This window comes from Hippopotamus amphibius, chromosome 4 (genome assembly GCF_030028045.1).
Source record: "Hippopotamus amphibius kiboko isolate mHipAmp2 chromosome 4, mHipAmp2.hap2, whole genome shotgun sequence".
In the NCBI taxonomy this organism is placed as follows: Eukaryota; Metazoa; Chordata; class Mammalia; order Artiodactyla; family Hippopotamidae; genus Hippopotamus; species Hippopotamus amphibius.
This window is the reverse complement of record NC_080189.1, coordinates 172977318-174130750: the sequence shown is the minus strand read 5'-3', so window position 1 is coordinate 174130750 and position 1153433 is coordinate 172977318. Positions and strand designations below refer to the sequence as shown.

At 43.1% G+C, this 1153433-nt stretch overlaps 9 protein-coding genes, 2 long non-coding RNA genes and 1 pseudogene across 37 annotated transcripts; 5 read left to right on the top strand and 7 right to left on the bottom strand.

The window, feature by feature from the left end:
* Window positions 1-27937: 27937 nt before the first annotated feature.
* NRDE2 (NRDE-2, necessary for RNA interference, domain containing) lies at window positions 27938-80798 on the top strand. 2 transcript variants are annotated; one of them, XM_057730934.1, is made up of 15 exons: window positions 27938-28047; window positions 45246-45354; window positions 46364-46597; window positions 49797-49946; window positions 55690-56140; window positions 56914-57319; window positions 58660-58793; window positions 63442-63562; window positions 69580-69755; window positions 71957-72343; window positions 73098-74026; window positions 75127-75265; window positions 78436-78507; window positions 79021-79947; window positions 80661-80798. In XM_057730934.1, the coding sequence occupies exons 1-14, from the start codon at window positions 27984-27986 to the stop codon at window positions 79144-79146; spliced, it is 3498 nt and encodes a 1165-aa protein (XP_057586917.1). In that variant the 5' UTR covers window positions 27938-27983; the 3' UTR covers window positions 79147-79947; window positions 80661-80798. The 2 variants fall into 2 exon arrangements, with proteins under 2 accessions (XP_057586917.1, XP_057586916.1); XM_057730933.1 differs by having other exon boundaries at window positions 46361-46597.
* A 26-nt stretch (window positions 80799-80824) lies between these two features.
* Window positions 80825-93214, bottom strand: PSMC1 (proteasome 26S subunit, ATPase 1). The gene is made up of 11 exons (XM_057730936.1): window positions 93142-93214; window positions 89760-89813; window positions 89067-89163; window positions 87406-87530; window positions 87028-87213; window positions 86711-86839; window positions 85718-85814; window positions 83388-83577; window positions 82752-82903; window positions 81983-82137; window positions 80825-81178 (listed from the first exon to the last, which is right to left on the bottom strand). The coding sequence occupies exons 1-11, from the start codon at window positions 93142-93144 to the stop codon at window positions 81044-81046; spliced, it is 1323 nt and encodes a 440-aa protein (XP_057586919.1). The 5' UTR covers window positions 93145-93214; the 3' UTR covers window positions 80825-81043.
* A 50841-nt stretch (window positions 93215-144055) lies between these two features.
* Window positions 144056-253691, bottom strand: KCNK13 (potassium two pore domain channel subfamily K member 13). Its single transcript, XM_057730237.1, has 2 exons — window positions 253352-253691; window positions 144056-145215 (listed from the first exon to the last, which is right to left on the bottom strand). The coding sequence occupies exons 1-2, from the start codon at window positions 253689-253691 to the stop codon at window positions 144335-144337; spliced, it is 1221 nt and encodes a 406-aa protein (XP_057586220.1). The 3' UTR covers window positions 144056-144334.
* On the top strand, window positions 145803-147177 carry LOC130850841 (zinc finger CCCH domain-containing protein 15-like). The gene is given in 2 exon segments (XM_057730236.1): window positions 145803-146204; window positions 146207-147177. Coding segments are annotated over 2 exon segments (1272 nt in total). The 5' UTR covers window positions 145803-145903.
* LOC130850843 (guanine nucleotide-binding protein G(I)/G(S)/G(O) subunit gamma-5-like) lies at window positions 191417-191759 on the bottom strand. Its single transcript, XM_057730238.1, has one exon. It carries the CDS (start codon window positions 191714-191716, stop codon window positions 191510-191512), a length of 207 nt encoding a protein of 68 aa, XP_057586221.1. The 5' UTR covers window positions 191717-191759; the 3' UTR covers window positions 191417-191509.
* A 14228-nt stretch (window positions 253692-267919) lies between the features above and the next one.
* On the bottom strand, window positions 267920-342698 carry TDP1 (tyrosyl-DNA phosphodiesterase 1). Of its 5 annotated transcripts, none has more exons than XM_057732428.1 (17): window positions 342587-342688; window positions 339350-339511; window positions 338649-339226; window positions 335273-335316; window positions 333974-334029; window positions 331058-331154; window positions 326855-326889; window positions 322360-322452; window positions 318014-318181; window positions 317483-317561; window positions 315223-315405; window positions 314562-314610; window positions 312509-312575; window positions 310359-310466; window positions 286610-286712; window positions 274777-274885; window positions 267920-268271 (listed from the first exon to the last, which is right to left on the bottom strand). In XM_057732428.1, exons 3-17 carry the CDS (start codon window positions 339214-339216, stop codon window positions 268198-268200), a joined length of 1833 nt encoding a protein of 610 aa, XP_057588411.1. In that variant the 5' UTR covers window positions 339217-339226; window positions 339350-339511; window positions 342587-342688; the 3' UTR covers window positions 267920-268197. The 5 variants fall into 5 exon arrangements, with proteins under 5 accessions (XP_057588411.1, XP_057588409.1, XP_057588412.1 ...); XM_057732426.1 differs by having other exon boundaries at window positions 339350-339425; window positions 342587-342653; XM_057732429.1 differs by lacking the exon at window positions 339350-339511 and having other exon boundaries at window positions 338649-339223.
* On the bottom strand, window positions 300232-304858 carry LOC130851740 (uncharacterized). The gene is made up of 3 exons (XR_009053264.1): window positions 301499-304858; window positions 300768-300831; window positions 300232-300260 (listed from the first exon to the last, which is right to left on the bottom strand). It is a non-coding gene; the product is annotated as an uncharacterized LOC130851740 (long non-coding RNA).
* Window positions 342699-343895: 1197 nt separating the features above from the next.
* Window positions 343896-633395, top strand: EFCAB11 (EF-hand calcium binding domain 11). 10 transcript variants are annotated; one of them, XM_057733115.1, is made up of 8 exons: window positions 343898-344090; window positions 344806-344901; window positions 348739-348784; window positions 362580-362681; window positions 363548-363638; window positions 490564-490635; window positions 495993-496032; window positions 499042-499478. In XM_057733115.1, the coding sequence occupies exons 1-8, from the start codon at window positions 344016-344018 to the stop codon at window positions 499183-499185; spliced, it is 666 nt and encodes a 221-aa protein (XP_057589098.1). In that variant the 5' UTR covers window positions 343898-344015; the 3' UTR covers window positions 499186-499478. The 10 variants fall into 10 exon arrangements, with proteins under 10 accessions (XP_057589101.1, XP_057589100.1, XP_057589098.1 ...); XM_057733118.1 differs by lacking the exon at window positions 362580-362681 and having other exon boundaries at window positions 343896-344090; XM_057733111.1 differs by lacking the exons at window positions 495993-496032; window positions 499042-499478 and adding an exon at window positions 632321-633395 and having other exon boundaries at window positions 343912-344090.
* A 4610-nt stretch (window positions 633396-638005) lies between these two features.
* Window positions 638006-1033938, top strand: FOXN3 (forkhead box N3). 11 transcript variants are annotated; one of them, XM_057733103.1, is made up of 9 exons: window positions 638006-638307; window positions 639336-639496; window positions 746309-746424; window positions 804464-805020; window positions 857403-857539; window positions 914057-914121; window positions 999637-999702; window positions 1009095-1009200; window positions 1027097-1033938. In XM_057733103.1, the coding sequence occupies exons 4-9, from the start codon at window positions 804478-804480 to the stop codon at window positions 1027635-1027637; spliced, it is 1458 nt and encodes a 485-aa protein (XP_057589086.1). In that variant the 5' UTR covers window positions 638006-638307; window positions 639336-639496; window positions 746309-746424; window positions 804464-804477; the 3' UTR covers window positions 1027638-1033938. The 11 variants fall into 11 exon arrangements, with proteins under 11 accessions (XP_057589086.1, XP_057589083.1, XP_057589087.1 ...); XM_057733100.1 differs by lacking the exon at window positions 639336-639496; XM_057733104.1 differs by lacking the exons at window positions 638006-638307; window positions 639336-639496 and adding an exon at window positions 669119-669297.
* LOC130852245 (60S ribosomal protein L35-like) lies at window positions 725338-725812 on the top strand. Its single transcript, XM_057733122.1, has one exon. The coding sequence runs from the start codon at window positions 725378-725380 to the stop codon at window positions 725747-725749; it is 372 nt and encodes a 123-aa protein (XP_057589105.1). The 5' UTR covers window positions 725338-725377; the 3' UTR covers window positions 725750-725812.
* LOC130852246 (uncharacterized) lies at window positions 790167-800261 on the bottom strand. Of its 3 annotated transcripts, none has more exons than XR_009053317.1 (6): window positions 799731-800261; window positions 799366-799550; window positions 798452-798592; window positions 798276-798353; window positions 796288-796334; window positions 790167-792588 (listed from the first exon to the last, which is right to left on the bottom strand). It is a non-coding gene; the product is annotated as an uncharacterized LOC130852246 (long non-coding RNA). The 3 variants fall into 3 exon arrangements; XR_009053318.1 differs by having other exon boundaries at window positions 799404-799550; XR_009053319.1 differs by lacking the exons at window positions 799366-799550; window positions 799731-800261 and adding an exon at window positions 798801-798949.
* Window positions 953785-954366, bottom strand: LOC130851125 (60S ribosomal protein L9-like; annotated as a pseudogene).
* Window positions 1033939-1153433: the final 119495 nt, after the last annotated feature.

Here is a 1153433-nt window from a genome sequence, read left to right as displayed (position 1 = left end):
TCCCCTGCCTTGGCAGGTGGATTCTTAACCACAGCCACCAGCGAAGTCCTCTTCTAAGGCTTCTAAGGCTTCGCTTCTTCTAAGCTGAGATAACTGGCTAACTTGTATTTAGGAGAAAAATAAAGTTTGATTTCTACCCTATACCATACATCATAAGAAATTTCAGATAAGTCAAAAAATTTAGTAATTATCTGCTTTGGAGGGAATTATGACCCATTTTCATTTTATTATTTTTGATTGTGGTTTCCAAATATTTCATGTATTATTAAAATTTATTTTTAAAGAATTTCATATTGGTACTTCCCTGGAGGTCCAGTGCTTAAGGCTTCGACTTCCAATGCGGGGGGTGCGGGTTCAACCCCTGGTCAGGGAGGTAAGATCCCACATGCCTCAGGGCCAAAAAAGACAAAACATAAAACAAAAGCAATATTGTAACAAATTCAATAAAGACTTTAAAAATGGTCCACATCAAAAAAAAAAATCTTAAAAAAAATTTTAAAAAATAGAATTTCATATTTTCCATGTACTGTTTCTAATTCATTAATCTCTCTTCATCTCTTTATGTCTACATATTAGAACATTAGCCTCTTTTGTAGGGTCTCCTATTTGAGGGTCATCTTTGGAAATCTTTAGTGCATAGAGGTGCTAAGTCTTGCCTTAAAAATATAAAAGAACAGACCTAGAGATAAGAAAATTTTTGTCATAAAATTGTATTATGATTTAAGACATGAGACACATTGTATAATATATAAATGGCTCACAAACATGCTCCTAGCAATACATTCTGAGTATATTTCTGGCTCATTTTTTATTACGTGTGGATGAATACTGTTGTGGTGCTCAGGGATATAACAAGTATTAACACCACTATTTTAACTTCCCCAAATATTTATGGATTAGTCTTTGGATTAAAGAAAATAATATCACTTTTAGTTGTTACCCCTTCTTGAACTGGGAATTAGTTCACTCATGCAATTTATTTTTAATTCACTTGGTTTTACTCAAAATTGTTTTTCTGCAAATTAAAATGCAGCACTGCTTGCAAAACGATATTCCTGAGACACCCTGAACGTAATTCACTCCACCTCTTATTCTCCTCTTTGATCATAGCTGCAGGACATGGTTTCCAGTGAAGATGGTTTTGCTCATCAAGTCTTCTAAAGAAAAAGTGCCATTTCTGTATAGATGAATAGTCAGTTTTAATTAGTTTATTATTCTGGGTCTGATGAAACTCTTTAATGGATATTTGAGATAACTAAGCAGAGGAGGATTGTTGGATACTCACTTACTCTTTTATTCAACAGATTTTACGTAGCGCCTACCAGGTGCCAGGCACCATGCGGCTCCCCACCCTCATTCCTCTCTGCCTTCAGTGCCTACTGTGTGCTGAGTGTGGTGTCAGACCATGAGGACCCAATCCTGAGAGAGGCAAGCTTGTGCTGTCTGCCCTCATGGGGCTTGCAGGGTCGCAGATTCACATGAGTGCAAACTGGAGCTATGTGAGAGAAGTAGGTTGGGGAAACGTGGAAAGGGACAAGAGTAAGCTCAGAAAAGGCTGAGGAGAGGAGAGGAGACTTGCCGAGTCATAAAAAATGAAATGCTTATCGTGAAGGGGAGTTCATCACTCTGGCCCCAATATGGGAGAAAGAGGAGAGAGAAAGGCTGGACCGGGGGCAGGGAGATGATGTGAGTGATGATGGGACCCTGGGCTAAGGGAACAGCAGTGGAGGAGGAGCGATGGGAACAAATGCAATATGTGGTAAAGAGACAGAAACATGGTCTTGATGCCTGGCTTTGAGAGGTTAAAAAGAAAGAGGAAAAGCCCAGGAAGATTCCCAAGTCATAAAGCCTCGGAAGTTGCCCGGGAGGGTGGGTATGGGTACTGTCCCAGGACATGGGGACAGGTTTGGTAGAGATGAGCAAACAATTTGAGGTTTGCGAGACCCTGGCTGAGTATATATCAGTCTGAAGGCAGGGGAGAGTCTGGGCCAGAAATAGATTTGAAAGGCATCTGTACCTAAGAGCTACACTTACACAACAGCTAGAAGAGAGCCTAATGTTTTAGACTCTTAGGCTCTCATTTTAATTATTGTATTGACAGGGCCACTCTCTCATTTCCATTATTTCAAATTATTTAATCCCATAAAGGAACATTGTCAGCAGTAGATAATCATAGCCCTGTAATGGCTAACTTTGAATTGCGTCATCTGGGGAGTTTGAAAAAGTAGAGTCCTAGATCCTAACCCCAGAGAATGATTCAGTGAGTGAGGCAGAGAGAGACATTTCATCTTTACCAGGTGTCCACCCTCCTCACCCTTTTTCTCAGCTCCTGGCAGTGGATGGGATCCTGTGACAGATTCTGGCCCACAGACTGTGCGTAGATGTGCCAGGAGTCACTCTGACGGTCTTCTTCACCTGCCACATTGACAGCAAGAGGCTTCATCTCCATGACGGAGCCACCAGAGAGAAACAGCCTGCGTCCCTGAGCCCCTGCTGACCATGAGATGCCCCGGGGGACACTCAGAGCCACAGTGGACTTTGCGTGAGTGAGAAATAAACCTTTCAAGGTGAAATGCTGAGCTTCTAGTGTGTGTCTCTTACTGCAGCATAGCCTGGCCAGTCCTGACCAACTCAGCCTGCCTTCTATGGGGCCCAGAAACCAGTTCTATATAAACATGCACTGTTGGTGATTCCGGGGCAGTGGCCCACTGACCACACTTTGTGACGAGTGACCACACTGACCTTTTGTGATATCATAGGTCTCATGGGTACCTTAGAATCTTCCTCAACACCCAGAATATTAGTTCTTCCATAAAGAAGGGTTGGCTAGCAAAGAGTGTGGCCTTTGAAATGTTAATGGTGTTTGTGTTTTAAAAGAAGCATGATTCATCAGCATAATTAATGCATCGATCACAGTTTGTTGAGCATTTACTACGTGCCAGGCACAGCGCTCAGTGCTTCACATACATTACCTCATCACTGCCACCCTCGCAAGGTAGATAGGATTGTAAACGGGTAGGAAGTGGTAGAATAGGGTTTGAGCCCAGTTCTGTCTGATTCCAAACTTTTGCTTTGACTCATGCTCTCAATTTGCAAACTCTACTCCCCTGATGTTTTAGAGCTGGGGTCCTGCAATTGAGAGTGACTTTAGTGCCCCCATCAGAATGACTTGCAAAGGGTCTGGTAATACTAAATATTGTGTAGCATTAAATAGTGAACAATCTCATAAACCTACTTTATGATTTTCAGCTAAGCATTTTTCAGGCTTTGAGGACAGCTATCTAGCACACTTGCAACTTTCCTAACAATGAATGAAGGATTTTGATTTCTAAGGGCTGCAAAGGAAGTGTGCTGTGGGGTTATAGTTCCTTCTCTGGGGATCCCAGACTCTGATGAATTTGCATAGCAATAAACCAAACTGAGAGCACAAATTGCCTAAAATGAATTCCCTTAACAGGTCTCTAAGCATTGACCATGTGTCAAAAAGTCTAAAAAATAGTCTCCACAGAGAAAGGCAAATAACTATATGAGCTCACTTATACAAGGAATCTAGAAAAGCCAACCCATAGAAAGAGAGAGTAGATTGGTGGCTGCCAGGAACTGGGGTGTTGGGTGGTGATGAGATATCAGTCAAAGGGTACAAACTTCTAGTCATAATATGAATGAGTTCTAGGGGTCTGAGTGCAGCGCGGTGATTATAGTTTACAACACCATATTGTGTATTTGAAAGTTACTAAGAGGGTAGGTCATAAATCTTCTCACCATATACACACACACACACACACACACACACACACACACAAATGGTAATTACATGAGGTGATTAACTAACCTTATTGTGGTAAATATTTTGCAATATAAATGTGTATCAAATTATCCTATTGTACACCTTAAACTTGTATATGTTGTATGTCAATTATCTTTCAATAAAGCTGGAAAATAGTTTCCAGATCAATAGTTTATATAGTTCATCCTCTCTTGATTCTCAGCACCTCAGTGTTCTCATCTCCTTCAAAGCAGACCTGTCTCTTCTGGTGATACTAGACTTAAATTAGGCCCAGTCTTCTCCCAAGTCGTGTAGCTTTGCATTTGCTCCTTCTTCTGGACAGGTACCAGGACAAGCCAACTCATGGACACAAAGAGAACAGCTTATGGCCCACTCAAAACCAGAGCTCAGCTAAGCAGTGGGTGGCAAAGCAGGAGGTGGAAATGTTTAAGTAATCATAACAACAGCAAAAAATACCTCGAACGACTTCTCAGTGAAAGAAAGTGTTGTCCCAACAGACCATGGATGTGCTTTTTAAAAAACTCTGTTAAATATCAAATCAGCTGATAGGGTCCAATGTTGACCAGCATTCAAAGGGGCTTTTTCTTATCAAATACAGAACCTTGTTACAAAATCATTATCTACAGTCTACAAGAGTTGGTAATCTTGTTAGAAACCTTGACTAAAAGGCCCTCTGGATTTATTTTTCCCTGAACTTCCCTTCAGAAATGGTAGCACGGAGGGATAAGTTACCATGGGATACCATGACTGGGAAAGTGCTGTTGCTACACGGGTGGGTTAGTTAGTTAATATAATTTAATGCCAACTCCCAAAGTAATTAAAATTAAAAGAATGATTGATGAAAGTTCATGAAATATCTCCAAGCATGATTTGTTCAAGTCCCATTTTCAAACAAAGGGTCCTGGAAGAAAAATGCCCCTGCAGTTCCAAAGGGCCCCATCCAAGAACCGTGGAGCCACAGAGGCAGGAATTTATCCTGGGTGGAAAGTTCACTGAACATGCTGCGCTGACTATTTGAAAATTACTTGTTCCAAAAGCCCTTCAGAAACCAGTAATTCTATTAGTTTGGCTTCTGGAACAGTTGCCTACCTGCAGTAAAAAGTAATTACACCTGTCAGCCAGCAAATAATAGCTCCAGTGTCTAAATGGATGGCGAATCTCCTCTGGAAGGAATTACTGTTCCTCAATGAGTCAGCTCAGCCCTTGTCTCTGCTTCGGTTGCTAACGGACTGGGCCACCTGCCTAAACCAATGAGGGAAGGGGAAAGGGCTGAAGGAGCTTTAATTGGTGGGAACAAGGCAGGACAGGGACCACCCAAAGCTTATCAGGTGCAAGGCTTTTCTGAACCAGGCAAAAGCCCATCATGAAGACACGGGCACCCAAGGCAGCTTTCAGGTCAAGGACCTGGCCACTGACTGTGAAACCGAGTCCCCCTAAAATGGAATTCCCTTACAGAATTTATGATTAATCTCTCTATTCAAAACCTCAGTCCCATTCTTGTCCCCCCTGACCTCTATCCTGTGCTAACTGAACACTAATCGAACAGAGTCAGATGATGAAGATTGCTGTTACCGATAACATTGTTAATACAGTAAAATTGCTATTATAGAGATCATCATTAACGTAAAGACTCAGAGCAAGATGAGCTCACAGATCCCTGAGCCATGGATCATCTGGCCAGAGAATCGTAAACCAGAGACATCCTGACTCCAGAAACAACAATTAAGAAATGTCACAGAAATGTCACAAGAAGATGATGAATCCCAGTTTCTTTGTTCTTCCCCTTTAAAACAGCCCTACTCAGAGACCAAGATGGAGCAGATCTGAGTCTAGTCTCCCATTCCCTTACTTGGCGCCCTGCAAATAAACCCTGATTTTGCTGCAAACACCTGCTGTCCAAGTTCGGTTTTCTGCACCGTGAGACTTGCTCAAGAACAACTGCATCAAAAAACTTCTGATGCTCCGGCCTCTTCCTCCCATTCTTTGCCAGTGCTCACTATATGTACAAAGGAGTCTAGTAGACAGGAATCCCTGTGCCCACAGCTGGGTAACAGTGGCAAGTGGTGTCCAGGTAGACGGTTTCCAGAGGAAAAGAATGGGAACAGTTTGGCAAGGGCAGGAGGTCAATTTGTAAAAGGAAAATTTCTGGTAAACTGGAACAATGCTTTTCCAACAATACTCAAAGGTCCAGGTACTCAGGATTCCCGAAGCATCACACTATCACTTTCCAAAAGGCCAGCTCTACTTCAGTTGGCATCCCCCATGTCACTAACAGCTGGCAGAACTGGGATACAGTGGAACCTCCTCTGGACTGGGAGTAGATGCTCTTGGATCTCTCAGGCCTCTGTTTTGTCACGTGTGTGACGAGAGGAACAGTTATTACTAAGGGCTCCTACTTGGAAATTCTCTAGATTCTGGGCGCAGTTGGGCTATGTGGTCTGAACACTGGTGGGATGCTACAGGCAGCCAGCTTTGGGGATGAAAGTTTTTAAAGGGCTCCTGTGCGTGGAGGTCCAAAGGGCATGGTTAAGCCCTGGAGGGAATTCATAAACTGCTGTCTAGTTGGTAGAGAGTAGATGGTCAGGTAGAAGCCAGGCTCCATGGTGGTATCTCTGTGCCTAGAGACTGGGACTTTGTGCAACTGACCAGACTTGCCCAGCCCTGATACTATCCATTATCCTCTGCAAATCAAGATGCACTGCGGGAACGTTATATTGGTGAACACGTTATGAGCCATGGGCCCCGCCTGCCAAGCCGCCAGCTTCCTGCTTGGTCTTCCATTTCAGTAACACCTAATTTGGCAACTCACAGTTGCCTGCATTAAAAACAGACTGTAGCATGGTTCTGTGGCTGTGCACCAGCCCCTGTTTTTTGTTCTCTCTTCTGCTCTGGTTTAATATTAATATTGACTCATGATATTAAACACCTAACTTAACTGCAGACACATTTTCTCCTTAGTGACCAACAGTATTGGTTTAGAATGTGTCGCTAGGAGGACATGAATTCTTTCCTAAATAATTATGCCTGGGGTTAGTTGCATAGGTAACAGTAATTAAGCAAATGCCTGAGATAGTGATTTACTAATTATGAATGCAAAGTGTATTTTCCTTCTTTCCACTGTAGATTTACTTTATTATCACATCCATGAAAAATGTTAATAGAAAGATGTATACTTAATAGGGAACTATTAAGGATGTCATTTGACTTTTCATTCGCCGCTTTAAACCACTTTCAACTCCACTGCTTTTATAAATTACAATTTTTGAAGTAAAGACTAGGGAAATAATTCACCTATTTTTTTCAAAGTACTTTGTTCGAAATATTTTGCAGGCAAATTATAACCTTATGACACTCCCATTCCCCCATCAGATGTGTTTTGTTTTGAATGTAACATTCCACATTTGTTCCGTAAGTGCTCAAGTGGGCTCTTTGTGGAGCGCTGGGCCGGGCACCAAAGTGCTATAGAAATTGAGAATAAACACTTGACTGTTTTTGCTTTTATTTACCTTGGAGAGCTCTTTTATTCTCAAGGTTGAAACCTTGGAGAGCTTGTCCTTTTTCAAGATTTTCAGCTCCCTGCAGACCTTTCCAGCCCTGTAGACCTCCAGGCCCACATCTCCACAAGGGTATCCTGTCATCTGAAACCAAACTCCACCTCTGGGCTGGTCTTAGGCTGGGACGGGTCTTTGGCTGGGCCTTGAAGTGTGGGGTGTGGGTGAGTGTGGGGAGAGAGGCAGGGGAGGTGTTCTAGGTAGGAAAGCAGCTAATTAGGAATAAAAGGAGTGTGGTGGCACCACTGACAGGCTCCTGTGGACTGGGGGGATGGAGGAGAATTAAAGCAGGTAGACCTCGTGTTCCAGTGATGATCGGTCAGGTGGTATCAGTGCACAGAATGGCCTGGAAGGACGCTGGAGCCAGAGGATCCGCCAGCAGGCTGTTTCACTGTTGCAAGTATAACATAAGGACAATCTCGATTAAAATGGCAGACCATTTCCATCCTTTTGGATGAGAGGGTCACGGGCCCTTTGAGAACATAATGAAAGCTATGGGTCTGATCCCCAGAAAAATATGCACACAGGTACCACGTATTATGTGTGATTTTGGAGGGTTGGTTCATGAGTTCCAGTAGGTGACTTGGGATCCCCCCAAAATACAGGAATGTTTGCACAGTGTAACTGGTGGGAGTCAGTAGGGAGACTCTGGGAAAGAGGGGAACACGTTTAGTTTCATACAACACGACAGGTGAGTGGGGATGTGCTTAGGACCACTGGACACCTGTCTGGAGCTGTGAGGAAAGAGCAGACAGCATAGCTGGAGGGGGAGAGCTGAGTCATTTGATTCGATTACAAGAGTTTATGTTTTGAGAATGAGCGGATTCCCTGAATTAACCATAAGCAGAAAGCAATCAAGTATCTCCCAGTATAAATTCTGGAGGCAATATTTATGCAGATAATCTTCCTAGAAGGGTTTGAGATGGCTGTGATGTAAGTCACACATAAAGAAATAGACTCTAGGTGAATCCCTAAGTGAATTAGTTCATTAATATTCATTATGAAGCTTAAAAATTAAATGTAAGATATACGACGATATCAGGATAAAAGCTGGCAATCTAAAATTATAGTTATTAGGGACTTCCCTGGTAGCCCAGTGGCTAAGCCTCTGCACTCCCAATGCGGGGGGCTTGGGTTCAATCCTTGGTCAGGGAACTAGATCCCACATATTTCAACTAAGTGTTTGCATGCCTCAACGAAGATCCTGCATGTGGCAACAAAGATCCCATGTGCCACAACTAAGACCCAGTGCAGCCAAATAAATAAATTAAATAAATGAATATTTTTAAAAGGGTTTAAATGCTTTAAAAAAATAAAATTATAGTTATTAAAATAAGCTCAAGATGAACAGACATATCAAGATGTCTCAGATTTTCGAAATTGCTTTCACAGTGTCTACATGCTGCAAGGGACGCGGTTGCAGGTCAGAAGAACAAGCCTCTAGCAGCCCAGCTTCTCTGCCTACATCACGCCAGCTGGCAGCTGAAGCAGCAGCATCTTTTGACCCTGTAACCTGCACTCCAGGTGGGGCTTTTTGGAGACTGATCTCCTAGGAGCAGATGTGTGCAAGTAGGTTGCTCTCCCAGAAGAGATGAGGGAAAATGATACGGTTAGTTCCCAAAACATCCAGGGCTGCTGTCCACTCTCTACAAGAAATCAGCACTCTGACATTTGGATTTGGGGAATTCACCAGTTCTCCTAACTGGGGCCAAAGTGACACACCTATTTCACAGACTAAGGGTGGGACATATCCCTGAATCTTCCCTCAGTCACCCTCCCAGGCTGTTGCCACCTTCCCAAAGGGTCTGGAGGTCACTGGGCAGGCCATGCAGGGCCCTGAGTGAGTCTAGGCTGGCACTGACCACACTGTTGCCACAAGTCACCCCGGCCAGAACTTAGCACAAGTCATGACTTTCTCGGAACTTATACCCTCTGTTCACTACAACCTATGCTAGGTCTCTCCATATAGGCTCTTCAGATAATCTGAAAGCAGAGACTTTAAAATGTATTTTCTGGGTACTTCCGTGCAGAGTGATTTACTTACCAAGATAATTGTTTGTGACACTTTCCAAGGGCTACACAGCTTTTGGGACCCTTTTGGATGGTTTTGTCATAGGAAGTCTAAAAGCCCTCTGCTCTCCAGAACTTGCAACAACTGGAATCCTGTTGCTTATTTATTTTTATAGCACTCGTCTCTCATCAGAAGATATCAAAAGACAAGAGATGTGACTCAAGCCAGGGATTCCAGTGTCTGGTCCTATTTTGTATGAACTGTAACACTGTGCAACCTTCACTGATGTTTGGAATGAGGACCCTGAGATACGCACCATGCGCATCATTGAGGAAGGATCAGACGAGAAATCCACCAGGTCTTTCCAAGTGTTATTTACAATAGGAGTTGATGCAAGATAAGATTCCCTCCTTGACTCCCAAAAGCAAAATTTCCAGAACTATCTTGGTCTGCTTAGCTTGAGGAACCAGGGCTGGCTTGGTGGGGACCTGTCCTGGGTAAGGGGCTCCTGGAGGGGCTTACGCAGGCCTCATCAAAGGGCTGAGTCTAGGGACTTCCCTGGTGGCGCAGTGTTTAAGAATCTGCCTGCCAATGCAGGGGACACTGGTTCATTCCCTGGTCTGGGAAGATCCCACATGCCACAGAGCAACTAAGCCCATGCGCCACAACTACTGAGCCTATGCTCTAGAGCCTGCGTGCCACAACTACTGAAGCCCGTGTGCCTAGAGCCTGTGCTCTGCAACAAGAGAAGCCACCTCAATGAGAAGCCCATGCATCTCAATGAAGAGCAGTCCCCGCTTGCCACAACTAGAGAAAGCCCATGTGCAGCAACGAAGACCCAATGCAGCCAAAAAGTAAAATAAGGAATAAATAAATCTAAAAAAAAAAAAGAATCCTTTCTCACCTTCTGAGATGGCCCACACTCTGTCTGCAGAGTGTGTTTCTCTCTAAATAAATCTCTAAATAAACTTCTTACCTAGCTCCCCCGTGCCAAAAAAAAGAAAGAAAAAGTAAAAAAAAAAAAAAAAAAAAAAGTACTGGGTTTAAATCAAGGAGGAGGCAGCAGACCGTGTTAAGGGCTAGAGATGACATTCTGAGCATCAGGTGCAAGGGTCAGGAACGACTGCACGGAGTGAAGGGGGACAAGAAGTGAGGGGTCAGGCCAGATGGATGCTTGTATGACAGACAGTGACTTGGGACCAACGCTATGGCTGAGGAGGCAATGGCCCGGCGTGGGGGGACCTGTTCTAATTGGAGGTAACCAAAGGAATGAGGGCAGATTGACCAACTAAGATGCCAGAACAGAATAATGAGGAAAGTTCCAGAAAAAAGAGGTTACATTTTTGAGAGAGAAATAAGATTCCTAAAATTGGAGTTTGACGTCTCCTGGTGTGATGGGTAGTTTGCATAACGATGCAAAGGACTGAGGAATGGTTATTAGTTACACGGCTACCCCTTTCCTCAAGCACAGGCTTCCTTCTGGTGTTTTGTGTGGTCTGGTCCCAAATTGCCTGAGTAAGCAAGGGGCTGCCCTGGCCTCTAGGGTATTCGTGGTACAGCGTCTTGTCATCAGGCCCATTTTCCTGAGGCGATAACAGGTCTTTCCTTCCTGCCTTTGTCCTTCCTTTTGGATAGAAAATCCCTCATGCCAGGTGAAAAGCCTCCCTTTCTATTGGCACATCTGAAGTTCCTGTAGGCTCAGGGTCACTGGGAAGAGCGGGTAAAGCTGGCGGGAAGGAGCATGGGCCCCTTGTGGCTGTGGGTTTATCACAGACAGCAGCTTGCTGGTGCTGAGTCTGGACTCCCACTGAGCCCATTTGCTGCTTCTGTTGCCTTGCCAACGGCTTCTCCTGGCTCGTCACTGCGCTTCTCACTGTTCTGTGATTGTGGGAGCAGTTCAGTGAGGTCCCCTCTAGCTTTTCCTCGCCTTGACCTCACCTCCCTGTGAGTTTTCCAGCCGGGGCCATGTTCTACATGGGGTGCTCTTCCTGGGAATGACACAGAGTTTTCAAGAGATTTAAAAAAACAAACAAACACAACAACCCTGGGGGAATGTCATCTCTGTGTTATGTTCCCTCAGCCCTTAGAGCCCAGGGCAGGGCTAGGAATCTTTTCAGTGATGACTAAAAGAAATATGCAAAGAAGTCAAATGCATGGGACACATTTAGGAGTTGGTGCAAAACATCACCATCACTTCTGGCAGTTCTAAAAATTGATAGGATGATATGATGTGTCAGTACTTTCAAAATCCCAGCTGCCTCTTGCTAATACATTAGATCCTAGAGATTCTTGCTTTTTAGTTCTGCGGACTATGAAAGTTTGCCATGAATATTTGCAGTTACTCAAAGGTGGGAGATCAGGTTTTCCTGAACATTCTGATTCTGAAAGGTTCACTTCTGGAAGGTCATTCATAAGCTCACCAACAGGGAGCCCAGTGTCACTGGCTGGCATATTAGAGTTGCTAATTCAGTCTTCTGTCTTTATTACATGATCCCATTTAAAAGAAAAACTCCCCCAGTACAGTTCCTCTGATTGCTCAGGGTCTCACGCCGTGATGTATAAAGTTTTACTCTAATTGAAAAAGCAGTGAATAACACCCCAGGCAGTAAATAAACCACAAAGTTCATTAATTCAAACCACTGAACGTCAATTTGTAGAACACTATAGGGCAGTGTAAAATAACATTACCGACAGTGTAAGAATGGGAAGGTGGGAGTTAGTTTTATTTTAATTTCTAATGTACTGTTGACTGCTCAGAAAGGATATTGTACATTAACATAATTTAATATATATGCTGGCATTTATTAAACCACTGATTCATGAACAAATTGAGCAACATGTATTTTTTAAATATTAAAGATTCAATAGTGATAATTAACTTGAATGTCAAAGAGGAAACCATTATCAGCACATTCTGCAGAATCCCCCAAAGATTATGCAACCCATATGCTGAAGGATTGTGAAAGGTTGCAATCAATCAGCTACTTGATAATCCCAAGAGGTTGAAAGACATTATTCACTTGTTCTGATGAATCAGTTAGCTAAACATTTGAGAATGGTGAAAAATCAGGAGATGAATTTCTGTCCTTGATGCCAACTTCTACTTGAACAGAGAAAGATCTATTTCTTCTATTTAGGCAAATCAAGCTGCATTATGGAGGTTCGGTCTACAACATAACCATCACTAATGATGCAAAAAGGAGAGCTACACTTGGAATGTTGTGTAATCTGAACAACCATCACCACTAGGTGACAGCTCACTGCTGAGGTCTTCAAATTTGAGGGAGTTGCCTTGAAGTTTGACTCTTTTTTTTTTCTTAATAAATTTATTTATTTGTTTATTTTATTGGCTGTATTGGGTCTTATTTTGCTGTGTACGGGCTTTCTTCAGTTGTGATGCGCGGTCTTCTCATTGCCGTGGCTCCCCTTGTTGTGGAGCACAGGATCTAGGCATGTGGGCTTCAGTAGTTGCAGCACATGGGCTCAATAGTTGTGGCTCATGGGCTCTAAAGCGCAGGCTTGCTGGTTGTGGCGCACAGGCTTAGTTGTTACGCGGCATGTGGGATCTTCCCAGACCAGGGCTCAAACCCGTGTCCCCTGCATTGGCAGGTGGATTCTTAACCACTGCGCTACCTACGAAGCCCTGAAGTTTGATTCTTTAAATACAAAAACTAACTCAAAAGAAGTAGCAAGGGACTTCTCTGGTGGCTCAGTGGTTAAGAATCCACCTGCCACTGCGGGGGACACAGGTTCAAGGCACTTGCCTCAGAGCAACTAAGCCCATCTGCCACAACTACTGAAGCCTGTGCACTTAGAGCCTGTGCTCAGGAACAAGAGAAGCCATGTAAATGAGAACCCCATGCACCTCAATGAAGAGTAGCCCCCCGCTTGCCACTACTAGAGAAAGCCCTTACGCAATGAAGACCCAGCACAGTCAATAAATAAAAAATAAATAAATTTAAAACCAAAACAAAACAAAAAACAAAGGAAGTAGCAAATTGGTATGATTCGTCACTAAAAGGAAAGAGTTGTCACTCTGGGGACTGAATTAGTGGTTAAACCAATCAGGGACTAAACCAACAAATACTGTTGTGTTGTTTTCTTCCTGGTTGTGAAAGTGTATTTATTTGTGAAATTCCACTTGGTTGGTGTTGAAATTGTGCATAGGATTCCAAGCTGCTAAAAAAAATCTATTGTTTGAAATTTGTCAGTGTATTTGTCTATTCTAACAGGACCTCTTGGCTTACGTTATTTTGGTTTGACAGGCAAAAATTAATCAAATGAATGACAGTGCCCACTAAACACACCCATACATTCTATTGGTCAATTAACACTTTTTTTATGTTCATAATTTTTCTGCAAATGTGTTGCTTCCACTCAAGATTGTAATCTGCTTCACATCAGTGGCCTCTGCTGGTACATCCTGTGAAGTCACTTTCGCTCATAGTTTGCAGTTATTTATGCAAAAGATTAGCAATCAGAATTTGAAATTTAAATAATCCTGGAACAAATAAATTTGGGACTGAACTGTACCTTTGAAAATAACTTTTTTCTCCTTTATTACAAAGGTTAAAGTATTCATTATATATTATTCATAAAAATATAACATTGAATATGTATCTTTCTCAGAGCTCCACCATCCAGGTGTCACTTTGTTTACATTGGGAGGCATAAACTTTATTTTTCAAATATACATCTATATTTTTCCAAAAGTGTGGTCATACTAAGCCTATTGTTTTAAAACCTGTTAAGAAACATGTCATAGGGAATTCCCTGGAGGTCCAGCAGTTAGGACTCCATGCTTTCACTGCGAAGGGATGGCGTTCAGTCCCTGGTTGGGGAACTAAGATCCCACAAGCTGCGGGGTGCAGCTAAAATAAAAAAGGTCATATTTCATGGCAGCTTTCCATGTTAATAAATATAAATCAGCTTCATCGCTTGTGAGGCTGCACAGTATTTTACTTTGTGGACCTTTAGGTTGTTTCCACTTTTCACTATTTGTTATAGACTCAATTGTACCCCTCACCCCACAAAATCCATATGTTGAAGCCCTAACCCTCAATGTGATTGTATTTGGAAATAGGACTTTAAAGAGGTAATTAACGTTAAATAAGGGTGGAGCCTTAATCCAATATGACAGGTATCCTTATATGAAGAGGAAACAAAGCCAGATCAAAGCCACATGAGGACACAGTGAGAAGGTGGCCATCAGCAAGCCAAGGAGATCTCAGGAGAAACCAACCCTGATGACAACTTGACCTGGAAGCATATCAAACACAAATTTTAAGATAAATTTCATGAAAAGGCTAGTCCAAAAGTATTTCCTTCAGCTTCTCTTCTTCCCCTCAGCCTGCCCCTACTTTCTTTTCTCCTTTTACCTTTTTACACATATTACCAAGTTCCCATCTAGAAGATTTCTACCGAGGTATCTAGCTACCATTAGCACATAATAATATCTGCTTTCTGCACATACTGGTATTTTCAGTCTTAAAATCTTCACCATCATTTATTGTGGTGAAATTTGCATTTTTTAACTATTAATAAGAACACTATCTTTCCACATGATTATTTGCAAATCTTCTTTTGTGAGTTGCATTTTCATTTCATTTTCCCATTTTATCAAGGGAGAGTCACATTTTTCTTATTCATTTATAAGAGCTCTTTACATGTCTTAAGGCTATTAGTCCAGATGACCTAGTTTTTTTTTTTAAATTGCTGCTTCACCTTTCACATTAGTTTTTGACAGTTTTCTGTAGTTCAGAAGCTTAAAATTTTAATGTAGCAAAAATCTATTAGCATTTTCTTTTTGGATTTTCTAACTTTAGTCCCATGTTTAGAAAGATCACATTTGACTCAAGATTTTAAAAATACCTATATTTCCTTCTAGTTTTTCATGTGTTTTAAAAATAGTTCATCTTTGATTCAACTAGAATTTGTTTGGTATTAAGAAGAACTAGGGATGTGATATAATTTTTCCTCCAAACTAAAATTTATTTCAAGATCATTTATTGAATAGTCCATAATCTTTTTACTGATTTGCAATACCATACTTATGATAGATGAAATTCTGTTTCTATACTCTCTATTCTGTCTACCTGGTTTTAAACCAGTGTCATACCATTTAAATTACATTGGATGATTATAGCGATGTATTTTAAATCTGGTAGGGCAAGTTTATTCAACTGTTTTAATTTAAATGGCATTCTCAGCTCATTACAAGGTTATAAACAATAGTTTGGGAGGAAGAAGTGTGTTGCTATTACCAATTGAGTCTTTAATTTCATCTCTGCTGCAGTTACACTGAAAAAAATCTCTCTTTCATTGTCCCACCATGTCATCTTATGAACATTATCTGCTAATGTTTGTGTTTCCTCTACTGGATTATGAGATCCTTGAAGGCATTTTGAGTGCTATTTCCCTCACTTGGAGTGATAGTTTATCACTAGTATAAAGCATAGTACTTAGCACATAGTTGAAAGATATTCTTGCTTTTTACTTTTTAAAATAAAAAGCAATGAGCTATTTTTTGTTCTCCATCTTTTTGGTAACTTTTTCATTTCTTTTAGTTGATTTTTTTTTTTTTTTTTTTGCATTGAAGCATCATTTCAGTATTAACCCAAAATTCTTATTGGTTGTTTGTAACACAAACATCTGTTTGTAAGTTTTTTGTAAAACTTTGACTTGAATTAGATAATCTTTGCTTATAATAAGCCTACTTTTAGTGACCCCATCCCAACAGATGTTATTAAACTCATACTATATTCTGTAAAAGGGTCAACCATATGATCTTGTAGGATGGAATGCTAGTAGCAGTGTCAAAGGAGACTGAATGAAGGAGAGTTGTTTGCTATATTATGTTTTGGTCAGGGCTGAAGCATGTCTAAACTTATTTCTGGCAATGGTTTTTCATGGTCTTGTTTTTTTACCACAGTAAATAAAGGAGGGTACAATCTCCTCTTCCACTCTTAGGTGGGCAACCCAGCCTAGGCTAAGAAAGAGGGCAGCACAGATGAATGGTGGTAAGGGGATGGATCTGGGTGTGTGTGTGTGTGTGTATGTGCATGTGTGTGTGTAAAGGCAGCACCTTTACAATTGTACTTTTTTGATGGCACAGTGGTGTCTGTGTTGGGTACTTAGGAGACTTTGAGAATTAACTAAAAATTTTCAAAGCGCTAAGCCCTAAGAATTTAGCCAAAAAGTTGGAAAAGAACACCAAAAAACCCTCTGTCCTTATATCTAATTCATGATAGTGGTTGCCTTTGGGGAGAGGGTGGTTTGGGGGTGGGTTTGGAGGGATACACAGGGACTTCAATTTTATCTATTGTATTTTATTTCTTTTATTTAAATCAGGACTTTTCAGCCTTGGCATTGACATTTTGGGCTAGCTATTTGTTTGCTGTGGGGGTTGTCCTGTGCCTTTTAGGATGTTTAGCAGCATCCTTGGGCTCTATTCACTTGATGCCAGTAGCATCCCCAATTGTGACAACCAAAAAATACCTCCAGACATTGTCCAACATCCCCTGGGAGGTCCCTGCCTGCCTCCCCACCCCCCGCCGCTGCCCAAAACCATTGATTTATAATAAAAAACAAATAAGCACAGATAGAACTAATTAATAAAAAAGAAGAGAATATTAACATGTGCTAATTGGGGGTAAGCACATAATCATTCGTTGTATTGTTCTGTATCTTTAAACTCTTCCCAGAGACTCAAAAGAAAAATGTATTTTTTAATTCTTTTTTAAAATATCTTTTAGCTTGCGGTAATCAAAAGCAATGTTTCCAATAAACAGCTGTCTTCATTCCAGGACAGGCTGGGCACATTCTTGCAGAGCCAACCCGGGGGGATGCTGCTCTTTGATCTGCTCATTTCAGAGATCTTTGGTAATTCATCTTCGTTCCTGATTGCTGTATGTTGGCCTAGTTTATTATTCTTGCCTGATTCGCAGCAATCCATAAAGCGTCCCCTTCATATGTTTCCCTGTCTAATCCATTCTTCATACTGCACAGAGTGATTGTCCTAAGACACACATACGTGATATCCGTTTACTTAAAATCCTTCAAAATCAGATCCAAATTTCTTCACAGGGGGCAACCTTGCAGTGCAATTCCTATGCAAATCACCTGGAGTTTGCACAGACTTACAGGTTGAGGGCACTGTCCCTGATCAGACTGCTCTCCTTCAGATGCCAGCCACAAGCTCAGGGGCCCCCAGCCTACCTGCACTTCTGACCAATCAGCTACAAATTCAGGGGTTCCCTCAACCACCTAGAGCAACTCACAAAACTCTCTGGAATGTGCTATACTTACAACTATAGTTTTATTATAAAGGATACAAATCAGGACCAGCCAAATGAAGAGACACATAGGGCGAGGTTGGGGACCATCCTGAATGTAGAGCTTCTGTGCACTTTCCTGGTAGAATCAGGATGCACTACCCTCACTGCACATTTGATGTATTTTTCAACTGGGAAACTCGCTAGAGTCTTGGGGTCTTGAGTTTTATTCAGGTTTCATTATGTAGATATGATTGCTTGAATTATCGGCCATGTGATGGAACCCAGTTTCCAGCCACCTTCCACTCCCTAGAGGTTGGCTGGCTCAAAGCCCCAGCCATCTAATCACATGGTTGATCTTTCCAGCATGACTGGTCCACAGTCCAAGTCATCTCCTTAGCATAAACTCAGGTGTGGTCAGGGGTTACCATGAATAACAAAGGATAAATTCCAAGCATTTACTGTTTACCACTGAGATAGGACCAGACACAAGGATCAGACAAAATCTTTATTGTACAACACAGGGCATCAGGGTTCTCCAGGACCTGACCCCAGCCTCTCTCGCTTCACTGCAGCCACACAGCCCTGGCTGAGGATCCTTGAACACACCTTGCTGTTTTAGAACTTGGACTTCTGCACATGCTATTTCCTCTGTCTACACTGTTTTCTCCATTGTCAAGCAGTGAACTCCTCCTTATTTGTCAAGACCTAGGTGAGCAGCTCCACCTCTGTGGCGAGTGAATCCCCACCTTCCCAGTGCTGCTAGTACTCCTGGTTTATTTCTAGATTATCTCTGCACTTTGTTTGTTGAGATGTCTGTATGTACTGTCAGCACATAATGTAGTGACTGCCGAATGCGTGTTTCATGGAGTTTTACCTACATTATTTGAAGTTTTATTTGTCTTTATAGAAAGTGTCCTCTTGCCCTTTTCGCCACCTCACCCTTCAGGCTCCAGCATGTTGCCGAAAGCTCAGCTTCTCTGAGCACCAGTGCCAAATCGAATCTCTGAGACAGAGTTTTGGGTGAAGTAGAAAAGGGTAGCTTTATTGCTTTGCCAGGCAAAGGGGGACACAGAGGGCTCATGCCTCAAAATCTATGTGTCGCAACCTGGGAGGATTTGATGACAGTTTTATCACAATGGTTGGAGGGTGGGGTCTCTGACAAGATGAGGGTGTGAGCTGGGCTCGCACTCCCTTAATCTTGTCTCAGGTGCTTGTCTCCTAATCTCGGTGAGCTTCTCTGGTTCCTTTAATGTTGCCTCAGGTAGTTTCTAGGCTACTGCCCCTTGATTAGCAACTATTCTAATCTGCCCTTAGGACTCAGGGAAGGTTGTGGAGGCTGGAGTGGAGGCTGGAGTCTTGCCTCCAAGAAACGGGGACTAAAAAAGGCCTCTGTGTCCGGGAGCTCCACGAGGCCCGGGGGCCCCGCTCGGTTTCAAGCACTGTGGCAGTTCCTCATGACAAACATCCTTTCTCGGCTACTGGTAGATGAGCTACTGCTTTACATCCTGTGGCTGACAACCCGGCCTGGCCATTCGTGTTTTGGAAAACGCGTGTAAAACATTGATGAGATGACACAAGAAGTGAGGTTTGCTAAATATTTAGAAGCAGGACGTGATTAAGTAGACTGTTTCATTGGATGGCATATTGTGCATATTTATGAGGTCTGTAGTAAAACAGAGAAATGCTTATGTAGACTATCAGGAGGAAAAGTAATCACAACCACGATGAAAATATATGCCCGTAAACTAAGACCCCAGAAAAAACGTAAAAGAAAGAAAGAAAAGGCCTCTGTAGAAATACTCCAAAATGGTATCTGTCTTTGGGGAATGAAAATATGGGCAATTATTCCCCGTATTCTTTATGCTCTCCTGTGTTTAAAACTTTTTTTTTTTTTTTTGTATCAAGCATGTATTGCATGGTTAAAATGGTAGGAGGGGATAGTGTCTCTCTGCCCTCCTAAATAAGTAGGCACAAGGTGAAACCAATTTAACTTAGATACTTTCATTTGCAACTGGAAATTTACAGGTGAAAAAAATGCACATTTTTTGTGTTCTTTTTGGCAATGAGAGGAGGCCGTGAAAAGAGAGCTGAAGATGGAATAAGAAGGAGAGGAGATAACCAGCCACTCTTGCCCCATACTTAAAAGACATGCCACCGCAAGCTAGGAGGATCACCAGGGAGAGAAAAGGCAATAGGATAAAGGAGTTTTTGAATGGAAACTGGGACCAACCAGTTCTTAAAAAGGTCACTTTCCTAGTCAAAGAAAGGCAGCCTGAAAAGTGGGGATTTAACTATTTGCTTGTTAAAAATTATTTAAAAAAAAAAAAAAAAAGGCTTATTTTTTTCACTGATCCCTTTTATTACCAGCATAACTTATAAAACATATCACTGTCTGGAAGAACTCTAATCATAACAGAGACTGAAAATTCTTTCAGGGCATCTGGGGAAGAAATCCTAGTTTAAGAGGAAACTACCCAAGAAAATTCATTTAACCTTTAAAAACTCTGGTTATAATCCCTTTTATTCAAGGTTCTTAGGTAATGCCCTCAGCCTGACTATGTAACCCTCCTCAGAGGAGAGTAAACCCGAGTTGCCTCCTAAAGACTCTTCTAAATGCTAACATCATTTCCAAGCGTTGTTTTGCTGACACTCTTCTCTAATTTCTGCACGACTTCTCAAAACTTTACCTATTTCAGACAGATTCTTAAGTATGTGAACTGTGATTACATAAAAATAGGCCAGTTTAGCCATGACTGAAGAAGACATGCCACCCCTTCTTCCACAGGGAAAAAAAAAAAAAAGGAAAGCAGATCACAGCAATGAAGTGGTTCTGGCTCCTTCATTTCCTTGCTGATATCTCTGGCTTCCAAAGGCACATTTTCTTCATAGGGACTACCAGAAAATTCCTTAAGATTGAGAGAGTTGATAGACCTGTTTCTCCAGTTTGCCTGAGTTAGTGGGTGAAGATTCCTTTTTTCTTAAGATGAAAAGAGTTTGCTTTTACATGTTCTGCATAGACCAATATTGACCTTAAAAATAAAAGTCAGTTATCTAACCAGCAAAAAAAGGTTTATTCGGGAATAAGGGAGGAATTGCAATTCGGAACAAATAAGCTATAGAAGAAGCCATAGGCAAGTCCAATCAACAAAGGGAAGGAACATTATTTTATAGGGAAAAAGGAGGGCCTTGGGATGAGCTGTTTTGAATGAAAGTCCATTAGAGAAAGTGAGAGTTTGGGGTAACGATGGTTTCTCATTGGCTGTGTTGCTAGGGTATTGGATTTCTTGCAGGAGATGCAATGTATGTCTTTTCCTGTTGGGCCTGTAATTGATGGTTCTTTCTTGTTGGTGATGCTTCTGTTGGGGTCTGTAACTGACAGTTCATCCTGTAATTGAGACTGAGTGGTATGTGCATGAGAGCGCTCACCCTCTGGCCTCCTAACTCCATTTTTTAGTAAGTTTCCCTTTATTAATGTTTATACCAGTTTAAAAGTCTCATAATCACTGAAACTAATTGGAACACCTCTAGGCTCTGGGATTATGACCTTGAGTATGGAAATGTTGTCATTTATTCATTTACTCACTTATTCATTCTGTATCATTTAGGACTCTTGGTTGTAAGTGACAGAAAGTCAACTGGAATCTGTTTAACTGAAATGAGGGACACATGAAAGGGATGTTGGGCTATTGGGATAAAGGGATATTGTTTTCCAGAATCCAAGCATAGAACTGAGGCTCCAGGGACAACTAGAATTAGACTTCTAAAATCTCCATACCCCTCTTCTCCAACTCACATCTGCTTTCATCCTTCTTTCTCCACAGGCAGGTTTCCTCTGCTTGTCCACTAGCTCCTGGGCTATTATATCTTTCAGTCCAGACACACAAAGAGAGACTAGATTCTCTTTCTCAGTTCTAGCTCCAAAATTCCTCAAAAAGAACTTTGCTTGGCCTGACTTGGGTCAGAGCTGGGTTGAGCACTGACTGACTAAAGACGTGGCCTAGTTGGGTCACATCATTACCAATTAGATGGGACCAAGACAGCAAGGCCACATTGTACTAACATGACCACCCTCTGGATTCAGAAAAGAGGGTGCTAATTAAGCAAAACAAATGGTGTCCACTACCTATTCTTTTTTCTATAATATCCTTCTCCAAAAGTAAATAGCAATTATGTAGGTGCTATTTTGCAAACAAACAAGTACTGTATACCTACACCTACCTACTTGGTGTCTAACTACCTCCTGGCAATACTTTTGTTCATGTTGTGTCTCCTATAACATTGCTTAAAGGCTCTTTTCTACAGCTTTCAGCCCTTACCTCATACCCACCTGTTTTTCATTCTTCATGGCCAGTCTGACTGCCTATTTTACTGAGATCAAGATTGCATAACCTCTCTCATCTAACTCCTCTGCAAGTAAAACACAGCCCCTTTTCATACATCTCTCCTGCACAATCTTCCCCTCCCCCACATCTTTTCCTCCCAGCTTTAGAGAAAAGATTCACTCTTGTTTGGTGTCACGGGGTGATCAAGGTCTGAGAGACACATGCAGGCTAAATGAGAGCACATTAGAAAGTGTGACAGATGCTAGAACAACGACTTATCAATTTAGAGTGAGTAATCTCTGCTACAAAGAATAGATACACAAGTGTTTGAGTAGTTGCATTCTCTTCCTTCAATCAAGCTCCATAAAACCAGATCATAATTTGAAACCATTTTTGATTTATTCCAAGAAATCCCTGCCAAAAACACTGGAAATATCCAGTCTATAGGGTGAAATAATAGTAATAGTAACAATAATAAAGTGAGTTATTTTCATGCTCTCTGTGGTGGTTTTTCCTGTGCAGGAAAGACTATTCAAAAGTTTACTTTTATTTTTGTCTAACAGTAAAAAAAAGTTTGCAAGGGTTCAGTGAACTATAGCCATGGGTCAAATCAGCCCGTGTTGATTTGCATGGCCCATGAGTTACGAATGGTTTGGTTTTTTTTTTGGAATATATTTGCTTTACACTCTTGTACCAACTTATGAGGTACACCAAAGTCAATCAGCTGTATTTATACACATATCCCCATATCTCCTCCCTCCCGCGGCTCCCTCCCATCCTCTCCGTCCCTGCCCTCTAAGGCATCACCCATCATCAAGTTGATCTCCCTTTGTTATACAGCAAATTCCCACTGGCTATCTATTTTACAGTTGGTAGTATATGTATGTCTATGCTACTCTCTCACTTCGTCCCAGCTTCCCCTTCGCCCCCCACCCCCCTAACCCCGTGTCCTCGAATGGTTTCTACATTTATAAACATTGGAAAAAATAGAAAGGAGAATAATATTTTGTGACATGGGAAAATTGTTTGAAATTCAAATTTCAGCACAGTTTCCTCAGAGACCATATGTCCTTCTATGTCTAAAATATTTACTATGTGGCTCTTTTCAGAAAGGTTGCTGACCCCTGGTTTAAAAGATTAGTGTTCAGTTTATTGAAACAACAAATTGAAAACCTTAGTGTGTTCCTAAGCTTTTAAAAAAACAGATGGTTACACATTCATGAAACCACCATCACCGTAGTCAAGATACAGAACATTTTTATCACCTCCAAGAGAATCTCCATGCCCTCCATAGAATGTCCCTCCCTCTGCTTCCAGAGCCGGGAAACCACTGATCCTCTTTCTGTTACTATATATTAATTTGTCTTGTCTAGAATTTTAAATCAACAGCATCATACAGTAAGTACTCTTCTGTGTCTGGCTTTTCTTTTGTTTTTATTTTTTATTTTTCTTTTTTTCTGGCTGCGTTGGGTCTTTGTTGCTGCACGTGGGTTCTCTCTAGTTGTGGCGAGCGGGGTCTACTCTTTATTGTGGTGCACAAGCTTCTCAGTGCGGTGGCTTCTCTTGCGGAGTGCGGGCTCTAGGTGCACAGGCTTCAGTAGTTGCAGCACGTGGGCTCAATAGTTGTGGCACACGGGCTTAGTTGCTCCGCAGCATGTGGGATCTTCCCAGACCAGGAATTGAAACCATGCCCCATACACTGGCAGGTGGATTCTTAACCACTGCGCCACCAGGGAAGTCCCTCTCTGGATTTTTTTAGCCAGCATAGACTTTGAGATTCATTCATGCTGCTGTGTATATCAGTAGTTTGTTCCTTTTCACTGCTATGCTTTTTAAAAAATAAGATTTTAAATTTCCAGTTAAAAAATTTTGTATTTTGAAACATTTCAATATACTTAACAAAAAAGGCCAAAACAGTGAATGAACCCCCATGTTCACATTACCCAACTTTAATAATTATCAACTCAGGGCCAATGTTGTTTCAGCCATACCTTCACGCATTAACTCCCTCTCACATTTGAAGCAAATCCTAGGCATCATACCATTTTACCTGTGAATAGTTCAGCGTGTATTTCTAAAAGATATGGACTCTTTAAAACTGGTTGTTGGATAAAAAAAGGAATAAATATTTTAGTTGAAGAACAATGTTCTTAAATGTTCAAGTTCAGATTACATATTTTATTTATTATTTTAGCAGTAATTTTTAGGAATCTTGAATGTTTGCTTCAGTCTATAAAGGTAGCGAATGAAACACTTCCTATTGTAATACAGGACCCTTTGGGGTTGGCAAATGACAGCCTGTGGGCTCACCACTTGTTTCATAAATAAAGTTTATTAGAACACAGCCATGCATATATACATCTTATATAAATTTATAAATGTAATATATTTTATTTCCGTTTTGGGTATTTCAGTTACCTGACAATACACCAATCTTCTTAAAGTATTAATTTTTTCAAAGTTACTTTTAGGTAATTATAAAAGTATGGCAAACTTTAAATTATTAGATGTTCTGAAACTCTGCCTAAACTTCATAAGATTTCAACTTAAAATCAGGAATCTAAAGGAGTTACTCAACTGTACACTTTTATTTTTTATTTTTATTTTATTTTTTCAAGTTAACTAATTAATTAATTAATTGGCTGCCTTGGGTCTTTGTTGCTGCACACGAGCTTTCTCTAGTTGTGGTGAGCGGGGGCTACTCTTCACTGTGGTGCGCGGGCTCCTCACTGCGGCAGCTTCTCTTATTGCAGAGCACAGGCTCTAGGCACATGGGCTTCTGTGGTTGTGGCACACAGGCTCAATAGTTGTGGCACATGGGCTTAGTTGCTCTGCGGCACATGGGATCTTCCCGCACCAGGGATCAAACCCGTGTCCCCTGCATTGGCAGGAGGATTCTTAACCACTGCGCCACCTAGAAAGTCCCAATTATACACTTTTAAATTGTTCTTTTTTTAAAAATATGCATTTATTTAGGCTGTGCTGGGTCTTATTTGCAGCATGAATGCAGGATCTAGTTCCCCGACCAGGGATCGAACCTGGGCCCCCTGCATTGGGAGTGTGGAGTCTGGCCCACTGGACCACCAGGGAAGCCCCTTAAATTACTCTTATAAGGAGTCTCTTAAGCCAAATTCTCTTACACATCAGTAGTACAGAAAACATCTAATATGCCCAGATTCCTTCTTATGACAGAAACATTACTATTATGGTCCTGATTCTCCTAAACCTTCCACATTAATTGTTTTTCTGGAGTGGAAGAATACAAAGCAGTGGGGAAGACAATGACCTAAGGGGATCTGCTAAGGGAAGCAGAAGCTGCCCCGATTAATTGAGGTAACTTAGAGCCAGAGATTTCGGTGGGATCTGAACGTTGCAGATATTTACCGCTTGTACTGTCATATTAAGCTCTTTTTTGCAAGTACTACATAGAGACCTTTAAAACTTGAAGGGTGCTCATTTTGGATGCAAACAACCTAATTCTCACACAAGTCTGCAGCTTTCACAAGAGTCCATCCATCCTTTGATTTGCATCTCTCGCTCCCAATGTATCTCCTAACTAAAGATTTTTGAACTTCCTGGAATTCCCTCTGCCCCCAAATATATTTTCATTTATCTATTTTCATCCACAAAGACTTCACTATATATCTCTAATATATAAGAACTTTAAAAAAGTAGCCTCGGTACCATTAGGTACATTAGTACATCTAACAGAATTAATAAGGGTTATTTGATGTCATCTAATACTCTGTCCACTTCTAATTTCTCCATCTGTCTCAAAAAAAGAATTTTTACAGTTCTTCCAGCCAGAATTATAATGAGGCCATATATTGCATTTGGTTGATACATCCCTAAAATATTTTAATCTATTGCTCCCTTAAAGATGTTGATTCATTGAAGAAACTGGGTTGTTTTCTATAATTTCCCACACTCTGAATTTGGCTGCTTGCTTCTAGGTGATATGAGCTCTTTAAATTTTTCCTTTATCCCATATATTTCTGGTAGCAGTTTTCATGAGATTCAGGTTCAATTTTTTTAAAGTCAAGGATATTTCATAAGTGGGTAAATATATTTTCTAACCAGCAAAGACCTTTGAACTTGAGAGGACCTTGGATTCTTTTGTATTTCTAAAACATTTAAAATGACAAACTGATTGAAGTTTGGATATTTCACAAGGCTTAAGTCAGATAGCAGTCACAACTCACATACTAGCTGACTTGTATTAAGTGCTTTCCATGAGCCAGGCACAAGGTTAAGTACTTTACCTCTATGTTCATTTAACCATCTAAACATTTTGCAGAAGTTGTCCACACAAAAAATTAATCAATAATCAATCCAAGAAAGAAATGGAAAATTTTGTTTGAGCCAACCTGAAGATTATAATCCAGGAGACACTCTCCCAGAGAGCGCTGAGAGCTGTTCTGAAGAAGTAAAGGAGGAGGCCAGAATGTACGTGATTTTGGAGAAGGGTTACATGCAAACTCTTGTCTTGTTAGAAGGTTACTATTTGGGAGGAACAGATATCTTAATTATACTTGGGAGGAACAGATATCTTAGTTAACGGTTTTAGTGCTTTTCTAAGTATTGGAAGATGTAAGAAACTGGGTTCATAAAATTTTCACCTGAAAATATCTAACTATCTGAGGGCCAGTTCTGTCAGTTCTCCCAGAATACAAAGTGCTGCACCCTGATACTTGCTCTGAATTCCCTTTAGAATTCCCCTCAGTGATGGCAGTGGCTAGTGACCTGATTCTTGTTGAACTGGATGGTGGGTGACATTCTTTATTTTACAATCCCCTCCCTTTGGGTCTTAATTTGGACCAAGTTTTGGGAGGCATTTCATGACCACTTTGTTCCAATGTGCTAGGAATGCTCATTCCCAGGTCAAGCGAAGATTTCCTTGATAGGCCACTCAATGTACTGTTACTGGACTAGGCCCCTTTAACAGTAACCAAAAGCCTCTGGCTGCCTGTTTTACTCATCTGCTATGGTCCCGGATATGGTTCCCTCTTGTTGCTTCTTCCCATATCTAGAGTTACACTATTACAATCATTGATCTTATAGAACTGTGTATTTGATCAATCACTTCAAGTCATCTAATCATCATTAATTTTATCTGAGACTCAATCAGATTTCCAAATTACCACACATTTGGTAATGCAAGGAACAATAATCTTATAGAATAGGCAGAATACAAGTCATATAGCTAGTAACATTAATAAGGTCATAAGTATGTATTTAAGCCAAGAACTTCCATAAGGTGTTGTCCAGTATCTCCCCAGGTCGTCTGACAAGTCTGTTCTGCACCAATCACTATCTTTAAGGGAAATGGCATATTGGTATCATGCATAAAGTTCACCAAAGATGCGTGCACGGCCAAGGTGAGTGGTGGCTCATGGCTGACCCCTTGCAGGACTGAGAAAGGAATGTTATCTTCTAAGGAATTACCCAGTTGGCACCAGAAAAAGAAAAATTGACCTTTACGGTCGAGCAGGTACTTCTGCCATTGGGGAGGTCTGGTTAATGCCTAATGCAGGTGCACAATGCACACTAGAGGGGAAGGAGGAGGTACAAATGGGCAGAGAAAAGTTTTGTTTAAATTTTTATCTCGCTTTAAAATACGAATTTTCATCAAAACTGAAGCTTAGGGAGTTTGATTAATTTGACTCAGGAAGCCATGGCGTGAATTCAGGGTTGGGATCGGAATCCCAACTTCCCAGAACCTTCTGCTCTGAACAATTGCCCCTCCAGTCTCAGCATCTTTCGCTTCTCAGAGAAGCCTACGGGTACTAATTACTAGGAAGAGCTCCCTCCCGCCCCGCCCCAACCACGTCCCGCCCCGCCCCCCCCACAACCCGCCCCTTTCGTCCCGCCCTGCCCCGCCCTGCCCCGCCCAGCCCCGCGGCTGGGGATCGAGGCCGGGAGAGCGACAGGAAAACCACACTTCCCAGAGCGCACCGCGATGGCAACGGCCTCACTACCGGCCTCGGTTTCCTAGCGCCATCTTTGTGGAGTGAAAAGGCGGTGCGGCCTGTGATCATGGCGCTCTTCCCCGCCTTTGCGGGCGTTAATGAGGCTGCGGAGAGCGGGAGCTCCAGGAAAGGTAAGCCTACAAAAGGGATGAAGAAGGCACTCGGCGAGCTTAGGGCGGAGTTTCCCGGGTAGGTCTCGGCCCTTGCCTTGGATTTGTTTACCCATTTGTATCCCAGAGTTCTCCTCGGCGCTGCAAAGCCTTCTGGGAGGAGCGGCTGCCCTCGTCCAGGTCTCTGGGCTGCAGACGTGGAGTCCAGAAGGAGAAAGACTTGTGAGGCCCCGGAGCTGGCACTTCCGTGTGCTCGTAGTGCTGAGCCCCGTTCCCTCCGAGTCTGTCACTTCACCTGTAAAATGGAAACAGTGCTACCCCACAGCTCGGGGAGACTCCTGATGCAGATGCTAGGTGTTCTTACTGCAACTTTTTTTTCCCCCTCCCCTGTTTTACTTATTTGTGAATTGCTTATTGGGTTAATATCTTTTGGCAGACCAAGACTACCGTGCTCTAAAGGTAGAGAATTAGAATTCAAAGCCTAACCAAACACAGTTTCTCTCCAGATGAGCACAGCTGCTGGGAATAAGAACTAACATTGATTTATAGAGGATCGACTCCATATAGGCCAGGTAGTGGCATTACGTATTTTATTTAAGCCTTAAACATCTCCAGGAGATCTGCATTGTTAAAAATTTGTGGCACATAGTGAATTGTAATTTTAAGTAATTAATCCGAAATCACGCACCTACATGGCAGAGTCCAGTTGTGCCTGACACCTCTGCTGTGTCCTCTCATAGTCACTACATTTCTTTTTCTGGTAACACTTCTCATACTTGTGAGCAATTGCTTATATAATGAATGTAATTTTGGGCATCCGTTACTAGACCGTAACATCCATGTAGTCAGAAACAGTGTTTGTCTATTCACTGCAGCATCGTTAGGCCCTAGCACAGGCCCAAACTGTAGTAGCTGTTTAATAAATATTTGCTGAATGTACAGACCTATACTAGGTACTTACCTAATTAACAGTACATGCAAGGTGGGAAGTTATGGAAGACACAGGTGAACTACAGGAATAATAACTTCTATTGGGAAGTTCAAAGAAAGCTTCATACAGGAGCTGACTTTGGAGATGGGTCTTCAAGAGGCTAGGATTTGGACAAATAGAGATAATGGAAGGGCATTCTAGGGCCTTCAGAGGCATGCAGGAAGGAAAACAGGAGACGTGTGCAAAAAGCAGCAAATAATTCAATCTGTCTGGAAATAAAGAGGTGTAAAGAGTCGCCTTGGGAAATATGGTTGGAACTGGTGTTGAGGGGAGGTACTGACTTGAATAACAGGCCAAGGGTTAATCCTTTTATTTTGGAAGGATGATGTGGCAGGTTTATAGGTAAATGCATTATAGATAAATGCACTTGTCATTTATCTTAACAAGTATTTATGGATGTCTTCTGTGTGTCCAGCATCAGGGTAATGTTTGTAAAAGAGCTTTTTTATTATTTTTTAAATTTATTTATTTTTGGGTTTTTTGTTTCGTTTTTTTTTTAATTTTTATTTTATATTGGAGTATAGCTGATTTGCAATGTTGTGTTAATTTCAGGTGTACAGCAAAGTGATTTAGTTAAACATATTCATATACCTATTCTTTTTCAGATTCTTTTCCTATATATGTTATTACAGAGTATTGAGTAGTTCCCTGTGCTGTACAGTAGGTCCTTGTTGATTATTTATGTTATGTATAGTAGTGTGTATATGTTAATCCCAAACTCCTAATTTATATCCCCCCAACCATAAATTTGTTTTCTAAGATTGTGAGTCTGTTTCTGTTCTGTAAATAAGTTCATTTGTATCATTTTTTTTAGATTCCACATGTAAGCAATACCATTTATTTGTCTTTCTCTGTCTACTTCACTTAGTATAATCATTTCTAGGTATATCCATGTTGCTGCAAATGGCATTATTTCATTCTTTTTGATGGCTGAATGGTATTCCATTATTTATATGGACCACATCTTCTTTATCTGTTCCTCTGTTGATGGACATTTGGGTTGCTTTCATGTCTTGGCTATTGTAAATAGTGCTGCAGTGAACATCGGGGTGTACGTATCATTTCGAATTACGGTTATCTCTGGATGTATGCCTATGAGTGGGGTTGTTGGATCATATGGTAGCTCTATTTTTATTTTTTTAAGGAACCTTCATACTGTTTTCCATAGTGGCTGTACCGATTTACATTCCCACAAGCAGTGTAGGAGGGTTCCCTTTTCTCCACACCCTCTCCAGCATTTATTGTTTGTAGACTTTCTGATGAGGACCATTCTGACCAGTGTGAGATGATACCTCGTAGTTTTGATTTGCATTTCTCTGATAGTTAGTGACGTTGAGCATCTTTTCATATGCTTTTTGGCCATCTGTATGTCTTCTTTGGAGAAATGTCTATTTAGATCTTCTGTCCATCTTTTGATTGGGTTATTTGTTTTTTGTTTTTGTTTTTTGATATTGAGCTGCATGAGCTGTGTGTATATTTTGGAGATTAATCCCTTGTCGGGGGAATTGCCTGGCAGTCCAGTGGTTAGGAGTCTGAGCTTTCACTGCTGAGGGCACAGGTTCAATTCCTGGTAGGGGAACTAATATCCACAAGCCATGTCCCATGGACTGAAAAAAAATCCCATGTTAGTCACATCATTTGCAAATATTTTCTCCCATTCTGTGGGTTGTCTTTTCATCTTGTTTATGGTTTCCTTTGCTGTGCAAAAGCTTTTAAATTTAATTAGGTCCTATTTATTGATTTTTGTTTTTATTTTCGTTACTCTAGGAGGTAGATCCAAAAAGATATTGCTGTGACTTGTGTCAAAGTGTTCTGCTTATGTTTTTCTCTAGTATCTGGTCTTACATTTAGGTCTTTAATCCATTTTGAATTTATTAGGTCTTTAATCCATTTTGAGTTATTTTTGTGTATGGTGTTAGAGAATGTTAAGAGCTTTTTTATAAAGTACTATATTTTAAAAAATTTAAACAATGTTATCAGTTATAGTGAAGTTAACTATGATTCTTCAGTATCATCTAATTGTTAGTCAATGTTCAGATTTCCCAAGTTGTTTCAAAAATGGCCTTTTACCGTTGGTTTGTTCAAGTCAGTATCCAAAGAAATCCAACACTGCATTTTTGGATATGTCTCTTAGGGTTTTTTTTTCTTTTAATATAGAACAATTTCTCTCTGCCTTCTATTTTCCCTTGTGATTTATTTGTTGCGGAGATTGGGTCATTTGTCTTACAGACGTTCCCCACCAAATCCTTATGGTGTCATTTAGCATGCGTCTCTACCCTAGTATTTCCTGTAAACTGGTCATTAGAGCTAGAGAGTTCATTAGATTCAGGTGTAATTTTTTTAGTTGAAAATACCTCATTGGGGACTTCCTAGATGGTGCAGTGGTTAAGAATCTGCCTGCCAATGCAGGGGACATGGATTCGATCCCTGCTCCAGGAAGATCCCACACGCTGCGGAGCAACTAAGCCCGTGCGCCACAACTACTGAGCCTGTGCTCTAGAGCCCATGAGCCACAACTGTTGAGCCTGTGTGCTGCAACTGCTGAAGCATGTGCACCTAGAGCCCATGCTCTGCAGCAAGAGAAGCCACCAAAATGAGGAGCCCACGCACCACAATGAAGAGTAGCCCCTGCTCACCCATGTGCAGTGAGACCCAACACAGCCAATAAATTAATTCATTAAAAAAAAGAAAAGAAAATACCTCATCGGGTGTGCTCTACACTTGCTCTTGAGCCAGATCAGGAGGATGCGCCATCTAGTTTTCTCTGTTTTAGTGGTAAGATTGATGGGTGGGTTCCTGGACGGCCTGATTCATCCATTATGAAGCTGCCCATCAGTCTTTCACCTCGTGTTTTTTGTAGCCATTTATGATTATTGCTTAGATCCCCCACTTTGTTGGGGTTACAAAATGGTTATTGTTTATGTGTAACATTTCTCCTATATTTAATAGTATCAGTTGTCCTGTAAAGAACTTTTCCTCAACACTGCTGGGATACTCTGTAACAAGTTCAGGCAGGAAAGACAGGGTGAATACTTGATTTGTTCCTTGTGTCAGTGAATAGAATAGTGAGTTTGGGTCTTGGCAGGCTTTAGAGGTGACCAGTGAGGTGTCTCTCCCCCACCGCCTTTAATTAGAACTCATGAATTTTTTTTTAAGAACTTTTATTGAGATACAGTTAACAGACAATAAACAGCATATATTTAGAGTGTACAATTTGGTATCCCAGTCTCCCAATTCATTCCCCCACAACCCTCCCCGCTTTCCCCACTTGGTGTCCATATGTTTGTTCTCCACATCTGTGTCTCTATTTCTGCCTTGCATTTCCTCTTTCATAGTTGTTAGCATTTGCCTTATGTATTGAGCTACTCCTATACTGGATAACAATTATATATTTATAATTGTTATCTCCTCTTCTTGGATTGATACCTTGATCTTTATATAATGTCCTTTCTTGTCTCTTGTAACATTTTTTATTTTAAAGTCTATTTTATCTGATATGAGTATTGCTACTCCAGCTTTCTTTAGATTTTCATTTGCATGCAATATCTTTTTCCATCCCCTCACTTTCAGTCTGTATGTGTCCCTAGGTCTGAAGTGGGTCTCTTGTAGACAGCATATATATGGGTCTTGTTTTTGTATCCATTCAGCCAGTCTGTGTCTTTTGGTTGGTGCATTTAGTCCATTTACATTCAAGGTAATTATCGATATGTATGTTCCTATTACCATTTTCTTAATTGTTTTGTTTTTGTTTTTGTAGGTCCTTTTCTTCTCTTATGTTTCCCACTTAGAGAAGTTCCTTTAGCATTTGTTGTAGGGCTGGTTTGGTGGTGCTGAATTCTCTTAGCTGTTGCTTGTCTGTAAAGCTTTTGATTTCTCCCTCGAATCTGAATGAGATCCTTGCTGGGTAGAGTATTCTTGGTTGTAGGTTCTTCCCTTTAATCACTTTAAATATATCATGCCACTCCCTCCTGGCTTGCAGAGTTTCTGCTGAGAAATCAGCTGTTAACCTTATGGGAGTTCCCTTGTATGTTATTTGTCATTTTTCCCTTGTTGCTTTTAATAACTTTTCTCTGTCTTTAATTTTTGTCAGTTTGACTACTATATGTTGTGGCCTGTTTCTCCTTGGATTTATCCTGCCTGGGACTCTCTGCGCTTCCTGGACTTGGGTAGCTGTTTCCTCTCCCATGTTAGGAAAGTTTTCAACTAGAATCTCTTCCAGTATTTTCTCAGGTCCTTTCTCTCTCTCTTCTCCTTCTGGGACCCGTATGATGCGAATGTTGGTGCATTTAACATTGTCCCAGAGGTCTCTTAGGCTGTCTTCAGTTCTTTTCATTCTTTTTTCTTTATTCTTTTCTACATCAGTGATTATCACCATTCTGTCTTCCAGGTCACTTATTCGTCCTTCTGCCTCAGTTAATCTATTATTGGTTCCTTCTAGTGTATTTTTCATTTCCGTTATTGTGTTGCATATCTCTGTTTGTTTGCTCTTTACTTCTTCTAGGTTTTTGGTAAACTTTTCGATCTTTGCATCCAGTCTTTTTTCACAGTCCTGGATCATCTTCACCATCATTGTTCTGAATTCTTTTTCTGGAATGATGCCTGTCTCCTCTTCATTTAGTTGTTTTTCTGAGGTTTTATCCTGTCCCTTCATCTGGTACAAAGTCCTCTGCTTTTTCATTTTCTCTTATCTTTCTGTGGCTGTGGTTTTCAGTTCCACAGAATGAAATACTGCTGATACTGCTTGATACTCTGTTTACCCTCTTGTGGAGGAAACTATCTAGGAGGGTGGTGGGTGCTTCCTGACAAGAGGAACTGATGGTGGGTAGGGCTGGGTGGGCAGAGCTCAGTATGACTTTAATCCAATTTGGTGGGCAGAGCTCAGTAAAACTTTAATCTGCCTGTCTGCCAATGTGTGGGGCTGTGTTCACACCTTGTTGGTTGTTTGGCCTGAGGCTACCCAGCACTGGAACTTACAGGCTCTTTGGTGGGGCTAATGGCAGACTCTGGGAGGGCTCATGCCAATGAGCACTTCCCAGAACCCCTGCTGACAGTGCCCCCGTCTCCTCCATGAGCCACAGCTGCCCGCCACCTCTGCAGGCAACCCTCCAACACCAGCAGGTAGGTCTGGTTCAGTCTCCTATGGGGTCACTGCTCCTTCCCCCTGGGTCCTGGTGAGCACACTTTTTTGTGTGCAAGAGTAGAGTCTCTCTTTCCTCCAGTCCTGTGGAGGTCCTGCAATCAAATCCCACTGGCTTTCAAAGTCTGATTCTCTAGGGATTCCTTCTCCCATTGCTGAACCCCCAGGTTAGGAACCCTGATGTGGAGCTCAGAACCCTCACTTTAGTGGGTGGACTTCTGCAGTATAACTGTTCTCCAGTTTGTGAGTCACCCACCCAGCATTTATGGGATTTGATTTTAACGCGATTGCGGCCCTTCTGCCATCTCATTGCGGCTTCTCCTTTGTCTCTGGATGTGGGGTGTCTTTTTTGGTGAGTTCCAGTGTCTTTCTGTCAATGATTGTTCAGCAGTTAGTTGTAATTCCAGTGCTCTTGCAAGAGGGAGTGAGTGCACGTCCTCCTACTCCGCCATCTTGATCCTATCTCTCAAACTCATGAATTTTTAACATATTCATATTTCAGTCCATTGCAAATACTCTTTTCTGATGCTCAAATCGTCCCATTTTTTGCTAATGGGACTGTGATCAAGTTGCGCCTGTGTCTTTTTGACATAAACCTGTTGTCTGTAATCACTTCCTTGCTTTCTGCCCTAAAAGCTGCCCGGAGCTCATCACTTACATGTTTTACTATGACCTGGAATTGATCATTTCTCAAACCAGCGTTCCTTTTAGTGGAAAATGGTATAGGTATGTTAAAGCCACAAAGTGGGTGTTGGGAATACTCATGGCACTGGCTTGTCATTACTTCTAAACATTTTCAGTGGCCAGAACCAGGAAGAGAAAAATACATCATGATTGCATACTGATATTTCTAGTCCAAATTTAAGATTGTGAGATTTTTAATTGATTTATTTGACTTACTATTTGTATTTATTTCCTCTTAAGCTGAAAATATTAGTTCTTGGTGTCAGTCCAATTATGTATATGTCCAAAATAACAATAGTAATATGACCGATACTAGATAGCTCAGTATTTCTTTATGGTTCTGTTTGTCCTTAGGCTATATCCCACAACCTGTGTGCTGTCAGATTACTTTGTTTTAAATTCACTCAGAGTAATTCTATGTGTGGTTTTGTTACCAGTCTGATATATAATTAGGTACATTTGTTTTCAGTTTTGGGGGATTGTGTTTTTCTTCTTTTTGATTTGGTCCTGTTTTATAATGTTGTAAAACATTTACATGTTCCTAAGTTGAAAATACATCTAAACCAGTTATTTCCAGAGAAAAAACTTCCATCTCTGTTCTCCAGCTTTCCGCACGGGTTAGAGTTTTTATCCGTTTTTTCCCTCCTTAATATGAGCAACTACATTTCCCTGTTTCCTTTTTTTTTAATTTTAATTTTTTGTTTTTTAATTAAAGTGTGGTTAATTTACCATGTTTCAGATGTACAGCAAAGTACATATATATACACATATATATATCTTTTTTATAGATTCTTTTCCATTATAGGTTATTACAAGATATTGCATATAGTTCCCTGTGCTATACAGTAGGTCCTTGTTGTTTCTCTATTTTATATATAGTACTGTGTATCTGTTAATCCCAAGTCCCAAATTTTTTCCTGCCCCCAACTTCTGTTCCTTAAATGCATGCTATTCTTAAATGCATACTATTTTACCTTAAATCCTGGAGATCACTCTACAGTGGAGTATATAAACCTTCCTCACTTCTTTTGACTGGTACACAGAGCTCTGTCGTGTGGATGTCACATGCTTTATTCGCTCAGTCCCTATTAAGGACATTTGGACTGTTTTCGGTCTTTTGCTGTTAACAATAGAAGCACTGTACTTTTGGCCTTATGCTATAAAATATTATAAAAATGTAAGATGGTGTTAGTACTGGTGTGTGCAGAGGAAAAAAAACAACACTCCTGTACAGGAAAGACAAGCAACACCAAAGCAAGTGAGGGGCTCTGTTCTCCACTGTCTTGGTGCTATTAAGAGTTAGACCAGGATTTAAGCAGGCGTCACACTCCGTAAGCATATTTTGGGGGAGGCTAAATCCAGGAACATCCATTCTCTTAACAAACAGGTATCCGGCGTTTCTCTTGTGTTGGGAGCGTCTTGTGTTGTGCGATCCCTCCAATTATTGAGCTTTTCTTTCTACACCATCAGATTTGTGAGACTTCTCTACCCTAAAACGTTGTTGCCTGGGAGTTGAATATTTAGACAGAGTTGGGGTAGACGATATGAGGCATATGACGCAGGTGTATTATTCATATTCGGGAAAGAAACTACACGCATGATCCTTTCCCCCCAAACTTGTTCTTTTTCTTGTGTTCACATGTCAGAAAATGTCACCACCATTCCCCTAAGCCAACACGTAGACACACACCTCAACTTCCTGTTTCCCCTCATTCAGTTCTTCATCCAGCCCTTCCAAATAATGCTTACATTCAGTAGTATTCCCTCTATTCTCGCTGCCACTGCATAGTTTTCACCACTGTCATCCCCTGGGTTATTACAGCGGCCTCCTAAATAGTCAACCCCTGAACCACTCTCCACACTGTAGCCAGAATTTTTTTAAAATTTTTATTTATTTATTTTTAATACATCTTTATTGGAGTATAATTGCTTTACAATGTTGTGTTAGTTTCTGCTATACAACAAAGTGAGTCAGCTATATTTGTACATATATTCTCATATCCCCTTCCTCTTGAGCCTCCCTCCCACCCTCCCTATCCCACACCTCTAGGTCATCACAAAGCCCCAAGTTGATCTCCGTGTGCTCTGCAGCAGCTTCCCACTAGCTATGTATTTTACATTTGGTAGCGTGTATATGTCAATGCTACTGTCTAACTACATCCCAGCCTCCCTTCCCCACCGCCCCTGTGTCTTCAAGTCCATTCCCTACATCTGCATCTTTTTTCCTGCCCTGTCACTAGGTGCATCAGTACTGTGTTTTTTTAGACTCCGTGTATGTACGTTAGCATACGGTATTTACAGCATACGGTATTTGTTTTTCTCTTTCTGACTTACTTCACTCTGTATGACGGACTCTAGGTCCATCTACCTCACTACAAATAACTCAATTTAGTGTAGCCAGCATTTTTAAACTACTTATTTAAAAACACTGTGTGTCTCTGACATAAATTGTAACAATATTTTCTTAGGTCAGTCTCCCAAGGCAATAAAAATAAAAATGAAACTAAACAAATGGGACCTAATCAGACTTACAAGTTTTTGCCCAGCAAAGGAAACCATATACAAAATGAAAAGACAACCCACAGAATAGGGGAAAATATTTGCAAATGATGCGACCGACAAAGGCTTAATTTCCAAAGTATACTAATACTTCATACAAATCAACAACAAAAAACCCAGACAATCCAATCAAAAAATGGGCCCAAGACCTCAATAGGCATTTCTCCAAAGAAGACATACAGATGGCCAATAAGCACATGGAAAGATGCTCAACATCTCTAATTATTAGAGAAATGTAAATCAAAACTACAATGAGGTTCCACCTCACACTGGTCAGAATGACCATCATTAAAAAGTCTATAAATAATAAATTCTGGAGAGGGTGTGGAGGAAAGGGAACCCTCTTATACTGTTGGTGGGAATGTAAATTGGTGCAGCCACTGTGGAAAACAGTATGGAGGTTCCTCAGAAAACTAAGAATTACCATATGAGCCAGCAATCCCACTCCTGGGCATATATTTGGACAAAACTCTAATTCAAAAAGATACATGCACCCCTGTGCTCATCACAGCACTGTTCACAGTAGCCAAGACATGGAAGCCACCTAAATGTCCATCGACAGTTGAATGAATAAAGAAGATGTAGTACATATGTACAATACTCAGCCATAAAAAAGAACAAAATGATACCATTTGCAGCAACATGGATAGACCTAGAGATTATTGTACTAAGTGAAGTAAGTCAGAAAGAGAAAGACAAATACCATATGATATCACTTATATGTGGAAACTAAAATATGGAACAGATAAACTCTATATGTGAAATAGAAAGAGACTCACAGTGGTAGAGAACAGACTTGTGGTTGCCGAGGGAAGGGGGTGTGGGGGGGGGGATGGAGTGGGAGTTTGGGGTTAGTAGATACAAACTATTATATGTAAAATGGATAAAAAACAAGGTCCTACTGTATAGCACAGGGAACTATATTCAATATCCTAGGGTAAACCGTAATGGAAAAGAGTATAAAAAAGAATGTACATATGTGTATAACTGAGTCACTTTGCTGTACAGCAGAAATTAACACAACATTGTAAATCAACTATACTTCAATACAAAAATAAATTTCAAAAACCTCTATGTGCCATTCACTGGTCTAAATGCTTTACAAATACTCATTAAGTCATCGAATTCTCATAACAATCCTATGAAGTAGCTACTATTGTCAGCATTTTTAGGGAGGAGGAAACAGAGGCACAGAGCCAGGATTTGGGCTCAAGCAATCTAGCTTCTAAACGTGTCCTCTTAAACACTGCTCTTTGCTGCTGATCTTTTGAACCCTAGGCCTGATTTTGTCACCCTTGCTCAAAACTCAAGCGTTTGCCCATTGCTCTTAGGGTAAACACAAACTCTAATACGGTTTTTTAAGGCCCCTGAACCTCTCCGGCTTCATTCTGCTCCTCTTCCCCCTCAACTGCCAGCGGTCCAGCCATAGCAGCTTCCTCCTGTTTCCCAGAGAGTCTTGCTTTCTCATTTTCAGGCCTTCGTATAAGCCATTTCCCCTGCCTAGATGCTTCCCTGGAGTGTTTTTGCCTAGCTTTTTCTCATCCTTTAGGTTTTATGGAGCTGTTCTCCCAGGCAGCTTTCTCTGATCCATACTTAGTTTGGATTAGGGAACCTAATTGTGTGCTCTCATCATACCCTGTATATTTTCTCTGTCTTGGCATTCGTCTCATTGCATGTAAGTGACTGCCAGTGTGTCAGCTTCCTGAGGGCTGTCCTGGGTTTATCCTGCTCGCTGTGTATTCCCAGCAACTAGAACAATACCTGACTCTCAGTAAAAAACTGCTGGATGAAAGTAGGAGACTCGGAGCGGTTAGGTTCTTTGTTCAGAGTTGCACAACTAATAAACGATAAAGTCAGTATTTGAACGCAGGTCCTTCTGACACCGAAAAATGTATTGTAAACCACACTGTGATAGTGGAATGTTGGGGTTTGGTTGTTTAAACTTTACCTTTGGGATCTCTGGGTCTCTTCAAATTGTAGGTTAACTCTGTGAAAAGGCTGATTTTGCTTAGGTTCTCTGTACTCACCATCTTAAATGCAGTTCTTAGCCATGTTTGCCAGTGTTTTCTGTACAAATGCTTGTGCTCTCAGATTCTTTGTCAGGAATCAAGGGTTTCCATCAAAACTAAGGGTTTGGCTCATTCTTTTTAAAAGAATAACCCCCTTCCCTAATATATATGCTGTGGAGCCCTAGAAATGTCTTTTGAATTATCATCCCTGGAGGGGTGGTGCTTGCCTCTGAGTTCGTGTAAACTCACAACCAGTACTGTTTTGTTATACAGGTTTCCCCCACTGTCTGAAGGTAGAGCTTTCCTATGAAACCTTTCCTAAGCTGAAATGGCGTACAGAGAAGGAACAGTTACTTTAGGACACATCTTGCTAACAGGTGCACAAAGGAAATCAGGATAAACCACAGACACCACAGACACAGTTCAAAGCTATGGCGGCTTGATGCTGAGATGCTGGTGTGGTTCCCAGGAAGAGAGCTTGGCGGTGCCACTGTCACTGCTTGAGGTGCTCACTGCCTCTGAAGGCTCGCTGCAAAACAAACGCTGAAGGCTCCTCTTGCTTTTCGTCTCTCTCTCTCTCTTTTTTTTTTTTTTTTTGGTAAAAGCGAAAATCCTCTTTGGATTTCTCTTGGCTAGTGAAAATAGGTACTAATTGTAGGTCTTTCGTAAAAGCAAAGTGGCATAAAGTGAACTTTGGAAAAGCGGGGGAAAGCCATAATACAGTGGGGAGTGGGTGTAGAACAAGGATATTTTATCCACTTGTGGTTCAAAATTTGTTTTTAAAATTTAAGTCTATTCATGATAATTCCTTCTTCCCTCCATCTATAGTGGAATTGAATTAAAACATTTTCACTAGTGACAGAGAAATAGAATTATATAATAAACTTATATAATCACAAAAAGCATTTCAGCCTAGAGTATTTAGTGATGATTCATTATATTATTATCTGTAAAATTACACATGATGTGGTTCTTACAGATGCCTGCCGGGTTTTGTTAGGCAGTAGTTCTAAAATGGTTTTTCTGCCTCGATGCTTCTCCCCTTCTTCCTTTCTTAGATGTGTGTATGTGTATAGCAGAGTGGTGGTTTCCAGGTAAGTTTCAACCTGTGAGGTACTTACTAACCTACAGGGACAAAAGGTTTGTCAGCCAGTCAGCTTCTCTGTCTTAGGCTAGGCATGTGGTATCCTGCTGGTCTTCTCTGTAACGTGTTATATCAAGCTTGGTGTTAGCACAGTTATCTAAATACATAATAGGCATTTGTAAGTTATTTGAGGATGTAAGTAAATATAGAAAAGGACTTTGCGATCTGATTAGTAAAGCATCTTTTGATCTCAGGTAACTTTCCAGGATTCTGTGTAATTAAAATTTAACAATGCAAAGGTATCATGTGAACAGGTAATGTTATGATTAAATATAAGCACCACATGAGCAGGGACTTCCTCACCACTGCGCCTGCAAAGCCTGGAACTGCCTGGACACATAGTAGATATTCCATTTCTTTAATGATTAAACCTGCATGAAGGCTGGAAGAATTATAAAGTTGTACTTTATACCTAGGTAATGGCATGCTGTTAACGATCTCAAATTCTTGTAGTTCTGTAAATTAGGTGCTAGGGGTACAAAGATGCAAAGATAGGATTCAGATCCGCATTCACTTTATTTACTCAACAAATATTTTTTGATTCCAGTGACTTTGTACCAAGGCACTGTGCTAGGAGTTGGGAATACAGGAGTGAGTAGTCATGGCTCCTGCCCTCATGTTGCTTTTGGTTTGGGAAGAAGGGAGTGGGAGGAGTGGCGGCAAGCTGGAAACTTGGATGCAAGAGCTGTCAGCCAGTTGGTGTATTTGTTTGGCTGGCAAAATATTTTTGTTTATCATTTTTTTTTCTGTTGCCACTCTCAATAGTGCCATAGAAATCATTACTCATCTGGTCCCTGTAGGATTTGAGTTGTTGACCTTTGGCTTAGAATATGATGGGAAGACGTGACATGCAGATAATGAGATTACAATATGAAAATTGCCATAGTAGCCCCCGTACCAATTGCAAGGAGACTTAGGAAAAGCAGCTCCTGAGTTGAAGAGGTGAAGAGTTAGCAGCATGGCATGGTTAGAGAGGGCTGGATGGAGGGTCCCAGATCCAGGTTCAGATGTGTGTGTGTGACTTAACCTCTCTGGGCCTCTGGCTATTGATCTGTAAATGAGGGAGGGGTCTCCACGCTGTTTTCCAGTGAAACTTTGCAGACCTGCTCCCTCCCTGTGAGCTCCCAACAAGAGCATCCTGCTTTTTCTGTTCAGCATGTTGGACTTCTCTGGAAGATTGTGTTTGAACAGTGAGTTCCTTGGCTAGAAGAGTTTGAAATCTCTGGACTAGGTGATCGCCCCAATGTTTCTAGTCCTGGCACCCAGTGATTATTGCTTTGACATTCCACACAAGTTCACTGCTGATATGCCAGCCCCTCCCCCCCATAAAAAAAGCAGCAGCAACTTCTTATCAGGGAAAAATACCTTTTGTTCCTACAAAACATCATTTGATTGAGGTGAAGGTCACTCAGAGAGTCAGTGATGATTTGAGTTCAAAACCCAAGAGTTTTAGTTTTTTATAAACTACTTTTTTTTTCTCCCTACTGTGGTTCCATATGGCAAAGCCTTAAATGCATCCTTTAAAATAAAGCTTTCTTTGTACCTTCTGCAGGACTTCACAAAGCCACACACTTTGTTATTTTAACGTCTTTACAGTTCCTCTAAGCTGTCCTTGCTATCTGAATATTTACGTAAAAACATAGTGGACCTCATTAAGCACATCTCCCCATGCGTATTGTTTATTCCATTTTCCCCACTTTTCCTTTGCTCATGACAGAATCCAATTATTGTGAAAATAATTGTCATCTCAGTGAGCAACAGGAACTGTTTTCACATACCTCTTGCCAGGAATCAGGCCCAAGGGAAGGGAAGCACCACAGAAGAAAAAAGGAGACAGTAGAAGAAAGACTGCATGAACAATTCTTTTAACTCTTATTAAGAGTTAAAAGAATTACTCTAATTTGTAATGCCCTTACGAATTACTTGACCCCTTTGAGCCTTAGTTTCCTCTTCTGTACAGTGAAGATTGTAGTACCTCCTGTAGAGGATTGTTGTGAGGATTAAAAGATGTAAATAAAGTGCTTGACCCGTTGCTTGGCCTACAGTAAAGCCCTTCACAGGCTAGGTTCCCCCTCTTCTTTCCCTTTTTCCTGTGGTTTTTAATGTACCTTTTCTCTTTAGGAACTTTCTTTCCTTCCTCCGTCCCCTCTTTTCCACAAATATTTATTAAACTCCTACTGATGTATGCCAGGCATTGCTCTCAGTGCTGGGGATACCTAAGTGAATAAAACAAGGTACTATATCATGGAGCAAACATCCCGATATCCCCCCTCACTGAGATGCAGTTACCATCAGGGACTAGAATACAGAATACATAAAGAACTCTTACAGCTCAAAAATAAAAAGACAACCCAATTAAAAAATGAGCAAAAGATTTGAATGACTATCTCTATTGAAATATGAAGGGCCAACAAACACATGAAAAGATTCTCAACATCGTTAGTCACCAGGGAAATGGAAATCAAAACCACAGTGAGAAAACACAGCACACCCAGTAGGATGACTATAATCTAAAAGAGAGTAACAAGTTGGCAGGGATGTGGAGACATTGGAATCCTCATACCTTGTTAATGGGAGTATAAAATGGTGCAGCCAGTTTGGAAAACAATCTGACAGTTCCTCAAAATGCTCCTAGATATCTGCCCAAGATAAGTGAAAAGATATGTACATGTAAAAACTTGTACCTGAATGTTCATAGCAACATTATTTATAGTAGCCAAAACATGGAAGCAACCCAAGTGCTGCTCAACTGATAACGGGCAAAATGTGGTCTACCCATAAAATGGAATTATTACTCAGCAATAAAAAGGAATGAAGAGTAGAAGTGAGCAGCATGGCATCTATCATTGCCAGGTTGTTGGTGAATGAATTGTTCAGATTTGCTCTTCTTTGAAACACATAATATTACTAATTTTCCTAATTGTATCTCAATATTAGGAGTATTGTGTGTGCGTGCGACCACCAAGCTTTGGTCATACTGTAAAGCTGTTACCTCTTTACAAAATCTAAGTCTAAAGATAGGAAGAGAGAATGGGCCTGGTGTAACAGAGGATTCTCTTTTTATGCTTCTTACTGTGATCACAGAAAAAAAAAAAAAAAAAAACCCAAATGCTCTCTAGATGTGTTGGTAAACACTTTATGCTTGGATTTAAACTTGAAATGATGAACAGAATGAGAAAATGAGTTCAAATCAGAAATGAGAAGTGTTAAAATTTAATGGCCTTGTTTTGCTGTAGCAATAAAATGACCAAGTGCAGACTTGATTTAATAAAATCATCTTTTGAAAGTTAAAAAAAAAGGAATGAAGTACTGATACATGCTACAGCGTGGATGAACCTTGAAAACATTATGTCAAGTGAAAGAAGCCAGTTACAAAAGACCATATATTTTATGATCTCATTTATATTAAATGTCCAAAATAGGCAAATCTATGCAGATAGAAAGTAGACTAGTGTTGCCTAGGGTTGGCTGTGGGGGTGGGAGGGCAGGAGGTGGGTGATGGAGAGTGACTGCTGATAGGTGTGGGGTTTCTTTTAGGGATGATGAAAACGTTCTAAAGTTATCTTATGGTGATAGTTGCACAATTCTAAATACACTGAAAACCATTGACTTGTACACTTTAAATGGGTGAACCTTGTATATAATTTATATCCCAGTACAGCTATTAAAAAATGTAATTAAACCCTTCTCTCTTCTCACTTCAACCATTTCGTTGGTTCTTCCTCCTGAGCATGTGATTATGCTCTGGCCTCCCATCCTAAAACAAAACAGGACAAAATACACACCCCTCCCGGGGCCCCCTTGCTGCCACCATCACATGTTTCTTTTTCTTTCCTTCATAGCCAAGGCTCCTAAAAGTTAGAAAATGAGTGATTTAGAAATAGTTCATTATAGAAGAGCTGGAAATGAATGGATAAGCAGAAAGAAGAAAAATTTTGGACATTTTCCCTCACTGCCCAGAGATAATCATTATTAATATCTTAGATAATTTTAGCATTAATTTAAAAAGTTGACACCTTCTATTTTTATTTTCACAGAGTACTGTTACAAGGAAAAGCTTATGTTAAGTTACTATACAAAGGTAGAACATCGGGATATTTTTTTAAAGAAAAATACCTGAAGCTTCTGTAATGTTAAGCCTGGTGGGGTTTTATGCGTGATTTGATTTTTTTTTAACTTTTCAGAATAGTCTAAATCAAATTTGGGGTCATTAAAACCTAATGTTTGGGGAGCATTCATGCTTATTAGAGTGTGGCTGGAATACATAAAGCCTTGCTGCGTTTTAGGCCATACTTGTTACATGGCTTTTGCTTAAGCTACAGCCTGATATCACAAGAGGGTTTCAGTGTTAAATATTTTAGAGTGTGTTAAAGCCCCATGCCCAGGGCTTCCTAGGTGGCGCAGTGGTTAAGAATCCGCCTGCCAATGCAGAGGTCACGGGTTCGATCCCAGCTCCAGGAAGACCCCACATGCTGCGGAGTAACTAAGCCCGTGTGCCCAAAAAAAAAAAAAAAAAAAGCCCCATGCCCTATAAAATAACAGTTTCATAGATTGCTTTCAGCTTCTGTGGACTGTTCGAAATGTCTGGCTGACGTTGGCTGTGCATTAGGTTGTCAGCTGGTAAGATGGATTTCCTGCTTCGAAAATCCTATTGAGTTAATTTCATTGATCTTTTCTCCTTTTTGCCATGTACAGAATTAGACTGGCTGAGCAACCCAAGCTTTTGTGTTGGAACCATAACATCTCTGAGCCGACCCACTGAAGAGGCCACAGCCCTTGTTTCTGAAGAGTCACCACTGACAAGGTAGTGATTTTGATAGGTGGATTTTTAATCTTGGTCAGTGTACCATCTATAGCTTAGTTTCAGTGATGCTGCTTAGAAAACCCTGTGATGAAAGAGTTAAGTAAAACTCTTCCTTTTACCTCATGTAATGAGGTGATCTTTGACTGTTTTCCCTTACCTCACTCTTACAGATTATCCCCTTTTTTCCCCTTTCCATTGCAGTGGCAAGTACAGGACACAGATACTGCCACTAATTAGGCCACAAGGGAAATGGCATCATTGTGATTCTTAAGTAACTTTATTAACCTCATTAGTAACCTTTAGAATCTTGTAATTCAGATATTTCTTTAGTTGCATAAAGATGGACGTTGCATGCAAAAATAGAAGGAGCTTTTGTAATAACATAGGATAAAACTTCCTGAAAACTTTGGGGAAAGCAAAATGGCACACGTCTGTATCCAGCTTTGAAAGAATTTTGTTATAGATCACTGGATTGAGAAATGAGCTCTCTCACAAATATAGACCAAATGGTCTCATTAATGTGATGTACTCTATAAGCGTAGGAAGCCTTTAGAAATGGAGAGTAGTTGATGCATGAGAGGGAGCGATGAGGAAGATCTCATTATAACTTAAAAACAAGGACCAGAGTTAAACCTTCCCCCCCCCCCCCCCCGCATTAAGGACATGCTGGCATAATATGTAGGACTGAAAATAAACCTTTTATAGTATTAAAAAATACTAAATTTGATAAAATGGTAGATTAATTTTAAAATTTATAGCTATGACGGTATAAGTTTAGAACCTATAAAGATTAGAATTTCTTCAGCTGATGTTATTTTAGGGTCAACTCTTAAATCTTTAAGGTGAGTTGTAATCCAGGAAGGCACTGTATAATGTATGGGCAAATAGTAAGTCTGCGTGGGCATTTATAGAATTCCCTTTCGTATATTTGCTTATTTGCATACTTACTTACATATTATTTCCCTAATTCTCTTTCAAAAATAATTCTAATGTTGATTTTCCCAAGCAGGAGTCCTCTGAAATCAGAGCCTTCAGATGAAAGTGACACGAACAGAAAGCCCAAACAAACAAGCAGAAAAAAGAAGAAAGAGAAAAAGAAGAAAAGGAAGCATCAGCACCACAAGAAAACCAAGAGAAAACATGGGCAGTCAAGTAGCAGTGGATCTGAGTCAGATACTGATTCTGCAAAGGACAAATCTTCCAGAAGCATCAGAGACAGTAAAAAGGAATCAGAGAAACCGAAGTAGGTTTTCTATTCTCAAATACCTACGATTTTTCAACCCGTGAATTTTTCTCCCTTGATTTTGGCCACAAGTGAGACATTTGAATGACTGTTTAGCCACTCAGTCAAAATGGAGTCAATTAATATCTCAGTAAAGTGGGAAAAAAAACAAAAAGATCTCTATCATTAGGTCAACATAAGAAAAGAAAGCATCCATTAAAAAAAAAATAGGGCCATGATTTTATTTGAGAAATAGTATTCAGACACAGTAATAATTGTGTCAAAATCTGATTCAGACAGAAAGTCTACGGGATTTCTGAAAGATGGCGAATGTGCCTTACAGCCAGCATATGGGCCAGGTCACTGTTTAGTTTTACACGCTTTTGTGAAGAGTAAGGAAAATGTTTTCTTTCTCTTTCTCAGTGTATCTTCCTTTCAGTCACTCACATCAGAACCCCTGTGCGCATACCACCCTCACCCCTCCCCCAGCCCCCACTGCTTAAGGCTAATATAGGACTTAAAATAGTCATCGCTTTTGTGCTTATTTCACGTTTGTTTAGAACCACTGTGCTGAAGGTACAGAATGGCTCGTGACCACAGTATTTCCTTTCCTTGGAGGCCTTTTTTCTCCCCACATTTCGCTCTGCCGTCTACCCGGAGCGTTGGGTTCAAGGCATCCTGCAGATAGACCCCAGAGCAGGTGCTTTTTCTCTCTGCTCAGTCTAACTTCCTCCTACATAGGGAGGCACTCTTCCCACGCGTGGGACAGGTGGTATGTGGTGAAAATGCTTGAGTTATTCCTCATTTAATTTTTTTCTTTTCTTTATTCATGTGGTCTAGAAGAGAGAAAATTTAAGTCCTGTCCAAGGCATACTTTTAAAAAATTTAGTACTGTTAAGATTTTTGCAACTCTTCAGGGATTATCTGCTCTCGTTGTGTGCTTAGAAGTCCCATTGATGTCAGTGTTGAGAGCTCTGGTCGGAGTGAGTCTGGAATCTGGCCCGTAGTTTCCATCAGAGGCAAACACCGCAGCCTTTCGGGATCCTTCTGTCATCAGATCAGGGCTGGAGGACGCCACAGGCCTGTGTGGCTCAGAGACCCCAGATTTGTTTAGCCTTCTCTGTGTCTCAGATGCTATAGCTGTAACCCTAAAGGAGGAAGAAATAAAGGAGTCTAGCAGCAAGGTTCCGAGTTTGGCTGAAGTTTTGTGGGCAGGAACCACTCCGGCCTTCCTTGCCTTCAGGTCCCCCCAGCGGTTGGCAGGGGGCCTGATGCCGAGTAAACACTCAAGTACGTTTTTGTTACGTGAATGAATGGATGAGTATACCATTGATATCCTTGCTTTTTCAGTATGCCTTCAAAGCAAAATATGTTAACTGCTGTGTGTTCTGAAGATCCATCTTTAGCTATTTATCTTTTCTTACAGCCGAGGAAAATGAGTTTTAAAGGATTTCCTGAAGCTGTACAGGAACGACCATAAGAACTTGAAAGCTAGTTCTTTTCAGCCTGTGCTTAACCACATCAGAAGTGACCTTTATAGCCTCTTGATAATTGTGTGATCCCGACAGCATTTTTAAGTCCGTTGATATTTTGTAGACACCCCTACTAAGATCAAAGTGGGTCGTTCTTGTCTTTGTCTCTTACTTTCTTACGGCTCACTTCCGCAGTCTCTTCCTGGGACGGTGACCTGCAAGAATTGTTTCTGTATCGACAGCGACTAAGATATTAACGAGTTGTGAGAATCTTTCCGTGATGTCGGGAAAGCAGTTTGGGGGAGGGGGGGTTGTACACCATACGGGATCTGTTTCAGGGTGATCGAGGGACAGCTTCCCCAGAGGTCACAGCCTCTACTGGACCTTTGTTTCCTAGGATGAGGTCTTCTTCACCTTCAGGTGGAGGCACATCCTTCCTTGCACACAGTCAGACCACAACCTCTGCCTCCTAACCACAGTACCCAGCAGTGGAGAGATGAGGGCTTGTTACTCCCCAGGGGTGGTCTGCAGCCGGCCCTTCTGGCCCCCTCCCCCCACTAGCTTTCCATTTCTTTCTGGAATGCATCCATCTCTTTCTCTCCGTTTGTTGCCCCTTTCAGTTTTTGTCATCAGAAAACCCTCCACCGTTGTTCTGGAGGGGAATGTGTTAAAAATCACCATGTGTTTTAACCCGAGATGCATCATTTGACAAATATTTATTGAGTAGCTACTTTGCATCCCTGAAATACCATTCCCTTGTGTTGCCAGCCAAGAATGATTTAGAAGCCTTCAGAATCTTTACTTCTGTCTGGGCAGAGCCAAAAAGCAAAGCTGAAACAACACGTAATGGCTCTTTTGACTGCTGTTGTGTCAGCCCCCTTATGAACTGATTGTCTTCAGAGGAGGAAAGATGTCAGATGCCAGAAAAACCTTTCCCTCGCTCTTCTTTGACGCCTAGGGTACTGGTTCCATCTGTATATGAGCTGAACGTCTGCCAAGTCATAAATTGGTTCCAAAGGATACATAAGTGTCTTGTCTTACTGGGGCCTCTCTGCCCTTTAGGTGGAGGTCTGGACATATAGGCAGAACACCCTACACAGAGCCCAGACTGTAAAAACCAGACTTAGGCCATGTTTATGTAACATGCAAGACTGAAGCATTCAGAATTGTGCCTTTGTTGTTATTGTTAGATTTTGAGTTGGAATAAGTTATCTGAGCACTTTCAAATAAGTTAGGTAAAATAAGGGCAGCCTTATCTATCTATCTATCTTTCTTTCTTTCTTTCTTTCTTTCTTTCTTTCTCTCTCTCTCTCTCTCTCTCTCTCTCTTTCTCTCTCTCTCTCTTTCTTTCTTTCTTCCTTTCTTTCTTTCTCTCTCACTCTCTCTTTTTAAGAAAAAAACCTTTATAAATATATTTGAAAATCAGGTTATCATTTAAGTGAATTATTATTATTATTATTATTTTTAAACCCATATCCTTCACATGTATTTCTGGGATAGGTTGACTTCTTTTCTTGGTAAAGTGTCACTTAGTGATGACAGTTTTTGCTTCATATTTTAAGACTCTTTCCAGAGTAGGAGTCCTCTCCCCATCTCTTGGTGTGTGCGCACTTCATATACTTAAGTGTGCTTGATGCTGCATGGATTTTGAAATGTTTAACCTTCATATTTCTCAAACGTGAAATGTGTAACCGGGAGATTTCTAAGTGCCTCTCCCTTTTTCTTCTTCACCTTCCTTTGTCCCACAGTCAAGAAAATAATGCCACTGCTGATATTGGACGGCACTCTGTTTGGCTTGAGGACATTCAGGCTCTGACGGGAGAAACCTTCAGAACAGATAAGAAACCGGATCCTGCAAACTGGGAGTATAAGTCCCTGTACCGAGGAGATATAGCAAGGTATCCATCATTCTCCTTCCCTGGTTTTCATGCTCCTTCCATGGTGGGAGGGAACTTCCTTCTCCTCTGAGCTCTCTCAGCACTGCCTCGGTCTGTCTGCCTCCCCACCCCCCACTGACTGTTGAGTTTTATCCATTGCCAAGTTATTTAGGCATAAACAATAGAAAGGGAGTCATCTCCCATTTTAAGATAAAAGTTTAAACCTCGAGATTAGGATCCAGGCCAGATTAATCTTATTCAGCCCTGGTGCTTGGCGTAGTGTGTGGCCTAGTAGGTGTTCAGGGGATATTTGTAGAATGAATGACTCTAAAAATACCTTGAAATAATTGTGACTGTCCGCAAACCATTTGGTCTAATCTGTATGTCATTCTTAGAAGTTGCAAAAGCCTTTTATTTATCCACCTCCCCCCCACCCCACGCATGCCATAAAAAATGACATTAAATGGAAATGACTTTTTCAAAATGTTTCCAACATACGTCACCAGATAATCACAAAAATAGATGATGGTATTTGCTTCAGTAATGAGTTTAAATTTTTCTCCTCCAATCTGTCAATCAAAAATATTTGAATCCTCAATAAACCCTTTAGACACTTAGTGTTTGTAAGACGTTGTTGGGAACATAATAGACAACAACACACAGTCTCTGTTCCCCTACAACTTAGAGGTCATGAAAACTGAAGGCAGAGAATCATGCATATACGGCCACGAGGAGGTCTTGAAGATCATCGTCATTCTTCATGGGCTAATTACTTCTTAAAGTAAATGTTAGTTCCCTTTACTTTGCTGCACCTCCACGTTCTAATCACGTTGTCACTCATTGTGACATTATAACTCGCCACATAAGCAACTCCAACTGTGATTTCCTTTGTGATGAGTTTATATCAGTTATTTTTGGGTGCATATTTGTATCTCCATACTGTCTACTAAAAACCTCATGGCAGGGAGTAAATGACTATCGTAAAGTGTATTTGTGTATTTTGGAATGATTTTAATGCTCCCAGCAGTCCTGTGTGGTTCTTCACTCCACGGATGTGGGGATACCCAGCAAACGCTGGCTGGGTGGCAGGAGCCTGTGCTTGTTCTCGCTGATGCTAGCCTGTCTGACCCTCACAGCAGCTCCATGAGGAGGGGGCACTCTGATTTTACCCACAAGGAAAGGAATCTCAGAGATGAAGTACCTTCTCAAGGTCATACAACCAGGAAGCAGGAGAGTTGGGGTTGAAATCTGTATTTCTCTGACTTCAAATGTTCTTCCAGTGTCCACAAACAAAGAGGAGACTGGTTGTGTGGTAGGGCGTATTCTCGGTTGGGAAACAGGAGACCCTGGTTCTCATTCTGACTTTGCCATGGATTAGTAATATCCCAGGCAAGTCACTCAACCTCTCTGAGCCCCCATGTCTTGATTTGTGAACTGGCAATTGTAACTCCTGCTGTGCCTTACACTCAAATATCAAATATTTGATATGGAATTAGAAATTCGTGTTATTGTTTAGTAACAGATGAAAAGAGGAAAAAATATTAACAGAGAATGGCTCTTGAGCGTCTGCTAATGAGTGGCCAGAGCTCAGGAAGAGAGTAATTAGAGACAACTTTATTAATCTAAACTGCAAAGAGTCTACTACAAAGGGCTTAGGGCATTGGTGTGATTTCCTAGTGATTTGCTAAAGCTTAAGTGAGGTAAGTTTTGCCCCGGCTAACAGCTGTACAACTGTCAGTGTCCAGGTCTGGGAAGGTGCTGGCCCCATGGCGCTCTGAGCTGCTCAGAGGACGCTGGGAATACTGTGTCAGGTACTGAGTTTTCACACTTTTTAAGAGGGATACTGACAGACCAAGAGCAATGAGAGGGAGGGGAGCCTGGCCTTGGCCGTCCTGCAGGGACAAGGTGAGGGCTTGTGGGTATTTGGCCGATATCAGGAATATGGGCGTTGTCTTGTGGGCTTTGTTGGACCGTCTTTTGGAAGGTGGGTTGGCAATGTTCTGTGTAACTTGGGAAGCAGAACCAGGACCAGTGAGTGGAAGTTTGGCTCAGCATAAAAGCGGATCTGAGAGCGTGGGCATCCCAGCAATGACGTGGTGTGTGTTGGAGCATTGTGGTAAACAGGGGTCAGGTTCTAAAGTTAGTGTTTAACAAGTCAAAATTACCTTTGGAAAATTCCTTAGGACGAATGTACTACCTGTCAGTGAAGTTCAGCTGGTTTTTTTCTCCCTTTTTGGAAGAGATGATTGTTTCTTTGGCTCTGTACCAAATGAAATAGTTGGTTTGTGTTTAGAAGCCAAGTTGTATGAAATAATAATAATTTAAACTTGTCCAGTCCTTAGTGTATGGCTAAGGACTTTACCTGTATAAACTTCTGTGATCATCCTAGCAATTCTGTGACATAAGGTACTGTTAGTATCCCTGTTTTACAGACAAGGAAACTGAGGCACAGTTTGTTTTTTAGAACTTGATCACGGTCACCCAGCTAGTAAATGGTGGAGTTGGAATTTGGACCTAGGCAGCCAGACACTGAGAAGGCAGGTGTGAGTTGAATTCGCCAAAGGAAAGGCAAATTCATGTTGCCCAGCCCAGCTCACTCTGGGGCTCAGACCCACTGAGTGGATTCAGAGCAGAATTGGGTGCTTGATTTAAACATATTCTCTTCCCAAACCCTTTCCCTCTTTCTTTTCTTTTCTCTTTTCATTTCTTTCTCTCTCTCTTTTATTTTTATTTTTTTATTTTTTATTTTTTTGGTGACTAAGCCTGTATTGAATTTATTTAAGTTAGATACAGGTGATATCATTCACTGAACTTCCAAACAAAGTGGGGGTCCCTACCTCTGGAATTATTCAAGTGAAGACCAACTGATTATTTGATAAGATTTTATAGGAAAAGTGCCTTTATTTGGGGGACTATTGCATTAAATTATATCCTAAGTCCTGTCCAATTATTAAGATTCTATAAGTGATAAATTGAATAGAACCTAAATATCCAACCGTAGGGAAATGGGTAAATAAATTATGGCATACTCTTCCAGTGAACCAGTTTGAAGCCAATAAAAATTATATTTTCCAAAACTAGTGGTTTGGGGAAATGCTGAAAAGTAGGGAGGAAAGCCTGAAGCTATCTATCAGCTATTTTAAAAAAGGATGTGTGAATGTATATATACGAATATATACATATGCACATTATCTGCAAGTTGATACTTAATAATGTAGACCAGTAGCATTCTTTTTTCTCCTTTATCATTTTCATCTAATTTGTTACAAAAGGAAACTATTAAAATCAGTTTTACAAAATGCAGTTTTTTTTTTTTTTTAAAGTATACTTTTTTTTTAATTTTTTTTTATTTTATAGTTGTGGCACACGGGCTTAGTTGCTCCATGGCATGTGGAATCTTCCCAGGGCAGGGCTCGAACCCGTGTCCCCTGCATTGGCAGGCGGATTCTTTACCACTACGCCACCTAGGAAGTCCCAAAATGCAGTTTTAAAGTCAGAAAACTCAGTAAACGTTTTTCAGAGATTGTTCGGATATCTAAAATACAGTTCATTTTTAGTGAAAATAAAATAGTAATTAGGAGAACAAAACTAGTTTTTAACTTAAAATTTGTTTCTTAGGGAATGAGAGGCTTGTATAGAACTGTTTCAGCCTATTTTATCTCATCACCCCTTTGCTAAAGTTGTTTGACTCATAAATGGAAAGGAGAGAGATTATCCTGTGGTAACCCAGGAGGCACTGGGAGGGAGGATAAAGAGAAAGAGTTTGAGAGAAACTGTTTCCCCAAAGTGGAATTCACGGCCCTGGAGCAGTGAGGGAGGCCCAGGCTAGCCGAGAGTTTTGGTGGGGGTGTGTCTCTGTAGACAGTGAGGAAGGAAAGGAGGGATGGAGCTGGACCGGGATGGAGCTGGACCGGAGGAGCTGGAGGCAGAGCTCTCTGGGAGTTCACAGCAGGCGGCAGCTCCTCTCCCTTGCTTTCTTCTCTCCACAGTGTTTCATTATGGAAAAATTTAAAAATACAGCAAAAAATCCAAAAAATTTTACAGTGAACACTCATATAGCCATGTCCTACATTCTACCATTAATGTTGCTGTCCTTGCCACGTCACATATGTGTCCGTTCGGCCATCTACGCATCTTAATTTTTGGATGCATTTCAGAGTAATTTGCAGAAATCAATACACTGCCCTCTAAGTACTTCAGTGTGCATATCATTAACTAGAGTTCAAGATTTGTTTTTCTTTTGATTTAAAATTTATATACAGTGTAATAATCCACATCTTTATTTGCTGAGTTTTGACAGATGCATATACCTCCATAACCCAGGCACCCATGAAAACAGAGGACGTTACTATGAACCCAAAAAGTTTCCCCAGGCTCCTTTCCACTCAGCCCACACCCCACCTCCCCAGGGAAGATTACCGTTCTCATTTTTTTCCACCATCAGTTAGTTTTGTCTATTCCAGAATTTCATGTAAATGGAATCACATAGTATGTACTCCTTTGTGTCTGGCTCCTTTCACTCGGCATAATGGTTTTGAGTTTCATCCACACTGTGGCATTTATCAGTAGTTTGTTCCTCTTTCCTGGTGGGAGTATTCCGTCCGTGGCCATACCACCATTTGTTTATCCATTCTTCTCTTGGTGGACACCTGGACTGTTTCCAGTATTTGGCTGTTATGAAGAAAGCTGCTGAGAACATTTGTGCACAGCTCTTTGTGTAGACATGTGGTTTCCTTTTTCTTGGGTAATACCTAGGAATAGAATTGCTAGGTCATGGGGTAAGGTCTGTGTGTAGTTTTCTTAAGACACTGCCAGACCTTTTCCAAAAGCGACCGTGCCAGTTTACATTCCCACCAGCAGCACAGGAGAGTCCCAGTTACTCCACAGGTCATTTGCCAACATTTGCTATTGTCAGTCCTTTTCATTTCAGCTGTGCTGGTGGGTCTGCGTGGTATCTCATTGTGGTTTTAATTGCTTTTCCCTGATGGCTAATGGCGTTGGCCACTTTTTTATGTGCTTATTGGCCATTCATGTCTTCTGTGACATTTCTGTTCAGATCTTTTGCCCATTTTTTAAGTGGGTTGTTTGTATAACACACATACAGAAAAGTGCACCGTTTTCCTTAGCTTTTGTGCACATACTCAGCAGTCATGTGTTTGTAACTCTGGGGACGCCTACACGACCCGTAAGAGCACAGTAGAACCCAGCCTCCCTTCCTGCAGAGTCGGAAATAGCCACATGTAATTTTATTTGACATACTTTATTTCAGGATTAAAAAAAGAATCTTATACCTCTCTGTTATCTGAAGTAGGGACACAGGGCAGTATTGAGGAAAAGGGACCGTCCTAGGAGACAGGTGACCCAGTGTCACCTGAGGTCTCAGCGTCCTTATTTAGGAATAGTGTAAAAGAGATGATGGTTTCCACCTTGCCTGTCACACGTGACTGTGATGATCAAATGACATAACGTACAGGACGGTGCCGTACAAAGCTGCTGGAGAATGTAAGTTACTAAGATCTGGAAGACAGGCATGATCTTAAATTCATGAGACGTAAATGAAGAGTCCCGTTAGAGGAATAAGTCAAACAGACAGAAGAAGTTAATTGCTAATCCTCGTATTTCTCTAAATAGAAGCAATTTGAAGGGAAGGTGAATTTGAATATATGCAGTTAACTTACGAAACGAGTGTGTCTGCTGGGCCTTCAGTCATTTGGAGCCAGTGCACATATTCTCTCAGTAACTTGTTTTCTTTTTCAAATATAAGGTACAAGAGGAAAGGAGACTCCTGCCTTGGCATTAACCCGAAGAAGCAGTGTATATCTTGGGAGGGGACTTCCACAGAAAAGAAGCGTTCACACAAGCATGTCGAGCGCTATTTTACAAAGAAGAGCGTGGGATTAATGAACACTGATGGAGTTGCCATTAGCAGTAAAACTGAACCTCCCTCATCGGAGCCCATCTCGTTTATCCCAGTGAAGGGTACAGAGGATGTGGTTGCCCCTGTTACAACCTGGTTGAACCCTCTGGGGATTTATGATCAAGCCACCGTGCAGTGGTTACAAGGCCAGGGTCCTTCAGAGCAAGAATCCCAGCAGCCAGACTCACAGCCCGACAGAGAGAACGCACTTCTCAAGGCCAAGGTGGAGGAGTTTAACAGGAGGGTTCGGGAGAATCCTTGGGATGTTCAGTTGTGGATGGCATTTGTTGCTTTTCAGGTAAGTATCACTGTCCCAGTTCTCTTACCATAGAATGACAGTCTTAATTTTGGGCACTGGTTTACTCTGCAGTGATTTTTGAGCTCCTATGAGGAATCCTGGTACCAGGCCTCTAAAGATTAGATTAGAATACAGCCCTTGCCCCGAGTTTACTCCAAGCTCGGTGAGGAGGGATAGATGCAGTCTGGGGTGATAAATGCTGTAACGTCTAATTTGGGGATGGAATGAGGGGGTGACTGGCCACTCGGGAGTAAGATGGCTCCCAAGAGATGGTGAAACTGGAACTGAATCATGAAAGAACAGCAGATGCTAACCAGCAGGGCGAGGCGTTCCTGAATCACAGACAGAACATGCGACGTGCACAGAGCCGCAGAGAGGAGCTGCCCGCGGGATGACGTAGCTAGAGCTCTGTGCTCGCTTTCTGAAGCACGTGGGTTTGTCTTCGTCCCACTTATTTTTTTGAACCACTTATATAATTATCGTATTTGTCCCACATTTGGCTGTGTTATTGGTAAAACTGGCTCTTCAGAAAAGGTTTTTAAGACATTACATGCTAGACATTGATACATAAATCTAAGTTTGAAATAACAGAGAGTGGCTAGGTCAATAAGGTGAACTAAACACACGATCAGACCTACCGGTCTGAATAACAGTTCATTTTGAGAGGTGAGAAACCCTTTGGGGCTTGTAAGTCACTCTGCAAGCAGTGCGTTGAGATCCTGAGGGTCCCCCAGTTCCACTTGTGTTTGTGAATTGGTGTTTCTGTTGTTGAGGACGAGGTCATGAGAAGCCCGGGCCTGTATGCCATCGAGGAGGGGGAGCAGGAGAAGCAGAAGCGATCCCTGAGGCTGATTCTGGAGAAGAAGCTGGCCATCCTGGAGCGGGCCATTGACAGCAACCCGAGCAGCGTGGACCTGAAACTTGCCAAGCTGAAGCTCTGCACCGAGTTCTGGGAGCCCTCCACGCTGGTCAAAGAGTGGCAGAAACTGATATTTTTACATCCCAACAATACAGCCCTTTGGCAGAAATACCTTTTATTTTGCCAGAGCCAGTTCAGCACCTTTTCCATATCAAAAATTCAGAGTCTTTACGGGAAATGCTTGAGCACTTTGTCTGCAGTGATGGATGGCAGCATCTCGTCCCACCCTGAGCTGCCTGGCACCGAGGAGGCCGTGTTTGGTAAGGAGTTGTTGCCTAGAGCCGTTTACGCAGGAGGAGCTGTCCTCTCTTTCGGCTAAGTTGAAAATGAAGATTTATTTTCAGTTTATTTCAGGAAAGTGTAACTGGATAAAACTGATTTTTTTAAAAAGGTATTATGACTCCTTTTGATAACAGGTTCTCCCCCTCTCCAACTTCTTGGTGGTGGGGGGCATTAGGGCCAGTACAGTTCAGAAAATATCACCAGACTAGAAGTTCCAACTTTTCTACTTATCAACCTGGTAAACGTAGTCAGCTCTTGTAACCGCGTTGGCTGTTGGTGGCCTTGTCTACTGAGTTGCCTGTGCTGTGCATCTCACCCAGCTACAAGGTCCCAGGCGATGCTGATGCCCTGACTGGCTGGAAATCACCGATAGGTATAATTAGTGGTATTATTATACTGTTAACATTTCTGGCAGGTCCCGAAGGAGACTAGAATGTAAATTTTGTGCAGTAATGAGACACGGGAGACCACGTGTTATGCAGGAGCCGGAGAGTATCACTCTCAACTTGAATCCTGCGTTTGCCCTTCACAGGGGCTGGTGTGACCTTGGAGAGGTTCCTTAACCTGCTTGAGCTCTAGTTTCTCCCTCAGCAGCAATACTGCAATACGCGCTGTACCTGATTGTTGTGCATGTCAGCCGAGATAACATAGGGTGAGTCTAGCTCAGTGTCTGGCATGTAGCAGGCATTTATTTGATCCAGTCCCTGCTGTTGAATATTGTTACTAATTTCTAAAGATAGAAGTATATTGTTCTGGAAATAATAAGCATTGATGTCACTGACTTAAAGAGTCTCGTGTTTGATATCATTTGTGATGTGCTCAAATATCTAAATGGTATTTAGTAGATGGAATTGTACCAGTTAAAGTGAACTGAAATTTTCAAACATGGAACCCCGATTTGTTTACTGAGTACACGATGAGAATTGCTGGTGAGTAATGCCATCTAGTGATCTGAGTACAGATCTTTGCTTTCTGATAAAAACATCTACCACGCCATCCTCTTCCTAGAATTTTTCTCACATTAATGGGCTTTTGAGTATTTGATAACCAATATTCAGACCATCCTCTTTCCTTATTTTATTGTTACTATTTATATTCTGTGATAGTTTCATATAAAATGAGAATAAATATACCTCAGTTGCAGTACTGTTTGAGTCCTTTAAAATCAAGACATGTATGTCTTACAGCTTTGAAAATATAAGTCACTAATTTTAGGGAAAAGATGTTTTGGGTGTTGAACTGTGTGTTTGTAGGAGTTTTGTTCTCTCCCTTTTAAGGTGTTAACCAGGTTCTTCCCCTCTGCTCTCCCTGCCTGCAGCCCTCTTTCTTCAGCAGTGCCACTTTCTGCGGCAGGCTGGTCACTGCGAGAAGGCCATCTCTCTGTTCCAGGCCATGGTTGACTTCACCTTCTTCAAACCCGACAGCGTGAAAGACCTGCCGACCAAGAGACAGGTGCGAGTCCCGCCTGTCCCCTCTCCACCTCCCCCCGCCCCCTCTCCCTCCTTCCTCTTTTGTGGGGGCGGGGGGGGGGATAATAGGAGGCAGTGGTCTTATGTTTAAAATGTTTATATCCTCCTTTACATCAATCCTGTTGAGGATTGTTTTTCAGAAATATTCTGGCAATGCAAGGAAAATTCCGTAACGAAGGTAGTGAAACGTGGAGGGAGGAAAGACGATCCCTCCACCTCCCCAAACATGAAGACTCACTTATGTTGCTTTTTCTCGCCCCTTACTTACAAGCCCCTGTTTAAATGCTACTTGCCCCTGCCCTCCAGGGACGCAGCTGCCATGCCTTTTAAACCGCGGTGCTCTCTCGTGCCTCTGTGCCTTCTCATCTGGGCCTCGTGTCTCTCCCCCGGTTCACCTTTCCACCACCTGGAATCTCTGCTGGAGCTGCAAGTGAAATTACATATTGGCGCTTTGTCAACACCGATCCTAGCTGGGGAGGGGTGTTAGTCAGGTTAGTCATTTAGACGATGAGTGACAGTGCCAGTATTTGTGATGTGAAGGGATGAAAAAAACCTACCGTACAACTATCCAGATAAGAAAACCTTCTTTCCCCCTTTTCCACTCAAGAAAACTCAGTTTTCTCCTTGGCAGAGAGGGTCTGGTGGGAGATGGATAGGACATCTGGATTTATGGTGAACTTTCAAAGGTCTTTCGAGACAGGCCAAGGTCTCCATCTTGTGGAGCTTTCATGAACTGCCTGTAAAGACTATTTTTGTCATTGTTATTTCTAACCTTTTTCACCCAGACAAAATTGGAGTAAAGACTATTGGTTAGTATTGGTATAACTGATTGCTAGTGTAACAAGCCAGATAACACAGCTATTTTAAGACATTTTGCTGTTGTTAAGAACGTGCTGTGGTACAGAAGTGACTCAGCCTCTCTGTGCAGCCTGGGCTGTGTGCTGGGGGTCAGGGTCAGGACTGCCCGCACCCCCACCCCTTGGCTGACAGTCTCTGTCTGTGACGAGAGCAGTTGCTGATGGGGGGGCCCACTGCCCGGGACTGAAGCATCACCCAGGACTGGAGGGCATGACCACATCTCAGGACATGTTCCCGACTCACGGCAGGGACCCACTGCTTGTGGGCACAGAGCTGAACGTGGTGGGCAGGCAGCGGGTAAGAGGTCTGTAATCTCCGAGCATAGACATGACAGCTTGGAAGGCATCCCATACTTTTACAACTGAGAGACACTGTTACCATAAACAGAGCAATGCAGCAGAAAACAGGCAGAGTCTGGGATTACTGGTCTTGTTTCTGCGGAATAAATGAACTGGTTATAACCACTTATCACACTTAAAAAAAAAAACCTTCTTTTTCTTGACTGTGCTTCCTCCATCCCTTTTATAAGAGCAAATCCTATAAAGAGGGAGGGTAGTCCTCCCAGTTCCCCTCGTCGAAGTGGCTGCCTGCCCTCGGAGCCCAGGGCCCAGCCCTCCCAGGGCCCTCCTGGACGCAGCCCGGGGCCTTCCTAGACGCAGCCTGGGGGGTGCGGAGTCATCCTGCCGCCCCTGCCCTTTGCAGCCCGTTCGTCCTCTCCAAGACATTTCTTACAGAAGCTTTCATTGAGCAGGTTACTGGCTCACTTTTAAAGTCCTGATTGCCAGGTGCTGACACGTTCACTTTCCTGTTTGTGGCAGTGTTCTCGTTTGCTCCATAGGGAACTACGGCCCCACACGTGGCAGGCCTGGTGGCCAGATGAATTGGAGGGGGGGCGGGGGCAGGGGCCAGGCTTTAACTGTAGACCTTTTTGTTCACTGGGTGCCATCCATGTTCAGCTCTGTGCCAGCAAACATTCATTGAGTCCCTCTTGTGTGCTGGGCACGGTGCCAGGTGTTGGGAATGGACCGTAATTGAGATATGGTCCTGCCCTCAAGAGCTCACAGTCTGTCCTGTTGAGACTTTGCTGATATAATATTGTAAATCAACTATACTTCAATGAAAAAAAAAGACTATGAATCTCCTTCCCCTCAAAAGGTCTTGAAAGCAACATGACTTCAGGTATTAGGTAGGGGGCCCAGTGGCATTCGGGGGACTGGCTTACCAGGGTCAGACCTGGGCCGTCCCTCTTCCCCCAGCTGCAGGTCGTTCACGGTGGGCTTGGCCAGTGTTTTTGTAACCTAATCTCAGGGGTGTGTCCCGTCACCTTGTGTCATATACAGTTTTGTTTGTTTTATGTATTCTTTTTATTTTTTTTATTTTTTTTATTTTTCTGGGGGTACACCAAGTTCAATCAACTGTTTTTATACACTTATCCCCGTATTCCCTCCCTTCCTTGACTCCCCCCGCCTCGAGTCCCCCCCACCCTCCCCGCCCCAGTCCTCTAAGGCATCTTCCATCCTCGAGTTGGACTCCCTTTGTTATACAACAACTTCCCACTGACTATCTATTTTACAGTTGGTAGTATATATATGTCTGTGCTACTTTCTCGCTGCGTCTCAGCTTCCCCTTCACCCCCCGCCCCCTCCCAAACCTCGAGTTCTCCAGTCCATTCTCTGTATCTGCTTCCTTGTTCTTGTCACTGAGTTCATCAGTACCATTTTACCATTCCATATATGTGAGTTAGCATACAATATTTGTCTTTCTCTTTCTGACTTACTTCACTCTGTATGACAGACTGTAGTTCTATCCACCTCATTACATATAGCTCCATCTCATCCCTTTTTATAGCTGAGTAATATTCCATTGTATATATATGCCACATCTTCTTTATCCATTCATTTGTTGATGGGCATTTAGGTTGCTTCCATGTCCTGGCTATTGTAAATAGTGCTGCAATAAACATTATGGTACAAGTTTCTTTTGGGATTATGGTTAGCCACAGCAATCAGAGAAGAAAAAGAAATAAAAGGAATCCAAATTGGAAAAGAAGAAGTAAAATTGTCACTCTTTGCAGATGACATGATATTATATATAGAAAACCCTAAAGACTCTACCAGAAGACTGCTAGCACTAATTGATGAGTTTAGTAAAGTAGCAGGATACAAAATTAATGCACAGAAATCTCTTGCATTCCTATATACTAACAACGGAAGAGCAGAAAGAGAAGTTAAGGAAACTCTCCCATTCACCATTGCAACAAAAAGAATAAAATACCTAGGAATAAACCTGCCTAAGGAGGCAAAAGATCTGTATGCAGAAAACTTTGAGACATTGATGAAAGAAATCAAAGACGACACAAACAGATGGAGGGACATACCATGTTCCTGGATTGGAAGAATCAACATTGTGAAAATGACTGTACTACCCAAAGCAATTTACAGATTCAATGCAATCCCGATCAAATTACCAATGGCATTTTTCACAGAACTAGAGCAAGAAATCTTACGATTTGTATGGAAACGCAAAAGACCCCGAATAGCCAAAGCAATCTTGAGAAGGAAAAATGGAGTTGGTGGAATCAGGCTTCCTGACTTCAAACTATACTACAAGGCCATAGTGATCAAGACAGTATGGTACTGGCACAAAAATAGAAAGGACGATCAATGGAATAGAATAGAGAACTCAGAAGTAAGCCCAAACACATATGGGCACCTTTTCTTTGACAAAGAAGGCACGAATATACAATGGAAAAAAGACAGCCTCTTCAATAAGTGGTGCTGGAAAAATTGGACAGCAACATGTAAAAGAATGAAATTAGAACACTTCCTAACACCATACACAAAAATAAACTCCAAATGGATTAAAGACCTACATGTAAGGCCAGACACTATAAAACTCCTCGAGGAAAACATAGGAAGAACACTCTATGACATACATCAAAGCAACATCCTTTTGGACCCACCTCCTAGAATCATGGAAATCAAATCAAGAATAAACAAATGGGACCTCATGAAACTTAAAAGCTTTTGCACAGCGAAAGAAACCATAAACAAGACTAAAAGGCAACCCTCAGAATAGGAAAAAATAATTGCCTATGAAACAACGGACAAAGGATTAATCTCCAAAATATACAAGCAGCTCATGCAGCTTCATACCAAAAAAGCAAATAACCCAATCCACAAATGGGCAGAAGACCTAAATAGACATTTCTCCAAAGAAGACATACAGATGGCCAACACACACATGAAAAGATGCTCCACATCACTAATCATCAGAGAAATGCAAGTCAAAGCCACAATGAAGTATCACCTCACACCAATCAGAATGGCCATCATCACAAAATCTGGAAACAACAAATGTTGGAGAGGGTGTGGAGAAAAGGGAACTCTCCTGCACTGTTGGTGGGACTGTAAGTTGGTACAGCCACTATGGAAACAATTTGGAGGTTCCTTAAAAAACTAAAAATAGAACTACCATATGATCCAGTAATCCCACTCCTGGGCATATACCCAAAGAAAATCATATACAGTTTGTTAGAAGAAGCCTGCACTCAAGGGTGTGAACACCTCAAGGCAGGGGGAGGGTCACAGGGACTCTTGGCCCCTGCCTGTCACTGTTTTATCTGTTTTGGCATGTGGTCTACTCCCAAGACTGATGACAGGCAAGATTTCGGGAATCCTAAGCCCCTCTTATGCCACTCAGCAGTGATTTTGCCCAGTGACTTAGCGGTTTTGTACAAGGTAGGCTAACCTCTGTATTTTAAACCTCAACAGGTGGAATTCTTTGAGCCCTTTTGGGACAGTGGAGAGCCCCGGGCTGGGGAGAAGGGCGCCCGAGGCTGGAGGGCGTGGATGCACCAGCAGGAGCGGGGCGGCTGGGTGGTCATCAGCCCAGGTAAGGTACCTCTCAGCTGAGAGGCAGATGCCTTTTCCTTCCAGAATTTGTTTTTACGTCCTCACGGGTTATTTGTTTATATGTGTGAGCTGTTTATCAGTAGGTTAAGGACATTATACAAACATCAAAATGTCAAAAATACATGCAGTAAATGACTTGGGAGATTAGACTGTTTCTTCCCCTTAAAGACTTTAAAGCAGGTGACACCCCACCCCACCCCTTTCCTTTAATACATACACTCTGAGGGTTTGAATTTCTTTCCAAAGGAAGTAATTTTCATTGTTCCTTTTGCGGGTTGCTTCTGATTGGTAATTTTGTTACTAATCCCCTACTCCCCCTCCTCCCACTTTTGTGTGTCTAAGGCAGTGGTTTTGTTTTCCTGGCCAGGTATAGCCCCACAGATTATTTGAAAACGACTTGCCTTTTTAGGAATACTATAAAATAATTATTAACTAACATTTTTAAAACTATCATTCTAAGTGACTGTGAAGTATTTTCCAGGTTTACACTTCTTAAGACTGCACTGGCCAACAGAAACATAATCAAGTCACATATGTAACTTCACATTTTCTAGTAGCCACGGTAAAAAGTAAAAGAACAGGTGAGGCTAATTTTGATAATGCGTTTTGTTTAACCTTGTATATCAGAACATTAACACTTCAGCATGTAATCAATTTTGAAAAATTAATGAGATATTTTGCTTTCTTTTTTTCCCACATGACGTCTTTGACGTCTCGTGTGTGTTTTCCGTTTAGAGCACATCTCCATCCAGACCAGCCATTTCCAGGTGCTGGAGAGCCTCACGCTGTGCCTGCTGAGCTGGGCAGTGCAGCTCTCAGCTCTTCAGGAAGTGCATCACTTTCTGGTTTTGTTGAAAGTGTGTGGGCAAGGGAGGGAGCCTGGGCTTGGCCAGCCTCTTCTCACAGGTGTGACCTCTCTGGGCCCAGGTTTCTTCATCTGAGGCACGGAAGCTTTGGAGTAGCTAAGGTCTGCGTGGCAGTGCAGAGCTCCAGGCCAGGTGGCATCGCCACCTCCACTAAGGCAGGTGGGGGTGGGGGGGACCTTCAGGTATTTGGAGTGACTCTGCTCTGGGCAGCGCTGTCCAGTGATGGTCATGCCTCACCTGGCTTCTCAAAGGCTCAGCTCTTTTGACTTCCCTTGAGTGTGCTTTCCTAAAAGAGCTGGAACTGTTATTCTTCAGGCTGAGCTCAGTGGTTTCATATATGAAAACAGTAGCCTGCAGAGCAAAATGAAGTAGGTGTTGCCCTTTGAGCCACTGAGTCTGCAAGACCACATGAAGAATTACTAAAATAGAAGTCTTTGGGTAATAACTCTTCTTTCTTTGAGTGACCGACGCAGCATGGTTCTGTTTTTAACTTGTTTTTGTTTGTTTCTGTGTTTTGTGAATAGCAAGACTTTTTCAGTGCAGGGTATTTATGTTCTAAAGCTTACCATACCCTGTATTGCTATGTGGATAGAGTTCTCAGCAGTGTCCAGAGACCAAGTTAACATCACTTCTCTGATAAATATCCAGATGTTTAATCATCACTCAATCAGATGTAATGTTAATTTTCTTAACAAGGTAACCCCAGTGTTAAAACCTTGATTTTTAATAGCAAGTTAAAAATGTGTATTGATGCCAATATTCCTGCAGAGTTTCCATTATAGAGAATTTTCTGCTGAATTCAATGAATTTCTTTCTAATGAATGTAATGGGAGTACTCAGCAAACCCAGAAGGGTCAGGAGAAAGGTTGAAAGATTCTTATTTTCAGAAAACTGGTGGGTAACTATTTTTGGTTTTGTTTGATTTTTAAGTTTTTTGGTTCATCATGACAGCATTGGGATTTAGAGAGTGGCTGGTGTTTCTCATTGATTCTGGAGTACTTCTGCATACATCACAGCGTATTCCTTCTTGCTTACCCTCACTTCCTGTTACTCTGCGGTTGTTACATATGTGTGTCTGTCCAAAACCATGTACTCTTTTGAATTCCTAATGTAATAAATTCCGATATCTAAATCTGATGTGTAACTCATAGGAGTAATCTCTTATAGTAAGTTTCTCAGCGTGATTAAAGGATTACTTCAAATGTAGACCTTTAGAAGGTTGATAAATAGTTAAATGTTAGTTTTCTTCTTTGAGAAATTCAGAAGAGCATTTAGGTAGGATATTGGGTTTAAAATGCTGATACATGTATCATGCGTTTAGATTCTTTGAGATTTTTGCTTGTTTGTTATTTAATTGTTGATTTTGAGATACTTATAGACTCATAAGAAGTTGGGAAAAAAAATATACAGGGAGGTTTTGTGCACCCTTCACGCAGCTCCCCCCAGGGGTTAGAGCTGTAGACATAGCACAGCCAGGAAATCGATGCTGGCACAATCCACAGAGTTTATTCAGATTTCACCGCTTTTACAGGCACTCGTTTTCACCTGTGTTTGTTTAGTACGGTACAGTTTTATCACACGTGCAGCTTTGTGTAACCACCACCATAATCAAGATCCAGAACAGCTGCATCACCACAGGCCCCCTCACGCTGGACCTTTCTAGCCACATCCCCCTCCCCCTCTACCCCCGCCCCACCGCTAATCCATTCTCCATTTCTATTATATTACTCTGTTATTTCACATAGGTTTATATAAATGGAGGCATATGGCATGTAACTCTTTTCAACATTTTTTATTGTAAAATACACACAAAATTTACCATCTTAACCATTTTTAAGTGTACAGTTCAGTGACATCAGTTACAGACACTTGTGCAACCATCATCACCTCTCTCCATCTCCTCAACCTTTTCATCTTCCCCAGCTGCAACTCTATACCCATTCAATATTAACTCTCCCTTCCTCCTCCTCTCTCCCTGGCCCCTGACAGCCACCACTCTAGTTTCTGTCTCTGTGAATCTTACCACTTTAAGAAAGTCACATAAGTGGACTCTTTCAGTATTTGTTGTCTTGTGGTTGCTTATTTCACTTAGTATAACGTCTTTGGCATCCACACACCATGAAGCATGTGCCAGTGTTTCCTTTTTAAGGCTGCGTGATTTTCATTGCACACATGCAGCGCATTTTATTTCTCTCTCCCGCTGTGGATGGACACGTGGATTGCTTCACCCTTTGGCCGTTGTGAGTAATACTGCAGAGAATGTGGATTTACAAATATCTGTTTGAGTCTCTGCTTTCAGTCCTGTGGGGTATATACCCAAAAGTGGAATTGCCAGATCATTTGGTGGTTCTATGTTTAATCTTGTGAGAATCCATCATACTGTTTTCCACATCAGCTGCACCATTTTACATCCCCACCACCAATGCACGAGGGTTCCAGTTTCTTCACATCCTCACGAGCAGTGTTCTCTGTGTGACCTTCTAAAATTGGCTTTTTCTCACTTAGGAGAATTCCTGAGATCCGTCCACGTCTTTGCATGTATCAGCGGTTTGTCCACATGTGTTGCTTAGCGGTGCCCATGGCGTGGATATACCACAGTCGTTTCTCTCTTCACCTTCTGTAGGACATTTGGGTTGTTGCCAGTTTTTGACTCTTATGAATAAAACTTCTGTGGGCATTAGTATATAGGGGTTTTGTTTTTTTGTTTTTTGTTTTCATCTTCGTTGGAGTATAATCGCTTTACAGAATTGTGTTAATTTCTGCTGTACAACAAAGTGAATCAGCTATATGTATGCATATATCCCCATATCCCTCCCTCTTGAGCCTTCCTCCCACCCTCCCCATCCCACCCCTTTAGGTCGTCACAAATCCTCAAGCTGATCTCCCTGTGCTCTGTGACTGCTTCCCGCTAGCTTGCTATTTTACATTTGGTAGTGTGTACAGGTTTTTCTGTGAACATAGGTTTTCCTTTTTCTGGGATCAGCACCCAAGAATGCACTTTCTGGGTCTTACAGTAAGTGTGTTTTAGTTTTATAATAAACTGCCAAACTGTTTTCTGGGTGGCTGTACCATTTTACATACTCTGTTTATTTTTAAAAATTGAACTTTATGGAAGACTCAGACTTTTTTTTTTTTTTTGGAGGTATAAAATGTCTTTTAATTAATTAATTTTTAAGCTCTTTATTGGAATATAATTGCTTTACACTCTTGTACCAGCTTATGAGGTACACCAAAGTGAATCAGCTGTATTTATACACATATCCCCATATCCCCTCCTTCCCATGTCTCCCCCCCACCCTCCCCATCCCTGTCCTCTAAGGCATCACCCATCATCGAGCTGATCTCCCTTTGTTATGCAGCAGCTTCCCACCAGCTATCTGTTTTGCAGTTGGTAGTATATATATCTGTGCTACTCTCTCACTTCATCCCAGCTTCCCATTTGCCCCCCGCCCCCCCAACCCCGTGTCCTCCAGTCCATTCTCTGCATCTGCATCCTTATTCTTGTCCTGTCACTGGGTTCATCAGTACCATTTTTTTTTTAGATTCCATATATATGAGTTAGCATACAATATTTGTTTTTCTCTTTCTGGCTTACTTCGCTCTGTATGACAGACTCTGGGTCTGTCCACCTCATTATATATAGCTCCATTTCATTCCTTTTTATAGCTGAGTAATATTCCATTGTATATATGTGCCACATCTTCTTTATCCATTCATCTGTTGATGGACATTTAGGTTGCTTCCATGTCCTAGCTATTGTAAATAGTGCTGCAATAAACATTACGGTACATGTTTCTTTTTGGATTATGGTTTTCTCTGGGTATATGCCCAGTAGTGGGATTACTGGATCATATGGTAGTTCCATTTTTAATTTTTTAAGGAACCTCCAAACTGTTTTCCATAGTGGCTATACCAACTTACATTCCCACCAACAGTGCAGGAGAGTTCCCTTTTCTCCACACCCTCTCCAACATTTGTTGTTTCTAGATGTTTTGATGATGGCCATTCTGACTGGTGTGAGGTGATACCTCACTGTGGCTTTGACTTGCATTTCTCTGATGATTAGTGATGTTGAGCATCTTTTCATGTGTGTGTTGGCCATCTGTATGTCTTCTTTGGAGAAATGTCTATTTAGGTCTTCCGCCCATTTGTGGATTGGGTTATTTGCTTTTTTGGTATTAAGCTGCATGAGCTGCTTGTATACTTTGGAGATTAATCCTTCATCCTTTGCTTTGTTGGCAAGTATTTTCTCCCATTGTGAGGGTTGCCTTCTTGTCTTGTTTATGGTTTCTTTCACTGTGCAAAAGCTTTTAAGTTTTATTAGGTCCCATTTGTTTATTCTTGATTTTATTTCCATGATTCTAGGAGGTGGGTCCAAAAGGATCTTGCTTTGATGTATGTCATAGAGTGTTCTTCCTATGTTTTCCTCTAGGAGTTTTATAGTGAAGACTCAGACGTTTTTCCTTTTCTATTCTGCATGTTCAGAGTTAGGAAACAAAGTGAAATATGGTAGAGAATATCTTGAATTGCCTCTTTTAAAAAAAAAAAGTGAGTGTGTGTCATAATCATAGGGCCACCGGCTAAAAATTCTCATGACTTAGAATATCTAAAGCAATGCTGTCATTAAATGTCATTTAGCATTCTAGAACTGTGTTGTGCAATATTGTAGCCATTCGCGACAGTAGCTATTTTAATTAAAATTAGTTAAAATGAAGTAAAATTTAAAATTCGGTTATTCTACCAGCTACATGTCAAGTTCCTGGTAAGTCACATGTGGCTGGCAGCCACCACATCACACAGCACAGAATGAGAACATTTTCATCATCACAGAAAGTTCTACTGGACAGTGCTCTTCTGCAGTGTGTGTCACTCCCACTTTAACTGCTGTGATAGCATTAAAAATCATCTGATTCCATTGGCTAACCTGCCCTTTTTTTCTGGGAACCTGACTGATGATGGGAGTCTGTAAATGCCTCTGAGTGTCCCAGAAGGCTGGGCTGCATCTTACTCATCTTGGCATTCCAGGCTCCCCACCCCCACCCCCCCGTAGCCGGCACAAGCAGGTAGATTTAAGTGTTGACGGTGGCTTCATTCGCTGGTGAGATGTGCTCTAAGCTTTGTTCTTGCCTAGATGATGACGATGATGAACCAGAAGACGACGACCAGGAAATTAAAGACAAGACTCTGCCCCGGTGGCAGGTCTGGCTTGCTGCGGAGCGGTCCCGAGACCACAGGCACTGGAGGCCGTGGCGCCCTGATAAGACCAAGAAGCAGACAGAGGAAGACTGTGAGGATCCAGAGAGACAGGCAAGTGTGTCTCCCACCACAGGGTCTTTGCTCTCCCCTCCATTCCCGTTGGGTTTTGGTTCCCTGGAAGGAGGCTGCTGGGCTCTCTGAGCACCTGCCTGGCTTGGGAGAGGCTAGCCTGCTCCTGTCCACAGAAACATCCCTCTTCCCGGAAACTGGCTGCTGGTGGTGGGGGAGCATCGAAGCACTCGACCTGATCGTTCTTGTCCCCGAGGAGGAGGGTTGGCTCTGATGGTCACCCTTCTAGAGATTGTCTTCTGCGTTATTCAGTTAATTTTTCACATGGAAGCCTGAGAGCTCAGGGTTCAAAAACTCAGAGTCACTGTCCTAGATTCTTTAACCGTGTCCGCTTTCCCACCCCACTCTCGGATCCTTAAAGATGTGCGGGTGGATATGACTCCGGAAGACAAGAGGGACAGGATGTGTAGGGGCCGTGTTAGGAAGGTGGGTGTCCAGCTCCTCGTGCTGGGGAGGAAGTAGCATTTATTGAGCATCTCTGGGCACCAGGCAGTTGTGTTAGCTCCCTCACGGCCATTGTGTGGCTTGGTGGCCAGCAGCTGTGGAAGTTTCACATTAAAATAAAGGAAGAGACTCTATTTTGATACCTGGAATTGAGCCGCTTTGACAAGATACCAACCACAGTCGACCCTTAAACAACGAGGGGGTTAACGAGCAGCTGGAAACCCGAGTATAACTTTGCAGTCAGCCCTTCACACCCGAGGTTCCACAGCCTCGGACTCAGCCAGCTGCGGGTCGCGTGGTCCTGTGGGCCATGTCTAGTGAAAAAACCTGTGTGTAAGTGGACCGTGCTGTTCAGGGGTCCACTGTGTGCTGCTTGGCATGGACGGGTCATAGGCACAGACGGAGGGGTTTCACAGCAGCAGGGCTCCTGAGCTTTGACACGCCTGCCATCTGTCACCCTCCCTGCACATCCCATGCCTGGAGGGTGGGGACTTCTCGAAGCGCCTGGACAAAGCCTGCCCTGTGATGAGCGCTCGGTTCGTTGTGCTGGGTGTTGAGTGAGTGTCTGTTCGATGCCAGAGTTCTGGCCCCGGGCAGGGGGATCAGCGTGAGTGAAGGAACCAGAGGGCCTGGGATGTTCGAGGAGTGGCGAGTGGGGCAGCCACACTGGAATTAGACAACAGAACTGGGAAGAAGGAAAGAGGTGCTCTTTAGGCAGGAGGGAGGGGCCGGCTTCCAGGGGATGCACAGTGCCCGCGGTGACTGTCCTGAGGCGAGTCTGCACGAGGCCCGGCCCGGCTGAGCTGACGCTTTCAGGCAGAGCGGGTGGGGCCTGTCTTTGGTGTTTGAGGGCTTTACAGGGTTCATGGTCGCCCTTCTGAAGTTAGCTCTCACAGCTCAGCATTTCGGCAGTTTCCCGGAAGCTCGTTTCTGGAGCATTCTACTGCTGTGAGCAATTTCTGAGATTTTTTTTTCCAGTCAAAGCCTAGAGGGGACGAGCTTTCTGATTAATTGATGGTTTTGGTGAGCTGAGTCCCAGGTAGTCCAGTTTCATTGTGCTGGTGTTTTGATGTCCTCTTTGCTGGGGGCTACAGAGACCAGTCAGGGAAGCAGGAGCTGAGACAGAGGGTAGCCCTGTGGCCTTCCATCTTAAAGTTATTACGTGAAGTCAGCGACGAACTTTTACAGTTAGTATTAGGCTCTTATAATTGCTCTCAGCATGGCCCATTGCTTCTGCAGCTTCCTTTTTACTTTGCGGCTGTTTATGTATTTTTGAGCACATTTTTCATTTCCTGCAGCAGTTTTGTACAAAGAAACCACAAAATAGTAAAGTTCTTCTATCTGAAAATAAAAATTTTTCACAATTGTAACTTATCAAAGTAACTACAAAAGCAGTTATATGTGTTCTCAGAAGTGCATGTGATTCTAGATTTCCTATGACTCTATTAGGAGCCTGTGAAAGTTTCCGCTGTGGCGTCCCCTCCCGCCGAGGAATCGCAGGAGCACTGTGAGATGCTGCCGGCGCCGCAGGGCCCCCGGCACTCACCCTCCCGCCCTCAGCTTGCCTTGGGAGGCCTCTAGCTTTTTTGCATCTTCCCGAAAACCTAGCTCCTGTATATTTTAAATTTAGTTTGAATAATGTTGACTCATAAGTGTATCCATATACAAAAAATTGTGGCGAAAATTGTGAAGGCTTTTCTGTGTGCTCATTTGGTCACTTGGTTTTGTCCTTGTTGCAGGTGTTGTTTGATGATATCGGGCAGTCTCTGATCCGACTCTGCAGCCCGGACCTTCAGTTTCAGCTGATTGCGGCCTTTCTGCAGTTCTTGGGTGTGCCTTCCGGCTTCAGCCCTCCGGCCGCCTGCCTCTATCTGGCCATGGATGAGAACAGCATCTTCGACAATGAACTTTATGAGGAAAAGCCCTTGACTTTTCTCAACCTTTCATTTTCCGGTGTCAGCTGTGTCGGCCACACGGACCAGCTGGGTTGCCGGCGCCAGACCAGGGGTCACAGTCGAGAGGGCGAGGAGTTCATCCGCAATGTCTTCCACCTCGTGATGCCTTTGTTTTCAGGCAGGGAGAGGGCTCAGCTCTGCTTCTCCTGGTTACGGTACGAGATCGCAAAGGTAACTCCAGCCTCCTCCGCCCCTGTGTGGGGACTCATGTCCTGTCGCTGTTTGTAAACGGGAGGGCCAGGCTCTTGGTGTTCCTCAGGGCGCTGGGCCACAGCACCTCCTCCTTCAGGGACCCAGAGGCACCCGGTGTGTAGCTGCCCCTTCTGAGGGGCCTCGGGGAGGAGCAGGAAGCGGGAGTAAGTCTGCTCATCGGGGATGGGAGCTGTTTGTTGTGTTGACTCTGTATTACCAGATGTCTTGATTATGTGAGCAGTTAGTGTTAAGAACCAAGCTTAAGCTTAAGCCGGGTCAGAGGATTTACGGGCTTATTAAAATAGATAAAATAAGCCACTTACTTACCCCGCTGTTTATATCTGTTATCTGCCAGAAATTCATCTAGGGTTGACTCCTCTGCCCTCTGCTGGCCACCAGCTAGTATTGAATTTTAACACCCAAAGTTCTGATGTTTTACTGCACGTTCCACACACTAGGGCTAAAATTTGGTGGTCACCTATCTTTGGAGAAGAACATTTGGAGTATATAAGCCTTGTTTATAGGGGTTTCAGATGGAAACCTGGGTGTGTTCATTTTGGGGCTCCTGTGGCCTTGGTTAGAATCCTCATTTCTCAGAGAGCCTATGTTTACCAAACATGTGATAAAGGAAGGCAGAGTAGACGCCTTGTGTGGCTTTCTGCAGTTGACAGTACAGAAGGATGTCTTTACTATCACAGAGCACTTGGAGTCATTCTTTTCTTTTTACCTTCAGGTCGTTTGGTGTCTGCACACTAAAAACAAGAAGAGATTAAAGTCACAAGGAAAGAACTGCAAAAAACTAGCTAAGAATCTCCTTAAGGAGCCAGACAACCGCAACAATTTTTGTCTCTGGAAGCAGTATGCGCATGTGGAGTGGTTGCTTGGCAACACAGAGGATGCCAGAAAGGTTTTCGATACAGCACTCAGCATGGCAGGGAGCAGAGAACTGAAGAACCATGAGCTGTGTGAGCTTGGTCTCCTCTATGCTGAGCTCGAGGTAGAGCTGTTGCCAGACGTGAGAGGGGCTGCCCCAGCCCGAGCCGTTCACGTATTGACCAGCCTGACTGAGAACGGGCCCTACGGGTCCTACACCGGGCAGGTCTTGGCCGTTCACATTTTGAAAGCTCGGAAGGCTTATGAACACGCGCTGCACGACTGTTTGGGGGAGAGCGGTGTCTCCAGTCCAGCTCCCTGCGATTCCTTTAGCCGCCTGATTAGCCTGGTTAAATGCTTTATGCTCTTCCAGTATTTGACCACAGGGATCGACGCTGCTGTGCGGATATTCGAGCAGGTGTTTGCGAAACTCAAGGGCTCTGTTTCCGCAGAGGGCCCTGGCCTGGAGGGCAGTGCCAGCCCCCCGAGCCTGAGCAGTGTCCTCGAGGCCGTCACCCTCATGTACACGAGCCTGCTCAGATTCCACGTGAAAGTCGCCGTCTACCCTCTGGCTCCTCTGCGAGAGGCTCTCTCGGAGGCTTTAAAGTTGTACCCGGGCAACCAGGTTCTTTGGAGGTCGTATGTACAGATTCAGAATAAGACCCACAGTGCCAGTAAGACCAGAAGATTCTTCGATGCGATCACCAGGTCTGCCAAACCCTTGGAGCCGTGGTTGTTTGCAATTGAAGCTGAGAAAATGAGGAAGAGACTGGTGGAAACTGTGCAGAGGTAATTACAGAACACCTTGTTCGTGTACCCACACACCTTTACGCAGTGCTTGCCGTGTTCCCACCACCCACTGGGCCTCTGGGATACAGACATGATTGCGGCCCCGGGCTTGGGACATCTGTCGGGGGTTCTCCGTGTTGTTGTAAAAGATGTTGAAAAAGGAATGAGAGACTTGCAAGAAGCAGCACCCCTTCGTCAGAGGCTCTTGTGGCTGTCTTCCTAGGCCACGATTTTTGGGGTCCTGAGCGCTGCTTACGGTGCATGCGTGTTGACTGCCAGGCCTTCAGGTGTCTGAGAAGCTGTAGTGAAAGCGTGGGGGTGAGAGCACAGGCTTTGCAGTTGGAATCTGGAGTCAGATCCCCGCGCTTCCACTTTCCAGCTGAGTGATCCTGGGCGAGTCAGTTCACGTCTCCAGTAGGTTCCCTTTCTGTAAAATGGGAGCCGTTAAGGAACCTACCTCAGAGGGTTGCTGGCAAGGGCGAGTGCTGAGCACAAAGGGGGTGCAAACTAATTGCTAGCCTCTTATTACTGATGATAACAGTGTCATGTTTTAAATGTCTTTTTTTTTTTTTGGCTACAGTATTTTTTATCTGAAGATTAAACGATAGGCTTGGGAACGTAGTGGCTCAGGCCTCATTGTTCCTTTCAGAATCTTTGTTGTTGCTTCACTCTGACCCTAAATATCGAGTCTTCAGAATTGTCTCTGAAGAGTAGTTCAGTTTACTTGTTTTTTACCTCTCCCATTAGGATTTTATTCACTCTACTTTTCACTGAAAGGTCTTTCCTTCCCACACGGTAAAATTTGCACTCTACTGATTGAAAGGGTAGGTTTTCCTTAGAAAGCAGAGAGGCAAGGAGCTTGTGTGCCTTGTAGGCAGACTCAGCGTGGCGGAGACACCACAGAACCTGGGCTCTGCCTTCCTCTGACCCTGGGGGAGCCACACCCTACCTGTACCCCCCACTCCCCCACCCCCACCCCTGTGCCCCCAGACCTGGGGGACAGCGTTGTCACTGACCTCTGCTGTCAGTGACTTATCTCTTCGCACTGCAATGCAGGTGTGAGAAATTGCCTCGGAGTCACATGAGCCTTTGTCTTGCAGGGTAGATGGTAGGGAGGTCTACGCCACCATTCCCGAGACCGGCCTGACGCATCGGATCAGAGCCCTGTTTGAGAACGCGATGCGGAGCGACTACGGCAGCCAGTGCCCCTTACTGTGGAGGGTGTACTTGAATTTTTTGGTAAGAAAAGATGTGGAGGTTTTGTGTTTGTGCAGAGCTCTGCTTCCTCCTTCGTGAGTGAGCAGTGCAGGTGTCCAGCCGCCCCTGCACAGGGAGGCGGGGAGGGCTGGGCTCCCCACACGCCTCTCGGCCTCGGCTCCTCCTGTGAGCACCCTGGTGGGGTGACGTCACGTCTCTCAGGACGTGGGAGGGGTCACAGGTTGCCTTTTCTCCTGGGGGCTTTGGTAGAATGTCAGCCAGGAGCGATGCCTGGGCTGTTTGGTGCAGCATAATGTCAGGTGCGTCTCTCCGAGTTCCTTGTTGAGTCAGCAGCTTGGAAATGGTTTAAGAGCTTTCATTTGAAAGAGACCCAAATTTGTTGCCATTCTGCTTCTAAGAATTTCCAGGTGCTGGTTCTGTTTTGTTACTAAAAGATAACATTCTGTCTGGAATGTAGTTTTTAAAATAGACATTTCCAAAGCAGCATTGTTTTTACTTAAAAGTACCACAGCGGTGGAATATGGTGAGATGCCATTCAGTTGTGTTAATGTGTATGCAGCTGAAAGGCGGTTCCTGGGCTTCATTCACGGACTCTGAATTGGCTTTGCCTTTGGTTAAAAGCCTGGCATTGGGCTGGGCCTCCTTTACTATAGTACGTCTGCTGCCAAGTTGCATGCTTTTATAGAAACACCGTCTTCTAGGCCACTTGAGTATTGTTTAGCTCAAGGCTATTAAATCATATCAAAGTGACCTCCATTGCATATTGTACCTTTCAGAAGCCAGGCATCACCTTCCTTATACATAAATATTGTTATATTTCTGATTATTTCCATAGGAAAATTTCTCAGAATTTGATCAAAGTATTTGAACATTTCCCATTGACATTTGACAGAGTCAGGTGTAAAGAGATACAGAGAAAGTTAGGGGTTAGGAGAGGTTTGGGCCTCCCCCATCCTCTCAGAGTCTGGAACTCATCTGGGAGCACATCCCCTGACCTTTGAGAGGCCTGAGGAGCAGGGGAGGATGTATTTCGGGACAGCAGCTCATAGGCATACCCAGGACAAACGGCCACAACTTTGTGGGCGGAAGTCAGCATCAAGATGAATTACCACAGAAGTTTCTGTGTTTTTAATGTTTATTCTTCAGACTCAAAAGCTCAGATTTTGTGTCTTGACTCCCTTGTGTGAAATGGAAACCTTCAGAAGTCCAGATGCCAGTGTGGTGTCTGTCCGTGGGCACATGTGCCCTGGACACAGGCCCTGCCCGTTAACCAGAGGAGGCCGCTGGGGTGGCAGCAGGAGAGCTGGGCTCCCATCTAGCTCCACTCCTGTCGCCACGCCCCTCAGCCAAAGGAGCACATCAGATGCTTCCTAATAGTTCCAGCGCTAATACTCTGTGAATCTAAGCCGATGAAAGACTTAAAATGAAAGTTTAAAGAGAGGGAGAGCTTGCACATTTGCCGGTTTAACTTCTCCAGTCTTTTTTAGGTAGAGACAAGTAGGGTGAAGTGCAAGCTTGTCCTAGTTTTCCTGAGGATCTGTCATGAGCCAAGTCTGGGTGGACTGTAGACACAAGAATTCTTGTTGACTTGGAAAAAAATGTCGGGGGATGTTAAGGAATTTGTATCTTTTTGGAGAGATTAGCATCAGACCAGGAATCAGTTAGAGCAGTGATTTCCCCTGGCAGTTCCTGAGGCATCTGGGTGGGCTCCTAACACTTTGATAAACACAGTGAAAAAATCAAATTAGGGCCAGGAGAGGCAGGAAGCCGTGGGGCCACTGTGGAAAGGTGTGCGTCTGGCTCCGTGGAGGAGAAACAGTCACCACCGTGCTTTTGCCGGGCGTTTAACCCTTTCGTGCCTGATACAGCAAAGGCATTTTCCACTGGCGGGTTGGTGAAGGCAGTAGCAGAAGGCAGTTCGCATTTCAGGCTAGCCAACTTCTGTACCGGGATTTGCTGGATTCCAGGGTTATCTGTGAGTCTCACAAATGCAGTGGTTGAGCTAGTAATATAATTTTTCTTCGAAGAACAAACAAAGCCTTAAGTGTAGTTACTGTTTTAGCAGGACACTTAAGTATTTTGGTGTGTGAAGGAAGGACAGCTCACGCTGGCTTCTTGGGTATAAATTCAGAGGTCCAGGCTCAGAATGGCCGAGGCTCATGCCAGGGAGGGAGGCAGGAGTCCCCCAGGCCACACGGCTGCCTGTGGGTGGCATTTGGAGGGGCTGAGGAAGGCCTGAGCCTTGCCTGGAGGTTATTATAGATGTTGGTTCCAACCCAAAGTGACAGTCTCTCTGACTGTGGGTGTTACCCTCAAAGACCTGAAAGGAGGCGAGGCCGTCCTTGGTAGACAGAGGTCCTGAGCTGTACACGGGAGTCTCTTGATGCTGTCCCCCGCGTTTCTGGGAGGTTGGTCAACAGTCCTCACCGGTCCCATCCGACACCATGCACCAGCCGCCTGGTGGGAAAGCGCTCCTGTGGGAGTGGGAAGTCTGGGGGAGGCGGGCGGGCAGGGAGCCCTGGAACAGACTGCAGCTGCACAAGCTCGGCCTGTGCCCACTCACAGCGGCAGGCGCCCGCCCGGGGAGCTGCCCGGTGGGCTGGGACTCCCTGGAGGGTGGACAGATCCCTTCCTGGGTCTTGGGAGAGGCCCGGGGGGATGGGGATGGGGGGGCACACACTGCTCCAGCTTCCACAGCTGGTGTGGGAAACGCGCCTGTGAGTCGAGGTAAGATATAAGGATTTTATATCTTAGTATAAGAATGTGGTTAAAAACGTGCTGGATATCTGCACTCTCAGACTGAAATTCCTCACTGGCAATTTGCTTTTGATAAGGTTACTGATTCAGTGATTGCGGTTATCTCGTTTCTCTAAGATAGTTTTCAGAAAATAGCAACTGTTCAAGCAAATATTTTCTGTGTAAAGAGATCACCCTCACCTCACACAGGAGGCCTCTTTCTCGGCGCCCTTCGTCGCGCCAGGCATGATGGCCCACAGTGAAGGAGGAGATGAAAACTAGTCAAGGGTTGAAGGTCGATTCCAGGCCTGTTGAGACACAGCAGTGGCCCCTGAGGGCGTCCGTGGTACCTGGACCCACACCACCCAGCAGCCACGGTGGCGGTGACGGGTGGATCAGCACCGGGACGGCCTTGGCTTCTTTCATCAGTTCTGTGCTTTTTCCCCTTGCCTCAGGTTTCCTTAGGAAATAAAGAAAGAAGCAAAGGCGTGTTCTACAAAGCGCTTCAGAATTGTCCTTGGGCAAAGGTAAGTTCTAAAGGCCATGTCTCTTCAGGTTCCCACGGACCTTCCTGCAAAGCCTTGTCTCTCACTGTCATGGGGACAGGGCGCCTCCCAGGCCTTTCCAGAGTCAAAGTATCCCCTTTGGAGACTGAGGGGCATTGTTTCTGTTCTCTGCACTGGAGCTGGTGTTTCGTGGGAGCGTTGCTGCGGGCAGCTGGTTCGCAGCATTTGTCCAAAGCTCAGCCCCACTGCTCAGAGCGTTGGGACCTGTGTCCCAGCTTTGCCCTACTGAGCCCCCATCAGGAGGCATTCAGGAACCAGACTGATGGCGACCACAGTGTCTGCCAACTCCTGGCCCCGCTTTGGAAAGAGAGGGCCATACTTTGAGTTTACTCACTTGCCTTCTGCTTTTGAGTTCAGTGTCCTTCCTGAAGCACGTGGAGGCGCTGCCGGGTTAGGACAGCGAAGGGGAGCAGGGGCTGTGGGGGGGCAGCGGGCGGGGCAGCCGGCTGACAAGGGTGTTGCTCTCCGCCCCAGGTGCTGTACATGGACGCCGTGGAGTACTTCCCCGATGAGATGCAGGAGATTCTGGACCTGATGACGGAGAAGGAGCTCCGGGTGCGCCTGCCGCTGGAGGAGCTGGAGCTGCTGCTTGAGGACTAGAGACCAGGAGGGGAGGGTGCCTGCCCTGTGGGAGCCAGGAGGAGCCAGGAGAGATGGGGACACATGTGCAGACGTGTGTTAAGACCTCTGCCTGATAGTTTGTGTCTGGATTCTCAGTCTCTCACCTCTTGCACATTTTTGTATGTGCAAATGACACAAAAGCTATTCTGCATATTATATATGTGAATATGTATATGTATGTACATAGACAAGAATCACGCCAGTGATAACTGCACCTGTCATGGTTGGTGTGAGTTCTCGTTAGGTCCGCTCTTCCCCTTCCCAGCCAGGGCCTGCCCTGCCAGGGTGAATGTACCTTCTCAGTTGGCATCCTTGGTGGTCCTGCCAAGTCTCCTGAGTCTTGCAGTTGAAAGAAAGGTCTTCTTGCTCAATACTAGGACCCCCTCCCTGGGGCTGGTTAGAGATTTTGCCCTTATCTTCAGACCAAAGCAGTGGGGAGTCGCTTAAAACATGGTGTTCTCACCCTATCAAATGTGTTCAGAGCTCTTATTCCCTGAGCCCTACCCGGTGACATCTCTATGGACCCAGCAGCCAGCATCACCTGGGAGCTTGTGAGCCATGCAGACCCTCAGGCCCCACCGAAGCCCGGCTGTCAGCACCTGGGCTCTAACAGGACCCCTGTTAGGGGACTGTGTGTGCACAGCACAGCGTGGACAGCACTGCCAGAACAAATAAGGCCCCTGTTGCAGGGGAGCTCACAGGGACCACGGTTGCAGAGAGTGGAAAGCGGAGCCAGCTCCTTCCTATCAGAGCCAGCCCCGCCTGTGACACGTGCTGAAGGTACGCTTTCAGCCATGTTGGCCACACTCTCATTCTGATTTCTAAGAGCTGTAACATCTGAGAGGAAGTTGCTTTACCTTCTCTGAGGTCTTGCTTTTAAAAAAGTGGACCACTTCTCTCCGGCTCTTTTTTTTTTTTTTTTTAAATCACGCTCTCTAGAATTGCTGGAAGCATGCTTCCATGGCAGCTCAGCCAGAAGAGCCAGTGTTGTGGACTAGAATTCTGGCTAGAAATCAACGGACACGGGTTGGGAAAAAGAAGGGGAGGGCAGCACAGCTAGAACATGTTCTAAAGAGTGTCTCCGAGCACCCAAGGAAGTTGGCCAGCCACCCAAGTGGAGGCTTTCTTTGATCTGCCCCACTTATGGGCTCTGAGACTGTTCAGAAAGGAAAGACAAGAGTAGGAAATAGATGAAGAAAGGGAAGCTCTGACACATATTTGAACACTCTTGGGAGGGATGAGGTTCTGAGCCCGAGAACACGGAATGTTAGGGCTGGTATGAGATTCTTTAGCCCTGCCCTTTTGAGATTTCTTTTAGGAACCCTCAGTCTCTTAGCAACACCAACACTTCTTTCCTGCCTCCAGAATGCTGAGAACTCACGTGCTCCACAGATCTTCCAAAAGGGAAGCCACAGCCATATGAACTCAGCCTTTGAGGCTTAAACAACAAAAGATGGCTGGCTATTTACTTACGATCATTTCTTTCCCATTAGCCGCTGTTGAACAGCTGCCACCAGCTCTGGGGATGTGACATGAGGGCAGCAGGTGTTGAAGTCTGCAGTCCTCTTGGTCACCCAGAAGCTTCCGCAACACCTGGATCCACCCACTTGCTGCTGCTGAGTGGCAGGTGAGGAGGGTCCAGAAACAGGATTCAGTGTTTGAGAAAGAGCACGCTTTATTGGGAAGAGAGCACTGCACGTGACCAACAGACGAAGGCAGCCCCACGGGCATCCTACACATCATGCTCGAAAGGTACTCGGGATGCTCTGCTAACGAAGATCAACCGGCACGCAGACTCCTGGGCAGCCTCCCTGCCCTCACACCTCGGAGGGGTCAGGACACTCCCAACCTTTCCCTGGAAGGCAACTGTGGTCTGCTAGAGATAGAGCCCCTCGGGGGTGCCTTCTTGTTTTTTATAAAGAACATTTTCTTTAGACTTTTTGAAGTCTTCATTTGTTACTTTCATTCTACGTTCTCTCAAGGCCATCAGACCAGCTTCTGTACAGATTGCCTGTAAGAAAGAATAGTACGTTCAGAAAGTGAAATACTTTTTATTCTAACAATTCAGAGAGCACTATTTTGAAAGCTGGTGTAGGCAGCCAGACTAACCACAGATTTCTCAAACCATTTGGGAACGATTTGATTTTTTTTAATGTTTTAAGCATTCTAATTATTTTCTCAAAGGACCTGAGATGGTATAAACTGGGAGTATTTCCCTAAGGAAGAAGACTGGCTCAGGTTCTAACCAGCTGTGTGGCCTGGCAGGTCAGTAAATTCTCACAGCTCTCCTTTTGTTAAAGGGAGTAATCTTCCTGAGAAATAGATAAAATTATATCCAGAAATTTAGAGGCCACATAGAGTGTACATCTATTTCATTTATCTACAGTTGTAGAGAACATGCATTCTGGTTAAATATTTACACGTTTCAGTACAGTATTTATTCTAATGTATTTATTTCCTCAATAATTACTTGCCAAAAGTAAAATAAGAACCCAAGCAACATGATGTGATTAAAAACAAAATCCTGGCATTGAAGATTCTATCTGGTTATGGCCTTTAGGATACTTTTTTCAAATGGCTCAGGAAAAAAAAGTGTGTTTCTCCATACAGAGAGAAAAGAAACAGGTAAAAGGGTAACATCTGGTAAATGGAGGTGATGAATATATGGGTGTTTACTATTTTTGGAACTTCTCTGAAAGCTTGAAATTTTTCTAAATGCCAGGCCTTGCTTTAAACTCTGGTCACCTGCAAAGAAATGTCCAAACTCACAGACACGTGACAAAACAAAGAGGTACAATCCAGCCCAGGTTCTCACCTTGATGTCGGCACCAGAGAGGTCATCTTTAGCCATAATCAAGTCATCCAGGGTTACGTCGTCGGCCAGCGTCATCCTGCTCGTGTGGATCTGAAAGATGCGCTTCTTCGTCTTTTCATCGGGCAGGGGGAACTCGATCTTCCTGTCGATGCGGCCTGTGGGTATAGAAGGTTTTCAGTCACACCCCTGGGCACCCCAGCCCTGGCTCAGGGAGTGGCCTTTGTCTCCTCACACATGTGGTCTCAGACACACAGTGACGTGTGGGAAGGAGGTCCAAATCTTAAAGAGCAAACACTCATCTCTGTAGTCTGTAAAGTCAACATCTGAATTCATCTCGTTTAAAAAATCCTTTCTGCTCTGGTACTTTCAGAAACAAATGAAATGAGTGATTCCTATATGGCATAGTTAGTGGAAAAAGATCAACCATGTTAAAAACATTACAGAAGAGAGTAAACAAATTAGCTACTGCTTCTTTTGGTACTACCTGAATGTAAAAAATGGACCTATGCTATCAGATGAATTATTTCTTAAAAAAAAAAAAAAAAGACATCTTGACGCTGAAAGGGACCAAGCTACACAGACCACAATCACGATCTTACTTAACTATTACCTCAAGAGGACATAGTTTTAGTAAGTTATTCTAAGTTTCAAGGCGTATTTGCCTTTATACATATTATTTATATTCTCCCCAAGTGCTCTTAAGAAATACAAATCCACATAAGCACACGATGAAACAAAAAATCCACGATGAAACAAAAGCAAACCTGACCTGGTCTGATAAGTGCTGGGTCCAATGTCTCTATTCGGTTTGTGGCCATGATGACTTTCACGTCTCCCCTTGAATCAAACCCGTCCAACTGGTTCAACAGCTCCAACATTGTTCGCTGAATTTCTCTCTCACCCCCGGAATTGGAGTCATACCTTTGAAAAAGAAGCAAGGGAGGAGTGAAGACCCAACTGATCTCCTGTTAAAGGAGAATGACAAAATACAGCTCTGTCCAAACCTGTATGTCACACCCTCCCAAAGCCCAACTTAAGCAACACGTTATTTTCCCTATAGCAGTTTTCACGCCTGAAATTATATCATTTATTTAGCCTCCACATTTAAGCTCCTCAAGGGCAAGACTCATCTTCACGGCTGTGTCTCCAGAGTCTGGATGGTGCCAGGCTCAAAGTGGGTGCTCAAGGCACAGCTACGACTGACCAGTCAACTGCCAGGTAGTTGTTACCTGGCACATGGGAGAGCAGAGCCTAGAGCACCCACGGAGAGCTAGCTGCACAGTAGGGACCATGGCAAACCAACATGCAAGCTATGTAGGGAGTGCCCAACGGTCGTTCATTCTCAGAGAAGAGCTACATGGGTTTTTACCTCTAAACAATGCAGAGGAGGTAAGAAAAAGTCTACCTTTTTGTCCCAATAGCATCAATTTCATCAATAAACACGATGGATGGTGCGTGTTCTTCAGCAACTCGAAACAGTTCCCGAACGAGTTTGGGCCCATCGCCTAGGTACTTCTGAATAAGTTCAGAGCCAACCACTCTCAAGAAAGTGGCCGAGGTTTGGTTTGCTACTGCTTTGGCTAGTAAGGTTTTACCTATTTTAGATTGAAAAAGAAAAAGGGAAAAAAACCTCAAGTGCTGTTCTAACTTTAAAACTCTCATCACCACCTTAAAAAGACATCAAGAATGGGTGGAACCCTCTATGAAAGGCATTATGTTTTCCAAAGCAGATGAGGAAATTTAGAAGAACTTAAAAAACGTATTTTCATTATTTTTAATTGTCTTCCTAAATTCATCATGATAATGTCAAAAAATACTTATTACTGCAAGTTATTCAAATTTGCATATAACATTAAGCTGACTCATGCAACCAGGGTAAGAGAACCAAACTCAACTCCTACAAAACTATCAGTGATGAGAAAAAGACCTGGGAGTCCTAGGTTTTGACCAAAGGACACCGTTCCTTCCGGGGCTACCTGAAGATGCTGCTGTGGGCTTGCCCCAGGGCTCAGTCAGCTTAGCCAAGACCAGCTCCTGATGAAGCCCATAGTGGAGAGCTGCTGAAAACTCAAGAGACTTTTCTGTTTGCAGTGTGCCCCTATGGGAAGTTCCTCACTAATCTCAGGAAGACCTACATTTCCAAGCCTGCTCTGTTCCCTGATACTCCTCTTTCAGGTCAAGAACAAGAGTCAGTGAAGAGTACCAGTTTGAGAACTTTAGAGCTCAAGACCATGGCCCCTTTGATGGTGAGGGCTGGGAAGTGACCTCAGGACATAGAGGCTGTTAGAGCCAGAGCTGGTAGAGGACCACCATTAGCCCTATAGGGGAAGGGGAGCAGGCTGGCAGGTGAGTGAGTGAGTGAGTGAGTGACTGAGTGAGTGAGTGAGTGAGTGAGTGACAGAAAAGAGTTTGTGCAAGTGGGAAGGAGGACAAGGAGCTAAGCTTTGTAACAAGATGGTGCAGTGATGTTCCCTCAGTTGGGTGGCCAGGAGTGGCTGGACTGCTCCCTGAGAGCAACAATTAAGGATGGCAGACAGAAGACCAGAAGGACCTTCTAAATGGATGGGATGTTACAGTCTAGAAGCAGCCGAGTTCAGCTGCTGGGATGTTCAATGGCCAGGGGGATCCCTGAACCAGTCTCTTCCTCCTCCTGACAGGCCTGCCACCCAGTGCTTCACTCTAGCCCTTTGCAGTACATATGCCCCAAAGAAGGCTCATGGCTGCAGGTCAGAAGGCCTGTGTTCCAGCTCCAGCCCCAGTACCAGTTCAACCCCCAGAGCTACAGGGCCTTGGGCCAGTCGCTGGCCTCTCCGAAGCTCACTTTCCTGGGCTATAAAATGACAGGCTGCAGTAGCTCCCTGCCTCAGAGTACAGCTGGCTCCCCGTCCCTCCAGTGTGGGCAATCCTCAGTACAGCTCCTCTTGGGAACCATGGCTTCAGTTCACTCAATCAAATGACCTCTCTTCCTTTGGAATTTACGTAACGATGAATTTACGAAGCCCTGGGCTATACAACTTACTCAGGTCAACTTACTGTATAATGAACCAAATATGTATATACATTTTTATCTTCATCCGTTCATTCATCCAGTGTTATACTCACTCAGCACCAATGGACCAGAAGAATGAACCTAATCTGAACAGCACAGGGTAGCTTTTAAATCAGTGGTCCTGCACCAAGGTGCTGATGCGTGGCCACACTCCAGATGAACAGACCAGAATCTTCAGGGAGGGGAGCAGGCATCAGTATTTTTTAAAGCTACCAAGGTGATTCCAATGTACAGCCAAAGTTGAGCAGCCTGTTTATTTTTATTTCTTCTTACAAACTATTTTCAACATACAATACTCTTAAAAATATTTAAAAGTATTATGTTTTACAACATATAAATCTAGCACATTTAAGAAATGCACTCACACTGAGCAGGCATTTTTGGGGGGTGCCGGTTGTAATCCCTACTACTGTTTGTAACACATTAACTCTGTTAAGTCTACAGTTACAAGCCTAAGATAGTTCAGTTTCTTAGTACATCTATTACACAGAAAAACATACTTTCATGTAATAGGTATGTTTCCAGAGGAGGTGCTTATTCAAAAACGTCCAAAATGTTGCTTAGAGCACATTTTTAAACTAAGGAAGTGGCATCCTCACTCAACAGCTAAGTCATTATAAGCAGCTAATGCCACTGCTCAAGAGATGAGCTCAGTGCCTGGAAAGCAACCAGTGCAGCATACGTACCTGTGCCGGGTGGACCATAGAGAATGACCCCCTTAGGGGGCTTTATGCCCATCTCTTCATAATATTCAGGATGAGTGAGAGGAAGCTCCACAGATTCCTAAAGAAAACAAACACCTGGTAAAAATGAAAGGCTTTCTTACTGAAATGTATCAGATTCATTAACTGGCATCATAGGCATATCTCACTTTCAACAAAAATAAACTAAAATTTCAATTATTCCTGTTAGAGACAATCTTTGACTTGCACCAGCAGCAAGGACATACTGAAGATGACCTCTGTCCTACCTGAGCTCCCAGCAACCACCCCGTCCTCCTAATAGCACCCAATTTCCCTTTCACTTCCCAGTAAAAGTCAGCCTTGAGCAACATTTAAGTCCCTCCTGAGCAAAAGGAACTTAAAGCTAAAATGCACCCTTTTCAATGAAACTGCAGGCAGGAACTGGCAACATTTTCTGTTGTTGTCACCACCCAGGGACATAATGGCTATTTCCCAGCTGTCTGAGAGTCACCAGTGGAGATCTGTGATCACTCCGAATGACCTCCCTTCAGATGAAAGAACTGCAGAGGGCTGGCCCACAGCCATCCTGAATGACCATGTGCCCCCAACCCCAGGACCATGGCAGGAGCTGGGATTATGTTCTAGATCCCAGCACTGTGTAAGTGTGTGCCACTCACCCTACCCCCAAACATCACTGGAGGTTTCTGGGTAGCCACAGCTGAAGTCAACACAATTGCAAACATATTCACACACATAATTATTAAACATTACATGTAACAAGTATTAAGCTGCATCTGCCGCCACAACTATCATAATTTATACTTCTATTACCTAACTCAGTATTAACACAAAACACCACCACTGGCAAGCTCCAAGTCAGTTACTGGTCTGATCAACAAAGAAAAAATAAAACATGCAAAACAATCCAAACACCCTAAATAAGATAGTAGTGAAAAACCAAAGGTTTAAAAGCCCAGAGCTGGTTCCCAGACATACCTTAATTTCCTGGATTTGGTTGTCCAACCCCCCAATATCAGCATAGGTCTCCTGGGGGGCCTTTTCCACCTTCATCACCGTGACCAAGGGATCCGTGTCATCCATCAGCACCCCTATCACAGCATGCACCTAACAGGGAACACGACACTTCAACACAGGAACATGAAGTTCACGCAACCTGTTTACAACAAAATGGCAATCACAGAATTTTCTCAACCCTTAGGAGTGCTCTGGTGATCTACTTCCATGGGATGGGCGGACACATCTATGAGGAAGGAGAAAGCACTCCGACGGGCTTTCTTAGACTATCAACTTACCTTGTGGTTGAGCAGGACCGAGCAGCCCGGTTCCAACAGATCCTTGTCTACAAATGAAAGAATGCTGACGTAGTGTTCTGAGCCCACAGACGTAGACACAATGGCATGATTGTCATCAATGATCTCTTCCAAGGTTCCTACCGACATTGGGGTCCCCCTCAGATCATCCACCTTTGATCTTTCCTCCTACATAAGAGTAGGCCGAGAAGAAAAAATAGATTAGACCTAAGAAGTAGAGGATGCTGACAGTTCACTAGATTTACAAAGCAGCTGGTGTTTTTAAAGGGCAGCTACATAATGATTCATTAAAGCCTGAAAGGTTCAACTACTTGAATTTCATTTTGTAAAAAAATAAATTTTAGTAATTTCTCAATTTACCTCTTGCTTTTCTTCCAAAGGCTTCATTTGTTCCTGATTTCTAATGAATTCTTCCTCCATGAGAAGATAGTCTTTAATTCTCTCTAACTTCAATAATTTTAACCGGCACTGAGTGTGAGGTGTCACTGTAATTAAAAATTGTTTTATTATACGTGGAGCTTGAAGTTTGCAATTAATTCAGTTCATCCTTAAGAAAAAGTTAACACTTAAAATAAGCTTATTTTAGTTGGATAGACTCTGAAAAATTCAGTTTGGTGACCCTAAGTAGGCAGGTGCCTAAATGAAAAGGGGAAAGGGACTTTGGCAAATATGTAAAAATGGGGATGAGGTCTATGACCAAAGAGATAATACAAATGACATATGCTAACTGTCTATAAAGAAGAAAATACTCATTAACCAAAAAAGATAGTTTGCTTTGGTTTATTATTCCTCACAGGTACTAATGAAAATAGCTGCAGGTGCTGTTCAGTCGATATAGGTTGTGGCGCCCTGGCCCTAACACATGCATCCATTTACAGCAGGACTGTGGAACACTGGGGATATTAACATAAGTGCAAAGATTTTTTTCCACACTCATGTGTTGTTTCTTTTGGCTTAAAGTCTCATGCTACATAGGAATTTTAACATTTACACAGACAAATCTGTCAGTCTTTTCTTTTGTGGTTTCTGGATGTCTTGGCTTCTTCAAAAGGTCTTCTTCCCCTAAAGTTAAATATATTCCTGAATTTCCTTTTATTTACTTATTTGCATGTGTATATCTAATTCATCTAAAGCAAGAGGTCTAAATTCATTTTCTATGAGTAACAAATAAAAGATGCCAGCCATTTATATTAAATAACCCCATCCTCTTCCACAGAACAGAAATGCCACCTTTACCATATACTTGTAACTTGACTCTGTTTTTGAACTGTATATGCTCTTCTGGTGATGTGATGATCTACTCTTTATCAATACCGTATTGATTCGTTATGGTAGGTTAATGGCACATTTTTTTTTTACTGACTCTATTATTAACCAAGCAATATTTTAAAAATTAGTTTACTGCATCTAAGCAAGAAGGGACTTTGTTTAGATGGCAGATGAGGATGGCAGAGGTATTTGAGCTGAAGCAAGCAGCCATGGAAGGACTGGGGGAAGGACATTTTCAAGCAGAGAGAAGCAAAGGCCCTGATGCCCAGGAGATTCAAAGGACACAAGGCAAGGCATTGTGAAGGACAGGCAAGGGCCGAGGATGGAGAGGTGGGCTGGGTCAGGTCACCTGGTTTGAGTTTCATTCCTTCTTTAGTAGGAAGCCACTGAAAAATTTTATGTTCAAGCATCGCATGCTGTGAGTTCCAATATAGTGAATTCCATTTCTTCATGAAATAAGTGTATGTCTAAGGTACTCTAGCTCAACCTGAGTTTTCTAATCTAACCCTGTACTCTAATACACTAGAGGAGCTGGTTATTTAAAGGAAATTAATGGAGTTTCTTAAAATGAGACATAGTCGTATCCTGTCTGTACTGTTAAAACCAAAATGCAGCTTTTATCCCAACCTAGAGAAGACTGTACGAAGTCACAGACCTAGAGCTTCAACCACACCCTATTTCCTGTCTCCACATTCAGACCTCTAAGCTACACACAGAGACAGTTCCCCTAAGAATTGGAACCATGTCGTTACCCAGGGGCAGTTTGCTGGCAGCATCTGGTCCCTTTGTTTTCTTCTTCTTTTTCCCCACTCTAGTTGGTACAGGAGGTTCATATTTCTTTTTCTTGTCCTTGAGTTTTTAGAATAGCAAGGAAAAAAAATTACACAAAAATCATATTAAAATACAAACTCATTTATGCAGGACCATCATCTATTTCCAAGGGATATAATTTTCCACATTTTTTAGGATGCTATTAAAAACTGTCCTAAAAAACCCCCCAAATCTGTTTTTACATTCCTGAAGTTTTAATATGTGAATGGAACTGATCTTTCTTTTTTACAATACACATTGATATTCAATAAGGAACAGAGGTCAGAATTCAGAGTTATATGCCAAAAGTCTGAGTTGAAGTAATTTGACACAATTTTTCACACCTAAGGATATTAAACACTAAAATTACAGGCAATTTATTTTAACACTTCTGTAATGTTATTACTTTTACACCTTTAAAAATCATTAATTCATAAATACCTAATTGACGATCAATAATCTTTTGTAAAACATGAAAAGAGTATTGTATCTGTAGGCCAGGCTGGTTAAATGAATACAGATCATTTATTTTGCATTTTAAAATTCATGAATCCCCAAAGAACTTCTCAGCTGAGATCTGACATTTTCCACAATTCACTCACATGACAGACATATCTGGCTTCTTATTTATTTACCTTGTCATCCTTCTTTCCACCTCCAGGACCATGACCACCACTCTGACTTTGACCCTGAAAAAAAAAAAAATTAAGACATAGGTATAAATTCAGAATATGATCACTTCAAAAAACCCTTCTTATTCTCCTGTGATTCTGACACCAACACCTCCCCCTCACTTTAACATTTCTGAACTCAAAATACCTTGCAGTCAATGTGTACATTTAATGTGGCAGAATTTTTTTTCCTGAAAAGCTGTTAGTAGCTCACCTAAGATGGTGTACCTTACCACAGACTGCATCTTTTTTTTTTTTCAGGCTGCATCTTAAATCAAGGACAACTCTACTAAGAAACAGATATAACTAGTGTGTCATGATGAGACTAAGATCTTAAGACCACACCTTCTTGAGGGGAAGGTATAGGGCTTGACATTCTCTAATACAAAACTACCTGGCTGAGGCCACCAAGAACCTATTTCATGAAATTGGGCCATGTAAGCTAAATCATTTAACCTATTCAACAATCATTTAGGGACTTCCCTGGTGGTCCAGTGGTTAAGACTCCGTCCTCCCAATGCAGGGGGCACAGGTTTAATTCCTGATTGGGGAACTAAGATCTCCTACGCCATATGGTGGGAAAAAAAAAAAAAACCAACCATTTATCAATCACTTACTCCTTACTAGGTTCACACCAAGATCCAGGAGACTTTCGTTTCAATGACAGCTTAAATACCTCCCATCCCTATAGCCTGGGGCGCTCGGGCAGGACCTTCTTCCCAATCTAAAAGTTGAATCACCTTAACCTATCAAGAAATTAGTGTATTAATAAGCTCAGTGGGATTTCTGACTTTAAAATAGACCCTTCAGTTACAGGACAATGTTCTACACAGAGCAATGTCTCAGAAATGATGTCTCAGTCTCCTCAAATCACTTCCTCTAAATTAGTACACCACCAGCTTCATCATCAAGACAAAACAACCCTCTCATGGTTACCTAAAAGAGCAAAGTCAAATCTATTTCCCCACTTTCAGGACTCTTAAAATTTTGCACTTTATTTTGAAGAAGGTAATTAAGGGCTCTGAGAAATTTGGGGAAATAGAATTAGTTTTACTGAAATAAGCTGTCCAAATTATAGGCCTTTAACAATTATTTATACCCCTAAGAAAATGTGCTGAGGCAGCTAATGTTTGTGGTGTGTTTACTATGTGCCTAAGTCTGTACTAGACATTTTCCTTCACCACTGCATTAATACCAGACAATCCTTCAAGATAGGGTTCATTATTACTACTTTCTAGATAAGGAACTGCAACAAGCCTAGGAACATTGGCTATGGAAATAAATGCATTCAGGTTTGGATTCTGACTTCATTCCTAATAGGCTATGTGATCTCAGGTAAGTTAAGTCACCTCTCTGAGCCTTGATGTCCTTAACTGGAAAGAGGGGATGATAATAGCTCATATCTGCAGCTGAAAATGAGATAACGCGCGTAAAACACTTCACGCTTGCATGACTCATAGTACCTACTCACCAATACAATATTATCGGTGAATAAGAAATGTTAGGGTCACGACTTTCTCAGTCTGGTTATAAAGTCTGGGCTCTGCAACAAATCCATTCTGGTTCAGTTCTTCACTCTCTCTTTTGTCCATTCCGTCTCTGTTTTTGTTCAGGCCATCGTTACCTTATCTGGGCTCTAGTCTTCCAACTGAAAATTCCAGGTCTAGTTTCTTCCCTCACCAATCCAACTATTAAACCTTCCACAACGAACAGCCAATCCTCTAAATCTCCTCAAAAACCTTGAACTGCTTCCTAGCATTTGTGGTGTAATGTCCAAACTCTTTAGCTTGGCACGCCTGGCCCTCGCCAAATTGGCTGCAACTAACCTTTCCCAAGTTCATCCGCCTTTTCCATGATCCTGCAAGTCTGGCCCCACCGGAGGATGTTTTCCTGAGTTGGACCCGAACTCCTTCATGCCTGGGGCATTTACGTGATGTTTCTCAGTCTTGAATGATAACAACTCTATGTTATACTATATGCCAAGCAGTGTGCTCAACATTCTCAGGGTATCACCTTGTTTTATTCTTACAGACTCTATGAGGTTGGCACTATCATAAGGAAACGAAGGCTCAGAGAGGTTAAGGGACTTGCCTGTTGTCACAAAGCTCATCAGAGAGGTAGCCGGATATCACACTCAGGTCCTCTGGACACCCATACCTGTGTTTCTCTACTGCATGGATAACTAGTACATCATAGCTAAGACCCACAGAATCTGTGTTCTAGCACAGCAGCTTACCCTGTCTCACTTTCCTTCTTGGTAAAATGAGGATAATAATTCCCTCACGGGACTAATGAGAATAACGACCAATGCTGGAAAAGCACCTGCCACAAACCTATCATTCCTAGGATACTGCTACCCCACAGTCCTTCTAAGACCTAGAAGACTGCGGTCGCAACTTCCTGCTATTCAGATACAGGCCAAACACATTCCCATCTCAGGCCCTTTGCACTTGCTGTTCCTCCCGCCTGCACCACTTTCCCTCAAATATCTGCACAAGCTACTCTCTCATTTTATTTAGATCCCTCCTCAAATCTCACCTTCTCATTGGGACTCGCGGACACCCTAGGTAAAACAGCCACCCCTCCCCATCCTATCCCTTTCTACAGAACAACCTTAAGCAACGGCCACCCGCCCATCTCTATCCCGCCCCAACACCATATCACATATTCCTTCGTCTACTTTTTGTCTGCCTTCTCCAGAATGTAAGCTCCAAGAGGCAGAGCCTATGTCAGTCACGCTCACCCCCTGTATGCCGTGCCCAGAGCAGTGCAGCATCAATCCCTGAACTAACAAATAAATACCAGCTGCTTTTACTGTTCCTAACACACCACAGGACCTTTCCCTCCGAGCTCCGCCTGACAGGAGACGTCTTAAGGCCTCGGCCAAATGCCCCCACTCGGGGCGGTCCCCCAAGACTCTCTCCTCCTCAGCTGGAGCGAATCCCTCGCTCCGCTCTAGCCGCGCATCCCTCCACCCGCGCGGCTGCGAAGGCCCTCGTCCCAGTCATTCAAGGAGGCTCTCCTGAAACTCCCCGCGCCGGTCAGCAGAGCCCCGGCCGGCGGAGGAGTGAGGCCGGGCCACCTGACCCTCTCCGCCGCCCCCTGCCCGCCTGGGGGCCCCTCCGTGCCGAGCCCCGGCCCCAGGGCCCCGGGGTCCCGGGGAAAGGCCCGCCGGTCGGCCCCGGCCCGAGATGGACCTCAACATGGGCCCCGGGACCCTTCGTACCGCCAGGAGACCGGGCCAGCGGGCGGACTAAGCGCCTCGGGCAGTCGCCCGTTTCTCTCGCCTCTGGCCACCTCGATCCCGCCGCACCGTCACTATCAGCCGAAACCCTTAGTCACTCACCATCTTGCTTCGGCCGCTCGAGCCGCCGCTGCCGGAAGTGCACCGCCACGGCGGTCCATCAGAGGCGGAAGTTGACGAGGGACGCCACGGAAGCCGACAGGAACCAAATTCCGCACGGACCAAATTACGCTCTCAGGGCTCCTGCTCGCGGGGGGGCAGTGGTGCACTAATTTACAAGCGAGATGTAAGCCTTATAAATATTTCACTTGAAAAAAGTTTTAAGTCGCAGTTGTTAGGTTATTGTCAGCAACTTAAGACCATGACCTCGACTGTCAAAGAACTAAGACACTGAGAAAATATAAAATTTTTTAAACATGCAAAAATCAAGCTGAGAAAAACTTAACTTCTCCAAGAACTGAAATGGCATTTGGAACTGAGAAGTTAACATATACTTTTGCACCAACATTTAGGCTCTCATTTGGTCTCTGGAATTAATCTGCTCACCTGAGAGTTTGTCTTATGCATCATCTTAATTTTTTTTTTCTGATGACTTGCGGTTTGTGATGATGCAAAATGTTGTCTTACAAGTCCTCATCTTGCACCCAGTTTGTAAAGTTCGTCATTTATTATGTCCATCAAGACATCCGAAAGGTGACAAGCATCCTTTTGGCCTTGGGAAATTCCCATAACAGGTGCTCAAAATGCTGCATCTCGCTGAACTGGAGAGATGGATTTGTCCGATTCCTGCCCGCCACCCCCATCCCATCCAGATTAGTTTAGGCATTTTATTTTTGAAACATTAAAAATATTTCCCTAACACACAACAGGAAATTACTCTTTCCGTATCATCATCACTAAGATACTGTAATAGAAAGTCTTGACACTGTCGACCTCCACTAACAAATCTAGCATCTACATGATACGTGAAGTGATGTGATAGGTTAGGGGCAAGACAACTCTCCCTTTATGAATGCTAAAAGCAACTCCAGATTTGTACAGGGTGTCCAGGGAATCTGTGTGTTATCTGAAGAAGTGTAGTGCTCCTGAGATGGTGTCACATTCAAAGAATATAGGCTAATAGTCAAAACTTAAGAAGTTATTCTGGAGGTTATTCATGAAGAAGGAGTTCTTAATGCAGAGCAAATATGGTCCTTTCTTTTCTCCCCATCAGGGACCCTCGCGATATCCTCCAGCCAGCTGACAGCCATCAGCGTAGGGGAAGAAACCAGCAGGCTGGAATATCTCTTCACAGATACTAAATCTTTTATTTAAAAAAGAAGAGCAATTAAACAGGCAGTCAGCACAGGGGTTAAGGGCATGGGCCCCCACTTCAGGTCTCCTTTCTGGCTTTCTCACTAAGGCGCTGTGTGGTCTTGATAAGTTATTTAAGCCCTTTGTGCCTCAGTTTTGCCATCTATGAAATAGGGGCCTTAAGAGTTCTTCCCTCGATAAATTAGGAGTTTGGGATTAACATACACACACTACTATATGTAGAATACATAACCAACAAGGACCTACTGTATAGCACAGGGAACTCTACTCAATTTTCTGTAATAACCTATATGGGAAAAGAATCTGAAAAAGAATGAATATTTGTATATGCATAACTGAAACACTATGCTGTACACCTGAAACTAATGCAACATTGTAAATCAACTATACTCCAATAAAATTAAAAAAAAAAAAAAAAGAGTTCCTCCCTCACAGAGTCCTTGTTTGAGAAATGAAGTGCCCAGAACTCTAAGCATCGGCTACAATTATTATCAGTAGTATTTTTAATATACAAATTTCTCCTGGTTTCCTCATCCTGTGCTATCTCAAATGGTCACATATCCCTCACAGAATTTATAACCTACTGGTGCATGGATCTTCAAACAGGTTTCCTTACCTGTGTCCTCAAAAATACTTTGCAAAACCATGTATTCTGTGACACATTTCTAAGTTGGCATCTAAATTTCATCATAAGTTTAAATAGCTACAAAGAATCCATGCATCAGCACATTTGAAGTCTTGATATTTTACTGTCTGTCCAGTGGAATCTAGCTTGATAGCTTGATATCTAACAGCATCCATCTGAAAGTTATGTACACAGGTTCTTTAGCATTGAAAATTTTTCTCCCCATGATATATCCAAAGGAGATTAATATCCAAAATAAAGAACTCATACAACTCAACAAAAAAATAAACAATCGATTAAACCTGAGATATCACATCACACCTGTTAGGATGGCTATTATCAGAAAGACAGCAAATACTAAGTGTTCAAGAGGATGGAGAGAAAAGGGAACCCTCATGCACTGCTGGAGGGAATGTAAATTGATGTCGCCACCAGGGAAGACAGGATGGAGATGTTCTCAAAAAATTAAGACTAGAACTACTACGTGATCCAGTTATCCCATTTCTGGGTATTTATCCAAAAAATACAAAAACACTAATCCAAAAAGATACCCGCACCCCCATGTTCACTGCAGAGTTATTTACAATAGTCAAGATATGGAAACAACCTAAGTGCGTGTCAACACATGAATGGATAAAGAAGATGTGATTGGTATATATGTATATATATATAATGGAATTCTACCCAGCCATAAAAAGAGATGAAATCACACCATTTGTGACAACATGGATAGACCTTGAGGGTATTATGCTAAGTGAAATAAGTCAGATGGAGAAAGACAAATATCTTAAGACTTCATTCATGCATGGAATATAAAAAGCTAGTAAACAAGCAAAAACAAAAGAAATGAACAAACCAAACAAACACAAACATGAATACAGAGTGGTGGTTATGAAAGGGGAAGCGACAGCGGGGTGGGAGTGAAATGGGTAAAGGGGATCGCTGTATGGTGACAGATGGAAAATAAATTTCTGGTGGTGAGTGTGTTGTAGAGATAAAAAATTTTTTTTCTCCTTGAATTCACATTTCCATCCCATATACTTTTATCTTAATGTCATGTATTTTTGTGCTTGAAAATATTTTATTGATCAACCTTCCAAACATCTCTGCAAACATTTTATATAAATTGGGATTTTTCACTGTATTTTATTTTCTGTCTTTAAGGTGCTATGCGTTAAAAATGTTTCTCTAGATTATTACCAACTATTACCAGTACACACTTCATCAAAAGTACATATTGATATTATATTACAGTTTGTGATAAATCAATGTTTAGAAATTCAAAAGCAAACTTTTACTGGAAATGCATTTTGTAATGAGCTGACAGATATGTCTCCCCCCATTTCATCTATTCATGGATGAATATGACATAGTTAGAATGAGGCAGGGTTTGGCTTCAATTCTGTTCTTATTAGTTATTTTTATAGATGTTTGGGCTGAGAATTCTTGTCCATGTAAATGGAAAAGGAAAGAATTGAGTAATTAAAATGTCACCCAATTTTTTAAATCCTTCTGTGTCATATACCCCAAATCACATCGTGAGCCATCGGCAAAATCTATTATTAATAACTTGAATTAAGTCTTTTTTCCACGTGATTGCAAAGAACTAGAAAACATTGTATGTACAAAAGGATTTGGCTACCCAGACATGAAAGGCATTTACTTTCTCAGTTTCTAGGAAATGCACCCAAAAGGTTTTACCATGACATATCAAAAGATTATCTACTATCCTGGTTACCCCTTCACTCAGAAGCCCCTTGTTTAAACAAATAGCCTCAAAAATTTTGGGAAAATTTTAATGTCATTAATTACATTACACCTTTAGAAATATTGTAATATTTTTCATGAGATTTTTTTAAATCATATAACTTCTTTAAATAGATTTTGTCAAAACTGTGCAGCAGCAGTGTTTTGGAATATTCTATTTATGAGAATTGTCTAATTGGCAAATAATGTTCAACTTCAAGCCATTCAGCTACATCAGATCTATTTCTTGTCAGAAAAAAACCAAAAGTGACTTCATTTTTCAATTACATGAACCTCTTAATATGTAATCCAAGGAATATTATTTTTAAAACTTCTGAGGAATAAATTACAGTATGCATCTCATAAGACAAGATTAAGATAAAATTGCAATAATGTGTCCATTTTATGTTATAAAACAAGAGAAATTAATCTTTGTTTCTTTTTAATTGATTCTCAATAATGCAATGTGACATAGCTAAAAATATAAGTTATCTGTTAAGCAAGGACTATAGTAAAATATATGGCATTCCTTTGATAAATGTGTGTATATGTGAATTTTTGAATTTTACTGGCACATATCATTTAAAAAATGGGAAGTATAAAATATAGAACTACAAAAGACAAGATGAGGATTGACTATCGTTGGAATAAATCTTTCATATGACTAGATGAATAGGTTTTTAACAACCTCCTAGAATAACACATGCCGAATCTGAAAGAAACTATGTTAAAGTTTGATCTGCAGGTTTTTTGTTTCATATTAAGCATCTTGAAATATAGAGGAGCCCCCAGAAAACATTTTAATTACACTGAAAGGAGTGTCACAAACCAATATTCCTTCAGCTGTTCTGAGTTTTGTTTCATCCTCCAAGCAAGTACTATGATTAGCTTTAAAATTTGCTGATCTCTAGACGCGTTTTAAAGAGCTATTTTCAGCTTCATGATCTCTTACCAAAGCTTGTTTGCTTTGCCCTCCAGAGACACCCCATCAGGAATGACGCATTTCATGAAGAAGGACAGGTCATCAGACGAGACTTCTCATCACTCCCACTCTGCCACTTTCCCCTGCATGTGAATTCAGAGCACCCCACCATGGCTGCGGGACTTCCTTCCCGACGCGGAATAAACCTCACCTTCCGCAGAAATTCGTATAAGATGGGAAAACAGGAAGCCCCCTACGTTTATGGTGCCTCGATTTCAGTTGTTAAAGGACCTTTCCCAAACCCATAATTTGAATTACTTGTGTGTGAGATCCCCGTGCCCAAGGTTTACCTTAGTGACATCTAGGTGGGTGAGAGAAGAACCTTGGGGAATGCAGGTTCCATCTCAGACAGAGCAAACTGGAGTACACAGAACCCATGGCAACTGAGGAACAAGATGTAGATTCCCAAGCCCTGACAGCTTGCAGACCCCCAACTGAAGACCTCTTTTGTAGTCATGTGTGTATATGAGAAATACATTTATGCAAAATGTGTGTTCACAAAAATAAACAAATACACAAAGGGGACTTGGCGCTCTCTCAACTTTTTAAAATTATATTTTTTACTGATGGGTGAGCTATCAAAGACTTCTGGGGCCACGGAGGCCTGCAGAAGAGAGGACAGAGAAAAGTTATGGCAGTGACACCACCAGCATGCATATTTGTTTCTCTGCCTACTTCCTCTCCTCTTCCCTCTGGGCCCCTTGACCTTCCTCTCCTACCCTCTCCCTTCTCACTTCCTCCATCCCGCATTTGTGGAGCTCCTCAGGCACTGTACTAGGCGCCAGGGCCTCAAGGATGTGAAGGGCACCATCCCTTCAGGGGTGAAATGGGCTGCTTGTTGGTTCCCTGAGAACACCCGTCTCAATCAATACTGGCTGCCTTTGTTTTTGCCGGCGTTGTTCCCCTTTAGGTGCTGTGGTGAAAGAATAGTCTGAAAATACTGACCACTGGCTGTTCTGTGTCCCATTTTCCAACATCACCTTTTACCAATTGCCCTCCCCCATTCTGCCGGCCTGTCCTGGACACGTTGTTCCAGGTGAGGGATGGAGAGGTCGGTGCAAAGCACAGAAAAAGGAGCCTCTGCTTCCTAAGCCAGTGTCTGAAGCCAGCTTCAGGGTGGCTGGAAAGATCTCAGGACCCAGAACATGGATTCAATAGAGTCCATATAGATTAAGAAGGAAGTTTCTCCCCAGGCTGGTGGGGGTGGGAGTAGGTGAAGAAGGTGGAAAGGGAATCTGAGGGGAGGAGTGGGTGTTCAGAGCTGGGTTCTCAGGGATGCTGCTGCCTGATGGGGCACTTAGGAAAGTTCTGGGGCGCTTTTGGTCTTTGTGATGAGGAGGGATGGGACTGGTACTTGGGGGAGGGTGGACAAGGACACCCCACACAGTGAAACATCCCACATTCACCATGACTCTCAATAGTTTCCCACCAGGCATCTTTGTAGTTGAAAAACCTATTTCTGAGACTCAGAGCCTAGAACCGGACTCTTTTTGCATCAGTCATGAACTTCATTAAAGTGACTATTTTTGCCTCTCAAGGCTTGATTCCTGCTGTAAAACAGGAGCCCTTGGAAAGGGTTTAAACATCATCTAGACCTTGGTGTGGAAGGAAGTTCTGCTACAGGGGAAAGAGGAGTCAGTCATAGAAGGTGGAGGGAAGCAGGCAGAGGAAGGGGTGAACATGGCACATGTTGGCTGCTCAGCTGACCCAACGGATGAGGCCACCTGCCCAAGGGACAGTGTGGTGTAGTGGGAGGGGCACTGGTCAGGAGTCAGAGACTTGGGGTCAGGTTCCGGCCTGTTCTTTACCTTGTGTGTGACCTGTGGGGAGTCCTTTCCCTCCCTGGGCCTTACCTTAAAAACACACACACACTTTAAAAAAAAAACAAGTCTGGAAGCTCCTCAAAAGGTTAAACAGAGTTACCCTGCGACCCAGCAACTGCACTCCTGAGTAGGTACCCAAGAGAGATGAAAACATAATACATCTGCACAAAGCCTGTACCTCCACATTCACAGTGGCATCACTTGCATGAAAGAAAATTATTTTTAAAGCAGGACAAGAAACTTTTTCAACATAAAATTCTCTCTCTCCCCGTTTGGGCCACTACCCCTCTGTGGTATGCCCTGTGCACCTACATTATACATTAACCAGATCCCCTTAGAAGACATAGGAATGCCTGCTCGACTGAAAAGAGCAATTTCCTCCTGGTGCCAGCAAGGTAACTCCTTAGGAGATAACATTCCTTTCCCAATCCTGTAAGGGGGCACGATGACCCACTGCTGGCCTTGTACCTGCAGATCTGGACCATGTAAACTGTCAATATGTTACTTTGATGTATAGCCCTTTGTCTCGAAATCAAGACTGTGCTTTGACCTATAGTGGGCGGAACAGTCCTCAGAGCTTTCTGAAAGACTACCTCAAGCTGGCTATAGTAAAACTTTCTATTTCTTTCTTTGATTGACTATTAATTAATTTCTTATCAACATTCATAATTATCAAAAAAGTATAAACAACCCAAATGCACACCCATGAATGGATAAACATGAGGTAGTATACATCCACACAATGGGATATTTCTCAGACCTAAAAGAAATGAAGTCCTGATACACACAACAGGAATGAACCTTGAAAAAATTATAAGTGAAAGAAACGAGTCACAAAAGACCACATATGCTTCCATTCATATGCAATGTCCATAATAGGTGAATCAATGGAGACAGAAAGTAGATTGGTGGCTTCCTGGGAATGAGAGGGGGATGGGACGTGACTGCTAATGGGTAGGAGGTTTCTTTTTGGGGTGATGAAAGTGTTCTAAAATGTATCATGGTGATGGTTGTACATATCTGTGAAGATATATAAAAACCATTGAATTGTACACTTTAAGTGGATAAGTTGTATGGTTGTGAATTATATCTCGATAAAGCTGTTATATCAAAAATAAATAAATAAATAAAAGAGTGGTTGGTGTAGAGCAGAGACTCCGAAGCCAGGCAGCCTGGGTCTGTCCCCCAGCGGAGCCACTCGCAGGGCATGTCAGTGCGTGGCCCCAGGCATCAGTTTCCCTATCTGTATAGCGGGTGCACTAATCGACCCTACTCACAGAGGTACTTGGAATAACAAAGCAGGTGGCATTTGTGGTACTTAAAACAGTGCCTGGCATGTAATAAGCACCATATATGTTTGCTAAATTATTTTTTTAATAAAGGGTCTGGGTAAAATGACTTGAAGTTTGATAACCTTCTAACAAACACAAACCCCAGCGTTAGGGCGCAGGTTGCTCGTTTCTGTCGGTGTGTCTCCTGATCTCGGGGACTGAAGGAGGCATGAATGGTGGCCAGCTTTCAGGGTGGCTGATAGGTGCATGCGGTTCAGAAACTTACCAGCAGAGGGCGCCGCACAATCAACTACTGCTGAGTGGTCGGATTAGAAATTCCTCGCGGAAGGGGACTCCGCTCCTCCAAGGCGCCCAAAGGGCCCTGGGGCACTCTCCCTTGCTCACCCACTCCTCGGCATTTCTGCTTCCCTTGGGCACTTGATCCCAAGGTATGAACTAAAGCTAAAGCCTCAGGATTCCACTTAACTCTTACCCAGGGTCCGCTGGCTACCTTCTTAGAGCTGGGCTCAGAGGCCCCGACAAACAATGCTCTGAGTTTAATCTATTACCACCCCCCATCCCCGCCCCCGTCCCCCATTTGCAGATGAGAAATTGGGGCTCAGAGTCATTAAACGACATGTTCTAGACCATATAGCTGATGGGCAGTCAGGTCTAACTTAGACTCTATGGCTCCCAACCTTTATTTTCATCACCCTTTTGTCTCGAGAAAATCCGGAGGGTTTTAGGACTTAGGCGGCACTCTCAATTCACATTCTGCGCTTCCCGCACAGCCGTTCAGGGCCTTAGGCAGACCCCGCGGGGCCCCGCAACCTCTGCTTGGGGACATCTCTGCCTGGCTTCGTCCTTCTTAACGTTCAGGTCTCAGCTTAGATACTTTGGGGACCCACTCGGAACCCCAGAGTTGGCACAAAGATAATTATTGCTGAAAACATTCGAGATTCAGCAGATGCAGAAAGAAACTTTGGAGCTTTCCTTATCTGACTGAAAGCAGAAACTTCTGGGAATTGAGGCTGCCATGAATCTCCTCTCGGGGGAGTTTACTTCCAGGAGAGAGACCAAGAGAAAAACTGCCATAAATCCTCCCTCTGGGGGAGTTTTAGGGCCCTGAAGGAGATGGAAATCCTACTCAAACCTGCATAGACAAATATCATCACAAACTTTCTTATCTCCCATTTGTTCTCCTAAAATACCTTGGTCTTTCCTAAAGAGACCAATTTGTTCTTCCACAGAAGCCTTTTCTACCCCCTCCCTCTCTGCTACTAAATTAGGTATATAAGCCTCTAACCTTAACCATTTATTGAGCTACCTACTTCTTTTGTTACCTCCCATATGCATATGAATAAACCTTTTTCTCCTGTTAATATGTCTCTTGTCAGTTTAATTCGCATGTGGCCAGACACGAACCTAAGAGGGTAGAGGAAAAGTTCTTCCTCTCCCATAACACCAGCCACCTCAGAACATCTCCCTGGCCCTCAGATCTGACCCCTGCCCCAGCCATCTCTCCTCATCCTTCTCTTCTCTGAGCACGAATCCCACAAGAATTAGATGCTTGTTACTGGAAACAAAGGTTTACAATTGTCAGACACTGTCTTCCAGGTGCCACATCTACTGCATCCCTGTATCACTGTATCCTGCCCCAGGCACTTGGTGGGGCCTCCTTAACCGTTTACTGGCTGAAGGGAGGCTGTTCAGCTTGTAGCAGTTCTGCTGCTCTGCACTGGGTCTGGCTAAATACAGAGGCATTTAAACTAAAACCATTTCTACTTTCCTCCAGGTTTTCAAACCTGCTCCTCAGGCTTCTTTCCCTCTTGCCTTCAGATGGGTTCGGGATCCTCACCACCTAGAAAAAGCCTCAGCTGACCCGGCTGCCCTTCCTGTTCCTGTCTGATTTCTCTCCTTTTTACAGCAGGACTGCTGGGACCACGGCTCCCTGCCCCTGCAGTTGATTTCTCCTGAACCTTCGATCCTGCCGTGTGGTTTCCGTGAACTTCATTCTCCTGACTCTACTCATGACATTTGTTTTCTAACTCTGGAAGTGACGTATGTTCATTACAGAAAATTAAAAGATAGAGAAAAAAGTTGAGAAAAATTGAGAGAATACAAGCCAGTTGCTATTCTAGCACTCAGATGTAACCCCGTTAACAATTTGGTGTGTTTCCTTAAGCTGTTTTTTTCTATGTAATAAATAAGTAAGCAAAATCAGGACCATTCGTTTTACATTTTTCCTTTTTATTAAAAATATTATCACAATTGCTTATCATAAATATTTCCCTCATGTCATAACTACTCTTTGAAAAGTGATTTTTAATGATCTTTACTATTCCATTATATGGGCTTATTCCTTCACTCATTTTATGAATTTACCTGATTAACAAATATGAAACAAACTCATTTATTGAACATCTGCTATGTGCCAGGCACTGTTTTAGGCATCGAGGAACAAGTCAGATGAAGACTCCACTCAGATGGAGCTGACCCTCTCGAGGGAAAGAGATTTACGATAGAGTGATACTTCACTTGCTGGAGATACCATCATTTATACCAACCCAGTATTTTTCAACATTTATGCTGCTTTCACGTTCGAAAATAGGGGTTCTGTACCAGAAAGACCAGAGCTTTCCCATGTATTATGTGCCTTTGTTAAGTTACCCAACCTCTTTACACCTCAGTTTCCTCATCTGTAAAATGGGTATAAAAATAGCATTTGCCTCATTGAGGTAAATAAGATATTGCATGCAAAGCACTCAGCACCTGGTAATCACTGAACACAAGTCAGCTGTCATTATTGTTGCAACGAATGTGCAGAAATCTGTGTGCCCACACTTAGTCATTTCTGTAGGATAAATTCCTAGAAATAGAGTGAGTGGGTCAAAATTAGCATTTTAAAATACTTGGCATTTTGCCATACTGCAAGTCTGCGCCAGCTGCCGTCCCAGAAGTAGAGGATGAGGGTGTTGGCAGAATGTGCTCTGCAGATGTAAGGACCATACCCAGTGGCCTTTGGGTCCCTTGTCCTTAATTCTATGCTGCTCTGTGCACTTGACACCACTGTCCTCCTTGAGAATTCCTCTCCTTCGCTTCCCTGACACATACACATCCTGGTTGGCCTCTTGCCCTGTGACTGTCCCTCCTTGAGCCCCTCTGATTACAGCCATTCACCAGCGTCGCCCTGGCCCACTGGCTGCACCCCCACATCCTCCCCGAGGAGAGTTCAGGACTTCAGCCAGCACCTCTGTGAAGACAGCCCCCACCTCCTTCCACCTTCTCTCCTGTGCTGTTTATTTTACCTGGAGTTCACGAAAATTCTTGGATTTGTAAATTGATCTTTTCCACCAACTTTGAGGTTTATCGGAAAATTATTTTTCAAATTTTTTTCTGCCTCATTTTTTTCCTTTCCTTCTAGGACTGCAGTTACTTCTGTGTTGTTACACTTGATAATTGTCCTGGATCTCAGAGGTTCTGTTCATTTTTCTTCCCCTTTTTTCCTGTTTTCTGGATGGTTAATTTCTTTTGTGTGTGTTGAGGGGGAATATATATTTATTTTTGACATACAATAAACTGCATATATTTAAAGTGTACAATTTGGTATTTTTTTTCTTATTAGTAATGTATATATGGCAATCCCAGTCTCCCAATTCATCCCACCCCAGCCTGGATAGTTAATTTCTATTCAACTTTCTTTAAAGTTACTGACTCTTTCTTCTGCCCATTGAACCCACCTGGTCAGTTTTTTGTTCAGACATTATACTTTTAAGTTCTAGAAGTTCTTTTTATTTACAGTTTGCATTTATCTGTTGATATTCTCTGTTGTTCACTCATTATCGACACATTTTCCTTTAATTATTTGACTAAATTTTCATGAGTGCTCTGAAATCACGTTCCCTCTCAAAACTGACTACTTTTCTCCTGAGTGTAGGTCACACTGTCCTGTTTCTTTGCAGGTCTAATAATTTTTTTACTGAAACTGAACACTGTGAATAATATGTGATATCACCGTAACATTTCTGGGTTCTGTTTTGTTCTTCTGAGGGTTTTGGTGTTTTGTTTTTGGTTTTTGTTTTTTAGGGAATTAACTCAAACTGCAAAATCTGTAGCTCTTTGGATACACAGCTGCTGATGTGTCTACTCAAGGTTTTGGGTTTTTGTTTTTAGAGCCTGGCTCCCGAGGGGTCTGCCTTGCAGCTGCATATTTTAAATGGTCCGCAGAGGGTTTGTTCAGACACTTCAAGCCCATGAGGCTTCTGCCCTCTGCAGCCCAAGCTGTGTGGGGATTGGGAAATGCGGGCAAAAGTGCAGAATTTCACAAGTCTCTTCAGGCTTTGAACTTTCTCTGGGTTCTCCGGGGTCCCCCACTCGCATGTGTAGTTGGGCAGTCAGCCAGGGACTGTGGAGTTTGATATTCAGCCTTTCCATGACCCTCTCACTTCATTATCGTTGTGTTAGGTTTACAGCTGCTCTGCCACTTGCCTGGTCCAGACACCACCTCTGGCCCAGAAAGCGGCAGGTTTTGCCACCTGAGCTGGGGAGGGGGGGATGCCCCCTCAAGAATGCCTCAAACATGGAGAAAAGGGAACCCTCCTTCACTGTTGGCGGGAATGTAATTTGGTGCAGTCGCCATGGAAAACAGTATAGAGGTTCCTTAAAAAAATAAAAATAGAACTACCATATGACCCAGCAATCCCACTCCTGGATATTTATCCAAAAAAAAAAAAAACCCAAAAACACTAATTGGAAAAGATATATGCACCCCTAGGTTCTTAGCAACACTATTTACAATAGCCAAGACATGGAAGCAGCCGAAGTGTCCATCAACAGGTGAATGGATAAAGAAGATGCCGTGTATGTATATACAGTGGAATATTACTCAGGCACCAAAAGGAATGAAATATTGCCATTTGCAGCAGCATGGATGTACTTAGAGGGTATGATGCTGAGTGAAATAAGTCAGACAGAGAAAGACAAATAGTGTACAATATCACTTATGTGAGGAATCTAAAAAATAAACTAGTGAATATAAAAAAAAGAAGCAGACTCACAGATATAGAGAACAAGCTAGTGGTTCCCAGAGGGGAGAGGGAAGGGAGGAGGGGGGATACAGGGGGAGGGGACTAAGAGGTACAAACTACTATGTATAAAATGAGCTACAAGGATACATTGTACTACATGGGGAATGTAGCCAATATTTTATAGTAACTATGAATGGAGTATAATCTTTAAAAACTGTGAATCACTATATTGCACACCTGTAACTTATATATTATTGTACCGCAACTACATTTCAATTCTTTTTAAAAAAAGAGTGCTTCGAACTGGCCTTCCTGCTCTGAAGGAGCTGTGCTTCCATGAATAGGCACTTCACAAGCTGTCTGCATCTGATCATTTTCCAGGGCCCTGCGATGGTCATTTCGGTAACTTGGCCCAGTTCTATATGCATTTCCTGAAGACGTTAATCACCTCACACCACCACTTGCAGAAGGAGAGTCTCTTTTGGGTTTTTTTCAGTCCTGAAATTTGGTCTTAAATCCCCAGCTGCCTCCTGGACCTTCTGGTTTCTTCTGGACCTTCTGTCCCCACTTCGTGCAGCATGTGCTCCTCAGTGCCTGGGCTTCTGAGCAATTCAGGCTTGGGTTCAAAGCCCAACCCGCACCCCCTCCTAGCCACGTCCTTCTTAACCTCTCTGAACCCCTATTTCCTCGTAACATAGGGATGATAATACCACTTCCTCAGATCTTAGTGAGAATTTGAGATCAAACGTGCCACGTGCTTTCACTTAGTAATTGTTTAATCGATGGTCGCGACACTTTTTAAAAAATTAAACTTCGAATTTTTAGATAGTTATGGATTCACATGGAATTGTTAGAAATAATACAGAGAGACCCTGCATACTCTTTACCCAGGTTTCCCCAGTGCTAACACCTTGCACAACTGTAGTGCAAGATCACAACCTGGATCTCGGGAAGGACACAGGATGCAGAACATTCCCGTAGGGATTCCTTTACAGCCACGCCCATTTTGCTCTCACCCCCCCACCTTAACCTCTAGCAACCACTCATCTGTTCTCATTTCTGTAATGTTGCCATTTCAAGCATGTTAAATAGGTGGAGTTTTATAGAGTGTAACCTTTGGGGATTTTTTACTCAGCATACGTGTTCGTTTTCTAAGACTGCTGTGGTGACAAGGTACCACAAAGTGGGTGGCTTAAAATAACAGAAATGTACTGTCTGTCAGTGCTGGAGGCTGGAAGTCCAAAATCCAGGTGTCAGAAGGGCCATGCCTTCCGGAAGGCTCCAGGGGAGAACCTGTCCTAAGTCTCTCAGCATCTGGCACTGTCGCCAATCCTTGGTTCCCCTCGGCTTTCAGCTGCGTGGCTTCTGCCTCCATCATCCCATAGCACTCGTCCTCTGTGTCTGTGTCTTCACATGGCCATCTTTTTATAAGGACAACAGTCCTAGTGGACTAGGTGCCCCCCTTCCTCCAGTGTGACCTCAACTTAATTACATCTGCAACGATTCCATTTCCAAATAAGGCCTCATTCTGTGGTCGTGGGAGTTAGGACTCAAACATCTTTTTGGGAGGTGGACACAATTCACCTATAGCAATGGAATTTCCTAGAGGTTCACTATTAGCATTTCTGAAAATCCCACTACATAGTAATTGTCTGCTCATGTATCTCTTTCTCCTAATATATTGTGAGCTGTCAGGGCTTTTCCATCACTGTGTCCCCAGCAGCACTTCTGGCATGCAGTAGGCACTCAGGGAACATGTGTGGATCAAGGCATGGCGGAGGCCTCCCCAGACCCACCCTGTCTGTGCTGCACCCACCACGCTTGGCACCGCCCTCACCAGCTGCCATTCCCAATGTCACGGCATCCGGCTCCTTTGTCTCTCTTCCAAGCCATCTCCTAAACTCTTTCCATTACCCTCTTTGACTTCTCCCTAGCCTCAGGCTTTCTCTCCTTCCCCATCCTATCAGGCTCTTAAAGCAAGAATTGAAATGGAATAGAAAGTAGAGAGAGAGGGAAAAAATATGGCTGAGACTCAGTTATGAAAACTAGAACTCATAATTAGGAAAATAATATATAAGGACATGTAGGGTGTAATGGCATCCCGCATAAGTTCTAAAAGTGAGCAAAGAATGAATCAGGCATTGATTGTTTGGAGGTGGCTTCTTAGAGTGATTTCTGTGACAAATTTACATGACAGTGTGATACTAAATCTTTCATGTCCCAACTGATTTTCATGGCACAATCAGAAAGGTCATTCTAGCAAAAATGTTTGATGGCCTCCCTAGACTCTTGAAGTTCAATCACTGTCTTTCTACGTGTCACCACCCGCTTGTCAAAGCTCTTGTCCTGGGTGTTAACTGGTCTGTCCTCACCACATCATCCCTGGACCAGACTTTTGCTTGAGACATGAGTGGCTCTCCAGCATCACTGTCCCAAAGTCCAGCATCATTGTCAAGATTCAAGGTTTTACTCTTGCATCTGGATGGCAACATCTGACAATCAGACGTGGGCAAGAGACTGAGGACAAGCTATGGAACCGATGTGCTGGGAAGGGCGTGGTGATTGAGTGGGACTGGTTTTACAAGGGCCGAACTCATTAGCAAAATGGCAGCGTTGCTGCCCGCAGCCTGGGACTGGTGGTTGCTGGGATAACAAACACCTGCATGATGAAGACCCCTCTGATCCCCTCCAGAGGGTTTTGTGGTCCAAGCTGCTGGCAGGATGGATCTGCCTGGAGCCTCACCTTAATCAGAGCAGGAGTTCAGAGGATGGCTTTCCCCAGTCCATCTTGGTTCACAGCTCAGCTCCTCAACCTCTACCCAGTTGGGTGACCTTGGGCAAGTCACCAGACCTCTTTGCCCCTCAGTTTCCTTCTCTGTAAAATTAGGTTTTAAATGAGATAATGCACAGGAAGCCCATAGTGTGGAGATTAGCACATAATAAACACTTACCGTACATATTCTGGGATTCCAGCTGGTTCATTTACTTTCATCTGCTGTATATACAACCTGGCTTCCAGGCTCAGACACCTAATTACAGTTCCCCAAAGAACCATGCTTATTCATTCATTTGTAAGGGGAGGTGGAAAGAGACAGAAGTTAGGAGAAATCCTAAAACTGACAGCAGCAGACAATGAGTTTTTTTACCTGCTAAGAGAGGTGTCAGACACACCCCTACAGGGCCTGGTTCCATCATGGGTCGCATGGCTCCCACCAGCCACCCTGATGGCCCCTATGAAGGAATTGGAGAGGGAAGAGTACACATGGAAGCAGAAAGTGCTTTGGATTTTTCCATCCCCCTCCTAAGCCAAGTGAGCAAAAGCCAAGCAGAATCACCCCTGGAGACATGGGGCTCCTGGTCAGAAAGGGGACTGGTGCAGGTTCCCTGGCTGCAGGTTTGCTAAGTTGCAGACATGTATGGGCACCAGGTTCCAGCACGTGAGAATAATTTTGGTGGGAACTTGACATGTATGTTTGCAGTCGGGGAGGCCCCATGTGGGAAGGTGACTGGACCAGCTTGCTGCGGCCTTAGAAAGAGGGGGCAGCCTGATGGTTGCTCATCATGTGGCAAGTGGATGCCACAGAAAGTAGCTGGCTCAAGCCTGCAGTGAATCCCAACCAAGAGGCGTCTGCCAGCATGCAGGAACCCCAGCAGGGAGAGCCAGTGTGGCAGGAGTCAGTGTCTCAGAGGCAGGAGCTGGGGGGTCATGAGAGGTCAGCTGGAGAATGTGAAGCCAAAGTCAGGGAACAGGGCAGTGTGGAGGTCCCCATGGGGAGCCTCGACAGAACCCCAATGTGCTTCGTGAAAGAGATGGCATTTTGACCAGTGGGTGTCAGCCAAAAGAGCACAGCAAATAGCCCTGGCTAAGATTCAGTTCTTAAAGTAAGATACTATCACTCCTTTGGGGAGCATTTGTAAGCATGAGGAGGTGTTTTTTGCTGTCATAATATTGGGGGGGAGGGGTTGCTCTGGCATGTAGTGGGCAAGGAAGCTGGATATCTTGTGATGCATGACACAGTCCAGTGCAACGAAATGGCCCTTCAAAAATGCAACACACTATGGAATCACAAGTAGCCAAAGCAATCTTGAGAAATAAGAACAAAACTGGAACTATCATACTTCTTGATTTCAAACCATATTACAAAGCCATAGTATTCAAAACAGCATGGTACTGGCATAAAAACAGACACATGTATCAACGGAACAGAATAGAGAGCCCAGAAATAAACCTATACATATATGGTCGAATAATTTATGGCAAAGGAGCCAAGAATATACAATGGAGACAGAATAGTTTCTTCAATAAATATGTTGGGAAAACTGTACAGCTACATGCAAATGAATGAACTTGACCACTGTCTTTCACCATACACAAAAATTAACTCAACATGGATTAAAGATTTGAATGTAAGACCTGAGACCTAAAACTCCTAGAAGAAATCATAGGCAATATGCTGCTTGACCGTAGTCTTGGCAATGATTTTTTGGATTTGATACCAAAAGCAAAGGCAACAAAAGAAAAACAAACAAGTGAAAGGACTACATCAACCCAAAAAGCTTCTGCACAGTAAAGGAGACCATCAACAAAATGAAAAGGTAATTATGGAATGGAAGAAGATATTTGCAAACTGTCTATCTGATAAAGGTTAATATTCAAAATATATAAAGAATTCATACAACTTAATAGCAAAAAAACAAACAATCCAATTAAAGATGGGCAGAGGATCTGAATAGATATTTTTCCAAATAAAACATACAAATGGTCAACAGACACATGAAAAGATGTGCAATATCACTAACCATCAGGGAAATGCAAATCAAAGCCACAATGAGACATTACCTCACACCTGTCAGAATCAGTATTATCAAAAAGACAAGAAATAACAAGTATTGGTGAGGATGTGGAGAAAAGGGAATACTTGTGCTCTGTTGGTGGGATGTGAATTTGTGCAGTCACTGTGGAAAATAGTATGGTGGTCTCTCAAAAAAATTAATAATAGAACTACCACATGATCCAGCAATTCCACTTGTGTGTATTTATCCAAAGAAAATGAAAACACTAACTCAGAAAGATATCTGCACCCCCATGTTCATTGCAGCATTGTTTACAACTGCCAAGACATGGAAGGAAACTAAGTGTCCATTGAAGGATGAACAGATAAAGAAAATGTGGCATCTATATACAATGGAATATTATTCAGCCATTAAAAAAAAAGAAATCTTGCCATTTGCGACAACATGAATGGACCTTGAGGGCATTATGCTAAATGAAATAAGTCAGACAGGGAAAGACAAATACCAGATAATGTCACTTTCATGTGGAATCTTAAAACGACAACCACCCCTGTCCCCATCCTGAATTCATAAATACAGAGAACAGATTGGTTTGCAGAGCGAGGGGTGAGGGTGTGTGTGAAATGGGTGGGTGGGGTCAAAAGGTACGAACCTCCAGTTATAAAATAAGCCCTGGGAATGTAATGTACAGCATGCTGACCATACAGAAGTTAACATAAGGTATCGTATAGTTGAAAGTTGCTAAAAGAGTAGATCTTAAAAGTTCTCATCATAAGAAAAAAATCTGTAACTATGTGTGGTGATGGATGTTCACTAGATTTATTGTGGTGATCATTTTGCAATATATACAAATATAGAATCATTATGTTGTACACCTGAAACTAATATTTGTCAATTATACCTTAAGTTAAAAAATAACAAAACGTAACACACTCCATTGAGGAACCAGAGTCAATATAAAACTTCTGTAGCGGGCTTCCCTGGTGGCACAGTAGTTAAGAATCCGCCTGCCAATGCAGGAGACAGGGGTTCAAGCCCTGATCTGGGAAGATCCCACATGCCGTGGAGCAACTAAGCCTGTGTGTCACAACTACTGAGCCTGCGCTCTGGAGCCTGCGAGTCACAACTATTGAGCCCATGTGCCACAACTACTGAAGCCCATGTGCCTAGGGCCATGCTCTGAAGCAAGAGAAGCCACCACAATGAGAAGCCCATGCACCACAACGAAGAGTAGTCCCCACTCTCCACAACTAGAATAAAGCCCATGTGTAGTAAAGAAGACCCAACGCAGCCAATAAATAAATAAATAAATTTATTTAAAAAAAAAAAAAAGACTTTTGTAGTATCTCTCTCCTCCCCCAAGCCCTGACCCTGGGGGTGTCAGAGCTGCAGAGTGAGTGGGGGAGGGGGACCTGAGAGGAAAGGCTGCACCCCTTCCCCACTGTGGGATCTTGAGCCATGAATTGAGTCTGAGTTGGGGGGATGGGGGATGTATTCGACTGAACTGGACTTTTTATTTTATTTTATTATTTTTTATTATTTTTTTGGGGGTACACCAAGTTCAATCATCTGTTTTTATACACATATCCCCGTATTCCCTCCCTTCCTTGACTCCCCCTGCCCTCGAGTCCCCCCCACCCTTCCCGCCCCAGTCCTCTAAGGCATCTTCCATCCTCGAGTTGGACTCCCATTGTTATACAACAACTTCCCACTGACTATCTATTTTAGAGTTGGTAGTATATATATGTCTGTGCTACTCTCTCGCTTCGTCTCAGCTTCCCCTTCACCCCCCCGCCCCCTCCCAAACCTCGAGTTCTCCAGTCCATTCTCTGTATCTGCGTGAACTGGACTTTTTAATCAAAGCAAATCTTCCTAAAATGTGACTGTTATCCCCAGCACTTCAATGGAAACATGCATTGAATTATTAATGAAAACCTTGAAATCACTGCAAGATAACTGGAAAAAAATCTGCCTCCTTTCATTCCCCATTTTTTCAGCACTTCACACTGTGTGAGCCTAAGCACATTGTTCTCTACCTCGAAACCCTGGGCCTCACTTTTCCCATCTGTGAAGTGGGCTTATAATCCTTACATTCTCAGGTGCTGTGAGGATGGATTGGAATGAGATAGATGGAAAGCCTGTTCTGGGGACTGGGTTGCTGGGCGCTTCTCCCCTGTGGGTGTTCTAGCCACAGTGTTGGTGGGACCATCGTGAAGCCATTGCTATGCCTTCTGGGGCATCCATCTCATTGCAAAATCAGGATTCTGATGAGCTTGCAGGCACTTGCTAGTGCCTGTAGATTTATGGATTGACTCAGAGGGGATGATGTTGATGCTAATGATTTAATATCACCTCTTTTGTTTCTTCTCCCATAATTTCCTGCTTTTCAGCCAAGTTGTACCAGTTCTTGTTTCTCAAATATACCCTGAGATTCCCACATCCCTGCCTTTACTCATACTTCTAACTCTGTCACTAGTTGTTGAACTCCTACTCAACCTTCAAGACCCACTCAAATGCCATCTGTCAATAAAGATTTTCCTGATCCCCACCCCAACCCCCCACCCCTGCCAAAGTTTGTGCTCCTGCCTCCTTCTTAGGGCCTTTTTGTTCACTGACTGACTTAGGGAGGTGATGCATGTCTCATCCCCTTTCTGAGCCTGGAAGTTCCTTTAGTAGGGACCATTTCTGTTTTGGATCTGTGTCCTGGGGCCTGTGCCTGACTCAGTGGCCTGGGGCAGGGCGGGGTGGGGGTTGGAGGTGGAAATGCAAAGGACTTCCCAGAAAATGGGACTGAGCTCACGGGGGGCATGGGCGCATCCTGGCACAGGAGCCCAGCAGCCCAACACCTGAGCTGAGCCCTGCCTCCGTCACAGTCCGCCGGGCCCAGCTCTGCCCACATCCTGCCAGCAGAGCCACCCACCAACAAATGCCCATTCATTCCATCGTCCGGCTTCCCCCAGCTCCCAAGAGAAATCACCTGTGCCCCAGGGAAGCCCTCGTGGAGGTAAGATTAGGTGCAATTTGTTAACAAGTGTGTTCACCAAATGTCAAAACTTGGCTTTCTCTGTCTCAGCACAGCCCTCCTGACAGAGCAAAGTGCCTGGGGAAACACAGCAAGCAAGTCCCTGTGGTATTTGAACAGCTGAAAGCCGGCTGTCAGAAGGATTCCAGCCAAGTGCTGCCAGCAGGGGATGGACTAATTTATGGAATCCAGTTTGCAGTATTAACAGTAAACATCATTACCCGGGTGTGTCAGCCCTACCTGCTAGGCAGAGAACGGTGGAATTAAGAGTTGATTTTAAAGAGAGCTGATGGGACTTGCCTGGCGGTCCAGTAGTTAGGACTCCATGCTTCCACTGCAGCGGTCATGGGTTGGATCCCTGGTTGGGGAACTAAGATCCTATAGGCTATATGGCCAAAAAAAAAAAAAAAGACAGCCGAGACCTGGGAGCCAGGTTGAGGGGTGGAGGAGAAGAACGCCCCGACAGTCAGAGAGCTCGGGTTCCAGGCCCTCCAGGGTCCTCTCTTTCCAGCCTGGAGTGATCTCCGGGCTCCATGGCTGGGAATATACCCACAGGATTTCAGGTGGTTGTCATGGAGAATGTATTGAGCATCTCCTGTATGCATGGCATACAGGATCAGGAATTAGAGAACCCGGCTCTGGCACTTATAGGATGAAACCACTTTTACCTGTTTGGACCTTGTTTCCTCAACTGTAAAGTGGGGACAACGATGGTGAGAGGGATGGTGACAGCTTCTATTTGATGAGCACTTTCAACGTGCCAGGCTCTGTGCTAAGAGCTTTCCAGCCATGTCTTACCCAATCCTCATAGCAATCCTATAACGTGGGACCTACTAAGTGCACTGCTTTATGGATGGAAAAGGAAAGACAAGGTTTAGAGGGTGTGCTGGGTTGGACAGTGTCCCCTCCCAAATTTATGTCCTTCCGGGAACCTCAGAATATGACCTTATTTGGTTATTTGGAGATAGGGGCATTGCAGATGTAATTAGTTACATCGGGTGGATTAGTGCTGGAGTTAACACTGGGGTAGCATGGGCCCTTACTCCATATGACTGGTGTCCTTATAAAAAGAGGACTTCCAGCTTCCAGAACTGTGAGAGAATACATTTCTTTTGTTTTAAACCACCCAGTTTGTGATAATTTGTTACAGCAGCTTTAGGAAACTTACACAGAAAAGTTAAGTAAGTTGCCCAAGGCTGCACAGTTGGGAAGTAGAACCCGTGGGATTCCGAAGCAGATTCTGATTCCAGAGCCCCAGTGATGAGCAACCACTCTTTATTAAATGAGTCTGTTGTATAAATCAGTGCCTGGAACACAGCAAGAGCTGAAGAAGTGCTAATTGCTATTATTGTTGTCGTGTTGTTCATTACACATTATCGTGGGCTCTCCCCTCCTCCACACACTTCTCTGGCTGATGTGAGGATCAGGAAGGTAATGAGGGCCTTGTAATCTTTCCAGACCCAGACGACTGTAAATTATATTATCACTAATATGATCAGGGACAACGAGATAAGAAATAGCTACTATTTTTCACAACCCATGGAAGTGTGTTTAGTCGAAGTAAGGCCAGTTCGTTCTAATGAAAGGGGGGAAGTCAGTAACTCTGTTGTCTTCTGCTTTGAGTATTAAGTGAAACAAAATATACGCAGAATATTAGGCTTAGTGAAATAGGTCAGAGAAAAACAAATACTGTATGATATCATTTGTGGAATCTAGAAAAATAATACAAATGAATGTATACGCAAAACAGAAACAGATTCACAGATATAGAAAACAAACTTGTGGTTACCAAAGGGGAGAAGGAAGGGTGGAGGGGCAAATTAGGGGTATGGGATTAACAGATACACATTATTGTGTATAAAATAAAGTAACAAGGATATACTGTAGCACAGGGCATTATAGCCATTATCTTATAATAACTATAGTGGCGTATAACCTGCAAAAATACTGAATCCCTATGCTGTACACCTGAAACTAACATAACATTGTAAATCAAATATATTTCAATAAAAATTATGTAAGGCTCTAGCATAGTGCCTGGCACATAGCAGGTCTTGGTAAGGGTTAATTCCTTAGCAAATCAAGGATTCAGAGGCCTGGCACCGATTAGACTTCAGTTTCTGGGTGTAGAGGCATGTCTTTCTGTCCATCTGCAAGCTGCTTCCCACACTAAGGCTCAGGGCCCCTAGGAAGGGTGTTTGCCTATGAACCCGGATGACCTTCACGCAAGCCCTTGAAGACTCTGGGGCCCTTCACCTTGCCCACTCCTCAGGCGGCAAGTGTGTTCTGTGTGACACGAAGAGGTTAAAGAACAGTTATACCCCCGCGGCAGGGGCTGGCTTTGCAACGCTGCTGCACCACTGGGGGTGAACGTGACCTTCGGCAAGGTAATTGAGCTCTCTGGGCCTCTGTGTCCTCACCTGCAGGCGCTGATCCCTGCCTCCTAGGGCAGGTGTGGGGGAGGGTTAGACGTCGTGAAGGGTTTAGGACAGTGCCTCCTGTCATGAACATCTGCGGACCAGGTTAGGCCAGGATCTCTTCATCCTGGGGACTTACCCCGTGCCACGCACCTGGACTTACCCGCTGCTCCCACCCGTGGAAGCCCGTCTCCCTCAGGAGAAGGGGGTGTGCCAGGGGGTGTGAACCATGTTTTATTTCACACACCCACGCCCGTCAGCAGGGTGTTCCCTCTGAAAGGTTTCTATGAGCAGGGCCCGCTCATCACCCCCTCCGCTCTTCCCCTCTTGTGTCTTCCTCACCCCTCACTGCTCCCCAGACCACTCCGTGATACATGCTGGGAGTTATCTAGGGATGACACAGAGCGCGACGCCTGACGCAAGGACTCAACAATGAGGGGAAGGGAATGAGGTGCGAAGGTAGAAATAAGAAAACAAGTGCATGGCTGCCCTGTGACGGAGCGCTTCCCAGAGCCAGGCATTAGGCTTAGCAATTTGTCTGCTTCATCTCACTGAATCCTTCCGCGGCCCTGACAGACGGCTGCGGTCATACCTGCCTTTACAGGCAAGGAAACGAGGGCTCCGTGCAAAGCTGCACAGAAGAATGAGGGGGGGGGGGGCAGGGAGAGGCTAGGGGTCACTTCCGGTTGAGGGGGGTGGGGGGGTGCTGGGAGGATCTCAGGCGAGAGAACATTGAGGAGGAGAGAGTTAGGAGGAGCTAGAGGGTGGGGGGAGGAGAGAGAGAAATAGAGACAGAGACAGACAGACAGCGATAGAGAGAGACCATGCCGGTGCCCCAGGAGCTCCGGACAGCCGGGAAAAGCAGTGACACACATGATTCTCCGAGGCCACAGCCCCCAGCTAGCGTTTCACCTAGAGGGGGATTTTGTAGCTGAGACAGGGAAAAACTGTCTTGATGCTCTTCAGCAAAAAAGAGATTCCTTCAGCCTGCAGTGATCATTATAACTGTTGACGAAGTGCCTTTATTATCAATAATAATTATAACCGTAATATCAGTAGCTGCTACCCCTCTCCAGGGCTTCCTCTGTATTGGGTCTAATGCTCATAACAATTTAGAAGGTAGGGCTTCTCCCCACTATTTGCAAATGAGGAAACTGAAGTGCAGATGGTTGTGTAACTGGCCTAAGAGACACAGCAGTGAGTGGCAGAGCCGGGACTTGAATTCGGGTCTCCTGATACTCAGAAAAGGGTAACACAGGAAGGTCGGCGTTTGAGCAGGTGGAGGAGCCCCCCGTCCACTCCCCCCACCATCCTCCTTGGGGACCCAGCCAGGCTCCCATCACTGCTGTCTGGGTGGGGTTCCAGGTTCCCTGGAGCCAGTGGCTAGGCGCTGACGAGGATCCCCTTGAAGGTCCAGCTGACCCTGCACTTGTGTGCAGGAGCTGGGGTGCACTCCACCTATGCCCACTTCTCCCACCCACCTGCAAGGGCACTCATCTGCCTCCTTCCGGCTTCATTCTCCCAGGGCGACTGCTGGAAACATTTCTGGAGCTTTAACTGCAGGTGGAACTGAGCCGCAGTCACTGTCCTGCTCTGAGTCCTCCCTGTAATGGCCTTTGTGCTAATCCCAGACCAAGCAACCAACTATCCCTCCATCCACTCACCCATCCATGACCCAACTACCCATCCATCCATCCACCCAGCCACCCACCCAGCCATCCATCCATCCATGACCCAACTACCCATCCATCTGTCCGTCCGCCCATCGGTCCTTCCATCCGTCCACCCATCCACCCACCCACCCACCCATTTTACATATGTTTATGGAGCACATACTACATGCCAGGCGTGATTCTGGATACTGGGCTCTCAGCAGCGAACAAGACCGCAAGCCCACCCTCATGGGAGCGCACGTTCTAGTGGGGATATACAACAAAGAGGTAAACCTATCAATAAATACTGTCAAGGTATGTGGAGGGCTAGGTAAAGGCTGTTGGTTCTTAGCTCCATTCTCTCCCTTCCTTTTCCCCCAAAGATGACAAAAAGAACGATGATGACAACACAAATAATAGCTGCCATTTGCTGATTGGTCACTCCACACGGGGCATTTCACCTGCGTTAACTCACCGCATCATCACAACAGCCCGATGAGGTTGTGCTGTTATTATCCTCATCTTATAGTTGCAGAGAAACTAACTAATTAGCCCAGGGTCACACAGCTTGTAAGTCAAGGACTGGAAGAAATGAACACCCAGGCTCCCCGGGCTCCAACAGCCATCCAACATACCCTCTCCCCTACCTTTGTGTGGCTCATCCCTCTGACACACCTTTATACACACCCTCAGCTTCTAATGCACCTTCTCCTTTTGGTGGCCCCTATTTACAAAAAGTGTACTAAGTGCCCGGCAGCACCTAGTTACTATGTGTACGTTATTGTTCTTAATCCTCCCAAGAACTCCTCATGGTAGGTAAACTATGGACAGGGGAACTGAGTCTCAGAGAGGCTAAATAACTTGTCTCTGGTCGTATGAACAGTAGAGCATGTAGCTGGGATTGAAACCTTGGTCTGCTTGATTCCAACATCCATGCTTTTTTACCATCTCACATTAATTGTTCATCTGGTGAACTCCTACACATCCGTCAAGACCCAGTCTAAATTAATCTCTTCATAAAATCATCCTTGACTCTGAGGCATAGTTTTTCCTCTTCTGCACTCCCATTGTCCTTTAATGTGCTATTAGTTTGCGATTATGTGTTTACTTCTGCATCTTTCTCCCTAGATAGTAAGCTCCCTGAAGGCAGGGCATGTCTGGCTTCATGATAATCTTGCCTCTTCCTCCAGAGACTTGGGCTCTGTGCATCTGATTTCATTTCTGGCTGTAAACTTACTTAACCTGTTAGACTATTTGTCCATTTATTTCTGCCATTTACCACTAATCAATTAGTGTGGAGTTAGGATTCAGTCCCAGTGGAGATAATGGAACAAGTGTTCTCAAGGTCAAGTCCAGCCCTTAGCAATATTGTGAACTCTGCTTCAACCACTTCTTGCCCTTCCCCTGTGGGCACAGAGGGCTCTCTGGCTGTATCTTTCCCCTTTTATTGGGAACATTGGTTGATAAACATTCACCCCAAGTTGTCACTGGAACCCTGTTCCTCACAGACCTGCATTCAACCCAGAAATAACTGAGAGGAATTTCACTCACCAGCACTTGAAGCAAGCCTGTGGTGTAACTTTTGCGGTCCCTTTCCTCTTTAAAAAAAAAAAACCCATTAAAATTACATTTGATCACTGCATTGGTTCAAAGGCCAATGCAATCCAGGGTGAATTATATTCAGGTTCTTTCTTTCTCTTACTTTTTCCTCCCTCCCTTCCTTCCCTCCCTCCCTTCCTCCCTCTCTCCTTCCCTCCCTCCCCCTTCCCTCCTTCATTCTCTCTTTTCCTTTCTTTCTTCCTGTCTTCCTTTCTCTCTCTCTCTCTCTAGCCCTCTCTCCCTCCCTTCCTTCCTCCATCCCTCCCTTCCATCCTTCCTTCCTTCTTTCTTTCCTTCCTTTTTCTTTTTTTGGTAGGAAACACAGTTTCACTGTGGAAAAGCAGACTTGACCGAAGTGTGAAACAGCAGTAGGATGTTTTGCCCACCTATTTACAACACACAGTACATGCACAGCTGTTCCATCCTCCCTTCTTCTGCCTCGGATGTGTTTATCCCCTTCATCAACAATCACTGCCTTTCTCTGGCTCTGGACCTTCCAATGGCCACAAAATCAACACAACTCTTCAGGGTGACGTCCCACCATGGGATTCCGAGGCACTATCTACGAATCCCTTAGGCTCCCTCCCCAGCCTAGGGCTCCTACAGAGAGCGCTCCGGGGGCCCCTGCTCAGTGGAGGGGGCTTCAGTGGGTGTTGTGGGGGGCACCTTGGGCATCGACTGTCCCCCCCAATCCACAGCCTCACCAAACAAACCCAAACTGGGGGACATTCTGCAAAATACCTGACCAGTACTCTTCAAAACAGTCAGGGTCATGACAAGCAAAGCAAGGAAAGGCTGAGAAGCTGTCCCAGACCAGAGAAGACTGAGAAGACACGACGACTACTTGCAATGTGGGACCCTGGCTGGGATTCTGGGACAGAAAGAAAGCATCCGTGGGAAGACTAGTGAAATCCAAGGAGAACAGCTGAGTTAATAGTAAGGTATCAGCGTTCATTCCCTAGCTCTGACAGTTGTACCATGGTTACGAGATGTTAACACTCAGGGGAGCTGGGGGAGGGAGAAATGGGAACTTTGTACTATCTGTAAATGTACAATTATTCCAGAATAGAAAATGTATTTTAAAAATATCAAAAACATTGACATATATACACTACTGATACTGTGTATAAAATAGATAACTAATGAGAACCTACTGTATAGCACAGGGAACTCTACTTAATGCTCTGTGGTGGCCTAAATGGGAAGGAAATCCAAAAGAGAGTGGACATATGTATATGTATAGCTGACTCTCTTTGCTGTACAGCAGAAACTAACACAACATTGTAAAGCAACTATACTCCAATAAAAATTGATTAAAAATTTAAAAATATATCAAAAACATGCATTAGCAGGACATTTCTTGTAACCTTAGATTCTATCCTTTCCCAAAGAAATGCTGTGAACCAAAAGCTCATCTTGTAATCCGCTGAACATCAGGTTCTTTTGATGGCTTCTAGTGTTTGGAGGCAGAAAGGAGCTCTGCGTTCGCACCCCCACGACCACCACCAGATGGTGTGATGATGAAAGCAAGTCCCACTCCGGATTCTGTCAAACACAGAGAATTATTAGCAAATTGCCTGGATAGTCTCACGAGTGGCTGGAATTTTAGAAAAGGTGTCTCTCTGCATCTCAGGGACTCACATCTACCCCATGCATGAAAGCTTAGAGTGACGGCTTGGCTCACAGGGAAGGGTTGTGGTCAAACCAGACCTCCAGAGGCTTCCTCATCGTAAGAGTTCACCAGTGTTCATACTTAATCACGCGGTGAGTCCTGATACTTCACCTGTAATTCTACCAACCAAAAGCTGCTCTGTCATTCCTTATGCTAATTAGGCAACCCTGCAGGGATAGTTCAGGTTCGGATTATCTCGTGGGTGCAGGCTTCCCCGCTATACTTCTCATCCTGCAGTACTGACACGTATAACAGGGAGAGAAATGTCTGCAAAGAAAGCATACCTACACAAGCTGAAAACTGCTTTGCCTTTTTCTCTACCACCAGCAGGACAAGTGAGTGACATCAATGGAGCTCTAATCAGTGTTCCACAGGGAGGGAATAAAAGCCACGCGGATGGGTGAGCGCAAACCCTGGAGGATGTTTACGGGGAAAGGAGCCCTGGAGGAGGGGTGCCCAGAGAAGTAGGACAAAACTGTCAGCCACGCTAGTGAGGACAGAATTTCAGGGAGGCCATGGACCACAGAGACAAATACGCCAGGAGACAGTGTAAGTTCTGTGCCGAAGCATCCATTGCACCTGGCAATATGGACGCTGTTGGGGACCATATCTCCTGGGTGGTGCCGCAGCGGGACGGAGGTGGGTAGAGAAGAGGAAATGGCAGCTTCAGCTCTTCTTTGGGGAAGCATGGCTCTGAAGGGAAGGAGACAGACCTGGTGGCAAATCAAAGGAATTTTTTTGTTTTTTTGTTTTTTTATTTATTTCCCTGGGAGCTGTGCGAGCACAGTGCAGGGGTTAAATGAAGTACGTGGTTAAATGGTTAAAGCTTTGGCACCAGCCAGACCTACCTCTTCCTTCCCCTAACTTCAGGCACCTTTCATTCCTGTAACCTTGGACAAGTCACTTCTCCGAGCTCCACTTTCTTAGTTGTAAAACAGGGATTCTAATTCTTCCTAGGTCATATGGTCCTTATAGGGACTACATAAAATAACACCTGCGAGGGGCTTAGCACAGTGCCTGGCGCACAGTGAGAACTCGGTGTTAGCTGCTCTCGTGGAGGGAGCCAATAGAAGAGATCAAGTGTGTAGAAGGGGAAGGGGTGATGACTGAGCCCAGTCCCTTGGCCAAGTCTCCAAGTGTCCCATGTTCAGCGCAGAACCTAGAGATCTGGTTCTGATGCTGGTTATTGGTTCCTCTGCCCTGATGAATGTTCTATTCAGAATGTGGTAAGAGGATGTAGAAGGACAGGGACTGGGACTTCATCAAGCTCATGGGACAGGCTGTAGGATCTGGTTTGGGACTGGCATACTGCTAAGTGGTCATTTAAGAAATGTCTATATGTAGAGTGGGATTTGGTCTAAGACTTGCTCTCATTATTTCCTGGCAGCAAGGTTTGGGGGTGGGGTGGGTAGTTAACTCTCTTTCCTCTCAGAGTTTTAGGTGGTCTCCATCATCTAGCACAAAGAACATAAGAATTGTAAGTGACCAACATGGCTCAGGTCAGGTCACAAGAGGCACCAGAAATGGGCCTTTGAAGTGAGGACCAGGAAATTAAGAGAATGGGAGAAGTGGGGGATCACAGGGGCTAAGTCCAGTAGGACAATGGAGAGTCCAGGGGTGGAAAGATTGTAACACCTGCAAGTCACTCTCTTCATCCACTTAGAAGTAGCAGCCAAAGATGGCTCAGTGGCTGAAGTGCAACCAAGTGTCTGGACTAAAAGTAACCATTGGAACTGCCCTGCAATGAGATTGTCACTACGAAGTAGACTCAGAAACTTATCAAGTAACTTAATTACAGCTGTCTGGTGAGTGGCATGCACTCCCCTAGGCTGATCCGTTATATTGTCTATTCATGAAACAACTGAGGGTTCTAATTAAGGGTCCCTTTAAGTAAGACTTTGAAAATGGAACTAATTGGAGGAATGTTTCTTGAATTTTTCTTTGAGAGCCTCTGAGTAAGAGGCCATTTTTGTAGATGAAGAACAATTGTACCCACACCCTCAGCACAGAGAATAGATCCTTGAAACATTCAACAAGAAGCTGTCTGTCTGCCTCGCACACAGGGTCTCAAACCATGTTATGATTCCATCCTTCAACACCCATCACTAATCTGAGAAAAAAGTAAAACAAATGAAACAGGAAATGTTTTGGATCAAAAACAAATAGACAATTGTAACTGGTTATTCCCGCCCCCAACCACTTCATAATAGAGAAAGATCTTTGACTACACTATGTAATGGCATCCTTCTCAGCAGTAATTTAAAATAATTCTTCTTCTTTGTGACGCTAATTAGAGATATTTATTAGATTCAACAATAGGCTCTTTTCACATTGAAGGGGCATAATTCAAAAGAGGAGGACAGTGAAGAGAAGCAAATATTATAATTCTTCATAAATGGTGAGAAGAACTGGTAGTTCCCCAGAATAATCCAGGAAAGCATGAGAAGTTGAGGCAGGAAGGTGTATGAATTGGGGTGCTCCAGAGAAACAGAACCAATAGGAGACAGATGACAGATAGATAGGTAGACAGCTAGGTAGGTAGGTAAGTAGATAGATAGATAATAGGATAGATGATAGATTGATAGATAGATAGGTAGATAGATAGATGACAGATGATAGATTATAGATGGTAGATTAGATTGATAGATGATAGATGATAGATGATAGATAGATAGATGATAGATAGATAGATAGATAGATAGATGATAGATAGATAGATAGAGGATAGATAGATAGAGATATGAAGATACAGAGATATAGATCCCGACATAGACATAAAGAGATGTATTATGAGGGATTGGCTCATGGGATTGTGGAGGCTGAGAAGTTCCATAATCTGCTGTCTGCAAACTGGACACCCAGGAAAGCTGGTGCTGTGGTTCAAAGGCCTGATAACCGGGAGCTCCAAGAGCAGGAGAAGATCAACTCCCCTGCTCAAGCAATTAGGCAGAGAACAAATCCAACCTTCCTCAACCTTTTTGTGCTATCGGGGCCCTTGACACATGGGATGGTGCCCCCCACATTGGGGAGGGTCATCTGCTTTCTCAGTCTATGAATTCAGATGCTAATCTCTTCCAGAAACACCCTCACAGACACACACAAAAATAGCATTTGACCAGATATCTGGGCATCTGGCGGTCTTGTCAAGCTGTTACATGAAACTAACTATCAGAGAGAAGAGGGAGAGAGAAGCCAGAAGAATGGTGCCTGTGTGCTTGTGGGGGACACGCACAACAGGAACCACATGTGTTCACACAGGAAGGCATTTAAGGATCTGTTTTTTAAAAATCAGTCCACTAAGAATCTCAGAACCAGAGATGACCACAAAAGCAATGGCTCCCCTAGAATTCACAGCAGTCCTGGGAGTAGGGAGGGAAGGGCTTGAACTGATCTCATCTAGCTCTTCAGGGGCAGGGAAATCCACCTTAACACCCACGTAAGCATCAGACCCCAATCTTCTGACAAGTTCCATACTGTGGGATAAAGTCTGAAGTCTGCGAATCTCATAAGTCTGGACTGTGCCTTGTTCATCTTTCTATCTCTAATGCCAGTGCATCACCTGGCAGGTGGTAGATGCTCAATCTATGTTTGCTAAATGAATGGATGATTGAATGAACATAGTAGCACACAGATTTGGCCCTAAAATGCCATAAAACCTACAGTAAAGCCAGTCATTCTTGCTTAGACTCTCTTTCAGCATTTGTTTCCTTTTATTTTTTTTATTTTTTATTTTTCCTTTTAAATGTATTTATTTATTGGCTGAGTTGTGTCTTCATTGCTGCATGCAGGCTTTCTCTGGTTGCTGAGAGTGGGGGCTACTCTTCGCTGCGGTGCGCAGGCTTCTCGTTGTGGCACCTTCTCTTGTTGCAGAGCATGGGCTCCAGGTGCACGGGCTTCAGTAGTTGTGGCACTCAGGCTCAGTAGTTGTGGCTCACGGGCTTTGTTGCTCTGAAGCATGTGAGATCTTCCCGGACCAGGGATCGAACCCGTGTGCCCTGCATTAGCAGGTGGATTCTTAACCACTGCACTACCAGGGAAGTCCCTCTCTTTCAGCTTTAGTAACTCATGTAATCAATAATTTAAAACTCATTTAGGGGTCTGTTTTAGGAGCACTAACTAGGAGAGGCAGTGCAGAGTGGCTAGTCCAATAGGCACAGCAGTAGCTGAAAAAGAGACAGCTGCCAGGATGACTCTAAAAGAGGAGGGAGACAGTAAATGTCAAGAACAAAATTAGTTCCTTTAAGAGCTCACTCTGAACGAGGAACTTCTGGTCATTTTACAGACATCACATCTTTTTAGCTGTGTAACTCAGCTGTAAGGTTAGCATAATAATTCTGTTTCACTGATGGGGAAGCTGAAAGAGAAATTAATAAACTTGCCAGTATGCAAATAGAAATCTGTCTGATTTGCCCACTACATATTACTGAACTCATTTTATTTTATATTTTTGTTTTAATTCTGGAATATTTAAAAACAGTATGTAACTACCAAGAAGCAATTGAGTCAGCCATATTAAAACTCAGAATTAATTATTGTTAGCATCTTAAGTATATCTGTTTCCAGGTTTATGTCCGAACAACATTTCAGACATCTTTTTAGGCATCAGAAAATGGTTAAATACTTGCAAAACTGGACAGCTACATGTACAAGAATGAAATTAGAATACTACCTAACACCATACACAAAAGTAAACTCAAAATGGATTAAACACCTAAATGTAAGACCGGACACTATAAAACTCTTAGAGGAAAACTTAGGCAGAACACTCTATGACATAAACCATAGCAAGATCCTTTTTGACCCACCTCTCAGAATAATGGAAACAAAAACAAAAATAAACAAATGGGACCTAATGAAACTTAAAAGCTTTTGCATAGCAAAGGAAACCGTAAAGAAGACAAGAAGACAACCCTCAGAATGAGAGAAGATATTTGTAAATGAAGCAACTGATGAAGGATTAATCTCCAAAATACACAAGCAGCTGATGCAGCTCAATATCCAAAAAACAAACAACCCAACCCAAAAATGGGCAGAAGATCTAAACAGACATTTCTCCAAGGAAGACATACAGACTGCCAGCAAATACAAGAAAAGATGCTCAACATCACGCATCATTAGAGAAATGCAAATCAAAACCACGGTTGAGGACTTCCCTGGTGGCATAGTTGTTGGGAGTCTGCCTGCCAACACAGGGGGTGCGGGTTTGAGCCCTGGTCTGGGAGGAAGCCACATGCCGCGGAGTGGATGGGCCCATGCACCACAACTGGTGAGCCTGTGCTCTACAGCCTGAGAACCACAAAAACAAACGAACAAAGACACAAAAAAACAAAGCCCACCACAACTGAGGTATCACCTCACAGTGGTCAGAATGGCCATCATCAAAAAAATCTAGAAATAATAAATGCTGGAGAGGGTGTGGAGAAAAGGGAACCCTCTTGCACTGTTGGTGGGAATGTAAATTGATACAGCCACTATGGAGAACAGTATGGAGGGTCCTTAAAAAACTAAAAATAGAACTACCATATAACCCAGCAATCCCACTACTGGGCATAGACCCGGAGAAAACCATAATTCAAAAAGATACATGTACCACAATGTTCATTGCAGCACTATTTACAATAGCCAAGACATGGAAGCAACCTAAATATCCATTGACAGATGAATGGATAAAGAAGATGTGGCACATATATATAATGGAATATTACTCAGCCATAAAAAGGAATGAAATTGGGTTATTTGTAGTGAGGTGGATGGACTTAGAGTCTGTCATGCAGAGTGAAGTAAATCAGAAAGAGAAAAACAAATACCATATGCTAATGCATATATATGGAATCTAGAAAAATGGTACTGATGAACCTAGAGACAGGGCAGGAAGAGAGACACAGACATAGAGAACAGACTTGAGGACATGGTGGGGGGGCGGTGGTGGGGAGGGGAGGGGAAGCTGGGACATAGTGAGAGAGTAGCACTGACATAAATACACTACCAAATGTAAAATAGATAGCTAGTGGGAAGCTGCTGCAGAGCACACAGAGATCAACTTGGTGCTTTGTGACGACCTAGAGGGTGGGATAGGGAGGGTGGGAGGGAGGCTCAACAGGGAGGGGATATGGGGATATATGTATACATATAGCTGATTCACTTTGTTGTACAGCAGAAACTAACACAATCCTGTAAAGCAATTATATGCCAATAAAGATAAACAAAAAAGAAAATGGATAAATAAATAGATGGGTAAATAGGTGAATAGAAAGCTGTAGAAAGAAGAGTTATTGCAAAAATGGGATGAATCTATATGACATTTATTTTTTAAGGACTTTTATTGAGATATAATTGACATACAATAAACTGCATATATTTAAAGTGTACAATTTGATATTTTTTCTTGTTAGCAATTTACATATTATGTATGACATTTAGAAAACTACATTTAATTTTACTTGAGTTTTATAGGAGAAATAACTGACAAGAAATAGAAGAAATCATTAAACTTCAAATAAGTGTTGCTTCTTTTCAAGAGATATTTCTCAAAAGATCCATGTAAAGTTAAGCAATGAAAAATGCTGACATTGAAATAATTACCTCTTTCCCTCCCTCCCTCCTCCTTCCTTCCTTCCTTCTTCCATTCTTCTTTCCTTTCCCTCACCTCTACCTTTCCTCTTTCTGTTTTAACTAGATGTTTCTCTCATAGATTCTTCATCTTGTCTGACTCTTGCAGCTACAACTTCCAATACTATGTTGAATAGAAGTGGCTGAAGTGGGCATTCTTGTCTTGTTCTTGATTTTAGAGGAAAAGCATTTAGGCTTTCATCATCGAGTATGATATTAGCTGTGGGCTTTTCATATTTGGTCTTTTTTATGTTGAGGTAGTTTCCTTCCATTCCTAGTTTATTGAATGTTTTTCTTTTATTATGAAAGAGAGTTGAATTTTGTCAAATGCTTTTTCTGCCTCAGATGATCATGTGTTTTTCGCCCCTTCATTCTGTGGATGTGGTGTATTACGCGGATTGATTTTCATGTGTTGAATAATCATCCTTGCATTCCAGGAATAAATTCCACTTGGTCACGGTGTATAACCCTTTCAATATGCTGTTGAATTCAGTTCGCTAGTATTTTTTTTGAGGATTTTCGCATTAATGTTCATAAGGGATACCATTCTGTAGTTTTCTTGTTGTGTTCTTGTCTGGCTTTGGTATGAGGGTAATGCAGTCTCATAGAATGAGTTAGAAAGTGTTACCTCCCTTTCAACTTTTTGGAATAGTTTGAGAAGAATTGGCATTATTTTTAAATGTTTAGTAGATTCTACCAGTGGAGGCAACTGGTCCAGGGCTTTTCTTTGTTAGGAGTTTTCTTTCTTTCTTTTTTTAAAAAATTAATTTAATTAATTTTTGGCTGCGTTGGGTCCTCTTTGCTGTGCACGGGCTTTCTTTAGCTGTGGTGTGCAGGTTTCTCATTGTGGCAGCTTCTCTTGTTGCAGAGCACATGCTCTAGGTGCATGGGCTTCAGTAGTTGTGGCACGTGGGCTCAGTAGTTGTGGCTCACAGGCTCCAGTGCGCAGGCTCAGTAGTTGTGGCACATGGGCTTAGTTGCTCTGCAGCATGTGGGATCTTCCCAGACCAGGGCTTGAACCCGTGTCCCCTGCATTGGCAGGCAGATTCTTAACCACTGTACCATCAGGGAAGCCCCTGCTTGGAGGTTTTTGATTATGGATTCAATCACTATTCACGTTTGTTATTTCTTTGTGATCCAGTTTTGGTAGATTGTATGTTTCTAGACACTTCTACATTTCATCTAGGTTACCCAATTTGTTGTTATACAAGTGCTCATAGTATTCTCTTATAATTTTTCTTTTCCATATGTCATTGTTTTTAATCAGGTTTACTGAGGCATAATTTACAAGCAATGAAACATATTTTAAACACAGAGTTCAGGAAATTTTGATGAAACAAAAGTCACAATCAAGATATACAATGCCACCATTACCCCCAAAGTTTCTCTGTGTTCTTCCTATTCCATTCTTAACCCTGCAGCCAAGATACCACTGATCTGCTTACTAGTAATACAAATTAGATTTGTCTTTCCTAGATTGTGTACAAATGGAATCATATAGTATTCTCTCTTTTGTCTGGCTTCTATTGTTCAGTGTAATATTTCTGAGATGTAGTCATATTCACATAACAGTGTTTAATTTCTTGTTGTTGTCAATACCTTTCCATTGTACATGTATGCTGTGTCTCGTTTACCCATTCACATGATGATGGACACTTGGGTTGTTTCCAATTCCAGGCTATAATGAGTAAAGCTGTGATGCACATTTGTGTGCATACGGATGTATCTTTTGTGGATTGTGTATTTGTGGATGTGTATATTTTGAGGCTATGTATTTTTATTTCTCTTGAGTAAATACCCGGAAGTAGAATGGTTGGGTCATGCAGCAAGTTACTCTTACAATTTTTTATCTCTGTAAATTTGGTAGTAATGTTCCCAATTTCATTTTTTAATTTTAGTCATTTGAGTCTTCTCTCATTTTTTCTTAGTCAGTCTAGCTAAACATTTGTCAGTTTTGTTGATCTTTTTGAAGAACCAATTCTTGGTTTTGTTAATTTTTTCTATTGTATTATTTATTTACTTCTATTATTTCCTTCCTCTGCTAGCTTTAGGTTTACTTTGTTCATTTTTTAATTCCTTAAGTTGTAAAGTTAGGTCATGGATTTGAGATCTTGCTTCTTTTTAAAGTAATCATTTATAGCTATAAACTTTCCTCTTAACTCTGCTTCTGCTGCATTCCATGAGTTTTGGTATGTTGTGTTTTCATTTTCATTTGTCTCAAGATATTTTCTAATTTCCCTTGTGATTTCTTCTCTGACTTATTCATTGTATAAGAGAAATTTACACCTATTTGTGAATTTTCCAGTTTTCCTTCTGTTACTGATTTCTAGTTTCATTCTGCTGTGATTGGAAAAGATACTCAGTGTGATTTCAGTCTTTTATTAAGACTTGTTTTGTGGCCTAACATATGGTGTATCCTGGAGACTGTTCCCTGTGCACTTGAAAAAAAATGTGTGTTATGCTGTTGTTTGGTGGAGTGTTCTGTATAAATTTGTTAGCTTAACGTGTTTTGTATCTAATTTAGCAATCTTATTCCAGCATCCTTTCTTTCACTGTGTGTGTGCGTGTGTGTATACACACATGCGAATTACATATCTCCTATCATCCTTTGAATGACTTGTTATCTCTCATTTTTTTCTTTCCTTTTTGTTCCCTCATTGAGTTAAAGATATATTCTATTAAAAAAAAGAAATCTATTTTTGCTCACTGTATATTTGCATGAGAATTATGATTTTAATTTTTTGAAAATTATGTTTTGACACATGGATCCAACAAAGAAGAGCATGTTTTTGTGGCCTCCTTGCAGGAGACAAGGCGTGGATGTCTAATCTGACTCTCCTACTCATGCTCTTCTCTTGAGGCTGAGTGAGGACAAAAACCACCTCTCTCCTGAGCCAGGCTAAAAAATTCAAAACAAATCTTACAAAATATATCTCAGGGAAAATAAAAAAATACATAGAAACACAGAATTTATATAGCAATTTATACAGCATAAATTTAGTACTTCATGCAAGTCTCTCTCATAACAACTTTGGAAGCTACTAAATAATACTCATAACCGAGCATCATCCCAGACCAATTGAGCCAGAATCCCTGGAGACAGGAATGAGGCATCATATATTTTTTAAAGCTCTCAAATGATTCAAGTGTACAATGAGATAAGAACATGCCCTGTTGAAGGAAAAAGACTAGAGGAGGGACTGTAGACAGCAGATTCCACTTTCAGTGGAGGATAGAATTTTGTTTTTTCTCCCTTCTTTGGTCACCCAGCTGAAGTAGGGAAGGGAAGGGTCGAAGGTGCTCTGCTCAGGGCTCTCCCTCTGATTTAATGAGTCCATTTGGAGATAAAAACCACACTGACAATTTGTACAGGGAAAATTTAACAGGAAGAATGGCTACCTGGTGAAGTGTGTTAACCACTCAAAGAGGGAAGGAGGATCCTGGGTTATGGATGCAGCAACTGCAAAAGCAGATACCACCTGCCCCTAGAGGGGAGGGAGAGTGGCTGAGGGGGGTCTTGGGCACTTAGAGAAGAAATAGGCCCTCCCTCAGGGCTGAGATCCAGGCCCCTGAGGTGAGAGTGTGCCATTTTGTGCATCCTCTCTGAAGCTCAACTGGAGGGGATTTCAGGGCTTAGGATAGTTTTCGATTTTGTTCTGCTTTAGGCTCTGAGGGGTTTAATGGCTGTGATGATGGTTAATTTTATGTCAACGTGGCTTGGGCAAGGTATCCAAATATTTGGTCAAACACCAGTCTGGATGTTGCTATGGAGGTGTTTTAAGATGAGATGAACATTTAAATTGGTAGACTTTAAGCAGATGACCCTCCAAAATGTGGGTGGGCCTCATCCAATCAGTTGAAGACCTCAAGTAAAAAAGACTGAGGTCCCTGGAGGAAGAGGGAATTTTGCCTCTGGACTGTCTTTGAACTTGAGGTGCAACATCAGCTCTTCCTTGGGTCTCCAGCCTGCTGACCTGCCCTACAGATTTTGGACTTGCCAGTCCCCACATTTGCATGAGCCAATTTCTTAAAAGAAAGCTCTGTGTATCTGCATAACCTATGGGTTCTGTTTCTCCGCAGAACCCTGGCTAACACAACGGGCCATTACCTGCCTGTCTTCCCTGGGTGGTGCCTCTCAGCATAGCACTCTCCTCTGTCCCATGTCCCTTCCCTAGGAGCACGAGGTGCTGATGCTGGTCACTACCTTCCATTCCCACTAAATCGAGCTTACGCACCTCACGGAGAGTTGAAAGTGTCCTTGCAGTTAGTGTAAAATCCCAGAGGACCCAGGGTGACCAAGAAGAAGAGACATTCTGGTAAAGGAAAGAGAAGAGTCCTGGCAGACTCTCCTTAGAGGAGGGAGAAAAGGAATTCTAGAAAAAGATGAGCAAGTAGTTTCCTCCAGCTCTAGACTTGCTTCTCACCCCTGAGTTCCCCTACATGTGGGAAGTGCTCCTAAATACTCAGTGTTTGATGGGAGACACAGTCTGCGTCCTTGCAATCATGATCTTCCCTTCTCCCTTTCTCACCTACTTATGCTTTCAGCAGAGAGCTTTTCACTGCTCGTATCCATTCTCTCAGTCCTAGCTCCCAGCCAACCTCTTCCATGCAGACCTCCCTGACTCTCTCAGTCCACATGGACTCTCACCCCTTCCTGGTCACCCTGGAAATTTTTCAGATACTTTGTTTTTAATCCTTAGCTATATAAAGTGCATTGAGTGTATCCCTAAAGTCAGGGACTGACTGCCTCAGATTCGCTCTATACCTTCAAAGTAGCTCACACAGGGCAGATCCTGATACTTACTAAATGTTGAACTGACTTACAAGAGCCCATGAGAAAGCAGAGATGAACATTTCTATTGCACATGGAGAAGTGGATGGGTTGGTGCCCAAGATCACATGCGGGTCAGAGAAAGTCAGGAATAAATCATGGGGACAGGTCCACCATGCAGGTTTTTGATCGTCTCAATGGCCATCAGCCCAACCAAGCTCAATGCACAAAGCTCTGCTGCAATTTACAATCTCAGGTGTCCATGAATCCTTCTCATCATATCTAAGGCAGGTCCTGCATCATCTTTGAGGCTATGTCCTTTCTTCCTCCCACTTCACCCCACAAAGCAGTGGTTCTCGAATGTTAATATGCTGAAGGACTGATTTTTACGGGAAGGTTGCATGTATATTAAAATAAAAAATGAAGGTTCCTTGGTCCCACCCATAGGGTCCTGATTGAGAAGGTCTGAGGAAAGTCCTGAAAATCTGCATTAAAAGCAATCTCCCTAGGGGATTATGGCAGTTTTGAGGAAGGTGGCACATACTGGACGCATGGCTCCCACTGGCAGGGAATCCTGTACTGATTTATTTTATTTTATTTTTTTTAATTTATTTTTATTTATTGGCTGCATTGGATCTTCGTTGCTGTGTGTGGGCTTTCTCTAGTTACGGAGAGTGGGGCTGCTCTTTGTTGTGGTGCACAGGCTTCTCATTGCAGTGGCTTCTCTTGTTGCAGAGCACAGGCTCTAGGCATGCAGGCTTCAGTAGTTGTGACACTCAGGCTCAGTAGTTGTGGCTCGTGGGCTGTAGAGTGCAGGCTCAGTAGTTGTGGCACATGGGCTTAGTTGCTCTGTGGCATGTGGGATCTTCCCGGCCCAGGGATCAAACCCGTGTCCCCTGCACTGGCAGGCGAATTCTTAACCCCTGTACTGCCAAGGAAGCCCTGTAATGATTTAAATTCCAAGGCCAGCTGCTGAGAAGACTAAACAAAATTCAATCAGCAAATGTCCTAGGAATACACGGAAATCTTCTACCCATGGACAACTATGGGATAATTTATTTTTAAAATCCCTTGAAAACAAAAAACACCACCTTCTGCCTAAATCCAGAACATTAAATCATTACCTTCATCTAATAACTTGCACGGAGCAGTTTCCAGAGTAGTTATTCTGGTGTCTCAGAAGTTCAAGATGATCAGAAATGGCTCTGAGATGTAGAAGAAATTCATTTCTGGGAGGCATTGGGATCTGGCAACAGCAGCATAGCCTGATGGGGATGCAGGCTGGGCCCCGGGGGAGGGTCTCTTTCCTGTCCTTTATAGCTCATGCTCAGGACAGCACTCTTCATTGGAAAAAAAAATTGCCTGGAAAACTTATTAAAATATAGATTGCTGGGCCTTACCCTCAGAGTTTCTGATTCTTTTCAACAGGTTTGGGGCCTGAGAATTTGCATTTCCAACAAGTTTCCAGGTTGTGCTGCTGCTGCCGATGTGGGGACCACACGCTCAGAACTACAGCTTTAGAGCAATGGCCAAGACCTGTTTCAGATGTGAGAACTGAACTGGAATCATAGGTGGACTCCGCTCAAGTCACAGCCCACGCCAAGGTGTGAGTGGCTGTGTGCAAACTCGAGAAAGTCTTGGGGGGTTTTTCCTTTGTAACTTTTTCCTTTGAGATAATTTTAGACTTATAGTCAAGTTGTAAAAATAGTGCAGAGAGTTTCCATATATCTTTTATCCAGCTTCTTATTTAACATCTTACATAACAGAACAATCATCAAAACTAAGACTGTAACCTTGGTGTAATACTATTAAGTAGACTATAATTTATTGAATGTCACTCCGATTTTTCCACTAACATCTGTTTTACATTCCAGGACCCAGTGCAGGATTCCACACAGTATTTAGTTGTCATGCCTCTTTAGTCTTGTCTTTTGTTGACTTGAGACTTTTGAAAAATACTTGTCAGTTATTTTATAGAATGTCCCTAAATCTGGGTCTAATATTTTCTCATGGTTAGATTGATGTAATTGGGAAGGATGACTCAGATGCTGTGCTCGTCTCAAGGCATCATTTCAGGTGGCTCATGATGTTGGTGACATCATTGTGTCACTGGTGACATTAACTCTGCTCACTTGATTAAAGTGTTAGTCTGCCAGAATTCTCCATTGTAAAGTTATTATTTTTCTTTTTGTAATGACTAAATATTTTGGTGATTGGTGGAGATCCTTTGAGACTGCAAATATCCTGTTTCTGCTTAAATTTTTACATTACTAATTTTAGCATCCATCCATGGGTCTCGCCTGCAGCAATTATTATTTTGGTGTTTTGATGGTAACTCGCTATTTCCCCAATTTTTTCTATATTTACTAATTAGAATTCTTCTGATAAGAAGAGTTATTCCATCTCTCCCCTTGTTTTAAAACATTAAAGAACTTGAAAAAACATTTCTTGAAGAGTAGGTTTGCTGGCAATTCTCTAAGTTTTTGTTTGAGAAAATATCTGTTTCTCTTTCCCCTTTTTAAAAAAAATTATTTATGTATTTATTTATTGGCTGAGTTGGGTCTTTGCTGCTGCGCGGGCTTTCTCTAGTTGGGGTGAGTGGGGGCTACTCTTCGTTGTGGTGCATGGGCTTCTCATTTTGATGGCTTCTCTTGTGGAGCACAGGCTCCAGGTGCGGGCTTCAGTGGTTGCAGCACGTTTGCTCAGTAGTTGTGGCGCATGGGCTTAGTTGCTCCATAGCATGTGGGATCTTCCTGGACCAAGGCTCGACCCGCTTAATCCCCTGCATTAGCAGGTGGATTCTCAACCACTGAGCCACCAGGGAAGTCCTCTCTTCCCCTTTAGAAAGATTTTTGATGGATATAGAACTCTAGACAGGGGTTCTTTCTAAAATTTTAGCATTTTAAAGATGTCATACTTATTATATGCATGGTTTCTGATGAGATCTGTTATAATTCTTATCTCACGCCTGTGAATGTACTTTTTTTTCTAGCTGTCTTTAAGATTTTTTGTCTTTTGTTTCCTGCAATTTGAATATATGCCTAGGTGTATGTGGTGTGTTTGTGTATTGTGTGTATGCTTGTGTGTGTGTGTGTGTGCGTTTATATATAAAACTTGCTAGGTGTTCTATGACCTTCTCGGATCTTGGTTTCTGTCATTCATTTTGGAAAATTCTCAGCTATTGTTTCTTTTTTTAATTAATTAAATAATTTATGTATGTATTTCATTTGGCTGCATTGGGTTTTCATTGCTGCACTCAGGCTTTCTCTAGTTGCTGTGAGCGGGGCCTACTCTTCCTTGTGGTACATGGGCTTCTCATTGCGGTGGCTTCTCTTGTTGCAGAGACGGGCTCTAGGCACACACGTGCTTCAGTAGTTGTGGCACTCATGCTCAGTAGTTGTGGCACACAGGCTTAGTTGCTCTGTGGCATGTGGAATCTTCCCAGACCAGGGCTTGAACCCGTGTCCTCTGCATTGGCAGGTGGATTCGTAACCACTGCGCCACCAAGGAAGTCTTATTATTTCTTCCAATATATCTTCTGCTTTGTTCTCATTGTTTTCTCCTGGGATTCCAATTACTCATGTAGTCCATCTGATATTGTCCCGAAGCTCTTGGATGTCATAGTGTTCTTTTCACTCTTTCAACTCTTTGTGTTTTCGTTTGAGCAATTTCTATTGGTCTATCTTCAGGTTCATGGATTCTCTCCTTGGCTGTGTCAGTCGACTGAGAAGCCCACTGAGGGCACTATTCATCTCTGTTGCTGTGTTTTTTATTTCTAGCATTTCTACTTAATTCTGTCTTCTACTTTCCATCTCCCTACTGAAATTATCCATCTGATGTTGCATGATGTCCACTTTTCCCTCTTGAACCTTTAACATACTAATGAGAGTTATTTTAAATTCCCTGCCAGATATTTCTAACATCTGTTTCAACGCTGAGTCTGGTTCTGATGATTGCTTTGTCTCTGGGGGATGTTTTCTCTTCTGATTTTTATGCCTGCCTCCTAATGTTTTTCTTGAAAGCTGGGCATCTTGTGTGTGACAGCAGAGACTGAAGCAGAGTTTTTATGCCTAGACACGAGCATGCCTTTCCTACTGATAAACGCTTAGTGTGGATGTTTGAATTAATCCAGTTAGGAGTGGAGCTGCATTTGAGGTTGGTTGTTGCTATGGTTACTCTCCGTGTTCCTCAGGCCTCCCATTCCTGTAGCAATGCCTTGTGTTTAGGATGAAACTTGATTTGCCAGAGTGAGGGCTGTTTGATCTTGAAACTTTAGGTCTTCTCCCTGCACCCTTCTGCGAGAGGGTCTCTTTGCACTTTCTCATCCTCTTAGCAGTGTGCCTCTGAGCTGTCATCTGAAGCTCGTGAGCTTGGTGGGGAGGATGTTTGGAGTGTTTCTGTCATTCGGATTCGGCCTTAGTTTCAGAGAGGTGTTGCATCCTTGGGTATCAGGGGCATGTTCGTCCCAGTCCTCCTGCCTGTCCCCTGCCTGTGCCTTTTGGTACAGCACATATTCCTGTGTCTCTCCCCGAAGTAGAGTTTTGTTTGTTTGTTTTTTGCTGTCCCCTTCCCTCTTCTCTCCCCAGGTGGCTACCATTCCCCTCCCCCAGGTCTGTGCCAAGATAGACACTTTCTTGGAGCTCTTTCTGGTCTTTTCTGTGGGTGCTCAGTGGGGTTCATGGAGAAAAGATGTGCAAGAGGGTGTGTACTCCCCCAGGTTCCGTGGCCCTCAGAGCCTTCACATATTCCACGAAACGAACCTCGTCATTCACCAATTCATCAATTATTCTGGCTAAGTGCTTCTACCCCAGCTAAGTGAGCACTTGTGATTCCTCTTCTTCTGCAGATTATCTGCTTTTCTTCTTACTTCGGGCTAGTTGGTTGCTCTGTAACCTCAGGTCTCCATTTGGCTGGAGTGACGCTCCTTCCAGCTTTTCACATCTAGGCGTACAGGTCAGAAGTTTTATCCAGTCCTTAGATTCTTCTGAGCCTGTTTCTTCATCCGCAATGTGGGAATGGTGATACCTTCACAGGATTGTCATCGGGATTAAGTGGCACATGGAACACATGGAAGTTCTTTGAAAAGTATGAAGATTATGCCAGTTAAGGTATTGTTCTTATTAGATCTTTCTTACTAATTATATACAGTAATTTCTGGAACACAAGATAACAAGCTTCTCCCCAATAGGGGCTCTCAACCTGGCTGCACATCAAAAGCACCAATGAAAATTGTGCAAAATATATTTCTGAGGTTCCAGCATCAGGGAATATTTTTCAGTAGGTGAGGGATGGGACCTGGGACTCTGTCATGTTAACAAAGGTCCTTCAATGATGCTGATGCACGACCAAGGATGAGAATTCCCATCTCATCTTGTACCTTCATCCCACATCAGTAACACACTACTGTATATCCAGGAAGCAGTAGCTAAATTTTTAAAGGAAATGACAAGACAATCAAACCACTATGCTACCTTTTTTCCATACCAGAAGATTGAATCTTCCAGTACACTTTTCTGTTTAAACAAGGGATGGGCGTTTCTTCATTGCTCCCCATGTGGTATGTGGCTACGGATAACCCCATTCCTCTGGAGTCACAGAGAGTATGACATTGAGAATCTTTTCATGTACCTGTTGGCCATTTGTTTGTCTTCTTTGGAAAAATGTTTATTCAGGCTCCTTGCCCATTTTTAAATCAGATTGATTTTTTTTTTTTTTTTTGCTGTTGAGTTGCATGAATTCCTTATACATTTTAGATATTAACCTCTCATCATATAGATCATTTGCAAATATTTTCTCCCATTCTGTAGGTTGCCTTTTCATTTGCTGATTGTTTCTTCTGCTATGCAGAACTTTTTAGTTTGATGTAGTCCCTCGTTTTTTTTTTTTTTTGTTTTGTTTTGTATTTTAATATTTGTTTATTTATTTAATTTATTGGCTGCATCGGGTCTTCATTGCTGTGCACAGGCTTTCTGTAGTTCTGGAGGGTGGAGGCTACTCTTCATTGCAGTGTACAGGCTTCTCATTGTGGTGGCTTCCCTTGTTGCAGAGCACAGGCTGTAGGCACTCGGGCTTCAGCAGTTGTGGCTCACAGGCTCTAGAGCGCAGGCTCAGTAGTTGTGGTGCACAGGCTTAGTTGCTCTGCAGCATGTGGGATCTTCCTGGATCAGGGCTTGAACCTTTGTCCCCTGCATTGGCAGGCAGATTCTTAACCACTGTGCCACCAGGGCAGCCCGTCCCTCTTGTTTATCTGTGCCTTAATTGCTTGTCCTTTTGGTGTCATTTCCAAAAACCTCATTGCCAAGATTAATGTCAAGGATCTTTCCCCCTATGTTTTCTTCTAGGAGTCTTATGATTTCAGTATTTAAGTGTTTAACCCATTTTGAGTTAATTTTTGTGAGTGGTGTAAGATAAGGGTCTAGTTTCATTCTTTTGCTTGCAAATGTCCAATTTTCCCAGCACCATTTACTGAAAAGACTGTCTTTTCTCTATTGAGTATTCTTGGTCCCCTTATCAAATATTAGTTGGCTGCATAAGCATGGGCTTTTTTCTGGGCTTTTGATTCTTTCCATTGGTCTATGTGTTTGGTTCTATGCCAGCACCATACTGTTTTGATTACTATTACTTTGTAATATAGTTTGAAATCAGAAAGTGTGATGCCTCCAGCTTTGTTCTTTCTAAGGATTATTTTGGCTATTTGTGGTCTTTTGCAGTTCCATACTAATTGTAGGGTTTCTTCTATTTCTGTGAAAAATGCCATTGGAATTTTGTTAGAGATTGCATTGAATTTGTAGATAGGTTTGGGTAGTATGGACATTTTACCTATATTAATTTTTCTGACTCATGAGATATCTTTTGTGTCTTTCTTTCATCAAAGTCGTATACTTGTCAGTATACAGATCTTTCAACTTCTTGGTTAAATTTATTCCTAATATTCCTAATAATATTCCTAAATATTCATATTTTATTGTTTTTGATGCTAATATAAATGGGATTGTTTTCTTTATTTCTCTTTCAGATATTTCATTGTTAGTGTGTAGAAACACAACTGATTTTTGTATGCTGATTTTGTATCCTGGAACTCCACCGAGTCCGTTGAGTAATTCTAACAACATTTTTTGTGGAGTCTTGGATTTTCCATATATAAGATCATATCATCTGCAGAGACATTTCTTATTCCTTCATTTCTGATTTAGATGTCTCTTATTTATTTTTCTTGCCTATTTTCTCTGGCTAGGACTTCCAGTACTATGTTGAATGGGAACGATGAGAATGGTCATCCTTGTCTTGTTCCTGATCTTAAAGGAAAAGCTTTCAGCCTTTCACTGTTGAGTATGTTAGCTGTGGGTTTGTTATCTATGGCCTTTTTAAATGTTGTGGTACGTTCCTTCTATACCCAATTTGTTGAGAGTTTTTATCATGAATGCATGCTGTATTTTATAAAAAAATTCTTTTTCTACATCTATTGCGATGGCTGTATGATTTTTATCTTCAGCCTACTGGTGGTGTATCACATTTATTGATTTGCATATGTTAAACCATCCTTGCACCCCAGGGATGAATCCCACTTGGTCATAAAAGAATGTATTACATTATGTCAAACAGGGAGGAGGAAACTTCCTTTCTTTCCAAATCTTGGAATAAAATGGGCTCTTCTAGAAACTGATCTTGTTTTTCTTTTGGCTTCTGAAATGCTGTAACATATCATCCTTCATCTCTAAGGGCCAAGGGACCACAGTCTTGATGATAAAAGCCTAGACCCAGATCATTTCATTTACCTGGTGCAGTGATGTTGCAATGCAGGTACAATTCCTACATTACCAATGAGGAAACTAGGCTTTAAAACATTAAGTAACTTTCCCATGTTCATATAGCCAGAATGTGACAAAGCCAAAATTCAGACCCAATCTGTGTAATTTTAAAGCTTATTCTCTAACCTACTTCAATCTGAAGCCCAGTTAATTTTTATGTAAAATGTGATTATCTCTCTTACTTCAGAAAAGATTGAAGGCAGTTTGAAGATAAGTGCCTTGTCTACTTCACAATGTGGTTATGAAGGTCAAAATATTACAACTGTGAATGGATAAACCTTAAAAGCTATACAATTCTAGCAATATACAAGATATTACTACAGCTTTTCCAAAACATTTTACTATGTCAAATCATTCAATTGGCTCAGCTAATACTAAAATGAAAGGACTCAGTGGGACAGAAATAAAGGCATTGGGGTCTTTTGGTTTAGTATAAAACCATCACCAAGAGGGACACCGTTTAATAAATGAGAATAATTAATGAAGCACAGTGTGGGAAGTGCTGGGTGTCAGGTGCAAGAACAGAACAAAATCATTCACTGTCGGATGTAATGTCTCCCCACGCCCACCCCTACAGCCCATGGACCACAAGTGTCCACTACTTCTCCAGCTCCTCAGAGTCCACAAAGCCCTGCGCTGAGCACCTCATTTGATCTGATGTTGCTACCATTTCCACATCACAGGTGCAGAAGGCCTGGGACACAGTGAAATTGAGACTTACTCACTTTCTCTCACATTAGAACTACTGGGGCTTGTGTTCAAATCCAAGAACCATTCTCTACCACATGGTGGGCACAACCTCAGAAACTGTGCTGTACTTTGTTACTTTTTTATGTAGCCCCCAATGTGGGATGTGCACCAATGATTTGGGTGGAACATGAGATGGTTTCAGAGGCCCTCAGGCTTGGAATGAATTAACATTGAGTCACACAGTGAAGAAGTTACTCTCTTTCCAATTCTCTTCCAGTCCTTTCATCACATCATGAAGAAAGTCTCTGTTTGGTGCTAATGAGTCCTTTCAACACCTCCCCCACATTTGCCAATCTCTGTTTTTAACTAAGTGAGAAGAGGTCTCAGGATTAAAGCCTTTACTAGGATACAGGATCTTGCTAGAAGTTAATAACATAGTTTTATCTTCATTTTATTGATTTTTGCAATGACTTTTCTTTTTATGGCAAGTGATAGGAGTCTTCTATTTAGGTAGTGAGACAAAGTTACTTTTTCAAACAAAACTAATGCAAATTGAGTTGATTAAAATATTAAGAAGATACTGTTTCAGGTAGTATGGAGATAACAAAACTTGTGCAAGTGTGTGGGATGATGGTCACTTGAGAAACTTGATGGTCACTAACGTCTTGGCTTTGAGGTCCCTGCATTCAAGGCCAGCTCACGTTTACAGCATCACAGAGAACTCAAGATGGCCAGCTGTGAGCTCAGCCATGGATGAAGCCTGACCACCTTGTGATGAGTCAATAGGTCCTTTATCACTCCGGGGAGTCTCTGGGTTCCTAAACAGAAGAACCTGGCCCAACCTAAAGGTCACACAGTGACGGTTCGGAGAGAATGGAATAGAGAGACTGGTCAGGAGGGCTAGAGACATGCTCAGTGGGGACAAAGGTAACAAGAGAAAACAGCAGTAAACATTCTTACTCTAGTGAAGCTGTAAGGACCCCTTTGGAAACATGATGAAAACCATGAAGTTCATTACCCAGGAAACTGCACACAGGTGCACGTGTGTTTCCTCTCACGTTTGTGCATACATACAATATTGTGGGATTTGTTGGCTCCAGGTTTTGAACTCCAGCTTTGATATTACTACCTAGAAATTCTCTTATTGACCAACTCATGCCTAAGGGTAAGTATAAAGAGGCGTATCTAAATAAAGATTCCTGATTTTGACATTTTTTTTTAGCATGTTACTCCCATCCACCCATCCATCCATCCATCCATCCATCCATCCATCCATCCTAAACGCATTGCACTTTTCTCTCCTTACACTGGTTCTCAAGTGTTTCCCATAGAACCCCCAACCTAGAGGAGAACAAACTTATTCTCTGAGACTCTGAGAAGACTCAGAAAGCTCATCATAAGATCAAAAATGCTTTTCACGTTTAACTTAAAAGTTTATGCCAATTTGGGGACCTAGTTAAATAGATGTGTTTTGACATAACACCTCTCTGCAAAAATCATTTAGTAAAACTTGACCCTCCAGGAAGACGAGCCTTGCTTATACTGATGCTTCTTGGCCTCCTGGTACACCTCCAAGATCTCTAGGGACCCAGGTAGCAAGGACTTGCTCTGTGCCAGTCCCTGTACCAGGAATGTGACAATCAAGAAAGCCCCCAGGGGTAGAGACCCAGCTCCTCTCCTCATCTCCACAGTGCATGTTGCAGGGCAGAGCCCTCAAGAGCTCGGTTTATGATCAGAGGTTCCTAACATGGGTTTTGCAGAAACTCCAGGATGCTGCCCTTTAAGAGCAATACAAGGTAATGGTTGAAGGTCTCTGACTTTGGAGCCAAACAGCCCTAAGTTCAAAGCTCAGCACTGCTGCTTATCCCACTTTGGCTCTAGGGCACTCCTGGTATGGCAAAAAAAAAAAAAATATTTGGGTTTGCCAGCTGGAAGAAAAGTCAACTCAGCCTGGAGAGGGAGCTGTTGGGGGTTGGGGTCTGAGGCTGGGTGGAGTATGGGTGAAGAGTGCAGACTTCATCAGAGACCTGAGTGCTTCTCCTAGCTGTACCCCATCAGCCCTGAGCACTCAGACAAGGAGCAATCCCTTCGTGCCTCTGTTTCCCTGTGTCAAAAACAAGGGGGTTAGATGGAACGGTTCCCAAGGGTCTTCTCAGGCTGGTGCTTTCTGCTTAACAGTTCGGTTTCACCAGGCAGAGCTTTTCTGCTTTATCTTCTTTATGGCGCCCGTCTTTCCTCCTCATTTCTGAAAGTGCTTTGTGGACACCATTCTTATAGAAACAACAGCTATTCTCTTATAAACTCTGCTCTCATCCCCCCCCCCCCCAAATCTTCTCTCCTGTGTAGAGGAAGAAAATCAATAGCCCTTGTTCCTACATGGACCACTTTAACAACATGGGAGATTATGTAATTAGACTTGTTACAATCACAGTAGGCAGAACTGAAACAGATTTGAAACAGATTCGACAACAGAAGCCAAGTTTCATTATCTGGTCTAGAATGCTTCTCCAGCCAAGAATCCAAAATGATGTTCATATCCCTAAAGGTTAATTTCCTATTTCCTTTTTCTCTGAGTGCAATAAATGCCTGTTTAATTAGGCACCCTTCCCCGACATTCTTAATGAGCACCCATGTCATCTTCATTAATAAAATGAGGATTTATTAAATTTTCAATTCTAATAAATAGTCAGTCATTATTATGTTTGCAATGGGCCCCAAGCCCTGGCGAAAATGAAGTGGCCTCTGGGACCATTCAAAGGGAACATATTAAGCTCTATTCTTCAGGGACAAGAGTGAGTCCTATCACCGCATTGCCACAGTTTAAAGGCCTGAAGCTGAATTTTGTTTTCTTATCACGCTGAGGTCCCACAGACACCTTAGTCAAGCATTAAGAGCTTAAAAATAAAAGAAAGGAAAAACAAAAACAGAGAAGCAGGTATAAAGAGGAAGAGATGCTTTCCCTAGCCATGGCACCACAGACAAATCTGCTCTGAAGGAAGCCCAGCAAAAAGAAAGCCCAGTCACATTCTCAAACAGTTCCCACCCTCTCTTTGTTGAAGGGACTAAGAGAAGCAGTGAATTCAGAGTTCAGAGTTCCAGGGGAAAATTTAGGATCTTCAAGATTTTTATTTCCAAATGAAGAATAGAGTAGCAGGAAATCAAGGCTTCGGTAAGCCCTCCCTCTCTTAGGCAGTTAAAACCCTGGAGCAAGGTGAGTAAAGAGAGAATGTGATGTCTTAGGCTGCTTTAGTGGTTCATTTTTAAAAGACTGAATTTAGACTTGAAGAATGAAGATACGGAGAAAGGCATGGAGGCTGCAGGTTCCCGCAGCCCTGGAAAGTGGCTGTTTGCTGGAGACAGGATGATGAGGTTTCTCAAGCTGGCCTCCAGGCTAGAAGGAACAGAATGAACCCAGCCAGGGCGCAGAGCTGAGCTGGGTCACAGTCCCCTCACTGTCCACTGTCTCCTTGCTCCTACCTGTCCCCACTGGTCTCTGCCAGCCTGTTGTTCATTATCGCAAAGGCTCCTACACCCCCTGAGAATTCATTGTCCAGCGACAGAGTGCTGGTCTGATGGGGGCAGCCGTTGGCCGTCTCAGACAGCTGCTTCTGGAGGATGGCTAGTGAGACCTTGTTGGCTGCCAAGAAGTCCTTCATGGAGATCATCTCGCCCGAGAGGCGCCGCCCATCCGTGTCACTCTCTATGACTCCATCTGTTTCTATGGAGATGTTGCACCGGTTCTGGACATTGCCCGGCATCACCATGTTTCTCCGGGACTGCAAGAGTCTTCTCTGGCATTGTTGGCAGCACCCGCCATCCATCTTCCTCAGGATCCAGTTCATGGACTGTTTGATGAGGATGGAGATGACGTTGAACAAGGAGTAGATGCAGCAGACGCCCATGAGGATGAAGACGAAGTTGGCGAAGCGGTAGAGGCCCTGGCCAGCATACTGGGTGTTCTGGCTGCTGACGAGGTCCCCAAAGCCAATGGTGCTGAAAGCCACGAAGCAGAAGTAGAGCGCGTCAAAGTAGCTCCATCCTTCCATGGAGGTGTACATGGCGGATGCGCAGCAGGAGATAAGGAGGGAGGCTATGCACAGGATCAGCATGACATAGTACACAGAGGGCTTCCAGCCAGCCAAGCTGTCTGCCTCACCCTTGCCCGGGTTCTTCAGGCTCTGCTGGGGCAGGGCCCCCCGCTGGAGGAGGCACGATTTCATGATGCAGGCGATGATGGTGATCAGGCGCTCCAGGAAGAGGTTGAAGAACAAGATGGTGCTGGAGCACCCGAGGAGGCCATAAAAGATCAGAAAGAGTTTTCCTCCTACTGTCGCTGGAGTTGTCATCCCAAACCCTGCAAGAGACAAAAATCAGAGGAGAGTGAGGGAGATCTTTGCCGTGAATGGGTCAGTCTTGGCTTTGATGGCTGGCAAAGGACCTGAAGAAATTATTTCATAAAGGCACTCTGTCCTAGCCTTCCTAGGAATGTGAGGGAGAATCCTGACTTCTTTTTTTTTTTTTTTTTGTGATCCTTAACTTTTTTTTTTTTATTTTTTTTATTTATTTTTTATTTTTTTTTGGGGGGGGGGTACACCAGGTTCAATCATCTGTTTTTATACACATATCCCCGTATTCCCTCCCTTCCTTGACTACCCCCCTCAAGTCCCCCCCACCCTCCCCGCCCCAGTCCTCTAAGGCATATTCCATCCTTGAGTCGGACTCCCTTTGTTATACAACAACTTCCCACTGACTATCTATTTTAGAGTTGGTAGTATATATATGTCTGTGCTACTCTCTCGCTTTGCCTCAGCTTCCCCTTCACCCGCCGCCCTGTCTTTACTTTTAATAATGAAAATCTTTTGCAACTTAAGTGTCAGATAACAGGGCAATGACTGAATAAAAATAGCCATTAAAATGAAGCCATTACCATGCAGTGCGGCGGTGACAGTGGTGCGCATCTTCCTCCTCCTCTTACCGTGGGGCCAGAGTCCCTGAGGGAGTCCAGCTGCGCTTAAGTCTGGCCAGTGCCACCCATCTCCGCAATGCCCCCCAAGAAACAGGCTCAGGCCGGGGGCAGCAAAAAGGCGGAGCAGAAAAAGAAGGAGAAGATTATCGAAGACAAAACTTTTGGTCTAAAGAATAAGAAAGGGGCAAAGCAACAGAAGTTTATCAAGGCTGTCACTCATCCAGCTAAATTTGGTCAACAAAATCCACGTCAGGTAGCACAAAGTGAAGCTGAAAAGAAGTTGAAGAAAGATGACAAGAAGAAAGAATTGCAAGAGCTAAATGGGCTGTTCAAACCTGTAGTTGCTGCTCAAAAAATAAGTAAAGGTGCAGATCGCAAATGGTATGTGCATTCCTCAAGCAAGGACAGTGTACTAAGGGAGATAAGTGTAAGTTCTCTCATGACTTAACTCTGGAAAGAAAACGTGAAAAGCAAAGTGTTTACATTGATGCAAGAGATGAAGAGCTTGAAAAAGATACTATGGATAGTTGGGATGAGAAAAAACTAGAAGAAGTAGTGAACAAGAAGCACGCTGAGGTGGAAAAGAATAAACCAAAAACTCAAATAGTGTGCAAGCATTTCCTTGAAGCCTCTGAAAACAACAAATATGGCTGGTTTTGGGTATGCCCTGGAGGGGGTGATATTTGCATATATCATCATGGACTTCCTCCTGGGTTTGTCTTGAAAAAACATAAAAAGAAAGAAGAGAAAGAAGATGAAATTTCATTAGAAGATCTAATTGAAAGAGAGTGTTCTGCCCTAGGTCCAAATGTTACCAAAATCACTCTAGAATCTTTTCTTGCATGGGAGAAAAGAAAAAGACAAGGAAAGATGGATAAACTTGAACAAGATATAGAAAGAAGGAAAGCAGACTTCAAAGCAGGGAAAGCATTAGTGATCAGTGGTCGTGAGGTGTTTGAATTTCGTCCTGAACTTGATGAGGAGGAGGAGGAAGCAGATGGTACCCGCTACACCCAGGGGATAGGTGGTGATGAGGCTGATGATTCAGTGAGCGTAAATGACATAGATTTAAGCGTGCACGTCCCACGAGATGCAGATGAGACAGGTATTACTGTAGCCAGTCTTGAAAGATTCAACACATATACTTCAGAAAAGGATGAAAACAAATTAAGTGAAGCTTCCCGAGGTAGGGCTGAAAATGGTGAAAGAAGTGATTTGGAAGAGGACAACGAAGGGGAGGGACAGGAAAATGGAGCCATCGATGCTGTTCCTGTTGATGAAAATCTTTTTACTGGGGAAGATTTGGATGAACTAGAAGACGAATTAAACACACTTGATTTAGAAGAATGACACCAAACAAGTCAATGAAAAAATTAAGGCAGCTCAGCATGAGTTGAAAATTGACTACATTAACTTTTTTCCACCTAGAATTCTTCAACAGGATGTTTGTTTCCCACACTGATTCTGGAGAGCTTACTCTCCTCCAAAAAAGGAATATTCTCCCTACGTCTTGTCTTCTGACTTTGGCTGCATCTCATAGTAAGTTCATAGTAGTTCATGATAAATTAAAAATATAATGGTCATTGCAGAAAATGATTGTTGTAACTGTCCACTCAAATAGGAAATGTAACTGCTTTTCCAGCTTTTGATTTTCATTGGGCATGTGTTATTACAAGGACAACATAAATTTAATCTACCCTTCATTTAATGCAGTTTTTAATGAGTGATTTTATTTCCTTTGTATTTATATGTTTAAAAGACTGCCTAAGATATGAGCCTGTACTTCATAAAAGAAACTGCATATGCAGATTCAGTATTGTATATCTTGGGATAATTAGATGGACTTTTTTAAATTTATTTTTTGTTGTTGGAAAGCTTTTTCAATTAATGGGGATAATGCATAAGCCCAGTTACAATCAGCATTTGTGCCTTTCAGCAGAGTTTTTTCTTTTTTTTTTAATTTATTTTTTTTGAGGTACACCAAGTTCAATCTTCTGTATTTATACACATATCCCCGTATTCCCTCCCTCCCTCGACTCCCCCCCCACCCTCCCCGTCCCAGTCCTCTAGGGCATCATCCATCCTCGAGTTGATCTCCCTTTGTTATACGGCAACTTCCCACTGGCTATCTATTTTACAGTTGGTAGTATATATGTGTCTATGCTACTCTCTCACTTCGTCTCAGCTTCCCCTTCACCCCCCGCCCCCCCCAAACCTCGAGTTCTCCAGTCCATTCTCTGCATCTGCGTCCTTGTTCTTGTCTTGTCACTGAGTTCATCAGTACCATTTTTAGATTCCATATATATGAGTTAGCATACAATATTTGTCTTTCTCTTTCTGACTTACTTCACTCTGTATGACAGACTCTAGGTCTATCTACCTCATTACATATAGTTCCATCTCATTCCTTTTTATAGCTGAGTAATATTCCATTGTATATATATGCCACATCTTCTTTATCCATTTATTTGCTGATGGGCACCTAGGTTTAGATGGACATTTAAAATGAAACTTCGTTAATCTGACAGGATCAGCTGCAGTGTCCTCTGTTAAATTGTTTTGAACTATTCCCTTTTCTTTTTTGCCAATAAAGTTGTAAATAAAGACCATGATAAATTTAAAAAAAATGAAGCCATTAAAATTACAATACATAACAGAACTAGAACAAATAATCCTAAAATCCATTTGGAACCACAAAAGACCCAGAATCACCAAAGCAATCCTGAGGAAAAAGAACAAAGCAGGAGACAAAACCCTCCTAGACTTCAGAAAATACTGCAAAGTTACTGTAATCAAACAGCATGGTACTGGCACAAAAACAGACAGATGGATCAATGGAACAGAACAGAGAGCTCAGAAATAAACCCGCACACCTATGGTCAATTAATCTTCAATAAAGGAGGCAAGAATATACAACGGGGAAAAGACAGTCTCTTCAACAAATGGTACTGGAAAAATTGGACAGCCACATGTAAATCAATGAAGTTAGAACACACTCTTGAACCATAAACAAAAAGAAACTCAAAATGGCTGAAAGATTTAAATCTAAGACATGACACCGTAAAACTCCTCAAAGAGAATATAGGCAAAACGTTCTCTAATGTAAATAGTACCAATGTTTTCTTAGGTCAGTCTCCCAAAGCAATAAAAATAAAAGCAAAAATAAACAAATGGGACCTAATCAAACTTATAAGCTTTTGCACAGCAAAGGAAACCATAAACAAAATGAAGAGACAACCTATGGACAGGGAGAAAATATTGCAAATGATGCGACCAACAAGGGCTTAATTTCCCAAATACACAAACAGCTCATACAACTCAATAATAAAAAAAACAAACAACCCAGTCGAAAAACGGGCAGAAGGCCTAAATAGATATTTCTCCAAAGAAGACATACAGATGGCCAATAGGCACATGAAAAGATGCTCAACATTGCTAATTATTAGAGAAATGCAAATCAAAACTACAATGAGGTACCACGTCACACCAGTCAGAATGGCCATCATTAAAAATCTACAAATAATAAATGCTGGAGAGGGTGTGGAGAAAAAGGAACCCTCCTACCTTGTTGGTGGGAATTTAAATTGGTGCAGCCACTATGGAAAACAGTATGAAGTTTCCTCAGAAAACTAAAAATAGAGTTGCCATATGACCTAGCAATCCCACTCCTGGGTATATATTTGGACAAAACTGTAGTTTGAAAAGATACCTGCACCCCCACGTTTGTAGCAACACTATTTACAATAGCTAAGACATGGAAACAACCTAAATGTCCATCAACAGATGAATGGATAAAGAAGATGTGGTCCATATAAATAATGGAATACTACTCAGCCATCAAAAAGAATGAAATAATGCCATTTGCAGCAACATGAATGGACCTAGAGATGATCATACTAAGTGAAGTAAGTCAGAGAAAGACAAATATCGTATGATATCACTTATATATGAAACCTAAAATATGAATTTATCTATGAAACAGAAACAGACTCACAGATATAGAGAACAGACTTGTGGGTGCCAAGGGGGAGGGGGATGCAGGAGGGATGGAGTGGGAGTTTGGGATTAGCAGATGCAAACTAGTATATAGAATGGATAAACAACAAGGTCCTACTGTATAGCACAGGGGGAACTATATTCAATACCCTGTAATAAACCATAATGGAAAAGAATATGAAAAAGAATATATACATGTACATATATATGTATAACTGAATCACTTTGCTGTACAGCAGAAATTAATACGTTATACATCAACTATATTTCAATAAAATAAATTTTTAAAATTCCATATACATAAGATATACATACATATTATGCACAAAATAAACTACATGGATATATACACAGGGAATATAACCAGTATTCTATAACAACTATAAATGGAGCATAATAACCTTTAAAAATTATGGATCACTATATTGTAAACTGTAGCTTACATAATATTGTACATCTACTATATGCTTCAATAAAATAATTACATGTGCAAAGAATGTTTAATGACTAAAGAAAATGTTAAGTGGAAAAAAGCAGAACCAAAGTGTGTCTGCAGAATGACTCAAGCCTGGGACATCCTCATTAAATATTTGTTGGATGAAAGAATAAACTTCACAAAATACATTTATACAGCTATGTATATTGTAGCAGTTAGGGTGCTTTTGGATGCCAGTAACAGCAAATCATAAATAGGGGTGGCTTAAACACAAAAGGGACATATTATCTCATAGAACATGGAATTTGGAGATAGCACAGCTCCAGGTGGTCAGTTAGGGGGCTTTGGAACATGATCTATGAACCAAGATCACTTCACCTTTCTGGCTCTGCCTCCGTCAACGTGTAGGCTAGTCCCCCCAACGCTAGCAACTTCAGGAATCACCTCCTCACACATCAGTGTCCAGAGTCAGAACATGTTGTGTTCCTGCCTTGTTTATGTCTTTATCAGAGGAGAGAATCCTTTCCAGAAATCACCCGGCAAAATTCCCATTGTATACCATTAAGCAGCATTAAGTCATGTGGCCACTTCTCAAACCAGTTATCCACAAGAGGAATGTTTTTCCTCTTAGACTAGTCAGGGTTTACCAGTGCCCCTGAGGAAGAGACGGACGCCAGAACAGGTAATGTCTGCCACAAACATACACAGAAAAAAATAATAATAAAGGCAACGAGACAGAAGTCTTAACCAGGTTACTTCAGGGTGGTGATAACATGGGTGATGTAATTCTTTCCTAACGTTTTATACCTTTCATTACTTTTTTTAAAAATTTATTTATTTATTTTTGGCTGTGTTGGGTCTTCTTTGCTGTGCGCGGGCTTTCTTTTTAGTTGCGGGGAGTGGGGGCTACTCTTCGTTGTGGTGCACGGGCTCCTCATTGCCATGGCTTCTCTTGCTGCGGAGCACAGGCTCTAGGCACATGAGCTTCAGTAGTTGCAGCACATGGGCTCAATAGTTGTGGCTCACGGGCTCTAAAGCACAGGGTCAATAGTTGTGGCACACGGGCCTAGTGCTCCGTGGCACGTGGGATCCCCCCGGAGCAGGGCTCGAACCCATGTCCCCTGCATTAGCAGGCGGATTCTCAACCACTGCGCCACCCAGGGAGCCCCCTTTCATTACTTTTAAACTGAGAAAAATATGTTAAAATATTCTGGAACGTTTCCTCAGATTACAGGTAAACACCTGCCCAGAAGAAGCACTCCTCTTGATTCATCTCCTTAATAAACCGAGAAGTCAAACTCTGACTTGAATAAATGTTTTCATAACCTTGTTTTTTAAATTTTTATTGGAGTATAGTTGATTTACAAAGTTGTGTTAGTTTCAGGTGTACAGCAAAGTGAATCAGTTATGCATATTCATATACCCACTTTGTTTTGTTTTGTTTTTGATTCAGACATGTTAAGCCTCTTTGTGTGGGATAAAAGGGGCTTCACGGGGGTTTGTGGGTGTTTTTTCCAAGACTCTCCAATTTTAATTGGGATGGAAAAAGGAGGCAAGAGCAGACTGCATGGATCATTCAAATGTGGTATCCGAACCACTGGTACCAGAACTACCTGAGAAGCCTGATAGATGCAGACCCCTGAGCCTTACCCACTGTATCAGCATCTCTGGGGCTGGGCCCAGTTCTCTGCTTGGATGTCAATAACTACTCTCAAGCAGGAGAATCACTGTTCTGGAGTTTTCCATTCAAGAAAGGATTGCTCAGTGATAACTTCCTGCTTTTAGGAAGTTGATAACTGCATTATTTGCAATGATGTAGTTGATAACTGTATTATCCAGAGCTGAGGGAAACAATGGAAATAGACCGATTTCAGGAACTTCCCTCTTTGCTGTACAACCTACTGGTTTATGAGTCCTGTCTGAGTGTTAAGCCTCTTTGGGTCCTTAAGCACAAGGCCACTTGACTGTCTATTCCAGCTCCTCGCGGCAGGCAGGACAGTGTCACACGAGGAGGCTATGGGTGCTGGTAGTTTACAAGTAGGAAGTGCTGACTGTGAGCCAGTTACTGTGCTGAGCGCTGTACACGAAATCACTTCTTCAGTCTTCCTTGTGAAGTAAGAATATCATTTCCCCCCTTACATATGAGAAATCAGAAGCATAAGAGGTTAAGAAACTTGCTCAAAGCCACTGAGCACACTACTTAGGGGTCTGAGTTCTGGTCCAGACAATTAACAGCCTAAGTGTATGATGGCCACACCTTATTCTGGTTGTCTCTTTGGTAAAATGAGGGTAGGGTGGCCCAGATGAACTCTAAGGACCTTCAAATTCGAACATCCTGTGATTCGAGAGGGCAGGGAATGAATCTGAGTTCATTCTGTGTATTCCATCATCCTAGGATCCTGGGGAGAGCTCTTCTTGGGTATCCACGGCTCTTCTTCTACAAGGCTAGGTAATAAAGCTATAGTCTACCTAAAGAAAACTTCTATTGGAAACATTTCTCAACTACAAAGACATCACAACTGATTTAAAGCATTTCCTAAGGTACCAAGGAGGCCAAAGGTATTTTCACTGTACACCCGTAACAGGTACTCTTGTGGACTCTGAAGTTAGGAGTCCTTCCTAAAGTTAAGGGCATTTTTATTTTTTTATTTCTTATTTTTTTAAGCTCTTTATTGGAATATAATTGCTTTACACTCTTGTACCAGCTTATGAGGTACACCAAAGTGAATCAGCTGTATTTATACACATATCCCCATATCCCATCCCTCCCATGACTCCCTCCCACCCTCCCCATCCCGGCCCTCCAAGGCATCACCCATCATTGAGTTGATCTCCCTTTGTTACACAGCAACTTCCCACTAGCTATCTATTTTATAGTTGGTAGTATATATATGTCTACGCTATTCTCTCACTTCGCCCCAGCTTCCCCTTCACCCCCCCGCCCCCCCAACCCCGTGTCTTCCAGTCCATTCTCTGCATCTGCATCCTTATTCTTGTCCTAGGTTCATCAGTACCTTTTTTTTTTAGATTCCATATATATGAGTTAGCATACTATATTTGTTTTTCTCTTTCTGGCTTACTTCACTCTGTATGACAGACTCTAGGTCTATCCACATCATCACATATAGCTCCATTTCATTCCTTTCTATGGCTGAGTAATATTCCATTGTATATATATGCCACATCTTCTTTATCCATTCATTTGTTGATGGGCATCTAGGTTGCTTCCATGTCCTGGCTATTGTAAACAGTGCTGCAATGAACATTACAGTACATGTTTCTTTTTGGATTATGGTTTTCTCTGGGTATATGCCCAGTAGTGGGATTACTGGATCATATGGTAGTTCTATTTTTAGTTTTTTAAGGAACCTCCAAACTGTTTTCCATAGTGGCTGTATCAACTTACATTCCCACCAACAGTGCAGGAGAGTTCCCTTTTCTCCACACCCTCTCCAACATTTGTTGTTTCTAGATGTTTTGACGATAGCCACTCTGACCTGTGTAAGGTGATACCTCATTGTGGCTTTGACTTGCATTTCTCTAATGATTAGTGATGTTGAGCATCTTCTCATGTGTGTGTTGGCCATCTGTATGTCTTCTTTGGAGAAATGTCTATTTAGGTCTTCCGCCCATTTGTGGATTGGGTTATTTGCTTTTTTGGCATTAAGCTGCATGAGCTGCTTATATATTTTAGAGATTAATCCTTTGTCCGTTGCTTTGTTGGCAAGTATTTTCTCCCATTGTGAGGGTTGCCTTCTTGTCTTGTGTATGGTTTCTTTCACTGTGCAAAAGCTTTTAAGTTTCATTAGGTTCCATTTGTTTATTCTTGATTTTATTTCCATGATTCTAGGAGGTGGGTCAAAAAGGATCTTGCTTTGATGTATATCATAGAGTGTTCTGCCTATGTTTTCCTCTAGGAGTTTTATAGTGTCTGGCCTTATATTTAGGTCTTTAATCCATTTCGAGTTTATTTTTGTGTATGGTGTTAAAGAGTGTTCTAATTTCATTCTTTTACATGTAGCTGACCAGTTTTCCCAGCACCACTTATTGAAGAGGCTGCCTTTTCTCCATTGTATATCCTTGCCTCCTTTGTCATAGATTAGTTGACTATAGTTCATCTCTGGGCTTTCTATCCTGTTCCATTGATCTAAATTTCTGTTTTTGTGCCAGTACCATACTGTCTTGATCACTGTGGCCCTGTAGTATAGTTTGAACTCAGGAAGCCTAATTCCACCAACTCCATCTTTTCTTCTCAAGATCGCTTTGGCTATTCGGGGTGTTTTGCATTTCCATACAAATTGTAAGATTTCTTATTCTAGTTCTGTGAAAAATGCCATTGGTAATTTGATAGGGGTTGCGTTGAATCTGTAAATTGTTTTGGGTAATACAGTCATTTTCACAATGTTGATTCTTTCAATCCAAGAATATGGTATGTCTCTCCATCTGTTTTCACGTTGATTCTTCCAATCTAAGAACATGGTACATCCCTCCATCTGTTTGTGTTGTCTTTGATTTCTTTCATCAGTGTCTTACAGTTTTCTGCATACAGGTCTTTTGCCTCCTTAGGCAGGTTTATTCCTAGGTATTTTATTCTTTTTGTTGCAATGGTAAATGGGAGAGTTTCCTTAATTTCTCTTTCTGCTCTTTCGTTGTTAGTGTATAGGAATGCAAGAGATTTCTGTGCATTAATTTTGTATCCTGCTACTTTCCTAAATTCATCAATTAGTGCGAGCAGTTTTCTGATAGAATCTTTAGGGTTTTCTATGTATAATATCATGTCATCTGCAAAGAGCGACAATTTCACTTCTTCTTTTCCAATTTGGATTCATTTCATTTTCTTCTCTGACTGTTGTGGCTAAAACTTCCAAAACTATGTTGATTAATAATGGTGAGAGTGGACACCCGTGTCTTGCTCCTATTCTTAGAGGGAATGCTTTCAGTTTTTCACCATTTAGAACGATGTTGGCTTTTGGTTTCTCATATAAGGCTTTTATTATGTTGAGGTAATTTCCTTCTATGAAGGGCATTTTTAGTATGTGCTATTTTTAGGATTGTGATGCCTCTCGCATTTTGTTAACAGTAGGGCATCCTTGACAAAAGATTATGATGTCATATGTAATAAAGATTAAACTATTTTCCAGGTAACTCTGAACTAAGGGATGTTCTAAACTCTTTATTTTTTAATTAATTAATTGGCTGTGTTGGGTCTTCATTGCTGTACACGGGCTTTGTCTAGTTGCAGCAAGCAGGGGCCACTCTTCGTTGCGTTGCGCGGGCTCCTCATTGCCATGGCTTCTCTTGTTGCAGAGCACGGGCTCTAGGCGCATGACCTTCAGTAGCTGTGGCACATAGGCTCAATAGCTGTGGCTCATGGGTCTAGAGTGCAGGCTCAACAGTTATGGCACACAGGCCTAGTTGCTCCGCGGCACGTGGGATCTTCCCAGAGCAGGGATCAAACCCATGTCCCTTGCAATGGCAGGCAGACTCGTAAGCACTGCACCACCTAGGAAGTTCCTCTAAACTCTTTAGCAATAAATAGTTTATAAGTCAAAAATAAATGACTGATGTCCTAAGTATAAAAGCAGAAAACGGGGGCATCACCAAAAAAGGATCCTTTAAATCATTTGCATTACTTGAAGACACAGTAAGTTTTATACTCAGAAGGTAACAAAATTGGCCTCGTGGGAATGAGACTACGTCAGCTCCCAAAGAGGAATTTTACAAATTTCATTTCCCTGAGAGAGCCACGGAGTCACAGGGGCATCAACTCGGTGTTTAATGCTTCCTCAAGCTCTCTTCCTCCTCACAAACAATTAGCTAGTGTGACAGCTGGAATAAATGCTATCATTATTTCTGACTTCACCCTCGTTTTCAAGGGGGAAAGTCATTTGATTTACTTATCTCAAGTAGGTGTCCCAATTCCAGGGCTTCTTAACTTTTAAATCATGAAACTACTCCTTAAAAGCAAGCATCTATAATTATGTTCTCTCTGGAACAAAATTGCCCTCCCCCAGACTACGAAGAAATGGTTCAATTAAGTAGAATGTTAGCACAACACAGGTGGTGGCTGATGAAAGGTGCCTTTTCTTCAACATGAGTGAGAGGATCTGGCTGTAAGATGTTTCGAGGCATTAGGAGAATGTATCTTTATTTTAATGGATATCCAGAAAAAGCACAAGCAAATCCACCTGCCTTTTGAATTTCTTGCTGCTGATGAGAAGGATGTAAGGTTCCCCTGGAGCGGTGGTAGCTGGTGTCCACAGCAGGGCTGCCCACCTGTTCTGCTTGACCTGGGATGGCTCCCAGCCCATCTTCTCAACACCTCCCTCTTCCCACAGCAGCCGCCTCTTAGTTCCTTTGTGGGATCCTAGTGCTTCCAGAAATCTAGGGTGAAAGTCAAAGACCCAGAGAATACTGATGTTTCTCTCGCTTTTAGAGTTTTACTTAGATGTATGATGTAATGATGATGAAGGATGCATGGTCCAGGCAAGCTACATGACAGAATCATATAAGACTGAAGAAATCGCTGTGTTATTTATAATTTCATAATATGTGCTGCTTCGCTAGAAACTCATGACATGTCCTACATGTTACAGACTGAATGTTTATGTCCTCCCCAAATTTATATGTTGAAACCCTGCCCCCTCAACGTGATGCATTAGGAGGTGGGACCTTTGGGAAGTAAATGGGATTAGATGAGATCATGAGGGTGGAGCCCTCAAGATGGGATTTGTGCCCTTATAAGATTCACTAGAGAGAGCTAGATTCTCTTCTGCTCTCTCCCATGTGAGGATACAAGAACACAGCAGTCTGAAACTCCTAAGAACATGTCACCCAGAACCCAATCAAGCTGGCATCTGATCTTGGAATTCCAGCCTCCAGAACTGAGAAAGAAATTTCTGTGGTTTATGAGTCACCCAGTCTATGGTACTAGTTACAGCAGCCTGAGCTAAGGCAGTGTGTTACTACTGTACCAATACCTACACTGCATTACCTAGAATTTCCCAGAAATACTTGGCAAACATCTTCATGTTTGCTAAGAAAAGTAGCTCTAGGGAATCAAAGCTCCCTACAGAAAATCAAGATTTTCTTTCCTTTTCTCTCTTCCTTCCTTTGCTTCTAGTCTCCTTCCTTCCATTTCTTTGAAAGAGTCTTTAGAGACTCAAACCTCATTCTTTGTAGTGGCACCTTCCGGGCTGTATCTAAATGAATCACTGCTCTGTAATAAAGTGTTCTTTGAGGGGGCTCTGTTGGGGACTTTTCTTAAAAACATTTAATTTTGATATTATTAGTTCAAGAAAGTAATTATAACTTTCTTTCGCCCAGAGCCAGTAGAGAACCCATTTCAGAAAGCACCATGACGCTTGTGGCACAAATGGAATTGGTATAATAACTTAACTGCCAGAGGAGCTGTTTGAAAATAGTGTAACAAAATGGTATTTTAGCTAGTCATGGGGAAAGAAAGGGCTGGTTCATTAAGATTGATTTTTCCACTGAGGGAAAAAATACTGAAGACAAACACTTGCCGTGAACTCAGGCTATTAACCCAAATGTGAGGGTCTTTGGTAAGTTACTTCAAAAAATGGAAATGTAAATTTAAAAGTTGGAGAACAAGTCTGAGGTGCCCAGTGCAAACCAGGATTCAGGTGCACCCTTGTCTTGTGTATCTTGTCAATCACACTGTTTATGCTGAGCGGCATCAGATTTGATGGCAAAATCATGGGGCTGGAAAAGGGCAAAGCCACTGGTTACCCACCAGGGAATGGAAGAGCAGTGAGCAGCTGCACATTCAGACAATAGGCCTTGAAGAGAATGGTTTAAACCCTAAGCTTTATCTCAGGGACTCTCCTATCTGAATGTACTGTCACTGGAGGCTTTCCGAAGTTGACACAAAGGGATTTTCTTCTGATGAGATCATTTCTGGTTTTATTGGCAAAACAGCCTCTGTGATCAAAGTCCACCTGATTTGCCCATTTCTCCCTTAAAATTATGCTGCACTTCTACCTTTCTCTTCTCTCCCACGTGCATCTGAAGTACTCCTTCTCCTTGACAGGTCACCTGTGTTCTCTTCACTTACTCATCCATTCAACACATATTTATTGAGCGTCTACTATGTGCCAGACTGAGCTGACTGTTATCAGTAAATAAGATGTTACCTCTCAGCATCCTTCAACTATACTTCTTACAGAATTCATACTTTCTTTCTCTACCAATTTCTGCTCCATTGCCTACATTTTTCATATTTATTGGCCTTCTGTTTTTCTTCTTTTGTGAATTCCTATTCACGTCTAGTCTATTTTCCAATTAAGGTATCTGTTGTTATTCTTATTGATTTGTGAGAGCTCTTCATAGATTTTTTTTTAAGAATTTTATTGAGATATAATTGACATACAGTAAACTGCATATATTTAAAGTGTACAATGTGATTTTTTCTTATTAGTAATCTATATATGGCAATCCCAGTCTCCCTTCATAGATTTTTAAGAAAGTAACTTGTCATTTTTTACATATGTTGAAATTGTTTTCCCAGTTTATGTCTGTCTTTTGTTTTTATGTTTTGTTGCTATACCGAACTTTAACTTTTATGTAGGAAAATCCATCCGTTTCCATCAATCTTCTTTTGTGGCTTTTGGCTTTAGGAGTCATGGAGAGAAAAGTCCTTCCTTCCCCAAGAATATACTGGTATTCACTTACTGCTTGAATTTTAAAACTTGATAGTCATTCCTCTTTAATTGTAGGGATCTAACATTTTAAAAGTACTAGTTTGCTTCTTCTCAGCACTATTTTTAGTTAAAATTTATATTGAGATAATTGCAAACTGAGAAGCAAGCATAAGAAATAATGCAGAGTATGTTTACACTTTACCCAGGTTTTGCTAATACGTCGCAAAACTACAGTATAATATCATGACCAAGATATTAACATTGATATAATCTATCATCTTAATTTATGTCGCCTTATTTACTTTTACTCGTGTGTGTGTGTGTGTGTGTGTGTGGTGTGTGTGTCCTGTTTTGTTCTACTCAACTTTGTCACACGTGTAGGCTCTTCAGCATCATTCTGAAATAGTCCATTCTTTTTCTACTCTCTTGAAATGTCACTTTTATCAGAGGTAACTTTCTTAAATTTGTTTCTGGATTTTGTGTTTATGCATTTTGTTCCATCAGTCTGTCTATGCTGGGACTGGTACCCCAAACCCAAATGTTCTCCTTTTTTAATATCCGTGAAGACTCTTTCCTCCTCCTCCTCACCTCCTCTCTTCCTCCTTTCTTCTTTTTCTTTGCAAAAATGCCCAGCTTATTTCATGTTTAACTTCCCTAATGAGCTTTAGAATTATTTCGTTAAGTTCCAGAAAAGATATTTGGATTTTGATTAGAGTTGCCTTATGTTTAGAGATTCATTTGTAGAGAAATGACATCCTTACTAAATTGAGTTTTTCTCACCAGGAACACACTGTATCTATAACCAGTTATAGAAATCTTTAAAAAGTAAGCCTTAGTAGAATTCTGTAATTTCCTCATATGAATCCATCACAGATATTGTTGCACTGAATTCTGTTTCTCAGCTTTTGTAGATGATATGAATGGAGTCTTTCCCTCTACCATTTGTATTTTTTTGGTTGTCTGTTTTCTTGTTGATTGTTTTTATTATCACATAGTGGACTTACAATATTATACTAGTTTCAGGTATACCACTTAGTAATTCAGTACTTATTATATAAATTATACTCCATTTAAAGTTATATAAAATATTGGCTCTGTTCCCTGTGTTGTTCAATATATCCTTGTAGCTTATTTATTTTACACCTATTAGTTTGTACCTCTTAATCCCCTACGCCTATCTTGCCCCTCCCCCGCCTCTTCCCACTAGTCTGTTCTCTGTAACTGTGAGTCTTTCTTTTTTGTTATATTCATTAGTTTGCTTTATTTTTTAATTCCACATATACGTGATATCATATAGTATTTGTCTTTCTCTGTCGACTTATTTCACTAACCAGAATACCCTCCAAGTCCATCCATGTTGCTGCATATGGCAAAATTTCATTCTTTCTTAAGGTTGAGTAATATTCTATTGTGTATATATATATATATATATATATATATACACACTATATCTTCTTTATCCATTCATCTGTTGATGGACACTTAGCTTGCTTCCATATGTTGGCTATTGTAAATAGTGCCACTATGAACAGGGGCATGCATGCATCTTTTCAAATTAGCATTTTCATTTTCTTTGGATATGTACCCAGGAGTGGAATTGCTGGATCATATGATAGTCTATTTCTAGTTTTTTATGAGTCTCTCTCACCCCTCCACAAGAAAACCCCCCAAACAGAAACAAAACATACGTCCTCACCCTTTAAGGCCCTTGCCAAATGCCTTTCCTGCCTCTCTCAGGCCCTGACCTCACTGTGTTAGTTATTGATGAACCCTAGCCCATTCCGAGACTGTGAGCTCAGCACATACCAGATACTCAAAGCTTTAAAGTTTAACTGTTAATAAAAAAAAAATCAGCTCTCTCTTTGTGCTTTCGAATCTTCTGGATGAGCTTCTTCATGAAGGCAAAAGAGAGTGGTTGGAGTAGGTACAACTGAGAGATTCCTTCAACCTGGCCGAAGTCACTTGAGGCCCAAAAGACAGCAGAATTTATCTGAGGGGGCAAATTGTCCCATCAATGTCCAGATATATGTGGCTGCCTGACAGCTCCCTTGGAATATACTTCTGCTCTCCTCACAAAACAATCTCTCTCTCTCTCTCTCTGCTGTACCATGCAGCTTGCGAGATCTTAGTGCCCTGACCAGGCCCTGGCAATGAAAGCCCTAACCACTGGACAACCAGGGAATTCCCACAATTTCTCTTTCTAATCTGGGTGTTCTTATATTGCTGTGACCTGAAGGCCCGGATTGAGGTCCTGATCAGCATTCCTTTGTATTCTGTTAGGCTTTAAGCTCCTTAAAAGCAGAGTCTTGTCTTTCAGCCTCCCCCTCCTGGACACCCCCCCCCCAACCCGTCCCCGCAATGGTTAAGAACACTGAGCCTGGAGTCAGTCTGTCTGGGTTCAGATCTGAGCCCCATCACTTTCTCAAGGACACTCAGCTAGAAAGGGATGCAGGGAGGGTTTGATCATCATCTTAACCTTGGGCAAATTATTTAAACTACGCCTTGGTTCCTTTATCTGCAAAACCAGGTAATAACAACCCCTTCCCCACAGGGTTTTTGTGAGGACTAAATGATCTAATACAGGGAAAATGCTAGAATTGTGCCTTCGAGTTCGAAGAGTTAGCCCTTTAAAGGCGCCGCTGTTACTGACAGGTGGTGCCAAGTATCTTGCCTTGCAGCGTTTGCTAAGTGATGCTTTCTGTGAACTTGAATTTTCATTATGCACCTTGGGAAAATTCCTTACCTAATCACAATGGCCCAATCACATGGCGCATTTGACACTCGCCATCCTGCCCTCACCAGGGCACCTGGATAGCATTTCCATTAGTATTTGATGGGAGCCAGTCGTCCGTAACAGACAGCACACAGTCACCACACTGTCCACTGACTGGCCGTGTACATGGCTCTGAGAGCTGCAAGTGCCTGGAAGGAGAGGAGGGCCAGATGCTGAGTCTGTGGGCCCCGTTTCTGATGTCTAATCTGAGCAGAAAGGCCGTGGCTGTGCTGGTGGAGGGATCCAGGACTTCTTACAGGTGCACTCCCCCAACCAGGGCCCCACAGACTTCCTCAAGCCCAGCTGGAACAGCTCCAATGTCAAGGGCTCAGAGAGGCCTTCCTTGGACGGCCTGTCCCTCAGCACCAAGTGGGCATGAGGCAGATGTTTGCTGAACACATGGAAAGAATGCAGGAAGATCACAGTCTGCCTCTTCCCCTCCGACCCATTCACCTACTCCTGCCTTAAACACTGCGCTCCAAGAAGCCTTCCCTAAACTACTGCATGTAAGATGGATAAACAACAAGGTCCTACTGTGTAGCACAGGGAACTCTATTCAGTATCCTGTGGTAAACCATAATGGAAAAGAATGTCTATATGTGTATAACTGAGTCACTTTGCTGTACAGCAGAGAGTGGCACAACACTGTAAATCAACTATACATCAATAAAACGAAACAAAACAAAAACAACAACAACAAAAGAAGCCTTCCATGATTCCCCAGCCCCTAGAGCGGTGCTGCCACTCTGGCTCTGGTCTGCTGCTATATCCCTACAGAGCAGGGAGCCTGAGTTTCCCCATGCATGGAGCCTTTCCTTATCTGTGGTTGGTCTTATTTATTTTTCTCTAGTTGTTGGGAGCCAAGAGAAACAGACGTGAAAGCAAAAGTGTGAACTGCTCAAAATTGGGACTGTGCCCATCTTTGTGTTATACCCTTGCCCCTCTGGCCCCCAGTGGCTGGCCCAGCACTGGCCACATTCACGGGTCAAGGTATGGGTCAAATCACGAATGCTTTCTTTCAGGCACTTGGACTTAGCCCACCTTCCCTCTTCTATCAGGGACAGAAAATAGACAATCTTTGCTCTCCCTCCTCTTTGCCTGATGGTCACAGGCTGGGAGGGCACGTTAGTGGGGACAGACAGAACACGGCCAGCCTCACTCTGGTATCGTCCCGCAGCTTCTCGCTGGAGGTCCCTGGCGCTCTGGGCACCCTTCTTGCTGGGCCAATGACAGGTCTGCTCTGGCTGTGGTCACCTCCCTTTTGACCTTAAGGCTTGTTCAGCTCAGTCAAGGGCATGGGACTCACCCTCATCAAAAGGATTTCCTGGGGGCGGGGGGGTGGGGGGTGGTCTATAACCATTGCCATCTGATCCCACAGCAAAATAAATATTTTTTCTTGGTTACAGTGTGCCTGACTACTGAGACAGGACAATTTTAATGGGATAGAAGAGACCAGCACAAGTAAAGCAGACTGTTTACCCAGAACGAGTGTTGGTTCAATCAATATTTGGTTAACTGAGAATTACAATATATAGTAGACACATGTGTGCAATTATCAAAGTTCATCAAAATGTGTTTATCACACAAATTCTGCCAGATTATATTTAAAACTATCTTTGATGGCTCAGATGGCATTTCACATCCTTGCAGTACATCAGAATCATCAAAACGATCATAAATTCTTTTGAAACACCACTGATGGGAGTGTCTGATTATATGAGATTTCTTGCTGGTCGATATCCAGTAAATGCATTTTCTACATTTATTTGTAGACAGAATAACATCTAGTTTACCTAGAATCCAAACATACACATTTATGGAACCTAAAAAGGCGCAACCACGGGACTGGGGCCAAATACATTCAACTGGAAAGAGCCCTGGGGATATAGTCAGGACTGAAAGGATCCCAGATGGGAAGAGGAGAGGGGAAACCTCCCGCACTGGGAGGCAGTGGAGTGCTGCGGTGAATAACACGGACTCGCCTTCCACCTCTGCCATTCATGCTCGGGGTGACCTTGGACACAGCATTTAACCTCTCTGTGCCTCAGTCTCTTCATCTGTAAGATGGGATGATACTATTAATACCTATCCCACAGGACTGTTGGTCAGAGTAAACGAAATGAATATGTAACGCACCCACCCCTCCCCTCGTTGCAGACCCTCATGTGCCTCCCCCATATTCCTTGAAGATTTTAGTCCCTGGCTTATAGTCGTCAATCTTTTCAGTACTACTCCTGTCACAATTCTGGGTGCTGTCGGTATTCCTATGGAAGAGATGAATACCCTGGCATGGCCTCTCAATTCTAGAACCTCCTTCTTTGGTGTACTGAGTCACTTCCTTCATTTACCTCCCATGACACAAGGCTCTTCTGGTTGTCTTTCTAACGCATTGGCTTCTCCTTTTCAATCTCCTTTGCTAGCTCTCCTTCATCTGTCTGTCTTTTAAGTGTCAGAGAGCCCCAGCCCTTGGTCCTTGAGCTTCTTTTCCACTCTATATTCATTCCCTCAATGATTTCATCCGGTGTCATGATTTTAAATGCCATCTAAATGCTGATGTTTTCTAGATTTCGCCTCTAGTTTGAACCTGTTCCCTGAACTCCGGACTCATACATCCAGCTACCTATTTTACTTTTCTACTTGGCTGTGTAATAGTGATCCCCCCAGTTAGGTCCAAAATCGAATTCCTGACCTTCCTCTCCAGCCAGATCCACTCATAGTCCTTCCTATTTCAATAAATAGTAACTCTATCCTTCTTGTTACTCAGGCCCAAAACAGTCATCCTGGACCTCCCTTCTTTCTCTGACACTTCACATGCAATCTGTCAAGAAATCCTGTTGACTCTGCTTCCAAAATACAGTCAGAAGGCAATCATTTCCCATCACTTTCCCGGCCACCACCCTGGCCCAAGATTATGTCTTCTCTGGGTTCTTACAGTAGCCTCTTGACTGGTTTCCCTTCTGCTGCCCTTGAACATCCTACAACAGCCACAGGCTGCTCTGAAATATGTCAGATCACACACTCCTTGACTCCAAACCCTTCAATGGCCCCCATTCACCAGAGTACCTACAAGAATGTGCAAAATGGACCCATCTGCCCCCTCCCTAATTCCACCTCTGACTTCTCCAGCCCCTCCACTGTTCACTCCTTTAGCTCCAGCCCCAATGGCCTGCTTGCTTCTTCTAAATCAAAGGCCCACCCATGTACCTTTTACTCTCTCCGCTTTTCCCCTGGATAGCTGCAAGGCTCACTCCACCTCTTTTCAGGTCTTTGTTCAAATAGGTAGGGAAGTAGGCACTGTGGATAGGGGAGCACGCTTTGTAGGTAGGAGAGCACAGCATTGTGGGTAGGAGAAAACAGCATTGTGGGTAAGGGAGCAAGCATTGTAGGTAGGAGAGCACAGCATTTGGGGTAGGGGAGTGGGCATTGTGGGTAGGAGAGCACAGCATTGTGGGTAGGAGAATTCAGCATTGTGGGTAGGGCAGCAGGCATTGTGGGTAGGAGAGCACAGCATTGTGGTAGGAAAGCCCATTGCAGGGTTGGTAGAGATCACTCAGGATTGTTCGCAACAGCAGAAAATTCCAGTGGTTTCAGGCCAAGCAAAAGAGAACACGAGCTACCTAATTATAGCCAGGTAGAAGCAAAATACAACAATCCTGACAGATGTCAAGGCATAGGGACATAGCAGAGATGAGGGACCAGGTAGAGGCCAGAATCCACATGGAACTAACCACATGAGGTGGCAGGTCCATGCCAGGACCCCCTCACCGTCCCCTGGAGCTCCCAGGACAGAGGCTGTTTGCCCTGGCTCGAAGCACCTTTCCTGGTGGGCAGATGAAGCCTGCCAGCTGTCACTACTGTTGGGAGAAAGGCTGGGAGCACAGGGCATTGTGGCTGCAGTTGCCACACCTGAAGAGGGCTTGCTGCCTCTGAAATCTTCACAGCTCAGAGCCCTGCACGCTGCAGCCCACATCCCCCCCGCCCCCAATTCCCCTTCAAGTTCTGATGACATCAGAAGGAGGACCTTAAGCAAACAGGAAATTTATTCATACCACAATACTCATTGAATACCCACTGCATGCCAGGCTATATGCTGTGCACTGAGACCATGAAGATGCAGTAAATCCCGTTCCCGCCTGCAAGTGCAGCCGTGAAGATAGAAACATAGCAAGTATAAGTGACTGATAATAATAATAATAGCAGCAATGGTTTACTGGGTGCCAGGCTCTGTGCTCTGAGCTTTACATGGATTATGTTACTTTAGGAGCCCATGAGGTAGGGACTACTGGTATTATTATGCCCATTTCACATATGAGACTTAGGGGGGGGTAAGATAAATTGCCCAGAGTCACACAGCTGATAAGAGGCAGAGCCAGTAAAAGAAATACAGTCTTTTTGACTCCAACGCCGTTTCCTAATCAGTAAACCCTGCTGACTTTTGGGGTGCTAGGTGGTACTGTGGGGAGACCCCTAACTCTGACTCTTTTGGGGAAAGGCCAAGGGGCGGAGAGTCAGGGACATCAGAGATGGCTTCCGCTGGGAGGTGGATGGAGGATGCCTGAGCTGAGCAGGTAAAGAGTGATGGGAGCAATGTTCCAGGCCAGGTAGCTTCCGGTGCATAGGAAGGGGCTCAAAGGAGCATGGTGTGCCCAGGAAAGTGCCAGCAGGCTGGGGATGGAGACAGAATGTCAGGGTCCAGATCACGCCCTTACTGTGATGTAATCCAGCATGGCCATGTGCTACAGATCTCTCAAGCCTCAGAAACCTCCAGAATGAAGCCCCCATGAACAGCAGTCTCTGTGCCAATTAAAATGGGTTACTTATGAGGCTCTGTTAGCCATAGGCTTCCTTAAAGAAGTTTCCTTAGCGTGTATACTTGAAAGTGAAAATCTGCTTCCTTGTACATGAGACAGACCTTCCCTGATATAGTTAGCTCCAAATATTTTTCTGGACTTTGTAGGTTGGAGTGTCTCGTTCATGAAAGCTTTTGAGGGCTGGATTGGGGAATCTCACCTTTAGCAGGAGAACAGAGTGATTAAATACATGGACTCTAGGGCCAGACTCCCTGGGTTCAAAACCTGGTTCTGCTACGTGTTAGCCGTGCAAACTTGGGCAAGCTACTTCACCTCTGTTCCCGTGTTCCCATGGAAGAGCCACAAAAGCTCCATCTACCAACCTGCCTATTGAACCCAGGACATAAGGGGAGTAGGGCAGACTCGCCCCTGTCAAGCCTCTACCCCTACAAGCCTCACCCCTGACAAGCCCCGCCCCCGACAAGCCTCACCCTGACAAGCCCCTCCCCTGACAAGTCCCACCTGCAGCACCGGCTCCAAATCACACTAGATGAACATCTGCTGCAGGACACCACCCGCAGGGAAAGAATGGCAGGGCTACAGGAAAAACAAAACCTTACCCTGCACTGCCCTTGGATGAATTTCTTTTACTTCCTTCCATTTACCACTCAACGCTTTTAAAGTTAAGTAGTTGTCTACACTTGCTGTCTCCTATTACTTCCTGTCAATTTGCCTTCTGCCTCATTGTTCTTGGATTTGCCTAATCCAGCAGTTCATTTTACTCCTCACTTGTTCTGCAGTAGCTGCTCTGTTGACTCGCTTCCTCCTTATTGGAACTCTCCCCTTGGCTTTTAGGAACCGCTGGATTCTTCCTGTTTCCCTGGTCATCCCTTCTTTGGTTCCTCCTTCTCCATCCACCCCATAGAATTGGTGCTCTCCAAGGAATGCCTACACTTTGCTCTGTTCTTTGTCTTTTGCTCTTCCTGGATTATTTCTCCTCTTTGTGTGAATTCAGCTACCCAGCCACCTCCCAGAGAAAATAGAAGCCATTAGCACAGAACTTTTCAAGAAACCTACACACGGCCCTGCTTCCACATCCTTCCAGCTTTCTCTTCTGCACCACGGATGAGGTGGCCCTCCCCCTATCTAAGGATAATCCTGCCACGTGTGCCAGTCTCCACCTGTCTCCCAAAGGGTCCTGCTCGATTAACTATCTCCTCCCTCTCCTAAATCTTTCATTCTCCTTCTCTAGACCCATCTTATCAGCATTTACACTTTTCAGGTCTCTCACATTCCCTCCTGTGATCACTACCTCTCTTCGTTCTCCTCTACTCCCCAGCCAAATGTCTTCAAAGAGCTGAGAGAACCAGGTGTTTCCATTTCGTATCTCCAGTTCAGTCCTCTGGAACCTTTGGAATATGGGCTTAGTTTCCCATCTCCAGAAAACTGTTCTCAGACAAGTCACCAAAACTTCTTGTCAGGAAGGCCAGTGGATACGGTTTAGCCCTCATCGTCCACGGTCTCTGCAGCATTTGACACAAGTGACCGCTCTTTTGTTGAAACTCTCTGTAGCCTTAGTTTCCATGATACCACACTCTTCTGCTTTTCCACAGGCCTCTGGCAGGTCCTTCTTGTTGTCCTGAATGGTCTCTTCTTGTACTCCCCTTCAATGTTGGATTTCCTCATGACTCTCTGAGTTCTGTCCTTTTCCCATTTTCCACACACTCTGACAGAGCTAATACATTCTCTGAGCTTTCACTACTCTCTATATCCTGATGTCGTTAAAGTTTTATCTCAACCCAGATTTCTCCAGTAAGCCAGACATCTGCATTTAGATGTCCCATAGACACTTCAAACTCAACCTGCTCCAAACTGAAGCCATCATCCTTAAGACCCAAATCTTTCCCTCCCTTTTGGGTGAAGAGCATCACATTTACCCCAACAAAGAACCCTGGGGTTAGCTTGACTGCCCCACATCCCTTATCTGGTCAAACTTCATGTCCCACTGCTTCCAGGACTGGAATATTTCTCTGACCCATCACTTCCATATCCCTGGCCCAGGCCACCATCTCCCTTGTCTGGGTACCACCAGTCTTGCCCCATTCCTACCCATTCTTTATACTGTACCCAGAACCTCTATGAGTTTTCTATAATGCAAAATTGACCATCTATTCCTGCTTCAAACCCTACAGTAGTTCCCCAGTGCCCTTAGAATGATGTCCAATTTCCTCAGCTGATCTGGCCTCCCTCTGCCTCTCCAATCTCATCTCTTGCTACACCCCTTTCATACTACACCTCTGCCACATTCTCCCCAACTTCTGGACCTAAGCCTAGAACTCTCTTTTATTATCTACCCACCTCTTTGGCTGGATAATTTCTACAGCGTATTTCAAGTTTTGCTTTAGACATCATGAATCCACCAAATCTCTGAGGACTGACTGGGTTGTGTGTCCCTTCTGTGAACTCCTATGTACATTCCTGTGAGCAACATTACATGTCCCTATGGTAGCCCTAACTTAGTGTTGTAATTCCTGGTTTGCATGTCTGTTTCACCTCCTAGATTCCAAGCAGCTGGAGGGCTGGGAATTACTTGATTGCTAATACGTCACCAAAGCCTAGCACAAAGCCTGGCACACGGTAGCTGCTCCGTATGCATTTGTGAATACAGTTAGAAACCTCAGTCATCCTTGGTCCTTTCCCATCTCCCTGAATCCAACGTGTACCTAAGTTCTTTCTCAAAAATGCCTCCTGAATTCTTTCTATCACCACAGCCCTAATGGCCTTCGTTTAGGCCTTCCTCTAGTCTCACCAGGCCTGCTCTGATCTCCTTATTGCTTTTCTTCCTGCTGAGCAATAGATAAGCCCTGAAAAGCCTTTCCTGACCTCGTCTCTCAGTGGAGCACAGCTGTGACACATCACCATTACAGTTTTTACAGTGTATTCGCAATTAAATGCAAAGCGTGGTCTTCTCCCAGAGAGCAAGGACTGTGTGTTGTTAATTGTTCATCTCCAGCATCTTTCGTTGAGTGACGGCTACTACAGCAAGCATGATTTATGGATGGCTCCCTTTTGTAAAAACCTCTATAAGCTTCCTGTTGCTCATAGGAGAAAATATAAATTCCTTAGCAAGACCCCAGAATCTGGCCTCCTCAGACTTTTCCTGCCATGTCCTGCTCCTCCCCGTCACGCGGCAGAGCTTGGGTGCTCTCCAAAGGCACCATGCCACGCTGCTCTTCTGGAATGCTACCTATGTGTGTCCTTGGCCTGCTCTGCCCCTCTTCTTGCCATTCAAGACCTAGTTCAAAGGCCACCTTCTCAGTGAAGATTTGCTCAGCTTCCCTGACAGTTTTTTCTCCTTTCTGGTCTCTGGCAGCATTTGTTATCCATGTGAAATGGTCTGTTTCCAGGTTATTCCTCTCACCCTGGACACGATAGGTCTTAAGGCCCTGGGATGAAGGGAGAGGATCTCATTCATGGCCTTATGGCTTGGGTAGCCCCCAGGATAGATCAGGTGACCTAGGAAGGTGCCCTAAAATGGTTTGTGTTTTATGTATTAGTAGCATGGGACGAGGGCAGGAAAGGGCAGGCACATTAAACAGCCAATAGATGATGAACTAGGAGACAGCCAATAACATGATGTTGGTGAAGAGTTTTTAATTATTTAAGAAAACGTACCTTCCCCCTTAAACTGTAAGACTATATATAGGCTCAATTGTGTGAAAATGTAAAAAAAAAAAAAGTAAGGGAAATATGGTAGAATATTAATATGGGTTATTTCTAGGCGATAATCTTTCTTTTTAGTACTGTCTGACATTTTCTAAAATTTCTGTAATGAACAGAGATGAAAAACTTTTACTTAAAAATTAAAAAGATGAAAAAAAATGTAAAAGATGTGGCTAAAAATCTCTTAGGACTTCTCTTCTGAATGATGGAATAACAAGAGCTAAATCTACCCAGTTGCCTTACATGACTAAAAATATATGAAAATACCTGAAATAACAGTTTTCCGACACTGAACAGCAGGCAGCATGTATGTTGAAGTAAAATGTATGACAACAATAGAACAAAGGCCAGAAGGGAGGAGATGGAAATACACTATTTTACTTCACTATATGTGAAGAGGCATAATAATGCTTGAAGACTGGATTACATATGGATATTATAAACCTTTAGCAACCATTAAAATAACACATCAGAGAGTTTTAGCTAATAAGCCAGCAGGGAAGATAAAATGGAATAATTAAAAACACTCAGTTACTCCAAAAGAAGGCAGAAAATGAAAAAAAAAAAAAAAGAGAGAGAGAACAAAAATAGATGGAACAGAAAAAATAGTAGACTTAAACCCAATCATACTAATAATCACATTAACTGTAACTGTTTAGACACCTAATTAACCAGCAGTGATTTTCAGACTGGGGGGAAGAAAAAGCAAGATTCAACTACATGCTGTCTACAAGAGACCCACTTTAAATATAAAGGCACAGAGAGGTTAGATGTAAAAGGATGGAAAAGATATTCCATATTAACATTAAGCAAAAGAAAGGTGGAGTGGTTAATTCATTAAAGACAAAGCATAGATCAGAGCAAGGAATACTACCAGAGGAAAGAAGATCATTTCTAAGGGGACCTTCTACCATGGATAAAGGGACCAATTCATCAAGAGGACATAAAACCCCTAAATGTTTAAGCAATTATAACAGAGCTTCAAAATACATAAAGCAAAAACTGCTAGAACAGTAAGTAGAAATAAACAAATTCATGATTACCACTGAAGATTTCAACACGTCTCACAATAAATGACAGCAAGTAGACAGAAAATCAGTAAGGATATGGAAGACTTGAACAACACTGTTGACCAACTAGGCCTAATTAACACTTGTAGAAAACTCCATCCAACAAGAGCAGAATACACATTCTTTTCCAGTGCAATGGAAGCTTTTCCAAGATACGTAATATTCTGGGACATAAAACAAAATTCGATAAATCTAAAAGCATTCACATCACAAAAACTATGTTGAGGACCACAATGGGCTTAAGTTAGAAAATAATAAGAGAAAGATAGGCACAGAACCCCCAATTACTTGAAAATTAAACAACATACTTTAAAATAACCCATGGTCAAAGAAGAAATGAATAGAAATTGGAAAGTATTTTGAGTAGAATGAAAATCAAAATATTAAAAATTAAAGGTTTATGGATGCATTTAAAACAGTTCTCAGAAGGGAAGAAAGAAGTTTTCATTCACAGGAGACATGATTGTCTATATAAAAAAATCCAACTGAATCTTACAAAAAAATTAAGAACTAACATGTTTAGCAGAATTGCAGGATACAAATACAACAATTGTATTTCTGTATACCAGCAATATATACAATAATTAAAAATGGAACTCAAATACCATTTCCAATAGCATCAAAAATATAAAATATTAAAATACTTAAGGAAAATTTGACAGAAGACATGCAAGACCTGTACACTGAAAACTATACAACATTACTGAGAAAAATTAAAAAGACCTAAATAAATGGAAAGAGATGCCATGCTTATGGATCAGAAGACTTCATATTGGTTTTCTTTTTGTTTGTTTTTAATTAATTTTTATTGGAGTATAGTTGCTTTACAATGTTGTGTTAGTTTCTACTGTACAGCAAAATGAATAGAAGACTTCATATTGTTAAGATGTCAATTCTCCCCAAATTGGTCTATAGATTCAAGGCAAACCTAATCAAAATCCCAGCAGCACTTTTTTTTTTGGTAGCAACTGACGCGTTCATTTTAAAATTTATACAAAAATGCAAAAGGCCTGAAATAGCCAAAGGAACTTAAAAAAGAGCAATGCTAAAGATTTATACTACCCGATTTCAAGACTATTATATAGTTAAAACACTCTAGACAATGAGGTATTAGTGTAAAGATAGACATACAGATCAATGAAACAGAGTCTAGAAATAGACCCCCATCACACACACGATCAATTGATTTTTTACAAAGGTGCCTAGGCAATTCAACTGAAAATTGAAAATGTTTTTAACATCAAAAGAAATGATGCTAGAAATAATGGACAGCCAATAACAAGGAAAAAATTGATACATGCAATAATATAGATAAATCTCAAAATGATTATTATAAGTGAAAGAAGCCAGTTTAAAAAAGAGCACATATTGTATAATCCCAATTATGTACAAATTCTAGAAAACGCAAACTACCATAGTGACAGAGAGTAGCAGTGGTTACCTGGGGATGGGGAAGGGAGGGATGGATTATAAAGCAGCACAAGGGAACTTTTGGAAATGATGGGGTATGTTCATTATCTTAACTGTTTAGCTGGTTTCCTAGATGCATATATATGTCAAAACTCATCAAACTGTACACCTTAAATATGTGCAGATTACTGTATGTCAATTATATTTCAATAAATTTGCAAAGGACAAAAATCTATGGTTGAAAGCACATAGCTCTCTGGTTATGCTATGAAGCCTTGAAGTGATGTCACATCCTTGTTTGTGTTTGCATTGGGGGAAATGGTGCTGGCAATGCGGTCTATTTCAGAGTCTCTTCCTGGGGAAGAGGCAAGAACTGAGAGGGAGGGTCCTGGGTGGGCTGCTAGCAGGGGCTGGCTCTTTTGGGTTTGACCTGGAGGAGCAAAGATGTGCAGGAGGACCCGCATCTCCAGGGGAGGGGATGGTGGGTGGTGGAGAGAAGTCTTTCCTCTCATTCACTCGTGGTAGGAGTGTAAACTGGTCTGGTGAGAAAAATATGTCTTCCCCTAACGTAAGAGGTAGGTGGCTGAGAGCTGCGGGAGGCTCAAGCCCCCTCCCCCACGTGCCGCTTTTAAGTTGCCATTATTTACCTACTTATTCCCCAGGATACGTCAGAGCTCTGCCAGAAGTGGCTGGAGGAATTAGCCTGATAAATTCTCTGCCCGGGGAGAGAATGAACCTTTGCTGATTTATTTCTCACCATGGAATCTAAAATCTACAGAAGTCACTGGCACTTTTATCTTCAGCTCCTTTCCAATACCCACAGCCCTCCAACTCTACTGGACATAATTTATCTTCCTCAGATAATTCAGAGGGTACATGGGGATCTTACAGGGGGTCCTGTGGGATTTTCAAAGCAGCAACGTTAGCATGAAATGGGTTTCAATTTATTTCTGTGCTTGTCCAGCTTTAGTACCAGATTTCTCTCTTTGGAAAGAGGGGACCGGGATGGCAGGGACGATGACGCATGATCTCAGCCCTGCATCAATGTTTAACAATTAAGAGCTCCATTCCTTGGCTCCACTTCCCCAGATCTAAATGACTCCCTTGTCATGTGGTATGTTTAAAATGTTTAAGTTCACTGCTTCTTAATGGGTCTTCAAGAACCAGAATGTTCTTAATGAGGGATAGGTCTTTGAGAACCAGAAGAAATGAACACATTTCTCAAGTCTTTTATCCTGTAGTTGAGACCAGGCACTGGGAGAATCTAACCCTAATTTAGGAGCCTACATGATGGCTCAGAGGCTCTGGGGTGTGGTTTCCTGCTGGTCATTATAACCACCCTCTAACCTCACACCCCAAAGTCAGGGGGCCTGTCTCAACCTTTACTGGCCTAGTGGCTCTCATGATAGTCTCCCTCGCTCCCCTGAGACCATGCGTCCTGCATCCCTGACACTGCGAATCTGACGACTCCCCATCTGCACGGCTACCCACAGTCAAAGACCTCACGGCTCACCTGGACCACTGCAGATGCTCCTAAAGGACGTTTCTGCTTCTGTTCCTGCTCACCTACAATACCGATTCCTCCCAGCACCCAGAGTTAATCATTAAGTTTTCATTCCGAGAGTGATCATTTGAAAATATAACTCTGATCTTGTCACTCCCTTGCTTAAAATCCTTCAGTGGCCTCCCACTGCAGGAAAGGAGACAGTGCCAGCTCCTCACCATGGCGTCCAGGGCCCTGCATGCTCTAAATCTCACCTCATCTCCAACCTCTTTTTTTTTTTTTTTTTTAATTGGAGTATAGTTGATTTACAATGTTGTGTTATCCAAACTCATTTTGTTATTCTGTCCCCCTAGCTCACCATGCTTTGGCCATGGTGGCCTGCCACAGGGCTTTGGTACCTGCTATGCTCTCGGCCTGGAATGCTCTTCCTCAGCTCTTCATTCACACTGCTATCGTCAGATCTCAGCTTCAGTTTCGCCTCCCCAGGCCCTTGGCCACCTACAGAACGTTCAGCCTGGCCCTCTGCCCAGCTGTACACTATCATCTCAGTCTGCTTTATTTTTTTGCAGCACTTGCCCCTATCTCAAATCACCTCCTTATGTACTTGTTATAACAGAATGAAAGCTCCACGAGACAGTGGACCTCATCATCTTACTCTGCTGTCTCTCCAGTGTGCCTGGACCATACCGGCTCCCATGTGGTTTTCTCCATCCAGAGTTCTCTGAGCCACTCTCTGTGTGATTAATGCAACCCATCCTTTATGTCTTGTTGGACCTTCTCTGGAGCCCCACTATTGCCTTCTAAGCATCGCCTGCCTGGACGTGCAGAGTGGTCCCTCGCAACCTCCTTCCCCTGCTTCCGGGGCATGTCTGGAATCCAGGAGCCCTTGTCCTCCAAGCATAACGCTGGCTGCCTGTGCAAGGCCATCCTGCAGATTCTGCCTGGTGCATTCCAGGAGGCCTGCTGGAGTTGGCAGTACCCCATTTAGGGAAGCTCAATATTTCAAACCAACTTCTTCAGGGTGGTGCTGTGCTGTCTTAACAGAAAATTACCCCCTAAGAAGCAAATTCTTACTAGTAGCCAAAGGGATGCCACTTAGCTGGTGTGGGAATTTGCATGAAAATCAGAAAGAGGCTCCCCTCTGGGCAGATACAGCCCCCTGGATGCAGGGCATGGAGTGCATGCAGGCTGGGTTTCAGCTCTCCACTTGATTCCTCTTGTGCAGTGCACACTTCACCCGGCTGTACATAGCATCTTTGAGTGATCATCTCAGAGATAACAGGTCAGGTTTTTAGCTTCCTCCCTGTAAGCCATGGTTCTCTGGTATTTTATATGAACTCCCAATTATCCACAGAAAGCCAAAGGCAACTCCCAAATCTTACTTCAGTAAATCTCACTACTTACCAGGTCCTAATGTGCCAGGGGCTGGGCTAGACACTTGAAGCACATTGTTACATTTTATCAACCATATGACATTAGCACTTTGTGAAAAGAAAAAATAAGTTACAGAATTCAATAGATACATGATCCTATTAGAAAATCAAAATGAATCATGTAAGTATGGATAGACAGGATAGTAGACAGTAGTAGTTATTTGGGGGAGTAGCATTTACAATGGGACTTTATAGTTGTTGTATTTCTGAACTGTCTAATTTTAAAAAATGAGCTTATCATTATTTTATAAACAGAAAATAATAACAATGTTTCTGTTTTGGAAAAAATATCATGGACTAAAAAACTGTAGATAAAAACTAAAATTAATTGCTTTGAATTTGCTTCTTTTGTAAATAAAAAAGCAAATATAAATAAAATAAAAATTTTTTTCAAAAAGATACATGCACCCCATTGTTCACAGCAGCACTATTTACAATTGCCAAGACATGCAAACAACCCAAGTGAATATCAACAGATGACTGGCTTAAGATGTGGTATATATATACAATGGAATATTACTCAGTCATAAAAAAGAATGCAATATGGCCATTTGCAGGAACATGGATGGACCTAGAGATTATCACACTTAGTGAAGTAAGTCAGAGAAAGACAAATAGTATATATCACTTATATGTGGAATCTAAAAAATAATAATCTATACACAAAACAAAAACAGACTCACAGACATAGAAAACAAACTTATGGTTACCAAAGGGGAGAGGGAGGGCAGGAAGGATAAGTTAGGAGTGTGGGATTAACAGATACAAACTACTGTACATAAAGTAGATAAGCAATATGGATTTACTGTATAGCACAGGGAACTATATTCAGTATCTTCTAATAACCTATAATGGAAAAAATGTGAAAAAGTATATAACTATCGCTTTACTGTATACCTGAAACTAACACAATATTGTAAATCAACTTCAATTAAAATATTTTTTTTTACTTTCTGTTATGGGTGCTGGGAAGCAGGGAAACAACCCCAGATGACTTGGGTCAGAAGAGGAGATTCTGCCAAGGGCTGAATAATCAGGCCGGGAACATCCACTCCACAGGATGACAGCAACTCTTCAGAGACAGAACGATCCTGGCTTCACACTAACAGTTAAACCGCTTGCCAGGCAAACAATGAAATCAATCTCTAATTATATGAAACTACAGCCTTTTTAAACACACAATCGTGTGTGTAAGCAGCTCATTATCACTGTGTCAGCCACTGGGTGGGAAAATGAATTCTGGCACTCGCAGTTCTAATGCGGTAAACATGCAGCTGAGAGTCAATTTACGTGGTTCACACTTTTACAGCTCATTTATTTCCTTCATTTTTAGGAATAACTTCACAATTAATAGTTTCCTTTCATGTGTTCTTTATGTGTCATTTTAAAACAAGAATAGGATCACTGGCCACAATGCAGCAAAGTAGGGGGAAAAAAGTCACACCGTTGAGTGGATACCTTGTTACCGGCAGGAAAATGCAAGTGGACTTAAGTAGCCAGTGACCCCAGAGCAGCAAGGAGAAAGGAAACCAAAGGCCAAGAAGGCAGAAGAAGGTTGGCCATGTTTTTGTGTGTTTACTTTGGCTCTTTTTAAATGACACAAACATAAAAGGATAAATGTGAATCAGAAAAACTCACTGAGCTGCCCCGTGGGTAATTAATTGGTCCCAGAAAGTATTTTCCATGCCTGGTTTGCTATTTTGTGACTCTTGCTTTGTTCTTTTCACTTCTCTTTCACTGTCTGTCTTAGCCAGAGAAATACACACGGAGCTACTCCTGAAAGTAGCCTTGTGATTTTTTTCTTTCTTTTTTTGGGGGGACTGTGCCATGCAGCCTGTGGGATCTTAGTTCCCCAACCAGGGATCGAACCCATGCCGCCTGCAGTGGAAGCGCAGAGTCTTCATCACTGGATTGCCGGGGAAGTCCCAGCCTTGTTATTTTAAAAATCTACCTGGTGGTAACCTTTCACCATCCCAAGTAGTATGTAAAAGCCGACTGGGTCTGTAGTCACCCTCAGTTCAGCCTGGAATGAGGGGAAGGGAGACTGGAGGACCTTCCTTCTCCCCCCAGTCCATTCTGGATCCTCCATTCAACACCTATTCTGGGTAGACTCTGAGGATGGAGGTGAAAGACTCCCACCCTCAAATAGCTCAAAAAACTTAACTAGAGAGGAGAATAAGGGGTCATTTCATTACAGGATGCTATGTGCTGCTTTTATTATAATGATGACCATTAGTATAGACTATTTTATTTTCAGTAAAACCTTAGATGATTCAGGTTTTACTAAAATTAAGAAAAAACCCTATAATCAGTTAGTAAGCTTGTGTCCATGCACTAAGGGAGAGGCTTATGTTATACTTTCCGTGGGGTCCTTGTTAAAGGATACTCCCTTCTGGGTTCAGGACGTACTTGGGAAGTCTCCAGATTCCCTGTCCCCAGGTGCCCCACTTCAATCAGCAGCCACCTATTCCCAGCTTCCTGTTCTCACTGAGAAGTGACCCGTTGCATGGGAACCTTAAGAACAGAAGCAAAGCTCTCTGATGGGCAAACGGGAGACCTGCAAAATAGATCAGGGACCATCTGCTCCATCTACTCTGTTTTGCAGGAAAGGAGGAGCCATTCGGGCCAGAGATATGGAGAGTACACACCCAGCGGGCACCGACTTCCTTGACCTTCAGCTGTCTGCCCGGCCCCATCCCATCAGCTCTCACCCACGTTCTGGTCACTGTTCATGACCCTCAGACCAGCCTCGCTCTTCAGTAACATGTTTCAATTTCCTGATACCACTTGGCTTGTCTGTCCGTACCACTGCTGCTCTGGCTTACTTGGGCCAGGTGTGCGTGTCCTGCGGGTGGCATGGGTGGCAGCAGTGGTCCTGCGGCACCTGGGGAATGGCTGTGACTTAGGCCAGGTGAGTGATGACCACTGGAGGCCTGTCCTTATTTCTCCTGGGGGAAGAAAGCCATTTATCTGCTCTACTCTGTGTCAGTTAACGTGGACTCTTCCTTCCGATAAGTCCTTTCAGGTACTTTAGGAAACTTCTTTTACACTCTGTGAGCAACGCCATGCCCCTAAACTCAATTAGAAGTAAAAACCTCAACACTTGGCTGTGTGGCTTGCGGGATATTAACTCCCCGACCAGGGATCGAACCCTGTGCCCTCTGCAGTGGAAGCATGGAGTCTTACCCACTGGACCGCCAAAGCTTCTTTTTCTTGAAGAGGCCATCTGCACAATCCTGAGCTGACAGGCAAGCCAAGTGCCCTCCAACCTTCCCCACCAGGCCAGACGCTTCTCACGCCCACCTGTGACACGGGAGCCACATCCTACCAACAACACTACAGGCCTTCTTCTCACCAATGCCCGGCTGTGAGTCGCGTACTGCCATGAAGGCAGGAAAGGTCTTCTCAGACCTGACACCAGGCAGTCGTCATCAAAGAGAAAACAATGGAACCTCAACATCTTTATGTTTTGAAAATCTGAAAAATCACGTACGTAGCACCCTTTATCAGCCTGGAAACAGCGCGAGCTGTCGGTGGACCTCAGCACCTCCCTTCCCCTGGTTCTCGGTGAGATAAACGTTGACCACACGCTGGGGCAGGCGAGACGGGCCCAGGGCGGCCAAGAAGACGCTGGCCAGCAATCACACTTCCCGTGTGTCTTTGCCAAGTAGTCATCAAGCACATGGAGGGTTTTCTTTCATGAAACCCACTTTATCCTTATCTTTGTTTTCCTTTTGAATGAGTCCCAGCTGAAGGATTACGCACAGATGTGTGTGTTTTTCTTAGAAGACCTGGGTCAGAGGCATGGAGGTGAAAGTCCCTCAGATGAGCCACTGGGCCCAATTCCGCTGCAATTTCCCCATGTGAAATGTCAGGCATTCACAGATGACTTTCAAAGTGAGCTGCAATGAAGATCACTGTACATTTTAAAAATAAAAATAATTTTATGATGCAAAAAAAGAAGTAAGCTGGCGTGCTTTCGCAAACCTGGCAGCCACGGCAGAAACTCTCGAGTCAGTCCTGTGCAGGAGTAACAGGCCATCTAGAGCCCCGCAGCCCATCATCTGGGAAAGCGGTTGCTGCATTCTTTGGTTTGTTTTTAATAACATTTGTTTATAATAACATTTCATGTGTGTTATTTCTAATGACACACGTTCGTTGTAGAACATTCAGAACATGCAGACAAGCAGAGAAGAGCAGTTAAAAACCTCTCACAATCCTGCTGTCCAGAAAAAGCGGGTGAAACCCAGCTCTCCGCAGTTCAGATTTCCCAGTGGCCAAATGAGGGATAGTACAAGAGTGGGAGGACTGAGTGAGTTTATGGTGTAAAGAACTCAGCGCCACACAAGAGATAATTAATCTGAGCTGCTTTACTGATAACATCTTGATGTACTTCTGTGTGTGTGTGTGTGTGTGTACATAAACATCAACATTTTATAGACCTTGGATCTTATGGAGAAATTTAGTTTTTCTTAAAATCCCTTCCCACTTCAGCTAGGTTCTGACTAATCTTCCAAGGCTATGTTCTAAAAACCATCATGGGAAGAAAGATGGTGGGTCTAAAACTAAGACGTGTCCACTCCGTGTATAAGGAATAGTGTCCATTCCCACCACTTGGACTTTGGAAAATATTCCGAAGCATCGAGCTGATCTCCCTGTGCTCCGCAGTAGCTTCCCACTAGCTGTATAAAACAAAACAGGCCCAGAGCAGTTAGGGAACGTGACCAAGATTACAAGTGCTAGCGAGTAGCAGGCAGGTTGAGTTCAGCGTTCACACTTGAGGCTTCTGGGCTCCTCTCTCCCCATTAAGTCTGCCCCATTTGTCCAGCTGCTCCTTCAACACTCAGCTCAACTCTTCCTCTTCTGAAAGGTTTCCTGCATTTCCAGGCAGCCTCTGTGCTCCCTCTCCTGGGCCCTCACTGTCCCGAAAAAACCTCCTCTAGAGCGCTTTCCACAGTGTCCTGTGAGGTGGGCTGCTTGTTTGCCTCCTTAGTATAACCATGTATGCATACAAATCCAGGGCCCAGCTTGTTACTGGCACCGAATTACATGTGTCCAGTCCTGGCACTATGGCTGAAATCATGGGGCAAGGGCCGGTCCCTTCCACAAAAGCATCCTTCAGCACCATCATCAAAGAAGACTCTGGAGTGAAATGACCCCATGTGAGATAGCTTTATGGACCCAGTTGGGTATGATGAGCTTGACTGATGCCTTCTTCACACTGATGAGTCCCAGGTGGCCAGTCTAATCTCTGGGCAGGTCACAGAGCATGGCTTTCTTTTCCGTGATTGCAAATTGAACCCTCACCCAGACAGCCTTCTTGTAAAGCCCATGCCATTGATAAGATAGGAAACTAGATATGACTACGTATGATTGGGGAACAGCACACCATTGCCTCTGGGAAATATCTGCAAAATATTTTTTTTTTTGCTTTGTGAAGACCTAAAGGGGTGGAATGGGGAGGTGGGAGGGAGGCTCAAGAGGGAGGGGATACGGGGATATAGGTATACATATAGCTGATTCACTTTGTTGTACAGCAGAAACTAAGACAATACTGTAATTATATTCCAATACAGATGAAAAAATTTTTTTTAAAAAAGAACAATAGCAGCCCAAAAGAAAGCACAGCATGCTTTACCAAGAAAAAAAAAGACTTTAAAAAAATCAGTTTTATTGAGCTATAATTCACACGCCAAAAAACTCCCCCATTTCAAGAGTGCAATTCATTTACAACGTAGGATATTCACAGAGTTGTGCAACTACCTGCACATCAATTTCAGAACACTTTCATCATCCTATAAAGAAACACCACACCCACTAGCAGTCATTCCCCATTCCCTCCAATCCCCTCAGCTCCTGGCAACCACGAACCTACTCTCTGCCGTCACAGATGCCTTTTCTGGATATTTCAGAGAAATTAAATCTCATAATATGTGGTCTTCTGTGACTGGCTTCTTTCACTCAGCATAATGTTTTTGAGGTCTGCGGCTATTTCATCACGTATCAAATGACAGTAACAACTGAATCTACCTGAGACTTCGATGTTTTAGGAGGTTTAGGAGAGAAGCAGCCTGTCAAGTGTCTGGCGCAGAGGAATTACTTAATGTTACGCCTCCTCATGCTGATATTTCTTTGCAGAGCCAAGGAGGGGATCAGGTTAAACACCTGTCCAGTCTCTAATGATCTCGTCATCCACACGCTCGGATGAGAGTGGAGAACCAAGAGGCATGTGCACTGCTGTTCAAAGTTCAAAATGTGAGCGGAGAGCAAGGCATGACACAATTATAGAGGTGACTGCCTCAGAGGTGAGGCAGGTGAGGTGGACCAGCACAGAATGAGGATGATGGCAATAGCATCCTCTTGGGTGCTGTGAGAACTGGATATGGGAAAAGGCTTTGTAAACAGTGAACTAACGTAAAAATGGCAATAGTTACTGCTTTTATAAACCTGTTCCAAAGGAAAAGAGGACATGGAATGCTTACTGAGTGCCCCAGCATGTGCCAGGCACTTTGTGTGTATTTCAGGTAAACCTCCACAGCCCTGTAAGGCACACGGGACTGATTCCAATTCGTAGAGGAGTAAACTGAAGCTCAGGACAGAGCAAGCAATTTGGACCAGTTCTCACACCAGAGCTTGGCTAGAAGAGCTAAAATTCAGGCTCAAGTCTGGCGGATGAAAGCTGATAGGTACTCTTTCTACCATGTTCTGTTTTGCCACCTTGTGAGCAAGTTAATCCTTCAGTGTCCTACACAGGGCAATCTCCTCTCTCCTCTTATTTTAAGTATCCTTCTCTCCTTCCAGTTCTGGCATGTGATACCTCAATCCAAGTTCATCTTATCTGTCACAGTATCGCAAAATTTCAACCACATCCCTCCTAAGTCTTCATCTTCTCAAAATGAAGCACCTTTTGATTAATAATAACATTGTACTGTGTTGGGAGAATAGACAAAAATGACTGATCATTTCAGCTAGTGTGTGAGGACCTCCAGTTTTGTTATGTCTACTTGAAAAGAATGCAAATGACTAAACCATCCATCTCCCCCTGACTCTGGTAAAAGATGCTCTATTAAAGTTATATGAATTGTTCACTGTTTACTTCCCTTGGCAAATCTCTTAGAGTCCATTCTTTTGCCTGTTAAGCCCCGTGAAACACACTCAAACAGTGTAAAAACCTCTGTCTTCTTTTTAAAAAGTGTAAAACACAATAGCCAAGATATGAAAGCAACCTAAGTGTCCATCAAAAAAATGAATGGATAGGGACTTCCCTGGTGGTCCAGTGGATAAGACTCTGAGCTCCCAAGGCAGGGGGCCAGGTTCTATCCCTGGTTGTGGAACTAGATCCCACATGCATGCTGCAACTAAGAGTCTGCATTCCGCAACTAAGAAGCCTGCATGCTGCAACTGAGTTGCATGCTGCAACTGAAAGATCCCATGTGCTGTAACTAAGACATGGTGCAGCCAAAATAAACAATATAAATAAATAATTTTTAAAAAAGATGAATGGAGAAGATGTGGTATGTGTGTATATATATATACATATATATGTATATATACAATGGAATACTACTTAGCCATAAAAAAGAATAAAATAATGCCATTTGCAGCAACATGGATGGACTTAGAGAACATTAGACTTAGTGAAGTAAATCTGACAGAGGAAGACAAATATTATAATGATATCACTCATATATGGAATCTAAAAAATAATACAAATGAATCTGTCTACAAAACAAAAACAGACTCACAGATATAGAAAACAAACTTATGGTTACCAAAAAAGAAGGGGGGGGAGGAATAAACTAGGAGTATGGGATTAATAGATACACACTACAATATATAAAATAAACAAGCAACAAGGAACAACACAGGGAGCAATATTTGATATCTTATAATAACCTATCATGGAAAATAATCTGAAAAAAATATATGTATAACTGAATCACTTTGCTGTACACCTGAAACTAACACAATATTGTATATCAAGTATACTTCAGTTTTAAAAAGTGTAAATCGTACTTTTCTCAGTGTATAAATCCTTTCCCTTGCTATAGAGTCAGTCACATTGAATGCAGAGAAAGGACAAGAATAAAACCAAGGATTGGTGAAAACATGGCTCAGTGGAACTTTTCTACACTGTCATGAGAAAATAAAATGATCCAACCACACAGGAATACAACTGGTCATTATCTTGTAACAGGTACATCCCCTGCAACCCAGACATCCCACCCCTAGGTGTTTTCCCTAAGGCGGCGGTTCCCAAAGTGTGGCTCCAGACCAGCAGTGGCAGCGTCACCGGCAAACTTATTAGAAATGCAAAATCTCTGGCGCCACCCGGGACACACTGAATCAGAAACTCTGGGCATGGGGCCCAGCAATCTGTGTTTCGACAAGTCCTCCGGAGAATTCTCATGCACGCTCATGTCTGAGAACTACACACTAGTGAATGCTCACATTAAAATGCACCAAGAGTGTTCCCTGGGCCATTGATCATAATGGCACAAAACCTGGAAAAAACTGAAATGCCCCAAGTAAGGAGAATGGAGAACTAAACTGGAATATTCATACGACAGCATTCTATATAGACCCCAAAATTAATGAACTACAGTTAAATGTTCCATGTGACATTCATGAATCTTAGGAACACGATATTGAGGCTAAGGAGAACGCTGCAGTTGACCACATTCAGTATGAAGCATCTTTTGTCAACTTCAAAGCCAAAGATGAAACAATAGATTGCTTAGGGCTATATACATAAGTGATGAAGGTATAAATTTTTAAAAACTGGGGGAATGATGACCACACCGTTTGGGGGAATGGTCACTTCTTGGGGAGGGGACGTGGGAACACGTGGGGAGATGCAATGGTGTAGGTAACACTCCCAGTTCTTAGAGCAGGTGGTGGGGTCACAGGTGTCCATCACATTAGGAGGATTTGTAAGTTACATTTGTGTTACACACGTTCCTCTGTGGGTACCAAATATTAAGTTTAAAAGGGGGAGGGGATAAATTCTGCCAAGTACCACACTGTTCTTACTTGATGAGGAGAAGAATGCTAAGGAAAAGTACTCTGTAAGAGAAAGGACGAGAACAGTGTCCAGAGGGGAACCAGATTGGAAGGGCTGCTGCCCTCAGAGGAGCCTGCAGAGGATGAAGGAAGTGGACACACAGAGAATCCCTCTCCCTCCTCCTCATCAACCTCCAGCTCTAGGATGGTAACATGCTGTATGTTGGCTCTTCTTCTGCCATCAGCCTTACCTGGGTTATTCATTCACTGAACACTTGAGCCCCCAATGTGCCAGGCAGTGAGAAGTCAGTGACAAGGGATGAGCAGTGAGGAGAGGGATCGTGAGGAGGTGCCCTGGGGAGGAGGCCGAGGCTCCCCTAAAACATCAACAACTAAATACATACAGACACTCTTACTCACTACACTTTAACTTTTTTTTTTTTTTTTTTAACCACCAGTCGAATATTCCCTAGGACTAGAAATAAATTGCTGCTTGGAAAAATTGTCAGTCTTTCCCTGAATGAATAAATTAGTTTCATTCAAAGATAAAGAACTTGACTACATCTCAAAGTACTTAAATATTTGCGCCATCAAGTCCATTGCTAAGATGAGATACATGATTCCTGTTCTCCCTCTGATGGACCAGAGGGTAATGCACCCATTTTTATTTCCATGTGCAGATGGATTTACAATTGTCTCCCTATCCTAATGTGGAAAGTGCTTCTAAATGGCAAGGGCTAGAGCTGGGATCCCAGAGGCCCAGGGTCAAACCAGGTTTGCCTTCAACTCAGGCAAGTACCAAAGCTCCATCTGTTTTCTATGATACATATTTTTTTTCTTATTTCCCAAAAGTATACTCAAAATGGTCACAGAATGTACTTTGTTAAATGAAACATACTGTTAGAACACCAAATAGCTTTAATGTGAGGCAGAGAAAATGGTGTACAAAAAGATAAAAGTATGGTGAGTGCTTTTACTTTTAAATTACCTGAAGAATAAATGCGCCTTCCTTTTAACTGCTCTGGGGGCCGTGCCCAAATCCACACACACAGTGCTCCTTTTCCCATTCAGAAAATGTAGAAAGATTCTTCTTACTCTATGGAACATATGTGGTAACATGGAAAAACCATTTGTAAGGTGCATATGATTATTTTTTACTTAAAAAAAATTGTTTTATTTTAGAATAGAGTGACAGAAAAACTGTCAAGATAGCACAGAAAGTTCCCATATATCCTACACCCAGTTTCCCCTATTATTAACAGCTTTTATGAGTATGGTATATTTGTTACCATGAATGAACCAATATTGATGTATTATTATTATTAAAGTCCATTCTTTACTCAGATTTCCTTTGTTTTTATTTAATGTCTTTTTACTGCTGCAGGATTCCACCCAGGACACTGTGTTACACTTAGTCATCATGTCTCTGTAGATGCCACTGGTCTATGACACTTTCTCAGACTTTCCATGTTTTGGGTGACGTTGAGAGTTTTGAGGATTACTGGTTAGGTATTTTGTAGACCGTCCCTCAGTTGGTGTTTGTCTGATGCTTTCTCATGGTTAGAGTGGGGTGACATGTCTAATATCACATCCTTGGGGAGGAAGACCAGAGTGGAAGTGCTCTTCTTAGCACATCCTGTTGAAGAAACTTACCATCCACATGCCTTATCACAGATGATGCTAAAACCTTGATCACCTGACTGAGGGAGAGTGTGACAGGTTTCTCCAGTATAAAGTTACCCTCATCCTCACCCAGCCTTCTCCACCATCTTTTGGAGGAGGTCACTGTGCACACACACATAAGGGGTGGAAAGCTGTGCTCCATTCATGCCTTGAGGGTAGAGCATCTACCTATTATTCAACATTCTTCATGGGAGGTTTGTTTCTGCTCCCCCACTTATTTATTGAATCATTTACTTATATTAGTATGGACTTATGGATTTTTTTTAATATTTGGATTATTATCCAATACTACTTTATTTTATTCCTCAAATTGTTCCAGCTTTGGCCACTTGGAGCTCCTTCTGTTGGCTCCTGTGTCCCTTTAACGTGCCCCCATCATTGTCATAATTTCTTCTTTTTTTCAATTTTGAGCACTTCCTTACTTGGTGCACATGATTTTATCAGGAGCTTTCGTCCTACAATTAAGAAGATTTGGGGGCTGAGGGTGGAAGAGGATAGGTATTCCTTTGAAGTCTGAGGAGCTATTATTACATTCTTTTCTTTATATAAAGTCTACCCTTTCTAAATAATCAGTCCTTCCTATATTTTACCTACAAAAATTTCCCTTTTCCATCAACCTGTAGTAACAGGGTCCTCATTCTCCTTTTACCAGAAACTTCCATCAGAAAGTGCAGAATGTGGGGAGTGCCCAAGATGCCAGAATAGGAAGAACTTGAGCTTACCTCTTCCCATGGGCATACCAAAATTACAACTATTTACACAGCAACTGTCAATGAGAATGATGTGAAGACTAGAAGAAAAGATCTTCTAAAACTAAAGATACAAGGACTTCCCTGGTGGTCCAGTGGTAAAGAATCTGCCTTCCAATGCAGAGGACACTGATCCCTGGTCGGGGAACTAAGATCCTACATGCTGCAGGGCAACTAAGCCCATGTGCCACGACTGCTGAGCCTGTGCACCACAACTACAGAGCCCACATACTTCAGAACCTATGCACTACAACTAGAGAGAAGCCTGCATGTCACAACTAGAGAGAAGCCTGTGCGCCACAACTAGAGAGAAGCCCGAGTGCCACAATGAAAGATCCCATGTGCCGCAACTAAGACCCAACACAGCCAAAAATAAATAAATAAATGGATAAATAAGTAAATAAATAAAAAACCACATTAGACCTAATGGACTAATTCCATCCAAAAGCAGTAGAATACACATTCTTTTCAGGTGCATATGAAACATTCTCCAGAATAGATCTCATGCTAGGTCACAAAACAAGTCTCAGTAAATTTAAGACTGAAATCATATCAAGGCATATTTTCCTACCACAATGCTAGGAGGCTAGAAATCAACTACAAGGGAAAAAAATCTGCAAAAAACATGAACACATGGAAGCTAAACAATATGCTACTATACAACTAATGGGTCACTGAAGGAATCAAAGAGGAAATTAAAAAATACCTGGAGACAAATGTAAACAAAAACACAATGATCAAAAATGTATGAGAGGCAGCAAAAGCAGTTCTAAGAAGGAAGTTTATAGTGATGGAAGCCTATCTGAGGACACAAGAAAAAAATCTCAGATAAACAGCCTAACTTTACACCTAAAGGAACTAGTCAAAGAAGAACAGACAAAACCTAAAGCTAGTGGAAGGAAAGAAATCATAAAGATCAGAAATTAAAAAAATACAGGCCAAAGAAGCAACAGAAAAATCAATGAAACTAAGAGCTGGTTCTTTGAAAAGATAAACAAAATCAATAAACCTTCAGCCAGACTCACTGAGAAAAAACGAGAGGGCCCAAGTCAATAAAATCAGAAATGAAAAAGAAGTTATGACTGACATCACAGAAATATAGAGGATTGTAGGAGATTACTATGAAAAATTATATGCCAATAAAATGAAAAAACCTAGGAGAAATGGACAAATTCCTAGAAATGTACAGTCTCCCAAGACTGAACAAAGAAGAAATAAAAAATATAAACTGACCATTCCCATTAATGAAATTGATTCAGTAATTAAAAAAAAAAATCTCCCAACCAACAAAAGTCCAGGACCAGACAGTTTCACAGGTCAATTCTACCAAACATTTAAATAAGAGTTAAAATCTATCCTTTCCAAACTATTCCAAAAAAATCAGAGTAAGGAACATGATCAAACTCATTCTACAAGGCAAGCATTACCCTGATCCCCCAAACAGACAAATATAGCACACACAAAAATAAAACCACAGCCCTATATCACTGATGAACATCCATGCAGAAACCTTCAACAAAATATTAGAATACCAAATTCAACAATACATAAAAAGGATCATACAACATGATCAAGTGGGACTTACCTCAGGGATGCAAGAATGGTTTAATACATACAAATCAATGTGATATGCCACATCAACAAATTGAATAAAAATCATATTATCATCTCAATAGATACAAAAAACGCTTTTGACAAAATTCAACATCCATTTACAATAAAAACTTGCCACAAAGTGGATATGAAGGGAGCATACCTCAACATAATAAAAGCCATATATGACAAGCCCACAGTTAACATCATACTCAATGGTGAAAAGCTGAAAGCATTTCCTCTAAGATCAGGAACAAGACAAGGATGTCTGCTCTTGCCACTTTTATTCAAAACAGTATTGGAAGTCCTAGCCATGACAATCGGATGAGAAAAAGAAATAAAAGGAATCCTAATTGGAAGGGAAGAAATAAAACTGTCACTGTTTGCAGATGACAATACTATATATAGAAGAACCTAGAGTCTCCACCAAAAAACTATTAGAACTAATGAACAAATTCAGTAAAATTGCAAGATACGAGATTAATATACAGAACTCTGTTGCTTTTCTAAACACTAATAAGCACTATCAGAAAGAGAAAGCAAGAAAACAATCCCATTTATATATAATCAATAATAATCAATTGCATGAAAAAGAAAAAAATACCCAGGAATAACCTTAACCAAGGAGGTGAAAGAAAACTATACTCAGAAAACTACAAAATACTGATGAAGGAAACTGAAGATGATACAAAGAAATGGAAAGACATACTGTGCTCATGAACTGGAAGAATTAGTATTGTTAAAATGACCATACTATTTACAAGTACCTAAGGCAATCTACATATTCAATGCAATTCCTATTAAATATCAATGGCATTTTTCACAGAACTAGAACAAATAATTCTAAAATTTGTATGGAAGCAAAAAATACTCTGAATAACCAAAACAATCCTGAAAAAGAACAAAATTGGCAGTATCACATTCCCTGATTTGACACTATAGTACAAAGCTACAGTAATCAAAACTGTATGGTACTTGTACCAAAAACAGACACATGATCAATGGAACAGAATAGAGAGCCCAGAAATGAACCCACACTTATATGGTCAATTAATCCATGGCAAAAGAGGTAAGAATATACGATATTCTGAAAAGACAGCCTCGTCAATAAATGGTGCTGGGAAAGTCAGACAGCTAGATTCAAAAGAATCAAACTAGACTACTTTCTCACACCATCTACCAAAATCAACTCAAAATGGATTAAAGACTTAAATGTAAGACCTGAACCCATAAAACTTCTAGAAGAAAACATATGCCTATGTTTGTACACTCTTTGACATCAGTCTTAGCAATGTTTTTTTGGTATGTGTCTTCAGGCAAGGGAAACAAAAGCAAAAATAAACTAATGGAACTACATCAAACTAAAAAGATTTTGCAGGACTTCCCTGGTGGTGCAGTGGTTAAGAATCCACCAGGAGACACAGGTTCGATCCCTGGCCCGGGACAATCCCACATGCCTTGGAACAACTAAGCCTGTGCACCACAAATACTGAGCCCATGTGCCACAACTACTGAAACTTGTGCTATGAAACAAGAGAAGCCACCTCGATAAGAAGCCTATGCACCACAAAGAAGAGTAGCCCCCACTCACCGCAGCTAGCGAAAGCCCGTGCACAGCAACAAAGACCCAACACAGCCAATAAATAAATAAATAAATTTATTTTAAAAATGGCAGAGGACCTAAATAGACATTTTTCCAAGGAAGATATAAAGATGGCACATGAAAAGATGCTCAACGTTACTAATCATCAGGGAAATGCAAATCAAAACCATAATGAGATATCACCTCACACCTGTAAGAATGGCTATTATCAAAAAGATAAGAGATACAAGTGTTGGTGAGGATGTGGAGAAAATGGAACCCTTGTGCACTGTTGATGGGAATGTAAATTGGTGCAGCCACTATGGAAAACAGCATGGAGGGTCCACAAAAATCTGAAAGTAGAACAACCATATGATCCAGCAATTCCTCTCCTGGATATATATCTGAAGAAAATGAAACACTAATTTGAAAAGATATATGCACCCCTATGTTCACTGCAGCATTGTTTAGAATGGCCAAGATGTGGAAGCAATTTAAGTGTCCATCAATGGATGAATGGATAAATAAGATGTATATGTCTGTATATATATATATGGTTTCCCAGTGCATATAAAAGTTATGTTTACACTTAAAAGTACATAATTTGGGCCTCACATACCACCTAACACCCAGGGCCCTCAAATTAAAAAACTTAAGCCTAAGACTTTAGTTATTCCAAACTTGATTTGTTACTCCTTTTATGAATTTTGCAAGCTTAAGTTGCTAAACTCCATGGCAATGGGGAGAATGTTATTAATTACTTTATTTTTCACCTTTAAACTATATTAGTTCTCTATTGCTGCTACAGCAAGTTTACCACAAATGTAGTGGCTTAGAACAACACAAATTTATAATCTCACAGTTTTAGAGGTCAGAAGTCTGACTTGGGTCTCACTAAGCTAAAACCAAGGGTCTGCAGGGCCGTGCTCCTTACATCCCTTTCTGGAGCTGCTAGGGGAGAATGCTCCCCTTGCTCATTCAGGTTGTAGACAAAATTCAATGACTTGAAGTTATAGAACTGAGGGCCCACTTTTTTTTTTTATACTAAGTATTTTATTGCATGCTTCCGCCAGTGTATATAAAATAATTACCCTTGTGAAACAGAAATTCATGAATATTCAGAGAGGTAGACATTAAGGACTGACAAGTAGAATTGTATAGTATGGCACATGTTACAGAGACAGGCTTTTGTACAGGCTTCAAATTTAGCTTTCCTGTGAATATTCACCGGTTTATGAAAAGTGATTTAGAAAACCTTGCAAAGATTCGTTTTACTACAAAAAGGAACAGACTTTCTGAGGTCTGAAGGGATTTGTACTTGAAGATACTCCAGTCAGCAGGGGATCATGTTGAGCATTCTGCAGACAGAATTGTTTCAAATCTGCAGCTGCCTGGGAAACCTTCACGCGGTTGAGCCCGGCCTCCAGCCGGAACTGTTGAACCACTTTCTTCATAGCAGCGACGCTGGAGGAACCAGACATGGCGCACGCGAGAGCTGGGCAGGTCGGCAGACCGTCGGTGGGCCGCTGGCGGGTCCCGAGGGCCCACTTTTGAAGTGGGTTGAGAGCTGAACTTTCCCAGCTGCCCAGTTTCCCAGGTTACTGAGGCTGCTCGCATTCCTTAGCTAGTGGCCCCCTTGTTCCATCTTCAAAGGCAGCAGTGGTGGATGGAGTCCCTCTTATGCTTTGAATCTCTTTTGCTCTTCTTATGTCAGATTTCTCTGATGATTGCTAGGAAAGGCTCTCTGCTTTTAAGAGCTCTGTCATTAAATTTTGCTCATGCAGATAATCCAGAATAATCTCCCTCTTCGAGTCTCCAGGGATTAGGGCGTGAACATCGTTGGGGGCCATTATTCAGCTTCTCATATCAGCATAGTGTCTGGTGTACCACAGGCCTTCAATGAACAACTGTCTCCTTTAATGACTGAAAGAGAAAGCTGAGTGTGCACGAAGTGGAGACTCAAAACTGAGCCGCTGCTCTGATATTTTGCTGATTCGAAGGTATTCTATGTATAAAGCTAGGTGTTGGCTGGACAGAGAGCAGGACAGTTGCAGATAATAAAACCAGCTCAGGCATCTCTTTGGTATTTCAGCTCAAGGAGGCTCCTGGTCCTGGATGAGCATTTGAATCACCAAGGAGCTTTTAAAAAACACCTTTGTCAGGTGCTTCACAGACCAGTCAAGTGAGACTCTTGGGGGCCATTGCTATTTGTTAAAAGAACTCCCTAGGTGATTCTAAAGTGCAGCTGAGGGCTTCCCAGGTGGCACAGTGGTTAAGAATCCACCTGCCAATGTAGGGGATACGGGTTCCATCCCTAGTCCAGGAAGATCCCACATGCCTCGGAGCAACTAAGCCCGTGCACCACAACTACTGAGCCTGCGCTCTAGAGCCTGCAAGCCACAACTATTGAGCCCATGTGCCACAACTACTGAAGCCTGTGTGCCTAAAGCCTGTGCTCCGCAACAAAAGAAGCCACCGCAATGAGAAGCCCACACAAAGCAACAAAGAGTAGCCCCCGCTTGCCGCAACTAGAGAAAGCCCACACAGCAAAAAGACCCAACACAGCCAATAAATAAATTTAAAAATTTTTATAAATAAAGCGCAGCTGAGGTTGAGAGGCACTGGCTTAGAATTAGCCACATTTCATAACTGAGGACTTACAAACTTTCTGAGTCTATGGCCTTTTGCTCTGGGCTGAATCGTGTCCCCCAAAGCCATATGTTGAAGCCCTAAACCCCAGGATCTCAGAAGGTGATTATATTTGAAGACAGGGTCTTTAATAAGTTACCTTATTAACTACTTAATTACTTAAGCTAAAGGGAAGTCATTAGGATGGAGCCCTAATCTAGTATGACTGGTGTCCTTCTAAGAAAAGGAGATTAGGACACAGACACGCACAGAGGGATGACCACGTAAGGACACAGGGAGAACACAGCCATCTACAAGCCATGCAAAGAGGTCCCAGAAGAAACCAACCCTGCCAATACCTTGATCCTGGCCTTTAAGCCTCCAGAACTGTAAGAAAATAAATTTCTGTTGTTTAAGCCACCAAGTCTGTGGTGCTTTGTTCTGGCAGCCTGAGCAGAAGAACAGATCCTTTTAAGCATCAGATGCCTCTGATCTCCTTTAATTAAGTGCAAGCTCTTAGGGGGAGCCTGGCTTTCTCACCTGTCTCTCATGATGCTTATCACGCTGTTTTGAATATAGCAGTAGCTTAATAAGTCCAATCAAAGCAGCCACAAGCCTGGGTTTATGTCCCATCTCCACCATTAGTTGGCTATGTATTCTTGGCTAAGTCATTAAGCTTCACATCTTCACATGTAAAATGCCATTACCTCAAGTGACTGCTGAGATAACATGTGATGGAAAAATCCATATGACAGGAAATCTACTAGGATTATTCCTCAGCCTGTGTGATTTTGAGTTTGATGGGAGGGCTTATTGGGTATGTATTGAAAGAATGAACAGGGTGTCATAAAGCAAATGCATGCAAACTTTTTCTTCTATCAGCTCAACTGCAATTTTAAAAATTAGTTCTAATGTTGGTCTCACCCAGTTACAGCTTCTCCTTTATTTCGCTGTATACTGGATGCCTTGGGCCACTTGGTGAACATCACATTCTAAATAAGACCCAACATTTTCACATAGGATCCTTAAAATATAAATAGATACAGCCCTTTGGGAAAGTAATGTCAAATTATGGGTGAAAAGCCGTTAAAATATTCATATCCTATTATCCAAAAAGTTCACTTCTGTTAGTTCTGAGGAACAGATGCTAAATACAGAAATAACTTCATTAGTCCTCACAGCTCTATAGGTAACAGTGAAAAATCAGCAACAATCTAAATGCCCAGTAAGAGAGGGTAAGTAAAAAATAAAATAGTACATGCTCAACACAGACTACTGTAAAGCTATCAAAATTGTGAAAAATAATTATATTATGGTGTTTACTTAAGAAAAAGATGCAGAATACGTAAGTTAAAAATGCATAGAGATAAGTTTGAAAGGAATCCAACACGGTGCTGATAAAGGGGGGAACCTTAGCTGGTGGGATTACGTGTCACCTTCCTCCTTCCTTCTATTTCTCTGAAGTTTCTGACTTCTCTTTCTTTCTTTTTCTTTCTTTCTTTTTTTTTTTTTTTGGTATGGCTATATGCTTCACTTTCTATTGTGGAAATATCTAGACGTGGAATACTAGATCATATGGTAGGTGTATATTTCACTATTTTTTGTTTAATGCCAAACTATTTCAGTGGCTGTATTATTTGAAATTTCCACCAAAAGTGTGTGAGAATGCCAGCTCCTCTACATCCTCACCAATGCTTGCAATCATCAGTCCTGCTTAACTTTAGCTACTCTAATAAAAGTGTACTATTATTTTATTATGATTTTTAAATTAATTTTTATTGGCATATAGTTGCTTCACAATGTTGTGCTAGCTTCTACTACACAGCAAAATGAATCAGCCATACATACACATATATCCTCTCCCTTTTGGATTTCCCTCCCATTTTAAGACACCACAGTGCATTAAGTAGAGTTCCCTGTGCTAAACAGTATGTTCCCCTCAGTTGTCTATTTTATACATAGTATCAATAGTGTATATGTGTTATTTGCAATCTCCTAATTCCTCCCACATCACTCCTTTCTCCCTCGGTATCCATACATTTGTTCTCTACCCCTGACTTCTTTCTATAAGGAGAATAGACTACATTTATCGTGAGGGAAAATAAAAATAGAGTTAATATAAAGCAGCCAACAACAATCAACAGAAACAGGACCCAGGAGATCCATTTCGTTGGGGATTCAGCTGTCTCACTACAATGCATACAAATGATCGAATGCCATTTAGCTAATGACCCAGCTCTGGCATGAGGACATCCCCGCTGAAACGTTTTCCTGGAGTGAGTGTAAAGCGTATCCTAAGGAAGTCATGGTGGCTAAAGAGAAGTGAGGGCAGGAAATTGCCAAGTGCGGCTTCAGCAACTTCTCTTCTATCCCTTTAACAAAACATTCCCCTTAATGAATTTAACAGAAACCTGTCAATGAGAGTCAATATTTACATAAACCTACAGTTCTGATAAGGCACGTATATTATTCCTACACTTTGCAGCATGCTCTACGCAGTGGTTCCTACTTCTGCGGAGAGCAGGACAGCCTCCCGCTCAGTTAAACCAGAAATCCAGGCGCTGACTCACTGCCTCCCGCCCCTCGCCACACCCAACCCTTCAGGTCCTGTTGCTGAACGACTCCAAATCCCTCTCCATCTTCCACTTTTCCGTATGGGTAATGATGCCACCACCATCTCTCCCTTAACAACTCTAAGCCAGACACACTTTCCTTCTAAAGTCATCCTCCCCTTCTTCTATAGTAATAGAAGCTCCTAAAAGAGCTGGCACATGGCCACTTAGGAAAAAACGACATTTCTCCGTTTCCTTTAACTAGATGAGATCATGTGACGGATGTGGCAACTCCTGGATTCTATGCATCCTCCTCTTCCCCTGCCACTCCCCATGGGCTGAAATAAAGATATGGTGGTCATGCTTGCCAATTCTTAACTTACTAGTGGGATGTAACTGAACTGCCAGCTGATAACGTATTAGATTCCTTTAGCTGCTACTGTTGCAGAAATCGGTCTGTGGAGAAACCAAGCACCACACTCAGAGGGCTGGAGAACTCAGGTTTATTAAGCTGACGGCCCCAGATGAGCTAACGCCTCAAAGTTCTGGGCCCCAAGCTCAGGGTGAGCTTTACTTTTATAGGGGTCAGTGCACGTGTTTACAGATGGGTAGATTGGTTACTTGGTTTTGCAGAGCAGGGAAGTTTCCAAACAGGAACTTACAAGAGCAGGTGCAGAACACTGCATTTTTAGCAAAACATTTTACCTTTACATTGGATTGCTAGGTCATCCTGTTTTTTTGTTTTTCTCTGCGCAGCAAGCATATTCTACAAAAGCAGAGCAAGCATGGAGTTATTTTTAGCTGAGTGCAAGTTTCTAATTTTCCTCTTCACTATAACAACACGGCACAAACTTAGTGACTTAACACAAATGCATTCTCTTATGGTTCTGGAGGTCAGAAGTCTGAAAGCGGTTTCACTGAGCTAACATGAAGGTATGGGCAGGGCTGGTTCCTTCTAGAGGATCCGAGGGGAGAAAATTTTCCTTGTCTTTTTCGAGCTCTAGTGATGCATTCCTTACATTCTCTGGCTCATGGCCGCTTCCTTCCTTCAGCTTCAGAGCCAGCAGCACAGCATCTTTGAAACTCTTTCTCCTTCTGTCCTCATATCACCTTCTGCTCACGGGACTCTGCCTGTGTCCCTCTTTTATGGCTGCTCTGTTATGCTGATTACGTCAGCTCCACATGGATAATTCAGGCTTAACCCCCTCTTTCAAGATCTTTAACTTGATCACATCTGCACAGTCTCATTTGCCATGCAAAGTAATATTCCCAGGTTCCAGGAATTAGGATGTGAAGATATTGGTGGTTGGGAGTTGGGGGGGGGGGGGGCTTATTTAGCTTACTACAGTCATTAAATATAATTTTTTTTCACACAATACAAAGATGTATTTTTTTTAGCTCTTTATTGGAATATAATTTCTTTACACTTTTGTACCATCTTATGAGGTACACCAAAGTGAATCAGCTGTATTTACACACATATCCCCATATCCCCTCCCTCCTGCGATTCCCCCCCACCCTCCCCGTCCCGGCCCTCTAAGGCATCACCCATCATCGAGTTGATCTCCCTTTGTTATACAGCAACTTCCCACTAGCTATCTATTTTACAGGTGGTAGTGTATATATGTCTATGCTACTCTCTCACTTTGTCCCAGCTTCCCCTTCGCCCCCCCACCCCCCCAACCTCCAACCACACATGATGAAACTGCACTGTGATTTGGGGCATGTAACTTGGAAGACATTCAGCAAATTGAGTGGCAATGCTAAACAAAATTTCCTCCCATTCTCATTTGCCTGTTTATAGAAACAAGGCTGCTTGCGTGCTTACATTCAAATGAAAAATAGGAACAGAATTCCTAATTCTAAGCCGAATTCTTTCTAGCAATAAGTAACATTCATTCAATGATAAATTAATTAGAAAAAGTTATAAAGCTCCATTCATCTCATTTAGGAATGTATTTTCAAAAAAATTTCACTTTTTAGGTGTTTCCTGTTTATCCAAATTTGTTACATATTCATGTGGTTTTGATCAATAATATACTTCTAATAATTGAAGGATAACTCAATCAGAAAGAAATTTTTAAAAAATTTTAAGCCTTATGATCACAAATTCAAAAAATTAAATTTAAATTTATAAATATATACATTTATATATATTTATTTTGTTGTAGGAGAAACGTGATCAAAGAAAGACATGTATAAAATGTATTAGTATAAATTTCTGTGGGGGAAGTGGAATGGATACACACTTTCCAAAAGAAAATGAAACAATATGAAATTTCTGACAGGTAAAGAAAATCTTGTTTACATGTTTTTTAAATGGGTGATGGTTCGTGGGTATCAAATTGCTATGGTATTTAGATTCCATTGGGTACATTTAGAAGATAGATATGATCATTTTGTTTTAAATATCAACACTTACAGTATCTAAAAATCCATCTTTATCATCTGCATTTACGATGAAATTCTAGATGTTGACTTAAAATTTATGTTTTCCAAAATTCTTTTAGGAGGTATATGAACAAAAAGTTTGAAGACAACTACTAATGGGCCTGTTTGTCAGGACAGCAGCACCCCCTCCAGCCCACCCCTGGCAAGGGGATTTTGCTTGAACCACAGTGGTGAGAAGTTTCCTTGGGCTCTTGGACTAAGAAAGTATCTCAATGGCTATTCCCAGCGCCATCAAAATAAAAACAAGAAAAAATACCCACCCTTCTATTCACCATCTCACTCATTCCCTTCCTACACTGCCCAGCCAGAGATACTGCAGTTACTCAGGCCCAAGAACCTCACACTCTGGTTGCCAACATAGAGTGCTTGGTGGTAAGAAGAGGCTTCTTCACAGATCCAGGAGTTGCCACAGGGCTAGATACAGATATTGCCAACTCCACCCGCAGAAAAACAAAGCAAGACTCCAGGACCAATATTCATAGCTCGTCATGGGACTACTTTTAAGAGTGCATGTACACATCCGGTGATTATTTTGGGGAAACAGGAAGTAGATAAAATTCGAAGTGAACTCTTGGAGGGGATTCGTTGCCTATCTTCATTGGAATGGCTTAAACCCACACACAGCACAACACAACACACATCCATTTGAAGAATGAGCAGAATGGAAGCCAAGGATCAGGGTCCCTACAAGGGGCTCTGAGCACAGAGTGGGAACACAATGCATACTTGGTTGACTCAGAAAACATATACCAACACTTAATTAAAGAAAATCAGCAGGTATACAATGGACTAAAGAAAGAAGATGGGACGTTGCCAAGTAAAGGTAGACTTTATCACCCGTTCGGGCAGCTGTAAAAAGGGCGTGAGCACTACACCATCCTGTTTAGGCCTGTATCTCAGCTCTATCATTTACAACCTCTGTGACCATGGACGTGAAAGCTCATAGCCTCATGCCTCAGTTTCTCCAAATGTAAATTAGGAATGCCATCACATAAGGCTACTCTGAGGATTGAATGAACTAGCACTTAAGTCAATGCTAATGATTATTATCAGCTGTTCTTTTTAAAAATGAACATTTATTGAACTCTGTATTCTCATCAATGTCTAGGCCTTGGGATATAGAAACAAAGGACGGTGCCACCTCCTAGCTCAAGGTTGACCACCCAGCCCCGATGGGCACATTCCAAAGGGCTTTCCTGGGGAATCCTCAGATATCCCAGCAATGGAAGCACAGCCAGGGGCAGGGCCCCACTGCAGAGGAACACAGAGAACGCGCATCAAGGGGTGTCTTGGCGTGACCAAACCCACTGGGCCAGGTAAGAAGGGCATCTGAGGTAGGCAGTTCAGGTGTCCTGTAAAGCATCTTACCATAAGACGGGAGTTCAAGTCTGGCACTGAGCTGGTGAGGGGCATTTGTTGGGGGGTTATTTTGCTGCCTGACATCAGTTATGAGCCAGCTGCTGTCAGCGATTTTATGAAAACTTAGGAGAGCAGAGGACCACCACTGTACATCACCACATTGCTCAGGACTCAATCACTTGCAGGAAATGAACTTCCAGTTCAAGCCAGTTTAAGCTGAAAAGGAAGACTGGCTCATATGACCAGATCAAGAGAAAGCAGTCTTTCACTCTGGGACAGCTGGACGCAGCCCCTGACGGGTACAAAGACTCTTTTTTCAGCTCTCTCATATCAGCCTTTGCATGCTGGCCTATTGGGAGATAATTCCAGTGTTTCTGCATATCTTCTGAGCAAAGCTGAGTATCAGCAGCTATGTTCATGGATGTTTCCAAAACTGCTCTGAGGCATGGAGCAGCTTTGCTTACATTCTAGGATTTGGCAATAGTGTCTTTGGTATGATACAAAAGTCATAAGAAAAAAATAGGTATATTGAACTCCATCAGAATTTAAAACTTTGGTTCATCTGATAATGTTATCAAAGAACAATCTGCAAAGTGAGAGAAAATATTTGCAAACCATATATCTGATAAGGGTCTAGTGATTAGGGTCTTGTATCCAGAATACATAAAGAACTCTCACAAGTCAACAACAAAAAGACACACAATTTTAAAAATGAATAAAAGACTTGATGGACTTCCTAGGTGGCGCAGTGGTTAAGAATCCGCCTGCCAATGCAGGGGACATGGGTTCGAGCCCTGCTCTGGGAGGATTCCACATGCCACGGAGCAACTAAGCCTGTGTGCCGCAACTATTGAGCCTGTACTCTAGAGCCCGTGAGCCACAACTATTGAGCCCATGTGCTGCAACTATTGAAGCCCACGAGCCTGGAGCCCGTGCTCCACAGCGAGAGAAGCCACTACAATGAGGAGCCCATGCACCATATTGAAGAGTAGCCCCTGCTCTCAGCAACTAGAGAAAGCCCGTGTGCAGCAATGAAGACCAAACACTGCCAATAAACAAACAAACAAACAAACAAAACGAATAAAAGGCTTGGATATTTCTACGAAGAAGATAATCACGTGGCCAATAAGCACATGAAAAGACATTCAATATCATTTGTTATTAGGGAAATGCAAATTAAAACTGGAGTGAGATACCCATTAGGATGGCAATAACAAAATGGAAAATAACAAGTGTTGCTGAGTATATGGAGAAACTGGAACCCTTGTACTTTTCTGGTGGGATATAAAATATTGCAGCTGCTGTGGAGAAAAGCATGGAGGTCCTTCAAAAAGTTAAACAGAATTATCATACAATCCAGCAATTCCACTCCTCAAGTTATACCTAAAAAATTGAAAACAAGTACTCAAATACTTACATATGAATGTTTATAGCAGCACTATGTATAATAGCCAAAAGGTGGAAACAACCCAAATATGCCTCAATTATGAAGCACTGACATGCCACAATGTGGATGAACCTCTAAAACGTTATGTTAAATGAAAGAAGCCAGATCCCAAAGGTCACAATATTGTATGATTGCCTTTCTATGAACTATCCTGAATAGATTAATCCATAGAGGCAGCAAGTGGATTGGTAGTTGCCAGGCACTGAGGGGAGGGGCAGATTGGGGGTGACTCTTACTGGGATGGAGTTGTTTTTTAGGGAGATGAAAATGCTTCAGGACTAGATACAGGTGGTGGTGGCACAACACTGTGAATGTATTAAGGCCACTGAACTGTATGTTTTAAAAAGGTGAATTTTATGCCACGTGAATTTCATCACAATTAAAAAAATAAAGCTAATGTCTCCCTGTGGGGAAAACGTTGAGCACATTTGTTTGCAGCCCCTCATAAGACTAGGGATTTCCTGTGCTCAGGTTCCTCAGTTATGACACAGGCCCACGGGGGAGCAGCATTCACCTGGGCCTGCTGTGCATGGCTTCCCTGGGACGTGAGGAGCAAGGGGACCATGAGAAGATGATGCTCGAGCTGTCTGCAGTGCTGAAATGAGTATCTACTCAGGCATGTTGTTACCTTCCCAGCAGAATCGATGGAAGTGTGGTGCGCTCACCTAGCCCAGGTCTGCTTGACTACCCTCCCTGTTCCCTGATGACCATGGGCCAGTGAAGCCTGTGGAGCTTGCCTTCCAAGGGTGCAGTGTACCATAGCAACGAAGTGTGCAGTGGAAAATGCCAGGCACACCCTATGCTTGCTTTCACCCCTATAATGCCAAGAAGATCTGCAGGCAAAGCAAGCGCCAAATACTTGGTGACTTAGTGACACCTATGCCAAGAGAACATAGATTTCAAAGCAGGCTTCAAAAAAAACATCAGAAGGCTATTGACTGGGAAGGGGAACAGGGCTTCTCTGAGTGTCTTATACTTTGATCTGAGTGGTGGTTATATGGCTATAATATATGTGAAGGAGAACACAATCAATAAATGTAAAAATTCATCAAGCCATACACTTAAGATTTGTACATCTGACTGTATATAGGTCATCTCATTAAAAAACTGTGGTCCAGGGAGAGGTAGGCATAGAACAATATGCTTGGAATCCTTCCATTTAAATAAATTTAAAAAATCAAGCAAACAGGGGACTTCCTAGGTGGCACACTGATTGGGAATCTGCCTACCAATGAAGGGGACATGGGTTCAATTCCTGCTCCAGGAGGATCCCACATGCCATGGAGCAACTAAGCCCGTGTGCCACAACTTCTGAGCCTGTGCTCTAATGCCCACGAGCTACAACTACTGAGCCCATGTGCTGCAACTACTGAAGACCACGCACCTAGAGCCTGTGCTCCGCAACAGGAGAAGCCACAGCAATGAGGAGCCCACACGCCAGAACGAGGAGTAGCCCCTACTTGCTGCAACTAGAGAAAGCCCACATGCAGCAACAAAGACCCAATGCAGCCAATAAATAAATAAATTTATATTAAAAAAAGCAAACAAACATACAAAGAAAGAAAAAACCTGCAGCAGGGGAAGAAAGATGGCAGCGAAGCAGAAGGACGTGGAATGCGTCCCTCTCCACAGATGCATCAGGAATACACCAAAAGATGCAATAATTCCCACACAGAACCAGCTGAACACCAGCAAACGACCTCAGACACCAGAAGGGACTGCAAAGATCACGACATAACTGGGTAGGGCAGAGGGAAAAAAAAAAAAAGGAGAAAAAGGAGGAGAAGAAAGGAAAGGGATAAGCCCCACACCCTGGGGCGGGGGGATCTGAAAGAGGGGGGAGATTGCCGAATTCGGGGAAACGTCCCTTATCTGATGGGGAAGGCCCTTCTCCAATGGGAAATTTCCCTGAGTCAGAAGGGATGCATTTGGGACTGTTCAAAGAGGGTGAAGTGGCTGAGCTGTGGCAGACGGGAAAGAGTGGGAAACACACAGAGGGTCCGCACCACAGCTCAGCGTGTCCAGACTGAGACTTTGGTTCACAGCTGACGAGGGGGTCTGGGAGCTGAAATGTGGGAACTGGAGAACTGGTTTAGGGTGAGAAACATTGTTGGCAGTGGGGGATGGACTGAGAGGACAGGAGGGAAGAAGTCCGCAGTGGAGAGTGCCTACTGTAGAAAGCTGGGCGGCCATGGGTACGGCTGGATACTGCTGACTCACAAGCAGTGGGGAGGAGCTGCAGGTGTAGCCTCTCTCTCGGACAAAGGAAAGACCTCTCTGGGCCTGGCTAATGCACTCAGGGATAACAAAGGCCCCTGGGTGGGGCTGGCCTAGAGTGCCTGCAGCCAAGAGCCAAAAGCCCGCAGAGTGGCCCAGCTCTGGAGACATTCTGTTTACACCTGAGCCACCAGCATCCCTCTGCAACAGGCACTGCCACAGCCAACTGAGTTGCTGTGACCAACGCAGGGCACCACGGCGGAGTCGTAGCAGGGGGGAGGAGCCGCGGTTGGAGTTGCTCTCTCAGCCTGAGCCGCCCAAGCTGCCGTGACCAGCTAGGGTGCCACTGCTCACTCACTCCCAGGGGAAGGAGCCACTATTGTACCCTCTCTTTCCCCACACACCTGCGCTTACAGACGAACAATAAAGGAAGCTCTGATGGTCTCAGAGCAATACAAAAAGCCCAAGGCAGGTAGAAGGACACTTATAGCTGAGACCCCAAGGAAACAGAAATATTAGTAGTAATTCTATTGATCTGGTCCATTCTGGGGTCAGTTCTAGTTTTTTTGTTTTTTTGTTTTTATTAATTATGATCTTAGTCCTAAGGGATCTACACATTTTATAACATTTTTTTAATTCCATTTTTATTCTATTTTTATTTTTAGCCTTTTTATATATTTCTGTTTCTAGCTGTTTTTTGTAGTGCTGATTGTATCTCTCCTACCTTCTTTTCATCTCTTTTATATATTTCTACTTCTTTCTTTTTCTTTTCATATTTCCAGTCACACTATGCTCTTCTGTTGCCCTGTCTTCTATTCTTTTTTAGTTCATCATATCTTAATATACTTATAAGCAATATTATCAGTCTGCTCTGTTTCCTTGCTTTATTCTCCAGATAATACACTGCTTTGGTTTTTATTATTAGGTTTTGTCTTTATCTTACTTCTAAGTATAATTGTCTGATTTCATTCTGAGAATCTTCAGTTTGTCTGGTGGTACTCTTGCTCTTTATTATATTTGATCCTAGCTTTCAAAATCTCCCTGGATTCCCATTTGTGTGTGTGTGTTGGGGAGGGGGGTTGATTTTGAATTTCTGTTAGTTTTCTCTTTGATTGTCTGATGGCATAGTGGGGTACTTCTGTCAGGTCTTTTTAGTGCTTTATGTTCTATTGGATTCAGTACTTGTGTGTTTTATACATGTATGTGTTTCCGTGACTTAGTATTTATTTGACTCAATACTCTGCCATTAGTCTGGGGCTTGGACAGTCTTCTTTAAACCCCTTTATTGCCGGGGGAGGCAACCTCTGAAGTCTGCACTACTCCATCAAAAGTCAAGTAGGAGGCTCTGGGGAAGGAGCTCTGAATCCAGGACACTAGGCTACTAGGGAGTCTTCAGACACAGGGAAGATTAACTGCAGAGAATTCTCACAGAGCCCTGTATCAGAGTCTAAGACTCAGCTTCATTAGACTGTTTGCAACTGCCAGTGCTGGACACCTCACACCAAACTACAAACAAGACAGGAACACAAACCCACCCATCAGCACACAGACTACCTAAAGCCATATTAACCTCACAGATACCCTAAAACACGCCTCCTGACATGGCCCTGCTCACCAGAGAGAAATGACACAGAGCCACACACCAGAAAGCAGACAGCAGACCACCCCACCAGGAAGCCTACTCAAGACACTGGACAAACCACACCACAGGGGGCAGAGGGCAGAAACAAGGGGAATTACTACTAGACAGCATAGGGAAAGGAGACAGCAAATCCTATAAATTAGAAAAAATGAGGAAACAAAGAAACATCATGCAGGCAAAGGAGCAGGAAAAAAACCCACAAGACCAAATAAATGAAGAGGAAATAGGAAAACTGTCTGAAAAAGAATTCAGAGTAATGATAGTAAAGATCCAAATTCTTGATAACAAAATAGAGAAAATACAAGAAACAGTTAATAAGGACTCAGAAGAACTAAAGAGCAAACAAACAGCAATGGACAACAAAATAACCATAATTAAAAATACTCTAAATGGTATAAACAGCAGAATAGCTGAGGCAGAAGAATGAATAAGTGAGTTGGAAGATAGAATGGGGGAAATAACTGCCACAGAGCAGGAAAGAGAAAAAAGAATAAAAAGAATGGAAGACAGTCTCAGAGACCTTGGTGACAACATTAAGCACACCAACATTCAAATCATAGGCATCCCAGAAGAAGAAGAAAAAAAGAAAGGGTCTGAGAAAATATTTGAAGAGGTTATAGTGGAAAACTTCCACAACATGGGAAAGGAAATAATTCATCAAGTCCAAGAAGCACAGAGAGTGCCATACAGAATAAACCCAAGGAGAAAAACACTGAGGCACATGTTAATCAAGCTAAAGAAAATTAAACATAAAGAAAAAATATTAAAAGCAGCAAGAGAAAAGCAACAAATAACATATAAGGGAAAACCCATAAGGATAACAGCTGATCTTTCTGCAGAAACTCTGCAGGCCAGAAGGGAATGGCAGGATACACTGAAAGTCCTGAAAGAGAAAAACCTACAGCCAAGAATACTCCACCCAGCAAGAATCTCAAGAGAATTCAGCACCACCAAGTCAGCCTTACAACAATTGCTAAAGGAACTTTTCTAAGTAGGAAACAAAAGAGGAGGAAAAGACCTATAGAAAGAAACCCAAAACAATTAAGCAAGTGGTAATCAGAACACACATGTCAATAATCACCTTAATTGTAAATGGGTTAAATGCTCCAACCAAAAGACACAGACTGGCTGAATGGATACAAAAACAAGACCCTTCTACATGCTGCCTATATGAAACCCACTTCAGACCAAGGGATACATATAGACTGAAAGTAAAGGGATGGAAAAAGATATTCCATGCAAATGGAAGTCAAAAGAAAGCTGGAGTAGCAATACTCATATCAGACAAATTAGACCTTAAAGACTATTACAAGAAACAAGGAAGGACACTACATAATGATCAAGCAATCCATCCAAGAAGAACATATAACAATTGTAAATATCTATGCACCCAACACAGGAGCACCTCAATACATAAGGCAAATGCTAACAGCCATAAAAGGGGAAATCGACAGTAACACAATAATAGTGGGAGACTTGAACACCCCACTTACATCAATGGGCAGATCATCCAAACAGAAAATAAATAAGGACACACAAGCTTTAAATGACACATTAGACCATCTTGACTTAATTGATATTTATAGGACATTCCCCAAAAATGACAGAATACACTTTCTTCTCAAGTGCACATGGAACATTTTCCAGGATAGATCACATCTTGGGTCACAAATCAAACCTCAGCAAATTCAAGAAAATTGAAATCATATCAAGCATCTTTTCTGACCACAATGCCATGAGACTAGATATCAATCACAGGAAAAAAACTGTAAAAAATACAAACATATGGAGGCTAAACAATATGCTATTAAACAACCAAGAAATCATTAAAGAAATCAAAGAGGAAATCAAAAAATATCTAGAAACAAATGACAATGAAAACACAACAACCCAAAACCTATGGGACACAGCAAAAGCAGTTAGGGAAGTTTACAGCAATACAGTCCTACCTCAAGAAACAAGAAAAAATATCGAATAAACAACCTAACCTTACACCTAAAACAATTAGAGAAAGAACAAAGAAACCCCAAAGTGAGCAGAAGGAAAGAAATCATAAAGATCAGGGCAGAAATAAATGAAAAGCAAATGAAGGAAACAATAGCAAAGATCAATGAAACTAAAAGCTGGTTCTTTGAGAAGATAAACAAAATTGATAAACCATTAGCCAGACTCATCAGGAAAAAAAGGGAGAAGACACAAATCAACAGAATTAGAAATGAAAAAGGAGAAGTAACAACGGACACCACAGAAATACAAAACATCAAGAGAGAACACTACAAGCAACTATATGCCAATAAATTGGATAACCTGGAAGAAATGGACAAATTCTTAGAAAAATACAATCTTCCAAGACTGAACCAGGAAGAAATAGAAAATATGAACAGACCAGTTACAAGTACGGAAATTGAGACTGTGATTAAAAACCTCCCAACAAACAAAAACCCAGGGCCAGATGGCTTCACAGGTGAATTCTATGAAATATTTAGAGAAGAGGTAACACCTATCCTTCTCAAACTCTTCCAAAATATAGCAGCAGGAGGAATACTCCCAAACTCATTCTGTGAGGCCAGCATCACCCTGATACCAAAACCAGGCAAAGATGTCACAAAAAAAGAAAATTACAGGACAATATCACTGATGAATATAGATGCAAAAATCCTCAACAAAATACTAGCTAACAGAATCCAACAGCATGTGAAAAAGATCATACACCATGATCAAGTGGGGTTTATCCCTGGGATGCAAGGATTCTTCAATATATGCAAATCAATCAATGTGATACATATTAACAAATTGAAAGATAAAAACCATATGATAATCTCAATAGATGTGGAAAAAGCTTTTGACAAAATTCAACATCGATTTATGATAAAAACTCTCCAGAAAATGGGCATAGAAGGAAATTACCTCAACATAATAAAAGCCATATATGAGAAACCAAAAGCCAACATCATTCTAAATGGTGAAAAACTGAAAGAATTCTCTCTAAGAACAGGAACAAGACAAGGGTGTCCACTCTCACCATTATTATTCAACATAGTTTTGGAAGTTTTAGCCACAGCAACCAGAGAAGAAAATGAAATAAAAGGAATCCAAATTGGAAAAGAAGTAAAACTGTCGCTCTTTGCAGATGACATGATACTATACTTAGAAAACCCTAAAGACTACCAGAAAACTGCTAGCACTAATCAATGAATTTGGTAAAGCAGCAGGATACAAAATTAATGCACAGAAATCTCTGCATTCCTATACACTAACAACAAAAGAGCAGAAAGAGAAATTAAGGAAACTCTCCCATTTACCATTGCAACAAAAAGAATAAAATAGAATAAACCTGCCTAAGGAGGCAAAAGATCTGTATGCAGAAAACTATAAGACACTGATAAAAGAAATCAAAGATGATACAAACAGATGGAGAGACATACCATGTTCTTGGGTTGTAAGAATCAACATTGTGAAAATGACTGTACTACCCAAAGCAATTTACAGATTCAATGCAATCCCTATCAAATTACCAATGGCATTTTTCACAGAACTAGAACAAGAAATCTTACCATCTGTATGGAAACACAAAAGACCCTGAACAGCCAAAGCAATCTTGAGAAGGAAAGGTGGAGTTGGTGGAATCAGGCTTCCTGACTTCAGGCTATACTACAAGGCTACAGTGATCAAGACAGTATGGTACTGGCACAAAAATAGAAAGGAAGATCAATGGAACAGAATAGAGAACTCAGAAGTAAGCCCAAGCACATATGGGCACCTTATCTTTGACAAAGGAGGCAAGAATATACAATGGAAAAAAGACAGCCTCTTCAATAAGTGGTGCTGGGAAAATTGGACAGCAACATGTAAAAGAATGAAATTAGAACACTTCCTAACACCACACACAAAAATAAACTCAAAATGGATTAAAGACCTAAATGTAAGGCCAGACACTATAAAACTCCTAGAGGAAAGCATAGGAAGAACACTCTATGACATACATCAAAGCAAGATCCTTTTGGACCTACCTCCTAGAATGGAAATAAAATCAAGAATAAACAAATGGGACCTAATGAAACAAAAGCTTTTGCACAGTGAAAGAAACCATACACAAGACAAGAAGGCAACCTTCACAATGGGAGAAAATACTTGCCAACAAAGCAACGGACAAAGGATTAATCTCTAAAATATATAAGCAGCTCATGCAGCTTAATACCAAAAAAGCAAATAACCCAATCCACAAATGGGCAGAAGACCTAAATAGACATTTCTCCAAAGAAGACATACAGATGGCCAACACACACATGAAAAGATGCTCTACATCACTAATCATTAGGAAATGCAAGTCAAAGCCACAGTGAGGTATCACCTCACTCTGGTCAGAATGGCCATCATCACAAAATCTAGAAACAACAAATGTTGGAGAGGGTGTGGAGAAAAGGGAACTCTCCTGCACTGTTGGTGGGAATGTAAGTTGGTTCAGCCACTATGGAAAACAGTTTGGAGGTTCCTTAAAAAACTAAAAATGGAACTACCCTATGATCCAGTAATCCCACTACTGGGCATATATCCAGAGAAAACCATAATCCAAAAAGAAACATGTACCATAATGTTTATTGCAGCACTATTTACAATAGCCAGGACATGGAAGCAACCTAAATGCCCATCAACAAATGAATGGATAAAGAAGATGTGGCATATATATACAATGGGATATTACTCAGCTATAAAAAGGAATGAAATGGAGCTATATTTAATGAGATGGATAGACCTAGAGTCTGTCATACAGAGTGAAGTAAGCCAGAAAGAGAAAAACAAATATAGTATGCTAACTCATATATACGGAATCTGAAAAAAAAAATGGTACTGATGAACCCAGTGACAAGATAAGAACAAGGATGCAGATGCAGAGAATGGACTGGAGGACACAGGGTTGGGGGGGCGGGGGGGCAAAGGGGAAGCTGGGAAGAAGTGAGAGAGTAGCATAGACATATTTACTACCAACTGTAAAATAGCTATTTAGTGCGAAGTTGCTGTATAACAAAGGGAGATCAACTCGTTGATGGGTGATGCCTTAGAGGGCCAGGACAGTGAGAGCGGGAGGGAGTCGCAGGAGGGAGGGGATATGGGGATATGTGTATAAATACAGCTGCTTCACTTTGGTGTACCTCAAAAGCTGGTACAAGAGTGTAAAGCAATTATACTCTAATAAAGAGCTTAAAAAATAAAAATCTGCAGCAGACTGAAAATCGTCAGAGCAAGACATTTAGAATGATGTGTACAATCACAGTATGTTACAGCTGTGGTTCTTAATCCCGGCTGATTGAAAACTCACCTGAAGAGTAAATACCAATGTCTGGGCACCCCCCATAAAGAATCTGACTCAATTGGCCCTGGGGCACAAGATGATTTTGTAGCTCCCCAGGTGGTTCTATCAAGGGTGGACAAACTATGAACTGAGAGCTACATCAGCCTGCTGAGTGTTTTTACAAATAAAGTGTTACTAGAACACAGCCATGCATGTGCTCATTTGTTCACATAATGTCCCTGGCTGTTTTCACACCACAATGGGCAGCTAGTACAAAGAAGTTGAGCAGTTGTACCAGAGACCATATAGACTAAAATATTTATCCACTGACCCTTTACAGAAAAAGTCTGCCGATCCCAGCATCAGATCAGGACTGCACATTTGAATTGACTGGGGAGTTTACAAACCACTCAGATGTTTACAAAACACCTGCAACCTTCTGCAGCCAATTCTTCAGGGATAGGGCTTGGGCCTGATGTCTTTGTAAATTCCAGGAGATTTTCACAAGGAACCCTGAGTTCCAAATCAGTCCCTTGATACTTTGGAGTGATGCAATTCCCAGTGGAGCCCAAAACCCAGCAGCAGTGGGCTGGCTCCCCCAGCATCATGAGGAACCTAGGAAGACTCAGACTCCCAGCTGTCACCCTTCAGAGATTCTGAGTCTGTGGGTCTGGGGTACAGTCCGTCAACTGCTGCTATTAAAAAAATTAAGAAGCAAACAAAAAATCCCCAACTCCTCCCTGTGTTTGGGAATAACGACATTCGGTGGCTAAAACGAGACCAGATCCCCACCCAGATCCAGTATTTCAAAGGCACAATTCCACCTGGACACCAGAACTGATACTCACCAAGGTTCTTGGCCTTTCCCAAGCAACAGAAATTGCCTAAAGGCCAGACAAGAAATTCAGGCAAGGCTTTACTGGGGCCCCTGTGGCCACAGGAGCGAGTGAAAACAAGTAACAGGTTCCCTTGCTAGCTCCCTGAGAAGGGGCAAGCTGGCTCCTCATAGGGGGTGAGGATGGGGGTGTGTCCAGGGGCAGGGCAGGACGGGTGTTTAAGGTGTTTTGCCCACCCCTCTGGTGGTGTTGAGCGCAGGGGGCACGCTCAGAGCTCTGCTTTTGCTCCTGACACTCTGTTTTTGCTCCCAGCTCTTCAGAAGAGGCAGTTGGATTTTTTCGGTCTTCTTGTGTCTTTTGTCCAGAATTTGCCCCAACTGCAGCATGCATGCAGTTGTTTTCAGTCCCTTATAGTGTCTTTGTAATTTGTAGCTCCAGGAGATGTTTGTCCAGGTGCAAGCACTGCAGCAAAGGGTCCCAGGTCCCAGCCTGTCTCAGAATGTGCAATGAATTAGTGGGAGTCAAGTGACTTTGATCTGACTTTGGCTTTAAATGCAAACAATAGGTTCTGCCCAGGCCACTCTCAGAGAGTACCCAAGAGTTTCTGCTCTGCACAGGAAATGATCAGAGGAGGACCAGCAACTACATCTGAGATAAGGGCTACCCAGCAGAAGAGGAAACTAGCACTGTGGGGCTGCTACAGGGTGAGGCCGGTGCTCACCTAACAATGAATTCCCTTAGGACGGTCAAGGCCAGCTGTTTCCAGAAGAGAAAACAGCCATTTATTCCTCAGTCTCAGGATGACTCAGAAGAATATCCTGAGAATCAGGAGCATGTGTCTCCTGGAGGTAGAGATGCAAAGAAATATGCAACAAAACTGCCCACAGGGTGCTAATTAACATATATGAAAACAGGGTGGGTGCAATGTACATATGCAGGCATCTATGGTGGAAGGAGCGTGTGTGACCTCCATGGCCCTGAGGACAGGGTAGGGCCGCTGTAATTAAGTCAGGGCTTCACTAGGCTTTTCAAGGACTAATAGGATTTGGTGAGGTGACACCAAGGGTTCTCAAACGTGGCTGCAATTAGAGTTGCCTGGGGAGGTTTTTAAAATCCAAAAGCCCAGGCCATGCCCCAGACCACTTAAATCAGAATCTCTGGGGGTGGCAACCAGGCACCAGGAATTATTAAAGGTGATTCTAATATGTGGCCAAGTTGGAGCACCCAGGTCTATACACTAGGAGGTCCAAGGGAGCTGGTCCAGGATGAGCAGGAGAAGGCTGTTTGGAACTGGAGGAGAGAGTTGTGGGGAAAGGTCAGAGGCCACCTGTGCACTCACGGGTGCTGAGGGCAGGCATGGCATTAGGTACAAGTCCCTAGAAAGAAATCAATGTAGCACAACCACAGGTTGTCACTGGGCAGTGAGCGGCAGTGCTCACCGGAGAGCTGCAGTGGGAAGTTTGGGTTGTTTTTCCCTCTGGTCCAGGCCATTTTGACCCCACCGTATCTGGGGAGTAATTTTAGACTCACAGAAAAGTTGCAAAGATAATACAGAAAGTTCCTGTATGCTCCTCACCTAGGTATTCCTAAGAGAAAAATCTTAATATTACTATGATACGTTTGCCAAACTTAAAAAACCAGCATTGATACATTACTATTCACTGAACTCCAGACTTCATTTGCGTTTCACCAATTTTTCCATCTCCATCATTTTTTTTTTCTGTCCCAGGATCCAGTCTAAAATGGCATCTAGTCACCATGTCTCATTTGCTCCTCTCCCTGCCCATTTCTGAAGACTCGATTTGACTCGATGCTTTGCCCTTAAACACATTTTTCGTTTTGTCATTAGGAATATGTAGATTTTAATCTGAATTTTACCAACACTGAAGAAATTTCATTGAGAAAGTATTTTCCTTGGTGAATTCCATCATAAACCACTTTAATCCCTCAACAATTTTCCATTCTGTACAATTAAACTATTACCAGCTTTTTCCCACTTCAAATTTTCTTTTAACAGGAGTTTTTTCCTGTAAAAATATTACCAAAAATATATAGTTCTTCAATTACTTTTCTCTGTGTGAATGCAGTCTATCATGGCTTCTGACAAGCTGAGATTTCTTTGATGACCACATTTTGCCTAACAGCAATTTCCTGGGTCAAAATTTGCATATCCAGATTGTGCCAAGATTATTCGATTCCTCTGATTTAAAGAAATTAATTTTTATTTTTTAAATTGAGCCACAATTGACATACACTGTATTCCTTTCAGGTGTACAACATAATGGTTCAGTATTTGTATAACATTATATGTAAAAATCTTTCTCAAGATTGCTTTGGCTATCTGGAGGCTTTTGTAGTTCCATATACATTTTAGGATTGTCTGCTCTATTTCTGTGAAAAATGCCATTGAGGAAAAAAAATCAGTTTTAAATGTGCATGTTTCCTTCTGCTGGTTTTATTTTGTGTGGGTTTTTCCTATTATACCTAATTTTTCCCAGTTCAATTGTTGTACTTTTCAAACTTACTGACCAGTTTACATTTGTGAGTTTCTCATTTGTGACATTTTATTATGTTCAGTGTTAACTGTTGCCAGTTTCATTTTGCATTGGATATTTCTACTAATAACATTTCCTGATAGATTAAAACAGATAATTTGTATTCTTTTGGGTAAGCCATGGGAGAACTGAGCAGTTCTGCTCAGATATTCCAGGAATGCCCTACTCTCCAGAAGTAATCTATTGTGTTGTCCATCCAGTTCTTCTGGAGGCTTGAGCACTTCACATGCATGGCCCGGCAGACAAGAACAAGTGGGGTGGAGTCAAATGACCTGATTCATTTTAAAAAAAGGAGGGGGGGCTTTGATTTTTTGGTGCAAGAGCACTCACTGCCTTGCCCACAGGGCACAGTGTACATGACACCCTTGGAGTTGTATGGGATGGCAGCCTGCTGTGCTGTCAGCCATAGAAGATCAGCAAAAGTCAAGGCACCAGAGCAAAACAAAAGAAGTAGAGTAGGATTTGGGGCAGAGACATGGGCACCAGAAATGGGTCGAGGCAGAGGCATGGCCAAAGGGAAGAAGTCCTAACTCTTGGAACCAAGGTACAAAGTCAGGGTGGGGCCAGCCCCAAGCTGCTGAACTTCTGGCCTCCCCTCTTTAGACTCCCACAGGAGGAGTGGAGTCTATTTCAGCATCTGGAACATGGCACAGCGACCCACCTGCGAGGGCTGCATGGACTGGGGTGGAGCCAGGAAATCAGCAGAGAAGGTAATTCCTCTGAGGCGATCAGAGCCCTTATTTAGGTAAAAGTGTTCTCAGGAGGTTTAGCTGTAATACTCTCATGGTCACCACCTGCCAGTACAGAGGGAACGTGGCTTTATCGTGGCTGAGCCACCCGGGGCAGAGATGCTGCGTGGAGGGAGAGGAGGGACGTTCTGTATCCAGAGAGAGAAAGACTCCACACTTTCTCCAGATGCCCCCGGATGGCCTTTTCCCAAGTAGAGCAGGTCAACGGCTCTCTGGTTTCAGGGCAACAAAAGGAAACATTTCACGGTGTCTCCCACTGCTGCCCTCTCCCACCAGCTGATTAGAATAAGTGAAACCAACAGAAAAAGGGCACAGCTGGGAAATAAAGGATAATTGGGCTTGAGTAGTAAATAACAATTCCCCTTCTGCCTTCCCTGGGCTAACCGACCACATCTATTAAAGCCACTAAAGAAAGGTCTTATCAGTATGTGAAATGTGGCATGCATTCAGAAAAAGAGTGAATAAATTCATAAAAGGCTTGCGCATCTATGTAACCACCACCCAGCCAAGAAATGAAAGATTCCCAGAACCTCAGACAAGTGGTTGACTTTCCAACTGCCATCTGATGAACCAGGGCAATTTTTTTTTAATTTTTATTTTATTTTGGAGTACTGTTGATTTACAATGTTGTGTCACTTTCAGGTGTACAGCAAAGTGATTTAGTTATACATATACATTTATGTATTCTTTTTCAGATTCTCTTCCCATATAGGTTATTACAGAGTATTGAGGAGAGTTCCCTGTGCTGTACAGTAGGTCCTTGTTGATTATCTATTTTATACATAGTAGTGTATATATGTTAATCCCTCCCCCACTCCCCGTCCCACCTTTCCCCTTTGGTAACCATAAGTCTGCTTTCTAAGTCTGTGAATCTGTTTCTGTTTTGTAAATAAGTTCATTTGTATCATTGTTTAGATTCCACATATAAGCGATATCATGCTATTTCAGGGCAGCTTTTTGACTTGCGCCACATCTGAGATTTGGATGGAGAAACAGGGCTTTGTTCCACAAAGATCCTCAAGGTCCACAGATGTCAAGATATGAACTTGGGGGTTTTCAATGTCACTGGTTTTAAGGCCACACTCAGGGAATTAATTATTAAGATGCTATGCAGGGAGTTCCTGATTCAAGATGTCCAGGTGAGGCTCTGGGACACACATTTTTGACAAGCACCCCAAGAGACTTGATAGCAGGTGGTTCTCAAAAACATGCCACTTTGGAGAGCCACGTCCTGAATCCAAAGACGCTTAAGTGCAAGAAGGTGCCATGTGAGTCCTGTAGGTCCTTGTTACTCAAAGTGTGGTCCCAACCCAGCAGCAGTGGTGGCACCTGGAAGCCGAATGGGAATGCAGGATTCTGGGCCCAACCCAGAACAGCTGAATCAGCTGCATTAAATGAGATCCTCCAGGTAACGTGTGCACATCCAAGTTTTAGCAGCACATCCTGCGTTCATGGAAGACAGAGTTCTCAACAGGGCAGTGCTGCCCCCACAGTGCATTTAGGAAATAGGTGGTTTGGCTGTGGACAGAAATGCTAGATGCCCTGCAATGTACAGGACAGCCAACACATTAAAGAACCATCCTGCATCTTGCAGACTTTCAAACATCCCACTGGATATTCATGGGTACAGAAAACTTGTCTGGATTTATCTGAACTTAGAACCTAATTCTTGTTTAAACTTTTGGCGGGGGCGGGGGGGGGTTGTGGGGTGGGAGGCGCCCATTTTATATACACAGAAATTTCCAGGAATGTAACCACTGCATAAATTGAGGGAAGAGTCAACATTTATTTTAAATATTACTAGGTGTTGTTCACCATAAGTGATGGTTCATTTTATGTGCCAACCTGATGGGTTAAGGGATGCCAAGAGAGCTGGTAAAACATTATTTTTCAGTGTGTTTATGAACATGTCCCTGGAAGAGATTAGCACTTGAATCAGTAGACTGAGTAAAGATCACCCTCACCAAGGCAGGTGGGCATCATCTCATCTATTTAGGGCCTGAACAGAACAAAAAGGCCGACAAAGGAGAATCTGTTCCCTCTGCTGGAGCTGAGATACCCATCTTCTCCTGCCCTTGGACATCAGGGCTCCTGGTTCTCAGGCTTTGGACCAAGATTGAGACTTACCCCATTGGTCCCCCAATTCTCAAGTCTTTGGACTCCAACTGAGTTGTACCACCAGCATTCCTGATTCTCCAGCTTGCAGACAGCAGAATATGGGACTTCTTGGTCTCATAATCACATGAGCCAATTCCTATCATAAATCTCTTCTTATTTCTGTCTCTCTCCCTTCATTTCCCTGGAGAACTCTAACACACCATCTCAGATAATCCCATCGCAGACAGTAGAGCAGCGTGTGTTGTACAGCATACCCGTCAGCCTACTGGTAGGTGTAGCACCAGACTACTTCATCAGAGTCAGACCCTAGAATGTGCTATTAATATACATTTTACTATATTTTCCTTTGCTTTTTCTTCATGTTAAAATTGTCAGTATAATGTCTTTTTTGAAATTTTGTGTACCAACAGCTTATTTTATTCATACAATTTCATTCCAGGATAGAAAGGGAATATTGTATTTATTAAAGTTTCATTTAGTATCGTAAGAAATTTTTTGACATAAAAAGGAAGTTGTTTTGTATAACAGAGCTAAGAAGAAATGCCTTGATCGAATTGCCTCATTTTTTAGATAAAGGATGGAAACTCAGGGAGGCAGAATGGCCAAGGTCATGGAGTAACTTGCATCGGTAGAACCAGATACCCAAGAATCCAGCCCCTACCAGGACTGGCCTTCTGCTCCCCAGCACCGCCCCCTCGGCCTGCCCAGCCATCTGGAGATCTCGTCTCCACTGAAAACCTCCTTCTCTGCCCCTGCTCTTCTCGAGGCCCTGGGTAATGATGTGTAACATCATGCAGCTTCCCAAGGAAGCACAAAACCTTTGCTGGACTCTCAATTATGATTTTTTTTTTCTTTTTCTTTTTTTTACCCAGGATCTTTTCCTTGGAGACAAAGAAATTACAAATTACAAAATAAACGGAGCCCTTGTTCCTGGCGCTCTCAGGACACAAATTGCTTGTCCTTGTCCTTGTCTGTTTGAAATTAGACTCAAGGGACTTCAAGAAAAATGACAGAAAGAAAAAAAAAATAACTGCCTTGATTACGGAAGGCAATGGATTTTGTACCTAAAGACTCAAAGCCTGAGGTGCTCAGCCCATTAATTCACTATCACCCTCCGCGACAACAATCCAGGAGGGGAGGGGTCTAATCTGTCCCCACAGGGTGTCCCCACAAATGTCACGGGACTCGTGTGGCTCAGACCTTGGTTGTTCTGCCACTTGCTTTGTCCCGTTTGTGAAAATCAAGTGACAGCTTCTGCCTCTAACGTCCATCGTGTCAGGTAAGGGATGGAGAGAAGATAGATGAGGGGAGGGTTACTTCGCCAGGGAGGGTAACAGAAGGTAGCATGTCCTCAGGTGAGGCTGGAGGATGCGGACCCAGTTTCATATAGAGCCGAGAGAAGGAAAGGTAAGTCCAAAGGGGCCTGAAGCAGGAAGGAGCTTAGAGGTTTGGAAAACAGCAAGGAGACTAGTGGGTGACACACGATATCACTGAATGTCTCAAGAGTACGGCTGGACCCAACCCCACCACCTTGCTAACTGTTAATAGCAAAATGGAGTTGGGAAGTAGTCAGTCCCCAAGTTTAAGATGACAACACTTCACAAGGGAAGGGATCTCCCGGGACTCTCCCACCTTCCTTGCCAAACCTGAGTAGGGCAGAGTCTTCTCTTGGGTTTCACCTGGTCGTCCCATGAGGACACGCTGCCTGAGAGAGAACCAGACAGTGGACATCATCACGCTCAGGAGACAATCCGGCAGAACTCTTCAGACTATCACACAAAGGCTTCAAAGAAATTCGTACAAGATAAAATTATCAAGCAAGTCCCCAAACACGGGAACACATGTTGTAACACGGGCCATGTGACTTGTTGCCAGCGGGGTGCTTGCTGCGCCGACAGAGAAAACAGGCTTCTGACAATATGTGTTTTCAGAAACTCATCAAAGAAAGGCCTGTAGATTAATGGACTTGAAATAGGCTCCATAGAAAGTAAATGTTACTGCTTTAGGCGGTTATGTGTTACGGAAACATTTCTCACACTGCCTCAATTTAAAATTTTAAACTTAATTACAATCAAACAGAATTAAAAAAAAAGAAAAACAATGTTACTGCTTTAAGGGAGCAAAGGGTCCAGAGAGAAAGCCCCCAAATGACTCAGTTTCTGACACCCAAAAAAAAACATAGGGAGGGGGCCAAACCGCATAAAGAGGAGAAGAGGTGTGGGTTTGAGCGAGGCTTTCACTCCTCCGTGTCCTCGAGGAGGAGCAAGATTAGGAGGTCTGCTATGAAGAGGAAAATTGATGTGGAAGGAAAATTGGGCAAAGGAGCAAAGTAAGTGAGTTGTCAGAAAGGGGAAAGATCAGGAGAGAAAGAACTGAGGATGACAAGGGGACAAAAGGGCTGAGCCCTGGCTGCCAGAAATGTGCGAAGATGAACACAGGGTAGCTCTGAAGGAAACCGAGAGGCTGATCTCAAACATCTGGATAAGATCCATGTTTCACTTAAGCTAGGGAGAACGGAAGGAAAAAAGAAGTCTTCAGAGGCACAAGGTGCACTTGTAGGTCTCTCTGGCCCAAGGGAGGGAAAAAGACACCTGTTTCTCTTTGGGGTGGAGAAGATGCTCCAGCTTCCCATGTATTTTTCAGTCTCCAAAAATACCTGCATTATTTTTCATGGGAAAAGCTCCTGGATAAAATAACTCAAGTTGCCATTAAAAATTCCCAAAGTGTTAACAGACACAAAATTCCTCAAACTCTAATGTTCTAACACTGTAGATTAAAGCTTTCCGATTCAACTAGAAATCTGGAAAACAGAAACCAGCAGAGAGATGGAAACTTTTATGTGAACATCTGAGACACGCTGTACTGATGTAGACACTCCGAGAAAGGCTCGAGGTCCCAAGGGCTATGTATAGATAAGGGGAGGAATTTCACGGGGGTGCAGGGCGGGGCAGGACCCAGGAGAGAATATACTCTTTACATAATTGATTCCAATAACCAGGACCGGGGCAGGAGAGAAGACGACATTCTGAACGTGGCTGCGTAAGGTCAGAGTTGAGATTATAGCTTTTGTCGTCCAATCAACCAGGATTGAGTCCTGCCTTTGCCACCAGGCCTTTGAGCACATGCGGGAGTTTTACTTACCCCCTCTAAGCCTCAGTTGACTCTCACTCATAAGTGAAGATACTCCAGTAAATGGAAGAGCTACGTGCTGAGTCTGACATCCAATGAGCTTTCTCTGCAATGGCGGTTACAGTCACCTGTCCCACACCACGGGTGTACATCTCCCCCTTCAACCATGATTAATGGAGCACCCCCATATTTACAGAGGAGTCCAGTTCAATGGGCCATTCCCCAAGATGAATGAGACCCCGCCCCCCTGGTCTCAGTTCTGGGTTTGCCATATGAAGGACAAGACACCCTCACTGGGATCACGGACCCAGGACAAGCTATCAGAGTGGAGACACACTGGGACTTACAATGAAGATTTCAGAAAAGGAGTCCCCTGCCCATTTCTTCTTTTTTTTTTAAAAGATAGATTTATTTACTCATTCATTCATTCATTATTTATTCACTTATTTTTGGCCGCGTTGGGTCTTCACTGTTTTTCTCTAGTCGTGGCAAGTGGGGGCTACTCTTCATTGAGGTGCTCAGGCTTCTCACTGCAGTGGCTTCTCTTGCTGCGGAGCCCGGGCTCTAGGCACGTGGGCTTCAGTAGTTGTAGCGCATGGGCTTAGTTGCTCCGAGGCATGTGGGATCTTCCCGGACCTGGGATCGAATCTGTGTCCTCTGCATTGGCAGGCGGATTCTTATCCACTGCACCACCAGGGAAGTCTCCCCCTGCCCATTTCTTACTGGGAGTGACTTCAGTGGAAAAGCATCATTGGAACTAAGATGGCTGAGTGCCCACCGTACAGTGGGCATGGTTCTAAACACCTTGCCTATGTCATTCCTTTATTCCTCAGCACAACTCCATGAGCTGTGATTATTATCACACCCCCCTCCCTGTTACAGATGGAGAAACTAAGGTACAGAGGAGTGAAGCACCTTGCAAGGGGTAACTCCATCGATGAGCTGCAGCCCACTTAGTTGTAAAGGATGCAGAGGCATCTGCGGGAGTCAGATAGCTACCCTAAGACGCACATACAATTTATAAGCGGCAGACCTTCAGAATATTTTTCAAAATCACTCTACTGTTTCACGTGTAAAAATCAAAGCTACAAAAATAACCACCATTAATTGGATAAAATCAAAACAATTTCCTTTGTTCCATCCACAGCTTCACACTTACAGGCCTGCCTAATAACCCTGGGGCTGATTAGACCTTGGCTTCTATGAGGTACACAATTTTCTCTCCAGGAAACAGAACAGCCTCACGTCCTGGAGGTCACCGGTACCAGCTAGAAAGCAGTTTATTAAGTGTAATTTCATTTTGCAGAATCTACTTCCAGTTCAGACTCCATTAAGGTCAAACAAACATCACTGAACTTTGAGAATGAGTCAATGACAAAAAAATTAAGCCATAGAGATGCACCCATGGCACCTATTCTGGAGTTTTGAGCATGGAAAGTGAACTCACGTCCTTGCATCAGGGTTCCTACACAAAACTCTTTTTTTCCCAAGCCCTTAGGTACTTCCTAACATAGAAAAAGCAAATAAATTTTAATATGGAGCTGCAAAGGGAAAGGCAGGAGAAAACCAAGCCTTAGGTAATGTGCTAATAGAACAGCAGCTGAAGAAAATTCCAGAGCTGCACAATTAGTCAGGTGTATGTATCTAGCAGAGAAGGAAATTTGCAGGGGGAAGAAACCATTCTGTATGTCAAAGCCAAATGCACAGAATTTGGGGGGACTTTTGCACTGCCTGCCTCCCCTGGAAAGAAGAATTATGTTTGTGTGGTAGCAGAAAGGATGTGGTTCAGGGACTCTCCCCGTTAAGCAGATGTCCCAAACGCTTCTGAAGAATATCTGCAAACGTCACACCCACCCCGATTTCCACTTTTCTGCTGTATGGTCAGGTTCTCGTGAATGTTGACTTACTGCTCTGATCACACAGGGCTTTACTTTGCTCTGTGATAGCAATGCCTTTCATCCAGAGCCCTTAAGACTTACATGAACAATCAGCACTTTTTCCCCGGGTGCCTCAAAAGGAAAACTTGATGATACATTCAAAGCCAACTGCTGAGTCAGAAACAATCTTTCTAATAACTCACATAGATAAATCAAGGTTCAATTTCTTGAAACCCAACTAATGGATATTCTATTTTTCTTGGGATTTTTCATGTACACAACTTTCAGGAAAAGGAGGTCATTAACAAGAAACAAGGTGTATCAGAGATTTATTGAGGACATTTACAAAGTCATGGAGCGGGTAACCTGAATAAGGGTGGAGAGAGGTCCATTTTTGATACTTTCTATACTTGCAGTTGTTCATATCAGTGCTAGAAACCACGAAGAATCCCAAACAAAAACTCTACCTACTGAAACAGCAGAGTTGGCTAACATTTTAGAAATATTTCATTTCAACTATGTGAAAACCCTACACACAGTGTTTGGAAAGAAACACAAAAATGGAAGTCCTAACTCTGGTTAGTGAGAGAACAGGTGATTTTTATTCTTTAACTTCAAAGATGTATATAAAATTATTTTTTAGAGATTCACAGTAGGATCCTAGTATTTCTTGATGACAAGAGGAGCCAATTAATGGGACCAATTCCATTCCCAAGGAAACCTGGGTGAGGCTTTTAGGGTCTCCAGAAAGGCTCTCTCCATGATGTGGCCATATCGACCTTTAGCCTGAGTGGTCATGGACCGAATTATGTTATATAAATTGCAGCACTTTTTTTTTATACTCACAGCTTTATTTTATCTTTTTTAAGCTCTTTATTGGAATATAATTGATTTACACTGTTGCACCAGTTTTTGAGGTACACCAAAGTGCATCAGCTGTGTTTATACACATATCTCCATATCCCCTCCCTCCCGCAACTCCCTCCCACCCTCCTTACCCCAGCCCTCTACCTAAACAAAGACAGCAGGAAGTACAGAGAGTTTTCTTTTGTGTGTGTGTGTGTGCACCATTTACATAAATAAAAATTGGAATAAATAAATGTTCATTAAATACCCACTTAAAAGTGTTTTCCATGTACCACCTAAAATTATATGTAGCCCCAGTGATACTTGAAGAACCCTGCAGTAGGAATGTCTAGTTCCTCTGAATTCATATTTTAGAGCCTATGAAGTCTCCCCAGGTTAGGGCCTGGCATAGAGAGAAGTAGAGAAAGAAACGTGAAGCAGATGCCGGAGGCCCAGAGACAGAATGAGGGTCATCCCCGGAAAAGAATCGACCCAAGTCTGCCCTGGGATGTGGCGAGCAAGCTGGAGCCGTGTGATGGGATTCTCTCTGTTTGCTTAAGTTAGTGTGTGTGTGGGTTTTGATACTTGTGTTCTAAAGAGCCCGGGTTCACTTTTCTCTGTCTGGCCCTCAGGATGCTGTATACATTCTACACCAATGGGTGATAACTGGACATGATATCATGGTGCTTCCTATCCTCCATTCCTTTTTCTAAAGGGGAATTTGTGTTGTAGGTGGCATACCCTGATTGCTTAGTCCACAAATGGCAGCTGACAGGCGGTCATACCTGGGACCAGGAGCCTCTGTCAGCTGCAGCTCACAGGACTGAATATTCTCCCATCAGGGATGTGGAACACGACCTGTGGCTCGTTATGCTGGGCCATGGCTTTAGGTGTACAGGAAGAGGAGTTTATGCTAAGAGGTAAAATAAAATAAAATAAAATAAAGATTTGGGGTTTCAATCCTGCTATTTCCTTCCTGGGGACCTTGCCTTGGCAGTCATTTTTACCCTGCCTGATTCAACCCCCCCAAGATTCAATTGATTGGACAATGGATAGACAGCTGACCTATATGTGGCCTATCAGATTCTCTAAGGAATGCAGAGGCGGGACTAAGAAACAGCAGCCAGTCATTGCTGCTTGTTTCAACTCAGGAGATACAAACTCAGGGGCTGAGGGGAGGCCATAGTCTCCAAGAGCGGGGAGAAGCAGAAAGCAGAAGTCGCACACAAGAGATTGAGAAAATGACTGCCGTTTCCTGCTGGTTTTCTACCTCCTGGTTTGTGGCTCTTATGAGGCTGCGCTGTGCTTCCTGTCCCACAGTTCCAGAAACTACCCCTCTATCCTCATAATACCTTCTGCATTTTGCCTTGAGCTAATCCAAGTGAGTGCTAACACTTGTAAGAAAATGAGGCAGTACAGAAAACATGCTCCTACTTACTGCTAATAAAAGTGTCCCTAGTTTTTATCAGAATTAAATGTCACAATGTTTCATTGTGGTCTGCAAGGAGAACTGAGATGACGAGGTATCTCATCCACTGAACAAGTTTGAGAATGACTGCTCTAACGCGTTGGCAGAAGGAAGAAGCCTTTCTTGGGTCCCCGCACAAATAACCTGAGAAAAATAAGGCAGCTGATAACAGCAGCGGAAGACATGGTGACTGTAACACGGGCTCTCAAGGAAGGTAAAGAGGAAGCTTTGGAGTTTGTTTCAAGTGGCGCTTCCAAGGCCCCGCCTAAGACCTACTGAATCAAAAACTCCAGTCAAGTGGTCAAGGCAGTTATACATTTAAAAAAAAAAAGTTTCCCAGGAGATTTTGATGGTACACTCCTGTTGGGAAGGGCCACTTGATCCCAGGACAAAGGGACATCTGAGAAAAGGAAGGACTCAAATTCACGGATTAATGTAAAGATAAATAATGCTAACTGCAGTGGTTCTTTGATGGCACCGGTAGAATTCCTTCCTAGCTCAGAGACATGGTAATTTTCCTGCCCATGATAAGCTTCAAGCATCCAAAATGGCTTAAATTATGTTCAGCATATACTTCTTGAGGAGGCAGGATAACATGTAATCCACTTTTTTAAAAACAGGGGTTGAGTATGCAATGTGCATAAAATGGTAAAGTAACTTCTTTGTTGTGGAAATTGGAAAATAAAGATAAGCATTAAGAAAACAAATTACATCCTAGAATCACATCACCCACTGTTTTGTGATTTATATCACACCGTTGGGTTTCTATCTTTCTCTCTTTATCTTATCAGGTTATGTATATATTTTCTCCTTATAAAAATAGGATATTGCTTTATAACATATATTCTATTTTATATATTATGAACATGTTCTGTGTAAAAAATATACTTCTTACGGCTTCACTGCATTCCAGTTATGAATGTGAGGCATTTGTGAGGGCTGAATGAGACAAACGTGAGGCACATGGTAGGTACTCAATAAATGGTAGTAGCTACTACTGCTACTATAATGTATGTAATCATTTCCCTATTGACGGAATATTTGGTTGTTCCCAGGGGTGGGGGTATTCATGTTTTAGTTTCTTATATACATAATAGACATTAACTCTCTTCGCTAGCTAGAAACATTTTTTGTAGTTAATTGTTTTATCTTTTAAGTGTTAAATACACAGAAGTTTTCTGTGTTCACCAGTCAAACCTCTCAGTCTTATCCTTTGTGATTTCTAGGCTTAGAAAGCTAAATTCTCACTATGATATTGGGTTGGCCAAAAAGTTCGTTTGTAAAAGGTCTGTAAGATGTTACGGAAAAACCCGAATGAATTTTGGACAACCCAATACTATAATAAATCTTGGTACATGATAAATATCAGTATACAAACATTTAATTCACTAAAATGCTTCTGCCAAAAGGATTAACTTAGAAACAAGTTTAAGACAAATGCATTTCTAGAGAAAACTTCAGTTCTAGAGAAGAATCCTTGATAAAGTAGCACGTCATCCCCTAGGTGCCAGATAAACCCGATGATGCCTGGTGCACGTGCAGTGGGGACTGAGCCCTCCTCCTTCTGGGTGACCTGGGATAGAACTTGGCCTCATTAAGATAGAGGAAAAGGAAGCAAGTAAAGCAAGAACTCTACACTCTGGTGGTTCCTCTCACAGACAGCAAGAAATAGAATCCATATTTTTTATTGTGTTAACTTTTTTTTTTAAGGCATTTTATTTTAAATATAGCAGTGTGTACATGTCAATCAGAAACTCCCAATCTATCCCCCCCACCCACACTTTCCCCCTGGTAACCATAAGTTCGTTCTCTAAGTCTGCGAGTCTGTTTCTGTTTTGCCTTATTAAACATTAAGATAATGTTTTATTAAACATTAAGATAAGTCACTTCACACTTGTCTCACCTCTGATGATTCACTTGCAGGGCTATGAGCTGCATTACTGTCCTCTCTGGCTATCAGAAGAAACAGTCATTTTGGGAGAGCATATGAATGCTGGGTTCTCATCCAGTGGCGACAAAGGAAGGGCACAAGGACACCAGCGTCAAAATGCATGGAAAGTAGTTTCCATTTAGTCATCCACTCAACATTTACTGAGGGCGGGCGGTGTGCCAGGCACCGTGCTAGGTGCAGACACATAGAAGTAAATGAGATAGACAGGGGACATATGGCTCTATGCGGACAGCAAGACCTAAGAAGTACCTGGGAGACTCCTCACCCTTCCACATGGAGTGAATGCTGAAGCAGAAGTGACAAGATCCGATGTAATGAGAGAAAGAAGCCAGGGGGGAAAGTGGCACCCACCAAACCCCATTAAAACAAATCCCAATACAGCCAAGCCAATTATGTGATAAATCAGCATTTTTAAATGCCGGGCACTGATTCAGCTACACAATAAGACCATTTAAGATATCAAGAAAGATTTAGGACTGTATTCCAGAGTTTCATTTATGAGGATTTGATACAAATCTCTCCACCCATGCATGGTCAAGGAAACCTTCAAGTCTTCTGGGAGGACAGATGGAAGGGACTCACCCTGGAGAACTGAGATGGCTCATAATGTTCTCTGCAAGTGAATGGGAGACAGGAATCCTCGAACAACCCCAGTCCTGTCTGCTCTCCGTGGGTCCTTCAGCCCTTTAGCAATATTCACACCACATCTAATTTAGGCTGGGCACACCAGTGGAATTAGGGATTCCTTGGAATACAGCATCGAAAGCACCCACCATTCTCCCTGACTCACTCTGGATTTGTTGAAAATGCAGAGGTGGCAAAGAGGAATCAGGGCCGTGGTAATAGCTTTTATTAAAAAAAATTATCAAGGAAGAATAAAATCGAGTGGAAGTGGAGCTGACTCCATCTTCGCTGATATTATTTTGAATTAATTTTTTTCATCGGTGCTGGGAGAACAACAGCAACTCTACATCATGTTTTTGGGGGGCACTGTGCTCAACTAATTAATTAGTTCACGATACAATCTGATGCTTGTGAAGGCGACACAGCAGTCTAGAAAAAGTGTGGGCTTTGAAGCCAGATGGACCTACTCCTTCTTCTGCTGGCTGTGGGATGAGGAGCAAGTTTCCTAAGTCTTGGTTTGCTCATCTGTGAAATGGGGACGTCATCACCTACCTCGAAGTGTTGTTCTGAGTATCAAACAGGATGATTATTACATAAGCCATCGCTTAGTACAGTGCCTGGTGCACTAAAGGGCTCAACAAATTTAATTACTATAATCTGGGCACCTACTGGGAGTAGCATCTGGTGCAAAGCGGGTACCAGTGGTAGCTGTTTGGTCTCCCTGCCCTTTCAAAGCATCATGATGCCTTTTTAAAGGCCAAGAAATGAAGATGCTGGAGTCTGAAAAGCTTGTTTTCCGTATCTTGCATCCTACCCATTTTCTTTCCTCACTGATGGGTTTTCCTTCTACCTCAAAATGCTCCCGTTCACATCTATCTATCTTCTGCCTGCAGACCTCAGTATTTTTCTCCCTTTTTAACTGTGGCTTTACTGCATCTGTGTTTAATAAACTCAGTTCATTAGTTAAGAACCCTTTCCTCTCTTCATTTTATATAAATTGTTGGAAAAAAGAACCTGAAGGGACGGATGTTAGTTAGCACTGGGTCCTATCTCCTCCCAAACAAACACTAAATTATGAGAACGCAGAGGGTTTTTACAGAGGAGTCATGAAAAACGTCTCACTGAGTTAATGTTCCCAAAAAGCGTCTTTAAAAATGGAGCTCCTCCTCCCACAATGAAATTGATTTTATTCTTAAACAACTCTCTTGCCAATGTTTAAGTAAGTACATACATAATGTAATTCCTAACACCACTGCTTTTCTCACTGACTTCCCCTCATCCCCCAGCACTGGAAACTCCAAGACTCTCCCTTAGATCTTTTCTAAACCTCATACTCCTAAATCATCTGCAGAAGCACTCCACCCCACCCAAGAACAGGGTATTAAAGTGTCTAATACTCTTTATGGGTCCCTTAACACCCATAAATAATGAGGTATTTACGGTACAATCACTCTGGCAGGGTTGGTGTCCCAGGTTTAAGAATGATCTTTCCCCCAGACATTTGGGCATTATCCAAAATCAACATGGCCGGTATCCAACGAGACCTCAGAGACGCTCTTTTCCTTTTACTGTGCTGTGTCAACTGCGTACTGTACAGGGCTTAATACATTTTTAATTACTCTACTGAGTTGCCTTTGAACTTGTCACTTTTCACCATTTCCAGTTAGTGGGTCTTAATTTCCCATAGGAAAACCTTTAGCCTATCACAAAGTTCATGCGTCTCTGGTTCAACCTCATTTATTACTTAGCTTAAGAAGAAAAGCTTTTTTGCCTGCTGATGTTGGACGACCAGAGAAAAATCAACAAGGGTGGAATAAAACCTCCATGCAACCCACCAGGAGAAACTTGGCTGCCCCATGATCAAACCGGAAGCACTTTCTAAAAAGTAATATCATATAGGACCCAACTCTGCAACTCTTTCTTGATTTTTTGATATAAAGAGTCAGGTGACGCGATCACTTGGTTCTTGTATCTCAAAGAGACAGGACGAACCTCAGTGCTTAAGCCAGCAGACAGGAAAGAAGGCAAACTCAGCCATGAATGGCAGGTGACACTCAGCCTAGATGGGGTGGGACCAGGGGACCAATGGGCTCCCCAAAGGGAGCACGCATAGCTCTTCTTCATCCAGTGGCTGGCATGTAGGAATGTGGGCCCAGCATAGTCAGGTTTCCGACTTTTCAAGAGAAATCAGAAGTCTAGACTGACTGAAAATCTCATTTTTTAAAACTTGACAGCTGGGCTTCCCTGGTGGCGCAGTGGTTAAGAATCCACCTGCCAATGCAGGGGACACTGGTTTGATCCCTGCTCCAGGAAGATCCCACATGCCGCAGATCCCACATGCCGCAGAGCAGCTAGGCCTGTGAGCCACAACTATTCAGCCGAAGAGTAGCCCCCACTCTCTGCAACCAGAGGAAGTCGGTGTGCAGCAACAAAGACCCAACACAGCCAATAAATTATTTATTTTTTTTAAAAAAAGAAAATACACAGAATCATGAGAGATAATAATAAATTACTAAAAAAAAAAAAAAAGAATCTGCCTGCCACTGCAGGTGACACAGGTTCGCAGGTGACGTGGGTTTGACCCCTGGGCCGGGAAGATCCCACATGCTGTGGCACAGCTAAGCCCATGTGCCACAACTACTGAGCCCACACGCTGCAACTACTGAAGCCTGAGTGCCTAAAGCTGGTGCTCCACAACAAGGAAAGCCACTGCAATGAGAAACCCTCGCACTGCAACAAAGAGTGCCCCCGAAGAATGGCCTCCGCTTGCCACAAATAGAGAAAGCCCACGTGCAGCCATGAAGACCCAATGCAGCCAAAAATAAAAATAAATAAATCTTTTTTTAAAATTAATTAATTAATTAAATAAAAGTTGACAGCTGATTTGAATTTTCTCAATTGCCTGCAGCCCACGGTACTGTCCTGGAGCAGCTGCTATAGGTTCACAAGAGGATATTATCTCTACTCCTGCTTTCAGTGATTTCATGTTCACAGACTGAAATCAGCCATTTGGGGAAGATTTAACATCACAGCAACAGGCAAATGCTACAAACTGAGTTATTTGTGTTTTAAGCTGGTTGTCAAACATTTACCAGCATCCGTGGGTCAAATAAAACATGTCACCTTTGGTCAAAGTTGCAACTTCTAATTTAAACACTAAACTAGAAGTAGTGTTAAATAACCATGAAGAAGAAGTATATATTCCCAAACCAGTATTTACAGCAAAGAGTACATGTGACACTGTAACCACAGGAGAGGCAGTGGGCTAAGAGTCAGAGGGACATCATCATTAGCTGAAAACACAGAGGTCAGGACACAGGGAGGCAGCTCTGAATGAGCCTGTGACCCTATAACAAGCGCGCTCTATAAATATGACATTTCTAAACACTTACTGCTTCCCCACTGCTCTGAGGGAGTGTGGCATTTTATGCTCCAATGATGACCCTCGAGACACTGCAACATCCTGAAATGTCTTCTGAATCATGAGGAAAAGATGAGATTATGCACAGTGATTGAGCAATAAGAGTGTTCAAGTTAGTTTTCAAACAACTGCAAGTGGATTAAAGCTCTTTGCCAGCCACACAAAGAGCAGCAATAACAACAGTTAAAATTTCCCCTTTTCTCTTCATTCAAAATCAGCCTAACCTCCGTCTGGTTCTCAGTTCCTGTTTTCTGTGACATGGAGCCTTTGACAGTCTGGGGAAGCCTGTGGGTCCCAGTTCCCATCTCAGAATATTTTTTTAAATGAATGAAATAAAATGCATTGGGTTACAAAAGCAACCATATTAAATCCAAGTTACTAAACTAGGAAACAAATGTATGATACAGTATATGTGCAACTTTATTATATTATTAAATAACAAGCTGTGCAACTTTATTATATCATTAAATAACAAGAACAGATCTAACTACCATAATTTTGAAGTATGTTGAGGGGGGATGACCATGGTAGCATCTGCCACATTCTTAAATGAGAGGAACACACCTGTGATTGCTACTGGTGACAAAGCTACAGGTGCCACTTGTTCTGCCTCTGAGTTGTCGCCTACACTTAATACTGAAGGAAATGCTAGAGGTTGCTTAAAGGTTAGTAAACATAAAGATGGAATTCTTTTCCCATCCAAATGGATAGCCCTTCCAAATGCTATGCATGCACCCAGGTGATCAGGTTGGACACACAGTAGGCATTCAATACATTCTGACTGAATCAAACTAAATTTTATGCTTGATATAAGATGGGTGCTGAGGGTGGTTCTAAGATGATAAGAAGTGAGAAAAGACTGTTCAAACCCAGTGAGGGACATCTAGATGTCTTTCTTATACAGCCTGGGAGCCCAGGTTCTTCAAAACAATAACTTGCAAATAATAGTCAGCACTAACATCACCTATACATCCATTGATGGTAAAAATAAATATAGAACTAGAGCCATAGGTTTTATTTCAGTTTTCACTAGAATTCTGACTTAGAGGTTTAACTTCCTCTCCAAAATATAGATCATGGCTAAACAAAGTTTGAACCAAAGTTTCAACACTTACTATTTGTGTGACTGGGAAAGCTATTTATTCAGTTCTCTCACCAACAGAATAAGGAAAACAATAGTCTTACATGATAGGATGAAAAATTTTGTCTAGTATATTTAGCATAATACCAAGGAAGAAGAAGAATACAATATATGTTCTCTGTGAGAATAACAAACTTCTTGCACATTGGTTAAGAAAACTTTAAATTTAAAAATTCTCAAAATTTGGCAGTAGCTACAAATATTTACAATTTAAAGTTTAAATATTAAAATTTAAAATATGCTTTATTGACGATGTGGCACATATATACAATGGAATATTACTCAGCCATAAAAAGGAATGAAATTGAGTTATTTGTAGTGAGGCAGATGGACTTAGAGTCTGTCACACAGAGTGAAGTAAGCCAGAAAGAGAAAAATAAATACCATATGCTAATGCATATATATGGAATCTAAAAAAATGGTGCTGATGAATCCAGTGACAGGGCAAGAATAAAGATGCAGAGAAGGCACTTGAGGATATGGTGGCGGGAGCGGGGAGGCCAGGACAAAGTGAGAGAGTGGCTTCGACAGATACACACTACCAACTGTAAAATAGACAGCTAGTGGGAAGCTGCTGCATAACAAAGGGAGATCAACTTGATGATGGGTGATGCCTTAGAGGGCCAGGACAGGGAGGGTGGGAAGGAGTCGTGGGAGGGAGGGGATATGGGGATATATGTATAAATACAGCTGATTCACTTTAGTGTACAACAAAAACTGGCACAACAGTGTAAAGCAATTACATTCTAATAAAGAGTTTAAAAAATAAAAAATAAAATATGCTTTATAGATCTGTTGTACTAGCAAATAATGAGGAACAACCTACATGTCCCACAATAGAAGGAACAAATTATTGAACATTCATACCATGGTTGTATACCCTGGGCAACCTCAGAAAGTTATACAAGAATCATAGGTGAATACTTTCTAACTTATTCTATAGGCCAATATTATCCTGATACCAAAGCAAGACAGAGATATCAGGAAAGGAAAAAAATAGGAAATAAATAGACAAATATCTCCTTTGAATATAGATGCAAAAATCCGCAACAAAAAACTAGCAAACCAAATGCAGCAACATATGAAAAAGATGATCTAACACAACCAAGTGGAATTTATCCCAAGAATCCATGGTTGGTTTAATATCTAAAATTAATTAATGCAGCAGAAAGGATTAATAGCATCAACAGAAAGGATGAAACCATATAATCATTTCAGATGCAGAAAAATAATCTGACAAAACTCCAACACCTCTTTGTGATAAAAACACTCAACAAAGTAGGAATAGAAGGGAATTTGCTCAACCCAATAAAGGCCACCTACCAAAACAAACCAGAACTGATATCACACTTCATGATGAAGGACTGAAACCTCCCCACCAAGAACAGGAATAAGGCAAGGATGTCCACTCTCATCACTTCTATGCAACATTGTACTAGGGCATGAAATAAAAGAAACAAAAGGCATCCAGATTGGAAGGAAAGAATGAAAACTATCTCTATTCATAGATGATATAATCACATAATTTTGTATAGAGAAAATCCTAAGGAATCCACTAAAAAACTATTAAAACTAATACATGAGTGCGGCAAAATCACAGGATACAAGATCAATATACAGGAATCAATTGTAGTACTTCCTAGGTGGCGCAGTGGTTAAGAATCTGCCTGCCAATGCAGGGGACACCGGTTTGATCCCTGCTCCAGGAAGATCCCACATACTGTGTAGCAAGTAAGCCCATGGGCCACAACTATTGAGCCTGTGCTCTAGAGCCCGTGAGCCACAATTATGGAGCCTGTGTGCCGTAACCACCGAAGCCCATGCTCCTAGAGCCCATGCTCTGCAACAAGAGCTTACAGAAATGAGAAGCCAGTGCACCATAACTAAGAGTAGCCTCCACTTGCCACAACTAGGGAAAGCCCATGTGCAGCAACAAAGACCCAATGCAGCCAATAAATAAATAAAATAAATTTATAAAAAAAAAGAATCAATTGTACTCTATACACTTGCAATAAACAATTCAGAATAAAATTAAGAAAATTTCATTTACAATAACACTAAAAAGCATAACATACTTAGGAACAAATTTAACAAAAGAAGTGCCAAACATATTCAATACTTTGAAAACTACAAAACATTATTAAGAAAGAAATTAAAGGATCCAAATAAATGAGAAGACATTCCATGTTCATGGATTATAACATTTAATATTTTTAAGATCATAATATTCCCCAAGTTGATCTACAGATTCAACGGAAGTCTTCTTTGCAGAAACTGATAAGCTGATCTTAAAATTCACATGGACGTTCAAGGGACCCATAATAGAAAAAACAATCTTGAAAAAGAAGAACAATGTTGGAGGATTCACACTTCCTGATTTCACAATTTATTACAAAGCTACAGTAAGCAAGGCAGTGACATATAGATCAATGGAATAGAATTGAGAGTTCAGAATACAACCCTCATATTTATGGTCAATTGATATTTTTGTTTGTTTTGGCTGCATTGGGTCTTCATTGCTGCACGTGGGCTTTCTCCAGTTGTGGCTAGCAGGGGCTACTCTTCCTTGCAGTGAGCAGGCTTCTCATTGTGGTGGCTTCTCTTGTTGTGGAGCACGGGCTCTAGGCACACAGCCTTCAGTAGTTGTGGCACATGGCCTCAGTAGTTGTGGCACACAGGCTTAGTTGCTCCGTGGCAAGTGGGATCTTTCTGGACCAGGACTGAACCCATGTACCCTGCATTGGCAGGCAGATTCTTAATCACTGCACCACAAGGGAACTCCCTATGGTCAACTGATTTTTGAGAAAGGTGTCAAAACCATTCAGTGGGTGAAAGAATAGTTTTTTCAACAAATGGTGCTGGAACTGGACACCACCTGCAAAAAAATTAAGCTGGAGCCATGTCTCATACCGTACACAAAAACTGGCTTAAAATGGATCAATAGCCTAAATGTAAGAGCAAAACTATAAAACTCTTGGAAGAAAACAGAGGTACAAATCTTTGTGACTTTGGATCAGGGAACGGTTTCTTAGATATGGCACTGAAAACATAAACAACAGCAACGACAAAATAAGCAAATTAGACTTCTCAAAATTTAAAATGTTTGTGCTTCAAAGGACACCATGAAGAAAGTGAAACGACATCCCACAAAAGGGGAGAAAATATTTTCAAATTATATGTCTGATAAGGGACTTGAATCTAAAATATATAAAGAACACATAACAATAATTTAAAAAAACAATTTAAAAATAGGCAAAGGATTTGAATAGACATTTCTTTTAAGACGGTATATAGGGACTTCCCTGGTGGCACAGTGGTTAAGAATTGCCTGCCAATGCAGGGGACACAGGTTCGATCCCTGCTCCAGGAAGATCCCACATGCCGTGGAGCAACTAAGCCTTTGTGCCACAACTACTGAGCCTGCGCTCTAGAACCCATGAGCCACAACTACTGAGCCCCTGTGCCACAACTACTGAAGCCCATGTGCCTAGAGCCTTTGGTCTGCAACAAGGGAAGCCACCGCAATGAAAAGCCTGAGCACTGTAACGAAGGGTAGCCCCTGCTCACCGCAACTAGCAAAGCCCGTGTACAGCAACGAAGACCCCATGCAGCCAATCAATAAATAAATAAATAAATACATTTATATATTAAAAAAAGAAGGTATGTAAATGACTAAAAAAAAAACCATGAAAATATGCTCAACATCATTTGTCATTAGAGAAGTGCAAATCAAAATCACAATAAGACACCACTTCACATCCACAGGATGGATATAACCAAAGAGACAGGTTATTGAAAGTCTTGGCAAGGATGTGAAGAAATAGAAACCTCATACACTGCTGAGGGGAATGTAAAATGGTACAACTACTTGGAAAGAGTCTGACAGTTCTTCCAAATGTTGAGAACAGAGTTTCTATATGACCCAGCAATTCCAAATCTACCCTAAATAAAAACATATGCCCACACAAAAACTTGTACACTTATTTATCATTGCACATCATTATTCATAATAGCTAAAAAGTGAAAACAACCCAAATGTCCATCAACTGATTAACTGATAGATAAAATGTGGTACACCCATATAACAATAGTATTCGGTAATAAAAAGGAGTGAAGTATTGATATGTATTATAAGATAGATTACTTGAAAACATTATGCTAAGTCAAAGAAGCCAGGCACAAAAGGCCAAGTACTGTATGATTCCATTTATATGAAATGTCCAGAATAAGCATATCTACAGAAATGGAAAGTAAATTGGTGGTTACCTAGGACTGGAGGCGATGGGGGGGGGGTGACAGCTAAAGGGTATGGGGTTTCTTTGGGGGATGGTAAAATGTAAAATTGATTGTGCTGATGGTTGTAAAACTTTGTGAATACACTAAAAACCACAGAATTATATACTTTAAATATGTGAAATTTATGATATGAATTACAGCTCAATAAAGCTATCACTAAAAAAAAAAAAAAGAACCCCAGTATGTATAAAACAACAATGGTTACCTCCGGGGAGTAGGACGGGGAAGTAAAGGGAGACTTTGATTTTTCACTTTACACACTGTGGAATGATTGGAAAATCTATTCAAATGTGCATATACTACTTCAGGAATTTTTTTTAATGGAAAAATATTTGTAAAAAGAAAAGAACAGAGCCACTTTACCGTTAACAATTCAAGTTAAAGGTGAGGTGTGGGGGTGTGGGTGAGGCATGGAAAGAGGCAAACGCTCCAACACTGTGTTTCAAAACTTTGTCTGTGGTCCAGGGATGCTGCTAAGCATCCTACAATTCACAGGACAACCCCACAACAAAGGATTATCTTGCCCTTTTTAATGTGATTTTTCCCCATAGACAGCAAACTGACTGCATCCCTCCCACCCCAACTACAGCCAGTGAGTGACTTGTGTGAGCATCTAAAGGCCCAGTTCCTTTGCCTCAAGGTGGGACAAACCCCAAAGTGTAATCTATGCTCCAGGGCTTCATAAGATAACCTCCTACTTGACTTCTTCCCTTTTCCTATCCTCACATCCCTCAGTCTCCTACTAGTCTCTTCTGGGAGCACTTCCTTGATAAATCACTTCCACCCAAACCTTTAGCCCAGATTCTGCTTCTTAGAGAAAATGATCTAAGACATCTCCTTGAAAGGGAAAGGACGTACCCTTACTCTCCCTCTTCTACTACTACTACTTATGGCACAGATGTGATGGCCAGAGCTCCACCAACCATATTGAGCCCTGAGGACGAGGGCAACACCCTATGAGTAACAATGCTAAAGAGGCCTGACTCCCTGTTGACATCATGCAGTCACCACACCAGCCCTGAACTGTCTACATGCAGTGCAGACCTCTTTTCGGGGCTAGAGTAGAACCTTATGTGCTTTAACCACTGCTTTTTTGGGTCTTGTGACTTGAAGCTGACATACTCCCTTACTTACCAGTTGTGTGTACTTGGGAAATTTACTCACTCCTTCTGAGCTTTACTTTTCCTAATTCAAAGGACTGTTGAAAGAATAAGAGGGTCATCAACTCCTCCCAAGACTTATATCGTCCAGGAAATTTGTCTTAATTAACTGAAGAGGGAGTGGTAGTTGTTGTTTTAAGTTATCAGCTCCCAGGTGGATGGTCTTCACCCAACATTCCATTAAATGGAACACCAGTAAATCCCTGTGTGGTCAAAGCGTGCCTTCGACACATTTCTTTTCACAGATGTTGGTATGAAGTCATAGGCTGTTAAATAAAAGAAACTAAGTCTAAAAATACGGTAGGTCAAGAAACCGTATATACAGCATGCCTCCACACCAAATACCAAAAATATAACATCTGGAGCAGGAAATATCAACAGCCAAAGTTAATTTAAAAAAATACCTTAGTGGGGAAAATGCTAACTGTAGCATAAGTACTGTTTTCAAATTTTAAGTCCTAAAGATAGCTCTCAAGATTCTGCTGGGAATGGAAGTGGCTTATGGGAAACAGCAGGGAAACTAAGAAAGGAGGAACCCTACAAATGAGCAAGATTGAGTGAACATCTATTTTAAGAGAGAAAAGAGAGATAGAAACTATAAGTCACCAAAAGCAAAGGCAACAAAAGCAAAAATAAACGAGTGGAACTACATCAAACTAAAAAGTTTCTGCACAGTAAAGGAAATCATCAACGAAATGAAAAGGCAACCTACTGAAAGGGAGAAAATATTCGCAAATTCTCTATCTGATAAGGGGTTAATATCTAAAATATATAAAGAACTCAGACAACTCAGTAGCAAAAAAAACCCCAAACAATCCAATTTAAAAATGGACAGAGGATTTAAATAGACATTTTTCCAAAGAAGACATACAGATGCTCAACATCACTAATCAGGGAAATGCAAATCAAAACCACAATGAGCTATCACCTCACACCTGTTAGAATGGCTATTATCAAAAAGACAAGAGATAACAAGTGTTGAGGATGTGGAGGAAAGGGAACCCTTATGTACTGTTAGTGGGAATGTAAATTGGTGCAGTCACTATGGAAAACTATGAAGTTTCCTCGAAAAATTAACAATAGAACTACCATATGATCCAGCAATTTCACTTCTGGGTATTTATCCAAAGGAAATGAAAACACTAACTTGAAAAGACAGCTGCAATTCCATGTTCACTGCAGCATTATTTACAATAGCCAAGACTTGGAAACAATCTAACGATTGTCCATCAATTGACAAATGGATAAAGAAGTCATGGTATATATAACAGAATATTTTTTACCCATAAAAAAGAAGGAAATCCTGCCATTGTGACAACATGGATGGATCTTGAGGGCATTATGCTAAATGAAATAAGTCAGAAAGTGAAAAAACAAATACTGTATGATGTCACTTACACGTAGAATCTTAAAAAAAAAAAAATCCCACTGAACTCATCATACAGAGAAGAGACTGGTGGTTCCCAAAGGCAGGAGCTAGGGGGTGGGGTGAAATGGTGAAGGGGATCAAAAGTACAAACTTCCAGTTATAAAATAAAGTCCTGAGGATGCAAAAAAAAAAAAAAGAATTATAAATCAAGAACTATTCAGTGATAATAAAGACAGCATGAGAATAGTAAAGAGGAACTTCCAATATTTAGACCAGTGCTTGACAAACTGCAGGCCCTTAATAAATATCTTCTGAGAACATTCTTAAAGTTAGCAGACTGTGGAGAAAAGAATCAGTGAGCTGGAAGATAGATGGAGAATCAAATCCAAAATATGGAATTAAGCAAATAGGTGAAAACAAAGCAAAATTAGCTGGTAGACTTTAAAAAAAAAAAAAAAGGAATATCCAACTAGAGAATAACAAGGATGCCAAGATAAACAAACAAACAAACAAAACCCCCAAGGATTGTCTAAACAAATATTAAGAAAACACTTGAAGCAGAATTCCCAGGATTGAACAAATTTTGATCACGATATTAACTGCTCATAGGCTGCCTACCAAAATAATCTCAGAAGGAAAGCATCCCAGACAATATTTTTTCCAAGGACATACCATTAGTTTCCTACGCAATACTACTGCCGCACAACATTGTCCTTCTCTTCTGTCTCAGTAAAGGAACCTTAATTGTGTCCATGTTAGCCATCAGCTTTCCACGCAGATGGCGGGCAGGGCAATCTCACAAGGTTCTGGCCAATGAAACGTAAATGGAAGCTGAGGCTTCCGAGAAAGTTCTCTTTCAGGGACTGACTCAGCTGGCACACACTTTTTGCCTTTTCTCTTCCCTCTTTCTTCCTGCCTTGGTGGCAGTCACAATGCCTGGAACCACAGGAGCTATTCTGTGAGCACAATGGAGAGAGACACCATCTCAGCCTGCCCTAGCAGAAGGACAGACAGACAGCGCTGGGATACCAGGGGCCTCATGGGACTATTATACCATCTCTGAACCGCAGACCTCTGAAACTTCTCACTATGTGAGAAAAGTAAACTTCTATGTGATGAAGACATTGTTACTCGGGTTTTCTGCTACCACCACCCAATGCAATCTGTAGCTGATACTATTTTTGTCATTTTCTTTTCCTTTTTAATATCTGAGACAGAAACAGTACTGAAGTGCTAATAAAAGTGGTTGCAAAATTAGAAATAAGAGAAGTACGCAGCACAAAGCACAGAAGAAGCAGGTGATGAAAGCTATTGTTTCCTTTCTTTTCTCTCCACTCAGTGTTAAATACAGCAGTATTTTCAGACCTTACAGGAAAGTCGTTCTCTTGAAGGTTCATTATCTGGCCTTTACTTTCTGTTTGAAAGCAGAAGCAAGGTTTAAGAAAATGCAATGGTGTTAAGTAAATTATCAGTCAAAGCCCAAAGGTCCAGAGGCATGAGAAGAAAGAACAGAACTGAAATGAAGAGGAAAGTACAAATAAAGGAAAATGCTAAATATCACTAGAGAGAGAAGGATTATGGAGGTGATGGGATGTTATCAGTTATCAGATGTGATGATACAAGGTAGTTCCTAAGGTGCAGAAATGTAATTTTAAAAAGTGTTTCAGAGAAAAAGATACAATAGCGAGGAATCTGGGAGACAATGGGGTTGGAGACAATGGGGCTGAACCCAAAGACGTGAGACTCTGTATTATCCAGAGGAAGGAATCTCAAGTTTCTTTATAAACATGAAAAATAATGGTAGAAATAGTTTTATATTCTCAGGTAATTTAGGTAAGATTTTATTTTGACTGCACTTAAAATGACAGAAAGGATACCTAACACACTGTAATAAAAGGTACAGAATTGAAAAGTGAATGGAAAAGTAAGAGAGATACAGAAAAAAGATAATACAAATGAGACCAAATACTGAATGTGCCAATTCCCCTAGAGAAACATTTAAAAATGGTTAAAAATAAAAATATAAAAATGTATTAAACAACAAGGTCCTACTGTATAACACAGGGAACTATATTCAAACCCTGTAATAAATCATAATGGAAAAGGATATGTATATATGCGTATAACCGAGTAACTTTTCTGTACCAGAAACTACAACACTGTAAATCAACTATACTTCAATTAAAAAAATGGGAAATTGGATATGTGTATAAAAACAGATGATTGAACCTGGTGTACCCCCCCCCAAAAAAAAAAAAAAGGGAAATTAAAAAAATGAAGTTGTTTACTTTAAAAATTAAAACTAGAGAGATGATCCAAAAGTCAGCAAGTCTCTGCTAATATAATGCAGGAATTTAATCAAATGTAAGTTTAAAAATAGATGTTAGCATATAAAGCATTAAGAAGTAAACGAAAGTATCATTAATAAAATTTAAAGTTACACAAGTGAATTATGTTCCCTCCTGCTCCAAAATTCTGTAACATAAGAAAAAACCCAACTGAAATATACTCAGATACCAGCATATAAAGAAATACTCAAATAAAAAAAGAGAACTCTGGAAAATGCATGTTCTCAAATCATTATATGATAATTTTAGAAATAAATCAAAGCATAATTATATAGCCAGCCATACAAAAGCATTTAAAAAACAGTCTCTTTGAATAACATTGAGATGAGCTCGAACTAAACAGAGAATGGATGAAGAGTGCTTATCTCAACCATGGAGAGGACCTAAATTTATGAAAAAATACAGAAAAAAATGCCAGTCAAAATGAGTGTATTTGGGTATACAAAAATCTCTTCTACATTCCAAACAATAGTTAATAAAAAGATAGCAGAACAGGATAAATATTTTGGACACATATAAATAAATATATACAACAAAGATAAGAACTTAATGTGTCCCCCTAGGCTCTCAAGACAGCCCTTAGATAGCACAAAGAATCCCAGGGGTCCTTGGAGCATAGTTTGAAAACCACTTGCCTGGTTGGTCTCTAAGATCAATCTGCTCTTCATCTGATGCTTAATACTAGAGAAGACCAAAGACACAGACAGCTTTGGTGCCAATATTCCAAGAGTTCATGGGCAGAGTCAGGAAGTGAATTCTGGGATAAATACATCCAAACTGGAGAGTAAAATTCTGGGGGCAGGCACATTCCAGGCACATTAGTTGTCACGGTGATGGGAGAAAGGTTGCAACTTTGAGAGGACATCAAATACTCCAATGGGAGGTACAGGCTCTGATTACATGGATCCCTGGGGGTAGGCAGAACACCACCCAAACCTTTTACCATCCCGAGATTCTGCTAACCAGGCCATCTCTGTCTTCTATTATCCTAGGTCACCATTGAAAAAAAGGGGTTGTGATCTCTTTAACTGGCAATTCTTCCCACAAGGACCCCCAAAAGAAGAAATGGCAAAGAAGTGGCGGTTCAAAGTGTAAGCTCTAAAGGGACACCCCACACTGCTTCCACTGGGTAACTTCAGACACTGCCTAGAAGCTCTCTAGGCCTTGATCGTCTGTAACGTGAGATTATTAACAGCACCTACCCTTATGGGGTTGTTGTAAGAATTAAACATACGTAAAGATTGTACTAGGTTTAACCTATGGTAGGCACTCAATAAATTTCATAATTTTTATTAAACACAAGACTAAAAAAATCACATATAACCCCCAAACCCAATAATTTAAGGATGGTTAAATAAACTATTCTACATTAATAAAACACATGAAATTCTTGACAAAGTGTATAGGAAATAATAAAAAAGGAAAGGAAAAAACCAGACTAGTACGTACTTACAGACTACAATACAATATGTTTAGTCATGAGTATCAGAAGAGTTAAGAGAATATATTGATAACTAACCCCAGCTCCTTTTAGAGATTAGTGAGTACACAATGCAATCGAGAGTCAGTTAGATTCACCCTCTGTGGTGGTCAAGTGTCCTGCACAAACAGGTACTTAAGTGAACTGCAAAAATTAAGATGCCGCTACCGATCAAGATGTGTTCACAGCTTCGTGTCCTTCTCCCTCCCAAAGGGAAAGCAGCCTGGAGTTCACAGATGATCAAAGTTTTAACTGGGGGACTCACACTCTGGAGTCAAGCTGTCCTCAGGCCTGTCTGGCCAGGACAATGTTGTGTTGCAATTAGAAACTGAGTGCCTGTGGGGGGAGCTGCTCTTTCCAGGCCACACACCTCACTGCTCCCTAATGGCCCATACCTCCAAGTCACACTCATTTGCATTCCTGATCTGACTCCTGGGCTCACTGACCACAGGATTTCCCGTCCAAGAAGACGTGATCAATAGCAGAGATGCTGGGTGGGGGCGGGGGGGCGGCAGTGATCAGAGAATGGGAACAATAAATCCTGAACACTTCATGACGCTTCTATGATGGCTCTCTGGCCAAAGGAAGATGCGGTGGGTGTGCTAGAGGTGCAGCATTTCAGAAAAGTGGTATAATGTCCAGCAACTCGGATAAACTGAAGAGAAGAAAGCAGAAGGTTGGAGGGTGAAGGGAGAGCAGCGTAATGATGGAGATGTTTCTTGATGAGGTGTGTTTCCCCACTGTCCTCAGCAGGACCGTGTGCTTCTGGGTCCAACCACAGGAATGTCTTCCTCTACAAGCTGAGAGTGTTCCCGCATATGAAGTCACTAACGGACTGGGGATCATAATCGTACCCCGCCCTTCTCTCTTTCCTCCTCAGGGAACAGGATTGGCGCTTGCTGGGTCAGCTCCTGGGGCTATCTTTTACTATGATGACTAGGCTGAATGAGGGGAAGCTGAAAGAAGTTGGAGAGGTTATCAGTCATGATAACACAGAGCAGAGATGGGGAGAAAAGAGACCAGGAGGGACAGAAAGACTGAGAAAGTTGGGGAGGATTTCAGGCGAGGTCTGGGGATAAAAGGCTCCAGAACTCCTTTGAGATATGAGAGGCTGGGAGAGGGGGAGACAGGAAGCCTTCCTTTGTGTTATAAATTGGAGACTCTTTAAAATTCTTTAGAGATACAGAAGCAAAAATTGAATTTATTTTTCCCTTACTTTGGGCTAATGGACTAGGCTGTTTTGAATGGAACACTATATGCTGAGGACAGCAAGGAGCCCAAGAATTATTTGGGTTACATTCATACCAACCGCATCCCTTTTTCATAGAGGAAGGTATGGAGGGGAGGAAAGAACAGGATGGAAGTTAGGATAAAAGAAAAGGAAAGCACTATGTTTTGTAACATAAACAAGAATTCCTAATGAAAGAAGCTGCAATTAACATGTATGTGTACGCGCATACTGGGCAATGGCGTGTAAGAGCTATGACCTGAAATATCACTAATTTCAAACTAAGTACTGAAATTTCCTAAGTAGGAAACAAATAATTGACCAAATCCAGGGTTCTCAGAATGGAGACTCTAGGAGCATCCCCATGAAAATTTGCTAGTAGATCCCAAAAGAGATGACCCTACCTTGAGTGAATGCATGCAAATTCCTACCTGCCACTCTTTCTGTTCCCTCGTTCCCCATGACCAGCATTGCTCCTTGGCTACAATCTTTTTTTTTTATTATTTTTTTAATTTTTTGGGGGTACACCAAGTTCAATCAACTGTTTTTATACACATATCCCCGTATTCCCTCCCTTCCTTGACTCCCCCCGCCTCGAGTCCCCCCCACACTCCCCGCCCCAGTCCTCTAAGGCATCTTCCATCCTCGAGTTGGACTCCCTTTGTTATACAACAACTTCCCACTGACTATCTATTTTACAGTTGATAGTATATATATGTCTGTGCTACTCTCTCGCTGCGTCTCAGCTTTCCCTTCACCCCCTGCCCCCTCCCAAACCTCAAGTTCTCCAGTCCATTCTCTGTATCTGCTTCCTTGCTCTTGTCACTGAGTTCATCAGTACCATTTTTAGATTCCGTATATGTGAGTTAGCATACAATATTTGTCTTTCTCTTTCTGACTTACTTCACACTGTATGACAGACTGTAGTTCTATCCACCTCATTACATATAGCTCCATCTCATTCCTTTTTATAGCTGAGTAATATTCCATTGTATATATATGCCACATCTTCTTTATCCATTCATTTGTTGATGGGCATCTAGGTTGCTTCCATGTCCTGGCTATTGTAAACAGTGCTGCAATAAACATTATGGTACAAGTTTCTTTTGGGATTATGGTTTTCTTTGGGTATATGCCCAGTAGTGGGATGACTGGATCATATGGTAGTTCTATTTGTAGTTTTTTAAGGAACCTCCAAATTGTTTTCCATAGTGGCTGAACCAACTTACATTCCCACCAACAGTGCAGGAGAGTTCCCTTTTCTCCACACCCTCTTCAACATTTGTTGTTTCCAGATTTTGTGATGATGGCCATTCTGATCGGTGTGAGGTGATACCTCATTGTGGCTTTGACTTGCATTTCGGTCCTTGGCTACAATCTTAAAATGCATCCATCATTGTTCACATGAAACAGTAGGTTCAAGTGATTTAACAACTACTCCTGTGACTAAAAGTGCAGAGTAGCAGAAAAAATACTGAACAAAAACTGGCATTCTGGCTATAATCAAAAAGGCAAGAAATAACAAGTGTTGGCAAGGATGAAGAGAAAAGAGAACCCTCATACGCTGTTGGTGGGAACATAAATTGGTGCAACCACTATGGAAAACGGTATGGAGTGTCCTCAAAATGTTAAGACTAGAACTACCATATGATTCACTTCTGGGGATTTATCCAAAGGATACGAGAACATTAATTTGAAAAGATATATGTACCCCTAGGTTCACTGCAGTATTATTTACAATAGCCAAGATATGGAAACAACCTAAGTGCCCATCAACAGATGAATGAAGAAAATGTGATACACACACATATACACGCAATGGAATACTACTCAGCCATAAAAAGATGAAATCTTACCATCTGTGACAATATGGGTGGACCTTGAGGGTATTATGCTAAGTGAGATCACTCAGACAAAGACAACTACTGTATGATTTCACTCATGTGGAATACAAAAAACAAACAATAAATGAACAAACTAAATCAAACAAAACAAACATGAAAATACAGAGAACAGAGTAGCGGTTATCAGAAGGGAAGAGGCAGGGTGGGGGCAAAATGGGTAAAAGTGATCAACTGTATGGTTACAGGTGGAAACTAAATTTTTGGTGGCCAGCACAGTGTAGTGTATACAGAAGTAGAAATATAACGCTGTATACATGAAACGCACATAATGTTAGAAACCAACGTTACCTCAACTAAAAAGCAAACCAAATAGCATTCTTATAGATGGGAAAAGAGTTTCTAAGCACAAAGACAACGGAAGGAATCAGAAGAAAATACTAAAATATGAAATGGTACAAATTAAAAATGTTTCTATATCTAAATAAACATTAAACAGAAAACAACAATGGATGGAAAGTAAGAGACAAACATGGCAAATGGCTAAAATTCTCAAAATATAAAGCAGAACTATACAATGATTAACAGAAAAAAAACGGGGCAACAACCACCTAGTTGATTCAGAGATGAACTGTTTTTAATATTTAAAATTAATCAACTTTAATAAAAATCAAAGAAATTCTAACTATAATGAGGTTCATTTTTACCTAATTACAACAGTTTGCTCACGTTATAATGGTTATATGGAAAACAATCAGATACAAAATATATTTCAATGGTTTTTAAGATGTATGTTTTCCCAATATTTTAACACCTCTGAAAGCAGGATCATTTCACAATTGCTAGCATGTCAAAATTTAATTGGAAGCATTATTTTCTTTCTTAATGGTACATAAAATAATGATGCATATTAGAGGCAGTAAAATCTTCAGCACTTTAGGTTCAATATAACATGATATACCAAAATATTAACAGTGGTTCTTGTTGAATGGCAGAATTATGGGTGATTTTTAGTTTCTTTTTTATACTGTCCCATATATTTTCAGTCTTCTAAAATGAACATGCATTTCTTTTATCAACAGACAATAAACAAAATAAAATCTGGTTCTAATCCTGACTTTTGCCACTTTATAGCTGCGTGGTCATAAGATATTTAGGCTTTCTGTACCTCAGTTTTCTTACCTACAAAATGGAATTGATAGTAACTTCTGTGCCTATCTCCTAAGGTTTGTGTGCAAATGCTTTGTAAAATGTAAAGTGCCAATTCAATGTGTGAGTTAAATACTGACACACGTATGACATCCGCTAACATGTGACATTTCATTAATGTATTCATGGGATGTTTTTATTCTTTGGGAATGCCTGTTCATCACTGATGCCGGGTTATAGCTTTAGACTATAAGATGGTGATTTCCAGTATTTTATTTTTTGGATCTAATATAATTTGATTCAAAAGCTCTTTTCCTCAGCCTATTCCCATGTAGGAAAAATAATGATTCTGAAAACAACGTCCAGTTGAGGACCCCAGTACACTGGCCAGGCCAAATCACATACCTGTCTGCCCAGCTCCTGAACCCCACGAGAGCCCTGTAGACACCACTACACAGATACTAATCACAAACCACACCCAGGGCCACAAAGGCACACCAGTATAATTATCTCTGTTTAGTTAAAATGAATAAAACTCTTGTTGAAAATCTGGTCATCTACTCTAAATGGTCCACCACCAACGTGGGGCTGGGCATCTCTGAGTCTGAGCTTCCCAGACCCACACAAGCCAGAGTCACTGTCTCAGCCCAGACCCAGCACATCCCTGCATCTGCTAGTGTTATAAATTTTTTCTTCCAAGTTTTTTTCCTTATCTCATTTGTTTTCATTTGCACCTTTTTTCTCTTTTTTGTTTTTATTTTTTATTTTTGGCCTTGCCACGTGGCACGTGGGATCTTACTTCCCTGACCAGGGATTGAACCCATGCCCCCTGCAGTGGAAGCATGGAATCCTGACCACTGGACCACCAGGGAAGTCCCAGGGTTGTTCTAGATTAACGGGCTCCTTGTCTCCTTAACCACCTGCTGGTGAGGAGGTCCATCAAGGCAACAGACGAGCACATCTCCCTTTCTCTCCATTTCAGCCCTGCCACTGACCTAAGTTCTAAAGCTCAGGGAGGGGCCTGCCCTAGTCAACAACATCACAAAACAACAGCCCCCTAGATTCCAGAGTTCTCAAACTTTAACATGGCTACGACTCACCAGGTGGTTTGTTAAAGAGCAGATTCTAATTCGGCTGGTCTGTGGCTGGCCTGAGACTCTGCATTTCTAACAAGGTCAAGGTGATGCCAATCCTGCTGATTCACGGACCACTGTTTGAAGAGTGAGAATCCTCTGGGGGTGGTCTCAATTTTCAACCCTAGGCCAACTCCTATCACACATGCCTCAAGTGTGCTCCCTGTTCTGACGATATCAGAGCCATCTGGGGAAGTTTCTTTTTTTTTTTTTTTTTAAGATTTATTTATTTATTTATTTTATTGTTGGCCGCCTTGGGTCTTCATTGCTGTGTGCATGCTTTCTCTAGTTGCGGCGAGCAGGGCCTGTTCTTCATTGTGACACGCAGGCTCCTCATTGCCGTGGCTTCTCTTGTTGCAGAGCATGGGCTCTAGGCGCGTGGGCTTCAGCAGCTGTGGCACATGGGTTTAGTTGCTCCGTGGCATGTGGGATCTTCCTGGCCCAGGGATCAAACCCATGTCCCCTGCATTGGCAGGTGGATTCTTAACCACTGTGCTGCCTAGGAAGTCCCTGGGGAAGTTTCCTAAAATGCATCAGGAGCTCTGAAAGGGGGACCTAAACCTGCATTTTAACAAGAACCACACTCCCCTCAGGTGAGTTCTTATGGACAGTGAACCTTGGGAACTGCCAGTAGAGAATTCTAGACGTTCTCACTGGACTGTACCTTTGGAAGCTGGACATCGCCCTGCATGACCTTGGACTTAGGCAGAGGGGCTTTTACTGAACTGCACCTTGCATTGAGGGATGCTACACCATGTAGGAGCGCAGGGTTTTCTTTCACAGCTGAGATGCAGTGCAGAAGATTACTCATCACATTATCTTGTCCCTTTCATGACAATCTATAGGAGAAACTTTTATTCACATCTGAAAAAGCTGCATGTCTTCCAAAGAGCCAGCATGGATAAAAGGAACCATTTAATCGTTGTCCCTGCCTCTTTCTTTCAACAACTGGAAAACTGACAGCCAAATCTAGGGCTCATTTTTGGCAATTACACAGGTGCTATATCTCTGTATATTAACAATTTGTGGCTTGTCTATCCTACTCATGTTTTCTCATCTCCCCAGTGTCTTAAAGCCATTAGTATCCATTTCTAGTGCACTGTATATATACGTGCAGTAGACATCCGTGCTGTTCACCAAGATCAAGTCTTATCCACTTCTGGACTCATGGGAGGAGTGTGGTTCTCTGCATTCTTGAAGTTGGCTGTGGCCACTCGACTTGACTTAGCCAATGAAACATGTGTGGAGGTGACTTGTCGTCACCTCCAGGTGGTGGCCATTTAACTGCTGGTGCTGCACTCTTCAGCCCTTTCTGTCCCTTCCTGGGCAGTCCTAGAGGCACGAGCTGCTGAAGAGCAGCCACAAGATAAAAGAAGCCTGGAACACTGGGCCAACCCAGGAGACAACTGTCCTCAGGAGGCACCTCGCCCGCAATGGGCTCTGGGCAAGTAAGAAGTATTAAGATTTAAGCTGCTAAGAGTTAAGCTACTGAGATTATGGGGTAGCCCAAGACTTAAGCCTACCCTGACCATATCAATATGCAAATGATCTCACATCCTTTGTGGACAGAAGTTGAGTTATAAATACACAGGCAAACACAGAACCAAGCGCCTAACAAATCCTACTTGAAAGAAAAAGATATTTACAGAAGATCACTTCAGGATATACTGTCAATCTACTTCTCTGAGTACTTCAAATTCATTCTTGTTTCAACTCTGATCACCAGCCTCTTTCAAAATCAACATCCCTGAGTTATGTTTTATTATTCTGCTCTGACTTTCTACATTGTGGTAAAATACACATAATATTTGTCATTTTAACCATTCATAAGTGTACAATTCAATGGCATTTAAATACATTCTCATTGTTGTATAAACATCACCGCTATCTACACCCAAAGCTTTTTTATCATCCCCAACAAAAATGCTATTAAATAAGCCTTCCCTTCTTCCCTCAGTCCCTGGTACCCTCTATTCTATTTTCCATCCCTATGAAATCTGCCTATACTAGATACCTCATATAAGCGGAATTATATTTGTCTTTCTGTGTCTGGCTTATTTCACTAAGTATAGCACTTTCAAGGTCCATCTGCATTGGAGCACACATCACACTTTCACTCCTTTTTATGGCTGAATAGTATTCCATTGTATGTATGCCATTTTGTTTATCCATGCATCTGCTTATAGACACTTTGGTTGTTTGCACCTTTTGGCTCCTGCGAACAATGCGGCAATGAACATTGGTGTACAAATACAGGCATACGTCTTTTTATTGCGCTTTGCTTTGTTGTGTTTTATGGCTATTGCGTTTTTTACAAATTGAAGGTTTGTGGCAACCCTGCGGCAAGTAAGTCTATTGATGCCATTTTTCCAACAGGATTTGCTCACTTCGTGTCTCTGTGTTACATTTTGGTAATTCTTGCAATATTTCAAACTTTTACACTAGTGGTATATTTGTTATGGTGGGCAGTGGTCAGTGATTCTTGATGTTACTGCTGCAAAAAGATTGACTCACTGAAGGTTCAGATGATGGTTAGCATTTTTTAGCAATAAAGTATTTTTAAATTAAGGCATATACACTTTTTTAGACATAAGGCCATCGCACACTTAAGAGACTAGAGTACAGTGTAAACATAACTTTCACATGCACTGGGAAACCAAAAAATTCGTGTGACTTGCTTTATTGTAATATTTGCTTTAGTGCCGTGGTCTGGAACCGGATTCGCAACATCTCTGAGGTGTTCCTATATCTGAGTCTCTGCTTTCAATTCTTTTGGACATATATTCCCTAGGAGTGGAACTTGATATGTAGTTCTGTGTTTAAACTTTTGAGAAACTGTCAAATTGTTTTTCACTCTGCTCTGACGTTTAAATCAAGAAGGTCTCAAACAACAGTTGCATGAAATCCTCAGTTGCATTCTCCAGGAAAATGTTGCGAGCATCATCCACTGTCCTATGCAATGTTTCCCACATAAAATCCCAAGGGGGAAATATTTTTGAGGACTGCATACTAGGGAAAGGTTTATGCTTCCTTTTTTCTAATAAGAATTCCAGCATGGGTCATGACTCTGCCATGGAGCATACAGCCAAATTTGAAGCTTGAGTAGTCACTGGGGATACTCAGTCCACACCCCCGGGATCTCCTTTACCATTTCTGGGCACACCGGCCTGACTTCAAATGGCCAGTGCCTGTATCTTATCAGAAGGCTATTCTTGGGCTGTCCATGAAAAATCAGGCCAGGAGTACCTGTGAATTATATTTTTGTGCTTCCTCCACCCTTCAAGCAGCTTTTAACCAATTTCTGGTGGGTGTGGGTGTATAAATACCCCAGCTCCCTTGCCTGGGATAAGCCTGGTCCATGAGCTTTGTGCTGTTCTCAAGCTTCCACTGCACATTAAGGATCAGTTGCCCACTACGTTTTCTGCCTAATACCATACCCTGTATTGACTGACTTCCCTTTCTTGTATCAGTTCCTCCTTCACCTCCCTGTATCCCTTGAATCTGCCAATAAATTGCTTGCACTCAAATTCTTGGCTCAGAGGCTGCTTCTGAGGGAACTTAAGCTAAGACCAAGTTCCTCTCTAGCAATTTCCTAGATCCATTTGCTTTCCAAATTTCTGTTCTTCTTTTTTTCCTAGTTCTGAGGCTTTATTTACATTTTATGATTATTCTACTGTATGCTTTCATGTTATCTGTTACCTCAACATCTCTGCAGAATAAAGCATAGTGGAACTAATTTTTAGAAGAAAAAAATCATGTAATACTATGATTAAAATACAAGATGTAAACGGTTTATAGGATATGATCCAAATGTAGAAAAATACATATCTACATATGTGTGTCTGTAGGGAAAAAAGAATAGAAAGAAATGCACCAACCAACAAGGACCTATTGTATAGCACAGGGAACTATACTCAATATCTTGTAATAAGGGAGATGAATCTGAAAAAAATATATATGTATATATAACTGAATCACTTTGCTGTACACCTGAAGCTAACACAACATTGCAAATCAACTATACTTCAATTTAAAAAAATGTAATTAACAAAATGTCAACTTTAGGTGATGTCATTACAGATTTTTTTTCTTCATTTTACAAAGAACATGAAGCTTCAGTTTCCTCATCTGTAGAACAGGGATAATCACACTTTTCATGTGAATTGTGTTGACTGGAACTGTGATTAATCTACACAATTAGCTGCATCGCATATTCATATAAAAATCACAGTATGTGCCTAATTATGTAGCCCCAATAAAAGGTTGCAAGTGCCGTTATTACATCAGTGATTAATGAAACAATGTAAGGACACATGAGAAACGTGAAAGTAAAAATAAGCCCAAATTTACATAGTGCTTTGTTTTTTTTTAAAGAACATTCACTTATATGAGCTCATTATCCCTCACAAGAACCCTGCGAGAGGGGCAGGCTTAGGGCAGGGTGTGGGAAGGAGACAGGACTAATATTTACTCAACAACTACAATGTGCCAGATACCAAAGTGGGCACTTGTAGGTATCTCAGAAGAGAAGGATGAAGCTCAGAATGTTAAGGAACTGGCTCAAGTTCCAGGCAGGGTCCACAACTCCAACTCTAGACTCTCGGTCCAGGTTTCCTTCTATTCCATCAGGCTACATTATTCTACTTGTGCCCCCAGGTACCTGTGTGCTGACATGTCCATCCATCCACGACATCCACGTTTCCTCTGGCATTGGTGTTCACCAGTCTATACACACGCTCTGCTCCTTCCTACCTCCACGTCCATGGGAAGTACAAAGGGATGGCTTGTGGAGGGGGTGGGGCGGACTTAGCTCCCCAATCTCCCACCAAAACCACGCCCAAATGAATAATCTAAATCACAACCCTCGGGACTTCCCTGGTGGCACAGTAGTTAAGACCCCACACTCCCAATGCAGGGGGTCTAGGTTCAACCCCTCATCAGGGAACTAGATCCCACATGCATGCCGCAACCAAGAGTTTGCATACCACAACTAAGGAGGCTGCCAGCCGTAACTAAGACCTGGTGCAACCAAAATAAATAAATAAATATTTTTTAAGAAATCAAAACTCTGTACCAGCTATGCAGACATGGCAGATTCAAGGGAAGTTCTACAGCAACCCTTCCCAATCAGTTTGTTCACCCCAAGTCCTACCTAATAGAAATTCTGCAGCTGTCTTCTGAGACATGGGAGGACTTAGGCAATTCTGCTAAGAGAGTCCAAGCGGAGAACGTGGGCTGGAGGAGGGAACCGTGGAGGTTATCACTCCATCTCCATCCCCATCAGGGCCTGTGTTCCGGTCATCATGGAGAATGCTACAAGTCTTTGTCACCAGATACCCAGTTACCATGGTGTCATAATGGCCCACTGATGGGCAGGGACCCCTGGGATAAGAGAAGGTGGGGGTAGCGAGCTGGGCAGTTTAGCACAAAGCACTTCAGATGTAGCCCGTGTGTCCATAATCATACCAGTCCTCTCCGCCTTGCCTCCTACTCGCCAGCTGAAGCCCTGGACTTCTATACCCCTAGCAAGTCTTTCTTGACTAATCAGGCCTGAGGCCAATCTCTGTTATACTTTGTGCGCCTTCTCCTGGCAGAATGTCTACCTAAGACAACCTTGCGTGGGAGCTTCAAAGAAGTTCGCCTTGACAGCCGCCTCACTGACGAGCTCTCCTGGCAGCGCAGGGGCCGCAGCAGTGGCCGGACACCTGCGCGGCCCTCTGCTAGCCTCGCTGCTGCTTCTGCAGCCGGAAGCCACTCCCTTTCTGCCTAGCCTTTCAAAGCCCCCTCCTCCACTCCAGCTCTCTGCTTTCTTCAGAATTTCTACAGCATCTTTTTCAATACCCTTATCACTCAATTATGCTTCAAGGGTGAACAATCCTTAGGAGTGTGGTGCAAAGACTCAGAATCTTTTTCCTTCTGCTGGTTATAAAAGCATAACATGGTAGCCATGTGACACTTGCTCAAAAACTCTCAACAGCTCCCAATTCCCTCTAATAAGCTCTGACTCTGTCAGTAAAGGTCCCCCCTCCGTCCCATTAGCCAGGAGACCCTCCTAGCTTTCCTTCCACTACTCCATACAGATCAGGTAATTCACTGGGCCCTGAATGCAATTCTCTCCTTTTCCAGAGTGTAAAGCACTTTTAGTCTCCAGACCCCAATCAGGCCAACACTATTTGGTTTAGCCCATAGGTCCCTTCTCCCCACCAGTTTCTTCTCCTCACCTGGTAGAAAAGAGCTTCCATCCTCGTTAGCACTTCCGCCTCCTTACTTCCAATCTCCTATTCAATCTATTTTCTCTCTGTTAGATTTGAAGTCATAGACAGTCTTTTTAAAATCTGTGTCTCCCTCTCAAACCAGTACCTTAAGCATAGTACTAACTCAATAAACGTTTAGAGGTTCCTATCCCGATCTGTAAGCTTTCTCCCTAATGTTCCATGAACTCAAGCTCAGGCTCCTTAACTAGATTGAACGATTCCCAGAGTAGAGCGTTTCCAGTTTAAGGATCATTCAAATCCCCTGGGGATTTTAACACGCAGATTCCGACTCAAGTGGTCTGGGGAGGGGCTGAGGCTGCATTTATAACAAGATCCCAAGTGATGCTGATGCAGCTGGTCCGTGGACCTCACTTCAAGAAGCAGGGAGGCAATACCACCTGTTGATCAGGCAACAGCTCACATCTGTGCCACCTGGCCGAGCGCGGAGGCGGATGCACGCAGGGCTGGGAAGCGCGGTCCTGCCCTTCGAAGCGCCGGGCCAGGAAAAACACCACCGAGTCCGGCCTCCCCTCCGCCCTCCCGCAGGGCCCACTTACCTATGGTGGACACGACGGTGCCCACGAAGTAGAAGGCGCCGGTGAAGTCCCAGCGCTGGCGGACACTGTCCACGCGGATGCCGGCCTCGGTGGCCTCCTCGTAGTGGCGAAGGAAGCCGCGCAGCTCCTCGCGGCTCAGGTTGTGGCGGCGGCTGAAGTTGGCCAGGCGCTCCTCCCAGCGCTGCTTGGCCTGGCGCTCGTGCGCCAGCTCCAGAGCCGAGAAGACGGCGGCGCCTCCCAGCAGGTAGAGCACGATGAGCGCGGCCAGCAGCAGGAAGCGCGCGTTGTCCTCGTTCAGGTGGCCCGGGCCGCAGCTGCAGCCGCAACCCCGGCCGGCCATGGCCGGGTCCCCGGGGGCAGCCCCGCGCTGACTGCCGCCCGGCCCCCGCCCCCGGGAGGTGGGGGCTCGGCTCGGTGCTCAGCCCTCCCCCAGCCGCCCGACGGCCGGCTCGCCCATGACCGCTGGGAGCTCCTCCAGGCCACGCGGCTCCCGGGGCCGCCGCGTCGACCGCTCCTGCAGCGCCAGCTCCCCACGTCCGCCTAGACTCCTGGTTTCAAATCCGCTTCTTCGCTGCCGTCCCCGCCCCCCTAGGGGTTCTCCTGAAAGCTGAAGGGCTGAGTGACCCCGCTCAGAGTCTGCTTCTGCTTGGCACGAGGATGGGGCCGCTGTTTCCCCCGAGCGTCCTGCCCCGCTCAGATTGGGGAGGGGGCGTGGCGCATCTTCAGGGCGAACTCGGGTGGACTTGACCTTCGCCTAAAGCGAAGGTCTGCGGGCCTCGGAGGCGGACGGGGTAGCGGAGCCCCGCGGGCTCCGTCTCCTTGACCACCGCTGCTCAAGCCGCAGACGGCCGGGACGCGGGGTCTCAGTCCGCAGGCGTTGGAAGTGGATGGATCAGCGGTGCTGCGTCCCAGTCTCGGCGTCGCGCGGAGCCTCGGGCCTCTCGGGTCACCGGCCCCGCTGCGGGGGCTTAAGAGGCTGGAGCAGGTCCCGGGCGGGCGCACGGACAGAAGGACTGTGCGGCGTGCGGTTCACGGGTTCCGACCTCCCGCCCGGCCCCCACGCTGCGCGGCATCCGACCGGCCGACTGGCTGGAGGAGGAGACCAGAAAGGAAGGTTGGAGTGAGGGAGCGAAGGAAGTTAGGGGCCTCTTCCCCAGGCAGCCTCCCTAGCCTTGGCCTCTGCATCCTGCGCGGGGGCGTCTTCCACCCCCACCTGTCGGATCCGCCCGCTCGAAGCGCGCGCCGCGAGCCAGCCCCAGCTCCCCGAGAGGCTGCCAAGGCCCGGGGGCTAGAGGGACCCGCGGCCAGGAGACAGGGACCCCGCAGGGTTCCATCTCCCGTACCCGGGCTTGGCTGCCTTGGCGGGCTCCCCAGATCCCGCGCCGACAGGGCTCGGTTCAGAGTGCTTTACCCCCACCCAATGCAGACCAGCCACAGGCTCGCCTGCAAACCGCCGGGGCCCCTCCCCGAGACCCCGCCTCTCGGGGGGCGCTGGCGCCGCGCCTGAGTCTCACCTCCCGGGGAGTGCCCCCTCCGCGCCGCCCCTTCATACCTGGCCTCCCGGGCCTCGCCGCGCGGCCGCCCTACAGAGCGGCGCAGGGAGCAGAGGTCCACGCCGGGCTCTGCCCGGCCCTGCCCGCGCGCTCCGACCCTGCAACAGGTGGGGCCGCTCGGCCGGCAGCAGCTGTGGCGACTCCACCCCGTCCTCAGCCTCCCAGCCGCGCGGAGCCGCCCCCGGCACTAGTCTCCGCCTCGCGCTGATGCCCGGCTCTCGGCGGGGCCACCCGGGGGCTGCGGCGCTCGCCTCCCCGACGCGCAGATCCGGGCAGTGGGTGCTGAAGGGGAGGGTCAGGTGCTTCGCGGGTCGTGTGGGCCCTCCCGGGGCCGGAAGAGGGCGCTCCGTCCCCTTCAGACACATCTCGCCCACACCTGCGCACCCAGCCCCGCGCTGCCCCTTCGGAATCACCAGCCTCTGGCATGTGGGAGTGAACATGGGTACAAGAGGAGAAGATGCGTGGGCATCTTCGAACTAAGCAGAATTTCCTCGCCTTCTGAGAGAGTGGCCCAGGCTCGGAGCCCACCCACCTGTACTCCCCAGGAACAGAGAATAAAAAACCACACACTTCCGCGTTCCAATACATCTGCCATCAGAAGCCCTGATGCTGCTACGATCCCTCTCCCATTCCTCACCTGTTATCCACCCCGGGCCCCCCCTCCCTTTTTTTTTTTCCGGGGGCCCTCTTTTATCTAGCCTATTGAGGGCAAGAGTTTTAGGGGGCAGCTCTTGCAGGAGGAGCATGTGTATACACCCAGGGTGAGTCCTGCAATCTCTCCGCCACCCCATTTAATTATGAAAAATTTCAAACATAAAGCTGAAAGAATTTTACCGTGAATAAATAGCCTTATACCCAACGAACATTTTACTGTACTTGCTTTATTGCGTATCTATCTGTCCCTCTTTCCATCCATTAACCCATCTTGTCTGGATTCATTTCAAAGTCGTAGCCACCGCTACACTCGCCCTCCTCACCCCACTCCCAACTTCTCCCTGCATATTACTACCTAGAGTTCAATACAACCCTATCTACTTCCAGTTTTTTTTCTTCGGGGGTAAAATTTACGCACTATGAAATGCACACATCTTCCACGTACCATTAAATGAGTTGTGGCAAATGCATACACTCTTGCAAATTAGACACCTACCCATCCAACCTATCAACCAAGTATCATATGTCCCTTCCCAGCAAATCCCTACCCACCATCCTACAGAGGAAATCACTGTTGTGAATTTTTCTGCCTTCAACCTGTTTTCCCTTTGTAGAACTTAGTTTCGCTTGTTCTAGATCTTCGTATAAATGGAATCATACAGTTATGTATTCTTTTGTGTAAAGCAGTGTTTCTGAGATCTACCCATGTTATGTCTTAGTAATCTGTTCCTTTTTATTGCTAGTATTTTATGATGTGAATATTCATTCTCTTCTTATTGATAGAAACCAGGGCTATTAAAAATGTTTGGCCTCATAAATAAAACTGTTAGGAACATTCTTGCACAAGTGTTTGTGGATATATGTTTTCGTACCTACCTAGGAGTGGAATTGCTGGGTCATAGGGATGGTGTGTATTTAGTTTTATAAGACACTTCCTAACATTTTTCCAAAGTAGCTGTACCAACCAACAAGTTACAAGTTTTCGATGTCCCACATCCTTGTGAACAGTTGGCAGTATCAGTCATTTAAATTTTAAACATACTGGTGGATGTGTAGTGATATCTCAGTGTAGTTTAATTTGCATTTCCCTGATGACTAATGTGCTTGTTGGCCATTCATATATCTGCTTTTTAAAATTATCTTTTGAAATATTGTAAAATCTCTGTGGAATATCCATTAAAAAATTGGTTTCTCTTTTCTTACTACTGAGTTGCAGGGATTCTTTATATAGATCGAGGACACTAGTCCTTTCTCAGATATGTATCTTGCAAATATTTTCAACAAGTCTCTGGCTTGCCTAATTTTCTTAAAGATGTTTTCTGTTGGTTATGTTTTTAATTTTGGTGAAGGCCAATTTATCAATCATTTCGTTTATGTTTGGATCTCTTCATGCAATAAGAAATCATTACCTCCCTTAAGGTTGCATATGTTTCATGATTTTTTTTTTTCCATAGAAATTTTATAGTTTTAGCTTTTGTATGTAGGTCTATGATTTATCTTAAGTCTGTTTCTGTACGGTGTGAGGTAAGAGTCGAGGTATATTTTGTCCCTGTGGATATCCAGTTATTTGAGTGTCATTTGCTGAAAAGACAAAAGTGAATTTATTATAGGAATCTGTATGTGTGCATCCTTATAATACCATGGTATTGAGATTACTTGCAGCTTTATAATAGGTCTTGAAGTCAGGAAGTGTGTGTCCTCCAACTTTGCTCTTCTTTACCAAGATTTTCTTTGGACATTACAGGATCTTAACATTTCCATACAAATTGTAGAATCAGCTTGTTAATTTCATCAGAAAAAAACCTTGTGGGATCCTGATTAGGATTGGTGTTGGATCTATTTTAGGGAGAACTGACATCTTAATTCATGAATGAGGTATAGCCCTCGATTTATTTCAGACTTGGCAAATTTTCATGTACAGATCTTGCACATCTTTTGTAAATTCATTCTAAAGCATTTTGGTGTTTTGATGCAATTGCAAATGAAATATCAAGATCCTATTTTCCAACCGTTTGCTGTAGAATGTAAAAATACAAATGATTTTTACAAATTAACTTGGCTCCTGAAACCTTGCTAAATTCACTCATTAGTTGTAGTAGTTGATTCCTTTAGGATTTTCTACATAAATAACCAAGTTATCTGAAAGTGTTTTGGTGCTTTTCTGATATTATCTTTTTTTTTTTCTTGTCATTCTGCAAGGGCTAGGACCTCAGTATAATATTGAATAGAAGAGGTGGAAGCAGACATGCTTGTTTTGTTCATGATCTTAGGGGAGAGCGTTTACTTTTTCCATCATTAACTACAGTATAGGTTTTTCAAAGATACCCTTCATCGGGCTGAGAAAGTTTCCTTTTATTTCTGTTTCCGAGAGTTTTTTTTTTTTAAATAAAACATGAATGAGTGCTGAATTTTATCAAATGCTTTTTCTGCATTTAGTGTAATGATCATATAATTTTCTCCTTTATTCTGTTAATATCTTGAATTTTGTTTATTGCTTTTCTAATGTCAAGCCAACCTTGCATTTCTGGGATAAATTCCAGTTGGAATTTCTCCTCTTATTTTCATTCTTCTTTTGGGTTTACTTTACTTCTCTTTCCAACTTCTTACAGTGGGTGATTAGGTCATGAATTTTAGACCTTTCTTCTTTTTTTTAAAAGATGTAGAGCTCACTTTTTTTTAAAATAAATTTATTTAATTTGTTTATTGGCTGCACTGGGTCTTCATTGCTGCACACGGGCTTTCTCTAGTTGCAGTGAGTGGGGGCTACTCTTCATTGTGGTGCGTGGGCTCTTCATTGCAGTGGCTTCTCTTGTTGCAGAGCATGGGCTCTAGGTGCGTGGGCTTCAGTAGTTGAGGCACATAGGCTCAATAGTTGTGGCTCATGGGCTTAGTTGCTCCACAGCATGTGGGATCTTCCCAGAGCAGGGCTCGAATCCATGTCCCCTGCATTGGCAGGTGGATTCTTAACCACTGCGCTACCTAGGAAGTCCCTCTTCTTTTCTAATGTTAGCATTTTTCAGCTATAATTCTTCCTGTTAGCCCTCGGCTGGCTAGCTGCATCCTAAACATTTTGGTATGTTGTATTTCCACATCATTTTGTTGACTATATTTTCCAATTTTTTCTTTGACCCACAAATTATTTAGCTGTGTGTTGCTAATTTTTTAAAAATCTGTTTTTTAAGACAAATTATTTCTAACATTTTCAAAGTGGTGTGTCAACTGAAAAAAAATGCACATCCTAAAAGCTGAGAATTATTTTCTATTTGGCAGACTTTCTGAGGACTTCAAGCTCAGGGGACAGCTTCTCAGATAGTTCTGAGGGACTGATCTGAAGAGGGAGGGGAGAGGCCTGGATATATAGGATTTTTGCAACAAAAACCAGGTAGTTGGAACATCAAAAGATTACTGTTTATTAAAGAAAACCAGTTATCTCAAGGTAATGAATTTAGCACTTTCCAGTGTATGGAAAGATGCAAGCACCTGGGCTCACTGAAATCATTCCTTTGATATGCACCTGAACTATCTAGGGCCAATGTCCTGTTCCTTCCCATTCTGAGTCCCCTCAGGGTGCACCATTGGGGGTGGCTGTGGTGGCTTGATGGATGCCACATCTTTTGTTTACTGATAAGGCAGGCAACGTTTTTTCATTCACAGGTCAGAGGATGGTCTTAGTGAATATATCATGTACATTTGAAAAGAAAATGTATTCTGCAATTGTTGGATGTAGTGTTCCATAAATGTCAATTATGGCAAGGTTGTTGATAGTTTTTTTCACATCTTCTGTCTTTAGTGACATTTGTTCTAGTTACTCTAATAATGATTGAGAGTATTTAAAATCACCAACTATGATTGTGGAATTGTCTATATCTCCCTTTAACTGTGTCAATTTTTGTTTCACATACTTCGAAGCTGTTATTTAATATAAGCATTTATGATTATTATATCTTCCTGATGTAGTGACACTTTAATTTTTATGAAACGTCTCTCTTTCTGGTAATACCCTTTGCCTTGAAGGTCATTTTGTTTGATATTAATCTAGTTACCACAGGCTTCATTTACTTAATGTTTCCATGGTATCTTTCCATTTCCTTTTAACCTATCTGTGTCTTTATATATTTAAGGTGGATTTCTTATGAACAGCATACAGCAGTTCAGTCTTTTTTTTTTCCTTTTCCTGGTTAGCTCTGACAATCTCCATGTTTTCATTGATCAGATAAACACTGTCCATCACTTCTGTGACGATGGAAATATCGTATATCTGTGCTGTTGTATAAAGTACTCCATTGTGGTGCTGATGAGCCTCGTGACGAGTGCAAATGTGACTAGTGCAAGTGAGAATCTGAATTTTTAACTTTAATGTTAACAAATTTAAATATCACATGTGGCTAGTGACTGCTATATATAATTTATGACGTAGAAATTCTGGATTCTGTTCCTCTAAAAATAATAATTTTTAAACAGGTAGTTAACTTGGCTGAACTCAACTGCAAAATTATCTCCCCTACAGTGGGAAGCAGCTCACATTATAGTTCAGTTCTTTTAGCCTTAGCCATGCGTGCACGGTTCAGCGGTCAGCCAGAGATTTGAGCAGAGTTTACAAACAGAAAGTGGGAATCCCCTCTCTGGCTCTTTCTTCTGTTATTTCCCTCTTCACTCTCAGAGGCTATGGTTGCTCCAAACCCTGTACTCTGGATCTCCAAGCCAAGAAGACTGTAGATTTTCCACTGGAGGTTTACCTGCCGTGCGTGGTACAGACTAAGACCTGACCTCAGGCCAAAAGTAGTGAAAAAACAGGAAACTCACACAGTGGAGTGCCTTTCTTTCAGTTGTTGACTCTCCTCTTTTCTGCCTGCTTTTGGTCACTTTCAGTAGTTGGTATAAGCTCTGCCCCAGAGCTTATACTTTTTATTTGTTTAAGAATTGGTTCAGTAGGGGGCTTCTTTGGTAGTCCAGTGGCAAGAATCCACGCTCCCAATGCAGGGGGCCTGGGTTCGATCCCTGCATGCTACAACTAAGACCCAGAACCAAATAAATTAATTAATTTTTAAAAATTGGTTCAATAGTAGCTATTTGGCCCTGCCAGAAACCTGAAGTTATTTTGTTTCCCCCGCAACATTTGATAATGAAGTTTTTAAACATACACCAAAGTTGAAAGAATTTTAGTCACAATCTAGACTGTACAATTAAATTTTCCTATACTTTCACATATCTACTCATCCTTTAATACACCTTATTTTAAAGTATTTCAAAATAAACTGCAGACATCAACACACTTGCCCCTAAATACTTCAGTATGTATATACTAGAGTTCAACAATTGCTTTTTTCTTCTGATGTAGAATTTACATACAATGCACATATCTGAGCTTGTGCATTCTTTGAGTTTTTAAAAAGCAGCTTTATTGAGCTATAATTTACAGACAATAAAAATGACCAATTTGTTGTATAATTCAAGGGGTTTTGTAAAGTGTAACCAATGCCACAATCACGATAGGAAGATTTTCATCACCCCTAAAATTTCCCTCATGCATTCAATCCCCTCTCCCCACAGCTGCACTTATTTTTAAGGCCACCCAGTTCTGCTTTGGGCAGGAGCCAGGGGCCACATCAAGACCAGGAACTAGAGATCCAGGGGAAAGGCCATCCACTGCTAAGTGTGTCCCGGAATGCCAGCGAAGAGTGGAGCCAGGGCTTGGGTTGGGCTTTTCCTGAGTGCTTCCAGGTTGTTTCTGGAGAGGTGTGAAGTGGCTCACTGAGATCACATGGTTCATTCCTCTCTCTTAAGGAAGATTCTGCCAATCCAAGCACAATTAAAGATGCCCACTTCTTGAGCCTGTTGTGGTATCAGAGGAGTTTAGGAAGCAGGAGCTCCCTCTATCTTCAAGAAGACAACCTTAGTTCACAGATCTCTTTGAGCCTCAGTTTCCTCATTTGTAAAATGGACTTCCTCCCAGGGCGGAAGTGTCAACTCACACATGGGGTTCACATGGACGTGGACTCCCCAACCCTACCCTCAGTCCCTACTCAGCCTTCACGAGGACCCCTCTTTCCCGGAGGCAGCAGGCAACGTGGATCTGCACTCTCAGGGCAGGAAGTACGTGGGTCAGCTCTGCAGAGTTGTTCAGGGCGTGTTTGAGAGCCTGGGCCCCAGGACAAAGACTCCCCTGTAAACAGAGCCTCCTTCTTCTGGAATTCAGAGGCCTCCTAGCCACTCTGCTGCAGCCAGGACTCTTCAATCTACCCCTATCTTTCAGAAAAACGTGCCTTTAGTACTGTAGGAAGGAGCAGTATTTGTGGGAAGTAGCTAATTTTTCAGAAGGCATGGGTTTTATTTTTTACACTTGAGTTACCATTCTCTAAATGCCCCAGGGAGAGGCTGCCGGTTTGGTACTTACCAGGAATCCTTTCAATTGACAATGAGGGAGTTCTTGCCAGTGCTTAGGAGCACCGTTTCATTTGATTCCCATGAGGCCGGAAGGATAGCTAGTAACCCCACTTAACAGATGAGAAAATGAAGACTCAGAGGCATCACATGACTTGCCTAAGGTCTCACAAGGTAGAGGGAGCAGAGCTGGGGCTAGACAATTCTAATGAAGAGTGAGTCACCTCTCAGGCTTTGGTCAAATATCAAGCCAACACTCAGATGACCATCTGTCTTCATTAAGAGAGGATGAACTAGCAAACCTGGGAAAGAATATGTTCTAGATTGTAACCCTGAACCCACTCACAGAACAGATATTTTCTACTCTATTTCATTTAAAAGTGCTGGTCATGACACCATAAATTGATGATTCACTGAAGGGTTGTGACTTGAAGTTTGAAAAATCACTGCTAGAACACCCAAGTTTACAAGGGTTCACTTATATGTGCAGCTTTCTTGAGAAACTTGGATTTTAAAATTTCCTTCTTGGTTTCCTTCTGCTTTTATTTTTTATGGAAGTATAGTTGATTTACAATGTGTTAATCACTGCTGTACAGCAAAGTGATTGTTATACATATGTATACATTCTTTTTAAAAAAGATTGTAACAGGGAAGAGCTGGGCTCCATGTGAGATCTGTTTCCTTGACTTTAACCTTTGCTTTTTGCTGCTTTTGTTATTATAATCATACATGATGGCCTGCCTCAGGGAACACTGCCCCTCTGCCTGAATGTTAAACTAAAGTGCCTCTGTTCAGCTCACAGGCAGACAATCTGCCCACCTGTGTGAATGGCTGCAGAAAAGAAGAAATTCACATTTCCCCTCACCAAGGCTGGTCATTCCTGAGATGTTTTGCAAGACTGCTGGCCCTTTCACTTTACTTCCTCACAGCCTCTCCCTCTCTTATTCTATAAAACAAACTGGCATTCAGACCCCGTAGGATAGTTTTTTGGAGACACTAGTCTGCCATCTTCTCCGTCTGCTGGCTTTCCCAATAAAGTATTCCTTGCCTCAGCACCTCATCTCTGATTCATTGGCCTGTCGTGCGGTGAGCAGAGCGAGCTTGTGCTCGGTAACATTATTTTCCATTATGGGTTATCATAGGATATTGAACATAGTTCTCTGTGCTTTACAGTAGGACCTTGTTTATCCATTCTATATATAAAAGCTTACATCTGCTAACTCCAAACTCCCACTCCGTCCCTCCCCCAACCCCCTCCCCCTTGGCAACCACTAGTCTGTTCTCTATGTCTGTGATTCTGTTTCTGTTTCATAGATAGGTTCATTTGTGTCATATTTTAGATTCCACATATGTGACATCATATGGTATTTGTGTTTCTCTTTCTGACTTACGTCACTTAGTACGATAATCTCTAGTTGCATCCTTTTACTTTTAAATAAAATCTGCATGCTTGTACACATCATCTAAGAACGAGGCATAAAAATGTTCTTCTGGCACAATATTAATACTTCACCTAGAGATACTTCTTGTTCTGGATTGGACCTTGGGCATTTCCCACTTGTCTCTGGAGAACTCTGCAGCTGCCCCCTCCTTGGCAGGGGCAGTCTCTGATCTGGAGTGGTTGCATCATGGATGGACACATAACTCAACCTGGCCAATCAGATGCATCAGAGGACTTTGGCCAGTGCTATTGGGAAAGAAGTATTTTCTTTTCTCTGAAATCACTAGCCGGATGTTATATGGGATACTGGAGAGTGGGGGGGTGGTGAGGGAGTGGGAATTTCAGCGTCCAGGTGGAGAGAGTTTGCTTGAGAATGATGTCCAGATTCTGGAAAGCAGAGCTGAGACTGGAGGTAGACTTGGTTACGTTATGATCCCCTGGCATTTGCCAGACTCGTGTTAAAGTCTCTTTCATTGCTTAAGCCTAATTAATCTGGTTTCTGTAGTGACAAAAGCATCCCGACTAATGTAGTCTTTCATAAAAAATGTTAATAAAGTATTATTAAATATTTACAGAGGCTTTTATATTTTAGTAATGTCAGTTGTCTGAAGAAAACAAAATCAGCATTCAGCTGTCATAATGTTAATTTCTAAAGAACCTATGAACACAGAGCTACCCAGATCTTGCATAGTGGCATCATCTGTGTCCTGAGGGCCACATAGGGACACAGACTAGTTCTGCGACCTTGAACATTTTCTCTCTTATAAGATGAGGTATAACCCACCCCATGGTGTGATGATGTATATAAAGTTACCTATGATCATAACCTGTAATAAATTCCCTACGGACGGCAATTTCTCCTTTGCCTTTCCCTTCTGAGCGTTTCTTTATTTTTGTGTGTTAAGAAAACTGGCCATTGCAACAGCGCTCTCCAAAAACTGTGCTGCAAAGGGAACAGGAGAAACTGAGCCAAGTGCCTTGGACTAACATAAATCAGACAGCGGTTTCAGTAGAGCTTCTGGTAGACCTAAAGAGAACAAAGTGTAATTGATACCCAGCAATCGGATTCTGCATTGAGACAGACCTGCTTGGAACTCTGTTGTAAAAACTGGGATACTAATCGTACCCAGTCTTGCAATGCTTTGGCCCCGTGACTGCTTGTCATCCTTCTTTAAATATATAAGGCACCCTCACTTCAGCACATCCCTGCTCCCCACTTCCTGGGCTGCCTCTCACCCTCCCCTTTCCAGCATCCTCTATGCCGCCAATTCTCTGTGCTTTAAATCTAGTGAGCCAATAGAGAATTGAACACAGTAAACAAGGCAAAGTTCTCAGTCCTCGATGTTTTCACTTGAAAGGAACCGGCTCCACGGTCAGGTTTGGGCTTTAATGCTGCAGTGGCTCAGCCCCACGTGCTAAGGCGGCATTTAGTGGTTGCTTTTGTGTCCTGCCAGCTGCTTGTCCCGCCAACCACGCGCTGTTACAATGGATGGAAGTGCACCCGGGTTTGCAGCTACAGCTACAAATCACGAACACAAGCCCTGCTCCCTGGCTGGAGCAAAGGCCACCCCTGCTGCCTGGTTCCTCACAGCAGTCCTGCATGGGTTCACATCCCAGCTCTGCCCCTTGCCACCTGTGAGACTCTCTCTGAACAAATAATCTTAGTTTACAAGTGGGGACAATAATAATAATGCCTCCTTGATCGGATTCTTATGAAGATTCAGGTGGTTAATACGCATAAATGACAGAACAGTACCTGGGACACAGCAAGTACTCAGTACTTGCAGGTCAACGTTACTCCTCAGGGACCGGTGGATAGAGACCGGGCTCAGAGGTGGTCTCTGCCTCCATGTTGCACTGCTGGCATCTCCCAGGAGCCCTTTTTCTGTTGTTTTGTTTTGGCCGTGCCACGTGGCATGCGGGATTAGCTCCCTGACCAGGGATCGAACCTGTGCCCCCTGCAGTGGAAGCACAGAGTCTTAACCACTGGACCGCCAGGGAAGTTCCTGGAGCCCCTTTTCTGGTCTCATCTTTTGTTTTTGCATTTGAATCCTACTATGTAAGCAACGGCCACTTAAGACATGTAACTTATGGGTTGACAGAAATACAGTAAGAAATTGTACAGTTTTGTTTGTAGTAGTTTTGTCCCGGATATTGCTTCAAATATGTGGGCTACTAAACTTGAAAAACTTGGCAAAGATTTTATCATAATGGGATGTGACCTATGCAAAACAAGTGTTAGCACATCATCAAAAGAATTTTAGATTCAATCCTATACAATAGTTAGGCTAATTTATTTCTGCCGGTCACTGAGTTCCTGCAGACTTCTGTCATTGTACTTTGTCATTACAATTAATATCATTCATGCATCAAGCCAATTCCTACATTTTATGAGTGTAAATAAAGAATGCCTACCTAACCTTTTGCTTTGAGGTATTCAATCAAAAGCAAGTATTCTCAAAGAATTTTCGAGGATGGGGTTAGTTACAGCTCTAACTCTATAGTACGGAGGGAGAAAGCCAAATGTCTTAAAAATGAATGAAACATTTAGATCACCGAGAAATGGTTTCACAATGGATCAAATAATATTAGATGTTTCTTAGAAAGTAATTTTTTACCTTCATTTGGGGGGATAAAAGTTGTGACGAATCAAATCTAAGATCCTTATTTTAAGCGTACTGAATCTGATGCAGAAACCACATTCATGTGAAATATCATGTGATATTAAGGACAATGTATAATTTCTACACAAGAACTAAGGAAAATGAACTTGGTGTGGTTGCTCGCTGTGGGATCTCACGGATGTTATTCAAGGGAAGGCTGATGTAAAGATTAAACAAGCACTGAAGTAGAGGAGTTGAAACATAGGAAGAGCTCACGTCCTCACTCGCCGGACACTCTCAATCAATGACCCTCTGCGATGGGGATGATTACTACTCCGTCCCTGTCTTACAGGTGAGGGACCAAGGTACAGAGAAGTGGTGGCAGGGCTGGGCTGCAAAGCCGGTTAGCCTGACTCCAACTCTGGGCTCCGACCCACTTTGCAGTCGCGTGGATCAGAAGAGCAACACACCCCTGCCCGCTAGCCTTCAGTCTGCTGTGGTCGTCCTGATTGGCTGGGGCCTGAGCAGCCAAGGCTTCCTGGCTCCTGCCCTGGAGCCGGCCAACTACTTGCAGCAGTTGTGATGCTTCCCTGCTGATTGGGTGGCTTGCCTGGTGCTGCCTGGAGGCTCGCACTGACCCCACCCCCACCCAGATGGGCCACTGTGCGGGTGAGAATCACAGGCCCTTGACCACAGTCCTCTGGACACCCAGCTCAGACCGCTGGGCTCCCACTCTGGGCTGGTCCCACTGCTACATTGGCCTCTACTGCCAGTCCACCCTTCCTGTTGTCTTCCAAGGCAGCTGGGGTCATCTGATATAGGGTTTGAATGTCCTTGTAGTAGAAGACAGGGTGCGAAAAGGTTTAAACCTTACTTTTCTTACCAGTAGAATGAACTGGTTAAACTAATTCAGTGAATTTTTAACTTTTTTTTTTTTAACTTCATGTTTTTAAGCAGAACGCGAAACAAAAAGCCCCCAAAATGAACAAAAAAACCACCCAGGTAATATCCTTTACAGAACCTAATACATAAAAGAGGTGAGGGAGGGCTTCTCTGATGGGGGAAGGAGAAGGGAGGAGGCCCCCAGTTCTGCCTTGCCAGCCTCCTCCCCGTCACAGCATCCCCACCCCAGCCCACCCACCCACTCACCCCAGCAGTTTCCTGATGTGAACATCCTCAGCCTCTGAGGAACAGTCTGAAAAACTAGTATCTGAAAAAAATCTTTCAAAATTAACATTCAACTCTATTGTAAATTATAGGATGAAGCAGCTGATGACACCCTGGAAACGAGCCTCACGCAGAGGAAAATGAGGAGACTCTAAGTCTTCTGAGGAGAGGGCGATTCCTGCGCGTGAAGGTCACAGGGACCAAAGCAGGAAGATGCTCACCACGCTGACCCGGGCAGCTGGGGCCTGGGGGACGTCCTGAACCTTTATGGGCTTTGGTTCCCTCACTTGTGAATTGAAGGCATCCAATCAGTTCACCTTCAGGGTCTCTTCCGAGTGAAATACTGGTGTGCTTCTGTAGGACTCTGCGAGCTGTCTTTTCTGGACATTTGTGGAGATGGAGGAGACACCCAGCCCTGCAGGGAATGGGTGAGGGCAAGGCAGGTGGTCCGTGAGCGGGGAGGCAGCCAGCACGGCCGGGAGGGATGAAATGTCGTGTGAAGCTGTGGGGTGACAACGGCTGGTACGGCTCGTGGCGTCTGGGTTGCCGCTCCAGCCTCTGTGACACACGCCAGACTCCTTCCAGCAATCCCGAGACACACTCGGAAAGCTGAGAGGGGGCTGGGTGACAGGTCACATTCCTGCTCGGCAAAGTTTCAGCTGAATCCAGAGCGCCTTCCCCGACAGAGTACAACCCACACAAGCCAACCGTCTACTCACAAGCGCTGACGCCACTGTGAGCGTCCACGTCCCCAGGAGGGTCACTGTACATCCATATATTCTCTTACCATGGTGAAGTTTAATAGCTTTCATTCCAGAGCATAGAAAAGGGAGTTAAGAAAATATATAATTTTTTGTAAGTGAGAAAGTTAACAATGACCGTTAAAAGGATAACCAACACCTGTGTTTGAAAGACACCTTTTTTTGCAAAGAGTTTTGGAGGGAGGCAGATAAAACATTAACAGGAGTGAACACCCAGTACAAACAAGAGCATCCAATGTTTGGGGCTCAATGCCCTACACGTCAACTTCACAGTGCTTTACTGTCCTCAGGAGGGAACCCACATGTTCCCGTGTGTATCCGGTGCTTTGACATAAGGAATGTTCCAAATCCATGGCCGATCTGGGGGGAAAAATTACATGTAAGTGTAATACTTATTTGAAGAGGACTACAGAAAATCCACTCACCTGATAGGATAAAACTATTCCTGGGCCGGAGTCCACAAATCATGAAGAGCCTGTTCTGAACCAAGCCCCGATGAGAGCCCTGTTAGGTCAGAGCTTGTAGTAAAGGTTCGTGCAAGGACATGGGTGAGTGAACCTGGGAACAGGTGGAACCCGGGGTGAATGCTGGCTTGTCACTCACGTTGACAAGTCACTTCACCTCTCTGAGCCTCAGTTTCCTTATCTGTACCTAAGTCATGGAGCTGTCAGGGCGATTAGATGAGATAAAGCCATGTAACGCGTGAGACGCAGTGCTCCGCACAGAGAGAACATAACAAATGAGGGCAGCTCATTTCCTTCTTTTAAGAACCTGGAGAAACCAACAGTGACGACGGGTACAGTCAAGGGCCATTTTTCTGCTCTCAGCTGGTCCTGGTCGCACAGAACCAAGAGGCCTGCATCACATCCCTGAGATGGTTTTGTCCTGCAACTTTTAGGCTAGTGATCGATGAGGCATGAAGGTTTCTGTCTAATGACTGTAGACCAATGTCGAGAAAAGCAACATGCCTGGGAAAGGTACAACAGAAAGAAGACGTAAGTTCAAATCCTGCCTTTATCCCGTCTGCAGCCTGGGGAAGGCATTTGGATTTTGGCCTCAGGTTCCCCATCTGTGAAATGGGAACTAATTACATTGGCAACCTCTCAGGATTATTGTGAAGCATGAATGAGAGAACGTCTGTGCAAGTTCCTGGCATGTTGTAGGTGCTCAATAAATGAGAATTTTTCTTCCTTTTAACTGATGTTTTAGAAACTGAAAAAATCAGAACAAATCACTTTTATCACTCATGGCTACTGCCAGAGTCACACCATTTCAAAAGAACCATAAGAATATGGGTAGGGTGTAAATACATTGCAAAGATTAAGAATAAACCTCCAAAATATTGTCCTGAGAAATGAGAGATGGAGGGGCTTCCCTGGTGGCACAGTGGTTAAGAATCCGCCTGCCAATGCAGGGGACACGGGTTCGATCCCTGGGCTGGAAAGATCCCACATGCTGAGGAGCAACTAAGCCCGCGCGCCACAACTACTGAGCCTGTGCTCTAGAGCCCATGAGCCACAACTACTGAAGCCCGAGTGCCTAGAGCCCACGCTCCACAAGAGAAGCCACTGCAATGAGAAGCCCGTGTCCTGCAATGACGAGTAGCCCCCGCTCGCTGCAACTAGAGAAAGTCCTCGAGTAGCAACAAATAACCAACGCAGCCAAAAATAAAATAAATAATAAAATAAATCTAAAAAAAAAAAAAAAAGAAATGAGAGATGGAGCAACTCTGAAGGGTCGAGTGCTTAAACTGGCCACTTGGCAGGTGGGCTGAGATGGACCATCTCCGTACAGCAGCTGCGCAGCAATGCCAGCTGCCCAGCAATGCCAGCTGCCCTTGGGGGAGGCCTTCCTTTCCTGAACAGAGAGGCAGATGGCAGCTAGGAGGCTGGCCTGGCAAACAATGATATCTGCAGCTCCTTCCGCCGGGCCTTGCTGTTTGTGTTGAGTAATCACACAGAGCAAAAGTATGCAAAAGGCAGCTCCCAGCAGGATGTGCAGGAAAAGAATGCCAATGATGGCAACAAGCTATCAAAACCCTGTTCTCTCGCCTTTGGCCTTGAGACGGTTTGAAAGCATGAAACCACACTTGCTGTGAATTAAGATGCTTAAGAGGCAAGGGACCAGCAGGGCTGGAGACTTGACTCCCTGGCTACTTACCGGCCTTAAGAAAGCACCCACTCTTCCATCGGAAACACCATCTTCTGCGGCTGGACTTTCCCGTATTTACCCCTCTTTCCCTGCAAATTGCTCTGTTGGGTAATATCAGCTCTGCTTCATCTGCCAGGGGACACCCTGATCCTTGCTATATGAACAGCTATTAAAGAGATTCTTCACCAGTGCAGGATCTGTGATACAGACATTTGCCAGAGAGCCTGTAACTTAAAGACCACCACTGCATTTACAATGGACCCCAGAACAACTTGAGTTTGAACTGTGAGGGTCCACTCGTATGTGGATTTCTTTCAATAAATACGTACTACACCATCAGCGGTTGGTTGAATCTGGGGATGCGGAACCGCGGATACGGAGGGCTCACTATGGGACCTGAGCATCTGCGGATGATGGAACTAATCCCCTGCGGATACCGAGGGATGACTGTACTCTTTTTCCCTCAAAATTAGCCAACAATGACCAAGGCAGAACCTGGAAACCACACCCTGGCAAATCCCCCTGATGTTCTGCTTTAAAAATGAGCAAATGTCTGCACCTCCCGGGCGGATCCTTTCCCATGCCGGCTAGAAGGCCTGCCACTACCTTGGCCTCCACAAAAAGGGCCAACAGGCAGGTGAAAAGAGGGGGCTTGTGATTCTTTGGTGTCTTTTTACCCATTACTATCGGAAAGTGGCATTACCACTCACCGGCTGAGATGAAGGCCTGTTTTAGGCAATCCTCCTAAGCTGTCCCATGAGAGAACCACCTGCCTCACGACAGTCACCCGCGTATGTGAAATACTTGGTAGTGTTGGTTAGACACCAGGTACTCTGCTAGACAAAGATGAGGGACTCTCAAGTTCATGGACCAGGGGGCAGGCAGACAAGTGGGCACGCCATGCCGCTGGGATGCTGAATCCCACTGTGTCTGCGCAGCAGTTCCCTGACCAGGCTGATGTGGGAAATGCTGGCACATTCTTCTGGGACCCACCCCTGGAGAGCTCGTTTCGGTTGGTCTGGGCTGAGGCCTGGCAATGTGCACCTTTGTCATGTTCTTTTAGATCACGTTTAGTGATCTTCATGCAGTCTGTTTCGGATCTGAGGTTAAAGGGTATGAGAAAAAAAAAGAGGAAAAAAATAAAAAAATAAAAAAATAAAGGGGATGAGAAAAAGTCTTTTTTTTTTTTTTTCCTGGAGTACGATGGAAGGATTTAAAACAGGAGAGGGAATGGTCAGATGAGCCTGGCAGCAGCGTGGAGGATGGCGTCCGGGGGAGGAACGCGGAACCAGGGAGACGAAAGAGCAGCACAGTCCAGGCGAAAGTCCAGGTGAGGCCTGTGTCAGGGCCACAGCAGGAGACCAGGGAGGGGGGCAGGGAATGGAGAGGGAGAGGGGACAACCTGGGGGGCGTGGTTCCCTCTGCATGTCCCTGTGATCAGGGACTGCGTGCATCTCACATCTCTTTGTAACTCCAGAACTTAGCCCTCCATGGCTATAGCATACTGTGTAAGGGTACAGTGCGTGATTTACAATGTTGGTGATTTTGCTTTATAAAAGTTTTCTTTTAAAAACACAGTTCCAAAAAAAAAAAAAAGTGTAAACTTTGGTAGTCATCAAAAAAAATAAAAAAACAAAACAAAAAAAACACAGTTCCTACTAGTAAAATGGGTTTACTTAAGTGTAACTTTTCATGGGAGGAGTAACATAAACTCAAGGAGGGCAAGGATTTGTGTCTGTCTTGTTCACTGATCTATTCCAAGCACCTAGCTGGTGTCTGCGCACAGTAGGTCCTCAATGATAAACCTGCGGGAGAGAGTATGTAGCAAGCACTGCACGAGCAGGTGCCCCTGGAGCTGAGTCTCTGTTTTTGCTTTGTGTGTGGTCTCTTGTATTGAACAGTGATTTGTTCACAGCAGTGTTATTATTTTTTTTTTTTTAATTTTTTTGGGGGGGTCTGCATTGGGTCTTTGTTGTTGCACACGGGCTTTCTCTAGCTGTGGCGAGCGGGGGCTACTCTTCAACTGCAGTGTGCAGGCTTCTCATTGCAGTGGCTTCTCTTGTTGCGAAGCACAGTCTCTAGGTGCATGGGCTTCAGTCACTGCAGCATGCAGGCTCAGCAGTTGTGGTGCACGGGCTTAGTTGTTCTGCGGCATGTGGGATCTTCCCGGACCAGGGATGGAACCCACGTTCCCTGAATTGGCAGGCGGATTCTTAACCGCTGCGCCACCTGGGAAGCCCCACAGCAGTATATTTCTTTGCTCAGTTTTTTGGATAGTCTCCTGACTTAAAAAATACTAAACAAGATCTTACATGTGTGAGAGTGGCTTGAAAATCACTTATTCAAATGAAGCACTTTTGAAACGTTCTTAACCACTCAACTTTTCCAAATCCTCATAAGATGCCTTTTTATGGTGCACGTGACTTCCCCCATATGGCGGCTTTATAGGAAATGGTGATACTGGAATCCCTGGCATTATTCTAAACACATGCTACCGAAGCAGTGTGGAAGGTAAAATAGTAATGATAAAAATGCTCCAGTCTCTCTTGAGTATGTCTTTCAAAGGAGATGTGTAAAAAATAAAAAACTCAGTTAAACTATAGAAAACTTCTGCTTGCTGGTCACATAAAAGGTTTACCATTTTCATTACATGGTCTAAGCCACTACCTAGTTGTAAACTTTTAAGTTCCTGGGAATGCTTTTTCTACTGGAATGAAGGAACCTCAGGATATTTTTAAGGCTCCTCTATCTCTTCAGTCCTTGCTTTTAAAGTCCTTTGGGGATTAGGATTAAAGGGAGGGAGTGGAATTCCAGCCAAGGTTCCAGGCTGGGGGTGGGAGGTATAGTGCCCAAGGCCAGACCTCACGAGACTAAGCCTGAGGCTGTCACAGTTAGTCCTCCCCACCTCCAATCTGTTTATTCAGGAGAACTCAGGTTGGGGGAGGGAAGAAAAAAAAAAAAAGGAAAATGAAGAAAGGAGAAAAGACAAAGGTGCAGCAAAAAGCTGGAAGGGGGGAGAAAGGTCATCAGGTCACGTCCTGGGTTAGGGACTGTCCTGCAGATGCACCATCAACCCACTGTTACACCTGTGCTGGACACTTTAGCCCATATCTCAGTCACTTCAACGGTGAGCTATGCCCACTCAGTTTCTCATTTTGCAAACAGGGACACTAAGGCCTAGAGAATGCAAACCACCACCCAAGGTTACTTGATAAATTACCAGGCTGGCCCGTAAACACGGCAGGGATCTAAGGCCGTGTTTTCCATCTGTGGGTTAGGGGGTGGGGGAGAGCGGCCGTGGATTCCTTGAGATTCTGATAAAACCTCTTGCTAGAAAAATGAATATGTGTGAATTTACGACACATTTAGAGGACCTGACACATTCAGAGGACTCAGAAAAATGTACACGGCTTGGAAGGGAACAGGAATGCCTTCAGAAACAGTATCCACACGACTGATGGGAGCGAGATGAAGTCGCCTGTGCGAGGCCGAATAAACTGTTAGATGTGCCAATACAATCTGAGAAACTGGGGCCATCAGAAGGGCAGGTTTGGTGCACCACAAAAGCCAAAAGGGCGAGTGAGGGCAGGGAGGTAGCCAGAACCCAGCCAGCATCGTTCAGGGAAAGAAGGGACCAGCTGGGGCAAGGCTGATTCCGTGAGGGAATCCGAGATTTTGGAATATTAATGGGGTGATGTCACTAAAACTTCCAAATCAAAACCCAAATTTTCCCTGTTCACATTCAGCATTTCCTCAAAAGCCGCAGATTATAAAATTTGGCTACCTGAGCAGGCCTCTACCCTCCAGGGGAAAATACACCGGCTGGCCGTGGTGATATGAGAACCTGCCATTCTAAATTAATAAACTCCTCCCGACTACATATCTCCTCCAGGGTGAGCTTGGTGAAGTGTGAACTCGCCTCAGAGACAGATTTTCTGAGGCTGAGAAGAGCCGCCCTGTGGCCGGTGGGGCTGGGATGGAGACGATGCCACCTATCCCAGCCAGCCTTCCTCCAAAAATACTGGGAACCTGGACCAACACTCCACTGACTTTCTCTTGTGGAAAATACCTGGTCACTGCCCTTAAAGTCCTCATCTAGTGCAGCAGTTTTCAGAGTGTGGCCTGGGGACCTACCTTTTAAGGGAGTCAGGGAGGGGGAAAATACCTGCAAAGTCAAAATTACGGTCATCATAACATGAAGCCATTATCTGCCACTTTCACATGAGGGTACAGAGGCTACACGGCATGTGTGATATCACAAGGGAGCAGCTGTGAGAATCCAGCTACTAATCTAGACAGTAAAGGGGTCTGCAAAAAGGTAAACAATGCCATCTTCCAGACTAACTTCTCTTGGGCAAGTCATTTTACATATTTTAAAATATATAAATGGGCTTATTATTACTTCAAAATAAGTTAATAAACATTTCAAAATGCACTGGTTTTAATTTCTGACATGATAAATATCAACAGCTGTAAAAACCCATGTAAATAAAAGCTCTTTGTGGTCCTCAACTCATAAAAGTGCAGAGGGGTTCGGAGACCAGCCAGCGTGAGAACTGCGGCTCTGGTGGCCCCACGCAGGGCAGCGAACCTGCGCTTCAGAGCATCCCACGAGCCAGGCTCCCACTGACAGCCCAACCCGACGGCTTTCCTTGGGCGCTGCTCATTTCTGTCTGGTACACACACCCACGGTTTTCCTTCAACCCTGTCTCACCTTTACTTCCATATAGTTCTGGAGGCAGGTCGTACGGCACAGGGAAGGAGGCTGTTGGCTCCTGGCTCCCTGAGAAGAATTTCTGTTTCACTCTGAAACTGTCCAGGCCCTGTAGACATACAGAATCTATAAGGGCATCTCATTTTCTGGAAAAAGATCTCAAGATGCAATTATATTTTTATGGTACTCACAACAAAATTCAGAACTGTTTTTGTTATTATTTCAGTGCTATTTTCTGATATTCACTTGGTCAAATATATTTACAATACCCCCAAAATTATCCTTTCCTAAAAACAAGAGAGGTCCAAATGTCAGGAAATAAATTATAGCAAAGTCTGTAAACATTTAATAAAGGATATAAAGACATAAAAGAAAAACAATTTTGGATGTTATAGCCCATTTCTACTAACCTTTGCATGCAGAAGCAGGAAGGGTGTAGAAGACACTGTATAAAAATACCTCGGAATACTTTCAATATTGCTATAGTAACAGGCTGCTCACTCTGGTGAAGAATAAAAGTTGCTTTCATGTATAATGAAAGTGTCCAGTATAACAGGATAGGAATGCAGTGAGAACTCCTTAAGACCCACCTGACCGAAGGTTCATCCCAAGAACTCCAGAACAGGCTCGTATTAACCCTGGATCTCAATCAGGGTGCAAGTTTAGGTGCCACACCCAGGCCGAGGTACACTGCACTGCCTTCTCACACAGGGCCTGCCCGGTAGTGCGGGTGCCTGATGTGTCGGCTTTGCCCTCCCCAGGCCTCCAGCATCCATCGTCTCCTGGCTCCTTCCCGGATGATCCTGGCACTCTGTTTCTGCCTCATTCCTCTGGCCACCCATCCCCACACGTATCCATCCTTCTCATCCTAAATACCTACGTGTCAAACAGTGCTAACGTCTTAGGAACCCACACAAAGAGCTAGGACTACAGTTCTTCGGAGGACGCGGTAAGCGTCCGGGCTGTGTGGACCTGGCCTTTGGGCAACCTGAGTCGAGTCTCTGAGGTGGTGTTTTCGGGCTGTGTGAACGGCTCACACGTGCATTCATTCATCCCATGCATTCTCTCTCGAGCCCCTCTTTTGTGTCAGGCGTGGGTGCTGGGCACTGAGTGCACTGGCGTCAGAGCAGTCATCACGATCCCTGTGCTCGTGGGACGCACAGTCTCCTGGAGAGACACCGACAAGTGCACTTACAGAAGTAACGTAACGACAACGTGTGATAAGCTCTATGAAGAAAAACAGAGGAGTCCTAGAAGAGAGACCCGCAGGCCTGTCTTAGATTTGGGAGGCAGCGGTGCTCAGCGGAAGCCTCCCTAAAATAGTGACATTTTAATTAAACTCTGACAGATGACTAGTGTCTGGTCAGGTGAGAGTGGAAATGATGATGATTCAGGAGGAGGGAACGGCATCTGCAGTGGCCCAGAGGCAGCAAAGAGCTTGTGTGTGCCGCGAACTAAAAAAGATGGTCACAGCGGGACCCCGGCCACTTTATTCACGAGGCCTCAATTTCCTCATTTGTAAAACAGGAATAATAAGTTTCTGGATGCTATCATATTAACGTTTCTCACTTCAACACCTAGCACAAGTCTTGATGCATAGTTGGTGGTCAAGCAATGTTGAGCTGCAAAAATGGGATTAAAGTACCTTCCCTGCTTACTTTATAAGCGTCTGTATAGAAGCAAATGCAACAAGCTACACGAAAGTGCTTTGTGTGGGTGAAGACCTACAGGAATGTAGAGTGTGACAGCACCGACTGAGATGGTGGTTAGTAACGTGATAGATGCCGGGCACAAACTCTAGGCAGAAGAGGAAGAATGACTTCTTGGGACTTCCTAGGTGGCACAGCGGTTAAGAATCTGCCTGCCAGTGCAGGGGACATGGGTTCGATCCCTGCTCCAGGAAGATCCCACATGCCGCGGGAAAAACTAAGCCCGTGCGCCACAACTACTGAGCCTGCGGCTCTACAGCCCGTGAGCCACAACTATTGAGCCCGCATGGCACAACTACTAAAGCCTGTGTGCCTAGAGCCTGTGCTCTGCAACAAGAGAAGCCACCAAAATGAGGAGCCCATGCACCACAATGAAGAGTAGCCCCCGCTCGCCGCAACTAGAGGAGGCCTGTGTTCAGCAATGAAGACCCAACACAGCCAATAAGTCAAGAAAGAAATAAATGAATACATTTATTTAAAAAAAAAAAGAAATGACTTCTTGCCAGGGGCAGGTTAAGGCTCTTGTAGAAAATATTTTTGCTGGGCTTTGAAAAATTGATATAATTTTGATAAACGGAGAGCTGGCAGGGCACAGCATCAGGGTGAGACCGACACAACCGAAGGCAGAGCTGGAAAAGCACAGAGCTGGCATTGCAGGGGGACGGTGAGGGAAGAATGCCGAGGAGGAGGGCTGGGAACACTGGACAGGAAACGCAGAGCCAGACTGGGGAGGGCTTTGAATGGACGTGGAGGGGGCATCTGTGGCTTCTACCTGTTTAATCGGGCCCATCTCCTGGCCACAGGGACGCGGAGGGGTCTCATGTCCTTCAAACAGAAGTGGGCGTTAGAAGACCTGAACCCTGATGATGCGGCCCACATCCCAGGATTCAGCCCTGCCTGAAGCAAGTTTGAGCTGTTTATCCTTCACTTACAACCCAGGCTGTCACAGGACCATGGTTAGACTGTGGCCTTTCCTTTGATATACAGTGAGGAGTGGCAGGTTTCTGAACAGCGAAGTTCCACCGTAAAGGCAGACAGGCACAGACGGGAGCATGGATGGGACTGGGAGTTGCTAGAGCCCGAAGACCAGGAGCTACTGCAACAGGAATGCGAGGTGGATTAGAGAGGGTAACGGGGACCCGAGTGTAAGTATCTTCACAGCAAAAGATGAGATAAAAGTGAGGTGAATTTGGATGAGAGAGAAAGACAGAAGTGGATCTGAAAGAGGCTGAGGGAAAATGTAATAAAAATCAGGACCAAAAAAAAAAAAAAAAGAAAAGAGGGGGCACTTCCCTGGCGGTCCAGTGGTTAAGACTCCGCGCTTCCACTGCAGGGGGTGCGGGTTCATCCCTGGCTGGGGAACTAAGATTCCTGCACGCTGTGAAAGCCAAAAACAAACAAACAAACAAACAAACAAACTAGGGCCACTTCAGGGCAGGACAGAGGAGGAAGGGAGCAGGGAGACCCAGGACACAAAGACAAGGACTCTGCGGCCCATCCCTCCCCAGACGCCCCCCCACCGCCATCCTAGCTGGGCCCCCCCCCACAGGCAGCGCGGGTGTTGCTCCATAACGTCTTACATTCAACACACCCTGGATCTGAGGACAATCTTGATACTCTTTAAACGTGCATATCACTTAATCACTGTGTGACTCTAGGCAAGTTACTTAACCTTTCTGGGCCCGGGTTTCCTTACCTATTAAATAAATGGCTATAGTGAGGTTAAGTTATTTTGAACCATGACTGGCAAGGGGATGTAAATTCATATAATATCAGCATATCCAGGATGGTCTCTGTGATGTAATTACTCTTACTGAACAGAGGAGGAAAGAAATCTGGATAGTTGCCCAAGGGCCATACAGCTGTGATGCGCTAAGGCCAGAAACGGAATCCCACCTTTCTGATTTTTGGTCCTATGTTCCTTCCACTAAGCAGAAAAATGGTCTCACATTCACCCACCAGGAGCCAAGATGAAGGAAGAATTTCTTGATAATTTAGGAGGCAATATTAAGACAGGCCAAGACAGGATGAACCAAATTCTGGAAACCCTGACTCTTGACTTTTTTAAAAAGAAAGAGGCCAGAGGTTGCGAACTGACACCAATTTAATGATGATCAAATATTGATACTTTATGGAGCTTCAGGCAAAAATGACTTCCTTCTTATTAAGCTCCTGGCTCACTTGTGTTCTTTCTCAAACACACATGGCGAGGGGTAAGAGTCTTTATGGCCTGGACCCAGATCTGATGCCCCACAGTGCCATTCTGTGGTGGCTGATTTCACACACAAGAAGCTTTGAGCCAGCCACGTCTGACAGGAAGCAAATTCTTTTTTTTTGAATGCCACTTCTGATCCAAATTCTAGGGTATTATATATATAAAAAAAACAGTACCACTTTCCCCTTCAATCTGGATGTCAAATAATTTGAGGCTGTCTTCTAATTATCATTATTTATATATCACAGTGGTACCACGTGGCATTTTACAAAACAGAGGAAGGCACCCTCCCAGGCATGGACACTTAAAAGACAGTTAAGACAATACATTTATAAAACACCAGGTGAGAGGGTGGACACGAATCACCATGAGAAATCACTGACTTTTCCCTTCATCAGTTTTGGGAGGGAAAGAGCTGGTTCTCACTGTGACAGATCAGGTTTAGCAGCTTAGCTCAATCACAGAGGCTCAAATTTCAGTCAGAGATGTAACTTATTTGTTAGTTGCATCTAACCACTGTAGCATCCTCAAGCAGTAAAACCCTAGGCAAGGCATCAAATTTTCCTGCGTAAACAGTAATGACAGATGAACCTTCTAGAAGGAGCACATTTAATCAAAGATGCGCTGATTGACAAGGAAGTGAGTTACAGGAAGGTGGCTCTCTTGCTCTTCCTGGAGTATACGATCAACTGCAAGTGTCTTCAAGTAGGGGCTTCCGAAGAGCTTCGTGGAGGAGCGTAAACCTAGCAGGGCCGAGAGGGATGGGTTTTTGAAAAGCAAGGAGCTGACTGTGCGAGTGTGGAGAAGGGCATTCCGGAAGGGGAAAAAGTAACAGCGTGACATCACGGGTGTGACTTCGAGATTCAGGTTCATCTGAAACTCAGTCTCTGCCTTCACCTTCTGCTGAATGGCTTGGTCTACGGGCTGGTTTATGTTCACTGTGACCTGGGCTCGGCACTTGCTAAGTACCAGGCGCTGCTGTAAACACTTTACAGGTAACCTCTCTTCATTTTCCAGTGATCCTCTCCTGTCCCCATGTCACAGCTGAGAAAAGGAAGTCCGCAGAAGTAAAGGACAGGCTGAGTCTAAGCGCTTGCAAGCAGGACCACAATCAACTCCATCCTCTTTCCTTCATTTTGGTTCCTATAGATCTGAGGTCCCTAAACCTTCAAACTCCCTGCTCCAGGAGAGTTCCCTTTCTTGGCCCTTAGGATCTCTCCAATGTATTCTTCTACATTCTGTCTCTTTCTGAATTACTTTTGCGTTTCTAACTGAGCAAAGAGCAGGAGTGGAGGGTCACACAATTAGAAAACGGTCGTTGCTCCCACACCCCACCTCACCCATAAGCCGACAAGCACCTGCGGGGGACGGGGCCCTGGGGCAGGTGTGGAAAGTGGGGGAGAGGAGCTGGGGGGCATGCTGTTCCGGTTCACCGCGGACCTTGCTGTCACACAAAGGATACTGGATGTCACCTCCCAGACCAAAGGTTTAAAGGCAGAGAAATACAGACCCCGACAGGTGGGCAGAAACACAGCTTCAGAAGGAGGGTGGCAGCCGAGAAGGGGGTAGATGGGATCAGTCAGCACAGGAAAGGGAGAGACAATGACCTGCAGCAGCGGCAGCAAAATTTATGCCCCGGGGACTGGCCTGGCGGCCCAGTGGTTAAGACTCGCGCTTCCACTGCAGGGGGCGCGAATTCCATCCCTGGTCGGGGAACTAAGATACTGTATGCCGCGCAGCGCGGCTAGAGAAAAGAAAAGGGAAAAAGAAATCTGTGCCTGGGCAGATGGGATAGGATGTGACAGCAGAATGTGGACGGGTCAGTGGCAGCAGTGGAATGTCAGGATGTGGCTCTATTAGCTGAGTGGGAGAACATGAGAGGTTACAAAGAAACGCCACCTGCCACAGTGTTGCCCAGCTGTGGCCTCCTGGGAAACCCTGAGAGCCCGCGGCCCGTGGGCTGGGTCCAAGGCAGGTTGTCAGAGGGGGTGTGGGGAGGATGAGGGGAGGGTTAGGGTGGTGGCTTCACCAGAAGAGACAAAAGAGATGGGATTTGGTTGAAGCATTGTTGACTCCGATCGCAGGAAAGAGAATTGGCTGATTCAGGAGCAAGTGCACCGGGGCTGAGCAGGGCCTGAGGTGGATCTCAGCCCCGGGACATGGGCAGGGATGCTCAGGGTACCTTCCTCTCGAGGAAGGAGTTTAGGACATTGATCCATGGTTCTGAGATGGTTTGTGCATTATTCCCAGAGGTAGGAGGAGTTCTAGACACAAAGTGTTGGGCAGCCTAGTCAGCACCTGACAAATGTACGTGTTCAATAAACACCAAAATACACCAAGTTCACAGAGAGAAAACTTCTATCTCCCTGAAATACTCACAGATGCCTGAGGGTTTGGAACACAGCTGCTGGTCTTTGAAATCATTAGGTGATCTTTCCTATATTGAGAAATTTCTGAACCTAAGTGAATTAGCCTAATCTAAAAGTTAAATACTCCTAAATTAAAGGGACAACTCAAAAAACAGTATAAAACTGATAAGTTGAATGTTAGACCCTAAAAGAACAGTCTTCAATTAACAAACATTTATTAAGCACCTACTGTGTAGCCACAACAGCCAAGTGTTGGGGACACAGTCAAATGTACCTTGACATTAATCCCCGAAGCTCTTGAAAGTGTTCCCCGTGCAAGGGAAAGCTACCGACTCCATGCTCTATGGCCAGTTAGATCCATCTTAAAATGATGTGTTTACTGACATTTAAAAGCAGTGGGAAAAATGGGAAGAAATCAATATTTGGTTACTGAAGACTTATCAGCTTCCAGATCAATCCCAGAAGTTTCAAATGACATTGTTATTATGAATGGGAAGTACTGACCCTCCAGCCCTGCACACGGCCATTGCTTCCTGAGTGACAGGTGCCTGTGATGGCCGTGCGAAAGGAGAGCTGCCAGGTTCCTTCTGGGTGACCACCTCTGCAGCACTCGAGACTGACGTTCTGGGCACAAAGCCTGACAGTCTGCATTGCTGGCCTCGAGTCAGCGCTGGGGAACACAAAGATCGGGATGACCCACTCATGAAGGACAAAAGTGGCAATTCTGGCTGCTGATAAAGTCAGAAACGTGGGCATTCTGGACACGGAGTTCTGCCTAAGGGCCACGAAGGTGGGGTGATCTCAAAAAACTGGACTCTGGATGACGTCCAGTCAGAACAATGACTGCAAAACTGGGTGCTGAGAAAGTCTTTGGCAAACGTGTTGCTAAACGTATTAAAAGGCCTATCCTGATACCAAAGAAAAAAATCACAAAGAAACCCAAAGAAAGCAATCACACTGGGCCTCATTTCACAACAAACTGCCTTATTGTAACTATTTTAAGATTAGGGCCAATACAGAAAATTTTAAGACATTAAATGAATACACAGGGATTGGCATTTGTAAGTGAGGCAACAGACTCCTGTGAGTGAGAGCAAGTTTGAGTGTTTGTGCACAGGCTTTAGTTTCTACAGAACAGCCACAGGAAAGGCCCCGGGTCTTGAAGGCTGTGGGATGCAGAGGAGGGGCACCTGGAGAGATGTTAGAGGCAGGTGGGGTTGGAGACTTTGGGGAAGGAGGTGTCATTCCTAATACAGAGTAAGGCTGTTGAGAAGGGTGGTGTGATGCTTCACTTTACGTGTCAACTTGACGGGGCCACAGGATACCCAGATAACCGGTTAAACAACGCTCTGGGAGTCTCTGAGGATGTTTCTACGAGAGATTAACACGTGAACCAGCGGCCTGAGGAAAGATGACCCCTGCTCCTCAACAACGTGGGCAGGTATCACCCAGCCAGCAGGGGGACTGAGTGCAACAAAAAGGCTGAGGACGAGCTGCTTGGCTGGGACATCTGTCTTCTCCTACACTTGCGACTGGGACGGGTAGCACGGGCTCCTGGTTCTCAAGCCTTCAGACTCGGGCTGGCCCACACCACCGGCCCTCCTGGTCTCCCGCTCGCAGAGGGCAGAGCTTGGGACTTCTTGGGCTCCAGACTTGTGTGAGCCAACTCCTCACAGGAAGTCTCTTTCTGTGCGTATTTACGTATACCCTACTGGTTCTGTTTCTCCGGAGAACCCTAACAGGGCGGGCCCAGCTCAGAAGGAGAGGCCGTCGCTCTGCGTGGCTGGAACACGAAAGGCCAGGAGGGAGAGGGAAGAGGTCAGACCCGAGCAGCCAGGAGTCAGGCCACAAGGCGGAAAGCAGGCCATGCTACGTAAGACGTCACAGGATTTGTGGTGGGTGCGCCACACGGTCCGATTCGCGGTCTACAGAGGTTCTGGCAGCCGGGGGCTATGGGCGGCGGCCCGGGAAGGGGGCCGGGAGGCAGGCCTGGATGTGGTGGCAGCAGGGATGGCTGGAAGGGACAGATTACCAAGCAGTATTAGGAGTTAGAGATGATAGGGCTTGGTGATTAAACAGGCAGGGAGAATGAGGAGGAGTCGGGATGACTTCCTACGCCCTGAGCCCGGACGGTGGGGTGAAGGCTAAGAGAAACTCATCCAGAATCAGAATTTTATAACACTATGGATTAAGGTAATGATTTTGATGCTATCTGCAAGGCCCTTCTCCTCAAGTACCTTTGAATCATATATATTACACTATAATCCTAATGGGAGATAAGTTTTATACATCCAAATTCTCTGAAAATTGGCCTGATGAGACCACTAACCCTGCTTAAGAAACGGGCGGTTTCCCACGACGCGCGTGGGACACGGTCCACTCCGGTGCCTCCTGCTTGCCGACCCCCTCAGAACAGCACTCCAGCCTCACGGCCCAGGCCCACCCGCAGCCCTGTCTAGGCACATGGAGCCGGCTGCTGTTTCTCAAACATAACACGCACTGTTCCCTCTGGCTGGGAGCCTCATCTCCCGAGGGTGGGCTGAGGCCACATTCATTTTTCAAGACCCAGGCCAAGTGCCATCTCAACGAAGCCTTCTCCCAAGTCCCGCAGGCAGACTGCTCGCCCCCTCTTCTCAGTCCTTATATTTTGGACGCCCCACAGCTCTTATCACCTACTGTGATAACTCGTGTCTGTTTCCTTAATTTATCCATGAGCTTCCCAAGAACAAAGACTCTATTTCTTCTTCCTTGTGTTCCCAGGAGGAACCAAAGAGGAGGCGGGAGGTGCTCGTGGAGCTGACTGTACAAGACCTCATCCCAGGCAGCCAGAATGTCCGGGGATGAGACTGGGATGCACTCTTGAGGAGGGACAGCTGCTCCTTCACAAGCTAAGTCTCATCCTGCGCTCCTACAGCCTCAGCAAGATGGCTAAGGACCTCCCGGCATAGATCTTTGGGTTGCCCTCAAGGTCAAAACCATAAATGTTAATTCTGTGGGGACCAAACAAAGGTCTACTGCTTCTCCAGAAGCTCCACATAACAGTCAATGACACAGATGAGACACAGTAGCTTAAGGACAAAGTCTCCTGTGTTGTAAATTCCCCTTTCATTGCTTCCTGCAGATAAAACACACATCAACCCACTTACGGGTGAAACCCTCTGGCAGTAAGTTCCTACCTCTTGGGTGGCTTCCTAGCTCACAACAACCCCCCTTTCCTGGAAACAGGACCCTCCTGGTGGACGGGGGTTGGGAAGGAGAGAGGCATGGAGGGCGCACCCAAGCTTGCGCAGTGACTGTAAACGCAGAACCCCCAGCAACAGGGCCGGGAAGCCGCGTGGGGGAGTCAGAGCAGGGGCGGCAGCGTGGAGAGCCCCCCTGCCGCCCGGGTCCCAGAGCTGGCCAGCCCATCCCCAGCCCATCCCTCTCACATCTCGGCTGTTCCTCCCTTCCTTCGATTCCATGACAACGCCCCCTTCTGTGGGCCTCTGTCCGCTCAAGCTGGTGTCTGTAAAACGCACCTAAAAGAACTCGGATATCCACTTTGAGCCCTCTGGGTTCTGCTCACTCGGGCCAGGTGCCCTCTTTGCGCGGCTGAGCACCCAGCTCGCACCTGCGACATCTCTCAAATAAGGCATCTGCTTCACCTCTATGATCTCACCCAACGCGACCGTTAGCTCCTCGGGAGGCAAGGTCAAATACTTGTGTACTGTCCACACGCCTCATCTGAGCACCGTGCCCAAGCCATTCACGACTCCCTCACGCGCGTGACAACCCGCCCAGATGGGAAGAAGTCTGATGATGGCAAGACAGCGGCAGCGTGTGGGTCCCCGTCGGGGCCGTGGAGGAAGCCCGCTGTGAAGCACTGCTCCCACGTGAGCCGCGTGCGGAGAGGCTCCAAGGATCCGCCTGCGGAAGCATCCCCTGCCTCCGTCTGTCGGTTACGCGGTGCCCCTGCTGAGGGCCTTGTGAACGTGCTGGCACAGCACAGGATGGGGGGGGGGGGGTCCATTTTTTAATATTCGTGCCTGATGGTCTTTATAAATAACGAAATCTCTACTTTACCTAGAATGCGCTGTAGGGGGGCTCGCTCTTATTCCAAAAGTATAGGAATACTAGCCCAGTCTAGGGTCATCTGGGGATTCTAAATGATTACGCCCATTCTTCCTCTAACGTACAGACGGAAGGACATCAGAGGTAAAAATTAGCAGCTCAGAAGCGTTGCCAGGTCCTGGAAGTGCGGCATACTTCTTTCCTATTATTCATGATGAGGGATCAGGTCAGAACAGTTAGAAATGACTAGAATTTTGCAAATGCTGACACCCAAAGCCAAACAAGAGGGACACGGAATTTATTCCATTACTTAAGTTATTATGGGGCGATAATTCTAGCCGGAGGTCAACGCTACAACCACTATAATCGCACCATGTGGCTATTATCACCCGAGTGCTGAGCGTTTACTGTCTCCCATGATGCAGCTGGAAGGTCACAGGAGGGTCAGTTAGAGGCGGCGGCTTGAGGGCCGGATCCACTCAGCGGTGGACCCTCAGGGAAGTCACCTCCTTGTCTATGGAAACCATCTACTGATGGGGCTGGGGAGGTGGCGGTTTTTAGCTACAGGCAGCATTAGGATCTGCTGCGTGACTCTGCAGGAAAGAACAGGAAGTGCTAGAATCTTAGGTCCTGCCCTCAGGAGAGGCCTATGAGAGCTCTCTAGTGAAACTCTCCGAGACAGAGAAAACGTGCGCTCAGCTCGCCTCGAGACGGTGCCCACGTGTCACAGGGCCCGGATGTCAGTCTCAGGACAAGCACACAGCACTCCCCTGGCTAAGTCTTCTGGTCCAGTCCAAGGGGTTTGCCATGGGGCTGCATCACGTGTGCGTTTACCACAGACTCAACTATAGCAAGTGGCAAAAAAGAAAAAGGGCACCGAGAGAGACGGCTTCCAACGTGGTGCCCTCCCAGGGGGCTTCCCAGTGAGTCTGATAACACGTCCTTTGCGACCCCTGAACTCTGTCTCTAGCAGATGCTGTGAGTTTCCCTGCCTCCCTGTCTCAGGCCATTTGCCCCCACAAGGCTGCTCTTCCTGCTCCTCTCCGCTGACCGAGAATCCTCAACATCCTTCCTCGCCTCCCCCCAGGCCCTCCGGCTTCTGAAGGCGGCCTCCAGTCACCCCACCCTAGGGCAAGTCTCCCACTTGGCGGACTCATCCCTTTGGTGACTTGTCACTTACCACCTGGTAGTAAATCTTCAAGTCCTGGTTCACAAGATTTATGTAAAGATTGTTATTAACTTTACCCAAAGCAATACGTTTGGTCACTAATCAGGTACAATCCTTGAGAGCAGTGATCCCACCGCACTCAGAACAGTGATCGGTGAATAAATTCATCGGCTCAAGCATGCGGTTGGGAGCACGGGCTCCGGGTCAGTGCACGAGCTCTGCGACCTCCTGACCTTGGGCAGGTCATCGAGACTAAAGAAGAGAACACAAACCCCCAAGTCCTTTCACTCATGACCAATCAGGTGGTCAAGTGTGCACTTACAAATGCTGATGGGAGGAAAAGGACACCGAGCTCGTAGGAGCGGACCATCAGCTGGGTGCCGTTCTTCTCTAGCGCTCCCCAGGCGGCCTTGGACAGGTTGGCGCTGCAGGGACAAGGACAGGGAGAGGGTTGACTCAGTGAGGCGTTTCTGCGTGTGGCAAACTCCCACAGCTGCGAGAGCCGTGATGACGTCCATTCAGCTTCTGGCAGAGTCGCGCATTTGGGGAAATGGAATGTAAATCCTGCTGTGCTGTAATCCTCAAGATTTATCCAGCTACTAATTAGAGATGGCTTCACCCTCATTTGCGTTTTCCCCTGAGGGCAGCTATTAAAATAATTATCCTTCCTTACAAAGATGTTTCTCCCCCTTGTCCGAACTCCCTTTCCTTTTCACCACCCTGCTGTAGCCCTAGCCAGAATGTCTGGTTTTGCTTTTTCTTAGGTGTTACTTTTATATTCAACAATGTCAACAAAGTGCAAATCAAAACCACAGTGAGATATCACCTCACACCTGTCAATGGCTATCATCAAAAAGACCACAAATAACAAATGTTGGTGAGGATATGGAGAAAAGGGAACCTTGGTGCAGTGTTGGTGGGAACGTAAACTGATGCAGTCACTATGGAAACAGTATGGTGGTTCCTCAAAAACCAAGAAATTGACCTACCATATGATCCAGCAATCCCACTCCTGGGTATATATTCTAAGAAAATAAAAACACTAATTTGAAAAGAGACATGCACCCCCAAGTACACAGCAGCGTTATTTATAATAGCCAAGATATGGAAGTAACCTAAGTGCCCATCACAGATGAATGGATAAAGAAGACATAGGGTGTATATGTGTACACAGACACACACACACACACCCACCATACAATGGAATTTTTTTTTTTTTTTGGCTGCACCACATGGCTTGTGGGATCTTAGTTCCCCAACCAGGGATCGAACTAGGTCCTCAGTAATGAAAGTGCAGAGTCCTAACCATTGGACCACCAGGGAATTCCCTATACAATGGACTCTTACTCATGAAAAATGAAAACTTGCCATTTGCAACAACGTGGATGGACGTGGAGGGTATTATGCTTATGAAGTCATACAAAGAAAAATACTGTATATTACCACATATACATGGAGTCTAAAAAATAAAACAAATGACTAAATATAACAAAACAGAAACAGACTCACAGATATAGAGAACAAACTAGCGGTTACAGTGGGGAGAAAAAAGGAGGCAAGACAGAAGTAGGGGATTAAGAGGTACCAGCTACTAGGTATAAAATAGGCTACAAGGATATATTTTATGGCACAGAGAATAGAGCCAATTTTTTTATAGTAACTATAAATGGAGTATAATCTATAAAAATATTGAATCACTATTACATTATACACCCGAAATTAATATTACAAATCAACTATACGGTAATTAAAAAAAAAAAAGCTATGTCAACAGAATCTTAGAATAGTATCTTAAGCGTCACATTCCCTTTTTCTGCCTTTGTTTTTGGCCAGGGAGTGATAATTTCTACTTTCAATCAAAAGAAAGCTCCAAGGGCACTAGATTGGTATTTGTATCTAAAAAGAAACAATGCCTTTAGAATCATGTTTCATGTGGACAAAGTTGTGGATACAGCTGAAAATCACAGCATGCAGCAGGAGGAAGGCGCCTTGGACCTGACCGGAGGGGAGGTGCCAGGACGCAAGCAAGGCGCTCAGGAGAGGAGATGAATAAGCTGTGAGGTGTCTTCAGAAACTCTACCTGCAGCAAATCAGGCTGAAAGCTCTCACCCATCCATTCATTAGTGCAAACCCACTGGAAACATTTTTTTCAATTAGGATCATCCAAATTCTATTTCCCTTTTAGAATGGAGCATGAGACCTCAGCTATTCAGACCCTTAAAGCCTGACTCTGTGGATAATAGAATGTTTAAAGATTCATTCACTGGGGCATCAAGCACTCTCCTGAGCCAGGGGCTGGGACTGCTGTCGTGAGAACTGGAGTCAAGGAGAAACAGGCATCAGTACGGGGAAAAGAACCATCTCTGTTCAGGGTCCTGTGGGAACAGGTAAGGAGGAATACAGAAATCAGCTAAGGAAGCTTTTTTGTTTTTTTAAAGCCTCATTTTCTTCTTTTTTTAAATAAATTTATTTTACTAGTTTATTGGCTGTGTTGGGTCTTCGTTGCTGCACACAGGCTTTCTCTAGTTGTGGCAAGCAGGGGCTAGTCTTCATTGTGCTGCATGGGCTCCTCATTGCAGTGGCTTCTGTTGTTGCAGAGCACCAGCTCTAGCATGTGGGCTTCAGTAGTTGCGGCACATGGGCTCAGTAGTTGTGGCTCACGGGCCCTAGAGGCTCAATAGTTGTGGCACATGGGCTTAGTTGCTCTGCAGCATGTGGGATCTTCCCGGACCAGGGCTTGAACGCGTGTCCCCTGCATTGGCAGGCAGATTCTTAACCACTGCGCCACCTAGGAAGCCCCCAGCTAAGGAAGCCCTTAAAGCAATGAAGGTATAACTTCAAAAACTAAAGTGTATTCGCAGACCTCCCTGCCTTCTTAAGTGGACCACACTGAGGACAGGGGACCTTTCTTTGATGCCCAAGAACCACCATCGTGAACATCACCACCTGTGATGTGTCACAAAGACATAAAACTCAGAGGAAGTGGGAAGTTGACGATAGTGATATTATGACTCTAGGAAAAAAAAATGTTTTCTTAAAAGCCCAAGATGACAGCTTGCTTTTATTTCTCTTGCCTCTTAGTAACATAAAGTGACCACCTGGGCAGAGACACAGGTTTAATGGCTAAAGCAACCAGTGAGCGTGAGCTGGAAGCCGTCTGCCTATGAATACTTTTCCAGCTTTCTAGATTATCGCCTCCTGGCAACTCCCTCAGCCCATCGGCAGAGCATCACAGGCAAAAGGCATTTTCTGGAAGGCTTATTCTCACTCTTCCCTCACTAGTCACATTTTCCTCAACATCCCAAGCTCTGAGGGCTTATTCCAAGGTAAAGATCAATGGAGACCATGAGGACGTCTCTTTAGATGGTTTCCTCCAAGGCTCCTTTGTATTTGGCTTCTAACAGAATTCTAAGCATCTGGAACCTTAAAGTCTATCTTAAATAATGAGAGCCTAAAAAGTCTCTTCCAGGCTGTCTAGGTGATAAGTTTATACTCCTTGAAATAGCATCTCTGCTACTTCTTTACACTCCGAATATACTTGGGATCACTGGTACCCAAGGCAGCCAGGACATGGGGTATATATTTGTAGACCCTGACCCCCCTGCTGCAGGTGTGGATGGTGTGGATGGGAACCTGCCAGTGTCCGGCAGAGGCGCGGGTGTCTTTCTCAGGCACAGGGGCAACACAGGGCTGCTTACGATAAGCTCTTTTGCCCCCAAAATGCCAAAAGAGTTCTAGCTTCTTGTCTTCTCCGTTCAGGACCCATGTCCACTGCCTGTCCTGGCTTCTTGCTGTGGCCACTGCTGCCCCTCAGGCTGGGTTCTCCACATCTCTTCTGTCTCCAGCTGGCCTGAGCTACTTCTCCCTCCAGTGCTGCACTTTAATTCTGGGTACTGGATGTGCTTCTTCACTGAAGAGGGTTGGGGTCTGAATTGACTTTGCATCCTTGGGGTATTGAACTCTGTAACTTGGAGAACTTTGGAGGCTAGAATTCTGGATGTCCCATGTTGTACTCTCCATCAGAAACTCTGCCCAAGCCACTAAGAAAGTTGGCACCAGGGGGATGGAGGTGTGTGTTGGTCACAGATTAACTAGAGAAGCAGAACCACTTTGGAGGGTGTGTGTGTATGTGTGTGAAATATACAACATATATAATTTACAGGAATTTGACATCAGGTAAGTAGCAATCGGAGCCAGTAACATGGTCTCTGTAATGTTGTTATCTTTGCCCTGATGCTGCTGCTTGAAGTCTGCAGGGCGGGCAGAAGCCAAGGAGGATGAATACACAATGGAGAACAAGCTGGAACCACAAGCAACAAGCTGAAGCCACACATACAGACTCAAACCATGTCCTTTCGTGCTGCCTCTGGCATTGAGGATGGGGTGTCCTGCGGAAGCTGGGCCCTTCACCGCAGAGCTAAACGCACACACCTGGCGAGGCCCAGGGTTACAGGAGCTGCAGCAGGACCCAGGGGAGGACAGGCAGACGCAGAAGGTGAGCCAGCCCAAGGTGACAACAGTGGGGGTTATCGCAGTGAGCTGTAGCTTCACACCTGCTCTCTAAATCCTCAAAAGAATCGCGTCTGAGGCCCATCCTCACTGGAAACAGACAAGAAAAGGGACTGCAAAACGTGGTTCAGCCCAGGCAAACTGACACACTACAAAGCCTCCACGGGGTGGGATATTTTCCCCCCGAGACCCAGCTAAGCTGACCAATGGAGTTATCCAACTGGGCAGTTTACGGGCCTCTTAATGACCAGGAACTCAGCTGCGGTCAATTCTCTGCCACAGCCCGCAAAGCATGGCTGTAATCAGAGATCTGCTCTCAGCCCACAATATTGGAATTTCGTCCCACAGTTTAAAGCTTTAAGAGTAAATTTAAACTAATAATGTATAACAGAGACTTCCTAAAAGAAAGCTCAGCAAAGCACAGGAGTGTCATGTAAGGGACTCAGAGAAGAAAGGAAGGCCAGTGTTGAGAACAGCACCCTGGACCCCAAATCAGGAGGGAGGGTATTGCCCCAAAAGACCCGAAGGCACTCCTCTCCCTCTCAGGCCTTAGCTTCTTGTCTCTAGAATGAGGGGTTTCAGCCAATGAGGCCCAAAATCCCTTTCTAGACAACAATCGACAGTGACTAGAGACGTCCACGCTCACCTCTAACTACATCAATCAGTCCACCTATTTACTCCAACCATGAAGATAAAATCCAAGATAATGTATTGGGAAAACAGCCACATGAGAAAGGAGAAGGGAGCAAAGAAGGTCATTTCTGGGTCGACCCTGCCACGTGCATCTAAAAGCCTAACATCTGGTAACAGCAGCAGCAATGTCCGCCACCTCCAACCCCAGCCTGAGCACCAAAGCAGCTGATGGAGTACTTTTAAGATTCCGCTGGAAGGCGTCCGAGTCCCTGAGGATGGCTGCTGCTTTGGGAAACGTGCCTGCTGATATAACATTTCTTTCATTGTTGGTACTTAATCTTGGCAGCAGCTGCCCGGAGCGCAGAGATGCCTGACATCTCTGCTTTTAGCCACACATCCCAGGGATGGGGGTTGGGGAGCAGATGCTTTCACAGACAGATGCAATAGCAGAATGGTGACAGAGGATGTGAGAAAGGATGGAAGACTGAGCAGCTGGGGTGACGAGGAGGGAAAATGACTAACTCTGGCTCGTGCTGCTGTCACCCCATCCTCAAACCCCACAGCCGTGTGCCTGTCTCACACACACACAAACACACACTGACACCGAGAGTCACCTTCCGCTTTGCATTTGCTGTAGGTTTTCCTGTACTGGGCTTGGGCTCTGTTTCTTTTTATGTACTGGAAAACATTTTCGGTAGGAACATGGAAAGATATTCTCACTGTGAAGGATGTGAGTTGTATCTAGGTATACGCAAGGATAGAATCTTTCATTTTGATGGATTCTCTCAAATTTCTCTCTAAAACTATGTCTTAATTCTGTGAATTATCCACTTTTAAATTGTCATTTTTCTTTTTAAATTTTTAAAAAAATTTTAAAAAGATTATTTATTTGGCTGTGCTAGGTCTTGGTTGTGGCATGTGGGATCTAGCTCCCTGACCAGGGATCAAACCTGGGACCCCTGCATTGGGAGTGCAGAGTTTTACCCAAGGGACCACCAGGGAAATCCCTGTCCTTTTTTATTGATTTACAGTGTGCATTAGTTTCTTGCTGCTGCTCTAACAAACTGCCACAAATTCAGTGACTTAAAACAACACAGACCTTTGGTCTTACACTTCTGGAGGTCGGAGTCTGGGTGGGTCTTGCTGCACTAAAACAAGGTGTTGGCAGCTTCCCCTGCTTCCTCTCAAACCCTCTGTTTGTCTGCCTTCCATGCAAATAATATTCTTAACTGCCAAACCCCATGGGTTTTTTTTTAATTAATTAATTTATTGGCTGCACTGGGTCTTCATTGTTGCACGGGCTTTCTCTAGTTACGGTGAGCGGGGGGCTACTCTTCATTGTGGTGCACGGGCTCCCTGTTGCGGTGGCTTCTCTTGTGGAGCACAGGCTCTAGGTGTGCAGGTTTCAGTAGTTGCGGCATATGGGCTCACCAGTTGTGGCTCATGGGCTCTAGAGCGCAGACTCAATAGTTGTGGCTCATGGGCTCAGTTGCTCCACGGCATGTGGGATCTTCCTGGAGCAGGGATCGAACCTGTGTCCCCTGCACTGACATGCGGATTCTTAACCACTGCACCACCTAGGAAGTCCCCCACATGGGCCTTTTATACTCCTTACTCTTCTAGACCAGACCCCCGTCGTTCTCAACCTGGGGGAGGGGGGTGACTGTGCCCCTAGGGGACAGCAATGTCTGGGAACATTTTCTAGAGGCCAGGGACGCTGCTAGACACCCAGTGATGCACAGGACGGCTCCGGAACAACGAACAACCTGGCCCCAGACGTCAGGAGTGCTTCTGCGGCTGAGCATCTGCTCTGGACATCTCGCTGCGCTGATGTGGTTTTCTCCTCTGCCTCTGACTTCCCTGGCTTTCTCTCCGCTTGACTGTTCTGGTTCTCTCCCAGCTCTCTGATTCTGCTTCTCTCATATCTTCTGCTCTTTCCACCCCGAACGGTACCCTCTAAATTTATGCTCTACCCTGGGCTCACCTACTCTCTTCTCTTCCTCGGGGACGTCTCCCCTCACCAGCTGCAACTGTTACTTTAACGGATCGACTCTCAGACCTGTCCAGCTTTGACTGCTCACCAAATTCCCAAACGGGCCACTCCAACCGCAAGCTGGATTTTTTCCAGTGGGATATCACATGGTCACCCCACACCCAACACTCCAAAAACCGAAAACTATGAGCGCGCCTTCCCCTCTGAAAACCAGCTTTCTTTTGAATTCGCGTCTGTCCACAATCTCAGTCAGGCTCAGAAATCTCAGGCACTTTGGACTTGTTGGCTCCACAGACAACTATGTACAGCCAGATATCAAGCTTTTTTTTTTAAACCCCTTGTAACATTCTCTATTTCCAAGAAGACCTCCCTCGTTCAGTCCTTCCCATCCCTGACTTTAGATGCAAACGGACTGCCCTGTCTCTGGTTCCTCACTCTCTGTCTTCCTCCAGTGGCTCTCTAAGTATCAATGCATCCTTTCTCAAGCATATACAATGCAAGTGTACTGGATAGCCTGGTGTTCAGGAACCTCCACAGTCTGACCAAGTTTATGCTCTGCAATCTCATTTCGCATCACGCCTTTTCATGATTCCTCTACCCTTAACTGAATTGATTTACGGACCGCCTCCACATCTTTGCAAACATCATTTCCTTGTCCATGATGCCTTCTACCCTACCCACTCCTGTGGATAACTGAGCCCTTTCCTCCTCCACAAACTCCAGCTCTTTCAAGAAGCTGTTGATGGCTATTCCAGCCCACAGACGTCTCCCAGCACCAAATCCTAGAGATGTTAGGCAGGCGAGAAACATCTAATTACTTCAAGAAAAGAGACTAATACACAAAGGCTTAGAAGACAATTTATCAAGACTATTTTGTTCACTGTGGCTAGAGAATTAAAAACTTTTAAACCACAAAATCTAGAGAAAAAGTCTAATTGTTGACAATTAAGCTTTGGATAAGTGGGTATGAGCAGAATCTGAGCTTGCACGTATTTCAATCACAATTAGAGCCAACACTGCTCATCTTCAAGTTCCATACCTGTAAAGTATGGTTATGCACCTGCCTCATAAAGGTGACGTGCAGATTCTATCAGATAAGGTGTGTAAAGTCCCAGGAATGTACATGATGCTTAATAGATGCTACCTATTACCATCATCAATACTTGGCTAAATTTATGGGAGGGTGTCTCTGGTCAATCTCTCTGCTGTGACTCACCAAGCAATGGAATTCTCCAGAAGGCAGGTCCACTCAGGCCTCCTAATCCTAGAAGGTTATAGTGGTAGATGGGTCCAAAAATTATTCATCAGATTGCTTCACTGATTTAATAATCCTACCACAAGTCCCTGAGGCAGAGATACAGTGAGCTTCTATTTCATTTTGTAAAGGCTGTCCAGAGGATTTTGGTCTCCTTGATACGGATATATGTCCCCCCATTTTCAATATGGATATGAGTGATAAAGTGCCAGGAACTTAAAAGCATGGTTAAAATTAAACTAATCCTGCAGATGTCCATCAATCTTGTCAGATTAAGTACCAAAAAAAGGACACATCACATCAGCTGCATTTTGGGGACGCGTATCTGATTTATAGATGCAATGTGTTAACAAAGAAATGCCAGCAGGAAAAGAAAAATGAAAATGATTATGACCCACGTTTTTCCGCAGATAAGCAAGAGCACTGCACCGGAAGAAATAAGATACTTGTGTAAGGGCTTTTGCAAGTTATGATCCTGACAGACCAAAGAGACTGAGAAATCTACTGGCAACCTCACTTTGTTTCTCAGTCACAGGCATATTATGACCCCCTTTCTAATCTGGATTCGGAAGGCTAGCTTTCATTTCACAGCACAGTCCAGCCGAGCGGTCAACTTCGTCTGTAAAAGGATCCATCTCTCTTTGATCCCACAAATCGAATTACATGGGCTTTAGAAGCCTTCACATCAGCATCCGGAATCCAAAATGACAGAAAAATACCATCAAGCGGGATCAAAAGTTGCTTTTCAAATTTCAGGTCAAAATTGGTGTTTAGAACATCATACCAAAGAATTTCAGTGTGTATTTAATAGTAACCAATGTGATAACCCAAAACTGTTTGCTATTTCATTTTCTACTGAAAAGTTCCATTATTTTGGTCCATCTCCTACGGTGGAAAGGCAAAACAAGGACTTGAAAAGAGCAACAGATTCATAAGGTTTGAGTTTGGGTTTTAGTCAGCTGTTACCTTGCGGTTACATCCTTTGGGCACCAATTTCTTTGTCTATAATATGGGTTTAACACCATCTGTTCACTTCACTGAACATTATAATAAGGAATGAATAAAATAATCTAGGTGAGCGTGCTTAGGAAATTGTAAAGCATGGCACAAAGGTAACATGTGGAAAGTATATAATACTTTGAACAGATCCATGAAATTTTGTTAGAATAGGCTCTGGGAGGTTATCTGTTGTAATATTTTTTTAAGTTTTTTTTTTTCCTAAACCTGGAGAGTCCTTTGTTCAAAGGAAACATTTAAAGCAGGACAGCAGGCCCTTAAAGTGGTTTCCAGAACCCTTAGGGCTCCAAGGAACATAGCACAAAACCACCGATGTAGCCCAGCCCCTGGTTTCCAATGTGGGAAAATAGTTCAGAGAATAGAAGGAGCTGGCGAGAAGCAAGGGCGTGGCTGCAGGCAGCGGACTGTTTATACATCCAGGGAGCACTGAAAGGTCCAATGACTAGCCAGTATCTGGTCAATTTATCTCAGAGACCTTGAAAGGCTTTCTGAAGAAGATCCCACCCCTGGTTCCCCCAACAAAGTCTATGAAGGCAGGCACCTTGCCTTTGCTTCCCTGGGTCCCAAAGTGGCGCAGCCCCTGGGAGCTGTCTTTTGGGACCCTCACAGCCAATAGCACCAAGCACTGATGCTGCAGAGCCAAAGTGTGGTTTCCACTAAGACCTTCCGAGACAGCGTGGGGGGCAGCCTCCTCGGGCAAGTGACCAGCTCCATGAGCTTTGCCAGCGTCTGTTAACTCCCCCAGAGAGTTCACAGCTCTGCAGGTAACCCAGTTCCTCCAGCTGCCTCCCGCCCTGCTCTTATCAGCCTGTTCCTCCAGATTCTTCAGTAAGAAGGTCTCTATGTGAACACCCCCTGCTTTTCCCTTCTGTGGCCACCTTTATAGTCCTGTGTCTGGAACTTTGCAGCGGTCTCTCAGTAGTTTTTTGTGCCCCCATGCTTTTTTTCCTCTGTTCTATCCCATAAACCAATTTCAGAAAGAGTACATGATTTGGAAGAAAGAGCTCTTCAAATCCCGCTTCAACCATTTCCTTGAAGAGCAGCCTCAGCTCTGCACCCGTTTCTACATTCATAAAATACCTGCTCCATTTAGATCTCACAGGGCATGGGCTGCCATTATCATGAAAACGTACATCCATTATAAAGCCTCCAACATGACAGGCATTACCAGTAACATTAGCAAAAAAAACCACTGTTGGTCATCCTACTCCCTTGTTCAAAGGCATTCAGGGCTCCTCACCTGAAAAGCCTCCAGTCCTCTGCCCGTCATTCCAGAGCCGCAAGCCCGGCCCCACCACTGTTCGGGCTGCTCCCCCCACCCTCTGCACAGCTCTCTGTGCCAGCCCAGGCCATGTCCCCCTCCCGCAGCCCACCCTGCCTCAGGACTTCAAGTACATGATTTCTTTTACCTAATGTATCCACTTTGGCCTATCAAACACAAGATGTACCACGTCCCAAAGCTTCGCCTAGTTACTTTTTGCAGAAGTGATCTCTCTCTTCTGTGAACCACTTCCTCCCCCTTTTTGCCACCCTGGATGCCCTTAACTTAAGTATAAATTGTGAACTCCCCTGAACACACACACACACACACGCATGTGTGCACACACCTACCTACATCCTGATCAAGCTCCCGGTAGATGGGCAGACCTAGCGATCACTAACCCAAGCTCGGGGACGTCTGCAGGCCCACAGGCCCAGCATGATATGAGGAACAGGTACTGAATGTGCATCTGCGAAGGCAGAGTAGATGAGTAAGAGAATGAATGATAAGGGACTTCACAGCAATGTGGGACAAAAGGAACACCCAGAAGATCCTGGCTCTGGGCGGCATGAACCACAATGCAATGTGGCTGAGTTTGGTATGAACAGAGTGGATGGGCAGAAGCCACAGGAATCAGGCACTCGAGAAGCCTATCAGGTGCCCGGATGTGGACTAGTAAGTGGGAACTGACGACCAAGATGAAGAGGTGTTTTAAGAGAGCCTTGGGGACTTTCCTGGTGGCGCAGTGGTCAAGAATCTGCCTGCCAATGTAGGGGACACGGGTTCGAGTCCTGGTCCAGGAAGATCCCACGTGCTGTGGAGCAACTAAGCCTGTGTGCCACAACGACTGAGCCTGTGCTCTAGAGCCTGCGAGCCACAACTACTGAGTCTGTGTGCCACAACTACTGAAGCCTACACAGCTAGAGCCTGTGTTCTGCAACAAGAGAAGCCACCACAGTGAGAAGTCCGCACACCACAACTAAGGGTAGCACCTGCTCGCCACAACTAAAGCCCGTGCGCAGCAATAAAAACCCAAAGCAGCCCTAAATAAATAAATAAATAAATAAATAAATAAAATAATTTAAGATAGCCTTGAAGCTTTAAGCACTGGACCCTACCAAAGCCTGGCACAGACAAGATGCTCAATGGACTAACAGAGGCAGGACACACAAAGGCCAGGAAAATGCAGCATCAGGCCACTCACAGCCAGCCACACTGCCACCTGAGCTTGTGCAGCAGGGGCCACAAATGACAGCTATGCCAGAAACCAAAACCTTCACGGGGGGAGGGAGGCAAAGCTATGGCAAAGCAACAGGTAGGAAGTCAGGGTATTTTTGGCAAAGGGCAGGGAGAGAAGAGTCAGGGAAAGGCCTGGTGCTGCAGGGTGTTAGTGGAGAGGAGGCAAGATCTGACAAGCTGCTCTTTAGGAAAGGGCTGAGGTGAGTTTTTGAGCTGTGTGTCCCCTCCAGAGCCTTAGCCCGAAGTGCTGACCCCAAAGCAGATGGCAACAGGGCTATAGGAACTATCATACAAGCCCCTCATGGGCACGGACCATGCCTGTCTTGTTCATCACCCATCACCAAAGCCTAGAGTGTTGGGCACACAGGCATGAAACATTCACACTAGACTCTTTTTTGAATCCTAGCTCTACCACTTGGCCGACGGGGCCTCCTGGGGCGCCTTATTTAAGGTCTCTGTGCTTTAGTTTCCATATCTCTAAAATGCAGATGATAGTACCAGCTCTCAGCTGGGAGCAGGAAATGGGTCAGCACGTAGCGAGCACCACACAAGAATGTGTTATTATTGGTGAGGCGTCTCCTTTGGAGGCCGATTCCTGGCGAGGGACTCCCAGACAGCACCTCATCATCTGTAGCCACAGGTACAGCTTGTCACGAGCAACGCCAACATACGAAGGGTCCAGAGGCCCTGTGTTGGGGGTCTCAAGCTTTCTCCCATCAGGGATAACGCTTCAAGAGACTTGCTTCCCACGACCATGAAAAGGGGCATGTGCTGACCTTGACCTACTTCCACCAGAGTGCAAGAAAGTGAGGGACCTTGAATCATCTCTAAGCTATAAAGGAAGCTATCTGCACACTTTCGTACTCATAACCATTATCTGTAACAAAGTACTTGAGGGATACCAACTAATCCCAGTACCTTGAAGCCCTACTGCCAGGCAACCAAGTCTACTCCAATGACATTTACGAATATTTTTCTGTGTGATCCAATTTGATTTTTACCAAAAAGCTCAGATAAAGGAAGAAAGAGACTATTTGTTTCAGAATCAAAGGAACAGACATAAGAGAGGCATTGCACAGCTATGTGGAAAAGCAGAGGAGGGTAGAGTGTCCTTTATGTTTCCTCAAAAAGCCACAGTGGTTTTGTAGTCAAGCACTTGTCTTGTTTTCCCCTAAAGTGGCAGCACCAACATTTCTACTCATCCTGACCATCCTGCAATGCCTGTTGGTTGCTAGGCAACTGTAACAGGGATCGTTTTCTGCCCACCCACAATGAACAGCTTTCGTAATTGTTCTCACTGGCTTTGCCAATTACTCCTGGCACTATCTTCTCAGCCAAGGCTGCTTCTTCAAGCTCATCTTCTTGCCTGCTTGGTCCCGTGGTAAAATTTAAACACTGTATTTGTCATTATGTTCCAGTAATTTCCATAACACGCTGCCCATCAAACACAGGATGATTTCACAGTAGGATCAAGAACTATAAACAGCTTTCCATAAAAGTAACCAGACAAAAAGCCAGACAATATAACATTCTAATAAGTTCAAGCTTAAAGTGTTAGTTTTAAGTTTCTTTGAACATATTCTTCTGGCTGAATATACTTGTCTTGATTATACAGAATAATTTTGACCAGTTTTTAACTTAACCACACTGAGTTGAGAAAAGGCTACACCTATGGAAAGTCTTTAGGTTGCATATTACACATCCATATGTCACATAAACAAAACAGATAAAGTCTTGATAAGCTTTCTTGACTCTCTAGGGGCCTAATGAATATGACCTTAATAATAATATGTGGTTGTCAGTAGCTGGTAAAAATCAAGCAGTTAACTAACACTTAATACATCATACAGTTTAATGGGTAACCTCCACATTTATTTCTTATTATCCTCCCCTGAGCATTCCGTAAGTGAGAAAAAGGCCCAGATTAGCAATGACTTTCCCAAAATTTGAGTGGCAAGGCTAGCACGTGGCAACCCTGAATTAGGACACGGATCTTTGGACTTTACCTCAGAGCCATCTCCTCCATAGTATGGTGGCTGATTGGATGACGTCATCATCTGAGGTACCTGAGTTTGAAAGGGCTGATGGGGTTAAAGCTAAGAAACTAGCAGTAGTGGTCTGAGGTTGAGCAGGATGGCTGGGGTACAGGAGTGGGAAGACATACCCTTGGCCTATGATGTGTGGATATGATCTATTTGAACAAAAGAGTTCTGAAAAGGGCTCTGATTCAAACATGCATAGGTCCCTAACCATATGCTGGGCACAGTGTTAGATGCTGAGGGTAAAGATGAGTATGGCCTGGCACCAGCTCTCAAGCAGCTCATGATAAACTGAAGCCAAGGTACACCCAAAGAACCAACAAGGAAGATGTAAAAGGACCAGGCAAAAACACAAAGGAAAAACAATGAATCATGTCTGCTGAGCTAGAAGAAGTTGCAAAGGGGGAGATTTGAGACCACACTTAAGGATAAGCTTAAGTGTCCTGGACAGTACAGAAAGGAAAACATACTTAAAACCTGAGAAGCAGTCAGAAAATGAACAGTACTGTAGTTAGATTAAGAGGGATACCATACACTCATTCAAAATTTCCTGAGCCACTGCAGACCAGGTACTGTACTAGGCGCTATATTTAGTGGTCTGAAAGAAAACACAGAGGTTACACAAAATTACCAAGTGTCAGGAAGAGCATTTTCATAGGGAAAAAAATATGGGAATTACGATCTCATTTTCTCTTAGAGTAGACCAAAAACTTCTAACGTAGACAAGTCCAATCACACGGAAACTTCATTAAAGACAGTTTTACTGCAGATTTAGGTCATGTGGGAGCTCTATACTAAAACATAACCCAGGATCTATAAAAAATGTTTTCAGTCAGAACCCCCTTCGCAACATATCATGAAAAAGAGGAAATGAAAACCTTGTGATTTTTGTGTATTTAAAAGGATAAATAAAACAAAAGATGCAAACTATATTAAGGCTAGCATTTTTACAAGATTCCAGTCCCTGATCTTCAAGTCAGTTTCCACATTTGAGAAATGTCAACTGGGTAAAACCAAGTCCCTGTGACCAGGAAGCCAACGTCCTCTACTTGTGATCGGCAGGGAAACGACCAGTGGTCATTACGCACACGCTATAGGAATGTGTGAAGCACACTTCTAAAATGATGAGGGTTTTTGTTTTTGGAAATTAGATCTTTTAGGATCCTACTTATCTTTTATAAGACAGACATTATCATTATTTTCAACAACTCTACACACCCTAGTGAATGTGGTTCTCCAAAACAATTGTGCTGCAGGGTTATTACCTCATTCCAACAAAGCTGCCTTCTTTGGCTCCAAGTAATGCTAGAACTTCACTTTTCAAACAGTCTCTGGAGCCTGAGGTTCAGTCTTCTGAGTGTGTTCAAGGGGCGTTTCCCTTAACCATGGAAAATAAACCTCAGTTTTAAAAATAGGAAGAAATTATTTCAAGTCAAGACTAGAGAATAAGATGGATGAATCAAGCTGGGTAATGAATACCAATGAGGCCAGTGGAGGGCAGAACTGGAAGACGGCCCCCAAGACCCTGTCCCCGGTGTATAGGTGTACATATTTAGTATACTCACCCCCCCACCCCCGGAGTGTCAGCAAAAATTGTAAATATGATGGGATTTCATTCCCATGATTAGGTCACTAATCCCTTGACTTTGAAGTTAATCAAAAGGTTTTGGATAGTGCTGGTGGGCCTGACCTAATCAGGTGACGTCTAACAGGAGGAACTGGGTCCTTCCTGAGGAGAGAGAGTCACTTGTTGATTCTGAAGAAGCAAACAGCTATGCCGTGAACTATCCATGGAGAAGACCACTTGGATGGTACCAGAGGCAGCACTTTGAGCTGAGAATGGCCCACAGCTCACAGCCACCAAGAAAGCAGAAACCTCAGTCTTACAGCCACAGGCAACTGAATTCTGCCAACAACCAGGGAGTCTGGAAGAAGACCCTGAGCCTTAGGGCAGGTCGTAGCCCTGGTCAACACTTTGATCCAGTGCGTGGACCAGCCAAACCATGTCCAGACTCCTGATCCACAGAAACTGCACAATAATAAATCTGCATTGTTTTCAGCCACTTAGTTTATAGTAACTTATTACAAAGCAACAAAAACCTTACACAAGGCCCAGAACAGAAGCATGTCTGTTAAGAAACAATACTTGTTATTGTGCCATGTAAACTCATTTTGAAGGAACTGAGTGGCAAAAGGATGTGAGCAGTGGCAGTATTCTTCGTAAAATACTGTGTTTCAAAAGGTGACCACCCTGAAGGGCAACACTGCTTTGGATGTGCAAATCCGGCTTATTAAAAAAAAAAAAAAAGCCTCATTTTTAGGTTAGAGTCAAAATTCACATTGCTTAACACCCATCTTGCTTATTACTATTATAATTCTTTTCTGGGAAATTTGTAAAAAGTACTTATTCTTTCCAAACATGAACATTAACTTGGTGTGGTAATAACAGATCAAAGTAGTAAGGTGTCAAAAGAAAAAAAAAGGGGGGGGGAGTTAAATGTATGCAGCTTTTGATATATTTATCTTTTGCTAAAATCTATTCTTAAAACATAATACACCTGCCACTTTGTGGATGGATTTGCTGGCATGATCATTTCATTTGGGCTAGAATCCACGGTTCTCTCTACAACCCCACCTCATCACTCTAAAGTAGGAAAATGCATTAAAGAACAGTTAACACTATAAAGAGTGCTGAATTTATTCTCAAAGATGACAGTACCACCCACCAGGAGAGAAAATCTAGGGGGCGTTTAGAAAGGCATGGGCATCTGGGTGGCTTTCACGGTGAAGTAGCGGTTAGTATGTGAGGGCCAGGTCACTAAACACCCTAGAATGCACAGGACAATCCAGCACAACAAAGGATTATCTTGACCAAAACGCCAGCCACTGCTCTGACCTCCCTGGCCCTCCCACCCCACTCACTCCAGCAGCACCCACTTTGCTTCTCCAATGCAAACCAGCATATTCCCAACTATGCTTTGTTGCCCAGAATGCTTTCCCCCAGCTCTCCATCCACATGGCTCCCTTGCTTCTTTCAGGTCTCTGCTTACATGCCACGTGTCTGTGAGGCCTTCTCTGACCATCCTATTTATTTAATCAGCAGCCTCCCCTCCTGACCCAGGGACAGCACCGTGCCTGAGGATGTGCTTGGGTTCCCGGGCGCTTATTGACCCTCTCTGAGCTTCAGTTCTCCCATCTGTAAAGGGCACTAGCAGCACTGCTGTAGGACTGTTATGAGGATTACATGAGAGTATGTGTGGGTATGGACTGTGCTTTTAGAAGAATGCCTGAAACTTGGCGTAAGCACTACATGTTACCTCTGAAAATCTAAAAGAAACCTAAACCAACTTGGAAATTAAGCTATTAGCTAACTCATTATAGTTAATGGCAAAACTTAATTTTGTTAATTCATTAGGTCACAAAAGTTGACCTAAGCTAACATGAGGCTACTTGTAACATCCCTAAGGATGTTAATATGAGGGTGAGTCAAAAATTATCCGCACTCTGGCTGTACAACTTACAGAAGTGTTACTATAACCAGAGCGTGGATAAATTTTGACTCACCCTTGTAGATGGTACATGTATCATATTTTCTAAGCTCCAAATACTGAACTACATCTTGTCTCAAGGATTTTGAGGAAAGGACTGTACACCTAAATTATTCTTCTCCTTTATTTTTCTCTATAGCAATTATCACCATTTGATACATATAAATAAACTTGGTTTCTGTGTGATTCTCACCAGCTGAAGTCAAGGATTACGTTTTATTATTGTACCCCCTGCACCTACAAAAGTGCCTGCTACACAGCTGGTGCTCAATAAATACATGTCGAAATGAATGGTTAAATTTCATGATGTCCAAAATACAACGTACAACATTTCTTAGGTAGAAGGAAGATTAGTTCACGGAGGATGGTGACCAGTTACTTGTCCTTTAACTCGGAGGGAAGGCTTGGATGCAATTCATCTGTGTGGCAGCGGAACACCTGGCAAGTGTGCTGTTGAGTCCCTATACGTTCCTCCCCTCCCAGCCACCAACCTTCTGCCCCACTCTTCCCTGACCACCCACAGAGGCTGCGGGTGTCAACGATCAGGTCTAAAGAGAACTACAAAATATACTATGTGCACATCGACCTCCTGAGTGCAACGCCACCAACAAACAATTTCATTTGACCTTCCCATGGTAATACATAACCTAATCAAACTGACTATTCTCCCACCAAAACCAGTTTCATTTCCTGACTTCTCCATTGATGACACTGGCCACCCCATCTCCCTACCAGCCACATCCCAGGGCTCGCCTTTGAAGCATCTCCCTCAGTCAATTACGCACCAAGTCTAGGCAGTGCGTTCACGGGTGCAGCCTCCATCCTGGCTTTCGTTTGCCTTCTTGTTACAAATCTGTGCTGAGCGCCCCTCCACGCCAGGCACCGGGGGCTGCTGAACAAGACACACATGGACTTGGCTCGGAGGTGAGAGCGGAAGCCAGTAATCACACAAGCAACCACACTGAAAGGGAAACAACACTGACTGTGCAAGAAGCCCAGGGCGTATGGACACCCTGCCTGGAACAGGGCCGTGTCTGGGCAGGGCAATGGCTAAAATAAGTAATATGTGTACCATGAGTTGTTGGATCGATGGACAACAGGCGGCGGAGGAAGCACGGAGAGTCTCAGTGACGTTTAAGTGAGAACTGAAAATCAGTGAAGGCCTTGCTGGGTGAAAATCTACTTATTGCAGAATGGTCAGAAAAGCGTTACACTGCAATTACATATCACATGTACAACCAGCTGTTTGATAAAACCTCTTCGGTCCTAATGTAAATTCCACCAGAGTAGGAACCTCTCATTCTAATAGGTGGAGTGGGTGACATGGAGTGGCCCCACTACACTATTACTAGTAACCCTTGTATTAAGATTTTGCTGGGAGCGCCCTAGTGGCCTAGTGGTTAGGATTCTGGGCTTTCACTGCCATGGCCTTGGTTCAGTCCCTGGCTGGGGAACTGAGATCCCACAAGCTGTGTGGTGTGGCCAGGAAAAAAAAAAAAGATTGTACTCTTCCACTTCTAGTTTTCTCATTATACTTTACCAGTGAATTTATCGCTTTGAACTTAAAGATTAACTCCTCTGCCTGTGGATCAAGTCACCAAGCGTGGCACCTCACACCCTCGTGGCTGCTGTCCGGATGAGGCGTCTGAGGTCCAGAGCGGTCAAGAAACTTGTTCACGGCGAGACTTGTCCTGGAGGAGACATCATCTCATCCAGTACCATCAGACAGTGTAAAGTTCATGCTCTCTCCTCTCCACAAGATGAGACAGAACAGTGAGCTCCCAAGGTGGCTCATGCAGAAGTGCTCACAAGATCTGCACAAAGGAGAGACCAGTGGAGGCTGGCAAAGCCTCCCTGAGGAGAGGAGGCCAGACCTGAGCACAAATCTGATGAGATGAGCAGCAATCGGAGAGGCGGAGGGAAGGGACAAAGGCATCAGGAGAGGGGACTCCACAGGCTGCTGCAGGATGACTTCAGGGGCAGTGGAGGCCAGCCCGGCTGCTGCTGGCAGTTCCTGCCATGAAGCACAGGAGGAGCAAGGTGGAAACAGGGTGGCCAGGGTCTGAATGCCAACCGAGGACCCTGGACTTCAGTTTACAGGAAGTGGGCAAGGATTCTGAACATGGGATGATGAGGAAGACCTGTGTCTCTGAAAGACGAATAGTCATGGACCATGAGGACAGGTGGCCTGGGAAGGGGATGACCCATGAGATGGGACAGCAGACAGTCATTTCACAAGTCTGGAGCTTAGAAAAGGAAAGTTTAAGACATCTGAAGGACGAATAGGCTCTGATAGATATCTCAAAAGGATCCACATGCCCACCTCAAGATACAGTTGATCTCTTCCTATTGAAACGATTTCTGCGCCTGGCTTCTGACATCTCCGAGATTGTGAGCATCTCAAAGGCACTACGTAAATCTTCTCATTGTTTTATCCTGAGTGCCCAGCACACAGAGGAGGAAGGACCTCGGTAAATGTTCCCAGGAAGGAAGAGCACATGAGGACAGCCAGGCTTCAAGTCTGATGAGAGGGGGTCAGGTGCCACTTGGGCAAAGAGGGATGATGGGAAAGGAATCTCCTTCTAGACAGATGAGCTCGGTTTGGGATGTTCTGACTTTGAGATAAGGTGGCAAACAAAAGAGAAAGAGTTACTAACAGATGTCACTTATACTTGGGATCTACACCTTCCCTGGTGAGAAAAGGGCTGGAGGGCAGGCTCTAAGTATGTCCTAAATCATTATAGAAGTTACGTCTCTCAGGTATCCTTTCATAATACTGGAGTGCTATGTGGGCTTTTTCTCTTTTTACATAACAATCCAAGTAAAACATGATGCAGTTTTTTTGGACCTAACTAGTCTTCACAGAAAATAGGTGTATTAAAAATGTATCTTACTTAAGAGGCATTAGAAGGTAGAGGTGAAGAGTGCCAGCCGTGGAGCCAAATGCCTGGGTTCAAATCCCGCTTACTACCGTGTGACCACGGGCAGCCTATTCAACCACTCATTTCTCCAAGTCCTCGTGGAGCTGTTGTGAGAATTAAGTGAATAACCACATGTAAAGCACTTCGTGTCTGGCATATCGAAATCCCCGAAGGAGTGCCACTTGTTATGCTTTAAACATCTTGGCAGGTATAGTTTCTGGTCTAGGTATTCCAGAATAAAATTAGAAGTCACTGATTCACAAAGACAAACTTCAAATTCTTAAATTAACTTCCAAGTTGTAATTAATTTATTTAGCCACAGCCAGTCAGTATTAAAGCAGGCGTTCACAGCACAAAACCACCAGCAAACCAAATATTAAATGAATCAACCGACAGTGGATGCTCCCTGGACTTACGTGCAAGAACACAGGTGCCCTTGTTTGAGAAGAATCCATTCTGAAGGTATCCGAACCTGTGTTTTTATTCACTTAGCTGTCTGGACTCACTCGGGTCTTCCCTGGAAGCCCCGCGTGCTTTCCCAGCTCCTCGGCTCAGATCCCCCTCCCAGTGCACCTGGTTCACTCTCAGACCTACCTCCACACCCACAGGAAATACCCCTTTCTCAGCTTTAGCTGGTCTCTTACCTACCCAGACCCTGCTCGTTAGGGTCCTTACACAGGAAAACGCCGAGGGGCCCGCATCATCTCTGCCCGCAGCCCCTGCACGGCGGGATCACGCCTCGCTCTTGTTCCCAGGCGTACTCCCAGGGCTGAGCACACGCTGCCGTGAAACCACGAAGCTCAGCCTGCAGAAAAGGACTGCTCACAGGGTTTACTGAATCTCAGCCTCCCTGAATGCCCTTAAATCAGGATCAATAAATCTCATGCAACTTTTGTGAAGCGCATCTACCTTTTCACTCCACTTTAAGGGAAAACCAGTCCCCAAATAGACAGTAAATTCCAATCAAAGTAAAGAGGGACTCAAGACTGCAACACAAGACTGGAGACTCAAGACTCTGGGCTGCAGGCTGGCCCTATGGATTCTCTGAAGTTTCGACAATCGCAAGTCAATTCCTTAAAATAAAAATACCTCTCTGTGTATCTCATGTATTGGTCCTGTTTCTCTGGAGAACCCTGACTAACACAGCGGCGCGAGAGGAATCGTCCCTCCTTTCCCAGGACCCATCTTTTCCATTTCCATCCTACAGGCCAGCCCTCCAAACAGCCTCTCCTCTCCTTTATCCCTGGGTCCCCAGCACCAGGATTTTCATCTCTAGGAACCTTCCAAGACCCACAGCAAGCACTCTTACACAAAAGACTTCAACATTTACATGTTGGAGAAAAGTCTACCCAGTAGCAGGAGGGGAATAAGAGAGATCACTTCTGGTCTCTCCATGTGGATAAAAAGTGAGCTGCACACTTTTGAACGCTTCTCTTAATTTCTCTGGGCACTCGTTTTTCCCAGCCAAAAAAACCCCAAGACGCAAGACAAGACCACTTTTACCCAATAACTGATATGTTTCTCTAAACTGCTCTGAACCTATTTTGAGAAAAAGCATTCTGCTAAGTTAATAGTTAAGAGGATTTTAACCAAAGTTGGAAGAATAGCCTTCAAATTCAATTCAACATTCCTGTAAAGTGGCATGACTTCAGTAAAAGCCTTGATAAGTATGAAAACATAATATAATGGGTAGAATCCTACGACCCAAACTGGTAGAGAATCTGTCAGATCTGACTGACGGAAATGTCACATCATTTCAGGTACTCAACACAGCAAAATAACAAGCTCTGTAATAAAGCAGCCCTTGGGATGTATGATGGCCTACCACGCCGCAGTGCTTCCAATGGTGGTGTTATAGACCTGGAAGCAGGCAGATGATTTCATCTAGCCCTACTGACTCATCATCAGAGGATATAGGAAGCGAAGGTCACACACAGCATCAGAATGTGACAGAACCAGTAGTAAAAGCCAGATTTTTCTCCTTGCAACTTAATAACCTGGTTTAACAGGCAGTTACTGAGCACGCAGGTAAGCTGAAACGGAAATGTGGTCTCTGAATATCCAGGTCCCTTTGGAGACTGTTCAAGGATCCGTGTTATACCCAAATTCATGTTCTTGTTGGTTAACTTTGTAGAAGACTGGGTAGCGGGATAACAATTTCTCATCACTTTAATTCAGGAATACTGGTAATAATCTAGTTTTCTCAAGTGTGTTTTATTTAAAATAAAATTGGGGGAGGAATTAACAATCTCATACTTACCAAGGCCCAACCTCCTCGCCCACCGAGGGCCCACACGCCCTCCACGTGTCCACTCTCCCTGGCACTTCCTTATCTGTCTCGGGCAATGACTTCTCCACCCAGGCAATCTACAGTTCAGGTCTCATACCCAGGCAACCTAGTCTTCAGAGGCAGAAGTTTCTCTTTTTAAAGGCACCAAGCAAAGGGAAGGGCACCAATACCCTGGCCATCTTTCCCAGCCTGGAGGGCAGAGCTTGAATGTGTGTAATGACAGTCCTCATGTCCTGGGCTGTTATGTCCCCAGCATGGGCTCTGTCATTTAACTCTCACAATAACCCCCAAAGGCAGCCATCACTTTCTCCATTTTATGGAATAAGAAACAGCTTCAGATTATGTGAATTTCCCCAATTCACAGAGCCAGTAAATGATGGAATAGTCTTATCTTCAGGACTCAAGAGCATGTTCTCCCTTTGTGCTATGGCTCCTCAGAAACCTCTGGGAAGCCCTAACATCTGATCTCCAGCACTAACACCGTTTGGGTCTCTGATCCTTATTCTGAGCCGGGGGAAAAGTCTAGCAATTTCTGTAACTAGCAAAGTAACCTGGTTGTTTCTAAGTGGCTCTTTGGTTGAAAGCGTGTTCGTGAATGCTTTTAAACTTTGGTTCAAAAGTTTGTTCACTGTTACAGAAATAATTTTACTCTGTGATACCTTAACTAGTTGCTATTGACATTAACCACGTTATTCAATCATGAAGAAATGCCTAAAGGTCTTTGTTTACACTAGAGAATTAAACTTCCAGTCCAGTTCCATTTTTCCAAAGCGCACAGCAATCTACCTTGCTATAAAAATAGACACAAAAATGCTAATAGGTAGGGACTTTCTTATAGGGAGTGACAAAAATAATCTAAAATTGGATTATTGTGATGGTTTCATAATTCAGTGAATATACAAAATCATTAAATTGTAACTTCAAATTGGTGAATTTTATAGTATGTTAATTATATCTTAATAAAGACATTTACAAAAAAACCCAAAGAGATTTGACTGCTCACGTTTCACTCACCTAAGAAGAAAATAACTCAGGAATATTAATTTTACCATGTTCTTCTTCTTCTGTACTTCAAATGTCAATTTGGATAACTCCTATTACTGAAGTATTAAATACAAAAAGTAAACACAAACTTTATGCAAACCTTGTAAACATCTACACTTATGAGTAAAATCAGGCAATGATCCCTCTACAAAGGGATCCGTCATGGGCTTCCTTTAAATAAGGCTCATGTAAGACACACACACACAGAGAAAACTAATGACAATTCACAAAGTCACTTTTTGGAACCCCATTTAGTACTCTTAGCAGGAGTTATAAACGCATTTTAACAATTCCTCCCATCAGGAATGGAAGAACTACATACCTTGTGACAAGGAACCAAGCAATTTCACTGAAGTCTGGAGAGGGTCTCATATATGTCTTAATATGTGGCATGGCATTACTGCGGCCTGATGTGTCAGCTGACCATTTGCTAGTGACGGGAAAGACACGCATCACTGTTTAATACAATCCGGTCATAGTCTTAGCATGAGGAAACTGTATGAAAAGCAAAATCCTATCATCTAAAAAACAGTGAGTACATCATTCTCTGTGATATGACCTGTGATATCTTTTTAAACTCTGTTCCGCTAACAGAATAACACAAGTTCATTTTAGAAAGTAGGTATGTAAGAGAAACATTTACCACCACCTACAAAAAGCACTGTAACCTTTGAACTGGCCTTCCCATCTTGTCACTAACACACACACATATGCATACATATTATTTCTACTGTGCTTTTAACTGCATGTACGCAGGTCTTGTCTCCTTAAAAGCAGGAACTGTGCTCTCAGAGCACATTACTGAGTAGAAGAGGCTTACCGAATGCTTGTTAAATGAAACAATTACAAAATGGAAAAAACAGCAAACAATATGAATATCAAAATGGAATGCTGAAAAGCAGGGGGATAATTCAGAAATACTCCAGTCAAATGCAGATGTTCATATACCCGAGTTTCGTTTCTAAGTTTCCAACATTTTCAGGACTAAGGTTCCATGGGAAAAAATGACCTATATTGTGAGGCAACAATCCTTACTCATGAATATAAGAGTATGGTTCCTCAAGAGAACAGACTGTCTTGCAAGAGTAAAATCAGGGTTAGGTAGATTCATTATTAGATTATCAAATTCACTTGTATGAAGTCAAAACTGAAGGGAGCTCAGTTTAAAGAAATGTCCTCTGCAAAACAAAACAACTTTTTTTGCAGCTTTATTTACAATAGCCAGGTCAAGAAAGCAAACTAAATGTCCACCAACAGAAGAATGGTTAAAGAAGATGTGGTACATATATACAATGGACTATTACTCAGCCACAGAAAGGAATGAAATTGGGTCATTTGTAGAGACATGGATGGACCTAGAGATTATCATACAGAGTGAAGTAACTCAGAAAGAGAAAAACAAATATCGTTTAGTAACACATATATGAGGAATATAGAAAAATGGTACAGATACCAGTTTTCAAGGCAGAAATAGAGACAAAGACGTAGAGAACAAACATATGGACACCAAGGGTGGAACGTGGGGGGAGGGGGGGTTGGGGTGGGAATGAGCTGGGAGATTGAGATTGCCATACATTACTAATAAGAAAAAAAAAAATCAAATTGTATACTTTAAATATGCAGTTTATTGCATGTCAATTATATCTCAATAAAAGTTCTTAAAAAACAACAACAACAACAAAACACCTCCAAAGAGAGCATTAAAGAAAGCCTCCAGGATGACATACTCAAAGCCTTTTTTTGGGGGTGGGGGGTGGGCTGAGCTGCATAGCTTGTGGGATTCTAGTTCCCCGAGCAGGGACTCAACCCAGACCCTTGGCAGTGAAAGCGTGGAGTCCCAACCACTGGACTGCCAGAGATTTCCCAGACTGAATGCTACTGAAACGTAATCTGTCTTCACTTCTGCTGTCCAACATAATAAATGCTTGTTGAAGCGAGTATGAAACTAGAACTGGACTAGAACACACAGGATGTGCAGCCACTGCAGCCAGAGGACGCAGGACACCCCTTTCACCTGAACATTTGGCCATTTACTGACTCTTACAACAAGCCAAAGACCACCCTGCACCCTGGAGAAAGCAGTGTGGATTCTTCCCTCTGTAAGCCTGCGGTTTCACAGCATATGAATACGTAGACAGGAGGATGCCGTATTTTGGAAATATGGACTGAAATGCTGCTTTATGTAAATTTGAAACGTCCCAACATGTTCTTTTATTTATCTTTTTCTCTGTATGCCAATATTTAAACAGAAACCTCACAGAGATAAATTTGACTCCTTGGTATTAAAAACTATTTCCAAGAAATGTTCAGAACCTTGTTTTAAATGATTTCTATCACTAACATATGTCGATAAAAAATATAGCTATATTATGTAAAGTCCTTTTTTTTTTTTAATCAGACCAACAAATAACATTCTTATTTTACCCTAAAGAAGCAATGGCTTCTAAACAGCATTCTAAACTGATTACTTACTGAAAATAGGAATGGAGCCAATTCTGTTTCTCTGCTGTCTGGATGCTATAGGGAAGAGAGCCACCAGCTTTTAAAATAAGAAAAATAAAATAAACAAAAAAAATTACTGACAATAATTTGAGGATCCTTCATTAAAAAGAAAATCTATAGTAAACAGTTGGAAAGTAAAAGAAAACCATTACTTATGTCATCTTATGGAATAGTTCTTCGAAAGAAAATGACTATACCTGCATCAGGTTTGTTCTTTCAATAGGGTTTCCTTTCTTAAGGATGCATATCAAATAGTAAATGTTTACTATCCGAACAGAAAAATCTCTGGGGTGGTGGTGGTAATTTAACATCTACAATAGCATGGATTTGCAATGTTAGGAAAGACCAGAGAATGGATCCCAGTTCATTCTGCTGTCCTCATGCAGGTGGGACACCCTTAGCCACATTCTGCAAGATGAAATCTGGTGTGCCTGTTTTTTGCCTAAGACCAGGACACTCGGGGGAGGGTAGACTAGGATGAAAACTTGGCTCTCCTGCCTCCTTCACCTTTTACACTGATATTTCAAATCAGACTTTATCCTAGCCACACAGATTCTTACCAATGAAATAAAAGGATCACTGAAATAAAATGTTCAGGAAACAGTTAACATTTTAAAAAAGGAATTCTGAAAGCCACAGTCCTACAAAGAGAATGAAGATACAGTCCCAAGTGGAAACACAATTAGAAGCCAATTTCTGTTCGTCTTTGAAAGTCACTGTAGATTGATCAGTGACTTTTCAAACACATGGTGGAACGTCTCCATAGTAATCTACATCCAAAGAGGGCTTTACATTTCTCTGACACATCAAATAAGGCAGGTTATATCTCCCACTACAAATTAACTAAGAACACAGGCAAGATTTCAGGGTCAGTTACACAACAGCTTTACTGACAATACTAAGTTCTCCCCTTCTAAAAAGCATGCTTTGAATGGATCTAGCCTATTAGAAGTAAGAAAGGAGGAGGGGGGAAAAAAAAAGCCAAACAAACCAAAAAAAATCACCGTGTCCCTGAGTCCCAGTGAAATAATTTTAGCTTGTCATTAAAAAGCAACAAAGAGGCTAATACACTCCAAATCCTACTGAGATGTTTCTGGCAGGGTCACATGTAGTTTGATAAGCAACAAATGGACTAAGTTAGTCTAATTCAGAGCACTCTGCTTCCAGCCATAGTAAATGCCAATCAGACGTCCCCTTTTTTCCAAGGCATTACCCTGTTTGGGTTTTTGGTTAATACTTCCTGAACGCACTATGGGGGGCGGGGGGGGGTACGCTCTTGAATTCCAAATAAGTTTAGTGCCCAGCACTGACATAAGGGAAATAGAGGACAAGACTGGATGATGTCTACAAACAGCCCTAGGATTTACAGATGAAGCCCTTGTGAGATGAGACATATCCACTAGGTTATATCAAAGCTTTCATCTCAATATTAAGCACAAGTTCCCGACCTTCGATATTATCTGTATCTCGGATTCAAATTTGGAAGAACCACACAGTACTTCAGGCAGGAGGGATGTGGGGAGAGAGAAAGGTCAGAGAAAGGTATGGTACAGAGCTGTCGGGGAAGCTGGTTTTATCCAGCAGTCTTATCTGGACAACCAACCTGCCGGTGGCAGAGGTGAGAACAATCTCATCAGTAAAAACATCCATCACCCAGAGGGTTATTGTGAGGATTGGACTAACACCCAAACTGCCCAACTGCATGGCAGCATCTTTGGAACACGGCACTGCTCCATATTACCTACTTTCATGATCCTTATCTAGTTAACAGGGAATAATCTCCAAATTTCTAACCCACACTTTTCTGGTCTCAAGGAGGAAGGCATTTTTACTACTTGTTTTAAAAAGTTTACCAGGGCCATGTATAAGTGAATCACTTTGCTTTACACCTGAAACTAACACAATATTGTAAATCAACTATACCCCAATGTAATTAAAATTAAAAAAAAGAAAAGTTTCCCAGGGGGCATTTATGAAATATACACACAAAAAATACAATTGGGACAGTCTCCCCAACAATTACCTGGATATCCTTCTAAGCTGGTCCGCACATTTTCCACCGAAGGATAGATCTAAAAATAAAAAACCCAACACTTGGAATGCACCACGTTGAAGAAACTATTTGTGAAAAGGAATGAAGATTAGTTTTTAGGAAAATAAAAATCTCAATTATAAGTGCTTAGAAAACATGCTTTAAATTTTAAAAAGTTCCCATCTTACTGAAAAAAATTAAACTTCTGGTAATTAAACTACAGAAAGCATTTATAGTCAATGAAAGAAAATTACATTTCGATTTGGGTATTTTTTTCCCCTCTGAAATGACAAATGAACACTGAATTGAATGCAAAATTATTAATACAAAGGTCTCTAAATTAATAATGCTTATCATTCTACTGGGAATGCTTTATCAAGTATTGTGTCCTTGCCTTGACAACCTGGAGGAAGGAGTGGAGAAAGAGAAGCCACAGGCCAGTCTGTGGCCGGGATGCAGCTCTGAACAAACCAGCACGCTCGCAGCACCAGGTGCTGTCAGGGCCAGTGGATTACAAACGACGATGCTAAGGTACCGCTGCTTCCATCCCCAGACCACTGAATGAGACCTCTCGCTATACGGGAGGACTGATGCGCATCTTCTCCTGGACTAGAGAATAAGAACGGTGACCTCGAGGAGAAGGGGCACTCACCAGATGAAGAGGAACAGCACTTCCTGGGGTCCTGCTCTCCTTGCCCAGTGTCACCAAGCTCTCCTTAAACTCAGAACACAACCATTTGGACTTGTCGGCCCCCATGGAGCCGATGCTTGAGAACTGACCTACAATCGGCCAAGACTCTGCCTTAGGTATGGATGGGGTGTGCTCTTTCAGAAGCTGTGAGAGAATAAAAATGAATGCTACAGTCACTCCCACCATGTGAGCAGAGATGCTGTGAAAACTCAGAACACGGTTTTCTGCCCTTGGAATGCCTCGTTCACAAGAAAATGCTGAAAACATGAGCAATCAATTTCATACCCATGTACAGTTTTTTTTCCTTCTTTGGGAAACATTTTTAAATACTGAAAATACTTTATTTTAATGGAGTAAGTCGACGAAGTATTCCTCTTCCAAAATTTTTTTGATTTGTACTAAAAGCAAACAGATTAAAAAAAAAAAAAAAAGACCCATTTTAGTAGAATGTCAGATAAACCAGCAACCTGCCATATGAAATTAGATTTCTGCCTTGAAATGGTTTAACACACCAAAATATTATCTAAAAGGTCAAACTATATTTTGACTCCTGTCATCTGAAAGAGGTTTAACACTTGGGCTCTAGGCAGCTGTGATGCTCTATAAATAAGACAGAATATATTTACATATAGATACATACTATCTTAAGCACTGCAGAAGACTGACCTGCGTTCCCTGCTTTGTTCGATACTTATGCAAAGCTGCAATAACAGTTCAGAAAATACTCAGGAATTTTATCCATTTAAACACATACTGAGTGTCTTCCGAGGGGCTGAAGATAGAAACAAAAATAAGCCACAGTTCCGGCCCCAGTGGAGCTCCTATTCTGACAGATGTGTTGTTTAGTTTGTAAGTATTATTCTCCTTACCACAGAGTTGGCACTGATATTTATAAACACACTTCCCCAAAGAACCCAAATAGCTCTCAACTTCCACCCAGGGTGCAGCATGGTGTAGGAAACGGGACTGAGCGGACAACCACAAGGCTCAGCTGCTATTCTGGGCTATTCTGGGCTCAGCCCTTGACCAGCTGCATGACCCTGGCCAAGTCCTTGGGTTTCTCTTTACACATCAGTGGAACAGACGTCTGATCACCCATCTTCCCTGGAAGGCGGCTGTGATGCAACACAAGCTCCTGACTGTGGAAAGTGGTCGCAAACTCTAAGATGCTACTCAGCTTTCAGGAAGACTGGGTTCCTGCACGATATGTGTGGTCACCTGGCCTTTCTGAACCACTGGTCCACAAGCTAATACCCGCCAGTGCTTAGAGAACACGCAACACGTGCCTTGCATTCATTTCCTCATTTAATCCTTATGCAGTTCTATGAGGGAAGTACTGTTATTATGCCCACTTTACGGATGTCAAGAGGGGTTAAGGAGCAAGTCAAGGTCCCATGGCTTGTAACTGGGTCAGGATTTGGCCCCAGCTGTGGGTATCTGCCCTCAAAGCTGTGCACTTAGCCAACGTGTGGGACCCCCTCCTCCCTAGGTCAGGACAGAAAGATGGTGGCTTAGAGATCTTGCCTGCTTTCAGCTGTGGTCTCGCTTCAAAACGGAAATTAAAGTGAAAAACTGTCACTGGCCGAGGGGAATTCTTACACAGCGTAAATAATTTATGGAAAAAGAGGGCCTTTTAAGAAAGCCCCTCCAGGGAATTTACTAAGGTTGGTAAACTAACTCCTAGAGAGAGGTGGAGAAAATTTTAAGCTTTAACTTGCTGGTTATTTCATTTTGTTAAAGTTCTTTCTTGGCTTATTTTCATACCAACAGCAAATGTCATTCTCGTAATTACAATTCTCAGGGCACTGGTTTAGCAAACAAAACATATCACAGCTCAGGTACAGTCTTCACTCAGCACTATCTTCGGTTCTCTGTTGAATTTGTGTTAAGAATCCTGACGTGTTGATCAAAAGCTACAATACTTTTTATGAAAAAAGGTCTCTTATCTTTATTACAAGAAATAAAAAAAACTAAAAATCGTCCGTACACTTTTGCCATTTAGAACCATTCACTCTACACCTATAAATGAGGCAAAACGTTAAAATGCAAGTAATTCCTGGAAACTATAATTAGACAATCAATTATCAAGTGCCTACTATTTGCCCAGAACTGTGCTAGAGATATTATGAAGCTGCCTTCAGAATATACCAATTATAAACGAAAATGGAGAGAACATACATTAAATTTTTAAAAAATGGTAAAACAGTAAAAATTCTGTTACCTTCCTAAGCCTAAAGTGTCCCCAGTTATCTTTTTGATTTCCTTGAAAGCGTCCTGGGGTTGAGCCAATAAGGTAAACGCTGAAAAGATACAAAACACAAGTTAGAGAACATCGCGATTTATGGACCACCCCAAATCACAAAATACACATGAAAACTAACATAAGCATGAAATATTCTAAGAGCCAACCCACTTTCTTGAGATGCCTCTTCAGAGGAGTAACGGACACTTACAAATCGTTTTCGAGCACGTAAAGTAACGGCGGGGCACCCACGAGGCGTAAGGTACCAGGCAAAGAACTCAGCAGTTTTGAAAGAAAGCGCTCCAGCGGGGTTGGGGTGTGGGGTGTGCTCAGGAGAGGGGGAAGATCTCCCGGCCTCCGCGTCAGGGCCTGAGGACCAGGCAGTGCAGACGGCGACAGGCCCCATTCTCCTCATGCCCCGGAGGACAGCCACCTCCTGCCGGGCCCCTGCCTTCCAGACCTCAAACGGCTCTCGAGGTAAGCACCCCAAGGTGCTCAGAGGCCACGTACTTTGTCTCCGAGAGGTCGTGCTCCTGGATGGAATCTATCCACTCCTTGAGGGGAGCGGCGTTATAAGCCGTCAAGTAACTGATGAGGTCAGCTTTAAAGTGTGTGGCTGATTCTCCAGATCTGTGGGTCCCGTGGACGATTCGTGGGTACAAGGGGCTCAACCATACTCTGGAATGGAAAAAAATATAACCTTGAACGGTCAGGAGCACAGCTGATGACAGCAATATCTCCGTACTGATTAGGTATTCACCCTAAGGAAGAGGTGAATTCTCACTACCTCGCTCCACATGGTAGGGAAGGTCATCCTTATAAAACATGAAACAAATCCGATTGCCCCACTCCAATGGTTCCCATCACATCCAGAATTATCTTCGAAAACCTCACTGTGAATGTAAGACCCAGTAAGACCTGGTCTCTGCCTGCCTCTCCCATCTCAGTCTCTCCATGCTCCTTCCTTCATTCAGCCACCTTCCTTATTCCCCTTATAACCTCCTCACCGCGACATAGCTTTATTTATTTATTGGCTGTGTTTGGTCTTAGTTGCACGTGGGATCTTTTGTTGTGGTGCATGGGCTTCTCTCTAGTTGTGGTGTGTGGGCTCCAGAGCTCGTGGGCTCTGTAGTTGTGACACACAGTCTCTCTAGTTGTGGCAAGCAGGTTCAGTAGTCGTGGTGCATGGGCTTAGTTACCCTACGGCATGTGGGATATTAGTTCTCCAACCAGGGATCAAACTGGCGTCCACTGCACTGCAAGATGGATTCTAAAACAACCACTGGACCGAGACTTCCCTGCTGGCACAATGGTTAAGAATCCGCCTGCCAATGCAGGGGACGTGGGTTTGAGCCCTGATCTGGGAAGATCCTACATGCCGCAGAGCAACTAAGCCCGTGAGCCAAAACTACTGAGCCCGCATGCCACAACTACTAAACTCCATGCACCTAGAGCCCCATGCTCCACAACAAGAGAAGCCACTGTAATAAGAAGCCTGCGCACTGCAAGGAAAAGTAGCCCCCACTGGCCACAACTAGAGAAAGCCCGTGCACAGCAACAAAGACCCAATGCAGCCAATAAAATAAATAAATATATTTATTAAAAAAACAAAACAAAAAAACCCCACTGGACCACCAGGGATGTCCCTCTACATCTCTTTTAAAGACTTGCTGACAACAGTTAAGAGTTCTACTCCTTACTGCTATAGCAACTCCACATCACCACTAGTGACCCCAGCAAGGTTCTGCCCGTGCCTACGTCAATATAGCTCTTTAGCCAAGTGGAAAATAAAAGTTACCTACACTAAGAAAAAAATGTATGTGCAAATGTTTTCAATGAACAAACTAATTTTCATATATATATCCCACATCTGGTGTCTGGAATGAATATAGACCACATTTAGTCATATTACTTTAACCTCAGACTTTCAAATGATTCAGTAAAAACACTTCAAAGACATCTTTCATTTCATCAATTCTTTGTCAGTGTACTTTGCTACAACTTCTATATCATAACCACAAATGGCAAACAACCACATCTAAACCCAGTCCTTCTGTGAACTAGCAAAGAAGTTCAAAGAATTACAAAGAAGTATGGCTTCAAACTTCTAGTGCTGTTTCTTCAACTGCAAAACCAGGTTAACAGTCCTGGCTCACAAAAGCACCCACGAGGGAATGAACAGGGTCCAACTTAAAGCAGCCTCAGCAAGTACGAGCTGTGTCTGCCTTTTCCCCTTCCGTGGTTACCTCCACCACAGTTCTACCCAACAAGCCAAAACAGAAACTGCCCCATTCCTCTTTCACCCAGCAGCTCTCAAAGGAGACTGGTGAGAGGCAGGCCGTCAGGGCAGGAAGCCTCCAGAACCGCGAGGATCCTGGCTATGGGTCTTGTGAACTCTGCATATGTTTTTGGCAGGGTGGAAAGTCACACCTCCCCTTCCCACCTCCAGGAGACCCCTCGCATGAGGGGTAACACGTGCAACCAGGATGGGAGTTCAGGGTCTGGACCTGCATCTGCTTCTACCTGGCTGTGTCATTCTGGGCAAGCTCGGTGAGCCCCCCTGCATGTAATGTGACCATGTCGGGCGGGCTGTCTGGGGAACGCCTCTCCTCCTAGTAGCAACTCGGAGCCCACAGGGTGAGTGGGGCTCCTCCTGGATAAGAGGCTCACTCAGGAGAGTAGTTCTGGATGAGGAACATGACAGATGATGACTTTCTAAACCAGGATACCAAGATGTGAGGCATTTTTAACATTTCACAAAATAAGAAGAGAATTTATCCTGGGCCAAGTAATTTTAAAAGCGAGAAATTAACAGGTGGGCCAAGAAGCGGGTGAAAAGGATGGCTGGAACACCTGAGAAGGGAAGAACCAGCAGAGCCATGACAGGCTGACTATGAAATAAGATGACACAAAAGAACTGCTTTTAAATACTGGGTTGGCCAAAAAGTTTGTTCAGGTTTTTCTACATGGAAAAACTTTTTGGCCAACCCAGTATTTTAAAAAAAATTACAATGCACAACATGATCAGAGAGAGTAGAATCTAGACTAACCATGAGATAACAGTACTCCATACCCTGGGGCAGCCGGCAGAGGGAAGTTGGAGGGAGATTTCATACCCTTGGTACTCTGCATTTTGAACCACGTGAAGTTACCTAAGTCAATCCATTTTTCAAAAAGTTTAAATTAAAAGCTTTTTTAAATAAAGGAGAAAAATGAACATTGAAGCCCCTTACTCTTAATCCTGTCCCCATGGCAGCCAACTCAGAGATGTATAAGGAAGCAGGGCTGCCTATAAACTCTAGCTCCAGAAGGAGCTGGAGACCACGGGTGGGAGTCTCTGAGCCACGTGAGAGCCAACTCGCTAAATCCCTTTAGTTAACCTTACTTACTGTTCCCCTGAGAACTAGCAATGTCAATCTCATTTCCTTTTTAGATGGGGCTACATATGAGTCATGAGTCCCAAAACCCAAGCTGGCAGCTTAGAAGCTCAAGGGGCAGCAAAGACCTTGCTAACTGGAAACTCAGTGGATCAAGGGCCCTGCAGCGGAGGCTCTTGGGGACAGAATGCATCCCTGTGACCCTGAACCCACTGGAACGCTGCTGTGTTTTGAGAAGCATAGGTTAAGTGGGACACGTGGAAACTAGAACATGTTTGCAGGAAAACCACCAGGCAGTGGGGACAGGGTGCTCAAGCCACCAGCTACAGTGGGCAAGGGGAGTGAGGAGGGGACCAGAGCTAGCTGGCTCAGGGAAAGGACTGTCTTTCACACTCAGAAGGGCTGTGTGAAGGAAGAGGCAGCCCTGGTGCTGCACGGCCCACTCAGGTCCAGCAGGCCCAGGGGCTGGGGGCTGGGAGGCTCTCTGTCTCAGCTCAACCGGAGGTGCAACTTGGGCTCTAGCCCAGGTTGGGCAATGATGTGAGCAAGGGAACGAGGAGGAGGATGCAGGGGAAAATACCCCAACCCTGGAAGGTGAGTTTCTGCTAACACAGGAAGGCGGAGACGTGCAGAATGGTTCAAGTGAAAGAAAACGAAGTTAAAGCTGGTCCTAAATGAACGGCTTTCTGGAAGAGATGACAAAGGGTGAGACGATTTGAACAAGTCCCTAAAATCCCTAAAAATGACCCAAAATTCTCTTAAGAGATCAAAAACTAGATCCAGCACATACACACCCAGGACAAAGTGTTAGTAACAGTAATAATTAAAAAAAAAGGCACGGAAGACCTTCACGGTCAATTCTTTCGGAGATTCACGACCATATTACAGGCTCTAAAAAGACAGCAGCTCAGATTTGTTTTACGGGAAACTAAAGTGATTGGCGGTGAGGGGATAATTTTAGTATATAACCAACCCCAACTTTTCCTTTGATACCTGTCAGGAAGGGGCAGGCCCTAGTGGGTGCAGGCGTAAGTGAGGACCAAGAAGGTTATCAGGAGGGTCTAAATGGAAAAATAAAAGGTTCAGACTTTTCATTTTTTATCCTCTTTCCTGTCTCAGATTCTTGGGTCTACTTGGCTGTAGAGTGCATGTATGATGCCATTTGGTGAAACTGGAAAAAACTATGGTGTATAAATATTTATGTATGTTTACAGGTATAATATAGGCATTTGTGGATGATTACGTGCTACATGGTTAACACTAGTTACCTCAAGAGAGGAACTGGGGCGGGGAATGAAAGAATACTATCACTTGTTTTTGCATGTATCTCTCTTCTATGCCATAATTCTGTTTTTTTTGTTTGTTTGTTTGTTTTTTACAATTAAAAAACAGGAAAAAAAGTATAAAGCGAATGTTCTCGCTTTTGACCTTTCTCAGCACACAGAGCGACCACCGTGAAATGAGCAGAACCCTACAAACCCTTGCGTTTTCTGGTGCCAGTCAGCGTGGATGAGGTTGGAGGTGTGGATGACAACCCGGAGGCCTTCCTCGTACAGCAGAAGCATCATTTTCCTTCAGAAACACAAGAAGGATCAAGCAGCATTAACAGTACTCTCAAAATACATAATACCTTTCTAATGCAAATGCAACAGCTAAAGGAATTCTTTAAACTCTTATATTACCCACACTTTGAACACTTATAGTCTTTTCTTCTATACATCATTATTACGGAAGTCTGCTTAAGTGACAAGTGGAAAACCACCTTCCAAAATGCTCTGAGTATTTGCTGGTAAATCAACTTTTGTTCCATCCCGTCCATGTGGCCAGTCCTGGCACTTTACAGATGCCTGACAAGCATGTACCTGGGCTTGAGGCAAGTCTTCCCTTTTCTTCTCCCTTTACTCAAGTCGGCCCTAGAGATTCCTTTCTTTCCCATGGGGCATCCCTAGTCATCAGCCTATTTCTCTTAGTTTAATTCCAGTGAGAGGGAGGGAACAGGATACAGATAAAAGTTTTCCATCCGAAGCTGGAAGACAGTGCTCACCAGTTAGAAGCTGTGTGACCCTATATAAGTCATTTAATGTCCCTGAGTTGTTCCGTGTCCCCTTAGCCTCAGTTTCCACTTGTAACAAGAAGGATCAACCCCATGTTCACTTCATAGGGCTGTTGTGAGAATGAAATGCGATATGCATTTTGTTAAACGTAAAACACTCCATGTGTACACCCCCTCAACTGCTTCAATGCCTTGCTTTACTTTCTCATCTACCATTGGACAATTCCTGGCCTCCTGATAGTTTTCTAATTATTTTAGGAAACTAAATTCTCTCCCTGCCAACTACAGATTCACTCAAGGCAGTAACGCTGCCTTATTTCCGCCGAGGCCAAAATGCTACTTAATATTTACTGACAGAAGTCAGTTTACATGTGGGGAAAAAAAATGAACCACTGGTTCTCTCAAATAACAACCACCTGAATACTATTCGGACCGAATGGGGTTAGCATTAAAAAACACAGAGAAGAATATAAAAACAGAGAATGAGATTTAGCTCATGCCAGACCAAGAATTTAACACAAGCTGGCAAATAGTAAGTTAATGCAAAGCTGGAGAAATGACAGCTGTTGAGCCAATCTTCTTTCCATTTATGAGAAGTGCTCCCTAAAATCTGGGCAAATTTACATCCACAGTTGCCAAATTAGTAGCTGACTGTAATTAACAATAAGCCAGTTATGAATTAATGATACACGTTTTACAAATATTCCCATTAGTCAAGGCATCAATTACCAGGAAGATCATGCACTGATGTCAGTGAAGCCTATCAAACAGCACTGAGAACTAATCTCAGGGGAGTCATATTCATCTTTGCATAGACAAAATGGCATGTTCCAATAAGGTTAGGGTTAAAAATGGATAAAAACACACTAAAGAAATGAGATCTTCCTTGAAGAATCCTGACCTGCATATCATCTTTTAAGCTGTGGAGGCGGCAGAAGGGACATTTCCCATGTTTGAAGCTGTTCCCGCACAGGGGGGAAAGCAAGCTAATGTCTGTGGAGCATTTATGTGCCAGACACCGTTCTAGAAGCCGCGCAGAATGCTAGCACAGCCCACTCGATCCAGAGGAGGCGCTACCACTCCCATTTTACAACCGCAGGATCCATGGCTGGGAGAGGTCCCGGGGACTGTCCAGCTCCCCACGTTGTGTTATTTCCATCACACATGCCGGATCCTCCTCTCACTGTGCGTGGCTTCCCCAGGCTGGACGGGGCTGCAGCTACTTCATGCTACTGGGGCAGGAGTGGGCGAGGCTGGGTACTGTGCGGTCCAGGGGAGAGAGAGGACCGCATCACGCGGTGGGGGAGGCCCTGCCACAGCCGCGAGCAGAGAGAGGCCCACCCTGCAGCTGGACAGCCACATCTGACACTTCTGCCCCCTCTGGATTCTCAGGGCCATGGGAGGTGCCTTTGCTCCCAGCTCTGGGGACCACCAAAAAGCTTCAGCATTCTAAAACATCATGAGATAAGCCCCAGGACTGCACAGCATCCTGGAAGCACGGCGGGAGCACATTCACTGTCTCTAAGAGGCTCATGAGCACCTGGAGGATGGAGCTGCATCTGGTCACTCCCAGATGCTCCGCACAGAGTACGTGGTCACCACGTGCCAGCTGATGCAAGTGTGACCCCAGAGACTCCTTCAGAGTTACTGTGGCAGTTCCACTGTCGGGGGACGAGGGTGCTCACACCCATCACCAGGAGCTGGAAGGCTTTCCTCCTTTCCTGGCTCATGTGTCTGTCTTGCCTCTCTCACCCAAAGACTAAAATACGAGGACAAAAACCATTACGTCTCAAAACACTTTACATCCCCTTGAGCTGTGCTTCAAGAATGTAATAGATATTTAATGAATGAGCCTTAAAACATTTTAAAATGAGCAACTGAAAGTAACTTCAAGACAGGAGCTCAATCTCCTACAAGATACTGGCATTTTAACAAAATGTAAATTACATACTACACAGCAGGAAAGGTTCCCTGGTATTACTTCTCCAGGCACTTTCAAGTCTGAATGAGGAACTTTGCTGGGTTTAACCTGCAAAATGCATGTGTTGGAGGCGAAAGGAAGAATGGACTTGGAAAGTGTGTGTGGGGCGGGGGGGGGGGGGGGGGGGGGGGGGGGGGGACCAAAGGAAACAGAGTTAATTTTAGCAGTGAGGAAACAACAAAAATAAGTTAAGAACTGAAGTGAAAATAAACCGCTGAATGATTCTAGTCCGATCTCCAACACTGGGTGGAGGAAAACTGCCTATCTACTTGGAGCCTCTAATCTATAAAAGGAAGACAAAGGACCAAGTAATTTTTTGAATAGCACTAAAAAGAAAAGATAGCCCCGCCCTCCTCAAATGTTACTGTGTCAGATCTGGGCCAGCTCAGCAGGCAGTCCCTCTCCAGACCCAGGCTCTCCTACAACTCGCTAGCACATTAAGTGCAGTGTGAATATGCCCAAGAAACACTGACTGCAGGCACACAAGGTGTGCCCTGCACAGGAATCCCGCACTGCAGGTCTAGCAAATGGTGCCTAGGATCCAAATGAATGACAGGGCTTGCTGAATGTATTTTAGAATCAGGAAGGCATTTTGGCTAGGGTTCCAGCTAAGGACGGGGGACAAGGGTCCACCTGGTGTGACCCTTTAGTGGCAGAACCTCTACCCAGGACAGGCTGACTACTGCGCCCATCAGTGTCTCTGAAGGTGGAGCCTAATATGCCAACTCAGCCTATTCAGTGCTATTTTGTATCCTTCGCTGAAATTAGCATTCTGTGAGCTCCCTGCCATGTAAAGAACAATTGATACCTGAGCTAAGTAGGTGCTTGAAGTCACCACTCAACAACCCTCAAACCCTCTATTACACTAAAGCTACCAATTGGGGCCATTGGTAAATGCGGCAACATTTACACAAGAGCATCAAAAACCAGATAATGTATGCTTGATAGGTATCCTTTCACAAAGTGGCTCAATGCTTTCTGCTCTGGCTTCTTTCTGAAAACAGACTGGCAAAATATAGCTTTAAGCTTACAGAGAGAATAATGAACATATGCCCTCATTTTTGGCATAATATCAGGAAAACAGTGGCTACTGTAAGACTTGGGGCAAACACTTCCTCCTTTGAGATTTCTTATCTTAGGGACAGATACCCAAAGGGACATGCCTGAAGCAGTGGGCTACCTCTTTCCACTGCTCTAGAAGAAGGATGAGGCTCTGTCACACTCTTTTGAGTGTAACATATTTCTAGCGAAATATGATTTACAGAAATATTGAAATCGAGGCAACCATGTCTTATTCTTTTCTCAGCTAGAGAACCAATTATGTAAAAGGACTCTATAAAACAGCTGTAAGACTCAAATAAAACGGGAGTCAAGCTGATAGGTGTCAAGTAGGAAGTAAGAGAAAAGTTTCTCCCATTTGTGGTTTGCAATGTTTCAGAAACTATCCTCAGAGAATTTTCTGAGATGTCTTGAAGCAGGGACAGGTATCAGCCTCCCAAGGTGACAACTTCCTATAAAATAGTTTTTCTTTCAATCACAGCATGGAGCTGACCTAAGAATACTCTATTTGATGCAACTCAGAATCTTATAAGAATCACAAGACCTTCTTTAAAGTAGTGGAATCTGTAGGCATGTGACTACCGCACGAACAGTCACCCACGACCACAATCTATACACACCCCCCCACCCCAGTCAGCTGTAACTAATGTCCTCAACAGAAACCACATCACTGATTCAGACTTTCATGTCCAGAGCCAGAATCCTGGTACTTGGTCTCATGGTTGTTAAGAAACAACTCCATTTCCTCTACTTCCTAGCTGATAGCTTTTCCCCATCATCAGCAAAATTATCACATGTGAGTCCCTCTAAGGGCAACTTCTGAAGTGTATCCTTTGATTTGTTAAACTCATATCCTCCCCCATTTCATAAAAATTGCTTACGTGTGGTGTGTTCCAAATGCAATATCCAACTTTGCCTAGGATAAAAAAGAGGTCAAGTTACTTGTTTTTTAAAAACTCAATAATATCCCTATCTATTGAAAATTAAATTAGAAAAGACTCAGGGCAACTTTTTTTTGTTTCTAAAGTTTTTACCGCCCTCTAGTGGACAAGCCCTTGATGGCCAAGACAGCTTTTAGAATAGCATCATACAGAGATCCAGTTTTTAAAAAACAACTGTTTTTTAAAGTTACCCAGAATGATTCAATACACACTGCATTTTTAATTACAATAATTATAAGTGAGAGGCCTAATTTCTTTAGATGCCAGAAAATGAGTAAAAACAAATGAGACTCTATGCAGAGTTTTAAAATTAGATATTTGGCTTGTACAGAAATATATATAAGTTTTCAAAGCATATTTAAAAGAAATATTAAAAGTTTTGGCAGTATTGAGACATTAGGATGTTAAAACAAAAGTTTTCTTATATTTATAACAGAAAATGATGAAAATAAATGTATTAAATCCATTTTTTTATGTTTTAAAATGATACCTTTACAAACAGAAGAGGGAGGTGGGTGGGGAAGTAAAACATTTTATCTAATATATGGTATAGCAAGACCTTGTTTAAGCAGAATATGCTCAAGATGACAAAGTTAAAATAAATACAGATGTCAAAAATAGCTCAGTAGCTAGGAATTCTGTGTATGGACATAACTCCCATCTTCGCAACTTTGTATGACTTTGGAAAATACTTGAATCTCTCTGTCTTGTCTTTCTCCTCTTTGAAATGAGGGTACTGTTACGAAATTCAGGGAGTTGTTAGGAATAAATGAGAAAAGTACACTTAAAGTGCTTAGGAAAAGGAGCTGCATGGGGTAAGCATGCTACGAATGGAAGCAAGTGCTATTAAAATCAAAGTGCCCCCAGCCCACTCTCTACAGGTGGGCCTGTCTGCTGGGGACAGCAAAGGACAACTGGATTACACAGGTGAGGATGACACTGCCCCTGTCTTGGGGATGCTCATGGACAGGTGGCTGAGTTCACTACCTTCGTAAACTCAGTGTTTGGGCTGCTCACAGACTGGCACATTTGTGTGGTCTGGCCACAAAAGAGTGAGCCGGAAAGTATATTTCATGTCTTTTTTTTTTAAAAATTAAAGTATAGTTGATTTACAATGTTGCGTTAGTTTCAGGTGTACAGCAAAGTGATTCAGTTATCTGAAAGTGATTCAGTTACCTTTCTTCTTTTTCCGATTTCTTTTCCCTTATAGGTTATTACAAAATATTGAGAATAGTTCCCTATGCTATATAGTAGGTCCTTGGTGGTTATCTATTTTATATATAGTAGTGTGTATATGTTAATTCCAGTATTCCACATCTTTGAATTACAAAATTAGAATGAAGACTGCCACTCTGTAAACTGATACTTAGCTCAGAAAAAGCAACGGTCAAAAGACTTGGCTTTTGAGTTTAGTTTTGCAATTCGTTGTGTGCTTTTGGGCAAGTATAAGCACAAAAACAAGGATGATAAGAACATCAACAGATAATATTTAATGGGTGCTTCTTTTTGGCAAATGCGCTGAATTCTCTGCCCAATAACCCTATGAGATACTGTGTTAGTAATTCATTTTAAAGATGAAGAAATGAGGCTTTAAGCAGGTAAGGGATGGGCCCAGAATGACACAGCTAGCAGGTGGAGTGCTGGGACAGAATCCTGGATGTCTGAACCTGGACCACCAGGTGTGCAAAATGGGAGAGGCGTCGGCACCCACTTAATCTTTGACTTACGTGACCCAGCTTAGTCAAATGACTAAGTAGGTTGCTAAAAAAAAATTCAAAAATGCATTTTATAGACAAGATATAGAGGTATTTCAGTAGGTCAGGACGGGGCAGTCACCCTGTCCCTCAGACTAGAGCTGGGAGCTTACGGAGGCTCTTCACAGGAGGTTTGGCAGACAGGGCTCGTTGCGCCCTCTAGTGGCTGGCCTGAAGCACGCCACCCGGCAACCCACCATCTCTCCTAAACTTTTCAGTACGTTTGAAAAAACACTTTGTATTTCCATTGATTTTATCGCTGGTTTTCAGGATTCCTGCGTTATTTTATTTTCTGCCCACTATTAGTCTGATAAGTGTCATCCTACTGCCGTTTAACCACTTCTGTATTTGGAAACAAATGCAAAACAAGGGGATTTCAGGCAACTGCTAAGCAAAGACATATCTTGCGTAGAAGGTGAGCCACAAACAGGATGGTTAAAGAGATGGAATGATTTAAAACTCCAACTACAATAAAGTACAGTGAGTTACATCACAGGAAAAATGTTGTGAGACAGGTTTAAAATTGATCAGATTGAGACTTCCCACTGTCTCACTCTTTAAAAAAAATACACATACACCCATAGATAATACTCTATCGCTGGAAGAAGAGTGATAAAACATGAGTTGGAAAACTACCTTGTATGGATGGAGGAGAAACGATATTAGAAGGAAAATGGAAAAAAAAAATTAGATTCTAGGTAATTCACTCTTGTCACTGTACTCCAAGAGCAGAAATCCCAAGCCAATTTCACTAAGATACTGGCCAGGAGAGAAAAGGGCCATGAAAGCTGCCCATGAACAGACCGAACAACTTGCTCAAATAGGAAAAGGTGAACGTTACAGCAGCCGCTTAAGAACTAGCACAGGAAGGGAATCGTAAACATTCTCTGAATTCCTTGCTACCCCTCGCCCCCCCCCGCGCCCCCCCCCCCCCCCGTTTGCCTGCTTCTTACACAAAATGCCACACAGAAAAAGATCCCTTCAGACGTGCCATCTAAAACAAAGAGTCCTAAGGAAACTCCAAGACTCATTGGTCACACTGTATTTCCAGGTACTGACAGGAAAGTAGCAGGATGAAATTATGGGAATCTATAAAGAAACTGGGCAACAGCCTTCACTCTGCCTCTTCTCTGCTTTGGTCCCAGCAAACCAAGGCTGTTATGAGACCACTTAACACCCCTCATCCGACCTGGATCACATGCAGTGCACAGCTCGCCAGGTACAAAGGTGAGTCAAAAATTATCTGCACTCTGGCTATAGCATTTACACTTTTACTATAACCAGAGTGCGAATAACTTTTGACTCACACTTGTAGTTTTCTAACAGGTCTGCTTCTGATCTATGGGTCTCTCCAGTATTGAGTGATTCTTGTGAAAAAGAACTAAGGGCTACGGGTGAAATGTCAGTGGCAGCTAACACAAGTTGGAGAAGTTGTCACAATAAAAACTAGCAGTTTTAAGCTGCCTTCAGAGAAAGAAACTGCCACTGAATTGAATCCAGAGAAACTGCTCAATGCTGAAACCTGTTTCCAGAGGGACATGAACAAAATGGATGCAACCAGAGGGCTGGCAGGTTGGGAAAAAACAGGGAACCTTTGATACACCAGGACAACTGAAGAAAGTGAACACTTGAACCTGAACGAGAAAACTAGGGAGACAAAATAGATGACTTCAAATACAAGAATCACTGACACGTGCAAGGAGGAGATTTAGTCTATGTGGCTCCAGAGGGGGAAAATTAGGACCACCGTAGCAGGCAGAGGAAGAAGGTTGTGTGTCAACCTGGCTAGGCCACAGCACCCAGATATTTGGTCAGATGTTGCCATGAAGGTATTTTTTTGAGGAGATTAACGTTTAAATCTGTGGACTTTGAGTAAAGGAGATTACCCTCCAGGATGTTTGTGAGCCTCAATCAGTCAGCTGAAGGCCTTAAGTGGAAAAGAAAAAAAAAAGAAAAAAGACCGACTCCCTCCAGGAAGAGGGAATCAGACTCTATTTGGTCTTTGGCCTCAAACTGCAACATCAACGCTTCTCGGGGGCCCCAGCTTACCTTGCAGATTTTGGACTTGCCAGCCCCCAGAATCATGTGAGCCAGTTCTTAGAAAATAGATCTCTCTCTCTCTCTCTCTACACACACACACACCCTTACTGGTTCTGTGTCTCTGGAGAACCGTGACTACTTACAGAGATACCAGGTCAAAATAAAGGAAAATCTTTCAAACCACAAGGGTTCCCCACAAATAGGAAGCATTTAAGCCAAGGCTGCACAGATGCCTGTAGGTGAAGCTGGAGAGAGGACTTCTGCGCCAGACGGGTGGACAGACCCAAGGTCTCAGTTTCCCTCCATCTCTCAGACTAAGCATGGTCTCGAATGGCGATGAGCAGCTCACCTGGCAGAGGGCAATGTTCTCATAAGGCTTTGCCTGGGCGTGCAGGTGAGCCTTTGCTTCGCGTTTGTCGCCATGCACAAGCAGGATTGGTTTCTTCCTGAAAAGAGATCAGAAGTGTTTAAAATCCGTCATTCATGAAGCTGGACTGGTGCCCAGTTAAGGGGTGCTAGCTTCCTGGCCACTGATATGTGTTTTTGGCCTGTGTGGTGACTGAGAACAGGGCCAGCACAGGGCAGTGATTGGTTAAGCTTTGCTAACTGGTTACCTTTGTAATGGAGCCCTGTGGCCTAAGCCTGAAGCTCTGCAGTGACCAGAGGGGTTGGGATCTTAAGATCAGATCTTAAGTCCTTGAGTAATTATCTTCTTTGGTCCAAAAGGGCACAAGGTCAGCTCTGCATTAATATGTTTAAATTCAGATAAATTAAAAGATATACAATTACTGGGACTTCCCTGGTGGCGCAGTGATTAAGAATCCACCTGCCAAAGCAGGGGACGCGGGTTTGGTTCGACCCCTGGTCCGGGAAGATCCCACATGCCCGGGAGCAACTAAGCCCGTGCGCCACAACTACTGAGCCTGTGTGCCACAACTATTGAAGCCTGCGTGCCTAGAGCCCGTGCTCTGCAATGAAGAGTAGCCCCCACTCGCCACAACTAGAGAAAGCCCGTGTGCAGCAGTGAAGACCCAAAGCAGCCAAAAATAAATAAATAAATTTAAAAATTAAAAAAAAAGATATACAATTACTGTTGTCTAGTATGATGCTCTTTTCCTTCCCTTCTTTGGGCCCAAACAACAGATCACTTCCTTACCAGCCACACATTCATTAAACCCCTGCTGTGAGTGAGGTCCTGCGCCAGATCCCCAGGATATGAGAGTGACTGGCCCAGGCCCCCAGCGTGCAGATTCACTAACAGGTGGTTGTATTTCAATGAAACAGAGCCTGATGCACATTGAAAATGCCCTATTTTTCAACTCGAAAGGACAATAGAAAAACGTTCTTCAGGAATAGGTTAAAAAGGCTTTTAAGGGAACCATGATCTACTCTGGTTAATTCAAAGCGAGATAATCCTTAGAAATCAATATATCTTTACAAGCTCTCCCAACGAAACAAACATTGGATTTTTCTCCAACAAGCAATCGAGCAAGATGAACAACTTCCACGATTATCAATCATGTGCAGGACGATTCTCTGCCACACATGAAGGGACAACACTCAACTGAAAAGGAACAGGACAGAAAACACACGTCTGGGACTGACGCCTAACCCCTAACACCTGACGGCTTTATTCTCACATATTAGGTAAGATAAGACTAAGAAACACGCCTTCCCAGTTTGTTCCTAGTTGGAAAACATTTTCCTATTTTACAACTGGAAACACAGTACAGAGAATAATGTAAGAGACAATCATGCACCTGTCACCTAGGAACGATTTGTGCTACCAGATCATGGGGTCTTTTTAAAAGTAAAAGATCAAACATTATTGACAGAAGTGGAAGTCCTCGTTAATTACTTCAAATTTAGTGTTCTAAAAACTTTCACAAAAAGGTAGCAAGATGGTTAATTTTGTGTCAATGTCACTTGGCCAAGGGTATCCAAATAGAACACTATTGCTGGGTGTGTCTGTGAGGGTGCTTTCGGATGAGGTGACCACTTGAATCTGCAGCTCAGCAAAGCAGATCACTCTCCCTGACGTGCGTGGGTATCAATCAATCCTCTGAAGAGGCTGGAGAAATGTTCTCTCAGGTGTAAGCCACTGTTATTTTTGCTTTTCTGTTATATGCAGCTAAAACTAATCCTATGTGTTACAGGCGAAATATGAGCCCTTGAGTGTCAAAGTCGCTTGGGAAATTTCAACAGCATTCTATCTATCATTAATAATGAAGCGTCCCACGATCCGATGTGCTAAATGCACCACAGACTTTGAGGACCCTGACAACCATTTTCCTGCATGTGTATGCCTGCCCCTTACTTGCTGTTACGGGATTCTGCCACGTAAATGGGTAAGAAACGGGACGGGGGCATGTCACCGTGCGATGCCATCTTTATTTGGTCTGCACTGCCTAATATGAGGCAGACAGACTAAAAGCCCATCACCTCCGTAATCTGGGTAAGGGAAGGCCCTATGACCCCTGCATTAACTGCATTCCTCCTAAGCTACAGGAAGAATCACTTGTGAAATGAGAGACTCAAAAAAGGACAGCATCGACAGGCTGACTGAAGTGTGGCATGGTTACAGGTCGCAAACGCAGGTGGCAATGACTTTTTCCTTCATGTTAACAATGGACCTAAAATTCTTTTATTTGGGTTGAAATTTGTCCTAATCTATTTCTGGACAGAACAACAGAGAGTCATGCTAAAATCCGTATTAGGAAGGCTTGTGATTAGTTAGAACAGATTAAAAAAAGCTGTTTTTCCATTATAACTTAATGTTTGTATGATTTCAATAGTTTCAAAAGAAATACTCAAACAAGGGGCTTCCTAGGTGGCGCAGTGGTTAAGAATCCGCCTGCCAGTGCAGGGGACACAGATTCGATCCCTGCTCCAGGAAGATCACACATGCCGTGCGCCACAGCTATTGAGCCTGCGCTTTAGAGCCCGTGCACCACAACTACTGAGCCCATGTCCTGCAACTACTGAAGCCCACGTACGTAGAGCCCGTGCTCCGCAACAAGAGAAGCCAAGCAATGAGGAGTCTGCGCACCACAATGAAGAGTAGCCCCCACTCACCGCAACTAAAGAAAGCACGCGCACAGCAAAAAAGACCCAACACAGCCAATAAAATAAATAAATAAATAAATTAATTTTAAAAAAAAGAAATACTCAAACAAGATGGATGGCAGCTGCCTGAGAAACACAAATCTTGTGTTTTAAAGCTGCCTTACAGTTATGATGTCATCCATCATTCTGTGGAACTCACCTGAACTCGGGTGGATACTGTTTTACAAGCCAGTCCACGTCAAAGCAGTAGTTAAACTGGACAGGAGGAAAGAAAAGAAGTCACAGGCAATTCAGAGAAGCAGTTCATAAGGAGAAATGTTTGGTTATTCAAGTCAAAGAAACTCAGATGATGAACTACATATACTGTAATTTATAAACCTGGACAGTTATGCTGCAATACACATAAGCAAACCTAAAACACATCTTGAAGGGAACACAGGGTTCAAAGGTTCTGAATCAGTGGGGAAGTGCCTAAGAGAACAGAAAATTATCTCTGCATGCTTTGGCAGCATTTGTATTTGTAGATTGAGTCTTTTTACATTATTTTGTATATTATAAAAATAGTCTTTTTATATTATAGTATATTTATATTATAAAAAGTCTTTTTATATTATTATTTACATTAATGTAAATAAAAGGGCTTGATTAATGTAAATAAAAGGGCTTACAAACTTATCCCTCTCCTCCTAGGTGATGATAAGAAGGATTTTTAGGAAAGAACATTTCCTTTCAGCCGAACTTACGAGCTAGCTTTGTAAACAGGCATCTGGGACGGGACATTCACGAGGCTTGTAACAATGACATCTTGATTCCAAGTTCTGGACTGGACCTTACCCACGGGGTCCTCCCCGTGCCTGGATAACCCCCGGCCCTTCTCCTGCACGTAATGACTCAATCTAGCCAGGCGAACACACACAAATCCACCCCACGTTCCATCTGGAGACCAGGATTCCCGCCGCCAAGCAGAACACGAAGCACACAGAAAGCTTGGCCTTCTTTAGGGACACCACCCTGTTCTACCTGCTCGAGAGCCTGGCACGGTACGGTGATTTAACACCACAAAGGGACCAGCTCTGTCGGGCAGGAGCAACAGCACATGCGGACGTACCCACATCCATCACTTCTACTCACTTCTCTTTGGAGGGTGTAGGGAATTTCTCAATTATTTTTCTAAATCAGATCAAACTTGACGTGGCCTTCACCTCTCTACCCACACCTCCCAGGGGCCGCGCCAGAGTCCTGGGAGATGATTGGTGTCCCAAAGGGAAGTCCCTCAGGTTGGAATTTCCAGAGTGACTTCCTGGCCAGTCCTCATGAGTCAGAAGCCCCGGGGATCAGGCCTCCCCGTCCCGGCGGATGGATCTCAGAACCGTGCCCGCCTCCAGGTGAGCGCCGTCCCGGGGACCCTGCGCAGGACCAGCCCACGTGTCCCACCATGCACTTTCTTACAGAGTTGGTATTTGTCCCCTTCTGTCCAAAGACAAAACTGTAAACTCACCTGAGCCGAAGAAACAAGCGTCCCAAATAGAGGTGATAAAATATCTGAGGAGACAAAGCATTTAACATCTAATTCATATTTTTGATAAAAATTATCTAGTAACAATCACAGTTGACTTATTAACTAGTCAGTGACAAGCAGAATTCGACTTAGAAAACGGTGAACTGAAAAGTTACTATGAGGCTAGACTTTAACATTCCATAAAATTCAAGAGAAAAATTCCCTGGGCTATTTAATAATGTTCATTATATATTATTTCACCAAACATAATGTAAAATCAGAATTTACAAGTTCAGTACTGGATGACTGGGCAATTTTAGAAACTGCTAACAAGGACAATAAGAATACACGTCCTTCCTCTTTCCAGATCTCTTAGTTTTTTACCTCCTTCAAGTCTCTCTCCAGGAGACCTCCCCAGCCTGGGACCAGCAAGACGGCTCTCTGGAGCCTGAGGGCTCTTGCTTCCATGGAGAGAGGGCAGAGGTCCCTGCAGCTCCAACCTCACATTTCTAGCACACAGGTCATCTCTAGGGAGGGCCCACCCGCGAGGGCCCACCCTGCCTCCACGCAGCCTTTACTTCAGAGGAAACAGAAAGCTCACGTCTCACCGACCACGCGGAGGGGAAGCACACGACCCTCCTCGCCACCACCGATCACAACAGCCTCGCTCGGACAGGACCCACTGGGTGGCCAGGCCCTGTTCCTGGTACTTTCCATGTGTTAACTCTCACTCCTCACAGCCATTTTCTGTCTGTGGGGGTCTGCTGTTCCCACGCTGTAGATGGGGAGTCTCTCCTTAAGGGGCTGCCCAGGGCCACACGGCTGGGAACGCGCAGGGTCAGGCCTTGAACCCAGATGGTCTGGCTCCTGCACTTCTGCTCTTAACCACCAAAGCGCCTCCGAGGGTCCAGACTGGGCTCATTCATTTATTTGACCTCTATTTACCGAGTGCCTCCTGTGTTTCAGACATGGAGACAGGTACCTGGGTTCAAAGATTTTAAAAGAACAAAAAAGCCCTCTTAAGGACGTTCCTACCATAAAGGGAGAGGTGCACAGTCAAGAGAGAAATCGCAACTCCTCTTTCTACCTTTCTACATTTTACCCATCTTGCAAGGCCCATCTGAAGTCCCTCTTCCTTTACGAGACCTTCTAAACAACCTAGTTATGGCATTTTTTGGTATATCAAACAGTTAAGAGGATGCACTCTGCTGCTGGAATGCCTGGATTCAAATCCACTTCTATCATCTATCAGCTCTGTGACCTTGAGCAGGTTATTTAACTTCTCTGCAGATCGGTCACCTATCCAAAGAGGACAACTGTAACATCTACTCATAAGGCTGTTACAAGGATTAAAGGAGACAGTCTATGTAAAAGCTCCTATCATGTTACCTCCCCTTCCTCCACATCTTGGTGCTAATAGCCAGTCTTTATCGCTTTATTATACACAGCAAAATCTTGCATAGTTCTCTATTTCCTGTTTCATCTCTCTCAAATAAAACGAAACAACACTGAGATCTATCTTATATTTCTTCAAAGCACCTAGACAAGACATTTGCAAAAAGGAAAAATAAACATCTTGTAGAATCAAATTCTTTACAGTATGGAATTAAATACACCGACATTTATACATCACATAAGATGTAATTACACATTTGATGTATAACTATAACACTATGAACAGTGAACACAATCTATTCTTGAATGTGGGCAAGAAAGGTACTGTGAAATAAGGGTGACGGTGTTTATTCTGTACACCTGCCATGTGAATATACTGTGTGCTGGGCACGTCACGTGTATTCTCCCTTTTTTCTGAATCCCCAGTTTGAAGGTGAGTAAACTGAAATTCTGAAGAATATTAGGTCCTTTGTTAATCACCCACACAGCATGCAAGTGGTGAGGCTGGGATTCGGGTCCTGTACCTGGGATTCCAGGCTCCTGCTGTTCCCCCAAGGGAAACCCTTGGTTCCTCTCTACCCTCAACACTTCTGACACCCAGTGTGGTGGAGGAGGCTGGAATTCCCATGCAGACCAATTCTCTGGGGACATCAGCTGCGTGTCCTACCACTGAGCCCAATTCTGCCACCGTCCACCTAGAGCGGGCATCAGACCCCACAGGTTAAGGGCTCAGTCCCACAAGGCTGCCCCCACCTCAGACACCAGTCACAAGCCCAGACCCCCTGTGCTTCTAACCAACCGGCTCTAACCCGGGGGTCACTACAATCCCCTCCTTGGGTTTGATAATTTGCTGCAATGCCTCACAGAACTCAGGAAAGCACTTTCCTCGCTAGATCGCCAGTTTACTATAAAAGGATACAACTCAGGAACAGCCAGGTGAAGAGATGCACAGGGTGAGGTATGGGGAGGGGCGCAGCCATGCCCTCTCCAGGTGGGCCCCTGCCCCGCACCTCCACGTACACACCAACCTGGAAGCTCTGCCAACCGTTTTTTAAGGAGGCTTCATTACACAGGCAAGCCTGATTAGTGGTTAACTCGACCTCCAGGCCCTCTGCTCTGCCTGGAAGTGGGGGTTGGGGCTGAAAGTTTCAACTTGAATCAGAAGGTTGGTTCCCCAGACAACCAGCCCCCCATTCCTAGGGGCTTTCCAAAAGTCATTGTATTAACACAAACTCCCCTGTGGTTGAAAGGGGCTTGTTATGAATTACAAAAGATGCTCCTTTTACCTTTTATTACTTTGGAGCTATTTCAGGAATCTGGGCCAAAAAACGAAACAAAAACCCAACTATAACCAGAGCGAAGACCAGATATCTACATACATCACAATATCACACAGATGCTTCCTGAGGACGAACCACAGCAACCCAAGATCAGGGCACTCTTGTGTTCCTTCTGCACCAGGAACCAAAAACAGGCTTTCAAACAACGGTTCTCAGCCTTGACTGGGCAACAGAATCCCCTGAAAGGCTTGTTAAAACAGACTGCAGGGCCCCACTCCCAGAGTCTGATGCCAGGAATCTGGAGAGAAGCCTGAGAATTTGCATTTTTAACAAGTTCCAGGTGATGCTGAGGCTGCTGGTCCAGGGACCAAAGAGAACTCCTACTGTCAAATATCCACCTCGTTAATCAAGTGTAACCCACCACGTTTAACCCTTAAGTTAAAAGTAAAGTCATTCTAGGCACTGTGCAAGGGGTTCCAACAGGGTGATCTACAGGGCTCTGGGAGACACCCCTGGTTTCCTGACCTAAGTAAACAGTTTGCTGTCAACCGAATGCATCTGAATGTCAAAATGGTTATTTTTTTTTCCCAAGAGACGTTCAGAAGGGTCCTTGGAGATCTTTCCTAGGCGGCCGTCCTGTTTTACCGAGGGGGCCCCTACAAGTGCGATGTGACGGCTCCCCGACCCCCAGCTTCACTCACCCTTGATGTGGAGGGCTCCCAAGTTATACTTTGGCTTAATTCCCGAGACTCTAGTGAGGTAAAATTGGAAGGGGTTCCCTTTCTCCAGCATGTCCCAGATGTCCTGGCCTTCTCCTGACGTTTCGTGCTCATCTTCCTCTTCCCTGAGACCGTGACCAGCAAGGGGGCAGGGATGCCCAGCTCGGCGGGCAGCACCATCTCTGGGAGGAGGGGGGCCTTTCTCCTCTTTGACCCCTGCGTCCTGAGCCCGCTTCTGCTGCATCTCTGGTGGCAGCTCGTCCTCACTGCTGGAGAGACACCAGCCCAGGTCTTCCTGGGAACCGCTCTTCTGTTTTTTGGGAGCTGATGCTTCTGAAACCGAGTCTGTGTGGCTGAATTTCACGGGTGCAGTCTTCCTCCTGTGGGCGGCTTTCCGAGCCTCGGAGCAGGTGTACTTTGGCTCACTGGCTGCTTCCTGCTTAGCGTGAGGGAGAAAAGAGGTGGATGGCTTGTCCGGTTTTGGCTTTTCCTCCTCACTTTCATCACTACTGGATATCGTCCACCTTCCATAATTGCCTTCCAGAGACATTATAATTCTTCTGGAAAAGAAAGGCGGAAATCTTGTTATTTCCCATTCACCAGGCCACGGGCAAACTCATTCTCCTGCTCTCAAATTCTGCGTCCTGAGCGTCTAGGACACACACAGCACACCTGACACTTACCAGATGCTGGGCTGTGTCACGAACACCAGCTGCTCTGTAGGTGTTCAGGGCACACGTGCAGAATCTGCCACGAGAACTTGGCAAATAAAGTGACAGTGAAAATCCTGCTCTCCTTCTCCTTCTCTTCCTTTCTCTTTCCACCTAGACCTTGCCCTGAGATGCCTAAGGAAATGGAGTTGAGCCAAAGGTCAAGCAAAAAGATCCATATTTGACCCTGAAGCTTCCAACAGGTGCTTGGGGTTAAGGCCGGATAAAGAATGTCGAGACTAATTCTGACTATGGTCATATTTTTAAGGTCAACTTGGAATTTACAGCCTCTCCCTCACCTAGGCATAGGAGCCCAAAGAACTTCAGGGACTATTTCTCACTTTCCCATGATAAACTACTTACCATAAAGCTCAGTAAAGTCCTCAAGACACTGTCAAATGATCAACTCTATACACGCATTATCTAGAGATGCTTCCATGAGGACCCAACTATCTAATCCTAAAGCAAACTACTAAAACCTGCAGAGAAAGAACTTGTACGGAAGTAAAACACTCTTTTGTTTTCTAAACCAGACAGTCTTATTTCCACTTTATTGCTCTCAAAAGAGGAAAACAGATGAAACTTTTAGTTTTGTTACCTACAAAATGTCACCAGTTTAAGGGTAAAGGACTACCTAAGTAGATTTTCCAGGTAACTGAAGAACAGTTAGTGTGATTAAAAAAAATTTTTTTTTTAGTACAAGACCCAGAGGAAAATGACAGGACTCAAGAGTCTGTGCTCAGGTTGTGGATAGAGTGTCTACATTTTTGCTTTCCTAAAGAGAGTGAGCAGGACGGATATATGACAGACTGCGGCACTCTGTTCCAGGACCCCACTCCTTAAAAGAGGCTTAATTCTACATTGAAAGATTTGCAAATGAATATACTTTCAAGTGTTTCAAGCTAAAAAAATTTTTGCTTAAGGTACCCATCATCACTTTTCACTTACCTTTTAAAGTTAACAACCAAGTCAGATAAGGTTTCTCCTGTAAATCACACATTTCAAGGAGCTTTTAAGCAGAGTGTATCTAGACAATAATTTGACTCGTTCTTCATGGGCCAGAGTTACTATTAACCCCCCACCTGGCATGACCACTGTTTTACAGCCACAGCCTTCGGGACCACAAGTGGATGGGGCCACTTGCTCCTGTAATAATGGCCCTAGACTCTGTCTAGGTCTTGTTTTCTAAAAGTTCTCTGTCCTTTTCCCCTCTGTCCAGTCCACTTCTAGGGATATTATGAAAGTACAGTACCTCCCTTTTCCATTCCAATCGTTCTGTTTAATCAAGGAGAAAGCCGTTTCTAGAAATGCCTCTAATCCTGCTTTTGAACAAATAACGGACTCTGGGTTCTTCTGCAGGCACAGTAACACTTTGGCTTAACATAACTGAAGGTATTTTATGGCTCCATTACATTTACAATCCTAAAGTTTACTTCTTAAAGACAGGGTTTATGTAAAAGGGGGTTCCAACAAAAATATTAAGCAAATAGTAATACAGATGTTGAGAGTAAGACAAAACCGGGAGGAGGGAACCAACCACAGTACTGAAATCTGGTAAACACTGCATTAATCAATAATGCCAAGGAGGGTAAAAATCTAAAGAAATTCTACCACCAAATGCCAACTTATAACATTGAAGCTTGTATTAGAGACTAAAAAAAATTTGTGGATGCCAACGGATATGCCTCTTAAAGATGCTAGCTCCTCTACTTCCCCTACCATCCCAGACCCAGCTGAGGCATTTCTTTCATACTTCTAGCTGCTCCTTCTTATAGAGCTTGAAGACCATGGACTCCCATGCCAATGGGAATCAATCTCAAATGAAGCCAGGTGTGGCCAGCAGTGGACAAATACAGACTTCAATTTCAAATCCAGTCATTACTAGGTGGTAAATATGCACTTGGGCAGGTTACTTAACTGCTGAGCCTCAATTTCCTCCTCTGTAAAATGGGTATCCCAGAGTTTGTTCATTTGAAAAAATATTTATTGAGCAGCTACTATGTGCAAAGCCGTAGGAATAAGAAATTAACAACACAGAAACATTTTCTGTCCTGGCAAAGCTTATATTTCAGGGAGAAAGAAACAGACCAACACAAACAAAAATAACCAAAAAAGCCAAGATATCCTTACAAATATTCATTATATGTTACAGGTATGAGAGAGTACAGGGATGCCCTTACCTTAGAATATCCTGAATTTAACATTTAAGTGAGCTCTGAAGAATGAAAAGGAACCAGCCAAATAAAAGTGGGGGAGGGAAAGAAGAGTATTCCAAGTGAGGGAACCCAACCTGCAAAGGTCAGAACAAGGTTGTAGTAACTCCAAAAACAGACAGAAGGACTTGGGTAAGGAAAACAGGTAGGGGTTCCTGGATACAGGGAGTGAGCAGGAGTAGGAAGTTAAAGATCCTGGAGTTTGTTGTAAGAACAGCAGGGCCCCACTGAAAGGCTTTAATAAGCCGGGGAGTACCTTGGTCCGATTTACTTTTTAAAAACATTATGTTCTCCTCTACAACTCTGTACGGAGAATGGTTTGGAGGGAGACAAGAGTCGAAGAGAGACGGCTCCTGCAAGGACTCTGGTAGCTGATGAAGGCCGTGGGGATGGAGTGAGGTGGGTTGATTCCGGGGTACGTGGGAGAAGGAAGGACAGCTGCTACCTTTTCCGTGCGCCTACCTCGGGCCAGGCACAATTCGAAGCGCTGTACTGAGTATACACTCAGTTGATGGTCACGAGTCTATCATCCTGAGGACTACGACTCTTTCCAGTTACGGGGAAACTGAATACAGAGGTTAAGTGCCTGGCACGGAGTAAGCACCTCCACCCCACCATGCTTCCTATCACTAAGTGCCGAGACCATCTCCCTATTTCGTGGAGAAGCCAACATAAGAATCCGCGGAGGGGGACCCCGCCAGCAGGACTCTGGTCTCCGCAGCAGCAGCTGATCGCCCAAAGCGGTGCTATTACTAGAGGACGCCAAGGCCCAGGAGGGGACCCTACCTAGGGTCTTTACAAGAGGCTCCGCTTCCCCCCGGATCCGCCCCCAGCCCCGCCGAGCACTCAAGGATTCGCGGGACCTGAGCGGCCCGCGCACCTTGCGGGAAGGAGCAGCATGGGTGGCCCGGCTCCCGCAGCTGCGGAGAGCGCACCGTCCGCGAAGCCCGGGAGCCCGCAGCCCCCAAACACGCACCTGACGCCCCCAAACACGTACCTGAGGCCCCCCGAGCGCGCAGCCGCCTGGGATCCCTCCCCTCCGCCGCCGCTCGTTCAAACCCTCCGGGCCGCGGCGCGCGCCGCGTGGCCCCGCCCCCCGGCCCTGCTCCTTCCCCTTCCGGGACGCCCGCCGCTGGGTCCTAAAGCCCTCCGGATGATGGGGGGGCTGAGGCGGGGCGCTTGCGCGAAGGGGCGGAGGGGAGACGGGGCAGCTTCCAGCTCTCGGCTCGCCTGCTAGCCGCGTCTCCTAATAGGGGGAGAGAGGGAAAGAAGTTTCCTTCACTTCTCCCGTGGTTCATTAGCAAAACGCCTCCCCTTTGCAGGGATTCTCATAGCTTCAGGCTCCCGGAGCTCGAGGCAGGGGGGTTTATTTTAAAGGCAGAGACAGGATCAGCTTAGAGGTTTGAGGAGGCTGGGGGCTGAGACCAGTGTCCCAGGAGGAGCGGGTTCTCCTGGGGAGCAGATTGTAAAACGTGCTGTGAAATAAAAGGTTAAATGAGCTCCCTCACACTCAACCTCGAATGCCCGTTTCTTCATTGAAACAGATGTGTGTGTGTGTGTGTGTGTGTGTGTGTGTGTGTGTGTGTGTGTGTGTTGCTTTTTTAATCTTACTGATTTGCCAGAAGAGAGAGGGGTCTGAGATAAACTTCTTTGCAAAACGGAACCCTCGCCACATGCCTCGCCTCTAATAAGGATGTCTGCTGCGGCATTTGAGCTCAATGCCATTGATATTATTCTCGGAGTTTCCTTCAAACCAGGCGCCCCTTCCAGAGGACTGAATGCAGTAACTTGGAGTAAATGCCCTAAGGGCTCACTTGGTTCGTTTATGGAAGTTCTCTTTCGGGCCAGGCACCGCGCTCAGTGCCAGGCTTATCGGGAGGAAGGAACAGACATAGTAAGCTACCATGGAGGGCTCGACCCCAATGATCTGCACGCGAGTCTTGGTCTTGACTTGTTTTGATTGGTTCTTTAAGCTTTGTTCACACTCGTTTTGTGTCTCCTGTAATGTTTAGCGTAGTGCCATTGATCAAAATTATTAAAAGTAATTTACTGCAAGGTGTGGGGGGCAGAAAATGGAAAGAAGCACGCAGGACACACGGAAACAAAACCTGGACGAGCGAGATCCGCAGCAGCGCGCCAGGAGTTAAAGGGAAGAGAGGGGGAGGAGCCAAGGCTGGGGGCGGTCCTGGAAGCCTCTCCGCCATAGGCTGGTCCAAGGAAACGTCATTAAACAAAGCCTCTGGCCAATAGAAGTGCGGGATCAACGCCAGTGGCTCGCAAACCGCCCAATGGGAGAAGGTGTTGGAGGTGCCCGGCCAAGTTCAGCTTCCTGAACTGCGGGGAGCTTGTCGGGCGGTAGCTGCAAGCCGGGCACTGGCCGCAGGGGTCGCGAGTTCAGACGTCCCGACTCTTGTGTGGCGGTCGCGATGTTTTTCTCCCAGGCCGGGAGCCGGCCGCGGATGTGGGAAGCCAGCCCCTCAGAACACAAGAAGTGGGTGGAAGTAGGTGTCCGGAGGACTGAGTCTCGGACTTTAACTTGACCCGGGGCTCTCACCTCCGTCACCCAGCCTGGACTCTCACTCAGCTTCGTGGCACAGATAAGGACGGGACTGTCCTTAAGAAGTGTCCTGGTTAATGACCGAGCCTAGGGCTATAAGGCTTCTGGACCCCCCCTGTCCACTGTTCTGGCTCCTTGCAATTCCTTCTTTACTCCGCGACATAGTCTCTTTATAACAACCTGCAATCTGCGTCTCCCGCCTTTCAAAGCCAGCCCCTTTGCCTCACCTTCCTAATTCTAGGACTGAATTTTGGGTAGAATTTATCCGAATGGTTTTAAGGAATTAACCCAGCGATTAAGTCGTTTGCACTTTTGAGGGGGTAAATTTTAGCACATGAAGTTTTCTTTTTCTTTGTTTTTCCTCTTTTTTTTTTTTTTTGGCCGTGCACGCAGCATTGAGGATCTTACTTCTCCTGACCAGGGATAGAACCCAGTGCTCCCTGCAGTGGAACTTCGGAGTCTTAACCACTGGACCTCCAGGGAAGTCCCAGCACGTTAAGATTTCTTGAGAATTAAAATTAGGATAATGAAACTCCATTTCCGAGCCCTACTTTCCGCTGAGTTTTAAATTTGGGAGGTCTAAACTTAATCTAAGTTAGTAATAACAATAGGACAAACAGTTTCTGTCTTATTAACTAAATATATTTGATGTTCTTTAGGTATTTAAAGCATGCGATGAAGATAACAAAGGCTATCTAAGCAGAGAGGACTTTAAAGTTGCTGTTGTCATGCTGTTTGGGTACAAGCCCTCCAAGGTAGAGCTTTCTTTTGTATTTGGGGATGGGGTGGACAGTACAAGAGTGGATGGATTCTAAGTAAAGTGCAGAGGGCTAGCTTAGAATGTTTATAAAGCAAACCTCTGCCTTTTGAGCAATTTCAGAGATGTGTCCAGTGCTGATTTTTACTTTCGTCTCAAGAACCCAATTCAGGGATAAATTAGAATCCATCAAGACTAAGTTACCACCAGTCTGCTAATAATTATATTAAGTATGAGATGCTAGCGAGGTTTCAAGAGGGAAGCCTGGGAGGGGGCTGTTGGGATCAGGAGGAATTCACAGAGGAAGTGACATGCAGGGTTTTGTTTTTCTCTTAAAAAACTTTTCGCTCCATTTAAATTATGAAAATAATGCATTTACATAGTCAAGAAATTAAAACAGTCAAGAAAAGTATACAATTGGATGTAAAAGCCCCTCCCTCCCTACCGAAGGGTCCCACTCCTCACTTACCATTATTAACAGTTTCTCGTGTCATCCCCAAATTCCTTGTGTATGACAGACACGCCGAGCATCCTGTTGAAAAGTGAGTGCATAGTATGCCTGTCTTATTTTAACCTGCTTTTTTTCACTTAACAATAGAAGAACATAAAAGCACACACCCCCACATTTAAAAAAAATAGTTGCTTAGTATCCTCTTTGACTAGTTTCCTTGTTTTGGTCATTTTGATTGCTTTCATTATTTTTATTCCTACAAATACTGCTGCAATGAGCATTATTTTATAACTATTGATATATTTCTGCTTATAGATGTGTATCTGGGAATAAATTCCTAGAAGTATAAGTGCTAGGTACATTTGAAATTTTATTGGGCGTTGCTCTCCAGGAAGGTTTGCACTAATTAAGGAGAGTTGAACTGAACCTCAGTGAACTTCCCACTTCAGTAGGACAGGTTTCCTGTAACCCCCTGTCCTTGTACTGCTCACCTTGTCTGTTACATCCCTTCTAGTGATGGATTCCTCTTTAAGCTGCTGAACTGAAATTAATCGGAGGCAAGATCTTGGCCAGGTTTAAGAAATTCAACTGCTGGCATCAAACAGAGGGAGAACTCTGGGCTGTGCCTGGAATGTCCTCCTTCCTGCCATTGTTAGACCAAGTGGCTGGGCAACCACTTTGCCCCAGCTGTTCCTTATGAGTGGGTTCTGCCTATCTGTTAGATTGGAAGCCCCATGAAGCCAGGGACTACATGACGTCCCACTTCTCCATTATGCTTAAATGTATCACAACTTCACTGTTAGTATGTTCTGTTGTTATCAGTATGTCCCATGAACAGCCCAGGTAGGTTCAGAGCGGTTCAGCTGCTAGGGGATGCTTAGTTGCTAAGAGGTTGATTATGGAGCTCAGAGAAGTAGTCAGGGCTGGCTCCCAGAAATTGCAGCTCTCCTGTTAACCTGCAGTCATTTCAGCTGGAATTCCAGAGCGGTTCAGCTAAGCGCACTCAGCTTTTGAAGCATTGAATTTAACCTGGGTTCAGCTGGAAAGATATCTGGTCTCATTCTGCCTATTTATCACTTTTGGATCTACTTACTTGGTTTTAATTTTAGAACTTATAAGTAAGGAATTTAATGACAAGTACAGTGATATGGTAACATACATACATACACGCCATCAGCTTTAACAGAGCTTTACTTTTGGTCGAGGTTTTGGATTTTATTTTTTTAATCAAAGAAAATGCTTATTGACTGCAGATCGCTTAACAGTAAAATGCTAATATAGCAAATCACCTATACAGTAAACAGTCATTTGTAACAACCATGAACTTTTATTAAGTGACAGTGTATTCCCTCTGCAAAATTTAACAGATTTTTACTCTTATAGTAGATTGAGGTTTGGGGTTTTATTTATTTAAATATTGCTTTTCAGCAGATGAAATATTTACTGAATGCAGGTCATGAAGCAGTAAGGCACTTATATAATAAATCACTTCGGCATTCATGAAAATGTTTACAGAATGAAATTTATTGTGTTCCCATTTAATAAGAGGAGCACTTGCTAGTTGCTAGAAACATAAGAATGAATAAACATAGACCCTACTTTGAAGCATTTCACAGTTTAGTGTAGAGAGACTTATAAAACTCTGATAAATACTAAGGTAGAGAAGAGATTAAGAACAGAAAGGGAAGAGGGCAATGAGAAGAGTTTAATTCTGTAGTAACTTTAATAGGAATCTGAGCATCATTTAGAGCAGCAGAGATAGACTCCTCTGATATGAAGTGTCTGGGAGCACTTTGTGGTGATGGGATGAGTTATGCCTTGGTGATTGATGGGATGTGGTGGCTGTATCAGTGGTGTGACCACAGGACTGAAGGGATAAGAAAATTCAGAAGGAGTAGGTTCAGGGGAAAGGCAGTGAGTTCAGATTGGGGCATATAAAGTTCGAGGAGGCTACAGGCACCCCAAGTGCATTCACTTTTTAAGTACTGTGCTGGGTGTTGAGGTGATGGTGGTAAAGACCTGCTCTCAGGTTATGCTGCCTCCCTTAGATGTAGGAATCTGGAATTGGGCGGAGAGATGAGGGCTGGAGATAGATTTGGCATTCCTCACAGGCGGCAGCTCAAAGCGTGAGACTGAGTGGCTTTGTCCAAGAAGAGTGTGTAGAGTGTGAAGGGCAGCGTCCTGAGCAGAGAACATGGCGGGGGTGGGGAGGGGGTGGGACGACCCACGTTTAAGGGTCAGCAGAGACTCCATGAAGAAGATGCACTGGGAACTGGTTACCTAGGAGGGATAGGGGGAGCCAGGAGAGTGCAGGGCATGGAATCCAGGGTGGAGAAACTACATCAGATGTTGCCAAGGTTCTGATTCCATGATGTTTATAAAAGTCTTGTAACAATGTGGGAAAATGCTTATGTTTTAATATTTAGTGAAGGCAGGTCCCTAAACTTAACATACAGTGTGTGCTCAGATGTGTTTAACAACGCATGCGGAAAAAAAAACAAAAAAACCTATACTAGGCCTAAATGTTTTTTTGGTTTTTTTAAATTAATTAATTAATTAATTAATTTTGTTGGCTATGTTGGGTCTTTTTTTTTTTTTTTTTGCTGTGCACGGGCTTTCTTTTTTAGTTGCGGTGAGTGGGGGCCATTCTTCGTTGTGTTGCTCAGGCTCCTCATTGCTGTGGCTTTTCTTGTTGCGGAGCACGGGCTCTAGGCGCGTGGGCTTCAGTAGTTGTAGCACATGAGCTCAATAGTTGTGGCTTATGGGCTCTAAAGCCCAGGCTCAATAGTTGTGGCGCATGGGCTTAGTTGCTCACGGCATGTGGGATCTTCCTGGAGCAGGGATCGAACCCTTGTCCCCTGCATTGGCAAGTGGATTCTTACCCACTGAGCCACCTAGGAAGCCCTAGGCCTAAATGTTAGCAATGGTTTTCGCTGGGTGGCTGATTTTTAAATGTTTTTCTTCATAATTTAAAAAGATTTTTAATGTTTTCAGCATCACGTTACTACTAAAGTCAGGGAAAAAAACATTTAAAGCCGTAGAGCCTATTGTAACAATTGCTCATATTTGTCTAAAACAGAAAGGTTACCTTTTAGGTTATGCTATATTTGTGACAGATAAGTTGATTTTATATGATGAAATTGTTTTGGTCAATATAATAAAGTTTTAGGGGCCATCAGAGTCTGTAGCAGATTAGCCTTTGGTATCTTCTTGATGGAAGATTAAAATGGCTATTATAGCTGTCCTGTAACATTGCTTGTCTGCTGGATTTGACAAAGTTAGTTTCTCATAAAATACATCCCTTCCCCGCACCCCAGGAATTCCGAACTTGTACTGTGAAAACACTTGATGAAATTGTATATCCTATTCTTTTCTCTTTTCTAGATAGAAGCTGATTCTGTGATGTCTTCAGTAGATCCCAACACTTCCGGTAATATGAAAGTTAATTTCTAGTACCCTTATTTAGATATTCATGAAACTAAAACTGAGAACAAATATAGAGACTGGAAAGTATTACATTTAAGCAAATCTTTGTTTTGTTTCCCATTACCCAGAAGAACACGGTTTGGTTCTTTTAATTTTGGTTAATTAATGTATTCTTAAGTATATTTCTATTGTAGGAAAATTTTAAACCATTGAAAAGCATAAAGATGAAATGTTGATTATCATTTTCAACATTCCACGGATAATCTGGGTTTTCTGACTCAGGCAGCTGAGTGAACAGAAGTGGCACTTACTGAAATGGAAAGACTGGGGGAGAAGATTTAGGGTTTGGGGAGATCAGGAGTTCAATTTTGAATATGTTGAGTTTGAGAGGTTTCGGTCAATGATGTCAAGGTGGTTGGGCTGTATGAATATGGAATTCAGAACAAAGCTCTGGGCAGCAGAAATAAGTTTGGGAGTCATCAGTGTGTGGATGGTTTTAAAGCCATGAGAATGGATGAGACCCTCTGAGGGAGAGTGTAGACTGAGAGCCGTGGGAACTATAACCATTAGAGTCAGGTAGGGGATGAAGAGATGTCAAAGGAGACTTAGAAGAGGCAGAAGGCCTGGAGGAAAATCAAGTGCTTGATCAAAAGCCTTTAGAAGTGGATATTTCAAGGAAGAGGTGTGGTCAGCACTGTCCATTGCTGTTGAAAGGTCAAGTAGCAAAAGAATTGAAGAGGATCCATGGAGCTGACAGCCTGGGGGTGTTGGGAGCTTTTAGCAAGAGCATCTTGGGCACGTGATGGGGGCAGAGGCCAGGCTGCAGTGGTTTGAAGATAAAGGGAAAGTGAGAAAGTGACTGCATGAGTAGATAAGTCTTTCAGTGGGTCCAGTAGCTGTGGATCAAGAGCTGTTTGCTTTGCTTTATTTGCTTTTTTTTTTTGGAACATGAAGTTGTTTCCAAGCTTAGCAGAATGATCTAGTGAAGAGGGAAAAGGCAGATGAGAAAGAGGGATGACTACCTATTGTTTGCAGAGATAGGGGTCCAGAAGATGCTGAATTGGCTTTTCAGAAATTACTTTCTGAGGAAAATAATTTAAGGCTTACGAAAAGTTGCAAAATAAAAATAGTACAGAGAATAGCCGTATACCCTTTAGCCAGATTCACTTACTGTTCATATTTTACCCCATCTACCTCCTCCTCTGCACTTTCTGCCTCTTCCCCATCCTCTCGCTGAGCTGTCCATAACCACAACACTCCTATCATAAATTTATATTGATGCTTGTCTGTACCTGCTTTACTGTCTGTATTCCAGTGTTGTCACTTTATCTAATTATGTCTTTTAAAAAATTATTTATTTTTATTTATTGGCTGCATTGAGTCTTTTTTTTTTTTTTTGCATTGAGTCTTTGTTGCTGCCTGCAGGCTTTCTGCAGTTGCAGACAGGCTTTCTGCAGTTGCAGAGAGTAGGGGCTACTCTTCGTTGCAGCGCATGGGCTTCTCATTGTGGTGGCTTCTCTTGTTGCAGAGCACGGGCTCTAGGCACATGGGGTTCAGTAGTTGCAGCATGTGGGCTCAGTAGTTGTGGCTTATAGGCTCTAGAGCTCGGGCTCAGTAGTTGTGGCACACGGGCTTAGTTGCTCTGCAGCATATGGGATCTTCCCAGCCCAGAGATCGAACCCATGTCCCCTGCATTGGCAGGTGGATTCCTAAGCACTGCTCCACCAGGGAAGCCCTAATTATGTCCTTAATAGCACCTTTCCTCATTTAATACAGGAATTAGCCCTTGGTATCTTGTCTTTTTAGCCTCCTTTAATCTGGGACATTTCTGTAGATTTTTTTTTTGCCTTTTTACAACACTGATATTTTTGAGGAAATAGCCCACCCCTCACAGTTTTGTTTTGTTTTGTTTTGTTTTGTTTTAAGAACAGCCCTCAACTTGTGTTTTCCTGGCATTTCTCTGTAATTAGGTTGAGGTTAAGCATTCTCAGCCAGAATCCTGTTTGGGTGATTTGTCCCTCTCAGGGCGCCACATCTGGAGGCACACGATGTCTGTCTGTCTCTTGTAGATGATGTTAATTTTAATCACTGGTCAAGATGTTGTCCAGTTTCTCGTTGTATTATTTCTCTTTGTATTTTCTTCTTTGCAACTAATCCGCAGCCCATGGAGAGACGTGTTCAACATTGCAAATATTCTGCTTCTCATCAAAATATCCCCCTGGATTTGGTATCCATTTATGATTCTTTTCTGGTCCAGTTTTTGCCATATGGTTGCAAAATAATGGTTTTATAATCCCAGTGCTTCTTTTCAGTTAGCCCTTGGCATTTTTACTATAAGCAAGAGACTTCCCATCTTCTTGATTGATCAAACTCTCTCTCTTTTATCAGTATGGACTCATGAATTTGTATGTTTTTAATGATTTATAATTCGTTACTGTACTTAATTATTTTAGTGCTCAACTTACCATGGATTTGGCCATTGAGTGCCTCCTCGAGCTGACTCCTGTGTCCCTTTGACTGGCTTGACCTTTTCTTTCTTTTTAAAAATCTTTTTATTTATAAATTTTGGATTTATGGGAGAGTTTACTGGATACAGGTTTGGTATCACATATTAAACATGACTTTGTGAACAATATTATTGCTAGGAGAAGATGTGTTTGACATACTCCCTAACTTGATGGAATTTCCCCAGGTTTTAAATTTCATGTTAAAAATTTTCACACTTTCAAAACATTCAAATATTGTTTCTTTGCTATTCAATTTAGGTTGTACATTCTTGGTGAAGCCTTCCCTACATATTTTCTCTGGGTTTCTATGTGAATATTCCAGTCTATAAAGATTTCTGTCTTCTGGCAGAAGGATTTCCCTCATTTTTTGCGTTGCTAGGTTTTCTCTCCTTTAGGAGTCCCTTGAGAGTCAGTGAGTGATTCTGTCTGGTTGTAGGTCTTCCGCTGCTCTTATTTATGTGGTGTTTCTACATAAATACATGTACTTTGCCAAAGGCACTCTCACATTCATTATTCCTGTAGATTTTCTCCCTTATGTGTGTTCTTTGATTCTGAATTAGTGATTTGACTTCACATGGAAGGTTTTCTTTCCTTAACCAGTTCTTCGATGTACAGACAGGTGTTATTCTGGAAGAAAGTTTTCCCATGTTCTTTACAGGTGTAGTAAGTAATCTGATGGAGAGGTTGAGTTCTGACAAAACCTTCCACATTCAGTAGCCTAAGTTCCCCACTACCCCATGTGTATTATCTCACATTTAGTAAGATATGACTTACACACATGTGCTACATTCATATGCTTTGTCTGTGGGTAATTTGATGTACATTGAAGGGTAAATTCTGACAGAAGGTTTTCCCGCCTTCGCTACATTCTAAAGGTTTCCCTTGAGTGTGAGTGCTGTGATATAAAGTGGGGACTGGTCTGTGGCAAAAGGATCTTCCAAGTATGCCAGTGTTAGTTTCCTCCCCTCTATTTTCTTTTCTTTTTTTTTTCTGATGTTTGAGAGAGGATTGACTTGTGGCTGGAGATGTTTTGTAAGTTTCACGAACGCTTCCTCTCCTTCCGGAGTTCCCTAATGCTTGGATTTGGACTTCCTGCAGAAACAGCTCTCACATTTTTGCAGTCATGGAGCTTCCTTTTGATGTTCGTTCTGATATACATTAAAGCTTTAAGTTTTGAACGAGTTCCTCTATACGCATTCCCTTCATGTGGTCTCTCCCACACCTGAGTTCTCTTATGTATAATGAAGATTGCCTTATTATGGGACATTGTCTCAAATTCAGAATGGCCTAAGGATTGCTTCAAAACTGGCGTTCTTGATACTGAAAGTCAGTTTCCCTATGAGGGCTTTCTGACCTTGATGATGTGCTCCTGAACCTGCTCCTGTATGCGTGTCCCTTGCATTTAATATCAGGGGTATTGCAGCTACGCTCACCTCCACTTCTCCATCAGATCATTAGGATGCTTCCTGTCACAGTGTCTTTTCCTAATAATTAATTTTTAAATGTATTTCAAAAGGTTGCAAAGTAAATTAGTCATCTGAGAAATTCAGGGGAAGATTAGGTTGCAGGAACAAGATCAAAGTGTAGATGCTTAGTACCTTGCTCCAAAATTACTGTGAGAGGGCTCTCCTTAGTCTACAAGCTTCCGGGCTTTTCCCTTCCTCCTCTGGTCCTGATATCAACGGCAAATTAACCTTCTCAAAACGTCACTTTCTTTATGATTGAAGGAGTAGACTTATAGCCAGGGTGCTAACTTTGCAACTAGCCTCAGTTCATGTCCCCTTGAAAGGGGAGACTCAAGACCACAGACATCCCAGGGAAAGAGTAAAATACCCAACCTAGCAAGAAGTCACTGCTGAACCCTGAATGCTGCTAATATAACATCTTTTTGGATTAGACCTATTAGTACTGAACCAATTTCAGCTCATCAACTCCTTCTTTTCTCCCTTTCAGTGACATGAGTCACATTTACATATTATTTTTCTTACAGGAAGAGAGTTTACATACAGAATATTTTACCAAATATATTATCTCCTTAATGTTTTGATCTTGAAGAACTGAAATGTTGGCCTTGGCTTTCTGTGAACTATTTATTCAGGCAGTCAACTTCCCAAAGTCCTTTTGAGTATCTCTGACTTAGAAATTCTCCTACTAGGTGTAGGTCTCCTTACATCCTGACAGGTTGTGCCAGGTCTCCAACATGCCATCCCAAAGGGCCCTCCACGCAGGGCCCAGTTGCTGCCAGACTCTTGGGGGCGGTCCAGACTTACATCCTGGATTGAGCCGGACTAGGCAGAGCCCTGATGATGCACACACTTCACACGGTACCTAAACCTGGATGCCCAGACCCTACCTCCCACAGTCTCTCTAAAAGGTGGGTCATGTCTATAGAGGTTCCTTGTGAAAATCAAGAAGAGTGAAAAGTTAAGACAGAGCCGTTAGAAGAGTGGAATGGCTCAAGGAAAGTCACACTGGGAGAACTTGAGGGCAGCCAGAATGAATAGCAAAAGGGTACTAATGACATTTTTAATCCTTTTAACCTAACAGGTGAGTGTCAGCAAAAACTATTTAGGCATCAGGAACAAGGAATTATATTAATGGGAGAAAAAAAAAATCAAGCCATTTGTTTAAGGAAGCAGCTGATCAGTGTTGGGGTTCGTTGCAATACACACTATTGCTACCTAATTTTAGAGGGTTTTATCTGTTTTCTAAGGGTAGAGAGCATTTCATATCTTCTCTAACTATAGAAAATGAAAGAGTTTTGCAACTAGAAGAGCCTAGAAAATGGTCATATATTCCCTTTTTCAAAAATGAGCTATTTCAAAAACAAAAATAAATAAAAAAATAAAATGAGCTCTAGAGAGGAATAAAAAATCTTAATCCTGGCATTTGATGGCTCTTTATTGGTTTATAAAATACTTTTACATGTGATACAGTATTTATTATTATTATAGATAATAATTATAGCTTTGGTTCCTTGAGTATTTACCACGTGCGGACTCTGTAATGAGTATTATGCATGGATTGTTAAATTTAATACAGCTCTATGTTAGGATTATCCCATTTTATAACTTAAAACAATCCTGAAGATTAGAGAGGTTAAGTGATCTGCCCAGGGCGGCACAGCTAGCTAGTAAGTAGCAGACCGCAGTAGTGTAATCTCCAAGTTTACCCTCACAACCATTTGATAAGCCCTTTCCTTGATGTTAATAGTGTCATGGATATTATTAGTCATTGTGACAGAGCTGAGGCCAGTCTTCATTGTCCTGGGAACTTAATGAATGAATGAGTGGACATCAGGAGTGGATCAGTACACAGAAGACAAATCCCAAGGTTGTGTGCAGTCGCCAGAGGTTGATGTCACATTTGCTTCCGAGCGACGGAGTGTCTAGAGCAGACAGGCAGTCACAACCAAGTACAGCAGTCAGCATCCATATCATAGAAACGCCTTTTCTGGATGTGGGATAATTCCCCCACGACGTCTCACGGAGGAGAGATGAATGAGTGGACACTGATGTCCACAAACTGTTCAATAAATACAGTAGTGAATTCTGTAAGGCTGTTTCTTGAACTTTCTTCAGCGTAGGGGCAGTTGTTTAATGCCAGACGTGTCTGGGCAGTTCTGTGAAGGGCAAGACCATGTGTGATCTCAGATGGTTTGACTTCACTGTGAGATAAATTGCAGAGCATTTTAGATAAAACAGCTAAGATTTATGAGGCTTTTGCTTAATCTGTCCAGTGCCTAGTGCCCCACTGAATCCTCACATGGCTGGCTGTGAGTTTTTATCCCAGAGTCACATATAATATGCTTGAGGGAAAAAAAACAGCAAAGTACATCAGAATTTTGTTTCCACTGGGTGATTAGATCATGCTTCCTATGCACCCCCCCCCGCCCCCCACCGCCGCTTTCTTTCTGTTTTCTTAAATGGTTGCCCTTTCAAAACAATGAACATACTGTATTTTACTTTCATACTTTAAAAAAAAAAAAAAAGCTTTCCAGGAGCTTACTTTTTTTAAAAAAAATTATTTATTTATTTATTGGCTGTGTTGGGTCTTCGTTGCTGCACATGGGCTTTCTCTAGTTGTGGCGAGCGGGGGCTACTCTTTGTTGTGGTGACCAGGCTTCTCATTGTAGTGGCTTCTCTTGTTGTGGAGCATGGGCTCCAGGCACGTGGGCTTCAGTAATTGTGGCACACAGGCTCAATAGTTGTGGCTCGCAGGTTCTAGAGTGCAGGCTCAGTAGTTGTGGCACACGGGCTTAGTTGCTCCACGGCATGTGGGATCTTCCTGGCCTAGGGATTGAACCTGTGTCCGCTGCATTGGCAGGCGGATTCTTAACCGTTGCACCACCAGGGAAGTCCCAGGAGCTTACTTTTAACCTTCAACTTTAAATGATGGAAAAATCAAAGAGATTGATCAGTCACAATGGTGATGATGGGCTGTTTGAGTCAGTGGTGCTATCCAGGGTCAGTTTAATTGAAAAATAATTTGTGGATGATGAGGTTAATGACTTTTTAAAAAAATTTATTTATTTATTTATTTATTTGCTGTGTTGGGTCTTTGTTGCTGCACACGGTTGTCTCTAATTACGATGAGTGGGGGATACTCTTCGTTGTGGTGTGCGGGCTCCTCATTGTGGTGGCTTCTCTTGTTGTGGAGCACGGGCTCTAGGCATGCAGGCTTCAGTAGTTGCAGCACATGGGCTCAATAGTTGTGGCTCACGGGCTCTAGGGCACACGCTCAATAGTTGCGGCACGCGGGCTTAGTTGCTTCGTGGCACATGGAATCTTCCTGGAGCAGGGCTTGAACCTGGGTCCCCTGCATTGGCAGGCAGATTCTTAACCACTGCCACCACCTAGGAAGTCTGAGGTTAATGATTTTTATTTGTTGCTATCTCATCTGAGTTGTTTTGAGCCAGATAGTTGACTTTTTAAAATATTTATTGTATTATTTATTTATTTAATTGGCTGTGTTGGGTCTTCGTTGCTGCACACGGGCTTTCTCTAGTTGTGGCGAGCGGGGAATACTCTTCGTTGCGGTGCTCAGGTTTCTCATTGCAGTGGCTTCTCTTGTCGCGGAGCATGGGCTCTAGGCACACAGGCTTCAGTAGTTGCAGCACATGGGCTCAGTAGTTGTGGCTCCTGGGCTCTAGAGCGCAGGCTCAATAGTTGTGGCGCACAGGCTTAGTTGCTCCGCGGCATGTGGGATCTTCCCAGCCCAGGGATCAAATCCATGTCCCCTGCTTTGGCAGGCGGATTCTTAACCACTGCGCCACCAGGGAAGCCGTAGTTGACTGTTAAAGGTATTCTTTTCCTAAATTTAAATGTCCATTTTCTAGTCTTTAAGTTATACTGTGAACACATTTAGGGGGTTTGTTTTGTGTATATTTTGTTGTTTTAGGCTCCTTCCTAAGGAACTGAGGCCATGATACAGCAGGCGTAGAAAGGTGTTTGACTTCAGATTTCAGTTGACCTCTTTGTTCTTTTCTATCATCAGGAAACACAAACACATGACACTTACCTTAGCTTGAAATCCTAGGACCATTTGATGGTATTGGCTACAGATATTTGCCCCTAAATTAATGTATTTAATTCCCCATTTAAAGATGCTAAGTTTTCTTGTAGGAGTAGAAACAAATTAGAAGACACAGACACTGATGTAAAGACACTCCTAAAAAATGTAGTATGTGACAGGGAAGATGAAAGAAGTATTGTCACTTCTGTGGTGGCCAGATGTCACATGAACACCATAGACGAGAAGACCTTTACGAGTCTGGAAGAGAGCGAGCAGCACGCTTCCCTGCCTGAGGTGTAGCCGGAGCCAAACGTGGAAGGCTGGGCGGGGAAGCAAAGAGGAGAGCAGGTCGCATGAGTGAAGGCAGATGCGAGCTTGTCCCCTAGCTGCTGGTGTGCCCTGGGCTCTGCCAGCGCCAGCGTGGATGCAGACCTCAGTGTGAACTGAGACTTACCTGCGCAGTCAACATCCACAGGAACATTGCCTGTCATGACCTAGACTCTGCCGAGGTGTTCGTTAATGGTACCAAGAAGGGACTTTATCACTCACTCTCCATTGCTAGCAAGGGAGAAGCTCAGGTCCGTGCTTTCTCCTCTGCAGGGGCTCTTTGTGCATGCTACCCTTGTGGAGTTTCTCCCACAGACCCCCTGCCTCCAAGTGTTCACCCTCTTCTCTCAGATCCCTGCCCCTCATTTTACAATATCCCCTCTTCCCCACGTCCCCCTCAGATTTGCATACCCAAAGTGCTATCAGCTGTCATTTTGTTGATATCAAGTCCTACGGGAAACAGAATCCACTCTTCTTGGAATATTTTTATCTTCCACACCAGCATGGAGTACAGTGTGTACCTGTGAATGAATTGTGTTCAGAGTGAGGGGCCCTGATGGAAGTTGAGAATTAGAAAGGGGGAGATTTAAGGACCAGTTTGCCTGGAAGGAATAATGAAGCTTTAAATTCCAGAATAAGGTGTCAGGACTTTGCGCTATTAACGCTGAGGAACCTTTGAAGGTTTATGAGCAGGAGATGTACATAATAAAAAAAGTAACGATTCCTGTCCATGTTTGATAGAAATAAGGTTTTATTGGTTCAAATTTCCCTATTCTACTATAACCTATTTTTACTCTTCCTCTTCATTTTTCTCCCAATGATATAGTAAAACTTGATTTCTTCCATTAAAGTAGATTCTTTTCTCTTCATTCCCCTACTCTTATGTGTGTTGCTGGAAGAAAATATTAGTCCTGTGAATTTACTTACTCATCTTTCTTGTTGATGCCAAGAAAGTCCTTCTGTCCTTACAGTCTTTTTATACAAACACATTTTATCCTTTTTTTTTTCCTGTATGGCCTCCAAAAGTCATAATCTGAATTTTATTTCTCAAACTAGAAAAGGCTTACATTATACCTTTTAAAAGACCACTTAATCCTTTTAAGCCCTTATTTTTAGGCATTTTCATTCCCTGGAAAAATTAATATATGGCCCAATGACTGTGAGCCCTCCCTTTTCTACTAAATCTAGGACCAGACTTCCAGTCTAAATAACTTGGCATTTTTATTATTTTCTCTTTCACTCTCCTGGGTTTATTGCAGTTTTCTAATTTAAGCTCACTGTAATGGCCAGAAACTAGATGAGTGCATTTTCAAAAGGATTTCTCTCTGTGTACTGACCCTGAAGCTTAGAAATGTGAGCCACAAACAAACAAACAAAACAAAAACAAAACAAAACAAAACTTTCAAGGAAAAATTTATGTAATTTTGTTGGACTTTTTGAATATATCCACCCCTGTGGTAAAAGATGATTACCTTCTTAGGAAACTGCTTCAAACAAAAATGGGGAAAAGGGGCAAAAGATAGCATTTCTCTATATGATACATCTATATCACATGTATTAAGTAGTTTGGAAAGTAAAATATATATATATATATTCATTATAGAACATGAAGAGTCCGTTTTGCCAAGAGTAGTTTGTAAAATGGAAAGGAGTACTTTCATTGGTATTGGTATGGAAAATGCACAGACTTGCAGAGTCTGGAAGGATTCATAAAGATCTTTGGTCCCAGTGCTCTTTAAGGCATGATCCTCAGTCCTGGGTCCTGTGGGGGCGCTTCCAGGGGCACTGCTGGAGAGGGAAGGGTGGGAAGCCCACCTCACTCCACACTGAATAGCTTTGCCTTCATCGCTACACATGAGGCTTTCCTGTCTTATAAAGAAGAATCTTCCCCACAGCTAAAAAAAAGTCTGAAAACTACTGATAGAGTCCAGTTATCCGGGCAATTTGTGAACACCTTCTGCAGATTAATAATAAACACAGATAAACACATAGGTCTGCGTGGTTCCTGTGGTTGTGGTCCTCACGTGTAACTACAGCAAAATGTTTAGGTAACTTTTATTACTAGAACAGTTTACATAGAAGACCCAACCTCGTATTTGGAATTAGAATGTTCTGAACACACTTTCACTCCAGGGGTGGGGCACAGTAATGCATTGCTCATTGGGTATGAAACTGGGGGCAGTAGAATTAGGGAAAGTCTTCCTGAAGTGGTAGTTTTAGGTTTGGCCATTGTGACAGCAGGTGGAGCTAGTAGTAGGAACTTTATTTCTAGGCCATTTAAAGAGTAGCAAGACGTATAAAACTTACATTAATGTGCTTGCATTACAGAGCTGTAGGAACAGCAAACCTTTATGCATTGGCTTTGAAAAGTGGTCATACTACTACAACATGAGAGCTCAGCTGAATGGAAACTTCTCTATCCTTTTTAGGAAAGGGACTTGCATGGCTTTGAATGCATTTGTATTTGTTGCCGTTGAAGATTAAGTTAAGTTAAGGCAGGGGTGGGGATGGGGCAGTGGGATATGTGTACGTGGTTTGATATTGACTTTACAACAATAAGGTATACAATCCTGTGAGAAAATTGTATGAATGATCTTGATTACATATATAATGTTGTTTGTATTATTAGATGGTTTCTTCTTTTTAAGTGGTAATAAACATACAGTTGAAATCCACATATATTTTTTCCTAGGAAAGACTAAAGAACATTTATTTTTTATCCCCTAAGATTGTGAAATAAAGACCTGACTACTGTATCGCTCCAAATACCAATGAGTTTTCTGAATATGTAATTTAAAAGCTATCACCACTCATGCACTTTTTTTTTCTTGTGAATCTGAATCACACATTGAACCTTGAAATTGTGCTTTTTTTCTTATCATTTCCCGAAATCAGATGCAATAAGTGAAGAGCAAATATTATGCGTGCCTTTCCTTTTCCTCTGAATTTTGTTTGTTTGTTTACTGTATCATAAGTATTAAGAAATTGGGGTTTCTAAAATGATGATTTTGCTGGCTATGCGATTAAATAGTGACCTACTTTTTGGTATTAGTTTACAGAGTTATAAGAGCATTTAAAACACATTTTAGTGCTTTTTGCTGAAAACTAGAAAGAACATCTTTCTATGATTTTATTTAATTATTCAGCAAACATGTGAGGAGTGCCTCCTACAAGCAAGGTATCTTACTAAACACTGGGGTTAAATTTTGACGAAAGACAGTGCTTTCCCTCACTGTGTCTCAGGCAGATATGTGGCCAGATAATTACCATGGGACCCGATGAGATGCTCCAGGTGCTGGCTCCGTATAATGCGTATTTATTGAGCACAGGCAAGCACTCTGTAGGCGCTAGGAGAGACACCTGTCACCTAAAGTATATCCTGCTGCTGTCTTAACTCTTGCTCTTGGTTGTCTCCAGAGCATCAAACAGCTCACATCTCCAGATCTCAACTCCATCTCACCACTACCCCCATCCTGCCTCCCCATGTCTTTCTCATCTCTTTTTTTTTTTTTTTGGCACACGGGCTTAGTTGCTCCGCGGCATGTGGGATCTTCCTGGAGCAGGGATCAAACTCATGTCCTCCGCATTGGCAGGCAGACTCCCAACCACTGCGCCACCTAGGAAGCCCTCTCATCTCTTTAAATGACGCCTCAAACCACCAGGTACTCCAGCCAGAACCTAGGGCTTATTCTTGACATCTCCCTTCTCGGGCACCACGTCTAACCCTTCATCTTTTCTGCAGTATGTCTGGGAACCTTCCGCTGCTCTCCGTTCCCGCTGCCTGCACCCTCGAGACTGCATCTCTTGCCAGTAGGATCCTAAGGCATCTCCTTTTTTTATATTTTGCTTTCTCACCAACCCCTTTTCAAGACAATAGCCGGAGAGATCTTTCCAAAATCTAAATCAGATCATGTCACTTCTCAATTCAAACTTCTCATTGACTTCCTACTGCAACTGGAATAAAAACCAAGTTATATCCTGTGGCCCACGAGGGGCTGTGCATTCTGGCCCCTGCCCACCTCATCAACCCGGTCTTCACCACGTTCAAGCCACAGTGGCTTCTTTTCATTCCTCCTACTTCCCACCCCATGGCCTAGGTGTGTGCTCTTTCCGCTGCCTGGGATGCTCTTCTTCCCACCCTTTAGCCAGTTGGTATCTTCTCATCATTTAGGTCTTAGCCTAAATATTACCTCCTCTACAAGATCTCTCCTTTACCAGAGCCTGCTCTACAAGGAGGATTCCTGGAACACGTTTACACCTTCTTGTTTTTCCCCCTGTTGCTCATGCCATGTAATTATTTATATGTTTGTAGTTGAACCTGCATAATCACTGTCTCCCCAGCTAGACCCACGACTCCCTTGGCACTGGAATCATGTGTGTTCTCTTTCCCACTGTTTCCAGAGCTTAACACAGTGCCTGGCACCCCGTGGGTCCTAAAGAGTTGTAGAAGAATCATTTAAACAGATAAAGACAGATCGACTTTTTAAATTTCTAAATCTTTAACTACAAATAAGAAAAATGTGGAAAATTAAGAAAAAACTATGTCTACTTTTAAAAAAACCATTGGAATTCTTTTGGGAAATGTATACAGTTCAGTATACCTCACCAAAAGGAAAAGGGCACAAGTTCTTAAAAATTCACATGTGATTATTATGTGATTTGGGGCTATTTTTAAAACAGTGATACGTTTTTAAATGGAAATCCTGACTTATAAAAACAAACTGCTCTTTTTATATATTTAGGGCTCAGTTCACTAGAATGCTTAAATTTTTGGCTCCACTCTTTAAACCTACTACAAAGATCACATTAGAATTCATTTTAATAGACGTTGTAAGCACAGTATCCAATCTCATACGATCATGCTGGGCTCTTTTATTATGAGAATCATAGGAAGCAGAGCCCGAGGCTGCAGAACAGTCATGGGGTGTACCTAAGGCCGGGGACAGTGCCAGCTCTATTGTTTATGGAATATTCTCTCCACCTTTATCTGTGGTGTGCAATTGGTATTGACTTTTGAGAAACTACTTCTTCACCCTGATCTCCCAGCTGGGAAAAAACCTGTCGTCATGACATCTGGCTAGGCAAAAGGGATCAAAGACGCATAAGGAAAGAAAATTACGAGACCTTGTTCTATAAGTAGTTCCGGGGCTGTCCGTTGGATCTTTTAGAGGGAAGAGTGTCACGCTTTTGGGAGCTCATCATCTTTTATCCTGGGGAAAAGCTCGGTGAGCTCCAGAGTGTCTACTGTTTCTGCTGTCACTTGCTAACCTGGAGTCTGCTTAGCTTTTAACAAAATGTCTTTTCAGCTTTAGAGATCTTTGTGAATAAACACTACTCACCAAAATTAAGATAACATTTGTTTGTGATAGTATCACTTTCCATTTATATTTTGTTTTCTTCTTAAAGAGGAAGACAGTCATTTTTGGTAAATTGGTGTTTTCCAATTTTTAGGGATATTACTTAAGGAGTTTTTAGACATTGTAAGGAAAAAGAAGGAAGCTCAAGTATATCGGAATGAAATAAGACACATCTTCACAGCTTTTGACAGGCACTGTAAGTATCTTTAAAGTGTTTTGATATAAAAAATTGCTGTTAAGGACCTGTGAATGGGAACATATACTCAGTAACTACAGTAATATGCTTGGAAGGTTATTTTACTGTATTCATTAGCTATTACCTTAGATGTTGGTATAAATTTTTTTTCTTCATTGCAATCTTAAATTCTTGACATGTACGATGGATGAAATAGTATCAACAGTTATATCATTGTACTTGTGATTTGCCTACATTGTAATGGGGACAGCAGAAGGGCTGGCCTTGCAGGGATATAGATGAAGAGCTAGTTATGGAAGTTTGGGAGACCAGGGAGACTTTTTCTCCGACTCCTCCTTTGACCCACACATGATCGGAGGAATTGTTTTCCCACCCTGGGGTGGCCGAGAGGAGTAGCTTCAGACCCCCTCCCCACAGAACACAGGGTAGAAAGACTTGTGGAGTCCAGATTCAGTATTTTGGCTTCTGAAATGATTTTCCTCCAAATAATAATATAGTTCTAATACCAAGCAAGAAAAAAAATGTGAATTTTGAAGAATGGATTATTTTGACACTTCACAAAGACTTGAAGCCGAGTGCTGTTATTGCAGTGTCTGTCTCTTAGTCTTTTTGCTGGGACTCAGGGAATCAGCAAATGCTGGGGCTGGAAGAGACCTTCAGGAGCATCTGGGACTGTACTGGGGGAGAATCTAGATTACTGGATTCTCAGATTCTTCCAGTGAGACAATCTCAGATTACCTTGTATGTAAAATCAACTAAAGTACTGCTTTTTTCCTGGTAACATATTAAAGTCTCACCCATACATTATGGCTGAAATAGTAGTTCACAGGGCTTATGTGAATGTTATGTATTCTGTTCTCAAACAGATCGTGGCTATTTAACTCTGGAAGATTTCAAAAAAGCATTTAAGCAGGTGGCTCCCAAGTTATCGGAAAGGATTATTCTCGAGGTATTCAGGTAAGGCATCAAAATCTTTATGTATACCCACCCCTTGATTTACCATTTCCTTTTACAAGTTTTCAGTTTTATGGAGAACACTCATTTATGCTTAGTGAACACTTTCATCTCACAGCATATCGTCATGATCCAGGAGAGATTTTTTTTTTTAGCCGCACCGTGCGGCATGTGGGACCTTAGTTCCCTGACCAGGGATGGAATCCATGCCGCCTGCAGTGGAAGCTTGGAGTCTTAACCACTGGACCACCAGGGAAGTCCCCGGAGAGAATCTAAGAGTTAGCTATTAGTCCATACACACCCTTGACAGTGGGCTCTAAAGTGAGTGGAGTGCTTGCATACCAGGGAGCGCAAAAGTCATTCGTTAGTAGGGAGTGGAGGGGAGCAGAAAGAAAGTAGAACTTCTTTGTATATTTATGTATTCATCAAAAAAACCCCTGAAGCTTTATTAGTATTTAACATGGATGCAGGTGTTCTCCCGTAGTCTGTATTTTATCAGATACAGGTTACAAATGGTCCTTGAGTTGTCTGGAGAGTAGAGTTGGGTTGATCAGTGGTGGCCCCTCCTTTATTTGTTTTCAGAGTTACAGACCCCTGTTACAGTTCACGCACACCTGATAAAGTAGATTTAAAGATTATATTATGTCGTCTTTATAAACTAATCCTGACAAAATGGGCAAGTGGCTTAAAAGCAGTTTCTGTTAGGAAATTACAGATTGAAAGTAGTATGGTGGCGCAGTGGTCAAGAATCCGCCTGCCAACGCAGGGGACACGGGTTCGAGCCCTGGTCCAGGAAGATCCCACATGCCGCGGAGCAACTAAGCGTGTGTGCCACAACAACTGAGCCTGTGCTCTAGAGCCTGCGAGCCATAACTGTTGAGCCCACGTGCCACAATTACTGAAGCCCGCATGCCTAGAGCCCGTGTTCTGCAACTAGAGAAGCCACAGCAATGAGGAGCCTGCACACCACAGCAAAGAATAGCCCCTCCTCACCGCAGCTAGAGAAAGCCTGTGAGCAGCAATGAAGACCCAACGCAGCCAATAAATAAATAAGTAAATAAATTTATTTTTTTTTAAAAAAGAGTAGTATGAATAGGAAATTCCCTTGTGGTCCTGTGGTTAGGACTCCGCGCTTTTACTGCCAAGGACACAAGTTCAATCCCTGGTCGGGGAACTAAGATCCCCCAAACCGTGCATCGCAGCCAAAAAAAAAAAAAGAAGAAGAAAGTAGTACGAATAGTGCAGGCACAGGCTGCCATGAGAAAATGGCAGAGCTGCCTCTCCTCTAACTGCTAACATGAGCTCCTCATCAACCCTGTTTCCAGATTGTTAATTAGGGTTTGGTACAGCAGCAAGAGCCATAAAACCCAAAACAACAAAGCTCAAAAAAGAGAGCAGTAAACACAGGGGAGTCCCGGGCTGACTTGATGGCAATATGGTTGTGAAGGACCCAGATTCCTCCTCTCTTGTTGTCTGGCTATCTCAGCATCTGGCTTCTCCCTCTTGCTGCAAGATGGCTCCCCCCTCTTGCTGCAAGATGGCTCCCAAGGTTCCAGCCATCACACCTGAATTCCAACTAGATAGACAGAAAGGGCACAGAAAATATGCCCCTCCTTTTAAGGCTATTCATTATTTCTTCTTACGTCCCAGTGACCAACGCTTAGTTCCCAGGTCATGAGTAACTACCAGGGGGAGGCAGATCTGGAAAATGTAGTCTCTGCTTTGGGCAGTCATGTGCACTCAAATGGAGTTTCTGATAAGAAGAAAGAGAGAACAGATAGTGGGGGACGTCTGGCAGGCGTTCCCATCTGGATAAAAGTAATTTCATGACATCTGACCAGAAGCCAGCCTTGCTCAGTAGAAAATTATCAAGCAGGTTATTTGAAATAAAGATCTTCGCTCACTGTCATTAACAGTGACACATATGAAATTCTTTTGCTGCATCATTTACAAGCAGATTATTGGGCAGTCTACTGAAGAACAAAGGAATTCAAGGCAGACACAGACAAAGTGCCCAAGGACGGTATCACTTAGTTGATTCCAGAACACCAAGCCCTTTAAAATATAATAGCATCTTTGTGTATACTTCGTGATGAGATGAGTAATGAAAGTCCATGTATTTCTACCGCATGGTGGTGGGTTTTCACAAAAAGAATGAATTACTTCATTTTACTTTTACAAAAAGACAAGTGTCAAAATTTGCTTGACCTTTATGTGTTAAATGGTTTCAGGATATGTCCCCTGAAAATTACAAGTGTAGTTTTGAAAAATCCACTTAAACATAGCCTTTCAAGGTAGAAGAAGTGTTGTAACAATGAGTGGGAGAGTCACTGCTTCTCAAAAGAAACCCACGCTATCGGGGAGCATTTTTGAAAATGGATGTTTGGAAATGTGATTCTGTTTTATAAAATGTGTGTCCTCTATTAAAACCTTCATATCTGCATGTTCAATAAGTTAAAAATGGAATGTTATAATCTGGTGAAAAAAGCCATACAAAGTTCCAGTGGTTTGAGAGCACAATTTTTAAAAGTATAAAAGTTCAATAGCTTTGATAAGTTTTCAAGAGCAACTAATTGATATCAGGAGAAATGGATATTTATTAGGTGAATTTCAATTAGCAATACCAACAAAATAATTCAAAACAGAACAAAACAACCCCCTTAAGCTTTTTCAATATCAGAGGATGGAATTAAAAACTGAGGGGGCTTCCCTGGTGGCGCAGTGGTTAAGAATCTGCTTGCCAACGCAGGAGACATGGGTTCGATCCCTGCTTCAGGAAGATCCCACGTGCCACGGAGCAACTAAGCCTATGCACCAAGAAAAAAAAAAGGACAAACTGAGGGATTCAGTGTCACGATGCCCTTTTCCTGTTCAGATCTACATAGTTCATGAGATCTCTGACAGCCATTAAGACAAACTGAACTTGAAATTGCTCAGTCACAAAGGTTTCAAACGAGATGTTCAGATATAATAAAGTATAATATGTGAAATCACATTGTTCTTGTTAAATGTTCTTAATAACTTCTAGTGATGGCAAAAGGTCATTTGCCATTAAGAAATAAAATATTTTTATCTGTAATTCTTAAGAAATTTCTGTATTATATTTTATAATGAATATAACATTAATATTGTAGCACGTCTGTATAATCTATACATAAGTATATTCATATGCCTACAAACCTTGTACTTGCTAGGATTGAGATCAAAACAGTTTAGAGACCACTGCAGTAAACAGCCAGACAAGGCATAGTGCACTGAACATGCCCTGCTTAAAGGCTCATTTGTATTATTATTTATAGCACCACAATTCCCAAACCAGAGTAAATGATGCATGATAAGAATTAAAGAAATCGTGACACCAAAAGAGAGAAAAACATTTCCTCTGAGTGTAAGTTGAAGTTGGCCAGAGAAACAGAGGTGTCTAACTTCCACTCTGTTTCAGCGGTACAAATAATTTTCAAGAATAAGGAAAAGAAAAGCAGTTGCTAGGGCTGTGCCTGATGCAAATTACATAGTGTTTCTAAAGTTAGACACTGTGTGAGAAGCTTGAATAGCTTTGACGTAATTGACCAGCGTGATTAGAGTTCATTCCCAGGTTCACAGTTATGCAGGAGAAAGCTAATATCTGAAGACCACTGTAAGAGGGCAGCCAGAGAGGGAGACTTCCAGTTAGACCAGAGGCATCTGTGGTTTGAATGATGAAAGAAGGTTTCACAATCTTCAGTTCTCAGATTGCCAGATTCTTCCCAAAGAAACTTCTAAAGACCAAGAGTAGCCTCTTTCAGAAGTACTTGTCCCTATCACATCTTTGTTTTACAAGATAAACCCGTAAACCACAACATTAAAACCAACCAAACAACCAAAACAAATAATCCAAAAACAAAGAATTGGGGCATAAAGCATCAAAGAATCATTTCATCGTATAACTTGACAGAAACACTGGTGTATCATTCACTGATTCTGGGGGCTTTACAAGAACTAAATGAGCTTTGTTTATAAGGCTTGTGAATTGTTGCCTAACTACTCTGGTGGTATTTACTTTCGCGATTTCATCATGAATAAAAGCATGTGGCTTAAAAAAAATATGTATATATATATAAACAGTATTTGTAGCATTCATATTCTGTTCTGCAATCATAATCTTTTTTTTTTTTTTCATGTTCACTCTGTAGTTAAGTGGATTCAAAGCTAACCTCTAGGCTTTGTACTAGAGTTTCTGCTTAGCTGAAGGCTGTCCTCTAGGTAGGGAATCATAAGAACTGTATTCCCTGATGTCTTCCATGCTCAACAATGTTTATCTGGGCCATTGTCCTTGAATAAAAATATATAAGGGATTGAACGTCAACATTGTTGAATTACATTCTTTTTCCTTGAAAATGCTCGTTGTGCTTATGTTGGAAGTCCTCTTAAATTTTTTGTTAATTTCTATTTCTTTTGCTTGTATTGTTCACCATTTCTCTCAGTATATTTTCAGCAATGTCTGTTCTCCTTTGTGCTGTGTCAAATGTGGCTTTTTTTTTTTTTCTGTTATGGTTTTATTCTCCTCTTACATTTCTTTCTTGAGCTATATATGTGGATGTTTCATTTCATTTTATTATTTTGCTGTGTCTTGTTATTTTATAGTATCTCCTCTAAGCCTTTCTGTGTCTATTGTACTTTCATCTCTTGTTTTATGGAGGTATTTGTTTTATTGGAGGAAACAGTTTTTGAGGTTTTATTTTTAATGGTTGATTGCTTGGGGGCTGCTCATTATAGCTTTTTTTCATATAAATTAAGAAAGCAAGTTTTCTACTGAAGGAAGGGTTTTGAGGAAAGTTTCTGTCTTAAACCGAGAGATGATATCTTACATAAAAAACAAAAATTGGTACTACTGTATGTTACCTCTAAAGATATCAAAAAAATGCTTAATATTTTCAAACTTTGAGATTGCTTTCAGTGTTTAAAACTTACAATATTGCTTTCCACTTAGGGCTGATAATCGTGACTTGGGTACCTGTGCACTAAAATAACTGAAGCCGTATCATACATGGTGTTTCATTATTATTAAGAAATTCTTAGGAAATTCTGTTCTTGAGGAACTTTTCTTTTCCTACCCACTACAAATGGAGAAATTTAAGAGGTACGAGAACTGAGTAGTGCTGTTTGTCCAGAGGAATGAATCTGAGCTAATAGGCTGTCTCAAGCACTGAAAGTTTAAAACAAAAAATATCTTTCTTCTTTAATACTAACAGAACATAAAAACTTTGTAGTACTTTTTTTTTCTTAAATGTTCAAAAATCTTCAGTGACTCTAAAAAGTAGTTAAAACTATTTAACCTGGCTCTTCAACATCTGGCCCCCTTTCCAAACTCATCTTTCATTCATCTTTCAAATTCCTGTGCTTCCTTTGGCATAATGCTTGTTCCTTCGAACGTGTGGTGTGTATTTATACTGTATTCTGTTGCCTTTGCTGGCAGTGCCTTTCTCGACTTCTTACCTGTCCAAATTAGACCTATCTTTCAAGGTCCTACTCAGTAAATACACACAAAAAAGTTTCTTTTTCTTCACATTAAAGAGCCTTGTCTCTTTACTCTGAATTTTGATAGTACTATGGTTATGTAACTTTTTTCAGTCACTTACTTGATAAACAAAAATACAGTGTTTACGATTATCTCCATAAAATACTACAAGCTCATTGAGTTTGCACATTTATCTATAACTTCCACAGTTCTCAGCATGTTGCCTTATGCATTCTAGTTACTTAATAATTGTTGGTCTTTTGTCACTTACTCCAAATATCCAGTAACAGTAAAACCCTCACTTATAGTTTTCTTTATGGTTTTAATTTCTTATAATCCAGGCAAGAGTCCTTTAAAATGCAATCAGGAGCTTTATAACCACATGTGGCTTCGCCTTCCATTTTTCTCATTCTACATGTGATTTTTTATGAATTAATCTCTCATGGCCTCTCTTTGCTGTTTTTTAGAGACATTTTCAGTTCATGATTTGGCCCCAGCTGTTGTCGGGGAGCTGGCTTAATGTTCTGTCTTGACTTTGCCTGCCGTCGGCACCCTGCAGTATTTCTGGCTGGCATTTTTCTCCGTGTGGGTATGTTTGCTTCTCCATGCCTAGGAGGCTTCTCCGTCTCATTGTAAACACTGAGTTTTGCACTTTCCCACCACCTGTCAACTGGCAAAAAGCTCTGAGAGGCTGCTTCTGCTTTCCAGCCATGAAATGAAACATGGGTGTGCAGAAGGCCCACCAGTGTCCAAGATTCTGAGTGCCGGCGGATTGCCAGATAGTAATGTAATGCAGAAATACTGAGGCACCACAATGTTCTCCAGTCACAACTGGAGACATTTAAAGTGATATCTGATATTTTTGGTCTAAGAATCTCATTCTTCATATTACACAGGGAAGGTCAAAAAACAGAATATCTAACTCTCCTTTTGGGAGTATTAAAAATTGATCGAGAATAAGAGCATCCTGACTTGCTGGATGATATATTTTCAGTTCCAGAGTGTCAGTAGGGTAGGGGCTTAAGAATGTAATTTTAAAAGGGAGGGCTTCCTAGGTGGCGCAGTGGTTAAGAATCCGCCTGCCAATGCAGAGGTCACGGGTTCGATCCCAGCTCCAGGAAGATCCCACATACCGCGGAGCAACTAAGCCCGTGTGCCAAAAAATAAAAAAATAAAATAAAATAAAAGGGAGCGATGGGTACCCTCTTGATAGAAGGATCACATATGCCTTATATCACAGCCATTGTAGGGGAAAGAGGCCTCATGAGCTTGGGTAATGTGAACTAACATACTCTTCTGTTAGGCTGAATGGAAGAGTGCTTTAGAACCAAGGAGCCCAAAAGAAAGTGACATAAGATAGAATGCATTTTTTCAAATCATTTGCATCTTTTCTTCACTGTGCTCTTTAGCTTCCTGTAATTCCTTTCTGCTGGCAGCCGACTTATTGCATATCATTTTCTTGGACAATGTCTTAACTATGGAAAGTTTCCCCGTCATTATTCTGTGCAGTCAGGTGGCCTCACCAAGATCACAGTTACTGTAATGAGTACCTACTTTGGTGAATATGATTGTTGATCTGTAAGTATCTACATGCTTCTGTGTATAGAAAAGTATGAAAGAGACTAGAAATCGTATCTCATTCTTCATAACTATAGGTAGATAGCTGTTACCAGCTGTACCTGGTGTGTGAGTATAATGACCAAATAAGTAGACTTCTTGAGTTTCTGATTTTTATCTCATGAATTTCTGTACCTTCCCTGCAATGATAATGACTTGGTTTTTGTTTCAATTTTTTTGTTTCAAGATTTTACTGTCAGAAATTTCTGTTTATTTTCTTGCATGTGATCACTGAATGGGGAATATGAATATGCATAAGCTTTTGAAACTGACCTCAGAATTTCTTCTCTGTGGGGACCTTCACATGTAATATGTTAAATACAACTGTACCTTAAAAATCCAGCTACAGAAATAATTATATGCTAATCATTTTAAGAAAATGCCAGTTTTTCAGAGGATTCTTGATTGATTTTGCTCCTTGGAAAAAAATTATATCCTTGCATCTGAGGATAGTCTTTTTTTAACTGGTATAAATTTTAGAATTGGTGGTGCAGGAATTGAAGCTCAGAAACTGGACCGGAAAACAAGTAGAGAAGAATAATGACTTCATTACATAGGTTTTCAAATAGAATGTGTTATTTTGGTTTCTTCAGTTAAGCTAATTAGTTCTTGTTAACAAGGATGTATTATTTGATTGGAAGAAATACTTAATCTCTTTCAAATTCTGGATGTCCAGATTTCGTAGTCTTTTCTCATGTTAAACCCATCCAGATGCAAAGTCTATTCCTCCTTCATGGCGCAGCTGTTAAAAAAGATATTTCTTATCCTGAAAGCTGGCCCTACCCTACACCCTACCCACCCCCTCTCTATGCTTATACGTAGGTATTTGTAGACATCGATTATTTCTAGCTTTAGAACGTGAGCTTAATAAGAACAGGCACAAGTGGGATATTTATCATCTCACTCCCATGCCATGGTTTTGTGTGTGTCAACTAGGTGACTGAATTTTATGTAAATGAATGGCTTATGTAGTGAACAGGCTTTTTATTCTGTATTTTTTGTTTTACTCACCAAATGCCACACTGGCACCATATTAAGGTCATGCACCTCAGCCATAAAAAGGAATGAAATTGGGTCATTTGTAGAGATGTGGATGGACCTAGAGACTGTCATACAGAGTGAAGTGAGTCAGAAAGAGAAAAACAAATATCGTATATTAACACATATATGCGGAATCTAGAAAAATGGTACAAATCACCAGTTTGCAAGGCAGAAATAGAGACACAGATGTAGAGAACAAACATATGGACACCAAGAGGGGAAAGTGTGTGTGGGGGGGGATGCTGGGGTGGGATGAATTGGGAGATTGGCTTGCCATATATACATTACTAATAAGAAAAAAAAATCAAATTGTACACTTTAAATATATGCAGTTTATTGTATGTCAATTATATCTCAATAAAAGGCCTTAAAAAAAAAAAAAAGAAAGATCGCACAGTATAGTAAAAGCCAGGGCTGAGGATCAGGAGACTGGCCAAGATCACATGGTGCAGTAAGTGCCAGGCCTGGGCATCAGGAAACTTGAGTCTAGTCCCAGTTCTGCCACATGTCCGTCTATCCACAAATCACCGAACCTCTCTGGCCTGCACTCTCCTCATCTCAGACAGGAGGGGGTTGTGCTATATGGCCTGGCAGGCTTCTTCTTGTTCCAGAACCCACTGGTGGGGTTCTCTAACACAGAGGGTGACATGACCGTCTCCTTGATTTTCTCTGCGTGTCCCAGATAATATGCAGAATCCACCACCGCGTGAATACAGATGTGATCTGTCAGCATGACAAAGGCTGCTCTCAAGAGAAAGTTACTGGGCTGACAGCTCTCCAACCCTGGGTTTAGTTTTTGAGATGACAATTCCTCATATATGGTTGAATACGCTTTTCTTGCTGTAATAGCATGAGGGCTGTTGTTCTTTTAATCCAAGTATCACATAGGAAACTGCCGCCACGGTTTCTTTCTTGTGACCAAATGTTGCGAACCCTTTTAGTCATCCTTGAAGTTAGTGATGAATACACATCATGAGTGTATTCATTCCATTTTCCTTTATAGAAAGAGGAATCTGTTTCTCTTGCAGGAGATAGCTAACTTCTGGGTGAAAATTTTGATAATACTGTGTGTTGTATTTATAAAATAAGAAAAACTTGTATTTAATAAGAGAAATTTATATTTTATAGGAGATATATAAATTAACATTGTTTTAAGATGTCACCAAAAAAGACAGGCTCAGAATTAAGAGTTGCACTTCCAAGTTTCAGTTGTCCCCCTTAGATATAGCCTAAAAAAAAAAAAAAAAATCAAGATCAAAGGCTTCGAATGCTATGTTTTTATCTCTGGCATACCGACTTATGAATTTGTAACTTCACATCTGGCCATCTTGTCTACCTACCTCCTACCACGCATTCTCTTCCATCAGGCTGCCTTGAAGAGATACATCCTTGTCATTCACAGCTCCAGAGACCAGCGGCGTCAGCATTAGGGAGCTTGTTAGCAATGCCTAATCTCAGGCCTCACTCCAAACATACTGAATCAAATGTGTTTACTTTAATGTGATCCCCAGGAGATCCATATGCACTTGTTAAAGTTCGAAAATCACTGGTGCACCCTCCTCGTGCAATTTTGGATAATGAGAGTAAATTAGCATTACTCTATATAATGTTACCTCTTGACTTCAATGACTTTTCATCCCCTGCCAGATAACGTCCAGACCCCTTTGCCTGATATACAAGGCCCCTCCACACACAGACCTGGCATGCCCAAATCAAAGATTCTGTTCCACTCTTCTGATTTACTTGCTGTGTCCTGATCCTATCTCATTTCTCTTCCACTGCCCATCCACATACCTACTGTATCCATTTCTTTGAACTTAGCTGAACTGTCTCTTCTAGGGAGCCTTCCCTGATCACTCCAGCTCACAAAATTTCTTTGTTCTTCCTTAGAACTTATACAGCACTGGCGAGAGCAATGCATCTAATAATAGTAACACTGGCAACTGACATTTACAGAGTGTTTACTGTGTACAGGACCCTGTGCTGAAGGAATCTTCTTAGGAACCTCCTGGGTTCGGCTGTGTCTGCCCCCATTTTACAGATGTGGACAAAGCTTGGTGAGGTCAAAGGACTTGCCTGATGCTGCTGGGTAATGGAACCAAGATTTGCTTGTACTGTTTATCACTGTTCTGTTCCGCTCTCACTTCTTCTGACTATAAACGTCCCGAGGGTAGGAACCAGGCATGCCTTTGCATCCCCAGATGCTTGCCGTAAGCCTGGGGAGGCAAGGCACGTTCACTCTGCCCGGAAGTGCTCTTGATAAACCAGTTGTGCAGTTTTATAGCTTTTCCCTGTTCATGTGAATTGGTTTGGTTCAGATTGTTACATATGAGATTTCGTTTGATTATCTGCCCATAAATGAAAGGAACTATTTACAAAAATGTACAAAGGGAAGCTGATGCAACATTTCATCACATAAAAAGGTAGCAGACATTCCAGGTCAGGTTGCTCTGATAGGAACGCAAGGGTTTTGTCTGTTGCCTTTGGAATTATATCACAATAGCAAAAGATTTTGCCAAATCAACTGGAAAAGCAAAATATGTTTAAAATTGACAACTGGGGTTTTGTTATCTTAGCTAGGGTGTGAATGCTAAGCTGGATTCATGGTTCTCTTCTTTATAAGGCAGGACTGTACTTTGATTCACTTGCAAGACCCTTTTAATCAGTTGCTGTGAGCTTAGCATCGTCTTTTACCATTTCCAGCTTGTCTTCCCTCCTTGGTTACAACCTGCTGCTGGAGAAGATCATGGAAAAGTAGGAATTCAGTGCCCTACAGCTCTTACTTCCTATGCTTTGCCTGTTCCTAAGCTGACCCCTGGAGAGGCAGAACAGGCGCTATCACTGTTAACCATCACTTTCCCACCCATCACTCACCTTTCCCCCTTCGCCTCCATGGGACTAAGGATGGTACAATCCTACGACTAGTTCCTGGTGGCTAAACATGGCTGCTGGACCCTCAGGTTGGCCTCCATCTTTCTTCTTCCTCCCCTGCTGTATCCTCCACATCCCCCACCTCTGTTTTCTTTAGCTGCACCACTTTCCCCTCTTCATCTTCACTTATAACCTAGGCCTCAGGCTGAACCTCCGTCCAGAGCTTCACCTTGGTTCTGACCCGCGCCCTGTACTGTACTGCGGGCTCCTGAGTGTGCGCTGGTCGTTGGAGCTGCTCCTCGCCAATCTGAGACCTGGAGCGAGCTTTGCCTTTGTCTTCTATCTGTGATGCATCTACCTCCTCCTCCAAACACACCACAATCAGTACTCTCCCTCTCCTCCCCCCAACAGGTGTGTCTGAGAGATCTCAGAGCTCTGTGTCCACCTTCCTGGATCCTTTTGCTTCAGTCCCAGCTGCCTGCCTTGATTCCCCCGGCTGCCTATCCCAGATTGGAACCATGTTCTCAGGTCAGGCAGAAACTGCTGTGCCTACTTAACCAAAGTGTTTGGACCACTCAAATCCATCCTCTGTACACAGTTCCCCAGCCCTGGTGCTATGTAATTCCAGAATGCTTTCCTTTTCGCTCTGAAATCTGGTGTACCTGTCACTCAAGTCGTGTCGTGCCCTTCTTGCCATCCAGGGGAACTTCAGCTCATCTGTTCTCAGTTCCCTGTTTCAGGGATGGCAGATGGTTGGCGTGTGTGCCATCGCTGTCCCCTCCTTACACCCATGGCCTGCGCTTTTCTTATGAGACTCAGAATTCTTGGTATAACACCCCAAGCCAGCTCATGCGCATGTCACACACCATGAGATCGACTTGCTCTCTGTCACACTTGTACCAAACCTTTCCCACTGCTGTGCATTGCAGGTGACCTTGCCTTCTGCGTCATGGACAGGGTCATGCCTCTGCCTGGGTTTCCTCTTCACGTCCAGAGTTCACTATTTTCCTTCAACTCTGTTTCTAGTTTTTTTCTGGTTCCTCCCCTTTGTTCTTGTCTCATCCCCTCCCCTTCTTCTAAGACCTTTCTCCATCAGTCAGTCCCCCTCCTGTTGATAACTAACATCACTGCCTGAGATATACTTCAGTCTCCCCAGCCTAGAAGGCCACAGCTCCCCACCTAAGTTCCTCCAGTTCGCCCCCCTGCCCCCGTCCTTTTTCCAAGTTTTTATTCTTGCCAGCTTCTCAGGGCATTCAGCACTCTGTCCCAGCACCCTGTCCTTAATGCTTGCTCCTCCCCAGCTTTCCTGACACCGTGCCAACCCAGTGCCAGTGATGGCGGTTCCCAGTCATTAGAACACCTGCTAGTATTGCCTTACTGAATCGATGCAGTGATCCTACACATCAGCTCTTATGCATACCCATTCTACAGATAAAGCTGAGCTCCTTTATTGCTAACCTCAAGCCAAATGGGACTTTCTTCTCAATTATTTTATCTTTTGGTTAAAGATGAAAGGGTAGGAAATTGATAAGTAATTGACTTTTTTTTTTTGATGGCAGTCATGTTGCTGGTCCTTGTTAACAGACAGATGTTTTTGTTACACCTCAAAATTGTATTTTTTGATTTGAGAGTACTCCTGTCTAATATTAGTAGAGTAGATAGAATTTACAGTTAAAATGTCTAAACACACTTAGCTTTAAGTGTCATTCAAGAGTCATGTTAAAGGACATATTTAGAAACAACAATAAAAAGTTATAAAGTGCTATTCTTAACCCAGGTCTTCTTATTGTTAAGGTTCCTGGTAATCCGTTCATGATTTCAAATGGAAATCTTCTCTGCCTGGGAGACTACATATCAAGGCTGTCATCTGTGCAGAGGAGGGGACAGCAGAAGAGTCTTATTCTTGTTTCCGTTTAGCAGAAATTTAACTGTGTTTGCCGGAGAGAGATTATTCAGTGGATATGTGAGCGAATGAATGAGTAAATAAATGAGCAAAGGAACAGAATGAAGATCAAAGTTTGCATGTTGAAATTGCGTGTTAAATTGGGTAGGGCAGCTGCTGGTCCTTAATTTTATCTGGGCCTGTTGCAAATTATCTTTTTTTTTTTAATAAATGTATGTATGTATGTATGTATTGGCTGCATTGGTCTTTGTTGCTGCGTACGGGCTTTCCCTAGTTGCGGTGAGCAGGGGGCTACTCTTCATTGTGGTGCGCAGGTTTCTCATTGCGGTGACTTCTCTTGCTGCAGAGCATGGGCTCTAGGCATGTGGGCTTCAGTAGTTGTGGCACGTGGGCTCAATAGTTGTGGCTCACAGGCTCTAGAGCTCAGGCTCAGTACTTGTGGTGCACAGGTTTAGTTGCTCTGTGGCATGTGGCATCTTCCCGACTCAGGGATCGAATCCGTGTCCCCTGCACTGGCAGGTGGATTCTTAACCACTGAGCCACCAGGGAAACCCCCCTCAAATTATCTTCTTTACTGGACTTTCAGTTGCAGATTTAGAGTTGTAGGCTTTAAAAAATATGAACTCGACTACACATTTGTGTAGAGATTTAAACTGCTATCATCATAAAATTACTAAAGTCGTTTTAAACTCTTTGTCAGAAAGCTTTTAACAGAACTCTGCTATCAGAGTCAAATTTAATAAATTAGATGGAACCTTCTTTTTCTTTCTCTCTCGTACATTATCTAGTAAAGAGATTTCTGTTAGTGACCAAATTTATTACAGTGTGGGGCCATCATTCTGCCGGTTACAAACTTGTCATGACAACGAGTGGCTGGATGTACCTTTCGTAGACAACTTGTATCCATGGATGGGTTGTTTAGGGGGAAAAAATTGGACGTAGTTCTTAGGAATACTTATTTTCATAAATTGATTCATTGTACAGAAATCAGATTTGAACCCTAAGGTTCATTTGTGCTGTCTGTACACCTTCCATTGCTAGATGTGGTTCAACTAAATAGGAGGGAAAGATAAATGGCAGTAAATATTCACATGTCACATGGACGCATTCTTCTCTGAGTAGGAATCTTGGTACAAAAATCTCTAATTTTAAAAAGTGAAATTACTTCCTCAGTCGTTTTTATTTCTAATGAAATGAATCTTATGTAGACACTGTAGCCTCTCATAGTATTCAATACCATTTAGTTATGCCATCTCTCAGTTTCTTGCTTTCATTGTAGTTCTTAGTCTTTGCTTTTTGAGTGTGAGCTTATGGTAGAATAAATCGAATTAGCTTTAGTAGGTAGATTTACTTTCCTCTGATGACTAACTAAGCAGAATATACCCTCTTCTTAAGTGAAAAAGCCGAAGTGGATTATTTTTATTTGACTGACAAAGAAAGGCATTTCTTATTTTCTTTAATGACTGAAATAAATTACTTTACCATAAATTAAATGTGAAGTATATGAGTGATCTCCTTTTAATGAATAAAGCAGATTGAGAGCCAAGCAGATTTGTAGCTGATCTCTTTAACCAGTTGGTGGAGCTAAAAACTCTGATAAGAAACTAACTGGAAGGCTAGGAGGTTCACCTGGAGGCTTTCTTAATACATGTTCTTTTATTAGTTTTCAAGAAGTCAGTGCCAAAGATGTGTGCCCAAATTACTGCATCTCCTAAGCTTAGGAACCAACCCGAGTATCTTTGATGGATGGCAGAATACATTTCTAGTAAAATTCTGCAAAGATGTCATTGGCTTCTGTAGGGTTCACATACTGGAAATTGCATGGTTGTGTGACACCTGGCTTCATCCTGGAACTAGCCCTTAGCCTGCTGACTGGGAATGGAAGTGCGGGCCGTAACTTGTGCTAGCATGGTGAATTTAAGAAACATGATTTTATATTATTACTACTTTTTTTTCTTTTCTTTTCTTTTTCTTTTTTTTTTACTATTATTGTGCTTTTTAGGGGCTAGGTGTGTTTAACTCTCTATTTTTTAGCACCCAGGAAGCCCAGTAGAGCAACAGTCTGTTGCTTGAATGTGTCCTGAGATGCAGTCAGAAGATCACAGAGGTCTTGGAGTTAGGAACTTAAAGGTCTGAATCTGTCAGTCAGATCTAACCGAAGATTTTACTTGTGCTTGTTCTTGCTTGTATGATCTTAGTTCCCGACCAGGGATTGCAACTGGGTCCCAGCAGTGAAAGCACCAAGTTCTAACCACCTGCCAGGGATTTCCCCTACTGGTGCTATTCTTAAAAATATATACCTTACACAGTTATACTTTTAAATTCTATACTGGCTAAAGCACCTAATTAATAGTGTTTTAGGATTTTAGCATCACATTGATGCTTTCTTCTGACTTGTTTCAGTCTTCCAAACATAGAATATGTTGTGGAAAACTTAATGAAACTATCAGAGTTTTAAAAAGTCAAAAAGGAACAAAGACAAATAAACAAAACCACATTTTAAACAGATAATCCTAGAACTGATTTTTATAATGTAAAGAATATTTAAATAATCTTCCTGTTACCTAAATGAGGGCTGCCTACCAATTCAGGATGTCAGGAAATTCAAAACTCTAGAGCAGGTTTTGAATTTCCCTACATTTTTCATAACTGTCACATATCAATTTCTTTATAGGTCAGTTTTCCCAACTTGTAAAATGGGGATGATAACATCTTTTCCCCAGAGTTGGTATAAGCTTTAGACAAGGTGCCAACTGCTTGCTTGCTGGGTGTTGTTTTCCCTACACTTCCCTCCTTTGAGACAGAGAATGTGACAGTCATTTTTGAGCCCCCACGATACCCCGGACTTAGCCAGGGCCTCAGGGCGGGAGGTCCTCTCTGATAATGCACGGTGCTGCACTAATGAAAAGCCATTTCTAGTTTGTAAAGTTTCACAAGGATTTTGTAGACTCACAGACTCACAAAAGAGATACTTATCTAGTTATATCTGGTTTTCAGATATTTGCCTGTCTGTCCCGGGGGTATGTATGTGTTGGTCTGAATCTGCCTAAACATGTAAGATTGAGGAAGGGAACATAAGATTTCTGAAAGGCGTAGCAGAGGTGTTACTAAGAGTCTGTTCATCCATCCACTTATTTGTTCCACAAAATTTATTGAGCATGACTGTTCCAGAGATGAAGTCCGGGAAAGCCTCACCATGTCTCTGAGAGCTACAGACTTCAAGAAGCAGGACACTTCCTGTTTGGCAGGAATTGATAGGCAGCCCTTATTTAGGTAATAGGAAGATTATTTAAATTTACGTATTGTTTGTAATATTATAAAAATCAGTTCTAGGATTATAACAGTTTTTTTTTTTTGCATTTAAAACTCTGATAGTTTCATGTTTTCCAGCTTTAAGTTTTCCACTTTCTGTGTTTGAAAGATTGAAACAAGTCAGAAGAAAGCTTCAGTGCAATGACAATCATAACTTAGGTGCTTTAGCCAATATAGAATTTAAAAGTATAACTGTGTAAGGTATATATTTTTTAGGAATAGCGCAGCTAATATCTTTGGTTAGATCTGATTGATTCAGACCTTTGAGTTTTCGAGATACAAAATCATGGAAGCAGATGGTGGCAAAGACTCTAAAAATCACATACAGCATCGCTCGTAATGTAGCCAAGAAAATGGAGGCTACCCGAACTTCATGGCTTAACCAAGGTTACGTAGACCTGGGTCAAGACTCAAGCCTCCTGGCTCCCAATTCAGTGCCAAAGCATTATTTTTCCATCCTAACTTCCACAAGATGAGCCATTTTGGGTGTAAATAAAAACAAGTGTGTGCTTGTTCAGCCTCAGTAAACTTTCATACTAAACATGGAGTATCATTTCTGCCCCACTTGTCAGAGTGAAAACTTGCAGTGTATGGGAGGCAGTTAATTAAAGTGCCCCTTCAGACGTTTCAGAGGAGAGCACGGGGAGGGAGCCCACGCCAGGCACATAACCTGCAATTCTCAGCCAGAGCAAATGAGCGCCTGGACCTGTACCTGGCAGAGGCAGGCAGGGTTTCCACCGTCTGCCTCGCCTGCTTCTCGTTTCCTGTGAGATGGATGGCATTCTGTGCCGCAGGTGTATTAGTAATTTCTGAGTTTGTTCCCCACTCAAAATGACCTCATTGTTTTGTGTTTCTTTTCCATAATTATACAGTAACAGGAAAATAAACCGGCTCTGCGTACAGCCTACAGCAGAAATCTCGTGCTCTTTATGTAAGTTTGATTTATAGATGTGTACCGCAGAGCGGAGTGACTATGAAACATTCATCTTCCCATTGCTAGTTGCCATGGAAATCGAGTACACAGAGCAGTGTCATTCCAGTCCTGGTGATGCCTGCAGTAGTTTATTCCTTTGTTGTTCTCGTTTCTTAAGCAACTGCCTAGTATTCTTTCATGATGAAGTTAATCATGCGCACACGTTTTTATCTTTCATTTCAAAAAGAAATTACCTAAAAATGTATGACAAAGTTTGGGAGAATTTAAATATCCTTGTGACTTTAAATATGCATTTGTGATCCCCCCCCCATCCGTCCCATTGGAAAAAAAATAGGTCATATTAAAAAAAAACACACATTAAGGTACAGAAATTTCAATAAAGACAGCAATACAGAAATTTCAGGCGAAAGCATTGCTATGCTGAGGAAATCGTAAGGAGCTTCAGATTCGCAGGTCTCCCAGTGTTTGGAGCTAAGTCTGCATTTTGGGTAATGCCAACCCCCAAAAAGCCACTGAGCTATACGTTATCAACTCTCCTCTCGGTTTGTTTTGTTAGTTTACTTGAGGGTTTGCGCAACCTAAATACTTGTTGGAGAGATGTGGTAGATATTAAAGAGTAGGGAGCCTTTTTTCCTTAAAGGCTAATAAAGTTCAAGAATTTTTTACAGAATAAGTAAAAGGAATTCTAGTTAGTCTTCCTCATTTTTTTTTTCCTTCGAGGAAACCGTTTTACCCCGGTTTAACGTAGCAGAGTTCTTGCTACACACCATGCCCACCATTGGTAAGTGCTTGTTGGTTAGTCACCTTCTTTTACTGGGTTTCTGGCAAGTCTGCTGGTTAAGAGAGCTTGTCCTGAAATAAGTCTGTCTGTATCAAAATCCCTGCTCCATCGCTTGTTGGCTGTGAGACCTTTGAAAAGTATCAATATCTTAACTTGCCTTGGTTTCCTTATCTGTAGAGTGGGCAGCTATAAAATTAAGATAATAATGGTTCACTGGGGGCTTAATAGGGGTAATTCATGCCAAGAGCCTTGTTCTTTGCCTGCCATGGGATGAATGCTCAGGCAACGGGGACTGCTGTGGTGGTGGTGGTGGTAATCTGTGCGAGGATCACAGTACTGCTTTTAGGACTATGTTCCAGGGGGCCCAGCACCAAGCCCACGGCTCTGTCTTCAGCATCCAAGTTCACAGATAACTGCTGATGCTTTGTTCAGCTTGGGCTCCAGGGGACTGGGTTCATCTCAACACTTTGGATACTAGCATGGTAGCCTAGAGGTATTTACAATGGTCTTTTGATCTGCAAATGGAGAAGAGAAAGCTGCTGCAGGTGTTGTAAATTTCTCACCTAAGACGTAGACTGTTTCTCATAACTGGCTGTGTATGGGGTACGTGGGAGGGCTTGGGGAGGGAGTGGGCTGCCTGTTCGTGCCTTGCTAGGGGAAAGATCTAGTGTTTGTCTACAGAACCTGAAATAATGTGTGATCTGCTGCCTCTTGGCCGCACGCTCCCTGTGTCGCTCAGGGTGGCTGCAGCCTTCCTCCTGCCTTTCTGGGATTGAAGTTTTCCAAACTGCTAGCAGAAGCATTCTTTGTTGAAATTCACTCTCCTTGGCAGTCCTCCAGGGCACACGGCAATGCCTATTTATTTGATTTCGCTTTTGTTTGGTTAGCCTTGTATTTTGTCTGTTTTGCTTTGTGCAATTCTTTCCCCACCCCCAAGCCCCAAGTTTTCGTGTTTAAATTCCTTGGACTTCATTTCTATTTATTTTACTAGCTGGCTTCATAGTGTTGCTAAAAGTTGTTTGTTTTAATCTATCACAAAGTGAATAGCCTCAGATTAATATGTTCCATTCCCACCGTCCCCCCCGCCCCCCCCCCGCACCTCACCCCGGCCTTATCCATAGCATGTGAACTAGGTGCACTTCTGTTAATGATTAAAACAAAATGGGCTTTATAGTTTCCTCTTTGCCACATTCAAATATACCATGGCGTCCTGGGTTCTCTTTACTTAACGCTTTGCTTTACTTATATATAGGCTCATGTCAGTTCCCAAGAGAGAACAGTTTAACTTTTCTGAATGTTGTGTTTCCCTCTTCACTGTCATTCTTCCTGCTTCTCCCCACATGGTAAGAACCCTGGAGTCAGACTCTCACATCTTCCATGAGAAGCTCTCAACACCCGAGGTGACATGGGCACTCAGGAGACCCCTATATTTCTGTGACTGCATTGGACACACTTGTGTATAGCTTTCAAATCAGTGACTGAAATTTAGACCCCCTCCAGATATTTGGTAATGTTTGCAAATCCTCCCTGGGCCCCTGCTTGGCTGTGTGGTCCTCACCTCACTCTTCATGAGCACCATGTACTTTTTTTTTAAGGACTTTTATTGAGATATAATTGATATACAATAAACTGCATATATTTAAAGTGTACAATTTGATTTTTTTTTCTTATTAGTAATGTATTATAGCAATCCCAATCACCTAATTCATCCCACCTAACCCCCACTCCCCCCGTCTTGGTGTCCATATGTTTGTCCTCTACATCTGTGTCTCTATTTCTGCCTTGCAGACTGGTTGATCTGTACCATTTTTCTAGATTCCGCACATATGCGTTAATATACGATATTTGTTTTTCTTTTTCTGACTTAGTTCACTCTGTATGACAGTCTCTACGTCCATTCACGTCTCTACACATGTCCCAATTTCGTTCCTTTTTATGGCTGAGTACTATTCCATTGTATATATGTACTACATCTTCTTTATCCATTCTTCTGTGGATGGACGTTTAGGTGAGCACCGGGTACTCTTGTCTTCTCTTTGCACCCTAATCACTAGAGAAGGTGGCTCTGCCCTGCCCTCTTCTATCCTCAGGTTTGTATCTTTCTTTGTTTTGGAAACAAATAGATGTCTGCATTGCACACATTGGGAATATATAAAAGTAAACAAGACAGATATTGCCCTGCCTTCCAGGAAACTTGCAGTCTAGTTGGGGAGAGAGGTGGTTAGAATCCAAGATGGTTAATCCTGAAAGATGCCTACGGAGCACCATGGGAATATACAGGAAGGCTGCTGAGTGCAGGCTGGGGAAGGGGCACCGAGGCTGACTTCAGAGGGAGTGATGGCTAATGGGAGACCTGAAGGATGGAAATAACCAGGCAGAGAGGGAGAGAATGTGTCCTAGGCAGAGCGCATCTGCAGAGGTCAGTAGGGAAACCCGGCCCTTTGAATAAGAATTGTTAGCAATAGCTAGCCTGCTGTTCAATACACTCATTTTCGTTTGCCTGGGTGGGTGGGGGATAAATGCAGAGATAATGCAGAGGAGTAAATGCAGAGTGATGAGACCGGAGAGGTCAGCAGGGGCCGGATCACAAAGGGCCTTGTAAGTTGCCGAGAAGTTTGAACTTATCCTGAGGACAAAGGGAAGCCATTGAAATGTCTCAAGTAGGGAAGCAACGTGATCGGATTTGTGGTTTACCTGGTGTCTCCTGTAACAGTGTGAAGAGTAACCTCTATCTGGATTGATCCAGGCGACCCCCACCCAAACTTACCTTCTTAACCCCACAGTGTACGTCCAGCTCAGCACATCCAGCTTCTTACAGTTTTCTGATTAGCACAGAGACTTGTCCCAAACTCTAACTTCCCTTTTCTAGCGTCCTGCCTTGATGACCAGGACGCCACCTTCTCCCAGCTTCTGGCTGATTCTTGCTCTGAAATGACTGTGTCACCTGGAATGTCTGCTGAACCCCTCATACTCCCGGTTGTCCAGAGAGTCCATTGCTTGGCCTACCAGCTTGGATCCCCCAGGGTTTGGAGATCTAGCCTGAGTTCACTGAGTTCCTTTGACCCCTGAAATTCATTGCAATTCTCACGATTGGCCCTTCCTGCCCAGCCTGACCAGACCAGACCTGATGTGCTTCTGAAGAATTCTTCTAGCCCTTTTTACCACCAGCAGTTGAGTATTCCAGATATTCCCTTCCCACCCCCATATAGGACAATAAATGTGGGGAGATGGGTTGAAATAAGATGAGTTGAGCTAGCCAGGAAACTTTGGGAAAGTTATTTAACGTCTCTGTACCTGTTTCCTTATCTGTAAATAACAGATATTAAGAGACCTGACATCACAGGGTTGTTTGAAGGATCAAATGAGTGGATGCATGTCAAACACTCTGCTTGTCCCATTGTAGGCACTGGCTGTTTATTAACGATTTTATGAAGGTGTCAGGACTGTCGGAGAGCAAGAGGCAGGAGAACATAAGAGGATTTTGACTTTTTTAATCTTGAAAGGGCCACACCTCTTCACAATGGGTAATCGAGAGATGACAGTAATATTACTGCACCCTTCCCAGTCTGGGTAGTGACCAGCCTGTCTTCGTTTCAAACCTGAGGTTTTATTCTGTGTTGATTTTTTTCCAGAAATTCTCTGAGTTTTCATCATATTAAATTAGCTTTGCATTTCATAAATTATGCTTTATTCCAGAAGGCAGTCATGGTGTTTGCCTCAGCTTTGTATCAATAGTTTGGGCCTCCTAGGCCCTGCCTTTCCTCCTTTTTAATAGTGATAATAACAGCTACAAGTTGATAAGGCAGGAGAAGAGAACTCTCCCTATATATTGGTTTAGTCCACAAATACTTGGCTGAGTGCCATGTGCAAGGCACTGAGGAGGGTACTTTCAAGGGCTACAGGAACAAATCAGACAGGGACAGTCTTTCGCAGACTGACTGTAAGATAAAGTAGAAAATGGTACCTATCTTAGAAGAACTAAGAGGCAAGAGAATTTAATTCAGCCAGGATAATCCAGGAATTTAGCAACTGCGTTAGGACTTGAAGAATCTCTGGAAGGAAAGACATCCAGGAGAGAAAAGAGCATAGAGAAAGAGTGGGTGGAGGAGAGTAGGAGATGGAGCAGGAAAGGTAAGTAGACCTGAGGGTGTGATCTAAGGAGATAACACACCGAGTGCTTACTGTACGCCAAGCCCCATTCTAAATGCTTTGCTTGTCTTAACTTTGATTCTCACAGCAACCCTATGAGGTGGCTGCCATTATTACCCCTGTTTTATAGCTGAGGAAACTGAGGCACAGGGCAGCCGAGTAACCTGGCTAAGATCACAGTAAGTGATAGAATTTGGCTTTTATCGAGATAGTCTGGCTCCAGATTGGAAACACAAATAAGCCTACCCATCACCCAAGGTAGGCTCTTCACCTTTCTTTCCCTTTTACATCTCTCCCCATGTGCCCCCTTGAAAGGGATTTTGAATCTCTTTGAACTCTTGAGTCACATCTACTACAATTTATAGATTTTGAAGGAATCATTTTATTTAAGGGCCTTTTCCAGTTCAATTTCAATAGAATAAAGATCTGGACAGCATATAAATTTTCGCAGTCAAAAATAGAGCTATATAATCTATGGCTATAACCCTTTTCATGGACCTAAGGCTGTGGATATATGAAAACACTTAAGCTAAATTGTATACTTTTTATAAAATTCCCTGATTTCTGACAATTTGGTCATAAAATCTTTTGATAAAAACATCAAAAACCTCATACTACAATACTGTAAAATGAGGCTGCATTAATGGCAAAAAAAAAATCTGTATTTTAGACTGTCATGAACTGTTTAAACATCATAATGAGAAACATTCATGGCTTAAATAATTGAAATCCATGTTTCTCAGAATCCATCTAATCATCACAATCTTTTGTTAGACCTTCAAATAAATCACAAAATTGACTGGCTTGAGTTTCTCCATAACTCTCTTCTCCATAGCAGGGTGGTGGGATGTGCACAGGGCTGTTGGTTAGTTGTTGAAGCTTGGATCTCATATTATGAGGCATTGACTTAGGCAAGTCTGTTAACCTCCCTGGATCTCATTTTCTTCTCTAGCTTTAAATACCTTGATTCTCTGTTTCAATGCCTTTTGTGTACTTACTCTTTAAAGAAAATTGTGATTAATAGCACAGTGAACTAATCACCAGAAATGGAGAAAAGGACCAGCAAATAATCTGGTCATCAGTTTCACTGAAGATCAGTCACCATCATCAGTTTCATCAGTCACCATCATCAGTTTCATTCAACATTATTTAACAGATGTTTATTAAGTACCTACTACGTACATGATAGATATTTGTGTTTCACTGCCCAGCATTACTAATAATTAAGATGTTAGATTCTCAGGTTTACCTGGAATTTACCTTCTCTCAGTTTCCCCATTGCTAATGTTCTCTTCATGGCTACCTTATTACTCCAGAATCTTACACTCTTTACTCTTATTTTCTTATACCCCAAACAAACAAAGCAAAGCAGAAAACTGTCGTCTCACAGGGATCCTTAATATGTTGCAAATTATTATTAAATTATGTACAATATTTTTCTTTCCTTTTTTTTTTTCAATGTAAAGAAGCCCCATGTAGACCTACTGCTTCATAGGGAAAACCATAGCTGTCAGATGTTCACATCTAATCCAGCTGGATCAGCTGACATAGTAGGTTTAATGGTTTGCAGTGATGAATTTGTCACACATTTGGAGGCTTCTCCAGGTTGTAAATTGCCCAGACTCTAATGCTGTGGAAAATTTACAAGAACTGCAATTAGAATAGAGTGTTTTGACTTACCTCAGTTGTATTGGAAAAAACCAAAGAACAAAAAAACCCTGATAAGAGGTGTATCAGATAGTCATAAGTTCATGTGACAAAAAAGTTATTGGGCAGTTTGTCAAATATAAGAAGAAAAATAATGATGCCCAAAACATCTGTCATTAGTGAGTGCTGGGCATTGCCAGTATTTCATTCAGTCTTCACAGTCACCTAATGAGTCATACACTATTATTATTCTTGTTTTACAGATGAGAAAACTGAGCTTAGAGATGGTAAATTATGTTCCCAAGGTCACACAGTTAATACATAGCTGAAAACATTTCAGGTGGCTTATTGTCACCTTCAGTTCATCATATTTAAATCCAAAGTCATTATCCTTGTCCCTAAGTCAGCTCTTTCTTTCTGTTTCTGTCAGTGATGCCATGATTTTGTCAGATTCACTCTCACAGCCATTGATTTTTCCTTTTCTGTCCTTGCTCTAAATCCATTCAGTCGCCAAGTCCCTTTGCTTGTTCAGTGTCTTTCTGCTGTCAGCCCTCTTCCCATCACCCTAGTCCAGGGTCTAGGCCTCACATCTAAGTGAAGAAGCTAAAGGCTGAAATATCTTTTTAAATTGAAGTATAGTTGATTTACAATACTATATGTTTCATTTGTGCAGCATAGCGAATCAGTATTTTTGCAGATTATACTCCATTATAAATTATTATAATTTCTATAATTCCCTGTGCTATGCAGCGTATGCTTGTTGCTTACCTCTTTTATACATTGTAGTTTGTCTTATTAATCCCGTACCCCTAACGTACCCTTCTCCCTTTCCCCCTCCCCTATGGTAACCACAAGTTTATTTTCTGTATCTGTGAGCCTGTTTGTTTTGCATATATATCTTCATTTGTATTATTTTTTAGATACCACATATAAGTGATATCATACAGCGTTTGTGTTTCTCTGTCTGACTTACTTTACTAAGCATAATATTCTCTAGGTCTATCCATGTTGCTGCAAAAGGCCAAATTTTATTCCTTTTATGTGTGTGTGACTAATATTCCATTGTGTATATATACCCCATCTTCTTTATCCGTTCATCTGTTGTTAGACATACAGGTTGCTTCCATGTCTTGACTGTTGTAAATAGCCCCGCTATGAACATCAGGTTACGTGTATCTTTTTGAATTAGTGTTTTCATTTTTTCCAGATATATACCCAGGAGTGGAATTGCTGGATCATATGGTAGTTCTGTTTTTATTTTTTTTTGAGGAGGATCCATACTGTTTTCCATGCGGGCTGCAAAATTTACATTCCCACCAACAGTGAACCAGGGTTCTCTTTTCTCCGTATCCTCTCCAGCATTTGTAAGGCCAAACTCGTAACTCAGCATTCACACAGGCTGGCTACCCTCTGACTCCTACTCTCTTCTGTTCTCACTTCCTTCTCAGTGAACTAGTTACCTAAACACATCTTGCTCTTTTTCCGCGTGGCCCCTGTTGTGCACGACAGCTCCTTTCTGGGATGTCCCCTCCCCTGCTCCCTGCTCCACGAGCCCTGCTCCTCCCTCAGGTTGAGGCCGGGTTCCTCCTCTGTCACATGTTCCCACCAGTCCATTCTTCAGGGAGTGTCCCCCTCTTCCCAGTGCTTGTGATGGTAGCTTCCTAACCTCTCACTTTGCTGTGCACGCATGCTGCCGGCCTTGTGTTGCTCTTCCTGTGTGTGATCTGTCTCTCACTGGTGCTTCGGGGGGGAGATTAGACCCCTCACAATTGTTGGAACATTGCTGTACACCCCAAGGTGCAAATTTCCATGTCCCATGAGCATGCATGGGAATAGCAATTTTTATGATCACTATAGCAGATCTCTCACATCAGACTCAGTGAGTTGCCAGATCTCTCATTAATCCATCAACACTGTATTATTCAGAGACTCGGTTCACTGGAAAATAACCACGTGCATTCACAGATCGCAGTGGTCAGTTGTTTGCAAAAATGGCCACAGCTGCTCCTCTCCCTGCTTACTGTTGGTGCTGGCCTTTGCACAGAGGTTTGGCTCTACTGCCATCAAGAGGTGGAGTTTATTTCTCTCGCTCTGAATTTGAGCTGACCTTGTGACTTACTTTGACCCAAGAACAGAGCAAAAATTAGCAAATCATCGAACTTGAGGATGATCTTGGAAACCTCCCCCACCCCACAAAGGATTCCATCGGAAGCTATACCTTTTGCCCCATTAGCCCCTGAGTTTTTGTCCTACTGTGTGCAAATAGATGTGGTTTGAGATGCTTCTTTAACCACAGTCTTACTGCATTTTAAAGTTCTACACTTCAGTAGAAAGGGTCTTAAAAGTAGATAATAAATTGTGATTATTTACTTGCTCTAATACCGTAGTTCTGTCTCTCCTGATTTTTCTGAACATAATCTTGGAGTCTCCCCTCCCCTTCTCTCCTACCCATCATACGGAAACTAGCTCTGTATTCGCCAAATAGCAAAACAGCTTTTCTTTGACAGTGTATATTTCACTTCTGTGCTACTGCTGTATCCCAGTAATATTTTCTTTCATGGAAAATGACCATTGCTTCCAGGAGCATTTTTTTTTCCCAAATGCACAACGTTTTAAAAATGAAAGTTCATTTCAGATAGAATGATCTTTGGTTTTATAAAGTGGAATTTTTTATAGTTCTGTGGCTGTTCATCGTTTTAAAACCTATTAGTTGTAACAGGTCAGCTTGAAAAATGAGGAGTTTTAAATTTAACTTGGAATACCTCACGATAGATTCCGAAATTGTGCCAGTAAAATTGTGTTTGAATGATTCTTGAATTTATTTTTTAAAGGATAGCTTTCTCCTTTAAATATATATTCAGTAAAACACAGTTATTCAGATTGTAGTAAGAGAGCCGGATTCAAGCATAACACAGACGCATTGTTCGTGGGCTTTTACTCTCCTGATGATTGACCTAATGTGTTGTGTCTCCTTTTTCTGGCTGAGAGAAGGAATCACATTTTATAAGCATTTTATACAGTAATATGTTCATTTTGTGTTTTACCTCTGACTGTTTCTCAGGCTACAAGAATACCTGTAACATATTGAGATAGCTCATATCATTGTTAGAAAAGTACAAGGCAATTTGAATAGAAAATAATGCAATGGCTGTAGTAACAGAATATAATTAAATTAGTGCTTACTGTAAAAATAGTGGAAGGATTTATTTTTAGTTTTTAATGGATCAGATCAGTGTGATTAAAAATATGTAAAATAATAGCGTTCACTTTGCAGTGGGATCAGCTCTCTAATATTCATCCTAAATATTTCATTTTTTTCTGCCCTCCCCCACTTTTAAGTAAACCCAATAGTCAGGATTCTGAATTTGGTAAAACAGGGGGTGCATTTGTTACATTCTTTGCAGAAACCTTGGAACTGAGGGATTTTAAATTGAGCAGGTATATTTTCATTATTTCATTTGTTAATTGGTTACTGAGGACCTACTGTGTGCCTGGTACCTTTCTGGGTCCTGGGGCCAGTGCCATGAACAAAGCAAACAGGGTCCCTGCTCTCAAGGAATCCACAGGTTAGCTGTAAGAAGGCAGACAATAACTACATATGCAAACAAGTTAACCTCAGGTAGGGATAGTGTGCTATAGGGAAAGTAAAACAGAATAAATGAAAGAACTACTGACAAGGGGGTAATTTTGATGGGCAGGTAAGGAAAGACTTTTTTTGGGGGGAGGGGTCACATTGGAATAAGACCTAAATGATGAAAAGCTGATTGCCATCTGAGAGAAGAGCCGCCCAGGAAGAGGAAACGTAGTTAAAAAGGCTCTGAGGTGGGGATAAGCTTGGCAGAATTGAGAAACTAAAAGAAAACCAGAGTGGCTGGATTGCAGTGAACAAGAGGCAAGATCTGCAGTGAAATTTGAAAGGTAGAGAGAGGCAAGATGATGGATTATTCATGGGTACTGGTCCATATGATATTGTATGATTTTGTTCTATATGCTGTATTGTATCACACCATATCTCAGCATATTGTATAAATATTATATATTTATGTTTCTATACCTTGTAAACAGGGCGATGAAGGGTTAAAGAAAGATGTTCACATCCTCAAGATGTGTAGGTTTTCTGAGCATCCCCAGTACACACAGTCATGCTTGTGGGCTGCAATATCCTCTCCTGGATCTTCACTGTCTTCCCACGCCTCTTTCTAATTATCAGTTAAATTCAGTTCAATAGGTATTTTCTGAATCCAGGCTGGGCACAAGAAACTGAGTCTACTGGGCAGTTATAGACGGATGCAGCAGAAACTGTGATAGACTTTTATTGGAAAGCAGCTTTCCTGCATTGTAGCTATTATTTCAATCGGTGGCCAGCTACCTTTTCTAACATCTTATTTATCTCTAGGTTACAAATCATAACATGTATTAAGGACCGAATTTCTAGTCTAAATGTCAGTGATTTGTAATGTTAACATAGTCTTCATTTGTTCTCCTCCATTGGAGACACAAGACAAGAAAAAATGATTTTGAGGCCTGTGTGTGCATGAGGCTAAAAAGAATTTATCATTTGAATACCTTTCTTCTGGAGGAAATACGTTTTTAAAAATTAACAATTTAATAAAAATATATGAAAGTTTAAAAAACATATTCTTTTAAATGAAGCAACACAGATTTGCAGACTCTGTTCTATTATTATGGAGATGATTCAGAGTGTCTGATTTAGCCTAGGGAATCAGGAAATAATACAGATTATTTCCTTTCTGTGCATCTTCAGACCTTATGTAGTCATAATATACTGACTGAAAATTTCCACTGAATTAAACTTTCTAGTGATTTATAAGACACTGAGATGCATTACTAAAGGCAGTAATTGAATCTTCCTTCAGAGATAATTAATAAAAAGATTTTTTTTTTAGAGGCAATAGTTTAGGTTTCATTCTGGAAAGTATGTTCTAGAAGCCTTTCCACAGTTTGCTGCTAGTAGTTCCACTCCTTGGGTGCTTGTCTTGCTTTATCCTTTCTAACGCTTGCTGATGCTGTGGTTTAATAGATTTTCCTCCTGTTTAGAATAACAGTGTAGAAGCCAGCACTGCATTTAGTATCCATCGCCAGGCAAGGCAATCCCTCTTCGCACTGGCATGGTTCCAGGGGGTCTGGAAAGGAGCTGGCCAGGCCTGACTAACAGGGCAGGACAGTTCAGGCAGTTCTCATAGCTTCTCCAGCGCCGCTTCTCATTCTCTTGTAGGTGTACCTGTGGTGTGTAAGAGTGTGTGTGTGTGTGTGTAATATATGACACTGAAAAAATTATCTATATATATTCCTCCCAGATTGAGAAACAAAACATTCCATTCCAAACATGGTTGAGAAGCCCCCCGGGTAACCTGGCCTGGTTGCGTTTTCCTTCCTCTGCCCCGGAGATAATCACTATCCTGAATTTTTAAAATCTTTCATGTATGTCTTTATATTTTATGATACAGATTTATGTGTTTTAAATAGTACATAGTATTGTTTTGTTTATCTTTCAAGCTTACATAAATGCAAATTGCCTTTTGTCTCATTATATTTTAAAGACTTAGCCCCCTTGACATGTGTATCTTTCACTTATTTTCCCTGCTCTATAGTATTCTATTGGAGCCAGAGGGGGCAGAATAACTAGCACCCTCTTTTGCATCGAGAATAAATAGAGAAATAGATGCAAGTGTTAGAGAGTGGTAGATAAAAAATATCAGCTTTATTTGTGAGATAGCTCTATTGGAGGGATAGGCTTGCTAGAGTGTAGCCAGAAATAAATGTTTACCCTTCTAATCACAGGCTGTGCAATTAGCCTGGCACTCCCCACCTGAGGTCTGCCCCACGGCACTGGGCAGCAGAGCACTGACCCTCACAGTCAGGAGGCTCTTAAGAGAGAACAGGAGAAGGTGGCACCAATTAGATAAGTCATTTCTCTAGGAGGAATGAGTGAGAAGGTGGAGAGAGGCTGGGAATGTTACTCCAAAAGAGGTCCCTCTGCATAGAAATAGACAGGGAAAAAGAAGTTTTTCCCTAGAACATTTTTGTTTCTATTATGTAAGTGTCCCATAAATTATATATGCATTCTCTTGTTGATAGACTCACTTGTCATCATCAGATGTGCTACAGTGGTTATTCTTGCAAGTGTCTCCTTGTCCACATGTGGGAGCAATCCACATAGGAGTGGGAAGGCAGGGTCAGAGCCATGTGTATCTGCAACCTGACTTGCTTCCTGAGTGGTCTTTCACATTCTGTCTTATCAATGCATCAGAATTCCTTTCTATCCATGTCCTCATCAACACTCGTTATCAAACTCTTTAGTTTTTGCCAAGCTGATGGGTGTGAAATAGCATTTTATTATTATTTTAATTTCCCTGATTACTAGTAAAGTTTAGCATCGTGTCTGCTAGCCATTTGGGTTTCCTGTTCAGTCAATTGCCTGTTTATATTATTGGCCCACATATAAATCTTGAGTGGTCTCTTTTATATTAATCTGTAGGGGTTCTTTATGTATTCTTGGTACTAATCCTCCCTCACTTATGAGTCACAAAAAATCTTTACCTGTTTTTGGCTTGTCTTTTCATTTTTTTAATAGGGTAGCTTTTGATATATATCTGGGATATCAAAGGATTTTCTCTTTTATAGACTTTGAGATGTCCAAAGTCTAAAATTATGTAGAGAATGTGGGTAGTATCACTTGAGGATACTAATAGGGTCTTATGATTTTCTGCCTGTTGAAGTATTTACATTGTCTTTGAACAACTGTTAATCTTTCTTTCCTGTTTTATATTAGGCAGTTTGAACACTGTTTCTGCAAGATTTATGTTACTTTTCAAATTCTTTTACATTCTGTTAGAATTTAATGCTTCATATTTAAATCTTAAAGGTTAAAGTATGATTTTTTTTTTTTTTCCCTCAGTGTGGTTAATAGGCTATACCACAAAACACCTCTGATCTACCAAAAAGCAAATTCATCTATCGCTTGGAAGCTCTATGTGTGGAACACAACTTTTTCATTTTAACTAATCCTGTGGTAATGCTGTGTTAATACTTCATTCTCTCCTCAGAGCTTGTGCCCCTTGTTATTATCCAAAGGCACTTGAGTCCAGATTAAATATCATGCTACTTATAGGAAATTACATCATGATTTCACTAATTCTTGATAAGAATAGTTTCTTATAGGGTTATAGACTTGCACCAATAAAAAGATTCTTAAAGAACACTTGGTATAGTCTCTTATTTTACACATGCAAGTTTAAATAATCCACCCAAAGTCACACACCCAGATAGGCGTAAATCAAGGTTGAGATCCAGGTCTCTCAGCCCTAGCACAGTGTGCTCTTCATTGCAATGGTGTCTTAGTCCATTTGGGCTGCTGTAACAGAAGACCATAGACTGGATTGCTTAAACAACAGAAATTTATTTCTCATAGTTCAGGAGGCTGGGCAGTCCAAGATCTAGGTGCTGGCAGTTTCATGTCTGGTGAGGGCCTGCTTCCTGTTTCATGGACAGCTGTCTTCTCAATATGTCCAGACATGGCGGAATGGACAGGGGAGCTCTCTGGGGTCCCATTTCTAAGGGCACTAATAGCAATCACCAGGGCTCCACCCTCATAACCTAATCACCTCCCAAAGCCCACACCTCCTAAAACCATCACCTTGCTGGTTAGGTTTCAACATAGGAATTTTGGGAGAATACAGACATTCAGTCTATAGCATACGAATTATAGAATCATAGCTTTACTATTTATTTTTATATAAAGTTGGCATGTATTTTTACAACTAGATTTCCTTGACTGATAGGTTTCCTTGCATTTGGCTTCTTGTTGCTGACATCTTTTTAGTTACTTAGTATCAAAAGAACTGTTTTGTCTTACTTCCTTAAATTAGCTTTGTGGAAGTAATGTACACTGTTTTCCTTCCTTATTTAACTAGTGTTTACATGCTTGTCTTTCCAACAGGTTGTATAAATAAGTTAAGTGTTACAGTAAATTATTCCAAAGTGGCATATTAGCAGTATGCATAAATTAAAACTATGGTGCAATAGTTTAAATAAGATTGTAACAAGATGTTAATTTGTAAATGTGTGTAGTTCTTTATAATTTTTCCATACCTGGATATTTTTATTTATTAAAATTAGTGTGATTAACAATAAAATGAGTACATTCAACCCAAGAACTAAAATATTACCATTAACTCACATGTACCCATGTGCTTCTCCAGCCTGTCTTCCTGCTTTCCTCCCTTAAGAACCACTATCCAGAATTAAGTGTTTATTCCCCTGCCTTAAAAAAACATACATACATGTATAAACACACACACCTATTTCTCTGATGTTTAATTTTCCTTATCTTAAAGCTATATTAAAAAAAGAGTATCAAATGTATATCCTTTTTGACTTTTTTCACTTGATAATATATTCAATATTTCTAATATTTATTCTTGTTTTGTGTAGTTATAATATACTCATTTTAATTGTGTATAACATCCCATTGCATGAATTTACCGTAATTTATTCTCCTGTTGATGGGCATTTTGTCCCCCCCACCAATTCTGTGTGTTTTTTGCTATTACTAATAATACTGTAACAACAGTGTTGTATCTTAATTCCTGGGTGGCTATATGCAAGTGTTTCTCTTTGATATGTACTTAGCTTATAAGGTATACAAATATTTACTTAGTGCCAAAATATCATAATACCAAATGGTATTTCCAAATCATTTGTATTAATTTACATTCCAGTCATCAGGATGTGAGAGAGTCTGTTGACCTACATTTTCTCCAACACTTGGTATGGTCAGGCTTCTTAATCTCTTCTAGTGGAGTGTGTATAATAACTTATTGTGGACTTGATTTGTATTCCCTGATTCATCTATCACATCTCTTCATGTTTTTTATATATCTGTATATTGTCTATCTGTATATTGTAAACATGTCTGTGGTTTTTACTAATTTTTTTTTCTCCTGCTTTTTCTGTTGATTTGAACATGTTCTTTATATATGTTCTTGGGGCAAATATTTTGTCAGTTAACAAATGTCTTCTCCCAGTTTGTGGCTCATCTTTTCACTTTCTGCAGGTATCGTTTTTGAAATAAAAATCAAATTTAATTTGAATTTATGAATTTTTTTTTGTAGTAGAGTGATTAAATGAGTGTGTCTTATTTAAGAAACCCCTTCTTATCTAAAGGTCAGAGAAATACTCATATTTTCTTCATAATTTTTAAAGTTTTGCTCTTGTAAGTTAAGTTGTTAATTCTTCTGGGGTTGATTTTTGAGTATGGCATAGTGTGTGGGAACCTAATTTCATGTTTTTCCATGTGGATAGCCAGTATTTTCAGCTCTTTTTATTGACTGTGCCCTATTTTCTCTACAGCTCTGCCATGCTGCCTTTGTTTATAAATTTTCTATTCTGTTTCTTTGGTCACTTAACCTATCTCTGCACCATTACCACACTGTCCTCATAAAAATCTTCCTATCTGTAGGGCAACTCTCCCTCTTTACTTCTCTTCTTCAGCAGTGTATTGGTTATATTGAGCCTTTTGCTTTAAATTCCAGAACTGACTTACTGAGAGGCAAAAACCCTGTTCACATGTTAATTAACATTGCATTGAGTCTACAGGTTTTCTGGAGAATTGATATCTTAATGATATTGTCTTCCTATCCATGAATATGGTATATTTTCCATTTAATTAAGTATTCTTTAAAGCCTTTCAGAAAACTTTTTATAATTTTCTGCACCATCACACTGCTGTTATCATCATCATAATGGTTTTCGCTTTAGAAAGCACCCTAAGGGTTTCCTGTGTGCTGAGCCTCATTCTATTACTTTGTATTCAGTTTTCCCAACAACCTTATGAGGTAGTCTTAGTAATATGCAATATTTCACACAGGAAGCTGAAGCACCCTAGAGGTTGATTGACTTGCCCAAGATCCTACAACTAGCAATTGACAGAGACAGGATTCTAAACCAAGGTGCCTGGCTATAGAGTCTGTGCTTTTAATCGCTACTCTATATTGCAAATAGATTTTTCTCTTTTTGTGCTGCATTTATTCCTTCATATTTTATAGTTTTTTATTAAGATATAATTGATGTATAATGCTGTGTAAGTATAAGTTGTATAGCGTGTTGATTTGATACATTTATATATTGCAATATGATCATTGCCATAGCATTAGCTAACACCTCTGTCAGGTCACATAATGATCATTTCTTTTTTTGTGGTGAGAACAATTAAGCTTTAGTTTCTTAGCAATTTTGGATTTTATTCTATGGTATTTTAGAGTTTTTGTGGCTATTAAAATGGTAGCCTTTGAAAATAGTTTTTTTAATTACTTATAGAAACAAATAGAAATGTATTGATTTTTGTATATCAATCTTATATCTAGTAACCTTGTTAAATTTATCCATAGGTTTTTAAAGGTGTTTCTAAGAAGATTATGATATCCATGGGAAATAGTAACATTTTCTTTCTTCCTTTCCAATCCTATGTCTTTAATTTCTTTTTCTGAACTTACTATGCTGGCTAGTACTTGCAGTGTTGATAATATCTTGTTCTCAGATTCAGAGAGAAAGACTTCAGCATTTTATTACTTATTTTGATCATAGCTATAGATGTTTTATAATTAGATCCTGTGTCACATTAAAGAAGTTCCTCCCTAGTCCAGTATAAGAGTTTCTGTCAAGAATGGGCATTAAATTTTTTTACATGCTTTTCCTGTATCTATTGAGGAGATGATATTTTTTTTCTTTAATATGCTGAATGACTCGTGTGTGTGTGTGTGTGTGTGTGTGTGTATGTATGTATGTACGTATATCTGTATTAATATAAACACAATTTGGTCATGCTATTTTTTTATACACAATTGGATTCAGTTTTGCTAATATTTAACTTAAGATATTTGTGTGTGTGTGTGTGTGTGTGTGTGTGTGTTCTATCAGTACAGGACCAGTTCACAGATTGAAATTTTTATACCCATTCAAGGTTTGCTTCCATTCAGGGTACCAGTCTACATGAGGGCAATCAATGACCATAATCTTTCAGAGATAGCTTATCATTTTTTCTTTTATTTTTCTTCTACTTCTTTGCTCAAGGCAACTTCCATGTTACCCTTTGGGTATTAGCTTAACGTGGGAAAGTTATCCTATGAGATGATCCATGTTGAGCAAGCCCTGGATCTTGACTCCTGGCCTCTTCTCCCATGAAGCCCCCAAACCAAAGCTCAAGTTCAGATATGGACCAACACCCTCAAGGCAAAAGTGGCCTTGGGATGCTGACTTTCCATTAACCTCTTTACATTTGAGCTGCCTCAAGAATGTGGCCTGTCCCCACTATCTTTTTACCTCAGTGCCTTTAAGGTAGTTTTGTTTTTGTATCTTATTAACCATTTTTGTTTTTTTCAATGGGAGTTGATCTGACTATCCAAAAACAGAAACTCACATGAATTATTGAATACTTTTCCTCTTAAGCTTTTCTTTCTAAATTCTCTTTTCCAGATATTGATTTTTTAGACAACATTAGATTTATTGGGCAGGATATTAGATTTATTAAGTTTTGGGAAAGACTCACCACTTATTTGTAAGAGATGATGAAAGTATATAAAATTAGTGATGTTTTCCTACAGTTTTGTGATTCTGGCATTTTAGTTATGCTATATTTCTATTGCTATTTGGAGGATGTGCCCAACTATTTATTTTTGACCATTTATTTTTCTTGTCTTGAATATCATTTAGAAAGGTGTAACATCTAAATATTTATTTTCCTGTAACATAAAAGTATACTATCAGGAAATAGCAGTATAATTTAATGAACGTGGCATTGAATCTCAACTTTTTTATTTTGTCCATTATTTATGAAAAGAAACAATACATTGTTTTCTCTTTTTATCAAGGTGTTATATCTAAGTGTCACTTTTCTTGAACTTCTACATTTATTAAAGTGCATTTTTTACTCTTCTTACGCCTAGTGTAAAATAATTGCTAATAATAATCTATGTCTGAGTGTGTCAGTGGGTCCCCAAGACCACTACCAGCTTTGATGATTCGCTGGAAGGATTCAGCATATAACTGTACTTTCAGCTACGATTCATTACAGTGAAAGGATATGAAGCAAAATTAGCAAAAGGAAAGGCACACAGGGTTCAGTCCAGGGAAACCAGGTGCAAGCTTCCAAGGGTCCACTTGCAGTGAAGTCACACAGGATGTGCTTAATTCCTCCAATAAATTGTGACATCATGTGTGAAATGTTGCCAACCAAGGAAGCTCACTAGAGACTCAGCGCCCAGGATTTTTATTGTGGGATGATCACATAGGCATTCTCTGCCTGGCGTGTACCAACATTCCAGACTCCCAGAAGGAAAGCATGGGTTCAACATAAACCATATTGTTGCACAGTGATCCACTCTTATGACTTACTGTTGGTGAGAGGCCAGCCAAGGGCCATCCTTGGGAGCAGGATGGCTGTCAGGACAGCTATGTTAACTCTCTGCTGCACATGGAGTTATGGCTAAAGTTTTTAAAGCATTTACTGTGTGGCAGACACTGTTCTTTATTCACTTCATCCTCACAACAAGCATTTCCTAGATGAGGAACTGAGACAGAGAGGTTAAGAAACTTGTCCAAGATTGCATAGCTGAGAAGTAGAAAGTCAGATTCAGACTCAGGTTTCAGAATCCATGATTTATCAAATACTTTATTGATTTTTTGAAATTATTTTTGTTTTGTCCCACCTCATGGATAAGATGTTTTATACATTTCCAAACAGCTATGATTAGAAGAAATTGTCTTCATATAACTTCTTTTACTCTTCAGTATTGTTTCATGGCCCTTAATTTTCATATTTGGAAAGTCATTCAAACCTTATCATATGCAAACCTTTCTTGACCTCATAGGCTTTCCTTAGCCTCTGTGTTTCTCAATTAGAGGATCTGAATTGTTTTTGTTTTTTTTTTTCCATCTTCCTACAGAAGGCTTGTCTGGTCCTTGACCACTAATTTTAGTTCCACTATTCTTTCTATACCTCCTTTTGGTATCATCTTAGATGTAGCAATTAGAACTGCACACAGGGAAGGTATAACTGCACACAGGGAAGGTATCACTGCAGCATGGTTTACGAACAAAGAGAGGATAGCATTTTCTGTTTTATTTCCTTCCTTGTAATTCTTATTGTGTTAACCATATTGTCTGCCTCAGTATATTAGACAGTGACGTAGGTAATAGTCTTTAAATGCCCCTAGATGGCCATCTGGGATATAGCTGGTAAGTAATATAGTTGATAGAGCTTGCCTCTCTGTAAGTCTACTTTAGATTAATTTTTTCTGATTGAAATGAAGAGATCCACTATTCACTATATCCATTCTCAAGAAAATATATTATAGCTTCAAGAAAAGTTTGTGTTAACACATGTGCCGAAATATGATACAGATGTTTAATGTCTTACTGTCATATTAACTTGCTACTCTCAGTCACTTGCTTTTTTGATCCCTGCCTAAGCTTTCTTGCTTTATTCCATAACACCTGTTCCCGGGAATATATTTACAGTCTGTTGTCTTTTCTAAATGGTCGGTACATATGTTAGAAAAAGGTTGATTTTTGCTGGTGTCGTTCAGTAAGTACCTTGAGGATTCCTTGTTATTTTATTTTCAGTGTTATTTTATTTCAGGGTAATACCAAAATACTGTTTTTACTGAAATACCAGATAAGAAGTCAAGCTAGATGCCCGAGGTATGATACTTTTAAGTGCCCCTGGATAGGAAACAAGGTATTTCTAAATTTTAACTGTTTTAAAAGAATTGTACGGGGAGGGTGGAGGGAAGTCGAGGGAGGGTGGGAATACGGGGATATGTGTATAAAAACAGATGATTGAACATGGTGTACCCCCCCAAAAAAAAAAAAAAAAAAAAAAAGAATTGTAAAACGTTTAAAGTACCACCTGATGGTAAATGTCCTTGCATTTCTATAGGCTTAGTAACGCTCATGTCTATTTTGTTATACTGACGCGGTCCCACGCATCTGGTTGTTCAGGATATTTGCTGCCTTCTATTCTGGGTCTTGGCACTGTGGTTCCCTGTTTAAACACTGCATCATCAGAGAGGCCTATTGTATCCAAAGTGGCTTCACCTTAACCTTCCTTCCCCCAACAATAGATCTCTGCTACCCAGTTTTATATCCTTCATGACACTTACCAATCCCTGAGACGATCTTTTTTCTTTGTTTGCTTACTGTCTGTTCTCACACTGGACTTTAAAGCCCCAGGAGAGCAGCAATGTGTCTGTTCTGTCTTGATTGCCTCTGGATGTTCAAGTTAGCACAAAGCACATGGTGACTGAGTTCTTGTCAGGTAAATCAATGAATGAAAGACTACAGGAAAGTAAGTTATTTATGCTAGATATGATATTTGATCTTCATCAGTTCAAGAGCATCAGATTTTCTTTGGGTGTCTAGAACTTGAGGAGAATGTCCAGACTGGCCTTGGGTTTAGGCTCCGGTAATTAGCTAACTAAAAAGTTAATAACGTGTCTATTTAATCTCTAGGCTTGATCAAGTTTTCTGATTATTCAGACTCTGGAGATTCTATATATGTTATAAATCAGGACATCTACAATAAACCAGAACTCCTGCCAGATTTTAGGATACCACATACATACTTCGGTTTTTTTGTGTCCACTGGAAATATGTTAAACACAGAGCAACATAAATAGTAATATAATGTAACACTTGCATTTCAGCTACTTAGCTTTCTTCAGTCTTAACATTTGCCATATTTATTTCAGATTTTTTAAGAAATAAAATATTACACAGACTGTTGAAAACCCCTATGCATCCTTCCCTGCTCCCTTACCCTTTCTCTCTGGAGAGAACCATATGATCTGTATTTTGGTAATTATCAACCTTGTGCATGTTTTAATACGACTGCATAGGTATTTATTCATAAACAATCCATTATCTCGTTTTGCATGTTTTCAAATGTTGTATCTGTGGTATATCCTACTGTATGTTATCATGACCTTGATTTTTTTCACTTAGCATTGTTTGTGAGATTCATCCATAATGATACAGAGCTCTTTTTAAATTTTATTTATGTATTTATGTATTTATTTAATTGGCTGTGTCGGGTCTTCGTTGCTGCACGTGGGCTTTCTCTAGTTGCCCGAGCGGGGGCTGCTCTTTGTTGCGGTGTGCAGGTTTCTCATTGCAGTGCCTTTTCTTGTTGCGGAGCACGGTCTCTAGGTCTCTACGCACATGTGGGCTTCAGTAGTTGTGGCACACGGGCTCAACAGTTGTGGCTTGCGGGCTCTAGAGCTCAGCCTCACTAGTTGTGATACATGGGCTTAGTTGTTCCGCAGCATGTGGGATATTCCTGGGCCAGGGTTCGAACCCATGTCCCCTGCATTGGCAGGCAGATTCTTAACCACTGCGCCACCAGGGAAGCCCATACATAGAGCTCTTGTAGTTCATTCATTGTCATTGCTACATAAACTCTGGTTGAAAGGTAATTCTACATTTCATTTATTCATTTGCTTGTGGATGGACATTCAAGTTGTTTTCAGTTATTCACTATTTCAGTTAATTGTGTGGTAGGTTTTCTTGTATCTTTCCATCTGTACTCATGTGCAAGAATTTCTCTAGGGCAGTGTCTTACAATCTCTTTCACCTTATTGCATTTAGAGATAATGAGAGTATTTATAAAAGCACATTTAGGTAAACAGACAAGTTACTTTTGGCTCAAGGCAAACAGCCTGCCTGCCCAAGAGACTTTGGGGCTCAGTATCTCGTCATACCTGCACACCATCTGTGAGTTTGGGGAAGCCGTCTGCTAGAGCAGGAGTCTTTGTATTTCTCTAAAAGGATTCTTAAAAACCATGCATTTCTGTATGTGTTTTTAGATGGATAGCTAAAACTTTTCAAAGTAAGTTTAATGGTTGTAAAGCGTATAATTTCCAGTGTATTGTAAACACTGGCATTTAAAAATAAAACTGTTTTGTCACTCTTAAATGTATCCAGTCGAACCTACATACCACAGTGATTTGACACTTGTCATTTTTCTTTCAAAAATGTGTGAACAAGCATTTAAAATTATACGAAAAAGTTCTTTACCAATTTGAAATTTTTGCATCCTTTCTTTTTGAACTCATATTTCAATTTTTCTTCCCCCACTAAGTTTCATCTTAATGTAATATTTTTTTCATCTTTTTGGCTTTCACTGCCAATACTGTAAAGTCAGGTTATTTAAGGTGTAGTTTACAGATCTTAGAATTGTTCATTAATAGGTGTGTTATAGTCATATGGGTTTTGACAAATGCATACAGTTGTGTAACCAGCTGCATAATAGACATAAAAAATATTTCTATCCCTTTCAATTCCCTCCCCTTACTCCCAGTCTCTGGCACCACTGACCTTTTTTTTTTTTTCTTTTGGTCCATATGTTATTGCCTTTTCCAGAGTGCCATGTAAATGGAATCATACAGTCTGTAATTTTTTGTATTGGGCTTCTTTCCCTTCACATAATGCTTGTGAATCATCCATGCTGTTGCACATATCAGGGGTTAATTCCTTTTAAATGCTGAGTCACTTTCCGTTGTATAGATGTGCCAACGTTTATCTGTTCACCAGTTCACGGACATTGGGTTGTTTCTAGTTGGCGTGATTATGAATAACACTGCTATATAAACATTTGTGTTCAAGTTTTTGTTTGGATATTTGTCCTCATTTTTCCCCCCTTGGCTGCATTGGGTCTTCGTTGCTGTGCACAGGCTTTCTCTAGTTGTAGTGAGTGCGGGCTACTCATTGTTGCGGGGTGCGGGCTTCTCATTGTGGTGGCTTCTCTTGTTGCAGAGCATGGGCTCTAGAAGCACAAGCTTCACTAGTTGTGGTGCACGGGCTCAGTAGTTATGGCACACGGGCTCAATAGTTGCAGCACACAGACTCAGTAGTTGTGGTGCACAGGCTTAGTTTCTCTGTGGCGTGTGGGATCTTCCCAGACCAGGGATCAAACCCATGTCCCCTGCATTGGCAGGTAGATTCTTAACCACTGCGCCACTGGGGAAGTCCCATGTCCTCATTCCTTTTGCGTTAATAAGTGTGATTTCTGAGCCACACGTAGGTGTATGTTTTAATTTCATAAAGAAACTGGCAAGCTTTTTCCGAACTGACTTTACTGTTTTGCATCCCCACCAGCAGAGTATGAGACTGCCAGTTGCTGTGCATTGTTGCCAGCACTAGGTACTATTAATTTTTTGTTTTGTTTTTGTTTTTAGCCATTTCTAATAGGCATATAGTAGTATCTCATTGTGCTTTTAATTCATATTTCCCTAATGACTAATGACTTAATTTTTTTTGTTCTGTTTGCCTTCCACATATCTTGTAATGAAAGGTATGCTCAAATCTTTTGCTCATATTTTTATTTTTTTAAACTAGTGAGTTGTAAGATTTCTATGTATTCCAGATACAGGTCCCATTCTGTGACTTTCATTTTCATTTTCTTTTAAAGACAGAAGTTCATTATTTTGATGAAGTCCAGTTTATCGAATTTTTATGATTCATGCTTTTTTTTGGTCTTATCTTATTCTTTGCCTAATGCAAGTGTAATGGTTAGTTTTATGTGTGACCCTGGCTAGGCTGTGGTATCCAGTTTTTCATCAGATACAGGTCTAGATGTTGCTGTGAAGATGTTTTTAAGATGTGATTAACATTTAAATCGGTAGACTTTGAGTAAAGCAGGTTACCCTTCCTAATGTGGGTGGGCCTCATCTAATCAGTTAAAAGCCATAAGAAAAAGACTGAGATTACCTGAGGTAGAAGGAATTCTGCCTCTAGACTGACTTCACATTTGAGAGACTGAAATATCAGCTCTTCTCTGAACTCTTATTTTGCACTGATCTATTTGTCTATCCTTGTGCCAATACCATAGTCTCTTAATTTTATGGCTTTATAATGTCTTGATATCTAGTAGTATAAGTCCTAGAGCTTTGTAATTGCTTGAGAATTGTCTTGACTGTCCTTTAACTCAGCGCATTAACTTATAAAATTTTAAGCTCACATAGTAGAACCACTATGTTCTACTGCCCCTTAAGTATTATCAGCTTTCATTTGAATGAAATAATCAAGAGAACCAAGCCAATTGACCGCAAACCCTATATTCTTAACAATTACACTAACTGCTTCTCAATAAGCCATAGTGTTTTAGACAGACATAGCTAAAAACAGACAGGCATGTTTTTATCATTTGTTTTCTTTTAAGTGATTAACATTTTTTCCAGTTTATTATTTAGTTTCCACTGTTATTTTTCAACTAATATAAACCACCTTCAAAAGAAAAAAATGGAAGCATATTCTCAGTTTAGGATCAATTTGAAATATGGTAAGAACCTTTGACTGTGATGTCAGTTAATTTGATCCCTTTCATCTGACGGTGCATATTTACTTGTATGAGAAAAGAGTCATACAAGTAAATATTAAGAAGAGTATACTTGCAAAGTTTAGATTAAATGGAACTTGAAAAGTATTAAAAGGCCAGATGTGAAAGAGAATATGCTAATATTAGCATGTGTACCCATATACATCTCTAGCATTTCTGATAGAACAGCTTTGTTCCAGGGAATTTATCCATAATGAATCTTGCTTAAACTTATTCTGTAACTCTGTAACATCCCTGTGTTGTAATAGGAGAAGAATCGTCACTTTTTTCTTTTTATAATTAGAAAAAGCAAAACCTTATAAAGTTATGACCAGAGTAATTCAAGATGAATATCTGGTGATCCTATATCCTAAACCCATCCACACCTTACTTAGAAGTCATTGTCCCCAAGAATATAGGAACAAGAGTCATAGGAGCTCAGCAGTACAAGTTATCCTACAGGTTAGCTTGGTTTGGTAAAGGCAAAGTGTACTGTTTTTGTTCTTCAAAAATATTTGTTCAGACATAATACGTAAAAGAAAATTGTGGTATATGTAAGTAGTTGACGTGTTTGGTTTTTTATTTTGTTTCTTGGTTTTCTGGGGGACTTTCTGTTTTGGGTAGCTTATCATAGCTAAATAAATTAAATGCATCATAGCTCATTGAAAAAAATAGAACAAATTTGGGACTTGCCTGGTAATCCAGTGGTTAAGACTCCGCTTTCCCAATGTAGAGGGCCCAGGTTCGATCCCAGGTCAGGGAACTAGATCGCGCATGCCACAACTAAAAAAATAATAGTAATGATGAAATAAAATACATAAAAACAAGAATAAAAGTTTTAAAAAATAGAACAGATTTAAGTTGGGTAAGTGAAGTGGTTTCATAGGATTTTTCCATAGTATTATAATCGCTACAGTAAGATGAGGAAGGGAGCAGAACTGGTGCTATGGTCCTGAAAGAAACCCAACGTCTGGAACAGCAAAAACGACAAAAGGAAAATAATAGGAAATGACCTAAATTTCATAAGATATTTGTTTCTAATGTCTTTAAATGCAAAAGAAAGAAGTAAGAGTAGACTGAAAAGAAAAATCGTTGTGTGATATGAGCCTGTCCACCAGAGCTTAATAAAAACAATGGAGAATAGAAAAACATGGGGCTAAGTATTGAATACAATAGCTATTGAGTAGTGATCAAAGGACAGGAAGATGGGGGAACATGTTTTGGCAGAAAGAAAGGTCAAAAGAAAGCAGAAAGTACGGTTTAGATCAATTCAAATGAGGTAAAGGAATAGAGGGAAATAATACCAAGTAGACAGTGTTCTAGGATAATGAATGTATATCCTATTGTTATGCCCATTGCTTAGCAACAAGCAATTTTTTAAAAAATGAAAAAGGAGGTACAAAAAGCAATTAAAGGAAGAAAGAGACATATGCCTTGTAAAGTAATCAGATACAAGGTGAAAATGAGAAAAGCCAAGATGAGAAGTGAATTTAGGCCTTAAAGAAGGTTAAGATAAATATTCACATTTTTTAATTGTGTCTTAGGTCAATTTTAAAAAACAGACACTGGATTGTAATAATCATTAAATAAAACAACTGCCCAAAGTAGACCTATTGATTGCTATCAAAAATGTTCTCCATACTCTTTGTAGAAAACATTGAAAATAGATTTAGATATTCACATGGTTTAATATTTTAAGAAAGTATATTTTCAGTATGATAAAAACAAATCTGTGAAATGATTATTTTAAAAATATGATTTAGGAAGGCGTTTGGCAATGATTTCCATCTTTCATTTTCTTATTTTGGATATAGGTTATTGCTTCGTACTTATCTAATACCTTATTTAAAACATTTAGACAGTAGGTAGCATGCAACATGTTTGTAAAGTTCAGAAGTACCTCTATGTAAATAATAGCTTCTAAAGGCCAGTAGATGCATTTAAAAATAAGCAAATAAATCGATGCAGCCCATACTCAGTAGTGAAAATAGAACACATTTTCAGTATATGAATTTAGGTTTGACCTTGTAAACACTGAAAGCATTACAAACCCCGAATACCACAGTTACCAAAGGGTTCATCTGGTGAAAGGCTACTGTCTCAAAATATTCTTCAGTCTGTCCCAACTGCAGGCTTGAATTTTCCTCCTATCTTTTGAAATATGTAGTCTCAAGTCTTTTTCCTCTGACCCCTGTAGTAAGCGATCAGCATTCCACAATGTGGGAGAGAAGGCACAGACTTAATTACAAATGTAGAAACAAATTGAACAAAAAATGGTAATAATCAGCCTCTTTTAACGACTGAGTTTTGGGCCCTGAATGTCATTAGTCATGCTATAGCATAACAAAGCTTTCTGCGAATTAGAGTTCTTCCTGCTCACTGTTTTGGGAGTGATCAATTAAAGTGCATAGTTGGCTCTCAAAATAGTTATTCAGTGACTTAATATACGAAGGGGTGCCTTTTGAGATTCTCTTAAGTTAGTACTTAGAGTTTACCCATCCCTAAAACTGAGTACTTTTAATTAAAGCAGCAGGTCAAAACAACTACCATACCCTTTCATAGAGAAAAATACCATATCATGAAGTTTAAGATACCGTTGATTCTAGAGCACCCTCATATCATATACCACTAATGAAAAACAAATTCTGCTCATTAAACTATGACACAGTGCTAAGATCCCATTGATTGTAATATGCATCACAATTTTAGAGATTTTAAATTGTGGGGAAAGGTGCCCTGATTTATAAATGAAATAAGGTAATGTGCACTTAAACCCAAACAAACCTTTCATAGCCCCCTGGTTCTGAATTGTTTTCAGATTTCATATGTTAAATGTTATCCCCATCCAGTTTACTTTATTCTGCCTTTTGAAACCCTCTTGGTGGCCTCATTACCCTGTTTCCCTAGATGTAACCTTGATTTCACTCAGAAAGAGTTTGGGTCATGTACCCGGAGAGGTGGTCTCTGACCGTCTCAGTTACACATCCCTCCCTGACCTATGCTAGTCTCGTGAGAGGATGTAGCATCAGGTGTGGATACTCACTGGGCTCATTTCTTGCCTTGTAAGCCAGACTTGGGCATCAGGGCATGAAGACCTAGTAGGGCCATGATCTCTACATGGTAGGGCCGTGGTAGAGCTCTCATTCCAAAGTGATTGGGCTCCTTGTAGGTGCCTGGCATTGTGTGGGTGCTCTAGGTAACTTATTGCTGCAGGTGGGGAACTTTCCGTCTGGTGGGAGAGTAAATGCATACAGAGGAGCTGGGATTCACCTAGCTTCAGCCATGACAGGGGATAAAGTTCCTCTTCACTTCCTTGATTTCCTGTCCCCTGCTGTTCTTCCCCTGACCCAACTTACCCCTTCATAATATCAACTGAATATCACCTACCTCACCTTGCAGAGAAGGCGATGAGGGATTCTCCATCAATGGGCTACCTGCACCCATGAACATACTTTGTGAACAGCAATTTATTCTAATCCAAATCAGCCTCTCCAAATGGGAGTAAGACAAACTCATTGTAAAGGTGATGTTTGATTACGTCTTAAAGAAATAACTAGTCAAAGAGGCAGGCCCAGCACCTTCTGACCTTAGGATATGACCACCTGCCTAGTAGTACTGTTCCCTCTTCCTCCTCCTCCTCCCCCTCCTCCTCCTCCTCAACCACCACCGCCGCCGCTACTGCTGACAATGACAATGATGGAACCTGCTTTGGACCCTACATCACCTCTAGCTCCAACTTAGCTAAGCTCCTTGCAAGAGTAATCTGTTTGCCATTTTCATTTACCTTCGGTCTCTTTATTTGTCAACTCAGTGCAGCATGACTCTCACCTCTGACAGCTCTACTGAATAATTTTGCTGAATTCACCAAGAATCTCCTAATTGTCAGATTCAACGGATAATCTTAAATCTGTGCCCTCTTTTCAACACTCAACCCTGAGGACTGTGCCCTCTTTGAACACACTTTTCTACTGGTGTCTGTGGCAGTCCCCCCTCCTGGGTCTGGTCCTACCTCTGCATCCCTTTCTGTCTCCTTCACTGCATGCATCCTCCTTCCAGTATTCTCTGTTACACTAGTAAAAATACTTTCTATGGGAGAGTTCATTCCCGGCCTCCACTTCCACGTGGAGGACTCCCAGTCCCCTGCCTTGATCTCAGTCCTGTTTTCTGAATTCCAGACCCATGTCTTCACATCCTGCTGAACTCCACGTGTTCTAAATGCTTGATGTTGTCTTTTACCTCAGAACTGCTGATCTTTCTCTTTTCTTGTCTTACTTTTCTTGGTTCATGATATGGACATCTACCCAGTTCCCCACACCAGGATCCTCTAAATCAACTTCTTTCTTGGCCCGTTATACCAACTGGTCACCAGATTTTGTGTATTCTACCACCCAAGTCTGTCCCAGGTTTTTTCCTTCTCATCACCCTTGATCCAGGCGGTCATAGTCTGCCATAACAAACACAACAGGTGGGATGGCTTAAACAACAGAAATTTATTTTCTCACAATTCTGGAGGCTAGGAGTCTGAGATCAGGGTGCCAGCAGGGTTGGTTTCTTCTGAGAAAACCAGTGGCCGTCTTCTCTCTGTGTCTTCTCATGGGTTTCTCTCTGTGCCCTAACTTCCTCTTCTTATAAGGACACCAGTCATGTTGGACTAGGGCCCATTCTAATGACTTCATTTTAACTTTATTAAGTTTTTCAAAGACAGTGTCTCCAAATAGAGTCACATTCTGAAGTACTAAGAGTTAGGACATCAGCAGCGGAATTTTAGGGGGTCACAGTTCAGCCCTGGACACATGCCCTTGCCATCTCCTTACCAGCTACTTGTGTTCTCTCCTGCTCTGCTTCCCTTCCTCCAGTATCATCTCCATGCTAACGTGGCCTCCGCTCCGCCATCTGGGAGGTTTTTCTGGTTTCAAACACAAGCACATTACTCTCCCCGATTAAACTCGTCAGTGGCTCCTGATCCTGTAGATTGTCTAGATTCCTTCCAATGGCACTTCACGATGTGCTCCAGGCACCTGCCTACTCAGCCTGTGCCCCAGCCAGCCTGAAACAGCCGAAATTCCCTGAAGGTTTTGGACCTGCGCCTCCGTCCCTTTGCACATGTAGTGTTCTGTATCTGAAATTTTCTTTTTCTTAACCCTACCTCTCTTTGTTTTACCAACTCTAACTCGTTTGAGACTCCGTGTACGTAGCACATTCTGCGAGAAGTCTTACTTCTGAGTGACCCGGAAGAAATATGGCAAACAGCAGGAGTACAAACTGAGGGAAACTCGTTGACATGTGGAAAAGTCTCTCCTTCATTGGAACTCAATGAAAAAATGTGTTAAATGTAAGTTAAGGTGGTTGTGATAAGACTTTTCTTATCCTGCGGAGCCCCTGAAACTTTCTTAAAGGACAGATGATAAAATATACATCTTCCTTTTCATCATCTATCGATACTTCATCAACAACTCAGGACCCAGCTCATCACCTTTAATCACTTCCTAACGCCTTCGTGACTCGGGAGCCCTGTCCACAGGCCTGTAGCGAAGCACGCACTCTCAGCAGTCTCTGGTCTTCAGCCCCAGACACACAGTAACAGGGCAGCTTTCCCCCAGCTCTTCTGAAAAATAACTACAAATGGCAAGAAATGCAGTACAAATTGTGAGCCGTCAGTACATTAGCAGTGACCCTGGGAAATCTGATGGAGTTGGGGGAAAAGGTGTAAATTGCAGGATAATATAGAGGGGAGGTCAGTCTGTAAGTAACACGGGGAATGTGATAGACTTCAAGAAAAGGCATAAATTACAGGGTAATGGAAAGGAGAGGTCAGTACATTAGTCACATGAGAAAACTGGCAGATTTGGGAAGAAAAGGCGCACATTGTAGGACTGTAGGATAATGTAAAGTAGGGGCTTCACTGTAAGATGAGCTTACCTCATATCAAGGAAGCTTGCTAGCCATACAGACTGTGGCTAGAACTTTCAGTATTTTTATAGTTCTGTCTGACATCGGATCTTTATGTCTTTTAGAATTATTAATTAAATTCTAAGCTAATATTACAGAGCAGAATTATTGTTCTTGCTTAGTAGAGGGAAAAAACAAACAAAACACAACAGTCAGAAAGATTCCCTCAAAGCCTCTGAATGCCTGAACCTGTAAAGCACATATTTGTCAGCTCAATAAGCATGTATTTTTTGGGGACCCTTTCCTGCACATCGTTGTGCATTCCTCCGTGAGGCTCTGTAAATATGATTGTCACTTCTGGGTTCAAGATAGAATCATACCATTAAAAACGTTTTAAATAAAAATTTTAATTGAAGTATAACAGATATTGGTCGACCATGGGAACTCTATAGACCTCTCTTGTTTCTACATATCTTATGAGTAAGGCACTGACTGCCTTTTGTTCCACAGTCTCTTTTCAAGGATGTTTGTATAGTGAACATCCTTGGAAGATGGAGTTAGTGTCTCTTTCCAGAACAAAAGGTAGGCATGCTTACCAGCCATTTTAAAAGACCCGGGCTCCCCAAGCTCAAGGTCCCTCTTCTGTGATGCAGCCCTCTGTGTGTGTAGGCATCTATCTGAGCACAACTACATCGCCGCATAGAATCTGGGAGTATGGAAACTGACACAAGTGTATGATACTCGTGCTGCTTGCTGTGCCACCAGTAATGAAGTCCTTTGTCTCTGAGCCAGTAGACCTGGATCTTCTGCCAGCATCCATGAAACTGGCGAGCTGCCTTGGTAGCTTGCAAGGAGCCTGAATTCTCAGACCCTTCACTGTTCTTAACAGTTTTATCAGCAAGGACGGAATGCTGACAGTGACATGACCTTCTAGAAGAATGGTGAAGAAATCATGGCTCTTAACAGGATTTGAAGGAAATCCAGGGAAATTAGCAGGGAATATGTTGACCAAATTATATGGTCAACCAGGCAGTAGTGGTCCTCTGCTTTGGTACTTGTTGATGAAGGGTTGTCGAGGAGGTGGTTGCAGTAGATTCACAGATAGCTCTCTAGAGACGTCTGGGTGGTGCAACCTCACCTCCAGGCAGGAGGACATCCCAGCCAACATGCCGGTCAGCCTCAAGTCCACTCTGTACAAACTAGTAATGACTAGTACACAGATTTGTATTCGGTGGGCAGAAACTTCTACCCCATTTCAGACAACAGCTGTGTAGACAGACACCTTTTCTGAGAATGAAGGAAATTGTGTGACTGCTGTGGGCAGAAACCAAAAGAATCCTTAGGACTTGGGCTGATTCTCCTGGGAGATGAGGGGCAAGGTACATAGCACCTATTAAGGAAGAATGGCAGCAACAGAGCCATCCTGCTCCATGGCACCAACTTTAGATTCATTTGGAGGTAAAGGTCTCCGAGTTTTTGCAGTGTGTAGCCAGGCTACATAATATACACCTGAAGATGCATGTTTGCAAAAAAAAATTTTTTTTGAAAAGCAAGAAAACGATAAATTCAAAGTTTAAGAGAGTGATTACTTCTGAAGGCAAGGCACAGGGCTGAGATCAGGAAGGAGCACACAGGTAGCTACAATAATATTGGTAATTTTCTAGTTCTTAAGTTGGGGGTGGGCTCACAGGTTTTGGTTTTATTATCATGCTACATAATGTAGCTATTTGTTAATGTATATTCTTTTGTGTGTATCAGCTATTACATAATAAATTTTTATAGCCAGCTTAGGGAAATTGTTTATAATTAAAATTATTGGATTGCTATGAATGACATAGCATCTGTTAGATTCCTATATGGATTTTGGTAGAGTAGAGGATAATGTCTTCCCTTGAGAGCCCTACCACATCCAACAGGAAAATGGTACATCTGTATACCTTCGTGCAAGAAATACTGAAAAGCTTCAGTGTTTGATCTTTCTTGGATAGTGGATACATCATGAAGTTATTGCAGATTGAGTGCTCTCATGTTTGCCTAAACTAAGGTCAATTAAAAGTTATTTTAGCTTGCTATCTAATGCTAGATACTGTTCTTTTTCGTTATTGCTAAAAACAGACTGTGAACACTTTGTATATTTATAGTGCTAAGGGGGCATTATGCAGGCATTTGGAAAAATGTTATATGTACTCTAGCAGCTTCTCCATCCAAGGGAAGCAGTGAAGTCTTATTTCCCTTCCGTACTCTATCTTCTATCTAGTTGAGAGACAGAGAGAGAGAGATCAAGGGCCCTTCCAGCCTTTCTCAGGTGGCAAAACTCTACGGGGAATTTTGTCCTTCTGTGTCCCCCAAGGATGACTGCAGCTCCTCGCTGGCAACCCCACACGAGAACTCTGGGAGCTCTCCAGCTGTTCTCAGTGTGGGAGGAAAGCAGCTCCACAGTGTCGCTGACCTTGAGAGTTGAGACACTAGACTCTTTGTGAGGTCATCCTTAGAATGTTGTCATCGTGCTACTGCTAAATATTTTTATCACCTACTGGAGACTAAACGCTTTTCATGCTTTGTTTCATGTACTCTTTTCAGCAACCCCAAGGTGGCTGTTATCACCCCCGTTTTATATTTATTAAAGCAGGGCTTAGAAGTGCAGTAACTTCACGTTCTAGCCAGAACGCAAAGTTGGTTCTATGGATTCTACAGCCAGGCTTTTAGCACTGCAACAGCCTTGCCATCTCATCCGTTAATTCTAACACTATCATGTGAGCATAGAGAATTTTTTTTACCTGATGAACATCACGATGCCACAAGGTTGTGGCGATGGGAAGTTACATCATAGGGACAAGTAGGCAAACTCTGTGGCCTCCAGGCAGGAGGGAGACTACCTTGCTGAGATCCTTTTACCCTTCATTTTAGTGAATTGTATGCTTCTTATCAAAATCCTGTATCTGGGTGGTTGATATTTTTGGATAAGCTGAAGGTAACATTCCTAAAGTATGAGGGGGAGGGACAAGCACATCAGAGAGGTTTTTATTTTGTGAAACATGGTGATAGTTCTTTCACGCATGGGACGGACATGCACACCTTTGTTTCTGTGAGAAAATAAGGGGGTGTGACTCGTGTTTCGGTTTCTGATAGTCCTGTGAAAGCCATGAATGCCGTTTTCCTCCTGATCTATAATTGGTCCCTAGGAGGGAAGTCAATTACGTGACGGGAAACGGGCTTCAGAGGCAGCGTTTGAAGTGTCTTTCTTTATCCTTAGCTTGCAGATGTATCTTTAGTCAGCTACTGAAAAAATAAACAAATACTTTAATCTGACTTACAGAGCACTTAAAACAAAGAACTGCTGCAGAAAGATAGTAGGAGGAGCCTCCCCCCCCCCCGGGGGGAGGGGGCGGGGCGGGGGGGGCCTCAGGCTGGCAGCATCTGGAAGGCGAGTGCTGGGTGCTTGAGACCCAGGAAGAGAACCCCCAGTTGCAGCATGTCCAGGAAAGTGTTTGACAGGAGACAAACTCCTCAGCTCTGTGGGGTACTTTTACCTCGAGGTGTACTTTTGCGTGCCTTATTTTGGTAGAGCTTGATACAAAATCAAAATCTCTTTCCTTGTAGTAGGAACACCTCATATCATAAACTTCCTGAGGACCACACAGTCTCATACGCAATAATGGTTGAAGTACAGTGCATGACGCGAAACACAGGCCACTCTCACACACTACATGAAGGTCTTGGAAGATGATCAAAGAGAAACCTTTCCTTTTGTATAGTCCTTCTGAGTTTCTCCTCAGGGACCAGGTTCTTTTGAGCAGTGATCAGACCATCCGCTGATCCATCCGTGAAACAGGAGTTTGTTGCACACTTATTATAGGCTTAGTACAGAGTTCTCCCCTTTGGAAGAGACAGGGTATAGTCCCCAACTAAGAACGGATTGGTTTCTAAAGTTTGGGAAGGTTAAACCTGGAACTTGGAGTGTGATGTCCCGGCAATATAATAAAAAGCTGCTTAGTTTCCCAGGCTGGCACGCCAGCATCTTTAATCCCTAGAGTGGGTGACCCCCACCCTCATGCCTGCGGGCCTGTCGGTGTTAAAATACTGAGAGAGAAGGAGTGGGAGCCTTTCCTCTGCCTTTCTGAGCTCTGGGCTCACCCTTTCTTGCATGTCCCCCTCCCTCAGCGGTCCCCAGAGCCCTCGGATCGCACTGCTCCAGAATCCCCTGCTGCTTCCTCCCGCTTCCCCCACTCCCATTTGCTCAGTGGAGCTGATCTCAGGTGGCTGTTTTAGTAGGGAAGGATTTCGATGAAACTAATTCATACTAACGTGTACTTAACTCATAGCTCCTTAATCCTCCCAGAGGCATTTGCATTATTAAAAGAAAACGCTTGTTAAATGCTTATGAAATCAAACAAGTATAGATTATTCAGGACACAGAATCCAGTGAAATAAGAGATTAAGGCGGAGTAAGGGGAGTTGTGTTGGGGTGGCGGGGTCACCGTGGAAGCAGCACAGCCCCACGTGGAGTTTTTTCCCTGGGGTTGGCTTGCCTAAGCCAGTCCTCCTTTTCATCACTTTTTTCCTTATGCTGCTTCTGAACTGGTTAGTTCTAGAAAAGGCCACGCGTTAACACAGTGAGGCAGCAGTAGAAGCTCCATTGGTGGTGGTGAGGTTTAGGGAGGGGATGGGGGGCAGGGGTATTGGCTGAGGACACTGATGACCTCAGGCATGAGCTCCGTGTCAGCTGCTGGTATGAGCTGGTGTAAGACATGGACACTGGCCTAAGGAAGCAGGCAGGTGATTGCACTAAACAGAGAGCAGAAACCAAGAAGTCATTCAGCAAATTCAGGCCTTATAAACTGGTGAGGAGCAAGTAGCCCTGTTCCTGCATCATACTTAGGTACCTTCTCATCAGGAAAGTAGACCTTAAGTAAATAATTAGACTAAAATGAAATCAGCACAAATCTCTCTTCCTGCTACATTAGAGAAGCAGAGGATGTCATGACTGATTGTAACGGGACCATGAGCGACATGGGGGTTGGGTGGCTTCTCTGAGGGGGGACATTTCAGCAGAGACCTGAGGATCTATTTGGGTCAGCCAAATGAGAAGGGTGGGGAAGGCCAAGCCTTGCAGAGAGCATCTCAGGCAAAATGCACAGGGTGTGCAAAACCCGGGGAGGAAAGGTTCTTTGTGCCTTGAAGGAATTGCCAGTGAGACTTGAAGAGGGCGGACCTGTAGGTGCAGGAGCCCCGAGAGAGGCTAGCTCTGTCCCTGGGTGTTGCCGGCCATGTCCGGGCTTGGAACCTCAAAGGTCTGGGGTTTGCCTTCAAGAATTTTAAGTGAAAGAGTGACAGGTTATACTGTGTGACCCTGACTATATGTGTAGCTGTAGTTTTAGGGAAGGGAAACCTATCAGTGGGGGCCATTCAGGTCTGAAGGGAGAATAGAGCAAGCATGCTGTTGCCTCCTCTGTGGAATTTGTAATTGAAGGGGTGTCCAGCAAGGCCCCTGCTCCAAAATACCTTTCCAGTCACCCCGATGCACTCTAAAATCCTGTGATTGAAGAATTCATCTCTTAAAACTCAGGCTCCCTAACAACCAAGGCTTAGGCAAAATTGGGGCAAAAGTTAACATTTTTTTAATTGTTCAGACACCCAGTCATCCTTTTCTGGAGTGCATTTTCCCTCTCTCTGTGACGTCTCTTCCTCCTTTAGATGCCCAGGGCTCATATATCAGTCTCTAAATCAATACCTGATTTCAAGACAGGATCTGTTTGATATGACTTAAGTGAACCTTCTGATGCAATTTTGAATCAGTCTGTTGCCTTCTCCTAGGATATAAATATGTGACTGGTTGTAACTCAAATTGCCTTAAGTGATAAAGGAAATGTGTTGGCTCTCACACCCGAATCCTGGAGAGGTGACAATGGCTCTAGGATAATTCGATCAGAGCTGGGGCTTGGGCTCTGCATCTCTGGTATTCTTTCATCCTTACCCTCGCCCTGTTCCACTGTGATCTTGTCCTGATGCTCCTAGTGGTTGCAGCACTGGCTGCAGCAGCTCCAGCCCTCACGCCCACAAACCCCCAGCCCCAGCTGAAAGAGCCACTCTGCCTAGAAAGAGTGAGAGGTTCTGAGCTTCTCTCTAAGGTCCTGGGACACTTCTGAACCAGTTAGAGGGCCAGGAGTGTCTGCTAATCCAAGAACCAGTCACTGCGGGTGAGACACTGGCACCCTGCTGATTCACTAAGCTCACCTGGGAGCCGTGGGAGTGGGTGGGATCCTTTTCTCCCAGATCACTGGCATACTAGATACCAGCAATGGGGGCAGGGTCGGGGGGGTTCTAGGGAAGTGCCAAACAATGCTGACAGCACAGGGGTATTTATATTTTAAGCCTTACATCTACTCACTGAATATTACAGAGATGTGGATTTCAGCAAGAGATGGCAAGGGAATTGTTTTTAGAGTGGATGGTGGGGCCACCTAAGAGTCCATGAAACTTGTGCTCCCCACACCAGCCTTCCCACACTCAGGCAGTCACTAATCTGCTGGTGGAGCTCAGATGATTTTTGTCTCTGACACTCCTGTGCTGTTGACATTTGAACCTAGGAGTCTGAAGTTTAAATAGGCTAACTGTGGGGGTGTGGTAGGTGGAATTCAAAAAAGGTGTAGGTCCTGTTTGTTTAGAACAATTAGGCATTATTTAAAACTATCTGTTATTAACAGTTTTTGTTTGTTTGTTTTTAGAACTTTTATTGAGATACAGTTAACAGACAATAAACTGCATATACTTGGAGTGTACAATTTGGTTAAGTTTTTTAAACAGTGTTCCTCGTTGTATTAGAATGACTTTATAAATAGGAGTTTGGCAGAGGGGAAGGGCAAATAAGGGTTACTGGTTAGTGAAAGGTTTGATAATCTTGTGTTCGCTGTATATTTTACCTAAGTTTAAAGAGATTTTAAAATTCAGAGTAAGTGAATTTTCATTTTTTTAATGAGAATGGTTTTATTTCTTACCATTTTTACTTGCCTAAAGAATACAAAGCTGTATTGAATTCTTCAGAAATCTTGCCAAATAAGGTAAAATACATAACATTAGAAAAATTTAACCCCAGGTCCTTTCTTCAAAATAGTAGCCAACTATTTTTTGTTAATATTCACATAAGTGTTAAAATAAAAATGAGCATATGCATCCTCATCAACAAACATTTATCGCATGCAGGGTGCTTGCTAGTTGCTGGGGATACAGAGGAATAGAAGGCATACTTCCTGTCCTAACGACACAGCATATGATCTGTTTGGGAAAAAAGGCGAAAACACGGAAAATAAATAGTAGCAGGTTATTCACTGCCTAGCTCGCTACAGCGGGTAAGATGAAATAAGCAGTGCAGAAGAGGGAGCAGTTACTGGGGTGAGGGGTGATCCTGCAGAGAATGGGAGAGGCTTGGATACTGCAAGGAAGGGGAGGGCACTAAGTAACTTTGCTTTTGCAGTTGCAGTTGCATTTTATTCCATTTTCTCTGAAATTATTATTGGAGCATATTGTTTGATTCCAAGATTTTCTTTGTTGTATTTCAGTTTCCTGTAGAATTGTTAGGATTTGGTCATATGGGTCACTTCCAACCATTTGTGTGTTTTTCAGAATTTCTGTTATGGAATCCCAATTGCTCTTTTAGAATTGTTTTATGATGATATAATAATATAATTCTAAATTTCTTTTATAGTGATGAAGAAATTATTGCCAAAAGCAAGCTAGAAAATGAGAGTATCAACAGTTATATTTCTTGTGAAATAAATGTGGGGACCATTTCTTATCTGTTGGTGCTAAAGACTGTTCAACCTACACAGTCACTATTTTTCAGCATCTTAAAGTGTTCCAGACTGTTTGTCACTGCTGTCTCGGCTTGACACATTCAGACATGAGAATTTCAGAAAACTGAACCTGACTATGATCAAGTTGGCAGACTTCTTTGCTGGCTTTATTTTACATTGACTTGTTGGATTATTCTTTAATAAATTAGGATTAAACATAAAATTTTCCATTTCAGTGTTATTTCTTCCCTTTTGGTTATTTCCTGCCCTTTACTCTCCATTTCTTTCCACCAAGCCTGTGAGTGCCCCTCTTTGGCCTCTGAGTTTCTTTTGGGTAGGAATCATTGAATCCCAGGAGCTTCTGACAGTGCTCAGTAAATGCCTAGGGAATGAATGAAAACAGCATTTTACATATGATTAGAAAGAAATAAAACAGAGGAGATTGGGTACAAATACATGTGTATGATTTTTAATTTTCATGTTTTTTTATTTTTATTTTTTATAATCTCTCTTATTCAGACAACTTCCTGCTAGTGTTACTTAGTCAGGAGCTAATCTTGATATGAAGGAGATAAGATTTATGAGCCTAGCGAAGAACTCTTGAACATCAGTTATTTTGAAAGACAGACCTGTTATCTGTGACATATTAACACATTTAACGATGTGGATTTTTAAAAGATCTTTGGCTTCCTCTTCTGCATAATTAAGTTCTTTTCAGAACAACTTCTACATTGTAGATTCCACTTGTGTATTTCAGACTAGTCAACACAACTAAAATTCGATCACGATTACTAGCTTTTCAAAGCCTTCCTTCTTTTCCCAGCAGACAGCTTCCTGTCAGAATTCATTTCCCCTTTGGAAAATCTCTCTCTGACCCACGGTGTCTTGGACACAATTCATCCTTCCCATACTCAAGTCTACCCATTGTCATTAATCCTTAGCTCCTCAGATGCCAAAAGACCCTTTTGTAATCGGAGTGATAAGATCACCTAAAACGTCAGGGGAGAGAAAAACTAAGAATATATAAAGATTTTTGTTCCATTGATTTTCCTAATTAAAAAAATGCTTTTAGTGTGTACCTATTCCTGTTATTATAATTTAAGAAATTAAAGTAATAACTGTTATGGTTGAAGCAAGATATGCTTTCTATGTTCCTTCAATCTTTTTATAATTAGAATTAAGCTTTGGCAGAGTTGCAGTTAATTCAATCCCGTTTAGCAAACATGGAGATCCTTTTGCTGGCCGCCCATTACCATGTTCTCTACAAGAACTGCCCTTTAGTTGCAATAAAGCGAGTGTGAGAGAAAGTGATCCAGATATGATTGCTAAGGAAAGTAAAATTCACTGTGGAAGAGGATTAGGTTGGGCAGGTGTCATCCAAGAAGGAATTTCATGTTGGATCTTGGAGAAAGTAGAAGATTTAGCTTACAAAGGGGAAAGTCATTCCAGGTAAGGGGCTCTGAGGTTGGATTCAGCAGAGCATGTACTGATTCTTGGACAAGGAAGGGACATGAGAAGGGTCTTCATCTGGCCTCAGGCTGCAGGATGTACCAGTGAAAAGCTGGTCCACAGGAAGCCATGGTAACTGACTAGGGCTTAATCGAAGAGGTCCTGTTCCCAGAGTAAAGGAGATGGACATGTGAAGGGAAGGTCAAGACTTAGGAATGTTACACAGAAAGAATCTGATAGCCTCCAGACCTGATTGGATATTGGGAAGCAATGGCAGGAGAACCGTGAGTTAGCTCTCAGGGCTGGGGAGCCTGGGTGGGTGGGAGAATCATGGTGCCATGTTAGCATAGAGGGAGGATTAGAAAGAAGCAGACCAGACAAAACCTTGAGAGGATGCCCACGATTAGGAGGGAAGCCAGGCAAGGAGAGGTCAGAGGTGAGCCAGGAACCTGCAGTTTCATGGGGACAAAGGGAAGACAGTGTTTCAGGAAGACAGTGTGAGCAGAAAAGTCCAAAAATAAGAGGTCTGAGTTTGATTTTGTACCAGAGAAAGACAAAATGTTGACCTTGGAGTAACCTCAGGGTGGGAGTAGATGCCAAATGGCAAAGACCGTGAAAAGGGAGAAGATTTGTTGTTGTTATTATGGGGGTGTTTTGGGGTTTTTTTGGGTTTTGCTGTTTGGCTGAGTTGGGTCTTCATTGCTTTCATTGCTGTGTGCAGACTTTCTCTAGTTGTAGCGAGCAGGGGGCTACTCTTCGTTGCTGTGCGTGGGCTTCTCATTGTGGTGGCTTCTCCTTGTGGAATAGGAGCCCTAGAGCATGCAGGCTTCAGTATTTGTGGCTCATGGGCCCAGTAGTTGTGGCACGCAGGCTCTAGGGCACTTGGGCTTCAGTACTTGTGGTGCATGGGCTTAGTTGCTCTATAGCATGTTGAATCTTCCTGGACCAGGGCTCGAACCCCTGTCCCCTGCATTGGCAGGCAGATTCTTAACCACTGTGCCACCAGGGAAGTCCTAAGATTTTGTATCATTTGTGAGATTGTAAGACAAGATCCTTCCTTCAGTTATTTCCAGTGATAAATCGCTTTGAAGGAAATCCACTCCTTAGCCGACTAGTGTTATATCACAGATTTCCAGTGTATCATTAATACCTGTAGCTCTAAAATGTACCTATTTCCACACTGTAACCCCAAAACATTATTTTTACAAACCATTTGGAGATAACATTTTTATTTTCTTTGATTCTACTCTTTCAAAATTTCACTTATCCCTCTCGGAGATTTATTTCTAGGTCATTGATTCAGAATCCAAAACCAGTGTTTTCTATAAATGCTTATTTTATGCCTACTAGAGTTGAAATTCAAACATTTTCCAACAGTAGCAACTGTAATAGCTTCAAAGACATTTTTCACATCCACCTTGTTTTTTTCTTCGCTGATTGTATCTTTTCAAAAATGCCCCAGATTGATAGCTTCTGAGATATAGTGTGCCTATAGTAACAACACAAGCTTTTTAGAATTGAGAAATATACTTAGTTCTTGTTCAGTTTCTTGAAGATGACCTTCCCTCCTAAGAGGAACTGATCAAGAAAAAAAGTACGTAGGAACTGGAGTCACAGGACCTAGATTCAGCTCCTTTCTTTGTTGTGTGACTTTTGGGATTGTAGAGGGTCAATGAGGTCTCTTTCAAATAAAAACATCTCAGAATCTGTGAATATACTTTATCGTTTAACTTAGTCATCGAGCCTACCATATGGTGTGATTTTGCATTTGGAGATGTTCCACTTATAGTGGAATATCATCTACCCCTTCGTTTGGCTGACTCTCTTATCCTTCTAGCTTCATGTTGCGTATTTTCTGGAATACAGTAGCCTTCCCCCCCACCCCCAGCACCCAGCACCTATGGTACAGATCAGGTGCTCAGTAAATATTTGATGATCGAGTAAGTGGGCTGTATTGTGTTATTGTTCACCCTGGTGGTGGAGAACCATCGCACTAAGCATCAGAAGCAATCATGAGTTTAAAACCATGGAGATCTGCAGGTCCCACTCCTCCGCCTTCAATATTTGAGTTTCTAGAAATTGGCCTTTGCAGCCATATTTAAAAATAGGCCAGGCTTATGTGAGAAGCACTGCTTTACTCTCTGTGAATTCCTGAAGGTCACAGATTATAGTTTTTTTCAGTTCATTCCCAAACCCTAGGGTAATTTCTGGCAGAAATTAGATATACAGTAAATATTTGTGAATAAATTGAATCTAAATTTTGAGATCAATAATAGAGAATAAAATGTCCTTTTTTGGGGGTTACAGAATAACTTTAAATACTAATTTGTACTTCCCATAATAAATTATATCTGTATATGTATTTTAAACTTATTTATTTATTTATTTATTTTGGGGTGCATCGGGTCTTAGTTGTGGCATGTGGGATCTTTCCCTGCTGTGCAGGGCTCAGTAGTTGCAGCACGCAGGGTTAGTGGCCCCGAAGCACGGCATGTGGGCTCTTAGTTCCCCAACCAGAGATCGAACCCACATCCCCTGCAATGGAAGGTGGATTCTTAACCACCAGACCACCAGGGAAGTCCCAATAAATTATATTTTTAAAGAAATGAAATAAATTGAATGGCCAAATCACCAGTTCTGATAAATTCAGAGCTCATGGTTTGTTACCTAATAATTGTGGCTAGACCTACTTTGCTTTATTTGCTCAATTCTTACAGCTTAGTGATGTCATTTGCTTTCATTATTTCATTAGTACTTGCCATATACCTTGCCTTAAATTGTCTTTAAGAAGTCACAACCCATCACTCTCTTTTAATTATATAATTCTGGTATTTTAAACTACACTTTCTTTTGGGGGGTGGCGATGTGAAGCAGAGAAAGAAGTAGAACCAGCATTAACTCTGTGTTGTCTCACAACCCACAATCATGTGTATCATATTTCTATGTTCCAGAGAAAAGAAATGGAATTGGTTTTTAACCAAGAAAATTATGCTATCCTGAATACAAAAACCTTATCACTAATACACGATTGACCTGTGTCTTAGTTATCTATTTTTGAGTAACAAATTACCCTGACACTTAGCAGATTAAAGCAATAAATGTTAATATTTAGGATCTCATATAATGCCTGTGGGTCAGGAATCTGGGAATGGCTTAGCTGATGGTCGTGACTCTCCCTGTCCTCTCATGAGGTTACACTCAAGATGTTGGCCAGGACTGCGGTCATCTGAAGGCTTGACTGGGGCTAGAGGATTCATTTCCCGGGGGCTTCCTCAGACATCAGGCAATTTAGTGTCTGTTGTTTGCATGAGGCCCTCCTGTCCGGGCTCTTTGAGTGTCTTCACAATAGAGTGACCATCAGATGTTTTGTTGGTGATTTTATATATGAACTTCCAGGAAGACAAGAAAAAGGTTAGGTCAGTAACAGTTGTAAGCCTAAATGTGGGTTAAGAAAAAAAAAAAAACCCAACAAAAACCGAAAGGCATTTGATAAATGAGCCAGGTATCAGGTGTTTACATAGTTATCCCATTTTCAATAAGTTCTCTTTCAATTCTTCCCCATCTTCCCCAGCCTCCCCTCTTCATGGAACTTGCTCACATCTTGATTCTAGCACTCACGTGTGTTGTCACACTTCGTGGTCTCTATCTGTCTGCCCCACTAGACTGGAAGTGCAAGGGGCAGAGCTGTGACTTTCATCCTTGAATCTCAGGTGCTCAAGACAGTGCTTGTCCCTTAGCTGGTCTTTGTTGTTGAACTTGAGAAGCCTTATATACAACTAAATACCATTGTCTTCTTTTTCTCTATAAGACTGTGTAACTTGATTGAAGGCCTGCAGTTAGTAAGTGGCAGAGTTTGGGATTCGAAGTCAGGTGTGTGTTTTGTCCATCAGCACAGATGCTGTTGGGAAGACTCCAGGAGGCACCTGTGTTGGGAGGCCCACGTAGCATCGTTACAGATTTCACCTGGGAACAATTCCTTAGGCGGTATCTCTTTGTTTACCCAGAATGAATCACTGTGGTTTAAGAGCGATTGCTAGAAGGAGACAGTTTGTTGATCAAATAAAAGGATATTGGAAATAAACTGGCCTATTGTATTTGGGCTACAAATGAATTTTTGGTGTTATCTGATGTTCTTTCATCTTTAAGTGGGGTGCAGAAAATTTCTCATACCTAAAGTGCTAAAGGAAAGTCTCCTTTCTCTTTTCCCGTATTTTCCAGGGATTCTGCCCTGAATGATTCAAAGGAATCGAACATGGTATTTAGATATGACGTTGGAGCTCGGTAAATGAGGAGATTGTGTATCTGACCCCCTGACCAAATTGATCACTACTAAGGAGGCTTCTTACAAGAGCCTAGGTCCTAAACTGAGGGAGTCGTGGAAGAGCACATGCATTGAGGTGATGTTTTACATGTAAATCACCATGGCGACAGGATATACGGTAGAGGAAGATGGAGGAGTGTAGGATGGCCCTGACTCTCATCCTGAGAATCTGAGTGAATGGTGGCTCCATTCAGTGTGACAGGGGACACAGGAGGAGGAGCAGGTGTGGGGTTTATGATGATGTCAACTTGGGATGTGTCTGTGGGACAAACAGGGAAGGTGTTCTGTCTAGAAGTGGGTATCAAGGTCAGATGGACCCAAGAGAGAGGAGTTGTCAGGGTATCTGGGAGAGAGCCTGGGTCTTAGATGTGTGTATGCTGATGATTCATGGATTGTTGGTATAGAAAAGAGCCTAGTGGCACACACAGCCTTTCTTGGCTGTGCTGTGCTGTTGGGAGTCTCTGCAGCTATCGTTATATCTCAGCGTCCTGGATGGACGGGGGTGGGGCAGGGGTGGTGTAAAGAGTGACCCCTTGCTTGTTGGTGTAGAAGGGAGCTGCCGTGTTGTCCTGGACAATGAGGGCCCATGTCTCTGCCAGGTCTCCCAGAGGCTGCTAAACAGAGCTCGATTCTACTCATGATGTGGCAATCTTAAATACCTCCCCCCTTTTTTTCTCCTTTTTTTTTTTCAGTTAGCTTTCAGTGTTATTTGTATCTGTTTTGAAATGTCATTCATTTTTCTTTTTAAAAGACAACCACAAATTCATGCTTTATTTTCCTGAGAAAAAGCTTCTAATAAAGCTGTAGCTTGGTTTTTTCATGTGGGTGTTGATATAGATGGTTGTAATGAGACCTTTTTGATTAGTCACTTATTATCTGATTCTATGAATTATTTTAGATGTTCTGGCATTGTGTCTATCTGTCTGTCTCTTTCTTGATCCAAAGAGTTATCTTGAGACGTAACATATTTAGCTTTTATTATACTCTATAAACTTCCTGGCTTATTTTCTTTTTTTTTTTCCTGTGTGCTAATGATAGCATAATTAAATTGTCTGACTTCAGTTCTTTCCTTACAAATACTGCCTAATTCTTCTGTCTTTAATTAACTGAAATCATTCCCATGTAAACAAATAACAATTGCCGACTGTATTACCTACACGCCTTTCTTATGAGAATTTAAGTGCATCCCTTGTTTGTTAAATTATAGTCTTAAAAAAACCACCTGTGACATATTTTGTCATTTTGTATGATGCCAGTAGAAAACAAAGGCTCACTTCTGTGTTTTTATTCTTGTTATCCCTTTTATTTAATATTCATTTGAAGAGCCAGTGTGGAAGGTAGAGTGAGGACAGGCTTTGGATTCACACCAACTTGAAAATCTCAGCTCTGCCACTTCTTAGTGGTGCAACTTTGGATAAATAGCTTGAGTACTTCTCTGTGCCTTGGTTTCCTGTAGATATTAGAAAATGAAGGTGATATTTACCTCATGGATTACAAACATTAAGCAACACAGTGCAAGTTACTTGCTTAGCAAAGAGCCTGGCACATAATAGGTGCTCAATAAATGCTATCAATAATCTACTTTATACAGTAGAAGAAGCTCTCTTAACCAGTTCAGCAGCTTAAAGGAAGCTTCCAGTACCTATGCAGAGCAGTCTGGTGGGTGCCCACAGCATGTTGAACACTTGTAATCAGAAGCATCTCTCTAGCACCTGCATGTACTTCTCCAACTATCTGAGTTGTATTTGTCCCCAGACCTGTTCTATGTTGTTTGTTCTCAAACCTGTCTATGCCAGTTGAACTTGTAATTGTAATTAGGTGATTTAATTAAATATTAAGCAAACAAGATATAAGTACAATACAAAAAGACAGCTGCTTTTTCTTTTTTCTTTTTTTTTTAACTTGTACGTATGTATGTTTGTAAGTATTTATTTTTTTGGCCATGCGGCATGCTGGATCTTAGTTCCTTGACCAGGGATTGAACCTGTGCCCCCTGCAGTGGAAGCGCAGAGGCCTAACCACTGGACCGCCAGAGAAGTCCCACAGCTGCTTTTTCTATAAAAAAATAAGTTTTGGAAAGATTTAATAAAGGTAAGTCAATAAATTAAAGAAAAAATTCCAAGGTACCTGGAATAGTTATTTTCATAGAAACAGAAAGTAGAATAGTGGTTGCCAGGGACTGAGGGGAAAGGGGGAAGGGGAGTTATTATTTAATGGGGACAGCGTTTCAGTTTTGCAAGGTGAAGTGAGTTCTGCAGATGGATGGCGGTGATGGCTGGGAAACAATATGAATGTACCACTTAATACAACTGAACTAAGATGGAAAAAAATTGTTTTAATCTGTCACATTAACCGTGGGTGAGATACCTTTTAAAGATTGGTGGATGAGGAATTTAAAAAGCTAGAGGAATTCCACATCTAGGTTGTTTTCTGAGGGGTCTTTAAGTTTTCTTACTTTAAGGAAACCAAAATCGGAAATCATAGGAAATTCACGTTGGGTGTAGTTTATGCAAGAAAGAGAACAAAGCACGCTGACCCATGGACCAGTTCTCAAGATGAAGCTTTGGCATAGATCAGAATATCAGAGAGTGAATGCATGTTTATGTTTAAAATTTAAAATTAACCATTTAAGTTATGTATGTGTCTTCGATTGGGCTCCTGGGAAAGAGGCTCTGAGACAGAGATTTGCGTGCAGGAAGCTTGCTGGGGAGTGAGTGCTCTCGGAACCAGGCCTGGATGAGAGTGAGGGAGGCAGGACTCACAGAGGGGGAGTCGGAACTCAGCCTTCAGCCAACGGCGTGGGATGCTGCTGCCCGCCAGCCCTCCAGAGACGTGGCGAGAGAGGCAGTCCATACTGTCCTCCTGCACTGACCAGCCATCGGGTGTGGGCTGCCCCCCGGGGTGGGGGGACAGCACCTTGAACAAGGCCACTTCCTTTGGCGGGAGGTGAAGCCCAGGAGGTTCTCACCTGTCTGCTCTCAGCAGGTGACACTTCCAGGAGGGGGATGTGATGGTCCCCAGCATCAACAGCCATTTTTTGCATGTTTCCCCTTTTCAACGGACTTTTTAAAATTGGGCGATTGACTTTCGGTCCAGATGGCCTCAGGTAAGAGCGTCTTCACTGCTTACGCATGATCTTCTGAAGGTCTCCCTGTGTTTGAGCTTTACATGCGCTGGTTGTCCCATTTGTGGTATATCAATAGCAAGACTGTGAGGCTTAATCACCATGGATACATGTGTGTGATGTGTTTGAAGCTCAGATGATGTTTGGGGCTCCATCGACTTCTAAATACTTTCCAGTATGTATTGGATTGGCCAGAAAGTTCGTTTGAGTTCCGTAACATCTTACGGAAAAACCCAAACAGACTTTTTGGCCAGCCCAATATTTCGCGATTCGTGGAACCTCAGATTTTTGCTTCTTAAATTTTCCAAACATTTTTTTGGCATTTGATGATTTTTTCCCCTTTGGTCAAATTCTTCATGTTTGTGCCAAAGGTCACCGTCCTCTCATGCCCTACGACCTGTAGTTCTTTATCTGCAGATTCTTCAGTTATTCTTCCATCTGCCGCAAGTAACCGTCTACTCCTGCTCCCCTTACTTTATATTTTCCATTTAGGCTGCCTCTTTATCCTGATCCTTAGGCTCTTGACACAGATGATGGCCACTTTCCAGGATGCCTCAGTTCATTTTTAGATATACTCTTCCAATCCTTAAAACAGAAGTCCTGTATATGTGGTTGTTTGTGTTTATTTACCATTTTTAAGTGTACGGTACCATAACATTAACTATATTCACATTGTTGTACAACCAATCTCTAGAACTTTTTTGTCTTGCAAAACTGAAACTCCCATTTCCCCTTTCCCCAGTCCCCGGCAACCACCGTTCTCCTTTCTGTTTCTGTGAGTTAGAAGGTACTTCATGCCAGTAAAATCATACAGTATTTCTCATTTTTGACTGGCTTATTTCACCTAACATCATGTCCTCAAGGGCCATCCACATTTATTTATTTATTTACTTATTTATAAAGATTTATTTATTTATTTATTAGTTTTTGGCTATGTTGGGTACTCACTGCTGCGCACGGGCTTTCTTTAGTTGTGACGCGCAGGGGCTGCTTTTCGTTGGGGTGTGCGGGCTTTTCATTGCAGTGGCTTCTCTTGTTGCCGAGCACGGGCTCTAGGCACGTGGCCTTCAGTAGTTGAGGAAAGTGGGCTCAGTCGTTGTGGCACACGGGCTTAGTTGCTCTGCGGCATGTGGGATCTTCCGGACCAGGGCTCGAACCCGTCCGTGTCCCCTGCATTGGCAGGCAGATTCTTAACCACTGCGCCACCAGGGAAGTCCCAAAGGTCATCCACAATTAAAAGGAATTTCCTTTCTTTAAAAGGCTGAATTGTGTTCCAGTGTATGTATATACCACATTTTGTTTATCCATTCATCTGTCGATGGACTTTTGGGTTGTTTACACCTTTCAGTTATCATGAATAATACTGCTATGAATGTGGGTGTGCAAGTTTTTGTTTTAAATACAGAGAGATATATATATGTATATTTGTTTCTCTCAGCTTGCTGTGCCCCAAATTATAAATGCTAAAGAGGGAGTCTAAGTCCCTTTGCAAGTGTGGCTGTAAATATAGCGCAAGGATACTGTGATTACCTCACGGTGTCTCATTTTCCTTTTGCGTTTTGGCACGTGCTGACCTTTTAGTAAAAATACTTTTCAGTCTCGTTTCTACTTAGCCCTTCATTTAGCCATGTTTTGTTGTTTCCTTGGTTTCAAATTTTATCTCTTTATGTGAACTGGGAACTGAAGCCTTTCATTTGACTTGTGATCTTGCACATTCTGGAAGCTCATACGTGTAATCGTGGAACAAATAAAGCAGCTGGAAGAAATCTTTCTTGAACAAAACCCAAGTGGGGCATTTGGGTGTGAGCCAAGATTTCAGCAACTACAGAGGGAAATGTAAAAATGCTGCCTATATTACAACACCAACAAATCACTTCTGGCCCCATAGGAATGTCCTTTAGGTAATGATCAGATAGAGGGTAGGGACCTTTACACATTTAATTACCTGACCACAAAACAAAGTATTTACTGTAACCTTCCGAGGCCTCTATACCAAGTTAATTACTGTGATATACCTGAAGGTAGAGCAACATTGTGACTCAGTCCACTCAGCCATAGGGGGAAATTCCCAGGCTGCTCAGTTTGAACCTGGCCTCCCATTAAATTGCTGTGTGGTCCGAGGCAAGACACTGTGAATTTAACTTCCTGGGGTTCCATTCCTCCAACCAAAATTCAGAACTGTAATGCAAATGTAGCTACTGAACAACTAACAAATAATAAATGGAGCCCTCTCTTAACTGCCTGTTTATAGAGAAGAAAGTTTAATGTCCTGCAATGATCAAAGAAGTAAAATTTCACTGGACATCTTGAAAGGATTGGTTATTTATTTTACATATATATACACACACACCCATTTATATGTGTGTAAAATAAATATACATATTTATTTTATATATACATATACATATATATACACACACACATACACACACACACACACACACACACACACGTAGATCCAGATTGACAAATACAAAAGCAAAAGCTTAGACTGGAGGTGTGTTTTCTAAAAATGTAAAGGAACATCACAAGTTTTTAACCATTTACCAGTTCATTCAGCCAACATTAACGAGTACCTGGGTCAGTGCTTCTCAAACTTTTGGTGCAGGAGAATCACCTGGAGGACTTTTTAAACACTCCTCCTGGGACCCATCCTCAGAATTTCCCCTTCAGTAGATATTGTGGCAGAGCCTGAAAATTTGCATATCTAGCCACAGTCCCAAGTAATGCTGATGCTGCTGGTGTACAAAGCGCACTTTGGGTACCCGAGCTTCAGACACACTCAGAATGCCAAGGTGATGAAGGCACAGTCATGTCTACAGGGCAGATAGGACTATTATTAATAGTCTATGGTGTGATCATATTAATCACATTGTATCACGCTGTGTGAGCACATATGTGTTTTAGAGGCATTTCAGATCACATAGCACATGCAGAGGCATGGAGAACTGAAACCACATGACACGTTCAGGGACTTGGAGTTTGTGTTCCTGGGGCAAAGGGCACAGGCTGGCCAGGGGATTACAGTTGCAGCTGGAAACAGGGTTGCTAATCAGCTAATTTACAGTAAGATTAGTCTAGATGATTCAGGGGAACCCAGTATAGTCGCAAGAGTTCTTAAGTGGGGAAGATGGAGGCAGTAGAGTTAGAGTTAGGGAGACGGCGGTGTGAGAAGGACTCAGGCCAGCACTGCTGGCTCTGAAGATGGAGGAAGGGGACCAGTGGGCCAAGGAATGCAGGCAGCTTCAAGAATCTGAAACAGGCAAGTGAATGGATTCTCCTGTAGAACCACAGAAAGGAACCTAGCCCTGCTGACACCCTGATTATAGCCCAGTGAGACTCATTTCAGGCTTCTGACCTCCAGAACTGTAACATAGTAAATGAGTGTTTTTTAACCCTCCTCCCACACACACGCTGTCTCTCTCTCTCACCTGTTTTCCATTATTTTCCAGATTCTTTTTCTATCCAGTGAATAGTTAGCCACTCATCCTTGTCCAAAATGGTCCATCATTGCGAGCAGTTGGAATACAAAGACATTAACAGTAAAAGGATCTTACAAAAATAGGTTTTCTTATTACGAAAACAATGCCTGCTTATTACGGAGACTAGAGACAAAAAAAAAAAAAAAAAGGATGTAACCCCCCCACCCTTTATTTAGAAAATCACTGCTTAAACCCCTAGAGACTAGCTTCTCAGCTCCTTTTCTGTGTCTGTGTGCATTTTTCCCTGCAGAAATAGGGTCATGCCATGTGTGTTTTGAAAACTAGTGTAATTTGTTTAAGCACTCTGCCAATAGTCACACGTTTGCACCATTCCAGCTTAGCTCCCGTTGTTTGACATTTAGCCTGTTCTGAGTAATCCCCTGTGGCTGACGCCTAAACCGAAAGGTGAGGAAGAACAGGAGTCAGCCAGAGAAAGACGGCAGGCTGGAGGGACAGCCGTTCCAGGCCAAGGGCACTGCAGGCGAGGAGACCGTGGCGCCTAGGAGGAGTGGAAGGTGTCCGGTCAGGCTGGATCGTGGAGGGCGGGGGGAAGGTTGAGGGGGATGGAGGCCGGAGAGATTAGCGAATAAAAAGAGAAAAAGTCTGCAGCCTGTCACCAAACGGTGTTCCTTGTCAACCAGATGGTTTTAGCACCTTATTGTTTTCACCAACTTGATTTTGACTACGTTCTTTGGGCAAACTGCTGTCAGTCAAGCTACCTAGATCTGAATGAACAGGATTTGGTGCCTAGGGGTCCAGTAGTCCGCTGGAGCCACTCGTGCAGGCCCTCAGGCCAGCTCTGCCCATCTTTCTTCTTGCTCACGTTCACTGGTGTCACCTTGGTAGCTTGAAATAAGCAAATGCGGCAAATTAGGGAATTTTTCTTTTTTCTTTTTGCATGAGAACCAGTTCTCTGGCACATCGCTAAATGTGGCTGAGACTGAAGAAGTCCAAAATAAATGCCCTGGGTTTTGACTTGGGCCTCGAACACTGAAGTCAGAGAGCAGGGCCAGGCAGCGTTAACTTTGGAGTCGGAAGGACCAGGGTCTGAATCCTAACTATCACTTTCCTGCCACTTCCAGCAGAGTAACTTCTTTCAGCCTCAGTTTCCTTATATGTGAAATGAGGTCACTAGTATTTAACTTACAGATTAGTGATAAAAATTAAAACTTGAGAGACAGAAGCTATTATGATTATTACTACAATGAAGGAGGAGCATGAGGGCATTAAGTTCACTTTTTTGTTGTTGTGTTTTTTTTGGCCGCGCATCACGGCATAGGGGATCTTGGTTCCCTGACCAGGGATCAAACCCGTGCCCCTGCAGTGGGGGTGCAGAGTCTTAACCACTGGACTGCCACAGAAGTCCCAAGTTAATTTTTTTATTATGTGAAGTTTGATTTGCTTTGGAGCCTTTAGATAAAAAATTCTGTAATAACAACAATGGTAGCTAACATTATTGAGTGTTAACTGTGTGCTTTTACATGTGTTTTTTCAAAAGAAATAATTTACATGTGTTAATTCTCAAAAGAACTCTAGGGTAGATACCAGTGACATGATTATTCCCATTCTATAGCTGAGGAGACTGAGTTTTAAGTGAGGTAACTTTCTCTTGGCCAGAGAGCTGGTAAGTGCAGAGACAGGACTTGGATGCAAGTTTGTCTGAATTCAGAGTCCAGATTTTTAAACTGCACATGGGGTCTCCACTCAGCAGAGACATCTAAGCTAGGGGGTATCCACTTATGAATCCTACGAGTGGTTGCCATCCTAGGTTTGAATGAGGTTACAACGGAAGGGTCTATAGAGTGAGAAGAGCAGAGGGCAAGGATGCAGCCCCAGGCAACACTGGTATTTACAAGGTGAGCTGAGAGTTTAGAGCAGGAAGGAAGGAGCTACCGTTTCAGATGCCACAGGGCAGTCACAAAAGGTAAGAAACAGGATTCCTTGGATTTGGCAAGATGAACAACATCGATAACCTTTTTTTTTTTAAGATTTATTTATTATTTATATTTATTTTTGGCTGCATTGGGTCTTCGTTACTGTGTGTAGGTTTTCTCTAGTTGTGGTGAGTGGGGTGTTCTCAGTACAGTGGCTTCTCTTGTTGCAGAGCACGGGCTCTAGGTGCGAGGGCTTCAGTAGTTGTGGCACGTGGGCTCAGTAGTTGTGGCTTGAGGGCTCTAGAGCACAGGCTCAGTAGTTTTGATGCACAGGCTTAGTTGCTCCATGGCATGTGGATGTTCCCTGACCAGGGCTTGAACCTGTGTCCCCTGCATTGGCAGATGGATTCTTAACCACTGTGCCACTAGGGAAGTCCAGCATCAGTAATCTTAACAAATGCAGTTTGGATGAGATAATGGTGACAGAGGCCAGGCTGCTTTGGTTGAGGACTGAACTGATGATGAGCAAGTAGAGGGACCTGGTGGTAACAACTTTTGAAGAATCAGGTGCTAGAGAAGTAACTGGGAATCTAGGGAGATAGTTAACAACATATATGTGTTGGGAAGAAATAGCGAGTAGAAGTGAGGTATAGGAACATGATGGAAGGAGGCAAGTGCCTTAGGAGGCAGGGGGCAGGGATGGGATCCAAAGCCTGGCCGGAGAATTATGACTGGACGGAGTTTGGGTTGTGTGAGTTGGGTGTGATGAGAGGAACAAGGAGGCAGAGAATTGAGGATAATGGTCGGTGTAGCTAACGGCAGGGCACCGTGGGCTCTAGGCTAGGGAGAGAACAAGTAAAACTGGGCGGACATTCATAGACTCAAGAGAATGTTGAGTGGTCAGGATCCTAGGCGTCTCAAAAGATGTTGAAAGGAAGTTGGGGGTGAGTGAGCAGTAGAATTGTAAGAGTGGCGAGTTATGTGCAGTGAGTGGGATCTTGACAGTAAACAGTTCATATGCAGAGAAGTTCTGGGTAGTTGACAAGGCCCCTAGTCTTGCCATTAAGTTCAGTTTTTGAAGCAGAGTAGAGGTGAAGGTCATCAGAATTGAGGAGATCAAGGGACTTGCGGCCTAGAATTATAGTTGAGACCTCACACTGCTGTCCTTCTGAGTCTTCATCTGACAAGACTGAATCTTTTTATAATTCTTTGTTATTAGTCCAAATGTTTATGTCTAAAGAGGTCCCTCCGGGCTTCCTAGGTGGCGCAGTGGTTAAGAATCCGCCTGCCATTGCAGGGGGCACGGGTTCGAGCCCTGCTCCAGGAAGGTCCCACATGCCGTGGAGCAACTAAGCCCGTGTGCCACAACTATTGAGCCTGCACTTTAGAGCCCGTGAGCCACAGCTATTGAGCCCATGTGCTGGAACTACTTGCGCCTAGAGCCCGTGCTCTGCAACAAGAGAAGCCACGGCAGTGAGGAGCCCGCGCACCACAATGAAGAGTAGCCCCCACTCACCGCAACTAAAGAAAGCCTGTACACAGCAAAAAAAAAAAAAGAAAAGAAAAAAGACCAACACAGCCAATAAAATAAATTAATTAATTAAAAAAATAAAAAAAATAAAAAATTAATTAAAGAGGTCCCTCCCTTTGGGATTAGCAGATGCAAACTATTATGAATAGGATGGATAAACAACAAGGTCCTACTATACAGCACAGGGAACTATATTCAATCTCCTGGGATAAACCATAATGGAAAAGAATATGAAAAAGAATGTGTATATATATGTGTAACTGAGTCACTTTGCTCTGCAGTAGAAATTAACACAACATTGTAAATCAGCTGTATGTCAATAAAATAAATAAAAAATAAAGAGGTCCTTCCCAGTTAGGGTATAAGTACTCCTCTTGGGGAGTGACATATTCTTTCATTGGTGGCCAGGAAATCAGATAGAATCTTCAACTTTTCCTCAGGAATCTTTTCCTGGGATTGGTAGGGGAAGAATATAAAAGTCCTAGATTCATTTCTTCTCCTTTTAGGGGAGGTACAGCTTACGCTTTTAGAAGAATAGTTAATAATAATAATAATAAAAATAATAATAATAGCAGCTGTCATTTGTTAAGCATTTGCTACAGGCCAGCTACTGGGCTAAGCACTTTATGTAGATGATTCTTTACAGCCTTATAACAACTCCAGGAGATGGGTACATGCTCTCTCTCTGTTTTCTAAAGGAGGGCTCTGAAGATTAGAGAAGTCCCTTACCCAGGGTCAGTCAGCTTGTAAGTGATGGAGCCAGCATTCAAGCCCAGGCCACCTCCCTTCAGAACTCAAGATCAGAGCTTCTCAGTGTCTGGGGAGACCGAGGCCAGCCTCATGTTGGACTTCAGCATATTCCTGTTTGTGATGGAAGAGGAAGTTAGTCACCCTCAAGATCCCTTGTCCCAGAGACACACCACTGGAACTAGGGCTCCTGGGTGGCCTCCATCTCCAGTGCCCATCCACCTTCAGCCTGCTTGTCCCCGGAGCACAGACTCCGTGCCTTTCAGCGCCTATCATCCCATACAGTGCTGCTTTCTCACCACAGTGCCCCTCGCTGCCAGGGCAGCATGAGAAGTCTTCCAAAAGTTCCCCCTCTGAGCTGTACTTGCAGGAGAGCTGCAGAATGGCAGGAAAGGCATTTCATTCTATCATCAACTCTTGGAAAATATTGAAGGGTTTTTTTGATACAAATACATTACTATGATGCAGCTTGACTGTTCAAAGTGCAAGGAGGTAGTTGTGCTGATATGGAAATTTTAGTTCAAGGTATGCAAAAGCACAACCACAATGGAGAACAATATGGCGATTCCTTAAAAAACTATATTTATAGAACTATCATATGATCCAGCAATCCCACTCCTGAGCATGTATCCAGAGAAAACCATAACTCAAATAGATACATGCATCCCAATGTTCATTGCAGCACTATTTACAATAGCCAAGATATGGAAGCAACCTAAATGTCCATCAACAGAGGAATGGATAAAGAAGATGTGGTACATATATACAATGGAATATTATTCAGCCATAAAAAAGACAAAATAATGCCATTTGTAGCAACATGGATGGACCTAGAGATGATCATACTGAGTGAAGTAAGTCAAAGACAAACATCATATGATATCACTTATATGTGGGATCTAATAAAAAAAATGCAAATGAACTTATTTATAAAACAGAACAGACTCACAGATCTCGAAATCAAACTTACAGTTACCAAAGGGGAAATGTGGGGGAAGTGATAAATTAGGAGATTGGGATTAACATATACACAGTACTATATATTATATAGATAACTAGGACCTACTCTATAACACAGGGAACCCTACTCAATATTCTGTAATAACCTATATGGGAAAAGAATCTGAAAAAGATTGGATATATATATGTATATAAACTGATTCACTTTGCTGTACACTTGAAACTAACACAACATTGTAAATCAACTATACTCCAATAAAATTTTTTTTAAATTACTCAAAAAAGTAATATATGAGGTATGCAAGGAGAAGAAAGCATTTCTTGTGTAAATGATAAAAATGAGTTACTCAATAGAAAGGACCACCTTGAAAATTATACTAATTTGCTTCTAAATTAATTTGCTGTTTGCTGAAAGCTATTTTCAGGAAATGATATCTTGTTCTGTGCAGGCCCAACTCCAACTTTCATGTTTAAAAGATTCATTTACCAAGGTCTCATACTTGGCTGAACTCCTGATGTGTACTCAGGAGGTACTGATGGGAGAGAAATGGATGAGCACACATCTTTAAAACTGCAATATGTTGGTTATTTCTTCCAGCTTGTATTCACTGACCAGATGAAGGTTTTTATTTGACCCGCATCTGTGAGAGTACAAGAATAGTTCACCTTATCTTGCAAGAAGTAAAACAGCAAAGCAGTTTTGTTTTACTTTCAAAGTTAGATACTTTCCTAAACAATATCAGTTTGTACCAAATCCCTAAACCTATATTTCCCCTCCCTCACTGCCTTCCTCCAGCACACACACAGTGCAGGACACAGAGATAGCAAGAGGTGAATCTGGCCAGTACACCCCAGAATGGTCCAGAAAAATACCGAGGAGGGTTTACCTTACTCCTCATCATGGGGCCTGAGACCCCCAAAGGCGGGTCCCAGAAATAACAAAAATGAAACCAGGAAATCAGGTTCCAACCAGGGCTTTATTAAGGCCCAGATGTCAACACCTGGGGTGGGAGGAAGCAACTAGAAGCCCGAGAGTAAAGAGCAGAGGAGTCAGCCAGGCAGGAGGTGCTCAGGATGGATTTCTGTTTGGGAGGGCCAGTGCCGGGCGGCGGGGTCACCAGCACCCAAGCTGGCTTGCCGTCTCCTTCCTTGTATTCATTCATCCGGCCCAGAGGTTCTGAACGTGTGATCCCCGGCCCCAAGGGGTCTGTGAGGTCAAAACTATTTTCATAACGCTAAAACGCTGTTTGCCTTGTCTCACTCTGTTGACATTTGCATTGATGATGCAAAATCTGTGGTAGGTAACACCGCATGAATCATTTCACCTGTTTTTAGCATAAATTAAGGCAGTGGCACCAAATTGTACTGGTAATCGCTATTCTCTTCACCACCTTGCCCTCGCAGTTTAAAAAAAAAAAAAGTCAGTTTCACTTAAGAACACCCTTGATGGAGCAATAAAAAAATTGTTTTATTAAATCGTAATTCTCAAGTGCACATCTTTTCTCACAGTCTGGGAAGTATCCTTACTGCAATTCTGTCACATGCCAAGGCACAGTGATTGTCTCCAGAAAAAGCGCTTGCACAGTTGTTTCAGTTGAGATCTGGACTGGCCGCTGTTTTCATGGAACACTATTTTTATTTGAAAGAATGACTGACAGACAAACTATGGTTATTTAGACTTGAGTATTTCGTTGACATTTTCTTAAAAATGAACGAAGTGAGCCTGTCAGTTCAAGGAAAACAACTGTGACAGCATTTGTTGCCAATGCTAAAATTCGAGCTTTCAAGTGAAAATTAAAATTTGGGAAACTTGTGTCCACCACTGTGAGCTTGACAGTTTCCAGTACTTAAAGACTTTTCTGATGAATTCGGTGGTGATATTAACAAATGTAGTTTTTAAAATATTGTATAATGAAATGTGTTAACATTTAGAAGATCCATGTAACTCAGTGAATTAATATTTCTCAGCTAGCCCATGCGTGATGTTACAGAATCGTGGTTGGGTAAAAGATCCATTGAAAGTGTAAAATACACCAAAGGACTTTAATGTAGCAAAGTATGAAAAGTTAATTGATATGGTTTCAAATTATACATTGCAGCTAGCCTTTAAGAAATTACCACTTATTGAGTTATAGTGTGATATCAAAAAAGAATATCTACAGTTATATGAAAAGACTGTTAAAATACTCCTGCCTTTTCAACTACATATCTGTGTGAGAGGCTGTATTTTTCTTTATACACTACTACAGTCATAAAGCCACAAAGGGAATTCAGAAGTAGATATGAGAATCTAGCTGTAATTTATGAAGACTTTTAAAGACCTGCAAAAATGCAAAATAATCCTTTTATCATTATTTTTTTGGTTTGTTTTGGAAAATTCACTTAGTTTTCATAAAAATATTTGTGTTAAAATGTGATGAGCTTATTTTTTAATTAATGTTTTAAATTTTTCTCAGTTTTAATTTCTAGTATGGCAGCTATTGATAGATTTAATGCACGTAAGCAGAAGCCTTTGGAGTTCTCAATTTTTAAGAGTTTAAGGGAATCCTGAAGCCAAAAAGTTTGAGAACAACTGGTTTAGTGCACGTGTACTGGGTCTGCGCTGGTACAGGGATAGTATGGTGCACTGGACAGACGTGAGCCCTGCCCACAGAACTAACAGTCTCCTACAGTGAAACAGATAATTCCCATAGAGTGTGGTAAGTGCCATGATGGGACGAGCACAAGGTGATATTGTAGCACCTGGCCCTGTTTAGGGAAGACTTCCAGGAGGAATTAATGTCTCTGGTAATGCCTGAAGGATGAGTAAGAGTTAGCCAGGCAAAGAGAGCTTGATTGCTCTGGGTATATGGAAGAGCATGTACAAAGGTCCCCATACGAGAGATCATGACTTCACTGCAGAAATAAAAGAAGTCGCCTGTAACAGGAGCACAGAGTAGAGGGATGGTGATACATGAAGCTGGACTAGAAGATGGTAGCCAGGTCGTGAAGAAGTTTGTGAGTCCAGGTGTGGGGACCCCACCCCCACCCCAGGGGAAATGGGGGATCCCGGGGGGTTAAGTCAAGTATGTGACATCAGATTGCATTTTAGACAGATCTCTCTGGCTGTAGAGTGTGGAGGTCTAGAGGCAGGGAGACCGGCTAGGGGTTACCATGGCAACCAAATTGAGCGATGATGGGACCTTGGCTGGGTATGGACAAGGTGTTGGAGAGATGTGGACACATTTAAGGGAGATTTGTGTGGAGACATTTACAGGTCCAGGTGAATAGATTGGGTGTGGTTATTGAGGGGAGAGTAGGCATCAAGACTGAATGTACTTCATTTGTATCATTTTTTTAGATTCCACACATAAGTAATGAACAGATGAACTTATTTACGAAACAGACTCACAGACATAGAAAGCAAAATTCGTGGCTACCAAAGAGGAAAGGGGTTGATAAAGACAGAGAAATTAAGAGTTTGGGATCACCAAATACACACTACTATATATAAAATAAACAGCGAGGACCTACTGTATAACACGGGGAACTATATTCAATATCTTGTTATAACCTATAATGGAAAAAGAGTCTGAAAAAGGATATCTCTCTCTCTCTCTCTGAATCACTTTGTTGTACACTTGAAAATAACACATTGTAAGTCAACTATACTTCAATTAAAAATTCTTTTTAAAGAGACTGAATTTAGGTTTCAGGTTTAGCAGCTGAGAGTAATGATAATGTTCACTGACAGAGGGAAAACAGAAGGTACAGGTTATAAAAGGAGGAGGATGAATTCCATTGCGCCATCTCCAAGCTATCCAAGGGGAGATGCCCAGTCAGCATTTGGATATGTGGTTCTGAAGCGGAGGAGGAAGATCTGGACTAGAGACACAGATTTGAGAGTTATTAGCATATAAATGGTAACTGAAAACATAGGGTGAGCGAAATCCCACAGAGAGAAAGATTTAAACAAGAAGGAAAGAGCATCTAAGAGAGAACCCTGAGGAGTACCAACATTTAGGGGATAAAGAAAGGAGATTGTGCAAAGATGGCTGACAAAGGTGCCCAGAGAATTAAGAAAATCCAGGGGCTATGTGGTCATTGAGACCAAGGGGATAGAGGAAGAAGGAGGGGTCGGTGATGACCAGTGTTGTCAAAAAGTCAGTGAAATGATAAAGAGGGTCTTCTAGATTTAGCAACAAGGAAGTAGTTGAGTCATCGACTGTATCCAGAACAATGTCAGTGGAGCAGTAGGCTTCAAGAGCTGGAAGAGTGAGGGAGAGGAGAGGGGAGAGGGTGGGTGGAGGAGAGGAGGGGAAAGATAGAAAAAGGTGTGGTAGGTGCGGGGGGCGGGGAGAGAAAGAGAGAGACAGAGAGAGAGAGAGACAGAGAGAGAGATTGATTGAGATTTGAGATTAATTCTGTGGGAAGAGCCCATAGAGAGAAAAGGTTGAAGATAGAGCAGCAGAAATCAGTAGTGAGGTTCCGGAAGACTAAGGAGGGAAGGGGATTTGGAGAACAGGTAGAGGGAAGCTATGTCTCCAACAGAGAACCAAGTTTCAATTAAGGCATAGGGTAGAGTGAGCATTAGCTAAAGAAGTTAGGATGTAGGATAGTTTAATTAGAAACGGAAGTTCCATGGTGCCCACTGGAAAGGTTTAGGAGAGGGAGAGCAGTGGGAGTTTGGATCAAAGGAGAAGAAAACAGAACAGTGTGAGGAAGAAGACAGGGAAGACTGGAAGGCTACAGGGGCTCACCAGAGTGGCCAAGCATCACAGTTATGTGAGGAGACAGGCAGGATACACAGAGAACTGGACCTGTTTTTAGATATTGGTAATTTAATTACAGCCATCTTTTCTTTTTACACAATGATGCATTTATATCACAACCTAAAAATTACCCTCAACAATAGTGACTCTTTGTTTTTTTTTTTAACCAAAACATCATTTTCTGGCCAATTCAAATTATTGCCATGTGTTCTGTTGTTTACTTTTATGTTCACCAGGTTAAATCTTCAGCTATGCTCCTGCCATTAAGAGTTCCCTATGTAGAAAAACCTATTCATTATGAACACATTTATTGCTTCATTGAGTTGCCTATTTAAAATGCAGAGAACCACAAATTAAATGTAGTGCTTTTTCATTTTGAAAAAAAAGTGGATGAATGGGTACTATTTTCTTGAATACATCGTGTTTGTCTTACATAATTAACAGTCCAGATTCATAGGCTAACAGATGCCAATCCTTGCTTGTTTTGGTACTTGTTCCTTATTGACAGGGTTGCTTCCTAAGACTTGCACGTGCCGTGTTCTGCATCAGGGGAAATGGTAAGACAGATGTAATGGAGACAGTTGCTGTTGGGGGACAGCTAAGCTAAGTGAACAACAGAGATGTTGGTCTCCAAAATCTATTTCTCTAAGGTTAATTATGCAAAATAGGAAACAATTTCCTTGTTGAAATTGTAAAATAAAATATCTCAAGTAGCTTTAGTATAAGGTTAAACCATTAAACACTTACAGATTCCAAGTCTACAGGGCCCTACTAAATATTTATTGTATTTAAGACTTTGGTGTTTGTTCCAGATACATTCATTAATGACGTATCCTAATGTCTCTAGATTTCTAGTATTGGTAAATGAGAATATCCCTGTGTTGAGTACATATAAGGGTGGACTGCAGTGCAGTAGAAGGGCACTGTCAAATGAGAAGTCTTCAGTTAATACTTAATGGATCTGATCTGGAGGTCAGAGTTTATTTTTTTTATTTCTTCCCATTGTAACCCCCAAGAGGCCATCTGTTCCATTTCTTAACACGTATTATGGATTCTCTCCAGCCAGTATCCAGGCTGGAGCAGACTAACGGAGAGAGCTTTGTCTTCCATGTACCTAATCCCATAAGACTCCCAGCCCCATCTCCGTGATAAACAGAAGCCCCTCCACTCTCTCTAGGTGTCTCATGCGTATTCATTTGTTCTGACTCGGTCTCTACTCTTCCCCTCACTCAGGCTTTCCAAGGACATCCCTGGAATCCTTTTTCATTGTAAATGAACTTTCCTACATCCTTAACTGATCGGTGGAACATTGCATCTTCCTTCTTGCTTTAGCTGACATTCAGCTCTTCCTCAAGAGCTTTGCCCAGTTGCTCTTTTGAGGGAACACTGCTTCAGAAGCACAATGTTGTTTGGAGACCAACATTTCCCACCCTACAGTAGACCCTCCTTTTTTGATCATCCTGCCACCTGACTGGTTTGCTGTCTGGTCCGTGGCGCTGTCATCCATCAAGCTCCACGTCTCCTATATCACATATAGCCTCTTCCCAAACTCGAAGCCCTGACCTCATCCCGGGTGCTACCCGGTACTTTAGATTTTCAGTTTCTTCACCCTCTCAGTTCCAAGGACCTTCATCTCTATTACTTTAGCTGATTGCTCACTTAGCAGAACCATTTTTTGGTCCTGGTAATGTCTGGACCATTACCAGGAAGTGCACCATTTCTTTTTATTTTTTTTAATTAATTAACATTTATTTATTTATTGACTGTGTTGGGTCTTCGTTGCTGCACACGGGCTCTCTCCAGCTGTGGCGAGTGGGGGCCACTCTTCACTGTGGTGTGCGGGCTCCTCATTGCATTGGCTTCTCTTGTTGCAGAGCATGGGCTTCAGTAGTTGTGGCACATGGGCTGAATAGTTGTGCCTCACAGGCTCTAAAGTGCAGGCTCAGTAGTTGTGGTGCACGGGCCTAGTTGCTCTGTGGCATGTGGGATCCTCCCGGAGCAGGGATCGAACCCATGTCCCCTGCATTGGCAGGCAGACTCTCAACCACTGCACCACCTAGGAAGTCCCAAATGGACCATTTCTAAAATCTCACATTTAAATAATTCTTCTCCATGAGTCAGGACCTCTGATACAACACTGAGTGGTAGGGATGGTAGCGGGCATCTGTGTTGTGTTTCTAGCTTTTTATGGAAATGCTTTTAAGTCTCACCATTTAATATGATATTGCTATACAGTATTGGTGGAAGGAAAAAATTCCTTTATATTCCAGATCTGCTCAACTTTTTCATTTGTAAATAGGTGTTGGACTTTTTTGAATTTTTTGTCCTGTACATGTGAGGTGGTCATATTGTTTTTCTCCCTTAATCTGATATTTGTAGCATTAAATTTTTTTCTTCTCCATTTTTCCTCTCGTTTTGAAACTTCTTTAATGTCAGTGTTTTCTCTTACATCTTCTCCTTAATTTTTCCCTTTATAGCTGTCTCCTTAATTTTCCTTTCAGTTTTCCCATCTTTTTTTTTTATCTCTCTCTACTGCAGCCTGGGAGATTTTCTTAGTTTTGCCTTCTAGTTCATTAAATCTCTCTTAAGCTGTATGAAACTTGCTAATTATATTATTTCATTCCAAGATTTTCTGTTGGTTTCTTTTCATTTCTACCTCTTCTTTCACACCCTTCTGATTTCATAGTCTGGTTTGATAGCTGTTAATCCCTCCATTATGATGACTTAAGGATTTTAAAAAGTCTTTTTTCAGTGTTCTATTACAGCTGTTTCCTCAGATGTGAATTGTCTCACTTGTCAGAGTGCATTTAGTGATGCTGCATATCCTTGCATATTTTGTAATTTTCTTTTCTTGAGAGTTTACCTCCCCTGTGGATCTGTTCTACTAGGGTTCTCTGAAGAGTGGTTTTGAGATCTCCTCAATCCCAGACGCATGAGTTTCTTAGCTCTGAAACAAGTCATAAATTAAGCATGGCTTGGGAATCCTACTGCAGAGAAGTAAAAATTTCTGTGCCCACGTGCAATGCAAACTCAGATGCTAGTCACGTATATGCATCTTATCTTCATTTCTAGTCACAGGTAATGTGGGGTCTTGACCTTAACAGAAAAAAAATGGAACTATTCTCACCCCACCCTACCCCTGATATCCGTGGGGCATATTCAGTCTTTTCCGCTTTGCAGGTATAGAAACCTCAGACCCCTCCAGTCTCTCGGGCACTTGCCCCACCCCATCCTCACAGTGGCCACAAAGTCATAGTTATCACTTAGCACCGTGGGCTTATGATCCTCTTCTATTCATAGACTTTCCTGACTTGTTTTCCAAAATGGTTTCAATCAGTAAAGGCCCCAGCAGAAAATAGGGCATCACTCAGATACTTCAATTCAAGAGGTTTTAATGAAGAAACTATTTACAGAAGTATGGGCAGGAATAAGCAATCCAGCAAGGTCATTTGAGGTACCGGAGACTAGGAAGCTGTCACCACTCCCAGTCTGAAGGGACAAGGGAGGGAGCGTTATTATTGGAGGCCAGGGATAGCTGGAGCTCTGGAGGAGGGTAGAAGCTGAGTTTGGAGGGAAGTTATAGCCACTACCAGAAGAAAGGCCTGAGGCAGAGAGGGAGCAGGAAAGAAATACCCCATTCTCTCTCCTCCTTTTCTTCTATCTCTTGCTGATAACTTCTGTTGGCTAAACCCACTGGAAGGCACCAGCAAGGGAGCCCAGGTAATATGGCCCAGAGGGGCACAGAACAAGGCAAGGGATGGGTTGGGGGATATGCAGGTAGAGAATAAACAGTACAAGGCTTATTTGATTTTTAAAAAGATATTTTGTTATTTCTATATGTTGCAGCAGACTGAGAATTTTCAGCAACCCTGCCATGTTGACTCAGAAGTCTAATAATTCCTACTCCAGCCTCTTACCCATTCAGACACACCCCCAACATTTGCAGGGCCTGGGGCAAGGTGCAACCAGAAGCCCACATGCTATATGTCTATAGATATGAAAATTATAAATCAAGGTAAACTATTACATAAAATATGTTTTATCTTCCTACCTTAACAACTATTCTGTAATAATGACCTCGAAAGCAAAGCTGTGATTTGGAACTCATCGGTTCCTGGGAGATCCACATGGGACACCCATGGCACGGGGGAGAGCTGGCCTCTGTCTCTGCTCTGCTCCACTTGATAAGGAGCCTCACAGGCACTTGTGTGGACACCTAGCCCTCATATCCGACCTTAATCCACAAGACCTCTCCAAACAGCCACCCTTTGGATGGACCCTCAGGAGGAGACCTACACAGGCACGGAAAGTGCGTTTAGGGCTGCTTGGGCAGGGAATCCTAGGGTCCCAGGTACCTAATGTGGTCTGAAATGTGGAGGATATATGATGTAGGGGTGGATACATCTTGTTGGTCCTGCAGGCTCCTTCTGTGGAGAGGGGTACAGCCAGAGAAGAGCCGGAACAGGGCCCAGGGCAGGGTCCCCTCTGGCCTGGGTCTAGTGCTGGTCCCATTACACCTGATGTCATCTTCATCAAGACCGCCACTCCTTTCTCTGTGTTATTCTCAGACCGTGATCCTCCTTGTCCCTGTCTGGTCTGGATCCTCCGGTCCATCACACTCTCAGCGAGGCCCTCAACTTCCTGGCCCCCTTGTCCTTCCATTACTCCTACCTGGCAACCCGACTCTCCATCTTCCTGCTTTATGCTCAGCTGGGTGAAGCGCCTGCAGTGTGAACAACGTAAGCAGTATACACATCCCAGCTGGACCTCTGGACCGCCAGCTTCTTCCTGGTTCCCCCTGAAACATTTTCAAGCCTTCCGCACTCACCTCAGGCTCCTGCCCCACCTCTTCTCTGTCACTCTCAGCAGATGGCCTCGCTTCCCATTTCTCTAAGAAAATAGAAGTCACCAAAGCAACAATGTCTTTTACTTCCTGCCCCCCTCTTCAATTTTACTGGACACTGTTGATGATGACAGTGAGGATGAGGATGGAGGATAACTTTTTTTTTTTTTTTTTTTAACTTATCAAAATGGTTTATTTTATTATTATTTTATTTTATTTTTTTTGGGGGTACACCAGGTTCAATCAACTGTTTTTATACACATATCCCCATATTCCCTCCCTTCCTTGACGCCCCCCCCTCGATTCCCCCCCACCCTCCCTGCCCCAGTCCTCTAAGGCATCTTCCATCCTCGAGTTGGACTCCCTTTGTTATACAACAACTTCCCACTGACTATTTTACAGTTGGTAGGATATATATGTCTGTACTACTCTCCCGCTTCTTCTCAGTTTCCCCTTCACCCCCCGCCCCCTCCCATACCTCGAGTTCTCCAGTCCATTCTCTGTATCTGCTTCCCTGTTCTTGTCACTGAGTTCATCAGTACCATTTTTAGATTCCGTATATGTGAGTTAGCATACAATATTTGTCTTTCTCTTTCTGACTTACTTCACTCTGTATGACAGATTGTAGTTCTATCCACCTCATTACATATAGCTCCATCTCATCCCTTTTTATAGCTGAGTAATATTCCATTGTATATATATGCCACATCTTCTGTATCCATTCATTTGTTGATGGGCATTTAGGTTGCTTCCATGTCCTGGCTATTGTAAACAGTGCTGCAATAAACATTATGGTACAAGTTTCTTTTGGGATTATGGTTTTCTTTGGGTATATGCCCAGGAGTGGGATTACTGGATCATATGGTAGTTCTATTTGTAGTTTTTTAAGGAACCTCCAAATTGTTTTCCATAGTGGCTGTACCAACTTACAGTCCCACCAACAGTGCAGGAGAGTTCCCTTTTCTCCACACCCTCTCCAACATTTGTTGTTTCCAGACTTTGTGATGATGGCCATTCTGATTGGTGTGAGGTGATACCTCATTGTGGCTTTGACTTGCATTTCTCTGATGATGAGTGATGTTGAGCATCTTTTCATGTGTTTGTTGGCCATCTGTATGTCTTCTTTGGAGAAATGTCTATTTAGGTCTTCTGCCCATTTGTGGATTGGGTTATTTGCTTTTTTGGTATGAAGCTGCATGAGCTGCTTGTATATTTTGGAGGTTAATCCTTTGTCCATTGTTTCATAGGCAATTATTTTTTCCCATTCTGAGGGTTGCCTTTTAGTCTTGTTTATGGTTTCTTTTGCTGTGCAAAAGCTTTTAAGTTTCATGAGGTCCCATTCGTTTATTCTTGATTTTATTTCCATGATTCTAGGAGGTGGGTCAAAAAGGATGTTGCTTTGATGTATGTCAAAGAGTGTTCTGCCTATGTTTTCCTCTAGGAGTTTGATAGTGTCTGGCCTTACATGTAGGTCTTTAATCCATTTGGAGTTTATTTTTGTGTATGGTGTTAGGAAGTGTTCTAATTTCATTCTTTTACATGTTGCTGTCCAATTTTCCCAGCACCACTTATTGAAGAGGCTGTCTTTTTTCCATTGTATACTCGTGCCTCCTTTGTCAAAGATAAGGTGCCCATATGTGTTTGGGCTTACTTCTGAGTTCTCTATTCTGTTCCATTGATCTTCCTTTCTATTTTTGTGCCAGTACCATACTGTCTTGATCACTATGGCCTTGTAGTATAGTTTGAAGTCAGGAAGCCTGATTCCACCAACTCCATTTTTCCTTCTCAAGATTGCTTTGGCTATTCGGGGTCTTTTGCGTTTCCATACAAATCGTAAGATTTCTTGCTCTAGTTCTGTGAAAAATGCCATTGGTAATCTGATCGGGATTGCATTAAATCTGTAAATTGCTTTGGGTAGTACAGTCATTTTCACGATGTTGATTCTTCCAATCCAGGAACATGGTATATCCCTCCATCTGTTTATGTCATCTTTGATTTCTTTCATCAATGTCTTAAAGTTTTCTGCATACAGATCTTTTGCCTCCTTAGGCAGGTTTATTCCTAGGTATTTTATTCTTTTGGTTGCAATGGTGAATGGGAGAGTTTCCTTAATTTCTCTTTCTGCTCTTCCGTTGTTCGTGTATAGGAATGCAAGAGATTTCTGTGCATTAATTTTGTATCCTGCTACTTTACTAAACTCATCAATGAGTGCTAGCAGTTTTCTGGTAGAGTCTTTAGGGTTTTCTATATATAGTATCATGTCATCTGCAAAGAGTGATAATTTTACTTCTTCTTTTCCAATTTGGATTCCTTTAATTTCTTTTTCTTCTCTGATTGCTGTGGCTAACACTTCCAAAACTATGTTGAATAACAGTGGTGAGAGTGGACACCCTTGTCTTGTTCCTGTTCTTAGAGGGAATTCTTCCAGTTTTTCTCCATTGAGAACAATGTTGGCTTTTGGTTTGTCATATATGGCTTTTATGATGTTGAGGTAATTTCCTTCTATGCCCATTTTCTGGAGAGCTTTTATCATAAATGGATGTTGAACTTTGTCAAAAGCTTTTTCTGCATCTATTGAAATGATCATATGGTTTTTATCCTTCAATTTGTTGATATGATGTATCACGTTGATTGATTTGCGTATATTGAAGAATCCTTGCATCCCAGGGATAAACCCCACTTGATCGTGGTGTATGATTTTTTTAATGTGCTGTTGCAGTCTGTTAGCTAGTATTTTGTTGAGGATTTTTGCATCTATATTCATCAGTGATATTGGTCTGTAGTTTTCTTTTTTTGTGACATCTTTGCCTGGTTTTGGTATCAGGGTGATGGTAGCCTCATAGAATGAGTTTGCGAGTGCTCCGCCTTCTGCAATATTTTGGAAGAGTTTGAGAAGGATAGGTGTTAACTCTTCTCGAAATGTTTGATAGAATTCGCCTGTGAATCCATCTGGTCCTGGGCTTTTGTGTGTTGGGAGATTTTTAATCACTGCCTCAATTTCTGTACTTGTGATTGGTCTGTTCATGGTTTCTATTTCTTCCTGGTTCAGTCTTGGAAGATTGTATTTTTCTAAGAATGTATCCATTTCTTCCAGGTTATCCAATTGATTGGCATATAGTTGCTTGTAGTAGTCTCTCATGATGTTTTGTATTTCTGAGGTGTCCGTTGTGACTTCTCCTTTTTCATTTCTAATTCTGTTGATTTGCATCTTCTCCCTTTTTTTCTTGATGAGTCTGGCTAATGGTTTATCAATTTTGTTAATCTTCTCAAAGAACCAGCTTTTAGTTTTATTTATTTTTCTTATGGTTTCTTTCCTTTCTTTTTCATTTATTTCTGCTCTGATCTTTATGATTTCTTTCCTTCTGCTCATTTTGGGGTTTCTTTGTTCTTCTTTCTCTAGTTGTTTGAGGTGTAAGGTTAGGTTGTTTATTCGATCATTTTCTTGTGTCTTAAGGTAGGACTGTATTGCTATAAACTTCCCTCTTAGAACTGCTTTTGCTGCGTCCCATAGGTTTTGGGTTGTTGTGTTTTCGTTGTCATTTGTTTCTAGATACTTTTTGATTTCCTCTTTGATTTCTGTAGTGATTCCTTGGTTGTTTAATAGTGAATTGTTTAGCCTCCATGTGTTTGTATTTTTTGCAGTTTTTTTCCTGTAATTGATATCTAGTCTCATGGCGCTGTGGTCTGAGAAGATGCTTGATATGATTTCAATTTTCTTGAATTTGCTGAGGTTTGATTTGTGACCCAAGATGTGATCTATCCTGGAAAATGTTCCATGTGCACTTGAGAAGAAAGTGTAGTCTGTCGTTTTTGGATGGAATGTCCTATAAATATCAATTAAGTCGAGATGGTCTAATGTGTCATTTAAAGCTTGTGTGTCTTTATTTATTTTCTGTTTGGATGATCTGTCCATTGATGTAAGTGGGGTGTTCAAGTCTCCCACTATAATTGTGTTACTGTCAATGTCCCCTTTTATAGCTGTTAGCATTTGCCTTATGTATTGAGGTGCTCCTATATTGGGGGCATAGATATTTACCATTGTGATATGTTCTTCTTGGATGGATCCCTTGATCATTATGTAGTGCCCTTCCTTGTCTCTTTTAATAGTCTTTACTTTCAAGTCTAATTTGTCTGATATGAGTATTGCTACTCCAGCTTTCTTTGGACTTCCATTTGCATGGAATATCTTTTTCCATCCCTTCACTTTCAGTCTATATGTATCCCTTGGTCTGAAGTGGGTTTCTTGTAGGCAGCATATAGAAGGGTCTTGTTTTTGTATCCATTCAGCCAGTCTGTGTCTTTTGGTTGGAGCATTTAATCCATTTACATTTAAAGTGATTATTGACATGTGTGTTCCAATGACCATTTTCTTAATTGTTTTGGGTTTGTGTTTGTAGGTGTTTTCCTTTTCTTGTGTTTCCTACTTAGAGAAGTTCCTTTAGCACTTGTTGTAAAGCTGGTTTGGTGGTGCTGAATTCTCTTAACTTTTGCTTGTCTGGAAAGCTTTTGATTTCTCCCTCAAATCTGAATGAGATTCTTGCTGGGTAGAGTATTCTTGGCTGTAGGTTTCTCTCTTTCAGGACTTTCAGTATATCCTGCCATTCCCTTCTGGCCTGCAGAGTTTCTGTAGAAAGGTCAGCTGTTATCCTGATGGGTTTTCCCTTATATGTTGTTTGTTGCTTTTCTCTTGCTGCTTTTAGTATTTTTTCTTTATGTTGAATTGTCGTTAGTTTGATTAATATGTGTCTTGGTGTATTTCTCCTTGGGTTTATTCTGTATGGGACTCTCTGTGCTTCTTGGACTTGGTTCATTATTTCCTTTCCCATGTTGGGGAAGTTTTCCACTAGAACCTCTTCAAATATTTTCACAGACCCTTTCTTGTTTTCTTCTTCTTCTGGGATGCCTATAATTCGAATGTTGGTACGTTTAAGGTTATCACTGAGGTCTCTGAGGCTGTCTTCTAGTCTTTTTATTTTTTTATCTTTTTCCTGCTCTGTGGCGTTTATTTCTTCCATTCTATCTTCCAACTCACTTATTCGTTCTTCTGCCTCAGTCATTCTGCTGGTTAGGGCATCTAGAGTATTTTTAATTTCAGTTATTTTGTTATCCATTGCTGTTTGTTTTTCTGAGTTCTTATGAACTGTTTCTTGTACTTTCTCTAATTTGTTATCGAGATTTTGTATCATTTTTACTATCATTACTCTAAATTCTTTTTCAGGCATTTTTCCTATTTCCTCCTCATTTATTTGGTCTTGTGGGTTTTTTTCCTGCTCCTTTGCCTGCATGGTGTTTCTTTGTTTCCTCATGGTTGTCCAAGCTTTTGGGGTTGCTTGTTCTGGTGATAGAGGTGTTTATAGAAGACTGTCCAAGCCTCAGACTAATGTCCAAGTATTGGATTAGACGAATATTCAGTCGGCTATGTCAGGTTCTCCGCAGCCCTTTCCGGTGTCCGAGGCCGTCTGCTGGTGTTCAGCTGGTTCTCTGTGGGAATGACTGCGTCCTTCCGTGCATTCCCAATGCATCTGTGGAGAGGGATGCACTCCACGTCTCTCTACTTCGCCGCCATCTTTTTCTCAAAATGGTTTAAACATGCATATCCTTCCACACAAGTTCTCCTTTCCTACTGTATCATTAAGGGTTCTGCCCACACAATCTTCAGGTGGAGACGATCTCAAAATGAGTAATTCCGGTAATTCGAGGTTCAAGTCCGGATGTGGGCACTTTCCACCCTTCTGCTTTGCTGTGCTCGGCGTTTTCTCCTCAGGGCAAAGCAAGATGGCGGCAGAAATTCCACACCGGAGGATAACTTTTTCCATCCCGACCCCAACTTGCTGCCATGACGCCTTCCTCCTGTCATCACAGAGGTGAAGGGGCTGCTTCCCCGCCCCGCCTCTGGCAGATCCTTCCACCATGGCTTTGGATTCTGCCCCTTTCTGCTTGCTGGGGACCCAACTGTATCAGTGATCTCTGTCTGATCCTCTGCATTTAAGCTGCAGTCACCCCTCTCCCTCTCATTTCCAAGTCCTCTCCAGTCCACTGTGATCTTATTTCTGCCCCTAGTAACTCCGCTGAAACCACTGTGACCAAGTTCAACAGTCCCCTCTATTGGCTAAAGCCAGTGAATACTTTGGTCCTTCTGTACAGCGTTTAACACAAGTGAGTTCTCCTTCTAAACATGCTCTTCACCCTTGACATCCGTGCTCTTCCTGTTTTTCAGGCCAACTTTCCAAGTCTCCTTCTTTTCAATGTCCTATTTTTCAGAGTTCAGAGCTGAGAAGCCCTCATCTGCTTCTCTTCTTATTCATTAAACTCTCAGCACTGGCCCGTGGAAGGTACTCCATCAATATCAAATTATGTATGCAAATCAGGCAGTGGTGTCACACTTAAGCAGGGAGCTCAGGTCTTTAAAAGTTTAAGCGAGAAGGAGCAAACTTTTTTTGGAGGGATACACATTAACAATTATAAATGATGTATTACTTATTGCAGCTGCAGTCCACTGAGGGGAAAAAAACCATAATAGCTTATTTCAGAACTAATACAGCTATACGTTAGCAACAGAAATGATGTCGCTATCTTATCAGAAATACAACAAAGAGATTACTTAGCAGCTGTCTCCCACACTGTCATTTCGTTTTGCTCTGTAGTTCTTGGCAGAGAATCTAGAAAAGAAAAAAAAAATAATTAAGCCACACCGTGTTCCCCTAGACTAAGTGATTTCTGTTGTTCCGAGAAACAAATCTTAAAAGGCAATGTATGTTCCATGATTATTAGAAATAGAACGTTTTCAAGATTTTTTTTTTTCCCTAGAGACATGTGATTAAACATTATGGCCTTTTCCCTTTCAGAACTCGTAGTAAAGTTTCTCTTAGCTCAATGTTTCAAACTCACAACTCCGAGGGCCAAACATCAGCTTAGGCGCCATAATTAGATCCTGAAACCCACTTTGAAAAAAAAATTCCACTGAGAACTATTTAGGGCTCTCTTTTCATTGAGATAAAAAGATGCCACATGTAGAGCATTTATTTGTTTATTCATTCATCACTCATTCCACAAATAATGTTAATAGCCACTTAAAGTCATCTTAGAATGGATATTATTCAATGTGCGGAAAAATGCTTGGCAAAAGAGACGCTGAGTTTATTTTTTACTTTGGCCTTTACCTGCCAAGGTTTCTTTTCCCTGCCTTCAGAATGTGTTTGCCAGCAGAACCTACTTTGCATAGTCATGTGTGTCATGTTGTTATATTCTGTCTTTCCCTGTTGCAGTCATTTTAATAGTGATTTGGGTTTTGGTATCTTTGTGGTACTCTGTACTTAAGCAGAGGTCTTACCAGTCCAGGGAAAGAGGGAACTGTCAAAATTAAATCCGAAGTCAGGGTTCCATTGCCTGCTGATTTGTACAGTTCACATTTTTACAACGTTAAGTATGAACTAAAACAGTGCTATTCTGGCCACTTTAGTTTTTATTGACATGTCTGAGAAAATGAATGTCGCTAAAAGGGAGGTAGATGAGACGTGCAGATTTCATGGGAAACATTATTAACGCTCTTAATCTTCCGGCATTACCTGCGAGCCCAAGAGAGCACCAGGCAGAACTCAATGCACTCCCAGCCCAGAGTAAGAGCCCAGTGCAGGTTAGTGTAGGGGTGGAGAAGTCATTGCCTGCAGTCACAGCAATGTATGACTTAGGCTGGGTGGGAGGTCTTAGGCCTTAGGGAGTGGTGGCGGGGGGGTGCTTCTGGCAAACTGGAGAGCTCCCAAGTTGCCTAAAGACATCCCTGTTTAAAAAATTGAAAAGCACTGTGCTCGCCAAACAAAAACACGTCTAGAGATTGAGTACCACCCCAGCTTGAGTGTTCGATCTCTGAAATACGCCTATCCCTTGCCTTGTTTCCTCCATTCCCCTTTCCACGTACCCTCTTTCACTCTTTTACTTGCCCCCCACCCCCGCCACCTACCCTGTATCTCAGGGTGCTTGCTATTTCAGTCAAGTGCTGCAATCACAAAGTTTCTGCCTCACTTCAAAGAATATTTAATGTCCATTGACAGATGAATGGATAAAGAAGATGTGGAGTATTCTCAGCCATGAATATGACTCAGCCATGAAAAAGAATGAAATAATGCCATTTGCACCAACATGGATAGACCCAGAGATTATCATACGAAGTGAAGTAAGTCAGAAAGAGAAAGACAAATACCATATGCTATCACTTACATGTGGAGTCTAAAATTCGATACAAATCAACATATCTACAAAACAAAAACAGGACTCAGATATAGAGAACAGACCTGTGGTTGTCCAGGGTGAGGGGGCGGGGGTAGGGGAGGGAAGGAATGGGAGATTGGGGTTAGCAGAGGCAAACTATTACATGCAGGATGGATAAACACCAAGGTCCTACTGTAGAGCACAGGAAACTATAGTCACTATCCTGTGACAAACCATAATGGAAAAGAATGTGAAAAACAATATATAGATATTTATAACTGAGTCACTTTGCTGTACATAAGAAATTAACATAACATTGTAAATCAACTATACTTCAATAAAATCTAAGAAAAAAACCAACCCCCCACCCCAGAAAAAACAGCTAATGAAATGTGCCTGGGTTTGAGAGTGCTTACATATGAACCAAGCATTATTTAAAACATTTTAAAACTTTTCAATCTTTGTTAGCTTTTATATTACATATATAATACATGTTCTTCATTTGAAAAGTTCTAACAGTTTAGAAATTAAATAAAGTAAAATACATATCTTCCATTCTCCCCTCTGCCAATCCCATTCCCTGGATAAATATTATTAGCTATTTGGTGTGTATTCTTCCACTTTTTTTCTGAACATATAAACTAACATATACATGCACATATTTACATACATAGATTATGCATAAATATAATTTTTTTTTTTTTTTTTTTTTTTTTTTTTGGCGCACGGGCTTAGTTGCTCCGCGGCATGTGGGATCTTCCTAGAGCTGGGATCGAACCCGTGACCTCTGCATTGGCAGGCGGATTCTTAACCACTGCGCCACCTAGGAAGCCCCATAAATATAATATTATTAAAATACTACATACCATTCTGCAACTTGCTTTTTCATATATGTCACAAATTTTCATACTAGCATGATTATATCACATTCTTTGTAACTGCTATTTATCAATATATAATAATTTACTTAATCCGTCCCTATTAGTGATATTTAAATTGCTTCTAACTTTTCTATTTTTCTGAATCCAACCTTTTACAAGGATGTGTGGAAGCCATCTCCACGTCCAAAGCCCAACTCCTGAGCTCCTCCCACATACCTGCTTCTCTTAAAGTTTTCTATCTTAATTCACGGAATTCCATCCTTCGTGTTGCTAATGCCAAAATGCTTGGAGTCATCTCAGGCTCCTTTCTTTTTCTCCACATCTATTGTGTCAGCACCAGCTCAGCCTCCCCGCTTGGCTCCACGCTTCTGCCTTTACCCAACATTCGGTTCTCAAGTCTGTTCTCAACTGAAGGATCCTTTTCCTATGTGCAGTAGGTCAGGCCACTTTTCTGTGGATTCTTGTCTCATTTGCATAAAAGCCAAGGTCCTTACAGGTGGTCGACAAGGCCTTAAATGATGACCCCCACCCTGCGGTGTTTCCCCTGTCTATACTCACCTATAGCGCTCCCGCTTGCTCATGCTGCCCCAGCCACACTGGCCGCCTCACTTTTCTTCAAGCATGCCAGATATCCTCCCGTCTCAGGGCCTTTGCACATGCTCTGCCTTCTGTCAGCATTGCTCTTCCCCCAGATATACACAAGCCTGCTTCCTAACCCTTTCAAGTGTTCAATAGTCCCCATCTCCGTGAGGTCTTCCTCCCCCATGGTATTTATAAAGAACATTTCCCAGCCTTCTCTAGCCCCCTTCTCTATAGTGCTCATCACCATCTAATGTACTTTACAGTAGAGGTTACTTTTTATTTTGTTCATTATTTGTATCTACCCCTGGAAGATAATGAGGACAGGAAATTTGTCTGTTTGGTTCTCTGCTGAATCCTCAGCACCTGGAAGAGTGCCTGTCCCACAGTAGGCTCACACTAGCTACTTGTTGAGTGAACAGATGTTATGAACAAGTCAGCTGTGAACATCCACCTACATATTTATTTGCTCGTGTGTGGGGCTATCTCTTCAAGGTGAATTATAAGAAGTGGAATTGCTGAGCCAAAGGGCATGCTTATTTTAAATGTAATAGATATTGTAAATTGCTTTCCATAAAGGTTGTACATTTGGTATACTATATGATTCTTCTTGTAAAAAAAAAAAAAAGAAAAAAGATGTTTTTTAAAAATAGAACTTAACCTGGAAGTAGGGGTGAGGGTACAAGTGAAAGGGACCTTTTTAAAAAAATTAATTAATTAATTAGTTTTATTTTGGCTGTGCCAGGTCTTAGTTACAGCACGGAGGATCTTCGTTGCGGCATACAGAATCTGTAGTTGCGGTGTGTGAACTCTTAGTTGCAGCATGCATGTGGGATCTAGTTTCCCGACCAGGGATCGAACTGGGCATCTCGCAGAAGTCACAGATATTTTTGTATCGTAGTATGAATGTTGTGGCGGTGTTGAATTTGTTCACCCACTTCACTGCTTTGGAATTACAGTGAATCCTTCCCTTGAATCCACCCTTTCCTTTACCCACCACCAGTTATTTCTCTCGCCACTAGATCTTGTTATTTAATGTGTTAATAAAGAAGCACCTATAAATACCTTATTGCTAATTTGTTTTTTTAATACTCATATCTTTTTCAGTATAATTGGTTTCATTTTATGCATTTAAAATTAGAGTCTTTATCAAACTGCCACAAGAGTTCATGGTGCAAGAACAGTTAAGAGCTCTGTTCATCGAAGGTGCTGCTATTCATTTGAAGGAGTAAGTTACTCGTACAGATAACCATTAGGCATTTTATAAAATTGAAGTGCCACAAAATTTCAGTACCAGAATAATAGATACACTAATACTCATGGCTATTGTGTCTTTCATTCATTCATCCAGTGCTTACTTATTAAGTGCTTCTATAGGCAGTGCTCTGTGTCAAAAGTTCTGCACATCAAAGGGGAAGGTCTACTCCTTGCTTGTGCTCACTGTAGAACATTGAAAATGACTAATCCAATTATGCACATCAGAACTGTACCCAGAGCCTTTTTCCTTCCTTGTCTCGCTCCCCTCCTCTGCCCATCTCTGCATGGTGGAGAGCTCAGACCTTGCTCCTGGCTTTCTTCTCCATCCATGTTTTCTCCCTATGTGATCCTAGGCAGAGCTGCAACATCTAAATGCTGGTAATTTCCAAAGTTAACACCTTCAGACCAGATCTCTCCCTAAGATCTAGACTCATCCATACTTACCATCTCTACTTGGGTGACTCATGGCATCCCAAACTTCATATAATCAGACATGTTTCTTCCTTCTGCTTTAGTAAGTGGCATCACCATCTATCCATTGACTCAGGCTAAAAATTGCCCAAGAGTCTTCCTTGATTCCTGCCTCCCCTTATCCCACATCCCTAATGCAGTTCATCAGCAAATAATATTGGTTCTCTATTCACAATACCTTATGACAGTGCTGGGACTTCCCTGGTGGTCCAGTGGTTAAGACTCCGCGCTTGGATCCCTGGTTGGGGAACTAAGATCCCACATGCTGCATGGCATGGCCAAAGGAAAAAAAATGCATAATACCTTCTGACGGTGCTATTCAAAGTGTGGTCAGCAGATTGGTGCAGGCCCATGACAAGTGAGGTACAGACATTGACAGCATTAGAAGCTTTTATAGCAGTTCGAAATTGTCATGATGCCACGTTCACAACGGCAGACTCATCTCATTGAACAGGGTATAGACCACTTCAGTTCTGGCAAGTTCTAACGGTGAGTCGTATGTGGCGCAAGTTGTGTAATAAATAATCACGTGCAGTAGGGCCATATTGCAGTATGTGATAACTTATGATTGATGTATCAACCGAACTCTCAAAGTGTATAAAAATCTGCAACGGTGTAACCATTTCTTTTTATAACTTATATTTACAAGTTTTCATTTTTAAGCAAAAATTTTAATTTTATTGTTTAACATTATTATTTAATTAAGGAAATTAAATTTCCATTGATTATTTTCACCCTCAACTTACAGAAGGTAAAACAAGCCTCACCAGAGTTTTTTTGTTAGTTTGTTGGTGAGAAAACACGTGTCTTTTCTGAATGTGGAAGAGTATAAACCAAATGGTGAAGGTGGACATGATTCTGAAGAAACAAAGACCCAAGAGTACATATTTGTTTTCCTTGAGACTGTAATCCCTCATGTACTGAGTTCAGTTTATAGCTGTCATTGATGTAGACATCCTGAAAGCATAATGTTTAGTGATTCGTAGAGATATACTGGCTATGAAGCAATGGAACCATGGAAACATACAGGTAGTAGAATCCATGGTGACACAGAAATAAAGTATTTCTTTAATGGCATCCAAAAAAAAAAATTAAGTTCAAAGCCACAAGAATTTTTTGAAAGAATAGAGGATTATAAAGCCGATTGAAACAGATGTTCAGTATTTCACATACAAACATGAAGGGCTTTACTGGCTTCTTAGTAAGTAGGGTATCAGTTCACCAAGACTAAAATCCACATACGGCTGGTGAGACATCAGTGAAAGATTGTTTCCAAGGTGTTTGCTCAGAAATGTTGGGTGAATCCAAGCACAGAAGGTAATTCAGGTACTACTTCCAGCCCAGTCTCTTCTGAAACCACCTGATGGTGTGGAGGACTAACTCACAACGCAATTGAAGCAACATATTTTTTCATTGTAGCATGATAATTTCACTCATATTCCTGTTTATGTGCAATTCGAACATGATGGTGATATGAAGGAAGAATTTCTTTTTTCAGCTTTGTCGCTGACAAACAACTAAGTCTGAACTGTGTAGATGAAGGATTAGATTGTCAACAAACAGGGATTGGAGTTTACATTTTGTGTAGGAGCGTGTTCCGATGGTGCGGAAAACATCCTGAAGATGTTGCCCTGATTTAGAGGCTGCACCAGAATGTAAATCAGTGGACTGTCTCTCTCATGAGAAAGTCCTGCTATGAAAAGAAACCTTGGTGAAACTAAACTGCGGGCTTAGTGCTTTCCTAAAAATCATGAATTAGGTAAAGGCTGGTGTATTACATTCTGGATTATTCTCTTGTGTTACATGACACTATGTAGGCAAATCATGAACAGCTGTTACTACGTGCTGAGTTGTGAAGGTAATTGAGAGGACAAGTGTTCGAGAAAGTTCGGTTTACAGAACAACTCAAAACATTTCTGTAAAATCAGAAGACAGTTTGGTCCTGGCTTGTTGAAGATATGAATTGGACAAGCAGGATTGCATACGTATCTAATATCTTCAGTGTTTTTAACGATCTCAGTACTTCCATGTGAGGAAGAAATGCAACATGTTTTTCAATGGCTGATAAGATCAAAGGGCAAAAAACAACGAAAGCCAGGAGCTTGGAAGAACAGAGTTTCTACAGATTATTATGATACATGTTCCATAATTTAACAATTATCAGTGATGCAGGTGATGATCTTGATACTGCACGTCTGTGAAAAGCTATCACAAAACACCTTAAAGTTTGATAAGGCATTTTGAATTTTATTTTCCATCAAAAGAAGATCTATGCCTAAAAAATTCATGGATCCAGAATCCATTTCTTTCATCAAAAGATAACTTAAATTTAACCATAACTTACAAGATACACTGCTGGAACTGACTTCTGTTGAAGGATTTAAAGGACTCTGAAAACGTAGTAGTGCTTTCTCCGTTTTAGATAAAATTTTAAAATGAACAAACTGAGGTTGCTGAAATTGCTCTGAAAATCTCTTCTTCTATTCCATTCTGTAAGACTGGTTTCTTTCCTATTATTATTAAAATAAAACATAGAAATAGTTTAGATGTACCTGATCCCCTGTAAGTAGCCTTATTGGCAACCCCACCCAGATTAGAAAAATTATCAAGCAAGAAGCAAGTCAGTTTGTCACATTAAAATTTTTAAGTATTTATGTACAGTGTACATTCAAAGTGTGCCTATAGACCTTTATTATGGGGACTCATTTCTTCCCTGAAAATGAAAAAAAAAGTTACAAGTGTAACAGTGAGCCTATATATTAGTTGCCTACATGCATACTTTCAATGAGCAAACAACATGTACAATACTTCCTTTTCCTTATGTTTACTTTGGTAATATTTATAGCAACATAATTTCCTGTTGGTTGAACTGATAATACAGAATTGCAGCTTTTATCTTGTATGCCTTTTTACTTCATTTTTCTAGTAATTCATTTTTATTAAGTTTTTCAAAGTATCAATTTGCAACAGACTGGAAAAATTTTTAAAGTGGTCCTTTACCAAAGAGAATTGAAGTAGCACTGCCTTAGGGGACTTAATTGAAAATGAGGCTTTTCTTCAAAACATACCCTCTGAAAAGAATTAGTTCTCTTACAAAGTCTTTCAAACTATCAGACATGTTCTCAGTTACTTTATTTTGAGCAGGAAGAGTGTTGAGCCTGAAGCAGCCTCAATCAGTGTGAAGTTTTGATGCTTACAGAGGTCACCTGATGAAACTGGCAAATAAAGGAGGAAGGAAATTTCACACAGATCCAGTTCATCTGCCTGGTCTTATAAACTCATAATTGCAAATATTGGCTGTCATTGTAAACAAGCCTTTCAAGATCATTTAAAAAGCAATCCAGTAAGTGGTTACATATTAGAGATCACAGATATACATCTCAGATTGGATGAAAAAGAAACCCAAAACATACATTTTATAATGTTATGCAAATAGCTACCAAGTGGCTTTAGGTAATAGTGTCAGTACCAAGTGTGGAATTTACAAAGTCCTGTATTCCAGACAACTATAACGGATGTGAAAATGCCATGCCCTGGAAAATACAGTTTATGTCTCTAAAAGTGGCTCTGGTGATAATGAAAACATTTATATGAAGGCGCATGTCAAGAATAAATGAAATTGTTTCACGAAATGTGATCGTGGAAAAAGCAGCGTGTGTTGGTTATGAAGCTCTTGTCTCTCAACCCCAAACTCACCCTTCTCTACTCCACATGGCAAGGCTGGGACTAAGACTCTGAAAGCCGCTTTTCTTCTTTACCAGCTTGCTTCTCAGCTGGTTCCATCTTCCCAACATGAAGAGGGTGCTTAATGGCTAGACAAAGGAGAAGCAATGGCTCCTTCCTGCCTGCCTCCTCTCGGTTCCGGCGAGGGTCACTTCATTCCAGCACCTGCTGTGGGTTCTAGTTTCCCACTGTTTCTGACCCTGGACCCCTCAGAGACATCAGCCGCAGCCTCACAGAGGATGGGCTCCAGCTTCCTAGGACCCTCGCCCAGCCTTCTACATCCTCATAACCTCAGCCTCTTCCCTCTGTTTCTTCAGCCCTGATGATGGTAGAGGCTTCATATACTCATAGTTACTTTTTTTTTAATAACTGCAGTGTTTCCCTTTTGCATTTTTAGTCCTCCAATACCTGTCTATTTCTTACGTTAAAATCTCTGTTTTAAAATAACTGTTATATTTCCGATTTCCTGACTGGATCCTGGCTGATAAAATACTTGGTACTGGGAGTGGCCCCAGCTGGTCTGGCGACGGTTCAGTTGTGTCTGGCCCTGAATGCAGTGCCGAGCAGCTTGCCAGTGGGAAGCGGAGTGGTGGTAATCTTCGTCATGCAAGTGGCATCATGATTTATCAGACCACCCCCCGAGGCTGATGGTGACGGAGTGCCTACCGAAGAAAGAAACTTGAGGCTGCTGGATGTACCCGTCATCATGCTAATGGCGATCACTAAGAGTCGGGAATGGGGTGGCTGTTTTTGCCTGGTTGCATGTTTGTAGGGAAGAAAAGACAAGCTCGCGTCTTCAAATACTCGGCTCACGTCGTAGATGGCAAATCTCAAATGATCCCGCCTCTCTCTATCCGCGGTACTCCATCCTCATGTCTCCCCTGAAGTTTGCAATAGCTTCCAGCTTCCAGTCTTCCCTTCTGATGATCCATTTTCTCTATGGTAACCCAGTGCCTAAAACCCGCTCCTCGGCTTTAAACCTCCAACAACATTTTGTTGCCCTCAGAATCTAACCTCTTCAACCTCATCTCAAACCACGTTCTTCTCAGCGTTCTAGTCTCTCTAGCTCTTTCCGGCTTTGGGGCTCCCACATTTACAGTTCTCTCTTGTTGGGATTCACTTCCCCTGGCTCTCATCTGTGACTGCGTCCCTTCAGCCCTCTCCCCTTGTAAATATGCCATCACGGGTTCATTTCTTTCATAGCACTCACCACAGACTATGTGTATCTTGTTTATTTCCCTGTTGGTCTCTCCCCACCAAACTGCTCCATTAGGGCAGAGACCTGTCTGTCTGACTGGCTACTGTGATTCTCAGGACCCTGCCCCAATGCCTACCACATAGTAGGTGATCCATACATATTTGTTGATTGAACAATCCTGAGAAATGGTTTTTCCTCGATTAATTTATAACTTTAGTTATGAAGCATTTCAAGCATGCAGAAAATATCATAAAAAAGCACCTGGGACCTACCAACCAGATTTAACAGATTTTGATCTTTTGCCATATTTGCTTCTGATTGTGCTTTCTTCTCTCTTGTTCTCTTTTTTATTTTTATTTTTTATTTTTTTTTAAGATTCCACATATGGAACTATTTGTTTAAGAACTTTTATTGAGATATAATTGACATACAATAAACTGCATATATTTAAAGTGTAGAATTTGGTATTTTTTTCTTATCGGTAATGTATATATGGCAATCCCAATCTCCAAGTTCATTCCACCCCACCCCCCTTTTTCTCTTTTTTAAAAGAAATATTAAATGTAAAGAAATGTGTCCATTTCATAGCACAAATTATACATGATATTCTCTTAATATTTTTAATGACTGTAAGATCTGCCTCACCTTCAATTCAGTTATAGGTAATTTGGGGGGTCTTTTTCCTCTCATCAGTCTAGCTAGAAGTTTATTAATTTTATTGATCTTTTTAAAGAACCATCTTTGGTGTCATTTATTTTCTGTATTATTCTTCCATTTTCTAGTTCATTGATTTTTGCTGTTATATTTATTATTTCCTCCTACTTATTTTGGTTTACTTGATCTTTTTTATGGCTTCTTCAGGTAGATGTTTCCATCATTGATTTCAGTCTTTTTTTCTTTTCCAGCATAAGCATTTAAAACTTCATATTTCCATCTAAGCACTGCTTTAACTGCATTCCACAAACTCTGTTTTCAGTATCATCTAGTTCAAAATAGTTTCTAATTCTCCTTGTGTTTTCTTCTGTGAACCGTGGGTCATTAAGAAATATGTTGCTTAATTCCCAAATATTTAGATATTTTCCAGATTTTGTATTTACTGATTTTTTATTTAATTCTGTTCATTTCAGTTCCTTTATTGTAGCTTTTTATTTTAAATCTCAGCATCTGTCTTGGTGAATGTTCCATGAGGAATGGAGTGGATGTTGAGGGTGGGGCTCTATGAAGGTCATTTAGGTCAAGTTGGTTGATAGTGCTATTTAGTCACGTTATTCTTACTGGTTTTGTCTTTATGTTCTACAATTTACTACCAGAGGAGTATTAAAATAATCAGCTATAATAGTAGATTTGTGTGTTTCTTCTTTGAGCTCTCTCAGTTTTTTGCTTCATGTGTTTTTAAGCTCTTTTATTAGGTATATATACATTTAGGATTATGTCTTCTTGATTAATTGATTGACTCTCTTATTATTATAAAATATCTCTTTATCCTTGATAGTATTCTTTGTTCTGAAGTGATATTGATATAACCATTCCTCTTTTATTATCTTTTTATATTCTTTTACTGTTAATTTATCTATGTCTTTGTGATTAAAGCAGATTTCCTAAGGATGGCGTATAGTTGAGTCACTTTTCTACTCATTCTGACAGTCTCTGATTTTTTTAAAACTTTTTATTGTTTATTGTTTACAATAAACTGCATATATTTAGAGTGTACAATTTGGTATCCCAATCTCCCACTTCATTCCCCCCAGTCTCTGATTTTTAATTAGAGTGTTTATCCTATTTACAGTTAATGTGATTATCAATATGGTGGGATTTAAGCCTACCATCTTCATATTTATTTTCTATTTCTTCTATTTGTCCTTTTTTTGCCCCCTTTCTTACCTTTATTTCCAGGACTCGCATTTGTGTAGGTCTAATTTTCCATTCTGTATCAATTTTTTAATAAGCCTAAAGAACTTCCTTAAAATTTCTATTCTACCAGTGACAAATTTTCTCAGCTTCTGTTTGTCTGAAAATTTTTTTATTTTTACTTTCATGTTTGAAGACTATTTTCTTTCAGCACTTTAAAGTTCACTCTAACTGGTTTCCATTATTTCTGAAGACGAGTCAGTGGCAATTTTTATATTTTTTTTCTCTGAACATATGTCTTTTTCTCTGGCTGCTTTTAAGATTTTGTTTTGTTTGTTCTCAGTAATTTGGTTATGATGTTCCTTTTTATAGTGTTCTTTATTTATCTTGCTTAGAGTTTGTTGAGTTTGGATCGGGGGATTCTAGTGTTCACCAAATTTGGACAGTGTTTGGCCATCATACCTTCAGATATCTTTTCTTCTTCTCTGATATTCTGGTACTCCAATTACATAAAAATTAGACAACATTTTGTATTGCCCCACAAGTCACTGATGTTCTTTCCATTTCACTTTCAGCCGTTTTTCTCAGATTCAGTTTGGCAAGTTTCTATTTCCATTTCTTTAGCTTCACAAAGAATTTTTTCTGTAATGTCTAATATGATGTTGATTTCATCCCATGAATTATTTGCTTCAGATATTATACTTTTAGTCTCTAGAAGTTCCATTTGGTTCTCTTTTATATTTTCCATTTCTCCATTATGTTTATCTTTTCTTTAATCCTGGAGTGTACTTATAATTGAAAGTCCTTGTCTACCAATTCTGTCATCTTTGTTGTGTCTGATTCTGTTTCTATTGACTGATTTTTCTCCTGTTTGTGGGTCACATTTTCCTACTTTTTAGTATGTATAATATTGTTTTTATTGGATTCTAGACTTTATTTTATTAGTCCTCTATTGCTGTGTGACAAATTATGGAAACTAAACAGCTTACAGCAGCCTGTGTTTTCATCTCACAGTTCTGCAGGTTATAAGTCTGATGTGTTCACATGAGTTCTCTGCCTAGGGTCAAGGTGTTGGCTGGGCTGAGCTCTTATCTGGAAGTTCCTGGGAAGAATCTGCTTCCAAGCCTATCCGGGTTGTTGGTAGAACCCACTTCCTTGTGGCTGTGGGTCAAAAGCCCTCATTTTCTTGCTGGCTGTCAGCCAGCCTACTCTGCTCTTAGAAGATGCCTGCATTCCTTCTCATGTGGTCCTCTCCATCTTCAAAGCAGCAGTTGTGTGTCACATCCTTCTTAGCTCTTTGCATCTCTCTGATCTCCTGTTTCGCTTCCAGCTGGAGAAAGTTTTCTGCTTTTAAGGGCTTATGTGATTAGATTATGCCCACCTGGATTATTTTTTCCTGGATTATATAGCAATCATGGGAGTGATCTCTTATAACATTAGGTCCTGGGGATTGGGGGGTATGGAATCTTGAGAGCCATTCCTAGAAATTCGGCCTACCGCAATTATGAATGTTATAATCTCTAGAGTTGAGATTTTGATGCCTTCTTTTGAGTATGGAGATTTGTTCTGGCAGATTTTCAATTTACTTGCAAATCGACTGGATTTTCAAGCTTGTTTATAAGCTTTGTTTGTACCGTTGACTGTTGAACAATGCAGAGGTTAGGGGCACCGACCCCCTTGTAGTCAAATATCAGCTATCTCTGCCTCAAAAAACAGAGGAATTAAAAGATGACTCACCCAAGGCCAGGAAGCTGAAACAGACTTGGATAGAATCAGGAATCAATCCCTAGTTCTTTTGATTCCACATATTGTGATCTCTAATCAAACACAAACTTTTCCCCACACTTAAAGATCTGTAAAATGAAAATACAGGTACTATATTTATTGAAAAAAATCCGTGTATAAGCAGACCCACAGAGTTCAAACCTGTGTTTTTCAATGGTGAACTGTATAGTTTGAGCATCCTTTACAACTGATGTAGTCCCACTCCTGAGGTATGGCCTTTCTGGTGTCTACTCAGTAGCCAAGGTGTTCGACGTGTCTCTGCAGTCTCACTGGTGGGAACCTCAACAGGTACAAGCCCTACGTGAGATCAGTGGTTGTTCACAGCTTTTGCATTCTCACCCCTGCGTGTCCTCAGGGAGCCCCGTGCAGATTTCTGGAACTCTTTCTCTGCATGGCTCCTTCCCCACGGAGGGGGGCACTCCACCCCACAAATTCCAGACTCCCAGCCACTCCCAACCCAGGTGCACTAAAGGTCAGGGTGAAGGCGCAATCCTGGCCAGGTGCTGGGAATCTGGAGGTATGTAGTGCGAAGAGAATTTTAAAAGAATTGTAAAAATGACTAAAAGTCTGTCTTTTATTTATCATCATGTCTTTACAGCTCTGACTAATCAGGTGATAAAATACTTGGGATGGAGCTGGGAACGGGACTTCTGTTGACCTACGTTCTAAACAGTTGCGGAGTTTACTTTTGAGTTTTAATAATACCTGTGTAAACTTTAAATTGCACATTATTATAACTTCCTTTTATTGAACAGCTGCATGTGCTTATTATTTTGAGGGTACATTTCTAGCAGCTCAGAATCATTTGAACTGGCTTCACATATAGTTTGTGTATCGGTCTCCTGTGGTATAAGAAACTCCCATGTTTAAAGAATAGATTGGGTGTAAACAGTGATAGCACAGTGGTTGTGAAGATAAAGAAATAACATGCGTTATTAAAGTCTGTCATTGTATGCGACCACTTAAGAGTTTTAATTTGAGTTTTAAATGTAAAATAGTGAAACCAAATGGGAAATGTGAGGCATCACATTTATGTTTAAGTGTAAATTATAGTTTACACCTGAACTATTTTACCAAACGAATGAAATTTTGTAAAATGATGTTTATTCTCCTTTTTTGTATTGTTATGGTTTGTTTTAAAACCAGAGAATAAATCAAGAACATAACGATTATTGCTGATTATTACATGATTATTGCTGAAAATAATTCTGTCACGCAGAGGAAAGAGGTGTTTAAGAAATGAGAGGCTCCTGGTGTCAAATACTTTAGGCGCTCCACGCCCCAAACCCTGCCCTCTGTCTCCTCAGCTCAGCGAGACCACCATCCCCTTCTTGAGTTTCCCTCCCCTGCACCTCAGTTCAGATGGTATCTCTAGGCAGAAAGCCAGGATAATTATAGGGCTCTCTTCACTTCACCTTCTTCTCAGGACTCATAGGCCCTGCTCTCTCCTGTCCAATCTCTGAAAGCCATTTTTTAAAATATATCATTCAGGGACTTTCTAGGTGGCGTAGTGGTTAAGAATCCACCTGCCAACGCAGGGGACACGGGTTCGAGCCTTGCTCTGGGAAGATTCCACATGCCACGGAGCAACTAAGCCCGTGCGCCACAACTATTGAGCCTGTGCTCTAGAGCCCGTGAGCCACAACTGTTGAGCCCATGCGCTGCAACTATTGAAGCCCACGCACCTAGGGCCCGTGCTCCACAAGAGAAGCCACTACAATGAGGAGCCAGCGCACCACAATGAAGAGTAGGTCCCGCTCACAGCAACTAGAGAAAGCCCGTGTGCAGCAATGAAGACCCAATGCAGCCAATAAATAAATAAATAAATAAATTTATAAAAAAATAAAATAAAATATATCATTCAGGGACTTCCCTAACAGTCCAGTGGTTAAGACTCCGAGCTTCCAGTGCATGGGGCACAGGTTCGATCCCCCGTCGGGGAACTAAGATCTCACGTGCTGTGTGGAGCAGCCCCAAAATAAAATAAAATAAATAAATAAATGAAATAAACAAAAATATATTTTTCGTTGTTTATGGCAGAAGGGCTACTCTGGTACCCTCCAAGGTGGATTTAATTATTTGTGTATATTTCTGTTTCCTGGGTTAGCCCACTAGTTCCACAGTGTAGGAGCCATATGGTATTAGAGTCATCCAGAGAAACAGAAAGAATAGGACATAGAGAGATTGTGAGAGAGATTTATTTTGAGGAGTTGGCTCACACGATTGTGAGCTGGCAAGTCTGAAGTCCACAGGGAAGGCTGCAGATTGCAGACTCAGCCAAGGTTTCTTTTTTCTTTTTTTTTTTTTTAATTTTATCTATTTATTTATTTTGGCCACACCACGCAGCATGTGGGATCTTAGTTCCTCCAGCAGGGGGATGGAACCCATGCCCCCTGAGCCCTGCAGCAGAAGCACGGAGTCTTAACCACTGGACTGCCAGGGAAGTCCCTCAGCCAAGGTTTCTATACTGCATTCTGGAGGCAGAATCACTTCTTTGGGAAACCTCACTCTTTGCTTCTAAGAAAGACCTTGACCAGATTGGATGAGGCCCACCCAGGTGGAGGGTTATCTGCTGGACTCAAAGTCTACTGATTTAAAGGTTAATCCCACCTAAAAATTAACCTTCCCAGCAACATCTAGACAGGTGTTTGACCAAACAAGTAGGCACCATAGCCTAGCCAAGGTGATGCAAAAAAATTAACCATCACACTAATATTATTCATTTTTATACCCCAGAACCTAGGGTGGTGCATAGGAATTAAGGACTAACAAATAAGAGTCTGGGAAGGAAATAAGGCTGGAAATAGAGGTTGCAGTAGCTCACAAGAGATTTATGTGAAGGAGTTAACCGTATTATGTGGGCAGCTTTTACGAGGGAAGTCGGTGATGTTGTCTGTCTTGAAGGCAGTGTAGAGACTCAGGTTTAGTGTGCAGAACTGTGATGGTAGCTGAGGGAAGAATGACAAGGACTTGAAGAAAGCAGTGTCCTGGGGATGGGAGGATCACAGCGGTAATGGGACCAGTGGGAATGGAGCAGAGCGCCTGTAGAGAGGAAAGAGGCAAATAATATTTTGTTGGAGAATCAACATTGAAAGTTCGCTTAGTTTCTTTGCCTCCTTACTGCAGAACTTCCTGAATACTTTAAAGAGAGCTTTAAATATATGTTAACAAAACTCTAAAAACCAAACAAGCATAACTATTCTTTTTTTAAAAAAAGAAAGAAATTTATTTCAACAACTCTACATTTATACGTGTAATTTCTTACTCTACGATAACAACTGTTAGGTTTCTCTATGGCCTCTTTCAGTCTTCAGCCATATATGTACTTGTAGTAATGTTGTATTTCATATTCTACTATGAGGAAATATTAGTTTATATCTACGTGGCATCACAAATATTATTCAATAACAGAAAAACTTTGTGGTAAATTGATGAGCCCTAAAATTTACTGAGCTATGTTCCTTTTGTGGGACACTTGGATTTCCTACTGGGTTTTTGCCATTGTAAAAGATGATGGTATAAATGATTTTCTACCTAAAGCATTTTTCAACATCTCTACTGCAGTGTAATTGACATGCAATGAACTGCACGTATTTAAAGTATACAGTTTAATAGTTTTCGAGACGTATATACTCTTGAAATATCACCACAGTCAAGGTAATGAAAGTATTTATCACTGTCAAGTGTCTTTGTGTCCCTTTGCAATCCCGCTGTCCTACCCCTTCCCATCTTCCTGCTTCCTCTTTATAGTCAACCACTGAACTGCTTTCTGACACTACAAATTAGTTCACGTATTTAGAACATTATATAAACGGAATCACACAACATATACTCTTTTTTTGGTTTGTCTTCTTTGACTCAGTCTAATTCCTTTGAGATTTATCCATGTTATAGAGTGTGTCAGTAGTTTATCACTTTTTAATTGCTGAGTAATATTTCATTTTATTGGTGTTCAGCAGTTGACTTATCCATTCACATAGATGGACATTTGGGTTGGTTTTGGTTTTTAGCTGTTGCGAACAAAGTTGCTATGCACATTCAGGTACAAGTCTTTCAGTGGATATGTGCTTTTTCTTTTGGAGTAGATTTAATGACTAGATTATATGGTAGGTGTATGTTTAATTTTTTAGGAAACTGCCAAACTTTTCCAAAGTATTTTCATTCCCACCAGCAGTAAGTGAGAATTCCAGTTGGCTCTACATCTTCATCAGCACTTGGTCTTTGTAAATTGAGCCACTCTTTAAGGTATGCGGTGGTTATCTCATTGTGGTTTCCAGTCATGTTTTCCTGATGACCAGTGATGTTGAAAATCTTTCATGTGCTTATTTTTCATTTCTGTATCTTCTTTAGTGAAGTGTCTGTTCAAGTCTTCTGCCCATTTTTTTTATGTTGTTTACTTTCTTATTATTGAGTTTTGAGAATTCTTTATGTGTTGCTTTATCAGGTATATGCTTTGCAACGATTTTCTTCTAGTCTGTGGCTTGTCTTTTAGTCTCTTAACAGTATCTTTGAAGAGTGGAAGTTTTTAAAATGTGTTTTCTTTGGATAACTTTTCAGAAATAGGATTAAAAGTTCAGAAATACCTTTTGTGTGTGTGGTTCTCTGTTACCTCTTGTCAGACCACTTTGGGGGAAGTTTGAAACACTGTTGTTGAATAACAGTATCTTGCCAACTCTGGTCTTACACATGTATTTATTTGCTGTTTTGGTAAGTATAGAGTGTTACATCATAGCTTTACTTCACTCCACTCACCTGGCAAGTTGAACATTTACTTAAATTTGGTATATTTAAAATTTTTTCTTTTGTAACTTTTGGCCCTTTTTAACTGGCAATTTTGAGTTATTCTTACAAATCTGTGGGAGCTTCTCTTACAATTTAGATGCCTAAACACATGCAATATTTATCACAAATATTTTCACATCAACAATTACCTTTTATCTTAGTTTTACCCCCCACTCCACTACCACTTATTTATAATTTCTCCCGTTTCTTAAATAGTAAACCTAAATGGCCACTTGGGATAAATAAATTATTCTGTTTTCTTCTAAATTTGGGAAGTTGGGTGTTAAATTTTCTTTACTATCATTTTATTTTGGTTTGTAGTATGCAGTAAGAGTCTAAGTTTATATACCTTAATGTTGTTGAGGAATAACCTCAGAAGCTCTCTTTTCTGTTGCACTCAGATTGTCATATATTAAATTCTCGTATAACTTATGCCTTATACCTAAATTCTTTACTTTGTTCCATAGATTTCTGAGGTCAGCAACATACTTTTAATGTAGGTTGCTTTATGACATAATCTGGTATTTCCTAAGACAAGTTCCCCTTCATTGTCCAAATTAATCTCTAGTATGATTCTTAGAATTTTTTATATAACAAATTATCCTACTGTTATTTGAAAATGTGTTAAGTACAGAAATTAACTTAAAGTATTGCCATGTTTACAGTATTTTTTATTTTTTCTTCTACAGAATGTTTGTAATTTTGTTGTATTGGACTGATGTATCCCACCTTAGGTTAGTTACCAAGTAGGTGCTCAATAAATGTACACTAAGTACAGATATATTTTGTCCTTGTAAGAGAAATCTGTTTTCAAAACAAAAATATTCATCATTATTATCGTTAAAAAGGAATGCTGTTGTTATTTTGGAATATGTTTTATGTGGCAAATATTCTTGAATTACTTTATTTCTAAAATTCTTAGTAGATTCCTTGAGTTTGCTGGGTTATACAATTATGACTTCAGCAGTTGGTGATGTTCCTTTTCTGTTAATTTTTCTTACTTGTTTTTCCTACCTTATCACCATGGCAAGACCTTCTAATAGTTTATTAAATAACACGTAAGATGAAGAGTAACTGTGTTTTGACTTTGCTTTTAGGGAACGTGCCACTAATATCTATATATCCACCAAGAACAGTATCACTAAGGCTTTTGTTTAGCTTTCACAAATTCAAAATCAGGCACGTATGTTATAAAATTCCCTGTGAAGTCTTCTAATGTACAAGTAATGATGGGTGCCAGCAAAGTGTGTGAGGGGTAAATTAACTATATTACGAAAAGAACATATTTCTTTTTTGGTTACACTTTCCATTTTGCTTCACAAATTTTTCATCTTTTGCTCTGAATTTTGAGGAGGCTTTAACATTCATTCATCTTGCTGCTCAAGCTCCTATAGACTTCACATTCTCCCCTGGTCTCAGCTCTATTTCTAATATGCTCATTCGACTTTCCCCTTGATTCTCACCGATTTTTACTTTTCCAGTTAGATGCTCTATCAAATCAGTCAAAACGCTAATCTTCAGGATGCTCCAGGAGCACTCACTCTCCTCTCACAGTTTATTTCCTCACCATTGCTCAAAACTCAAAGTTTACAGCTCTCTATGTAGCATTAATTAAAAAGTATTTTGTAATGAAATTCCTCTAATTTTGATGCCAGTGCTCCTGTTAAACTGAAATTTTGCTAAGGGCTCTTTTCTTAAGTACGACCCAGCATCTGTGGGAGAAAAACATAATTAAGAACTTTAATGGAAAATTTTCAAATATACACTCACTACATAATTTTGAAACACTAATATTTTGCAATGTTTTTCTGCTTTCCTTTCCCAGCCCCAAACTATTGGAATGTTCTCTGTGCTGTTCTGTGGCGCTCTGGGGAGGACACTCAATGTGATGTCATGGACTAGGGCATTCCAGGTTCAGGTCTTATCCAGCCCGTAATTCTGCATGGCTGTGTAAAGCTTGGATGACTGCACAACAGAGTGATCCTAATCCCAGAGTTTATTCCATATCCCCACGTACAGTGAGGATGATCAGGAGTTGGAAATAAAGGAGTCCCCGAGTCTTGCTGCTAGTTCTACAAGTGCAGTGTGTATGTAGCTTTGAGCTCTTTATATTCTACAACTTGGCTTTTCTTTCTGTGTAAAATAGGACCCCTGTGGATTTCTGACAGAGGTCTTTATGATCGCAGAAAGCCCAGAATTATTATTAGCTGGGCATAGGACTGAGCTATGAATCAAGAGACCTGGTTTTCTGTCCTGATTTTGTTGCCAACCGGATACATAACTTTAAGAAAGTTGCTTTATGCTTCTGAGCCTTAATTTCCTCATCCATAAAATGGAAAGAGTGGGTTGGGTGATTTCTAAAGTCTCCGAAAGGGAAAAATGCCTACCTGCTCTTATTCTGGGGAGAGGGTGGCAATTTGGAAGCGTGATGGGCAGGTTAGACCCAGCCACCTTCCCAGGGTCCCAGAGCCCATGGGGCTGAAAGGTGGCAGGTTTGAAGTCCTCATTGCAGCAGCCCACTTCACTGGGCACAGTGGGGACAGGGGTAGGGGTGCAGAGAAGCAACGGGGAAGAAAAGAAGACACGAAGAGTTCCCATCTCAGGGTGTTTGTTCTGTAGGGCGCTCCAGAGATGAGAACACCAAGCGCGAAGTTCAGACTCGTTTTATCCCAGCGCTTTGATTCACACTAAGAAAAGGGTTCTGTTTTGTTTTCTCTCCCCGCTGGGAGCTGTTTTCAGTAAAACTTCTATACGGGGAATGTATTTATTGCCAAAGAGTGTCAAGTGCGCCGAATAGTCAGACCATGCAGTCACAGAAGGAAAACTGCCGTGGAGGAATGTGCGCCCAGACGGCTTGCACCCTGGACCCGCATTCAAACACACTTGTTCCTTTAACCGTTCTGTCCGTAACATCTTTCCTTTCATTCCTTTCTTATAAACTCACATAAGCCCTCGAAGTGCTAAATGTTTTTCCTTTGTTGGCCATCACTCGCAGGATGATTTTATCAAACATGAATTTTCCATCAGCTTGCAGTCAGTCGCATGCGGTGGGAAGCTGGCAAAAGAGAGAAGAGGTGGTTGTGTGTGTGTGTGCTGAGGACTCGGGCATTTTTCTCTGTGCTCCTGGGGGGGGGGGTGCACTTGTGCATGTGTATGGCGGGGAAGAGATCTGGTTACAAAACTAACAAATGCTCCTGGGACAATATTTTGGAAATTAAGAAAGGTAAGAAAAAGACAGTAAAAACCAACCACATTCCTAGCAAATCAAAGATAACTGTTGTAAATATTTTGGTATTTAGTCTTTCTTCTCTCCATGTTTTTGTTAAATGAGTTGCAGATCCCATGGTTTTCAATTATTTTGCCATTTTCACTTTATAAATAACCCTACAAGATTTGTCCCACACCTATAAATTATTTCCTTAGGAGACGTTCGTAGGTGCAGGAAGACCCTACTGGGGAGTATGAACTTTACTTTTTCATTTTTAGGACTCCTGATTCTTCCTACCAAACTGCCTGATTAACAAATGTGACTGCCTCTTGCAGCATCCGTCCCTCTGTGCTCTCACTGATGATTGGATGTTACTAATTTCTCCAATCTTTGATAATCTAATAGGTGAAAACAGTATCTCATTTTTGGTTTTATTTCCCTGATTGCTAGTAATATTGAACATTGTCACATGTTGATTAGCTCTTTCTAGTCCTTCTTCTGTGGATTATCTATCCATGTCATTTGCCTATTTTCTCTTCTACAATGAGAATATTTACTTGTTTCTATTTGTATCACAACTGTTATTCCCAGTGTGCTGTTTTCCTTTTATTTTTTATGATCATTTTTTGATCTGCAAAATTTTAGGTTTTCATGTATTCAAACATGTGATCTTTTCCTTTGCAATTTCTTTCATTGCTTTTATACTGAGAAAGTTTTCCTCATCTAGAGGCCAGGTTAATTTCCACTTCTAGTTTCTTGGTTGCTTTGAATTTTAAGATTGTTTAGAGCTTTGAGATTTAGTTGGGTACTTAGCATGGGGTGATGATCTAAACATTTTTGTTTCCAAATTGCAAGCCAGTTTTCCCCTTATCATTTGCTAGATAATCCCTCTTTATATATAATGCCTTGATTATCATATTCTGTATTGAATTCTTTTACATACTGGGGAGCTTTCCAGGCTGTGCTCTACTCTCTTCCCTTATTCTTACACCAAGGACACACTTTTTCCCCCCAGTTATTACAATATGTTCCAAAACCTGGTATTTCTTGTTTTCAAATTGTTCTCGGCTCTTCCTGCCCATTTATTTTCCAGATGAATGGTAGAATCATTTTTGTGGAGTTCCAAAAACCTCCCTTTGGGGTTCCAATGAAAATTACATTCAACCTATAAATTAATCGGGAAGAATTTGGCATCTTTACAGTGTTCAGTCTTCCCATCCAGGAATACACATATGGACATTTTAAAATATACTTTTGTGTGTCTCCATGGAATTTTGTAGTTTTCTTTATATAAATTCAACACATTTCTTATTAAGGTATTTTAAGATAATTTTACATATGGGGTACATTTTTTAATGGAATCTTTTCCCTGTTTAGTTTAGATCCACTATTTTTAATATCCCTTTTTCCCCAGCGATTGCCAAGTACTGACAGAAATCTAAGGGAAAAGCATATTTGTTTCTTTTCAGGCTTATAAACTCAGAGATTTTGAAGTAGAACCGACGTTAACTATAACTTATTTTTATATATGATAAAACTGGGGTTGTGAAAAGTCAAATTTCTTTATAGATCTTGTAACTTATTAGAAAAGTAGCTAAATAGATGAATACTTCCAAATGTCCATATGCTTTGTGTCAAGGCTGTATAAAACTATCCAAAACCAAACTCACGATCTTCTCCCTTGTATTAATTTCCTATGGCTGCTATAACAAATTACCACAGACATAGTGACTTATTCAACACACATTTGTTAGCTTTCCATTCTAGAGGTCAGAAATCCAAAATGGTCCTCTCTGGGCAAAACTCGATGTCAGCTGGGCTGCATCACATCTGGAGGCTCTAGGGGAGAATCCACTTCCTCCCCTTTTCCAGCTTCTGCAGGCCACCTGCATTCCTTGGCTCATGGCACCTTCCTCCATTTTCAAAGCCAGCAGCTTAGCATCTTCCAGTCTCTCTCTGACTCATTACTGAGTCTTCTACTTCCCTCTTCCACCTTTGAAGACCCTTGAGATTACATTGGGCCCACCTGGATAATCTAGGATACTCTCCCACTTTAAGGTCAGTAGCCTTGATTCCATCTACAACTCTGTCTCCCTTTTCCCATGGAACATAACCGTGCATTTCAGGGATTAGATACGGACATCTTTGGAGGGCTGTTATTCTGCCTACCTCAACAAGGACGAACTTTCAAAATGTAAATTTAAGCACATTAGCCCTCTCCTTGGAGCACTTCGGTAGCTTCCCGTAACTCTTTGGATTATAACCAGAATCCTTAAGTGGCCCACCGGCTCCTGAACAGTTTCATTCCATTCACCCTCCAGCTTCGTTGGGTTCCATGCTCATCCCTGCTCTGTCCTCTGGCCACATTGCTCCTTCAGGTTCCTTGAGTGTACTTGCTATCTCTTGCCATGAGGCCCTAGCGCATGCTGTCTGCTCTGCTGGGAAATTCCTCCCTGCCCTGCACCTCCCAGTTAATTCCCGGCTTATCCCTTGGATCTCAGCCCCATCCTGCTTCCTCAGGGACCGCTTCCGTGGCCACCTTGCCCGGTCCCTTTATCCTGCCCTCTCATAGCCCCTTCTCTCTCTCTTCCAGGGCACTTAGCACACTGGTGATTCTACTTTCTTGTGGAATTATTTAATCCTCTCCATAGCTGGACTAAAAGTTGAAAAGGATTCTGGTTCTTTTCTGCTCACCCCTCCATCTTCAGAACCGAATGCGCCTGGTCCATAGTGGCCCCTTTTTTTTTTTTAATTAATTAATTTGTTGTCTGCATTGGGTCTTCGTTTGCTGCACGCAGACTTTCTCTAGTTGCCGCTGGCGGGGGCGATTCTTCGTTTTGGTGCATGGCCTTCTCATTGCAGTGGCTTCTCTTACTGCAGAGCATGGGCTCTAGGTGCATGAGCTTCAGTAGTTGTGGCATGTTGGCTCAGTGTTTGTGGCCTATAGGCTGTAGAGCGCAGGCTCAGTAGTTGTGGTGCACAGGCTTAGCTGCTCCAAGGCATGTGGGATCTTCCCAGACCAGGGATCGAACCTGTGTCCCCTGCATTAGCAGTTGGATTCTTAACCACTGCGCCATCAGGGAAGTCCTCATAGTGGGTCTTAGTGTGTGTTTGACGAATCAGTAAATGAACTCAAGAATCTATTTCTAAGAAAAAGCATTTTTAATGCATGTGTTCATTAGCGCAACAGTTATAAAAGCAGAAAGACTGGGGCATTTCAAAAGTCCAACAAATAAGTAAATTATTAAAAAATCCATTTGATAAAATCATATACAACCATTAAAAATGGAAATAATATAGGCTATAACAATGGGGGGAAATGTTTATAGCACATTTAAAATAGCAGCATACAGAAGTTCTTACGCTAATCAGAAAGAAAAATGCCACAATGATCATAGCAATTGGTTTAAGATCATGGGAAGGTAAGTGATATTTCTTTTCTCCCATTTCCTAACTTTCCTATTCGCATGTCTGTATATACAGCATGTTTCTTTTTTTCTTTAAGAAATTTTATTGAGATACATATGATAAACTGCATATATTTAAAGTGTACGATTGGATATTATTTTTCTTATTAGTAATGTATATATAGCACATGTTTCTTGAATGCCAGTGTGTGCCAGGCACTGTGTCCAGTCTCAGAACAGCACAGTGAACAACACGCATGTGGTCTCTGCCTACCGAAAGTTTACAGTGAAGTAAGGAGGAAAACTAATAACAATATAACACAGATGGTCCAATATTCATGGACTATCACTGTATTTGGGAAAACATGGATTCCTTTACCATAGTGTGCACCATAAGCTAAAGAAAATATTTGTAGATTGGGTTCATCATCATTATGGCACTAAAAATTTTAATTGTAGGGGAAAATTGTAGGAATAGACCCATTTCGTTTAGTCTTTTGAAGGAGATTCCCTGAATTGTCTCTCCAGTGCTTAATCACCACTTTCCAAGACGTAGATTGTACACCGTACAAGGAAAACGTCTGGGCTCCTGATGGACTTTTCCTGGTTACCTTAGTTCACCTACAGGAAAAAGATGTGTGCAGGTGGTCACGAGGACACCACCGATGTCTGCCCAACGCAGGCTCATTCCTAAACAGTCAGTGCCTCCTCAGCGCCCGATTGTAGGAAACTGGAAAAAGTTTTCCCCAACATAAATTCTCTTGGTTTCATCTTCCTGTACTCACGCACTTGACGACTGTGCCTCTGTGCTTGAGCATAATGTAAATACTTAGTTCGTTTAATAAATATCCTGAAATAGCCTCGTCGCGTTGTTACTAAAAGGACACGAACCTTTTAACTCACTTAGCCAGCACAGATCAACACTTAATGTCTTTAATGATGTTCGGGATCTTTTTTAGCGGCTGAAATACTCTGTAATCAATGATGTGGTCCTGCCTGGGGGCAAGAGAGACTAGATAATGGGTAGAAAATGTCACGTTGGGATGGGGCCAGTAATTTGAATCCCTGAAATCGGTACTGCTGTGGCCGTTTATGGGAGAGTCCAGTTTCTTCCCAAGGCTGGGAAGAGCCACCCCGCCCCCGCCCCAATGTCCCTTTGTGATTTACGCATTACTGAAACCCCTCGCGAGCCAGCTTCTCTTCTCAGTCTGAAAGCTCTGAAGACTCTCCCCAACCCTCCCACCCACTCAGGAAGGCAAATGTCACACCAGCTTCCAGCACTGTGGTCACCCACCTGGAGACTGATTCCCAGTGCTGAGCAGGAAGGGAGAGGCCCGCCTGGATTGGGACAGGGGCATGTCCTGTACTTTGTGAGATCTCATTAAGGAGGGTGCATCCCCGCTTCTTCGCCCATCCCCATACCAACCTTGGGGATGATTATTTCAGGGGTAGAAAAGAAGTCCTGTTTTCTAGCTGTCCCTTCCAGGTTTCAGTCCTAAAATATCCCCCCTGCACTTGCACTTGGAGTCCCTTGGTCTTAGCGTAGGATTTGATTAATTTCGCCATGTTCATTCTCTTTGCATTTCGTAATTTTATAAAACACTTGCCGTATGCCCTCTGAACCTTCATCTCTTTTGACTGGACTTCTCATATTAGAAGCCCCCGTGTTCATTCCATTTGGTGTGACTTTGTGATTATAGGTGGGCTTTATTAATAGGGTACTTCTGATAATCTGAGAGAATTGTTTCGTTGTGAAATGTTATTCATTTTTTATGTTGCTTATTTTTGTCCACAGACTCAGAGGTTTTAAATGCTGAGAGTATGTTGTAAACAAAAACATACATAATTTATTATAATTATGCTGAAGTAAGGCCAGATTTTCTATTGATTTAGTGATGCACATCGAGTTGTGAGATGTAAAGTCTTATTTTCCCAAATGGATTATTTAAAACTACAGTGTAAACAGTTAAAAATCTTAATTTTTATAAATTCCTGTACTCTCATTTAATGAAAAAAAAAAAAACACCCTGACTTGATAGAATTTTAAAATAACATTCCTATAACTAAGCTATATAGAGTTAATCCCTGGGATTACTGGTGAGTCTCTGCTAACACAGTATGAGAGTATCTTTCGGGATTTGGCCGTGCCACAGTCCCTGGGGTGGCTGTCAGGTCCTGTACACTCCTTTGAAATGTGAGTGCTTTTAATTAGATGGAGCAATGGATAGTCTCTGTTTCTATATTATTATATTATTATCATTCTGTTGCCAGAACTCCCAGTTGCATCTAATTGCAAGGGAGGCTGGAAAATGTGGCTTAGCTATGTTCTCAGGAAGAGAAGGAAATAAGTTCTGTGGAACACACAGCAGGCTCTACCATGGGAACAGACTCCAGCCGTCCCCAAATGGGTAAATGAGTATTCAGTGCTCCCAGCTCCTTTTCCTACCAACCTGCTTTATCCCCACCAACTTGAAATGCATCTTTGACCTTTGCTAATTCCTCTGTGTGTGTGTGTGTGTGTGTGTCTGGATGCCGTGTGTATATCTTAATTCCTGGGCCAGAATCACACTGAGGCTTTATGTTTTGTTTTGATATCATTATTATTTTTTTGAAAAAAAAAATTCTTCTGGTGTATTTATTTATCCAGATAAACTTGATTCAATTTATCTAATTTTCTAAAAAAGGAAAGCACAAATAAGCAGACAAAAAATTCCACGGTCCCCCTATCATATGTTATTAAAAATATATTCTACTCGAAAACATCATACTACTAGGGAAAATAAGCATTATCTGACACTTGGTGTTTTCTGACTCCAAGGAAGTATGCTTTTTAAAAAAGCAAGCTTCCTCTCTGACAGTGGCTAACAGCATTATTAGCAGGGCATTTATAAATGGCTCAATGTTTATAGTTCATATTTCAACTCTATTTGTTGCATTAGCAAAATGAAGCTCATTAAGCTTTATTCTTTTAGTCCATCTCTCCAAGCATCTGAACCCACTAATCCTCAGCTTTCTTGTCTGGAAGGATGTAATCTTTCCTACATTACACTTGAAAGTTCAGCTCATTCCTAAACCTCCAATCAAGGATATGAACTTGTTGCTTTCAGAGAGGCCACATCTGTGCACGGAGCCATTACGCCATCTGTTAAAGTGGTCAGAGTTCATTTTATTGCCTCCTTTGTGGAAGGACTTGTACTGTAAAAGCATGTGTTATTGAAAACATAATTTCCTCATCTTTATGCTTTCTTTCTCGCCAGATCATAACCTGCTAGAAATCTATTGAGCATAGAGTGAAAAGCTCTTCAGAATAGCTGTTCTTAAGAGATTAAATGATTGCCATCTCTGTCCCATTTCTTTTATCTCATAATCAAGTTCAAGATGATACTAGATATCTCAGCTGAAGTGATTATATATTTGAAATAGAAATGGCTTTATCTCCAGATTTCACACTGTTGAAGGCAGGCTTTTTTTTTTTCCCCATTTACATTTATATATGTTTATGGTTCCTTACAACTGTCTGCGGGGTTAAAGACTCAAAGTACTTTTTAAAGGCTAAAAATGGCTAACAGGGGTTGGCTTGCCTTTTTAGGCTTTTGGTACAAAGACACTAGTTGTAGATTAAGATCCAGTGTAGATTCATCAAAATGTACAGCTGTATCAAATCTTAGCAGTCATAGCCCAGCCATTCAGCTTGACCAGCGAGGAGCTTGCAGTTCACAGCAGCTGAGACACTTGCCCAGGGTCACCCAGCCTCGTCAAGACGAAAGCGCACTCCTGGGCCTTTTCTGGTGGACGACACTGCCTCCCTGCTGTATTCAGAGGAGGACTCTTCTGTAGATATGGCGTAGGGAAGAGAATGGAGGACCTAGTGACCCAAAAGTACAGGAAGCAGATTTTTTATGATTAGTTCAAAGAGGCTCACTTTGGTTTTTCTTCTTTATCCTTAAAGCTGTCTGATCCATGCTATTTTCTTCCATCACAGTTTCCCTTCCAGAGATTCAAACTGAGAAAAAAGATCATGTCACTATTTATTAGCGGTTCTGCTAAAACACTTGATGGAGAAGGAATAGGAAACTCTTTGCCAGAAATGAGACTTTGGGCTATATGTTGATTTCATTTATCCACATGCTCACCAGCACTCAATAATCGGGCATACTGCAAGTACGTTCTTCCCTCCTTTTAAAGTGTCTCTAGCTTTAAATAAGACTCCTTGTTTTAAAAGCCTAGTAGATAGGAAAAAGTGAGTCATTATTTATGGTTAATCAGTTTTGCCAGCTGTGGCTGCATTTCACATCCATTTTTCTTTTTTTTTTTTTTCTTGGACTGGAGAATCTATCCTGTCACTCTTCAGGGAAAAAAGCATATTAGTCCCATCAATAGCTTCTTTCAGCACATAATCGCAGTTAAGGCACTGTAAACAAAGATCTTTGTTGGATTACAGCATGAAAGTAGCTTCTTTAGAATGCAGAACTGTGGAGAATAATCCAGAAACTGGAGATTGCACCTCAAGAGAAAAATCTGGTTATTTTAGGGTTTCTTTCAAAATGGAATAATTATTTCAAAAATATTGAATCACTGCGGGTCTACTCTGTGTCTACCAAATTCCAGATGTTGCAAGCTTTAGAAAAGATTTCAGATGGGATACCTGACACATCAGGATGCTTTTATTTGCAAGTACAAGGAAATCCATTTCACAGGCCTTTAACAGGCCAGGGAATTTATTGTCAGGCGGCTAAGAGTTTTGAAATTGGGCATACTTTGGGCCTGGTTGATTAGGCTCCAAGTCACCCTATAATTTTTTTTAATATATTTATTTATTTATTTATTTATTTGTTCATTGGCTGCATTGGGTCTTCGTTGCTGTGCGCAGGCTTTCTCTAGTTGCAGCGAGCAGGGGCTACTCTTCCTTGCGGTGCGTGGGGCTCCTCATTGCAGTGGCTTCTCTTGTTGCAAAGCACAGGCTCTAGGCGTGCAGGCTTCAGTCGTTGCAGCATGTGCGCTCAGTAGTTGTGGCACACAGGCTTAGTTGCCCCGAGGCATGTGGCATCTTCCCAGATCAGGACTTGAACCCGTGTCCCCTGCATCGGCAGGTGGATTCTTAACCACTGTGCCGTCAGGGAAGTCCCCACCCTGTAATTCTTCTGAGTCTTCCCTTCACTGTCTATAGCTGCATTTTCAGGCTGATAATTGACAATGAAAAGCAGATGCATAATTTTTGGATCAATGGCGCATAGAACTGTTGTGGACCTTGTACTGTTGTGCTAGGAAAAGGACTGTTGCAATATGAAGTCTCACCTCTGCATCCCAGCTGTCCAGTATCTCCTTTCTCAGCTCACAAACAAAATTCCCAGGCTTCATTATGGTTGACCCAGCTCTACCCATCAGCAGTGGTCAAGGGAGGAATGCCATGTGCTAATTAACCAATGAGTCTTTAAACCAGTCACTATAGTAAGGAGAGTGGGATTAAATCGGCTGGCTTAGGCCAGTGGGATCCCACTTCTGGAGTTGGGGTGGGGATCCATCTACCCAAATCACACAGCTGAGTAGCACAGGGGATGGGGGCACAGATGCTGGGGAATTAGCCAGCAGCATCCACGGAGCTGACAGCATCCACAGTGTCTTTCATCTAGCAGGCTGAGTCTGGTCCTAGTGAGGCCAAAGTTTACCTGGCTTATGTCATTCTTTGTCCCTGACCATCCTTTTATCCTAAGTGGCCAATTCCACCACCTGCTCACGGCCAGTCCATAGCTGTACCTCTGCATCCAGAAGGCAGAAGAACTCTCTTATATTGAAGAATATATTATCCTCACCTAAAATCTAATAATACCATTTATTGTTGGCAGACTAAATAGTATTAAACAAGATATGCATATGAGACAATGAAGAGAAGACTACTGCTCTCTTTCTCTGGTTGACTTTGGCATTTCAATTGCCTGGGACTTCAAACTTCAGAGCTCTTCTTAAAGGCAATATTTAATTTGCTCTAAAAATCATTTCCCAAATAGAAGAAACTGATCTGTTTCAATAGTGAGTTCCCTTTTACGCGAATGAGAATTTGATGTGACAGTCTATTGCTGATGGCAGTTTAAATGCCCCTTGAGAACTTCATCTCTCAAAATAAACTTTCCACTGTATCAACCCGGGATCTTCCTGAAAGCAGAGCTCTCGGTGAGGGCTTGCGTGCAGGTTGCTTGTTTGGGGCACAGCCTTGGAGAGCAGGAGCGGAACAGAGCGGGGCGCGCCGACGCAAGGGCCTCTTGCCAAGATGGTTACTTCTGGGAGCAACTTGATCCCATCAGAACCTCCCATGAGCCCAGAGAACAACCTCAGAGGGACGAAAGGAAAGTGGTTATCCATCGAGCCATCCCCTCATTGGTCAAGAGTCACCTAAGGGGCATTAACTCTTTTTATCATACTTTTGACTGTAAGGGTGAGGCTCCACCCAGGGTTAGAGCCATCCCAGGTGAACAGCCAACAGCGGGAGGTACCTGGTGATATGAGGTACTGGCAAAGGCTGGAGCAAAAGATGGGCGGCCAGTAAGTCGGGGCAGCACACACGAGAGAGAAGGCGTCAGTCAGAGCTATGCAGAAACCTGCAAAAGACCAGAAACCATCTACGTGGCTTTTCTTAACACATGTCTTTTAAAAAGTAAAATAAATAAACACATTCCCGACTGAACTGCTGTCGAGCCCCGCAGGACTCTCATCAACAAAGAGGCAAGTACGCCGGTGGGGAGAGCCAGCGGGGTCCTCGGAAGAGAAGGCTGCGTGCGGCAGGAGCTGTCAGCCTTGCATCTTCAATCGGCGGGTCCTCTCATGCCCGGCAGGGGCTCCTTGCTTGGAGGGTAATTTTTACTCTCACTGTTCAGTCAGTATGACAGCTTTGTCCCTAATATAACGGCAGTTTTGACTCTCCTTTAAGTTATTCTGTGAAGAATCAGAGAGAAAGAGGGCCTCTCTCCCTTTTCCCCGCCCCCAAAATTCCACTCAGAAAACTTTTCTCATTTAAATCTTTGCCTCCACATTAAATTTCTCATTCATGTCTCAGGTGAAGGAAATGCGGCGTCGACTTTCAACACCCCGTGTAACTATCACAGTGACTCAAAATAATTGCCGACTGTCAATGTCTGTGCTGCGAACACAGATATGCCCGCCACTGGCTCTGTTATCACCAGAAGAAGGCAAAGCTTGCCTTCTACTCTGGGCTCCATTCAAAACCTACTGTCAGCGAGGCAGTGTTGAGGCAATTATCTGCTTAATCCATCCAAGAAACATGTGTGCCTCCCCTGCCCCGAAATCACTTATTTAGGAAAAAAAAAAGTCTTTAAAGCAATTTTCTAGTAAATATAGATTTAGCTGGGAAGTTCCAGAGAATTGTGTCCAACTTTGGCTCCTCTAGCTCAGTGGTTTTCAACCAGGGATGGTTTTGTCCCCCGGGAGACACTTGGCAATATCTGGAGACATTTTTGGCTGAGGAGGAGGAGGGGGAGGGCAGGGGAGGGTCCTACTGGTATCTTGTGGGTAGAAACCAGGGACGCTGCTACACATCCTGCAGTGCGCAGGACGGCCCCACAGCAAAAAATGATCCAGCCCCAAATGTCGACAGCGCCGAGACTGAGAAATCCCGTTCTAGCTGTTGAGGATTTATACATTGTGAAAGAAGGTCACTTGTTTGGGAAATTCAGACCGAAAAGAAAGAAAATATTTCTTCAGTTGTAAAAGAGATCGATATTAAAGAATATTTTAAGCCAAAATAACCCATAAGACAAGTTTGTGTTTAGCCTATAATCTTCAACTTCTGCCCAAATGAATACAGATGTTTATAAGATTGCAATTATAATATATATAGTTTGTATTCTTATTTCCACTTAAAAATGTCACTTTTAGAGTCTTTACATCATTTTAATAGAGAATATTCCATTGTTTCAATTCCTTCTCTCTTCATTTCTTTCCTCCCCCCCCCCCCCTTTTTTTTTTAAGTAACTTGAGCAAAAGCACATACTCCAACTTGAAATCTGGCTTTGGAGACCTGGCCATGGGGCACTCTTGAATTATTTTACAACAAAAATTATTTTCAGAACATTACAAGAAATTGGTATGATGTAAATATTTTCAGACAAGAAACATTTACTACTTGTGAGAAACATTTGCTATTTATGTACCTTTAAAATTTGAAAACAACCTATGTTTTTCTTTAGAATGTAATATTAGAGCACTGCTGCTGAGCTTGATAAAAAATTCACACCGTGAAACCCTGGCTCCTTCAAGGTGGGGACCACTTAGCCTCTGGATCACAGGAGCACATCTAGTCTGGGCCAAGTCCCCACCGCGTCACAAAAAGGAGAGAGCAGATTCTTACTTAACAAATCAGGACATAAAGAGACAAATGCTAAAGCTCATGGTGATAAAAGTAATTATAGCCACTCATCTAATGTATCAAAAAATGTGTGTATTTTAACAGATATGAAAACTATTGGAATTCCGCTGAATGGACAGAGTCTAGCCCTGCCTGAAATGTCTTCATGTATCCCCTGGGTCTTCTGCCCTTCAAAGACCAGAGAGTATTGCCTGGAACCCCCATGCCATGTCCTGTGGAGTTTTAAAGCACTTCCTAGGTTTTTGCAAATTTCTGGAAGGCCTGTGACTCTTGGGTTCTCATTTCTCTGAGTTAATTCAGTTAATGGGTCACTTTCCCACCCCCCACTGAAACTTTTCTCACTCTCCGCTGCATCCACTCAGGCTGAACTCATCTCCAGCACCGAACTCAGCACACACACCCCAGCCACACCATCCCCCCTTAGGCTATGTGCCTGTCACCGCCCTTGGTGAAGATAAAGGAGAGGTTACAACATGCAGCACAAACAACTTCAGAGTGCACAGTAAACATAGTTAATGAAAGAACTTTTGACCACTGGGGCCTTTTTCTTGGCCCAGTTCCCCTTGTATAGCATCCCAGCCTCCTCCCCACCCCTCAGTAGCCCCTTCTTCCTGCATCCTCTCTTATCTTGCTCATCTCCTTCCACCCAGATGGTCCTAAATCATTCATACTGAGTTACACAGAGCAGTTCTCTTGAGTCCCTGCTTCCCAAATCAATTCCAGCTCTCTCTTTGCATCTCAAAAATAAGCAAACCAAAAAGCCTTTAATTTAACTGGATTTACATGTCTAGAAGGCAGTTATTGTTACTCATAGCAATTTATTTTCCTCTCATCCATTTATATAAACTTTGTTCATTCCTTTGAAAAGCCAATCATGAAATATAAACTTGTATGTATGTATGTATATATGCATATATCTGTATCTATATCGTTAGCCACATGTCCAGTAAAAGAGCAGTTACTTAACTAGCTTCAAGTGCTTGGAGTTCAGCTATAGGGCAGGTTAGATGCAGATGTGTCCAATGTTCTGCCTTGGTTTCCAGTTTCCTGCTCTTTATCTCTACATCTTTCAGCCTGACGCTCAAGATGTTCCTTCCAACCACTGCTCTGCTAAGCAAACTCATCTTTCAGAGCCCATCTCTTGCTTGGTCTCTCTTGTACCTGGTCTGTGTTTACAAAATGTGGTTGGGTGTGGAGACCACAATTGACTGTTCCTTATGGGTCCCTGAGCAATGGCCCCTAGGTGCCTTCTTCAGTGTGTTATTATTTCTCTGGCTAGTATTTAGACTCTATAGAAGCAGTGATGATATGCTTTCTTTAATCCCCCAAAACCTCCAGGGAGGCGGTAGATATGCCAAAATGTCCACTGTTTGCCCAGATTCATTTATTGCACACATTCATTTGCTCTGCACACATTCATCGCCTGCTATGGCTAAGAGCTGGGGACACAGCAGCAAACAAGAGAAAGGTCTTGCCTTCCCAGAGTTTATTTCTGGTTGAAGTGATGGTGGTGGACTGTTTCAGCGCTGAATGTATGTCAGTGACACCAAAACACACTCTAGTTGCAAATGCTGTAAACAGAAACAATGAAACTTTTTACCTAATAACATTTTCTTCATCTCCTCAGCACTAATTCTACCCACCAGCCACATCTGCTCATTCATCACACAGTGATTTGAGTGTGGGTGCAGTGAAACCTTCCTTCTTCAGAATAATTCCGTATGCAATGAAAAACAGTATTTTAGTTTTTAAAATTATAGCTCTGAAATGTGAATTTCCGCTTCATTCTCCTTGAGACAACCATATATATGTGATGAGGAAGAAAAGTAGGAAGACAGTATTTTACCACATCTCATTCTAAATATAAATGTGATGTTCCTCCGTTCATTATAAAAACACCAATCCAACCCTTATGAATAAACTTTTCCATTTTAATACCTCTTGGTTATACTGTGCCGATTTTATAATGGGAAGCTTTGGCAAAGACAGCAAGAAAATTAAGAAGTCACTGCAATTACAATAAAGTTATTTACTGAGAAAATCAGGCAAAGGGATTTCCCTTTCTACAAGCATTCAGCAGCTCAATAAGTGAATAAACACACCAAATACATATATATATATATACCAGAAACAGTTTATTCTAAATATTACTTTTCTAGGTTATCCACTTAACTCACCCTTCGAGATTTATAGTTCAGTCATACTAGTTCAGAGTAGAAAGAAAAAAGGCCATTTATATAATCCAATTCCTCGGGAAAAAAATACTTAGGCAATATAAAGAATCTTCAATTATCTAATTTAATAAAAGGGATGATTTATACCCTGTAGTCAGTAACATGTGATACTGATTATTTCTAATTCCTTAGAAGAGATCTGACATTCTGCTTTTTGTCCTGTATAGTATGAAATCATCATGTATATTTTACCCAAAGAAGTAACAAGAATAATGGCCCCTACAGTCTGCAATCATTTTATACTAACATACTGCAACATGGTTTTGCCCTGGGGCAGAGAAGTAGGGATTTTCTCTACTTCAAAAGAATGAAAAATTATTATCACTCTATCCAGTACCATTATAGACTTCAGAGACTTTGGCATGAAATATTCAGAAAGTTTATTTTAGAATTCAATATTTTAAAAGCCTGCTTTAAAACTATTACAGTGATTAGTGGCTGTTACTTGGGCTAGTCCTTGCTTCGAAAAGCCCTATGTCATGGCTAATACCATTTTCTGTTTCAACAAAATATAATTTGCACCAACCCAGGAGCTCCAAATAATGCATGTAATGCATTATTTTAGAATGTCCCCCAAAGAGGAATTGTGACCACAACTCATCAGCTAGCTTTCAAACACACTCTTAAAGTAAGCACCGCTTTCACGGTAACAGTTGAATGTATTGCTTATGCCATGATTTTGTCCTTCTGCCATGTGTTATCTTAACCAGGTGGAATGGGTACCATTTCTCTGCTCCCTGTTCAAGGAGCAATGCCTCTATCTCATTGTCTGTAGGGACACACAGGGACAACCCAGCTGAGGCCACCCACACCCTCAGCTGACCAGCCAGAGGCTCACATCTTCACCTCTCTTCGTAGGAGTCAGAAAAGCTTATCGGGTGTTTGTGAGGAATTAACCGAGCTTCTGAGGCCATGAATGAAGCCAGTGAAAACTTCCGGAGCTAGAGTTAGCTGCATGGGAATTGCAACACAACCGCTTCTGTCTGGAACATCCTATTTACGTAGGGAGACATGTGGAATAGAGTATAGAGCCCTGGCTGAGGAGTTTAATGATGCTGATTTAAGTTTCAAGTCTGTTACTTACCAGCAACACGATCTTTCAGAAACTGCTGAACCCCTTTTACGCGCGATGTCTGTAAAATGGACCCGTCCTGGCATCCGTGCACAGATTCAGTGAGGCAGGTGATACAAAGACAGTGCGAGGCAGGGTGTCAGTCACTATTCCCGTTACTATTATTTACTCCCCAAATGTTTTTTTCCTCTTAGTTCTTTATTCCACACTTCTGTTGTATAATGTGTGAAAGGAAAATCAAAATGGAGTTGGTATTGCTAAGAGAGTTCTCTAAAATGGAGCCAGGAGACCATTAAGGAAGTGTGACTTATGCATGTCAAAATCTTTTGCCCTGACAACGTCATCCAGAACACCTTCCAGAAACTCAAGATACGGACTAGACCCTTACCCTAAAACAACTTGTGATTCCTCAAGGACAAATCTTTGCTGACTTGAAGTCAGTCGATCACAGTTCTCACCAGGCAACTTATAACAACCCCGTGAATTTTGTCTTCCTTGGAACATTCTTTCAGGGTTACCTGAATTTGTGTCTCCTGAATCACAGTTCTTCAGACCCCGAGTAAACTCTTTTCTTCTTTGCAGCCTCCTGCGTTGTTTTTCCTTTGGTTGAGAAATGCATGCGTATTTATTGATATAAAAAGAATTTGCAGGATGAATTTGCAGGATGACTAGAAAAGTCACAGAAAGAATTTGTAGAATGACTAGAAAAACCATTACTCCTGCTTTTTTTTTTTTTATGTAAACTGTGCATTTGGCGACATTCCTTCAAATATATTGAATATATTATTTCTGTAGATTTTAATAAATACCTTTTCCTTTCCTTCCCACCTAAGGTATTATCAATGTAAGAAAAAAGATAGGCATTGACCTCAGCCTTCAAGTAGATAAAATAGGTGCCTCTCACATTGACATAAAAAGAAATGAGGATTTTGATGGGCTCTTGATGCATAAGTGAGACGAAACTAACCTGTAAATAACTTTCTGTTTCATTTTCCAGGGAAGTAGATCAAGACTCAGATGGTCATGTCAGCTTTAAAGACTTCGAGTATGCCATGAACTATGGACAAAAGTAAGCCTAACTATTGTGTACTGCTTTTGGCAACTTCTGGGGAGACCACAATAGATTGTGGTGTATTTAAATGTCAAACGCCACTCTCCCGATGGTGTAACGCTGCATGCCTTCCATTAAACTCTTTATCATGGTTTTCAGATGCTGATAGTTGCTTGCATCTCAGAATCCTAGAGGTGGTTATTACAGGTCATCTCCTTCCATGTGGCCAGCAGCCCTCAGTCAGGCTGCTGCTGGCATTGCCACTCGGGTGGTCCCCAACCCTTCTTCTTCACTCTCAACCTCTGAATCCCACCCCACGCTGCTGGCTGGGATGCTCCCCACATTTGCTGGTCCTCACCACAGTACCCACATGCTCCCTGATCCTCAGCAGTTCCTAATGTTAGGAGAGGGTTGCTTTTTCCTGCCAGTGGTGCTAGTTTCGTTCATGCATTCAGCTTGGGTTGAATGAATAATAGCACCTATGTGTACCGAGTGCTGACTGTGTTCCAAGCAATGAGCAGGGCTTCTGGAAAACAAAGACTGAAGACTTCTCTAAGATAATGTATCCTTAGTAGTCGTCAAAAATCATCATCGAAAAATGGCCCTAGGGCACTGACTGTGCAAAACAGAGAGACCAGATTGGGCTGACATTAGTAAGTCTTCTCCAGCTTCATACAGAGGAAGAACAGGATGCAGTGCAAGGATATTGGGACTTATCTGCAGAGCCCCTTAGAATGGTCTGGGCCTAGGGTTCCTGCAGCAGAACAGCAAGCCCTGGGCTGCCTGGCTGCCCTCTGCTGTACCCTCCCTGGTTCTGGGCAGTTCTGCCATCTGTGTTCCTGTTCTCTATGCTCTGCCCATCCACACCTGGGATCTGGGGACTGCTGTCTTGGAACAAAAACTGTGACCCTGGACATTCAGCACTTATGTAAAATAAATACTCGCATCAGTACGAATATTTTATCTGTAAGCGTTCAGAACTCCAACCATTAACAACACTGTGAAAACATCTAATATAATTCAAATTTTAAAGGCGTTAAAGTTCAAAGAAATATGTAAACTTGTCAAATAGAAACATTAAACAAGCATCCTCCTAGCACAAAGTATTAGCAGATAAACTTAATAAACTGTCATAAATCAGAGGAGCCTAAAGAGACATAACAGCTAAATGCAATTCGGTGTTCTGGAAGGGATCCTGGAATAGAAGAAAGGATATTAGGTAAACACTAGTGAGGTATGGACTTTAGTTCATAATACTATATCAGTGTATTGGTTCATTAATGGTGACAAATGTACCATCTCCATAGAAAACATTCATCATAGGGGAAAGTGGGTGAGTACATGGGAACTCTCTGTCCTATCTTCACAAGCTTCCTATAAAGCTAAAACTATTCTGAAACAAAAAGGTTGTTAAAAAAAAATAAAGTCGTATTCCAAAATTAGCACACTAAATACTATCTAAAATGAAGAAAACTTTGAAAATCAATAAGAAGTACACATGAAATGTTATTTCAAGAACAAAGTGGACCAGTAGCATCATTGAGCTTGTACGTGTTTCAGGACAAATTGTTCCAGCTGATGAAAGCTCTTTCTGACTTTGGGTAGTGATTTGTTTGTTTGTTTTTTGTTTTTAAATGCATCCACCTTTCCCCCATCTTTTTTTTAAAATAAATTTATTCATTCATTTATTTATTTATGTATTTATTGGCTGCATTGGATCTTCGTTGCTGCACCCGAGCTTTCTCTAGTTGCAGCAAGCGGGGGCTCCTCTTCACTGTGGTGTGCGGGCTTCTCATTGTGGTGTCTTCTCTTGTTGCAGAGCAGGGGCTTTAGGCACGTGGTCTTCAGTAGTTGCAGCACTCGGGCTCAGTAGTTGCAATGCATGGGCTTTGCTGCTCCGTGACATGTAGGATCTTCCCTGACCAGGGTTCGAACCCATGTCCCCTGCATTGGCAGGCAGATCCTTAACCACTACGACATCAGGGAAGTCCCTAGAGTTCTATTCAGCAAGTATTTTCATCATAAATTGAATAGTTGAGTCATTGGTCCTCATCTCAGTACATAAGTGATACTGCTTTTAGATTTTTAAAATATGAAACTTAGAGTAATCTACCAATAGAATGCTTATATTTCAGTAATTGCCAGAATACCAAAACCTGGTATTGCCATCACTGTTTGGACCTCATTTCTTCCTGGAGACATGACAAGAGAGAGGGAGAGGTCACATCCTAGCATTGAGTGGCAAGCAGGATGCCAGGGTGGGAACAGCCATTGGGCAACTCCCTGACCTGGGATTAGTCCAGGCTCTCTTCAGTCCCAGTGACAGAAACCTACCCAGACTACCTTAGATGACAAAGGAATTTACTATAAAATACTGGGCTAGCTTATATAATCCAACATAGGAAGGACAGTGGTGCAGCTGGATTTCCAGGAAAATGAAAACCAACACACAAGCACCTTCAGACTCTGCCTCTGTCCCATGGTCACTATCAGCCTCGCACCATTCTAAAAAGGAACTGGCCTGTCATCTGTCCAGTTCCAAGTACAAAGACCCTAGAAAGAGGCTTCAGTTGGCCCCTGGATCAGTAAACTCTGATTCATCTTGAGTGTGTAGGCTTGGTCCCTGGGCCCTCACGCAGGTGTGCTGAGGGCTGGTCACAGGGAGGGGAAGTTGATAAGAGCTGGCCAGCCATTCCATTTTCTTTTTTAGAAGAAAGCAATATGGGGCTTCCCTGGTGGTGCAGTGGTTAAGAATCCGCCTGCTAGTTCAGGGGACACAAGAAGATCCCACATGCCGCGGAGCAACTACACCTGTGTGCCACAACTAGTGAAGCCTGCGAGCCTAGAGCCCGTGCTCCGCAACAAAAGAAGCCACTGCACTGAGAAGCCCGTGCACCGCAATGAAGAGTTGCCCCTGCTCTCCGCAACCAGAGAAAGCTTGCGTGCAGCAATGAAGACTCAATGCAGCCAAAAATAAAATAAATTTTAAAATACACTGTGGCAGGCAAGGTCAGCTCACCACCCACTGGCCCTGTCCCCTTAAAAAAAAAAGAGGAGGAGGAGGAGGAGGAGGAGAAGGAGAAGAAAGCAATATGACCTGGACCTTCTCTAGGAGGGAGAGCACCTCTAGGATTTGGTGCTTAGGAGTGCCCAGGCTCTCAGGGTAGAGCACAGACCAAAACAAAAGAGGGCAGGTGAGAAGCTGTTCATGTCCGCTTCCCTCCTTATCACGCCCTCTATACCCAGTCCAAACCCTCATCCTGTAAGCTGTACCCCAGCTTCTCACTTCCAGGCCCCTGCCCCCACCCTCGTCCCCAAGCCACACAATGCTGTCTGCAGTGTGACCGTGTTGGTCTGCCCTCAGTTGCATGGCCCGACGGTGGGCATCTGTGCAAGCTGATCAGCCCAGTCTCTCCCCATGGAAGACATCAGGAGCGAGAGCGAGGGAGGCGGGGCGGCCCTCCTCTGGCTGAGTGAGTGGGTATGACTCAGGGGCAAGGGGCAGACGTGTTTGCCACGCGTGCCCTGGAAAACCAAGGCAGCTGGTTTGCAACGAGAGCAGAAAATGAAACAGACACCAAGAGGGGAACAAGAAAGGAGCCAGAGAAATCCCGTGGTACTGGATTTCTGATTAAAGCTTGTACACAAGGCCCAGTCATAACCCTTTGGGTCCTATGAGGTAACTCTGTATCCTTCCAATAAATCTGTCTGCTCAAGCCAGCTGGAGTTGCTTTCTGTTATCTGAAACCAAGAGAACCCTAAGTGTTACAAGCATAGAGCCAAGGACAGAGTCCTGGGTAACATCAACATTTACTGGGGCAGCAGAGAAAAAAGTCTTCTAAATAGACTAAGAAGAAATAGTCGAAGATGGAAGAGGAAGCTCTTGTCAATTCTCTCTCACTGATACCTCTGCGTTTACATGATCTTCACTATAGTCAGCTCCAGTCTTCCCCTGTGGCAACAGCTCTCTCAGACAGAGATCGCCAGTGATCTACCAATGGCCAGACCCACCGACCCCTCTCAGACCCCATCACACTTGTCCTTTCTTTTGGGTCCTTCTCTCTTTAGCCTCCATAGCATTGCTCTCCTGTGGTATTTCTGTGCCCTTTTCTCCCTACTCTCTTTTCCTGTTTCTTCAACCATCTTGTAAGTGTTAGTATTGTCCAAGGTCCTCTAAGTGGCCAAACTTCTAGATCAACACATTCTCCAAGGATGATTTCATTCTCTCCCAGGACTTCAGCTATCACCTTTATGAGTGCGACTCCACCAACAAATCTTGATCTCTGCTCCACCCAGACCTCTGTTTTCATTTGCCTGTTGGACATTTCCACCTCCATACAAGCTCACTGAATGAAAATCAGACTCATTGTTTTCTCTGATTTCCCAAAACGGCTTCTCATTCTGTGTTTTCTATTTCTGTTAATGGCATCCACCCCATCCCCCACCCCAAGCTGTCATCTGAACCAGCCTCCTAGGCATTCATTTCAAATCACCCCATCCTCCTTCACTGTGACATCCGGTCAGTCATTGCATCCTTTGAGTCTGCAGAAACTTTCACGACATTTTCTTCTATCCCGTCACGGTCTCCCAGCCCATGTTCTTATTCCCACTCCCATCCATCCATCCATTGGGCCATATGTTCTTCTATTCATTGGTATAAAGAGGAGTAAAGGATATACTGATAAGTAAGAAACAGACCCCACTGTCATGAAATTTAGTCCAGCATGTCAGTTATCTTCTCAAAGCACAGGTAGAATTATTTTTTTCTCTGCTCAAAAGCTGTAGTAGCCACCTTTTCTGTTGAGTCATGTCTAAACCCTTAATATGCCATTCAAAGCCCTCTATAATCTGGTCTCCAATTGTCTGTTCAGCTTTGTCTTTCACAACTACCTCTACCATACCATCCCACAACCAGGTAACTCACACACACACACACACACACACACACACACACACAGTCCCTTAGCCTGAAAACACCAAAATGGCAACTAGCGTTTTGCCCCAAATAGAAAAGTAGCAAATAACCTTGGAATTCATATCTGATGAGATAATGGGGAAATACAGCCACAAGATAAAATTCCATTAAGAAAAACATAGTGGACCAGCTTCACCCGAATCAATAATTTTCCCTTCACAGTTGTTCACCTTCAGAGGGGGTAAGGGTGGGTGGGGGCTCACTGTGCTAGGTGTTTTGTATTATTTTATTTTATTCTTGAAAATCGATGAGATCGACATTAGCATCCTCTTTTTGAAACTTAATTTTTATTGGAGTATAGTTGCTGTACAATGTTGTGTTAGTTTCTGCTGTACAGCAAAGTGAATCAGCTATACGTATACATATATCCCCTCTTGTTTTGGATTTCCTTCCCATTTAGGTCACCACAGAGCATTGAGTGGAGTTCCCGGTGCTATACAGTAGGTTCTCATTAGTTATCTATTTTATACATAGTATCGATAGCGTATATATGTTAACCCCAGTCTCCCAATTCATCTCCCCCCTTCCCCCTTGGTATCCATACGTTTGTTCTCTACGTCTGTGTCTCTATTTCTGCCCTGCAAATAAGATCATCTGTACCATTTTTCTAGATTCCACATATACGCGTTAATATACGATATTTGTTTTTCTCTTTCTGACTTACTTCAATTAAGAGGAAACTGTCTCAGAGAGTCTACGCTGGGTGGAGTGTCAGGGTGGCGACCCAAACCTGTCAGCCTGACTAAACACAAGTAACTGCTGTTATGCTACATCACCTCCTGTGGGACAGTCATCCATGACACTGGTCCATATTCTTTGGTCACACTTTGTTTTTGATCCAAAATGAGTCTGTCCCAGATTCATTGGCCATTCCAGGTCAAGCTTCTATCACATGGTAGGTATTAAATACTAATTCCCATCTTACACATCACCAAGCTTAACCCAAATTACATTGGATGATTAATCAAATCCAATGTCTTTCAAAAGACAAAAATTCGCCACCAGAGACAGTATCTTTTAAAATGTGCTGCCAGCCCTAAAGCCAATTTTCAAAGAGGATTTCTAGAAATGCTGTGAACAACGGAAGCATTTTTGAAATAGATGTGCACTCTCGGTGGGCAACACTCATTTATGTGTATAAACTCTAAGCAGCATTTTTCAACAATCACGGTACTTGGGGTTCACACTTTCGGAATTGTAATTTAGGGTTAATAAAAACAGTTGGTTGCTTTCCTTTTTCTTGGCTTGTAACTTTTGAGAAATCTGTTTAGCGCTGCAGAGTTAGTTAAAACACACACAAATGGAAATTTAATGGCATTAAAGATAGCAGCTGACAAAGTGACCTTTCTTACAAAACAAAATTAAATTGGCTTGGCCACATGGATTCAAAAGTGGCTGAAAACAATTTAACATAATAAAAAATGGGATGTTCAATCTAAATTTCTCTTAGATTGCTAAATTGGTAAAATGCTCAGAAGTGTGAATCAAAAAGATTAATTTATATGAAAACATAAAGTGAAATCCAAATATACTCCTTGTTTTATGCTTTACCGATCCTTGGGTGGGGGGAGGGGGACTTCAAAGGAGAACAAAACAATTAGGTTTGCTGTCGTATATCCATTAGGAAGAACAATTTCGATAATATTAAATTTATAGAAAAAAAATTGACCAAGGGTCTGGAAGTATATCACAGATATTGTCATAATAACAGTCATTGTAAAGTAGAAGCCAGGTTTGGTCATCTTCTTTGTTTTAAAGAAGGAAGCCAACCTTGACTTTGAAGGATGTTCCTAAGGTTAAACATGGCAGAAATAGTGCTTGAGTCAAGTTCTTTACCAAGCTTTCTCTACTGCTACTTATATTGGACTGCTTGTGGGATGAGGTTTATTGATTTGTCTTTCTTCCCCGCTTTTCCCTCCCCTCCCTCCCTCCTTCCTTCCTCTTTTTCTTGCTTTGTTCCTTCGCTCTACTCTCCCTCCCTCCCTTCCTTCTTGCCTTTGCTTCCACTGTCCTTATCACGTCCACAAATAGAATTACATACATTGAGCCATCCAGGGTTCTATCTGATCTGCTTTTCAACTGATGTCCAAACTTGTATCAACAGATTCCACCGCCCCCATTACAAAAAGAAACCAAAATTCCAGCATACTTTATGTATTTTATCAAATACGAAAACTTCTTGGCCATTATCCCTTCAACACTTCTTTTATGACATCCTTGAAGAGAATGCCCTCTCAGAATCCAATTACACATATGTCATACTGATGATATTATCTGACGTGTCTTTCATTCTCTGTTCTCCTCCTCCCCCTCTTCCTCCCTCAGTTTAACTTTCAGTTCAGTAATTTCTGCTCATTCATTGCTGGTGGGATTGCAAAATGGCACACCACTTCAGAAGACTGTTTGACAGTTTCTTACAGAGCTAAGCATAGTCTCACCAAATGATCCAGCAGTTGTGAACCTACATATTTGCTCAACTGATTTGAAAAATTCTCTCCACAAAAAAATTTGCAGAAGAGTGTTAATAGCAGCGTTATTCATCACCCAGAGCTGGAGGCAGCCAAGATGTCCTTCAGGAGATGAGTGTGTAAACAAAATATGGTACAACCATACAGTGGAATTATTATCCAGTGATTAAAAGAAATGGGCTATCAACCCACAAAAACACATGGGTAAATCTTAAATGAACATTTCTAGTGAAAGAAGCCAGTGTGAAAAGGCTACATTCTGTATGGTACCAATATGACATTCTGGAAAAGGCAAAACTGTAGTGATGACTAAAGGACCAGTGATTATCAAGGGTTTTTGTGGTGAAGGAGGCTTGAATAGGTAAAGCACAGGGAATTTTTTTTTTAGTGTGGAAAAATATAGAAGATGAGCCTGGATCATTTTGTAGTGCCAGAAAATGAAGAAGTGCTCAGAAAACAAACAAACAAAAACAAAATTAAAAAAAAAAAACTTACATTGGTAGGGGTGTATCAAAGGGACACAAGAACCAATAGAAAGAGCTCCAAGTAGCCAAAGCTGGAACAATTTGAATAACAAAATAAAGTAGTATTGGATTATAACCCAAAGTATAAAATAAATATCCATGGGTCCACACTGCTTCAAATAAATGATTGAATAAATAAATGGAAGAGTTGAGACAAATCTCCTTTGCAGAAGGTTCCCAAATGATTTATGTAGGTAGGTACTCTGCCCTCAGACAGATGGAGAGTAACACTCCATTCCTTAAGTGTAGACTGCAGGTAGTGACGTTCTTCCAATGAGTACTGTGTGGAAGGGGGACATAGGGGAACAGTGGTGAAAGCTGACAATCACTATTTGAGCCAGGTGGTCAAGGTCAATATCAACCGTGATGAATCTCGTTAATGCTACGAACCCTTATGTATGTGATGAAAACAACACTTAACCTCTCTGGCTTTCCTTCTCAAACCCCACAACCTCAGTCCAATCATGAGAAAAACAGCAGACAAATCCCAATTCAGAGACATTCTACAACATACCTGACTGGCACTTCACAAAACTGTCAAGGTCAAAAACAAGGAATGCCTGAGAAATGTCACAGCCAAGAGGAGCCTAAGGAGACATGACAACTAAATGTAATGTGATGGTGGGGATGGGGTCCTGGAACAGAAAAAAGACATTAGGTAAAAACTCTGGAAAACTGAATAAAGCATGGGCTTTGGTTAATAATAATGTATCAAAGTTGTTTCATTCATTTTAACAAATGTATGATACTAATGTAAGATGTGAATAATAGGGGAAACTGGGTGCAAGAGGTATGTGAAATCAGTTCTATCTTCACAGTTTTCTTTGTAAATCTAAAACTGCCCTATAAGTTTATTTAATATTTTTCAGATGTTACTATATGGTGGAAATTATATCCCATGCACCTATTTAAATTCATAATAAAAGTCTAGATGTCAATTAAAAACATGTAAAGGGGGTATAGAGCTTTTCAAAATAATGTTATAGGATACATTAGCAAAAAAACAGAAGACCACTACTTAATGGCACCTTTATAGAACTCTCTGAACTCCCAACAATGCCCCACTGGGGTCAGGCTTTTGCCATAGGGAAGTATGTTCACAGCCTGTTGTATGGGTTGGTTTCTGACAAAGAAGAGATCTCATGTACCTGCTTTTGAATTGCATTTGGAGAACTTTGGAAAACCAAAAAAAAAAAAAAAAAAGAAAACCCCAAAAACCCAGCTTTCCTATTATACTACTTGCAATATACATTTCAAAGGAAGAAATCCCTTAACTTTGGACCTATTGAAATGAAAGCCCTTTATAGTTCTTTTGAATTTCATAATTCCTATAGCGCTGAGAAAACCCACAGGTATGGTTCCTAGATTCTCCCTGTGGCCAGTCTCAAAAGGCCTGTTGATGTGTTAATATAGCCAAACATGGGAACAACCTAAGAGACCATTAATGGATGAATGGATAAAGAAAATATGAGATATATCTATAACTATACAATGGAATATTATTCAGCCATAACAAAGAAGAAAAAGTGGGACTTCCCTGGTGGTGCAGGGGTTAAGAATCCACCTGCCAACACAGGGGACATGGGTTGGAGCCCTGGTCCAGGAAGATCCCACATGCCACGGAGCAGCTAAGCCTGTGCACCACAACTCCTGAGCCTGTGCTCTAGAGCCTATGAGCTACACAACTACTGAGCCTGTGAGCCACAACTACTGAAACCCGCATGCTCTAGAGCCCATGCTCTGCAACGAGAGAAGCCATTGCAATGAGAAGCCCACGCACCACAATAAAGAGTAGCCCCTGCTTGCCACAACTAGAGAAAGCCTGCGTGCAGCAACAAAAACCCAACACAGCCAAAAATAAGTAAATAAGTAAATCAATCAATCAATAAATTTTTTTAAAAAAGAATGGAGGTTCCTTAATAAACTAAAAATAGAACTACCATATAACCCAGCAATCCCACTACTGGGCATATACCCAGAGAAAACCACAATCCAAAAAGAAACATGTATGACAGTGTTCATTACAGCACTATTTACAATAGCCAGGACATGGAAGCAACCTCAATGCCCATCAACAGATGAATGGATAAAGAAGATGTGGCACATATATACAATGGAATATTACTCAGCCATAAAACGGAATGAAATTGAGTTATTTGTAGTGAGGTGAATGGACCTAGAGTCTGTCATACAGAGTGAAGTAAGCCAGAAAGAGAAAAACAAATACCATATGCTAACTCATATATATGAAATCTAAAAAAATGGTACTGATGAGCCCAGTGACAGGGCAAGGATAAAGATGCAGATGTAAAGAATGGACTTCAGGACATGGGCGGGGCACAGGAGGCGGCAAAGGGGAAGCTGGGACGAAGTGAGAGAGTAGCATTGACATACATACACTACCAAATGTAAAATAGATAGCTAATGGGAAGTTGCTGCGTAACATAGGGAGATAAACTCGATAATGGGTGATGACTTAGAGGGCTGGGATAGGGAGGGTGGGAGGGAGTCGCAGGAGGGAGGGGATATGGGGATATATGTATAAATACAGCTGATTCACTTTGGTGTACAGCAGAAACTGGCAAAACAGTGTAAAGCAATTATATTCCAATAAAGAGCTTAAAAAAAAGAAAGAAGAAAAGCTGCCATTTGTGACGACATCGTTGGATCTTGAAGGCATGATACTAAGTGAAATGAATCATACAGAGACAAATACTGTACTGATTTTCAGCCTTTTTTCTAATACTTACGTTTAAGACTATAAATGTCCTCTAAGCCCTGCTTTAGCTGCATCTCACAAGTTTTGATATGACTTATCTTCATTAATATTTTCTTCAAAATATTTTCTAATAATTCTTTTGTTATTTCTTCTTTGACACATGGGCTATTCAGAAATGAGTTGTTAAGTTTTCAACAGTTGTGGGCTTTCTAGTCTTAGTTATTGATTTCCAACTAATTCCACTGGCCAGAGGACTTATTTTGAATGTTTTCAAATCCTTGAATCAATTCTCTTTTAAGCCCCTCATTTCTCAAGTGAACAAATACATCTTCCCATGTATTTAAATAAATTTTTAGTATAATTAAACTCTATAATCTGATGTCTTCTCTTGAACGTTTCAGTAGTATTTGTAAACTCAGATGTCAACTTAAAATCATAAGTCTATACCAACTTGTATTTTAAATCGCAATCACAAAGTGAATCTGTTAATCAGTCTAAAGCTGTGCTGTCTAAAGCCACCAGCACGTGTGACTATTTACATTTAATTTTAACTAATCAAAATTAAATAAAATTAAAAATTCTGTTCCTCACCAAATAGCCATATCCGGTAGCCATATTTCAAGTGTTGAATAGCTACATGTGATTAGTGGCCGCCATATTGAACAACGCCAAAGAGAACATTTCCATCATTGCACAGAGTTTTATTGGACAGCACTCGCTAAACACTCTGTAGGGTGCCGGCCAGTCTCTGGATTGGCTGCTCTGGGGCCCTGATCCTGGTCCAATCAGGTGACAGAGTCCTGTGGTGATTTATGCAAACATTGCCCCACACAAGGGAGCTATTGTGGGGACTCCTTAGAAAGAGATTGAGGGAGAGAAAAACATTCTGAGGCAAACTCCTAATCACCCTCCAACACCCCATGCCAACTTCACCTCCTATGTGACGACGAATTCCTACCTCCTTTAGGAGATGAGTCATACTTTCTTCTGGACTCAGTCCCACGGCAGGCACTTCAGCGCTCTCCCCACGTTGCAGTGTGATCGGTATATTTCCACTTCTGCCTCCAACTCTGGACTATGAGCTTCCCGAAGCCAGGACTATTTTTTATCTTTGCATCCTTAGTGTTTGGCCCTGTGCCTGGGTGCATGACAGGTCTGTGTATGTTGATGAATGAGAGGGAAATTTCTCTGAGAGGCAGAGCTAAGAACCACATCTGAATTCCCCTCCCTGCTGAGTCCTTACCTCTTTTACTCCTTGGCAAGTCAAACACTTTTCTTGGGCCTCAGTTTCCTCTTCTTCATCAATTTCAAGGAGGAGATTGCTTAGAGAAGGTTGTTCATTGCCTGTTAGATGTAAATAAGTGTTATATGAACAAAGAGTGCCGTGGCCAAGGAAGCTTGGGAAACACTTGGTCAAAGATGACAGATGGGTGTTTTCTTACTGTAGGAATTCAGAGAAACTTTAAAATGCTGAAGTCCATTATGGCATTCCAAGGAACGGATAGAATGCAGTTTCTCAGACTTATTTCATGGACCATGTAACTGTGTGTGTATGTGTGTGTGTGTGTGTGTGTGTGTGTGTGCGCGCGCGCGCGCAGATAGAGAGCCGTCTTAAAGAACTAATGTTCCACGCATTATATGATTGATTAGCTGTCTCTAAGGGATCTTCCAGTTCTTATGTCTTACGAACATGCTGCCCTCTTACTGTCCCTGGTACCTAACTTGACTAGTGGTGTGACTGTAAACTCATAAGCCGCACACTTGACCTTCCACTCCCTCTGCCCCTGCTTCCCTATCTCCCTGTGTGCCCCCTGCCCCACCCAAGAGAAGACACAGAGCAACTCAACTTGAAACGCCCATCCGGAAGGAAGGGCCTGGGGTGCGCACGCTTCAGTTCAGACCTCAGATAGTGAGGTCACATAAGTGCTGATCTAAGAGCAGCTGTCTTTGAAAACTGAAGCTTAAGACAGAATGATTTTATTTTAATTTAAATTGATTTTCTCAGTTCTATCATGTTCCTTTCATGATATCATGGATGTAACTGTTTAATATGTCTAATCTTAGCCATAACTTAATATACCAGGCTTCCATGCCCAGGAATTCTTAAAGGAGCAACTGATTATTAACATTATGTTAATAAGAAAGCAATAGTGAAATATTGTTCAGAGTTCCGATTCCATATATTATTAATGAAGACCTTTTGTGTTTTCGTGGACCTGATACTTTACACCGTGGTTGCCAAATAGATTAGAAAATGTTTTTGCCTTCTCAGCAAAAAGGCCCCAGATTAGGCTACGTGACTAGAAAATATTTGCAACAGGTAACAAAAATGGCCATGGGCATTGTGGGACAGGAGGCAATGAATTTATTTTAATCTGAGGTGCCAGGAATAGCAACACTCTTGTTGCTCAAGAGTGAAACAGTTTATCAGCTGCCTTGGAAATACAAAGGAAAAAACAACAGTGTTGCCACAAAGCTTCGTCCTGTGATAAATTGCCACACAGGACTGGAACTCACCAGCCTTGATGGTAAAAACCAGTGTGTCGTGTGTGTCTGCCATTGGCTGGCACTGCTCGCAGCACTTTACATGCACCGTCACAGTTAATTCCTGTGGCACCTCTAAGATGAAGGCGTTATCCTTATTGTCAAGATGGAGAGTGAGCACAGAGAAGTGAAGGTCAGTGGCAGACCTGGAGTTTGAACCTGGGCAGTCTGACTCCTGAGCCCGTCTTCATAGCCGCAACACTGAGAATGGAGACCCCTGGCCTTTCAGGTCTGAGTTCTGGGTTAGGGGAGGCACCGCAGGCCTCTGGCCTACCCAGAAGAACTTCATGTATTTCCAGTACAGTAATGGACTCATTTGCCTACATCTCTGAGGTCACCTTGGGTCTCACAGTGACCTCCTGGGCAAACTGAATTTGGTATGGGTGTAGCGGGCCAGACAGATCTCCCTGTTACACTGTGACTCTCCACTGGAGCTGACCACAAACACACACTCATCAGAAAGGCCACTTGGTCCTTCATGGAGCCAGTATCACCAGAGGATTGGTGACTTGTAAACACAGACATACACCCAGCCTCTCCTCCTCCCCATCCCTTTCCGCACCCACGCACATCCTCCAGCCCAGCAGTCAGCCCTGCAGTGCCCTCAGTCATGTAGTTCTCTCCGCACTACCAACAATTTCTTGGAGGAGACGGGCCTCCTTTCCCCTTGGCACCACTTGTTCAAAGAGTGTGGGTTGCACGTTCAGCCCCTCATATGCCCAGTCACATACTCAGGTGGGTGAGATGTGCCTGGGTGGGAGGCCCCCTCACATCTTTAGGAGGAGGAGGTTGTGTAACCTATGGATTCCAAGATCCCAACCTTCATGTGGCCATCTTGGCTTCTTCCTCCAACATCACTGGGCTTTTGCCAGACACATTGAAATTCTGAAAAGTAAAATGCCGTTTCCTTCAATCATTTGATTTTGAAAATGGGAGAAATAATACGACATTGGCTTAGCCAATGCCCTTTCTGTGCAGATACGAGGTTCATTGTAGCTGTGATTTAAATACTAATTATATGCCAGTTTTAGTTTAAAGTTTTTTTGTGTGTTTGTTCTTTTGCAGAAGCAGTCAGGGGAGTGACTAAAAGCTTATTCATTTGCAGGGTTTTTATTTTGGAAATGAACATGCTGGCACAATTTTAATTGGGTTTTAGTTGTTGTTGTTTTAATTCTCACAGTGATGGCTTGGCTATGTCTTTTGGGACTGCAGAGGGAAGCTGGCATCTGGTGTTTGAGGATTCTGGGGATTTGCACCATATTTATGTGTAATAACTATACAGTAAATAAACAGAATGAATAATTAAGTGAATAATGAGTTTCTCAAAAAAGAAGACTCCTCTTAAGACCGCAACAGAAATTCCCACATGTGTCCCACCCTCCCTCCCGTGTAGCGATTCCACGCTGCTCTCACTGTGTCATTGCCCCGTGGAAGCCAGCAAGGACATTTTCCAAGCAGAAATCAAGCGTGCTGTTAATCAACGTGGTTTGATACAAACAAGATATTTTCTTCCAATTGCAAGGATGTTGGATTATGTCTCGTAGAATTATCTTTTTTTTTTTTTAACTCTGGAGAGAGATATGTGCCTCTTTAAAAGTAAAATCCATGAGATTAAATTTCACTGAACAGTGTTTCTCTGAGGGACAAAAAGCTTGAAATTCCAGGAATTCGCTGTATCTAGTGAAATCACATAAATGCATGTTAATACTCACACTAGCTGGTACAAGGTGCCCTTGCATCCAGATGCAGCCCAGGCCCAAAGTGAATCTTGCCAAAGGTAAAACCACTGGGTAATTAGTTTCTTCTCCATGTGTGTTCATCCATTCACTCATATATTTTCACTTGTCCATTCATTCATTCACGCACCAAGTATTTATTGAGCACCTACTACATGGCAGGCACCGTGCAGGCTCTGGTAGTACCATGCTGGGCAAAACCAGACCCAGTTCCTGTCCTTACACAGCTTGCATCCTTATCAGGGAGAGAGCAATCAAACAATGAAAAGAAAGTTAAGTTGCAGCTAATTTTGACAACTAACTTTAACTATGACAGTGTCTATGAAAGAGAGTGTGTTAGTCTTCTCAGGCTGCCATAACAAAATACTGCAGACTGGGTGGCTTAAACAACAGAAATTTATTGCCTCACAATTCCAGAGGCTGGAAGTCCAAGATCAAGGTTTTTGCAGATCTGGTTTCATCTGAGACCTCTGTCCTTGGCTTGCAGATGGCAGCCTTCTCATGGTGTCCTCACATGGTCTCTCCTCTGCGTACATCCATGTCTGCATCCAAATTTCCTCTTCTTACAAGGACACCAGTCATATTGGATGAGCGCCCACCCTGACAACCTCATTTTAACTTAATCACCTCTTTAAAGGCCCCCATCTCCAAACAGTCACATTCTAATTCTGGGAGTTAGAGCTTCAACATACGAATTTTGGGGACACAGTTCAGCCGTAACAGAGAGGTATCTGGTTCAGATGAAGATATTTATGGGGACAGGTCAAATACCCAAGCAGGGACATAGGCTGCACTTGCTGAGGATTAAATGGGAATCTAAAGGATGATTAAGAGCTAATTGAACAAAGTGGAGGGGAACGGTATTCCAGGAAGAGGGAAGGGCACTGCCCAGCTGCCCAGTGGGAGGGGCATGGCAGAGAGCAGAGACCAAGGGGAGGCGACCATGGTGGCTGAGGAGCTGTGAGGCACAGCACGGGGCTAGGATGACACTGACACAGCAGGCGGCAAGGCGATGTGGGGCCCTCTAAACCAGGGCAGGGAATTTTGTCTTTTTCTCAAGAGCAATGGGAGATTATCGGGGAGTTGTAGTGAGGGCAGAGGTAGAACAACCAGATTTGCCATTGGAAATTATCAGTGTGGCTGCAGTGCGGAGGACGGATGTGAGGGGTTCTGGAGTGCATTCTGGAAGAGTGTTGGATACAGGAGAACGCTGCAGACATCCAAGCAAGAAATGAAAGTGACTTGGATTCTGGAGATGGGGTGGGATCCGAAAGAAACAGGAGGACTTGATAGATCAGTGGGGATACTGGGTTAAATTTGGTGGCACTGGATGGCGGGAGTGGATATGCTGGGTACTGGGTGAGGGAGAAGATGACAGGGCTGCCTCCTTAACTGGAGATGTCTGGCTTCCATAACTGGGTTTCCAAGGTGCAAGCCAGTGGGATAGAGCGCAGCTGAAGAGGCTCACGTTAGAGCTGACTTTTGATCATGTTGACGTCAGCAGACACCAGAGGCCCCTTGGCCAGTTCCTCCTCCTCAACACAGATGCCTCTTTCCCCTGCGTACGCCGTTCTGCCTGGAACACTCTTTCCTGCTTATGCTTCACCACCCACCCAGCTTTCATGGCTCATCGCAGGGGTGAGCTTCCTCAGCAGCAAGCCCTCCCTGAATTCCTCAGACTAGGCTACGTGTCCCTTTGACATACTCTTATTACACCTGTACTTTGTCTTTAAAGCAGTTGTTACAGTTAAAATCACCCAATTACGTGTTTAAATCTTGTTTCTCCCACTAGAGTATAAAGCTTGTGAAGGCTGAGACCATATCTGCCTAATTAGTGCAGCAGACTGGTGGTTCTAGAGCCAGACCCCCTGGGTTCAAATCTCCACTTCCTTACTTCCTAGAGGTGTGATCTTGGACAGGGTGTTTCATCTCATTGCACATCAGTTGCTTGAATAAGTGTGGAATATGATAGTATATCCTTCATAGAAGTGTTGGGATGATTAAATGAGTTAACTAGCATAAAGTGTTAATAACAGTGCTTGACATAGAGTAAGCACTCAATAAACGTTAGCTCTTATTATTGTTCATCACTGTATCCCGAAGTATTTGATGAGCAGATGATCAAATAGATGGATAGACTGATGCATGGATGAAGAATGGAAAGATAGGTAAGGTGACAGGAAATTAAACACAATCTTTATCAAGCTATATTGAATGAGCACAGTGGAAAAGCAAGGAAGCCCAAATGGATACAGTGGAAAGAGGGGCTGGCCCATACTGCAAGACATAGCTAAATTCCAAGATATTGGGTTCCATTAAGATAAACTTCTCCTCTATGTTTACTCTCAGGCAGGGCCTCAAAGAATCTCCATCAAGACCTAAAGAGACATTTCTCCAAAGAAGACATGCAGGTGGTCAAGAGGCACATGAAAAGATGCTCAACATCACTAATTATTAGAAAAATGCAAATCAAATCTACAATGAGGTATCATCTCACACTGATCAGAATGGCCACGTTAAAAAGTCTACAAATAGCGAATGCTGGAGAGGGTGTGGAGAAAAGGGAACCCTCCTACATTGTTGGTGGGAATGTAAATTGGTGCGGCCACTATGGAAAACAGTATGGAGTTTTCTCAAAAAACTGAAAATAGAGTTGCCATATGATCCAGCAATCCCACCCCTGGGCGTATATCCAGACAAAACTGTAATTCAAAAAGATACATGCACCCCTATGTTCATAGCAGCACTATTCACAATAGCCAAGACATGGAAACAACACAAATGTCCATCGACAGATGAATGGATGAAGAAAATGTGGTACATATATACAATGGAATACTACTCAGCCATAAAAAAGAATGGAATAATGCCATTTGCAGCAATATGGATGGACATAGAGATTATCATACTAACTGAAGTAAGTCAGAAAGAGGACAAATAGCATATGGTATCACATATGTGGAGTCTAAAATGTGACACAAATGAACTTATCTATGAAAAGGAAACAGACTCACAGACATAGAGAACAGACCTGTGGTTGCCAAGGAGGGGTGGGGAGGGATGGAGTGAGAGTTTGGGATTAGCAGATGCTGTACACCAGAAACTAACACATTTTAAATCAACTATCCTTTAGTAAAATAAATTAAAAAATTAAAAAAAAAAAATCTCCGTCAAGTTTTCTTCAGTGATAAACCTAAGTATTTGTTTCTTGATTTCAATAGAAGAAAAGAAAATCACTACAACCCAATTATCCCTTCCTTAATCAAACTAACTGTACATTTCCCAACTTAACTGTGAAATTTCTTCAAAGGTATAATAAAAAAAAAACCTAAGTCTAATCTGATTTTAACACTAGATTGATTCATTGGTTTGTTCCTTCTTATGTTCCTGCCTCAAACACAGACGGGATTCCTACCGTGTGCCGGGTGCTGTGATAGGTACGGGTGGTTACCAAGTCACGTGAGCTATTGTCCCCCACCCTCAAGGAGACTACGGGTCCTAAAAAACTTTATAAAGAGATTTCAAGTAAATATTTAGACTCACTATAGCTGATCAAAACAAAGCAAATACAGCAGCAAAAGCTGTTTTCTGAACGGAGGCTGCAGATGACGAAGGACCATCCTCACTCTAACTGCTGTTCAGCCCAGCTCGGCCCTGTCTTCAGTAATGAAGCCACCAGCCGAGGCTGCTCAGTCCCAGCTGGAAGGTATTTGCGTTGCTGTCACTCAGTTTATGAAAGCAACTCATGTCTGGTATTTTTCTTTTTGCCCAGAGGATTCTCTTTCTGTAATTTATTACAAAATTCAAGGCCATTTCATTAGGAGGAAATGTGCCGTATCATTATTATAACAACTCTCCCTATTTTTGTTCAATTTTGAAACTGACAATCTAAAGACTATTTTTAGCTCAGTCATGTGAGATTATTTGTTTCCTTATTATGAGAAGTTTTTTTTTTTTCCATGGGACTAGTTAACATGAATTTTATACTCACTTATTATGTCACATGCTCCAATTCAATTTATTTTAAAGCAGATTCTTTGGGGAAAACTGTAAAGCTAATTTGAATCGATTCTTTAGAGATTCCATTTTAAATGAAGTGCTATAAAATTGGCAGACAGAGTGAAAAAATGGAATTGAATTTTCTTCTTCAGCTACTCATTGGATTCAGAAATCTTGCTTTTCGACGGTGCCAAGGGTTTTGATATAATGTTGTACGCAATTTTCCTAACATTTATCTCAAACTCCACTGCCTTTATTTTGGTTGTTCGACTCACAATGATTTCCTGATATTTCCATGGATAAAAGGAGAGGTCTTGCTAAAGGAAATATTTGGGGTTTTGATACAAACTTCTTACCAACTACGGTGGGGCCTATCTATAAAACATCTGCTGTAAAGCGGGTATTTTAGTTCCAGAGTGAGTGCTGAACATTGGTGGGCAAACTTTTCTGCGAGATGTGTGGAGTAAACCTGCGTCTCCAACTTCCTCCTATTTGGCCCCAACTTATATTTCTGCCTTTCGTACTTGATGGATTTACAGTTTGAGGATGGCGTGAGAATAATAGGCAAGAGGCCTGATGGCTTAATTTCCTGTCCTCCATGGGCCGAGAGGAGCCCATTGTTCGTCAGGGCAGCGGGCTCCCTGCTAATCAGAAACAGCCCGCGGGTGGGGAAAGGGACCACGGGACTGGTCCGTCTGATTGCCCCGGATGATTTACATCCGATTGTTAACAATCTAATGGAAAATACATAGAAAACACATGTCTGTAGTTTCACCTTGAGACGCACTTGTTTTCTTTGATGTGTTTTTAAAAGGGAGTTTTATTTCACACTCATCTTTTGCCCAGAATTCCCTAAATCGCGTTTGTCGTTCCCGTTGGTCCAGCTAGCAGGCTAAGAGGCAGGTTCGTAGAGGGCCCTCTCCCAGTTTTGCTCTGCTCCCATTGACCGTAGCCTCAAGTGCTTGGAGTTCCTCCCCTAAACTCAGGTTGGTCTTGAAAGAGGCAAATCACTACCGCATGTGTTTTTGTTCTGATTACAAAGAAGATAATTGTGGAAAGTGAGAGCACCCGTTAGGCTCTGGGGGAAGACGTTGGCCTCCATCAAATGCCTAGGGTTCATCTTCCTTGCCGGGGCCCACAAACACTCAAATTTTAGTTAAAATGAGTGTAATAATGATATCTAATAATAAATCCAGCCTACATAACATTTGTTTTTATACCAAAATAGCCTCAGCATGTCGTCTTTTATTTTTTATGGAGGGAGGGGCCCGTGAAGGTGAAGGAGTGTTATCTTGGGCCCATGAAAGTCGTAGCGCAGCCCTGAGCGGAACAGCCCTGAGTGTAAGGGACTGACTGTGGGTTGGGCTCTCTGTGACTGTGGGAGGTGGTGGTGAGGTCTCAACGAGTCTTGGAGTCATACGCCTCTGAGTGTGAAGGTGGCCCTGAAGTTGCTGTAGGTCACAGGGCCAGAAGTTGGGAAGAAAACCTGGATATTAAGACAGTGGTTCTCAACTGGGGCTGACACTCCCCCCAGGAGACGGTCAGCAAAGCCTGGAGACAGTTTGGGTTCTCACAGCTGCGGTGCGTGTCGCTACTGGCGTCTAGTGGTACCAGGCAGGGATGCTGCTGCAACACCCCACAGTGCACAGGACAGCCCCACACAGCAAAGAATCGTGTGGCTTAGAAGAGCAACAGTGCCGAGGTCGAGAAACCTCAAGGTTAAGGTAAAGAAAGCATGGGATCTGCGAGGCGAGCTGGAGCCCGTGTCTATCTCCCACAGCCTCCAGCCTCCACGCAGGATGACCCACGGAAGCTGCTGGCGCCCTTTGCCGTGGAGCTATGCTTGCCCTTGGCCGAGGACTTGGAGAATCGGAAAGAGGAGGTTGGGCTTTGGCTGAGAGGCTGCAGGCCACCGCCCTGCGACAGGCGGGCAGCGGAAGAGCAGCAGTGCCAGCGAGCTGCAGCAATGCACCGACCTTCAGAGTGTCAAGGCTGCTGGGTCACTGCCCCCTTCTGAAGCCCATGCTCATTTCTCTCGTGGCCAGGCCCAGCCCAGAGCCACATGGTGGGGGGAACGCTAGGAAATGTAATTCCCGCTTAGCTAAGTTTCCCTGGTAACATACCTCCGCAGTGGATCACACGCAGCTCCGCTCACCAGCGCTTTTCACTTATGACGTGGCTTTTCCCCACCTCACTCCCAAATTTGCATGTACTTCAAGGAGACCTGGCATTTCAATTGTTTTAATCAGCAAACACGCGATGTGCCTTAGACTGACAGTTGTGCATCCACCTCTGTTCTCTGCTTTAGTAATAGAGTCGTGGATGGACACACAGCTGCCTCCATGGACGACATGTCCCAGAGGCTCCTGCAGGCGTAGCTGTGACATTGACTACTGACCACAGGGCTCTGAGGGAGGTGATTGTGGCAGCTCCGGAGCTGGGCCTTCTGCCACTGGCTATGCACTCCTTCATGTGCTCTCCTCATTTCCAGCTGGAACCCAGAGGTGGAGGCAGTCAGCTTCAGTCACACAAGGACAAAAGCAGAGCAGCAAGATGGAAAGATTCTGGAGGCTTTGAGGTCCAGAGAATCTTTACTTTAAGCATCGTTTTTCTGAAGGAGTTCTGAGTAAGCAGATTAGCACTTCGGTTGTAGATGATAAGAATCAACTCAAGTTCACCGAAGCAGCAAAAGGAATATATTGACATTTGCTCACATAATTGGAAAGTCTGGCGTAAGAAATTCAGGCATAGCTGGATCTAGGTGTTTAAATGATGTCATTAGGGCTCGCCATCTCTCCGTCTGGGCTTTCTGCAGAAGTCCAGGGAAGATGGCCTTCAGAAATTCCAGGCTTAAAATCTCCTTATAGCTCATGACCCAGGAGAAGACAAGAGCTTCTCTCTTCCAATCTATATTTTTAATTATGCCGAGCAAATGCTGAATGGTCCTGCTGGGATCACAGGCTCACCCCTGAACTCACTGCTATGAACCCCAGAAGGAGGGAGATTGGAAGGAATCTGTAAAGTCACTCCATGCAACAGTCCACTCGGGACATTAACTCACATTACCAGGAGTGAAGACAGCACCGAAGGGGGGTAAAGTCGGGAAATAGCAGTTGGGGTTCAGAGGAAGGAAAATCATGCTCACCTGGGGGAGTTTGGAAAGGCTTCACAGCAGAGGTGGGATTTGAACTGGGCCTTGAAAGACTTAGAGCTTAAAAATATATAAAGAAGAAAATACTGTGCTTTCTTTTCTAGCCATTTTCAAAGGCTCAGGTAAGCTCAGAAGCCCCGTGGGATGGAAGGATCCTGTTGTTTTTCTTTCCTCTGCCATTGATTCGGGACGAGAAGTGTCTCCCTTTGAGCACTGAATCCTTCCAGAGGCGGACAAACGTGGGGAAGAGTCTGGTTGTCAGAACACACATCTCCAGCCCCAGTACTCGCACGTAAAGCAAGGAGAAATGTCGTGCTTCTCTGTAACGTGCAGAAAGGTTGGTGAGTGTGATTGGCAGTTCCCTTAATCAGTCCAGAAAGGCTTGTTATATAAATAAATGATTCAGATATGAAGTGAAACAGGCATTTCTCCTGTTCGTTTTTCATATTCCTAGAATGCTTTCTTTTATGTTTCCAGTGGGATGGGCTTGTAACTTTACTACACATTTATCAGTTCCGAAACTATCTAGGGTTAGGATTTTACAAATACATTTTTATGCAGTTTCAAATAGCTTAGTGATTTTCCAATTAATCAGGCAACCAGAGCCTGTGGCTCATTTCTTTAGGAGAGGTCAGTTCTCTGGGATGGAGATGCCCCTTTGGCCAACCAGAGTGCTATTGGCTGGGTTCAGGAGTATGGCAGCTGGCTGGACCTTAAAAGGTGGTGGTGATGGTGATGGTGATGATAGAGCAGCTACTGATCACACAGACAGTGCAGCCGGGATCGGAACACCGCTCTCCTCTGTTCTAAGGAGACTGTCATACCATGTTTCCTAGAGCATCAAGGTATCTTTCATTTGTTGGATGACCGTAAGAGCATCTAGGGATTTATCATTTCCTAGTTGTTTGATGATGAAATGATTTCTCTAGGTACAAAGCTCTTTTCATTGATTGTACCTTCATGCGTGGAGTGGAGATGTAGCCATATTTGCTTTAAGCTTAGTCTCTCTGGATCAGTTTGTCCTTGGAGCGCCTTGGGAGCAGTTCAGAAGCTCAGCATCTGTCATCTGTCCCCTTAGGGGGCATGGGCCATAACACTCCTGTAGGAAGGACTACAATGAGTCCTGTAGAAGGATTCCTGACTTCAGGTGGGTGGAGCCACGTAACCAGGTTAACGTAACTGGATTGATTTGACTGGTGGGGTGGATGATATTATTTCTCAATCATTTGCTCACCCTTTCAATCCCCACCCAATACCATGTGACTTGCAGTGTCTCTTATGATTGGGACATTCTCCTCCACCCCCTTGATTTGGATTTGGTGCCGTGACTTGCTTTGTCATGAGCAAAATGAGATGTGAGCAGAAGACGTTGGGTGCCAGGTAAGGGTAGAGGTTATAGCAGACTGTACTCTTACTCTTGATCATTTGTTCCTCTCTGTCTGCCATGAGAAAGGCATGACCCCATAGGCGCTGCTCTTTCAGTCCAGGTTCTCTCATGGAATGAGAGTGAGAAACACGTATTTGTTGTTGTAAGCCCCTGAGATTCTAGGGTTGTTTGTTACAGTGACGTAACCAAATGAAAGCTGACTGATACAAATGGTCATTTTTTTGTCCTAAACATTTCAGTGAAAAATAGTCCAACTACATTTATATAGTTGGGCTATTTATATATATGCATACATACTGTATATACATATACTATATACTATGTATATGTACATACATATATGTGTATATATATGTAGATTGAGGTTGTGACAAGTCTATCCAAGAAAAACTAATTCTAAGTATAAGCAAGCTAATGAACTACAGTCAGATTAAACCAGCAATAACAAGAAGCTACTTTTGCATGTGAAATTTACAAGAGCTATAAATCGTATTGGAGAGAGTGCACTGCCAGCAGGCATTCGTGGACATTATTAACAGGGGTAGGTATTAGTCTAACAGTGCTGGAGATGGATTCAGATGTACTACTGGTAATAATAATAGGTGACATTTATAGAGTGCTTTTATGTGCCAGCCACTACTATTTGAAGTCTTATTAACCTTACTTGAATTATTGAAATTGGTTTACATGTACTAGCTCACTTAATCCTCATAACAACCTTGTCAGGGAGGTATTGTTATTAAACAGTATATTTCAAAAGGCTTAAAAATTTGAGCACAGATGTGTGCTCTTGACCCACATGTGGGAATTTATCCTAAGGAAATAAAGATGGGGTGTAAAGTTTTCATGTAAGAATGTTGATGGAAGCCTGGTTTATAATTATGAAACTGGGAAGACTATAAATATCCAAAAGATGGGGATCTTTTAAATAAATTGAGCCATTTAAAAGTGATATAAAAATGTAGCGTGGACAGGAAAGGACCTTTATTTATATTAAGTAAATGGTGCAGATTGCAATAGCGTAGTCCTGTGTTCGGTAAAGTCACCACTAGTCACGTCAGCACTTGAAATGCGGCTCATCTGAACTGAGATGTGCTGTAAGTAAAGGCTTAGTATGGAAAAAAAAGGAATATAAAATATCTCATTAATAATTTTTATATTGATTGCAGTGTTGAAATGATAATATTTTGGACATGCTATTCAAATTTATTTCACCTGCCTCTTGGTACATTTTAAATATTTATTTACTTTTATTTCTAAAAGTAACAATTGTATATGTTTAAGGTATACCACATGATGTTTTGATATATATACAGAGTGAAATGATTCCTATAGTCAAGAAAATTAACATATCTACCTTCTCACATAGCGTTTTTGTTTGTGTGATGAAAGTACAAATCTACTGTTAGCAAATTTCCAGTACACAGTACAGTATTATTAGCTATTGTCCTCATACTATATGTTAGATCTCTAACTTCATCCTACATAACTGCAACTTTGTCCACTCTCCCTGACATTTCCCCCATCTCCCCACCCTTGGTAACCACCATTCTACTCCCTGCATCTCTATATTTGACTTCTTTTAGATTCCACATATAAATGAGATTGTGCAGTATTTTTCTTTTTGGGTCTGAATTATTTCACTTAGCCAAATGTCTTCCAGGTTCATCCATGTTGTTGCAAATGGCAAGATCTCATTTTTTTAAGGCTGGATAATATTCCATTGTCTAGATATACTGCAATTTCTTTATCCATTCATCTGTCAGTGGCATTTGGATTGCTTCCATAGTTTGGCTATTGTGAATAATGCTGCAGTGAATGTGACAGCACGGATATCTCCTTGAAGCACCAATGATTTCATTTCCTATTATATATGTTTAGAAGAGGGAATGCTGGATCATATGGTAGTTCATTTTAATTTTTTGAGGAACCTCCATACTGTTTTCCGTAGTGGCTGCACCAATTTCATTACCACCAACAGGGCACGAGGGTTCCCTTTTCTCCACATCCTCACCAACTCTTACCTTTTCTCTTTTTCGTTACAGCCATCCTAGCAGGTGTGAGGCGATAGCTCATTGTGGTTTTGATATGCATTTCCTTGGTGATTAGTGTTAAGCATATTTTCACATACCTGTTGGCCATTTTTATGTCTTCTTCGGAAAGAGGTCTATTCAGGTCCTTGGTCCGTTTTTTCAGTCAGGTTGTTTCTTTTGCTGTTGAGTTCTCTCTGTACTTTAAAAAACTGTGGATACCAGAACTTAAAATTTTGTGTGTGGTTCTCATCTATTTTAGGCTTTGCAGGCCACACACTCTCTGTAACAACTACTCAGCTGCTGTTATAAGGCAAAAACAGCCAGAGACAACATGTAAGTGGATGGGCGTCTTGTGTTCCAATATAAGTTTATTTATAAAAACAAGCAGCTACCCAGCAGGGGCTTTAATCAGCTGAACCTGGTCCAGACCAGAATTTCTTAACCTTGGCCCTCTTGACCTTAGGGGCTAGACAATTAGTTGTAGTGAAGCTGTCCTGTGCATTGTAGGATGTGTAACAGCACCCCTGGCCTCTGTCCCTAGATGCCAGTAGCACCACTTGCCTCGGTTTTGACCATCAAAATGTCTCCAGATGTTGCCAAATGTCCCCTGAGAGGGGGACAAAAATCACCCCGATGGAGAACCATTGGTCTAGCCTATATGATTGTATTTTCATGGAAACAAAACTTGTGTGCATGTCTAGGTGTTCTGGAAGGATACACACCAAAGGTGGTAGGATTACATTTTCCTCCTTCTCTTTGCTTTTCTCTGTTTTCTAAATTAAGTATATGTTACTTATTTAATATGAAAAAAACCCATATCGTGTAGAAAAAGAAAGCAAACATGACAAAAAGAAAATAAGATGACAAAGAAATTCACGTGTAGGGAAGAAAATGTAGGTAGGGGGACAATGTAACCTCATCCCCAAAGGACAAGTTCTCCACCGGGTCAGGCCTTCAAGTGCCACCCAAGATATGACATCCACGCCAATCTCTGAGTTGACGGTTTGGAAAGATGAATCTGCCACATGGAGTAGGTAGGCATTTGCGTAGGACGGTATAAATATTTACCAAAGAGAAATAGACTTGATTTTGATTTACACGTGACACCTCCTCAGATTTAAGGCATCCTGGGACCTCCACAGCTGGAACCTCGAAGGGGAAGGAGAAGTAAGGGATTAAATAACATTTCAGAATAAAACAGAGAGCCGACTCTGTACAGCTACTTCGCACAAAGGCCCACGTAGTAGCGTTTTAGCAACTAGAAATCAGTGCCAATTTACTGATATTTAAAATTCAGTAATTACAATCATAGGTAACATTTACTTTGTGCTTACCATGTGCTGGGCAGTGCGCCAGAGGGCCTTCATGGTTGTCTCATTTAATTTTCCATAAAAGTTTTCCAATCTCCACACAGTAGCTGCTGTTCTTATGACAGTTTTACAGATGTGGAAACTGAGGGTCAGAGATAGTAAGTTATTGGCCCAAGTCACCCAGCTGGAAAGAGGTAGGATGGAGATCGCGGTGCATGGTCTCTGAGTTGAGAGGTCCCTCCCCTCTCAAAGCTGGTGATCTAAGCTACAGGGCTGCACATTTTCCCTTGGGATTCAAGTTCTCATTTTGAATGAAAAAATATATATATTCCCTGGGAATTTTGTTTTTACCAAATCAGTCTTTGTGTGGAGGAAAAGGGTGTGCTCAGCCTCATCTTTGGCGGGAAGCTGATAAGCATGTCAAGTTCAAGTACAATTGGAGCAATTTAATGGGGAGGTGAGGCAATGGTCCAGGCAGGAAATGATACTGAAAGTCCCATCTATGGCCTGGTGCTGGGATGTGGGGGTATCTCTTCCATCCAAAGAGAGCACTGATGGGATCTAATGGAATCTCTTTCATCAGAAGAGGGCCCTGGCCAATGTCCATAGAGATGGAGGGCATGGCAAAGAGAGGGACATTTGAGTGAGGGCATTGGCAGTATCTAGACAAGACACCATCATGGGAGAGGAGTTCGGGTTCACACCCATCCCCATCTGCCTACCCCCACTCTGCCTCCTGTCAGGGTCTCTAGGTACAGGTATAATAGGAGGAAAAACTGAAGTTAGAAATAGAGTGCTCAGGACTCCCCCGGTGGCGCAGTGGTTAAGAGTCTGCCTGCCAGTGCAGGGGACACGGGTTCGAGCCATGGTCCAGGAAGATCCCACATGCTGCAGAGCAACTAAGCCCATGTGCCGCAACTACTGAGCCTGTGCTCTAGAGCCCTCAAGCCACAACTACTGAGCCTATGTGCCACAACTGCTGAAGCCCATGCTCCTAGAGCCCGTGCTCCACAACAAGAGAAGCCACTGCACTGAGAAGCCCTCGCACGGCAGCAAAGAGTAGCCCCCACCCACCACAACTAGAGGAAGCCCAGGCGCAGCAACCAAGACCCAATGCAGCCAAAAATAAATAAATAAATTTTAAAATAATAAAAAAAAAGAAATAGAGTGGTCTTCTGAAATAAATTCAGATCATTACCAAGTCCTCAACTTCCTCCCCCATTCCAATCCCTATAATCCTCTTTTGCACCTCACTGTCCTCCCTTCCTGTCTCTGACAAAGCTTAGTTCCTGTTCCCATCCCTTAATGTCCAGGATCCCGGCCCCTCCTGCCTCCCCTGAAACTGAATCCCATCCCTTATCCCATCCCCTGCCTGGAAAACAACCCCCTCCCACAACAACCCAATATCCCCTGTAAGAAATTAACCTTCTTGTTTGTTTGTTTATATTTGTTGTTTACATTGTTATTTGTTTATATTGTTTGTTTATGCATGAGAGAAAAGTAGGATTTTAGGTATGGTTCCCCAGAAAACAGACTTCAAGGCAGATGTTTATTGGGAAACGCTTGTGGGAACAACACCTGTAAGAGAGTGAAGGAAAGATTGGGCGGAAAAAGAAATTGAAGTTCAAAGCAGTTGCAGAAGAGGCCTCAGCCCATCCCGTGGGGAACTCTGAAGGTGGAATGGCCCTTCAGAGATGTATGGAATTGCGGCAAGGGGTTGAGTGCCTTAATCCTTTGGGTGTCTTGGCAACACATCACAGCATCCACTACAAGTGCGCTGAGGGATTTTGGCTGATTGTGGTGAGACTCTTGAGGTGGCTGAATGAGAACCTTCAGGGTCTGGTATTTAACCTCTGAGACCCAGAACCCAAATTGTCTTTATGTGTCTATAGATAATTGATATCTCCATAACAAGGTCACACTAACTGAATTCAGGCGAGACTAATGGATATACAGCAGATTGACTTGTTTACGAGACTATCCTTCTGCAGTGATCAAAATGTTTGTGTTCCTCACCTCTGGCATCCCTTTTCCCAGGTTCAAGTTGAAACAGGAAGTAATTGGGCTCCAAGAAATCTCTCTGTAAGAAGAAAAATTGAATGCATTTGATTTTTCTTCTTCCAGAGATGGGATGAGTAAGACACGAGAAATGTCTGACATGGTGAAGACAGAATATGTTCCTTCTCTCAGTGAGAAAAAAGAGAAGTCTAGGAAAAACTCCAAAAGTTACAAGAAAGTCATGATCCAAAAAGAAGCAAACTAAAATGAACCGTGATTTTGAGTCATTGATGGAGTGCTATAAAAGAGAATCAGACCAAACTACCGGGAACATTCCAAGTCACCCAAGAGTTGTGACATTGGACCCAAAAGGAAAAACTGTGGTACAGACATAGCCCTTGGCTCTCCAGGGAACAACATCTACCTGCTTGAAATAATTTAAATGCAGTTTTTTTGGCTTTCAACTCAGAATTAACCTGCAGACCAAGCAGAGAGGACTTATGGTTACAGAACAGAATGTAATGCTGTCAATCAGAACAATGGAAACGCATAGATCAAACTGACAGAAGTTGAAAGAGGAAAGCAGGGGAGCTGATATATTCATCTCACACTGTATGGAGTTAAGAAATATTGTGTCCAGTCCATGGAATGAGAAATAGAATTTTAAGTACATTAAAGCATACTTTTATAAAAGTAATCCAAAGAAAAATTAAAATTAATACTGAGACTACCAAACTTTTAAGGGAGAAGGGGAAGTAAAAGCAGAGTAAGTAAACTTTCATCTTCTGATATTGATAGGTAAGGTACAGTATTGATACATTATGAAAGAGAGGTAAGCATATTATTTACAGTTATGGGGTAACCACCAGACACATAAACAGAAATGGTCCAGTGGTTGACTTTGGGATGTGGTTATGGGTGGTGATGATTTGAGGGGGAAGAATGTTACTTCTGTAGTGTTTTTTTTTAATCTTACATACGTATTCCTTTCAAATTTTGATAAATATGTGTAATTTTTAAATTACCAGGTAAAGCTTAATTATTAACCAGAAAGATGTTTGGTGGATATAGACTTGGCCTGATTTGGGGGACAGATCTCTTACATTCTGGGAAAGCCCAGTGACATTCCCTTCCCCAGCAACAGAGGATTCTTCTTTGGTGTTCCCCCAATTTCAAGGCCTGTCTCTGCCGCAAAGACCTGGGTCCACACAGACACTTTTTAATCAACTGGAATCAATTTCCTCTACTTACCTCTCCTGTGTGTCCCGACAACATGGATCAGCGTGAGAGTCATCTGACCTCTCCCAGAGGAGCCTGTTTCAGTCCTTTGTGGCTCAGATAGGGCATAACTGGAACAGTGGTTCCCAACTCTGGCCACACACGAGGCTTTCTTGTGGAGTATTAAAAATATCTTCTGGCCCAGACTCCATATCAGACCAATGAAATCTATGACCCAGGATTTATTATTAAAAAAAAAAAATCCCCAGGTGTTTCGGTCGTGCAGTTAGAGTTGATAATCTTCCACCCAGTCATTCTGTGCATGGCTTCCCAGAATAATGAAACAGGTCCACCTCAAGGCAGCTCACCCTTCACTAATCATCACGGTCCTTGCATTTCTTCTTCTCAGCACAGCATTTGAACCTCCTCACAACTCCTCCTATCTCAAAACTCTCTCTCTTGTTTCTTTGAACCCCACTCTCCCTGATTCTCTGTCCTCTGCTGAGCAATCTCAGTCTACTTCTTGGGTCCCCTTCCTGAGTCCCCTTCCCCTGCCTTCTTGGGACTCTTCTCTCTGTGTTGTTTCCAATCTCTCAAGGATTTTAACTACTTTCTTGACCCGCCATTATCATCGCACTGAGGATGGGTCCCAAATTGTCCCCTCCATCCCAGATCTGTCTTCTGAGCTCCAGGGCTGGATCTCCGATTGCCTGCTGGGCATCTCCACTTTTGATATCTCACAGGTACTTCAAACAAGACCTGCCCTCATTGGAACTCATCATCTGGTACCTCCAATGCTTTTCCCCATTTTTCTTGCTGCGTTGAATGGCATTGGTTATCCAACCCCATGCAGTTATACAAACCCAAACTCCAGGAATCCTCTAGACACTTTTCCTCCTCTGACCGCCATTCAGCTCATTCTGTCTTAGTCAACCCCCTTCTGCTTCATCTCTGTGGCTCGGCTTCAGGTTGGTCCAACAGCATCTCTTCCCTGGCTGCCTGCAATGATCTAATACTCAGTCTCCCTGCCTTAATCACGTCCCCTTTCAATGCTCACTTGGGCCAGAGTGATCCTTCCAAAGCACAAATATGACTGTGTCAATCTCCTGCTTAAGATCCTGCGATTGCTTCCTTGTGGCCTTCCAAGTCCAAACTTAGAAAGGTCCATCAGGCATGTAGTAACTCACTCCTCCCTGCCTCTCCAGTTTCAGCACCTGCCACTGCCAACAGATGCCCCGTGCATCTCCCCATGCTGCTCCCCCACCCCCACCCCTATAATCTACCATCCTGCTTCCTCCCTGCTTCCCCCTGCAATCCCTGACTTTCAGCTGTCTCCTCCTCACACTTCAAAAATTTTTTCTCAGCCCTTACCATCTCCATGTCACCTCCTCCTCCTGGGTGCCTATCCCAGGGTCTGAAAAACAATAGGTGTGCTCAAGAAATGTTTACAGAATGTACGAACACATAACCCTGTGAATTTCAGAGATGAAATAGAATTACTACATGAAGAAAGTGAAAAAGAGAATTATAACTTATCTCTAATTCTCCAATACCTTGACTTTAAAGGAGGCTTTTCAGTGTATTCTAAAGAGCCCTGGGGGTCCCACAAGAGCCCCCTTAAAGACCTTCAGTGGGGATCCCCATTTTAAACAAGACTGCTTTATTTTCATCGATTTTATATGTTGGTCTTCTGAGAAAGATCTAGTTTGTTTTTTGGGTTTTTTTGTTTGGTTGGTTTTCTTGATTGGGTTGGGTCTTAGTTGCAGCACCTGGGCTCTTTGTTGCAAAAGCTACTCTCTAGTTGTGGCGCGTGGGCTCCAGAGTGTGTGGGCTCTGTAGTTGTGGCACACGGGCTCTCTAGTTGTGGCACACAGACTTAGTTGCCCCATGGCATGTGGGATCTTAGCTCCCCAACCAGGAATCGAACCTGCATCCCCTGCACTGGAAGGCGGATTCTTAACCACTGGACCACCAGGGAAGTCTCAAGAAGGGTCTAGTTTGAGCAAAGTTTTTTGTATCTAAGAAATATCTGAAAACCAGTGGTCTAAATTATTCAGGTAATTAAGGTGAAGTGAAATTTCTATTCGAATTACTCCCTCCCCAAATTCTCATCAATCTATGTTTATTTAAAGCACAATAGCACAGGGATGTTTTCTCCTGGTTTTACTTAGTGTCTTAGTGACATATTGCTTTTAAAAACAAATTATTATTTTGAGTGGGTAACGCATACATATGGTCCAAAAAAAGGTGGGTGTGGAATTCAGTCAAAAAATCTCCCCACAAACATACATCCCTCATCTCAAGACACAATACTGTAGTCGGCTTCAGCGTGTCCTTCCAGAGATGTCCATGCAGGAGTCACTGCTCTGGTGAGCAGGAGGCACATCCCCTTGCCAGGGACAATGGAAGGACAAGCCCTCTAAACACCACTGCTGGTTTAATCATTATACACTCAGAATGGCCTTGGAAAGACACCTGGCCCAGCTATCCAGTGACTGTCAGGAGGAAGGGCTTGACACCAACCCTTCCAACATCAAAACCATTTTTTGGCAGCAACTTCTAGCATTTGCTTGGCTCACATCCAAATACCCATTTAGGTCAGCGTATTTGCTTACCTAGGGGCACATTTTCCTCCTAATACATTTTGGAGGAGTTATCAGGAAATTACACTACTTAAAATGAGACAGTCTGTGGGTGCTTTACTGAAATTTTTTTTTAGAGTAAGAATTTTCTATTTCAGTAAATGGTATTGGGACAGTTGACTCTCACAGAAGAAATAATTAGAAAGTCCTACCTATCCGCATCACAGAAATAAAGTTGTCCTGAAGATGTAAACATGGCGAAAATGCTCTAGAACTATGAGAAGAAAACATAAGAAAAAAACAGAATTATGAGAAAATAAATTATGAATTTTGGAAAGGAAAGGTTTTGGTTTTGTTTTTTGTTTATTTGTTTGTTTTTTTTTTTCAGATGACACACAAAAGACAAACTGTAAATAGAGGTACATCTGATTACACCTAATCAGAAAACTTTTGTCAAAATAACACCATGAACAAGATTAAAAGACAAGTGGTAGCCTGGGAGAAGGATTTACAAAGTAGCTAGCAGACAGAGGATTATTATCTAAAATGTATATAATTCCCACAAGTCAGGTAGAAAAAGACATACAATCTAAAGTGAAAACATGCAAAGGAAATGAACTGAGAATTTATGGAAGAAATAAGAATGGGCAAGGCGTGTATGAAAAGATAGTCAACTTCATATGTAATTAGGGAAGTGCAATTAAAACAATACTTTTCTGGTCAATCATATTGGCATAAATTTTGAAGTCTGAGGGTATTAAATGTTGTTTAGGATGTTGGAGAACTAACTAGTCCTCTCATTCACTGTCATTAGGAGTATAAGTTGACACAGATGCTTCAGAGAGCAATTTGGCAGCATCTTGACAGTTTGAAAATGTGCCCCCCGTATAAACCCAGCGATTTCCTTTCTAGGTATTACCCTAGAGATATTCCCGCACAAGGGGCCATGTTCAAAGAGGCGTATTTGTGCTTTTCCATCTAACTGTCCACCACTAGGGGGATGGCTAAAAACACTGCAGGCTTGTGCATTCTGTGGAAGACTTTGCTGCCTGTATTGGTTTGCTCAGGCTGCCATGACAAAGTACCCCAGGTCAGGTGGCTTAAACAACAGAAATCTTTTTCACAATTCTGGGGCCTAGAAGTCTGAGATCCAAGTGTCCTCAGGGTTGGTTTCTTCTAAGGCCTCTCTCCTTGGCTTGTAGATGGCTGTGTTCACTCTGTGTCCTCACATGGTCTTCTTTGTGTGTCTGTGTCCTAATTGCCCCTTCCATAAGGATGCTAATCATAGTGGATCAGGGGCCACCCTGATGGCCCCATTTTAACCTAATTATCTCTTTAAAGACCATATGTCCAAATAGTCACATTTTGAGGCACTGAGGGTTAGGACTTTAACATACAAATTATGGGGACACAGAAGCCATCTCATAAAGCAGCCCGCACAAGAAATGGGCGAGAGACACATGTAACAGTGCAGCTTCAACTCAGAAAATAAGGTTGAGTTGAAAGGGCCCAAGTGCAAAATAGTACACACCATACGCTGCCACTCACTGCGATGAGCGTGAAACACACACACACCTACACAAGTATCTTTTGTGTATGTGTAAACATTTCAGTGTTCTGGAAGGATCAATCCAAATGCATTGGAGGTTGCTTCTGTGTCAGTTGATTAAACGTGACTTTAGCTGTAGTACTTTATTCTTTAAAAAATACTGGAAGCAAATATGGTGCGATGTGAATGGTTTCTAATTCGAAGTAGTAGACTGTGGGAGTTTGGTTGTTATATTCTGTGTAGTTTATATATATTTAAATTTTTAAAGAAGTTAAAAAAGCAAAAGGGAAGATGAACTCATCCATTCCTAAAGATACTTTACATTTATTTTGGGGTGAAGTCCATCTGTAAAGGAGCTGCAAAGTTAGGACTTCATTTCACCTCTACCTCCCTAGGAAAGCATTGCTCCTACCCACTGCATCTTGAGATCGTGCAACTATGGGTTGCTTTAGGGATCAGCCCTCTGAACTTCCTTTTGTATACATTTATTTATTTATTGGCTGTGTTGGGTCTTTGTTGCTGCATGCGGGCTTTCTCTAGTTGCGGAGAGTGGGGGCTACTCTTCATTGCAGTGCACAGGCTTCTCAGTGCAGTGGCTTCTCTTGTTGCGGAACACGGACTCTAGGTGCGCGGGCTTCAGTAGTTGTGGCACATGGGCTTCAGTAGTTGTGGCTTTTGGGCCCTAGAGCGCAGGCTCAGTAGTTGTGGCACACGGGCTTAGTTGCTCCGCGGCATGTGGAATCTTCCCGGACCAGGGTTCGAATCTTTGTCCCCTGCATTGGCAGGTGGAATCTTAACCCCTGAGCCACCAGGGAATTCCCTAAACTTCCTTTTGAGTTCATTATAAGAATGTGGTCCATGACCTTGTCTATCACCTTGTACTATTTTTCCCTTATGAAGACTAATATAGCCTGGAAATATTTTCCTGAAGTGATAAATTCCCTTTAGAATGAAGAGGGGAATAAATAAATATAATGATTATAATATCAAATGCAATAAACATTTCTCTGCGGGGGGGGGGTAACAGGATCATGCTTTTAGAAGGGTGAAAGCAACCTTCACGGAACTCCTACCATGTGCCAAGTACTCTGCTAGAAGCCTTAAATAACTGTCACTTGAATTTTAATTTTCATAACCTTGTGAAGCAGACTATGAGGAGCAGTACGTTTCAGTAACTTGTCCGAAGTCACATAGTGGGTGACTGAACCAGACTAACTGAAAACTATAATAGGGTATTTTGATGCAAAAAATATTTGGGAAGCCATAGTATTTTATGACTGTACAGGGAAGGGAAGAGGGGAAAGAGACAAGTTCGTGTTGATTTGCTGAAAATCTACTTCCAGAGCCACAATTCTAGATTTTTCATCCCAGTTTTGAAATGAGGAGACTAAATTGCAGAGAAGTGAAATAAATTTTGTTGTTACTGCTCATGATGACAGAACAGACAAATCTATGAGGTAGGTCTATTATTAGAAGGCGAGAAAAGGTTCAGGGTAAGGATCTTCCATGGAAAGTGCATCGTATGTTGACCCTACTTCTTTTGTCCCATTGTATTGGTCAGCTCAGGCTGCCATAACAAAGTACCACAGTCTGGGGTGTGCTAAGCCACAGAAATGTATTTTCTCACAATTCTGGAGACTAGAAATCTGAAGTCAAGTTGTCCGCAGGCTTGGTTTCCTCTGAGGCCTCTCTCCTCGGCTTGTAGACGGCCCCCTTCTGCCTGTGTCTTCACGTGGTCACCCCTCTGTGCGTGTCTCTGTCCATATTTCCTCTTCTTATAAGGATACCAGGCATATATTGGATTGCAGCCCACCCTAATGACCTTATTTTAGCTTAATTACCTCTTTAAAGACCCTGTCTTCAGATACAGTCATGTTCTGAGGTACTGGGGTTAGGACTTCAACATGTGAATTTGGGGTGAACACAATTCAGCCCATAACACCCATCACTCAGGGTGAGGGTCACTCTATGCCTGTGCTACTGAGGAACTGGTTGTTTGGAAGCTTCTACCGTCTGGAGAGCTGGTAGTCTAAAAGAAAAAAAGAAAGAAAGAAAAAAAGAAAAGAAAAAGAGATCCCTAAGTCATAAATCTCTAGAGGGATGATTAGGGCAAAAGCTGCCCTTTTCATAATGAATAATACATTATGAAGTAGTCTCCATTTCATTTGACTCATATTGCATTTACTTTAGTTATGCTACTGTTACAGTGTTGAGACACAGCTAGGAAAAAGAGAAACTATTTCTTCCTGCATGAATGAAATCACCGAACACCCAGCTAAAGCAACTTGTGTTTTCTGCCCAAATTTAACACCAGACTTGAAAAGGACAAGCAAATGTCAACTTGAATGGGTGATTTTCTTTGCTATTATTTACCAAAATGACCTATCTGGGGAGAGAAAATGGTCTTCCCCAAACTGAATGACGTGACATGTTTCCTTGGAATGTAAATCTTACAGGAAAACTCCTCTACTTTAATCAAGTGACTCAGTGACTCTGCAAGAAGATGACCGTCTTTCTCACGAGTGACCTCACGAGATCATTCAAGAGGAAGAAAATCTTGCCCCCACTACCTTATTTTTTTTTTAAATCTCCATTTCAGAAGTACCACGTAGCTTGGGACACTGTTCTCCTCATTTGTATTGACTTCGTTGGCGCACATTGAGTCTCACAGCTTTAATTATCACTTATATACAGATGATATTCAAATTTACACTTCGTTTCCAGCCCTTTCAGATGACGTCACCCTTCGCCTCGCCCCACAGTTGGCTCACGTCTTGTCTTGAATGAGCCACAATTTTCTCTGATTGAATATGCATGAGATGGAGGCTTTGCAGTTTAGTTGTAAATAAACTCTAAATGCTTGGAGTTAATTTACCTCATTGATATCCTGCTCCTCCAGTTAAGAGCAAGAGTGTTCTGTGACTGACTCTGAATTATTCTCCTTTATTCAGCAGAGACAACCCAGTCAAGGGATTAATCTCCACAAAATATCCAAAGATATGTGACAGTTTCCATCACTCCCAGTTTTGGCCAGAATTCTGGTTGTCGCACAGCTGAAATTCTGCCATGATCTTTGAAAAGGCTTCTAATCAACCTTCTGTTTACGGTCTACTTGGAATATGGCTGCCCTTTGGCCTTGCTCTGTGTACACAATCCCAGGACACATTTTCCTTCAGGCAGCTGCGCTAGTTTCTTGTGCATTGAATAAAATGTAATTTGTCAAGATCTTGGCCAGATTCTCTGCCTTCACATAAACTAGCTTTTGAAATGTCTTAAAATGATGGTCTCTCCTTTTCAAGAGTTGCTTCCTATTTTGTTTCATCATGTGGTTGGAGAGGTACCCTGTGTAGCACCTTGATACTCACAGAACATGCTATCTTAAATAAAAATGTGTATTTGAAAACACTGGGAATATTTCATCATAAGCATTAGCCTATGAGAGCCTGACACATAATAAGCAGTGTTCTCAATATGTACTTGTTGGATTAAAGACTGGGTAAATGAATTTGTAATCCTTTGACCCATTTGTGGGTTTTGCTGCTGTAGTTATTTGTAACATTTTTATCTACCTCTTAGGTTATTATGTAACTGTGCTGTGTAATTATTATTTCAACTAGAACATATTGGAACTCTCCATTAACATAACTGAAGGGTATAAAATAGAATGTTTGGAGTTGTCAATTAGCCGATTTGTCTTGTGTTGCTTTTCTTCATTATTTCAGTGTAGCTAACGATTCATTCAGCACATTTTAATTAAAAGCAAACATATGTGGGTCCGCTCAGAACTCTAGTGCCTGGTAGTGCAGTTAGACAAAGATGGCAAATATTTCTAGCAGTGACCATATGATACCTTCCATTCATCTCAGCAATAATCCTCCAAATCTAATTATTGGGAGGATGGCAGCTGCACTCGGTTAGGCTTTTCTTTATTTTTACAGAGATGTGTTTTTTTCAGCCCATTGTATGGTAGAGAATCAGCTGCTGCTGGAGTCCTTCCCAAGGCTGAAGTCCCAGCATCTACAGGACTTTCCCCCAGTTGCTTCCATTGCAACATTACCCATTTGTTCCTGCCCATGTGCCATCTGGCCTGAAGATGTTCCAAGAAAATGTATAGTCTTCTGACAAGCTCTCTTTCTCAGCTTATACAGATATGTTAGGTATATAATTGCGACCTGAAGGTATCAGCATGGAGCCAGTACCACCAAGGAAGCCTCATTGGTGAGTGTGGCATTACCTGCGTGAAGTCACCATGTCCTGGGGGCTGGTTTTCAGCTTCGCAGCCTCAGAAGCATGATTCTGTCAGCTTAGCCTCTTACTGGATGCAAAGGAGAACGTATTCTTTTTAAAAAAGGATTATCACAGTTAAAAATATGCACTCACACCAAGTATCCCTCTAGTATGATCATTGAGAATGGAGACTCAAGTCAGACCACTTGGGGTCAAATCCTATTTGTGCTGCCCTCTAGCTATGTGATTTGGAACACGTTGCTTAATTTCATTACACGTGGCAGACAGACTTTAGGGGAGACCCATGATCCCTCCCTCCTGGTATCCACACCTTTGTGTCATTCCCCTCCCCACAGGTGTGGGTGGGGCCTATGACAAGCTCCTAATCAGCAGAAGGTGGCAAAGGTCATAGGATGTACATGATTATGAATGTGTGATTCTGTACGAGCACAGCACCCACCTTGCCAGAGTTTCTCTCTGTTTCTGCCTCTGTCTTTGTCTCTTTCTCCTTGAACCTGTGATTTGGAGTGCTGAGCTACAGGGAAGCCACCATGCTAGAATGACCACATGGAAAAACCAAATAGAAATAGAGGTACCCAAGGAGCTTCCAGCTCTAGCTCCCAGCTCTTTTGAGTCTTCCCAGTCCAAGCCCCAGACATGTGTGTGAAGAGGTCTTTGAGATGATTCCAGTTCCACTCGTAAGATGACTGCAACCATGGCGTGATCCCAAGTAAGAACCACCCAGCTGAGTTCAGTCAATCCCAGAACTGAGTGAAAGAAGAAATGATGGTTATTGTTTCAAGCCACTGTTTGAGGTAACTTGTTATGTAGCAATGAAGAACTTGAAAATACACACACGCCCACACTCACATTTGTATGCAAATGCACGCATACAGACATATATCCAGTTTGACACACACATAGTCTCATAGCTTGGTAACTAGTGATATCAATGCTATTGTCACATTTACTATTATATCCTAGGTACTTCCCACCTCTAGAGTCAGCACATGTGGTTTTTATTATTTGCAAAATCCCAGATCCATGATGTATGGTCATTTGTAATTTTGCTGAGCCATGAATTTGAGTCCCAGGCTCATGGGTGGGAGTGAGTTTCTCACTAGTGAGTGTTTCTAGCTGACTACTAGCACAAACAGGATTTTGTTCTCTACTAGTCATTCCTTATGCAATACATTTTTGATGTAATTTTTTTTAAATGCTTTGCTCCTTTGTAAAAAAAAAAAAGTGCTAAAAAATATCAGCTGATTGCTAGTCAGTGATAGAAATGAAGGGAAAAGAAAGAGGAGAGAGATTCCCCATGCCTGTAATAATAGCCATTTCAAAGCACGGAATGTCAAATATGATGACAGCTTGGCTATATGATGTGGAAATAGTTAAAGGACACAATCCCCAAACCAGGGAGCATCATTGGGCAAGTCATTTTGCTGAGAACCCCAACCAGAACATGGTAGTTTGTAAAGTCATCCGAAGCCTCAAGACATCATTCATATTTTTCAGTTAAAATATATTGCGTTTGGGGAGGAAATTATGTGCATAGTTATATTCACCCATTTGTGGGTTATTTGAAGGTATAGGGACATCTCTTGAATTTCAACAGAATGTAGCCCTTAACTTCACATGTGAGATGCTCTGCTAGGCTTATGCAGCTTTAAGAAAAGTGTAAGTCATGCTCCTGCCCTTGAGATGCATACCGTTTATCCAGGTGATGGGTGTGGAGGGAAGAGAGGAAATGAGAAACAAACAAATGATGAGTTGAATATTATTACACTCACGTATGGTGGTGAACATCACCTATGATGATCTGGCATAGAGAATAAGGGCTGTTAGTTCAGAGTAGAAAAAGCAAGAATTTGAGATCTCTCAAGGGTAAATGCCCAAGTGCCTGGGCCTGGCATTCAAGGCCCTCCATCATCTTGCCCCAACTTTTCATCTCCAACCTTCTCTCTTAATATCCTCTGTATAAAACAGCCCTTCTAGTCAATTTGGTTGCTTCATTAAGAAATACATCTGCTTCTCTATTTCCGCCTGTTAGTTTAAGGAGTTTGAAATACGATGAAAGGGAGATGAGCAACTTTAAAATGTGCTTTTAAATGTTATCTTAAAGAATTACATTATTGAAAATGAACATCAAATGAGCAACAGACACGCACAGAAAATAATTTCAGAATAGCCCAGTTTGAACTGCTCGCCAAATTGTTTTAACAAAAAATTCCTTAGCAATAGCGATTCTAAAAACTCTCATACATGACCTCCCATGCTCCTTTCCCCTTCTGGCTAGCTGGAGTGCAGTCAAGCCCCAGGGTGACCTTGGAAGCTACGTGTTGAAGATGGCCAGAGCCTCTAGCAGCTGGGTCCCTGAATGAGTGTGTGAAGGAAGGTCACCTAGCAACCAGGATGGCCCCTGTCAAACTGCTACAGATACACGAAATGTGTCTATTGTGGCTGGCCTCTGAAGTTCGGGATTTGTTTATTATGGCAGCTAGCTTCTTAGGCAATTTGTATTATCTTAACCAATATGATCGGTTAATATGAAGAGGTGGGGAAGAGCTATCCCTACTAGCATAAAAATAGAGGTTATCAGCTGCACTGATAAGGGCTAACAGGAAAGTTCCCATCAAGCGTATGGCACCAGACTGCAGGATTGAAAGCCAGTTCTACCATTTACAGGCTATATAACCTTAGGCAAGTGTATTAGCTGGGGTTCTCCAGAGAAACAGAACCAACAGGATGTGATACATATGTAGAAAGAGATTTATTTTAAGCAGTTGGCTTATGTGATTGTGGAGGGTTGGCAAGTCCAAAATCTGATGGGGGAGGCCAGCAGGCTGCAGGACACAGGAAAGAGTTGCACTTCAAGTCCAAAGGCAGACTGTTAGTGAACCAGGAAGAGCCAATGCTGCAGATGGAGGCCACAGGCAGTCTGCTGGTAGAATTTCTTCTTGCTCAGGGAGAGGTCAGCTTTCCCTTCTTTTCAGGTCTTCAACTGATTGGATGAGGCCCACCCAGCATTATGAAGGGCAATCTGCTTTGCTCAAAGTCCACTGATGTACATGTAAATCTCATCCAAACACACCCTCATGGAAACATCCAGAATAATGTTTGACCAACTATCTGGGCACCATGGCCCAGCCAAGATAACACATAAAAGCAGCCCTCGTAGGGAGTTAATCTCTCCGTGTCCTCATGTGTAAAATGGAGATAATGAAAGAACCTGTCCTGTGGGGTGAAGATGGAGGCTAGATGAATCAGTGCATGTTTTTAGAACGGTGTCTGCACATCGCGCTCAGTGAGTGTTTGCCCTTGACTGTTATTGTCATTGATCACGATTGTCATAGGCTTTGGCTGTATGCGTCTCTCTGATGAAAATGTTAAGAAAAGGTGTGAGCAGGGCCACCAAGAGTAACAGACGCGTTTGGTTGGGAACCCCGCGAATGTGATGAGAGACCTCACGTATTAGAATTCTCATGATGTAGAAAATGGAGCTTCGCCTACTCACATTTGCAGGCTATACTGGCCAGTACTCCATTAATCAGTGGCTATTTTTTTCTTGTTATTCCATGAATAAATTTTAACATATTCAATTTTCCCCTTAAACTGCTTATTTACTCTTCACAGTAAGGCAATATAGCAAAAACATTTACATGACTGGAATCTTTTGCAGTCTCTTAGAGCACTTCTCTTGCTTTTCTTTCCCTTCACTCCTGGTGAGAAAATTCATTTTTGCTCTACATGTTTCTGAATTAACTATCACTTCTCAGGAATGCAATATCAGCATAAATCAAGTGGCTGATGTAGAACTGAGTGATTAAGAATCTGGCTCGTGGTTGGGCAGAATTGGGCATGAGCCTTTCCAAGCCCTGGCTTCTTCACAGAGTGTTGCTGTGAGGATGGAATGGTGAGACTCAGCACAGTGCCTGGCACTCAGGAAGCACTCCATGAATGGGAAGGAGGATGGTTCCTTTCATTAGGAATTCTCTGTATTGTTGTTACAATGTTCTACCTTGTGCTGGGGTGACCTAGCATCCTGAGTCCCTGAATGTCTGTATGGAGGAAGCAATCAGGATCACCACGGTCAAACTGTTACACATGCAAGCAGTAATCTGTTGTGGTTAACCATTTAAATTGGGGGTTTGCTCAGAATTTGAAAGAATGCGTACACCCCAATGTTCATTGCAGCGCTATTTACAATAGCCAGGACAGGGACGCAACCTAAATGTCCATTGACAGAGGAATAGATAAAGAAGATGTGGTACATATATACAGTGGAATATTCCCTAACCATAAAAAGGAACAAAATAGTGCCATTTGCAGAGTTGTGGATGGACCTAGAGGCTGTCATACAGAGTGAAGTAAGTCAGAAGGAGAAAAACAAATATCATATAATATTGCTTATATGTGGAATCTAGAAAAATGGTGCAGATGAACTTATTTGCAAAGCAGAAATAGAGTCACAGATGTAGAGAACAAACTTATGGTTACCAAGGGGGGAAGGGTGATGGGATGAGTTGGGAGATTGGAATTGACATATATACACTACTATGTATAAAATAGATAACTAATGAGAACTTACTGTAAAGCACAGGAAACTACTCAATGCTCTGTGGTGACCTAAATAGGAAGGAAATCTTAAAAAGAGTGGATATATATATACATATAACTGATTCACTTTGCTGCACAGCAGAAACTAACACAACATTGTAAGGCAACTATACTCCAATAAAAATTAATGAAAAATTAAAAAAAATTTTAATAAGTAAATAAATTTGGGGTTTGCTTTTTATAGCAGCCAGCTTGTTAGGCGTTGTGCCTCACCTTAACCAATATGGTCAGTTAATACTGCAAGAAGGTCACTGGCCATTCATGATGCAGGCTTCAAGGGCCTTGAAATTCTATAGAAACTGTCTGCCACCCAGCTTATTTACTCTCTGTATCTACTAGCCAGTGTCAGTGCTTCTCTTTGTATGGAAATGTCTTCCTTCCTCAGATACACAATATCATAGGTATTGGTTTCAGGGTACAAGAAATGTGACTTTAATTCCTTTCTTGAGTTTCCATGCTTCTGGCATAGCAGAAAAGGAATTCTAGTTAATTTGGGGTTTTCCTAATTTCTTTAGGAGTTGCACCTAAGTTCTGGGTTGTGGAGATGGGCATCTGGTCTTCAGGGTCATCACTGGATGCAGGCATTCTCATTTCTGTTTGGAATTTCATTCTCAGTTAGTGGGGAGTTTTCACTCATTCTTGACTGTAAGCTTTCCCTCCATTGGTCCAAGTCTCAGCATTTTCGTGCTGCTTATAGGCACATGAGGGTAAAGAAGCTTATGTGGGAGTCCAGGGTGTGCAGAAATTTGTTTGTGGGTCAATGGGTAGAAGACGGTACTGAGGACAGAAAAAAAATCAGTTACTATTTTAACATTTCAAATATATATATATATATATATATATATATATATATATATATATAATCCCACCATAAGAAGAAAGCCCCTTGAGGGCGAGAACTGTATCCTGACCATATTCTGGTACTATGTCTAGCAAATCAAGTTGACCTTATTAGATATTTCTGCTGCCATTAACTGAAAAGAACAGTCAATGGGCCATAGAAACAGAGGAAGAAAAGATCCGCAATTTTTTTGGAAACAATGACTTCAAGTATGGAAAAGCACTGATATGGGTTCAATTGTGGCCACACCCTCCCAAATTCACATGTGGAAGCCCCAACCCCCAGTACCTCAAAATATGACTATACTTGGAGATAGGGTCTTTAAAAAGGTGACTAAGTTAAAATGAGGTTACCAAGGTGGGCCCCAATCCAATATAACTTGTGTTCTTAAAAGAAGAGATAAGATTACAGACACACAAAAAGGGAAGGCCATGTGAAGACACAGAGTTCCTTTTATCCTCAGCAGTGGCTACCAAGACCAAAAGAAGGCAGTGCTTTATTTTGGCAGCATAAGACTGAGCTGGGTCTTCAGTCCTATACTTAAGGACATTTTTTTAAAAAGTCATGCTATATAAATTTGTTTCTCAATATGCAAAGTCGAACACATTACATTGTGCCTCTAGTCATGTTGGAATAACCAGTACCATTTGTTTCCTTCCTGCCATAAACAACTAGACAAGTAGACAAAATATATGATACAATTATTTTCAGACATTGGACAGCAGGACTATAATCCCCGAGGGAAGGGAAACAAAACAAGGTGAAAGAACCACAAGGGAACCATAAATGGGAACATTCTCAGCGTTCACAATTATGTGGGAGACAACTGTGTTCCACGCAGTGAGCGTGGAGAAATCTCACTGACCACTGCCTTGGCTTTCCATGGCTGCTATAACGAATTACTCTAAATGTAGTGGTTTAAAACAACACAAGTGTATTATACTTACAGTTCTGTGGATCAGAAGACTGACACAGATCTCACTGGGATAAGACTCAAATGCGGGTATGATGCATTTCTTTTTGGAGGACCTGGGAAAGAATCTGTTTCTTTGCATTTTTTCCCTCCTGGAACCACACACTTTTTTTGACTCCTGGCCCCTTTCCTCCATCTTCAAAGTCAACAACGTTGAACTGAGTCCTTCTCATATTCTGTCTCTCTGGTTCTCTCTTCTGCCTCCCTCTTCAGCTTTTGAACACCCTTAAGCCCACCTGGGTAATCCAGAATAATCTCCCTAAAGTCAGCTGATTAGCAAGCTTAATTCTTAAAACTTTAATTCCCTTTTTCTCATTTAACCTAATTATTCCCAGGTTCCAGGAATTAATGTGGACATTTGGGGAGGCCATTATATTGCTTACTACAACCAGAGGCGTTTATTAGAGACTCAGAACAGTTACACCATAGTAGCAGAGATAAATTAGTCCTAAAGTAATGGATGTTCTAGATTCGACCTAACAAAGCTTGAAAATAAAAGAATGAAGCTGATCCACAGGTTAGTTAATGCTTGCCAAAATAAATGTCAATACTCTTTAAAGAAAGACAACAAAATCCAGACACAAAACAATGTGATGTTTAAAATCACAATCAAAAGTTACTAGACAAAGAAGCAAGAAGATACGATTCATAATCAGGAGAAAAATTAATCATTAGAAACAGACCCAGAAATGACAGCAATAAAGCCAAAAACTTTAAAATAGCTCATATTAATAGGCTTAAGAAATCAAAAGAAAACATGCTTATAATGAGGAGAGATGCGAACTATAAAAAAAGAAATGGGAACTTCCCTGGTGGCATGGTGGTTAAGAATCTGACTGCCAACGCATGGGACATGAGTTCTATCCCTGGTCCAGGAAGATCCCACATGCTGCAGAGCAACTAAGCCCGTGTGCCACAGCTACTGAGCCCATGAGCCTAGAGCCCATGCTCCACAACAAGAGAAGCCTGTGCACTGCAGCACACCACAACTAGAGAAAGCCCACGCACGCACAGCAATGAAGACCCAATGCAGCCAAAAAAAGAAAGAAAAGAATGAAATGTCAGTGGAACCAAGTGAAAATTCACCAGACAACTTTAACAAGAGATTGGACACTATGGGAAAAAAGATCAGTGAATTTGAAGAAATCACAAAAGAAACTATCTAGGCTGAAGCACAAAGAAGGAAAAGAGTCTGAAAAAAATGAAAAGAGTTTTAGTGACCTGTGGAACAAGGTTAAGTGGTCTAATGTATATAAAATGGGAGTCTTAGAAAAGGGGGCACAGAAATGCTATTTAAAGAAATAATGGCCAATATCTTCCCAAAACTTAATGAAAACTATAAATGTACAGATTCAAGAAGTTCAAAGAATCCCAAGCAGAAAAAGTACAAGTGAAAACACATCACAGTACCTCATTACCAATTTGCTGAAAACCAGTGATAAAGTTCTTAAAAGGAGTCAGAGAAAGAAAGACACATTAGACACACAGAACACAGATGAGAACGCTCACAGACTTCTTGTCAGGAACAATGCAAGCCAGAAGACAAGGAAAATGCATTCTTAGAGTTCTGGAAGGGAAAATAAAATGGTCAAAGTAGAATTCTATATCTAGAAAAAATAACCTTCAAAAATGAAAGGAAGGGCTTCCCTGGTGGCGCAGAGTTTAAGAATCTGCCTGCCAATGCAGGGGACACAGTTCACGTGCCATGGAGCAACTAAGCCCGTGTGCCACTACCACTGAGCCTGTGCTCTAGAGCCTGTGCGCCACAACTATTGAAGCCTGCGCACCTAGAGTCTGTGCTCTGCAACAAGAGAAGCCACCAAAATGAGAAGCCTGCACACCTCAACGAAGAGTAGCCCCCAATCTCCACAACTAGAGAAAGCCCACATGCAGCAAGGAAGACCAAACGCAGCCAAGAAAGAGAGAGAGAGAGAGAAAGAGAGAGAGAGAAAGAAAGAAAGAAGGAAAGAAAGAAAGAAAGAGAAGAAAGAAAGAAATTTATTTTTTAAAAAAATGAAAGCAAAATAAGACTTTTCATCCAGGAGACCTACACTCTAAGCAATGTGAAAGGAAGCTTTTCAGGCTGAAGGAAAGTGATATCAGTTGGAGACTTGGATCTACACAAAGGAAAGAAGAACACCAAAGTGGTGAATGTGTGTGTAAATACAATATAAATGTCTCCCTTACTTAACATTTTCTTGTAAAAAGAGCAGGATGTTTAAGGAAAAAATAATAACAATGTATTGTGGGGTTTATTGAAGTAAAGTGAACGGCAACAATTGCTTAAAGGACCCCAAAGGAGAAATGGAAGTACAGCTACTGTGTGGTTCTTAGGGTACATATTACGTGGTATGTTATGATTTGAGAGCAGACTGTGGTGTTAAAGGTGCTTATTGTGAGTTCTATATTCCATCAAAAAAATAAGGCAGGTACATATAGACAATAAGCCAAGAAAGAGAAAACAGAATCTAAAAATAATCCGAAAGAAAGCAGGAAAAGAGGAAAAAAATGCAAATAACCAAGTAGAAAACAAAGTAGTAAGGTGTTAGACTTAAATCCAACCATATCACTAAAGGAATGGAAAACATTAATAATAAGAAAGCCGAGGTGGCTATATTAATATCAGCGAAGGTGAACTTCAGAATAAAGAACATAAGCAGAGAAAAAGAGGAACAATTCACAACAATAAAAGGATCAATTCATTAAGAAAACATAGTAGTCCTCAATGTGTGTGTACCTGTTCACGGTGCTTCAAATACACAAAGCAAACACAAAGTACTGAGAAAAAAAAATTAAATCCATAGTTATGGGTGTTTTCAAAACTAAATATTGTGGTTTTTTTTTTTCTTTCAACAAATGGTGACTGAAAAACTGGGTATTCACATGCAAAAGAATGAAATTGAACCTTACACCATATACAAAACTTAACTCAAAATGGATCAAAGACTTAAACTTAAGAATCAAAGCTATAAAACTCTTCAAAGAAAACATGAAGAAAAAAAAACTTCATAATATTGGATTTGGTGATGATTTTGTGAATATGACTGCTAAAGCAGAGGTAACAAAAGAAAAGCTAGTTAAATTGGTCTACGTCAAAATTTAGAACTGTGCATGAAAGGATATTATCAACAGAGTGAAAAGGGTAATTCCCTGACTGTGTGCTTCCATTGCAGGGGGCACAAGTTCAGTCCCACAAGATCAGGAAACTAAGATCCCGCAAGCTGTGTGGCATGGCCGAAGGGGAAAAAACAAACAAACAAAAAACTTGGTGATGTCAACAGAGTGAAAAGGCAATCCATGAAACAGGAAAAAATATTTGTAAATCATATATCTGATAAGGGATTAATATTCAAAATATATGAAGAACTCTTACAACTCAACAATCAAATACCAAATAATTTAAAAATGAGCAAAGGACTTGAATATATGGACATTCCTTCAAAGAAGATATACAAAAAGTCAATAAACACATGAAAAGATGCTCAACATCGCTAATCATGAGGGAAATGCAAATCAAAACCATAATGAGATACCACTTCACACCCATTAATATGGCTATTATTAAAAAAAAACAGAAAATAACAAATACTGGTGAAGATGTGGAGAAATTGAACCATATTGCATAGCTAGTGGGAATACAAAATAGTATAACTGCTAAGGAAAACAGTGTGATGCTTCCTCAAATAATTAAACATAGATTTACCCCATGATCTAGCAATCCAACTTCTGGGCATATAGCCAAAAGAATCAAAATCAGGGACTCGAACAGGTACTTGTATACCCATGTTCATAGAAGCATTATGCACAAGAGCCAAAAGGTAGAAGCACCTAAGTGTTCATCAACAGATAAACAAAATGTGGTACATACAATGGAACATTATCCAATCTTTAGAAAGAAGGAAATTCAGACACATGCTACAACATGAGCATTGACGATATTATGCTAAGTGAAATAATCCAGTCACAAAACTACAGATAGAGTGTGAATCCACTTATATGAGAGACCTAAAGCAATTCATAGAAACGGAAAGAATAGTGGTTAACAGAGGCTGGGGGGAGGGGAAATGGGAAGTTGGTGTTTAATGGGGACAGAGTGTCAGGATGGGATGATGATGAGAAGGTTCCTGAGATGGACAGCACTGATGGTTGCGCAGTGTGAAGGTAGTGCCACTGAATTGCATGCTTTAAAAGTATTAATATGGTAAATTTTATATGTATATATTACCACAATTTTAAAAAAAAGGAGGAGGAGGAGAAGGAGGAAGAAGAGGCTGAGTAGAAAGAAAAAGGATTTGGGGAAAAAACCTCAATACATTTTTGACTGAGATGACTGAAGATCTTTTCCTTTTTTTTTTTCTTTTTTTTCCACAGCAGAGGGAAATTCTGATCCTGCAGTCTGGCCCAGTTCCCCAGTTCTCCTCTAAGAGAACTCCCGTGTGCTAGAAATCTGTGGCCAAGTGGGCCTGTGGGTCTGTATGCTGGCATGTGAACTAGTTTTTTCTTACTTCCCAGTTTAATTTAGGGGAAGGCACTTCACCAAAGTGCTTAAACAGGAAGGGGAAATTACCAACACTGTTATTTTCTCTTACAACAGCCTCAGATTCAAGCTAAAGCTACCATTATCCTTTTCCCTCAGTTCCCTTAAAAATAGTCGTTTCCCTACTGGATTCCACAGAGAAGGGAAATTTGCTGGATTCCGCAGGTGCTGAAGGAGGCACAGGCCTCCTGGTCCTTACAGGCTCTTATAGTGATAAAGACCCTGTCCTCCAGGGGTCTCCTATTGGTCCATGGGTGCTCCCTGTGGACTCAGGGGTCAGGCCAGATCCCAGACTTGGACATGGATTTTCTTTTCTTTTTTCTTTTTTTGGCCACGCTGCTCAGCATGTGGGATCTTAGTTCCCCAACCAGGGATCGAACCCACTCCCCCTCCATTGGAAGCGCAGAGTCTTAACCACTGGACGGCCAGGGAAGTCTCTGTAAATTTTTTTTTGGAGGGCTGAGATTTCCTTTCTGAATGATTGAATAAATGATCAATTTATCCAATAATAGACCCTATGGATAGTTAATTCAACTTGGTAACAGTTCAAATCTGATTCCAAAGTGGTGCCTGCGCACAGAGCAACAGAACTGCAGCGTTGATATAATCATTTTTATCGTGGAAATAACAATAATAGCATCAATATTACCGACATTTGGGATACTTTCATGTAACACTTTTCATATTGACTTAATCACAATAATGCCACGAGGGAGGTTTTATTATTATCCCCATTTCACAGATGTAAAAACTTGGGCACAGAGATGGGAGAGAACGTTCCCAGTTCCATGCTTGTCCATAAATTTGTATTCCTTTTTCTTGACAGCTACTTTCACCGTGGATGGTCCACTGAGAAGCAGATGAGTTTGAGGCTTGCTCTGTGTTGTTGTATCATTGAAGTTATTTTGCTAGAAAGCCCAGGAAACTAACTCGGATTTGCTGAAGCACTGTGGGAATTTATTGGTGGTGTGTAGCTGCTTTCAGGCATGGCTGTATCCAAGTGACCGAATGGTGGCTCATGTGCTCTCTCTCGCATGCGTTCTCTCTCTCTTTTCCTCTCCCCCCACCATGCCCACTCGTGCAGCATGCACGCACACGCACGCACTTTCTCCACCTCTAGAGTTGCTTACCTCTCTGCTGACATGGTTAAACTAACTAGCATCAGGCCTACATCTACAAGTCTAGAGTTTGGTAGAAAGACAGGGTTTTTTCCCTTCTAAAGTCCCAGCATGAATCTGGCCTTGAGTCTTGTGGGCCTGTCTTGAGTCACCTAATATCCCTAAACCAATCAGTGTGGTCAAGTGGAAGGCAACCTTGGCTTGGCTTAAGCTGAGCCAATTGCCCATCTCCGTGGAGGGGAGAGGGTTTGGCTCCACCTACATTGTGTGAATCAAGAGTGAGAAAGGCAAATTGAGATGTCAGTATTCAAAGAAGAAGGGAGTCCGTGCCGGACAGACAAAAATAACAGACATTCATTGCCACTGCCAGTATAGCAGTCAATGGTAGACACTGGATGTTCTCTGATCACAAAGTTGAGTGTAGGGAATCTTTATCTTTGGATTGGATGTCCAGTAGCCTGTTTTTTCCCTACAAAGCTTGCTGACCAAAGTCCTTTTAAAGATTCTAACAGTTCTGAATTCATGACTCATAGATCACTCAAGAAACTGAGCCACTGCTGCATTTTTACTTCTATTTTGATATTCATTTATTCATTCAACAAATATTAATGCAGCCCTAGCTAGGTGTGAGGATCTTGAAATACAGAAGTAAATCAGTGTCATGGCCCTGGCTTACATTCCAGTGAGGAGCTTAATATCCATTTAATGTAGGTTTGCTTGACTACATAAATCACATGAAGCTTTTGAATATAATGTCGGATTTTCCTATGACATCATGAATAGAATTTCAAATAGTAGCAGGCAGTCAGTAGATGTTTGCTGATTGATTATATGATGGTAAAGAGTCATCCTTCTATGTCATTATTATTTTTTCTCTATTGTTTATCTGTTCCTAGACCAATCAGATCATGAGTGACGGAAACTACCAGCTATGTTTCTGAGGACACTGTTGTAATGCTGTTCCTTATAGGTGGTAGAAATGGAAATTATTTGCTATGGAAACCCCACGTCTACTGATCATTGGTGTGGTGGTAAACATGTGTGGGGATAGGAGGTCTCAGAACGGTCTTTTTTCCTTTTCTGTATTTTTGCTAACTTTGATCTGGAATTTTAATCTTATTGAGTTAAATTATCTCTGGTGAGGTGTTCAAAGACTTTCAAGTATCTCTGCCTTTTTGAACATTGGCTTCTTTGTGGTATGTTTTTTCCTAGTTATTCCAAATATAGTATAATGACCATGAAAGCAGAAAGAAAAGCCATTTTATGTTCTTGAATTTGATTTCATATTCACAGCTTCCACTTAGTACCAGTCTAGTGCTTAGGTTCATTTCAATGTCATTTTCAAGGTGCCTGCCAGGATTATAATCACTTCAATCCAAGTTTCTATACATTTAGGGAATAAGTTGGTTCATTTGATTTAAACACAGGACCTCAATTTCTGTATTTATACATGGCTCAAATCTCCTAGTAGAGTTATTGTAGAGCTGGACTACTGTGCATTATTTAATATATTTATTAATTCATTAAGCAAATATTTACTGAACACCTACCATGTGTGAAGGTGGACAAAAGGTACAAACTTCCAGTTATAAAATAAATAAGTCCTGAGGATGTAATGTATAGCACGGTGACTATAGATAATAAAGTTGCATTGTATATTTGAAAGTTGCTAAAAGAGTAGATCTTAAAAGTTCTCATCACAAGAAAAAGAATTGTAACTATATGCGGTGATGAATGTTAACTAGACGTGTTGTAGTGATCATTTCACAGTATATATAGATACAGATATAGATAGGGTATATATATCAGATCATTACATTGTACACCTGAAACTAATATAATGTTATGTCAATTAAATTTCAATTTTAAAAATGTAAATAAATAGGTTTGCATTCTCAAGGGCTAGGAAGAGCTGTAAATCACAGAATGGGGAAGAGAAGGAAAAGGCCTTAGATCGGGGGAGTGTATTAGTCAGCTCGGCTATCATAACAAAATACTACAGACGGAGTGTCTTAAACAACAGAAATGTATTTTTTCACAGTTCTAGAGGCTAGAAGTCCAAGATCAAGGTGCCAGCAGCTTTGGTTTCTTCCAAGACCTCTCTGTGAGATGGCTTACAGATGGCCATCTTCTCACTGTGTCCACTTGATCGTCTCTGTGTGTCTTTCTCTGCACTAATCTCATTCTTATTAGGACACCCGTCATATTGAATTAGGGCCACCCTTACAAACCCATTTTAACTTAATCACCTCTTTTAAGGCCTTATTAGTGAATATAGTCCCATTCTGAGATGCTGAGGGCTAGGGCTTCAATATGAATTCTGGGAGGACACAATTGAACCCATAACAGAGGTTCAGGGAGGTCCTCTCTGAGGAGGGGAGACATCTGAGCAGAGACTGAATAAGGCAACAAGTCACAGGTGTAGGGTGAGTCATCTGGGGGAAGAGCACTTCTGGCAGGGGGACAGTGAGTGCACAGGCTGGAGGCTGGAGGCTGGATTATCAAGGAGGCCATGGTGACCGGAGCCCACAAGGGAGGGCAGGGATGCCACAGGTTCGGGCAGAGGCCTGTTACGAGGAACCTTGGAGACCTGGGAAAGACCACATTTTCTTCTGAGTGTCATGGGAAGTCAGAAGAGTGTTTTGAGCAAGGCAGGGACACAATTTCACATATGTTTTTAAAGGATTATTTTAAAATTTGCAACAGATTTTCTGTACACTCCCAAGCATTCACTTGGAAAGATCATACTAATCATGAAACCCAGAAAAGTTTCCTAGGATAGTTGAGATGCAGACCTCAGTGGTTACTCTCCAGTGATTTTCTAGGAATTCCTTCCCTCAAAGGTTAAGGTATCAGCTAAGAATTCTTTGGAATACTGGATTACTGCTGAGGTCTCTCCTGCCACATTCAATGATGCTGAGTTTTTGACAAGAGAAATATCTGGTTCAACTTGCATATATGGAAAAGCACCCTTTACTTGAAGAAAAACTTTGGTTCTGATGATTTATTTATAAGGAGTGATGTTAAATTGACATCACTTGGGACAACTCGAGTCAGGGCAATACTCTGCGGTGTCTTTTCCATCTTTGACAAATGTCATCTCTAGACTAGATGAAGTAACAAGAGAGAATAACAATTACTTTGGAAGTCTTGAGCAACTTGTTGCCAAAAAAAATAAGGGATCTTCACCAAGCGAGTCACGTACCTGGACCCTATTCTGAAATAACCAAAGACTGGGCATTCTAAAGCCCCACGTACAGTAAGCCTGCATGACACTGGATGACACTCCAAACCATTAAGACACTTAAAGTCACTTAAAAATGGCTGTATCCATCTTTACAGAGTATTTATGTTGTACCTAGATTCAAGCACTATATTCAGTAGAAAATATATTTGTTGCATGGAATGGTAGTCATTTTCATGGGAACTTGTTAACAAGAGCCGTCAACTTTTACCTCTTGTACCTCCATTAAACTTTGTTACTGAGGGCTGCCTTCTATGTACTCCTCACATAGAAGAGTATAACACTTTTAGACACAGAGAGAGAGAGAGAGAGAGAGGAACTTTCAACTCTAATGTCCTGATGATAGATAGTAGAATTTTAGGTGAGATCAGTTCGATTTCAAAAAGAACAGTAGGTCACTTTTTCAGTCTCTCTTCTTTTGGAAACACACTCTCTGTTTTATGAATGTGGAGACGGTACATAGAGAACAAATTTATCTAGTGTATGCCTTGGGAATCATTTAGAGATAACTGGAAAAAACTTTAATATGAATATGAAAGCTTCCCTCGCCCCCACAGGAGAGAAAATGGACTAACCTACTCTGGCCATATAACTAGAATTATATATGTGCGAATCTTCATATCTAAATCCAAATGTTCCTTGTTTAGAGCATTGCTCTAAAGATTGCCTTCAGGCACCTGAAGACACCAAATGGCCCAGGATCACAACACCTTTTCATAGAGTCTTGGTACTGAAGTGTAGAATGCAAAGCATTAGCCAGAATATCTCTGTCAAGTTCTCCAGCATTTTGAAGCCATCCTTGAAGGCTGAATTAAAAGGATAGTGCAGTGGTAAAGTAATGTCTCATTTGCTTCAATAAGCAAAGTTGGAGATTGTTTATGATAACACAGTCATCAGAAGAATGTGTTTCTGTGCATTCTGAAGACACGAAGCCTCACTTTGAGTCTTACTATTAAGTCCTTGCTGTGAAGGGATGGAAAGTGTGATTAAGTTGTTAGATTAGCAAGGTTCTACTGCGTTTTCGCTTTAAGCCAGAGTGCTTTCACAGCTGAGCTGTAATGCTCTGAAAATGCCTGCATAACAAGATCCAGACTTGGAGTTGAATCCCAAATGGTAAACGGCCAACGGCATTTATTCACTATTACATTGGCGAAGCCATAAATTGCCGGCATGTCTGAAAAGACACTGTGCCTAAGTCCCAAAGCATAGAGGAAGCCAGCGCAGGAAATAGGTGGCTCTTTCATTAATAACATACCTCTGCAGGGCGGGAAGGTAGTTCCATTTTCCAGAGAATACCAGTGTGAACTCCAGTCCCTTATTAGAATGCAAGTAGAAAGAATGAACCTAAATTATTCTATTGATGACTAAATGTTACATTTAGCTCCCCGGAGTCCATGCTTGGAAGCAAATTTCAAGGAATCACATTTAGCTTGCTGGCCAAGTGGGACTTGCCACATACTTGAGTAAACGCAGGTTTCCTAATAAACTGCCTTTCTCAGAAATCTGAAGTACCAAAATCCTTGAGTTCAGGAGGACTTAAATATCTCAGGGAGGCAGGAAAAGGGATCAAGTTGTAGAACGACAGAGCTAGGAAGAAAACTCAAGTGCACCTTACAGCAGATAGCTAGCTAAAGGAGTACGAGAAATTACATCGCAGAAATGTACATTGCAGCTGCCAGTTGAGGCTCTAGCTTGCAAAGTTGCCTGGACCCCGTGAAGAGGTTGAATCTTGTACAGCCCTATTTGCCTGGTTTGATTCGAAGTAGTCTGGTCTGTGACTTTCATTTCCCGTGTAATTGATGCGTTTGGCAGGTGTGACCCTGGACCTGTGCCGAGCACGATAAGGGAGCAAAGAACTACAAGACCTGGCCTTGGGCTTGGAGAGGTAGGAAGCGAACATGCACACCTGCCGCAAAGGTGACAACATGCTGGTGGGGTTTTGGGGATAGATTTTAATGAAGTTAGGAAGAGTTTAGTGACTGTGACCAAGAACAGAAAGGTTATTTTCCCTTTGCTTCGTTGGTAGCTTATCAGAAGAGTTTAGAGCAGGGCCAGGGGTGCTAAAGCATCCTGGAGTCACAGTATAAAGAGTGTTGGATCTAGAAAGATGAATGAAATCTATCAGTGACTCCCTCGGCAGCATCCAAAGTCATAGAGGGGGAAGATATTACTGTTTTCTAGGAGAATGAGCAATAATATTCCATTGACTATCTTTGCAAACTTTGGGATATAAAAATGAAATGAAACCCTTACCCAGGATCAGAAGTAACCATCATTGTTTTAATAATATGTACAAACTCCATGACTGCTTCCAGTTGGTTCCTCTCTTTCACAGATGAAACATTTTAGTACATTGATGTCCTTAAATGTATTACACAGAAATTTTTTAAATGGGGAAAGTCCAAGAAGAAAAAATAAGATAGATTTTATCTTATAAATAAAGTAAAAATAAGTTTCTGACTGTGTATCTGCTATCACATCACCTAGGAGGGACCGGGTGGATTTTCACTGGGTTGGAGGGCACGTTTGCAATGATGTGACTTGAAATATGGACTCTGTGGCAAAACTTACTCGGAGTTGGGTCCTGGAGGGCTTCTTCAAAGAGAATGACGATTGTCACTCAAAGAGGTGGAACTGGCAGGATGGGGTGGGGCGTGTGACTGCCAATGACCAATGAAGAGACGCGCCATATGTATTATCTTAGGTTCTCCCAGAAACGGACTTGGAGATGAAGATTCATGTGCAAGGGATTTTTTTAAGGATCCCTGGGGAAAATCAGAGGGGATGGGGTGGGAGTGGGGAGGACAGACAGACAGACAGGACAGAGAACACAAAGAAGCCAAGCCAGGGAGTCATTTCAGGCAAGTCCAGGCTTCAGTTCGACCCTGGGAGAGTGGTGGGGTGTAAGTTACACCTCAGACTTGATCCCAACGCTGGGCAGAATCCAAATTCCAGTTCTTCTGAAGAGGGTCGCTGGTGCTAGCCATTGGATGCAAACATAGAAGCCAAGGGTAGGGCATCCAGAAATGGAAAAAGAATTTTGAGGGCATCAGCGGGAGATACCCTTCACCCCCGCTGCAATAGTGTTAAAACCTATATACAGGACAGGAAACAGGTATTTTAGATGAGTCCAAAATTCCAAAGGCAGACACTTCAAACTGCAGAAGCTGATTTTCAATTGAGCTGCTTCTCACACGGGCGGGCAAGTCTTTGCAGCTGGCAGCAGCGGAGATGTGTATACTTGGTCATGTTTTTAAACAATGGCTGGTGATTCCCTTTCGCAGCTGCTGTATAATCTTCTGTGCTCACCGAGCTCTCCTCCTGCTGCCCTTGTTGGGGTGGGTGCAGGACTGCTCTGGGGTCACATCTCTTTTCAACCTGTGTCTGGAGGAACCCTTTTATCTTTCTCTCCAGAATGAGGGCTGGAGAGGCTGAGACAGCTCTCTTTGAGAAGACTACATAGTCAAGGGCTAGATTCTGTGATACAAATACTGTAAGAATGTCATGAAGGTGGAGGTTAATTAGGACTGGAGGAATCATGGAAGGCTTCTCAGAGGAGATGGGACTTCATCTTCGCCTTGAAAAATCAGTGGAATTCGGAGAGGTGGAAGAGAGAAGGAACGGCATCCTGACAGAGGGAAACAAATTGGGCAGAGGCACAGAAGCAAGACCCAATGTGAGCATTTATGGCACAAGCCGAAGACTGGCGTAGCGCAAGTGAAAAATCACGGCACAAAAGGCCAACTGTGGTCGCCCTGGGCCTGAAAATTGGGTCATGGTCTTAAGCCGTCTCCACTCCTGCTTGCTTCCGCTTCTTTCTGATTCTCTGCCCAATTCCCCACTCAGGCTTGCTTTCCATCAAGCTGTGATGTGCGCTGGACCATCCTCCTAATTAATACGTGCCAGGTTCCATGAGCTGACAAGCTTTCAATACAGAGAAACAAATGATCTAAGCCAGGACGAAAAGCAGAACAAAATAAAGACAGCAGGGGGGGCTTCGAGTGAACAGCATCACAGAACAGGCAAATTTCCGAGACTTTTTGGTAAAGGGGAAACCTGATGTGTTAATTAGGAGTCTATGTCAGTAATAAGACCGCTCAGAGGAAGGTGATGAAAGAAACAAAAGGGACAGCGGAGGGGGCTTTTTAGGCAGAATGAAAGTTACAGTGTAAGGAGAGGGGAGAGAGTTTATTATTATTCTCTGTTATTTTATGTATACCTGTGGTCTGTTGGCTCCATGAGACTGGACTCAGCCTTTTGTGTTTTGTAAAGCCCCACGAATAAAGAGCTTTGGGTATAAACAACATTGCGGTTTCTGCCCCCAGGATCCAATTCAACAGGAAGTATTGCAGCCTTACCAGCTTCAGCTGGTGGTGGATTTGGGCTTTTCTGAGCATATTCGACTCAGAGGAACTGTCTGCTGCTGAGATGGGCCAATAAAGGGGTTCAAAACAAGAGGAAGCACAGCCAGGCAGTGAGGCACCAGGGCACCCACGATGGGGGAAGGGGGCTGTGGAGCCTATATCTTCATCCAGCTTCAGTCTACCTGGCAGAGGGGATTTGAGCTCAGGCACTGGAATCAGACAGATGTGGTTCTAACCCTGGCTCTGCCACTTGCTGGCTGCATGATCAGGTCTTCCAGCTGGTACTGCTGAGCCGAGAAAAGACAGTCTCTCTTCCATGCCGCTGCCAGATTCGTTTTCCAAACGCGCAGCTTCAGAGGTATCTTTCTGCTGTTCAGAACCGGCTCCCGACTGCTTAGCCATGTTGGTCTGCTGCAGGCTTTGGGGATTGAGTGAGTTAGTTAACCCTCCTACACCTCGCTCTCTTCTTCTGGGAAGTAAGGATGATAATAGTCACTGCATGGTTGAGATGCTGTAAAAATTAAAGATAATCCTTATAAAGCACTTGGGATATAATAAGTGCTCAGTCAACGTTCATTTTCATTATTGGTTAAGGGATTCCTTGAGTGCAAAGCCCAGCTCTCCACCTGCTAGCTCTGTGATCTTGGGCAAATTTCTTAATTTCTCTATGCCTCAGTTTCTCACCTGTAAAACAGAGTTGTTGAGGGGATTAGATGAGTTAATGCCTCTTAAGCATCTTGAGCAGTACCTGGTATTCAGTAAGGTTTAGTTTTATATTATTACGCTATCACTGCCATCAGCAGCTCCATCACCATCATCATTTAGATCTGGGAGAAAAAAGAAGGACATTGGGAATATGCATATTGAAAATAATCCCCGAGGTTGCCCCAGAGGGTGAAGGAGTAGAAGGAGGGACTAGACACTCTCCACCCTCCCCTGCAGAGATTCAGGCAGGGCCCTCTGTCACTGGGACATTTATGACAAGGAAGGGGCTTCTGGAGGGAGAGTGCTCATTGCCCCTGGATGTTTTCTCCTGGCCTGTCTGGAGCTAGTGCTGGGCCCCTTTCCATCCAACTGGAAATGGAGGGTAAATCTTCCTAGATCAGTCCGTGACGCTCATGGTGGTTAAGTGGAGAACTCGTGCTCTCTCTGTTGTCATGAATGTTCCTCACGGAAAGTTCATTTTGTGGACCAAGGTGAATACTTTATTGGTCTCCTCTGCTTCCGTTTCTGAAGGTAATGGGTAATGTTACACCCATTTTTGTGTCATGTCCCCGAGACTGTCAAACATGTCCCCACCCCTTTGTCAAAGGGATGTATGCAATCCAAACAGGGTAAATCAAAATCATTATGGGGTTTTGTATGAGAGCTGGGGTGAGGCTGGGGTAGGGGTAAGTTCCTCTCCCTTGCCCTGGGATCAAGAGAACTAGGAACATGGAAGCCTAGACATGCCAGGGCATTCTTGCTGCCATATTGGAGAGATTCTATCTGAGAGTAAAGTCAAACCAAGTCAAAAGATGAACAAACTCCTAATGTCATTGTTTGAGCCACTTGATACAGCTATGCCTGAAGGCAGCCACCCCCAGACTTCCCAGGTACCTGAGCCAATTTACTCCCTAAAACTGATTGAAGTGGGTTTCAGTCACTTGCGCTGATACAGTACCTTTATTTGCTTTACCTTGAAAATTTTGCTTTGTATACATGAAACTCATTTCTGTTAGGAATAATCAGATGAAAAAAATAGTTGTTGGGAGTTACCTAGGAGTGAGGAATAGAAAACTGAGTTACAACAGAATGAAGAGAAGAAGCACTGAAGCTTTGGGGAAAATAAAGGAAGCCAAGGGGAAGTAAGCAAGGACTGGAGACCAACAAACCAACAAGTTTGAGCAGAGGTGGAGAACAGGGTCACATCTAAGAGGAACAGACAGCACAGGCCATGCCCTGAGGTTATCACGGACATGGACAAGATCCCGAATAACCTTCCATGTGGTGGCACAAACTTGGCAAGTCACTGCTCAGCTATCCCGAGCTACTTAAATAACAATTACTCGAAGCAGCTAAATCACGAAAGTCAGTGTGGGCTTGGATCCACATAGCCTTGGGTTCAGGGCCAGCTTTGGGACATTCTAGTTGAAGGATATTAGGGAAGTTATTAGACATCTCTGAACCCCAGTTTCCATTTCTGTACCACAGGGATAATAATGTTTTTCTCACATAATACGTAATGAGGCTACTATATTATACAAGTTATTCCATAATCCCTGGGACCACAATAGGACACGAGAGAGAAAGCCCACAAGTCTATGCCAGAAAGCAGAAAACACATTGACTATGTGGATGAAGAATCCAACACAGAAGAAAAACCTTTTTAGCACGCCTGTTACTGCAAAAACGTGTTGACTTACAAGCATATCATTGTGAAACCATAGGGAAGGCAAATCTGAAAAGTGTCCAGACAATAAAACATGGAACATGGAAAAGTATGCAATACTCTTTATGAGTACTTTTAAATCTATAAATTATTATTAATGATATTTTTATTTGTTTTGCTATTTTCATAGTTTTATTTTAGTAAAAAACAATGTTTTAAGAAGTTTTAGAAGTCCTTCTTGCCATTAGGCATTACACCCTTTTGTCATATTAGTTGACTCAAGCAAGCTTGACACACAGTTGAGGAGGGTGGCATCCATCCTCCCATTTCTGTCCCAGGGCAAAGCAGCAGGGTCTAGGGGTGGCTGTGAAGTAGCAGCACGGGTAGTCACTAGAGTAGCAAGGAAATAGGGTTGTCTGGGTTCACGCTAATGATGGTTCTCCTCCTGTGTGAGTTAAAGAGAAGAGAACCAATAGGAAGGATAGATAGATAGATAAACAAATAGATAGATCTAGATATCTATCTATCATCTATCTATAGTAATAAAAGGAAATTATCTAGCTAGCTATGTATCTACCTATTATCTACTTAAATCTATCATCCATCTATCTATCTATCTATCTATCTATCTATCTATCTATCTATCTATCTATATCAATCTATCATCGATCTGTCATCAATCTATCTATCATCAATCTATCTATTCACAACGGAGTAGGGGGAAGAGAGAGAGATTGAGAGACTGAGAGAGAGAGAAACAGAGAGACAGACACAGAGAATTTTAAAGAATTGTAATCACCCAGTTACAAAGACTGGCAAGTCCGAAACCTGCAGGGTAGGCCAACAGGCTTGAGACCCAGGGAAGAGCTGTAGTTCGAGTTCAAAGGCCAAGTCTGCTGGCAGAATTTCCTCATTTTCCAGGAGATCAGTCCTTTTTTTTTTTTTTTTTTCCTATTAAGGCCTTCAACTGAGTGGATGTGGAGGACAATCTGCTTTAAAATGTTAATCCTGTCTAAAAATATCTTCACAGAAGCATCTAGAATAGTATTTGACTGCATATCTGGGTACCATGACATAGCCAAATTGACACATGAAATTAACCATCATATCTCTTCAAATGGTTTTTGGACCATTGACTTCCCAAATGAGGTCCTGGGGTTGGGGTGGGGTAGGGAACATGTCACCCCAAACCCTCATGTCTCCATGTCTTGAGACTCCCTAAAATAACCAGGGTGAGGGCATTGAACCCCCAGGAGAGCAACTGGGAACTTCAGTGATGGAGAGTTGGGTCTTTATATTAAAATGTTCGCATCCACAGCCTAGCTAGGTCTGGGAACATTTAGTAAGCAGATCCTGAAGACATGTCTATCCATCTTGATACCCAGTGACCAGTATAAGCTGGAACAGGGTACAGGTATTCAGTGATTGTTCGATGAATAAGCCTTCACAAATGTTGGCATAGACAAGTGGCTTCTTCATTAGAAGCAGAACCAGAAATAAACACGATGACTTGTGTTAGTCCAGTGGTCCATGTACAAGACCTTGACCGTAGCCACCTGCAGTAATAGAAGAAGCCCCACCTCCAGGTCTCAGCTCTCCCCCTGTCCATGAGGCTTAGGAGAGTGTGCCACCCTCTCTAGGGTTCTCTTTCACGGTGATCTGTACGGTTTCTTCCAGTTCTCATGTCTACATTTCAGTGAGATTATCCAGATAGTGGATACAGGTGCATGGAATTCACAGCCACGAAAGGAGATTCAGGGAGTGATGCCAACTGACTTCTACCTTCTCTACTTTACTTCTGATCAATTGCCTCTTTGAACAACCAGACCGAATGAATGATTCTTTACAATCCTGGGATCTCACTATCTTTTACTCAACTATTAATTCCCATGTTTTTAAATTACCTAAAGTTATAAAATATAAATACACACAAAGGAGAAATTTAATATCCCATAATCCCCAAACCCAGTGATCACCTCTGTCAACTTTTTGGTATACACGCTTCCAGACATTTTCTATGAACATATGTGCAATTTTATGTGTCAAAAGTGGGGCCATGTTACACATCGCTGGCTCTAAAATTCGATCTTTTAGGATTCTAGGACGAGTCTTCCTTCTTTGTTTGCTCCTTGGTTATTTTTCCTTTTCGGTCTTCAAGATCTCGTCACAATCGTATCTCAGATTCTGCTTTTATTGTAAACAGTGCAGACAAGAGGCAGGGGTTTGTCTCAGAAGCTGGAGAAGAAAGTTGAGAAGGTCAAAATGCAGAGAGCTCTTGGGCGGGTCAAAGCACGAAGGGATTTTACCCAGGTGAATTCTCCCTTGGTAGCGGGTTGAATTCTGTCTCCCCAAAAGATATGTCCAAGTCCTAGCCCCTGGTACCTGTGAATGTGACCTTATTTGGAAATAGGATCCTTGCAGATGTAATTACGCTAAGGATGTTTAGGTCATCCTGGATATTTGCAGAAGTATGGGCCCTAAATCCCGCAACTGATGTCCTCATAAGAGAAAGGAGGGGAAGATTTGAGACACAGACACACACAGAGGAGCAGGCCAGGTAAAGATGGAGCGGAGATCAGAGTGAGGCGTCTACAAGCCAACGAATGGCCAGGATTGCCCACAAGCACCAGAAGCTAAGAAGAGGTATGAGATACCTTCTCTCAGAGCCTCCAGGAGGAACCAGTCCTGCCGACACCTTGATGTCAGACTCCCGGCCCCCAGAACTGTGAGAGAATAGGTTTCTGGTGCCGCCAAGTTTGTGGTGGTTTCTAATGGTAGCCCCAGGAAGCTAATACACCCTCTGTGTTTCATGCTCTCTTCTTTCATTTTGTTCTTGTTTCCCGACTTGCCTGGTGAGCCATTGAATGCCTTTTCAGCAGACCTGGGAAGTCAGTCCTGGGAAGTGGGGTCAGGCCTACTTCAGTTTCCTGAACAAAATGTTCAGAAAACATTGGAGTTTTTCCCAGAATAAGAACTACATAATGTACAAATTGGGCCCCCTGGCTCTAAAAATTCAAACTGATAAAGGCAGTTTAAGAGTCTGAGCGAAACTACAATAGTGATTTATGGTTTACAAAGTATTTAGACTAAAGCCCACCAGGACCTTCAAAATAAAAACAAAGCCCCCACTCCCAGTACTCGTTTTAAAGTTGCCTCCCTCCTGGAGAGCACTGGGGTCCAATTAGGAACACGCCCAAATTATTGTCTCGTCTCTTCTCTTTGACCAAACTGTTATTACTGCTGAGAATAGCTGATGAGATATCAAAGCAAGAGTGGGCCCTGCACAGGGAGAATTCCCTTCTAAATAAAAATCAATTTTGCTAAGAAACACTATATTTTAGAAGAATTCTTTAGATCTTCTTAGCTATTTTCCGGTCCTGTACTGGCCCTACACAAAGCACATCTTACCATATTTACCCTTCCTTTCGTGATTATGCCAGCAGAAAAAAATGCATGTCACGCTAAGAAAAGTTGCGAGGGAGGGTGAGAGGCAGCATTGTTTGTGGGGGCTTATTTCCCATATAATGACGGGGGTCTGTAAGAACTGAGAATAGATGGATCTGGAAGCAGTACAGGGGTCTAACATTTGAGAAACTGGTTTGTAATTTTGCGCTTTACGTTTCATGTGGTTTAAATTTCAAAAGTTAATTTTGTTTTCAGGAACATTTTCTATGGTGCTAACAGCTTTTATTTTACCTAAGCTGTCATTCATTTGGATTGAAATGTATAAACTGTACTAATTACCATTTAGATCCGCCCAAAGTAAGAGAAACAGAGGTTCCAGGAGAGTCATGAGAAAATACATTCAACCGATTTTTATTTTAGTTGTTTTAGTTTCTTCCGTGAACCAGGCCTCTGTGCTGGGTGCTGAGAGACCACGACTAGGAGCTCAGAGCCCAGCAGGGGAATCAGACAAGCTCACGCAGTGGGGCTGCGCTGGAGTGAGTGCCGGGAGCCACAGCAGCCCTGGGGAGGGCGCCCAGCCTCAGCAGAGGGAATGCTTCCCAGGCGGGGACATCTTAGCGGGGACCTGAGAAGGCCATCAGGGCTGGGAGGGTGGGTAGGAGAGAAAGGTGAACAAGATGGAGGGATCCACCATGCAAAGGCCCAGGGCTTTGGAGATCATAGAAAATCTGAGAAATCGAAAATAAAGCAGAAGGGTGGAAACATGGAGGCTGGGAAGTGGGGAGAACCTCTGAGAGATGAAGTCAGTCAGAGGAGTAAGAACTGGACGCCAAAGGCCTTGGATATCAGGCCAAGAAGTGTGTGTGCCCTGTGTCTTGAGGGGACTGGAAGAGTCAGTACAACGTTTTAAGCAAGGTGTGATGTGACCAGATTTGTGTGGCTCCGTCAGGATGGCATTAAAAGAGAGGAAAAGGCCAAGGAAATGAAGCTCAGTTGTACCCATCTTATTAGGGAACAAATCCCACTGCCTAAAATGGCAGAGTCCACTTTTATTAAGTGACGGATGACCATGCAATCAGACTCTCCCGTGCACTTTTATCTGTGTCATGAAACCAAAGCCACTTAATCCTAAAAACTGTTAACTATCATTCTGACTCTCGTACCTGAAAATAATGAAATATGAGACAAGACTTGAGCTTCTTTCCTTCTTTGGACAAATTGTGTGGCTAAGGCACTTGGCAATAAAAGGAACCATCTTTCACTTCATGTGCTTGTAGTAGGCAGGCCTAATAAAGGTGATGTTTGAACATTTCCAACCAAATTCCCTCAGTGGAGGGTGTTGAACAACTTGTTATTTAAGCAATTTAGACAGATATTTGCATACACAAGCAAGCACATTCTTTGAACCAGTCCATTATATAACCTCACTTATCCCTGCAGGTAATAAGCTGCTATAAACGCAGAATTAGATATAATCCTGGGTTTTCTGTGTGTGCACGTGCAGTCAGACCAATAAGAAATGAACACACTTGCTAGGGACAATAGCCACCTTCCACTTCACTTACCCCTCTTGTGAATTATTTTCTGCTCTCAATTCCAAATCAAGAAAAACACATGCTATTTCCCAAGTCATGCTACCAGATAAGCACCGGAAGAGGTAACATTGGTAGCAACTGCAAAGCAGCGTGTTGGAGTGAGGCGTGTGAGTCTGCTGGCATAATATCTAGAAATAGAGCCTTCTGTGTGTTCCCTTTTCTCTCCACATCCTATTCAAGGCATCTCATTCATTCATTCATTCACTCACTCATTCAACCAACTTTTTTTTAATAAATTTATTTATTTATTTATTTATTGGCTGCATTGGGTCTTTGTTCTTTCTCTAGTTGCAGCAAATGGGGACTACTCTTCATTGTGGTGCGTGGGCTTCTCATTGCAGTGGCTTCTCTTGTTGCGGAGCACAGACTCTAGATGCTTGGGCTTCAGTAGTTGTGGCTCACGGGCTCTAGAGTGCAGCCTCAATAGTTGTGGCACATGGGCTTAGTTGCCCCACAGCATGTAGGATCTTCCTGGAGCAGGGCTCAAACTCATGTCCCCTGTATTGGCAGGCAGATTCTTAACCACTGCGCCACCTAAGAAGTCCCTCAACCAACTTTTAAGGCTCCTACTATAGCCATGTTTTGCATATTAAACGTGAGATTTCATATCAAATAAAGGACATTCCCGCCCTCCAACAGTTGACAAGCAGCGGCTGACAGATTGGAATTCTTTTCTGGTGTTTCAGGAAAGGACAGTGTTCATGTGGCACTCATCCCCACCTCTTCCCAGTACTAAGAGCAAGGGCAAATTATGTGTCCTCTGCAAGCCTCATTTTTCTCATCCAAAATGGAACTCCTAAAAGAGCCTACCTAATATGATTGTCCTGAGGATTAAATAAAGATTTGTAAAGTGTCTACAACAAGGCCTGGTGCATAGAAAGGACTCAATCCATTTTTGTTATTATCATAAATGCCTGAAATTCCTGCCTAGAAATCGTTACCTATGTGACTCCTGTATGCAGGGCAATACCCTAGCTGCCACAGGGAGACCCAAAGGTGGGCATTGCATTCCAGAAGGTAGATATAATCTGTCCACAGATAACCATCTGTAAGGAGAATGTGCCTCAAGCCTAAAGGCCAGCTGCAGAATGCTAGCATTTATTATCTATTGCTGCATCAAAGTTGCCAAAGACTTGGTGGCTTGAAATAACATATGCATATTATCTCACAGTTCTTATGGGTCAGGGATCTGGGACTGGTTTAGCCAGATACTCTCTTCAGGGTCTCTCACATGCTGCCATCAAGGTAGTGACCAGAGCTGTGTTCTCATCTGAAGGCTCAAGCAGGAAAGAATCCTCAACTCATGCTGGCAGAATTCAGTTCCTTGAGGGCTATTGTACTGAGGGCCTCAGATCTTTGCCAGCTGTTGGCTGGTGGCCTCCATCACTTCCCTGCCACATGGGCCTCTCCAACGTGGCAGCTTGCTTTATCAAGGCATGCAACCCAGACATGCAATAGAGAAAGTGTACTCACAAGATGGAAGTCATAATCTCATGCAGCCTAATCACAGAAGGTAACAATCTGCTCAGCGCAGGGAGGGAAGCAAAACTCTCCACAGCGCCCATCTCTCTGATGCTCTGAACGTCCACGCACTGTGCCCCCTGTCAACACACACGGGGACCCAACCTCTCTATGTCTCCCTAGCAGCTTCTGCAGAGTTAGATTCTGGGAGAAGGCAGAAGCTCAGCATAGTTTACCATCTTGTCAGCAACCAGAAGCTCTATGTCAGTTTTCTACAGATGAATCTTAGCTCCTTTAGCAATAGGGGGCCTCTGTCTAATCCCTGTAAGTCCCCATTATTGGTTCCGTGTGCCCATCCCCTAGTTTCTACAGGCTCTGCTCCAAGGAGTTCATATCTATAATTTTCTTCAGAGCACTACCGTGGGTCCCCTGGAACCACTTCACTCAGATGCTTCCAGAACCAAAACAGCCTGGGAAATTACAAATCCCCACGGTGGCCTGTAGCTAATGACTGACTGGTGCAGAAGTATCAAAACCTAGCTCCCTTACTTTCAGGCAGGATCAACTCTGCTGGTCAATTTATTCTTGAAAGCTCCTCAGGGGTTCAAATTTAGTCTGGAACTTGACTTGAAATTGCAACCTTGCCTGGCTAATTTTTGTTCCTTATTCTGCTTTTCCTACTCCCTTTCCAATGTCTCTTGGGGCAACTCGCTTAATAAATTATTTACACACAAACCCCCTCCTCAGGGTGTGCATCTGGGGAACTGCCTAAGACAGATGGGGCCATAAGTAGTCCCAGGAAGCTGACCTTAAGGAAGGGATTCTGGATGCAGCTCATGTACCAGCGAGATGAAAATGGGGACCCCATCACCAGTGGTAGGTGGCATTCTCTATCTTTTTTCCTGTGTTTGTTAGAAAATCAGCATATCTTTATTGCATACAAAAGAAAATTGCATATAATAATTTATCTCATTTGACTTACATTTAAGGACATCTATACAAACAAACCTTCATCATATAGTAGCATATGATGAAGCATCGAGAAAGCAGAATAGGGACTTCCCTGGTGACGCAGTGGTTAAGAATCCGCCTGCCAATGCAAGGGACACGGGTTCAAGCCCTGGTTGGTCCAGGAAGATCCCACATGCTGAGGGACAACTAAGCCCGTGCGCCACAACTACTGAGGCTGCACTCTAGAGCCCGTGAGCCACAACTACTGAGCCCGTGTGCCATAGCTACTGAAGGCTGTGCGCCTAGAGCCTGTGCTCCACAACAAGAGAAGCCACCACAATGAGAAGCCCTTGCACTGCAACGAAAGAGTAGCCCCCGCTTGCCGCAACTAGAGAAAGGCCACGTGCAGCAATGAAGACCCAACACAGCCAAAAAATAAATAAATTATAAGATAGGCAGCACTACATTATTAAAAAAAAAAAAAGCAGAATATTTTTTATGTACCAAGCATTCATTGTGGCATTCTATATCTTTGTATCATTGCAGTTACTAGGACTTTCACTCTTGGTGAACTGTGATGGGATACAGCTAAAAGGAGTTGCATTGGCTTGTGCAGTATCAATTATAAGGACTATGTAATGAGGTGGAATTGGGCTTGAGCAGGTCCAGAGTAAACTGCACAAGGCAGGGACTCAGACTCTGTTACCCACCCATGAAGGCATCTTCATCAGTTCACACTTATGTTCTCATGGAATATCCTCCATGACCAGCTGATGCAGGACAGATTCCAAGTTTGCTTCACAGGTGTGTTGACTCAGTATATCAGCGCAAACTGAAAATGGACAGCTGCACTTAGCCCCACCGAGGTGGCTCTGAAGAAACCAATGAGGATAAATCATTATAATAGGCAGAGCTTTGGGAATCCCACCTGGTGATCCAATTTGTGTAGAGAGACAAGTGGCCCAAGATAAGGATATAGATAGACTACAGGCAGTGGAAACTGACTCCACTGGTTGGTCGTGGGACTGGAAGGAGCACAACTGGAAGATGGGGGACAGGGAGCTTAGGGGGAAGAGGACCTATGGGAGCAAAGACCTTTGTATTCTACACTGACACCTACCAGAGAGCCTTCACTGCAGTGGAAGCATCAAGCAAAGCGGTGGGCCGGGTAACATCAGGTAGATGTCAGCCAGCACTTGTTGTTAGTGATCTCAGTTCTTGTCCTAAAGGCTCATGGATGTAGTAGCTACAGTAACAAAAATGGAGGCTACACATAAGTCCAAAAGCCTGGGCTCCTTCTCACTACAGCTGATCTAGCTGTTGCCACTGCTGACTGTCTTACCTGTCAGAGGTCGACTCTGAGTTCCCCACTACGGGACCATTCCTTGAGGATGCCAGCCAGAGCCTTGATGGTGAGTTAATTACAAAGGACCCCTTTCACCCTGGAAACGGCAGCATTTTGTTCTTACTGAGATTGATACAAATTCATTGTGATCCACTATTTGAGGTCTCAGAATGTCTGATTTACGGATGCAGAATCCCACAAAACACTTTTCTTTTGTCCCACATAGGTATGGTAATGGGCAAATGACTAGGGGATCTATGGAGCCCACAACATACTACACCATTCTAGCATATATTGTAACCACCTTCTGAAGGCAGAGGAAAGCACTAACTTAGAAGTGATACCCTGAGCTTCCTAGGTGGAACAGTAGTTAAGAATCTGCCTGCCAATGTAGGGGACATGTGTCCCTGCTCCAGGAAGATCCCACATGCCTCAGAGCAACTAAGCCCATGAGCCACAACTATTGAGCCCAAGTGTTGCAACTACTGAAGCCCACTCGCCTAGAACCCGTGCTTCACAAGAGAAGCCATGGCAGTGAGGAGCCCGCGCACCACAACAAGGAGTAGCCCCCACTCACCACAACTAGAGAAAGCCCACGTGCAGCAGTGAAGACCCAACACAGCCAATAAATAAATAAATTTATTTAAAAATATGTTTGTAAAAGAAATGATACCCTGTAAGATTGGGGCACCATCCTTCAGGACGCTGCGTGTGCCTTAAACCTATAGCCATTATATTGTGTGTGTTGTGCCTCCAGTGAATTGAATACATGGGTCTGAGAACCAAAGGGTGGAAAAAGGAGTAGGCTGGCTCATTGCCACTCTCAGTGACCTGCTTAGGGAATGCATCCTTCCTGTCCTCACAACTCTAGGGCACTGGATCTAGAAGTTCTAGCTCCCAGAGGGAGAGTATTTCACACTAAACTTAAAGCTACCACTGCAGTCCTATCATTTTTTAAATAAGCTTTTTAAAAATTTTTTTGGCAGTGCCACGTGGCATGTTCCCCAACTAGGGATGGAACCCAAGCCCTCTGCAGTGGAAGTGTGGAGTCTTAACCACTGGACTGCCAGGGAAGTCCCAGTCCTATCATTTTGGACTCCATGTGAGCACAGAAAGTTATGGTCATACTAGCAGAGGTAACTGACCCTGATCATCAAAAGAAAGGGCTGCTGTTACATGATGGGGGAGGAATGTGTTTGGCACTCAGCGGGTTCACTGCAGTTTTAACTAAAAATAAGCAACTGTGGCAACCACTTCCTGATAAAGACCCGGTAGCAAGGAGCTCAGATCCCTCAAGGATGAAGATATGGGCCACTCCACCAGGGAAACCCCTAGACTGGCAGAAGGGCTAGTTGAGGATGAGAGGAATCTAGAATGGATGGTAGAGAAGAGAGATGATGGATATTAGTTATAATCTCGGGACCAGCTGCAGCAGCAAGGGCTGTGGTTTGTCCCACTAGATTTGTGACCAGTTAGAACCTTGAAAAAGCTGTGACAAGATGGAGACAACGTGAGAACCTGTGAATCTGAGGGCTGCGAGGGGTGGGCTGTAGTGGATGTTTCTGGTGCTCTGCCCAGTTCCTTCAGGTCCCCTTGACTGGTTCACTGTACCCACCCCCCAGCTGCTGCGTACTTCTCTCCTAATGGCTCACACCTCCAACCTTCAGAGACTACCCTAATCTACCAGAGCCACTTCACCCAGACTCACTCTAGAATGAGAAGTGCTGGGTGTTATGCACCCCACACCCGCCAGGGACACCTGTAGTCAGTGACTGATCAGAGCTCTCTTGCCTCAAGGTGGGATCAACTCACTGTGTAATTTGAGCTGCCTTTGCATCAAGCTGAGGCTGGAACTTGACCTTAAATTGCTGCCTTGCTTGCCTTATTCTCCTGCCCTGTTCTGCTTCCCTTACTAGTTTCTCCTGGAAGCATGTCCTTAATAAACTGCTTGCACAGAAATCCTTGACAAAACAAGACAGTTCCCTAGTAGCACATAAACTCTTTGTGGACAGACACTGTTTAGGAAAAAAAAAATCTTTTAATCTCCTACCGTATGTAGCCCGGCATGGGGTACCTACCAGGAGTCCATCTGGGCTTTGCCAAATTCTTTGGTTTAGATTCTCTCCCTTTAGTAAGAATCAGAGGATCCTAAGTGGTGATTGCATTAGTATATTTACAGAGGGGAACATCTGTAAATTATCAGTGATACGTCAATGTAAAACACATGTCCCAGGTTTTTTGAACAACCCTGATTTCAGTTTTTCAATCTCTTTGTCAGATTGTTTCCAGACAGCGTGTCCCAGTTGGTGTGATGTTTGGATAGCAAAGGATAATATGCTAGCCAAGAGGCAGCTGAGGGAGGACACTTAAGTATTTCTTAAAAAGCTGGGACCTTGAAGTTAAGCAAGTCCGGACCTCAAATCCCTACCCCAATCAGCTCTGTGACCTTGGCCACATTTTGTTCATGTTCAAAAGAAGTTACTAGTTCCTACTTCACAGAATTGAAAACGAGTTAATGTACGCAAAGTGCTTAGCATTGCTCCTTGACCTAGTAAAGCTCAAAAAATGGTTCCTTTCGGAAGGGGAAGAACGGCAGATAAAGCATCCTCAGCGGAGTTCGGGGACGTCACTGTCCTTATAAGAGCCAGCTCGGGGAGAGGGAACGCTGAAGTGTTTTCGTTTATTTTTCCTCCCGGGGCACGAGACACAATACTTGCAAGGCAAAGGGAAAGAGGACGTCATCCCGGCCGGAAGGGCCAGCCTCAAAGGAGAAAGGCCCTGAGACCCTCGGCCACCACGTGGCTCCCCTGCTGCCTCTCCGACCCTCCCCCACCGCCCTCTCGGCAGGGCTGGTTGAAGTAGGTGAAGGGTGGAAGCCGAGAAACCGCGCCGCGGAGGCGGACGCCCGCTGCCGGTTTCCTAGCAACGCCCGCCCCGCCCCATCCCGCTCGGCGTGGCGCAGCGGCGCCGGGAAGCTGGGGGCGGGCCGCCGTTGCCATGGTAGCGCGTCCGCCGCGCCCGACGCCGGCGGCGCCTGCGGGAAGCTGGGCCCCCGGGCCCCCGGGCCCCGCGTGGGCGGCGGGGAGGCTTCTTTCCCATCCCCACGGCTCCCGTTCCGGGCGGGAGGGGACCAGGCGCTTGCCAGGAGCCGCCGAGGACCCAAGCCGTCTGCAGCCGTGGCCCGGGCGCAAGGCCGGTGGGTCCCGACTCGCTCCCCCGCCGCGCGAGCCAGCTACCGGCCTGGAGACTTTGCAGTCTGTCTCCTGGGCACGGACTTGGTCGTCCCCACCAGGTCTAGGCTGAATGCACTGTTTTGGTTTTGGAATCTTGTCGGCCCCTTTTCCCCCACCAGCGCAAGAGACACGTACACACACACACACACACACACACACACACACACACACACGGCCTAGCGTCCAGTCCTTTTCTCTCAAGTGTTTCACCCGAAGAATCTTTAACCTTGGAAAAGAGAATATGCAGAAAACAGAGCGGCTTCCAAAACCAGCCTTTTAAAACAACCCTGCAAATAAGTATCATATTTCACGAGGGCCATTTTAAACTGAAAATGTTCATTCCTGGAAGGGTAGTCTGGATTCTGGACTTGAATTTGCATTCTTCTAAATCCTTCTCTGCAATGAGCTGCATTTGGAGAGCTCAGTTGTGGGGTATTAAATTTAAACGTATATGCCGCTAGCTAGTAGTATGTGTTGTGAATGCTCTTTTAAAGGACCCACTCACAAAGACAAAGCCACACGATTCTCACTCATCCTCCGGCTCCAGAGTATTTTTAATAGAGGCGGAGTCAGTCACGTGTTTGTGAGTTTAATCAAATTGACAAGGGCTGTGAGCGAGAAAAGCTTGCTATGTAATGCGAGGACTGCATTAGGTACGTAGAGATGCGTTCTCTTTGGACTTATTTGAATCAGGGCTTTTCAAATGGAATCTTCTCTTGCATATATTTTTCTCGATCTGCTGCAACTGGAGAATTTAAATCAAAATCCTATTTCTTATATTCATTTCTATGGTAAATGTGTCTAGGCTGAGATTATGCATCTTCTTGATCAACAAGCAAAGGCGCAGCAATCACTGTGAATTGAGCACCTTGCTGATTGAGCAACACTTGAACCTGGAGGCAAAAACGACCATAATCTCAGAATGAGAATCCTCCTCCGTGTATTTCACAAGCACGTTCACAGCTAACCTTTTTCCACTCTAAGGGATCATTCACTTGGAAGTTTTTTATTCTTCATTTTGCCAGAATTTTTAATCTCTTAGAAAGCCGCTTTCAGGTACTTTTTAGTTTGAAAATGTAATTGTGGTTCGGCAAATGATATTATTCATATTTATATATGAATTTGTGTGTTTGTATCTTTTCCCCCAGTATCAAAACAGAACCTTGATTTTGCATTCGGAAAGCTAAATCAAGGATCTGAAAATAATAGTTTTGTGTTTAGCACTAATTGGAGGGGAAAAAAGAATATAAAACTATGTGTACCTAACAACTTTTTTGTGCATAAGGCAGATTGCCAAATCTACTTCAGATTTGGTAGTTTAAATGTTAGAATAGAAACAATAACAATATATTTTATAATATTAGCATTTGCAAACAACAATTTTTCTTGGATAATTTTCATAGTGTCTGATTATTCATTCACTACCCTGAAGTTCTTTTCACAGAAGTTATTCATCAGTGTGAGCTTAGACCGACTTGATTGCTAGATATTGGTAAGGATCAACATATGCCTGGCATGGCAAATAGAACTGACCAGATCAGGTCTTTTAACTGGTTGGTTGTCCTCTGTAGGTAGGTAGAGGTTTGGTTACACCCACGAGTTAGCCCATCCTTCACTCCTTAGAATTCATTGACTATTTTAGAGAGTTACTGTGTGCCCTACTTTATTAAGAATATGTGAATGTCGAGAACCTCACTAGATTTTCTGCATAATTTCCTAACATGAAAATGATCTCCGTATAGCCATTCCAGTTAGTTTCCAGTATTCCAAGGTTTCTACCTTATCGTTTATGGTTATTATTTCCTTAGGAACCTAATATTTATCAAACACAGGATCCATTCTGCATGTTCACCTTTCCTCTTTTCCAAATAATCAGTGACCTTAAGCTTTGAGCATCTTATGCTTATTACTGGCTACCAGCCTCTTATCTAATCCTGTATTAAACTTGATTTACTGCTTTATCTATACTACTTTAATCTTTTAGAGGCTTATCGTAATACGGGCTCTTTAATGAAATATTTTATCATAAGAATCAACTAACCTTTCTCTACTTTTCCAGATTTCTCTGCTTTTGCTTCTTTACCTGTATACCTTTTTCCTTCTTTAAATATTCATATTTCCCACTTTCATTATGCAATGAAATAAATCTGAATGCTTACTTGTTGCTACAGAAATGACTGTGTTACCACAAATTGTTCTTGTTTAGTTCTTAATGTCTTATGTGTAGATCTCCTGATCTCGGGAAAATATAAATGCATCTGTTGTTAGACGATTCCCCCATCTTGAAATCTTAAGATATTTTTTCCCATCCAGCTGCAAGGTTACCTTCTCAAATCATTCCGTGGGATTTGAAGAGGCAAGGTAGTGTAGTTAGGAGACAAGACTCTGAACTCAGACTAGGATTCAAGTCCTGGTTCTAATGTTTACTAAGTGTATGACTTTAATCAAGATTTTTTTGTTTTTTGTATTTTTGGCTGCATTGGGTCTTTGTTGCTGTGCGCGGGCTTTCTCTAGTTGTGGTGAGCAAAGGCTACTCTTCGTTGTGGGCGGGCTTCTCATTGCAGTGGCTTCTCTTGTTACAGAGCCTGGGCTGTAGGCGCACAGGCTTCAGTTGTTGTGGCAGTCGGGCTCAGTAGTTGTGGTGCATGGGCTTAGTTGCTCTGTGGCATGTGGGATCTTTCCAGACCAGGGGTCAAACCTGTGTCCCCTGCATTGTCAGGCGGCTTTTTAACCATGGCTCCAGCAAGGGAAGTCCAATAAAGTTTTTTTAAAAAAAAAAAAAAAACCTCTCTAGGCCTCAGTGTTCTCATCTGTAAAATGGAGATAATGGCATTTAATTCATTAAGTTTGGCAACTTTTAAATATTAGGTGACACAATTCTTGTAAAGCTCTTGGCATGCAGTCAAAACTCAATGAATGATGTTAGCAGTGGCTGTCCTCATTATTATTATCAATATTCAAATACTGTTTCCACTGTTACCAGTTAACTTAGCCTGAATTAGTCTTAGTAGGTTAGGCTATCCACAGATAGAAAGGAATCTGACAGGACATAAAACAGACATTTTGACTAAGGAGGGGTGAGTCCAAGGATAAAAGTCCAGAGATCTACCAGGCTAGTATTGGCACCCATGTTAACCTTGTTGAGCTCGAAGGCTTCTTGACCACACCTGCCGGCAGAAACAGCCCAACCCAGAAGTGAACCTGGGATCGTGCCAGTGCATCGTGAGAATTATAAATTATAATTATAAATTATATCCAGAACTTTGCTTCAAGGAAGTCTGAAAACTGAGTCTGTGGTGTTCCCACCTCTGCAGTTGAGGAAGGCATATGAAAAGGAGGTTGGGATGGGTAACCCACCTTGTCCACCACTCTTCCCAAATTTAAGCTTCCAAATTATAGCAATCATGGGAATTCCCTGGCACTCCAGTGGTTAGGACTCCGCGCTCGCTCTTACTGCCGCGGGCCTGGGTTCAGCCCCTGATTGGGGAACTAAGATCCCACAAGTCGCAAGGTTCGGCCAAAAATGAAAACAAACCAAACAAAAAAACCCCAAAAGTATAGTAATAACAACAGGTCCTTCCTAACATATGAATCCACATTCCCTACCCCCAAACGGAGACCAGCACGTCCCTGTATCTTGTGGGGAATGTTCATTTTCCCTTTAGCCCAGTCACAATCCAGTCGTGATGTCCCACAGCCTATGGGCTGAACTGTAAAGTTAATCACGTTCCCCACACCCGTTATAAAACATTAGGGACAAAGTGGAGGGAAAAAGAGGAAAGTGGTTAATGTATGTAAATGGTACATAAAGAGCAAGAAAAAAATATGATGGCTACTACGATCCTTAGTTTTGCAGCGGGTCACAAGTCCAGAGCTGGTTTCACAATTTCCTTCCTCTTCTACCCACTCCTCTGCTCCCAGCAGCTTTGCTCATTGGGCCAGACTTCTTTGCCCGGAGGCATGATCTAAACCTTCATTGGCCAGGTGTCTGAGTTCTAGGGTTGCTGAAGTCTTCTCTAACTTTGGCCCCTGGGTGTGGCAGTCCTAGGAGGTGCTCCAGAGAGTCTACTGACCCTCCCTGTGTAGCTGTGACCTTTTTTTTCCCTGCTAGTTAGGAATCCAATGATGACCAGGTGGGAGTCTCAACTTCCAGTCCGGTGAAACTATGTGTTCCCTGATGGAGGAGTCCACAAACCTCTAATTCCGTGATAACTTCAGGTCACAGTGAGGCAAATAAAAACTTGTACATAGCATCAGTTTTAATAATGAGAGGTGCCATTCTCATTTCCACCCCTTGGTTTCCAGATCTGTGAGACCTGCCTGTGGGAAAATCAATACCACCTAAGAGCACCTGGTTTGGAGCCTCTGTCACACCAAGAAGGAAAGCACCTTGTGCCGTGTGGCTCAGCTGCCTCCCTGGCCATTCCTCTCTCTGCGTGGCAGCTTTCTGAGTGACGGGCACATCGGTAGGTCGGTGAGTCCCATGGAGGTCAGCCACCTGCTTTTTTCTGGCAGTAGCATTCGTTTCTTGGTCAGAGGTATTGACTAATGTTGTGTGGAATATTGTGAGAATGAATCATGGCATTGCTGGCAGAAGCATGGCGGCAGAGACGGCAAACCCAAACCTAAATAGTCCAGTGAGGACAAATTGTCGCCCCCTCTGTGATGGAAGACGTCAGTTACACGAAACCTGCTGCCAGGCGGTGTGATGTGGCTCCAGGGGCTCAGCGTTAGTCTGCTGTCCGTAAGATGGCCCTCAGCAGCGAGGGGTGTCCCGATCTGTCTTGATGCACGGAAGCCAGTATGACTGAGCCCAGGTGTGACCCCCATCCTTGCTTCCAGGGCTGCTTTCTGGACGGTCTGGGGTGGTTGAGGGAAGCAGCCAACTCACATGCACTGAACAAGGCATCTTATCTGCCTTCGCGTTTGGGTTCGCCGCCCCCGCCCCCACCCCCTCCAAATGCAGAGCTGCCCTTTGGTGAGCAAACCTGTGGGATGCGTCACCCTCTGGGTTCATTCCAGGAGGTCTGTACACAGCCCTGCTCCCCAGACCACCACGTCACCAGTCACCTCTTTCTTTCTCCAGGTCCCTAAATAAACCCTTGCTTGTGATCATCTCTCTTTCCGTACAAACTGAACAACCAGATGAATCATTTAAAGTTCCAACCACTGGGAAAATTGTCGTTTCCCAGCCGTGAGTGAGTCTGTAGGGCTGGTGCGATCCACTAACAACAGAGAGGCTTGCATATTAGCCAGAACCATCCACGAGGTTCAATTGTTTTTCCTCTCTTTACCTTTAAAAAAATTCTTTTCATAGGGAACTCCTCATGAGGGTTAGCACGTGGATTGAAGGAGACGAGCAACAAGAGTAGGCGCTGTGGGGGTGTGAACGTACCACTCACGCACCTCGGGCCATCCAAACCCGCTCAGGCTCCATATCCCATAAGCCACTTCCACATCCACCAGCTCTGTGGCCAAGCGAGTCTGTGCAGCACCCAGTTCGCCATGGGAAGACAGGTCACAAGATCACTTGGTTTTCCATCGTCAAGCATTCAGCAAACTGAAAGCTGTTTCTTAAAAGGAATAGCTATTTGCAAAGAAGATGTGGCTTTCGATTCAAAATGTCAAAATCCTATGCTGTGACCCTCCCCCTGGGGCTCACCCCAGGCTCCAGAGAGCACTCTGACCTGTCCCAGATGCCTTGCTCGCCATTAGAGATTCTGGATCAGAAGAACCAAACTGCAGAACTGCTTGCCTTGAATGAGCGTGAGATCTTTCTCTCGCTCTCTCTCCCACTCAAGGGGGAGGAGGGGAGGATACATTGGGAGATTGGGATTGACATATACACACTACTATATATAAAATAAATAACGAATAAGGACCTACTGTATAGCACAGGGAGCTCTACTCAATACTTTGTAATGACCTGTGGGGAAAGAAGCTAAAAAAAAAAAAGAGTATGTATATGTATAACTGATTCACTTTGCTATACAGCAGAAACTAACACAACATTGTCAATCGGCTATACTCCAATGAAAAAAAAAACCCTGACTGCCCTATAGCTTTCTTGGTAAATGAAACAGTCACCTTAATACAGTGTAGATTCCTTCCTTCAGAGACATCTATTATGGCCGTGGTCTGGAAGGCTACCATATTCAGGGAGCTACCACAGTCAGGAATCCTCCATGAGGGAATTTCCTGGCGGTCCAGAGTTAGGACTCTGTGCTTTCACTGCCGAGGGCCCAGGTTCGATCCCTGGTCAGGGAACTAAAATCCCATACGCCGTTGGAGCGACCAGAAAGAGAAAAAAAAAAGAAACTTCCACTAGACCTAGCTCCAAACCATTATGGTCCTCTGAAAACTCTCGTAAGAAAACAAAGTGCCTCCATGACCATGCTTTCCAGAAGAAACAGCGGACGCAGGACCTTTGCCTTCCGATTTTTACCTAAGTACTGAACCTACATCATATCCACCATCCCAAGGTCAAGAGATTTCAGGAGAGATAGTTTTAGGCTTCCAGTCTCTGCTTCAAGGCTATGATCATGGACTCCATTGTGGATTGAATTGTGTCCTCCACAACATCCACGTGTTGAAGTCCTAACCCCCCACTACCTCAGAATGTGGCCTTATTTGGAAATAGCGTTGTTGCCAATGTAGTTTGTTAACTTAGGAAAAGGTCGTTAGAGTGGGCGCTAATGTGTATGACTGCAGTCCTTGTAAAAAGGAGAACTTGGAGCACAGAGACATACACACCCATGGAGAACATCACGTGAAGCTGAAGGCAGAGGTCAGGGTTATGCTTCTACAAGCCAAGGAATGACAGAGATTTCCAGCAACTACCAGAAGCTAGAGGAGAGTCCAGGAACAGGTCCTTCCCTTTCAGCCCTCAGAAGGAACCAGCCCTGCCTGCCAACACCTGGATTTTGGACTTCTAGCCTCCGAAACAGTGAGACAATTAATTTCTGTTGTTCAAGTCACCCAGTTTGTGGTATGTGTACATGGCAGCCATAGCAAACTAACCTAGACTGTACGACAACCCCTACTATGGTGTACGGTGCCCTTGTCTTGGCTCATAAATGGAGCTCAGTAAGTCCCTTCACTGTTGCCGAGAGAAGTCCAGTCAGTATCTCCACTGCTATTACTGCAATATCCACCACTGAGAAGGGAGCCCCCAGAACTATTTATAATAATGATACAACTGTTTCCTTAGTGAGTAGCCATATTTTAACTCTGAGATGATTTAGAATTTAACATAGAAACATTTAAGAGGGTCCAACCTTTAGTATTTATATTTTATTTCAAGAAGGAACCTGTTCATATCTGTCAGTTATTGTTGAAGAGAATTCAACTTCTTGGTTAAATAGGTCAGTCTTATTATCTTAAATAGAAATTATAATTAATTTAGGCTTCTGACTTCTGAATTGAAACCTTTCCACATTTATACAAAGTATTGAAACATTTAAGGGAATGTAATAGTTATAGGATTATACTAATGGTTATAAGTGATATAAAAATAATATTAATATATGGTTATATTTATAAGATTCAACATGGTTTATTAGATTTATAAGAATAATACAAACACTTGGAAAGTTAAGATAGACACCTGAGTTACATGAAGAGGAAATCTACTACATGGAGTATATACATGTAGTTAAAAATGTTTGATGCCATTTTAACTGAATTTATAAAAGCCTCCTTAAAAGTGATTGTCAAGATTTGCTAACTTTATATAAAGAATAATAAGATCTGTAAATTGAGCCCAAGAGAGGGATTGGCAAACTTTCTGTAAAGGGCCAGTGGTAAATATCTTAGGCTTTGTGAGCCCTATGGTCTCTGCTGCAACTACTTACCTCTGCCATTGCAGGACAAAAGCAACCACAGACAACGTGTAAATGAACAGGTGTGGCTGTGTTCCAATAAAACTTTATTTTAAAAAGTAGGCAGCCTGCCAGATTGGGCCCACGGGCTATAGTTTGCCAACCTCTGATCTAAAAGATTGAAGTTTTTAAAATTTGTAAGTTAATAGCTTGCTGTGTAATTTCAGAGCTAGAGGGAGTCTTAGAAATCATTCTGTTCAATCCGATAACTGTTTACAGATGAGGTTATGGTGGATTTGATGGGCTAAGTGACTTGTCCAAGAGCATATTATTAGAAGCACATCTTAACTTAATTCTGTTATAAATTGAAACACAAAACCAGTAACGATGGAGTCTTTGTATTTGTAGAACCTATTTGGTGTGTATATTCCAAACCTTCCACAAGTAATGTGCAACCAGGAGTAGATAAGTGCTTTACAGCTAAGAATGCATACTGCAGTCTTTTCAAAGTTTATTACAATGAACCACTTGGAATCATATATGTAGGAAAAATGATCACTCATTCCTTTGGGTTCTTTATTTTTCTCATTTGTACTCTAATTCCTCTGTAGGTTTCCTTGGATTTATCGATAGAAGAAAGTAGTAAACAGATCAACTGTAACATTCTTTTTCAGTGGTTGTCCAGAGAGGGTTTGCCTGTTTCATTTACTACTTTATTTTATTTAGTCTAATCAGCTCCCTGTAAGAAATACCACTGAGGAAGATTGTCTAAGGGATATGTTTTTCACACTGGCGTTGAAAAGCATTAATAGAAGTTAAATGTGGAAATCCCAGCATGCTGAGAACAGTTTACAACTGTAAAATATAATTCCCTTCCAAGCTTTTTCAAATCTAGAAGGTTGAGAATGGCTCGTTAAACTCAAATATTTATATCATTTTGATAGTATCAGAAAAAGGAACTTATTTTTATGCTTTCTTTTATCCTAGTCTTGTTACAGAGTTTACAACATAATCTACTAAAACTAAGTTTTTCCTCAACTTGGGGGATAGGGGTCTCACATAGACATGTACCAGCATGGATTTATGGGGGGAATCCTTCCTTTCTCACCAAATTGCCATATAGTACTTTCTCTATGTATAGAATACACATACATGTGTGTGGTTTATTATAAAGTTGGCGTTATGCTTACACATTGTTGTGCAACCTGTTTTTGTCACTTTGTGGGGATGCTTTCTCCGATGATGAAGTGTTCTTTCACAGCCTGATGTTTAATGGCCACGTGGTATTCCATCAACCACGTGAACCATCATTAATTTACCCTCTCTATTGTTGGACATTTGTGTTTCCAATTTTTCACTATTATAAATGATGTTGTGATGAATATCCACGTACATAAATCTTTGTGCCCAGTTCTGATCATGTTTGTAAGATAAATGCCTACATGTGAAATTGCTGGTCCAAGGAATGTATTTGTAGAACTCTTTATATATCATGATCACGAATGGACATTCTATTGGACTCCATATGCAGGGGAGTATGCTATAAACATATTCTCATTTAATCCACACAACAGATTCATGAGATAAGTGCTATTAATATCCATGTTTTTTCAGAGGAAAATGAGGCTTGTGCCCAGAAAATGGTTAATACATGACCCTGTGTTTGGGCCCAAGTCTGTCTGACTTCGAGACCAATATTCTTAATCACTACACTGTATGGCCCCTTCCATATTGCCAAAATATCTTCCAAAAAAAATATTAAAATCTAGATTTGTACCAGCAATATGTAAGTGTGCCTGCTTCCCTGTCCTACTGAGCATTCTTTAAGCACAAGTGAAGCTGAACAAATCTTTTCATGTTTGTTGGTCATCTGTGGATTGTCTGTTCACATCCTTTGCATAGAATACATGTCTGAAGACTTTCCTTTTGAGATAGAAAGCCAGATGATCTGAATTCTAATCACAGCTCTATCCCTAATTAGCTATGCAATGTCGGGGAAAAAAATCACTGCAGAGTTCCGAGTCTCCATTTCTTTTTGTGGAAAACTAGATGATTAAATTAAATCATCTCATTGTCCCTCTCTAAAATTTTGTGATTCCATCCATCAGTCCACCCATCAGCAGGCCTTGTCAGTGGTCAACATGGGAGGAGATAGGTGACCATCAATGCAATGTATTTTCATTTGTGTATTTAAGGAAGGGGCTCTAAATCATCTCTCCAGCTCCTGGGATTCAGGTGCCTGAAATCCCACCCTTCACTCCCTGGGGCTTTCATTCTTCATTCTGCTGGAGCGCTCCTTCCTGCTTGAAGGTTTCTTGTTCTCTGGCTTCAGTGGCATTCCTTTCTTATGCTTTGCTCCTTCTCAGATTCCTTCTCAGGTTTCTCCTCTTTTCCCCTAAAATGTTGGGATTCCCCAGGTTTGCCCTTCGCTCAGTGCTCTTTTGATTAGGTCACTCTCAGCTGCACTGATCCAGCTGGGATTTCTTGCACACGCCATGACAATTGCCTTGGAACCCTTGAACGTGTTCCCTCTGCCTAGGATGCTCTTAATCCTTTTCTTTACTAAACTGAGTCTGAGCATGTCTCCTTCTGGAAAGCAGCCTGGCTAAAACATGATGCACGGGTTTGGAGTCAGTCAGGTCCAGGTTCTACCACGTACTCACCGTGTGACCTTGGATTAATTGTGTGTCCTTTCTAACCTCCATTTCCTCATCTGCCTAATGGGAGTACTGAAAGTATCTACCTCTCAAGATTGTAGTGAGAAGGCAATTAGATCGTGCATGCAGAGCTTTGCCCACAGTGCTTGATTTTTTTTGAGCTTTCAAACACCTTGTGCATACATCTATCTTAGTGTTTAACATACTGCATTCTGAATATTCATTGTTTCATCTCCATTCATTAGCACTGTGTCTGGCACACGTAGGCACCCAGCCACCATTTGTTGAGGGAATAAATGAATCACGTTGTAAATACCTTTAGGAGGCTTTTTTTTTGGTGGTGGTTGTTTTATTCTTTTATCATTACTATGGTTTGTTTCTTTGTTTTACTACAACCCAATCAGGAATGCTTTGCAACCTGACATGTCAGGAAACAAAATTAATTTCCTGAAATAGATGTTTAGGGTTGGGGAACAAGGATGCCCAATCCAGAGAGACAGAATGGTGCCAAATAAGGAAGTGAGACTGTGTGGAGGACAAACTTTGTATCTTGGTGCTTTTGCTGTGGATACTCTAGGAAGATGCCCTAATTCCCCCGCTTTTCACCCTAATTCTAGCAGGACCTTTGGCCCTGTTAGTTCATCATCACCGGGCAGGTTCAAGTCTATCCATGTACAGAGATACCTAGTGTTACCTGTTTCTCCCTGAACATCTCAATACAAGCTCAAAAAACAAATGAGCCATAAAATATCTCAAACCCGATATCATCACTAAAATTTCTTTAAAAGCAAATATGTTTAGAAAATGGATTGCCTCGGAAGGTAGCCAGAGGCTCAAGATAGCAGAGAAAGGAAGGAGAAGAGTGTATGGGAAGAGGGAGGCCAAAAGGCTTGTTGAAAATTGAGATGTCTCTGGGGGAAGAAAAATCAATATAGGCTATGAATCTTTTAGTATATAGACTGATGGTGAAAAGCATAACAACAGTTTCTTTTTTTTTTTAAAGCATTTGAAAATAATTATCCATGTACATTAGCTGGTGTTTCTTCAAAGAAAAATAGAACACTTGCTGTACAGCAGAAACTAGCATAACATTGTAAAGCAACCATACTCCAATAAAAATTAAAAAAAAAAACTCACAAGGACTATATTTCAAAAAGATTTTAAGATAGGAAAATTGCCTCCCGTGTGCACATCCATGTCTGGCCCCTCCCTAACGTGCTACACAAGTTTATCATTAGTTCTAAGAGCCTCAGACACAGGGTTCTCATTAAGATCAATTCTGGGGCTCACTAACAGTGAATGCCTCTTTAGTTTTACAAAAACAATGTCTGTCTCCCCTCTACACCCCTCCACACTCACTCCGAACCCAACCGTTCTTTCTTATGGCTTTAGAGAGTTGCCTATTTGTTGAATTATGTCCTACACATGTAATGCCCTTGACTTATGTGTTGCCTTCCCATCTCCCTTGTGGTTTTCATTAGGTCTTTACTGTCAAAGACCCTTCAAGTGTGCACATTACCAATACCTTGAGTGGTGACTCAAGTCATTCCTGCAAGATGGAGAACAAAGGAAGTCTGGCGGTAGAGCCAGGTAAGCTACTGAGCACATAGTACTCAACTTCTGGCTTGAGAAATTAAAACTCATGGTGAGTCTAGGAATTCCTCAGGTTTTATAGCAAGATAATACAGCCCAAATTTGCGTGTACTTCTTTTTTTTAAATGAATGAATGAATGAATGAATGAATGAATTTAGCTGCCTTGGGTCTTCGTTGCTTTGCACGGGCTTTCTGTAGTTGTGGCGAGCAGGGGCTACTCTTTGTTGCAGTGTGCAGGCTTCTCATTGCAGTGGCTTCTCTTGTTGCAGAGCACGAGCTCTAGGCGCACGAGGGCTTCAGTAGTTGTGGCACACAGGCTCAGTAGTTGTGGCTCGTGGGCTCTAGAGCACAGCCTCGGTAGTTGTGGTGGACTGGCTTAGTTGCTCTGCTGCTTGTGGGATCTTCGCAGACCAGGTCTCAAATCTGTGTCCCCTGCATTGGCAGGCAGATTCTTAACCACTGTGCCACCAGGGAAGTCCCATGTACTTACTTCTTAATGAACACACAGAATTGCATATTTTTTGACATTGGATAAAAGGAAGTTGCTCTTTAACAAAGGGAGATCAACTCAATGATGGATGATGCCTTAGATGGCCAGGATGGGGAAGGTAAGGGGGAGTAGAGGGAGGGAGGGAATATGGGGATATGTGTGTAAATACAGCTGATTGACTTTGGTGTACCTCAAAAACTGGTACAAGAGTGTAAAGCAATTATATTCCAATAAAAAATATATATTTTTTGTTGTTACTTTCTAGTGTTTTCTTCTCCATCTTCATCTACTTTAGATGATTACTTTAAAAAAGGAAAAGTGAATGGATGTGGGCATAAGAGTTTGAAAGGGGCAAAAGGAAATGCACCTCTTTGCCTCTGCCTAGAATTCCCTCTTATTCCTGATATTATTAGCAACTACTCATCTGGAAGAGCCAGCTCAAGCGCCAGGTCCTCTGAGAATTGCTCCCTGACTCTGCAGTCTCTGTTAGACATGGCTCTGTTGAGCTTCGGGAGCCTCCTCCAGCCTCCATCACTTCATCTCCCCGCAGTAGACCCCACTGTTCTCAATGGCGAGAACTGGACCTTTCCTATCTCTATCCCAAGAGCAGTACCCAACACGCAGTACACCTCAACCAGTATTTGTTAAATGAACAATTGAATGACTGAATGAGGGAATGAATGAATGAATATCCAAAGAAGGAAAGAAAAAAGGTGGCAGGTGGTACGCAGGTTTCAGAGAGTAAGAAATAAGAGAGTCAATACTCATTCAAACAATTTAAACACAGAGAAGTCCGAAATGATATCTATTTTTCAGCCTCTACTGGCAGATCTGTTATACAGATTCTTGCCCAAAGTATATGTCATTTCTCAGTAAACCACAGTCCCAGGGAAATGCAGAAAACTGTGCATTGTGGTAGAGCTGAGAGCCACGTTCAAACACACAGTCATAACAATTTGATTTAAATACAGCAAAAGCTGTGTCTTCCAGAAATTTACTGCAGAAAAAAATTTTAGGAAAAAATCTATTTCTTTTATTTTTAAATGTAAATATTCAAATAAGTGCATTTCCCCCTACTGAAGCAAATACTTCTGAGTAATCTATAACAGTGGAAAAAACTTGGATGGCAAGGCAAAGGCTGATATGCTTGGTGGTAGTTTTAGCACCAAATGTTTTCCTTTCCCAAAATGTTTCCTCTACTGTCCCTAGAAATTAAAACACCCTTCATAAGAAAGCCAGATTTTAGAAGGGTTGTCATTACATTTCTAGGAACTATTCAATACAACTGAAGTTCAATTACATTAACTTTTATTAACTCATGGGAAGAAAGCACAAAGATACTCATTGTAATACATATCACCCTCGTACTGATTAAAGGGGAGCAGTTAAGTTTTGATAAAAGTAAAGTATATGGAAAAAATAAAGCCTCAACCATCCTTCACACAGCTATTGGGATTTTCCTCCTAGAATACAGAGCTGATTATGTCACAGTCCTAACTGAAATGCTTTTGATAACTCTGTCTACTATAGAATAAATACCAAATTCCTTAATGTAAAAGATGTTTATCTGCCTTATCCAAATAGGAATGCCCCCTGCCCTCTCCTCACCTCACCCCAACTCTCCCACTTAGGAAGCAAATTCTCTAAAGCATTTAACCAGGATGAGAGCATTGAGACCATATTGGTTGATTAGATAGTGCTTCTTTAAAAATCTGAAAGAGTTCATAAAATCAGAGTGACAATTAAAAGGGATTTTTTTTTTTGCGACATTTCTAAGCAAATACCATGGCTGATTTCTTTAAAAAAAAATTTTTTTTAATGTATTTGTTTATTTATTTATTGGCTGTGTTGGATCTTCGTTGCTGGATGCGGGCTTCCTCTAGTTGTGGAGAGTGGTGGCTACTCTTCATTGTGGTGCATGGGCTTCTCATTGCCGTGGCTTCTCTTTTTGTGGAGCACAGGCTCTAGGCACATGGCCTTCAGTAGTTGAGGCAAGTGGGCTCAGGAGTTGTAGCGCACGGGCTTAGTTTCTCTGTGGCATATGGGATCTTCCCAGACCAGGGATCAAACCCATGTTCCCTTCATTGGCAGGCGGATTCTTAACCACTGAGCCCCCAGGGAAGCCCACTATGGCTGATTTCTAAATGAAATTACTGAACAGTATATCGACAGGCATGCATTGAAACACGCATGTTACTGACGTGATCGATGGTGTTCTAAAGGGCAGCAGTCGTGTTCACGGCCACCTCTCCTCAGCCAGCATCCTCTGTTTACATGGTCTTTGCTCTTTGCCTCTCATCATTGTCTGCAGTTCACTTCTGGAAACCTACGTATGTTCCGTGAGGTTTGTCACCCCCTCGCTGAAATGCATCAGTTCATTGACAGCGTTCAAACTATTTTGTCTGCAGTTTCTTAGACCTCTGTCCTTAAAATTCGGGCTTTCTGCCTCAATTACAGAGGATTCATCAACTAGCATTAATATATCTCTATAATCTGCTCCTGTTTTTTCTTGTTCTTGACTCTGGACACACCCCAGGAGGCACTGAAACAGCAGGTTCTGCCTTACAGGATCCTGGGATGATGGATTTGGCAGAGACTTTGCTGTTTGATCATTTTATAGCCACTGCACATGGGCTACATTAACAGACGCTCAAAGCCCTTCAATACTTGACTCCTCCTGCTTTTCCATCCCGACACCCATCACCCCCCTCTTCCTCCAAGTGCTCTTGGGCACACCACGTGACCATTTGTGCTGGCACATTTGTATCTATAATGACAGCCACTTATGGATGGCTTCTTATATGTGCCGTGAGCTTTCAGGAAGGCAACATGGGGGTAGATTTAGACTGGGGTTTAAATGTGGGCTGTCACCTAAGACCCTGATGACCTTGGGCAAGTCTTTCCAAGTGTTCAGGCTCATCTTTTAGACCTTGCATTTCCTATTTGCAGAACAGAAATAGCAACTACCTCATAGTGTTGGGATGTGTGTGTGAGTGAGTGATATAGGTATAGTTGTATAACTGCTCACCTCTTCCCTTCACGTTTAGTGTCTGCTTTTACTGTTTCTTCCTCTTTCTGGAATGCTATATGCCTCCCTCCTCCACATGTCAAAACTCTACTCATATTTCAAAGCTCAGTGAAAAGGCGGTCTTTTCTAATACGTCTTCTCAGATCTTGCAAGTCAATTTCCCATGGGTTCCTGCAGTCCCTTTTCCTAGGTTTTGTAACCTGTTTTTTCCAGGGTACCTAGACTTGGTATAATGACAGAGCCACAACAGTCACCAAACAGCTTTTTTCCCATCCTGTCCCCAACCTGCAATTGTAGGAACTCTCTATCCAACTCCCTTTCCCCAGCTGTTTCTTGCCTCAAGGAAGCGTTTTATAACCCCTCAGATGACCTTGACGCTAACTTCTTTATACTTTCCCAATTGGATGCTTTTCCTTCAGAGTATTTACCCAGTGAAATAATCATTTATGCAAGTATGAGTTAATATTGGTTTGCTCCAAGCAGACCATCAGCCCTTTGGGGCAGGAGCCAGTGTCTGACGGGTTGGTCCTCGTATCCCTAGGGTCTGGTCCAGTGCTCAGCCCATGGGTGACGCCCAATAAACGTTCAGGTCGTAAATAAACACGGGCTCCACGGGCTGCCTGAGTGTTGTTCATCTGCTGTTGGCCCTGTCCTCCAGGGTCTCTTATTTTCTCCCTTCCTGTTCTGCTACCTGTGATGCCGCCTCTTGGTATCGGGGCAAAATTGCTGATGCCTGCCGGAGAGGAGCTGGTCAAAGGAACTTCTGTCTCTGAGGCCACCGGGTTGCCACTGACAATCACAATGGCAGGTGCCCACTGCACTGTCACACATCTTCTTTGGTCCAACTTCTGGCTGGACTGTCCAGCTGTTTAGAACAGCGAGGCAGTGCCCTGTCCGTGTGGATTCCAACACTAACTCCAGAGGGCTGTGAAGCTGTTCCACCAGCAAGGACACAATGTAACCTTGGGCCATAGATACCCCCATGGGCATGTAACTGATGGAAGGAGTTTTACAGGGCCTCACCCTGTAGGACTCAGGGATGTGGCTGATGATCCTGTCGCGCTCAACGTGTCTTATTACTCTGACCTGGAAGCACTGAATGTGTAGCATCTTATGCATGTGTACTCTTTCTCCCCTTGTGATGACTTTTTCCCAAAAGGCCTCTTAATTCACCGGGCACTTAGACTTCCACCTGTACCCCATGGGACCTCCAGGCACTCTGAGACAAACCCTGTCCCTAGGGCACAATCATAGTACTTGATACACTGGCTATTTTATTACAATCTTCATATCTATCACCCCTGGATTTTAAATTCCTTTAAGAAAGTTATTATATCTTCATTGTCTTTGCATCTCTCTCTCCCTCCCCAGAGCCCCCTCCCTGAGCATCTAATCCAGGCTTTGCACATATTAGTTGCTTAATAAATATTTGTTATAGGGGTTGGTGAATCAGCGGATGGGTAGTTGTCAAGGAAGAGGGGGTTGGGCAGAGCCCCACATAGTTGGCATGAAACTTCAGAGGGGACATGGAAAGGGGGCGGTGGGGACAGGTAGCAAAGGAGCCGCCAGAGGAGATGTCAGCCTGACAGCTGTGTCTTTGTCTGGATGTCCCCCACGATGAAAATGGAGGAAGCGGTAGATCTCTGCCTTACAGGGCTTCCGCCAAAATCAATACTTTCTGTTCATAAATTATTTCCTTGCTATTTTTGTATAAGTCTTCCAGAGAAAAGGAAAGAAAGAGGAGAGAAATAACCCTGAGACTTACAGTTCGGGAGGGGTCAACATGAATTAGCCAGATTTATGGGCCAGATATGTGGCCTAGCAAAGGTGACTTCATTTCCCCAGCATCAGGTGACGAGGCTTTTGCTCTGCTAAGGTAGCCACACGTTTTTCTGAAGGCTGTTTCAAAAATACATCTGTCTAGAGTGGTAGCTATTTTTTAGTTTTCTGTTTGCATGCAGACTCATTCTGTTCTAGCAGACAGAGTTTGCCACCATTATGCAATAAGTCTTTCACTTCTTCAGAAACATATCGTCTATTTTTACAGTTCCCACTCTCTGGGTGAATGTTAAAGTCGCAGAAGGCGTGTGCAGAGACAGTCAGGATTTGTGTACCAGGCTCGCTACTGCTCAGGGCTTCCTGTTGTGCTTGCTTCTTCGTGGTTTTTGCAGGTGGGAAGTTATTTAACTTCTACTTGATCGAAGTTTCCTAATTAGAACATGACTTTTGTCTTGTTAAGGTGGGCATTCTTTATGGCTGAAGGCTTGAAAGTTTGGATTTCTATACAGTAGGAAAAACATAAATTTCCTCTCCGCATCCTTCCTTTTTTGTATATGTTGAAAATAACCTTTTTTCTACTGGCTGCAGCATTTGCCCTCCATGAGATGCTTTTGATCAGATTCAGAAGCCAAGCCTACTTCTGAAAAACAGACCAAAAAAATAGGTGTTGGACATCAAGTGTATTTGAATGCCTGTGTTTTGTTTCTCAAACCTTCTTGAGAAAGGGAAGACCTGAGATTAAAATAATGAGATCTGAGTCCTGTATGGCCTCAGCCCTCCTTCTGATATACTGAGGGTGTTTACACCTTAGTCTACACCTTATGGTTCCCTATGTGAAAGAGAGGTTCTGGATTTCAAGGTAGGTAATGATCTGACATCAATTCTCAAGCACGACAATGTTCTCTCTCATATTGGGGCTGGAAATAGGACACATCTATTGGAAACAGGACTGAAAATTTGAGCCTAGTTTCTCACAGAATTCCATAGAACCTTTCAAACAGTGTTCTAATCCCATCCACCAAAGGAAGGAGGTTTAAGGGGAATATAGATTCTGCTTAATAGTCGGATGTGCTGTTCATGGTTTCAAATATTTGGGTATGTCACCCTCTCCTCCTAGGCCTCACACTGGCAGTTCGTGATGATTTTCCCAACATTCTAACACTCCGTGTGAAAGGGGAAGTTACATTACAAAATCCATCTCCTGAGGTGTGCACAATTTAGCTCTGTTTGTACTTGCCCCTTCTTTTTTTTTTAATGGCATAGTACTTGCATATAACCTACACACATCTTCCCATATACTTTATTTTTTTTAAAGAACTGTTTTATTTATTTATTTATTTATTTTTTATTTATGGGGGGCTTTGAATCTTTGTTGCTGCAGGCAGGCTTTCGGTAGTTGTGGAGATCAGGGGCTACTCTTCGTTGCATTGCTCAGGCTTCTCATTGTGGTGGCTTCTCTTGTTACAGAGCACAGGCTCCAGGCACGTGGGCTTCAGTAGTTGCGGCACGTGGGCTCAGTAGTTGTGGCTCACAGGCTCTAGAGCACAGGCTCAGTAGATGTGGCACCCAGGCTTAGTTGCTCCGCGGCCATGTGGGATCTTCCCAGACCAGGGCTCGAATCCATGTTCCCTGCACTGGCAGGCAGATTCTTAACCACTGTGCCACTAGGGAAGCCCCTGCCCCTTCTTTTTGATTCTCCGTACTCTCTCAATTCCGCAATACCTAACTCTGAACTTCATGATCTAGCTCAGTGGCGTCCAATAAAAACATAATGTGTGCCGTTAATTTAAAATTTAAATTAAATTCAAATTAAATTTTTTCTAGTAGCCACATTGAAACAGTAAAAGAAACAGGTGAAATTAGTTTTATTATATAATATTTAATAGTATATACAAAAGGTTCTCACTTCAACGTGTAATCAATATAAACATTTTAATGTGGTATTTTACATTCTTTTTTTCATTCTAAGTCTTGGAAATCCAGTGTGTATTTTATCCTTACAGCAAGTCTCAATTCAGACTAGCCACGTGTCAAGGGTTAAATAAGCAGCATGTAGTGGCTACCTTGCTGGACAGCATGGACACAGAACTTTTCCATCACTGCAGAAAGTTCTATGGGATGGCATGCATCTAGCCCATTCATGAAGACCTTTATGTACAAATTTGTCTCTCTGAAGAAGGCATTACCTGTCATCTTTACCTTCCAAAAAGCCTTACGCAGGGTCTTTCTAGTCAGCAGAATAACGAGAAAGGCCATTTTTGATTGTTTGGACCTATTTTTTTCCCCCTTCAGGGCTCAAATTATACCATAGTCCCCTGAAAGCAAAGAAAACACACTCAAGGGCTCTCTGCACCCTCCATTCATCTGCTCCCAAGAGGAGTGGTGGAGCTGCCTCTGGTACTCCCTAGTGGGTGTAAAAGTTAATTTGCACATCATTTCTTAAAGAGCCCAAGCCTCTTTTTTTTTCATTTATATATTTTTATTTGGAAATGTTTATATCAACACATTTTAAAGTTTTAGAGACACTGAATGTCATTAGTTTGAGTATCATTAGTTTATTATAAAAGAGAAACATGGACATTATTTACATGATGAAAGATTTCAGAACTTCAGTGGAATGGGCAGATTCACTTGATGCCCTTTCAATGGTGACTTATTTCATTCCATATATTTTCCAACAATGTCACCATCTCTAAATAAGAAATAATCTGGGACTTCCCTGGTAGCGCAGTGGTTAAGAACCTGCCTGCCAATGCAGGGTACATGGGTTCAAGCCCTGGTCCAGGAAGATCCCACATGGCCGTGGAGCAACTAAGCCCGTGTGCCACAACTACTGAGCCAACATGCCACAACTACTGAAGCCCGTGTGCCTAGAGCCCATGCTCCACAACAAGAGAAGCCACCGCAGTGAGAAGCCTGCGCACCACAGCAAAGAGTAGCCCCAGCTCGCCACAACAAGCGAAAGCCCGCACACAGCAACGAAGTTCCAACGCAGCCAAAAATTAATAAATAAATAAAATAATAAATAAATCTTTAAAAAAAAACAGAACTTGCCTTCCACTCACCCTCAAAAAAGTGGTTTCCTTGTGAATGTCTGACAATCAACTCTCTCAAGGAAGAAACTCTGATTTGTAGCATTTTCCAACTACTGTGGTGTAAATCCTCCCGCTGTGGTCAATGATTTCAAGCTACCAATGTGACATCTCTGAACATTGGGAGGGGTGGGAAGGGGAAGTGATGCTCACGGTCTGGTAGAAGCGGGCTCCAACACATCGCTGGAGCACAGTGACATTTATGTGGACCACCCCCCACTGCCATTTTCAGGAAACTATAGCATCTGTATCTTAGAATATCCTTCACATACAGAGCAAAAATGTCCAAAGGCCTTGGTGTGTTGGATAAAAGTGTAATTTTAAGCATAGCTGAGTTTAGTAAGAAGGCTCACAAGTTAGTTTAACAAAATGTATAGATGAATTTTTAAATTAATTAATTAATTTATTTTGGCTGCCTTGGGTCTTCATTGCTGTGCACAGGCTTTCTCTAGTTGCAGTGAATGCGGCCAACTCTTTGTGGCCGTGCTCGGGCTTCTCATTGTAGTGGCTTCTCTTGTTACAGAACGTGGGCTCTAGGCGTGCGGGCTTCAGTAGTTGTGGCCTGCAGCCTCAGTAGTTGTGGTTCACAGGCTTAGTTCCTCCTCGGCTCGTGGGATCTTCCCAGACCAGGGCTTGAACCCGTGTCCCCTGCATTGGCAGGTGGATTCTTAACCACTGCAGCACCAGGGAAGTCCTGGTGGGTTATAAACTTATCACTCTTATATTCCATATCTATACTCATAATTAACAACACAGACCTAATCAGTATTACTCTGTTTTAATAAATAAATAAATTGCTTTGGAAAAAAATACATATTACTGTGTTTAAATGTAGCTGACTGTGGTAAGTGGGATAAGTCAGAGAAAAACTAGTACTAAATGGTATCATTTATATGTGGAATCTAAAAATGTTAAACCTGTAAAAAAACAGAGAGTATAATGGTTACCAGGGGATGGTGGGTGAGACAGGGATAAGAGTGTCAGTGTTTAAGGGTACAAACTTGTGAGGAGTAGTAAATAAACCCTAGAGAACTCATACACAATATGATGAATATAGACAGTAATATTGTGCTGTAATCACATAATGTGATAAATATCACTACAGTGGCAATTATATTGCAACATAGCAATAGATCAGAGTAACAGGCTGTATACCTTAAACTGACACAATGTTAACGTCAAATTTATTCAATTAAAAAAACGTAGCTGAAAGTGAGATCAGCTTTCATTAGCACCTTTTCATTCTGGTCCGATGACAACTGTACTACTCGCTCCTTTAAAAGAAGCAACATCAAATACATAAATAGCTTGAGAATGTACCTGAATTTCTCATTGACCCATTCTTCCAGGAAACAAATGTGTGCGCTTCACGAGGCTGAAATAAATGTTGTAAAGGCACGTAGTCAATCTTAGGTGCAATACATAGAGTTTGGGACTGTAAATTGTAGAATCCAAACTGCCGCTGACAAGCCGTAGGACCCTGGGGAAGCCTTTAAAACTACTCAGGGCCTCATGGTCCTCCCCTATAAAATTAGGGGTTGGAGTAGGTCAGTGTTGCCTAAATTTCAGTCATTCTTATAATGGCCATCACTATTTTTGTCATTTCCATATGCCACCTGTACTGTTATTTTCTCAATATTTTTCTTTAATCAACTCACTTTTTGCTTAGCTACTGAGCCTTTTCCTAAGTAATAACATCTATGAACTCATAGCTTCAATATGCTATTATGTTTTTTTCTAATACACATTGATAAACATAACTGTAACTTCCACCAATGTGTGTGTACTTCCTAAAATTATCTCGTATACCACACGTAGCTAGCATCCTGCGGGTGAGGCGATCTCTGTGGGTCCCACAGCGTTGCTGGTTTGAGAGCTGTCATAATCTCAGCCACTTTAGTGCTTACCTTGGAAATCTCAGGATTGATTCACATTGCAGTGACACTTGTCAATCAAGAAGATGAGTGAAACTGATGGATCGTCTAGCCACATTGTTGTCCAGATCTTTCATTACAGATAAATGTGCTATGAGACTTCTATTCTGAAGTGTATGTGCTCCTATACCAATATAACTTTCTCATTCCATCCAGCAGCAGAAAGATCTGATCAAAAATTTAAATGAACGCATTTTGCATATAATATTTTGTCTCTCACTATTAAGCTCGGTAAATAGGTTGAAATCTGCATATAAATCACTTATATTTGCCTAGATGTCTCTATGGGGGTTGCAGCGATGGTGCTTTAAATATCATGTGCAATTTTTAAGAGATTGCTGGGTATGGAAAAGACCATGGAATTATTTTTGTAAAAAAAAAAAAAGGAATTGGAAAGCAGGACTTTCTTTAGAGTTGATGTGGCTTAAATAATTTCAACCAGATGAACAGTTGTCAACAATTTGCATTTAAAATATAATTAATTATGTTCGTCTGTCTGCTATTATACTAGGAAATTAAGACACCATATATGTTTATAATAGGAAATTTCTCAATTGTCTTTTTTAATCCACTATCAAGCTGCACATTTATTTCCACAGGAGGAAAGAAAAACATATTATGCTTCTAAGTAATACCAGTCTTTTCTAGGATTAGAAATCAGTGGATGGTTTGTGGGATTAGGGATTTCTATTCTCAAATGAAAACCAGATGGACAAAACCGACAGCATAAACAGTTAAGGGAAAAAATTGGCAGAGAAAGTCACATTTGATAATTACATTTTTTGTTACACCTTCTCTTATTTATTGAGATAGTTAGAAACTTGGTTTGAAAGATAATGTAGCTTCTGAGCTCTGATTTAGCCCAATAAAAGTTCAGACTGTTTTGTTTTGGAATAATTAGGTAACAATGTGATAATCAAGTAGTTCTTTTTATTAGAAACAGAAAATTCTTGCCCACAAAAAACTTTCAGCAAATGTTAAGGCTGTTGTTCATTTAAATGTATAATAATCAGTTCGTGTATCTATTTATACATAAAAATAAGATAAACAAATTCAGTGTATACCTTCTATTGTAAATGTATTAGCAATAGCTATATAATTACTAACTGTACATTTTAGTAATATTTGGTGTTTTGGCACAAATGCCAGGAACTAATTTACATCTGCTTACGACTTAGAGAGTAGGAGCAGTTATGTTAATCACTCAGTATTTTAGAGAACATGATACTGAAGAAATACTACACAGTTTGCTATTTAATCTAGGCAATTTGTCTAGCATCCCAGATTCACTGGCTCGTGCAGTCATCCATATTCCATGACGGTTTACCATGAGTGGGCTTCTGTGCTCAGCTCTTTGCCAGCATTATCCCATTTATTAGCCCAACTTTTTTTTCTTTTTTAACTTTATGTATTTATTTATTTATTTTTGGCTGTGTTGGGTCTTCATTGCTGCGTGTGGGCTTTCTCTAGTTGCGGCAAGCAGAGGCTACCCTTCGTTGTGGTGTGCGGGCTTCTCAGTGCAGTGGCTTCTCTTGTTTCGGAGCATGGGCTCTAGGCACATGGGCTTCCGTAGTTGCAGCATGTGGGCTCTGTAGTTGTGGCTTGCAGGCTCTAGAGCACAGGCTCAGTAGTTGTGGCGCATGGGTTTAGTAGCTCCGCAGCATGGGAGATCTTCCCGGATCAGGGATCAAACCCTTGTCCTCTGCATTAGCAGACAGATTCTTAACCACTGCACCACCAGAGAAGTCCCAAGCCCCACTTTTCAAAGGAGGAGACTGCAGCTCTGAAGGGCTAAGGTAACCAACTAGGTTTACCCAGCCAGAATGTGGCAGAGCTGGCTTTGAACAGAGACACCCCGCAGCTGGGCTATACTCTCGAGTCCCTGCTGTGTGTCAGACCCTCAGCTGAACACTGGGAACACACCAGGAATAAGCTGTGGGTGCCGAGTTTAAGGAGGTTATGCAGCCCATCACTTAGAACCTCTGAAACTTAGAGCCAGAAGTCACCATGGAAGTCGTCTGGCCAAACTCCCTTTTATCACAGATTAAAAAAAACAGTGGCCTAAAGAGGGTGAGTGTCTTATCCACAGTGTATATGGTAGAAAAGAGTATAGATAAAAGTAATGAATTGGTTGTTTAAAATGCTGACAGTAATATTGCAGTATCTTTGTGGCTTAAATATGTATAAATTAATACTTTGGCCTATTCTTTGCTCGAACATGTGATAAGAATATGGATGTCAGTGAGTATTACATATGTCGACAAAAAAATTAATCAGTCAATCTAAGAAAGAAATGGAAAATGTTGTTTGAGCCAAACTTGAGGATTATAACCTGGGAAGAGCGTCTCAGAAAACTCTGAGCACTGTTCCACCCTTTAGAAATCAAGGCACAGTTATACATATATAAATTTTTTGAGACCGAAGGCTGTACATCAAATGAGGTAGTATTGACAGTTTACATAATCCAGATCTAAGTGTAATCCTGGTGGGTCATGTGACCTCTTACAAGCTTAAGAAGGAATGTCATCTTTTAAGGAGTTGTCTGGTTGGTGCTGGGAGAATGGTGCTCTTTATGGTTGAGCAGGTATTCCTGCCGATGGGAGTGGTCTGCTCCATGCACAATGCGGATACACAATGCACCGTGCGTGGAGAGAGGGGGCCAGAGGGCCGAGAAGAATTCATGTTTAAATTTTTCTTGTCTTGCCATAAAATATGGTTTTCCTTGCACATAACTATGGCTAAAATAGAGATTAAGAACATAAAATGGGATGGGGGAGGGGTAAATTAGGAGTTTGGGATTGACAGATACACGCTACTGTGTATAAAATAGATAAACAGGGGATATGTGTATAAAAACAGTTGATTGAACCTGGTGTACCCCCCCAAAAAAAATAAAAATAAAAAAAATAAAAAATAAAAAATAAAATAAAATAAAATAAAATAGATAAACAACAAGGACCTACTGTATAGCACAGGGTATCTTGTAATAACCTATAATGGAAAAGAATCTGAAAAAGAATATATATATATGTGTAGATATATATATATTTACAATTTTATTCATATGTAAATAGATCAATATAGATACAGATATATTTACCATGCTTTGTTAGTTTCAGGTGTACAGCAAAGTGATTCAGTCATATATGACACAACATTGTAAATCAACTATACTTCAATTTTTATTTATTTATTTATTTATTTTATTGGCTGTGTTGGGTCTTCCTTGCTGACCATGGGCTTTCTCTAGTTGCAGCGAGCGGGGGCTCCTCTTCCTTGTAGTGCGCGGGCTTCTCATTGCAGTGGCCTCTCCTGTTGCAGAGCACAGGCTCCAGGCACATGGGCTTCATTAGTTGCGGCACACGGGCTCAGTAGTTGTGGCTCACGGGCTGAGTTACTCTGCGACATGTGGTATCTTCCTGGGGCAGGGATTGAAGCCGCGTCCCCTGCATTGGCCGGCAGATTCTTACCCACTGTGCCACCTAGGAAGTCCAACTATACTTCGATTTAAAATTTTTTTAAAAAGAATAATTTTGGTTAATTCAATTCAACAATAGAAATTGAGTGCCTATGTACTTGGCACAGAGATAACTTGCTGGGTAAACAATGATGAACAAGCCGCACAGGGTGAGAGAGACAGATAATATAATTACTATTTAGTGTGATAAGGGGAGGTTCAGGGTGTTATTGGCACATGGCGGGGACACTTAGCCCAATGAAGGGACATCAGCGTTGGAGAGATTGGGCAGGAAGGAGGAAGGTGATCCAGATAGAAAGATGCTCGTATGCTACGCCCCCTAGAGAAATCGCTAGACCTGTTCAAGGACCTTGTGCGAGATTCCTTCCATTCACTCCTTGAGGTCTACTTTCCACCCCTTGCCCCCTTCTTTCTGAAGGGAGACTGACTTGCAGGGACTACACTGGTGAGCGCCAGAGTGCTCTACAGCTGCCATTTGTGATTAAGCCAGTGGGGAGCCCCAGGAAGAGATTTGGATGGAGGAAGGTGAGTGAGTTCAGGTCCTTGGTGGGGTGGGGGCGGGGGGGCGGGGGGGAGGGTGGTTTCTGGCTGGCTGGTGGTGTCGTGGGACACCTCTCCACTCTCTCTTCCAAGGTCCTGAAAGTGCTCCCTCCTTCAGGTGGTAACCCTGAGGCGCTGCACTGTCTCTGTGGTTTTCCTGCTCCCCACCCAACCCTTTGTACACAGTCCTGCTGTTCTGCCTTCCTTGAATTACCTTAATTTCATGTACAGGGATTCCTGAAAGGAAAGAAGCAGGAATGGGGAGTGGTGTTGCGGGGATTAGCCAGGTGGGTGGGGATAGATTCAGGGAAGGTTTATAATCTAGGTTAACAGAGTTTGGAATGTAGCCCAAGGGCTGGCATTGAGGAGAACCTTGGAGGCACAACAGGAGTTGGGATTGTATTCTTCAAAGGCTGGAAGGGCATTGGAGGATCTTCAGCAGGGAACTGACAAAATCTGATTCATGCTTTTCCAGCATGGTAGACTTCCAGTAAAGCAGATTACCCTCCATCGTGAGAGGTGGGGCTCATCCAATTAGTTGAAGGTCTTAATAGAACAAAGACTGATCTCCCCTGAGCAAGAAGGAATTCTGCCAGCGGGTGGCCTTCAGACTTGAGCTGCAACATCAACTCTTCCCTGGGTCTCCAGCCTGCCAGCCTATCCTACAGATTTTGGACTCACCAAGCAACTAGAATGACATGAACCTGTTTCTTAAAATCAATCTTTCTGCCTTTCTCCCTCTCTCTCTCTATACATATAAATAGATAGATAGATAGATAGATGGATAGATAGATAGATCTGTATATATAGATGTATGGAGAGAGAGAGACAGAGAGGGAAAGAGAGAGAGGGAGAAAGACACTGGGTATAATAAATGATCTGTGCTTTTATTACACCTGTTTCCAAGACCTGTGTGTGTGTGTGCGTGTGTGCGCGCATGCGTATGCTCTCCCATGTGGAGGGCCCCTGACATGGCACATATCCATTGATTTCTCTGATAAAGGAGTGTTGCAAGTGCTCACTCTTTTTCTTTTCCTCAGCAGTTTGTCATTTGCTTTATTTGGTTTTACCCCATTCACAGCTTCACTGGAATAATAAGACCGTCTTTGCTACAAGTTGCAACTTTGAACTGCACATCTGTTCTTTCTCCTACCTTCAGTAAGTTTCATCTGACACTAGAGGGAAGATGTGGTAAAGATAAATCTATGAACTTCTCTGGTGGCGCAGTGGTTAAGAATCCACCTGCCAATGCAGGGGACACAGGTTCGAGCCCTGCTCTGGGAAGATTCCACATGCCACGGAGCAGCTGGGCCCGTGTGCCACAACTATTGAGCCTCTGCTCTAGAGCCCGTGAGCCACAACTATTGAGCCCATGTGCCGCAACCATCGAAGCCCACGTGCCCAGAGCTCGTGCTCCGCAGCAAGAGAAGCCATTACAATGAGGAGCCCGCGTACCACAATGAAGAGTAGCCCCCGCTCTCAACAACTAGAGAAAGGCCGTGTGCAGCCATGAAGACCCAACACAGCCAATAAATAAATAAAATTTAAAAAAAAAAAGGACACCTGCTTTAAAAAAAACAAACGATAAATTTAAGAGTGGAATTGGGAAGTTAAGGCAGCTCTCAATCCGTTTATCTTTGGGAACCATCATATAGAGGAAAAGGTTTTCATTTAGCTTGTGGTTCCTAAATACACACAAATATAATGCAAGGGCTTTCCCCCCACAATACATTCTCTCAGAAGAGAAGCTGTTGCCTTAAGTTAGAATCTTTACAAAGTCACTCATATTACAGAGTGTCCTCTGAGTTGCTTTATTTTCAATAATAGCACTACTGGGAGAAGACATTGTTTTAATATTCTTATAGTGATAAGTTATGGCATCAGTTAAAAAGACAACCTTAACACAGATTTAGTAATTAGTAATAGTAAAATGATCTCTCAATTACATGTGTTGGAAATTGTTGAGAATAAACATTTTAAAAACACTTCAAGAAGTGAGGTAAGTCAGACAAAGGAAGGTAAATGCTGTATGATATCACTTATATGTAGAATCTAAAAAAGCCAATCTCATAAAAACAGAGATTGCAGTGGTGATTACCAAGGACTGGGGCTGGGAGGATAGGAGAGATGTTGTGTAAGGGGGCAAACTTGCAACTAGTAGATAAATAAGTCCTGGAGACCTATGCACAGCAAAGTGATTATAGTTAACAATACTGTGTTTTAAACTTCGAAGTTAGTAAGAGACTAGATCTTAATTTTCTCACCATAAAGAAGAAATGATAATTATGTGACATAATAGTGGTGTTAGCTAACACTGCGCTTGTAATCATACTGCAATATATAGATATACCAAATCAATATATGTACACCTTAAATTTATACAATGTTATATGTCAATTGTCTCAAGAGAAAAAAAAAGAGGAACAATTTAAGAAGTTATAAAGTAAGTGATCGTGGAGTTCACAAATACTAAATGGCTACTTTTAGCTTAGGCTACAATTTCCAAGGTCATTCATTATTATACAGAGATTCCAAATGTACAGTATCTTAAAAAATTTAGAAGGAAACAAAGGTGATCTGTTCTGAAAAACTCTAGAAAACTCAAAAAGTGACTCCAATGATGACAGATATGGTGAAACATATAAAGACTTTGAATAAAATTGCCACATGAGAGTTTATAACATGAGATTTAAAATATATAGTTAAATATTATGCATAGATATTTGGCTGTTTCATCTGCATTCCTGAGAGTTTATATTTTATTCCAATTGCCCAAAGGCTTTTGTTCTATATTTTCTCATAGAGTATTTCCTATATACACAATTGCCTTACATTTGCTCATTAAGTCATTCCATAAGCCATGATGTCAACAGGACAGGTATTTTAGGCTTGATATTCATAAATCACTGCCTATAAGCACAGCAAAGAAAGAGCTGGGCAACTCGAGTAAAAGATGTAACTCCTAAAGGCCATCCCAAGCACAGCTGTATCCACAGAGCATTTGGATGTTCAATAATGTGCCTCCTGAATTTGGTCAGTGTTGGCAGTGCCCACTGGCTGCATTGCCCAGGTGGAATAGCCGAGGCTGAAGAAAGGTATCCCACCCAAAGTCATGCTTCTTTCCCAGGGCAGCCCACCACCAATGGCTGATCACCATGGTACAGAGAACCCACCCCAGTGCCGCAACTCAGAGCAACTCTGAAGGGCCATCCCAGCTCCAGAGCTCCCAGCGGGATTGGCTGAGACCTAGCAGTGGCTACACTGCAGCTCAACTTCTCCTCTTTCCAATCTTCCATCTTTCCCTTCCCCCCATAGGTGTTTATCTCGCGTACTCCTCAAATAAATCTCATACATGCCAGTTTCTGCTTCAAAAGAAGAGGGGAACCCAACTGCCTAAGTGCTGAAGAAAATAGTGAAAATTACGAATGTGAGTCACTTGAATATAAGCTTCTTTTTGTCAGGCTACACAAAAAATGGACAGTGAATAGAGACTCTGCTTTTTCATACTAAATCATGTTGGCCGTTGAGGTGGGGGGGTGTGCCCATAACATTTTATTTATTTATTTATTTATTTATTTATTTATTTATTTATTTATTTATTTATTTATGGCTGCGTTGGGTCTTCGTTGGTATGCATGGGCTTTCTCTAGTTGCAGAGAGCTGGGGCTACTCTATGTTGCCGTATGTGGGCTTCTCATTGCAGCAGCTTCTATTGCTGTGGAGCACAGACTCTAGGCATGTGGGCTCCGTTAGTTGTGGCTCACGGGCTCTAGAGTTCAGGCTCAGTAGTTTTGGTGCACTAGCTTATTTGCTTTGCGGCGTGTGGGATCTTCCCAGACCAGGGCTCAAACTCATGTCCCCTGCATTAGCAGGCAGATTCTTAACCACTGTGCGACCAGGGAGGTTCCTCCCATAACATTTTAAAATGAGGAATGAGATGCAATTATTTCTTTATGACACTAATAGTGCCAGTGAAGACATTTTTACATTACCAAGTGGTTTGCTTAATTGGTTTCTCTCACTAATCATTTCAGAACCCAAAACCACAACTCTTAAGGCAGAGGACCAGAAGTAAGATTTTTCTAGAAATACAAACTCAAGTTCAAATGATTTCAACACAAAGTGTTTGAAGATTTCTCAATTTTAGACTTGATTTTTTAAAAAAATTTATTGACATGAGAAAAAGATGTAATATTGGATTATATTTGTTTTAAACACATCCAACATCTAAATATTGCAACAGAACATAAACAATAACTATGATTTACAAATTGTAAATAAATGTATAAAAGTGAGCTCAACCACATAAGCCATTAGGGAAACTGAAATTAAAACCATATTAAGATACCATTACACACACGGCAAAATGCCTAAAATAGAAAAAAGCAAAACAAAACCTGACATTACCAAGTGTCAATTCAAACAATGGATCCGCTGAGAAAATGCTGGTGGAGTATGTGAATTGGTAGAACTACTTTTGGCATCATCTTGATCCAGTATTTCTAGGGCTTTACCAAAATTTTTGAACTTTTCAAAGAACCAACTCTTTACACTCTTGTTGATTCTGTTATTTTTTTTTCTGTTTCGTTAATTTCTCCTCTTATTCATGTTGTTTCCCTCCTTCTCCTTTCTTTGGGTCTATTATGCTATTTTTCCCCCTAACTTCTTGAGAGGGTTGCATAGCTAGTTGATTTTGAGCCTTTTTATTTTTTCAAACCTATGCATTTAATGATAAAAATTTTCTCTAAACACTGCTTTAGCTGTATCTTATAAGTTTTGATATGTTGTGTTTTCATTATTATTATTCACTTCAAAAAATTTTCTTTCACATTTTGCTTTCTTTTTAACCTATGCTAATTAAGAACTGTGTTTTAATGCCTACATACATTAATTGTATGTACATATTTCAAGCCCCACAAAACATTATAATTATTGTTTCATATAGTAAATATTTAAATTTATGTACATATTTATCATTCTCTCTTTTTTGGCAAATACCTTCTAGGATCCTATTTCTTCTAAAATTTTCTCTTTCATGTTTACATTAGAGAAGGTTTGCTGCTTAAAAAAAAAAATCTCAGTTTTCATTTGCCTGAAAATATTTTTATTTTATCCTCATTTTTGAGGAATATTTTTGCTGGGCATACAATTCTAGGTTGGCAGCTATCTTTTTTCAGCACTTGGAGGATAAAACTCCACCGTCTTCTGGATTCATTGCTTTTGTTAAGAAGTTATCTGCAAGTCCTATAGTATTGCTTCTTTGAACTCATATATAATTTTTCTTCTGAAGGCTTTTAAGATTATCTCCTTGTATTTTAGCAGCTTCACTATCAAGCATATGTATATGTATACTTAGTGCTTGGGTTTTCATAGCACTTCTTGAATTTATGAGATCACTAACGTATCTGCTTATTTTCTCATTTTCTCAGCCACACTTCACTCCAAATACCAGGCGTACCTCTCTTGGGTTTCCTCTTATTCAGATCTTAATCCTACAAATTATCTCTGCTTTGATATAGCTATTATACCTTTAGAGTTTCGGGGTGTGTGTGTGTTTTAATATTTTTAAGCTTTTCTAACTTTTCTCAGAGGGAGCATTGGTATAGAATACCTCATTAGTCACTGTAAAAGTTTTGATTAATCTTTTAAAAAACAATTTACCTACAATTGAATACCCACATGTGTTCTAAATGGCCATAAAGTTGTTTGCAGATATCAAAATTCAGAGAAACACTCAGGTAGATGGTTCAATAGGGAGCAAAGTAAGGACAGTCAGGCATTAATTTGGAACACATTTCAAGAATTTTAAATTGTTTGAGTTAGTAAAGTGTTCTAGATGATGGTAAAGTGTAGTACAATCATGAGTGTGGAAGTATAAATTTTTGGAATTGAAGTGTTAAGAAAGAGTGAGGTAAGGATTTTAAACAGGTTACCCACTTGGAAATCAAGAGCCCCTAAAATGACTGTGGTACCTGTGATGGAGAGACTGAATCGTCTTTGATGAATCTTGGGAATATAGAGGAATTATATTGATTATTTCATGAACTCCTTCCCTATTTATGAAGTGCCTCTACCATGCTGGTCTCTGTACCAGTAGATGACAGACATGAGGGGAGGTAAAGTGCTACATAATTGGATGGCATGAGGTTCAAAGAGGAAGCAAAGCCCACATGAAGGTAGAGAAGTAATGACTTGGCTGCCACAATGGGAAGCTAAGGGAATATCAAGCCCTTCTTCCCCTCAAGCCCCGCCCCCAGCTCCCGGCCCTGTCACATGTCAATCCTGTGAGGGTGAACAACTGCTTAAGAGTCCTATAAAGAACATCCATGTCCTTGAGGGAGAGCAGATTTCAGTTATAATTAGGAAGTGGAGGGGATAGTTTGTGAAGTGGTGGAATATGTTAGGAAATTTGCTTAGCATTTAATAGGGATTCCAGGGGATAAAATGGAGAGTTTGGGAGACAGAAGAGTGCCCATAAAAATCACTTCCATGCCATTTGAAGAGCACAATGATGAAGTTAGGGCTGAGATATTCTAGCAATCAGTACTGAGGCCAGTGATGTTTATTCATGACAGTGGGAGAGTAAATTGAAAAATGGTTGCAACACAACATCCTTCAGATAACTTAGAGCCAAAGAGATCTACAGATGGCCCTAACTCAATTAGGAAATGAGTAACACAATAATAGGCATAGTTTTTATAAATTATGTACATAGGAATAACTTAGAGAGTAATGATTTACTTATTCAACTTAAATTGCTGTAAGAATAACCCCTTAAAGAAAAAGCATAGCTTTTGGCATGGTGCAACACCATTGTGTTATATGACATATATGTTGAAGGCAAGTAACAGACTGAGCTAAAAAGAAGAGCAATGGTATTAAAATCATTCTGAATCCCATTAGACAAATAGATGACCTACCTCTAGAAAGTAACAAATAAGAAAAACAAGAAAGCGCAAGACAACAAAGAGACTATGCTGACATTAAGAGAGGGAAAAGTTTCCAAAAACTATTGTTAAAAGAGAACGTGGCCTAGAGCAAGAGGCACATTTGGAACAAGTGATCACTTTTTAGGAAGTTGCTAGTGATTGGGGTCCTACTCAAGTAGACGTTCTCAGGCTTGAGACCATCAGTTTGCCTTTGAGATGCCAAAGGCTAAAATGGCATTTCTAGAACAAATGTGATACATGAATACAGAAAAGTTAAAAGTGTAAAGCATTGTTTCATTTCCTCCCTATCTTTTTTTTTTCTTTTAAAGATTTATTATTTACTTGTTTATTTTTGGCTGCATTTATGTCTTCATTGCTGTGTGGGGGCTTTCTCTAGTTGCGGTGAGCGGGGGCTACTCTTTGCTGTGGTGCACGGGCTTCTGATTGCAGTGGCTTCTCTTGTTGTGGAGCAAGGGCTCTAGGTGTGCGAGCTTCAGTAGTTGTGGCACATAGGCTCAGTGGTTGTGGCTTGAGGGCTCTAGAGCTCAGGCTCAGTAGCTGTGGCGCACAGGCCCAGCTGCTGCAAGGCATGTGGGATCCTCCCGGCCCAGGGATCGAACCCATTTCCCCTGGGTTGGCAGGTTGACTCCCAACCACTGCCCCTACGCCACCAGGGAAGTCCTTCCCCCCATCTTTGTATACGGTCAAATTGGTAATTTTCATGGTAGTCTGTTCATGGTTGAGAGTGGGCACAGAGAGGGCGTATAAAGGCTTTCGAGATCACATTTTGCAACCAGCATATTCTTTGACTTTCTTTTTTTAGACCATGCTTTAATTTTTCTTCCTCAGATTTTTTACCCTGTGTAAGTTATCTTTAAATAATAACATCCCTTTTCTTACTAGTATGCACTGCTTGTAATGACTTCAGTGAAACATGCAGGTCATTTGGAGCACAGAACTGTTTTGTGATTCACATCATTACAAAATATGTCCCATTAAGATGATGCACAAGCTGAACTGGAGTCAATGAACCTGCATTCTTGCAGGATAATTCAGACTTTAAGGGTGATAGTAACTTAAATAAAATAAGAAAGGGAGGAAAAATCAGGTTCGTGATCTTTATCCTCTCAGTTCATAAAAACATATCTATTGCTCACGTTACTCTCAGACCATTATTAGAGTAGCTGTAGAGCACGTATACGTATGTAATTAAATACCCCTCTGCGGCCATAAAAGAACTGCATGTGTTTCCATAGGGAGTGCATGGGGAACTTGATTCAGAAGCCTGTAAGAGAGTGTGGGTACCTTTAACCTTTATGGAATGCTGCATGGAATTGTGTGGAATTTTCCCACTTACTATTCAAAGCAAGGGAGGAAACACTATAGCTCGTGGCCAAATCCGGCCCACTGCTAGTTTTGTAAATAAAGTTTTATTGGAACATAGCCACTCCTATTTGTTTACATATTATCTGTGGCTGCTTTAACCCTGTAACAGCAGAACTGGGTAAGTGTTACAGAGACTGCGTGGCCCAGAAAACCTAAATATTTACTATCTGGTTCTTTAAAGAAAAAGTTTGCCGTCTTGACCTAAAGAAAAACATTTGTTACCTACATGTTGACCATAAACATCATTGCAAAATGAGTAAACCTCTATTAAATTAATCAAATATCATTTCAGAGCAGAATATTTATATGGTATATAGTGTTGAGGTCCTAGGATCCACCTGACCTACTTAGGAATATCAGTCTTTTTAAAAACCCTATACTTGGTATCTTAAACTCTCCCGTTGTCAAGAAATCAAATAAATAAATAAATAAAAACAATAGCCGCTAGTTTCGTAAACCCTCCTGAAACACAATGCGTCGTGTTCCCCTTCTGGCTCTGTGGCAGCTGTTAACTATCAAATACTATTTCTAGAACTGTGCTGACATCAGTTGACGATCATACACAAAGCTGTTTGGCAGGACATACACTGAGCAAGTTGAGGCTGTTAAAGCGAAACGGCTCTGTTAAAATTAACTCTATTCACATCCCAGGGAAAATATCTAAGTCTGCCAAATCAAACCCTTCCTATATTAGTGGGAAAGAACCATTTGCCAACCTCTAAAAAGGTAATTTAGACACAGGAGAGCAGAAAAAAAAAAGAAGGAAAAAACCCTCCAAAATTAAAATGATAAAACAAAAATTTGCTTGACAGCAAAAGTACTTCCAAATGTATGAAATTGAATCCAAAACTGAGCCTGCAACAAATTTAACTGACAAGAAAGTCTGCATAATGGACTTGGTTTTATTATTAATGCTAATATGGGTACTTTTTTTGTTCTATTGTGCTGATGGCAAGAAGATAAATGCCCACCGAAGGCACTAAAATATCTTCACTCCGTTGAAATACTGATTGTAGTTAGAATGCAAACACTTATTCTTCACTTGTAACAAAAAGAAAATTTTTTTTAAAGGAAACGCTACTGTGAGGCCACTTCAGAATCAGGTATAGCTTTGAAGTAGAATTTCTTAATATAACTAAATGCAACATTAAAAAAAACAGTTTTTTGTGAAATTTTAAATTATGTAGATATAATTTTATCAAAATGATAAATACCTTCCTTGCATGCTTTTTAATTAGCACCTCTTTAAAATGAATAATTAGCCTTACATAGTCCTTATATGTGGAAACTAAAAAATAATACAAAGAAATGTGTATGCGAAACAGAAACAGACTCACAGATATAGAAAACAAACCAGTAGTTACCTGAAGGGAGGCCATGGGGGGGTGGGGGGGCAAGTGGAGGGTATGGGATTAAGAGATACAAACTACTGTGTATAAAATAGATAAGCAACAAAGATATATTGTATAGCACAGGGAATTATAGCCATTATCTGGTAATAACTTTTATTGGAGCGTAATCTATAAAAATACTAAATCACTGTGCTGTACACCTGAAACTAACATAATATTGTAAATCAACTATACTTCAGTTAAAAAAAGAAACCAAATGGTGTAAATAGTTTTTTCTGCCAGCTCACCTCTCCCTGAAAATCAATACCTAAAGTCCTCTCCTCCTCCGAAACCCAAGTCACCTGGGGGATGGGCAGCAGCCAAACAGGACTTGCAAGAGGTGGGGACTGTGCCCAAGAATGTTTGCAGTTGGAAGGGCCAAGGGTCCGGAAGCCAGGGAGTTCAGGCCAAGGCTGGAGTGTGTCAAGCCAGTAAACCAGTAAATCTGAGAAGGAGCAATTAGGTTTTGGAGATCAAGACTAGCAGAAGGTCAGAAACTCTTGGAGGTTAGTAACAGCAAGGAAATGGAATATAGGGATGTCAGCCCTTAAGGTAACGTCTCTCTGTGTTTGCTTTTATGGGTCTTGTTTATACTCCTCCCCGGTTGCATGCAGGGTAGTGGTTACAGCTACTTTGAGGGTGAAATTACTGCGGATAAACCTTGATCCTGGCTGCAGCCAGTCGTTAATTAGAGGAAGGCTGTAACAGACCTCGGTGATGTAGAGATTATTTAAATAGCAATTACACCTGTGGTCCAAGCCTGTGCTAATCATTCTAAATTCTCCCGCCACTTGCCTTCTCTATTTCTTAATATATTTACTTTTCCGCACTTTCTAGATCAGTTCTATCCGTGAGACAGACTTTTAAGATGGTCCCCAAGGTTCCCCAATGCCCTGGTGTATACACCCTGTATACTCCCCTCCGCTTAAATGTGGGTATGAAACCCATGTACCTCAGGTTGGGACTTGAACCCACGTGGCCGGGACTCAAACCCTGCCAAAACCCAATATCTTCCAACTGAGATCACACACCTGGTTTCAGGACTGAATGAAGCTCAGGTTCTTGATGTCACATCACAGAAAGAATTCAGTGAGAGACAAAGTGATAGTTAAGAAGTTTTTTGAGAGATTTATTTAGAGAGAAACACACTCCTCAGACAGAGTGTGGGCCATCTCAGAAAGTGAGAAAGGCACCAGGGTATGGGGGTTGTCCGTTTTTGTAAGGGTGGGTAATTTCATAGGCTCATGAGAGGGTGGAATATTCCAGAATTGGGCCAGCGCCCACTTTTTCATCCTCATGGTCAGCCTTGCAACTGTCATGGCGCCTGGAAGTTGACTTGTTTGCCATCTTGGACCCTAATCAATTTAAAAAATGTTATGTCCTCGAGTTATGTCCTTCTTTCAAAGGTTGTGCCCTGCCCCCTTCCCTCCTGTTTCATTCCCCCCTCAGAGATTTTACTCCTATATTCTTATGGGAAGCAGAAGGGCGGTGGTCATTTTCTGTAACTGCCTGATCCAGGGGCCCCAGGGGCAGGACAGCTTCTTGTTTTAAGTAGGTATGGGCTGGAATCCTCGAATAGCCATCATCTTGCTGTGGAACTGTTGTAACTGCTTCCATAGCTTTTCTATGAACCCCCTTGGTGATGAAACACTTTTTTTAACAGGTGGCCAGAGTACAAAATATCTGTAAATGACAAAAGACTTAAAAGGCATGGCTAAACACCTGATTACAGTGTAATTGATAAAGAAACTTGGTTACAGTAATCAGAATCACAAATGATTACATTTAACATAAATATATCTAGTTAACTACTTCTCTTTAAGTTACCTCTGGGGCTCTGGTCAATGCTATAAGCTCTGCCTTTTAAGCTGAAGTCCCTATTGGTAGAGGTCCTGATTCTGTGGTGTCACAATCACTTACTACAGCATATCCTGCCTTTCTTTTCCCTTCTTCTACAAAACTACTTTCATCTGTATACCATTCAACATCCGGGTTTTCAAGGAGAGTCTCCTTTAAGTCAGGTCTACTAGAATATACGTGTTCTATAGCCTGTATGCAATCATGAAGCAAGGCTTCCTCTTCCTGATCTCCACCTACATATAAATTGGGCAGAAAGCTTGCAGTGTTTAAGATTTGACATATTTTCAATAATAAATAAATAAATAAAATTAAAAAAAATAAAGAGCTTGTGAAAAAAAAAAAGATTTGACATATTTTCAAATCTATTTCCGGGGTATCTAGAAGGAGGGCCTGATACTTGACGCGTCCTCCGGTCATCCAGTGGTTTCCCTTTGCTTGTACAACTGAAACCACCTGATGGGGTGTGAGCACTGTTTTCCTTTGGCCCAACATCAGATTAGTGGCCTCTAATACTAATAAGGCAGTCGCTGCCACTGCTCATAGGCAAGGTGGCCATCCTGTTGCTGTCTGGTCCAGGCTCTTAGATAGATATGCAAGAGGTAGACCAGTGAGTATGATGGGATAGCCCTCCTTTGGTTAGATTACCCCTCAGTTGACTGAGTTAGTTGAAAGGGAAATTACCCTGGGTAGGCATTGTCTGGCAATTCTTTAAAAGAAGGTGAAACATCAGAGGAGAGATAATATCCTGCTGGCCTCAAGGATAAAAAACAAACTGTCATATTGTGAGACGAGGGGGACACATGGTAAGGAACTCAAGGTGGCCGCTAGGAGCTGCAAGCAGTCCCTTGGTTACACAGATACAACAAAATGAATTTTGCTGACAACCAGAGAGCTTAGAAAAAGATCCTGAGCCTCAGAGAAGACCCCAGCCCCTAGGCTGATTGCAGCCTGGTGAGACCCTACAGAGAGGACCCAACTAAGCTGTACCTGAATTCCTGACCTATGGAGACTGAGATAATAAATTTGTGCTGTTTTAAGCCACTAAGTTTATGGTAATGTGTTACACAGTAATAAGAAACTAAGTCCCTGTCCAATAGAACTTTCCATCATAATGGAAATGTTATATATTTGTGCAGCTGATATGGTAGCCACTAGCCACATGGGCTACTGGGCCTCTGAAATGAGCCTAGCTAGCACAAGTGAGGGACTGAATTTTCATTAATTTAAACTTGATAGCTGTGTGTGATTAGTGGTTACCCCAATGGAGTTCTAGATTCATAATAATGAAGACAACAAAGCTTTGATTTTAATGTTCTTGATTACCAATAGCTCTCCTCTGAATTCAATTTTTGAAATGTAATTTGAAATTCTCTAAAAAGACTGTGTGAGGAACCATGCATGACCTAGCCCCTGCTCTCTCTGTTCAGGTCGTTCTTCTCTCTAAACCTTCTTCTGGTCATTTGAGTGACCAAGTTCTTTCTCACCTGAAGTTTCCCCTCTATGAGGACACTCTTCCTTTTATTCTTTATCCATCTAAAACCTACTTAATATTTAGGTCTCAGTCCAAATGTCACTTTCTGGGAGAAGAAGTCTCTGATGCCCTGCATCAGTTATCTATTGCTAACAATAGCTGTGTAACAAAATAAGCCAAAACTCAGTGGCTCCAAAAATAATAATTTATTATTATAGTTCACGCACCTATAGGTCCACTGGGTCGTCTCATATAAGCTGGGCTCACACATGAGCCTGTGGGATGGCTGTAGGCTTGCTTTAAACCAGGATTGACTGGAGCACAATAGGAGGGTCAGGTTGCTCTGAGTGTCTCTCCTCCTTCTGGGACCAGCAGGCTAACTTGGGTATTTTCTTCTCTTGGTAATGGCAGAAGTGCAGTAGGCAAATATAAATACGTGTGGACCCTTGAGACTTAGACTCAAGACTAGCACAACATCATTTTTGCTTCTCTTGGTCAAACCAAGTTCCAAGGCCAAAGCCAGAGTTAAAGGTGGGAAAAGCACTGCCCCCTTTTTGTGGGAGGGGCTGGAACAATCACATGACAAAGGGCTTGAATATAGGAAAGGGAGAAGACTTGGAGTCAATGATAACATTTTCCCTATTTCCTGCATTTAAATTATATCCTTCATTCTTAATATCTCATAAGAAAGACTTTTCTTTCGAAGAACTTGTACTTGGTAATTGTGTGTTTATTTGTGAGATTACTTGTTTCCTGACAGTCTCGCTCATAACGCTGTGAGCCCAGTGAGGTCAGGAATCGTATTTATTTTATTTACTATGGTGCACCTAAACCTGTAACACAATTATTTATTGAATAAAAATGAACAAAATGTGTGAAGGACATTTTAAAAGCTGAATATGTTCTGATGAGCAGGATCTGATAACAGATAGTTAAAGGCTGAGCAAAATTTGGTAGCTATTATCAGAGCATGAAGAGGTATCATTTAACAAGTTAATTTATGAAAATCAAGAGAAGTAATGGAATAATAGGATAATGCCTGTGTATAGATGTATATATATAACATTTGTATGTGTATGTATGAATATATAAGGGCAAGAGAATCATAAGGAAGGCAAGAAGGAAGGAAGGAGTAATTGACAGATTATAGCGGTCACAGACCAGTTATACCTACCCTTGGAATTGTAGCACAAAAATCCTCTGGTCATCAATGAGTAATTGACCAGAATATACCGCATATAGGAGCTCTAACAGAATGATAGACTCTGTATATAATATTGTTTATTTGAAGATGCTGATTTTCAGTTCTCCAGGTGTCTCTCCAGAGGCAACTGTACCGCTAATAGTCCTAAGACCCAGTACACGTAAAGCCCACTGTTTATAAGCAGCCACATCAAATGTTCTTATAGACTCTCTTTTTTCTCTTTATCTCATGAATTATAGAGAATCTCAAAAAAATTTTAAAGTTCCTTCATCTCTTATTGCCATACTCAATTATTGTGTCACTTGGGAATTCTCAGCTGTGTTTGTAAAGGATATATAGAAAAGATCACTGAAATAGAGTTTCCCTGGCTCTGATGCTGCATTGCTGGGAGGAATGTGGAGCCATCTTTCATTTTCACTGAACCATAGTTTCAGAGACAACCACAAGTTTTTGGTTTGGTGTCAGTCTAATTGGTCCTAGATTCCAATAAAGATTTCAGATGTTTCCTCACTCTATTTGCATGCGTGACGTATATATGTCCTTTTTAATTAGGATCACAAATAGCTACAGGATGTTAACAACTTATTACTTTCTTTGCTTCAAGCAGCATCTTGAATTCTGAGTCACTGACAACAGTCTAATCCTACTGACTCGAGGCAGCAGGGTGAATGAAGGGTTTCTAATGTCTTAGAGAAACAGTATGTTTTAAAAGTTGTGCATTTGCTGTTTATACTGATTAAAAACCCCACATAAATACTTACTGAGCACCTACTCTTTTCTGGTGCTGGAAGCACTAAGCTGTATGACCAGATCCCATCTTCAAGGGGCACCCAACCTAGTAGGTGATGCAGATGTGTGTAAGCAAATGATTACAAAGAGATGCGATGCTCGGTAAAAGAGTGATGTGTACAAAGCCAGTGGGAACTTGGAAGAGAAGCTGATTAATTTTGCCTGGAAGGCACTCTGAGAGGGAGATTATGCTTAAGCTTAGGATGAGTTGGAATTTGACAAAGGGGTAAAGGGTGAAGGGCAGACCAGGCAGGAGACGAAATTTAAGAGATGTCAGGATCTAGACAGTGGAAGACCTACTTTGGTTATATTAAGAAGTCTGGCTTTGACACTAGGGCTTGTGGTTTTCGAAATGTGGTCTCAGACCACCACCATCACCATCACCTGGAAACTTCTTAGAAATGCAAATCATTAGTCCCAGCGTTAGACTTACTGCCTCAGAAACTCTGGGAATGGAAGCCCATGATGATCTACATTTTAAGGGGTCCTCCAAACGAGTCTAATGTGTGCTCAAGATTAAGACCACTGCTCTTGGTGACGAGGGGCCATGAATATGTTTGATTGGGGAAGTGGCTGGATCAGATTTAGATTTTTAGAATGGTATCTCTGGCCATGATGTGAAGGATGGATTTGAATTGGGAGAGGGCGTGGAGGTGAGTGGAGACAGTGAGACCAGTTAGGGAGCTATTGAGAGCATCACTGGGCTATTGAGAGCATCACTGGGACCCATGATAAGGAATCCAGAGGGCGGACCTTGCTTTTGCTCTCAGTAAGTTGCAGAGACTTTAAAGGCATATAGGTTACTGAGACACTTTGCATCTCATTATCTAAATCAGTGGCAGAGGAGCCCTGAGGCTACTGAAGAATTACTACAAGGGGTTTATGAATCCATGTACCTGCCTAGACTAAGTAAATCATGGAGCTCGTGCATATAAATGAATAGGCACAATCATTTAAAGTAACTTCCAATTTCTTAGTAATTTTTTTGTCATTATGTATATATGCATCAGATACTAAAATATGGCTAGCATTCTATAGGGGATCCCAGTAATTTTGGAAATATTATAGAGAGTTCTCATACTTGAAGAAGGTCACAACCCTAGACCTAGATAGGGTGTCTTGAGTGCTATTCTGCTATAATTATTGGTCATGGAAGCCTGGTACAGCATTTGAAATTCATCCAGACATGGAAATTTTAATATTGTTTTGCTTCTCTGCTATTTCTTTCTCTTTATGGGGTTGAGTTTGTAAGCCTGGCACTCAAAAGATTGTTTAGTTCCTCCATGTGCTTTGCATATGATTAGGGTACTGGCCGCCAAGTAAATGACGATTCTTACGTTAGAGATTTGCAGCCTAAAAAACCCAAATCTCCCAAAGATATGATTAGTCAAAAGATTAATTTACTTTATAGCCTAATTATAATTTCTTTTTACAAAGAAATCTCTTTATTAAAACAGATAACAAACATTAAAAAACAAAGATAGCCCCACAGAGCAAATTACTATAAAAAATACATACCTAAGTACATTTGCTGCATTTATCACCCGTCCTTGAATCTTATCAGTCATTGTTAATCTTTGTTTTATTCTTAAATCTCTGTAGAAAACTTCTTTTTCCATCATCAGAATCCTTATACTTCCAATCAAAGCTTCTGGCTATTCTATCTAACTAGCACCATAGCTGTCATCAAAGCTCCTGGCTCTCAGAATCACTAGGATGGGAACTGCTCGTATGTCTGGTAGGATTCATTAAAGAAATGGACTTTTCAGTTCAGATGGCCCCTCTGCTCTCTCCTACCGACCTCAAGTTTGAGACCTTCAGGTCCATCTCACATTTTATTAAAAATCTAAGACTCATTCTAAACTTCCTTTGGTGGGGGCTGGGATGCCTCTTACCAGGAGAGCCTTACCTCTGACTGCTTACTGCGACATCCACGAAAGCCTCGCATCTCCTCAAGCTTTGAGTTATACCATCTTTCTCTCCATTAAACAACAATCATCAAAAAAAAAAAAATTAGACATGTAGACAGTGTTTATATCAGCATAATATTACTTTATATGATGTTTATATTAGCGTTTTCCAGAGAGACACAACCAATAGGATGTATATACATACACATACATAATCTTATACATGCCCAAGTATGTATACATATACAAATACGTATACATATACAGAGAGATTTTAAAGGAATTGGCTCATGTGATTTTGGAGGCTGTGCAGGATGGGCTAACAGACTAGAGACTCATGGAACAGCTGATTTTGTAGCTTGAGTTCAAAGCCATCTGGAGGCAGAATTACCTCTTCCTTGGAGTACCTCAGTCTTTTTTTTTTTTTTTTTTTTTGTAGATAGATGTTATTTTTAGAGCAGCTTAAGGTTACAGCAAAATTTAGAGAAAGGTAGAGATTTCCCACATACCCCCGGCCCCCATCCGGGCATAGCTTCCCCGAGTATCAACATGCCTCTGCAGGGGGGTACATTTGTTACAGCTGATGAACCTGCATTAACACCTCATCATCACTCAAAAGTCCGTACTTTACACTGAGTCACTCCTGGTAGTGTATATTTTACGGGTTTGGACAAATGTATAAAGATTTGTGTCCATCATTATAGTATCATACAGAGCACTTTCACTGGCCTAAAAACCCTCTGTACTCCACCTGTTTATCCCTCATTCAACCACCGATCTTTTGAAACTGTGTCCACAGTTTTGCCTTTTCCAGAAGGTCGTATGGTTAGAATCATACAGAACGTAGTCTTTTCAGACTGGCTTCTTTTACTTAGCATATGCGTTTAAGGTACCACCATGCCTTTTCATGGCTTGGTAGCACTTTTTTTTTTTAGCGCTGAATAATATTCCATTGTCTGGATGTACCAGGATATCAGTCTTTTTTCCTTTGAGATGTTCACCTGATTAGATGAGACCCACCCACATCTGCTTTACTCAACATTAACTGATTTAAATGTTAATCTCATTAAAAAATATCTTCACAGCAACATCTAGACTTGTGTTTGACCAAGTAGCTGGGTTCTGTGGCCTAACCAACTGGACACATAAAATTAACTTCACAAGTTCACGCTTTATCAATTTGGCATCCGTACACATCTCCTTAAACCATACTTAATCTCCAAATAAAGACAATAACAAGGTCATACTTTCACCTAACATGATACCATTATCCTGCATACAACCAAAACCACATTAACTCTTTCCTAGAAGAGGATGCAAAGTCCTTAGGTGAAGTTTATTCTTCTCCTTGATATTTTGTAACCTAAATACAATGATGTAAAGTTAACAATACTTAAATACTATGATATAAACTCAATACAGCTTATGTTACATGATAAAGAGATGAGAGAAGAAAACAGATATTTTATATCTATATATTTTTATAAATACATACTGTGCGGGGAGGGTGGGGGGAGTCACGGGAGGGAGGGAATATGGGGATATGTGTATAAATACAGCTGATTGACTTTGGTGTACCTCAAAAACTGGTACAAGAGTGTAAAGCAATTATATTCCAATAAGGAGCTAAATACATACATACATACATACATACTACGCACATACAAACATATTCATAACAAAATATGGAAGAGATACTCATGACAGTTATACTCATTTCCGGTCATGTGATCATTGCTGATATTTATAAATACCTTCTTTCACTACCCATTCCGTATTCCCTTTGCCATCAGCAAGCACGTCAACTGGTCATGGTTCTTTACCTGGTGGGTGACCTAAACCTTCATTTCTGAAGGGTCTGGGCCATTAGTAGCCCTGCAAGAGTTGGGTTGTTGTGGTTTTCCATCACAGCACATGGTAATACCAAGAGAAACTCTATGAGGTCTCCCGTATGCCATACATACTCTTCCTTACCTACACTGTGGGGCAGCAGTCCAATTTCCCCTTGGTAATCAGGATCAGTCACTCCAATCAGCACAGTAACTCCCTTCTTTGTTGATTCAGAAGCATGAGAAGCCCAAAGTGCTTGGGTGGTAGTCTTAACTTCTAGTTCACTGGAATCATTGCTGTGTCTCCTGGCAAAAGCATCTCTCCCTGGAATTAAGGCCTTTAGGCCAGCAGAGAATAAGATCTTGGGACAAGAAACAAAAATTTGCTAGTGGGTCATTAGGGGTAATAGTGACTGGTGTCATTGCCATTTCCACTCCTTGATTCCCAGAGCTATGAATCCAGGCTATGGGAGAAACAGCACCATATATTGGACTCTGATTCAGAGCATATACAGTTTCATGGAGAACCTTGCCCCAGCCCTACAAGGTATTACCGCCCAGCTAATGCTGTCACTGTCTTCAAAAAGCCATCCCACCTTTCTATGAAGCCAGCCGCTTTAGGATGGTGGGAAATATGACAAGATCAGTGTACTCCAATGGGAATGAGCCCATTGGCACACTTCATCTGCTGTGAAGCAAGTCCCATGATCGGAAGCAATGCTGTGTGGAGTACCATGACAGTGGGTGAGGCATTCTGTAAGTCCACAGATGGTAATCTTGGCAGAAGCAGTGTGTGTAGGGAAGGCAAATCTGTATCCACAGTGTCTGTTTCAGTAAGAACAAAACATTGCTCCTTCTCTGATGGAAGTGGTCCCATGTAATTAACCAGGTAGTTGGTCGATCACCCCAGGTGATGATGCTATATCAGGGGCTCAGTGTTAGTCTCTGTTGCTGGCAGATTGGACACTCAGCAGTGACCGTAGCCAAGCTGACCTTGGTGAGTAGAAGTCCATGCTGCTGAGCCCCTGCATAACCTCTATCCCAGCCACTACGGCCACTTTGTTCATGAGCCTATGGGACAATGATAGGACTTGCAGTGTGAAAGAGGCTGACTGGTATCTACAGAGCAGGTCATCCTATCCACTTGACTATTTGAATCCTCCTCTGCTGGGGTCACCGTTTGGTGAGCATTCACATGGGACACAGATATCTTCACATTTTTTGCTCATTCAGAGAGGTCTGTCCATATACATCTTCTTTAGACCTTCTTCTCACCAATTTTCCAGTCATGTTCCTTCCGATTCAAACCACGGACTTCACATGGCCATAGACTATGAATTGTTATCTAATTGCACATCTGACCATTTCACCTAACAAGAAAAATGACCAGCCAGGTGCACTGCTCAAAATTCTACCCACCGGGAGGATTTCACTTCACCACTGTCCTTCAGGGATATTTCAGAAAGGGCTGTAGTGCTGTAGCTGTGCACTTTGGGGTGGTGGCCACATATCACACAGGACTGGTGTAAACAAGGCCCAAGTTTTCTCTTTCTCCAAGTGATCATACGGAACTCTCTATGAGGTTGTAAGTGCAGGCTGGGAGAGAGAAGGTACTATAGCAGGAATGGGAAGCCAGGAAACAGTTGATGCTGTAGTTTGACTCAAAAGGCAGTCTTCTGGCAGAATTCTCTGTTCTAAGGGGGCAGTCAGGGTTTTTGAATTAAGACCTTCAACTGATTTGATAAGGCCCACCCACGTTATGGTGGGCAATCTGCTTTACTCAACATCTACTGATATAAATGTTCATCTCATCTGAAAAATACCTTCACAGAAATATTTAGAATAATATTTGACCAAATGTCTGGGTTCTGTGGTCTAGCCAAGTTGACACATGAAATTAACCATCATAATGTTCTTTCCTAATAGGAAAAAGCCTGTCTTCCCTCCTTTCCCCCTCCCTCTTTTCTTTACTTCTTTCTTTCTCTCCTTTTTCTCTCTACAAACACTTTCTAAGAGCCCACTAGATTCCTAATCCTAGAAGCCTACTGATGAAGTTGAGCTGTCTCCTTGGCAACCATCTCTAACCCAGAATGGAATACAAACAGCTTTATGAAGCACACGATCTTCTTTAGAGGGATCATATATCCCTTTCCAATTTTAAACCATAACTTACAGGAACACGATTTTACACTCTCTTTTAAACAGAAAAATAACAATTTTATAAAGAGATTAATGACTGATGCCACTGTTTAGCTGGTGGATACACTAATTTAGATGCTGCTAATTGAGAATTTGTCATGATTTGGTCAGAGATCAGCTCAGAGATTACTTTTGTATTACAGAGTTTGTCATGGAAATGAATGGTTTAAAAATATTTCAGAGGAAAATATTAAACCCACTTTACAAAATAAACTGTTTTCAAGCCATTTAGGTGGTTGAATACGTAATAAATGAAACATGTTAGGTTACACTACATTTTAAAATAGATTTATGAAAGCAGATCCAAAGATGTCTTATTTGTCAAAATAAACAGGAAAAGACATTATTGTCTACTTTGAATTCTTGAGTTGCTCATAACCTTATTTATCATGAGGGTTGCTTTTCTAGAAATGGGACTGCCTCCCAAACCAGTACTAGCGTAGACTGGGGAAGCCCCATCTCAATGGAGTTATGTGCTCAGCATCTCACATTGCTATGCTACTAACTCATTTCTATTTTTTCTTTCCAAATCCCGAGAAAGGCACAAGCCTCCCATCATGGTTCCCCGCCCACCCCCCGGGGTTGGGGTTGCAGGAATGTTCACGATGCCCTTCACAGCATCAAAAGTTTCCACGAATCCCAATCACCTGTTGATCTTTACTCTTGTTTCCTCAACTATTTCCATGAAAGTGTCCCAAGCTATTGTAAAACTGACATTTAAAATCCCTGGTGATACTCTTCCCTTAAAATCAGGTCCAATCTTACCACCGTACACATTGTCAGTCATTGATGGATTCAGAACTATTAATCAGAACATGTGTCGAAAAGAGACGCCATCAGAAACTAAGCAACACATTACAAAACACACTTGTGGCCCAGCAGAAAGCTGATTGGTTGAGAGTACATGCTTCATAGTACAGTAATGTTTATTGGACAGCAGCAGGTAGCGCAGTCTGTCACATCCTCTCTCATTGGCTAAGAACACACACTCTCTTCAGTGTGAGGAAAACAGACACTGCGGTAGACTGTAATGAATTATACGTGGAGATACATATTTTCTTTCTTTAAATTATGAGTATGGAATCATTTCAGAGACAAGTAGCTTTATAACAAATTATTGTTGCAAAAGGTAATACTAAATGTAGTGTACATGTAATTGAAAAATTATTTTGTATTAAAAGGTGTCATCTTTGGGACTTCCCTGGTGGTGCAGTGGTTAAGACTCTGTGCTTCCACTGCAGGGAGTATAGCTTCCATCCCTGGTTGAGGAATTAAGATCCTGCATGCCCTGTGGTGTGGCCAAAAAAAAAAAAAAAAAAAAAAAATCTTTAATGCAGACTTTTCATGATTTCAGACCTAGTGTCTCCCCATGCCAAATTATTCCAACATTTACAAAAGAGGGCAATACCTATTTTTGAACAAGAGTAAGTTGACCACTTGTGTCAAATTTTCTCATCATATGGGGTATTTTTGTCATGCCTAATAGTAGGTACTTAGAAATTCCTAGTGCCTCATGGCATGGCCACCTGCTCTTGTAAATAAAGTTTTGTTATAACACCCCCACACTCATTCTTTAGATCTTAGTTGTGGTGGCTTTCACACTGTAAGAACATAGCTGAACAGGGAATTCCCTGGCTGTCCAGTGGTTAGGACTCCGCACTTTCATTTCCCTGGCCCGGGTTCAATCCCCAGTTGGGGAAATAAGATTCCACAAGCTGTGGAAGGGGCCCAAAATGGCAGAGATCATTTAGTCCTCACAACCTGAAATATGTGCTATCTGTGCCTGTAGAATTTGTGACCCTCTGCTATAGACACTCAACAATATTTTCTTTTAGACGCAAGGGATTTTCTGGACTTTAAGGATAAATTAGCATAGACTACTTACCTCTATTTCTGTAAATCTTCAAAAATCAACTATACCACCATCCATCTTGAATGTTTTACAGAAAGAATTTCCCGGAGAAGCTCTGTCCTATATAAATATACCACTTAGGTAATTTAAAATTTTCTAGTAGACACATTAAAAAGGTTAAAAAGAAACAGGTGAAATGAGTTTTAGTAATAGATTTTATTTAACCCAATATATCCTGTATATTATCATTTCTATACGTAACCAGTAGACAAAATTAGTAATGGTATATTTTACATTCTCTTTTGTTCTAAGTTTTCATAATTCGGTATATATTTTATACTTACGGCACACCTAGACTCAGACTAGCTACACTTCAAATGCTCAATAGCCACCTGGGGCTAGTGGCTACTGTGTTGGTCAGTGCAGACCTAGAAGCAAGGTAAAGTAGATGCCCTTTTGCATTCTTTTACATTTGTTTTCATTTGTTCATTCAACTTTCATTCAAGTTTTAAAATTACTTAGGTCTTACAAAGGTAAGAAAGGCTTCTGAAAGTCTTTAATTCTTGCTTAAATACTTATATACTGATGTTATTATTTTGCACTTTTCTGAGTATGAAAAGGTACAGTGATGGTGGACATGAGGAAAAACCTGGTAGACATCTGGAGGGAGTCCACTTAGCAGAGCATAGCAAGGTCATGAACAGGGCTACCAAAAAAAAAAAGAGATAGGAGAAAATTTCAGTCTTGAAACGCCTTGTATACTTGCCTTTTTTTTTTTTTAATCAGAAAAAGTCAGTAGCTCCTAGCTTGCAGGTCTCCATCCAAGGCCCAGGAATGCATGTGGGTCAATCTAAACTAGACTATAAGCTCCCTGAGGACAGGAGCCCAGCATTCCTTGAATGAATTGAATTCCTTCTTTTGTTTTTTTTCCTCCTTTGATTTCTTCTCAAGAGCTGTCCCCCTTCCGTTGAGTTTTCAGTCAAATGTACCTTCAAGTATATGGAATTATATGGGTAATTTGCTACTATGCCATGAATTGTCATATTTCCTGTTGATTAATGTTGTCAGTCTTTCCCTTTTTTTAATGATCTGGTTGAAAACTTCCTCTCTTTGATTTAATTTTTTTAAAACTTCAGAAAAGAGAGACGAAGAAATGGCACTAGGTTAAGAAATGGAAAAATGCTTCATTCGGACATAGATATTGTTCTTTCTCCCTCTGTGTGTGTGTGTGTGTGTGTGTGTGTGTGTGTGTGTGTGTGTTGGTCATATTTTTTTTTAATAAATTTATTTATTTATTGGCTGTGTTGGGTCTTCATGGCTGTGCATGGGCTTTCTCTGGTTGTGGTGAGCGAGGGCTACTCTTCATTGAGGTACATGGGCTTCTCATTGCAGTGGCTTTTCTTGTTGTGGAGCACAGGCTCTAGGTGCATGGGCTTCAGTAGTTGTGGCACACAGGCTCAGTAGTTGTGGCGCACTGGCTTAGTTGCTCCGTGGCATGTGGGATCTTCCAGGACCAGGGATCGAACCCATGTCCTCTGCATTGGCAGATGGATTCTTAACCACTGTGTCACCCTGTGTGTTGGTCATACTTAAAGTATATTTGTGTTAAATACTCTTCGACCACCTTAAAATATTTCCATAATTTACATAATCTACTCACAAAGTGGCCAAGAAACAAATCCATATATACTTTATCCTCGTCAAATGCAGAAGCAATATATACTTACATATTCCACAAGCAGGAATTGGAGATAGGTAGTTGATCTTTCTAATTACAGATAGTCCGGTGCGAAAGAGAGAAGCTGAGCATGAACCAGGTGTCTCTTGGTTCACTGTTGGCAGGATATAGGAGTGGGATGGCAATAAGGCATGAGTATTTCCATCACCTCTATCTTGCCCATGGTAGACATCACTAATTCAACCACTATATTCCTCCCTGCTGAGCACAAATATGAGCTCAGAAACTTTCTAACTGTAACCCTCTAGGAAGGCACTATCAAATGATAGGTGTTTGCATACAAGATAAGACCTATGTAACATCTCTGGTACACAAAGTAGAGTTTAGAGTCCCAGACAGTGGTTAAAAGATAAGAAGCTGCTTATAGGCTATTGATTCAATAAAATATCCTTTATGGCCGCTTGAAGATAGTCCTAAGAAGGGCAGGGGTAAAGGAGGTGTATTTGTCATGAGGCATATGAAGAGTGAGCAGCATTAAAACCAGATAAAGGCCTTTAAATCTTTACTGAACAATTACCAAGAGTATAAACATCTGAGCTCTTAGGAATTTTCTTCCCATTTTGGTGTTTGAAACATTTTTACTAGAATTTTCCATTTTCAAATCCCTTACTATACTTTAAACTACAGAATTTAAAAATAATGGAACCTACTCTGAATAAAGGAATCATCCTCTCCGTTAATGAGCTATCAATGTCTCATGAATAAGTTTTACAAATCTATTTATACAACAATTTGTTCCCCTGCATATGTAACCCTTCTAGGCATTGTGCCTATGCTATTGCTTTGTTTTGTTTGGGTGTTGTTTTTTAATTACAAAGGACATATGAATGAATGCTGGCCCTGCTGCTCTGAAGTTCATTTTCTGCTTATTGACTTTTCAGTGTTATGAGCGAAACAACATTTATTTTCCTATCAACTTAGCTATTCATATAATGTGACTCACTTTAGGTCTTCTTTCCTAGAATATGTTGCTCCACCTTTTTTGTTGTTGTTGGGTTTTTTTGGCTGCTTCTTTTTAAACAAAGAATCCATTCTACAAAGAAAATGGAATATAGTATTAGCTGCCATTCTTATTCATTTTAAAGGAAACAATGCCTTTTTGTAGCAATAACTCACCTATCCAGAGGTCATTTTTCCAATAATGTCAGTCACTGAGAACACGGCTCAAAGAAAAAGGCCTCTGAGAAGGTAAAATAAACACCATAGATCTCATTCACTAAGCTCATGCATTTTATTTCCATCTTTTTACTCTGCCATTCAGCAACTGTCTTTTCCCATTTTAGATATGATCCTAATAAACCTGGTTACCTGCTTTCTTAGCTCACAGAAGATTAGAAACACCTAATTCTGAAAAGATCAGGAGGCTTCTGGAAATCGACATGATGGCTGGTGACAAAGGAGAAGATAGAAAAAGACCCAGACTCAATGATTCAAAAATTACAGCAATGAGAAACCAGTTTGCACCTGGTCAAATAGCTCTACATTCTGCAGTAATCTCCATCACCCCGGAAAATATGTTCCTAATTACATCTTTAAGTCATCAGGTTCATTTCACATTCAGTATTTTCCATTTAAGGTGAGTTAGGTATACAACATACTTTAGGAAACTTCTGGATGATAGAGATGATATGGTAAAATGGAAGGAGGACAGGCTTTGAAGTAAAACAGATCTTTTTGCTTCCTACAGTTTAACTGAGGTCTATACCTGCAGTGGGGAAACTGGGTGCTTGCATTGGGCTTGGAGTTTACGTTGGGAAGAGGGAGAGTAGGAAACATTTCACCTCATTCCCCTTTTCTGAATATTATTAGAATGTTCTTTTCAAAATACACTTTTTTTTTTTTTAGAGCAGTTTGAGGTTCACAGCAAAATTGAGAGGAAGAAACAGAGATTTGCCATATGGCCCCTGCCCCGCCACATGCATAGCTGCCCCTCTTATGAACATCCCCCACCAGAGTGGTACATTTGTTACAATTGATGAACCTACATTGACACACTGTTACCATCCAAAGTCCATACTTTACATTAGGATTCATTCTACTTAAAGTATGTAAGCCCACACTTTACATTGGACAAAGGTACAAGAACATGTGTCCATCATTATGCTATACAGAGTAGTTTCCCTGCCCTAAAAATCCTCTGTGCTATGCCTATTCATCCCTCCCCGACCCCCAGCCCCTGGCAACCACCGATCTTTTGACTGTCTCCATAGTATTGCCTTTTCCAGAACGTCATATAATATGTAGCCTTTTCAGACTGGCTTCTTTCACTTAGTCATATGCATTTAAGTTTCCTCCATGTCCTTTCATACCTAATAGCTCATTTCTTTTTAATGCTGAATATCATCCCATTGTCTGAATGTACCAGAGCCTCTTTATCCATTCACCTACTGAAGGATATCTTGATTACTTCTAAGTTTTGGCAATTATAAATACAGCTGTTATAAACATCCATGCACAGGTTTCTGTGTAGCTCTAGGTTTTCTACTGTTTTGGATAAATACCAAAGAGCACAATTGTTGGATTATATAGGAACCAAACAGTCTTACAAAGTGGCTGTACCAGTTTGCATTCCCACTAGTGATGAATGAGAATTCCTTTTGTTCCACTTCCTCACCAGCATCTGGTGTTGTCAGTGTTTCAGATTTTGCCATTTTACTAGGTGTATAGTGGTATCTCACTGTATTAATTTGGATCTGCCTGATAACGTATGATGTGGAACCAGTTTGGGAAATTTTTAAGTGAACTGTAAATGCAGTCCTTCTGTCCACCTTCCCATCACATAAAGTTCTTCCCCAGACTATAAGGATGTCTGTTTATTCATTCGTTCACTCACTCAGCTTTTAGCAAATACGGTGAGCCTACTACATACCAGGAACTGTAATAATTGCTGGGGATACAGTAGTAAAAGTAACCAGTTGTTTAAAAAAAAAGGAGGGGGGGCATCCTAGGTGGCACAGTGGTTAAGAATTTGCCTGCCAATGCAGGGGATACAGGTTTGATCCCTGCTCCAGGAAGATCCCACATGCGGCAGAGCAACTAAGCCCGTGCGCCACAACTATTGAGCCCATGTGCTGCAACAACTGAAGCCCACGCGCCTAGAGCCCGTGCTCCACAAAAAGAGAAGCCATGGCAAAGAGGAGCCTGCGCACCACAATAAAGAGTAGCCCCCACTCACCCCACTCAACTAAAGAAAGCCTGCACACAGCAAAAAAAAAAAAAAGACCCAACACAGCCAATGAAATAAATAAATAATACTTTAAAAAAAAAGAAAAAGAAAGAAAAAGAATATCAGGAATGTTCCCTATTCTACCACCACCAAAATCATGGAAAATATGGAAACTCCTCACTAGGAAACTTGGCACACATCAAATTTGAGTTGACATTAAATTGGGTCAACATTTAGTGGTGACGGTGGGAATCAGGGTTAATGTTGGGTTTAATTTCCCTCAAATATAGAGAATTAACTGAACTAAGGAAGATATGGCAAGAGAGGCCTTGATCCTGAGTGGGCAGTCAATAAGCAGAAGACTCCTCTTCCGCTCGGCTGTTGGTCATTGGTGTGGCATCAGCCCCTGCAAAGACCTTACAGACGGAGTCAACAGAAAAGCCCTCTTTACTAAAAGGGGACACCCCCTGGTTTTGACAAGTGGTCTCTTGTTTACCAACCTAACATTAGAGCATGTCTTCACATTAGGCTAGTCTTCTACCACGTCTTCATGCACTGAAAAGAATCCATCGTTTATATTGGCATCGAGATTTCATCGGAGATCATGTTTGAAAGTTGGATACATGTTGTAGTTTCTAGAGAGGTTGCTATGACTTTATTTATAAAATAGTGTTTACTACTTTAAAGACGCAGTAAAATACCAAAGAAAAGTTATCTTAATTGGGGCACAAAGAAAGGGGGTCAAAGTTAGGTGACTTACCAAGTGGCTGACCACAGCTGTGCTCCAGCATAGAAAAAAAGTTAGTCTCACATGATCTTAGAATTTATTTATTTATTTTTATTGATTTTGGCCTTGGCAAGTGTCAGGAATAGGATTTCAAAATCCCTGGGAATTCTTAAGCAATCACATGCTTCATTTTACTGACCAAGAAATTGAAGCGCAGAGAGCTTAAGTGATGCTTATGGTTGGTGGTCTCTTGTGTTGGTAGCAGGAAGTCTGCTGGATATGCACACAGGGGGAAGGCACAGCTGTCGCTTTCTTCTCAGAAAAGTCTCTCAGGCAGAACAACAGAAGAACATTTTGTTTGGAATATCTTCTATAGTTTTTTGGAGTTTCGTAATCAAGTCAGAGTTACATTTGTACAAGGAATTTATTGATCATGTATTGCCACGTTATTTTATCTGCAGTGCCTAGATTAGTTTTTTGCTGCTAAATTGGAAAGCAGTTAACATCAGTTTCAACTTTTTGCCTCTTTCACTTTATTCTAAGTGCGCCAACACAAAATGTCCGTGGTTGTTCTTTTCAATCTCACAGCTTCCTTCTGTACCACTTTGCTGTAGCAGGAGGACACACACTTGCTGTTTATCTAAGGAAATTGTAAATGTGTGTGTGTGTGTGTGTGTGCACGCGCGCGCGTGTGCGCACACATAACTCCCAACAGTCTAAGGAATTTTACTACCCAGTTTAACAACTCAGGTAATGGGGTTTTACATTGCAAGTTGTTTTCTTCTATATGATGAAGAAACTATTGGCCTTTTAATTTAAAGACTTCTCTTTAAAAGGTTGCCTCAGCTACAATACATTCTGGATAAAAATGTTTCTGCTAATTCATTTTTCACTGAGCCAACCAGTCTGCCAACCAATCTGCTTCTTTATTTGAATTCAAATTGATAGTGAAATATTTTAAAGCAATCTATTTGTGATTTCTATTCTTTTTAAATTTTAAAAATCATTTAAAATCCAGTATTGCACAGAGCGTAATTATCTCATTCAACAAATATTTGCCATAACTTTGGAGTTAAGTTGCACTATTGTAGAAGCAGGAGGTAAATAAAAATGCACCGAACCAAGTAAGGAAATCCTAGATTCCGATGGACTGTATGATGATGACAAAAGCACTTAACCTCACAGGGCTTCATTTTTCCTGTTTATAAAACAATAGGATTGGACTAGAGGATCTTTAATGTCTCTTCCAGTCCAAGATGTCATGTTTCCACACACTTGACCAAGAAATATAGGAGTCTTATCTAGTCCCAAGGCTGTTTCAAACGCCATCTACATGTGAATGATTTGCCACTCTTTATCTGTGGCTGAACCTCTCTCTGGAAAGCTAGAGGTGTGTACCAAAGTATTTATTTGCTATGTCCCTTTAGATGGTGAGTGGGCATCTCTAATTTAACGTGGCCAAAGCAGAATTCCCAATCCACCCCAGTGATCTCCAAATGAGAGATCCCTTAGCTTTCCCAAATCAGTGGGATGGCTTTACTCTCTACCTACTTGCTTATGCCAGAAATCTAGGATTTATCTTTAGTTATCTCTCCTTTCTCACTCACACCCAGCTGTTGGCAAGTTGTGTTGACTTTACCTTCAACAGTGATCCTGGGTCTTTCCATTTCTGTTCATCTCCACTCCCACGACCCTCATCCCAAGCCCCCACCACCCCTCTCCTGGACCACTGCAATCACAGCCCAACCTGTTTCTCCATTTTCAATCTTGCCTCTCTGCAGACTGCTTCTTTCCACACAAAAGCTAAAGTGAGCTTTTAAAAATATGAATCAGGCCCTGTTCCTCTCCTGTTTGAAGTTTTTCAATAGCTTCTTTTCACACTTAGGATAAATCTGAACTCCTTACTGTGTCTTACAAAGCTCTAAAGGATCTGGACTGTCTCTGTCCACTGCCTCATTTCTTTCACTTTCAACTCCCCCCATTTCACTCTGACCTTCTTTCTTTTCCTTGAACCATTAGCCAGCATTCTCCAGAGAGAATCAATAGCTTCTTTATATTTATATACGTAAAGAGATTTATTATAAGGAATTGATTAGGGAGGCTGAGAAGTCTCACAATCTGCCATCTGCAAACTGGAAACCCAGGAGACCATTGATGTGGGTTGTAGCCTGAATCTGAAGACCTGAGCCCCAGGAGAGCTGATGATATGAGTCCAAGTCTGAAGACCTAAGAGCCAGGAGCCCTGATGATAAATCCCAGTCCTAGGGCAAGAGAAGATCAATGGTCCAGCTCAAGCAGTCGAGCAGAGAGAGTGAATTCTCGCTTCCTCCACCTTTTTGTTCTGTTCAGGCCCTCAGTGGACTGGGTGAGGCCCACCCACATTGGGGAGGACAATCTTGTTTACTCAGTCTGTGGATTCAAGTGCTAACCTCACCTGGGAGCACCTTCGCAGACACACCCAGAAATCATGTTGAAACAAGTATCTGAGCAACTAAATATACCATGACCCAGTTAAGCTGACACATAAATCTAACCATCACATGTGTCAACCTCATTTCGCTCTTAGAGCCGTTGTGCTAGTTCTCCCTTCTGCCTCAAATGCTTTTTCATAATCGCATGGCTGATTCCTTCTTGTCATTCAGTTATCACCTAGAGAGTCACCTTCTTCCAAAAAAATCCTTCCCTAACCATCCAGGATAAAGTACCTCCCTAAGTTACTATTTATCACATCACTCTGTTTTAATTATCAGCAGAATTCTCACGACTATCTGAGAGTTTGCTCGCTGTTTACTTGTTTATTTTTTGCTGCCTTCCCCCATAAAATGCAGGTTTCGTAAGTACAGACCTTACCTTGATCACCGAAATAGCCCTAGCACCAGAATAGTGCTGACACATAACAAGGTCTCAAATACTTGCTGAATGAACGTTGAGTGAAGGAAATCCCTCAGAACCTTAAGAACCCTAGATGGTGTTAACCATATGGTGATGTGTGTTCTGTTATATATTTGCTCATAAGTAGATATCTTTATGATTTGGGAAAGAAGCTTCTGCCTTACACACATGTTATAAATATCTGGAGATCGCTCAAGGATTTATCTAATAGAGGTGGTCACAAAAAAGTGATACAGCTGTTACAAACCCCATATTAAGTACCATAAGACTGAAAACCAAGAGAAAAAATAAGCAATAGAAATAGGCTTATAGGTAACCCAGACATTGGACATAGCAGATAAGAGCTTTAACTGTGATAACTACATTCAAGAAAATAGAAGAAAAGATAATTTTACTAGAGACTTGAACCTATTTAAAAAGAGTAGAAGAAAAACTTTAGAATTGAAAAGTCTATCTGATATTAAGAGCCCATTAAATGGATTTAATGGTGGATTCAATACAAAAGAACAAAAGTAAGTAACTGAACAACAAGTTAATAGAAAATGTTACACTGAAGCACAGACAAAAGAATGAGAAAAAAAAAAAAGAAAAAAGGTAAAAGATAAATGAGATACAGTGAAAAGGTCTAACATGTAGGTAATCAGAGACTTGGAGAGGAAGGGAATAGGATAGAAGCAATATTTGAGGAGTATTGGCCAAACATTTGCCAAAACTGGTGCAAACCATCAACCTACAGATTCAAGAAGATCACTGAACCCCAAGTCAGGTAAATACAAAGAACTCACACTTAGGAACATCATAGAAAACTGCTGAACACTGAAAACCAGAGACGAAGGGGAAAAAAAAATCACTAAAAACATCCAGAATTGTGAAGCTGGTGATAAGGTTGTAAAGGGCCTAAATAACCCAGACACTGAGGAGTTTGGCCTTGAGTAATCTAGAGCACAGTGTGAATTCATTTTAGTTATAGCTATCCAATAATTTTTTTATTATATGTTTGAAAAATAAATTTTATACTGCCACGCATTGGATTCATCGTTATTGCCTACCACTCCACATATTTTTCATTCATTCATTAATTCATTCACTCATCCATTTAAGATTCTTGCAGATGTTTATCCGAGCACCTTCTATGTGCCAGCCCCTGGGCCGTGCTCTTGGGATATTGTAGGGAACAAGAGAAATGTGGTTGTTGCCTTCTTGGCACTGCTCCATATGCTTTTAAAAAATTATCTGATTTATTATTCCCATCCATTCTACAACAAGGCCCATTTTACAAATGTAGAAACGTAAATGCAGAGATATGAAGTAAATTTAGCATGGTTACAGAGCCTGTAATAAAGAGAGTGGTGATTCAGACCCAGTTGTATCAGATGTCAAAGCTCACATTCTCTCTCGAACCATATTGTCTCCATGGAAAACGTTCACATTTCCCTTCTGTTTATCTAAGCCCTACAGATCCTGTCAAGTGCAAGTGAAATCCTTCTTTCTCTATGAAATCATCTTTGACTAAGCCGTTGACTCTCTTCATCGGTACCACACAAATTAGCACTGAACTCTACACTGGCTTGTTGAAAGGTACATCATGTAAGTTTGTAGAGTCATCTCAAAGTCTTGAGACTTTGAGGCAGGGATGAGATCTTACATTTTTCTGGGTTCTTTGTACCTAGCACAGTGCTGAGCATCGTGGTATATTTGCAACTTAATTGGACTCTAAGTTTCATCCACTTATTCTAACTTCTGGATTAAGATTGAACCAAAAGAAAGGGGAGAATATTTTGATGACACCACAAGGATCTTTTTCATCTGAAGGCCATGAAGCCCACAATTCCCTTGAAATAGTTGCCATATTTTATATATCTTGGTGTATGTGTGTGATTGCCTCAAATTCTCAAAGGAGTGTGAGATCCGCAAAAGGTTAAGAACTGCTCAAAGCAGTCCTGGTGGTCCACACCTTGGTGCCCCATCTTCAGTTGCTCCACATCTTCCTCTTTATCTAGAAAAGTAGAATTTACATTTTATAAGGCATCACAGGTCATTTCCTCCTTGACACCCATCCTCGAGGCCTGGCAGAGAAAAAGTACCTGTTTTCACTTTGGACAAGAGCACAACAACAACAAAGTTCAATCCTAATCATTCCAAGGCAATTATGAGAAGTAAGACACGCACCACTACATTTCTGACAGGCTTTTACAATCCACTTTTATTATTCAGCTCTTATTAAAATGCTAATCCCCTGGGAGGAAAAAAAAAAATCTCTGTATGATTTCTTTAGCACCAACAAACATCTTATAGAAAATGTGAAATAAAAACCACGTTGACATAATTTCAAAGATACAGTAGGAGAAGGAATGACCAGAACCCCTCTCTTGCCACTGAGAAGGGAAGGGGTGGGAAGAATAGGAGCTTATATAAAGTAGGGTGAGGTGAACTGGGAAGTGGGAAGGGAAGGAGGCACATCTTCCTAAATCTATGAGCTGTGTGACAATATGAAGGTAGACCACTAAGGAGAGTTTAGACCGGAATTTTCTGGTGACGTACATCCTAGTATGATGGCCCAGCCATGGTTTTTAGAACAATGTTAGAACACTTCCACCCAAATAAATTGATGTTCCTATTTTGACATTAGCAAAGGCAAATCCCACCACATGGTCTAGGCTGTTTAACCACCTGCCAATAAAAAGTATAAAGCACATCATGAGATTTCACACTTGTAACTACCAAGAAGTGGTGAGCTTCCTATATTTTAATTTTCTGTGGCAACACCAGTAGAACTGCCCTCTGAATTTTGTTCTAGAAATTAAAATAATAGATTATATAGAGCCCTAGATTGAATCAGTGGGTTGGACTAAGTCAGTGCTTCTAAAGGTTCTCACATCCACCAAATGCTTATGAAAAGGAAACATTGCCCAAGGGAATAAATTTGGGGCCCTTGTTTGTAGTACTAACTTTGTTTTTAATCCCGTTTCCCCATTTTGCCCAGCAGATATTCTGAAGAGGCACACATGGTGATCAATTCCAGTTTTCAGAGAGCATGACCCAGGGTATGTGAGGATAAGGAACGGTGCTGGTGTTACAGTAAAGAAATGTTATATATTTGAGGCAGTGGTTGGCTTTTGGACCTCGGAGATTGTCCAGGGCTGCCTTGTCTACTCACTTTGCCTTCTCCTTCAGCCCTATGATGGGGTATTGTTCGCCCCTCTGAGTCCTATAAGGAGGAACTTAGGGGTGATTTCTGAAGCCCATCTCCAGACCTCAGCTCTCTGCATATGTCCCTCTTCCTTTTAGTTTTGTTCAACTATCAAAGCTAGATTTGCTCCAAAGCCATGGTGCGTTCCTTGCCCCCCCCCCCCCGCCTCCCCGAATTGATAACTGGATTCTTGTATTGCTTCCCTGTCCTGCTAAATTACCTAGCAGCATAGGTCCTCTAAGAGAAGCTCCTTGAACTCAGCCTAAAAGCTAGGGACCCTTCGTTCACCAGTGGGCTATCTTAATTCTGACTATTGACCATACTTCTGGGTCCCTATTGCTTTGCTGGGACATACTTGAGCATGTGAGTCTGCCCTGTGATGGTCCCTACTGCAGAGCAGGGCACCTGCTGCCGTGGGTGCCATGCTAGCACCTGTGAGTGGGTTGGCTCCATCCTGGTCCAGTTCTGGGTCCAGTTTTAAGTCTTGCTCTGGGTCCCAATGCCTCCCAACCTTCCTGTCCTGTTAGAGCCCAAGATGCATCTCACTGGATTCTGAGGTATATTATATGCCTTGTTAAAGAGTGGATTGTTAAAACTCCCTGCCAAGATCCGGACTTGTTCTAGACTCTCAGACTTTCTAGCATCCAAAGATTGGAGTAGGGCTAATACCACACAGGTGGGTTAATGGTTTCAGCTGTGGAGAGAGGAGAACTGGAAGCTGGCTCTCAGGGAGTAGTAAATAACCCTCTCCTGAGAACAAAAAGAGAATTGCAGGAAAAAACAGTAAAGAGAATATTAATCTCAGCTTCCTCTTCCTCTTTTATTTCTCTTCTGATGATTCCCAGGCCCATCTTGGGCTCAGGTCCACTACCTAGGTTAACTGTGATGCGGATGTAGGGCCTGCACTCTGAGAGACATAATTGTGGAGGCTGCCACAACCAGGAGCTCAGCGTATGCGGCATCACGGGGCAGTCACATTCACTTCTGGAAAAGGATCCAGTTGGACCAGAGGGAGGGCGGAGTCAGACCACTGGTTGGGATCAGAATCTCAGTACACCTGCCCTAGGATGCCTGGTGGTCCTGCGGCTATTTCAGGCAGGAATAGTTAGGCACAGTGCCCGGTCGGGGCGGCAAGCAAAGGAAGGCTGCCTTCCTCCAGCTGGGCCAAGGCATCTTGGGCTTCTTGGGCCTCCATCCACATTTTCATGAAAGGCCACTGAAAAACCTGTTTGAAAGAATGGTTTGCCACAATTGTGCTGCCAGAGATTAGATTTAGCTTTGAAGAACACACTCCTCCAAGGCCCAGTGGCATCTTTCTGAAACATTGACGTAACCCCATGTTAGTGCAGTGTTCGCTGCCCTGAGTGACGTGTACAGCAGGTGCTCTGCCTTTGTTGCCTCCATGTGAGGGGCTTGGGCCTCAGGGATATGGTAGCAACCCCCCTGCCTGCCCCATTTTGTCACTAATAACTCAGCCTTCAACAGCTACGCATTCTCAGATCAATCTTTTTTAAATTTTAATTTTTAAAAGTAATAGGTAGTTATTATAAAAATTCAAACACAAAAAAGGACCTTACTAAAATTATTAAGGACTTTATGAAGGTACAAAAGATATGCAATTTCTCTTGCCCTGTTCTTGTGCTATGGAGGTATATAAAGCTGTAAAAAAGGACCCTACTTTTAAAGAGCTATTATTTAGCCAACTCTATAAGCCATGTGTGTAAGTATGTAGATTACAAGGCAGTATCTGGTATGTTTTGTGAGTTGCAAAAACAATAAACCCCTTAGCAATGTTTTCCCAAGTGTGACCTGTGGCCTCATCTGTATTAGATTCACTGAGGGGTTTATTAAAAATGCTTATTTGTGGTCCCAACCCCAGACCTACTGAGACAGAATCTCTGGAAATGGAACCTTGGAAATTGTGTGATTAAAAAGACTTACTGATGAATCTTTGTACCACAAAGCTGAGAACCACATACTTGGAGTTCAAAAGAGAGACAGTGTTTCCTCCATAAGGTGACCTGACCATCTCTGTGATGATAAGATATGAGAAATTCCCAGAAGGATGCTCCCAGGTCATCATCTGGTAGCACCATTGCAGAACTGATCACACTGTAAAGTAAATTCCATTCCCTTGCCCGCCTGTCTTTCCAGTGGATGAGGAACTCTTCAAGGAGAGAGATTTGCCTTCTTCACTTGAATCCAGTTGGCCCATAGTTGGCTCTTAATAAATATTGGTTGAGCAAATGAATAATCATGTGTGATCTAAAGAAACAAGTTTGAGGAATTATAAGGCAGGGTTCTAGGAAGTGAAAATGCATAGGCAAAATTTCAGCGACTGGAAAATCAAGGTCAGTAGTTCGGTGTGGCAGAGGAGAAAGGTTCATTTCAGTAAGTGGAGATACACAGGGGAGCAGAGCCGTGTGAGAGTTATGGGTGTTCTGGAGTGCTCAGAGGTGGATGTAAACTCTATGTTGTGTGTTCTGTGGCTAATGGGGAGTCACCAAAGACCAGGGGCCAGAAAGTGATGGAACCATAGTGGTCTTTTAGGATAACTAATCATATGGCCACGGGCGGCTTCCCTGGAAGTGGGAAGCGGGTGGAAGCAGGCAGCCATGTACAGACCCTGAGAGTGGCTCTAAGGATTGGCTTGGTCATGGTAGAGGCAGGACTTGCTGAGATTTCATAACTGTCTCTTCCATTCAAGCCTCCGAATCAGCCAGGGTCCTGACCCCCAGAGAAATCACTGTCCTTTTTCTAGCTCCCATCTGCTTGGATTCGTAGGTCTGATGGGCTTTTCTCCCTCGGCTGCCCAAGCAGCACATCTCATCTGGTATGAGGATAACTGTGAAGCGGTGCCGGGTGCGCTGGGGGCAGTAGTAGTGGTCAAGAGATGAAGGGACTGAACCGAGGCAGAGGCCATGGGGATGGAGAGGATGGGCCAAGTTTAAGAACAATTTCTGAGGCAGAATCTATAGAATTTGGTGAATGAGTGTAAAGCAGGAGGGAAGAGGGTGTTAAGGATAATTCTGAGGTTTCTGGACACTGAATATGGGCATATAGAGAGAAGAGGTTTAGAGCAGGAGGATAAATAATTCAGAATGGGACATACGGATATTGAATTTGAGATGACAGCAAAATATCCAGGTGGAGTGGTCCGGGAGCATATTGGAAACAGAGACTTGGAATTCAGGAGGGAGCTGGCTGCTGGTTATGGGTCATCCTAAAGCACAGAATGGATGTGATCACCTGGAGAGAGAGAAGGGGAAAGAAAAGAGAAAAACGATCCCATGGTGGAAGGCCAGCGTCAGGAAGCAGGCAGAGGAGGAGCCAGGGACAGAAACTGGGAAGGACTGGCCAGAAAGGTAGGAGGAAAACCAGAAGAAAGGAGAGCTCCAGGAGAGCAAGTGTTCCCAGAAAACAAAGCAGCAGTGTCACACAGCACAGGGGGGTAGAGTAAGCCGTGGGGGACTTGGTGGTGCGTTCGTGAGAGGGATGGGTGGGAGTCAGGGTGAGGGAGGCATGGGAGGTGGACACCATGGCCCTCTTCTTTGCAGCCATGTGGCGGGATGAACACCCTCCTTCCTAAGTAACAGTCTCTGGACAACTGAACACACAGGGATTCAACAGGAAAGGCAGGGGGTGATGCCTTTCCCTGAGACCTCCACTCCCATCTCTTCAATCCACCCAGCTCTCATCTGAGACCCAAGCATTTGTTCCTGGGCTGATTTTCATGGCTGTTCAAAGTAAGTGTAAGTGAAAAGCTTAATGATCCCTTTGCCTTCTCGTTTTGTAAGAAATGATTCCCCTTCCACATTTAACTTGTTGGGAGAATAATATGAAAGACTTGCATTCCTGGTTTTCATCAGCGGAAATTCATAATCTCTCAATCTTTTAAGGAATCAGTTCTTTGCTCTTTGAGACAAAATGATCCAATCTCGCATTGAAAGTTTCTTATTGCCAAGTTCAGTGTCATCAAGAAGAGTCAGTGGATGAATTACAAGTATGCACCACAATGCGATTTCTACAAGACAAAGGAAGAAGCTGAATAAGGAAGATGAACGGAATATTGAAACTGTTTCTTCTCTATTTAAAACAACAGCAACAAAAATGATGTTTTCTCTCTCACTATGAAGGTTTGTTTCATTTTATTTTTTGTTTTCGGCCAAAACTCCAGTGTATTACATTCTTTAGTGTCATGTAAAAAAAAAAAAAATGAGAGAGAGAGAGGGAGACTACCCTGCCTACAGTACCAGAAACGTGTGCAATACGTGCTTCATTTTATTCACACAGAAATGTAACCGAGATTAAATTTGCCTACGTTTCTGGTTGATTCGCTTAGCCCCAGCAGCCAAGGTAACTAGTTAAATCCCCCATGGGAGTAACTGGTTTATTCCGTGACCACAGACGGTCTCGTACCTAAGTGTGTGTTATCATCAGGAGTCTGGGGACAGAGTGAGGGATCAGTGCAAACCCAATGCTGAGGCTCAGAAAACAATGGCTGGTTGGCTCAACTGGTATCCACGAGGGTGGCTGGGGGCAGGGCCCTTGTGTCAGTCAACAGAAACTGAATCTGTATGGTCTAAGCAGAAAGGGCATTTCTGCTCAGCATGGCAGGTGGCCCACAGAAATCCTCAGGTGGGCTGGAGCAGATGCAGCCTGGTTCAGAGTCTGTGGTCTTGCTGTATGTAGACTGGTCTGGCGATGCCCTGCTATGGGCCCCAGAGGTGCTGCACTAAGCCCTGGAGGTCTGCCACCACCCCATGGCTGCAAAATTCTGTACTATCCTGCTCCTTCGGATCACCAGCTCATCAGCTGCAGGGGGCGGGGGGGGACCTAGGTCATGCCCCTCCCCACCGAAATGCAAGAAAGGCTGGGAAGTTTGTCTCTGGCACTTCCAGTCTTCAGCACGGAGGTGGCTTTGCCTTCTGAGGTTGGGGATTCCCCCAGGCACAGGAAGGCGGTCACATCCTGGGCAACTAAAAACAGTGACAGATGTCGTTCTTGCACTTGAAAACTGGGACCATGTCTTCATCTACCCTGTGGGCCCAGACCCAGCACAATGCCCGGCACATAGTAGGTCCCAACAGCACTTTCGATTATCAAATGCCTCACCTACATACGTTCAGGAAAGAGTCACACTTCACAGATCGCTAATAGCCCAAAGAGCTGGGCAACCAGAGAACATTTATAGTTTTTGCCTTTTAAAGTGATGGCTCTTTTGCTGAACCTGTTGTAATGCAGCCACAGGATATTCACATTCTCTGATGGGATCTACGTCAAAGCTGTTAACAAAACTCACCATCTGTCCTTGGGAAATCTCCTTCTGATCCTCATGAATACATCACAATTTGCATGGTATAAGAAATAAGGAAATAAAAGTATGTAAAGCCTCTGGTCTCCTTTAAGTGAGAGAGAGAAAAGAACTCCTCAGTATTTTAAGATGAACATCTCAAAAACTGTACTCAGGGCGGCAAGTGGTATAATCTACAGTGTTCTTTGACAAGACTGTTCTTTGTAGTCACTGCCCACCAGAAGGGAAAGCGTGGAGCTGATTGACTGGCAAGTCATCCATTTCCTGTGAAATAAGGGAAGCACTGGGGGCTTAAATGGTAAAGTTATCAAATATCTTACATCCGAACAGCTACCTTAAAATGACTTCCACGCAGGCAGAGTTTTTTTCCCAACAGTAATGTTTGCTATTGTAACGTACAATACGGTGCCTTGCAGACACTGGAAACTCAAGGAATTTTTCTTGGTGGTGATAACAGCTAGAGATAACATTAAATTGCCTCTCCTTTTGGCAACAAAAAAACATGGCATTTTTTTGAACCTTAAGGAGGTATTTTACCATAGTGTACTAAAAGTATAGGCGTTGTGTTAGACCTACTATGTGAGCATTACTGATTTTGGTTTATTTTAATAAGATTATTGTTGTCAGATGAGCATTTGCTGCAAAGCAAGAGTTCCAGTATACCATTCACCCAATTTCCTGTAATGTCAGTATTGTAAATAACCATGATACATTTATCCAAACTAAGACATTGAAAATGGCGTAAGCTGTCAACTAAACTACAGACTTCGTTTGGATTCCCCCCACCAGTTCTTGTCAATGAGAGACTTCAGGGCTAATTTGAGATAAAGGTTCCAACATAGCTAGAGAACTACATTAATTCAGGACTGGGACTAGATAGAGAGATGGTTCAGAAAGACTATAAAATATACCATTTTATGTGCCAAACATAAATATGTTTTAAATTTTGGCCCCCAACATTTTGCACGCATGATATAATTTCCTCCTCCCCAGAAACCAAGGAGGGGGGCGGGGGGTTGTTGGGGGTGGTAGATACTGTCATATCCTCTTTAAAACTAAGACAGTGGGATTTAGGATTCCAAGCAATTCCAGCTGGGAAGTGGCAGGGCCAGGATGTGGACTAAGGCCTCTCTGATTCCAAAGCCCATGACCACGGCCATCACCACTACAGAAGAGACTGAAGGGCATTTATCACAGGCATGTTATAGATAGTGCATCTCCATCAACAGTCTTGCCCAGGACCCACCTTGCAAAGGTCATCTGGATCCACTGTGGCGGATGACCCCAAGGTCGGAGGTTGTTCTCTGATGCTGGCATGTGACTTTGAAGTGAATGGGGTTTTCTGTGATGTGTGGGATTGGTTCAACCCTCTTCACGCCAGCCCTGTCTGCTCTGACGGGCTCCTTCCTCCTCGGGGTGAGCATGGGCTGCCCTGCTGCTGGCCTGAGCCAGCGCTGCTGGGAGGAGCACGGTGCAAACATCCCAGTGAGCCTTTTGCTTTTCTTTCCTGAGTGTTTCAAGGCTTAATTAACGTGTGTAAAGTGATCTGAAATGAGGGGATAAAAAGAGCCGGGGAACTGCAGCATGTCGATGATTACCTGAGGCGAGACAGCTGAAAGAGGGAGGCCCAGGGAGACAAAGGGGGTCTGGGAGACACCCAGAGCCTTCAGCTCAGCAGCCAGCTGGTTGGCCCGGAGCCAGGCCGGCCTGTTTCTGGCAGCGCTCGGCCCCAAGCTTTGCTCTCAAGGCCGACATCGCGGCTCTGCTCAGGAGTCAGACCCTGGGATAAATCACTCCTAAAGGGCTGAGCCAGAGCTGAGGGAAATGGGTCTGAGGACACAAATTGCAGCCAATTCTCTCTTTTTTTTTTTCTTTTTATTGGAGTATAGTTGTCTTACGATGTTGTGTTAGTTCTACTGTACAGCAAAGTGAATCAGCTATAGGTATACACATATCCCCTCTTTTTTGGATTTCCTTCCCATTTAGGTCACCATGGAGCATTGAGTAGAGCTCCCTGTGCTATACAGCAAATTCTCATTAGTTATCTATTTTATACATAGTATCAATAGTGTATATATGTCAATCCCAATCTCCCAATTCATCCCAACCCCCTTTTCCCCCCTTGGTGTCCATACATTTGTTCTCTAGTTTGTTCTCTATGTCTGTGTCTCTGTTTCTGCCTTGCAAACAGGTTCATCTGTACCATTTTTCTAGATTCCACATATATGTGTTAATATACAATATGTGCTTTTCTCTTTCTGATTTACTTCACTCTGTATGACAGTCTCTAGGTCCATCCACACCTCCGCAAATGACCCAATTTCGTTCCTTTTTATAAACTGCAGCCAATTCTGTAACTGGCCCTATAGAGAAAGGGATGCCCTCCACTATTGCCAACACAGGACCATCTGCAAATTACTGAATTTGGTCAATAAAGGAGTAAATGTGATAAATATCAAAGATATGAATGAAGCAAAGTGAGGTTTGTTCATTCCTCTCGACAAGCATAGATTCATAGTGGTGATTTAGTGCTGTCACCTGTGGGAGGCATTAAATCCCTTAGAAAGTGGTGGGTAAAAATAATGAAGTCTGAGTCACGTGCTAGTGCACCGTCTCTTACATGTGTTAGTAGAAGAGTGAGGCCATTGGTTTCATGGAGGATGTTAAGGTTTGTGACCTCATAGGGCAAAGGCAGGTGGCATTTTATTACAATTTAAATCATCCAAAGAAGCAAATGGAAAATCTTTCTTTTGCTATCACCTGATAGCACCTGTGTCTTGAAAGTTAGGGTTATGACATAATTTCCAATCGAGTGAGGATTTCTGCGCATCTGTGTGTATCTAAAAGGTGGCTATGTATACAGCTGATTCTAAACTGTTTATGATGATGGGGGGGAGGTCTGTTTGGATAATCCAAAGTTTATATTATGCTTTCATCATGTTTTTATGTCCTGCTTGGGTTAATAGTTGGGTTGTGACCCATCTCCTGAGCCCGCAAACTGAGGATGTGGCTGTCGGCAGCACTGTACAGCATGGAAACCAGAGCAGAAGGAGGCCCACTTCCCCTGACTTCAGTTAGAAAATTCCAGAAGATGCTGATCAGCCTGTCATGGGGGCAAGGGCCCAGCCCGGGGCCAATCCTACAGTCAGAGAATGAGGGTCACACTGTAAGATGCCTGCTCCTACTCAACACCAGGACCATCAAGTGAAATGGAAAATCCCCAGAAGGACAGCCAAGTAGCCACCCCCACTCACGTCAACTCTAACTGAGCCATTAAAGAGGCCAGAAGTCGCCCTTGCCCCCGGCCTGCCGCAAGGGGACTTCTCAATGGCCAGGACCCACCATAGTCTTCTAGTTTGTTCTTTTCTAGACATTGCACTTCTGACTGATTCCTCCTGGCATTGTGTCTGTGTGATATCGTTGGTGTGTGTAACATCATATATCACCCATGGGCCACAGAAGGGTCATCTGGAGCTTCCACCAATGATGGCTTCCTGAAGGTCTGCATCGATTCTTGCCTGAGCTTAGTATAATAATAACCTCCTCATGAGTCTCCCTGCCTTTGTCTTGCTCCCTTGTAAATCATTCTCCTTACAGGTTCTAGAATGATCAAGTCCGTTTCAAAACTGTGATGGTGAATTTTACATATCAACTTGACTGGGCCTTGGGGTACCTAGATATTTGGTCAGACATCTGGCTACATCAGTGGTGGTGTTTTCGATGAGATTAATATTTGACTCACCAGACTGAATAAAGCAGATTGCTCTCCCTAACAGGAGAGGGCCTCATATAATCAGTTGAAGGCCTGAATAGGACAAAAGGGTTGAGTAAGGAGAAACTCCTCCTGCCCGATTGCCTTGAATTGGGACATCAGTTCTCTCCTGCCTTAAGACTCCAACTGAAACATCTGCGCTTCCTGGCTCTTGAGCCTGCCATTGTTCAGACCGAGACCACACCACCGGTTTTCCTGGGTCTCCAGCTTGCTGACTGCAGATCTTGGGACTCAGCGTCTATCTTCATGTGAGCCAATTCCTTACAATAAATTGCTTTCCATATACCTTTACATCCTATTGGTTCTGTTTTTCTGGAGTATCCTGGCTGATACAAATACCTTCTTATTTACTAACTTCTTTTATTCATTTAAAAAAATTATTGAGCATCTCCTGTGGGCCAGATACTGTTTCATGTTCTTGGACATTATCACTGAACAAAACAGATTCCTGGCCTCGTGCACCTTTTATTCGTATGGGGGCTGGTGGTGGAGGGAGATAGACGATGAAGTATAAATAAATTAGTAAGGGGTAAGTACAAGGGAAGAAGGAGAAAAGTACAGCAGGCTGAGGAGGCTCAAGACACGCTGAGAAGGGGACATTTGAGCAAAGGCTTAAGGGAGATAAAGGGGTTGCCATGTGCAAGTCACGATAAAGTGTAAACCTGTGTGGTCACCGGCCCCTGCCTGCATCTCCATTGGAACCTACAGGGACTTCCTTACTTGAAACCTTCATTTTAGCCTCACTGCTCTCCATGAAGCTCTCTGACCTGCCTGACTTCCTCATCCCTCCATGCCTTTGCCCACACCTAAGACGTCCCCTCTGTGAAGTCCTTCTTCTCCCCACACTTGCTCACATCTTAACCTCTACTTATCCTTGGAGACTCAATGTCAAGGTTTCTACCAAGGCTGCCCAGTGTGGTGACGCGTTGACCCTTTTTTGGTGTCCTATAGACTTGTATTTGAGCTGTTATTCTGCCCCTAAATATCTGTGCAATTTGGGCCAAGTTTGTTCATCTGTAAAATGGGAATAAAAATAGTACCCTGCTTATAAGGGACTAGAAATGAGAAAATGCAGGTAAAATGACTCAGTGACTCTTAGTTGCTATTCTTCTTCTTCTTCCTTTTCCCCTCTTCCTCCTCATGCCCCTCCTCCCCTCTTCCTCTTCTCTCTGTTCACCCAGAGGCTGGGGCCAGCCCCTCCCCCACTCCATAGTCTTTCAGGCAGCTTCCCTTCTCAGCTATCACCCTGGACCCTGGCTCCACACCCGGCCTGGCTGTCTTGGTTTCCTCCCTCACAATCATATTCCGCCTCTCCTCATCCTTGCCCAGCCCACATTCTGGCTTCAGATTCAGGTTTTTTCCTGGCTTCCCAGAGCTGCTCAATCCCTTGCTGGGATGTTTCTTGGTGTCTTCACCATGAAACCTCCTGTTCCAGTTCCCTGTAAAAAAGCCCCAGACCTGCTGGATCAGACCTAGTCCCTGATTGGGAAGGGAGGCAATGGGATTTCTGTAGTAGGGAAACAAAACCACTTCAAATGTTTACCAAGGAAGGATTTTTTTTAATAGACTTTTAAAAAATAACAGTTTTAAATTTACAGAAAAATTGAGAAGATAGTATAGAGAGTTCCCACCTACCTGACACCCACTTTCCCCATTACCAACATCTTACATGTTAACGTACGGTATGTTTATTGTCATCAATGAACCAATATTGATACAGTATTATCAGCTAAAATCCATACTTTATTTAAATTTCCTTACTTTTTACCTGATGTCCTTTTTCTGTCCCAGGATCCCATCCAGCATACCACAATACATTTAATTGTCGCATCTTTTTTGCTGTAACAGTTTCTCAACACTTCCTGGTTTTTAATGACCTCGATACTTTTGAGGAGTACTGCTCAGGTATTTTGTAAGCTGCCCTTCCATTGTGATTTGCTGATGTGCACTGAAGGAATTTAAGGCGGGGGATTGCTCCACAGGTGATGGAGAAGCCGAGATGCAGACAGAGGAAGGTGAAGGGACCCAGCTACTAAAGTCATTAACAGCACTAAGCTGGAGAGTTAACAGCCAGGGGCTGGGGTCACCTGGCAGAAGCCTCAGCCAGATGCAGTCGTGGCTGGAGATATTGTCAGAGGCAAGAGGAAGGTGAAGAAATTCTCTGGCCTCTCCCTTCTCCTACCTTCCACTCTCCCTCCAACGCCTCTCATGGGCCATAGCCAGCTGTTAGCCAGCTGACCCAAGATTCTGTAAATCTTGACCTGCATGAGTCAGCGGCTAGCGAAGCGGAGCAGAGGGCAAGCCTGAGAATGGCTCTGACGTCAAACTGGCCCAAGACTGGAACCACTGGCATTCGCACACACAGTGCCTGCAACATGGATTTACCGCAGCACTAACAGCACTGCTCTGCAACCATCTGCCTGTCTGAGGGCTCCGTATGATGCATTATTTATTTTTTATACCCAGAGCCTAGAACAGTACCTTAAAACCTAATGAAAACATTAGGTTTTCAACGTTTGAGGTATACAGAATGAATGAATGAATGAATGATGGTTTCTTCTCACCAGTCTCTTGTCTGGTGCTTTCTAGCTTTGAGGAATTGCTCACCACCAGCTTTTCTTTTCAGCTTCTCATCACCTCCTATTGGTGCTAAGATGACTTTCAGCCTAGCATGTGCAACATTTGAAGGCCACAGTGGACGGTGTGATTATAATTAGACCAGTTTTCAACAAAGGAATCACATGAATTCACCAAGTAAGTTTTGCATTAATCCTTTCAGGAAGGTTGTCCACATCTCTCAAGGACGCTGCCACGCCTAGCCTCTTCCTTATGAGCTGCACAAGAAAAGGAATGAATCATTTTTAAGAATCAGATATTTCTGTTTTTTCAGTTAAATGTCACCCAGCCCTCACCTGGCCGGTATTTAGGTGGTTTGGGACACATCATCAGAGAAGTTACATTTCCTTTCGGCAGAGGGGAGGAGGAAGTGGAATGCCACAAACAGAACTGACTGGTGACTTTCCCAGGGGTGCAGGAGGGCTGAGAAGTAATGCCTCGATTGTCACCAGGTCTGGGCAAGGATGCCCTGGATCTCAAGAACAGGCCGCGTGGTATCTGAAACTTCTGAAGTTCCAGGGTTCTTGTGGACTTTCACTGCTGGGACTGCACAGAGAAAACCAAGTTCTACTTGAGAAAACCTCACTCCTCCACGTGTCAAGTGGAGTTAGTTTCTAGTTCCTGATAAAGAGCAAAAAGGTATAAGGTGGCAGGGGCATGGCTTAGCTCCAGAGTTTCAAGTTTTCAGTCTGCCAGGGTGCCCCAGACAGCCACAGGACAGAAATCCGACCAGCCAGCTTTCTCATTTAGCAGAGACTAAAACCTTTGCAACTAGCCTATTTCCAGTCTGGAAAATCGCTGCTCTAAAACAGGTAAGAAATGATGACTGCAGGCATGTAACTGCATTTTTGTTTTAGATACCTCATTTCCCATAGTTCTCGTAGAGAAATAGTTGGCAGGTGGACACGTGAAGAAGCAGGAGTCTGTTGGGAATGTTGGAATCTGAGTTGGGGATCCCAGCTGCTCGGAGGACCAGCTGTGTGATTTTGGACAAGTCACTGTCCACTCACTCACTTGAAAATCGGGGATTACAGTATCTGTTTTATCACAGAAGTTTGGTAAAGATCACATGAGATGTCTGTGTGGGGACTTTGAAGATCGACAAGTGTAACATTACAACTAGTTCTTTGCGTGGACATCAGGCAACAGAAAAGGTGCCTTTGAGGTTTAATTAATACTAAAAATCTTGCATTACATTTATTTAGCTATAATTGGGAAGGAGGAGGGCAAGAGTTATTTTCAAAGGGACTTTTTGAGCTCCAAAAATAGAATGCAGAAAACACACATTTGATTTTCCTTTTGGTGTCAAACCACAGCGCCGTTGTTATTAGCAGTTTTACAGAATTGTGACCTTCAAACTTGGTGATAGCAAAGACTGAAAGAAAGCTCCCAGTCTGGAAGGCTTTAAAACAGGCTTTTCAAACTAAAGCACTTTTATTTTGAATTAAGAGCTAATAGAATTGTCCTCTTAAGTGAGCACTTGCAAGTTGAAAAGTTGCCTTCCAGGTGGGCCACAGTAAATGAATGGGCTGAGTGGGAGCTGAAAGCCCTTTGGGGGCAAATGAGGGGAATGTCTTTATGTAACACTCTCTCCGTAGTTAGAGAAATCTAGAACTTATATTTCCCCTAATTGTACATAAGCTGATTTGTGTATATATCTAGGGTCATAATTTACTTTCAGTTTACCGAATTTGTGAATTTTTGCATTTGTTTTAATTTGTAATTAAGTTTTCTCCATGAAGCACACCATATGCCACCATTAATCCTTGCTCGTTGATTTCTTAGGAGATACATGAGTGCATATTCTGATGCAATTTCTGAGGTCTTTTGAAAATCAAATGACTACGTGTTTAGCCATATGGGCCTTTATTATTTAAAACAGCATATGGTAAAGTAAGAGAAAGCAAAATGCAGAAGGACGTGTTAGGAAAAAAAATCATTGGAAAACTGTTTAAAACATTGTTTTAAACACACAGTTTTCAACCTTTTCTTTTGGGGGGGTGGTGTTATATCTTTGAAAGCTATCATTACTGATCCCTCTCTTACCGTCTGTGAATGTACAATACCACAAGTGCACCGGGCGAACCTACGGAAACCAGCGTACTACCCTACGCTATACACTTGGGGCTACAGATATCAATATCCGCCTTCAGTGAGTTCAGTTGTCGCCCGTGTTTCTCTTTTAACATCTTAGGCCGGGATTGGACATGAAGCTCCAGTTCCTCTGCACCTACCGTCTCTGGTTTTGAAAGGGGCCGATGGGGTTTTCGGTTCTCCCGGGGATGCACGGTGCTCCCGAGCCGCCTGCCGGACGTGCGGGCTGCAGACCCGGCCGCCGGCGGGCGCACGGCGCGCACTAGGACCCAGCAGGGCTCCGGGCCCGGGTGGGAGCCGCGCCGCCGACCCCGGGCGGGCGCCGGGGCTGGAGCCGGGGTTCCGGCCGCGATCGGCTGCAGCTCGGCCGGGAGACGGCGCGACCCGGCGGCGGGGCCACCCGCGAGTCCAGCGCCGCCGCAGCCCCCCAATGCGGCCGCGAGGAGCAGCGGGGGGGGCAGGCCATCGAAGGTAACGAAAATGGGGCTCATTTCCTGCCTCCTGATCTTCTGCTCTGGTTCAGCATTGCCACGGGAAGCCCTCACTGTTCAGGCTGCTGCATTTGGGGGCACCCTTTGAATTTTTAAGGTGTCCACCCCCGTATTTCCACCTGGTTTCAGACTGATTTATAGCATGCAGTCCAAATGGGAGAGAGCCAGGCATGGCAAGTTGCATATTTTCATTAGTTTTGTCTCAAAAGTAAGTTCATTAAAAAAAAAAAGTTTCTCAGGAATTTGTGGATAGCCGCTTTTAATTTTTTTTTTAATTAGCAAACAAAGGGATAATTTTTAAAAATTATCAAATAATTGATGTAATTCTTTTAATTATTTCCTAGGTCTTTACTTTTGTGGGCTCCTCAGGCATTACTTTTATTTTCAAGGAACTAACGTGTTAAATGTGGAGTTTGGCTCGGGCAGAGTTTACAGCATTGCTGTCGCAACTGTTTTGCTATCAATTATAAACAGAGTGTCAAATCTGTGGGCAGTTGAAACCTCTTTTCAAATACTGTAACTGGTTACCCTGATATGACATACAGAGGAGAGTTTCCTTTGGGGGCAGTAAGAACATTTCTCTCTTTGGAGAAACCTTGTTTTGAGGAGAAAACCATGATTACTGGCTGGGGAGGCTGAAGAGACTATTTTTCATGCTTTGTTTATACTCCCGGGTTGACATTTGGGGAAGGGAAACGCAGTCTTTCTCGGCAGCTTTTAATGGTGGGATTATTAATTTATTTAATTTATTAGTTTCAATTGGTTGGGCTCAGGGAGCCCTCTGTCACAGGATGTGCTTAAGGTGACACATTTGCCAGCAGTTGGGACACATGATTGCAAATGTAAAATGTGCTTCAGCTGTAAGGTCTGGTCTGCTGGGAGCTCCCATGTGGAGCTGTGGTGGGCAGGGTGCGACTTGCTCATTGAGGAAAAAAGGAATCGTTTTCCTTAGCTAAGGAAGGCATCCTGTTATATTCCTTTTGTTCCCTGCTTTTCATTGATCGCCAGCGCTGCCTTAGAGAGGGGAGAGCAGGTCGGAGAGCACAGAGCTTGGAAGACGGCACAAATGACTCCAGCCCACTCTGCTCTCACACTGATTGGTCAGTTCGATGGAGACTTAGGGAAACAGTCACCCAAAACCTTCTTTGAAAATCTTGCTGTAATTTCAGGTTAGCCTTCTCTTGCCTACATTTCTGCAAGGTTGATTTTTTAATACGGATGCAGTTTGCTTGAGATACCTTTGTATTTAATTTTTTGTTGTTGCTTCTATCGAGATGAAGTAGGCCATTTTGGTGACAAATTTCTTTGCAGACATCAGCTACTAGCTTACATTTATAGACATATCAATTTACAATACGTTCTCGATGGTTTCTCCTTGGGAGTTGTAGAATGCAAAGTTGTTCAACTTAGAATAATTTTTCCTGACCGTTTTTTTTTTTCTTTTTTGATCTGAAGAGTTAAAATATCACTGTTAGCTGATGGTGCTTAACTATGTCTTTTACTTTGATAATGTAAGTGTCTTGTGCATTATTAGCATGCATCACGCAAAAAACTTGTCTGTAACAGTGAAAGAAAAAGGCCATGAAGAGCCAACAATCAAAGTCAGCTTGCACACTGTTATAAGAAATTGTGGCATCTGGTTTGAGGAGAATGAATTTCCACGTTAAAAAAAAAGGGGGGGGGCATTCTTCACCTTAAAAGAATATGAGTTGATAAATATTGTGAAATGTTCTGTATAAGAGGAAAAATATAAGGCCGGTGGACAACTCCATTTGAGCCTTAAAACACCCCAATTAAAGAAGCACCATCCCAGGACTTCCTAGGTGGCGCAGTGGTAAAGAATCTGCCTGCCAATGCAGGGGACACGGGTTCGAGCCCTGCCCTGGGAAGATTCCACATGCCATGGAGCAACTAAGCCCGTGTGCCTTAAAAAAAAAAAAAAAAAGAAGCACCATCCCAGAAGTTGTTAAATGTATAAACACTTTTCTGATTGGCTTAAAAATTTAGACACAGGAAGTGGATGGTATCTAATAACCCAGGAGTAGAGACATGGTTGTCATGGAAACTGAGATGAGCCCCCCCCCCCCCACGTACACTACCATAACCACCACTTAAAAAAAAAAAAACCTGCATGTCATCACAGATGCCTGGAGAACATGTTGGCTTCTGTAAGCTTTCCCACAGCATCTGCTGAAACCTGAGACGGTGCCTGTCAAATCAAGGTCATTTTACAACAACAACCAAAAATGCAGTCTCCTGGATTTCCTAACTGTATTTTTATTGAAAAGATGTGAGGAAAAGGGCTTAAAGCAAGGATGAGCACACGTGCTTACTTTGCATTTTGCTACCTTGGAGTTGCACCAGGGAAGGCTAAGAAGAATGTATTTGATCACTTAATTGTGGAAGCAAACTGATTTGTATGTCTACTAGTTAGAAGGACACTCTTTGGAGCTGTAAAGACTAGGCTGTTACCTGTGGCTGAAGAGTCATTTGGGGACGGTTTAATGAAGAGTTTCTGTTTGCAAGAGGCTTCAACCTTGAACTGTAGCAATTGAATTTAAAGAACTGTGGCATTTTAGAGCTTCACTCTAAGGCTGCCTGTGCAGGATAGATGATGACTCTGGTGCTTTGGGAAGTAGAAGGAAGGATGTTCTTAGTAGCTAAGCAGGGAAAGGATAAACCTAAACAGAAACACGAGCTCTTTCAAAAGTGCAATTATTATTATTTGGTTAGCTTAGAAAAGTTTCCTCTTCGTCTGAGGATGGAGAAGAGTGCCTTAGTTTTTAGGGTAATTGAGAGGTTCCCCAACTCAAGTTTGTGAATATTTTCAATATCTTGGTATTGATTTTGGCGAGGAGAGTAAAGAAAGAAAAGTTTGGTGATCTCCCCTTTTCACTTTGCTAAGTGAAAAATAAGCAAGGAGGCTAAATTTTGAATTTGGGGATCAACATTGAAGCTTTGTAAATATAAAAGCCAGTGCATTTCTTATATTTTTCTAATCTCGTCAATGTAGTCTTTAAATTTGAAGTACTTGATATTCATTTAGAAATATCCTTCTTACAGTCGTGATGATTTATAGCATGGTATTGCTTAATCTTAATTGAAAATGGTCAATTTTAAATCTCAATTAACTAACACTTTGATCTTTTTAAAAAGCAGAAAATGACCCTTGTTTTCATCAACTAATTGCACGGGCGGGAGAGAGGAGGTGGAAAGAATCCCTACTATACTGTAATATTTATTTAATATACTGCATCAGTGTCATAGGAAACATAGACTTTAGAAGCAATATAGCATCATTGGGATGATTTAGCATGTATTTCATGACCCCATGTTGTCAGATATTTAACTGATTGAGATTTGGTGAAAAAGGTTTAGCTTAATGGCACAACTGTTCTCTTTTAGCAAAGGATTTCCTGTAGGGAGCTTTCTTATCTTCAGCTATGTTCATTGGCAGGAAACATGTCAGTTGCTTGTTTTTACAAACTGAAGGAAATGAATGGGATTTGTTAGTTTCTAGAATCTGCCTTCATGCTCCATTGTCTGTCAAATAGTTTGCTCAGAACAGTTCATTTTTAAATAGACTTTTGAGGAGTACAATTAAATTACTCTGAGTTTTTGGCATTTCTGTTCACTTACTTTGGACTTTGAGATTAGAAAAATTGATCATTACACTGCTGTGTACAACTTATTTGACCAACACACGTTAACAAGATGTTTAATAAAATTCCAATTCATTTTCAGTTGTCAGATATATAGACACTGACTGAAGTTGGAGTTTTTTGATGACTATGCCAAATTTCTAATAATTAGCTCAGGATACTAACCAAATGCCAGTTTTGTGGAGAGGTAAAGGGAAAGAAGCAGCTTGATTCTTCTCTTTGCTTGTAACAGTAAAATCCATAAAGACTAAATGTCAGGTATATGCCTCCTTTGCTGATGGTGTTGAGGGGGAGTTGGAATTTGGGGCTAAAGCCAGGCTAGAAAAATAAATCATAACCTTGAAAAGATTTATTTGCAAAACTCCGGATTATTTTTTGAATATTATAAATATATTTAATAGTTTCAATTCATGTATGTTTCAAATTCTGGAAGAGGAAACAGGGCAAGGTTCTCTAAAGGAAAATACAATAAGTACATAAACCTCCATTTGAAGGGAACAACCTGGGGAGGAGGTTAAGAGAGCCTAAGGGAGGGAACCATTTGTTACAATGGTTTTCATACATTTTTGAGGACAGCATTTTGGTTTTATATTTAGCACCAAATGGAATCTCATGCAAGCCCGTAATATATGAGTGGAATAAAAACAGAGCTGCTTTGGGGGTAACCAAGAGCCTGGAGCCCAGAGTCTGCTCTCTTCTCCTGGGCTTGTGCCTGGGGTACACCCTAGGACCCTAGTACCCCTATGAACTGCTTGAAAACCACTGCTTTTTAAAAAAATTAACTAATTAATTTATTTGTTGGTTGAGTTGCGTCTTTGTTGCTGCATGTGGGCTTTCTCTAGTTGTAGAGAGCGGGGGCCGCTCTTCATTGAGGTGTGTGGACTTTTCATTGTGGTGGCTTCTCTTGTTGTGGAGAACAGGCTTTAGGTGCTCGGGCTTCAGTAGCTGTGGCTCGAGGGCTGTAGAGCACAGGCTTAGTAGTTGTAGCGCACAGGCTTAGTTGTTACGGGCCTGTGCTATCTTCCCGGACCAGGGTTTGAACTCGCGTCTCCTGCACTGGCAGGCAGATTCCCAACCACTGCGCCACCAGGGAAGTCCTGAAAAACCACTGCTTGTAAAGTGCCCAAATATTCGCTAAGGAAAGCCAGAGGGAATGGCTTGCAGAGTCCTGGAACTTCAGACCTGAAGAGAGAACTTTTGCCTTGACAATTGAAGAGGGCACTTGTGCTCAGAGGAGGAAAAAGGAATGGCAGACAATGTGCCATTCTGTATATAGCGCTAGACTGGACCAGCCATAAGTACGAAAGAGCCCTGGTTCAGTCTGTAATAAGGGAAGGGGTAAGGATGTTTTTATTTATTTATTTTTTATTTTTTTTATTATTTTTTTTGGGGGGGGTACACCAGGTTCAATCATCTGTTTTTATACACATATCCCCGTATTCCCTCCCTTCCTTGACTCCCCCTAAGGATGTTTTTAAGAGGCCCCCTTTCCTCAGAAGTTATAGGAACATCGCATAGAGGTGTTTGAGATTAGTTGGTTATCATTGCCCTGGAATGCGTGGATTTATTCTAGTACCACCTCAGGATCTGTTATATCACTGTTACTCTATTTGTCAGTGAAAATTGTTTCATATTAAGTGTCATTCATGAAATGAAAGTTTGCCAAGCTATGTAATCTGCTTGGCAGACACAGTTAGTGTTTTGAGTGTCGAGTAAAATGATAACACACGGATGATATTTGAGTATCATCAAATATAATATATTCAGATTATCTCTTCTGAGATTTACTGAAATGGCAGTATTGGGTTTGAGCTCAGTTTTTACATACCAGAGGCCATAAATATTAAGATCTGTAGGGGTGGCGGACAGAGGGAACCCCTTCACTTCCACTGTTAATTTTCACAACCCCTCGATTGACATATTCTCGGTTGCAGAAGGAAGGAGCAAGCAGCAGAGACTTCCCGCAAACTGTAGTATCGATAGCTTCGTGCTTCTTAGGGTCACAGCAGACCTCCCCTGCATTGTTTCTTGGAGGCTGCACATTTGGGGAGATTATAGAAGTAGAAAGGTCAGCCCCCTGTCTGCATGCTCCTGTTACTTCCACGGCGCTTGCCATGTTTCTGTTACCTGCGTGGGGTCAGAGACGTGACTATAATATTCTGGGAAGCCACAGCTCTTCCGACAATTTGTGCTGGAACTTTTTCTTTTTTAAAGAAAATGTTTCCTCCAGAAAGATGAAACTAGTATAAGCACCAAACAGTTGGCCGTGGTAGTGGATGAAAATGTTTGTGGTTCACTTTTGTTTGTTGAATTGGGTTGAATAAAGCTTCTCATGTTTGGGCTGTTTAAAGCTATCTTAGTCCTCCTTCCACCTGCATTTCAAAGAAGGATGACTGTTTACAGCCATAGAAAACCAATGGAGCTGTCCCAAGGCATCTTTGTGATGATAGACCAGTGATTCTCCCTGACTGAGCATTTACACTCCAGGGTTCTTGGGGACTTTGTTTTGGAACTCAAGGATGCTGTCCAGTTACCAGGACCTTGCTGAAGTTGTTAATGGAGGACTCCAAATATTACACAGAGTGTGTCTGCTACCTTTGCAGATGTCGCTTTCTTAAGACTTAGACAGTAGCAAGTCCTACTTGAAGAGGTGATTTTTCGTATATTATACAAGATTAGATTTTAGATAACCTCAGATATCTCTTTAAAGTCTGGAATGTTCTAATTCAGCAAACTTAACATTTTTGCAGCCTCTGAAAATGAGAACGGTTACCGTTTAATGACTAGTTAATAATGTCTCTAAATTAAGACCGTCATGTTTCATGGGACTGGATTTAGCATTTAGAATGGTCTCTTGGAAAAGAAGTAAGTTGCTCACGGTAAGTTTGGCAATATTGGGTAATACAGAAAAATCACATCAAACTGATAAGAGATTTTCGTTTATCAGGTGCTGCCTGTATTGATTCTTATAATAATGTAATATTAATATAATATTACTACTACTAAGAAATAATGGTACTATGCATTCATGTCCCATTTTACAGATGAGGAAACTGAGGTAACTATGTTTCCAGGGCCACACAATCTTTGGTGGCCAACTAGTTCTCACCCTCAGGCCCCCTGACTCCAAGTTCCAGTCATTTTCCATTCCCACTGGCTACCTCACAACAGATCCTCTGTTTCTATTCCAAGGTTGATGACTACCCCTCCTATGCTTGAAATGGAGTCTCCTCCTGGGAAAAATTGCAGGGAGGGGGGGTAATATTGTGATTTTGGCAAGAAGTAGGGTTTTGCTTCTTGACATTCTGTATTCCCACGTCTGACCATTAGTGATGGAGGGAACTTTGTAGTTCCTTGTTAGAGGTTATCTCCCTTCATTCATCTGCATCTTTTGAATTTCCTTTCATGTATCCCTGAGCACATTCACCTACTTGGTAAACAAAAGGCTCTTACCACAGGGATACGATTTTCTTGAATTACCCAAATATTACAGTTAGAATTTCCGTTGGTGGCATCCACAAAACAGATTTCCTAGACAACATTCTCTTTTATAGTTCATGTGAACTGCTCAACAAACTCAGAGATGCAAATTCAATGACAGCTCCTTTATTTTTTTTGGAATAAAAAACAGCTTAAATTGTCAGATTAGGAGGGTGTCGGGTATCTTCTTCTTGGGACTCCCTTACCTGTAAATCATACAATCTCCACATGGGTTTATATAGACCGAGAGACACTGTGCTAGTCTGACTTTCTCATCTAAGCAAGGAGCTCTGCTCTTGTCCTAGCAAAGGGGAAAATGACAAGTTAAATCTTCACCTGGGCATCCCACTATGTCTGGTATGTATGTGACTGGTTGGAACTAGCAGTGGAGCCGATGTGGATATTTTCAGTGATGCAGGTGCCTGGCACTTTCTAATTCTCTAGAAGACTTCAGGTGAATCATCAGACCTTGAATGGAACTAATTCATATTTCACATGTGTGCTTTCACAGATTTCATGTGTGAAACCATTTTAAAGAATTGATCTAGGGACATGTTCAAGATATATATGAATCAACTTGGGGAAACGAATCATCCACCCATTCATTCAATGAACAGTTATTGAGTGCCTACTGCATATAAGGGACTGTGCCCTGTGATAGGGAACTAAAGGGGATGAAATTCCTGGCAGCGCCTACCATCTGTTCCCTAACGCTGACTGGCTTCTTAAACCGGAAGTATCCCCAAATGTAGCCCTTTTGAAGTTCCTATTCCAAGCTGATGCCGACAGGTTGAAGTGACGCCCTCCCCGAGTTCCTCTCTCCAGGTATTAATGCGTTTTGTTTTCATTTAGAAGCTGACCCTGGGAGGAGGATTCCAGGGTGGGTGGTTTACTTGGGGGACGATCCCAGGAAGACACCAGTAGGGGCTGCGAGGTTACACTGAGAGGGGAGCCTAGGTGCGCTGAGAGCGGGTGTCCGGCGTGTCGCTTCCAGCCACTGGGTGATGACTCTCAGGGGACGTTGATTCCCAGCACTTGAGTTGATGTGCGAGCTGAAGCCAGACACGGTTCTCAGGGAGGGACTTGATGCCGCTGGTTGAGGTGAGGGTTGGGCTGGTTGCGCTGAGTACTGAGGCTTGAGGGGAGGTGGGCCGGGCGCCAGCAGCCTCTAGGACACTCTCCACTTCTCAGACACTTTCACAGTCTTGGAGGTGTGGACGCTTTACAAGAGTCATTTTTAGGGACTTCCCTGGTGGTCCAGTGGGTAAGACACTGTGCTCGCAGTGCAGGGGGCTGGGGTTCACCCCTGGTCGCAGAACTAGGTCCCGCGTGCATGCTGCAACTAAGAAGTCCACATGCCCGAACTATGAGCCCGCATGCCGCAACTAAGACCTGATGCAGCCAAAATTAAAAAAAAAAAAAAAAAAAAAAAAAAGTCATTTTCAGTTGTCGTCTGAACTTCAAAATGAAGATCCTGAGAAAGTGGTTTTTCGGTCTGAGAAATGGGAACAGGAGGTGGACGAAAGCTCTGAGTCTAGATATTCAGGCAGAAATTTTCAATAAGGGCACTCATTGTGTTGTGTATGTTTTGGTTTTGGTTTGGTTTTCCTCTGTTACAGCCCTTATCCTTGTTTGCCAGGTTGGGAAGCTTGGACAGGCCGCTTGTTTCATGTGCCACGCGTGTCTCATTTACCACCAGGGCTCCTTGCTACTTTCTCTGAAATGCGCCTCACGGTCATCTCGACTTGAGTTCTCCGAGAGAACACTGCCGGAAACTGCTCGGTGCTCTGTCCCTCCTGGTCCCTTTCCTTCCTCGGTCCTCCTGAAGACGTCTGTCCCTAAACCGCTCTGAAAGTTATGGGCTTTGGAGTTATTTCTTGCCTTCAAACCTACTTACAACTGTGTGACCTTACCTCAGGCTCAGTGATATGAACTAAGACTCAGGAATGTGGAAATCTTGAAAGGCTGATTGTGAGAGCTGATGAAAAACCCTTGGCACAGAGCCAGACGCATAGTTACCACTTAAATTACTGTAGCTGTTTTTATTTTTATGTTGACATTGTTGGATTGTGTCCCTCATCTACTAAGAATCTGTGGGGGCTCCCTGTTACTCTCCTTATTGGGTCTGTCCTCTCCTGCCTAACTTTTAAGACCTTCTATAATCTGGCCCTCCCCTTTAGAGCTCAGAAAACGCCCCCAGATCTGGTCAGGGTTTATTCATCCTTGAACTTGCCTTACACCTTCCAGCTCTGCTGACTTTGTTCGTATTGTTTCCTGACCACAACCACCTTCTTCCCCCTTCACACATTGTAGGGTCATCAGTGTCACCCACGCTGCAACTGTGAGGTGCAGAGAAAATGCAATTTGTCCATCTTGTCTGCAGCAGACCTTCCTCCCCAGAAAACACCCGTTGGTTATCAGGAAAAAGAATACTAACTTTTGATCCCATCCATTTAAAAACTTAGTTTGATCTGATAACCCAAATAGTCCCTTAAGATAATTCTCAGTCTTCCTAGGAAAACAATATCCTTTCCTTCCTGTTGTCCCCCTTCTTTGCCTGTGACAACAGAGTGTGGGGGAAGGGGTGCTGCGTGTACTCTTGTTTTCACGGAGGACAGGCGACTCTTGATCCTTAGTTACAGTGACCTCGGCTCTTGGGCTGGGTGTCTTGCCCACAGGGCTGCTTGCTCTGTGTTAGCAGATGAAGTCTGTGGCTCATAGTCTAGTCCAGTGGTTTTCAAAGATTCAGAGTAAAACACAGATACATTTTCATGAGATTCCAGTGAGCATATATGGACAGGTGATAAAGTTTTTACAAAATAACCTGTGTAGCTGAAATAGAAATTTTACAAGGTATTATCCTTGTTATACTTGATGTACTCTGATCTCTTGCATTCTGTTTTATTTAATGAAAAAAAATACACAAAAACCATAACAACAACAACAACAACAAACTAACCAAACAAAAACACCACAGTTGGGACCCAATAAGTGACCTGCAGGTTGCAAAAAAAAGTTGATCTGGTCGCCCTCTTGGCTTTATCAGAACCTGGTGTGGCATCCTCTGCTGACTGCGTCCAGCCTCAGCCCCCACTGGCAGCAAACTCTGAGTATGAATGACAGCATCCATCAAGCCCACTGGCCTGGTGGTCCTTGCAAGGGGTCCCCTACTCTGGCCACAGTCCACCCAGGGCATCCCACCTCACAGCTCCCCCTCTTTAATCAAGCTGCAGTGCCGGGCTGCGGAAGCTGTGTTCCAGGCTGGTGCAGGCCATCTCTTCCTATGGCTCCAGATGATGGAGGGTGATGGGCACAAAGACATCCCTCTGCACACAGGAGTACCTCCTCAGTCAAGAGACGGAATCACCCAGAGAGAAGTCAGGACAAGCAGTGAACCACTCCACTGTCTTCTTCTCTTACCTCACTTTTCTTTCCCATCGTTAACTGGATCCAGAAAGAGGTGGGCTCTTCTTTCACTTCCCCTCCATCGTCTCATCCTGCTACTATCCAGGCAGAAAGATTAGCAACTTTACTGTCCCTCACAGGTGAAAGCAGCATCTTCTACTGCCTTCAGGTCAGTTCTTTGAGCTGGGTCTTCCAGACTCCTGTCAGTGGGCAAAAATCCTGTCCCCAGAGAAAGCCTGACTTGCAAGGCTGTGGAATTTCTGCCTGTGGCAGAGTCTACTAGTTCCCCACCTGTGTCCATTAACTACCACACTTCTAAGAAGACTCTCTTACAGCTAAGAATGGCAAAATTCTAGCCACTTGGATGTGAGTAGATGTGAAGTATGTTGTTTCTGGTTTGCGCCCTTGTTTTTCTTTATAATTTTACCACATACTTTTTTAATCTTGAAACTATATATAGTTTAGTTGCACATACTTTCATATAGGTGGAAACATTATACACACACACACACACACACCATTTGTAGTATATATAGATAGTATAAATATATATATATTTATATATATGTAAACATGTATTGTGTGTGTATTTATGTAAGTGAACACACCTATGTAACAAGCACTTACATTAATAGATAGAACGTTAACTTCACCCAGGAAGTCCCCTTATGCCCCAAGGCACTATATTCTGCAAGATGACCACTATCCTAATTTGATCTTTTTTTTTTTTTTTTTTTTTGCTGGGAGAAGTGTATTAAAAATCTCTCACTAAGGTAGTGGATTATCATGTTTTTTCTTGATATATTTTGAAGTTACACTATTTGGTGTATACACATTTAAAATTCTTTTTTGGAGAATTGAATCATTTATTATCATGAAGTTGTACACACTTTAACTCTCATAATGCTTTTTGTCTTAAAGCATATTTTGTCTGGTATCCATGCAACAGTACTGGTCAACAGTAAGGTTAATCAGCTTCTTCATTATTAGTTCTTGCTATTTGTTTTCCATTCTTTGTTTTTTCAAACTCTTTATGTCCTGTATTTTATTTTATTTTATTTTATTTTTTTGGCTGTGCTGCAGAGCATGTGGGATCTTAGTTCCCTGATTAGGGATCGAACCTGTGCCCCCTACAGTGGAAGCAAGACATCTTAACCACTGCACTGCCAGGGAAGTCTCTACATCCTGTAGTTTAGATGTACCTTTTGTAGATGACATCATGCCGGGTATTGTTTTTATGCAGTCAGACATATCTCTTAAATGAAATATGTAATCATTTATACTTATTGTAATTTCAGATTGATTTCAGTTTATTCTTTCATGTTATTTTATTCTTTCCATTTTTCCTGCCTCTTGATGTTTCTTTTTCTTTCCCCTCTTGCCTTCTTTTGAATTGATTAATTTTTTTCCTTATTTCATATATTATTCTATAGTACTTTAGGAGTTTTACACTATTATTATTCTTTCAGTGGTTCTCTAGAAATTTAAGCATGCATACTTAAAAGTCTAAAGTGCATCACTGTCTTTCCTCTCCTCCGGAACAAGGCAAGGACTTTAGACCATTTAATTCCAGTCACCTCTCACCCCTCCCCCGCTAGCTTGGGCCCCATTTTTGCCCAGTGTTTTAGTTCTGTCTTGTGCTGTTTTGTAGCCTTGTGGGTTAGACATTATCATTTAAAAATAGAAATGTTTGTTCAAGTTTACCCACATATTTACTACTTTTTTGCTTATAATTTCTTCCCTGACTTGTACTCCACTCCTTTTCATAGATTTCATTAAGTGAGGATCAATTAAGGAAGACCTAATTATTTACTGTTTGTTAGAGAATTCTAATTCTTTCATTTTTTTCCCCTTAAAATGTAGTTTTGCTAGGTATAAAATATATTTTTGCTAGGTATAAAATTCTGGTTACTTTCTCTCGACACAATTAAAAATGTTCCATTGTTTTCTGACTTCTGATAAGAAATCAAAACCTTATAGCCACTTTGAAGATATTCTTTTTGTATTTGGCATTTTGCAGTTTTATTATACAGTGTCTATAGATGTGAATTTCTTTGTTATGTATTTATTTTGCTTTGGATATTTTTGTTTGTTTTGTGAATCTGTGGATTGATTTTTTTCCCATCAATCCTGGAAGATTCTCAGAGTATTGTCCCTGCTGTGTACTCATTTTTTTTTTCTACTTCTGGATTTTAGATTAGGTATATGTTAGACTTCTGTTGTCCTCTCTATGTATTAACTTCTTTTTCTTATTATCTATCTCTCTATATAACATCTTTTTGTGCTACAGTCAATAATTTTTTGTCTTTTTTGTTTCTTGTATCTAATCTGTGTAATCTTGCTCACAGTTTATATACTTTTTTCTTCTATTATTTTTATTTATTTCTACTTTTAAAATTTTTATTTATTTATTTATTTATTTTTAATTTTATTTATTTTAGCTGCATTGGGTCTTTCTTGCTGTGCATGGGCTTTCTCTAGTTGAGGCAAGTGGGGGCTACTCTTCCTTGTGGCACGTGGGCTTCTCATTGCAGTGGCTTCACTTGTTGTGGAGCATGGGCTCTAGGCGTTCAGGCTTCAGTAGTTGTCGCACGTGGGCTCAGTAGTTGTGGTGCACGGGCTTAGTTGCTTCACAACATGTGGGATTTTCCTGGACCAGGGCTCGAACCTGTGTCCCCTGCATTGGCAGGTGGATTCTCAACCACTGCACCACCAGGGAAGCCCCTCTTCTATTATTTTGAACATTTATTTATATTGTGTGTCTGATAATTTTTTAGACCTTTAAAAAACTGACATAGTTGACATACACTATTATGTTAGTTGATAATTTAAAATTTGATGTCTCTGGGTTCAGTTTTACTCTTCTTTCTACTAAATTTTGTTCATGATGCTTTGTTTCTTTATGCATGTGTGTGTTTGTGGTTTTAATTTTACTTTATTTTACTGTGACCTTATTTTTTTAAGACTTTTATCAGTGGGAATTATTTGAGGTTTGAATTGAAGGTGAGTTTCCCTAGATTTTGCATTTGTTTCTCTCAAGTGCCTGGGATCATCAGCAATCTGCAAAGCAAGGACTTAAAAATTCTCAACTAGAAGTTTGGGGACCAACCATACAATCAATTCATACTCAAAACCCATGTAAGGGTTGTCTTGTGGTTATAAATTTTCAGTAAAGACTTTCTACCTTCTACTCAGCACTAATTTTTGAGACAGGCAATTTTGGTAGTCTTTTGGAGTCCTGTCTTTAGCAGGGCACCTCCTATTACACTTTGTACCTTGGAGGTCCCTGGCTTTGTCAGTACCAGCAACTTTATTGCTGTCCCCCATGCCCTGCTAACTTGTAAAAACAGAAGCTTAAGTTAACATCGCAAAGTATTTTTGAGGAAATGTTTTGTCCAGCAGTTTTGGTTGTTATCAGAAGATTTGAAACGTATCTATTCTGCCATATTACCAGAAACGCAACTTCTATTCTTTCTCTTTGTATTCCTTATATAATAATCCTAATAGTCCCTGAAACATATGAATGCTTCTAGGCAACTAGGATAAAGATCTAATGTGCAAAAAACAGTAGAGGAAAAGCAGTCATTATTTTCAGAACATTACCTCCTGACACATATTCCAGGGTCATTTAAACCCTAACTTGTATTAGTTGAGGTAATACTAGTTGCTTCAATAAACCCAACATAGTGCAGTGAATCAAAACAATAGGTGTTTCTTCCAGGCATGTCCAAAATGGGTATCCCTGATTAAGGGATGGCTCTCATTCAGGTGGTGACTTAGGGAATGAGGCACTTTCCTTCCTATGGGCTCTGCCATTGTCAATCTATGGCTCCCAAGGTCATTGTGTTTATTTGGATCACACAGGCAAAAAAGGAAAGATTGTGGAGACTCACGAGTGCCATGTTTTTAGCAGCCAGCCCTAGATGTGGCACATTCCACTTCCCTTCCCATTCTATTAGCTAATACTTGGTAAGGTTGCCACATCCGACTGCAAAAAAGGGTTGCTGGGAAAAGTAGTCTGGATGTGTGTCTAGGACAAAGAAGAAACAGGTTTAATAAATAGCCAATCTGTCTCTGCCATGTACCTCCTCCCTGAAACTGCAGCCCAACCTGAGTTCTCACTTCTCTGACCTCCTGTTTCACTTACAATCAATGCCACTAACTTTAAATCTAATTATCCTGAATTATTTCATGTTTGTACAGTTTAAATCCCCAACTATATAATAACTTCCTTGAAGGTGTGAATTTTGTGCTCAACTTTTGAAAATGTCCCCTACCACTCAGTTTTGAACATGCTATATGCTCTAAAAAAAAATTACACCTCTGAACGAAAGAAGTTTCTTGCTGTAACATATTTAGGGATGCAGCATTGTGGTCTGCCACTCATTCATTATGTTATCCCTTCAACTTGTCTTCTTAGATTTGAAATATGTCAAAAAAAACTTGGAGAAAATCCCAAACCACTGGAGTTTGGAGGGGGTACTACAAACAATAGTGGCATTTCCATGGGGGATCAGTTTAATCTATCTTAGTTGTTTCTTCTGCGTTGTTGAAATCAGCCTTTTCAGCTCTCTCTGGGTTGTTGTGAGAATTCATGCAGTCATTCTGAAAATATTTGTTGAGGTCTACAAGTGCTAGATATTGTTGAGAGGCAGGGCATTGGGTGGTGAGCATTACAGATAAGACTGCCCTAGAAGTGGTTGGATGAGGAGGTGCAGACAGACTGCTTTGAATGGAGAAAGACCTTCGTAGTTGGCTTTGTGATTGATATAGTGTGGGTGAGGTTCTAGTTATTTGTATGATGTGGAAGAAAAAAAGGCTTGGTGCTGTCTCACGGCCTTAAGTAGAGACCTTTCGCTCCTATTTTCTTTGGTTTGAGGTCTTGCTTAAGAAGGCCAGCCTTTCTCCAGGCTAGTATTTAACAACAAACAGAGGAATTAGCTCTTGAATATTCTTCAGAGCCACAGATAATCTCAGCTGAACTGGACCCTGGGTTATTGGCCTCAGTATCACTCTCTAATTGAGTTTAACTCATTACTTTGTTGCTAGGCTCAGTGTTTTCAATGCTTCACTTTTATTTTCTGTTCCTAATGGTCTTAGTAAATGAGAATGACATATGGACCTGAGTTAAATTGTGGGAGTCATAATTTGTTTTCTTTTCATTGAGTAGTTTTCTTTCTCTTCTGCACTGTACTGTGGATGGGGAAATACACTGACATCTTAGTTACTCTAACTAATCTATTATCCACCTGTTCAGATGCAAACACAATGCATGTGGCAAATTACTTTATATGCTGATAAAGCCTGTGCTTTGGAAAAATGTTGTGCTGTTTATATACAAAACATTGTTTTGAATCAAGCCATCTAAAATACGCAGATAAAGAAAAGGAAGTGTATTCTGAATAGCATCATCAAAATTCCAAGAAGGGTCAGGCTGCAAAATACAAGATGTGGCGAGTCTGTAATTAGGTATTGACCATGTTTTATTCGATTGAGCAGCTCCTTGGGCTTAGCTCTGGCATTGGTCAGAGAATAGCTTTCCAGCCCCGAGGAGTTCATTTTAGAAGATGACCCAGGTGGATAATCTAGCTCCCTCAAAAGCCAAGGCAAACCTAGCCCTTCACTTATTATGTTGTTTCCTTCATGGAACAGGGCATAGAATTTCTGGCAGATGCGATCAGAGTACAGAATTTCTAATAAGAGAGGTGAAGTTGGCAGGGGGTGGGGGGGTTGGTGTACACAGTGCTCCTTTTGGAAATTATGTTCATTTTCTTATCAATTCTAAGGCTTATCTTGTATCTTTGTAGAAAAATTTCTCTCGTTTGGAAGAGTTTCCAGAACTACTCTTTTGGAGGTACCAAGTCTCAGCCAAGGACATTAATAAGATATAGAGCCCATGAACTAGCAGGCTGGGTGGAATAGTTAACTCCTACTGATACAATGAGCTGCTGAATGGTATCTTCCCATATTGAACAAGGGCTCATTTGTATCCTTAATACCAAATATTCTGTCACTACAAAGGGAAGGGACAAGATCTCCACATTTCTTGATATGGCCAATGTGAATTTTAAATTAATTTATATTTTTTTGAGCAAAGTACTCCTTGCATTATTATTGGGGTGACCATGTATCTTGATTTGTTTGTGATAGTTGAGGTTTGTGTCTACTGCCCCAATGCAATTACTAATACTGCCTCCTTTAATTTTCAAAAGCATGCTGATTTGTATGATAAATTATTGTCACCTTACTTACAGTGGTAGTCAATATGCCTAGCAATAGTAGATCAAGTTTGTTTAGACCAACTCTTCTGCTGAGAAAAGATGCTTAAAATTAAGAAGAAAAAAAATTCAGTTTGGATGCATCGGAGAGCCATCAAGGCAATGAGGAATTGCAGAGATAAAATTTGGGGGAGGAAAGTCCCCTCATCTAAGAGGTGAGCCCAGCTTTTGTATCTTCTTCTTGAGAGAATTATCAATTCCAAAAGTGGTGACTAAGAGACTAAAAACTTAGCAGAGCTTTCAACAAACTCATGGGGTTAGGGGCATGGTAACTGTAGTCAAGTCCTGCCAAGGAGCAGAAACCCTAGTAAACAACCTCAGCTTTCATTTGGAACCCTGAATCAAGATGAACCAGAAATAGAAAAACTCTTACAGGGACTGAAGCCAAAAATGAAATATTTTCAGATTAGTGTCACTAGCTTAGATGCCTGCCAGAAGCAAAAGCAAAAATCCTCTCTGGAGGAAGATGCATCTTCCAGAGCCTCATGTTCACTAGAGTTTTTCATGTACTATATCTGTCATCCAATGAAAAATAACTAGATATATGAGAAAATAAGACATCATCAAAACCATGAAAAAAATTTGACACATAAGATATACTTACGAGGGGTCCAGATAGTGAATTAATCAGACATGGTCTCTAAAATAACTATGATTAATATATTCACAGAATTAAAAGATAAGGTTTAGAAACTTGTCAGAGAACTGAAAATTATAAATAAGAACCTAGAATTGAAAAATATAGTTACTGAAGTTAAAGTCTAAATAAATGAACTTTTTTGGGTGATGGAAATCCTCCAAGGCTGGATTATGGTGATGGTGATGGTGCATAACTGAATTAATATACTGAAATCATTGAATATACATTTACAGTAGGTGCATTTTATGGTAAGAAAATTATACTTTAATAAAGCTGTTAAAAAAATGGATGGATTCAACAGAGTAGATGTAGCTGAAGAGAGAGTTAGTGAACTAGAATATAAACATAAAGCACAGAGAGGCAAAATGATAGAAAGTAATTTGAAAGGAATTTGAAACATTTGTAAAATATAGTAGAAAGGCCTCATATACAAGTAATTGGAGTTTCAGTAGTAGGGAGAGAGAAAAATGGAACAGGAAAAATAATTGGGAAAAAATGACTGAGAATTTTCCAAAACTAACAAATGCCACAGAGCTGCATAATCAAGAAGCCCTAGGACATCAAGCAGGGTCAGTATAAAGAAACTTCACCTAGGAACAACACAATATGACTTTTGAAAATAAAAGCAAAGAGAAGAGCTGAAAAGCAGTCACTGCTGGAAGAGTGGGTACCTCTTGTCTTCAAAGGAGCAACAGTAAAATTGACAACCGACTCTTCAACTGAAACAATAAAGTCAAAAGGATGATATCTTCAAGTTGCTGAAAGAAAACAACTGTTGGGTCTTCCTTGGTGGCCCAGCGGTTGAGAATCCACCTGTGAATACAGGATACACAGGTTCGATCCTTGGTCTGGGAAGATCCCACGTGCCATGGACCAACTAAGCCCCTGCGCCACAGCTATTGAGCCTGTGCTCTAGAGCCTCTGAGCCACAACTACTGAGCCCATGTGCCACAACTATTGAAGCCGAAGTGCCTAGATCCTGTGCTCTGCAACAAGAGAAGCCACTGCAATAAGAAGCCTGCAAACTGCAATAAAGAGTAGCCCCCACTCAGCACAGCTAGAGAAAGACTCCACACAGCAATGAAGACCCCATGTAGCCAATAAATAAATAAATAAATAATATTAAAAACAAAAAGAAAACAACTGTTAACCATGAATTCTATATCTACCTAAAAGATTCTTCAGAAATGAAGGAAAAACTAAAAATGTTTTAAAAGATTATGAGCACATCTATCCTAAAGGAAATAGTAAAAGGCATCCTTTGGACAGAAGGAAAATTATCCCAGATCAAAGCTCAGAGATGTAGGAAGGAATGAAGAGCAATAGAAATAATAATTAGTTCAATATAAATAAATACTAGCCATACAAAATAATAAGAATTTTTCTTGTGGAGTTTAAAATATATAGGGAATAAATATATATGATCAAAGTGGAACTCAAGTCTGGACAAATTAATGAAATTAAATTGTTCTAAGCCCCTTATATTGTAAAGGAAGTGATAAAAACTAATTAGTATTAGCCATTAATAAGTCAAGGGTGCATGCTTTGAACTCTGGATAATCTTTAAAAGAATGATGAAGGAATACATAAATAATAAGCTAAGAGAAGGGGAAAATAGAATAATAAAACATACTCAGATAATTCAACAGAAGATGGAAAATGGGAGAAAAAGGATCCTAGACTAGATGAGACAAATAAAAACTAGCAGGTTTAGGCCCAAATATGTCAGCAATTATATTAAATATAAACAGACTAAATACTCTCATTGAAAGTCAAAGATTATCAGATTGAATTTTTTTTATTTAAAGTGTACAATTTGATTTTTTTTCTCATTAGTAATGTATATATGGCAATCCCCATCTCCCAATTCATCCCACCTCAATCTGTCAACCTCCCCCCCCACCTCCCCTCCTGCCACTTTCCCCACTTGGTGTCCATATGTTTGTTCTCAACATCTATGAGATTGAATTTTTTAAAAACCTATATGCTGCTTTAAATATACATTATTTAAAACTATACAGAAGGGTCAAATATAAGAGGATGTAAAAAGATATACTATGCAAACACTAACCAAAAGAAAGATTCTATAGCTAAATTAATGTCAGATAAAGTAGACCCTCTAACAGAAAAGAAATGTTGTCAGAGATGAGGAGGGATATTTCATAACAAAAAAGATTCAATTTGCCAGGAAAGTAAAATATTTCTAAGTTTGTATGCACTTTTAAAATACACACACACGCTCATACACACACAATTATAAGAGCTACAAGGAGAAATAGATATAGATATAATTAGACATTTTAATATATCTCTCCTAGTAATTGATACAGTGAGCAGACAGTAAAAATCAGTTAGGATATAGACAGTTTGAACAAAGTCAATTAACAGGCCTGATCTAATTATAAAACAGTGCATTTGACAAATATGAAATACGCGTTTCTTTCAAGGGCACAGAAAATATTTGTCAACATTGCCCATAGTCTGAGTTATTGAGCAACTCAGCAAATTTCAAAGGATTGAAATAATACGAGTATATTATCAGATAACAGTGACATTAAACTAGAATTCAACAATGAAAAAGATAAGTGAAAAATCCCCATATGTTTAGAAATTAAGCAATCATGGGTCAAAGAAGAAATGGCAATGAAAATTAGGTAATATTTACAAATTAATGGCAATGAAATATGAGATACCAAGCATGGACTCCCGCTAAAGCCATGATTAGAGGGATATTTATAGCCTCAAATATATACATTATAAAAAAAAAGAGGCTTAAAAATAAATAACTTAAGCATTAATTAACAAAGAAAAGCAAAGTTTTTAAAAAGGTAGCAGGAAGGAAATAATACAAATAAGAGAAGAAAGTAATGAAATAGAAAACAGACATCCCATAGACAGAATCAACAGAGCCAAAGGACTAATAAATAAATTCTGGTGAGACTAATCAAGCAAAAAAAAAGCACAAATAACCAATATTAGGGATGAATCAAAGGACATCACTACATTTAAAAGATAAGGACAGAATATGATGAATAACACCATGGCAAATTATGAAATGAAATTTTAGAAGAAATGGACAAATTTTCTAAAAATGCTAGTTACCAAAACTGACACGAGAAAAATAACAGTCTGAGTAGCCCTATATCTATTCATATGAATATGCAATTAAAAACCTTACCACAAGGACAACTTCAGACCCAGATGGTTTTTCTGTTAAATTCATTAAATATTTAAGGAAGAAGTAACACATATTTTCCACAAACTCTTCCAGGTAATTGGAAAAGAAGGAACACTCCCAACTTGTTTTAAGAGGTCAGAATTTTTATACTAAAACCTGATATAAATAAGAAAAATTCTGGGCCAGTTTCAATGAATATAGATTCAAAAATTCTAAACAAAATACTAGCAAAGTGAATCCAGCAATAAGTTACTACATTATGCTCAAGTTGATTATCTTCCAGAACTGTAAGGTTGAGGTAATATATTTGAAAATCAGTCAGTATAACTCAGTATATAACAGAATAAAAAAGTCATATAATCATCTCAATAAATGCAGAATATTTAGTCATGATTTTTAAAAAGACTAAGCAAACTAATAAACAGAGAAAATTTTCTTACTCAAAGAAGAGTATCTACAAAAAATACCATGTATTATTAAAAAGTAGGAAACGTCATGTGTAATGGGTGAAATATTAAAACTTTGAGAGTAAGAGAAAAGACAGATATGTCAGTTATCACCACTTCTGTTCATCACTGCATGGCAAATCCCAGCTAACATAATGAGGCACAAAAGAAAAAGACAGTAGGATTGAAAAGGAATAAATAAAACTATAATTATTGGGAGATGAAATTACTATGTGTGTAGAAAATCCAAAAAGAATTTCAGATAAATTGTTGGAACTAGAAAGTGGATTTAGCAAGTTGGCCAGATACAAGGTAAATGTGAAGAAAATTATATTTCTACTTACTACCAATAAACAGGTACACAATGAATTTACATCAGAATAAAAATAATCAAATACCTAGGAATAAATCTAACCAAAGTTATGAAGCCCTATATTGAAAAGCACTTGACATTATTGAGAGAAATTGAAGAAAACGTAAATAAATGGAGGGATATGTCATGCTTATGAAATGGAGGGCTTCGTTTTTTTTTTTAAGATGTCAATTTCAAACTGAATGAAATCTCAATCAAAATCCCAAGAGGGTTTTCATGAAACTTGATAAGCTGATCCTAAAATTTATATGGAAACACAAAGGACCAAGAAGAACCAAGATACTCTTGAAGAAGAATAAGAAAAGAGGACTTGGTCCACCAGATACTAAGATTTGTTGTTCTGCTGTAGTAATTGGGGAGTGTGGCATTAGTGCAAGCACAGATGAATAGACTAGTGAAAAAGAACAGAGTCCCCAAACAGACCTGTGTGTATACAGACACACTATCAGTGATAAAAATCCCATCCCCTTGAGGATGGGATGGTCATTTTTTTAAGAAACAGTCCTGGAACAATTAGATATCAGCTTACACCCTTGACCCTAAATTTATACCATACACCAAAACCCGTTCCAAGTGAATTCAAGATCTAAATGTGAAAGACAAAATAATAAAATATCCAGAATTATAGTGTAGGATAATATACTCATGACTTTGGCTAGGAAAGGAATTCTTGCACAGGACCCAAAAGAACCAATCATAAAAAAAGACAATAAAATTGTACTGTATTAAAATGAAGAACTTATGTTCATCAAAAGACACAGTTAAGAGAGTGAGAGACAAGTTAGAGATATTTACAATATCTATGATTTACATAGGGCTCATGGGAAGAATATACAAAGAATGCCTCAAATCAGTAAAAGAAAGAAAATAGAAAAATGGGTAATAGGCCTAAACAGGAGCTTCACAAAAGATGCTATCCATATGTCCAATAGACTTGTGAAAAAAGTGTTCTACTTCATGAGTCTTCAGGGAAATGCAAATTAGAAACCACATAAAATGTGACTAAATTTCCACCCACTGCCTAAAATTAAAAATGACTTTCAAAAAAAAATGACTTTCAATACCAACAGGTGGTGAGGATTTGGAGAAATGAGAATTCTCACACACGGCCGGTGACCATTTTGAAAGACTAATTAGCATTATCTAGTAAAATTGAACAAAGACATACTGTTTGAGTCAGCAGTTCTACTCTGATGTTCAGATTGAAGGGAGAAGTGAATACATATATACCAGAAATTATGGAGAAAAAAGTTCACAGCAGCAGTATTCCCAGTGGCCCCACACTGAAAACCACCCAATATTCATTAAGAGTATAATATAACATGTGCACATACACTTTATGGTATATGTATATAAATAAAAAAGGTACACCAATAAAAACAAACTGCACCACAACCTGGATGAGTCTCATTGACATTAATGTGTGAAGGAAGCCACACACACAGACATACCCCCACACACACCCCCACACCCCCACCTGTATTTCATTTATATAAAGCACAAAACACAGGCTTGATGAAGTCTTTAGGGATGCATGCTTAGATAGCAAATCTATAAAGTGATTACTGTCAGAGTTAACATAATAGTTGTACAGGAGGACAGGGGTGCTAATTAAGAGGAGAAGGATGAGAGTTTCAGGGGTGCTGGCAAAGTTTTTTGACTTGGAAAATGATTACATGGATGTCTGCTTTGCGATAAATCATTGAGCTGTACATTTTGTTTTGTTCACTTTTCTCTCCGTATTGTGTGTTATAGATCACTATGGACATTTTTAAAAATCAGTAATGTACCTTTACCATCATTTTCTCGATTTTTAATCAATTTAAAATATTACCCCTTGACTTGGTACTGTGATAATTAAGACCTTTTCCCCTTCCCTTCTTTTGGATTGACACTTTATATTACTATATAAACACTATGCATCAGTGGGACCAATGATATACTATGATTACAAATCCTTTCTTGTGCAACTTTTCATTTTTTCCTGCTAATAAACATTGCCTCTTTTTGATTTGTGTGTGTATTTGTAGATATATCCTTCCTCCCTCACTCCCTCCTTCCCTCCCTCTCTTCCTTCTTTTTTTCTTTCTCTTTTATTCTTCCCATGCCTTCTGATAGCATCTCTCAATCTCATTTTGCTCTTGGCCAAACGTATCAGGTTATGTACCCCTTCTATTTTGTTCTTCCTGCTGTCATCTGCTGTGGTTGCTCTATAGCCTGTTCTAGAACAGGTTTTGTGCAGGGATCTCTTTCTCACCTATGTCCTGTATGGTTCCCATTTCCTGGATCCCATGTTTTTTTTTTTACCGTTTGCTGTTTTGGCGGACCGTATCTGCTAGCAGTTTACTAGTGAGCAAACGTAAGAGATAAATTCTCAAGGAACTTAATCTTGGGAAATGTCTTTAATTTACTCTCTTCCTTAGTCAATAGTTTGGGTACGTATATGATTCTAGATTGAAAATCATCTTCCCTCCAGGGGCTTTCCTAGTGGTGCAGTGGTTAAGACTTCACCTTCCAATGCAGGGGGTGTGGATTTGATCCCTGGTCGGGGAGCTAAGATCCCACATGCCTCGGGGCCAAAAAAAGAAAAAACAAACATAAAACAGAAGCAGTATTGTAACAAATTCAATAAAGACAAATGGTCCACATCAAAAAAAAAAAAAGACAGAAAGAAAGAAAATCATCTTCCCTCCATATTTTGAAGGTAATACTGAATTGACATCTAGCTTCTGTTGCTGTTGAGAAGTCATATGCTATTTTGATTGTTCATCTTTTCTATATAAACAGATTTTTTTCTTTCTGGAAGCTTTTAGAATTTTGTTGTGTCTTTATAAATCATTTTGCTGTGGATTTAATCAAACCTTTCAACTGAAAGACTTATGTTCCTGTTTTAGGAAAGGTTCTTACAGATTTGTGTTTATTTTTTGGTTATGTGTTGTTTTTAATTCTTTTCCTGTCACCATTTTCTCTGAACACTTATAAATGCCAGTAGTTGAACTTTAGACTGATTTTTAAATTTTTGTATTTTTTTTCTGTTTTGTCTTGATCATCTTTTTGTCTTATTGCCTTACTTTCTGAATGGTTTCCTTTATTTCCAAATCATCTATTGAATTTTTTATTTTGTCCATCATATTTTTAATTTCTGAGAACTTGACATTTTCCCTGAATGTTTCTTTTTGCAACATCCTGTTCTTTTTTTTTAAAGCAATGCCTTCTCTCTCTCTCTTTTTTTTAAAGCCCTGTTTAAATAGTGTAACAACAAAATTTCCAAATTAAAGCAATGCCTTCTCTTATCTTACGTCATATATTAATTAGGGTTTTTGATATTTCCTTCTTTTTCCTGCATTATGTCTGTTTCCTCAGACTTTCTTGTTTTTCCTGATTGCTTAGGTGTCTGACTTGTAGTGTAGGTTTTCCTTGGATGTCCTTTCATATTTAAATATAAGGTTCTGAAGAACTTATTGGAAGCTGTGTGCTTGGAGTGGGGCTTCCTGTGGAGTGGGCTGGGCTGGGCTGGGCCCCAGTTTTTTCAAATTTCAGTATCTCTCAGGAGGTTTCCTTCTGGGGCCATTCTGTTTCTTCAGAGAAGGATCTTCTATTCCTGTATAAGGGAGGTAAGCCTGGGTGCTGGTATTCTGATAGCCAGCTGAGCAAGGGGACACTGGCTCTTGTTTGTCCATTTCATCTTCTGTTTTTAGTCTTGTGTCTCACCCCTGTGCTTTTCTTTTCAATTTATCTAGCATTAAACTTGACTTGTATGGGAAAGGGACAGGGGTGGGAGTGGGGGCGGGCCCTGGTTATGCCCCCAGGAAGTGTTGAGAACTTGAAGGTCTGACTTTTCATTGTAGATTCTAACTAACCTCCACATCCCACTCCCACTCTCCACCGTATTTGATGCCTGCAATTCCAGAGCCTTTGTGGGATTCCGTGAAGCTAATTCATCAGCATTCGATCAGTTTTCCCTCTGCTGGGACTTGTCTCAGCGTTCTTCATTATCCCCAGGTTCAGCCGTCACTCCTCTATCTTTTAGACATTGCTTGACAGCTGTTGTCTCCTCTCTCATTCTTTTTTGTCGTTGTGGGTTATGTTAACTCTTTGAGGACAGAAACCACGACTTCCACACTTTTCGTTTACTTGCAGGCGCGAGCACGAAGTCTTAGGAAACATTGATTGACTGATCCCCACTTCCCTAATCATTGCAGTACTCTGCCTTCTTGCTTTCTTGATCCTTTCCCCCATGTTCTCCCTTGTTTCTCATTTGAAGGTGTGTAGATGCAAATGATAGCACCTACTTGGGTGCTGCATCCAACTCTTGGTAGGTTCTTCCTTCTTTCTATCGCTAGGGTGTCCAGCAAACCTGGACCCTGGCAGGCATCGGCCCATCACATGTGCCCAGCACTTCTGCCTCCTTCCAAGCTGTCTTGTTTTCAAACTGTCTGGAAAGGAGGCGTAGGGAAGGGAAGGGGATAGCTTTGAGGTGCCCGAAGGGGCTGAGTTTCTCTTCCCCGCCTAAGTAGAAACGAGGTGCTCTTAAAATAGCCTTTGAAGGTTTAGGATGTGAATACAGCCACGCAGCTGTTCTCAGGATTGGCTTATTGTTGAAAATAAAAATCTCTGGGAATACACATGCTCCACTTTATTCTCATGGCAGATTCTGAGAAGCTGCATCTTGACTGCTGTTGCTATGTGGTTTCAGGATAACCAGCTTCTAGTCCTGGGCTGGTGTTCACAGCGTCTCTGTGATGCTGCATGGTGCTCTACAACTTTTCTCCTGTAGACCTCAGCTGGGTGGCCTTTTTCTCCTTCCTCCACTCATGCATCCAAAGCTGGGAATGTGAAATAGGCTGCATGGCCATGGGATTCTCGTGCCCAGTGGTCAGTAGAGTCCTTCTCCCTCTCTCTTCCTCCTTAATAACTGGAAAATTGTTTAAGCACGGTCAGTTTCTTTGGCTACCTTGAGATTTTTTAATGAGACTCCTTTGACTTTCACCAGTAATTTGATTTGGTAGAAATGACTAAAGGTTCTGGCCAGAGTGTTATGTTTAAATGGCCCATACCTATAGATGAACTGGAAATGCTCCAGTAAGTCTGGTTTCATGGTGACCTGGAGGCAAGAGGGCCTCTTTCCTCAAGACTATAAGAACGCATCATCTTGTATTCAATACAAAGACAAATGTGGTTTGGGAATTCCCTGGCGGTCCTGTGGTTAAGACTCTGCGCTTCCAATGCAGGCAGGGGACGCGGGTTCGATCCCTGGTAGGGGAACTAAGATCCTACATGCTGTGCGGTGGGGACAAAAATAAAAAAAAAGACAGATATGGTTTTAGTGTCATGATCTGAAAGTGTCTGTGGTAAGCAGTCAGCTCTGCTATTTAGTTATTGCCAGGAAAAAAATGGTTGCAGTTCAAATATTCTTAAGTGATTTAATTTTTTGGTAGTTGTTCCCCCATCTTACATTGGTTTATATTTAATAATATCATACAACGGGTCACTTAATTTGTGGCATATGTTTTGCAGCTAGTTAATCTTGGAGGGCACACCAAGAGGTTGCCTGGTTGGAAGAATGGTACACCTTTTAAAAGATGTGTGTTTGATTATGTTTTACAAAATTCCAGGCTAGAAGTATTTCAGTCGTGGAAACTTGGTTGCCTGTTTGTCTGTATATTAAAGTGTCCTGAACTCATTGCTGCACAGGGGAGCATTACCTCTGCCCACGGGTACTGAGTGCCTTTTACTTAGGCTTTGCCAGGTCCTTCTACACAAAGACGGCAGCTCTACCCCACAGCCCTGCTACATCTTAAATCACATCTCTCCATACTTAACTAGCAACACAGATGCCAACCAGGAATTTAACCTCAAATATACTATTCAACACTGATCAAATCTTTGATTGAACCAGGTGATGTGGGCGAAGGATTGTTGGTTGTCCGACCCATTCCTAATTTCAGCCTGATGAAAGCTCCGTAGATGATATAATATTACCCTGGAACTTTCATGGTATTGTGCTTTATCCTGCTGCCATTGGTCCTGTAGACCACATTGGTGTCTTTGTTGCCTTTTTATCCCCCTTTATTTTTGGCTGCGTTGGGTCTTCATTGCTCTGCGCGGGCTTTCTCTAGTTGTGGTGTGCGGTGACTTCTCTTGTTGTAGAGCATGGGCTCTAGGTGTGCAGGCTTCAGTAGCTGCAGCACTCGGGCTTCAGTAGTTGTGGTGCGTGGGCTCAGTAGCCGTGGCGCATGGGCTTTGTTGCTCTGAGGCATGTGGGATCTTCCCGCACCAGAGATTGAACCCATGTCCCCTGCGTTGGCAGGTGGATTCTTAACCACTGCACCACCAGGGAAGTCTGTGTTTGTTGCTTTATCCAAAACATGATTCCTAGGCTTTATTTGTCCTGCAGATGATTGTTGCTTCTCCCAAACAGTAGTTTTAAATTTTTTGAGTCTGATGGTCTTTAGATGAAGCACACACCCTCCAGCAGTCCCCAGTCCCCACTATTCCCTTTCATCTGACACTGGCTTCACTCAGTTACCTTGTCTGCCTGGCTCCTGTGGGAATTTGAGTTTGCAAATCCTTCTCCTTTGCACAGTGTGATGGTTAATTTTGTATGCCACTTGGCAAGCCCACCTTACTCAGATATTCAGTCAAATACCAGTCTGTTGCTGTGAAAGTGTTTTCAGAAAAGTGTGGTTGGGCCTCTTCCTCAATGGGCCTTGGTCTTTTTCTCCTAAGGTCTTCAACTGATTGGATGAGGTCTGTCTCCAAATTGTCTTTGGACTCAAGCTGCAACATCTTCTAGAAATACTAATCTGGTATCTGGACAGATGGATATTGGAGTCAAAGATTCAGGTTCAGATTCTGACTTTGCCTCCAATTACCTGAATGACCTTGGACATACTCAGTTTTGTGCAATTTTCTCCTCTTCAGAATAGGAATAATCTATCTTATAAAGTTAGGGGAAAATCCATGAGAATATATTTATTCACTTATGTACGTATTGAGCAAAGATTATTGGGTATCTGCTCTGTAGCAGTGAGGAAGATGGTCAGTGATCCTTCTGTCATGGAGCTGACATTTGATTGGAGGGACAAGGAAACACTAAGTAGCTAGACAAACATATAAGATACTATCAGGCATAAAATAATCATACAAGGTAAGGAATGGTAAAGAATGGTAGTGGGACCCCTTTGAGAAGGGTAACCAGAGAAAAGTTCTTTAGTTATAAAGGGCCATCCAAAGGGCACAGTACATACAAAGGCCCTGAGGTGGGAAACAGCTTGCACATTTGAGGAACAGGAAGAAGGACCAGTGTGGCTGGGGGTTGATGAGTAGTGGAGTGAGTGGAAGATGAAATGGCAGGGCCCCATCTTGTTGGGTCTTATGGGCAAGGGAGGTATGGACTTTGTACTGGATATACTGGATATACTGGATATAATGGGAAACCACCAGAGAATTTTAAACAAAGGAGCTGTCAAGTATGATTTATTTTTTTTAAAAGAGCATTTTAAAAGACTTCCCTGGTGGCGTGGTGGTTAAGAATCCGCCTGCCGGGGGACGTGGATTCGATCCTTGGTCCAGGAAGATCCCACATGCCGCAGAGCAGCTAAGCCTGTGCGCCACAACTACTGAGCCTGTGCCCTAGAGACCTTGAGCCACAACTACTGAGCCCACATGCCACAGCTGCTGAAGGCTGCGCTCACCTAGGGCCTGAGCTCTGCAAGGAGAGAAGCCACTTGCAATGAGGAGCCCGCAAACTGCAATGAAGAGTAACCCCCGCTCACCAAAACCAGAGAGAAAGTCCGCGCGCAGCAAAGAAGACCCAATGCAACAAAAAAATAAATAAATAAATAAATAAAATAAAAGAACATTCTGGCTACTGTTTGGAGGATGGAAGCAGAGAGACCACTTAAGAGGTATGTGTCTGAGAGAGAAGGAGCTTCAACTGTAGTGGTAAATTGGAACGGTGAGAAGTAAAAAGATTCAGGATGTATTTTGGAAGTAGAGCTCATGGATTGGAAGTGGGGGGAGGAGAAGGGAGCAGTGGAGGACTATTTGAGGAATTTGGAAGGCTGTGTCATTTCGTGAGATTGGAAAGACCTGGGGTGGGGAGTGGAGATCTGGAGTTTACAGCCTAGGTTTGAGATGCCTGCTGGGCATGTCAGGAAGGCACTGGGCATTGATATCTACAATTCAGGGGGAGGGTCATTGGCATGTAGGTGGTGTCTACAGCTATAAGATTGGGTGAAATCATCCAGCGAGAGGGAGCAGAGAAGAGAAAGGGCCCAGAACAGAGCCCTCAGCACTAAAATGTAGAGATCTGACCAAGAAGAGAAGAGCTAGCAAAAATAACTGAGAAGGAGCTTTCACTGAAGTTGGAGAAGTATTGGGCATGTGGTGTCACAGAAGCCAGAGAAGAATTGCACCGACCAGCCAGCACTGGACACGCTCAATGAGAGTTAGTTTCCCCTTAATGGAAATAGTATCATTCATTTATTTTAGGTCTTTCAAAGGATATAATATTACCTTTCATCCCAGCATAAATTCAATTTGCAATGGCATTTTTTACCTCTTTCATATGTCTTTCAAGGTTGAAATATGGAGCCCTGAAGAGTTGTGGGTTGGTTACCCCTCTTCGAAAGCATACATTTACCAGCGCGCAAATCCACCAAGCGAAAATTTCTTTTTTTCCGCCTTAAGTTCACATGATTTAATTTGCCTGAGTAACCTGCTGTCATAGGTTTTCATAGAGTCCTGACATCTAACAGAGTAATTAATGCTTTAGGCTTTTAGGAACTGTTTCAGGATTTTATTAGTCACCGTTGTGATTGCACACGTGAATTATGAAGGAGTTATTTTGGTAGTTGGATTTCCCCCTCAGAAAAATTTCCGTATTTGTTCATTATGAACTGATAGCCTGTAGAAGAAGAATAAAAATGGAGAACGTTCCCTGGGTCCTGTGCAAACATTTCAGAGTCAGGATGACTTCATACTGCACGGATACAGTGTGAGTTGTTTGAAATTGGTAGTCAAATGCTTTCGCTTTCCCTCGCTGTAAATTAATTAGAGATTCTCTATGACTGGCTCAAATATATGGATTTTGTTGAACTGTTTAAAGATGCATGGACATCAGAAGGAATCTGTGTGTTTTGTTGGATTCTGCTGTGATTCCCCTCATTGGAGGAATCACTCTTAGAAACATCATGATTGGGTGCTAGTCTTTGGGGGGTTTTCCAGGAGACAGAGGGTATCCAGGTAACTGGGAAGAAATAGAAACCTATCCTTCTGATTCCTTTTTCATTTTATTTAGGGAAAACATCATGGATTTTCAAAATTACATGATTGTATTTGAGATCAGTGTATGAAAGAGGAATGTGATGGATGGTGTCCTTAGGATTCAATCTGAGGTGTGAAAAACAAAACACAATCACTTTCTTTGAAACTCCACCCCCTGAAGCATCCACTCACCCCGGACATTGGCACGTACTCTGCGTAAATGCTCCTGAGGCTGCAGGTGGGTCCTGCTGGCCATTTTCCTTGGCATGGGGGTAAGTGCAGCTTTCCCCTGTGTTTAGAGGGAATTTTACTCTATAGCTTTTACTCTGACAAGAGAAGACTTGCTGCTTTACTGGGGACAGGGCTCTTTTCAATGATTAGAGTGATTTTCTGTGATTCTGCCATACTTGGGGAAGAGTTTTTGAGACTACAAATAAAAGACAAAGTAGTTATATCAGTGTATGGCTGGAAGGAGCCGCTCCGCTTAGGATCCAGTGCCTTGACTATTGAGTGAAAATACCTATTATTGCTCTAACTGCCATTTGTACTCTTCCCAAGTGGCCGGTGGGGATGAGGGGTGGGGGAGGGAGCTGGGTAAGACAGGAGGAAGTCCATTTGCCAAGTCAACAGTGGAAGTATTCAGGTAGAGCAGCAGACATCCAACCCGAATTCTGTATAGATAAGGGAAGGATTGGATACCGGCAGCTGGGCCACCCTGCTAATTCTGCAGTAGCTTGCTGTGACAGACTAATCTCATGGTATTTTCATCTTAATTTACTTGCATCCTGCTTTTTGTAGGTAACAGCATTTCTGCCAAAGGTGATAAATTTGCTAAAGCTTAACATTCAGATTCTTTCCTCATATGAGTGTTATATAATTATATATACATTTGGGCTCAAAGGTCCCCGTCTAACAAATTCCCTTCACCGGAGTCCCATTTGAAGGCCCATTCTCTCATTAATTTTATTTGACATTTATGTCAACATTACATTCCAAGCCTAAAAGGAGAAATCACATGCGTACGCAGGGGTGGGCTTTAAAGTGGAGTATTTAGTTTGGCAGTGAAAAGCAGTCAGCTAAGTCTGCGAAAGCAGAATGTTCTAAATTAGTTAATACAAAGTGGTCTAAATGCACTAAATTGAAGTCGTTCAACAAAGCGCCAAGAGCCCACGCACGGGCCATTTTGATACTTCTAATATTTTTCCTCCTGGGGTTCCCAGAGTTCAGTGACACGGTGTCTGCGGCAAATTAACTAGGGAGTCAACAGAGGGGAAAGAAATGGGCTGAAAATAAGTTGCTATGGTGTCAGGAGTGGAAGTTGCAAAAATCAAAGACCTGATTCTTTCCCCACTTGCACTAACTTCAGAGTGAGGAGGTTCTCCGTGCATCCGGCCCCCAGTTCTGCTGAGTGGAGAGTTTCACCAACGCTGCTGCCCAGGAGCCCCATCCAAGCATCGGGAGTCACGTTATTTCTCGGGCCATGTGGCCGTGGCATTGCTTCGTGCTTCTAAAAGTAGACAAAAGCGTGATCTGGGGTTGTTCACCCTAAACAGGAAACGATTGTTAGGGAACATTGCTGCCCTCTGACTTTGGGTCTAGGTTGAATTTTGAGTCCATGGATGCCTTGGGAGAGGGACGTTGTCAGCCGTAAGCAGCATCCAAGGGACTGAACGTGGCAATTCCTTTTGGTTCCAGAATGCTGACTTCTACATACTTTGTGGTTTGTGTGTTCTCGAGCTGTGCTTTGTGCTTGGCGGTAACGATGAACTGCAGACTGGGCTTTTGCTTTGCAGAGAATTCACCAGCAGCGGGGACCAGCCTTTGGCATAACTGGGGAGTGGGCGGGTTGTCCAGCCCCCTCCCTCTTTTTCAGTCCAGTGTTCACCCCTAACCCCCATTTGTGCCTCAGCCCTGCCAGGGTTTACTGACCCAAAAGAAACAGCATAGTTCCCCGCCATGCTGTCTTCAGCATGAATCTGGAGGGTTAAGTGGTTGGTGACCAGCAGACCTGCGAGCCTATCCAGATGGCCAGGTCCCTCAAGGGATTCACTTGAGTGATTTTAACTATGACCTCCTGGAGTCAGTATCTCCTGGGGGTCCCGTTGGTGGTCTGGTACTTCATGTCTCTGAAAGGTAGGGATCTTATCAGGGAAAGAGAGGAGGAGGATGGTTGCGGTTTGTGAAGGGGAAACTGAGTCTGGGTTGACCTCAACATCAGCTCAGACAACTTTGTTCTCAGCACCTCACGTTGGCTTTGAGGACTTTGTGATTTTCTCATCCGATCTTGTCTGCTTAAGCTCCTGGCTTGTCTTGCTAGGTTGTTTGGATACAGAATGAACTCTAGTGGTGGTGGTGGTGGGGAGGTGTTTTGTTTCGGAGTTCTGGTATACCCTTCTAACCCCCTTAAAGGGACTGCGTACAGAACTAAGAAATTCATAGTTTTCTGGCTGTCAAGGCAGTTCTGGATTTCACAGGGAAGAGCTTCTCAGAGCTGGAAGGGCCACCTTTCAAGTGTGGAAAAACCCAGAGAGTTAAGAGCCAGGTCTGGGGACAGTTGCCCACTATTCTTTTTTCCTTCTGGCCACTGCCTGTAGCGTGATCAGAGAAGCTTCACGTTGCAATGCCAGTGTAGTGGGATGGAAACTGGTGGGAATACCTTTGCTGAGAGGTGATGTTAGTTATGTTCCAGCACCCTAGAATGGAGGGGCCCTTCAAGACTGTGGAGTCAGGGACTTCCCTGGTGGTCCAGTGGTTAAGAATCTGCCTTCCAGTGCAGGAGACAGGGGTTCGATCCCATGTGCCACAGGGCAACTAAGCCCTAGCTGCAACTACTGAGCACTCGGGCCACAACTTGAGAGCCCGCATGCCACAACTACAGAGCCCATGGGCTTTGGAGCCCACGTGCCGCAACTACCGAGCCTGCATACCACAGCTAGAGAGAAGCCCATGTGCCACAGTGGAGGATCCTGTATGCCACAATGAAGATCCCGCATGCCGCAACTAAGACTGACACAACCGAAAAAATAAAATAAAATAAAAATAAATAAATATTAAAAAAAAAAAAAGGTCTGCGAAGTCAAATCCTGAGGCCGTTAGCTTGGGTGGCAGAGGCAGGACTGGCACCTGGCTTCCTTGAGCCCTCAGTTCAGTTTTCCCCTGCTCTCTGGGAGGAAGACAATTAGAGGCACCCGTTGACTGACACCTGCTCTCTTTCTGTCCTCTTCCTCCTCCTCTGCTCTCTCTCAGGCCTTTATCAACCCCCAAAAGACCTAAAACCTTATTAGGGGAGAGTGTTTACCGTGGAACTAATCTGTCCTCGTTGAGCCTCTGCCTCCGTTTTAAACTCAGTTAAATGAGCCACCGTTCCCTGAGAAAAGAGCCATTTCTCTGGAGCTCTTGCTGCTGATCCCAGTTGCCCATGGCTATCTCAGTCTGTTCAGGCTGCTGTAACAAAATCTCACAGACCGGGTGGCTTATAAACAACAGAAATGTATTTCTCCCAGTCTGGTGGGGGAATCTGAGATCAGGGTGCCTCTGTGGTTGGGGGGAGAGCCCTCTTCTGGGTCGCAGACTTCTCATCGCTTAACCTTACGTGGTGGAAGGGGCTCAGGAGCTCTCTGGGGCCTCTTTCATATGGGCACTAATCCCACTCACGAGGGCTCCGCCTTCATGACCCAATTGCCTCCCAAAAGCTCCACTTCCTAACACCATCACATTGGGCAGTAGGATTCTAACACGTGAAATTCCAACAAGGGGTTGTAAACATTTAGACCATAGCAAGGGGTGACACCTTCCAGCCAGGACGTGGTGAGGGTCGGCTGTGGAGAGGACTGGATGATTGGGGTAGCTGCAGGGAGAGTGGCTGAGATCAACAGTAGTTGTAGACAGTGACCATGGAGATATTTCCCTCTGCCTCCTGTCCCCTTAAAAATGGCCCCTCTTGGCCACTTAAAGACCTTGCTTTGTACAATGCCCCCTCCTCCTTTAGGCTTCAGGCGTGGCCCCCAGAACTTGTATACTTGGCATCTGGCTCATTGCTTGGCTGGGAATGGGAGCTCAGGTGATGTCCTTGCTAGTTTTTTTTTTTTTAGACCACAATGTGCAGCATGTGGGATCTTAGTTTCCCCACCAGGGATTGAACCTGGGCCCCCTGCATTGGGAGCCTGGAGTCTTAACCACTGCACCACCATGGAAGTCCCATCCGTGCTGTTGGAAGCAGGACTCACAGGCAAGCTTTCTTCTCCACACAATTTAGAAATTGCTCATGGACTAGCTCTGTGGATAGAGGGTCCAGTCCCTTAACAAAATATTTGGAAAACAGCCAGTGCCCCTGGTCTTCTCTAAGTGCAGCTTTATTGGCATTTGGCTTCTTGTAATATATTTTTAATATACTATGTATGCTGTATCTGAGTAAATCAGTAGGTATGTTTTGAAATTAAATATTTGCTAAGGGCTAGGTTCTCCTGATGTTAAATTATTGATAACAGACTTCACAGACACTGTATGAGACTTGATGATATATGAGTTTTGAGTGACCTGCCATTTATTAGACTTTATCTGCCCATGAAATCCATTTCCAATTCAGACCATATCTACTTCGGGATTGCCTGCCAGAAATCTATTCCCAGGTTTCTCCTTATTTCAGTGAAATATCTCTGGCTCAGCACCTTTCTCAAGGTGGCTGATCTAATCGGGGCCCAATCACTTATCGCTTCTCATTTCCTCTGGCAGGTCTGTCAAAGTGGGAAGTGCATCTTGGGACGCTCAGGAGCCGTGGTCGACCCACCCCCTTCGCCCTTTTCCTGTTGAGAGGAAGGTGAACTCCCTGAACCAGGGCGTTCTGGGGTCTGTAGACAGAAACAGGACCACTTGTGTGGTCAGGAAAACAGAAGTGGTCTGCCTGCCTTCCCCGGTGTCAGGAGCTGTCAGGAACCTCCCCGCGATGAGCAGTGACCCCGAGCAATTAGCGCTCTTTTACACGGTGTGGCAGGCCACTGGGCCCCCAGTCTCTTTCTGCTCCCCCCTCCTCTCTGACTTCCCCGTAGACAGGTGCGTGCTTCTGGCGGCTGCAAGGTCCAGCTGGCAGGAGGACTCTAACTTGTCATCACAGAAATAAAATTGGTCACCTCCGTTTCCCAACCTCTGTTCTTTCATGTTTAACCAGCATTTGGAATCTTTATAAACATGTCAGGGGTTCTATTTTTGTTTCCTAATTAATTCAGGAAAGGAGCAGAAGACATTGCTGCTGATAGAAAGGAGAAAGGGACAGGTAGGGCTGAGGGTGGCTCTTGTTTTTCAGTTAGAAAAGGCAATTGAATGAATATGGGCATCCGGCAATTTGAGAAATTACTTGGGGCCTGCTAATGCCTTGGTGATTCTTGGGCTGTCCTGGAACTGGTCAGAGTTTATGAACAGGTCTAAATTGATCAAATACGATGGCAAGCTTGTCTGCTTATACCCGTGGACAGCGGTCCTTCATTTTTCTGTGCACAAGGGAGAATAAAAATTTCCACGTATATCAACTTTTTAATTATTTGAAATGTATTCTTTTTAGCCCTACTTCTGAAATTATATACTCTGAGGACATTAAACCCAATTTAACCTTTGTCCTGATGATTCACCAGCATCTTTCTAAACATCTAGAACTGTGTACTTTAGTGATTCCAGAATCTTAACAACCTCAAGGGTGTAGTGTTTTAATTAAATGAGCATTTCCTCCCTCCATTGTTACCGAGAAGGCTAAAATAATAGACATGGAATAATGGAAAGAGTTCTAAACATAGAATCAAAACCCTGGTTTTAATTTAAGTTAATTGTTAATTAGCTGTTTGACCTTTAGCACGTCTCTTAACCTCTCTGATAATTTATTTCTTCATATGTAAAAATGGGAAGTTGGACCATAATATTCCCAAGGTTGTTTAGATTTCTGAACTTCTGTAATTTTATGATGAAGGATCATGATATTCTGTGAGGCCAGTTGTCCTAAGGGCTGTTGAGATTGGGACTATTTGTTTCTTTAAGATATGGTCCCAGACTGCTAAGATTTTCTAAATATTGTGTTGGCTTTGAAGCTTTTTTTCTGTTTCATGGTTTGCAAACTGTAGCCACTGGGCCAAATTTGACCCACCACCTGTTTCTGTAAATAAAATTTTATTGGAACACAGCCATGCTCCTTCATTTACACATTGGTCTGGGGTTTATTTTGAGCTACAAGGGTAAAGTTGAGTTGTCCCAACAGAGAACGTATGATCCACGATGCCTAAAGTATTTACTCTCTGATCTCTATAGGAAAAGTTTGCCAACCTCTGCTTGATTCTTTTTTTTTTTTTTAAGCTCTCTATCACTTTTCATTGTAATCGCTCTCTCTCCCTCCAGGAATCCATTTAAATTGACCACATCTACCTGGCTAGAGGCTAAGACACCAGACAAGACAAATGATTGGAACTGTGTTCAGAGAAAGAGTTAATAGGTTCTGAACAAAAATTCAAGGGGACAGCCTCTTAAGTGCAGTGTTGAGTGTGTGAGCTTTTTAGCTACGGAGAGGTCCTTCTTTCTCATTTAAATTTCTGGGTCATCCTGGAGAGTTATTCTAGGTAGTTGAAGTCTTACCACAATTTGAAATTTCTAGAAACAGTTGCTTTTAGGTTGCTGACTGTGGTCATGGATTGGCCATAAAATCTGCTTCCTACCTGTACATGCTGCTTCACACATGTGGCTTTTCCTGTCATGGTGAGGCTCAGTGCCAGAGCAGTGACCTGGCGGAGTAGTGAGATCACAAAACCTGGGTTTAGATCCTCCTCAGCTGTCCTGTGGCTGTACGATCGTAGGCAGTCAGTCTGCTTACTTCCCCAAGCCTGTTTCTTCATCTGTGCAATGGGAACGATCTTAACTACATCATAGGGTGTGCTGCAAGGGATATGTGTTTCAGCTCCTCCCTCAACGGCCCTTCCTGCCACTTGGGTGGAGCAGGGGTGACATGGATATGCCGAATTATGGAACACCACGTGGGCCACAGCAATGGTGGGCAAGATCACTGCGCCTTAAAAGCTGCCCAGTGACGCCACGTGTTTCCCCTTGTCCGCGTGGCCAGGTGAGTAATCGTTGCCAGGGTGCTGGATTGGCTCAGTTCTTAATAAAGTCAAACTTTGATTCCTGTTAGGCCCTGTGTTCCATGGGTGGTAAAGCGAAGGAGTTAGGGTGCAGGGAAAGATGCGGACATTCCTGGGCCCCTGGTTGTAACAGCATCAACCTCAATTCCTATCAGCTGCTGCTAATAGTACTGTTGCATGGGCATGGATCTGAGGCTGTGTATGTATAGATGACTGCCTCCCACTCTGTTCTGTAAGTCCCTTAAAGGCAAGAACTAATTTTTTTTAATTTTAGCTCCAGATTTCCATTGACTGGAACAATACTTGGCTTCAACATGTATACGTTGAATTGATTTGTCATGACCAAGATTTTCTGGAGGCATAAAGCTTTCTTTGATGTTGACTATCTATGCTGTGTATTTAGATAGTAGCCATAAAGTGCTCAGTGTCCAAACACAGCCACCTCATGGAGGAAGTAGCCCTTCCCTTAGGATATAGAAATGGAAGACAGACCACAGCTACAGGTGCAGCAGAGCTGGGCTGAAATCTTAGCCTGCTACTTATGCAAGATCACCAAGGCTTTCCACCGCTGTTGTTCTTTCCCTGACTCTGAGGCTGCCACTCATTCTTCACCTCTATCCCTTTTGCCTCTTTGCTGCCCATGGATAATCTGGATCAGACTGTGGGAACTGAAAAGAAAGACTAACCTACAGCTCAGCTGGAAGGTTATTCCTAGAAAGGGCCAAGCCCTCCATGACCCAAGCCATGTGTAAACACATATATTTATGTATATGGTCCCCATATGTTACTTATGTCTTCTTGGGAAATAAATAACAAACACTTGATTCATTCATTTAAATGAATATTGAATCTCTGATTTGTGCCAGGCTTTACGCTGGTTGTTAGGGGTATAGCAGTAAAAAGGACAGAGGAGGCCTTTGCCAGCAAGGAATTTATATGTAATTAATAAGTGAATAAACAAGTGAAACAACTGAAAATTGTGGTAAGAAGCAATGAAGGACATGAATGTTAGGGGCAGCTCTGAGGAGGTGATATTTACAGAGCCTTAAATTCCAGGAGGAGCTGATTATGCAGACAGTGGAAAGAAGAGCCTCCAGGCTGAGGGCACAGCATGTGCAAAGACCCTGAGGCTGATGGAGGGGTCCTGGCTTGTTTGTGGAGTTAGAGCAGCGTGAATGTGGGGGAGAGTGGGGCCTGGTGGAGGCCCAGGAGGTGATCTGGGGCAGGCTGCTTTGAGAGGGGGTTGGATTTGTTCTATGCCGTGGCAAACCTTGGGCCAGGTTTCCATGTGTGAATGGCACAGTCAAGCTTCTGTTTAGAGCATCACTTTATCTGTTGTGTATAGAGAATTTCTGAGGTCAGTGAGAGTGCATTCCTGGAGGCCAGGTGAGTGATGTCCCTGGACTAGACAGAAAAAGGTGAAGATGAAGAGAAATTTCTGGGGGATTGGAATGGAAGTGAGGAGGCGAAGGAGGTCCTGGGATGCTGACATGTAGGAGGTGGCATTTACTGAGATGGGAGAAATTTGGGGGAGGGGTGGGAGGACCGATTTAGGGGAAATGTCTTAAGTTCTGCTTTGAAATTAGTTGCATTGGTGGCACAGGCACCTTTTGGAGCTGGTAAGCGTGAACCAGTGTAACGTTTCTTGCCCTTACCAATCATATCGTACCACACTCTGATAAATGACTTGCTTTCTTCTTACACGTGGATCTTCCCTGGGTATCACTTTGTACCTATGTTTATACCGTGTCGCCCCCTCAGTAGTGAACACAATTGCTCGCTGACAGTAGATGCTCAATAAATATTTGGTGATGACTTGCCTGTACCAAGCATCCCCAGCTTGTTGACAGAGCTCAACTCTGAAGCAGGAACTCTGTGGGTAAAGGGGAAGAGAGGCAAATGAAGAGGTTTTTTTTGTGTGTGTGTGGTATTGATGATGAAATAGCTATTATTCTAAAAAGAGACTTCAGATGAGTGAGGAGGAAGAAATGAAAGAGAAACTGGTTTGAGAAACACATTTATACGTCTGGCCCCCGTGCCCCCTTTCTTGGCCTCTAGACTTGGAATCTTGGGTCGGCTGTTGTTGGGGGTCAGGGTCACACCTGCACACCTGTCTTCTCTTCCCTTTTCCATTTAGCCTCCGTTCTCCTCCCTGTTCTCTTATTCTCACTTTAGAGAAGAAAAGGCAAAGTTTACTCAGAGGAAAAGGATGAGGAGGAGGTGGAGGAGAGCAAAGCCACAGGCTTCATTCTGGTGTCACGGGGCAGGGATATTGTTTGGAGCATGTAGCTGCTGTCATATACAAACCTGAATGAGTCGTGAGTATTTCATCCCCCCAAAACAAGCACAATGTACATACTTTTCACCTCATTGTCTCAGTGTTCCGGAAGATTGAAGCTGGTGATAGTGGTACCTCTTATTAACTCAAAAGTGCATTTCTGTGATATGTCCCATCTCCACACGTAGTAATTTTTGACAAAGCAAAATAATGAGGGCAGCATCTTGTGATTTTAAAAGCTAAGCATTTGTTGCATTTTTTAAAAAACTTGTTATTTCTTCCCTGTAGGAAAGTAAAGAAATCCGTGATAAAATAATAATTAAATGCTGACAGTGCTAAATTTTTACCCAACGTGAGCTGGCGGCAGTTTCATACCAAAACATTAGGTCACTGGAAGAAAAAAAAAATCTGATTAAATCTCTCTGTAGGCTTTTCTGATTAGCTGTTCTTAAAACAGTCCGTGACAGTAATGAAAGGGTGTAATTTGACAGCCGCAATTTACTCTTGGAAAAAAAGGGTAAAATAGAATAGTGCATTATGTGTCAGGTTTTTACAGGAATTTCTTGGTGGTCTTTACTAGTGGGGTTTGTTTCATAATTAGTTTCTAGCAGTTTCAAAGAGCCCCCCCCGCCCAGCTGAAAAGCACGTTGTATGACTGGCGTGAGGGTTGAGGGACAGTTTCAATGTCAGCCTTCCCTTTTCTTTCTTTTTTTGTCTTCTCGAGGCAGCAGGTTTCATATTTCTGGGGTTAAATGACCTTGACACAAGCAGGTTTGGGAAATGGCGTGAAGGTCGTAGAGATTCTCTTATCCTGTGTATTAATTTTCTGTGTCTGGCAGCTCCCAGCGTCTCTTTGTATTAACTCTCCATGGCGTGAGGGCTGCAGGCCAGATTTGACGTGAAGATGGAGTGATTATGTGGCATATGGTAAATGCAGGGCCACCGCTAATTCCTCTTTCTTTTCCCTTTCTCCTTGACTTCTCCTGGTGATGGGAGATTTCTTGAATTTGCATGTGTTTCCCTTTTTCAGCCCCGTCATACTCTGATCTTCAGTAGATGTTCGAGCAGATGACTTTCTTGGCTATGATGTGATACATCATAGAGTTTGAAACCTGAAAGAGGACTTGGGGCTCATCTAGCCTGAATGCTCCAATTCATAGATGAGGATCCTGGGCCCAGGGAGGTTCACCTGGGAAGGGGTTGCAGAATGGAGCCCTGAACTCAAGTCTCTAAGCCCCAGGTGTGCCTGATTTTTCCTTTTCTGTCCTACCTCCCAAAGGCTAAAATGAAGCCAGTGTATTAGTGCTTTAGGGCTGCTGTAACAAAGTATATCACAAACGGAGTGGCTTTAAAGCAACAGAAATTTATTCTCTTATATATTTTGGAGGCTACAAATCAAAGATCAAAGTACTGGCAGGGCTATGCAGACTGAAGGCTCTGGGGGGCACTGTTCTGTGCCTCTCTCCTAGCTTCTGGTGGCGCTGCCAATCCTTGTCTTTCCTTGGCTATGGCAGCTTAGTTCCAGTCTCTGCCCACAGCATCATGTGATTTTCTCCCTGTGTGTGTCTCTGAGTCTTTTCTCTCCTCATATTGGATTTAGAGTCCAATATAATAGGGTCCATATTGGGGCGTATTGGACTTAGGGCCCACCTTACTCCAGTGTAACCTCATCTTAACTAATTGCATCTGCAAGATCCAATTTCCGAATAAGGTCACATTCTGAGGTTCTAGGAGTTAAGTTCAGTGTATTTTTTTGAGGGTACACAGTTCAGTGCAGAACAGGTGGGCTTCGGTAAGGTTTTCCATGGAGGGTTTTTGGAGACATCTAACTGTGATGAATCATTATCACCTTCAATTGTACTTTCAGAGCGTGTTCTGTCTTGATGCTTTTCCTGTCAAGTGTAGGAACCTGAGTCTTTTCCATTTATTATTAATGAGGATGATATGTAGCTCTCACTTTTTAGCAAGGAGTGAGAGCATGTGAGTCAACCCGAGGATTAGCCACAGAAAATGGATAAAGTTAGAAACAATTCAGAGACAAGATCTGAGTTGTAGACATTATTGTAGAGATTCTCTGAGTTCTTTTTCCATCTCATTAAAGCCCTTCAATTTGGAGAGTTGATTGTATTTATTCTTATACTCGTTCTATATTTATAATTTAGAATAATTATAATTTAGAATATACAATAATTTATTCTATATTACTTATTCTGTAATTTATTCAGCAATCACAATTATCCTACTTGTCTCCTTAACTATTATTTTTTCACTCTCCCCTCACTCTACATTCACCTTTCGGAAAGCTTGAAATTTTAATTCCTTCTGTCCTGTCATGCTCTAGACAAAATTCATAATGGCGCCCCATTTCCTGCTGTCCTTTTCTCCTAGTGGTTGTCCCCTTGAGCCTCCTTCAAACCAAACTGATCTACTTCCTGATCTCCAAATACACACTGTACCTATCCACCTCCATAGTTTGCTCTGGCTCCTTTTGCCATCTGCAGTGGTGTCCCCCTCCCCTTCTGCCCCTCTGAATACAACCTGCCCTCAAACGCTTGGGTCCATCACCCCTCCTCCATGGATGCTGCCCCAACAGGAAGTGATCTCCTCCTGAGTGAATTCCTATAGAATTCCTTGTCAGTACCTCATTTGGATCTCACATGACTGCCTTAATTTAATGCTCTCTCTTTAGAGAAATCGTGAATTAGCAGCCACAAGCCCTGCCTTCTGCTCACGGTTCTGCCATTACCACTGTGGAACACGTCGGATGCGGCCTGTCTCATTGTGGTTCTGTGAGGATCAGATGAGATAGAACATTAACGTCATATGAAAGTCATTTATGAGAAGTACTGTTTAAATATTTATTACTTAATGTGCCTCAGTTTACTCATCTGTAGAATGAATCTATTAATCAGTAGTACCTGGTGAGGATTAATTTAGTAAAGCACATGGGACCGCACCTGGCTTATTGTAAGTTATCACTGATAGTTAGCTGTCACCCTCATCCTCATCCTCACTGTCAGCGTCTTTGGAGGGGATTGTGTGCCCTGTTAGGATGGAGGTTGTGGTTTGGAATCTCTTCCGTGCGTAGGTTGGACTCGTGTATCAGATGCTCTGTAAATACTTGCTGGCTGAATTGTGAGTTCCAGTCTTGTTGCTGTGTGCAGTACTCACATTCTCTTTTTTCTCCCTTTTCCCAAGACATTAAAATTCCCACTGATCACTCTTGAGCCTGGAAGTTTTTCAATGAATAGAAATCAACTCTCTGACAGCAGTGTTGATTTGGGCTCTAAGCCTAAATTAGTTTGATAGGTGAATCGCTGTGGTAATGCAGATGTCATCATTCAAAAGTGGTCCAAATTCATTTTCTTTTGATACCTCCTCATCAGGATGTAACACGGGCATGTTTTGAAATGGAACATCCTCTATTAGTTTAATTGAGCATAGTTTTGACAGTGTCAAGGTTTGTGTAATGTCCTTGTAGTAACCCTTTGAAGGCTTTGTTCTACAGAACGGTGGGGCAGCAGATTTCATGTTCGGTTCCATGTCTGGTGTAGGGTCGCATCCCCGATCATCTCAGTTGAGGCTGTACCTCTTGTACCCTTGTGCTTATACTCAGGGCTGACTTCAACCCAGACGCCCTTACCTCTCATTTACTACCAGCATCCTTTCCAATTGGTCTAGGCGTGGGCATGGCAGTTGTTACATGTTTTAAATAATCTAGAGCACCTCTGTTGGAAATTTCTGAACTGAGACTGTATCTGGAGGCCACAGAGGGAAGTTAGGAAGGGGGAACCTGGTTTCCAGTGTCAGCTTGTCTAGTGATTGGCTGTGTGATCTTGAGAAATTTAGTTACGTTTTAGTTATGGCCTCAGAGCCATGTGTGTAAAGCACTTATCCCAGTAACTGGCATGCAGGACACATTCAGTAAGTGGTGTAGCTGGTTTTTTTTTTATTTTGAATATCCTCAGAGATAACAAAAAGTAAATCATTTGCTAGCAGGTAGTACTTACTGAGTAATGTAATTTTGGGTCCATAATGATACGTCATTGTAAAGTAATGAGACTCAGACTTATAAACTGGCTCTGGAGTCACTTCTAGCATCAGTGACAAGATTACTACTGTTCATAAAGCTGATGCAGGGGCTTCCCTGGTGGCGCAGTGGTTAAGAATCTGCCTGCCAATGCAGGGGACATGGGTTCGATCGCAGGCCGGGAAGATCCCACATGCCTTGGAGCAACTAAACCCGTGTGCCACAACTACTGAGCCTGTGCTCTAGAGCCCGCAGGCCACAACTACTGAGCCCTCTCGCTGCAACTGCTGACGCCCGAGCACCTAGAGCCCGTGCTCTGCAACAAGAGAATCCACTGCAATGAGAAACCCGCGCACCGCAACCAAGAGTAGCCTTGGCTTACCGCAACTAGAGAAAGCCCATGCGCAGCAACGAAGCCCCAACACAGCCAAAAAAATAAAATAAATAAAATCAATAAATAATAAAATAAATCTTAAAAAAAAAAAAAGCAGATGCAGCCCAGGGCTAGAGTTTTGCTGCCCAGAGCTTCTGTTCCAGGACTGAGTTGTATTGGTAACCGGGGTCGGGGGGGGGGGTGGGGAGGGCAGGGCATGGTTCCCCCCCTTTGCCTCCGGTCAAGACGGGTGGAGTGAGGGGTGGTTCCTGTTTTCTCTCCCCGTTCCTTCATTGGTGACTCCGGGGCTGCATGTGGCCACCACCTGGTCCAGCCGCTTGCCAATGCTTGTTACTGGCGTGTGCAAGGAAGATGAGCCTGGCAGAACGTCACTGTTTTGGGAAGACCCCGTCTCCCCAAGGTGTATATTTGAGTTGATACAGCTGCCTCTTTCCCCTCAGCTGTTGCTTACCTGGTCCCAGAGAATAACTTGACTCTTTCCTGACACCCTCCACTCAGTGTTAAGAGGAACTTGGCTTCCAGATGCTATTTGTAGGCAGAAATTCTGATCCATTGATTACCTTTTGGTAGCGCTGTGCTTTCCTCCAGTGCGGAGAAGGCTAGCGAGAATCTTAAAGTGATAAATAGGAAGAAGTTTCGTGTTGAGACTTAAGCCTGCTCAGATATGCATAGGTTGCAGGAATGCATTGAGCATCTCAGCCAGGTAATGAAAACTAAGTTGCACTCATCTTGCCCTGTTGTCACCCCTGCTTTCCAGCTGGCTCCCCAGGGCCTGTCGTAGCCTCCGTGATGGTGCCACCTGGCCTGCGTCCTCCCTCACCCCTGATGTGGCTGGGTGGGCCGGACCCCTGGGCTCCAGACCTAGGCATCTCTCCTCCCTGCATGGCGGGCCGAAGCGGGCTTAGCCTCCCCTGAGGGATGAGCTTGCCCAGATCCTAGGACAAATCTTGATCTGAGGCAATGGTTAAGGAACTCTATTCCAGAATCCTTGTCGCTTAGTCCAAGCTTGACCTTGAGTTTGGTTCTTTTTATTGATTCCCCAAACTGGTCCTTACCCTGTTTCTGAGCCCAAACCTCCTGCCTTGTTTACCTTGGTGAGAACCTCAGGTACTGAGAGTCCTGTGTTCAGCCCTGCCCTGTCCATGCAGTAGAGCCTGCCTCTCAGTCCCAGCCCAGCAGATGGGGCCCTGCTCACCTCCACCCACCATCTGCCTATCAGCTTTGCAGTTTTGCACTGCTTTCCTGGTTCACTCATGCTGTTTTCTGACTTCATACTGTCTCTTTCCTGTACTAATTCACTTATTCTTTGCCCCCTACCCTTTGTAGACAGTGGAGATACTTCCTGGCCATGATATGCTGCTGCCCAAGGTGGACAGAGAGTGAGAGAGACACAGAGAGAGAGAGGAGAGAGGCAGGGGGGGAGAGAGAGAGAGAGAGAGAGAGGTGTTATCTGGAGAAGTAGAAGCAAGTCTTTAGTAGTTAATGGCACATCTTCGTTGTCCCATCAATAACTACACATTGTCAATTTTTATATCTGAAACCATACAACTCAGATTGGGACTTGAACCCACTGTCTTTTAATTGAGATCACACACCTGGTCTCAGGACTTAATGAAGCTCATGTTCTTGATGTCTCGTTGCAGAAAGAATTCAGTGCGAGACTAAGTATTAGGTAAGAAGTGGATTTATTTAGAGAGATTCACATTCCACAGACAGAATGGCGAGAACGGCTTTGGGAGGAACACACGCGGGATCTTAGTTCCCCGACCAGGGATGGAACCCGTGCCCCCTGCAGTGGAAGTGTGCAGCCTTAACCACTGGACTGCCAGGGAAGTCCTACTCTATTTTAACTTTTAAATTTTAAAATATTTTGTCTATACTTGCTTTTTTGCCTTATGTTTTGGCTTCAGTACCTAACTTTGGCATAACATGAGACCACATTTTGTGTGATGTGAAAGACCTCCTTCATGCTTGCAATGGAATCTCTTCGGCACCTGCCCCACCCCAGAGGGCAGATCTACTGCTGAAGACCTGCCAGGAGGCCGGGTCTAAACAGCTGACCAGGCGAGGTCCTGCTGTAGGGTGGGACACCGGCTAACTCTTGGGGCTGGCTGGCTGAAGCCAGTAGGGGTGCCACCGAGATCGAGTTAGATTCTCTTGGAATGGTCCGCCTTTCAGGTGTTCAGCTGCATTGCACACCTCACCCACCTTATGTGTGGACAGGAGCTCCAGCAGACTGCCATGGAATTTCTGCACAGTCCTGACATGCTTACGCTCCCAGGGTTTTTCCACGGGGTATATACTAATCCTTTTAGTAAGAGTGGAAATTAGGAGGAGAGTTTTATAGAAAGGACTGCCTTTGAAGGGAATGAATGAATTGAAGCAGTAAGTAAATTTAAGCATGGGGACTTCCCTGGTGGCGTAGTGGTTAAGAATCTGCCTGCCAATGCAGGGGACACGGGTTCGATCCCTGCCCCAGGAAGAAGCCACATGCCATGGGGCAACTAAGCCCGTGCGCCACAACTACTGAGCTTGTGCTCTGGACCCTGCGAGCCACAGCTCTTGAGCCCATGTGCCACAGCTACTGAAGCCCCCACACCTAGAGCCTATGCTCCGCAACAAGAGAGGCCACTGCAGTAAGGAGCCCACGCACCACAATGAAGAGTAGCCCCCATTCACCGCAACTAGAGAAAGCCCGTGTGCAGCATCGAAGACCCAACACAGCCAATAAAGTAAATAAATAAATAAATAAATAAATAAATAAATAAATAAATAAATTAAATTAAAAAAAATTTAAGCGTGAAATGGGCTTAGATTTATGAAATATCGCTCATCACATGTTCTGGCCACACTGGCCTTGAAGACAGTTGAGACCTTGGGTGACAGTCTCAGGGTTTTGGCTCTACGTCCCACCTAGTGCAGTTTAGTGCTGGTGTTTCCCCCATCCCTCTACCCCTCAGCTTAGTGCCTGAGCTGCCGCTGGGCCCTTTCCTGCCTGTGGGGTCCGGGGGCAGCAGGCCAGGCCCTCGGAGGCAGCTCTGATCGTATTTTTGCCTCCTTCTGGTTTTGTCCCCGTTGCTCACAGCTCTAGATCTCCTGCCCTACTACCCCCTCCCCCGCCCCCCACCTCCCCCAGCCCAAGATGGGGCAGAAGAAGGTCTTCCAGCTTTTTTAGATCCTTCCTGTCCCTTTTCTCAGTACTTTCTACCCCACAGCCCCTTCCTGGTGGACTAGAGACCTGCTCCCCAGGGACAGGCTGGAGAATACTTGGAACCCAGAAGCATTCCTTGTCGGTAGCACCAAACGGACAGGCCCCTGTGGCTTGTGACCTTCTCCTCTGCTCCCTCAAGGAGCTTGTGTGTTCATTCTCTCCCCCAGGACACTCAACATGGGAAGGCCTCTCCGGGGTCCCCCTCTTCCTGGGGAGGGTGTGTGTCAGTCCTCTTCTGTCTCCCCTCCACCCAGGACTTGACCCAGCCAGGTTGGTAGTAACAGGTTGATACCTTGGTGATGCACATGGAGAGTCAGTGCTTGTCTAGGCTTTGGCCTGAACAACAGAATGAGAACAGGTAAAGTTTTAGTTTCTTTTATTTGCTATGTAGTGAAAACTGTAAATAGAAATGCAAATGCTTCATTAGAGAAAAAGAGAATACTTCCTTTCTCATCTTTTCTACAATCTAAGAGGCATTTTAATCTAGTGAACACACACCTGAGCACATGCTTACACGCATAGATCATTAAACTGAAAGGTAAGCAACAGGAATTCTAGTCCTGGCTACAGACTTCCATTGAGCTCTTTGGTTAAACCTACAATCCAAACCTGGGCTTCCTCAGCTATAAAATGGGAATAATATTTTTTATGTCTGCTTACTGGCTTATTGCAATTATTAAATTAGGTAATATATGCACGGGCTTAAAGAACTACAAAGAACCATACAAAAGACCAGTTTGGAGGGGACTTCCCTGGTGGCCCAGTGGTTAAGACTCTGTGCTACCAATGCAGGGAGCACGGGTTTGATCTCGGGTCAGGGAACTAAGATCCCACATGCTGCGTGATGCGGCCAAAAAAAAAAGAGACCAGTTTGTATGTCATTTGCTAGAGACGTTGACTTTAATGAAGAGAAAGATGGTGGTAGAAAGTCACCTAAGATATGAACATGCAATTGATAGGAAAGGAAATAAATGACTCTTAAATATAGGAAGAGATCCTTACCCTCCCTGCTAACAAGAGAAATATAAACTAAAACTTTAAGAGATGATGTTTACCTGTCACGGTTGGTGCTGTGTAGTAGCCAAGGTGAGGAGAAACAGAGACTCACACTGCTGAGGGCAGTATAAATGGATACAGTCTCTAGAAAAAGCACATTGGTAATATTAATTGAAATAGAAAATGCGTATGTTTGGGGCAAGCAATTCCATTTCTTGAAATTTCTCCTACAGATGTGCTTGCACTCGTACATAATTAGGCATCTGTATTTACTGATAGGGAATGACCTTGAAGATATGTTAAGAGAAAAATGCAAAGTACGAAACAGTTTATAAGAAACATTTCTTTTGTCTTTTCACAAAGGAAAGAAATGCTAATATTTGCATAGATTATATCTCAAAGGCTACATCAGATTTAGATCATTGTTTTAGGGTTTTTTTTCTTTCTTTTCTTTGTCTACTCCCTCACCCCCGCCAACACACACAAACTTTCCGTGGTAATTGCTACCGATTTTTTGTTTACTGCCCAGGAGTAGAATTGAGCGGCTGGTGACAGGTGTGATAGATTATTTACCTTTCACAGATTATCCTTTTGAGCCTTTTGAATTTTGTCCATATGCAGCTACTACCAAAAAATTTTTTAAAATTGAAACAAAAGTAAACAGAAAAATCAAAGTGAACGACAGAAAAATATGGACAAAGTCCCAAGTCACCTACTTTCTTCTTGCTAAGATAAAGTAAAAGAAAATGAAAGGAAGAAAGTCACTTAAGACTTAGGTTTTCCTGGTTGGTTGGTTTGTTTGTTTTCCCGCCCTTTCCCATGCTTGACTTTCATATGCCTCTTTGTTAAAGTTACAGTATTTTCTTTTCACTCTTTGGAAAACTAATTTGAGCTGGCTCCTTACAACTGCAAAAAGAGATTTTATTTTCACGATTCTAATGAACCAAACGGTCATGTCTCTGCTCTCCCCTTGATCTGCCAATCTGTATTTCTGAGATCTGAGCAACCCTTGAAAAGTTGTGAGCATCAAACCTAACCTAGATATTCATTTTCCCTGACTTCCCAGTGAGCGATGGAGCTGGCTGGAAAGGACCCTTGGGGTCTGCCGCCCAGGGAATTAATCTCTGGGGTAATTAGATAGCTGTTCTGGGGCTGTGGATCCTAATCGGGTATTGAACATTTTGTTAAGTGACTCAAGTTCTGCCTTCCTGCTTTATTAGAAATTACAAGTTGTGTATTATTTGGGGATTGTATCTCCTGAGTTTTGCTCGCTTTATTTTCACGTATTATGTAAGCAAAAGGCTCCTTTAATTGGGCTTGTCTTTTGACTCAGTTAATCCACAAGCACTACGTCATAGAGTTCTTCCTTATCAAATTGACCTCTTGGTATAATTACGGGGAACTGTGTGTCCTCTTTGCTATGAAGGCCAAATGGAGCCCGGCGGACCAGGCGGGGTCTCTTGAAGATTTTCAAATGAAGAAGCCCTCCATGAACATGTGCCCCATGTGGTGTTCGAAAAAGTCCCTTCATGTTGATGAAGGGACTTGGCATGGCCTTCAGTTAGGAGAATTCATCACAGCCCATGTGGAGATGCCCGCCAGGCCCCAGTAAAGAGCTTGTTTTATTGTGTATGTGGACAATTTGGAGTTAAAGGCTATCTTCAACTAAGGGTCATATTTACATATCCATTGTGAACCAAAGTCACTTGCTTGTTGGAATGGGGTTCAGCTTGTTTATACATTATTCATACCTATAAATCAGAGATGATACGAGTGGTTGTGACACGTGTGAACTGCATGCGTGTATTTCTGGTAGGGACTTGAGTTTAGCTAATATTTTCACAGAATGTTTCCAGCAATCCTTACAGCCTCACTTAAGCAAACAAATAGCTATATCCTTTACAAAACAACGGAGCGCACAATTCTGAGTGATTTTTCAGATGCTCTTTACAATGATTGGCCCAAGGCCTATCCTAACATCATGTACTATAGAAGCAACTCTGAGTTCTTTGAAGAAGAAAGGTAAATCTCAAGGGAACAGATTTCCTTCTGTTTTCCTTCAAGTGTTTGGCTCCAATTCAGTAATTAGTTTTACGTAGCTTATCAAATCATGAAAATGATGGCATGTAACATTATTACCTTTTCTTAGGTGACTATTACGAGATTCTCAGAATCTCTGGATTCCCAGCTTTTTGGGGTCTCACAAGAACTTTTGCCAAGGGCCAAGATTAAAACAAAAGCAAATAAATCAAACGGATCTGTCAAGGGAACGTTCTGACGTCCAAGACTGAGTCATTGATGAGGCCCTAAAAATAGAGTGTACCCCAAGATAGCAGGTATCTGGAGGAAAGGAAAGAGAAAATGTTGGGGTAGGAGTCACCGGGCCTTTCTTCTACAAGCGTGTCTTGAGTATTTACTATATACTCGACACTGTGCCGACTGGGCAGACAGTGTGCAGGGATGGAGTGGTCGACCAGATAAATGGGACACACCATAAGGAACAAACACAAGTCTAGATGCCCTAGAAAATTGTGTGGAGGCAGCAGTGGGCACAAGGCTCCCTTTCACCCCCCTGTGGGAGACGTTATCACCCCTTGGACTCCTACTCAAGAGAGAACATTGGAGGGAGCTGGGGGTGCCATTTTTTTTGGGTGGAGGGAGATGGGTTCTAGAGATGAAGTGGTGTTGGTAGGAAGGACAGGAGTTGGTAGGGCGGGTTGGACCAGGGATGGGTTAGGTGGGTGGCAGCATAAGAACGTATTCTGCTTCTATGACTTTGATGTGAGTTTCACAAAACTGATCTGAATGATACAGAAGACTAAAAATAAAGGAGATTAACCCCAGAAAGTTAGATCTACAGCTTTTGATTCCCTTAGCACAGTGGGGTGCCCCCTATAAAGGATGTTTTCCCCTACCTTACCATCCTATCATTTGCTGTTTTAAAAAACTGGCTCTGTCTTGTGCTGCAGCAAAAATATTTCTACAATTCTTGGTAAGTAAATGGAGTCTTAAAGCTTAAACCTCTGCCCCGGGCAAGGAACCAAAGGATGTCATTGTGCATAACTTCAAAGGCTGATAAGATGTTTAAGGTCGCTGCTCTCTGAAAGAGTTTCTTTCTTTTAAGGCCAGCCAGAAACATTCTTGTACACGTCCCACCATTATTCCAATGAGAAGCAGAAGACCGTTTCTTCAGTGTCTTGAAGAACGCACAGTGCGTTTCTCTCTGTCTTTTTTTTTTTTGCGTGCCTCTACCCCACAGAATGAATATATTCTCTCTCTCTGCCCTACAATGGTTGCATTGTGCTTTGGATGATGGCTGTCCAGTGAGCATATTAAAAGCACTACCTTTAGTATCTGGAGGAGTCAGAGAAACAGTGGTTCTGTTGCACCACTTCCATGTTTGCATGAAGCAGTCACTCAAGGACCTGGAGTGGGGGGTTCTTGATATTTTGGGGATTATGACTGTTGTGGTATAAGATGCTTTCTCACCATCTCTGATCACCCAGCATTTAAAGTCTCTTCGGTGACAGATGACACAGGTAAAGTTCAGAGTCTACATTTGTCAGGGACACTTCTTTCTCTTTTCACTTTTATCCCTGGGCAATGCAAAATATGTTGGTTTCTCTCTGTCACCAGACAATTTGGCACAGCAGACGCCTTCAACCTGTGAAAGCAGGGGTGGAAGAGTTCTAGTAAATTGTCCAGGAAATAGGAAAATACTGGCTGTGCTGTTTGGAAATGTTTGCTGTTGACTGCACATTCTTTCACACAGGACACCTTCCAGCTAAACAGTTTTTTTTTTTTTTATACATTCCGATTTTGAAAATGGAGGCCCGCACTCTCAAGTCTAGGAGAAGAAGACCCCCGGAATGGAAGGGTTGGAGCTCATGAAATGATTCATTACCCCTGAGGTAGCTGGTGGAACATGGATGCTTTGATGCCCAAAGATGGTGATGCCTCCTTTGTGTCTTAATAGCACAGTGCTCAGAGCTCCTAGGTGCTTCACAGATGCCTGTGGATGGCTTAATAAAAGTGTCATTTAGGGTTCTGGTGCTTGCTTGTATTTTCCCTTGTTCTTCACCTGAATTCCTGGCCCAGAGCATAGAGACGAAACTCTTGAGTCCTGCCTTGCGATGCCATCTGCGTTAGTGCACCCTACGGGAACCCCTTCGCTGCCTTCCATAGAAGGCGCGTTAGCCAGACTGCCAGGAAAAAATGTAGTGTAAACGAAGACTTGGGAACCTCACTGTTTGAAGCTCCCATGCTCGCATTCCAGACGGATGCCCTCAGGCAGACTGGAGATAGCTTAATACAAGCATATTTGTAGCACTCCGGTTCCAACCAGATCAAAGGGCAGTGAGCCTGCCTGGGCTGCAGCCTCCAAGATGAAAACTGGACCCTGGAAGTGAGCCTGTGTGACTTGGCCGTGCCTTGAATCTGAGAAGAAATACCAATTCTGTTATGGATGTTTGAGCCATCGGATGGAGACTTTGAAGCCTCTTTGCCTATAATAAACTGGATTCAGTGCCTCCCTCAGCCTGCCCCCACCTTGGACTAGTTTTAAGATTTGGGGTTTCTTCTGAAGTGGTGCTTCTTGGTGGGGCTGTTGGGGAAAATGACGTGATCACCCAGAAGCCAGATCGGTGCTGGAGTGCTGGGGGCCAGGGAGGCCTCAGCTCAGAGGCTGGATCTTTGGGGATGTTCCAGATGGTATTGGGATTGGATGGCTGGAGGCACTAAAGCTACAGGGAAAGGGGAGCCTCCCATTCATTCCTCGAACAGACTGTGGAAATGTTGGTGTATTTGTTGCCTGAATCAGTTTTTTTTCAGACTTTTAAGTTCCATGGATTAATAAATTTCAAAAGAAAATTTTTTCTGTATTTTTTTTTTTTTTCTTTCAAATTAGGGCTTTAAAAATTGTCACTTGTTAGCACTATAATTCGATAAAACAATGGACCTTTGAACAAATCAGGAAAAAAAATCAGTAAGAATTTAACTTTAGAATAAAGCAACCTTCTAAATATAATACATTTAGCATCACAAAAAAAACCCCAATAAATACATTGTTATGATTTTTCTCCTTTTGTCTCTGGCCAGTGAAAACTTTGTCACTGACCAGTATTGGTCTGTGAACAGGTATTTGAAAACTATTGTGTTAGGCTACACATATAATATATAAACAGGCATATATACATAGATACAAATTGGAGGAAAAACCATAATTACTATGGTAATAATACATTTACATTATTACAGAGTAATATATTTTAATTACAGAGTATTTTTACATATATTATCTCATATGATCGGTTAGTGTATGCCTTTGAAACATAAATTAGTCTTAATAGCCTAAGCTAAACAGAATGAAGAATAGAGGGAAGTCTAGTGTTTAAACTGTTAGTGTCCTAGAGTCAGATATGAATAATGTAAAAAATTACCTATTGCTTTGATTTTTTTCCATGTTTCTGCTACTCAGCTATATTAGTAAGAGTAAATAAACAGATAGTACTGTGATGGTATGCACACATCTTTAGAAACCTATGTATAGCCTACTCACATACATGCTTATATTTATGATTTTTTTTCTGAATAAAAAAATCAGAACATATATTCTGACAAGCATAAATATACATGTGGGAAAAATAAAATTGTCTGAAATACATTATGAGAAAAATCTGAGGACTGTGTAGGGCAGGGGTTAAGGGGAGCAGGCAGGGGAGGAAGAGAAGGTGGGCAGGTGAGAGGGAATTTTTACTCTAAGTGTACAGGGGTGTTTCTAGTCCCTAACTTGTATTTAAAAACAAATATATATTTTGACTTCAACTCAAGTGTCTCTGTCTTGAACATCTGAATATAGATGTTTCTGGTTTTGAAAGTGCTCTTCGAGTAGGATAACAGAATATTTTCCCTTTGCCAACTTCTCCTTCTAACTCCTACTTGCTCTCCTCTGATTTCGGGCTCCCTGAGTTTCCCTAAAGGGAGGCACTAGCTTCGGTATTCTGGTTTCTATGAAGCAAAATCTATTGCAAGGCCAGTATTAGCCTAGTTGCTCAATCACGATCTTATTTTGAAAACCCTCAACCAAGCTAGAACTCCAAGCAGGCACTAATTTATCGGTCAGTTAGTTAATTCAGGCAGTGATCATTCAGTGAGTAAGTGGGTGCCTCATGCAGGCCAGGCTTGGTGGTGGGCAGGGGGATACTAACAGAACTCAAGATAAAATGGTTTCTGCCCTTGGGGAGCTCACCATCTATTGGGGAGACAGACAGACTAGGACACAACAAACCATTAATTACAAATAGTGATGAATTCTGGGTTAGGAAGCAAACGGGGTGCTATTATCAATAAACTTGAAAGAAACCATCTTGCAAACTCATCAGGTAAAGAGAAAATTCAACAGTCAACAATTGGCAATTGATATTGTGTGCGTGGGTGTCAGTGTATATATATGAAAAACACAAAGGCTATATGATACATTTGTAAGGCTTTTATAACATAGAAAATTGTTTTAAGAAAACGTTAGGAAAAAAGTCATCAACTCTTAATTTTCTCATGGCCTCTACTTACTGAATAATTCCTCCGCAAAACTGTAATTTACTAGATTACTGACACGGTGCACAGGGCACTCCAGTAGGAAGGGTAGCGCCAGTTGGCTGACTTAACACTCAGACCACAGATTCTCCTTTCCATGACACAGTACTAATGGTTTGGCCAGATATCTCAGATTACCTACAAACTAAAAAAAAATTTTTTAATTTTTTCAGGGGTTATATTTACATAGCATTTTGTTTTCTTCCAATGAAAAGCAAAATCATCTAACACTGATTGAACATCTGCTCTGAATAAGGCCCTGAGCTTGCAGTTGGGGAACATGCACCTGGTAGGAGAGGGAATGGTTGTATGCACAGGATGAATATAAAATAGAAAAGGTTCAGTGCTGGAGCAAGAGCTGCAGGTAACAGAGGGAGAGCTGAGTTGAGGGATGGAGGGCTCGGTTAAGAATTTCTGGGGTAGCATTCAGACTTGATCTTAGAGCGTGCGCAAGCGTTAGCCTTGTGGAGAGTGGCAGTGCCACGCACCTGCTCAGCCACCTCGACAAGCTCATGGGAAGACCCATTAAGCCTTTTTCATATTAAAACCAACAACTCTTTGTTTCCTGAGGGCATTGTCCTAATAGGGAGCAATGATAATATATCAGTTCCCATCAAGTTGTGTTTTATCACCATAATGGTTACCGAGGAGGCTGCGTTTAGCCCCTGCAGTGCATTTTAATGTGTTGCAAGAAACATGGACGTGGACGGAAGGCATAATGGAGCCATAATGGACCAGGGGCTGACGAGGCCACAAATGGGACAGGCCACGTCTGGAACACGAGCGCTGCCCTCGGAGTCGTATGCGTCCTCCGCGTGAGAAGGAGCCGATGGGCACAAGCTGCTTTCGCCTGGAACTCCTAGGAGATGCGCGGAGCCCCGCCTTTGCTGGGCTGCTTCATCTAGTTGCCTTAGCCCTCAGCATCCCCTCTGGTGGGCCTGTGGCGCTAATGACCACAGGTTCAGGATTGCACGAGAAGGCGACGTCTGTGTCAGCGCAAGTGGGTGCAGCTTTCTGAACGAAAGGATTTTTTTTCTTTTCTTGCCGCGCCTCACGGCATGTGGGATCTTAGTTCCCCACCCAGGCATCAAACCCGTGTTCCCTGCAGTGGAAGTGCAGAGTTGTAACCACTGGACCGTGAGGGAAGTTCCCAAAAGTTTTTTTTATGGAAGGAGATGATACGTTATGAATGTTAACGAAGGACATTTTTCTAAAAGAGAAAGAAAAGTTTGGGATCAAATGTGAGTGTATTTTATGGTATTCAGAACCCTGGCAGGTAGGCCTGGCCTTCCGTGCTCAGTCTTCATCATTTGGGAGTCTAGTCAGCTTGATCAGTAGGAGGTGGTTTTCATAAGTGAACACAATCAATGCCAAAACTAACCTTTCACGGAAAAACTTGGCGAGAAAAACCACCTTACTTATGTCCTAATAGTAAATGTGTTCTGAATGAGTCTTGGCCCAGAATGTTATGTTTTTCCATTATGCCTACAGCGTGGGGATGGGATCTCAGAGCCCTTAGTGAGGGTTCGCTGATTAGTGACTAATGTGCTCAGATGTTTGCAAAAAAAGATGCAAACACCTTCACCAACAGGAGACACAAAGATGCATTTGAATCCAGAACTCGTTATAACATTGAGGCTCCATCTTTATAAGATTAATATTTTTCCAAAATATATATTTTTAATGGAAGTATAACTGACCTGTGCTAGTTGCAGATACACATAGTGAATCAATATTTCTCTGCATCACAAAACGATCACCCTGATAAGTCTAGTTACCATCTGTCACCATAGGAAGATGTTACAATATTACTGACTGTATTCCTCACACGGTACATTTCATCCCCATGACTCATTTACTTTGTAACTGGAAGTTTGTACCTCTTAATCTTTCTCACCTATTTCACTCATCGCCCCACCCCCAAATATTCTTGAGTGCTGTTTTTTCCCATTGCTTTTGGATATTCTCATCTTAAAATCGTGTGTATACTAGGATGTGTAAGAGATTTAGTACCCAGCAGAATGAACTTTAGTGGATTCTACTTTTCCTAATCAGTTAGTCTTGTGTTTGGTGTTGGGATGTTTTCTGTCTTCCCCTGATTCCTGAATTTGGAAGTGAGTGAGTTACAGTACGTTTTGATTTGGTTTTAATCCATCAAAATCAAGTTAGTTCTAAGTGATGGAAGAGCTTACTTTGTGTAGTCCGGGCTGCCTGGAGACATCAGCCACATGCCAAAAGCTTGCTCGTTGCCCGGCAACCTTGCCGGAGGAATAGATTTTCTGCCACTGGCTCCCTTTTGAGTCGAGGCAGAATCTATTAACACTACTCTTCTAGCCCAGAGAACTGGAGCTGGAGTTTAGCTGCAAAGAATGGTCGGAGGTTTTTGTTTTTGTCTTTTTAAATAACCCAGCACCGTATTTCTGGCTTCTAAACTCTGCTGCTAATTTCATTGACTTCCACGTAAAGATTTAGAGCTTATTAATATTGCTTAACACTGCCCAAGCTGAAGAGGTTTGTTTTGTGTATGCTTGGCCCCTGAGAAAGCTCATTGTTTAATTTGTGTAGAAACTACCACACAGGGAACGGGTGGGGACTGTGAGCATCCAAGGTGAAGGTGGAGCAGATAAGAGCGACTTCATTCGCCCCCAGACTTTGCAGAGTCTTTACCAGGTATACCTCCTGGCTCCCGCTTTCCAGAAGGCAGACTTACTGTCTGGCTGTCGAAGCTGTTATTTCTTCAAGTACACATGATCTAGCTCTGATTGAAAAGTGACTGTATAGTCCTTCCTCTTATCCTTCAGTCAGAGAATGTCTTTTCTCCATCTGTAGCTAAGTACTTCACCAACAGGATTGATGGTTTCCGGCTACCAGGGGAGCTTGCCTTGCTTGTCAGCTCTATTGTTTTGCTTATGCTTTTAATGTAATAGCTTTGGGTTGTAGCAAGAGAAGATGATGGCTAAGCCCAGCGTCAGGTGGCTGGAGTTATTTGCCTCTGCTGAAATGCAATTTTAATAATGGACTGTATCAGCTCAATGTGTTTTCTTGCCCCTTTGTAAAACAAAGGAAGATCTCAGCGCATTAACCCATTGGTAGCAGGAAAAAATCAAAATCTCTAAGAACCACTTAATTAAATGACAGTTGCATCTCAAATTAGAAATCTTTAAACAGGTTGCAGAAATTATCTGAATAGGAGAGAAGGGGGTTGCTCTTTTTTTAGGAAGTGGACCTCAGCCAGCCACCTTATCAATTTTGCTCTTTCTAAGGGCCAAATGCAGAAAGGTACATAGAGTGTGTGATCTGGCAGAGAAATGAGCTGACTTGAGAAAACCATGACTAACTCAATAAAACAACCTCGAAATGCATTTGTTTATTTGTTCTGATCATTGTAAACTTTATTAATTATGATAACTCAGGTCTTTTGGGTTATATTTTCCCAAACAGTCTTAGAATGTTACTGATGCAAGGGACCTTTAAATGCTCCTTTACAAAGAAGGAAACCAGAGAGGTGAAAAAGTTTGCTCAAGGATACACAGCTATGTTGAGAGTGGCAGAGCAGGGACCAGAATCCCAGCCAGTTGACTCTTAGTGACAGTACCACCCAAATCATGTGTTTGAAATGAAATGAGAAAGGAAAAGCTCCTACTTCCACAATGCTGATGCCATCTATATATCTAACAAATATTTAATGCACACCTGCCTACGTGCAGGTACTGGGCTAGGTGCCGGGGAAAGGCGAGCTCTTTACCTTCATGAAGTTACATTTAGAAGTAGGAGATCCCCACAGTCAGCAGTGAAACAAAAAGAAAATTACAGGCTGTGATAAGTATTTAGCTAAGATATAAGGGGAAAACAGGAATATTAGTGACAATTAGATAACAGAAGTATTCTCTAATTAAGTACTTAACTCTTTGGGAACACCTGCATTCTTACCACTAACAGAAAATATGTTGGAAAAAATATATATTGGATAAACTGAAACCTTTGAAAGGGTTCATTGTCATCCATTATGTTGTTCCAGTGGGGAGATCTGCCTGGTGAGACTGTGAGCTTCCCCAGACAGTATACAAACCAAAACCGAAATTGGTAGGCATCTTAGAACTCTTCCAACTCGTAGATGCTGGGATTCAGCCACTTTGTTCTTTTGCTTGTTCATCTGTTCATTCCATTCCTTCACGTTGCAAATACTTATTAGATATTTCCCACTTACTATTTTTTTATTATTCCTTTTTTTTGGGAACTTTTATTGAGATATAATTGACATACAGTAAACTGTATATATTTAATCCCACTTACTACTGAAAGTGTCTGTACAACAAAAATATTCCCAAGACCTAATCGGACACACTTCTATCAAGGAGTATTCCACACAAATTCCTGTCTTATCAGCAATCTTGGGACATTTTATCCTAGCAAATTGGATTTTTAAGTCATATAGCTCATTCGTTTTCTTTCTAACTGGTTGCTTTAGTGCTCCAGGCAACTTTACATGCAAGATTTTTTTTTTTTTTTAATGAAACTCTAGTGTGAGGATTTGCTTTCATTGTCGGTCTGTATTCAGCAGGTCTATTAGAGGGCAGTGGGGAAATCTAATTGACTTGGCCAAATGAAGCATCTGTTTCAAAAGTCTCGATCTTTCCATGAATCGCATGGTCATTTGTTGCTGGCTTTGCTACCATCTCTATATATTTCCTCAGAAATATCCTGGATCCCAAAATCTGGTATAAATTTACCACGGATGTATCTTGTGTTTCCTCCCCCAGCCATGCTGCAAACACTGATTCGAAGGCTCTGAGTGAGAAAATGACGAAAAGCATTTCTCTTGCTGTTCTGTGCATTTTCTTTGTTCTCCTGATACTTTGTGATATCTGGATATCAGATGTCAGAGAAAAGTAGAAGCAGCCCCGAGGGCACTCTTTTTGTAATTTCATATTAAATTCATTTCCTTGAAAATTTGACCAGAGAGGAGTTTCCTTCAGACTCTTCTTCCGTTTTGGCTTCTTTCTTGCTCTTTTCCCACGTGGCCGATGTCGAGTCTTCCACTTGTGTTCAAGTTGAAAGCATCTTCATTTTAGCCTAGGAAGACACAGCTACAGTTGACTGACCCTAACGGGCCCCCTGTCACCCTGGAATGTCTCACGTGATGGTTTCTAAACACTGAAGGCTTGCTCTGTGCTAAGCACTCTGCTGGATGATTTGACTCTGTAAATAGTCCCATTTACCATTAGGGGCAGGTAATGCCATTATTCCCTTTTGAGGATGTGGAAACTGAGGCCAAGAAAGTGTGAGCAATTTTAAGCCAAGGTCACATAAGTGGTGAGCAGGACCCAAAGTTGAACTTACATAATTTTAAAGTCCCTCTATCACTGCAGGCGCTAGCTATGGTGTCTCCTTTAAACAAATGTCCGTTACCAGTACTCATTTTTTCTTTTAACGTGTGACAAAGTCCTTAAAATTACAAGGAAGAGAGGTGAGTTATTTGTCATGTTCACAGTCTTTTCTATGTGTTTTTCCAGAATACTAGCCAGCAAGATGTTTCTAAAAAACAGACAAAAAAGTCTTGCATTAAATTAATTTGGTCAAAAATGCACATTAAGTCCCCTTCTAGGCGATTCTGAATTCACTTTTGCATATTCAAAGGTCTGAGCTGTCCTTCAGCAGAAAAGTATTTTTATTCTAAAATTTAAAATTTTAATTTAATTTCTGCAAATTTCCATTGGACTACAGAACCTTTTTTTTTTTTTTCCTTTCCTCCCAATGCCTTTAAAAGCATAATTTGGAAAAATCTTCAAGTAAAAGACAAGGAAGGAGCTTGGTGCATTCCACTACAGAATTGAATTTAAAAAGAAGAAGTAGAGGAGAAAACAGAATGTTCTCAGGCCGCCTAAAGATCACAGCCTCCTGTTTCATCCTGTTCCACTTTAAAACTCTTTTTATTTTTTACCCAGATTCCTTCAAGACAAGAAATGTGAGTCCCCTGCTCTTTATCTCCTGCCTTGAGACTTTTATATTTTTGCCCAAGTCTCGGCTAGGTTTTTCACCATCTGTGCACTTCACCCACCAGCGTACATTAAGCTCCTTGAGGGGAGGAATTGGGCTGTAGCATTTTTGTGGTGTTATAGTGGCTCAATAACTATGTAGGAAATACAGAAATGAACTGCATTCGAATAAAAGAACAAATGCAGGATATGGGTCTGGTTTTCTGAATTGACTCTAGCCCGGTGAAGAACCTCCTCTTTGAGTGACAGTGAGAAATTTGAGAAGCTTCAGTAACTCATTTATATCACTGAGGTTCCATTTGGAAAATGATACCTCCTGTTGTCTAATTTAATTAGTAATTGTGTTTTCAGTTCCAATTGAAAGCCTCAGCAGAAAGGATCGTAGTAAACTGTGGTATTTGGTGTTATTATTGTTATCTAATTATATTTACTATTGTGACAGTTTTAGATTAAGGCACTTTTCAAGAAGGAACACCTCCGTGTTATCTAATGGGTTTTTCTCTTCTTCTTCCCCCACCTCCTGTGCATTCTAAAGTCCAGTATTAAGTATGAGCCCTCTTTTACAGATATGGAAATGGATGCACGCAGTTTTGTGGTTATTTTTATTTGTTTTTTAAATGCATGGCCTTAGGTTATACGGCAAGTCCATTCTGAATTTGCAGGTTGAACCTCAGGTCTTTTCTGAGATGTCACCCACACATTGACAAAAGTAGTGTGGTCCCAGGGAACGATGGTCCAACAGGAAGTTGGAAAATGTGGGGTCTGCTCAGGCTCTGCCATTTACTTGTTGGGTGGCTTTGGACCATTCATTCATTCATCAAGCACTTTCTGGGCTATCTGCCGGGTATTCGGTGCTAGGCTGGCTGCTACGGCTACAAAGATGAATAGGACTGTGTTCTTGTTCTTAAGGAACTTCCAGTTTAGTGTATAGATTCAGATGCATAAACCAGCGTGCTCAGAAAAATACCATGGGCGCTTTGCTAAAAGTACATCCAGGTAGAGCGGGAGCCCAAAGGAGGGAGGGGCAACCATATCTGTGGCACTGAAGAAAGGCTTCGTGGCAGAAGTGATTTGGGGTTGAGTTTTGGGAAAAAAAAGTCTCATCCAGGGATTATGTCATGATAAGGAGTTTGGACTTTATGCCTCTTTCTAATTTGCCGGTCATGAGAGCCACTGAAGAATTTTAAACAGGGAACAGCATAGTCATTTTTGTGTTTTAGAAAGATATGTGAGGGGACTTCCTTGGTGGCGCGGTGGTTAAGAATCCATCTGCCAATGCAGGGACACGGGTTCGAGCCCTGGTCTGGGAAGATCTCACGTGCCTCAGAGCAACTAAGTTTGTGTGCCACAGCTACTGAGCCTGAGCTCTAAAGCCTGTGAGCCACAACTACTGAGCCCACGTGCCGCAACTACTGACGCCCATGTGCCTAGAGTCCTGTACTCCACAAGAGAAGTCACCACAATAAGAAGCCCGCCCACTGCACATAAGACTAGCCCCTGCTCCCAGCAACTAGAGAAAGCCAATGCGCAGCAGCAAAGACCCAACACAGCCAAATCAATCAATCAATAACAATTGTTAAAAAAAAAAAGAGAAAGATATGTGAGGAGAGTGAGTTTATTTAATCTCTGGGAGCCTCACTTTTCTCATCTGTAAGATGCACACAGATAATACCCACTCCTCTTGCCTCATGGGTTTGTTTGGGTTGCATTTCTTAAAAATGCTGTAGGAGTAGCTGACCTGCACTCAGTACTTTCTAAGCCTTTTAATCCTCACAGCAACCCTGTGAAGGTCATTATTTTTTATTATTTGCATTTTAGAGATGGGGACGGTCATAGGCTGACTATCTGACCCAGGGAGACACAGCCAGGATTTGAACCCAGGTCTGCCAGATTCTGGAGCCGCTACGCCCTTAGCCCACCACGTGATGCTGTTAAGATGCTGGCAAGTCTTTCTTGCCCTTCATTTCTCACCTGCAACATTTTGGCTGGTGGCTGTATTTGGCCTCCGGCGACCTTTTAGCAAAGAGTGGTGATGTATTGGAGAGACTCAAAATCAGCACCAAACAAGTATGCCATTATTTGCCACTGTTTAATCTTTGTCTTTAATAATGTAGTCTTTTATCAGTAAATAGAACCAAAATTATGGAGTAGAGTATATGACTTTAATTCTTTTGTACTAACTGGGAGTTACAAAGGACATATGTTTCTATGGGCATATACATAAATCTTCCTTCCGCTGCTAACAGAAAATCGATCGTGATTCTGACTCCATCCTTTTTGGGGAGTTCCTTTGAAGATCCATATTATGAATAGGTAAAAGCAAAATTTAAGAGGATGTAATGAGATGGATTAGAGCAGGGGAAAGACCCTGAATGGGGTAGCCTGTCAAAAGGAGTTGCCAAAGAACAGAGCAGACAAAGATAAGGAAGTAGGTTTGGCAAACTCAGCAAGCTCTGCTTGTTGAAAAGACAGTTTGGAAAATATTCTAGAAGTTCACACACAGGCAGTTGCAATCCAAGGACAAGTTAACGGCACCCCTTTGGTTAAAAAAAAAAAAGTGTATTCACTATATTTTCTCTGTACTAGGTCACTGCAGGGTGAAAAAAAAAGCTGCATTATCTGCTCACCATGAATGAGTTTAAGAATTGCTGCTTGAAGATTCAGGAGGTTCAAGAAGATTAATTAAAATAAAATGCTGTCTTGACCTGTGTTCAGTGTGCCAAAAAATAGCCCTGAAAAATGCCAGGGTTACACATTTTGTGGCTTGGAAGGAAGGGTTTGATCAGCCTTCAGCCACTCATAAAAAATAAATACGGCCGTGTTCTTACTTGGACTGTTTCTTGAAGATCTTTTAGAGTAGATTTCCAGCTGAAATTTCACCTCCAGTTAAAAAAAAAGGAAAGATCGAAAGAAAGAAAAGCTGAGCCTGGCTTAAAACATTAGGCATGTCATGGCAGAGTAAAATAATGGAATCATAAAGAGAAAATGTTCTGTGGAGGTAAAACAGCTGTCCTTTCTACTCACTGCGTAAGTATAATTCATCTGTTTGTAGGTTATGCTTTCATGGGGAGGAATATTAAGGGAATGAGAAAGAATTTCTTTATTAAATGGAAGAACATTGCAAAGACATATACCCTCATTGAAGCAGCTGTTTTAGAAAAGCAGGTTCTAGAACGTGAGTAAAAGTATATCCCCCAAGATTCTGCTGCCTGGCATGTAGGAAGCATGGAGTAAACACAAGAGGTGTGGAACCACGGATGGAACTGGCCTCATGGCGTCAGCGTGAGGTTTAGTGTGTGTCACTGTCACTTTCTGGCTCGTTGGTTCTCAGACTTGGATGTGTATTGGAATCACCTGAGGACTTTGAAAAAATGTTTGAAAAAAATGCCTGGTTCCATGCCCAGAGAGTCTGAATTAATTGGTCTGGGGTGTGGCCTGGGGATGGGGATTTTTAAAACCTCCCCAGCGACTCTGATGTTCAGCAAAGATTGAGAACCATCAGCCCAGATGACTGATTTCTTTCTTTTGCGTTGTTCTTTGCAGCTTGGGGCAGTTTGCTTGTAGGGACTTCACCTTGGAAGCCTCCGTCCTGAGTGGGGAGCAGAAGCCGTGAAATCTAACCCAGGGAGCAGTTGATTAAGTATTTGGTTTGATAGATTCCTCTCTTTAAGGGCTAAAAAGTAAAATTCCAGTGTTCCTTTGAAAAATGAATCCTGAGATTTCTTTCCGTCACAGAGAAAGTATAAGTATATTCTCTCTGAACTCCAAAGTAGGAAAAAAGAAGAAAGTAAATAACCACATCCAGATGCCAGCAAACTTCCAAGTAATAGGAAGATGCTCTGAAGTGATATTGATCAAGATATCTTCAGGCATTGAGACTTGACCCTAATTTACTGCTGGGGGGCAAAAACAAGAAAGAAGGAATGAAAAGAAAAGAGAATACATTCTTGATTATAGGTCTGATGGTCAGAACCACATACCCTAACTTAAGTGGAACTTTTCCCTTTTTTTATTATTATTATTATTTTTTTTTATTGGAATATAATTGCTTTACACTCTTGTACGAGTTTTTGAGGTACACCAAGGTCAAACGTCTGTATTTATACACATATCCCCATATCCCCTCCCTCCCTCGACTCCCCCCACCATCCCCATCCCAGTCCTCCAAGGCATCATCCATCATCGGGCTGAACTCCCTTTGTTATACAGCAACTTCCCACTGGCTATCTATTTTACAGTTGGTAATATACATATGTCTATGCTACTCTCTCACTTCGTCTCAGCTTCCCCTTCACCCCCGCCCCCCAAACCTCGAGATCTCCAGTCCATTCTCTGCATCTGTGTCCTTATTCTTGTCTTGTCACTGAGTTCATCAGTACCATTTTTAGATTCCGTATATGAGTTAGCATACAATATTTGTCCTTCTCTTTCTGACTTATTTCACTCTGTATGACAGACTCTAGGTCTGTCCACCTCATTACATATAGCTCCATCTCATCCCTTTTTATAGCTGAGTAATATTCCATTGTATATATATGCCACATCTTCTTTATCCATTCATTTGTTGATGGGCATTTAGGTTGCTTCCATGTCCTGGCTATTGTAAATAGTGCTTCAGTAAACATGATGGTACATGTTTCTTTTGGGATTATGGTTTTCTTTGGGTATATGCCCAGTAGTGGGATTACTGGATCATATGGTAGTTCTATTTTTATTTTTTTAAGGAACCTCCAGACTGTTTTCCATAGTGGCTGTACCAACTTACAATCCCACCAACAGTGCAGGAGAGTTCCCTTTTCTCCACACCCTCTCCAACATTTGTTGTTTCCAGATTTTGTGATGATGGCCATTCTGATCGGTGTGAGGCGATACCTCATTGTGGCTTTGACTTGCGTTTCTCTGATGATTCGTGATGTTGAACATCTTTTCATGTGTGTGTTGGCCATCTGTATGTCTTCTTTGGAGAAATGTCTATTTAGGTCTTCTGCCCATTTGTGGATTGGGTTATTTGCTTTTTTGGTATTAAGCTGCATGAGCTGCTTGTATATTTTGGAGATTAATCCTTTGTCCATTGTTTCATTGGCAACTATTTTTTCCCATTCTGAGGGTTGCCTTTTAGTCTTGTTTATGGTTTCTTTGGCTGTGCAAAAGCTTTTAAGTTTCATGAGGTCCCATTTGTTTATTCTTGATTTGATTTCCATGATTCTAGGAGGTGGGTCCAAAAGGATCTTGCTTTGATGGATGTCATAGAGTATTCTGCCTATGTTTTCCTCTAGGAGTTTTATAGTGTCTGGCCTTACATTTTGGTTTTTAATCTATTTTGAGTTTATTTTTGTGTATGATGTTAGGAAGTGTTCTAATTTTATTCTTTTGCATGTTGCTGTCCAATTTTCCCAGCACCACTTATTGAAGAGGCTGTCTTTTTTCCATAGTGTATTTTTGCCTCCTTTGTCAAAGATAAGGTACCCATATGTGCTTGGGTTTACCTCTGAGTTCTCTATTCTGTTCCATTGATCTTCCTTTCTATTTTTGTGCCGGTACCATACTGTCTTGATCACTATGGCCTTGTAGTATAGTTTGAAGTCAGGAAGCCTCATTCCACCTACTCCATTTTTTCTTCTCAAGATTGCTTTGGCTATTCGGGGTCTTTTGCGTTTCCATACAAATCGTAAGATTTCTTGCTCTAGTTCTGTGAAAAATGCCATTGGTAATTTGATCGGGATTGCATTGAATCTGTAAATTGCTTTGGGTAGTACAGTCATTTTCACAATATTGATTCTTCCAATCCAAGAACATGGTATGTCCCTCCATCTGTTTGTGTTGTCTTTGATTTCTTTCATCAGTGTCTTAAAGTTTTCTGCATACAGATCTTTTGCCTCCTTAGGCAGGTTTATTCCTAGGTATTTTATTCTTTTTGTTGCAGTGGTGAATGGGAGAGTTTCCTTAATTTCTCTTTCTGCTCTTCCATTGTTAGTGTATAAGAATGCAAGAGATTTCTGCACAATAATTTTGTATCCTGCTACTTTCCTAAATTCATCAATTAGTGCAAGCAGTTTTCTGGTAGAATGTTTAGGGTTTTCTATGTATAATATCATGTCATCTGCAGAGTGACAATTTTACTTCTTTTCCAATTTGGATTCCTTTAATTTCTTTTTCTTCTCTGATTGCTGTGGCTAAAACTTCCAAAACTATGTTGAATAATGATGGTGAGAGTGGATACCCTTGTCTTGTTCCTGTTCTAAGAGGGAATTCTTTCAGTTTTTCACCATTTAGAATAATGTTGGCTTTTGGTTTCTCATATATGGCTTTTATTATGTTGAGGCAATTTCCTTCTATGCCCATTTTCTGGAGAGCTTTTATCATAAATTGATGTTGAATTTTGTCAAAAGCTTTTTCTGCATCTATTGAGATTATCATATGGTTTTTATCCTTCAGTTTGTTGATATGATGTATCATGTTGATTGATTTGCATATATTGAAGAATCCTTGCATTCCAGGGATAAACCCCACTTGATCATGGCATATGATTTTTTTAATGTGTTGTTGGATTCTGTTAGCTAGTATTTTGTTGAGGATTTTTGCATCTATATTCACCAATGATATTGGTCTGTAGTTTTCTTTTTGTGTGACATCTTTGCCTGGTTTTGGTATCAGGGTGATGCTGGCCTCGTAGAATGAGTTTGGGAGTGTTCCTCCTTCTGCAATATTTTGGAAGAGTTTGAGAAGGATAGGTGTTAGCTCTTCTCTAAATGTTTGATAGAATTCGCCTGTGAATCCATCTGGCCCTGGGCTTTTGTGTGTTGGGAGATTTTTAATCACTGCCTCAATTTCCGTATTTGTGATTGGCCTGTTCACAGTTTCTATTACTTCCTGGTTCAGTCTTGGAAGATTGTATTTTTCTAAGAATGTATCCATTTCTTCCAGGTTATCCAATTTATTGGCATATAGTTGCTTGTAGTAGTCTCTCATGATCTTTTGTATTTCTGTGGTGTCCGTTGTTAGTTCTCCTTTTTCATTTCTCATTCTGTTGATTTGCTTCTCCCTTTTTTTCTTGATGAGTCTGCCTAATGGTTTATCAATTTTGTTTATCTTCTCAAAGAACCAGCTTTTAGTTTCATTAATTTTTGCTATTGCTTCCTTCCTTTCTTTTTCATTTATTTCTGCTCTGATTTTTATGATTTGTTTCCTTGTGCTCACTTTGGGCTTTCTTTGTTCTTCTTTTTCTAATTGTTTTAGGTGTAAGGTTAGGTTGTTTATTTGAGATTTTTCTTGTTTCTTAAGGTAGGACTGTATTGCTATAAACTTCCCTCTTAGAACTGCTTTTGCTATGTCCCGTAGGTTTTGAGTTGTTGTGTTTTCATTGTCGTTTGTTTCTAGATATTTTATGATTTCCTCTTTGATTTCTTTAATGATTTCTTGGTTGTTTAATAGTGTATTGTTTGGCCTCCATGTGTTTGTATTTTTTGCAGTTTTTTTCCTGTAATTGATATCTAGTCTCATGGCATTGTGGTCTGAGAAGATGCTTGATATGATTTCAGTTTTCTTGAATTTGCCGAGGTTTGATTTGTGACCCAAGATGTGATCTATCCTGGAAAATGTTCTGTGTGCACTTGAGGAGAAAGTGTATTCTGTTGTTTTTGGATGGAATGTCATATAAATATCAATGAAGTTGAGATGGTCTAATGTGTCATTTAAAGCTTGTGTGTCTTTATTGATTTTCTGTTTGGATGATCTGTCCATTGATGTAAGTGGGGTGTTCAAGTCTCCCACTGTTACTGTGTTACTGTCGATTTCTCCTTTTATGGCTGTTAGCATTTGCCTTATGTATTGAGGTGCTCTTGTGTTGGGCGCATAGATATTTACCATTGTGATATGTTCTTCTTGGATGGATCCCTTGATCATTATGTAGTGTCCTTCCTTGTCTCTTGTAATATTCTTTACTTTAAAGTGCTTTTCTCTTTTCTTTTTGGGATTTCTAGGGAACACCAGACAGTGTGGTATAACATAAATAAGAAGAAACTTGGCTTTTGGTTAGTACTTTGCTAATGCTAAGCATTGACGTCAATAATCTCAATTATTTTTCTCAGTCTGTAGAACAGGAGTCATACTATTGCTCCTACTCCAGTTTTATAAAGTTTTACTTCCTTACAAAGAACTGCCTCCTGAGCCAATATTCTAGATTGGGGTGATTCGAAGGGATGTCTTCACCTCAACACCAACCAGAAAATAGTCAGGGAGTCACAGCCGGTATATCCAGGTGGGTCTAAGAGACTGAAAGCAGGCTTGAGCAGCACTTCTCAAGTGGCATGTGCCCACAAATCTAGAGATGTTGTTAGAATACAGATTCTGAATCAACAGGACCAGGGAGGGGCTCCAGAGAGTCGGAATTTCCAGGTGGTATTGACGGTGCTGATCCCCGGCTCACTCTTGAAGAGGCACATCCATCCAGAACATCTCCCGGTATGAGTGCTTTTCTTAGGGCAGCTGGAAGAGAATAAGGCACAGATGGAGAAGACTGGTGTGTAGGTGACCTCCGTGCATGTAATGCGTGAAGTACAGGCACAATAATAATTTTTTGACTTTGAGTTCACGTGGCTCCAAGCAACTTAGTGTGATCAATGTCTATTTATGTTCTCGACTGCTCTTTTTATAATACTAATTTTTATATGCTTTCCATTCTCTACGTGACCTTGAGGGGAGCCTGAGTATAAAAAGTTTAAAAAAGTATAAAAAGTATAAATTTTAAAAAAGTATAAAAAAGTTTCTTTCTCCATTAATTTTTTCCCATTTTTATTGAATTCTGGTATGTCAGCCTCCTACCTTTCTCTGTGATTCAATCTTATTTATCTTTCAAGTCTTTTTAACCTACGTGTACAGCTAGATCTCTTTTATCTGGTGCCTACCATAGTGATTTTTTAAAAATCTCTAGGTAAATGGCAGAATTATTCAAAATAATCATCTGGTTGACCTCATCCTCATTGGGTTATCAGTGGAAATGTTGGGGTAAAATCAACCTGTCAATATTGTTATAAATAAGATCCTCTGATTATATTGTTTGCCCAAAGGATAGATTGTTGTTTTGCCACTCTGAGTTGGGGGCTATGTTGTGTTTTCCTGATCGTTTGATAATATGCACACACATTATTTAAGATTTGTAAAGTTTAAGAATAGATGTAGTGTTGTGTGTTCTAATTTAAACATAGAGTTTGGAAAAGGAAGAGGGTTTTAGAAAATATGGTTGTGACATGTTTATTATAAATATGTGAAAATGGAGCCCGTGATTATGCTGGTGGTATATATATAGAGAGAGAGAGTACCTTGTCAACAAGAAAGCTTTTTGTGTTTGTATTTCACATGGTATTTTCTTTCTTTAAAAAAAAAAATTAGAGCTGATGATGTCTCTTGGAATACTTAAACACATTCTGGTTTAAAATAGTCTTCTGTAACTGGGCTTCTTCTTCCTGAAGTTTCCATGGCTTTCTCTTAGAACTGCAGGCCTATTGAAATGGAGCTGGTTTTCACCAACTGCAGTCAGTAATTCCTCCCTTGTTCGGTAAGCCAGAGGTTCTCGAATATCAGTGTGTATCAGAATCACCTGGAAGGCTTCTTAACACACAGGCAGCTGGGCTCCAAAACTGGTTTCTGGTTCAGGAGGTCTGGGGTGAGGCTGGAGGACTTGCATATCTCCCATGTTGCCAGGTGACGCTGATGCTGATGGTCCAGGTACCACACTTTGAGAACCTCTGTAGTTTCAGCTCTTGCTAAGTGTTGATGGAACCAGCAGCATATGTGTTGTACCTGGCTGATGCATCACTTGGGAGCTTGTCAGAAATGCAGCATCTTAGGCTCCAGCCCAGACCTACTGAATCAGAATCTGCATTTTTAACAAGCTCCCATGTGACTTATGTGCACATTCAAGTTTGAGAAGCCCTGCTTTAAGCTCCTTGCAGCATTATAAATGCTCTGATGCTACTAGCATTGGGATTTCATAAGGGGAAAGAGAAAATCTTAAATTTAGAACTCTTAGGTTCTAAATCTTTCTGACAGCATCCTCTCTGGCAAGCTGAGGTCAGCCTGGCCATAGTTGAACTCACTTAGATGAGTTCAATTCTGTATTATTCCAAGAAGTAATTTTTAATCATTTCCTTAATTCTAGAGAAAATGACATTTATTTTAAGTCACTGACCTAAAAATCATCGTAAAATTACAAGTTGTTTATCATAAAAAACTGAGCTCAACTAATCAGATTCATTCATTGCACGTTCTGCCCACAAGTTTTGTAAGTACTTAGGAGACCATAGCAGACAGATGAGCCTATAGACCTGGGAGACTGGGACAGAGGGCCATTCCACTGCAGACTCTTCTCCACCCATCTCAACAGCCACGGGACTGTGGAATGAAACCTGAAGTTCATAATTATAATCTGGAGGCTTTATTTAATCCAGTGGAAAGTAACAACAGAAAAAGATTTTCTGGACTATCTAGAATGTTCAATAAATCAGAACCCAAAGTTCCTCCTTCCTGGATACATGAAGAGTCTAATGTGTTTTTCTTTCTTTCAAATCGATTCAGTGACAAACATTCGGAATTCTTAGGTGTTACTTCTGTTAAAGAGGAAAGTAGTGCCTAACATTGGCAAGTATATTTTCTGCCCTAGATTCCCAGTGATTCCCAGTAAAAAAAAAAAGAGGAGTGGTGGGGTGAGAGAAACACCACAGGAAGACAGTCAAAGCATGTAGACTTTGCAATTATGCTGCTAAAATTATTTATTTGTTTTTGTTTATTGTTTAATATTTATTTATTTTGGCTATTTGGATCTTAGTTGGGGTGTGTGGGATCTTTGTTGCAGCATGTTTAGTTGCAGCATGCAGACTTCTTAGTTGCGGCATGTGGACTTCTTAGTTGTGGCATGCAGACTCTTAGTTGTGACATGTGGGATTTAGTTTCCCGAGCAGGGATCAAACCTGGGTCCACTGCATTGGGAGCACAGAGTCTTACCCACTGGACCACCAGGGAAGTGCCTAAAATTTTTAAATTCCCCTCTTAGTCATGTGTCAGGGTAAGCAATACCACAAGGAAAAGAGGGTACACCTTGAGGCATCTGTATCACCTAAAGATTTGTGGGGGAAGGGGACAATGTTATACAACCTGACTAGTAATTAATATTAAACATTGTTTATATTAAAACAAACACAAATTATTTATAGACTAGACAGTAATGTGTACCAATTTTTAAGGTATAGCATGAGACTTAAAGAAATTAGGTTTTTGTAGCTGGCTACAATGGGCTATAGCCCCAGGTCCCTAGGGTTTGATTCCTTTTATTCCATAGAAATACATTGGTCAAAGACATTGAGAAGCATGTCTTAAGATATTAGGTAATCTTTTCAAAAAATAGCTCTATTGAGGTATCATTGATACACAACACATGGTACATATTCACAGTGTGCAGTCTGGCAAGTTTTGACATATGTGTACACCTGTGAATGCACCTGTCAAGGTAATGAACATATTCGTCACCTGCAAAAGCTTCTTTGTCCTTTGTAATCTCTCCATTCATCCCTCCCCTCCTCCAAGGAGGCAGGTGACCTTTAATCTGCCCTCTGTCACTATAGACGCACTGTCTGGAATTTTATATGAATGGAATCACATAGTATGTAGATGTGTCTAGTGTGAGTGTGTAGCATAGTATGAGGAGGTGAGTCTAGCTTCCTTCATTCGGTATGATTCTTTTAGGCTCATCCATGCCGTAGTATGTGCTAGCACTTCAGTCTCTTTACTGCTGAGTAATATTGCTTTGGACATATCACAATTTATTTTTCCATTCACCTTGTGATGGAAATTTGAGTGTTTGCAGTTTATGGCTATTAGAAATATGACTGCCATGAATATTTGTATACAAATCTACATATGGTCATATGCTTTCATTTCTCCTGGGTAATTGCCTAAGATTGAAATGGCTGGATTATATGGTAGGTGTATATTTATTTTATTCTTAAAAATTTTTGAATTTTAATTTTATTTATTTTTGGCTGCATTGGGTCTTTGTTGCTGCGTTTGGGCTTTCCTTAGTTGCAGCGAGCAGGGGCTACTCTTTGTTGCGGTGTGTGGACTTCTCAGTGCGATAGCTTCTCTTGTTGCAGAGCACAGGCTCTAGGTGAGCAGACTTCAGTAGTTGTGGCTCACAGGCTTCAGTAGTTGCAGCACTCAGGCACATTAGTTGTGTCTCATTGGCTCTAGAGCGCAGGCTTAGTAGTAGTGGCACACGGGCTTAGTTGCTCTGTGGCATGTGGGATCTTCCCGGACCAGGGATTGAACCCGTGTCCCCTGCATTGGCAGGTGGACTCTTAAACTTTGCGCCACCAGGGAAGTCCAGTGTATGTTTAATTTTTAAGAGACTGCCAGAATGTTTCCCAGAGTATTTGTACCATTTTATATTCCCATGTAAAACTCACCATTTTACATGAGAGTTCCAGTTGCTTCATATTCTTGCCAAAACTTGGTATAATCTTTAAAAATTTTAGCCATTCTAGTTGGTATGTAGTGGTAGTATCTCATGGATTTAATTTTCATTTCCCTGCTGACTAATGTTATTAATATGTCTTCTTTAGTGAAGTGTCTGTTGAAGTCTTTTCCCAGTATATTGCTGGGTTAGTTATTTACTCATTATTGAGTTTTGAGGGTTTTTAAATATATTCTATCAATAGATACAAGAATTTTTTGGTCAGATATGGGATATGCAGATATTATATCTGTGACTTGTATTTCCATTCTCTTAACTGTCTTTCAAAGAGCAGACATTCTTAATTTTGAAATCCAATTTATCAATTTTTTCTTTTATGGATGGCACTTTTGGTGTTATAATTAAGAGGTATTTGCCTAACATGAGGTCACAAAGATTTTCCCTAATAGTTTAATAGTTTTACATTCATTTCTGTGATCCATTTTGAATTAATTGTTGTATATGGTGCAGGGTATGTATTGAAGTTTGTTTGTTAATATATAGATTTCAAATTGTTCCAGAACCATTTGTTGAAAAAACTTCCTTTTTCCACTGAATTACTTTTGTACTTTTGTTTAAAGTTAATTGACCAAATATGTATGAATCTATTTCTGGACTCTGTATTTTGCTTCATTGATCTATCTGTCTATCTTGGTGCTAGTACCACACTATCTTGATTATTCTGGCTTTATAATAAATCTTAGGGTCATGTAGTGCAATTCCTCCAAGTTCATTCTTTTTGAAAGTTGTTTTGGCAATCTGGGTCCTTTGTACTTACACATGAACTGTTAATCATCTTGGCAACTGCTACAAAAGAAGTCTGACATGATTTTGATTGGGATTATATTGAATCTTTAGATCAATTTGAAGAGAATTAACATTTTAATGAATTGAGTCTTCCAATCCATGAATATGGTATATCTGTACATTTATTTAGGCCCTGAATTTCTCTCAGTAATTTTTTGTAATTCTTAACATACAGGTCTTGCACATCTTTTGTCAAATTTATCCCTCAATATTTTAATGTTCATATGTTATTGTAAATTGCATTTTCAATTCTGATTGTGTTCCAAGATATAGAAATAAAACTGCTTTTGTATACTGATGATGTGCTCTGCAACCTTGCTGAAACTGCTTATTAGTTTTAGGGTCTTTTTTTCAGATTGTTTGGGATTTTCTACAAAGACGATCACACCATCTACAAATATAATTTTATTTCGTCCTTTCCAATCTGATTGCCTTATTTCTTTTTCTGACTAGAACCTACAATAAAATATTAAATAGAAGCGGTGAGAACAGAAAATTTTGCCTCATTGCTTATCTTAGGAGCAAAGAATTCAGCCTTTCATCTTTAAGTATGATAGTAGCTATAGGATTTTGAAAAAAAGGTCCTCTTAAGTTGATGAAGTTCCTTTCTATTCTTTGTTTGCTGATTTTACCCAGAAAAGATATTGGATTTTTGTCAAATACTTTTTCTGTGTCTACTGAGATTATCATATATGACTTTTTTAGTTGTTACTCTGGTGAATTATATTGACTGATTTTTCCAATGTTATTTCAACCCTGAATTCCTGGAATAAACCCCACTTGGTCATATATATGTATTATCTTTTACGTTTATCATTGAATTTAATTTGTTAAACATTTTTGTTAAGAATTTTTGCTTGTATGTTCCTGAATGGTATTGGTCTTTAGTTTTCTTTTCTTGTGTATCTTTGTCACGTTTTGGTATTGGAGTAATCCTGGTCTCATAGAATAAAGTGGAAAGCATTCTGTCTTCTTCAATTTCCTGCAAGTGTTTGTGTAGGATTAATTTTTTTTTTCCCTTAAATGTTTGGTAGAATTCACCATTGAAATTATTTGGGCCTGGAGTCTCTTTGGTTGGAAGATTTTTTACCTAAAAGTTTAGTTTCTCTAATAAATGTAAGCTTATTCAGATTATTTTTTCTATTGATTTTTGTTAATTTGTGTCTTTCATGGAATTTGTCAGCTTAATATAAATTATTGAATTTATTGGCATAAAGTTGTTCATAATGCCCACTTAATATAATTTTAATATCTATAAACCGTAGTGACATCAACATTCTCATTCCTGATACTGGCAACTTGTTTTTTCTTTTTTCCCTGATAATATTAGTTAGAAACTTATGTTTTATTGCCCTTCTCACAGAACTTTTAGTTTCATTGATTTATTCTCCTTAATTTTTGTTTTCTCTTTAGTTTATTTTGACTCTTATTATTTCCTTTCTTCTGCTTGCTTTGGGTTTCATCTGCTTTTTTTTCCCCCTAGGTTTTTAATATGGAAGACACTGAAGTCATTAATTTGGGACCCTTTTTTCTTTTTTAATATAGGCATTTAGTGTTTTAAACTTTCCTCTAAGTCTGCTCTAGCAGTGCCCCACAGATTGCAATATGCTGTGTTTTCATTTTCATTCAGTTCAAAATACTTTCTGATTTCATTTTGATTTCTTCGTCTCATAGGTTATTTAGAGATGTTATTTATTTTTCAAATTATTTAAGAATTTTCCAAATATCATTCTGTTATTGATTTCTAGTTTGATGCCATTATGGATAGAGAACATATTTGTATGACTTGAGTCCTTTTCATATATTGATACATTTTATGGCTCAGAATGTGACCTATCTTGGTAAATGTTCCATGTGCACTTGAATGTGTAATGTTCTGTTGTTGGGTGTAGTGTTCTTGACAGATCAATTCTGCTGATAGTGTTGTTCAAGTCTTCTGTGTTTACTGATTTCCTCTTTACTTGTTCTATCAGTTTTGATATCTCAGACTGTAATTGTGGGTTTATCTATTTTTCCTCACAGTTCTATCACTTTTCTTCATGTTTTTAAAAATTATTTTATTGTGTCTAAACCTCTAGGATTGTGTGTTCTCTTGATTAATTGACCCCTCTATCATTATGAAATTACCCCCTGTAGGGTGGTAACATTCTTTGATTAGAAATCTACTTCATCTGATATTAATAGAGCAATTCCAGCTTTCTTTACATTAATGTGAATGTGGTATATTTTTCCTCCTTTTACTTTGTGACTTTATATTTAAAGTAGGTTTCTTATAGGCAGCATGTGGTTTGGCCTTGTTATTTCTCATCTGACAATCTTTGTCTTGAAATTGGGATATTTAGTCTACTTACTTATAATGTGATTAATAATTTGGTTGGATTAAACTTACCACTTAGTTATTTGCTTTGTGTTTATTGAATCTGTTCTTTATTACCCTTTTCTTCTTTTCTGTCTCTTTTTGGATTGAGTATTCTTTTTTGACCATTTTATTTCCTCTATTTACTTAACAGCTATATATCTTTGTATGCTTTGAGTGGTTGACTTATTGGTAGTATTTATATGTAGTATACACCTTTAACTTATGACAGTTTACCTTCAAGTAATAGTATACTAATTAATGTATAGTAATGTTAAAAGAGTGTGCTGCTATTCTTTACTCCTGGCCTTTATGCTATTGTTGTCATAAGTTTTACTTCTATGTTTTGTTATAAACCTCACCATTCATTGTTATTATTTTTGTTTTAAACAGTCAATTGTCTTTTATGGAGATTTAAAAAGAACAAAATGTCTTTTATATTAACCTATATAGTTATCATTTCTGGTGTTTTTCATTCCTTTGTGTGTATCCAAATTTTCATCTGGTATCACTTTTCCTCCTCGTGAATGACTTCCTTTAACATTTCTTATAGTGCAAGTCTTCTGGTGATGAATTCTTTTAGTTTTCATATGTCCAAAAAAGTCTTTGTTTCTCTTTGTTTTTGAAAGCTGTTTTCACTGGGTATAAAAATCTAATTTGACAGTTTTTTCCTTTCAACACTTTAAAGATGTGGCTCCACTGTCTTCTGACTGGCATTGTTTCTGGTGAGAAATCTGCCGTCATCTTTATCTTTGGTCTTCTGTACCTAATGTATTTTCTACCCCTTCTTGATTCATTCACTATCCTTTCTTCTTTTGTTTTTAATCTTTTTTTTTTCTCCAGAAGTTTCACGATGATGTGCCCAGGTGTGGTTTTGTTTTCTGTATCTTGCTTGGTGTTTATTGATCTTATTAAATGTGAAAATTTAGGTCTTTAACCAAATTTGGGAAATTTAGAGTGTTATAGCTTCAAATAATCTTTGTTCCTCATTCTTTGTCTTCTGTCCTCCACTCTTTTCCTCAGACTTTAATTGCTTTATGTGGGTAGAAAGACAGATGGATAGATAGTCTCATAGGCTCCCAAGGTTCTTATTTTTTCCAGTCTTTATTTCTCTCTGTTTTACAGGCTGAATTAGTCTGTATTATCTTCACATTGATATGCTCTCTTCTCTTCTTTCCATTATGCTCTTAAGGTCATTTTGGAGACTTTAATTTCATGTTTTTATTTTTCATTTGGTTCCATTTGGTTCTTGTTCATTATGAGCATAGTTCGTTTATGTTACAAGTATAGTTTTGTGTGTGTGTGTGTGTTAAAATATCATGTGGATAGTTTTAATAGGCTTTTAAAATTCTTGTGTGAAATTCCAAAATCTGGGTCATATTGAGGTCAGTGTTGTTGATTGCTTTTGATATTTCTCTTGAGTACAGGTTATATTTTTATTATTTTCATATGTGTACTCATTTTGGATTGTCATCTGGATGATGCATTTTAAAGACTTTGGATTCTGTTGTTCTTGAAAACTGTTAATTTGTTTTGTCTTATTTCTTCAGGTGGTTATCTTGAGTTAACTTTGATTCCAAGCCCTGTCTTTCCCGTGATGGGCAGCAACTAAATCTCTTCAATTCTTTTAGCTTTAGCTTGAAGCTTATAATCTTCCCCACACCTGTATAACCACAGATTCAGGCAGAGTTTTTACACAAAATTTGGGGCTTCCCCTTCTCAGATTCTCCCTTTCTTGGATTTCACCCCTTATGTTATAGCTGCTGTGGATGCCCTGAACTCTGTCTTCTGGTTCTTCAAGCCAGTAACACCTTCAAGGCTTTCTATCCAAATTTTAAGTGCCACATACAGTACTGGTGAAAAGTCTTAAAAAATAGAAATTCCATCAATTGCCTTTTCCTTCATTCACATGTAGATTCCCCTTTAGTTTTTGCCACTTTTGTGACCCCTGATTGCTTTCAGGTAGTATTTTTGTTTGTTTGCTCTCTTGTTTGTTTCTTAAATCTAAATTCAGTATTTGTTGTCTGCAAGAGGATTAGTCTGTTCAATACTCTTCTCCTGTTATCAGAAGCAGACCTCCTTCTTTCCTTAACTTTTAAAGTTTTATCCCTGGCTCTAGGTTCTTAATTCTGTCTTGGCTTTACCCCTACAGAGAAGGCATGACTGCCCTGCTCCTACCCTAGTCCGTCTCGATCTTAACTCCTGCTCTTCCTTGAGGGACTGTGGACTCTAGTCTCTTCATTCCTATTGGCTGCATCATCCCAGGTCAGGCTTTATCCTTTTACACCTGACCTCCTGGCTCTAGGCTCTCTTCCTCTAAACCATCTTCAACACCTTTGCCCAAAACTTCCTAGAGTATCACATTCCCAGTTTCTGCCTTGCTCAGACAGCTTCGGCAGATCTTGATTGCTCATGAAGGGTCTCCTCACTCACAGATGTTGATATATCAGTACTTGTGGCAGAAGCCAGCTACCTTTGCATTCATTTTCCACTACCCTTTCTCCATAATTTTTGGCTTTCCTGAAGGTAAAGGAGGCAGAGTGGATAGAAGCATGTCACTTCGGCTCCATTCCAAGACTTTACTCTCAGCATGTAGCACAGCTTCAGAATTTCAGGGAAATGAAAAAAGCTCATTTTCCTTCAGATAAATTGGCCTCCTCTGGCTTGCAGCCTGAGTGTCACAGGCATCCACAGTTGGGCGCAGCCTACCTGTCTGACCTCATTCCTCCCTACCCCTCCAGCTTCACAGTTTCCTCCAGCTTGGCCTACCTTCCTTTTGAGCAGGCACCACCCTCATTCACATGGCTGTGGATGAATGCTTGTGAAGAAATCATTCTTTAAGGCCTAATTCCAATGCCTATTTCTTTTCTTACGTGAAGTCTTCCCTGATTGCTAGTGGTTGAAACTCATCTCATCCTATGCTGGGCTCTTTTGTTTCTGTTTTTAAATTATTTAACAAGGTTTCATTATAAGTAACAGACACCCTTTCAAAAAAAGCCTTAGTTTTTCTTGGAGGGGGGGAAAATATATTATAAGGAAACTTGGGTATCTAACGTGCTGTTTCCTAGTCTCTAAATCCCGATTCTATATTCCCAAGAAAGATAATCTGATGAGTGTAGCTTGGGTCAGGTATGTACTCCTCCTCCAGGCAGTCTAGGCCGGGAGAGCAAGGTCACATGATTATAAACACAGCAGCCTGGTGGAGGGGGTTCCAGTGATTTGAGGGCTGATCAAGGGAAAAGACATGATCACAAGATGGCAGTAGCGCACACATGCTTTATTGGGAAACAGGCAGGTTTGCATGGGAAAGAGGGGAGATGTCCCTGAGGGCAGGAGTCTGGGGGGTTGTGTATTACATCGGGAGGGTGGAGGGTAGGTTCTCAGAAGGGGTGGAGGACATGGGAGCTCAGGGAGCTAGGGTAACGGGAGAAGGGGGTTACATCTGTCTAGGGGATGTTGCCCAGTAGTGTGCTGGGGAGTCTTTAGGTCAGCGAGCTCCAAAAGGCAGTAGTGGCTTAGGTTCCTAAAACCATAAGGCTCTGTCTTATTAGTGGCTGGTAAATGCTGGGTGTAGTTTTGTGGGGTATGCAAAGCAGGTCTGTCCTAAGTGACTAAAAATCTGCTTCTTTGGGCTATTTTTAAAATAATTGGATATGTACAAATTTGAGTTTGGCACCTGCAGGCTTTTGAGCTAACGGGTCTCAGAGTGCACTGAAGAAATAAACAACCTAGGGTCCATACTCGTGGGTCATCTTTGGCTCATTTATGTAACACCCGGAAGCACCTCTGTTGATCTTGGTAGCAGGGAGGGCCATTGAAAGAAGAAGACAGTTCCCAAGGAAAGCCAGGGCTTCTACAATCACTCTTTCAGCTTGTCACAACCATCTAAGCGTTATAGAGGTTGGTGTGCACATCAGCTTGTGCAGGCCTCTTAGCATTTTTTTCTGTATATTAGCTAAAGTACCCTATACCTATTACGCATGGAAAACACGATGCTGTATTTGTTGAATGAACAAACAGATGAATGAATGAATGAATGCTTTTTTTTCCTCTCTGAGATGCCCTACATCTGTCTGAAACCTGGTCATGCAAGGTCATCGCCCTGAGGGTGCTTTCCCTGACTGGTCTTCATTTTGTCTTTCTAGGCTCCTCTATGCCCCTTCATTGACACATGCCATCGTATGTGGTTATGTTTGTCCTCCTACAGAAACTGTAAACTTCTGGAAGGCTTGGGATATGCTATCCATTTCTTTAATCTTCCACATGGTCAGAGTCCCACCCTGCCCGGGGAATAGAGCACACTAACCTGTTTGGTTGGGGCGCATGCTAGGTGGGGAGCTGGTGCTCAGGTGAGCGGGAGGAGTGGAATCTGGATGGCAGGCGTGTTTCAGGAAAGCCTGAGTGGCCAGGAAGATGCCCACAGGTGACTAATCCTAGAGAAGCAGCACAAACAGGAGGTCACACAGTAAATGCCATGCTGGGGAGAGTGTGGAAGAGGACAGATGAGCTCCGTGGACAGGTCAAGGTGAGCAGTTCAGGACTGAGACTGAACACTGACCATTGGCCAGGGTGTCTGCTTTACAGAGCTACTGGAAGCCTGACACTCGGTGCCTACCCCAGAGCTTTGAATGCACTAGGATGCCATTGAATACCATTGTATTTTCCTGAGTCCTAAGTGGCATCTTAATTACAGAAGTCAGAACTTACGTGGTGGCAGAAAACAACTTTTTGCACGTAGAATACTAAGTGTGTGTTCATCCTTGAAATTTCGTTTCCTTTATTTGCTTCTACAGCTTAGAAAAAGTAGAAGCTTCCATTTTCGTCTGGCCTACGTATGGATATAAAAGATTAACAGAGAGAGGAGAGAGAGGAGAAACTTTAGCCAGATCCCATTTTTCTAAAGCTCAAAGTCCCCGAAGCATTTATGTGCACAGATAGCCATCTCTGTATGTACAGTGTCTGCACACAAATAAAAAGCCCTTCTTTGTGTAGGTGCTTTACGAACAACAGTGCTGTGTCTCTGCTTCCCTGAGAGGCACAACTTGCATCACTCCTGTGTAACAGTTTGGATGCTCAATTTGGACAATTTGGATGCTGGGTGTTTTTTTTTTTTCCCTCCACACCTGATGGCGTTTTGAAAACCCTGCAGCCATTTCAAGTGGTGTGGCTTTTGACCAATGCTCTGGCAGAGGTGAGGGGCACACCTGCTCCTGGGTCCCAGAGACGACCACGATGTCACAATTATGGCTCCTAAAACGATCCTTGGGTACCAAGGGCCACAGGAATGGTTTGCGCTGCAGCCTGACAGCCTCAGCATTCGTGACTAAAAACCGAGCCTCTAACTTTTCATTCCATGAGTTCTTTTAACAGTTGTGTGCGTTTGAATACATTCTGACTGGCGGTTTTCCACCTAAATGGTCTTCCCATTTGAAACAGTTCTGAAAAGTAAAACCTAATACCTTCCTAAGTAACAGTGTATGCCATACGTAGACAATGATGACCTGATTCTTAGTGGCTGTAAATCTTGGAAGAAATGTTTTCCTACCCTTGCCTGAAGTGGATTGTCCGTGTAGAACTGGCCCCTCAGAATAACACGGAACGCGCTCAGCTGTGAATGTTTTGCCACCTCTGTGCTGTTGAAATGACACACAGATGACTATCCGTTGAAACTCTTGGACCCCTCTTCTTGTAAGGAGAGTGCCACAGATAGAGAGATGGAAGGCACTGTATACAGTGAAGCTAGTAGAATGGCAAAATGCACAGATGGAATGGGGACTGTAAAATTCCTCGAAAGCACAAGCTGAATGTGTGATGAACTAAAATTAACCATAGTGTGCTAGGCGGTGTGGGAGTGGAAAGAGGGCTGTCCTGACAGTCAGCACCAGCTCTGCTCCTGACAATTTAACGTGACCTTGACCAACCTCTTTGGGCCTCAGTTTCAATGATAACGGCTGGTTTACAGTAGCTGACGTCCGTTTCTAAGGTCTAAGACGCTGGCTCTAAGATCGTGCGATAAGGAACATTCCTTGGCAATTTAATTGCACTTAAGGGAGGTAACATTGCTGTTGTCTTGGCATGTGATTTACACAGAGGCTTGCCCCAGGGAGGAGGTGAGGACAGCTTACAATGGCAGACGCTCAGGTCGCAAGTCTGATTGATGCTGAGGCCAAGGGCACAGGCATTTACAATAGTGGACTCCCTCTGCGACCTGCAGCAGAAAGGCTCTACGGGAGCAGTGTTGCTTCATTCTTCTGGCCGCTCTGGTCTGTGCACTGGGAGTGGAGTGCCTGGTTACCTGGCTGTTAGGACAACTTCTCCCGTTCTCCATCCTCTTCTTCCCTCATTCACCTCTTCCCCTTTTGCTAGCACCTTCTCCCCTGTTCTGGCTTGTCTCCTTAGTATCTTGTCTGCCGTGATCAACGTCATCACCTGGTTCTTTAACAGCCCTTTCATATTAGCCTCTGGCATCCTGGAAAAACCAGAGATAGAGCCATGTCCCCTCCCTTTTGGTTCACCTGGAAATGCTATCAACTTTTCTGAGTGTCGGGGAGGGTGTGTGTGTGTGTGCACGCGTGCGTGCAAGAAAGAGAGAGAGAGAAAGAAAAAGACTGTTATAGTTGATGTGGTTAGGGTTTCGAGATTAAAAACAAACAAACTCAAAAATGGTAGTATTGGAGATAGTATTAGACACCGTGGACGCTGCATTTGGGAAGTAGGGTTTGGGGGAAGATGTGACTGTGACTGCCTAGTTTCTTTCTTATATTTCATTCTTATCACTTTTGACATGTGGGAGTCGGTCTCCAGGCTACCCGACAGCCTTTGCTTCCTGGTCCTGAGGGGATCAGAACGTACCATCCCCAAACCTGCCACTTTGGCCTATTGATTATTTTGATCTGAAGGTGCTTGAGAAACAGCAGATTCAGGGAAGGCTCTCTGCCCTTCCCTTCTCTACCTATAAGCAGAGCATACATTTCCTGTGAGAAAGGTGTCTTCCCTGTACCAGGGAGAAGAAAACATCCTTATTGTTGGAGAAGGGGAGTTGACACTGAGATGGCTCTGTACAAAGACAGCTAGTTACTAGAATGACCCTTTCTCCCATTAGTTTCCCCCATATATTTTCAAATCACTTTCCCATGAATCTGTTTTCCTATATTATGTCACATCTCTACGGTTTATCACTCTTTGTTAAAATGGTATATAAACCCCTGGGTCTAACTGATTCTTTGGGGTTTCATTTCTTTTTATGAAGTCCCCTGTTCTACGTAAAAATATTAATATCAAATACAATTTGTATGTTTTTTCTTCCATTAATCCGTCTTTTGTCAGTTTAATCCACAGTCTCCAGGTAGAGAACTTAAGAGGGTAGAAGGGAAATCTTTCCTCCCCTAGAGTTGCCAAGAAGCTGGTCACACTGCCCAGTCCCTGCCTCAGTATGTCTTCCTGCTCAGCTCTGGAGGGATGCAGACACAATTGTTTGTTCTACATTGTAGGCAGATGGCTGAGAACAGGGGTTTGCTGTTTTGTGAAAGCAGCATACTGCTCTTTTTGCCTCTAGTGAATCTGCACTGTTCATATCAGGACTGCAAAACCTCATTACATCTGAGCTAATTTGGGTCCAGGGCCTTTAGGGGATGACCTTTAGGCTTCTGGACTCTGAGTGAATATGAGCTATAATGTGAATTATAAACCAGGCAGGTTTCCTGAGAACCCTAACCCCTAAGGTGATCTGAACGTGAGCTGAGGAACTCTCTGGACAGTCATGAATGCCTCTAGGCCCATTCCGGCTAGGTGTGCACATTTGGGATGGTATGGCAGCAGAAGCAGCCTTTGGGAAAAGGCAGGTGGTGGTGAATTTGGTCATTCATTTTGTCTGTGTCTTCAGAGTCACAACCTCCAAGCTCCAAAAACGTCCTGTCATTCTGAATGTGATGGTGACTATGATCACATATCTTTTGGGAGCTTAGGGGGAGCTACTCACACCCCCACGCCTGTCTTTGTGATTGGAGATATGTATTGGTGAGATGCACAGCCAGGTCAGAGAGCAGCATGGGTCCTAGGGTCACCCTGGACACACAGCCCTCTTGGCTTAGCTGAGGCCACCTTTGGTGCAGCCACAGGACTCTCTCTGGTTCCATGGGTATCATGAGACTTATTCTGGATCCCTGTCATGGGTCTTGGAGCTGAAGTCATTCTCAAACCAGTTCCATGATTCTGTTTATGAGGGGAAGCACAGTGCAAAGAGTGTTGGGCGTTAGAGGGCATGGGTTCGAGTCCCAGCCCTGCCATCAAAGGCAGTGAGACCCTGTGTGAGGCACGTACCTCTCTGAGTGTCAGCATCTCCACCTGCACACCGAGGAATTCCCCATCCTGCTTCCTGCTCTTCTTGACTCACCCCCATTTGCATGTGGGAGTGGGAGGCCCCTCTCATGGGGAGATCTGCCTGCCAATTTTGATCACTCTCTTGTCTGTGTGGGTCCCGTGAGGGGGAAGGAGGAGGAATCCAGGCTGAATGGTGAATGAGAGCTGAAAAACACAGGGAATGCCTTTCTCCACGAAGCCCGTGCTTGCACGACAAGATAAAAATATCTCCTACAATCTGTAACAACGGATCCTTTTGAAATCTCCAAGTAGTTTCTTCAGATTGAAAAATACCATTAGAAGTATGCAAACAATCACTGAAGTTTTTGAGAATGATGGTTGGCACTTTAAAATTTCCACTAAAAAATTAAATTCTTTCCTTATTTCACAAATGTTTAGGTGTCTGCTAGGCGCCACACACTGGAATAGATACAGCAGTGAACAGAACAGACAAAATCCTTGTCTTCTTGGGGCTGACATGCTAGTGGGAAGATGGACAAAGAACACAGTAAATAATATATATTATTTGCGTGTAGTAGTAAGTACTATGGAGAAGGACTTTTTTTTTTTTTTTTAATTGGTCTTGCTGCACAGCTTGCAGGATCTTAGTTCCCCAGCGAGGGACTGAACCCGTGCCCCCTGCAGTGGAAGCACGGAGTCCTAACCACTGGACCATCAGGGAATCCCGAGAAGGACATACACTTTTAAAGGGCCAGTTGATAGTCATCATTATATTTTTGCCATGTGCAAATGCCTGTCATTTGGAGGAGTGTGGTGGGGGGCGGAGGATGCCTAAAATCATAAGGTCACGGGATGTGTGGTGTTCAAATCCTGCTACTCAACATGGAGTCCACGGGCCAGCGGCACCAACATCCCGGAGCAGCGATTAGAAATGCAGACCCGAGTCCCTCCCATCAGGAAGCACCCACAAGCCTCCTAGATACCTTCCTCCACAAGAGGGCAGACAGCAGTATCAAGCAGTATCAGCAGTATTTCGTCTTGTGGAAATGAAAACCATAGCCACAGAAGGTAGAGAAAATGAAAAAGCAGAGGACTTTGTACCAGATGAAGGGACAGGATAAAACCCCAGAAAAACAACTAAATGAAGAGGAGATAGGCATCCTTACAGAAAAAGAATTCAGAATAACGATGGTGAAGATGATCCAGGACTTTGAAAAAAGACTGGATGCAAAGATCGAAAAGTTTACCAAAGACCTAGAAGAATTAAAGAGCAAACAAACAGAGATATGCAACACAATAACGGAAATGAAAAATACACGAGAAGGAACCAATAGCAGATTAACTGAGGCAGAAGGGCGGATAAGTGACCTGGAAGACAGAATGGTGATCATCACTGATGAAGAAAAGAATAAAGAAAAAAGAATGAAAAGAACTGAAGACAGCCTAAGAGACCTCTGGGACAATGTTAAACGCACCAACATTTGCATTATAGGGATCCCAGAAGAAGAGAGAGAGGAAGGACCCGAGAAAATATTGGAAGAGATTATAGTTGAAAACTTCCCTAACATGGGAAAGGAAATAGCTACCCAAGTCCAGGAAGCACAGAGAGTCCCAGGCAGGATAAACCCAAGGAGAAACACGCCAAGACATATAGTAGTCAAATGGACAAAAATTAAAGACACTTTTCCTCTTTCCCTCCGAGAAGGCGGCGGAGTTAGATTTTACAGCCATGGCTAAGATTAAGGCTCGAGACCTCCGCGGCAAGAAGAAGGAGGAGCTGCTGAAGCAGCTGGAGGACCTGAAGGTGGAGCTGTCCCAGCTGCGCGTGGCTAAAGTGACAGGTGGCGCGGCTTCCAAACTCTCCAAGATCCGAGTTGTTCGCAAATCCATCGCCCGTGTACTCACCGTCATTAACCAGACTCAGAAAGAGAACCTCAGGAAATTCTACAAGGGCAAGAAGTACAAGCCCCTGGATCTGCGGCCCAAGAAAACACGTGCCATGCGCCACCGGCTCAACAAGCACGAAGAAAACCTGAAGACCAAGAAGCAGCAGTGGAAGGAGCGGCTGTACCCACTCCGGAAGTACGCGGTCAAGGCCTGAGCATCCAGGCGTCAATAAAACAAACAAACTCACAAAAAAAAAAAAAAAAGACAGAGAGAAGTTATTAAAAGCAACAAGGGAAAAACGACAAATAACATACAAGGGAACTCCCATAAGGGTAACAGCTGATTTCTCAGCAGAAACCCTGCAAGCCAGAAGGGAGTGGCATGATATATTTAAAGTGATGACAGGGAAGAACCTACAACCAAGAATATTCTACCCAGCAAGGATCTGATTCAGATTCGACAGAGAAATCAAAAGCTTTACAGACAAGCAACAGCTAAGAGATTTCAGCACCACCAAACCAGCCCTACAACAAATGTTAAAGGAACTTCTCTAAACGGGAAACATAAGAGATGAAAAGGACCTACAAAAACAAAACAATTAAGAAAATGGTAATAGGAACATACATATCAGTAATTACCTTGAATGTAAATGAACTAAATGCACCAACCAAAAGACACAGACTGGCTGAATGGATACAAAAACAAGACCCATATATATGCTGTCTCCAAGAGACCCACTTCAGACCTAGGGACACATACAGATGGAAAGTGAGGGGATGGAAAAAGATATTCCATGCAAATGAAAATCAAAAGAAAGCTGGAGTAGCAATACTCATATCAGATAAAATAGACTTTAAAATAAAAAATGTTACAAGAGACAAGAAAGAACATTACCCTAAAGATCAAGGGATCCATCCAAGGAAGAGGAGATAACAATTATAAATATATATGCACCCACTACAGGAGCACCTCAATACATAAGGCAAATGCTAACAACTATGAAAGAGGAAATGCAAGGCAGAAATAGAGACACAGATGTAGAGAACAAACACATGGACACCAAGTGGGGAAAGCGGGGAGGGTTGGGGGGGGATGAACTGGGAGATTGGGATACCAAATTGTACACTCTAAATATATGCTGTTTATTGTCTGTTAACTGTATCTCAATAAAAGTTCTTAAAAAAAAGAAAAGAAAAAAGAAATGCAAACCCTCAGCCCCACCCCAGACCTGCGGAGTCAGAGCCTGCTGCTGACAGGGCCTGCAGGTGGTCTGCTGACAGGTTCATGTTAGAGAAGCACCTGCCAAGAGAAGTCTGTGGCTTTGGGCATCAGAAGCCCAGGAGTCTGCTCAGAGCATATCTGGCCACCTTGGGCAGGCGCTTCACTGCCCGTCAGCCTCAGTTTCCTCCAGAGTGAAGTGAGGAGATTAGAATGATGCTGACATTCTCTGCTCTGGCCAAGTTCCTCTTTTTCTGAGTGTGTGCCTCTCCCACCATCACGTTCCTTATCCATCAGATCAAACTCTCTCTGGGGCTGTATAGGACAGGAAGGTGTGTGGGGAGCTGATACTCTGGTCGCTGTGGAATTTCTTCTTTTTTTTGGCTGCACCACGCGGCATGTGGGATCTTAGTTCTCCGACCAGGGATCGAACCCACGTCCCCTGCATTGGAAGTACCGTCTTAACTACTGGACTGCCAGGGGAGTCCCGCTGTGGAATTTCTAGGATGTGCTCTGTCCGATTAACAGAGTGTTACTGATGCCCACGCTCTATCCCATGACAGGGGACAGTGCTGCCTTTTCTTTGTGCATATAAAATGCTGCTTACCTTCAGCAGGGATTATGCTTGGAGCAGAGCTACAGGTGTGGCTGATCTATAGATCAAGTTCCTATAGTCTTTGACTAGGTCCTTCTTTGCCCAGTGTTCCAGATGCTGGAAGGTGGGTTGCCTTTGAGGGTACTTGGAAATGTCACTTCTGGTGATGTACTGACTGGTCCATACTAGCATCGGGCGTCATGTACTCAGCCTTCCCTCCCAAGGCAGGGCATGTAGCTCTGTGGCCTGGGCGTGGAGCCTGGAATCTTGACCATCAGTTTTGGCTCAGCTGTTACATGCACACCTCATTGCATTGCACTTTGAAGACACTGTGTTTTTTTTTGTTTTTTTTTGTTTTTTTTGCAAGTTGAAGGTTTGTGGCAACCCTGCAACAAGCAAGTCTATTGGAGTCATTTTTCCAACAGCATTTGCTCACTTTGTGTTTCTGTGTCACATTTTGGTAATTCTCGCCGTATTTCAAACTTTTTCATTGTTATTATATTTGTTAGAGTGGTCAGTGATCTCTAATCTTACTGTTGTGAAAAGATTACGACTTGCTCAAGCCTCCAGTGATGGTTAGCATTTTTTTTTTTTTAGCAATAATTAAGGTGTGTACTTTGATTTTTTAGACAATGCTGTTGCACACTAAACAGACTATAGTGTAACGTGAACATAGCTTTATCCGCACTGGGAAACCAAAAAATTCCTGCGACTCGCTTTATTGTGATGTTCACTTTATTGTGGTGGTCTGGAACCCAACCCAAAAGATCTCCAAGGTGAGCCTGTATTAACTTCTGAGGAACTTGGGGCAAAGCCCTTCAGGCTGCTTATTGATAAAATGGGATTATAATCATTTCCACCTCACAGGCAGAGACATCATTATATAAATGCTTTTGAGAGATTTTTTTTTTAATTAATTAATTTATTGGCTGCATTGGGTCTTTGTTGCTGCACATGGGCTTTCTCTAGTTGCGGTGAGCTGGGGCTACTCTTCATTGTGATGCTTGGGCTCCTCATTGCGGTGGCTTCTCTTGCTGCAGAGCACAGGCTCTAGGCGTGTGGGCTTCAGTAGTTGCAGCACACGGGCTCAATTAGTTGTGGCTCACGGGCTCTAGAGCACAGGCTCAGTAGTTGTGGCACATGGTCTTAGTTGCTCCATGGCACATGGGATCTTTCTGGACCGGGGCTCGAACCCTTGTCCCCTGCATTGGCAGGCGGATTCTTAACCACTGCGCCACCAGGGAAGTGCCCAGAGCTGTTTTTAAATGTGTGATTTCCATGCTTAAGTCACTACCAACTAGCATACTCTTTTTTTTTTTTTAAATGAGCATGAAATCCTCTCCCTGCTCCTGTTGGTTTAATGACTGCAGCTTTGATGAGCAGATTGTGGCAAATGCCTATTAATGTTGCTCACGGATTACTTTGGGTTAAGGAATAAACTAGGCATTGACCTTTCTTGGCTGTTTCTGAATTAGTCACCTACTTCCCATTATTTGTGTATGTCCACAGTGTGAACTAAATAAAGTTAGGGTTGATCTCTTTCAGAATACGTTTTGGATTTCTCCTTACGATAAAGTTAAGGCAAGTTGGTGAATGGCTTGCAAGCAAACAGAAAGACCTTTTCAGCAAAGCACTTGCTCAACTAGGGAGTTATTATTAAACGTTGGTTTCTGGATGTGGTCAAATTCTCAGATTGCTCAAGTGTTTCTTGGCCTGTGGAAGACTCAAGGAGAAAGCAGTCTTCCTTTGTCATTGCTGTTTTCCATTGGTGGGGCCACATGATAGCTGCGATAGAGCTGTGTCTTACTTTACTATCTTGGTGGTCCAGATGAACCCAGTGCTTACTGGGATCGGGTATTTTCAGATCTTTGCCATCTGGCTGTGAGATGGACTTCTGGACTTACTTGACCGATTGGTTAATCATCTGCTCTCCACGCTGCAAAGAGCAGATGGGTTCAGGGATGGTGTTTCATTGGCTGTGTGATCTTAGGCAACCCACAGGGTAAAGCAAGCAAGCAAACACCATCTTAACAACCAGCACCAAAACTCCCTTGGTCATGCCGCATCTCCGATCAAGTCTAGGCTGCAGGGCTAAGATGTGACCATCACAACTTAGCAGGAGAGAAACCATGCTGGGGGCTGAGTCACAGATCATGTGTCTTTTCCAGCCCTTGGCTGTACCCCCTTCATAGTCAGTTTCTTTGCCTGGGGTGGAGATCATTCTAGACCCCTAGGATGCATGGAGGCCTGTCCAGGAACAAAGTGCTTCATGACAAGGTCATGTCTTGTTTGGAAGCTGCCGGCCTGAGTGGGGATTACATCCAAGAGCTCTAGAAGTGTCCATTGGGATTGGGAAGTGGTAACAACTGGTCTTGTGGGCCATGGTTGCTGTGAGAGGGAGTTTGGTCTGGTAATATCTTAAGGTGTTATCTTAGGGAGAGTTTAAACCAAGAAGAGGGTCTCTCCCAAGCAGTGTGAAGCTACCCCTCAGAGATTTCCCCTAGACCTGGGGCTCTGATTGGGTGAAGGTCTTGGGGTGGCAAGACTGTTTTTTTTTTTGAACAGTGATTCGTTTAATTGCAACATTTTGAAATAAAAAAAAGCTCATTGGTGGCTGGACCAGATTGTCGTGGACATTAACCCTCTCCTCACACAGAGCTGTGTCTCTTTGCCCTGCGCTGGCCGTCTCTGATGCCCTCGGGAAGAGCACTAGTCTAAATAGACTGGAGCAGATTGAAGGGCAGTCATTGGGAATTTTTGCCAGGACAGATCCAGAAGAAATGCTCTCATTTTGTTCTCCCATCTTATCAATAGGTTGGGAAAAGGTTGCTCACTTCTGTCACAAGTTTTGCCATCCACTGCCCGTTTCCAAATGCATAGGAATCAACACATTCAGCATTTGACCCACCCCATGGCATTGTAGCCATCCTGGAAATACATGGGTTGAATTCTTGACATGCGGTTTTGGAAGTGGGCTAGTGTCATGCCTCGCATTTTAGTCTTGCATGGGTTGGCGTCCCCGAATGCACGTGAGTGGGTTAGCAATGCACGTGATCCCTTGGCTTGGCTATTCCCTTGCTGAGTGACCCAGTTAGAAGCCTGGCCCAGGGACAGGATGAGCAGGGCTAGCTGGGCACTGTCAGGAAACCCTCCCAGCGAGTGCTGGGGGCTCCCGCCATGCTAGTCGTGGGTACAAGCAAGAAAGGGGAGAGTCCCTGCTGTTGGTGTAACCCTGGGTCACTTCTTTTCCAGCCATATGGATACATGGAAAGAAGTAAAAAATCCAGTGGGCTTGATATTAGAGCTTGTTTCATGGTGTCACATATGTCTTTTGGAAGGAGCCATTGTGCGTGGTCTTCTGGTTTTTCATCCAGTTGCTAACCAAACTTGAAACATTTAGAAGCTCTTTTATGTGTTAATGTGTCCAGTGAAGCAAGAATCATTATTGTACCCTAATCAGTGACCAAGCAGGGCTTCAGAGTGGTGGAGAGCTAGTGAAAATCACGGGCTTGTAACTCGGCATGCTGCGCCAGAACCCCATCCCCTGACTCCGTCTGTCCTCCTTTTGTGTCTCAGATGGTGAGTAGCTCCATCTATAAAACGTGTGGTTGCTATGAATTGCTGTTGTTGGTAAGGAGAATTGGAAACATTCTCATTTCTAGATTACCTTTCAAATATTCAAATTCATGCACCAGTAGCATATGGCTAGAACTTTTATTTTTTCACTCAGATGTCTTCCAATGTGCTTCATTGAATTCCAAATCCACATCAGGTTTGAATTTTGAAAATGCCAACTGTATACTAACTGAATGTGAGAAATGAAGAAAACTTTCATAAATTAAAAAAAAAAGGTGATTTATTTTTCTGCTTCAAATAAACCAGCTGTATGGATTTTTTTCCCATTTTGGTTTATTTGCATCTTGATAATATAGAAGGAACAATGTTGTCTGTGTATTCTTAGCTAATTTCCTACAAGAAAGTTCTACAATAGTATATATCAAAGGAAAAGAGACCACGGTGGTCTTGATGTGGACTTTGCTTTGGGTGGATGGAGAAGACTTTGTTATCCTCATAAATTTATTTATTTATTTATTGGCTGAGTTGGGTCTTCGTTGCTGCGCATGGGCTTTTCTCTAGTTGTGGTGAGTGGGGGTACTCTTCGTTGCGCAGTCTTCTCATTGTGGTGGCTTCTCTTGTTGTGGATCACAGGCTCTAGGCGCATGGGCTTCAGTAGTTGTGGCACTTGGGCTCAGTTGCTTTGAGGCATGTGGGATCCTTCTGGACCAGGGATCGAACCCATGTCCCCTGCATTGGGAGGTGGATTCTTAACCACGGCGCCACCAGGGAAGTCCTGGCTTTGTTATCCTTAGATGGCTGTGTCCTGTTGGCCTGTCTGAAATTTTGGTCCAGTAATTACCTGACTCTGATTTCTTCCCATTTGAAGGAGTTTCATTTGTAGGTGCCATTTATGCTTCTGTTGCTTAGCAGGTAGGAGATTCTCAAGCACTTTAAAACTAATAAAGGAGGGCTTTTATCTGCTAGATTTCCTTCAGTTGCAGAGAAAATGAGACCTAATATATGTGTTTTGCACAATCTTAATCAGAGGCACTATCATTGGAAAGAACGTTGGCTTGTAAGTCAGAAAACCACCTAACAGAGAGAGAGCTCAGGTATGGGGCCCGAAGAGATTCATAAGCTTTGCAATGCCCTCTTGTGGAAACGACCCCCTCCCCCCACTGTCAAACACGTGCAATAGAATTTATACATTGTACATCTTCAAATCTAAATTACCATTCATTGTAAAGTAAAACATATCCATTAAGAGAAAATGCTGCCTTAATATATTAGATGCATTCATTTCAGACAGTTCAAATGTAGAAAAATGTGCTTTTTACAATTGATGAAATACAGTTTAGTTATGAGTTGAGTTGCAATCAGGTCATTGAGATAATGCTAAATTTTGTAGATTTTTTTATAATTTATTTCTCATATAAAAGCTAAAACACCCATATAACCATTATGCAACTTTGGCAGATCTCAACATTTTGCAATTTTTGCTTTAAATATGTATATATAAAAAAATTAAAGATATGATTGAAGATTTAGTGTATCCCTTCCCCAATCCCAAGACTCATCTCTCCCTTGGGCCGCATTTAACTGCTGTCTTGAATTCGGTACTTATCATTCCCATGCATGTTTGTAAATTTTCACTATGTTTTGTTTGTCCATACATATATTTATAGTGTCTTTAAAACACTGCTAGTTGTCCACCAGTATCCATTCCCTCTTTCTTCCTTTTAATACTAAAACCCCAGAGCTTTAGCTAGCTGAACACCGTCGGCCAGCAGTGGTTAAGTGACAAGTTCTGGCTGATAGATGAACATGAAACGGGTGGATACAACATCTCGACTTTAAGAGGCAGGAGCAAGCCTTTCATGTTCTCTTTCCTCCTTGCTTCTGGTTAGGACAGGGGCAAGGTAGTAGTGAGCTACTTAAGGTCATGCAAATGTGCTATCAAGAAGATAGCAGAGTGGCAAGATAAAAAATTCTGGGTCCCTGCCTTCAGGGTATCAGCTGCCCCACCACATCCCATGCACCCCCTGCCCTGTCATCAGGCTGCCCGCATCTCAGGCTGTTTTGTGAGAAGTAAAAAGCAACCATGTTTTTATTTGTCAGTATTTTTTAAAACTGACTCCAGAATGTTCTAATAGGACTGGCTTACATTTTGATTATGTATGTTAGTAGTGACTTACTGTATTAAAAACTTTCACCTTTCTTAAGCAGGGAGGATTAGGGTAAAACACTTTTATGTAATTCGTTGCATCCTCAGATTAAAAAAGGAAGAGTACATTTTACAGCTGCCCCAGTGACTAGGTATTGGTGTCCAGTCCTGCAGTGGACATGACCCCATTGAGGGCATGTGAACTGAGCTCCTTATCTTCCATATAAAGATAGAGGAAGTTCATACACACTTAGGACAGCTAGCTGCTCTGTCCCCAACTGGAGACATTTAAAGCAAATGTCACAATGATAATTTGAGAATGAAAAGGAAAAATTTCCATTCCCAGGAGAATTTTCTTCCCAAACCCTGACTCAGCACCCCAGTGAGCATCTTAAGAGTGAGACCTTCCTGGTCAATTTCTCTTCTCCAGGAGCTGGCCCCAGAACTCCTCACTCCTGCATGACAAACAGCAGAGCAGCTGTTCCAGGAAAAAGGCGACCTGCACTAGCTGGCCTGCATTCTTGCAGCTCCAGCCAGGGTACCAGTCTGGTTGGAATGCTTGCTCTCTGCAGAGTGGTTCAGGAGCTCTGCCCAGAGGGGCAATGTCTGTATTAGAGCTACAGGTGGATAATAGGGGAGTCCAGGAATCACCTCTAATTCTTTCCTGTCCCACTTTGCAGCCCTGATGCTATCCGATCACTGACTAGCTTGTGCCTGATCTCCTGGGTCAACTTGGCTTCTGGCCTTATAGGCAGGTCTGGTTTTTGGTTTCCCTCTCAAAGGGCACTTGGAACAGAGTGCAGCAAGGCACCTGGCCCCTCCTTTTGGATGGGGCTGGGGCCGTTAGTTCTAATCATACTGGATATACCCTGACCTTGGGCCTTTCCCCCCACGCCTTGCATTAAGAATTGGGTTGTCGCAAATGAACTTATCTACCCAGCAGACTCACGGACCTAGAGAACAGACGTGTGATTGCCAGAGGGGAGGGGGATGGGAGAGGGATGGAATGAGAGTTTGAGTTTAGTAGATGCAAACTATTATGTATAGAATGGATAAACAGCAAGGTCCTACTGTATAGCACAGGGAACTGTATTCAATATCCTGCGATAAACCATAATGGAAAAGAATATGAAAAAGATTGTATATATGTGTATAACTGGATCACTTTGCTGTACAGCAGAAGTTAACACATCAACTATACTTGAATAAAAATTTTTTTTTTAAAAGGCAGCATTAAAAAAAAAAGAATCAGGTTGTCAGGTGAGTGGTTCTCAGACTTCTGCAGTCTCTGCGTTGCTTTGATGCAAAAGATCCTGGGTTCCTCTTAAGCTGTTTGCGCCAACTGCTTCAAAACGCACAACAGAGGCTCCTGGCCTGCCTGAGTAGAAGGTGAGCTCTGCTCTAGCTGAGACCCACAAGCTGAGCCGAGCTCAGTAGTGCCCGTAAATTAAATGCATGGTGGGAAAAAACAAAGCCAAGCAATACCAAATTCCTTCCCTCCTGTAGAGGCTGGAAACTCAATTGTTCAGAGAGTCCTGTACAAGAAGAAGAAAAACGGCCCGAGTAGCAGTCAGTGTGTATTCTGGTCTGGTTAAACTGCAGATATCCTTGGACAGGTTTTAGAATTCTAAAAAGATGAAAATTAGAAGTGAAAATTCCCTTAAAACACCAGTTCTCATATCGAATTGCCTAATAAGCAGTTCACCAGAAATTCAATTCCATGTGGAGTGTTTTTTGCATTCACTGCCACTATCTCAAAAAAAATTATTTAATTTAAAAATTAAAATGAAACATAAACTGAAATTTAAAAACAAGCTGGGTGTGCCCTTGATGTACAAACCTTATAATGCCAAAGACATGGCAGGAAAAAAAAAAAAGAAAAAAAAAAAAAAGAAAAGCAAAGAACATTCCCATGTAACAACACTCAAAAAGGTTTCAAATTATAGGCAAATTGCTCATTAGGTGACTGGCTTTAGGCTAATTGATCTAGAGTCAAGGGCATCCAAAAGTTGACACGTTTGTGCTCAGGGACACTTTCTCGGGCCTGTATTCATCTTATTTCAGACGAAATTCTAATCAACTCTCTTATTTGGTTTCCCAGCCCCTGGCATATTAGATGTGAATCAAAACAGGGAGGGAACAGCCAGAGCCAGGCCACTTTGTGTGTTCAGAAGGCCAGCTGATACCGTGAGAGCCAGGGAGGGGCAGGTGGAGGCCAGAGAAAATTAAAATGTAAATACAGGGATTAAAACATCTCGCAGTAGCTAGGGGCCTTGTCCTGTGTGCTGCCCCGTCCGCCCTCCTGCCTCAAGATTCTATGGCTTCTGTATTATAATGTTCATAACGCTGGCCAAATCATGAAAAATATTTATAACAGGCTAAACCACATGCTCTGCACTTTGCCCAATTTATTGTTTTCTCATACAATCCATTTTAGAAAGGTTTTCATCCAAAGGGACCGAATCATTGACTCTTGAATTGGGCCACCCATTGGAAGGCACCGGTTTCCCCTGCCCTCCAGGAGAAGCATCCCCAGAACACTGCCCCTAGGATGCCTTCTGCTTCATGAGCTCCCCCAAGCCAACCTACAACAAATTCAGTGGCCTGGAAGAATTCACTCCTAGGAAGTCCTCTTTCACCAAAATGTGGCATGACCAAATCCCGTTCACTCTTAATATTCAGGGTGATGTGGGTAGGAGGTCGTGAATAGCCCAAATCACAATGAAATCTACTTTTGATTATTTGGGCTTCTGGTCCAGAATGGCTTCCTTCCTTAAGGAGATGTATTAAGATTTTCCAGAGAAACGGAAACAACAGTGCATGTGTCTGTGTGTACATATCTACATCTACACCTACGCCTATGTCTATGTCTATGTCTGTATCTGTATCTGTATCTATATGTCTTTCTATTAAGGAATTGGTTCATGCAATTATGAAGGCTGAGAAGTCCCATGATCTGCTGTCTCTGAGCTGGAGACCCAGGGGAGCTGGTGGTGCAGTTCTAGTCCAAATCCAATGCAGTTCTAGTCCAAATCCAAGGGCCTGGGGACCAGGAGTGTTGGTCTAAATTTCAGTCCAAGTGCAGGAGAAAACCGAAGTCCCAGTTTGGAAACAGGCAGAAACAGCAAATTCTCCCTTACCTGCCATTTGTTCAGTTCAGGCCTCCGATGGATTGGATGAGTCCCACCCACATTTGGGAGGGCAGTCTGCTTCACTCAGTCCACCGATTCACGTCTCATCCAGAAACTTCCTCACAGACACACCCAGAATCATGTTTAGCCAAGTAGTGGGGTACCCTTGGCCCAGTCAAGTTGACACATGAAATTAACTATCACAGGAGGCGAACCAGTTTATTGCTGCGTCCTGCTGATCCCAGTCCCCTTTCATCTCCAAAGCCCAAGGAGCCTCTGACCATCTTTCCCCTCCAAGGCCCTCTCTGAGGAGTTGCCGGGATTTAGGGTGAGACACATGGGAAGGAAGGGGGTTCAGGGAGCAGGCTGAGAGGGTGTGCTTTGGAGGCAGGCACTGACCCATCTCCTTCTACCCTTGGAAGAAGACTATAGGTGAGTGAAGGTGGAGAGGAACATTGCTTAACTGTAACCTCCAGCTGTAATTGATCTCCACACCCAGTTATCTGATACTTTGTATCTGTCCTTTGATAAGTATTGTTGCAATAGTTATTTTAAGTCATTTACAACCCAGTGCATTTGTGAGCACACCTAGAGGCAGTGTGGCTCTTGGAAAGAGCATGAGATCAGTTAACAGAAGGCAGAGTTCTGGCCTCTGAATTTGCGACTCCAGGCCAGTCACCAGCTTTGGAATCTCAGTGCTCTCCCATAGGAGATGAGATTTGCTGATATTTGCCAAACTAATTCATAGTGTAATCTTGTCATAGCCAAATGAGATAACCTATATGAAAATGCTTCATAATACTCCGCAAATATGGAAGGATGAAGTAAAGGTAGGGAATGACTGCTTTTATTGCTGTGACTCTGCTCCTTAAGTTTGTAAGTACTGGTTAGGATTATTTAAAGTGTCATCACTACCTGCCCTGCTGGTACTTGAACACTAGGCTTTATACTGGACCCTAACATCCTCTTTTGAGATTGCTTTAAAAAAGTGAGATAATGGGCTTCCCTGGTGGTGCAGTGATTAAGAATCCGCCTGCCAATGCAAGGGACACGGGTTCGAACCCTGGTCCGGGAAGATCCCACATGCCGTGGAACAGCTAAGCCTGTGCACCACAACTACCAAGCCTGTGCTCTTGAGCCCGTGAGCCACAACTATTGAGCCCACGTGCCACAACTACTGAAGCCCGTGCACCTAGAGCCCGTGCTCCGCAACAAGAGAAGCCACTGCAATGAGAAGCCCGCCCTCCGCAACTAGAGAAAGCCCGCACACAGCAACGAAGACCCAACGCAGCCAATAAATAAATAAATAAATAAATAAATTTATTTTAAAAAAGTGCCATAGTTCTTTGACCAGTAAGGTGTATACATCTATGTGTATTTTCTGTTTTGTCTTATCTTATGGGTGAGCTGATCCTTATTATCATAGTACATAGCCAAGAATGATTCAGTTTAGGAAAATAATAGTCAAACTTTGCTGATCTTTTGTAGGATAATTTTGCCATAGCCCCTGCAAATAAAGTAGTGGTTTCTTTAAAACATGCCAGTTCAGAGTCATGGATCTGCACTTTTAAAGCCTACAATTGATTGTTTAGTATGAAAATTGTATTCCGGTGAAGCACATCAGCATGCAAACTAAAGTGTGGCCATTTTCATCTAGATTGAATATTATTAACTAGCCCAAGGGATAGGTTGTAATTAAGATTTCGAGCAGCTTGCTTTTGTTGACTGTGATGAGTAGCCGCAATATTTAAAGTGGCGTTCCAGTCTGAAGAATGGGAAGATGGCTCAGCAAGACAGTATCTACGGATTTTGGCTTTTAGGTGTAATGAAAGAATTTGACTTTTCTTCACCGATCCAAACATTTGATGAGGGCAGCGATGCAAATACAAGAATGTTCAGATTCCAGGAAAATCACATTTCTTTCTGAATGATGGCAGATTTCCATCTTGTTAGTCCCTCACTGATTCTAATACCTTCTTCCGTGGGTTTGGAACAAAGACCAACTGGGGACAGATGCCCTCGTTGGGGTTTATGCTTTTGCCTAATTAAAACGATTGGATTTACAGCCTGCTAATACAGCTCTAGTTAGAAGGGAGAATAACTCGTAGCTTGGATCCACTTCAGAAAGTTTGCCAAACCTCCCCCTGCCTTTCACAGAACTGAGACGACACATTTCTGATAGCATCTTCATTGTGGTGCAATTCCATGATAACTGTTCTTAGGGGAGATGAGATGCTCACCTTTTTTTTTTTTTGTCCTATGCACACTGTTTTAAAAGAAGGAAACAAAGTTCTCCATTTCTCCCAGGAGAAGTTAGTGAAAGGATCCATGCATATTTTCCCCACCTTAAGCAGATACCTAGCAGGCTAGGTTGGCACACAGCTCATTTCAGCCATCCATATTTTCAGGTGAACCATATGTATTTAGTACATCATTTGATAATGCTAAAAAAATATTAAAGCAGTGTGAGACTAAAGGAGAAAGAAGATGAATGTTAGCATTCCCCTGGGGTTCATGGGTGAAGGAATTAACACAGCGTGGCACTCTACCCTAGCTGTGTTTGTTTCCATGGCAACAGCTACGTACATGTTTCAGACTATCTACAGTGACACAGTTGCAGAAATAGTAGCTTGCAGGTTTCTGATATCGCATCAGTGGACAGGCAGCACGCACTATATTAAGTAAGTGTAAAAGAATTTAAAATATAGCTCTGATTCAGATGTACATTAGCTCAGCTAAGCGATGTATTGGGGATTTCGGCATTCCCCTTCCTCACGACAGCAAAATCTGGGCAAAGTTGAAAGTTGCAAGATTCCAGTCAAACAATTGTCCTTGCTTGGGTAAATATCATCAAATGAAACAAATGTGAGTGAGTTACAAAGGTAAGAAAATGGCTTTGGCAGATGACATATTTAAGAAAGATATTGTCAGTGAAGCTAATTTTTTTGGGGGGGAGGTAGTGATGGGTAAGGAATGAAAGCTTTGGTTGAAAATAGCTGAGTCTTAAAGCAAATCAGTGTACACCAGAATCTTTAACTGCTGCTGAGTTTATGGCAACTAAGGTATTGGAATGTATCATTGTGAAATTGCTTTTCTATAAAAATGATCAGGTGAGGAGCAGAGAGGTTGATTGGGTATGCAGTTAAAGAGAAATTGGGGCTCCATTGTCTTTCTGAATGCTTATGTAAATATCTCCCTTCTCGCCAGGATGACCCTGGTTTGTCTTTGACATTCGCTGCTACTTTTTGGTACCATTTACTGTTCTGTGTGTTTATATTATGCTGCCACGTTGTAGCCTGATAAGACTTGAGTGTTGGTTAGAGAGAAACCAAGTAAAGATGATAGACTTTGTAAGTGTGTGACTTTGCAGTCAAATTGTACAGTAATTTAGGAGAAGTGTTCAAATGGGTATTTATTTACAGGCTAGACCTCTGCTTTTGAATAACAGCCTCGGTATTAGGTTAATGGATTTTGATGTGCCCATTATGATTGTGGGAGCTTTCAAGGATGTTGTAGTTCAATTTATACTGAGTTTTCCATGTCAGAATATTTTTATTTATGCCCATTATTCAGTGTGAGCCTGCATTTCCCTTATAGTTTTATTATTCATGTATCAGGGAAGAGAATGTAAAATGGCATGGTAATTCAAGCTAATCTATTCATTTGAGGAGGATTCATTTTCTGACCATAGGTGGACTTTTACAAAAAGTGGTACGAGAAACGAAACTCTTGTGTGTGTCGGACTGTTTTTTATGTACACAGGGAACTCTCTCCAGTGTCTGCTCCACATTGTTCTTCCCAGGAATTATTTGATTCCATGTTCAGAGAACACCTATGGGGGAGGGGGCCCTGGAGCTTCCCGCACCCCGCGGGGTATGGGGGGCTGGGAGAGATTTGGATTATCAATCAGGGATGGCACGCTAGAATATTTGCCACCCCAGTGGGTAGATACAATTTGCCTTCTAAATAAGGTGATCCAAAGTGAAACTAATGCTGCAGCCTCCCGGTGATGCCCATCTGTGGTGCGAGCCACCCAGAGATGGGAAGTGAAGTCTGTGTCTTCTAGGGGGAATTTTTTTTTTTTTTTTTTGGTGGCTCACACTCAGAGCAGCTCCTTTCTCAGACGGAGAGCCCCTCTGTCTATTCTCACACTCATGTCTGTAGTTTCGGGACCCCAGCCCATCTTTGGGGCTGATGGGGAGGCAGGCTTGCAGACCCCTCCCCCAGGCCCTGAGGTGCCTGGTGCAGGCCGTGGGCATCCTGGTGGGCAGCTTCTCTCTGTAACAGCTGCAGGAAGCCACCCGGGGCAGAGGAACCAAATCCCATCGCTGTGAGGGTTTACTTGATGTTCTGCTATTACGTGTGAGGGGCTCTGGAAACCTTGGGTTCATTAACCTTGAGCTTTGAAACTGGAAATCAAATAAGTGCCAAAGAACTACTTTGGATGATAGTTCAACTTTTGTCTGTTTGGGGAGTACAAGCCCTTCCAACCGTTGAGATGTTTGTATATATTATTTTTCATCATCCCAAAATACATTCTAGTATAAAAAAGAAATCTCCAAAAAACACCATGTTGTGTTAACTCTTTTGTAAGAATAGAAAAACACATCAACCAAAACGTAAAGTCCTAGGCTGTACCAGTCATTCAAATGTAAAATCCTGGCAGTGCTTGTAGGAAACTCAATTGCTTCCATTTGAAAGGCCAGGAAATTGATTTGGAAAAAAGTAAATTTGAGGGATTCCCTAATAGTGGCAGCATGAAATGAATAAGGGGAAAATGAAGGTAGAGACTGATCTTATTACCAATTGTAAATGGTAATAGAATTGCCAGAATAAGCTTCCTGAGGCATAGCTCATTTGGAGTCTCCACTGCCTAGTTGTTTCTGAAAGTTTTCGTTGGTCGCAGGGTAAGAGCCAGTCCCCAGGCTGGTGTCCAGGGCTTTCCACCGTTAGTCTTTTTCCAGCCTTCCCAGTCACTAGGTCTCTTTCTTGAGCATCCTGGGGCCTGCCCTAGGGTAATAAACACTCTATCCTGGCCATATGGGGAAGTTTCTAGGCCTTTGCTCTTGCTGCTGTCTCTGCCCAGATTCCTTTCTTCCCACCTTCCCAGCTTCAATTCCAATTCCTCCAAAAAACCTTACAGATCTCCCCCTCTCACCCTCACTGGAATGATTTTTCCATCCTTTCCATCATGTTCCCATAACAGTTGGTCTTCAAATTATAGCACTTATTTCACCATAGTAGGATGAGTTGTATCTTTTCTGAACCGTGATGTAAACGGATCAAAGACACAGGACTCTGATTTAGGTACTTCTACAGCTTTTTTTGGCCATACCTAGAACAGTACTTCAAACTTGTATTTCACTGACTTCTTAAACACTTGCAAAGATATATGTCATTGAACAGTCTTCCGCTTAGTCTGTTGGATACTGAGATTCCTAAGGCTATTGTCTGTCACAGCACCAAGCATCTGGACCAGTTCAGCCACTTTCAGATGCTTCCAAACTTCTGGCTGTTTGGCATCATCTAAACACAGAAACCAGGTGAATGGCTGATTTTGTTTTTGTTTTTTTTTCTTTTCATCTTCATGGAATTGAAGATTTTAGAGCCAGAAGGAACTTTAGGGAGCTAAACTCATATTACAGAGGAGAGAATTGTGAATGTGAACTGATAAGTGACTTTTCCAAAGCCACATGGTTGGTTATTGACCCAGGTGTGTGGGTCCAGCCAATAATATCTCTACGCAGTCCTGCCTCCTGAGCCTTCCTGGCTGTGGCCTTGGGTTCCGCTGAAGACATAGCTAGTCAATTTCCTTCCTGCCCCGTGTGGGGATTGGCTGGCCTTCTGTCTGTAAACACCATCATCCCATTAACCACTCTTCGCTCAAGGCTGATATCACTGGGATAGAATTAAAAACAAAAGGTAACTGAGAGTTGAACTCAGGGGGACCGAGAGCAGTGCTAACAATTCATTAGCAAATCGCCTTGCTGAAGCTATGGCAGCTGCTGGATTCAGTCAAGTTCAGACCCTTAAAAAGAGTGGAAAAAAGAAAGCACATACTTTCCAGTGCCTGGGCGCTGCACAGCCAGCCAGCTGGGCGTAGCACCGTGGCAAAAAGATCTCTTCAGTTTCAGAAATACGAGACCCTGAGCTTGCACACAGGGAGGGGACTGTGGCTGCAACTGGGCCTGATTCGGCATTCCTTCTGCCTGTAGTTCTATCAGACACAGCTCCTATGGGAAGCCCATTAGTATCTAAAGAAAGAACCAGCCCTCCAAGGTGACATAAGGTGCAGGCCGTGTGTGTGTGTGTGTGTGTGTGTGTGTGTGTGTGTGTGTGTGTGTGTGTGTATGTGTGTGTGTGTGTTTAAAGGCCTGTGTCTGAGGTCCACAGGCTCTTAAGAGGAACTCTTGGTTTTCTGTGTAAACGTGTACTTCCTGTGGTCCAGAGTTAGTCTGTTAAGGGAATAAAGCACAATTCAGATTTCTGAGTTGGAAGCCTGATTAATCTCTCTGCCAGTTACATATGGAAATAAATTAGTAAATGGTCCATCTGGGACTAAACTACTGCAGAGATGATAAATTATCACCATCATATGTCTGTGTTGCTGCAGACTGAGTCGTGCTCACCAGGAGCTGCTGAAAGATATCTGGATGCTCTATCGTGGTCAGAGGAATAAAAGTTAAAAAAAAATAATAGAAGTAAAAAATTTACCTTGAAATGTTTCTTGTGAGGATGGTTTGGTGGATACCAAGTTTGTGCCTTAGAACTGCTCTATCTATAAATATTTAAAAGGAGAGTCTGAAGGGCATAAGAAACGTTTTACTTTTCTGTTTTCAAAGGCCAATACAGTAACAAGTATTGATTGGTACCCAAATGTCTCAGTGAGTAGGATAGTATAATTATATATACAATAAAAATATACTGCTGTGTAATATTGCACTTTATAATTTTCATAGCAACTTCTTGTCTGTTATTTAAATTTCAAAGAAGGTGGGACAAGTCAGTGTCTCTAATTCTCGATGGATGAAAAACTGAGGTTTAGGACGTTGAGTGCTTTGCGCATAATGACACAGACGGCTTAGTGGCCGAACTGGGATGAGCAACCGGTTCTGAATCCAGCTCGTTTCCATCAGAGCCTTGCATGACATCAAAAACATTTTCGGTTTTCCATCATTCATCTAGCAGCACCAGGAAATAAAGCCTTCTATTTATGTCAGCTTTGTAGAAGCAAAAGCCATTCCTTCTTGAGCATGAAAAGTAGTTTTTTTTTTTTTTCCTCTAATTGGAGGTGTTGAATATTGATTTAACTTTTGGGGGGCATATTTTAATTTTTTTTAATTGAGGTATGATTGACATAAAATTATATTAGTTTCAGGTGTACAACAATGTTTGTGTACATTGCGAAATGATTACCAGAGCAAGTTAAGTTGACATCCTCCACCTTACATAGTTATAATTTTTCTTTTTTTTGGCTGCATCAGGTCTTAGTTGCGGCATGGCGGGGTGCTGAGGCGCATGGGCTTCTCTGTAGTTGTGGCATGAGGGTTTTTCTTTTTTCTACTTGTGGCGCGTGGGCTTTGAGTGGGCTCTGTAGTTTGCGGCACGTGGGCTCTAGTTGAGGCGCGTGCGAGCTCAGTAGTTGTGGCATGGGCTTAGTTGCCTCTCGGCATCTGGGATCTTCGTTCCCCGACCAGGGATAAAACCCATGTCCCTTGCATGGCAGGACATTCTTTACCACTGAACCACCAAGGAAGTCCAAACATTTTTTTCATGTGATGAGAACTTTTAAGATCTACTCTCTTAGCAACTTTCAAATGTGCAATACGGTCTTATTAACTATAGTCACTCTGCTGTATGCTGTATCTCCATGACTTACTTTATAATTGGAAGTCTGTCCCTTTTGACCCGTACACCCATTTCTTCCAGTCCCTGGTTTAACTTTTCCTTTTGACAGAGGCACACCCCTCCCCACTTGAGTTATTTTATAAAGCTAAAACCGTCAATGCCCTCAGGGGCTTTTTAGGTGTGGTAACATTTTGCCCCTTTGCAGAATGGCCTGAGGCTGCTGTGACATCCAGATTCTTATGCTTACTTTAAAATTTTCTTTTGTGTCTTCCTCCAGGGCAAACCTTCAGCAGTTAATCCTTAAAGCAGCTGAGGTGCTCCCCTCTAGAAAAAGCAGTTCCAAAAGTACAGAAAAGCAGGCTGGACTTAGAAATTATTAAATCACCTGGTTTATCACCAGAAGTCAGTTTCTAAACATGAGCAACAGGTGCTGCTGGGTGGTCTTCATACAAGAAAGAGAAGCGAGGGGCCCCTAGCATTTACCCGTCTGTGCCTGGCAGTAACCCTGTCTCACCCAGATCCCCTCCAGGTGTTCTCGATTCAGCCGGACCTGGTTCCTCCATGCACCTGAATAGCCCTCATGCTTTCTCACCTCTGAGCCTTTGCTTCAGCTTTTGCCCATTCCCGCCTGTCAAAATCCTGTCCAGACCTCAAGTCCCATTATTATTTTCTTGAGGCTTTCCCTTACCTGCCTTCCTGTGCAAGTGAGAAACAAACGTCTCCTTTGAAACCCGTTTGTTAGAGGAAGTAACACTGTCTGTCTCTGTGTTGAGTTGCCTGTATACCTGTCTTATCTCCCATAGAGGACAATACCCTTCTCAAGGGCAGAGATTTCATCATCTTCCCTCCCAACACTTCCTCCCTCCCCAACCCCTAGCCCAATACTTTGCTCTTAATTGAAACTTAACATGCAGTAGAGTAGGGTACTTTTTGTAACAACAGACTCAGTGTCGTTGGATGGCTGGATAAATGAATGATTTAAGATGTATCAGTATCACTTGGAGGGATTATGAAAACAGATCCCTGGGCCCCACTTCCAAGTATTCAGATTTAGTAGATCTTGGGTGGGGCCGAGAATTTGCATTTCCAACAAACTCTCAGGTGATACTGATGCTGCCCTTCCAGGGACCACAGTTTGAGAACCACTGATAGAATGAATTTTTTTTTTAAATTTATTTTTATTTATTTATTTATTGGCCGCATTGGGTCTTCATTGCTGCATATGGGCTTTCTCTAGTTGCAGAGAGCAGGGGCTACTCTTTGTTGCAGTGTGCAGGCCTCTCATTGTGGTGGCTTCTCTTGTTGCGGAGCACAGGCTCTAGGTGCAAGGGCTTCAGTAGTTGCGGCACATGGGCTCAGTAGTTGCGGCTCTTGGGCTCTAGAGCGCAGGCTCAGTAGTTGTGTGCACAGGCTTAGTTGCTCCATGGCATGTGGGATCTTCCCGGACCAGGGATCGAACGCGTGTTCCCTACATTGGCAGGCGGATTCTTTACCACTGCGCCACTAGGGAGGGCCGTAATTGAATCAGTTTATTTCCTTACATCCCCACACTAAAGCTCATAAGCTCACACCATTCTTTTCACTAGAGAGCCTATTGCTGTGTCTTCTTCAAGGTGTAGGTAAAAAAAAAAATCTTTGATTAGAAATTATTATGCCATCTATCTTGTGTACCAGCTTTTCTGTTTTGTAAGATTATTAGTTAAGCCTCCAAACTTGCAGCCCATTTTGTGAGTTTTAGCTTGATGGCATCTTTTTCTGCAGCAATAGCCAGAGTAATTTTATTTTACAACAACAGACTAGAGAGTCATTGACTTTGCAGCCTGTATACCTGGTCTACCCAGAGGATCAAGGCTGATTCGCATGGTGGAACGCTGGCCTTGAACGCTTGCTGGTGCTCTGATGTTTTTCCCTTATATAGACGAGTGTTTCAGTGGCAGCTGGAGTAAAAGCAAATGATCTCACAAATGTCTCAATGGCAGCTGTAGTAAAATCAGATAATCTCACAGTATCTCTGGCATGTATTTTCAAATCTCTGGGTCCTTTTATGCCCCATGAGGCAGTTTCAAGAACACTTTATAGCGAAAGACCCAGTGCTTCAATAACTTTCCAAGAAATAAAGAGGTATAGTTGCAATTGACTTTTTCACTGAAGTATTTCATCTTTCGGAGAGTCAGGCCAGAGATGACATCCATTGTGGTCGAGAGGGTTCCCTCTCCTCCTCCGCTCTAATCCCGTCTTCCTTCTGCTCCTCTCCACCAGCCACTAGTCGCATCATCTCCTAGAAGACCAGTGTTCTCGTGATCATGGAGGCCTCTCTGTCCTTTCTGTGACTGGAGCAATGCTGACCTCGGTTTCCTGGACCCATTCTGACTCAGGTAACCATACTTCGCCTTCCCCAGCTGGCTTAGACCTCATGGCGATTGCACTGAATAAAGGAAATGCCAAAGCTATATTGAAATGCAAATGCCAAATTGATTGTTTCTCCAGCAATTGGTATCTTCCACCTCTTTCTCCCAATCTTCTTAATGATCAATGTATGCTGCTGATCACACTGACAATGTGGTCAATCAATTTAGGCATTAAGATAATGAGAATGTTGAATCACATCTTTTTTTAACATTTTGGTGTGTGTCATAGACACACAGGACAATAGGAGCATTGCTGGGAATTTTTGTATGGAAACTAGCCTCAACCATATGTAGTTCCTCTAAATCATTTTCTTTCCCATAATACTGTATTCCATTGGAATTGTATTCATCTTTCTAATGTTGGGCCTTTTAATTGAGTTTAATAAGTATTATTGAGTATCTGGTATGTGTTCTTGGGGCAGATGGGGATGAAAAACTATAAATGTATAAAAGTATAAGATATATCCCCATGCAGCTCAGGTCTTAGCCAAAGAGCCGTGACTCACTTGTAAGAAAATGGCGGATGGCGCTCAGCTTCCGGCCGGGGCTGTGCCCTGTGGTAGCTCTGTGGTTCAGGGAATTAAGAGACCTTGAGGATGGAAATAATGAGAGGAAAATTCATGGAAGGGGGAGAGCCGAAGGAGGGCTTTGTCACTGTGGATCATTCAGCCAGGAGGGAAGAGGAGCAGCCTGGCCTGGCCAGGAAGGCGTGAATGAGGCTGTCATGCGCTCAGCCAGTGAGGGCCCCGGCTCTCTGGACCAGACGGGGCTTGGACCCAGCCTGAGCCTCTGCCCCAGCCAGAGCCAGGCTCCCCCTCAGGGCCTGCGTCCCTTAAGGTTCCCCTAGGGAAACCCCACCTGCCCTGTTACAGAGTCGCTTTGGTTGACAGCTTCCTTCAGGGGGCCCTGGTCACTGATGCCCCAGCCCTCCCTTGGCTGCTACCTGGCTGGCTGGCTGCTTCCCGGGGCTTGTCCATACCTGGCCTCTGCCTGTCTACCTGATTGTTTACTCTTACACACCTTCCCCGCTCCGCTCCACGTTCTACCTGGCAGTAGTGTGCCTTGACAGGGCCCCGGGATGAACCAAGGGCTGTGTGAGGTCAGTACCTGGTGATTCACAAGGGGTGATTCGGAGCTAAGAAGTGGAATGGAAGGGTAGGAAGCAAAAGCCGGGAACATGAGTTTGTAGGTTGATGCCAAGGGTGTATCAAGAGCTCTGAAAGCCAGAATTCAGGGAGGGCCTCAAGGCTGAAGCGGGGGCCGTAGGCGGGGATGGGAGCCCAGGGTGCCGATTCACCTTTCCATGATGACCCAGCAAGTCCTGCCTGCACCGGGCTCTGTTGGGTGAAGCAGTGGCCGCTTTCCTCCCCTGGGTCTTGGGGGTGCTGCTGAGGGTCTGCTGCCAAGGCGCACGCCTGTCCCGTCCGGTCTGCATGGCCACACTCCACGGGCCTGAGCATGCTCCCGTGCTCCTGGAACTGAGGGCCCGGCTGATCCAGGAGCTCGGGGCCTCCTGGAGTCTGAGCCCTGGGCCCCCAGCCACCAGGACGTGGAAGAACTAGAGGAACAGTATTTGTGTTCTCCTCCCAGGAAAGCGGTTGCCTAATCTGTTGTTGCCCTTGTTATTCTAAGTCCCGGGGAGGGTCAACTCCGACCGCCCAGCCAGGTATGGCCTGCTGCTTGTTTGGGGTGGACAAGCTGAGATGATTTTACATTTTTAAATGATTAGAAAAAAATCAAAAGAAGGATAGTATATTTTGCCTTGTAGAAATGATATGGAATTCAGATTTCAATGTCCCTAAATTAAGTTTTACTGGAAAGAGTCATGCTTACTCATTTCCAGATTATCCATGGCAGCTTTTACAATACAAGGGCAGAGTTGAATAGGTACGTCAGAAACCGTAAAGTATTTATTTTCTGACCCTTTACAGAAAAACATTGCCATCCTCTGGCCTAGGCAATTATATGACGCAGTGTTTGCAGCATTTGAGGCGTGGAGCTTTTTCCCTCATAAAGAAAATAGGATTGAAGGAAGAGTAGGATCTGAATAAGCAGGAGAGGAAGAGAGGAAATCTAGATTGAAAAGCAGACTTGATCATACTCTAGGTGGATTTTTCTGTTCATCTATTTAACTTTCAGTTCAAGCTAGGCATGACATTGAGGCTCTTTCATTTCAGAAACCTAATTATTAGGGTTGTTTTAAAAGGAGGCATCCAGGCTTCTTGGGTTAACGTAAATGTTGGAGCAAATCAGCACCAAATTAAAATATAGCCTGCGTTTTGGAACTTTGTTCTTTTTACTTGGCACTGGGTGTGAACTATTTTATTTTAAACCAAAGAAGCATTTTGCTTTAAATCAAGTAAGCATTGAAGATTTGCCATGAGTAAGCTACGGCATTTAATCTTGGCAACATTTTCCCAGTCTGGTTGGATTTTATGATATTGTCGAGTGAAAACTGGTGAACGTTAGAGATGTGGGGTCTAGTCCTACTAACTAGCTGAGCCAGGCAGGCTGTGGGTAACAAGTACACCTGAAATCTCAGGGTTTAGTGCAATAAACGCTTCTTTCCCACTCACCCAGACTTGGATTGCACCAGGGTGGCTTTGCTGCCTCCAGCATTCTCCCCCACCTTGTGACACCTACATCTCAAAATGTGACTTCCTGGTTGCTTCGATATGTGAACAAGAGTTGAGAACACACCCCCATTCTTAGGTGCCTTAGGCTAGAAGTGACTCAGACCAATTCCACGTCCACAGTCCCTTGGCCAGGATGAATCACATGACCCTGTCTCGTTGCCAGGAGGGTGGGGAGTAGGGAGGAGCATGAGGGATGCTTGGGGTCCCTACTGCCCCTGCAACACTGGGTCACTGTGGGAAAGCCCAGACTTTATCTGTGCTTTTGTCTGCTCATCATTAAAGGGTAATTAACCCAGACCTGCATTTTTTCATACAGTTTATGAAAGGCTCAAAAAGATGTGTGCAAGATCTCTAAAAGGTGTAACGAGTTCTAAAATAGGTAAGATATAATTGTTACCTGACTTCTTTTCAGGGTCTTAAATGGTGATGAGCTGGAGTTGGGATAGTCACACACGCCCCAGCATACCTGGAAGCATCCTGGCATTTGCCCATAACATAATTATCACGCAGCCCTTCCTTTCACACCCGGAAATACGCTGATACGGACAATACGAGATATGACCACCCCAGCTTGACCCCGCTGGTCATCCTTGAAGATTAATGTTCGTTACTGAGCGTCTTCTAAAAGTCACACTGTTCTAAGGTTTTGCCTGCCTTGTTTCATTTAATCCCCCAAACTGAAGTAGGTACAAGTAATCTCATTTTAAGATGAGGTAACAGATGCAGAAAGTTTTAAATTGTGCACGATCACAGCTAGCGAGTGGCACCGCTTTGCCTTGAACCCACCTCCTTCTTGCTCTTAAGCAAAGTCCACGTGACTGCCTCGCTTATCCTTTACCAGGATTGTGCCCTTGACCACGTGGGGCCCCACTTCCCTGACACTGGCTTGGGAATCTGTTCCCAGACCACACACTGGGAGAAGGGTACACCCCTGCGTGGTGAGTCAGCCCCTTATGACCCTGATGAGAAGACAAGTCATGGAGTTATGAAGGGGTTCTCCAGAGCCAGGGCCAGCGGGTAGCAGGATCAGGGTGGCAAGCTCCGCTCCTGACTTTGTCGGTCCCTTTCTACCCATTTCCCTGATGTTGACAACTGCAGCTTGTTTTAAAAATGGGCACTGCCTTTATATATAGGGAGAAAAGATTTTGACATCTAGGATGGAGTAGAACTCCAGCTAGTGCCACATGCTGTGCAGTTGATCCAAACAGGCATCTTCCCAATGCAAACAGCGAGTAGAAACTGAGCCCCGTTTTCAGGAAGTTTATTTACACATTTGTTTATTAAAAAACAAACAGACAACAAAAACCACAACCAAAGACCAGTTTGCTTGCAGAATAATATCAGACAGAAACCCATCTACTCAGGAGATTTTTGTTTGTTTGCTTGTTTTTTAATTTATTTATTGGCTGTGTTGGGTCTTCATTGCTGCGCACAGGCTTTCTCTAGTTGCTGGGAGCAGGCGCTACTCTTCGTTGCAGTATGGGGGCTTCTCATTGCTGTGACTTCGCTTGTTGCGGAGCACAGGCTCTAGGCACTCGGGCTTCAGTAGTTGTGGCACGTGGCTCAGTAGTTGTGGCGCACGGGCTTAGTTGCTCCAAGGCATGTGGGATCTTTCCGGACCCTGGATTGAACCCATGTCCCTTGCATTGGCAGGTGGATTCTTAACCACTGAGCCACCAGGGAAGTGCCAGGAGACGGTCTTAGTTTCTCTGGTTCCTGGCCTTCCTAATCAGTGTTCAAAACTGACCCCGTGGAATCAAAGGGAATAGTCCATAAAAAATAGACCAAATGTATCAGAATCATATATTGCATTGCTTGCTTCAAGAAACCCCCCAGAAAATTATACATGTGGTTTCTAAATGTACAAAGAAAACTAAAGGAATTCCATTATGAAAGAAAAATTAGACGGAAATTTCTAATCCTGTCTCATAAACAATATAGGAATAACTTTAAAATATTCTGCTTTAAGCATGCATTTAATTTGTGCTCTGGGAACCAAATCATGTTGCTAAGATAAAACATTCTAATAATGATTTATGTAAATTTATTTGTACAAAGTAATGGTGTCGTTGCCTATAGCAAATTGCTTGGAATATGAAATGACATTTATGAGGTCTTTTTTTTCCCCCTCTGAATGAATACAATGGAGAAAATAAGAGACTCCAGAAAGGAAGGAAGAAAACCGTGTTCCAAATGGAGTCTGAGGCCAGAAGAGGCAGAGACAGCTGGACAGGTTAGGGGCTGTGTAAATAGTCGAGAAACTCAATACAATATGTTTTCCTGTGACGGTCTCATTATTCGAGGCGTTTGTAAAGCCTTACAAAGAGTGTGTGTGTCAGATTCTTAGATGGCTAGAACCCTTTATTTTAGTGATCGTGAACTGCACAGACACCAAAGCTCTTTCAGAATAGCCGATGACAGATCACTCGTTGTCACGGTGCCCTGAGAGACAGGGTACTTACAACATGGGGTGCCAAGAGGCCAAACATAATTAAAAACCAGGCAATTAATCTCAGTTCCCAGTTACTTTAATGCCAAGGGAAGTTATGCTTGAGTCATAAATGGGGTCCAAACGTTAATAAACAAAACAGAAACTCTCCCAAGCACTGATTCATAGACCTACCTACAGGGAGTTTTCCTATGGCTGCCTAGGTAGCACGTTTGGCAATGGCTCTAAGATGTTTCCTGGAAACATTTCATTAAATGGAAATCCCCATGTATGTAACAGAGAGAGTGTCTGGATCTGTGCTTTGGCCTTGTAAATAAATGCCCAGTAGAATTTGCCAGAACCTGTACTATTTGGAAAAGGTATGATATTAACACCTTTGTTGTGGAAGGCATTTGATTTTTTTTTTTTCAAAGTACTTTTACTGTCTCACTTGGTCGCCACACATTTTTGGGAGGAAGGTAAGAGTTTGTATTGTGTATATAGAGAAATTGGGGGGCCACAGAGTCGCCAAGGAAGGTCACACAGCAAGACATGGCGGGGGACAACTTCCCCGCTAACGTCTGTCTCACTGTCATCACAGACTAACGCAGATGAAAGAGATTTGTGAACTTTGGTGGGCTTGCTTTATTTAAAACAAGATTAGAGTTTTGGTCCTCATAAATGATTTTGGAATCACACCAACTATCCTGAGAGCAGTGGCTTTGTCTAAGTGGACAGAATGACTGCTGTGGTGGTGCCAAGGCCTGAGGGCTGACATTAGGGCTCCTGAGAACTTTAAAACGGAGGAAAAACAATGCTGGCTTCTAGGAAAGAGCGGGTGGCCTGGGTTTTTAGCGGTACTGGTTAAAGGGCATGTACCATAAACACTGTGGCTTCTGGCAGGGTTACTTTTAGTGAAGTGACCCAAGGGTCCTAGGGTCAGGCAGTGGATGTTAGGGCAAGAATATTGGCCAGTTTCAGATTCTGTCCCTCCTCTTTCCAGCTGAATGACTTTGGGTGTGATTTCTGAGCTGTGGATTCCTAGAAAATAATGGAAGGTATCTGAGCCTCCATTTCCCCATCTGTAAAATGGGGATAATGATATTTACCTTCGAGAGTGGACGTGAGAGTAAAATAAAATAATCCTTATAAAATACTTGGCTCGGGAGAGGAGGGTTGCATGAAATAGGTGAAGGGGATTAAGAGATGCAGACTTCCAGCTATAAAATCAGTGTCACAGGAAAGTAAAATACAGCATAAGGAATAGAGTCAATAATACTGTGATAACTTTGCGTGGTGACAGATGGTTTTACTTGCCGTGGTGATCCTTTCGTAATGTATTCGATTGTCAGATCACTGTGTTGTACACCTGAAACTAACATAATGTTGTGTGTCAATACACTTCAATTTAAAAAAATAAATAAATAGAAGTAAAATACTTGGCACAGTGCTTGGCAGACAGTAAACACATTTTATGGTAGCTCTTAAAATGATTATAATTGTTATTACTTAAGAATGTATGGTCCTGACTGATCATTGGAAATGAGATTAAAATCTATCTTTCATTTAATGAGAAAGAATCAAAAAGACTTCTGTCAGTTTTTTTTAAATAAACTTATTTATTTTATTTATTTATTGGCTGCATTGGGTCTTCGTTGCTGCAGACAGGCTTTCTCTAGTTTCTGAGAGCTGGGGCTACTCTTCATTGTGGTGCGGGGACTTCTTATTTTAGTGGCTTCTCTTGTTGCAGAGCACGGGCTCTAGACACATGGGCTTCAGTAGTTGCAGCACACGGTTTCTAGAGCACAGGCTCAATAGTTGTGGTGCATGGGCCTAGTTGCTCCACGGCATGTGGGATCCTCCTGGAGCAGGGATTGAGCCTGTGTCCCCTGCATTGGCAGGCAGATTCTTAACCACTGTGCCACCTAGGAAGTCCTAAGTCAGTTGTTTCTATGTACTGAAAGAGAACGGGTAAATATGAGAGCTCATTCATTCATTAATTCATTCAACAAACAGTTCTTGATGTTGAAGGCCCTTTGCAAGCTGTTTGCCAGGGAGGGAGAGGCCAGATACAGAGCTCTGGTCTCAAGGGAGGAGGGAGATTTTTTTTACATACAGGCTCTGAGCTGGCCACTTGAACATATATGGTCTCTGTTTTCCAAGAATTCGGAAATTAAGCTGGTCTAGATCCTTAGTTGTTGCTGAACTAAGCCCTGGTTCAGGTCCGGACTCTGCAAGTTGGTTTCCTTCAGAATCATCATCTTGGCTGGCGGAAGAGTAGGTTTACATCAAGATGAATGGATGGAAATCTTTTGTCGTTTGCTCCTCCTGCTGTCTGCCTGCAAAAGAAGGCATTCACATTCTTTGCACATGTGTTCTTGGCCTTCGTGGGTCAGGCCCCTAGGCTGAAAGTGTGAATATACCGTTTTGTTAGAATTCATTTCCATTAGAAGCATACATACTGTGTACTTATCAAGGGTTGAAATGAATCCGATGTAAAATGCGTTGATTTGTCTTTTTTGAGATGGCCATATAGTTATATCACCTTAGAAAAGGTGTTTCACAGAAATTCTCTGAAGGAAGATAAGGAAATGTGAAACATTCTCAAGTGAAATTAGAAAAGTAAGTAATAATTCTCAGATCTGGGATCCAGTCTGTCTATTTCAGTGGTTCCTGGACACCAAGGGGCCTCCTGTGTAGAAGGCAGAGCGATTTTGGGTCTACTTGAGTTTACAGTTGATGGGATGTGAGGAGGAGAGAGGGGACAGACGAATATGTACAAATAAGTGTTCAAAGATGAACTTTTCCCCAGTCCAAGGCAAAGAGGAAAATAAGCTCAAGATAGTGAGTTCAGTATCCTTTACTTGGAAAAATAAAAAGTTGGCAACCTACGCCTCTCCCGAAACTATTTTTGAAATTTTATTGTGGTGCAAAATCACGATCTGGGAACCTCCCTGACTTGGCTTCTTTTCTCCTTGGTTCCCTCCTCACCTCCCTCTCTCTCCTCCATACTGGCTCCTACTACTGTTTACTGGAGGTCCACAGCCCACAGGCTTGTCCTCCTTATTAAACAGATTAGCAAGTATTAGAGGCATAGCAGCAATTAAGACTTTCTTCCTGCTTTAAGGAGGAGAAAATAAAGGCATTTGAAAAGATGAGTAGGCATCTGTCCACAGTGCTCTGGCTTAAGAATACACGGTCACACCTCTGTCTCCTGGTAGACATCTGGCAGGCCCTCTTCCCCCTGCAAAGGCAGAGGGTAAGCTGTTACTCTGGGAAAAAGTGCTATATTTTGCTGACTGTTTCCCTATAGTAGACATATTTATGTGACCAAGTTTATTTTACTGTCACTCTGGTATATGCATATGAACTCCCAAAATGGATATTAATCATTGGACATTAACCAGGGACCGAGTCTTTTGAGCCCAAACTCAGCACTGTGCTCAAATCTTGCAGTAGCCACGTAGCTCAGGTGAGGGGTTTTTGGTTTAATAGGATGGAGTTAGGTTCAAAGGAATAATTGCAACTCAGAGCAGGGGCATCTCACAGAGTCTGAAGAGGAAGAGCTGTTCTGAAGTTGATACTCCTTGAAAGAGAATGGCATCCAAATTGGCCTTGTTAATATCACAGCTCATGATGAAGGAGGAGAAGGCGCTTTTGTAAAGGGCATAATACACCCCCAAGCCCGGTCGAATGGCCTCTGAACAGTTGCACTTGTACGCAACACTCAGACCCTAGGAGAAGATGCTTGTTTGTGAGATGAATACATCTGACAGCAAGTAGGTTCAGCCCACTCTTTAGCATTTCTTTATTCTTGCGGGAAGCTGAGGAGACTTCCCTGCCTTTGACTTTTCCCCCCGAATACCAGAGGATATCATTACCTCAGAGAGAAAACATATTTTTCCAGGTGCACAAAAAGAGGCAGGAAATTGGTTGTCGTAGCTACTGGAAGGTCCACATGACACTTGCCAATTAGAATTTAACAGACTTTCTCTGTGGTTAGTTTGATCTGTGAACGGACAGCTTCTCTTCTGAATCAGTCTTGGGTGAACTGCTAGGAAAATTGGGCAATGCCGTTTGAGGACTGCATGATTTCTGAGTGTTCCGTGGGGGGCCCTCTAAGGTAAACAAGGAAATGGTTTGCTTTTTTGCAAAGTGGTGCGTGCCTGTGTGATAGGAAGCTAGGCGCTTGATAAATACTTTAAATACTGACGGCTTATTATTATGGCCTTTGACTTTATCCCTCACATGAAAGTACCTGAAACATTATAAGAATCTGTTGTGTGTATATGTGTATATTCATGTAATGTATATGTATATATAAATATATATGCAGTGTATGTGTAAAGAAACACATGATGTCATTTGATCCTGGGACAGTTTATAGGATTCATTGATTTCTTGTGGAACATCTAAATGATCCCCATTGTAAGTGGTTCCACTTTGGTATCATTCAGACTCCACTTCTTGTTTAGCTCTTCTTCCCGGGACATAGAAAGTAGCCTCTGGATGTGTGCGTGCTTAACTGAACAAAAATGTCAGCAACCTGCTATTTATTTTGTTAAACAGCTTGAGCAGAGATGTTTGGTCTGATTGCTGGAAATTGTTAGCTTATCACTGAACTGTCCTGATGATTCTTATTATTCAATTTGCATTGCTTACGATAATAATTATTACTACATAAAAGAGCATGATGTTTTATTTGTATAGTTCTTTCATTAATAATTTAATTGACTATTACATCCAAGCAGTTCTGCAACACACGCATCAAAGTTCTTAGAGATTGGCCCCGGGCACCTTGGGAAGTCAGAATTTAGATATAAATTGTAAGGCTTGAGGCATGGATACGGGTGGTAGGCAGGTCCTTTGGCCTTGACATCCAATGGGTTGGCTGTACGTTTCCCCTCATATTTATTTCCAGGCCTTTTTGTTGATTCACCGGCTGTAACTCTGATCTAGTCATTTTAACAACCTAAGAAATTAGATCATGGTATAATTATTTCGGTCACTAAAATGACTAGATTGATACTCATTTAGAGGTGAAAAAGGTAATGATGACTAAAACAATAAATCTGACCCCAAATGACTGAGTCAGTGGGTTCGTGTAAACAGAACGGTGTCTTTGGGGCCTGTTCTTTAGAAATGAGATTTTATTGGTCATAGCTTAGCCAGTGTTTCTGGACTACATTGCAACTGTGTGAGACGTATGTTTTGATATATTTGTTGTAGAAAAACTTTGTGGATTTTTTTTAGTGTAGGAGAGTACTGCAAGTTTGTTTTTTGTTTTTCGTTTTTTGAGATTATTTATTTATTTATTTTTGGCTGTGTTGGGTCTCCGTTCCTGCGTGGGCTTTCTCTAGTTGCGGTGAGCAGGGGTTACTCTTTGTTGTGGTGCTTGGGCTTCTCGTTGCCATGGCTTCACTTGTTGCGGAGCACAGGCTCTAGGCACGCGGGCTTCAGTAGCTGTGGCACATGGGTTCAGTAGTTGTGGCTCTCGGGCTCTAGAGCGCAGGCTCAGTAGTTGTGGCGCACGGGCTTAGTTGCTCTGTGGAATGTGAGATCTTCCTGGGCCAGGGCTCGAACCCTTGTCCACTGCATTGGCAGGCGGATTCTTTTTTTTTTTTTTTTTCATTGAAGTTTTGTTTTTCTTTTTTTCTTTAAGAACTCTTATTGAGATACAGTTGACATACAATAAACTGCATATAGTTAAAGTGTATAATTTGATGTTTTTTTTCTTATTAGTAATGTATATATGGCAATCCCAGTCTCCCAATTCATCCGCCTCCCCCCCCCACCCCCACACCGCACACGCTTTCCCCACTTGGTGTCCATATGTTTGTTCTCTACATCTGTGTCTCTATTTCTGGCAGGCGGATTCTTAACCAATGCACCACCAGGGAAGTCCCGCAAGTATTATTTTAATTCATGTTTTATATACTAAATAAAATGGTGAATTAAAATATGCCTTTGGATGCATGAGAAATGGGGTTGAACCTGACTCTGGTGGGTGTCAACCCACAGTGATGTTCGAGGAACTGCATTTTATTTTATTTTAGTTTAGTTTAGTTTAGTTTAGTTTAGTTTTTGGCTGCGCATGCGGCATGTGGAATCTTAGTTCCCTGACCAGGGATGGAACCCACCCCCCTGCCTTAGAAGCGCAGAGCCCTAACCACTGGACAACCAGGAAGTCCCAAGGAACTGCAGTTTAAAACTCTGGATTCAACAGGGAATGTGAGCCAACAAAGGAGTTCCCATTTGGCCAGCCCAGCTTGACATCTGGGAGGATTGAACGCACTCGTTGATCAAGAAAGTCATGCAGGAAATTTTCCATATCAGAAACTGGAGTTTCTTAAGATGATAGCCTTCTCCTCCACTGGTGGATGATGCACTTGGAGCAGGTTTTCATGTCTGGCCTTGCACCTGGGGCTCAGGAAAGGAATTGGAGGGTTCTGGGAATTGTCTGGGAGCTAAGTTTTAAAATTTACCTTAGGAAAGGAGTTTGGTTTCTCATAATTGAGATTTGTGTCCACATCTGTAATAAACAACTGAGTTCCTTGGACTGCGAACTCTACGGGGGCATAACCAGTTACTGATTTAGAAGAAGGTCATGTCCTGGCTAAGTGGTGGGTGTGCGCCACTCAGGGTAGACTAGGTTATAGGGTAACAAAACTCAGGGGCATAAAACAATGAAGGTTTATTTCTTGCTCACCCTGCGTATCTATTGATGTTGGTTGGGGACTCTGCTCTGAGTCACCCTTGTCCTCACTCCAGGATGGAGGGGAGGGAACATCACCAAGGCTGAGCGAAAGAAGAAAATGGTGAAGCACGTGCTGGCCCTTAAAGCTGTCCAGGAGTGACATGTGTCACTTGCACTCACATTTTATTGGCCAGGGCCAGTCATGTGGTCACATCTAACTTCAACAGGGTGGGAAAATGTTATACAATTGGGTCCTTGAAGGTGACAGAGCTGAAATATTTATAATGGCTGTACGATGCCCGCAGCACACACCTTCAGTATTACGGACAGAACTCTAGACACCTAGCTCAATGGAAGCAAGTGAGCAGAGCTTATGAGAGAGTTCTTTACATCCTTCAGCAGAATGGACCAGTCACCTGAAATGGGATTGCTTCATCTCATCAGTACTGTCCTTTCCAGAGACTGAACCAGGGAGGGCTCGGGGCTCTAGCCCCCCACACCCCACCCCAAACTCTCCATCGCACATACAACATAAGCCACTCAAGCAAGCATTCAGTGTCCTTGTTTTGCAGGTGGACCATCCATGGAGCCTCCCCAGCCATCCCCTTCCTGGCCATCCCTGTGCCCCCTCGTAGCTCCCACATACACCTTCTGGAGTGGCCACATTCCTTGGTTTCCCCTCTTGGATGTTCACTTTTATATTTCATCCTTTATATTTCATTTTCCTAAGTGGGCATCTGAAGGTTTCTTCTTACAAAGAGGAAGCCCACTTGATTGGGACATTGATGTGTGCGTATAGCCGGTGGTAGGGAGGTTGTTCCTCGCTCGCCAGGCTCAGGGAAGCTCCCATCGTCCTTGCCTCTGTTCTCTCTTCTGTCCGTCTCTGCCAGGCTGTTCCAGGGCGCTGACTTTAAGTCTCCCTGTTGGAACTGAACGCTTGGATCTGGGCTTGTGTTGTTGGTGTAACAATTTCCATCAGGGCCTTAGCTATGTTCTTCAAGGCCCCGAAAGGACTTTATATCCACACAAGAGAGCCTCACGGAGCCAGCAAATTCAGCTATCTGGAATATAGCCAGGAATTAGGGAGAAACAAAAAATATCTCAGAGAACAAAAGAGATTTCTCCAAATCCATACGCTAAACTTTAAGCTGATCCTTGCTGGTTTTGTGTTCTAAATGTAGTCACACTCTTAATTAACATGGTTGTCCTATTCTTGAGAAAACATAGGCACAAAGAGGTTAAATAATTTGCCTAAGGTCTCAAAGCTAGGAGTGGTAGAACAGGTTCTTGTGATTCTAGACTTAGAAGGATAATCAGTGTTTATGTTGGTAGCAGTGAGATAAGGAGACAGGTTGGACTGTATTTAACTTTTTTTTTTTTTTTTAAGAAAGTAGTAGGGAAATACATAATACTTGTAGGATGATTCCCTTCAAAATGGCCATGTTTATTTTTTAATTCTCATGTATGATGAGTATCAGTTGGCTGAGAAATTCCAGTAGGTGGAACTATGCTTCCTAATCTGCCAAAAGAATATGAAGTTACCGAGGTTCCCTTTGCTGAACATCTAGTTTAACTGCTGTATAAGCAGATGCTTATGAAATGTGTTTTTTGCACAGCAAGGTGAAACCTCAACTCGGTCTGTGTCATGATGATTAGCCTGGTCTGGTGTGCTTGGGTACCAGGTGGATGGCTTCAGGAATATCTGGGAGCAGGGGCAGACCCCACCCCCATGTCTGAGGATGGCTGCTTCCTATAGGAACATTCCTTCATGAGAGCCAATGGCGACCAGCCCGTTGACATACTCGAGATCCTACATTTGTGTTGAGCTTCATAGTTTTCAACAGTGTTGTGCTCACAATCTATTGTACTTAGCTTGAAACGACCCTGCAGGTTAGGCAAAGCAGCTATCAGCATCACTTCCATCATTCAGGTGAGGACAGTGAGGCTTAGAGGGAAGCACCCAAGGCCACAGCACCAGTGAGACCCATAATCTGAGCCCCTCACCTAGACCGGGTGCTTCGTGAAGACCTGCCCACGGGACGTGACCAGAGATCCTTTCCCTACTCGAAGGAGCTTTCTTTCCCTGTTAATAAAGTCCAGTCCAGTTCCACAGAGAAGGAGAAAGAGGAATGTGAAGGTCCAAGTCACAGCACGAACCACTTTGCTCTCAGACAGAACAGCATTTGAGATGACAAGAGCAGGAGAAATAACACCTTGGAACCTCAGGCAGTTTAGAGGCAAGGCTTTGTGTATTTGAGCTGCAGTCAGCAGCCCTCCAGTTGGAGAAGCCCCCACAGCCCTGCTTCCTGGGCCGAGGACAAGGCTGAGACTTCCCTGTCAGGCAGGGGAAACATGTGCCTTGGCATTTTGGGTCCCAGGAGAGGCTGTCACCCTAACCCAGGCATTGGAGAGCCACCTGCCTACCCAGCCAGTGTGCCCTGAATGGGGGAAAGAAGTTTGTCCGTTGGTTTTCAGACTCTCCTCCTGGTGCTGGGGGTCAGGGCATCCTTGGGGTGGTCCCAAATCTGAGATCTGGTCCAGGCTTGTCTGTATAACTAGCTCAGGGTTAGACTTTAAGCCAGTTAGGGGATGTGGGTGTCTATTTTCTCTGTAAATTAAAGAGTTCTCAACCTCACTCATAATTTAAAAGGCTCAAATCAAAACAACAAGGAGATACCATTTGTCACTTGTCTGACTGGTAAATATTTAAAAATTTGAGAATATCCAATTTTGGGCTGGAGCTGGGAGATAGACACCCTCTGTCTGTTTTCCTGGCGGGATGCATCAGTGGAGCGTCTTGGGAGGGCATTTGGCAATATCTATCTAAAGCATTGACCCAGCACGTTCACCCTCCAGAGTGTATGCTATGGATCTACTCACCAAAGTATCGGAAACTGGTGAATGGGAATATTGATATGGTTCATAATAGCGACAGCAAAAAATTAGATACTATCTCAATACCCATCCCTTGGGGACCGGGTAGGTGTTTATCCTTGGCAGACAAGTGTATATCCTTGGCACACTGGGCAGCATTTAAATAGGAAGACATGAAAAGGGTGCCAAGATATAATGATAATAAGTAACAATAATACATGTTTTTTTAGTGCCGTCTACATTCTGATTCGTTTACATGTATTGACTCACCTGTTCCCGTTTTACACATGAAAAAGCCGAGGCACGGTGAGGTTAAATAATCTGCTCAAGATCATAATATAATCAGAAAGTAGCAGGCTGGGGGCATGGGGTACAAAGCTAGTATTTTGGTTTGAGGACTTTGTTCATTGCCTTTTGTCTTAGTCTGTTCAAGCTGCTATAGCAAAATCCCACAGGCTGGGTGGCTTATAAACAACAGAAATGCATTTCTCACAGCTCTGGAGGCTGGAAGTGTAAGATCAAGGTATCAGCACAGCCTAGTGAGGACCCTCTTCTGGGTTGCAGACTTGTATTCTCACCTGGTGGGAGGGGCTAGGGAACTCTGCGGGGTCTCTTTTATAAGAGCGCTACTCCTAGTTATAAGGGCTCCATCCTCATGACCTCATCACCTCCCAAAGGCCTCACCTCCTAATACCATTACATTGGATGTTAGGATTTGGGGGGACACAATTGTTCAGACCATAGCACCTTTTGAAGTGAGAAAAAAAAAGCAAGTTTCAGGAATGTAGGGTCCTATTTATGTTAAAAAAATCAAGTCATATATGTATAGAGTTATGTGTATGCATATATGTGCTTATATTTTCATACTTATTTTTGGCAGGTAACACAAGATAAACGTAGGGAGGACTGAGGGTTCAAGGTGGGAGGGAAGGCAACTTTTTTAAAATACATTCCTTTACTGTTTAGTCTTAAAAACAAAAAACAAAGGGTGCATCTAGCACTTTTATTTTTTAAGGTTTACATGGGCCTAATTTGTTTAGGTGGTGCAGCTAGGGACCATTTACATTTTCCTTAAATTTTTCCATATTTAGATATTAGCTAGTAAATAATTGTATTTTTAAATGAAAAGCTTGGACATAACCCTCTCTGGGAGCCCCTGCCAGATTAGAAATGTACTGATTGCATTTGTTGAGCAGGAACCCAGCCCTGTTACTTAAGTAACAGGTAATGAAACCGTGTTCTCTGCCCACAAAGCGCTTAGCGTTGGAGCAGGTGGTGATGGATGGCAGTAAACATACCTGGAACAGGTAAGGTTTCTAGGATCACACCATTCTCTGCTGGAGGCTGGCTTGTCTTGCTGGGCCAGCACTCATTTTCTTCTGCAGCTGAGAGTTGTGTCTGAAGCTGGGGTGGTGAGAGCGCCTGCGAGAAGTGGCCCGTGAATGCAGCTGCCTGTGCTTGAGAGCCCCGGGCAGAGTCCAGCCTGGGTGGATTCTTCTAAGCTGGCATTATTACCACCAGCAGCAGCGACGTACCAACACTGAGCGCCAGCTCTTACTTTGTGCCAAGCCTGTGATCGTCTCTTCATGTGTGATCGTTGTTTTTCTCCCCATTCTTTAGATGAAGATTCAGAGGTGCCCCCCTTGCTTCTGCCTTAGTTTTCAGTGATGACAACAGTGGGCCCTCCACCATGATGCTGCCCCGGGGGCTCAGCATGGTGACTGGAATAATCATTGAACTGAGAAAACTCGAAGAGAGGAGTCAAGATTCTTGCTCAGCTGTCCCAAGCCACTTGTAATTTTCTATCTCATATTAAAGGATTTGCTTGAATTGGGGGGACCTTGCGTCTTGCAGTCCCTCATGACAGTCTGTACGTGCCTCCCAGCTCTTACCACACTGTCGAGTAACTTCTGTTACAGGCTGTGTCCTTAACTAGGTGTGGGTTCCTGATGGGCTAGGTCTCGATTCATCCTGCCGATCTAAGTGCCTAGCACTGGCCTTTAATTAAGACTCCAGGAACGTTTCCAGCATGGCTAGAACTAGTGCTTGCGGGCAGGTCAGTTGTCTTAACAGTCAAGAGGCACCAGAAAGCAAGTGGTGTAAAAAGCACATCCTCTACACTTGTCATCACTTGGAATATTGATGAGGAAGAGGAGAAAGAAGTGGAGTTTCCTTTTGGGTTTGGCAAAGTTGTGTTTGGTAGCAGAATGGCTGCCCCCGGGGAGCTGAATATGTTAGATATTCCCTTCTCAGTTTGCTTTAAGCAGAGTGACTTATATGCCTCAGTGAACTGAGTTGTGATTAAAGGGGGTGGGGGGAGGGCACAGACACAGAAGAAAAAGAGATGAAAAGGAGGAAAAATAAGTAAAGGCGATGGACCAGAGGCACTGGGAAGCCACTAGAGGTTGGAGCACCAGGGAGGCTCCTGAGCTGGGCAGGGGGGTGGGGGGCGGGGGGTAGGTAGGCCCTGCTTGCGGCCTGGGTGCCCAGCAGTGTTCACATTGAGATTCACTTCAGGGCAGCCAGTAGAGACTCGTGTGTGTGTGTGTGTGTGTGTGTGTGTGTGTGTGTACACGAGCATCATTTATAAAAATGAATAAAGGAAATGAGATGGGGACCACCCTCACATTCTACCCGAATAATCAGCCTGTAAAAAGAACACTGTATGAAAACCTGAAAGTTGAAATAGTGTTTAAGACTAACCTTATGATCAATCCAGAATGATGCTCTAAGCCTATTGCATCTGGGTAGCTCCAGAGTTGAGGTTTAAGTGGGAAATTCCCAGAGTGTCCCCCAGTCTGTAGCACCAACGGATCCTCATCTATAGAGGAGAATGGAATGTGACCTCTCAGGGCCCGGAATGATAAACAGCTCAGGTTGCAGGTGTTAGATCCGTCTTCACAGTCTTTGCAACGCTTAAATCTGTGAGTTTCAGGGAGCCCCTTTTGCATGTGGTTGGTGGTATAAAACACATCTCGTGTAGCCATCTTGCTGACCTTACTGAAGAGTTCGGCAAGAGGGTGGAGCCCACTTCAAAAACTAAGTGAAGGAAGATTTCACAGCAAGGATTTCTGGGAAGGGGGACTCAGTGTTTTCCAGGTGTTGCTAGAAAACTCAGCCATGTGTATGTGACACCAGGACTGCCTTTTAGTGGGCTGGGAGGATGGGAGCTCTTGGCCACGATTTGAGAAAGGCTGAATGCAAGAACATCAGACACTTGAACTGCCTCTAAACTCCAAGTTAGCATAAGAGCTCCCCAGGTCTGGGAAACGGCAGGAAGATAGAGGCATCTCGTAGCCCCTCCCATGCATGATCCTTCCTTATTATTTGGTGCCCCCACACCCGCTCAGCTGATGGAATCAGGAGAAGCCTGGGATCTGTTCCGTCTGCACTACTCGGCTGGACCGTGGCCGGGAGACCCATAGTCCTGCCTATCTCTGATGCCCCAGGCATAGGTCCACAGCAAAACCATCACAGGAGCCTCAACTTCTTACGTTCCTGGAGTAGTGATGCCATGTCCCGGCCCCAGTGGCTGAGGCTAGAATAAAGGTCTCGGGATGCTCCTGTGGGGTAAAGATTTTCTTGAAATACGCTCTCTGCTGTGGAAGAACCAAAGGCTATGTGAATAACTTGAACCCGGTGTACTTGGCTAGGAAGATCTGTTATGGGTAAGAACTGGTCGCTCCAAGACTGCCCAACTTGTGGCCTTCTGAAATGAGGGCTGAGGTGCAGATTTTTAGTTTTAAACCTGCCCTCCTAGAATTTCCTAATAACTTTCCAGGTCTCTTCTCCTTCAACAGTGCTGGTCCAGCTTGGTGGTGGGCATGACAGAAAAAAGAAATTCTTCAGGAGTGTATCTCTTATGAGGTGGATTTTGACAGACAGCATTAGCCATATTCCTTAACATCCCAGTCTGATGTATTTGACATTGGATGAAGTTTCCAGTATCAGGGGTTTCCGTAAGGAAGAAAGAGGAGGAACTTGACTTCTGTCTGCATGGTTGGGAGAGCTCACCAAAGTGGCCCTCCCTGCAATGGAGGGGTCTGCCCCAAAGGGGCAAGGGTTCCTACGTCTCCCCTGATCAATTTTAAGTAGCCCCCAGCTAGTAAGAATCAGAACTATGGAGACATAGTCTCTAAGCTCCCCGCCGAATTAATTAGGAAGCACTCATTAGTGAAAAAAGTAGACGTTTACAGATCTTATTTTATCAGACAGAGAGCTGATTATCGAGAGCGGAAGTTCATGGGCAGAGCCAGTCTCTCCCGTTCTCTGTCATGACTTCTGCACTACTCATGGTAGGTCACCAACTTCCTACAAGTACAGATGAGGGCCTGGATGCCACTTAGGTTTTCTTTCATGCTGGTTCTCACTACTGAAGCACCCTTTTTACCCCATTCCTAGTTTGACTTTAAAAAAACCTATCCATCTTTCCATGTCTGTCTAGACAGTTGCTCACTAGACATCTTTCCTGATTGCACCAGCTCTTGGGGTGTCTGTTTCCTTTGGCACCTACTCCAGACATCATATTGTATGTTTCAAGTCGTTTCTGACGAGTCGTAATTAAAGTGCTATATTTTGTAAAGGACTTGTTTGTTATTATAATTTTTTTTTATTAGGAAGGCTTTAAGGCTAATAACATCACTTAGCATTGGTTTCTGATACACTTTCTTTATAAATTAATGTGTCCATTATTCATCTAAAAATATTTCTCAAATACTGTGGGCCTGGATATGCTGGTACTGGGACACAGTGGTAAACATGTGGCTGAGGTCCCAGCTCCTGTGGCATCTGCATTCTGGTGGGAAAAGACAGGTGACAGACAGACAAGAGATTTCTGATTGTGATCCATGCGCTGAAGGAGGTAAATAAGCTTGTGAGAAAGTGGCTGTGGTGCTGGTGGTCTGGGAAGACACTCAGCGGGAGAACATCACAGCTGAGACCTGAGGGAGGGAAGGAAGAGGGAAAGAGAGGCTGGAATTGTCCCTAACCTGGGAGTGTCAGGTGGGTGTCAGATGGGAACACGATGGGGTCCCCGCAGCGGGGAGGCTACAAGCCCTCACCTCAGCTGCTCATTTGGTACCTGGAACTTCTTGCCTTTTCTGTTTGGTTTATTTTATGAAAATTTTTGTTTGGAAATAATCAGATTCAGAAGCTGCAAAAATAGCGTAGCGAGGACCCATACATCCTTCCTCTGACTTCCCCCGTGATAACATCTTACATAACTTCAGTATATCATTAAAACCAGAAAATTGACATTGGTACAATACTATTCATTAGACCTTATTTAGAGGATTTCACTAGCTTTTGTATGTACTCATTGCGTAGAAAGGACTTGCCTGTGTGTGTGTGTTAATTTTTAATGTGCACATTTCTTCACCTTTTTTTAGAGATATTTAATTTTAATTAATTAACCAATTGATTAATTTATGGCAGCATTGAGTCTTCACTGCTGCATGAGGGCTGTCTCTAGTTGTGGTGAGCAGGGGCTACTCTTCGTTGCAGTGCGCAGGCTTCTTGGTGGGGTGGCTTCTCTTGTTGCAGAGCACAGGCTCTAAGCGTGCAAGTTTCAGTAGTTGCAGCACGGGGGCTCAGTAGTTGTGGCACACAGGCTTAGTTGCTCTGTGGCATGTGGGATCTTCCCGGACCAGGGATGAAACCCATGTTCCCTGCATTGGCAGGTGGATTCTTAACCACTGGGCCACAAGGGAAGTCCTCTTCATCTCTTTTAAACTTAGTTTGCTCATTGTTTCAGGAGTATCTAATTTACTTATTCAGTGAACATTAATTAACACCTATCGCATTATCAGTTCTGTGTTGGATTCTGGAGATACAGGATGAATGATACCAAAGCAGAGGGTGTCAAGGGGGCTCAGTGATTGGTCAAGACAGTCTATCCAGAGAAAGTGTTGGAGTGAGCCTGGTGAGGTCTGGATGAGAGAAACGATGGCTGATCCTGGAAGTGCCAGAGTCCAGAAGAGGGTGAAGTCAGCTAGGATAGGTTAGCAGGTTTAAAGTATGAGGGGCCCTGAGTGCCCCTGGAGGTCTGGGGCTCGATGCCTCTGTGCAGATTACCCGCTTCATAGCCGAGGTGAGAACTCAGAGAATGACTGTAATTGATTGAAAACTCTACTTAATGTATCTTCTGTCTGATCCATCGTTTTGAGCAACAAAGGCAACGTCTACTACGTGCAGATCTGACCTGGGAGAGCCTCCTGGACGCCGCCCAGCCAGGTCCCCGCCTCCCAGGCGGAGCTCAGAGTAACCAGAAGCAAGAAGAGAAGCCTGTTCACTATCCACTCTGACAAACAGTGTTTCACTGTGAAGTGCCCATGTTTGCATATCATTGACATTTGTTGTACACAAAGAAACGAGATGTTGGATGCTATTTAGATGTTTCCTTCAATTTGAAGAGGGAGAGAGGTGCCTGTTGATTACTGGTTCCACACAGATTAAACAGTACCCACCCACCAAAAAGGAATGTGCACATTTGATCAAAACGTCTAGTACTTGGCTCTGACCTTTTTGAGCTTGTCGTTTTCAGGCGGTAACCCTGTTAGACACAGCCTGCGCTGCTCCTCTGGAACGCTCAGGGAAGAAGATCTAACGAGAATGTCCCTGTCTTTTAGAACAACATGCAAGAAAAAGAAGTCCATCACCCTGCTCCCCCCATCTCCCCATCAAGAAGTAGCTTGGCTTTCTAGAGAAAGGAAAGTGAACAGTAGACCTCAGATAAGTGTGCCATGGGCTCCCGGGAGAATTCCAGCCCGGGCTGAGCTGCCAGGGTCCTCTCAGCATCCTCAGCCCCTGTCTGGCAGAGTTTACAGTCTTCCCCTCCTATGGGGCTGACAGTTCTGAATCGGATGTCACCCTGTCCAGATGTACACCCCACTCGCTCATCACACGGTCCCTGTTGAGCTGTTTGTCCGGTCTTGGGCACAGGTCGCTGAATGCAGCCCTCTGTGGGGACTCTGATACCGTACAGGCAATTCCCTTCCTAGCAAAGGCTTCTGGGTTTCATGATGCTTGTGACGGGCCCGCCTCTTCAATCCAGTCGGCACTTGCACAGGCAGGAGAGGCCAGGAAAACGGTGGCTGACGGGAGTGAGAAGGGGCGTGCTCCTGGTCGTGTTGTGTACAGAGTGTGTGTCGAAGGTGCCCCAGGCGGGAGGTGGAGCTGGACCGGGCTATGGCCTAGATAATCCTACAGTCTCTTCCAGATCGAATACGCCATCATCGTACACCAAAGGCTGGTGGTTTGGATGCAGATTTAAATTCCCTCTGATTAAGAGGGTGCATTTTATGATGCAGCTCCTCAGTGATCGCCAAGCAATAGTTTAGGAGTTTTCTTTCTAAGGTTTCTCAAGCTTTTACTGGTCCAAAGTAGCAACAGTGTCATTGTCATTTTAAGTCACCATAAGGTCGCTTAAAACAGCCCTGTTGCTTTTTTTTTTTTAAATATCTGTTTTGGCTGCACCATGAGGCATGCCGGACCTTATAGTTCCCTGACCAGGGGTCGAACCCGAGCCCCCTGCAGTGGAAGCACTGAGTCTTAACCACTGGACTGCCAGGAAAGTTGCCCCCGTACCGCTCCCCCTTTTCTTTTTTAAAAATTTTTTTCGTCCTGTTGCTTCTTGAAAGAATCCATCCTGCACACAACTCTTTGCTGAACCCCAAATTCGGAGAGCCGACTGATAACCTGTGATTCGGAGACCAAAATGTTGACATTCTCTTAAAGCAGGGACATACCAGCGTAGCCTTCTTACCAGAGGAGCCGCACGGGGTAAGCAGCAGAGAATTACTTTTTCTGGTCTGTTTGGAGAGCTTGCCAACGAAATTTGTTTCTTTTTGTCCTTTTCCGCTCAGCAAATGTCGACTTTGACTCTTGGCTGTGAGTGGGGCTGGAATGAGCGTGGCAAATCTCTGTTTAAGGGCTTTATCTTCTCCCGGGCCAGATCGGCCAGAACTTTCTGCTGCCATCATTGACTGGGACCTGGAGGGGGTCTCGAACGCTCTGTTCCCTGTGGCTCACACGGGGCCAGCCAAGAGGGCTCCACACCCAAGAGAAAGTAGCCGGCACCCTGCGAGGGCGGCTGGATAACTTTCTGGTAGTTATTTGTTCTCAGGCATGCCAAGGCGGCACTTGAAACTCACATTATTCACAAGCATAACAGCCAAGCGCTCAGTTCACATTGTATGTTTCTGCCGCGTACAGAAGGAACAGGGTCATTTTCTGAGAAGTGCACTGTAAGACACTTGGTGAAAGGGCACCCAAGAGGCAGCTGGTGTCCACAGTTGACCTACATGCTGAGTTTAGGGGGAGAACAATGTACTTATCCCAGGAGGAAAGGGAGCTCTTCAGTGGAGAGCCGAAGTCTCACTAGGAGGGGCCGCCCAAGTGGCTGACTCTAAAAAGGTACCTTGTGTGTTTCTTCACACAGGAACGAGACAAAGGAGAGCTGAGCCCGCAAGGCCCAGAGAGTGGCCTTGGATCGAGGCAAAGGGAAGAGATGCAGGCGGCAAGAGACTCCGGAAATGATGGATATTTCTTAGAGGAGAGAAGGCTTGGAGGGCTATAGTTGTCTCTGATCCAATGTTTCACTACGCCATCCCCCTTCCTCCAAATCTTCTAGTCACTCTGACGTCAAGAGTAGTGCTCGTGCAGAGAAGACAGGTGTCCTGATTGAGTGTCACATCCCCCGTGAACTCACCCGCATCCACGTCTTATTTCTCCCATCCCCCTCTCCCAGGGCCCTTGGTTATTCACATCTCCCATATCTTCCGAAGGCTGCTTGGGGAAGTAGCAAAGGCCACCGGATAGGGCTTGAGAACCCTTTGGTCCTGGTCTAGACTCCGCAACAGCCATCTCCCCATTTGGTTGTTCCCTCAGTGTCTTCGTGCATTTTGTTCATGTGCTCTTTTATTCGACCTGTGTTTATTAAGTACTTCCTGTATGCCTGGCACCCTCAGCCCTGAAGCTCTGGCAGTGAACGTGATGAGGCTGGCCCTCATGGAGCGCATGTGGGCTTGTCCATTTTTATGGTGCGTATACCTGCGAGTCCATCACTATATATTTGCTGGTTGGATTAAATATCTCCTACCTTCTCTGTGTTATCTGTGCATAGTTAAATGTCTGTACTCTTTAGATGGAGGAGTGTCCCACCAGAAAAAATAAAAGTAGCAGTAAAAAGAGATTTCTATTCATATAGATTCCAGACCTCAGTTTCAAAAATAATACTGAGATCTTCCCTCACCTTTGTGTGCACTTAGTTTCTTAGGTCAAACAGGTATGATGGACTCTCAGACCTTTTCAACTTCTGAATCACTTATTCAGTCATTCAATAGATATGTAGTGAAGACCTACTGTGTGTCAAGCATTCTGCTTATGTTTCTATAGAGACAGCCACTGCATCACCAGCAAGCTCTTTCCTCCACCCTTCAGAGAGGATTCAAGATGATTGTATGATTTAAAAAAAAATGGGGAACATAGGAAAGATAGTCTCCATGGGATTTTTACAGATGGGTTGGTTGATTTCCATGCTTTCTTACAAAACCAAGAGAAATACAGTCTCTTTCCCCAGGTAGGTACTCTCGTTGTCCCCCATTTTCCAGATGGGAACACTGAGGTTTCAAGTAGTTGAGTAACTTGCCCAAAGTCATACAGTTAAGAGTGGTTGAGCCAAGCTTTGAACCTTAGCATCTGGCTCCAGACTCCACACTTGTAACCACTGTGGCGTGTTGGATTTTCCTTAGTGAACAGGCTCAGGTATCCAGAGGCCAAATTAGAGTCAAACCTCAACAGTTTGGGCCAGGGCTGAACCAGAAGTACCCACAAACCTGCTGGTTCTCCTTCACTGGTCTTCGTGTCCTTCTGGCACATACGGCCTTTACAGGTGCTTCGTGAAGGTCTTTGGAAACAATGGACTAACTGATAATGCTCCGAGTACGGCTCTTTGAAGGAGCCTGGAGGAAGATGGCGTTTAAAGAAGAGGCTATTGCTGTGTTGGTTATTAACCAGTAGCTCCCGAAGGGCAAGCTGAACCGAATTGCATAACTTTTATGTGATGCTTGCGATGGCCGGAGGTGCGTGGGCTATGGTGTGAGTTGGAGTTTTTAATAATAATGATACAATGTTAGTTCTCATTTTCTAAGAACCATGGGAAGCAAGAGGCCCATGCTGGGTGTCTCTCAGACGTCATTTCAGTCTCCCCCAAAGCCCTGGAAGGTGCTTATGTTTATTCTTCTATTTCAAAGGCTTAGAATGGTTAAGTGACTTGCTCCGGGCCACACAGCCCATAAGTCGTTACCCCGGCTCTGACTACCTCCTCACATTGCGCCTTTTCCACGTTCATTCATGTGTTAGAATGTTTACTGAGCACCTGCTGTGTGCCAGCCATTCTTCTCTGTGCTTGGGATGTTGTGGGGGAATAAGGTAGACAGGTCTCTGTTTTTTGGAGCTTGCATCAGGCAACAGTGCCCTGAGGGGCCTGGGACTCCCGACTTAAAGTGGGCAAAGGGGGGACCAGAGTCCAAAATGTAATCGGAAGGCCTTGAAACTGCAGAGCCCAAAGCCTCTTGCGGTTAGGATTTATTCAGGCACGTCACTCTAGAGATGTGACTCCTTCAAGGAGGTTCGGTGATTTATTAGGGTTTGTTTAAGGGAAAGTACGAGTGTCATGAAAGATCCAGAATGGGCGGTTTTGGAGTTGGGCAGTTTGCAGTTTTATGACTCGGGCTGACTTGGGAACAGGCTGCAGAAGGTGGGCTGTCTGGCTGATATCCTCGTGGTCCTGCATCCTTGCTTTCCTTCGAGACCCACCCAGCCAGCCAGCACCCAGCCCCAGCCGCTGGCCCCGTGTCAGGGAAGGAAGTTGATGGCTACCACCCTGGCTGGGCCCTCCCCCCACCCAGTGTTACTCCATGGGCCGCATGGATGGGACTGGGCTGCAACTGTCCGGTTCCTTGTGGTGAGTTTAGCATCTCTGCCCCCACCCATCATATGCTGCTGGCACCTGCCTTCTCCCGATATTGTGACAATCCAAACCATAGCTACACATTTCCAGGCACTCAGTTCTCCAAAAATGTGCTTGTTTTTCCCCTGCGTCAACACCCCTTTGCTTAAAAAACCCCCACAAACCCCAAAAAACAATAAACAAACAAAAAAAAACCCTTTGCTCTTTCCCCCGGCTGACTCTCCACCAACCGAAGATGCTGGTAGGACTTTTCTCAACTGTTCCTTTTCCCATTGTTTCCTGATATCAGGCCCCACCTCTGTCCTCCAGTATTTCAACAGATGTGGACTGAGTACCTCGTCCATGGAGGGCCTGGTCAGGGTAGGGTCAGGGTCCCTTCAAGCCCTTAATCTTATGATGAAAGAGCTGGGACACAGGAAGAACACTGGCCCAAGGTGATCTTCCCAAGTCACAGTCCTGCATTCTGTTCATCACAGCAGCCACTTCTCAAGCACAAAATATCGTCAGGGTCAGAGTACTTGAAGTGTTGGGATTTTGAGCCATTTATCAGATGGAACTGCTGGGATAAAATACAAAGCCCAGAGCCACTATTCTCTGGAACATATGAAAACCACAGTCCTCACTCCCCCACCCAGGGTAAGATAAGGGGTTGTAGATAATTAACATGACGATAGAGGCATTCTTTTTTTTTTTTCCCTTCTGATTACAAGTTATTGTGTAAGGTTAAAGATTAAAAAAATGTAAGAATCCTAACAATTTAGAAGTGCTTATCATGGAAAGTTTAAAGTCCCTAATGATCCACCCATTGAAGATTTTTTCGTGCATCTATTACCATATCTATACTACTTTACAGAAAACAGGCTTGATGTGTGGTTTGCAATGTGCTTTTCTCTCTGCACATCTTTTCCCATGAGCACCATGGTCTGCCTTTTTCTTTTAAAAGCCGTGCGTTTCCATGATATGAATGAACCAGGATTTAGCTCACTGATCTCTTTTCGATAGACATGGAATTCTTTTCCTTAAATTAGTTTCCCTCTGTTATGAATAATGCTGAAGTAATCCTTGTACACGCATATTTTTGCACAACTGTACATTTCTGGGCAGTGGATGCCTACAAGGAGAATTGCTGAGTCAAAGCTGATGTGCGTTTTAAACTTACTAGATATTGCTAAATATCCCCCCAAAAATGATGGGATCCACTGACACTCCCATCAATTGAACGAGACCGCCTGTGTCCTTACATCTTCACCCACTGGGTTTTTACAGATCTTTTAAATCCTGGAGCTAAATATTTTTATTTTTATATTTATTTATTTATTTTTATTTTTATTTTTTGGCTGTGCCTCGCAGCTTGTGGGATCTTAGTTCCCAGACCAGGGATCGAACGTGAGCCCTCGGCAGTGAAAGCGCAGAGTCCTAACCACTGGACTGCCAGGGAATTCCCTGGAGCTAAATCTTCTTAGAGACAGCGTCATCATTTGGTACAATTTAAGTTCATTTTTAAATGTTTGTTATCTCTTGCGTCAGGCAAAGAGTTTAAAGGTATGGTGGTTCTATTTTAGATAGGCATTTCTTAAAAGGTTTTCATTTCGGGTTTGTATCTTCAGGGCTTCTGGAAACCTGAAACTAAAGTCTAGTCCCTTCCTGACATTTTTTCCCCAGGGTTTCCTGTTGGAGTTGACTTGTGTCCTGGACCCTGGCCACAGGTTGTTGAATGTGGGTGCCTGGGCCTTTCAGGGTTGCATAAAGGAAAATAACTGCTTTCCGAGGCCCCACATCTTACAGGGAGCTAGAGCTGAGGAAGCTTCCTGAAGCTGGCTGATTCTTAAGCTAAGCTTCCCATCAAAACGGGCTTCCCCCAGCAGGCTTCAGAACACACGTTTCCTAACCCAGATGGCCTCGCCAGCCTGGACACCTGGCTGGGGAGTAGCAGCCGGCGCCTCCTGTGTCCGCATTAGTGATGCTTCTGTGATGGTGCTGACGGTCTCAGTGCGCTCCTTCCCGCCCTCCCGGAGGAGAGCTGAGGAGATGGGAATGGGCTTGGCCAGGGCGCCTTTCCATAGCAGCCTCACTTAGGCACCAGTTAAGCCAAGGTGAATAAATTATCCCTCCTTGGAAGGTCATTGCTACGGAATACCCCTCTTTTAAAAGCCAAATTAGGAAGAAGCAAGATCATCTCTAGGGAAAATAGTGCAGTGGCCTCTTCGTCCTGGGTGCCCTTGGCCTGTTTTTCTGCCTTTCTCCCTCCCTGCCCCTTAGGGCACACTCTGAAACACACCTTTGTACCTCTTCCGGGGCACATGAAGCCCTGTTTTCTCTCCAGCCTGTTCTAGGGGATGACCTTGGTATTAGTTATTTACACACTAGTATGGATGTAGGGTACTGGATTTTGGACATGGCAGTAGGGGGAGGAAGAGCTTCAGGTAGGGGCTTTAAGATGTGGCTGCTTCTTACGCTCTGAAATCACTCCATGAAAATGATCCTTTTTTGAGTGTCAAGTGAATTCAGAGATACTTAGACAAGGTAGGAGGTGGAGAAATAGTGTCCTCTTAAGAAAAATGAATGATTTTGGCCATTCTGAGGGCCCCAACCCACCAGGCTTGAGTGATGACTTCCAAAAATATATTTTGTATTTTTAAAAGCTCTTTTAATTTAAACTGTGTAGTATACCCACACAAGCCTTCAAAATTTTTCACATGAGTAGTGAGTGAATACACTCAAAAATAAAAAAGTGAATCTGAAGTGTTAAGACAGGTAGACAGGCATGATGGAGATTTAACTTGTGGGACTGTCACCCTCAAGCTACAGTAATTCTCCAGAATGAACACAGAGACATGGCAGCATCCCATACATCCCGGCCTGTGCTCAGGCTGCCATCCGTATGGTGACACGTTACTGACAGGTAATATGATGAACTGAAAACATATCAATCCAAAGACCAACCCAAGGAAAGCCTCGTTAAGTTATAACATGCTCCAGAAGCTTCATTTCCAGAACTCTGGGCCCAGGGGCAGTATGTGGTGGCCGGTGGTCATTTTTAGGGTTAGGGTCCTGGTTTAAGGAATTACATTTCCTGACAACCATGAAGACTGTTTAGAGCATCATGTTGCCAGATGGTCTTCACCTTACCTGAGAGCAGCTTGTCGCCAGGGATGCCCCCCACGGCTGTGCTGATGGTGGAGATCTGGCTGACTCGCCCTGTACCTCTATGGATGTCATCAGTGTCCTGGCATCAGGAGAAAAACAAGAGGCAGCTAAAGTTTGGGTCTGCTTTGAGGTGTTCAGTCAACACTGGCTTTTCTCTCTTGCTGCCATGGCCTTTGCTGGTTAGCTTGAGATTTCTACTTGCAAAATCCTGGGCTCTTCACAATCTGAAAGAGACCTTGGAGTTCATCCCCACGATTGCAAATTGGAAAACCGAGATATCCTTCTTTACATCTATGGTGGGAGGATTTGCCTCCAGGCCATGCAATGTCCCACAGATACGAAGGAAGGAAAGGCTAGCCCTGGGGGACTTCTCTGGCAGGCTCTGTGTTCCAGATTTGTTTAACAGGCGAGACTGGAAAGTTATTTCTGTCAAAGGCACAGGGAGCAAAGTTTTAAGAAGAAAAATAGAGAATATTTGTTTTCTCAGCTAGAGAGAACTTTGGAGAAGAGCTGTTCCACCCCTCATTGTCAGAAAAAGACACTGAGGTCCAGAGTGGTTCCCAGGCTCATCCAAAAGGGCTCTAAGGCCGACTTATGGTGGATTGGGTTGGGCTCCAGAGAGTTTTGGAAATTTCAGCAAGGGATGTTAACTGAGACATAGAGGAAAGAGGAGTAGGGAGGGGAAGGCTGTGGGCTCCAAGGCATCTGGGGGAAGGTATAGATGGCAGCTCTGGGCCACCAGAGACCTGTATAGATCTGCACCTTGGTGGGCAGATACTGAAAGGGATAATTACTTATAACGTTCTTGGCTGGCCTGGCCCTCCGTGAAGCAGGCTATTAGGACTTAGTAAAATAACACATCCTGCAGAACACATTTTGTTTAGTCCTGGTCTAGAAACACTTCTGTGAAGGTTGGGAGAATGTGAAGACCCCATGAAATGGACTAGAGCTGGGTCCATCAGGAGTTCCCATGGGTGGGCACAGTCACAGGCAGCTGTCTTTACAGCAGTTTCTTTCCTGCCAGCCCCTGGCTCCGTAATGCAAGAGTGGGGAGTGTCAGGAGGTGCCCGGTGACTCCTCTGCCCAGCGTGGGTTCAGAGCAGTTGCCCATACAGGGTAGAAGATGGAGTGGACGGGGGCCGTGGGCTCTGCCCCGATGCAACAAGCAGATACTGCTTTCAAGGTAGCACTGTCAGTGGCTTTGGAATGAGGGGACATGGTGAGTGTACCTCTAGTGAGAGGGATGCCCTCATCTTGGTCTTCTGCTATGTCCCCTTGCTGGACCACCCATGTCCACCTCTGGCCCCACTGGCCTATGCCCCTTAGCGCAAGAAATCTGACTTTTAGACCAATTGGATTTCTTTAGAGGGCCAGCTTTCTGGCTCCCCCCATGAGCTCACCTGCCCAAACTCCCTTTTGGCTGCCAGTGGAGGAGAAGGCTTTGGGCAAGGCTGTGGGACCCTGTGGTGAGCTGGCTGGACTATGTGCATATGGGAACGTGGGTCTGGCAAAGCCAGGGCTCCAAGAGAGAATGCAGAATGCCCCAGAAGTTGGCCTCCTGCCCCCACAAACGTGGTAATTCCAAATGTCACCTTGGCATTTCCTCCTCAGATAAATTCTGTCTTGTTCATATCACAAGAAAACCGAAAACATGGACTGCGGAACTTCTGTGTTGAGATTTCTCAGTCCTCTGACTGACTTGCTGGGTGACATGCTGAACTATTAAATTTCTTTCATGGATAAATGTGAACATGGACTTTGAGATTTTTATCTGTTGAGTACTGGAGGCCTGTGGTTTATTTTGAGTCAAAGAAAAGAATTTGAACTTCCATATTGTGTGAGAGTATGTGTGTGTGTGTGCGTGTGCGCGCGCGTGTGTGTGTTTCTAGGAAAAGGAAATAAGAAAAAGAGTAGCTAATATGAAGAGCCATATGGATTTTTTATTTTTTACATCGCAGGTGGTTCAAAGGATAGGAGATATCTTGATAACATTGCCATCAGAAACTAAGGAATGGGGATAATTTGGGTAGAAGAGCTGTGTTTGATTGTTAAGTCAAGAAGGTAAAAGTCATTAACAAAGGAACACATTGAATTGAGAGAGAGATGCTTTGCCTCTCAGGACACATGAAAAATGTTTATGCTTCATTCAGTTCTTTGGAAAGTGCTTGTGAAACACACCAGGGAGATGCAGGGAAAAAACCCACCCATTTTGAAGATGGAGAAACGAAGACACAGAAAGAAGGTAACGGACATAGTAATTTGGGGACAAAGGTGGAATTTGAATCTAGAGTTTCTTTTGTTGAGAATATAAATAATTTTTCCTATTTTGCTCTGTCTGAAAAGGCCTTGGAGAGAAGCTAGTGATTTCCCTGTGCAGTTAACTCTTGGTATTGTGGGAAGAGAGAAGGGAGCAGACTGGGAGAGAGAGGAGGGGGCAGGCGTGTCAGCCAGTGTGGTGGGGGCAGGGAGAGAGCGCGCGTGTAGACATTGAAGCCTCTTCATTGCCAAGCTGCTCCTGCTAGTTTCCCAATGAACACTGGCCCCGTGGAGAGTGTGCACGTGGGGCCTTCTGGATCAGGATCTACACAGCTCCATTTTCATGTCCACAAACGATCTCCTTGACCTACAGGTGGACAATGAGTTAAAACATGGATAGATACCTTCATCTGAAATTTATTTTGCTGATTTTAGATTAGGAAGAACAGAACTTTTTCTCAGAAACAAGTATTAAAAGTGCGTTTTTGAGGTTAGCACTGTATCTTTAACACACGCGTGTAATCAAAAAGACATTTGGAAACCACTATGGACATTTACTTTTAACTGCAGATATTTATAGACAAGCTCAAGCAAAACAGACTTGGTGCCAGAGACACAGATTGGGTGTGGGTCACTGTTTATATGGAAAGATTGGGTTTTTTTTTTTTTTGTGTGTGTGTGCTGCGTTCTAGGAAACCTCCTGTGTTCCTGGGGGCGTGGGGAATGTTTCCTAGTAGTGTATCATTTATTTGGAGTCAAAGAAAAGAATTTGGATTTCCATATTGTGTGTGTGTGTGTGTTTATAGGAAAAGGATATAAGGTAGAGAGTAGCTAATATTAATTGATTGGATAGTAATGAGTTGATAATTTTCCTTGTGGCAATATTAGGTATCACACGGTATTTTTCAACAGAGAGGATGTTGGAGGGGGAGGCTGGTGAAAGTTTAGAAAGATACTCTATACTGTGTGGGGTTGCTAGATGTTGAATGAACTTCAAGTCCAGCGCTCAGTTCCTTATTAGCATACCTACTGAGGGATTCTACAGTTTCCCCTTCACTCACATACTCACTCCGTGGAGAATACTGTGCTTTTCACTTTCCTGTATCACCAGTGGAGGATATAAATTAGGACTGAGCAGTTTGGCAGCAGGGACCCAAGGCCTTACAATGTGAGTACTCTGACCCAGCAATTACACTTTTAGGAATTCATCGTAGGGACACAGAGCTTTGTACCTGGTGTCTGAATAAGGCTGTTCATCTGACATCGTTCATAGGAGCAGATAACCTAAGTGTCCAGCAGAATGAGGGCAGCTAAGCCATTGGCCATCATACACAGTGTCACGCGGGCACTCACTCTAGGACCATTTACCAAGTGCCTACTACGTGCCAGGCACACAGAAGGTGCCACAATACGGTCTCCGCCCACCTGAAGCTCAAACTTTGGTGGCAGACACAGACTTCATACACTGGGAAGTGGAAAAAAGCAGGATACAAAGTGTATTTACAGGATCTCATTTTCATTGCATGAGAAAAAACACCCTGGAAGACAGTTTGAATTAACAGAGGTGTAGCAGCTTTGGGCAATGAAGTTATATACATGCTTTTCCTCCCTTTTTACTTTTCTCTAGTTTCCAAGTTTTTCACAGTGACCCCTGTTATATATGTATATATATGTGTGTGTGTGTATATATATAGTGTATATATATATATATTTTAAATGTGGCTTTGAGGAAAGAGAGTAAAAGAAGTGAGCAGAACTGGGTTCTAGACACAGCTGTGTTTTTAAACTTGTGCTGAGCCCTTGAGTGAGTCTGAGAACTGCCCTGAATGTCTTCTGAACGGCACCAGGAGAGGCCTCCGAGGGCTCCAGATCAGGGTACAGAGATCTCGGCTCTGTCTCTTCTAAGGACACTGGGGGTTTTGCTGCACGGCTGGCAGGCCCGGAGCTCTCCCGGGGAGCCAGGCAGCAGACGGGCAGCTGGAGCCCAATCCCAGGGTACTGCCGGTCTCCAGGGCTCTGGTCCTCTAGGAACCTGGTGCTGTGCTCAAACCGGGAAGAGAGTTTCTGTATTAGTCATGTAATTAAATGAAGGATGTCCCTCTCAGCTGGTGAAAAAAAATAAGCTGCAGTTGACTTGCACTAACTCAGCCAAATGTCACTGCACCTCAAGCAAACAAGGACAGCAGCTCTATGGATGGAGCCTTGCCCCGTGCCAGTTACAGTGTAAAAAGCATTTTGCAGACATTTTCCTCGCTGAGGCTCATGACATGCCCTGAAGTAGGTACTCACCACCGCCATTTTACAGGTGGGGACCTTGAGCTCAGAAGATAGGTAACCGGAGCAGGTCATTTGAATAGAAGAGGCTGGGATTCAAACCCCGGTCCATCTGCTCTGAAGCAACATCTTTAACCTCTGCTCTGTACTGCCTCCCACTCCAAGAGGCAAGCTGTACCATAACCATAAAAACAGATATCTAAAGCCAGGGGAGTGTGTGAGGGCTGGAGGAATCCCCCAGGTGGCAGAACTCTGGGAAGCTGAGGAATGCGGAGGCTTAGAATGGGCAGAAGCGTATTTCTGATAAAGGTTTTTTTTTTTTGGTCTTGCGGGATCTTAGTTCCCCAACCAGGGATCGAACCCAGGGCCCACAGCAGTGAAAGTGGTCCTAACCACTGGACCAACCGCCAGGGAATTCCTATTTCTGATGAGAGTTGATGCAGAGAAAGCTAATTTAGCTGCCTTTACTGGAGGGTTATAGATGAGAAAATTGGGGTCTGAGTGAGTGAGAGGGAGAGAGAGAGAGAAATAACCACCCTCCCGTATATGCACTATAATAACCTTTCCTCCTGCTTGTGACTTGAAATCAAAGGCCAGCTATTATACCTTACATACCACACCTCCCCAAAGAGTGATAACTTATACCAAGACCTGACCTTTGTTGTTAACTTTTTTCCTTGAAATTCTTTCCTTGCTGCGTTCCAGCTTTGCTTATTTAGTAGGTATTAAAAGATAAGACAGGGACTTCCCTGGTGGTCCATTGGTTAAGACTTGGCCTTCCAGTGCAGAGGGTGCGGGTCCAATCCCTGGTCGGAGGGCTAAGATCCCACATGCCACACTGTGCAGCCAAAAAGACCAAAACATAAAACAAAAGCTATACTGTAACAAATTCAATAACGACTTTAAAAATGGTCCACATCAAAAAAAAAAAAGTTATATATTAAAAAAAATAAGACAAATAAGGAGATACCAGGGACACACAGATAGGAAAATTTTAGTTAAAATGAGGATAAGGAATCGTTTCTTTTCTGCCTCAAACGAATGTCCCAATATGATAGGTACTACAGTTGACCTTTGAACAGCATGAATTTGAATTACGTGGGTCCACGTGGATTTTTTTCAACCGTAAATACTACAGCGCGGCATGGCCCGTGGTTGGTTGACTCCACGCACATGGAGGAACAGCAGATAAGGAGGGACTGTGTATAACTCTAACTTATATGCAGAAAACAAATAGCCAGTTCTTCCTGTTGTGCACTTAAAATGCACATGTTGGGGTATTAGCTAGTTATTGGTCATGCACTTGCCACCCACGACGAATCCTGTTTTATGAATGAAATGGAAGCAGGGAGGTGAAAATACTTGCATGGCCTCTCAAAGCTGAGCCATTGGTTGAAACAGCACTTTGAACCCAAGTTCCCTTCCGCTAAGTCACTGGGCCACTGTTCCATTTAAAGCATGAGTCATAGGCCATCAGGAACCAGTGTAAATACTCTGGTGGCTTTTGTCATCCTCTCTTCTTTTCTCTAAAGGGCCAGATAGTAAATATTTTTGGCTTTGCAGGCTATACGGTTTCTGTTGGGACCGCTCCACTCTGCCCCTGTCTCGGAAAAGAAGCCTTCAGCAATACATAAACCAATGGCTGGGGCTTTGTTGCAGTAAAATTTTATTTACAAAACAGGTAGTAGACTGGATTGGCGGGCAGGTTGTAGTTTGCTATGGAAGGTTCTCTCCTCTTTGTTCCTGATGTTGGGTGGGAAGTCAGGTTAGCCATGAGAAATGTTCCGTTTGAACACTGAGCAGGCTCTGAAGTTGGATACAGGCTGATGTGTAGATTATGTCCGTGGCTGGGAAGACTGGCTGGTTAGGATAGAATTGGGAAGTGTGTATTCAGGCAGTAGACTGTGTACCTCACAAGCAGTGGACGGCCAGTCATCCTATGAATGTGGGCGTGGCCTCGAGGGAGATATGTTGGGGAGACTGAGGAGCATTCAGGGCACGTGAACCCCTGAACTAACCAGCCTGGGGGGTGTCTCCACTACTGAGGGGCATAGCTGCATCGTCTGCCCGCACAGCCAGAATGTTCCATTCCGCCCACTCTCTACGCCCACAGTCCACAGGCTGTGCATCTCTCACAGCTGGATGTGGACCCCAGGAAGGGGTCCCTGTGTTGCCGTGCGCTCCCTAATCCGGGACACGTCTAGGTATGTGTATTCTCCAAGGGCAGTGTCCTGCAAACGGGGCTGGGATTGGAGGGTTCTGTCATGAAGGTCAGGCAAGTTTATTCCGGTTCTGCTGTTCAGAGAGGGAGTGCTGTTTTACTTTCAGCAGAGACAGCACGGGATCCGGGACCAAGAATAGAAAAGTTTTTTAGCACATCTTTAGGGAGTTGTAGAAAATATTGAGAAATCCTAATTAATTCTGGGAAAGAATTTCGATGGTTTCTTGATAGCTTAAACTATAAAGAAACAAAAGAAGAGAAGGTTTAATCGTTTTTCTTGGGAGAAAATATACCGGTATTAGGCACAGTTAATGTAAATAATGAGTGACTAATTCTTAAAGTTGGCTCTTAACTCTCCTTCTATTATAATAATTCTCTTTATATTTTACATAATAATAGTAAGCACTTGCATAGCATTTACCCTGTGCGTGCGTCCCTGTAGGTGCTTTACAAATGTCCCTTTATTTGATCCTCCTGGCAGCCCTGAAGGGAAGTAGTATTATATCCCCATTTTACAGGTACGGGTAGGAAGGCACCGAGAGGTCAAATGACTTGGCCACGCCCTCAAGCTTGACTAGGGCTGCACAGCCTGTGTGCTTGTCCATCCTGCCGTCCATCTTTTAAATGGATGTCGTGGCAGTCGAGAGTATGAGTATATTCCTTCTAATGGATCCACTGCTTCCTAGAACAGATCGATCAATCCCTCATTCCATCCCTTACTTGGCAAAGATTTCTAACGCTTCCTGTCAGCTGGGCAGGACTCTGTCTGCTCGGCTTCTCAGACACAATGACCATGGGTGGCGATGGCTGACAGCAGTGTTGGGTGAGGTGAAGGAGAGCCGTGCGCCGTCACCACGATGAACTGACTTCAGCCCAAGCAGCAGACCTGTTTCCCAAGGGTACACCTGTTCCCTAAGCTCACGGGACGGGTGTGGCAAGTCAGAATGCCTGTGCATTAATTTACAGTGAGAAACATCACTGCTTTTAGAAGTAGTTTGGTGAACTTGAGAATCAGGAAGGGAAGGGTTGGATGATTTGCATGATTTGAATGAGTGAGATTGCAAAACTCAATAGCTCACAGCCCCCTGTGTAGCTAGATGCCCAACCTTAAGGCCAGGGTTGATGCTGCCAGTGTACTGGGCTGGTCTTTTATTTGTTTTTTCTTATAAATTTATTTATTGGCTGCGTTGGGTCTTCGTTGCTGCACACGGGCTTTCTCTAGTTGCGGTGAGTAGGGGCTACTCTTCGTTGTGGTGCAGTGGCTTCTCTTGTTGTGAAGCCTGGGCTCTAGGCGCATGGGCTTCAGTAGTTGTGGCACACGGGCTCAATAGTTGGTGGTGCATGGGCTTAGTTGCTCCGAGGCATGTGGGATCTTCCTGGAGCAGGGATTGAACCTGTGTCCCCTGCATTGGCAGGGGGGATTCTTAACCACTGCACCACCCAGGAAGTTCCACTGGACTGATCTTAAAAAAAGTCTCCCTTTGTGGAATCCATAAGGGCCTCCTGTACCCTGATCCCCCATCCCCATTCCCGCCCCACCCCCCTTTCCGGAGGACACTTAGTTCTTTAGATATGTTAACACAGCCCACCCTGCAGGTTGGGGAGTGGGTGGTCTCTCCCTTTGGGACTTTGTATATCTATATCCCATCTAGTACAAGGACAGTTTTTTTCTGTTCAAGCTGGTGCCATGCACAGCACAGAGCTGAGATCCGGAGCTTGACTCAGAGCAATGGAAGTGAGCAGTGACACTAGGTTAAGGGCAAAATCAAAGGCCTAGCCTCCTTGTACAGGTTCCCTGGGCTCCTCCTGGCTCCCCTGCTGACTCCTTGGAGAAGGTAGATCACATACTGCCTTGCAGTGTCATTTTTAACATTAAATGAGTGGTACCAAGAAACAGGAAGTCCAGTCTTGTGTGCAAAGGCTTCGGGTAGTTGGGGAAGAGGCCACAGAGGAGGGACTGGAGGATGCAGTTGCTGTTCTGAATTGAGAGGAGGGCTGGGCCAGGCTGTGGGGAGACCCTGGGCAGGGGGTCTGGTTGGAGCGGAAGGAGAGCTGGAGTTCAGCGGCACTCTCACACTTCATTCAAGGCAGCCTTTTCTGCAGTTGGACCAGTGTCCAGTCCTCTCCCCATCCTCCCCCCGAAGCGGTCATCCATCCGCATTGAGCCCTCAACCAGGCTTGGACATCTGGACCCACTCTCGCCATCTCTGTGTTGCCGTGTTGCTGCAGCTTCATCAGCATCTCTGTGTTGCTGCAGCTTCATCAGCATCACCTGGACCATACCTAACATCAGAGGAAAGGGCTGGTCACCAACCAAGAGGTTGTGGCTGAAAGGTGACCCACTGCAGAGTCCCACTGGTGCCCGTTGACAAGGGTGGAATCTTCAGCTCCGCAGGAAACTGAAACAGGGCTCTCTCTGCTCCATAGGTTTGAGATGCTCCCTTCTCCCCAGGCCCTACCAGGAAGCTGCCGCAGCAGCCAGAGGCCCGGAAGGCACCCCTCGATTGGGGTGGGGGTGGGGTGGGGGGTGGCCAACTCCTTTCTTGCCTTAGCGGGGGTGGGCAGGCCAAGAAGCAGAGCTGCATGGCGCCCGGGCTCAGAGCTCGTTGGATCAGACTGCCGGCTTCACTCTCAGCTCTGCCACCTCTTAGCTGAGTCACCTTTGGCAGGTCATTTTAACCAGCTTGAAGCCCAGATTGCTCATCTGTTAAAATAAAGATAATCGTACCTGCCTCAAAGAGCTGTTGGCCGACAGAGGAGGTAGTCCATGAGAAGCTAGGAGCCTGGCCACAGTAGGCACACGTGGGGTAGATGCAGGCTGTGTAATATTACAAATGTGGAACCAGGTATAAGTAAGAATTTATTTCAAATGATAGAAGAAAACATGAAAAAGTGTATGGTTAAAAAGCTGACATCCTAAACATCACGAAATCAAAACAAAATAATATTATTATTGATCAGCTGTTTAACGTATGTCTGTGTTACTTTTCTTCCTACATTCTTTGGGCTGTGTACTCTTTGATCATTTCTTCATATGACAATGATTTTGGAATGCCATTTTCTCTCTAGAGAATAGCAAGGTAATTCACCCACTCCTCTAGCATGGTTGGTTGGGATTTGCTTTTTATAATTGATAGTTTAGAAAAAAAGTTTTTTTAGCTCTACGGCTGTTTGTTGGTAATATCATGTAAATTTTTTAGGATTTTTGTCAAATTTGGGGAAAGCTCTTTCTTTCAATATATGAGCTATAAGCTTTCAGGGCATTTTAAATTTCTTTATGCAGTGTCTAATCTTAAATATAAAAGATGCCTATTTGATACATTTCTGGGGTCCTTACCAGGGCTGTGGAAGGGGCCTGTGTGAGTGAGGGGTATTAAGGTTTAAGCTTCAGTATTTCATGGTAAATTTTCCTGAGTACTCAATAAATTGTTAACTAGATCATATTTTATTATATTTATTGACACTCATCTTTTTAATTTTATAGTTTTAGATTTACTAAAAATGAGTTCTCATTGATACTAAATAGAATCTTAATTTAGTTAAATTTGTGCAACAGTCACTCGTTCAGTATCATTTGTGGACTGTCTGCTTTGATCAACCTACTTCACATTGATGGCTGTTAAGCCTTGGATGACATAAAGCGGATACCACACAGCTCAGTGTCTTCCTGTAGTAACTATACCGTAAACTCTGCCACTGTGCCCATCATCACCTTCCTGTCAGCACTCGATCTGCAGCTGGGCACTTGGGGATGTAAAGGTCAGATATTGTCCCTCCGGGAGCTTGGCATGGGTTCAGCTTCAGGTCAAACTCTGAGACCTGAGTGGGAGTCATGGTTTGTCTCAGATTCTAGATGGAGCTGGCCTCCCCTCTAGCCATGAATTCTCTCCAGTTAATCTCCATTCATGAATTTTCCCTTCATCGATAATGCTCTACTATGGCCAAATGTATACATTCAGCCACACTTTTAAAGTGCTCAGTGATAATGTGTCATTTCATTTTTCTCCTAAATCTTTTTATTCCTATCAAGTCTGGCCACTAAATTTGTCAAAATACTATTTTCTATAAATTGTTTCATTGAAGCATAGTTGATTTACAATGTTGTGTTCGTTTCAGGTGTACAGCACAGGGATGCAATTATACATATATATTCATAAACATATATATGTATATATATGTATATATTTTCTTTTTCAGATTCTTCTCCCTTATAGTTTATTAAAAAATATTGAGTATAGTTCCCTGTGCTATACAGTAAGTCCTTGTTGGTTATCTACTTACATATAGTACTGTGTATATGTTAATCCCAAACTCCTAATGTATCCCTCCCCCCCCCTTTCCCTTTGGTAACCATAAGTTTTTGTTTTTGGCATTTTTTGTGCCTGTGGGTCTGTTTCTGTTTTGTAAATAAGTTCATTTATTTATTTATTTTGGCTGCCCTGCATGGCATGTGGGATCTTGGTACTGTGACCAGGGATGGAACCCATGCCCCCTTCAGTGGAAGCACGGAGTCTTAACCACTGGACCTCCAGGGAAGTCCCCCATTTGTATTTTTTTTTTTAGATTAGTTTTCTCTATTTTATAATGTTAAAAGACTTTACTCGGGCAGAAACATCGGTGAACAGGGAGTCAGGAGTGGGATCTGACACTGACTCTGTGTGGGGGATGTGTTGGGATGCTTTGGGTTACAAATGACAGAAAATCCAGCTCAGTGTCCAAACAACAGAGGAGATGTTTTGGCTCCTGCACTGAGCCCTGGCCAGACCTGCCTGCTTTTCAGCACAGATCCGGTGCCCCTGGAGCTGATGATGGGATCAGTCCTGCCCAAACCATAAGGCTGGGGAATTTGGGGTGCTGTTGGGAAGGGAGAGAAGAATAGACACCGGAGAGGAAATTACTATTGTGTGTTCTGACATGTGGCCCTAAGTCACTTTACTTCTCTGGGCCTCAGTTGTCCTATTAAATTAGGAGCTTGTCCGAATCCATGAGTGAAGTCTTTCCTGAGGGTGCACTTTATGATTTTATTTTTATTAATTGGTTTTTGTAATGAATGAACAAACCTTTTCTGGCCAGTGCTGTAAAGCTAAGAATGCAATTAGGAAACAGCTCTGCTTCCATAAGCCAGGGCAGTCAGCCTTAGTAACTTTCTTCCTACCCTTGAGTTGTAGATTTTGATCTAGAAAAATGAGCAGTGGAGGATGTGAGGGAGGAGCCCTGGAAAAGGGTGTAGGAAGCCTGCTTTGACTTAGTAAAGCATATTTTGTTCGTGGCAAATGTAACTTGGTCGTTCATTCACAGATGCGGGAAGGTCTGGGCACGGCTTATTTTTCTTACCATAACCATTGGAGGCTCTGCTAGGAAGCTGGTGTCACAAAGAAGCCGAGAAAGGTTCAATTTGGATTCAGAGGGAGCTGGTGTTGGCAGAAGCCAGAGAGTGACTCTAAATGACAGTGGAATCACGTCCCTGTGGATAGTTGAGGGTTTCTCAAGAATGAAACCACAGACCTCAGCTTTCTACTTCATCCACTTTTTACGGAGCCTTTGGCCAGTCTGGACATGAGATTCCAGTAGTGGCACCAGGAAAGCTTTCAAGGAAGCTTTTGGGGGTGGTTCCTGAGGGAATGAACTCCTGGGCCTTGGTACCAGAATCTACTTGGGAATGCCATGGACACGAAGGTGACGTGGGTGCTGGAGATGGCAGTGAGCTGTGGGAGCCTGTCTCCTTCTCCATCTCCAGTGTGCAGGGCTGTGTGCAGACTCTGAGGACCTGTGGGGCCTGTGCCTGCTTTAGTGTAGGAGTTTTTACCCTCCTGATACATGGGGGAAAGTTAATCTGATTAGTAGTAGAGTCAGTATATTCTGATTGTGGCTGGCTTCTTTTTGAACCTATGTGTAGAGTTGGCAAAGGTTGATCTGTGCCTTGATCTAATTCCCTGCAATATACAATAGTTCTGGTGTGGTGGTCAGTGGTATTTCTAAACTGGCAGACAATTACCACCTATCTTTGTGCACAGAGGGAAAGAGACTTCGAAAATGGTTTCTAGTCAGATGTCTGTGCCTTGGAAGCAGTAGCCTGAAGTGAAACCATCAGATCTTCATCCCTGTGCTGGTAGGTCATTTGTGGGAGTTGGGGAGGGGACGGTGAGGATTGGAGAGAGTAGATTATTGAATGAGTTCCTATTGGGCACCTTCAGAGCTGCTTGTTCCTTCTGAGTGTCCATCCAGATGGGAGGTGGGTACCGGCTTGGAGTTTCAGGCGTGGCCTCTGGAGTTGTCAACTCTCATGAGTTTGTTCCGCCCCCCCCCCCCCCCCCAAAATCTTTGTGTTTTATAATTCAGACAAGAGCACAGTGCTGGTATATGACCATTGCCCTGGGTCTTATGGCATTTTGTAGATATGTTTGTCATTCACTGAATGATGTCCATTTCAATGTGACCACCAGGAGCTAAGCCTGAGAAAGTAGAAAGGGTATCTTTGTTTAGTGGTCCATTTGAAAAAGGCTATGCAAGAACCAAATCAAAGAAACCCAAAAACCTCCAACGAAGAAGCCCAAGAAGTAGATTGCAAGCAGCAAGTTACATTCTGTGATCTTGGAAACGAGATCTTGGATAGTATAAATAGATAGGAGTGTGCCGTGCTTAGGAGGATGGACTCTGCAGGCCAGAGAGACTTGGGGTCTTAACTTTTCATTTCACCTCTTAGCACCAATTATTGACCACTGGCAAATGACTTCTTTATTTACTTTAATTTATTTTTTTGGCCACGCCATTCGGCTTGTGGGATCTCAGTTCCCCGACCAGGGATTGAACCTGGGTCATGGCAGTGAAAGCCCAGAATCCTAACCACTAGGCAACCAGGGAACTCCTATAACTTAACTTCTTTCAGCCTCAGTGTCCTCATCTGTAAAAGAGGATGACAGCCCCTACCTGGGAAGGATAAAATAAATAATGTGGGTAAAACTCTTGGCATTGTGCCTGGTGCGTAGGACGCATTGGAGAGCTTTTCTTGTTTTGTATGCTGTATAAATTTTAGATTGTAGTAATTGGGCACTTGGTGTTCACTGTTTGGCTTTTGTTGTTCAGGTGTCTTGAACATCCTCAGGCAAAACTGACATTCCCTTTGGTCCTCCTCAGGGCAAACAGGAGTAAGGCGATGTTAGGATGATCTCTGGACAAGCCGGGTTTCCTACCAATGAAGGAAGCGGTGAACGGTGCCTGTCAGACATGTTACTAGGGAAGGGCCCCCTGTGGCTTGGTTTCAAAGCCATATTTTGTCCCCACCCTTCCACAGAGAGGTGACAGAAATCTAGTTAGTCTCTTAAGAGTTGTAGAGAAGCTGAGACTTCAACGGGATGCCATTTTAGTCATCTCCATTTCTTCGGATGGAATTGGGTTTTTACATGTTTGATTCAAACAACAACAGATCTGCAAGAACTCTTTTGCATAGAGGACCGAAAGAAGGACTTCTTACTAGATACAGAAACGTGGAGAAACAACATGCAAAACACGTGAAGAACCACCAGATTGCTGTCGGTAGGTGGCAAAGTACTTTGCTATAAATATTGCAGGGCTCCTCTTTCTCTTAAAAGAAAAACTTGCTTTGCATTTCAGACAACAGAAATGGCCGGACAAGTCTTCAGTTCATGTGCAAGAAACTGAAAACAAAGTGAAAGATTTTCCTTAAATGGAGATAGAGCTTGGCCTGGTCTCAGGTTGAAGTTCAAGCCCCGGTCTGACTTGGCCTTCCATGCCTTATTTCTCATATGTTATGCAAGGTTCCCCTGCCCAAGACTGGGGAATCATTCATTTTTTTTCCTGTAACCTCGAGGTGTGTACAGGGCACGACTCAGCCTCAGACCTTTCTGCTTTCACTTTTGCTTATTCAGAACCTCCATCTGGAGGTATTTGACTATGAGTGTTTTCTGTGGCTTTTCTGTGGCTCTTGTTCAAAGTATTCAAAGCAATTTAAAAATACATAATGTTCAGCGATCTGACCAAGAACTAATGTAAGTACTTATTTGAGGACTATTTTTTTTTTAAATCTCTTGGACAGATTTGAAACTCTTTAACTCGCTTACTGTGTCTTGGAAATAGATACTAAGATTTAAAAAAGGTTGGAAAAACACAGGACTACTCTGCAGTCATAATGCTTTTAGTGGTGACAGTAGTTGCAAATAGCACAGTTTGTAAAAACAGAAGAGCTGAAATTCTTTATTTAATATTAAACAGGAAACCGAAAGCAGTCTGCAGCAATGTGGTGGGTTTCCAACAAACCTGCTGCTGCGTTTATCTGTGCTCAACAGCCTAAATGAGACATTTCCCCTTTTATTCTTTTAACATGGTGAGTTTTCATGAAAATCTCCACCAAAACATGACCGTTGGAAGCAGGTTCTGTCTTGCTAGATTTTAAAGCAACCAGTTTCCACTAGAACCTCAGGAAATTTGGAAGCGGATTGCAAACCTCTCCAAGAGTGGAAAATGCATTTTGGTTTCGCCTTTGTGCAGCGCAGTCACTCGCCCAACATGTGCATATGAATATTCTTTCCGAAGACCTGGGCTTCATTTTAAGGTCAGCCTTCAATTTCGAGAGAATATAATTTGCTGCTATTTTTAGAGCATCATGATTGCTCGTAATAACTAATGGAAAAAACTCAACAGAGAAATAAATGTGTAACAGCTGTGTCTGCTTAAACTTGATTAAAGGCAGTTAAAAAAAAGTAAACAGAAGAATGAATGTGACAATGGACGGAGGGAGAGACAAGTATTCCTCATTGTGAAAAGTTTTACAGACATAACTCGCTCTACTTTGGAGGCCGGCGGTGTCTGTGTTTAAAGTTTACTTTACTGTTTGTCTTGAGTGGGATCAGTCTTGTAGTGAATAATTTATAGGCAGCATGAATGAGCTCATTAGTCACCTTTTCAGACTTTAAATGAGTTTTGTGGTTGTCATTACTCGAGCCTTCTGTTTAGCCGCCGAGCAAAATGACAGTTTGGCAGTTGGCTGCCTTGTTGTCGGGCAGCCTGTTTCCCCGTTCAGGTCTGTGCTGCTTTTGTGTTTCGTTGAAACCTTCCCCTTCTCTCCCTGTGCCGGCCCTGGGACTCTCACGTTTCAGATGCCTTTTGCACCCCAAGTTTAAATGAGGTTTTCTGGCATTAAAAAAATCTTTCAGTTGCGTCTGCCAGGGAGAATGAAGTAGAGTGTGCTTTTTTTCTTTTCCCCCTAGCAACTCCTGTGTAGGATTCCCTTTGTGCTTGGTTTGATATTCAGGTTCTTCAGTAGCAGCAAGCTAGGGAGTCCTTGTGGAGTGGCTGAGCCAGGCTGTCCCGTGGTGGCAGGTGTTTCAGGCAAGGAGATGCCACTGGAGTTTGGAGGGAGCAGGGAGCGTCAGAGTAGGTTTGTGTTGTCACAGTCCTCAATATCCACGTGGTGTGGGTGTGCGTGGACGAAGCAACTTATTCCAGCGAATCTGCCTGGCCAGATTCCCAAGGCCAAAGAGAACCCACGTTTTTCCTACAAAGAAGTCGACAAGATGACCTTTCAGCAGCTCAGCCAACTGGAGGGTCCACATCATTGGGCATGGCCATTGCTTGTTCCCCATCTCTACGTCTTGCCAGTTCAGATCATTAAGTGAAAGCAAATGGTTGCAGCTGCCTCCTCACCGTGACCTTGGAGACCTGTTGGGGAGGGGGGGCTGGCATGTGGGGAAGATGAGCCTGGGCACGCCAATAGCAGGTGGGATTTCTTTGGAACGGATGTCATGACATTCATCGCTCCCTTTGAACTTGGCCTGGGCAGCCTCCGGAGAGCGCTGACGTCCACTCTCTTGGACTGGACTCCATCTGGAAGCCCAGGACTCTGCGGCATGCCCACCTCGGCCCTCGGGTCTCCTCTGCTGGCACTCTCGGTGCATGGATGCTTGCCCGGGGAGTCCCAGCCAACCGCCTGGACCCCCGTGCTGAGGCCTCTTTGACGTTAGCTGTGAGCAACAGGCACTGATGGCTGCCATCACCAACGTGGGCAGCACCCCCTTCCGGGATCCATATTGTTAGACAGCTGGCCCAGCACTGTGTGAGGCATGGAAGAAAGATGCTCAGTATTCCTCTCCAGAAGAAATGCCAACTTAAAAAGGACGCCTGGTTGTTTAGGGGCCAAATCTTTGGAGCCAGTCGGAGTCACATGTCTTTGAGTGCCGAGAAATGCGGTGCCGTTGATCGCACCCGCAGAAAGACAGCAATCCACGTAGCCACTTCCTTCCCAGCCTCCACCCCTTATGATGGAGCGTTCACAGGCACTCATGCCTCACACTTGATGGGCACGTTTTGCTTGCATCTGAATCACAATATTAAAGGCGCAAGAGATGCTATTTTTGGAAGGAGTAGGGGTTTCAAAACTGAATGTGTGGGTGAGCTGCACTACCCGGTAGAGGAGAAGAGACTTCAGGTTTGGCTGTCGTAAGACATTGAGCAAGTTGCTTATCTTCATAAACGAACTTTGTACAGCAGGGAAATGTGTTGGTAATATTTTTAACCTATGTAGTGTTTCCCAGCGAGTTCACCCAATTCGGAGCTCTTCCTTTGCTTTAAAAAGACCGTCTTAAGGAGAAGAATTGATTGTTTTCTTTCACATCCCTTTGAAAAAGTAAAATGAGGGAAGTTATTTCTTGGCATGGTTAAGACTTTGGCAGACATAGTCACTGAAACCCATGAGACTGTGGTACTTGGTGTACTTGCTGAAGAGAGGAAAACAATCAATGCTCTTCAAAACACTGGAGGAGGGAAAGGCTGATGACGCTTCCCCCCCTCACCCACCCCACTAATCTGTAGTTATTAGATACCAGTTTGAGAGAGGGCTAAAAAAGAGCATTTTTTTCTCCCTGTTAAGGGATTGATATTTCCAATTACCACTCATGCCACAGGCTATGAGCAGAAGAGAAGTATAAGACGGGGTCCTTACCTCTCAAGGTACTTACAGTCTGTTTGACACTCAGTAGTTAGTTGATTTATTTTCTATTACAAAGGTACATTATACCATATTGATGATTGATATAGAAGCTGAACTTTGTCTTTTTGCAAGTAGTCCCTTTTCACTCAGTTTAAAAGTCTGTTTTTCCTTCCACCTCCTGGTCACAATTTTTCCTTTCTTGAAGCCCACTGCTCCTGCCTTTCACATCCTTGACCCCTAAGAGGCTCTTTAAGATAAAACTAAATGCTCTGGATTGATCTGAAGCTTCCCTTGGTAGGAACATGGCTCCAGACTCTGGAGCCAGACTGTGTGGGTTCAGATCCCAGGCCTGTCACTTACAAGCTGTGTGACCTTGGGAAGGTGGCTAAACCTCTCTGTACCTCAGGTTCCTTGTTTATAAGGTGGGCATAATAATAGTATGTACCTCACACGATAAAGAGTGAATATTTGCAAAGTTTTAGAACACTTACTGGCACTGAATAAGTTGCCAATTAAATACAATCGATTTCATTCTTCGTGGGTTCCATATTTGCAAATTCTCCTACTTGCTAAAATTTATTTATAATCATAAAAATCAGTGCTTTCACGGTCATTTGTGGATATGTGCAGAGGGGCAACAACTTTGAGTGACCCAACACACACATTCTCAGCTGAGATGGAACAAAGCAACTCTCCCCCTTTTTGTTTCAGCGCTCATACTGTAAACAAGTGCCTTTTAAATGCCTCTTTAGTGTCACTTTTATCATGTGCTTTTTGTTGGTGATTTTGCTGTTTAAAATGGCACCCAATCACAAGTGCTGAAATGCTGTGTTGTGTTACTAAGTGCCAGAAGACTGTGATTGCCACATGGAGAAAAGACAAGCTTTTCTTGTGTTCGATAAGCTTTGTTCAGACATGAGTTCTAGTGCTGGTGGCCGTGAGTTCAATGTTAATGAATCAACAATATATATTAAATAAGGTATCTTTAAATGGAATTGGAGAAAATAAGGTAACATATTGATCAGTTAATGAAAATGCTGTGACTAGTGGCACGCAGGAACCTAACCCTAGATTTCCTCTAGGAGCAGTGGTTCAGTATTTGCTAATTCAGTGTTTGACTGAATAATGAGAACTGACAGCAGATAAATGGAATCCAAGCCCTCAGAGGGGCAGCCTCCTCTCGGACAAGCTTCTGACTGCAGGGAGTATCCCTGGGAGGGCAGGAGAAGCAGAAATAGTTCTGGCCATGCAGGGTGCCTGAGCTGGGCACAGATTTTTCTATCAGATTTGAAAAAAAAAATAAGATGTAACCACATTTGGTTTCTTAGAAGCATACGTTGTTACAGAAGATCCATCTGGAAACAGAGAGTAAATGTTCCCCCTCCCCCACAAATTCTTAATTCGAGAGTATTTTCCCTCATCTTTGAACCTATACAAGAGTTTGTAGAAACTGTTTGATACTCAAAACCAATAAACTGAAAGCTTTCCCACAACCAGACAATAGACCCCATTCCGCAGGGTATAATGTTTGTTATACTTAGCAATTCTCTTGTTTGCTTGGAGCACCAGCTTTTTCAGAAAGGGATCATTTTGTCCCTTCTGATTGAAAGGATCACAAAATGCTTCAATTTGGTGAAAAGCTTTGCCAACGTATCTATTTCCCCCCAAACTCTTGCTTTATGAAATGTTTGCAAATTGTTTCACACATACAGTATATGAGAATGTGAAAGTGATTCAGAAAAGGGAAGGCGTCACTTAAAAGGGCTAGAAAATGCAAACAGAAGGGAACAAAGGGAACATGGATAACTGTGGCCCATATAATTTAATAACATGCCTCTAGCCTCTTATTTTGGCAGTTTAGTTTCCACAGTTTTAAACAATGTCCCAACAAACATCATCCTGAAAACATTGTTGCATATTTCAGTGCTTTCACTCAATACATGTTGATTGAGTGTCTTCTGTGTGTGTCAGACACTGGAGTAACTGCTTGTGTACAATTGCTGAATAAAATACGCGTGAATCCTGGTTTTATGGAGCTTCTTATCTCATGGGGGTAGGCAGTCTGGGGGGGAAGTTTACTGTCTTGTTTTGGCCTCTCTTTAAGATAAATTCCTAGAAGCTGGAAATTCAGTCAATGACCATGCTTGCTTAAGTTTTAATTCAGCTCATCAGACTGCCCTCTTAAATAGTTATACCAAGTCACGTTCCTCCGACACCCACACCAGCGTTGATAGGGTTATTCTTTTTAAGTCCATGCCAATCTGATAGAGGAAATGAGATATCACAATTGCTTGAATTGGCATTTCTGTGAATTTTTTGTTTCTTTTAACCTGAGGTTGAGCATCTTTTCATGGATATATTGCGATTTGTGTTTCTCCTTTTGTGAATTTGCCCCTTTTCTCATCAGGGTGATGATTTTCTTGTTGAGTTGTAAGAGTTATAGACTTAAAATATTTAACCCTTTTTCGTATGTATGACAAATACTTCCTCGTTTTTTGTTTTTTGTTTTGTCTTTGAATTTGATTTATGACCTCTGGTCCTACACACAAAGTTTAAATTATTTTGTAGTTAAATATGTCAGTATTTTCCTTTTGGTGTATTTACTTAACAAAAATAGCTTTAAGTGCCAGGGCACTGTTATATGTGTTTTACAAACATTCATTCATTTAATCTTCATCACAACCCTACGAAGTGAGTCTTGCTTGTATCCTCCCTCTTTACTCTCTTTTTTTTAAGATGAGGAAACTAGGTAGAGAAAAAGAAGTACTTCAAGTTACCCAGCTAGTATGTGGTGAAGTGAGAATACAGACCTAGTCCCAGGCCACTAAGCTACATCACCTCTGGTCTTGGTATTAGGCTGTGTGTGTTTTTTTGTGGTTGCTTCATAAATGCTCACTAGGTCTTCCCCATCCTTCAGGGCAAGTGCCACATCTTTTATTTCTCCCAGTTCCTTCTCAGTGCCCTCCACACAGTACTGGGCATAATGTAGCTAGATGCTTAATAAATACTTTTTGACTGAATGAATTGACTAAATCTGGGTTCTGGATCATCAGCTCACACTTGTGAGCTCAAAGAGGAGTTGACAGGTTCTATGCTTTCCATTTTGCCTCCAGCAGGTGACCTGATATACTTGGGTTTGGGTAGGGCACCTGAACTAATGAATGTCCTTCCATGGCTTCAGCTGTACTTTCCCTTACTCCACAGCCCTGCTTCCCTCTTCAAGTAAGCCTCCTGGCTCTAATCCCTGCTGCAGAAATTCTAATAAGCCTTTTCAGTCTCCACCCTTTAGAACCTATCATGTAAACACCAAGAATGCACAAGAGGAAAACTCTAAGAGGGGAGACCGAAAAGCCCAAAGGATGCTTGACCAAGCCTTTGAAACTCACCAAGAGATGGAGGGTCTTCCAGTTGTGGTCCTGGGTATCTCTTCCTTCTGCATAGGAAGGAAACGAGGAACTATTTTACTACTATGAACAGCATTCTCACATGTTATCTCAAAGAGACTTAGTCAACCCACGATTAAGGAGTTATCTTTGACCATAATCTCTCCTTCTCTTCTCATATTCAGTCATTTGATAGGTTCTTTTGGTTCTTCTTTTGAAGCCTCTTGGGCATTCATTTTTTCCAGTCTCAATGACTATTCTCTAAGTCAGTGGGTCCCAAAGTGTGGTCTCGGGACCAGTAGCAGCAGCATTACCTGGGAGCTTGCTAGAGATTCGCATTCTCACGCCCCAGCTCAGACCTACTGAATCAGAAACTCTGGGGGTGGGGGCCAGCAAGCTGAGTTTACAGAAGCCCTAAAGGTAATTCTGATGCACTTTCAGGTTTGAGAACCACTGTTCTACTGGAACTTCCCTTTATCATTCGAACATTATAAATGTGTTGGGTGCTCATTGTAGAAAATTGGAAAATATAGACAAGTATGAAAGAAGCCGGCCAAAAAACTTACCCCATAACTCTACCACTCAGAGGGAAACACTAGTTTAATATTTTAACATTTATTTTCTTATTAAAAAACATTAAAAAAAGATCATCTTTATTCCTTTTTGCATGGATTACTGCAATGCTTTCTGAGTGGTTCTGTCTGCTTTTGGTCTTCCATTTCCTTCTTTAGTCTCCCAAAACTCACCTTGGATCCATGATCCCATCCTTCTTCTTTTTTAAAATTGAGATATATTTGACATATAACACTGTGTGAGTTTGAGATGTAAAGCATGCTGATTTGATACATTTATACTGAAATATGATCGCCACTACAGCATTAACTAACACCTCTATTGTGTCACATAATTATCATTTCTTCTAGTGTTGGGAATAATTAAGATCTAGTCACTTAGCAAGTTTAATGCTTATAACACAGTTTTGTTGTCTATAATCACTGTACTGTGTATTAGGGCCCTAGGACTTATTTATCTGCTAGAGGCAAGCTCTTCTTCTTTTTTAAAGCATATTTCTGACAGAACAACTTCTGCATCCAAATATATTCAATGGGTTCCTCTTGCCCTATGATTACTGCACATAAATGGCTCACCTTAGCATTCAGGGAGTTTTGTGATAGGATGTTTCCTCACTTATCCACTAATACACATGCGCCATAAGGAACAAAAACTTTGGGTCCCTGGCACCTGCTAACACCGTGTACTTGGTGCACATGGTTCAAGGAATGAATGCATCTTCTAATACAAGTCAAATCACAGTTGACAGATCTGTATGTGCCATTCATGTCCCCTGCCTGGAAAAGCAGTTTGTGCTGTAGCGCTTTCTGAAAGTGCACACGCCTGGGACCCATCCAAGGAGATTCTGATCTATTAGGTGTGGCTTCCCAGGTATCCCCAGCTGAGAAGCTCAGGTCTCAAATGCCCCTTCCCCATTTCTACAGGTTAAGCTTGGACTTGTGTTTATTAGATGTTCTCCTTCGAAAGTCATCTCCCCTCCACTCCCTAGTCCTGTTGTACCAGACGGTTCCACCACGCTTCCTGCCCCAGCTGTTGGGAGGGGATAGGGAAAAGGGATGAGTTACCTGAATTAGGCCAAGCCAATCAGACTATTTCCCTGGGAATCTGAACTATGAGAGAGTTCTAGAGCACACATTGGATTCTGCTGTCAAACATGTTTGTAAAACAACGATTTAAACAGTTCCACTTGTTTCTTTGAGACTTCTCAGGCTCTAAGGCACAAGGGTACTTCCTGAAAGCTCAAGAGGGGAATTGAGAATGAGGTTGGTCCTAAGCGAATCTGGCCCCTTTTGTCAGGGAGCAGGTCCCAGAGATAGGGGTCTATGGAATTTTAAGGTGGAAAGGCCACTCTAAGCCGTCCTCTGGCTTTCAGCAAAGGTCTGGGCCCCCATCTCAGACAGACAGGCAACCACGTGTACCCCACTCTCCACATCAGGCAGGGCTGGTCCACCACTTCCTCTTCAGGCTGATAATACCTTCTCACATCTCTTGCTGCACTGGTAAGGGGAGAGAGAAATTAAGAAATATGTTTGAGAATAGAAGAAACCAAAAGCCGCAGAGGGAAAGAGAGGTGAGCTCATGAAAGGCAGCTTACCTCACCGTACTCCGCCCTCTGCTCAGGGCTGCTCCTGGCCCAAAGCTTGCTGCGTCTTTAAGTTTTTGTTCACAGAGGATGGCTGGTTCAGACACAGTCCTTGTGCAGTAACCATGTGCTCACATCCTGTCCTTTTGAGCTCTGAGGAAGAAGGAAAGGACAAGGGGTGAAAATACCTGCCACTTCTACTTAATGTAGAGATTTCCAGCTACGGTGTGAGTGTGGTTGGGGTGGGAAGGGTTGGGACCTGGCCGTTGAAGGGGAGGACAGAAGAGGACTATTTCATCCTCTCCAAGCCAGCAAAGGTCTCTGGCCTTGGTTCCTTTGATGAGAGATTCACCAGCCTCACCTGATGGGCAGATGGAAGTATCTGCACTAGACTGAGCTCCTGTCCTGGCTTTGTTACCACCTCTGACCTTTAGAATCTCCAGCTCAGGACTTCAGATATATCTAGTTTGTCCCTCTTGCTTCACGCCTTTTGCTTAGTGACTTAGGATAGGTCAAGGGCTCAGTAATTAAAGGGGTGGGGCTGGATGACCTCAGGCTGCCCCTGGGCCTTCACCTCTGAATCATCTCCTGGGTGGGTGGGATTTGCCTTGACACTGGTAAGTAACAGGGCCTGTGGTGAGTGACCTGCTGAAAACTTACCACTCAGTGAAGGGGAATGACTCTCAGATTGACTGGGGTGTCCTTATTTTTGGAAATCAAAAACATCCAGGAACCCCATGGGATCTTTCTCCCCCTTTGGCTAGGTTACAAGGTACTGCAAGCTGGAGGGATTTCTGAGGGAGGGCACTCCGGGCCTTCCCACTGGGTTTGCTGCAGTTTTCAGAGAGCTCAGTTGGAGGGGGAAGGGGAGGCCGGCAGAATGACCTGGGATTCTATTCTGTAGAGGAACCCACTGATTCGGTTACCTGGGGGTGGTGTGCTATCATATTTTTATTTATGTTACCACCAGGGTGTCCGGTTGGACTCTCCTTTCATCCTCTCCAAAGGCCGCTGCTTGGTGTGGCTGCAGCAGCGGGGGGGCCGATCTTTGGAGGCACCTAACGACTTGCAGTGGCGGCCCTGCGAGTTGTCGGTGCGGTTCTTGAGGGCTCTAAATGTGAAAGACAAGGAGGCTTGTTTGCGCTGGAGGCTTAGAAGTCGGCGCGGGCTTTGAGCACTGGAGGCCCCAGGGTCTGGCCTTCAGGACGGGCCTCTTGCTCTGTGATCTGTAATGGCCACCCTCCCTCCCCGGGCAGACACGCGCCGGCCGACAGACAAGAGGAGCAGCCACCTGGGCGGGAGGCTGCGGTGTCTTTGTGCCTTTCCTCCCGGGGCACGAGGTGGCAGCTGGAGGAGGGCTGGGGACGGCCCCGGGAGTCCCGCCAGGACGCCGTAGTTGGGGAGACGTGGAATCTCTTCTCCCCCTCGCAAGCCTCGCCCGCATCGTAATTCTTTTTATTTTTACTTTCGAGCCATGTAAGGCAGGCGGATGGGGTAGGAGCGTTCCGGCGACACGTTGTCAGAGGCGCAGCGCCCGCCCGCCCGCCGGCCGGCCCGCGTGGCCTGAGCCCGGGGAAGGGACAGGCCGCGCGCGCGCCGCCCATCCCACCGGACCCGCCGCCCACGGTCGCGGCTGCCCGGGGTCGCGGAGCCCGCGCCGGCCACCCCCGCCCCGCCGGGCCGCGGGAAGCAAGTCCGCGCGGCCCAGCCGGGGTCTCGGCTCCCGCTGCGCCTCGGGGGCGCCCGGGAGCAGGCGGCCGACCTTGGCGCGGGGGGGCGCGGGCAGGGGCCAGCCCCGGCGGGCCCGCGCCCGGCGCCCCAGGCCGCGGGCGGCCCGGCCCACGTTTTCCCTCTCTCCAGCTCCCTCCGCCCCCTCGCTCCGTCCCTCCCCTCCGCTCCCCTCCCTCCCCGCGCTTCCCCTCCTCCTGCCTGGTCATGTGTCGCCTTTTTTTGTTTGCAGTGGAAACAATTTCTCGCCGCTCGGCGCGCCCCGGCCCGACGCGCCGCGGCGGAGGCGAGCGGGAGGCGGGACGGGGCGGGGAGAGCGGCGGGGCCGGCGGGAGGACGCGCGGCGCGCCCGGCGGACGCCGCAGGTCCCATGCCGCGCCGCGACCCCCGCGCCCCTGCCGCCCGCGCCCGCGGCCGCCCCCCGCCGCCCGCCGCCCCGGGCTTGCCGCGCCGCGCCCGCGCGTCCTTAGCCGGGCCCCCGAGCGATGCCCGCTGGGCGCCTGCGAAAGTTTGTCGGCTCCCGCTGAAGGGCAGCGGCGCCCCCGCGCCCCCGCGCCCCGCTCCGGCCAGGTGAGTGTGCGCCCCGCTCCCGCCCGCGCCCGCATGGGATCGGGGCGACTCGGGGCGGGGGGCGCTGGGTCGAGGCCGTCCCAGAGACGACCTCGCCGCGCTCGGCAGACCGGGGACTCCGCAGTTCCCGGAGGAGAGGGCCCGGGGCTGGGGGGCCTGGCCGGGCGGGGAGACCGGAGCCCCCGAGCGGGGAAGTTGCCCAGGTCCGAAGAGTTTCCTGCCCCGACGTGCGGGCTGTTTCCCGGTGTCTCGATTTCCGAAAAGACGCCCTAAAGAAACAGAGTTGGCATTGTCCGCGGAGAACGGAATCCCCGCCGTTCCGGGCTGGGGCAGGGGGTGCCGATCAAGGGGGGACCCCAAGAAGAGAGACAGGCTCCTAACAAAGGTCCCCCCGCCCCCCCAAACTGTGCAGGCTTGGCACCGGCAGAGAGAGTCTCCGAAGAGTCTCGAGGCTCGACTCCTCCTCACCCCGGCCCTCTTTGAAACCCTCTTTGGGCCCGGGAGAAGTTGGGGGACGGCGGGCTTTTATTGATGTGTTTTTAAGGCTAGCCGCGCTGCGGCCAATAAAAGGTTTATGACATCTGACCGGCAGTGAAGGTATGCGAGCTCCCAATTGCCCTGTGTACGCGGAGAAGAGCAGTTTCCCCGTTGCCTGGCGACGCCGCTGATTGACGCAGGACGCAGCCAATCGCCGCTCCCGCAGGTCCCCTTGAAATGTTTTTGACAAGTACAGTAGACGGGAGTGGAGCGCGTGCCTGCGTGCGCGCGCGCGGAGGGGGGTTGTTCCCCCCACCCCCCCAACTCGCGACTGCCCTGCTCGGCTTGGGGAGGATTTCTCAACTTTTTAAAGTTCACATTGAACATCTGTTCAGAGCTGGGCCAGTAATGTCTTTGTCAGTTATTTGGAGCCCTCTGGTAGTGGGCAAGGAACTAGCTTTCCTGCTGCATTTCCTCCGTGAAAAAGTAGAAAAAGATAACAAAACACAGCAAGTCATTAAAAAACAAAACAAAACAAGAAGCGGGTGTGCGTGTGGGGACCGTAACGAACAGCAAACCGAAAAGTTGTAAGGAGGTCACTAGTGACTAACTATTTGCGGATCCGGTGGAGCAACCTTATTGGCAGCAGATTAAAAATGTTTGCTTAACTGCAGACTCACATGATCCGGATACTTTTTTTTTTTCCCTCTAAAATAAGAGGAAAAAAAGATTTGGCGAATTATGTAGTTAGAGTATAATGATGGAAAACTCCTCAGCTGTGGTTTCTGGGAACTGTTTTTTAAAATGGAACTGTAGCGATCAGCAGCTCTTGATACCGTTGCTATAAAATGCGGGATTTATAGGGATGCCGTTAACATTTGGAGAGCATCGGGGCCACAGAAACACAAAGCAGGCAAATGATCCGAGGGTGCCGAACCCCCGGTAACCCTCTTTTCTTGTCAGTGCCGTTTTTTCTAATAAAACCATATTGCTGGCAATGTTTGTTTAAAACAAAAGGAAACATGGAGAATAGCGTGTTAGTTCCTTTGGGAAGCTACTGACGAATAAGCAAATTAAAAAGAAAGAGAGCAGCATGTTGTCATAGCAACAGTGCAATTAAATTACTTTACTGTCAGCCATGATATAATTTTCCTGTTTGGAAGCTCGGGAGACATAAAACTTTCCTCTGGAGCTAAAGTTGACTTCAGTGGCTGGGTCGTTGTTCTCTTTTGTACTCGACTGTGTGGATATCCCTGGTTATCAGAAAATTAGGTTTTTTGATGGGGGTATGTGGAAGCTTTGGGAGAGACAAGCCTAGCTTTGATTTGTTCATAAAGAAGGTAAAAGCAGCATCAGGCTGGTCTCTGTCTTACCCTCAACTTTCAGATACTAGATTATTCTTTAAAATGTGCCCGGTACTAGTCAGGTTAGCCTCCCTATTTGATGAAAAAATATTCCCTGTGGATGAACCCGAGGTATCTGAACTACCCTGCTTCCATGGGACTTTGGTGCCCGTGAAAATTCTCTCTCCTTAGAGTTGGACATCTCTCATCAGCTCCAGAGAGCTCCCCTTCAGGCCTTCTGTCTGCAGGTTCTGTTTGTCCACCTTTGGCGGGGTGGGGGTGGGGGGTTCCGCTTTCAGGCGCCTTTGACTGGCTGCCCCACATTATGCTTTCTAGGGTCTCATTCTAGAGCTTCCCCAGATGAAGTGGCAGTTATTTTAGGCGTGGTGTCAGTGGACGTTTTGAGCCTTAGAATGATCAAGTCTTTGCTTTTGATGTGTTTATTCTTTTTTCTTGGTAGACTGCTTGATCTTCTTACTCGGGAGTGGGGTGAGGGATAAAACAGTCTCCCTTCTTACACCAAGCACATGGTCTGGGTGCTGCAGATGGAGAGTGGGAGACTTCTTTTGTTATCTTCCTATTCTTTCCATCTCACATTGAGCGCTCAAGGGTTGAATGTGCCTTGTATCTGGTGGGGTCATTCTGTTTGTGGACTTTTCACCTCCACATTGTCTTTTCTCATCAGATATTTTACTCCCTGTTCTAGGTCATTGATAACAATGGGGGAGGGGTAGAATAGAATTCTGTAGCAGTTGTTGGATTTGCCTTCCTGTCTTGAAGCTCCTGGTTGCTCTCCTGACTTTTTTCACTGATTTTAATTCAGTTAATGTCTCATCTTCACATTCCCATTTATTTGTGCCTGACCATCAATGCTCACTTTTTTGTTCAGATTGTATTGTCCCAACAAAATTAAGTGTACTTGCTCCTCCAGTTTGAATCCACAGAATTCCTTGGCATCACTCTTTAGACTTGCTACTAAAGTTTTTGGTCATGACTTGTGGTGAAAAAAAGGGGAAAAAAAATCAAATAAAACACTACCAAATTGATGCTTACCATAGCCATAGTTTTAATTTCCAGGCAGTTGTGATGGTCTTTGTATGGAAACAGCTGAACTTAATCTGAACCAACTGGCCTTAAATTTACAGGTATGTCCTTTTCTTTTTTGAGAAAGATAAACAGTGAGACCTATCACCCAAAGTGACAAGGGTTGTGGTTGCACTTATTTTGTGGTATATATTGTGAGGCTCGAAAAAATTTGGTACATAGTCATGTATAATAGGTAAACTGAGGCAGCAGGAAATAACTGATTTTCTCAGAGTCACAGTAAGAATCTTCATAGATCAGGAAGAAGGCACTGTGGAATTCCATTCTTTTTTCTTTTCTTTTTTTAAATTGAAGTATAGTGGATTTACAATGTTGTGTTAGTTTCTGGTGTACAGCAAAGTCATTTTATACATATATATTCTTTTTCAAATTCTTTTTAGTTATGGTTAATCACAGGATATCAAATACAGTTCCCTGTACTATACGGTAGGACCTTGTTGTTTATCCATTCTATATATAATGCATCTGCTAATCCCAAACTCCCAATCCATCCCTCCCCATCCCATTCTTTGGGAGGCACGTGTGCACATTAAAGGTGCTGTGAACATTTCCGGTTCTGTACTTAAGGGGTAACAGGTCACTGTGCTATGTGCATGGTGGACCGAATTTACTACTATTAGTAGGGCATCTCTGTGTGGTGGAACATGGGTGAATGTTACTCAGTGTGGGAGCCGGGAGGGGATGTTCCTAAGTGGTAGGGGGTCCGTAGAGACGGCAGGGGTGGGAGAGGGGCATAATCATTAGGGAGGGCACGGCTGCCTCTCTGTTTTGAGTTTCACCGCCTCATCTTCTCTGTTTCCAGGAGCCTTCACGTAAATGGGTCCAGTCATGCCTCCCAGTAAGAAGCCAGAAAGCTCAGGTATTAGTGTCTCCAGTGGGCTGAGTCAGTGTTACCGGGGCAGCGGTTTCTCCAAGGCACTTCAGGAAGACGATGACCTCGACTTTTCTCTGCCTGACATCCGATTAGAAGAGGGGGCCATGGAAGATGAAGAGCTGACCAACCTAAACTGGCTGCACGAGAGCAAGAACCTGCTGAAGAGCTTCGGGGACTCGGTCCTGCGCAGCGTCAGCCCGGTCCAGGACCTGGACGATGACACGCCCCCATCCCCTGCCCACTCCGACATGCCCTACGATGCCAGGCAGAACCCCAACTGCAAGCCCCCCTACTCCTTCAGCTGCCTCATATTTATGGCCATCGAGGACTCGCCAACCAAGCGCCTGCCGGTAAAGGATATCTACAACTGGATCTTGGAACATTTTCCGTATTTTGCAAATGCACCCACTGGGTGGAAAAACTCAGTGAGACATAATTTGTCCTTGAATAAGTGTTTTAAGAAAGTGGACAAAGAGAGGAGTCAGGTAAGCCTCTGGGCCTGGATCTCAAGTTTTTCTTTTTGAAATTAAACATGTTCATCCGCTAAAAAGAAATGCTCAGGGATGTAAATTCACCATACGGAAGTAGCAGTTATAAACATATAATTCTATCTCATTTCATTCATTTAGATAGTTGTCAAGAACTTCCTTTTCCTGTGTTTGGTGTTTCTAAAGCTGGATTGAGGGTTTCCCACTGGGGAACATGGTTACAAAACAGTGGGTTTACAGACTTGATTGGTTCTGAGTATGGTCATCCTTCAGTGGGTGGGGCCCTTTGGTTTTCAAGACCAAACAAAGATCTGTATTCTGGGAGCAGCCATGAACCAGGAGGTGCCTGTATGTATATATGTATATATACATGTGTATATATACATACATATATGCTGCTGAGGGCTAGAGAAAAGTGGCATTTATTTTCTTTCTGAATACTTCCTTGGAGAAAGGCAGCTGGCTCAGGATTCTGGAATAAATGGACAGTGGTGGACATTGAGGGGGCGGGCGACTTGAGCATCCTTACACTCCAAGACCAGAGACACGAATTGCCCAGATGACTCTTGAAATCAGGTGTCTACAAAGTGTTTGGCAACTTTGAAACTCCCTCTGGGTATGGAACGTAGGCTGAGGGCAAGGTTCCCATTCAAGAATGACTTTTGAAAGGTTGAATTTTGACTTTAAAGCCTTTAAAGCTCGAGCTTCGTGGTTTAGTAAAGGAAAAGTTTCAGTACTTTGCTTTATCTTGCTTGTAAGGAAAGTGATAAGTACAGCAGAAAGACGATTGACTGTTAGAAGGCTTGTGACCCAGCTTGGAGTTCTGACGAGTGACGCAGCTACAGTTAAAATAACTTGCCAAAAAACTGCTCTCCATAAAGTTTTTGTGTTGCTGTGTTCTCCAGCTTTGGTTTCCACGCTAGTAGTGCTGCGGTGTGCAGCTGGCGGTCTGCTTTCCATCCTTTTTGAAATTCACGTTTGGGCTCAGGACCACTCTGGTGTGGGCGCAATAGCTGTGCAGGGTCGGGGCCTTTCATTTTGTTCTCTCTAGGAACAGGTGTGTGTTTCTAGTAGAATCTTGAGCCTGAGAAGTTTCTGCTTGTCCTCGGCGTGGAAGACTACGACTAAGGCATTGGTGAAGCCCTGTTTTTTCTTGCAGCCACTGGGCATGTTTGTCTGCAGATGCTGGGTGTCCAGCCTTTATGTTGAAGGTGGGGGGTGGGCGTGCAGGGTTTCATAATGGTGTTGCCCAGGAAATGAAACGATGTGGACACTGAGGAGCTTTGCTGCTGATTGTGGGTGCAGGTGGCGCCTGGATCCAGTGTGCAAGTGTGAACACTCTTGAGTGCTCTGGGCCCTGCCTTCCCAGGTCCTTATTTTCACGTAACTGTGACAATCAAGGGGAACTGCTGTTGCCCTCAGGTGTCCATCACTTGCCCTCCTCCCCTCTGCATCCCAGAATGGGCATCCAGAGACCGACCTCTGGACTTGGCTCTGCTGAGTGTTTTAAGATCATTCCTTGGATTTAGAGAAAATTCGCCGCTCCCCTGTAAAGAACCAAGTCTGTGGTCTTAAAAGCATCCAGGTAGGTGGGTCCTCAAGAAAGGAAAAGTCTTGGGAAGCAATTCCAGGGTTAGAAGGTAGAGAAGAAAGTGCTGTCAGTCCGCCAGAGCCGAACGTCACTGATACAGCAACCATCAGGGCTTTAAGTTGGTGTGAAATGATTCTGCAAGTTATCGCATGCCTGGGTCGACATGTTTGCCATCACGCCGGGGCATATAAAAGTAATTTAGCAAATGCACGCTCTGAAATGTTAAACAAGACCAGCTCCAAAGTGTGCAGAGAGACTCGGGAGGCTTATTCATCAGCCCTGGGGAGTGACAAGCGGGTGTTGGGTGGCACCCCGGCGGGAGCGCCATCTCCCCCTCACACCCCAACCCACCCTGGGAGTCGTGTTTTCCTGGGGTGATGGCTGTCATTCCACAGATAGCGCCTGTTGAAAGGGAATGGTTTTAAGGACTTGAGATTGTTAATGTTGTGAAATGTCTAGTTCTGGCTTCCTGGCCATACTGACCTGTATTGACATGCTTCTGATCAGATGCCAGTCAGTTTTGTGGCTGGGCGTTTGTTCCCAGCATTTGTGATGCTGTGAGAACAAAGCAAGGTGTGTGAGCTCCTGGCTTTTCTCCTCTTTCCTCTGGTTACCCTGGGGCCAGCTGGTGGCTGCCCTGAGAGGGGCAGACTCCCTGGTACTCTCAGGCACTGGTCTCGGCCCATTTATTTGGGGTTTTCTACTGCGGCCAGCTGAGTAAGAGGAAGGCATTTCCCCCACACTCTGTCCAGTGAAAGCCCCTCGGGCTCTCAGGTAAACTTGTTTTTTCCCAGTGGATTTTACTTGGCTGTAGCTTCCGCGCTGAGGTTCTGCTGCAACACAGTGACTAAACGTGCCCGAATGTTGGTGAGAAAGATGCCAGGGGAAGGGGAGGATGGAAGCCTTGTGACTTGTGTTCGCAGAGTTAGCCATCCCAGTTTTTGTTTTCTTTTTTAAAGAAACACAGTTTTAAACTTGGCATAAGTGCAAGAATGCAGAATACAGTGTGATCCTTGTCCCCAGGCACTTGGGACATGTCCCCTGCTGCACAGCTGCTTGGCTAGGATGCTAGAGAGGGAACACCCTGGGTGGCACCAGAATCACCTGTGGCACTTACATACAACCACCACTTCTTGGCCCTTCCCTGGAGACTCTGATTCAGTAGGTGTGAGGTGGGCTGGGGAAAATCAAAATTCTGATAAGCTTCATAGATATTTCTGATTTATAGCCAGATTTGGGAATCCTTGAACGAGATGCCCTTTTGGGTTCTTTCCAAAGTTGAGGTTTCATCAAGAACATATTCTCGTGAATAAGTTAGGTGAGAATAGAGGGGTTTTTTGTTTGTTTGTTTGTTTGTTTGTGTGATCTCTGACAGGACTTTGAAAGATAGAGGGTTTTTTTGTTTGTTTTGTTTTTGTTTTTTTCCCAGTCGTGGAAAATTTCAAACATAGACAGTAGAGAGAATAGTGCAGTGACTCTGTAGAACCACCACCACCATTGGCCACACCAGATTCAGTAGTTAACAGGAGCTTGCCTCCCTTCCTTCATTCATTATTTGTTGTCGTTGTTGTTGCCTAAGTATTTTGAAGCAAATCCTAGCCCTCATGTCATTTTATCCCAACAGAAATGTGCGTAAGAACAGTTTCCATAGCCACAATGCCAGTGTCACCTCTGACAAAATGAACAGTTCTTTGGGATCACCTAAGGCCGGATCCGTGTTCAGATACCCCGGGTGGTTTACAAGATGTTTGTTGGAATAACGCTCCAAACATCGCTTACACAATTGCATCTGGCTTTGTTTCTTCAGCCTGTTGTGTCCACAGCAGACCTCTGCCCCTTCCTTGTCAAACAGACCCCTCTGCATAATATGTCTGCTTCATTGGGGTTTCATTAAGGCCGTTCCTCTTTCCCCTTGTTCATATATTGTGCGAAATGGAAGTAAGTGCGAAGAGGCTAGATCCCATTCCGGCTTGTTTCCCCCCAGGAATACTTCATAAGACAAGTCTTGTGCCTTTTCATGTTGGGAAGGCTGGTTGACCCATTCCTGGAGATGCAGTGCTTGAGCTGTGGGTTCATGTAGGGTTGGCCGCGCCCTCTGCAAAGTGTCCCCATCAGCCCTTCATCCTATGGGTTCATCCATGGGTGACCTCTGCCCAAATTAATCAAGATAGAGGTCCAAGTTCTGGAATTAAGTTTTGTGTTTCCTAAATACAGATCTTAGTTGGAACCGTAAGATTAGCGTGGACTAACCTCCCTGAGTATTTGTAAATGAGAAGTAAAGTGCAGTTTTTATTTTTTCATAAACTGGATTATAATGGCTCAGATGTGTGTGTTGCTATTTCTGTACCTTTTCTTTGCTTCGCCTCTTGCCACTTTAACAGAACATATTGTTGTCATGAGAGGGTTTATAAAGGAAACACTGTACAGAAGTATGTTTGTTATATCCAAGGCTGAACACTTTAAGTACAGTTTTAGCTTATAAATATAAGTGGCTTGTCTTGGTTGAAAGAAGCCTGGATTGGGAGCCAGGATACCTGGTTCCAGTTTTGTTGCTGGTGATACATGGCTGTCTTGGGCCTCAGTTTTCTCAGCTATAGAAGCAGGAGTTTATTGTTAGTTGGAGCTTCTTAATTTCGGGTCTTTGAATGTCAGAGGCTTTGCAGACAGCATGAAATTATTGATAACATGTCATGTGACTATACATTTTCCTAGAGGATCTCAAGATTTTGTTTGGATAAGTTTTTAGGTTCTTAATGGGACCTCCGACCCCGGAAAGGTGAAGAACCACCGGTATTTTACAATGACAGTAGTGGACTTGATATGGAACACTTTCTTTCTGCTTTCCCAAGATCCCATTTCTTCCTCACTGCAACCCTGTGAGGTAGGCCCTAGTTTCATTCTTAAAATAGATAATGAGTTAAGCTCAGAGTGGTTAAGCAACTTGCTGGAGGTCACACAGCTAGTAAGTGGCAGAACAGGAATTCACCCTGATTCCCTGCAGTTCTGAAGGGCATGTGCTGAAATTAACCCCGGCGCTTGACTACACTTTCTCAGTGTAGAGGCTGCTGTAGGTGATCTCTGTGTGCTTCCTCAAAGTATTCGATGAACAGGAGTTACAGGGGAATTCAAATAACTCAAACCCAGAATTTACTCTAGGGGTACAGGATAGAGAAAGACAAATATAGAGAATATTTTTGTGCCTGTTGAGATGGGGCCAAGCTCTGTCCTTGTCAGGCAGCTGGAGAGGTGTTGCATTTGCACGAAGCGTATCAGGGCCCTCCAGCTCCCTGTTTCCAGGCTCTGTCCCAGGCCCCCTGCTTCCTAGGTTCCCTCCACTGAGGTCTGGCCCAAGTTCAAAGCCCCTTCTCCCTGCATAGACACTGTTTATACAAGTTCTCCCTCTAATTCCCAGCCCCCTTGGTGTTCCCTTTTCCATCTTAGGGGATGAGATTCTTTTTCTTTCCTTCTTTCTTTTTTAATGTTTATATTTATTTATTTATTGGCTGCATTGGGTCTTCATTGCTGCACATGGACTTTCTCTGGTTGTGGCGAGTGGGGGCTCCTCTTCATTGCAGTGCACGGGCTCCTCATTGCAGTGGCTTCTCTCTTATTACAGAGCACGGGCTCTAGGCACTTGGGCTTCAGTAGCTGCGGCACATGGGCTCAGTAGTTGTGGTGTACAGGCTTAGGTGCTCCACGGCATCTTCCTGGACCAGGGATTGAACCTGTGTCCCCTGCATTGGCAGGCGGATTCATAACCACTGCGACATCTAGGAAGTCCCGAGACTCTTTTCCAAAGGCAGTTTTGAAAACGTAGCACCTCTTATGGCAGAACCCCCATGTCACAGTTGCTCTCATTCCCTCCTCTTGGGGATGCAGCCACAGAATCAAGACCTTTTCCCTTTCCTGTGAAGTAGCCACCATACCTGTGATGGTCATTTTAGGAAGAAGAAAAGCCTTAATGACTACTATTATTATTTTGGGGTGAGGGATAAATGATGCTCTTTGAAAAACTTTGCGGTTCAGTCCTGATGAGTAAATCCCTAAAAATCAGGGTAATGTTGGATGGTGGGACATGCAAAAGTGAGATGAGGTGTATAAGCTTCTTTTGAGGTCTCTGGGACAGGTGACGGTCCCATTTATCCCTGAGCTGCGGCTGCCGTGGACAGCAGCAGGAACCTGGCCTCTTTCTCACCAGCGCCCACTGCCTGGCAGGCTGCTTTCTATTGTCTGTGCAATGGGCTGTGTTGCCTCGGAAGGTTGAGATGTTACCAGGGTCTCTGGGGGGCCTGAAGTAAACATGCCGCCACGTCACGGGCCCTGAACAGGAAGCACTTCATACCAGCATCCTCAGTGAGGCCAAGAAATCTGTGTACTGCCTTTGGCCATGCTGTGCCACCCATCTTGCCCATTGGTTCCTTCCAGACACTGCTCTTTCCTGATTCTTCCAGGCATAGATGCTCTGGCTGGGGGGGCATTTCTATTGTCTTGCTTTTGCCAGCTGTTCATTGCTCATTCATTCATTTGACAGACTTTTTAAAGCACCTGTTGTGCTCAGTCAGCACCTACTATACTTATTACACCAAGTGCTAAAAGGGTGCAAGATTGAAGGTACATGGCCACAGCCTAGAAAGCCTTCATGGTCCAGTGAGCCTCACCTGCAGAATTTCCTCTTAGCTAACGGAATTCACCAGCAGAAGCCCTTCTTTCAGTGCTCTCTCCCTCTTTTATTTATCCGTTTCCTCTTTCTCACATAATTGCTTTTCTGGCCCTTCCATTTTAAGGGTACCCTGCTTTTCTAGTCCCCACAGTGACTCCCCTGCTGTTGACCTTGATAAGGGTCTATACAGGTGTTCTGGAAAGCTTGGTTCTTCTGGATCCCAGGGCCCCAAGTAATGTATCTGTCCAGTATCATTTTGCAAGGTAGGGCTTGGTGATACTTAGGTAGGTCTTGGAGATGCTTCTTCATTGATGTAGTGCTTGGATATGCAATCAGCAAGAAGTTATTCTCAGAACCTCCGCTGTTGAGCTAAAGAGGCTCTAGGATTTCCCTTTGAAATCACTTTAGCTGCAGGATAATTCTCTGCGCTAAATAATATAGGAAGTCGGCACACCAATCTCCTATTTGAATGTCGTGCGTTTTGCTTCTTTCACAAACAGTGGTGGGTTGTTGGGATTAATCCGTATCCTCTTCACGGAGCCATTGGCCATCTTAATGCTCTTAAGCTTTAGCAATATAATGGTAGATTTTAGATTTTTTAGAAAATTCTAGCTCCTTCCCGGTGGACATTTTTGCATTTGAAACAGATGATAATGAAAAAATGCGTGTGCGCGCATGCACACACACACACACACACACACACACTTAAACACTTGTGTAACATTTGTTTTGATGATACTGTGTTTATTAGGCCGGTCTTTTGTTTGCAGATTTTCGGTTCGTGGACCCCTTAAAGTGTTTAATTCATGTTTTCCACCCTTGTCGTTTTTAACTCATTTGCTGCTTCTCTCAATGAATATGTCCAACCAGCCCTGTAAGAATTTACCTTGGCTACATTTGCTTCAACACTGGCTTAAAGTTTTCGGACTGTAGGAATTCCTTCCCATCGCGCCTGTGGAATGCCTCCACGTTAATAGAACATCAGTATCTCATTGCCTATAATTTCAGGGGCTTCAAGCACCTTCTGCTTATTAGTTAGTTAACTCAATAGAATTATTTGGTGATATCAAAGGTTAAAATAAAAAATGAGATTTGGTTCTTGCCTTTTAGGAGTTTACATTCGAGTGAAATAGGAGACATTATAAAAATATGAATAAAAAGGAGTAAGCTGTCACCGGTATGAAAAGTGTGCCAGATCTGTAAGTGATTGGTGTCATTGAGGTCAGTCAGGGAGGCTTCCCTTCCTCAAAGAGCGGCACTTGGAGCCGAGATAAAAAACAGTAATGGACAAGTTTTGAATATTCCTTATGGGGGTGTGTGGGGCAGGGGGCACTTGAATAAATTGTTAACAAAACATGAATGAACATGAGACCTCTAAGAATAGTTAGGATGAGGTTTGGCTATTATATTCTATTTTAAATAGAAACTCCAAATAACAGTGAATTAAGTAAGCTAGAAGTGCATGGCTTTGTCACACAAAGTAAGTCTTGAGGAATTGGACAGAGATCCACATTCCGTCTGTCTTTCTGCTCTGCTGTTCTTAGCACACTGCTGGTTTCCATTGTCAAAGTCTTCTCATGGTCCAAGGTGGCATCTGCTAGCTTATTCTCATTTTAGGAGGCAGAAAGGGGAATGCAGGGAAAGACAAAAGGGGATTCCATTGAGTTACCAATTTTGAGTAGCTTTTCCAGACACTCCCCCCAATGCCCCCCCCCCCCCAACCCAAACACACAAGCACTCTGCTTTCACCTTAATGGCTGGCACCTGGCCACGTGACCCTTCTTGGCAGCAAAGAAAGAAGGCTGGGAAACGTAGTCTTTTAGCCAAGCCCATTGCAATCCCAAATAAAATGCTGGTTCTGTTACTAAGCAAGCATAAGATTTTCTACCACAGAGGTCTAGATGGTCTAGGAGATGAATGTTGCTGGATCCAAGGGATGTGTTGGAACAGTATCAGGGAAAAGGAAAGAGAGAAATGGGTGGTTGGGGAGGTTATGTAAATGAGTAAGAAGAATTGGTGGGGAAGCTAGGATGCTAAAGGGGAAACTTTAAATGGCCCTTGTAGCTTAAGCAAAGCAGAGATGATGACCCATTTTTCAAATATTCCAGTTAATCAGAGTTTTGCTTCCAGATATTCTGGTTAAATTGCATTTAATATCTTCAAAAGCAATAGCTTGGTCGAGGTGAGGATGGAGTCTGCCCCAGGTGTGATAAGAAGAAAAGCAAGGGAAATATATGGTTGAAGACAGGGAAGAACGTAAAGTAATTCTTTTAATAATAACCTGATGGTTTGCTATGTAAGGTTACTGACAGTTCCAAGAAGAGAATGAAGTCTTTGATTTACGTGGTGTGTGGAGGTGTATGTGTGTGTGCGCTCACGTGCTGTTCGAGTACCTTTGCTTGTGAACTCAGCAGGAGACCAGTAAATACAGGCAGAGTGACTGTGCTGCTCCTAGGGGAGAGGCTCTCCAATTACCCTTCCTTCTCTTCCTTTCGCCCCCACAGTGAGTGTGGGGGTCCCCTCTGGGCCCAGTGGGGTCGAGGTCACTCATTGGTGCTCTGTGAAGGACCTCAGAAAGCAGTGACTGTCATCCTCAAGGGACAGGACCCATAAATGATTTAACTGATGTCATTAGATAGAAAACAGCCAGCGAGCAGGACACTTGTACATACGTACTTTGTTTTTAGAAGAAAAGGCTAAGTTGTGTGAGCACTGACTCCAATCATGGCTGTCATGGAAGGAGAAAGAAACCCAGTCTCCTGGCATCAGAGGACGGGCATTGTGGCACAGAGCTGGGGTGCAGAGTCACACTTAAGTACTTCCAGAATACTTCACAGAATGCTGAATTCCTTCCAGAATCTTCCCTAGATGCAGTCATGTGAAGTGAGAACCTGCATTCACAGCCACAATTCTGAGACCCTACGGAAGCCTTACTTTGCAAAGTAAAAATTAGACTCCGCACTTGCAAAAAGAAGTAACGTCAGTTATTTTCGAAGTATTTTTAGCAGTGGTTCATTCGTGCCACACGTATTTGTGGAGGGCCAGGCACCGTTCTGGGTCCTGGGGATACAGTGTTAACCTGGGATGGTCCCTTGTGTTTCTCCTGGACCATCCACGGGGTGGGGGCAGGGAGGGTGACAGGGAGGCACATGTTAAACAGCAGAGCCATACGTGGACGTCTAGGCACTGTATCAGATGCAGTGAAGACAATGAAACGTGATAACGTGCTAGAGAGGGGTGGGGAGGAGAGTGGGAGGCTTCCTGGAAGAGCTAACTGGGCCATGCCTCTCAAAAGAGAGCTAGAGCCAAGCAAAGACTTGGGACAGAGAGAGCAGCACGTGCAAAGGCCCTGGCAGTGGCTTGAAATGCACAAGCAGAAAGAAGGCCTGTAGGAAGTATGTCAGTGAAGGGAGAATGAGATGTTTAAAGGGACAAGAGGGGGAATATGTGTTTGGGGCTTGTTCCTGTGGTACAGGTTAGAGCTGATGGAAATGATGCTAGCTTAGACCACGATTGGGATTTGTAGATGGAGGCGTGTGTGCAAACATGGATTGGGAAGTAGGATGGGGGTTAGAGCAAAAAATACAGTTTTGACCGTGTTAAATGTGAGATGGCTTTGGAACATCCAGGTGGAGCTATCAAGTCAGAAGTTTGATATTTGAGTTTCAAGCTCACTAGAGAAGTCGGAATAGAGGTATAAATCTGGGACGCGTTAGCGCTTATTTGGTGGAAACTAAAGAGGATTTCTGGATTACCTCTCCATCAGAGAGGAGCTGAAATCAAACCTCTATTTTAGTTCTGTAGGAAATTATATTTCCATTAGTGTTTGACTAGAGAATTCATTTTGGGGTATATTCAGCATGGTGAATAAAAACAAAAGAGGTTTATATTTAGAGGGAGAAATTCTGAATTATTTCAAAAATAACTTATCTGTAGTTATGGTAGTTACTGTCTGTAGTTTTGCAGGCAGAAGAGAGCAAACCTTTGCTCTTTGTAATGAGGGTATAACTTCTAAATGTGTTCAGGGCCAGTGGCATCTCTGATGTGACGAGAGAAATGCACTCCAGTAAACATCCCATTTAGTAGAGCCCCCTAGCCCATGGCTTTGGTGAGTTCCCTGCCATCTGGTCCCTGGCTGGAGAGAGGAATTTTTCTTGTATGTGTGTCTCCATAGCAACGAGTTTGCAGTTGATATGGAAAGTAAGCAGTTGCCTTAGCAACGGAGTTGCTGATGTGGTGGCTCCCCTGCTTTCAGGGAATGGATAAGCTGACCAAACTAGTTTCGATGCATCTTGTAGGGCGCTGTATTGTAGGGCTGCATACGCTGGCCCCGCCAGTGTAAAATCAGTCCTGCTTTAAAAGAGATCGCTGTCCCTCCTGCTTCCAGAAGGAAGGGTTTACTGAGGTAATAAATCAGACAAAAGTAGCTGCTGTCAGTTGAAATAGATTCTAAGAGGGATCCCCTGGTGGAATTTATTTAGTTTCACTTAAAGGAGAATGTTGTTGTCAGGGTACATTTGGTTACAAGAAAAAGAAAGTCACCTAAGTTGCTTTAAGTAAAAGAGTGCTTGTCCCAAGGATGTAGTCGTCCCATGGACCAGTGGCGACAAGCGGTAAAGCACATCTGGGGTCCTTGGTGACTGGAACGGCTCCCTCTGTTCCTCTGTGGCCACGTGGATGCTCATCCCTGCCTTTCTTTGGGGATCTGTTCCAGTCTCCTCTTGGTAGCCTGCCTGCCTCTGTGTGGCTCTCAATTTCTGCTTCCTCATACCACTGGTTCGATGAGGTAGTGTGTTGGCGCCAACTCTTGCGATGTGATGGCCCCAGTGCCCATCATCTCCGTGCAGTGTCCTTGTTGTCATTTCAGACACACTGGCTTGTTTTCCGTGCATCCAGTATTCAGGACTGGTCACGACAGGGGCAGAGTCGCCTGGATCAAGACAGCTGCTGGGACCATCCCTTCATCTGGGGTGAGGACTGGGCTTGGGCTTGAAACATGCTTGCAACAAAAATTTTCTGGAAAGCCTTTGGTCTTTGGAAACATTTTAGTAATACAAAGAAAAATAATAAATAACTTTCAAGTACTTTGTGATTTCTGCTTTCCTCTGTGTCCCGTCTGCATCTCTCTCACGGATAACGGAGATTTTCACACCAGAGAACTCGGGGATTGTCTTGACTCTGCCTTCATCATGGTCTCTGTGATGACTTCATTTTTTCTTGCATTTCGTTTCCATAGATTTGGGTCTGGTGGTTCTCAAACTAGCAAAGTTTTTCTTTGGTGGCTGTGTCTTCCTGCCAGCTGCCCTCAGAATGCCTGTAATCACAGGGTTGTGTGAGTACCAGAAATGATGAACTCTAGCCCCCTGTTCCAGACAAGAGTAAACGTCAGCCATCCAACCCAAGTTGTCCTGATTTTCAAGAACAAGAGATTGGGTAATAGTTCTTGCTAATAACCATTGTGTACCAGCCCCTGTCATCACATTGAGATGTTCAGAATGGAGGGAAAATGTAATTACTTCATACCAGGGACTGGAGTTACAAAGAGATTATGAAACTCTGGTGGAGTAAACTGGGCAAAGATAAAAAGTATCATTTGCCAATTGCCAAGGGATCGATTGTTCAATGGCCAGGATTACATGGTTTGGAAATGCAAAGGAGAAAATGATCCCGGAGGGTTAGCGGAGCCATGGAGGAAATGCTGGAGAGGAGATGGAATTTCATTAGCTGGGTGGCCAGGACTGGGGCTGGTGACAGGGAGAGAGGAGGTCACTGGAGTCATTAGGGTTAGCTTGGACATGGTGGTGGGAGTGCATATGGGGAATTTCATACTGAGTCTGAAAACAGGAACTGCCATTTTCACAGGTCTTGTTGGGGGCTATTTGTAATTGTGTGAGGCATTTGTATCCATGATGTTGTAGCTTTCCAACAACTGTAAAGTAGATACTGTGTTCTATTTACAAGTGAGGAAACTGAGACTCAAAGAAATTCATTGGCATGCCCGTGTAGTGACCCAGCCAGATGTTGAACCAAGATCTGGGACTTTTTGGTTTTCCTTTACCCCAGTTGGCTGAAGCAGAGGTCTCCTGTGGGATAGAGAGGGGAATAGATTTGGGAAGGTCAGTTGAACTGGACTTTGGGGATATTGAGTGCCACGCCGAGGAGTCTAGACTTTACTCCTAAGGTGGGGGGAGCCCTTAGACATTTCTGAGCAAACCCATGGCATATACAAAGATACAAAGCCGGGGGCAAGTGGTTCTTGCTTATGCCTTCAAGTTTGGGCAATAGCCCTGTGCTCTGCAGCAAAACATCCTGTTGCCCAGAAATTTATGGAGAAAAAGACCATGGCCAGCACTGACTGATTTTCCATAGATTTAACTAACTTGGACCAGACTTGTAAACAAACAGACAGTCTGCAGCTTATTTTTCATTTTAAGCATTTTGCTATTATTTTTATCTAACGGAGACTGTTTTCACGGGTCATTGCTTTTATTTGTTGATGTCACCGCTTCCTATGAATGACTTGACCCTTCTGAAATTCATAGAGTTTATAGAGGAATGAAATGAGAGACCCACCCCCTTGGCACTGCCCTGTGGACGTGATGATTTTTTGGTGTCCGGGTGGATTTTTCCCTCTTCTGGTTTCAGATGGTAACATCTTTTCCCTCTTGGCATTGTAGGTAGATACAATAATATTAGCCCTTTAGTTCTATGGGAAATGGGGTCACATAGGTGATGTCTTTCATTCCTTTGTTCATTCAACTACCTTGAGCTCTTGGAATGTGGGAGGCATTGCACTAGATGCTGTGGGGGACACAGAAGTGTAAGACTGGGTCCTTGGGGGACACTTTGGGCTCATCCCTGATACTTCCCTCTTTTTCAGCTCCATACCCAATCAGTCACCATGTCCCTTGATTCTGCCTCCTTCACGTCTCTCTGGCCATCCCTTCTTCTCTGACCCTGCTGCCGCTGGTCTTCATTGTTTGATGGGGGGTGCAGGAGCCTCCTAATCCCTTCCCCACCTCCCCTTCACTTTACTGTCTCCCCTTAAGTCCATCTAAACAGGGCTGCCAGAGGGCTCATTTAATTCACAGCCCTATAATGGCTCCTGTTACCCGGAGTGGTTTATCTCAGAGTGTGGCTCTGACCACCTACCTAGAAGGATCTAGAGTGTTTCTTAGGAATGCAGATTCCTGAGCCTTAGCCCAGACTTCCTGAGAATTTCTGGTGGCGCCGTCTGGGACTCTGCATGTAAGCACGCTCCCCAAATGGTTCTTCTTGACACTGAAATTTCGAGATGCAGCGTAGAGGCCCAAGATCAAACTCTTCAGCTGGGCTTATGAAGTCTACCTTCCTTATACTTTGTATTATGGAACTTGTTAATACTGTAGTATAATGGACTTCAGTGTACAATGTACCCATCATGGGAGTCCACATACTATATGTTTCGGTTAACATGTGACCTGTCTTGTTTCATCCGCCCTCCCCCTGCCCCTTCTCACCCTCCCCTCCTCCCCGATTATTTTAAAGCAAATCCCAGGCAGTGTGTCATTGTATCTACAGATATTTCAGAGTATATCTCTAATACATAAGAACTCTCAAACACACACAAACATCCCCCCCCCCACAAAACCATTATCACTCCTAAACCAAATTAACTATGATTCTTTACTATATCTAAAATCCAATCCATTTTAGAATTTGTCCGATGGCCTGTTAAAAAAAAACTAGCAGTGTTTTTTTCAAATTAGAATTCAGAGAGGGTCTACATGTGACATTTGGTTGATGGACAGGGTTTCCCCGCACTGTCCGAAAATAGAGCATTTCTATGAAACCTTTCGTAAGCTGAGATGGTGTAAAGCAAAGATGCCATTACCTTAGGACGCTTCTTGCTAACGGGTGCACAAAATAAATTAGGATAAAGCACAGACACTCAGAGACACAGTTCAAAGCTATGGTGGCTTGATGTTGAGATGCTGAGTGTGGTTCCTGGGGAAGGAGCTTAGCGGGGCCTCCACTTGCTGCTGGGGTACTTGCTGCAAAAAACCGAATGCTGTTTTCGCTTTTTGCCTTTTCTCCTAAAAGGGAAGATCTTCGGATTTCTTTCTGTAAGGGGCACAAGTGCTAAAATAGGTCTTGTGTAAAAGGCAAGTGGTGTAAAGCAAACTTTCGAAAAGCAGGGGATACCTATATCTCTTCAAATCTCTTCAGTCTCTTCTTAATCTATGTTCCTTCCTCTTCCTTTTTTTCCCTTTCACCATTTAAAGGAAGCTGTCTTCCTGTTTCATCCTATTGGCCTATCATTATTCTCATGTTCCAGTTCTGCTGAATCTCTGGGCCCTCTGTTCCTGCAAAAGGCCATGTGCTCTAATGCCGACTTTGAGACTTGGACGTGCCTACGCTGTTCCCTCTGCCTGGAAGGTTCCTCCTCTTTTCTCCTCTGGATGCTACAGTCTCACCTTGGGAGACCCAGCCAAGCTGCACACCTGTAAAACCTTCTCCAGGCCATCCCTGCCCATTTCAGGTTTTGTTCCCCACTTTGCCTGTTATTCTTCAGCACTTGTTTTGCAGTGTTCTCCCTTCACTGCTCTCCCCAAGCTGAGGTTGAGGGCAGGGACCACCTGGAATCCACTTTTGCACCCTCTGGGACCAGCATGTTGCCCAGTGTGTGGTGGATAATCTTTTTTTTTTTTAATTTCAAAATATTTTGTGTAGTTCCTCTCTTTTTTAAAAATTGAAATATAGTTGATGTACAATATTGTGTTAGTTTCAGATGTACAGCAAAGTGATTGTTTTATATATATTTTTTCAGATTTTTTTCCGTTATAGGTTGTTACAAGATACTGAATATAGTTCCCCGTCCTATACAGTAGGACCTTGTTGTTTATCTATTTTATATGTAGTAGTTAGTGTGTATTTGCTATTCCCAGACTCCTAATTTATCCCTCCCCACCCTCCTTTCCCCTTTGGTAACCATAAGTTTGTTTTCTATGTCTGTGAGTCTGTTTCTGTTTTGTAAATAAATTCATTTGTATTATTTTTTAGATTCCACATATAAGTGATATAATATTTGTCTTTCTCTGTCTGGCTGACTTCATTTAGTATGTTTATTCTCTAGGTCCATCCATGTTACTGCAAATGGCAATATTTCATTCTTTTTTTATGGCTTATATATATATGCGCGTGCACACACACACACACATATATATATAATGTATATTATATAGCACACCTTCTTTATCCATTCACTTGTTAATGGACACTTAGGTTGCTTACATGGCTTGGCTATTATAAATAGTGCTGCAGTGAACATTGGGGTGCATGTATCTTTTCAAATTAGTGTCTTCATCTTTTCTGGATGTATGCCCGGGAGTGGGCTTGCTGGTAACTCTATTTGTAGTATTTTAAGGAGGCTCCATACTGTTTTCCATAGTTCGCGTTAGGTATTCTTGAAATACGTTGTAAGAGACCAGACAAGCCATAAGCCACCAGTTCACATGCTTTAAGATAAACTTAGGTTTATGTTTTTTGAACACTTGAATATTTACTGTTAATAAGGTTTGTGTACCCTGTATGAGTAGCTTTCTTTAATTAGGAAGAACACTGCTTCCAGATTTTTTTCAGTCCACTGTAAGACTGTGGGCTTGCCCAGATAACTGCCTCTGTCTGCCTTCAGTGGCCAAGAGCTGCCACCCTCTTGTCAAGAATTCACAAAAGGGCGAGAGTCTTAGCACCGAATGTGCTGATCAAGGAGTGTTTTACAGTTGGTAGAGAAAGAGGTGGTTCAGGCGATAGAGGAGAATTGACCCCTGCCCTGGGAAATGTGCTGAACTGTGGGTGACGCCCAGTAGTCTGTCACGTTTGTTAAAGCACAGCAGATTTTCCTCGCTGTTGCCGTTCCCTGAATTCTTTGATAGAGTTCTCTTTACTGGAATTCTAGAAGATGATGGTGGTTTGTAGAAGAATCTGAGGTCCAGACAGTGCAAGTGACTTGCTAGAAACCCATGTGTCTGGACGCTGAGTCCAGGTCTGCTGCTCCTTCCTCAGCCCCATCTCCTTACTTCACTCCTTCCTCAAGACTCTGATTAATTGGAAATGGACATGAACTTGTACCACTTACATAAGATTTATTTTCCATCATGTCTTATTTTGAGTCACTGAACATACTAAATTTTTTTATAAGTGGTTTATCATGTCTGTTTGTGACCTGTGAAAACATGCTCAAGCCTATCACATTTTTGTTTCATAAATTACTCAGAATGTCCTTGAATTTTAGTCTTTGAATAAGTCTGTGGACACTATTTTGAGTCACCTCCTCATGGGTATCAGAGCCATTGATGAAATCCACCCAGACCTTTCCTGGCGAGCACAGGACCCATTTGTTGATGCATATATTATGTGTAGAGAATGCAGAATGCCCAGAAGCAGTGACAAGTGGAATCAGAGGATGGTTGGAGGATTTTTTTTTACTTAAGTATCTGTCTTAATTAACTCTACAGTCATTATCTCTGGTTCTTTAACTTATTTGAAAAGTTTTTCCTTCCTCCTTAGAGACCAGTTTATATGGAGGGGAGTTGTTTGTTTCTCTGAAATAATATTAATAAGTAATAAGGTAACGGTACCACTCCTGTCTGGTGCCTGAAAGTTTCTCATAACTCATTTGTTCATGTAGCAAGTGTTGATTTTGTGCTTATAAGTAGGCTTTGCGCTAGGCATCAGGAAATCAAGGATGATGGGAGAGATGAGCATATAAAGAAATACATGCCCAGCATGGTGTATGACATCCATCCAAGGTGTTGTGGGAGGGCGGGGAGGGGTGCCTGCAGCTTGGCTCTTCTATATCTTGATGAACAGGGTATGTGTCGCACAGAGAGGGTTCATAGAAAGCTTGGAGGGTGCACAGAGCACCGAGGTAGCACAAGTGCCTGCATCTCTCTGAGCCTGAAATTCCTCCATTCAATTCAATAATCCTTCTCTTGTGGTCCCACTGTGTTTATTCAGTGTGTTGGAAACATTCATATGTAAACGGAGTTGGCCTAGATCCTTGGTTCCCAAACCACTTGCCCTGGGGAACTCTTTATCCTCCCTACTCCGTGCTTTGGTAGACACACCGGATGACCTCCAGTCACAGGTCAGATCACCAGTGTTGACTCGGTGTGCCTAGAAAGAACACTTCTGCCCAAAGCGCAGGAGCTTGGTGTGGCAGCTTGCACAGCAGTGCTGTCCGTAAATGTGTGATTTCCAAAAGGCTTGAGGGAGTGTTGGAGAGAAGCCCTGCCCTCATGGTGCTAACCCTGCAGAAGACCCTTCCCGTGTGGGAACAGCAGGACTGGGATGCGTGTAATCTGCAAACCCTTTCTCGTGCCGAAATCAAAACTGTATTGGGACTTCCCTGGCAGTCCAGTGGTTAGGACTCTGTTCTTGCATTGTAGGGGGTACCAGTTCAATCCCTGGTCGGGGAGCTAAGCTCCTACATGCCGCACGGCACAGCCAAAAAGAAAAAGAAAAAAACAAAACCAAAAAACGATATGAAATCGCCTAGATGGGGACTCACTAGCTGTGCTGGAGCTGACCCCTGGGTCTCTGACTCCCGCCAGTATCTCACAGTTGGCTGTTAGGAGCCAACTCTTTTGAACACTCCTCCAGTGCTCCTGGGAGCCCAGGATAGAGAACAGTAGCTCCCAGTATCCTCTTCTTGCGCAAACGGGGTTCTAGGTGTGCGTGTGGCTGTGTGGGTACCCTTGGCTCACCTGTGTACCTGGCCAGATCTCTTAGGGCAAGCATGTCCACATGGGGCTGTTGGTCTCTTTCTTTCTGTGCATTTTTCTTGATGACTGATTATGTCTCCTTTATCAAAAAGCATTTCACAAACTCCCAGCGATGTCGGAGGCGGGTGACGGGCACTTGCGCTCGTCCTCATCTTTCTTCACCAACTTCCTGCTCTGGACAAGATGCAGCTCCGGGCTCTCGCTTCACTTTTGCCCCTCTGTCACTGTCACTGAGTCGCTCCTGCCTCCCTCTGGACAAGCCTGCTGTCTGTGCAGGCGTAAATTATTGCCAGATGGTTATTTTCTTAGCGGTGGTTGAATTTTATGCAATGTAACCCCAGTTGGTCTTTTCTTTCCCTGCACGGAATGTTTGGTGTGCACACTGAGCCGTTTGTTTGCCCCGGTGCTGAGGTGTGTGGGTTTGGTGGGGAGCCCTGTTCATGGCTGTCACCTGGCCGTGGCTGATTGAGGGCCATTTGCAGATGGCCACGAAAGTTTTCAGATCGTCTATTCAGAAATGGCCGCTTATTCACACGGTGTCATTTGTTGGCTTTCTCACGGTGCCTTTCGTTTGCCTGTCTAATAAGCAAGCATCGTGGGTTGAATTGTGTCCCCCCAAAAGATGTGTTGCATTCCTAACCCTCGATACCCGTGAGTGTGACCTTGTTTGGAAATAGGGTCTTTGCCGATGGAATCAAGTTAAGATGAGGACAGACAGGATCAGGGTGGGCCTTGATCCCGTGTAACTGGTGTGTGTATAAGAAGAGGAGAGACACACACGCACGGGGAAGAGCGCCATGTGAAGATGGAGGCAGAGATTGGAGTGATGCGTCTACGAGTCAAGAAACTCAAGGATTGCTGGCGACAGCAGGGATTAGGAGAGAGGCATGGACCACGTTTTCTTTCAGAACTTCCAGAAGGAACCAACCCTGCTGATACCTGGATTTTGAACTTCAAGCCAGAACTGTACGAGAATACATTTCTGTTATTTTAAGGCACCCGGTTTGTGGTACCTTTTTCCAGCAGCTTAGGAAACTAATACAGCAGCAAAAAGATGCAGCAGTGAGTTTCTGCTGACATTAATAATGTTAGAGCGTAAGACCTAACCAAACATACTTAGGAGTCATACAGCGGCAGTGTGTCCTTTTACAGCGGAGGGAACTGAGGCTGGAGAGGTGCTTGCAGACCCACAGCGGGGGCTGCTGATGGATTCTGATCCGGAAGCCACACCTCCAGAGCTTAGAGCTTCTCTCACTCCTAATACTGCCTATTCGAGGACATTCGAAACCTGACCTCGTTCACATTAAAGAAAGAGGAGCCAAGTTAGGAGGCAAATGGCTTGTTTTCCTTTTCAGTTTCTGATGGCCAGTGAGGAGACCACGGGTCTTGACGAACAAGTGGGGAGAATTTATGCGGTTCTGGGTATATTTGCTCCACAAACTACAAGTGGACAGCTTGGGACACAAACTGATGGGATTCGTTCTTCCGGGACCATTCATTGCTTGTTGGTCGTGCGCTTGAAACTTTCTCTTCTTCATCAGTAATGGATTGTAATGAGTGCCCATGTGCTCCTTTTTTTCCTTCTTTCTCTCACCTCCGTTTTCTAAAAGGCTTTTCTTGCTGTTTCTAGGTGAAGGTAGTGTGGGGTGATGGAGCAGGAGGGAGGCTTAGCTTTTTAACTCTGTATATGAAAATCTTAAAAGGTGTCACCCTGTTTTAAACTCAAGCCACTCATCCCATCTTCTTGGGACCCCACTTATTCTTCAGAAGGCACCTCATTAGAGCAGTGACTTTGCTGGCTCGCCTCTGCCGACTTTCAGGTGTTTGTGGGCCTGGCTCAGTCTCCCCGCTCCCCCCATCCTGGGCTGTCTCCTGCACCGGGCTTCTGTCTCCAGGGCATCCACTCACACGCCTCTGTGCCCATGGCAGGGTCTTAGATGCATTGAACCCATAGGATGGTCCTTGCTGCCTGGTGATCGATCGTCTTGAATTGGTTTAACTAGGTGCCACATCTGCCTGACATTTCTTACTTAGGATCTGTCTAAACCTTGAACTTGCAGGGAGGGACTTTTGTTGGGAGTAACGTGTTCTTCAGCAGAAAAATCCTTTTGACTGAAACACAAAATCACGAGACCCAGTTTGCATAACCCCAAATGGTCACGTCAGATGGGTTCTTGGTACAAACGCGGAGGGCCTGGCTGCATCCCCTTAGAATTATTAATGTATTGGCTACTTTGTTCCCGATGACTCAGTGCTTGCATGACCTCAGTTTTACTAAGCATCTGAAGGCACTTTTGTCAAGTGTCTTCAATTTGCCCAGTGTAACAACATTTTGTTTCTGAGCAACAGTTTTGCCCTTGAACCCGGGCTGCTTTGCGAGAAGGAGGACTCACTGGCCGCCCTTGAGAGTTGAGGTCAGTCTGGGGCTGGCAGTGGGCAGTCGGGCTGCTCCTTGGGTTCAAGGTGATTCTCTCTCCTAAAGTTTTCACCCTCCTTAATTGGCCCCAGGAGACCAGACATAAGTAAGTAAGCAGAGTTTCCTGTACAGATGCCAGTCCTCTTCACCTCTGGGTTGTGCTGGGCTGGACACACTGTTAAGCTTAGCCGCTGGAAAGGGACCTTTCTGGAATGCTACCTCCTCAATGATAAGGGCAGGAACTCTTGAGAGGAACTAGACTCCTCCTGAGAGGGTCTCCGCTCCCCTTTGTGAGGATGGAAGTGACAGCCCCTCTCACAGCTTCACGAGGGGACAGCAAGGACTTCAGAAGGGTTGCTGGAGATTTGGGTTGTACGAGTGGTTTCAATTACTTTGGTGCTACCTTGTGCCATTTTTATTTTCTTTAATACCTTGTATTTTATTTTGCTAGGCGATCCCCTCTTAGAATAAAAGCACCTTCAATTATAAGAATTCTCTAGTATCTAATACAGAATGATACTGCTTGTCAGTTTGAAGAAAAAGCAAATTGTCTGCTCTGTGGGTTGGGATTTCCTCTTTTAAAAAAAAAAAAAAAAGCTGCTTAGAGAAAATCCCTGAACATAGTCTCCTGATTGAAAAATATATTAGTGGATTTCATGGCTTTATCATTTTCTTAAAGTAACAGTTTTCTTTACTTTTTCAAAACGTATACTATAGACATACAGTGCTATTGAAACATATGGCTAAAAACATTCCCAGTACAGAATTTTTTATGGTTTATAAAACAGGAAAAAAAAACCATATTCTTATAAAATTGGGTGGTTGGAAAGATCCATCTTATTCCTTATCCATCCCTCTCTGGCGGTGGGCCAAAGGGCAGGTGTCCCCTCCCTGGCCATGACCAGCTGGATCATTTCTGTGCTCCCTCCATGGTGGGCTTGCTAGTATCACGCACCAGCACCTCCAGATCACCCTTTGTATGCCGAATTTGGCTTCCTAGACATCATCAACCAGTGAACGCTTCTAGCCATCCCCCCCAACCCCTGCCTCCCCCTGCCAGCCAACACATCGTCAGTTTCAACAGCGTTCCATCCCTGTCTTCATAACACTGTTATTTTGTGCAATCATTTGGATTGCTTGTGTACTTTACTCTTGTATAAAAATGAAAATTAAAAACTAAAAAGGTTAATAATAAGAGTTATGAAGAGCATAATTCTCCTAAACACGTCCATTGAGAAAGAGCTGGAAATCGTGGGGTGTGACTCTCAGGTCTTGACTGGAGAACCGTGGGAGTCCTCGACTGGGAAAGGAAAGGAGAAAATTAAAGAGCATGTGTGAAATGCTAGAGTCCGAAGGGTTGGGCGTGTTTAGGGATTTCATAATCTTTTCTTGTTTTGTTTTAACTGCTCTGAGAAGGAACACGCCTTTATGCTGGTGAGGTGGGCGTGGTAACAGAGAAGTTTTTGACTTTCCTATGTTTCACTTTCAAACCCATTTCAGGAAAGCATCACAGATGGGACAAAAAGCATTGCCCTGAAAACCCAAACAGAGCTCCTGTAAGCTGCCCCTCGAGCTGCAACTCCTCCCTGGAGCCTTCCGGGATAAATGTTTCCTTTCTTAATGGCAGGACACCTCGTGGTGTTTCCCGAGTCATCCTAATTCCCCTTCCCAGTGCTTCAGATGTCCAGTTTCTCTTTCTGGATCACCTGACTTTGGATTCTCTGATTTTTCCAGGATCCTTTTCTGGATGTCACCTGACATCACAGAGCAACCCGGGGCCAGTGCTCTCCTGGCACTGGGGAGCCAGCCACCCTCAGAGCCGTGTTCCCTGACGTCTGGAATCCATCCTGTTTCACCACGTCTTCCCCCCTCAAAGGCTTTGCTGTTGGCCTCTTGGGCATCTCTCTTTTAAACTTTCTGCTCTTCCCCCAACCTGACACCTTTTTAACTCTCAGGTTCTAGCTTTCGTGACACCTTTTCCCAGAGGTCCTGCTTAAGCCCTCCCACTGGGCTCCTTCAGGACTTTTCCTCCAGGGAGCACTTTGCCGCAGGTGTATTTATACACTTATTTGTTACTTGTTCACCATCTGTCTCCTTATCCAAACGGAGGACAATGCCTTACACAGGGGGCTCCAGGAATTCTGCTGAATGAGTGACTGGCACCCCCATTCTCTTGGTCCCCTGGTGCTGGACCTGCCGTTGTCTTTGATTCCTCCTCTCCTTGGGCCCCTGGACCATACCTTGCTTGTGGCCCAACCCCCTTTATCCCAGAGTGGCTTCCCCATCTCCCAGCTCTGTTTCCTGTAGTCTGAATACTGTCACCACTATATCCTTTGCTCAGGTGTCTTTATTGGTTGCTGCCACCCATGGAAGTAAGTTCTCACCTCTTCCCTGACTTTCTAGACCCTTCGGAGCCTTCACCCATTTACCTGTCTTTATCTGGTGTTGCTTCTCTGCATGTATCCACCACTGGGTACAGGTGGGTCCCTGCCTGCTCTACAGAGCCCACCAGACACAGTTCACTGCTTGTGCTACAGTCTTTACCTGGATTTCCTTTTCTTTCTCCCTTCTATACATCTCAACCAAGCTCCTTGCTAAGAGCTCAGTTTAAAGCCCATCTCCTTAATGGAATCTACTCCTGATCTTATTTCTCTCTCTCTCTCTCTCTCTCTCTCTCTCTCTGGCCCTCGGCACTTACAGTCTGTCTATGCAGCTTATAATAAACTTTATAACAAAGTCTGCCATCTAATGAAATAAGGAGCAGTGCAGATGATTTTTAGGAGCTTGGAGGTTGGAATCAGGGAGACCTAGGTATGAATCTTTGTTTTGCCATCTGCCAGATGTGTGTCCTTCAGCAAGTTAATTACTTTTAATGAATTTCATGTCCTCATCTGTGATGTGAGAAGAATAATGCCTTTCTTACATGATTGTTTAAAGAGTAAATGATACAATGATGGTACAACTCCTGGACTGTACTGGGTACTCAATAAGTACTATACTGATGGTCATTTCTCCTGTTGGTGCTGTGGACTGAATCGTATCCTTCCTAAATTCATGTCCCCATTGTGACTGTATTTGGACATAGAGCTTTTAGGAGGTAATTAAGGTTAAATGAGGTCATAAGGCTGCAGTCCTAATCTGATAGGATTGGTGGCTTTGTAAGAAGAGGAAGAGAGAGCTCTCTCTCACAATCACATACCAGGGAAAGGCCGTGTGAGGACACAGTGCATAGCTGGCCGTCTGTAAGTCAAGAAGAGAGTCCTTACCAGGCAGCACCTTGATCTTGGACTTAAAGCCTCCAGAGCTGTGAGAACTAAATTCTTGTTTAAGCCTCCCAGTCAGTGGTATTTTGTGAAGGCAGCCCAAGCTGACTAATACCGTTGACTTTCGCTCTAATTAGATAACGATTTGTCGAGCTGATGTTAATTGAGCACTTATTGTGTGTCAGGCACTTTCTCATTTAGCCTTACACGTCTAGGGTCTCAATTCTCATGACCACCTCAGGACACTGGTTATGTTACCCGCTGAGGTTTCCATAGCCCAGCAGTGCCAGGATCAGAAAAGCAACTTCACGTCATAGCCTTTGTGCAGTGGCGCCTCCCGGAGTCGTGCCATGTGCACCAGTGACCCCACACCACCCTGACAGGAGGCCATGTGTCTCTGAGTCCAGGTGATGAGTTCCCTGGTGTCAGGGGCGATGCCTTGTGTTTTCTCCGCAGTGGCACTTAGCAAGTGCTGCGTGCACAGGAAGCAATTAAAAAATCATTTTTGGTTGGCTAATCTTCCCCAGACAGTTAGATCACCTACATCTGGGCAAAGAGTGGAATTTTCCACCCACCCCCATTCCCCAGTGTGCGTCTCCTGAGCTGTTTGCTGTCAGTGAGGGCATTTGGTGTTGAGGTGCAGAGCTGAAGAAAGTAAAGGAGGATCACGTCTTCAGTGGATGGATGGATATTAAACCTTTGTAAGTCTCAACCTTCAGTTCTTTGATTCTGTCAGTGAGTGGAAGTGAGTCTTTGTGAGAATGGCCCTTATGGAAGTATCTTTACATGTTGGTAATATAAGTAGTTCTTGTTCTCTTTCTCCTTTGCTTTCTTCTACCTCTCTTGTGTGAGTTAACTTTAAGAGACCAGGGAGAACATTAACCAACTCTTTTTTTTTTTTTTTTTTTCTTCTTTCCTGCCTCTGCCTTTGTGATTCAAAGAGAAATTTTCTTCACTCTTCTCAGGACCCAGATGGCTTTGTTAGTAATTAATTAACCCCTTTCCTCTCAGAAGTTGATGGGTTTGGACTTCTCAAAAAACTGGCCGTGTAGAATCTAACTTAGGTTCCAGATGATGGGGGTCTAGCTTTTTGATTTCCGGGGCCATGTACATAGACAATGGCATACAAACCTTATCAGCACAATGATAATTTATACCCCACTTCCTTGTAATAAGGATTACTGTAAGGTGTAAAAGACATGTTACAATAAGGCCGTAGAGACAGACAAACCCTGTAGAGAGGGGGAAAACCACATATCCCAAGTCCTTAAGCTGATATATTTGCTTTGATTGAGTACCCTGACAGCCAAGGCAAAAATAGAAACTCAACAGGTTACATAATTCTGCTTCTCTGGTAAAATGCCAGTTCAGGAGAGAGTCATAATCTTCAGGTGCCAGTTTTTAGAAAGAATACACTCTGGGGCTCTTTCTCCAAGGAATATAAAACCACGTAATTTACAACATGTATAGCAACTCTATATAGTTCAAAAGTGATCAAGATTTTTGCTCATGCGGTTATGGCCTTATCCTTATCTGCTCCTGGATAACTCCTCTTCATCCTTTAGACTTGGACAGGGGTCATCTCCTCCAGGAAGTCTCCCATGATGCTCTCTGCCCAGGTCGGGCTGACTCACTTTCCCCAGTGGAACCACAGTACTGTTGGCATATCTTTATCTCTGCCCCTCCATGTCGCTTTATGTCGTCTCTTATAACTAGCCTGGATGTTCCTAGGACTCCTTCCTAGTATTGTGGTAGATGGGTGGCGAGTGTTTGCTGAAGGAAAGAAGTTTATTGATCTAGGTTAGAAATAGTTTTATAAGTAGATGAAACCAGTTTCTGGTAGTGAAGGCCATTGGCTGATTTTGAGTTTCTGCCCATAGTAGGTAGTTTGTCTGTGACACAGGAAAGTTGTCCATCTCATTGAAGCTATTGGAAGTGGTAGTTGTCAGGTGACCTTGATTCTGGTCCTAATGCTTCCACCAAGTAGAGGTGTGACCTGAACATTTCGCAGGCTCAGCTTCTGCATCTGCAAAGTGAGCATGGTGCATCAGGCCAGGGAGGGCAGAGATGTGGAGCCCATCTCCAGCCCCGCATTCCATGCCCAGGGTGGGCAGCCCTCATGGGCCACACAGCTCCTACCTGTGTGCAGGTGCAGGCTCAGGCCCCAGCTCTGAGCATCGCTCCTGGAAGCCGCCGCCAGTCCGTTGGGGTTGGTATCAGAGAAGAAACCTATTTAACATCCATGGTTATATATGAAGTGTTTTTTTGCCCTAATGATTCTAGAAAACTCCTTGATTTTCCTCAGTCATCACCATAATAGGCTGGAGTATCCCCCCAAAATTCATGCCCACCTGGAACCTCAGAATGTGACTTCATTTGGAAAGATGTCTTTTGCAGATGTAAGTAGTTAAGATGCGGTCATACTGTATTTGGGTGGGCCCTGAATCCAATGACTTGTGTCCCTGTAAGAAGAGAGGATGCAGACACACGGGGAAGAGTGCTGTGTGATGAGGATGGCACAGATTGGAGGGATGTGGCTACAAGCCCAGGATGGCTGGGAGCCGCCAGGCCTAGGAGGAGGCAAGGAAGGATGTTACTCCCTGGAGCCTTCACGGGGAGCATGGTTCTGTCAGCTTCTTGGTTTCAGACTTCTGGCCTGTGACTTAATGTTTCTTTTGTTTTACGTCATCAAGTTTGTGGTAACTTATCACGACAGCTCTAGGAGACCCGCACGTTCACGTTCGTCTTATCAAGGATTTGGGGGGCCACGGGGAAGCTGCTGGGTCCTGGTCTGGCCATGGTGGACTCCAGGCACCGAAGGGTCATCTGGAGAGGACGGCCAGTAGACAGCCAATGTGTGGGCAGTGGGTGGGCCACATGAAGCTTTGGAGAGAGGTGAGAGGATCAAGCAAAGGGCCTGGGGCCAGCTTTACCTCCATTTAAGAAGAATGAAATGAGTGTGCCGGTACTTTCACTTAAAAACCATCCATTGGATGGGGTCTGCCGGCCTGGGGCGGCTGCATGGGCTCTTCGCCGTCTACAAGCCTCTGGGGCTAAAATGGAAGCATCTGCGGGATACCGTGGAGCTGCAGCTTTTGAAAGGTCTCAATGCGGGGAAGCGTCCTGCCCCTGAACAGCGTGTTCGCTTCCTGCTGGGCCCCGTGGAAGGCAGCCAAGAGAAGGAGCTGACCCTCACAGCCACCAGTGTGCCCACCCTCATCGACCATCCGCTGGGTAAAGCACATTCAGAAAGGGGCCTGGGTGTCACTTCCCAGCAAGTGCTTGCCCAGAGTCAGTGTCCTAGCTGGCGCTCAGATTCCTTCTGTCCCAAACCAGTGTAGTGCCACGGTGGGGATGAAATATTTGACCAGAGGTTGGCAAAAATTTCTGGAAAGGGCCAGATAGTCAGTATTTTAGACTTTGCAGGCTCACTTCTGCCATTGTAGTGCGGAAGCAGCAGCAGCTATAGACAGTAGGTAGAGCAATGAGCCTGGATGTGTTCCAGTGAAACTTTACTGGTGGATGCTGACATTTGAATTTCATATAATTTGTTGAAAAATGTAAAAACTATTAAAACAGGCCTGAGGATTTGACCTGTGGAAAAAAAAAAAAACCATCCATTGTGTTTGCCATTTATTTCTGGTATGTATGCCGGCTTCACATCTGTCTAGAGAGGGCTGACCTGTTGAGAGATGTCTTCTTGCCAGGAGGTGGGTGGTGGGAAGAACCAGACCGCTCTCTAACTGTAAAAATTTAGATATTGATAAAAAGCTCCTTTTCCCAATTAATAGATGAACGCGTATGAATTACTTTATATTTTTGTGGGACATATGTTTAGTTCAGGCTCCCTGAGGTCTTATTCAAATTATCGAAAACCTGGCCTCTGCAGTGTAATTCACAGATGGTACTGGCTCCAGCCAAAAAAGAAAAAGATGGGAGAAAAAGCAACCATGTGCAGAACAGAAAACAACTCAAGTGTTCTGAGCACTTTGGTGTTGAGGGAACAATGTTGGACTGGGCCTGCCCCTGCCCCGCTTTCCCACTTGGGATCTAGTAGGACACTCTCCCATTAGAATGGGGTACATTTCATTGTCATTTATCTGTCTTGTTCATTGTCACCTGCAAGCTCTTGTCCACATTTACCCTGCCTCAAATACTACCCTACCAAGTGTTCTCCTGTTATGTAATGATCTTAGCACCCTACAAAGTGGGTAACTATTGTCCCATTTTCTAGATCAGGAAACTGAGGCTCCGAAGGACAATGAGGTGACCTGTCACAGGTCACACAGCTGGTAAGCAGCAGAGCAGAACCTGAGGTGGGTTCTCTCTAACTCTGACACCGACGTTCCTCCCAGCCCACCTCACGGAGCATCTGTGGGAGGGGTAGGAATGTAGCTTTAGCAAATGCGGGGTGGACACAGACGAGTTTGGAGAAGGAGCTGGTGGGAAAGGAGAGCGTGAGGAAACAGGGAAGGGGATGGCACAGGAGAAGGTCAGGGAGCCCGGAAGGTGCAGACTGGGAGGCCTGGGAGGGGGGATGTTTTCTGTCTACACCCGGAGCAGTCAAAGACTTGGTGCATGGGAAGAGTGGTGATTGGAGTAGTTACACCCGGCAGGAGGAAGTAGAGTGGTGGATTAGGGGCCGGGGGTTTGTCCGGGGCAATGAGCGGTTGAACTAGGTTGGCAGCTGTTGGAAAAGGGTAGGTGATGCCAGACCGGCTCTCCCAGAGGTAGAGTCCGAGGCTGTGATGACAGCTGGGGGCCAAGGAGCAGGCAGACGAGGAAAAGGAATAAGAGTCGAGGTTTCTATCTGCTTAGAGGAGAGAGTGGTGACATCGTGCACCTTGACAGGCATTGAGGAGGAGACGGTGGGTCTGGGGGGCTGCGGGGAAGCTGATGGGTCCTGGCCTGGCCATGGTGGACTCCAGGCACCCAGGGGTCATCTGGAGACGATGGCCAGTAGACAGCCAAGGTGTGCGCAGTGGCTGGGCCTGGTGAAGCTTTGGAGAGAGGTGAGAGGATCAAGCAAAGGGCCTGGGGCCAGCTTTACCTCCATTTAGGCAAGTGTTGTGAAGCCCCTTCCAGACTGTGTGCTGGGGCCACATAGACTGGGCAGCGTACTCTCCCGGTCCGGGAGGTCAGGGCGTGTAGGATTAGTTGGGCTGTTATGGTCATGCCGCCAGATGTTGTGGGGAGGCTTTATAAAATTAAGAGCAAACCTATAATCCATGTGGTTTTGTAGCTTGAGGCCTTGGTTCGAGGCATAATCCTCCGAGTCGCTTCAGGAATCCTGGGAGTAAATAGCCTACAGTGGACGGTTATTATTGCTATTTACCAATAATATTTGCAGATGACAGTGCAGTCACCTTGCTGGTGTCTCTGTGGTGATTCTCCGAGAACAGGGCTTTTCTCCTGCGCTTGCTGAGCTTGATTTCAGAGTAACACACAGAGCTGTAGGCATCTCAGGGCTGGTTTTGCCTCTGGTCCACATGGCTGAGCATCTTCACAAGTGATTCTGAAGGTGATTCCCAGGACTGCTCGTGGTCTGTGGGGCCCGGGATCATGGCTGCAGCTTTTTATAGGAAGGGGGGCCGGACACCTGGCGTGTCGCCTGGGCACTGAGTGAGAAGCAGGTGATGGCTCTGCTTGTGGGCAGGGCTGTTAAGGGATGTGGTGCGAGGGGCCCGCGCTCTGGGCACATCGGGAAGGGCAGGGGCAAGGGTGGAGGGCACAGCGCTGTCAGTGCAGCGTTCTTTCCGAGATGTTCTTCTGGGGAAGGCTGATTGCATTTTTTTAAAATTTTTATTTATTTAATTTATTTATTGGCTGCATTGGGTCTTCGTGGCTGCACATGGGCTTTCTCTAGTTGCTGCGAGCAGGGGCTACTCTTCATTGTGGTGTGCGGGCTTCTCATTGTAGTGGCTTCTCTTGTGGAGCATGGGCTCTAGGCAGGTGGGCTGCAATAGTTGCGGCACATGGGCTCAATAGTTGTGGCTCACGGGCTCTAGAGCACAGGCTCAGTGGTTGTGGCGCATGGCCTTAGTTGCTCTATGCATGTGGGATCTTCCTGGAGCAGGCTGGTACCCGTGTCCCCTGCATTGGCAGGCGGATTGTTAACCACTGCGCCACCTAGGAAGTCCCCGGCTGATTGCATTTTGATGTTAACTTGGTGAAGCTTGACTGAAGTCCTTTGGTTTCCTTGGAAAATAGGACCTTAACTGGAATGAGGCTGGGAAGAGAGGGCCTCAGCCACCCGCAGGGGGAAGGTCAGTGATGTGGGAAAAGGTGCTCTCCTGCGTTCTGGGTTCAGGGAGTCCTCTTTCTGCCATAGTTTAGTAGTTTATTATGCTCTGGAACAAGGGCTCTTAGTGGTGGTGATCTGTCCCCTCAGGGGCCACTTGGCGATGTCTGGAGACTGGTTGTCACAACTTGGGGGAGAGATCCTGCTGGTATCTAGTGGGTTGAGACCAAGGACGCTGCTAAACTTCCTATCACATACAGGACAGCCCTGCAGCAAAGAATTACCCTGCCCCCAATGCCAGTAGGGCTGAGGTTGAGAAACCATGGGCTAGGGTTCCAGCAGAATCTTGCCATCCTCACCACTGCCTGCTGGGGAAGACTCAGGGCTTTTACCGCAGCCAGGGTGGGTCCCAGAGTGAAGGTCTGCTTGAGAGAGGCCTGTGTGGCTGTGGCCAGGAGACTGGGGCCAGGCCACTAGTGGTGTGCTCTGCCCATCAGAATTTGGGTCCCTTAAATGTCAAGTGAGGAGGGCCAACCAGGAGATCTCTGAGACCCTTTCCAGCTCTCACATCCTGAGATTGTAGAACTGAGCCTCTATCCTCTTAACCTGGGCACGATTCGAATAATTTGGGAAAAGAGATTTGCTGAGACACCATTTTCTTAGCCTTTCTTACCAGTTTTTACTTTTTGTTTCTGAAAAGGTAAAAAACGTGTAATATTAAGTACCTATTTTAAATGTCGCCTCTTTTTAATAAAGAAGAACTGTGCTGATAGATATGAGAACATTGCTTTTATTTCAAGGAGAGATGATTTTAATATATTTGAAACCTTTCTGCTCAGTGATGAAAATTCCATATCTGATCACCTACAGCCGACAGATGTGTGCGTTTTAAGTATCTCTCCCTGGATACACCCCGGCTGTGAGGACCTCCCCGCACATGTCTGGCTCTGAGAGGAGTCTAGTGAGTGTGCAAGAGCCTGTGATGCTAGGGTGTCTGGGTGTTCCCCAGCTGATATAGCAGACATGAAGTCATCCTGAATAGCTGTCTAAACTCCCACCCTCCCCCTACACACACACACACACACACACACACACGTGTGCACGCATGCACGCACGCAGTATCCTGGAAACTCTTTTGATTTTCTATATCAGCGAATGAATACTGAGCACAAGGTAGCAAAAGCTGTTCCTCCTTCTCCTGGAAATCTTCCCTATTTGTTTGCTAGGGCTGCCATAACAAGTACCACAGACTGGGTGGCTTGAACAACAGAAATTGATTTTCTCACAGTTCTGGAGGCTGGAAGTCTGAGATCAGGGTATCAGCAGGGTTGGTTTTGCCTCTCTCCTTGGCTTGTTGCTGGTTGTCTTCACATGGGCATCCCTCTGTACGTGTCTGTATCCATATTTCCTCTCCTTATAAGGGTACCAGCCATGTATGGGATTAGCATCCACCCTAATGACCTCATTTTAGCTTACTTGCCTCTTTAAAGACCCTGTCTCCAAATACAATCACATTCTGTGATACTAGGGGTTTGGACATTAATAGTGAATTTGTGGGGTTGGGGGGCACAGTTCACTTATAGTGTACTGGGTCTGTCTGGGATCACACTTTACAGATCGTGATGATGTCACCTCTGCTGCTTTTTTTCCTCCTCATATGATTATGAAAAATTTCAGGCGTACAGAAAAGTTGCTAAAACAGTACAGTGACCTCCTATTACCCTACTACCTAGAATCAGTAATTGTTAACCTGTTATATTTGCTTCATTTTTACCTATAGATTGTATGAACCAATTAGAAGAAAGTTGTAGGCATCAAAACGTAAAGATAGTCTCCTGGGTACCCACAATACTATTATCACATCTAAGAAAACTTGAAATGATTCCTTCAGTCTCTAATAGGTCATTCATATTCAGATTTCTCCAGCCCCCCCCCCCCCCAAATCCTTTATAACTGTGTGTGTGTCTGTGTGTGTGTGTGTGAGAAACCAAGATCCAGTGAAGGTACAGCACTGCAACTGGATTTTTATATCTCTAGTCTTTTCTGTCTGGAATGATCCTACCATCTTCCCCCCCCTTTATTATTTATTTATTAAAAAAATTTTTTTTGAGACAATCAAGGCCAGATATTTTAGGGGATGCCTCACATTCTTAATTTGGCTGGTTATTTCCTTGTGATGTTGTTCATCTTGTCCCTACATCCCCTGGAAGTCAGATCCAAATGCTTGTTTAGATTCTAGCTTGTTTAAACAGTTGCCAGGTGGTGCTGGGTGCGCCTTAAACCATCAGGTCCCAGCAGGTTGTCCTAATGTTAGTGATGCTTAGTTTGAACACTGACCTAAGGTGGCGGTGCCAGATCTCTCCACTGGATGCTATGTTTTTCACTTTGCAATTAGCCCATAATCTATGGGGAGATAATTTGGCACTGTGTGTGTGTATCCACTGATGATCCTTGCCTGAATTATTTCACTGGGGAGTTGCAAAATGGTGATTTTTCTAATTTTATCATTAGTTGGCATTGCAGTTCCTTTTGAGGAACCATAATGACCAATGTGTAGAAAAAAGGATTGATGTAATAATCACCTTTAATGCCAGCAAATAAATTTATCTCTGTGAATATTGCTGTGGACTCATAGGTTTTTATTTAATCAGTGCTTTATAATCAGTTACAGATGTTTTGATGCTCAAATTATCGCAAACTTGGCCAACAGGGCCTTTCAAGCTGCCTTTTTGTGTCTTTTGAACAAGCCTCTTTTATTTATTTTTTAAATTTTTTAAATAACTTTTATTAAGATAAAATTGACATACAATAAACTGCATATGTTTAAAGTGTACAGTTTGATATTTTTTTCTTATTAGTAATGTATATATGGCAATCCCAGTTCCCAATTCATCCCACCCCCCTACCTGCCGCATTCCCCACTTGGTGTCCATGTGTTTGTTCTCTACATCTGTGTCTCTATTTCTGCCTTGCAAACTGGTTAATCTGTACCATTTTTCTAGATTCCGCATATATGCATTAATATATGATATTTATTTGTCTCTTTCTGGCTTACTTCACTCTGTATGACAGTCTCTGGGTCCACCCATGTCTCTACAGATGTCCCAATTTTGTTCCTTTTTATGGCTGAGTAATATTCCATTGTATATATGTACCACATCTTCTTTATCCATTCATCTGTTGATGGACATTTAGGTTGCTTCCATGTCCTGGCTATTGGAAATAGTGCTGCAGTGAACATGGGGGTGCATGTGTCTTTTTGAATTACGGTTTTCTATGATGAACAAGCCTCTTTTAGTCTTTGAGTACCACCTGGCTTTCTTGCACGAAAATGCCTTAGGCTCATCTTATACTTTCCATTTCCAGACATGGAATCATCCATTTCTCCAGAAAAGCTCCAGTTCCACTTAGGGGAGGATGGTATTTAGAAACCGAATCTGTATGTTGGGGTGTTCCCTGTGGCTGGGTGTTATTATTTTCAGTGGACAGAACAAAGGGCAAATAGAATCATGAGTTGATTGATATTTCCAAATCACTTTAAACATTAGTGGGTTTAAGTCTTTGTATTCGTAGCTCTTTGCTGGGCTCCTAATATTGTTAATTCTGTTAACACACGCACTTTTTGCTAAACTCTGCAAGATACATAAAATAGTTTCAAAATTATGTTGTCTGTTACTATTAATAATGTAATTCTGATGAAAACATAGTATTTCTTTGTAGTTCATTTTGTCCTACTATAGTATACATTCCACTAGAATGCACAGCCAGTATTGAATTCAAAAGTCATGTGAAAGAACTCTTTTCCCTATCAGGTTATATTGCCAACTTGATCCTTTAGTTAGGTTATTCTGTTTACTTTCTAAATTTTGTTTTAAAGTTTTGGCTTGTTTTTTTGTTTTGTTTTGTTTTTTTTATCAACTTTACTGAGGCAAAGTTTAATAAATTTATAATAAAATGCACCCACAGAAAGTATTTTGACTAATATGTATATGCCCATGTAATCAGCTGCTACAGTGGAAATCAGAACTTCTTCATCACCATGAAATGTTTCCTTCTGCCCCTCTGAGTCAGTCTCCTCTTCCTCCACCCAAACCCTTGGGCAACTATTCTTGTACTCTTTTTTTCAGTAGATTAGTTTTAATTTTTCTAGAATTTCATATTAGTGAAACCAGAGAATTGTATATTTTATTTCTAGCTTCTCTTACTCAGCATGTTTTTTATTTTTTTTATTTTTAAAAACATTTTTTTAATTTCAAATTTTTCAATAAGTGGGCATTACATTATTAATTAGAAAAAAGTGTAATTTAGTTTTTTTTTTTTTAGAACTTTTATTGAGATACAGTTAACATACAATAAACTGCATATATTTAGAGCGTACAATTTGGTACCCCAATCTCCCAATTCATTCCCCCCCAACCCTCCCCGCTTTCCCCACTTGGTGTCCGTATGTTTGTTCTCTACATCTGTGTCTCTATTTCCGCCTTGCAAACCGGTTGATTTGTACCATTTTTCTATAGTCTGCATATATGTGTTAATATACAATATTTGTTTTTCTCTTTCTGACTCACTTCACTCTGTATGACAGTCTCCAAGTCCATCCATGTCTCTAGAAATGTCCCAGTTTCCTTGCTTTTTTACAGCTGAGTAATAATGTTTTTGAATATATTCCTTTTTATTGCTGAGTAGTATTCCATTTTATGGAGGTATATAATTTGTTTATTCACTCACCCGCGGGTGGGCTTGGGATTGTTTGCAGCTTTTAGGAATTATGAATAAAGCTGCTCTGAACATCCTTGTACAAATCTTCGTGTGGATAGATGCATTCATTTCAGTTGGGTAACTATCTAGGAGTGGGTTTGCTGGGTGCCATGTAAATGTATGTTTAATTTTATAAGAAAATGCTTAAACTGTTTTCCAAAGCAGTTGTGCTGGTTTACATTTCTCCCCAAATTTGTATTTCAGTAGCTTTACATCCTGACCACACTTAGTATTGTCAGTGTTCTTAATCTTTGCAGTTCTCATGGGCATATTGTCATAGCTTGTGATTTCAATTTACATTGTTCTCCTTTTGATTGAATTTTTATTTTGAATAGTAAAATATTTCTTAGTTTCAAAGCTAGAATTCTGTGAGAAAGTGTACTTAGTGAAGTCTCAAACTTATTTTTCTCAATCCTACTACAGAAGGTATGGTTTAAACTCTTGGAGAATCTGTTGAGCACTTGTGTCTGTGTTGGCACTGGGTCACGAGTAGAAATGGAAATAGACCCTATGTATTAGTGAGGGAAAGCAGGCATTGGTCACATAGCCTCCCAGAAAAATGTAAAACTGTAACTTTGCTATGTGCTCTGTAGGACCGCTGTAAGGAGAGGGCTAAGGCTGTGGTGTCTGGATGTCATCATGGTTTCCCAAGAAAAAGACGTTGTTTATGTGCTCCCTCCCTTAATACTTGTTGCAAAATTTCTAACCTGCTGTAACTCTGGGATCTGTAGCAACAGGCTCAACCCTGGGAAAGTAACCAACACCCCACTATTGGAACCCAGGTCTGTGGAAGAATCATGATAAGCCTTCAGTTGACTGTTTGGTTTTAGATGAAGTTGTACAGGCTTGTTCCTTACAGAGCCCTGGTTGAGACAGACTTCCAGTGTTTTTAAAAAATGTATTGCTAATACCTGGTTTACATGTAATTTGTTAAAAGCCCTTTTTAATTTTGCTTTAACATTGTAGATACTGACAGTGGATCTGAACCATTTCTCAGTGATTAAAGTATGTCAATGATATGTTATCAATGGTTGTATTTTTCTCCATTAATAGGTTTGTTAGGTATCCCCACCCTCACCCTGTCCCAAAACAGCTCATAGTTTTTAGATTTGAAACTTTGGTTTATGTTTTAATTTCCTGTAGGTCACCCTGACCTAGTACAGAACACCAGTGGTCTTCAGGGTGAGGTTGACTGTTAGGTCTTAAATTCTTAGAAATGTTGATTTTATGTTGTCGTTGTTATGGTAATTGAATTCATACCATAGAGCTATTATCTACTGTATAAAATGTTTTAGATAAGATGTAGTTTCAATCCGCTGTTCTAAAACTGGAAACTTCCCAACAAACGCTGTTGTCCTGTTTGCAATTTTTACACATGGTTAAAGTGATTCTGAAACATAGTAGAAATCATTGATGATGCAGTTGTAAAGGAATTCTTCAGAGAATATTTTTAGGAACAACATACTTTTCTAATCCTGTAATTGAGTTTTCATGTTTGAAAGCTTACTTCACTTTTTAGGAAGATGAATTCTGCTCTTTCAAGGTATGCGACAGAGTAAATTATGATGGAAGTACCGGTGGCATTTTTTCCCCGTGCGCGATTGTTATCCTCTATGACTTGCAGACATTGCAAGGGAATTAGTGTGCACGTATTACGGCATGTAGATTCCAAGAGTGACATTCTAGAGTGATCAGTTCAGTTTTTATTTTTGCCAGTCACTGTCCTGGCAGGAGGCAGATGGCACACTCAAGCCGAAGTCACCAAGGAGTGTTTAATAAAAGGCTAGTTGGCAGCAGCGGGTAGGCATACAAGAAACCAGCGAGGATGGTGCACTACCCCTGGGGGAGGACGGTGGCTGGTTACGCTGGGGAACTTTCCTCACCCCTGGGTCCAGGGGTCAAGCAAGGGAGCTGGAACCTGACGGAGAAAATAGCTGAGGTTATGGCCCCTCAGTAGGGTCAGGGTCTTTGGTGGCGGGATGCAGCTGACTCCTTGGAGAGAGCCAGGGGACTCTCCGCCCACCATACCTTCTCTCACCGGTGGGTGCCTCCCTTTGGAGGAACCAGACTGGAAGGCAGTGGGCCTGGGAGATTGTCCATGTGGCTACAGATGTCAGAGTCCTAGGGCTGTGAGCGGAGGTGGAAGAGGGTGGAGTGGCCTTTGGGGTGGATGGAGTCTGTCCAGCACACTTGTAGGATATAGAATGGGGGGGACAAAGAACCTTTGTGTTGGTGCCGCAAGTATCTAGTGCATGTGTGTACTTAACCCTGGCAGAGGCCAGAGAGCAGTGGGGCTCCTGGTGGTTGGGTGGACCACAATGGGAGGTTTCTTAAAAATAGCTAAGGATGTTTCCTTAATTTAAAATACCTAAACAGGGACTTCCCTGGTGGTCCAGTGGTTAAGACTCCACACTTCCACTGCAGGGGGTACAGGTTCAATCCCTAGCTGGGGAACTAAGATCTCACATTCCATGGGCACAGCCAAAAAAAACCAAACAACCCCCCTCCCCCCCCAAAAAAAACCCTAAACAGAGCCCAAGTCTTTTCAGCTAGGTTTTAACAGTCTTCTTTTTCAAGCATTTGGTAATTACTTTCTCATCACTGGAGGATGGTACAAAATCAGGGGAGATCGCGCTCCCCGAGGAGAGCTTCCCTTCTTCACAGGGCTACCTTTGGGACTGCAGAAGACAGTGCTGGTCTTTTGAGGAGAAAGCATCCTCACAAGCTCTTCTTGTGTGCATGGAGGGTCTCTCTGAGCTGGGACTCCTGGGACCCACCACACAGGTTCAGCACAGCTTAAATGCTCAGAGTAAGCTTCCCATCCAAGAGCTCCTGCAAGCTGTAAGTTGTCCTCAGGGCTGCCACGTGGGAGAAGGAAGTGCTACCGAAATAGATGCTCTCTTTTGATGTTTTGTTTTGGGGAAGAACTGCATGGTTGAAATACCCAAGGTACAACATTTCTTTCTGTTTTCTTAAAAGATTGATAACACTGCCTTATCGATGCACTTCTAAGTACTTTTTATGTACTTATAAGGACATAACTTATCAGAAAGGTAAATCACATCCCCCTGTGGTGTGTGGACCCCACAGGCCTTGTAGACCTTACCCCAGAAGTTGAGTGTAATTTAAGGCAGAGTTGCCAGACAAATCCAGTGTAGGTGATTCCAGCAGAAGCATATTGGAGTTTAACTTTTTCTCACCCATTTTAGAACATGTCTGTCAAACCAAAGCCTTTTCTCTCCTAATTCCCTTTGAGCATTTCTCTAAAGTAGCACACAATTTTAAGAATCTCTTTCCTGCTGGGTGAATTCAGAGACCTGGGGTCCCACCTGGAGGGGAGGGGATGTAAAAAACATCGGCACAGACGTACATAAGGTGCCCCACTTTGTGAGATTCTGTTTGTCTTCATACAGCCCTTTCTGCAGGTTGTTGGAACCCTCTGACTGCAACAGATGTGAAAACATTTCCAGTAGCCTGGATTTTCTCATGGAAGCAACATGATTTGGTAGAAAGATGGAGGCAACTCAGAAGACTGAGGCTGGCTCTGCTGCTTGCTCATCAGGGTCTAGGGAAACCCCTATCTTTTCAGAGCCCGTTTTTCTTGGCTGTAAACAGCCTGCATCGTCTCAGATTCCTTCCTTGAGTTGTTTCGGGCCGCCTGAGATATTTGATCACCTTTTGAAATTTGTTCTACAAACAGAAAGGTGATGTTTTGTCTGCAGAGGGTCACGTGCCAGCAACACAAATATAAAGTCATCACAATAACAACAGTAACTTTTAACCGTTTTTCATCTGACATGACCGATTAAAGAAACTGCGTGTGTGAATGAGTGTGTGTGTATCAGAAAGCACTTGTATGTACACTCCCATTTAAGGATGTACATCCCTTCATAGAGTAGATGATCCCCAAATCATTCGTGATTTGACTCAGAAAGGTGTGATAGGGTTTTATTGAAGCTGGCTATCAGAAAGGTGTGATAGGGTTTTATTGAAGCTGGCTATCTACCTACTGGTGTTGGTCACAGACTCTCATTTGGTGGTGACGTGCACAGGTTCCTGAGTCAAACTGAGGCAAGTTAACTTGTCCAGACCTTAACTGTCGTATCTGTAGGGCCATCCCACTACCCACCTGCTAGGTTTGTTGGAAGAATTAAATGAAATAATGCACATGAAATGCTAGGATGGTGCTGGGCACATTCTCAGTCCGTGTTCACGGTCATTGCCGTTACTACCACCCCAACTCACATGTGTGTGTAGCTTCAGTTCCAAGTTGGACTGACATTTAGGCCAGGTGACTCAGCAAGATCCTGAGTGAGTTAAAATTTCTCCTGTATAAAATTTCCATGGATAATCAAGGGCTGGCTGTTTTGGGAAACCTTCACTAATCATTGTGGCAGGGATCCCGGGGTAACGCACCTCGCCTCCCCGTTTCTCCCCTCCCCTGGCTGGAGATTGGATGCCGGCTGCAGGAGTCCTTGCTGAGATCCAGTTCAGGACTAAGGAAATGGTGATCAGAGAGGACTTTTACACTGTGAGACGAAACGAGCTCTGTAGTGTTTAAGCCAGAGACACGCGCCTCCCCAACCCCCTCCACCCCCCAAGCATCATAAGCAGGTAACTCAGAACCCTTGGCACACGTTCTCCGACGGTCCTCTGCTGGGCTATCATGTCGCCTTGTGTAATGGTCAGTTATTAATGAACCTCCTGAACTTCTGGTTGACTCTCTAGAGGGCTGTTCTCAGTGTTCTGCCCCTCGGGTTGCAGTGAGTTCTCAGGGGAGCTGAGAAGCATCCAGAAGCAGGAGTGCTGACCCAGGTTGCCCCTGTGGCCCTGTGCTAGGTCACTGTGCTTGTTGTGGCCCAGGTGAATCCCCATAGGGACCAGTGCTCAGTTTTGACACTGGCCTTTACAGGTGACACATATCACATCATCACCAAAATCAGCAGTTTGTGGGAGAGACATGCAGGCACTGAAGTATCTGCCCTTTTGCTGGACCTGCCAGGAGCACAATTTGTGAGGATGATATGATGACGAGGTTAAGGTTGTAATTTGCTTTTTAAATACAGTGGACCCTTGAACATCAGGGGTTTGAACTGCGCCGGTCTACTCACATGCAGGTTTTTTCCAGTAAATATATTGGAAAAAGTTTTGGAGATTTGTGATCATTTGAAAAAACTTGCAGGTGAACTGTATAGCCTAGGAATAGCAAAAAAAAAAAAAAAATTAAGAAACATACAAAATATGTGTTAATTGTGTATGTTATTGGTAAGGCTTCTGGTCAACAGTAGGCTCTTAGTAGTTGAGTTTTGGGGGAGTCAAGAGTTGTACAAGGATTTTCGACTGTGCGTGTGGTGGGGGTCAGTGTCCCCAACCCCTGCGTTGTTCGAGGGTTCATTGTACTCAGAAATGGGCCTCAGGGAGACTCAGTGTGAGGCCAGGAGGGGACATTTAGACGCTGGGTAGCTCAGGCCTCACCAAGGTTTCCATGTGGTCTCATGTGGTTCCTAGGGGCCAGCTCAGTGAGTCTTTCGGGGGGACTCTGTTCACTTGTATTTTTCTCCAGCATCAATCACAGGACCAGATCATTCTGTGACTCCATCTCCCCTCCCCTCTGCCTAGCACTCGATCAGACCTTTGGAGTTCTGGACTAGCCAACTCTTACCTGCAGTTGTCCTGGACCCCTTCTCTCCCCCCCCCCCGAACAAATTCGGCCGCGCCCTCTGCTCTCAGGGCCCTGTGGGTTCTGTATGACTAGCACCCACAATAATATCAAAGGGATTTTACAGGGTCTTCATTTGGTGATTGCTTCTTTCTTTTTCTGTTTTTTAAAATTTATTTGTTTATGTCTGTGTGGGGTCTTTCTTGCTGTGTGCAGCCTTTCTCTAGTTGTGGCGAGCTGGTGGGGGGGGGCTATTCTTTGTTGTGGTGTGCAGGCTTCCCATTGTGATGGCTTCTCTTGTTGCACAGCACAGGCTCCAGGCGCACAGGCTTCAGTAGCTGTGGCACATGGGCTCAGTAGTTGCGGTTTGCAGACTCTAGAGCAGAGGCTCAGTATTTGTGGCACACAGGCTTAGTTGCTCCGTGGCATGTGGGATCTTCCTGGACCAGGGATCAAACCCGTGTATCCTGCATTAGCAGGCGGATTTTTAACCAGTGCGCCATCAGGGAAGTCCCTGGTCATTGTTTCTTCCCCCACCTGGGTTGGGGTGGTTTCAGATTTATCCTCATAGCAGATGCTACAACATCAGGCACCCAGGCTGTGCTCAGATACCGTTTGTTGAAAGTGTCTCCTTTGCTGTTGGGATGATTGTGCTAGAATTTAGAGGCACTGTAAAGGCAATTTCTCCTTCAAAGTGGGCCGAGTTGCTTATAGCAAAATACTGTGGTTAAAAGCTGAAATCCCAGCCTAGGAACTCCCAGCAAAGGCCCCTTGGGGACCAACAGGGAGAGTGGGTGGCTTGTTGGTCCCATGGCCAGTGGTCATTCTTTACAAAACCCACCAACAACCACCAAACCAGCATGTATGTTCTACTGAGAGAGAGGATCCTTGAGATTGTTTTAAAAAAATAAAAGGCCACAACCGTTAAACTCCAGTCCAGTAGACACACACCCTGTAACCATAACTCTTACCTGGCCAGGCACATTTAACAACTTTTAGTTATGGAAATAAGGTGATCAAATTATATGTACCAGTTAGATAAGATCATATTGGAACATTTAAAAATAGATGAGTAACTATGGACAACCAGAAGATAAAGTAGCACTAGTGGCCAGTTGTAATCCAACCAGGGGTGTCTCTATCAGACCCATGTGGGCCTTTGTCACTGCCCATAAAATGTTACTGTGTTAATTATCATTTACCGTGTTTGAATCACTTTTTAAAAAGTGGGGATACCAGAAAGAGTGTAAGTTCAGTCCAGAGCTGGAGCTGGCTGTCATCATCTTCCCTCTCCATAGTCCTTTCCTGGGTCTTGAACTTTTAAAATAACTGAGTTCTTATTTCTGTCAATGTATTGAATGGTGAATTTTACCTCGCCTCAGATCTACTAGCTTTAAGTCAGATTGCTTTTTAAATTGGAAAAAAAAAAGCATGAAAAAGGCAATTTAATATGTCTTTTATTCTTCCACGTAGCCTTTTTGCAATTTGCTTATGCAATTTTAGCTTGAAGGTTGTAGGTGTGATGCAAACAACTATTATTTGTAAAATTTAAAAAGGAATATATCCACATTCCAAACAACTTTATCACATACCGTCCTTTCCTGTTTTACATCAGATGACAAATAACCTTGTAAATTTGCGTATCTTTGTTTCTGTAATAAAGTTATTAGCAGTTAAGTGGTCATGTAGGATTTATCTATCCATATATCCTCTCTGTGTGTGTGTGTGTATGAGAGAGAGAGAGAGAGGATGGTTTGATGCCACAATATGTTGATTTCATTTGAGTAGTAATTTCACTCTTTGAGGTAAAATACCACGGCTGGTATTACAAGTGTATAAAACCACCAGCTTTTTATATTTCCTGTGTGTTTTGGGAGTGTATGAAATTTTTGTAAACTTATCTGTGTCTGTATTCCTTCTTAGCCTGCCTAGGTAATACTGTGAGGTTTCAGAAAGGGAGGAATCGTTGACTCTTATTTGCTAAAGGGCCCCAAAGGACAGATTGGTGAAACTAATTGGGAGAATCCCAAGATTTAGTTGGATAAAAGCAGTGATTTTAAAAATGCCAATTCTTTGACTTTCTGACTTGGAGCATGAGGATGGGGGTGTGTGTGTGTGTGTGTGTGTGTGTGTGTGTGTGTGTGTGTTCCCTTTTCTTGTTTAGAACTTACCAGTGTAGAGTTTGACAGTATTTATAAGTAAATGTCTTTCAGATGTTTTGGTGATCATTTTATTATTGATTGTTGGTGGTGCACTAGCTCTTGACTGCCTTTGGCAGTTGGAAAACAATAGTCTGGAGAGTACCAAAAATAACTCATTTCAACCCAAACAAACACTTACTAGCTTTGTCAGCCTTCATGAGTTGATGTACTTCAGAGTTTCCCTCTCTTTGGCCTCTCCCAACCCCCGGTGGAAGTCAGAATGGTGGGCGGTAGAGGTCAGCGTCATGGTGAGTGATGGAGGAGAGACTCTTGAGGAGCAAGAGCTGTTGGTTCTCTCCGTCTGCGTTCCCACCCCTACCCAGCTTCACCTGCCAGGTTTTGCCTAGAGATCGCTTTGGTTTTAGGCAAATCTTGAGGTTATTTTGGTTTTATTTAGGTGTTAATGCAAGGAAATGATTGATTCTTCCTGCATTAATTAAACACACATACACACACAGTCTGTCCAGCTTCATCCAGAGATGAAGCATTTTCCTCATGCCTAAAAACTTCCTTCCCCACTTGTGCTAGCTTTGTCCCCCCATCTCCATGGATGCTCGGTGAAGGGAGGGGGTCTTTCAGAGATAGCCGAGGTGCGCTTGTGAAAGAGCCTCATTATGGAGCTCATAGATCTGAACATTGTACAGGTGACATGTTCATCTTGGTTTGCATCTTCCTAGCTTTTAGAATATGTCTGTAAAATAATAGCAAGACCATTGCAGGAGTGGAAGAGATTTGTGTATCCAGTATTCGGAAGATGCATCGTTAGTGAGTTTGAAATAGGCAATGGCTGTGAATCTCAGGGGCTCTGTGTCCAGCTCGCAATGCCTACAAGCTGGGGTGGTCCTCCAGGTGCGAGGGCTGTCCTTCCTGCCTACAAGGGGCCCCTCCCCAGAACGAAGCTAGACTGATGCCCACTGGGCCGGAGTCCTGAGAGATGAATTCCTGTCTGGACCAGATGTGTAATTTCTCTTTTCCATCCTTCCTTCTGCTTTTGGAAAACAAACAAAAAAATTACTTAGAGAACAAAGTGGGACATTTAAAACACTACAGACCATTCGGGAAATCCAAGTGTCTGATGTGATTTCTTTTTAAAAAAATCTGGAGTAATTGTCTATTTTGTTGTGGGAAATAAACAGTGATGTATCTAGAAAAACATTCCTTGTGATCAGTTTTGGTCTATTTCTCTCCAGCCCTCTTTCATGTACTTGGCTTGTTCTTCAGATCATTTTCTTAATAGTTTTAAAATTTAAAAATCCCCCCCCCGATGTCTTTAGATTATAAATTATAGAATTTTAGGACAGATTTAGGGATTTAGGAATTACTCACTTGCTAAGCATCTTGTGGTGGTATGATATCACTGGCACTTGTTGGAGTAACTTTTCTCTGTTCTGTTTGTTTTTTGCCAGTATCACCCAAACTCTCCTGTGAGATCCTTTGACAGGGAGGAGAATTAAATTGATTAAGTGCCTTTTTTCATGCTGGGTATGGTGTCAGGTGTATTCTATATGTTATCACCTTTAAGCCCAATAAGACTTGGAGAAGATGTTTTACCTCTAGTATGTAGATGAAGAAACTGTCAGTCTGAGAGGACAGGTGGTTTATTCCTGGGAGCACCATGGCAGGGTAGAGATGTAGACGAGATCCACACGGGCAGATCCCCTTGTTGCTTCAGAGACACGTGTGGGGTTGCATTCTGGAATGCTCCTGGGAAGCCCTGGCATGGCCTCTCACCCCCCTCACTGGTCAGAGTCAGTGAGACGTATTGGCTTCTCACCATCTTGACAGTCCCCCGGAGCGTGGACTTCAGAAAGCCAGACTCTGTCCTGGGGCTTTGATGGGAAAGTAGGAGGAGGGGGTGGGGAGAACACAGTCTCCCAGGGGCAGCCTGGGGTGGGGGTGGGGAGCTGGAGGGGCTCTGCTGAGCAGGGGGCGTGGGCATTGGGTGGGTCCATAGGAAGGGCTGGCGGGACCGTGTGTGTGTGCGCGCGGGCGCATGCGAGTGTGAGGTTTCAGCACCTTCCTCCCCCACAGGGCTCCCCCTTTTCCTCCTCTTCTGTCCTATGCCCCATTGGCCGGCTTGTGCAGCCTTTTATAGTTGCGTGTTGTTTGTCTTCCTTTGGAAGTTCTGCGTCCTAGAAACGTGGACCCTGCTTTGTGTCATGGTTACAGGTGTCGTTAAATGGCCTGCTTCAAAACGAGGCACACGTGACATCCATTCCTTAGGGCCACAGAAGTTGGAACGAGCTCATGACCCATTGAGGTCTAGGTTCCGGCCTTGTGTGGGTGCTGAGGATGAGTTTTGTGGGAATGGGGGAACCCGTGGCTCTGGGAGTACCAGCACCCGCCCTTCCCATGCCCCCATCTGTCCTCCCCTCCCCCAGCCCCAACCCTCCTCCTGTCGCCCAGCCTCATCCCTTCTTCCCTCCCCTTACTACCCAATCCTCTACCCTCTCCAGCCCCCTAACCCATCTCCCCCAGTCCCTGTCCCTCTTCCCCCCGTGCTCCCTCCCCCAGTCCTCATCCCTTCTTCCTTCCTCTTCATGCCCCTCAGCCCTGAGGAGCCTGAGCAGGACTCGTCCGGAGTAGAGGAGGAGGCAGCACTCTTGGCGGGGGGGCAGAAACGTGGGACCAGCGTGTGGGGGCTGCACAGGGCGCCCCCGGGGATGAGCTCAGTAGCCACCATGAGGCAGACCTAGGCTGTTTCCAGAAGGAGACTTTCAGCCTGTCTTCTCCATCCTGGGAGAACATTCCGAATGTTGGGATGAATGGCAGCTTGATGAAAAATGTCTGCTTTGGATCCTGTATCTGTAAAGCGACAAGTGTTTTTGGGGGCAGACTGCGTGGACTTTATCAGTTCCAGTTTCCAGCCTGAGCCCACAGATCCTGAGAACAGAAGGGTGACCTTGGAGGCCCAGCACCCCTTCCCCCCCCCCCCCCCCGCCTTCCCATAGCCGAGGCCAGCTCCTTCTGCTCATCCCAGCTCTGCCCGCCCCAGCTTTATTCCCTAAGTTAGCACGTCTCCCCACCCTGTGCCAGGGCAGCGTGGAGGGCAGAGCCTCTCCACGCAGGAGGTTTAAGCTCTGAAGGGCAGGGACCTCTTGGGAAGCACTGGACTGCCACAGGGTCCTGGCAGCCAGGGGCCTCGATGCATAAAGAAGTGACTCAGAGCAAGGACCGTCCTCAGAGTCTTGTCCCTCCTGCATCGCTCCAGTGCCCAGGTCTTTGCTTTGTTCTATTTTGATCCTTTCATTTCCACCTCTGCCTTAGTACATCTGATATAAAATGCTTCCTTCAGACCAAGGAAAGTACCATCAGACAGTGGAAAACAAATAGCTATGTCTGATTTTTTTTTTTAGATGAAATTTGCATTATTTCACAATTTGGCAAGTACTCCTCCACAGGGCAGGGCCTGCATGTTTTGGAGCTTGATGTCAAGGAAACCTGGCTATTTAATATTTTACCATCGTGATCAGGAGAGCAGTATTTGTGGAGCGTTTATTATGTGCCACACACAGGATTACCTCATTTAATCCTTGTAAGAGTCCTGTGAAGCAGGTATTATTATACCTCTCCCATTTTATAGATGAGGAGACTAAAGCTCAGAGCAGTTAAGTAACTTGCCCAAGGTCACACAGCTGGGAAATCCATACAAGGCTTGGTCCCAAGTCTCTTAGACTTTGGTGTCCATGCCAACCAAGCAAGAGCTACTCTTTGGAAACTCAGTAATATGTGTCTTGCTGACTTTATGGACACTTGATGCTGGCCCGGAACAGAAGAGTGGATGTGTTGGGAATCTAGGAAGAAGATGGGGAATTGAAGACACGTGTGTGCTAGGTAACCTGTAGTAACATATTCTCAAAGCATAGAGTTAGGAGCCCATGGGATGATTTAGTCTGACCACCTAATTTATAGATGAGAAACGGAGACCCAGAGAGGGAGAGTGGACTGGACACACGCAGAGATTTCAGAAGCAGTGGTGTTGGGTGCAGCTCAACAAATAACTAACGTGTGTTCTCATTAGCGATGGGCTTACCTGCTGCAGGGAGTATCCGTGCCTCCCTCCCCCATCCCCGCAGATGGCCTCCTTTCCTGCCTTGGAGTGCTTGACTTAGACCATCATTGGCACCCTCTCCCCAGTCCCACAGGACCCAGCCCAACTCTCTTAGCCCCCAAAGAACCCTGTGACTTGGTTTTCGGTTCCCAAACTACCGGAGCTTTGAGTCTGAACCCTGAGTTCAAGTGCAGGAGCTGTGGAGAGGGAGCAGCCATCTATGGCCTATGTTTTTTTAGATAAAATATCACGGAAGCACAGCCACGTCTGTTCATTTACGTCCGTGGTTGATTTTGTTCTGCAGCGGCAGAGGTGAGTAGCTGCGATGGAGACGGTATGGTCTACAAGGACTAAAATAATCCCTCTGATCCTTTAAGAAAATGTTTACCAGCGCCTGCTGTAGAAGAATTGGTTGATGTTAAACCTCTAAAGCCAGACTGCCTCACATCTACTTTTCTACGTTCATGAACTTTTGCTATAAAGGAGGGGACAGCAGAGGGAAGAGGATAGCATATGTCCAGCAAGTTCTTTCAAGAATCGATGCCTTAATCAGGAGCTCTTGATACGCAGAGGTCTCAGAGGTTGTGTGTTCACTTGAGTGCTGGATTCCACCCCCTGCCCCCCCATCTTTGAGCTAGTTAGTTACTCACATCAAACCATTATCCTTTTCTTTACCTGCCACTTCTAATCCGTCGCCGGGTCCCACTGCTTCTCCAGATTACATCCCGAAGCTGGCCTCCCTTCTACGTCACTGCTGCCACCTGGTCACCTCAGGCTTGGGCTGTGGCACCAGCTCATCACAGACCCTGGCAGGTCCTCTTCCACTTCCAACCCTTTTATTTTTCACACAGCAGCAAGTTCCTGTCTTCCAGCTCACCGCTCTCTTTATTTTTTTCACATCAGGCATTACAGCCTGTCATGATCTTGCTTATTTATTTCTTTACTTACTCACTGTCTTCTTCCCCCTCCAGAATCTAAGCTTCAAGAGAGCAGTTGCCTTTTTGTATTATTTTGTATTCACTGAGGTACCCCTTTGGTGCCTGGCATGCAGTGGGTACCATATGGGTGAGGGAGCAGAGGAGGGTGGGTGGTGTTGGAAACACCCAGGGAAATGGCATATCAGAAACATCCAAAGGGATTGTTTGGGATGGACATGTACACACTGCTGTATTTGAAGTGGATAACCAACAAGGACCCACTGCATAGCACAGGGACCTCTGCTCGATATTATCTAACAACCTAAATGGGAAAATAATTTGAAAAAGAATAGATACATGTATAACTGAATAGATAACTGAATCACTTTGCTGTACACCTGGAACTATACTCCAATATAAAATAAAAAGTTAAGAAAAAAAAAGGATGGTTTCAAATGTACCACAACCCCGTATCCAGCTGCCTGCCCCATTTTGCTGTGGGTCCTGCCTCATTAACCCCTTCCCCAAGCATGGTCCCTTCCCTGCGTATTGGGTATCATATTGAGGGAGTCCTCCATTGCTGCTGGAAGAGGGCTTTATCCCTCAGAGGTGATGAATGGAAACCATTGTTCTAGAACAGTGTTTACCACCCTCTTTGGACCCACATCCCCAGTAAGAAGTATATGTTACTTTGTGATCCTCTGTACACCAACACACAGGTGTACTCACATACACATTTCGCAGAATTTTACTTTAGTACAGATGCTTTCTGTTCTGTTCTGTTTGATTCTAGTCTGTTCCATGAAGGCAGTGCTGGTTGTGACCCATTACACCGACTACACGCGATGTTTAAAATATGCTTTATCTTCAGTGATGACATAGTGAAGAGCCCCACAGTGAAGGCCCGACAAACAAGTTATCCTTCTATCCTTAGAAGTTCAATTTAATATTGAATTTAGTTGTTATTCTTAGCACGCACTCTCTTTTTTAAACCTTTCTTACTAATCAGTTCTTTCTACAATATAGGTTCTCCTGGTGTTTTTTTCCTGCTATGTACTGATGTTTTTATTGCTAACAAGGAATTGTCTGTTATTTCCCAGGTGCTTTTTAATTAAAACAACAACAACAACTTGGCTTCATCCATATGTTTTTACTCCTTTTTGCCTTTTACTTTTCCCATTAGTTTTCTCCAACTCTGTGTGTGTCTGTGTGTGTGTGTGTGTGTGTGTGTGTGTGTGTGTGTAAGATAGATCTTCCTTCACCTCTCCCTTCCTTCACAGACATGTTTCGTCTTAAATATATAATTTATATATATAAAATACATAAAATGTGTTTTATGTATTTTATATTATAAATGTTTATGTTTTATATTTTATATTTATATAAATATATTTATATATTTATAATATATAAAATATGTATATTAATATATTTTATAAAAATATATTTTACCCATATAAATATACATATTTTATATATTTATACATATTTATATGTATAAATATGTATATATTTTAAAGATGAAAATGTGTCTATGAATAGAGATCTTATTATTTTGAATTCCTTAGCATTTAGCGGTGCATGGTTCTCACAGTTATCATGGTGAAAATAAAAAGGAAATCCATATTCTCTAGATGAAATGCAGATAATTCTAAAAGCTCTGACCCTCAAGCTTATTACACAACTCTAATCAAATTACACCCTTTTCTCCCCTGTTAGGGGCATTAAACGTAATTTTTCCTGGCCAAATAAACTTGAGCATTCTCTGCTCTGCATATTTCCATTTTAAAAGTTTTCAAGTCAACCTTTCTACTATTCTGAACTGTTACATGAAACCAAGGAGAATGCTTGCAAATAGGATGCGGTGCCAGCCTCTTTCCTGCTCCTTCCCAGCTCTGCCTAGAGCTCTCCACCGGAAAATCATCCGCGGGATTCAAGGGATTGACAGTGTCCACATGGGTGTGTCCCGAAGATGCTTTTTTGGCTTATTTTTACTCTCTGGAAATTCTCAGTATGAGATACTGAAATTAGCGTCTGGCCTGTGAAAATCTATCCCAGTTCCAGACCACCCTCACTGTAACATGCAGAGCTGGTCAAGGTAGGAGCCGTGATGATCCCGAGCGCGGGCACCTGCCTGCAGTGAACGGATACTGTCAACGTGTGCTGAGCAAGTTTGGAATTAACCTTAGCTTGGTGATCACTGTGCCAAGACCCAGGCAAAAGAAAACGTCTAGCGGGGAAGTCAGAATTGACCTCCTGAGCAAGGGAGAAGAAACATGGGGAGAGGGGGGCAGTGATGGAAATAAAGGGGGTGGTCTTAGAAAGTAGAAAAGCTCTCCAGAGTGCACTTGCTGAGCCAGGACCAACGGCACGTCCGGCTGCCTAGTCCTCAGGAGCCAGGTCAGTTTGCTGGAGGCCCCGCCCACTGCCTCTGCTGGAATTTGGTGCTTCTTTCCTGATGGGAAAATCAGACATGGAAAGCATTGCCTCCTTTCTTCTGTCCTGAAGGAGTTGTTCATGACTCCCTCCACCCTCCGCCATATATTGAGTGCCTGTAGGTTCTCCACTATTCTAGGTGTTTCCTGTCCTGCCTTCCTAGGCCCCGTATCAGTCTCTGGTGGAGGTGGGGTGGGGTGCAGTCTTTATTTTGCCAGTGAGGAAGCCCGGACTTTCTGTGGGACTGTGATTTGCCCAAGGCCACGCAGGAAACATCTGTTTGGCTTTAGAACTCCCATTCTTACTGTAGCTCTGCCTGCCTCTTATACCTGGATCAGTTACCTTGTGAACCTGTCCCCATCCCAATCCTGTGGTTTTTTTCCCATTTTCTTTTGGTAAATAGTAGTGTAGTGTAATAAACAAGATACTGAGGATTAGGAGAAACCACATTCTTGGGCTTTTTGTTATTTCCCTTCATGTCTTTGTCATATTTTTATTACCTGTAAGATTAAACGGCCCCACCCAGAAATCCACCTTGATGTAAACAAAAGCCCTGTATGGTTCCAAGAACCAGGATAATCTCATTGCGGAAATGTTTGGGTTGCACATGGGCCCTGGCCCTCCAACCAGCTAGTTGCGGGCCTTGTCTTCAAGGGGATCAGAAAGGCAGTCCCACTGGCCCAGGGCTCTACTGGGAGCCTTTGATGGGGTCAGGCCAGGACCCCTGCTGCCGAGGATTTGACCACCTTTTGTTGATAATATCCAGTTTTGGTAGTTACTGGTCTGCTCCCTCCTCCCCCATGCCTCTCAGCCCCTTGGTTTTTGCTTTCTTCTAAAGAGTGTGCGGCACAGCTTTTTTCCAAAAGACAGAACGAAAGATCCAAGGCTGATCATTGGTGGCCGGCCTGCTTTACCCAAGAGATGTCATTAGTTCTGCTGAACTCTTCCGGGCTTGAAAATGTACACACGAAAGAAAAGGCCACATAAGGACACTGGATTTTCCAAAGCTGAAATCTTCTGTGTATTTAAACATCCGGGTGGTTACACTAGGAACTTTGGTGTTTAGCCCAGGCAGGTGGGCCTGACTGGGACTGTGTTTGGGGTCAGACCTGCACCTGGGGGTGGGTGACCGGGGTGATCCAAGGCTCTAGCCTTGGACCTTGGCTTTGAGCGACTCCCTGTGCTCGGTGCACTGGTGGTGTTGACAGTAAAGAATTTTAATGGGTTCTGTGAAAAAGTTTGTAGATAAGCTGTTTGGTAAATTGATGACTGAAATACAGATTTTTAAAACTTCTCTAAAGATTTTAGGAATAACATTTTTTTTTTTTTTTTTAGTTCTCCTTCTAAGGGATTTTCTTGGACTTTGGCCCCCACCCCCGCATGACAGTTAAATGATTTTCTTGTTTGCTTTCTAAAGCTTCCTGTAGTACAATACTTGTGAAAATTAGAGAGTCCGTTGGCTGCAAGCATGGGGCGGGCGCGGGTTTATATAATTTGACCTCCTTTCTCTCCAAATCGGTAAATATTTACAAATGACCTTATCAAACAGCTTGGGTACATTCGGTCACTTGAAAGCGAGCGGTCAGAGCGATGACTGCGCGTCGGCCTGCCGCCAGATGCCGCGGGCCGCAGAGGCACTTCCTACACTTGTTTCACACAACACTGTGCGCAGAACGAAAGCGTCCAACTGGAAGTGGGTCTCCCTCTTTCCATGGAACCAGTTTGATAAAATTTGCATTTTAAAGTTTTTGACTTCTGAAGATTCAGGTCTGGAGCAGAGTCTAGAATTGAGGAATCCAAAAACTACAATATCAGATTCTGGCTAAGGTTTACCACTGCTGCCTGAGTTCTTTTGTTTCTTGGGGAAGGTCATTACAGAATTCCGTCTGGAGCTTAAATGTCCTTCTTTTGTAAGCAGGAAAAAACAAGTGGGTTACTTTTCTGTTTTTGTGAAGAGGCACCGGTGTAATATGGGTTGAAAACATAACTCTTGAATTTGTAAAACAGAGACAGAGTTTTGAGGGTGTCTTTGCCCTCTCTTTCTTGCAACCCTTGATACCTGACAAATTTAAAACTCACTTTTTAAAGAGAATAGATACATTTTTCAAAGTTGACACTGAAAAATAATAAGGGAACTGAGGGTTTTGGTCAGTAGGGTATGAAAATTACAATATTATTGTAGCAACATCACCTGGAAATAATATATTCATTTTGTCAAACTTAATGGGAATTCACAGAAGTGCATTCCTTGGTATTCTGTTGTCAGAGGACAATAGTACAGTAGTTAAGGCTGGCAGACAGTTACAAAGAAGTGAGAGGCTTTTAAAAATAAGTAACTGTGATGAGAGCTATACTTCTACTTACTGCACAATAGGTACTGTCTCTGTATTAATCACTTTTGTATTTTAATTTGCTTTGCAGAGTATCGGGAAAGGGTCACTGTGGTGCATAGACCCAGAGTATAGACAAAATCTAATTCAGGCTTTGAAAAAGACACCTTATCACCCACACTCGAATGTGTTCAATACACCTCCCGCCTCTCCTCAGGCATATCAAAGGTAAGCCATTCAGACTTGTTTTATTTTTGAGTTTTTGTTTTGTTTTGTTTTTTCGTCTACTGAAATTCCATTATTTTGGCAGAGACAGGCACTGAAACTAATTGAATAGGCTGTATGATTTAAAAAAAAACTAGATAAATGAGAAAGCAGTGAAGTATTCTTGGAGGCATATCCATTGTTGCATTTTCTGCAAACCTTACCGCTTCTGCTGCTTGGGACGAATGTGTCTCCTTCCAGAAGGTTTCGTGGTAGGTGAAATGATGTCTTCCTGGGTGGAAACATTTGCAAAGGAAAGTTGACAGCTTTAATGTCTCAGTGTGTGGCGGTCTGTAGGGATGAGAGTCCAGGAATGAGTCGAGTAAGCGAGTCTGACTTCCCATCATCTGAGCAAGAGTGTCTCCAGGTGTCTCAGTGAAGGACGCACTGAGTTGTTGCCATTCCCCGTCTCCAAGTAGATGGTGTTCCAGAGTGATCGTTTTGTTGTGGTTACTTGGTGTTTGCCTCTTCAAGGAAAACAGCAAAGAACAATAGAGACTTGGATTGCCCCTCACATACCCGTTTGTTTTGAGGCAGTGAGGTCATAGGTGCCATTTTTACAGAGATAGAATTGGAGGGAAGGATATGTAACCTGTCACTTACAAAAAAAAAAAAAGTTAATGGTAGATTAAAAAAAAATAGCCATGTAACACAGAACCTAATTTTAAAATTGATTTTCTCTTGCATAATGCTTCGGTTTGAAATCTAGCCTTCAACTCTACAAAAACATTTTTTTTCCTTTAATGTATAGAAATGTTTCTGTTGTTACCACTCAGTTAAGAGATGTGATCCTTGGACTACAAGTTTATGTCAGTGAAGAATGCGTGAATTCATAGATGTCAGTAGTTTCACAGTCCCCGTCATTGCAGATTCTTTCGCTCATCTGGTGTTTGTTCTGCAGAAGGGAGCACAAAGTGATCCTCTGAAACAGCATTAATGAAGTTCTTGTGCATCTCAGTTGAGAAGCATTCCATCACAGACCCTAGACAATCAGTCTTCAGCAAGAGACGGGGAGGAACAGCTGGGCTCTCTGAGAAGACTGCTGTATGTCTGCCTTTGCTAGGCGATTAGCATGATGGTAGCCATAGCAACTGCAGCGTCTCCATAGTAACGCGTAGCTGAGACAGGTGCAGTTGCATCACAAGGCTGTTTGTTGCCTGGCAAAAGGACAGGCCATTAGTACTTAGATATACGCTGTTGCCTTAGAAACAAATAACCCTACATAGCAACTACAGTTGGTTTGAAAGATTTGGGGGAAAAAAAAGGTTGTAGCAGCTTTTGTCTATGTTCATAAAAATCAGTGGAAGCATACTTTATTGGAAATGACAACTTGAGGTCATATAGCTGTAGCAGATAAAATGGGATTTTCCAAAGCAGCCCAGCCATTATTGTAGAAATGTCCAGAAGGGCAGAACCATATGCTTCATTTTCTCCTTGTGGCTGTAGCCACTCCTGAAATTGGGAGAAAACTGGGATTGGAGTGGAGACTTACTGATATACAGGGTTGATGGGGGAGGGGATGACCCTTATTATCACTGGAATAATTCCCAGATTCTCATGTTCCTTTGTCATTCTGCTCCCCTCAGCCTCCAAACCCCACAGAAAACCCTTCACTTTCCTCCCCGTTCGTACTTCGGAAGTATTTCATATCCTTTTGCTCCTAAGAAGTTAAGAACATAAGTGTTATTCACTGGGTCATATCATTGGTTCATTTAAACCAGTATTTTGTTGCCAAACACGACCCCAAGGGAAACACAGTAAGTATTTAATAATTTGAAGGATTATAGTAGAGCTCTGGGGGTTGCGAGAGGAAAGCATACTCAGGCGAGAGGCTTTATGAGCTGGCCTAAGCTTAATGACTTCATTTGATTATTTAATATAGGCATACAAATGCAGACGAACCGGAACTTTTGTAATGAAAATAATTTCTGTGACATCCAGTTCTTCTTCTCCCAGTTGACTGAGGGGGAAAAAAATTTCCAACTCTACCCATGCTGGAGCTTAGATTTCACCTCCATAAAGGTTACTGGATGTGGAGTGAGAAGACATATCAGATTCTAGCCTGCCTCTTCCATGTCTTAACTCTGTAAGAACAAGTCACTTCTATTTCCTGGGGACTATGATCCCTTCATTCTGAAAGCTCAGAGTTTGCTTCAGTATTCTCTGGTGTGTAAAATGGTTCTAAGCGTCCTAAATGCTGTATGATTGTACAATATTTGTATAGCTGACAGTGATGTAGTTAGTTCCATTCTTAGCCATCGGGCCGCTTGTGGACATGACTTAGAGAAGATGGAAGTGGGACAAAGCGAGCCATTAAACAGGGACCACACATGACGACTTGACACGATCTGGCTGGGTCCTCTGTGATACAGGGAATCACCTCTCTGCCCCGCAGGGTTGCTGTGTGGGGCACCTGGGAAGTGCTTGGATTTCACAGAGCTGGTACTTAGCATGCTGAAGATGGTGATTACGCTAGATGGGTGGTTATTGCTAGTACTTGCAGGTGTGCTTGGCAAGTAGCGCCCAAGCTGCAGGTGGCTGGAAACTCTGCAGAGAAAATGAAGCATCTGAAAACACTGCCCCCGAACCTTGTTCACATCCAAATATAATGCTAAATATTGCAAACAGAGACTTGTACCTCTGTTTGCCAGTACACCCTTTTGGTGGATATATGTTAGAAGCATCACCCTGATCTCTGCCTTCATCTTCACTGTGTGCCGTGCCTTGTTCTTCCTGCGTGCTGTGTCCAAATTTCCCCTTTTTATGAGGACTTCGGTTATACTGGATTAGGGGACTGCCTAATTCAGTATGATCTAATCGTAACTAATTACATCTCTTATGACTCCATTCCCAAATAACATCACATACTGGTAAGCGGGACTTTAACATGAATGGGGGGGTGGGGCGTGGCGAACCCACAATTCATCCTATAACGGCCCTTTTCTTAAGTAAGGCATTTCACTGATAAAAATAGGGAGAAGCAGAAAGTAAGGAAGTGTTAAGAAAACTAGGATGTCAAAGGCATGCTGGAGCCAACCAGAATTTGCTCGCAGTGGCCAAAGCTGAGACAATTTGAACAACAAATAAATAATATAGCGTTGGGGTATAAACCCAAATATGAAATACATATCTGTGAATCCATACTGATATAAATAAATGCTCAAATAAATAAAACAGAGTGGAGACAAATTTCCCATACAGAAGAATTCTAAATGATTTATGTAGATATTCTCCCATTCAAGGAGTGAGAGTTTTAACTCCCCACCCCTGGAGTGGCTGCACTGATGACTTACTTCCAAAGAGCAGAGTATGGAAAAGGGGTAGAAAAGAAAGTTTATGGTGGGAAAACCTGGCAAACAGTACCTTGGCCAGGTGATCAAATCTAACAGCATCTGTGATGTGAAGTTGACAATATGTACCTGTGATACGATGTTGAGAAATTGTCGCTTCACCTCTGTTGTCCTCCTTCCCAAAATCCATAACTCTGCTATAATCAGAGAAAAACATTAGACAAGGTTTTGTCCCCAAGTTGGGGGGAAGGGGATTTCTTCAAAATATCTGACCAGCACTCTTCAAAGCTATCAGGTCATCAAAAACAAGGAAAGTCTGAGAAACTCTTACAGACCAGAGGAAGTCACGAAGACATGGTGACTAAATGGGTAATGGGATCTCTTGGATAGATTCCTGGAACAGAAAAAGGACATTAGGGAAAAACTAGTGAAATAGGAATAACGTGTGCAGTTCAGTTAATAGCAACATACCAGTGTTGGTTCCTTAGTTGTGACAAATGTGCCATAGTAACCTAAGATGTTAACCTCAGGCAAACTGAGTGTAGTGTCTGTGAGAACTCTCTGCGCAGTGTCTTTGTAACTGTTCTGTTAAAGAAAAAGCTGTCCCCAATACCCAGAGTAGTTGAGTTTTTCAGTTTTAAATATCCACGTCCTTTTGGTTGAATTGAAAAGTGAAATCACTGCATCACTGAACAGTTTGCGCTACCTATTTGGAGTCTGTTTCTGTCATTGTTATAAGACACCTGGAGAGCTGATGGTTAGGAGCTGTTGCTTCCACCTCTCTCCCTGGGATCTGCTGAGCACACCAGGGGCTTCGCTGGAAGTTGGCTCTTACAGTTCTTGGAACTTTATTTCTGTGAAATGATGCTCAATTGTGCTTGGCAGGGTCCCGGAGGCCGAGCTGCCCACGCCAAATCAGCTCCCTTTAGTTCCCAGCTTTTGCCAGCATGACCTTCAGATTCTAGATCTGGAAAGAGGCGGGAGGGTGATGTATTTGGGTTTCTTGACTGTACTTCTTTAGGAAAGTCCTATTATCTGTTTTAATGGTTTTGTCGCCTGTGCCCCTCTTTCGTAGACGTGGGATTTCTCATTAAAGGATATGCATATTTTAATGCTTTTGATATAGAGATTGCCAAATTGCCTTCCAATTTTAGACTCTATTCCAGTCTACACTCCCACCAACTTTTTAGGAGTTTCCCCTTTTCTAATCTTTCTCCATGTCTGATGGTCAAATAAACAGTTCCCCAGTGGGTGATCTCAACTTTTATGATTTTGATACTTTATAGTGGGGGCCCTTAAACTTTACAATACTCAATTCATACCCTGTAAATAGTGGACGTCCCATAGCAATGTTTATGACAACAGATTGTTTTCAAAAGTTATGTATAGGGTCTTATGTAACATCATCCTCTTTGGGATAGGCACCAATTCAGAATCAGTTTGCAGGAAAAAAAAAACAAAACATTTTAATCGTCTCTCACCATAGGTGGGAACAGGTTTTACGATGAATCAAACAGTATGCTTCATAGAGACTTTCCTGGATGGTCATTTTTTCAGAGAAGGGAAATTTAGTAAAATAATTTCGTAATTTGGGAGCTAGAGTCACCATAGTTTTATGCTTCCTCGGTACATCCAGGGAAATCTCAGCATCTTATATGCCTCTGGTCTGTATGCTGGGGCAGCCATGGTTGGGCTTTAGGAGAACATAAACCCAATTAAGGACACTTCTGTTCCCCAGTGCACCTTTCATGTTTTGTTTAAATATCTTTACTCTAAAAATAATGATAACATATTTTGTATTTTTTATAAAATATTATAGCCTAACATGTGCAAAGCTACAAAAATCCACATTACTTTTATTTGCTGATCTAGGTCTGAAGATTTTTTTTTTTGGATAACTTTAGAGTTTACAGAATCATAACATTTCAAGAAAGTTTCTATTGCTCTCACCCATTTTTTTTTTAAATCGTATTCCGAACATTTAAGCTTATCATTTAGCTCCTTATGTTTCTTTTTGCTTCTTCAGAGCAGTTTAATGAGCTGCTAAAGATACGTTAATGGCCTCTCCAAAGATTTTGGCCTTTCACATATTGAGGGTCTTAATGAAAATGGCTGATTTTAGTGCTGACTCAGCATAAAGGTTTTATTTTTATCCTGCCTGCTGCCCTATTCATGTGCTTTGAGCTTATTCTTTATAATTTTTAAAAAATGTCTACATAGCAGAGTAATACTGCTAAGGATATAGAAATTGTACAGAGTGGTCAGTATATATTTGAATTAAGGGAATCATCAGGGATTCCTCACCAGGTAAGTAAGCATTGGCTGGAGGAGAGACCCTGTGATGGCAGATGGGGGACTGCACTGGGAGGAGGTAGGGAAGGTAAGGTGTTTAGGGAACTCATCCTTTTAGACAATTAGAAGATTAGAAAATCCTTAGGATGTTAAGCTTGTTAACATAACCATGTTAATTCTTCCACTAAAATGCTGAATTTGCACACAGCCAGGAATAGCTTATTCATTGCTTGGATAGCATCCAGTAATTTTTTAACTTATGAGACATCTTTCATTCCAGTTATTCAAAGTGGTGTGCATTTAATTGTTGGCAGAAGAACTGCAAAGCCACAATAAAATCAGTTTTAACTTGTATTGTAGGAGTTTAATTGTTAGATTGTTGTGTCATTGCAACTTTTAATTCAGTCAAGCATAAAGAGTGAACGTGAGGCTTTAGATTAGTTCCATCATTATTACACATTACGCTCCTTATATTTACTTGTAAGCAACATATTTGATGGAAACCATAAATAGTTTTTAAAAAGCTCCTCATATGCAATACACTTATTTGTGTAAGTGTAATTAAAAAGGGTGAGGTAGTAGGTATTTTGAAATCATGTGTTAAATTGCAACTTTGCTTAATTTTTTAAAGAATATTAAATTTAAAAAAAATCTATATGAAGCTCCCTTGTGCTAAATATGTAGAAGGGTATGCTAAATTAATGTGCTAAAATGAATATGGGATTGAATGACAAGATTTTCTAATAATATACTTCGAAGTAAAAACTTTATTTTGTTAAAAAATTGGAGGAGACGTCATAGGAAAGGCTTACAATTATAGGGGTTCACTCATATGTAAAAAACAATGCTCATTTACAGAGTGAGCTTTAAAAATCCATTAGCTATAATTTTGTTTGCATATCAAATCATATTATCTTTTGAGTTCTGTTCTATTTAATGAGTTGGTCTCAGAATATTTTTAATCTCAGCATTTTCCTGCAGTGTGCTGGCCATTGTACATTGCGTCCTCATTCCATCCTCCATTATTTTATTTAAATGGAAAACAGTCTGTTATCTTTGAGCTCTTATGTACTAGGTGTAGCGCATGAATATTGTGTCCAGTCATCCAATTTCATTCTGTTTTCACACTCACTTTGAAAGTTGAATGTTTAAGCAGCCAGGTTGATTATATCTATTTTATTTGGTTGCAGAGTAAAACTCATGGCCAAGAGAGCCAAGCTAAGTTCTTTTTCATCCTCTGAACTCTTGGGGTGCCCTCAGTCCCTGATTGGTATTCTGCCAGGAGACAGGTTAAGATCTCTTTAAATCTACTACCAATAAATTTCTGTTGATCTAACTCCTGAGATGATGGATAACAAAGGGGTTCTGTGCCCCTAATTCCTGGTTAGAAAGTTGAAGTATTGATGGACTCAGTATGAGTCTGAGGTCTTTACCGATTTGCTTCCTGTTTATTTGCGTCTCCAAATAGCCAGCGGAGGACCTGGCAGATTGCTGGTCAGAGCATCTTAGGCTCTGTCAGAGGGGGAGATGACTACAATCAGAGGGGAGAGATGACTCAAAGTGGGGCTGACCTGCATTCTGCACGTTTGTCAGCCCCTCACCTTCTCAGAGGGGGAGAAATCGATCTGCGTGTTAGAAATACGAAAGAGCTGTCAAAAATGCATGAAATCAATGACGTATAATGTGAAACAACAGACTGCACGCTCTTTGTTTTGCAGCAGTGTAAAATCGGCAAAATTTTTCATCACAATAGAAAATTAAAACCAACCACTGCCGTGTCTAAGACTCCTCTTTTCTCCAACTTCTGGTTACACTAAATACTCTTGGATTCCATAGATTAAAAAGAAGGGAGGTGAAGAAGTAGAGGTGTAATATAATTAGATTGGACAGTGGAACCCATCATTCATAAAAAATTCGAGGAAGATAGAATGGGGGTAGAATTCATGTACAGAAGTACGTCAGCCGTGAATTATGTTGATCAAAAATGTACTATAGGACTTCCCTAGTGGTGCAGTGGTAAAGAATCCGCCTGTCAATGCAGGGGACATGGGTTCAAGCCCTGCCCTGGGAAGATTCCACATGCCACAGAGCAACTAAGCCCGTGAGCCACAACTACTGAGCCCATGTGCCGCAACTATTGAAGCCCACGCGCCTAGGGCCCGTACTCCACAACAAGAGAAGCCACTACAACGAGGAGACTGCGCACCACAATGAAAAGTAGCCCCCGCTTTCTGCAACTAGAGGAAGCCCGTGTGCAGCAATGAAGACCCAACGCAGCCAATAAATAAATAAATAAATAAATAAATTTATAAAAAAAAAATGTACTATAGGTGATTTTAGGTTATGTTAATAAGAGATGAGTATTTGAACAAGTGGTATGAAGGCCGGTAATTCCCACTTTCAGTGTGGACCAGACCTCACTGGGATGTTTCTGACCAGTGGGAGGGGGACCTTAAGATAATGAGAAAAGTGGTGAGGCTGGTGGAAGAGCTGGAAATGTGTGATCTGGAGAAAACACCTTCAGAAGATCAGCATGTCAGTTGTCTTCAACTTCCACTAGGAGGGATTTGGGTCCAGTGGGTTGAAGTTATAGAAAGAAAGATTTGGGCTCAGTTAAAGAAAGATCTCTCCAACAGAACAGCATCTAACAATGACAGACATGTACCAGGAACTGGGTAAATGTTTGGGTGCAGGGGTAACTATTTGAGTGGGTGGGTAAATGTTTGGGTAGTGTGTGAACCAGCTCTCCTTGGAATGCTAGTCAAGTTGAGGTGACCAGCTGCTAGGGTTCCTAGAAGAGATTTAATTATTGCTGGGAGAATTGCAAGGTCATCCGTTCCAGCTCTTGTGATATTCTAAGTCTGTTGAGCTGCGAGCACAGGGGAGTGATGGAATATCACTCTGTAGCACAGTGTTTGTGATTCTCCAAGCCCACAGTGTAGGTTGGAAACAAAACACAGGGAAGTTATGCATGGCTTTGTTACCCAGAAATGAGAGGTCAGATTCTTCCCTTGAAATTGTTAAGTCCAGATTTCAAGGCCATAATGGGACTAATTTAGTTACTCTTCATTCTGTGTCACCCAGCTTTTTGATTCCTGCCCTATAATTACCTCTCTTGTTTTAGTGACACTTCTTTGCATTTCCTTCCGTGTGAAGAAAATTATCACTGCAATGTTTTGCCAAGCAGAAGATCATTTCCAAAAGCTGTCCATCAAATCATCCAGGCCTTCCCCCTATTGTTTATCCACTGAATTAATGAGAGCAACACCCACCCTCTGTATAAATCTCTGTGGGAGAGCCAAGCCGGTGTCCTTATTCTGTGGTATCCCATGTTTTGGGCCAGTCTCCGGTCACATTCTTAACCTTTTGTTTTTTCTTACATAAGGGCCACACTGCATTATTTGTCAAACCATCTTTGAGACTCTGCTGTGTATGTGAAAGGTGCGGAAAGTGTGAGAAGCATCACACTGTAATCCCACATTAATTGCTCCCTCTTGCTGATTTTTCATCCATCTGGAGACAGCATCCATAGACCCTTTAGACATTTTTTAATCCTTATCTTCTTAGATTGAGTTTGCTCAATCACAGTAGTGAAGTTGAGACATGTTCACAGTGTGTTTATCTACTTGTAAATGGAAACTTTTGGTCAAAGTCTGTTAACCACCCATGTCTCTCTAACAAACTTAGTACCCGTCCCCCTAAACACCCCCACCCCCCTTAAACCTTCCAATCTAGGTTGGCAAGAATAAAAGTGAATGGAATAAAAAAACATTCAGAGGAAACAAGTAGAAGAATTTTAGCAGCTTTCTCTTCTTCCTCCTCCTCTTCATCCTCCTCCAGTTGCCCTCCTCCTTTTCCTCCACCCCTCCCTCCCTCCTCCCCTTCTCTCCCCCCCCCCCCCGCCCCAAACCTTCCAGAAGAAAACCACTGGAGGTGGGTGTTCTGATGGGCCTTGGTGAGGTCCTCAGGCCCACAGCCCCCTGCCTGGCCTCATGTCTGCCCTCACTTGCTGGGGAGTGGGCCCAAGTTGGTCCTGGAGGCAGATGAACGGATGCAGCAGCTGGGACATCCTCAGGAGGAAGAGGCAAGTCTGAAACAGCAGTAAGAAAGCAGGAAAATGAAAAAGATTTGAAGATCTCAGAGCGGGGTGCTAGCATCCCTAACCCTCCCCTCTTGTCAGAATCCTGCCGTGTGGTAGAGCAGAAGTCCCACAAGACACCTTGTTTCGGATGAGTTTTTGGTGCCCTTGGGAAGGTCCGTCTGCCTCCTTGGGCCTCAAGTCCTCACGTGCAAGAAGGCACATGCAGGAGCACAGCCTGAGAACCCCACTTGCCCATCCCCGCCACCTCCTGCAGGCTGACCACCATCAAACCACACCTAGAGCAAATCCCAGTACGTCTCAGGAAGAGGCACGGGTTAGAACCTTGCCTGGGCCACTCACTAGCTGTGTGATCTTGGCCAAGTTACCTGAACTCTCTGAGCTTCCATTTTGTGATTCCTGTTGTGGCATAAGAATACCTATCTCAGGACTTCCCTGGTGGTCCAGTAGATAATACTCCAAACTTCCACTGCAGGGGGTGTGGGTTCAATCCCTGGTCGGGGGACTGAGAAACTAAGATCCCACATGCCATGTGGCGTGGCCAAAAAAAAAAAAAAAAGAATACCTGTCCCAAAGGGGTGCCTTGGGAATTAAATTAAGTAAAAGGCTGTATCAAATGCATTTGTGCGTGGCCCACAGAAAATCGATGCTTTTTAATTTCTCCTTCCTCACCTTTGCAAGACTCTCTTTTAATAATTGTGTAGTCTTGTTTTTACACATGCTGCATACCAATTTGACCCCTATATATTGGTTTGCATTGTAAGGCATCTTCTTATATTTTATCTTCCTTAGTTTCCACTAGATTTAAGATCTGTGAAAACCAGGATTCTTTAGAGTTCTCTTTCCCTGTGCTTTGACCCTGCATACAGGTGTTATTCAATAGATATTTATCAATGATTTCCCTTAGAAAGCAGAATGCAGATGATGAGAACAGTGCAAAACATATTCTTCTAGTTGCTCAGGGATGCCCTGGAGTAATTGGCTACCCTCCCTCCCTTTACTGTCACGAGGCAAGGGACATAAGGAGAGGGAGGGGGCAGCTCACTCTGTCTCCCTTCCCTCTAAGGATAATTTAGCGAGTTTGCAATATTGGTGTTTCTGGCTTTCCATCTCCTTCCGCATCTGTCTGCCAAGGCCCTGGTGTACCTCTGGGTATCACAAAGCCTGACTCTTTGGACTGGGTCATTCTTGAAGCCTAAGAGATCCATCAGGCAACTCTGGGATGGAAAGGTTATACATTCCAGGCTGTTGACTCCAAGGCACCAAATATTGTCAGAGGACTAAACATTTTGCAGCTGCCATAGAAAATGCAAATGCGCATAAGGTGGTGGCAGCCAGGCATCGCTCCCGCTTTGTCTCATTCATAATTCTTTTGAAAAGAAGCCTTCCTTTGCTCCTTTCCGAAAGGAAACCTCCTCTGAACACTTACTGCAGAACCGAGCACTTGAAAGGTAAGGCACTCTGGCTCTCCCTTCCCTAATCATAATGGGAGAAGTTTTCACTGCAGGCCGGCCAAAACATTCAATTGTGCTCATTCTCTACCAGGTACATAATCCGTGTTTAAATCTCTTGGCAGTAACTCATTAGTTTTTCCCCCTACATTCTTTTTTTCTTTGATGAGAACAAAGCCCGTCTCCTCCCTGCTCCAGATCTTGCTTCTTTCTCCCAGGAAATCTCATTGTTTCCCTTTCATCCCTCAAGAAGAAAGTCACCCAAATGTTATCCTTCCCTACCTGCTAAAAGATAATCTTGATTCTTTGTACTTGAAAATGTGTGTTCAGAACTCACAAATATGTGATGCGTAGGTCCTGGATTCTGCAGGAGGTGTTCTGGCCTCAGATCATGGCCTGACTCTGAGGACCCCTCACTTGAGCAGTGCCACCTCTAAGCTCTGTAGTGGGCTGTTCATGAGAGAGGCAGGTGGGGCATATGGTAACTCCAATGGAATTTTATTATTCAAGCCCTTTGAAGTTCCGTCTTTCTAACCCCTTTTACCCTCCCCTCTTAGATGTGGAATATTCTGTCATCACTGTTGTTGAAGTCAAAGTTCTAGGAAAAGCAACCTGAATTTCTCTAATACAACTTTTTTTTTTTTTTAAGGCACACGGGCTTAGTTGCTCCGTGGCGTGTGGAATCTTCCCAGGGCAGGGCTCGAACCCGTGTCCCCTGCATTGGCAGGCAGATTCTTTACCACTGCGCCACCTAGGAAGTCCTCTAATACAACTCTTTGATGCAGAGTAAAACAAAAATCTCTTTCCACCCGATATTCCAAACTTCTATGAAATGAACTATGTAATGAATGTAAGCTTTTTAGCACTGTAGGATTATAGGCAGACCTTGGAGATACTGTGGATTTGGTTCCAGACCGCTGCAATAAAGGGAATATCACAATAAAATGAGTGATAGGAATTTTTTGGTTTCCTGGTGCATATAAAAGTTATACTATACTGTTGTCTATTGTGTGCAGTAGCATTATATCTAAAAACACAATGTATATATCTTAACTTAAAAGTACTTTACTGATCACCAGAGCAAATATAATAATAATGAGAAAGTTTGAAATATTGTGAGAAATCACCAAAATGTGACGCAGAGACACAAAGTGAGCACGTGCTTTTGGAAAAAAGGGCACTGATAGACTTGCTCAATACAGGGTTGCCACAAACCTTCAATCTGTAAAAAATGGAATTATCTGCGAAGTGCAATCACGTGAAGCACCATAAAATGAAGTATGCCTCTATAAAGAATTTAAAGTGTAATTAGTCCCTCTTGCTTTGAACCTTAAACCATTCTGGGTTTTGGCTGCGAGGCAGGAAACCAAGCATTTATTGAACATCCACTATGCACCAGGCTTGGTATAGCAGATATCATATTGCAATCTGTCTTAATTCTTATAAGAATCCAATGAGATTGATTTTATCATGGTTTACGCTTGAGAGAACTGAGGCTAAGAGAAGGAGTCCTGTGTCTGCACATGGCAGGTCCCCCAGCTCATAAATGGCTGAGCTGGGACTTGAGCTAGCAGAGTCTGCCTATTCTGACTCCAAAGACTCAGCTCTTCCCACCTTAACTTGGCACCTTGTGATCACTTCCTTCTATGGAAATAGTCTCCAGTGTCTAATAGTTGAAGGGATGCGTCCGGGAAAGGAAGACGGGCACATCACTGTTTAAAAGGCGTTTTCAGTTTTGTAGCGTAATGAGGGAGGGACAGATGGAGGTGAGAGCAGTTCGGAAGTCGATCACATCTTTGGAGATGAGGGTCTAAAACTGAGCTTGTGAGGAGTCGATTACATCTTTGGAGATGAAGGTCTAAAACTGAGCTTGTGAGGAGGGAACAAAGACAGTTGGAGGGAGATCCTGGGGCTCGGTGAGGAGCGGGGTGGAGAGGAAGCTGAGAAGGGCCCGACTTGTGTGCATGAAGGAGGGCTCCACAGAGGGAAGTGGAGGGAAGTGAGTCAGGACCACGGTGTGTGTGTGTGTGTGTGTGTGTGTGTGTGCGCGTGCTCACATATAAGGATCACTTCTGTAAAATGTAAAAAGTAAATGTAAATGTGGGGTGAAGGGAGACGCATACAATATTTTCTCAAAGTTGTGATTTGAGTTTTGTGATTTGGGAGGTTAATAAGAATAAAGAAATTCAAAGTTCTGCCTGCTTAATAAGAATAAAGAAATTCAAAGTTCTCAATATTAAAGGACTTGCCTTGAGGAATTCCCTAGTGGTCCAATGGTTAGGACTCTGCACTCTCACTGCCGAGGGCCCAGGTTCAATCCCTGATCGAGGTACTAAGATCCCGAATGCCTCGCAGCGTGACCAAGAAAAGAAAAGAAGATCAGTGTCTGCCAAATGTTCAGTTTAAGTAGAAACAAAATAAATTAAAATTAAGAAAAGGACTTGCCTTGTCCATGAATTCCACTTTCAGAGGTCATTAAGGTTTTGTTCTGTTTTTCTCCTCTAAGCCTGCTTAAATACTCCATCATCTTTGGGAATAAGTGGCCACACAACCACCTTTCTAATCATAATTTATGTGTAATTAAAAAAAAAAGTTCGTAGGGAGAACTGACAAGAGCTAACCACCTTTTTGGGGTTGACTGTTTTTTTGACCGTTGTTAAAGCAATATATCTTGTTAACATTCTTTTTAAAAAACTCTCTAATCATTGGCCCAAGCCTCCAATGTGTATGAACTCAGTATTTGTGAAATCAAATGAATAAATGTAGTTAGCATCCTTTATTTGACATTGAAGTCATAAAATGCATTAAAGATAAAGAATTAACTTTATTGGGAAAAGTCTTCTGAAAACTCCTGGCTAATTCTGGTTGGCCCACGTATATACAAATGAAGCTGTGAATAACTATCAAAATACTTCTGTGAAAGTGTGTACTTGCTAGGGCAAGGCCTTTTTTTTTTCCCCCTCTGGCTGTGCTGCATGGCATGTGGGATCTTAGTTCCCTGACCTGTAGACCTGTAGGGAAAGTCCCCGAAGGCAGGCGTCCCCAACCCCGGCTGTAGACCCGTATCCCCCCACGGCCTGTTAGGAAGAACCAGGTTGCATAGCAGGAGGTGAGCGGCAGGAGGGCAAGCGAAGCTTCATCTGCTGCTCGCTGTCGCTCACGTCACCCCCCGTCGCTCACGTCACCCCCCCCCCGTCGCTCACGTCAGCCCCCCGTCGCTCACGTCAGCCCCCCGTCGCTCACGTCACCCCCCCCGTCGCTCACGTCACCCCCCCGTCGCTCACGTCAGCCCCCCGTCGCTCACGTCACCCCCCCCCCCCGTCGCTCACGTCACCCCCCGTCGCTCACGTTACCCCCCGTCGCTCACGTTACCTGCCATCGCTCACGTTACCGTCTGAACCATCTCCCCCGCTTCCTTGGAAAAGTTGTCTTCCACGGAATTGGGCCCTGGTGCCAGAAAGGTTGGGGACGGCTGCCCTAAGGCAAGACTTAGATTGTAGGAAATGATAAAGCTCTCCCGGTCATTTTGGCTTATGTGTGCCAAGTTAAATGGATTCCTTGGGTGGCAAAATGCAACAAGTGAGGATGTTTTCAATAATCTAAAAAGGTGTCGGAATGATACTAAATTTGAAAGAATTGAGTGAAATTAATGTACTAGACCGTAGACCTGCTTTACAGTTAGTCCTGGAAAATGTGGTTTTAACAAAGTCTCTAGATCAGCATTAAGGGAACAAGAGGTGGGGAGTCTTAATCACTAGAGGGTATTTTTTAAAATTATATGGGATCTTGATGGTGGAGGAGGCTGTATGTGTTGGGGGGACTTTTCACTCAATTTGCTGTGCACGTAAACCTTCTCTTATTGTCTCTTATTTTCTTTAAAATGTTTACGAAAATATATGAATGGCGTGCTTCTAGGGGATCAGATATAGTATTACTGTGAGGGGTTCTCACCTCCCTCTGAGACTGTCTTATGTCATAGAAAGTTGGGGCAGAAAAGAACCTAAAACCTTCCAGTTTAGTTTCCCCAAATGGGTACTACAGTGAAGTTTCCAGAGATGTTAAGACTTTCCTGTTGAATATATGTGGAGTTTTCCATAGCCAATAAATTTGGGAAATGCATCTCATTATAACTTTGTAGTGAGCTAATTCCAATCTTTTCCACACTTTATTAGGCACTTTTTTTGAGGGGGAGGGGCACATTTACCAACATATTCCAAGGAACACCGATTTGGGAAAAAGTCATCTAAAATAAGGGTGTTTCAAAGCACAAGTTGCCACTCACTAATGGGTTGTGAAATCAGTGTAGGGCTTGCAACCATTTTTTTTTTTAATGAAAAATAATGGTATAGAAAATACCAGAGCGGGTTGTACTTGGAGAGTAAATGTTACTTTGTGAAACTTTTGTTTCAGTTATGTATGTGGGTTTGTGTGAACTCAGTCATCATGAAAAACCTATTTCTTACTGTAGACCATGGCCAAAAATATTTTGGAGGTCACCGGTCCAGTTCAGTTCCAACGTTTTATAAATGAAAACACTGAAACTCATGTGGTTCTCAAGATCAGATGGGGAGTTAGTGGCAGATAGAGTCTGTCTACTCTTCATCCCCTTTCACCTATACTAGCACTCTGCCAAAACCATAAATTGTCCTGTTTAAAAAGCAGCACTGGTGGAAACAACCCAGATGTCCGTCAAAGACAAATGGATAAACAAAATAAGGTTTATATGCGTAAGGGAATATTATTCAGCCCTTAAAAGGAACGGTATTCTGACATGTGCTGCAACATGGGTGAGCCTTGAGGACAGTATGGAAAGAGAGAGAAGCCAGACACAAAAGGACAGGTGTTGTATGATTCCACTTACATGAGGTTCCCAGGCTAGCTAAACGCATAGAGACAGGAAGGAGATTAGAGGTTCCCCAGGGCTGACACGAGGCGCAGCCAGGAGGGAGTGGTATTAAACCACTCTGGGTGCACAGTTTCTGTTTGGAATGAGGACAGACTTCTGGAAATAGATGGTGGTGATGGTTGCACAACTATGTGAATGTACTCAGTGCACTGAATTATACACTTAAAAATGGTTAAAATGGCAAATTGTATGTTATGTATATTTTAAAATAATAATAATTAGCATCCAGTCACAAAATAACAACAATAATAATAGTAATAATAAAAGCAGCATAGCATTTCTTTCAGACAGACCTCATCTTACAGTCTAACATTCCTTCCTTTGGCCCTTCCCCTGTGCAGGGCCAAGCACTGAGGACTCTGAGGCCACCTGGGCAGGCTTCCTAAGCTTAGGAATCCCTGGAGCAGAGTGTGGCCACGTGTGGCCTTGATTCTAGAATCCTTGGCAGGTGACGACTGGTAGCATTTCCACAGGTGATGCATTTTACGGCAGTGAGTCCCGCTCAGCAGATGACCTTTTCTGTGCTAATAGCTGATTTTCCAACTGCAGCATTTGGATAAACCCACAATTTGCTTTCCGAAAGCCAAGCAGAAACGTATTTCATGGTTTTTCTTTAGTTTTGCCCCTCTCCTCAGTTGGTCTTCAGCCCCGACCTGTTGACAAAGAGCCTGTTCTCCTTTTCTCTTCCCTCCTTCTTTACAAAACTGCCAGGCTCGCTGCAAACAGCCATTTAAATGAAATGCTACCATCCACCGCCTGCATTCTCCACTCTTGCTTCACACGTTTGGGTATGAGAATCAGAAGAATCAGGGTGAACCAGAAATGAGAGCGGGGTGACCAGAAAGCATAAAATGGATGTGTGTTTCTTCCTGGGAGCTAAGAAGGTTTTTGCAACTCCCAATGCAAGGCAACTTCTGCCCGTAAAAGTTGCAGCAGATGGGAGTCACCGATTGGCTCTTTTTGAGGACGTTGGAGATTTCTTTCTGTCTGGCAGGCACCCTTTTGCTTCCTTCCTGTTCCTCCATAGATACTGACAAACAGCAGGTCTCTTCTTGCAGAGACCCTGTTGGAATCTCTGCGGCCCTTAAGTCAGCATCTGCAGTAAAGGAAACTGGGAAAATGCCTCGGAACTTAACCAGTGAAGATATTTAACTTGGTTTACTGGGAGCTAAGGAAGTACTTCAAAAATAGTTTATTCTTACGTTACCTGAAATTTGCTGTGAGTGAGCCTGGTAGAATCTCCCGGAAGCAGGGGAATATATCATGATATTGACCTCAAAACCTCGCATAACCTTGGCACTGTTGATGTTTATGACCAGAGGATTCTTTGTTGGGAGGGGGCTGTCCTGTGCATTGTAGGATGGTTTGCAGCAACCTTGCCCTCTACCCACCAGTTGCCAATAGCAACGCCCCCCCCCCCCCCCCCCCCCGTGATGATCAGAAATGTCTCCAGACGTTGTCCCGTGTGCCCTCGGAGGTGGAATCGTCCCTGGCTAAGAACCATTGGCAGCCAGGGTTCTGCTGTGTTCTGAGTTTTAGGCATTGAGGACTTCGTCAGTTGTTATTCTGGAAATAATGGGAAAGGGCTTGGGTTTTTTGTTTGTTTGTTTGAGTCCTGCCACATTCGTATAAAACTCCAATCTTTAAGGTGTGTGTAAAGTGTCCTCAACTGTGAGAAATTCATGCCTAATGCTGGGTGTCAGGTGAATCCATTACCCATGTCCTAGGCTTGTTCTGTGATGGGTATTTGGTTATGATTTGGGGTCTGAGTATCCCTGCCTCTGCCAGTCACATGGCTGAATGATATGAGCAAGTTACTTACTTCCTCTCCTGTGTCTCTCCTTCCACGTCTAAGTGGAGGATGACACTTGCTCTTCATCTTATTAAATAGCCATGATGTGGCCAACTTATCTGCTGAACTCATCTCATGGGGTTGTTGTTTGGGACCATGGAATTCTTCACGGTTTCATTACCTGTTCCAGAGCCCCCAAGGGAGTCCCAGGTTCCATCTTCCAAAAAGCAAAACATCCATTTTCTTCCCCTGGGCTGGATAAGCTGGAATGTTGCGTTGTTCAATCCTCCACTGCTGCCGGAGCTCCCGTGTGCCATGCTTTGTGCAAGTTACTCAAGATGCTTTGAGGATGAAGCTGGTTTCCCATCACATGCTAGTTTGAAAGGTGGACTTACAATAAATCTAATGTATCATGAGAGTTGCTTTCTAACACCCATACAGAGTACTGTGGTTTAACCTTCCTGCCTATTTTGAAGCTCTTCCTAAGTCTGAAGAACTGATGGTGGTGATGATTATTTTGGGAGGTACTAGCGTGCAGTCTGGGGGAGCACTGTTTTGGGAGTCTGCAAACCTGGCTTTTTAAAAAAAATGTGGACACTGGGACTTCCTGGGTGGCGCAGTGGTTAAGAATTCACCTGCCAGTGCAGGGGACACGGGTTCGATCCCTGCTTCAGGAAGATCCCACGTGCCGCTCAGCAGTTAAGCCCGTGCGCCACAACTATTGAGCCTGCACTCTAGAGCCCGTCAGCCACAGTTATTGAGCCCGTGTGCCGCACTGCAACTACTGAAGCCCGCGCACCACAATGAAGAGTGGCTCCTGCTCACCGCAACAAGAGAAAGCTGATGCACAGCAACAAAGACCCAATGCAGCCAATAAATTAAAAAAAAATAAAATAAAAGATACGTTGGCCTGGTCAGGGAACTAAGATCCCACGTGCTGTGAAGTGCAGGAGAAAAAAAAATGTTGACACTGATCCTGATTAGCTGTGTGCCCTTTCCCAAATCACTTCCTGTTTCTGGATCTCACTTCCTAGATTTATAAAATGATGTGTGGGCTGGATCATCTCTGAGGTCCCTTCTGACTCCAGCAGTCTGTGCTTATTGTACAAATAATTACTTTTGTATTATTAAATACTGTAAAATGTTTTAAGGCTAGAAACCTCGTGATCAGCCAGCCTTTATGAGGAGGATCCATTGTGTGTTTTTACAGTGGTTTCCCTGCTCACTTGTGCCTGGTGGGGAGACTTGCACAACTCTGGTGAGGCCGGAGGCCTTGCAGCACTTAGAGGCCCCACTTAAGGCGTAAACCAGAAGTCTGAAAGATCAGAACAGAAGTCTTGCCCTAAAGCTCTGTAAGGAAGAGGCTATCTCTAAACAGACCCATCCATTTCAGAGGGCTTCTTTCCACAGGGCTTTTTGGGGGTGGGGGTACCTTTTAAAACCAGTATCTTTTTGTTCACCTGCGGAATTATATAAACTCATTAGATTCAGGTTACCCATTCCTTCTGTGCCTGAAGCCGTAGGTAAGTTTACTGTCCAATTTAAACCTGTCTCCACACCTGTCACTTCTGGGTCCTGTAAGCTTCCATCCCTAGCGTTCCAGGGTCGGTCACCACAAAGGTGGCTGTAGCCAAGCTCCCAGCAAGGGATGTCCAGTCAGGGGTAAGATCTCTAGGCATATATAATGGGAGAGGAATATTCCGAGCATTCTTTTCTTTCTCCAGGACAGCTCTGTATGCTTATTGACCTTTCAGTCGTAGTCTTGAAGGTAAAGCTCACCTTCTCCAGGAAACCGCATTTTGAACTCTCGCTGCACGTCAGAATAAATTTCCCAAATCACCTGGCTGATACTTGGCAGATAGTGCCTTATATTGTGGTCCTGTATGTAGATGTGCTATTTCTCTTAAACGATTGTAATCATCTCCCAGAGCCGTGACTGTGTTTAGCCACCTGGAAAGACCCTGTGGCCCAGGTCGGGCTGTGTGCAGATGTGTGTGCGTTTGAGTTAGACACCAGTAGACGTCAGTGGAGGGAATGGATGGCTCTGGGTGTCGGGCGCTGGGAAGCACTCAGTAAATAGTTGTAGGATTGGACTGAATGGTAAGTGCTTAAATATTTCACCGTTCTCTAGTCTTTCTACTTCATGCCTTTTACTGGGGGTTAGAAAATAAGATGAAGCTGTGTGTACGCAGTAACGAGTGATCAGCAGTTGCTAGCTATCTGAAGAGCCGTAGAGCTCTTAGCTGTTTTACAGCTCTGATTCTTTTTTTTTTTTTTGTAAAGCAGTGTTTACTATTTCTGGCCATTATGTACACTAATATAAAAATTTAATTAGACCCTTTCTTTTCAATTCATTATTACAGCCCTGTTTGTTTGCTCTCTCGACACAGCCTGTATTGTGGGAACACGAGAGATCAATTTTCTATCACGAAACTTATTACTTTTGACTAAAGTCCAGTGCGCCTGTGAGTGTTCGCGCCACTCTGGGTGCCTTTGCCTGCCGCTGGAGAGGGTTGTGGGTGGTCAGGTGAGCTGAGTGTTCAGGTAGCCAGGACGAGTTTTGATTTGGTCATTGTCCTCCTTAGGGCAGCACGTGGAGCAAAGTTAAAAGGCTGTGCAACCTTGAGATTAGAAATATGCATGTGTCTTATTCATCCCTCATTCTTTAATTTTTTTTAAGTAGCTAGAGAGTTGAAATTAGGTGTAGAGTATAAAGAGAGGCCTTTTCTTTCAAGAGCACGTATAAAAGAAGATGTCCATTCCGGGAGGGCGGGGACCTGTAGTTTTGTTCATTCTTTACCTCCAGGGTTCACGCAGTGGCTGGTACTTGGTAGCTGTTTGGTAAATAGTTGTTGAGTGAGGATGCATGAGATGAATACTAACTAGTTTTGCTCTTTTAATCATTGATTAAAGTGTATTCTGAATTAAGAGGGTCTCTGTGACTGTTTCTCTAAGTCTCTTGGATGGGACTGCTCTCTCGTGTTGGGAGATGCGACCACCTCTGTCTTCAAGGATTGCATCTTCGATGCCTACCTTGGCAGGGCAGGAGCTGGGCCTGGTCCCTCAGAGGCACAGGTATCGCCCAGTGCAGCTCACACAGCCCCTGAAGACACAGCGTGAGCTTGGGAGTCACACACACCTAAGCGCAAAGCCACCTGCCACTAGCTCTTGATGTGGGGCAAGTAATATAACCTCTCCTGTTGTCTGTTCATGGATCTAGAAAGCTGGGCCAATGTTACCTACCATCCCGAGTGGCTGGTACGTGATAAACGAGGGAGCGGGTAATGTCCTCTGTATTGAGATGTTAGGTAAATGTATCCCTTTAAATCCTCTACCTTCTAGTGGGTGTTTTCCATCCTCCCCTGTACTGAACGGTTTACCTCTTACTCTTGCATGAAATGGGGCAGGTGGGAGAAAGGGCCACAGTAACCTCGGTTCCTTGGTGCTTTAGGGAATCTTTGATACGGTGCAGAGTTCGAGGCTAAAGCATGAGTGCAGGAAGGACTCATTCTAGGTGGGAGCAGCAGTGTCCAATGGAACTCTCTGTGATGATAAAAATGTTCTGTATCCATGCTGTCCCAGGCACAGTCACTAGCCACAGGTGGCTGTAGAGCAGTGGAAATGTGGCCGGTTTGACGGAGGAGCTGAATTTTTAATTTCGTTTCATTTGAACTTGAATGTAAACCCATCCCATGGCCAGTGATGAGCACATTGAACGATGCAGCTCTGGGGCCTTGCTAGGGCTTAAGGACTGACTAGTGGTCTATCCATTTCCTGGGAGCTTGTGTGAAATGCAGACTTTGTCATCACCTGAGACCAACGAGATCAGAATCAGCACAGGTGGCTCACGTGCACGTTTGGATTTAAGAAATACAGGGCTTAGTGCTCTCCACGGACTTCCGTGCAGCTGTGGTACTAGGGAGGCTGGACACTTGCTGCTGGAGGGTTCTCACTGTCGCCTTTGCTTTCTCGGCTACTCGCACACCCTAATGCGGTCTCCAGGGGACCCATGCGTGTGGGTCTCTGTGCATTCCTGTGGTTGAGCGATCAAAGGAAGAAGTTATGTAGCTTTTAGCTCAGGATTAAATGCTGTTTTGCTTATTCTTTCTCATAAACCTCCTTAATCTCTATGTTCCCATGTTTTCTCCCCAAAAGGTAACTCTTTTTATCTTCCCACTCATCTCACTATAGCTTTATTTTTCCTACTACTTTGCCTTAAACTGGTAAAGATGTGGGTATATATGTATATATTCTCTCTCTTTCTCTCTTTTCCTTTTCAAATGTTTCAAACCAAATCAGTACGTTCGAAGTTGTGGTTCTCTTAATGCTTCCAGCACTCTGGCTAATGATAAATTTTTCAAAAGGATAAACAACATTTTCTATATGAAATGAGAGAAATGTCCCCCCACCTCTCTGAAACTATTAATAATTTCTCTTCTGTAATGGGACTGATTTAGCCGTTGAAACAAGAGAAAACCGCAGATTTCTTTAACATCCATCGGTCAGCTCACTTTGGCTAATGGGGATGTTACTTGGCTCATGCTGGCGTCAGCCAAGCTGGGAATTTGATGGAGACTTTTCTTTCTTCCTTTCTTCCTTCCTCCTTTTCTTTCTTTCTTTCTTTTTCTTTCTTTCTTTATTCCTTCCTTCCTTCCTTCCTTTTCCTTTCCTTCCTTCCTTTTCTTTTTTTCTTTCCTTGCTTCCTTTTTCTTTCTTTCTCTCTCCTTCCTTCCTTCCTTCCTTCCCTCTCTCTCTCTCTCTGTCTCTCTCTTTCTCTTGGTTTTGCTGCTTTGGGTCTTCATGGCTGTGTTGGATCTCTCTAGTTGTGGTGCGCAGGCTTCTCAGTGCAGTGGTTTCTCTTGTTGTGGAGTGTGGACTCTAGGTGCTCAGGATTCAGTAGTTGCAGCATGCGGGCTTAGTAGTTGTGGCATGTGGGCCCTAGAGCACGTGGGCTTCAGTAGTTGTGGCTCACAAGCTCTAGAGCACAAGCTCAGTAGTTGTGGTGCCCAGGCTTAGTTGCTCCGCGGCATGTGGGATCTTTCCGGACCAGGGATGGAACCCGTGTCACCTGCGTTGGCAGGCGGATTCGTAATCACTGCACCACCAGGGAAGTCCCTGATGGAGACTTTTCATTCTGCCCTCTTTCCAGTCTTGAAGACATGATGTGCTGATGGCTCTCCACCAGATGTTTGTCTATGTGATGTTGGTGGCAGGTTGCAGAATTGTATTAAGCTGCATCTTGGGAGCTGCCAAGGGCGCCGTGAGGAAACTGAGGCAGCGAGCTAGAAGGGACGCCCCACCAGGGTTCCATTGTGATGTGTCTCTAAAACAGACCCACGGTCACAGCACTGGTAATTGAGGAGCCACAGTCTGACTCCTGGCATTTTGGTTCCAGAGTTTGCACAATTCACCATTCCCAGCGCCTGCCTTTGTTCCCTGCCAGGAACGGGTCTCTCCCGTATCCCCTGTGCTCCCTCCTGCTGAGTGTGGCTGCCGTTGCATCTGGTCTCTCTCTCCTCCTCCAGGTCTTTGCTCAGATGTTACCTTCTCAAGGACGCTTTCCCTAGCTGCTCTATCAAAAACAGTGCGCGTGTGCGTGCTCACACACACCGCACACATGCATTCAGACACACACAGGCACGCGCGCGCTCACATACAAGGTACACACGCACGCTCACACACGCACACACCCCGACCTTCTGTTCCCAGTGCCCTTCTTTATTTTTCTCCTTAGCTCTTATTCTTACTTGCATCATATACATTTATATGCATGTGTTTTGTTCACCTCTGTGTCCTCCAGATCTAGAGTAGCGCTCAGCCCCAGAGAGCACGAGGTAAATATTTTTGAATGAATGGAGGAATGAACAGCTCTCTGACCTGGAGAGCTGCCAGTGCTTCCCACTTGGACTCCTCCTTGTCTCTTTCCTGGTGCGCTTCCTCCCTCGGGGTGGCCGGGGCGAGCCCCCTGAAACTCCTACTTGCCCTGACAGTTCCTTCCAGAGGCTTTCTGGGTTTACGGCTCCTGATAACTTTACTACTCCCCTTCCTTCACCCCTCCCAAATTTCCCTCGTTTTTTGCCTCTGCTGCCACATCGTTCCCTGTATTCTCTGTCCTTCCCTCCACCGCTCCCTGCAGACCAAGGCACTGTGTCCTCAGATGGCCTGAGCTTCATCTCTGCGGCTTTTACGTGTCATCACCGTGTCCGTCGACTCTAAGTTACGTGAGGACAGGAACCACCTCTATCTTGCTCGCCTTTGCTCCCCCACCTTCAGACTGAGCACCCTGCACAGAGTAGGTGCTTGACAACTGGGTATTGAAGGATGAATGGGGCCATTCTATGGGTAGAAGCAAGTCTCACTTCTCTAGAATCCAGTGTTTCTTTGGCACTACGAGGCCTTACTGTTCAAGCTGTGAGATTTAAAGACAAAATGCTTCCTGTTAATTATTAACAGTTGCCGTGGAAGAAGAGAGGCCCTGAACCCTGGCACGCTGCCCCCCAGCCTGTGGCGAGAAGTGCCGTAGGGCGGGGTGTTTGATTCTGCAGCTACCGCCCTGGCACCCGCTACCCTCCGATTACCCAAAGAGGATTGCGGTCTTGGGGCCAAAAGAGTAGGGAGTGGGTAAAAGGCTTTGCAGTGAGATTATAGGACCTAAAAGCTCCTTGCTTTTGTTCAGGAAATAATGTATTGGTTTTCTTCAAGGTGGCGAGACAATCCAGTTTAGGGCCTGGAGTGGTAGCTCAATGTCCTGGGGTTCTTCAGATGCTGAAAAATCAGTTGATCTGTATTTGTACTTACTGGGCTTCTTGTTTAAAAAAGAAGAAGAAGAAGAAGAAGAAGAAAGGCATGGAAAGAAATAAAAAGCTCATTAAAAGTCCTCTAAACAAACAAAATCGAACGCCAAATCTATTAAGAGCGTACAAAGACTGCCTCCCTTTAAAGAATATCCTATTTGGTAAGTGTGTCTTCAAGCCAAAATCTGGCAAGTGACTGGGCAGTGTGAGCAGGATGCCGTTTCTTTATTTTGAACTCTGAGAAGGAGGATCCTTTCTCCTCAATCCCAGCTCCCTGCACGTAAGCTCATTCACAGAACCTTGCAGGTTGGTTGGGTCTGCGGTAGAGTCCAGCTCGCATGCTCTCTACCATTGTGGTGGGCTTTATAGCTGTCATAGCAGTCCTCTTAATGCTTGGAGGTCTTTCACCTCTGATGCTTCCTGGAGGTGTGTTTTGTTTGGCTCTCAGCCCAGGTGCCTGAATCTTAGCCTCTTCTTCCTCACACTGTCAGCCTCCCTCCCTTGCCTGAAGATTTTATTGATATGAAGCGGCTTTTTGCCAATAGGAGAGCAGGACTTCCTGTGCCTCCGAGTAGGAACAGAGAGACCCACGAGGAGTTTATCACCCCGCTGACAACACTTGGGTCTGATTCTTGCATGATGGTTGGGATTGGCTCACTCAGAGAAGTTTCCATGTCCAGCCAAGGGAGGAGTTTGTGGGTGATTCTGAAGAAAACGTTAGATAGGTTTTCTTCATACCACAGAACCCAAGTTAACACAGAGTTAACTTGGTTATAGAGCACCCTGGTTATAGAATTTACCACCACACCTTGTGTTTGAACTTCCATTGTTAAAAATTTATTCTGAATCTGGGTGTTGACTTTCTGCCAATAGTTCGAATATGCTGACCGAATACTTGATGTGTTGGAAGACATTGCATTTTGCCCTTCAGTGTTCAGTTTGTAATAACTGATGTAAAATACGTGTCCACCCTCGAGAGGCTGCAGGAAGTGATTGCTTTGAATAAATCCCTCACCGGAGCATCTGACTTGCCCCTTTCACTTAAAAGTGAAATAATCTCTATCTTCTTCTTTCCCTGCCGCCTGCATATGTTTTTATTTGACGATGGGGGCTGGCTGGGTTTCAGTTAATTAAAGTTTTAATTGTGTTTGATTCTGCAGCAGACCTCATGTTTGCTTTCCTTTAATAATGAAATGCTAAGTGTCATCTCCGAGCTCACACTCCAACTGGACAGCAAGGAGAGCAGAAGCAGCCTCGGAGCCTGCTAGCCCTGCCTGGTACTTTGTATTTGCTTTTTTTTGTTTGTTTTTTGGTGTTATATTCAGGTCTGAGGAAAGTACTGACTTAAGCTTCATAATCTGAACAGGAGTCAAGAATTGCTCTAATGTCTAAAATTTGAGCACTTGTGTGTTGGAAATAAAACACCGCCTGTACAAAACTCAAATACTTATTGTCCTTTTGTGCAGAAAACAATTAACCTGTCAGGCCTCTTCTTAGAAAGTCTTGCTTGCAAGGCTGGCGCTTGGCCAGTGTCTGGGGACTTAGATTTCAAGAGGTTTCTCCAAACTGATAATAAGAGTGGTGCACTGTGGCTAAACTGTATAAACAACGTGACGATGGAAGAAATTTGAACTTTTGGTATGAGCCAGGCAGGTGGCACCTACATGCGCAGTCCCCAGTAAAAACCTTGGGCACCCCTGGAAGAGGACTCTTGCAAGCTTGGGCCTGGTTTCCTCCAGACTTCTCCCATGTGCCTTTTCCCTTTGTCGAATACACTTTGTATCCTTTTGCTGAAATAAATCCTAGTGATGAACATATATGCTTTATGCTGAGTCCTGTGAGTTCTCCTCCTAAGTCACTGAACCTGGGGGTTATCTAGGGTTTGGAGAGACATTCAGTGTCAGTTTGAGATAATCATTTCTTGGCCTGAGTAAATTATTTTTGCTGGCGTGTCTCGACACACCTTCGAAACCTGTTCTGCCTCTTGAATGTTTCTATCTTAGCAGTTTCCTCCCTTCAACCCAGTATCCATAGTCAGAAATCTCAGACTTGTCTTCGTTTCTTTCCTGGGTGCAGGCACCAAATTCTGTGAATTTTGCCTTGCAGGTGTCTTGAATCCAGCCTTCCCATAGCCCTGTCCCAGTGTGAGTGCTACTGCCTCACCCTGGACTTCACGCAGCAGCTTCCCTGTCCTGGTTTTCTGCCTCTGATCTGCATTCCAGCCTGTCTTTCGTGTGACTTCCATCCAAAACCTAGGCTGTGTTATTACCACCATTGAAATAAAACACAAATGCCTCAGGCCAGTCTCCCAGGGCTCTTCCCTGGGCGTGTGCAGATTGGTGTTGTTAGCTCTGACCCTCCCTGGCTACTGCCACGGGCAAGTTACATACCCTCCCTGTGCATCAGTGTTCTTATCTGTATATGAGGATAAAAACAGTACCTTCCTCCTAGGGTTGGCACAAGTTTAAATGAGTATATGTTTAAAATCCTTAGAACATGCCTGGCAGGTGAAAGGTGTTTCATAACTATTAGCTGCACTTAGTTTTGGGGGGTGTTGTTTTTTTTTTTTTTTTTTTAATTTTTTATTGGAGTATAGTTGATTTACAATGTTGTGTTAGTTTCAGGTGTACAGAAAGTGAATCTGTTGTACATATACATGTATCCACTCTTTCTTGGATCCTGTTCCCATATAGATCATTACAGAGTATTGAGTAGAGCTCCCTGTGCTGTACGGTAGATTCTCATTAGTTATCTATTTTATATATAGTAGTGTGTGTATGTCCATCCCCATCTCCCAATTTATCCCTCCCTCCCCCTTACCCCCTGGTAACCATAGGTTTGTTTTCTACATCTGTAACTCTGTTTCTTATGCTTAGTTTTTATAATTATCTCTTGACCTTCTCCCCATAGGCTGTGAGCTGCTCCCTGACATTATATCTGGCTGTGGCTCTTTAATAATCAATTGCTGAGTAAATGAATGAATGAATAAATGAGAAAGAGAGAAAGGGCAGAAGGAAGGAAGAGGAAGGGAGGAGCTGGTTAAAACATGGTTTGTGCTCTCAAGCTTAAGGTTATTTGGGGATGTAAGATGCTCCAATCAATTAAACTGAGAGGATGAAAGGAACATGGGTGAAAGTGGCACATTGTTTAACAGACTTCAGTGGGAAAAGAGGTGCACCAAATTGTTTAAGCAAAGTTACCAAACTCATGCTTTACCACCATTTCTGATCCCACAGAGAAACACAGAGAAGTGTCAGGATCTGCTGTGCCTCCAGGAAAAAATCATAAAAGCAAAGTCTTCCTGCAGGACCCTTAGACTCTAACTCCTGCTGAAACTTGTCTTTCTCTGGAGTGACATTTTGAGTTCCTTAACAGAATGTGCGCCCTTCCGAGGATACAATCACTGTCTGATAGTTTCTGAATGGTTCTCTCCAGAGTGTCTGGATTTCCTCCTGGCTCTCTGAGGTAGAAGGGACACAGGGAGAGAGGAAAATAGTTGTCAGTGCCAGTGCCATCTCCCAGGACCCTTGCCTTCTAACACATTTCTGAGGATTGGACTGGCCATCACCAAGTCTTGCACCGTTGAGGGTTGATGTAAGTTGCTGTTGAGTGTAAGGCAGCTGTGCTACATGGAGGCAGTTTTGTCCTGGGAGCTCCCTGAGTAACTGCCAGAGGCCAGATTGCAGAAGGTGTTACCAAGATTGCTATTGCTACTTTCCTTTATTTGCATTAGGCATCCACTAGAGTCACCATGTAAAGCTGCATCTTGAAACTCCATCGTGGTCTTGGGATCGTGGTTTGCTGTGCAGATTCTGTTGTAGAGATCTTTGTATCATTTAGCTTCTGCTGCGTAACAAATACCCCAAACTGAGTGATTTACAAAAATAGTCATCTCTTTGCTCATCATTCTGTGTGTTGGCAGTGTGGGCTGGGCTCAGCGTGGCTGGATCATCTCTGTTCCATGTGGTGTTGACTAAGCTGTCTTGTGTATCTGGACCACATCTGGGATGACAGGGACAGCAGGGGCCTCTCTCCATGGGCTCTCACATCCTTGAGGAAGCTATTCCAAGCTTATTCACGTGGTGGTAGAAGGTTTCCAGCCACAAGAGAAAACGTGGGCAAGCACTTTTCCATTCTCTGCTGGTGTCCTGTTTCCTAATGTCCTGTTGGCTACAGCAAGCCACGAGGCCAAGGCAGAAGCCTTGGCAAGGATCAGCTGGGGGTGTGGATGTGGGGAAGCATGGTGGTTGTAGGCTCTCGCTGCCACAGTCTGCATCAAGGTGTTTAGCTGGGGTCTCACCAGAAATGAAAGCAGCAGTATTATTTTCAGCTATCTTTATCTTTCTCCTCTGGACAGTCTTCTGGGATGGGGGTACAGTCAGTGGATTAGATGCTCTGCTCTCTGGTCCACATGAGCCCTCTTAGCACCATTCTCTCTATGACCAGCCATGCTACGAAGGCTTGAGCCATCTACCTCACAGATTGATGGACACACCCTGTCCCAGAGGGTCCACCGGGAGAGTGTGGCTGGATCGGCACAAATCTGATGTTAATACTTGAGAAGGAACTCTGAGCTGATAGCAAATGCAGCCCACGCAGATAGCTCTGACCATGTGACATCTAAAATCCCCTGCGTCTTCTCAGCCTGCCCCAAGCCTGGGCCTCGTCCTCCCTGCATACTTGGATATCCTTGAGGAAATGCCAGCAGCTGTCCTCTGTGGCCCTCACAGTGCTGTGATGGCAGCAGAGCAACGGACGAGAGTCTGGGGCCGTGAGAATGAGGGAGACTGTGTGGGACCCTGGACACCCAGACGCTAGCTGGGTTTACTGCCAGGAGATTTGAACCTCTTGGGCAAGTGGAGGGGTGGGCTGATGGACTCCACGACGTCTGCTTTCATCCCAGTTCTGATCATCTTATTTTAAGTTCTGTATCTTTTCAGGTTTATGCTCATGTTAAAGATTGTATTCACATAATGCGAAGTATAGGTAAAATTTTATGTATTTGCATATGGGTATTCAGTTGTTCCAGTACCATTTGTGGAAGTCTATTGTTAATTACTCCACTCACTTGCTTCTGTTGTTTTGTCAGTAATCAATTGTTCATATATGTCTGGATGTAAAAAAAAAAGATCGTATTCAGCAAATATTAGAGAAATATTGCCAAGAGGCAGGATCAAGGGGGTGATTTTGAGATCAGATAGGTGTTTGGATGTAGAATCTGGAATAAGTAGGGGAAGAGATCAGAAGGGTGAATGGTCTTCGTGTCCTAGAATGAGGTTGGGACTTGGGCAGCAAGGATACTTGTTTGACTGAGCCAGGTGACAGGGGATTCGACTGATCAGGTATCAGAGAACTTCTATTAAGTGCATTTGGGGAAATAATTGAAGATGACTAGGCTTCTGGGGCATGAGTATTGGGGAGATGAATTTCGTTGCAAGCAGGGAAGAAATAAATTTGAGCAAGAATGAATTTTCTGTTCTTTCAGTCTGATATTATGACAGTGTCTCTGGTTGAGCAAATTCAACTGTTATGGTCAGTGGGAGTCAAGAGCCCTCCATGGGGACTGTGAAGGTTCTAGGTTGGCTAATAACATCAGTATCATTGAGTGTGAAAGTTGGCTTGAATGACCGTGTTTGTGTGTATGTGTGCACGCATGCATGTGTGTGCATAGCCTAGCATGGAAACACAGGTGGAGCCCTGTCAATGTGTCCATCTCATGTCTCCCTCCCCCCGTTGTGGTCTAAGCTCTGGGAGCCAGGAACTGAGCTTATCCTGGGCACCACTGTGTCCCCAAGACTTTGTGTGTTGCCAGGCATCTATTAAGTGCTTAAGAAGTATTTATTGAATAAACAAATCAAAAAAAGCTGGAAGGGGAATTTTTTTTTAAAGCATCTTTACTTTTTTTTACAGTAATTTTTACAGAATTAACCTGGACATTTTAATCAGTCACAGAACAATGACCGTTGATGGCTTTTAAGCTGTTTTGGTGGCGGTGAGATAAGAAATGAAAGGAAGCTGCCACACAAGGGACCAAAGTGAAATTTCTATACTATTAAAAACAAACACACACTAAAGGCCCAGAAACCTAAGTTATTTGAATTACCAGCCTAGTGTAGTAGAAGTATATCATCTTTTCAAAGTGTATTTATCTTTTTCCAGAATTAAAATAGCTTTTTTTGTATTTTCTGATTATGAAGTTGGTGCGTACTCATGTAGAATGGTCAAACAATGAAAGAACTCAGTAAAAGTACCCTTATTTCCATGATGTTAACCTTTATGAAGAAACTTTTAATTGTGGTGGAATGCACATAACATAAAATTCACTGTCTTAACTATTTTTAAGTGCAAAGTTCAGTGGCAGTAAGTGTGTACACATTGTTGTACAACCAGTCTCCAGAACTTTTTCATCTTGCAGAACTGACACTGTACCCATTAAACATCAGCTCCCTATTTCACCCTCTCCCGACCCCTGGCAACCACCAATCGAGATTCTCCTTTCTACCTCTATGAATTTAACTACTCTAGGTATCTCATGTAAATAGAATCATACAGTATTTGTCTTGTGTGTGTCTGACTTATTTCACTTAGCATACTGTCTTCAGGATTCATCCATGTTGTAGCATGTGTCAGAATTTCTTTGCGTGTGATTTTCCATTATATATATGTATCAGTATATGTGTACATAGTTTCTTTGTTAGTCCATTCATTTGTAAGTGGACACGTGAGTTAGTTTCACCTCTTGCCTATTGTGAATAGCTCTGCTATGAACGTGAGTGTTGGACATCTTTTAATGTATCCCATTGCCCATACAAGCTATATTTATAAAGGGGTCATACTGTATGTGCTGCTTTGTCCTGTGCATTTTTACGCCACACTATGCCGTATACATCTTGTCTTGTCAATTAATATTGATAGGCAGTACTCTTTTTTACGGTGTGCGTAATGTGTGTACCCTTGTATAGAGGTATCTATTTGTGGTTGGACATTTACATTGTTTTCCATTTCTTGATATTCTGACTGTGCCTCAGTGAGCAGGCTGAGGCTTATACCTTTGCCTCCTTTATGATAAAAATCATAGCAGTTGGGTCTTAGGCTGGATTCTTCAGGAGCAGAATTTGGGTATAAGGGATTTGGGTAAAAGTGACTTACTTGAGAAGGTGTTCTCAGGGGAAGAGGAGTGAGGGAGTCAGGTTGGGGAAGGAGCCAGGCAAAGAAGTCCTCAAGTCTAGCCTTGGCCTGATCGGAGTGTGATCATCGTGGCGGAATTGCCCCTCTTTGATCTGGCGGGGTGAGAGGGGTGGCTGTCAGTCTGTAACTCGAAGGCCTCTCATGGCCCTCAACCAGGGGCAGTTCTGGAGGAGGTGCAGGGTGTGAGCTGTTTGTGTAGCCCTCATAGCAGCTGGGGGAAGCGGTGCAGCCCCTAGTTCTGAGGCTGTGGATAGAACATCCCCACCAGTGCTGGTAACAGTGGTGGCACTTTCTTCATGCCTGGACGGTGCTAAGTACCTAAATGCATGTTTAACAGCCTAGATGCTCGTCTATCTCCATTTCACAAACGAAGAACGAAAATTGAATGAAGGTAAATAACTTTCCTAGTGTCCCACAGTCAGGAAGGGGTGGGTGGGATTTGGAAGGGTCTGTGCTATACTAGGGCCTGGGGTCTTTATCAGTAGACTGTGGACCGTATTGATTAACTCCTGGAAACAGAATTACTGGGCCAAAGAGATAGATATTTTAGATATACACATATCCACATTTCTCTCCCCACTCCTTCCCCAAGTTGGATCAATTTATAGTTCTGCCAACACTTTGACTATTCTGCCATCCCTGGGTCTTGTCAACCTTTTAAATACCTGCTAATCCAATTGGTAGAGATTTTTTGCCTTGATTTTCCTTTCTTTCCTTATTGCTGAGATTGACAGCCTTCCCCGTGTTTTTTGGCCAGCTGTATTTTTTCTCAAAGCCCCATTTTTGGTTAAGGCCTCTTGCTCATTTTTGATGGTCCTTTGCCCTAGTGTCAGATCCCCACCCCTGGGATTGGAAATGCTGCGTTTATAGTACACTTTTTTTGCTCCAGTGCTTTGTTCTATTTCTAGACTTTCACTGAGTTTTCATCTAGTCTTATGCTAGGGCCATACCCTTGGAATTATCATACAGCTTATTTTTAAAGATATAAACTTGTAGGGTTTCTCTTGTCAGCTAAATGCTTACTAAAGAGTTGCCAAATCTAGGACATTTATAGGCCATCCAGCCTCAAATAAGAGTAGTTAAAACTCTCTTGTCAGCAGTTAACAATGGTGTCTTTGGTGCTCGGGTGCCAGCAGTGACTTTTCTCTAGTAAAAGCACGTTTCTCTCTTCAGCCCTATCTGTAAACTTCATCTGCGTGGTATACCCTCTCCTTACACGCAGTGGGAGAAGGAACTTTGAGTTTAAGCTCCATCTGTATCTGTTGTGTATCCATTGGTACTAAATTTGCAATTAAGAGAAAATTGGACTTTGAGTGGCTTAAGAAAAAATGGAAATCTGTTAGGTTTCTCTGACGAGGGAATCCAAGAGTGGGTTTATCTTTAGGCAGAGGTTGTTCCGTGGCTCAGACAGTCCTGGTTCCTCCCTCTCCATCCTTTGGCGTTTCTTCCCTGTGTCGCCTCCATTCTCAGGCAGGCCTTCATCTTTTGGAGGCAGATGGCTGCCCAACCTGACATGAATCCTTTTTCTTTTTTTTTTTTTTTTAATGATTCTTTCGTAGTACTTTATTATACTTTGGCCGCACCGTATGGCATGTGGGATCTTAGTTCCCCAACCAGGGATCCAACCTGTACCCCCTGCATTGGAAGTGCAGAGTCTTAACCACTGGACCACCAGGGAAATCCAGCTGATATGAATCCTTGAAGGTCAAGGCCAGCAGAAAAAGGAGAGGATCTCCTATTCCAAAATTTGGGTCTGATGGCCGTCAGCCTAAAGACCAGTAACTATAGCAGGGGACGGTGTACATTTTCTTGACTTAGGCTCACCCTGCACTGGGGGAGGGCTGGCACCTAAGGGAGTTTGGGGAGCGATTACTGGAAGAAGAGGGAATGGATGTTGGCTGGCCAGGAGTGTCAGCAGTTGCCCACCACATCCACGTTCATGATACTTTATTTTCACCATGAGAAAAGTTCATGACATCAGGCTCGGAATGGGAACCATGTTTAGACAACAAGGCATGCCCTGGGTCTGGTGACTTGAAGACAAGAGAATCCCCTTGTCAGGTAAATTCTGTGGCTGTGGGCCATCTGTAGAGCCTGGGGATGCTGAGGCCATCAGTAACGCTTGGCAGACCTTGGTGGGGTTCTTGTCTTTTTAACGCATGAAGTGAGCTTCAAGCCTGCCATTTCAGTATAAGCCAGAAAATGGTTCCTCAGCACCGCTGTGGGCCTCACTCTCCAAGGACCCAGCATCAGCTGCCTGCAAGGGGTTAAACTGCACACCCAGGAGGCAGCAAGCCAGAGAGCCCACCCTGACCCCCTTGGCTAAGGCGCATCTCCTTCCCACTCTTGTTTGGGTTTTGCTGCTACTGAAATGGTTAGCTGTGCCCAGTTAATGAAGGTGTTACTTAAATTCCTTTTTCTTTGCTTAAAGTATGAGCTTTTCTTTGAAATTCCCTCCACCCTTTTAAAATAAATATTTAATTCTAATAACAGAGGCAGCCTGTGTAATGGAAACAGCCATGACCTGGTTTCCAGGTCTCCCTCTGCTCGTGATCAGTGCATGGCTGTGCAGAACCTCTCCCAATCAGCTTTTTAGACTCTAAGATGAAGTAGGGGTACTAGGTGACCTCTGAGTAGGGTTCCAGAATTTTAGTCCAAAGTGGCTGTAGAGAATGCAAGTTCAACCCTTACACTTACCAGAGGAGAAGGCCTAGTGAGGCTCGAGGGCTTATAAGGGGTGAAATTGGAGGCAGGGCCTCAAACCTGGCCTTTTAGTTTGGGCTCTTGAATATAAGAAGTAAGGACAACCATTTAAAAAGTAAAAAAAAAAAAAAGAAAAGAAACATAACTGATATGCTAAGAGAAGAGTGAAAATGGAATCATATAAAGCATTCTATTAAAAACCTCAAAAACGCAGAAAAGAGTGGAAGACAAAAATAAGAACAAAGAACAAGGGCAATGAATAGAAAACACTAACCAATAGGCTAGATATTAATCCAGCTGTGTCAATAATCACTTTGAATGTCAGTAGTCTGAATGCACCAGTTAAAAGGCAGATAATGGCAGAGTGAATTAAGAAACAAGACCCAACTACATGTTGTCTACAAGAAACCCACTTTAAATATAAAGACACACATAGGTTAAAAGTAAATAGATGGAGGAAAATATACAGAAAGAAAGCAGGAGTAAGTGTATTAATTTCAGACAGAGCAGACTTCAAAGCAAAGAAAATTATCAGGGATAAGGAAGGGTGTTACATAATGATAAATGGGTCAGTTCTCCAAGAAGATATAATTTTAACATGTATGTGCCTGGCAACAGAGTGTCAGACTCTGTGAGCAAAAACTAATAGAACTGCAAAGAGAAATAGATGAATCCACTCTTAGAGTTGGAGACTTCAGCACTCCTTTCTCAGAAATGGACCGATCCAGGAGGCAGGAGATTAGGACATAGTTGAACTCAGCAGCACCATCAACCGTTTGGATATAATGGACATCCGTGGCCTAACTCATCCAACAATAGCAGGTTACACTTTCTTCTCAAATTCACATGGGACGTTCACCAAGAGAGATAATTGGGAAAATGCCAAAATATGTGGAGTTTAAACAACACACTGATAGCTAACGTGAATAAGAAGTCTTAAGAGAAATTTTAAAATATTTTGAACTAAGTGAAAATGAAAGTATAACTTATCAAAATTTGTGGGATGCAATGAAAGCAGTACTTAGATGGAAATTTACAGCATCAAAAGGATATACTAGAAAAAAAGAAAGATCTAAAATCAGTAATCTTAGCTTCCACTTTAGGAAACTAGAAAAAGAAGAGAAAAATCCAAATTAAGCAGAAGAAAAAAATTAGCACAGAAACCAATAAAATTGAAAACAGGAAATCAGTGGAGAAAAATCACTAAAACCAAAAAGCTGGTTCTTTGAATAGATCAATAAAATTGAGATGCAAGGCTGTCTAAGAAAAATGAAGAGAAGATGCAAATTAGTAATATTAGAAATGAAAGAAAGATCACTACAGATCCCATGGAAATTAAAAAGGATCCTAAAGTAATGCTATGAAACTCTTTGGCCACAAATTTTATAACCCAGATTAAATGGACGAATTTCCTGAAAGATGCAATTTGCCAAAACTCACACAGAAGGAAATAGATGATCTGAAACAGACAGTCTGAATAGGCCTCTATTAAAGTATTGAATCAATAATAATAACCTTCTCAAACAGAAAGCCCCAGGCCCAAATAGGCTTACTGGTGAATTCTACTGGACATTTAAGAAAGAAATGATTCTAATTCTTGCCAGTCTCTTTCAGATGATAGAGGCAGAGGAAATACTTTGTAACTCATTCTGAGGCCAACTACCTCAATACCAAAACTGGACTAACATATTACAAGAAAAGGACATTACAGACCAATATTACTCATGAACATAGATGCAAAAATTCTTAACAAAATATTAGCAAATAAAATCCAACTATGTATAAAAAGAACTATGCACCATGGCCACGTGGGATTTATCGTAGGTATGAAACAATGGTTCAGCATTCAAAAATCCATATCATACATCACATTAACAAGCTTAATATACGTGTGTGTGTGTGTGTGTGTGTGTGTGTGTGTGTGTATAAATAACTTCTTGGCAGCTTCTGCTTCTGTCCTTACAATTCCAGGTCTGAGGATTCTGAATGGCACTCAGCTCCTCGTTTTGAGCTAGGCCAAGTAGATTAAGGGTCCCCTAAAACGGATGTCCCTAGTGGTCTGCCTGGGGTCAGGTTCTACCCCAGCCCAGTTAGCCATGGCCATTTATGGGGGCTCACGTGGTATAAAGCATAGCCACCCTGGCTCCACGTGCTGAGGAGGACATTTTCCTCAGGACAGTGTGGACCAGAAGCACCGGAAGACCACCAAGTTCACTAGGTGTCCCCAATCACAGAATAACACTTTACACCCTCCAGCCTGAAAATACTAGGATTATTTTCAGAGAAAACTGTGGGCCTTTGTGATCCTATGACTGTGTCCATCTGCAAAGAACAGTGTAGTACAACCGGAAGTAATTCCAGAAGATTCAAGTTCATTTTAGAAGAGCTAATTCTGCCCAGCAGGATCAGGGGCATAAATACAATTTTGATTTCGATGGTAATTATTGCGCTCTTTTTCTACAATTGTCACGATCTTAAAAAGTGACAAAACTTGAAGGTCTTTCCTCTTTCTTATGTCAGGTGCGGAGTGTCCAAAAGTTACTTTTATCTGGCACATACTTGTGTTTTGATTAATGAAAGATTGCTTTAGGGTTTATTGTAAGTGATCCTGGAAGGCTTGAAAAACAGCACTTTTTCTGAGCTTTGGTTTATAGTGGGATTGGGAAGGATGGTTAGATGGTGAGGACCACAGTTATGCAAGAACTCTGGGCTGCATTATGATGCAAAACATGTCTCTGGGGACTTCCCTGGTGGCGCAGTGGCTATGAATCCACCTGCCAATGCAGAGGGCACAGGTTTGAGCTCTGGTCTGGGAAGATCTCACATGCCGCAGAGCAACCAAGCCCCTGAGCCACAACTACTGAGCCCACGTGCCATAACAACTGAAGCCCACGCACCTAGAGCCCATGAGAGAAGCCGCAGCAAGGGAAGCCACCACAATGAGAAGCCTGCGCACTGCAACGAAGTGTAGCCCCACTTGCTGCAACTAGAGAAAGCCCAAGTGCAGCAATGAAGACCCAGTGCAGCCATTAATTAATTGATTAATTTAAAAAACACACGTGTCTCTAAAGTATAAACATAAGTGCAGGCTGCCAGTGAGCTTCAGGGAAATGCTGTGGCTTGGTAAATGGAGGACCTGAAGGAGAGGGTAGCAAAAGCAAAGAGTCCTTGGGCCACTGCAGACTTGAGTGAGAGCGTATCCATGCTTTAACCTGGATCAGCGCTTTCTTAACAAAGTTCACGGCCCACGCAGCATTATCTGGTGGGCAGGCCTATTTACACGCAAAATATAATTGATTCCATATTCCTCTCAGACCTAAAAACAGTTCTCATGCTTGTTTTTAATAATAAAATTATTTCCATTTAGAAAATGGTGTAGATTTACATAGACCATCTGATGAGTTACTCAGATTGTTCCACCAATAACAAGATATAGGAGAAACAGTCTAAGAAAAACATTTTGAAGAGAATTTGTGTGTGGTAGGGGAGGGAGGGTTGGCTAGCTGAAACCAAAAAGATTCCAAGTAACTATGATTAAATTTAATGCTAATTAAATTAGCATTCCATGGGGACTGTTTTCTGGAGATTTTGGTAGTGCCGTCACGAATTAGCCCAGACTCAAGGCCATTTGGTGGGAAATGGCTCATTTGCTTTGTTTTCGTCACGTTTAAAGTTAATCCAAAATCAGTTTCTTTTTCAAGAACTAAAATGTCCCTGGTCTTTATTCCACTTCAGAGAGATGCAAACTTTCATGCTAAAGCGCCAAATACTATTTTGCACGAAACAGACGTATACCTAAGGGAAGGAGTGTGTTGTATCTGAATAAAATTTTATTTGTGGACCCTGCAATTTGGATCTCGTATGATTTTCACATGTCATGAAATACGATTTTTCTTTTGACTTTTTTATTTCAACCACATAAAGATGTATAAAGCCATTCTTACCCGTGGGGCAGTATGGTTTGACGCATACTTTGCAAACCCTGTCTAGTTCCTCTACTGCCTTTGAGGTTGGTATCTTGTCTTTTGAGGAGAATATCCCTACATATGAAATTGTTCTATATTTACATGTCAAAGGGGCCAAGCTCTATGGTGAGCATGCGAGTACCTGTGCCACGCATGCGTGTGTTTGGGCTCTCCTGCTTCTCTTGCCTCCACTCTAGGGGATGAAGCCTGGTCTCCTGACTTTAGAACTGTGATTGTTCAGAACTTTGCCACCAGCAACATAGCCTCTATGGCAGGGAGGCCAGCCTCATGGACTCTGAAAAAAATTCTGGGCTCATTCTCCACGCAGAGAACTCTGAGGGGCTCTTGGAATACAGGGAATCGAGAATGTAGACGAAGGTAGGAAATGAAGGTAGAAAGCTGCTGGGCTTCTGGGCCAGATATCTCTGTCAGAGTTGTGAGAATTGTGATGGTAGCCTCCTAATTTCTTTGCAGATATGTGTATTTTAAAAGGCTTAGGTGTCTCTGGCGCTTTGTCTCATCCTTATTCTTAGAAGAGTAAGCAAAAGACGTGCTTCTACAAAATATAAGCATATGGTTTTGTTTAGTACAATCTTTGGAGAAATTAGGAAAGATGCAAAAACATCCAGTTTTCCTAAAATGATCTGTATAACGTGGGACAGAGACAGATATGTGTTGTATTTAGTTAAATTTGTTTAATAGGAATCATTCTTATTAGCATGCCTTCCCCAAATCCTTAATAAATATAGAGCTTTTAAATATTTGTCCCATTTTGTAATTAGTCTAGATTTAGCAGTGGTTCTTCCTGATTTGGGAGGAAGCATGCTTGACTGTTGCTAGGCAACGGCTAATCGGGGTATTAGCTGCCAGCAAGCTGTTGGCAGTAACAGTAAATTCTTTTGTCTTGTTAACCAAAAAATGAGTGTTAAAGATACAGCAGTATATAAAGGCTGTTCTGTTGTTCAAATACATACAACTTAGGTGATAAATCCCTCCACTAATATAACCTTGATGTGCCGCTAAAATTTATAGTGTGTTTAGGGAGCCTGTTCGTTCTTGTGTTTGAGTCAGACGTCTACTCACAGCACCAAGGCTCGTAGAATGGGACGGTGATGTAATAGAGACATTGTTTTCTCCAGGTCTCTGTAAAATAATCTGAGGGTTTTGTTAAATTATGGGTTTTGAAATGGTCGTGGACTTCCAGCATTAATGTCCCAAGTGAGGACTCTGGTTCACGGGCAGGTGCCACCACTCTCCATCCTTGACCTCGGTCTCCATCTGCTCCATCTTGTAGTGGCCCACAGTGAGCACCCTGTGTGCATGATGTGTCCTGTGGCAGCCAGGGCCCTTGTCCCCCTACAGCTCGGCTCAGCCAGGCTCCGTGCAAGTTTTCTAGGACAAACCTCAAAAAACGAATTCTCGTTTCCTAAGCAAATATGGTGTGAATCATCCTTTGGACATTAGAATTAAGGAGGAAGGGAGAAAACAGTTTATTTGGAGGGTGCTTTTTCTTTTTCTTTCTTTTTTTAATGAAACTGCTTGTATTCCAGACTTGACCCTAGACGCTCTCTTCTGGTCACATGTTTCTAAGGGACACTGTTGGTTGTCTGTTAGGGGTCTCATGCTCTATCAGGCACTTCAGCCTACATTCTCTCGCTTAACCCTCGTACTCTGGGTAGACGATAAAAGGAGACACAGCAGGTCCTTTGGGCCAGAAGGGGAGGAGCTGGGGTGAAAGTCCGGGTTTCCCCTGGTTCCCAAGCCCATGCTCTGCTTTGCCTTCAGTTTGGGTCTGATTTTCTGGGGACACCCAGAGAGGTCCAGTTTCTCAGTGAACCAATATGAGGCATCCAAGGAATGGCCAAGATGTTGAATATGTTTCATTCTTTGTTTTCTTGATCTCTAAAAACAGCCCTTTGATGCTCCTGACAAGATGGAAAAGTACCCCTCCTTTATAAGTTCTCTGCTCTAAAAGTACCATTTTCTTGGCCACCTCCCTCACCCCTACCTCACACAGAGTCGGGAATCTCACATCGCAGGAAGCATCTCTCTCCTGTCTTCATCAAAGTTGTGCTCCAGTCAGTTCCCCCTTAAAACCGGGCATTTTGGATTTTCCCTGTCTACCCCACTGTTCTCCTGGGGCTCCAGTTCAGCAGAAAGAAGTGTCACCAGAGGCAGCAAACCCATTTCTGTCCCTTTTTAGTGTTTTTTTTTCCCCCCACTACGAGCCAGACTACTTCAGCATCATGTAAACACGCTGGAGTATGTTAACAGCTGCCTCTCTTTTAAAGCTGAACCCGCTCAGAACTAAAAGGGGAATGCTTTCAGGTTCTGCTCAAGTTTGCATGTGACAGCATCAAAGCTATTTTTAGTGGAGTGATCACCGGCAAGAAGCTGAAAACGGCTGCTTTCAACTATAAACAGTGGAAAGAAAGGATCATTTATGCACTGCTGCAGCTCTTGAGTCCATTTATATGGGAGACAAAGGGGTGTGTAAATCTCTTCTTCAAAGTTATGCAGGCGCCTTGTGCCTGTTCAGAGCCCCATCACCTCTGCAGAGAAGAGTAATGTTAATTTAGCGCTTGGCTGCCTGGGCTCTGAGTGAAACTAGATGCACTGATACTGGTGAATTATAGGACTGTCCTTCTAGGTGTCCATTCTGAAAAGAAGGCGATGTATAGATGCTCAAAAGCATTCAGTAAACTTTTATTTCCTGTAGGTCACAAAACTCAAGAGAGAACAGGAAATGAGGGTTGGGTTATATCAACATCATGGTACAGTGGAAAGAACATGAGTCACTTACTAGCTGCAGGACCCTCGTGACTTCACCTTTTTGAATCAAGTGTCCTTCACTGCAAATGAGGATCCCGATACCAGCTCTGTAGGCTTCATCAGGCTCGTTTTTTCAGCAGACATTTATTGAACACCTGTTCTGTGCCAACTGCTGAGAACTTTAAGAGTCGTCACCGTCCTCCCAGAGTTCACGGTCTAGCCACATAAACAGATTCCAATACATTGTGATATGTGGAGGGAACAGCATGGGAGAGCCGGATGTGCTCCAGGCGTGGATGGAGGTGAGAAGGAGAGACAGGAGGAGCAGAATTTTCAAGAATGTGAGAGAGTTTGCAGAGAGGACAATAGGAGGGGGTTGTTTCAAGAGGAGTAGCTGAGTGAGCAGAGACAGAGGTAAGCGGCATTCAGATGTGTCTGGGAACTCATGGGCAGCTTGGTGTTGCCAGAGGAAAAGACAGAAGACAAAAACAAACAAACAAACAAGCAGAAAAAAACAAGACAAGGCGTGGCAGGAGATGAAGCTGGAGCTGGTTAAGCCATGGCTCACAGCTAGGACAATTGGGAGCGACACAGCCCACAGGAAGCCAGGGAGTAGTTTTGAACACACAATTGACTGAATCTTACAAAAATTCAAGTCACTGCTAATGAAAGTCCGTACGTCTGTGGATGTGAAATGGTGGCAATTTATTTGATGCATGTGTGGTAAGGATGCCCTACATGTAAAGCCTCATCCCAGGAAAGGCTAAGCCTAGAACGGTGGTCCTGATGCTGGGTGGCACGTGACTCCGTGGGGCATTGCCTTGGGAAGAGGGCGGTACAAGGTGCAGAAGTAAAACTCTGAGAAGACCTTTTCCAGCCGGATTTAGTGCTGGGCCCTGTGAGCAAGTAGGGGACTTGTGTCCTTCAGGAGGTCTCGGGCAGGTGGCACCCGTGAGGACAGTGTGAGCCCTGGATGTGAAGTGTGTGCTGCGTGTGATCAGTGGCCACTCGCAGGTGAAGGTAATGACCAGGCATCAGGAAGCAGGGTCTGCACGTGGGAGTCGAGTTCTCCCAAAGGTTTCAGGAAGCTAAGGTTTTCCTGAATATGCTTCAGGCTTCAATTATGTTGTGGTAAGTCGAAGAGGGAAGTCCAGAACAAAACAAAGCAAAACATAAAACCTCTCACAGCTACACTGACTGTTTATACCCAGGAAGAAATGCTCCGAGCAGTCACTGTGTACCATGGAAGTGTGTAAAACGCAATCCTCACACCCCCATCTCTGTAACTGTGGCTGAGAAGGACCACTACTGTTCTGTAACTATATTCTCCTTGAATTTAATACATTAAGGAAGTTTAGCAACATTATTTGCTTCATTGCCTTTTTTTTTAACTTTTTATTTTTATTTTATTTATTTATTTTATTGGCTGTGTTGGGTCTTCGTTGCTGCACACGGGCTTTCTCTGGTTGCAGCGAGTGGGGGCTACTCTTCATTGTGGTGCGCAGGCTCCTCATTGTGGTGGCCTCTCTTGCTTCAGAGCACGGGCTCTAGATGTGTGGGCTTCAGTAGTTGTGGCTCGTGGGCTCTAGAGCACAGGCTCAATAGGACTTAGTTGCTCCGCAGCACGTGGAATCTTCCCGGGGCAGGGATCAAACCCGTGTTCCCTGCATTGGCAGGCAGATTCCCAACCACTGTGCCACCTAGGAAGTCCTAACTTTTTACTTTATATTGCACTATAGTTGATTAACAATGTTGTGTTAGTTTCAGGTGTACAGCACAGTGATTCAGTTGTACATATGCATGTATCTATTCTTTTTCAAATTCTTTTCCCATTTAGGTTGTTACATGATATTGAACAGAGTTCCCTGGGCTATACCGTATGTCCTTATTGGTTATCCATTTTAAATATAGCAGCGTGTACATGTGTGTACATGTCAATCCCAAACACCCTAACGGCTTCATTGTCTTTTAAGGAGAGGAATGGATGTTTCTTGTAGAAGAATCAAATGGGTGTGAAGTTTTAGGTGTAGAAGAGTCAGTTATATAAGCCCTGGCCCACGTGGCGTGGGAAGAGGACCAGTCCACTTGGGTTTCCCAGTCATTTCTTTGGTTTTCCTGAGCAGGGCTTGGGGTACACATGGGACACTTTGAGAATAAGAGAGTCACAAGCAAGTCATGGCTTGGTACAGGTGATGAGGGAGGTGACCAGGGATCACGGGGAGAGGAAGGAGTGGAGGGAGCATCTTTGAGGGTAGGGCCAGCTCTTTGTGCTCAGTTAGAAGTATTAGGACAAAGGCATAGTTTAGATGCTGATAGCAATCATAATATTTGTTGACAGATGTAAGAGATTTCTTTCTGGAAATGGAGAATTGCCTTTTCTCACTTCAAAGCTAACCATAACTAGACCCAATAAACCATAGGAGAAAAAATTTTTTAAAAATAAAATAAACTTCTGTTAGGTACAACTTCAGGGTTAGAGCACCTGGATTTGGTACCCTCGATAGAACACGTAGACAGAGACCTCCAGCTCTGTAGCATCAGCTTTTCAAAATCAGCATTTATGTCTCTCATCTTCTTGGTGGGGTCTGGGGTGGGATTGGCTCTCAAAGCGAGGAAGTGAATAGTCAAGGTAAACCACAGTCTTCCCACAAATAGGTCATTTTCCTGTCTGTGACTGGTTTTCAGCATTGTAAGGAGCGCTGGGAATCAAACTGTGTCCCAGACTTGGATTAAGCATTTATATGTCTTGTTCTCCACGAGCCTGAAAGATGAATAGGTCATAGTGACTTTTGTCTCTGTTACGGAGGTTTTCCCCTGAAAGTCGCATTAGAGCAATGGAGTAGTGGCGGGTAACGTTATTGGCATTATCTGTATTATGTGTGGTTGTCACGGCCTCAAAACAACGCTTCAGCCCTGGGACAGAAGGTAGGAGTGTGGCCGGCCCTTCCGGCTTCTTGGTGATGGGAAATGGCCCAAGGATTTCAAGGCAAAATGATACTGAGTTCAAGGGAAAATGGTATTTTCACCCAAGAGCTACTTTCCTCTTAAAGGCGTGGATTTTGGGGAAGGGTCTCTTGTCACTTGTCTCCAACTACATGACAGGGTGTCAGGTCTCCAACTGGTTCCACCTGTTAAGCTGGAGCCCCTTTGCACAATCGTTCAAGATGACCACAAAACCACTGGCAAGGGAAGGAGAGAAGGCCTGGGCTTCCTTAGTCTCGACACCCCTGCAGCCCAGCGTGACTGCAGGGGAAGGCCCAGCAGCTGGCCCTGTGCCACCCTAGGCCACTCCATCCCAGACCTGCTGTCTTCAAACAGGCTGCTCCTTGAGGGGATCGTGGTGTCTGTATTCACGCACAGTGACCCTGAGAGAGAAATTCCATGACAAAGCCTCCAGGGTTCAACCCCCCTGGAATGCACCTAAGAGTGTATTGAGGGACTGCTTTCTGGGTTGGGATAATAGCCAGTGTTTATTGAGCAGGTACTAGGTACCAGGCCCTATACTGAGCACCCAATGAGGTGGATGACACTTTGGGAGAGTCTGTCGTTTCCCCAGGGAGGCAGCTGTAGAACTGGCAGGACTTTTTAAAAAAATATTTATTTATTTAGGCTTTGCCGGGTCTTAGTTGTGGCATACGGGATCTTCATTGTGGCATGCGAGATCTTTAGTTGCAGCATGCAAACTCTTAGTTGCAGCTTGTATGTTGGATCTAGTTCTCTGACCAGGGGTTGAATACGGGCCCCCTGCATTGGGAGCAGAGAGCCTTACCCACTGAACCACCAGCGAAGTCACAGGACAGTTGGTATTGAACACACATGTTGATGGCGGGGCTGCCAGGCCTTCAAGAAGGGACAGGTAAAGATCAAGTCAGGGTAGGCCTCATGGAAGACAGGGAATTGTCCATGGTTTCTGCCCAACAAGAGGGTTGTTGTCCAGAAGGTGCTAATGTCCTGTTTCATTCATGGCTTAGTAATCGAGGGACCCCAGAGCAGTAGGGTCCAGAGCTGTGTGTCTTTCTCTGAACAACCCCAGATGCTTTCTTTTATCTGTTTACCCAGCCATATCCCTGCCTCTTGGAGGACTGGTTCGTTTCTTCATTGCTGTGTCCCCGTAGCAGGGGTACAGACATGTTGTTCGGTGAATGGATGAGTCAGAGAAAGGAAGATGAGCAGCCCAGCTCCTGTTTCCAGAGCCTTGGCCTGAGGAGCAGAAGCACTACCTGCCTGCATGAGTACCTGGCTGGCCATTAGGGACTGTCTGCTTATTTATTTACTTATGTAGCTAACTAACTACTATTTCCTTTTAAATTATAGTAAAAGCCACATAATCTTGATTGATCATCGTAACCGTTTTGAAGTGTACAGTTCAGTGGCATTAAATATATTCACATTGTCGTGCAACCATCCCCACCATCCATCTCCAGAACTAACTGCATCTTGCAAAACTGAAACCCTGTACCCATTCAACAACAACTCTGCATTTCCTCCTCCCGCAGCCCCTGACAGCCACCATTCTCTGCATCCTTTCTGTCTTTCATGAATTTGACTCTTCTAGGTACCTCATATTAGCAGAATCATACGGTATTTGTCTTTTTGTGACAGGCTTATTTCACTTTGCATGATGTCCTCAGAGTTCATCTGTGGAATAGCATGTGCTGGAATTTCCTTCTTCTTTTAAGGCTGAATAATATTCCATTTTATGTATTTACCAGATACTCTGTATCCATTCATGCATTGATGGACACTCGGGTTGCTTCCGCTCTTCGCCTGTCGTGAATAATGCTGCTATGAACATGGGGGTACGAGCAACTCTTTGAGTTCCTGCTTTCAGTTCTTTTGAGTGTATGTATATATATATATACCCAGATGTGGAACTCCCGGAGCCTGTGGTGATTCTGTGTGTAATTGTCTGAGGAACTGTCACACTGTTTTCCATAGTAGCTGCACCATTTCCAGGGAATGCCTCAGTTACTTAACTTTTTGTGTCTTGTCTTTCCTCTATGAGTCTTACAAATTCACTCCTCCTTCCTTCTGCTCCACTTGTGTCCTTTATACTGGACTGATGACCACACTTGCACAGTCAGCCCAGATCCGGGAGCTACTTCTGCTCTCTCCCAACCACCTTTGAAAAAGCTAAGTTTATCCTGTTGGCCACTGAGCAGATGTCCTCCGGGAAGTCTCAGGCTGCTCCTGAGATTAAGCTGGAACCAAACTGGCCCTAGACTTGTAGCTCTTGGAACAGCTGCTCAGCTTTCCTCAACTCCACCATTTTAATTGTGATTAGTAGGTTCATTTGCATCTAAAAGAAGTCGTTTTCTTATCAGCACCATTGAGTTGGGAACCAGTGTGCTCCATTTATATGGAGTGGCCCATTTTAACCAGGCCCATTAAGCAGTAAAAGTAAATGTGGGTGTTTTACAAATGCAAATATATCATGCAAATAATGTACTTTATGCTGAATGATGCCTTGGTTTTCATATGTAAAATTAGAAACTGTGTAGCACAAAGATAATGATAAACACCTTTGCATCTGTTCATAAGATGTATCCTGAGCTGTATGCCTCTAGAACTGTAGCCCAAGCTTCAGGCAGAATTTCTTCAGTATACTCAAACATGCATTCCATATTATCAAAAATATACATGTACTTATCTAGTTATTTATATATTCCTAAGTAATCAAGAAATCACAGAAAAGAGTAATCCAAATTACCTCACGTATTACTTACCATCAAAGATGAGACATAATTTTGTTACCATTTTTAAAGATTTTTAAGTTTTTATCTGAGATGAGAGTGGAAGAAAGAATGTCGCTGTATAGGCTAGTTCCTTTGTAAAAGAATTATGTCTACGAAGAGTTTTTTTAGAAATCCTACTGTGTGAAATAATTCTGCTTATGATATGCAGGTAGCATTTTTGCTATTTTACGCCATCACATAGTAGAATAATAACAACAGTTTTCTCTGTGCAGTGAACTTGGCCAAATTCTAGGAGGGGAATTTAGTCTCTGGCTACACCTTTAGTCTCTGCCTACATGGGGTTTCTGCCCTTTGGAAATGTAAGACACACACCTATGGAAAGTGAATGAAACGTGTAAGACATCAGATCAGGAAATGTCACACAGTATAATCAATTGCCAAATTGACTCTACAGAAATTACCAGATTCAGAGTGGAGAGAGGTACCAGTGTGGGAGTGACCAGAAAAAGATTCAGGATTTGAGTTGAACCATAAAGGATGGATGGGAATTGAATAGGCGAAGAGAACATGGGGGCAGGGCATTTCAGCATAGGGGAACAGAATTTGAAACCGTACAACCCAGATTGTGACTTGAACCCACTATCTTTTAACTGATATCACACACCTGGTCTTAGGACGTGATGAAGCTCAGGTGCTTGACGTCTCCTCGCAGAAAGAATTCAGTGAGAGACAAAGTGATAGGTAAGAAGTGGATTTATTTAGAGAGAAACACACTCCACAGACAGAGTGTGGGCCATCTCAGAAGGCGAGAGGCCCCGAGATATGGGGTGGTTGGTTGTTATGGGCTGGGTAATTTCATAGGCTAATGAGTGGGAGGATTATCCCAATTATTTTGGAGAAGTGGTGGAGATTTCCAGGAATTGGGCTCCTGCCCACTTTTTGACCTTCTGTGGTCAGCCTCAGAACTGTAACGGTGCTGGTGGGTGTGTCATTTAGCTGCTCATGCGGTACAGTGAGTGTATAATGAGGCTTAAGGTCTACGGGAAGTCGAATCTTCTGCCATCTTGGACCTAGTTGGTTCTAACCAGTTGATGTATCCGCAATGGCTGTGTCATTCTTTTAAAGGCTGTGCCCCGTCGCCTTCCCTCCTGTTTCAGATTGGCTTGAATGGGTCATGGAAACATATAGGGTATGAGTGTGTTCTAGAGACCAGCGTCAGGTGGCATGTTGGGAAAGAACAGAAAGGCTTCTGAGGGGCAGAGAACCTATTGGACTTAAAGCTCTGCCCTATAGGCTACTGTTTTCACCCACTTTTATGACCACCAAGCTCTTCAAATGAAAAACTGTATGGAAACTCCACGTTAGACACATGAAAAATAAGATGCTTTTTTTTTTCTGGATTAATTTTTATTGGAGTATAGTTGCCTTACAATGTTGTGTTCATTTCTGCTGTACAACAGGAGAGAACCATGTTTAAGATCCCAGAATTTTTAACTTGAGCATTTTACAGGCAATCACCAAAGGCTATCATTTTTTTTTCTTTTTGAGGAATGCTGAGTTCAATTAATTGTAAACTTTTATTCCTTCAACGAACATTGATAAGTACCAGCCAAGTTCCAAGCATTGCCGTAGTTGGTGGGGATTTAGGAGAAGACAGACTCAGATGTCTTAGTGTTTTAGGGAGTGAGTGCACCGTGTGGAAAGGGAGACAGGCACAGACACTGGGGTGGGCTGAGTTGTCCCCTCCCAAACTTCATACATTGATTTTAAGTCCTAACACCCAGCACTCCAGAATGTGATCTCATTTGGAAATACGTTAGTTAAGAAGAGGTCATACTGCAGTAGGGTGGACCTCTAAGCCAATATAAAAAAAGAGAAATTTGGGGACTTCCCTGGTGGCACAGTGGTTAAGAATCTGCCTGCCAATGCAGGGGACACAGGTTCGATCCCTGGTCCAGGAAGATCCCACATACCGAGGAGCAGATAAGCCCGCGCGCCACAATTACTGAGCCTGTGCTCTAGAGCCCTCAAGCCGCAACTATTGAGCCCTCAAGCCACAACTACTGAAGCCTGCACACCTAGAGCCCGTGCTGCGCAAGAGAAGCCATGGCACTGAGAAGCCCGTGCACCGCAACAAAGAGCAGCCCCCGCTTGCCGCAGCTAAAGAAAGCCCGTGTGCAGCAACAAAGACCCAGTGCAGCCAATAAATTAATTTAAAAAAAATTTTTTTGAAAGAAATTGGACACAGAAAGCACACACAGGGAGAATACCATGTAAACATAAAGGCGGAGACGGGGTAATGCACAGAGACACCAAGGAACACCAAGGATTGCCTGCAACCACCGGAAACTAGGGGAGAGGCATGGAGCAGATTCTCACTTACAACCCTTAGAAGGAACCATCCTTGACTTTGGACTTGTAACTTTCAGAGCTGTGAGACGAGAGATTTCTATTGTTTTAAGCCACTCATCTGTGGTACTTTGTTGTGACAGCCCTAGAGGGCTAATAGAGACACCGAGAAATAGAGACACTTTTCCACAGGGCAGTGTGGAAAGTGCCTGTGGGGACCAGCAGGGGAAACAGAGGTGGGAAACTGGCCCCCTCATTTGAATCCATGGTGGGCGGTGGAGGAGGGGAGGGTGCGATGCAGCCAGAAACACATTCCAGAGTCTGGAGGCAAGATCAATTGGAGATACAGAATTGGAAAGCCAGATTTCCCAGGAGTTCATGAACTCTCCTAGAAAAGGAGAATGAATAGCAAAGAAGAGAGAGCTAAAACTCTAGGAATGCCCTTAATTACGGGGCCAAGGCCGGACAAAGAGCTAGCAGGACACGTCGAAAGGAGAGTGGGAGCAGGAGAGCCAGGCTAGGAGGGTGTTGTGAGGCTAACTTGGAAAGGGTTTTAAAGAGATGATGTCAAAAGTGTTAGAGAGGTTTCGTAATTAGAAAAAAATAATAATAAGAGTAAGCTTCTCATGTGAGTGCGTGTGGGGCGGGCACGGAGTGGGGAGGAGAGAGCCCTGAATGGCAGGCTGATGGGGAGCCTCTGCTGACCCAGATGTAAGGGGACTGCAGCCAGTCTAGGGACACTGTGACACAGAGGAGCAGAGGTTGGGCACTGGCGCCCAGCTCCTGGGCTTGGTGAACGCACAGCAGGGTCATGGGGGCCGAGAGGAGGATCTGGACCCCAGATGGCGCTGGATGATGGGTAAGCTAAAAAGTTGCTGCTCCTGGAAGGGGGACGTGAGGGGAGATGGGGTAATGGCCAGAGGAAAGATTCCACAGGAAAAGAGCACAGTCGGGGTGTTGCTTTGGCAAAGAAGAACGTGTGGACAGAGGTAGAAATGACAGAGGGTGAGTGAGCTTATGAGGGATGGCTTTGGTGTTAGAAAAGAGGAGGTGACGTTTTTGCCAGCTGAGGTGTGGAGAGGGAGGTCTGGGACTTGGCAAGTGGAGAGAAGAGTGAGGCCAGCTTAGTTGGGTTGCTGACCATCAGGTAATGGTTCTTGGCTGGGGGCAGTTTTATCTCCCAGAGGACACATGGTAGTATCTGGAGACATTTTTATTTGTTACAACTGGGGAGGGTTGGTGCTGGGATCTAGTGGGTGGAGGCGAGGGAGGCTTCTGAACACCCTACCATCCACAGGACGACCCCCACCGCAGAGATGATCCGGCCACAAGGTTAGCAGCGCTGAGGCTGAGAAACCCTGCCACAGGTCAACAGCACACCTCAAACATGTCTGAGGAGGGAAGCCGTAAACTTCATAGCATACTTTGTAGAACTGATGTATTTAAAATAACACAGTAGATCTCACTCCAGAGCAGCTGCCTCTGTCCGATTCTCACAGCATCCCCTCCTCGCCCCTCCACTCCAGCATATCCTTGGCTGTGATGGGCACACAGGAATGCTTTTCAGGTTGATCCAGTTGGAGGCAGAGTGAGTCTCCAGTCTTAACATTTGGCTAAGGTGACAACGCTATTCCGTTTCTTACCAGGATCCAACTTTTGCCATCAGAATGACCTTGCCACACTCTCTGTTGTAGTTTTTGTGGTCCTTGCTGGTTGTTGTCTGATCACTTCAGTGATGTTTTCCCAATCATCATCAGCCTCTGGAAATTGTCCAGTCCTGGTACATTTCCACCTGGTCTCTTCTGCCTCTTGACTACCTGACCCTGAAAGGTCACTATGGGCAGCCGTACTTGCCAATTTGGATCTATGCAGGATTCTGGGCAGAGTTTTTTTTTTTTTTTTTTTTTAGCTTTCTTTAGAGTAGGTGGCATCTGTGAAGCTGCTTCTTCCAGCCTATTGATTTTTAGAAAGTGTTCATTGCTACTTCGGATGGAGGAACGTCTGCAAATGAGATGATCTCAAAGCATCCCTAAGGGGAAGAGGAAGATGAAGGTGTGGTTAGCTCTTCCGTCACAGAGATGAAGACAAGAGCCAAACTGGGAGAGTCCACAGGATGCAGGAGGAAGTGTTGGCACTGAGCACGTCACTTCACTTCTCTGAACTGCAGTTTTCTTGTCAGCAAGACGACCACTGGGGTTTTTGCAGTTCACAGAGCCTCCTTTGTGCGTGCATCATCTCATTTAATTCTCCAACAGTTTGTAGGAGTGCTATTGCCCCCAGTCTGTAGGCGTGGAATTGAGACAAGGACAAATTAAAAGACTTCCAGTCTGTGTTTTCAACAGACAGATTCCCTGAGTCCAGATCTTGTGCTGTCCCCACCACACCTTGGAGGGAACTGGGTGGCCACTGAGATCCCTTTGAATGTCGACACGCTCCGGTTTTATATGGAAGATTGTGTCGAGAACATCCTTGAGAAATCTGAACTTTCAACTGGGCTCTTTCGTGATGCCTCTCAGATGATGAAGGGTGTTTTGTGAAACCTGAGACCGTCTCACATGCGTCTCTCTGATTTCTGCATTCCAGACTTCACAGACTGGCATCCGTCATCCAGGGGGTCTGTGTTAGTATGTGGTGCAGGTCATAGTATTTGTTTTTCTACGATATCCTGGTGATCAATCCACAGTTAGAATTAACAGTAGAATTCCAAGTATTTTTTCAGGAATTCCCCCTGTATCACAACTGCTTTGACTGTTTTATTCCTGTGGAAACACAGTCCAGTGGTAAGATGTCACACATCCAGTGAGACTGCCTTCACATTGTTTCCAGTGCTAAGAATATGGCAGGAATCTGCTCAGCTGCCTGAAGGCTAGTGGGCAAGCTCTGGCCTCTATAAGGATCAGGTTAGGATAGGCTGGTCTCCCTACATCCCTTTATTTTGCCCAGTCGTTATGGGCTTTCTGCTGTTTTGTGTGCTTTGGTTTAGTTAGCAATGCTAACTGCAGGGGACCTTCAGAGACAGCTTGTAGGTTTGTCTTTCACTGCCCAAAATTCTTTAGACTTCAATTCACTTCTTCTGGGGTCCTTCCAGTATTCATTCTTTCTCTGTCTCTCCCCCTCTTTCATTTTACAGTTAAAAAAAATTGTGGTGGTAAAATACATGTAACATAAAATATACCATCTTAATCATTTAAGTGTATAGTTAATAGTGGTAAGTACATTCACATTATTGGGTAACCAACCTCTGTAACTCTTTCATCTTACAAAATTGCAACTCTTACCCATTACATAAACAACTCCCAATTACCCCCTCCCTCCAGCCTCTGGCAACTCCCATTCTGCTTTGTCTCTGTGAACGTGACCACTCTGGTCAAGTACAGTATTTGTCCTTTTGTGACTGGCATATTTCACTTAGCATAATGTCGTCGAGTTTCATCCATGTTGTAGTACCCTGTTCTGTCTTTCACATCCACCAGTTCACTTTGGCAACTGGGTTCTTAGGGAAAAAATACTTTTTAAAAAGTACTTAGAGAAAAACATACCTTTTTTTAATTTTCTTTTCTTAGACTCACAGAGAGTCCAGGCTGGTGAATATAGGTGTGAATCTTGCCAGAACCTCCCAGGGTCTTGGTTACGGTTCAGCCAATTCTGACGATGATGACAGCTCATGGTCGTAGGGAGAACACATGACAGATGACATCATCATGCCAAGAGCCACCTTAGGGCTGGATGACCTGTTGATCTACAGTGTCCCCTTGGGAGTTGGAAGAACTGCAGCTGAGCATGTGAGGCCCAGGGAGAGACTGCAGGCTCTGAGTCCTCTGGCAGATGCCGGCGGGAGGGTACGGCGCATCCCTTGGAATTTGTCGGCTCAGCTCTGGTCTTAAGATCAGCGGGATCAGTGTTCTCAAATGCCAGTTCACAAACTGTCTTTTCTGGCAGGCCAGGCCCTCTTCACCTGTTGGTCGACTTCCTTTGCCACACATGGGTTTGGCTCCTGGTGCTGAAGGTCCTGGGATTTTGTTACAGTGTTACTGAAGTGAGACATTTGCAGTGCCAGCATTGTATTGTTTCTGCTCATATGAGCCCACGTGTCTGTCTTCCACATATGGTGAGCCTGATTGCTTTTTCTAGCCTGGGATTTTGCCTTGGAGAGATTCCTAGTGCAATACCGTCCACAGCCTTCTTCCGTGGAGAAGGACGGCTAAGGGTTTGGTGCCAAAAAACTGGAAGAGAAAGCTGGACGATGAGAAATGAAATCAGGGCCGTCGACATGTGTCTCTGTGGTACAGTGGGCTGGTCTTGGAAAGTGGGTTCTGCCTTGCCCTCCCGTGGGATTGGAGGATCCCATGGAAGAGCATGGATCGCTCTGTGTGTGCATGGTGTTTCAGCATCCTATCTTCAAGCAATGTGAGCACCATTGTAAGGTGATTAAAACCCACGCCGGTAGGTATAAGGGGGCCCTAGTGGCCACTACCCACAGCAGTGACCATTGACAAGTCACTGGCATTTAGGGGAGCTGAGTGCGGAGAGTCCCCCATCCTCCTCTGCAAACACCACCCCATCCTCCCCTCCTTGATTTGCCACATGAGTGCGTGGTTTCCAGAGTGGCCTGAGATCCTCCCACAAAGACCTCGACCACTAGCTTCTCTGAATTACTGTGGCTGATAATATACTTTTAAGTAATTTCATATATTTTTTTAAAGCTAACTTTGAGCTTTTAAGGGCCAAAGAGCCAGAGATATCTCCAGATGGAGGGAAAAGGTCAATTTGCTGCCTCCCCAGTCTACAGCTACTAGGGCCACAAGCATTTCTAGTCTCTTTAGGTAGAGTCACGGGAGGATGGAGCTAGCTAAGTATGACAGTAAGCTCCTAGAGGCCATAAAATATGGCTTCTAATCTTTCCCTCCATGTCCAAGCACAGTTTTCAATAAGCACTTAATAAATCCTTGAATCTCCTAACAATTAGAAGATGTCATTTGGAGGGACCATCCCAAAGAAGAGTGTAGACTATGGAGCCAGTGAGCTCAAAAGCTTTGCAATTAGCATGGCAGGAATTAGCTTACCTTGAGCTGGAGAGAGACCACAGGTGAATGTATCAGTCACAACAGGGACCACATCAGAGCAGGCAGGTGGGCCAGTCCAGATCTGTCTCCACTGAGAGAGTGTAGATTACACAGGCAGCACAGCAGGACAGCCAGAATAGTGATCAGTGACTTAGGTACATTAGAAGGATGTTGTACAAATCCTTAAGTAGATTTCTATCATACAGAGAATTTTCCTTATCTCAACCACTGGATTTACCCGTCTTCTCTTCCCCACATTTACTCCATCCCTGGCATCTACTCAGTTTTCAGCCAAATCAAGGTCAGGATAAAGAGGAGATTTGGAGGGAAGTAAGCTGGATAGTCAGGCTCCTGCAGTAATACTCAATTATTGAATTCTCCAGAAGCACCAGCTCCTCTATAATGAAGTCCTCAGTTTTTAAATATCTTTAGAAATCAGGTGATCCAGTGTTGTTGGCCACAGCCAGCTGGCTCTTTCCTGCTTTCTTATAAAAATAAGATGGTAAAATCCCAGGAGCTGGCTGGGGTTATTAAAAGATAATCTTAAGCATTTTAATGCACATTATTCTTCATGCAACTTTGAGCCTTAACAGCCCCAAATCTGAAGAGAACAGGAATCAGATAGAACTCAGTTTGCTGCCATCATCCTGCAGCCCTGAGACCCCAGCCAGATCTACTGTTGTCCTTTGCAACTCCTGGCCGCTCAGAGGCCACAGCCGCCAGAGCTGAGAATCAGGGCTGCAGGAAGAGCCACAGCTGAGATGCATTATCCTCCCTTACTCTGAGTATAGTAGATCCAAACCAAAATAAAACGAAAGTTTTGTCATTTACCTCAAGGTCCGTACTGTGTGTTTCCCACCACATTTGCCATTATTTTGACATATTTGTGTGCTTTAGCACTTTTCTTCCTCCTTCTCTACCCCTCACCGATCATGTAACATGTCCCCGTACCTGGTGTGCTATTTGTACCCCTGGGGATGAAATGTTGGTCACCAGAATGTGTCATTGGCATTTTGCCTTCTTGTTAACAGTGTTGCTACCCTGCGTTATGAGAGACCCTGATTGTTTCTGGAAGCATTCATTGTATAGTCCTTCAGATTTCTCTGTGTGTGTGTGTGTGTGTGTGTGTGTGTGTGTGTCCGTCCGTATTCAGCAAACTTACAAACGTGTTATTTAGACCAACTTTTTAATTTTTTTTACCTTTGAAGATGGTTGATAATGAATGCATTGACCAGTATCATTTGCCGCATTCTGTTTTGGAGAAAGTGATTTATGCCGCCTCTTGGGGCTGGCTGTAGTAACAGTTTTGACTAAGTGCTTTCTAACATTAATCTAAACCAGTCCTTGATTTAGAATCACCTCGTTTCCAGTGCAAGGATATTTTCCTAAGACTGGCTTGGTTATAAAGTTTTTCACTGGATGTCTTAAAACAGTGAAAATGCTTGTCTTTAAATGTAGTAAAATGTCTTTGTGATACATTGATCTTTTGTCTTTTCTTGCCTCTCCTGTTACAGGACTATGAGTGGTAACATATCTGCAAAATGTTTTATAGGATATGGAGTGCAACATTTTAAGCCAAGAAATTGAAAACGGGATACAAAACAAGAAGATGGGGAGGGAGGGAGTCGATCAAGGTCATATCTGTATATTAGAATTTGGTGGTAGAAGAGCCAAGAAAGGCAAGCTCACATTTATAATAGGCAGGTGGCACCAGGAAGTGGTGGAAAACCTGCTGATCTCAGAAGAGGTGGATGGGAGTTCTTTGTGGTGCAGAGTCATAAAATTATGAACAAAGTAGCCAAAGTTATAAGCTGCGATGTTGAACCAATGTTGCCATTTTGTTTAGCTGCAAATAATTTCAGTGCCCAAGAGGGAACGGGTTAAGACAATAACCAGAATATCCAGGCAGACAGGTTCTGCACTTTGAAATAAGAAGCGCATTCATCATAAAACAAGCCTAATGGTTTTTAAAGATGCATTTTCAGAGGGTGTAAATAATACATAATTGGAAAAGTGTTTTGAGGCCATTTTGAAAGATGTGTTTGGAAGAAGCGTTGTTCTGAGTGCCGCTAAGTGAGTGTAGATGAGCTCGCTCTCATGCTGGTTTCTCTTCTGTTTTAGCACATCAGGTCCACCCCTCTGGCCGGGCAGCACCTTCTTCAAGAGAAATGGAGCCCTTCTACAAGGTAGGTCTCTAGAAGCCCCCCTCCCTTCCCCCACCCCCTCATTCCTCCTTCGTGCTTGGTGTCCATCGGGGGAGTTCTGTCCACTTCGGAGTGGGCACTCTGTGACTGCTGTACGATGGCTCTGTTTGTCCAGTTCTCTTTATTTCTCCTACTCACGTCTCCTGGTTGCTAGGAATTGTTAGTCTGAAATAAGACAACTTCTTTGGTCTGTCGTCACTGTCAGATTCCAGAAGTGTTTGGCTTGCTTTGGAGAAATGGGAATTACATAGCAGTTCGGATGCAATGGTAGCCTCAATTGGGCTGATAAAGTCAAACCCCATACAGATTTCCAGTGCTTGGGCTACGAGAAACGTTGCGGGTGTTTTGGCACTTCGGTAGTCATGGCGATCCACTCGTTGCTTGCTGTCCCCTGACGTCCACGTGTACCTGGAAGGATGACTGTGGTTTGTTCTGAGGCTCAGAGTTCACACACCCCTCCCTTGTCCCTGCAGGTGTCATTTGCAGGGGGACCTACTTCCTACTGTCCAGTCCTATCCAGTGTGCTCAAGAAATTCAAACTACCTTTCATCTGTACTTTTGCTGTCAAGTTTCTTTAAAAATGGCCAAAGTCAAAGAAGAATACATGGCTAAAAACAGCAATAAGATGCATGCTAACTACTTCGAGAAATTACTTTGGGGAGATTGCTGTTTTGGATGTCTCCTCTGCAGATGAGATGGAATTGGCTGGCCCCCAAGGGTCTTCTGACTTCCCTTCCCCATTAGCCCCTCTTGATTGGCTGGGTGTCACAGTGGCACAATTGGCCCAAAGCAGATGGATTTGGTTGTGCCAAAAGCTTTGGAACTGTACTGGGCTTAGGGTGAGGAGTTTCAGTGCATCTTGGTAGGTTTAGCGCTGTTAAGCCTCTTTTCCCTAAAAGTTACAGGCCCAGGGCTGGCCATGTGTGTGAAGAAGTAAAATACAAATATAGCGAAGAAAAGAGGCATTTATCTTCAGGTTTCCGGTGTAGCTCAAACAGTTGTGAGAGATGTCATCACATTGTGTTTTCAAGGCTGTACAGTTGTGTGTTATCTTTTTAATAGCCTGTGAGATTGGGAACTTAAGAATTTCTTTGCATCTTTGCTTGGTCCAGGTGAAATTTAGACAGGCAGGTCTGATTGATCCTAATTTTAATGACCGTCATAAATATCCTAAATATTTAAGAAGAAAGGGAACTCCCTCCACTCTCAAAAATTAATACATAATTTTTTTAAAATGTGTTCTCCCTTCAGAAAGTGTAAATGGAAACCGATTATGATGAGCCTTTGGGTTTTTTCAAGTGGATTTCAAAGTTATGTGCATCTTTATTTTTCCTCTAGATCTATGGCAATGATATGAATATCATTCATGGTTGGATTATCTTCACAAAAGGGATTTTATTTACTTAGAGCATTTTCTTATGGGATTTTTATTCATTAAGTTCCACATTAGGGAAGATTTGCTCTAAGCATGTTAGGTTTTGGTTATTTCTGTGGTACAAAAGCATAAGTGAAAAATTGATAAAGTTTATGAAGTTGAGTGATTTCACCATCTCATGGGTGGTAGACTTTTTTTCTCTTCTTCAAAGGGTTAAACATTCTCCTATTCACTTTAGGCACTGAGAATTAAATTATTACAGATTTCATTTGCTCATTGAACCCACATCCAATTCAATACATCCCATTTACTTTTTTTGTACATGTGAAGATCAGAAGGACCATGGTGAGAATTCAGGAGAGAGGGTGGGGATTTGTTAATGGTTTTTTCCTGTTGTGTTTCTTCATGTGCTTCATAGAGAGTGCGTGAGACACTTACATTGTGGTAAGATTTTTTAAACTCCGTGCATGTTCTGAATTAATATTTTTTAAAATTTATTTTATTGATGTGTAGTTGATTTACAGATGTGTTCATTTTTGCCTTACAGCAAAGTGATTCAGTTATATATACACATTCTTTCTCATATTCTTTTCCATCATGGTTTATCACAGGATGTTGAATGTCGTTCCCTGTGCTACACAGTAGGACCTTTTGTTTATCCATTCTATATATAATAGTTCGCATCTGCTCATCCCACACTCCTGTTCCATCTCCCCACGACTCACCCCCCTTGGCAACCACAGGTCTGTTCGCTATGTCTGTGGGTCTGCTTCTGTTTTGTAGATAAGTTCGTGTGTGTCATGTTCTTGTGTTTCTTTGGTGGGCAGTACTCGCAGAAGTTACTCCTGCCCAGGAACAGAAGTTTTACAGGAAAGAGCATAGAAAGAAGGGAGCCACCCGGTCATGGCAGCGGAAGTATTAGGTTAGAATTAAGTGGAAGAAAACGTACCTGATTTATGCTCATTTTCTCATCTTTATACTTTATATTTTCAATATCTGTCCACATGTTTTCTTTGCGTCTGAAGCAAGCAGGAGGGTGTTTTTCTAGATAACCAGACTAGGAAAGAACTCTGTTAATAGGTTCCAGCCACAGGGATTGGGATTGCAGGCTAGGAGGATCCCCTAAAGAACCCATTTCCTAGAAGCGGGGTAGTAGGTGAAGCTTGGTCACACAGGGTGACACAGGGACCCAGTGACTGGCCATCAAAGCCCAGCTGTGACTGTGAGCCCTGACCGTAAGCAGGAGCTGGTGAAACCGGGCTGCACAGGGGCAGGGGAGAAGCTGGTCTGTGGAGTTGCCCTAAGAGACCTAAAGAATCCAAAAGCAGCAAAATGAGCAATGTGCCACATTGCTTCGAGGACAGAGCCTTGTTTTTGTCAGGAGGAAGGGAACATGGGGCTGTCACTTCTCCCAAGGCCTAAAAAAATAGATAGATGGGGGCAGTGCCAGGAGGGGAACCAGCCAGAGCACATGGGCACGAGAGGACCACGGGTAGAGAGAGCGATGGGGACTCTGTGGGGTGGATGTGGAAATGAGGGCTTTGGGATAATGACATCATCATGTACTCTAAGATGTGGTTCAGAAGAAAGCTGAGATTTCCAAAGAGAAAGTAATGGAAGGCGAAACCTGAAATCAGTGGAACAGAATGACCTAATGGTTACTTTGGGGAACCGGTGTCCATGGTCTAATAGTTGTTTGGTTTTTAAGCTGTTGAGCAGAGACGTGGTATAGTTATTTTTTTCCAGCATAAAATGGATTGCAAGAATAAACTGGAAGCACTCGAGGTCCTGTCGAGGGCGGCCTCTGTGCTTCGGTTCTTGCAGAATCACTGGCAAGAGGGCCTGCTGAATCATCTCGCAGTTTTGAGGATAATGGGGTAAGATTTGGTTTGGATTACACCAGGCATGGATACTTAACATAATTGGTCATTTCATCAATTCTCGGTATTTATTTTAAATGCCATTTAGGCTGCTAGAGACAGTTTTAGTACGTTAGCAGTTTCAGTGGGTAGAGAGCACTTCAGATCTTGTACAATAGAAACCTAGCTGAGTGCCAGAAGGGGACAAACCCTTTGTTTAAAGGGGATCCAGGATGGGGCCAAACAGATGAGTGTGGCGTATTCAGAGCCCTCAGGAGTGGCCAGCTGACAGGTGTCCCCAACTGTCCCCTCTGCCTGTTTCTGCGTATCTCTGTTACAATCTCTGCGTGTGAAATACATTTTTTAACTTCTTAGGTAATAATATCTCTTATTTTCTTAGTTAAAAGCGTATTTTATATTTTTTCCCTTTTCCAAACTCCCCCAGCCCCGAACTCCCCCGCCACCCCCATATACACACATATTCCGTTCACCTATCAAACTTAAAATTAGGTTACTTTATTTAAACATCACCCTTGGATGAATTATTTTAATGAGTCAGTGATGCCTAATTAAAGGCATTCCCCACCCCCGGCTTGACCCTTCAGGGTCTCCCTGGAGCGTGCACCCCACAGCTACCTGTGGCACCGCTGCTTGTGTTCGCCTCCTGCCTCCTTCTAAGAGTTGCCACGAGCTGCCACCCGCCTGATCCTCCACGTCTGCCCCCGCTTGGGCCTTCATAGGCTTCCTAGGCCTCCTAGCTCCCCATGGAGGTTTGTTCAGAGAGAAACTGCTGCCTTTACAGCTCGGAGCCAGGTGAGCATCTGGGCCCGCTCACACCGCCCCACCTGCGAGCATTTCTTTACTCTCTGTCTCTGTGTGTCAGGCGTTGGAGTAGGCTGGGCTTCCCCAGGGAGGCCAAGGGCCTGCCCCCTCCGCCAGTGACAGCCGTCCTAGGCGCAGACCGCATGTCCGGACTCCTCTTACAGAGCAGCTCAAGCCCTGATGCCATCACAGGTCATGCAGACCTGCCCAGTTACCAGCCCCTCCAGCCTTCTGGGCCCTGCCTCCACTTTCCTCCTGTCTGTCCCTCCTGTACGGGGCCACTAATTCTTTTTTTTTTTGGCACACGGGCTTAGTTGCTCCGTGGCATGTGGGATCTTCCTGGAGCTGGGATCGAACCCGTGACCTCTGCATTGGCAGGCGGATTCTTAACCGCTGCGCCACCTAGGAAGCCCCACGGGGCCACTAATTCTTATTAACTCAGTTCCCATAGGATGCAGGGGTGGAATGAAGATAAACTCCCTGAACACGCACAGCAGGTGTTTATTTCCATTCACTTCTGACAGCCCCCTGGATGAGCTAATGAAATGGAAAGAAGACCTTCCAGGCCTTTTCAGTGCACAGAGCAGGACTGAGCTGCCGCAGGCCTGGGAGCAGATAGGGCAAAGGAAACCAGCTCTTCTGCTGTCAGATGCACATTGTCCCTCTGAGGGCGCAGATGTGCTTGCCACTGGTGTGAACCGTGCAGGAAGTTGATTATGCCCAGTAGATGACTTGCTTTGAGGAATGCTAGTTTCCCAAGGTCTAGTCTGGCTTCATGCACTTGTTACTTTGCTGGGAGTCCTATTATATATCATCTACCCTCCACAACCCTTACCCTCTCCCATAGCTTTGCGGTGGGTTTTTTCTGCTAAAATGTATGCAGTACCTCCCTTTGGTTGTATTTGGGGCTGTGAAAGGCTCAGCAGCAAGTACTCAGTACATCAGAAACAGGTTCTAGTGGAAGGAGCCCTGGATTACCAGTGAGGGGACCTGGTTGTGGTCCCAACTCTGCCACTTGGTAAACTCTGACCTTGGGCAAACCTCATGGTATCCCTAGGATTTCATGTTCTTGCCTGTGAATTAAGGAGCAGACCTCAGAAGTGGCAGGGGTTTCCTGTGGATTACAGCTCTGATCCGTCCTAGCAACTTCCCTAAAGCAGGTCGAGGACTTCCCTGGCGGTCCAGTGGTTAAGACTCTGTGCTTCCACTGCAGGGGGCACAGGTTCGATCCCTGGTCGGGGAAGATCCTGCGTGCCACGCAGCCCAAAAAAAAGGAAAGAAAAGAAAAAGAAAAAGAAAGAAGTACAGTATAGTGGGCTGAAATGGTATTGAGGCTCAGCTCAGTGGAAGGAGTGCTACCTTCAGCCAGCGGTGTCAGCAGATGGCCCAAGGAGAGGAAACAGGGTGATGGCTGCCTGGCTACATCCTGACCCTTGAACAGGCCCTTTCTCAGAGGTCTCATGGATCGTAGGGAGGCAACATATTACAGATTTGGACAACCTGGAAATGAACCATCTTGGCTTCTTGAGCACCTGGCTTACCCTCTCTGTGGGAGTAATAATAGACATGCTTGTCTCCTGGGGTTCTTGTAGGATTCAATGAATTCAAATCAGTAAAGCATTGAGAACATGCTGAATTCCCAGAGTTAGTTACTATGACATTTTACAAAACTATGAATCTTAGGAAAATAGGGCTAATGTCCTCTGAATGTGCTGTCCTTGTGCTGTTTCTCTTCTCTGCTAAAATTTCCCTTGTCCATTTGTTGGGGCTAGTGATTCTCAGAACAGGGCAAGAGATGGGATACCCCAGATCCCATTGGATTTTTACATGGATCTGAGAGTCAACTTGTTCATCTCTTTATATCAGATTCATTTCGAATAGGACTGCTTCCTTGTGAGGTCCCCCAGCTTGCAAAGACTTGAGTTGTAGCCCTTGCTGTACAGCTGTACACACCTACCAGGTGCATAGATAGCCACGCAAGAGCACGGATTCAGCACCACATCAACCCAGGTTTGAATCCCTCCTTCTCTGGGCACCAGCTGTTTGACCTTGGGCCTCAGTTTCAGTTGTCTGTAAAATGGGGCTACGAGTTGTGCTCCCCAGAATCTTTGCAGAGATTAAAGGAGGGTGTGAATGTGGAAACTTTCGTCCAGTTCAGCACCTGGCCTGGCACCTCACAGATATTTAATAGAGTGAAGGATTTTAACTTTTGACTCTGTTTCACGCCTAAGATTTTTGATCGTTCATCCTAGCTGGTGTATTCAGGGTGAAAAGTTCCAAAATTCCTCAGAGAAACAGTCTCCCAAATGCCCCTCCTTGCATGACGCCCACTCACCCTGGCAGCCTCGCCAGCATTTCATTTCTGATAGAACCAGAGTGTCTGCATGGCCACGGTCTCTAGTCCAGGCACTTCCTCCCTTCTCTCCATCAAGACTCAGACTGCAGGTTTTGTTTGGGTTTACCCTGCCCCTCCCCCGCACGTTTCTTTCCCATTTGGTTGCAGCCCTTGGGCTCTTTGGCTTCTGTCGTCTAATCTGCTCCACAAGCTGACTCTTTTGTCCATTTTGCAAAGAGGGCATCCACCTACTGCATCAATCCCTTGATTCTTGCCCGCAGGCACACCCGGTTCAGGGAAAAAAAAAAAAAAAAAAAAAAGTAATAACAGAAAGGGAACAAAAAACCTCTCTACATTCTCTCCCCCGCCCCCCACCCCCCCACCATGCTAATTGCCTTCTGTCTTCGTTTGGCCTGCAGAAGCCCTTTGGTTTTTCAGAGGAGCCCTTATCTCTTGGCATGTTTGTCTTATTGTTCTGTACTGAGTTATTTGTAAAGATATTTATGTATTTATATTCTTTACAATAATAAAGTCACTTGGCTCTTTTTGTTTGCTGTCAAGTGAAGTTAAAGGGGTGCTGTTCTGTTCCTCTCATCCCTCAAGCAGTGAGAACATGCTCTTAAGTTAGTTAAAAACTATAAGGACATGCAATTTTATTTCTACTCCAGTCCTTTTTATTTTTATTGAAGGATAGTTGTTGTACAATATTATGTTACACGTGTACAGTATACTGATTCACAATATTTAAAGGTTATACTCCATGTATAGTTATAAAATACTGGCTATTTTCCCTGTGCTGTACAGTATATTCTTGTAGCTTATTTTGTACCTAATAGTTTGTACCTCTTCATCCTCTCCCCCCTCCCCTCTCCCCACTGGTAACCACTGGTTTGTTGATATCTGTCTGCTTCTTCGTTATGTTCACTAGTTTATTGTATTTTTTAGATTTCACATATATGTAATACCATACAGTGTTTGTCTTTGTCTGTCTGACCCAGGAAATGCAATTTTAAAAGAAGCCTTTGGTCAATTCTGATCTTCACTGTCTCATGGGAATCCAGAGTTGCCCCAACTTCCCTGCGTCTGCAGCCTGGCCTGGACTGTGAGGAAGCAGCAGTCAGCCTGTATTTTCCTATCTGACTTTAATTTCAGCCAGTCTCTGTACCATTGTCCATAGTAACCCTTTTCATGAAAATCCTGTGTTGTACTCAGCCCTGTAGACAGAAATAGGGAAGCCAGAAGGAACTGCCAGCTTTCCCAGGGACCTGGCATTGAGAGCTTCCTCCGGGCCAGGCCCCTGCCGGGTGGGTGGGTATGAGCTGGTCCTGCTGTTTTAGGAGGAAGGTGGAAACTGAGGCCGGAATTTAGGAGATGGGGGGCAGGGCAGGAGAGGGAGCTTTAGAAGTTGTCAGTCCAGAAATGACTGTGGAAGTTATAAGCATAAATGAGATTTTTTAGGGGGTTATAGAATGAAAAAGAGGGAAAGGTCCATCTTGAAGACCTAGATTTATAATAGAAAGAGGAGTATGTAGCTGACAGCAAGCAACCATGACGTTGAAGAAGCTGCTTAGTCAGAAACTGTAGGAAATCACTGAAATGAAGGGGAAGAGTTTCAGAAAGAAGGGACTGGGCCGGAGCAGCCACTGTGCAGAGAAGCCGAAGGTCGGGGGTTGGAGGGGGGTTTGTGAATGGAGCCAAAGAACAGCCACCTGTGGGCTCTGATGACTAAAATGGCACTAGGCCTTTGGGGCATGACGCCTAATCTTCTGGCTCCGTGGACCTGCCTGTTCTGGACATTTCACATAAATGGAATCAGACAATAAGTGACCTTTTGTGTCTGGCTGTATATATCCTTTACATTATTCCTATATTAGCTTTATGCCTTAGGTATTATTATTCCCGTTTTGCAGATGGGAAAAATAAGGCCCGAAGCAATTGTCCTGCTCTAGGTCGCAGAGCCAGGATCAGAAACCTGCACTCACACTTGTCCTTGGTTCTGAATGGCATCAATATTTCTAAATAGCTTTGCACGTTAGATGTTTAGACATTCTGCAGTGTTTTGCAGACTGGGGCTGGGCAGAATCCTGTTATAATGCTTAAAAGCAATTTGTAAGGATGAGACAAAAAGATGGAAATAAATACTTACGTTTGTCTTCCTTCATTTGAGTAAAGAGGCTTCGTTTCTCCTTTCGTCCCTACGTATGACTATTGTAAACAGCTAACTTTAAGATATTTTAAACACTGAGGAAAGAGAGAAAGGGAAATCCTGAAATTAGTCATTCTAAGATTAATGCAATGAGAGGGCCCACCTCTTAACAGAATGAATATTATATTTGAGTGTATCTGAATTTTATACTAGAAGATAGAGAGGTAAAGATAATTTTACACTGATTACAGTTCCGCAAAAGGAATATTTCCTTATAGTTTAATTTTTGGAGCATTTAAAAATGTTTTCCTTGTCTATTAAATTGTATCATTTAGATGATAAAATAAAAAGATTATACAACCTTGGATCATATTGTACGGCAGAATCTGCTTTTATCAAAGTGATCAATCTTAAAACACAGTTGGAAAAGTCAGCCCCCTTGAAGTCCTGCTGAACTGTGCGTGGATGGAAGTTTAGAAATATTTTAATACAATTGCCAAGAGGTTTACAATGAAGAAGAATTTTTTAGAATAGACTAAGGGAAATGCTCACATTACAGTTTCAGAAGTGAACTTAAAAGCACCCACCTGTAAACTGCAAGAGGTCAAGTTTGTGTTCTTGTTTTGTTCCCTTGACGACCAAAAGGTGTGGCTGAGAACTCCTGGGTAGTACTCACTGCAGTGCATGTGATAGGTCAGGAGTGTATGCCTGTGTGGGGGGGGTGCGGGTGGGGTGGCGGTGGATGTGACCCAAGCATTCAGGCTTTTTATCCCTGGTCATTGTGAGTCCACAAGAATAAATCTCCCCTGCCATCCATCTGCCCCTCTTCCACTGGTGTTTGCAACCCACAAAAGGTGGTATGAAGATAAAAGACCTGAGTTTTCAAATCAGGCCTCCCTGGGTCCATTCCCTGCATTGCTGCCTAATTGCTCTCCGACTCTGAGAAAGTTATGTAAACTTCTTTAGCTGTTGTAAAATGCAAAAATACCAGTCTTGCAAGATGCGTATAATTCTATGTGAGAATTAGATGATGATATGTGAATCGTCCCTGGCACTTAGTAGGTGCTCCAAGTGTAGGTGTCATGGCTACTTCTTTCACTCCAGGGGAGGCAGCGTGACTGGGAGAGAAGAGTATGGACCTTGGAGCTGGCCAGTCTTGGGTGCAAAGGCCAACCTCTGCTGTCCACCAGCTGCGTGACTTCACACAGCTCATCTGATTGTTTGAGCCTTTCCAGCCAGTAAGACAGATAGTAGTGCTTCATGGGATTTTTGTGAGAATTAAAATAGTGTTATGTACAGGGCTGACACAGTGAGTATTGTGTTCAGTAAATAGAGTTCATTATGTTTACGATGGCATTTCTGCAATTTCCTAAGGTTTTCGATTCCTTCCATCCCCAAACACCGACATAGAGAAATCCTTGCCCAGTTGAACTGATCTTCAGGAATGTTTAAGACTGATTTCAGTCTCTCTGAAGCTCGTGCTACATGAAGGCAAATGCCCACAAGATACCCACAGGAGGAGGAGAACTTGAGCCCTCACCAGCTGTTCTCACTGACGCTTTTGAGTGACTAAGATCTTGCAGAAATGTGACACAGGAAAAGAAAGTTCCTTGGGGATGGGTTGGAATAGCTTGTGATCTGTATTCCTATTTCTTCCTCTTAGTGTCGTGATTGTGCCGGAATACAAACTTTTTGCAAAGATTTGTTTCAAAATTGGGAGGGGAAAAAAAATGGGAGGGAAGAAGAAGGAGAGACCCAGTTGCAGTGATAAAGAACTTTAAAACTTTGTTTAAAGGATCATGTTGAATTTGCTGCCCGCTTCGTGGTCACTGTAGGTGGGTGGCCTCTCTTTGGGCTGATGTTTTTTAGGCAGCGTGTTCAAGATGATCTCATTCTGCTTATTGGATACACCTTGCAGGGAGGTGTTTGAGCCACAGGTCTGTGCCTAATGACACCTGCCAGTAGGGCTACTGTAACCCAGTGTCTTGGCTGTGGATTCATCTCCTATACTTTGGGCAAGATTCTGAGGACGTTGTGACATGAGATGAGAAGCCTGTGACATAAGAAAGGCCAGTTCTGTATTCATCATTTGTGGGTACTGTCTTTCTCAGACTCTGAGAGACTTCATTCTTTAATTTTTGCCCTGGTTGGAAAACGGAACAATTATGAAGGACATTTTCACTTTTAAATTTTTGCAGCTGTCGCAGGCCCTAATTGGGGTGCTCACAGGGACGGCATGGGTACCAATAGCCATATCAGGGCATCAAGGGCATCTTTCTTTTCTTGTAGGATCCCCTCCTTCCCTCCCCCACCAACATAATATTGCAAATGGAAGGTGCCAACTTTTTATAGGAGCTCCCTGGTCTCGGCAGTTGGTTGAGAGACAGGCTCATGACTCAGCCCAGGCCAGAGTTCCACCCTGGTCTTTCTGCTCTTGGGTCTGGGAGCTCTAAAGGATGTGCTGGCATCACAGTACCTTCCTTGTAGAGTCAACCAGTGTGCAAGAAATGGCACCAGCGCAATGAAGCAGAGACAAGGGACCACTCTACCGCTGCCCTTCCCATGGTTGGATTAGATGAGCTCATAAATTCTCCCTTTTACTTAACCCAGTTTGACTTGGGGGGGGGGTGTGGGTGTGTGTGTGTGTGTGTGTGTGTGTGTGTGTGTATGTGTGTACCTCCAGGAGTCCTGACTAGTAAAGAATCTCTAAATGAGTAGCATCCATTCAGCTACATGTATATCACAGATAATGTCTGTGTGCCAATGAAATTCCAACCTCCCCATTGTCCTAGGAGGTCCACTTAGTGGTTTGGCTGTCATTTGAAAGATGAGCTTGGAGAGCTTTCCAGAGATGGTGACTTGACTTAAGCAAACAATGTAGGATCTTGGTAATAATAATAATACCTAGTCTCTCTCTGTCCCCCAGCTCAGCTTTGCCTTTGGTGGGAATAGACTCGGAGAGGCTCACATTGAATTTACAAGGTGGCTGCCAGCAGCCTCTTGAGCTACAAACTTTGAATCTAGCATTTTCCCGTTGTTCGCAGGAGAAGTTATGAGCAGCACGGTAATTAGACAAACCTGGATCACATGACCACCTAGAAGCAGCACTGTAATCAGAGGAATGGGAGGGGTGGGTTGGTTTATGCTGGGAGGGGAAGCATCCCTGGGAAGCCCATGGACGGATGGTGAGGTAGAAGGGTCTCCAGATGCAAGTCAGGGTCAGTTCTCAGAAAGGGGAAGGAACTGTCCATGGCAACAGCACAGCACAGCCATTTTAAAAAACAGGGCAATGGAGAAGGGAACATTAGGTTACATATGCAAGTATTCATGGCCAGAAAATGGAATGTTGAAGACTAAGTGCATATCTTCCCCTTTGAGACTCTTCCAGCTTTCTTTCAACGAGAAGGGCCATCATCCATGGGTGTACAGGCTGCCAAGGTCTCAGGGCATGTGGTGGTGTCAGTCAAGGGAAGTAATTTCCCAGAGGCCCAGGATCTAAGATAATGATAGCATTCCCCTTCCATGGCAAAGTGGGGGTCGGTGAAACACATTACTTTAACTAGACCTGCCTCATTGGTGATAAAGGAGAGACAGAAGATGGGATACAACTGCCCTTGACCGAGGATTAACCTTGAGCAACCAACCTTCGGATCTTTGAGAGCTTCTCTTAGCAGCTAGAGTTGATCCCCAGGGTCCTCACTTCAGCGTACAAGATGCTTGGACAGTTAATGTATTAATCAGCCAGGTTGGCCATAAGAAAATACCGCAGACTGGGGGGCTTCTACAACAGAGATTCATTTTCTCGCTGTTCTGGAGGCTGGGAGTCGGCAGGCTTGATTTCTCCTGGGCCGCTTCTTGGCTTGCAGGCAGCTGCCCTCTCACTGTGTCCTCACAAGTGTGCATGCTTCCTCTAGCCTCTTCCTCTTCTTATAAGGACACCAGTCCTGTTGGATTAGAGTCCTGTTAGGGTCCCGTTACCCTAGAGCCCCACCCTTACATTCTTGTTTAATCTTTAGTACCTCTTTAAAGGCTCTGTATCCAAATTCAGTCACATTAGGGGTTGGAGTTTCAACATATGAATTTGGGGAGGGGGACAGAATTCAGCCCATGATAGTGAATTACATGCACGCATTTCACAAACATTCCTTGATTTCCTACAATGTGCCAGACACCCTAGCTGGGACATCACAGTCTAGCTGGGAGACAGAATCACTAAGAAGCCTGGGTGGTCATGCCATCGCAGAAGGGCTCAGATTCTGAGGCGGAGGAAGTCAGGAGTCAGGGAAGACTTCACTGAGGGGTGTAGTGCAAGGCTGTTGCCTCTGAAGCTCCTAAATCTGCCCCTGTGGATTCCTTTACATGGTTAACTGTGCCCTTCTCCATCACAGTGTCGCTCCGGGCCTCAGTACCAAAGATGCGTCAGGTTACATCAACGGCAGAAACACTCAGCCAAGCTCACAAAGTCATGAAGCCCACCCCAAAGGCACAGGTCATTAACAAGTGCACACACAGTCACACGTGATGTACGTGGATTTGAAAGCAGTGGCAAGATAGGGTAAACCAGGACGGAGACGGGAAAGTCACCATGTCCCTTTCAGGTAGCTTCCCTAATTCCACACAGGAAAGAAGATGGGGAGATGAAAGAAAAGTGTTCCCGGCAGAATTGTGGGGAGATTCTGAGAGAGGTAGTAGAAGGTAGGTTTGACTCTGAGGAGACTGGAGTGGCTAGGCAGTGGCGACTTGGGCTGTATGGTGCAGTTTAAATCTGATATTGAAACCAGGTGTATAAGGAGGGGTCAAGAACTAAGAGCCAATAACACGGGAAGCTCCTGCAGGATGGTACCCATCACATCGCATGATCACAGCAGCAGGTGGTCAGGTGGCTTGGATCGTAGTGGTCATCACTGGGCCGAAGCCAGAAGAAGACGCAAGCAGCTTTGCTGAGCAGGTGAGAGGAGAGAGACCCAGAAGTAGCTTTGGGTGGAGGTGAGGTGGGGTGGGAGGTGACTGGGCAGGTGAGAGGGGTGTTAGAGTTTCACATATCACAAGGCTGGGATCCTTTGCATTTCTCTCATTACCCAGTCTACTTAGGAAAAATAATAATAATTACGTCTTAAACCAGTATAATTTGAAGAGTAATCGGGTAATGAAAATCCAGTTCAGAACCAGAGATGGAACCTCTTCAATTTCACTTGCTGGTTTCCAGCTTAATTTGTAAGATTAAGACACGTCTAATGAGTCTCAAAATTGTTCACAATCTAAAATATAGTGAGGGGAAGATAAGCTGAGTGAAAGTGTGGATTCCATGCCCAAAGCTGCCATACCGTGTGTGTGTGTGTGTGTGTGTGTGTGTGTGTGTGTGTGTGTGTGTGTGTGTGTGTGTGTGTGTGTGTGTGTGTGGTGAGGGTAAAGGGGGAGCTCAGGGGTGGGATAGTTCTTCTTATATAAGGATATTTAACTATAAATGGCATCTGTTGGACATGTTAATCAATGAATTTAGAGAAAAATGGGATTGTCTAGAATAGCTTTTGACTTTGGCATTGGAGGGAACTGGCTTTGAATGCCGACTCTGGCAGTCCCTCATAATCAATCAAACTGCCCCCCACTCCCACCCCCCCACCCCCCACATACACACACACACACACACACACACAGAGCTATACATTCACTTACACATATTCCTCTTGGCTTGCTCAGATACTCAACTTCGAGCTTCTGTTTCTCCATCTACAAGATCAGGAGGTGACCACCTACCTCTCAGGAAGTAAATGAAATCACGTACAAGCCAGTGCTTTGTGATCCTGACAGGGTGGTCACCTGGGCTCGGTGTTGCCCCTGCCAGAGCTCACAGGGAAGGTGGGCAGAGAGAAATCAAAGTTACGGTTATCCTTGGGATGTGAGGGGGTGACTGGAGGGGATGAAAGGGGGCTCCTGAGGTGCCAGTTTGTTTATCTGGGTGCTGGTCACCTGGGTAAATTGTTTGTGAAGATTCATTGAGCTGGACACATATGTGGACTTTGCTGGGTGTATGTTACTTTAGTCGAAAGTTTCAAAAGTGATTCGGCAACAAAAATTTCATTACACCTGCTTTTATTATTTATGCACATGGAATGAACTTCAGAATTCTTACATGATTAAAAAAATGAGATCGTTATAGATTTTATTAAATCAATATACTAAATTAAAGCTGGGTGAAACAAAATAACGAGAATTTCTCTCACAATTCAGGCATGTTTTATTAAGGCCCACCGAACCTGCTTGTTATTGATATTGTTAATACAATATTTAGATTCCGTTTTGAACGTGCCAGCTGGCAAAGATTACTGTAACGTCAGTCTTTTCAGAGACTGGGTTGTTATTTTTTAATATTCATAACCAGAGAGTTAGGTTCTTAAATGTAGGTTAAGATGAACTTATGTGACTTATAAGTGACAAAAAAAAAGAAAAAAGAAAACTATCAAAAACTTGGAGAAGGTCTTTGCCAAAACATGTGGGAGACTCATACAAACTGTAAAAGTTTACCTAAACAAAAGGGGCTTCCCTTTCCATCATAGGGTCTTAGTGGATAAATATGTTGGTAAAGTAACTGATCTAGAAATCATTATTTAAACCTTGAAACTTCCTAGCAAGCATTTTGCTAGTGGAGAAAACATCATGTTTGAAAACCTTTGAGGTTTGTAAACAAACAAGCCAGCATGGGGAGTGGGCAAAATGGGTGAAAGGGTCAAAAGGTATAGACTTCCAGTTACAAAATTAAAAGGTCTTGGGGTGTAATGTATAGCATGATGACTATTTAATAATACTATATTGTATATCTGAAAATTGCTAACAGAGTAGATCTTAAAAGTTCTTATCACAAGAAAAAAAGTTGTAACTATGTAGTAATGCATATTAACTATACTTACTGAGGTGATTATCTTGCAATATATGCAAATATCAAATCATTATATTGTATGCCTGAAACTAATATAATGTTGTATGTCTGTTATATCTCAATTTTAAAAGTTAAATAAATAAAAACAAGCTAGGCCAGTTACACTGAGATTCGTAGCTTCCAGTGAAATACGGAATAACCAAGATCTTTTTCAACTGAAAGCACGTAGAATTGTGGTTGTACCTTGAAGGTTGACTTAGAAAAGAGGACCCTTCCTCTGCAGCATTTGTCGAAATGATTAAGGTGTTCAGGAAAGCCTGTCAGACCGCTGAACCATTTGTTATCTTCAATTAAACTCTAAGTCTCTACATCAGCCCTTCTGTAAATACTGTCTCAGTGGCTAATGCTCTCTCTTAAATTTTCAAATCTTTTAAGAATGGGTTGTAATAATAATGATAATAATAATAAATCTTAGCATCATTTTTATGTTAATACTCAGACCTAGATTCTGTCTTGCGTGTTCCTGAGCCAAAGGCTGTGATACTCCCCTATTTCAGGGACAGAGGGAATCTCAGACGTGTCTGTATTTATTTTTCCCAGAAGAGTTAAGACACCATTACAGTATATTTTCTTTTTTCAGTAAAGCTTAAGTACCTGCACGTTTGTGATTTTGATTAGTTTAACTATTGAGTGTCTACACGGTACAAGTATACTTCGCTTTATTGTGCTTCGCAAACGTATTTTTTTTTACAAATTGAAGGTTTGTGGCAACCCTGCATCAAACAGTTCTATTGGCACCATTTTTCCAATAGCGTTTGCTCACTTCCTGTCTCTGTGTCACTTTTCGTGATTCTTGCAAAGCTTCAGACTTTATCATTATTATTATATATGTTATGGTGATCTGTAATCAGTAATCTTTGATGTTACTCCTATGACTTGCTGAAGGCCCAAATGATGGTTATTTTTTAGCAATAAAGTATTTTTTAGTTAACATGTTGTGCACTTAATAGACAACAGTAGAGTGTAAACATAACTTTTATCTGTACTGGGAAACCAAAAAATTCATGTGACTTAGCTTTATTTCGGTATTTGCTTTATTGCGGTGGTCTGGAACTGAGCCCGCAGGATCTCTGACATCTGCCTATAAATATGTCTGAAGGACTTTTTTCTCTTCTGTAGTCATTTATACCCAGCTTTGAAGTATCAGTAGTGTGGTTTATATTCATACCCACATCGGGTGTTCTGCTATTTTTAGCTCAGTGATAGTGAAAGTACGCACCTTTGGTTTTGGGGTCACATCTTGGTACAAAATTCAGTTGTGGAAGTGTCTGTGTGTCTCTTACATGACCTAGCATGTTTTTTCTGTTGTAATTTATCCTCATCCTCCCCTCTTGTCTTGCTTCATGTTTTTCTTCGAAACAAGGTAATTTTGTATTCAGGACCGTTATTTTGGCGATCACGCTGGCCTCCAGACTGCACATGGTGCGTTTACACAGGGACCAACTAGAGTTGTGGAATTTCAGAGCTGGAAGCTTTCTTAGATACCTAGCTGGCCACACCCTTGGTGAACAGACGAGTAAGCTGGGCCGAGGGAGTCCAGGATCTCTGGGTCACAGGGCAAATTTGATGGCAAAAGCAGCCCCCTGCCCAGGCCAGGCCATCTCTCCTTTCCTGCCATCCTTTCAAGTTGGAGAAGACTCCGCTTCTCTTCCTGGCATGTTCAGAGGTATGGAAAGGAAGGAGAGAAATCCCAAATAGTATCTCATAATCAAAAGTAGCAACGTAAGTGGATGCTTCTTTCTTATCACGCTGGCTTCGGTCCTGGCCTCGAATCCCAGCTTTTCTTTCTCTCTTTTTTTTTAAATTTATTTTATTGTAGTACAGTTGATTTACAATATTGTGTTAATTTCTGCTATACAGCAAAGTGATTCAGTTATATATATATATACAATCTTCCATTGTATGTAGGTATCACATCTTCTTTATCCATTCATCTGTCGATGGACATTTAGGGGTTGCTTCCATGTCTTGGCTATTGTGAATAATGCTGCTATGCACATAGAGGGTGCATGTAACTTTTCTAATTAGAGTTTTCTCCAGATGTATGCCCAGGAGTGGGATTGCTGCATTGTATGACAAGTCTGTTTTCAGTTTTTGAGGAACCTCGATACTGTTTTCTGTAGTGGCTGCACCAAACATACATCCCTTTTCTCCATGACCTCGCTGATATTTGTTATTTGTAGACTTTTTAATGATGGTCATTCTGACTGGTATGAGGTGGTACCTCGTTGTAGTTTTGCTTTGCATTTCTCTAATAATTAGTGATGTTGAGAATCCCAGGTATTCTACCCACTAGCAGCATTGTATCTTTTCAAGTCTCAGTTCCTTCATCTGTGAAACGGGAAGTAAGACCCATCAGGCCAGGTCATGGGGAAGATTTACATGGTGTCACCTCAATGCCGGGCATACAGTAAGGACTCCTTAATTAGAAATGACTATGCAACCACTTGGTGGGTGTCCTTAGGTGCAATTAGAAATTGCATGCCCCACCCCAATAAAAATTTAAAACAAACACAAACAAAAACAAATAACCAAAAAAATGAAACAGTAGTGCAGCCTTGAGGTAGGGTCCTGATTTCTCCCCAAGGGATATACGTATACATATACATAACAAGGTCTTTAAGCTATTTTGCTGATACTGAAACCTCCATCAGGTGGGAGACGTTAACTGTGTGCTGCCCACAAGCATGTAGACCCCAGACCGGTTGGAACCAGAAGGTTGGTGATGCTGAGTCCCACGTACCTCCCCACCAACCCATCAGAAGGATGTCCACGAGCTGATCACACCCTCTTGGAGCCATGACTATAAAACTCACTAAAGGGGTCAGGGCAAGGAGTTTTGAGGGCATTAGCCTAGTGTGGCCCCCTTTTCCTGGCAAAGCAATAAAGCTATTCTTTTCTACTTCACTCACCGGCCCCCCAACCTCAAAAAAAAAAGAAGGAAAAAATTGCACGCCCCTGGGTTGGAGTCCAGCACACTGCTTCTGTGTGTGGCCCAGAGTCTGACTGAGGCTGACCCCAAGGCACATACATCAGCGAGGGTTGAGGGGGCATCTCCTGAAATGTTCATGGTAGTTACTTTGAGCCATGGGATCATGGGTGGGTTTTTATTCACGTTCTACTGGCTGCAGGGAAGTTGTGTTGGTTAGATGACTAAAGTATATAAAAGCATAAAATAAACTTTACAACTGCTAGTTTATGTTCATTAGTGGCTAGTTTACGTCTTCAGCGATCAAGCCATGTTTGCAATAATGTAAAATGGCAGAGTGTTTAAGGGATGCAGGGCTCTTTAAATCTTAGAGGATAGGGAAGCTTTAGGTCTCATCCCCTCGCGGTACCTAACATGTGTACCTGAGATTTCTTTCCTTTTTAGTAAATATGATCCACATCATCACATTGTTATGTGAAAGAAATAACAATTAACAAAATGACAAAAACAGATCTCGTTGCCCGTACATGGGAGGCCCAGGGCAAAGACCATGCTGGCCAGGAGACCTTTGGCTGGTCCACCCTTCTGATGCAGATGGGCAGAGTTAGGGCTAAGAAGGACCAGGAGCCCCTCTGCATTTCAACAGCACATGGTGATCACCACAAGCATGGGGTGGGGGAGTCTTCCCTGCAGCCCAGAGCTCTGGTCCAGGCGGCCCCAGGGGCTGAGCCCCCTAGGATTTTGGGCCACATCAGAAGTCCTCCTGGCTCTGTGCCCAGGAGAACAGATCTTCTCACAGATACAGGAAAACACTTGTATGGCAGATAATAATCTTTTTGATCATGGTGGAGAACAGGTAGTATTTGGGTAGTTAGTGGAGATAAAAGCATGGAGAAGGGTGATGAGGGAACATAGTGTGCAGGCTGTTTGCTGTACCCAGGACTTTAAAAAATTATTACATGTTTTTAAACAACTGGAATAATGTTCCGGTCTTCTCAGTGATCCATTCATATTGCCTGATACACAATTCTACAGACTTCTAGGATCTACTATTACTTGTCTGTAATTTTGCAAACCAACCAGGTTCACTTCCATGAGGACCAGAAGTTCTGCATGTGGGTCTGCTCAATGGGATTGAGAGACAGCAGGTTCAGAACTGAACGTCAGAATTCTTGGTTTTGAATGTGTATAGCTGTTTTTATTTTACTTAAAATATTCGTAATCTTAAAACGTATTTAATATGGAGTTTAGATATACTTCCAGGTGTTCTAGGACAACTGGGGCCATAGGAAGGTTTCTGTTGGGGGAGGTGACCCCAAAGCCAAAAGATTTCCTCGGAGCCCTCGTCTCTGCTTCAGTGCTCCTTACCATCTGCTTTAGGGCTGGTGTGATGAAAAGGGCTGCATGTCAATGACTATATTTAATTAATTTGTCTAACATATCCTACCTTATTCCAAAAAGAATTTGTAATAGCTTACAAAAATACAGTGTAACTAGAATTTTTTTTTTAAAGGACATGCAACAATCAAAATTAAGGGAAAATAAGGGTAGGATACCCAAGATAAAGTTAGGAGATAACACTAATATATAAAATTTATATCCTACTAGGTTCTATGTATTGGTTTAAAGGATAGAGTAGTCAGTCATGAATGTGGCTCTGAGCTTCCTGGTAGCCAAGGCAATGAGAGAAACATAATCACATATGGTTTAAATGTTCAGAAGATTAAAATCAACTTGTTACCAAAGAGAAATACAAAGGTCCCTGGTACTAATTTGTCCTTTAGATCCTCAGAGAGAGACACACACACAAATCCTTAGTTTCGTAGCAAGATGCATCCTAAAGATTATGCCTAGTTTCATGGTCAGTTTTCTATAACATCTCTTTAGGCAGGGCAGTGGCAACGAGGTGTTTAGAAGCCAGTTCTTCAGTGATAACCCAGGGATGTTTCCATCTTTAGTCCGAATGACTTAGGCTGGGGTCAGACCATGGAATCTGACTTTTAAAAGCTTCCAGGTGATGCTGATGTACAGACTTGATAACCTCTGTTTTAGGTAGTGAGGAAAATGTAACTAAACCAGGTAAGTGTCCAGAGCTAGAAATACTAGGTTGATGAGTTGCTAGTGATCAGTCATGTGAGAGGCCCAAACTCACCTGAGGAAGTAAGTCTAGAGAGGAAGGAGGGGAGGGTGAAGGAGCCTGAAAGGACACAGGGAGGGGAGAGCGGGGTGCATTCCCACAGCAGACCTCTCTTATTTTCTCCACCCTTTTTCGAAGTAGACTTTAGAAGAGGAAGCGATACAGATTGGGAAGGTATACTGTAATGTGAATAAAGATGTTTGAAGGTAAAGCACATTGACTATATCTTTAAATTGGATTGCTAATTGGTTATATTTATCATTATTGAATATGAATTCTTTAAATTAGAATATATAATAGGTTTAGAAAATATTTTCCAGTAAACAGGGTTCCAGTGCTGCTGGCTTTGTCACAGGGGCTGCCACCTACTCACATTGCCTGTTACGTGCCCGGCATCAAGCTTGGGCTATACCTGCACCCCTTCACTAGACCTCACCATAGCCCTGTGGGGAGGAGCTATCGTTATCTCCCAGTCACCGGCAGGCAGCTGAGGAAGGAATTGGAGGAATTGGGATCTGCTCCAAATTTGCCCATTCCAGGAGAACCCAGAGACTTGGTACTCCATTTGTGGTGGTTAAGTTTTCTTTTTTCTTTTTCTTCCTCTTCCTTCCACCGCCCCGCCCCCCCCCGCTGAAATAAGGTCAAAGATGAAATCAGGAGTGTCTGGTTGAACTAAGGGTTTGGGGCCAAGAGTCCCCTGGCTCAGCCTCTCTCACAACCCCAGCATCACTCCCTCCTAAAGGCCATGGAAACACCACTGGGCCAGGATCTGACTGCCACCCCAAAGCCATGGCCTGTAGCGCTTTTGTAATGTGACTCTAAGCCCCATTTGTCATGCCTCTAGTCTGTGTGTGTGTGTGTGTGCGTGTTCAAAGACATTCCAATTTTCAGCCAAAGAACAGATGGTTATTTCCTATTTCATTATTTCTGAAGTCTCGTTTACTTTTACAAATTAGAAAAACAAATTGACAAATACAGAGTCTTTATTATGGTATTAGGATGTGATGCCCAAGGTTTGGTACAAGTGCACACACCACTGTCTTTTCATCTGTGTGTTCTGAAGAAACGCTGCCCCTTGGAGAGTTCTCACCGGTACCCTAGCTGTGCGCTTTGTGTAACGCTGAGGTTAAAATCAGCTGAAGACCTGTGACCAGAGAGCATCTCGCACCAGAACCGCAACCGGAAATCAGCCCCAGCATTTCAGACTCTTTATGGTGAAAATTCAACCTGGTGGGGAAGCCCAGAGGGGATTTTGAGAGATTTTCTCATCTTGCCTCCTCCCCCAGGATCGGCTTATGCACAAATTGGTACTTACAGGTGGTAATTAGTTCTGTTCTTAAAAGATTCCTCTAGAGGATAATTTTTACTACTTTCTTCAATAGTATGTTTCAACCTGAATTTCTGGAAGGAACTTCTTCCCACTCTTTAATTTGAAATTCTCTTCTTATGGTTTAAATATAATTTCCTTCTGTGCTCTGTAAAGAAGAAAACAAATAACAAAACAACAAAATGGGTTGGTCTCCTGCATCTTATTTTAACACCTTGGAAGTGTCGCCCTCCCCATCAACGCCCAGGGGACCCGTGGGAAGATGGTGCGACTTAGCCTCTAGCAGTCAGGTGGGTGTGTATCCTCATGTGGCCATGTGTGCGTGTGAGGCAGCAGAGGAGTGGATGGTGGTGATGAGTGTGGGTCTCCAGCCCCTGCCCCCGTCACCCCCAACGCCTACCTCCAGGGCGCGTGGCTAAGGAGGGCTTCATTTTCCAACTGCACAGTGGAGTTTCTCTCTGCTTGAAGATAACTGATTTATATTGGTTTATCCAGGGATCAAACCTTTGGCCTCAGTGGTTAACTCCGTGTGTTTTCTTACTCAACTAACCTGCTACTCACACAGAAAACAATCTGGTTTCAGATTGACCAGGGCTTAAATGAATAACTCGAGCAGCCTAAACTACCCTGCTTTTCATAAGTTCTGATTCTTTGAAAAGAAGACTCACAGAGGTCCCACCTGCTCAGGCGCCTGTTGGCAGAATATCAACTGTGGTCTCATCGCCAGGTTTTCCCTGAATAATGAATGAGGCAGTGTTGAGAAAGTCAGAAATAGAAATCAATAAAGCTAAATTCCACCAAGAAGAGGCAGCCCTGCAGCGGACTGATCGAGAGCACTGAGGCCAGTCGGTGCCAAACACAGCAACACACAGCCTTGCACTCTCGCGAATTAGGGAAAGAAAAAACAGCAAGCTTGGGACTTGGAAAGAGTCATAAGGGATGAGAACTTGGGATATACCTTGCTCAGTGGGAATGAGGGAAGATGGGCAGGCTCTCCAGAGCTCAGCTTCTTTCAGGCCGACAGCGCAGCAGCTTGGTACAGATCTCCTGGGAGCCGAGCGCCAGACATCCTCATAAATCCCATGTGTGCAGCTGTGTGACCAAAATAGACCCACACACGGCCTATTTGTCCTGGCCTCGTGGAACGTGGCAAGACCACGAGGTCTGCAGAGACATCCTTGATCCCTGTGCCTGCTTCCCTGGGTGCTGAGCTATCCATCAACCGTCTGTTCAGGTGCAGCCCCCACCCCCACTCTGAGGCGGGGCACATGAAAACAGGCTTGGATCACGGGAGACGTTGTCTTACTGATGGATTGACTTTCGTTTGCGGGAGATTGAAAACGCATTGTGCGGAGAGGCCTTTTTTTAACGCCAGTTGTTCCATGAAAGACTGCTCGAGCTCCCCTTTGAAAATGATAGCAGGCATCCTTCAGGAGGATGTGGGGATGGCTGGCAGGAAGGCCAGGGCTGTGCCAGCCAATTCTACTTAGTTGGCGGGCAGGCAGCCAGGCTTAATCCTTTCATTAAAGGCATATCAGGTGTGCCCATTGGATGTGTCCAGATACCACCCCCCACCCCACCCCCACCCTGGCTTCAGATGCCTTGTGAATCTCCATCACCCATGGGCAGGGGTTTTGTGCCTTAGACGCACTGGCTCCTTCAGAGCCAAGTGTGTAGAGTTTGTGTTCAACTCCGCACCTCATCCGGATGGGAGTGTCGGGTGGCATCATTTCCTGAGGTCCGTCTAGTCTCTGTTTACAGGAACAGACTTTTGCCATAGGACTTTTCGTGCTTAATTTTTCTGGCCCTTCCTGTGCTCAGTAGTGTGCCTGACCTGGAGCGAGTCGATGCTTGGTGAATGGATGCGTGAGTGGGTGGGTGAATGAATGAATTGAGTGCAGACCGGCAGTGCTCATCTGAGTAGACAGCCAGGGCCTGATATAAATATGGAGAGCTCAGTCTCCTTGGGTTTGACTTGAGTCCACACAGTTGGAGATTTGGACACCACTTGAAACCCTGCATTTGCAGAAACAAGACCAGAAAGTGGCAACACGGGCACATGGCTTGTGAAGACAGAAGTGTTGTCATGACTGTGTGAATTTCTCCAAAGACACTGAGCAGCGCACTGTGCCCTTGGCCTTCTGTGCCTTCCTTCATCAGGAGAAGTATTCAGTGGAGCCGAGTCACGCACTCCCTGTGTGCAGGAGGGTGGAGGGGTGGGGGGGTGTTGGAGAACTTGACAGAGGGGACCCTGGCTCTGGGAACTTAGCCTCCAGGACATTTCACTGCACAGATGCACCCGTTCGGGAAATCCAAGGAGCGGAATAAAAAAAGCTCTAAATCGATACATGAGTGTCATTAAAGCACTTAGCTCTCCTACGGATCCCCGCTAAGTGCCTCTAATGCACTGTCGGGGTGGGGCGGGGGGTGGGGGGGAGTGGATCAACAGAAGGTCTGCTTTGGGCTGCAGCCGGGAGGGTGTGGCCAAAGAAGGTGGCCTTGAGGGCTCTGGGTCTAAGGAGGGGAGAAGGACAAGCAGCTCTGCTGGGGCCCCTTGGGCAGGCCTTGTGTTCAGAAGCACAATTTGTAAATGACCCCACCCCACCCAGCGGAGGGCACAGGCTGATGGGCCAGGGGGGCAGATCTGGCACACAGATGGGTTTTGTTTGTCAAACAATGTGATTTTTGAACATATAAATTCATTGCCAGTGCTTAAAATCAGGGCTTTTCACATCAGTGTTCAGATTTCTGGCTTCTCTTGACAACTTGGAGATGGGGCAGCACCGGGCCCACCTTGCCTCCGGCCAGGAGCTGGCTGGACCTGAGTCGCCGTGCCCCTAGATGTCCAGGTACGTGGTTCTTACCACCACACCCCCCACTTCACTTGAGCATTTCCCTCTGAGTCCCCGGTTAGAGAGCAAGCTTCCCAGTTCTGTTGGGGAAATAGTCCAGGTTTGGGCAATTAACGCAGCCCTGCAGAAGGCAGGCTAGGATGGTGCTGATGACAGCTAAAACGTTTGGAACTCACTGCTCGCTCTGTGCGGACTCTCTTCTCAGCGTTCTGCTGTGTTTCCACTCACTCGTCCCCGTGAAAACTCATGACGTCAGGTACTGTTATGACCCATTTTGACAGATGGGGAAACCAGAGCACAAGTTTCCTAATTAGAATTAGCTGCCCAGATGCATGCAATTCTTCTGTGACAAAGCTGGGATTTCCACCCAAACAAGCTGGCTCTGGGTTGCCGCTCTTGACGGATGAAGGAAATTGACCATCTTTGAGTCTGGTGGGTAGTGCTGGTGCCTAGGGCTTTGTGTGGCCTATTGCCACGGAGTCTTGCACAGCCATTCGGACACATACAGATGAGGAAATGGAGACTTGGAGAGGATAAGGGATTTCCTCAGGGACACAGCTGGGGTCTTGAATGAGGGCAGGAGAATGAGGAAATCCTAGAAGATTTCAAGAAGGCAATGAGGAACTCAAAAAACCAGTGATAGCTAATGAGAGGGAACAGAGAGGCTGGAGAGAGACAAGAGAAGGCAAAAGATTTATAAGGAAGGATCTAGCCAGACATGTCTGTTTATTCTCTTTCATTTGGAACAGGGTTGAGTTGCAGTTCCCTTCCGGTACTTTGGTGTGTTTCTGGGTCCTCCAGCCCAAAGGCATTAGCTCCCACCAGCCAGACTCTTACCTTAAGAAACAACTCTGGGAGTGAAACGAGATCCGATCTTTTCTGTGCTCTCAATTGAGATTTCTGCAACCCAGTCTGTTTCATGGGAAAGAACCGTTTCATCTCCCACGTGGACAGCATTTCAAGGCCAACAGGAGGGACCAGGCCTAAGGGAGTGATGAAAACTGGAACCATCTCTCCACCTCGAGGCCGCACAAAGATGTAGCAGCCCCGGGCAGCTCTCTCTGGGGAGCTCCTTGGATTCACTCTTCCAGAACCTTCATGCCCTAGCGTGAATGTCAGGTTGCTGCCGCAGGCCCTTTTCCACGATGCCCACGCACCCTTCCGAGGGTAAGGCAAGAGGATGCCTGCACACGCACGCGTGCTCCCTCCGTTTTTGGTCCCCCCAGGGCCAGGGCATCTCGCGTTATGCCTTGATAAGCACTGACAACCGGGGGCAACAGGGAAGCCATTTACAGCTAAGCTGTGGCGGCCCAGGCGCCCGACGCACTGCAGCACGCTCTTCTCCCTGGCACGGCCCGCCAAGACCCACGCGGAGACAAGACACAGACACTCAGTGCCCTTGACAGCCCCCTTCCAAGATTCGCCTGACCTTGCCGCCTGTCTCTCTGTAAAGCGACTGCCCTCTCCAGGCAAATCGGGTGGATCCCGCAGTCTTAAAGCTACCCACACTTTGGGGCAGTACATTCCCTGCTGGCTCTTCCATAGCTCTAATGGAAAACCTCTCCAAGTTTTGTATTTTATTCCTGCTGTCTCTGTGTGTTTAGTCATGTGACAGTGTTTTTGCTTACTTTTAACTCTCCCTAAATTTGCATGTAAAATGGAGGCCGAGGTAAAATGTATCATTTTCATCTTGGCTTTTCAAATACCATCGCACATCAGGGGTGGAGTGGGGGTGGTGGTGGATGGCCCTCTTTGAGAAGCTCACATCATAAAAGGAATCCTAGGCTCTGTTAGCTGGGGTTTGGCTTGTAGTTCACCTGGTTAGGAGCTGAGTGTCCTTTGTCAAGGTGCTTAACCTCCGTTTCCTCGTCTGCTAAATGGGTATAAGAATCACTATCTTGTGAGGTTGTTCCAAAGAGTAAAAGTGACTCTTTAAATGACTACGCGTGTAAATGACACCTCGTAGACGCTTGGTAAATGGTTGCTGTTCAAGACGCAGCACTTCCAAAGGACTTTTCCCCGACATTTTCAACTAAACCTTACCATCTGAATTCTTAGCTAGTGTATCACAAAGCTGCTTTATGCCTTTGAGTTGTTTTATGACTTCTGTCCCCACGTCTGTAAGTGCTTTGAGGTCAAGGGCCATGTATTCAGACCACTTTGAGCTTCCCATCTCATATCATGGGTATTCTGTAAGTATGTTCTATTATTTGTATCTGGAAATGATTTTAGGGACCAAAAGTAGTTCTATCAGAACACAAAGAAAATAACTTGAAAATGAAGAAAGATTTCATAAAGGGCATGGCGGTTGTGTGGGATCTCTATACGGAAGGACAGCAGGGCATCTGAAGTGTTTGGTTAGCTCAAGCAGCGCCCTCTATCCGACTGAGCTAGCTGAGCTGCACCCAGGGGCTGGCTATAGTTGGCTGAATTCTGAATTCGTCTGCCCCGCCTTGGCAGCCATCAGATTTTATTCAAGTTACTGCTGTAGTCCTGCACACCTCTGTGCCTCTGTGGCATTGTACCATCATCTGTTTCTCCCAAGCATCTTATTTAGGGACTGTGAGACCTTCCTCCACAGCCACCATCCCTGGCGGATAGTAGGTGCTTGCTGAATGCTTTCCAAATGAATGGTGTGGTAATTATCCTACTTGCAGGACGACTGTGTCTACATGAAACATTGGGAAATTATTGTTTCATTCCTAGAATGCAACATCTGTTTGGATAGATCCGTACTGGGAGGTATTCCGTGTCTGTGTTGTTGAGTGGCTCTCCTAGCATTTCAAAGGCTGCGATGCTTGTAAATAAATTCTCCTTACCTGACAGCCACTGTTCTAAGAATTACTCAGCTGAGGAGCTCTGTGTCTGTGACTCCGAGTAAGCGAAGACGCTGTCAGATGAAAGGGGAAAGGGCTTGGGAAAAGAGGATGGAGCAGTGACAGGGAAGACAGCAACAGAGACCTTGACTGTTCCAGGTCTTCTATAAATACACCATGTGGGTCCACAGGGATGTCTAGGTACCGTTCTCTCCGCTGTCGGCAAGCTTTTGAGAATACAGCCTATCTGTTGAGTCCGGACTCCCAAGGGGCTCATTTGAATGAGCCCCTGAAATATTTATTTTATCACTTGTTTGTAATTTTAAGGCAAGAGCTTTATAATTTCAACTAAGGAATGATGTTCAGTATTCTCACCCAGTGGTGTTTGTCCTGGCTTCCACATTCCCGTGAGAGATGCAAGGCACTCAGGGAAGATAACTCTGCACAGAGCTGTATGTCTGGAGGATATAATGCCAGGATGCACAAAGAAGAAATTACGACCATTAACTTGTGTATTATTTTCTCAATTTGAAGCACTTGAATTCCAGAGCCCTTAAATCAAGAGGTTGAATTCCTAGCATTTTAAAGTAGACCACTTGAATAAGCTGTTTAAACCATTAGAATGGCTTTTTTTAAAATTTCACCTGTTTCTTGGATTATTTACTCTAGAGATTTACTTAATTGAAGTTTTTGCCTTTTTATTTTACTTCAAATCAAAATGATTTCAATAGTTAAGGAAATTTTAATTTTATTCCTCTGGGTAGAGTAGATTTCATACGTCAATCAATTCCCCAGCAGGTGAAAGCAGGCAGTTTTCCACAAGTTTCACATAGTGCACTACATATAGATATATACTTAGGGTTTCAGCTTTGACTTTCTTCCCTGTGGGCATCATATCTGTAAATACAACAGTTGCTACATTTTCAGGGTCTTAGGCCTATATCAGCTCAAAGCTGCCTTTGATTAAAACCAGCCATCGGGGAAGGGAGAAGATGGGGATGGGAAAAATATTAATAGTGAAGTTATAAAATTGTTCTAGACGCTAATTATAGGTCATTTGCTTCTATTTACAGAAAGCAAGACAATACTAAAATGCAGAAGTGTGGCGGGTAGAACTAAAATCAGAATCGTCTATTTGCATATTTATAAAATGCCTCTTGTATGTTAGTGACAGTCTTAGGCCCTCAGGAAACAGCAGTGAATAAGTACTAAGGTCTCTGCCCTATGGCATGTATATTGTACTGGAAAGACAGACAGGAAACAGAGAAATAAATGTGCAGTGTGATCTCATGTGGGAATACTTGCTATAAAGAAGAATAAAGTAAGGCAAGAGTAGAGTGGTGGTCTTAGGGTACTATTTTAGGGGAAGTAGCCAGGAAAGGCCTTTCTGAAGAATTGAAGTAGGAACCAAAGTGATGAGAAGGTACCAGTCATGTCATTGTGTAGGGGAAGAGCTTTTTAGACACAGGGCAAGTGCAAAGGCCCTGTGGCAGGAACAAACATGGGTTGTTGAAAGAACAGCAATATCAGTGTGGCTGGAGAGGAGTGAGCAAGACAAAAGGTGGTAGGAAAGGAATTGGGAGTGGTGAGCAGAGGCCAGACCATTATAAATCATGAAATAGAGACTGGGTTTTTATTCTAATTATGATGAGAAACTATTGGAGGGTTTTGAGGAAGGGCAAGACTTAATCTGGTACACTTTTTATAAAGATCACCCTGGATATATGTCAATCCCAATCTCCCAATTCATCCCACCACCCCCCTCCCCCCTTGCTGTCCATATGTTAGTTCTCTACGTCTGTGTCTCTGTTTTGCTTTGCAAATAGGTTTATCTGTACCATTTTTCTAGATTCCACATGAGAACCTACTGTATAGCACTGGGAACTCTACTCAATGTTCTGTGGTGACCTAAATGGGAAAGAAATACAAAAAAAGAGGGGATATATGTATACATATAGCTGATTCACTTCTCAGTACAGCAGAAACTAACACAGCATTGTAAAGCAACTATACCCTAATTTTAAAAGAAGTTAAGGAATTTGGGATCAACATGTATACACTGTTATATTTAAAATGGATAAGCAACAAGGACTTACTGTTTAGCACCGGGAACTCTGCTCAATGTTATGTGGCAGCCTGGATGGGAAGGGAGTTTGGGGGAGAATCGATACATGTATATGCATGGCCGAGTCACTTTGCTGTGCATCTGAAACTATCACAACATTGTTAATAGGCTATACTCCAATAGAAAATAAAAAGTTAAAGAAAAACTATAAAACAAAAACAAAACAGCAACAGCAAAAATAAACAAAAAAGATCACCTTGGAGAGTGGAGAACAGAGTAGCTGGGCAGGTGGCAACTGTGGAAGTAGAATTCAGTTAAGAGGCTCTTGTCCTAATCTATCAATAGGATGAGGATGACAGCAGGCTGACTAGGATGCTGGTAGTAGAGGTGGTCAGATGTGGCTGTTTACCATAAACTATCCACAGAGGCCTTGAACCGTACAACTTTCTCTCTCTCCTTAACATAATTTCAAGTGTAAGGTATAAACTTACCAAATTGACGGTTTAATTGAGGCTGGAAGTACGATCTAATTTGACATCTTCTAGTAATTCTTCTCTGGCCTCTGCTAGCTCTCCTGGATTCTATAAAGCTTTTTGGTTTACTCATCAAAGTTTTCTTAGCTCCCAGGCGTGAGTATGTGTATAATAACCTTTGACTGGTTTTTAGGTAGGGATGGGGCAAAGAGGTAAAAAAGGACATCCTTCAGGTTTGATTACAATAGTTATACTTTAGTTCTGTATAAACTTTGCAATCTATAGAAGTTATTTTATTTGTATCACTGTTTTTGCACAGGAGACTCTTGATAAATGATGGTGGGATGGATGGAAAGATGGATGGAGGGATGGATGGAGGGATGGATGGAGAGATGGACAGTTGGGTGGAGGGATATTTGATGGGTGGAGGGATATTTGATGAGTGGAAGGAAGGAAGGAAATAAAGTCTCTCCCTATCTTCTACACCCTGAAATTGGAGGGATGAATTGGGAGAGAAGTTATAATTCATTTCATTTGATTTTCTCAGTAATCCAGGTTCGAGCTTTTCCAACCACATCCTGGCTTCTCTTTTCTTCAGCTGTGCAGCTCCATTCCCCAAACAATGTGAGAAAAGAGATGGGGGACTAAGCCTGGCTTCTCCCCACTCTCTGTAATTGCCCTTCAGTGGGGCCTTCAGAACACTGAGCATATGAATATGTGAAACGCACTGTTTCAGGGTAAAGACCTCAACCCTGGGGTATGTTTCTCATGGGCTTCTGACCTACTATAGCGCAGACATCCAAGCCTGGAGGAAATCATGCCCTGGGAAAGTATATCTTTTTAATTTAAAGATGGAAAACAATTAAAATGTGAACAGCAGCTCTCAGCAGTAGCCTCTTACTATTAGGGTAATGTAATGAGAAAGATTGTTGATATTTTGGAGTTGATGAAAATGGTGACCTTTTTCTGGTAACAGCTTTATTCAGGTATAATTCACATATCATACAATTCAGCGGTTTTTAGTATAGTCGCAGAGCTGTGCAATCACCACCACCATTAATTTCAGAATATTCTCATTGTCTCAAAAAAAAAAAAAAAAAAAAAAGCCCGTACCCTTTAGCCATCGCTCCTCCCCCACACCCCAAAATGATCATCTGTTAAATCAAATTTTTAGATCATTGGCCTGCTGGAATTTGCACTCTGATCCTGCACATTCAGAGAGGATGCCTGTGGGCTTGCAGCCTGCAGGTGGGGGGAGGGCAGATGGGGCTCTGTCCCCTTGCTACTTGCAGTGGGTCTCATGGGGCCAGCTTCCCTGCTTTGTCCTCCAGAATGTGTGTGTCTGTGTGTTTAACCAGGCCACTTACAGAGCATACACAGGGAAAATCTCCACTTTGGGGGGAAAGGAGGAAGAAATGTGAATTTTGAAGCGTTCTATTACATCTCTTTTACCTGAATGTTTCTTTTTTCTCGTGGAACTGCTTTTCCAAATGAGGACCTTGGTGGATGAAATAGTCTTCTTTACTTTATTTCACAAGTGATTTATAACCTTGAGGCTGAGGAGCTCCAAATGGGGGAAAATGTACACAGAGAGAAATATCCAGTTAAAGAGACAGGGATGAGAAAAGGCAAGCTCCTGTTTCCCTCCATCTTTTGTTTTTTTCTTTCCAATGCCTTTTCCAGGCACTAAAAGGCCAAGAAATTTTGAAATGAGATACCTATAGTGAACATTGTTTCTTGCTTTCAAACAAGAAAACATTTCTTGCCCTGGAGTTTTTTATGCCCCCAAACACTTCTTTGCTATTTCAAGTTGCAGGGTGAAGATTGTCAGGCTCTCGGTCGATAGATCAGTGCAACATCCTAAAAATGAAGCAGGAAGAACATGACTGATACCCACCTGTGTATCTTTTGCATGTGCTTCCAAAAATAGGATGTGTGTTCATTACACTTAATTTTTCCTTTGTCTTTATTAGCATTTTGGTATTCCTTTGCTGCATAAAAATATAAAAAGCCCCAAACTTCGGTTATCTCGTTCTGCTACTGCTGTCAAACTAGCTTTGCAACTTTTGAAGCTTCAGTTTGCGCATGTGTGTAAAGTCATTCAGCAACACCTACTGTGTATCCCATAGCACTTCCATCCACCTGACAATGTAAGTCTTGATTATTTTCTGTCTTCTCATCGCACCCCTAGAATATCAGCTCCTAAAGGCCAGGACTTTCTTCTTTGTTCATTGCTGTATTTCCAGCATTTAGAACAGTACTTGGCATGGGGTAGGTGCTCAGTTAGTATGAGTTGAAGGAAATGAGCACACACAGTGCTACATGAAGTCAGGAGGTTGGACTTCAGTGATGTGGGAGGGCCCCTCTGGCTTTCTGACATTTGATCATCAATGCCAAAAGCCCTCTCTGGAAGCTGTTCTGACACGTTTTTGTATGTGTGTGAAGGATAACTGGGTTTTCACATGCCCTGATCTCAACTTTTCCTTTTCTGTCATCTTAAGGAGAAAGTTAAGTCTGGGGAATCTTCATTCTTGTAGCTATAAGAAGACAAGGTAAGTGGTTTCTCTCTATAGTCTCCTTTGAAGTGAAATTCTTAGGCGCATCTTATCCTGAAGGGCAGATTTCTTTTTGTGTATGTATATGTCCGCTTACATATTAGCAAATGCCCAGAGCCTATTGGGAAATCAGACAACAAACCTAAAACAAGTCTAGTAAATTTGCCTTTTCATACCATTCACACTTCGTAAGATTTTCATGACAGTTGGTAGGTGAACTCTGAACATATTTGGCCATAGACAGATTCCTGTGTGTCTTTGCTTCCTGAAGACAGGACTTGTAGAAGAACTTGTAGATGGCATCTGTAGGTACGGGGTAGACAAGGGAAAATATTTGAAGACTCCTGGATTATTTGGGGAACTTGCCTTCGGTTGCCTTTGTATTATAAGGTCAGATTTAATGTCAGGAAAGGCCAGTACCAAGATGATATATTTCTGTCTAAGAAAATATTTTGTCTTTTGCAGAAACTTGATTTCATTTTGCCTGGTTTCTCAGGGTGATTTTGCCTCAATTCTGTACAAATAGGATTTCTAGGTACTTGACGTTAAGATTAACTGCGTGTCCCTACTAGTTGGTGGTAAGTTGAATTTGGCGGGTTGGTTTCTTGTAACTCTTTTCTCTGAGCAGCTCTGTTAGCACTGGTGCAGAGAGGTTTTCTTGTGTAGCCAGGGCTGAATATAGCTTTTTATTGTTTTCATTCTCCTGCGAGATGGAGCTTAGGGGAGCCCTTAAGTGAACCGATGCATCCCGGGGAGAGAGCTCACGTGGGTCCATTGGCGGATGCGAGGCAGACTCAGCTATGTTTAGATTCCTCCCTCAGAGTTGCAGGTGCCTGTTCGTGGCGCTCCCTCACCTCCATAGGTCATGGAAAATGGCAAAAATAGGATTGTTGAGGTAATTTTTTGAAGCACTATTATTGTGGTTGACATTGATCATTTGCTGCTTCAGTTGCATTCCATGATGTCAGGTTTACTGCATTTACCTGTAGAAGAAGGAAAATAAACCCTCTCAGAAAGAAAAGGGCAGCGTTATTATGTGTTCATGAAGTCATAATATGACCTCATTGTCTATTGCTGTAGCCATCAAGGATGTATTTTTATAAACCAGCACAACAAGGCTGATGCTTCGAGGTTATGAAAGAACATACAGGGGTTGTCAAAACTATATCTGGGTTAAAAAATGTTGCGATACTCCCAGCCCTCCTTAACAGAGGCTATTTATAATACAGTGTGGGTATTTGTGCTGCTTGCATTGTATGCCTCCTGAATGAAGAATCAGCTCTTTAGAAAGAAGGTGAAAAATAAAACCCATGTTGTAGAAATCTGACTGAGCCCAAAGAGACTGCGGGTGTCATAAATGGCTACTCATTTCCCAAGGTGGCTCAGAGGTTTCCTCTTGGTCGTGAGATATTTTGACCTGGCATCTGGACTTTGCCTTAAAAAAAAAAAATGTTCTAGATATGAAAATACATACATACCTCCTAACAATCACTTGTCTGACTCTTCAGGGATGTGAACCCCCAGCCTCCTAGGAGGGAATGTTTACCACCCCCGCTTTCTGAATTGGCCTCACCCCAGCCCCTTGCCGCACCAGGCTCTGGTTTCCTGCTTGGGCCATTTCATTTCTCTCTCCCATCAGGAGGCAAGACTGGTTGAAGAAACTCTTATATAAAGAAAGTGTAAATCATGCCTCAGTAAAGCTATACACACACACACACACACAAGCACCCTGATTAATGGACTATGCCACCATTATGTGAATACTCTAAGTGGTTTTTAAAAATAGCTCTTTTGCTAGAGTGTTTTGGTTCCGGGTGTGTATTCTTGGATTGTTTTTTATTATTATTTTTCTTTTGCATAGTATTGATAGGAAAAGGTAGAACTCTTACAATAATACATGCAGTATTTAGATTGGATAATACTGCCTTTTCTTTTTATGGTGATTTCCTGACTTTCTCCTTTGCTTTTCCCTGCTACTTAAGCATCAAGTCTCGGGCATTTTCCCAGTGTAATTGTTGATTAAGTGCTGCATATCCTGCGATGATTATGAGAAGATTACTGTATTCAGCTTTTAATCTTGTGAGTGTCAAATATTTTACTTTAATGGTATCTTTATTATTATTATTATTCATAGCTCTTTCTGTTTGAGTAATGCAATCAGGCAAAATAAAGGTAATACCACAGATTTGGCACTTTTAGAATAATAATTCTTTGTCTCAGAATGGAAAGTGCCATCTGCAGGCTGTCCTGAAATGCTGGTGGGATCTGCAAAGATGGAATTAGGAGTGTCTTAGACTTCTTGTGGTTGCAAGTAACAGAAAGCAACTAGCTCAAGAAGAAATATATAAAGATAGAGACCTATCAGAGGCAGTACAAAGGGTTTCTCAGGACCCCAAGGCCAGGCATGTAGCTGGGAGGCACCAGGACTGGGAACCAGAAGGCTGCCAAGAATGCAGGCAGCACTTGTGCCCTCTCACTGCTTTTTTCTGGGCGTCCTCTGTGTTTTCTCTAATATTCTGCATAAAGTGGGCCAGTAATTATCAGTAGCTTTCAAGCTAAATATCCTCTGTAGACAAGAGTAGCCCAGGTGGACGAGCCATCTTTTGGTCTCAGTTCCCAATTCCCAGGAGCAGCAGGAATTCTGAATGGAGAGACTATAGTCATGTGACCACCCTGGTCCAATCAGCTGGTCCAGGAGAGCCATCTCACGTCATGAATCATGGTGACCAGGGTCTCTCATACCATGGTTGATTGAAGGGGCAGGGGCAGCTCCAGAGAAAGGGGCTCCTTGTGAATGGACCTGACACCTGCAGTAGGGCTGCGTTTGTGTATTTTTGTGAGAAGGACAACAACCCTGACTCCTCATCCAGCCCTCAGTGATGAGCCCATATTCCAGAGCTTTGGTTTCTGAAGGGAACCCACCAAAAGCAATTTATAGCCAACCACCTGTTGCTTAGCTGGGTGAAAGGAATGAGCAGAATAAGTAACTCCAGTTACTGTTTCTACAGAACCAGCAGACCCTCTGGTTCTTCCCTTAGATACTGATGTCTGCACTTTATAGGTGGGGAGACTGAGGCTGGAAGGTAAATGTCACCTGATGTCATGTCACTTGTTCTGGCTGGCTCCAAAATGCAGAACCAGCCATGATGCTAGGTGTGGGTTTTATCTCCACAAACTGGTAGCTGATGCCTCGTGGGTTTGTAGGGAGAGCAGGAGTTGGTTAAGGGGGAAGCAGCAGCTTACACATTGGCCTGAAGTGGAGGGTTTGCTGGGAAGAGTCTGCATACTGAGTAACATGTGTGCGTGTCGTGAGGACTTAACTGCAGCGTGAACTTTCTCTATTGAAACCTAAAATCCATCTAAACTTTTTAGTGGGACTTTGAGCCATAGGGCATCGCTTTGGGTAGAGAGTGTCATGGGGATAGAGTTCTGACTGGTCCAGCCGGTGTCATAGAGGATGCTGTTGCCTGTGATATGTGAGGTGGTGCTAATTGGAAAACCGTGACTTATCAGTCAGTGCTAACTAACAAAATCACAGAGCCAGGGAGTTTGGTGCTGTTTCTCCAAGAGTGACTCTTGTGGGTGCTAAGTATTGAGTGAGGCATAGAAAATCAGACTGTCTATATGGAGATGCTGCTGCTGTGGAAAGAGCACTGGGCCGACAGTCAAGGTCCTGGGGGCCAGGCCCAGCCACTGACCATCCGTGGGACCCCGTGCAGGTCTCTGTCTGCTCTTCACCACTCTGCTTCATTTCTCCTTTTATTTTTAGTATGTTGTGAAACAAAAAAATCCTAAAGTATAAAAAGATATAGAGTGAAAATTGTCATCCTCCTGTCAAAGAAATACAGTTCTAGTCCCCCTTCCCAGAGGTAACCAGCATGATCAGTTTCTTACATGTTGATAGCTGATGCCTTTCACACCTGAGTGTGTGTGCTCGTTTTTGCAAATGAGCACCTACCATATGCATTATTCTAGTCATAAAGATCTCCCTATATCAATGAATATAGAGCTAACCTTTTTTGGGGCTCCAGAGTTTTTCACTGTGTGACTACACCACTGGATTAAAATATCCTCTGGTCTTGGACATTCTACAAATAGTGTTGCAAAGTGGCATCTTGTTGGTATTCATTTTCTTAATCAAGTGAGGTTGAAGGCCATTTGTATTTCTTTTTCTATGTGTTTCCTGCTTGTGTCCTCTGCTCTTCTTTTTTCACACTGATTTTCTCTTTTTCTTACTGCACCTCATTTTCCAAAGAGGTAATGATCCAAGTGCCAGTCAGTTCTGCAATTAGGAATATTTTAGCCTGGGGAAAGATCTGATGGATGTTTACTGAGAAGTCAGGGTACCCAGGAAAAGGCCCCGCATCAGCTGCAGAGGCCAGCTTGGTTTACCTGGTCCCTGTCCTCTTCCCCACTGTTGTTGAGGTGGGGTCATGCCAAGTTCCTCAGCAAGCCTCAGATTTAGTAGGGTGAATACCTGCCCAGTAGTGGGGCTTGACCAGTTTTTGCTGGATGAACAAAAGAGAGGACATGGCATCGTGGGAAGAGATTATCTTTGAGATCAACTAGTCCTCTAGACATTGACCTGGATTCAGATCCTCTTGGCTCCAGAATTTGCAAGCCATGTGAACTTCTCTGGACCACAGTTTCCTCATCTATAATATAAGAATATAGTACTGATGTTGCCAGGCTGTTTTGAGCAATAGAAGGAACATGGTAAAGTACCTAGCACATGATTGGTTTTCAGTAATTGACAGCTTCTAGTATTAGTGTCATTGTTCTGATCAGGGCTGTTATTGCCATCACTATAAACCCAATGAGTGACAACAGGGGCATGGGTTAAGACTAAACAATTGATTCATGACCATGTTATATGGGACTGTGACTTTTGCAGACCATCTGCATCTTTGCAATGAAAGTTTATTTGCACCTACGTTGGTTTCATTTGTCTTGTGACCATCATTTTCTTATAGGCTTTGAGGTTCTGTTGCTAGACATAGTACATAATGCCCATTCAGTTTTCTGGCCTTGAAAAGGGAGAGTGATTTGGAAGTATTCTACTTGAATTCTTAGTGAGAAAGATGTAAAAACTCTGCTCCTCGCCTCGCCTGCCCCAAGAAGTCTGAGAGATCAAAACAAATAAATCTTTATCGCTGCATCTCTTAAAGCCAACTTAAGAAATTAACAAAGGAGGATGGATAGACTAAAATAAGATTCACAGAGAAGGGATGGGAGCCTCCTAATCGATTCCCACAAAGCTGCTGGTTATTTACAACTAGGAGAATTGCCTGCTTGGAGATACCAATTCAGCTCTCTGGTTCCACTGGCTTGACAGGAAACAGTCCCTGAGCCTGGCTGGAAAAGCTCTTAGGGAGGAGGAAAGTGGAGTGAATTACATTTGACTGTTTAACACCATCTCATTCATAGATTTCTGCCTTTTCCCCCAGTGGATCATTCGCAGTCTCTTTTTTAGTATATAATTGTTCATTTTAAATTTTCATGTTTGCTATAGCTGGGTGTATGTTAATTACCGACAGTCTGTAATTATGTTGTCTATTTGTCATTTCCATGGAGGCAAGGGTAGTAAGCTAGAATTCTTCCAATAGCAAGAATTTTAATTTATAATTCCATCCCCCCAAACCATTTAGAAATTGATACGTTTCACTCACAACTCTGGATGTAGCTCAGTGAATGCCATGTCATTGGTGTTCATTATCAGGTTTTAAGCTCAGAAATGCTGCTCAGAAGTACTCTCGCTTAGAGATTCCCAAGATTTTGCTGTATTCATTCAACCCACAGCCACTTATTGAGCACCCACTGCACATTAGGTGCTTGGGAGACATCTCTGAATAAAACAGACAAAGTAAAATATCCTGCAGTTCTCTGTATAACTGAAGGACTGCCCAGCTGACCCTGACAGGCACTGTCTGGCTGGTGGCAATGAATGTGTGTCTCCTAGGCTGCTGAACATTTGTTTGTTCCCAGCACTGTATTAATGAGGAATATGGTAAGACGTTAGAAGCCACTGGCAATTAAAGTTATTATTTCACATTAAAGTCCCCCTGTATGATATTGGCAGCTGAGACATACATGGAAAACATAATAGTTTAAAGATCATCAGATTAGTTCCCGACATCCCCAGGATCTGTGTGCAAATTAAATTAGAGGTGCATCAAATTGATCCAATCAAGAAACAGGGCTGGGATTAGGGGGCATGTTCTTGCTATATGTACCAGGTGAGCAGAGTGACAGTTGATACTGCCTGAAGCCACAAGCCTCAAAGGGAAGTTCCAGCACCCTAGGTTGAAATTGACCCCTGAGAATGATTCCCAAGCCTGGGCTGTTCTGGTGCTATGAGTGTAGAAGGTGGACCTTGCGAAGTGTGTAGAGTGGAGCTGAAGACTAAAGGTTCAGTGAAACAGATGTCAGAGAGCGCCCTGCTGGTGGATAATGCTGAAGAGCAGCTCCTTACAGAAGAAGGGATCTGGGGGAAGTTAGGCAGTTGGAAATACTCTATCTAAAAAGGCATATGACTGAGTTCCTCATAGTCATTCAGCAACTTTTTTTTTTTTTTTTTTTTTTTTTTAGTACTTACAGAATGTGCTAGAGTGTGAACAAGACAGAGGCCCTGCCCATGTGGAGCTTCCATTTCAGTGGAGGAAGCAAGACAGACAGGACAGACAAATGAACAGATGGCCAAATGGAATATAATATAACATAAAGTGTAATATAGAATACCTTACAGTTGTGAGTTCTACAAAGAATTATAAATGGGATAAAGGAATAGAGTGATCGAGGTATCCTGCTCTTCTACGTGTAGTTCTTTTTGCACTTCCCTAGTTCTTCTCAATATGAGAAGAAAACATTGGGGGGAGGGGTGTTCGAGTTTTGTTTCTTTGGGTCTTTTGGGTTTTCTTTTTCTTCCCCTAAATCAATATAGGGATTTTATTGCATCTTTAAAATATTACAGATAGGTCTTAGGAATCATCTGGCATCTTGTTGTTTCTGTAGCTGGACAACTTAGATCTTATTCATCACCTGACAAATCGGTCCTTTTGCAGAAACATAGATACCATCTAAAATTTTTCGGATATCCTTATTTTCAACTCTTGTGTCTTGGTGAATCAAAGCAGCTAAATTTGATGCAATCTCAATCTCATTTTCTTTGAGAAGTAATTCACTTTTCTGGGCTTGAGATACTGGACGATGGATGTCTGGCTTTATCTGAACCTGGAGCCTCTATTTTTTGCCCAAGAAATTTCGGATTTCAACAAGAGACCTGTTCTCCTGCGTAACGATATTGATGGGGTAATGAGCATACACAGACCTCATCTTGTAATGGAAGCCCAGCATAACACTGTTGATCATGTTCTGTGTGTGATACAGAGAGTCGAAAAGTAATCAGTTTCTTTCTCTTTCCCCACCATTTGTCAACCTGGAGCCCCTTTCTTTTCTTTCCAAGAAACTGAGTTCTACATTGATATGATCGAAGTCCCTCTGAAGGATTCTTCTGGGGCCTTTCACAATAATGGTGTGGCCCTTCAGAGTGATGTTGACATTTTCTGGACTGTCAGCAATCTGATTGTTGAGAGTGGTCTTCATTCGCACAATAGATGCAGCTAAGAGCAGTTTTTATTTTTAAGGAAACCTTATGAGATAATTATAGATTCATATGCAGCTGTAAAAAATTGTAATACAGAGAAATTGTTTCTCCCAATGGTAACATCTTGCAAAAGTATAGTATAATGTATAAAATCTCATCTGTATCTACAAAAGAATCTTGCTTGGGTTTTGATAGGAATTGTATTAAGCCTGTATATCCGTTTGGGGACAAATGACATCTTTACTATGTTGAGTCTTCTAATCCATGAACATGGTATACCTCTCCATTTGTTTAGATCTTTGATTTCCTTCATTAGCATTTTGTAGTTCTCAACATATAAGTCCTTTGTTATATTTACACCCAAGTATTTCATTTTTCTTGAACAATTGTAAGTGATATTATTTTTCAGTTTTTGGTGTCCTTTCATTTATTGCTAGCATATAGCAACACAGTTGATTTTGTATGCTTATCTTGTATCCTGAGACCTTGCTGAATATGCTTATTAGTTCTCAGAGGTTTTTTGTATACTCCTTGGATTTTCTCTGTAGACAGTCTGCAAATAAGGACAGTTTTATTTCTTCCCTTTTGATCTATATGCGTTTATTTGATTTTCTTGCCTTATTTCACTGGCCAGAACTTCCAGCACTGTGTTAAATAAGAATGGTGATAGCAGGCATCCTTGCCTTGTTCTCAATTATAGAGAGAAAGTGTCAGTCTTTCCTCACTAAGCATAATGTTAACTGTATGGTTTTTTGTAGATCTCCTTGGCAAGTTGGGTAAGTTCCCTTTTATTTCCAGTTTGCTGAGCACTTTTATCAAGATTAGACATTATAAGAAGGGATGAAATTGAGTTATTTGTAGGGAGGTTGATGGACCTAGAGTCTGTCATGCAGAAGTAAGCCAGAAAGAGAAAAACAAATACTGTATGCTAACTCATATATATGGAATCTAAAAAAATGGTACAGATGAACCCAGTGCCAGGGCAAGAATAAAGATGCAGATGTAGAGAACAGACTTGAGGATGGGGTGGGGCAAAGGGGAAGCCAGGACGAAGTGAGAAGAGAGTAGCATTGACATATATACACTACCAAATGTAAAATAGATAGTTAGTGGGAAGCTGTTGCATAGCACAGGGAGATCAACTCAACGATGGGTGATGACTTAGAGGGCTGGGATAGGGAAGATGGGAAGGAGTCGTGGGAGGGAGGAGATATGGGGATATATGTATAAATATAGCTGATTCACTTTGGTGTACAGCAAAAACTGGCACAACAGTGTAAAGCACTTATATTCCAATAAAAATCTTAAAAAAAAAGATTAGATGTTATATTTTTCACATGCTTTTCTACATCCATTGATATGATCATATGATTTTTCTTCTGTAACCTGTTGGTATGGTGGATTACTGTGATTGATTTTTGAGTACCAAATCAGTCTTGCATTTCTGGAATAAAGCCTACTTGATCTCAGTGTATAATTCTACTTAAATGTTCCTTAATTATATTTGTTAACATTTTGTTAATTTGGTCTGTACCTTGCCTTTTTTGTACAATGCTTGGCTGGTCTGCTTTCTTCTCTCCACCTTTCGGAGTCTTCTTTTGTTTGTCTTATATTTAATGTCCATCATTTTTAGTTGTTTGTAGTGGAATAATAGGGAAAAGTATGTCTGTTCCATTTCCTGGAAGCAGAAGTCTCTTCAGATGGTCAGTTTTTAGGTATACTTTTAAGTAGCTGTATAATTTACTACCAGAAGAAAAGAAAATCCTGAATTCAGGTCTTAATGAACAAGGAAATTCCACCAGGTTATTAGTTTGACTTGCTTAGTTCTGAAAGAAGCTGAGCAAAGAGATTTAGGCTGAGCAAAAAGGTGTAACCACATCAGCTCATCAGTATCACTTCCTGCCTGGACTTCTCAGCAGAAGAAAGACCCTATTAAGGTCATCAAAGTGTCAGGAACATTATACAGGCTCTCACCCCAGCAGATCAGTGCACACTGACAGAAGCCTTTTAATGAACTTCAGTCCACTGTTGTGCCAACAGCGTTCATTTAAATGGCATTTCCTGTGAGCTGTTGTTAATATCAGATATTTACAAAAAGGTGCTATAGGCACTGCTGCATGCTCTCAGTTGCCTATCAACAGTTTTTTGCCAGATGATTGTGTGTTAGAGGGGGCCTGAAACGTAGGCCAGGGGGGACTTGTCTTTCTTGTAGACAGACTGTGATGACTGGTCAAGGAGATGAGTTCTCAGAGGGTCGTGAGAATCTCTTCTGCACCTAAAGAGCTCCTGTTCTTTACTTTCATTGGTTGGCTTATCTTTCAGCCTTTCTTATAATTTCCAAGAAATACGGCACAGTAGTAGAGGTCACAGAGATTCAGTGGGGGAATCAATAGGCCACAGGGTTCTAACAGCCCCTGGCTTCAAAGGTCCCTCTCCATGGTGAAGTTTTCAAAACAGTGTATATTTCTTTCCATTCTCCTCTTATCTTCCTGCTGGTTTATTTAGCAAATATTTGCAGGCACCGCACCTGCTGTGGGTGGTACAGTGATTAAGAAATGATCCCTGCTCTCAAGGAGTGGTAGACAGAGAGGGTACAAATGACCATAGTTCAAGGGTCACTGAGGAGCAGACAAAATGCCATCAAAGATCAGATGCAGGTGACTTGGCTTTCTGCTGGTGAAATCTGAGCTGGTGCTTCAAGAGTTAGGAGGATTTCAGCAGCTGGCAGTAGGGGTGGCACTGCTGGCAATGGGAACTGGGTGGGCCAAGAAGGAAAAGCATAGGCACGTCCAAGGAACATAGCACAGAGCACATAGGACTTGACTGGGAAGAGAACAGAGCTTTCCTCACCAGTGCTCACCTGCCCAACCATTGAAAATAAACACCTTTCCCCATATGACCGTTAGAGCCATAATATCTTTCCATTTATGTTTTTCCTTCCACTTTACCTAAAGTGGGCTTTGGTCATCCCCTCATTTACTTGTGCACTTGAGTTTAGATTTCAAAGTGTGCTTACCTACCTAGTGGTATGGGTTGAATTGCACCCGCCTCCCCGCCCCCCAAGATATGTTGAAGTCCTAACCCACCCTCCAGTACCTGGGAATGTGACCTTATTTGGAAACAAGGTCTTTGCAGATGGAATCAGTTTGCATCTTATAATCAAGATGAGGTCATTAGGGTGGGCCCTCATCCACTGTGACTGGCATCCTTATTAGAAGAGGGAAATTTGGACACAGACACACATGGGAAGAACTCTGTGAGATGAAGGAGGCAGAGATTGGAGGGATGCAGCTGCAAGCCAAGGGGTGCCAGGATGGGTGACCAGCACTGGAAGAGGCAAGAAAGCATCCTCTCCTTTGAGTTTCAGAGGGAGCATGGCCCTGCCAACATCTTGATTTTGGACCTCTAGCTTCCAGAACTATAAGATAGTATATTTCTGTTCTTTCGAGCTACTTAGTTTGTGTTTCTTTGTTATGGCAGCCCTGGGAACTAACATACGTAGTTTGTACCCAGTCCTATACTCGTGGACTTCAACTTAGATTCTACACAGTCTGTTAGGGAAGTTCACTTGTGCCTGTTGAGGTCAGGTTGATGGCTGATAGGTGGTCTTTGCAGGGGGAATTCGATCATCAGAGGGGCTCCTCGGTTTTCTGCTCTTTAGGCTGAGGTCTCTGGGATCTACATGGAGGAAGTGAGCTGGTGACAGAGGGTGGAGTGAGCAGGCGTAGCCGATTGCGACGTGGTTCCCATTAGAAAACTGGAATAGACTGGCATCAAAGGGTTATAGGGCAAAAGACTTCAGAGTTCATCTATTTCAACTCTTCCTCCTGCCAGATGATAAACTGCCTGGGAAGAAGTATCATGTGACCCATCCAAGGCCACTGCTAGTAACAGACTTGAATTCAGATCTTAAATCTCACATCCAGACCTCTAAGGTTTCTAAAGGGACTCTAAAGTCTGTGGTTCTGACTTCGGAAAGCTTTTGGGGGGGCGTAGCACTTTAACATATGACTTTAGACTATTCTTTATTTACTACGGGGGAAAAAAGAAGAGGGATTTTTAAAAAGAAAACACGAAAAAGGGGAACATGTTGACCTTCAGGAAAGGGATCTGAAAGAATAAGTTTATGCATCTTTAAAGTAAAAGACCCAAGGGTATTTAGTTTTACTATGTGTCATTGAAAAATCAAAGCCACCCCCAGCCTCAAGTGGATGGGAAGTTCCAGCTCACCAGGTTCATTCATTGACCATCTGACTGACCCACGTGTTGCAGAGGGTAGAATTTATAAAATCAGCAGCTAATATATGACCTCAGACACCAAAAGTTGCACTTTTAGCCTCATTCTGAGTTTCTTGTCCCTCTGCAGGGTGACATAGAGCTACTAATGTTGTTTCCAAAGATTTCATCTTTCCAGACTGGGTTTAAATCACGGGTGCAGGATGCCAGGTAGATTCATTACGGCAGTAGCAGTGCACACACGGCATCTTGGTAGCTTTAAATCAATATCTCTCCTAAAGGTTCCAAAGAATGTCACTTACAAGGCACATTGCTTGTGTGAGTGTCCTTTGTGTTGGGTGCTCTTGAATGCAGTTTCTATCAGGAAGACATAAAGGAGACACAGGGAGGAATCAGTTTGCTTGGCAGCACACTTTGAAAGGGAGGAGGGTTGGTTATTGTTATTTTTTGTTGTTACTATTGTTTCTCGGGTTCCTCCAACAAAGAAGAGCTATGTGGCTTTCAAAAGTCTCTCCATGCAAATGCTTCCTGTCACCAGTAATCAGCGTCCTGCCATTTTGAAATCCAGAAGTGGCCTTAGCAGCCCTTATGAAACGATCATTGCCGTGCCCAGCGCTGGAGACCAGCCTCTCTGAGAAATTGACGCTCATCTTCCATCTTCCTGTATGCCTTGTAAGTGCCAGTGCACTGTCACTTTAACAAACTGTCACCATGAAATGGGGTTGCTTCATCCAGTGCTGTGGAAAAACAAGGTTAGAAGAGCAGAGACTTTTGTTGATGGTGAGCAAGTGGGATTAGTTAAACCAATATTGAAAGATGGTTTGCACAACTCTCAGCGGCTCATGTTACTTCCGAAAAGATGTGCTCTTTCAGCTCTGGTTGGCACAGATACAGTTAAAGTTGCATCAGGACCTTTGTTATATAATCCTTCCCGGTTATATAATTAAGGGTCCTGTTTTTTCTTGCCCTGGTTTATATCGATTGAAATGGGGATAGAAGATCGCAACAGTTCCTAGTTTCCTGTAATAGCTGAGACAGTAATGTTATTGATTAAAGCACATGGGATCTATTGGTTGTCAGTAATACTATATGCAAGATGAACTATGTCTATGTGAACGGTTTGTATACGAAAAATATAAAATGAGTTTCAGACATATCCTACAGATGAGCAGATTGAAAGAACTTTCAGATTCTGGCTTATAGGAACCTTCTAGTCTTGGCCCATGTCTCTAGCCACTCAGAAATCAGAAGCCAGCCTAGATATGAAAACCTACAATACAGTAGGGACTTTTATGGCTGCCATGAGGTGGCTCCTGTCACTTTTTCCAGACCTGGTCCAGATACAATTAGGAGACATTACAACCTAAGTACAGGTAGTATTCTTGAGACTTCAGTCCACACTTTTCCTGCAACACTAAGCTCACCTATCTCTGAAGTGACTGCCAGCACCTGCTTCTATCTTGGCCCGCTCCCAATTTTTTTCAAATATAAATTTAGTAGCCAAAATTTGCAGCCCCCCAACCGATCGATTTGACCGGACCTGGAAATCAATTACTCCACTGTGCCCCTCCTCCCACCTACCCAGCCTTGGAGGATTGTAGAACAAGCACATCTGTCCCATGCCCCAGCTCAGAGGCACCCCTAGATAGGCAACAAGGATCCAGAAAACAGTACCACATAAAGCAGCCCTGCTGTTACTTGATCTCCTTCTGACTCCAGATGCGAAGGTTCTGTGTCTGTCCCTTCCAGGGCCCTGGCACCCCAACTGTATGGCTGGACCTTCTGAACAGCTCTTGGTCCTCAGAGAGTGGCACCCACCTCCTGCTCTAACAAGACTCTAGTCGTCAGAACCATGAAGGACATACCTTCCCCTCTGCCAGCAGATCGGATCTGATCCCCACTTTGCCCCTTCCCTACCACTTGGATCTGGACCCACTGCACCCCTATTCATCCTCAGCTGCCCTCCCTCTCAGGCTCCTTAGCTCCCCCCTCCCCCCCAGACCTGGACTGCTCTTGGCTCCCAGAATTCATTGTGGCCAAGAAGCCATGCCAACGTCTTTCTGCAAAACAGTAATATTTTGCTTCAAATACTTCCTAAGAGCGAAGTACTAACGCCAAATGGGGTTGTGAGTAATTTCAGTTTCCTTCTTCATACCCTTTTTTCTTTTCTTTTCTTTTCTTTTCTTTTCTTTTCTTTTTTTTTTTTTTTTGGCCATGCCACACCACATTCAGGATCTTAGCTCCCCGACCAGGGATCGAACCAGTGGAAGCACGGAGTCCTAACCACTGAACCACAGGGAAAGTCCCAATCCTTCTTTCCTTAAATCAGATTTTCTACAATGAATATGTACTATTTTTTTAACTGGAAAGAAAACCTATATGTTGTAAAATAGTAGTTGGGGAGATGGCAAATAAAAACAAGTAGTTTTTTTGTTCAGTAGAATAATAAAAAAAATCATCTCAAGGTAAATCAATGCAAAAATATTAGGCAGCCCTGCTCCTCCTCATCAAGTAATAAATGGCCTTTCACAGGTGAGATGAGGTGGGACACTATCATCATTACCATCAACCTCAAGTCCTAATGTTTTTGCAGAGCTGCTGGGTACGTCCTACTCCAGTAGACACCATGGGAATTTATTACAGGGCTGTTGGGAGGCTCAAATGAGAAAATAGATGTGAAAGTACTTTATAAATGGAAGCTATTATTTTCAACAAAAAGCAAAGAACTTTCATCTACATTGAGAGAGAAGGCAAAACATTGGAAGAATGTTTATACAGTTTAACATAGAAGATGTGGCCATTACGGTCTAAGAACTTAAGTTCATCTATTTATTTGGTAAATATTTATTGGGTCCTGGGACAGTTCTTGGTGCTTGGGGTTCATCAGCGAAGAAAACAGCCACAAACCCCTGCCTCGTGGAGCCTAGTGAGGGAAACAGATGAGAAACAAAAAACCTAATAAATAAAAAAGAAGTGGTCATCAACAACAGTAGGTAACACTTCAGTAGTGCTTATTTTGTGCCAGACATGTGTTTAATATATTTAATCCCAAATACTGTATGATGTGGATACTAATATCAACCCTTTTTGGGGGGAAATGGCGCACAGAGACGTGAGATGACTTGCCCAAGATCACACAGCTAGTAATGCTGGTGCAGGAAATCAGTGTCAGGCAGCCAGGACTTCATCACGGAGGAAGTTAGTGGGAGAGAAGCCAGTGGAGAGAGAGACGGAGTAGGACAAGGAATTATCGATTCAGCAGACATTTCTGAGTGCTCTGTGCCTGGCCTTGTACTGGATGCCCAGGATATAGAGACGCAGTGGGCATTATCCCTGCCATGGAAGCACTCGCAGTCTCCTAGGGCAGATAAGGGGTACATAGACATATTAGCAAACCATATGGTGGGATGTACCTTCCTCCTTGGTTGCCTAGGACAGCAGAGGTACCGTGTTACAAAAGCATGGGTTTCTGTGGCGCTTGTGTTTTGGACCTGTGATTTCATGGCATCAGCTGCCTTACCTTTGTCCAGAGACCATTGATCATGGTGTTCGTACCCCCTCTCTCACTGCAAGGCTTTTAGGCGTGAGAGGCTGATCAAGCCAGTAGCTTCTTTGGTTAGACTCCAGGCCACAAAACTAAAGATCTTGACTTTCCTGAGCTGATCCCTCCTGTGTGCACCAGGAGGGCCAGTTCATTTCCCCTTGATGCCCATCTGCTTAGTTGGTGTCTGTGCTATAGCCGTTGTTCACTCTTTTGAATGTCACCCTCTCCCTCCTTTCATCTCTCATTAGCCCCAGAGAGTGTCACACAGAGGCACGACCCTTTGCGTCCCCTGCCTGTACCCAGCCCTGCCCATGGTCCTCCATCCCAGCGCTGGCAGAGGTGGGCCGGGGAGACCTCACGCCTACTGAGCATAAGCCATTGCAAGTTCATTTCCTGCTAGTGAGGGGTCAGTTTGGTTTCTGCCCCAACGCAGGGTATTTATTTGCATAGCTGAGAGTCAGGGACTTAATAAATGCTCTGGTGCTGTAGGGTTTTTGTTCGTTTGGGGTTATATTTGTTTCTCTACTTCTTTTGTATGACACAGTCCTCGCTCTGGATTCAAGAGATGAGTGTTGTCGTGGGGGACGTTCCCCCTTACCTGATTCTGTCCCTGGGGCAACCACATGTAACCTCTTTTCTCATAGACATCCGTGCAGGAGAATGAGATCGTTAACATTCAGCATCCATCACAGGTCAGGACTGCCCTCCCCTCGCAGGGGCAGATGAAGGAATTCCCTCTGTTAGGCCCATGGTGGTTGTTTTGGTTGCTTATGAGAAGGCCTGGCACTTTATGACTGTTTTTTCACCTAGTTCTCAAAACAACCCATGTTATGATGGAGAAAACCCAGGCTCAGAGAAATAAAGTAACTTCTTCTTAGGCACACAGCGAGCAAGTAAGTAGAACAGGACCTAAACCCAGATTTTTAAATTTCCGTTTGTGTTCTTTCCAATATATCACTCCAAGGACGTTTGGGTTGGAAAGTAAATTTCTTCCTGGTGTTGTTATATTAGTTCTGAACAAGTTCTCTTCTGTGGGGAAATGAACTGAACCTGTCTTCCTAAAGGGTCCTTTTTTTAAACACTTAAAACACTTCCAGGTTCCTACAAGCCATGCTTCTGAGTTTGTTTGCGAGGTTTTTTGTCGGTTGGTTGGTTGGTTTTTTTGGTTCCTATAATTAAGCTAGGAGAGGCAGGATTGAAGATTTGAAGATTTTTTTCCTATTAAAATAAGAAATTGCCTTCTCTCTTCAAATCTATGCTTCTCCATCTCTTCAAGCAAGTTGAAGATGGTATAAAAATAATAGCTCTATCTTACAGATTAAAATGAGACAGAAACTATTTAAATTCATGTTTTAAACTGTAGAAATAGACTAACAGGTGATGCTTACATACTGTGACCTTGTTAGTTTCTCAGACATTACCAAGTTTTGCGGTAAATTGTATTGACCAGACAAAAAGATAGGTTTATAACCATGTGTCCAAGACCATCTTGGGGCTCATTGATGCGGTTTAGAGGGTCTAGACAGATCCCTGAAATTGTGTTCAAAACATGTGCCTTCCTGTGCTTTTCTAATTAAAGAATCTTTTTTTCATTAGACCCTCAAAGGATGTGGTCACCATATCAGCGTCTTCAGATAGCACTTACTTGTAATCTCACAATTGCCCTAGTTCAGGAGTCCAGGCCCAATGTAACTGGGTCCTCTGCCCAGGGTCTCACCAGGCAGCAAACAAGTGTCTTAGGGCTATGGTCCTTTCTGGAGTTTGGTCCTCCTTCAAACTCATACAGTTGCTGCCAGAATTCAGATCCTTGTGGTTGCAGGGTGGAGGTCCCCTTTCCTTGCTGGCTGTTAGGTGGGGTAGAGACCCACATGGTCCCTGCCATGTGGCCGCCTCCCAAAGCATCACAATCAGGCAGCTGCTTAAAGGCCTGCAAGAGAATCTTTCATTCCGGTCCGCTACAACACAGTCCTGCATGATGTAATGTGATCCAGGAAGTGACTACCCATTTCTTTTGCCATATTTTATCACTAGAAGCAAGTAACAGGTTCCATCTGTACTCAGAGGGAGGAGATTATACAAAGTTATGACCCATCGGGGATCACCTTGGTCTTTGTCTAAAATAATCACCTCCTAAAAACTCAGAAGAACCACGGCTCCGGAATCTTTCAAAAACGACACAGTTGACATCTACAAACATATCATTAGTTCACTGACTGTCACATCTGTGGGAAGAAACCCAACATGACTGAATGGGGAAAAATTGATCGGTCTTATTTTATCTAGATGGAGTCAGCACTGTGAAGGGAGTATTAAACAAGAGAAAAGAGCTGGTTCTAGACCGTGTGGGAGAAGATGCACAGCAAACACATGTCATGGCGTATGTCAATAGCGTGGCCATGCTTGCTCTGTTTTTTGAGACAGAAAGATCATGGTTTGGACCAATGGGAGGCAGCCAGACCCCAAAACAGCTTAAAACTCCTCATTCCTGGGTGCTGAGGGGGTAGCTGCATGTTGACTGAGATCATTCTTGGTTTACCTGGGGTCTAATTCAGAGTTAATAAAAAAAGTTTGAAATTGAATGTGAGCTGGTCTGTGGTAGAATTTGATGGGATATTCCCAAAGTTGCTCTTCCTGCTGGCTCTGTTTTTTTAGTGCATTAGTCCTTGGGCTGCCATAGCAAAGTACCACAAACTAGGTGGCTTAAATAGCAGCCTTTTATGCTGTCACGGTTCTAGAGGCTGGAAGTCTGAGATCAGAGTGTTGGCGGGGCCGTGTGCCCTCCAAAGGCACTCAGGAAGGATGTATTCCAGGTCTCTCCCCTAGCTTCTGGTACTTCCCTTACTTCAGGGGCATCACTCCCCTCTTCACATGGCATTTCCCCTGTGTTTTATTGTGTCTGTGTCCAAATTACCCTTTTTGTAAGGACACCAGTCATATTGGATTAGGGGCCCACCCTACTCTAGTATGACCTCATCTTAACTAATTACATCTGCGAGGACCCTATTTCCAAATAAGATTATGTTCTGAGATGTCGGGTAGGACTTGAACATACTAATTAATTGCGTGGGTGGGGGTGGGGGAAGCAGACACAGTTCGACTCAAAACACTTAATGAAGAATAATTTAAAATTTTCCTCATAGTCATGCTACTCTAGCAAGTAAATCAAAGTCTCCCTGGTGGATTGATGGTCAGAGACAATTAGATTTCCCTCTCTCCCTCCACCCTCTTGTTTGGGAATTTGCTATTCTCTCACTAGAATGGCATCCTTGCCTTTTGGACTTAATTTTAGAAATAAAACAGCTCTCATTTTATATCTAAGATTGGTCAGGCATAAACCTGTTTCTGGTAATAGGATGCTTATGCAGAGGCCAGTTATCTGGCAATGTCACCTCTAAGGTGAGTGGGGAATAGAAAACCAAGCTCACAGAGAAAACAGAAAGAATGCTGAGCAAAGATGACACAACACTCATAAAATAAACCCTGTGGACTTTCACTCACATCCTCTTAACCTTTACTCTACACATAATTCTAACAGACTTTTAAAATCTGAGTTTCCAGTTCACGGGACAGTAGAAGCATCAGTATATGTATGACAGACTCGGGACAGCACGGGGTAGGAGGGAATTGCACAAACCTCAAAAAGCAAATTCCAAACCAAGTTCAGTTTAAATATTACTTCTCTTATGATGCCTTCTTTGATATCTTCCTCTGAATTTCAGTATTACTTTATACCTTCATTAGTCAGTTGTCACATGTTCTCTAACAATTTGTATACCTATTCTACTTTGTATACAGTTTTTGAAAAATTTTTTATTGGAGTATAGTTGATTTACAGTGTTGAGTTAGTTTCAGATGTGCAGCAAAGTGAATCAGTTATACATGTACAATATATCCACTCTTTTTTAGATTCTTATCCCATATAGGCCATTGCGAATGTATACGTAGTTTAATCTCCCCTTCCAGATTCTTGTAAGAGCCAGGACATACCCAGTTGTGCCTAACACAATACCCGACACACAGTAGGTATACCAGTAAATTCTTCTTGAAGACTGAATAACTAAAAAGGACAATTTTTTAGGTGGACACTAATTAGGTAAGATAATAATTTAAGTGCCTAATAATTTAAGGCAGGGTGGAGTTTCAAAGCATTTTGAGCAAAAAAAGATTATTTTGATATCTCCTTTTTAAAATTAGTTTTTATTAAGGTTACAAAATCTGAAACCTTACCTTTTATTAGGCTTTTAAGAGCTGTTCAGAGATTTTATTATTTTGTTTATAAGCCTAACAATTTTTAACAATCATTTTTAAGGGGACCTTTAATTAATGTTTGGTCTGATTTGCAAACTTAGTTAATTAAACTCCTTTAAACATTTTAAACTGCATTTGTAAAGGAAATCGAACATTTTAAATTTATAAGTACTCAATTGCCTGATTCAACAAACAAGCCTCCCAGAGCACTTAAGCAGTTCTTATAAATCTAATTAAGCTTATAAATATATTACACCTTACAGTCTTTCAAGTTTTCTTCTATTGTATGTAACTTACACTGAGATTTCGACTTAAAATCAAAGTCTGAATTGGTTATTTAATTCCACATTTTAAGGTGATGTTTCAAAGCTGGTTGTTATTCTTACAGGTCAGTTCTCTTAATTGTAACAAATTTTTAAAATACTAGATCTGCATTGATTTCTTTTAATTAATTTGACCAGATCTCATTTTCGTAAGCATTTTTGTGCTGTATTCTAAATCTTCTTTGGGTTAAAAAGTGCTAACTCACATTGTCCAAGAGGAAAAAGAAGGACACCCTCCCCTCTGCCTTCCAGAACCTTCTACACATCAGGGATCTTTGGAAACCTATTCACCAGCAGTGCCCCCTCCCGCCCATGATTGTCCTGGGGAAGAACTGCCACAAACCACCATCAGGTGCTCCTTAAAGGGACCTTGCAGGTGCTTCTGGCAGCTTTGAGAAAGTCTGAGCAATCTGAGGCTTCTGAAGCCTGCCCGGGAGCACAGCACCATCCTCAGGCTGTCTAAATTTCCTTTACCCCAAAGGGGTTTATAACGATGGATAGACAAGCCCCACCCAAACTCTTGGGGAGCCATTAGCTACCGGTGCTTGGATGTCCCCCGAGAGGTCCTGCCCGTTGTCCTCACAGCCACCTTCGCAGTCAGAAGGCAGCGACGGTCTGGCCATGGCACCAAGGTCAATGGTCTTTACCATCCCTGGTCCAGAGCTCTTCCCGCAAGAGGCTGGCCATCAGGACCACACGCCACAGCTTCCTTTCCCATTTTGGTCCTACCTTCTCTCTCCTCGTGCAGAAATCTACAGAGTGGTCAAAAGTTGAATTCAGGGTGTGGGCCTGGGTCAGAATCGTGGTGATTTTTCACATTAGTGAGAGGAGGAAACCAAGTCTGGCTCCCTGTGCACATTTTAAAAAATTTGAGCCCCAGTGGTTTCTCACCCTGCAGAAACAATAAGGCCTCATTCCATTGTTCGGATAGTCTCGACACAACTTTTTTTTGCCCCCAGATGACCAGTTATAAAAAATAAGCAGTTGTCTACATCTTCTTTAAAAAAAAAAAAAAGAAGAAGGAAGGGAGAGAAGATGCTTACTTCACTTAAGAACAATTAATTGTTCCTTGAGGTCATCTCAGATAACTTCGAGCATCGCCTGCCTAAGTAAATTGCAGGGGCAGGGCAGGGGTGAGGGAGAGGCTGCCTTCTCAGCTGGCCAGAATTTCTTGATGACCAGTGAGTATCAGCCTTCACTCAGCTGAATATCTATGCCCCTGAGAGCTGGGCTGAGCCCCTTCTTATAGTCACTGCAAAGAGGCTGCAGCTTAAAGAGGTAAGTTTCACTTGTCCCACATCCCTTACATTAAAGGCAAACGTTACCGATTCTTCTGTCCACCCACCAAGATCTGTATCCCCTACCCTCTGCCTGTCACCAGAATGGAGTTTACATTTTCTAAATTTTAATATATGCAGATGTTTTCCATGAGTGTCCAAAGACCTTGAAATTCTATGGGATTGTGCACAAATCTTCACGTACAGGCATACCTGAGAGAGAGTATCACGGATTTGGTTCCAGACCACTGCAATAAAGTGAATATTGCTGTAAAGTGAGTCACATTTGCTTTCCTAGAGCATATGCAAGTTATGTTTACACTATACTGTAGTCCATTAAGTGTGCATTAGCATTATGTCGGAAAAAAAACCAATAAACATAATTAAAAACAATATACATATTTTAATTTTAAAATACTTTATTGCTAAAAAAATGCTAATCATCATCTGAGCCTTCAGCAAGTTGTAGTAGTAACATCCAAGATCACAGACCCCCATAACAAATATAATAATAATGACAAAGTCTGAAATATTGTTAAGAATTACCAAATGTGACAAAGACATGAAGTGAGCAAATGCTTTCGGAAAAAATGGCGCTGATAGACTTGCTACCTGCAGGGTTGCCACACACCTTCAGTTTGTAAAGAACGCAGCGTCTGTGGAGCACAATAAAATGAGGTATGCCTGTAATGCTAAACGCCAACATGGGCCTGTGGATCCTCATCTTTGGCTGCCGGAGCTCCCAGCCCCCCAGCCGGCCACTCCGCAAGTGACATAAGTCCTGGAGAGCATCATGTGTTATAGCAATGCCCAGTAATGGGTTTCCATGGTGACAACTCAGTCCTCAAGAAAATATTGTGTAGACAGGGAAGTATACGATGTAATTGTTTAATTTTGTTAAAATAGTTAAAATGAGAAGAAAAAAAAAAAAAGATATTTCACCCAGAGGCAGTGCTTCGTGTATTGGAAAATTCTCTTAAAGAGAATGCTCTATTTCCCAACAATGTGGCTAAGTGAGTTACTGCTTCATGAAACAAACATTTGTAAAAGTCTGACAGAGGTTCTTGAGCCAATGAGGAAGTTGGTAAAAGCAAGTCCTTTATAAGTGTGTTGAAGAAAAGCCAGAATAATACAGTTTGGTTATCATTTCCTAGTTATAAAATGTGAAGGGATTTGCGAGACTTCCTGGCCTCTGATACATATATCACGAAGCTGATTGTAACCAAAGGTTATATATAATGTGGTGCAGTGAATAATGCATGGGGAGTGATAACAGACTTTAAAAGAGAGAGAGAGAGAAAAGGTGGCTTTTAAGTACAGTATGGCATTTCCTTTCTGCCATGGTGATACATGATAGAGTGCTCTGTGGTGTGCAAAATGTTACTGGTTGTCATAGCAATAGAATAGCATCCCGGAGAAAGGAGGAAGTGCTGGCATAAGACGCTTCGCTGGAAGAGAACTACAGTTCTAACAAAACCATCACTGTTAGCGCCGTATTTGTTGTCAAATAATAAAATCCATGCTACTTTTTTTTTTTTTCATAGTGATAATGATTAGTAGCCCAGATACCATCCTAGGGCTTGTATTACACACACAGGCTTCTGCCTTCATTTGAGAGTATTGTACCTATTGCTGGTGTAAAAATAGGTTATGTTTTGAATGCCTCCCTGAACTTACTTCCAGCCACTGGCCCAACTCACTAAGCTTCAGGGTTTGAATACCTTCTCTGTGGCGCCTGTAATTAATTTCCACGTTTCTCTGTGCTGTCAGGAGTGCCTCCCCTTGGTCATGTTTCAGTCGTTATATTTTGTTAGAGCCTGAGTGAACAGCCCTCTGGAAGAAGCATCTGAACTGAAGCTAATCTTCACTTTCTGGTGGTTCTCAGGGCAGCCTCCTCTGGGCGGCGTCTCTGATGTGTCTGTCCCATCTTTCAAAGTGTATATTAGATGCAATTGATGGAAATTCCTCTGATACAGCTACTGATATTCAGTTGCCTGGGTGGGTTTCAAAGGGAGCCACGGCCAAGAGAACCATTGGGTCCAGATCAGTTGTCTTTGCCACTCATGGCTGTATCCTCCTCCTCATCCAGCCCGTGAATACACATTCTTCACCCAGCGAGGTGTGGAGTAGGTAGTGTGGAAAGCGTTCTGTGTGCGTACACAGTCCAGAGGAATCCATCACACCACCTGCAAGCACAGCTGGCACAGCAGAACCTCAAGGTGATGGTACTTGGGTTGCATCATTTTGATCTGATGATGATGATACAGCACTTCCAAGCGCCAGGGCCTCTCCTGTGTGCTTTGTACAAATCAGTTCATCTAGTCCTCACCACAGCCCGATGGACAGATAAGGAACCTGATGCACAGAGAGGTTAAGTACCTTGACTGAGATCACACTGCTGGTAAACGCTGGGGCTTGCCCCAGAGTCTGTGTTCCCAGCTGCCCTGCCACTTCTGTGATCTGAAGTGGAACCAAGGAAGGCCCTAAGTGCATCCAGAGAACTGGGCCCCTCCTGGGGGAACTGGGATCAGTGGTGCAAAATGAAGACAAAAAGTGTGATAAGAAAGGAGGAGAAAAGGACTTTGAAACTAGATGAGAAAGCCTTGCTTGTGAAAAGCAAAATAAACAAAAAGATCTGCTCATAAGGTATTCAGTGTGAAATTATATATCATTATAATAAAAAGGATAGTGAACTGTAAGCAGAATATTAGTACCGTGAGTGACAAGGCCCCTGCCCCATACTCCTGTCTCCCTCATAGTTCTGGCATATCGAGCTCTGATATCGCAGCACTGAACCCCCACAATCTCAAGGGTGCCCCGAATATAATATCCCATTGATCAAATGGAATATTAAACTTACCCAGGTTGCAGTGATAACTGTAATAACAGCTAATGTTGTTGACTGTGTCTGTGTACCAGGCATTGTTCTCAGGGCTTTGCATGTATCAACCTGTTTGATCTGCCCAGCAGCCCTGTCTGTAAGGGAGGCAGGGCTATTTTGCATTTTTCAGGTGAGGAAACAAAGGCAAAGAGAGGCTAAGTCAGTTTGCCCCAGACTACACTCCTAGCTCATGGTCAAGGTAGCAGTTGTCCATTCACCAGACAGATGGTTGACGAGAGCCCACTGGGTGAGGTGCACTACTTCTGGCTCCTAGTGTGTGCTGGTGAGCAAGCAGACAAGGCCTCTCCCTGAGGGGCTGGCATTCGCGCAGATGTGCACGCACACACAAGTTATAAGCTCTGAGCACCTCCGATGATGCCTGTCAAGTATTAAGGAGGGGCAGGAATTTCTTAGGAGTGAGAAGTTTACAAAGATGAAAGATCAGGAGTAACTGGATGTGTTAGATAACAGCAGAAAATAAGGATAAATGAGCTCAGATTATGGAAGACCTTGGAAGCATAGGAGGGTCTTAGCTGGGGGCTGGATTGAGAATCGTGTTTGTGTGTAGAAGCACAGCCTTCTCACAATTGCCCCTAATTGTGACTGGAAGTCTGTGAACAACACACTGTTCAGTCCAACCTTCTCATTTTGCAGACAACCAAGTGAGGCCCAGAAAGTTTCTTTAGGACACATTCCCTGAAAGAGCTGTCCCATATGTGTTTGCTGCAGCTTTCTTTATAAAAGCCAAAAATTAGAAACAGCCTAAGTAAATGTCCATGTCCAAGGAGATATTGAAATAAACTATGCAGCAATGAAAGACATGCACTCCATCCTACTGTACCCCAGATGGAGAGAGGCCAAGACTTACTTTTGAATGAATGAAAGAAAAGCATTGCAAAGCCATGTGTAAGTCTGTCTCCATTTATCTAAGATAGCAACACTATACCATTTTGAAACACACAGATTCTTGTCTGCTTGTTTGCAGAGGAAAAGTTCTGGACAGATACACTCCAAGGGAATGTCACCTTCAGTGAAGGGGCAAAGCCATAGGAGTAGATGATCTTTTAAGTAATGGCCTAATTTTAAAAATTAAGTTAAAAAAGAAGGGTCCATTGACTTGTCTGATTGTATACAGTGAGTTAGTTGAAAAAGTAAGTCTAGGACCACTCAAGTTTGCTGGCCCCCAAACCCCACTGAAACACCCAAATATTCAAGCATGGAGAGGTGAGGTAGAAAGGAATTGAGAGCATTGCAACCAGCAGATATTGTTACGGAATCCCAGGAACCATACACATGTCAGTGGGTTAAATCGGGTTTTGCTAAATGAATGTGTGTGTGTTTCAAAAAAGACTCCAGTTTTTAATGGCATTAGTATTCCAGGCAGCTGAATCCCAGGCTGGAGAAAGGTACAAATGATGATTGCTCATTAGCAAATAGAATACAGATGTTAGCTTCATTTTGCCTGAGTGCGTTGGCACCTTGGGGAGCCACTGGCTTAGTGAGCCAGGCCCACAGTGACGCTGCCGCCTCAGCACAGGCGAGGGGTCTCGGTGGGGGGGGGGTGGATACAGGTCACTTGAGAGCTTACAGGGCTGGGCTTTCTTCCCATCAGTAGTTTGTTGGGACTGATTGATGGAAGTGGGAAGCTAAGATTTCTAAAGCAGCTAACCAAAAAATTTTAATATATATTTTTATTATATATTTTTTCTTTTAATTCTTGATAACCACCCTATGAACTAGGGTATATGGTTCCCTTTGGAAAGGAAAGTGAGGCTCAGAGAGGTGAAGTGACGTGCCCAAAATCACACATCAACAGAATGGTGAATTAGAACCCACGTGTCTGGCTCCAGAACTCAGACTTCTGGGTGCCTTTCTCGCTAGCAGTTGGAGGTAAGACAGCACTCACACTCTTGTCCTTTTCCTAAAACACCTGTCTCCATTTGAGCAGTTTCCAGGACTTTTACATCTCATTTTCTCAGGGGCCTCATAAAAGATAAATGAAGGTGTTCTCTTAAAACCAGCACAGAAAAGGTCCAGGCTAGAGAGGCATAGATACGAAGCATCTGGCGTGGTTGCAGGGTCACGAAAATTGAAAATTAAATAGTTGTGGAAAGTCTTAGTGACCATTCTACACGACAGGGAATAATGTGCAGAAGTTGGGTTTTCATTCAGGGGTAGGTTCAGTTTTCCTAGAAAGAAGGATGGGGAAGGGTTTCCAGGTTGGCGGCAACATGAATAAAAACACCCATGTGAGGGGTGCCAAGGCTGGCTGGAGGGCCAGGGTTCCTCTGCAAGAGTGGCAGTTCATTGGGCTTTGCGAACCAGGTGGGAAGGCTGGACCACATCTTGCAGGATGGAGAAGAGCTGGCAGAGGTTTAGAAGGAAAGGGGTTCTTGAGTTTGGTGCCACGTGGACAGTGGTTTAGCAGGGGGAGAGCTTGAGGCGGTGAGACCTGGTTGAAGGCGGTTCCTGGGGTTCTGGCACGAGCTGGTGAATACTGGATTAGGGCTGAGGGGTGGTGACCTGGATGCATTCTGAATGCATTTGCAGTAGGAGTATGTTAGAAACACCTTATCTGTGACACATTTCCCCCACTTGACCTATCTCTTATAGATTATTTTGCCTTGGGTAAAAGGTTGGGTTTTAAAGCTTTTAATTTTATTTTTTATCCGGTGGGGATGGTGGAAAGTTTATACCCTATCAAGACATGATGCCTTTTATTACTCAAGTGTTATTCTTCCCTATTCTACCCCCACACACAGCACTTGTAAACCACTTGTGGGTCTGTTCACACCAAGGAAGTCCTATGTAAATGCCTGTTAACCAACTTTCATGTCAGGAAGTGTGTCAGCCCAGGTACCTCTGGTGAGTTGAGCCAGACCTGTTCCTAGTGCCCCGGCCAGGAAGGCCTTGGGCTGCCCACCTAATCTTTTTGCTCGTTGTGTCCCACGTCTCCCTTTTGCAACTCTCAGCAAGCTAATAAACTTTTTCAAGAGGAGCTGAGCTTCCTTTCTTTTTAAATTTATTTATTTATTTATTTAACTGGCTGTGTTGGGTCTTTTTTGCAGTGCGCGGGCTTTGTTTTCAGTTGCGGTGAGTGGGGGCTACTCTTCCTTGTGGTGCACGGGCTCCTCATTGCCGTGGCTCCTCTTGTTGCAGAGCACGGGCTCTAGGCACGTGGGCTTCAGTAGTTGCAGCACATGGGCTCAATAGTTGTGGCTCATGGGCTCTAAAGCGTAGGCTCAATAATTGTGGCTCACGGGCCTAGTTACTCCACGGCATGTGGGATCTTCTTGGAGCAGGGGTTGAATCCATGTCCCCTGCATTGGCAGGCAGATTCTCAACCACTGCACCACCTAGGAAGCCCTGAGGTTACTTTCTTAAGATCCCGGTCTATCTTCACGGTGAATGAAGAGTTTTAGATACAGGGACCCATTTCATTATGCCATCAGCGTTTGCCCAGCTGTTAAATTTTAAGACAGCGAGTCATCGAATTTTTCAGCTGTCTCACCACCACCCAGCCTGTGTATCGGATATCACTATAGGTCTCTTGGTCCCTCAAATTCTCTTGACTCTGCTGCAACAGAAACCACTTTCCTTCTGCATTTGGGCTGACAGGGATAAATAGATGGGGGCATGCCCTATGAAGAAACAAAACCAACCTTCCAGAAACAATTGACTTTAACTGAAAATTTTTACTGTAGCTTTCACTGAATTCTTGTCCAAGAACTTTTCTCACCTTATTAAATGGATAGAATTCAGTGTGGTCAGATGCATTCTGCCTTGGGGGTATAAAATTAATTTAGAACCAACATTTTAAAGAACGGAAGCCTTTTATATAATGATGTGAAAATTGTTCTGCTTTTGAAAACCCAAATCAAACATGAAACAGTATGTGTCTCTGTAAAGAAGTCAGATATCTTGCTGGAATATTACTTTGGCTTTCTGCCCAAAAAAAATCTCTTATTTATTCTCCTAAGTCTGAAGAAATGAAGCAAAAAGGTATTTGAAGAAGGGAGGTGGGGAGGGGAGACTGTGATTCCTCGAGACTAGAAGCCAAATTTGCAAAGCAGCACTTTTTTTTTTTTTTAACTCTAATCCAGACCAGAAAAATTGGGCGCCTTCTCCAAACAGAATCTCTAAACTCTAAATCTCTAAACCAATGAAAGCTTGAATAACTGGTTTGAATTTTGAAAGATAGAAGACCCTGCCCATTGCTGACTGCGGTTTAATTACATAATTAACCAACCAGTCCTGTTTTTCTCTGGTGTAGACGCCTTGCAAAATAATTTTCCATAGGCCACACTCACCCTCAACCTCACGTCCCTTCTCCCGTTTTGGTTAACCATCTGAAGGCAAATTCTTTTAAGTCTCTTGCTTTTTTAAAGGGCTTGGCTGGGCTCACCTTACCCGACAAACAGTTTTACAGTCAGAAGCAGCCTCTGGCCCTCTGATATGGATCAGAAAATGGAATTGTGTTACTCCCAAGGAGCTGGTTGTAGCCTGTGTTTTTTCTTTTAAGAAAATACTCTGCTTAGCTAGAAGGCGTTCACATTACTCGGTCCCTCACTGGGCTGAGGGGAAAAAAAATCTGACAAAATGCAGCAACTATGGTTAGTTGTCATGAGAGTTGAACCACCTTCTGGGCAAATCCAGGGAAGGAGCTTTGTTGGGGGCGGGGCAGGGCACCGTGAAGCTCTTGCCCCGGAAACAGGCCTTTGCATCTCTCCATCTTTTCGCAGCCGTAATTGAGTGAAGAATATCACCAGCTTGACTTAGAAAAGTTGCTGTTTGCTCCCTCCTTGTGCCCCAAAGCAAACAAAATAGGCAGGTTCCCAATTTGGAGCCGGCGGCATGAAGCCCAGGCCTTTGTTTGCTGTTGAGTTGTCCAGGCAGCCAAGCAAATAGATGTGAAGAGATTAACCAAACAAGAAAGCCCGGCACCAGCAGCCCTTTCTGTCCAGCCTGGAAAGTGCAGCCAATGGGGCCGGCTGCGGGGTAGGAAAGGCCCCGGGGCCTGGGCTCTGGTAGAGACTTCCACAGACAAACCTTGTCCTTTCTCAACGTCCAGTGGGGAAAATAGGATTCAGCCTGCTTCACAGGTGATAGAATCGATTTTAGAGATGTAGTCCAACCTCCTTAGTTCACAGGTAAGGAAGCTCCCTCATTAACAGATAAAAAGACAAAAGCCATTTGTGCTAAGTAACCTGCCCCTGACTGATTGGGAGATGATAAAGAGAAGATACCTCATCAAAGTTAGGACAGTGTCCCTGCTGACTTGTTATCTTTGGGGATTTTCTAAATTCTTCCAGAATGTTTTTGCTGCTTTTGTGCTTTCCTGTTGCCCTGAGAGACTTTAGTTTTTTCAGTCTTCAAGGATCCGTGAGAAAGCTCATTGAGGAAAGACCCATACGTTAAGAAAGTGCAGTGATAGTAGCATCTTCTCCAATACTGTCAAAGTGAGTATAAAATTTACAAGAAGCGATAGTCTAATAAATTATTAGGTATGCCCTTGAGCAGCTAGGTCACAAGTTTTGGTATTGCCTGCTTCTTTTCTAGAAGCACAGTAGTCCAGTTTCCTCTGGGTGGCACTCTTCCTGTCTCCTCCAGAACAAAAGAGAACCGGTCTTATTTATTACCCCTCTTCAGTTTTCCTCACTTATGTGAGCCGGCAGGGTCATATCCTCAGACTGGTGGCTTGCCCAAAGCAAATATTTTATTTATCTGTATCTCACCTGTCTCCAAAAAAAGAAGGGAGATGACTTATAGTCATAAAAGCACAAAAAGCAATAATATCAGCAGTCCCTAATGTAGAATTATTTTTAAAAAAGTAGCTGTATGGGAAGGAAAGGGAGGGAGGGGCACTCCTAGGGGCTGTGCTTCAAGAGTCTAGGCCACGAAAACGATAGCAATTGATTCAAAACCCAGCTCTGAGTTTCCTAACAGCAAAAGTAAAGTGGAAAATGTGGTGGTACACACAGCTCTCATTTCTAGGATAAGCACATGTACCAGTGAGGTGTCTGACTCTGAGAACAAGGGTGACCTATAATGGCTTTTTCTGAGAAGGATTAGGAGTAGTGCCTTAAACAGAATTGAATGCCAGATGCAACGTTTCCACGCACATGTACCCTTTTCTTATAAGGCCCTTGGTGAGAAGCAAGGATTCAATGCTGGCTGAGGTTGTCTCTAGGCCGTGCTGTGTGCAGGGAGGCAGGGAGACAGGGCGACAGGTGTGCAGTCACATTCTGTTGATCTGCTCTGACACTTTCTGAGCCTCAGAGGAAACTGTGCGTGTGAAGGATGCTGAGTGGCTTACCTGGGTGGCCAGGAACATGCCCAGGAGGTGCCCATATGCCCAGGAAAAAAGTTAGTGAGGAGCTCCCCCTCCCTCTGCCAGCCTCATAGCCCTGGAAAAGCCTTGGTCATCTTTGAGTATCTTCTTGAAATTATGTCAGTTAAAAAGACCTGAGTTTACTCATTTATCTCTTTAAAGACAGGGAACTACAGAAGGTAACTGCTTCAGACTGGTCCTAATTTAACCAACTGAGGTGTCCTCCCATTGCCCTACTGGAGGCAGACAGCACCCTGGGTTCTCATCAGTGATGTCCCGGTTCTGGGGTCTGGGATAAGGAGTGGGGAATGGCAAGTGTTCTAAGTGGTTGAAACAGAAAGGGAGGTCACATAGGGCATTAGGTACTTACCAAATTGTTGAAAGAGCCAGAGGAGTGGAATCCTGACTGATCCTTCAGGCACGATTTCCAGAATCCTGTAGAACCAGCCACCAGAGAAGGCGCCATCACTGCAACATGAGGGCGCTCCTCACATCTGATGCAGGGACCACTGCCACTCCTGTGGCTGCCACTCGACATCCAGGGAGCATGCTGGAGGATGGAACTTGATGGCCACTGTAAGAAGACCCGGTGTGTGTGCATCCCTGTGTGCCCACTCGGACAGCCAAAGGGCCTCACGTCACCTGTACCTTCAGTCAGCCTGACTGTGTCTGATTGGCAGAGTTGAATTCACACCCAGAACCTAGCTGCAAGGGAGTCTGGAAAGTGAAGAAATTTGGCTTCCCAACCTCTCCAGCTAGAAGGCTGAGGGACTGCAGGCTGAGCAGTCACGTGCTGGCTGCACACAATCTGTGTCAATCGTTAAATTCTGATAATACAGCACCCCCCCAAGGAATGTGTCTTAGTCTACTCCAGCTGCCATAACAAAACCCACAGATTGGGTGGCTTTAACAGAAATATGTTTTCTCAGTCTGGAAAATGGGAAGTCTAAGAGCAAGGTCCAGCAGGATTTGGTTTCTAGTGAGAGCTTACTTACTGGCTTGCAGATGGCCACCTTCTCCCTACATTTCTCTCTCTCTTCTTATTCGTATAAGGCCACTAATCCCATCATGAGGGCCCCACCCTCAAGCCAAATTCTAACCCTGATTTCTTCCCAAAGGCCCCATATCCAGATACCACCACACGGAGGGTAAGGGGTTCAATATGTGAATCTTGGGTGGCGGGGCGGGGGGACACAAATGTTCAGTCCTTAGCAGAAAACATCTTTCTTGGCATTGCAGAGATTTCAAGATCATGCCAGAGCAAAGACTCATAATGCTTCCTTTCAGCAAGAGGAGAGCATTTAGTCCTGTCCTAATGATGCACTCCAGGGTCAGACTCAAATCTCTGATGAGTTCATGTAAAGCTGATGATTCTCACCAATTTCTGTAAGACAACTGGATTAACACTATGGATCCTCTCCAGAAACATGCACAGAATTCCAGTGTTTGTGTGCGCTTTCTGCGGGTTCCATAGAAGTCTTCCTATGGACTGACCACCTACCCTCGCCCCTCCCCCTGGATGGTTTCCTGCTCTGTCCTCAGGGCAAGCAGCTCTTTGCTTCCTTGCAAACTGCTCTTCTTTGGGTGGTCATCAAGAACCCGAGGTGTCGCAGGTCAGGTCCAGGGCACTACTAGGATCCAGTGGTTGGAGCTGAGAACGCTCTGTCCACATTCATAGAGAGGGAGCTGGTTTATGTGGCTGTGTATACTGAAGCTCTGATCGGGATCTTTCCTATTACCTTTAGTTAATAAACAGGACCCAGATGACTTGGCCACTTTGGAACATGAATATTGGGATAAAAAGGAATTTACTTGGGAAGGTTAATCTCCAAAATTGCTTCAAGTTTGGGTTCTCTTCCCTCTAGCACTGAAAACAGCAGAGAGAAACATATAGGATGACATCAGCTGGTTTGGTGGGACACAGTATATTCCAGATGAAAGGTAATGAAATAAAGAAAAGAATCAGATAAATGAACAATTTTATGTGAAATGGAATCAATAAAATTAAATCCGCTTTGGATTCATTAGCTAGCCTATTTGGGTTTTTGGGTTTTTGCAAAGTACTTAAATGAAGAAAATAGGCAGCTAGAGAGTGGGAAGAAATGTAGAAATTAATTGTGTTCTGTAGTCCAAACTGTATAGTTTCTTTTGAGACTAAAATAAAGCAAAAGGGAATGAGCTGGATTTGCTACTCAGCAGATGCCAGGATTTTACAATGTGGAAGGAATGTTCTCCTGTGAAACATGCACAGTTGGATGACCCCTACAGGAGGGGGCTGACCTAAGGGCCATGTTTTTAACCCTTTCAGTCACTAGGTGCTGAGGCTACCCCTGTGCCAAGGCCAACAAATAGCTAAATGAAGTGTGCAGTACAGATTCAAAATTTAATTGAAATAGGAAATGATGGTATTTAATTTGTCGCTTGTTTGTGTAAATTAATGCACCAAATAGCGCTGAGGGATGAATATGGTGGACCCTGATTTACTAAGCAGTAAAGCAAAGCTCTAGGGAACCAAGCCTGTTATTTTAATAGGATGCTTGAGTGACAACAGTATACTAGGTGCTGTGGAAAACCACAGTTCTGGAACTGTGACACCCAGGCATGTAATTTGCAAAATCCTTGTGAAGCATGGAAGTGGAGTTTCTGGGCCGAGTAACTACAGGAAATGTTCCAATAAATAACGTAAACTTGACTTTACCACAGAACCATTTCCCCTTTTTCATTACAATGGTAGGATGAACTTTATCAGTGTGTTTGCATTAGTATATCATGCAGTGATTTTACATTGAGATGCAAATGAACTAGTCTCAATTAAATACCTTTGTTGTGATGTATTTAGACTTGTTCCTTTGACTTCTTTTACTGAACCAAGAGAAAATAGTAGTAAAGTAGTATTTCTTCATAGTGACATGCCTATAAAAGCAGTAAGGCAATCATTCTTTTACTTAAACTCTAGTTTTGGACACTTCTGAATAGCAGTTGAGTTTTTCTTTTCTGAATAGTGGAGCTTTTACAAATATAGAGAACCATCATTCACTCCCAGGCTGCTCTATTCAAGAAAAGTATATTGGTGAAAAACTATATTTTCAGGCCTCCAAGCGGGAATTGTCACTTGGCTGTAAATGTTGTGACTTGACATTGTCTTATCCTTTTGAAACCACTTGTATCGAACTTGGGAATTTTTTGATCAGTTTTCTCAGCCAGCAAGAGATTAACTGGTGCTACTGCATCTCCCTTTCCAATTTTTCAAGCATTGACTGAGCATTTCAAATACTGTTGGAAAGAAGTTGGCTATTTGTCAAGGTTATTTACTGGCTACTGATGAAGGGTGAAGAATCAGATGCTCCCGAGGAAAGGAGTATGAGACAGAATTGCTGCTTGGATTTTGTGTTGGAAGCGGGAATTGTAATTGACCACTAAATAAGGTGCTGACCACCGGTTGGTCCTGAAATGTTGCTGTGAATTCCTCACCCCATGGTTTTCCACCATCACATTTGCTCTTCCTTCTGTATGGACCTGCCTCAGGCTTTTCATCTGTAGGTGATTTCACAGGATCTCTTTGAGCTCAAAAATTCTGTTATTCTCTGCTTAGAACTGAGAGCCATCTGGCTATACGAAAATCTAGGTAGGTTTTACTCTCCACAGAATGATTCATTCTCTATGATGATTCAGGCTACATAAGCCAGAACTATTGCTAGATGGAGCAGTTATCAGGTATAACAAAAATAACAATAAGTCAGAATTTTTTAAGTGAAGTAGAGTCTCCGTAGCAACTTTACAAAACACTACCGTGGAAAAATGATCCAGAATTGATCTTTTCAACTTTGTCGTTACATGCATAATTAGACAGTAGATGCACATAATTACCAGCATATTAATTTGCATGGTTGCTTTTGCCTTTTTCCCGTGGTCAGAAAGACAGTGGAACGCTCTGGCTCATCTGTGTCTATTTAAAGAAATAAAATGTGTCTCAGTGAAAAATGATAATTAGTGAACCCCAAACAGATTGAAGTTCCATGGGGAATAAGTACGGTCTCTTAACCTCAGAAACTGCACGGGGACTCTAGCTGCCCATCACTAGGCCACCTGTACCCGCCTTTTATGTACTTCCCAGCATGTAGGCAGTGCTGCCACAGGAGGTCAATTTGGATACTATGGTCACATTTTAAAAAGAGAACCGTAATTATGACCTCTAATTATGTACAGTTATGCCTGCTGAGTTAAAGATAATAGCACCTCCTGCTTGGAAGTATAAGTTAATTGCCTACAGGGGTCAGGAGGGTGGTGACCCCTCTCTTCCCCACCCCAGCCTCAACCAGGCATGCACCATAAGACAAAGTAAATTGGGCCTGCTGTGCTTTATCATGCTGTTTAAGTGTTAGGTTTAACCACTGTTTAACACTTATTGTAGTGGAAGGTCAAATTTAACTCATGTTCAAGAGGGAAATAAAACTTCAGTGAGTCTAGACCTTAGCATATCTTCCACGATGGCCTTCTCAGAACCCAGCATCACCTGGAGCTCCATGTCATGGGCCCTATTTTTGTTAGTAAAGAGCAGATTCCGCATCTGGTACAGTTGGGCCGGTATATTTTGCCACCATTTTTTTTTTAACTATTAAAACTTTTTATTAGAGAACATCTCAATATACAGCAAAAAAGTAGAATAATAAACCCCTATTACCTTTTGCCCAGTGTTCATCAAATCCTGGCCAGGTTTGTTCTGTCTGTACCTCTCCCACTTTTCACCACCTTCCACCCCCAAGTAATGGGGATTCTGGAGCAAATCCCTGGATATCATGTAATTCTTCTATGTATATCTCAAAAGTGTAGAAACTTTTTTTTAAAGTGCAACCACAATATCAATAATACACCTTAAAAGTTTTAATAATAATTCCTTTGATCTTAAAAGTTCTCAACACAAGGAAAAACAGTTGTAACTGTGTGAAGTGGTGGATTTAACTAAATTTATTGTAAGTTTATTTTTAATTGTCATTTTGCAGTATTTACATATCTCAAATCATTATGTTAAACTTACACAATATTATATGTCATTTATATCTCAAGAAAACCAGGGGAAAAGATAATTCCTTAGTAATTCATCAGTGTTTACTTTTCCCCAGTTGCTTATAGGTTTTTTTTATAACCATTTGTTTTTCAAATCAGGAAGGAAATAAACTTCATACATTGTAATCAATTGAGTCCCTTAAATCTCTTTCAGTCTGTAGGTTCCCTTCCATAATTATCTCTTTTTCTTGCCGCACCTGTCGTTGTTTAAGAGGTTCGGTTGCTTGTCTTCCACAGTCTGGATTCTATGGATTCATCCAGTGTTGTCTTTTAACTTGTTCCTCTGTCCCCTGAATTTTTTATAAATTGATGGTTCAGTTGAAAGCTGGATTTTTCAACCTTGGCACTTGATGTTTGGGGCCAGATAATTCTTTACTGAAAGGGGCCATCCTGTGCATTGTAGGATGTTTACCAACATCCCTGGGCTCTACACACTCAATGTCAGTGCACACACACACTCACACACATCAGTTACAACAATCAAAATGTCTCCAGACAGTGCCAAGTATCCCCAAGGGACCACAGTCACTCTCTGGTTGAGACCCACTGCTCTGGAAGCTTGAAGAGGTTCAGACTGGACACTGGTTTTTTGGCAGGATACTTCTAAGTGGGGTGTTCTTCCTCTATCAGGTAATATATTGTGTCTGGTTGTTTCTTTTCTGTATTGTTAACAGCTATTGATTATCACTGCTTAGATAAACTAATTCATCAGAGGCTTGCAACATTTTGTAGATGCAAACTCTCATCTTTCCTTTTTCAAGTATAATCTTGAGTATTTCTTTACAGAGAAACAGCTCCTCATCAATCTCTTAGCTAATCCAGGTATGCTTTATACAAGAAAGGAACAGCAATCCCTTGATTCTTTTATCAGTTCTCAAAGAACAAGTCAGTTCCCCAGCACTTCCCAAAGTCGACCAATGAGCTTCAGTTTTTTAAAAATATAATTATGTACTATTGGGTTTAAAGGTATTTGATGTGTTTCCATTTAATGCAGTTATTATCTTCATGAGAGCTCAAATTGTCCCTTCTTTGGCCAATGGGAGGGCCTGTAAGTAGGTTTCTGAGTCCTTTTGGCATGAAGCCCATAGACTTCAAGAGTGTCTTTTTCTGATATGACAAGGTGCTCTGGGCTCATTGTGTGTATTTCCTGCTCCAGACCAGGAGTCAGCCATTTCTCCAAGAAGCCCTGATTTCTTTTCATGGAAGATGGTAGAGACTACAGTCCGTTGCCACCACTAATTCTAACCATGTAGTTCTGCTATTTGTTACGGATCTCAGGTTCTACCCAATTAAGTTCTCAGCACCTTGATAATCTGTATGGCTTCTTGGCATGAGTTTACAAACTGCTCAGAAGCACGTCTTGTTTACATATAAGCCACTCTGAGACTGATAAGACTAATGTTTCTTTTGCCGTTGAAATCAGTGTTACAGGCAACATCACAGTATATGGAAATGTCAGGCCCAAGGAAGCCTTTGTGGTTGAGTCATGTGGTAGGTTCTAGAAGCAGCAGAGCCTAAAAACAGATCAGTTACTTAGGAATGAAGGGGACATCCTTAAAAGTCCATCTCTTGAGGACCCTTGATTGCAAGCTCTTAATCGGGTCTTAACAACCTAAAGGAGTCACAGTCTTTGCAATCCACACCCGCTGCCTGGCAGTTCAGCAAACAAGATCCTGTTTCTCTTCTTGCTACTCAGATACCTGAAGTTATGGCTCACTGTCAGAAGGTGTGGGCTCTCCACCTGTGGGCCTCAGCATGTCTTCTGCTCTTGAAGCAAGCATCCTTCCCAAGAATTCCGTGGCAAAAAGAATTCCTTCTTTTTCCCAGAATGCAAATAAGGCAGGTGTGTTAGAAGTGAGATATTGTCCCAGAAGGTGCATGCTTGTTAGCTTTGGGAAGGGCCTCTTTGCACCTCTATGGTAAGACCCTATGCATGTACAAGAAACGATTAGAAGATAACCCGAGACAGATGGCAGGAAATAGTAAGGAGAGCTCTTGGTGTCTGGGAAGGGAGAGACCACTGTGGGCAGGAGTTTCAGATGAGGCTTCATGGCAGAGCTGTACTTGCATCCATGTGTTCAGACATGGCCGGCCATCCCTCTGCTGTTAACATCCAGGAATCCGCACCTGGCCATTAAGGCACCAGGTTACAAGTTCTAAAAGTGACCTGGGAGCCTTCTTTGGCAGCAGACGACAGCTCAGTGACCTGAGGGGAACATTGCTCAGAAGCGGGGCTGCACTGGGATCTGGGTTCATTCGTTCCATTTTGCCATCAATTCCATCAGTCTGTACACATAGTACAGCAGACTGTGTGAAAGGTAACTTTGAGGGACCACTGTGTATTTTGTTTGGTTTTGTTTTGCTATGTGTTTTGGTGTTCGGTTTTGTTGGCGTAGTCGGCAGGATTCAGGGAATGCTGCATTGAATATGTGGGTTCAATTTTAGGTGAGATTGGCTCTGTGAAGAACTTTTTTAAATAAAAAAGCAAAAAAATCTTTTTTAAACAAATTCTTTGTCTTACCTAGAGAGAAACAGTCATACTTCCCTGGCAGTCCAGTGGTTAGGACTCGGCACTTTCACTACCAAGGCCCCGGGTTCAGTCCCTGGTCAGGGAACTAAGATCTCAAAAGCCGTGCAGCACGGCCAAAAAAAAAAAAAAGAAGAAGAAAGAAACAGACATAAATACTAAGTGAGAGAGGGAGGGAGGGAACCGTTAGGCTTCTCAGAATTTTTCTCTCCATCATAAGTTAAGCCAAAGCCCAAGTTTCTGGAGCATATGTTTTGTCCTTACCTCTCCCTTGCACACCCCACCTGCCCCAAGCACACACATGCACGTTCTCTGCAGCAGTGTCATGTGTGGGGACAGGAGGCTGGTGGCAGTAGGATAAGCTTGTGCCCGCCTAGTGGGGCAGGCCGAATGCCTGTCACCAAGCACCTCAGTGGTCAGAGTTTGCAGAAGTGGGGTTTGCGGGGACAGCTGCCCCACTGACCTCCAGCACAGCCAGGTCTGAAAGATCCCAGGCAGGGCTCCAGCTCAGTGAAAAAGACACCAAAAGCCTCCCTAGAAGAATCTTGAAAGGGGAGAGAAAACCACAGGTGCCAGCATGGTGGCAATTGCTCCGGTAGATTTTTCCTTCCCTGCTTTCCAGTGTTCTTTGTTTGGTTTTGCTCGTATAATACTTGCTGTAACTTTTTTTCCTTTTCAAAGGTGAAATGTGCCTTTCATGGTAAGAGAAGGAATTCATTTGCTGTCACAAAGTCACCTGATGCACCTGCTTGCCGGGCTGGCCCGCAAAGCTGTCTCCAGATGGTTTTGTCCTTATGCAGCCCCAGCGGGAACAGACCTGCCCCCACCCGCACTGTCACCTTTCGTCCATTTTACCTTCGGAGTCTGCCTGGGTCTGTTCATCTTGTTGTCTGATAATCATCATCTCTCTTGGCTTTTCCAAAAACACGTGTGGCCCAGACACAAACTGAAAACCTTTTCTTGGCTTGGCATTTATAGTCCTGGAATGAATACATAGCATCTGCAAAAGGAAAGCAGCTTTGGCCTGAACTCACCTCCTTGAAAAGCGTGCCTCCCTAACCAAGCTCTTGCCCTCAGTACTTGGCCTACTTTATGCCACAGTATATATTTACTCACTGTTTTTATGTACGGGTTGTTTTACTCAGGTATGCTATGTGGCTGGAAAATAAGGAACTCAATTTTTTTTTTTCAAACACACCCCCCCCCCCCAAAAAAAAAGAGGGATCCTTCACAATAGACTTGAGAGAAAGTACTTATTCAGGGATGCAAACATTCCCAGAAATTGTTCTGAAAACTTCTGTGAAGATTGTCTTTAGAACCAGTTTCCCATTTACCCACCAGGAGATCAGCTCATTGCTTCATGGTTAGATTAAATTTTAAACCCACACTAGTCATTCGCACCTTCCCCACCCATGGTCCCTCAGACCACAGGGATCTTCCACCCTTAGGGTCTGTAGCCTTCTCTCCCAGTAGCATAGCGTTATGTGTAAATCTTGTTGGGGTGGAAGACTTAATTCTTTTATTTCCATGATACTTTTATTTGTAGCCTTAATCTTAAACCTACATTTCCATGTATTTCCATATTTAATTGTGTCTGAAATGAATTACTTCTTAACAGCCTTACAATATTTTTTATTCTCAGCAGTGGATGGATGGGACCAATGTCTCTTCCTGTGAAATTGACTAGGCACTGTGCAGTGAAAATGGAATTGATGACAATTATATTATTATAGCCTCTTCATTGTATCCCCCTTCTCTGCAACCCCTAAAAGGTGCAGGACATGCCAGGAGCCAGCTTTGAGACAGACATTAGCTAAAGTTCCCCTTTATGTAGGATAAAGGAAAACAAATGCTTCTTTGGTGCTTTGTTTTTATTTTTCAATCAATATATTTCATAGTGTAAGTTGTTTCTGAATAAACACGTTTCAGAGAATGACACACACAAAAAATACCAAGCAGCAGATGTGCTTTTATCTTTTTTTTTTCTAATGTATTTGTGCGTGAGGATTAGACCAGAAAGCATAAAAGGCAAAGCATTAAAACTGAGGCCCAGACAGAGCTCGGTGACCAGTCATCCTGTTGCGAGACTCAGCAGCCCTGATTCACTTTCGAAGGATAGCTGAGGAAATGGTCGGACAGCATTCAGCGTCAGTCCCAGTGGAGAATGCACCCCAGTCTCCCAAGAGTGGCGTCGTAGGGTCTTTAGCTTGGTGTGTACGGACGAAAGCAGGGATAAGGACTTGCAAGTCTCTAATGGGAAACATGCTTCCCCTGCTTTGGTCCCTTTTTGTATCTGAAGCTCAGGTCTCTAAGGGAGAAAGAAATGGGTTTCTCAGGACCCACTTGCCAGTGGAAGCATGATGCTGTTAGCCGGTGATTGGGGGCACGGGGGCGGCTGTGTATTGGGGAGGGAACCTGTTTGTTTCTTCAGGTCTTTTATTAAGATGCCCAAACAGGATTTAAGTAACTGAGTTTTAGTAGTAAATTCTTATGACTTTCCATCTGGAAAGAGGGTGGCCAAAGAGTACTAACATATTTCCTTTCTTAGAGCTGAAAGCATGCAGAAGTCCCTGCTTCGCTGGCCCACTCCTGGTCAGCTGCCCAGCTCTGGGGCACTCCGGGTGGACGGAGCCCTCCAGACCAGCTAGAGGAAAACCATAGAAGGTTACATGAGCCTGCTGTGGTTCTGCCTGGCCCTCCACCCACCAGTGCTGCCCCTGCAGCCCAGCCCCAGCCCACCTGCGTGTCTGCCGTCTGCCTGCGCCACGCTGCGATCCGAGTGTCTGAGCCACACTCAGGAGCCCTTCCTGATCACACTTTGCCTCCCCACTGCCTTACTTCCTTTGGTCTGCTTTGTCGTCTCAGTTCTCACACAAGGCTGTGGGCTGGGTGCTGGTTCTCCTGCCCTCCATCCTCCCCTCAGGAGAGGGCACTGGCAGGCTGGCCTCTGTCAGTTGCCATGGACACAGAGCCCAATGGAAAGGAGAGTGCTCTGGCCTTGGTGGGTAGACAGACCTCTATCCCAGAGAACACCCTCAGCTTTTCATTTGAAATCCACTGTACCAAAGGGAGAGGATTCTGCGATGTGCACTTGACCTCAGTCCCTGGGTTATAGACACAAAGGGTCAGGGTGGGGAACTGTGTGTCCCTCTGAAGTCCCTTCCCCACCACACTCATCCCACCGCCCATCACTACGTACTGCAGGCTCTGTTCCAGCCTCCCCGGGGAACCCCTCGCTGGGGATGGTATAACCCATGGGCTGTAACAGGTGAATTATTTTATGTTTGATTTGTTCCCCTCACCCCTGCCCACAGCCTCTGACTGTGGACAGGTTCTGAGAACACCCTCTGACTTGTCTTGAGGTAAGAAAAGGGGCAGTGCTGGGCATCGCTCCCGGATGCAGAGCGTACCCATCGCCCAGCTGTGGCGTTAACCAAGCGGTAGAGATGAGGGCCCAGAGTGGCAGTGCCCTCCTCTTCCAGGTGCTTGAGGAGCAGCTCTCTGGTAAAGAAGCTGATTTCGGCATGGGAAAAACCTTTTTCAACTCAACCAAGTGACCGTTTATGGTACAGGAGCACAAAAATGGTAATGGGTTACATGGGATGGTGTGTGTGATGCAGTATGGTAGACTTGATACGGAAACCACGGGGTAAGGTTTATTTTATTCATTTGTTTGTTTATTTTTGGCTGTGCCATGTACTTATGGGATTTTAGTTCCCCGACCAGGGATTGAACCCTGGCCCTCGTCAGTGAAAGCATGGAGTCCTAACCACTGGACCATGTGTGTCCTATCTGATGACAGTCGCCTGTCAGATCTGGGAAAATCAGTGGTTCCCTGGTCCCTTTTGAAATTCTTTTGAGTCAGAGTAATAGATACATTCCCAGACAAGGTGAGCCTGGTGTTCGGAGTTACTTCTTCCAGTTCTTCATGTCTTGAGCATCAGGGAGGAAGAGAGTTGAGAGCCAGGCAAGCAGTCGCTCTGTGCCTGGGAACGCTGATGTCGGCTTTCTGGGTGCTATTTACCAACACACCTGCCAGTGTCACTCGGACATGGAATCTTTGCTTCTGGAAGAGAGGCTTTGCACATCTGCCCAGTTGAAGACAGAGCTAATTGGAGACACCATGCAAATGGACATCTTCAACTGTCAGCAACGACAAGCATTGCAGCGCCTGGTGGGGGCGAGGCCCCCATGAGAACAGCTGGAGCTGAGGAAGAGTTTGTGCAGGAGTTTCCAGAAATCCTGTGACCTTTACTAGAGGCAGAACTGACTTCTGGGACGGGGGCTGGGCAGGAGCTGATCTTCCAGTAGGTGGGGAGAAGCGATAGTTGGGGAAGACAAGCTAACAGTATGGAGAGGGGAAAACCAACTAAGCTAGGTGCCCTGGATTTCCCCTAACACTTCCCACCAGTTCCACATCCAGCCCTCTGGTGCTCTCGATGTCCCCCCTGGGCCTTTAGCTCCTGTCTCAGGGACCCTCAGCCTTTTTCTGTCTCTGTCTTCTGGACTTGGGGCTTCCTTCCTCCGAGATATCAGTGTGGCCCGGCCTTTTGGTTCTCAGGGCTCTTGTGGGAGCCCCCCATTCCTCTCCTGTGCCTGGAAGCCATCCACACTCAGAGCTGGCTTCCTGGTCCCAGCTGGGTGGTGGGCTTTTGTTCCATCACTGGTTGAAGAAACCAGGAGCAAACAGGAGGTTTTCAGAGTGAAGGATTCCAGACTCTAGAAGGTTTCATCTTGTATCCCCTTCACTCCTCCCTCCCAGCATCAGAAGCCCCTCTACAAAATCCCCAGATGTCTCCTCTGCTCATGGTGGTCAGGTACAGCATCCCCAGAGCGGCAAAAATCAGAGAATGCAGTAAGCAGAGATTTACAGCTGAATGAGGTACAAAGGGGAAGGCACTTCCAAGGCATTTCGAAGTTTCATGTTCACCTACAAGAAGTTTAAAAAAGATTTTTTAGAAACCCGCTGCAGACAAGCAGCAGTAGCACAGTTAAACAGGCCAAACAGAACCAAACCAGAACTCCTTGCCTCTTAAGTAATGGTTAGAACTCACAGGACGGAAGTCATAACCCTTCTGGGTCTCCTGTCACCTTTGCCCACCTGCTCAAGTTCTAGAATTTTGAACCCTTTGTATTGTCCATCTCCGTCCATGTGATTCTGTTTGCTCCCAGAGCAGCTGCTAGAAAGATTTCCATTGACTGGTCAAAGATATTAAAGAGGCAGACGTTCAGCATGCGGAAAATTCAGAGGGCCGTAAAAGGGGTGTTGATGTGACAGTGTCTTGGCTCAGAGGAGAGGGGTGTGCCTGAAGCGAGCCAAGAAAGGGCTGAAGGCGTTGCTTTCATTTGGGAAAGTGGGGAATGAAATCGCAGACCTCTGAAGGAGCAAAGGAGACTTTAGAATAAGCGACTCAGAACACATCACTGTTAAAGCGGTTCTTGTGCTCCAAAGAAAAACAGAAGGATAGAAGCGTCTGCCCTGAGGAGCTTTCTTTTACTTCTCAAGCAGGGACAGAAGCGGTGATTGACTCATCAAGAGTTTGAGGCCACAGAGGACCCATGGCCTCCCTAACACCACGTTAGAGACAGGGCCTCTGAGACCTACAGAGGTGTGTCATCTGACTCGTAACCCAGGGTGCACCCTGAGCTCAGCACTTACCTTCCAGAACCTTTTCCTCCAGTCCCTCTGCATGAAATGGAATCGGGGTAATAAATGGGCAATTTACGTGAGTTAGAAGGATGCCCCCGGTTGGGGAGCTGACTTGTAGAAATATGTTCCTAGTTTGCAGAGTTGGCCGTGATGCTGCTTCTCAGAGCCAGTAAGTCCCTCACTCAGAGCTCACCAGTCACTGGGTTTAAGCTGAGAAAGACTCAGAAGATGTGTGAATGGGAGCCTAATAATCCTAAAAGGCACGTGGAAGTTATTCATCCTGTAGTTTGCCCCGACCTGATTCAGATTCTCTTTTGTGACAGCAAACAATTGTTAATTTCAACTTGCTTAATTGTTATCTTTAATTCGATTCATTTCTTCAGTGTAGCATGAGTTTGGAGGGTTTCTTGGTTTGTTTTTGTTTTGACTTAATCTTTTGGAGAAGAAGGGCTGCTCTTGGTATTCTCTAGCTCCAACTCTCATCATAAAGATAGTTTTTAATAGTCACAACTTGGAGTCATTTTTTGTTTGAGAATGTTATTCCCTAAAATTCCATCCATCGTGAAGATTGTCCACTGGGCTCATCGGTGCCACTTTCCCTTGTCTGGCTGTGAGAGCCTCTCAGATATGTAGCCATGGTGAATACCATCTTAATAACCTCCAGCCAGAAGGGAGGTGGAGAGAATATTCCTGGTAAATGACCTCAGTAGATCTGACAGTGCCTCCCCTGCACCCCATTCTGTTGTCTTTGAGATCAGAGGAGGCTGTTTTAGATGTCTTGACGGATTATAACAGCGGCCAAAGAGTGTGACTCCTACTTCAGTGGTTTCAAAGCCACAAATGTAGACATCCCATCTCTCTTAACCTACACCTAGGGATTTTGCAAAACGGGGAGAGAAAAAAGACATCAACAACAAAGTGAATTTGATATCTATTTGTTTACTTTTGGTGTATTCCATTTGAGATACTTTGGCTCGAAGAACTGTTTTTCCTGACCATAGCATGTGTACATGTAAGCTTAATGCAGAGTTTCTCAACCTCAGCACTATTCATATTTTGAACCCAATAATTCTTTGTTGTGGGGGCTGTCGATACACTGAGGATATTGGGTAGCATCCCTGGGTTAAGTGTTCCTACGAGATGCCAGTAGCACCCTCCCCATCGCACCCAGTCATGACAATGAAAACTACTTCCAGACGTTGCCATGCAAGGGACAAATGATATTGCCAAACGAGGGAAGGGGTGCAAAATCACCTCCAGTGAAGAACCACTGACTCATAGAGTATGTGGAGTGTACATAATGAAACCATGCATATCTACTCAGAATTCCCCAGGAAATGTAAACTTATTGAGATTTTTATTTCTTTTCTCTCTTATTTGCTTTAATCTATTTCTTGTTCCCTTAGCCCTAAAAGTTATCCAAGTATTTTTTTTCTCAGGGATTGACTAAATACTTTCAGGTGTCACTGTCATGCAGAGTTACAGGGAAATGGATAAAGATATTTCAAAGCAAAGAGATCGAGTAAAGTTATAAATGAGAAAGGATTTCTCGGGAACACTTGCCATCCTCAATGGCCTTCTTTGGATAGTATTCACATACCTTATTACTAAAGGAGGCTCTTTCCCTTTCCTGCACATCAAAACCTGATGAATTGTCACAAAACTCAGTGTTGGGCTTCCTAGGTGGCGCAGTGGTTAAGAATCCACCTGCCAATGCAGGGGACATGGGTTCGATCCCTGCTCCAGGAAGATCCCACATGCTGTGGAGCAACTAAGCCCGTGTGCCACAACTATTGAGCCCATGAGCCACAGCTGTTGAGCCCATGTGCTGCAACTACTGAAGCCCACTGGCCTAGAGCCCGTGCTCCGCAACAAGAGAAGCCACGGCAATGAGGAGCCCGCACACCATGACGAAGAGTAGCCCCTACTCACTGCAACTAAAAAGAAAGTCCGCGCACAGCAAAAAAGACCCAACACAGCGAATAAAATAAATAAATAAGTTTATTTTAAAAAAAAAAAAAACTCATTGTCATCTGGGATGGGGCCTGACATGTAGTTTTCTGGAGTGTCCTGGGGATTCCACTGCACATCCAGAAGCTTATGCTCTGGGAGCATCAGCATCAGACAGTTGGATTGGATGAGCCGTGCATTCAGATGTTCAACAACTATTTTTCTAGCATCCCCTGTGCTCCAGGCACTGTTCTAGGTGCTGGGGATACAGCAGTGAAAAGGCAGGCAGGGAGGAGCTCTTGTAGCAGGGCTCACTTTCCTGTGAAGAATGTCAGAGAGAATATGAGCACCCTGGTGTGTGCGTCTGGTAGTGTATACTGTATGCATATGTCCAGTAATTTTTGTCCAAGTGTGTGTCATCCATTGTTCGGTTTGTTTGTTTGTTTTTTTTTTTTTTTTTGATGCTTCTTGAATCTCTTATTCAGTTACGTAAAGACCTTTTATCATCCTGTAAAACATTTCAGATAAGAAAGGGAGCAGGGAGAAATAGAGAAACACAGTGATTTCTGAGAGTTATGATTTTTGGTTGTTCTCAGGCTCTGCATGTGGGAAACACTTCATTATCATTGTTTTGTTAGGTTGGTCAACTCAGAGATGCTAAGGATGGTACTCACATTTTTGCAGCCTTTCTACAGCAGTGAGGATTGAACCAGGGTCTTCTGGCCATCTTTTGTATTCTTAGTTTGTTGAAACAGATGGTCTCTGCAGTCAATTCCCTATGACCCCAGATCCTAGAGGAAGGGGCATGGATATAGATAGAAGCCACACCAAGAACCTACAACATACACATGCAAGGCTGGATGGATTGCTCTGAAGTGGACCCAGCAGATGCCCAGAATGACAGCCCACCACACTCCAGGGACAATAGGGCAGCCTTCCAGCCTCGCTAAGAGTGTTAGCTGCCTCCAAAGGCCTTGGAGCAGTTGCCTCATTTGGTGGCATAGTTCTGGCAACCACAAGCTGGAAAAGGAGGGAAAAGTCAGGGGATATTATGGGCGGAGCCAGGAACTCTGTGGAATGAGATTTAAAACCAATTTGGCCCCTCCCATGTCTGTAGCCGCCCATCACCCTTTTAAGTTTTTTTGTTTGTTTGTTTGTTTATTGGTTGTGTTGGGTCTTTGTTGCTGTGCACAGGCTTTCTCTAGTTGTGGTGAGCAGGGGCTACTCTTCGTTGTGGTGCTCAGGCTTCTCAGTGCTGTGGCTTCTCTTGTTGCGAAGCATGGGCTCTATGCGTGCAGGCTTCAGTAGTTGTGGCACATGGGCTCAATAGTTGTGGCTCACGGGCTCTAGAGCACAGGCTCAATTGTTGTGGCACACGGGCTTAGTTGCTCCACGGCACGTGCGATCTTCCTGGACCAGGGCTCAAACCCGTGACCCCTGCATTGGCAGGTGGATTCTTAACCACTGTGTCACCAGGGAAGCCCCACCCTTTTAAAAGGAACAAACTCAGACCCAGCAAAATGAAAGTCAAAAGTTAATCAACAGCAGCCCCAGGACTCAAACCCAAGAACCCTCATGCCTGGCGTAGTGGTCTTCCCATCATACTCACAAAGAAAAAGCCTCCTCCCGGTGCCCAAAAGAAACCATCTCCACATTTTGGTAAAAGGAAGCACTATCTTTTTTTTTAAAAATCCAAACAGCTGAACCGTTAGTTCTGGAAACTTTGTTACCTGTTATTTCACTGTAGGATAATATAATTGTGTATATACCTTCAGGAGAAAGAGGATTTGAAAACATCTTTAAGATGTGTGACCGTTTTTCAGTCTCATAGTGCGGAGAAGAGGCAATGTGATAAGACAACTGTATTAAAGATGAAAATTGAAATGGGCCGCTGGGAACCAGGCCAGAGGAGAAGTAACATTTGTTACTGAAGCACAAAAAAGGAGGAATTTTTTTAAATATGGGATTTGAGATTGGCTGGGTTTTAAGGGTGGTCATTAAGCATCCGTGATGGCATTCTTGGTGTTTTACTGAAATAACCTAGTGGTAGATGCTATGGCCTCTGGTATTAGCACACTGAATTCAGTACTGTTGGGAAACATCGCCCCTCCCCCGCTCCAAATATAAAGAGGGTTGTGCTGCTCTATTCCCCTGTCTCCCTCTTCCTCACCCTCATTCCTCAGCGATACAACATAAGGGATGCTTCTGCCAAGTCGATCCTCCTCCTAAAGAGTTCCTGGCCAAAATATCTTCCTCTTTTCTTATGCTGGTAAACTGGATTGAACCATCTTGGGGGGAGAGGGGAGGAAGCCTCTCTTTTAAGCTCAGGGGAAAATCTGATGCAGCTGACTCCCTGCTCTTCCTCCCCTGAACCTAGTCCTGGACCTTAATCCTTCAGAATCCACCATGCCTCCAAAACAGAAGCATCCCCTAGCTCCAAAACAACTGCCCGGTCCCCTCAAACAGCTCCAGCTAAAAAGCTCCAAAACAAGTGTCCTTGGTCAAAAGCATCCCACCAAAAAGACATGCTTCCATCAGAAAGCCCCTCGGCTGCCTAAGGACAGAGACCACCGCCAGCTCTCTCCTGAGCACAGCGATTGAGAATCTTTTAGGGACATCCAAAGTGTGCTCGTGGAAACTAACTTGTTACCAAGGTGGCAGCTGGGGTTGAGCCCCAAAGAGAGGTTGAGAAGTAAGAGCTGTGCATGGGCAGAGGAGGGAAAGATGGAGGCCACACTGGGTCCCCACAGGGAGGAGGACCAGGAGAGGAGGAGGGGCTTCCTGTGCTAAGGCGGTGTCTTCAGGGGCTCAAGATTTGTAGGAAGAAAGCAGTGTACTGGACACATGTTTCCAGTTACAAACACTTTGTTTCTGCCTTCTGAGAATCTGCAGTCTCAAGGTTGGTACAACACTGTGGTGTGTTTTTATGCGTGAAAAAGTCACCACAGAAAAACTTCAGCTTATATATACAACAGTGTGCCAAGATCCGACATTAAGTGAAAAATAGGGGGACAGAGTTATTTTCAGAAAAGTATTTTCCATATGAACCAATTTATAAAGAACAGATATGTGTGCATGAGTCTACATATATGTGCTGGTGTATCAGTGAATATACATAAACGCCTGTATTTGTATAGACAGTTTTTGGACATATGTACAAGAAAATGTAAATCTGGGAATGGTCTATGGAGAAGGTATTTATTTCTCAAATTATATCCACCTAGTGTATAGTTTTTTTCACAGTGGGCCTGCATAACTGTCTTGATTTTTTTTTTTAAGGAAAAAAATCTTAGACATTTTAATAATACTGTAGCATCTCTTTAGAGAGGAGAGATGGGTGATTGTCGGCTCTGAAGACTGAAACATGCACAGAATGTCAGGGTGTGACAAGCATAAAGGTGTGTCAGATGTTTAGTAGAGGATCTGAGAGACTTTGTGACATAGAAACAAGGCTGATTAAGGCTTCTTTCAGGCTTCCTGGTATTTCTTCAACACCCCTGGAGCCAAAGAGGGCCTTTCTGGTGTTGATCTGTACAGTTCTGGGAGGTCTGTGCTTACCCAGCATACTGGATCAAGAAAGAGATCTGTCTGGTTGATTGTTTCCATTTTCATTTATCTATATCTGAGGATTGAACCCAGATAATGTTATATTTGATACACTAACAAATGAGATAAAAAGATGCCACTCAGGAGGCAATTCTGTGCAACTTTGGGGGATGCAAAGATTTCTTAGTTGGGACACAGAAAGCATTGAGAAAAATTTATCAAAGAAATTGATAAATTGGACTTTACAAAAATTTCAAACTTCTACTTATTCAAAGACACTATTAAGAAACTGAGTAGACAGGCCATGGACTCAGAAAAATATATCTCGCAAAGGACTTCTATGTAGAATGTTTAAAGAAACCTTACATTCAATAGTAAGAACTTCAACAACCCAATTAAAAGACAGGCACAAACTTGAACAGCCTGTCCACAAAAGAATATATACATGGCCATTATGCACATGAAATGATGTTCAATATTGTTTGTCAGAAGGGAAATACAAGTTAAAACCAGAAGGAGATACCACCTCGCATCTAGAACGGCTCAAGTTTTAAAAGATGGACAATGTCAAATGTTGACACTTCAAGTGGAGCAACTGGAACTCACACTTGGTGCAGCCTCTTTGGAAAAGAGGAGCAATCCCCTGTGAAGTTAAAGATGTGGTTACCAGCAGTTACCCAAGGGAATGGAAACATGTTCTCAAAAGACAGGTGCAGAAGTTCACAGCAGCTTTTTTTGTAATTTCCCAAACTGGAATCAACCCAGATGTCCATCTACAAGTAGGTGGGTAAACAAGTTGCAGTGTATCCATGCAGTGGGTACTACTTGAGAAGAACAGTAGTAGGAATGAACTGCTGACACCACTGCATAAGTGAGTAACTAAAGGCTCATCAGTAGTTGCCCAGAGCAAGGGTAGGGATGACAGCAGAGGGACACAAGGAAACTTTGGGGTGACGGAAATCTGTCTTAGCTCTGCTCTTTATCTTGATTATGGTGGTGGTAGCACTGGTATAAAATTTGTCAGACTCATCTAACTATACACCAAGGATGACACTCACAGCATCCCCCAGGGAAGGGCTGGCACCGTGGTGCCAGGGTGCACACACCTGCACAAACACACGATCACATTTTCGCATACCATCTGCAGTCCTCATGTTTGCCAGTTCACCTGCCCAGGTATCATGAGGGAGGCATCCCGTGCCTTTCCCTCCGTTTCGTTCTGCTCATAGGGCTGCATTTTCAGGCTTATGCCACCCAGGAACTGACCCATTCAGAATGGAGACTGGGGCTTAGGAATTGATTATGAATGAAATAATGAGAAGACTAGGTGTTACATTTACCCCAAATGCCTGGAGACCGGCAGGAGTGCCAAGCTAGCGACAGAAGTTTTGCCTGTGGAGGCCTCAGGCATGGCAAATCTGGTTGCAAAGAAGGATTGGAGGGCTTGTCCTGAAGCATCCTATTTTTACTTAGGTTATGTGTTTCTTTGGCTTGGCTGGGGTGGGGGTAGATGTCCTGGGTGGATGTTACTTAGGTCTGAAGCGTTCCTCATATTGCTCTGGGGGCTGCCCCACTTAGGTTCTTCGAAATCCATGTGACGTTGACACTCTCTCCCTTTAAGGTTCTCTTTCGCTTCCTTCTTTTTCATTTCTTCCATTACATCTTTCTATCGGTGGCCCTTTACACCTTCCTCCTGAGGTCAGCTGTGTTTCTGAAGAATATGGAACGGCTCTTTTTAATTTCCTGACAAAATAAATAGGAAAAGTACTCCGGAATTCTTACCTGTATTTCCTCGTGTTCTGCCCCCAGCAAACCCTCCTGGTCACTCAGGAAAACTCTTGGTGAGAGTACCCTGGGGAGGCAGGGACCCTCCAGCCAGGCCAATCCTGAGTTGCCTGCAGCATTTGCATTCTCAAAGATGGCAAAGAACCTTTGCTTGGTGAGGGGAACCAGGCATATTTTCTCACTCCTGAGAAAGGCCCTTTCCAGAAGGAGGGAGTAGGAGAGGAAGGCCCCAGCGCCCCCACGGCCCCTCCCAGGAGCTGCTTGCTGCCCGTGGCTTGTGGGGTGCCAGCAGTACCCTGACCCCACGAGCCCTCTGTCTGGGTGGGGACGTGGCAGGGCAAGGGGCAGTGGTAACACTGGGAGCACTGAGTGGAACCTTAAGTTTTTTGGTTCATCACGTAACTAATATATAAATTTTAATAACAGTGGGAATCGATGACTGTTTTAGGAATTTCACCCCAGGAGTTGTCAAATAAGTTAATTTAAACTTTCACTCCATTATGAAGTGTAAGTAACAGGCCTCCTGCAGGCAAAACAGAAAAAGACCTGAATTGTCAAGTCCCTTTGCCTTTGTTTTGTTTTGTTTTTCTTGTTTTGAGACATTGTCTTCTGAAAGCAGCGTCGACCATATTATTAATCATTGGTGGGACTTTATACTGCATCGCATTACTCCCCTGGAATTAAACTGTGCGTATAAAGTTATGAAAAATGTACTTTTTTAAACAGTAAAAAAGTCATTTTCTAGCATAAAACCCCAAATAAAGTGCCATGGAGCCATTAGCAGTAAATTGAATTTTTTGCTATGTAATTTGTATGAAAACTGACAAGTGCGAGCCCCCCCCCAGTTCCTCCATCATTAGTCATCGATGTAGCGAATGCAGAGGTAGTAATCTTCAAGGGCAGGCTTTTGGATGTCGACGTCCTTTATTCGGACCGGGCTCAGGCGGCAGCTCCTGTCACGCGGCATCACTGCACTATTAGCAAATTTCGCCCCAGGGCAGCTGGGATGCTGCGCTGGGGCAGATGTTCTTTTCAGCCTATTCAGTGACCATTCTTGGGGGTTGTTTACTGTTGCCATGGTGACTTTCATTTCCATAGCAGCAGCGCTGCTGTTTCTCAGAGGAAAATGAATTTAGTTATAAAAGGATAATATTTTTCTGTCTGTATATAACCTGCCATCTGTCAACCGGTGGATCAGAAAGGATTCAGAAACCTATTAAGATTGATAGCAATGAAGTGATGAGTATTTTTTTTTTTTTTGGTTCATATTAAAAGCAATAATAGATGTGGAAACAAATGCTGTACCCTCAACATCAGAACTTTAATTTTTTTCTTTATATTTGAAGTGTATGTGTTTTTAATGCCTTCACCACCTCCACCGCTGCTGTGACAACCTCATAAAATACAGTCTACATTCTGCTGACAAATGGAAATGACCGAATGTCTTGTTTGTATCTCACTAGATACAGGTGTATTTAGTGCTTTCTCTTCTTGGTGCTGTGAGCTTCCCTGGTTCATTAAAGATTCCCATGGCTGTACTTTCTTTTGTCACCCCACTCTCCTGCTCCTCCACCCCAGGGGGAAAAGCTGTGTGGGTGCAAAGACCAGCAACTTATCAGGAACATACAGTGCAAATTATGAAATTAGCAAAATGCACAGAAACCCCGTGCTTTGTCTGAAAAACCTGCCAACATGCCCCTTAAATCTCATTCTAGAATAACATTCTTCCTTGCAAATCCAAATGGGGAAGAAAGTCACCTTTGGGATAGCTCCTCTAGTTCCTGGATTTTTTTTTTTTTTTTCTTCTCCTCTGTTGCATTCATAAGCTGTAACTTGCAGGGGGAAAAACACAGCCACGCACACCGGCCCCGTTGTAAATAATGTTGTTTATTGGTTGATTTTTCCAGATCCTGACATTGACGCTGCCAGTGCCATGATGCTTTTGAATACTCCCCCTGAGATACAAGCAGGTTGTGAGTAGATATTTCTATAGCCTACAGCACCATAGTTTGTGAACCTAACCTTCTCCTTTATATACCAGGCCATAGGAAGAACTAATGCTCAAGCAGACCTTCCCTTCTAGAATCACTTTAAACTACCTCCTTGCATGATTACATACATGTGCGTGTAAAGATGCGGCCACGCACGTGTATGAACGAATGCATAGGTGTGTTTCCAAGATGACAGAGTTCTAATGTAATTTCAGGGCTTAAACCTTGGAGGCAGGGAAGTGACCCTGTAATGAGTCCCAGAGGAGAGGGTGAAGACCCTTTCTCCTGCAGGAATTGCTCCTGTGAGTTTGTAGTTTCTGCTAGAAGAGGCTACAGGGGGCCAGCAGCGCCCACTTTTAGACATTCCTCTCCCCTTGGGGACCTCATTAGTAACAGGCTACCATTTTAGAGCGAGAAGAAGAAAATCTGGCAAAGCGGGGGTGCAGGCACTTGGAACAGCCTTAAAATGGAAATATCGTGGTGACCCCCACCCTGTGTCATCCCCACCAGCCTTCCGAAGTGCCAAAGATGGAAGAACAGGGCTGGTTTAGCGAAGCAGGGCTCCTGTCTTCATCTTCTTTTGGCCTTTGAGCAATGTCAAGCTTGAGACAACTCTTTTCCTAACTTGAACTTCCCTTCTATCCACCATCGGGTGTTTTTTCCCTACTTCTTGGAGCTACCACGTCTTTAGAGAGATCTCCTTCCCAAGTGATGATAAATGTCCCAAATGCAGGCATCTGTCTCCTCCTCCTCCCAACTTGAGGCTAGTTTCTCTGGCCACATCCTACCCCCACCAGAAGCCAATTGAGCAGACAGCCAGCTCATCCACCATGGCCCTCTCAGCTCACTGGCAGGACAGTTGCATCACCGTCTCCTGTGCGTGAAACTCACGGTGTGGAGACGGTGGTGTGAAGCAGCAGAACTCGCCATAACACCCACCAGGACTGGCGCCCACCTGTCTCATTCTGAGGGCTGCATGGCCTCCTGCGCAAAGGGAATCCCCCACTTCGGAGCTAACAGTGTTCCCACAGGAGAACATTTGTTCCCAGGCCCTCCCCAGGTGTCCCTTGATGTGGAGTTCCAGACCATCCCTCCTAGCCTTCCAACAGCTTTAGGAAACTTGGCTACATCCTTCCTTACCTGTTCCTTTTGTTAAAAGCCCCAAGAGAGGCAGCCAGACGTTCTCGGGAGAGACTCATCCCTCTGCCACTGGCTGCCGTTACCTTATCCTAAAGGCAGAGAATTCTCATTCTCTGTTTGCTAAACTCAGCTTGCTAGCAGCGATTGAAATAACGGCTACCCGCACCTCTGAGAAGGAAACACCACTGCTAAGCAGATGTGTAACCGGTGCAGTCCTATAACTAGCGGTTAACCTGTAGTGTGGGTTTTAAAGGATGTTTGAAGTTACAAGGAAATGAAAATAAAGAAAAAAAAAAAAACTCTGTTCTCAGATGACTCTTGCAGGAAGAGTGTAGACCAGACTAATCCAGTTACAGTCTGAAATGGTTTCTGAAATCAAGTTGCATACTTCATCATGGTTAAGCGTACTGATATTATCAGAGGTGTGTAAGGTATAAGCACTTCCCTTTGCACCCAGCCACTGCCCACAGTGGTCGTTGGTTTAAAGAAATAACTTTTTGAACTGGAAATAATTTGATGAATTATTCAATGGAGGTAAGCGGGAAAAGGCAGGGGGATTGGTCATTATTAACAGGAGCTTTATGAAAATCCATGATCACTGGATTCTTGATCACAGATAGAAAAGGAATAGCATTGATCCTGATTAGCTGAGAAGTTAATTGTTCTCATGGCTAAATGAACTTCTCCCCTCTCCCTACTGTAACACAAACTGTAATAATTATTTTTTCAGGGTATCCATATTCTTATTTACATTGAAATGCTGAATTTGAGTTTTCAAAGCTCCGTGTTCATGTCTTGAAGCTGTAGAGTCATGTAGGGTTTTCCTACCTCACTCTAACCACTGTGAGAAGCCTGGCCACAGCCTTTGTGAAGGCCCCATGGCCAAGAGGGGGCTCCAGTTTCCTGGAAGGAAGGAACCGAGAGGCCCATGAAAGTCGTGGAAGGAGACATATTGGCAGGAGCAGTAGAGAAGTCAATTTAAAGTCTGGGCAGAGGGTAGAACATCACCTTCATATTCACCTTCTCATTTGACCCCAGGCCTCCTAAAATCCCCTGGAGGCCAAGCTAGGGCTTAGTCAGTGGGCCGAATGTAAAGCCCCCAAAGATCAGAGCAGTGGCGTCGGAAGGAAGTGAGTGTGCATTGAGCATCTGCTCCTGCACTTGGGGGAACCAGGGGGCCCCGCCTCAGCCTCCTGAGAAACGTAGTCAGAGGTTTGTGTCTCTGATGCCAGGGCTTTGTGTTCGCTTCGCTCTTCTTTGATTCACTCTTCCTTCCCCTCCCTGCCTGATGTTTCTTGTCCTGGGATGTGATGCGGTACCTCATCTCCTGAAGGGAGAAGCATTCCAGACATACAGGGATGAAGCCACCATGCCCTACCCTGCCAGCTTTGCCCCAAGCCTGGAAAAAGTGAGAGGTGACCCCTCGACCAAAAGATTCAAAGGCAGCAGACGCCCAGGCAGCAATGGAGTGTTTGTGCGCACGTGTCCCAGTGAGGATGTGTACGTGCATCACACAGATTCTGGGGTCCTGCCACTGCCCACGCGTGGGGAGCGTGGGTTCCTGTCTGCATGGAGCCTGCCTGCTGCTCCGTGGCTGGGCTCTGTTTATAGAGCCTCCTCGTGTGCTGCTATTTATAGCCCGTTGTTTTCACCTCCCGAGCTGTGCGATGCCCCTGTTTGAACAGGAGCCACCAACCTAGTCTGTCTGCCGCTGGCACTCCCAGCAGTCGGAGGCTGGCCTGGATGGTTTGAAAGGCTTTTCCTTTGTCATCGCCCTTCGTAGCCACTCCACTTCAGGTCACCAGGCGGCAGCCACTTAGGTCTTTTCCTCTCATCCGTCCCGCTCAGCAGCTGCACAGCTGGCCACAGTCCGGGTCTGAGCTGATGAGCTGGTCGTACAAAGGAAGCGTCTCCAGAAGTTGATGAGAACCGCAGTCAGCCAAGCCCCTTATCTTGGGCGGACCTGATCCTGCCCCAGGGGTGCTGACTGCACTGTGTGTTGCTTGAGCTGGCCTCCCTGTGGGTCTCCTCCACCCCTCCCTGCATTCTCACGCTTCTCTTTCAATGAGGCAGCTGTGAGCATCCAATCAAAACCTCAGGCTACAATACTTTGTCTCCCCCGGCAGCAGCGAGCCGGGGCAGTAACATTATCTTTTCCAGACTTTGTCAGTGTGCAGTATGGGGAACTTGCTACAAGGTGTACCGTCGTGTCTCAGGTACTCTGTAGGACACTACTTCCAGAAAAATCCAGGCGGGACACTGCTGCCTCATTATCTCTTGAACTTTGGGTTATTCTTCTAGTCAAATCTATCCAGTTACCCCTCCCCACCAAAAAGAAGTGGCTCTGTAGACTAATTCCAGCTTCTGGAGTCTACTTAAGTACCTGCTTTGCGGTTCCCCTTTGCCAAGCCCTGTGAGTCATCTTTAACCCCAGTGGAGGAATGGTTATTAAGTCAGAAGTCAGGTCACCATTACTCATCTTCAAAGGCTTGCATAATCCCTGGTTGGAATGTTCCCAGAGAGGAACTCTAGATTATAAACAAAACAACAAAATGGGACAGGGCGGGGGGTGGGGGGATTCCACACCCCTCCCCCAGGAACTGGGATATGTATAGATGCACCAGGCGCTGGAGGAGAAGGGCTACTAGGAAGTAGTACTCCCCTCTCTCAGCCCCCTCCCCAGCATCCTTCCAAGTAAGCAGGTGGAAAGGCTGATTTTAGGAAAGGGAAGGATTATCGGAATCACCTGCTGCTCAGCTTATGGCCTCTGGTAGCTTAGCCAGGGCTGCTCTCCAAAGGCAGCAGTAGGAGCTCAGAGGTTAATTTTAGAAGCTGTGAAAATCAAGGAAACTGAGCATCAGGAGGGAAGCTGGGGAAGCCAGGACGGGGAAGAGCTGAGGGGCGGTGGAGCATGGAAAAAAGTTTCTCTTGTGCCTTCAAATATTTTTTTAGGTTCTGGAGACGATCACATTTAGATCACAGTGAGTGGTGCTACTTAATTGGACTCTGTGTGTGTGTGAGAGTGTTGCTTTCTTGCTGGTTAAAAGTAAGGAAGTTTAGGGTCGTTGCATAACTTATGATAAAGTGGTGGATCTGCAAGGGCTGGGAGCCCTGGTGCTGATGTCCTTGGCACCTCATCCCAGGATTTGAGAATCTCAGACATATGTCTTCTCTTCTATAGGAGCCAAATTTTTTTTTAATTTTTATTTTATATTGGAGTAGAGTTGATTAACAATTGTGTTAGTTTCAGGTGTACAGCAAAGTGGTTCAGTTATACACATATCTGTTCTTTTTCAAATTCTTTTCCCATTTAGGTTATTACAGAGTATTAGTAAGAACTGAATATTTAACTGATCTAACAGAAAGGGATGATGCTGGAGCCCTGTGCTTTTTCTTTTTCTTTTCTTCCTTTCTTTTTTTTTTTAATTTTTATTGGAGTATAGTTACGTTACTGAGAGCCACAAATCTTGAGTTTGAGGTTGATTCTAAATATCCAGTTTCTTATGACATTTCTTCTCTAGCTGGAGCCCAGGTATAATGTCAGCACATTGGGTGGGGTGCACTGGGGTTTCTGTGCTTTGTTTTACATTGAGGGAAATGCAGAGGAAATGAAAGGGAAGGAGTAGATGTGCTGATAGGAATAGGACTGAGAAGTGATGGACTCGTGTTCCTCCAGATCCCAGACTCAGAAAAGTCGTGAAATAGGGACCTCAGAATGCCTTTCTCAGACATTTTAGACTGGCTGTGATTCATCTTTCAGAAGCTACATTCTTGACACTTGGGGATGGAGACAGGAAGGAGAAAAGATGGGGGAACAGTTAAGTGTCACAGCTGGCTGCTGGCAGCCCGCGAGCCGAGAGGAGCACACCCGCCCTCCCCATGTGAGGAGCACTGCCAGTGATGAGGACTGAGAAATGCCGGGACTGGCAGAGGCAGCATTCAGTGGCAGCTCATTTGAGAACGAGCTCCAGAATTCAGAAGAAGAGCCGCGTTTGCACGCCAGAAGTCTTGCAAGGTTCATAAGATAGCTCGGGGAAAACCTTTTAATGCTGCACGTTAGCTCCATCCGTGAGATTCTCTTTGAAGTGAATACAGTTCATTAACCAGGAAGATGTTTTCATGGGTGAGTGCAGAGTTAGGGAGAGCTACGAAAAGCACAATAGGCTGAAAGAATTTCCCCGTGTCCTGACCCTGTTAGGTCCTCTGCCTTAGAGATAATTAGTAAGAGGGTGCCAATGCGGTGAGATGGGATGGTGGAAGGATGAACATGGTGATGATGGTGACTGTGAGCTTATATAATGGGCCAGCCACTGAGCTAGCAATTTGTGTACTTTGTCTTGTTTAATCTTCAAAACGATCCTCTGAGGTATGTTTATGCCTGCTTTACAGGTGGGGAAACTGAGGCACAGAAAGGGTAAGGCACTTGCCCAAAGCCACGGAGCTAGTGGTGGGGTAAGACTTTGGACGGAGGCCTTGTGGCCCCAAGCTTGTACTGGTAACTCTGCAGGAGGCTTCTTCCTTGAAGCTTAAATGAGGCAAGGAGAGTCAAAAGAACGCGGTCTCCAGTAGGTGCTTGGTGAGGGCTGGCTTCCTTTCTGTTTCCCTTCATGCTGGGTGTACCCCTGGTGCTTTGAGGTTCTAGACACTTAGGCAGAGGACTCTGGGCCAAAGGAAAAGTGGGGCTGCATTTCTCCTTTGATGGGCAGATGACTCCAAGGCTGTGCCAGAGGCCAGGGGAACGTGCGCTCCGTGATGCCCATCTGCCCTCTTCACTTTCCAGGGCTCCCTAATCTTTGTCCCAGGACTGTAGATGCTTCAGGTGTTTTTGCCACAGTGGTGACTGACACGATTTGTCCAAAGGGAACGGAAACACCTTGAGAGCCGTGGTGGCTCTTCCGGCCAAGTCTGTGACCAGAGAGATGGTCTTCCAGCACGGTCTGGTTTTGTTTCATCCTGTTCTTACAGGCTTTCATCTCACCTGGACTGGAGGCACACGAGCCGCCCCAGGATTGCTCTGGGATGCGGAGCATGTTGACAGTGATGATGACAGCAAGACTAATGACTAACCTGGATTTTGGAAATAGCAGGGCCTTTATTAATTCAATCAAATCTCTAGATACTCTGTGTGGTAAATACCATTTGTTCCCTTGTTACTTAAGTAGCTTGTCAGGGGACACAGGCAGTAAAGGACACTCATGGGACACAGACACAGGGTGTGTAACACCAGCGTCCGGCTCTCAGCCACTACGCTGCAGACCACTTCCCTGCTCAAAACCCTTTAATGCTTTTCCCAATATCCATGCGATGAAGTCCAAATGCATCTCATTCCTGCTAGGATTATGTGCTTTATCAAAATTATGTTTTAGTTCTTCTGCACATTGTGATTTTTGTCACTTCCAGGCCTGGTATGTGCTTTTGAATCCCAACTTTGATGGCACTTCCTACAGGAAGACATCCCAGATAGCCTTTATTTTGGGTTCGGTATCTCCATCCTTCATGCCCATAGGCCCCCTGCCTTAGCACTTGCCATAGTGTATTTTCATTGCCTCTTCAAGTCTATCCACCTAACTATGGGGACCCTGTGTCCCCTTCATCTCATACATAGGCAGGTACTTGGTAATTTATTACATTAATTGATACAATCTGTATATGGAACTATAATAATTTTTACTGATAAGAATTATACCTGTGGTATAGATTTTAAATATTTAAGTTATTTGGGGGGGGGGGTACCATTCTATCGGATTTGCTTCCTGTTCTAGATGAGATCCCTAGTGACTAATATATTAATTGTATTGTCAGAATTAAACTGAACTTGTGGTCATCTGACCGTTTTGAGGAGAGTACCGTACAGCAAAATAATGGAAAAACCCTTTCACACAATCCCCAAAACAGAGAGACAAACCTAAAACACCTATGTTTTCAGGCCACCTGAAGCATCTGTCTACAAACTCCAGAGTTCTACTGGTTTTTACATCTGTCTGTCCTTGGAAATTATTGGTATTTTCCCTCCTGTGTTTTCTTCTGGAACTTTTGTGATTTTAGTGCTTACATTTAGGTCTGTGATCCATTTCTAATTAATTTTCCTACATGGTATGAGGTTAGGACCAAGGTTCATTTTTTTTCCAAGTGGATCTCTGATTTTCTAACTCTCCTTTCTCCCATTGTGTTGTCTGCATGTTTTTTGTCAAAAAAATCAGTTGACCACATACACATGAATCTATTTCTGGATTCTGTTCTGTCCCATTGATCTGTATGTCTGCACTTACACCAATACCACACTGTCTTGTAGCTTTATAGGAAATCTTTCGATAATTCAGGTAAATTTAAATTCTAGAGAACTCATCAACTGAGCAAACTATGGTAGTTAATTGCAATATCATGTCATAACAGGTGTCATGCTTTTAAGATATCTGGTGAATCTCCTGTCTCAGATGATCTAATATCTGAAGTCAGGCTGATAGTGAGGGATGGGTAGGAATTCCTGATCTAGTTCAACCTTCATAACTAAATATGGGAAGAGACAGGGGATTCTGGAACCCCAACTGCACTAGTAGTACTGACTTCAGATACTAGCTTCAATTCTGTCTCCCATCCCACCTTGTATAAAACCTAGTAACAAGGGTATTATTACACAAAGCCGGATGAGACATGGCAAAAAATATTAGCAGCAGCCACAGAATGCCCAGGGAATTGGTCTATAACTTAATCCCATATTCCAGAGTGGGCATTCACCCTACACGAAAGACCTGACTAAAGGTTTGGAATATTTATGTGTACATGCTCTTAGAGACCTGAAAATTATAGGAGTAAAAAGTATGTACTGTGTGTTTTGGGGAAAGTAGTTATTCTACACAAATAATATCAGCTTTAAAAGTTTAGTATCCGGAGTGGTTTTCATTTCTGAAGGTATGATTTTCCAGTCTTGTTGGTAAGATCTTTGTGTGAGAAAGCACAGTTGATCCACCTTGCCCCCAGGTGAGACTGTGCCAGGGGCTACATGAACACACCCAGAGCCCCGGGCACTCTTCAGGATGCTGGCGGTGGAAGAGGTCTTAGAGAACACCGCTCAGAGAGGGCAAAGAGATTCGGTGAGCTTGTACGAAGTCCTACCAGAAGAACTAAGATTAAAACCCAGGTGTAGAAGCCCTCCGTCCGTGTGCTCACACAGGATGCATACCTGGCCCCATGTAGACAGACACATGGAGGAGTGCTGATGGTGCAGTAAGAGTATTAGCTTGAACCAGCAGAAACCACTGTTTAGAAGATCAAAAAAGATCGACTATCAGGGATTTCCTATGGTTCCACTGTTCTGTAAATCCTCACATTTGTGTGAGGCCACTGTGAGTTTCTATGCAACATGGGCGGTATCTGATGGTCACTGGCAGAAACGTTGGTTCAGGATTAATCCAGGGATGAGTATGTTTAGGAGACCCTGGGATGACGAGAGAGCTCTCCGGAGATTTGCTTGAGGGAAGCTTCAGGGAAGGGGGAAGGCAGGCCCTCCAAAGTGGGCTGTGTGAGTCTGAGGCAGAAGCCAGAACCCTACTGTTGACAACCCTTTACTCCCAGCAGAGACGGTTGTGAGGATGGTTATAAGATGACGTCGTGAGTGCTGAGGTGCCGAGTAGCTTGTAAAATCAGCTTTGCTGTTCTTTTGGCTTTTTCCCTTGTTGGATTAAGGACACTTAGAAAGATGTTTCCAATTCTGACCATGACCCAAGAAGCATAAGGAGAAGCTTATGTTTGCGCATCTGCTGTCAGATGGTTCAGGTTCTTAAGATCTTTTTAGGGTCTGACTAGAGATAAAAGATTATATTTAACAAATTCAAGAAAATAGTATTTGAAGCCCACTGTTTAAAACTCATCTTTTTTTTTTTCTTTTTCCAAGGCCTCAGTAATAAGCTATTGGTCTGACTTGGCTGACTAAATCTCTTTCTTCAGGCGTGGTATCTTTCTCTCTTTCTGTATCGCTGTCATGGTATTTTTTTCTGTATCTGTCTCCCTCTGCGTGTGTATGTTTTTCTCTGCCTCTGCTTCTCTGTGTACCTATGACCATCTATTTCTCTCTTTTCTCTCTCTCTGTCTGTCTCTCTCTCTCTGTGTTGTCTCTCTCTCTCTGTGTTGTCTCTCTCTCTCTCTCTTTCTCTGGTGTATCCAAAATTTCTGACTCAGAATAGAAACCTGCACAGTTGGATTCACATGTGGTATCTTTTCCCTTTTTGCTCTTTCAGTTCCTCCAGGAGTGATACAAAATGGAACGCGGGTTCTGAGCCGAGGCCTGTTTCCCGGAGTCCGGCCATTGCCAATCACTCCCATTGGAATGACAGCAGCCGTGAGGTAAGGCAGGAGCTTGCTGGGCAAAGCCCACCTGAGGAGGGGGATAGGCATTGTGTGTCCCACAGGACCACTTGAGGGGATGGAGAAGACCAGACTCTAAGTAGTGAAGACAGAAATATTTTTGGTGTTTGAAAAAGTTACAGTAACTTCCAGGGATCCTAATCCAAGTGCCAGCTTCTCCTTGGACCATCAAATTATCCTGGTCTCTTTGCAGATGAGATGAAGACAAATGAAACTGAGTTGCTTTGTTCTAAGATTGGGGTAAAGTGAACAGAAGGAAATGGTGGGCAAGTTAGTCATTAGATTCTAGGCTAACTGGTCGACCTCTAGACCGAGCCCTGTCACTTCCCAGTCCTTTGACTTTGGGTGGATGTCTGACCTCTCTGGGCCTCCGTTCCCTCATCCGTGAAACTCCTCGGCCTCCTGGGAAGGGTTGCAATGAAATGCACATGCTAAAAATCATGTGTGAAAAGTGCTCTGGTAAGTGATAGGTAAATACCAGGTGGCAACAGTCCCCTGCGTCTGAGAATCAGGTCAGTTGCCAAACCACATGAACTCTTCCTTGGGAAGAAGTTTCTTTCCTCCATCCTTCTCACCTCCACTGCCAGCCCAGATTAGGGTCTATCACTAGCTTGGAAGCCTCACGTGTGCCAGTGTGAATGCTTTCCTCCTGTTTTCCTTCTTCTCTGCCCACCCCCTGCCCACCCATCAACCATTGCCAGACTGATTTCCTAAAATGTGCCTCTCCAGCTGTCTGCAGAAGCATCCTCCTTGACTCCCACCACATCACCCTGATATCCCCCCGGTCCTCCTGTCTTCTAGAGCCAAATTTGTTCTCCAAATACATCCAGTGTTTGCCCATCTTATTCACACAGTTTCCTATGTGTAGATTTCCCTCAGCCTCCACATACAAGGCAGCACAACCTTCACGGCCCATCACAAAAATGATTCCTTCACAAAGCTTTTCTGAACAGGCCTCTGAGCCAACATCAGATTAATTTCTCTTTTCTTGGAACCCATAAGCCCACGCTTTGGTTGTGGCCCTTTGATGAGTGATCCTGTGTGTATCCCCAACTCTGTCCTCCGTGGTTTGCTTGCCGAGGACAGGGGCTGGGTCTTACCTACTTGGCTGATGCCTCATTGCATGTTGCACAATGTTGGGCCCCGGCTGGTTATTTAGAAAAGGACTGCCAAGCTGCACTGCATCCCTTCACAGCATTACCTCTTAGCTTCTTTTTAGCACTTTTGGATCAAGTTCACACCTAACGGCCATTTTGCTTTCATAGGTTTTCATGTCCCAAAGGAAACTGTCCCAGGAAATCTGTTAGCTGTGACCTGGGGGAGATTCAGGGTTGAGCTCCCTAGTGTGAATCAACCTCGTGGAGCTTCTCCACTCACGTGTCCTTTAACCCTCCCCACAAAGTGACTGCCTTTGCCAGGATGCAAGTCCTTAATCTTCAGGGTAGACGCTGGTATTTGGAACCTGCTAAAGAGGGAAGTTGGTAGGAATTAGAGTAGTAATAGAATGATAAAACCACTTATCATTTCTGTTAACAAGACATGGTGATACTTTCCAAAAGTATATGGGAAGGTTCTTTTTCTTGTACTTCTCTTGTATTTTTCTTAGATATCCCGAGATCAATAATTCTTGAGTTTATAAATAGTAAGCCTCTTCCATGAAGCTTAAATAACCATGCCTTGGCCTCAGACTATAAGAGAGACATTCTGTTTTCCGTTCTCTCTTAAAACCCTTTCTCCCTAACCTCCTAGTTTACCTTTTTGGTTGAGAAGACTTTGAGACATGGACTGTTTGCATGGGGAGTAACGATCTACTTTCCTAAGCAGATTCTAGGTATAGACTTTCAGCTTGTCGCCTTCAGCGTCTTTTCAGTGCCTTTGAAAGCAAAGCTCTCCATGTGGCTCCAGCCATTCCCTCGGGGAAGGGAAGAGCCAGGCAGAGGGAAGGGAGGACTGAGACCGGGTTGGCCTTCAGCAGGAGCTGCCTCCCAATTGTAATTATTACCCTCGTGGCATATATTATTGCAAATTGTACTGATTAGTACCCTCTAGAGGCATTATTCAAAATATTAATTTTTTTTGAGTGGTTATGTTCTGGTTAGAAGATAACATAGCACTACAGCAAAATAATGACGTCTTATTTCCGGTCAAAGAGTTATTACTCATCCAGTCCCGCCAGCGCCTCACGTAGGCTCCTTCCACTGTAAAAGACCACAAACAGATTCCGGGGCTAGACCTGTGTATCATTCAGGTCCAGTCGAGAGACAAGAGCCACACTAGGTACTCGAACAGGGAGACTTCAAAATAAAGAACACTTAACCAGGTGGAAAGTTATTCACCAGACAGCTGGAAGGGGAGCAGAGAACTCGGGGTATCACAGAGGGAACAGTAGGAAGCAGCCACACCCCCTTGGGTGGGGTTGGAATGACTGGACCTTAGACCCCAACGCGGGGCTGGGGCTGGGATCTAGACCTCCTAGGAGGTACCCCTGAGCTGGGCTGGAGTCCCTGAGCTTGGACGGGGATCCTGTGGAAGGACCAGGGGATCTCCAAGGATAAGGCTCCTGCTGGTACACATGCCTCTCAGAGAACATGAAGACGTTGTGTCTCCCAAGTATTGGAAGAATCGTAAACTGGATTCCGCAGCTTGTATAGGACTGAACTGCCGCTGCAGAGGGGAAGAGGCGATGCTGGGGTGATGCAGGAACAGGAAGCACATAGGAGGGAATGTGTCCGCTCTTCCTCCACCCCCTTCCCAGTCTTTCAAAGGCAGAGGCAGGTGTCCCACAGAAACGTGGCTCGCTCAGCCCAGCCCACCTCAGCATGCGGAACACTGTGGGAGGCCGGGATTGGGGCTCCATGCCGAGAGCTTCATAACGTCCGTCCCCTACGAAAGCATGCATCGTCAGAGAGTGACCTTCCTCAGCATCACAGGTTTGAGCAGAATCGTTTCAGCGAAATGTACAACCACAGTTTGCAGAAACTAGACAAGTTCCCGTCTGCATAAATAGAGATAAAGAAAACCATTGTGCGTTAGCAGTCCATTATCCAAATAGCACCTCTGCACTTTCCACCTCAGTTTTAAGAGACATTGTGGAGAGGAATGTCACAGGCTCTGGAAGGTCAGGGACCCTTGCTTATAATACCTTTGCCCTCTTTATGTCCCAAATGCCTGGCAAATAGGAGACAGTGCGACACTTTTGAGAAAAATGAATGTAAACATAGCTAGGTGGGTAATTGCTGGAGACTGTGTAAAACCCATTAAGAAGTGTTTTGGAGGGGCAGGAGGGATCTTGTTTTGCTTTTTCACATTGGTTGCAATTGAAATTTTTTTTTAAATTTGGCCATGTGTCAGTTGAACCTAACTTCAGCTGAGGTTAAAGGGAAAACAGTCCAGCCGAAAATAGAAGAACAGCCAACGTCATCCGCCAGACCACGTGGCAGTGACCACGGGTCCCGGGGGTGTTCACATGTTTACAGGGGTTGCTGCGCCCATCAGCTCAGCTGGGGCTGGCAGAAGGGCTAGAACGTCATTAGCACCCCCTGAAGACCTGTTTCCTACTCTGCTTTGTGTGACAGATTTTCTGTGTGAGTCTAAGCAACTTCTTAAGTGAAAATATTTGTCTTTCAGGGATTTTTTTTTCTCTCCACTGAGTGGCAAAGGCCATGTTTGTTTGTCTTAACTCTGAAACTGTTATTGACATAGATGAAGTGTTACTTTTATTAGCTGATCATTACACAGCTTGTATTTGCTGGGTTCCTTTGCATATAATTATGATGTGAAATCTCCTTGTAAGAGTATCTGTCAATAGTGTAATTGACTTTACAATGTTGACTTTTTACTCAATAACCTCAGGGATCAGCCCATCCTTAGACATTGGAAACCTGCTTATTTTTAAATTTACCTGGGCAGAGAGTCCTCAAGACACATTGTCCTCAAAATGACTGCTCCCATGTCTCAAAGTTTTATGCCTGTGCCTTCTGCTCCTTCTCTAGTGAAATTCCTTGCAGAGACATTGAATGGGACAAACAGTTCTAGCCCTAAAAGAACTGTTTCTGAAACTCTTAGGAAATGGGAGCATAAGATTTCTTACATTCATAAAATTATGTCCTGCTTCCCAGGTACAGGCCATAGCAATTCTCCTGGGTCTGAGCCACATGTTTTCAACTCTTAAGACTTTTTGACTCCAAGTGACCTCTCAGGTGGCAGAGAAAAATTAAATGTCCAGGGCTTGCCAGGGGATTGAGAGAGAACTGGTGGGAGGGCTGTCCTTCATATGTCAAGAGAGCCCAGAAATTGCATGCATGAACTTGGGAACCAAGTTTCCTGGGTCTATAGCGTGCAGCTATGTGACCTTGGGCCAGGTATACCTGGGCTTCTCATGAGAAAACCAGCACCTGCCTCATGAGTTATTAGGATTAACACACAGTTACATGCCTGGCACAGAGTAAACATTATACAGGTGTTCAGTAAATAAACAGGAAAACAAACAACCCTATTCACAAATGGGAAAGGACTTGAACAGACTTATCTCCAAAGAAAATACACAAAAGGTCAATAAGCACATAGAAAAATGCTCAGGATCACTAATCATTAGGGAAATGCAGATCAAAACTACAGTGAGATACCACTTCACCCCCATTAGGATAGCACTGTCGAGAAAACAGAAAATACTAAGTGTTGACAAGGATGTGGAAAAGTTGGAACGCTTGAGCACCATTGGTGGGAATGTAAAATGGTGCAGCCACTGAGAAAAACAGTATGGCGGGTCCACAAAAAATTAAAAATAGAACTAACACATGACCCAGCAATTCCACTCCTGGGTATATACCCCAAAGAATTGAAAGCAGGTTCTCAAAGAGATATTTGTCCATCCTCGTTCATAGCATCGTTATTCACAGTAGCTAAAATGTGTAAGCCACTCAAGCATCCATCAGCAGATGAACAGACAAGCCAAATGTGGTGTATATATACACAGTAGAATATTCAGCCTTAAAACAGAAGGAAGTTCTGATACATGCTACAATATGGATGAACTTTGAGGACATTTATGTTAAGTGAAATAAGTCACTCACAAAGAGAAATACTTTATGACTCCCCTTATGTGAGGTACCCAGAGTAGTCCAGTTCATAGAGACAGAACGTAGAATGGTGGTTGCCAGTAACAATGGGGAGAGGGAATGAGTGGGGGGCGGGTAATTATTTAATGGGGACAGAGTTACAATTTTACAAGATGAAGGGTTCTGGAGATGGATGGTGGTGGTGCCTGCACAAGGTTATGAATGTATTTAATGCCACAGAACTGTATACTTAAAAAAGGCTAAGATGGTAAGCTTTTTGGTTTGTGTATTTTATCACAAATTTTTTAGATGGGAAAAAATGAAATGAGTAATGTGGAGAACCTCATGGATTCATCTAGCCTGCCCTCCACAGACCTTCCTAGGTCCCCTTTCTGGGTACCTGAAGCTCAATCCCAAATCCCAGAAAAGGCTTAGTTTGGGCTTCTCTGCCACCTTGAGGACAGTGCACATACGTGTCAAAGCCATAATTTTGAAGAATCGTGACAGTAGTCTAAACCTTAACATGTTATAAAATTATAAGAACGTTCCATTTGATCACCACCTAAGGCTGCTTAATTTTATTTGGTTCTCTAAGGACCCCAAGTGAAACCTGCACTTCCCGTGGAACAGGAAACAAGTCAGGAATTAATGGCTCTATACGTACAAAACATTAATACGTAAGGTCCTGTCAAAACAGAGTCACCAGGAAAACCTATGTATCAGCTTCAGATCTACTCCTGGCCTTCTCTTTGTCTTTCCTTTGGAAAAGATGTTTGTAACAGGAGTTTAAGAAGCCTGCAACCTTCAGTTTTAAGATAGGGTGGGGCCCGATTATACAACTGGAGGGAAAGTTTGCCACTGAATTTGGGGGGGGGGGGGGGGACGGATTGTATTGTTTTGTTTTTTAAAAAAAAACAAGTACCTGTCAGCTTTTATCTTCTGAAATCATGGTCTTTGAAGGCAGTTCTAAAGCTCAGTATTAGGTTATGGTTAGTGGTGGGAAGGCGAGGAGGAAATATTACCAAAGGGAGCGATTAAAGGGAAAAGGAAAAAACAACACTAGAAGGACAAAGGTTGCACATTGAGTTCCCACTGGGCCACTGGCTTGGCTTTTTGTCTTGACTTCTGGGCCAGAAATCTAAACAATGACCAGCAAATTCACCGTGTGAAATTTGATCAACGTTCTGGAGTTGCTCCCCATATTTCAAAACAGTAGCATTGGTTAATACCTTTGAAATTCTGGCGGCTTTTCCTATTGTATCTAAAAATCCTCTGCACTCCTGGTGGTGCTGGACTGTGCCAGATGCAAAGAGGTTCATGGAAGAGTTTTAGGATCGTTCCTGTTGTGTTCTGCGATCTAATGGAGAGAGGGAGTCACATTCATCTCAGTCTTTTTAAGGGAACAGTTTGCAGCTCATGGGAGAAAATTGTGCCCGTTCCTGCCTTCAGCCCTGGAGATGACCACTGAGGCAGAAGTCCTAGAGTTGCTGAACCCATATGCTTCCTGAGAAGGGCTACCCAGCTGGAGCAGGCATCAGAGGCCCCTGCATCTCCTAGCTGAAAGATAACCATAATCCCAAATTTTGTGTTTACTGTTCCTAGGCTTTTCAAAGTGTTTTTGATACCCATAAATAACATATTTAGTTTTGCTTGGTTTTGAATTCTATAAAACTGGAATGATACTTTGTCTTCTTTTCTGACTCTTTATACTCACTATTAGGTTTATTTGGCTTGCAGCATATGGTTGTAACTGATGATGGGTTTCATGGCTGTATAATATTCCACTATGTGGCTATACCACATTGTTTTTTAAGACATTTGAATTGTTTATAGTTCTTTGCTGTCACAAGGAAAGCTGCTATGGGAATTCTTATACTTGTCTCCAGTTTCATTTAAGATGCATGTCTAGGTGTGGAAATTATTGGTTTGTAAGGTATGGACATGCTCAACTTCACCACATGAGGACAAATTGTTTTCTAAAGTGCTTGTATCCATTTACACTCCTACCAGCAGAGTATGATACTTCCCATTTCTCTTCATCTTCACAGACATTTGGAATTGTCATACTTTGCCATTTCAACCAATCTAGTGAATATGTAACAGTATCTCTTTGCCTTTTAATTTCCATTTCCCTTCTTACTAAAGATGTTACAGTTTTCTTCATATATTTAGTTGGCTGCTTGAATGTGCCTGATCAACATTTTACTCATTTTTCTATCAGGTTGTTTCTCTTTTCCGTATCTTTGTGGGAGTTCTTTGTATATTCTGAATATTAATCCTTTATTGACTATATGTGTTGCTAATAACTTTTCTAAGTTTGTGGATGGTCGTTTCACTGTCCATAACAATGTCTTTTGATGAACAGGAGCTCTTAATTTTCTTGCTTACTAAATATTTTGTAATGAAATCTAGTGTCTTTTAAAAGTCCCTACTCCAAGATCATCTGGTCTTCTACAGTTTTTTCCTAAAAGATTTTAAAAGTTTTTCTTACTCATTTAAATCTATAATCCATCTGGAGTTATTTGTATATTGATTTTTTTCTAGCAGCCTTGCAAAGTGAAATAAACTGCCTTAGTAACTTTAATAATTTATCTGTAGATCTTCCATGAATAAAATTATATCTTATGTAAATAACAGTGGGAATTTTTCTAATTCTTATATATTTTATTTTTCCTCTCCTATTGCAGTTAGGACCTGAGTAAGAGGAATAATAATAGACATCTTTATATTGTGTCTTATTTTAAAGGGAGCTATGTTATTGATGAACAGTTGATAGAATGTTTGTTATAGGGTTTTTAGGAAATATACTTCATCATAAAAAAATTCCCTCTGTTTGGCTTGCTATGATAATTTATCATAAATGGTTGTTTAATTTCATCAAAGAAATGTTTAAATCATTTAAGATAACTATAAATTTTTTCTCTCCTTGTTTTACAGTGATGAATTACATTATAAATTCCCAATTTTGAATATAACCTGCATTTTTGATGCACATATGATACATTATATTTTATACATATTGCTAGCATTGGTACACTAACATCTTCTGTATGAATTTTGCATATTTGTCCATATCCATGTTTCTCTAGTGCTATCTTTATCTAGTTTTAGTGTCAGGATTACATTAGTCTCATATAATGAGTTAAAGAGTATTCACTCAGATTCTCTGAGTTTAGCTAAGATTGGAATTATCTATTGCTTAATGTTTGATGAAACTTATGAAACACTGTGGAGCTGGTGTTTTCTTTGTGGGATGATTTTTAACTATTGATTCAATTTCTTTAATGATTATAGTATAACTTATTTTTTATTTCTTTTTTAATTCATTTTGGTAACTGGGGATTTGTCCATTTCACCTGTTTTCAAATATGTTGGCCTAAAGTTGTATCTGTTCTCCATTTCATTGATTCCTGCTACTTTATAATTTCCTTTCTTTCTTTGAATTTATTCTTTTTGTTGTTGTGGTCTGGATAAAATACTTTTATTTTAAACTTTTCTTCTTTTTACATAAAAGTTTAAAGTTATAATTTCCTTCAAACCACTGCTTAGTTGCATCCGTAAGTTTTGATACCTTTTATTTCCATTATTGTCACAAGTTCAGAGTATTTTCTAATTTCCATTTTGATTCCTTCTTTGACCATAGGTGTTTTTAGAAGTGTGTTTTTAAATTTTCAAATCTATGAGGAGGTGGTTATTTCTTATTTTTGTTTTTAGTGACCTCTGCAACACTTATTATTAATTACAGTGCATTGTGGTCAGAGAATTAATCTATAAGATACTGCTTTTTTGAAATTTGTGGAGACTTGCTGTGTGGTCTAGGAATGTATATCAGTTTTTATAAATATTTTGTGTGTGTTTCAAAGTAATAAACCTTCTCCATTATGAGCACGTGTTCTGTATATGTCCACTAGATCAAATCTACCTATTATCTACCTATTAACCATGTCGGGGTGGGGTGGGTGGGGCGGGGAGGCAGGGAAGGAGGGAGGGAGGGAAGGAGATATGGATTTGACCATTTCTCTTTGTAGCTCTTCCAGTTTGGGGTGTATTTTGAGGCTATCTTATTGAAAGTCTCCATGTTTAGAACAGTTATATCTTCCTGGTGAATTGAACCTTTATGAATGTTTAATGACTCTCTTTATCTGTAGTAATGATTTTTGCCTTAAAAATCTGTCTTATCTGGTTTTAATATAGTTACACCAGCATGGCACAGTGTTTTTTCCTCCTTTTACCTTCTTTTTTTTTCTTTTAACATTTATTTATTTATTTATTTGATTGTGCCAGGTCTTAGTTGCAGCAGGCAAGCTCCTTGGTTGTGGCATGCATGTGGGATCTAGTTCCCTGACCAGAGAGCGAACCCGGGCCCCCTGCACTGGGAGCACAGAGTCCTAACCGCTGCACCATCAGGGAAGTCCCCTTCCTCCATCTACTTTTAACCTTTCTTAGTCCTTATGTTTTAGGTTCATCTCTTGCAAACAACATATGACTTTTTAAAAAATCTGTGTTAATGATCTTTACCTCTTAATGAAGATTTTTAGCCCATTTTTAACAACATATTTGGATTTATTTCTACCATCTTGGTTTGCATTTGTTTGCCCCCCCTTTTCCAAATTCTTTTCTAACATTGTTTTAAATTGATCATGATTCTCCCACTCATTCCTTTTTCCCCCTTCTAGTGGTTTAGAAGTTATATACATTTTTCTCTTCTTTTAGTGTTGATCCTAGAATTTTTAACATGAGTATTTTAAAATGTATAGAGTTAATCAGTATCTTTAACCTCCTGATCAGTACAAGGCCCCTGGAATGCTTTAACTTCTGTTCTCTCCACCTCCCAAATGACATGCTACATTTGTCTAGGACTTTAGGTCTATTTCACTTTCTTTCTTTCTTTTTTTTTTTTAAGTTAGTTGTTATTATAGTCAGCCCTCTGTACAGGTTCGGCATCCATGGATTCAGTCAACCACTGATAAAAAAAATATTCAGGGGAAAAAATTCCAGAAAGTTCCAAAAATCAAAACTTATTTGTCCTGCACACCAGCAGCTATTTACATAGCATTTACATTGCATTAGGTATTGTAAGTAATCTGGAGATGATTTAAAGTATATGGGAGAATATGCATAGGTTATAAGCAAATACAAAGTCCCATTTTATATAAGAGACTTGAGCATTCATAGGTTTTGGTATCGAGGCGGGTCCTGGAACCAGAGCCCCCACAGACACCAAGAGACAGCTATATTGTGTTATCTGGTCAATACTTGATTACATCTTCTTTGCTTATCATTTTTTCTTGCATCTCAGACCTTTTTGTTTTTTAATTTTTATTTTATGTTGGTGTATAGTTGATTTACAATGTTATCTTAGTTTCAGGTGTACAGCAAAGTGATTCAGTTATAGATATTTCTATTCTTTTTCAGATTCTTTTCCCATATAGGTTATTACAGAGTATTGAGTAGAATTCCCTGTGCTATACAGTAGGTCCTTGTTGATTATCTGTTTTATATATAGGAGTGTGTATATGTTAATCCCAACCTAATTTATCTCTGCCTTCCACCTTTCCTCTTTGGTAACCATAAATTTGTCTTCTAAGTCAGACCTTTCTTTTTGGATCACTTTCTATTTTTCCTAAAATATATTCTTAAGAAGTTCCTGTAGTTGAATATCTACTTTTAATTAAAGTCTTGACTTTTTGTCTGAAAATATATTTATTTTGCCTTCATTCTTAGACGATAGTATTGTAGTTTGACAGTTATTTTTTCTCTCTCACTTTGGGAATATTGTTCTACCTTCATCTGTGTTATTGGTTCTATCTTAATTGCTACGCCTCCTTAGGTGATGTGTTTCCTTTCCACTGCTTCTAAATCTTCTCTCCCTCTTTTCTTTTTTTTTTTGTAATGTCTGTGATAACTATGATATATCTAGAATATGCATTTCTTTTTATTTATCCTCCATGGGACTTGTTGGCTTTCTGAATCTGAAGATTGGTAACTTTCATCAAAACTAGAAATTCTTAGCCATTTTCTATGCTGGGATTGGATCTTCCCCATATTTCCTTTCACCCTGGAACTCCAGTTAGATTTATACTGGATCTTCTTACTATGTCCCTATTACCCAGTCTCTCTTCCATATTTCCCATCCCTTTATCTCTTTCTGTTGCATTTTCTATCATATCTTTAGGTCCATCTTTCAATTCCCTAATTTTTTTTTATAGCTCAATTCCATTGAGTTTTTTAATTTCAGGGATTATTTTTAAGCTCTAGAAATTCTGTTTGATGCATTCCAAAATCTGTCTGCTTGGTTTTAATAACCCAGTCTGTCTTTCTAATGTCAATTCCCTTTTTTACTTTTTTATACATACTTCACAATCTGTACCTAATTATCACAATATTTTCAGACTTTGCAATTCAGATTCTGTAGGTTGTTTTTCTGTTGTCTCTTTATGGTGGCTTATTTATTCTGTGTTTAATGATTTTTTTTTTTTATTGTGAACCTGTGTTCCTTAAAAATCTTACCTGTGGGAATTCTTTGTGGCCTGGGTCTAAAGTATGTTCTTCCAAAAAGGGTTTGTATTTTCTTCTAGTAGGCACCATTGGGCACTTAAAACTAAATTTAGCTTGAGGTCTTTTGGTCCACACTGTGGAATTCTGGCCCCATCCCCACAAGACTTCAGGCTTGCAGTTAAAAATTCTCAAGGGAGGCTTTTCTTGTCTCCATTTCCATCTGGAGCTGAGGTCGAGGCTGTCTTTTATCCCCATTGTCTGCCTGTGAGGGACAGTTACTTTTCCCTAGCATCTCATCAAAGGCATCATCTTTCAAGGGTCCTAGCTTTTTACGTGGCATTTTTACATTTATACATTCCTAGTGGCCTGTTGCTGATTTTAGATTATGAGCTTCTACTTAAATATTTGATTAAACTTGATACACAGGAATCCTGATGGCCTCAATGTGGGTTGCTTTCTTCAAGAGAGGATTTGCTTTTTTTTTTTTTATTGGAATATAATTGCTTTACACTCTTGTACCAGTTTTTGAGGTACACCAAAGTCAGTCAGCTGTATTTATACACATATCCCCATATCCCCTCCCTCCCTCGACTCCCCTCCACCCTCCCCGTCCCGGCCCTCTAAGGCATCACCCATTATTGAGTTGATCTCCCTTTGTTATACAGCGACTTCCCACTGGCTATCTATTTTACAGTTGGTAGTATATATGTGTCTGCGCTACTCTGTCACTTTGTCCCAGCTTCCCCTTCACCCCCGCCCCAACCTCGTGTCCTCCAGTCCATTCTCTGCATCTGCATCCTTATTCCTGTCACTGGGTTCATCAGTACCTTTTTTTTTTTTCTTTTTAGATTCCATATATATGAGTTAGCATACAATATTTGTTTTTCTCTTTCTGGCTTACTTCACTCTGTATGGCAGACTCTAGGTCTATCCACCTCATTACATATAGTTTCAATTTCAATTCATACATATATCCATCTCATTCCTTTTTATAGCTGAGTAATATTCCACTGTATGTATATGCCACATCTTCTTTATCCATTCATCTGTTGGTGGGCATTTAGGTTGCTTCCATGTCCTGGCTATTGTAAATAGTGCTGCAATAAACATTATGGTATGTTTCTTTTTGGATTATGGTTTTCTCTGGGTATATGCCCAGTAGTGGGATTACTGGATCATATGGTAGTTCTATTTTTAGGATTTGCTTTTAAAACTTCTGCTGGGAGCCTGGGGACCAATGCATCTGCAGCCACTTTAACCCCCTCAAGGGGCCACAGTTACCCAGGAGCTGCCAAAATCAGTTCTGCTGCTCCCTCCACTTAAGTTTGGGCTCTTGTCCCAGGACTAGAGGAGGCATTTTTTCCATGAATACCCTGCTTTTCTCGGTTGCCTGCTGCTCACATTTCAGATTTTGTCCCCCCCTTTTCTTTTCTTTTTTAAGATTTGCATCTGTGCATATGTAAAGTTCTCTCAGTACGTGTGCCTTTATGTAAATCTCTAAGGTTCCCCTTATTTTCCAGGGAACCCAGCAATGACTCAAAAATATGTTGCTCTCCTTTATCCAGGATCTTTTGTATGATAGCTGGAAGAATGCCTTCTGAATAGCTCCTCTGCCACTGGCTGGAAATGGAAGCATCCACTCATCTCTTGTCCTCTGTCTCTTTCTACCTACAGTCAGTTTTGGATAGAAGCGCTAAACTTCGAACACTGCTTCTATAATCCCATGAATTCCACCTGCTTCTTTTCATACTTGGCAAAAGACCAGAGTTCTCAAGTAAAGCCCTCAGGAGGACAACTTCACCCTCATTGCTAACCTCTAGGTTTAAAGCCATCAGCTCCAGAGAGAACCCTAGTGCGCAGGTGAAAGGTGGAGACAACACTGATGATATCAGTACTGATGATACGATAATGGAACAAACCATGAAGCCATAGGTCTGATCAGAAGCTATGCCTGAACTTGTTAGTTGCAAGCGTTGCTCATTCTCGGCCTGAACTAATGTGATTTCTCACCTTTTATGTTCAGTATTTCCCACCGATTTGCTTAGAGAATGAATACCAGGTTTTTATTTGAGATGAATAACACGTGTTTCTTTGGAGTCCTAGTAAAATCAGGTGGCTTTAATTTATGCTAACGTGATCGTTGTATTGTAACATAGAAACTCAACTAAAACTGAAAGATGGCAGGCATTTCAGATATATCACGTGTTCATTTTAATGAATCGTTTTTAAGGAGGTGCTTAGAAATTCCCCTTCCAACATGTCCAGGATGCCTGGTTTCTTCTTTGAAAGTAGTTGGCTCCCTGGAATCAGCCCCTGCAGCAGGAGGTGTCTGACACCAAGTCAGTGCAGCCAGCGTGCCCTACCATGAACAACATTGCATCGAGTGATTAATCATTGAAGGAGCTTGTCGCTTCCTGCTGAGTTTGTGTGTAATTTATGGCTTATGAGCCCATGCTAAAATCTCAGGGAAAGCTCATTGTATCAAATGAAAGAGAGATGCATTTACATTTCAGTTCTAACTCCCTGAAGTTATGTCCGTGTACCTGTTTTCATCTAGAAATATTGTCAATGGTGTGTTGGTTTCCTGTCTTCATCACAGTAAGCTTCCTTCCTGGGGAGGACAGGGAGACATTTCAGTTTCCTGCTTGAGCCGTCTTTGAGAGCTAGCAGGGCCACCTTGGACCAGTCACAGGGCTCCCTGAGTTTATTTTGTCTGTCTGTGAGGTGGTTGAATGGGGCCAGTGATGCAAGGCATGGGTTGTAGAATCCCTGTTGGCATGCAGTGTGCTCCCAGGTGGGACCAGAGACCCTGCACTACACAACCTTGAACTCAAGAGCTAGGGAAGTGATTTGCTTTTCTCTCCTTCAATCCCTGTGCCGCCTTTAAGAAGGTTTCATTGTGATTCGAGTGTGTCTTGAGTGCTTCTCTCACACTCGCTTTTTTTAAGTATAATTGATTTACAATGTTGTGTTAATTACTGCTGTACAGCAACCGGATTCAGTTATACACATATATACATTTTTAAAATATTCTTTTCCGTTATGGTTTGTGCTTCCTTGTTTCCTTGAAAGAGAAAGAAAATGTTCTCAGGCTCAGAACCTTCTCTCTTGTAATACCATTTCAGTACAATGTTGCTCTCATCCTGGTGTAGTTCTCTCACTTCACCCTGCACCTCAAAACTTTCTACTTAAAAAAATGTTTCAGGGCGTGGGAGCAGGATCCAGAAAGAGAAGCACAATGAACACCATATATACCTTTCACCTGGATTCACTAAGAATTAGCCTTTTGCAACACTTGCATTTTTCTTACTCCTTTGCTCCAGGAATTCTCAGTCTTCCTCTCCATAGGTGTTCAGAGAGGTATCAAATTCTGCTTAACTGCAGTAGTGAATTGTAAACCCCATGTTGTTAAAAAATAAGGATTCAGAGCGACATTGATTTTCTAAAACCCAACCGTAGCCCAGTAGACTCATCCAAGTGTAGTTGGGTTCACTCAGAACCCTTTTAGGCTAGTTCAGTAGACTGATTATTTGGGGATTTCACAGAACTTGCCTGCAGCAACGATCCTGAGAACCGTTGGACGGGACTTTCGTTTTCATTTGCTTTGATACTTCTTCATAGCTGCCTGTACACGTGGTTCTGTTTCATGTTTGATAACACCTCACAGGAATCTTCCGTAGCCACTTTTATGCACCCCAGACACACCCAAAAAACAGGAAGTCAGCAGAAAACATATCACAGAGGCCACGCCCCGAAGTACAGGGTCTGTGTTTACAGACAAGCCCGTGAGGAATTTCTGTCTCTGGGCCTCTAACTCTTACTTTATGCTGCGTTCCCTTCAGCCTCCTGACCCGGCCTAGAAAGAAGACGGGACTGCTTGGGGCGGCAGGGAGAGCTCTGGCAGACAGACAGCAAGGGAGGAGACCACATCAGCACCCCTAAGAGCTGTCCTCTGTGCTTGGAACTTTTCATTTTGTCGTCACACAGCCCTACGAGGTAGATGAGAAGCCTGCTGGAGGTCTCACTGAAAAAACAGCACGGGGGTGTGAACCCCGAAAGTCTGTCTCGAAAGCCAGGCTCTTTCTATAACGACTTCAGGGAAGGGGGTGTCAGTCTGGGATCATGGAGTGGGGGACAGACGCTGGACCCCTTCTGGAGCCTGCTAGGACTTTATCGTACAGATGCACACATGGTAATTGTCGGGGTGTATCGTGATGATCTAGAGGCATCTGGGAAAGGTGGAATTTTGATAATGGCCCTCATGCATTTTGCCGGTGTACCTTACAAGGGCAGTGTTCCTCACCACCAGCTTAAATTTAGCAGAGCAGCAGAGGGAGGGAGACACCTACTACCCCGTTTACATCAAGGACTCTCTTCACCTCTTCCTTTCTCTGTGGGCTGCAGCAGGATCTCCCTGAGCCTCAAGGCCCACAGGGGTGGGAGGAGACAAAGGGAAAGGGCTTCCAGACTGACTCTCACCCCATCGCCTTTCTTCCGGGGCTGCACCCTCAGGGAGTGCCCGGGAAGATGTGCTGGTGGAGACCCACCGCTGTCGCCACAGACTTCCCGCTCTCTGCCACACGGTCCCATCTGCTCCGACACTTGCTCAGTGTATCTGTTGTGGGTCCACTGCACACCTGGCACAGCGCTAGCCCCTGAGGACAGATCAGTGACTGGGCCCTGCCTGTGACACTAACACTCTAATGGGAACCACAGACACAGGACATCATCGCACGATCCCAGTGATGGTGGGAAGTGCTGTCTCTGGAGGGAACGTAGGGTGCTTACAGTTGGAGCTGTGTAGGAAGGAAAAGTGTGCCCATGTTCCCAAGATCTAGAAATGTATCACCAGTGAATGAGTCCATGGGAAATGGGGCCAGCAGGGTGCAGTGGAACATTCTCTTCCCTGCCCAGAACCTCCAGCCCTCACATCCAAGGCCAGATGCCATGTCTTCCACAAACCTTCTCCTTGTGCCCTCCCTCTGCACCCTCCAGCTGTAAATAACGCTCCCTGCCTGTGAGTATTCATCTCTGATCACCATCTCTTCCGAACACCCTCTGTGTGCCAGGCACCATCAGACTAAGAGTTGCTGTGCAGACAGGATTGGTGCCCATTCCACAGAATGCGTGGTCGAACCAGGAATAAGCATCAGAGTCCTGGTTCAGACACCAGCAGGCATTCGCCCACATCCTCAGCCAAACAACCCCGTGAAGCGGGGAGCGGGGCGGGGGAGGGGGGATGGTGGCAGAGGGCAGATACTATACTCGCTTTGCCAGTAAAGAGGCACAAGGGAGGTCAGTTCACTACTCAGATGTATGGACACAATAACATCATCAGAGGTGTGATGGGTGCTGTCAGATCCTGATGGGGATGTATAGCAGGTGACCTAGTTACAGGGAAATCAGAAAAGAGCGAGAGTCGATCTGATGATGTTACAAAGAGCTCAAGCTTGAGCCTTTGGTTCGCATCCCAACTCTGCTACTCATTACCTGTGTAGCTGTAAGTAAATTATCAAACTTCTCCAGGCCTCAATTCCAGTGTCTAAAATAAGGATGCTAATATCCACTTTATAGAGTTAAACACATCATCTGCAGATGTAGCAGAGCACCTGGCAGGTGGTAAGTTTAGTAGATGGTAGCTTATTGCTGTCTCATCTGTGATCTAACCAGGACTTGTTCTCTGTTCATCTGTAAGCATCTTTGTGACAGTGTCTGGATCTGATTTCACCTCAATGCCTCCCCTGGGACCCTCCCTAAGGCCGTGCATTTATATTAGGTGTGCGGTGACTATTTGTGCAATGAATGAATGAATGAAGGAGGGAACGTGGGAATGAGTAGCTGTCACCACATGGCAGGTATCTCTTTTTGCTGAACACCAGATTTAGTCTTCCAACAAAAGGCTCCTGCCGGACCTGCTTTAGGAGAGAGAGGGCTTTTTTTCTCTGAAGTACCCAGCCAACATCACCTGGTAATGTCTCCTCTGCAGTGTTGGCGGGTATGTGAAACCAAGCACAGCTTGGTTTTTATGATTTAATAGAAGAGATTGCACTTCCACCGCTGTCACTTCAAAAGAGTGTTGTTTTGACGTCTCAGCTGCACAAATTGAGTGAAAATGTCAGTGATGGGAGATAAGCAGGGAAGATGGAGGTGTCAGGATTTAGGACCCCATCTTCAAAGCAGAGCCACCTGTTGGCACATCGCCGGATTGGACGTCAAAACATCTGCTATGTGAACTCGGGGCTGCTGGCTGTCTCATCACAGGGGGTTTAATCTGTGTCCTCTCTTGTCCCCCCCCCCCCCCCCCCGTCCCCGTCCCACAGGAACGGCCTCACCAGCTGCCGGATGCGGACTGAGAGCGAGCCGTCGTGTGGCTCCCCGGTGGTCAGTGGAGACCCCAAGGAGGATCACAACTACAGCAGTGCCAAGTCCTCCCACGCCAGGAGCACCTCGCCCGCCAGCGACTCCGTCTCCTCCTCCTCGGCCGATGACCACTACGAGTTTGCCACCAAGGGGAGCCAGGAGGGCAGCGAGGGCAGCTTCCACAGCCACGAGAGCCACAGCGAGACGGAGGAGGATGACAGGAAACGCAGCCCAAAGGAGGCCAAGGATGCTTTGGGGGACAGCGGCTACGCGTCCCAGCACAAGAAGCGCCAGCACTTCGCCAAGGCAAGGAAGGTCCCCAGCGACTCGCTGCCCCTCAAAAAGAGACGCACGGAAAAGCCCCCCGAGAGTGATGATGAGGAGATGAAGGAGGCGGCAGGGTCGCTCCTGCACTTGGCAGGGATTCGATCCTGTTTGAATAACATCACCAATCGGACGGCAAAGGGGCAGAAAGAGCAAAAGGAAACCACAAAAAATTAAAAACAAGTCACTGATTTGTTTTGAACTTACGGCCATTTGGTTTCAGCATGTCAGGAGATTTCTAATGATTTGTGGCAATATCAGCGATTTATTATTTTTTTCTTTTTTCTTCATTTGGTTTGGTTTTCTTTCTTTTCTTTCTTTTTTTTTTTTTAATTTGCCCCCCTCCTTTGTTTTGGACCCTTAAGAATTTTATGTTTAAAGGAGATTGAAGCCATAGAACTCATATTGACACTCAGCTGTTTTACAAAAGCTTTTCATTATCTGAAGACAAAACCGAAAAAGCCAAAATTACCATTGCTTCCTCCAGCTTGTCAGAAACCCGTGGCTGAATCCGCAGGGATGGCATTGATAATGCCACGGGGATACACATCGGGCACCTAGAAGGCACGTGTGCAGAGTTACCATCGGTCAGGCCCAACCTTTAGGTTTAAAAGGTCAGGTTGTGCACCCAGTTGGGTTCACTGAGTGAATGCACGTAAGGCAACCGAGGAGAAGGAAGGACCCCTGGTTCCCCTAGGAGCAGACCCGAGCTCATGGCACTGAGCATCAAATAGTGCCCGGAAAACCCGTGGCATTGCCCCAAGCATGCAATGCGAGCTGGGGAAGCCGGGGTCGGGGCTGTCACCAGTCCTTTGTGCTTCTTAACCGTGAGGCCTAGTAGCATCTTCCGAGGTGGACACTGGACCATTCACGTTCACCAGATGTCAGTGACTCACAAGAAGAAACTGGGTCTGTTTTTAGTGATGTTGCTAATCATTGAATTCTGTTCTATATTAAATGAAGAGAAGGTTCCACAAGCCATAAGCCTGAAGGTTGGTCCTGCACACACGGACACCACACACACGCGCACACACACACAAACACGCGAGAGAGAGAGAGAGAAAAAAACTGATGCAGAAAACAAGCTATGTCTTCTTAACTGCCCAGTCACGTTCCAAGAAATTACAATAGCTGTTAAGGAAGGAAATAATGGTGCAGATCTTTTTCTGTCTGTCAAAACCATTTGATCCAAGTGAAAACAAAGCAAAACAAAAAGCTACGGAACCTGCCATTAGTGTTGCGGTGTATTTTTAAAAGATGAAAGGCACATTGATGGACAAACTAAAGTAAAACATAGCAAAAAGAAAGAAAAAACTCCTATACTGCCCTCAAAATGGAGTTTGCAATTAATGTCAGTCAGGACTCATCTTTGCGAAAATCAAATGATTTCCACATTCAGCCAGTGTAGCCAGCAGAAATTTCTGATCCACAATGCATGGAATTCCTTTGAAAAAAGAAAAAGAAAAAAAGAAAAAAAATCACAAAAAGACAAACTTTTTTTTATTCAAAAATAACAAAGTTCTTGTAAGGTAAATAATGTATTTAGCATGAAGCATGAATTATTTTCATATAAATATAGAAAATAGAGAAAAGGCTATGCCTCTAATTTTTAAGCCCTTAGGCTTAGAGGTTCTTTTGGTTTTCTTCTTTTTTCCTTTTTTTTTTTCCTTTAATTTTTCTTTTTTTTTTTTTTTCTTTCTTTCTTTTTTTTTTTTTTGTCCTTTTTTCCAGTGATTTTGTTTTGGTTTTTTGAAGCAGGTGTTTAAGGTTTAACCTTCTTCAGGGACAAATTCTGACTGTTGGGGAGCTTACTCTGCAATACAAAAATCTCTTCATGTTCTGGTAGGGCCTGGATGGTGGAGCTCTGTACTGCCTTGTCTGCACTTCAGCCCCCGACCCCCTCTGATTCTTTGTTGAAAAGTGTGTCCTTTCTCTTTGTCTGTACATGTTTACCATGACGCAATAATTTGAGGGCAAACTTAGTAGTGAGTGTGTATGATAGAATCAAGAGAATTAGGGGACGCTGACTTGAGAAAACCATGACCGTGATTTGGTTTCTAGAAAAAAGGCAGTGGATAATTATGCAAATTCGCCAGGAGAAGGGGAAACACATGAATGGGCCTTATTGGATGAGGGTGTGAGTTAGGGTACACGGGAAGGAGGAAGTGACACGGGTGTTGGAAGGACCAGCCCCAGACGTTTTCCCGTGACGCCGTCTCACGGTGGGAAGGAGGAGCCGGCTGTCTCTACCACCTGGGCACACGAACCAACCTCGAATGAAGCCCACCTAGATTGTGAGCACTGTATGTAGACAACCAGATGATACCATGCAGCCCAGAAACTCCTGTTATCTTTGCCTGAAAGAAATGATTTGGGGAGCTCCAGAGAAACCTTGAGAAGAATTTGATCTTCCACCCACATGGAAGGGAATTTTAAAACATAAGCAAACATGCCCACTCCTGTGGCTCAAGATACGGCGGTAAGGGAGAGAGAGGGAACTGGGGTAATCTTGATTTTGAAAATGGGACAGGGTGGGCCATCGTGGAGCCCCTCTGCCAGCACCAGGCACTGTCAGAAGCTCCATCAGCCAGGACAGTGGGAATTAACTGGTGCATTATCTTCCTCTGGGCTGCTGATGACAGAACCTGGGGGAAAAGAAAGATCTACACCCCTGAACAGGTCAAATTCATGACCCGAACCTGAACACTTCCAGCATACTTGTTCAGGGTGTAGATGGGAATACGGATGTCTATTTGAAGTGCTCTGTTCCCTCCGTCTCCCCAAATATCTGACACCCCAAAAGCCATCCACAGCCATGGAACCTGACGGAACCCACCTCAGTCCCCCACCCTCCCCCCACCCCGCAAGATCAAATTCAGACTTCCCTCCTGAAAGGCAGAGGTAAATGTCCAGGACTGTTTCTGGCAGGGGACTTCTTCCAATTCAAACCCCCACCGTGGGCTGTCTCCCCTCATTTCCTTTTTCTAAAGGAGCAAAGGCCTCTTTTAGAAAATAAGAAAATGCAATGTGTGTGATTTACTTTTCTGATCTCTTTGAGAAATAGATAAATATCTTATAAAAGTGTGTTCTTAACTCCAGAACCACTCTTTTTGCATAAATACCTCATCGGGCAGCTTTCTAAGTGTTATTTTTCCTGAGTCTCCCTCAGTCCCTTCATAGGAGCCGCTGGGAGACCTAGGGGAAACTTTAGTGAGGGTACTTTTTTCTATTTTTCTTCTGTTTTTGGAGGCATACACATTATGCATAACCAAAACAATGGCTCAATTGTGTTTAACTTTGTATTTTGATTGTTGAGGAAAAAAAAAAAGTATCAATGTGTATGTGGCGGTTTGTAGTGAATTCATTGCAGAATGAGGTTGTCCACGCCCTTGCCAAGCCAAGGGGCAGGAGGCACCCTCTCACCCCCTCCTCCAAGAGCAGTAGAGAATTTAAGCACAAGCCTCTTTGTGAAAGAATATTTTGCTCAAGTGTAATCCACTTTAGTCTTGGAATTTCTTCCCAAACGTCAGGTGTTCTTTTAGCTTCCAAACTAGCCTGTGTACTCATTAGTCTGACAAAAATCGCCTGAGCACCGTTCAAGGGGTGTGGTGTTTTTGCTTTCATTTCTCCTGCTGGGAGAAGTGACGTTTCATGTGTCATTCCAGTAACTCACATACTCACATGGGGCAGGGGGGAGGGGGAAATGGGGAACTATAGCAATATTTGAAGATGCTTTTGGAAAACAACCATGAACACATCAGCACCATGACATCTACAGTTACTTGCTGTTGGTCCTCGGACACATTTAAGAGAAAGAGACTGTAAGCTCTTTTTTCTTAAATGATATACACAGACAGTTATTTTTATGCTACTACAGTTGTCTTTTATCTTTACCTAGTACTACGTGGAAAGGGTTTGCATCATAGATTTTTTCCCAGCCTTATAATATACCCTAAGCTCCTACTTCCCTTCCCCCTCTCTAAGCAGTATATATACGTTCAAGAGTTCTTTGATAAAACTGTCTATCTGAAACTAAAATGAACCCAACCCACATCGAGATGGTGGTTTGAGGAAACCCTGGCCAAGACAACTATGGCAGGCTTTAGTCTTGGGGCTGAGTTTTTAAGACAGGATGGGTAAAAGGCTTTTCCCAAGAGCTGATTTTTTTTCTTACAGAGGCATTGAGGGTGTCTGGCCCTTGCTGGGCATGGCCGTGAATACCACGGGGCAACTGAAGGAGACCGTTGCACTGAATGGTGGTCTCACCTGCGGACAGCTTCAGGCTGTGGGCTCTGTAGGGAGAAAACTGTCCAGATGGTTTTTGTGCCCAGCTAAGTCCTGGGACGAGGCAGGACTGCCCAGTGTCACGTGCTACCAGCTCCCCGTTTGAGTGACCCCAGCTCCACGTGTGTGGGCCCTTGGCCTCTCTCATCAAAGGGCTCTCGGAGAAGGACTCAGTTATGTACAAGTGACCTACATTGGAGGGTTTTCCACGTGGGATTGGATTCAACTCAATGTGACTTCTCTTCCCCTTTTAGACTTGATTCAGGTTGGGACTCGTTTCTTTCTGGTGGATCACAGCTGCCCAGATGTTGCCATTTTCTTATGTTTCTGTAGAGGAGTATTTTTCTTTCATCTTCAGGATTTTCTTTTCTTTTCTTTTGCCACCAAAAGAACACATTTGAACTCCGTGTCCCCTCTTGATTGTGACTTACCAGTGTTGACAGTTCAGTCCTTCGTGTTGTAGGTCCCAGCTCGAATACTATATCAAACACTGTTACGCACATAATGCAGCACTGTGATCTAATTTAAATAATACTTTTTTATTATTTATACTACTATATATAATATACATCAACACTTTTGCTATATAACCTAAGTGATAACCCTCTTTTTAGTTACCTGCCAAAACTCGGGGCTTTGGTTTATATGCAGTTAACACAGTTACAAAGTTGTAATGGTGTCTTTTTTTTTTTTCTTTGTAACGGAATGTGTAAATCAAAGTATATACATTGTGTGGTGTTCCCTGGAGTCCCATGAGGATTTACACATGGCATTCAGTGTTCTGTATAGACCCACCTGCCTTTGTGAATTCATCTGTCCACCCCTCTTCCTTTGAGAGAGCACCGGTGATGGTGGTAAACTCCTGTTCTCTCGCTCTCTCCCCTACTGGTTATTCTTGAATTAAGCACAGACTCGTCAGCTCCGTTGCTTTATCATGAATAATGCGTGTGACCTTGCAATTCTTCCACAGTTCAGCAAACAAGTGCTAGCTTCACTGACCAAAAATTAAGGAAGGAAAATGCGATTTTTAAAACGATCCATCTTTTAACGGCCGAAACCAATGTGTCTATGGTGCTGCATTTTGCTGTCTGTCCTACTTTTGAAATCAGACCTGGTGAGAGATCACTTCTGACCTACTGTGATCACGCTCACAAGTACCCTTCCTGTTCGTTGTGTTAGCGTTGAAATCAAGACTATTTATTTGGAATAGATACCACAGTGTTTTCCACTGTATTTCATTTGCAAAAGTTGAGAATAGCCTTCCCTACTTTTTGCAAAGAATTAATATTCCATATTGGATTCTCAAAGACTTCGATATGGTGAATCTATCAGACCTAGAAATTGTCTTTCATCCTTTCATGACTGTGGCCTCAGTTCCCAACCCCTCCCTTTTTTTAGATGAAACTCTTAGCACAAGTTCAGTTATTTAAACGTTCAGCATTTCTTGAGTGTATGTTGAGCCAGCGACGCTCACAGCTGATTCAGTAACCAGTTTCCTGCTGTCATTCACACTCACTACTTATACTGCCATGGTGAAAATGTGGAGGAAACAAGTGTCCGTGTGTGTCTGGGAAGCATTACACACTTGTACATTTTTTTATATTCTTGATTCTGTAACATTTCTGAGTTCTGTTTCTGTTTTACAGAAAAATAAATAACAGTGATAAAGCAATCAGAAGATAAGAGGTTTACTCTCAATACTTAGGGTCGTCTGACCTCTGGCCAATAGACCTCCATGGCCAAATTCATTTATAGAGTAATAAGTTTTCAAAAGCCAATTTTTTTCGATATTTGTTTTCTTTTTTTCTGTATGAAACTGCCAATATCATGAATAGAAAGGGAGAACCGTGGAGGAGAAAGTGACGTTCAGTTGCGTTTGTGTTACTTAGAGGAGCAGTGTGGAAGCAGGCACGATCCGCCGAACTTTAGGGACCTGATGGTGTTGCTTTGGAGGCATCCATACTTGCATTTCGCATTCTTCATATGTAATCATATTGCCAAAGACAAACTATTTCATCATTTATTGTAAATAACACTTTTCCCCAGACCTACCATAAAGTTTCTGTGATGTATTGTCTTCCAGTTGCAATAAAAATTACTGAGTTGCATCGATTGAAGAAAACTGCCACGTAGTATTGTGTGCACTGCGTCTCCACATGCAAATGCTGAGCAGTAAAATCATTTCTATTTCTTACCTGCACTAGGGTGTGTGTTCCGTTTTTTACGGTCGGTGTTAGAGTCTCCACTGCACTTAATTTTGCTTGTCCTCATGCATGCTTCCTTTTCAGTGGAAAAATCACACGCCTTTTGCAAATACATAAATTCGCAGCCCAAGGCTGGGCTCACCTGCAGCTCTCAGGAGAATTCCAGCTCTGACCTGAAGAGTTGTTGGGCAGCAGGCCTTCTGCCACAAACCTTAGGACTTGTGGTTAAGACACTTGTGACTTTCATTTGGAAGTTGTCAAACAATATACTAAAACTAAACAATGAGGCTGGAGCCTGCCAGCCTATCCCAGGTTCCAAGGGCTTCTTAGGACAACTTTCCTAACCCCGAGACTTTGACCTTCCAGGATTTAATCCATCACCACTCAAGGACCACACACATGCCCCAAGAGCCAAGAAGGAGCTGGGTGGGAGAGGAGTGATTAGGACAAGTAACAGATCCCAGGACACCAGTCACCGTGCTTGGAGGAGTAGAAAGGATATTCTTTCAGAGTTCTGGTTCCTTTTGTGATGGTTTTTCTAGTGTGCTATGTCGATCTGTAGATCTCACAGTAGTAGCAGTAACCCCAGTAGACCTGGTCTCCACCAATACCCCTCTGCTGGACTCCCACAGTCACCAGCATCTTCTAGGTGCCCAGGCTGTACCTCCTGTGGTCAAGGCGTTACTGTAAAATCACTCCTAGCAGGGCTACTGGAATGGATTCCCAACAAGGCCTCTCAAAGTGGTCACTCCAGGATCCAGTGTGTTATCCAGGGTTGCCTCCATGCCCATCTGCACTGTTGGAATCACCTTCAAAGTTGTGGTGATCCCTCCTGGATGACACATCTTCAGTATTTCAGGGGAATTGATCGGGAGGAGGAGCAGAAAGTCACTTGGGTCAAATTTGATGAACTGGGTAGTTGACCAAGTTGGGTCATGCTTAACACCAAATATAAGGTGTGGCCACCATAAAAAGCCTCTATCAAAGGTGTTCCGTAAGTGATTCTCATGCTGTGTGAAGATGAGACATCCAGTTAGCCTGAGTATCAGAATATCTGAGGGAACTCTGTCAAGATGATAACCACTCCAAAATTCTGACCTGACCTCCAGGGGTTATTGACCATTGCACAGGAAGAGAGGGGAAAAAATCTGGTAGTTGTTTGTTACCTGCAAGGGGGGTGTACCAATGGGCTATAAGATGGGGTGGTCTCTGGGCTAGAAGGTGGTATGAGTGGGAAAGGAGACAGGTGAAGAAGATGGGATTGAAATCACACTGCATGACAATAGAGTAAAACTGTCACCAAAGTCAGAGTCACCATAGTAGGCATTGCACATTATTTTTTGCTCTTTTCTAACTCAAGAAGCATTCATTTAGCATCCACTCTATCCCAGTGACTGCTGGGCCACAGTGACAAGGGGAGTCGGTCTGGAAGGGACTGGAATGGAAGAGGAGCTGAGTTGCTGGGGAAGCACATGCTCAGGTGCTTAGATGATGCCCCAGAGGGATTGGGGCCAGGCCTCCTGGAGCAGAGTTTCCTGAGGTTTAAGCAGTGAGAATCTTCTTGAAATAAGCTCAGAGTATTGTCAGGTGACTGATTTGAAAAGACAGCACTTAGGTTTGTCTCTGAGCTGCTTCTACATGTGCTCAAGCAGCTTTACTTCCTTACCATATATTCATGTGCCTCCCCAACCGTGTCCTCTACCCTCATCAACATGGGACCACAGCCATGGCCTCCCTCTTCAACTCACTCTCCAACTCCATCTCTGAAAAGAAGTAAACAAAGAAATGACCAGCATCATTTTATTACGAGCAGCTTGGTATAAATGTAAAGAAAGAAGAAATCAAAAGTATAAATAAAGCTCACACTCATAAGTGACTTTCAATCCATGGTTTAATAGCAGCATTTGTGATTCCACGCTGTGCATTTGGTTGGGGAACTGTATGTCTAATGTTCTGTGTTTCCTTTGAGTAAAACTACAAGATTCTGGACTCTGCCTTGAGGATATAAGTATTTGCTGGATAGAGGCCTCATTTGCATATGTAAGTAACAGGTATCCTCTAATGTTTAGGTAATCTAGATGGCTCTCTCTGCTTTTTGAAAATTCTTCCTGGACAATAGAAAATGGGTTATTTTCTGAAAAGATCGGACAACACTGTCTTCAAAGTTGTATGAATCCTCAGAGCAGTGAAACTACCCATCCCCTACCCCCGGCCCAGGTACCTCGGGGACCAAAAGGGCCGTTTGGTCTGTTGATGCTGCGCTGGTGGGATGAGTGAAGGTGAGCAGTGCTGGTGTCCCTAACCAGTTTCTCCTCTCCTCTCGACTGCTCTGCCTGGTGAAAGGAAATGTTCTGAGCGAAGAAGTTACCATCCTCCTAGAAAGTTCTGAACAGATGAAGGCAATTTCAGAGGGAATCTGGCATGACTAGGAGGTTTCTGTTTATCACCTGAAAGCTCAAGTCTGTCACCCTGCTTCTCAGATCTCCTAGGAGTCAAATGATTCTGTATGTGTGTTTTGACCATTTTTTAATTTATTGGGATATAAAACCAGAGGTTCAGGAACTTGGTAAGAACTGTTTTTTAAAAGACCCAAACACAAGTGAATAAATCAGCTTATCCAATGTTCGCTTCTTCTCTTTGTTTCGTGTGAATAATCCCAAAACAGTGCTTTAAATACTACTCGTAGCAATTGTATCTTGATTTGAAATCATTCTGGGGCATTTGGGGGTAAAGTTTCCTAATGTTTTATGTTACTCCATAATAAAGTACTTATGCAACATATGGCTAAATCTCCTTCAAAAGGCAGTAAGTTATTTGAGAAGGATCAAGGAATTCTATCTTTTCTCATCTGTTACTCATCTCAAAACTGATTGCTAAAAATATATAATATGGATGAAGCACAGGATGATGAGGGAAGTCTGAAAACAAGAGAGCGGCTGACGTCTTATTCCCGCTGGAATGCAGTTTCTTCATTAAATGGGTCCATTCTAGTCACATCATAAAACACTGGGGACCCTGGAGTCCAAACTCCCTGTTTTACAGACCTGGCAGCTGAAGCACAAAAAAATTAAGGGATTTGCCCAAGATGACACAGCTGGCTCTGGCTAGTGGCAAACCCGGACTCAAGGGGAAATTTTCCTTCTTATCTTTTGTCATATGCATCTATTTGGTATGTAGTTATAAACATCACATCTGTAGAATTTCACAGCTAACAATTCCCCACACATACACACTTAACATTGTCGTATGCGTTTTCCCTATAGCTATGGTGAAAATGACCATCTTTGTCAATGACACATAACACTCTATTGAGTGGGTGGCCTGTCATCTTCAACTACTATCTTCCTTTTCATTGTTTAAATTGCTTACAGTTTCTCTCTATTCTGAGCAATACCGCAATGAAGGTCCTCAGGCGAGTGGCTATTTGCATATTTTCAACTTCTCTTTCAGTTAGATAGCCTACTGGACTATTGGAACAAAAGTATTATCGATGTTACAGTGCTTTACATACAGGCTCTCCAACAGGCATCAGTGCCAACGGCAATGAGTGAAAAACCCAATTTCATTGCACCCTTACCAGTACTGGAAGTTGTTTTTCTCTTTAATTTTTGCCACCAGACAAAAGTAGTATTTTATTGCTGTTTTGTTTGTTTGTTTGTTTTTAATTTTTATTTATTGGCTGTGTTGGGTCTTTCCCTAGTTGTGGCGGGTAAGGGCTACTCTTCATTGTGGTGCGTGGGCTCCTCATTTTGGTGGCTTCTCTTGTTGCAGAGCAAGGGCTCTAGGCATGTGGGCTTCAGTAGTTGCAGCACACAGGCTCAGCAGTTGTGGCACACAGGTTTAGTTGCTCCTCGGCATGTGAGATCCTCCCAGAGCAGGGATCAAACCCATGTCTCCTGAATTGGCAGGCGGATTTTTAACCACTGCACCACCTAGGAAGTCCCTATTGCTGTTTTTTAATTGAGGGATAGTTGACAATTTATTACTGTTTGAGTTTTCGTTTAATTATTAGCAAAGTTACATGATGTCCCATAATTTACTGGCCATTTATTTTCTCTATTCTGAATCATCTGTAACTGACTCTTCAAGAGTCGAGGAGAGAGACTTCCCTGGTGGTGCAGTGGTTAAGAATCTGCACGCCAATGCAGGGGACACGGGTTTGATCCCTGGTCCAGGAAGATCGAAGCAAATAAGCCCATGCGCCACAGCTACTGAAACCTGTGAGCCTGGAGCCCGTGCTCCACAACAGGAGAAGTCACTTCACTGAGAAGCCTGCACACCACGAAGAAGAGTAAATGAAGAGTAGCCCCTGCTTGCCAAAACTAGAGAAACCCCACACGCAGCAATGAAGACCCAACACAGCCAAAACAAAAAATATATAAAATTAAAAAAAAAAATTCTTTTTTAATTTTAAAAATAAGAGTTGAGGAGAAAGAAATTAGATTCACAGTCTCTTTTCTAGCTATGTTCCTGATTAGCCATGAAATGGTGCCAGGATGACCAAACACATCAGCTGACCCCAGATGGTCCTCTTATCTTCAGATACTCTGTCTTTCTATTGAGAAATTCTACCCCCTAAAATGTTTGGCTGAAGTTCCTTGGACTAGTCTGGAAGGCCACCAAGATGCAAACCTAGATCATCTTGTACATGACAACCATTTGTATATTTGGATAATTTCCTCCCTAAGTCTTTTCCAGAATCAATATTCCAAGTTCTGTCTATTCTTTCTCTCTTCTAGACATATTCCAGTTTGTGGTGAGAACTGAGTACAGTTTGATGATGAGAAATTCTTCTTCATTCTAGATCCTCTATTTCTACCAATGTAACCAAAGGCTAAATTCTTTTTTTTTTTTTTTGGAGGTCGGTATCACAGCATGGATTCACGTTGAACTTGCTATTAACTAAAACAGCTAAGTCCTGGCTGTTGGTGTGCTTCTCCAGATATTCATTTTGGATCAAAGTGCAGGACTTTATATTTATCTCTATTAAGTGTCACCTTCTTGGATCTGGCCCATTGTTCAAGGCCAGTTGAGATTAGCAGTGGGGTGGCAGTTTTAGGGTCCATCGGAAACACTTGCTTTCCCTCCAGGTATCGCTGGATCACAAATCTGCAAATATCTTTTGTATATTGATTAGGGCAAAGCTGGAGCCATGTGGCCTTATTCTGGAGAACCCCTTATAGGTCAGCTTACATTTCAGTCAGCCCCCTCAGAGGGCAGTCTTTCAACTAGTTATATGCGCACCTGGCTTTATGGAGACATAGGAAGCCTACATTTCTCTATCCAATCAAAGGTCTGTCAAGTACATCCTTGATCTCCCAGTTTAGTTCCATAGTCTTCCTTTATAAAAAAGGAAATAAAATCCTACCCTATGCTAATATGAATTATGTAAATTTGAAATTAGGCAACAGAGAAGAATAAAGTTTCACTTAACGTACAAACCTTGAGATAGTATAAATCCTACTTTATTCCTGTGGGAGAATTAGTCTTCATTTATGCATGTATTAAATAATATGAGATTTTAAGCAACATACCCTCATATAAAAAGCAGCCACAGGGGCTTCCTAGGTGGCACAGTGAGTAACAATCCGCCTGCCAATGCAGGGGACATGAGTTCGATCCCTGCCCCAGGAAGATCCCACATGCTACGGAGCAACTAAGCCTGTGCGCCACAACTATTGAGCCTACACTCTAGATCCTGTGAGCCACAACTACTGAGTCCATGTGCCACAACTACTGAAGCCCACGTGCCTAGAGCCCATGCTTTGCAACAAGAGAGGCCACTGCAATGAGAAGCCCGCACACCACAATGAAGAGTAGCCACTACTCGCCACAACTAGAGAAAGCCTGTGTGTAGCAATAAAGACCCAACACAGACAATAAAATAAAAAAAATAAAAAAGCAGTCACAATTTATTCATCCACGACTTCATCCATCCATTCACTTAGTATATCTTAGTGAGCTCAATTTGGCTTCCTTGCTAAGAGCTGACAAACCATTCTTGTAATAACCCGTCCAAGAATTTTGCCCAAGGACAGCATTGAGATTATGGATCTGAAGTTTGCAGACAGTCTTGTCCTGTTTACAGTCAAGAAGTTTCAGCATAATGCTGATTGGTATTTCTTCACCCCACGTCCAAGCCCGTTTAGAGCACTGCCATATCTAGCCTGTAGTTAGGCTCTAAATATAGTCAAATGCATCTAAAATAATGGTCCTTTCTAAAACAAAACCCAGAACTTGTTTGTTTACTTCTGGCACCTATTTCTTTTTGTTTTTAAGCTCTTTATTGGAATATAATTGCTTTACACTCTTGTACCAGTTTTTGAGGTACACCAGAGTGAATCAGCTGTATTTATACATATATCCCCATATTCCCTCCCTCCCGCAACTCCCTCCCACCCTCCCTTTCCTGGCCCTCTAAGGCATCACCCATCATCGAGTTGATCCCCCTTTGTTATACAGCAACTTCTCACTAGCTCTCTATTTTACAGTTGGTAGTGTATCTATGTCTATGCTACTCTCTCACTTCATCCCAGATTCCCTTCGCCCCCCATCCCCTACCCCAGCCCCGTGTCCTCAAGTTCATTCTCTACACCTGCATCTCCACTCTTGCCCTGTTACTGTGTTCATCAGTACCATTTCTTAGATTCCATATATGTATGAGTTAGCATATGGTACTTGTTTTTCTCTTTCTGGCTTACTTCGCTCTGTATGACAGTGTCTAGCTCTATCCACCTCATTACATATAGTTCAATTTCATTCCTTTTTATAGCTGAGTAATATTCCATTGTATATATGTGCCACATCTTCTTTATCCATTCATCTTTTGATGGGCTTTTAGGTTGCTTCCATGTCCTGGCTATTGTAAATAGTGCTCCAATGAACATTATGGTATGTTTCTTTTTGGATTACGGTTTTCTCTGGGCATATGCCCAGTAGTGGGATTACTGGGTCATATGGTAGGTCCATTTTTAGTTTAGAACCTCCAAACTGTTTTCCATAGTGGCTGTAGCAGCAGCTTACATTGCCACCAACAGTGGAAGAGAGTTCCCTTTTCTCCACACCCTCTCTAGCATTTATTGTTTCTAGATTTTTTGATGATGGCCATTCTGACCAGAGTGAGGTGATACCTCATTGTGGCTTTGATTTGCATTTCTCTAATGATTAGTGATGTTGAGCATCTTTTCATGTGTTTGTTGGCCATCTGCCTGTCTTCTTCGGAGAAATGTCTATTTAGGTCTTCCACCCATTTGTGGATTGGGTTGTTTGCTTTTTTGGTTTTAAGCTGCATGAGCTGCTTATATATTTTGGAGACTAATCCTTTGTCCATTGCTTTGTTGGCAAGTATTTTCTCCCATTGTGAGGGTTGCCTTCCTGTCTTGTTTATGGTTTCTTTTGCTGTGCAAAAGCTTTTGTTTCATGAGGTCCCATTTGTTTATTCTTGATTTGATTTCCATTATTCTGGGAGATGGATCAAAAAGGATCTTGCTTTGATGTATATCATAGAGTGTTCTGCTTATGTTTTCCTCTAGGAGTTTTATAGTGTCTGGCCTTAATGTAGGTCTTTAATCCACTTTGAATTTATTTTTGTGTATGGTGTTAGGAAGTGTTCTAATTTCATTCTTTTACATGTAGCTGTCCAATTTTCCCAGCACAACTTATTGAAGAAGCTGCCTTTTCTCTATTATATATTCTTGCCTGCTTTGTCAAAGATAAAATGCCCATATGTGCTTGGGTGTACCACTGAGTTCTCTATTCTGTTCCATTGATCTTCCTTTCTATTTTTGTGCCAGTACCGTAGTGTCTTGATCACTGTGGCCTTGTAGTATAGTTTGAAGTCAGGAAGCCTAATTCCACCAACTCCGTCTTTCCTTCTCAAGATTGCTTTGGCTATTTGGGGTCTTTTGCATTTCCATACAAATCATAAAATTTCTTGCTCTAGTTCTGTGAAAAACACCATTGGTAATTTGATTGGGATTGCATTGAATCTGTAAATTGCTTTGGGTAGGAGAGTCATTTTCACTATGTTGCTTCTTCCAGTCCAAGAACATGGTATGTCCCTCCATCTGTTTGTATCGTCTTTGATTTCTTTCATCAGTGTCTTATACTTTTCTGCATAAAGGTCTTTTGCCTCCTTAGGCAGGTTTATTCCTAGGTATTTTATTCTTTTTGTTGCAATGGTAAATGGGAGAGTTTCTTAATTTCTCTTTCTGCTCTTTCGTTGTTAGTGTATAGGAATGCAGAGATTTCTGTGCATTAGTTTTGTATCCTGCTGCTTTACTAAATTCATCGATTAGTGCTAGCAGTTTTCTGGTAGAGTCTTTCGGGTTTTTTATGTATAATATGTCATCTGCAAAGAGTGACAATTTTACTTCTTCTTTTCCAATTTGGATTTCTTTTATTTCTTTTTCTTCTCTGATTGCTGTGGCTAAAACTTCCAAAACTATGTTGAATAATAATGGTGAGAGTGGACACCCTTGTCTTGTTCCTGTTCTTAGAGAGAATGCTTTCAGTATTTCACCATTTAGAATAATGTTGGCTTTTGGTTTCTCATATATGGCTTTTATTATGTTGAGGTAATTTCCTTCTATGCCCATTTTCTGGAGAGTTCTTATCATAAATGGATGTTGAATTTTGTCAAAAGCTTTTTCTGTGTCTATTGACATTATCATATGGCTTTTATCCTTCAATTTGTTAATATGATGTATCACATTGATTGATTTGCATATATTGAAGAATCCTTGCATTCCAGGGATAAATCCCACATGATCATGGTGTATGATCTTTTTAATGTGCTGTTGGATTCTGTTTGCTAGTATTTTGTTGAGGATTTTTGCATCTATATTCATCAGTAATATTGTCCTGTAATTTTCTTTTTTTGTGACATCTTTGCCTGGTTTTGGTATCAGGGTGATGGTGGCCTCATAGAATGAGTTTAGGAGTGTTCCTCCTTCTGCAATATTTTGGAAGAGTTTGAGAAGGATAGGTGTTAGCTCTTCTCTAAATGTTTGATAGAATTTGCCTGAGAATCCATCTGGCCCTGGGCTTTTGTTTGTTGGGAGATTTTTTTTTAAGAACTTTTATTGAGATACAGTTAATATACAATAAGCTGCATATATTTAGAGTGTACTATTTGGTATTCCACTCTCCCAATTCATTCCCCCCCAACCAGCCCCACTTTCCCCACTTGGCATCCATATGTTTGTTCTCTACATCTGTGTCTCTATTTCTGCCTTGCAAACTGGTTGATTTGTACCATTTTTCTATATTCCACATATATGTGTTAATATACAATATTTGTTTTTCTCTTTCTGACTCACTTCACTCTGTATGACAGTCTCTAGGTCCATCCATGTCTCTACAAAAGTCCCAGATTCATTGCTTTTTACAGCTGAGTAATATTCCATTTTATATATGTACCACATCTTTTTTATCCATTCCTCTGTTGATGGACATTTAGCTTGCTTCCATGTCCTGGCTATTGTAAATAGTGCTGCAATGAACATTGGGGTGCATGTGTCTTTTTGAATTATGGTGTTCTCTGGGTATATGCCCAGCAGTGGGATTGCTGGGTCATATGGTAGTTCTATTTTTAGTTTTTCAAGGAACCTCCATACTGTTCTCCATAGTGGCTGTATCAATTTACATTCCCACCAACAGTGCAAGAGTGCTCCCTTTTCCCCACACCCTCTCCAGTATTTTCTGTTTGTAGATTTTCTGATGATGCCCATTCTAACTGGTGTGAGGTGATACCTCATTGTAGTTTTGATTTGCATTTCTCTAATAATTAGTGATGTTGAGCAGCTTTTCATGGGCCTCTTGGCCATCCATATGTTTTCTTTGGAGAAATGCTTATTTAGGTCTTCTGCCCATTTTTTGATTGGGTTGTTTGTTTTTTTGATATTGAGCTGCATGAACTATTTATATATTTTGGAGATTAATCCTTTGTCTGTTGATTTGTTTGCAAATATTTTCTCCCATTCTGAGGGTTGTCTTTTTGTCTTGCTTATAGTTTCCTTTGCTGTGCAGAAGCTTTGAAGTTTCATTAGGTCCCACTTATTTATTTATTTATTTATTTTTATTTTCATTACTCTAGGAGGTGGATCAAAAAAGATCTTGCTGTTCTTTATGTCGAAGAGTGTTCTTCCTATGTTTTCTTCTAGGAGTTTTATAGTGTCTGGCCTTACATTTAGGTCTTTAATCCATTTTGAGTTTATTTTTGTGTATGTTGTTAGGGAGTGTTCTAATTTCATTCTTTTACATGTAGCTGACCAATTTTCCCAGCACCACTTGTTGAGGAAGCTGCCTTTTCTCCATTGTATATCCTTGCCTCCTTTGTCATGGATTAGTTGACTGTAGTTTATCTCTGGGCTTTCTATCCTGTTCCATTGATCTATATGTCTGTTTTTGTGCCAGTACCATACTGTCTTGATCACTGTAGCCTTGTAGTATACCCTGAAGTCAGGAAGCCTGATTCCACCAACTCTGTCTTTCCTTCTCAAGATTGCTTTGGCTATTTGGGGTCTTTTGCATTTCCATACAAATCATAAAATTTCTTGTTCTAGTTCTGTGAAAAATGCCATTGGTTATTTGATTGGGATTGTGTTGAATCTGTAAATTACTTTGGGTAGTATAGTCATTTTCACAATGTTGATTCTTCCAATCCAAGAACATGGTATGTCCCTTCATCTGTTTGGTTCGTCTTTGATTTCTTTCAGTAGTGTCTTATAGTTTTCTGAGTACAGGTCTTTACCTCCTTGGTTAGGTTTATTTCTAGGTATTTTATTCTTTTTGTTGCAATGGTGAATGGGATTGTTTCCTTAATTTCTCTTTCTGATCTTTCATTGTTAGCGTATAGAAATGCAAGAGATTTCTGTGTGTTAATTTTCTATCCTGCAACTTTGCCAAATTCATTGATTAGCTCAAGTAGTTTTCTGGTGGCATCTTTAGGATTTTCAATGTATAATATCATGTCATTTGCGAACAGTGACAGTTTGACTTCTTCTTTTCCAATTTGGATTTCTTTTATTTCTTTTTCTTCTCCGATTGCTGTGGCAAGGACTTCCAAAACTATGTTGAATAGTAGTGGTGAGAGTGGACATCCTTGACTTGTTCCTGATCTTAGAGGGAATGCTTCCAGTTTTTCACCATTGAGAATGGTGTTGGCTTTTGGTTTGTCATATATGGCTTTTATTATGTTGAGGCAATTTCCTTCTATGCCCATTTTCTGGAGAGTTTTTATCATAAATGGATGTTGAATTTTGTCAAAAGCTTTTTCTGCATCTATTGAGATGATCATATGGCTTTTATCCTTCAATTTGTTGATATGATGTATCATGTTGATTGATTTGTATATATTGAAGAATCCTTGCATTCCAGGGATAAACCCCACATGATCATGGTGTATGATTTTTTTAATGTTCTGTTAGATTCTGTTAGCTAGTATTTTGTTGAGGATTTTTGCATCTATATTCATCAGTGATATTGGCCTGTAATTTTCTTTTTCTGGTTTTGGTATCAGGGTGATGGTGACCTCATAAAATGAGTTTGGGAGTGTTCCTTCCTCTGCAATTTTTTAGAAGAATTTGAGAAGGATGGGAGTTAGCTCTCCTCTAAATGTTTGATAAAATTCACCTGTGAATCCATCTGGTCCAGGACTTTTGTTTGTTGGGAGATTTTTAATCACAGTCTCAATTTCTGTACTTGTGATTGGTCTGTTCATAGTTTCTATTTCTTCCTGGTTCAGTCTGGGAAGATTGTATTTTTCTAAGAATGTATCCATTTCTCCCAGGTTATCCAATTTATTGGCATATAGTTGCTTGTAGTAGTCTCTCATTATCCTTTGTATTTCTGTGGTGTCTGTTGTTACTTCTCCTTTTTCAAAATTTCTAATTCTGTTGATTAGCATATTCTCCCTTTTTTTTCCTGCTGAGTCTGGCTAATGGTTTATCAATTTTGTTTATCTTCTGAAAGAACCAGCTTTTAGTTTCATTGATCTTTGCTATTGTTTCCTTCATTTCTTTTTCATTTATTTCTGCTCTGATCTTTGTGATTTCTTTCCTTCTGCTCACTTTGGGGTTTCTTTGTTCTTCTTTCTCTAATTGTTTTAGGTGTAAGGTTAGGTTGTTTATTCGAGATTTTTCTTGTTTCTTAAGGTGGGACTGTATTGCTAAAAGCTTCCCTCTTAGAACTGCTTTTGCTGCATCCCATAGGTTTTGGGTTGTTGTGTTTTCATTGTCATTTGTTTCTAGATATTTTTTGATTTCCTCTTTGATTTCTCTAGTGATTTCTTGGTTGTTTAATAGTGTATTGTTTAGCCTCCATGTGTTTGTATTTTTTGCAGTTTTTTCCCTGTAATTGATATCTAGTCTCATGGCATTGTGGTCTGAGAAGATGCTTGATATGATTTCAATCTTCTTGAATTTACCAAGGCTTGATTTGTGACCCAAGATGTGGTCTATCCTGGAAAATGTCCCATGTGCACTTGAGAAGAAAGTGTATTCTGTCATTTTTGGATGGAATGTCCTTTAAATATCAATGAAGTCGAGATGGTCTACTGTGTCATTTAAAGCTTGTGTGTCTTTATTTATTTTCTGTTTGGATGATCTGTCCACTGGTGTAAGTGGGGTGTTCAAGTCTCCTACTATTATTGTGTTACTGTTGATTTCCCCTTTTATGGCTGTTAGCATTTGCCTTATGTATTGAGATGCGCCTATGTTGGGTGCATAGATATTTACAATTGTTATATGTTCTTCTTGGATGGATCCCTTGATCATTATGTAATGTCCTTCCTTGTCTCTTGTAATATTCTTTACTTTAAAGTATAATTTATCTGATATGAGCATTGCTACTCCAGCTTTCTTTTGACTTCCGTTTGCATGGAACATCTTTTTCCATCCCTTTACTTTCAGTCTGTATGTGTCCCTTGGTCTGAAGTGGGTTTCTTGTAGGCAGCATATAGAAGGGTCTTGTTTTTGTATCCATTCAGCCAGTCTGTGTCTTTTGGTTGGAGCATTTAATCCATTTACATTTAAGATAATTATTGACATGTATGCTCCTATTACCATTTTCTTAATTGTTTTGGGTTTGTTTTTGTAGGTCTTTTCCTTCTCCTTTGTTTCCTACTTAGAAAAGTTCCTTTAGCAATTGTTGTAAGGCTGGTTTGGTGGTTCTGAATTCTCTCAACTTTAGCTTGTCTGTAAAGCTTTTGATTTCTCCTTTGAATCTGAATGAGATTCTTGCTGGGTAGAGTATTCTTGGCTGTAGGTTTTTCTCTTTCAGGACTTTCAGTATATCCTGCCACTGCCTTCTGGCCTGCAGAGTTCCTGCAGAAAGATCAGCTGTTATCCTTATGGGTTTTCCCTTATATGTTATTTGTTGCTTTTCTCTTGCTGCTTTTAATATTTTTTCTTTGTGTTTAATTTTCATTAGTTTGATTAGTATGTGCCTCTGTGTATTTCTCCTTGGGTTTATTTTGTATGGGACTCTCTGTGCTTCTTGGACTTGATTATTTCCTTTCCCATGCTGGGGAAGTTTTCCACTCTAACCTCTTCAAATATTTTCTCAGGCCCTTTCTTTTTTCCTTCTTCTTCTGGGATGCCTATGATTCGAATGTTGATGCACATAATGTTGTCACCAAGGTCTCTGAGACTGTCTTCCATTCTTTTTATTCTTTTTTCTCTTCCTGCTCTGTGGCAGTTATTTCCCCCAGTCTATCTTCCAACTCACTTATTCGTTCTTCTGCCTCAATTACTCTGCTGTTTATACTATCTAGAGTATTTTTAATTTCGGTTTTTTTGTTGTCCATTACTGTTTATTTGCTCTTTAGTTCTTCTGAGTCCTTATTAACTGTTTCTTGTATTTTCTGTATTTTATTATTGAGATTTTGGGTCATCTTTACTGTCATTACTCTGAATTCTTTTTCAGGCAATTTTCCTCTTTCCTCTTCATTTATTTGGTCTTGTGTATTTTTACCTTGTTCCTTCATCTGTGACATGTTTTTTTGTCATCTCATTTTCCCCTCACTTTGGATGGGCGGGATTGTGTTCCTGTCCCACTGGGTGTTTGGCCTGAGTTTTCAAGCACTGGAGTTTGTAGACTGTTGAGTATAGCTAGGTCTTGGTGTTGAGGTGAGAACCTCTGGGAGACCTCACTCTGATGAATATTCCCTGGGAACTGGGTTTCCCTGTTAGTCCAATATTTTGGACTCAGAGCTCCCACCTCAGGAGCTCAGGCCTTACCCTGGGCTTGTGAATCAAGATCCCACAAGCCATGTGGAGCAGGAAAATGAAAACAAAAAAAGAAAAAAAGAAAAAGAAAAAAAAGTAGGAGAACAGCAGAACAAGAGCAAGATAAAAAATATAATAATAGGAAACTAACAGATGTGTTAGAAAAAATTAAAAAAAGAATTTGGAGCAACACATAAGTGAGGAGGTGGGAAGAAAAAAAAAGAAAAGAAAAAAAAAAGCCAGAAAAGGCCTTGGCTGTGGGGGTGGGGCTTAGACAGGGGTGGGGATGGGGTGGGGTGTGGAATGGGGCTTTGGCCCAATGAAGCAGAGGGGCCCCAGAATGCCTCTGGTCCTGGGGGCAAAGGACCAGGTCGAGGTACCCAGGGGGCTGCCTGGGCCCGAGTTGGTGGGAGAAATGCTAGGCACCTCCCCTAGTCTTCCAATCTCATATGGTCTCTCCCCCTTGGGTTCTCTTCTTCCTTGCCCCCTCTCTCCTATTCCCCTAGGACCCTCACAGCTGCAGGGGGCACTGGAAGGCAGGAGACCAGACTCTGACGCCCAACAGGCTTCCCAGGGTCAACTGGGCTAGGGTAACACCTTCGGCACTTCCCCAGACCTCCCAGTCTGGTAAGGTCCCTGTCTACCTCTCTTCCTCTCCCCTGCCCCCCACTCTGCTAGGTCCCAAGCAGCTGGAGGGGGCCCTGGAGTGTGAAAGACCAGGTCCTTGAGCCTAGCAGGCTTCCCAGAACTAGTGGGCAGGGGAAATACCTTCTCCGCCTCCCTTGATCTTCCAATCCCAGAAGGCCCCCTTCCCTGCCCACCTCTCCTCTTCTCCCCTGCTTTCCTTCTGCACCCTTAGGACCAGTGAGACCTAGAGGGGTCCTTGGAGGACCGAAGACCAGGCCTGGCACAACAGGCATCCTGGTGCCAAGTGGGTATGGAGATTTCCTGCAGCGTCTCCCCCATCCTCCAGTCCTGCAAGATCCCCCCCACCGCTGTCTGCCTCTCTTCCTCTTCTCCTCTCCTCCCTCCCTCCCACACCTGTATGACCCACTCAGGAGCCCAGCAGGCCCGCTGGGCCCAAGTGGGCAGGGGAAAGGTCCTCCACACCTCCCCTGGTCCACTGTTCTGGAATGTCCCACCACCAGTCTGCTTCTCTTCCTCTTCCCCTGCCATGCTCCAACGTCCCTGGGACTGACATGTCTGGGAGGGGACGCTGGAGAGTTGGAGCCAGGCCCGGGAGTCCAGCAGGCTTCCCGGGCCAGTGGGCAGCGGAAATGCCTTCCGCTCCTCCCCTGATCCTCTGATCCCATAGGGTCTCTCCCCACTTCCGCCTCTCTTCTTCTCCCCTACTGCTTCCCTCCTGTACTTCTGGGACCAACGGCCCGGAGGAGCCTTGGAAGGTGGAGGACCCAACCAGAAGAAATACCTGGCTGCGCCTCCCCAATTCTTCTGACCTGGAGAGATCCCTTCCCACCCCCACTGTCTGCCTCTCTCCCTCCCCTCCCTCCTCCCCTCCCCCCAGGATCCTCGGGCCAGAGCGGGGTCCAGAGAGTGAAGGACCAGGCCCAGGAGCCCAGTCGGCCTCCCTGGCCAAGAGGGCAGGTGAACTGCCCTCTCACCTCCCAGTCCCCCAATCTAAAACCCCCCACTCCCACCTGTCTGCCTCTCCACCTCCTCGCCCCTCCTCCCTCCTTCCCAAACCACCAGGACCCAGGCAGCCAGGAGAGGGCCTTGGAGGGTAGAGGACCCCCCTGGGGAGCCCAGCAGGCCTCCTGGCCTCCTGGGCAGGAGAAACCCAGTTGCGGTTTTGGATCTCCCCAGCCCCCAAAGATCCCTCCAGGCGAAAACCTCCCCCCTCACCCAGTCACCCCCAGGGGCGCCGGTCCCATCCGGCTTCCCCTTCCCCATCCCCCTGACTTCCCCCAGGTCCTACCCCGTTGCTCCGGGGTTCCTGCAGTCTCCTTGGGCCTCAGGTCCCCCGCCAGCCTCCAGCAACCTATCTAATTGTGGGGAGATGCGATCTCCACGTTGTCCCACGCTGCCATCTTGACTCTGCCCCCCTCTAGTTCATTTGCACCTATTTCTTTCTAAATACTTGACACTCTCTGGCATGGCATATATATTTAAGCATTCAGAGCTTCAGTAGTCTGAGAAGGCTACCCCAAACATGAAAGGATAGAGAAGAAATTAAAGAAGAAATTGATTAAGGAAGTTCTAAAATAGATTCTCTTCTTCACAGTCATAATCAACCCACTCTTGTTTTTCAGCAACTATGTGCCTATCCTGATGGCGCTGGGGATGAAGATGAAAAATCTGGTTCCTACCTTCAAATAGGATCACCTCCCAAAATCCAGCTGTATCAAGTAATGGGTATCTCATTGGCAGCTGGTATATTGTTCCCCAAACTTCTTGGTAGTGGGTGGTCTTTTCAAGACATAAAAATACTGGTTGCGAAGATCAATACAGCCTTTGTCTTCCTCCTCCTCTCATCTCTCCTCTTCTCACCGCTGTTGGCTGGTGAGGAATTAGATTAGAGCCTGTTTGCCATCTGCAGACGTGGCCATCCCTCCCATGGGAGAGTGATTTCTTACTGAATTGATCCTTGCTACTGGTTACCAGCTCTGTGATGAAATGATTGGGTGTGTCCCTCTCTTCTACACAATGCTTCAAGTTCTCTGTTTATAAGCAGGCATTCAACCTCACCCTGCCACCCCTCCCTGCTTTCTCTCCCCACCACCTAGCCTTCATCACTCCCTTCTCAAAATTGCTGTAAGAGCGAAGACTGGAGAATGCAAGCGGCACAGCATCCTCTTGCTTTATTTTAGTAATTCTGCCACTGTTATGGGAGAACAAGGATGTACAGGAAAATGCATGAAGCATTCAGTCGATTATCAGTCTAGGCTTTTCCCTGAAATTCTTACTGAACATGAACCCATAGACCTGAGAAGGTCCATCGTATTCAGCCTCCTGCCCACAGGTGGACCACGGCAGCAAACGCCACTCAGAGCTCAGAGGGAATGTGCCTATGTACACTGATTACCAGGGGCTCTAGTCACACAGCACAAAAGTTGTCACTTTTTGATGCTTAAGCCTTTATACTAGACCATTTCTTTTAGACTGAAAATTTCATCTGATTTCATCTTGACCCATTAGCAGGAAAACTACTCAATATTTTTTCGTCCTTATTGGCAATAATTAACCCCTTTGGAGTGAAAAGGTCAAGTGCCAATTAAGAAAATTCAGAAGGAGGTTGTACTCATGCCCAAGTTAATTTTCTTACCCTTCAAGGGTAGAAGTCATTTCACATATCTAAGGACTTATAACTTAGTAATAACATAAACACACTGTATATGAAATTGGTTCTTAGTGTTTACATGTGTTTATCAAGAATACAACCTGTCCATCCCAAACCAACCTAAGAGCCCCCAAGTCATCCTGAATCCCTCCTGCTCTGTCAGCTCCTCCAGGAAATCCAGCACCAAATTTGGTCAGTTGTACATCAAACTCACCTTTGCTTGTTCCTTGTCCTCCACCTTCACGACCACCCTTCTAGTCAAGCCTTGTCGCCTCTCATCTGGACACCAGCCGTAACCACGAGCCTCCCCTGACCATGCGTTCCCCACAGAGCCACAAGAATCATCTTTCCCAATCACCTCTGGTTGTGTCACCTGCTTTAAATCTTCACACCTGGTTGCATTGCCTGCAGGAGAACAGCCAAACCCCACAAGTGGCCCTTCGAAAGGAGCCCCAAATTTCCAGCTACATCTTGCGCCCCTCAGCCCACGTGGATGACCCCAGTCTCCAAACTCCTCAGGCTTTTCCTGGCTTGGGCTTCTTCACATTCTTTCACTCTCCCAGGAATGAATGCTCTCTGCCCACTCCACCCCACCCCCCCACCAACCTTTTTCCTCCTGAAAAATCCTTGTCAATCCTTTAAGATCTAAGTCAAATTATTGTCTCCCCATGTCCATCCCTGTAGCACCAAAGTCCTGCCTGTACAACGGCTGCTGTCACAGGCAAGTGGGATTCTTCATCTGCCTGTCGGCTCCCTCCTTAGAGGGGTGCTCCTTGGATGCAGGCAGGCATCAGATGCTGTTCTATGCTGAACCCCCAGGGCAGTCGCTGCCACTTGGGTACTTTAAACATTTTTATTTACTTCAGCCTTATCCCACTTTATCTACTTGATGGTTCCAATGTCCCGCTGTTCTCGAAAGTACTGATACATTGGTAAATTCACTTGGCGCCTTCCATTTAAGGGAAGTTTGGACCCGTAATGAGAGTAACTTCTCTCACCTTGAGACCACCGGAATTGCTGGAAGGTCTTATCTGCTGGTTTACCATGATCTGTAGAGCATTTAAAATCAAAAGTTAAACTCTGGGGGTACTTCCCTGGTGGCCCAGTGGTTAAGAACCCACCTTCCAATGCAGGGGACGTGGGTTTGATCCCTGGTTGGGAAACTAAGATCCCACATGCCTCAGGGCAGCTAATCCCGCTCGCCACAATTACTGAACTCATGTACCCACAGCTAGAGAGCCCGTGTGCCACAACAACAAAGAAAGATCCCACATGCCACAACTAACTCCCAATGCAGCCAAATAAATAAATATTTAAAAAACAAAAAATGTTAAACTCTGTTGATATTTTGCCACATGATGATTAATAAAACTGAGAACGCACTGATGCTCAGCCAGTTTATTTTGTGAGAGTGTCTTACTTGGTGAGGCGGGAAACAAAGTTTTGATTCCATCTCTACCAGCTTTGGGAACCTCACTTAACTTGTCTGCGGTGACCTCGTGCATCAGTTCTGTTTGCTGGTTGGTGAATCAGCATCAGCTCCTGACAAAGTTCTTGGTGGTTGAAAACGAGAATAGTTAAACGATGGAGGGAATTTTTCAAAAAATTCAAATTATTCCATTCAAAGGACTATCCTTTAGTCTAAGATTACATCTCTTCTGCTCTATTGGTGTTAGAATGTCCTGTCTTCTCTAAAATTACGGTGATCAGAGATGGAGGTGTTAGTTTTTAATGTCCTCATTTGACTAAACACATAGTTGGCAATGATATGTTGGTCTACCCAAATTTTCCTTTGATCCCGAGCCAGTGCTGCATCTCTGTCTCTTTTCTACAAGAAAGTTGCCTAATATTGATCCTCAGCCAATCTGTGAAGCAAAGGTAGAAAGTCTGTGTGAAAATAGTTCTGTAGTCAATGTAGTCAGGGGTCCAAAGCAGGTGTTGTGATCTTTTCAGACCAGAAATTGGGATGAGGCATGTCCTTGGTCCTAGATCTGCACATTAGATCACCATCAACATCTGAAAATTCTCTCCCCTGGGTCCCCTAAGACCTCCCATCCCCAAGGGTCTGCATGAGCTTTAAAAGGTCCATTTAGCATGAAAGAAGTAGCCCCCGAATTTGTACTTTCTTTGCTCTTTTTTGTGCCATTTTTATTCTTTTGTTCCCATGATCATTTCAGATAATGTAGGGTTGTGGCAGGGCCTGGTGTGTGTCACAATTTCATTCCTCTTCATGGCCAAATAATATTCCATCGTTTTTTTTAAAGGCCCATTTATTCATTCAACAAACATATACTAAGCATGGACTCTAGGGTCAGATGCATGCTAGGCCCTGGGCATACAGAATGACTAAGACAGGATGCTTGCCCATAGGAAGTTTGCAAGGCAGTGCAATGCCGCAGTATAGTAAGATAGAATCCCCAAGTGGGAAGCCACCTGTGTATCATGCACCGAATCTCTCCAGGTGGGACACTGGAGTCCAGAGAGGGAGGGGTGAGCCCTTTCCCAGGGAGCGTCCATCTTCACATTTGGCTCCACCCATTTGAAGGTGATTCCCACATCATCTCTTAGACCCAGCCCCCTTGCCAAGTCCAGACCTGCATGGCCAGACCACAAGGAACTCCAACTCAACAGAGCCAAACCAGCACTGTTGACAGAGACCTCTAGTTGCCCATTTCATGTCCATTCACCCTTCACCATTCAGCAGCAGAACCCTGATTTCAATGGGAGTGGCAGTGTGCCCATCTGAAAAGCTACATTCCCTAGCTTCCCTTGTAGATCGATGCCAGTGGGATGGAAGGGGAAGTATGGGGTGGGGCTTCTGGAAAGCTCTTTAAAAGAGGACTAACACATCTCATTGCTGATCCCCCCTCCCCACCTTTCTTCCTACAACATGAAATTCCAATGTGATAGCTGGAATTCCAGTGTGATAGCTGGAGATCAGAGGCCATTTGGTAACCATGAGGCAAATGTGAGATGACCTTGAAAATGAAAACCAGGTGCTAAGGATGGTGCAGAGGAAAGTTATAAGGAGCCTGGGACAACAATGACACCATGGAATTGCCATATCAGCCCTGTACTCCCAACCTCCAGACTTCCTTTCCATGAGAGAAAATAAAACCCAGTCTTCTTTAAAACATGATTCTTTTAGGTCTGTTACTCGCAGTGAAACACAGTTCCTCAGGGATGCAGGACACACCTTTATACCCCTCCCAACCCTCCCCCTAACTCCTGTCCGACATCGGCCCTTCCTCCTGGTTGCTCTGTTGTGTTCCCATTAGTATAGTCCTTCCAGCCGCTAAGACATGAGCTCAGGAGTCGGCAAAATACCTCCCACGGGCCAATTCCAGACTCCCTCTGTTTCTATAAATGAAGTGTTGGGGGGACACAACCAAACCCATCCCTTTTTATATTGTCTATGGCTGCTTTTACACAATAAAAACAAAAATCGAGTATTTGAGACAGAGGCCAGTGACTTACAAAGTCTAAAATAGTCACCATCTGGCTTTTTACAGAAAAAATTTGCTGAAGTTATCCACAATTTCTCTTAGCCCCTGCTCCCCACATTGTGTCAACAAGCCCTATCAATTCTCTCTCTTAGGTGTCTCTAAGTTCCATCTTCGCTACAGTAGTAACCTCTGTTCAGACCTTTGCCATGGCTCCTTTGGACTTTTGCAGTGAGAGAACTTGTATCCTTGGCACCCTACCCCCTCCTCCACTGTGTCAATCAAGCCCAGCCAGGGAGTCAGAGACCACAGGGGAGCTGGCTGTGAGGGTGATGGAGGAGCTGAGAAGCCAAGTGCAGGAGACAGTGGGGTGGCCCAGCAAGAGCAGAGAACCATCACCAGCCCTGAGTCAAGAGGGGCCAGAGGGGAGGCAGGGTTACTAGAAAGCATAGCTGCGCAGTCCTGTCCTGCTGGAATGGGGGCCAAGGAGCCAAAGCCGTGGACAGACATCACCTGGGGCAGAGAAGTTTGGAGAGAAAAGCCCTTTCCTCCTCCCACCTTCCAATCACCTGTCACTGCTTCCCATTGTACAAACCCCAGGGGAAGCCAACTGGCGTGAGAGCAGGAGATACAGCCTCTGGGGTCAGCCCTGCTGTGATGCCCAGATGAGCTGAGCAAAGCCGAGCAGGGGAAGGTCAAGCAACGAAACGGGGGGCAACAGGCCCCAGGCCACACTCGGGTCCTGCCCCTCTTGTCTGTCCTCTGCAGGTTGACCATCCTGATCACCCAAATGACACGTCACCCCCCTAAAATCCTCCCTGCGCCCTAAGCTCTAAGACCCTGATTCTGAGCACGGCACGTGAGCCCCGCGTGTCTGGCCCCTACCGGCCCCCAGCCTGATCTCCTGCCCCCTCCCATGCCCACTCTGAGCTCCAGCTGCTGCTTGGTAAGCTGCAGTCTCTAGAATGTCCCCTGGTGTCCCCTGTGCCCTTGTACAGACGGTCCTCCTCTCTGCCTTTCTGGGATGGCCTCTCATCCTGCAGATCTCTCTCCCCATATCTTCCTTCAGTGTTCAACTTCCATAGTCTCTGCATGCAAGGTATTTGTGGTTAAAATTCCTGTATTCTAGCACTTGCTGTGTTTCCCTGTAGCTATTGATTTCCTGGTCTGTCTGTACCATGTTCTCCTAAAGGGCAGGCCTTGCGCCCTGCACATTTCTTTATCCCCAGGGTCTGCCAAAGCATCCGGCATGCAGTGGTCACTTAGCATTTCTTGGATGGATGGGTGGGTGGATGGATGGATGGATGGATGGAGGAGCACAGGTTGCTGGGATCCTAGATGCTCTGCAGGAGAGCCTTACACGTGCTCTTCCAACTGTGTCAGGAAGCAGGATGAAGGGGGAGCTGGAAATGCATTTGGGAGCATTTGAGAACACAGCATCGCCCCCTGGCCTAGGAGAGCTCCCAGGGGGTGAGGCCACCTTGCCTGGGGTTTCAGGGGTGAATAGAGGATGCTTTGGCTTGGCTAGTCCTGGGCACATCCACAGCCAGGTCCTCCATCTTCAGAGGGTGCTGCCCCTGTGGCCAGCAGGGCAAGGGGACCATTCCCCTTCCACGGAGCCCCAGACCCAGAAATGTCACACCTCGAAGGGCTCTCCTAGAACACCCAGGTAAACAAGACCAGCGGGAAAGGTATAGCTCCTCTCCCAGGCCCCACAGTATCGCCCACCTCCCGCTGGTCCTCTCCTGCTGTCTGTGGGGGATGGGATGGGATGGAGGAGGGAGGCTTGGGCACCTATCCTTTGCCCTGGCCTCTGTTTCCTGCTTCTTTTACACTGACTGGCCACGCCAGAGCCTGTTTCCATGGGGGAAATCACATCACAAATGTCTCTGCACTGATGCTCTCAGCATCACTAAGTCAGAATCCTCAAGTCATCACTGGGGCATCGATGCTCTTGTCCAGCTTTTAATGACAATCAATTCTCTCTCTGGCTCTTTGCTAAGTAAGTGTCATTGAGAACAATTACATTGTGTGAATCTGGTCACAGGCCTTGAATTTGCAGCTTCCCCCAGCTGATGAGAGTCAGAGAACCTTGTTACTGCTCTGTTCTCAGTCAGTCACACAGAACGCTCTGTTGTACAATTCATGTTCTTTCCGGTCTGTTTTTCAGTCAACGTATACTTGACTAATCAGAAAAGAAAGTCAATCCTTGTGCCCAGGCTCTAAAGGAAGGCCTGAGGCAGCCTGGGCACTGGCTGGCCTCTTTGCTGACCCTGAGCAAATGAGGCAATTTGGCTGGTGTTAGGCCAACTAGGTTTCCAGTTCCGGCTCTGCTGTTTACCAGCTGTGTGACTTTGGGCAAATCACTCACCCTCTCTGAGGCTCTTTTTCTGCATCTATAGAATGGGATGATAACAATACCACCATGTAGGGTTGTTAAAAGGATTACATGGGAGAAAGAGGATTAATATAGCATGTGTCACATCTAGAAGGCTCAAAAAGTGACTATTATTATTTTTGCTATTATTGTTATGTTATCATTAGGAATCCCAGAAGTACACAGTCTAGCCCCTATATCTGTGCTGACACTGATAAATATAAGATCCACAAGCCATATGTGGCCACTGGAGAGCAGTTGAAATGTGGAATCCAAATTGAGATGTGCCCTAAGTACACTGGATTTCAAAGACTCAATATGAAAAAGAGGATGTAAAATATCTCATTAATACCTTATAAAATATGGATTACATTTTGCAATAATATTTGGATATATTGTGTTAAATAAAATATATTATTAAAATTACTTGCACCTTTTTTTTTCTTTTTTTAAGTGGCTACTACTAGAAAATTTTAAGTTACATATGTGGTTCAGGTTCTATTTCTCTTGCACAGTGCTGTCCTGTGAGTTGCTTTCAAAGAAGTCCCATCAAAATAGCCAAAATTGATAGTAACACCAAAAAGCAAGCAACGAACAAAACCCCTCAGAATTCCAATCTTTAATTTGTTTCTCTTTAAAAAACAACAATGAACAAGCAAAATATATGTGTCAATAATGCTTCTCATATCACCTTCCTCTCCTCCCAATTTTCTTGCACCCAGTGCTGTTTTAAAGCTTTTAATTTGCCACATCCTTGCCCTTACTGCCAAGTACACATGAACAATCTCTCTACTCCAGCCCACAGGAAATTTGTTTTTCCTCCACCTGTTCCACCAGCTCTACTCTGGCATCCTCTCTCTACGTCCTTCCGCTCCTCCCCTCTCCTCTCAGGCCTTGCCTTTTCCTTTCTATTATGTGAAGTAGCACCTCCAAGGAACTCATGCTGGACTTAGCAGCTGCTCCCAAGGGACATGGATGGGGCAGGACAGACTACCATTAACCAAGGTCACAAAAGACTAATGGATAAACCATATTGCCAAAGGGTTAATTGACAACAGAGTCCTTGGCAGTGGTGGGGGGTGGGGGAGTGGTGGGAGTCCTGTATGCTCCCTCTTTAGTCCAAAGAACCTGACCCTAGGTCTGTATTATAGATCGTGTATTAGATTCCCTGAGAAAGTGAGGTAGTGAATTTGGTGAGCTCAAAATTAGAACCAAGAAGATCTCTAGAGAGATCTCATCAAAGCTGAGGAAAAGCTCCGTGGATAGTCTTTGTAACTGCATGAAGGCCAGGTTGCCGGAGTCCCCAGGTTTGCTGACTCTCGCTCTTGGCCAGGGCTGGATAAACACAGACAAATTCTTATTTGGCTTTCTCTTTTTCCAGGCTCCAGGAGAAATCTTGCAGTTTCAATTATAAAAAGTTCCCCTCCAGCCTCGACATGAGACATTCAATCTGGTTTTAGCTCAGTGACATGTCAGCTTTTCCTCCCAAGGGAACAGCTCGGTCCCTGTGACTTGATTTCAGGGTTCACCCACATCCTTGGCCCCAGTTACAGGTTGAACTGCGTCCCTCGAAAGTTCATATGTTGCAATCCTAACCCCTAGCACTTCAGAATGTGACCTCATTTGGACATAGGGTCATTGCAGATGGAACTCGTTAAGCTGAAGTCATGCTGGAGTAGGGTGGGCCCCTAATCCGATATGACTGGTGTCTTTATAGAAAAGGAAAATGTGGAGACAGACACAGAGGGAGAACACCATGTGGAGATTGGAGTTATGCAGCCATAAGCCAAGGAAGTACCAGAAGCTGGGGGAGGGGCCTGAAGTACATCCTTCCCTAGAGGCTTCAGAGGGAGCTTGGCCCTAGTGACACCTGGATCTTGAATTTCTAGCTTCCAAAATTGTGAGACAATGCACTTCTCTTGTTTAAACCACTCAGTTTGTGGTGCTTTGTAGCGGCAGCCCTAGGAAATGAATACAGCCATCAACCACTCGGGTGGCCTTACAGGTGGCCAATCTTGCTGCCATTGTGGGTAAATGCTTCCTAATTTCACACTTGAAAAAAAAATCACTAAGGCTTTGGGGATAATCTGCTATCACGCATACATACTAATCACATTATTAGTATTATGACAAAATCTTTTTAAATAAAACATTTACATTCTTGGCTTTATTTATTATAAGACAGCTTCATAAATTCCTTTAAGGAAACCTTGCTGTATTTTGCACTCATCTTGTTTTGAAAATTGATATAAGAAACTGTCAACAGAAGGACCTCCTCTGTGTTTGAGAATGACATTTAAGGTATTGTTCCTTAAGTTACTCAAGGACCCTGGCCAAAGCCCCCATGATGATAAAATCGCAAAGCTCAGAGCCAAGAATCAGTTGGGTTTCTGTTTATTCCCCTCTGCTCCCGCCATGAATTTGTATACAATGAAATATACATGGTGTATATTTTCCTTCACTTTTTTGAAGACAGCAAGGAAGCTTGGGTTTCATTACTATAACTTCCCTCAGCCAAGGGGTTTTGGTACACTTTTTCTCCTTTCTCTATTTTACGTTTTCCTCTTCTCTTTTGCTTCATGATGGCTTGTTTTATTGTTCCTTTGGTATGAAAATAAACTACCTCAATTTCCTTTTGGAAGCCAGCAAGGTATGAATCAACAGATTGCAATTAAGATAAAAGACCCAAAGGAATGACAGTTGGGGGAGATGAGAAGGAAGGGTAATTATATCAGAAGCCTAGTCTTAAAAACCCCAAACACAAGCCAAACAAAAATCAGAACAATCCTCGGCCACCTGACATGTCCTGTAGGCATGTGGCAGAAGGTGGAGATAAACAGAAGAATGGAGAGGAATGTTCGCAGTGCTGTGAGCTGACACGGGAGCCTGCTGCCCGGCAACTACTCTACGGTTGTTTCATGTGTCTGGAACCAGGCAGTTCTGCAGGGACCCAATTTAATCGTCTTACATACCCCTTTCTGCATCTGGAATAAAAGCAAGCCTGCTCCAGGAATTCTACAAGTAGCCAGCTTCCGTCCCCGGCATCCCGATTTAACACCGTGTGCTGTTCCCATCTGGGACTTGTCTTGGGTCCCTGTAGGGAGGGGCCCCTGTGCCCAGTCCCTGGGGTCACAACATGACTGGAAGTGAGGAGGCAAGGCCCAGCAGGACTGTGTTCAGTGATCCTGGCCCAGTCCCTCCCAGGCCCCTTACTCATCAGTGGGGGGTCTTTTAAAGCTGGCGCCCAATTTTGGAGCTCCAGAGTGACTGAGGGAGTGGGGAGGAACCCACATCAGGTATTCTGGGGTCTGGACTGGATAGGAGCAGCCCAGGGCCCCTGCTGGGGAGTGGCTCTGTCTGACGCCCCAGCTGCTCTCGGCACCTACACATGGGCACAGTTAGGCTTTCCTCCCACAGACGGCGGGCAGGACCCCGGGCGGGGAGGGCATGTGATCAGGACAATTCCAGGATGTCGTGAAGCTGTCGGTGTCCCCTGCCCAGGTCCTCCTAGCATGCAGACTCCAGTCCCCGCCAACAGGCCCTTAAGCAGCACAAGGCCCTTCCAGGGCCAGCCAGAAGATGGAAGTTAATGCCACACCCCCAGCAGCCCTCAGCCAATGACAGATGGGAAACAGAGTTAAACATCCCAGCGCTCTCAGCCTTCTGGTACAGGGTCATTCTAATGTGTGTGTTACGCCCTTGCTACTCAAAGTGTGGTCCTGGGGCCAGCAGCGTCTACTTTGTGGGCAGCTTATGAGCCACGCAGACTCTTGGGCCCCACCCCAAATGTCTGTATCAGAATCTGCATATTGTCAGGATCCCAGGAGATCTGTGTGCTCCTTAAAGTTTGAGAAGCACTGTCTTTTGCTGTTTCCAAAGTTCCCCCGAGGGATGACGGTCTGGTTGCCCTTAGAAGTTGCCTTCTCCACACCATACCTTTACAGTTTCCTCCACTTTCATGTCTCACTCTCCCTCCCCCCACTGCTTCCTGGGACTCCCTCCCAAGTAAACTATGTTGTCTCTCGATCTGCTCCTGCCAGAACCAACCTAAGACCCATGGCCTCTTTGGAACGAAAGAATGGACATCCTGCAAAGCCCTGTCAACCTCTTCCAAGCTGGGCAAGTGAAATGGGGAGAAAACTAGTATTTAGTGCTTAGAATTCCTATGAGGATTAAATGAGATGGGTCTTGTGAAGTTTGCACAGTGGCTGGCACAGAGCCATCCTTCCATAAATGTTAGCCATCCTTACTCTCCTGCACCTTCTTCTGAAGCCCACCCAGTTCCCTGTGCCCCGTGAGCCCCCAACATCCAGGTCATGCAGGAAGGTGGCCCGGAGCTGTGGAAAAGGGCTCTAGACTTGAGGTAGGAGAAAAGGGCTGGATTCAGGTGTGCCACCAGCTAAGGAAATTGAACCTTAGTTTGCTTATCTGTGAAATGGGGATGTATACCAACCTCCCAGGGCTGTTGTGAAGAAATTAGACACCATGCAGACCGGCCGTGAATCTGGTATGTGGTGGGTGCTCAGTAAACACTTGTTGAAGCAAAAACAGGAGGGCCATTGTCCTGACCAATCTGCTGGGATTGGGCCCCTCTCCCAGCCCAGGGCATAACCCCAGCCTGACTCATCACTCTTAAACCTCAGACTTGGGCCTGTCCCTCTGCCCACCAGTGCAGCCCCTGTGTAGGTCACCCCAGTGCCACCTTGGCCTGAGCCAACAGGAAGAGGCCACAGTCAGAAAGACCTAGCCTCTTGCCCCTCCCAGTAAGCCTCCATTCCTTGCACTGTGCCCAGCCAGGAAGTAATATTATTCTGTGAGCCTGACCAGGAAGGGCCAGCAAGAACCACTGGGGCACTGATGCTCTGTATGAGAGGACTGGGCAGGACTCTTGGGTGGGATTGACCAGGATGAGGGAAGGTGTGTTCTCAAGGGATCTCTCCTACCCCAAACAATGGAGAAGGAGTCTCCATGGAGAGAGAGTAGAGACACAGACCTGCTGCCCCACAAATACCTTTCAGCCACTATTGATACTGTGTATAAAATAGATAACTAATGAGAACACATCCTACAGCACAGGAAATTCTATTTAATGCACTGTGGTGACCTAAATGGGAAGGAAATCCTAACAAGAGGGGATATGTGTATATGTATACATAGCTGATTCATTATGCTGTACAGTAGAAACTAACACAAGATTGTAAAGTAACTATACTCCAATAAAAATTAATTGAAAAAAAAAATACCTTTCAGCATCAGCTGGGCAGATTCACCATGAGAAGCTATTTTCTTGGAAGGGGCTGCAAAATTAAAACCAGACCAGTTATGCTGTTGTTGCAGAAATCGATCCCACAAGAAACCAAGCACTACGCTCGGAGGATTGGAGAACCCAGGTTTACTGAGCCGGCAGACCCAGACGAGCTAACGCTCCAAAATTCTGGGCCCCGTTCCAGGTGAATTCTCTCCTTATATAGGTTAAGACACACAGCTACAGTTGGCATTAATTGATTGGCTACAGTTGGCATTAATTGATTGACTACTCAGTTTCCATAGATTTCAGGTGATTACAGAGCGCAGGAATTGCTAGGGGTTACATGCAAAGGGTTTTCAAACAAAGGCAAGCAGGGGCAGGAACAGAACATTCCATACTTATCTGATCATCTTTTAGGTTCCAGTTGATTGTTAAAGTATTTTGTCCTCACTCTAGTGCAGCAAGCAGATTTTACAGAAGCAGAGCAGGCAGAAAGCTATGAACTCCAAATTTTTCTTCATCACTGTAGGCTACTTAAATTTTACAAAGGTTTGTGATTTACTAGCTTATTTTATCTTCACAACCACCTTGTAAACAGGCTGAGACACAGAATCCCCTATTTGACAAGTGAGGGAAACTAAGGTCCAGAGAGGCCAACAGTCACGTCATTCGCAAGAGGCTGAAGCAGGATGAGTCTCATATTATGGGAGCCAATCCTCTGAATTACCCAGTCCAGACAATGGACAATTTAAATGGCAAGAGAAGGAGAGCCTCTGCTTTAATTTGTAAAGATATTGTCAAGGTAAGGCGGAAAGTCTTCTATATTCACTCACACAGATGCCACTTCCAGTGCTTTTTATATCTTTGTATGAATATATATATATTTCCATCTCATCTCATTTTCCTTATGCCCAAAGGACTGACTGCCTTCCTTTCTTTCTTTCTTTTATTTTTATTTTTTGGCTGCACTGCACAGCTTGCAGGATTTTAGTTCCTTGACCAGGAATCAAATCTGGGCTCCAGCAGTGAGAGTGCCAAGTCCTAACCACTGAAACACTAAGGAATTCCCAAAGGACTTCCTTTAATGTTTCTTGTAGTGTAGATCTGCTGGGAAAAAATTGTTTCAGCTCTAGTATATCAGCTTTTGTTTCTTGAAAGATACTTCTGCTGGGTATAGAATTCTAGGTCTAGAGTTTTTTTTTTTTCTTCTTCACTATTTAAAGATGTGTCTCCATGGTCTCCTGACTTACATTATTTCTGGTGAGAAAACTACTGCCATCCTTACCTTTGTTCCTCTGTATGTAAAGTGTACATTTTTTCCTCTGGCTGCTTTTATGGTTTTCTCTTTATTACTGGTTCTAAACAATTCCATTTTTGTTTACCTTCGTGTAGTTTTCTTCATGTTTCTTGTGCTTGGGAGTCACTGAGTGTCCTGGATGTATGAGTTTATACTTTTCTTCAAATTTGGAAAAATTTTAGTCATCATTTCTTCAAATATTTTTTCCATTCCTCCCACCTTCCTACAGAGACTCCAATTACATTCATATTAGGCTGCTTGAAATTGCTCCGTTGATCACTGATGCTCTGCTGGTTTTTTCCAATTCACTTTTTTTCTGTTTCATTCTGGATGATTTCTATTACTATGTCTTCAAGTTTATTAATATCTTACTCTGCAATGTTTCATCTGTTGTAACTCTCACCCAGTGTATTTCTTTTTGCCAGCATTGTATTTTTCATCTCTAGTAGTTCTATTTGGGTCTTTTAAAATATCTTCTGTGTCTCTCCTTGGCATGCTCATGCTTTCCTCTACTTTCTTAAACATATGAAATACAGTTTAAATAACTGTTTTAATGTCCTTGTTTACTAATTATATCATCTGTGTCTTGTCTGTTTCTATTGAATTATTTTCCACTCATTTTGGGTTATATTTTCCTGCTTCTTTACATGCCTAGTAATTTTTTTAATTGAATGCCAAATGCTAGGTTATTGGGTGCTGGATATTTTTATGTCTCCTTAAATATTCTTGAACTTTGTTCTGGGATGTAGCTAAGTTATTTTAATCCTTTTGAGTCTTGCTTTCAAGCTTTGTTAGGTGAGACCAGAGCATGCATTAGTCTAGGGAAATTTTTCCCACTACTGAAACAAGGCCCTCTGAGCACTTCTATCTTCACTTGGTGTGTTGTGACATTTTTTTCCATTCTGGCTGGTGGGAACATGAACTACTTAGCCCTGGGTGAACCCATGGAGTGTTTGGTCTGCTGTTTGCTGGTTCTTTTTCCAGCCTCAGGTAGTTTCCTCACATCATGCAGTGTCAGCAGTCAATCAAGGAGAACCTCCGCAGGTCCTAAACACTCTTTCTCTTTGTAGCTCTCTCCTCTCCGTGCAACTGTCTTCTCTCAGGTGTCCTGCTCTGTGAAATCTAGAGGCTGTAGTAGTAGCCTTGAATTCTCAACTCTGTCTCCCCAGCCCAGAAAGATCATCAGGCTCTGTTTGGGCTTCCCTCCCTGGCTGTTTCTGGAAATTCATTCCCCTGATTATTTCTCTTCTCTCAGGGATCACTTTCTATACTGCCTATTGTCTAACATCTGAAAAGTGATTTTTCATATGTTGTATCCACATTTTTAGTTAAGGAAGGAGAGTAAATCCAATCCTTGTACTCTGTCATAGCTGAAAGCATCAGTCCCCATAAGATTTTAATTAAAAAAAAATTTTGTGGTAACATATACATAACATAATGTTTGCAGTTTTACTTATTTTTTGTGTACAGTTCAGTGGCATTAAATGCACTTCCTCTGCCTTTGTTTCAACTGAAAAAAAAAGCTTTATTTTTCTTCTAATAATTATCAAGCACTTACTACATGCCAGGTGTTGAAGTAGATATTATGATTACACTCATTTTGCAGGTGAAGAATGTGAAATTTAGAATGTAACTTGCCCATGGTCTCAGGGTAGTATGGTGGGGTGCTCAGGATTTAGTCCCACGAGGCTCTGAGCTTCACTGACAAAGCATCCCCAAATCACACAGACTTCACCCATCTGTAAGGGCTTCCACTAGAAGGCTCTTTCTTGGCCTGGAGCAGACATCCCTGAAATCAGCTCCCACTCCATGGCTGCAGGGACCCCTTCACACATATACCAGAGGCACACTGGGCTTGGGGACAGACCAATGTCGGAGTGGTACCTATGAGCTGGATCCAGGGAGGGGCTCCATTCTCAAGGATATGCAGGGCAGGGGTGGGACCCCAAGATCACAATACACAGTTGGCACTTGGAGTTAAATGGAAGCTTCATTTGCATCATTGGTTTATCTTAAATTACAATGACAAATCTTCTGAAATCCCTGTTTAAGTTTCTTGCCAACTCCCAACGGGCACATCAGCAGCCATTGATCTAGCACATCAGGGATTCTTGACTTCAAGGAGATGATCCCTTTATGTACATGGATGAAAACAAGACTCTTGTCTCAGAAATACTCTTGTGGCCACTTTGCAAAGGCTACGGGTCACTTACTCCCAGCCTTTCACAAGAAAACCCAAGAAGCACATTACTTTGTATGGTTTCAGTTTGTGTCAAATGCACTTGAAGAATCACAAGTGGGTTTTTATTAGTTATTTCTCGCTAGCGACCTGTGAAGTTTGAAGCGTTTTATAGATGCTCCTTTTACAGATGGGAATATCAAGGCCAAGAGACATTCACTGTCTCACAGCCTCTTCCATCAAATCAGGACAGCTGGGAAGCCACAACCTCCCGCCTTCCCATTCTCCTGTGAGTCTCTGCTTGCTTCTGAGGAGGGCTGTCCCTCCACTGTGTAAGGAGCCCTCTCTGCCCCGGCACGCTGGACTGTGCTAATGTACCCTTGTTTCCCTCCTATGTCTGCAACTTGGACCCCAATATGTACTTGAATAAAAATGTCTTACCTTCATCACCATTGCTTTATCTTCAAACAGTCACAGTTTTGTGGCATCCAAACCATTGTTAGTGTTTTCCTAAAATGATGTGCCAGGAAGTGAGTATGAAAAATCTTAACTCTCTCTACCCAGCACATATTTGGCATAAAATTCAACCCCAAAGAGATCACAGACAAAGAAACAACTACCCAACAGTTTTTCCAGAGATGCAATAGAGTAAGAACAATTCATTTGGTAAAATAATGATTTTTTTCCCAAAAAGATCTGGGAGTGGGCAGTTCTCAGATATCAACTTTTCAAAAGTTTCGTCGTTGGGACAGTGGTTAAGAATCACCTGCCAGTGCAGAGGACACGGGTTCGATCCCTGGGCAAGGAAGATCTCACATGCTGCAGAGCAACTAAGCCCGTGTACCACAACTACTGAGTCTGAGTTCTAGAGCCTGCAAGCCACAACTACTGAGCCCATGTGCCACAATTACTGAAGCCTGAGTGCCTAGAGCCTCTGCTCCACAACAATGAGAAGCCTGAGCACCACAAAGAAAAGTGGCCCCTGTTCGCCACAATTAGAGCAAGCCTGAGCACAGCAATGATGACACAATACAGCCAATCAATCAATCAGTCAATCAATAATTTTTTAAAAAGTTTCATGGTTGCAGCTGGGGGTGAGAAGGATGAGCTCTGTATACCCGTGTCGAATCAAATCTCAGACACAGAGTTTTGGGTGAAGTAGAAAAGAATAGCTTTCTTGCTTTGCTAGGCAAAGGGGGACACAGAGGGCTCCTGCCCTTGAAAACTGTGTGTCCCAACCAGGAGGATTTGGTGAGGGGTTTATAGTAATAGTTCAAGGACAGTGTTGCTGATAAGTTTAAGGTGTGTGCAGGGCCTGCACTTCTTACTCTGGTCTCAGGTAATCTCTTTTTTTTTGGGGGGGGGGGAGGTGTGAGGCAGGGCTGCACTGCACAGCATGCAGGATCTTAGTTCCCCAACAAGGGATTGAACCCGTGCCCCCTGCAGTGGAAGTACCGAGTCTTAACCACTGGACCGCCAGGGAATTCCCTCAGGTAATCTCTTGATGAGCTTCTCCAGTTTCTTTAATCTGGCCTCAGGTGGTCTTCTTTGGAATAAAGAATCCTGACATCTTCCATTTGTTGGGGGTTTAGTTCTGCAGAAGAGCTCAAAGATACCGTTTTGTGTATCCCTTGAGGCAGAACCAGGACGCTGTCCCAAGGCTGCACTATTGTTTCTTGGCTGCTCCTCCCTTGTCTGTGTATCCCCTCCCTTCCCTGATTAGCAACTGTTTGAACCTGCCCTTTGGAATTCAGGGAAGGTCATGGAGGCTGGAGCCTATTCCCTACAAACAAGAAACGGGGGACACAGGAAGGCATCCGTGCCCACGAGCCCTACAGGGTCCTGTTCAGTTTCAGGATGATGGAGAATCAGAAGGGTGCTGGAGCTACCCTGTTGAGCTGCAGCTCTGCTCTGATGGCTGCGGGGAGGGGCGGCAAATATGGGGGCCTCACCTGTAGTCCAGGAAAGGAACCAACCTGAGGACAATGGCATTCCCATCATACCAGACACTCAGAGTCAGGGCCAGCTTCATGGGTATGTGGCCTCTGCAGTCACACAGGGCCCATGATCAGAAGGGCTCCAGACTTGGTTTAATGCTCTACTACTATTTCCACCTTGAAATTCTTAATCATTTTTTGAGCAAAGGATCTTGCACTATGCTATTGAAGAAATGCTATAGCCAGTCCTGCTTGAAGCAGGCCATTGCTTAAACCCCCTTTACAGGACAAAATTCTTCTCAGTAACAATCATGAAATGAAATGAAAAATAAAAACAGCCAGAAGAGAAATGCAGACACTGACATTTTTCTTTTATTGATCTTTGTATGTATAATATATAAATAAAAGTTTTAAAAACAAGTGTTACAGCACAAAAAAGGAAAAAAGCTCAACTGTTTATTCAACAGTTTTTATATTTACCTAACAGTTTAAACTAATAATATGTTATGAAAATAATTGTCCAGTAACTAATTATTCAGTAATGTTTTATTTTCTTGACCTGTTTTTTTGCTTCTACACAATTAACAACGTACAAAGAAGAACAGATTTCAAATATTTTAAAGATCATACTTAAATTCAGTAAAATAATTCAGGCATGAACTAAAATTTGCACTTTCAAAATTAAACTACTACATCTCATTGTTTGTACTTTGTTTCCTTTTAAATTTAGACACAAATGCAAATTCCAAGTGGTCACAATAGAATGAAGACATTTAGGTTCTGTGCTATCATTATTTATTTCAAATCATTTTTGCAAACTTCTATTCAAACCCCACCATCCGGCTGGGGATAGGAACTGTGCCCCAAGAACTTCAAAGGACTGCAAGCCATGATGAATTTAATCTTGAAAGGAACCAGGAGCTGCCCTTTTAATTTTGCCATCAAAAGTCACATTTTTTAATGGTAATAATAGCCAGAATTGCTAAGGATTCAGGGCTGCCAGTGGAAATACAATCTTTGGGCAGGACAACATGGCAAAATGTTGAAAGTGCATATCCTTTGACCTAGAAATTTTGCTTCAAAGGTTTTAATCTAAATGGCTGGTCGTGAGTGTGTTTAAAGATTTAGCAGTAAAGATATTCATCACAGTATGGCTTATGTTAGTGACACTGGAAATAAATTGGTTGAATAAATCACAGTACCTCCATGCATTCAAAAATGTGGTAGCCATTTTTAAAAATGTTCTATAAAAATATCTAATGTTATGGGAAATTGTTTATAACACAGTCTTAAGCAAAACAATCAGGTTATAAAATACAATGTAATGTATTTCCCTCTTTTTTTTATAAGAATATGCATATTATTAGTACATGCCACCCACTTCCCAGCTGGAGCACAAAAGACGTTTACATTATCTTTTATATCCAAATTATAATGATTCCAGACTCCGCACCCCAAAGATCACAGGAAATCCATTCTTCTTCCTGTTCCTGTCCAAGATCATTCTGGGAAGAGCAAGGGAATGATTGGCAGTTTCACAAATCCAACCTGCCTGCTCCTCCTGCAGCAGCCTTGCTTTGCTGCAGTAAGTACAGCTTCGAAGCCCTGCAGGTCACCTCTGGCAGCTGCTTTGGAAAGTAGCTCTCTTTTCTAAGCCTCTAGCTCCAAGCAGGGCCCCTTCCTTAGATGCTTCATCTGCCTAAATTCAAGCTCAGGTGTTCCGCAAGTCTTTGCTGAAAGGGAATAACCTAGAGTCAAGGGCAGCGAATGCCCAGGTAGCTAAGGGCTCTACATCCCGCTGGGATTCACTGGCCCAAAGTCCCCCTCAGGGTCTGTGCTTAGAGTCCGGGAGTTCCCACAGGCACCAATCCAGGGCAGACACCAGTCCAGCCCTCCTCCAGCCCTAATGAGGTAAAGCAGCCCTTCCTAGGTGTGAGAACTGACTCTCCCATCCACCCCAGATGACAGAAAGAGAGGGGATCTCTTTCCTTCCGGGGTTATACCCCCACACACACACACCCACCCACCCTCAGACTCACACCCCACATGCCTAGGGACACACAGGGTTTGTTCTCACCTCTCTGATCCGGAAAATGCAAAAACAGCAGTTGTCAGCACAACTCCCAAAGCCAGTTATACAACTGTAAATAACACAACGAAAGGAACACCAGCAGTCCAACCCAAACATTTAAACAAAAATCATCTCTCCAATGCATTACGTGCTAAAGAATAGCCTTGTTTCCATTAGCAGCCATGTCATACTGTGCAGCTGTGGGCATATTGATGGTGACCTTGTCATTTTCTCTCTGTATCCTAAGTAAGTTCGTTACATTTGTGTAACTAAAGAGCCCAGACTGGGGCTTTTTCTAAAAATATTACAAGACTGCTCCAAAGAAGAAATGATGTGTCCACTCCAGAAACTAACTCCAGTGACAAACTTCCATGCAGAAGGGAGCAACTTCCCTGCTATCATCCACTACCAGATGTATGACTATGTGTGTTGCCAACTAAAAATTGGCACTTGCCATCTGCCTCTATAAGGATCAAGTCACTAGCCACTGCAACTGCTGACCTTCTACACACCCTGAAAGGAGTTCAGGGTGGAGATCAGGAGTGAGGCTCTCTGTGCTAAGGGAAAACCTGCCAGGACAGGTCTTCAGATAGATATTTTCAGGAGAAGATTTTATGAGCCCCACATCTTGCACCTCCTTGTACCTAAAAAAGCACTAAAATCATTTACGGTGATGTCTTCTCCTCAAGACTAGCAGGAAGACTCTGCCAAGGCGTGTGCTTGACTGCACGTAGCCCCTTCACTAAAATCATATATGACATTGACCTCCCCCCACATCTTCGGAGCTGGTACCTCTGAGCTATCTGAGATGCTGTCTCCCAGGCTGTAGTCCTCATTTTGCCCCACATAGAACTTAACTCACCACCCTCACATTGTGCATTTTTTTTCAGCCGACGGTTTGCATGCACACGCATGTGTTTTGGGTGTGCATGAAAGACCGGTAGCATGGGTAACGTGTACAGCATCACAAACGGTTGCTGAATCAAAGTGGAGAGATTGTGGCCTATGTTAATTTTCTTTTATTTGCTTTTGGGGGTTTCTTTTTGCTTGGGTTTTTAGGATTCGTCTGAAAGTGGAGAAGGTACAAAGCACGTGAGCAAAGCTGAGCTTTAGGGGCTTTTTTTTTCTTTTTAAGGCCCTAATATTTTATTTTCTCTTCCCTTGATCTTTCTCCTAAAAAAACAAAGCCCCACGTCTGATTAATTACGGTTTTCAGTTAATCAGATTTTATTTGGTATTTTACAAGTTTTATAGACAATTGTCCTAAGCTGGCCTGATGCAAAACGGCAGATGGGGCCCGTCTGATCACAAAGAAGAGCCTGGTGAAGAGAGCAGACTGAAAGGCCAAGGTGTTCATTTAAGACAGTGTGATTTGGAATCCGAAGAGTTTGTTTCAAAAAACATTCATTTTAGCAAATAGTGAGTTGAAATGAATGATGTTTACTGAAAACTACACAAAGAGTTTTGAAACCACGGGGGGCACCTCGATTATCTTGTCTGTAGCTCACTCTTTAGACTCAAATCTGATTTTTAAAAAAGCATTAACTTTAATTTTAAAACTTTAAAGCAATTGTTTTTCTCTGTGCTTGAACAGTTTCCCATCTGTCAGGTGGCAAATGGGCTGGTGCTTTTTTAAACACTTTTTTATTTCAAATTACCAAAGTAATACATATTCATTGATGAAAATATGATAAATACAGAAGAGCCCGAAGAAAAACAATCATCTATAATTTCACCATGCTGTTCATGCAAAAGCTGCTCATTTGAAGTATTTACTTCCAGCCTGATACACACACACACACACACACACACACACATCCCATATACATAAACAGACATACCAACGTAATTACATGTGAACACACCCACCCAGACACCTTCTCGTATATACAGTAACAGGATCAGCCTGGGCACACTGCTTCATAACCTGCTTGCCGTAACTCAGCAATACATTGCAAACACTTTAGATATTCTTAGATTTTCTTTAGATATTCTTAGCTAATGTCTTTAAAATTTTTTTTCATTTAGGTATAGTTATACAATATTATATGTTTGTTGTATATGACACAGTGATTCACAATTCTTAAAGGTTATACTCCATTTATAGTTGTCAAATATTGGCTATATTCCCTGTGTGGTACAATATATCCTTGTAGATTATTTTATTTGTAATAGTTTGTACCTCTTAATCCCCTACCCCTATCTTACCCCTCCTGTCTTTCCTCTCCCCACTGGTAACCACTGCTTTGTTCTGTATGTCTGTGAGTCTGTTTCCTTTTTGTTATATTTACTAGTTTGTTTTTGTTTTTAGATTCCACATGTAAGTGATATCATACCGTATTTGTCTTTCTCTGACATGTCACTTAGTATAATACCCTCCAAGTTCATCCATGTTGCAAATGGCAAATTTCATTCTTTTTTATGGCTGAGTAGTCCACTGTGTACATATATATATATTTTCTTTATTCATTGATCTGTTGATGGACGCTTAGGTTGTTTCCATATCTTGGCAATTGTAAACAATGCTGCTATGAACATTGGGGTGCATGTATCTTTTTGAATTAGTGTTTTTGTTTTTGGATAAATACATGGAGGTGGAATTGCTGGGTCATATGGTAGTTCTATTTTTAGTTTCTTAAGAAACCGCCATACTATTGTCCACAGTGGCTGCACCAATTTACATTCCCACCAACAGTGCATGAGGGTCCCCTTTTCTTCACATCCTCACCAATGTTTGCTAGTATTTTATTCTATTTTAAAATTTTTTAATTTATTTTCTTATGGAAGTATAGTTGATTTACAATGTTGTGCTAATTTCTGCTGTATTTGTTAGTAGCTAACATCTTTCTAACAGCTAACAGTTGCATTGTACTCCATTATATTGTTGGATATTTAAATTATTTCTAATTCTTTATTATAAGAATAACTGCCTCAGTGTACATTTATAGATTTTATGTTCATATATATTTACGTATTAATGTTCAATTGTATATTCCCTATTTCCTATACATGATTTTTCTTAATGTGAAATTTCTAAAGCTAAAGAAATGTGCATTTTTGAGGCTTTTGATACCTTTTGACAAATACCCACCTGGACAAGTTGTACTAATGCACACATCTTCAAGCCAAATGTGAGAGTACTGGCTTTCTCCCATCCCATACACCCCAATATTGGGATGCCAATATTTAAAAATGTCTTTGGCTAATGGGCTAAAACATTGATATGTTGATATGTGATTCTGATTCAACAGCTCTAGAATGGGGAATTAGAACACCATCAAAGCACAGGGCAGGAGCATGCATCTGTCTTGCTCCCTGACGCTTGAAGCCGGGTCCCTATCCTGCATCTCACTCTACCACTGTTTGAACAACAGGGTTGCTGGGATAACAGAAAAAAAACCAGATAACAAAGATATATACCTGTATACATACACATATACATGTATAACTACATTCCAATTTTGTTAAAATATTTAATGTTTACTACTCATACATATATGCTCCGTTCAGACATAACGGTTATAAACCAAAATGTTAACAGCAGTTATCTTTGAGAGGTGGGATTATAGATGACTTTTATTGTTTTTCCTTTTACTTATGATGTTTTCAAATTTTCTGCAAGAATCATCCATTACTTTTAAAAACACACACACCCAAACAATACATGTGACTTTTTTTCTAAGCAAACAAAATTCATCCTGGTGTTCCGGCCAGTAGGTATTGTTCAACAATTCTTTTCACTCCACATGGCCGTTAGGTTTGAAAACCAGTGTGGGGAGTTGGGAGCTCAATCACTGAAAGATGCAAGACATGGGATCAGCATGCAACTAAGCATCTGAAGTAAATCTCTGGGCCCCCATTTGTTCATTTTTGGAATGAGAAATCAGAGATGGCATTAGATTTCAACTCAAGTGTTAACTTTGTTGGACTGGGGAACTGTGTTGAGAAAATGTTGGAATCTTTTTTTTTTTTAAGCTCCTTATTGGAATATAATTGTTTACACTCTTGTACCAGCTTTTGAGGTACACCAAAGTGAATCAGCTGTATTTATACATATATCCCCATATTCCATCCCTCCCGCGACTCTCCCGCTCTACCTGTCCTGGCCCTCTGAGGCATCACCCATCATCTAGTTGATCTCCCTTTGTTATACAGCAAATTCCCACTAGCTATCTATTTTAAAGTTGGCAGTGTATATATATCTATGCTACTCTCTCACTTTGTCCCAGTTTTGCCTTCACCCCTCCCCCCCCAATCCTGTGTCCTCCAGTCCATTCTCTGCATCTGCATCTTTATTCTTGCCCTGTCACTGGGTTCATCAGTACCTTTTTTTTTTTTTCAGATTCCGTATATATGAGTTAGCATACAGTATTTGTCTTTCTCTTTCTGGCTTACTTTACTCTGTATAACAGACTCTAGGTCTATCCACCTCATTACATAAAGCTCCATTTTGTTCCTTTTAATGGCTGAGTAATATTCCATTGTATATATGTGCCACATCTTCTTTATCCATTCATCTGTTGATGGGCATTTAGGTTGCTTCCATGTCCTGGCCATTGTAAATAGTGCTGCAATGAACATTATGGTACATGTTTCTTTTTGGATTATGCTTTTCTCTGGGTATATGCCCAGTTAGTGGGATTACTGGATCATATGGTAGTTCTATTTGTAGTTTTTTAAGGAACCTCCAAATTGTTTTCCATAATGGCTGTACCAGCTTACATTCCCACCAACAGTGCAGAAGAGTTCCCTTTTCTCCACACCCTCTCCAACATTTGTTGTTTCTAGATTTTTTGATGATGGCCATTCTGACCAGAGTGAGGTGATACCTCATTGTGGCTTTGACTTGCATTTCTCTAATGATTAGTGATGTTGAGCATCTTTTCACGTGTTTGTTGGCCATCTGTATGTCTTCTTTGGAGAATTGTCTATTTAGGTCTTCTGCCCATTTGTGGATTGGGTTATTTGCTTTTTTGGTATTAAGCTGCATGAGCTGCTTGTATATTTTGGAGATTAATCCTTTGTCTGTTGCTTCATTGGCAAATATTTTCTCCCATTGTGATGGTTGCCTTCCTGTCTTGTTTATGGTTTCTTTTGCTGTGCAAAAGCTTTTAAGTTTCATACGGTGCCATTTGTTTATACTTGATTTTATTTCCATTATTCTGGGAGGTGGATCCAAAAGGATCTTGCTTTGATGTATGTCATAGAGTGTTCTGCCTATGTTTTCCTCTAGGAGTTTTATAGTGTCTGGCCTTAATGTAGGTCTTTAATCCATTTTGAATTTATTTTTGCGTATGGTGTTAGGAAGTGTTCTAATTTCATTCTTTTACATGTAGCTGTCCAATTTTTCCAGCACCACTTATTGAAGAGGCTGTCTTTTTTTCCATTGTATATTCTTGCCTCCTTTGTCAAAGATAAGGTGCCCATATGTGCTTGGGTTTACCTCTGAGTTCTCTATTCTGTTCCATTGATCTTCCTTTCTATTTTTGTGCCAGTACCATACTGTCTTGATCACTGTGGGCTTGTAGTATAGTTTGAAGTCAGGAAGCCTAATTCCACCAACTCCGTCTTTCCTTCTCAAGATTGCTTTGGCTATTCAGGGTGTTTTGCGTTTCCATATAAATCATAAAATTTCTTGCTCTAGTTCTGTGAAAAACGCCATTGGTAATTTGATAGGGATTGCGTTGAATCTGTAAATTGCTTTGGGTAGTACAGTCATTTTCACTATGTTGATTCTTCCAGTCCAAGAACATGGTATGTCCCTCCATCTGTTTGTATCGTCTTTGATTTCTTTCATCAGTGTCTTATACTTTTCTGCATACGGATTTTTGCCTCCTTAGGCAGGTTTATTCCTAGGTATTTTATTCTTTTTGTTGCAATGGTAAATGGGAGAGTTTCTTAATTTCTCTTTCTGCTCTTTCATTGTTAGTGTATAGGAATGCAAGAGATTTCTGTGCATTAATTTTGTATCCTGCTACTTTACTAAATTCATCAATTAGTGCTAGCAGTTTTCTGGTAGAGTCTTTCGGGTTTTTTATATATAATATCATGTCATCTGCAAAGAGTGACAATTTTACTTCTTTTTTTCCAATTTGGATTCCTTTTATTTCTTTTTCTTCTCTGATTGCTGTGGCTAAAACTTCCAAAACTATGTTGAATAATAATGGTGAAAGTGGACACCCTTGCCTTGTTCCTGTTCTTAGAGGGAATGCTTTCAGTGTTTCACCATTTAGAATAATGTTGGCTTTTGGTTTCTCATATATGGCTTTTATTATGTTGAGGTAATTTCCTTCTATGCCCATTTTCTGGAGAGTTCTTATCATAAATGGATGTTGAATTTTGTCAAAAGCTTTTTCTGCATCTATTGAGATGATCATATGGTTTTTATCCTTCAATTTGTTGATATGATGTATCATGTTGATTGATTTGCATATATTGAAGAATCCTTGCATCCCAGGGATAAACCCTACTTGATCATGGTGTATGATTTTTTTAATATGCTGTTGGATTCTGTTGGCTAGTATTTTGTTGAGGATTTTTGCATCTATATTCATCAGTGATATTGGCCTGTAATTTTCTCTTTTTATGACATCTTTTGCCTGGTTTTGGTACCAGGGTGATGGTGGCCTCATAGAATGAGTTTAGGAGTGTTCCTCCTTCTGCAATATTTTGGAAGAGTTTGAGAAGGATAGGTGTTAGCTCTTCTCTAAATGTTTGATAGAATTTGCCTGAAAATCCATTTGGCCCTGGGCTTTTCTTTGTTGGGAGATTTTTAATCACTGCCTCAATTTCCATACTTGTGATTGGTCTGTTCATAGTTTCCATTTCTTCCTGGTTCAGTCTGGGAAGATTGTATTTTTCTAAGAATTTAACCATTTCTTACAGGTTATCCAATTTATTGGCATATGGTTGCTTGTAGTAGTCTCTCATTATCCTTTGTATTTCTGTGGTGTCTGTTGTTACTTCTCCGTTTTCATTTCTAATTCTGTTGATTTGCTTCTTCTCCCTTTTTTTCTTGATGAGTCTGGCTAATGGTTTATCAATTTTGTTTATCTTCTCAAAGAACCAGCTTTTAGTTTCACTAATTTTTGCTATTGCTTCCTTCCTTTCTTTTTCATTTATTTCTGCTCTGATTTTTATGATTTCTTTCCTTCTGCTCACTTTGGTGTTTCTTTGTTCTTTTTTTTCTAATTGTTTTAGGTGTAAGGTTAGGTTGTTTATTCGATAATTTTCTTGTTTCTTAAGGTAGGACTGTATTGCTATAAACTTCCCTCTTAGAACTGCTTTTGCTGCGTCCTGTAGGATTTGGGTTATTGTGTTTTCATTGTCATTTGTTTCTAGATATGTTATGATTTCCTCTTTGATTTCTTTAATGATTTCTTGGTTGTTTAATAGTGTATTGTTTGGCCTCCATGTGTTTGTATTTTTTGCAGTTTTTTTCCTGTGATTGATATCTAGTCTCATGGCATTGTGGTCTGAGAAGATGCTTGATATGATTTCAATTTTCTTGAATTTGCCGAGGTTTGATTTGTGACCCAAGATGTGATCTATCCTGGAAAATGTTCCATGTGCACTTGAGAAGAAAGTGTATTCTGTCGTTTTTGGATGAAATGTCCTATAAATATCAATGAAGTTGAGATGGTCTAATGTGTCATTTAAAGCTTGTGTGTCTTTATTGATTTTCTGTTTGGATGATCTGTCCATTGATGTAAGTGGGGTGTTCAAGTCTCCCACTATTATTGTGTTACTGTCGATTTCCCCTTTTATGGCTGTTAACATTTGCCTTATGTATTGAGGTGCTCCTAGGTTGGATGCATAGATATTTACCACTGTGATATGTTCTTCTTAGATGGATCCCTTGATCATTGTGTAGTGTCCTTCCTTGTCTCTTTTAATAGTCTTTACTTTCAAGTCTAATTTGTCTGATATGAGTATCTACTCCAGCTTTCTTTTGACTTCCGTTCACATGGAATACTTTTTTCCATCCCTTTACTTTCAGTCTGTATGTGTCCCTTGGTCTGAAGTGGGTTTCTTGTAGGCAGCATATAGAAGGGTCTTGTTTTTGTATCCATTCAGCCAGTCTGTGTCTTTTGGTTGGAGCATTTAATCCATTTACATTTAAAGTGATTATTGACAAGTGTGTTCCGATTACCATTTTCTGAGTTGTTTTGGGTTTGTATTTGTAAGCATTTTCCTTTTCTTGTGTTTCCTACTTAGAAAAGTTCCTTTAGCAATTTGTAAGGCTGGTTTGGTGGTTCTGAATTCTCTCAACTTTAGCTTGTCTGTAAAGCTTTTGATTTCTCCTTTGAATCTGAATGAGATTCTTGCTGGGTAGAGTATTCTTGGCTGTAGGTTTTTCTCTTTCAGGACTTTCAGTATATCCTGCCACTGCCTTCTGGCCTGCAGAGTTCCTGCAGAAAGATCAGCTGTTATCCTTATGGGTTTTCCCTTATATGTTATTTGTTGCTTTTCTCTTGCTGCTTTTAATATTTTTTCTTTGTGTTTAATTTTCATTACTTTGATTAATATGTGCCTCTGTTATTTTTCCTTGAGTTTATTTTGTATGGGACTCTCTGTGCTTCTTGGACTTGATTAATTATTTACTTTTGCTTAATGTTGTTACTGAGGTCTCTGAGACTGTCTTCCATTCTCCTTATTCTTTTTTCTTTTTCCTGCTCTGTGGCAGTTATTTCCACCATTCTCTCTTCCAACTCACTTACTCATTCTTCTGCCTTAGTTATTCTGCTGTTTATACCATCTAGAATATTTTTAATTTCAGTTATTGTGTTGTTCATTACTCTTTGTTTGCTCTTTAGTTCTTCTGAGTTCTTATTAACTATTTCTTGTATTTTCTGTATTTTGTTATCACAATTTTGGATCATCTTTAATATCACTACTCTGAATTCTTTTTCAGGCAATTATCCTATTTCCTCTTCATTTATTTTGTTTTGTGGGGTTTTTTCCTGCTCCTTTGCCTGCATGGTGGTTCTTTGTTTTCTCATTTTGTCTAATTTATAGGATTTGCTGTCTCCTTTCCCTATGCTGCCTAATAGTAATTCCTCTTGTTTCTGCCCTCTGCCCCCTGTGGTGGGGTTTGTCCACTGTCTTGAATAGGCTTGCTGGTGGGGGGGTCTGGTGTCTGCTTTCTGGTGTGTGGCTCTGTGTCTTTTTTCTCTGATGAGCAGGCCCATGTCAGGTGGTGTGTTTTAGGATATCTGTGAGGTTAATATGGCTTTATGTAGTCTGTGTGCTGATGGGTGAGTTTGTGTTCCTGTCTTGTTTGTAGTTTGGTGTGAGCTGTCCAGCACTGGCAGTTGCAGACAGTCGGATGAAGCCGAGTCTTAGACTCTGATACAGGGCTCTGTGAGAGTTCTCTGCAGTTAATCTTCCCTGTATCTCAGGACTCCCTAGTAGTCTAGCATCATGGATTCAGTGCTCCCTCCCCAGAGCCTCCTACTTGACTTCTGATGGAGTAGTCCAGACTTCAGAGGTTGCTTGTCCCAGTTATGTCAGGATATTTGCAGTCCTTCCTGTTGTCCGAGGTCATTTGATGGTGTTCAGCTGGTTCTCTGGGGGAATTATTGCATCTTTTGGTGTATTCCTGTTGCATCTGTGGAGAGGGATGCATTCCACATCCTTCTACTTCGCTGCCATCTTTCTTCTCCCCTTTGCCATCTTCTGTCAGTTTTCCCCAGGATTCTGCAGGCTCTGGAGCGAGTGGGATGTCCCAGCTGGTCTTATCCTGGTCACTAGGAGCTCATGAAGAGGTGGAAAAATAGTTTTCTCTCTACTCTTTTTAGTGAGTGCTTGGCTGAGATCCCTTTTTTTCTAGGGCACCTCCTAAATGGAGAAGCTTATCCAAGTTAAAAGTTCTTGCTGCGGCTGCTGTAATTCAAGATTATCTTGAGTCAGGTTAACCTGCTTGTTCAGCCTTAAAACAAAATTGTATTCACCTGACACCTCACGCTGGCCCCTGTCCAGCTTCAGTCGGACCCAGTGTGACCCGGAACCAGTCCCAAAATGTTGGAATCTTAATCCAAAACTGAATCTGAAAAGTTGGAAAGACTTCTGTGATTGTCTAGTAATGTCTACCATGGGAAGAAATGCAGTGATTGACTACTGATATCTGTCGTGGGAATAAGAGCCCAAATCCTCCAGTCTCTTGCAATGTAGTTGCTTGTACCTGGATCAAGCATCTCTAAGATCCCTTCCAAGTCTCAAATTCTACTTTTTGTGTTTCTTCATTCATCTTGCTTTTCCAAATTAAAATTTTCCCTTTTTAAATGCGTCACTTTTTAAAGAAAATCAGAAATTTAATTTGCTGTAGGAAATGTAAATGTAAATAGGTTTTGGTCCATGCTCTTGAGGAACCCACAATTTTAGGGATGCTGGAGAACAGAGTCTAGGACTACATCTCACCAAAATTTTTTCTTGGATTGTAAAGGTGACTCAGCCTAGTAATGGCTAAGGAGTTCACCCAAAGGAAAAAGACAGGGATGCAGGGCCCAGGAGCACTGGAAACAAAGATCACCATGCAGAGGAGGGACGCACATCAGCTGAGTGTGTAACTGGCTCCCAGCCCATCCTGCATGCAGTCCAGTTGTGCCTCACCTGTCCCACTTGCCTGCATCTGAACTTTCTAGGCTGGCAGAGAAGTGCTGGTTGTGTGTCGGGAAGAACATTGGCTGCCTTGCTGGATCCTTTCTTAGACTGGCATGAAGGCAAAAGTATAGGGATAGGAGACTGGGTGAGCTATTGGTGATAATAGGATCCTTTCAGTACGTAATAACTGGTGTTGGATTAGATTCCTCCACCCCAGGGACAATGGAAACTTGACCCAGAGATACCTGCCCTCTCAGCAGGGGTGAGAAAAGAGGAATAGAAAATACAAAGCTTTCATTGGGAGGTTGGCCTTGGGCCTGCTACCCTGGGTGCTTTCCTGCTTTGGCAGAGTTTTTGGTCCCAAGGATATGTCCCTCTGTGGGAGATGCTCTTTTCATTCACTAGAAAGCAGAACTTCCTGACTTGTAAAGGCATCTGAATGGAGACTTTGAGCCCCAGTGGGAAATTGGTCCAAATGTTCTCAAAGATCCCACCAGCCTCGAGACTCTGTGTCCCCCTCCCCTCAAAGTACCACCTTGGAAGCCAGTGCATCACTCACCATGTTATCTCAAAACACTGTTTCTGTGAGGTGTTAGCAAGGCTGCCTGGCCTCCAAGTTTCTCCCAGCTTCTCTACTTACCATCTTTGTGACCTTGGGCAAATTATTAAATCCCTCTGCCTCTGTTTTCTCATCTATTAAATGGGGATAATACTACTAGGGCTGTTCTTTCCTAGGGCTGTTGTGAGCTAGGATAAAGTGAGCTAATATGTCCTCAATAATTACATGTTGGATGTCGAATGAATGTGTCTGTTTTTCCCTCTAGACTGAGTATATGGACCATGTGTCTTTAGTGCAAAGAAAGATTGCACCAGAACTTTCAGCTAGAAACATTTCCCTAGTCTTCCTCTGTCAAGTGGAAGACAAACATAATAAACTATGCAGATGTATGGGATGTGGAAAAAAAGGAAACTCCCAGTGGAACACCAAAGTCAGTAGAGCTCCAACTAAGCTCCTGTGTCTTCTCAGACAACAGTTCCATGCAGATACCACAATTTGTAGGGCCCACAGTAGTCTCACACAGCAACTCAAACATCAGGAGAGGGCCTTGTGCCAACATTTTAAGTAGCAGGGCTTGTAGGGGAGCAGCTTACAAATATGAACTTATTCATAGATGTGGGTGTAATAAAGAAAAGAAAAATAACAAAAACAATAAAATTTTAAAACACAATAAATGTATTTATTTTTATAATTTATTATACCTTACAATACAAATTTATTGTAGTCTATAAGAATAGAATATAATAAAAAACTAATAAAAATACCTGCCACATTATAATCTTCCCACATAATTCATATTCATAAACATCCTTCCTGCTGCAGGCAGAGTCTTTGCAAGGGTTGTGAGTAGCAGACAGTGGTCTGACAAGCGAGAGGTGGCGTTCAGCTTCCTCCATCACCTACGAATTGGGAATTGGTGGAACCATTTCTAAGTCCTGGAGCAATGGTGCTTAGCTGCAGCTGCACATGGGATCACATGGGGAGCTTTAAAAAATGTTAATGTACAGTTGACTCGAAGGTGCCGTCAAGGTGGAGAACCACTGGTCCAGGCTCTGAAAGGTGTTTGTCATCACGGATGGTAAGTAAGCGGGGGGGGGGGGGGGGGGGGTCTCCTTAGAAAGGAACCCATGGAGGCCCATCTGTCTGTGCTATGTGGGTTCTTAGGGTCCTTCAGTGGAAAAAGTCTGGTCACAAGACTGAGACTTGTTAGGCACATGGTTGCCACATCACCTCACCTTACAGGGCTTTCTGTGGATAATGCAAAAGGGATGGAATTAATGGAAATAGTTGTTTTGTTAAACAGCAGAGACTATAGGGAGAGTTTTAAAATGTTAAAAGGCTTTAAAGCTGATTCTAGTTAATCAACATTTAAAAGTCCACTGTTGCCTTTCTTTTTAGAGAGTTCTTTTAGAGACTCTGAAAATGTGATTCTGTGCTATGGTCCAGCTGGCTCCCCTCGGCAGGCTTCTTTTCTAAAATCACTGCCATGGAGAAACCTGGGAAGGAAGCACAAGTCAAGTTTCTCAGGGCCGGCGCAGGGCACAGTGACACGTGTAGGAAAGCGAGGTCATTGGGCCATCGTTCTCAGCTTTCGTCATTAAAGAGACCAGCTCGGGGAAGAAAGAGGGAAAAGATAACTCTGCAGACAGGAACTTATCGGGGGTGTGAAAAATGGGAAGCATGTAGGTTACAGGTCCTGATCACAGTGTGACAGAGGCCAGGAAGTGTGCTCTGGTTATGGCTCTCTGGGGACAAGATGGAGTAGGTTGTGACATGCTGACTTCCATGTCCTCCTATGAAAAATGGGGAAGGGCTCTGAAACAGATGATGCCTGAGGCTCCATCCAGCTCAGATATTCTGGGAGATAATACGTTTGAAAAGTAGGTTGCTGATTGGCTGCTGGGAGAGAGAAGTAAGGAGATCCCTATTGAGGGAATAATCCTTGGGAGGATTTGGAGAGGGAACAGGGGAGGTCAGGTGGAACTTAGGGAAATCGGGGCCTCAGGACAGAAGAGAGCCTGGGTTCTTGGCAGCTCTGTCCCTAGTTTTCCCTATGACCTGGAGGTTGCCGCTCAGACTGTGAGGCAGAAAATGACAGCAGTACCTGCTTCCTCTTCCCAGCTTGGAGGGCACTTGCTGTTACCATGGAGATGGCTAGGCAGTGTGAGTGCAGCTTTGTGCTGTGACCACTTCCTTCTTTGTTCTCATCCTGTCCGTAGGTACCACCTCTGGGGCTCTAAGAAAGGGCCCAAGTAGGACATTTCTGTGCTTGTTTGACTCAGCTTAAGAGCAAATCTCCTTCTCTCCTGCCATTGCTTGTCTCCTCCAAGGAATTCCATTTCCTGATTAGAAGTTCTGAGGCAATTGTGTCCTATTTCTTGAGGGAGGCAGAGAACAAAATCTGAAATATAAAACCCACTAAGTGAGAATGGAATAAAGTTTGGTCTGTCCCTTTGTTCTGTCTCTGACAGTAGTAGCAAAAGATGCTTTATGGGAAGACACAGTAGTTGCCTTCGCTGAAGTCAATTTCCAAAGGTTAGGGATGTGAGCCTCTTTGACTTGCCCTTAATAACTCATTCTGGCTCTATCATTCATGTGAGCTCCTCTAAGCCCTTCTGGAACTTATTTATTCTTTCAGCCTTTATTGGATTCCAAATGATAGAGGCAACCCCTGAGACTTGTGGTTGAGTTGTGCCCTCATCCATCAGCTGTGGACTCCAATTGTGAAGTAATGTTCTCTGTAGAAAATTCTCTGCTGGGGTCCTTTCCTTGGCTCTGCCACTAAAAAGCTATGACCGTGAGCAAAGTCCTTCCATCTCTCTGAGACTAGGTTTTCTATTCTAGAAAACAAAAGTAGGAGCATCTGACAAACCCTAGCTCATGCGGTGGTTGTATTTTGAGGGCAGGAACTGTACCCTATTCATCATTGCATTCCCAGAGCCCAACGTAGTCCCTGACACATCACAAAAACTCAGTGAATAGCTGTCAAATGGAAGAGATAAAAGAACACAACATTAGTGGTAATACTTCTGTACCAGTGGGAACTCTTGGTGGCAAACAACAGAAACCAAGTCAAACTAGTTTAAACAAACATGGGGAGTTTGCAGCTAATATAACTAGGGAGTCCAGTGGTGGTGTTGGTTTTAGCCATGACTAGATTCCAAGGTCTCTAGGAAACCATGAGACATAAACCATTGGAGCAGAAAAATATTTTTCTGTTTAGGGTCCACACCTCTGCAGGGATAGAAAGGAACTAAGTTTTTGTGTCCAAAGACATCTAGATTTCTCATTCTGCCCTTGGGTAGGGTAATTGACCTTGTGTGAGTCACGTTTTTCTAAGTCCTGGCTTTCAACCTCTAAGATGGAGATGAGAATATTCACTTTGCATAAGATAGTTGAAAAGCTCAAAAGACATAAGAATGTGAAAAGTTTCTACTAGCCTTAGAATGTAATTTAAATGCAAGATAAGTGGCATGTATATTATCTTTGGTTTAAGTAAACATAAAAGCCTAATTTACTTTGTGGGAATTCATTTTTGCAAGCATGTTCAGGACACTTCTTTATGTAATTCTATTCCTGTGCTGACTTATACCTTGTATTTATTGAATACTTTACATGGATTGTTTTATTTAATCCTTACCTAACTCTTGGTGATAGGCACTGCTATTAGTTCCATTTTAAAGATGAGGAAACCGAGGCTTCAGGCATGCAAGTTACTCTGCCAAAGAACACAGATAGTAGATAGTGGAGGAAGGGGCCAATACTCAAGTCTGCCTGAGCATCCTGCGTGTGTCACCTGGGGATGCTGTTTTTGTTTTCCACATTCTCCTTGCCCATCATGGCATGGTAGAGCTAGATAGGACTCAGTGAGTGTAGGGTCCCACTGCTCCATCTTACTGAGGCCCAGTGGAGCCGAGATTAAGCCCCAGCTTTCTGATTTCCATTCTGCAACTGCCAGAGCTCCTAAGAGGAAGCCACAGAAATGCAAACCAAAGGAATGTTTTAAAGGAGAGCTTACAGAATTGCTGGAGGGGTCGGAGAAACAGGTGGGGGCCATGTGGCAAGAGTAATACACGAATTGCTGCCGAATTGGCCTGCAGGACACCCCCTCCACCACTGCCCAGCACCAGACACAACAGTTGGCACTACCAAAAATAAAAGCACCAGATGCCATGCCTAGCCACTGGCTGGTGTCACACACACACACACACACACACACACACACACACACACACACACACACATGCTGTAACTCCATTTTCCTGCATGTGCTATGGTTCCTGCCTCCTTATCTTGCTAACCCTGCATTCAAACTCTAGTTGGGTACATGTGATCGGTAGAGCCTATGTCATGCACGCTTGTCCTAGCTGCAAGGGAGGCAGAAGGCAAGGATCTGGCAATTTTAGCTTTTAGAGTGAGAAGCACCCATGCCACCCACCAATACTCCAAAAGGTGTTGAGTTTCCCAGACCTCGAAAAGGGATTCAAGTATTTGATGGCCAGAACTAGTGTTCTTGACATTTTGAATGGGAGTAAATGCGGTCTCAGGAACTGCTGACTTGCTCCCCAACCCCCACCCTAGATGTTGAAAAGCAAATGCCATCAGTCCCCCTTTCCTGCTTCTGGGATTTTGTTCCCTTTGCCAAGCTTTCCAAAACCTGTTGTTCTCAGCTCTCTGCTCCTTTGGAAGGCAGATCTGCAGCCTCTATACTGGGCCTGATTCACAAGCCTATGGCACTGTACCATGTTGTTGTAACATAAATAAAAATATCTTAAATAAAACCTAAGAGATGGAGGCCTCTTGGAGCCTCCACAGTCTATTAGTGGCTTCAAGCCACTAACAGAATGTATTTGCTGTCCACATGGCCTCCATGGGAAGATGCTGGGGGCGGGCTGCCTCTCTCCTGCTGTCTGTTTGAGTCTTTCTCCTCACGTCCTCCGTCTCCTCCCCCAGCCCTGACCCCCAAGGCAATTAACTGGGCATGGCTTGGAAAGGCAGAGGCTCCCTGTGTAACTGTGCAGGACCCTAAGGGGCCTTCCCAGGACAGGAACTGCCCCCACCCCCCATATCCTCCACTTGCCTCTTGTCTGTAGCAAAACATCAGCTTCCTAGGCCTTCCCCAAGTTCCAAAGAATAAATTTAATCAGAGAAGTGCAAAAATGCAGAAGGAAGAGAAAACAGTCAAGCAAGACAAAATAATAATTGTTCAGCTGTTAAACAAGTCAAGGACATCTAGTTTCTCCTCAAGGGCTACAGATAATATTCTGAGCCATATCCTTTGAGCTGTTTTGCAGATACTGAAACCCCTACCAGGTGGAAGAAGTTAAGTGTATGCTGACCATGAGCACATAGACCCCAGATCGATTGGAACCAGAAGGTTGACGATTTTGACTCTCGATTACCTCATCACCAAACAATCAGAAGAATGTCCACAAGCCAATCATGCATCCCACAAACCCCCTCTCTCACCCTGTCTTTAAAAATCTTTTGCTGAAAGTCATCAGGGAGTTCAGGTCTTTTGAGCATTAGCTGCCTGGACTCCTTGCTTGGTGCCTGCAATAAACGCTGCACTTTCCTTCATCACAAACTGGTGTCAGTAGGTAGGCTTTACTGTGCACGGCTGAGCTGACCCAAGTTTGGTTTGGTAACACCTGGTTTGAGGTGTGAATTTTCCAGCAATCTAGTAGGAGAGAGAATACATAGGATGGAGAAAACCACAACTGTTAGTTGGTTGGTTGGTTGGTTGGTCAGTCGATGGCTCTTCTCACCTGAGTCTATTGACCCTGCCATGGCTCATGTCCTGGGCTGACAATCTGTGACAGCACAGAGAGTTTCCTGCTCCATTAAAGAGATGAGCTTTGGGGTATCTGATTTAAATATTTTAAACAGATTCACTTGTGTAGTATTTATGATGTGTTAAAGACCTCCTTCATCTGACATCTCATTGTCACCAAGTTATTACCTTGAATTGTAAATGGGTAAACTCAGCAAAGTGGTGAAATGACTACCCGCCCATCATGTGGCTGATTCTTGATGGCACAAAGATTGGTACCCAAGTTTTCTGACTCCCCAGTCAGAGTTATTCTAGACTGAAGATTTTGAGTCAGAAGGAACCTTAGGATCGCTCTCATTTTATAGGCAAGAACACCATTGCCCGGGTTGGTTAAATGACTTAGCAAACATTGGCACAGCTAGTTAGTGGCCCAATGGAGACCAGAACTGACACAGACTATGGCTTTTAGAATCAAACAAAACAGGTTCAACTTGTGCCTTCACCTCATTGCCAACCAGCCCATCCCTGTAAAATGTGCATAGTTGCATCTACTTCACAGCATTACTTTTGCAATTGAATGAAATAAAAGTGTTAAACTCTTAGAGCAGCAGCTAGCACATAGCAGGCATGTAATATGTGCTATCTCCTCTCTTCCCATCCAGTCTGGACTCCTAGTCCAGTGTTCCTGCTTCTGATTTGGCATGACTGTCCCTTATACTTGAGACACCCCCTGTCTCCTGCCTTGTGGGGACTGGGGAGGTCAACACCCTCATTAACCACAATGATTTTGATTAAGTGTCAGCCTGTAATCCTGAAAAAGTCCCATTATTGAGACAGAGTAGAATACCCAGTCGCAATCCAGAAAACCATCCTCAAAAGAGCCAGATAACCAAGCTTTCTCTCTCGTGTCTGGTGCACCAAGATTTTATAAGCAGTGATCATCATCGTTATTTTTTCCAGCTTCTCATTTTCAGGGATTATTTATGCTCACGTCCTGCAAATATGTGTCCCCCTACATTCTCAGAGTGGTGACTTGAATGACTGTCCCTCCCCCTCCCTCTCAGCCCTGATTTTTGGCTTGGTGATATCTCATTGTATTCTAAAGAGCTATCCACAAAGCAGGGCACCACAGATGCAATTAAATCTGCTTCTGTAGCAACACTGCTCTTAAGCAAAATATATTGATCGCCAAAGCTTTGGACCCACTTTAATCAAGTAATCTAAACAGGACTTAAGCTTCAAAAGCTGAGCGATATGCCCGGCTTCAAAGTGCTTACTTACACTGAATTAATTTATCCAGGATGTACTAATGCTGCCCGCAACCCTGTGGATTATAATGTTAGAGGTTGCAATCAGGGCTCTGATAATATCCCCAAAGCCCGGCCTCTATTGATTGTCATGTAAAAAGACACAAAGGGGAGTGGGGTGTAGGGGAGGAGGGAACAAAGGGATTGGGTTTGATTGAGTAGGACTGAAACATCCCTGTCCCCTGCCGTCTGAGGGCCCTGATGGCTCTGCCCCTGGCTCCCAGGGCTAGTCTCTGGGATGGGATTGGGAGGAGCCAGGGTCTGCATTCAGAGGTGCTACATTAACAGGGGCAATTGCTGTGGGATGTTACAGCTGTGACTCTGAGTGGAAGCCAGAAGGATAGTGGGTGTGTGTGTGTGTGTTGTGGGGAGGGAGGGAAACTAGACAACTGCTGTTCTGGACCCCAACCTGCCAGTCACCCTCCTGCTGGTAGATACCCCTCCCACCGATTTAGTCAGGGAACTACTTCTCCTGACCTCAATCCTGCTTCCTGATCTGGAGCCTCTGACCTTGTTATTCATTCATTCAACAGTTTATTGAGAACTTGCCATGTGCCCTACATTATTCTAAGTCCTGGGACACAGCCATAAACAGGATGGATGAAAATCCATGGCTTCAACTACAAATAGAACTACCATATGATCCAGTAATCCCACTACTGGGCATATACCCAGGGAAAAGCATAATCCAAAAAGAAACATGTACCATAATGTTCATTGCAGCACTATTTACAATGGCCAGGACACGGAAGCAACCTAAATGCCCATCAACAGGTGAATGAGTAAAGAAGATGTGGCACATATATACAATGGAATATTACTCAGCCATTAAAAGGAACGAAATGGAGCTATATGTAATGAGGTGGATAGACCTAGAGTCTGTCATACAGAGTGAAGTAAGCCAGAAAGAGAAAAACAAATGCTGTATGCTAACTCATATATAGGGAATCTAAAAAAAAGAGAAAAAAAGGTACTGATGAACCCAGTGACAGGGCAAGAATAAAGATGCAGATGCAGAGAATGGACTTGAGGACATGGGGTTGGGGGGTGAAGCTGGGATGAAGTGAGAGAGTAGCATAGACATATTTACACTACCAGCTGTAAAATAGATAGCTAGTGGGAATTTGCTGTATAACAAAGGGAGATCAACTCGATGATGGGTGATGCCTTAGAGGGCCAGGACAGGGAGGGTAAGAGGGAGTCATGGGAGGGAGGGGTTATGGGGATATATGTATAAATACAGCTGATTCACTTTGGTGTACCTCAAAAGCTGATACAAGAGTGTAAAGCAATTGTATTCCAATAAAGAGCTTAAAAAAAAAAAAAAGAAAATCCATGGCTTCATGGAATTCACCTTCCATGGGGTGGGTGGGAGAAAAGTGACATATTGTCATTTTACTTATTGATTTGGTGTTGGGGAAATGTACCCTAGAGAAAATAAGACAGGAAAAAGAGAGAGCGTGAGTGTGTAGGTAAGTTCAATTGAATATCCAGTGATGCTAATTGGGAAGGTGGCATTTGAGCAAAGACCTGAAGGAGATGTGGAAGGGAGCCACCATAGACTTCTGGGGGAAGGGTGCTTCAGCCAGAAGGAGGAGCACATTCAAAGGCCCTGAGGTAGAGCATATCTGAAGTGTTTGAGTGGCAGCAAGGAGGCCAATGTGACTGGGACAGAGTAGGCAAGGGAAAAGGTAGGATGACATGAAGTCAAGGGCCAGATTGAAGGCAAAGTCAATCAGTATATTTAGTTCCCTTGGCACAGTAATTGGTTCAGGGATGGGCTATAAAGATATGGGCTTAGTCAGTAGCTATCTTGTCCCCTCTTGGATCCAGAGCACAAAGCTGAAATGTAGCAGAGTGGAGTCCAGAGATGGGTGATGTTGTTTGAGTCTCCCAATCCTACTGAGCCTGAAAACTTCACAACGTCAAGATTTCTCAGTTTATAGGAGCCAATAAATCCTCCTTTTTGCCTAAACTATTTTGAATTGTTTTTTCTAAATAAATCTTGCAGCCATAAAAGTCCTACTTCTTGAAGCTAACTTCAGAGGTAGAGCATATAACCCAAGCATCCTTTTCTCTCTGTATCAGTGCTGGAGGCCTGGTCTGACTCTCCTCTCCTCTTTGAAGGTCCTTTCTGACTCCTTGCCATGGGACCGAGGGAAGACACCTCCTACCCCCAAGACCTTGTCCTGCTCCCTCCTTTTCCCTCTCTCTGCCTCTAGAATGTATCTGGGCTAACAGGGATGAGCAGTGGCAGAATTCTGAACCCTCTTCCAAATTCCATTCTACTCCCTCCCACCCCACCTCCCCCAAATTGTTTGAATCTGTTGACCCTTTCCTTCCTAAAGTAGGAGAGGATATTAGCATTAATGAAGGATTTAATATGTGCCAGATTTCACATATGTTGAGTTTTTACATATGTTACTGCACCTCTGTGAGTTCTGATACTCACCCAATATTACCATGATGATGTACAGACCAGCATCCAATTCTGATGCCACATAGGCTGCTAAAGTGTTTAGGTGTGACTCCTGGATACTATCATCTCCTTGTATCCCAGGTGTCAGCAGAGGCTCCCTGCCCTTTGAGGTGCAAATTAAATAGATTCAAATGCTACTCTGTGTGTGGACACAGCCAGCCAAGTTTCCTCCAGTCTCTCTGGGGTTTTGTGGGGAGTGGAAATGGTGGTTTACACGGTTTTCTTACTCTCCCCTGACTTCAAGCTCCTCTGAGTTACAGGTCACTTTGCTGAGGTGTGGAAACCACACCTCCCCCATGTTATTAACAACTCATATTAACACAAGCCATTTGTATGTAGAAGACTTTACTGAAGGTTTAGAGAGATGGCGAGGGATTACATCATAGATTGGGTAAGAAAAGAAATCAAGTATGCATCCCTCTGCATTTATTTATTTGGCCATTTCCAGCAAGAAGACTCTCTCCCTTGTGCCCTTTCTCATCCCAGCCATGTTGCCAAGCCCTCTCTCTTCTTCCAAATTCCTCATTACTCACTTCTCCAGGTTCACACCTCTTTCTACCTTTTCCTCTCATTCTCTCTCTCCTCTTTCCAACTAAATTCCCAGTCACTTTTGAAAAAAAAAAAAAAAAAAGGAGTTAGTTCTTCACCCCTGCTCAAGCTCTGGGCTTCTCTGAAGGCTTGTGAACACATTGGTCATCAGTGGGACAGTCGCTCTCTGTCCCGTGGCACAGAGGAACCAGCTTGGCTTTGCACTTTGTCTTGCACTTCTCCCAGCCACCCCCATCTCTGCTGCGGGGAGCGTGGATCAGTGATCCAATCCCCAGTGTTGTTATGAATGATTCTACCGCCTGCAGGAGGCAGAAGCTACCACAGCCAGCCTCGGTTTCAAGAACTAAACTTCTCTTTATTACACCTGTTTTAATAATGAGAAAATGGATGCTATGTGAGGTTGGATGGATAAATAACTATCCCATTCTAGCACAGCTAGTACCCAGGAGAGAGGGCATTTGAATCCAGGTGTGATGATGGCAAATTTATGCCATTTCCACGACAGCATCATGAATTCAATAAAAATTGCGTTGTTATATCTGCCTAGATGATCCACACACATTCACAGAGTGTTTCCTCTGTGAAAGCACCAGGCTGGGAAGCTTAACGAGGGGCGTGAGGATGAAGAATAGATGCTCCTTTGTAAAAGTAATTCTTTATCACACACAGAGATAAGCCAGATGGCCCTTGAATTAAAGTGAAAGTTCAAGAGGTTCAAGGAAAACAGGATAAAATACTCCCCAAATCCTTTACCTGTCTATTAAAGAAGCAGGATAGCAGTGGCTATGAACTTGATTATGAAACCCTGGCAAGTTACGTACCTGCTCTGTACCTCATTTCTTTTCAGTTGCAAAATGAAGATAATAATAACACCTTCTGTACAGGCTGACTGACAGTTAAATGAACTAATACATGTAACATACTTAGAACAATGCCTGGCACACAGCAAACACTCAATAAATGTTAGCTATTGTTATTAAATAATGCATAGAGTGCTTGGCCATCAATGATTTTCTTAGATAAATATGACTCTCCCCTGTTGACAGGGGAGGAAACTGAAGCACAGAGTTGAAGCAGCCTCCTCCACATCATGGAGCCATTTTTGGCAGAGGCAGGGAGGGAATGCAAGTCTTCAGATGCTGGTCTGATATCGTTCCCATACGTTAAAACTGAGAGTTGAGAGGGCAGGAAAGCCTACCAGGCAAGTTTATAGGAAAGGTGGGACTGATTTGAGATGGAGTAAACTGTGTTCAGGAAAGCTGATGTGATTAAAACAAAACAAAACAAAACAAAAAACCAACTAGTTGTCCACCCAAATCCACTCTCCTTATGAAGTCTGGCATCTTAAGAGTTGGGGTGTGCCTCTTCCATGCTCTTTTTCCCTTTCTTGCTTGACGAATTGATCAGACAGGGTGGCGGAGCCCTAGTGCAGTGCTTCTCAAACTACCTGTGTAGATGTACCTCTGTAGATGTGTCAGCTTCACTTGGTGGGGCAGTACCACCCTTCCACATGACATTCCTGAGTGCCCACTATGTCTCAGATACTGAAGGATGATACAAAGGCATCCCTTGTTGGATGCCCTATAGCTGGTAAGTTCTTCATATGCCTTGGAATGATTTGGATCCAAGCAAACCCATGTTAGGAGGCACTAAGGAAATTATAGGCATTGAAGTGCTATGCAATAAAGATGGTAAGCAGGACTTCCTAGGTGGCGCAGCGGGTAAGAATCCGCCTGCCAATGCAGGAGACACGGGTTCGATCCCTGCCCCAGGAAGATACCACATGCCGCGGAGCAACTAAGCCCGTGCACCACAACTATTGAGCCTGCGCTCTAGAGCCCGTGAGCCACAACTATTGAGCCCATGTGCCGCAACTACTGAAGCCCACGCGCCTGGAGCCTGTGTTCTGCAACAAGAAGAGGCCACCTCAACGAGAAGCCCGTGCACCACAAGGAAGAGTAGCCCCCACTTGCCGCAACTAGCGAAAGCCTGTGTGCAGCAACAAAGACCCAACACAGCTGATAAAAATAAATAAATAAATAAATAAATAAATGAATAAATTAAAAAAAAAAGATGGTAAGCAAATTTTAGTTCATAAAGCAGCTGGAGGTGAGAGGTGACTGAGGGAAGGATTTAGAGAGCCACAGGCAGAGCCCCATGAAGTCTGAGAGACCCTATGGGGCAGTGAGCAAGACCTAAACTTGGAAGTGAGACCAAAATGCGTTTGATGCCTAGAGTCACAAATTCCAGCTGAGTGGCCTTGGGGGAGTCATGAAGCATCCTCTCTGTGAGGGAAGATCATTATGATGACATTGCGGGATTGGTATGAAGGTCTGTGAGACGGTATGTAAAGACCTGAGTGCACCTGTATGCCAGCCAGGGCTTGGCAGGAGACAGATGGTGCATTCAAACTGGGTGATCTGAGAGAGTGTAATAAAGAGCAGTTTACAAAGGTGTTGTGAGGATGGGGACACTAACAAGGGGCAGTGAGTACCAGAGCAGCAGTCCCATGTACATGGTGGGGGCGTAGCCACTACTGCCCCCAGGCCCGAAGGGGAGGGAAGGGAGCAGTCATCAGAATCCAGAAGCCATGCTACATCTAGGTGGCAGGACGGAGAGGGCCATCCAGCAGGAATGACAGCCGGCGGTCAGATGGATGCTGCCGACCAGTGGCATCTCTGCAGGGAGTGAGCTGGGGATGGAGGCCCCGGCCTTCCTCTCTTCCCACCCTCCTAACTCCTGTTGCTGCCTCCCACTGCCAGACTCCAGTGGAAGGCAGAGGGAAAGAGGGTCCTCAACGCAGAGGATGGAGAAGTGATGGGCCCAGTTCCCCCAATCCAGCAGATGAAGCTGCCCAACTTACAGGAACACTCAAAAAAAAAAAAAAAAGAAAAGAAAAGAAAAGAATTTATAGTCTGTAGATGTAACTGCAAATGAGAAGTCCACATGCTTCTTCCGAGGCACCACTTAACGGAAAATTGGACCTCCTGGATGCCAGGCGTGCAGGTCTGTTCTCACCTTGAGCAGAGAGGAGGAGCAAATGATGCTTTCTGTGCTGGCCTCTTGCCAGGTCCTTTTCCACCTCTTTATTCCTTGTTCTCTGCTGTCCTTGCCTTAGAAACCACCATCTGGATGCAACCCGCCTAAGGAAGGGATTGGTGAGTCGAGGACCTGGGGTACGTCCCCCGCTGCCTTAAGAGATGATTAGTGGCTGCTTGTCGGCAGATGTAGCTCAGTAGCATTTTAATATCCAAATGTCCCCCCCCCCCCCAGGAGGGAGGCTGCGGACTATTGAAGGCATTTCACACAGAGAGCGGTGATTGCGGCAGCAATAATTTCTTTCAACAGCCATTAAACCACTTCTAAATGTATTTTAAAAAAGAAAAGGAAGAGAGAAAGGGAAGGGGAGGGACAGGAGTCCTCCCTATTTCCTGGCAAAAATCAGTGTTCGCAGAGCGAAATTTAACCGGATGGGATTTTAACATCAGCGTGTTTGCGGTTATTCGCGCATTGTCAGTGCCCACCTTTCATCCTGAGCTCAGCCTGGAGATGTGCGTGAGGGCAACTTGGAGATGCATCAGGGCTGCCCCTGGATCCCGAGATACGGTGCAGGCAGAGCCCGGCTTTCTTTGGGGTGGGTCACGCTTGGTCTGCCCCTTGGTCTCGAGCAATACTGTGTTAAGTCTTCACCAGTAAATGACACTTCTCAGTTCGGCTCCTTCGTGCCGCAGAACAGCCCATTGTCTGGCCGGGGCCTGTGCTCAGACCTGTGGCCCATTTACCAAAAGGCAGGCAGAATACAGTTGTACCTTCATTTACCCACTCAGCGAATGCTTATGGAGGGTCTACCGGGTGCCAAACACAGCTCCAGATGCTGGGGTTGCAGCAGGGAGGGTCTGCAGAACAGTAACAGCTGGCAAAGCCCTGGCGATGACCAACAAGAACGGAGTCTGGAACAGGGTCCTGGCGGCCTGCTGGGCCAGGCACTCACCCTTAGGTGCTGGACATAGGGAGGCCAGGGAAGCCTGGGGACAGGTGGGGGCAGCCAGAGCAGCAGGGGGCACTTGAGCCTCAGAACAGAGACTGTCAACTGGTCTGGAAGTATTGTGACATTTTGCCAGTTGTCATAGTCTACAAGTATGTGGCAGCTGAAAAAAACAAAACAGTCTCTCACATATGGGGTTTACTTTCTTATAAGCATCAAGAAGCAGCTTGTCTTTTCCATGCTTATTGTAGGGATGTTGTTTTAAAATCTTGCCACAAGTAGGGGCAACTCTGTTTTCTGTGCCAGGCCTATGGCGACTCTTTTTAAAATGATGAAATGAAAGTTTCAGGCCACCAAGGCACAGGGGTTGCTCAGTAAGCCTTTTGGTCTTTGTTTAAGGCAAGACGGAGTGACATTGGAACGTGTCCTCGTTGTTTCTGTGGGAGGTGCATCTAGACATCTAGACAGCTGTCATAGACACCCAGTTCCCACCTCCAAGACGTTAGCAAAGCTTGCCCACGTATCCAGGTACACGGGCAACTGCTTAAAAGGAGATGGGTTCTGTCTCCTCTTGCTGCCTCTTTTAGAGCCAAAATGATAGGCTATGGCAGCCCTAACTGCAACTGCCTGACATCATTTGTCACACCAGGGGGCTGGCTTTTTCCACTAGAGCTCTTTCTGGTCTGGCTCCTACTTTGGAATAATGGTCACAGATTATGTGTCCAGTTTTGTCTCTGGAAAGGAAGAACCATAACATGGTTACTCTTGGCATCCTTTGTCCATAAAAAGGGGGTTTGCAAGCTTCATCCATTCATCACCCTTTGATTTCTGGTCACCGTCTGTTCTGAGGATTGAGAATGCTACCAAGAAGGCAGATGCAGAGAAAAGACAAGAGACTGAGTTTACCATTTACAAAGATAAAAGCATTATTAATACTATTATTATTATTGTTATTTTAATTACCAAAGGGGAAGATAGAGGCCATCTATGCTCTTCTGGGTTACTCTTAGATCAAGTCTGTCAAATATTTCCTGAACGTGTGTACGTGTCAACAGGCTTGTAAACAGGAGAGTAGGTTGCAGGAGAGCATATGACCCATTTGCATAAAAAGGAAGGTAGGTACAAAAGCATACGAGCCACACAAGGAATGTGCACGCACACACACGCACCCGTGCAGCAAATGTTGGAAGAACACACATTTCAGCCATTTCCTTCAGACCTCAGAGTCAGGAAAAGCTCTCTTATCCTCGAGACAAAGTGTATTATGAAACTTATGAGGTTTCCCATTTTGCTTCAGCTCCTGGGGAGCTCAGATTTAGGCTTATTGAGAACAGTGATTCTCAACCTTGGCTGCAGTTAGACTCCCTTGGGCAGCTTTTAAAAATTCTGATGCCCAGGCCACACCCCAGAGCAATTAAGACGGAACCTCTGGGGGTGGGGCCCAGACATCCTATTTTTAAAGGATGTACAGCTGCGGTTAAGAACACTGCTCCATTGGGGGGGAATGAATTGAGTGATTGGGACTGCCACGTATACATTACTAATAAGAAAAAAAATACCAAATTGTACACTCTAAATATATGCAGTTTATTGTATGTTAACTGTATCTCAATAAAAGTTCTTAAAAAAACAAAACAAAATACAGCCTGTAGGTCTTAATTCTGACTTTCCCTTGTTAAAAAAATTGCTTAGCTTTATTGACATTTTCTTTGGATTTGATTTTTATTTATGTGTAACTTTTCAATTTGATCTCCTGTGTTTGTAAATTGTCATAAGTCCTCTCTGGAACAAGATATAATGTAGACAAAAATGGTAAACTTGTGTTCAAACCACATAACAATCAGGCCAGAGCTGTGTGATTTCAGTGGGAAGAATATTCTCTGTATGAGGGTACCACAGGAGGGATGGAGGTGTGCTGAATCCCATCATGCTCCTGGGTGTGGTGTGAGTCTGCCCCCAAGAAAAGCTCTCGTCTCAAAGATGTCGAAGAAAGACATCCTTTGGACTAGTCGCTGCCTTTGTAGGCATCGTATCTGTGGGTGGGAGCAAGGAGATGTAGAGAATTCAAATTCTGCAAGAAATAAGTTCCAGAATGTGTCTCAGTGTGTGACCGAGAGAAGATGAATCTGACTCCTTCCCAAGGGGAATTTCCCCATCACCATCTGCTGAGATGGAGTTGATTGGGTTAACTACCTCCCATTGGAATGACGGTCACTATTTCTAAGGGTGGGAACCAGATGGGGCTAGTCCCAGGGTGGGGGAAGCAGGTGGACCATTCTCTCTCCCCAACCCAGATTGCCCCCTTTTGAATTTTCACCCTGTAAGTCTGCCCCTGGAACCCTGCACCCAGCTGATGACCTGTGTATAAGATTGGAGGAGGATGGCAGGAAGGCTGGCCTTGAATTCCAGTTGCAAATTCAAATGCCCACGGAGGGCAGAGAAGGAGGAATACATGAGCGAAGCCTTAGGAGGCAAGGAGGGGGGACGGGGAGGGGGCGTGGACCGTGACAAAATGATCAGAGAGCATTTGAGGGATGTGCAACCTCATAATTAAACAGGAGTGGGGGAGGGAGGGTAACCAGTAGGGTTCTGGGGAGAGAAGGTCCAGAGGAGAAAAGACCTCCTAAAGGGAGGTGATGCCACAAACAACTAACCTGATCTACTTTGAAAATTTGCCCAAGGGCATCAGTTGCCACCTGGCTCAGGCAGAAGCTTTAAACTCAGATGTTTCACACACATGTATCTTTGGTCACAAGGAGGACCAGCCAAGAGAAGGAAATGTTGGTAAATAGCCCCACAGCTACTGGGGAGAGAGAAATAGCATCTCTTATAAGCCCTGGGGACTCCACCCATATTATTGCAGGATTAGCAATGCCCCTTGCCCCTGAGACATCCAGTTCTTAAATAAGTCCTGGGCAGAAATGACCAGAGGTACCTGAAGGAAGTCAAAGCTCACACTGGTGAGAGCAGAAGCTTCCAGAACCCTTGGGGCTGATGTTGCTGGCTTATTGCTCAGGAGACTCTATAAGAGAACTTAAAAATAGCATCTTCTCTAATTGCTTGAGTCTCTGGGTGTTTAGTAACCGTGTCTGGCAGAGTCTATACCCCAGACAGCCTGGCTGTGAGGAAAGCCATTGTTAAAATAAAATCATTAGCTTAATAGCCTTGATGAAAAGAGTGGCAAGATGGGAATTTCCTCTTGCAATATGTTCTCCACTCAAAACAGTTCCTGAAAACAGTGGGCCATGTTAGTTATTGGCTAAAATGTCCCAGTATCTCTCAAGTTGTTTATTTTTTTTTATGGACCTAACAAGCAACACCTCTGAAAACAGTTGAAGTCCCAGAGTTTGCAGTGTTAAATAGGATCACGTGTCACCTAACTCCTTTCCTCTCCTGATATATTTTTGCTCCCTGACATATTTTTGCTCCCTATTTGTGACTGTACACACACACGAGCACACACGCACATGCACACACCAGCATGTGTGCACATGCACATGTGAACATGTCTTGCCGTCTTTCAAGGAAGAGAAGCATCAGCTGATGAACTGAAAGCATGGAGTCACGAAGACAGTTAGCAAGGCCAAGTGCACAGTGATGGCAACATACTGCGGGATATCAAGCGAAGAATAAGAATGCACCCAAGAAAATGGTGCCCAAGCACAAAGGACCAGGATCAGGTGAAACTGGCTGAGGAAGTGTATTAAAAATGAGTCCTTCCAAATCTTACCTCTGGTGGGATTAAAGACGACCCAAAGAGTGTCTGAGAAAATAGGTGATTGCTACGGTCTTTACACCATTATTTTGCTTGTCAGTGTGTCTCCAAACAGAATTAAGTGACCCTCATCCCAGTCCCTCTCTGGTGGGAAAGGGGAATGGTTTGGACTAACGTCCATGGAGCATGGACTTAAATGCTAAGCAGTGGCACAGGCACTCTCCCACACGCGACCTCCCACACTTCTGCGGAGACTGGGTCACCCAGGCTGGCCTTTGGTTGCTTGAAATCTGTAATTTCTATTTACAATTATCAACTTGAGCCTTGAGTCTTTTGTTAGATTTATTTTAACTTAGCCCCTTTTAAATTAAAGATAGAAAGAATATGGCCAAAAATAATACAGAGGCAGCTTAGGGTCTAAGAACCCACTTGCAGTATTTATTACCTTTCGTAGAAGTGGAAATGTAGCAACATAACTGTTTGAACAATTACATCTTCCGCCTTCAAATGTGAACACGCCAAGAGGGATTTAAAAAGTCCTTGCTCCTTGATTTTGCAATTCACATTTCACCCCAACATCTGAGCAGCTTCAGCATAAGATAACAGTAAACCATTTCTTTCTTATTTAATGTCAGGAATTAAGGCGTCAATTGTATTTGAATACACCAAGAGCTTGCAGAGAGAGAGAGAGAGAGAGAGAGAGAGAGAGAGAGTGACTTTTAAGTACTTGGTTACTGTTGATCTGTGGAAGAGCTCAGCTCCTGTCACTCACCGGGCACATAAAGGTGATTCGAAGGAGGGGTTCATGGTAGAGAAGACCTGTTTTTTTCCACTTCTACTGAGAAAAGACTTAAACTGCTGAGAGATGAAAGGACTTCTCATCACTGAGAATTGTTGAGCACCCGAGCCAGCTTGAGTGGTGATGAAATGCTTTTGCATATGTGTGTTTTCTAGAGTGGGTTGGGAACGGCAATATTTGAAGGAGCAAAGTTGCAGCTTGGTTATTCCTGCTACACTTATTAATGAGTCACATTTTGTTTATTTTTAAAAGGAGCTATAAATAAAGCCAGGGCATGGTTTCAGCGCTGTTTAGATTGAAAGGGTTTTGGGGGGGCCAGGGCAGGGGAGGGAATCCCTAGAGCAGTTAATAAAATACTTTTTATTCCCTGGAGTTTGTATTGATATATTGACAACGATCGTCCCCTCAGGATTTCTCTAACTTTAAATATTCTGCCTTTAGAAGAAAGTATGTTGGTCTGAAATATACACACACACACACACACACACACACACACACACACATAATATTTTTTTTTCACATAATATTTAAATATATATGGAGAAAAAAGTCAAGAGGTGGATGTGGTGGATTACACCCTATTTTTTCCGTAATTCTTCCATCTGTCCCCATTCTTGCCAAAGTTCCCTGAAGCAGTCTTGTCACACGTGGCCAGATCACTTTGGCTAATAATAGAAGGTGGAGTCAAAATATACACCACACCCGACAAGAGGTTTTCAACATTGCTTCTGTGGATTGGTTTGACCACTTGCCCTCCTGTCTGGCACCATGAGAAGTGGCACAGGTAGGGGCTGATCTTTTACCCTAGGTCTTGGCAAAGACAGAGGAGGGGTAGACTTGGATTTGACCTGAAGCCTGAGCCAAGCCATGATGACCAACTCACAAACCTCTGAGTGGGAAATAGACATACGTTGTTGCAAGTCACTGAGATTTTTGGAGTTATTTGCTACACAGCATTACCTCAGCAAGAGCTAACTAATATAGGAGGTTTCAGATGATTTTCAAAATTTGTTTTCTTGTTTTATATATCTGTAATTCCAAGTTTTCTACAATGGAAAAAAATGTTATTTAATTCATTCGGTCCATGGCTATATATTGATCACCTCCTGCATGCCTGCCCCTGTGCTAGACATTGGGAAAAAAACAAGTGATGAGAAAACAGTTGATGGGGACTTCCCTGGTGACACAGTGGCTAAGAATCCGCCTGCCAATGCAGGGGACACAGGTTCGATCCCTGGTCCAGGAAGATCCCACATGCCACGGAGCAACGAAGCCCGTGGGCCACAACTACTGAGCCTGCTCTCTAGAGCCCACGAGCCGCCGCTACTGAAGCCCGTGCCCCTAGAGCCCGTACTCCACAAGAGAAGCCACGGCCCTGAGAAGCCCATGCACTGCAACGAAGAGTAGCCCCCACTTGCCACAATTAGAAAAAGTCTGCTCCCAGCAACGAAGACCCAATGCAGCCAAGAAATTAATTAATTAATTTAAAAAAAAGCAGTTGATGTACCTGTCCTCACAGAAGTTAGCGTCTAATGAGGGAGACGGGCATTCATCTAACCATCACACTCATACATGTAAACTTGCAATGTGGTAAGTGCTACAAATGGGAATGGTGCAGGGCTAGAAGCACACAGAACACGGAAATGTGACGTAGGCAGAAATGCCAGGAAAGGCTTCACAGAGGATGTGACCGTTGAGCTGAGATCTGGGGAATTAACCAGATGAAGTGTAATTAACAAGATGACGTTAAATTAGCCAGATGAACGAGTTAACCAGATGAAGCGGTGTGATTTAAAAAAAAAAAAAAAAACTTTTAATAATAGGAACTTTGTTTTCTCAAGTTCTGACTGCCATAATGATAACAAGTAATATTTAGCCTGAGGACCCATTACCGTTGGTCTTGCTATTAACAGCCTAGAGCTATATAGCAGGAGCACCCAGCTGTCCATCAAAACCCCTGATGCCCCTCCCATAGTTTGGGCTGCTATTGGGACATGGCCACCCTGCCAGAGACTCATTTCCCAGCTCTCCAGCTGTGTTTGGTTTCCATTGTTCTTGTCAGTGGGATTGAGCCCCAATGACGGGTATCACTTCTGGGACAGGACTGTTAAGAAGAAGGTGTGCCCTCCCCCAACTGGCTTTTTCCCCTGCCCAGCAGATGAAGCTGACAATAATGACCCCGTGGAAGAAAGCCGTCCACCAACCAGAAACATCTGCCTTGGGACACCCGATCACTGTTATGTGAACAAGAAATAAACTATTAGGTCAAGCTGCTGAAATCCAGAGACATTTGTTATAACAGCTGTGTTATGCTGATTAATAGAACATATATATTTTTAAATGAATTCAGTAGTTTCCTAATTCACACATGCACAGAGTCACCCTTTTAACTGGGTGGAATATTTGCTTTGTGTGAGTTGAACTTCAGGTTCAAGTTTCATTCCTCCATCCCCATACCCATCCACCTGGTAGGACCTTTGTTGTGCAGGTCCTGTGTGCCTCAACTGGTGGGTGAGTTTGGTGGCACTGCTGGATTTTATATACTATTAATTTTGTTTGCTTCTCCACTTTCGTGGATTCTTATGGGTGCTGCTGGCATTTTCAGGATGAGGAATGTTTTACACAAATCAGAGGTGTTCTGCTGGAATCTGAGACACATTGCCTTGAAAGAAATATCATATTTACTCACATAAATCTAAAAGGCCACATTTGCGAGGGTGGTTGCCAGACAGAGGAGCCTGATTTGAGAGCCAATGGGGAGCCATTGTAGGTTGGCTAGCAGGGGAATGATATGACTGAAGAGGTGTTTTAGGAAGATGAATCTGATTGTAGTACAGAGAAGAAATGAGAAAGAAAATAGTTCAGAGACATTGGGACCAACTCTTGCAAGAATCCAGTTGTGAAATAAAGAGGGCTGGCCTGGGATGGTGCCAGTAGGAATGGAGAGAAACAGGTGACTAGGCGAGGCTGAAGAAATGCAAGAGCAACACTCAGCCACAGTTTCCAGCACATCAGCTGCTCTTACCAAACCCCAAAGTTTCCATATACCAGTACACTGCTATGGTTCTCTCAGTACCATCTTCCCTGCAAAAATAACCATATAGACATTAAAGCTATGGTACTGGGTTTTTTTTTTTTTTTTTTCATCTTTATTGGAGTAAAATTGCTTTACAAAGTTGTGTTAGTTTCTGCTGTACAACAAAGTGAATCAGCTCTATGTATACATATATCCCCATATCCCCTCCCTCTTGAGCCTTCCTCCCACCCTCCCTAGCCCACCCCTCTCGGTCCTCACAAAGCACCAAGCTGATCTCCCTGTGCTATGAAGCAGCTCCCCACTATGGTACTGTTTTTTTAAAGAGTGATCATAAGAAAAAAAGGAGTAACTGCTTCATTAATAGAAATGAGACAAATGAACTATTTTCCAAAATCATGTTTAGTAGCTGACTACTCTCTAGAGAGGAAAGGATTGCACATCTTAGTTGGAAGGGGAAATTACTTAAACACATTTTTATGTTGGAAAAAGAAAATAAGCTAAAGGCTGGGAGATTAGCATGAGAGGAGAGAGAGTGCCTGAAAATGTTTTTTGAGAGATTTGGAAAGTTGCATCTGTGTGCTTTGCAGGAGTAACAATCAGATTGAATTCTGGTCCCGCCCTCCTCCCTGACCTCCGCTCCCACCACTCTGCCCTGCCCATTGGGCTGCAGAAACAGGTCTGCTTTCTGGTCCTCAAACGCGCATGCGCATACCTACCCTAGCGTCCTTACCCACCTGTCTGCTAGGTCTGGACCACTCTTCCCACTGGCTTTTTCTTGCTATTCATATTTCATCTTAAATAGCCCCTTGGAAAGGATTTCCCAACCACCCAATCCAAAGCAGACACCTCCCTCTCCCATCATACCCTATCTCATTGTGATCCTGCCAGAGCATTTATTTCTATCTGCTGTGCTCTCCTTTATCTACTTGGTTGCTATTGTCAGCCTCTCCTGCTAGAAAGTAAGCCCCCTGAGAGAGTACCCAGCTAGTCTGATTCCCCACAGTAGCTGCAGCAGCTAGAACAGTCCTCCATTGAGTAGGAACTCGATAAATATTTGTCCTTCATTGGATGACCAAATCAGGGACCAATGATGAAAACACTGAATGAATTACCCCCAAAATAAATTCTCTGTCCTCAGAGGAGATTATCCAAAGAAAGATTTTCTCCCCTGTGGTTACATCTGATTAAGAAATACATTTTCACAATTATGACTGAATATTTCTAATCTGTGTTTCACATCAGACAGCTAGACTCTAGGAAAATGTAAGGTTCCTAATCAAGGGGGAAAAAAACCCAAAACATGTTTAAAATCATCTTTGGGGGAATTACAACCTCAAATGCAAGTCATGAATTTTATGCATGGTCTTTCTCTGCTACTAATTAGCTTTTTCCTTCTTCTTAAAGTTACAGTATCTTCTTGATAGGGTCTATCACAGGGCTATGCACACACTCAAAATTCAGAAAACACTGATCAAGGATGAGGAGACGGTGTCTGCAATCTGTGGGTTTCGGTGTGGCTGAGAAGTCCAAAATACACTGGGAAGCCTTTCTGATTCTTCCAGGCAGAATTGAATATTTTCTTTCTCTGCTCTCATATCAGTATTCATTTGACTCTCTAATCACCCTGGTGTCCAACACCAATGAGACACTTAACAGGCACTCGGTTAAATCGGTGCATAAATGAATATGATTCACATTATACAAGAAAAAAATGCTGTCAGAATTGGGACAGGCTTTAGAAATCACCTTGGCAATGTTTCCCAAAATTCAGTCATTTGCATCACCCATCACAAGTTTTGGCATACTATTCATTCTTACAGGTTTCTTTAAATCAGCCTTTCTACTACTTAAATACATTTATATTTTAAGACAAATGTGTATATAATCATAAACGGAAAACCGGCATGGCTTCCCATAAGTAAAAAGCAATTCCCACCCCTCGAAAAACCAGTGAACACTAAATATTATCCTTAAAATCTAGCTGGGTGTTATGGGATAAACTGGGTTCTCCTTCCAAATTCCTACGTTGAAGTCCTAACCCCCAATACTTCAGAATGTGACTGTATTTTGAGAAGGAACCTTAGAGGTAATTAACTTAAATTCAGCCCTAATCCAATCTGACTGCTGTCCTTACAAGAAGAAGAGATTAGGACAGGGACAGAGAAACAGCAGACACACAAAGAGTTGGCCCACTAAACGCACAGTGAGAAGACACCATCTACAAGCCACGGAGAGAGGTCTTAGAAAAAACCAACCCTGCCGACACCTTGATCTTGGAATTCCAGCATCCAGAACTGTGAGAAAATAAATTTAAGGCTTTAGGCCCCCCAGTCTATGGTGCTTTGTTATGACAGCCAAAACAGACCAATACACTGGGTATTATTGCCAGCTAAAGATGCTGAGCCCAAAGTCTGCTCTCATGTAGTTGAAAACTGAGATTATAAGAGTAAGAGGAATATTAAAGACCTACCATTCCCAGCAGAGACTCTCTCCTTGACAACAAATGAGAAGAATTAAGTAGAATTGAAAAGGAAATAAGTTTTTCACTATAAAATTTATATCAACCAGGCTGGAATTTGCTGTATTAAAAAAAAAACTCAATATCTTAATATAATGAAAGTTTACTTCTCATGTCCCATGTCCCACACAGGTCCACAGGGCTCTCCTCCACTCAGTCATTCAGAGCCTTAGGCTGATGAAGCCTCAGCCCTCCTGGAGCCACATCACCTGGATACACGGTGGCCTCCATCACCACGTGTGGGGAAGAGTTAGGAGACGTGTGCATGGGCTTCCCACATCTCAGACGGGAAGTGGCACACGTCCTCATTCCTCTAGTCACATGGCCCACCTAACAGCAAGAAGGCCAGGAAATGTAAGCAAGCAAATGGATTCTTTAGGGTGTGTTTCTGTCTCTTCCACAAGATCTGATGCTACTTACTGTCATCTTCCTATCCTTTAAGAATCATGTTGAGTATATCTCAAAGATGCATCCCATGCTTTGGAAAATAAAATAAAATATCTGAGCCAATCTCTTCACTGCATAACCAAAGCCCACAATGGAAGGGCTAATTTGCTATTCCATACCTTCCTCGTGGTGGATTTGCAGCCAGATCTCTGGTCTCTTGAGGCCTATACTTAAGCTCTTTCCACTCAACCCTGTGCACACAAAAATGGCAGCAACTGGAACCATTTGGATGTCTATTTTTGGTGCAAGTACCTTTCATTGTTCAAGTCAGATCATGACAGGAGACATTCTAGAGGCTGATGCTGATATTGAAGAACAGGAAAGCAGCTTGCCCCATTTAACATTTCCACCAGAACACACAGAGACCTTTTCCACTCATGTTTGAGGCAAATACATCTGCGGAATCAATGAAAACGTATGATTGCTCAGTGTTGTCTGGTTAGCATCCAATTATGTACAGTGTATTTATTTTAAATTTAGAAGACACACACAAGAGATTTCCAGGAACAAAATGAGAAGAAATTGGCAGCGTGCTGAATGGAAAAAATTAATGACTTGAATTATACAGCCTGTGAATCGAAGCCGACAAGAGGGGGAGGGCGGGGGAGAAAGGTGGGTGCCGTTACTCACACTGTACGCTGCCAATGGTCCCAGTCGGTGCTTGAAGAGCGGTCACCCTTCACGCAGCTGTCACATCCTTTATCTTTATGGCGAGGCTGGGCTTTGCAGGTCACACACGTGTCACGGTTTCAGGAGTACAAAAGCAATGCCCCCAAACAGACTTCAGCAGCCAACTTCCTTTATTAAAAAATGGATTCAGCTCTTTCCGTTTACATTTAATCACTTTGTCAGCTCCACCTGGCCAGAGGCAAGTGGGAAGAGAGGAAAGTAGGAGGAGAAGAACAAGGACTGGGCTTCGGGCACCTCTGCGGATGGTTGAGCTCCTACTCTGCGCAGGCAACTATCATGTGTGAGTGAACTTCACATACCTTGTCCCATTTATTCCTCAAGATTATCAGTAATTGTAGAGGCAAAGAGACTGAGGTCAAAGGGCGTGACCTCACAGGTTGTCCCAGGTTGAAATGCATCCCCTCCAAATTCATGTGTTGAATTTCTGGTCACCTCAGACTGTGACCTCACTTGGGAAGAGGGTCCTTGAAGATGTAGTTAGTTAAGATGGGGCCATACTAGAGTAGGGTGGGCCCCAAATGCAATACCACTGGTGTCTTAATGGAAATTTGGACACAGACACACCCTCAGGGAGAATGTTACATGCACAGGAAGGCAGGGATCAGGGAGATGTTTCTACCAACTGAGGAAAGCCAAAGATGGCCAGCAATCCCTCAGAGACTAGGCGAGAGGCCTGGGACAGATTCTCCTTCATGACCCTCAGGAGGGTCTAACTCAGATGACACTGATCTCAGACTTCTAACCTCCAGAACTAAGACAATAAATGTTGTGGTTTAAGTCCCCCAGACTGGGGTACCTTGTTCTAGTAGCCCCAGCTAATTAGCACAACAAGGTTATGAAGCAGAGGGCTGCCAGGTTCCTCTGAGTCTAAGCCTTGTCTGAGAGAGCAGGGCCCATACCTGCCTTAGCACCTGCTGCCCCCCTAGCATGTGGCCTGCCTGGCGTCCCAATGTTTCTCCTCATTTTAAAACAGGAGGTAGCTGAGGCCCAGAGGTTAGACTGTCCTGTCCAAAGCTGCCTGGCCAGGTAGTTTGGGGCAGAGGCAGGTCTTTCTGTGCTTTTTCCTGCACTGTATCATGATTCTTTTCTTCAACACTCGAATTTCAGAGTGTTCTGAGCCAGCTTCTTGGATTCCTGGTAAATTGGGAGCAGAAAGCAGAAAATGAATGTTCCTGGCCTGGAAATGCCTGAAACCTTTTTAGGAGGGGAAGGATTGGGGTCCTGGCTGCCTGTACTGTCAGCCCTGAGATGTAATCTCAGAGCTTTGTTGTGCTGTACAAAGGAAGATTTTTCAGGGTTGAGGCCTAAACCACAAGCCCTGGGAGCCTCCGTTTGCACAGAGGGCCAGCTGCTGGGTTTGCATCACATTATTTTTTTTTTTTAAATAAATTTATTTATTTATTTATTGGCCACGTTGGGTCTTCGTTGCTGCGCACAGGCTTTCTCTGGTTGCAGTGAGTGGGGGCTACTCTTCGTTGAGGTGCACGGGCTTCTCATTGTGGTGGCTTCTCTTGTTGCAGAGCACAGGCTCTAGGCGCGTGGGCTTCAGTAGTTGTGGCAATCAGGCTCAGTAGTCGGGGCTCACAGGCTGTAGAGCACAGGCTCAGTACTTGTGGCACATGGGCTTAGTTGCTCCGTGGCATGTGGGATCTTCTGGGACCAGGGATCAGACCCGTGTCCCCTGCATTGGCAGGCGGATTCTTAACCACTGCGCCACCAGGGAGGTCCCTGCATCACATTATCTTTATAAGGGGCTTATATTTCTAATTATCAATCAAACCTTGAGACATCCAACTTGGAGGGGAAGCTAAAGGAGACTAGGAGTTTGAAATAGTGGAACATTTCTCCCTGGACACCTACAGTGGGAACTGCTGTTTGTGGGGTACCTACTCTGTGCCAGGCCCTGTGAGAAGGGCTGAATGTGCCTTTCGTCATTGGTCTTGCCCTGTGAGTTGTCTTATTATTCCCATATCACAGATGAGAAAACTGAGACTCAAGAGTGCGAGTTGTTGGGGGTGGGGATTTGAACCAGCCCTGCAGACTCTGGAGGCTGGTCTGTTCCCACCACACCATGTGGTCCGGCCCAGAGCGCTTGGATGCCCTGCCTGCCAGGCCTCTGCGAGCTCAGGCTTATTCCTTGGCCTCCTGGCCCTGTCAGCTCTTATCCGTCCTTTCTGTGCTTCCCTCTAGACAGTCTCACTTGGAAATCATACCGTAGACAACAGATACCACATTCCAGGGCCACCACAGAGGGTTTGTAAAGGCTGATGGAAAGCCAGTTTGCCACACTTTGAGGACCATCACCTGCAAAAGAGGGGCTGGCTTTGGGGATAGGATTTCTTTGGAGAGCACTCTCCCCATGGAGATGATGGGGAGGGGGTCTCTACCTTTATTTCTAATCTGGTGAAAGAGGTTCCAATAAACACTGAGAGGGCTGGGGATCTGCCTCTTGGAACTGGAGGGACGTTGTGAACTAAGTGAGCCGAGGGCTAAGAGAGCTGTGCGAGGGTGTTCTCATCTGACCAAGGTGCGGGTGCTCCACGAACCACAGATGGACCACGTGAGGTGGGCCACGCTCTCCACTCTCCCATCTCCCCATTCGGAGTGGAGTCAGACTGAACTAGTTGTCATTCACTAAGTAATTGCATTCTTTCTGACCCTCAGGCTGCAGTTCACGCTGCTCACCTGTCCTGGAATACCCTACCTCACCCCTTCTCCCAGCCAACCCAAACCAGCCCTCCAACATGGGTTGAGATGACACTTTCCCTGGGGCCCCAAAAGCTGAGTCAGCTTTTCCTCCTGGGTTCACTAGGATTTGAGACTTCCAGTGTCAGCCTAAGGACTCCCTAAGTAAGAGTCTAGTTCCCCTCTCCCCCACCAGAGCCCACCGCAGGGTTTCTCTCATTCTGTAGCATTTACTCGATGCATGGATGCATGGGGACCCACAGGGTGCTCCCCAACAGGGTCATACTGGGGGCAGTCACACCCCAAGTGAGCTGTGGTCTGGTTTTCCCTTCTCAGCCAGGTGATGGGGGGAAGAGGACAGAAGCATGTCTCCCCCTGTTGGCTGCCCTGGTCACTGAGTTAAGCCCTGCCACAGATAGGGGTGGAGGCACTCATGTCAAGCGTGTTTCAGTGCTTGGGAAGTAAGTTAGAAACATGATTTGCCAACAGAAAAAATAATTCCTGGGAGAGGGAGCCCAGCCTGCATTCCTGAGTGCCACGAAAAGGATGGGCAGCGTGGTCTCAGATGGTCTGAATTCGAATCCCATTTGCCCCCATTGACAAATGGGGGTGCCTGGAAGAAGTTTCCTCAGTGACATAAAGGGCATCACCGCATACCCCCCCTCCCTGGCTTGTTGTGAAAACCAGGTGGAATCACAGGTGTGAAAATACCAGAGGCTCTCAAGTCACAGGAAGGCGCTCTGGCTGCTGTTCCTTGTGGGGCGACCCCGTGGCAAGGCAACACCGGCTTGCAGGTGTGTTCTAAGGATACAGTGCAAACTACTGTGTGTGTAGTCAACCTGTCCCTCTTAAGGACCTCAAGAGATGTATCCATTCTAGACCTGGCCCTCAGGTTCTAGGGAGACACCAAGATAAATGCACAGTTTCTGTCTTCGAGGGATTTGTAATTACCTAAGGGACCTAAGACTTTAATAGCTACTTAAATATACTAATATAGGACCCTAATGTCAGCTGTGATGTCATAGCTTTTAAAAATCTAAGTAAGATTTGCTTAAAGCTCTCAGTCTGTATTCCATGCAACTCCAAAGTCATCCCCAGGATTTGTGAGGACCCCGCGGAGGGTCACAGCCCCTCGGTCCCCCAGCTGGCTTTGTGTCCCTGCTGCCTCTGACTGTAGATCAGTTTAAGGACCGTCTCCCTGTCCCTCTTCACTGTCTCAGTGAACCGGACAGGGAGCCCAGCCTCTTCCTGGATTCCCCCAAAATCCCACTTAGACAAGACTCGCGGCCCACATGTGTGTGCGTGTGTGTGTGTATGTGTGTGTGTGTGTGTGTGTGTAGTTGATGTCATCGGAGGTTTGGGAGGAAGTGGGCAGGAAGGGGTTTCCACTGCAAAACTTCAACAGTGTCAAATTGAATGTTCGCATCAAAGTCTCCTGGCCAGCCTGACTCTGCGAATGTCACCACATGGTACGCTGACCACATCCCACCTCACTCAATCTTGATTCCTTCTCTTCTTCTCATCCCCTTCCGTATCCCCTTCCTGAGATTATCACCTGGGATCCAAATGCCTCGCCTGCCTTCTACAGAGCAATCCCTTTCCTCTCACATCTCTTCCCGCACTTGCTTCCAGAGTCCTGTCTGCAGCTCAAACTCATCAGGGGGCAGGTGGGACTGAAGGGTCTTCAGGAGCTCAATTGTACAAGCATGCATCTCCATTACTTGGGGCTGGGGCAGGACAGAGGCATATTCTAGTAGAAGAGGTCCTCGGAGGAGGAGACAGATGCTGAGAGATCAGGGACCATACCCTCTGACCACCAACGAAGTAGCTGATGAGAGAAGGGATAGACCCAAGGTGGCTTCCCAGGAAGGACAGACGGAAGCAGAACCCAGTTCTTCTGCTCCAGCACTGGAGGGGCCTCTAGTTGTTTGCATACTTTTTATTCAAGTATTTTATATGTATCTGTAAATGTAGATGTATATCCATTATATAATACTTATCTATATATACAAGTATTGTATATAATATATTCATGAAAGTATATATTCATTGAATATATACAAAATATATATTATATATATTCATACATATTTGAGAGGGAAATGCACCCGTCTTAGTACACAGCTCAGTGACTTCTCATAGCTGAATGTGCGTGAATACCCAGCATCCAGACCCAGAAGCAGATCATGCCAGCACTCAGAAGCCCCCCAACCGTCCCTCCACTCCCAGGTGAGGCACTCTCTGGACTGCTACATTTATTTTACCCATTTTTGTACTTTATGTAAATAGAATCCTGTAGGATATCCTCCTTCGTGCCCGGTATCTTTTGTTCAACATTTTACTTGTGAAATACATCCACAGTTGGAGATGCGGTCATACAAGGCACATCCTTTTCTAGTTGTGGCTCTGCCGCCGTTTATCTCATCTATTGTTGGTGAACATTGGGGTTGTTTCCAGCATGGAGCAACAATGTGGCCTCTGCTCTTGTACCACATCCTTGAAAAAGGCCAGTTACTCTGAAGGAGATGCTGAACACAAAAGAGAGGCATTCATTCATTCAGCCAACATCTTGGAGGACTTCGGATGTGCCAGGCATGTGGACAAGCACAGGACCCGACAGAGAGTAAGGTCACCGTGACCCAGTCCTTGTGGAGCTGACCGTCTGCAAGGCAGGTGGGTGTGTGCAGAGGCAGAGTGCGGAGAGCTTAGAGCTCGTCAAGGGTGGAGAGGAACCCAGTAAAACAAGGGCTTGAGGGGAAGCAAGCGATCGGGGCTGGAGAGAGGCTGTTCAAGGTAGAAGGAGGCGCTGGTGCCAACTGTGCATTTGCGAAGCTTGATGGTTCCTGTTCCTGGGGCCTAGAGAATGGGGTGGGGAGTGGGGTGAGATCAAGGGCAGAGGTAGACAGGGGCTGGAGTTTGAAGGGCCAAGGAGCCATTTAAGGACTTTTCTTGAGGACAAAGAGGCTCCCTCTAAATACACGAGTGGCATGGACTGCTGAGCCTTTCAGAAGACCCTCGTGGGTGCTGTGCTGTGCGGGGGGTGGGGGGGGGGGGGGCTGCGGGACAGGATCAAGGGGGTGGGGGTGGGGGCGGGGGATGGGATGCAGCATTCCCGGAGGCAGATGGAAGAGGTCATGGACCACGGACCGGAGCCGCACCCCCCAATTCTGCTGGCCGACGTGGACCTCATAGCGCAGCCCCCAAAGCGATTAATTCGCCAGAAACCAAGACCAAGGGGTCCTTCCTAGCACACACTTGCCTGGGGAATCCCACGTACGTCTACTACTCTCCTATGCTCTTTAGTCTGGAATCCTCCACAGTAAACTTCCATCTGACCTTTCCTTGTTTCTGGACCCCTCTCTTCCCGTTCAGAATTCTGACCCTCCATGGCTGTTTGCTCCAGAGTCGCCTGGCTTGGCTCCTTTGAGGCAGGAAGTCTGGGAACGGGAAGGCTCGGTCTGGCCTCGAGGGAAAGAGGCAGCTGCCGGCCACGGCTCCGCCGCCTTGCTCATTCTGCATTTTTGGGTGAGCTGTTTTTGTTTGATGTAAGCAGAGCAAATCCATCCATAGCAAAATCAGAGAAAATAGCTTGTTGATGTGTAAACCAGGATGTCACAAATAACCCTGTTTGTTTAATTATAGCAGGCTGAGTGCTGTGAGCAGGGAAGGGGCGGTGGCGGCGGGGCTGCTGATGGGAGGGGAATTCAGGATACCGTTGCTGTTGCCGGTGTCCTAGAGGCCTGCGGATGAGATCTGGGGGGAAATCTGAGTGCCTGGAGCCACGTGGATAAACATATGGTGCGTGAGTCAAGCTCAGCTGAGGGGGTAGGTGGCTTTCGGAGTTAATGGGAGCTTGCTGTACAGTCGCTAGACAGAAAAATTAAATTACAGGTGAAAGGACAAAAACATATGCGTGGAAATCATAAGGCTGTGAAGGTAGGAAATTTCGACTTTATGAGTAATTGCTTTCTGAAGACATTTGTTCTTCCCCATGAAATGCGTCGATCTGGTAGAGGGCAGAGAACAGTGGGGGCGGGACGGGCGGTGCCCCGCCACACCCCACCTGCCATTGCCTCCCCTTTCACTCCAGGAAGAAGCTGGAAGCTAGAAGCAGTGCGGTGCAGCATTCAAGATCCTGGCATTGGGTTTGCATTGGCTTGGGTTCAGATTTGGTTTCAAGCATCCCTTCTCTCTTATGTGACCATGGGAGGAAGCTCACCGCCTGGTGTCTCAGCTGGTCGTCAGGTGTTGGGGAGACTCAACTCAAGAGGCATGGACACGCTCTTAGCTTGCCTGTACCTGGCACAGAGGGAAATTTCAGTGAATGAGACATAGGTATTAGGATGAGAAATGAATGCAGTGAACAGGGTTGTGGATTGGGGGGAGGGGGGGCAGTGGGAATTCCCTCCCAGCACACACCAAGCATCTCTTGCCCCTGCCTCACCTCCGGGTAGCTGCCCCAGTGCCCCTAGTAAACCATTAAAGAAGCAGTTGTTCCTCGGGGAGGGTTACACAGTGGGCACTAAAGCAGGTGCAGAGCTGACTTTTTCTGGAGATGACAGAACACGACACTCACCTTCAGAAATTTAAGAAAGGGCTTTGAGGGAAAGAGGTGCAGGTAGGACCACATTATAACTTTCCTGGGCTCAAGGCATATTTGCCTTCATGGGCTTTTTCTTCCATAAAGAAAATTAAATTATTATTGTATGACTGCATTGGTATAATGATGAATATAACTTGGATTCATTATTATATGTTGATAGTAATTATCATTATTTTAATTCTGATTTTAAAAGAAATTAAAATTAAAACATTTTTGTGGCCTCTAGACACAGTGCCTGTCGGTGGGTGGGAGTTGGGGGCATGGAAAGTAAATGCATTTTCTACCTAAGTGACATTTTTATAAAAACAGGAAAATAGATAAAGCTACCTTTATTTAAATACAAGAGAATTCTTTGGATACTTTCTTTGCTGTTTTCATTTTTGTTTCATGGTTAAAATGGGCTTTCCTTCAGGAGATGATCATCAAATTACATAGTAATTTTATTTATCTTATTTTATTTAATGTATTGTTAATCTGACAAGATAAAAACAGCTCTGGGCTCACAAATTACTTTTGTCTGCTCAGGATCCTCCCTTGCTTTTTGTAACAACATTTCTCTGTTGAGCCGTCCCTCCCCCACCGCAGTATTTTTGATTTGGGTGGGGCAGGCCACACGGCTTTGAGCTGGTCTAGCCAGTCAGAGCAATCCTTCTTCTGGGCACTGATTGGTTCCATGATGATGAGCACCTGATTTCAGACAGGCCAGTGGGAGTCAAACCTGGGATTCTGCCTGGTGAGGTGGAAAGGAGGGGCTCTCTTCCTACTAGGAGTCTTGGCTCTAAAGGCAATTATATGTTTCCAGCTCCCAGGGGCTACTGAATGGTAAATGCCCACCAAGAGTGAAGCATCACAGAGGAAAACAGAGCAAAGAGACAGAGAGAGAGAGAGAGAGAGAGAGAGAGAGAGAGAGAGAGAGAGATGGTGCTCTGATAGCATCATTTGAACACCTGGACCCAGTTAGTCCTAAATCTAACTTAACCCTTGGGATTTAAGTTACAGGAATCAATAACTTGCTTTTTCTTTTTCCTTCTTAGGTCTATTTTAATTTAGGGTTTTAAAAAATTGAAGCAAAGAGTTCTGTCTAATACACTTGGCAACCCCAGAATTTTTTAAGTGGTTTTATGCCCAAGTGGAGTAAGAGAAGGTTGTTCCCAGGCATGGCCAACCAGTATTTCCACTTGAATGACCTGGCTTCTGCAACTGCCCTCCTCTTCCTTTTATTTAATTTTTAAAAATTACTTTAGGGGGTTCCTTCATCAGCAACAAGAGTTTCTTGAAAGACATTCTTCTGAATCAAAAATGACCTGTTCTTGGGAATCAGGAATTGGTAGAACCAGCCCTCCTTGCACTGGGTCCCAGAACTGTGCTCTACGATAAACATGAAAAGAAAGAAGAAAATCAGCAAACGCTGACAATTGGTGTATGTGATGGGGGCACATTCATTCACCATGGACAGTGGTTCTCAAAGTGTGGTCTCTGGACCACAGCATCAGCATCACCTGGTAACTTGTTAGAAATGCAAATTCTGGGCTCCCAACCCAGACTCATTGAACCAGAAACTCTGAGGGTGGGGCCCAGCAATCTCTATTTTTACAAACCCTGAGAACCACTGGCTTAGGGGTTTCCTCTTACTCAGTTACTACAGACACAGCTGCTGGGTGATTAAAATCAAACCTGAATTACCTTTGTAGAATCACTCTGGTTTTGAGCATTTGCTTTTTCACTTTGAGGATAGAGGGTAGAAGGAAAGAAACAGTAACAGGTTGACTAGTTTCTTTTTTTCCTTTTTATCCATTAGTAGTTTGCTAAATGTACATTCTGTTTTCTTTTTTTTTTCTTCAAGCATGTGTTTTTTACACTTTACTCAACATATTTGAAAGTATATATTTCCAATGATGTTGAAAAGTAATTCAATATCTATTATCTACCCCCATGAAGAAGGCTAGACCTCAACATTTTATCATGTCTTCTTCCCTTTCCATGGACTCCCTTTCATCCATTCCCAAGTTTTGTTGAAATCTTTGGGCATTTAACAGTTGGAATTTTTTCTCAACAATTTATTAAACTTCATGGCCATATTTTTGGCGATCATCTGGGCTTTACTAGTTTTACTAGTTTCTTTGTACACCGTTGTTGCTTGTATCCTATCTGCCTCTTTCTTGGATTCATTTTTCCTATTGTTGGAGTATATCCCGTAGAGAATCTTTCAGAAAGCGTTCATGGAGAGAAATCTTCTGAGTCCTTGCCCATCTAAACCTAATTTCTTAAATAATTTTTTGTCTACAGAACTCTATGGCACTATGTCTTATACAATTTTATGCTCATTGCACTTGAGAAGTCTGATGTCCACCTGTTTCTTCTTCCTTTGAGTTAAACTATTGCTGGTTTTTTTTTCTGTCTGGGATTTTTTTTTCTTTATTCCTGGAAATTTTACCAATATTTCTAGTACTGAATTCTCCACACCCCTCTCTCGTGTTTCTTTTCAATAGTTTTTTGGCTTCATACTAAAGTATGAAGACTTAAGACTCTCTTTAGCTTTGAAATTTGGGGGTATAATTTATTTTATTATTTTTTCTATCCATTCTCCTTCTGGATATTCTTTGAGATAAAGGTTGGAACTCATAGTTCTGTTTTTTTCATTTCGCTTTTTTAATCTCCCACTTTTCAACACCTGGAATTTTGCTTAATGTCTGGGTGGGTTGCTCTTCTCTGTATACCAGTTTGGTAATGCACTCTTCCACTGTACACATTTCATTTATCAATCCATCTACTGTGGAATTTTTTTCATTTGACAAATTTATAAACCATAGAAAATTGCAGAGGCTAACATAACAACATCCATGTATCCATCACTGAGAAATAACAAGCATTAACGTTTTGTCATACTTGCTTTGGTTCCTTTCTGATAAAATAAATTAAATATGCTGATAAAATTTCAGTTTGTTCCTCTCCCTACTAAATTTATTTTCCTGTTTACTGTTTTTCTCCATCTTCCCCACAGTAATTACTATCATAAACATTATGTGTTCATAATATATATATATATATATATTCCACTATCCCTCAGTCTTTCCTAGTTTTTTAGCTTTTTAGGATAAATTGTATCGCACTGGCTTTACCTTCCTGTAACTAGCTGTTTTTCACTCAGCAATAAGTTTTGGGAAATTTTTTTAGGTTGTTGCATATCTAGTTCATTCATTTTTAACCACAGTGTAATAGACATTTTTATACATGCAATGCATTTATTCATTCCACTCATGGTGGATATTTAAGTTGCATATAAGTTTTTTGAGATGAGAGACAGAGCCTCAGAGAACACAATGTGCTTGTCTACTTGTGCACGTGTGAGAGTTTCTCTAAAGTTTATACCTGGAGAAGGAACTGCTGAGTCAAATGAAACACACAAATGCCACAAACTGGGTGGCTTACACAACAGAAATTTATTTTCTCACAGTTCCGGAGGCTAGAAGTCCAAGGTCAAGGTGCCAGGGGCTAGTTTCTTCTGTGACCTTGCTCCTTGATTTACAGATGGCCACCTTCTCCCTGTGTCTTCACGTGGTCTTCCCTTTACCCACATTTGTATCCTAATCTCCCCTTCCTAAAGGGACACTAGTCGTATTGGATTAGGGTCCACCCTAACAGCCTCATTTCAACATAATCACCTCTTGATAAGCCTTACCTCCAAATAGAGTTACATTCTGAGGTACTGGGGTTAGGACTCCAACATATGAACTGGGGGGAGGGGACACAAAATTTACCCATAACAGTGCCATTCTAGGGTTCTGCTAGGAAAAATCATCTGTTTCTTGCAGAAGGGCCTCTCTTTATCCTATCTAATTTATGCCATAGCATACAAACCAGACAGTCTCATATGGATGTTAAGTTTTTTAATTGACTCCTGTGATTAGATATTTAGTTGTACTTTCCCCCCCACCCAGTGCTTTCTATTATAAAGAGTCTGGGTGATAAACTTCTTATGGATAAATATATGTTCATACTATTTCCTCTTACACAAGTTTTCTTAAGTCAAATGAGATAGAATGTGACAGATGATTTAAGGAACATGTTTGCATGATAGAGAGCTCTATTGATTACAACTCAAATACCTAGTGAGAAAGCACCAAACATGGAAGGGAAAAGACTAGGGGACAATCTGGAATGAACAAGGGCGCTTCTGAAGTAACGGTAATGTTCTGTTTCTTGATATTGATGCGGGCGCTGGTGACATGGCTGTGTCCACTTGATGAGAATGTGTTGAGCATCTCATGAAAATGCATGCACTTATGATGCGTGCACATTTCTGTATAAATAGTGCATGTCAATAAAAAGTAAAAGAGAAAGAACTTGGTGAGCCGGCTGCAGAAGAACACAGCAACTCAGTACTGGTTGCTCAGTGGGCACTGCGTTTTTTAAAGACAGTTATGAATTATGTGCTGTGTGGCAATTTATTTCAATGGTCTGGTGGTTCTCAACTCCGGCTGCACATTAGAATCGTCCGGGGATGTGTTTTAAAAATACTGCTCTCCGCACCGCTCCAGATCAGCTAAATCAGAACCCCTGCAGGCGGGGCTCAACCATCAGTATTTTTACAAACCTGCCCAATGATTCTAACATGCGGCCAGGTTTGAGCAAAAGTGGTCTAGAAACGGAATTATTTTGATTGCTTGTGTTCTTTTCAGATTTGCTCAGTGGTTTCAGATTTTTTGGGTCAGTTTAGATCAACTGCCTTATTTTGCAATAATAAAAATGCACATATAGTTAAATATATTTTATTCCTCAAATTCCTGCAGGGAAAAGAAAATAACTTTTTACTGTGAACGTGAATATAGTACCAACCCACCTCCTTTTTCTTTTAAGTCATTGCAACAACTTCTTTAATAAAGCAATTTTTATAAACTTAGGAATGTGATTATCATATTGCAGTAGGAAGGAGAGTATTCCCTTAGGATGCATTCTTGGAAGTAAAATTGTTGGTTCACTTGAAAGCATTACTCTAAGAGAAAGAAGCTAGAAACGTACAAAAGGGCACATATTGTATGATTCCATTTATATGAAATGTCCAGAATATGTAACTCCGTAGAGACATAAAGTAGATTAGCTGTTGGCAGGGATTTGGAGTGGGGAGGGGGGCATTGGGAACGACTGAAAAAAATTGTTGTTTCAAATGGATGTTTCATCTTTCAGCTCTGGTACTGCTGCTAAAGGCCGACTAGGATTCCCACTGACAGAAGAGTAAGCCTACTGCTCCTTAGCCTTGCTGCCTCCCCGCTACCTTTTATTTTTAAAGAAAAATATGTTCATTAGAAAAATCCTCATTGTATATGAAGTATTAAGGAGAAAGTTAAAAACCACCTGAAGTTCTACTACCTAAATAACATGTTCTTGTCTCACCATCTCAGGTTATGTACAGATGTGTATAATATGCAGTTGCTACGATGGACCACAGTATCTCTTCCTTCCCGTCCACCTCTTCCTCATGATCCACTGTGGTCAGGAGAAGTGGCGTGAGCCTGGCCCCAAGATCACTATTATTATTAAAGAAATAAGACTATAATCACTTCAGAAGAAATATATACATGTGTACATTAAATATACACACACAATTTTTTCTTATTGATTTGACTGAGTGGTCTTTGAAAATAAAATTTGTTTTTATTTTAGATCTTTAGGAAGAAAACAGTCCCAGTCTGTTGCTCCTTCCTTCCCATTACCACCTCTAATTCACAATTACCCTTCACCAGGACTAAGTGGAGAAGAAAACGGTTGACCTTCCACCAGTTCCTGAGGCTGTGGAATTTCAAGACACAAGAAGGGACTATAGCCTTGGGATCTCCTGGGTGAATGTTTTCTGCAGGAAACTCACGCTGAATCTAAACATCTAAAACATCTATAGTCAAATCCATTATTTATCCCATCTTGATTCCTAGTCCAGGTCGTGGTCAATGGTTTTTCTCAGGCTCCTAAATGGAAGTTCATGGTCACACTTGATCCTTCTCGGTCCCTAAGCAGAACCTAGTCATTGTGCCCTGACTGATTCCATCTCAGAAAACTCTTATCTGGCTGCTCCTCTCCTGGCCACCAACATTCTGTGGGATCAGGCCTCCCCTCTCCTCTGTCATGCTCCCACCCCAGAGTTACCTTCTAAAACTGGTCTGATCCTGCTCCTTCCCTGTTTCAAGCCTCTCTTGGCTTCCTCTGGCTTCAGGATCAAGTCGAAGCTTGATGGTCAAGGCCCCTTACAGTCAAGTGTCATTACCGTCCTCACTGCTTCACGCTCACCTCTGGCTGCTCTCCACAGCACGGCCAGTGTGACAGCTGCTCTTCAAATATGCTAGGCTCTTGCAGGCTTCTGTATTTGCAAGGCTGATCCTTTGTCCCAGGGCTCTTTCCTACCTGGAGAAGTCATCATGACCTCGCAAGACCTAGTTTAGACAGCACATGTTTAGGGGACTTCCCTGGGGATGCAGTAGTTAGGACGATTGCTTCCACGGCAGGGGGCACAGGTTTGATCCCTGGTTGGGGAACTAAGATCCTGCCTGCAGGGCAGTGCGGCCAAAAAAAAAAAAAAGATATCACCTGTTCAGGGACATTTTCCTTAACTCACGTATCCCTCCCAGGGCCAATCATGGCAGGACTGGGGGGTCAGGAGGGTCATTCGACATGGGCCACACATTCAGGGATGGTCTCAAATTTGGACTTTTGATGCTATCTTCAAAAAGATGCATGTGTCCACCCGTACATGCACAAGATAATGGACTGACTGCAGTGAAGAACAAGAAGACTCACCATTTGCCTTCAAACGTGTCTCATCACGCAACCACACTGGCCATTGGGCACTATAAATTCGTGGTAATTTTCAAATATCCAACTGTGATTATGTAATGACTGACAATTATATTACATTGTATTTTTGTTAAAATCATTAATTTGTTAAATGCAAATATTTGAAACATCTCACAAATTGTATAACTCTTTTTTGGCTTTTAAAATATATAGATATCAAGAGCAGACCCTCTGCTCGGTCTCCTGCAGAAGTTGAGATGCATTTGTTGTGATTTACTGTGTTAGGTTGCAGAAAACCTGTGTTATCACACAGGCTGAGCCCAGTGGGAACCAGAGGAAACAGCTTTACTTTTTCTGTCCACGGCCTCCCAACATGCTCTGCGGTCTCTCCCTTTCCTGCCCCACAGCTTTTCAGTCGCCTGCAGCTATGAGAATAGTTTTATTTGGGGGGGTAGTGGAAAGGCCAGCCCAGTATAGATCAAAACTTCCATCTCACATCCAGGTCCATGGAGCTTCCCTCCCAGCTCAGGCCAGTGGCTAGAGGATGAGAGAGATGGGTGGGAGCAGGGCAGGGATCACTTCCTCCAGGTTGCTCTTCTACTCCTTCCCTCCCTCCTGCTGGTTCCTCCAGAGTTGGGAAGGGGAGAAGGGATTCCAGGGACAGGGTTGGTGCTCTCAGGATCTGCGTGGCAGGCCCTCCCTCAGAACGTTCATTGATGAATGTCTTGAGACGTCCCCAGCTATGTGATACACCCTATCTCTGACCCCCCGCAACACCCTGAAGTTCTTACGCTCACCCCTCCTGCTGCGCCAGCAGGATATTTAGGGTGAGGGTCCTGGACCTGGCAGCAGCCCTTGAGAAGGTCCTTCTGTGGGGTCCACTGCCGCCTTCCCTCTTCCAGCCAGCTTCCTGCCTTCGCTGTCCTGCAGCCAATAGGGAGGCACCTAACTCCATGTTCACGCCACCCAGACACCAGGGGACACATCGCCTTCTCCGAAGAACCATCTTCCTAAGCCCCACGGCCTCTCTGAGACAGGCCTTCACGTCTGCAGCTCAGGGAGCCACCTCTGGCTGAGGGGTGAGGGCTCAGTTCTTTCTTGAAGCCTCTGCTAGTCTCCAGGAGCGGCTCTCCTGGGGTCCCCACTTGGCTGAGGTTAGGGGTTCCCCCAGAAATCTAAAGTGCTCTTTTCTCCCACCAATCCCCTGTGTTGCTGTTGTTGTTTTTTCTCTTTGCTTTTTCTTTTCTTTTTATTTTTAAAGAACTTTTATTGAGATACAGTTAACATACAATAAACTGCATATCTTTAGAGTGTACAATTTGGTTTTTTTTTTCTTATTAATAAGGTATATATGGCAATCCCAATCTTCCAATTCATTCCCCCCCAACCAGCCCCACTTTCCCCACTTGGTGTCCATATGTTTGTTCTCTGCATCTGTGTCTCTATTTCTGCCTTGCAAACTGGTTGATTCGTACCATTTTTCTATATTCCGCATATATGTGTTAATATATGGTATTTGTTTTTCTCATTCTGACTCACTTCACTCTGTATGACAATCTCTAGGTCCATTCATGTCTCTACAAATGTCCCAGTTTCACTGCTTTTTACAGCTGAGTAATATTCCATTGCATATATATACCGCATCTTTTTTATCCATTCCTCTGTTGATGGACATTTAGGTTGCTTCCATGTCCTGGCTATTGTAAACAGTGCTGCAATGAACATCGGAGTGCATGTGTCTTTTTGAATTATGATGTTCTCTGGGTATACCCTATGTTGGTTTTCTATGGCTGCTGTAATAAATTACAAACAGTTGGTAGCTTAGAACAACACACAGCTATTGTCTCAGAGCTCTGGAGGGGAGGAGTCTGACATGTGTCTCATGGGGCTGACATCAGTTTGTTAGCAGGGCTGCTTTCCTTTAGGCTCGAGGGGAGAATCTGTTTCCTTGCCTTTTCCAGCTTCTAGAGGCCTCCGCTTTCCTTGGTGATGGACAAGTTCCCTCATCTATCTGTGAGGCCAGCAATGTTGCCTCTTTGACCTTCTTCCAAAGTCACGCCTCCATCTCTGACAACAGCTGGGCAAGTTTCTCTGATTTTAAGGACGCGCGTGTTAGACTGGGGACCCCTGAATGATCCAGGATAAGCTCACGCCAAGGTCTTTAACCTTAATCACCTCTGCCAGGTACTTTCTGCCAGGTAAGGTAACATAGGCATATGTTCTGGGGATTAGGATGTGGACATCTTTGAGGGAGCATTGTTCTACCACATCCCGTGGTTTCTATGACCCTTCCTTCAAATTTCCAGTCTTGTCTTATATAGGCTGGAGAAGGGCAGTGGGATTTGGTGATAGGATGGGCTTTGCCACATTTCAGTACCTTGTGTAGGGCAGCTCTCTTTAGGATATGGGGTACAGGTTGCCTGTTGCCCTCAACTTCAAGGCTCTACCTGGATTTCCAAATCTGGAAAGGTCACATTCCAAACACCAGCGATGTGTACGTTCCTCCTGCTCCAGGCTATGAACTCCTTGAGGGCAGGGTCTGTTTCTCATTTGTTGAAAATTGGTGCCAGGCACAGCACCTAGACCCAGTGAGCCTTCTGGAAAAGGTTTTTGCGTCTATGATAGAAGAGGGGAGAAAAAGGTATCTGCTTGATTGCTTAGAGGAATTAGGAATGTATGACAGTTGTCAAAACTCTGCAGGATAAAATGGCATCATATACTTATTTAAGAGACCAGGTAGATGTTAGACAAATATTAAGCCCCATTAACTTGCCAAGAAGGAGAAGCGACTTGTGACCCTCCAGCCTGAGGATGCTCTCTCGGATATTTTAATTAACACGCTAGTGCAGGAGGGCCCCTGAGGGAACTCCAGCCACCCTTCATAGGAAAGGTTTGCCACTCAGTCTGGATGGCTGTGCTCAGGCTCCTGGTACTGCCTCAGAGCTATGACTTTAAATCCTATTTCTCCTCCTAAACAGTCACAAGGTTTACTGCAGGTAGATTATTTTCAGTGCTGCCTTCGGGGCACTGGGAAGGGGGGAACGCTCTGCATACTGTTAACTCGCAATGGAATTGGGCACCGGTGCATTAAGACAAACTGGCTTGCACTTTCCTATCGACAGTAGTGGACACACTCAGTTATAGAGCCATTTAAACAACGCTGACTGCGCCCTCTTATTTGTGTTTGGTCCCCAGGCAACCTGAAATTCCTCCTGTGACTTTTACACAAAGCCTCGTGGGGGGTGGGGTGGAGAAGGGAGCAGGGGCTGGCATCGGAGAGGGATGGAGTCTGTCTTCACCCTCTGGCTCCCTTATTTGAAATCCTGTGAACACTGGAAATGTAGGCACACACAGATTTCTGTTTGGCTTTTTTTAAAATCTTTATTTTTATTAATTAATTAATTAATTTTTGGCTGTGTTGGGTCTTGATGCTGCACACGAGCTTTCTCTAGTTGTGGTGAGCAGGGGCTACTCTTCCTTGTGGTGCACGGGCTTCTCCATTGCGGTGGCTTCTCTTGTTGTGGAGCACGCACTCTAGGCACACAGGCTTCAGTAGTTGTGGCACATGGGCTTAGTTGCCGCGGCATGTGGGTTCTTCCTGAACCAGGGATGGAAGCCGTGTTCCTTGCATTGGCAGGTGGATTCTTAACCACTTAGCCACCAGGGAAGCCCCACACTCAGATTTGAAACACAGTGAAAATCCCTAAATAACTCTTTGTGTGTGTGTTTTCATTTATGCTATGATTCTTCTTATGTAGGAGGCTGAAGAATGACCCCTTAATGAATAATAATAATGGGTATCAGGTAATAATCCCTGGAACCTGCACATATTACTTTATACAGGCTTTTTTTTTTTTTTTAAGGACTTTACAGAGTGATTAAGCTAATGATCTTGAGATGGGAAGATTTTCACCCCACGTTTTCATGGTGAACCCTAAGTGCAGTAACATGTATTTTTATAAGAGGGAGGCAGAGGGAGGTTTTCCTCCCACAGAAGAGAAGGTCATCTGACCATGGAGGAGAGATCTGGAGGATGCAACCACAAACCGAGGGATGCCGGGAGCCCCCAGAAGCTGGAGAGGCAAGGAACGGATTCTCCCCCAGGACCTCCAGAGGGAGCGTGTCCTGCCGACACTTTGGTTTCAATCCAGTGATACTGACTTTGGACTTCTACCCTGCAGAACTGTGAGAGAATAAATTTCAGTGTTTTAAGCCATCAGACGTGTGGAAATTTGTTCCAGCCTTAGGAAACGAATAGATTTGGTATATAGCTGAGAATTGATAATATACGTTCTTCATGCATTCAACAAATATTAGCTACGGTGCAGGCACAGGTGGAAGCAGGCAGGAGAGGGCTGGGGATGCTCACGACCCCATCCCACCCCCTTGATGGTATGTAAAATGCTCCAAATGTGCGCATTTTTCCAAACAGACGTTTTATGCTTTGCATCAGGCTCTGGAAGTGGTTCATGCCACCCCGAAATTAAGGAAGCGGTTCATGCCACCCCCAAATTAAGAAAGCTTTGATGTAAATGTTGATGGTCCAAATTCCTTCCTTGGCTAAATGACTTCCCCCACCCCAAGACCTTGAGGATAAAAGAAGCAAAGTGCATCCTTTGCCTCCCTTAGGAGACTAGACAGATAGAAATTTAAATGTTGACTCTTACTGTTTATATTAAAATTTGAGATCACTTATTTATGCAAATATGTACTGCGCACTCAGCTTAAAGTGAGCACTTAGAAGAGCTTAGCTGCCTCCGCTCTAAGCCCAGGGGACACAGTGGGGGCACAAAACAGATCAGAACAGTCCTGTTCTCATGAAGCTGATATTCTAGTTGAGGGGAGCAGACAGAAAACCAAAGCAACATATAACGACTCGGGAGACATTAAGTGGGAGGCTAAGAGGCTAGAAGCTGGTGGTGGGCACTGGGGCATGATTCATTCAGAGACTAATCAGGGTGGGACTCTGTGAAAGTGACATGGGCACAGAGACCTGAGGAGGTGAGGGAACCGGCCATAAAAACCCACAAGGCTATTTATCTTTCTCCTGACTTAGCTCACTTAGCATAATATCCTCAGGGTTTACCCATGTTGCTGCAAATGGCAAGCCTTCATCTTTTTATGGCTGAGTAGTATTCCACTGTGTATATATACATAACATCTTCTTTATTCAGTCATCTATTGATGGGCACTTAGGTTGTTTCCAGATCTTGGCTGTTGTAACTAATGAACATAGGAGTGCATATATTTTTTCAAATTAGTGTTTTCATACTCTTTGAATAAATACCCAGAATGGCTGGATCATATGGTAGTTCTATTCTTAATTTTTTTCAGGAAACTCCATACTGTTTTCCATAGTGGCTGCACCAACTTACATTCCCACCAACAGTGCATGAGTGCTCCCTTTTCTCCACATCCTCACCAACCATGTGATTTCACTCACATGTGGAATATGAAAAACAAACAAATGAATAAACAAACAAAAACAAATGCTTAGATACAGAGAACAGAGTAATGGTTCCCAGAGAGGGAAGGAGAGTGGGGGGTAAGGGGGGTGAGAAACAAGTAAAGGGGATCAACTGCATGGTGATGGATGGAAACTAACTTTCAGGTGGTGACCACGCCGTAGGGTATATAGATGTAGAAATATAATATTATACACATGTAGCTTATATGATGGTACTAAACCAATGTTACCTCAATTAAAAAAAACAAGAACAAAACAAAACAAGCAAACAAACAAACAAAAACCCCAAAACACTGGGGAAAGGCGTTCGCAGACGAGGAAAAACCTAGTGCAAAGGTCTGGAGAGAAGTGAGTTTGGCTGGCTTGGGGAACAAGAATTAGGCAAACTGATTAAAAATAGTTGCTGGCTTAGTTTAGCTGGCAAACAGACTAGCAATAAAGAGAAGGAAACCATGCAAATAAAAGAGAATAGTTTTCCTAGTGATTTTAGATCTCAGTGACACTCATTAGATGGTGATTTCTCATCCGAAGGAAGAGAGGGAAGCTCTGTTGTGCTGTTTAGAATTCTTCTCGGGGAGGGAAGAAGGAAGAAACATACACACAGTGATAGGCAGAGCTAACACCACCCAGAAAACAAGATGGGGTGGGTTTTTAAGCAAATGTGAAGAAATAATGAATTGGCTCGATAAGTTAGTAGGATGCGGTTGGTGGGACATTTTGTGGGATTTTTTTTGTGCGTTTCTTCTCAGTATTTTGTAACTGAGCCTCAGGACTCTGTTCCCATATTCCCTATTAGACACTGATGGTAACCACTTGTTCATATTTGGGGATTTAAGACAGACACCAGGCCCTGGGAGTTTAATTAGGGAAAGTGACTGAGGGTATGACCTGGAAAGACCTCCTAGCCAGTGAGTGAGACTCTGGAAGAGCATTTCCAAGATCTGGAGACTATGAAAAAACATTGCTCCCTGGAGGGCCCAGACCAACAGAAATGAGATTTCCAGGGCCCTGGTCCCTGAAATGCTGTTAGGATACTTGTGGCCAGCAATTTGAAGGTAATAAAACTCTGATTCAATTCCACAAATGGAGACAACTTGAGAGGCCGTAAAGGGTGGTAATAGAGAGCTTCGGCTTGGCGGCAGAGCGGACCTGGGCTTGAATCCCAATCCCTCTTCTTACTCCATGACCTTGGGAAGTTACTTTTGCCATCTTAATATCTGTGCAATGAAGAGCATCCTCCCCAAATTCATGTCCACTTGAACCTCAGCACGTGACCTTATTTGGAAATGGCGTCTTTACAGATCCTGGATTGGGACAGGCCCTAAATCCATGGTTCGTGTCTTTATAAGAGAAAGGAGATGGAAATTCAGACACAGAGACGTACAAGGGAGGGGCCCTGTGACCGTGGAGGCAGAGCCTGGAGTGATGCAGCTACAAGCCAAGGAACATGACAGATTGTAGGCTCCCACCAGAACCTCGAAGAAGCAAATCGGGATTCTCCCTTAGAGGGGGATCCTGCCTTCCTTGATTTCAGACTCTAGCCTCCAAAACTGTGAGAGAATAAATTTCTGTTGTTTTAAGTCACCACGTTGGTGATGGTTTGGTACAGCAGCCCTGGGAATCTAATACAGCATCTTTGTGTGTCACTTGAGGAGAAGCTGGCACGTGTGCGGCCCTTAGTTCTTGGAGCCGTGGTGGGGCTCACTGGCGGGCATGGACACCTGTGTAGGCCCCGCACACAGTGTGCATGTGGAAAACAGTAGCAGAAAGGCCCACAGCTGCACTGTGGCCTGTTGAGCTGGCAGACCTGGGGTTCAGCCTCATGGGTCAGCAGGTGTACATTCTGGTGGGAGGCTCTGACAGTAACCAAATGAAATATGTAAGTATAATGTGGGATCAGGTAGTGATTAGCACTACGAAGAAAGATAAGATGGAATAAGCAGATAGAGAAGGCTGGAGACTGGGGCTACATGCTATTTTAAAATAGGCTGGTCAGGGAAAGGCCTCTCTGACAAGATGACATTTGAATAAGGACATGAATGTGAAGTGGGTGGCATGTGGTCAGTCCTCCATAAATCTTAGCGAGCGTTATGAATATTTTTGCTTTGATTGCTATCGTTAAATGGGCAGATGTGATATTAAAAATGTGGTTCCAATCCAGCCTCTGTGAATAAGCAATGTTGTGGCCTTCACTGAGTCTCCTGGAAAATGAAGACGGGGACATCGTGGTAAAGTAAAAAAATCACAAGTCAGTAATTCAAGGATCTTCTTCAGTGTATTTGATGGGAAAAGTTTACAACTCTAATCTCGTCAAATTTATCATTCTTTTTCCTTATGGCTTGCACTTCTGTTTTATTTAAGAAATTCTTCACGCTGAAGTCATACAAATATAGTTCTAGAGCATGAGTTTCTAACCATTTTTAAGCTATGGATCCTCTGGCTTGTTTTTAAATGGATAAGATAAAAATTACAGGATTACAAAGAAAATCAATTACACTAAAATTCGGTTTTCAATTAAAATTTATGATATATTATGATATATAATAAGTGTGCTTCGTTTTAATACATAAAATAACAAGATTTAGCAGATAATCTAATAGCTGCTAGAAATTTCCAAGTACTAATGAGTATAAATAGCATTTTGAGACACTTGCAGCAACTGTGGTGTAATATGAAAATATCCGTATTCTTATTTTCGACAAAGTCACAGGTACTAAAAGACTACCATGGTCTGTTGTTTACATATATAATTGAATCTCTAAATTTTACTTAGAGTTAGTGAAAATAAATATCAATTATTATCCCATCCGTGTTCACGAACCTATTGAATTCTACCCACTGACCCACTGGGGGTCTGTAGAACCTAGGTTAAAAAAACTAGCTTTTTCTAAAGTTTCTACAATTTCCCAAAATTTTAAATGTTTTATCTTTCACGTTTTTGTCTTTTATCAATCAAAGTTTATTTATATGGTATATAATATTTCCTTTCCCCCCTTTTTATTGGTTAATTTATTCCTTCCCCTTTGATCAGCAATGTCAGTGCCGGTTTAAATCCCCCTTCTTTAGAATGGGTCCATCTGCTTCTAGACTCTTTATTCTGTTCTACTGATCTAGCTGTTGATCTATGAAAACACCACATTGTCTTAATTGCTCGAAGTTTGAAGCAAGTCTGGCATCTAGTAAGGCAAGTGCTCCCCATTTGTGTTGGCTTCTCTTCGTCCCTTGTTTTTCTACATACATTTTAGAAACATCTTGACGAATTCCATGAAAAACCTATTGAGTCTATAGATTATTTATTTATACCTTTCAATAAAATTTCATAATTTTTCCACAAAAGACTTATACACTTTTTGTTAGATCTGATTGTGGGTGGTGCTGTCTTTATAATGGTGTTTTTTTTTTTTGGCTGCACCACACTGCATGCAGGATCTTAGTTCCTGACCAGGGGCTCAAACCTGCACCCCCTGCATTGGAAGCATGGAGTCTTAACCACTGGACCACCCGGGAAGTCCCAGGGTGGTGCTCTCTTGAGCATGTTCTCGTCTGCAAAGACCCTTTTGCCATATAAAGTAAGATTCGTGGGTTCCAGGGGTTAGGACTTGTACATCTTTGGGGTCCATTCTCGGCAGGTATTTGATCAAACCATATGTGTTTGAGGTAGAGAAAAAAAAAAGTTGCATATTGGTAATTCCATGTGATTCAACCTAAAGTCTCCCAATAATATAGGAGTTACTATTAATACTAAAAACAAAAGGGGAGATGATTTACCATAAACTGTCAGCTCCAGGCCTGTCCCTGTTGTCTTAGGAATAGTTGGGCAACTTGCAGCAGAGCCCTGGATCTTTAGTCACTGTGTCACTGGAAGCACACGGAGGTCCCCCTCCCCAAGGCCACTTGCCTCCCCACCGTCTCGGAAGAAGCCTTCCTAAAGGACCGTAGACAGGTCCTCCTCCCGTAGAGGAAGGGAAGCCCACTGCCCAGCGACACAATCCTCTACCCCACAGCACAATCATTCTTTTGAAGAGAGAACTGCTCCAAAAGTCTTCCATGTTGTAAGTACGTGTGAGGCAGGAACAGAGTCTGCAGACCCACGCCGTGTTGGAACCTGAAGCCAAAGGAAAAACATCAGGGGTACCGATTCTATCTTTATTCAAAATTTTGAGGTTTTAGTCACCATGGAATGTCATTCATTAATTTGGATTTTTAAAAAATATTGCATTAAGGGAATCCCCCGTCAGTCCAGTGGTTAGGATTTGGCACTTTCATTGTGGGGGCCCAGGTTCGATCTCTGGTGGGGAAAGATCCCTTAAACCTTGCTGCGTGCTGCCCCCCCTCAAAAAAAAATTCTAAGCAAAAATATTGCATTGAAATATGAATTACCCTGATTACTGATTTGGGGGAGGGGGCACTCCCTTAAATTTTGTACCCTCGACTTCAGTCTCCTCCCCCTAATTCCGACGCTGGTCTGTGGGTCTCTACATGAAGCTATTTTTCTCTAGTGATAATTTTGGATGGACACTCCCGGCAAAAGTTCAAACTTTATCTGTAGGGAAAAACACACAACGGTTAGGGTTTACCGAGATAACAGGAAAGGAGGGCCACCTCCCAACCTCGAAACCACCCATCGTCCAAGTGACTCTCTTTGCTGCCAATTGCCTTCTCCAAGTGAGAAAGAATAAACTAATTTCATACCTATTCAGTCCAATAAAGCACTTTGTCCTACCTCTACCTCCAGTGATAAGAGACAGGAACAGTTCATTTCCTGTTGCTAAGCAACGGCAAAAACAGCACGCGGCATCTGTGCCGGCCTGACTGGCTGATAGGAATCAGTGTCTAAAGTTCTTGTTTGCATTTTGAAGTCAACAATAATTGCACTTCTCTATTAGTGTTCATTAAGTTGGTTTATGGCTGGACCAACTCCAATCTCCACTTGGCGAGTTGAATGCGTTGTCCTCCTAGGGAAAGAAATATTTGGCAATAAAAACCCTGTGCTGATTTCCTCAACTCATTTCCCCACGATAGGTTGGGAAACTATGGTCACCATCCGTAGTTCTCCAGCCCCGGAGAACAAGGCCTCTGTTGAAGGTTCTGGAAGAGTGGGGTGGAGACCAGGGAGGAGAGGAAGGCTCTGCTCTCCTGGAGCTGGCTTCCGTCCGCTCCACGCCAAAAGTAGGCCAGTGGAGCACAAGACTATTATGTGAAACGAGCCGGGGCTGTGCCACTGCCCCAACGCCAGCACCAAAGTTTCCAAAGAACCTTCTGAGCCTCTTTCATGGACTAGCGCCAGACAGAGGCACTGCCCTGGGACCTGATCCGCTCCTGCCTCCCTGGCCTGGGAATGGGTCAAACAGTGGCCTCAGTGTCATGGTAGAAAGTTCCAGCCAGCTTGAAAGAGCCGCCCTCGGATGCCATTTCCCAGGTGTTGACTCACCCCGGGGAGGCTGAAACGCTGCCAGCCCCCGCCAAGGAGCCTGCCCGCCACCTTACGTAACCTCCCCTTCGTCCCCGGTTCTCAGGAGCCGGGCCTGCTCTGAAAATAAAACCAGAAAACGACGTAGCGCAATGAACGAGGATGTCGCGCTCCTCCCTCAACCCCAGTCCAAACCCCCTCTTCCACGCTCAGCACTTTCCAGGGCAGAAGAGCGGCTCCTGGCCCTCATCCTCTTTTCTCCTCTCCGCTGGGGAGGATTTCTGAGGGCCGAGCTGGATAACAGGCCTGCTTGCACCCCCTAGTGTACACAGGAGCCCAGCACCGCTCACAGTTGCGTGTGGGTGAGGCCAGGCCTGGCAAGGGGGACTGTAGAGATGTGTACGTGATTGGGACAGGAGGGTCTAACCCCATGAGGTCTGGGTCAGGTAGGAGGGAACCACGTCTACACTCTGGATGCAGTTCATGACCCAGCAAATTGTCTTCCTCGAGTTCTTGTCCATGTTTTCCTCTGATTCTCATCTCTCCTCTGCTTGCTACGAAGCCAGAGGCTCTTTGTACCTCCGTGCCTGAGGGGGAGTGAGGACCAAGCAGTCAAAGTACTTTTATCTCCCTGAGAAGCTGTAGAGTGGCCTTGGCTTGTGGTTAGTATGTGCAGAGGCCTAATCATTGTAAGATTAGAAAGTAATCTAATAGTTTCTTTAAGAAACTCTGAGGGTCCAAAGTCATTTGTTTTGCTACAGTTGTTAAAATGCGTACTCACTTCAGTTGGGTTCAGGGACACCCTAGAGCCACGATTCCCAAATAACAGACAGCTGTGGAAGGTTGAGGAGATCTGAACAGCAAGTTCTTCTTACTGCATAATTCTGTAGACCTTTCTCTGAAAGATGCAGGAGAGAGTTTAGGTAAATGTGGAAAAGAATCTGTTCTCAGGGTAAGCCAAGGCAGGGTGGGTGCAGGAATGTGATGTGGATCTCAAGAACCATTCATCAAAGGAAGAACTGACTATCACCTACCCCAGGGATAACTAGGAGCCTTACTTACCTAGAAACTTTAAGCAAATTGTTGCTTAAAGAATCTTTCCAGATTGACTAGTTTGAATAAAAACACAAGAACAGGAATGGGAAATGGATTTAACATTATGTACTAACTTTTGTCAACTGAAGAGCCTGACACACTGTATTGAGAGTGGTCCTGAAGGTCCAGTTTGAGGAAAAGTGTCATGATTGATTAGTGATGTCTGCTATGAGCACAGGACGGAGTGGTGGTGTGCATGAGAGCTAGGCAAGGAGAAAAGAGAGTGCACTATAAAAATTATAATTGTATTAATTATAGGAAATTATTAAGAAATCTAAGCCATCTTACCTTTTGATGCTGTTTTTTGGTCATTCTTGTATTCAGGGATTGTAATGATGGTGTGGTTTTTCCAACTTCCTATACTAGGATGCAGAGTACTTACTGCTCCCATCTTCTCCCTGCTTAGTGTGCCTAACTTCTCAGCTGACTTGAAGGCTGATGTGAAATAATAACAGCATGGAGGTGAGAATGCATCTGATTCTCACCTTTCGAGATTACGGAGAGATGGCTCAATTCCCACGGACTAATGAATGTTGACTGTCTACCCGATAAGCTGGTAAGTGCTAGGGGTGTGCAGAGAAAGAGAGAGGGGTACCAAAAAATTCCAAGTTTACACTCTGCTTAGTTACTTGACCCACAGGAGGAGTTAGAGAACAGTGCCATTGCCTGCACACCACACTTTCAGAGGAAGGAGGGGTGGACAGAAGGTGGAACAGCCAGTCGTCTCCCTCCGGCCCTGTAGACCCTTGTGCGGCCGTGGATCCGAAGGAGAGATGCTTAGAATCTGGCTCAGCCCTGAAGCTGTGCGCCCTGCCCTGAGGGCCCCCACAGATGGCCACAGAGCACCACGGAGTCCTAGCGGGCTCCTCCCAAAATGTACCTTGACTTCCCACTTCTTTTCATCACCACTGCCCCTGTTCCAGTCCTGGCCATGGTCACTTCTCCTGGGACAGTGCGCTGGCCTCCTAACAGCTCTCCCTGCATCTGTCCCCCTACCGCCCACCCGCACCCCTTGGTCCTCCTCTCCTCTGGAGTCCACTCTCCAAACAACAGTTAGTGACATGATCTTTTAACACGCAAATCTGACTCCATCATCATGTGCTTAATTCTTCCCCTGGGCTTCCCATTTTCCTCCTGAATCCCACACTTGGAGTCACACTTCCCTCTGCATCCCATATTCTCCATGCTCCTCTGCCCTTAGCTCTAACCCTGTAGCCACACTGGCCTTTTTGTGGCCCCTTGAAGTACTGCTTCTACCCTGGGGCCCTCACGCAGACCCTGCCCTCTCTCTCCTTTCCTTCTTTATTTTGCTAACACCTACCTCCTACTCCTTCTTGGCTTGAACGTCACCTCCTGGGGAACCCAGGCAAGGTTAGGTCCTACGAGTTACAGTTTCACAAAGCACCTTATACTCTCCTTAGGGACCTAGATCATAGTTGTAACTAGTTATTTGTAAAATTATTTGCATAATGTCTACTCCCTGCTAGACTGTAAGCCCTGGGAGAAGAGGTCTGACACTCATATTTGCTGCAGCGTCTCAAAGTCTTAGCACAGCCCCTAACACAGCTCTTGGCATGTAGTAGGTGTTTAATATTTATTGAATAACTTAATAAATGGAAGGGGACAGTGATGGATGTATGCATGGGTGGATAGATGGCTGGCTGACTGGCTGCGGCTTTCTGAGATTAAAGTTGAATTTAACCCCTTATTAATCATAACAGAAGAGATAAACCTATGGATTTCATATCATCAGGAAAAGGTGGGTGTGAGGGGAAGATGACGGATGGATGGGTAATTCTAGGTTGTAGCTTCATTTCCCAGAAATCTGAGATTCACCTCTCCAGGACTCAGAAATGAGCGTCTAGAATTCCATTCCTTAAAATGTTATTTAAAAAGGAAAAAATATATTACTCAGCTATAAAAAGGGATGAGATGGAGCTATATGTAATGAGGTGGATAGACTTAGAGTCTGTCATACAGAGTGAAGTAAGTCAGAAAGAGAAAGACAAATATTGTATGCTAACTCACATATACCGAATCTAAAAATGGTGCTGATGAACTCAGTGACAAGAACAAGGAAGCAGATACAGAGAATGGACTGGAGAACTCAAGGATTGGGAGGGGGCGGGGGGTGAAGGGGAAGCTGAGACGAAGCGAGAGAGTAGCACAGACATATATATATACTACCAACTGTAAAATAGATAGCCAGTGGGAAGTTGTTGTATAACAAAGGGAGTTCAACTCGAGGATGTAAGATGCCTTAGAGGACTGGGACAGGGAGGATGGGGGGGAGTCGAGGGAGGGAGGGAATACGGGGATATGTGTATAAAAACAGATGATTGAACTTGGTACCCCCCAAAAATAATAAATAAATAAAAAATAAAAAGGAAAAAATCCAAGTGAGAACCTAATAGATCAGAGGGAAGGAAATAAAACTTTGAGTATTCATTTATGTTGCAGGAAAAGCCAGTTGAAAACAAGGTTCTTGTGTGGCTGCTTTTGCGCCATTCCAGTGCATCCCGACAATCTAACTGCCAAGCGATACGTTGCTCTGCCCTGGGACCTTCTGAAATCCAAGCAGGCAGGCGAGCCTAGCAGTTTCAGGACCTGTTTTTACATACATATGGCAGACTCCAAAGACTTCTACCCACTAATTGGCTATGTAAATTGCTACCTCGTGTATCAACTGCAACACAAGGGAAGATGGAGTATAATATTGTCTCTGGCTCTTTAGGATCTAATCAGGTGTCTTAGGTTTGTGCTGCCCTATTTTTGGTGGCAGGAGAGATAGGGAACGGGGCATGAATGACTCTACAACTGGAAAAACCAAAAGGGTCTTCAAAGACTACACATGGGGACAGATTCAAGGATTCAGCCATGGTTTCCACACTCCCTGTCGATGACGGGGTCTCTTCTCCCCTTGTGGGAGGGTGTGTTGCATTGAGGTTTTCTCTGATTGTATCAGGGGTGTGGGCTCCATTCTTCCATCAAGGCCCATCCAAAGGTGGACTGAAGGACACGAACAGCATGGACGAGTCTCAGGGGGTGTGATAGCTGCAGGACTGTTGCGTGGATGAGGGAGCATCCTTTCCCAGGATGCGGCAGAGGGCAGCTTGGCTGGGTGAGGTGCTCACCCCACGCTCCCACAGTACCCTGACAGGACCTCCCCCTGCACGGTCCTCATCAGTCGTGGGCAGAAAGCTCTGGGGCCAAAGGGACCCCATCGGGCTCCCTGGAGCTGTGCCCCAGTGCCTAGCACCATGCCTGGCCCCTGGACACAGATAACGGCATGTTTGCTGATGAGGAATTAATACATGAAGGATATCTCATGGATGTGCATATGGGCTAAACATCAATCAGAGCTTTCTAGTCATTAGAACTGCCCAGGATGGAATGGGCTGCCTTGGAAAGTGCCAGTCGGGGTCAGCAACTCATTGGTACAACTGGAAAGGCTGCAGCAGCACAAAAGCATTTGGTGATGGGAGACTGATGTTGAGTCCGTGGACTCTGGGGTCAGACACACCTGGTGTGAGTCCCGGCTCTGCTACGTATGGCTGTGTGGGACTTGAAGGCCGTTTGCCTCAATGACCTCATCTGTAAAATGGGGGTAATAACCCACTTTCAGTTCCCTTAAAGAAGAGCCAGAGACAAGGCTGTGAGGCCAGGGCATCCATTTGGGAGGTGACCCAGGAAACCCAAGAGAAACAGCAGTGAGGGGACACAGACACAGGTAGAGCCTGCCAAGGGGGCCTTGTTAGCCCTGCCTGGCAGGTGGGGCTCACTCCTGTTGTGGAGTCTTGGAGGAACTGTGTGGAGTGTGTTTCTCTGAAGGGTGAAAATGATCTCAGGTGGCCTCAGCCTGCAGTGGCTTGAAGCAGGATTTCAGTTTCGGGCCAGAGATTGAGGTCAGGCCGTGGCAGTTAGAGCACTGAATCCTAGCCACTAGACCAGTGGTCAGTGACAAGGCCCTGGCCCCTACGGCTTCACAGAAAATGAATTTCCACAAAGAAATGGGAAGTAGGGAAATAAGTAAAGTGTTTATAGGAGGAAAAAGAGTACGTGTGGATAGACACATGGGCGGACTCAGAGAGAGGGCCGCACCCTCGTGGTAGTTTGAATCACTTACATGGGGCATTTCTTCCAGGTTTCCTTTGCCCAGTCATCTTGCTTTGCCTGGCTCTGAGCCTGTATTTGGTTTATCTCAGGGACCTCCCATGTGGACACACACATCTCTTAGCCAAGATGGGTTGTAGTGAAGAGGACTATGGGTAGGTTGACCTCTCTAACTGTGAGGTGCTCCCCCTCCCTTTTGACCTCCAAGGAGCCTTTCTGCTCTTGTATAGTTGGGAAGGTGTCCTTGACCTTGAGAATGAGAAATACATGGTCTCTTCTCTGGGCAGGGCTTAGCTCCTCCTCCACTTCACCTTGGAGTATCTGTCCACGGGGAACTAATGCCAGCTGTTCAGTCTGGGGCCCATCTATCTCCTGCCTCAAAAGGCCTGACATCTCTCCAGCACCTCCCATCGCTAGTCCTTCAAGGCTGACCTACCTTCCTCCTTCCCCAAATCAGAAGCCACTGGAGGTGGGGAACCGTCTATCCAGCTGCAGCTGCAGTCAGAGGTGGACAAATATTTCCATGGTTATAGGATGGAGTGGGAGCTCCATGAGAGAGGGACTTCAGACTATAGTCATTCAATACATGTATATTGAATTAATCTATATTTTAAGGATTAAATAAAATAATATTCTTAAATGTTCAACACAGTGCCCGAAAGTAATATAGTGCATCCAGTTGCTATTCTTGCTATTATCAATTTCCTTTTCTTAATAGACAATGATACTTTCCAAGAGAAATGGGAATCTTTTGGGGTGACGCTGTAACATTTGGGCTTGTGTGTTTGCTTGGAGGACTCACTGTTTTGGAGAAGATGGAAATGGTTCTGGCCTTGACCTACTCTGGAGGAGTTAGGCCAGCCTTTCAGGGATCTGGGCACACTAGAGTTTCTCATCTGGCTGTTAGTGAAGCCACTGTCTTTAATACTCTCTGACATGTGGCTAATAGTTTTCTGAGTTAAACTGACAGTTTTAAAGCAGGAACAATAGGTTTGTGTCAGGGAGAATTACCTGGTGGCCCTGGATGTGCTAAACAGTGGTTTAATGGGATGGATGACTTGTGGAAAGAGAATACAAAAGGTTGTGCAGATACCCTCGTGCCATTGAGCTCAAACCCTACCCCAAGTTGCAAAAAAACCCCAAGCAGCTGAAGCATTTTTATCCCATAAATCCATGCTCTGAACCGTCTGGACCAGCTTCAGCTATGTCAACCATTGCATGTCTCCTGAATGAAGGCAGAGCCCCACGGCAGAAGGAAATGAAGAGACAGGTGACAAGCAGGAGGGATTTCTTATTTTACTGCCGAGAAGCCCCATTCTGCAGAGCTGCTTTTGAAAACTTCGTACTGGCCTGGGTCTGTTCCCTTAAGGAAATCTCTTCTCCGCCTTGAATAGAGTTAGGCTCAGGGAAGAAGGCAGGTGATGCCCCTGGATGGCTGGGGTGCCCAGGATACCACGGAGAGAGAAAACAGAAAGGATGGTTTAGAAGGAATTCAGGGGGACTGCTTGCAGGCACCTTGGCATGACTCCTTAAAGCTTTAATTTTTTAAAATTTATTATTATTTTTTTGGCTGCACTGTGAGGCTTATGGAATCCTGGTTCCCCGACCAGCAGTGAAAGCACAGAGTCCTAACCACTGGACTGCCAGGGAAGTCCCTCCTGAAGTTTTAGAATTGCCAGGTGACAGACCCTTCCTCCAGGGATGGTGGCTTGGGTAGGAGCCGTCTTGGCAGCTACACTGCAGTTTCTCCCACTGCCCATCTAGTGTTTTCACACTGCACGTGTCCACATCCTACTGAATGGCCACCCCGAAGCCGGAAGTTCTCATTTTCAGGCATTTGATATTCTCCTGGCCTGGAAAGATGGGTGCCAGAAGCCAGCTATCTTTTTTTTTTTCTTCTGTGATCTAAGGTGTCCAGCCTCCTATTTCCCCAAACAAATGCTCCTGGATCACACTGCAAAGAGCAGCAGAAGGAAAGAGTTTTTAAAATACGTTGGCTTGAGTTGCCCTGTCAATACTAATGCATTCAGGAAGCTGAAGGTGGCTCCCAGGACGGCTATGTCAGGTCTGGCATTCAAATATTTAGTGGCCGAGTAATTACTGTAATAATTAATTTCCGTTGCTTAATGCAGCAATCAGGCATGTCGCTTTACACATGGGAAAATGTTGGTCCCTGTAGGGAGGTGTGCGTGTGTTTGTGTGTGTGTGTGTGTGTGTGTGTGTAAAATACAGAGCAGCAATCGCTATTTTGTTAAGATTTGAAGATCTGCTTGTGGAATAAATAAGGTGCTTTTAGTCTGGTTTTGAAGTCATTGGTTTAGGAGAAAAGCAGGAAGGTAAATACAGAGAAAAAAAAAATTAAACGTCCCAAACTTCAAATGCCACCCTTGTGAGAACTTCTGCAAAGTAGGGTTTGATCAAATGTTACAATTTGCAGCTTTGGAAATGTAAACGTGAAGGTGGTTGATCCTTTACAAATCCTGCCTTGGGCTTTTCTGAGCCAAGATGCTCAGTAGAAACATCCTGTAGGACACAGATGTAATTTTAACTTTTCTAGGAGCCATATTCTTTAAAAGTACAAGAAGATAATGAAATTATTTCTTAAAATAAATTTTACTTAATGCACTAGATCTGAAATACTATCATTTAAAAATATAATCAATAGAACAAAATATTAATGGGATATTTTACATTTTTTATACAAAGTCTTTGAAATCCGATGTGGTTTGTACACTTGTAGCATATCTCAGTTTAGTTCAAAATTCAGTTTCGCAGTCTCACTAGCCACATTTCAAATGCCCAGTAGCTACATGTGACCAGCAGCCTCTCTATGGGCCAACAAGGAGACACAGAATGCTGGAGAGAGGCACCTCTATGAAGCCATTACTGATACAGAAAACGTAGAACAGACAATGTTTTTTTGTGTGTCAAGGATGATGTGATTCAATTTGAACTGTTCTTCGGCAACTTGATAGATGGAAGTAGGGCTTGTATCTTTCTTATCTTTAAACCTCCCCTTTACATTCATTTGGTGTCCATTTTCATCTGCCCAGGGTGGAGTACATTGTGAGGACCCAGAAACACTGAGTGAATGCCTCACTCCATGCAATGGGGGCAGGTAGAGAAAAAGAATTGAAATTGACTCTGTACTCACAAGATTTGCCAGCAGCAAGAGGAGGCTGTATCAAGACAAAATGATGGGAGAATCTCATCAGACAGTATAGAGTTTGATGTCAGGTGAAATATGATTAAATGCCAAAGTGAAAGGTGGATGGGAGTAGAGAGGGTGGCTGTATTCACCAGGGATAATTTCCAGGGAAGGACAGGGTCCTTCAAGACTGACTAGGTTTCCAGCAGGCCCAGAAGAAAGGCGTTTGGGGAAAGGGAAATGTACTGTGGAGGCCCAGGAGCATCCTCCCTCCTCCGTGTTCATCCAGCTTGGACTCATGCCTGCAGCTGCCTTGCTCTATTCAAGGTCAGCCGAAAATGGGAGCTATTGTGCTTCTAGGGCAATCAGATTTGCCTGCTTCTCTGAAAGTCTCCATTTCCCTTTTTGTTCTCTATTTTAGACTTTCCCTTCCTCAGTGGAGGAGCCGTCAGTGCAGTGGACAAAAGATTTCTAGTTCCCTATCTTTTGGGAGGACTGTACTTCTGGGCCCCCATGTGGTTGGGTAGGGCCGTGTGACCAACTCTGGCCAACAAGCTGTGAGCAGACGTACAGGGAGTCACTCCCAGCCCAAAGCATTTAACTGTCAGCGCAGGGCCCTCCAGAACATTCTTTGAAGACCTGGCTTGAGATGGTGGCTGTGCCATCAGAACTATTGTACAGTGATTCACGCCTTTGCTCTGACTCCTAACAGGCATGTCATGGGAGACAGAACTATACTGTGGGGCTTTTCAATTCCATTCTATAGATGTTGTGACCGCAATTCGACCTAGCCTGTCCTGAGTGATACAGCCCTCCACTGAGAGAGGACACAGTCTTCTTAGGGTGCATGGATTTGGAAGAGGGGCCAGGGGAGTAATGTCTCTAAATATGCTTCAAAAACCTTGGCATTCCCTGCCTCCTCTGCTGTGGGGAACCCCCTCCATAGTCATCTAAGCCCTTAGGGCCCTCCTCCCAGGGAACGGAGGCCCAGGATCAAGACAAACCCACCTCCAGTGCCCATCCCATTGTCCTGCCCCTCCCACCGAGGACAGGCAGAGTTAGCACTCAACGATGAGTATATGGGGTGGGGGGGCGGGGGACGAGACACTCAGATCTGTCCCAGAGAAAGCGAAAGAAGAAGACTACAGGGGTCCGGTCCACTGGTGCTGAAGTAAATGAAAGGGTTAGAGCCAATGAGGGGTGTGGTTGACCTGTTGCCCAGAAGGTCTGTCTTCCTCCGCAGCACTGCAGCCACACGTGGCTTCTCAAGCCACCACCATCCCCCCTTGCTGCCCCTTTCAGACTGCTCTTTAGTGACAGGCCTCACATCTTCAGCATCTTCAGTCAGTCATTTAACAAACAGGCATCGAACGGCTTCCCTGGTGGCGCAGTGGTTAAGAATCTTCCTGCCAATGTGGGGGACACGGGTTCGATCCCTGAGCCGGAAAGATCCCACATGCCGTGCAGCAACTTAGTCTGTGCACCACAACTGCTAAGCCTGTGCTCTAGAGCCCATGAGGCACAACTATTGAGCCTACGTGCCACAACTACTCAAGCCCGTGCACCCAGAGCCCATGCTCTGCAACAAGAGAAGCCACCGCAATAAGGGACCCACACACCCCAATGAAGAGCAGCCCCTGCTCGCCACAACTAGAGAAAGCCTGTGTGCAGCAACAAAGACCCAACGCAGCCAAAAATAAAAAATAAATACATACATAAATAATGAAATAAATCTTAAAAAAAAAACAACCAAAACACAGGCATTGAAGACCTCAGGGGGCTTATCTTCAGGATGCAAAACTGTGCCGATGTACTCCTGCCTTTAAGGAGTTCCATCTGGTGGGGGAGAGAGACAAGTGAGGCTAACATTCCCAAGATGAGTTTTAAGTGCTAGAATAGACCATCCAAAGGAGGTTGCAGGGACCACAAAGGAGCAGCCCCGCCCCCAGCCTGAGAAATCAGGGAGGGCTTCTCGGTGGAGGCGAGACAGCAGCTGTTGGGCAGAGTTAACGGAGAGGCTGTCCAGGCACAGGCAGGGAGCAGCAAGCACACAGAAGCAAAGGAGCGAAGGTGAGAGAGCGCTGAGCTGGCCCATTCAGAGAACGCTAAGTGGCTGGGCAGCAGGAGGCCTTGTGGGCAAAGCAGTAAGATATTAGGCTGAAGCGGAGGGGGCAGGACCTGGCCACCAAGGGCCCGGTAACCATGGCAGTGGTGATGCGCACAGGCTAGCAAGAGCTACTGCAGAGATGTAAGCAGAGGAACACCTCGATCAGATTTGTATGTAGTTGGGAGGGAAAAAGAGTTATTTTGTGAGCTGGCCAGACAGGAAGAGACCTTTTTTGGTGTGGGTTTATTTGTGCGTTTACGTGTTTATTTGTGTTAAGCAAAATTCCCCCCACCTCCTCCCACAGGTGATACGATAAGATAGGCCCTGGGGCAGAGTACAGAATGAGGAAGGAAGGCAGGGGGGATGATAGAAGATTTTTTAACAAATTGGAGGCGCCTGGTTTTATTCTGGATAAGGGGCCAGGGAGCAGTGGGAGGAGTGGGATGGTGGAGAGAGAGACCCCATGAGATGTAAGGAGCCAGAGGCAGAGGGAAGGCAGCTAGGAAGTGACAGAAGCCATCTAGGAGGAGAGAGAGGGCGGCTAGGGGGAGGCACGGAGGTGAGGAATAGCCTGGAGTGAGGATGGCTGCAGCACTTCTGCAAGTAACAGATGTCTGATATTAAATGTTTAAGTAATTAGCAGCACCAAACTTCAGTGTAACCCCAGCCCAACCCCATCACCTGCCAATCCTCAGCAAAGTGACTTCTGTGTGGATGTGGGTGAGAGACATGGCACAACTACAGGGCACGAGACCCAAAGAGGATCCAGAGAAGTCAGGAGACACAAGGAATGGGGGTATGAGGTGACGAGGATAAAGGTAGGTCCCCCACAGAGGATTACTGGAGATCCTGGGCAGGGGGAGATGGGTTTCATTACATGTGAAATAGGGCTTGAGCCAAATTTCTTTAATGTAATAAAGAAAATGATGACCAGGAAGGTGATAGCCACTTAAGCCATGACAACACTTTGAACAAGAAAATACAGGTAAAATATTGTCTGTGTTTTCTTTAAAACACATCGGTGTGGATATAGGGAGTATATGTGTATGCAAGTTAATTTCAAGTGATGACCAAGGGGGAAGGAGGTAGTTAGTAAACATGTGAAGGACCCCAAGTTTCTAATATTGCTTCCTAAATCTTAGAGTTTAAGAAATATTTAAAATATATTTTTTGGCTAAATGAGCAGTGTTCGTGGTATGAGGATGGCTAGAAAGATACATACAGGCATGTCTCCTTGCTTGCAGGAAGGTAGCATTAGAATCTATCGCCTTAGGTCTAGAAATTTGGTCTTATCTTTCCCCCATCCTCCATCCCCAAACATACTTAGAGGATTCTGTCACCTAATCAGATGAAAAAGTTGGTTCTGCCAAGAGACTATTCTTGCATTTGCCTCAGATGAACTTATGTTAATTAGGGTATGCTGCAGTAACCAAGAGCTCCTCCCTTCCTCCGCCAAAAGCAGTGGCTTAAAGAATTTGATATCTCTCTCAAATAACCACCTCTATCTCGGTGAGAGATCCAGGTTGACAGGGCAGCTGTGCTCCAGGCAATGATTCAGGGATCCAGGTTCCTTTCATCTTGGTGCTCTGTCATCTCCTAGGGTTTTGCCTTGCAGGGTCAGAGCTGAGTTGTGGGCTCTCTCTCTATCTTCTTCCTGTAGAAAGGGAAAAGAAGGAAACTTGGGTGCAAGTTGGTTGACTTTTAAGTTGGAGTAGAAGTTTTAGGTTGTCTCTCAAGTTGGATGAGTTGGGCTATATCGCAGGAGATAGCCTGGGAGTGGAATACATCCCTTGTGCTCACATCCCGTTGGCTTAGAATGCATCACAGATCCACCCTAGGTAGAAGAAGACTAGAGAGAAGTGAGGTCCCTGGCTCAACAACATCTGCATACATTCAGTTCTCTTACCATGAAAGGAAGGAGAGTGAATTTTGGCTTCTCTGCCACAGAACCCTTCCCCAAGGATTTCATTGAAGGACTTAAAAGGGCAGAGGGTTGGGACTTCACAAGAACAGGCTAAATCTAGTTTTGGTGCCTACTTATTAATAAATGTTTGTAGTGTGGCAGGGTTTTGCCTCAGAATTGCTTTTATTGTAATGTACTTGATGGTGAGGTTGTGGAGACTCGGCAGCTCTGAGCGTGGGGGGACCAGCATCACCTGGGAGCTGGTTAGAAATGCAGGACTCAGGTCCCATCCCAGACCCACTAAGTCAGAATCTGCCCTTTAACAACATCTTCAGGTGGCTCCTGGAAATGCACTGTCTCCCCACACCTTTACTTGATCTTCACTTTGGCCTCTTACATAGACAGTTTTCCATTGATTTTTACAGCTGACAGAGCCCAGGCAGCACCCACGACAGTCTTTTTCAAACTGTATCTGAGGACTAGTGACTAGTGATAACATTTTAGCAGATCATACCCAGCATTGAAAGAAAGGCAGAAAAGACATAGAATTTAAAAAAGAAAAGAAAGTACAACACACTGATCGAGGCTGTGTTGTTTTCAATTATAGATATCTATAGATGTGTAGGTATCTATAGGTCACTGCCAAAAAATACAAAGTTATTTGAAAGTCACAGATGTGGGAGGCAGGGGCCTGCGGCAGGAAGTTCACAGACTTGGTGGCAAACGGTCCTAGGGTTGCATACCACCTCTGAACAGCTGTCTTTGGCCAGTGTTAAACTTCCTTTCCTCATATGTAAAATGGGTTAATTTTAATCTCCTGGGTTGTGGCAGTTACTAGGGCAGGGCAGGGAATAAATCTCTTGCACTCCCTTCTTTCCTCTTAGCTGTATGCTCTCTCTTTTTAGGACAGGAGGGTGGCTCACCTGGGGCTTCTAAAGCTGAGACTAAATTAGCCAGGATTCCTAATTCTTTGGGTCTCAGTTTCCCTATTTGTAAAGCAAGGCACCTTAGCCTAGAAGACTTCTAAGGGGCTCAGCCCTGGGGTCCGTGGAAGCGAGTGTCTCCAGAAAGCACGTGCGGGTGGCTTGGGAGGGGAGATGGGGGAAGGACTCTCCCCTTGCTTCCGGACCCTGCAGGTGCTCGGGTTCCTAGACTAGTCCCCAGGGAGGGGCAGAAGGGAGCATCGACTGCGGTCGCAGGCTCTCCCTCGCCGGGGCGGCCCTGGTCCCGCGCCTGCGCCAGCGGGCGGTGCGGCAGCGCCACCTTGTGGCCGTGCGACATCAAAGCGCCGCCGCTCTGCCGGCTCCAGGGTCCTGCTCAGCCGAGCCCCGCCGGAGACTCGCCCGGAGGGAGGGCGATGGAGAGAGCAGAGCCTCCGGTCTTACACACCCCACCCCGGTTTTCTTGCACATCCCTCCACCCCCTTGCGGAACTGTTCGCTCCACCACATGCAGAATGGCCAGAACCGGAGCGGTGCCCCCTCCTTGCGCTCGCACGGTGGGGCGGCCGCCTATGCAAAGGGCCCCTCTGGGAGGCAAGGTCCTGCGCCCAACTGGGGACACCTGGAGGAGGATGTGGATCCTGGCGACATAGGCCAGCACCTAGCTACTAGCTCCGTATCTCATGGTTAGAGCTAACTGCTCTTGTAAAGCGGGGGCAGGGGTTCGTAGCCCAGCCGCACGGCTGCCTTTCCCCCTCCCTGGCATCAGATCACCCTCTACCCGGGGTTCAGGTTCTGCGTCTACTCTTGGATCCCACAGGGGAAGGAAGAGTAACAGGCAGGTCCCGAGGAGAGTGCCCAGATGGACGTGGTTAGAGAAGAGCAGCCCCGAGCGTCCTGAGCTGCGGGGAACCCGGGCCTCGCCTTGGGCAACAGCGGCCTCCCAGGTCCCAAGTGCCACTTTGTCCCAGGACCCGCGATCCAGGAGTCCCCCGGGGGGCTCCGCCCCAGCGCTCACACTCTCCAGACCCCGGAGTTTTCAAGCGCTTTGCCCTCTGAGCTCAGAGATGGTGCAGGAGGAAGGTAATTCTCTGACATCCCGAGCTCCCCTTACCACTGCGGGAAAGCTCCGTTTCCCCGAGGCCCACTTTAAACTCATTTATTGAGGCTGACCCTGGGCGTGGCCCTTGTGCAAAATTCCCTTCAGAAAGCAATCTGGTGGGCGTTTGACAACGTGTAGCTGAGGAATATGAGGCCAAGAGAGACTAAGTCATTTGCCCAAGGTCACCGTGTTAATAAGTAACAGACAAGAAAACCGCAGGTGGGTCCTCCTTTCTCCCAGGCCCATCACCATTCGAAGGAAACACATTTTGTTTCCGCATCCCGACCTGAGTGGGGGCAAAGAGCTTTTTTTGAGCCGAATCAGGGAAACCTGGGGAGTTGGGAAGAGAACTCATATCTAGTGAAATAACGGGCCTTGGTGCCACTCCCTCAGCACCCCCCCCCCCCCCCCCCCCCCCCCCCCGCCAGGAGCTCGCAGAGCAGCTTCCCATTCTGTAAAATGGGAACGCAGGAGCCGTCTTGCCACCTGTCTTCTGTCCTACAGCTGCCCATCTTGACCACTTCAACTCTCACACGTGAAGGAATCAAGCGGAGACGGTTCCACTGAAAGCCTGAGGTTAATTATCTGGCCTGCTGGAAGAATTCTGGAGATTACTCCTGGGGTTAGTGATCGTGATTAACCCTGGACTTGGTGCAAGTTATGCACATACAACTTTCTCCCTTGTGACTACTAATAACAGCTAATGCATTTAAAGCACTTGTCAAATCTAAACAGAATCCTTGAATTAACACGTTTGCAACAACATTACAAGCAGTATTATTGGCCTCATTGTCCACAGGAGGAAATTGAGGCCCCGAGAAGTTAAATATTTTGCCTAGGGTCACACAGAGAGCAAGTAGCAGAGTCCGAATTCAGATCCAACCTTCCTGCTTCCCAGTGTCTCTTCAACCACTGTGCTGCTGCAGAAGACACCCAGAGCCTCTCTTAGGGGTTTTCTGGAGCCGGAGAAAACAAAGCCGTACCTTCAAGGAAATACAGTTTTTGCGACTGGTCTGTCAAAGTCCTCTGTTTGTAGAGCCAAGAGATTTTGTTCACACCATTCAGAAGAAAAAAAAAAGAACCTTAAAACTGAATTCTCTCTTGTGCTTGTTCCTGAGACTTCACTATGGAAGGAAGATGTTTTCTGTGCCTGGAACTAATATCTTTTCATCCTACGTAGTGTAAGAGAGAGATCAATGCAAAGTCTCTATTATACCCTCTCAAACACTTTGGTCTTTTTTATTCTGCATGCAGTTATGTGGCTGTCTCAAGAAAAGATACTCACCCTTTCATAGCTTTTTAAACAACATCAAATAAAGCAAAATTTCAGTGTATTTCTGTGTACCACACCAGGAACAGTTAGGTGGGGTGGCAGACTGTGCTTTCCAAAAGTGGTCCCCCCAATACATCCCATCACGCATGGTCTTAAAATGTAACTGGGATACTCCTCTTGGACCTGGGTAGATCTGGGCTAACTTCTTTATGTGTCCTCCTCTTGAACCTGAGTGGACTTTTGTGATTACCTTGACCAATTAATTGTGGCAGAAGTGATGATATACATCTTTTGAAGCTGGACTAGAAAAACGCCACACGTGTCTGCCTTGCTGTCTTGGGACACTTGTTTCTGGAATTTGCTGCCTCTAGCTCCAGCTTTCCAGCCTCCCCCAGCGGATGGAGCAAAGATAAGCTGACCGGACCAAATTCTGCCCAGATTGAAGATTCATGGGCAGAATAAGTGATTATTGTTGTTGTAAGCCATTAAGCTGGGGAGGTTTGTTACATAGCAATAAGTGCCTGGGCCAGGTCCTGTGCATTTTGGCCTCTGATGAACTCGTTCTGCAGTGGACTTCTTTAGACCTATTGCCTTCTTCACATCCCCGAAGGTTTCCCTAGGGAGACATCTAGAAGCAGCATTGTTGGGCCAAAGTATATTTTGTTCATGGAACCGCACATGCAGTAAAAGTGTGAAAACATACAGGGGAGTGACCCACTGTAGCGTGGGTTTTCTGACAGTTGGGTTTTCTCTTTTGGTGACACAAGTGCCTGACTTAAGGCATCCATTTCAACAATGGCAATCTCAGATAAATATATTGCAAGCCACAAGATTAGATAAAGAGCCAGCCCACCTCCCCCCATTGAAGCTCTTTTGTTTTAGCTGATTTAGTTTTCTTTTGGTTGATTTTGATCACTAACCGTTTGGGCAATTTGCTTTCTCTCTTCCTGTGCTTTAAATTCCTGCTCTTATGTTCTAAATTCACCAATAAAGAGTGAGGCTTTGAAACCCTAGGCTCCCAACCTTGATTCCAGTAAAAACAGAAGCCCAGGCCCGTATCCTCTCTCTCTACCTGTGATTTCTCTGTGTGGCCCCAGGTATGTTGTGTAATTTCTAGGTCCTGCAAGTAGTAAAGCTTTATTTTTTTCAAAGTTTCCTGATGGTTATTGCTGAAGGGTGTCTTGCAATCATAATAAGAACTGCAAGGGCCAGTCCAGCCATGACACTGGTTATTGATAGGCTGAGATCAACACGAAACATACACAGAAAGTTTGAGTGTGAAGCTTTAACAGTGCCAGGGAGGAAGAAATTTTCCTCTACAATGCTAGGTTCTTCTGGCTGGTCTAAGAATTAAGTTGACTTGAGACAGATTAACAGGAGAAAATCAAACAAAGTTTAATAACATGTGTATATGGGAGAGACCCCGGAAAACTTAGTAAATCGCCAAAATGGCTGAAGCCCTCACCTCCAGCTAAGGACAAAAGAGGATGTTGGTAGTGGTTTGGGACTTCAAAGAGGAGGAAAGCAATTCACATGAAAGTGGGAAAGCAAATGTTGGGTAAATAAATGTTTGCTGGGCGCAGAGAAAATGGGCCGCAGAGTGAACTCTGATCTCTAAGAGTTTCCGCACTGCACGTAACCATATTTTTTTGCAGATTTTCTGGTGATAGCGCTATTCTGGAAACAGGCCCTCTATCTACATTCTTTTAGGCAGTTAGGGGGAAGGTCAAAGTTTCTTCCTGAGTCTTTTGGGTCTTAAAAATAATGAAATTAATCCTCACGCCAAAGAGACACATTTTGGGGTGCAAACCCTGCAGGAGAATCTGTAATATTGTATTTCTTAAAACAAACACACAAACACAAAAAACAAACCTAAAGGTCTGAAGCAAATACTACAATGCTAACATCTATCAAATATGGGTTGGGGATATATGGGTATTATTATTTTAAATTTTTCTTTATATTTCTTATATGTGTTATGTATTGATATTGTTATAATTGTGTGAATATTTTATTATTTAAAATTGTCAACTCAAATAAAATCATGTCACAGTAATTTTGTCCCTTGTGAGTTCCTGTTTTGCTTGTTTGATCACATCCCTGATTGATTAAGGCAAGACCTTTGGCTTTTGATGGGCTGATCATTTAATTCAAATACCACACCCTTCCCACCACATACCCTTCATTCTGGCCACGCTCACAGACTCTCTGTTTAAGAAACAATCAGGGACTTCCCTGGTGGTCCAGTGGTTAAGAATCCACCTTCCAACAAAAGGGATGCGGGTTTGATTCCTGGTCCGGGAACTAAGATCCCAAATGCCTCAGGGCAACTAAGCCCGTGCACTGCAACTAGAGAGAAAAGCCCACGTGCCACAAAGAAAAGCCCATTCGCTACAACGAAAGATCCTGCAGGCTGCAAGGAAGATCCAGCGTGCCACAACTAAGACTTGATGCAGCCAAAAATAAAATAAATAAATATTAAAAAAAAGAAAAGAAAAGGAACAATCAGTGCTCCTTTAGTTTCGCTGCCTTTGCATGAGATTGTCCCTCTGCCTGGAATAATAATCCCAGAGGTTTCACTTCACAAATTATTCTCACACATCTCCTTCTATCCTCACCTGTCCCCTGTGACAGTTACAACAGTATCTATTACTGGGTGAATTATAGGAGCCAAGTAGTGTGTCAAATGCTTTACGTGTATCTTCCTTAAAGTAGGTTCTGTTGCTGTTGTCCCTTTTTTGAGGACAGAAAAAACTTTGCATTAAATGTTAGTTGCTATTATTATTGTTGTTTTTGTTTCCCAAAATCTTGGTGGCAGAGCAAGAGTCAACCCCAGGCCTGTCCAGAGCCTACACCTTTGGCCATCAGACTGCCCTGCCTCCTGTGAGAAAGCTGTTCTTTTCACTCTCAAATTACAGAAAAAGAAATAGATTCTGAGAGTTTCTCTCCCTGCCTGTCTGATGAATTATGCATCCCTCTAGATCCACGGGAAGGTCATTCTGTCTGGGCAGCCCTCCTCCTGTCTGCACAGTCCACTCCACACCACCGAGGAAGGGTGTTCTTATCCTGCCTTCTCCTCCTCTTGCCAGTCGGTGAGCTCCTCAAAGGCAGAGACTGGCTTCTGCACATTTGTATTCTCAGCACCTAGAACAGCACCTGATGCGTGATGGTTGCTTCGTCTTTCCAGAAATGAATATTGATTAGCACCTGTCTTGCTCAGTCCCTGAGCGACACACATGCCCAGGAACTCAGGTGAGCAACTCATTTCGGCTGTGCACACAGGGCATAGTTTGTGCAAAATGGCTCCCAGCCACTGAAAACAAACAACAAAAATCCCTACTCATCTTTACCAAAGAAATCCAGCCCAAAAGACTGCCCGCCTTGAGAATTTAGATGATGGATACCCTGAACGCTCCGTAAGAATAATAATAATAATAATAGAACAAGAGTGAATGTGTATTGGGCATTTAGCACGTCCCAGGGACTGTACTAAGTGATATACATGGATTTAATTTTTGCGAGCAGAGTGAACTATTGCTTTTCCTTGTTCAGTGAGCAGGGTGCTCTGGTTTTTATGTTCGTGAATGTCCAAATCAAAATTTTCAGGGGAGGTTTGGAGGAGAGGATGGGATGTCTTAACTCAAAAGCTTTCTCATGTTATCATCACTGCTAAGAAGACTCCTGGCAGTGCAGCTTCTCTGAGCTGAGGGTGGCATTTGTCACTTCCTGGGGGGTATGTACAGCACTGACATTTAATAATGCCATCTTGCCACGCTTTGCCAATATCTTTTTTCAAATGGCATCGGGAGTGACAGGCAGTACTCTATGGAATGATCTGTACTGTGACATCAGATACTGACAAAGTCTCTTATATCAGCCTCACTTTTCTCGTGGAGTTTGGAAGGAATGTTGGCACGGCGCTGCTCCTTCTCTTTTGACACCACATTCAGTTCACTCATTCAGACCCTCTTGTCATGCTGTGCACAGGAAGCTATGGGGCACACAGGGAGAGCAGAAACCAGTGACTCAGGTAACCCCAGCGCTCTGTGTCTCGGCGTCTTGTCTGATCTAAGTGTGGGTGTCATCCTCTCCTCTGCCGCTCAGCATCCTCCACACACTAGGGGATGTGGTGGTGGACAAGCCAAGTCTCACATCTGACAATTTTGCCAGAAGGCAGGCGTTACTAGTAAACTGTATTTATCAAGTCTTTGCTATACGACAAAGATTTTACCTCATTCTATGAAAGTTTCAAGGGAAATTTAAGGCTTGGTCTCTGCCTTCAGAGAGCTGACTGTGTGGGTAAAATTAAAACCTATGAAAAGCAAAACAGCTGAGTTGAGAGTGTGTCTTATACATCGGTTCAAAGGCCTATGAGTAGAAATTGAGGCTTGGTCAAGATGAAAAAAAAAAAAGGCAATTTCTCATTCTAACCCCATCTCCCTCTCCAGAGGGCTAAGGAAGAAACTGATCTGATTGTCGTGAAATTCACCTCTTGATCTTCTAGGCCCTGATCATCCACAGTAACAGGAATCAGCCCTCAAACCTCATTTAAGCCACTAGAAGACAGTTCTAGTAGGGTTCAAGGGGAGGACCAGCTGGACTACAGTATAATGAGAAAGGATTCCTCACCTCTTCTCAGATGTCACAAAGCCATCAGCTAGGCAGAACTTAGGTGTTCCTTGCTTGGGCCTGGTTCTAAAATGTAGTGAAGTGGTCCAAAGGTCTACCTATTGCCAAGCAAAACATTAGAGAGAGCTCTAGGAAACCATCATTGTGTCTCCAGAAATAGCATTTGAAAGATCCAAACATGCTTTCATGATAAAAATGTTAACAAAAACAAACAAACAAAAACCCCCAAACAAACAAACTAGGAATAGAAGGCAACTTCCTCAACCCGGTAAAGGACATCTATTAAAGAAAAAAAAAAATCGTATGTAATGGTACAAGAGTGAAAGCTTTCCCCTTAAGGTGAGAAACAAGAGACAGATGTTCATTCTTGTCACTTCTATTTAACACTGCGATACAGATTCTAGTGAGGACAATTAGGTAAGAAAAAGAAATAAAAAGCACCCATATTGGAAAGGAAGAAGATGCATGTGACGTGATCTCCTATACAGAAAACCCTCAGGAATCCACTAAAAATCCATTAGAACTAATACATCAGTTCAGCAAAGTTGCAGAGCACAAGATCAACATGCAAAAATCAATTGTATGTCTGTTCACCAGCAATGAACAATATGAAAGTCAAATTAAAAAAACAATTCCATTTACGATAGCATCAAAAAGACTAAAACAGGAATAATTTAATAAAAGAAGTGCAAAATTTATACTCTCCAAACAATTTAAAAAAAAAGTCATTGTTGGAAGAGGACCTAAATAAATGGGAAGACATCCCAAGTTCTGGATGGGAAGACATGATGTTGTTAAGATGGCAATAGTCCCTAAAGTAATCTACAGATTCAACACATTCACTATCATAATCCCAGCTGCACTTTTTGTAGATTTTGACAAGCTGATCCTAACATTTATATGGAAAGGCAAGGGACCTAAAATAGCTAAGACAATCTCGAAAAAGAAGAACAAAACTGGAAGACTCACATTTCCTGATTTCAAAACTTACTACAAATCTACAATAATCAAGACAGGGCGGCACTGACATGAGGATAGACACATAAACCAATGGGACAGAACTGAGGGTCTAAAAATAAACCCTCCTATGTATGATCAAATTATTCTCAAGAAGAGCAAAAGACAATTCAATGGGGAAAGGATAGTCTTTTCAACAAATGGTGCTGGGACAGCTAGATATCCACATGCAACAAACAGAAAAAAAGGTAAATGGGACTTTGTCAAAATTTAAAATGTTTTTCATCAAAGGACATCATCGAGAAAATTAAAAAACCCATAGAATGGGAGAAAATTTTGCAATCATAGATCTAGAAAGGGACAGGTATTTTAAATATATAAATAACTCTCACAACTCAATAATAAAAAGAAGCCCAATTTTAAAATGGGCAAAGGATCTGAACAGACATTTCTCCAAGGAAGTTGTGCAAATGGCCCATGAGCAAAGATGCTTACCACCATTAGTCATCAGGAAAATGCATATCAAAACCACAATGAGATACCACTTCACACTCACTGGGCTGGCTATAATAAAAAAAAAAAGGCAGATAATAACAAGTGTGGACAAAGATGTGGAGAAATTGGAGCATTGCTAGTGGGAATATAAAATGGTGCAGCCCGTTTGGAAGATAATCTGGTAGTCCCTTAAAAAGCAAAACATAGAGTTATCTTAAGACTGACCCAGCAATGTTA

What these genes read in the sequence shown, in the direction of transcription:
- NRDE2 (XM_057730933.1), top strand. Translation starts at nt 27,984, where the DNA reads ATGGCGCTCTTCCCCGCCTTTGCGGGCGTTAATGAGGCTGCGGAGAGC. An exon ending in TGGCATTTGTTGCTTTTCAG is followed by an intron (nt 56,141 to 56,913) that starts GTAAGTATCACT and finishes TCTGTTGTTGAG; the next exon opens with GACGAGGTCATGAGAAGCCC. An exon ending in AGAATTGTCCTTGGGCAAAG is followed by an intron (nt 78,508 to 79,020) that starts GTAAGTTCTAAA and finishes TCTCCGCCCCAG; the next exon opens with GTGCTGTACATGGACGCCGT.
- PSMC1 (XM_057730936.1), bottom strand. An exon ending in CTATGGTCCACCCGGCACAG is followed by an intron (nt 83,578 to 85,717) that starts GTACGTATGCTG and finishes AATCTAAAATAG; the next exon opens with GTAAAACCTTACTAGCCAAA. An exon ending in TCTCTGGTGCCGACATCAAG is followed by an intron (nt 81,179 to 81,982) that starts GTGAGAACCTGG and finishes TCTTTCTTACAG; the next exon opens with GCAATCTGTACAGAAGCTGG.
- LOC130850843 (XM_057730238.1), bottom strand. Translation starts at nt 191,716, where the DNA reads ATGTCTGGTTCCTCCAGCGTCGCTGCTATGAAGAAAGTGGTTCAACAG.
- KCNK13 (XM_057730237.1), bottom strand. Translation starts at nt 253,691, where the DNA reads ATGGCCGGCCGGGGTTGCGGCTGCAGCTGCGGCCCGGGCCACCTGAAC. An exon ending in CACCGTCGTGTCCACCATAG is followed by an intron (nt 145,216 to 253,351) that starts GTAAGTGGGCCC and finishes TGTCTCTTGCAG; the next exon opens with GGTTTGGGATGACAACTCCA.
- TDP1 (XM_057732427.1), bottom strand. Translation starts at nt 339,216, where the DNA reads ATGTCTCTGGAAGGCAATTATGGAAGGTGGACGATATCCAGTAGTGAT. An exon ending in CACGACCTCTCGGAGACAAA is followed by an intron (nt 317,562 to 318,013) that starts GTACGTGGCCTC and finishes GTATCTTTTCAG; the next exon opens with CGTTTACCTTATTGGCTCAA. An exon ending in GTGCTGTTCCTCTTCATCTG is followed by an intron (nt 314,611 to 315,222) that starts GTGAGTGCCCCT and finishes TTTTATTTTTAG; the next exon opens with ATCTATCCTTCGGTGGAAAA.
- EFCAB11 (XM_057733115.1), top strand. Translation starts at nt 344,016, where the DNA reads ATGTTTTTCTCCCAGGCCGGGAGCCGGCCGCGGATGTGGGAAGCCAGC. An exon ending in TTGGGTACAAGCCCTCCAAG is followed by an intron (nt 344,902 to 348,738) that starts GTAGAGCTTTCT and finishes TCTCTTTTCTAG; the next exon opens with ATAGAAGCTGATTCTGTGAT. An exon ending in GGAGTTCCCGGTGCTATACA is followed by an intron (nt 496,033 to 499,041) that starts GTAGGTTCTCAT and finishes CCACAACCTCAG; the next exon opens with TCCAATCATGAGAAAAACAG.
- LOC130852245 (XM_057733122.1), top strand. Translation starts at nt 725,378, where the DNA reads ATGGCTAAGATTAAGGCTCGAGACCTCCGCGGCAAGAAGAAGGAGGAG.
- FOXN3 (XM_057733100.1), top strand. Translation starts at nt 804,478, where the DNA reads ATGGGTCCAGTCATGCCTCCCAGTAAGAAGCCAGAAAGCTCAGGTATT. An exon ending in CCCTGAGATACAAGCAGGTT is followed by an intron (nt 999,703 to 1,009,094) that starts GTGAGTAGATAT and finishes TTGCTCTTTCAG; the next exon opens with TTCCTCCAGGAGTGATACAA. An exon ending in GGAATGACAGCAGCCGTGAG is followed by an intron (nt 1,009,201 to 1,027,096) that starts GTAAGGCAGGAG and finishes CCCGTCCCACAG; the next exon opens with GAACGGCCTCACCAGCTGCC.